The following is a 1,142,814-nucleotide window of genomic DNA, read 5'->3' on the forward strand; positions in this document are numbered from 1 at the left end:
GTTAGTCATGGTGTAGCGTCCTAGAGCCCCAATTCCAGCTCAAGACCAAACGTCCACACTGCATCTGAATGGCTCGGCCAGCCCCACTCAGCCGGCATGGGCCAGCGGCCGGTTTGTAATTGCAGTGTAGACAGACCCACAGACACCAGCCCCCTACCCTGTGACTAAACTGCTGCGGCATGAATCACCTCCGGAACGGCACTGCGAAAAGCAGCCTCACGGCCCACCCTCCCTGCCATGCTGGCAGCTGGGCTGTTAACTCCAGCCCAGATGTTCTTGGAGTCCCAGGAAGCCCACGTAAAAGCCAATGCTCTGGATCTCAGCAGCATGCTGTTCCTGCCCCTGCTGAAACTTTTCGCCTTGACCTTCCTCTCTTTACTGCTTGGAGCGGCATGACTTCAAAACCCGCACGACTCCCCAGGGGTCCGAGCCCTGCAGGTTTGGTGGCCCAGGCTGCACGGCAGATAAACGCAGCACCGGGTGCAAGTTACCAGAGGTCCAGCTGGCCTGCCCATAGTGTAGGCAGTTGCTAAGCTGGTGCATAACCCCCTGCTGCAGATTTCCTACCCGGCGTGAATTTCCCGCTGTGTGATGAGCTCTCCAAAGGGAACTGCAGCCTTGACCGTTCTGCATGGACAATGTAGATCCAGTGGCACTTTCTGTAAGGACGGGAGCGTTAGCCCCAGTGTCCCCTTCGGAGCATGGCTTTGTACAAGCCCTTAGCGCAACAGGGGCCTCCGAGCGCTAGCATCATCTCAATATCAAATAACAATAATTGCACTGGTGCTAGGAAGACAGAGAGCGCTGCAATAAATGAGGTGGGCGCTTAGCACAGGAGTCGACCGTTTGCTGCATTGCAGGGCAGCGGCTGGGGTCTTTTTCTCAATGATGCAAAGATCAATCCCAGGCTTCCAGTCAAAGGGGCAATTTTTCAGAAGTGTGAAAATTTTACCCTGCGTGACTTTGAGCAAGACTTGTAAAGGGAAAAATACTTGGGGCTGGGCCCTCTTTTGACTGTGTGGTGGGTTAGGACCACCAGACTGGCCTGTTTGGGGGTGAATTAAAGGCTGATGGGGGGGGTGGCTTCCGCTCCGCTTGCTTCTTCACATCAGCGATTGAGGCCTCGTCTACCCTGCTTTTCCCAGCCAACTCGCGGGAGGACTGGAGAGCGGCTGAGATAGAGTTTGAGGCCAGAAGAGACTACCCCGTTAGCTAGTCAGACCTCCTGTGTACCATCCCACCCCAAGCCCAACAGCCAGAATTAGACCCAAGTATTACCGCCCCAGGAGGCTGAATTATTGTGTGCCACAGGCAGAGACCATCACAGGCACCCCAGCCAGTGAAACATGGTAACTTGGGTGGGGCGGTGATATTTATTCAGCTGGTTTGTGGGCGTCTTTTTTGTCCCGTTAAGTAAAGATCTGAGCAGCACTTGCTGGCAGAGCTCTCGGTGAAGGCTCCAGCACCGTGCTCACGTCAGCCAAAGCTCGCAATCCGCCTATCTGAGAGCACCATTGAGCCCTCTCCCAAAACCAGGACTGACCAGAACCGAACTTCCCCATCGTCCCAAGGTCACAAAGCACCAACCGCAAAACCAGCCTCTCTGTGCCCACCAGGACAAAGCTAGAGAAGGCCACACCCAGGCCCCTTCTCCCATCCTCTGCCAAGGCGCCCCACTCTGCTCGCTCGCTGCTCCCGCGCTGTGAACCTGGCTGGCCGTAGTTAGCAGCCACAGGCAGGCCACGGCTTGCTGGTAGCAGTAGCTGCCCAGAGACAGGCAAGATCGTTGTTCCAGACAACCTAAGCAGGTGGGGCAGGGATGAATGGAAATTGCCCCCCCCAGACCAGCACGGAGATAGGACTAGAGTCTATAAACTCGAGGGCGCAGCAACCTAGCCCATATCCCTTGCACTGGATCCCAGGGCATACAGCAGAAGGGGCACAGGGGTCAGACGTGATGGTCAGAGACTTCCCGGGCCACCTCCCGGCAGCACACCTGGATGGCTGGACCCTTACTTAAAACTTAATCAGCAGCCGATGAATATTTCACAAAGACAAACAGACCAGGTACATACGGCGAATCTTTTATTTATGGCCATGGGGAGGGAGAGAGACACACACAGAAGGCACTAGAGGAGCACAGGCCCTGCTCCACTGGTCCAAGTGGGCCTCGGCACCAGAGCAGGCAGATCCGAGATACAGGGAGTGATGGGCCCGATTCTCCTCACACTTAGGCTGGTTTCACACAGACTGGCTGGAGTTGTTCCTTATCGACATCAGAGTGAGCGAGCAAAGAATCACCACCTCGGCTCTGCTGTAAGCACCCTCCCACTGGAGCTCACCATTGGCATTGGACACAGAGATCCCGACCCAATGTAATAAACAGCAGGCTCTCTGCCACAATTCTTAGGGAGATCACTGCGGAAATTCCCAGTCCCCGCAGTCCACAGGACATACGTAGGCACACACATAAACAGACACGCGCAGTATTAAGAAGTGAGGTCTGGCTCCTTTAAGAAATCAGGAACTGGACCCAGGAGGAGGGGCCCTAGCGACAGTCAGAAGAACGGCCATACTGGGTCAGATCAATGCTCCATCGAACCCAGGATCCTGTCTTCCCACAGTGGCCGGTGCCAGGTGCTTCAGAGGGAATGAACAGAACAGGGCAGTCACCAAGTGATCCATCCCCTGTCGGCCACTCCCAGCGTCTAGCTGTCAGAGGTTTAGGGACACCCAGAACGTGGGGTTGCATCCCTGATGATCTTAGCTAATAGCCATGGATGGACCTTATCTTCCAGGAACTTCTCTCATGCTTTTTTAGAACCCAGTTATACTTTCACACCATCCCCTGGCAGTGAGTTCCACAGGCTGCCTGCGCCTTGTGTGAAGAAGTACTTCCTGATCTCCGGTTTAAACCTGCTGCTTATTAATTTCATTGGCTGACCCCTGCTTCTTGTGTTATGTGAAAGAGTAAATAACACTTCCTTAGTCGTGTGCTCCATTGCATGCATGATCAGGTTCCAGGAGTCTCCATGCCATCAGTGTGGGAAACTTAACCCATGCCAGATGGGTGTCTCTCTGCCCTGGCCACAGCCTATATGAATGACCCAGGGAAGGAGAAAGATCCCATGCCGGAGGAGATCAACTCGGTGACACGGCACAGGGGGAAGTTTTAAAATCCGTCCCTGCCTTTTAGCAGGTGTGGTGATGCTGCTGTGGGTGGGCGCTGGAGCACACGACTCCCTCACGAACTACACCACATACCGTCAAGATTTCGCCTCGCAGCCAGCGCAACGTGAACATCGCTTTGCTGGGGAGGCTGGATCTTCCCGTGACAGGAGCCTCAGCAGGAGGTGGGAGCGTTCTCATTTTACATGGCCCATTCTGGGGCCAACCCGGAGAGGATCTGTTCCGGGCCCTGAGCTTTGAAATATTAGGTTCACAGAACACAGAAATCCACCTTGCGGGGAATGACCGGAGAGACGTACTGCCCGAGGCCTCCTCTGGACTCAGCTGTTCCCATAGCTAGGAGCCATGTCCAATTATACAATCATTCTGCAGCCGTCCCCGGGCATTCAAGGATGCCGTGGCCACAGAGATTTCTCACTGGCCCATGGAGGACGTAATAGCAGCAACTGATTCCTCGCCGTGGATGTCAAGCCTTGTTCTTGCAACAAAGATAGAAGGGGGGCCTACGCTTATGTGTGGACTTGTGCCAAGTGAACAAGGCAGCCATATCCGACCACTATCCTCTACTGATAGCAGAGGAACTGACAGCACACTGTCTTGGTGCAGTGGTACTCACTAAATTAGATCTACACCAGGGAGATCTCCATTTGCCCCCTTCCTCATGGCTTTTCTCACCCACATGGGCCCTTTCAGTTTAAAAGGCTGCCTTTTAGTTTATCTTCAGCCCCTCACTAGTTCCAAAAAGTCATCACCTCGGTGTTAGCAGGCATTCCTGGGGCGGGCATCTATCCGATGACATCCTGGCTCACGGATCATCTCTTTCTGCCCGTGCTGCTTCCCCCCGTGCAGTACTAACCCGATTTCAGGGCCATCAGCTGGTCTCAGCACGGAGCAGTGTGTTTTTCATCTGGATCAGCTGGATTTTGGTGGGTCATCATCTGCCAGCGAGTGGAATCGCCCCACTGCCGTCCCATGTGGACGCCATCGTTTGACTGCCAGCCCCACCACGGACAAGTCAGCCGTCCCATCCTGTCTTCGGTTAACTCTGACTTTCCTTTTGTGCGAGATGATGCTCAGCTCACTGCATCCTGCCCGGCCCTGCTACGCAGCCATGTGGTCTGGGAACCGGCAGTGGGCCAGCGCAAACCATGTATGACATGAGCTCCCACACTGACACACATTGCCTTCTTTTGTTACATGTCGCGCCTCAGCGGTAACGCTTGGTGCTGGCCTGGGCTTCACCTGACAAATCCACAGAAAGGGGTTTTATGAGCCAGGCATTGGATAATCACGCCTTGACTGATTTCGCTCTTCTCCCGCCCAAAGCACTGTTAGAGGCACTGTCCCGGGAGGCTGTGTTACAAGAAGTTCTCAGATATGTTCACCAGGGCTGGCCAAAAACTGTTCCAGACTATTAGAGGACTTATTGTCATGCGAGACATGACTCATCGAATCATAGGAGATTAGAGTTGGAAGGGAGCTCAGGAGGTATCTAGTCCAACCCCCCTGCTCAAAGCAGGACTAACCTCAGCTAAATCATCCCAGCCAGGGCTTTGTCAAGCTGCAGCTTAAAAACCTCTAAGGATGGAGATTCCACCACCTCCCTAGGTAACCCATTCCAGTGCTTCACCACCCTCCTAGGGACAAAGTTTTTCCTAATATCCAACCTAGACCTCCCCCCCCCCTGCAACTTGAGACCGTTGCTCCTTGTTCTGTCATCTGCCACCACCGAGAACAGCCTAGCTCCATCCTCCCTGGAACCCCCTTTCAGGTAGTTAAAGGCCACAATCAAATCTCCCCTCACTCTTCTCTTCTGCAGACTAAACAAACCCAGTTCCCTCAGCCACTCCTCATAAGTCCTGTGCTCCAGCCCCCTCATCATTTATGTTCCTGCGGGGCCCCCAGTGGCTGAAGGACTCTGTGGTGTAACATCCAAAGGAAGGACTGGGCTTTTGACATTTTCAGTTGTGTAATTTGTTATTGTACAGCTGAAGCAAAATAAAGACTTTGGAGGGGGACTAGTATTTGGGAATAAAGCAGAACCTCAGCATCACGAACACGTCGGGAATGGAGGTTGTTCGGGACTCTGAAACGTTCGTAACACTGAACACAACGTTACGGTTGCTCTTTCAAAAGTTTACAACTGAACATTGACTCAATACAGCTTTGAAACTTTACTGTGCAGAAAAAAAATGCTGCTTCCCCTTTATTTGTTAGTAGTTTACATTTAACACAGTGCTGTATTGTATTTGCTTTTTTAATTTTTGTTTTGGTCTCTTCTGCTGCCTGTTGGCGTACTTCCAGTTCCAGACGAGGTGTGTGGCTGACTGGTCGGTTTGTAACCCTGGTGTTCATCATGCTGGAGTTCTACGGTAGCTGCTTAGGAGGTGTGGCTCCTTTAAGAAACCAAGAAGTGGCTCCAGAAGGAGGAAGATGGGGGGATGCCCCAAAAGGTGTGGGGAGTACCAGTACCAGCTCTGGAATAAAGCTTGTTCTTGTTTGCATTTAAACCTGAGTGGGCTTCAAGTTATTGGGATACCCCAACATGCACACATCGGGAACTTGATTCTAGCCGGGCCTGGAGAAAAACAGGGGAGGGAGATTCTTTACAGGAATACTAAATCCACCTCCGTGAGAGGTGGCGGAAGCTATGCCCTCCTTGTCGACATAGTGCAGCCTACCACCAGGGTTTAGCTCCGTATAACTCAGCGATGTAGTTATCCTGGTGCACGTTTGTAGTGTAGACCTGGCCCCAGTTTCCCATCTGTAAAATGGGGATAATAATCCTCCCTTTGGCCTGTATTGCCAGTTTGGATTGTAAACTCGCCCGAGTACAGACTGCCTCTTAAGTCTGGTCTACGCTACAGACCTATATTGGAATAACTACGTCACACCAGGGTGTGAATAATCCACATCTCTGAGCAACGTCGTTATAGTGCCCGAAACCCCTGTGCAGACAGCACTATGCTACTGGGAGAGTTTCTCCTTCCGACACAGCTAGCGCCTCTCGGGAAGGTGACTTAACAACGCCAGCGGGAGAGCTGTCTCCTGTCGGCATAGAGCGCCTTCATTAAAGGTGCTGCCGTGGCACAGCTGCATCGGTGCAGTGTTTTATGTGCAGGCGTGTCCTTAGTACGGTTAGGTTCAGCACCTACCACAATGGAGTCATGACTGGAGCAGGGCAGCTAGGCGGGTTTTTTTTAAATAAAAAGCATCCAGGGTGTTATTACACCATAGAATCATAGATGAGGGTTGGAAGGGACCTCAGGAGGTATTTAGTCCAACCCCCTGCTCAAAGCAGGACGAACCCCCACTAAATCATCCCAGCCAGGGCTTTGTCTAGCCAGGCCTTACAAATCTCTAAGGATGGAAATTCCACCGCCTCCCTAGGTAACCCATTCCAGCACTTCACCACCCGCCTAGGGAAAAAGTTTTATTTAATTTCCAGCCTAAACCTCCCTCACTTCAATTTAAGACCATTACTCCTTGTCCTGTCATCTGCCACCACTGAGAACAGCCTAGCTCCATCCTCCTTTCAGGTAGTTAAAGGCTGCTATCAAATCCCCCCTCATTCTTCTCTTCTGCAGACTAAACAAGCCCAGTTCCCTCAGCCTCTCCTCATAAGTCTTGTGCTCCAGCCCCCTAATCATTTTTGTTGCCCTCCGCTGGACTCTCTCCAACTTGTCCACATCCTTCCTGTAGTGGGTGGGCCCAAAACTGGACAACAATACTCCAAATGCGGCCTCACCAATGCCGAATAGAGGGAAATAATCACTTCCCTCCATCTGCTGGCAATGCTCCTACTAATGCAGCCCAATATGCCATTAGCCTTCTTGGCAATAAGGGTGCAGTGTTGACTCACTTCCAGCTTCTTGTCCACTGTAACCCCCAGATTATTTTCTGCAGAACTGCTGCCTAGCCCGTCAGTCCCCAGTCTGTAGCTGTGCATGGGATTCTTCCATCCTAACTGCAGGACTTTGCACTTGTCCTTGTTAAACCTCATCAGATTTTTTTTTTTGGCTCAGTCCTCCAATTTGTCTAGGTCAGTCTATATCCTCTACCTGCCCTCCAGCGTATCTACCACTCCACCCAGCTTAGCGTCATCTGCAAACTTGCTGAGGATGGGGCAATCCACCCCACCCTCCAGATCATTATTACACCAAAACCTAAATGGAACATATATAGGCGGCTTATTCACCTGCTGCTGAAAGGCAGCCACCTCTGAGAGGAAACATGGCAGCTGTTTATCCAGGCCTCACTCAGGTAGGATAAGCATGTGACTCTAGTTATCATGTAACAAACACAGAATCCCTTTGTAATACACATGTAATTAAAGCCAGCATGGCCACAAAGACACGGCTGACATGTAACTGGCATCAGGGAAGATGCTAACTAAAAAGACGTTAATTACCCAGCTTATTAGATGTCCGCATTGTTAACATAACCCTGACGTAATTAACTTGATACAAACTATCCCACAAATATTAATTGCCTAAAACTTCCTCGTAACTCGACTGCATTAATAAGACCGTAATTATGTACGGACTGCATAGCTGTGAGTTAATGACATGGCAATTTGATTTGTCTCTCAAAACCACGATAAACCCAAGGAAGTGTTCTCCGAACAATCAATTGATATTTAATTAACGGACAGAACCTGTCGGAGTAAATCTAAATTAAACACCTGCGATGTCTCACTTAAAGTGTTATGACAAAGGCTGCTGAGTGCGCAGCACACAGCGACCAAGCCAGGGTGATGGGAAGCTGCAAAGAGACCGCAGGGGAGGATCCTGGGAGGCAGAACAATTGCTGCTCGGGCTTCGGTGATTACAGGAAAAACCCATTTAGTGACGTGCCAAAAAGATTCCACTTTTACCGGGGGTGAGAGGTAAATGTTAAGGAAACCTAAGAAATCATTTGGACCCATGCAGATACCCAAGATGCAAACTCACCACCTCTTCCACCCCACGTCTTCCCTTAGTCATGTTCATTCATCCCATCACACCTCTAATTTTCAGCTCCGGTCCTTCACTGACAACCAGGTAATTGCAGAGTTTCTGCTTGCCGGAGCGAGCCCTTCGACTGTAGGGGTCTGTCTCAAATGAGCGACAAGTACAGCACCTAGCACCCCCCGAGGCTCTGATCGCAGAGCGGGCTTCAGGCTGCTACAGCAAAACCTACAGTAGTAACACTCTTCCTTCGGGTGTGATGGTCCCGTCCCCGCCCCCATCCCTGTTGCAGTCCTATTAGTACTTGGCAGCCTGGGATCCGGCTCAGCGTTAGGCTGTGCGCCAAGCCTGCTGCAAATCCACTAATACGCTTGCTGGCTGGCAACTCGCTGGGGCTGGTGGGGTGTCTGGGGGGGGAGGGGAGGGCAGCGGAGAGGGGGAGGAGGCCAGGGACAAGCTTCGGAGAGCCCTAGTGAATAAGTCTCCCGCTGCGGCGCCGGGCTCTGCATCCAGTCCAGGACCTGAGGGATGCTACGCCGGCGGCCGGGGGAGATGCAGCACGGCCTCTCTCGGAGGAGCCGGGACTCACTGCGTCCCCTTTGCGAGTTCCCCCAACGTTCAGAGATCTAGCACGAGCCGGAAGGTGCCCCCCTGGCGGCTAAGCAAAGAGCAAGGAAGGGGCTCCCAGGTACAGGAGCTCTGGAGAGACGAGAGGCCAGCAGGAGATGCCTTTCCTCCCTGGCTGCGGCTTGAGACACCAGCCCCTGCCCCTGGGCTCTCCCTGTGTACCTTGTGGTCGCTGTCTGCAGGCAGCTGTTTCGGGGCCTATCTTGCCCTGCCCTCCCCACCCTACCCCTCTCGTCTGGCTCGCACCCCCTTTCCCCTGCTGATGTTTCTAGGCGGTAAATCCCGCCACTCGGTCCTGGCAGCAGGACAGGAAAGGGCCACGAGGCGAGATTGATCCCGGGGTTACAGCTCAGGGCGGGTCGATGCTCCCCAGTACCACGGTCGATTGACAGGCGTGTCTGTGGCTGGCCTGGCCCAGCGACCGGCTGGCTTTCCAGACCGAAGGAGCAGAGGACACAGGCAGATCACTGTAATGGCCCCATCACCAGAGCAGCCAGGCGCCTCCCAAGTCATTAAAACATGAACCAGAGATGACACTTGCCCTCGGTCCTGGCCAAAGAACAGTCTGATTCGTTAGTGGCGTGCATGTCTACAGAGCCAGAGCATGTCTACAGCGAGGCACGCAAGAGGGCTGGCATGTAGCAAGTGTCCACAGGCGGGCGTGCGACGGTTGTGCAGCACGGCTCTGGCTGGTCGTGCAATGGGGGGGGGCGAGCGTACAGTACATGAGGTAGGGATGTGAGCGGGTGAGCCGGTCGCGTGAAGCACTCGCCGGGGGAAGGCTACGTCTCAGTGCTGGGGTTTGCGTTTAGCCCTGAATGTGGTGAGGCCTGTGGGGTCTTGTGGCAAGGAGTTCCACAGGCTAGGTCCAGCCCCTCGGAAAATGCTTTCTCCTGCACTTGGCGGCACAAGTGCCGAGTGCAGGAGAAAGAACTTTTCGAGGAGCTGGACCTAGACCATGGAAAAGGTAGCACTGTCCCAGTGGAGCGTCATGAAGGGGAAGGAGAGCTGACAGGTCGCTAGGACCCGTCCACAGAGGGCTTTGAACAGCAGAACGGAGACCTGGAACTGCTCTCGGTCCAGTGGGGAGCCAGAGGGCAGAGCCCCAGGGGGATGCGTTCATGGTGCCTGGATGGCTGAGCTGACGGGCTGCTGCGTTTTGCACCAGCTGGAGCATCCTCAGGGCACGTGGCTTCATGCCAAGCGCCGATGACGAGCTGCAGCCTGGAAGCCACGGACCCGTGACGCGCTGTGGCCAGCTCTGAGGCTGACAGGACAGAGGCAGTCGTCTCAGCCACTTGCCGAGGGCAGCGGGTGTTTGCGGCGGCCATGGATGCATGGTCACCCATCAGCTTCGGGGAGCCCAAAGGACCCTCTAGGCTGAAGCCCAGCCGAACCCTGGGCGGCAGAGCGCCCAGAGGGGGGGGGGGGGACACAGAGGGAACTGCACTGCAGTACTGGGGGCAAAGGACATTGGGATCTGTGTGGATGAAAAGGGCCATGTAAACTCTCCTTATAGTAACTAGCTATAGTAACCTGCAATAGCCCCCATCACCAGCGCATCCGAGCACCTCTCACCCCTGGACAGCCGGAGCGTAAAGACACGCGGTGATTTACCCCAGGAGGCTTTGATGAAGTGGAGAACTGAATGGAGGTCTCCTAAGTGCTAGGTTAGCAGCCAAACCACTAGGCCGCTCTTCCTTATGAAGCGCTACACGCTGTCCTCTTGCTAGCAGTGGTATTACCCTGCCGTTAAGCCATGTCGCAGAGAGAGCAGCATGTGGTGTTCAGTACCCGCTTGCGGCCAGGCGCTTCCGGTCCTACCGCCAGTGACTGCCTTCTGCAGGAGCTGAGACACACGCCGGTCTTCCTGCTAAATACGCCTCTGCCAATCTCTGGGCCACAGCCTCCCCCAGCTGAACTCTGCCTGCGCCGTGCTCCCGTGCCTCGATTTCTGGTTGGCTTGGCTTTGCGTCAGTGGACGTCCGAGGCTGCTCCTCACACAGACGCTGGAGCACAAGGGAATCTCTCAAAGCCATCGCGGGTCGGCAGGCCAGGTCTGGCTTTGCTGTCTGATGTCATTACTGATGTCTTCGGGGGGGGGGGGGTGGATTGGCCATTTGATGATGTCAAATGCATGGCGGCTGGCTGCATTTTCACGGCTAATTACAGTCTGGGAAGCCCCCCAGTTCAGCTGCCAACCATTCCCTGGATTCAACATCCAGGAATCAAGGGAGGAGAGAATCAAAATACAAATCTACTTCTGCTTTTCCTCCCCAGTTCCTTCTTTCCTACTGACAGCTGATGGAAACTGTTGGTGTGGGGGGGACCCCAACAACATCTCATGTATTTTCCATTACAGGGTTTTTTTGGGGGGGGGGGTTTGTTTGGTTTCTTTTTGCCTCAGTTGGAATCCCTATCAATAAAATGTAATTGTGGCCACAATTAAGTCTATCGATACGGAATAAGCCAAAAAGCTGACGTGCTGCTTCCTGCCTGCCTTCGCTGGGAATACAGACTTTTTTTTGTGTGTTAAGTGAAATGCTAATAAAAGGAGAGATCGGATTCTTTGTCAAAGCTTATTGAGCCTCCAGCACAAACAGAGCCGTGAGACGATAGACGGGCGCCCCAGCCCAGCCAGCTTATCTCAGTCAGTCGTAATGCGCCCAGAGCATCAGCTTGGCAATGGCTTCTGCTGTTGTCCCCTTCCCTGGAGGATCTCAAAGCACTTCACAGTCTCCCAGCCTGACAAGGCAGTGTAGCGGGCTAGGGCTGGGGCACTGGGCTGGCCGTCAGAGCCCCGGGTTCATGGACTCCAAGATTCAAAGGGATCCCTCTGATCAGTTTGTCTGACCTCCGTCATAAACAGGAGCCCCCCGGCGCGGTCCGTTCCTGGCTCTGCCACAGACATGCCGTGTGACCCTGGGCATGCCTCCCGTCACCATGTTGTGTGTCTGTGTCCCCTCTCACCCTGCGCCCACCTGGCCTGTAAACTCACTGGGCGTGGGGGGGGGGCTCTCTCTCCATGTCTGTGCAGCATCCCGCATGATGGGGGCCCAGTCTCAGCAGGGGCATTTCAGTGCTACTGGAACACAAACAAAACAGCAGCAGCATCTCTGGGGGCTCAGTGCTGTTATCCCCATTATACAGAGAGGGAAACTGAGGTACAGGGGGGGTGTTAACCCCCTATTACAGATGAGGACATTGAGAATAAGTGATTCAGCCAAGACCAGACAGCAGACCTGTGGCGGAAACAGGAACTGAGCCCAGCTCTTCTGAGCCCCGAGCCGGTGACCCCAGCCACACAGCCCCCCTTCCTGCCTCCACCCTGGAGAAGCCTCAGGTCTTGTTTACATGGGACAGTTTTACCAGTTAATCAATCTGGCTGTGTCACTTTCAGCCTACCTTACATTCTACCGTTTGCTGAGCAGGTAGGGTGACAATATCAGGGGTGTCCCAATATTAGGAGCTTTGTCTTATATAGGCAACTACACCCCTCCGACCCCCTCAAAAAAAGTGTCCCAATTTTTCACACTGGTCACCCTGCGAGTAGGCAAGGCCTCAGAAGAAGACGTGGTCCCCGTGTATCCCAGGGACCTCTTAGCACCAACTGGCAGAGGGCACAGGCCGTGCACAGGGATTTACAGGAATCCCCTAGGTCGTATTTATGCATCACTGTTCATCCAAGGGTGGCACATGAAGTCTCTACCGCAACTGGTGGTATCGAGCACTGGTCATCATAATCCCTGCCCAATGCACGTGTGCAGATAATATTTAGGGAGTTTTCGGTCTATGCTGAAAATTACCTTCTTAAAGTCTTGGGATTAAAGCATGTCCGCGGGAGGCGCCATACGCTCCCGGCCTGCAGCTCCTATGGTGTGCCTCACACCGCCTGCCTGTTTGCAGGCTGAGTGAGACGCTGATTAAGAGATCGCAAAATCCACAGAAGAGGAAATGGACAGGCAGAAAGCCAGCAGGGCGGGGCCCTGCTATGAATAAAGACAAAGGACTGTTCCGATAGATCTTGGAGCACAAAGTGACGGGCTAGACCCTTCACCTAGGAGGCAAACTGACAGCGTGCGTGTCTCATGGCAGGAGGGTCACAGACAAGCCTGGCTGTAAACCGCTGCAGGGATCTTGGGTGAGCAATGCTTTATTAGACACGAGAGCGTCTTGTGAAGTCAGTCTAGCATCAGGCGTGCAGGTTATGATTTGATTTTATATCTAGCCATTTGTTTCCAACACTTCTGCCGGCTGCTGCTTGGATCTCTTGTGCTCTGTTAAATGAATGCGTGTGTGATTTCACTATTAACACGCCTAAGTGCTGCGGGCGCTGAGCTGGAACTGAGAAGCTGGGTGGTCCTGTTTCTTGGGAAGCAGCAGAGCTGTGAATCCTGTGGGTGCCAAGAGGCTGGATGCTCGGAGGGGGCGAGGGCTGGAGCGTGCTCGTCGCTAACCTGCAGAGTAACAGCCGAGCCTGCTTGCATTGTCCAGGGCTGGAGGAGTTGGCGAGCTGACCCCCCCGACAGGCACAGAAAAGGCTTCCTCACACTGGTGATAGTCAGGTGCCTCCCACGCCAGGGTACCCCCAGGAAGCGTCACAACCTGCCCTCACGAGGCAGACACAGCCCAAGCCCAATGCACTGGGAGACCCAGAGGAAGCCTCTAGCGGAGCCCATCTCCCCACTGGCCTCATTCGCTCTGAGGGTGGGAGTGTTTGCGGGCCGGGCCAGAAGGCAAGTTTGGATCTGAATGAGCAAGAAGATGCCCAGACAACCGGGCTGGGGAGGGAGTGCCAGACGCAGCTGAGCGCCTGGCGTGAACAAAAGCACTGAGATGGGAAGCACAGAAAGGGGAGCATGAGAGAAGCAGTGAGAAATGGGTGCAGCGGGGGAGATGGGAGTGTAGGTTCCTCATAGCTCGAGTCTCGGCTTGGTCTCCTTTGTTTACCAGTGACCACACCTTGGCTGGAGCGCTCTACAGCACACAGAGGCCTCTAGTGGTCAAATAAGATACTACAAATCAACATCCCAGCTACCTTTTGCTCTCCTAATTCTCAACACTTCCCTGTTTCCCACCAGAGAAGAGAGAAGCTGCCCCCTCTGCTCAGAGAGGTGAATGTAAAGAGCTTGGCTCACCTCTCCCTTCTTTCCAGGGGCAAGAGGCGAACATGCTGATGTCCCCGACACCTTGGCCCCCAGGCCTCCTAAATACAGCCGGCTCCAGGCCCAACCTTTGCTCCTATTGATGGCTTCAGGTTGTGAGCCCGGTGGAAACCAGGAGGGAAAGTCATCACAGCCAAGCAGGGCCAGGGGACGTCACAAGCCAGGAACCGTGCTGCAGGCAAGTGACATGCAACCTGGATGACTGGAGAAGGGCAGCCTGTGTGATCTAGTGCCTCCCTCTGGGCCAGCTTGGGCAAAGCTAACAGCCCGGGGAACCTGCTTGTTTAGCGTCTGGTGGCGATTGGCAGCCGGGGTCCCCTACAGAAAATCCCCAGGGACCCTGCCACCACAGGTGAGCTGTGGGGAGGGAACAGAGGAGGCCGGCAGGGGAGAGGATGGGACAGGAGTAGGCGGATCTCAGGCTGTGCTGGTTGGGGCTTAGATCAATGGAGTAGAGCCTGCGGGAGACTCTATGGGATCTAAACCGACCAGCACCCTAATGGCCAAACCGGTTGCTGTGACCTTCTAACCGTGGAGGGGTTTGCTCTGGATGGGGACACCCCCCAGCTGCTGGGGCAGGGAATGGGGCTCCAGCAGAAGCAGCAAACCTGGCCTCTGCCCTCTCCTACATGCCAGAGCTCACGCAGGCCATGCCTGACTTTGCAGGGCGTGGACCCAGCGAGCTAATTCCCTGAGTCTCCAGGGCTGAAATCCTGCTTCGGGTTAACAGTGAAATGAGTTTGCAGGTCTCAGCCTAGTCCCTATGAGGCATTTGTTCCCATCCCAGAAGTCAGCACCCAGCACAACACGCTGAGTTGTCTCCGTTCAGCGCTGGAAGAGCCCGGGGGGGCTATGGGTCAGGGCTGAGGGGGGGGTGAGAAGATGACAGAGGGCCTGCCTTGATGTGTACCTGATGCTAACCGGCCCCAGCCACCCCCTTCCAATCTTTCATGAGCACTCAGCGCTCAGGAGGTACCATTGTCTAGTGGAGAGAGCAGGAGATGTCCATTTTAACCCTGGTTCTAGAAGCGACACCCCTCTGTGCCTCAGTTTCCCCATCTGCAAAAGAGGGAGTGAATGTATCTCCCTACAGCACGGAGCGGCTGCAAGATTAAATTCAGCCCGGGCTGTGAAGTGCTCAGAGCTGGGTATTAACTCCAGGATCTCGCTCAGCAGACGCCACCGGGTTTTGTTACCAGTCTGTTAAACACAGCTCGTGCATTAAACCGCCGCCTTTTAATCCCTCGTGCTCTATTGAGTCTATTGCATGTTCTCTTGGGGCGGGAGCGGGGTAGAAGGGCCACTAGCGTTGGAGGAGAGGGGTGGGCTCAGGGCACAGTTATTTATATTAGATGCCTCTCGAGGGCTGTCAGTCATACTGGGTTGTTGTTTTTTTCTTTTATGTAAATGTAAAATGACAATTAGTTTATTTTGGTGTGTGTAAATTACAACTCGCTCTCCTGGAGACCTGGCATCTGCCAACACTGCACTGAGCTATTGAATACACTCCTGTTAGCTGAATAAATCAGGGGGGAGGGAAAAAGCTACAGACCCCATCTTCCCCCCCTGCAAAACCCCACTAACCCTTGGTGTTCAACCACAGCGGGCATCAGAGATGCTCAGATAGCAGGGTGACGGACAGAACAACAGAACCAAGAGACTCAGAGATGTAAAGGCCAGGAGAGATCGTTCCATCATCTACTCTGACCTCCCAGATAACACGAGCCATTGCATTCCACCCAGCTGCCCCTGAAACGAGGCCAATAGCTTGTGTGCGGCTAAAGCCTCACCTCCGGAGAGGCAGCCCGTCTGGATCCGACACCCTGGGCCTTATTTCTCATTTGAGTTTAGCTCCCAGCCCTTGCTTCTTGTGCTGCCTCTCTCTATGAGATTAAAGAGCGCTTTGGTGCCCAGTATTTTCAGCCCGGGAAGGGATTTATACGCCATAATCATCATGACACCTCTCTGCCCTTTGGAGAAGCTAAATATCTTCACGTTTCTCACTGCCAGGCATTTTCTCCAGCCCTCGAATCATTTTTGCGACTCTTCTCTGCACCCTCTCCAATTGCCTATCATCTGTTTTGAGAGGCAGCCAGGATGACAGCATTAAGAGGAACTAGCCGGGGTGCATCACTGCCCTCTCCTGGATAGAATCAGAACTGCTTCACTGTGTGTCATAGGTCCTATAGTGCTAGTGGCAAATGGAGATGGTTCCTCTAGCTCCAGGAGAATGGATCTTTTAAATCGGGGGGGGGGGGTTGCGTTCTAGCCCTGGCATTGCCTGTTGGGGAATTGGAGGGTTTTAGGTGGCTACAGGCAGACTAGCATAGAAAAGGTACCTAAAAGGTCCAGTTTACGTAAGGGGAACAGGCTAAAAACCTTACCTTTCTAGAGTGTCTTGCATCCAAAAGGATCCCGCCCAGGCTTTGTCATCTATCCACAGACGTCATTGCATCCATCTCTAGGGTGGGATGGGGCAGCTGCTACCCAGCAGTTTAGGACAGGAAGTGAAGGTCAGGTGATCCCACGGAGGATGGAGGGTCACCAGGACACCAGGGTTAACACTTCACTCTTTCCAAAGGCCCATGGGATTCCTGCCACTCTTCACCGGCCTCCCCGCACTCCAGCACCCTTGTGTCCCATGCCAGGGCACTGGCTTCACTCCTGGGCAGGAGAAGAGCAGGGGAATCACCTGGGCAGGCCGGCGACGGCAGCAAGGGTACCCCAGAGCCAGCCCGAGCAGGGAAATGGCCTTGGCTTCCAAACCGACCTCCCCCCAAAAGCCGCCAGGGAGGCACTCAGCACATTTGCCGCTCCCCTAAAAAGACCCCGGTTTCTTCCATTCCCAGAAACGACCAACCGGAGCCGGGGGAGACGAGCAAAGGGAAACATGAGCTGAACGTTGGGGAAAGCTCCCGGCTGTGAAACCTACCGGGCCGCGGGATCACTGCTCCTCAGGGGAGGGATGGGAGCTCCGTCAACGGGGACTTCCACACCTAGGTACCAGGAAAGAAAGGACCAGTCCTGGCCTGGGCCCAGGGAGCCGGGCCGGGCGTTTCAATCGCTGACGTCAGATTCTGCGTGTGTGGAATAAATCTCACCCGCACACCTCTCCCACACTCCCTTCTCCCAGGCACACACATTCCTCCTGCACCGTCCCCTCACACGCTCACCCCGTCCCTTGCACACACACTCAGGACCCCCACGTGGGGGGGGGGAAGGGTACACTTTACCAGGGCCCAGACTGCAACCCCCATTGTGTGCGTGTGGGAGGGGGCCCACGTCACAAGTTTGTCATGGGCCCGAAAAAATTATGCTTGGGCCCTGCCCAGCCTAACAGCTGCCAAGGCAGCACTGTCGTCTGGGGCTATTTGAGCTTTGACAATCCCGCAGGACGGGGAGATGGAAACGCCCCGTTTCTAGCCCAGCCCCCGGGCAGGTGTGCTCCCTGCAGGCTTTTCTCTGCGCGTCTGTCCCCGAGCGACGGGAGAGATGGCTCCCGCACGGCCCCCACCAGGGAGAAGCTGAGGCTCCCAGATTCACACGCGCAGCGAGGTTGTCCCACGACCCAGCCTAAATTCCTCTTCGTTCAGTCTCAGCCCCTTGCTCCAGGTTCTGCCACCTCCCTCCAGACTCCGGCGGGCAGGCCTTCCCCCTCCCCCTGGCTGACGGTTGGCCCCGCCGCCAGGCCTAGCAAGCTCTCACCCTTCCCTAGAGTCCGTCTGGCCCTCCAGACCCCCGCCTGCCCCCCGCTCCCCCTGCACTGGTTTGGATGATCTTCCCCCAGCTCCCACTGGGTCTCTGGCCCCCCGGGCGGGTAGGGGGCAGGTGGCAGTTGCAGGGAGGTGAGATCATGGGTCACCTGTAGCAACAGCAAACCCCCAGAGATTCAGAGGGACCCCCTCCCCATCTCTGCCTTGCCCCTGTCCCACCTGTCTCCAGCACCAGGGCAGTCACTGGCGCTTGGCCAGCAGCCCCTCCTCTGCTCTGAAACGCACCGAAGTCTGCAGGGACCGTGGGGGGGCCTGGCTCAGAGACACGCTCTGCAGTGAGGCGTCCTGGCGGAGTGATCCTTGTGACGCACATGACCTTTGCCAGCCTGGTGTTGGTTTGAAGTTACTTGCGGTGGCCGGGACTCCGTAAGAAGGGGAGCCACCAGCACGGGGCAGTTGAACCCCTGCTGAACAGCGATTCACTGGCATTCAACCCTGCCCCACCGGACCCTCGGTGGAAAGCACAGAAAACAAAGCTGCCCCGCCCCGGGGAATGCTCTGAGACACGTCTGCTGGAAGCAGATCTCCAGCTTTTTTTTTTACTGGCGCACTCGGCCTGGAAGGGATCTGACCTTGCGCAATGACCTGGCGAGAGGCTGGGAGGGGAAAGTCTCCAGGGAGAGAGCCCTGGGGGCAGAGCTCAGCGAAAGCAGGATTCTGCAGGGCCCAGGAGTAGGGTCGAAGAGCAGGGAGGGTCAGCCAGTGAAGGACCGCGCGAGGGACTCCAAGGGAAGCAGCCCAGCAGTCAGTGCTCTGCAAACAGGACTCCACGTTCTCCCAGAAGGGGCTGAGACCTGAGCCAAGAAAGCAGGCTGAAAAGCACACCAGCAGGACGAGAAGAATCATTTGTCTGGATGTTTGTTCAGACTTCCAGCTGGACCTTCGATACCCTGGGAGGGGATCGTCCCTTTTAGCCTGTGTGACTTGGCTGGAGGGCCGAGCCACTGAAGATCCGCCTAGTAAAGTCAACCATTTACCGGGCCGGGGGGGCGGGCCAGGGGCAGGAAAGATTGCAGCACCACACCCAGTCGACAGGAGGCGCTCACGAGAGGTGAGTGTCCCCCATCCCAGGTGGTTTGAATTTTTCCCTCCCCTTGGGCATTACTCCACATTGAATTGCCTTTGCCGGTGTGTTGCCTCTACACCCAGCTTGCCTCGGTCTCTCTGCAGTTCCTCACCGCTCTCTCTGGTCCTGACTAACCTAAATAACTTGGTATCATCTCCTGGTTTTGCTGCCTCACTGCTGAGTCCCCCTTTCCAGATCATTAATAAATCCATTGAACACCACCAGACCCACTCCGGAACCTCGAGGTTGCCGCTGTTCATCTTTTGCCATGATAAAAACTGACCCTTGAACCCTGCTCTTGCTTCTCTCTCTTAGCCAGTTATTCATCCAGGACAACACTTCCCCTCTCACCCCATGAGTGCTTTAGTATCCATCGCAATACTTCTTCAGGAGCCTCTTCTGTGGGACCTTCTCAAAGGCGTTCTGGAGGGTTACATAAATTACATCCTCCAGTTTGCCTTTATCCACCACTTGATTGACACATTCAAGGAATTCTAAGAGATTAGGGGGACATGATTCTCTTCACAGAACCTCTCCTGGTTACAGCCTAGCATTCTGGGATCTTCCAGGTTTTGTGTTATTCTGTATATTACTATGGTTTCAACCAATTTGCCCAATAAAACTGTAAAACGTATTGGTCTGGAATTCCGTGGATTACCCTTAACAGCCTTTCCCCCCCCCCCCCCACCATAAGTACAACACACAGTACTCCCCACGCCACAGGAGCGCTGGCTGTTTTTAATGAGCACGCGCCTATTTTTGTTAGCAACTCAGCTACTTCACAGCGAAGCTCCTTCAAAACTCTGGACCAGACCATGTGGGCCCAGTGACTTACTGGTTTTTATATTATAAATTTGCTCCGGCAAATTCTTCTTCTTCCAATACCCCAGTCTCTGCTCTTGTTTATTATCAGGAAAGAGCCAGTCTGGGGTAGAACTCTTCCCCACATCCTCTGCAGTGAAGCCTGATACAAAGAAATCATTTCATTTCTCAGCTATGTCCTTATCTTTCTTAATCGGTGCCTTTGCCCTCCAGAATCCAACAGCCCCACAAATTCTTTCATAGGCTTCCTGCTTTGGATACGGGTAAAGAATTGTTTGTTTGTTTTTACATCCTTAGCTATTAGCACTTTGAAATCCATTTTTAACCCTTCTAATTTCACTCTTATGCACCGTCTTATTAATTTCAGTAGGGTCACGTGTAGCGGAGCGGTTCTGATTTGGGAAGGTTTTCTTTGTTTTCTAAGGAAAGGCAGAGGCCTTAAAGTTTGCTAGTAAAATGTAATCAGTTTTGTTCCTCCCAGCTCCAAATATACACACACACCCAGCCCTCCTCTTCCAAGTAAGGATTCCAGAAAAATAAGTTATAAAAGGCCATTTCCCGTACTCAGCCGTGTATAATTAATATTACCACTAGAGGGCATTCAAAACGCCATGTGCCTGTGACACATGCTGGATTCACACCGGGCAAATACAAACCCAGGTTCTCCCCGTTAAAAATACCTTTGGAACAGATTCCTTTCCACGAGCTGCAGAGCAAGACCTTACACTGTTTCAAGACAAATCCCTGCCCGCACTGGGACGTTGTAAGAAACGGAAGACAGACTTGCAAACCCTTCGGGGCAGGGAACCTATGTTCATCGTCAGGACCTCGTACGCTTTGCGGGATATATTAATGATAGCGCTGAATGCACGGTTATCAAATGTAGGTGGCTAACGCTAGGCACCTGAATTCATACTTAGGCACGTTATTATTAACGGCTTGTATTGCAGCTGAGTAAGCAACCTCTACCCCACCCACCACTTTCCGCGGTGTGTCGGGTACGTGTAGCTATACACCACAGTGAAAATCCAGCTGTGTCCACACTGTGGCTAATGCCTCAGTGACAGGCTCTGAGTATTCCCCACTGCTGGAGCCTTTTTCTGCAGCAGAGAGGCAGCAGGACACGACCCAGCTAAAAACAGCTGTGTAGACAGAAGACAGGGCTTGGTTGGGTAGGGAGCCCCTAAGCCATGCCTCACCATCCCCAGAGCTCCTTAAACCCATTCTAGGTGGGCTACCCGAGTACATGCTGCCAAAAGAAGTGTGCCGTGTAGACATAACCCAAGAGTCAGTCCTTGCCCTGAACGTGGCTCCAATCTAAACAGAGAAAGGGAGTAATTCCAAGCCCTTACCTTTCAAAGTTTTGGTCTCCACTTTTATCTTCCGTTGTCAGATGTGGACACTTCTTATTTAGAATCGCCCAACTGGACAAGATGCTGAAATATTGTACAATGAGGATGGGTGTGGAATAGATTGGATATATAAATTATTACAGACGAATGTAACAATTACACTGCTGGAAGCCCCTGCTACTGGAGTCATGGGAATATGTGGGCGTTTCAAGGGATTTTTTTTTTAAAGGAAGTTTCTAGCCCTCATGGTGGCAGAGAAAAGCTTGAAAAATGTGACTCAAGTACTTCCTAGAAAGTAAATTAAAATAACTCAAAATGTATTTTGTTTTGTTTTTAAACTTCATGGTTTTTAAGACAATGTTGTCGTTTTGCAGGGCCAGGCTCACGATTGTCTAGCATCTGGGGTTAGAAACACTGCAATTACATGTGCTTACTGTGACTAAAGCAACAACAAAATAAAAGGGGTTTCCAGTACAATTCCCTATTGGTTACTAACCTCAGTTGAGAGTGTTAAAATGGAAAGAATCTTACCAAAAAAGTGAAAAGTCCATTCGATTTGTATTTTGTTTGCCCTTTGTCCTTCACTCAGTATGGACAGAAAAGCTAGCCTGCCCAACATCATCGTCTGTTTCTGCTCACTTCCTGATCCGTACGACATCTAGGTCCAAGGTACGGTCCAGATCTCACGACAGCTAAAGAAGGCTCGAATCTCGCCCCATCTCCAGATAACTTTGCTTACTTTCAAACAACGTTTTTTTAAAAAGTCAAGAGGGTTTTATTCTTTTAAAATGGTTTATATAAAAACTAAAGACTTGACACCTAATCTCCTTGAGAGTTTCCCTTGAAGTCCGATGGAAAAAAAGGACCTTTGGGAACAAACACCTTTTAAACACTTGCATTTCCTTCATAGCCCCTTTTCTCCATAAACATCTTTCCTGAAGGGGTTGCCTGTTTGTGGGTTTATAATGTATTGGGTTATTGCAGCAGAACTGGTCCTAACTGCAATTCTGCTGGATGTCCGCCCCATTGGACACACAGGTGTGTGTGTGTGTGTGTGTGTGTGTGTGTGTACACACATGTGTACACTGATGAAATGAACACTTCTCCAAACCATGATCAATCAAAACCAAATGAACTCTGTTTCTCAACAGGACACAAAGCAACGTGTCTCCCGTGTGTCTGGGAGTTTGTTTTTTAGATACACACAAAGGTGGGGGGGGTGGGAGGCACGTATGCCGTGCGGGGGATGTGTAAAAATAATATTGAAACAAAAACAGAATTGAAAGAACTGGAGAAAATTAACCAAGTGCGTAGGGCAAAATGCGTAATCCAAGCGGCATCTCAGGATTATAGATACACATCCTCTCACACTGGGCCAGCTCCTGATGTCCGTGATGCTGGTTTAAGTCACTGGCGTTACACTCCAGATTTCCAGCAGTATAACTGAGATTGTAAGCCAGCCCATCAACCTTGGTAGTTAAAAAATTTTTTAACTACCAATAAACCTTTGTTCATTTTAATTCAGTCTTCACTAGCCCACAAACCCCATAATTCACACACCCCAAACACCCTCGTCTCCCTGCGTCTCGGCAACAATTTAACAGCCGAGTGCTGTAGCTCAGTCTCATGTTACTAAGACGTCATGACTTCTGCAAACTATACTGCAGCACATTCAGAGGTATAACTAGGGAGAATGCGTATCAATAATTAAACCTGACGCTACATTTGGCAAAGGAATGAGAAAAGTATATTCTGTGGTGCCTCAGCGATTGTTTTCTCTTGGCTGTCCACTTCTTTGCAAAATCTGGTTATCTACAATGATTTTTCTAATCATTAGTTCGAAAATACATGTGTTCTGCACACAGAGCCCAATGTATTTAATGCACACGCACTTTGCACCATCTCAGAGAATCCCAGACATGTGAGATGAGAAAGCTCTGTTCGTCAGATCCGATAGGAAAGGCTGCGTTTGTCTTGTGGTTACAGTGCAGGCCTGCGAGTTAGAAGAGCTGGGTCTAGTCCTTGCGCTGGCATTGGCCTACCTACAGCCTGACCTTGGACAAGTCACTTCCCCTCTCCAAGTCTCAGTTTCCCCACCTGCAAAGACAATTTGCTGTTGTAAAGATAAGTTTGTACTAAAAAAGCTAAGACCAGCCAAAAGGTTTCCACACTTAAAAAGCAGATCTGAAAGAAGTTGTTTTAACACCAATAAACTCACTGCGGTGCTCCCGACCAGAGCGTGAAACTGATCGTAAACCCGCGAGAAACTGAGGTCACAGCTCTCCATTGTCCTACGGCAGAGGGACGGGCAAAGGCCAGCCACAGTGAAAACTAAAACTGAACATTGACCCTCCTTTCCATTCCAGTAATACAAGGTGATGCCCGTTACTCAGGGAAAACTATCCATTTATGCACAGTCTAGGGCAGCAGACCCAGCGGTGACATGAGTTAGCATCACTGGACTGACGTCAGTGGAGCTGGGTCTGTTTACAACAGCTGAGAATCTGGCCTGTGATTCCATGTTGACAGTGGCCCTTTAAAACTGCTCCCTACACCTATGGTGCGGCTTAATGAAAGCTTAGAAAACAATATAAGAGCATCCCACGGAAGAAACCGCAGAGAGCCATGCACAGCATCAGTCCATCCCCAGGAGCTACTGCAGGAGAGTTCCCTACGCTGAAGAGAGCTCCTGCAGGCTGTCAAACTTGGTACTCGTCCACGCCGAATTCAGCGTCTGCCCAGCTCAGGAGGGGTTAATGTCCTAGCCCTGAACCACATGAATCCTCAGCTCAACAGGGGAACGTGGCTGCCAATGGGAATGGCTTATGGGGCTGCCCCCTCGGATTTCTGTCCAGCCCCTAAGAGACACCAGGAAGTTTGGAATAATTCACCATGCCTGGCGCTTTCTGTCCAACAAAGCCCCCAGGGCTGGAGTAGCAGGGGGTGGGCTGGAGACCAGGAGAGAGGGGCACAGGGCAGAGTGGAAGGAAGCCCAGGGCTGGAATAGCAGGAAGTGGGGGCTACAGATAAGGATTTAGGAACATCAGCAGTGCTGGTGGGGGGCCCAGGGCTGGAGCAGCCGGCAGGCTCTCTGTTGGAGCTGAGGTACAGTGGAAAAATTTGCACAGGCTCTGCCGGCGTCTGGCTCTGTAGCTTGCCATTTTAAGGATGCCGTGTAAACAGCACCCATTTCACTATTCAGCTGAGGACAGAGGTGCCTGGCTTCAGGGTGGCTCCCATGTTACCGTCCCAGCCGGGGGGTGCTCTCTTCATGCCCTCCACATTCACAACGAGACCCCATCAGAGAGATGCCCCTAACTCATGGCTCTGCTACACCACTCGCCCCTGGTGCTGAGCAGAAGCACGCAGCAAACTCCGAAGTCCCTTGGGCTCTTCCAAAGAGATGCCCGAGATGAAGGGAAACCAGAGGGGCTGCTGCCTCCGTCGCAGGGCGGCTTCCATCAGGGGAAACCGAGGCCCCCTTTGTCATGGGTGACACTGCAGGCGATGCGTCTGCCCCTGCGCAGGCAGCGATGGCGGAGAGTGATTAGCTAGGGGAGTGGGGAAGGGAGGGGAGGGAAGAGGTCCTGGGGCAGGAGACACTGCCCACAGAGGGGTCAGGGGTTGGACGGCAGGAGGTGCATGATCGAAGGCAATGATGCCGGTCACAGCTCCTCTTAGCCCTGCCAAGGGCATGGAAAGTGCTGGCTAATATCCAGGGAGAGGATTCTCCAGGGAACTGACAACCCAGTAGCAGAGACCCCTTGGGAACGGAGCTCTGAAGAGCTGCTCGCTGCCTCTCGCTCAGATCCATCCCATTGCGGCAGCTGGAGAGAGCGACCCCTGGTAACCTCACACGCCCTCCCGCGCAGGCTCCCACACACATCCCTGGACCCCTCGCTTGCTTGGGATCAACCGTCCCCCATCCCCGCACGAAGCTGATCAAGGGCACGGGAGCGTCCGGCCCACTCGCCTTTCCGCGGGCGCTGGCAGCGCAGGAGTCGAGACGGCCTGTGAATCGCACCCACTTGGACAGCACCTTTCCTCCCAAAGCCACAGCCACCAGGGACCTGGGAAACGCAGCCATCCCGGGGACGTGACGCAGCCAGCCTGCTGAGCAGGAGAGGAAATCTAGGCCAGGACACGGCCCTCTAACGGCCACAAAGAGCGCCGTGGATCTCCAGGACCTTGGCTTTTAAGGTCTCATCTGAGACAAACCCAGAGAGTGGAGCTCCAAGGGTTAAACAGAGTGTTTCCCCCCCCCCCTTCTCATCCCACCCCAACAGGGCCCTGAATCAGCTCCCTGGGTGGGGTGAGGGTGTGGAGAGCACAAGCCCAGCCTCACTTCTCCAGGCCAGAAGAATTCCCCAGCAATTCACAGCTGCCAAAGGCTGTGCGACCTGCCAAAGAAGCAGAAAATGGGGCCGGTGTTATTGCTTGCAAATCTCACCCAGCCTGTGCCCCCAGGAGTGTGTGTGGGGGGAGGGGAAGGGGGGGGGAGACACGCAGACAGCAGAATTCTCTGCAAACCGGAGAGCAGCCTGCCCTGCACTGGGGCTGAGCCAGGCCAGCATGTTGGCCGGCCTCTGTCGACAGCCAGGAGAGCTTAAAATAATATTGTTCCATTCCAAGAGCCGGGCTCAGGGGATGGATTATTAAGGGGGCTATTTTTCAACGGGGAGGCTCGACAAACACCCAGGAGCTGACTCAGGCAGGATTGAGAGGAGGAAGAAGGAAGCAAAGCCACAGTGAGAGCCGAGTGCAAGGCCGGAGAAAAGGAGGGGCCGATAACTAGCTGGAGCCTGATACACTGGACCAAATCAGACTAGATCCAAAACACAATCTATAGGGGAGGATAAATCACACGCCCCACCCGGCAACAAAACCCCAGGCAGCGTGACTCTGTGAAACGGGCGGCTGTTCGTGGATTAAAGCCGGAGGCACACTCAAACCACCCACTCCCTTCTGCACCGTATGGACAGCTGCGTGCGCACTAGATGGACGGATGCCCCAGAGATCGTACGTGGGCGTGTGTGGGGAGGGCAGGGCGCTAAACACAGGCCAACGCATCCAGGCCTAGGGGAGCAAGAATGCACATACGGTTGTTTGCCTGCGCTTGCGTGGAAAAATCACCACAATCGCTCACACACGTGGGTGTTTTCCATGGCAATTTGCACAAGCAGTTTTGTTCATTGGCCAAACGGCCCTTTTTACACACTGAAAACTTGGCAATAGATTGGGGGGGGGGGGGGGGGGAGCAAGCCTAATGGACCCAAAAGACTATTCCCAGCATGTTGTCTGACACACTAGCTAGTCAGTGTGTTGTAGCTAGAGAGAAAATTCTGAAGTGGGATGATCTTACAACCCCAAATATTCAGCTAATATCGGGGGGAGTTCACGGAAACTCAGCAGATTGCAGCAAGGGAAAAGACTGGCCAAATGCCTTGCGATGGGGGAACTGGAAGCCCCAGCATTTTTCTAACCCACAAATGAGGTTTACAGCAACCCTTCCCTGGATGGCACCAGAGAGGCATTCCCAGGGGGGTTGGAACGGCCTAGCTTTTCTTGTGAGAGACACACACACACACACTGTAGCTGTGATTTCACTCTCACGGCCATTTCTGATTGGCTTGACACGGCGCACCGGCCTAGGAAGCTGCTGTCTAAGAAGGAGAGAGCCACCGAAGAGAGGTAGCTGAATCTGCCACCGGTAATACAGGCCAAAAGCAATGTTCGCTGCACTGGTCTGCTGCAGTGGGGGGACGGAAAGCGGCCACGATTCCTTCTACTTGGACACTGGTCAGTGTCGCTCCCTGCACTGGGAGAGTCAAACCCGCTTTGTCCTTAGCCATTGCACATAAAATACATCCACTGCACCGCCTCCGGCCTGCCCCCAACCACCGGCCTGTGGCTGAAGGCAACAAACCTGCCTGGCCCACAGAGAAATCTGAATGCTGGGAGCATCAGATTTCAGCCCCCACCTGGGCGCCCCTCTGTCCCCGGCCATATCTGCTCGGGAACCCTCTCTACTGATCTGGGAAAGTCTCTGGGCCCATCCGCATCCCAAGACTGCTAAGGACACCGGCAACCCCAGAGACTTGCCCGCTTGCCAGGCTGCTGACATTTAAGGGGGGACAAGGGGGGGAGGATTTATTTATCCTGCAGCACCGTCCAGACTAACAACTTCCTGCGGGCACAAGCTTTGCTGGGCTGTGACCCAGGGCCCGGGGCAGCTGAAGCAGGGGGCTGCAGCCCAGGGAGGCTTGTGCCGGCAGGGATTTGTCACAGGCCCTGGCTGGTTTTGCTGTAGACAGACTAACCCGGCCGCCCCTCGGGACCTGTTCTCCTCTGTCGAACTCGGGAGGCGACCCCCCGGCAGGTCCTGGCGGGGATGAAAGGGGCAGCTCTACAGCGGCGGGAGCATGGGCCTGCCGCCCTCCTCGCCCCAGAGCCGGGAGCAGGTTGGAGCAGTGCTGACCCCAGTCGGCTCCGAAGCGCCTCTCGGGGGGGGGCCCGCAGGGTGGTTATTGCTGGGCAAACCGGCCGGGAGAAAACGGAGCTGGCTCCCGCTTGAGCCCCTGGGGAGAAGCCCAAGCTGGAAGGTGGGGCCCAAGCCCTCCCGCTAGGGGAGCGGAGCCGGGGGGGGCCGCAGACTTGCCCCAGCCCCACAGGACAGGCGGTGTAGGGCTGGCCTGAGGAGCCTGCAAGAGGCTGGATCACCAGCGGCGCCTGAGGCCGGGCTCGCCCCGCCTGCCCCTCTTGCTTCCAGGCCGGGGTGGAAGCCACGGGGCGCCCGCCCTGCCTCAGGCGTGGGCGCAAGCTGAGGTTCACAGTCACACCCCGCCCTGCCTGTTTTGGGGTGCAAGTTTCAGGGGCAACGTTGGAAGAAAAGAGCCAGCGCCCGAAAAAGCCCCGCTGCTGCGAAAGGACCCGGCAGCTCCCCCGACACCCCCCGCACCGTGCACCGTGCAGCACCGTGCACCGTGCCTGCTCCTGGAGCCTGGCCCGACCCCATGCGCAGGGGGCCTTGGCTACACGGACACAGACACGTCCCCCGGCCTCTCGCCCGCGGGCCAGAAAAGGCCCGGGGCTTGAAGCGCACCGTAGGGCAGGAGGGTGACTGGGGGTGAAAACCAAGGGCCGTTTCTAGCCGAGAACGTGGCTTCTCTCCATCACTCCGGCCCGGGATACAGGAGGTCGGAGCAGACGGTCCCGTCTGGCCTAGGAAGCCAGGACTCTCTTTTGACAACAATCTTCCTGGGGGGCAACCCCCGGGGAAGGGACGTCCCCCGGCGCCTCTCCCAGCGCTGCCCCAGGAGTTTCACCCCGGAGCAGCCGCAGAACCGGGCACGTCCCGTTTCCCCAGGGAGGCAAGGCGGCTCCGGGGCGAGGCCGGCGGCCTGGGCTTCCATGCCCGAGCCTGCCACCCCCTTGCCGGGTCCCCTCGTCTCCTCTCGCCTCTGCTCCAGCCGCTGCACCCGGCGGCCGCGGCGGGCACCCCCCGGGGAAGTGGTCAGAGATCTCCGGCTGGGAACTGCTACAAAGTTATCAAGACGCATTCGCGCCCCGCAGAACTGCAGGACCCCCCCGGCCCCCCCGGGCTCCTGTGTCCGGTGCTGGTGAATAAACAGGCACCAACAGCGGGGCAGACACATCAGTTCAGCCCTGGCCCCAGCCCGGCCCCTAGATCCTGCGGCAGGGCAGCGCCCGGGCCCCGGGGTCCAAAGCTCCTGCCAGGCAGACGAATAAGGCCCAGGACGGGAACCGTTTCTCCAACAGCTCCGGCTGCCCGTGTCCGGTCGGAGCAGGGGATGCCGCGCGGCTCGCAGCCCCGCTCCCTGCAGACTGGACGGCGACACCCCCCTGCTTACAACGGGCGCGGAATCGGGCCCCTGCCCCGGGGTATTGTTGGTGCGCCGGGAACCCGGCGGGCTGCGGGCCGAGGAGGGCGCTGGGGAGGCAGGAAAAGCCGGTTCCTGAGCTCGGGGCCGGGCGTCGCTGCCCTCGGGAAGGGAGGGCGGCTCGCCTCGCCTTGTCCTCGGGCGCCTGGTTTCGCTCGGTTCCCTGGAGCTTTTACTCCGGTGACTTCTCCCCTGCGGGCTTGGCCGCCGGTGACCCGGGGCCAAACCTAAGTGAGCGCGCAGGGGAACGCCGGGGGAGGGCGGAAAGGTTCAGACAGGGGGAGAGAGGAAAAAATCCCCCCCCCCCACACACACACACACATGCACACGCACGCACACGCACGCACACACACAGACACACACCGCTAAGGCCCGGGGGGGGGGGAAGTCTGCCCCTGGCTAAGACGAAACACGCAGAGCGCACGGATCTACCCCGGGGGTACGGCCCCGCCTCTCTCCTGCGAACCGGGCGGCTCCTGTCTGCCCCGCTCAGCACCACAGACCCGGTGGGACCAGGCAGCGTTTGACCCTGAAAATTAAAGCCGAGGGTTTAAGTCCTCGGCTGGCCGCCCAGCCCGCCCGGAGTGTGTCTGTCAACACAGCGGGCGCATACACACATATACGGCCCAGCCGCGCGGCTCTCGCCTAGACCCGGCGTGCGGAGCAGTGCTGGATTCTCCAAAGCCCTGTCCTCCGAAATCTCCACACGGAGACCACATCGCCTCCCGCGCCGCGTTCACACCAGCGCCTGGCGCTTGACTGCGATCCGTGAACTCCGCGTCTTGCAAGCGCAGCCGGCCGGGCAGCCCGCCCTTGGCTGTGCTCTACCAGCGCCCAGCACGGTCTGAGCTTGCCACAGAAACACCCCCCCTACACACACACACACACACACACACACACACACACACACACACACACACACTACAGTGTCCACCAGATTTGGGGCCCCGCCGAGGGAGCCGTCGCTCTGTAACCCCCCAGGGGCAGCGCAAGTCGAGATCTCCGCACACCGAGACTTAAGGTTTCATGTGAGGATCTTCGGCGCCGGGCTGGGAGCGCGGCCCCGGCTCAGCCCGGAGCCAGACCGAGCCGTGCGGGATCGGGTGTGCTCTGCTGGTGTGTCCCGTGCGCTCTGCAGGGTGCGGGGAGCGGCAGACACGTGCAATTTAGTGTTAGCATTACTGACGGGGGGGAGGGGCAGAGCTGCAGGTAGATTGCAAGCTAAATAAGTGCCCCCCCCCAAAAAAAGCAGCCCCAATATTCCTTCCCAGTGCCTGGGCCCGGCCGCGCACAGGACACTCCCGGTCTAGTCTGAAAACCTGCCAGCGGGAACGCACGGGACGAATCGGGGCCTGGATCCCGTGTGCACACACGCGCCCACGGGGACCCGGCCCTGGGAAGTGACCAGCCCGGAGTGGGGTGAGTGCCAGGGGGCGCGTGTCCACGGCTCGCGCACACACGCGTGCAGACACCACCCGACCAGCGGGTCAGATCCACGCTGGGGCCAGCCGCACGCCCCCGGGCAGAGGATCCAGGCTTGTGACACGGCCCTGCTTCGGGCGGGTGTAAACTGTTTCCAGAGACACGCCACTGAAGTCCCCCGCTCGCTCTGCGGCCAGGCCTGGCGTTCCCAGTCCTGCCGAGCTCTCGCTTTTCATCCGCTGAGTCTAAGTCAATCTGGGGGAGGCCTGCCCCCCCCCCCCCCCGGTAGAGTGAAACCCTTCCCCCGCCCCCACTCCTTCGTCCGCCCTATTCAGTCACAGCCCCCCTGCCCCGGGCTGGGCCTGCTCCTGGGACAGGCAGAGGGGGGGTCTAGGCTGGGAGGGTGCAAGGGACCTGGGAGGGGTCTCGACTGAGGGCCTGGGGCCCAGCCTGCAGGAGGGGAACGTGGGATCTCAGGACCCGCCGCCGCCAGCTCCCCCTGCAACAGGGACATGAAACTAGGACTGGGTAAAGCAGGGTCGGAGGTTGTAGATAAAAAGGGGTCGGAGGTTGTAGATCAGCGAAGGGCCCGAAAGGAGAAGAAGAGGTGGGGGTGGGGGGGAGCAAAGGGCGCAATGTACAAGACCAAGTGAAGGGATAAAAGACGGTGCCGGCCCCTCGCTTGTAAGGCCCGGCCTGAGTTTCCTGCTCCGAAGGCCTCCTCCTGGTTACCCAGTTCACGACTGACCCAAAATAATCCTAGCCACCCCCACCCCCACCCCCTCTGTTTGGGAGAAGCTGCGTGTCTCCGCGGCCCCGGGGGGGGGGGGGCGGGAAAAGGAAAACTGGGGGTTCCGCCCGGCGGGAGAAAAAAACAAACAAACTTCCAGGCGGCCACAAGATGCCAAGCGGACAAACCGACAGAGTTTGTGGGATGGACGGACGGACCCGCTCTCGCCAGCCTGGCCGGAGATCCTGCCCCGCTCAACCCGCGCGGAGAGACTTTCCAGGGGCAACTCTCTGTCTGTTGGGGGCCCAATCCTGCTCCCACCGAAGGCGGCAGAATCAGGATCAGGCCCTCCTCTGTACAGCGCCTGGCGCTCTCTAGAGAGGATCTAACCTCTGGATTTCGAGCTGCCAGGCTAGGCGCTAGCTGACACACGGGCGCACGCACACACACACGCTGTGAGTCCACAAACAGAAAGTCGGCAGTCAGGACTCTCACCCAACTCTCCCCATGACTACCGCGGGCAAAGGAGGGGCCGATCCGGAGGGAAAGGCTGGCCGGTGTTCAGGACGCTGAGAGGGGAGGGGGAAATTAACCAGGGGGGGAGCTCAGGCTGGGAAGCCAGAGAAACTCCCGGCGGCCGATCCATAGTCTCTGGGAGAGTCTCTGGGAGGGGCGCGGCAGACAAAGCCCCAGCGCTTGGGACTCATAAACTGGCCGGGACAAAGCCCCAGGGCACGGAGAGCCCAGAACCGACCGAGCCCGCCCTGGCCCGGAGACAAAGGCGATGCGCTCCTCGGGCTGGGCTAGGAAAGGTCCCGGCTGCCAGCGCAGGCTGGCTACACGAGCAGCATTGCCCTGGTCCTATTCATCCCCCGCCCCAGCGCCGCACTCTCTGCCATCCCCTTCCCCCTACATCAAACCGGGGCAGCGCTGAACCGGATTGACCCAGGCGGCAAGTGTCCATTTCAGCTGCTCCGGAGCAAAAAAACCACACACACCGAAAGCCCTCCTTTCTGGAGGAGCCAGGCCACGCAAGACTCTCCCCGGGGAGCGGCTTCCCGACTCCGCACCCTCAACCGGTCCCAAAGCCTCCAGTCTACAAACAAACCCAGCCAGGGGCATCCGGGAGCCAGGGTCCATCTCCCCTCCGCAAAGGGGAGCAGCGCCAGTCCGAAGCAAGCCCGCACGGCCCAGAGAAACCGGGGGGAAACTCAAAACCAGCTGCTTGAAAAGGAGCAGAGGGTGGGAGGAAAGATTGCGCCACAGCAGAGCCCTGCTGGTTTGTGTTTTAAAATATCTGAAACATTCAGATTCGTCCCCATTCATTTAAGGGGGGGAAAAACCAGTGATTTGTCCCGGGGATTTTAACTGGCACCCAAATGATTCCGCCCAGTGACGGCCATAACCACAGAGATGTTTAACAAACAAACAAACAAATTAAATCCACCCTAGTTCTAGTCCTTTTAAAGTGTTTTAAAGTCATTCACTGCTTGGTCTTCTTTTATTTTTAAACTGCAGTTTAAAATATTCATTTGGGGTTTGGGGAGGATTTTTTTTGTTTTTTTAATTGAAAATTCCTCACAGTATCCAAAAGGGGAAATAAAATCATTTCTTGCCATTTAAAACAAAAGTTAATGGACTGCACTTTTGATCTGGGCATAAGAGAGACAGCATTAAAAGGTTCTTCAGGAGAGCATTCGTTTGGTGTGGAAATAATTCTTTGCTTAAAAAGAAAATGATTACACTGGCAAAGTGTGGGGGAAACGCTCTGACTTCTGATCAAATCCTCTCTCATTCTAAATCTCAGCATTGCAAAAAAAATAAAACGAAGGGTTAAAAATCCACTTAAAATAAAAAATAATCAATGTAATAAGTCCTTTTAAAAAAACAGTTTAAAATACCCAATATATCGATTCAGATATCAGTGTCTCCTTATTTAAAAAACAAAAAGTAAAACCACCACTTAATTCCAAGAACCTTCTCTTTTAAAATGTCAATTTTCAGCTATAGAAACAAACAAACAAACAAACAAACAAAAATCAGGCTAATAAATTGTGAGGCATTTCACGTGATTTCAAACCAAATCTTTGGAAATAGGAAAGGAGCAGAAAGAACTAAAATGTTGTCATAGATTTTTTTCCCCCATAGATGAAAACTTGGGAAGAAAAATGATCTGAGCCTAAATGTACATTTCCCACTATTTAATATCTTGCTCCTCCGACCATCCCAGCTGTATTTTCCAAGTGTGTCCTTTAAAACAGAAAGCCAGGCATAACCCGGGGGGAGAAGAAATAAGCGCCGCTTTAAAAGTGGACAAAACACTGACGCGTTGTTAAACGAATGTCCATTTTTACCACGCTGTCCAGATATGGCCAGTTTTTGGTTCATGTTTTAAAATAAAACGAATTTTTAATCTGGGAGTTTACGGAGTTTCATCCAGAGCCTCCCAAAACGAAGTCAAAGTCATTTCCTAACTAGTCATTCAGTCCGAGGGGTGCAGTTGCATACATGTCCCTTCCTTTGCATTGAAACTCAAACCCACATTTGGATCAGTCCATCCCATTTCATTTTGGGGCAAAGCAAAGAAACCAGTGTGCTTTAATTCCCCCCAGACATCTACTCCAAAAGACAGACAATCACCACTTTCACCAGTGCAAAGATTTCAAATGATTCCCCCTCCCTACAAAAACTAGGAAGGCAAAAAAAGGTGGGTCTGTCTAAAGAGATTTATTTTTCATTTGTCTGTAGCAAATGAAAGCGAAAATGAGTTTTTGCATCGACGCCTGAACACAAAGGAAACACAATTCAAAGAACAAACAAAAAAAGATATCGGTGGTTCTGAGGTTGCACTAGCCCACATGGCTCAGCGGCAGTTTATAGAAAAAGACCTAAGTGAAGCTCTAGCTGAACAGAAGTTTTATCTTGATGCAACAGTGTTAAAACCATCAGAAATCGAAACAGGTCATTGAAAACGCTCTGCACAAGCAGCACCGAAAATGCACCAGCTCCCAAAGCCCCCGAGGTGGGGGTTACTGGTTTTAAGACCTTTACATTTTCCCCAAGATTGCATTTTTAAAATAAGCAACTTGTTAAAAAACCCCAACTGCTTCTGCATATTTTTTTTACTTTCACACAAAGCATAATTGCAAGATTGCTTCTTCTTCTTTTTTTTTTTTTTGCAAGAAATGTTCATTTTCAAATCATCAAGGTTAAAATAATATTGTTTCCCAAGGGTTAATAAATAAATCTGGTGCATAGTGAGATAGCAGCCAACTGATTGCAGTCCATATATTACTATATTGCCTTTCAGGTCATCTTAGAATGTTAACTTTTTTTTTTCCAATATTTTTAACAGCATAGATAATTTTAAATCTCTATAAAACAACAGTATTATTTAATCCAATTGATTCCTGTATATAGTGCATTCGGCTTTTTCAACATAATTAAATTAATTCTTATATTATTTGCATGCTATTACATACAAACTTTTATTAAGACTTGTGATTTTTTTTAAATTTTTTTTTCCTTAAATCACCAAGCAAAATATAGGCTCAGAAAAAAAGGCAAAAAACCCTAACTAAACTCTACATATGTACAAGTGGACACCTTTAAATAAGTTAAGTCTGGCTCAGTTTCCTTTCTTAAAACAAGAAGAATTATTAGTAAGAAAAAGGAAGGAGATAAAAAGCAGGTAAACTCAACCCTTTTTTGGAGTCTGAAGTCCCGAGATACATATTCCAGTCCCTTTTGTGAGTGTTTTGCTGCTCTCTTCCACTGAGAGAGAAAACATCACTTGGCAAACATTTTAAGACTATGTGTTATTTAAGATGCACCCCAAAAAAAGTGCTGGCAAACTAAAAACTGACCGTTGGGGGGTGGGGGTGGGGGGGAATAAAACAAACAAAAACAAAATATTACCAAGAAAAAACTGGATCATGCTTTTTCTTCATCTGTTCTAGTAGAAAAGAACGGAAGATTATTGAAACACCATACATGTCCTGCATGCAGGATTGCTTAAAAAGTCTGCTAAGAACCACGGTTCCGTTGCACAGTTTCTTGGAAGAGTCCCTCGGACGCGGCTGCTAATTCGGGTGATTACTGAAGTGTACACAGGAGGGTTCCCTTATCACGCACTTTTTCTCCCAAAAGGGTTTTGGTTTGTTACCCAGTTTCCAGCAGAGAGGAAAAAAAAGTATCCCCCCTCCCCCCATTGCTCCAAGTCTTTAAAGTTCAGTTCGTCTTTTCCCCCCTCGCAAGCTTCTGTCTGAGTTCGTGTTAAGTTTTCGTATCACAACGCAAGTTAAGACGCAGGAGTGAGCGAGCGAGCGAGCGGGCGGGCGGAGGTGACGCTCACCTGGCTGCTTCTCCTCTCCAAGGCGCAGCTCGGGCTTCCTGGGCTCGGGGCGCCGGACACGCACACATTCGGGGGGCGCCGGGGAGCGTGGGAAAGGGCAGGAGAAGGCCTGGAAGGGGGGGGGGCTCCCTTCTGGAACGGTGCAGTCCAGCGCGGCCGGGTGGGAACCTCGCCCCTGCCTTTGTCCTCGGCGCGCCCGGCTTGTGCGCCCCGCTCCGCCAACACCCAGCACAAAAAGCAAAAGAAAACACAGAACTCTATCTACAGCAGCCCCTCCGGCGACCTGGGTACAGGGCGGCCGCGGAGAGGCCAGGCGGGACGGGAAAGGGGAGCCAAGGACCCCCCCCCCGAGCCCCGGTCCCCGTTCACATGAAGAACTCGGCCGAGCTTTTGGGGGCGGCCGGGGGGCCCGGCTCGCGGGGGAAGCCGCGGCCGGCCAGCTTCTCGTACTTCTCTTTGTACAGATCCCGCTCCTTGGCCAGCCGGGAGACCTCCTGCTTGAGCTGCTCCACCTGGCCCTGCAGCTGGCACTTCTCGCTCTCCAGGATGTGCCGCTGCTGGACCCGCTTGTAGCGGCAGGACTGCGCGTAGCCCCGGTTCTTCAGCGTGCGCCGCTTCTGCTTGAGGCGGATGACCTCCTCCTTGGTGAAGCCCCGCAGCTGGCGGTTCAGCTCCCGCACCGACATGCTGACCAGCTGGTCGTCGGAGAAGCGCTCCTCCAGCCGCAGGTGGGCCGGGTGGTGGTGGTGGTGGTGCGCGTGGTGATGCGCGTGGTGATGCGCGGGGTGCGCGTGGTGATGCGCCGGGTGGTGGTGCCCGGCCGGCGCCGCCGCCGCCGCCGCCGCCTCCTCGCCGGGGAAGGGCGGCTGGCCGCGGAAGGCCTCGTAGGCGTGCAACGGGTGCGGGTTGCCGATCAGCGCCTCCACCGCGTCCTCCGGGGTGAGGTTCAGCGCCTCCGGGTTGAGCGGGTGCGGGTAGCCGGACATCCAGTAGAGATCGTCCAGCGGCGCCTTGCCGCCCGCTGCGCCCGGGTGGGGCGGGCCGGCCCCCGCCTGGCCGCCGGGGCTGGGCGCGCAGAAGCTGGGCGAGGAAGGCACCGAGGAGCAGGGGGTGCTGAGCGGGGTGGAGGAGAGCGAGCCGGCCGGCAGGCGGTGGCAGAAGCGCTCGGCCTCGGGCGGCTCCTTCTTCACCTCGAACTTCATCAGGTCGAAGTCGTTGACGTACTCGATGGCCAGCGGGCTGGTGGGCAGCTCGCCGCTCATGGCCAGCTCCGAGGCCATCTCAGTCCATGCACAGCGCCGAGCACCGGCGCCGCCCCGCCTCCGCGCCCTCCGGAGGGGCCCAGGATCTTCGCCCCGACGGGCTCCCCCCCTTCTCCGGGGCTAGTCGAGCGGCGAGCCTGGGACGTTGGGATTCTCTTGCTTCCCTGCTGGGCTGGTTTGGGGGGGGCTGCCCCGGCCCGGCCCGGAGCCCACGGTGCTAGGGGGCAGGTTGCCCACGGTGCATAGGGGGGAGCCGCAGGAAGAGAGGCACGGAGACGCTGGAGGGGGCTGGGTGGGAAAGTTGCGCTCCCAGAGAAAGTTGCGCTCCCAGGCCCCCCCCTGGAATCCGGATCGGAGGGGGCAAGGCGCGTGGGAACAGCCGCTGCTGCGCCTGGTCCTCCCCACCCCCCCCGCAGGCCCCCAGCACACACGCACGCACACACACACACGCACACGCGGTGGCTTCTTTTCGGCCCCGGCGCTTCGCCGCTCCTGCGTCTCGGTCTCTGCCTCGCTCTCTGGCCGCCTCCTCGGCTGGGCAAAGCGCCTCCGGCACCAGCAGCAGCAGCAACTCTGCGGTGCAACTTGCAGCCGCCCCTCGCTCTCCCCGCAGGCTGGCTGCCGCTCGCTGCAAGGGTGCGGCCCCCCCTAGTTGCAACAGGGGGGCGTCGCTCTCTCTCTCTGCCTGGGGCCCCCTTTCCCTGCTCCCCTCACTCGGCTGCAGCTCCTCCAACTGCCGCTACTACTCCTCCCGCCTCGCCATGGCAAGTTATTTGAAGCCTTGCTGAACTGGGGGGGGAAAACTCTGCCTTTTATAGGGAGCAACGCCTGGCCCCGCCTCCCCGGGCGGAGGCAGCCGCCTCTCCACCTATAACAGCCCGTGCAATTTGCCTATCCCTATAGCAACCCTGGGGCCAGCTGTCAGTCTCCTGCGGGAACAGCTGTAAGGGGCGGGCGGGGTGGGGGGAAGCAGGGAAAAGGTCCCTCCAGTGGCCATGCAGGGAAATCGCATAAACAGAGCAAGGAATCTAGTGTAAGGGGCTGCTGGCTGCTTCCCCACAGCAAATCCAGAGCCCAGGGCTCCTTGCACAAGGAGGTTCTCTGAACAATTAGCTTAGCCTTAAGTGTATGCAAAAAAAAAAAACCAAGAAAGAAAAGCCAGGCGTTGTATAGGTTACTGTGTGCAAAATTCACAGATCTAGTCTAATAATTGTCTCCCTTGGAAATCATCGTCCCAGCGATGAGGGGAAATACGGTGAAGACAGATTTCCTGGCCCTTCATGGCCAGCTCTGCTCCTTGAGCTGGGCAGTAAAACTGGGTTCTCACTTTTTAACCTTACAGTGCACTGGTGGGAAAGGTTAACACCACTCTTCCGTCCGCCCCCAGTCCCGCCCGTCCTCCCTCCAGTCCCCGCAACACAAAACAACACACACAGGCAGGCAGCTGCGCAACAAGCTTGTCCATGCTTGCGATGCTGTTACACATAACTGTAATCCAAACTACACCCGCTCCAGTCCGTCCCACAGTCCCAGCACAGCTATGGAGCTGTAAAAACAACCAGGCAAACCACACAACACAGATGCACACGCCACAACAATGTGTCCACCCCCACTACTCTCTCTGTCTCTCTCTCTCTCTCACAAACACACACAGAGTCCACTGCATTCCTGGAGCTCTGTACAATAAAAACACACAGACACCAGTACACACATTGCACATAACTCCCACTACACCTATGAGCTATCTGCTACACGTAAATCACATATACCTTAATGCACACAAATCGCACATATCCAAGACACATTTCAATACACACTAGCTGCCACATCAATTGACACACCCCCCAACACTGTATTTTTTCCCAGTACCGCAAAGGGCAGCGAGCAGCCCAGGCATACATATGGCCCTGCCTGTGTACGCACACACACGTACACACACGCACATCTCCAGTCTGCCTGCCTCAAACCCTAACATGCACAACCAATACATCCAGGCTGACAAATTGCAGAAACCAAAGGCCCCCCTCCCCAGTGGTATTCAGTTCCCATGTCATACACGTCTGCCAGGGGTTGCGTTCTGGTTGATGTAAGCTGGCTAAAATGCCCAGCCTTTGCTCTCAGCAAATTGTAACTTTCCTACCTGGCTCAGCTGAGCAAAAGGAAAACCCTCCTTCAAAAGAGAAGGGAAAAACCCAGAACGTGGTTTATTGATTCCGAATATCTGCAGTGTCAGATTTTGCATGAATTACAGTCTAACAATCCATCTCGCTGCCGGGCTCATTGTCTCCCCATCAATCCCGGGTCCCTGCGCCAGCACCAAACCTGCTCCCCAGGCGCGGCTGTGCAGGCTGGTCTGCGGATAAGTCACCCTTACAGCTGACCCCCAAATCCTGTGCCAAAAATCCTCTAGTCACTGGCAAAAATCCCACAGCCACAGATTTAGCCAGGGGGGGATAAAAACCACAGCCATGTAGTTCTCATTCACCTCAACCGGGTTGGTCCACAGAGATAACGGCAGGATTTCCAAGTGGGGCACAGACCTATGGAAAGTCACTTCTGTTCCCCACCACTGCCCCGGAGAGGTAGGGATTCAGCTATTTTTGCACACAACACTCAGCTGAGTACTGACCAGGGGCAGAATCCCTTGCCCGAGTGTGAAGGCCCAGAGACTTTGTCCATGCTGCTCCAGGATGAGCGTCAGTTCATTTCATGCATGCACCCACCCTGGTGGCACAAGCAACGGGATGGGGTCCTGGTATCAGAGAGGCCAAACAAGAGCATACATGGACTCTGCTTGGGGAGGGAGCCCTTGGCCTGCTCTGAGTGTCTGGGGATGGAGGTATGTCAATGCGAAGACCATAGAAGATTAGAGTTGGAAGGGACCTCAGGAGGTCACCTAGTCCCACCCCCTGCTCAAAGCAGGACTAACCTCAGCTAAATCATCCCAGCCAGGGCTTTGTCAAGTCACAGCTTAAAAACCTTTAAGGATGGAGATTCCACCCCCCAACCCCAGGTAACCCATTCCAGTGCTTCACCACCCTCCCAGTGAAAAAGTTTTTCCTAATATCCAACCTAGACCTCCCCCACTGCAACTTGAGACCATTGCTCCTTGTTCTGTCATCTGCCACCACTGAGAACAGCCTAGCTCCATCCTCCCTGCAACCCCCTTTCAGGTAGTTAAAGGCTGCTATCAAATCCCCCCTCATTCTTCTCTTCTGCAATCTAAACAAGCCTAGTTCCCTCAACCTCTCCTCATAAGTCTTGTGCTCCAGCCCCCTCATCATTTTTGTTGTCCTCCGCTGGACTCTCTCCAATTTGTCAACATCCTTTCTGTAGTGGGGGGCCCAAAACTGGACACAATACTCCAAACGCAGCCTCACCAGTGCCGAATAGAGGGGAATAATCACTTCCCGTGATCTGCTGGCAATGCTCCTACTAATGCAGCCCAATATGCTATTAGCCTTCTTGGCAATAAGGGCACACTGCTGACTCATATCCAGCTTCTTGTCCACTGTAACCCCCAGGTCCTTTTCTGCAGAACTGCTGCGTAGCCCGTCGGTCCCCAGTCTGTAGCAGTGCATGGGATTCTTCTGTCCTAAGTGCAGGACTCTGCACTTGTCCTTGTTGAACCTCATCAGATTTCTTTTGGCCCAATTCTCCAATTTGCCTACATCACTCTGCATCCTATCCCTGCCACCCAGCGTATCTACCACTCCCCCCAGTTTAGTGTCATCTGCAAACTTGCTGAGGGTGCAATCTACCCCATCCTCCAGATCATTAATGATGTTAAACAAAACTGGCCCCAGCACCGACCCCTGGGGCACTCCGCTTGTTACCAGCTGCCAGCTAGACATAGAGCCATTGATCACTACCCGTTGAGCCAGATGATTTAGCCAGCTTTCCATCCACCTTATAGTCCATTCATCCAACCCATACCTCTTTAGCTTGCTGATAAGAATACTGTGGGAGACCAGAAGCTCCCAGGGTCTGACATTACTTGTAGAGTTTCTCCACAATTTAAGGGGAAGGAACACAGTGTGTCCCAAGCCAGACTATATTGATTGTGTGGCCACAGCAGTATTTCTCCTGGAAGGCGCAGGGTCCAACGGACTGTTTATGTAGCATATGCATCCTCCAGCCATGATCCATGCTGCACATGTGAACCTCAGAGCTCACCATGTTGGCTTGTGAACAAAACATGTTGGAAACCTTAGGGCAGGGGCCTGGGAGGTGGAAGGGGTTGACAAACCCGTGAGGGGCTGTCATTCTTGCAACTCTATCCACACTGTGGAAGAGCTGCAGAGTTTTTGCCCTGCCATATGCTGTGGTGCACTGAGAAGAACCAGGGGGACAGAACGACTAGTGAGGAGAGAAGAGGATAACTGGGAGTCAGTTCTGCTGCCCAATGGCTGCGTGACCCTGTGCACCACTCTGTGCCTCAGTTTCCCCACCTATACAACGGGAATAATGATACGTCCCCAGTTTTATAAAGTGTTTTGAGATCTACAGATGGAAGAACACTAAAGTATTAAAATATTACAGGTATTGAAGATTAAAAGATTGAAAAGATGGGAACAGATTAGTTTAGAGAGGAGACAAATAAGAAGGGCCGAAACAGAGGTATGTACAACAATGAATGAGAGAAAAGTGGTGAATTGGACACTCCTCCTACATAGTCTCTTATATACAAGAGCGAGGGGATGTCCTATGAAACTGAAGGCAGAAAATTTTAAACTGCTAAAAGAAAACACTTTCACTCAATGCATGGTTAGCCAGTGGAACTCACTGCCACATGATATCACCAAGATCAGGCGCTTAGCAGGATTAAAAAAAAAGGACTAGAGAATAGTCAAATCAGGCAAGATGAAAAATAAGGGAACTATCTCTGCAAGCTTTATATTTATATTTAACCAATTTAAATTGGTTTGATGTAAACCAATCACTAACTGATAGGAATTTCCTTCCTAATTCTCTTCTCAGGTTAGAATCACAGGGTTAGAAGGGACTGCAAGGGCCATCTAGTCTAATCCCCGGCCAAGACGCAGGATTTGTTGTGCCTAAACCATCCAAAGCAGATGACTGTCCAGCCTCCTTTTGAAAACCTTCAGTGAAGGAGCTTCCACGACCTTCCTAGGTAGACTGTTCCATTGCCCACAGCTGTCCACTGCGGTGTTTCCAGTACATCCCTCTGATGCATCTAGTGCTGGCCGTGGTCAGAGACAGGATACTGGACTAGATGAACCAGTCTGGGAATTCCCGTGTTCCTAAGGCTTCAGTAGGATATGAAAGCTCTGCAGTCAGTCTAATCTATGCAGAGTCTAATTATGCAGTTAGCCCATTAACCTCGCAAGATCCCAGTCTCAGCGGTATTCCTTTAAAACAATACTCCAGTACCCTACCTTAAGGGCCGCGGGACACCCCGGCAGTAACACTGTTGCCTGCTGTATTTGTTTAGAAGGGGTCCTGAAGAACACTCAAAATGGCTTTTAAAAATAAGATCTCTCTCCAAAATCCCACCCAACAGGCTGGCCTGGATTCAGAGCGAAAGACACGCCCCTGCCCCACGTCGGTCACTCACCCCTTGATACCGAGCGAGATATCTGCAAAGCAAAGGGCCTCCCGCTCAGACAGGCTCCGCACAGATCCTGCTGGCTCAGCAAAGGAGGACGCAGCGCTTGGTTGGCTCCGTTAGCCAGAGCTGCAATCCTGCGAGAAGCTGAACTCCAATCTCAACCGGGGTGAGGCGGAGGAGGAAAAATCTTTGTTCTCGCTTCTCCTTGGATCCCGGGGATTTGTTCCCAAAAAAACCAACTTCTCCTTCCCACTAGCAGCTGCACTGGTGGCTGGGTACGGGGGCTGGCTTTCTTTAATTAATGCCACAAAGCTGCTGTATTCTAATGATGTGTTATTTATTTAACTGCAGCCCCTCAGAGCCCCCGTCATGGACCAGGGCTCTATTCTGCCAGGTGCTGTACAAAACACAGTCCCTGCCTCAAATAGTTTACAATTGAAATACAAGATTTCCCGGCATACGGGGTGTTGCCGAGCCCGGAAAAAGCCTGCCTCTTTCCCTGGAAACCCACTCCCAGTAGCTGCTCTTTCCATGGAGTTCCACCGCACCAGTCACAAACCAGCACAGATCTTAAAAAGCATCAAAAATGGACCGTTCTAAGGTGGCTTGGCACCTAAAGACACAGCCTGGTTTTTCAGAGGCACTGAGCACGCCCAGCTCCCACTGAAGCGTTATTAACTGGAGCTTGGGAACATCAGCCACAATATTTAGGCATGTGAAGAGGTAGCAGGAGAAATCAGAAGCAAGAGCATTGCCTAGGCTCTTAATACATGCCCTAAATGGATTCAAAGCTGGCTAACTGATAGGTCTCAGCATGTCGTTGTAAATGATCATCGGTTCTTGGCCCTCTGGTATTTAACATTTCTGTTCTGACTGAGAAAGTGTGCAAGTGACACGAATTGGGGGAGTGGTAAATACCGGAGAGGACAGCTCCCTGACAAGGAGCAATCTGGATCGCTTGGTAGACTGGGTTAGAGGATGAGGGACTTTATCTTAGGAAGCAGCGACTCTGAAAAAGATTTGGTGGTCGGGGTGGATAATCACCAGTAGGACGCTGTAGCCAAAAGGGTTAATATGATCCTTGGATGCAGAAAATGGGAACTTGAGTCGGAGCAGAGGTTATTTTACCTCTATATCCAGCGCTGATGCAACCGCTGCTGGAATCCTGTGTCCAGTTCTGCTGTCCACAGTTCAAGAAGGATGTTGATAAATTGCAGAGGGTTCAGAGAAGAGCCACAAGAATGATTAAAAAACGTGACCTCGTGATAGACGCAGGGAGCTCAGGCTATTTAGCTTGACAAAGAGAAGGATAAGGGGTGACTTGACCACAGTCTATTAGCATCCATGCGGGGAACAAATCTTTGATAATGGGCTCTACGATCTAGCAGAAAAAGGCAGAACACGATCCAATGGCTGGAAGTTGAAGCTAGACAAATTCAGGCTGGAAATAAGGCGCAGTTTTTTAACGGTGAGGGTAATTAGCCATTGGCACAACTTACCAAGACTCATGGTGCATGGGCAGTGCATGCACTCCCTCTTCTGGGAGGCTAGCCCCGTGCCCCGCCCCTTCTGCCCGAGGCCACGCCCCCACCCCATCCCTTCGGCCCCACCTTCCCCGCTCTCGCCACCAGCGCCCAGAGCAGCCCCGAGCTCCCGGGAGCAAAAGGAGCAATGCGGTGGACGGCGTGGGAATGGGCAGAGCAGGGACGGAAAGAGGCGTGGCCACCAGGGCCCAGGAGTCCGGCAGCTTCGCCACTTATACTCGCCACCCATGTCATGTTGGATTCTCCGTCACTGACAATATTTAAATCAGGAGTGGCTGTTTTTCCAAAAGGAATGATTTGGGGGCAGGTCTCTGGGCTGGGTTAAACAGGAGGTCAGACGAGCTGATCACAATGGAAGCTAGGAATGTGAGATGTCCGGTGTTCAAATACTTCTGAAAATCATTGCACAGAAAGTACTGAACAAGGAACTTCATTAGAGCAGGGGAAACAGTGCTATCCCGTCAGCTACTCTCACTCCACTTCCCTGTAGTGCTTCCGCCCCCCCCCGGGTCTCATCCCACATCCCCGCCTGCCCAGCCCTGCTGTGACAGGTTTAAAGAAACAGCACACACATCCTCGCACCCCTCACCGCACAAGTCGATCGGACGGGCAGTGACATCCATCATCGCTACAGCTGCATCAAAGGCACAAAAATAAATAAATAAATAAATAAAACAAACAGGTGGCAAAAAAGGGAACTGGATTTTTAAAATGCCTTCGGGTCGAAATCAGTGTGAGGCGTAACTCGTCACAGAAAGAAGAGGGGAATTTGTTTTGTTTTGAAGAGTATGGGCTGGATTTTCAAACCCACACACACCGTGACAAATATCCGGCCCCACATTTTTAATCCGATGGTGACCTATGAGAGCACAGTCCATGCAACAAGTAAATCACTTGATAGTGTTTTCAACAGACCTGCACTGCAGAGACAAATGCTCTTACAAGAGAGAAGCTGTGCTGTAAAAACAGCTGTGTGGATAAACTGCATTAACCCTCCCTAAGTGGTTGCAGAGCAGTAGCGGGTGTCCTAGGACTCTGCAACGGCCAGAGAAGCGCCCGCCCCAGAGAATCCCACCTGGCTTTTTCCGAGCCCAGTGCATCCTGGGGCAACTTGGAGAGTTTCAGGAACACTGTGCGAATACCTTCGCACTGCAGAGACAACTGGCAAAGTTCAGTCACGTATCTCACCAGTGGGGCTCAGTCTCTGGGTTTCCGGAGTGGCTGGTAACCTGAGACGTAACAGGGCCTTCCGGAATGAGAGGGTCCATTTTGCTCTGGTCTGCACCATAAATGCGACGACAGTGGAGACGGTGATTTCCACTGGCGTAATCAGAGCAGCGTCCGGTCCCGAGTTCAGAACCACACTTTGCTCCCTCACCTGGCCAGCTGACGCCCCGGCCGCTACGCTGTGCCGCTGGCTTTGGCCGAGCAGATCTGCAGAGGCCTTTCAAAGGAGAGAGCAATGCTTTTAAAGGAGGGAGCCAATCTGGGAGTTGCCTGCAGCAGCCTGTGGCCAAGGGAGAATCAGTTCCCAGCTACGCTGGGAGAAATCTCCCCAAAAACCAATCTCCCCAGTTCAGCAGTTCCACCTGGAAACTGGAGTCTCCTTTATGTGCTGCCTGCTTGGAGATGCAGAGCCCACAACATAATGCGTCCCTGGGCCCCCTCCTCCGCCCAGACGCTGGCTAAAGTCCCTCATTCCCAGCCAAGCCCCGGGCTCTTCAATTTAACCCTTCGCAAACTGCAGTCTGGGAACAAGCGCCCAGCTTCAGAGGGGAGAAGGGAGTAAAAGATTCTGGGAAACGTGCAGGAGAGTCACTGCCCAGTCTTGCAAGCCCTCAACGCCTTCCATGGAAGTCAGCAGGACTGAAGGGCGTTCAGCACCTGGCCGGACGGGCCGTGCAGGTGGCTGGAGCGACCAGAGGCACTGCCATCTTGTGGCTGTTTACAGGCGTACAGCGTTTTGCAAGGACGGAATCTGCTTCGTCTCTGGCCGGCCCAAAACCGCCTGCGATCCAGCCCCTCGTGGATCATCCGTGGCATCAGCGCCGTGGCGCCAGCCTAGCTCCTGGAACAGCAGCTGGTAGCCAGGCCTCTGCCCCAAAGCCCGTGTATTTGCACCGGAACACGGGGCCTTCCCACGCAGAGCCCTCGCGCCCACAAAGACCACAAACAAGGAGGGGGGAATACAGGTGAGTTCCCCGGCGAGCCAGAACACAAGGAAGCTGTCATGAGAAGGGGGTCCTGGCCAGCAGTCGCTCCTGATCTCCACGGGTGTTCGCCTGCACAGAGCAGCGGTTTGTCTACGTGGCTCATGAAGCTTCGAGCGCAAGCCCCTGTTCCGTCCACACACACGTGGGGTCAGCAAACACTCAGGACCCGGCTCCTAGGACCCTTGCAGGGAAAGGGGGGATGCTCAGAGCCCGAGTCCTGCTGTGACTCGTGACTTTGCAGTGTGGATGCAGCTCCAGCCGCAGCCGCGAGTCAGAAGGGCTGCGTGGCGCAGTATGAACACGGCCACGGGACCCAGATCCAGCAACTGTACATCCAGGTTTCCAATGCCGTGTTGCAGACCTGCCTCATGGAGCTCAGCTCACTGTGATCTGCTAAAGGAGCTTTCTATGCCCTGTTTGCACAGCTCCGTCTCCTCGGGATGGAAAGAAAGATTCAGCCAGACAGACTGACCTAAGTGAACATCTCATTTTTGCTTGGTCAGGACTTTGAGGGGAGACCTAGAATCATAGAGTTGGAAGGGACCTCAGGAGGTCATCTAGTCCAACCCCCTGCTCAAAGCAGGATTGACCTGAGTACCACACTGCCCCGTCTCCCCTTATCCAGGATCAGTATGAGTCACTTAGCTCATCGCCTCCCATAGGATCTCTGCCCATATGCACATTTGGTTTTGGTTTTGCATCCCTGCCCATCCTGGCTAATAGCCATTGATGGATCTATCCTCCAGAACTTATCTAGTTCTTTTTTGAAACCCGTTACAGTCTTCGCTTCCTGTGGCAAGGAGTTCCACAGATTGACTGTGTGCTGTGTGAAGAAATACTTCCTGATGTTCGTTTTAAACCTGCTGCCAATTAATATATGTCGTTTTTGAGCTGGGGTGACCAGATCTGCATGCAGTATTCAAGATGTGGGCACACCATGGATTTATAAAGATGGCGATATGATGTTTTCTGTCTTATTATCTATCCCTAATGATCCCCAACATTCTGATAGCTTTTTTGGCTGCTGCTGCACGTCGAGTGGATGTTTTCAGAGAACTCTCCACGATGACTCCAAGATCTCTTTCTTGAGTGGTAACAGCTAATTTAGACCCCATCCTTTTAATGTATAGTTGGAGTTAAGTTTTCCAATGTGCATTACTTTGCACATATTAACATTGAATTTCATCTGCCGTTTTGGTGCCCAGTTTTGTGAGATCCCTTTGTAACTCCTCGCAGTCTGCTTTGGCCCTTGTCTTGAGTAGTTTTGTATCAACATTTAAGGAGCAATCTGTCCATCCAGGGTCTTTTGTGGCCCCCGCACTGCAGCATTCTGAGCATCTCACAAGCATTAATGAATTTATCCTCGCCGGCCCCTGTGAGGGAGGGCAATATCTTACAGTGAGGCCCAGAGAGATGAAGCAACTTGCCAAAGGTCACACAGGACACCAGTGGCAGGGCCAGGAATCAAACCCAGCTCTCTCAAGCCTCAGTCTGATGCCTTAAACATAAGACCAGGCTTGTGTTTCTGAGTAAGTAAAACAACACTAGTCAGGTTCTCTCTCTTTGCCTAAATCCCATTTGCTTTGGGCCCTGGACTCATCCGAAGGATAAATTGGAAGAAGATTTCAGTTACTTCACACCTGGGGCAATTTGTAACAAAATAACCGACATTTCCTGCTCATTTAGAGGAGAAAACAGCCAATTATTGACATGCTCAGTGCTGGTGTATCAGAATTCATAAGGGGTCAGTCCATGCAGGTTTAGAAATTAGCGCCAGTTTATAAAAATCCACTGATCCTCATTAGACCTGCGTGCGATTTTTCTCCTCTATCCTCTCTTCTTATTTTTAGTGCTACAAAACTCTCAGCCGGCTCCCTGCAGCCAGCGTCGCTTCCAGCCACGATGCTGCGGGGAGGACTGTCAATGCAACAGTTTGGTTGAGTGGACTCAGCACAGGATGGGTTAAGCAATGGCTGGGTTCCAATCCCGGCTCTGGCACTGACTACCTACCGTGGCCTTATTCAAGTCACTCAGCCCATGTGCCTCAGTTTGCCCATCTGGAATGTGGGTGATAAAACACTGAGCTATCACGCAGCGGGACTGAGTTCAAGGGAAGGGATACCATGCATCAGAAGGTGCCCCAAACCCTAAGGGCTTAGCATCCCTGAGACCCCAATTAATTTGGCGCAATCCTGCAAAGAGGAGGGGACTGCCCGTCAGGAGTGGGGGCACTGGCAGAGCTGAAGGGAAGATGTGATGCAGAGCTGTGCTGAGAGCCCAGACTGGCAATAGGAGGGGCTGCATCTCAGGACAGAAGTGACTCCCCCCCATGTGCAGGCATGTGTGTGTATTATGCCTCCCGCCAGCACTAACGCCTCCCAGTTTAATAAAACCACGGACCCTCGGTGGAAGGTAAACGCGGCTAACCAGTGCAGCGAAAACCACGGCTCAGTGACTGCCCCCGCAGGCTGGGGTCTGCTGGGGGCTCGTTAACGCAAACGATGAAGCAGAGAATAAAGCTGTCAGGGAAAACATGCCCTCTGGATGACATCCCAGCCGCCCTGCTGAGCACCGGCTCCCCAGAGACTCCTAGCAGGCCGTGGAAAATCTCTCAGTCTCTTGCCGCCTAAGGCTGCGACTTAAAGATGATGCCGGCAGGGAGGAGTGGGCACAGACAGACCCCAAACCTTGCTGCTGTAACGACTGGCATCTGTGAGAGTAATGCCCCGTGCACAGCGCCCCCAATCTGCAGCCACGGGAATAGCATCCCCTTTGCACCAGCGACATGATCCGAAGGGCTCAGATCCCTGGATGCCCCATCACCATCTGTCTCCAGGCTTCTCTGTCCAGCCAACAGTGCAGGTTCCCTCCCCTGGCCCTGGCCAGCAAGAGGCTGATGAGACATAGAAGGCAGCCAGAAGCAGGGAACGTTTATAACGGAGGAGAGGAAAGGGCATGTGAACGACCCTAGCCCTGCACCCACGCGTGAGTACGGCCACACGCCCACGTGCGAACTTCAGCACCTGGCCGCGCCCGTCCACGTGCAAATGAGACAGCTGCCGTCTTGGCCAACACACCGGGGATTGAATCAGGGACTTGTGGAGAGAAAAGCCAGAAGCTCCGGAGGCTGGGCTGCAGCGCCGGGCTCCGTAGCAGAGGTTTTAGCAGACTCCTGTCCTCGATGGATTTGGTGCAGAGGACGACGTACCACACCCTGACCGGCGGCTTACACCACTTCCCTCACGCTTGTACAGACCCCCGTGGGTGCACACACATCCCCCTACGCCCACACGGACACGCCCCTACCTCTGCATGCGTGCACACAATCTGCATGCACCCCTGGGAGCCAGAGACATCCACCCTCCTGCATGCCCCCAACCAGGGGATACACCTCTAGTGCACCCAGCCTGCACCGCTCCCCAGTGCCCAGGACATTGCTCGGCGGATCCTGTGACGCTTCTCAGTAACAGAGTGGGCACCCAGCCCAAGCCACAGGAGCCCTGCTGCCTTCCACTGGAGCTGGGGGGGCCGGTGCCCACTGGAGGGCAAAGCGCCACCACTCAGGCTCTCTCCTTGGAGAGCATTAACCCTCTGCAGCTGGCTTTCGAGGCTGGGCAAGCCCAGCCGCCTCCTCCCTCCCTTTCTCCGGGGAGCGTCTTACCCTCAGTTGACTGCGTCCAGGCTCTGCCAGCTGGTGGAGAGCCCGGCCATTAGAAAGCATAATTACCGTGCTGCCAGCAGAGACCGGGGCCGTCTCTTCGAGCCTGGCACGCCAGGAGCTGCGCTCTTCGTTCAAGGCACCGGCCGGCCCTCCCCTGGGAAGGTCACAGGGGGCCAGCTCGTTCCCTGGCTAGAGGCCTGCAGAGCCAGACCTCGCGGTGGGACACAGATCCCTTTCCCTGGCAGATCGGGACAACAGCAGGAGGGTTTTTCAGAGGTTCCCTCGCACTCAGAGGCAGCTGAATAAAGCAGCCCTGGAGCCCGAGCTGTTTTTGCGAGGTGACTTCTCACCCCTCAGCCCCCCAAAAAATACAAGCGAGGCAAATGTTACAGAAACGAGGCAGCGCCGATTTCTCAGCAACTGCCCCCAAAACTCCCACTCAACAAAAGACCTGACACAGAGGGCCCAAACCTGCTGAGCTCCCAGTGGGAGTTTTGCCCAAGTAAAGACTTTCGAATCAGGGCCACGACCTCTTACAGTCCTTGGTCCTGTCGGAAAAGGCTGGCTTTGGGGTTATTCCAGCCAGGGCTGTGCAGACTTGTCCAGGAGAAGCCAGAAAGGACCGCCGAGGCCAAGAGAACACACCGGGCACGTGAGCAAATTTCCCAATTTGCCCCCATGATTCGCCTTCACTTCGTGTCCCAGCCTGTGGTGTCGCCGTACGCTGTGAGATGGCTCTCACGTTCCCCTCCAGAGGTGGCCGCACTTGGCTGACGGGGAAGGCAGTTACCTTTGTGCATAGAGTGACAAAGCGACGAGGGATTCTTTGGGCTGAAGCAGAGCCGCGTAAATTAAAGTTATTATAGAAATAGAACATTATTATTAGTGCTTATGTGCTCCAGGATAAGTCACGTACAGAGGCCCGGAGCAGGCAGTGGTAACACCTGGATGTTTTGACAGATGGTTACGGAGCAACCAACATTATCCTGCCCCTTTACGATGTCGCACCCGACACTGATGATTCTACCACAGCAGCAGTGGGAAAAGCTGGCAAGTAGAAAACATCAGCCAGGAGTTCCCCAGATACACCACAGCATATGCTCAGGGACTCCCAGCCAATTTGCTGCTCCTCATCCAGTGCACCGCAGTCCTGACCTGCAGCACCCCATGGCATGTGTCTACGGTGAGGAACCACTAAACAGGGAACTTCATTAGGCTAAGAATGACTACTTCTCTGTACTGCTTCTGCCTAGAACTTCCCCAGCCAGCACCTGCCCAGCTTCCTGCTATCGATTTAAAGAAACAGGTCACAGATCCTCAGAGAACCGTAGGGGGGTCATCTAGTCTACCCCTGGCCAAGCTGCAGGATTTGTCGTGGCTAAACCATCCAAGACAGACGACTATCCAGCCTCCTATTGGAAACTTCCACAGTCTCCTTAGGTGCTCTGTTCCACTGTCCAACGCTTCTTGCAGTTAGGACGTTTTTTCCTGAGAGTTCATCTAAATCTGCCGTGCTGTAGTTTGATCCCATTGCCTCCGGTCCTGCCCTCTGCGGCAAAAGGAACAACTTTTCTCCATCTTTTTTAAGAGAGGCTTTCAAGTATTTGGAGACCGCTACGTCCACCTTTGATCTCCTCTCTTCCAAACTAAACATACCCAGTTCCGTCAGCCTTTGCTCAGATGAGTTGCCTTCCCTCCCTTTGACCAGCTTTGTCGCTCGCCTCTGGAGCCTTTCCACTTTCTCTAAATCCTTTCTATGCACTGGTGAGCAAAACTGGACACAGCACTCTGGCTGAGGCCTACCCAGCACCGAATAGAGCGGGCTATCCCCTCCCGTGACTTGCATGCAACGCCTCTGTTAATGCAACCCAAAACTGCATGTGCTTTTGTTTGCAACACATTGCATTGCTGGTTCATGTTGAGGTTGTGAGCCGCCACAACTCCCTGATCCCTCTCGGCAGCGTCGCTGCCAAGCCAGTTTTCCCCTACTCTGTATTTGTGCATTTGGTTCTTCTGCCCTAAATGTAGCACTTTACATTTGTCTTTGTTGAATTTCATTTTGTCGTCTATAGCCCCCTGCTCCAGTTTATCAAGATCCCTTTGAGTTTTAGCTCCATCCTCCAAAGTGTTCGCAAACCCCTCCTCCCCCCAGCTTTGTGCCATCTGCAGATTGGGTCAGTCTGCTCTCTATTCCTATGTCCAGCTCATGGATAAAGGTGTTAAATAACCCCGGACCCAGATCAGCGCCCAGTGGAACCCCACTTGAGACCTCCCTCCAATCTGACATCCTTCCATTCATAGTTATTCTTCCTTTGCAGTTGTTTAACCAATGATGGTCGTTCCGCCAAGCCTGCATTTCTCCCCCTGGCTGTTCCAGTACTCAGCCTCCAAAACCCACCACAAACGTCGCCACCTTTCGTTCCAAGTAGGAGACAGACCTCTTCACCCTGCCTTGCTAACGGCAACACGAAGCCCAGTTTAAAGGTGATTTTTACTATTGAAATCTCATGCAATTTCCCCCAGGGGAAGGAAGGACAAACCACACGTGACAGATGCCGGACACATCCCTTAACGTACTCCTGGAAGGTGCTCAGAGGGTAGGGGGTGAGGGGTGGGATGAGCTACAGCACAAGCTGGGGTTGGATAGTTTTAGGATAAGACGGGGCCGGCCAATCCTGCCACATTGTACAAACGTTTTGTGACGCAGACAAACGGGAACGTGGCAAAGACTCGCCAAACTCATTGCATGATTTGGATCCACATCTGACGTCCGCTCTGAAAAGCGAACAGGTGGGAATCGCCTCCTTCCAGCTCCAGACAGAGGCGTAGCATGGTGTTGCGGGGCGATGGGTGGGAGGGACGAGCCCCTGGTAACCTCGCCTCCCATTTGCCCCATGCCCTCGCACCCAGGACGCTGTGTGCGCACATTTACATGGAGAGAGACAGCACGTGGAAGGAAGAAGAAGCTCCTCCACCAGCCAGGGGCAGGGGGAGCGGAGAGCAGCCGAAATCCCCTGCTGCTTTGGAGCACTTTGTGCCCAGCCCTCGTTCTGGCAGGAGGTTGGGCCAAGCCTCACAAAGCCCCATGTCCAATGCTGACGGGCTAGGTCAGAGTCCCGGCAAGGGGCTGGAGGGATCACGGTGGGAGGTGGCGGCCCTAGGTGGGTGCAGAGTCACCCTCCCCCCACCCAGCAAGAGTTGCCACTTTTCTAATGGCTGATAACCAGACTCCCGAGGCCCCGCCTCCTGCCCCGCCTCTTCCCTCAAGGCCCCGCCCCTTCCCTCAAGGCCCCGCCCCCATCACTCGCTCCTCTCTCCCCAGGGCTCGCTGGATGGTCTCAAAGAACCTGCCCGCGGGTAGGAGGCAGCCCCGGCTGAGCCGGGCTGACACAGGTTCATGACCTCCTCCCGTCCCGCGGTACCCAGCCTTCTGGTTCGGGTGCCATGTCAGGGTTGTCAGGTCCCCAAACACCAGGCATCTGGCAACCCTCTATAGGCACCCGGACACGGAAGCCAAAACCCAGATGGGTGGCCACCCGCCCCCGGCCGGGGGAGCACCGAGCGACTCGGCACAGCTGCCGAAGGCCGCGCCGCTCGAGCAGGGGCGCGCCGAGGGAGGCAGACGGCGTGGCGAGGCGGCGCGGGCCAGGACGAGCCGTGTCACTAATAAACAGGAGTCTGAGGACGCGGGCACATGACGGGCTGCTTTGTCCCTCCGCCCTAAACACGCGGCTTGAAGCCGTCAGGCCTCTGCTCCAGCGTGGTGGCCTAGGGGCCTCTGGGACTTTTTAGCATCCTTTCCCTCCTCCCTCCGCCGTGTCTGACAGCCTCCAACTTAACAAACCGCCCCACACACACCCCCGCCACCATGCACTAGGGACAACAATCACTACTCCGAGTCTTAAACAAATGCTAGATTGTGCGAACGCCCCGACGGTGCGAACTGCCCTTCCCTGGAGACCTTTCGGGGGTCAGAGGAGCTGCTTTCCAGGGTCAGGCCTTCATCCAGGTACAGCAAGAACGACCCAGATCGGGGCCGGGGCAGTGACCTGGGAACAAACCCCTCGGGGGTCCCTTGCGTCAGTCCCGCTGTCCCCGCAGCATCGCCCGCTGTCCCCGCACAGTCACCGCTGAGACTCACCCATCGGAAACGTGGAGCCCTCCAGCGGCTGCGCTCAGAGAGCCGGTCACTCTCCAGGGTGGGACCCAGCAGCTGGTGCACGCTCTGCGGGCAGGGTGTGGGTTCCTTGCAGATCCGAGGGGTAGATCTGATGGCTCCATGGCTCTGGGGCAGGCTGGGAGGATCAGGGACGAGCCTGGAGCCCCCTTCTACCTGCTTGGAGATCCACCCACCCTTGTAACCTGTGCAGGCCCCCAGATTTTGTTCTCCCCTTGAGCCGGGTGCCCCAGTCCCACCCCACTGCAGGCTGGGTGCAAGAGGCAAGGAGAGGCTGCTGGGGGCTCTTGTAGATGGTCCCAAGCTGCCATTCACATGGTCTCATTTTCAGCCGCCCTCCTCCCCTACCCTGGCCCCAAAGGCAGGGTCCCTGCCCCAGGTGATGATGGCGTCCGGGTGCCCCCCCGCTGCTCCCCAAGGCAGCATGCAGTGAGTACTGTGGTCACCCAAGGACCCGTATGTGGCCTGCATAAAGTGCCCCCAGGGCAAAGCGCTCCCACCACGCCCCGTCAAGGTGCACGCTGCATCCAGTGCAGCCCCAAGAGAGAGGGGACCACAGCAAGACCAACAGCCAAAGAGCCCCCCCCCAGGCCAGAGACCCTGCAGCCAGGTTGGCTTCACTGTTACAGCCGCCCATCTCCGACAGCAGGCGGGCAAGCCCCTGGTTTGCATTGCCCGGGCCCTTCACCCGGCAAGCCTCCGCCACTTCCTCTTGCCGAGCGCCCGTTAGAGCAGCGCGCTGGGGAGAGATCCCCTCCAGGCCAGTGACTGTACCGCAAGGGCCCCCGGGCATGATCCCTCAATCCCTGAGCGCTGGCCCAGGGTGAGATGGAGACACCGTCCCCACAGGGAACACAGTCCCTCGCCACTTCCCCTCGGAGCGCCACCCCGCCGGCACCCAGAACACGACGCGGAGTCCCCCAGAGGGGCAACACCTGAAACGGCTGCCCTGAGCTCCCGGCAAGCTGGTCCCTGTCCCCATAGGCGGTTTCCTGCCGGGGTGGGGCTGAAAGCTGCGTCCTGGGCTCGCAAACGTCAAGCAAACGAGTCGCCGTGCAACTCGTGAGCAAGCGCCATTCCTGGCTTTCTCTTTAGTGAGCTGCTGTCGGAAGGAGGGAGGGGGTGAGCGGAGGCAGAGTTTACCGACTGATCCTGCCGAAAGAAACCGGCTCATCATAGAATCAGAGAGTTGGAAGAGAGCTCAGGAGGTATCTAGTCCAACCCTCTGCTCAAAGCAGGACCAACCTCAGCTAAATCATCCCAGCCAGGGCTTTGTCAAGCCGCAGCTTAAAAACCTCTAAGGATGGAGATTCCACCACCTCCCTAGGTAACCCATTCCAGTGCCTCACCACCCTCCTAGTGACAAAGTTTTTCCTAATGTCCAGCCTAGACCTCCCCCACTGCAACTTGAGACCATTGCTCCTTGTTCTGTCATCTGTCACCACTGAGAACAGCCTAGCTCCATCCTCCCTGGAACCCCCTTTCTGGTAGTTAAAGGCTGCTATCAAGTCCCCCCTCATTCTTCTCTTATGCAGACTAAACAAGCCTAGTTCCCTCAGCTTCTCCTCATAAGTCGTGTGCTCCAGCCCCCTCTTGAGAGAGAAGTCAAGAAACGCTTCCCACACTGCAAAAAGAAAGCCACATCCTCTGGCCAATCCCCACATCAGATCTTGCCCAGTCACCGCTTGGATGGGGGATGTCTCGGGAAAGCCCATGCAGTGATGGAGAGGATACCCTTCTCCGAGTCAGTAGCTGGCTAGCGCCCTGGCCTGTGATGAGAAGACATTGTGGTGCTGGCTGAGATTTGAAACCAGGCTGGTCCTTAGAGACCCCGAGATTCACTGACTCCATGGCCGGATTCGCCTACCACAGCCTTCACGGCCAAGAGCGGAGCAAGAAATCAGAGCCTCCTGTTCCCAACACATAGGCCTCTCCCGCTTGAGCGAACGAAGAATCTCATTTCCAGCCATAGCGTTCTGGCCAGTCCCTTGAGGATGACCCAACAATTCCTCGCCCTTCTCCAGTGCTTCCCGGCAAAGGGATCTCAACGGGCTTTGCAAACGACCATGAATTAGCCCTTCCCGACCTCCTTGGAGGTGGATGTGGTTAAGCCGGTTATAAAGAAGGGGAAAACCGAGCCACCGAGCGACTTGTCCACGGTCACGAACTGAGTCAGTGGCACAGCCCGGGCTAGACGCCTGCGTTGTCGAGTGGAGGGAAGCCAAGACACGGCACCTCCAGGCCGCAAACCCACGGTCCAGATGTTGCCCCCCGCCCACCACGACACAGCCACACGAGGCCCAGCAGGTCGGCCATTCTACCCAGCAGAGGGCAGCGCTGCCCCACACACCACACACGCCCCACGTGGCACGGGACATTTCCCAGGATTTGTTCGGGGAGGCCGGTGGGGAGGAAGCGTTAGCTCTGGTGAGTTGGGCAAACGCGGGGGTCTGGTGTTTGCGTCCACACAGCGGTGCCGTGGGGGGATCCAGTGTGTCACCCTTTGCTCTGGGCGTTGTGGGGTCTTTAAGAAGTGCAGGGAGCCGCGGGGCTGAGAGAAAGGAGAGATTTCTAAGCATGCCGGAGCACCCCCGCACTCCTTAGCTAGTGGAGACCGGACTGAGCCCTTCGTTATCTTGGAGCCGCTTGAACCAATGGCAGGTTTTATTAGATCAGTTTCAGGAGGCTTCATTAAGCTACTTCCAGATCATTTTGAAATGGCAAGACAAGACATCGCCTCCCACTCAGGGCCTCCCGCCTCTTGTCATTTGGTAGCTCGTCTCTGAACGCTCTTTACCTCCAGCTTCCCGTACCAAGGAGCCCGGGGTTTCGGCATTCAAGCTGGGCCTGGGAAAGAGCCGCGTCTGTCACGCCCATCGCCACCCTCGCGGAAGCGGCGGGGATCAGATAGAGAGCATCCGCGGCTGAGGTCAAGACCATGTCTTGCTGACTCACAGAAGCGTCCAGGGTGTGGGGGATTGATCTGAAACCAAACCCTTCAGCGACCTGCTAATTTAAATAGAAAAAGCCGCCAAATAACCCAAGGAGGAGAAACCAGAATCTAGGTCGGAAAAGCCCAAGTGTCAGATTCCAGCAACGATTCACCCTGAGGCTTCGTGGGAGGATGGCAGCTCAGAGAAGCACAGGGAGAAGCACCCAGACATTGGTCAGGGCGCCAATGCCAGTCAGAGGAAGAGATCGAAGCGAGGGCCCAAGATAAGTAGCAGGAGGCAGGAGCAGCAGCATGGTGACTGGCCAGCCAGGCAAGATTCCTGACCTGCAAACACAGGGCCTTCACATCCAGACACACATGGGCTTCAGTCTACAGGCGCAGCTCCACGGCGAGAGGGGGCCGACGGACAGGATGGGACCATCCTAAGCTGAGTATGTTGAAACATTTTCGAACAATCAATGGCTTGTCAAAGGAAAAATGAACATTTCCCTGGGGGGGGGGGAAATCAAGATTTTTTTTTTGTGGTTTGGGTTTTTCTCCCCCCAACAGAATGAAATGAAAAACTGAGGGTATTTTGAGAGCCAAAATATTTTCAGTTCTGTTCCCCCCACCCCCCTGTGTGGAAAATGACCCAAAAACCGAAAACCCATTTAACAAAAAAAGTGAAATGAAAACGTCCAGGGATTCTTTGAACGGAAATAAAACGGAACCGCTCTGTCTAGTCTAGCTCTGGGGGCTCAGGCCTCCTTCTTCTGCCTGGGATGGTGCTCAGCTCAGCCCACGAGTGCCAGAAAAACACAGCCACCTCCTGTGCCCTCTCTCCGTCCCGGCCCTGTGCAACGCCTTGCCCGGAGACTCCCTGCCATGCGCTTTATGTGAGGAGTTTGCGGGGAGCCCCTGGCACCGGGCGTCTCCACTGGAGCTGTCTGAAATCACTTCACAGGACATGGCTTCAGTCCACAAGGCCTTTACCATCCGGATTGCAATGAACCGGCCACCCCGAAGCAGAGCTCAGCTGGTAAGTCGCGCCAGGGCAAGGAGCAGGTCTGCAATAGAGATTTGCGGAGAAGGATGCTCCAGTGACGATGGCGCTAGCCTGGTACTTGGGAGCCATGGCTTCCAGCACCGACTCTGCCACAGACTCCCTGCATGACCTTGGGCAAATCATTTAGCCTCCGTTCCCCCTCCTAAAATGCAGCTGATGGAGCGTGGCTACCTTACAAGGGTGTTGTGAGGAGGTTCTCAGACACCGCAGCGGAGGCGACCAGAGAAGTACCTAAGAGAGATCGGTTTGCACCAACAGAACTACACTGACCCAGTTATATCGGCACAAGCTTCCCTGACCTAGGCAAGCCCAAAGCCATCACGTGTCTTCATCCCGGAAACACTGTGGTCTGAATGCTGGACACCGACCTCTCAATGTCCCCCAGCGCATTACTCAGTGACAGCTCCTGAATGTCTCCCAGCTGGGCTAATGCCCCATGCCCCCAGCCGGAACACACCACCCGCAGAACGATGCTGAATCCCGTCTGTGCTGGAAACAGCAACCGGGGGCCATCAGCTCCCACGACACGGGCAACGCTGGTGTCCTCGTGGGGATGAGCTGGAAGACGGCTGATGTCACTGCCCGACCCACGCCTGCAGCCGCCACATTGCAGGCTTGGCCATGCCCAGCGCTTGGCTGGGAGACCTGCTAGGCGCTGCAAGGGGGGGGTAATGGTTTGGCAGTAGCTCTTTTTGGAGCGGTCAGGTGGAAACGGCACCTCTACGCACGTAGCTCTTGGATGAGGCAGCCCCGCAGTCCCGCTACCACCAGAACACCTGAGATGCAAGACCCACGCCCTCTCCTGATGGTTGGCTGTCCGGGACGACTCTCCGGTCCTTACCCCGGGGACGTCCTTCCAGCCAAGCAACACGCCACCCCTCCCAAACTCCCCCTGCCGGTTCAAGCGGCTACAGCTTTTCTCCTTCACATCCCGCCTCAACCCTTCGCGTGCTGCTGTTTGTCGCTGAACAGCTGCCGCGTTCCCCCCCCCCCCAGAGATGGCTGCATTCCAAGAGCGATTGCAAGCCAGCCCCATACAGACTGCGGCTCGTGCGCCAGTTTCAGGGCATACGGCTGTTTGGGAGCCTTTGGCAGGAAAGGCTCTAATGAAAGGTGAGCTGCCAGTGGTAGAATATCGTAGACGGGGGCTGGGGCTGGCTTCGGATTTGCACTTTGCCTTCCCTGTTGTGGCCATGCTCCCCCCCCCCAAGAGAGTTTCCCTCTGGTGACAGAAGATGCCCCCAGGGATGAGTTAATTCTGCTGCCCCGGGACGTGGGGCCGGGGGCTAAGGAAGGACCACGCAGGGATGCCAGAGTAACACCTCCCGCCCCGCCTCTCTGCCGTTCCCAGGATGCTGGGATTCTTCCATGGCCTGGAATCCCCTTCCTTGTGCCACGGTAACACAAGATTAGCAGCTCCTTTCCCTGGGACAGGCACACACGTCAGCACCTTCCCCAGATCTGTGTTAACAGCTGCCTCCCTGGATGGAAATGAGACATTAAAGGATTAGGGGTGGGCCGGGCTCCAAGGACCGCTGTCACTCTAGGCCCAGGGAGGGGGGACTGTATTTATAGCCACTTCGCTGTGGAGCCAGTGGCATCTCCCCTCGTCCCCCGCCAGGACCAGGAGCCAAGCGGTTAGCTAAGCTTGCGCACAGGCAGGAGAGTGACATAACCAGTTGGAGGCCTGGAGATGGCAGAGAGCTTGCATCACCCGCTCGCTTTTAGCAGGGCGAACAAGTGCGCCGATTTAACTCTTGGAGCTGCTCTGCACCGGGGGGGGGGAGGGAGGAGGGACCCACTGCGCCCCAAGATTCCTGGGTTCTTTTGCTGGCTGTGCCACTGACTGACTGTGTCCCCCCCGCCGGGCAAAACGCAGCACCGGTCCATGCCTCAGTTTCCCCATCTGGGACTGTAACATGAGACCTTCACAGCTGCCACTACACCCGCTCAGATCCCCGGCAGCATCAAAGCCAAACCCTTCTGCTTCGAAAGCACCAGCAGGGATCACCCCGGCCTCTGTGTCTGGGGCACACCTGGCACAATGGGGTCCCTAAGCCAACCATGGGTCTACCATCAGATTCAATTAGACTCAAGGAGACTCTCTGCTAGCAGTACGGGGCTTACGACACACAGCGGAGCAGTTCTGAGGCCACGCCCTAGACGGCAGCAACGCTGACGCACGCAAACTCGTGTGGGGTGGTTTTAGCTACCCAGCAGCAAGAGCCTGCTCTGTCCTGTGCGGACGTGAACAGAGAGAGTGCCCCAGCCCCGGAAAGCTGGAGTCCGGCTCAGACACACATGGGCCATCCGACGCAGAGGGGGGCCTTTCTTTTTCCCACCCACCCCTGGAAAATCACAGGCTTCCCAGCCTGGCACGGCAGGGAGCACAGAGCGATCTGCCCATCCTAAACTTTCTGTTGCTCACGCCTCGCTCTTGCTTCACTCGTGCCTCCCCCCGGGGTTTGTCCTGGCTCATTCAGCTCACGAGCATCTCACGACAGGGACGTGTGTCTATCTGGGCGTTGGAATGCTGTTAATAACCACCAGAATTAATGTCAACCAAGCAACTCGGGCTCTGTCCCCCAGACTAAGTGGAAGGAGGGCTGTGCTCCCGGGCCTGGAAACGTCCCTAGCTCCCAGCCCATCCCACCCTTTCCTGCTCCCCCGCCCATCACAAACCCATGTGAACCAGCGCCCCCCAGCCCCGGTTTACAGATGTCTCCCCCCAGGAAATCTGGAGCTGGAGCCAACAGCTGGGGAATTTTTTATTTAATTGTTTCCCCCCCAAATTTCTCTCCAAAGCTCCCCAGGCAACACGGGCAACTCAGCCAAACAATGAGCGCCTTTCAACCTCTGGCCAGCTGCCTTAACATCTGGAACAGGTCACCAGTGACACGAGTTTGGGAGGCTCCGTGTAATCCTCCCCACCCCCAAAGGTATTCTACCCAGCTCACGAACCGGCCACGCAATTTGGCTCGACGGACCATCGCTCCCCAAGAGGGAGGCGAGCAGAATTGGACCCAGCATCTGGTCGGGCCTGGAGGGGTGGGTGTGCGTGTCTGGGAGAGAAAGAACAACAGTGCCTCTGGCTATTCCATGGGCGGAAGGGAATTAATTCGTACGACTCAAATACGGGGATAAAATTCCAGCCTGCAGCTGGATCCTGACTCTGCGGCTGTCCCACGAGTGCCCCTGGCCAGAGCAGCTATCGGCGGGTTAACAGCGGGATAATCATTATCCCTCTACCGGAGCTGGCTCAGTTTGAGTCACACCTGGGATTTCCCCCTGCTTTAGCCCCTTTCGTCCAAGTGCTCTACAGGCCCCAACTAAACCCTCTCAAGAGGTGGGCAAGTGTTACCTTCCTTGTGCAGCTGGGGAAACTGAGGCATGGAGCAGGGATGCGACTTGTCTCACATCCCAAGTGGGACAAGAACCCAGGAGTCCGGTATCCAAGTCACCTACTCTAGCCCCACCCTTTATGGCCCCAGGGCAGGAGGTTTTTTAGCACCAGGCACAGTGAGAGCAGACGGGGAGATGGGAAAATAGGTGACACAGGTATTGAACAGGATTCCTCAGAGCCTTCCATGCCGAGAAATCAAGGCAGCCAAACCGGCAGAAAGGAGGGGGGAAAGGATGGGGTAGCTTCTCATTAACTCCATCTCCAGCGGAGCCAGCTGCGGCACCCCGCTCACCAGGCTACGAGCACCGGGCAGCACCGACAGCTTCTCTGGGGAAACGGGGACGCGCCAGCCATGCCCTGCACAGCTGAGGCCAGGCAGGAGCGGAGTCGAGTCCGGCCCCCTTTGGGCAGCGTTTCCCATCCCAGCTCGCGAGGCTGGGGTCAGTATTTGGATGGGAAACCTCAAAAGCAAAATCCAGTGGGGCTGGAAGGGAGCAGCAATGGGGAAAAAAGCGTCACCTGCTGCATCTCCAAGCGCGTGACTAAGAAACTTCTTCGCCTTCCTATAGCGCCCTCAGCGTGCCTCCCAGGCCCTCATGAACGTAGCCTCAGCACCCTCCCTCAGACAGGCCCTGTTTTCCCAAGGACACAGCTGACGAAACTGACACCCAGGGAGATTCAGAGACCTGAGGTATGGTCTGTGGCAGAGCTGGGACGAGAAGCCAGGAGCCACTCCTGCTGACGCAAACCCGAGATCCTCACCCCCTCAAACGCTGCCCATCTCATGGAGCCTTCGGCAGGAGTGAGACCCCCACTTCCTTGGCTACATCCCACCTACCTACATCTCAGATTTAAGTTCCAGCTGGATGCAGGATTCTCCTGTCCCCAATTCTTGTGCGGAGCTGGTGCGTGCTGGGGATCAGCTGCTGCCTTCCACCCCAGAGGCGGCCGCGTGTTACTCTGAACACTAGAAAAAGCAGAGAAACGGTTTCCATTCTAACGCCCTTTTCCAGGTGCGGAGAACTCCCTCCAAAGCCAATGCCTTCGGCTCTGAAATGCCCACACGTGGCCTCATCCCAAAGGGAAATTGCTCTGGACTCCACCTTATTTCTGTAAATTTCCACCAGCAGCATGGCAAAGGGCAAGGGACATAAAAGGCAGCCGCACCACATCCCTTTTGTCTTCAGCCCTTCAACCTTCACTTACCTCTGGATCAACTCATCCACAACTGAAGCTGTGAAACAAAGGACTGAGACTCATCCAGGTTCTGGATGTACACCAGAGGGACTGTACAAGTCTGCAAACTCTACAGTTCTGCTAGAAACCTGATGTACATGGACTTTCAAATCATTTGTATGTATCTGATTGCTTTAACCCTTTAACATTTCTCTTATGGTTTCTTTCTTTCTTTTTACAATAAACCTTTAGTTCTAGTTACTAAAGGATTGGCTGGCAGCGTGGGATTTTGGGTAAGATCCAAACTTATATTGACCTGGTGCTGTGGCTGACCCTTTGGGGTCAGGAGAACCTTTTGGGTAAAGTGCATAGAGTTTAAATAACGGGTCTCTTTACTGGACCTCGTGGCTGACTGGGAGCCGCAGACTGGAACGCAGTAAAGGGGGCTGTGTGTATCTTTATTTTGGCTCCTTGATAACCAGTGTGGGGAATCAGAAGCACGGTTTGTGGCTGGTTGGGAAGTCTGACTGCAGTGTCACCCACCAGTGCTGGGAGAATCTGCTCTCCTTTTGCAGCCTGCCCTGACCTTGGCGTTTTCAGGTGGCTGCCCTGGGCACGGATGGGTCACATCCCCTACGAGGACTGTTCACTTCTGGGAAAGAGCAGGAGCTGGCAGGTTTCCCCGAATGGCTTCGAGAGCCCCCGACGAAGCCAAGCCTGTTCTTAACGTGAATTCAGGGCTGGATTGTCTGACTGCCTCTGTCTCTCCCATCCCAGCCCGCCCTCATCACCATGGGATCCGAGCACCGTCCAGTAACCGTAGTGACTGGTATCTGTCGCACGTGGTTTGTTCTCTCTCCTTGGGGCACCAGAGGGTAGCCCCGAGTGCGGCATGAGAAGTGCACCTGCCTCAGTTTGCCTCCATCAGGGTCCCCAGTAACTCCACGCAAGCTTTCCTGACTCAGCTAATGCGGCTTATCGCCAAAACGTCCTTGAAATTCTCCATAGCACAAGCCCCAAATAATTCCTCCCACTCCCAAGCCCTCAGACCTCTCTGGCTGCAGCTCTCCAGCGTGGAGGCATCCGATAAACCCTTCTGCTGCTCCTTGGTCTTCAAGCCCGCCGGCCCCGGCTCTCTGGTTTGGGGAGTGTTCGCCCTCCGCCAGCACCAGAATGGAGGAGGCAAAAAAGGGGCCAGTTGGTGAGCTGGTGAGGGGTTTAGGCTGGAGAAGCGACCTCTGATCGGAAGATGGGGCTCAGCTGAGCAGGCGAGGGCTGGGCTGGTCTAAAGCCAGGAAGCCGGCAACAGAAATGGCAGCAGTGAGAGTGTTTGTAGCCACCTTCTGCGCCCTGGAGAGGGAAGGAGGGAACCCAAGGAAAGAGCAGGCCCCTAGGAGCCTGGCCCTGAGGGCAGGGCAGAGTCAGAAGGGCAGAGGGTGGAGAAGGAAGCCTGTGGGAGAAAGCAGCAAGGCTGGGGACTGCACAAAGCTTGGCTGGATGTTGTAGGATCCCTGGAGTCACGGGTGGCCCCAGGTTCCCCCACCAGCAGTGCCTGAACAGCAGGTCCAGTGAGACTCCACGCCCCAGAGGGGGATACCCCCCCCAGGGCAGGTCATTATGGGGTAAGCTCCTGGAGCGAGAGAGGGGCCGCAGAGTGAGAGAAGACGGCATGGGGAGAGTTTGCAAGGGAAGACGTCGGGCTTGGAAGAGAGCTAATCCCCAGCACAGCCAGGCGGAGGTGCCGCCTGCAGCAAGCAGAGCACCCTGCGACCGGGGTCAGCCAGCAAACCCTGCCGCCTTCCCCCGGGAACGCCCTACAGCTCCAGATCTCCGGCAGCTCTCACCTCCTCCTTTCCATGGCCCAGGGAAGCCGCTGAGGAGTCACAGGGGTGCTGGCCTCTTCCTTCTCAACGGCCACTGCCAGCCTGTGATGGGGGAAGAGTGGATGCAGGGGAGGGTTTTCTTTTGGGGATGTTTTTAAATGGCCAGGCTGCCCGGTGGTGAGATGACAGAGCACAGGCCAGAAAAACGCGCCGTGCGCTTGGAGCGGAAGGTGGGGCGCTTTGATGATCCTTGGTTCCCGGGGAAGGTTCGTTCCACGGTCACAGACCAGCTTTACCCGTACGGCAGGAAGTCCCCCTGGGCCTGAGGAGCAGAGCTACCCAGCACAGGAGCTTGAGAGACGCTGGCCCCAGCCCATTGAGGGCTTGGAAGAGAAGGACGGAGACCTTGCACGTGGCTTGCTATTCAATGGGAAGCCAGCGTCGAGAGTGCGGGACAGGTGTGATGTGCTCCCCCGTCGCCTAGGCTGCTGCGGAGACGCTCTGCAGAGTTCTGCACCAGCTGGATCTTCCGAAGAGCTGATGGCCTCATAGTCCAGATGGGACTCTCGGTTCTGCACTGGAGTTCTGCACCAGCTGGATTTTCCGAAGAGCTGATGGCTTCACGGTCCAGCCGGGACACACACAGGCGCATCACTGAGGCCAGGTCTTCGTCCAGCGGGACGGAACAATCACTAATCAAACCACACGTGGTAGGAAGTGTTACTTGCGGCTGCTGTTGCGTGAGTGCGGATAGCCAAGTTGTCAGGATTGGTCCCCCCCCCCCCCTCCCACAATCCTGGGATGGGGGGGGGGGGGGACGTGTTAATGGAGCAAGTCAGCGTCTTGGCAGATCCCTGCTTGCCCAACATCTGATTCGTGGTTTGTGCTGTCAGACGAGAAGCTGCTGTGTGAGCGCGCTCATGGTGGTGACGAATCCGAGTGCTCCTCGACTTCCGCCTGCATCGACCGATTCTGGGTGTGTCCCTTCAACCACAGGTGATGGCAGCACGGCTGCAAACTCCTCCAGGTGCTGTCCTCTGCCCTCCAGCAGCGCCTCTCTCTTGCTCAGGATCTTGCCAGCCGCTCTGCAGCCATGAGCTGATCTCCTCCACGCCCCGGGCCACCTTGCTGGCAGTGGTGTGGCCGTAGGTGCCGAAGGATAGGTGGAGCTTGGTGTCATCTGCATATTGGTGGCACTGGAGTCCCTGTCATCTCCTCAGGTCACCTCGGGGCTGCCTGCAGAGGGTGACTAAGACTGGGGAGGCATTGATCCTGGTGAGATTCCACAGGAGATGGGTCTAGCGGTGTGTTGGTTTCCCATCACTACATCCCTCCAGGAAGGACTCAGACCAATTTAGCGCATTGCCCTGGACCCCAGCCATCTCTCTTAGGCAAGACAGCTGCATCTCATGAAGAGAAGAATCGGGGGGGATTTGATAGCAGCCTTTAACTACCAGAAAGGGGGTTCCAGGGAGGATGGAGCTAGGCTGTTCTCAGTGGTGGCAGATGACAGAACAAGGAGCAATGGTCTCAAGTTGCAGTTGGGGAGGCCTAGGTTGGATATTAGGAAAACCTTTATCACTAGGCGGGTGGTGAAGCACTGGAATGGGTTACCTAGGGAGGTGGTGGAATCTCCATCCTTAGAGGTTTTTAAGGCCTGGCTTGACAAAGAGCCCCTGGCTGGGATGGTTTAGTTGGGGTTGGTCCTGCTTGGAGCAGGGGGTTGGACTAGATACCCCCTGAGGTCCCTTCCAACCCTCATCTGCTATGATTCTATGAACGGCGCTGAATACTGCAGAGAGGCCGAGGAGGATGTGAACAGGCGTCTGCCCTCCATCCGTCAGTAGCAGGAGATCCTGCCTCCGTGCTACTGAAGCTGTTTAGTGTATTAGTCCCTTCCAACTCTATGATTCTATGATTCTATTCCCAGAGGAGAGGTAGCTGCAATGCAAACTTCCCATGCACACCTCCTCCAGCCAAAGGGCTACCTGCCTGCACTCAAGGACCTCCTCCCCTCAACAGCCAGGGGCGTGCAGTGCTCAGGGGCCGTACAGATGTCCCTACAGAGGCAGGATAATGACTCCCCTTATTTTAGCAAAGAGCTGTTCCTTCTGCAGCGAGGTTCTAGGAGTCCCGGCCATGGTCACTAACAAGAAACTTCGATACGGTATTTTCCCATTAACACACACATGCACCCACTAGGTGCACATCCTGCAGACTGGCTTGTGGTTAAGGCCCGGCCCTGGAGCCAGGGGACGTTCCCAGCTCTGCCACAGAACTTCCTGGCCGGCCTTCGACAAGTCACTTATGCTTGAGTTTCATCCATTCATGGTTGTGAAGTGCTTGGATACCATGGCGACGAGCACCACCGAAATGCCTCTATATAAGAGATGGTTGTGCGGGGACTGCTGCTCGGACCTTGTCTTTCCACGTCTCCCCATCTTCTTTGTTTGACGTCGCCTCCGATGGTCACTTTTCAAGACTGTTAGCTTCTTGGGGGAGGGACCTCCTTTTTATTACAGGGATGTGCAGCACCTAGCACCAGGGGGCTCTGATCTCTGATTGAGGCCTCTCGGGGCTACCATAACAACAACAGTGATCTCTATTGCTGCAGATCCCTGAATTAGTTCGGCCTCCTCGTGCCTCTGTTTCCTCATCTTTAAAATGGGGACTGTAATACCTGTCGTGCAAGGGGCTGGGAGGCGTAATGCGTCAAGTGCTTGGGTTCCTCAGAGGCAGGGCGCTGTGGGAACGCTCAGTATTATTGCTAACAAAGGTGCATTCATCCCGGCGATGCCTGTTTCAGCGGCAGTGAGATTTTTCTTTTGGTCCATGCAACCATTTCCAACGTCTCCTGGCTCTGGGGCAGCGTCTCCGTTCCAAAAACCCCGTTTCAGCGGGATGGGACCAACCTGCTGCTTGGCGACACATCACCGCCACCACCCCCGGCACCTCAAACAGCCAGGCCCCGTGGAAACACCAGCACAGGAACCTTCTCCTCAGCAGCTCCTGCCTCATGAACTCCATCCTCTGTTCAAACCTGGATCTCCCTGACTGCTTCGGTTCTGCCTCGGCAATGGGCTTGGTATAACCTGCACAGACGGACACTGAATCGTTAACCTGGTCGCTGTATTTAGCTCCACGAAGGGCTTTGGAGCACAGTTTATAATCCACACGAACTAAAAGCTCATTGCACTGTACGAGGGGTTTAGGCCCCAGAGACATCTCCCCGTGGGGACCCCTGGCAAGCTGGACTCTCTCCACTTGGAACGGGTCAAGGATCTTCCAGGGCAGGTATCCTCCGGGCCCAGCGACGACCTGACGGAGGACTTCACCTCTTCTCCTGCTGTGACATTAATCATCACCAAGCAGCTATTTCATGGCGGCCGGCAATAAATTACAATATTCCTTGGGAAAGGAGTGGAGGCACCAGGGGCAGGAGAACTGCTGCACTAAATGAGTGAGTAATTTCCTAGCTTAATTATTTCAGCATGATTCTCAATCCCCATTACTATGCCCCTTAAGGAGCCTTCACCGCTGCTCCCAGCGGGACCTCCCGCTCCAGCTGCCTCTGATCTGTGTTTATAGATCCAGCCGGGCCAATCCAACCCTTCCAGCTGCACTAACGCAGGCTGACACAAAAGCCAGACTTGGCTCAAAGGCCGCCCATGATACAACAGCACAAAATGGCCGGGGGCCTTACAGACTCGCCCGTATTTCCATCCTGAAAAGCCCAATCCTGGAGGGCGCTGAGCAGGGATTAAACGTCAAAAGGAACTGGAAGGGTTCTCAGCACCCTCCAGGATCCAACCCTAAGCCAGACGAAACAAAGAGATGATGATTTTGCCCTTCGTGTGAATGAGAGGACAGTTGAGTTTAAAAACCTCACAGCTGGCAGTGGCGGTGCTGGGACCTAAGATCAAACGTGGTGGCTGGTGGTGGTTAGCCGCTCTGAGGTTACCCATCACCAGCCAATCTGACCTTTTTTAAACACAGCCCTCGTCCACGAGAAGGGCAAAGAGCGAAGCTGACGGGAGATGGCTCTGACCTGGCAGACAAAGGCATAACAAGGTCCAGTGGCTGAAAGCTGAAGCGAGGCACATGCAGACTAGAAAGGCGGTGCACATTTTTAACAGTGAGGATGATTAGTCAATGGAAGCCCTTATCCAGGAGCGTGGCCGATTCCCCAGCACTTGAAGTGAGCCTGGAGATGTCTTCCTAAAAGGTCTGCTGTGGCAGAAACGACGGGCTTGATGCAGGAGTTACTGGGCAAGAGAGCAGACCAGACGATCGCAATGCTCCCTTCTGGCCCTGAAAGCTGTGAATCCACAAACCTTTGAAAACTGGCTTTTCACACTGTGCTGTTTCCATTAATCTATTTCCCAACCCAGTACTTCTCCCAATACTGACAATGCCTAACTCAGAGTCCAGACTCTCAGTCCCGTGTGGAGACCACTTCACCACGCTGCCGTTTAACAATGCCCCTGCCATCACGCAGGAGACAAAAACTAAAACAGAATCAGTCAGGAAGAGGAGGCAGAGAGGGAGCCAAATGCAATATAAATGCTGGCAATAAATTCAGAACAACAAAGGTTAAAGAGAATTTCTTCTGAGGGTCTGGTAAAGAGAAGGAGAAGGATTTACTTACCACGTGTGACGCGGTGGAGATATTCTTGGGGTTTTCTCGGAGTGCTGTGTGCGTGCCTCAGTTTCCCCATATGTCACATGTTATTTCGGTGATGGGACCCAAGTGTGTGATCACTGCAGAGGCCACTAGAGGGCCGATGGGCCTTCCCCGGCCCCCCCCACAGAGAAGTGAGGAACCCGTGCCCTGGGTCAATCAGCTGCAGCAGGTCGTAACAGGTTGTGGCAGGTGGAGACAAGCAGGGGGTGGGCAGACAGCTTGCCTGGGGAGGGGGCAAGGGGACGGCTCTGGGGGGCGTGGCTGGCTGGAAGGGCCAGACTCCCGTAAGGGGGCTCGGGAGCAGGGCCTGAGAATGGGCTCTGAGGCTCCCTAGTTGGCCGCTGCTGTAACTTGGAATTAATCTGCTAACAGTCTTTCTGCGCTGTGCTCCTGAGAACTAACAAACCCTGCTGACTCCCACGCCGGCTGGGACTCATTTCTGACTGCTAGGCGGGGTGCACGGCCCCTTTGGGGGATGTACGGTTCCCCAGAGTCCAGGGGGACTCACAGGGGGAGCGGGGGAGCTGAACGTCTGAGGTCAGATTCAGGAGGCGGCACACTGGTGTGTGGAGACCCGGGAGGGGGCAGACTCCGAGCGCTAGGGTCCAGACTGGTTCCAGAGCCCAGTTCCTGGGGGACTCCGGCACACCATGTATACATACAGGAAAATGCCTTCCGTGGATAGGGTAATTTCAAGACATTTCTATAATCTTTATATAATACTAGTGGACAGTATGTGTATATTGCTTCTTCTAGACAATGCTATGTACATGTGCAATACAGTCCTCTGGACTCTTTCCTAAACACTCATGGAAATTAGATACTCAGATGCCATTGACAAGAGCCGGGCAAGTGACTGTATTTGATTTTCTGCTAAACATTTACAAACCAGAAATGTTTGTCAAAACGTTGGGATTTTTTTTTTTTTTAAAACCAAAAACACCCCCATAAACAAAACCGGAAAATTTCTGGATACCAGTTGTCAAACGCCAAACTTTTTTTCAGGTTTTTGGTTTGTCAGCAAAAATTTCCAACCAGGCATTGCCTTGCTAAAGCCGGGAATAAGAAGACGACTTTGATCACACACCAGAGAAAGAACAAAGCCACAAAGGAGACATGTGCTGCACTCGCCTTTATTTCAATATTAAAAAGGACCAATTAACAAAAGACATTTAGTATCAACAGTGACCATGGAATTTTTTATTAAAAATACCTTCCTTTAACACCTAGCTAAGAGTTTCACAGCAAACAGACCCTAGCCCGAGCGCAGAGACCGCAAAGCGAAAGGTAGTTTTGGACACTATCTCCTGGCTCTTCCAAGGAATATCACCCTAACGGTGGCGGACAGATTCTCACGCTTCATAGGCCTGTTTATTGCTACCCTAAATCCCACGCTGCCCGAGTCAGTGCTTTGGCTCCTCCCAATTTTGCAAGGGGATAAGATGTCACATATTGACATTGAGGCCTGAGAAGTTTAGCGGTTCAAGCTGCCTGATTCTGAGCGTGCTCCAAGATGCTTTCCACTGACACTGGAATGTGGAACGGAGCCCCGGGAGTTGCCGGCCACCTTCAGAGCTTAGAGCTGAACGTAGCCATTCACCGCAGAGCAACCCTCCCCGCGACCAGACTGTGTGGAAGGGGAAAGTGAGCAGGGCACCCTCAAAGGAAGCTCTGCTGTAATTCAGCATTTTTTAGGTGCCTTTGCACCCCCAAAATCCGCTGGCTCTCCCATTTGCTAAAGATCTCCTGGAACAGCCCTTTCCTCCACCTGGGAGCGCCTTAGTAAACTAGGAAATGGCCAGGGGCTCGCACAGGGTCTGTCTACACATCAAAGAACAACCCGTGGCTGGCCGGGCCAGCTGACTCAGGCTCTGAGGCTGAGGTTGGGGGGCGTTTCATTGCTGAGTAGACTGGACCTTGAGCCCTGGGATCCTCCCACCTTGCAGGGTCCTAGAGCCCCGGCTGCAAACCAGACTTCAACACAGCAGTGAAACAGCCCCACTGCCTGAGCTGGAGCGGGCCAGCCGTGGGTGTCCAGTTGCTGTGCAGACACACCCCACAGAGGAAGGGAAATTTTTTTTTTTTTTAAAACAGGGAAAGTCAAAGTTATTTCCATGTTCCCAGCCTGGGTCAGCAGGAGAGAGTAGCACATAAAGCCAGAGTCATCTCTGGCTTTCATTTCAGCTTCACAGCTTACCCGGGAGAGAGCATGGCCTTCGCTTTGCGGAGCTGGAGCGGCTGTGTTCTCTGTGGGCAACCTTTGGGCATTACCTGCCATGGTGGCTTATAATACCACCTGCACGAGTGGCAGTTGTACAGTCATCACGGGATTTTTGAGACTCCAAATGTTTGAATTCAGCGCTGCTCACCTGTAGATGCCACTGTGCTTCACAAAGAGCATAAACATCACAATGGGGGAAACTGAGGCAGAGAAGGGTCACGTGCCCAAGGCGGACTTGGGAATAGAACTCAGGTCTCCTGACTCCTAATCTCCTGCCCCTCACCACTGGACCATGCTCCCTCCCTGCCTTGAGGGTGCACAGAGCGAGTCCACGAAGATAGCAACGATACGGGCCAGAGCATTGGCGTTTGGACCTTAGTTACACAGCAGTACTTGGTACTTGGTGCCAGTGACTGTACATGACCCAAGAACTGATGTGCTGGGCAGTTGAACGAAACGCTATCTGCCAGTCCCTGCTGGAACAAGTCCTATGGTGTAACGCACACCCTATAAACAACCAGCCTCAGGCCCCTTAAGGAGACGCTTCTGCCTGCAAGTTTCAGAATGGCAGCTGGCACTTTTAAAAGTCAGAAGCTCTCTGGGCTATGACGGTTTTCCAAGCCTTAATTTTCCCCCTCCAGGAATCTCAGTCCTGCACTGGCAGTAAATATAGTGACGCTAACATCAAGCATCAAATCAGATAGATATGGTTACAGGACAGCAACTCCATCCCAAGCCCTGCAGGGGAATGAGCCAGGAGTTTCTGACAGCATCCCCACCGACCCTGAAACCTGAACTGAACTCATCCCCAGAGCATCCAACAGCCCACAATTCCCACTGCTATGGATGAGGGTGGGGAGCTATGCTCACTGACTGCAAGAGCAGAACATAGGCCTGGTACTGGAGGTGTGGAACAGTACCTGTGAAGGGCTGAGTGTCCTCATCACCCGCTGACATCACCAGGAGTCGAGAGGTGCTCAGGACCTTCTAGGATCAAGCCCATTGTCTCTAAAGAGGATCATTAACCTTGCATCATCCTGCTCTGGAGTGGAGTAAATTAAAGGGTGAGATAGCCCAGGGTCCTGGGTGTTAGCTCAGCGTGGATGATGCATCCCTGGGGTGGAACCTTTCTGGACATACGTTTCAGCAACGCTGACTCCCGGGTAACACATCATGGGGCTGTAACACAGGCAGGCATGTCCTGACTGGGGTTATCCATGATCTCTACATGATGAAGTCAAGGAAGGAGAACACTGCGGAGCAGTCTCACACTAAAGAAACACGCACAGTCCAGGCAGGGACCTGTAACACCAGCAGAGCCAAGGAACTCTCTACGGCACAGAACACACAACAGCTTGGCTATAAAATATACATCAAGGCGAGAAACTTCCCCGGATCTAACCTCGACCAGCTACTGACTTACTATGTGACCTGAGTTCCACTCGGCCATCTCTGTCGCCCTGCGAGAAAATGGGGTAAAACGCAGTTGAAAACCTTAGTGGAGGCTGCACAATACAGCTGCCTCTGCTACCACTGCAAACCTGAGGGCATTGCATCTGAAGGCTGAGGATCCCCAAGGGAACACACTGCAGACCCTTCTCCCATCCCTGTCAACCTGAGGATACTGCACCTGACAGCACGACTCCCTCAGGGAAATATGTTGCCAAAAGACCTTGAAAATAAAAAATGCTTCCCTACTGGATTTCAGAGGTCACTCGCGAACTTTGAGTTCTCCCCTTTCGCTGATAAGCACGCTTACAAAACTTTGGGCACACCTCGCAAGCCGGGGCGTCAACGGGGCCATATTGGCAATTCCGAGGCAGCACGGTTTGCTCCCTGTATGTGCGGTAAGTTAAGCAGCACTCAACCAGCCTGTATGTGCATCTGTATTTTATATCAAAACAGCCGTCGGTGTGCTTTTGGCAGGTGCAAGGGTGGGAGATTTTGCTCATCTCCCAGTGTGTGTGTTGACGGAGGCTGCACATCTGAGGAATGAGAACAGAATCTGCTCTGTGATATGAAACCATCAACTCCTGCCCCAGGGTTCCACTTAATGCCTAACTACTAACTATGGCATCCTATTGGAAGAGGGAGGAGCCAGGGCCTGTTGGTGATTTCTTGGGACCTCAGTTCAGGATTTTCCTTTGCTCTCTACCCTCTGTATCTCCCCCACATCAGGAAAGTCTAATGGGGAAACGGAGGTTGGCTCCTGGCCATAAGATGAATTTTTCTTGATAACATTTCTCTCTCCAGATCCAAGTTTGTTCCGGCCTCTATCTTCCTAGCAGAAATGATGGCCAAAGTTTGCCTTCAGATACTCCTATTCAGCTCTCATTGTCTTGCACAGGTGTAAACCAGAGGCAAATCCGGCCCTGAGGTTTAGTATCATTGAATGCTTAGACTATCCTCTGACCTAATTCCAGGAAACCCCACCGAAGGAATGGTCTCACTGCGTGTGAAATCTTACTGGACATCTTCCCGGCTGCCGGAGATGTGACGTGTCCTGTATGGATCTCATTGGCTTCCCTGAAGAGTCTGTTATGTCACTGGGATTCCTTATACGGCTCCTCAGTGCTTTTACAAACTGGATCTGATGGGAATGTCTGGATTTGATAGGAATTTCTGAGTGATCCTTGGAAAACAGGTGAAACCCATTAAAAACCACCTTCATCCCCCAAAGTTTAAAATGATGGAGACAAAAAGAGAAACAGCTGCACCTGAAGTTCTCCACTTGCAGCGCCCTCTGTAAGTTGCACGGCCAGCACTCCTCAGATTCACGGGAACATACACCGACAGGATGCTAAATCACAGAGATAAAGAAATGGAGTGGGGAAAATAAAAACAGCCCAATCAACTGGGTGTTTACTAACGACACCCCAATGCTCTCTCCGTCCCTCGGTGCACCGAGGAGCCGGGGAGGAAATGCCGACCTTGGCAGATTGCAGTTATAGTTACAATCAATCTTTTATTAGCTTGTTGCTCTGTGGTGAAGTGAGGAGATGAGCCAGGCAGATTCACAGAAGGGAGGAAATTTCACCGCTCACCACAAAAATTTTCAATCAAACTCCATGGCAGCCGGCTTGATATGCAAAGTGACCGAGAGATGCTACCGTGGGGAGTAACTAACACCCTCAAGAAGGGTGCTCTGTAGCAGCTTCAGATGATCAGCCGTTGTGAGAGATAAGGGCATCAGCATGGGATAACTGTGCCTTTCCGCAAATGCAGACTGGACTCCCAGCTCCAGGTCATCTCCTAGCGGGGAAGAAGGATGCATGACGTAGGCTGAGAAAATGTGTGTCTTTTGGGGGCAGAGGGTTACCACTAGGTATGGGACTTAAAAACCCAGAAGGGACAACCTCAAGTAATTTAGTATCCACACATTACCCGCATGTTGAAAAGCTGCAAACTGTTTTAGCAAATGTGTCTGGTTTTAACTAGAGAGGGGTGGAGGCTGCTAAGTCTGGATCCTGATTCTGTATGCCCCCAATATCTGGGCTTTGGTTTGGCCTGTTTTAAGAGAGTGAAATGGACCCAGATCAGACTTTGGATTTGGAGTGCACCAAAGTTTGGAGTATTTGGATCCAAGGATCTGGTTTGGGCTAATATCAAAATAGGAGGCATATGTGAAACGCAGAGCTGGTGCAAAGGTGTTTGGTTTGGGCTCAGCTCTAGATTTAATGCTTGTTGTGTTTATCATAGAATCATAGAAGATGAGGGTTGGAAGGGACCTCAGGAGGTACCTAGTTCAACCCCCTGCTCAAAGCAGGACCAACCTCAGCTAAACCATCCCAGCCAGGGCTTTGTCAAGCCACAGCTTAAAAACCTCTAAAGATGGAGATTCCACCACCTCCCTAGGTAACCCATTCCGGTGCTTTACCACCCTCCCAGTGAAAAGCATTTTCCTAATGTCCAACCTAGACCTTCCCCACTGCAACTTGAGACCGTTGCTCCTTGTTCTGTCATCTGCCACCACTGAGAACAGCCTAGCTCCATCCTCCCTGGAACCCCCTTTCAGGTAGTTAAAGGCTGCTATCAAATCCCCCCTCACTCTTCTCTTGTATATCATCTCTCAGCACCGCACTGGGGCACCACTTTACTGGTTACAAATAAAGGAACAAAGGAGCTCTGAATATGACAAACTCCTCTCAGGGATAGAGGTGGATTTATCCAGGTGGGCATTTGGCCTGTACATTTGGGAACTAAGCAGACAGCATCTCTGATGCACTAAACAATCATTATCTGAATCTGTCAGATCGTCAGAGAATGCTGGCTTCTAGACCAAGAAAACACAGGTTATTTCCCCTGGATCTGAGCTGAATGCGCTGGAATTCAGCACAAGTTCAGAGGGGCGACGTTACACATCTACCTGTCTCCTTGCACCCTGCTATCACCACAATGGAGAAGATGAGAACACAGCATTAACAAAAGTCTAATGCAGAGTCCTCGGCTCCTTTCTCTTTCCCCACGAGATACTTTGTCATCCATGTGCTTTTATAAGCCAAGGTTTCCCCTGGAATACTTAACCAGATTGCTTTCCTGGGTCTCTTTGCATGAACCAAATACAGACTGGAAAAGCAGCCGGATCACAAGGCAGCATTCACTGAAAGCAGCAGCATGGAAACCACTGTACTGACTACAGACTTCGCCTTCTGTCCTCAGTCTCAAAGCATCTCCTAGTGGTGTCCTCTCCTGTTAGAGGGGCACAGAGTGGCGGGGAAGATGATTGCCCTGCACACTGCCATCACACACAGCAGGAACACAGGATTTGCTTAGGTCCCTCTTTGTAAGCTGCAAACACATTACTAACAAATAGACTCCTCCGCATTCATTAGATGTTAATAGGGGCCTTACATTTCACTTCAGAAATGCACCCCTCCCCCTGCCCCAAGGTGGCTGCAGAAGTTACTCCTCCAATTCTCCCCCTCCCACAATTTCCTGGTACAAGGGCATAGCTCTTTCTCTGAAACGGCTTTAGAGCTCACCTCATGTAGCTGGTCTGCTGGGGTCACACACACCCTTCAGCACAGGGCTAAAGGAACCAACAGCCCCCTTGCATGAGCCCCACCCACAAAACAAATCCCTGCCATGATGATTGCAAGATGCTCACAGCTTTATTTCTAGGCAATTACTCCACTTCTTGGCTGGCTGACGTTCTCCAGCCTCTCGTCACGCAGTATAATTGCCCACGAACAGACAGCGCCATTGAAATACACCTGTGCTTACAATGGGGCAATGCAGCTTCCTGGCACTAGAGAGAAACAGAGTTACAATTCTCTCATCCCTGTCCCTTCCTCAACTCTCTGTGAGGCGAATTACTGCGACTGCAGAACTCCAAACACAGCATCAAGAACCAGCGTCCAAAGGGCTGCAGGTATGATCAGTGGGTCCAGTTTAGCCTCATCTGACCACAACGGTTTGACGACGGAGCTACCATCTTGCTAACTCAAGAAAGACCGGGGAGGTGCGTGGGACTCTGCAAGCGGAAGTTAAACAGGGGCTTGGGAAGGGGTTTCTTTTAAATAAACCAGATTAAAAGATCATTTATTCCAAAATTAAAATGCTTACAAAGCCGCCTCCCTGAGCGACAGGGCTGTGGGGATCTGGGACATTTAGTGTTACCAGGTTCTGGGTCAAATGAACGCATCGGAATGGAACACAAATCAGAACGAGGCCTCCTTCTGTCTGGCTATCCTGAGGTAGGTGCCAGGACTAGGCTGGCCGCTGCGTTTCCTGAGGCTTTAGGCTGCTGGACTGTTGGATGGACCAGTGCACGAGGGGGGCCGGAGAGACGCTGAATCCAGGATCCTGGCCTCACAGCCTGGGCTTGATCTGCAGTGGTTTTCCTGGAAGGAGGAGAAGAAAGCGGAAGGTGAGTATCGCGGGGAAGGCAGTAGCTGGCGTTTGGGTAATAGAACATATGGCAGAGGGAGCAGTTAGAGGCAAGCCCCAGATGCGTTGTGGGAAGGGCGGAGGTGGCGAGGATAGCTATGCCACATGCTAGACGTACAACTGGGGCTTAGGAGAGGCAAACTCTGCTTCCTTCTCTGTGGCCATGGCGGGACCTGCCTGCACAGGGGAGAGGATTTGGAGAGCACTATCTGGACACCATGCGGAAGCTCCCTCCATGCCACACACAGTAAGGGATCATGCAAGGGGACCAACAGATCATCTTCCAACCACAGCCCCCGGCCGTGATCTCCACCTCACCAACGGAGCTGCTGTAAGAACAGGGCCTTGCCTAGGGCTACAGACAGTGAGATCTTATCGAGTGAGACACGGAGCTCTCGGTGCCTGCTGATCAGCGCTAGGGAAGTGCTACTGCAACTTGGGCTACCTGCAGCTGACCCCAGAGGTGACCAGGAAATTGCGCACAGAGACCTGGCCTAGACCCTACGCAGGGCTGACCAATGCTCTGCCCTGGCTGCCAATCAACGTCCAGGTCCCATCTGAGGTCCCTGTCCTCATCTTCAAATCCTCAGCTGGGCCAGGAAGTAGCTGGCTCAGGGGCCATCTTACCTTCAGAGCACACCGCAATACACACCTGGCAGAACAAGCCGTGCCGTGGTGACACTCGGCCCAGAAGGAAGCAGCCACCAGACCCCCATCACTAGCCAACCCTACTATTAGTTAGAAGCATTGCAATGTGTGTGCCCGGGAACTGAATCACAACTTCCAAAACGGGGTCTCTCGTGTGAGCTTTGAAGAGAGCGTACGGAAGCTCTGGGCACGGCAGAGCATAATGTTAGTAAGTGGGAAGATATACTCTGAGCAAACTGCGTTTATGGGGGCGGGCGTGGGCTGTGCCAACGTAGGATGCAGGTCAGCCAGTCTAGTGGGTAAGATGAGGGGCAGGAGTTCAGGATTCTGTTGTTGGCTTTGCTACAGATTTACCGTATGCGCTTGGGCAAGTCACTTAACATAATACCACTATTTCCTTACAGCCTCAGTTTTCTCATCAGCACACTGGGAATCTATGTCCATCCCTCGCAAGGGGCTGGCAAGGCCTAAATCATTAGTGTTTGCAAAGCGCTTTGGGATCCTTACATGGAAGGTCGCCTAGATGTGCTGTATTACAGCTCTGACTAGGGCTTGTCTGTGTGTTTTACACACACACACACACACACACACACACACACACACACACACACACACACACACACACACACACACACACACACACAGAGAGAGAGAGAGAGAGAGAGAGAGAGCACTAGCCTCTATTTCTTGGCAGCTGTGAACCACTGGAGAATTCCACCCCTTGGGCAGATGCCATCTGGTGACTCCCAAAACAAATCTGTGGCATTTAGGGGGCTCTGGGGCAGCAGCTGCTGCTAAGCCAGTGTGACGAAAGCGCTTTCGCTGAACTGGAGGTGGGGTGGGCGGGGCGTGTTACTGGGGAAGGGGCAAGGAGTGAGAGTTTACAGCAAGTTTCAATATCTCGTCCGAGCCCCGGGGGCTCTGCTCAGCCCCGCCTTGGCCCACAGCTCAGATCTCATCCCTTCGCTTTGCTGCTGATGCCCCTGAGTTTCCTTCTCCTACTCCCGGCCTCATGCCTCCATCCATGAACCACCTCCCAGCCTCTCCTCATGCAAATCCTTCCTGGAGGCTCACTTCTTCCTGAATCCTCTAATGCCGTCCCATGGCAAACCTCTTCCCCACCCAACTTCAAATCAGAGGAGAAAGGAGTGAGACTGGAAACCTGCAATAACGCCAAACTTGGGTCTCCCAGTGCGTCTGGTCTTCCCCGGCAGTGCCTCAAACTGCGAATACCTAGGGGCAGGGATTGGCTTTGCAGTGCCACGCTCATGATCATTAAACGAGATTCTCCATAACTGGGAGCCTCTGATACGGGGCTAGTGAGAGAACAGGCTATGGGCCAGGGGCAACCTAGGACAGAGGGCTGGAAGGAACCTGCTGCATCACTGAATTCTGTCCCCTGCTATTCCAGGCAACCCCGTCATGTAATCCTGGTCATAAATTTGCCAGCCTCCATTTTAAAACCAGTTAGGCTGCTTGCCCTGCATTGCTTTTATTGGGAGGCCGATCCAGAACCTCACTCTGAAGATTAGAAGCATTCTTCTAATTTCCTGCCTACATTTATTGATGCCCAGTTTATCTCCATTTGTTCTTGTGCAGACGTTGTCCTTCAGCTTCCATAGCTCTTCCTCCTCCTCAGTATTTCCCCCAGGTGTTTATAGAGAGGAATCAGAACCCCTCTCAGCCTTTGTTTCGCTAGATTTCAGCCAAGTTCTTGAAGTCTCCTCTCATAAGATATGCTCTCCATTTCCCGGAGCAACCCTCCTCTGCAACTCAACCTGTGGTCTTGGGCTGGCTGCCCAACTTGCAGGGGTGTTACACAAATCTAATAGAAATAGACATTTTTTGGGACGGGGGGAGAGGAATTTTCTAATTTCAGTTTGAAAAAACATTTGATTTCATTGCCTAGAGAACTAGGAAGCTAAACTAACTAGAAACCAAGTTATAAAATTTATTTCTGGGGAGGCAGTGTTGCCCAGTAGATAGAGTACTGGATGGGGACTAAGCAGACCTGGATTCTATTCCTAGCTCTGCCACTGGCCTGCAGAGTGACCTTTGGCAAGTCACTTCCCCCTCTCTCTCTGCCTCAGCTTCCCCTCCCATCTTTTGTTTCTCTTGTCTATTTAGATTGTAAGCAGTCTGGGACAGAGTGTCACTGTCTCTGAATAGCACCAGGCAGAAAGGGGTTCTGATCTCAGTTCAGGCCTTTAAGTACCCCTGGAATATAAATAATAAAGTGAAACTGACCAGTCTAGTTGCACTGTACAACTTTAGTGAAATGCAGAAAGCAATCAGACAGCATCAATGAGGAGAAATAATTCAGATTTGAAAATCTTTCAGCCTCCATTTAAAATAATGTAATCAATACTGACCAACCCTTGCTGCAGGATTTCCCTGCACTGCTAATACCATCTATGAGGGTTTATCATACTGGGGGGCAAGGAAACTGTTAGGAATTATTCAGTTTTTAATGGCAGTTAATCTCTAGGCAATCCCTTTAACCTCAACCCTGTTGTGTCATCACTGACATCAAAAGCAGCCACGTGGTTGTGTCCCCGCATCACTTACTGAAAACACAGCCCCTCCCAAAGTGCCCTGATTTACACACACCTCATGGTAACTTGCAAATTCCTTCACGGGAAGGCTAAGCTGCAGCAAAGAGCATAGCTGAGAAATGCCCATTTCTGGTTCTTTCACTGGAAGATATGTTCTTTTTCTTATGTGGCATCTCCATCTCTGGAGGTTTGCAATCACAGGAGCCCATTCTGTGCCATTCTCTACTGATCTCTGTGGATGAATAGTCCTTTTGATCCACTCATTCATCCAGGATCATCTTTTTCTGTCGGGTATTCTTCTGCCACCAACTTTCCCTTCCAGTGCCCATAAATATGTATTGCCTATGGCACCTCTTAAAACATGCCCTGCAAATCAAATCTTCCTTTACGTAAGATCGCTAACTACTGTTTGCTAGTTCCAGTCATCTCCAGTACTTTCTCACTGGTTACACGGGGTATCCACGATATTCTCAGAATTCTTCTGTAACACCATAATCCGAAGGACCGTATTTTCTTTATCATTGATTGTTTGAATGTCTGCGTTTTGCAGCTGTAATTTAAAACCAGCCAAATGCAAGCTTTTAAGAGTTGGAATTTAGTCTTCAGATTTACGTCCCTTCTCATTAGATGTTCATCCTTCCACAATGTCTCTTTCACTCTTGCTATTCTGCTACTGACTTCAGTATCCAATCTTCCATCTTCTGTAAAATACTGTTACCGTTTCCAAATCCCCCTTTGGCGAGCTCCACGGAGAAGATACAACATTTACAGAAACCAGGCCTGGATGATTCATTTACATTAGAGCGATGACTGCCTCAATTCATGGCCTGCTTACACCAATGAGCCGATCTACGCACACAGGTATCTCTCGATCTATACATACAAGCTCTGTGATGTGTGTCCCTGGAAGACTACGGTAGCCTGTTGGGGTTGACAGAAGTGATTTCCTGATGCAGCAAATGTATCAACTAAGGGCAAAAGCGGCCCACGCCACTGACTCCAAAGGGTTAAAAAAGCTGCAGCTAGTTGCTGGGCCTGCGCTATTCTGAAAGTTTGCAGAATGAAAAGAGCTGCTCCTAGCGCAGAAATGATGAATTGCCTGCAGGAATAGAACAGGTGTCTACAACTGAGGGCTCCCTGCTCCCAGTCACACAGGGACTTCGCCAGGACTTCGATCACCGCTTTATCATCATCAGACATTAAACATCCGGCTAGTAATGAGTGAACTTTATCCAACTGCAAACACCGTCACGGGAGCGGGACGGACAGTGGCTTGCCAGAACACTATGTGCAGCTCTTGTCCCTTCCACCTGAGGATCTCAGAGTGCTTTAGAGACATGCACTAAACAGGACAAGACACGCCATTTCTGAGTGTTCAAAGCCCTTCTCGGACTCAAGGGGAGACAACTCCTCTGCTTTCAAGAGCACATTTCACTGAGATGCCATCATGTGGATACTGATTGTTGCTAGCCCCACTTCTTCCATAGCCCCCTCCCCTTCCATCCCTTCACCGCACAATCATTGCGTAGGGCCAGCGTACCCAGACGTTAACGAACAAGACAATCACCCTCATCTCAGTGCAAATCGTCTGCTGCAACATCGAACAGCTGATGCTCACCTTTGCCAAGGGACAGGCTGCAATGACATGACCAATTATCTATTAACATTTCAATAAGGACATTGTAAGAGTGACTTCATGGCCCTCTCAGTTCGGGTGTAAATCCTCTAGCTTCCAAAAAGCAACTGCTTTCAGGTCTCCGCTGCCAGGGCGTATCACTGCCTGCGGGGCAGTGGGGAAGAAGTGCAGCGGCTGGGGAGGGGGAAGACGGAGCAACCTGAATGCAAAGGACAGCACTTGCTAGCCCCAGGACTAAACCTGCTAGCCCAGGTGAAAGACGTGTCTCCACCTGCGCAGTGAAAGCAGTTGTGTGCTGCTCTGTCTAACTGTGCGTTGCCAATCTGATTTCTTCTGGATTCTCTCCACTTTTTCACTCCTGCATCATTTTCTGCAGTGCTTTGAACATGTGTTCTTCTCTCTTTCCTCATTCCCCCCCCCCCCCCCCGCCTTTTTATGCTCCCCCCCTTCTTTCTGCTCATTTTATACAGGTTAGGTGCAGCTCCTGGATTCGGAGACAGATGCCCTCCCTGAGTACTCCGGCAAGCAAGGAGTTAACATTGTTTTCTTTATTTGCTCTGCTGTCTTTTCTGTCCCTCCTGCTTTCTCCCCAAAGATCCATCTCTCTCTACTGTGAACTACTTTTTAACATATCCCCCCACTCCCAGTCACATACCTATCTGCACCCACACACGTACTGCCCCCACCCCCACATTCACTCACCTACTTACATGTGCTCCCAGCTTTGCCCCCTTCCCCGAGGTGAAGAAGCCAGCTGCTCTGCTCCCTGGCCCTACTCCACATGGCTACTCACTCTGGACAAGAAGGTCAATGGGTTTGTCAAGCCCCGACAAGCAGGACGGCAAAGCAGCACAGGGCAAAAACATTTGCCAATTCCAGCTCCTCCAGGGATCTGTCCCCCGAGAAGTTGCCGTCTGCAGTAGGTCAGGGGCACTCCAAGTCATCAGTCTGGGGAGAAGTGCTCCAAAGAGGAACTAAAGGGGACAGGCAATGAGGGACTAACACTGTCTGAGTGCCTTGAGAACCACATAGTGGCAGGAGTTGGATGCTGCATCTGAGCACCAGCGAGCGAAGAGTTAACTCCATGGTGCTCTGGATGGCGTAACAAACCCAGCGAGGGGCAGGGACAGCGCTGCACCCTCTTGCAATAAAATCACAATACAGGACAGGCAACAGGGCCGAACTGCATTCCAATGAAAGGGACAGAGACCTAGGGAAAACCCTGCTTCTCTGCCCCCAGCCACACATGGTCACAGACAGACAGTGCCCAGGTGAAGGAAGGAAGGCGCCAGTGCAGAACACAGCTCTAGGACATAGCCAAGGAAACGTCCAGCAGAAAGGTGATCTGTTAAACGCACACAACTCCTGTGCAGCAAAGGGGAAAACCGCTCAGCACGGAAGAGCTCGCCTGCCGGAAGAGCTGGGCGGAGGGGGCGCTGCAGGGATTTTTGGGCTGCGGATCAGTTGGATTTTATTGCCCAGCATTGACAACTCGGCGATAAAACTCCAACACCCCCAGAACATCGGGACAGACACTTTGGATGCAATGCAGGGGCTGGGGATTGCGTTTGTGCAAATTAGGTAACACTATAACGTACCTACATTGATTCCTTCAAACTGACCCATCTGAGCCGCCTGTCCTGCTCCACCTAGAAGACGTGAGTCAACCACTGCCCTGGTCTGTGAGAAATGAGTTTGCTCCCGAGGCGTCACAGCTGCTCTTCATCAGCTTTACTGGATAGTCATAGATTTTAAGGCCAGTATGGACCATAAGATCAGCTAATCCGACCTTCTGGATAACGCAGGCCCAGAATTTCACCCCTATACTGAGTCCAATAGCCTGTATAAAGCCTTTCTTCCAGAAAGGCAACCAATCTTGCCTTACAGACATTGGGAGATTATTTATACTGTCATAGCGCCAGGAGCCCTAGGCATGGATCAGGACCTCATTGTGCCAGGCCCTGTACAAACAGAATAAAAAGACAGTCCCTGCCCTGAAGAGCTTGTCATCTAACGAGATAGCAGATGCAGACAGACAGACAGACAGTGCAATGAAACAATGACACAATATTGACCAGCATGACAGACAGTGGCTCAAGATCTCAGCAGCTTAACTGTTGTCGCTTTTTTTGCAGGCATCCCAGCAAAGGAGAGTTTTAAGGAGGGATGTGAACAGTGAAGTAGCTTTGCAGATGTTTAGGAGGCTTTCGTCCCAAGTGTCAGGGACAACATGGGGGAAAGCACTAGGAGCCTTGTTTGAAAACGTAACAATTGGGCAATAGATGCCGGTGGTGACTTTTCACTACTGAACGAGATGTTAGGTAGCGTGGGGACACAGGCCTAGAAGGTCCTTGAAAGTGAAGACAAGCAACTTACATTTGAAGCGGTGGAGAAGGGGGAGTCAACCCGTGGAGGGAGGCAAGGATGGTGAAAGCCACCAGTTAAGAGAATGATCTCTGCAGCATCACTCTCAGTGGACATGAGTGTAGCAAGGTTGTGTTTGTCAAGCCCAGAGAACAGGATGTTGTAGTAACGGAGACGCAAGACGATGAGAGCCTGGACAAGAGTTTCACCTGGGTGGATGGATAGGAAAGGCCAGATCTTGAAGATGTTACACACAAAAAAAGGCTTAGACATAGACTGGATGTTAGGAGCTAGACAGAGGTCTGTGTTGAAGATGACGCCCAAGTTCTGGGCCCGAGTCACAGGCAGGAGGATGCTGTTGAGGCAGTGATCACGAAAGGTGTTAGCAGGCAGAGGGGGGTTTAGGAGCTCTGTCTAGACATCTACAAGATGTCAGGAAGACAGGCTGGGACTGGTATGCACAGAAGGTAGACTGGAGCAGAGAAGTAGATTGGAGTCATCTGCAGAGAGAGGGGAGTTGAATTTGTGTTTGCTGATGAAATTACCGAGAGATAAGATGTAGAGAGAGAAGGGGACCAAGGACAGAGCCCAGAGATAGAAAATCCACCGCTTCCCTTGGTCATTTGTCCCAATGGTTAATCAACATCCCTGGTAAAAATCTGTGCCTTATTTTATCTGTCTGGCTTCAGCTTCCAACCTGCCCCAGAGCTCCATTCTCTGGAAGATTGAAGAGCCCTTTAGAACCTGGTATCCCCTGCAATCAGGTCATCTCTTGCTCTTCTTTTTGATCCACTAAACGGGTCGAGCTCTTTAAGCCTCTCACTGCAAGGCATTTTTTCAGTCCGAGTCACTTTTGCGGCTCTTCTCCGCACCCTTTCCAGGTTTTCACCACCCTTTTTAAAAAGCGCACCCCAGAACTGGACGCAGTATCTGGCATCGGTCTCAATAATGCTGTACCCAGAGTTAAAAATCACCTCCCGGGTCCATACATCCCGGGATGGCATTAGCTCTTCTTGTCACAGCATTGCGTCGGGAGCTCGTGTTCAGTTCTTTGTCCACTGTGACCCCTCAAATGCTCTTCAGAGTCCCTGCTGTCCAGGATACAGGCCTCAACTCGCAGGCCTTTTCGCTGCTCTGCTGGAAGAGGAGGAGAGCGTGGCCTCTTCTTGGGCCGGTGCCAGTGCCCCTTGCGAGTTAGCCAGATGTGAGGCTGCAGCTGTTGAGCTGGAAGAGAAGGAGAGCGCAGGGGCAGGAATGGAGAAAAATATTCTGTGCAGAAGGCTGGGCCAAATTTCCAGCTCCTGGAAGTCAGGAGCCAGGCACAGTCCTCTGAGTTTTGGAAGGAGTCCAACGGTTACCCCGCGTCTGTGCCCTGGGGTAGTTTGGCTCTGTCACGCAACACTTCCTGGACTGCTCGGGAAGTCACGAAAGAGCCAAGAGCCGGGAGTTATTTACCGTCTAAGAGAATCTCGGCCACCCCTTCTGAACACCTGAAATCGCCCCAAGTCCCTCTTGGTCCCCTGCGCTTTCCCACCACAAACAACAGCAACAGGATTGACTTGTGACCCTAGTGTACCGCTCTACATCAGGGAGCTTTCCCACGGGGACGCTGAACGCCTCTCAGCAGCTAGCCCAGGAAATGCTTCCACAGCTCCAGAGTGTAGCAGGCAGGAGTAAGCTTAGAGCTAAAGCAGGAGCTCCCGGAGCAGGGCCTGCAATAGCTAAATGCAGCCTGCAGCTGCCCTCCTCTTTAACACAGCCCCGCCCTCCAAGGAGAAGGATGGCCAATGCCACTGGCGGCTGCTGCTGGAAATTCTCTCTTCACCCTGCCCTGGTTAAGTCAAGGCACCTTGAAAGCAGAAAGATGGGACCATCTTAGAGCAAACCAGGTATCTGCCATCCCCAGAGAGAGGGAGTATTAGATCAAAGCCAACACCCAAGCAAGTGCTGCACCTAATGGAGCAGGTTGCAGCTGTCCTGCCCATCCATACGTGGGCGCAGCTCACAGAAACCACAGCCCTGCTCTGCAACGCTCCATCCCGATCTGAACCCGGTGGCCGCACTGAACTATTAAAGAGAAGGGCAGCTGCCGGCTGCGTTTAGGTCGCAGGAGCCCCTGCTTCACCTCTAAACTTAATCCTACATCTCCGAGCGTGCTGTGGGAGCAGCGTTCCCCTCTGACCTCATTTTACTTGTAACCCTCCTCACGCCTTCCCTGCCCCCAAGAGTTCTGTAGCTGGGACAGGAAGTTTCAGTGCTGCAGCTCTGCCTACACCCGTTCCGGCCTGCGGGCTGGAATTCCTGGGAATCCCGAGGAATGAAACTCCTCTGAAAGGCCTCTCTGCTGGAAGCCAGGAGGATACAGTTACCCTGTTTCCAAGCATGATGGGTGCTGGGCATTCCTGCTGACAGAGTCCGCATATGGCAGGAGGCATGGATGTAGAGGCCACAAGAGAGCTGTTCGGGACGCTGATTAAAAACGCATTACAGCTTGCCCACTGGCCATACGGCGCGGGGGGGAATGAGAGAACTAGAAGGTTTTAAATAAGTAGAAACAAATGCCCCTCCAGCAGGAACACAGTCTGGGACAGACATGGTCCAGGGAGTCTCTGGGACGACCAGGAATTCGCTGTGTTGTCAGACAAACACCCAATTGGAAGGGGATGGCTGGGTTTGTGTGAGCACCGGTCAAGACGCAGGAGGCTGGCCAGCTAAGAATCCCATAGGTGAGGTGGGCTGATGGCTCCAGCTCACCCCTGGGAGGGGTAGCAGTTTTAAATTTCTTGGCGTGCCAATGCTACAGGGCTTCAGGTTTCCTCGCCCCAAGAGCAGAAGGGCAGGAGATCCCGTACCATTTACACACCATTTACCTGGTTGCCATGGCCCCTGGAGGAACATCCATTAAAATGTCACCTTTTGATGCTTCCAGGAAGAACCCAGGTTTAACTTGGCGAGAGGGCCATGCATTCAGGGGACTCCTCCCTCGCACTCTGCTGGGATTTCGTGCGACGAAGGGGGAAGATGATTACGGGTCACTTCAGTTGCTGCAGGTGCCTCAGTCCAGTGGGCCTCCCAGTGATCCACGTGGCAACGGGCGGGGAAGTCTCATTTGTCTTCCCTTTTAAACTTGGCTAGCAAACTTCCGCAGGATGTCAGTGGCATTGATTCATGACTTGTGAGCTAATTTATGTAAAAGAAAGAGGGCTCATTTAGCACCTTTCCACCCTTAATATAAACACCCATACATCAGAGGGATGCACAGTAGTCACTACTGATTCGGGAATTAGTCACCTGTGACTAATACGGCTTTAAAGGCGCAGCAGCAGAGAAACCACCAATCCTACGGGCCTCCCCCCAAAAATGCAGTATCATACACCAGGGCACTTCCATGGGTGGATGGGGGCATTTTTTTCAGTCGACCCATTCTGCAGAAAGGGCTTAAAAGCTCTTGACTAAAATGATAACACTTTGGTGCTGCCATCCAAGGATCTCAGTGTGACTTGCAAACACTGGTTTCTTCTGAGAGAGACACGATTATCCCCGCTTCACAGGTACAGGGAGGCGAAGTGACTTGCCCAAGGTCACAGCTGAGTCATCAGTAGTGCTGGGAATTGAACCCAGGAATCCTGATCCCAGGAGTTTGATTTACCAGCTCAAACTTCTTGCCCACATTTTATTGGGATCGTCACCATCCATTCCTGAGCTATGAACAACTATACCCCAAAGTCTGCTCTCTCCTTGTAGGGAGATAAGCCACCAGAAGCCCCATTGCCAATACTTTAGATAACCCAAATAAGACTGGATTGGAGACAAAAGGACAGTCGGGAAGAGAGGGAGCAAAGAGGAGAATGGCATGTAGGTTGCAAAGTCCGCATTTCCAATGCTTCAGTAAGAAAGAACAATTAACGCAGTGTTGATTGAATGGAAACCCATCTGTGAAACTCACAAGCGCTGCACTTACCGGGGGGAAAGAGAGGTGGAGGCAACATCCGACAACAAAAGCAGAGTCTGCAATAACTCAGCGGATCCGCACCGCTAAGGACTAAAATCAGGAGCCTCCAACTTTCATTGCAGTCAAGCCATCTGACTCAATCCACTTTAGATGGACTAATCAGTGGTGGGCAGGGAGATGGGGGGAGGGAAGAGCAGAGACAACCCCCTACCCCGCCTCCCCATCCCAAGGCCTGACATTAAATAAATAAATAAAAAAGATTTATCACTGCAAAAGGAGCCTGGCAATATTTCTGAACTAGAACACTGGCAGGTTAGTTTATGCCGGAAGATGGTGTAGAATAAAATAAACGGAATGAAGACCACATGATCTGAGAGTGTCAGTCCATGGAGGATACTTGCCTTAAGAGAACGCATTTACCATTCCTGTCAGCGGTGTTTTCTTAGCCATCAGAGGTGGAATATTTAATCATGCTGCACGTTTCCTTCCTCTGTCGAAGGACAGCACCTAGCGTCAGACCCACCGCCATAAATCTGAGGGGTGTGTGTGTGTTATTTATTTATTTTTTATGAGGCGCTATGAAATTCTTACAGGCATGTTGTAAAATTGCCTGTCACTTCCCCCAAGAGGCTCTTATGGGATGTTAATCATTAAAATTCTTATCTACGTGCAGCTTGGTCTTAATTACGAATCTCAAAGAGAGGAGAGAGAATTTAAAACCTACAAAACCAGGGAACACCGTTTTTCATCTTGGGGGTACAAACATTTCTGTAAAATTTTTCCTTATCTGATAGCCTATCTTCCCCCACAAGGCTCTACGTCTTCCCCTTTAAACACACTTTTCAGTCCCTCGGTCTGTCACTGTTTACTTTCGAAAGCACAGCTCGAATGATCCACGAGTTAGGGAAGCTCTGGGACAAACTTTTTTTTTTTTTTTTTTTTTAAACTAAGGAGACAGTTGAGGATGTAAATAGCGGCCACTAGCCCAGCCGAGGCAGGTAGAGGGTGAGCCCAGCGAAGACAGGTGGTTTCCAGCCCTAACACTTCAGATGATTGCTACATCGTGATTACGTTGCTGCAATGATTAGTAGTCAGGACAGAGAAGCTACTGAGATGAGTGAAATTATTTCTGCTTGGTCTCTCCAGGCAGCAGGGAACTGAACAGGCATATGGAGAGAGAAGTGACATTTACCGATACTGAAATTCAAAAAGCGAAAGGGGCAAAAGCATTAGTCCCGTTTCTGTCTCTGCTTTCCCTCCAATCCAGCGTCTTCTCTCTTCCCATTCAGATGAGCGTCACAGAACTCCTCGGCCGTTATAAAGCAGCTGCTCGTCCCGACGGCTCTACTGACTTTGGCGCGTTGGTGACAGCAAAGGTATCAGGCTAGCGGCCCTGGGGAGTGAAGTGGTACAACATGGGCAATGCATGCTCTGCCCAACACTAGCCCACCAAGGAACTTTGATCCACTCTAGGAGGTAGAGGGGGGGATTCAGTCTCCATGACCCCTTCAACCTTTGAACAAAAGGCTAACAAGGTGACTCCAAATGCGCATCGTTTCCATCTCGTGGACGCCTGTCCGCCAGAAACTGCACTCAGTCCTAGTATTCGCTTTTGGTCAGAACTGACCATGGCTAGATTTGAACCTGCAACCTCGAGGTGAAAGGTGAATTACCGATCCCCTGAAGCTAGGTCCGCAGCTCAGACACTGGCACGGGAGCAGTGGCGTCTTTCGCTCACTGTACTTCTGGGCCAGTCATGGCATTTTTTACATAGCGCGCACAAGGCAGGGAGAGTAAATGTTGTTTTTCTGCATGAGCAACCTAGGACCTAAAGGAGGAAGATCTGAGACCAGGGCATCCAGTACTACACATCAGCCCACCAACAGGGCTGGCGAGCCTTCCATGTATCTCCTAATACCTTTTATTTGTCTAACTCACTCACTCTCTTTCTTCTTCTCTCTCCATCCCTTTCCTCACTTCTTTAGGGCTCCTTTCCAAACTTCATTTTCATTTCTTCCTCTGTTATATTTCCTCCACCATCCACTTGAATAGACCATGACTTTAGTATCTTGTGGCAGTGAGTTCCACTAGTTAATTGTGTGCTGTGTATACAAGATTTTCCTTTTAATCAGATTCAAAGGAAAACAGGGATAATATTAAACAGTCCAATTACCTCAGAGCAGGGGTTGTGAGACATTAGCTAATATCAGGATAGTACTTTGAACTTGCAAAGAGATATTTAAATGATAAATATTATGGATGGATTCCAGAGAAGAAGCCGTGTTAGTCTGTTTTCAGCAAAACAACGAGAGTTTCTGCCCACGAAAACTTATGTCCAAATAAATTTGTTTGTCTTTAAGGTGCCACAGAACTCTCGTTACTATGGATGGAGAAATTATATTTTTTTTGAAAACATCTTTAACAAAATTTGTATTGACTATATTCAGCTTTCAGACCTTTATGCAGATTTGTAAATCGTTAGGCTGGGTTTACTGTCGATTCTATATGTTTTAAAGATTCCTTGGCTTTTTAAAAACGTTTTTAAATGAATTTTCTCATTATCTAGTTAACTGAGCACTCACAAGTGCCTTGACTCAGGCTTTAGAAATACACAAAATTCAAAATAAGCGAGAAGCTGGTTTAATATTTAAACCAGTTTCTCAGCTCCAACACTGACTCCAGCTTTCGCCTTGGGAAAAACCCTTAATCTCTCTGCCTCAGTTTTCCTAGCTATGAGAAGGGGGGGAGGGGGAAGGGAATAATATTTGCTTCCCTCAAAGGGCATTTGTGAGGGTTCAATGGTTGTACAGAGCTTTGAAAAAGAAAAGACTCCCACTGACTTTAATGTGAGTTGGACCAGGCACTACAAATGCTGAATGAAGGAAAAGACCTGTAATTTCCAACAAATCCCCATTCGGCTAAACCAGCTGCATCCATCACCTCTATCCTCAGGCAAGTTAGCATCAGAGCTGTCAATCTAGCACTTTTCAAACGCATGGCCAGGCCCTGATTGGCATATTTCTTGACTCACTTCACCACCGCGTCTGAGCACCTCACAGTCATTAATGGATCTGACCCTCACAACACCCCTGTGAGATAAAGCGGGGCTATTATCCCCATTGTACAGATGGGGAATGGAGGCACAGACACATTCCAGGACTTGCCCAAGGTCACAGAGCAAATCTGTGGCAGAGCAGGGAACTGATCCCCAGTCTTCTGAGTCCCCAGCTAGTGCCCTACCCCCTGATCATGCAATCCAATCTACACAGGGTCCTCATAATACCTCTGTGGAGCCCCACTGAAACCCACAGGCAGGTTCACCCACACTGCAGGATCGGGCCCTCAATTGTTTCTCACAGGCGCTCTCTTTACAGCTCCTAGCATATCTGCACCCCTTTGCCTCAGTCATTGCTTAGATCCTTGCATGAATACATTTCAGACCTCCCCAGGACCACATGGGAGGGGGTTTTCTCTTACAAGTACTACCCCCGGCCCCTCCCCTCAAGCCTGAATGTGAATTAGTCTCAGACAGGCTTCAAGTCTAGCAGGAGAGTAAGTTACACAATAATAAACCCTTGCTTTTCTAAGGCGCTTCTCATCAGTCGATCTCAAAGCAATGCATAATCTTTAATGTATTTATCCTCCCCACGCCCCTGGGAGGCAGGGCGGTGCTGTTAGCGCCATTGTACAGATGGGGAACTGAGGCACAGAGGGGCAGCTGATTGGAAGTTCAGAGCCTTTGAGGTTCTGGGCCTGTCTTGCCCGAGCTCACACAGACAGTCTGAGGCAGAGCAGAGATTTGAACCTGGATGTCCGAAGCCCCAGCCCAGAGGCCGAAGCACTGGACTACGCTTCCTCTCCAGGGGACACATGGGCCATTGAAAAAGTTTTGCTTCCACCATGAGAAACCTAAAGTATATTAATTCTCTCCAAAGCAATACAAAGTTTTAAAAAACCCTATCCCATCTAAATGAACAATTGCTTTTAAATACAATGTAATCTAATGCACATGGGGAATTCAGCCAACTATGGGAACAGCCACAGGATGGAAAGCCTGCACTGACTGGAAGAACAGGCTCCATATTCATTCTGATAATAAACAGTTGACAGGGTTGGAATTAATTTCTGTGTGGTCCTCATTGACAACACATTGGTCAAAACTCAACAAAGGGGGCTGAATTTTCCCTCTGTCCTCTCCCTTATCTTGCCCCCTTTGCCCAGAGACAGAGGCCCCCTGACAACGGCAAACAAAAATATATTCTCTTTTTTTTTGTGCATGGTAGATTCTGCAAATTGTGTGATCAATCTTGTGCGCTCCTTCACTCTATACCACCCTCTGTATTTCAGGAGCAATGCAATCTATCTTCCGGGAACCAGGTATATAATTTCTAGTTAGCGAAAGCTAGGATAAGAAGCCCCTTTTTCATTATGATGATTGAACTGCTTCCAAAGAGAAGAGCGTGGCTGGATGGCAAACTCTTTGTGGAAACCCGAGCAGCTTTTGCTGAGCTTGCCAGCAACGCTGGAGAATTAGTACTTCCAACGCTCTTACTTTTGATGAAAATCAACATTTATTTTGCCTAAGCCTAAGCAAGTGTCAGGCAGACAGAGGAACTTGCCACTCTTAAAGGGAAAGATAAAGCAAAAGAAAGAAATCTAATAGAAATATATTATCAAGTCTGAGAAGTGGACCCTGAAGTAAATCACACTTCAGGTGGCACCATTATATTTTTCAATAAAAAAGTACTTTCTTCAGACACATCCTTTAGAAGTGCGCACGGGCTTTTTCATCTGCAGCCAAAGGGAAAGTTAAACAAAATTTGCTTCAAACAGACACTGCTCTGTGTGTGTGTGTGTGTGTGTGTGTGTGGGGGGGGGGGGAAGAGAGGGGGAAGGAAGGGAGGGAGGGATGGGGAGGTGAGACAGATTTAAAGGGACACTGCCGACTTGAAAGCTAGTCATTTACAAATAAAAAGAAACCCAAGCTGGAAGCAGCTTTGCATCTCTCTCCTGCTACGGAAGCTCCTTACCAATGTCTGTAAGCACACTGTCCTGTGTTTCAATGCTATCCTCTCCCCTCCTGCTCTGGGAAAGCCTCAGACTTTAAGGCCAGAAGGGATCATGGTGATCATCTAGTCTGACCTCCTGCACATGGCAGACACAGAACCTCACCCACCCACTCCTGAAGTAGACCCCTAACCTCTGGCTGAGCTGCTGAAGTCCTCAGATTGTGATTTGAAGACCCATGGTTAGCAGGGACACCTGACAGACCAAAGCGCTGCCATAGGCACACAAGAAACTCCAACAGGGAGAAGTGCCAGAGACTCCATGAAGTCCACTAGAGACTTCACTGTTGCTATTTTACGTGGAAGGGGCCCAGATGCTAAAACGATGGGAGGCAGCAAAAAACAGAGTCACTGAATCATAGACTATTAGAGTTGGCAGGGACCTCAGGAGTCATCTAGTTCAACCCCCTGCTCAAAGCAGAACCAACCTCTGAAAAACCACTGAAAAAGAAACTTTCCCTCTAACCTTTCAGTCACAGCAACATTCCAGATAGAAACATGATTTCTCTATCGATGTATCCATCCCTTATGCCTTCCTGGCCAATCTTGAGCCAGACAGAAGATTTTTGCTAACTTCTTAACAACCCCCCCTCCCTGAAGAAGTTGGTTAATGAGATGACTTTAATTAACAGCCAGAGCTCAGAGTAAGCCAAACAATGCTCACATTATTATTATAGTCAGAGCAGCAATGAACTCCAACAGGTAGTATAAGGTGATGGACAAGTTTCCACCTGGATCCTCTTTTTGCAGTCATTCAGCACTTTCTGAAACTATTCAGGATCGGGCTCTGCCTTAAAAGAGGCACTTGATGTGTGTGTGTGTGAAGTTTGAATGAAAATGGTTTAACCATTTTTGAATGTGAGGGAAGTAGGAAACACACACCTTTCCCATTATAGAAACATCTTTTTCAAAGCACCCTGTGGGTTAACTTGCAGGCAGCTACAGGGTGAAATTTGGCAAGGAAATAGCCTTGACTTTCTCCAGGGAAATGCACAGCTAAATCAGCTGATGAAAAGTTTAGATCAGAGAGGACTCGAGGCCCGTTTAAATAAAGAGGAAAAGCAAAGACAGGGATGTGAAAGGAAGCAGGAAGGGATACAACCAAGTTTTCTGCAAAATCTTTTCAATACAAATGTTATGGTTTTTCTTCCTGGTGTTTTCCCACTTCCTCTCCTGTTTATTTCCCCTCCTTCCCCCTCCCATTTTTCCTTTTTACCACTGGAAAAGGAGGTGGGGAAAGAAGAGGAAAACCCCCACACTCATAACCCCAGTGTTGAAAATTAAAGATTTTACATTGAATAATGAGACGCAAGGGCTGCATCAAAGAGCGCTGGAAGGTGTCAGGAGCAATTTGAGGCATGGAGAGGATACACATCATTACACACCAACAGGAACGGTCTAGATACCCCGCACATGGAGATAATAAATACACAGGTGGCAGTCACAGTGTTCAAGGGGAGTGAATGATGTCAGGTGTGATGGGCTGTGATACTCCGGGCTGCTGGGTGTAGAGTGCGGGTGCTGCTGGTGGCCTGTGAGATACAGGAGGTCGGACTGGGCCCTTCTGGCCTTAACCTCCAGAACTCTCTAGACGGAGCATAACATTTTAACACAGGGGAGAAAACGTGGTTCAGGTGCAGGGTTTTTAAAACATAAAACATCCACCACAGATTAAGCTGCAATCCTGAACACGCAGAGCTGCAACCCAAGAAGGGACTGCTCCCCTGGCTCGGGATTCACCGTCATGGGCACAGCTTTGTTCTTGTGGCAGTCACACCGAGCACAGCGAGTCATCCACGGGCAGGAGGATTGAATCCCACCAATATGTCCCGGGTGGGAGGGGGAGGAGAGCACATATCTGCTGCAGAATTGGCTGAATGCTTCAGAGCCTCTCAATTCTACTTGTCAACTCTTTCACAAACACAATGGTTCCGTTTTGCGACTCAGTGACCATAAAACCTGGCAGATGAGCACCTTGTCTTATCTCCCGGTTACTGACAAAAAGCATCCTCGGAGCACACACGCAGGAGCTATCGATTACTCCGGGAGGTAACCTATTTCATTCAGCCTCCTGCGGCATGTGGCGCTGAGACCTGGCGGTCCAGTTCCAGACCTTTTGCCTACTCAGCCCCACCCGCTAAGCTAATTTCTCCAACGCTTTGATTCAGATTTACGAGAGAGGCTTTAATCCAGAACAAATGGGTTTTGAGCCTGCCTACAAACACAGTTTCATGTGTAATGGCAGCACAAAAGTACACCGATCATCCGTCTGTTCAAATCAGATGCCAGAAGCTGCAGTGTCGCATGAGGTTTATCAGTGATGAAATATGAAGTTTACAAGCTACAGGTGAGACTTCCTTGTACCGCATCTAAGAGTGGAGTTACCTTACGTTGCAGTACTGGGGCTATTTTTATGTACTCTTTGGCAGAGTATGCAGCAAGTTACTTTAATTCTTCTTGTCTAAGATCAAGCATAGTATTAATTTAATATCAGACATATCCTCTACCAAGGGGCTATAGTTTATCCTGAAAGGGGAGTGGATTTGATGATCTAAGAGATCCTTTCCATTTCTAATTACTATGATACTAAATAACTCAGGTGGGGAAATTGCAGGGCTGTCAAGCTGTAAGAATCTGAGCGAGAGCAATTTCCAAAGCTCCCAGGTGAGATTTTAAAAGGTCTCATCGCCAGACCCTCCATCACAGGAGGAAGAGGCTTTTAGAAATGTGTGGAAGATTAATCCGGAAGGAGAGAGTCTCAATCCCAGCAAATAAGCAAGACTTGGCAGGTCTGAAACTTGTCTGCAAATCAATAAGGAAAGAGGATTGGAAAACTGCAGACAATTAGATCCCCGCAAAAAAAATAAATCAGCAAGCATATCTGCAAATGTCTTGCTGTTGGATAAGAAATGAAGGCTCTGGTTCAGACCAATATGGACCCTTTGCGTTTAGTTTATTACTAGAAGTTTCATTTAAAGTGATCAACTCAGAAATCAACACTGAACTTTAACAACAAAGTGAAATGTGAGTGCAGTTGTTTGCTTTTGGACTTTCCCAGAACCGCAAAGATGCAGTGAGAGCCAGGGCTTGCCATCCCAGCCCTCAGCACTATATGACAGTAGCCCAATTGGGATCTAGGCCTCTTTTCAGAAACCTGTACAGGGAGACGGACTCCCTTGGCACAGAGAGCTTACAATCTGAACAAACAAGACAATGGCTGGGGAAAAGGAAGCACTGCTCTCCTCACTTCACAGCTGGGGAACTCAGGCACGGAGTGACAAAGTGACTTGGCCAAGGTCACACAAGGAGTCTGTAGCAGAACTGGGAATTGATCCCAGTTCTCCTGAGTCGCAGCCCGGCATGCTAGCCACCAGGCCTTCCTTCCTCTCAAACACAGCTCGCTCCAAACATTACCCAACTCTTTTTACAGAGTAAGCATCCAGAGCAAAAGGAACCAAGAAAATCACTCAGAGCAGCTAAACCCCCTAAAGGTTTGGGGAACACCGGTGGACACCCCAAAAACCACTTCACACACCTGCCGCTGGCAGGAGAGAGGCTGCAGTCGCCTAAACAAACCCAGCATGTTGAACACAACCCAATTAGACTGACATACGCTGCCTGGCCGTAAGAAGGAGCATGTGCACACTACCTGCAACTCGATAGGGTTCGCATTAGAAAAGCAATGATATTAGAGGTTTGTTAATTCAATTATGAAAGGAGTTTTGATGCTTTCCAATTAACTCGTTCTGAATACTTGATGGAACACGCATTTTCCTGGGTCCCCTGGGACGTGCCCTCAGAAGCCAGCTGAGACAGCTGACGGGGGTTCATTCCCTGGAGCACAACTGGGGTAAGTAAAGCTCCTTTCCTTGAGAAGGTAGCAACGGGCAGGAGATCAGCAAGTGGCAATGCTTGGGTTGCTGGTTTAGCGGGTGGGTGCTGGTCAGCTGGGGTTAATCTCTGATCTTCAGGAGGACAGAGTAGATGATCTGACAGTCCCTTAAACTCTGTGACCCCAGTGGAGACTGAAGATGAAGCAGTGATGCTCCCAACTCCCTTTTCTGAAAGGGGGAAAGACCATCCCAGGGCCCCACTGTGGGCCCTAAGATGCTGAAGTGGAGTCACAGAATTGCCCACCACTCCCGATCCCTTTTTCCTCTCCCTTCCCTGCTCCCGCTCCCCCCGAACCAATGCTTGCTTCCCCTCATTTCAGAACAGCTGCACGGCAGACACAGCCTCTGGCTTCTCCACAAAGCGAAGCAACTGCCTGGGTCTGCAGTGCGCACAGCCGCTCTCAGCACTTGGAGCTTCCCTTTGCTGGGGAAGAAACAAACTGGTTCAATTTGCTGCCGCTTTGACCAGCTGTTTTATTCTCTGACTCTGACTTTCTGAACACCAGCAAACCTGGCAAATTGTACTGCACCTCCCCTGAAATTCCCGGTCTGGCAGGCAAACCCGCCACCGTCTGGCCCAGTGACTTGCAATGCTAATGTGGAAACCTTAATTTCTGATGGGTTGGGTACTTATATGGCCACCGTTACCATGGTACCCGAGCGCCTCCCAATCTGAGGCATTTATCCACAGCCTCCTCATTAGATGCAGGCTCTCTGGGGCAGAGACATCTGTGTTCTGGGTTTGTAGAGTGCCTGGCACAATGGGGACCTGGTCCATAACTGAGGGTCCCAGGCTCTATTCAAATAAGAAACATTCACCCCCTTCACGACACCCTGCAGGTGCAGAGCGCATTCTAGTCAAAGACCTCATTGTGCTTTGTAAAAATCCTCACAACAGCCCCACGAGGCAGGGGAAGATTAGCCTAATTTTACAAGTGGGGAAACCGAGGCTGGGAGGGTGAATGACTTATCACAGGTCACACCAGCAAGTCAGTGGCAGAGCTGGGAACAGAACCCAGGTCTGTCCAAAGGGTTAAGGCACTAGACTGTCCATCTTTCCAGCTGGGGGAACGGCTGATGTACTAAGTGCCTGGAAGTGTCACATCTGCTAAAGAGGAGGGTCCGCTGGCTCCAAAGCCGGTCACACCCAAATGCTCTGCACTGGTGGGAAGAGACTGCTACGATAGGGGGGCGGTGGATGTGAGAGTACAGACCATGAGTGGGAATACTCCATGGCTCTGAGACACCATGGGGACAGGGCAGCATCACAAAGCCAGGCCCTTACTGTAGCTTTCCTCCCCCAGTCGTGGCCTTTCCTGCCTCCCAGTAGCAGGGAAGGACCCTGCCCCTCCAGGCACCGGGCTGCAGCAGCAGTTCACAGACTTCGATCAGCCGGTCAGAGCAGAATGGACAGAGCCCTCGGTCCCTGCAGGGGTAGGGGCTGGCAGTGGCACAGAGGCAGCCGGCCCAGGGGCTGGCATCGCACTCACAGCAGCTTGCCCACCTGGTTGGAGGGCAGTGCTGAGTTGCAGAAGGAGCTGCCCCCGAGCTAGTGCTGGTGCGGGGAACCGAGAGGAAGTTCATCATAAACATCTGCTGGTGTGATTGGGGGTTTATGGCAGGGATCACGAATGGACCCGTCATATCTTTTTCCAGCCCTTTCTACTTGGGATCTGACCCTGTTCAATTTCAAGTCAACAGCAAAATTCCCAGAGCCGTCAATGGGAGCAGAACCTGGTTCATAAAGGGTGTTTGATGGCTTTTTTTCCTTTCCCCGTCTCCACTTTATGTCCCTTAGCGGCATCTGCTGCAGCAGATCTCAGTCGGGGGAGCTCAAGGGGTACCAGCTTGCTCCTCTGCCAGCACCTACGCCACTACAGAAGGCAGATGGCACAAGGGATGCAACAGCGTTAGTGTGGTGAACAAACGCAGCACTCTGGCAGCCTGCCCTGCTGCTCCGGCTGCAAGAGACCCCACACTGCCCCTGAACTGGGGACACTCCTGCTAGTGCCTTGATGGCCCCCGGCAAAGTTAGATCCCACCGCAAACTGGGGGGAGAACGGGGGGGGACGGACACACCGAACAAAGGCCGAGTACTCAGAACAAGGGAAGGGAAGTAAGTTTCTGTGCAAAGACGCCAGCTCTGCCAGCGGGCTGATAACCCCAGATGAGGGGGGAAGGCGTGTTTCAAGGACTGCAGCAGCCCCCTGGAAGGAGAGAATATGCCCAAGGCACATGGTCATTGGCAAGCAGCAAATTAGTGCTTACTGGTAGTGCTGTTACCTACCAGAGAGACAGACAGACAACCTGCACCCCTCACACTCTTTATTCCCCAGCACCTCTAGCCAGGGCTCTCTAAACGCTGCACGCATGGAATTAAGCCCTGACACTCTTGGCAGGTAGAGAACTAGAATTCCTTCCGCTTTAGAAAGGAGAAAGACACAGAGCAGCTAGAGTCAATTATGTGGCAAGCCACCTTCCATCTGACTGTTTTACCTGGCGATCGTGACACAGAAGGCCTGAAATGACTGCAGTGACGGAGATTAGGGAAGATCGAGCTCTCTGACTCGTCAGTGGGTTCATTTAGTAAATCTGACTGCACTTTGTGTACAGTCAGCCGGAGTTACTCTTCCCCCTGCATAGTCAGTTCCTCTCACCCCTCCACCCCTCCACCCTGTGCAGGTTTCACACAGCGACGGGCAAAACCTTTTCTTCTTTTAAAAAAAAAAAAAAGCTGCAAAATGCAAAGATTGGCGAAGTGATTTAGGGACAGGGACAGGTGCTCGGACTCCAGTGATAGGCAGCAGAACAAAGCCCCAAGCTAGGACTCCAAACCACTCGGAACTCATTGTTTGAAAACGAATTAGATTTCAAGTCAATGGTATCCCCCGTAAGTGACTTGTCCGAGGTCACAAGGGAAGCTTGTGACAGCATGGACAGAGCTCACATCTGTGGACTCACAGTCACGTGCTTTACATTAGACAATGTTTCCCCTAAGACCTTGCTGCTGACATTAGAAAACTGCGGTTTGGCTACACTGGTTTAGAAACGGATTGTGAGACACTGGGGCCACTCCCTCGTGTGAACACTCTTGGTTTGGTTCTCGAGTGTCGTGTTAATCTAGTTTAAACTTGTTCCTTGCATTATTGTAGCGCCTGGGACCTCCACTCATGGACCAGGCCCCACTGCGCTTAGCGCTGTACTTTAAAGCAAGGTAAGCAAGTTGGGGTAATGCTTTCCTGCCTCAGAGGGCTGTCGGGAGGCTTTGTTAATGGCTGTGAAGTGCTTGGGAGATGAGAAGCATTAAGTGCCATACTCTTGGCAGGCCAAGATATTCAGAAGTGGCCTTAGAGAGTCTCCCAAATGTCATCGCCTATGGTGGCCTGGAAGGGTCATTCGAGCATAACACAGGCGAGATCTTTCCCCAGCGTGAAAACACTGGCACCACACCCTGCCCAGGCTTTGCCTGGGAGGAAGCAGGAGACCCAGGCCTGGCTCTCAGTGCTGATCCTCTGCCATGGTCTCACCCAGCCAGCCCACAAAAGCTCCCCCAGCCTGTGCAGAGCAAACTGCTAGGGCACCAGACAGACAAGGCCACCCGAGAGGAGTCAGTGGGATCCTGCAAGCAGAGGGAATCCTGGTTAGAGGAGCAGAGGGTGCCAGCAGCACACAGACCAGTGGGGAGTTGCTTGCCTAGCGCTGCACGTGCAGCGTGGCCGTGGGTTTGGACGTGTGAAGTCTTTTTAATAATCACATTATTTCTTGCGGAAGACGAGGCAGAAGAGGGAGAGTGAAGGAAGAAGAAAAAATAATCAGTGCACTAAACAGTAGATAGAGGCTTGGAGAGAAAAAGATTTTCGCTCTCTTCAAATTTTACACTCCAACATCATCGTGAGTGAAGGCTCAATGAATGCAGCCAGCCAGGCATCTTCCCCTCCCATACTCAGCTGGATTCAGGGCTATTGATCTCTAGTAGGTCTATAAAGTTTTTGGGGGAGAGGCTGCACTTGCTACAGCCTAGCTGCTCCTGCCCCTGCACCCCATCAGTTACAGCAGCAGGGGAAGAGAACATGTGGCTGGTCCAACGAGAAATGGGAACATTTTAACCCAGGAAGGCAGCACACGTGTGTGTAAGCCGGGGAGCAGGGCGAGCCAGGAAACACGGACTGGCTTTGGAAATCTGAATAGGGCAGGGAGGTGTGCGCGTGGAGGGGATTCGTGTTTTCAAAGTTATTCCTCCAGAAGTGAAAGCTGTAAACAAAAACAGAAGCACTGCACCTCAATGAATTTTCCAAAGCCAAAGTGTTTGAGCGTGCTCAGCGGAGCCATTAAAAAAGACTGTAGCGAGCATCTTCCATTAACGTTACGACCGTGAAATATGACAATAAAATGATAGCCGTATGGTCGCAAATTTGCAGCCCGCCGAGTTGCTAGGGGTTTATCGTCACTCAAACGTGCAGAGAGCTGTAAAATGTTTACAGAAAGGGTCGTTTGCAGCCATAAAATCCTCTTTTCTCTCCTAAACAAGGCTGAGTGGGGCCATTTACAAACCCCTGAATGTTCATCGGGGGAAAGGGGAACATCTGTTCTCTCCAGGAGTTTTCAGTGATCTTCTTGAACAAATTAACTAAAATGGGTGCTTTCTAATTAAATTAGCACTCGATTGGAATGGTTTGCATTGGTGCGCTTGGTTACAATTATCGCAGGGAGGACAGTTAGCTCCGGTGCAGGCTATTTAACTGGAAGGTGAAATATGGAAAAGCACATTACCTGGAAACACTTCCAGGAGGGGAGGGTGGCTAGATTTATCCCCCCTCCGGAAACACATCCAGAAGGGGAGGGTGGGCTAGATTTATCCCCCCCCCCCCCCCAACACCACACAGCTGCTTCCCCAACTTTGTAAGAACAAAACAAGGTGAAGGACACGAATGTTGCAGCTAACCCAAGCCCTGAGCTGCTCTCCCGGTTGCTGGAGAAGGGCTCTCTCCTGGTCCCGTAGACAGGAAGAGAAGGCCGCCCAATCAAAACCAGGGTGATCTTCCGTGACTGACGTCTGTCCCCTTCACACAGCAGCAGGGCTCGGCGTGGGGCAGAGCTATTTACACAACGCCTGTGCTGAGGAAGCGCCGGCCTGGAAATAGCATCCACGCTAATCTGCCGCCACGCCGGCACGGAAGGAGTGCTTTGCCTGTACCTGATGCTACAGGATGCCCCAGAGCTGGGCATAGCTTACAGCCAGCCTCCAGGGTAACAGAGCAGAACAGTCAGAGACCAACCTGTCGGGAAAAGCCCCAGATCACAGTCCTGCAAGGCAGACTGGTCCCGATTCACACCACACCCAGGGGTGCAAGTTCATCCCTAAGCTAAGGTCGCCAGCAGCTGTCTGAGACCACTCGAGCAGAGGCTTTCGGCACGTGTCAGTCCATTTCCTGTGCCAGCCTCACGGCTCAGACAGTCACAGCACTGAGATGCTGCATGGGTGACAGGTTCAACCTGATGCTGACCAAGCCTAGACTAGTGTGAACGGTGTGTCTAGACCCTAGGCCCCCCCCACACCCAGGGTTGACCCCTACCAGATCATGCAAGTCTAATACAACTAGAGTGCTAGAGTGCATTAGCTGACATGTTTTAGAGCACACACCTATCCCCATGTCAGGAGTAGACAGAAGAGAACAATCCTGAATTGACAGGGTTGGGGAGATGGACTAGATATCCCAGAGGTCTGTTCAGTTTCTAATTTCTGAGATGGTATTAACAGGGACAGGTCACCTCCTGCCGAGCCTGTCCTGGGACATGGAGTAAACCAAACCCTGGCCCTGAGTGTGCACAGGACAGGGCATGAGAAGGGATGGGATGGAGTTTTCAAAAGCACCTAAGGGATTTAGGAGCATGAATTCTAGGCACAATTCACTGCGGTGCTTCTGAAAACCCCATCTATGATGCACCCGGCATGGCCACTGGAGCAGCAGATCAATCACAATTCTAAAACCCCAGAGCACTGAGCGTGAGTGGCTGAGCTGCTGGGATATAGTCAGGACTGACACACAAGGGCCAGGAGACTTAGCAGGAGCACGCCAAGCATGAATGTAAAGCTACATCAGTCCGTGACTCAGTCACAGAATCAGAGAACAGGGCTGGATAAGGTCTCTGGAGGTTAGGTCTAGTCCGGGTCCCAGCAGGGAGTCATTGCTGAGAGGGAAGCGACCTTGTGTGACCTTGGTCACATCACTTTACTTCTCTGGGCCTCCGTTTCACAGCTAGCGAGGTGGGGCAGTAATGCTGACCTGCCTCAGGGGAGGGGACCATGGGCACAAATGAGGATTTGTGAAGCACTTCCAAATCCTTGGATGGAGGTCTGCATAGAAGCGCAAACGGTTATCATCAGTCTATTCCACAGTCTGAACTGCAACGGTAGAGCAGAGGAGAAGAAAGCCTGCAATCGGATGGCCCACGGCCCTGCTCTGAAAATAAACGCTACGATATTTTTTCTTACAGTCCAAGTATAATATTGGCCACCCGGCAGCACGCACATTCCCATTAAATTGGTTGGGACTCATGTCATAAACCATACTACTGAAAGCATGTGTGTCTTCAGTCCTCTCTCCCAAAACCTCCAATACACTCACATTACTTTTATCTGGGTGTTCAACAGCTGCTGGGCAAGTCAACTGCATGCTCACAATGGAGTCCACACGGGTTGAACGTGGAGTGGTGATATACTTGTTCCCAACTCCATTCGCTTGTGCAGAGGCACAAATATTTGTATTTTCTCGCAGAGGTTTCGCTCTTTGTATGCTGTGTAGACAGACAGATCTTCCACACACAATGGATGCCTTTAAAAAGCTCTACTAGGTTGAAAGATTCAGCTGGTTTCAGAAATGCTCCCCAAGCAGCTTCAAAATCTTTAAAATGGGGAATTCTGCTACAGTCTTTCCAGCCGGAAGAGTTTAAAAAGAGCATGCACCAAACGATACGTTTTATAGATGCGTGCACACGCACACATATATGTGCACACACATTTAACAGAGTCCATGATTACGTGGTGTGAAAAAACTTATCAGTCTATGTTTGAGACAGTTGCATTACTAATGAGCAGTCATACTGAATTCATACAACAAAGCCTCTGTTTTACTTCACCCCATGTACGCCAGATAGGCCACCTGGTATAAAAAATCCTCTACATTTCAGAGCATCTAAGAATTTTTAAAATAGAGAGAGAGAGAGAGAGAGAGAGAGAGAGACACACACACACGCGCGCGCGCGCGCGCACACACACACACACACACACACACGTTTCTTATATCCCTTCACTGGTAATTCATCAGGAAGACATGAACTAACCAGGCTAACGCTCCTTTAAAAATGGCTTGAAATAATTTTCTATACACAAAAATGTCATGGCTTTATCTCTGGGGACCTTTGAGGGCTACAAGCCAGAGCTGAGTGTCCCACTGGACAGCTGAGGATCTCCACCTGTTCAGCAGTGTGAAGTTACCATGACTGCACCTGCAGGGCTGAGAGACACTGGACTACTGCCATTTCTGCCTCCCAGACCAGTCTAACTTGGGGCTGGGGGGGTCGGATGGCTGCCTGCAGCTCCCCAAGGTAGCAGGATGTTGGAACAAGGCCCAGGGAGATGGATTCGTGAGCAGAGAGAAGGGAAGGTGGCCAAAGTTGCATGACAAATGCAGTTCATCGCTTATCTAATAATCAGACTCACATGACCACCTGTGGAATCGACCACCCTACTGGGCAGCCTCTTATCTTAAGAAACCACTTCAAGTTATCCCCCAAGGGTAGGCAGAGCACAGCCCTGCTCACCCACGACAGGACAACCATCCACCGTTACACATGGGATTGTTTGGTCTCTTGGGCAGTGGCTGAAGACACATCCTCCCTGAACGAACAGAAGCAATGACAAAAGTGCTGCCTCTTCAGTGAGCAAACCTGGTCCATTGTGACCAGCTGATTATCCCTTCTGCGCATAAATCACCTGTGAAAGGCCGTTCTCACTGCAGGATGCTGCTCTGGGAGTGCAGGGATAGGACAGCAAACCTGGAGGGAGTCCCCCGCCCAGGCCCTTGGTGACCACCAAAATCAGAGACAGCCACTTCACCTTCCCCAGTCCACGTGGCAAGCAAGCCCTGTGTGCTTGATGGATCAACGGCACGGCAATCAAGCCGTCTCTGGCAAGAGGACACGCTCCCCCTCATATTGGTTTCTATCCATCTGCAATTCCCTGTTAGCCTCAACTCCCATGCTTTCTCCGAGGATCCTCTAGCTGCCCCACCAGCTTGTCCTCATCACTGCCAGCAAAGGGGACACGGTAAAGTGACTTCTTTCTGAGACTGGCGGGAGGGAGATGGGGGTGTCTGCCTTGGAGGCAAGGGAGAAGGAAAGGAATGCAGATAGCAGGCTACCAGTCTCATCCTACTGCACCTGGATCTCCTACCCTTTTATCCTATCTCCACCAGCTCTGGCAGCTCCCGTGTCTGCTCTCTAATCCAGCCACATCTCAAACCACAGGAGATGCTGATTCCCAGGGGCTCCAGGACAGACTGTGCTACGAAAGCTGTTCCCTCGCCTCCAGAGATGGTAAGCAGGAAACAATGCGTAAAGCACTGTGGGGAGCGTCCCAGCCCATGCTTTCGCCAATGATGGGGGAAGAAGAAGGAGACAGATAACCCATGTCAAGAGCGTGTGTGAGCCTCTTTATTCCACTGGGATAGTGCTTTTGCTAGAGAAGCCAAGGCACGGTACCAGCTACTTTTTCTCCTCTCTCTCTCCTCCTGCGATGACCAAAAATCATCCTCTGTGATCCACAAATCAGAATTGAAAAAAATGCTTCTCTCCTCTCCCAGATGCCTTTTCTGCTAGTGCATCTTTATCCTCCATCTGACACCCGTTCCCTTGACCCATTAGAGACTGAGTTACTCCAGGCTGACAAGTGCAATTCATGGCATTTCAACAGCTTTCCTTCTGTGGATTAATTGCTCCATCTTCACGGCAGAGATAAAAAAACCAGATTAACTCACTGGTTCAAGAGCCTCTTCCCCAGCAGACAGCAGCCGCCCCGCCACTGAGATCAAAAGTAGTTGAAACGGGGCCAAGCGGAGGAAGGAGGGGGAAGAAATCACTGTGATTCAGAAAGGGAAGCCAAGCGCTCTTCTCCTTATTGCGTAGAAAAGCCTTCACAGCAGCAATGATCCTTGCTGGAAGGGCACCGACTGCCCCACGCACCCATTGCTTAGCATTTCAATAGCACATAGCCATCCTTCGAAACACACACGCTCACCTGTGATGTCAGGAGTATGTTGCTAATCCTGGGAATTTCCCCCCTCCCTCCCTAACATCAAGATGTCTTGAAATTTCCCAGCCTTGAAGTGGGTTTTACACTTCACAGCCAGGCTGATCACAGCTCTGACGTTCCATTAAGCAGAAGAGACGTTTCTCTCCAGCCAGGGAGAATAGGAAGGGGGCTCATGTGAGCTTTCAGCTGACCCTTGTTGCAGTCCCTCTCCCCACATAGACCCAGGGTGATCTCACTTTCATTAGACGCTAGATACATAGGGCACTGCAGAAGCATGACATGGAGCAGAGAGGAAGTTAAAGAAATGGATTTGTGCTCCCAGCATGGCGTGGTCCCGTTTCTCTTCGTACAGACCCGACCCTTGGACCATCCAGTCCAGAATCTGCATTTGGGACGATTGGCTCCATAAATCCTTCCTGTTGTGTCTTGTTTTAGATGGGTGTGATTGGGTGACCACCAGAGGGCCAGGCTTTCTGCATCAACAGCCACTGTGTGGCGTTCTCTTCAACATCCTCGCGTCCCCCGTTGGTGTTTCAGTGAACTGGGTGGGTCTGCAGCGGGTAGCTGGGATTTCTCAGGCTGTCCCAGCTCTCGGATCTAACTGGGGCACATGGCCACTTCACTGTAACCTACTGGCCTGATTTTCAAAGTCTTGGAACCCGACTCAACTTGCACCGACTTAACAGGAGGCGGTGGGCCTCAGCCCCTCTGAACATCAGGATATCATTGTACAGGGTCTTAGATACCTAACTTTAAGCACCCACTTTTGAAAACACTGGCTTCATTCCCTAGATCAGATACACAGAAATGGATCCAGGAATGAGAGGCAGAAGTAGCCAACATGGCAAAAGACCATTCACACCCCTGCCTCCTCTTCTATCAAGGGATGTCTGAGTTAGGTATGTTCCACCCATCCAACCAGAGCGCATGCAAAGGGGACCCTCAGCACTCTGACACAGTGGCCAAGTAATTCTAGGCAGGCTACATTACTATTGGTATTGCACAGGTATCCAGAGGCCAGGCTCCCATCGTGCTAGGTGCTGTATAAACACACACAACAAAGAAACAGTTCCTGCCCCAAAGAACTCTCAATAAGTAAGTTAAAGGTGCCTCCTGAGTTTTGTCCTATGCTCCATTCTAGTCCCTCTGTCCTCCTTCCTGCCACCCTACGGTAAAACTTTTCCAGCACTGCTCCCGTCTTGTTATCCCACTCACAACCAGCTTGCACTAGTGACCATCCAGGAGTGCTAGAAAACCGATGGGCCTTCTTGGAGACAGTATCCATAGCCCTGGAATTCGTACAGTGCCATACCTACGGGCTGTGTTTTCAAACCTGGGTGCCTAAAGATAAGTGCCATGGGCCGTTCCCCATTTTAGGTAGAGATGATAAAAAGAATCCAATTTTACCACCACAAAAAGTTTCACTCCATTTTTTCTTGTGGAGATTTTTAAGTTTTTGATGAACATAAGAACGGCCATGCTGAGTCAGACCAATGGTCCATCGAGCCTAGTATCCAGAAGAAAAAATTCAAAACAAATAAACAAAATAATGTGTTTTGGTTCAGTTTTTCATTTTAGTTCCAAATGAAACAAAACATTTTTACTTACATTTTTTCTTGGAAAAAAAAAAAAAATCAAACATTTCACTGAATCAACCTGTTTTCACAAAACATTTTGATTTTGATGAAGCGGCATTTTTCATCAAAAAAAGTTTTCAGCTAAAAAAAGAAAGTTTTGATAAGCTGTAATTTTAGGGTCCTAAAGGGACATTTAAACCTTTGCCCCCTGTGCCCTCCCCAATCACCTCTCTTCTTAGACAGTATTTCACTTTTTGTGACACACCAAAAAGAAACCGAATCAGTTCATCTCTCTAGAGGAGCTGAGTGCTAAGCAGGAGTAAGGATTCACTCCAAATCTCTGATTGGAGACAAAATGAGAATTAAAAAACCATACGTATAAAGGCAAAATCCATTGCCTTGCTTGTGAAGATTTTCCCAGTCACAGGAGAGCTAACTGCTCTGCTGTTTCCAAGACATGCCACCCCAGCCAGGGGGACGGGCTGAATGCGTTCCGAATGGAGTGGTCCCACACAGATGGTTTTCTGTGCCTTTAACAGGGCTCTCCTTCCCCAACCTCAGCCTAGCATTATCACCATCATCTTTCACTCCGAGGAAAGTCTGGTTCTCTTTTGAGTCTCCACCTCCTCTTAACATACCACATACCTGATCACTTAGGACAGCAGACCACGTGCAGCTGGTGTAAACAAAGAACCCTTCATTGAAGAGGTTTGTATTCCCAGAGATGTGTATGTTCCTCCCTTTTCCAGGGAACGGGAGGGGGGCAGGGGAAAATACTTTAACACCACTCAACCTTGAACCTCGATGCCCTGATTGCCAGACTTCTAGCAGCGAAGCAATGGACAGGATTCACCAAGGAGCCGGCCAACACTGCTCCCATATCAGCAGCAGGGTATCCTGAACTCTCACTCCTTCTCGGGGCTTCCCCGTGTTAGTCAGCGAATTGATTTTGGCATTTGGACCAATGGCTGCTGAAAGCCGCACCCCTTTGCATTTTTATTCTCAAGTTTCTTAGTCAATTTCACCCTGCTGAAAGGTGCATGATGAAGGGCCTGGAGGCTTGAGTCTTCTGAAGTCAAGGGACAGCCTGGGGCAGCAGTATAGCACACTGCCCTGTCCTCGCCTCTGAAAGCGCCCCTCAGATCCTCACAGGGGTAGTCCCCGTGACCCAGGCAGGCCTTGACATCTCTGCTGAAACTACCAAGAAGCAGGGACACGGGGGCAACAAGAGGTGGTGATAGTCTTCATGCGACACATTCTGCTTCAAACGGAACTGGACTGAGACCTCGCTCATTTCATACAGGCCCATGAACACACACCAGAAAAGTTTTGATTTGTTCATCTCTTGTTTCATTGCTTGGCTTCACACCAAACAAGTGGCTGTTTCTCTCTAACAAAGCAGGCATTGGCCCCAATGGTAGATGCTGGGAGATTTGAAAAGGACAGCGAAGGACTAGGTAACCTTCTGAACTACCAGATCTCCATCCTAATTCTGGAGAGAATATGCCCTTGTCTCTCGCTCTCACACACACTGGAAACTGAGGAGTTAAAACAGAAGGGTGTCTGATTGACCTCGTTGTTGTGACCACAGAGATGGTACTGCAGTGTGGAGACATCATTCAAGGTAACGTACAGGACTAGCTTTGGAAGGAGAGGACTAGGAAAGAAGTCGTGCTGTGGGTGCAGCTGTAACCCCATTCCACACCGCTCGAGGGAACGTGGTGATGGAATGGGTTACGTGTGCCTTTCATCTCCGGATACCTGGATTCTAACCCCGGCTCAGGCTTCAAATTAAATGTATTTGATGGTCCCTAATGGACTCTTGCTTCCATCAAAACACAAGCACTTTGGGGAGCAATGAATTCGCACAGAAATTAAGACAGTTGGGCTGTCCCTTGGCCTGAAGGGCCTACTATGCCCAGGGCAGGGGCAGCCAGAGAAGTGCGACTAGGACACAGATCTCACTCAGCTTTGGCTGATGAACCACATGGAGCCCCCGAGCTTGAGAGAATCCATCCCAGAGCAACAGCCTTGTACCTGACTCCTCCCCTGTCTTGTCTCTTTCAGCTGTACATGCCACCTCACTCGGCGAGGTAGATGACTGGAGAGAGATGAAAGAGGGGAGCTTCTGAAGTCTGCTGGTTCCTGGGCTGTCTGCGTCACTCCGAAACTTTACCCCCTGCTCTGCGCTGGAGGGTCCAGGAATCTCCCCGTCATCATGGAGGTGGGCTGCATCCTTCCTGAAAAACACCCACATACACAAGTATGAAAATAACTGCAAACCCTGTTTGAATCAGCAAGCAAAGCCAGTGCATAGCATTAAAATAAGTTCTCGCTAGATAAGAATCATACAAGTTAGAGAGGGAAGAGACTCGTCAGCTCATCTAGCTACCAGGCAAGGATTGTTCCCAATGGTCTACGTCCAAAGGCTTTGCCGTGTCCAGTTTTAAATGTCCTGAGTGACGGGGCGCCTGCCCCTTCACCTGGAGGAGGATCCCGCAGCCTGACCCAGCCTGCTGGGAAATTCTTTCCAAAATTCAGTTTGAAGTTTCTCATTGGCTGGCCAGATCCCCTTACGCCCATTTACATCCCAGAAATCCTGCAGGCTCCCCTGCAGGATGTTTCTACCCTTCAGTTACTTGCTACGGAGCCTGTGGCCTGATTCACCTCAGTTCCTTTGGTGAGACCCGAGCCAAAGAGGAAGGGAGAGGGGAGTGGGTTTAAGGCAGCAGGGCTGGAGCATGAGGCTCTCTAAAGTCAGCATGTGGGTGAGCACATGCACCAGCACCGGGTGTGTCTGCGTCGGTGTGTCTGGCTCACTCCTCAGCACACACACAGGGCTAATGGGACGTTTTTGACATCTATGCTGATGGCACTAATAAAGGAAAAAAGCCGGGCCGGTTTAAAGCTTCTCTTCTCTCTCTTGGGCAGAGGCTGCCACCGGCCTTTCCAGGGACGGGGGATGGAAAGAGCCCTGGATAGCTCTCCTGCCCGCTGGCCTGCTCTGGGGCTCGCATTCTCCCCTGGAAGGAGCAAGGAAATATTTGACACCTCACTCAGCCAGGGGCCGTGAGCTGGATGTCACTCCAAGCGTGCTCGGTCACCCTTCAGAGAGCCCCTGTGCTACCATACAAGGAAGGGCTTTGCACTTCTGGGATGTGCCTTGGGGCCGGATACAGAGAGTGCTGCTGCTTCAGCTGTCTGTCTGTCTGTCTGTCTGTCTGTCTGTTTCCAGCCAGGTGACTAGGGTTAACGGGCAGAGTGGGGTGAATGAGCGTGGCCTAAAAACCTGTTTGGAATAGAATAAAGACGGTCAAGGCGCAGCCCTGGATTCCAAGGACCAGCTGGAGTTTTGCTACAAGAGTCACCCCCTGAATCCTGGCTGGCAAGGAACAACGGGGGGGTGGGGTGGGGAGGAGGAGGAGAGTGGAGCCCACACAACCAAATGCGTCGAGTCCATTCTCCAGGACTCAGTGCAGGACTGGGCCAGGTGGGGCACTTCCGACTGGTTTCCCTATCTAGCGCTAGTGCCTCTAAGCAGCGAGCTGCCATCCTTGCCAGGGCAGACTATTCAGCGACCACGGCCAGGAACCACTACAGAGGAGGCTGTATTGCCTAGGCCCAGGCTCCTGATATGGAGATAAAAATAAAGTATACAAATACTATAAAGTAGGGGATAAAATGAGGCCCTTCCACCCACACATACTGTGCAGGGGAATGGCTGCTGGAGGGATGCAGGGTTCCCAGCCCAGACTCTGAGTGCTGGGCCGATCCCCATTTGTCCGCCCTCCCTCGGGCGGTTTGTGCATCTGAAGATTCTCCCCCCCACTGAGCACACCTCCCGCCTGGGCTCCGCGTGGAGTTTCTGCTCCGCCGGCTCGCAGGTGTCGTTAACAAAACATTCCAGAGGAGTGATGCAAACGGCGACAGAAAAATCCGAAGTGAGACGGAGCCAGGAAGTGCTCGGTGCCACGGCACTGATGGACCAAGACGACAGGCTGCTGACAGTGATGGAGAAAGCCAGTCCTGCCAAGAGGGTTACAGCTGGAATTCGTGCCGGACCACCCCGCCCCCTTCTGTTCTAGTCAGGTCTCTTAGCTCCGCCTTTAAAATGACTATTTATGCAGGGCTAGAAAGCCCTGGGGTAAAGTCCTTTATCTCTATGCCCCCAGTGCAATTGCCAGGCTCTTCAGCGGCCTGCGGAAACAGATATTGCTAACAAAAGGCACCATTCAGGTTGTTATTGACGGGTACCAGTGTGGGCAGCACCAGCAGAGAGGCTAAGAGATGAATGAATCAGAGCACTGCCCTGCTCCGTCTAGAAGACGGACTCTCCAGGCAGCTCTACGGGGAAGCCAGCACTGCTCCTAGCCCTTCCATTCGGCAGGGTCAGCATCCTGAGCTGGCATCTTCATCAGAGCTACCTTAATTGATACAACGCAGCAGCAAACGGCTGTTTCTGGAATCACTCTTCAGCTTCCTCGCTCCCTACAGTTCAGAGCAAACACGACAGGCAAAAATAACCCTCCCTGATCACCTGCCCGGCACAACGCTTGGGTCGGCACCTTCTCGGACCAGAAATGCAAGGAGAATGAGCAAGGCCCACCCACGGCCGAGACGATGACAGGGGGGAGGCCAAAAGCATAACTGGGTTCACAAAAGAGCTAGGTACGTTCCTGGAGATTAGATTCATCAGTGGCTATTAGCCAAGATGGACAGGGATGCAACCCCATGCTCCGGGTGTCCCTAAACCCTTGACTGCCAGAAGCTGGGGGTGGATGACAGGGGATGATCACTCGATGATTGCCCTGTTCTGTTCATTCCCTCTGAAGCACCTGGCACCAGCCACTGTCAGAAGACAGGACACTGGGCTAGGTAGACCAGTGGTCTGCCCCAGAATGGCCGTTCTTTTGTGAGCCAGACACACCTCTGTCCGCATGCAGGAATGATGAACAGCCTGACTGAACCAGCCTTCCCTTCACCCCTCACGGGGCAGCTGCAGCTCGGCAGCTGTAACACATTGTGTAGATACTGTGGTACATAAACACCTTCAGCAACTGAACGACTGAACTCAGTTTGCCCTAAATAGCATAATTCTTGTAGCCTGCTCGTCCCTGCATGATTTGTTTCTTGTGTTTGCTTCTTGCCCTCCCCTCTTCATTTCTGCCCCGGGTCCCTAAATGAAGGTCAGTCCTAGCTGTGAAGAACTGCTGGGAGCTCCGGCTTGGACCGTGGATAGTTGAGAAGGAACCGAGGGGCCCGGGTTGCACGTGCTGAAAAGGGCGCCAACGGCGCCACGAGACAGGGACGGTGCATGTGCGACCCGGACAGGCACTGCTGGCGAAATCTCCAATTGAGGACGCGTGGACACGCCAGCCCCTGGAGTGGAGCACCCACAGGGACACTGCTTGACGAAGATGCCATTGCTTTGGGAAGAGAGGCAGCTTATCTCGAATCTTTTCCCCTGCAAGGAAAGGCAAGTGCTTTAGCCACTAGACCTGCCTACCAGGCAGCCAGCCAACCCCCGGCATCTGAGGAATTCAAAAGACAAGGCCAGCTTCTTGGCTGTGGTTGATTCTGGAGTCCTGCACTGGGGTGGAGGCGTTCAGTGTTGTACCAATTGCCCAGTCCCTGGCTGACAAAGTGTTAACAGTTCTCCTCCCTATTACAATTCAGGGAGTTAACAACACAGGAGAAACCTCTGTGTGCAAGATTTGGTGGATTGCCCAGTTAGGTAGCTAGCAGCCGCACAGCATTACTAAAACTGAATAATCAACAGACCCCCAAGGGCACATGGGACAATGACCTCTACAAGAATCAGATTGTCATTTTATGCTGATAGTTGCTGATGTGATTAACAAAGTACCCAGCACAACATCAAAGACATTCTGCACACCTATTATATTTCCACGTCCTTCTCCACGTCTGCCTCCCTTAATGGCTGGCTCTGCATGGATAGGAGGGTGGCAGCCAGCAGCCCCAGATCTCCGATACCTTTTCCTTGCCACATCTTCAAAGATGGAGTGATCAGGACCTAGCAATCATGTTCTGTACTGGCATGCAGGACAGCCGGGTTTGAATCCCAGTCCTGCCTCTTCCCAAGCAGGCAGGAGCACCAAACAAGTCTCGGAGAGGAAGGAGGATCTTGTAGTTTTGAGAGTTGGGAATTAGCTGTTACCACTCCAGAAAGTGTCTTGGGGTCACTGTGGATAGTTCTCTCTGAAAACATCCACTCAATGTGCAGCGGCAGTCCAAAAAGCGAACAGGATGGTGGGAATCATTAGGAAAGGGATAGATAATAAGAGAGTAAGTATCGTATTGCCTCTTTATAAATCCACGGTACACCCACATCGTGAATACTGCGTGCAGATCTGGTCACCCCCATCTCAAAAGAATGAAAAAAAATTGGAATTGGAAAAGATACAGAAAAATGCAACAAAAATGCTGAGGGATACGGAACAGCTTCCCTATGAGGCGAGATGAATAAGACTGGGCTTTTTCACCTTGGAAAAGAGACGACTAAGTGGGGATATGACAGAGGTCTATAAAACCATGACTGTGTGGAGAAAGTAAATAAGGAAGTGTTCTTTACTCCTTCTGATAACACAGGAACTAGGGGGTCACCAAATGTAATTAATAGGCAGCAGGTTTAAAATGAACAAAAGGAAGTAAGTATTTCTTCACACAACACAGTCACCCTGTGGGACTCTTTGCCAGAGGATGTTGTGAAGGCCAAGGCGATAGCAGGGTTCTAAAAAGAACTAGGTAAGTTCTGGAGGATAGGTCCATCAATGGCTATTAGCCAGGATGGGCATGGAGACAAACCAAAACCATACAGCCCCGCCACTGCATTTCAGCCCTGACCGACAATAACCTGCCATTCCAGTCCTGCTGGAATGCTCAGGAGTGACGCCTGCCAACGTTGCAAACTTGGACAACTCTGCGATGGGACCAGTGTGTGCGAGGCACTGGGAACAGGCGACAGAGCTCATTTTCATTTGTCTCGAAAAGTAAAGGCGCCAGGTATGACAGTGTGAGATTCACCACAGGGAGAGAAGACGTCAGCAGCCTAGACACTGTCCAAACACTGGTGCAAATGCGGGTACAGCTGTCCTGCTGCCCCAGAGACAGGTGTACTTGCCTGACAGTGGGGAGATGCTGTCAGCACCGAGTTGGTGTTTGACACCCTTGTGCATCAGACCCACTAGTGACAAGAGGAAAGTGAAGCTGAACTGGCATCAGATTCAGGGTGAACTGGTCAGTCTGCCCTCCAGGGAGAAATGGGCTGCAACGAATGTGTGTTAAAAGGGGGGGGGGGCAGGGTTGGTGCACTGGGTTAACACACAGGCCTTTCATCTCAGCAGAACTCTGTGCAAACTTGCCGCAGGTCCTAAATGAGAGAGAGTTTTGAACTTCAGGAGCCCAGAGACACTGATGCACATGGAGAGGATAATGGACAGTTTGGCAAGACCCGACATCTCTGCTCAGGGCCAGAACATCCCGATAGCGCCTTCCAGCCAGAGATGCCAACGTGTCCAAATAGCAGAGTATAAACTACACATACACGCAGGGAGTGCTTCACCCATCGATGAAACAAAGTCCCTCTACTGGGAGGAAGTCGGTAACAGCTCATGGGGATGATACAGACGGAGGACTGGAAAGCAAAGAATACAGCTTTCCTCTGGAACTACAAGAGTACAAGTGGACAGAAAATAATTAGCCAGGACATCAGAGCTAATACTCCTAAATCCTTGTCAAAAATGCCACCATGTTTAATGGTGACAAGTGGTTGGAGCCAGTTTTACATCTCTCCTGAAGAATAACAACTCCAGCAACACAATCCTATTAGGGTCAGTACTAACTTGGAGGGAAGAGACACTCCTCCTAATCAGTAGCTGTTTCCTGCCCAGCTTTCTTGGAGCTGCACTGACTGGAGCAGCAGCTCCTATGTGTTACACATCTTATATAAAGAATTTTCAGCATGCATTTAGTCCACTATTAGACGTACAATTAATAGGCCAGCACCGCAAACAAAGCTGTTTGCTATCAACCCTGCGGCACTGAAGTGCAAGTTGTCGTCTCTGAAGCCTTGTGGTACCTTTGACAAAACAGAGAGGGATGTCCTGACGTTGGAATCTGTGATGGTTGGAACTCAGAAGGCACAGCTTGAATTTCAGGTACCGGAGCAAATCTGAATTGACGACATTCAGAAAATTGGTTTAGCCAAAAAACCCCAAAGAAAGAGGCTGTAGCCAGATTCCTGTAACTCAAGGGAAATGCATCATCTTGCACAGAAGAAGAGCCCAGATTATATTGTTCCTCTCCAAACCACAGATGAAAGAGATTTACACAAAAGAAAGAAGATTGTTTCCGGTGTTTTAACTCCCCTTACCTCACTGCTTCCTCTCCGAGCCGCCTCCACTTTGGTGATGACCTGCCCTGGTCAGAATCACCAATGGCATTGGGCTGTCTCATGTGATGCTTTCTCTGGGGATGCTGGAGTTTGCACTGGGCGCCCTTCAGACAGATGCCGTTCTTGGAAAAGTCTGGGCACACCAGCGTGTGTTTCTTCTTGCACTGAAAAGAAAATTACACAAAGCTGTGAAAAACCAACTGGCACTGCAGCTACATACAGAGATGTGAACAAACATAAAGCAACTACTCGCTTTCCAAAATATCTGCAAAGGATGTTCATTAATAGAGGCTGTTTCCTTCAGGTGGCACTAAAAGCTCACTGAAGAGAATGGAAAATGAGTTACCTGATGATTTCCTTTCTTTAGGCCAAGATATAGGGCTGCCCCTCTTTCCCTGCAAACTTGGCAGGCAGGTCAGACTTGTCCATTTGGGTTCCAAATTCTTAGTAATTGAAATCCTTAACTTTATTCATAGCTAATTGTAAACTCTCGGTCATAAGGCTTTCCCCAGGAAGAAGCCATTTTATAGGGACCCAAGGAAATTAACCTGGGCAGGATGAGCTGCTGAGGAAGTCAGTCCCGGAAATTAGGAAACAAATTTTCCATTCGGGGAACATGGTCTCTCCTCTCAGTCAGACACATCTGGGACTCAGTGAGCAGTAAGGAAAAGTTACCACTAGGGACTGATCAGCAGGAAAGAATAAGGGTCCCCACCTCCTTAAAACTCACCTAGTTTGGGACTGCTATCTGGAGCGCTTTCCTGCAGAAGAAAGCTACTGTTAAGGTTCTGATCTGTTATGGGCAGGTCCTCACGGTGGGGTGTATCAAAACTGCCTTGCCTTTCCTACACTGCTAAATAGGAGGGGAATCCAGGCTAGACGGAAAGTAGGTCTCCGGGGCAACCCATGGGCAGGGGGGATTCATGATGTGGAAAAGAGTCCCAGAAGAGCAATGGTTGAGAACCATTGTGTAATGAAACTAGTCTGTCTGTAGCTACAGATGCTTTTAGAGATGCAGCACTTGATCCTTCTATTGATGTTTCAGGTGCTTTCACGCCCAGGCATTTGGGGTGAAGGGAAACAAATAAAGATGATGATTTACTGGACAGTTCTACTAGGGTGAATCTTAACAGTTCTTCTCACATCTAGCACATACAACCCCTTGTCATTCGGGAGTTGAAGCTCTGGGGGCAATGAGGGCAGAGTGATTTTCTGCGAGGAATGAGGGATTACTTGGGCGTCTGCATCTTCTAAGAGCAAAGATTTCAGAGACTCTTCTGGCCAAGGTGACTGCGGCCCGGAAGCATGTTTTTCTGGGGAGGAGAATACAGGGAATGGCTCAACTGGAGGGGCAGTGAGAGTGTGGAGCAATCAGGAATACAGACATAAATGATGGCCTGGATAGACATGCTGCTGTAGGGACACGTGACCTAGGAAGAACTTGAGTGAAGCTGGGTTCGTGACATCCTTTAGCGAGGAGATGCTAGAAGCAATGGTGGGAAGTCTCAGGCTGTCCAGAAGGCAAGCAAAGCGTGAACGTCTCCCTGAGCCATCCACGCCTTGCTCATGTCCACTGTGTGGAAATCCTGACTGTAGACGGGCACTTCCACCCATTTAACGTCACAGTCTGCCTTTGGGTTCCAAACATGCCTAAACATCTTCTCTTCTGCTGTCATTTAGAGCAGCCAGGTGCACTCAGGAGTCTCTCTCACACTCACACTCACTCACTCGAACAACAATGCGCACTAGCAACCTGAGCTAGGTAATACTCAACACGGCAGCATTTCAAATATCTTTACAAGCCTCTTCTCTCAGAGAAGTCCTATATATCTTTTTATACAGCAGACGTTCCCCTTGCTCCCCCAGAACACCTTCTGTCCACACCACGGTTGACAACACATTAGCAACACCAGGAAAATATGATCTCACCTCTCGTGCGGGCAGATCCATAGAGTAGCAAAAAGCTTCCCCACAGCATTGCAATCAATGGACTCTCCTTAGGCCCTTTTACCTTCTCCGTGAATGAAGCCGCACTCGAGTTCTCTCTAAGAAAGTCCCTCCATGTTAGCATGAGAACACGCCCCTCCGGAGTAATCTTAGCTTGTGGGATATAACAAAGCTTCTGACCTTTTGCTCCAACGAGACTTCAGGGCTTTAGGCTAATCCTCAGTGCTGCCCTGTGGGATTACTCAGTGGCCCATTTGACAGGGTCAAGCAGCGACAGATCGAGCGTGTCTCGCCTTGAAAGGGAAGAGGGACTTCGTGTCTCTACAACCCAGCGGCGATTGCTACAATCGACAAGCAACCAAAGAAGCCATCAAGCAGAGGCAGAGGATATTGTTAAACAGCAGGAGAGTCGGGGATCTGGGATGAAACAGGCATTGGCTATAGGGGAGAGATGGTCGGAAATTAAAAACATGGAAACCCGGGGGAATGCTCTGCAGGAGCAACGTAAGGCAGAGCAGCAGCAGAACCGCTTTACCAGCCCAGATGCTGTAAAATCCACAGAAACGGCTCCAGCATTTTTTCACTCTACCTCGGAGTGATCCTCCGACAAAGGAAACGATCACCCTGATGGGGAATTTCAAGTGCAGCAGGATATCTGCAAAATGGAGTGCAGAGAACACAGATTACACTGGTTCAAGATCCAGGACCTGCTGTGCTCAAGGACTGGAGCTGTGTAGTAACAGTATCACTAGAGCAGTGATACTCAGACCTCAGAGGTTCAACATTACCCAAAAGGGCCACAGCAGTGAGAGTTCATTGTTTCATTTACTAGAGTTCTGTATGGTCACATTTAAACAGTGTGACGGGAAAGACTGAGTTTTTCTACATATATATATATGTAGCACAGCAAAATGACTGACCAAGTATTTCTTTTATCATCTACAACTGGTTAATAACATAGGAACATCCTGATCGATGCATAACTTTGACTGTTCGATAATTAAATCACACAGGGTTTTAATATCATGTGTGGCAAAGAGCTGCAGGAGACACATTAAAGAGCCACCTGCAGCTCGCGTGTCTCAGTCTGAGCATCACTGCAAGGAGAGACCAACGCTGGACCGGCAGAGCAGTAAGATCCTCAGTGTAGCCAGGGCTAGACACAAAGCCTTCTACCACCTGAACGCTGACGACACTAGTCATGGTATGATACAGGATGCTGGGCGTGTAAACTCCGCACCCTCGTTTGGAATACTGTGCCAGAGGGCTGGGCAGCAACCCCTCAGCCAGCCCCAATGGAGCGAGGTAAACTGGAGCTGGCTGGGGACATCTGCATCGGATTGGGGAAGGGGAAACAGCTGTCCGCCTAATTAGCCCAGGGCTATATCCAGGCCCAGGTGAAGGAAGTAGAGGGAAAGAGACGCAGGGGAATGGAAGGGGAGCAGAGGCTCTGCCTGCCTGTGGAAGAAGCTCCTGAGGCAGCTAGCCACGCTGCATGTTGTAAGAAGGTGGAGGGACTGCTCACTGGAAATGAACTACACTGGACTGCTAAAGCAGAGGGTCTTGGAGTCATTTGTGACCAAGAGGGTGGCTGAAGTGGCGGGGCAGAGGACCCATACAAATACATATAAGGAACATCACTCGAAGGGGACCCTCCCATTTGGGTTATAAAACTTGCTTCTTCAATTCCAACATGTTAGCAGCCGCTACCTCAAGAACCACGGGAGCTAGAAATCAAAGGTTTAAAAGCAGCTCAGAGATGGAAGGCCAGCTTTCGAACGACCTGGGGCACTGCTTTCTAACTCCTGCTGTTCCTGAGACTTTGCTGGAATTTGATGGAAAAGGTGAATAACACAGGTGCTGGGAAGGCTGGGACACAAGAGCTTGCAGGGCGAATCTTGGATCAGGGAAAAGGAAAGTCAATCCTCGTAACTGTGCTAAAATAGAGCGAAGCAACGAACCCGCCCAGTGTGCAGCCCACGAGAAATCTCAGAGATCAGTAAAGTGAAGCAAAGGGGTTATTTACCAGCCAGGGGTCAGGAATGAAAAAATACAGAAGTATTTACTTAGAAGACTAACCAAGAGGCTCCCATGCCTTTGCTTTGGTCTGTGTCTTGCTGAAAGTGGACTGTCTGTATGAATGGGATATTAGACACGATTATGGGCTCCTTGGGTCCTGAAATCCACTATCCATTCCCACCCCTGTTACGCTCAGTTCATCATCAGTCTGTAACTTAGCTGTCTAGTCTCCTTGCAGTTCCATAAAGCTCAGTGCAAAGCTCTGTTTAGTCTCTCTCCCTTCACAGATTTTTATCCACTCAGTCTGGAAGCACTTGCTTTTGCTTGATAGATCACAGTGAAAGACGCTGCACAGCCACAAATTATAGGGTTCTAATGCTCTAGTGGATATAACGGGTCTGAAAACCAGGAACTCAATAATTCTAATCCCAGCTCTGCCACAGACTCCCCATGTGGCCATAGGCAAGTCCCCTAGTCTCTCTGTGCCCCAGGTTCCCTGTCTTTAAGATGGGGGATAAAACCCGCTGCCTACTCTGAGGTATTGTGAGGATCCAATAGCTCATTTTCATGCAGCATCCTGAAGTGCCAGATCATTTGGGGCTGCCTGGGGATTTTGCTCTATTGCATTGGAATCTAAAGTTTCGTTTAAAAGTCTCTCCCCCCCTTTGGTTTGCAAAAAGCCTCAGTGACATCACTGACACCCTGTGAAAATGCTGAGCCTGCAGCCAAAGCGATTGAAACAGCAGCACTGAGAGGGCATGAACTTCACACAGATTAGAACTTGAAAAAACCCTTTAGGCCTTAGCTCATCTAGTCCGTAGCCAGGGAGCCGGTGCAAGATTGCTCCCTGCAGTGCATCCTCCAGGCTTGTACCTGCTGGGGCTTCCTTTACTCCTGCTGGAAGACTTTCCCACAGCTGAATCCCTCCCACACCCCAGTCAGCTCGTTAGGGTGTTCATCTGAAAACCACTGAAGCCCCACTTCTTGACCATATGAGTACCAGAAGTACCCAGGCATTATGCTTATCCAGCAGAGCTGGATAGTTCAGCCCCACCCTGACATCCCAGCCACTGGAAAGGGTGTCCCTAGGAATAAAGCTACAAATTATATCAATGACCACGGAGCTGGAAAATCAAGGTGAGCAGGGCTGGGTGCCTGAAGCAACAAATCATCCTTTGTAGCAACTGACACTGCCCTCTAGCCAGTGCTAGAGAAGATCACAATACATTCCTTTCCTCTGCAGCCACCTTTCAATGCACATCTACACTGCAGGCTTCTTTTGGGGGCATGCGGAGTACATACGCACATAGCCCCTAGCACAGATATAAATAGCAACGTAGCCAGCGAGACCCAGCTTAGGCAAGTAAAGACACACCTGAAGGATGTGGGTATGTACATGAGCACGTGTCCTACGTGGCTCTCTGCTCACCCTAACCATGTCTCCCTGTCTACACTGCTCTGTAGCCTTTCCTTGCTGCAGGAAAAGACTCCAACAGCGGGGAAAGGCTGAGCTCTTCCCAGCTGCCTTCCCCCTGGCAGAGCATTTCCTCCCTGTGGTGAAAGGCTCTGGCAACAGGGAACTCCTGAAGCTTTCCCCCAGCTCCGCCAGAGCCTCTCAATGACACACGTAACTCTACACCGAGTGTGGACACAGCTTACTTTTCATTGAGGCGTGTTGCCAGTGTTATATAGTGTAGACATAGCCTCAGAAGACGATTTCAAAGAGCTTTACAAACTAACATTCGACCTCATAACATTACTATGAGGTAGGTAAAATAAATGTTCTAACACGTCATTTGGCCCACCAGTGAAATGCAACCAGCTCTTGGGAGGAACACAGCCGCTGCTTAAAACATCCACATACCAGACTATGACAGGAAGTGAAGTATATTGTATCAAAAAGAAACTGCAGTGGCAATGGAAATAGAACGAATGAGTTTACTGGAGTTGGCATTAGGCCCAGGCTCCAGGACTAACATTCCTACTCCTACACAAAACACTGTAGGAGCTTCAACAGCAGCAAAAGTTCAGGACTTGGGTTTTATGTCTCAACTAAAAGAGAGAGAAAGGGAACTCTCAGGACATATCAGAACTGGGGCTAAGGAATGAACACTTTTGATTCCGATGATAATGGGAAATTATTTTCTTTAATTTAATTCACATGTGGCATAGCATTTCCTAGCTGTTTGGCACTCTTTCTTACATGAGGGAATGCGCCAAAGTTTACCCGTTGGTTAATTCAGGTCTACAATACACTCCCACTAGCAGAGAGCCCTCGCTCTCCATATGTTTTGGGGATGATGACGCTGTGAAAGCCAGCCCAGTTTGTCCAGGCTTTGCTTTTAAGCCAGTGTGTTGCTTGTCATTGACTGCTATCACCTCTTTGTTCTGGGAGATCCACATCCCACCAACACACAGACCTGGGACTGAAATAGCAATTTCCACCCTGACCACAGGGCATGAGAAAACAAGACATCTCCTCCCCACCTTACCACTGTAAAGGATACAGTGTGTTTTCCTAGTAGTACATGTGGAGATTTAGCTAGGAGATTCCTTTGGCTAAATTCCCATGTAGTGCTTGATACATACAAAGTGCTGTGTTCTCACTTGCGCACTCACTCACTCTCTCTAGGATCACCACAGGGATTTTCACCCACAAAAGCCAGGTTATGCCATTACCAGGAATAACGGTCTTTCAGCTCTTCTGCAGAAGACTAAAATCGCTACGTAAGGCTGCGTTGAGATGCACGCACTCTCTCTTACATTTCATCCCATCGGCTCCCACACTGCTTTATAACAGACAGAGCAGAACCCTTCACTTCTGTCATCACTACCTCTCATTGAACATTACGTCTTCCATTTATTCATTCAATTTTATATATTGTTCAAATCAGTCAGTGTTTCCCCCACTTACAAATACATTAAGAAGTTATTAGTAATAATCATTTGCGTTACATTAGCACCTAGATGCCACCACTGAGACTGAGGTCCTAGTGCTGTCTCTACCCCAAAGAGTTTATAGTCAAAATAGAGAATGCAGCCAGAGGCTGGGAGGGGAAATAGAAGCACAGGCAAACAACATGACTTACTTAAGGTCACACAGCAAATCAGCGGCAGGGCTCGGAGCAGATTCCATGCCTCCAGTCCAGTCTCCTATCCACTGGACCCCAAGTCAAAGTAGTAATCTGATGAACTTCATTAATTTTTTCAAATTCAATCTTGCTGCACCACCTCATCATTTGCCCGTCTCTACCCATTACTGAGGGGCAGCCACCTCTGATGGGGACGTGGTGGCAAGTGTAGCAGCACCGAACACCATATAACAGTTTGGGATGGAATGTGAAAAACTACAGGACCCCGTCGAAATGGCAGTGCCAGTGACCCATGCTGGAATTTTCACATGATATCAGGGTTCAAACCAGGAGTACTTGTGAAAAATGCCACGGGATCCTTAAGGATGGCAAGTGGTTGGAACCACGTTCTATATCTGGCCAGTGCCGTGCCCCCTAGTGCTATGCCAGGCCACTTGTGCAATGGTGACAGAGGGAACACGAGAATGGCCATACTTGTGTCAGACCAATGGTCCATCTAGCCCAGTCGCCCATCTTCCGACAGTGGCCAATGCCAGGTGCTTCAGAGGGAATGAACAGAACAGGTGATCATCAAGTGATCCATCCCGCCACCCATTCCCAGCTTCTGGCAAAAAGCAATCCCTGCCCCTCAGGCTAATAGCCACTGATGGACCTATCCTCCAGGAACTTAGCTAGTTCTCTGTTGAACCCCATTATAGTCTTGGCCTTCACAACATACCGGCCACCACCTCCTGGATTTCTTCCTGCCACACCTGGGTTTTCCTTGGCGGTCTCTCAGCCAAGTATTGACCAGGCCCAGCTTTTTGGAGGCGGCGCAGGCTGCCAAGCTCACAGCCCCTGGTGGCACATCCAGATCTGCATTAGTGTGTAGGTCACTTTAGCACACGGCTCACTGGCTTGGACCGTGCTGTTTGCTGGGAATACCGAGCAATGAGATATTCTTAGAAAACGCCTGTCGACGTGGACATTCCTTCCCAGCATGCCAGCGCACAGTTAAAAATACCTCCAGGGGCCAGCACTGTGCCCTGGCATATTCGCAAGGCTCTCACCCCTTCTCTTCCGCTTCCCGTCTGCCAGTGACACCTCTTGCTTTTGTCACCTACTGGGGTAACCCCAAGGGAAGGTGGCTTCTGTGGCCAAGGACCTCCCTCTGCTTATCGTAGCAAGTTAAAGAGCCCCTTACCTCCCCAGTAACAAATCTCTAAGCTAATAATTGTACTACGCATGCTAATTGACATCTTCTCCAGGATACACGTTAGAAAGAAAACAAACCGCATGTAACTAATTGCGAGGCTGGGTCCCAGGCTCAGGTTTCTAATGACTTTTCCAAGCCATTCTTAGCTTGGCTGGGATAGGCGATGACAACATGCTTGGTCACCTCTGTATAACACTGCAGCCCTGCTCTGGCCCTCTGGCCCCACACCTTGTCAATCAGCTTAGCCTGGGACCACAGGGCAGGGAGAAAACCGGGGGAAAGAGGGAGGGCTGTGGGCACTCTGATCTGCAGAGCAAAGCCCTGATTGCTTTCCAGCTGAGGAGCTAAGAGGGGGGTGGGGGTGTACGGAGAAGCCCTTTCAGGAGGAGAAGAGCAACGTGACACATTCTGCTCTTACCTGGGGTATTAAAGCCAGATCAAACATAAGACTTGGTTACTGTAAACCTGCCTGTTGCCCCGCACATGTCAGTTAAGGTGAAGAGGAGTGATAAGCTTCGGGTGGTGAGGGAGCGACCTCATTCCCTGGGTCATTCGATCTCTTCCACCTGTCAGTGAAGCTAATTATACCCACCGCGGGATCCCAGCCAGCTAGCAGGTTGTACCATAAAAAGAGAAGACGAACTGGGCATTCTCAGAAGAGTTACGTGGAGACGCCAAAAAAACAGAGACCTCCCCAAAAAGTCCCTGGGAAGTAAAGAGATCGCCAGGGGTTGCATGCGGAGATACGACCTGAACCAAAACCTCTCCTCTGAAGACTTGCGCAGTGTGGGAAGTCAGCTCAGACCCCGCTCGAGTTGCAGGTTAGTTTGTTCCCTACTGTGTTGCACTGCGATCCCCCTTCTCTACACTCCTCCATAGAAAGGATCTCGTGACGCAGTCACTGAGGCTCACTAAAAGCGGATCCCGGCAGAGCTGGCTGGGAAGGTCCCTGGTCAGCCACATGGTGCTCCCTTCTCCCTTAGAGAGAGCACCTCCTGCCTCTGCTGCATTCCCAGCCTGGGCCCACAATGCACCACAGCTAGGACTCCGACTCTGCACTGGATGTCAGTGAGCTCTGGGTGAAATACAAGGTCCTGCTAACTATGCACAAAGCCTTAAAAGGTCTAGGGCGCAGCTGCCCCAGAGACCGTCTGCCTCTTCCTCTGCCCTGTGCTGGAACATTTAAGCGAACTATCCCAAGGAAGAAATGGGAGAGGGCCTGGTGCTCTTGATGGCCAGCTCTTATTTATCATAGCAGATGAGGGTTGGGAGGGACCTCAGGAGGTCATCCAGTCCAATCCCCTGCTCAGAGCAGGACCAACCTCAGCTAAACCGTCCCATTCAGGGATTTGTCAAGTTGCACTTTAAAAACCTCTAAGGATGGAGATTCCACCACCTCCCTAGGTAACCCATTCCAGTGCTTCACCACCCGCTTAGTGACAAACTTTTTCCTAATATCCAACCTAGACCTTCCCCACTGCAACTTGAGACCGTTGCTCCTTCTTCCGTCATCTGCCACCACTGAGAACAGCCTAGCTTCAGCCTCCCTGGAACCCCCTTCAGGTAGTTGAAGGCTGCTATCAAATCCCCCCTCATTCTTCTCTTCTGCAGGCTAAACAAGCTTAGTTCCTTCAGCCTCTCCTCATAAGTCTTATGCTCCAGGCCCCTAATCATTTTTGCTGCCCTCCTCTGGATTTTCTCAAATTTGTCCACATTCTTTCTGGAGTGGGGGACCCAAAACTGGACACAATACTCCAAATGAGGCCTCAAGTGCCAAATAGAGGGGAATAATCACTTCCCTCAATCTGCTGGCAATGCTCCTACTAATGTAGCCCCAGGTGCCATTAACTTTCTTGGCAATAAGGGCACACTGTTGTCTCATATCTAGCTTCTTGTCCACAGTAAACCAAGGTCCTTCTCTGCCAAACTGTTGCCTAGCCCGTCAGTCCCCGGTCCAGGGGATTCTTCCATCCTAAGTGCAGGACTTTGCATTTGTCCTTGGTGAACCTCATCAGATTTCTTTTGGCTCAATCCTCCAATTTGTCTAGGTCACTCTGTATCCTATCTCTACCTTCCAGGATATCTACCACTCCTCCCACCTTAGTGTCATCTGCAAACTTGCTGAGGGTGCAATCTACCCCATCCTCCAGATTATTAATGAAGATGTTGAACAAAATCGGCGTCAGGACTGACCCTTGGGGCACTCTGCCTGTTACCGGCTGACACTGAGCTGTTGAGCCGGATGATCTAGCCAGCTCTCTATCCACCTTATAGTCCATTCATCCAACCCATACTTCTGTAACTTGCTGATAAGAATACTGTGGGAGACTGTATCAAAAGCTTTGCTAATGTCAAGGTATATCAAGTCCACTGCTTTCCCGACATCCACAGAGCCAGTCATCTCATCATAGAAGGTGATCAGGTTGGTCAGGCATGATTTGCCCTGGGTGAATCCATGTTGACTGTTCCTGATCACCTTCCTCTCTTCCAAGTGCCTCAGAATGGATTCCTTGAGGACCTGCTCCATGATTTTTCCGGGGACTGAGGTGAGGCTGACCGGTCTGTAATTCACCAGTTCCTCCTCCTTCCCTTTTTTGAAGAAGGGCTCTGTGTATTTACCTGTTTCCAATCGTCCAAGACTTCCCCCGATCACCACGAGTTTTCAAAGATAATAGCCAATGGCTCTGCAATCACATCAGCCAACTCCCTCAGCACCTTGGATGCATTGCATCCGGCCCCGTGGTCTTATGTGTGTCCAGCCTTTCTAAATAGTCCTGAACCTGCTCTTTCGCCACTGAGGGCTGCTCACCGCCTCCCTGTACTGTGCTGCTCAGTGCAAATAGAACAACCTTCCACCTGGAATTTATGTAAGTTCAAAACCTCCAGGCCAAATCCTCACATAGCCATTGGCTTAGCTTCCCTCATCACCTCTAACTGCATCCTTCCTGATTTGTCTATTTTCGATTCCTTGTGCCGGTTGGGGGGGGGTTTGAGGGGTTTACAGATAATTAGCTCCCTATGTATGGCAATGACTGACGTCTTAATGCAACCCATGTTCAATGTGCCCAGAGGCAGTGGTGATGGCCGCCATAAAAATGGCTGAAACAAATGAATACAATACAACACTGACACCATCGCTGGCCTGGCTATGCACATTGTGCTTTGGCGCTGGTAGTGGGTGCAGAGCACCGCTACTGCCCAGCGTAAGAGTGTGCGGAGGTGGTGGAGAGAGAACGGCAGCGCGGCAGCCTAGGTTTGTAATAGGTTTGGTTATTCTCCCTTCTAATTACCAAAACTGATCTGGCTGAAATACAGTCCCTGAAGGTTCATGTGGTACCAGCTGGTCTGCCTCCCATACTGAGATGTATCAGTCACACTGATTGGGTGTATCCTGTGCTAAGCCTTGGGTTTCACGATGCATATGCCCCAAAAGGGGCCACAACAGAAGCAGGTGTTTCCTGCGTGCCCTGGCCAGTGGTCCTGCCCTTTAACAGAAGGGGGAGTGTGTGGGAAGCGGAGCAAGGTATGTTGGATGTCAGTGACAGTTTACGCCTCACTTTGGTTTAAGCAGGGAATTTGGGGCCTCCCATTTCCCCAGGACCTACCTGCTCCCCAGACCCTCTCAGAACAGTGATTCCACCAGCAGAAGATGGGAGGAGCCTTCCCAGCTGCCTGACACCATGATTCCCTCACCTCTGAAACGTGGACTCTAAATTTTCTTTCCTTGTTTGCTGTGGTATCACCAGCTTCTACCGGCCTGTCTCCTACTTCCTCTACAGCCCCTTCAGCTGCCCAACCTCCCCTACCTCCTCCTCCCCCTATTTCCCTCTTCGTCGCCATCCAACTCAGTGTCTGTTCCCTTCTCTTCCCCCCCCACAATCCATACGAAGACGTATAGGGTAAATGTGTATAAAGGGCGTGTGTTACACAAAACATGGAGTACCAAGCCCTGATTAATAACGGCCGTGTGCCCCGAGCACTCCGCCCTCATTTTATATCCCGTTCCCCCATCCTGTGTCTGTCTTGATGCTCTTTGGGGGAGGGATCATATCTTCCTGTATGTTTGTACACCATGCCTGGCACAATGGGACCCCAATCCTGAGTGGAGACACTGAGTGCTACCAAATGAAAGGCCCTTGTGTGGGGTTAATGTACTTTAAACTGAAAACTGGGTGCCTGAAGTGCTTTTAAAAGCCACACCAAACACCCCTGAAGCTTTTCTGAGCTGTTACAGGTAGAACCATCTCCAAATTACAGGATTAACAGGCTGGATTGATGTCAGGCTGTTTTAATGTACCTCTTACCCACAACTTCCTAGCGCTAAGTGACTGTGGGGACGCTATCATTGGAGGTGGAGGAGCTGCTTTCTGAAGTCGTTCTGAATTGACAGCTAGTAAATAGCTTTTTTGATGGCTTTTTTATAATTGGGTGCAGATGGAAGCAACCTTAAAAATCCCAGCTCCCTGTCGTTAAAAGCTGGAAGACAATACATCTGAACATCCTACAGTCTGTGGAATAATAATAGAGAAATGTATCCAACACATGGAGCATTGTTTGTGCCTTTTTATCTTCAGCTGCAACCAGCAAAAACCTCGTTTTTCGACACTCTTTTATATATATATACCTTCCTGACACAGAGCTGAAAACCCAACCCCTGGGAGATGGTAAAGGCTCCCTGTTAGAGCACCCAGATAGCTCTCTCCTGGGTGCCCAGCTACAACAGACTGCGTTAATTACCTTCGTTATTTATAACCACGCCTCTTTACAGCACTCCGGGTGCTCAGCGCCCAAGGATGCAGGAGTAATAAGGTGTGATGCACACTTTAATATTTCCATTTTACGGTGCAACCCTCATTTGCCTCTTTTTGAAAGCAACTCATTAATTACCCCCTGGGATCCAGGCAATCCCCTAATACAAGGCAGTGGCGTTGGATTTGGGCAGGGAAAAGTAACAAGAAGGTTAGGTCCACTTAAACCAGTACACAGCCAGCGACTCACCCCACCGGGCCAAGACGGTGTTAAGAGGATCAGAGGCCACTGCAAACTCAGAGAGCTTTACAAGACTAGCGCACAACTGATGACATTTCAGCGTGAACACGACTCTTGAGCTTTGTTGAAATTTAACCCTTACAAAAAGGGTGAGTTTGTGGCTTCTTTGTCTTTTTTAAGTCAGTACAAAAACAAGGAATCAAAGAAATGTGAAATCCAAGCAGATCTTGTGTGTGTGTGTGTGTGTGCGTGTGCGCACGTGCGCGCGCATGCATGCATGGGTGGGTGTGTGCACAGCTCCTCGCACAACAGGGTCCTGATCCCTGCTTGGGGCCTTTCGGGGCCACGTTAAACACAAATAAATAATAGGAAAACTGTTCATCTCTCTCTCCACATGCCTGTGCCTCAACCAGTGACAGAAATCCAGCTCCGGGGCCCTGTACTAGGTGACTGCAAGGATCCCGCTGGTAGCCAAATAGTTACTTTCAAACAACAACAGGCCTGAGTTTCCAGAGGTGTTGCACTCCCACTGGAGTTAATGGCAGCTGCGTTACAATCAGGCCAGGTCTCAACATCACGACCTACCAAGTGCAGCCAATATTTTAAATGAACTCTTTTCTAATTACTTGTCCCCAAAACAAAGCAAGAGCGATGAGTTACAGTGTGATCCACAGCTACTCACTAATTCGGAAGTGTGCCAAGAAGAGATCACAGGTCCCACCGTGCAATACTCACTTGGTCAGAGCAGCCAAGTCACAATGCATGCCAGAAGTGTGGGGAGCCGAGATCTCCACACACCGGCTGAGAGCAGATGAACCCTGCTTTGCTTTTTGTGAAAGGAGTACAACTGCTGACTGCCCTGTTAAGTCCCAGTCATGATGCCCACAAGAAAGCAGCCAGCGCTTAGGGATTACAGGTGGGGAAGCGGTTAGAGAAGTCAGCATTTGTCTAATTACAAAAAAAGAAAGAAATGTGTTATATATAAAACAACCATTTCGATTATTTCTCCTTCAATCTTCAACCATTGCTGGTGTTCTTAGCTCTTTGGGACAGACTGTCTGCAGAGCACCTAGCACAACAGGCTCCCGCCCTGACCTGCACCGCTGACTGCTACCGTAAAAATAGACATTTAATAGGTTATTGTAATTATCAACGGCCCTTAAGTTGGGCATTTGGACACCTCTGTCCTGCAAGCTGGGCTGGCAGTGACCCGTTAACTATTGTTGTCACGTGACTGTCTGCGTGCTTAAGATCCTCTTTTGCTAGTTGGATTAAATGGTTCCCTTGATGCTGTACACCTCAAACGTACATTGGCGAAGCACTAAGGGTCCTGAGTTAAACTGACAAACACAAATACACTCCAGTCAAGCTGCCGCTCACCCTTCAGCTGCCCTGGGCATCTTCAGGTGATAAAACAGCATATGATATTAAAGACCTTCTGAGCTGCAATAAGCCCAGGGAAGTTGACTCATCTTCACTGTTAGTCCAAAATCCAATCTTTGGCATTGTTTTAAAAATCCCGATGAGCAACAGAAGTTGGAGGTGAAGACACCTAGGAGGCTTTTCCTGGGGAACGGGGCAGGACTTCTCCTCACAGTATGTTCTCCAGGGCTTTGTCCACTCTAGATGGAGGTGACCGAAGCAGTTTTCATCTGCTTTGCTAATCTAGTGTCGCCCTGGTAATATATCTTTCCTGATGTTCAGTCTAAACTTTTGGCAATTTCCTCCCATTGCCCCTAGTATTGTTCTGCCTCTACCTTGCTCCGGCCTCTTTAGGATCTGTGTTTTGCTGACTCTCACATACGATATTTGTGCTAATAGAGCATCTACAGGGCACAGTGTCCTAGCTCAGTCTCACTACTGAAGAACATACTGTACAGCTTGGTGCGCGGGCATCAGATTGCGGCTATTGATCTAGGATGGCTTTTTCTATTGTATTGTTTTTCATCTCCATGGCTTGCCTGCAAGGAAGCCTTTCCAGAAAACGATTCCTACTACCAATCAGATCTCTCAGCCTGACAAGGTCCAAAAGTGAGACGCAGTGAGTGACAGAGACTCAAAATGAGGGGGACACAAATAGTGATTTACCCAGGAAGCAAAGTGCCGTGGAATTCCTTTCCTCTAGTGTCAACGACTCTTTCTATAACATCAGCTTCATGATTCTAAATAAGGATCAACAGGAAGTGTGGAGATATCAAATCTGTGTGGTACGCTGATGACTTTGAGGCTGAACTGTGTGATGTCTCTTGAAATCAGGGACACTTGACATTCATGCTGTCCGTTCCCAAGCAAATATGTATCTTCGGAAGTGGGGAGGAAAAAACTGATTTCACCAAGATCTTGGAAGCAAACTATTCAGTGACATGGAAGTTCAATACAACTCACAGGGAGGAGGGGAGTGAGAACAGCCACTGATGAATTGCCCAACTATTTCAGCCTGGAGCAGCAGATTTTATATTATGTCTCTTAACAAATTCCTAACTGGAATGTTCCATACAACGAAACCGTGTCAAAGATGATTATTCATTTAACCTCCTCCGCGTATGTACATGACACATACAGGATCCGTTAAGAAAAAGAGGCAAAATATCGTCATATAGGGCTTACATCAGACCTTATTGGCTGGGACTATTTTCCAGGCTGGTTCTGCTGCTCCCACCCAATCCCCAGCAGGTTTCAACTGCTTTGTTTTTCATGTGCAATGGTCACAACCCGGCTCTTTCTTTGCTTGGTTTTGGTCAGATGTAATATTTCCACCTCAGCCTAGATGGCTGGCTAGAGACCCCCCTCAAGGATCCCCTTTTACTTTAAACAGCACATCCACACACAAAAAAGAACCCCAAAAGGACAGAGGCACACCAATGACCAAAGATGATCCTCTCCTAATTCTAAAGCACTACCATGCTTTGGGTACCATACAACAAACGCTAAGGATGTCAGGCGGAGAGGAGAAACCAACCAGAGCGAACCCCTCTCTCTGGTGGGATGTGAGCAGTGCCATAGAGTCAGAAAACTGGGGCAGGAATGATTGCATGAACTGGTTTGCCACCTCACTTTATTCGGCACACATCTCTTCAGCAACACTCGCTCAGCCAGAGCAATTTGGGTACATTCGCCCAACATGCCTTACGACGGGAACTCTGGGACTCCTGAAGTAATGGCTGGCACTCAGGTTGGAAGCATCGACTCATTTCCAAGCGTGTGGCACTAAATCATGGGATGGAGTCGAGAGGAGCAGCTGAACAGCTGCAACTACATTACCTATGTCTTCCGCCGCATGATGGGAAGAAACCATCACAGACTGCACTGGATCAGCCAGGCCTGAGCCAATACCTTACCCCACCTGGTACAGGGAACTGGTCAACCAATGCTTGTGAAACAGCTGGGATGGTGGTTGTGTGTGGATGTAAAGAATCATGAATGTGAAGCCCTCTTTTCTGCAATGTCTTTTTGTCTTGTATAGACACGATTCATGGGACACAAGAGATGATGAATGGGAAGGAGTCTGAACTTCGTGATAACGACCTCCTTCGCAAAGCATTCTGAAATCTAGGGACACAAAGTGCTATATAAGTATTATAATTAACTTCAGACTAAATACATGGGTCAACCATCTTTGTGTCTGTCTCTCCACAGGTACTAAGAAGTTAAGGTAAAGATCAAGACTCTTGTCACACTAGTACATGCCCAGTTACTAAGCAACCCTTACTCTGAAAAATATTTTTAGACCATCAGAATTTCTACATTTTAGTATTTTTATCAGTGTGTGTGGAGCACCATCTCCTAGAGGGATACTAGAACGCTGGAGGAGAAGAAAATCACAAATTGCTGTCAAAATGTTTTTATCAAACTAGCCCAAGCTATTAAGTGGTTCAAGTTTGCCCTGATAAGCGACATCTTTAACGTAAGCAGCTGAATGTTGTAGAAGATACTACAGTTAAATTAAAGTAGCAATAGGAACACTCATTATACCATTACAACAGATGGAAAATAAGATGCAACTGAAACCCACAAAGATTTCTGCAGAGATACAAAGATAGGATTGGATGTACAAGAAATCTGATTAGTCTTTAAAACTCTCATATAGTTTGCTAAGCATTTTAAATTAAAGCTTTCATTGCCAATACTGGGGTTTATCTGGTACTATCGGTAATACAATTTTTGTTGTTGTTTTAATTTTGTCTAGCTGAGAATCAATCTGGTGCTCAAAAGGGGTGAGTGGCACAGTTTACAAGAGCTAGCTATGAATCGTGCAAGCAGGGCTTGTGTAAGCCCTTCCACACCATTCTATCAGCATCGCACAATCCTGCCCCACGGCAACCTCCGCTATTCCAGCCCTGTGACAGCTCTCCAAACACACCTCTGGTCTGTGGAGCAACACTTTCAGTCACTCCTGAGCAAAGACGGCCACTCAGCCTAAATCATGCCAAACACTGCAGCCATAAGGCTAAGAGATGGACAAAATCCCATAGGATGAAACCCCAAGCTCCTTCTGTGTATTGTGACCTTAACCAGGATTTTAGCGCACCCAGCAGTGACAGTCTGTGCATTTACCTCTTACGTTCCCAGGACAACACAGAATAATTCACTCTCTGTAGCAAGCCAATGGGTGCACAAGTCAAACCTAGCAATAACAACATTCTTGATCTTGAGAGTTGACATTTGTGAGCAGTACGAAGCCTACTCTTTAAAAAAAAAATAGGATTTACTTACTAATCAGTTCGTTGACTGAAGATATCAGCTACACATTATAGGAAAAACAAATTAAGCTGGCTACTATAGTACCCGGAAAACATCTGTTAACCAAAGCCAAAATTAAAGATAAACAAAATTAAGTTGCCTTTGCAGTTGATTTTCATACAGCTGCACTGGACTATAAAAGAGCTATCAAAAGCAGCGCTATCCATCAGTTACTTCTGAACGACTCGCGAATGCAGGGCCCAAACCTCCAATGGTATCCCTAGGAAAGTGCTGTTAATCTTCATAAATTATCGGTGAGAGCTGCACACCTTGTCATCAGCCCAACTCCTCTACTCACTGTAACTTTAAGGGGAAGTGCTCCTCACCCAAGATCAACAGGAAATGAATTAAAAGCCCATCTGCATGGGGAACTTTTACAATATTTCTAATGATTGGATGGCCCAGAGGAGTAATAATAATAGGGGTCAGAGCCTCTTGGATCATGGCCACTGGCTAGAATCAAACCCAGGCCCCTAAGAACCAAAAGTCATTATTCCCACTGACAACTGCTTGGTGGCATATGAGTTAGTGGGACTTAAACTGGTTACTAGTGGACAGGTGTCTGGGTGCCAGCACGCAGCAGAAATGGGCGCTAATTTGTCCCTTTGTCGGCAGTCTCAGAAAAAAGGCCAAGGACTTGACAGCTGCTCGTATGCTGATGGATTGACGGGTAGGACAGAGAGACACAAGGATATGGCTTACAAGTGCACCTGGGGAATCACAGGAAACATACAGGAAATGGGAACACGCTACAGAGACAGTACAGTCTCCATGATGGACATGAAGAGAAAAGCACATAGTAGGAAAGGGAGTGGCCAGGAAGGGTTACAGAGATGCACTTCCTTAGCCGTTCACTACGGTATGCATGTTTTAGTGGTTTAATTTTTTCTCTCTCTTTCTCTTTTTTTTAAAGTGATCACTATAGGTGATGCTGCAGATACGAGTCTTTACGTGTGGTATGAATGAGGTGAGGGAGGAAGGGTGGCCATACATAAGAGTCTTCAGCATGGAATCGAATGGACTGAGTAAGCAATGGAGACTGAATTCTCCTCTACCCCATCACGGTGGACCCTTGAAGTCAGGGTGTGGTTCCGTGGTGGGGTATTGTTTGCACTGCTTTTGTCTGGGGGTGAACCTGTTCTGTGGATAACTGAAGGATATCAGGACCCATGGCTGCCAATCTGGCAGCTTTCACTGTACTGGTTTTAAAAATAAAATAGTTTAGGCTTAATGAAGAATAGGCAAAGTGATTTGGCACAACTCTGTCTCAATCAATTAACTCTTCTCCCCCACGCCAGGCATCGGTACCAAGCTTCTGGGCAGTCAAACTGGCTGTATCACAAACTAGTGTCCAGCCTTCCAAAATGTGGAACAAAGCACTAAAAAAAACAACAAGGGGAAGAAAATGATGTCGAGAGTTTACAATGATGAGCGATTTGTGTGCGTGTGTCAGTAACATCTCTGTATCCATGTTCAACTCTTCCTCCACTTGAGACATCACCACCAGGTGATTGGGGGGAAAAGATCATTTTGAATCACTTGATTATTTTGAATCTTACATGGATCTTCACCCCTGGCCTGGGGACCAGTCATCCTAGCCACTTTGGGTATGTCTACATTGCAATAAAAGGCACCTGGCACAGCTGAGCCTGAATGTCTACCCAGCTAGTTTTAGCCCCGCAGCCTGGGCTGAATGACCTGGGCTCTGACATCTACTTTAAGGCTATTGTTCTAATCACTCTGTCTCCTTGTGGACGTGTATCAAAGACATCAACACACCCAAAGAAGAGGAAGCTCGCAGAGGTATAGATCCCAGAACGCCTAGCTGCCCGGGTTCAAAAGAGGCAGACAGTTCAACTCTTTTCTTTTTAATTCTTATAGGATCATAGTGAATTTTAGCCCAATTTCAGGATCCATTTGGGAATGGCCCGTATTAGAGCATTAGAGTTGTGCGAGCCCTTCGCAATCCTGATTATCTTTAAAAATTTCGCCAAGAAAGGAGTGAGAAGGAATGAGTATCTGACCAGTGGAATAAGTAATGCAAGACCTCCTCCTCACCCCCAGGCCAGGTCACCCACTAAACTGATTTATATCATTAATGAACATCATTCCAAGTTACCTTGCTTTCAGACTGCTGTAAGGGCAAAAGGTCTGTGGATTGTATAAAAGTTCAGACGCACACCCTGTAAGAGAAATGCCTCTGTGACCCTCCTTTGCAATACACATTCCCAGACTTCCCAGACTTCCCAAACACTAACTTCTAGAAGAGAACAGTTCTTACCTATCCTGCAGTGACTTTTTCTGCTTCAAAGGAGAGCAGAGGAAGTCACTATGATGGGTGTCATGAAAAAAATTACTTGGAAATGGAAATGGTAAAAACGAAAACAAAATTCAGGTGAAGCTCCATACTTAATCCCCTTTGTGTACACACTTTGCTAAGAATTGTTGCATTAACAACAATTATAGCACTTCAGATATCTCCTGTAGCACACAAGCACTGAGAGACTTATTTTCAATCAAATTTGACATAATTCAGCATCCCAGCTTTAGTAGCTCTGAAATATCTGCTAGCAAGAACGTCAACCCAGGGAGTCTTCTACAGCCTTGAGAGTTCACAGGTCTCTTGGTGTCAGTGACCACAAGATCCTACAGGAAAACTATTCTCCTCCCTGATCCCCAGGTGCACGTTGATCCACAGCTGTGGTAGGCCCACAACTATCTCCTGATAGTTAATGATTGGGGTCTTATCAAGTATCCAAAGTGCCACAGTGAAAGGAACATGACTGCCCCCCACACCAGCATGAAGTCAAGAAGGCCCACATATACAGTACAAAATCTTCCCTAAGGGAAGCACATCTCCAGGTATGTTAATGTTCTTTCCAATGCTAGTGCTGTCCTCTAACCTGGAGCAAGAAACCAGATGATGGTGTTAATTCTTCTCTTGCTCCAAAGTCAGGTGATTTTTTTCATCCGAATTTACAAACACCTCCAAACCCAGGAGCCTCAGTCAGAGCCCTCTGAAATAACTGCAACATCCCAGAAAACAAACAGTTCCTGGAAAGAGCTATGGCTTCTGCTGCTTTGTACTGTACGCTCCCACTACTAAAATGGCAGTGGGTGGAAGGAGGTGGAATGGCTGAAGCTTTCCCATTAAGCAAAGGACAGAGACAGAGATCTTTGGGATGGCACAGCCTTTCAGGGGTGTGGTGGTGATCATGAATGGTGCACATCCCCCCAAGTGTAATCAAAGTTATCGGTAAAGAAAACAGCAAGAAACAGCAGCAGCAAATGATTTAAAATGGATTTCTAATTAGCAGCTTAATAATTAATAGTAGTCCGTTGTTATTCATTCTACCTGTGGCGTTTCTATCATCCAAGCATCTCAAAGTGCTTTACCAACAATAATTAGACAGATCTCCCAATGCTCTTGGAATAGACAAGGATGACTTCACCCATCTCCACGATGGAACATGACAGATGTTTAACAGAGCCCAACAATAACAGGACTTTAGGACAGGAAGTGAAGAATAATGTATCCAAATGAAACTGCAGGAGGAAATTAGGGAGGGAGAATGTAATTACAGAGCTGGAATCTAGCCACGAACTCCTCTGTTCTTGCAAAAAGTACCATGGGATCTTAAGTGAGCACACATGCTCAGGGCCTTGGCTTTATATCTCAAGCAAAAGATGTCTCTGCCAGCAGCAGAGTGCATGTTAGTGGCAGGCTGAGCAGTTAACTCAGGACCGATGCAGAGGGAAGAGAGCCACCTACTGAAAAATGAACACAACTACCTGCAGAACTTTGGTGTTCCTTGAGGATTTCCCATCGAAGATGGTGAAAAAGCACAGCGTTGCTTAGCTGGTGGGCTCTCAACAAATTATAGTACAGAGTGGAATAGCTGCAAGCCACAGAAATAGTGAGTGACTACAAAGGAAATCTGTACTGACTGAGCACTGGCCAACAGTGTCGTTGGCAGATAGTTCTAATACAATGACTGAAGAGACACCATGTTTCTAGTTAGCGGACAGCAGAGGACATCAAAATGGGGCCCAGAAAGTACACCCCACAGCCGTCTTCATCTTGCCGCCCACAGAGACTGGAGTTTCCAACAAGCAGTGCTCCATCTTGATCCAAACAGTGGCTATTTGTTTAAAAATTCACTGTTAAGGCAGATTATTGGTAGTTGCCGCTAAGTAAGTTGGGGCTGCTGTTCCTGGAAGGTGGAGCAATTTTCAAGTTAGTGTGTTAGATGCATCTGATAAGAAATGTTATTAAGAATCTGTGAAATTTCCAATAAAAAAGGAAAACTGGGCTAAGACTTAATGGAACTAAATGAATACAAAAGAAAATGAGGTTTGAGCCATAAAGAAAGTCACCTACTGAAATTGTTTGCAGAGAATTAAGCAGTTGACTGCTGCTAAAGCATAAAACATTGTGTCTGGGAAGGGAAACGGTTTTCTTTAAAAGTGGCAGTTCCTTCCACAGACTAATTCGGAAGCTCTGTTAACAAAACGTTCTTGGCTAATGTGTGATTTGCTCTAGCTTTATGTAACTGAAATATTGTGCTGGAATTTGAGACGTCACTTGGGTGCCTCCTTCCCAGAAATCCAACATTTCTAAATTTAACCGCAAAAATCTAGAACTGGCCTCTGATTATCAACTCAAACTAGACCTGTTTTAAAAGGTGATCATGGACTTTTCTGGCCAGGAATTTACTGGAAATCAGGGCAACAGTTTCCTCTGGGAACAAGACCTAAAATTACCTGGCACCTGAATGGGTAAAAAGCTTTAAAGAGCTGCATTTGTATATCAAGCTACTCCACCTCAATCCAGACCTGCAAAACGAAGGCTATTTTTGTCCTGGACTCTCCACACAGCTTTGCCAATGCATTTCCAGACCAACTTACACTAGCTTTGCTATTCCACTACCCCTGTTGCTATCACAGGGTCTCCCCACTACACTTCCAGTCTCTGCAGGTCACAGTGGGAATCAAACCTGAGTTTAGTGTGACAGCGTAGAGCTACCAGACAGGCCAGGTACAAGAGAGAATGAGCTTGGGGATTTTCATTGAATTTCAGCACCGTTTGCCAGTTAGCATTTTCTACCACAGCAGACTTTGTAGGCAGACCGCAGGGTCAGGCATTGTCAATAGTATCTCTGATCAGCTGTGGCAATCTGTTTTAAATAGTGTTATTGTTCTGGAAGGGAATGGTAGCTGGCAGACAACAAAGCACCCAGATCTCCACTTCACCATCATTTATTCCAGTGCACTTCCCCGTCCGGGTATTTTCACAGTAGCCTCGTCGTTTAATCTCACCATGTCGTAGTGTTTAACCGTTCCCCAGGGGGAACAATGTACCCACAGGCTTCAAAGCAGCTGATGGAAACAATATGAAGATAGGCATTTAATGCACCACACGTGCTAACATACACCACAGGGAAAACTTACTTAATAAAAACCACTTTACAAATGCAGCAGTTTAGGGAGACAAAACTTAAACTACTTTTCTTTGCTCCGATGTGCTGTGGGGCGTGGGGTGACTGACCACAGGAAAGCACACCAACAACCCATGGTCAAAACTCCCAGCCCTGCAGATTTTCTCCCGATCCACGGGCGTCTCGGATGTGGTGTGTGCAAACAAGACTATTTTTCTGGGCCCATTTCTCATGACAATGGACAGGGTTGCTGGTTTTCATCAGATATTGACATTATTAGGTTGCCAGGTCATTAGAGCTAGCCACAAATGGCACATTCAAATCCCTTCTTTAAGCACAGAACCACAAAACTGTAAGTTCTTTGGGGCAGTGACTGTGTGTGTGTGTCTGGTGCATGGCCGGCAGGTAAATCATAAAATCCTCCCCCCTGCACACTTCCCTCCTCCCCCCTTTGTCACCCCACTTTTCACCTGCTCTCACTTTGACGCTCTCTTTACTCAGTGCTTTGTTAGATTGTACGCTCCTCTGAGCCAGAAACTGGCTCTTATTTCAGGGGTCCCCAGATATGTTCATAGTGTAGACAGCAACTAAATATAGAGGTTGTCTCACAGGTCCCTCCCCTCCCTTCACCCCCACACCAGCCCATTCATGAGTACATATTATCTCCTTTGCCATTCCAGCCCCCGGGCATGTATTTAATGCATGTTAGCCAACTTTTAATGATGTAACTTGGTGCTGACTCTCCTCCTTGTGTCCCCCCATCTGCCTAGCCAGCTCCCTGGACTACCGGCCAGTCATCCTCAGCCAGTTCTCAGTTTGAGAACTGCTGCCTTATTTTATTCCTGCTAGAAGCCATGTGCCCAGCTATGGCACAGCTGTATTTAAACAATATTCATTTAAAGACACACATTTATATAAATATCACTGAAGATTAGTCATCCAGGGCCAAATCCTCAGTGGATCTAAGTAAGTATAATTCCTTCCATGCTGATTTACACCAGCTAAGAATATGTTTCTCAGTATATGTGGCATACAAACAAGCATCTAACGACTAGAGTGACTGGCATGCTAAACACCTAAGACAGACAGATCTGTTGGAGCGGTGTTGTCTGGTTGTAATTTAGACTGCACGTTCCTCTGGTCAAGGTGGAGTCTCCCTCTCTGGCTGCACAGTGCCAAGATGTAGTTGGCAGAGCAGTACTGGACTATAATAACAACGGTGCCGGCTGGGGTGGCAGCAGTAGATGCTGATGTCCTGACAAGCTGCCATAACCTGACACGTACGACTCGAGCCGGAGGCCAGGAAGAAGTGTCTGTTCTTTCTACTGCAGAGCGGGTCAAATGGATTAAATTGCAGCAGTCTGCCCACGCGCAGTGTGGGCAGTTCCCTCTCTCGCAAATGAAGCGTGCTCCTCTGTCAACAAGGGGGGGGGGGGGGACACTCAGGTCAAGGGCTCAGATAATGGGACAGCGCCTCCGTGGAACAGTTCCACTCACACTTCTGCCAGAACAGCGGCCGAGGGAAGGCTTCAGGCACTCTCGATGGACAGGTTCACTGAGAGATTAGGTGATGCAGAGAGGGGATGGGAGAGAATGGGGCCTTTCACACACATTCACCGCTGGCTAATATTCTGCAAAGAGAGAAGCCTTCTCGTGGCAACCTGCCCTCCCTAGCCCTAAGCCTGTGTGCAGGCCACGAGAGAGCTTGGGCGAGAGGTAATGAAGGGACGCGTTAAGCAGTGACAATTCTGGCTCTGTAGTTATGCCTCTCGTCTTACTTATCTTTACCGGCACATGAGCTGCTTATTCCCCCGGGTCCGTTTATTAGAACCGAATCATCCCTGGCTGTCTGCAGCCCCCCTGCTCTCAGCTCTCCAGGTCACTGAGCTGTTCCCCATGTGTGTTTCCTGCCTCCTCCCATCTGGGTCTCACCTCAGTGCCCAGTTTGAATTGACACCCAACAAGCCAGAACACCATGCAGGGAAGGCCTTTCAGCTTCCCTTGTTAAAACAGTCTGAAAACGCTAGAGAGAGCCCAGGACCAGGCTGTAACTAGCAGAAAGCATCTCTGCAGAGCCTGCAGCGCAATGGACTCTTCCCACTGAGACAGAAGCAGTCACACAGTGACGTACAGACTGCAGGACATATGGACTGTAGCTTGAAAAATCTCTACGGAATGACATGCAATGGATTGGACATGCCCTGCGAGGTCTTTTCCAGCCCTAAGTCTCTAAAGGGGTCTTGGAACAATTGCTTCCTGCTCCCCTGTCGTTTTTCTCCGAATCCCTGGGTAGAAGCAACTGTCAGAGAGACACTATATGACTGGATGGATCAGCTCAGATGTGATGTAGCAATTCCTATGTCCCTGAGAGCCAATGAAAGCCAGCACATTCCTGATGATGGGAGAGAATGTGAACCATGGCAGAGAGTTTACCATGGAATGTTAACACATCATAAAAAGTTCCAGTCCAGATGTGGTGCTAATTGCCAGGAGCAGCTCACTGGAAATCTGCAAATCCTGGAGTAAGAGAGTTGGTGAGTGTTACATTCTTTTTCTCGTAGGCAGACTTCAGGGCTCGATGTCCAGGTTCCATAACTAGAGGATAGCCCCTGTATCAAGGGTGGCTAGGCGTTGTAATCGCTCTACAGATGTCGAGTTGGGCACTCTTCCATCATGTAAGCCTCTATCTGCAATGCTGCACCATAGTCACAGTGCAGAGAGGAAACTGTGTCAGTCCGGTGCATAGTTGTGGCAACTCCGGATGAGGCAGAGCCTGTTGAGTCTGGTCCAGGATCTACAATCAAATGGACAAGGAGGCAGGTGCAACAATGGACTCCTGAATTTCCTTAATGAGGTAGACTCTTTCCCATCGATGCTTCCACTCTGTAAGAGGGCTGTTTTCAGCTCCTTCCAGGAGTTCATGAGCTGCTGTAACAAAGCGGTGTCGAAAGCTCAGCCGTGGTGTCGCACCCCTTTCTGCAGGAGTGGGATTCCTCCCTTGTATATGAATCATAGAATCACAGAATCATAGAATATTAGAGTTGGAAGGGACCTCAGGAGGTATCTAGTCCAATCCCCTGCTCAAAGCAGGACTAACCTCAGCTATATCATCCCAACCAGGGCTTTGTCAAGCCTCAGCTTAAAAACCTCTAAGGATGGAGATTCCACCACCTCCATAGGTAACCCAATCCAGTGCTTCACCACCCTCCTAGTGACAAACTTTTTCCTAATATCCAACCTAGACCTCCCGCCCTGCAACTTGAGACCGTTGCTCCTTATTCTGTCATCTGCCACCACCGAGAACAGCCTAGCCCCATCCTCCCTGGAACCCCCTTCAAAGCCGCTATCAAATCCCGCCTCATTCTTCTCTTCTGCAGACTAAACAAGCCCAGTTCCCTCAGTCTCTCCTCATAAGTCCTGTGCTCCAGCCCCCTCATCATTTTTGTTGCCCTCCGCTGCACTCTCTCCAACTTGTCCACATCCTTTTTGTAGTGGGGGGCCCAAAACTGGACACAATATTCTAAATGCGGCCTCACCAGTGCTGAATAGAGGGGAATAATCACTTCCTGTGACCTGCTGGCAATGCCCTCCTAATGCAGCCCAATATGCTATTAGCCTTCTTGACAACCAGGGCACACTGCTGACTCATATCCAGCTTTTCATCCACTGTTACCCCCAGGTCCTTTTCTGCAGAGCTGCTGCCCAGTTCGTCGGTCCCCAGTCTATAGCTGTGCATGGGATTCTTCCTTCCTAAGTGGAGGACTCTGCACTTTTCTTTGTTGAACCTCATCAGATTTCTTTTGGCCCAATCCTTCAGTTTGTTTAGGTCACTCTGTATCCTATCCCTACCTTGCAGGGTATCTACCACTCCCCCCAGCTTAGTGTCGTCCGCAAACTTGCTGAGGGTGCAGTCTACCCCATCCTCCAGATCATTAATAAAGATGTTGAACAAAACCGGCCCCAGGACCGACCCCTGGGGAACTCCGCTTGTGACCGGTTGTCAGCTAGACATGGAGCCATTGATCACTACTCGTTGAGCCCTATGCTCTAGCCAGTTCTCTATCCATTTTATAGTCCATATGAGCAGACCTTCGAGCTGGCACTGCATGTTGTTTCCTGTCCAAGAATCTGGCATTGGTCAACAGGAAATGTGGTAGGTTGGTTTCATCTGTCACAGTTCTGCAGGCAGCTTTAACAGCAATGGCATCTCAGCAGAGGTCTGGTGGAGCTATGTGAACTAGCACATACAACCTGGAGAATTCAAGCAGCCACCAATAACACAGGTAGCCAAATTCAGCGGTGGCAACTAGCTAAGTGTGGCAACTGTGCAGCTGGAGCAAACACCAGGGCCGATACAGATGTAGGAAAGACCAAAGCATCTTCTGGCCGGAGATTCAGGATAGTTTTCCTGTCAAGGCGGTACGGAAAGAGATCTTCATTTTCCAGTATTCTAGGTGAGGCTGATATGTCAGGCTACGGTTGAGTTTTACTCCCAAGTAGATGTCAACTGGTTGGAATGGTGGTAATTGCCCTTGTACACATATCAAGAGTGTTACATGAGGACTGGAGTCATGCAATCATGAATGGGCTGGGAGATGTGTGTATGTATTTTGCACAGCGGCGACTGGTGGGGAGGAGATCTGCAGAGTTGAGTGGGCAAGAAGGATCCACAAGCCAATCGCTCCACTGAGCTGTTGTGCAGACTATGAAGTTTTTGCACTTTATCAGCAAACACTCAGGACAGATGAGAGGCAGAGATGGAAGGGGAGGCCGCACAATATAAGCCTTGTCCTTCATTGATTTTTCACATGTGGTGGGGGTAGCAAAAGGAAGGAATTTAAAGTGGGATTGCAGAAAACTACTAGAGATCCACTGGAAATGCTAAAAGACCCCTAGCAGACGTCTGAACGTAGGAACCATCAAGCTGCATGCTCTTGTCCACATCCATAGTTTACCCAGACAGCAACCTTGCTTTTTACGGGAATTTGGGGGGGAAATGGAGTCAAACTGTGAGAAAGAGTGCTCAATTCTTCTATCCCCGTAGTACAGACTTATTCTGGCATGTGTGGAAATGGAGAAGGGAAGAAGGCCTGTTTTGGAATACCGTGTCCAATTTTGGGCCCCCCACTACAGGAAGGATGTGGACAAATTGCAGAGAGTCCAGCGGAGGGCAACAAAAATGATGAGGGGGCTGGAGCACAGGACTTATGAGGAGAAGCTGAGGGAACTAGGTTTGTTTAGTCTGCAAAAGAGAAGAATGAGGGGGCATTTGATAGCAGCCTTTAAATATCTAAAGGGGGGTTCCAGGGAGAATGGAGCTAGGCTGTTCTCAATGGTGGCAGATGACAGAACAAGGAGCAACGGTCTCAAGTTGCAGTTGGGGGTGGGTCTAGGTTGGGTATTAGGAAAAAGTTTGTCACTAGGAGGGTGGTGAAGCACTGGAATGGGTTACCTAGGGAGGTGGTGGAATCTCCATCCTTAGAGGTTTTTAAGGTGTGGCTTGACAAAGCCCTGGCTGGGCTTATTTAGTCGGGGTTGGTCCTGCTTTGAGCAGGGGATCGGACTAGATACCTCCTGAGGTCCCTTCCAACCCTAGTCTTCTATGAGTCTATGATTCAAAGAACCTGTGTTTCCATCATCTAGCCACACAACTGTGTTTAGCACCAACCTTGCTAGCAGACATGGCGACACTTCAGAAAGGACGCATACAGAGTGAATGAACATGCATCTGAAGAGATGGAAGCAATCAGAAGCCATATCGCCAACCTCAACCATTCAAAAATCGTAAATCAGACCCACAAAATCATGAGATTGAACTGAGATTGAAAAAGAATCATCTGGGTTCTTTGTATTTGCCTTTTAGTTTTCGAGCCTGTAGGGTGCATGTTTTCAAACTTTTCTGTACAATTACGAAGGCTAGAAACTTATCTTTAAAAGAAAAAAAAAAGGAACCTGAGATTCTCACATATTCACAGGAATCCAGGAGCTGGGGTTTTAAGTAAAACACAACATATTGCAAGATTTGCAATAAAATCATGAGTGCTGGCAACGCTGTATGTTTTACAAATTAATTTCTGCTTATGAAGCCAACATGCTCATCAGTATTCACACACAGAACCGTGTACTTAGGTACTTACCCATGTCAGGGACACAGATCAGTTTTAGCTATAAGACGTGCCCACATCTACCAGAATGAGGTTGTTTTTTTTTTTATATTATATGGACCTGTGCTCATGTGCCAGCGTTTCTAAGATTAGAAAAAGTGGTTTACAAAACTTTATGTGACTAGACACTTTTTTCATGACTTCAAAAATGCAGTTCAAATTATTTGTATTTTTAAATTTCAACATTCCCTAGCTGTGTGGCAAATCTATACCGAGGCCTCAGGCTAGTATACAGGACCCAGGAAATAAGATGGACTACAAACAGGAGATGAAAGTTATCAATCTAGCTTCATTCCCCAAGCTTAGTGAAGGGTAAGAAAAGCGAACAGGAGCGTGTGGTATTTAATGATTAGAGCAGAGCGCTTGGCATTATGGCTCTTGAGTTCTAGTCCCAGCCCTGACAGACTCACCATTAGCGCAAAGATTATACGAGCTAATAAGGAGTCCCCTTCAGGCTGACCTACGGGGAGCCCTGTTGAGTCCGTTGTTCCCAGAAGTTGCTCTTTGTATATGTTACAATGTCTAGCCTTTTCTATTCGTTCCTGCAACCGCACACAATTCAGAAGTGACCTCGGAAGCTTCCATGTTGTTTTATTAACATCATGACCCCCTGCAATCTGATCTGTGCAGGTGAACCTTTACGCCCACTGAAGTCAATTGGGCTTAGCCTGGGTGTCAGAGGCTGTCTCTGAAGATTTGATTTAAGACCTCAAACCTGCATGTGCAGTATTTTTTTTTCCATTCCCCACACCCTTTCCCCAGAGTTCAATCTACACAATGCAATACACTGACAGACTTGTATTCCACTTTGAGTGGCACTTCACTCGATCAGGACTTAGTAGAACTTCACTGTTCTCCATTATTTTCAGACACCCATGTGCTCTGGCATCTGGCTTCCTGCTTTTGTTTTTAATTTAACTGTTCACAATAGAGAGAAATAGCAATTCACCTCCAACCACCTGCTCCACAACAACTTGTCATGGGAAAACCCTCCTTCAGCTATGAGCCATAATCAAACAAGCAGTTGACCAAAGAGACATGACTTTTGCCATGCTGGGAAGGCTGGTAAATACAGTTTGTGGCCTCCAGTCCTCAAGAGTACACCTCTAAGAATCCCTCAGTGGATGCTAGCCATCATGATAGTGCATGGAGAGAGAGGAGATCTAGTTTCTAAAGTAGTACAGTGCATAATACGGAGTGTCTCAATAACCTCACAAAGTGTATAGTTAAGATACATACAACTGTGTGTTTACAGCTGATTGTACTATCAGAGAGAAGAGCTCCTATCACATGAAATCAGAAGAGAAAAGCATGGAGAATTATACTTCTACTGGCTGCTCAGCCACCATGATGTTAGTTTCTGTGCTCCCCTTTAGTAAGTTACATGTACACCCTAGCATGGGTTTTTCCACCACCCTCATTTAGCACCTCTGCTTTTTTTAGCTCAAGACAGAACAATTGGGTAAGACACCGGAGAGCTAGGTTCTAGACTCACTACTAATTCTGTCCTGTAAATTATTAATGGTGTGTATAATGCTGCCTTATTAAGGACTTATGTGTATACTTGTAAAAGAATTGTTCCATCTTTAACAGATCAGATGACTTCTAATCTCTACAATTTACTACTACAACGGGGAAAACATGTTGGTAATTTGGGAAAGAAAGATTAAAGCTCCCTCAATCACATCTCATTTATTAGCAGTTACTGTTTCAGTCAGAGTGCACTGAAACTGTAAAAAAACTGGCATAATTTTCATTAAAAGCTCCTATAACGTGTATGCATAGTATGCAGTCCAAAGCTGTAATCCGGGAGATGAGCAAAGGTTGATTTGATCATCCTGAGTGTCCTAGAAGAAATTCTAAAAAGTACTTAAGATGAGACACTGGAAGCAGCATGCAATAAATTATAAATAATAATGGATATTTTTTATGGGCGTCTAATAAAAATCAGAAAGGGGACTTCTTCAGTGAAATATAATGAGGTACATAGGACTGCAGGGAAGGGCAGGAGAAGTAGTGGGAGAGGCAGATTAGAACCTCAGGGCCCACACAGCTAATTTTCTAATCATTGAGCATCCTTTTTTGAAGTTTCTTTTTAAATTATGTAACATCAACACAAGCCCACTTCCTCTCCTCATCCTTTCACAAGTAAAATTGCAGATGGTACGGCTCTGCTGCATCTCGGACACAGAAACACAGAACAAGAAGCGATTTACTCCCGTCCTAAATTATTCAAAAGAAAAGGGACTGCGCATCTTTAACAAGCCATCATTTTATGAAGCAAGGTTAACATTTTTACTTGATTCAGTAGAATATTATAAACTCTCTCGGGTCCATTTGAGGACTTTCTTCTTTGAGCAAAAGAAACAGACTCAGCACTTTTTATATTATTTAGAGAATAAAATTAACCCTCAATGTCCCAAGCTGGTATTTCTCCTCCCCAGTTAAATATGGCATGCTCAGCAATTTCCCCCCATATATAATTACAGGCTGCTATCCATCATCTGTTGGAGAATGCTTTTCTGACACTCCAAAAGTGACGCAGTAAGCACTTCTGCTAATAGAATAAATATTCTAAATATCTCTTTTATATTTTCATTTAAATTGGAATATTTTAAAATAATTGTACACACAGTGCCTAGATAGCTAGTCCTGCGTTTGGAGTCAGACAGATGGCCAGATTACTTTATTTCGCCAAGGAGGGAATGTTTACTCTGCACCCAGTCCCCTCCCCCCCTGCCACCAAATGTAATTAGATGAAGATTAATTGATTAGCATTTTTCTCCTGTGCTGCTGATATTCCGCTCACCTTATAGCGCTTCCTTTTTTGCTTTCGTCCTCCCTTTTGATGGTTCTGCTTTGCAGTTGTCTGTCCTATGGAATCTGTATATTTTATACTGCTTTAGCAAGTCCATCAGGTATAATCCTATGTTACATGGTCTGAGACAATGCATGGGCCTGTTCCATTAATGGTGAAACAGAAGGCCAGACAGGTATTTAAAAGACTTCCTCCTGACACCACAGTATCTGAGGACCTGTTGCTTCAACTTTGCCTCTCTACTCCCCATGTCCCCACATGTATGTCAGTCCAGCCTCAGGGAAAAGCCCACGGCCACAGTGATGGGGTTATGCACTGTGGGTAAAACTACTGGAGCGTCTGTGGACTCCATTTCTACAGAAACAACAGATTCAGAGCTGAGCAGCAAGTTTCTGGATTGTAGCCTCATGAGCAAGAGTTGTAACCTTGACCAAAGGGTAGGAAAAATGAAACAAGCCTCCTCAGGCTCCATTCCAGAGCAGCACATCCTCAGGCGTACGGTAGGTAAGTTCCTAATGGACAGTAGCCTACAATGTTAAGGGGAAAACCTTTAAGACCAAGAAGTATGCAAACCTGTGTTTAGGCAGACACTTATTCACATGGAACTATTAAATGCAATAAAATAATATCATCCTATTGGGATGGTGTCCTGAGATTTGGCAAACTTGATATCAACGAACTATTACTTCATTAGTCGTTTGTTTTTCAACTGAAGAGTCACTGTTCACAAAGTTCCTGTCAGGTTTAAATATGGTGCCCAGGCATTCCAACTAAGAGAGGTGGCTTTTTCCTGAAGTCCATACCTCGCAGCATATACACCTCCTGTTTCATGACTGAAAGCAGCTGTGAGAGAAAAAAACCCATTTTGGAGGCACTTATCTGACATCTTTTCTCTACCAAAGGCTCACAAAACATGTCCTAATTATTATGGGTACATTTCATGGACCGGAATAGATGACTTCTCTTAGAAGCACAGACAAACAGAAGTTAACTGAATAAGCGTAAGATTCTGAAGGACAGTATGACATAATGTAGACAGTGGTGAAATGGACTGTCAGAAAACCCACTGCAATAGCTGATGCTACAATGGAACAGGCAAAAATCTCAGATTTATAGCGAAAGGGCATAGCGCAAGGGCTGGGTGTCTTTCAGAATCTTTGCCATTTCCAGCCAAGGACATTGTTTATTCTGTTTTCAAATTAATTGCCCAACTCTTTATGAACTCTGACTCCCTGCTTTCAAAGAAGGAAGGGCTCTGACATGACAATATCCTTGGAAAGCATGGCCTGCCTAAATGGGTCTGAGATGGGAACTGGAGGACCAGAACCAATGTCAGTTCATATCCTTGCTCACCACAACTGTAAGAGATGGGAGATGAAAGGGTAACTGCTATAGTAAAAGGTAAAGCAAAGCCCACAGAATTAATGTGAGTAGATAGGGGGAATCTTAAACAGAGGAAGGAGAGAAAGCACGAGCAGGTACCCAAAGTGTAGCTCTCAGAGTCAGAAAGCCATAAGGGGTTAATTTAGAACTGCAGGAGGCATTCTAGAAGGCTGGAGCGTGTGAAAAGTTCTCCAGTCCCACAAAGCGGGTGCTTGAGAAGCAAGATAACTAAGTTTATGGGAAAGGAATTGAGACACCTTACAACCTTACAATTGAGACACTTTTCCAGCCAACACATCTACAACAGCTACAGGGAACATGTTAAATGAGAGGTCTCTCTCTGAAAGACACATCAGGTTTCTGTCTAATGAAGGTTGAACCTCGAATAGTTCAGAAGTTCAAGTTTCCACAAACTAGGGCAAATCTATGGTCTAGAAATGCAGCTAGAAACTTCATACGCTCAGGCTCCCACCAGAATTCCTAGGATAGAAATATTACAGAAACTACCTCTTCGCTTGGCATGTCAGTATTTCTACCTCATGCCCTAGCAGAAGCTAGGAAGTGCAGACACAAGCTTACCAAATGCTGAACAAAAGAAGTTCCCTGAATAATTTTGAACTTCAAAAATAGTTTGGGGTTTGCTTCAAGTTCTGGGCAAATGATCAGATCTGGTCTTATTTGAGTCAATGTGTCCATCTTTGTTAGTATCTGCCCTCCAGGCCACAGTGCTAGAATACCCCAACGGGAAACCGGTGAGCCATGTTAAAAGAGAAATTGGAAAACAGGAATCTCTTGGTCACACAAATACGATGTTGCCTTAGTGTGGCATCAGTTTGAAGTCTATAACCTTTTAACCAATTATATCTTATAGTTACAGGACGTGTGTGTATGAGAGAGAGAATGTTGGTCTTTTCCAGTACTTCCGAACCTGTGCTCCATGGATCGCCACCGATTCAGGTGGTCACGTGGTACTGGCTCCCCTTATTTTCATCTGCTATATCACTTCAAGAGCAGCTAAATATATATCCAATACTTTCCTGATACGAATTTTCCGCAGTTGCTGAAGCTGCCCCAGGGGTGTTTGGGATCAGCGGGGAGGCAGTCTCCTACAAATGATGGGATGATGACTGGAAATGGCATTGGCCTGTGTGTCTTGGATGGGAGGAGCAAGAGTCCATGAGAGATGCTCTCTATTACACTGTAGGTTAGACTACAGAAAAGCTTGGGATCCCCTAGACTATAAAAGCCATTATCTGGCAGGAGACTTCAGGCTACTAGAGGATTGAGAACTGAGCTCATTAGTTTTATCATGGCTTATTCAGAAAGCTTTGATCACCCTGTTTTAAATTCATACATTAAATTCTGTCCCTTCTATCATAACCATTTTATTTTCTACAGCTTCCTCTTATTGATTTTTAATTTCTATTTCCATTAATCAAAATGTATCAAAGTTCAGACCATTCAGACCTTTAGGTAAGACTGAAGATTACATGTATTTGTGAATGATCTTATAATTATTACTTTGTTGACAATAGTTAGTTAGTTTTACACCGTCACTTTCATACTAGAGATCCGACTTAAATTTCTTTTTGTTTTTGCATCTGTAAATAGCTGCTGGTACAATTTTGCAGGTGCAAATTCATCTGCAAATAACGTACGTTAAAAGTATTCGTGTCCCCATCTGGGCCTGCAATAAACACAATAAACACAGTGTCGTCAATGGCACTTCACCTGCGAAATTGGACTCGGTTATTTGCTAGCACAAAGTGAAGGCCAAGGTAAGATGTCTTTTAAAAAGTTACCTGTGTAACTGAGCCATGGAATTGCAAAGACCCCATTGAAAATCATTGCAGCTTTTATCCAAAGCAGCAGTAGAATGAATAGAACTATGGTACAAAAAAGAGTGGTATGTAAAGCCATGTGTCTTGGAACAGTGGGGAAAAGGGAAATATTGATTACCCTTCTCACTTAGTTCAACCAAGCCACATAACTAAGCTGGGGGGAGTGGTAGATACCCTGCAAGGTAGGGATAGGATACAGAGTGACCTAAACAAACTGGAGGATTGAGCCAAAAGAAATCTAATGAGGTTCAACAAAGAAAAGTGCAGAGTCCTCCACTTAGGAAGAAAGAATCCCATGCACAGCTATAGACTGGGGACCGACGAGCTAGGCAGCAGCTCTGCAGAAAAGGACCTGGGGGTAACAGTGGATAAAAAGCTGGATATGAGTCAGCAGTGTGCCCTGGTTGGCAAGAAGGCCAATGGCATATTGGGCTGCATTAGGAGGGGCATTGCTAGCAGGTCACGGGAAGTGATTATTCCCCTCTATTCGGCATTGGTGAGGCCGCATTTAGAATATTGTGTCCAGTTTTGGGCCCCCCAATACAAAAAGGATGTGGACAAGTTGGAGAGAGTCCAGCGGAGGGCAACAAAAATGATTAGGGGGCTGGAGCACAGGACTTATGAGGAGAGGCTGAGGGAACTGGGCTTGTTTAGTCTGCAAAAGAGAAGAGTGAGGGGGGATTTGATAGCGGCCTTTAACTACCTGAAAGGGGGTTCTAGGGAGGATGGGGCTAGGCTGTTCTCAGTGGTGGCAGATGATAGAACAAGGAGCAACGGTCTCAAGTTGCAGGGAGGGAGGTCTAGGTTGGACATTAGGAAAAAGTTTTTTACTAGGAGGGTGGTGAAGCACTGGAATGGGTTACCTAGGGAGGTGGTGGAATCTCCATCCTTAGAGGTTTTTAAGCTGCGGCTTGACAAAGCCCTGGTTGGGATGATATAGCAGAGGTTAGTCCTGCTTTGAGCAGGGGGTTGGACTAGATGAGGTCCCTTCCAACCTGAGGTCCCTGAGGTCCCTTCCAACTCTAATATTCTATGATTCTATGATTCTATGATAACGTCCACAGAGAAAAGAAAGCTCTACAAAGCCGTGAAGCAGCCAAAGTTCCTAGTCCCAGACGGGTCTGGCTCACTATTCTGGCCAACAGCACAACTGGAGTGAAGAACCGTTATTCAGGCCCAGGATCCGAAGAACAGAGCTCATGTGCATTGCCTGTCAGCACAGGTTTCCCTGAAGACCAGACGGGGCATCTCACTGACGCGCACCACCTCCAGTCCAGCCCTTTGAACATGTTTCGGGAGATGGAGGGGCTCACCTACCATCCCCAAAGCCAGACATTTCTGTGAAGCTCTGACTTTGCCAAGTGACTCGTCACAGCCTTGCCTAGGACAGCAGGAAGGGAACAGGTCCCCTGCAGGCTATATGTAACTGAGAAACTAAGCAGACTTTGGACCTCTGGGTAGCATACTCTTTAAGCAGCCTAGGGAGACAGTGAAAGGTCTCAGAGTGGAAAGATGTCAGACCAAGCTCAGCTGTTATTTCTAGTGCGTGAAGTCCAGATCACTCCTATTTAAATGGACGTTTCCGAGACTTCTCCATGTCTCTCTCTAGGATAGCCATGTTCCTTCACCCTGCTACTCTTGCTATGCATAGTGGCATTGGCTAAAGTGTGAGGAACTCAGGGACAGCTTTGCACAGCCACTCTAGGTCCCACTAGGGACCTCCCTGCGTCAATCTGATTAACACGGGAGGCATCCGGATATGACGGTGATGGCCACCAGGACAAAACTCTCAGACAGACAGCAAGAGACAGACAGACAGACAGACAGACAGACAGACAGCAAGAGATGCCCTGAGTTCTAGGATGTTTCGCAACACTGAGACAGACAGGCAGGCAGGCAGGCAGACAGAGACAGAGATGCCCTGAGTTCTAGGATGTTTCGCAACACTGAGTTTTAAATGAGAAAGGGTTGCCTCAAAAGAGACCTGCCTTCAGTTCTCACCTCTGCCATGGACCTCCTGTATGTGACCTTGGGAAAGTCACTTAATGCCTCTGTGCCTATGTTCCCTGTCTGTAACAGGGAAGGAATAATCCTCTCTTTCGCCCACCTCTTGCCTGTTTTATCTTTATACTGTCAGCTCTTCAGGGCAGGAACTGTGTCTCACAACACATCCAGCACCTCACACTGTGCGACACCGATCTCAGCTGGGACTTTAGGTGCAACTGTAATCCTGTACAACCAACAACACTAAGCGATGGACGTTTTGCAGAAACTCAAAGATCCCTGAAAACCCTTAAGAATTCCACCCAGGCGGATCTGATAGGATAGTAAGCTGATGGCACCAGGCTGCAGCATCTTTGCTTCTTTTTTCTGGGTGTAAGGAAACAAAGCCATTTTGCCCATAAACCTTTTGAAATGCACAGGATTGCTGTTTATCATGTCCAGGTGTTCAACAGCTTTCGGCTCTACTACTCCCCTCGGTGCCATAACCAGTATGAAAAACAGCTTGTGGGTTACCAACACACCTAAGAAGTGGTGCAATTCACTCCTGCAGACGCGCGGCAGCAGCATATCAATCACAGCAGTCAGTGGAAACAGAGAAAGACGCACTGAGAGCTAGTCACCTATTTACCTTTTCTCCCAGAGGGCAGTAGCCTTTGAGGAAATCCTGGCACACTTCAGCTTTCCTGGACACGTAGACATGGCTGTAGGGGCAGTCGCTGTTGTTGCAGATCCCTTTCAGGAAGTATGAGCACACTGGCATCTGCAAGGGTAGAATGATAAAACTGTTCACCCCCCTGCGTAGATTAGGAGCTGTTCCAACACCCAGAACTGAAATAAAACCATGACACACATAAAATAAATATATGCCTTTTGCCAGCCACTGATCCTGGGGGTATTTTTAGATCTTCTATCGGTCTCTTGCAGCATGTTCTCTGACATTACATGGTCCCAGTGTATATATGCAGGGGGCAAACACACGGTTTTAGCATCTTTCAGGATAGTGCAGAATGGAGTGGAATTAATGAAATTGCTATCATGCTGGAAAGTGCCACTTTACAATACGATGAAGTGATGGGGGAATCACTAATAAACTCATATATGTCACTGGTGGGGCCTGACTGGCATGGGCTGAGTCAGACTGAGCTTCCTTTGCCACCATAAAGCTGCCAAAGCTCCTGACTAACCTTGAATTGGAGAGAAGCAGGCTGCTGCTCTCCAGATTCTTTCACTTGAAACCCTTGTAAGCAAAAGTCTCACTGGCAGAGGCTTAAATATAGTTTTTAGGGAGCCCTGAGTCTGGCATTCCCTGGAGATGGAACTTCAGCATTGGGAGCAGAACGTCAGCGCTCAAAGAGCTTGGTCTGATACAGAGGTTCTCAACCCAGGAGTCAAGACCCCCAGAGGGTCCAAACAGGGGCCAAAGGTGTCTCACCTTGATCTTCCCCTGTTGCTAATCAGGAATGAGGGGCTTGGCTAGATGGGAAAGGGTTCCATCAAGAGGTCCCGCCATGGAGAAGATTGAGAATCAATCTTTTAACATATTTTAATGCTTCCTTCACCAGCAACTGTCTCGCTTTAAACCCAGATTTCAGAACTGTTTTCCCTAGGGTGTGTGACCTGGGGCGACCTAGACCGCTGGAAGTCTCTGTCTTGGCTAGAAAAGAAAGAGGACACACCACTGCAGTGTATGTTTCGTCACTTTAAAAGGTGACCAAGTAGCAGAACGCCCTGGGCGAGAGTGAAGGGAAAAGGACTGATTCTTTCTCTCGTTCTGCAATGAGATACAAGTGCATCAGACAACCGGCTGGACCTCAGATCTTCAGGCAGCTCTCGACAGAATGCATATTCCAGGAGTCATTATTTACAGCCGTTTTGTGATACTACAAGCGAAGTGAAACGGTGAGAGATCAAGGATCCTTATGGTCATGCCTCAAACCACAAACTTTACCTTCAGCCAGCTGTTATCATTAAACACAAATTACCAGCCTGCTGTGATATTTCAGATTTTTCACTCACCGGCTGCTGCATGCAACTTCCCAAACTCACTAGCCAGTTACAAATTTGTGCTTTTGCCCGTAAGAGAACTTAACTCTCCTTAGCCCTGTGGATCTGTGCCAACCCCCTGCTCGCAGATGGCAATGTGCAGTTTCCAAAGCTGCTGTTACGGTCCATTCGTCCTCCCCTCCCTGTGCTTTGCTCTTCATTCCTGATACCCCCGCTGCTCACCTAAATGCAAAATGTACTTACTGTACAGCAAAATATCAATCTCTCAGTTCACTGGTATCATCCTAGTCCTGCAGGTTCAAGTATCCCCAAACCAATATTTACAATTCTGCAATAACTGCAGCGGATGTTCTATGGAAAAGTTCCTTTCCCTGAAGGGCAGATTAGGGTTTTCACTAAATTGGCTCACTTGAGTGAGACAGACAGAGGGGGGCAGGGGTAGGAGTAATATAAAGGAAAGAAAACAAAGAAGAAGAGTTTATTTGTAATCGTCTTTTAACTGCAGACATTACCAGAAAGGACAGGGCTGCAGGGCTATCCTTTTTGTTGGTGGTGGTGTGACCGTAAACGATTCCTTTAATGTAGTTTTTGATACAGAACCCAAATTAGCTCTAATAAAAAGGGATAATAAAGCCGGCTCTTATACAAAACTAAACTCCTCCTAGCTGTCAAGCCTGAACCATTATCAAGAGGAAGCCACATTCTCATTTCAATTAACCTTGTTTGCACCCCACTACGTCCACGCAAATAACAATAACATTAATTCAAGGCACTGGTGCGGGGCGTCCACATTAGACAGCTTTGAATATGTACACGCTCTGGAGCTGGCAGCTAATGAACCTGAAACGCAATGTGAATTTCCAAATTGCTCACAACAGAGTTTTGAAGCTCTATTAGGGAGAAAAATGCTGATTCTTTTCAAGTTCCTCAAGGAGAAAAGCTGTTGTAACAGCAGCATGCCTCTGCCCAAGTCCTAGCCTCTTGCTAACCTTCATTCGCAAACCCATTCATTCACATTTACCGTTCTCCCTAAATCATCAGGAAGAGGCAGGCCTGCTTCCCTGCGCAGCCCCACAACGCGACAGCAATTTCAGATCCACTCTTGACCAAGCTGGCTTTGTTCTGGATGCCTGCTTCCAAAAGGGACTGTGGGCTGAACCTTCATCCCACACCTTTACCTGCTCTCCAGTCAATACCTCCCTTGCTTGCTCTGCCACTGATACTGTAAAGGCTGCTTTGCTTTCCAGACTGCACGCAGGGAACCAGTGGCAAATGAAACTGATCTCCCTCTAGGTATACATAATCCTGTGTCAATGCTGGGGATGGAGTAGGTGCCTCAATGCAGGGGATGGACCTCTTGAGGTCCCTTCCAGCCTCACTTTTCTGTGATTCTCCCCTAACAAGGACAGCAAATTACCAAAATCATCCTAATCTCTGCTTGGGACAGCCCAACGCGGTGCCTGCTATGTGATTAAGGCTACAGGGAGTATGGCTTTTTACCAGGGAGAAGAATCTGTTCCCACTGCTGTGACCCAGAGACCACTTGGTGCCAACTGGCAGAGGACACAGGAGGTGCAAAGAGCTTTACAGGGATGCCCAGGGTCGGATATAGACATAATAGTTCACCAGAAGGTGACACGTGAGTCTCTACTGAAAGCCAGTAGCCCATTACACTCACTGCAAAATGCATGTACGGATACTATTTAAGAAGTTATGTATCTATCATGAAAATTATGCTCTTAAGATCATGGAGTCAAGGCCAGTCAGCAGGAGGTGACACACCTTAGAATCATAGAATATTAGAGTTGGAAGGGATGTCAGGAGGTATTTAGTCCAACCCCCTGCTCAAAGCAGGACCAACCCCGACTAAATCATCCCAGCCACGGGCTTTCTCAAGCCGCAGCTTAAAAACCTCCAAAGATGGAGATTCCACCACCTCCCTAGGTAACCCATTCCAGTGCTTCACCACCCTCCTAGTGAAAAACTTTTTCCTAATATCCAACCTAGACCTCTCCCACTGCAATTTGAGACCGTTGTTCCTTGTTCTGTCATCTGCCACCACTGAGAACAGCCTAGCTCCAGCCTCCCTGGAACCCCCTTTCAGGTAGTTAAAGGCTGCTATCAAATCCCCCCTCATTCTTCTCTTTTGCAGACTAAACAAGCCTAGTTCCTTCAGCCTCTCCTCATAAGTCATGTGCCCCAGCCCCCTCATCATTTTTGTTGCCCTCCACTGGACTCTCTCCAACTTGTCCACTTCTTTTTTGGAGTGGGGGACCCAAAACTGGACACAATACTCCAAATGAGGCCTCACCAGTGCCAAATAGAGGGGAATAATCACTTCCCTCGATCTGCTGGCAATGTTCCTACTAATGCAGCCCAATATGCCGTTAGCCTTCTTGGCAACCAGGGCACACTGCTGACTCATATCCAGCTTCTTGTCCACTGTAACCCCCAGATCCTTTTCTGCAGAACTGCTGCCTAGACCGTCGGTCCCCAGTCTGTAGCTGTGCATGGGATTCTTCCGTCTTAAGTGCAGGGCTCTGCACTTGTTCTTGCTGAACCTCATCAGACTTCTTTGGTCCAATCCTCCAATTTGTCTAGGTCTCTCTGTATCCTACCCCTGCCCTCCAGCGTATCTACCACTCCCCCAGCTTAGTGTCATCTGCAAACTTGCTGAGGGTGCATGGTGGACAGGTTCCTTTCAGGCAGGAGATGTCAGACTCTGATCTCCCTGTCCGGTCATATTTGTATTATCTGCCACCCAGTGGAGGTCTATTTGCATACTGAGCCAGGTGCCAGTCAAAAGTTGTGAAATCTAGAAGAGAGAAAATCCACACGAAGAAAAAAAGCAGTGGGGGGTGGTGTGTGCGCGCGCGTGGGCATGCGCCCTGTTTATGAATGAAGACAAAGGGTGAGATTTGTATATCTTGGGAGGCAAAGGAACACACTAGGTCCTTCACCTAGGAGTAGACTGTCTGCTTGTCTGCCTCATGAAAGAAGGCTCAGTGCCAAGCATGCCTGTAAAAGACTGCCAGGACTTTGGGTGAGCATTACTCTACAAGACATGAGAGTATCTCGTTAACTAAGTCTAGGCTGCAGAATGTGAGTTATGATTTTACAGCAGAACCTCAAAGATACGAACACCAGAGTTACGAATTGACCGGTCAACTGAACACCCCGTGAAACCGGAAGTAAGTAATCAGGCAGCAGTGGAGGGGGAGGGAGGGAGCAAATACCTGTACTCTATTGTGCCTGCATTGCATCTTAAAGGGCAGCATGCAGAACAGAAACAGTCTGGGGTCTGTGGTGTCTCCTGTAAGCCAAGGGCGCTGTTTTACCCCCCCACCATCCTACCTCAGTGGGAGGGGGAAGCTGTTTTCACCACCAACCTGTCAGGAGTATCAGTCTGGAGACCAAGAAAGAAGCTGCCAGCGGGAGCTATTGATCTGCTGCTGCTGCTGCAGCCAAATCCTGGCCTGGAGCTGGAGTGGGAGTCAGCTGCGCTCTGGAGGTGTTTTAAAGGGCCATAGCCTGTGCACCGATGTGGCCCAAGTTTTGCCCATGGCTGCACTCCTGGATCCTGCCAGCACCTCTGGGGGTGCAAGGGGCAGGGGAGGGAGGGGCGCTGGCAGCAACCCTCTGCCACATGCTGCCTCTGGAGCGTGGCAAGCAGTGCACTGAGCAGGGCGAGCCCTGGAGAGAGGCGGCTGAGGGCTGGGGCTTGTAGTGCCAAGGGTGCGGGGCAGGCCCCCCCAGTTCAGCCCAAAGGCAAGAAACAGGAAAAGGGCAGGGAGCTGCTCGCAAACCAGGCAGTGCTGCCAGGTGCCGCCTTTGCAGAGATCTCTGCCAGCCTCAGCTGGAAGAGACTGAGTGCAGGGTGCTGTACATAACGTTTTGTTCAGAGTTACGAACACTTCAGAGTTACGAACAACCTCCATTCCCGAGGTGCTTGTATCTTTGAGGTTCTACGGTATTTTATATGGAACCATTTGTTTCCAATACGTCTACTTGGTATCACTTGGATCTCTGTGCTTTGCTAAATGAATCTCTACCTGTTTGCACTATAAATACACAGAAGGGCTGTGCGTTAAGCGGAGCAGTGACCTGAGGTGGAACTAGTAAGCTGGGGTGCACTGTTTCTTTTGAAGCAGCGAATCTGAACACTGTGAGCATCCAGCGGAGCAGGGGCTGGGCGCTCCAGGAAGATGCTCAGAGGACTCAGGGGTTGAAGTGTGCCTATCGCTAACCAGCAGAGAGAGAGCAGGGCTGGTGAGGCCTAAAGAGGACAAGTGCTGTCTGCAACTGGTGGAGCTGGGGAGCTGACCTCCGGCAGGCACAGACAAGGTTTCCACATGCTAAGAGCAGCTGGTAGCGAGGTGCATCCCAGCCCTCGGTACCCCTGGGAAGTGTCACACCTGCCCACCAATAGGCACGAAGGGCTGGACAAATTTTGAGCAGAAGATTAATAAAAATGGGCCCGGTTATTTGTTCTGTAGACAGGCCTGTCACTGTGCACTATACAATATGCCAGAAGAGAGGGTCTAATTAACTACCTAGCTACGTCTATGGCTGTATTATCGGAGCATCTCACGACCATTAATGGATCAGCATTTGCTACACCCCGGTGTGGTTCCCCCTTTTACAGATGGGGACCAGAGGCACAGAGCAGATTAAGTGATTTGCCCCAGGTCACACAGGAAGTCCATGACTGAGCCAGAAACTGAACCCAGATATCCTGAATCCCACTAGACCATTCTTCCACCGCTGGGTAAAGCCCCCAAGGAGATTTCAAGTTACCTCCGACCAATACGGGACAATGGCTCACGTGTGAAAACGAGCCTCTCTGGGGGGGCCTGGAGCGTCTTGCTCCCACTCAGAAAAACAGAAGGTCAATCAGCGTAAAATAAAGGGATCATCTGCACCACCCACAGCCATCAGACTGCTTGTTATCTGTTCAGCAACCAACAATGCAAGCAGGTGCCTTCACCAGAACAGCTCCTTCCCCGGGAAGGACACGCACAAAGCAACCGCTCCATTATCCTGAGAGCATCGTGCCCACGTTCACGTTCCACGAAGGGTGCCACAATTGCAGAAACAGCAGGACTTGCCCACTAACTAGCCTGTCAGCCACAGCAAAGAAACAACGGGCCCTTCCCCACAACACCACAGCACCCCCTGAATGTGCTGACTTAGAGCTGCCACTGGAGACGTCAGCAGGCGAAGGAACGTTCTGCTCATCTTGCCAAAGAGATGGGTTTTCAGGGGCCGAAGCAGGCTGGGTTTGTGCGCCTACTTCCCTGCAAAGCTCCATGGCTATCTGAGCGTTACGCACTTAGAGCCGTAACGAGGTATCAAATCTGTGCACTCAAATACCACAGTGCTGGGCTTGTTAGAAATACCTGCTGTACACAGATAACACCTGCACATCTTCCCTCCGTATACACACACTTCTGTGTGTTAGCAAATATTAATCACAGAGATTAATTCATTATATTGTATTAATAAATATTAATTACAGAGATTTTGGAACACTGACAAGCCTGAGTTACAGTAAACTACATTAACCACCCTCATCTTTGTGCTCTTACGCTCAGGTGAGGGGAAGCATCACAGGATTCCTGGAGACACACTACTCCTGCATGAGCTGCTGGGAAAGGTGCATTTGGGAACTTCAGTGGCTGGGAGGGTGGTTCCGTGATTTTTGGATAATAGTAACGAATGCCTACTTCTAACAGCCACAAACTACACGGCACAATGTGGAGGAGGTGAGGTTTTAAGACATGAATGTGCAAGACGGATGCAGTAGCACCACAAACAGATGATTTAAGCGGCACGATCTAAAATGGGTATATGCCAGACTGTCTGAGGCGCTGTACATTTCTGCAAAGGATGGAGGACCCCCATCCCTGCAGGAGAGGGCAAGATAGACAGCTATAAAAGTGCGGGCTAAAGCAGGATATGACCATGAAGAAACTTACCACGCAATCCTGCTTCAGAGGGTACCCGCAAGTGCTGTCTATGTTCAAAGCACAGATATTTAGGGGTGGACTGGCTGGGGTCGGGGGGGAGGGGGGCGGAAGAGACCCTTCAGGATGATTTACACTGATTTCCTGCCAATTTACTCTGCAAGAATCTGCACAGTAATCAAACCCTGATCTGATGTGGACAGAGACTGGTACCTCTGCACCCACACCCTGACTGGAAGTTAAGAACGCCAAAAGAAAAGTCACATTACCAAAAAAAATAAAACAACAATCCTCAGCTCGAACAGTTAAAACAATAAATAACCACCAAATATTGCTCATTTGAAGAGCAAGAAGAATTTGCCCTGCCTGGTTATAGCAAAGCCTCCGAGCTGTAGAAAACCACTTTCCTTCCTTTGCTGAATGAATTCACCTGTCTCTCTCTTTGGGTTTGTACTTTGATAAATGAGGCTAACATCACCTTTGCTAGTAATCACACAGGTTAACAGGAAGTTACAGAAGTGAATGCCAGAGTCGCCTCTTGCTTTGGGTAGTCTGTTCCCCGCAGCGATAAATCACAGTGAATAGGCTCTGAACTCAGCAGAGAAGACTGTTTCTCTTCCAGCCCACGCTGACTACAAGATGGCAACCAGGGACCTTTGAACTGTTTAAGGGAGACTAATGCTGGGGAAATTCACTTCCCCCCTTTTGTGGCACAAAGGACATTTCTGGAAACGCACTTACAATGTTTGTCTGTCAGATGTACAAGAAACCCTGCATGCCGGATGCGCTACTATATAGAAGGCTCATTAATATGACAGTTATGGCATCTGGGTTTAGAGAAGACTTTGCTAACACAGGTGGAGAAGCTACCCTGGTAAAGGAAACCTACTGGTGGACAGCGTTTGACAGAAGCCTATAACCAGGGCACTATTTTGTGAACATGATCCTGCCACCTTTCCTCACACAAACTCCCCTCGAAGTCAGTCTGCTCTCAAACACCTGAATACGATTTATTTCTAAGTCAAAAGATGCCAGCTGCCCAGCACTCAGGAATGGGGAGGTTTGGGGGAAATCCCAAATGTCTATAATAAAACCAGCTTGTGACACCCTGCACGAAGACAGACAGGGACAGGACTTTGGACAGGGCGTATTAAGGCCCTGAATCAGGAAAGCATCCGTATTCAGAACAGCATGTGCGTAACTATAAGCATCATTATACTTTAGATTCTGGTGGCCCCCGAAAGCCCCACTCAGGATTAGGGCCCTGTTGTGCTGGGAGCTGTACAAACACAAAGACATAATCCCTTCCCTGGAGTCAGTGAGAATAAGCCTGTGCTTTAGTGCTGTCTGGAACAGGGATGGCTTAGGCAGAACTATACAGGAAGCAGAGGGATGCTGACAGAGAGGCGTGGAGCAGGGAAGGACAAGGAAGCGGTTGCCTACCCAGTCCCAGGGTCCGGACGCCAGGAGGAAGAGAGCCTGGCTAAGTTAAAGACAGTGGACTTCCCCAGCTGACACATGCTTAAGCTTTCTATTCCTCTCTGGGGGAGGGGAGGCTGGACCAGGTGGAAGACAGCCCAGGTTCTGACACACCTGCACAGGACTGTGTAGATTTAAGGTGCCCATGCAGTAAGGTGACACGTAGCCTGTGCAGAATCGCCCAGAGATATTTTCACATCTACAGCCGGGAAGTTGTAATCATTGTAAGCTGTGCTTTGATATACAATCGGACTTGCTCCTGACTCAAGGCATGGATTGATGGTAAGTGGGCAGGAGAGACGGGAGGGGCAGGAATCTTAAGGGTGGGGGGGACGGGGACGGTGAAGTGGGCAGCGGCCTGAGAGGTCCAGAGAGCGGAGGTGAGGGACTGCCTGACATGGAGGTGTGCTACCTGCTCTGGGAATGGGAGACTCTCACCTTTGCCCTTTAACATGTGAAAACAGGCACCAAAAGGTCAAGCTGTTATTTTAGGGGCACAGTTAAGACTGGGTGGGGGGTGTACATCAGGTGCTGAAGGATGGCGGGGGCAGGGGGGAACTGGCTGATCATTTCCAGCCATTTTACTGCATGGGGTTTCTCTGTGGGTGTCGCTGTTCAGTAATGCTGCCCTGCGGTGTTCGCTGGATTCCACTGAAACACTCGCAACCGTCGCTTTTAAAACACAACAACAGCAAGGCTGCTTGTTCTAACCCTCCGTCACAGCGTTCCTGAGAGCGCTCAGTCAGAGCGGGCATGGGGCAGGGGCGTGCTAAGCAAACATTACAGCGGCAGGTTTACAGGGGGCTGTAGCAGAGGTTTGAGCTGTGATGAGGTATGAGAAATGCACTGTGGGATATGCACTTACACAAGCATGGCCACAGATCGGGATAGTTCTACTCAATGCACTCAGCACTAGGCACACAGGCACGGCCAGGCTGGATCAGACCATAGATCCCGCTCTACTCCATTGTCTGGTCTCTGATCGTGATCAGCACCAGATACTTCCAAGGAAGTTCTAAGACCCCCACAATAGCAAATGTGGGATAATCTGCCCCCACATTTGGTCTCCTCTTGATCTCTGAGAGTTGGAGATTGGGTCAGGCTCTGAAGTGTCCCTTCCAAAATGTTTGCTAGCATTAAATGTAATAATGGATGTTATGGATCTCCAGATAAGCATCCAATCCCTTTTGACTCTTGCTAAGTCCTTGGCCCCAGCGATGAGTTCCACACTTTTGGTTACACATTGTATAAAAAAAATTCCTTTTTTAAATCAATTCTGAATTCTCCACCTTATGAATTCCTCAAATCTCTCCTTGTTCTTGTGCTCTGAAATGGGGAGGAGAGAAGTTCCCGGTCTACATTCTCTAGACTGTACACTGTTTTACATGCTGATGATTAAATGACTGCTCTACAAGTGCTGTAGGCACAAAAAACCCACATGCCACTTCGGCGAATAGTTCAGAATGAGATTCAGATGACCTTCAGTATAACTTACGAGTTACCCATCAACAACAGCCAGAGAGAAAGAGAAACAAGTAAACTGTGTCCAAAGGTGAGAGCCGTTGAAAATGGTCCTATGTCAAACACTGGTCAGACATGTGGGGCTTGTGGTTAAACCCTTTGCAGATATCACTGGATTAGTTAATGCTTTATGTAATATATTTTGATTACATAATTGGCACAGAGGACTATGAATGGAACAGAGAGACAGTTAACCAACAGGGAATGGAGAAAGGAGAGTGTGGAAGCAGAATGATTTATGGCGGTATTTTTGGATGATCTATGGCACAAGCAACAAAAGCAATGCTTGCTGATCCGACAGCTCTCCGATACTTTGATTCCTGTAGTGCCTCGGGTTCACAGCAGTTCAAGTTGCACCAAAGCAGCTGTAGGTAAACTACACGCCAGGATTATACACAATAGGGCTGGAACAATGATTGAGTGACATGATGGAGGGGTGAGCCATAGTGTTTATGGACTTTTTTGGGAAGGACTTTTTCCCTTTCACACCCAAACCTCTTGTACCACCACCACCGAACATGAAGACTGAACTGCTTCTGATACAGTGATACCTGTTGCTGTGGGACCACGGGCTTCTAGGGGAATAAAACCCTCTGGCTAAAACATTGGCCCCTCTAGTTTTTGTCTCTGACTCACCATCTAGGGCTTGAGAACTCCTAATTCATACGGGCCCTGATTCAGCAAAGCACTTAAATATGTGCCTAACATGTGCAAAGTCCGTCCCTCCTCATTAAAGAACTCAAGCATGCAATTTAAACATTTCTTAAATCCCAGGGGTTTCATTTAGGCACGTGCTTACGTGCTTTGCTGGATTGGGACCTCAGCAGTTACTTCCAATTTGAAGTCCTAGCCAGAGAATGAAGATTAACCTGCTAACTTATCAGCCAATAATCGCTAAAAGAAAATCTCATTATCTCTCAACCTTAGTCTGTGTAATAAAACGAAAGAGCTCCAAACACTTCCAGAGTGGAAATGATGATGAAATTAAAAATCATTCTGCCAGACAGTTTCATTGTCTAGCTTTTTTTTTTTTTTAAAAGAAAGTTAATTTATGTCTAATAACTACTGTACGTTCCAACAGCCTCTTGATCTGAGCCCAGCTGTAGAGTGATTTAGAGCGAGGCACAATCTTAAAGAGATTGCTTGGGTTCAGAGATGGTAAACACCATGACTCTGCGTGCTTGTGTTCTGATCTCAAGAACTTAAATACCCCTTAACCAGACACAGGTTATCAATACTGCAAACAGCCCCAGGTGCTCCAGTCTCAAATCCATTGTCTAATGCGCTAATCTACTGAGTCACCAGGCTGGTTTAAGAGGCGCACGCTTCTCTCATTATAAGCTGTGACCCTGTAATGGGCCTGAACACCTTGGCAAGCAAACTGCAAATGAACTCAATTTGAAACCCTCTAGAAGAGACTTCCCCACAACTGGCAGCAGTGTTGTTTCCCTAGGTCAACTCTCTAATAAAGCTGCAATGTACTCATTAGAAAACCATACAGACCTTATCTTTGGAAACTTTGTGTGAAAATGAACATGTCCCATCAGTCTTCTTGCATGTGCCACGGAGGAATCTGCCAAAGAACCGGAAGGGGGTTTAGAGCCAGATAAGGAGTATTACAAACAACTCACAGAACACGCTGTTTTAAACACCAAGAATGCCCCCTGACAAACCATTTCCTACTTGCATTAGCCTGACGCACAGTTCAAGTGAACATTACACAACTGCTCCATACATTTTCTTTTAAAGCTCATTTCACATACCCAACTGCTACTTATCTTTTCCTCGAAAAGAGCAACTGATGCCTCATGAAAGGACTTCTAGACAAGTAGGTTATTTACCAGAGAGGGACCTGAGCTACAAAATACAGATGTAGCATTTGAAATTCTGAGGTTATCAGGAGGATTATTTATACGATGGTAGTGCCCAAAGGATCCAGTCAGACTGGGGCTTCCCTGTGCCAGGTGCTGAATGGAAACAAAGAAAGGCCTGCTCCCCATTCAGAGTGTTTAAGGTCTGGGTTTAAAAGACAGAAGGAGATCAGTTATGAACTCTGGATGAAGATTGGAGCTCAAGATTCTGAAAACAACCCCCTGAAACATGTGTAGGCAACTCCAGCCAGGGTCTTCAGATTAATCAGTACTTAGATACTACAGTGACAGTGGATTTTTAAGTTCAGATAGACACGTTCAGACCCAACTCTGTCAGTTACAGGAATCCTCCAAATATATATAACCTCCAGATGCGATGCACCTTCTTGGAGTTACACAGCGCTGCATGTGATGCTGCAATTTAAACTACATTTTTTGCAGTATGGAACGTACCTTAATCTCTGTTTGTAGAGCATGGTGTAAGTCTATGGACGCTATCCAAATAATTTCTAGCAGCAGGGGTGGGGATCTGAAGAGGCATTTTCTTAAAGGAGAAATTATTTAAGACTTTTTAAAAGAATAATATCATAACATTACCAGTTGGGCAAGAAATGATGCTATCAAAACTGTTCATTTTTTCAAATTTTGTACAGCAATACAGACAAGTAGTATGAACTGGGAACATTCTTCAGTGCTTCTCTGTAATACTTCTCTGTAATAGTGCTTCCCGGCTACACAGCATCTCATCCTGAAGTGTCCCACAGCGCCTTCCAGAAGGCAACCGACACACACAATTCAGTTCAGTTCAATGAGGCCTTATTGGCGCGACAAGCTTCACACGTGTTGACAAAGAGAATGACTCCTCCAGGTCAATGGTAAGAAAGATCCACACAAGCACAGTTTGGGGTTGAACCCCTTGCATCCATTGGCGAGTACTGTCCACCCTTAGCATGTTGCTACAAAAGGATTTATAAGGAGACAGCAAGCTGAGCTGAGCAGGGGGTTGTACAAGATGACCTCCTGAGGTCCTTTCCAACCCTCATCTTCTATGATTCTATGAACTTCTGGAGCAGAACATCACAGTGTGCGGCAACATTACACAGTTTAGGACGGAAATGTGCTGCCACACCCCACTGAACTATAGCAGGTGTTTTTAGGAAAAAATGATGGATTTATTGGAGGTTTTATATGAAGCCAGACTAATCCCTGTAGAAGATACTCCCCAGCCCATGGCTTATATTTTTAACAGGCACAGTACTCACACAGGTTGGGTGTGGTGTATCAGGTAAGTGCACCACAGACCTCAGGTGTATAATACGTTTCATCTCTTCATTTCAGACGTGCTAGAATCGTAGGGCCAATCCTGCAAGCTGCTGCGTGCCTTCCGAATGTCACAGGATTGGGCCCCAGGAGGCGGCGTGAGGAATGACGGTCTGCAGAACGCTACGGGTCTAACTCAGTAATTTGTAAAACAGGTTTATTTTTCTGTGGAGCATGTAGGACAGCGAGCAAAGCTGGAGTCGGCCCAACCGCTGCGTGACAGAAAGCACAGCATTAACGCCAAAACTGAACAGCAGCAATCTAGATCAGCTCTAGAGGTGTGGGCCCACTGCTGCGGCAAGGTCTGTGGGTACTATGTGACGGGCAGATGAGGTCGGAGTTGGAAGCAGAAGTGAGGTCTGTGTGTGGGTCACTGACAGAGATGTCCAGGAGGCATGGAACGTTGGAAACTTTCCCCTTAGCTTGGCATTTTCTTCTTCTGAAAGGACCAGGCAGGTGGGGTGCATCTTGAAGCTTGTCTTAACTGCTTGTTAACTGGGATTAGTTATAAAGAAGTGTCTGATTGTAGCACAGGCTCTTTCCCATCTCAGAGGCGTTTTCTAAACATCCCACCTCAAGATTCAGACTCGAGGAGTTGTTTGTTCAGAAGGCCTAGTCCATAGTCAGGAGTGCTAGGAAATGGGTTTGCGTGCGCAACATCTTAGTTCCAGGAAAAATGGACTGGGCTGAAAGTGGGCATGTGCAGACGAAGCCTGCTGGAGAGCAGAGTGGTTGCAACAGAGCCCAGGTGTTTTATTTCTTCACACACTCCACTAAGGGGAAAACCTAACCTGAGAGGCAGGGAAGCTCATGCCTGCTACAATTCAAACCAGAAGCCCTTGCTCCTTTACTAAATGCTAGACACACTCCCAAGGAGAGGGTTTTATAATCGATATGCTAAACTGGATCATAATCTGATTAAAAATACGAGCACAGAATAAACATGGGAAAGGAGGAGGATAGACTTTGTAGCAGTGCTTGAGGTTTAAAGTGCAGGCTAAAACCCCATGCTTCTCTGATATCCATGTCACCTGCCCAGTTTGCCTGGTGGCAGCATGTATATAGAATCATAGAAGATCAGGGTTAGAAGAGACCTCAGGAGGTCATCTAGTCCAACCCACTGCTCAAAGCAGGACCAACTCCAATTAAATCAACCCAGCCAGGGCTTTGTCAAGCCAGGCCTTAAAAGACCTCTAAAGATGGAGTGGTGTTGAATAGTATGGGCAAAAGAAATCAACCTTGTTCTTTGGCCTTGGGTAAATCGGTTACTCTCTGCCTCAATTTTCCCATCCAACAGAGATAATACTTGGCCGTACAAAGATGAGAAGGATCAGTGTTTGATAAGTTCTAAGCTTTACTATTAAATTTAAGGGATGTGGAACTTCACGCTACCTAGTGTTAATGTTGATTTAGTATTAATGCTGATTCTTAAACAGGCTACACAAGTTACTACTTCGATCTTTTGCTGCAGTAAAACAACTTAATTATTAGGGACGTGGTCAGATGAAATTACAATAAGGTGGGCGCACAACTGGTTGAAAGAGTGTACTCAAAGATTAGTTATCAATGGTTCACTGTCAAACTGCGGGAGGGGGAGGGAAGGAAGGGAGAAGTCTCTCCTGAGTGGGGTCCTGCAGAAGTGGGGGTCCTGTAGAAGTCTCTCCTGAGTCCGGTACCATCCAATATTTTCAATAATGACCTGGATAATGGAGTGGATAGTACACTTATACTATGTGCGGATGACATCAGGCTGGGAGGGCTTGCAAGCACTTTGGAAGATAGGAATAGAATTCAAAACAACCCAGACAAATTATAAAACTTGTTTTAAATCAGCCGGATGAACTACGATAAAAGACAAGTGCAAAGCACTTTGCACTTAGGAAGGAAAAATCAAATGTACAAATACACAATGGGAAATAACTGGCTAGGTGGTGGTACCATTGAAAAGGATCTGGGGTTATAGTGGATCACCAAATTGAATATAAGCCAGCAATGTGATGCAGTTGTGAAAAAGGCTAATACCATTCTGGGGTGTTGTGACCCTAAGTGCCCCTGTATTCACACCTTACATACTATGGTAATAATCTTTGATCACAATACGTCTTGTGAGGTATCTTTTGAAAACTAACAAGTCACTGATCATTAATATTCTTGCATGATGTACATGTGGTGTGCACTAAGAGTTATGGATGTATGCTGGAATTATTACTAACGTGTGCTTAAACCAGGCTTGTCAGAGCGGGTGGTATTTGTCCTGCTTTCTTGGCACTGGAGAGACTTCAGTTGGAGTCCTGTGTCCAGTTCTGGACACCGCACTTCAAGAAAGATGTGCACAAATCAGAGAGAGTCCAGAGCAGAGCAATAAAAACGAGAAAAGGTTTAGAAAAACCTGACCTCTGAGGAAAGGTTAAAAACCGGGCCATGTTTCATCTTCAGAAAAGATGACTGAGGGGGGTCCTGATAACAATGTAAAGGGCTGTTCTAAAGAGGACGGTGATCAGTGGTTCTCCATGTTCACCGAAGGTAGGACACGAAGTAACAAGCTTAATCTGCAGCAAGGGAGACTTAGGTTAGATATTAGGAAAAAACTTTCTAACTCTAAGGATAATTAAGCTCTAGACCAGGCTTCCAAGGGAGGTTGTGGAATCCCCGTCATTGGAGGTTTTTAAGAACAGGTCAGACAAACACCTGTCAGGGATGGTTTAGGTTTACTTGGTCCTGGCTCAGAGCAGGGGGCTGGACTCGATGACCTCTTGAGGTCCCTGCCAGCCCGACATTTCTATGACTCTATAAGAAATGTGTATGTGTTTGTGATTCCTGAATGCTCTGGCATCCTTTGGGATGAAAGATGATCTCCAGATTTAAGACCATCATTACTTTAATAAAGCAAATATATTTCTCTCTCACACACCCCCGCCGGTTCAAATAATGTTTTGCTGCCATGACACACACTTTGGAACTGAAAATGCAATGTAAATTCAAACTGTTGTTACTGTTTGGCCCTGTTTTGCTAAGATGTGTGACAGGGGCGAGCACTGACTGCAGGTGAGGTGTGTGTCCCCTCATAGTGAAAGGAAGCACAAGTGTATGCTTGCAACAAGAAAAGTTACGTGTTCATGTGCCCACCTGGTGCAAACAGCTACTTTTTCCGGATCATGGATGTAGGGACAGCTCTCCCCTCGGTTACATTTGCCAAAGCGGTTGTAGTACATGCAGTACTCCTTCTTCTTCTCTTTCTTCTGCTTGGCCTGACGAATGATGGCCAAACTCCGTTGAACAGCTCGGCTATATGGAAGGAGACAGGAATATTTAGATCATGTTCCTAACTTCAAGGCAACACCTTAAAAACATACTGGGAAGTCTTCCTTCCATCAAACACAAGAGTCGAGGGTAAATGTTTCAAAAGCACCTAAGTGACTCAGAAGTCAAATCCAACTTTCAAAAGTGATTTAGACATGTAGGAGCCTCAATCTCCTTGAAATTCAATGGGATTCAGCCTCCTAAGGCATTTAGGCGCTTTTGAAAGTTTTACCCAGAGTGTCTAAAAATCTGCACTACGAAGCTCACCTTGCAGGATGCACCTGGGATAGGGTCAGAGTCGACAGCAGTTCTGAAGAACTGAAGCATATTTTTACAAACACTCCATAGCACAGATCGCCTCTAGTCATGATCGGTGCTTGGACAACACACACAGCATGTAAACAATTATGAAGGTCCCGATTGAGAGGGTATTTCAGTACATGCCTCACTTTAAGCAGGAGAGTTGTTCCACCGAGCTCTCATGTGATTAAAATGAGGCAGGTATTTAAGGACTTCAATGACTCGGGCCCTACGTGTTCCTTGTAGGAGCATATAGTAACAGCAAATATCACTGATTGCAGATACTAGAGGAAGCCACCAAGTATTTCAAAGATTTCTTAGCACACGTTTTGTGACTGTTGGATCCCAGGATAAATTTCCAACTGAGGAGACAGAAATATTCAGGTAATTACCCTGTGACTATAGAGTTCCCATGGTCCAGGAGATCGGTAAGCAGAGGGGATGCATTGAGACCTGTGTCTGGTACAACAAAGTGAGAGGGCTGATTTTTGAATTATATGGAAGAAAAGATCTGAACGAAGCTTTCAGAGGGCACAATACTTCTGAGGGGTGCACACAAAACTAGACTCCACCAATTCTCTTCCCGTTTTGCAAGTGTTCCTTCTTCGGAGACCAGGGATAACTATATCCATCCACAGTTTTGACTTCCCAGTCCCACAGAGTGCTGGAGTATGTACTAGGCTGATAACACTAATATCTTCCAGGATCAGCACTGACATAAGGAGTCTATCTGGGGCAAATACATTTTGAGTCAATATTTACTGGCTGTCTAGTGTTCTCTGAAGTCTTATAAGATAAAGCCAACTTTAGGCAGCCATAAAACACTGACTATAAAAAGACCTCCTTTGACACCTCCCTAAACTGGCTCCATGATCACAGAATCATACAGTTGGAAGTCCATCTTCCAATCATCTAGTCCAACCCCCTGCTCAAAGCAGGACTAACCTCAGCTAAATCATCCCAGCCAGGGCTTTGTCAAGCCGCAGCTTAAAAACCTCCAAAGATGGAGATTCCACCACCTCCCTAGGTAACCCATTCCAGTGCTTCACCACCCTCTTAGTGAAAAACTTTTTCCTAATGTCCAACCTAGACCTTCCCCACTGTAACTTGAGACCATTGCTCCTTGTTCTGTCATCTACCACCACTGAGAACAGCCTAGCCCCATCCTCCCTGAAACCCCCTTTCAGGTAGTTAAAGGCTGCTATCAAATCCCCCCTCACTCTTCTGTTCTGCAAACTAAACAAGCCTAGTTTCCTCAGCCTCTCCTCATAAGTCTTGTGCTCCAGCCCCCTCATCATTTTTGTTGCCCTCCGCTGTACTCTCTCCAATTTGCCCACATCCTTTTTGTAGTGGGGGGCCCAAAACTGGACACAATACTCCAAATGAGGCCTCACCAGTGCCGAATAGAGGGGAATGATCACTTCCCGCGATCTGCTGGCAATGCTCCTATTAATGCAGCCCAATATGCCATTAGACTAATTGGCAACCAGGGCACACTGCTGACTCACATCCAGCTTCTTATCCACTGTTACTCCCAGGTCCTTTTCTGCAGAACTGCTGCTTAGCTCATCGGTACCCAGTCTGTAACTGTGCATGGGATTCTTCCATCCTAAGTGGAGGACTCTGCACTTGTCCTTGTTGAATCTCATCAGATTTCTTTTGGCCCAATCCTCCAGTTTGTTTAGGTCCTTCTGTATCCTATCCCTGCCCTCCAGGGTATCTACCAGTCCCCCCAGTTTAGTGTCATCTGCAAACTTGCTGAGGGTGCAATCTACCCCATCCTCCAGATCATTAATGAAGATGTTGAACAAAATCGGCCCCAGGACCAACCCCTGGGGCACTCCGCTTGTGACCGGCTGCCAGCTAGACATAGAGTCATTGATCACTACTCGTTGAGCCCTATGCTCTAGCCAGTTCTCTATCCATTTTATAGTCCATTCATCCAACCCATACTTCTTTAACTTGCTGATAGGAATACTGTGAGAGACCGTATCAAAAGCTTTGCTAAAGTCAAGGTATATCACGTCCACCGCTTTCACCACATCCACAAAGCCAGTCACTTCTTCATAGAAAACAATCAGATTGGTCAGGCATGACTTTCCCTTGGTGAATCCGTGTTGACTGTTCCTGATCACCTTCCTCTCGTCTAAGTGCCTTAAGATGAATTCCTTGAGGACCTGCTCCATGATTTTTTCTAATGCAGCAGCAGAGGGTGTGGCCAACTTTTCAACTGCAAATGGCTGTCCTCAGAACACGTCTCAGAAAACGTGCGCCAATGCAGACTAGTAAGGCTACAAGGCAAGTCACTGTTTGGCATTAGGAGCCTCCAAAAAGAGAAAATACTTTAATGAGATTATGGTCAGACAGTGACTATTTAAAAAGAGCTTCTTCTTACTCAACAGTTCTGCTTTATGTATATCTAGACAGAGCTGTGGAATTTACTGACCTAAATAAGTGACTGCTTCATTTTATTCCTGTTAGACCTGCAAGTCACAGCACAGCTGGTGAGCTGGATTCTATTGTTAACTAAATTCTGATAGCAGATTTTTTTATTAGTAGTGATGCACAACCAAGAAAAGAACCCAGTTTGACACTCTGATCCCAGGGGAAGCTTTTTAGGCAGACTAAAAAGCCACGCTTTAATTTCCACACCGAGGAAATTAATTCTGGAGTCACCAAGACACAAGTAAGGAACCCCACGATGACTTTTTCCAGTGTAATTTTTCAGAGGATAATCTCTATTATCTAGCATACATCTAACGGTTGGGCACCTGATGGACTATACAAAAGAGTTCTGAAAACTACTGGAGCATTACAAGCATTACTTCAAGAAAGGTCACAACAAGATGTAGCCAGAATACCAGGAATTATACACCCATGGAAGCAATGCAAGTCTGGAGCAATTTTAATCTATTATAAGCCAAGGGATCTTGCCTGCACTTAGAGATTCTTAGCTATTCTGTGAAAGGCTTCATGTCTGTTGCACAAAGGAAAGGACAGGCACAACCAAGGTCATGCGGGTATAAGTGGCTGGAATAGGCAATGTCATTCACTCCACACTTCGCTTTCCCATTGCCATGGCTGATGATCGGCAGTTTACTGGTAGGCAAACAGCACATGTATTGGGACCCTGATCAACAGCTTCTACCCACACACGTGACATGGCTTGGAAAAACCAGGCAAAGAGAGAGTTCTCCAAGTCCTTCATTAGGGAGCTGATGGGGAAGGAGGAGCATAGACATCTACAATGCTGAAGCAAACTGTGCTGCATTGGAGACAAAGGACAACATGATGACTATTGAAACATTCAAGACGGAAATACAGCTGTCCCAGGAGAACATCCAACACGGACCGAGAGGAAAGTCATTGTGAAATGGCTTATTCAGGGGATGGATCTGTAATTCTGCATTCTCTGCTCAGGGACAGGAGTTGGGTCTCAGCACAGGACATCGCCACTGGAACACACACAAGCTTCCAAAATAGAAACCTTGTCATTTTGTCTCATTTATTGCAACCTTATAGCAGACAGCAGGAGAAAACCAGCAGCTTAGCAATCAGAAGCCACATCGGCTAAATGGCCAGTTAAACAGCTGGTTATCCGGCTTCTTGCACCATCATGTGCATACATCATTGGCACCATGCGAAAGGGGATCTTGCCATTCTTTCTTGGGAATACAGACCTTGCGATGTATCGGCTTGTAGCTGATCTGTTCAGACAGCTGGGAGGAGAATAGCCGGGACTGCTGGGCGTACAATCCAACCTTGCTGTTCAAAGAGAGAAAGAAACAGAGACACACTCATTACAATTCATTCAGAGCCAAGAATTTAGCTGGAATTCACGAGACACTCAATATCTTATTGATTAACATGCAGGAGGTGGCATGTAAAGTTCACACAGGGGTGAATACGCTCTTTGTGGGCCTGGGCACTGCTGGTGTCTCAGGAGATTCTACAGCAAGAGACAAGGAAATAAGCAGTTTGGGAGAGGGCTGGGTGTGTGGTTTGCCATTGGAAAAAAACTGCTCTGTATCTTTAGCTTGGTGTGAAAGAGCATCCCAAAAACTTCCTCTGAGGACCAGGGTTGGGTGTCAAATTGACTAATAAAGCACACACCCACCCTGATCCAGCACGCGCTCCATGCCTGCGTAAGACTGTGTAAGGGGCACAAGTGCCTGAGGCCCCTTCCATGGCAGCTGAATGATTCAGTGAGATGTACCCAGGTAATCCCGGCAAGTGACATGCACCCCACACTGCAGAGGAAAGCAAAACCCCCTCGAGGTCCCTGCCAATCTGACCTGGGGCAAAATTCCTTCCCAGTCCCAGATATGGCCATCAGTTGGACTCTGAGCATGTGAGCGAGACCCACCTGGCTAAATACATGAGAGAAGGAATGCCTGGGGCCTCTTCAGGGCCCTCCAAAGCCCTGCTGTAGCAGCCGTGGGGATGCCCCATGCTCCGTCATGTTCAGACTGACGGACTCGTGGACATGCACACACACAATTAAATTGTCCTTGACTGGCACATGAAAGAGGGAATTAAAACAAAATTAAAAAAACTCCTGTATCTTGGAGTTCCAGGTGGTAAGAGTGCAGCTCAGTCACTCACCTGCCAGCCCGAGTGTGTTACCAAGTGAGTGAGTGGAATTTGATAGCGTGTCACTGAGCTCTCCCTTCACTCGAGCTGTCACTCGGCCCACCGGTGACGGCACAGCCCCATCTGTTCCATGTGCAAATAAAATGCTGGCGCAGTCGCAATCCAGGAGTGGGTGTCACATGCCTGTCTATCAGAGGCATCAAACATCCCAGCCACGGGGCGAAAACGAAAGCAGTCAGTCACTGCAAACATCTGGACAGCGAACAGATTAATACAATTGGCCAACAACTGGATTTGGTTTTGCCGCAATTTAACAGAATATTAACCGGACGCTGAAGTTGCGGCTGCATTTATTTCGCATCTTTTCTTTTTTAACTTTGCTTTCTGCTCGTTTCCCCCTTCCCCCTTCTGCAGAGCCTGTCTCACTGTGGGAGTTTTGACAAGAACAGCCAGGCACCTTTTCAGATAGTTTTCAGTGTTAAAAAATGCACATAAACTAGCTTGCTTGAAAAGAGGTACTAAAACCAAAACATGTCGGAGTGGAAAGGTGCTAAAAAGTTCAAGCAAATCTGTACTGAACCTAAAGAGCAGAAGGTGTTTAGCATTTTGCAGAACTTTCACTTCTTGGGGAATTAAAAAAAAGAAATCCATCTTTAACTAAACGAATAAATAAATGAAACGCCTGCCTGAACGTTTCTAGTCTAATAGGGATCCCTGCGCTAGGCTCTTGAATGCCTGTGCATGGCACAAACACCAGCATGAAGCTGAACCTACATAATGAACTGAACTTTATTCCCAGCAATGCAGTCCCCAGAGAAGGGACGCTTATAGCAGAATAAATACAGCTCACATACTGCTTGTGCGGTTACTTGTACATTTCAGTGAGAGAAGCATTTGGAATCCGCCATACGTCTGTCTACACTGCAATTAAAAACCCACCCTCGGCCTGCGCAGCTGACTCAGGGTCGGGCTCAGGGGTGTTTAATTGTGATAGATGTTCAGGCAAGCTCTGGGACTCTGCCACCTTGCTAGTCCTAGAAGCCGGGCTCCAGCCCGAGCCCAATGTCTACATGGCAATTAAACAGCCCCTTAGCCCAAGCCATGTGAGCCTGAGTCATCTGGCCCAGGACAGCCACGGGTGCCTAACTGCGGCAGAGACTAAGCTTAAGGCCATGAATTCAGCCAGGCACTTAAACAACTGCCTACTCTTACACCAATGCTTTGCTGAATAAGGATGGATTTCAGAATGTGCTTGAGTGCTTTGCTGAAGTGGGGGCGAAAGCTTGTACTGTATCTCAGGGTACGCCTATGCTGCAGTGGAGCATGTATCAGCAGTGAGTGTACGCTGCCCTACCCGTGCTAGATTTAATCTAGCGAGTGTGGGTAACAAAAGCAGTGAAATATGGTGGCATGGACCCCAGCGAGGGCTAGCTGCCCACCTATGTATCCAGGTTCCCTGGCAGGCTAGTCCATGATGTAGCCGGCACTACCGCGTACTCAGCGCAGTGGTTACCTCCGCCAGCTAGATTAAAGCTATACTTTAAAACCTATACAATTCATCTTAAATTGCAGTGTAGGCCCCACCCCTTTCCAAATGCACTATGGGTGTAACAAGGAGAAAGCACATTTTGTAGAGGAACAACCTCTTGATTTCATGAGCCCTGTTTGCAGAAGTGACCTTTAACGATGACTATGTTTTTGGCGATAGTTTCATAGAACTGCAAAAGTCAGAGGTGGAAAAAGACAAGCCAATGCATCTGTCTGATCAGACAGCAGATGTCAGTGCAGACGATTCCCTACAATATGCTCCAGTGTTTTGTATTATGGTTCCTTGTCTCTCCTCTCCAAGAGAGGCCAGGAGCCCACTTACAGCTTCCATTTTTCTTTCCCTTTTCCTCACATGAATAAACGACCTTCTAATACAGTATTATTGCTCTGCACTTCTATAGCACCTGTAATCCAGACACTGCAAGCCGGTTTACAGACACCACGTAAGCCTCATACTAGGAAGCATTTTATCCCTATTTTACACAAGGGGGAAACTGAGGTACAACCAGGTAGTTAAATATCTCGCTCTAAGGTTACACAGCAAGTCAACGGGAGAGCTGGGAATAAAACTCAGGAGCCTTGGCTCCCGGTCTCCGACTCTAACCACCACAGGCAGCTCTGTCCAGTTGGTCTGAATCAACGATGGCCTCATTCCGAGCACCAGCCCCAGGTTGGGAAAGGCAGACCATCTGCAGCCAGCAAACATCTCATGCGGCTTCCAGCCGCCAGGGTAAGCATTTGACTCTATAAACCTGATGCCGGGGGAAAGACAGTAGCCAGCTTTGAAGGGCTACCGTCCAGTGCAGGCATGCAGCAGCTGCGGGTGCAAGCGTCTCGTAGCAGGGAGACAGTTTACACTGCAAGAACAGGCTTTAAGGAGACCAATGGGGTTGAACCAGACAAAGCACTGGGCCTGGTGGCGCAAGGCCGTATACTGAGCTGTTAAGTGACAAACCTGGGATGTGGAACAAACTTGTGCCCTGGGCCACAGAGTGATACAGGAAGGGGCATTCACGCAGCCAGGCTCTATCACCTGCTGTCAGCCAATGGAACTGCCACTCTCCTCTTTATCCTTCCCAAGAACACCCCCCCGCCCTCCGCCCCTCCCCACACCTCTGCTGGGCTCAACTTAATACGGTGCAAAGGGGACTTCTGGGGTCAGGGAAGGAGGTAATTGCACACAATCAGCTAGAAACCTTCAGCTATTCAGAGACAAAACAGATCTCAGTTCAGACACGGGGCTCTCGAGTGAAATCGGGCTTATCAAACAGGAGTTAAAACCAACTCAGGCTGAGCTCCGACAGCCAGGCTCAAGGAATTGGGCAGTTCTATTATTTGGTGCATGAAAGGCCCATTTGGGGCATGAATACTACTAAATTTGAGCACTTCTCTTTGCACACACAGCCTGCCGGTAGCTTGCACACATCAAACAGCCACTTGAACGTTCCTCGCCAATAATAAAGAAGAATACAGGGCACTTACAGAACGTCTTTCATCCAAGAATCTCAACACACTCTCAGGGTGGGTATTGATTTGTGATCTCGTTTTACAGATGGGGATACCGAGGTAAACGGAGATGAAGTGACTGGCCTTAGGGACACTACAAATAAGTGGCTCATATGGGATTAGAACCGAAATTTCCTGATCTAAACATTCGAGTCATACATTTTAAAGCCAGAAGAGACCATCATGACCATCTAGTTTGACCTCCTGCACAGCACAGGCCAGAGAACCTCACCCAGTGATTCCTGCATCCAGCCGAATACGTTATGGTTGAGCAGGAGCAGATATTTCCAAAAGACCCTAAGTGATGGACAATCGATCACATTCTTCGGAAGGCGGCACCACGGGTTCATTATCTTGACTGTTCTATTACTTCCAGTTTAAATTTGCCTTAGTTCAACTTCCAGCTAGTGGCTCTCACAATGTCTTTGTCTGGTAGACATCAGATCCCTCCTCCCTGTGTAGGTACTTACAGCCTATATTACAGTGCTTAATTTGAAAAGAAAGGGGTGCTGGGGCTCAAGCAATTTTTTTACTTTGATAACTGACACAGCAAAGCCCAGAGGTGCCGGGGCTATAAACTGCTAAGTGTAGAGGTGCCGGGGCTCAGACCTGGCGCAAATTAAGCACCAGATCAAGTCACCTACTAACATTTGTTCAACATCTTCATCAATGATCTGGAGGACGGGGTGGATTGCACCCTCAGCAAGTTTGCAGATGACACTAAGCTGGGGGGAGTGGTAGATACCCTGGAAGGTAGGGATAGGATACAGAGTGACCTAGACAAATTGGAGGATTGAGCCAAAAGAAATCTGATGAGGTTCAACAAGGACAAGTGCAGAGTCTTGCACTTAGGACGGAAGAATCCCATGCACTGATACGGACTGGGGACCGATAGGCTAGCTACACAGCAGTTCTGCAGAAAAGGACCTGGTGGTGGACAAGATATGGATATGAGTCAGCAGTGTGCCCTTGTTGCCAAGAAGGCTAACGGCATATTGGGCTGCATTAGTAGGAGCATTGCCAGTAGATCGAAGGAAGTGATTATTTCCCTCTATTCAGCACTGGTGAGGCCACATTTGGAGTATTGTGTCCAGTTTTGGGCCCCTACTACAGGAAAGATGTGGACAAACTGGAGAAAGTCTAGTGGGGGGCAATGAAAATTATTAGGGGGGCTGGGGTACATGACTTAGGAAGAGAGGCTGAGGGAACTGGACTTGTTTAGTCTGCAGAAGAGAAGACTGAGGGGGGATTTGATCTTCAACTATCTGAAGGGGGGTTCCAGGGAGGATGGAGCTAGGCTGTTCTCAGTGGTGGCAGACGACAGAACAAGGAGCAACGGTCTCAAGTTGCAGTGGGGGAGGTTGGACATTAGGAAAAAGTTTGTCCCTAGGAGGGTGGTGAAGCACTGGAATGGGTTACCTAGGGAGGTGGTGGAATCTCCATCTTTAGAGGTTTTTAAGCTAAGGCTTGACAAAGCCCTGGCTGGGATGATATAGCTGAGGTTAGTCCTGCTTTGAGCAGGGGGTTGGACTAGATACCTCCTGAGGTCCCTTCCAACTCTATGATTCTATGGGCGGCACATGACTCCTGCCTTTGCGGAGGCTGGGGGGGGAAGGGAAGCACCAGCGCTTAGACCATGGCACCACCCCATTCCGCCCAGTTCCACCCCTGCTTGGCCCCCTTTCCCAAGGCCCCCTCACCCGCCACTCACAGCTCTCAGTGGAGAGGGTGAAGAGGCGTGAGTGGCAGACAGGGAGAAGGGAGCGAAAAGTGAGGGGGCCGAGCAAGAGCAGGGCCTGGGCGGGAGAGGTGGCGCTGGAGCTACCGGCAGCAGCTGTTTAGGGAGGCTTAGCCTTCCCAAGCCTCTTATATCCACCGCCATGGCTACTAACCTTCTCTTGGATCAACTCAGCAGACTGGGCACTGAAGTCTCTCATTGTAAGGCAGCTTTTCAAACCTTGAATCTTTTCTGTAGCTCTTCCCAGAGCCCTCCGCAATTATTCGACAGCCTTTTTAAAGTGTGGACCCCAGAATTGGACACGGTATTCTAGCAGTGGTCTCACCAATGCTGCGTAAAATGCCTCTCCCTATTTGATTCCCATGTGTAATTGCATGCGCATGTGGACTCGCAGTTGCATTTCTGGGCTTGCGAGCCAGGTTGCTGTCTGAAATAATTTGACCCACCAAGTCTTAGCCAGGAGTCATTACGGAAAGATAGATCTAACCATTTCTGTGTAGCTGATTTGAAATGTATACATGTAAAACACAAACCCATGGACTAATGCTTTTTATACAACTTCTGTACTCTTTTAACTTGCCGTCTGGCAAGGAGCCGCACCATTATATGGACATTTAAAACTGTCAAGAGATTAAGGATTAAAAATGTGCTATGATGCATGAACAATGCATACGTTCCCCTAAGGAATTTTACCACAAATAACTAACATCCTAAACACAGAGTTATAACAACCCAGAGTCATTCTTGTCTATTGCAGAAGTTAGAAAAATGTGTGGCTGGAATTTTTAACTGACAGAACAAAAACCAATAGACTGATGGCTGGAACAGAAAAATCGCTTCATAGAGCTGCTTTCATTTTAGAAAACTCCCTAATTATTTACCCAAACTGGACATGCTCCGAAACCTATTTAAAAGCTGCCTAAATATTTACACAGATGGAAATGGTCCATTAGTTATGTAATGCTCTTGGTTAAAAAAAACTGCATAGTTATGTATTAGCCTTTTAACATTTAACAGTTTGGAAGCGGGTTTAATACACTGGGCTTTTTTACCCAGTACACACGGTTTCAGTCTCAATTTTTAAAAAAATGTTTCCCTGGTGCAAAAAGAATTTTAAACACATGTAACATATTTTGCAAATCTTGAAAATAAATAAATAAAAGAGATGTCACGGATACAATCTATGGCCACAGTCCTGCAAGTGGGTTCATCTAGACAACAGTGCTGACCCAGACTCTAATTTGATTACTGACTTTAGAGCCCAGTTTACCCCAGAATCACTAATTGTCAAGCTGGAAGGGACCTCAGGAGGGCCATCTAGTCCACCCCCATGTGCTGAAGCAGGAATAAATAAGTATACCTAAGTCACTCCTGGCAGGTTTGTCTTTGCAACTGTAAAGGGGTCTGACAAATGCTGAGCACCTGCCCTTGGAAATCAAGCTCTTTAAAGGAGTCTCAAGTTGGTCGACCAAAATGTGAGACAGTCAACAAAAAAATCACTGAAAGTTTGGGCTGCTAGTATTTAGATCGATTCTGCCCATTGTGCAGATGGGGAAACTGATGGAGAAACGTTAAGTGCCTGGTATAAGGCCACGGGGGAGTCAGCACAAGAGCAAGTATTAGAACTCAGCAGTTCCTGGCGCTTTCAACGCTCTGTTCAGGAAGGGTGCCTCCGGTAAGCCATAACCACTGAGATTGTTGGAGAGTATACACAGAACAAGCCCATCCGCTGCACCGCACGTTCCATCCGCTACAGTGACATTAACACAGCAGATGCAGGGAGCAGGGGCCGGGTTAAATTAGTAAACAGTGGTAATGACTCAAGTCGTTACTTTCTTGATTCTTCTCACTACTCTTGCTAAAAGAACCTGCTAATGCTGGTGATCATGGTGTAAACTCTTACACCGAGCTCGCCCTCACCTACTCAGATGTCTCTGAAAGGCTCCGAAGTCATAAACCCTCCTCACTGGAGGGGGGGGTGGTGGTGGTGAAGAAACCTAAAGGCGGCTTAGTGCTGATAGCTAGAGCATGCAGAAACTGGGTGGAGACTGGACTAGATCTGACAAGCCTCCTTCCCCTCCAAAGCATTGTGTGTTTGATGGAATCAGAGCTGACTTTGCAAAATTTCTGCATCTTGAGCTGTATTAGAACCAGAAATGGGAAACAGGTTCCTTCAAGCTTCAGGAACACAAAGCTGTAGTGATGGGTTTGGACCCAGGGAAAGTACTGGGCACCCAGGTGTACAATAATACAAATAATTAATGAAATCAGATTCTAATTCGGGCCTCTCTCTAAATGACACGTGCCTCTCAGCAAGTCAGGAGCCAGCAGCCAATTCAAAAATGGGTCTACAAATCCAGGAATAAATACTGCTCTTGGATCTGCCTGGCAAGTCATGCATCCCAGATTCCACTTTCCTCCATCACCTGGAACTCTCCAGATGCACCCATGTAAATAGATGCATATAAAGCACCCTTCCCATGTGAACACTCAGAAGGCAGCAGAGAGAGCGCGCGCACACACACACACACACACACACACAAAAGGCTACTGCAGATAGCATTAAGGAACTGCACATTAAGGAGTTTTTAACTGATTACACACAGCACAGCTGCAGTGGGCTTGATATTTTATATCTTGCATTATGGGCCCCCGTTTATCTTTTTTTTTAAATTAATGATTTTGTCCATCTGAGGCACATCATCTGTAAGAAAATACACAGCCCATGGAAAGGGGTTGTTTCTCTTACTGCATCATCTGTCTCCGACACTGCCTGCTCTGGCAGATCTGTGCGTTATCAAGCAAGTGCGCTGAGAAGTGATTGTTGTACCTAGCCCAGCTGTGAGACTCCACGCGCCTCTCCGGAGGGAACAGGAGCTGTCATGTTCATTAAATGCATGATTACAGCTATGATTAATAGTGGGGTCGAGAGCCCAACTACTTTTCTTTCAATCCTTTGAATGAATCATCAACCAAACTGCACGACAGCCTTGTCCTATCAATCCATCTACTCAAGGGTTTTCTACAGGGTCCATCACAAAGCATCTTCCTCTGAACTTTCTGGTTGTTTTTTAACAGGACAAAAAGAGGCCTGGATTAGCCCTGCTTAAGCTGTTCTGCAACCACAAAAATGTATTTACAATGAGTGGGCTCCAAGGCCGCGTTTCTCCTCCATCAACACATTAATTCCGACCTTTGCCCTCAAGGTCATCACAGTGACTGTGACACAAATAAAGCTGATCAATGATCAAGAGATCCTTCATCTATTATTTTCATCCCAAATCCTCTGGGTAAGGGCCACTGGATAATTTCATGGATAGCCACGCGTTCTGTTTGGGAGCAAATGTTCCGTGTCTTACAAAATGCGTTGGACTGAGAGCTGTATGCAGAATCTTCTCAGGGGGCTGGTCTGAGACTGTGGAACCAACTCCCCCAGGAACTAAGAGATCATCACAAGCCTTATCACCTTCCACACCAAAGCTCAAAACAAGACACTCCACTGCACAAGCTTCTTCTCCTGCGGCAAGCATGAGAGAACAAAAAACCCATGGCAGACACATAGTCACATTGCTTAACACACGACTGGAAGGCATTCAGATACTACTGCAATGAGAGCAGAATAGGAGCCGATATCGACTAGACTGGAATAGACGGAAGGTCAATGAACACGTCAATTCAGGAGTCCACGGCAATCAATAGATTAAAAATGGGGGAGGTAGTTAAATGTCAGTTAAATGTTTTTAGGATTCATATATAACCTTTGTAAGTGATTCATATGTTATATATACATAAACGGGATGCAAATTGAATATTTTCCGTTGCACCAATATCAGCTGTAATTATTGTGCTATCTTGGTTAATCATTAGTCCAATTATTTAGTAAGGAGAGAACGCCAGCAATCAAAGATGTGACGTACGCTTTGTACACGCTACTGCTTTATGTATAGGGAAGTCAATTCTTTCATAGAGAAAGCTTGAAAGAGAGGAGCAGATGGAGGATTTACTGATGCCCATCTCTGTAGGACAGTACCATGAAAAGTTAACATCCCCATTTACCAAGTAAGATTGGGAGAGCTCCTGGTTTGTAGAAGCATTTTAAGAAAGCACAGCTGGCCACCACATATAGTTGCAGCAGAGAGATCAAGGACTGAATGGGCCATAGACTGAACCCAGCCCTCTCCTCTAGAGGCAGACTGCTCCAGGTCAGAGAGGAGGCAGGGTGGCCATGCCTGTTCTGTGGATAGAGAACTTTGGGGTCCAGGGCTGTCGCTTTCTCCTACACATTTCACCAGCACAAAATCCACTGTATTCGCTTAAATCCCCACAAAGAAAGTGAAATTAACATAACAGGAGTGATTAGCACTCCGCACAGGTGATCACAGCTGATGGATGCTCCCTCTGATGCATGTTGGATGCTGCCCTGATGGGCTTCTCCCTGGATTACCTTAATGGGTTTTTCCAAGGGTTCCATTATTTTGCCTACTTCTAAAGGGAAAGAGCTTTTGATGCAGCTCCCACCAAACAGCAGCGTTTTCATCCCTGCCCCGTACGGTACTTCTGCACCATTAAACATAATTTGTTCTGCTAAACCTGTTTAATGCATGACCTTGGCACCCAGGAAGAGTATTCTTTTAATCACAATGATTCCTTTAATAGGTCACATTATCATTGTACTTTTCCCTTCTGCTGCACAGGCAGCCTTACTTCTCAGGCAGCCAGCTATTCCTTGCAGAGGGCACAGGCTTTATTGCTGAACAAAAAGTTTTTAGGTTGGTGCCGAGGAAATTTATTTCTTTAATTATTATTCATTTAAGTGGGTTCCACTGTTTCAGACGATCAGCAGTAGTGGCTGCTGGGGCTAATTTATTTTACTCACCGGGCAGCGAGAGGCCTCACTCCCTACAAGGTAATGACTAAACAAGGTAGAAGCTACCATTATAGCCAAGCAACCACTTCTTTGCCTCCTCCTTGCCTTCTTCTTGACCTAACTGAGCCTCAGTGAGTTGTAAGAGGAGTATGAACGTCCTTGATACAAACTACGTTCCGGACCATTTTGTTACGATGGAAACACACCTGAGGTTAATAGAAAACCCTTATTTGTTTCAAGGCTGTTAACATTACGGCTCTGGAAACCCCCAAGCCCCCAAAAACGCTCAGGATTTCAGGGCAAACTCTAAATCAGGCCATATCCAGCCGTGAGATTATTATTTATGATGCGCTACAGAATTGCATGCGCTTTATAGACCATTAAGCTGACAAAGTCGCTGCCCGCAAGAGCTTGCAATCTAGGGGACTGTTTCTAGTACAACATCCCATCGGATTGGAATAAGATTGTGAGAAATCAGCTTGGCTGGCAGGATGCTGAGCACAATTTAGCACTCAGCATTGACTGGGTAAGTCGGGTGCAGCCCTCTGTCAGCAGACCCTGATTAAACCCTTCTGAGACCCTGTCTACACTTACCCCCAAAATTCGGCGGCAGTCGACGGGAGTTACGCAAGCTATGCAAAAAACTTGCGCAACTCCCGTCGACTTCTCTGCTTCTGTTCTGCGCGCCATCTTCACTGCACCGCGCCGACGGGAACCACGTTCCTGTCAACGCAGCGCTACGCCACCTGTGAAGGTGGTCTTAGTACGTCGATTTCTGGATCGACTGAGTGGGTCTGCACTGACTGCTCAGTCGATCCAGAGAAATCAATCTGACGGCGGCGACTTTGCCGCTGTCAGTGTAGCCGTAGTCTGGGATCAATACAAAGCAGAACTGCAGGCTTGGGAGGCAAGACTGATCCCAGCAGAAGTGGCACCAAAGCATGTTTGCATGAGGCTCTGCAAAGCAAAATCGCTGAGGGTCGTACAGTTGTCGCTACTTTCAGCTCTTCCTAGTGTATCTAGGAGCTTCTAAAAAGCCTCTTTCCTCACTCCAACACCAGCACAATTCATCAGACTTCTGTCCCAAGACTGAAATGTGTAAGAATTTGAAGGGTTTTCTTTCCACATCTGGCTGCCGGATTGTCTGCCCAGTACCCAGCCTCCTGCAGGTGTGAAAGACAGTGGCTAGGAAGAGATGCAGTACAGACAGTGGCAGTGGTTGGGAAGAGATGTGGACCCGTTTATATTACTAACGCAAGCCAAGAGCTGGAAAGCTCATGCCCAGAGCTCCCATTGACTTCACCTGGAGTTCTGCTAGCGGAGAGCGTGTAGTGCTGCGCTCTTACATGTTAAGCATTTCCTGCACCCATGTGCATGGCTGGACACCTCGCTGGTGGTACTAGAGACAGATGAGCAGTGAAAGGCAAATCAGACTGGACTACAGCGTTTTGCAAGATGGCTCAGAGTTAATAACAAAAACACTTCACCTTTACACAGCACTCTGCTTCTTCAAAGGGCTTTGCATCCATTTAGCCACCTCAGAATACCCCCCAGGAGGCATTACACCCATTTTACAGAAAGGGAAGCAGAGGGGTTAATGAACTGCCCCAAATCAGAGGCAGCCAGCATCTGAGATGGGATTAGAACAAAGCGCCGTGAGCTCACTGATAGACCGTGCTGTCTCCATGACTGAGGGGCTGGCACAGTGCCCCTGTGCTCACAAAATCAGTCAGAGCAAAAATTCAGGTATTGCACTAACAGGCACAACTGGGGAGAGGGCAATCTTTAATAGGAGCAGACACAGAGCCTGCAATTCATTTGCAGAAAGTGTCTCTGCATGTCAGAGCAGCAACTAATAGACCTTAATAAGAAGACAGAACAGGGGGCTTGTTGTGGTGAAAGTACTTCAGCTTTTTAAACCTTTTTCTGTTTCTTTTTTTAAACAAAAACTCCAAGTGCTGGCCTAAATCCAAGGAGCTAAATAGAGAATGGATTGTTCACACAAGCCCTCGGTGACATCATCAGCTTGGTTGTGGTGCTGAGCACTTTATCATCTGTGCAAATGTGGAAACTGCATTTCTGTGGCACTCAGCACTTCTAAAATGAGATGGTAAACAACCAGCAGATAGTGCACTTTCTTCAAATGCATTCTTCCCTGCTACGGAAGCTGACAGCTTGGCTCAGAATTTTTTTTCTTCCCCTTCCTTTCACCCGAGCATGGAGTTCCCCTGGCTGGGTCTGGAATCATGTTTATTATTGTTATTAGTCATCCTCCTCGGGCACCAACTAGCTGAGGATCTCAAAGTGCTCTGCAAACGGTAATGAGTCTTGACTACTTAATATCACTGTAGGGGAGGGAAGTAGCCTCCTCCTTTTCTGTATGGGGAAACTGAGGCCCACAGAGAGGAAGTGGCAGGCCCAATGTGATACAGTTAACCAGTGGAAGGGCTGGGAATCTATATAGGTATTTATCCGGCACCTATCAGTGTAATACTGGAACACATCCAGGTATTTAGAAATAACACATTTTTCCTCTCTCCTCCAGAGTGTGGGAAAAAATCGCAGGGTTGCCAAATTATCGTGATTTTATTTCTGAGTCTCCTGATATTTCCTGTTTTCCATAAAACTGCAGCTCTTGGAATCTTCTGATGGTCAATCTCAGCCTTCATTAAAATTAAAAAGAGAACTTTCTAGTCTTCGTGGTTACAGAGAAAAGCTTGCAATTCAAAAGGCAAATAAAAAGAACAAATTAAAAACATGACTCATGATTTTCCTAGTCCCAGTTCATGATTTTGGACTGTTTAGGGTGGACAGTACTGAAATAACTGCTTCATTCATAGTTGTTTCCATGTGTGGGAAGATGTTGAAGGACTAGAAACCATCTCTTCTGACACCCAGGTGTGGGAGCCTATGCCAAATGTTAACCTTTAGAAAATTCTGCGAGGTCTCGACAGAGGCGTTAACTAAGGATTTAAAAGCTCGCACGGTTGGCCAAGAGGAGGTTCTGGCATGGCCAAGAGGCTAAATCCAGCCAACTGACTTCCGTGTCTTTAATACACAGGTCAGGCCCATGACTAAAGATCCCAGCCTGCAAATCTGCATCCTGATGGGAGCAAAATGGAGCACTGCATGCTGGGACTGCAATCTCCATCCTCTGCCCTTCTGTTTTATAGATGAAAGGGGCTGCAATCTGTTCCAATTGAGGTAAATTAGGTGCAGCCCTCAAGCTGCGATATCCAATATGCGCTCCACTGGGTAAGTCTGAGTGCTCCAAAAGTATCACAGATCTGCCATCTTGTTTTGCTCTGACTCCTTCTTTCCGCTATGCTCCCTCTAGTGTTCTCAAGTATGTACTGCATATACTCACTCCTGCTCTAGTCAGCTAGCATTAGATACAACAAAAGGGGGCATTTCTCATGAATCACGTTCTGGCCATTGCTTCAGTCTGCCTCCTGCAGGGAAGGGTGGGGGCTCACTCAATAGTATCTAACAAAGGGCAGCAAGTGGGTAAATATGGACAGGGGACTTTATGGGGATGAAGCCCAGAAAGGAATGCAGCTAAACACCACATGGAGAGAGCCTGAAATCAGCTTGCCTGCTACAGATGCCTCTGTGCACCTTCAATTCCATCATATTACCAATAGGTTTAACTGTAACCAGCAGCAGTTCTTTAATAGATTGGGGTCAGGGCTGCTTTCCGGACAAAGTCAAACCTTAATTTTGTTTCTGCTGCTTTCAATCTTGTGCCGCGGTTGCTCTTTTCTCCTTTAGAATTTTTTTTTTTTTAAATAGTACTTTTCCAGGACCTCTTGCCCATTTCCACAATGGGACATGGAAATTCCCCAAGTGCCTCAATTTTGTTGCGTTAGATGTGGAAAAGAGCAGAGGCAAGGTTCTTTGCGAGCAAATAAAACTTAATCAGCTTGTCCAATTAGACACACATCTAAAGCTGCAACATATATGGGTGCAGATTGTTTTAACCTGCTGCCCAATTCACACTCATTTGTCTGAGGCAGTGTTGAAATCATCTCTGCACACCCCCTCTTCTAGGTGGCTACTAACGAAATGAAATTTAATCGTCAAGAAGACCCCAAGGTTCCAGGTTCTTTTGTTTCTGACTGGCATGTTTCCAACACGCACTGGGTGACACCAAGTTGCAGGGTGACTCTGTTTACCAGCTCAGCATTTTTATGTGCATGTTTTTCCCCATGAACCTTTTACAAACAAAAGAGAAAGCACGCGCACACGCACGCACAGAGTGTGCTCATTGAATCTGCACCCTTTATAGTCATATCCTGTTTTAGTTCAAATGAAAATCACATTTATTGAGAAAACATCAAAATGTCACGACAGTCAGATGAGGGTTTATATAAAAATGGCACTTTCGATACAGCCTAGAGGTCAGATCTGATGACTTTCCTGCCCACATATGCTTTTTTACTATCTTTTACTCCAACTAGGCCCGAAGATCCAACACATTAAGGGAGGGAGCAACAGTCTATTCTGGCTTGTCTATCAGCCAACAGAAATTGTTACGTATGTTCCAATCACAAATATTTTTACTAACAGCAATAATGCATGAGCCAGCAAGAACCCAGCTTGGCTTTCAGATTCCAGGCTGAATTTGCAGAGCTGGCACTAGGAAGGAGCATCTTTTTATTTCTAAACTGAGCAAATCTGATCTGGAGTCAAGACACAAAGATGGAAGCCCAAAAGGCCACTTTCACAGTCACTGTGAGAGCACAATTGCTCTTTAAGAACCTATCAGAATACCACAAATTCAGCAGGTGTGAAAAACCTTTTCAGCTAGCATGTGTGGACTGGACATAACTTTAGAAAACATCTTAACCACTTCAGACTAGTCACTGTGTTGTTAAAATGCTGAAAGAACAGCTTGAGATGTAGTTATGCTTTGCACACAGAGCAGCATTACGCTATAGCTGAAAACAGTTTTTTTAGATGCCAAATCAGCTGTGTAGATGGGGCCTACTACAAATAGTTTACTTGGTCACTAACTTGCATCTTCCCTTCTATTTCTGAACAATTGCGTACTTAAAGAGCTCAACCCAGTTTCTTCTGCTCTTTAATCCTGCAGTGACACAGCCCTGGATTTGGAATGGGGACATCACAGCATATGAAATCAGTGTCTTTCCCAACAGGAACAGATGTAGAAGGATGTGCCCCATACAGAATTAGGATGCACTGTAAGAGGGGAAAGCTTTAGAGAAGGCACATATCAGAGAATTGGAAAGTAGGGCCAATATTTTGATGCACGATTTCCAGGGACTTCAGGTTTTGGCAATTGGCAATGGAGCCAACGGTGCATTAAAGTTTATCGTGATTCTGTTCATAATAGTTCCAAAATGCTTCCTAAAACGCTGAACTCTTCCATTGATCCCAGGATGGGAAAACTGGAATAAATTTGTCTACCAAACCAGATAATGGAAAGAAAGCTTTGAAGATACATACACAACTACAGACTAGGCTATATTAAGATTTCATGGTAAAATGTAAGTCTCAGGACATACGCAAAGATAACTATACTATCTTCATAAAGTATTTCTGTGACTATCAGAACCACAGTACTGTATTTGAGCGTTATCGCTACTTTGCATGGTCTGAACTCTGCCGTATGTGTATTTTGAGTGTGACATTCTGAAAGGTGAATGGACAGTTAGAAGGGTGGAAAATAATGGTCTGATGGATCAGATACAAGACTGGCTCTGCCACCCGCTTCCTCCATGACCTTAGACACATTTTGGCCAAAATTTTCAAATTTGGGCACTTAATGTGAGGCTTCCAAATCCATATATACATCAGCACCTACATCAAAGGCCTGATTTTCAAAGGTGCTAGGCACTTGTCTGCATGGAAGGCGGGCATGGAGAAGGGTAGTTAATTAGTGTCTGTAAAGCACACTGAGGACTTTGGGTGAAAGGTGCTATGTAAATGCAAAGGTTTGTTATTATTGGGTTACATGTAAAAATTAAACAATTATTTCTCCATTAGCAAACGAATGTTTGAGGTGTTTTGATGAAAAGCACAATGCAAGTGTGACATTCCTGTCCTTCAATGGAAGGAGGAGTGGATTCCCCTACCCAGGTCCTCAGTATTATTGCAAGGAATAACAGAACAGTAAAGGAGGGCTTTACCTGGACAGGAATGATCAATCTTAGTATTAACGTCTTCCTCAGTGAGGCAATAAAAAAACGACTGAGATCATAGAATCATAGAATATTAGAGTTGGAAGGGACCTCAGGAGGTATCTAGTCCAACACCCTGCTCAAAGCAGGACTAACCTCAGCTATATCATCCCAACCAGGGCTTTGTCAAGCCGCAGCTTAAAAACCTCTAAAGATGGAGATTCCACCACCTCCCTAGGTAACCCATTCCAGTGCTTCACCACCCGCCTAGTGACAAACTTTTTCCTAATGTCCAACCTAGACCTCCCCCACTGCAACTTGAGACCGTTGCTCCTTGTTCTGTCATCTGCCACCACTGAGAGCAACCTAGCTCCATCCTCCCTGGAACCCCCTTTCAGGTAGTTGAAGGCCGCTATCAAATCCCCCCTCATTCTTCTCTTTTGCAGAATAAACAAGCCCAGTTCCCTCAGCCTCTCCTCATAACTCATGTTCTCCAGCCCCCTCATCATTTTTGTTGCCCTCCGCTGCACTCTCTCCAACTTGTCCACATCCTTTTTGTAGTGGGGGGCCCAAAACTGGACACAATACTCTAAATGCGGCCTCACCAATGCCAAATAGAGGGGAATAATCACTTCCTGTGACCTGCTGGCAATGCCCCTCCTAATGCAGCCCAATATGCCATTAGCCCTCTTGACAACCAGAGCACACTGCTGACTCATATCCAGCTTCTTGTCCACTGTTACCCCCAGGTCCTTTTCTGCAGAGCTGCTGCCCAGCTCGTCGGTCCCCAGTCTATAGCTGTGCATGGGATTCTTCCTTCCTAAGTGGAAGACTCTGCACTTTTCTTTGTTGAACCTCATTAGATTTCTTTTGGCCCAATCCTCCAGTTTGTTTAGGTTCTTCTGTATCCTATCCCTACCTTCCAGGAGCTTTCATGTCGCTTAACAGTCCCCCTGTAACTAGGCTTGGGAGGGAGCTCGGCATGTTTACTGCAGTGGTTTGAGCTAGTCAGGTCCTCCTGATGTTCGTTCTGTTTGCCACTTTCTTCAATAAACAATCTGTACTGAGTTACTAGGGGCTTCTCGCCTCTAATATTGCAGGGCACTCCATAGGGAAGGAAACCAAATTCTCTGAGCTCAGAGGAGGCCTCTTACACTTACAGTCAGGTCTTTGATGTAGGGACTCTCCGAGATCTGTGTTTGTACAGAACCTAGCACAATAGGGCCCTGATCCATGACTGGGCCTCCTAAATGTTACTGTAATACAAATAAACAACAACCAAGGGAGGCTAAGCCAGAAGCAAGAAGGGAACATATAAACACATGATTAAACGGTGAATACAGCCTTGACAGATGCCACATCTATACAAGGGAATTTCAGAATTAACTTCCTTCTGGGTTCACACCAGTTGAGCTGCACTGGCAAGAGCTTTCTCACAGACAAGGCTCCAGCGGTTTCTGGTGTTTTAGCTGCTGTATCAATTACGAAGCACTGTTCCAGGACAAAGGAGGAGAGGTCTTTCTCTCACACTCCCCAGCGGATCTCCTTACCAGCCTCAACACTCCCGTTTGAAAAAAACTGCAAGGGATTCCTGAAATTTGATAAAAGTTTAATGCTCCTTTGTGAGACGGATGAAAGGGGAAAAGGTGGATGAAATGCAGTGTAGTGCAGACATGATGGCTGCCATCATCCCTTCACAAATAGGGAATCCAGAACGAGGGACAGGTGAGCAGCCTCAGCGTTATGGCAGCAGGTAACTGGAATGGACCAGACTCTGCTTTCGGTTCCATTTGTGCAACCACCACTGAGGTCAGCAGGGCTATACGGATGTAGGAGCAAAATCTGGCCCTGGTACAGCAGTCTCTTTCCTAAGGCAACACAGGGATCTCTAGAAGGTTGCGATATAATGGCCATTTTTAGCTGGGCAGACCAGTCCTTTTCTTGCCTGTGTGCTCAACTGAGGTTTCAGCATAAAGAAACCCGCATACCTACCCCTCCTCTGCTTGCCCGTACAAAAAGTGCCTGGCACAAAGTTTACCACTCTCCGTCTCCCTGGTAATGAGGTGGATTGCAGACATGCAGCAGGAAAGCTACTGGTTTCCCTTTCACTTAGGGAGACAGATGACTTGCTTTATCACTTCTGGCAGCCTTGTGATTGGCCACTGAGACTGTATAGGGCTGGAGTAGATATAGCCCCAAGACCAAATTCTAACCTGCTACAGTGTTTAAAAGGAGCTGTTTGGCCTGGATGGCAAAAGTGAATTGGAATGGTCCAGCTGCCTGAGGGGAAAGGCTGGTGGAGCACATAAAGAGTCAGACAGTGAATAATGCAGACTAAATAATACTCAGTAACTTGTCCATTGCTGCATACAGTGGTGGTAGATGATATGATGGAATGAAAGGATCACAGTGTGGCAAGAGGGCTAAAAAGGGAGGGATTCCTGGATAAAGCAGTAGCCTGCCTGGTTTGTTTAGCATTAACTAGCTCCTGAAATTCAGTATTTGGCTTCTTGTCTGAGGCAAACGTTGACAAACCACTGCCTTGAACGTGAGACCTGTGGCACCAGCTCCCAGTGCGTATTGCATGAAGTGATTCCTTTTCCCTTCTGCTCTTTAGATTTCAGGGTCTGCTCGCTTAAAGCTTTACCGATTAGCTAATCCAGTGCACAGCACAAGATCAGTGGCCCATCTGATTTGCAGGTAGGAGCACGTCAGAATTTTATCATAACTCTAATTGTAGCCAGGACTGGAGGAGGCAAAATACTGACCCAATCAAATTCAGACAAAGAGCAGAATCGTAAGGCAAAATTATAACCCACTTTAAGTAAATTCCAAGTTATTAAACTGCCAAGAATGTTTCCCATCTCTTTGATAGCCCAAAATATAGAGTGTTTTCCACAGAAGGGGAACTGAAAAGCTCTCAAATAAACTTTTAAAAGTTATGCCTGGGCAAAAAAATGGCAGATTAAATTCAGTGTTGATAAATGCAAAGTAATGCACACTGGAAAACATAATCCCAACTATACATATAAAATGATGGGGTCTAAATTAGCTGTTACCATTCAAGATAGAGATCTTGGACTCATTGTGTTGGAGTTCTCTGAAAACATCCACTCAATGTGCAGCGGCAGTCCAAAAAGCGAACAGGATGTTGGGAATCATTAGGAAATAATAAGGCAGAAAATATTGTATTGCCTTTTTATAAATCCATGGTACACCCACATCTTGAATCCTGCATGCAGATCTGGTCACCCCACCTCAAAAAAGATATATCGGAATTGGAAAAGGTACAGAAAAGGGCAACTAAAATGATGAGGGGTATGGAAAAGCTTCCATCTGAGGAGAGATTAATAAGACTGGGACTTTACAGGTTGGAAAAGAGATGACTAAGGGGGGTATGATAGAGGTTTATAAAATCATGACTGGTGTGGAGAAAGTAAATGAGGAAGTGTTATTTACTCCTTCTCATAACACAAGAACTAGGGGTCACCAAATGAAATGAATAGGCAGCAGGTTTAAAATGAACAAAAGGAAGTATTTCTTCACACAACACACAGTCAGCTTGTGGAACTCCTTGCCAGAGGATGTTGTGAAGGCCAAGACTATAACAGGGTTCAAAAAAGAGCTAGATAAGTTCCTGGAGGAGTGGCTATTAGTCATATGGACAGGGATTGCTGTTTGCCAGAAGATGGATCACTGGATGATTGCCTGTTCTATTCATTCCCTCTGAAGCATCTGGCATTGGCCACTGTTGGAAGACAGGATACTGGGCTAGATGGACCATTGCTCTGACCTACTATGGCCATTCTTATGTTCTTATCCAGATGTTTCAGCAAATGTGTGGAGTCTTATACATGACAAATAAATATAATTTTGCAGCTTGACAACCCCACCTGTCCTGAAGGAAGGAATTTGATATTCAATGGAATTCACCCTTTCTGAGTAGGAGCAAGTATGGCTGCATTCCAAAGGAGAGTTGAAGAGATAGAGATACAGGGTTATAAACTGAATAGCTCAAATGGCAGGAGGAAGAGAGCCCTTCAGAACAGCTGGGACAAAACTAAGGGACCTTTATTTTGTTGTGTTTCCCCAAACCAGAGATCACCCACTCCCCCTACCATTCACTGTACTGGCTGACAACGCAAGTCCTGGGGTAGCTGTCGAAACACACACCAAGCCCATGGCAGAGTCCATCAATTCCCTTTTTACTATCTAGTAAGAAAAGAGAGGGTCACTCACCTTGTTCAGTAACTGAGGCTCTTTGAGATGCGTGTCAACCCTTCCCAGCAAACCTAGCTCATGCTGCGGTTTGGCTGAAGTTTCCTCTGCCCCTCTGCTTCCCCCTTCACTAAGTTCCCCCATCCCTTTTCCCCCACACAGAAGCAAAATGATGGGTCAACAGCTTACAGGTTGGATCAAGTGCTTTTAAAACAAATAAGAACCAGCGTGTGTGAGTGCAGAGACAGCAGCAGGGAAGACACTGTACAGTAACTGCCTGTGTAGCCAGCCACGGGGTATCTGTTCTGAACAGGACTAAGTTGTGAAAATGCCAGCTAAAGCTTCCTTCCCAAAGTGCTGGCCAGACTTCTTTAATGCTCTCAGAAGGCAGATTACCTGGAAACGATGCTTCATCAACTTTCCGCCCCTCTGACCTCCTCAACATCATCATCTCTGGCATTATCTGCACACTTCTTCATTTCCCATCGGCAGGCCCTGGGAAGCTAATCCTTGGTTTAAGCTAAATCTCCGCCCTTTTCACCTACGGAGATGATGTGCCGTAAGCATTTATCATCACCACTGTTACTTCTCCAGCCTACCCCTAATTTCCCACTCTCAATTTTCTCTCTCACACCATTTACTGTCTGCATGTGAGCTTCGGGAGGTGGGGGGAGGGTGTTTACTCTTTGTTGAGATATTGCCATTTGCTCTTAATTTCGGCACCTTTTTAAAACTTTTCGAGGCTGCTCAGTTCTTCTGCTGACAGGATTTTTGTGCCTATTCAAGGCTCTCTCGCTCGCTAATCCTCTTCTTTATGGGTTTGTTTAACTGCACTGACTGCCAGCATGCCTTTTAAATATTTCATTATCCTTGGGCTTTTGCTCTCTTTTGGGTTGTTTTCAAGGGGGGGGGAGGGGAGGGAAGAGAAATTAGATGTAGATTGATTTTTTCCAGAGTTAATTCGGACAATAATCGATTCCAAAGATTTTCCTTCACCTCATCTTGCACTTCTGTGAAGTCCGGGGTTTTGGGCGTGCTGCCGAAATGCCACTTTCAGACACAGTGAGAGAAGCATTTCAGTTCTGTTTACACTGTAATCAGCAGGCCCCAACTGCTCACCAAATTCTCTCTTGTTTATCATACCCGGGCTGTTTCCTTTGACCAAGTGGGGAGAGGGAAAAACCCTCCTAAAATTATGGGTTGCTTCCCCAACCATGCAAGGCAACAAAGCCATAAGCCATATTCCGGGAATGCCTCCCTTCAACTGATTCCACTCTGGTCAGTGTCTGGACAGTTGAGCTACCCTCACCTTCAGCCGTTTAGCCTTTCAAGTAACCCTCCTGTACCTAATTTCACATGACCTAAGCTCTCTTTTTAACCACAGGTTTCTCAGTGTTTAAATAATATTTAAAATTAAGCCCTCGCCTTTTATCAAATCAGACCCAAGTATAGTAACATTAATGTATATATCCACCCTCCAACACTCATGGCTCTCCATCAATCTGTCTCTCCAGAACTCAACCTTATCCCACCAAAAATGCTATATACTAACCACTTGACTTAGCTAAGCTTTATTAGATAATGGCATAGAGAGTGCACTTCTAAAATGTGTGGACAATACCAAGCTGGGAGGGTTGCAAGCACTTTGGAGGATAGGATTAAAATTCAAAATGATCTGGGCAAACTGGAGAAATGGTCTGAGGTAAATAGGATGAAATTCAATAAGGACAAATGGAAAGTGCTCCACTTAGGAAGGAACAATCAGTCGCACACATACAAAATGGGAAATGACGGTCTCGGAAGGAGTCCTGCGGAAGGGATCTGGGGGTCTTAGTGGATCACAAACTAAATATGAGTCACCAGTGTCACACTGCTGCAAAAAAAGCAAACATCAGTCTGGGATGTGTTAGCAGGAGTGTTGTAAGCAAGACACGAGACGTAATTCTTCCGCTCTACTCTGCACCGATCAGGCCTCACTGGAGTACTGTGTCCAGTTCTAGGTGCCACATTTCAGGAAAGATGTGGACAAAGTGGAGAAAGTCCAGAGAAAAGCAATAAAAAAGGTCTAGAAAACATGACCTGTGAGGGAAGATTGAAAACACTGGGTTTGGTGAGTTTGGAGAAGAGGAGACAGAGGGGACATGAGAACAGTTTTCAAGTACATAAAAGATTGTTACAAGAAGGAGGGAGAAAAAATTTCTCCTTAACCTCTGAAGACAGGACAAGAAGCAACGGACTTAATTGCAACAAGACTGTTTGGGCTGGACATTAGGAAACACTTCCTAGCTGTCTGGGTAGTTCAGCACTGGACTAAATTGCCTAGGGAGGCTGTGGAATCTCCATCACTGGAGATTTTTAAAAGCAGGTTAGACAAACACCTGTCAGGGATGGTCTAGATAATACTTAGTCCTGCCCTAAGTGCCCAGTGTGACCTTGGGCCAGTCACCTAGTCTCTCTGGGCCTCAGTTCCCCACCTGTACAATGAGAACAGCGCTTCACAACACCTCTGTGAGATTGCAAAGATAAACACATTACAGATTGGGAGGGGCTCGGCTCTTACAATGATGGGGCCACATAAGTACTAAAATAGACAGCCAGATTATCCCTGTTGCTCCTTACTACAGAACAAACGTGCTGAGCACAGGTAGAAATGGAGGAAATGGCACAACAGGCCCTCAGTCCATGGACTGCTTTGGAGCAGTATATTAGACTAGCTGTCAAACAACTGGGCTAGGAACTCAGGCCATTCTAGACTAGGATACGGGTCAATCTAGGTTTGTCATTTGACTTCCAACAGTAGCCAGCAGCTGATACTGCCATAACAAAAGTGGTGAAGATGTGAAACCGAGAATGTTATTGGGACAAATGTATCTAGAAGCAGTTAACAGCCACGCTGATATACTTACATCAGTATTAAGTTTAATTTGGTGAACTCAGCAGATGCCTTTGAACTGGATGACCCATTTGCCACTAGTAATATCTTCGGTAGCTATAGGGTGCCCATCACTGTAGTATCTCAGGCACCTCTGGGAGCCATTGTGTTTATGAAAATGGGATGGTATCACCTGAGTTCAGGCAGTCTTCCATGTGTCTGGTAAAGCAGTCAATGGCTGTAGAACAAGCTATGGGAGGGTGGCAACCAAAGGATTGTTCAGACACATGCTCCTACCGGATTTTGATGGGTTTGGGAAGAATTAAAACAGTCACACAGAATAGCAGAAACACTGTCTGGGGAGAAGAAGCAGTCTCAGGAACGCTGCTGAGCTGGTGACCTTTAATACAAAGTTGTGCTTCTTCTCTATAAGCTGCACTTCGCTTTTACCATCTCACATCCTCGTTCAGGAGCATACATATTTCTCATTCAATCAGACTAAAGGACACAGTATCCTTGGCCTGCATCTGCTCGTGTTTCTCCCAGTGAGGAGATAACCCCGTCTGATTTCTGGTGTTTACTGGCCACTTGATAGCGGGGACCCTTCACGAGCAAGCAGGGAACAAAAGCGCAGCCACGATGGAGTTGGAGAGATGTGAATGCTGACACATCTTGCACAGTTTGTCTCACCTGGAATTCACACACACAGGTGCAAACTCTCAGCAGAGAACACAGAGGCATTATCACCTACCTGCTCGACTGGGGCTCTTGTTACTCAGCTCGCCGCCCCGGACTGGGGGGCTGGATGTTTTGGAGAGTTTATTGGCCGACACCCTGTACATCACGCCTCCTATACAGCGAAATCCTTTGTTCTTCCATCTCGGCTGCAGCTGCTGGGATTTGCCGCCTGGGGGTGACTGGCGCATTTGGTGTAATACCAGAGATCTGCAATTGCCACAAATGGGAGAGGAGATGAGCTTTGCATCCACGTGAAGCTTCACTTTGCTTCAGATTTCATGGACAAACCTACAGCTGCAGGGAGTCTCCTGGTGATAGGATCCAGCCCTACCTAGTGCTAGTGGGATCCTTCCCGCTCATGCTCCATGCTACCATAACTATGGAGAGCTCTAAATAACTAGAGGAATCGGGGGCTCTCCTCTCCTGCTCTTTCACAGCCCGGGCTGGAGGAAAATCACAGGTTCCCCACTCCTCTTGTTTGACATCTATTGACTACTTCCTTTCAGGCCCTTCCACGCCTCAGCTCAGGATACAGTACATATTCATTGCCTCTTCCATACAGGACTGAACAACTCCGTCCTCCCCCAGTTGGAATAGGAGTTTGGGGGAAGTACTGCTGGGAAGAGAACTCTGGGGCATAAAGCTGGCTGAGACGTGCTAGTGGACATCAAATGGCTTCCCAGCCCTGTTCATTGGCCCTAAATATTGCTGCCTGTTACTTAGACAGCCAATGCTGAACCCAGAGTACAGCTGAAAGTGCCTAACAGCATATGGCACGACAAGGTTTCTGTGTGCCTTCTAAAGACAGAGCCGACTTTATGGCTACCAAAATGCATACATGTGGATACAGCCATCCAGTGAAACTGGGCACTGGAGTACTCAGCTGCCCAGTGGTTTGGAACAAGGAAGATCCATGGCTGCCAAGGGCAGGAAAATCAAGCCCAGTGGTTCATTTAAAGCCAGATGTCGTCTCTCTCTGAGGAGCCCATTTTCCTGGATTGTCCCTGCTTTGCGTCAGTGCTGGAGAAGAACCCCCCAAGAGAGGATGGTAAGCATGTTGCTCCTGGCTAGACAGAAGTGTTGGAGCAGCCCGGCCAGAGCTAGCAGCCCAAGACCCATCTGCAATCATAAGTAATTGGCAGCAGATGCAGTCCTGGAATTCCAGACAGATGGGAGACACAGCGGCTCGACTGCACCTGAATAGGGTCTAACTAAGCTCGCTGGAGCCCTAAAGCCGTAGGAAAGCGATCCAGTACCTCTGCAGGGTATTACATTACATGTGGTACTTCCAGGGCTGGCCCATCTAATCATGCTCTGCTTGCTCTGTGTCACGTCAGGAACAGACACTGACCTGCCTGGGGCCTACAAAGCAGAGAGCGCAGAGACTGGGAACCAAAAGACATGGTAGCGCAGACAGCGGCTTGGACTGACTTCCCAGCCCACGCCCCCGCGGCTGTAAGAGCAGATCCTGCAGCCAGCGAGAGGGATGAGAAGGGAGAGACCCGCCTTACTTCCCAGCAGCCAGAGGGAGAAAGGTGTAGCCCAATCACATGGCCCTGGTGCTTTTAGGACACTGAGACACAATTAATCTAGGGCCCTTCTACAGCTCCATCAGACAAACAGCAGCTGTTAAAGGTTGTAAATTAACACCTTTGGACCACCTCTACCCACCATGCGCTCCTTCACTGCAGGAAACCCTTCCAACTGGCAGACTGACTGTTCCTATGTAAAGCCAGTTTGCATTCAGTCTGGATAAAGCTGTGCGCCTCATTTTCGTACATATGCTGTTATGCAAACAGAACTGCTGCAGCCAAATCTAAATCCACTCAAATATCAGTCCTCTTAACCATTTACCCCTAATCCAAAGAGTAATTTGTTTATGCAAATTACAGCTCTAATTTTGTATTAGTACAGATTATGCTCATAATGCTATTAACAGAACGTATATAAACCATGCATTACTGAAGAATATCTGTAAATTAAGACCTGGCACCCTATCAGCAGAATGCAAACCCTGGGAGCATTACCTTTAAATGAAGATGTGCTGCAAAGAAAGGGGGAATTGTAAAATGTAATAGTTACATTTATTAGTGCTTAGTTTGACAGTCTAGTCATTTAATATGGTTGTTGCCATTGGCTACCAACCTTATACATCTGCTTGCAAATTTCCACAGAAGCAGGGCGGGAGAAACCTTAAAATGAACTGATATGCTGCAGCATTCTGCAATAGGATTCTTTGGCAAGTCCTTCAGTGTGTCTTTGGGACATTCTAGACGTATTAAAGCTCTACAAATCTGTGCTTACAGCAAAGTGCTCACATGAAATGGAGAAAGCAGCTTCCCTGTCATTCTTGTAAAGTGAAGTTAGCATTTCTAATGGACTACAAGGAGCGCAGTAAGCCCAACCCTGGGATCTCTGGGAACAGACAGTTGTGTGTGAATCGTATCATAATGCAGAAGGGAAGAGAGTTGTACCTGATTTCCTCCTGGATTCTCAACACCGACCCTCACCTCTATTGTCCTAATGAGCAAATCTGTGATATAGTGAGAAGGATGGTCCAGTGGTTACAGTTTTAGAGCAGTAGCCTGGGAATTGGAAAAGCTGGGTTCAAGTCCCTGCCCTACCACAGACTTGCTGTGTGACCTTGGACAAGTCACAGTCATTCTTTGCCTCAGTTCCCTATGTGCAAAACGGGGATAAATGGGCTTCCCCACCCCACAGCGATGTTGCGAAGATAAATGCATTAAGATTATCAGGCACTCCATTACTATGGTGAAGGGGGCTATTTAAGTACCCCCGATAGTAAGCCTGACTGTGCTAGTTCATAGCCTAGAGATCAGCCTGCAGATGGGAAACAACGCCTATCATTTGCACTTCAAACAGATGCTTGTCAACTCAGTTCCAATCTGTTTTCTCAGCTTGTCCATTCCAAAAAAACCAACGTGAAAGTAATTTTCTCTCTAGAGAGATCTAGTTCCACTGGTCAACAGGGAGCAGGATGATGACAGACGGAGGGTGCTTGATTTGCACAATGTTTGCTTCTTATGAAATCTCTCAGTGCAGAGCCTGAAATTCCCAAGACCTCTCAGGAGGAAACCTCATCTCATCACCTCCAAGCTACACTACACTCAACGTGCACTGTGTGGCACTGCCCTTGTGGGCCACTTGGAAGTTTCAGCAAGTGCAGAAAGCACCTGCCCTCCTTTTAGGCAGGGGAGATAGGACATAGCATGTTAATCCCATGTTAATCCCATGTTAATCCCATGCTCTTCCAATGCGGTTCAAGACCTTGATCATCCTCCAAAAGTGCCTAGTTGTCTCAGGAACCATCTCTCCTCCCTCTACATCCCATCATGGCAGGGGTAAATAGCCACGGCTTTGCTTGCTGGTTCTCAGAACGGAATTACAAGGACCTCTCAGTGGTTGATCTTCAGTTGTGGAATTCACTCACACCACAGGCCTAACGGAGGCAGAGACCTACCATTTTCAAGGCACATTTATTTGGGCAGGCCCTTGCAAAAGTATGATTCGCTCCTCAGTCTGGTCTTTCTAAGGGAACTGAACTAGATATTGTGAGAGGATGCACAGAGTTTAGTGTATATAGATTACAAATGGATCCTGATACTTGAGTGATGGACACCTTATGTTAACACATAATAAAGTTTTCAGAATAATAAAGCAATACCACATTCCCTGGGCAAGAAAGACCACCTGAACTGCACACCTCCACTGTCCCTCACTCAAACAGCTCCAGAGGGAATATTTTAAGATGGAGAGTCACATTGTCAAGAGAACCTACATGCTAGTCATTCTTATGTTCCCATTTTGCCTTAGTCTTGAACTGTGGACCATAGTCCCTGACAGGTTTGTATTCATTTGCAGACTGAAGGGGTTCAGAATAAAAAAAAACAACACACACTGAGTCGTGGTGCCTACATTACGTCTCCATTTATGCTGCCTACTTGCCATAGCTAGGAAATAGTAAAGATTATCGTCTTCCACCACAGGAAGTAAGTGTAGAACTAGATGTTATTTACATGGCATTTGTTGTTAATAGACTAACTTCCTCACCACAAAACCACAGGTTCTTTGAAGTCACTCGCCTTCTGCATGAGGCACTAGAAACTCAAAGCTCAAGTGAAGTTTTGAATGTAGAGGGGAAGGGTGGTTTGAGGGGGCTAAAGGCTTGAAAAGGGTTTCTGGGGTCTGTTCCCATTCCTGCCCCATATTATGTGACTGACACACATCGTCTAAACGCCGTGCCTCAGTTTCCCTCACCTGTAACATGAAGAGGGTTGAGTGGCTTAAATTTGGTAATGCTTGAAAAGCGTTTTGAGATCCTCATCTGAAAAGCACTGCTGGTGCTCAAAGCATCTCTCTCAGCTACCTATAAAACACACACCTCCAAAGAGCACAAGCCTCCTTCACAGCTACACAATGGGTTGCATAGACAGGACTGTACTTATGGTGTCAGTTAGTTTGTTGTGCTTTGAGTGCTCTTTGCTTCTATTTGCATTAGATTGCAGGGTTTTATTAGCAAGATCCTTAATACAGACACCTGCACTCAGTATTGTTCTAAATACAGAGACTCAGTAAAACCTTCTCAGGGAAACGCACATGAAAAAGGCCTCGTTAAAGCTATCCACCCTAAGGTGGTTGGTGCAGTTACTTTCCTTTACTTAAGTATGCTAAAAGATAAGTGTTGCATGATTTCATTGACTGTGATGCTCCATCTGCTATAGTTGTAATACACAACAGCTATGTTTAAAACAATCCATTACAGACAAACAGCTTTTTAACAGAACGTGGAATTACTTCCACCTGAGCTAAAAATCAAACCCCAGTGTAAAATCTAATCACATATAGGAACCTTCAAGTTAGCAAAGATTGCTTGAAAGTATTTAACCTGCTTTACCACAACTTAAATTAGAAGTCACGTACAACAGCAAAGATCCTTATAAGGAAATTCCACCCAAAGTTCTGCCCACAAGAAACTAAGACCTACACACACTTGACACTATACAAGGAATTCCATGACTGCAGATGCTGTTATTTTGTATGTTGTTCCCTGATACGGCTAGAAATAGACTGTTTCTCTTGCTTGCTCAGAGAAATAGGGCTGTATCCATAATCCCTATATACATGAAGCACAGTGGGAATGGTTAGTGACATGGGATTTATTTACTTTGATTTCAACATATAAAACATAAAAGAATGCCTATAAAACATCACTGATCGAGACACAAGGCCCGGCTATTACAACATTACTCTGATACAGGAACATTCAATATTTTCTTTTCATCTCTGGTAGGAGAAAAAACCCCACATTCTCATTTAAATTTCCATCTCTGGCTTGCCAGCAGAGATGCACGGAATTCAGTGAAGCTGATGCAGTGTTCAGGGCATACAGACGCTGCTGTGTTAATATCTTACATCTATCATGTTGCAAAGCACACTAAGGGCAGCTTACTGCAAGTTACGCTTATTTTTCTCCCCCTGTGTTAGCAGCAAATTGTGTGTATGCAAACTGCTGAAGTGAAAGCTGTCCCTGTCAAGACACTAGGTGATTCTCACTGAAAAACATTTTATAGAAGCCACTTCTTGTGAGTTGGAACTGAATGCTGAAAGCACATTAATCTCAGTGGAATCACTCGTGGCCCCTGGCTTTGCTATTTTGAAAAGTAAGTTAGTTAATTTAGCAGATCAACGATCACTGAACTGTGTTGTACACTGCTTGGTGTCTGAAAAAACTAACACCCACTTATTGACAGTACAACCTGGGTGGGTGGATGAGAGTGGGCTGGAGGGAAACAAAGACCTGGCTACACTGTTAGTAAAATCCTTTTACCCCAAAACACTTGTTCGGGTCAGGAAAAAGTGTTTATACCTCCTCTGTATTTGGAAGATAAACGTCCCACAAACAAAGCCAAGAGCTCTAGAACTTGCATCCGCATGGTTATGTGGACGCAGCGATCTGTTAGTCTTTAAAGCACTTTTAGCCCATCAGTTCAATTCTCTAGACTAAATGCAGCCTCAGGGACAGGAGCATGATTTCTGTCCCCTGCCTGGCCCTATTCACACAGGCTGGCTCAGCGATCTTTAGGCGGTGCTCATTTAAAACTGGGTTAAGTGACAGTTTCAGGGCCTGTGCAGACAAAACCTAGGGGCTTGCACTCAGTGCCGTTCAAAAACCGCCACCAGTCTAAGCCCAGTTGTTGCTCCCACAGTTCCAACAGTTTCCCTGACTATTTTGGACCATTATTTTCTCTCTTTGTCAGAGAGTGACAAGCTATTAAGTGTTTGCAAATGACAGCAGTCCCTGTTCAAAAGATGCCATTTGCCCTATAGTTACCACCCCACAAAACACACCCCTTCTTTCTGAGCAGAGAATAACTGTACAGTGCCTGCTGGCAAATACTAACTCTTTAATAGCAACCACTGCAATTTATAAATATTTAATTCTTTATAAAGAGAAAGAAGTCAGTGCCCAGAACATTCAAGAGAACCAGGCTAGCCCGTTGGGAGCAACAACCCTACTAAATGCTATGGATAGTGTCTTAGCTGAGCGAGCTCAGTGTGGTTTGCATTTCTTAACTAGCAGGCAGAGGTTGGAACGTAAGTTTCAGAAACACTGACAGGCCACCTAAGGGGTCTTCTTCCAGTTGGAGGTGTCCCACCACAGCGATAATGAAAGGGCTTCTGGAGAGGCCACCAGGCTAAAGACAATCATACATCACGTAAGAGATCCCAGAACAGGACAACAGCACCGCTCCTCATTCAGCTAGGAACCACTAGCTAGACAGCTGGAATCATAGGAAACAATTAAACCGTCTTAAAAGGCTGAAGGCTGGAAACATTGCCATAGAACTGCACAAGCAGAGCACGCACCTGCATTGTTCTCCTTGTGGGACTGCAGCGACAGCACGACTTTCCCATTCAAATGCAGCTACGGGGAATCTTGGCATGAGAGATCCTGGGATTGACTAAACTTGATAGCCAATGGGCCAAATAATATTTCGAAATGCTACGGGAATCTTTATCTTTCTTCTGGACTAGAGATTCAGAGCTGCACTTACAGCAGGGTGGGAGTGGCATAGTAACAGATAGGCCAGACCGCAGATAGGCCTTTATACTGTACTCTTGGCTTCTCCATTTGGGAATGAAACATGGTCATCCTGGTCCCTAACAATAAAATCTCAGCTGCACTCCTAACACACGCACACACGTGCTAGCATATGTGCTGTGTTTACATACACACACCTTGTGCTACTAATGCTTGGGTGACACACCTCTGAAGACACTGTGGGGGCAAGATATATAAGGTGAAAATCCAAGCTGAGGGCATGACCATGTTGTCGGCCCAGGGAAGTTTTGTGCTGGTGGCCACAGGAATCTTCTCTGATTTTGTTCCCATTCTCTCTCTGACAGGAAAAATCTGAATGGTGACCTCTCTCAACACTGCCTCCACCCTGTCCCCTATGCCCAGAACCCCAGGAAGATCGGTCACCTATCAGCTAGGGCTTATGACCTGAAAAATGTTTATTTCTAGAAAAGTCAAAGTTAATGGGGGGGAAAACTCCCAAATGGAGTTGTAATCCGCTCCAATAACCTTTAGAGCTGTTTCCCCCGCTGGAGACAGAAAGACTGAGGGAAAGGCGCCAGGAAGTTACATTACTGCTTCAGCAGTTTTATGATCTGTCTTCACCCTGCTTGCAAAAGATACAGTCCAGACCAGTGCAGGGAATGCTACAGATACCTCCTGTACCTGGGCATGGAGGTGGGAGAGCAGAAGGCTGAATACAGTCTTTGCCTGAATTCACCTTGCTGTCTGTGGAGTACAAGGCACGGGAACCCTGATAACCTACGGTTACCTGAAACACGTCGGCTGTTATTTTTCATTTCTGCAGTTCACACTGCACAGGGAGGTTAATTCTTTTCATCCTCAAGAATCCTAAGTTTCCATTTGGCATGGGCTACCATTTAAATGAGTCCAGAGGATTCAATCTGGTCTCTAGTGGATACGTGTCTGCAACAGAATTTTATACAATCAAGTCTTTTCTTAAGCAGAGGGCTGTCCAAGATCACAAGTGTGTATGCAATCAGGCCTGAATCTCAATGCCAGAGCTTGGGAGGGGAAGCTCAGATGCTGCCTACCTCTGCTCTGCCCAGCTCTGGCCCCAGCTGTCTTTTTTTCAGGTGGCATAAGAGATCCAAAAATTGACTGGAAAAGATCCATTATGCGCCATGCACCAGAGGGGAAGAGAGAATAATTCTGTGAATTGCTGAGCATATATAAGCCGTTGCCATACAGAAGGGAGAGGGTATCGCCCAGAACTTAATTGTCCAAATCATACTTTATAAAAGCCTCATTCCCTTCCTAAAGCCGGCTCTACTGATTTAAGCCGGATTCATTGGCCTTCTAAATTGTTATCTAGCTCTGGCAGTAACATTCTGCTGGTCTCTCCTACACCTGCTTAAAGTGACTGCCTCACTGGCTAAAAGGCAGAGATGGGGCAACATGGTGTGAGAGGGGGTGTGAAGGAAGAGGACACATCCAAAGAAGGGCAGGGTGCCTCTCAAAACAGCATGTCGCTTTTCATTCACAGCGGTGTCACAGCACTCCACTCAATTGTTACCCTAATGGAAAGGATGGCCTTTGGAAACGAACTGTATTGAGAAGAGGAGGATAAAATTAATGAGATAATAGCTGGGCCAAGGACCTGAAGAATACGCCGGCACTCAACACGAGGGGCTTGTAATTCCTTTTCTACAACACAAGCCCTCAGATCTAAAGACTTTTCCCATCCGTCCAGCAGGCCTGCTCCAGCAGGAAATTTCATTAACACTGGAAAATAGGAGAGGTATTAAGCGTGGATAATGAAGGCCAGAGAGTGAACAGTGCCTTAAGATAGTCTTCTTTCTAGCCTTTGTAATGGGAGGCATGAACTTTCCCTTCAAATCCATTTCTAATCCATTTGAAATACTACAGCAAATTATCTTCCCTTCAGCCCGAAAGCGGCCAGCCAATTTACTCCGAATAGAAGTGACAATGCAACAGAATTTATCGCCATAACCTTGACTACACAAGGTTGAGGGTTGTCTTTCTCCCATCCCCTGCATGGGGGTGGGGGAATAAAATTTTAAATGAAAAAAGGGGTTAGAGAGACACTATAAAAATGTATGTTTAAAAACAGCGTAGCAGCTGTCAAAGATCAGCTGCCAATAGCAGTGAGAGGTTCAAAAGCAGAATCCAATGGTTTGTTAACAATGCACAGAGCCCAAGTTTTGCTCTAGGAAAATATGTGATACCTTGAAAGTTAGGTGATGATCATGTCTGGGCTTTCCCCATTAAATCCACTGACTACTGAACAGTAATAACTTCACTAGTGACCTGAGATTTTTAGTCTGTCCCATCATAATCACACATTTGGCCAAATTTAATTTTCTTCCTTCCATTTTCTCTGCTTAAAACACTTAACAGTCTGTGTTTTTTCTCACTTGTTTTCTGTAAAATTGAATACTTGGAAATATACTTCCTCTTCCAACAGGCCAGAAGGATTCAGGTGTCAGTCCAGGCTAGCAGGAAAGCAAAGGACTCAGGAAGACAAGATAGCATTAAGTAGCAATAAAGGCTGGTCAGCTAATCAGACTGCTTGGCTCAATGAATCTTCCGAACTATTTACTCGCAAACGAAACAAACCTGGTTGAAAAGGGCCAAGATTGAACCCAAAAACAATGTTAAACTTTCTTTACAAAATTCTTCTTAAAAATACATTTCCAAATATCCAATCAGACGTGGGATCCAGCCTTTTCCTCCACTGCCATATTTCACTGCCCATTATTAACACTTTTTTAAAAACAGGTTTTGGTTTGGGAAATTACTAGGTTTTTGAATGAGCACCATCAATTAAATCCAATTAAATTAGGTTAGTGTTTAAGTTGCACGGGAAAGGAATCCTGCTCCAGTAGACCTTACGAGGTCCATTCAAAGCAGGGCTCCCTTCCCCTCCCATCTATGCTCTATATAGATACAATCCCACAACTGAGGAAATGAACAAAATGACTTTGATTAGAGAGGCAGTGAAGGCAGCTATAAAAAAATTAATAAATAAAAATAACAAATGGAAGAAAGGGGAAGTTGATATATCAGAGTACAAATAAGAAGCTAAGAATTGTAGAAAATTGATAAGGGAAGCCAAGGAACACAAGGAGAAATCTATGGCCAACAGAGTTAAGAACAAGGAGGAGTTTTTAAAAATGTATTAAGAACAAAAAAAATCCTGATAATGGTACTGGGTCCATTACTAGATGGAAATGGTAGAATTATCAATAATAATTGCAGAAAAGGCAGAAATGTTCAAGAAATATGTTTGTTCTGTATTTGGGGAAAAACAGATGATATTGTTTCATCACATGGTGAGGATAACACTCTTTCTATTCCAATAGTATCTCAGGAGGATGTTAAACAGAAGCTACTAAAGTCACAAATTTTTAAATCAGCAAGTCCAGATAACTTGCATCCAAGAGTTTTAAAAGAGCTGGCGGAGGATCTTGCTGGACCATTAATTTGATTTTCAATAAGTCTTGGAGCACTTGGTGGCAGCCCTAGAAGACTGGAAGAAAGCTAATGTTGTGTCAATTTTTAAAAAGGATTAATTAATGCAAATCTATATAGATTTATGGAAAACAGATCCTGCCAAACTAACTTGGTATCTTTTTTGATGAAATTACAAGTTTGCTGGTAAAGATAATAGTGTTGATGTAATTTTCTGTAAGGTATTTGACTTGGTAACACATGACATTTTGATTAAAAAACTGGAATGACATAAATAACATGCACACATTAAATGGATTAAAAACTGGCTAACTTATAGGTCTCAAATGTAATTGTAAAGGGAGAATCATCATCAAGCAGGTGTGTTTTCACTGCAATCCCACAAGGATTGGTTTTTGGCCCCATGATATTTAACATTTTAATGAATGCCAGGAAGAAAACCATAACATCATCACTGATAAGGTTTTCAGATGACACAAAAATTGGGGAAGCGATAAACAAGGAAGAGGGCAGATCACCCATACACAGAGATCTGGATCGCTTGGTAAACTGGATACAAGCAAAGAGTATGTATTTTAATGCAGCTAAATGTAAATATATACGAGCTAGGCAGCAGTACTGCAGAAAAGGACCTGGGGGTAACAGTGGATAAGAAGCTGGATATGAGTCAGCAGTGTGCCCTGGTTGCCAAGAAGGCTAATAGCATATTGGGCTGCATTAGTAGGAGCATTGCCAGCAGATGGAGGGAAGTGATCATTCCCCTCTATTCGGCATTGGTGAGGCCGCATTTGGAGTATTGTGTCCAGTTTTGAGCCCCCCACTACAACAAGGATGTGGAGAAGTTAGAGAGAGTCCAGTGGAGGGCAACAAAAATGATGAGGGGGCTGGAGCACAAGACTTATCAGGAGAGGCTGAAGGAACTAGGCTTGTTCAGTCTACAGAAGAGAAGAATGAGGGCGGATTTGATAGCAGCTTTTAACTACCTGAAAGGGGGGTCCAGGGAGGATGGAGCTAGGCTGTTCTCAGGGGTGGCAGATGACAGAACAAGGAGCAACTGTCTCAAGTTGCAGTGGAGGAGGTCTAGGTTGGACATTAGGAAAAAGTTTGTCACTAGGAGGGTGGTGAAGCACTGGAATGGGTTACCTAGGGAGGTGGTGGAATCTCCATCTTTAGAGGTTTTTAAGCTGCAGCTTGACAAAACCCTCGCTGGGATTATTTAGCTGAGGTTAGTCCTGCTCTGAGCAGGGGGTTGGACTAGATACCTCCTGAGGTCCCTTCCAACTCTATGATTCTATGATCTAGGGGCAAAGAACGTCGGCCGTACTTACAGGATGGGGCACTCTATCCTGGGAAGCAGGGACTCAAACAGATTTGGAGGTCACGATGGATAATCAGCTGAACATGAGCTCCCAGTGTGACGCTGTAGCCAAGAGAGCTAAGTCAATCCTGGGATGCATAAACAAGGGAATTTCAAGTAAGAATAGGGAGGTTATTTCACTTCTGAATTTGGCACTGGTGTGACCACTGCTGGAACACTGTGTCCAGTTCTGGTGTCCACAATTCAAGAAGGATGTTGATAAATTGGGTGGTTTCAGAGAAGAGGCATGAGAATGATTAAAGGGTTAGGAAACCTGCCTTACAGTGATAAGCAAACTAGATTGAGCTTCTTGAGTCTAACAAAGAGACAGTTCAGAGGTGAGTCGATTACAGTCTGTTAATATCTATATGGGGAACAAATATTTAATAATGGGCGCTTCAATCTAGCAGAGAAGGGTCTAACATGATCCAATGGCTGGCAGTTGAAGCGAGACAAATTCAGATGGGAAATAAGGTGAACATTTTTGACAGTCCAAGTAATTAATCAATGAAACAATTTACCAAGAGTTGTGGTAGATTATCCGTGACTGGCAATTTTTAAACCCAGATGGGATGTTTTCTGAAAGATGTGCTCTAGAGAGTACTGGGGGCAGTTCTACGGATTGTGTTACCCAGGAGAAGGGACGAGGTGATCATAGTGGTCTCTTCCCGCTTTAGAATCCATGCATTTCCTTCCCAACCAAACAAAACCGAGTTCAGCTCTTCCTCTAGCCCTTCTACTGCTTCAGGCTGCATGTATGCAGAGGTCTCATGACAGAGCCAGAAGCTGACATTAGGTCTCTGTGTGACTCTTATGGTCCCTCCTGGGGTACTGAGGAGAATAAGCATGAGCAAGAAGACGGATTATTTAGGAGTGGCCATTCGAGTAGAACGAGGAGTCATAGCATTAAATTAAGACAGGGGAAAATTAGAACAAATAAGAGGAAAAACTTCCTCAGAGCGAGAGTGCCCAGACTATGCAATAGTTTCCCAAGGGAAGAGTTGGAAGCTGAAATGCACGAAGCACCCAAACTAGAGTGGAAAATGCATCTAGAGATGTCCAATACAGAGCAAACTTACAGCAGCCCCTGGCAGATAGGCTAGATGTCACCTAGCTAGTTTTCTTCCCCCTCTCACATCTATGAGCATGGGACGGTGACAGACGTGAAGCAGTAGAGGTTTCCCAGACAGGGCGTGGGCTCCAGGAAGGACCTTGCAGAGAGAATGCTGCAAATCTGCAATGCCAAGTTTCTTCTGCAGGGAGGAGAGGAAAGTTTGACAGCAGGAGAGGAGGAGCTTTTAGTGTCTGGGACGCTCAGAAGAGGGATGGAGAGATGAGGCCATGGGGAAGAAGAGTGCCTCTGGGCTCTGAGAACAAGAGATTTTTTGGGGGGGACACTATGACATTTTGGTGGGAACCCCTGACTCGAGCAGCCCTCAGTGTCCTCAGGGATCTAGGCTTTAATTTTGTCGTAATACACCCCTGAACTCAGCAGGCACCCTTGCTGGCAGCATCAGTATGGAGACCAAGGTCTGAATGGACCTTGCTTCCCGAACTCCCTCCTCACCCTTACAGTTAGTTCCCCAACAGAGGCTCATTGATGAAGCAGTACGTGGGAAGCTGCTGCCCGGGCTGATTCCATGCTGCAGGCGTTAGCCTTCATGACTGTCAATCTGGCACCTTTTGCTGGCGCACAATTCACTTTGGAAAAGAAAAGAGCAGAGCGGCTAGGGAGGGTGGTCTCTAAAAGCCTCCCATTGCAGCGCCCGCAGCTCTCTTGTTAACCACACGGCACCTCACAGGGATTTGAAAGGGAGCTCTTTTGAGAGAGGAAACCGCGCAGAAGGCTCACAACACCTCCCCAAATCCCCTTGGCTGCTGCTTAACAGGATAAGTCTAGTCAGCAGTTGTCTGTGGAGCAAACCAGCATTTCAGCAGAAAGTTTTCCCTTGGTGGCCATTCGACTAACGATTGGTTTTTTCCAGAAGACTTTGCAACAGACGCTTTGCTCTCCTGCGTTACCAAAGCAGGTCTGTACCCTTTTCTGTAAGGCCCTCAGCTGCAAGCCTCATTCTGGCCAAGACCAGTAAAAAGGGCCCCCCATTTCAATGGCATCCATTCCAAGCACCCCACTTTAAGACATGTACAACCCCCAGGTGCCAGCAGTAGAGGGGTTTTAACACTAACAGGGACTCCAGCTGCAAGAGCAAATCCACTGGGATCAATTGTAAATAATACAAATCGCCTTTGAAGCATCTAATATTTTCTTCATATTTTTAAAACCTTTCATAGATTTCCTGTGTTTTCCTTGCCAATACCTATTATTGAAGCTATCTAAAGAGTTTTCTTCGCAGCTCAACCTATTACTTAATCTTGCAATCAAACCTACTGCAGTCATTTTTATGGCTGACTGTTATATAACAAACACTTGATTATACCTGCAATGCAGGGTTTTTTGGGGGGAGGTGGTGTTTGGGATGGCGGGATGGTGGTTGCACATCATCCACATGAAACAAATATGACATCTTCTCCTCTGCATACATGCTGCAGAAGTTCTCTTCTCAAACAAGTACAACTGGAAACAGCCAGGTAATAAAACAACAATGCTGCACTTTGCACTATTGTTACAGGTGCCTTCCATCTGAGGATCTCAGAATAATTCAGTCACACCACCACTGCAAGGTAGGCTGATGTCATCAGACCTATTTTACAGACCGCCCCGGGGAGGTTACGTAAGTTGCACTAGGTCTCACTCAATTGCATAGATGGATTTAGAGTACAGGAATCCTGACCCCCAGCTCTCCTTCTCAAGGGGCCACCAGACCCCACTTCATCCCAGTTAGAAATTAGGCCAATAAATCCATTCACACACAGGCATTTACACAGAGTATCCCTACATGGATTGAGCAACCCAGCTCCCAGTAGAAGGAACACGTCCACTAGGTTGGACCTGGAACATCTGCTGACATTCACTAAAAACAGATATTTGATACATTATGCTGAGTTAGAGACTCCGAAGTCAAATTAAAATTACTGTTAAGTTTTATGTTAAACTGATTGGGAAGATTTGTTCTTTAAAAGAGTTGACTTAAAAATCTCTTAATCTTTCCAAGTATTTTTTAGTTTAAAAGTTGGTGGCACGTACACAAAACTGTTATCCCAAACAGCTTCCGGCTTTCTTACTTATTCACCCAAAATGAAGTTGCAGACTCCCCAGGAGGGGCATCAATATTCACTGCAAACGAAAGGACTGTGATCCCAAACTGAGGATTCTGATGTCTTTCTCTGAGCGTCCAACCGGTGAGGGGGGAAAGGAGTCATGTTTACATCAAAATATTTCAATAATTAAGTTTCGAGAAGAAAGCCAGGAAAATATCGAAAGTCATATGGAGGTGGTTGCTGGCTGGGATTTTCTTAAAAAGTATTTACGCTGTTAAAGCTCTTTATGCAATGGGGGTTTATCTCCTGACAGGTTCAATGAAGTTGTGAAGGGCACAACACCGTGCCCGGCCTAATTCACCAACCCACACTCTGCCAGCGTGCTGTTTGAAGGTCCATTGGCCCACCATTACCTAGGTGATGGTAATAACTGAATCCAATGCCCTCGGTCTAAAAAAGAAATAAAAACAACAGCAGAGCTATGGGCTATGACGACAAAATGTGACTCTCAACCCAGTGGCCTCCTGTATGGACAGCAGTGCTCTGGGGGGCGGGAGGGGTGTGGAAGCAGGGACATCACATTCAGCTCCATCCCACACTAAAGCTCTTCCTTTCCCACTGGGTTGCTGACCGTGAGCTATAATCCAGCTGCTTTGTTCCCACCGGATTTAGTTCAAGTTCTCTCTTGAATGCGTTTCAGCTCCACAGCCGTGTTTCCCTTTAATTTCTCTACTGCACCTAAGAAAAAAAAATCACAATGCAGAGTTTAAACTGTAGCTGGCAGCATCGCTGTGTGCTGAGACCTCAAAAGCACAGCCTGGCCTGAGAGCGTGCCAGTCGCCTCTACCATCTTGTGGCGGAGATTCGACATGCCGGAGCACTTCCATAGCGCTTAAAGCACACTAAGCACTTTAGAAAACGAGATAAGACAGGGCCCTTTCCCCAAAGAGCTCACTATATACCTATGGACACACAACCACCACAAACCACTCCTGGTCTCTAGGCCCTGGGGTCAATTCCCTTTGTTTGCTTGCGGTTCCACTGATCATGAGGAATACAGCTGCCTTCTTATACAAAACTGCACAGAGCCTGGCTGCAAAACCAGCCTTGTGTGCAGAGTGCTGCGCAGGGAAGCCAGGTGAAATGGTTTTCAATTATGTCCCACTGCACCTGAGACCTTGCACCGTCATCGGGAGGGGGAAAGGGACTGAATGTGCCTCTGACGAGCAGCTAGTCACATTTCAATAGCATTTGAAAGTACTAGGGTTGGATTGTTAAGAGGCTGGTAGAGTTCCTGAAGTCTCTATCTGAGTGGGCCAGGGAGGGTTAGTACAGCAAGGTGGGTTTACACGGTCTAGACCACGTAAGGGAGAATTAACTAAGTACCAACAGTAACTAACCCCACCCAGTGATTTGCTGACTTTTAAGCTACCCTAGATATTCATGACATGAATCTTATTCATATCACTCTGTTCCATCTCCTCCCAACCCCACCCCCACCCCATTAGCAGTGATATCTCTTGGTGCTGAGTCCATCATGCCTGGAGAAGCACTAGATTCCCCAAAGCCAGGCTCATCCAATCATCCTCCACAAGCGGGATTGGGGGATGCCACATCAGCTGTAGGTGCAAGGGTGCGGCCAGAGTTCCAAAAAGAGCTGTGAGGATCCACAGACAGGAACTTGGTGCTTTTTAAGCCCCTCTAAAACCAAACCCAGAAAGGCCCTGTAATAAAGACAAAGTATGGGACTAAGAAGTGGCTTCAGGCAAGCTCAGTACGGATAAGCACTGTGCAAATCCCACACAATTCCCCACACAGCTATAACCAATGGATCTAAAATGCATAATCAAGCCTAGGCTGATTTGAAAGAAAGTTGGCAATTGCACAGAATTGCATGAGTCTGTGCAAGGATTATGAGAGGTGAGCATACAGAGTCTACAATGAGACCAAATTCACTCTGGCTTGTGCTTCCAGCCAGGACTTCACTCGTCTGCCGAGGTCCAGACACCGCAGGGGAACCAGATAGCAAGTGTTAAAAATCAGGACGGGGGGGAGGAATAGGCACCTATATAAGACAAAGCCCCAAATATCAGGACTGTCGACCCTAGGACAGCAGGACCCTTTTAAACTCTCACAAAACAGAAGTGCCAAGAACCTTTGGCAGGTGATTAGGCAACAGACTCTTTAGAGTACAACACGTCAAACAATGTGAACAACTGCAGTCCTATTATAAACAAGGCACTCAGGGCTTGTCCACACACAAGCCTGCACCACTGTTAATTAAACCTCGTTAGCTTGCCTATATTATTTTTACAGCTACCTCCATGTAAGTCAAGTTTAATCTGATTTAATAGTGTCCCGACACAAAGCTGCACCCATCTAACTAAATCAGTTTTTAAAAAAATCACATCTTCAGGTAAACCTGTGCAGTTGTGTGTGTAGCCCAGGCCTGAGGTTACTAATTTAACATGGTGAACAATATTTTACCACATGCAAGATTTGTCATTCTATGTTACATTCCCTTTTCCTTCTCCACTGTCGGAAAAGAATGAGCAGACATGCTCCGGACAGATTTTAACCTGAGGCTGCGTGTCTGTTCACATATCACTTATTGGTCGATAATAGCCAACGAGTATAAGGGAGCTTAATGGGTTGAGCAGCAAAATAAATGGAAAGGTGCAGATAACCTTCAATGTCCCGTGACATGTTCAACCTCCGCACTACCATGTTTCTTTTCTATCCCCTTTTTTCAGCTGTTATGCAAGACAGCTAAGTGTCAACAGGCCTTGCAATCCTCCTGTTATTAATGGCCCCCGCTGCATCCCCTGCAGACTGAACTGTACGTTTGGGGAATTTACAGTAATACCCCAAATCGCCTTCAAGAACAAAGGCCTCTCTGATTTACAGATGTATTAAATCTGTTGGAAGATGAGTTCTAAAAAAAACTCTACGTCTCGTGGATAGTATTCTGCACTGGGAGTCGGGATGCTTAAGTTCTTTTCTCAGCTCTGCCATTCCCTTTGTGACCTTGGGCAAGTCACTTCACTCCCTCTGTGCCTCAGTCTCCCCATGTGTAAAGTGGGGGTATAATGCTCACCCAAATGCAACAGGGTGTTGGATCTATTGCTGTCAATGGTCCTTACACAGCCCCATTGCCACAGTATCTGAATACTTCAGTCTTTAATATATTTATCTTCAATGTGAAAGATGGTCCCTGCCCCAAAGAGCTTACAATCTAAGTATAAGACAAGAGACAACAGGTGGATACAGACAGACAGGGGAGAACAAGGAAACAATGAGACAGTACTGGCCAGCATGACAGACTGTGGTCTCAGAACACCAGCTACCTAACCATTGCTAATGACTGGGAGAGCAGAGACTAAGGCAAAGTGGGTAATGGAAGAGTTCACCTTAGAGATGCTTAGGGAGGGATTGCTGCCTACCTAATTAAACCTGAGAAGGCAGGTGAGAGGCAGCGGTTCAGATGACAGGCCAGCGAACGCTACAGAGGGCTGGACAATTCTGGTTGTGAATTCTGTGTACTTAACACTAATCTCAGACATCACCTGCCAGCTGACCCAGAAATGCCATTTCTGAACTCCTACATCAGGAAGGACTTTGCAAATCAAAATAACAAACCTGTATGTTAGCAGTGCTACTCCATCCTGAGATGACCTTAAATCCCAGCCTTTCCAAAAGGCTGCCGGAAAGGGAAGTGAAAGAACCAAGTATCAGAGTTAATACTTCTGGGATGGAACACTGCTCCACAGTAAGTTTTCAGGCAAACCGAAACCACTGTTAAAGTCAGAGCAAAGTATTTTAGAAGGATAATGACTCAGGGGCTTAATAAAAAGGGAGCTTTCCCTCTTAATTTGAAAGCATTGTTAATAATGGTTGTTTAATTGCAATCACCTTGTCTAATACAATCTCAGTTGGGTAACCAAACTCCAGTGATGGGCACAATTTACAGATCACCGGTTGTTAAAGTCATGGAGCTAATTTAAGATCCTACTTTTCACCAAATGTAACAAGGCCTATGCAGCTCTCTAAGCCCTTCAAATAAGGGCTAAGTGGGATTTCATTGATGCTCAGGGCTTGGGCTGGCAAATTTCATCCCAAGCAAGTAGCTTTCAACATCTCAGAGATACGATCATTTTCCCTCAACATGTGCTGCAGCATTAGCAGATTTACCTGTGCTGAGGCTCCCCTCTGAGCTAGGACAAGGAAAAACGAGAGAAAATGTTCTACAAAGCCTAATGAATTTCTCTGAGGATTTCTTGGCTCTCTCTCCCCCAGCCGGATTGATGGGCACCCTGGTGAAAGCATAGTCCCAAAGCTTCCCCAGTCGTCCTTGTTCCTCAGCTCTCTTATCTTAGTGGTAGTACCCCTTTAATAGTTTGAGCGCTCTCTAGCAGCTCTTGTCTTCTTCTGTGTTTAAGAGGCCACCAGCAGAACCCTGCCAGGAATCACCCTCCCCCGGTCACGGCTGTGAGATTCCTTCAAATTATGTATGCGGGGGTCCTCCACCTACGGCCCACCAGAGCATATCATAAGGCCCATAGCCTGCTTCAACACAATATACTAATGGTCAATTCATTAGCATTTTGTCGCCGTGCATCATTATAGTTTACACAAATGTGTAAATAGACAATACCGTACAGAGAAGCAACATACAAAACAAACTGAACTTAAAATATAAATCAATGCAGATGACTAAATCTTATTAAAATATGAAGAATCTGTTTGGCACACACAAGGTTGTGCTGACGTTTATGTGGCCTCGGGTGTAATACAGTTGGGCACTACTGACGTATGCTGTGTAAAGACAAAAAGACAACTGATGTTCTCTCTTTCCAGACTGCACAGCTCTTTCACTTCTTCAGTTGCCCTTTCTAGATATGAATGGCAAGGCCTCAGTCTATTTGTCTCTCAGTATTTTCTACAGCATAGTTTCTCAACCTGTGGTACGCATACCCCTGGGGGTACGCGAGACACAGGCAAGGGGTACCCGGGGAAAAATAGAGTAAAGGGGAGGCAGGCGGCAGCTGCTGACTTCTGGGGAAGCCAGGTGGCAGCAGTCCGCTTCCCACCCGGTCCCAGCTCCTAGCTGAGAGGTGTGTGGCAGCCCCCGGCTTCTGGGGAAAGCGGGCACTTCCCATCCAGTTACAGCTCCAAGCTGGGAGACGGGTGACAGCCCCCAGCTTCTGGGGAAGGTGGGCAGCAGCCCCCTGCTTCCCACTCAGTCACAGCATCCAGATGGGAGCCTGGTGGCAGCCTCCTGCATCTCGCGAGCTGGGCTCGCAGCTGGGAGGCAGTCACCCACGGCCCAGTTCCGAGCCGAGGGACAGTCTCCAGCGCCCCAGCTTGAAGACAGGCAGCAGCCGCCTGCCCACATCCCTGGGTCCCAGCCGGCGCGGAAGTCTCCTCCGCCCCAGCTCGGATTGGGTGGCAGTCGCCCACCTCCCGGGCTGGCAGCCAGGCGGCAGCTGACGGCAACTTGCCCAGGTGGCAGCCTCCCTCCCTGGGTCAAAGCCCAGTGTCCAGAGAACTTGTCAATTTCACTGCTCTAGCAGTGAAATTGACAACTGTGACAGCCCCAGATTTCACCAGTTACCCTCTTTTCCTGTCTCTGTCTCACCCCTTCCTCCTCTCAAATCTATGGCAAAAGATTTGGCGTGGCGCTTTATATTCCCCAGCATTGGCATGCCGCTCAAAGCCTCCTAGCTTTGGCCAACATCACCTCTAGCCCAGGTACACACTTGAGCTGTGCACCCCTGGTGTAAAGGTGATAATCCTACCCGAGATCTGACATCTGTCATATCACGGCCTTATATACTCAGCCCTTCTTCCAACATATAGCTCACAGTAGTCTGTAAATATAAAATCCCATGGAAAATTGAGTGTTGGGTACTTATTAAACTTTTCAGAAGTTAGGGGGTACTTGCTACTTAAAAGGTTGAGAAACACTGTCCTACAGTACCCATCACCACAGTATCACAGTGTTTCTTCTAGTCCCTCTGACATCAATGAACTAAAACAAAAGAGGAGTCCTTCCTCTTCCCCTCCCCTGGAATGTGAGGGGGCCTGCAATACCTTACCAAATGTATCTTTGCAGAGCTGCTGGTAGAACATCATTGGTCTCTGCAGGATGCCACTGCTACCTGTAATTAATATTTCAGCACTGTTCTTGAAAGCACACAGCTGCTGTGATCTCAATCACATCTTCTTGTGGCTCTTGTTTTCCTCAGGTGTAACAGGGATCATGCCAACCTTCTTATTCTCTGTTTTCCTCTGTGATCTTGCACAACTTAGTTTATTCAACCACCCTGTGACCAAAGTGTCTCAGCCACAAGGTGCTTTGTGTTCATACTTTACTGGCCTTCTTCACACACAGCTTGCTTGCTGCAATTTAGCTTCACAAGCATCCCTTCATAGAGCCCCTCGCCAAGAGCTTAGTCCCATGTCCCTCTCCCCCCAAGTTTGGGAGCTATTGTTTGTCTAGAGACTAAACCGTGGCTTCCTTTCACGGAGATTTAGTATTACAGCAGCTATTTTCTCCTGCTTAATCTCATCTCCCATGTCTGCAAATCTGCCTCCTCACCATTTCTGCAGCGCCGGCTGGATATGCCGTGGCCTTAACTCTACTTTTGATTAAATCCTCTATGGCTTCATCTCCTCCTGCTTTGACTATAGAAATTCCCTTCTCTGGAACTTACCAACGTCCCATGTGCAGAACCCAGCCGCTCCATCGTCTCACCTGTACAAAAACATATGATCACATCATCCCATCCTCAAACCATTGTGTTAGCTCCCCATTCATTTCAGAATCCAATTCAAAACTGTCTTTCTCGTCTTTAAAATATCCTTAGATCCACGCTGTCCATAAACTCTCTGACTCCTACAGTTTGGACTCAGGGAAATGGTTTTTAAAAATGGTTCATAATTTACTCAAGTCTTTCAATAAATTGTAAGTTTTAACACTTTAAAACGCTTCTCTACCATTGCAATACTCCTTGAAAGAAAAAGATGGAAAGACTCCAGCAGGTATGATTGTCTAGATTAAACCATTTTCAAGGTAGGTCAACTTTTAAAAACCCATGACCATGTCCCATTAAACTGCTTACGCCAAGATTTAGAACCGAAATGCTGACAAGCCCTGATATGGAGCTTTGCAAAGGCAAAGTTCTAATGCTCCAGCAGATCAGGAATTATGCTGGGAAGGCCAGGGGAGTACCATCCTCATTAATTAGCTTTCTTTCACCCTGTTCGCTCAGCTCAGAAGTTGATTATGGGTTTATTTCAGATTACATGCACTGGATCTTTTCCAACACATCCCGCAGTCAGTGCTATTGGCTTCTGAGCATTTCTGAACTACGCTCTACTACATGTGGGTGTCTGCTCTTAGAACCACAATAAACTGCTTCTTTGGGTCTATCTGCTACTTGGAGTAGGAGTTTGTTCATTTTTAAGTAGCATGTTAACTCACTCAGGTGAGTAATATAGAGTCTACTAAAACCAGAAGAAAAATGAGAGCAGAGAAATGTCTACATTCTTCTATAATGAGACATAAATGACACTTATCCACCAACTAATGCCAGAGGCGAGTAAACTATATTTCAATCCTCTGGATGTGTTCCAAGTGGGGTGGCTCATGAAACAGAATTTGTGTTTTGCTGCTTCCCTTCTAATCTACTGATATGTAAAATGAGCCTGGGATTTTGACAGGTGTAAGTCTCCTTTTGTAAAGTGCTATGTCAGTGCTAAGTATTATTACCACCTTGATGGAGTATGCATCCAAACCAGCTCAACAATACATGCTGGTAAAGCAGATGCTCATGTGATTTTGCAACAATGAATATTTTTATGATCAAACAACACTCACCGTTTTGCAAAGCCTAATTGAAAACTACCTTTTAAAATCCTAAAGAGCAAGATAAATCCTATAAACTATATTGCTACGACAGGAACCTATTTTGACACTGGATCCATGGCAGTTGAATAATTTTGGAAATGATTAAAGGTATCAGTTAAAAGGTCTGAAGTGTAGCCTGATCTATAGATTATATTGATTACTTAAGACTCCCCAGTTATCACTTTGAGAGTTGACAGGTTCTTGTCCCAAGATCAGGCCCAGTGTTATTCAAATTATAATATAGTTGGGAACCCCAATGTGCACAGTTACAGCGCTCACACTATAGGAACTCTTCTATAACTACAAGTAGTTTATTAATACATTTAGCACAGTCACAAACACCCCAACTCAGTAAGGTAGACAGAGATGTTATAGAATGTATATCTGCACAGCCGTATGCTCACATCATCCCTTGTAGAACAACCTGAAATGTTAGCCAGAATCTTCCTCATCACCATCACCTTCCCCTTCATCACCAGTGGCCATCATTCTAGCATCTCCCAAGGACAACATCTCTTTCTCCTACAGACCCAAGGCTGGGATGTAACTTTCATAATATGATACGCTGACACCACTATGTTTGATGCATATTCAGTAGGGGATTTTCCCCTGTTCCTTATGTGTATTTTCTCATCATACTAATTTTGGAGTGTTCTTCTCATATAGGTTAGTATATCAGTGATCTCAACTTATTATCATACATGTCAATTATTACCCTGGTCCACTAGTGGTTGGATCATGTACCTGTGGTTAGAAATTCTTCTTAAACACTTTATGTTCAGCTCCCCAGTACTTGGGGTTTTCTTTGAGCCATTTACCTGTTCAAAGTCCACAGGCCTCAAGCCTTATGCTAACTTGCTGAAGTTCATGTTTTACAGTATACAGGCCCGTAAGTTCCTCGCATTACTGCTGAATATAATGGAAAGCAGCAAAAATAATAAATGCAAGCTAGCCCTATGGGCTACAGAAGTAACCAATCCAAATATCTTGCATGTAACCCCATGTCTGAGAAACAACTACAAATGTTCTCCGAAATAATCAACCGAAGACAAAATGATCCCTGATCAATGTTTTCCCCTCTTCTCCAGTTTCCTAAAATGACCCAGCATGTTTATTTTTTCCATAAGTGAATTCTTTCTGAATGCCATTCTCCCCCACAAGCTAAAAATATGTTTTAATTAACAGAAATAAATAATATTTTAAACAGGCCAGCAATTTCACCTGAAACCCACACCCTCGTAGTAGGTGTTGATCCTGCTAAGAAAGGGTTAAGAGTACTCTGCTGGCTCACGTAAAAAGGGACTCATTACCACCCGCAGATACAAGGTAGCTGAGAGTACTGTCTTGTGAAAGAGGATTCAGGGTGCGGGCTGAGCAGTGCTTAGGGATGAACCTAGGAGTCACCAAGCAGGGGAAGAAGGTTTGAGACTGAACTTTAATAGGAAGGAAATTAACAACACAGTCAAATTCTGGTAAGGAGTAAATTTTTAACTCTACACAGTGTGAGGACTTTGCTTTAAAGGTGGCTGCTCACAAACATTTTGCTCTCCTATAGCACTTTCATCTAAGGATGGCAAAGTGATTTGTAAAACTTTAAACCTCATCCCCTCTGTGAGGCAAGGTAAATACTCTCCCTAGTCTATAGATGAGAAACACACACAAAGGCTAAGGTCAACCTCTCCAAGTTGACAATTAAATATGGGTGCCCAAATTTCGACCCTTAGATTCCTCATTTTCAGAAATGCTTAACACCTGCAGCTCCCTCTGACTTCATTTGGAGTTTGGGGGGCTCAGTACCTCTTACAGTAAGACCCAATGTGTTTCAAGATGAGCACCCAAAAACTGAGGCATTCGAAATATGTGCCCAAGGTCACATAAGGCAAACCCAGAAACAAAATCCATGTCTCTTGACTCCTAGTCCTGTGCTTTTACCACTTAGACATACACTTTGGTTAGAGAAAAATGGATCCTGCCTCTCTTGTAGCTGATCTTTTTACCTCTTGCGACCTTCAGTTATACTTTTACTGTCTCAAATGTCAGAAAATTTTAACTCTCTCTACTTTTATCAGCCTGGCTCTCCTAGGTCTTCACATAAACTTCGCTTTGCTCTGTAAATCCCATCAGTTCTGGTGTTGACATCAGGTAGCAATGTAAAATTTTTATTTAGTTTGTTGACTACTTTGGAAATGCAAAGTGCTGTATAAACACGAATATGATTTTCCAAGAAAGCTGGGACAGTTGCTTTTTCTGCATCTTAACGAACGCCCAGGAATCTTACACTTCTGCCCAGATTCAGTTCTCCGGATTCACCAGTAATCAGTCCTTATATCATACCCATCACTGCAGTATCTGAGCATCTAGTACAAGGAAGCTTAAAGCTGAAACTGTCTCAACAGAGCTGGGTTGGGAAAGTTGCACAATACTGTCCTGCACTTTTCTGGCTCTGTACCTTGTACTGTTGCCTTTACGCTAACCATTTCACCCAAGAGCTAAATAAATAAATAAATAGAGAGTTTAGGCTCCACTTCAGAGTGAAAGAAAGAGTGAAAGATATAGTATCCTCAAAAGAGAATCACACGCTTCTGAAGGCTTCATTACTCGTTGGCTAGATACTTAAAGCAAGTTAGTCTGCTTGGTCTCTGTATACACTGTAATGTATAAAAATGATTCAAAGGCACCCATCAAGGGTAGTGTATTGGTTGGCAATACTAATTGCACTGCCTACATTACAAATGATATTGCTCCATTATTAAAGGGTAGGGACGATTTTATGTGCTCGCATCTATTCAATTGGTATTTCGATCAATGGATGCATTACAAGATTTCCCTTTAAGAGCCTAATAAACAACAAGATGGAAAGTAAAATTCTCCATAAAATGACACTTTTAAAAATCCATTTCAGCTGGAGCTATTGGTACTTTGTAACGTAGGCTGCAAACAAACAAAAAACAGAGAGATAGGGATTGCTCTTAAAGTTAAAGAGTTCAGAATGTAAGTCTGCACAGCTGCTTCCAAAGGTTACGCTGGAGAGTCCCCTAGGAAGGGAACAAACTCAACTAGCAGCACACAGAAATGAGAGAAGTGTTTGCCACCCCATATAAAATGAAGTGAAGATTCTCACTGACTTCAGCAGAAAGAGGAATGGAGTCTCTAGCCAAATATCTATTATTTGTGTTATGGGTGTACCTAGGGGCCCAGTCATGGACCAGGCCCCATTGTGTACAGACATGGAACAAGACAGTCCCTGCCCCAAAGAGCTCACAATCTAAGACAGCGCCTTAATTTGAAGGAGCAGACAAAGAGCATGTAGTTAACACACAGATCACTCCATAACATTGGCTGGCACAATTACTACAGAACACATCAAAAATCCAACTAGGGCGCTGGAGTTAATGCAGGAATCAGTGCCAAGGCTATGTGCCACGGGGCAGAGGTATTTCCTGGAATGCACTCGTCTTGGCATTGCTTGGCTCACGCTGTTTCTTTTCTACTCCAGGGAGCGGGGCTCGTATTTTTACAGAATTGTTTTTTTAAAAGTCTGAACTTAATTAAGCAACACAATATATTATCTGCGATAACAACTGTCTAATGAAGTTTGTTTATGCACACACAATCCATTTCAGTGGGGTCAGGAGAATAGTTCAGCTGATCCCAACCAGCATGAAAATAGCAGACTTGGATTTTCAGATCAAGACTCAAAAAAAAAAAAAAGCATGACTGCATCAACCCAAGCAAACCAACAGTTAGTCTTTACGGGACTGTTTCTAATTCCCCAGTGTTTCTACCACCTCCAAGCACCATTAAAAAAATTAGAGCACTCACAAAAGCAAGAGCCTGCAGAGAAGAAGTGGCCAATAGGCATGCTGCAGCTGAATCAGTCATTTACTGGCCGTATTGGGAACCTTTCTGCATAATTTCTGCCAGTGGGGTTGCTCTTTAAGGGAACACTTCACGGGTGCCTGCAATTTCTACATCAACCGGCAGGATGTTTCCTTGTACCTCTCTCTACTGGAGCTCTAAGCTCTGAGGCCTGCTTATCAGGTACATGGAAAAGCACATGCTGCCCTGTACAAGCCGTTTGGAATAGGCTTTTGATACATTTCCAAGCTCTTCAGATGACTCTTTGTTAAGGCACCACTCACACATGACTACTATATAAAGCCTCGGTTGAGAAACAAAGAGAAGCAACTCCACCCTTCTGAATGATTTAGGGATGTATTTTATCAGGGGCTTTCGGGTGACAACAGAAACTACAGGAGGAAAGTGCTGCAGCAACTATGACGTTCCCTGTGAAACACAAGTCTGTAAAAGCCTGTAGTGTTAGGGCTATATCAGGTCCTCATGCAATATAAGGAAATAGTTCAAATGAAGCTACCTGATCATACAAGCATTCTGCTTAGCACTCCAAAAATGAAAACCTCCCTCTGCCCCACTTTCAGCAGTTCATTGCGGCTAAGCTGTGTGTGTTTTAATACACATCCTAAACAGACCTGAAATTCACAGGCGTTCTGTGATTAAAACTAAATGAATGCTTCAGCCGTCCCTGAGTATGACTTATATAAAGCTGTCTCCCCCTGCTGGGAGAGAATGAGAGGAACTCGCTTGATTAAAAAACAAAGCACAGAGCAAAGCTTTACAAACTAAAGGCATTCATGATTGTAGCGTCCAGCCCAGTGTGCTGACATGATGGATGGTGGAAAGATGATGTCTTGTTAAAGTAGGCTTTAATTTACAGTTACAGCCACATCTACAGCGTAATTAAACCACATCTTAGGTTATAAAATTCCACATAATGGCAGATATGCGAGGAAGAAAGTGCTAAGTATTTTAGCTAAAGAGGATCCAGAAGCCAAACTCCAGATCCCAACACCCCTGATATCGGGGAAAGCATAGATCCAAACCTACACTTTGCTTCTTAAATCAATCCTAAAATGTTGACTTTTCTCTCACTGACCTTGACAGCTTCATCAAACAAACAAAAACCACTTCATATAGCCCTGCCCATCTGCCTGTAGTGACTGATCAATCATCAAACATTTACTGCTAAAAAGGACTTTGATACTACATTGAAAACCTTAAGATAGACAGAAAAAAACCAAGCAACTCTTCATACAGGGAGCTGCAACCAAAACAAAAGTGTGTTGATTTCTTACCTCGCCTCCTTGTATGTTTAAACTTTGTTATGCATGTCAGAGGGGGCTGGACATGGTGCAATTGTTTTCAGCAGGTCTCTGAGGAATTTGAATTAGCAGCACCATCAAATCTGCCAGAAGCCAACATTCAGTGCCACATCTGAGAGATCATTAGTCATTCAGCTGGCAATCAGCGGTGCATGGGGCATTGAAATTGGGGCAGCACAGGGGAATGAAGAAAAACAAACCCACATGGACAAGACTGGAGCATGAGCAATTGACTCACAGCTGCCTCCAGAGAGAAATCCCTCCGGGAGAGTTAACAATCACCGCATCATTTGTGGTCATGTTTAATAGATGGCAGGGCTGTGTCACACCACACACTACACTGAATCTGATTAACATGAGGTCTTCTCCAGAAGGCCCCTCATGTTTGCTTTTCCTTAGTCTGTAGTGGAAAGGAAGGACAGTATTTAACGCTTGCCTAACAAAACAGGTGCAACACTTCAATCCAGCTCCACGGGAAGAGAAACAGCTGTCACCTGGCAAGAGTTCCTTGTGAGCACCAGGGTGACACGGGAGCACGCAGTCACACCGACAGGAAATTCACATGGGCACCACTGCCTTCTGTGTGACGATCCCAAGGAGAAAGGACGTGCTTGTCAGGAATAAAGATTCCAGGTGAGCTGAGCCTGCTGCAAGAATCACTTCACTTAGAAGAACTCCAGATTCCAGGCTGAGAGCATTTAGAAGCCTTTTGTACCCATCTGTGAGTTTTAAAAGGCTATGGGTGTTACCATCAACGGGTCTCAAACCTGGGTCTGCAGGAGCAGCCAGGCTGAGACGTGCTTACCTGGGACCCATGGAGCCCATCGCCAGTTTGAGGCTCCAACCCTGCAATCCTACTGGCGGAGTCTCAGAGCATCCGACTGGCCTGCTGACCATACTTAAGCCTGCGGCAGGGATAGGAAGCTATCCAAACATGTAGGCTCCACCCTGTGCTGTGCACCTGGTGCTTGCTGCGCCCTTTCTGCTGGCTTGATTTCCTGGCACCCTCACCGATCCGCAGTTCTGACTTCCAGTTTGTTGCCTGCTTTGACCTCCTGGTATCCTGACCCAGCTGACTTGTGGCCGCAAACTCTGGCTCTGACTACTAGGTCCGGCTGTCCTGGACCCAGTCATGACAACAATCTCCACAGGGAACAGCACAAAAACAAGGAGTCTGAAAGGGTGTTTGCACATGGCTGAGGAATCCCCTTATGGGCTGTGATTGATGTGCAGAGCTCACACTACCTGTGTCCTTCACTAGGATTCCTCTTTCAGGTGGGGTCCGGACTACCAGCGGTCATGACAAACCCTGCGACACATTTCCCAAGAGTAGGGGTGTTAAACCAGGTGGTCCCAGTCCAGTTGCTAAAATAACATTTGGTGCTTTTCTAGCTTTCTATATTTTCACAGCACTGTGGAAACATTAATCCTCAGAAAAGCCCTTGGGGTACTATCCTTTATTTTACAGACAGGAAACTGAAGCATGAAGGTTAAAAAGGTTCCATCTTTTTTCAAACCTCATCAGATTAAATAACTTTTTCTTCCTTGCCTAGACCTCTTGATTTCTCCCTCCCGCTGCTCTTTTTATTTTTGTGTATGTTTTCTTAGGGCATTTTTTAACGTGGTGTATTGGCACGTCAAACACCAATGAATTTTATTCTCATAACACCACTGTGAGCTAAGGGAGTGTTATACCCATTTGACAGGATCGCAAGGTTAGATGTAGAGAGATTAAATGACTTGCCCAGGGTCACATAAGGCAGTTGGTAGCAGAGCTGGGACTTGAGTCGCTGTCACCAAGGTCCCAGTCCTTTGCCTCTACCACCAGACCATGGCACTGTTCCTTTCAATGCTATCAGCACTATCGGATGCAGTTTGCATGCAAGCCGCTGTATAAAGAAAGCTGTACAGCACTGTAAATACATAGGCCAAGACTGCATCTAAGGAAACACACATTCCTTTTACATTACAACCCAGCTTATCTGGCCTCAACTCAGAGTGCCCCCAAAAAAGAGGGTTATGAAGCAATTGCAAGACACAAATTAATTTAGCTCCATCAAGGAGCAACCCAATTAGTTTCTTTTAACTTCCTAGACTCAGGCATCTATCTTAATTTAGTCCATCAAGCAAAACTAAATCACTTCTCATTGGAGGAATAAAAACTACGTTTCAACACATGTGGCCAGCTGCATGCATGCAAGCCACGGTTCCAGTGAAGATTTCCCTTTGAGCCACTTAGAAAGCATCTTGCAAACACCAGTGCACTTCTCCCCTCTCTTCCATCCCTCCACCTCCAAAACAATCATGTTAAAAATGTATGCGATCAGAGAGCCATAAAAGAGCAAAGCCTTGGCCGGGCCAGGGAGGGAAAAAATGAAATGCATTATTGCAACAGCACAGCAATTACCTTCCTTTCTGTAGCCTTTTGAAATCAATATTTAGCCACTAAAACTGATTAGGCCAAGTCTGGTGGTGCCCTAGAACAGATGACACAAATTGGTAAAGGTGCAGTTCAGAAGATCATTCCTTTCTATGCAGATCAGCCTGGTCCTTCATCATAAAACAGGGCTGATCCAGGCACAACCCCATGTAAATGGGTGAGCTGGGGTGCAGGAGGGGCTGAAGGAGGAGGGAGAGTGGAAACTGAGGAGACAGTGAGATGGCTATAATTTATCCTCTCCTGCCTATACTTTATGGCTTTCTTAATTCGGCTCCTGCTACTATTAATGTAGTTAATGTTGAGATTATATCTATTTTCTAGCGTCAGGTGGTGATTTATTCAAGCCATTTTTCCGGTGCTGGCTCCCACGCTGTTAAATCAAGCGACTTGCCAATTAAGTGCTGACTGGGGGAAGTGGATGCAATCTTAACAGATATCTAACCACAAATTAAACTGGGGGTTTCTTACACTTTGTGGTGTGCAGGGCCAGACTACTGAACCCTGCTGACTTGGGAGAAAAAAAATAAAACAAAGCAAAGAACTGACTTTAAAAAAAGAAAAGAAAAGTCTGCTACCCCTAAAGGCCCATCATTAGAGCATCCTACCTCAAAACCAACCCAGATGGGCTTCCCCCACTCAGATAGAGGAGATTGCCACAGACCCAGCTGCATATTGATGGTCATTAAAGATTCCTTGCAGCCTGGCTGGTAAAGCCTCCCAGCTAGGCTGAGCAGTGATTGTCCCCTCATTGTCACGCAACATGTGGCATTCCTCAGGACGCAGCTTGGGCCTCTTCCAGGCTCCTGTCAGCAAATCACTTGAACTCATCTCCTCAGCAGCAGGTGATGGTTGCTCTGAAAATGTTAGTCATACAAGTCTCGACTGCCCGGTGCCTTTCGGTGAGCCCACTGCTGGCAACTGACAGATTAAAAAGAGCCAACGCCCAGCAACACAAGAGCAGGGAAGAAATTTGTATTTTTTTTTTTAAAGACTATTTTTGACGGGCCCCCTTTCAAGCACTGTACTGATCCCTGATGAGCAGAGATGTCCTCGGTGCTCTCACGTCAGCACAAAACTTCCAGATCTCTCTCAGCCGACGTGTTCTACGCGTTCACAGATGAGAAAAACCATTACGGGGTTTTGAACGAGCGCTGACGAAGCTGGACTGCCTGCCCAGGGATTTATTTTTACAACAAAATTTAAAATATCCCTCAAATGTCCTGATGTCCTAAACGATTATATGAAATAAGGGATGAGCAGGATGTCCACAGATGTAATAGACAGGTCAACATATTACATGAGGATCTGGGCTCCTAGTGAGCGCTGACGATACGACAGTGGAACTGCAGGGGGTGCCATACTGTTACAGAACTCATCCCCACTTGGAAATTTACCAGAATAGCTATTCTGGAATAGTTATACCGGTATAAACCTGTGTGGGGCTTATTCTGGAATAGCTATCCTGGTAAATTTCTAAGGGCAGATGAGCCCTGAGATACCACCCTTACAAGATGTTTTGAAATGGAAGATGGAGATCCAAGGGCACTTTTCAAAAGAGTAAGGGATATCCCCTGGATCCAACGTGGCCTAGACATTAACGATGTTGTGTAATGTGCTTTGAGACCCATGGATGAACATTACAAAGGACGAGGCATTATTATCAATATTATTATTATTACTAATAATAATTCAGAATGGTGGATTGGGATAGAAGGAATTCAGGATATAATTGGTAAATGTTTTCATGTTCTTGCAGCCCTGAGCGGGGCGTGGTTTTTAAAAAAATCAAAGAAACAAAGTCAGAAGAAAAAGCCATGTCATACAGGTCACCTATAGAAAACTCTCAGAACCACCCATCGTGATAGTATCGACCCCAAAGGGCTTAATCCAAGGGCAAGAACAAGCAGGTGAGAGAGACGACATGCCCTGAAAGGAGGAAAAGGTCCAGGAGGAGGAGTGGAGCAAATCTTGCCAAGTAATGTAATCCAACCAAAGAGAATCCAGTGTAATCCAATCCAGAGCTCCCATCATAAATACTCAATCAACAAGGACAAATGACTCCTTAAGCATCCATGGCAATAAAAGGAGTGTGTTCCTGGGTGGACAAATTAGCCTGACCGGTCACCTTGCAATATTACAGGAGGCTCTCTAAATTACTACCCCACTTTGGGAAGTATGAATCAGTTTGTTAGTATTTTGGATGAGCTACACGAGTAGTATCCAAACTAATTCTGTTTATTTAGCATTCCTACAGCATGCCAGAGCTGAGAGTGATATTTCACACAGCAATTAAAGGACATGGATTTTGCAGTCTGCACCAGGGGTTTTCTAGAGGATCTAAAGACGTTAGGTGCCCAAATCCCACTGATTTCCTATGGCCCCTTTGAAAAACCCAGCCCATGCTGGTATGAAGAAGAAAGGATGGTGATGGGGAATAGCACATCTAGGATGCAGGGGGTGCACTAAAGTAAGTTTGTGAGTTAACTGAGGAGGCACCAGTGCTTGTGCGTTGTATGTGCCATATGTCAAGATCTGTACAATTTCATCCGCATTGCATACAGAGCTTGAACATGACTCAGCTGAGTACCTGTGCTGTCCTGCCCCCAGAAGCCATGTCTATTTCACTTACATTGCCACCTCTTCACACCCGCACCACTTAATCCATTCTGGATCTCCCCCCTCCATCCTGTCCCTGAATAAATCGATCAGCTGGGGGGTCCTCACCACCACATTTAGAGAGTCTGGCCCCCTGCCTCATTGCAACTGCTGCTGACCCCACTGCTGTTCTCCTGGGCAGACAAGAGGCCCTTGGTCCTCCAGCCGCTCTCTCCTCCCACCTTAATCTCTTGTCATTTTAAAGGAGAAGCAGGATCCGAGTCACTTTGTTCCCATCTCCTGCTCCTCCCCTGCCCTTCCTGCAAAAAACCTAACTCTCCAGCCACTCTGTGCCCTTCCTAAGCCCTCCCACATTGGCCTTGTATGCTCCCTGCCTCCCCCCCCCTCCCTCATGGAAGTAGGCAGTAAGCTCTCTGACCTCACTCTGGTCCTCACCTGGCCAAAATTCTTACCTGCCCTGAGCAAACAGGGGAGCGGATTCTCAAGCCTTGAGAATGTGGATCCTGGGATGGTCTGCAAGAGATCCCAGGCGTTGGGATCCTCGCCCTTTATGTGGCAATATCTGAGTAGAGAACCCAGAGTCGCATCCAACACATGAGCAGACGTGTTGAGGCGGGACAGGATCAGAGCGGTGACAAGTCACAGAGCCTTTCACTTCTAGATCACCGGTTCTGATCCAAGCCAAAAGGAGAACCCACCTACTGGCTGTCCGTTGGCCCCTGGCACACGAGCTGGTGATTTCAACGCACTCCCTCATCGGCCGCACCCAATCAACACACACCACCAGACAATCAGAAGCCTTCCCAGCAGTGGTTGCAGGGGCTGAAACACCTTGATGTGGGGAGCATGAAGCAAGCTTACCTTATCATTGGCGCTGGCTATGGGAATGATCTATTAAGTTGTCTTGCTCATATTCCACTGCCTGTGACATGTCTGTTCTGTGGGTCAATGAGGGGTCCTCAATACAGCCCCTTGCACCAGAACCACCCCACCCCCTCTTTCTCCTCCTGATCTGCTCCCCAAACAGAACCACAAATTCCTCAATATTTGGAGCTAATCTTTTACCGGGAACTCCCAGTTATACAAATTCCAATCATCCAAAAATCCTATTTAACCGAATCCACAGTACGTCCCCCCTCCCGCCCCCCAAACACAATTTACAGAGTGTCTAATTTATGCTACACTAGTGCAACGTACCCACTCCCAGTGTGGCGTTCCGTGGCTTCAGCACTGTGTCCAGGTAAGTCGCTGTATCCACAGCTGCACCTCTTAATCAGCTCTCCTCCCCCAACAAGGAGCCCAGCTCAAAACAACGCTTCCATTTACACAAACGCCTGTCCTTGAAACGTTTCGGTTGTCTCCCACGCCATTCAGATAAACAGAAATGGACTGTATTTAAGAGGAACTTCATAAAAAGGCTTTTAAAATTGACCTTCAAATAATTTTCAGAAAGATTCACTCAACTTTAGCAATATGCATCAAGCAGCCTGCTGTGAGGCAGGGGGACAGTCAGCAAAGTCTTAGATACAAATTAAGAAGTGAAAATTAACAGCTCGGAATTCACCCCACCTATCCCCTACTGCTAACACCGAAGTAATTTGGGGAAAGTGACTTGTATGTCACTTTTAATGCAATGGTCTCAACTGCTTTGCAATGAATTGATAAGCTGGGCCATGAAAAGTGAATCGTACTTTGGTCAAGATTAGGTCAGCAAGCTTGAAATATGCAAGTAGTCTAACGTTCTATTGATTCCCTTAAACATAGTTTACTACTATCCTTAAAACTTGAGTAAAATGGTATTTAAAACAGTGTTTAATTATGTAAGCTGGCTAGATAGCAGTGTGTATAACAAGTGTCTGCTTTAACTTTTTGCAGGGTTTGTTTGTTTTTTTGGTAAAGTCTCTTCTGGGTTATTTTCAGCTATTTCATTACTTATTTTTGGTTAAATGCCCACAGCGTGATCAGTGCTGTGAAAAACACAAAGTGAAGAAAGTCCTTGCCTCAAAGAATCTGAAACATAATAATTCATGTGTCACTCTGGACTCTTAGCCAAACCCTCTATTTCAATTGACAACATATTTTAAATCACATATTAATATTGATTCAATTAATGCAGCCCTAACTAAATCCAATTGAGCAGCCTTCTGGTCATCAAATATTCCTGGCTGCGTGTAAAAGAAGCAGGAAATGAACACCAATTTTAATCATCCCCCCACCCACCAAATATTCGTCAAAATATTTTGCACCAGACAAATGGCTTCTTCCTCAATTAACGCTTTCCGTGTTCACTATAGAACTGATTAGACCAAAAGTCTGACAAATCTTGACTGCTATATTATGGGGATGATTATCCAGCAATGCATAGTTTTCCATCTCCTTACAATCCATCAGCGTCACCAAGAAATTTAAACGGTTTTTAAAATGCAGATCTGCTCCTCCTGAAATCCTTTAAAAAAACCAAGCATGAATTAAGGGGGACAAAGTATAACCAAGATGATCTAACAGCCACTAGAAACCATTTGTATCCCAAATAGCATCTAATGTTACCCATACTGCACCAATGGCATTTAAAATGTAATGCAAGGACATCAAGGGAGTGACACAATGGAAAATAGAGAAGGGAGCTTAAAATAATACAGAATTAATTCCTTTGACATGTATAAAGTTTTCAAGAACCCTCCATTCCATGATTCAGCACTTCTGATTGATAATTCACAATAATGAACAGTGAGCACACCAGGTCTGTGCAGGAGAAAGGAAAATCTGGATCTCAAATGAGCAACATACTGGCACTTCATAATCAAGCACAGTGGAAATACAAAAACCCCAACCTGAAGCCTTTGAAACGGTGATCAAGAATTCCATAGGCACCAATTTACAAGGGGTGCTCTCCCTAGATTTTCACATTTATAACATACAAGACTTTATACACAGTATTATATGTAAATACCTGACAAGGAAATTAAAAATATGACTTTAATTAGCAGGTCAGTGGAAAAAAGTAACGAGGGACACATACACACACATTACCTGTATCTAAAATCTAGGGTGACCAGATAGTAAGTGTGAAAAATCGAGATGGGGGGTAATAGGTGCCTATATAAGACAAAGCACCAAATATCGGGACTGTCGCTATAAAATCGGGACATCTGGTCACCCTACTAAAATCCTAATTCTGGATCCACATTGGCCATGGGCTCAGTTTTGCCATATCCCAGGTGGCTCAATTGTCACTCAAAGTATTGACATCTCTCCACCAAATGTAGAGATGACCACAGAGGAAAGAAATGAAGTACTATAAACTCAAAGAGCAGGCCACTTTTCCCATTGCTGAACTCCACAGGAACCCCAGTGCTTGCGGGCACTGCTAGGAAGAAAGTCCCTCCCATTCAGCTTCCCCATGGCAAGAAAAATATTCAGGAAGCTTTATGTCATGCCTTAGCCCTAACTTTAAACACCCACGTTAGGAAGTGTTGGCCTACGTCTCCTCACCACGGATCTAAAGACTGGTCAGAGAACAAGCCGTGAATCTTGATCACCTCTATGGCGTCACACAGCCCAGCACAGTCGGAAGGCTCAGAAAGTCTTTAAAAGGAACCAAGTGCTTTGGACAACATTGCATTAAAAAGGGAAAATGTCTCTACCTGAAGGAAATTATCAGACAGCTGGAATGAACAGAGTCAGCTTTCTGCAATGCTCTGCAGAGGACTGGGGCTCAATTTTTTGAGAACTAGCTCACCAGGTCGACTAGGTACAGGAGCAGCATGCACCGATCTTTGAGACCAGACTGTGTGAACGCAAGGGCCTCATGTGGTTCAACAACCATTGGACTGACAGTTGAGTGATACTGAGAGGCACTGAAGAGCATTATGCAGTGACTCCTCTTCCAGGAAGGTGCAACAGGATACCCTGAGGATGGAAGGGGTGTAAAATAGATGGAAATGTCAGGTTCCATCGGACTCCAAGGAGCCCCTCCACACAGGAAATGCCACTCTCACGCTATTTCACAACACACCAGCCCCTGGTATCATCTGAGAAATATTCTGAATGCTTATTTAACTCCATTTCCCATCTAGATACACTTCTACAGCCTCAGCACTATGTCGAAGCAGCACTTCAGGAGTTGATTGAACTGGTTTCACGTAGCGATTTGTCATGAAAATTTTGATTGCCCGTATGTGGCCTGCAGCAAACAGTAACTCCACTGCTAAAGATGCCGTTATACAATTTCTAATTATGCCGGACAGATTTCTCTCTCCCGCTCTCTCTTTTTGAGCCTCCTCTCTTGTTCCTCTTGACACCTGTAAACAGGACCCTTCAGTTCATGCAATATCCTGGGATTCGACGGAGGGAGAAGCTTAGGTTATTCTCACTTTTAACTGTGCAATGGCAAGCCAGCTCTATTTATCCTGACTGTCATTCACATGCTCCACCGCAGCTGAAGAATCGAAGGAGGAGACCTACATGTCTCAAACTAAAAAATAAAAAACCCTTTGAAAGCGGTTCCAAATGAAGAGCTGCAGCCAGGCTGTCAAGCCCCTGCTAGCTGCGTCTACAGCACCTTCCGTGCAAAACTGTAGCTCAGCCCATTTATTAGAATGATGAAAGCAAAGGGATCTAAAAATTGCACTCCTTCCTTAATGAGCAGCCAAAGAGATCGGTAAGCATAATTTCAGAGGCTAGTCATATTTTATATAATCGCCGAGTGGTTTAAATTGAAAACCCCCAACTGAATCAATATTTACTGCATTGAAACGAAATGAATAGTAATAAGTCACTAAGCTCCCTGTCCTGTTTCATAAAATAAAAAATTATAAAAATGAGCACAGGCGCAGAGAGACTATCACATTAACTTTTACAGCACTTGGGGAGTCGTAACCGACTATTCTCATCAAATAAAATTTTAAAAAACCTGCCGGGGGAAGCCTTGCTTCAGCATTACCAACAGAAAAGCAAAGTAGGAGCCAAGAATTTAAAAATAAAGGCAGAGATTTCTCCCACCAGCCCACGCTCCACTTCTCAGCATGGTTACCTCTTCCCCTCGCTGTTCAGCGCAAACCCCTCATCCAGGAAAGGGCGCAGCTACACAGGCTGCCACCAGACAGGATTATTGCCCACCCCTCGACTCCTCTGGCTCCCCTCTCCACAGACACTTTGCGCTTGTCTACATGGGAAATGCAACAGCGGCGCCACTGAAGCGCTTCAGTGTGGACCTTACCTACACTGAGGGGAGGGCTTCTCCCATTGGTACAGATAAAATCACCTCCCAGAGAGGCAGTAGCAAGATCAATGAACACATTCTTCTGTTGACCTAGTGCTGTTTACACTGGAGGTTAGGTTGGCTTCACTATGCCACTCAGTTAAGCACAATTAAGCCAACTTAATTTTCTAGTGCAGACCAGGCCAGACACATTCTAGGTTTCGTGCGTTCTCTGCTGTTTCGCAGGTTTTAGTTCAACACAGTACAGGCTCTCTATTACTTTCATGGCGTGACTTTTGTATTTCCAGTGTCCAATTGGGGTGCATAGATTCCTATCTCGTTGCACACAGATACGAGAATTCTGCAGATGGAGACACTAGTTACTCAAATCATTTCTTTCAGATCCCAACTTCTGGAATAGTCTAGGCATTACTATACCTGCAGTCTCTACTATAATTAAGAAAGGCCCAGCTCCTGCTTCCATTTGCAGAAAAAACTTTCCAGAAAGGGAAAGATACCCTCATTGGGCTGAAGTTTCTCAATCCAGACTCACTTTTTTTTTAGCCCATTCAAGCCTTTTAGTTACCCCAGGATGGTGATTTTTCCACAGTGTGAAAAAAAATTATTCATAAGCTTGTCCTAATACTCCAATAATTCAAATGTGTAAGATGCAGCTTTCCACACAATTTTTCATGTGCAATGATATGGAATATAGCCTGAGCATGTCCGGCGTGCTGCACACTGAAATGAATACTTAGACTGTGAGATCTTAGGGTCAGGGATAATAGCTTCAGATGTGTATGGGCACCAACTAGTATATGCAGGGGCTACCAGAATACAAAAACAATAATAAAGCTGTGCTTATGTTCAGTGACTGCATGGTTCACACACACACACACACACACACACACACACACACACACACACACACACACACACACACACACACACACACACACACACACACACACACCATTTAGTTGGCTCTAATCACATTTCCCAAGGTGTGACCTTTTTTTTTTTTTCAGTTCAGATCCTTTATTTTGAACACTCTGGAAATTAAATGCAGTGCAATGGCCAAGGTTATTATAGAACACATTTCTACAGCACACCTTTGATTCATGAAACTCAAAGCAATTTACAAACACCTCCATGGAGGAGGAAAATGTTCACCCCACTTTACAGGCACAAAGAAGTTAAGTGAGTTGCTGAAGGACACCCAGGTTAGTGGCTGGGCACAGATGGTAATAAAATCCAGGAGGCCAGGCTCCAAGTCCCCTGATTACATTTCCCCTTTTTAAATGCACAAACCCCCTAAGAAATTCAGTTATGGATCCCACAGCTACTCTGAGTCTCTTTGCACAAAGACGACAACATATGCAGTTCTACAAAATGCTCCCTCTCTCTCCAGAAGAGTCTGAGGTATTAATGTTCTAAGAGAGATTTGTGTGCACTAAAAAATCGCCATGTTGTACTTTGATTTTTTCCAGAATGTCTTGTTTCTTCTGGTTGTTTGCTCTCCTTGCCTCAAAACTCCTTTGCCTCCTTTCCAGACTTCTCATTCTTTTTGTTCATGTTTGAGGCTAAGCTTCAAGCTCATCCAATCTCATGAACAACAATGGAAGGGACTTTTTAAAAAACATGTTACTCATTCCACAGATGCTGCTGTTTGCCCTGTGGGCAGTTCCGATTGGATGGAAACAAACCCCCGTAGTCTTCAGTGGGGAAAGCAGATGACTTTGAATGCTGTGCTTGGGCAATTCGCTCTGTACATCAGCTGTGTTTGTGGGTAAGAGTAGTTCTGTTTGAAATGTACTTGGTTGGCTGGTTGATGGGCAGAAGGGGTCTGGAGTTTCTCAAGTGGTTTCCTCGTGAAAATCAATAGGAAAGTGGTGCTCCTGTCTGTGACCCTAAGAGCCCCTCAACGCTAACTGGCAGAGAGCCCATGCTCTTCTGTAACTCCTATCAGGCCTGACATACTCACTACACCTAAGGCATTACTGTCATAGTATTTAGCTGTAAAGTGCCGTGTGAAGTATCAAATGAAAGCTGGTGACACTAGTCATTAATATCACTGTGTGATGTATATACAGATGATGTGTCAAGAGTCACCTATGAGTGCTGAAAATAGGTTCTTAAAATATGTTTTGGGGACAGAGTTGATAAACATGTTTTTCCTAGCGAGACAAGGTAAAATATTTTATTGCATCAACTTCTGTTGGTTAAAGAGAGATGCTTTCATGCTTATAGAAAGCTCTTCTTCAGGTCTGCAAAAGGTGCTCAGCATGTCTCAGCTAAATACAAGGTGGAAAAGATAAGGAGTTAACACATGTCACAAGAGACCCAGTCAAGGTGAAATGGGCAGTAGCCACCACTACAGTCGTCAGGCAAAGGAGAATTAGTGGTTTACAGATGAGCCATAAATCCAGTATCTTTATTAAGTCCATGATGGCTGGTGTCCGGAAGACTTACAAATTCAAGTTCACAGGCTCGTCTTTTGAAGATGTTGTGTAAGTTTCCTTTGAGAGGTCAGATATGGAGTGATTGTTTTGTGAAAAATGTTCACGCACAGATGATATGCTGTTTTGTCTTTTGTTCCGTCTGAGTTCATTCGAGAGCATAGTGACCGTCTCGTTTCTCCCTCATCGTTGTTTTTGGAGCATCTGGTGCACTGGAGGAGATATGCCATATTTTGAGACAGGCACGTGTAGGACCCGTGATCTTGAAAGGTGTGTTGTGGGGGGTACTGATCATCGTTGTAATGGAGATATGCCTGTAGGTTTTGCATCTGTTGTTGTGGCAAAGGCTAGTGCCTCTGAGTTCGTGGGTCCTGGTCTGTGGGGAGCTTGCTTATGATGATGAGCTTAGCGAGGTTGGGGGGTTGTTAGAAGGCCAGAAAAGGGGGTTCAGGAAAGATTTCTTTCAGGATAGGGTCCCCATCGAGTATGGGTTGTAATTATTTAATACCATATACAGGTTCCAGTGTGAGGTGGCAGGTGATAACTAGGGGTGTGCTGTTGTAGGGTTTTTTCCCCCTTGTAGTGAAGAAGGTTCTCTCGGGGTATTTGGGTGACCCGATCCATGCTGCTATCTACTTCTCTGGGGGAGTGTCCTTGTTTGGGGAAGGCAATTTTACCTGTGTATCCCGGAATTTCTCCTCAGAGCATATTCTGTGGTATCCGAGTGTTTAGCTGTAGATAACAGATTTCTTGTTGTGTTTGGGGTGGTTAGTGGTCTGTGAAGGTAAGTTTGGTGATCTACGGGTTTCTCATATATAGATGTCTGTATGGTTCCATTGTTGGAGCTGATCATGGCATCCAGGAAGTTGATGCTGCTATGGGAGTGCTCTAGAGAGAGTTTGATGGATGAGTGGTGATTGTTGAAGTTGTGATGGAAATCTATGAGGGAGTTTAGGTCATCTGCTCAGAGGATGAAAATATTGATCAATGTATCTCAGGTATTTTATTAGTTTCATGGTGCATTTGTCCAGAAATTCTTCCTTGTGGTGGGCCACGAAGAGGATGGCATACTGACGAGCCATCCTAGTTTCAATGGCTGTTCCCATGGTTAGACACAATGTTTGTTATTGAATATAAAATTGTTATGGGCGAGGATGAAATGGATAAGTTTGGCGACTTGTCTCCTGCAAAATGCATTAATTCCATATCTGTTCCACCTGGTATGCAGGGGTGATAATATCTTTCCCAGACCTGAAGAAAAACTCCGAGTAAGCTCAAAAGCGTGTGTTCATCAACAGAAGGTGGTTCAGTAAAAGATATTACCTCACCCACCTTGTCTCGCTAATATCTGGGGACCCACAGGCTACAACACTGAAAACAGGTCTGTCCTAGACAAAGGAACATAGATTTGCCTGTGTCTCAAATGTAAACTGAGAAGATTAGGGTTGGAAGGGACCTCAGGAGGTATCTAGTCCAACCCCTTGCTCAAAGCAGGACCAACCCCAACTAAATCATCCCAGCCAGGGCTTTGAAAACCTCCAAGGATGGAGAGTCTATCACCACCCTAAGTAACCCATTCCAGTGCTTCACCACCCTCCTACTGAAAAAGGTTTTTCTAATGTCCAACCTAGACCTCCCACACTGCAACTTGAGACCAATGCTCCTTGTTCTGTCATCTGTCACCACTGAGAACAGCCTAGCCCCATCCTCCCTGGAACCCCCTTTCAGGTAGTTGAAGGTTGCTATCAAATCCCCCCTCACTCTTCTCTTCTGCAGACTAAACAAGCCCAGTTCCCTCAGCCTCTCCTCATAAGTCATGTGCTCCAGCCCCCTCATCATTCTTGCTGTACTCCGCTAGACTTGCTCCAATTTGTCCACATCCTTTCTGTAGTGGGGGGCCCAAAACTGGAAACAATACCCCAAATGTGGCCTCACCAGTGCCGAATAGAGGGGAATAATCACTTCCCTCGAACTGCTGACAATGCTCCTAACTAATGCAGCCCAATATGCTGTTAGTCATCTTGGCAACAAGGACACACTGCTGATTCACATCCAGCTTCTTGTCCACTGTAACCCCCAGGTCCTTTTCTGCAGAACTGCTGCCTAGCCTAAATGCAGGACTCCGCACTTGTTGTTGATGAACCTCATCAGATTTCTTTTGGTCCAATCTTCCAATTTGCCTAGGTCACTCTATATCCTATCCCTGTCCTCCAGCATATCTACCACTCCTCCCAGCTTTGTGTCATTTGCAAACTTGCTGAGGGTGCAATCCACCCCAGCCTTCAGATAATTAATGAAGATGCTGAACAAAACCGGCTCCAGCACTGACCCCTGGGGCACTCCGCTTGCTACCAGATGCTAACTAGACATTGAGCCATTGATCACTACCCATTGAGCCCGATGATCTAACCAGCTCTCTATCCATCTTATAGTCCATTCATCCAACCCAAACTTCTTTAACTTGCTGGCACGAATACTGTGGGAGACTGTATCAAAAGTTTGCTAAAAAGTCAAGTTCTATCACTACCACTGCTTTCCCCACATCCAGAGAGCTAGTCATCTCACCATAGAGGGCAATCTTGCTATCATTCATTGAGGGATGAAAGAAGTTAGTGCTCTTTACACCTATGAACGATGGATCCCCAGCCATGTGGGTTGGTGATGCTGAGAGGAAGCTGTAGGTAAGAAAACTGCTTTAGACAAAGCTTGGAGCTACAGTTATATGCAGCCTCTTAGAAGCATGTTATACTTTTGTTTTATTTGTAACCATTTTATGTTTCTATTATCTCTGCTTGGTATCACTCTAATCTCTGTTCGTTATTAATAGACTTATTCTTGTTTGCAGTGCTGTGATAGTAAAGTGTGGTGGGCATCCTCAGCTGAGCCAACCAGCTTGTGGGTAACTCTGTCTCTCTGGAGACAACAGACTTGGTATTTCTGTGGGCATCAGTGACAGGGGCTGGATGCTGCAGAAAGATGTTGCTGGAGAGTTTGGGAATTGAAGTTCGCCCAGGGTTACACTGGCAGAGTCCTAAGGAGTTTGTTTGGCTGGGTAACAGACGAGGGTGGCGGGGAGTTGCCCCACAGTGTAGCACCAACAAATCCCTCTTTTGCTAAGGCAGAAGGATAACAGGGTGGTTTACAGGTCTGCACACCCCAAGAAAATGTCACATTGTCCATCTCAGTGAAGAATGCAGCTTCCACGAAGCAAGCAACAAGACATCCAAAGCCATAGTCATGCTGGCATTTCCACATTTCCTCCTCAAATTTATACTGTATATTTTTTCAAAAATAGGTTTAAAGGAATCTTTAAGATCTCTTTAGATTAGAAGAGAATTTAAAATTTCAAGCAGGGACAATCGTCTTTTATGTCCTGTACAGCCCTGAGCACACTATCCTTGCTCAACAGATAATAATAAAATATTTATCCATACAAATTTTGATGAAAAATATTGGAATTTCCTTTAGGAGCCCCCTGCCCCCCTTAAAGACCCACTCCACTCTCTGTTTCCATTCTAGAGGATGGGATGAGAGCTTCTTTCAGTTCCTTATATTTGAATTCATTCGATTTTAATTTGATAAATGACTATGAAATTCAAGTGTTGTTCCATAGCAAGTGAAATTATTTGTTCTGAAGCTTGGAAACTGTCAACGCTTTTGGACAAGCAGATACTGCACTTGTGCCAAGTTCAACCCTTGTGACCTTTTTCACTTTCCCAGATGTAACAGCTGTGACCTTTAACACCTTCCGACGTCCATCTGTAAATTCCTTCTTCAGATAAGCCTGGTGGACAGTGCAAGACACAGATGCTGCAGTGGTCAGCTAGCACCCCAGGGCCCACAGTCAGATACCAGGAGCACAAAGGGAGCAGAGAAGATGCCAGCCACAGATGTTCTTCCAATGCATTGCAGTCCCTCAGTAACATACTTCACAGAGGCCTCCCACCAGTTCACTGAAGTTCGGCTATTAGCCAAATGAAAATGGAAACAGCATGCCAGGTTTAGCCTGGATTCTATCAATCTTGTGCAAATCAACCTAACAGTATTCAGGAATCACTGATTAGCAACAAACCACCACCCCATCTGTGACATCCAACTCAGCACATTTCATGGCCATGCTGGGGATCCTGCCTGAAGGCGAGGCAAGGGAATGCCATTTACCAAGCCAACGGAGACCATGGAATCGGTGTGGGTGAAAACAGTTCTGGCCTCCTCTCCTGTGTGAGCAACACATGCTAGCTGGTCGAAGGAGAGATTTTGATGTTAGTCTATGGCAAGTCCCATTGTTAACATGGGTAATCAGGGTGGGGGCAGAAGACCATCTATATGTATACATAGGTAAATCAATTGCCTCCCCACAAGTTTGTTTGATAAGTGACTAAGAAAAAGGCTATTCCTTATGTGAGACAATTGTTTTCAGTTTAGAGGTTAGCGCTAACTGAGGTTAGTGACAGACCCTTAAATGTGTTGTACAAGTTTCTGCATTGGCTCTCTCTAATGTGAGGCAATCAAACATAAAAACCAGAGAAATTTCCTCTAGTGGGAAAGGAGACCTGGAAGTCATACCACAAATTGCAAAGCTTCACCACACTGCTCTAGAGGGTAAGAACTTCTAGTGTCAGACAGAGAATTAGAATCTAAAAAACCCCAGAACACTCTGTTACGGCAAGGATTAAAAACCACAGATGAGTGCAGCCATAAGGAGTGGATACAGACACCTCCTGAAATGAGTGAGCCAGCCATCTTTATGATACCTCAAGGTGGTACTTATTCAATACTAAACAAGTTAATTCCAATCATCTCGAAAGCAGCTGAAGTAAATAAATTCACAGTGATTGAGAAAGCCGATTACATTGCTCCTCAAAAAAAACAATAGGAGGGGGGGAAAAAGGCAAGCCAGAGGCTTCGTGTTCTATAAAGAACTACTCAGTGTGCACAAGATTACAGCTAGGCTATGGAAGCACAGGGTATTGAGCGATATGAGCGTCCTTTTGATTATTGGGACTCTGGTTTTAAACGGATATTGAGAGGCAAATACATCCTACCATAAACCAAAAAGTCTATTTTTTTCCCCCAGCTGGCTCACCTAACTGCCAATCCTTCTCAGTTTCATAATAAGGAAATGCATGAATAGTTCCTTGGGAAAAAGTATTCCATGCTGAAAAGCCCATCATTTGTTTAAATCTGCCGTAAAGTGTGTGTTCCTCGCGACAAAAGGCATAAACTTTCTGTCCTGAAACACAGGATCAAACACTAAATCCTGATCCTCTGCCCCGAGGCCACTGTGCCTGATGCAAAGAACCTGTTATTATTTAGTTACAGTGACATTCACTATGTTACAGACCTTTCTAAACACTGAAGAAAGCAAAATTTTAACCCTCCTTTTTTTGGTCCAAGCACAGGTACCATAATACAGAGGAAAAGATTTCCCGATGCATATACTAACAAATATTTCGGTCTGAACAGAAGAGTGATCAGCAATAAAACAAGTGTCTTTCTTACCATCACACATGCCTATGAAGAAGCAATGACATCGCCCTTCTCTTGTCAAGAAGAATTTATACTAGGAATAACGTTGACATTAGCTAACTCCATTTGGAACAGGTATGAGATCTTATTTAGAGAGCGGTAAGTCGTGCTGCCGGAGGACACTGGCAGCTGCGGAGCTCCTTCACCCATGAATTGTACCTGCCTTCCTCCAAGCCATGATGGTGCACAGATTTCAACCCTTAATGCATTCATGCCAAAGTCAAAGATGAATGTATGCCTACTGTCGTCAGCTGTTGGCTGCATGTGTGTGTTTTCAGTGTGTTCGCTGTTCCAGCTCTGCACAGATAACTGAGACACCAAACCACGATCAGACTATCCAATAAGACCAGAGATCTGTTTCAATCACAAAGACACCAGGCACAAGTACACTTAATACATGTATGCCCCTGACAACGGTACTGCCTTAGCAAACAGCGGGACTTTCCGTTCCTCACCCAGCCAGACAAAGACATGACTTTGAGGCCCTCCTTTATACACTGATACAAACAAGTTGCGTATTGCCCCTCAAATGTGTGTAGTTGCCACCCTCAGATGTGATGAGATACCACCTTTTACCTTGAACCAGATGGTTCAATCAAAACATCTCTATCCATCATATTGTCATTCTGAGGGGTCAGGCAGCCCTCGTTGTTTTTGGGATATTCTGGTACCTTTCTGAAATGTGCTTGCGTAAGTGCTCTGTATCTAGTGCCTCTTTAGGAATGTGTGTGTTTGCCAGTTTCTGTGAACTTACAGGCAGGCTCACAGCCTAAACTCCTGCTAACTTTGCTTTCTAATGGCAGGGCTTGACTGCTACTTTAGCGTAGGCCTCAAACCTGGCCTGTTATACTAGGCCTTATGTCTCAGGAAGTCACTTCCCCTCCCCACCCATTTGCCCAATTTGTCTACTTAGACCGTAAGCTCTTTGGGGAAGGATCTGTCTCCTACAGCATGTTTGTACAGAGCCCAGTGAAAGGGGATCCTGATCTCAGTTGTATTACTGTAATACAAATAACAATGCTGGAGTAACCTACCCGGGCTTTAAACAGCACCAAAAGTTACTGTAGACACACACGTGATTTCAGTCTTCTTCAGAGTAGAAATCTAGCAGGAACTTGGAGAATGCTACTCCCTCACCACTCACTGATACAGATCCCTTAAGCTGTCTGTGATTACACCATTCATGGGGAAATTGACTAGAATAAATGTTAACTATACATTACAGAATTTTATATGGCTCGTGTCATATAAAGAAAAAGAAAACTGAGCTCTGTACAGGGTGACACCACCCCAGACAAAACAAGTAACAGGCCAAAGCATGGTCAGGAAGGCCAGCACCACAGCTGGGAAGCCTTGGAGAAGAGGGGAGGCTTATTGGGGATATAAGCAGCAAATCAGAATTGGACAGCAGTAACTGATAGCCTGCTGACATCCACAGCCCTAGTATTATCATGAGTTAATCTGGCACCAGACTATCCCAGGGAAGACCACTTCTTTTAGGTAGAATGCATGGTATGAGAATAAGCCAGACATAATGAAATCTGAAATGCGTACTAGGACTGAGACAGGTAAGGCCAGGGGAGAACAGAGGCCACGAAGGATGGGTCTCTGACAACTGCGCTGCAGAAAGGGTCAGAAGGGGGCGGGGAGGGAATCTCCACAAATTCAAGGTATTTTTCATTCGCTTTAGCTAACCCTAAACTAGGCCTAATAAAAAGAACTTTTGCAGATTGTTCCATCAGACGTTACACAAACAACTTTGTTTTAGCCTGATCTTCTCTCTCTAGTTTTAATTAATTTCATTTTGAACTATGCCACTTAGGTCTTAGCTCATTTGGGAATTTCACACTCACTCGGCTTCTCAGTCAAAAAGACATGAACTAGAGTCCTCAATTATAAGGTGTGTTGCTATCAGGTCCAATGGGTGTGCAGGAAACACCAGATAATCATGAACAAGAACCAGGTAAGGGGAGGGCACAACCCCAAAAGTTTGGGGACCACTGTTTTAAAGCAGCTGGGATGTTGGTGGGGGGCCAAGTGCTATTGGGGTGTAGCCAGTGCCACCGACTCAGTGAGTTTGCTCAAGGAAGAACCAATTGTTTGTCCTTCTTCCCAGAACTACCTCTCCATCTCTCAAAGCATCAGTCACGTGGTTTTTCCCACTAAAAAGGTTTTTAATCCAGAATCTTATCTTCCTTAACAGCCTCTGAAATAACTCTGCTTTCATTTGACTCCTGATTAATCAAACTGGGAAGAAATACTCAATCAGCCTTCATCTTCTACATTCAATCTGTTTTCAATGCAATTTATAAGCCTTTGGTTTGCACCGACCCAAACTACCAGTCAGAAGAAGCACAACGCTTCTATGACAAGAGACATTTTTTTTTTCATGGCCTAGGCCATTTCCAAATCGCTCTTTTACACCCACAAATCCAGGAGTATTTCCAGGGGTTTGATAACATTTTTCTCACGCCAGGAAGAAACAGATGGATCCATCTTTCAGCCTGAAAGAGAACTAAATGTTTATCTAGCCTGGAAAGAATTAATCAGTTGAAAATTAAACCCAAGTTCTTGCCAAGTGGTCCGACCTTACTGCCCCCAGAAACTGGTTAGCTCTTTTTCGAGGCCTGAGACTTTCCCTGTCACTCATCTGTAACATGTTGGCAATGAAGTGAGGTACAGCCCAGATGCTAGCAACAGTTGGATGTGGCTCAGTGCAACAGACCGTGGTGAGGGTTAGAGGAAGGTATCACTACTTAGCTGCATTTGGTAGCTAATAAGATCTGATTAGGGTCATTGCTGGAGGGCACACTGATCTGCCATTCAGCTGGGTTAGTTCTTCTGCAGCATTTTAGGACTTTTTACCAACTTCTGCGCCAGCAATTGGTGCAAAACTTCTGGAACTGATCGACTGAAAGCCAGAAAAGTTACTGCTGTTGTAACAAAAACCACTCAAAGAAAACTTGCCATTGTTAATTTCCCAGTCGGGGTAGAAATTAAATACATCATCCATTCAGCTGTCACTGTTAGGTTAAAAATCAGATTTAAAATAAAATTTCCCTTAACTGTATAAATATCCAGGATTGAAACAAAATATTCTTACATTTCTTACGCTGTTAGGCAGGATTATAATATTTATACAACTGCTTCCAGAGATTTAAAAACTCCTTTTAAAAAGTGTTTAAAATACATAAAGTACATGTGCAATTTTGCAATCTATATTCCCATTTAGGTCACATCGTCTTAAAATGCTCAGTTGCACTAGAAGTCTGGGTTTCAAAGGGTGGATGCTCTGATCATATTAGAAGAATATTTTCAAAGGCACAGATGGCACCTGGGTGCCTGGGAGCACGGAGGGGACAGAACCATCAGACGATGCCTCTGCCTTGACAAAGTTCATTTAACCTGTGATTTCTCATACAAGGAAAAATAGGGCACCCTACGCACTGGATTAGAACTCGGGAGCCCTGGGTGCAATTCCTGGCTCAGCCAGACCCTTGGCAAGCCACTTGAACTTTCTGTGCCACAGTTCCCCATCTGTAAAATGGGAATAATAATATTTCCTTTCTCCTGCACTTTGTCAGACTTGCCTACTTCGAGTGTGAACTCTCCAGGGTAGAACCTATTGCTTTGTGTGTGTTTGTATAGTGTCTAGAGCAATGGGGCTCCTTTCTCAGGTGAGATCTCTAGGCAACACTGCAACACAAATACACATTTGTCACAGATACAGGTGGCTACAGAAAATTGCAAGTGTGATGGAGAACTCAGAACAAGGGCAGACGGTGGCCGAATGACCTGGGAAGCAGAGTTGTGGAATCTATTTTATAAAGGGAAGAAATTAAGACCAAGAATCCTAGCCTAAGTTTACCGGCAATTGCCATTATCAGTGAGGGAGGGAAGGAACATTTATTCAAATTAAAAAAAGAAAATCTACAAGGGGGAACAGAGATGGAACCTGAGTCAACATCCTGGCAGCTTGGTAAAAATGAGAAATCACCATATGAATGGACATGACAGGCTGCAGCTATTGTAACTGACTGGGGAGCTTAAAATAAAGAAACAATCTTTTCAGTTGCCTTATTTTTCTATCCGTGGATGGTAACAGCTAACTGACAAACTAATGAGAAGATGCAGAAGTATAGACTGTTACAGGTATATAATGTCCCATCATGAAATCTGAGTGTGCAGGAAAAATGTCTTCTGTATGGCAGTATGGCCTCCCAGAAAACACTCCGGTTTGGGGGAAGTGGTGAGGCCTCCAACGTTTCCCAGGGAGCCTCCTCTGGAAATCTACAAATCTCACCTTCCTGTTACTGGAGACAGGAATTTAATTATTTAAGTTAGCCAGCTTTAATTGTTCTCTAGCCTTTGCACAGGGTTTGAGTATTCCCACATGACTAATGAATCAGGGCAAAGGCCAAGTCACCACCCACTGCACAGATCAAGTCAGTAAGGGTACTTCAGGGCAGGTCTACACTTCAAACGCTGCGGCAATGCAGCTTTAGTAAAGACACTACCTATTCCAAAGGGAAGGCTTCTCCCATCAGCGTAGATAATCCTCCCCGAGAAGCCACATTAACAGGAGAATTCTTCTGTCGACTCAGCGCTGTCTACACCAGAGCTTAGGTCGGGATAACTAAGTAACTCAAGAGCGTGGATTTTTCACTCTCCTGAGTGATGTTCCTATACCGACCTAATTTCCTAGTGTAGACCCGGCCTCAGACCTATTCCAAAGGGCACAAGCAGCCACTTCAACGGCTAAAAACCAGGCCCTAACTTTTCAAAACTCCCTCAATAATTGTGAGTGCCTCCATTTTTGGGTGCCCAACAGGCCTGATTTTCAGAGGTGCAGTTAGTTAGTCCTCCATATCGCCTCCAGCATTTAGGGAGCGCCAAAGCTCTCCACTCCTGTCTGTTTCTGGCAAGTCTTTCAACGGTTCCCCAGATTTGCCCCAGTTTTTTCACCTCAGCTTCCACAGCTCTTCACCATGTTGTTTTTGCACAGCTGAGCATTCAGCCTTCGTGCCAGCGGCTTCCTTTCAGCTTACACCACTGGCAGTCATACGGGTCATTGTCTCCTGAAGGCCGTCACACACAGTAATGGTTGATTTCTTTGCTGCTGTTTCTGTAACACATTTTGGTTTTTTACAAATCAGGGTTGTCAGCTCTGTGCCTAACTCCCAATCTGGAGGACCAGGGTGTCTGTTTTTGACCTGCCCCTTCCCCACAGACCAATCCAGCATGGTTGAACCTACCAGGAGCAAAAAAGCCCCCGCCAACACAGACTCTGAAGATCATTAGGGCACATGACATGGTACGGACACCCACGGACAGTCAGCGGTGCAAAGTACCCCTTTACTCCTGTTTAAGACAATGGGAGCTGCAGAAGCTCAGCACCTCTGAGAACAGAAACCTTGGAACGTAAAGTTGGTCACCCAAAAACAGAGGCCAATTTCGAAAGTTCAGGCCAGGATGACCAGTACATTTTGCTAAGGGAGCTCACGCATGCAGGTTGCCTAGCCAGGAATTTGGAGAGGCAGGTGCTCACCTCGGCAAAAGCCATTTTAAAATCATACACAAGACTCCTTGTTTAAGAATAATCCGTGGGTTGCCTTCTCTTTTTGATGGTTATTTTCCTGAAATCTGCCTGCTAGTTGTCTTGTTCAACATATTCTATGTAGGTATTTCTGATGCCTCAATGCAGATCTTCAGCATAGAATCACATCTTCCTATAAAACTAAAAAGCTTCTTCTAGGGGGTAATTTCACCAAGACCTTCTGTAATAAAGACACAGCTGTCATGTCCTGCACCTGAGAGAAAGAAGAGACACAGCAGAGATGGCACTGTGCTTCTTAGCAACTGACCACTGGTTCAGGAATGGACAATTATGATAAATGGAGGATACAAAGGATAAAACCCCACCACCACCCCAACAGAAACCTGCCGAGTCTGGCTTTTTCTTACTCTTTGGTAACACTTGTATAGCTTGCCACACCAATAAAGTCTTACTGAACTGAACTGCATTGCACTGAAAGAGATTGGCCTCTCTCTCTCTCTCTTTTTTTTTTTTAAACTTTCTAGTAATTGTTTTTCTTTGTTCCTTTTCTCTGTTAGTCTGGTTGGTCAAGTGGCCCATATACTAACATGCAAAATCCAGTGCCACCAAGAATTAAACATACAAGCGTCACCTGTATGTGCAGAAGAACTCCACAACACTCCATTGATAAGTCTGCTCAACTACATAATTATTAGCAGTTTGGTGAAATGTTTTCACCAGAAGTCATTGGATAGATGAATCATCAACGGGCCATTGGTTACCTTCTCTTCTCCACTTTACCATTTACTACACTGCTGTATACTCCAGTTTACTGATTCACTGCATCTGAGCGGAGTGGAGGTGTATTAGATATGAGTAGTTTTTTTCTTCCACCACAAAAGAAAGATGGTCAATCAGAAAGTCTAACAACTGGTACGCCTCTGATCTTTGAGTAGTACTGATTTATTCGGTCCAGTGTGAGAGTTATATGCATGCATAATTCCTTGCAAAATATGTACCATGTGATTACTGGGTACTTAATATACTTTACGTCCTCACCTCATTAGATGGGTCATATAAAATCTAATACAAATATTTAAACAGAAATGAATATTTTAGACAAGCAATAAACCTTTGTTTGAAAAAAAGAAATACAGAAGAAAAGGTTTAACCCAATAATTTACATCCCTTGTTGTTGGACCAAAACCTTGGTTCTGCTTATGCTGTCAGCCGCTGAGATGCTGACCATGCTGGTGAGTTCAGTTTAAAACTCCAGATGAACAGATGAGAGAGTAAAGAGGGCAACAGTCACGCCTACAGGCCCCACCTGCAACCTGGAGCCGATGTGCTAGATGCTGTATATAGAATCATAGAATATTAGAGTTGGAAGAGACCTCAGGAGGTCATCTAGTCCAACCCCCTGCTCAAAGCAGGACTAACCTCAGCTAACTCATCCCAGCCAGGGCTTTGTCAAGTCACAGCTTAAAAACCTCTAAAGATGGAGATTCCACCACCTCCCTAGGTAACCCATTCCAGTGCTTCACCACCCTCCGAGTGAAAAAGATTTTCCTAATATCCAACCTAGACCTTCCCCACTGCAACTTGAGACCATTGCTCCTTGTTCTTGTTCATCTTGTTCATCTACCACCACTGAGAACAGCCTAGCTCCATCCCCCTTGGAACCCCCTTTCAGGTAGTTAAAGGCTGCTATCAAATCCCCCCTCATTATTCTCTTCTGCAGACTAAACAAGCCTACTTCCCTCAGCCTCTCCTCATAAGTCTTGTGCTCCAGCCCCCTCATCATTTTGTTGCCCTCCTCTGGACTCTCTCCAATTTGTCCACGTCCTTTTTGTAGTGAGGGGCCCAAAACTGGACACAATACTCCAAATGAGGCCTCACCAATGCCGAATAGAGGGGAATAATCACTTCCCTCCATCTGCTGGCAATGTCCTACTAATGCAGCCCAATATGCTATTAGCCTTCTTGGCAACCAGGGCACACTGCTGACTCATATCCAGCTTCTTATCCACTGTAACCCCCAGGTCCTTTTCTGCAGAACTGCTGCCTAGCCCATCGGTCCCCAGTCTATAGCAGTGCATGGGATTCTTCTGTCCTAAGTGCAGGACTCTGCACTTCTTGTTGAACCTCATCAGATTTCTTTTGGCCAATTTGTCTCGGTCACTCTGTATCCTATTCCTATCCTCCAGGGCAACTACCACTCCCACCTAGCTTAGTGTCATCTGCAAACTTGCTGAGGGTGCAATCTACCCCATCCTCCAGATCATCAATGAAGATGTTGAACAAAATACACACAATAAAAGACAGTCTGTGCCTACAATCTAAACAGACAACGCAGATATAAGGAGGGAGGGGAAACTGAGGCAGAGTGCACAAACGTGAGATGCCCAACATCACTCAGCAGGTCAGTGGCAGAGTTAGGACTAGAATTCAGGTCTCCTGTCTCCACATCAGGTGCTCTATCTTCTGGGTCACACCGCCCACCAAGGGCTGCTTCCTCGGCCATCCTTGCACCTTCAGAACATTCCCCCCCACAAACACACACATGTTCGTAGTGAATTTTTTCAGTAACAAACATTCAGACAAGAAACTGGAACAACAGACAGAGCAGCGGGTTCTGCATTAACCAGCTTACAGACTGGTTGGTTCTCACCATTCATTTCCAGCCACACTAGGACCCTGCTGCCTAGAGAGTGAAGTTAGATCACTCTCGCAGGAGAAGAAAGGCAGCGCCAGACTGGGATTTTGAATGGAGGGATGGTCTCAATGGAAGCTCAGCCAGGTGGGGAAGAGCGTTGTGATAGAAACTGCCTCTTATGCATCGTTAATTTAGGAGACATCTGTATTTTGCTGGGGTTTCAGTGTCACAGTTTAAAACTACGCCTGGATCAGTACCAAACAAAAAGGCACTATTTTGATTTCAAAGGTTTGAGGAGCTATGCTCTCTATTTATATCATCATGTAATTCTGCCTCAGCCAAAAGACAGCCTTCAATGCTGCTGTGGGGTATTAAGTTTTGTCTAGCTCTCTACAAACAGACCAAAACATTTTCAGATCTGGGTGTCCCATGTTAGGAACCTGAATCCACGTTTAAGCAGCTCAATAAGCCTGATTTTCAGAGAGGCTGAGAACCTGCAGTTTCTATCGGCTATCATGAAAAAGGTCAAGTGACTTATTTAGGCACATCCTTTTCAACAGCCACATTTGAAAATCAGGCCCAGACAAATATATTACATAGGAGGCAGTGGGATATTAGTTTTTTCCTCATTAATTTAAGAGAAAACTGTGACGCGTCCCTGTGCTGAGGCCAGGGCAGTTCAACCAGTCCCTGTTTTTCCTCACCAACAGAAACATACTGACATATACCAGGTATGTGATGCACACACAAGGTCTCCAAGAAAGAATTTGTTCCAGGTTTAAGAAAATGGAGACTTTACAAACCAGGACATAGTCCTTTAGCACCTCCACCAACCACATTCCCCTGCATATAACACGCTCTAGAAAAAGAAGGATGTACATGGAAGGAATAATCCAAGATTAACACAATACCTTGTCAACTAAATAACCCATAATTGCTTCCCCAGGTTTGAAACTGACAGTTTTATTTTTAATAGAATCAATTCAAAAATCTACTACTCCATTAACCAAAATTAAAAAAAGAAAATCCCATTATTCTTGAGCATTTTCATATGCATTTAAAGCTGGTAGTTAACCTCTGAATCCCATTTTTATTTTGTTTTCATTAGTTCCTCCAAAGTAAAGCTCAATTACTTTGGCTGTCTTTTAAAGCAGGAGGAAATCAGAGGGGGAGGTGGGGAAGGCGGGTTTCCCTCTCTCCCTAAGCAGACTAGAATTAGTGTGAACTAGCAGCCTGGACGCCATGGACAAAGCATCATCACAAACTAGTGTTAAAGAGAGAGCAAGGAGGAGTTTTATGCAAGGCCTGGGGGTATATCTGCAGAGCCGGGCCTGGGAAATTAGGATTGCAATCAGCACTTGTAACAATGTTCCCCCTTGCTTCTTAGAAACAATCCAAAATATGAACATGAAGAGCAAAGATACATATCCCTTTCTTCTCTGGGTCCCTCCTATTTGTTCTGTGCAATGGTGGGTAATGCTCACAGCTGATTGTTTCAGGGGCTGAGTGCAGGAGTGGGTCAAAGGAAACTTCACCGGAGAGAAGAACTCTTGGATATTAGTGGCATGAAAGATCCCATGCTAAGACTTCAACATCCCACATCTGAAAGTAAATGTGCAGGAGTCCAAAACTTGGCAGCAGGCTGGGGAAAGTCAAGACAAGCACCCAGGTACCAGCTCCATTTGAGGGGTGGGGGTAGTAAAGAGATGGAGCATTATAAAGTGTGTCTCATTGTAGAGCAGGGAAAGCATTGAGCATATGAAAGATTAATGCACAGCTTTGCCAAAGAGAGGATACATTGTTTTTTAAAGCCTCTAACTAGTAGCTAACAGAAAATGGATTATGTTAGGCCAGATGTCAGGACTTCTCAGAAACAATAAGGGGTTGTGTATCTCATACCATCCTCATTAAAAAGATTAAAAAGTCCTTCTTATAGAAAAAAATCATATTTTTAAACTGGAGCCATAGTTTCCTCCTGCCTGTAATGTCTCCAATCTCAGCAGATGAATTTCACTGTAATGAGATGTCATTTTTGAGAATGGTTTAACATCCCTTCAAAAAAATCTTATCCCTAAACCTCATAAAACCATGTAGAGATTATTAAAAGAAAATTTACCACACAGACAAAAAAAATAAAACAAAATAGAACCCGCCAATTCGCAGAATCCATGACATGGCCATTTTTAAATGTGATGGAAAAGGCTTTCCAAGTTATCTGCTTAAACACAGGGTTTCTGTTTACTTCTCACTTTCATGTCAAATGAATTTGGGAAGAAAAAAATTGACAGGAACTTTAAGGACATTAGTCACATTTCAACTTCCTTTCAGATTAATGCACTAAAAGCTTTTGGGGCGGCGGAGAAAGAGGAGGGGATAAGAACTGGGGTAATAACTACATATCTTGATAAAATAAAATTAACTTCTAATCCTCCAACTTTTGATTGCACAGTTCTCAGTCCATAATGCAGACCGAAGTCAGGAGGGGAGTCACAATAAAACAACAGGTAAAGGCCAACACAAGCATCAGAAAGGAGGGAATCCTACGCAAACACTCTCTCAATTGATAAGCGCACAAAAATAACCAAATTCACACTACTTCTTCCAAGTCAAATGCTTAGTAGATGACTGATCATCATAAAATGCAAGTGCTGCTGCTGCTTTCTCTAGAGGACCCCAGGAATTCAGATATGTGGTTGGCTTTGACCCACTGAAATTATATGGGACTCTCAGGTCAGCCAGTGCTAGGTTGCGTTTCATGGCTGGCAAGGATTTAACAAAGTACAACAAAAATAATATTTCAAGTGATCCACCAATCTTGATAACTATACTGAAAATAGTTTTTGATCATTCAGACAGGCTATAAAAACGTACATGAAAGATATAATCTTGTTTAAAACTGACAAAACCCAGGAGAATTCAGAGAAAATAATCTTCAATTTACTCATCTCGTTGTCCCTGAGTAAACACTACACATACACACTTTAACAAAATGCAGCATGCTAGGCACAGGGCCGGGCTGGTTAGCACAGTGGACTGACACATAGGAGTCCAGTGACAGATATGCTGGTCCGGGCACTCACTGGCCGCATAAGCAAAGGTGCACACACTGCAGAGAGCTGTCGAGGGCGGAGGGAGAAACTGTCCTCTATCGAGAACACACACTCACACACAAGTCACCTCACAATATATGTAACTTCAGCTGAAGCATCCTCCCCATCAGCACACACAGTGATTATCAATGGAAGCAGCCTTACACTTTGCCACACTTTCTCTGCAACTGTGGAGATGGCACGTTTGACTCTGCTGCTCCAAAGAAATATAGATCCCATCTATCCACCATGATCCAGAAACACACTCTCAGCAGTTGCAATCCAGGATCCCAAGAATCGACCTCCAGACCCATACATTCAGCGTGATTTAATGGGGTCTGCCCCTTATCAAAGGGTGCCACTGCGTCAGGATTAAAGCTCCTCTCTAAAGCGACAAAGTGGCAGTAATACAGAACGCTGTTCTACACTTTCCTCCGAGAATCCAGGAGGAAAAATGTTCTCAACCTTCCCTCCTCTATTCTTGCCATGCAGTGTCAAACATGTCTCTTTGAGCAGCTGAGATGGTGTGGACAAGAGAAGATGTTCACATGCAGCAGAGAACATCAGTTTAAACAAACAGCAAGTTTTAAAAACTGAGAAGGATCTCTTTTCCACGCTGTGCTCTGCGCAGCTCACAGAAACGTTTGCTGACGCTTCTCCAGGAGGTACATTTGAGTAAAGCACAAGAGCAGTGGCTAGATAGCAAAAGAAAGAAATAATTACTTGTAATTTATCTGCCTCTAGCTGATTCTTCTTGATATGTCTCAAGCTATTCTGGCTGGAAATGGAGAGAAAATGATATTGCAGCTGAAGCACACCCGACACATAATTGTCAGGAAGTATCGCTCTCACTGATCCGAATCAGAAGGCCCTGCACACGAGCTGAAACTCCCCATCATGCCACTTCCAACTCATTACACAAAAAGGTACATTTTACCCAGATTAATTAACTTGGAAACATGCTTCCGCCTAATTCCATTGCCTTTGCTAAGCTTATCACAAATAGGAATTCTCAGCCTGGGCTATCCAGTCAGTACAAGCCACCCCAGCAGGGTAACAACGTATATGAAGGATGGGGATTCAGCCATGGCGGAGAAGAAGAGGATTAAACCACAATCTCAGGAAGCAAACATCCCCTAAGGCAGTCACTTGGAAATATGGTTTTTGAGCAAGCCAGTTCAGCACAGAGAAGTTACCTATGGAGATGCCCTATGTCTCAGCCAACATAGCATGCTCACCTAGACAGCCTCTCTGTTGCTATTCTCTTAAAACATGTCTCACCCCTTCCCTGAGGCAGATTATTCCCCATTCTACCAATCTCATTCTTAAATAATTCTTAAATTTCATCTCATTGCTCTTGTTAAACCTATGGTACCCTACCCACCAGACACCCATCCCAATTCACTACTTTGTACTTTATCACCCTTTGCTTATGATCCTTCTGCCAGTTTTCAATTCAAGTGATAGCAGAGATAGCTAAACCAATTTTAATTAATACAGAGAATATTATTTTCTGAGTCTCAGTAACAAAGGTTTTACCAAAATCCAAAGATATTACAACGCACTGCTTTCCCTTCCTATATTAAGTTTTGTAATTCTACCCAAAAGAGCAACCAAGTTCACCTATAAGGATCTATTCTTTATAAACTAATGCTGCTTATTTGTCCCAATTCCATTATCTTCTAAACTCTTAATGGTTCTCGCACTCCATAGTCATATAATTATTTTAGGAACACAGGAATTTCCAGACTGAATCAAACCAACAGTCAATAGACTATTGTTGTCTATTACAACAGACAGTACCAGATGCTGCTGAGGAAGGGGGCAAGAATCCCTATAATGGACAATTCCAGAATAACCTGCCTGTGGGGGAGGTTTCTTTTTAATCCCATCACTTTAGTGCTTACTTATGCTCTGAAGCAGGAACATATATATTTCTCAAATATATATTTAATACAACGGTGGATGGTCTCAAACCCATATGTCTAATCCTCTTTCAAATCCTGTAAAATCTTAAACTCAATATATTGTGTCAGTGAGTTCCACAGGTTAAGTATGTATTGTGTTAGAAAGCATTACCTTTCATGGGTTTTAAATGTACAGCCCTTCATTTCACTGGATGTCCCAATTTTACTACAGACAAAAATTAGATTTATGTGACACTGGCTGACAGGATTACTTTACTTTTCAGTTTTGAAAAGTCAGCCCCAAATTTGCTTTTCTTCTGCTATCTCTGCAGTTTTGCCTGAGTTCTCAAAACTAATGTGTGGTAAATTTATATTGTAATTGCCATAGTACCCTAGAATTCTTAACAGATTTGTGTTTAAATTGTGTGTTCCTTCAGCACAATGGTGTGCAAGCTTTTCCAGTCGTGCCCCCACTTACCACTAATGAAATCTGTTCATGCATTCCCTCCATTACCGCACAGCCAAGGTGTCCTGAGCTTGGGCTGAAGGTGGGTCTGGGAGTGGATCTGGGGCTAGAGGCAGAGCTGGTCTAGGGGCAGAGAGGGGCTGGAAGCGTGGCACTCCCTCCCTGCCCCCATGGGGCTGGCCCAGGCCTGGAGGCAGGACAGGACTGGGGGCTGAACAGGGCTTGGGGTGGAACTGGTCTGGGTGCGGAGTGAGGCTGGAAGCATGGCACTCACTCCCCACCCCCACGGGGGCTGACCCAGGCCCAACAATACGCCCCCCGTATGTTCCTCCCTGGGGGGGGTGGCACGCCCCACAATTTGGGGACCACTGCTTTAGCAGTTTTTTATCTATACCTATTTTCTAAGGTTTTCCTCACTTCCTAGCAGCCCCAACAACTTTTCATTATTTTTCTTGCAGAAGACACATTTTTAAAAGTACATTATCTCAGCCATTCGTGTCTCCATAAAGAGTTCATTATATTTCATCCCACATATCAGTGATCTCCTAAGAGTGCCGGAACTAACTCACCAGTAACTCCATGCTGCACTGGGGATCAGAGCGTAACCCAATATTGGCAAGGCAAATCCAGGAAAAAACTCTCTCTTTGGCATTAAAGGTAAGACAGAACCGAAAGTGCATCCCGTGTGGTACCACAGAGCTACCCTTTCTCTGTAACTGTAAGGTTAGGCAAAACTAATCAACCGTAGGTTTTTATGGCAAATTAACTCAGCCAACAAGCAGTTAGAAATCTAGAATGGTCTTACTTGTTTTGAGCCTTTTGCCCAAGTGACTTAGGTGCTTAGGTATCATTGACTTAATTTTTTAAACTCCTAAGTCACTTAGGTGCTTTTGAAAATTGTACCTCTTGTGGCTAAATCACATGATTGGTAATTGGGAAAGCTGAGCTCTTTTCCCAACACTGTCACAGATGCATGGTGTGATCTTGGGCAACTCACTTAACCCCTCTGTCCCTCAGTTTCCTCATCAACAAAATCCGACTAATCTTGACCTCTCCTACAGAAAGGTTAGAAGGGCAAATTCATTAAAGTTTGCAATGCAAAGCAACATCCTCAGAGAGAAAGCTCTATGTTAGACACAGCATATTATCTATCAAGGAAGACAAGTAAAAGCACATAACCAGGATGTGAGGATTGAGCTTTAGGTTCTAAAATGTTCATAAATTAACATGCAATTTAGATATGGCCTTTGGTTTCAAGGCAAAACACCACCATCACCATGCTCTGACCTAGCACATTTCATCAGAAGACCTCAAAGCACTTTAAAAGGAAGTCACTGTTGTTATCCACATTCTACAGATGGGGAAACTGAGGCAGAGAGGGGAAGTGACATGCTCAAGGTCATCCAGCAGGTCAGGAATAGAATCCAGGTCTCCTGAGAGCTAGACCAATGATCTATTCACTAGGCAACACAGCCCCTTATGGTCCTCCATTCTGCAAAAATTAGAAAGAGCTATCAGCATGGGAAAACATTGTAGGCATGTACAACAGCAGAATGTATGAGTAGTCTCGGTGTCTTGAAACACCAGAATTCAATTCACTTGAGTCTCAGTTGCCTGAGGGTTGAGCTAGTAACTAATATGCCAACAGTTAACATGCACGTCCCAGCTGACAGAAGGAAAAAAAATATAGCTCGCACAATGAAACAACAACTTTGCTACTGTTTAATCTCCAGTGTCTTGAAGTTCCGCTCACCACTCTACGCAAGTGTGAAATAGCCATTTACCTCCATTACAGCAAAGAATAAACTAACCTTTCAAATAGGGCGGTAACAAACATCTCAAGAAAGCAAACCATTTCACTCCTCTGAAGAAGCTCGTGACGGGACTGGAGAAATGTCAGCAAAAAGTAGATCATCAAGTGGTGAGGAAAGTCTCAAAGGAAAACACCACTCTGCCAAGATCCAAATGAGCACAAGGGGAATGCTGGAAAAATGTCAGCCTTTCAGACTGCTACCCTGGGGGGGGATTGCAAGAAATTAGCTGGAGTTAGGATCACCACCTTTTTCTAGCAAAGCATAGCAGTGGTATCACTGGGAAGCAGCACAGCCACAGAACTGCCCTGCCCCATAACCACCAGGTGGCCTACATTATTGTTATTTTGCATTACAGAGGCAGTGTTTCCCAGTGGGCAGGGCACAGGACTGGGACTCAGGAGACATGGATTTGATTCTCAGCTCTGCCACTTACTTACTATGTTACCTTGGGCAAGTTGCTTCACACACAAGAGACAGACTCCCATCAGACGACCCTCAAATCTAAATAATGGACTTGACAGACAAGAGAGGATACAGCATACGCCAGAAGGGGAGGCCATAGATTATAAAGATGGCATGGTTACTCAATTTAAGACAAGACAGGACTGGGTGGAAACATGCATTTTTGGTAGACAAAGCTGCACATGCAGGATCTGAACAAAGAGGAAGGCAGCTGGCTGACAGGGAAATAAAAAGGTCACAGTGACACTTGACAGGAAGAGCCAAACAAGACAGGGAGGAGGACGGTATCACTGGCAGATCTAAAGTTAAGGCACCAGCCCCTGGGATTGCAAGGGTTACACGTGCCAGAGAGGCAGCGCCTTCTCTCTCAAGCATGTCTCTGACTTCATTAGTCACAGTCACAACGAATTATGATGTCACAAACCTTGGCTAAATCAGTAGGAGAAGGCAGCTGGGTACTAGGAGAAATCCATTTACCAACAAATATACTGACAAGCAGCAATGAAACAATAATGACACCGGACAGTCAGAGCACTTTACACTCGTGAACCACTGTAAAAAAACCACCACCACCTATCAACAATCCTCAACGGTCTGTAAGGTAGCTCAGTATCCATCACCATCCCCATTTTATCAACGGGTAAACTGAGGCACAGAGGTGAAGTGGCTTGTCCTAGGCTAGAGGGAGATCTTTAAGACCGTCCTCCAAGGTGAACTTCAAAGCTTGCCAAAGTGAACTGCTTAACTGCCCTAATAAGTGACAGGGTGTATACTGAGACAGGTTACACACGTAGAACGAAACGAACTGCAAAGCAGTTACCCCTTCCCTTACTTGCCTTGTCTTGAGCTCAAAGCCCTGCCTGACCTATAAGGTAGCACCGGCTGACAACGGCTAGGCAGGAGACAAGCCAGGACTAATGCTCACTGTGCTAAGATATGCTTGCTTTACAACTACCTCATTTCTCCATCTCCCTAATTTGCTTGTTTCACCCACCTGATGTGTTCCTTTGTAACTGAGTCTGTAAGCTCTTAGGAACCGGGTCTATTTTTTTTGTACAAGTGTGTGGACAGCACATAGCAATAACAGTTTAGAAACATGTAGAGCTGGAAGGGAGCTCGAGAGGTCACCAAGTCCATCTCGCCGCACTGAGGCAGGACCATGTAAACCTAGACCACCCCTGACAGGTGTTTCTCTAACCTGTTCTTAAAACCCTCCATGACAGGAACCGGACATAGTTCTATAGAATCACAACTGTATTATATTATAAGACAGTTTTTAGGAGTCCTTAAAACTTTCCTTTGACATGATGCTCACAAAGATGCCTTGGCAACAGTTGGGCAGCTGGTGTGCTGTGACCACTGCCTGTCAGGCTGACCAATAGTGTGTGTCTGTTTTCTTGTACTCCCCGGTCTGTACCTGTCGTCTCATCTGATAAGTTACAGCGTGAGCACTTTGGGCCAGGAATTGTCTTTTTGTTCAGTGTCTGCACAGAGCATGGAAACCCTGCTCCACGGCTGGCTCCTAGGCACGGCTGCAATATAAATTAATGTCAGCAGCATCACAGAGCACTCCACTAAGAATTATAATTACGGCTCCACCTTTCAGCAGTTACTGTGCCTAGCACAAGCAGCCACTACAGCCCAGGTATGCAGAAAAATGTTTTGCACGTGGGTTAGGGTTCAGGCTATAGATTCATAGCTCCTAAGGCAGAAGGAACCATTGTGATTAGCAAGTCTGACCTCCCATATGACACAGGCCATAGAACACCTCCAAAATAATTCCTGTTTAAACCAGAGCAGATCTTCCAAAAAAAAAAAAAATTTAAAATTTAAGAAGAAATCCACTCTAGATTTAAAAACTGCCAGAGAGAGAGACTCCAGCATACCATTGGTAAATTGTTCCAAGGGTTAGTTACCCTCCTTGTTCAAAATTGATGCCTTATTTCCAGTCTCGTTTTGTCTAATTTCAACTTCCAGCCATTGATTGTGTTACACCTCGGCTAGACGGAAGAGTCCATTATCGAAGTTAAAAAGCTTTGTCTAACATCTAACCTAAATCCCCCTTGCTGCAGATTAACAGTCCTTAACATATCTGAAGACTGTTATCAGATCCCCCCCCCTCAGTCTTTTCTCCAGACATGCACAGAAGATTCTTATTTCAGGGAAGGAGGGGGACAGGCAAGGGAAAAAGGTCCTATCTTTAATCACAGGCGGCATTTCCCCATTGTTATCTCTACCCACCAGCCTCAAACAAGGCGCACTCCAGCCTGACACTCCACTGGCCCCATCTCCAGCAAAGGAATCTGATTCCTCTCTAGTAGGTTCCACAATACCAATGCATCCTCAAATGAGGAAGAAAGGCTCCCTCCTTCTCTGAACAACGTGTGGGAAAGCTGAAAAGTCTTCTACTATTCTCAGGGCTGAATCAGAGACACCTCTGGCAAGTCACCTAGCGTTAATCAGGCTAGGAACCAGCGTGAAAGCAGGACCTCACTGAAAGCGGCTGCAGCAGAGCAGCTGACAAACAAATTACCCCCAAAGAACTAGCTACTTCAAGGATCTGCTAATTAGGGTTTATGAGTGTAGAGTGTCACTGACATCACCACCAGCTCTTCATGCCATTTATCAAGACCATCTATGGCCAGAGAGGATCTGGACAGAGTTAAGATGTCCCTGCATGATTTACACAATGACCGAATGTGACACTGACGGGGAAAAATGAAATTTAAGAGAGAAACTACAGCCTTTCCAAAACTCACCCTTGCAAAATGGAAAGCGATTAGGGGGAGGAGTGAAAAGGAGAATCAATAAATCTTAATCTCATTCACAATGATCTGGAGCTCTTATTAAGTAAATTAATTTAAGTTAATTTAACTCGATCATGACTCCTGATCACAGTGATTTAGTGAGGGGGAAATTGCATTAGGAAAGGCCATGCTCACTAGATAGAAGAACGGAAGAAAATTAGATCCACTTAGCAATGTGAATTAATATGGAAATAGCAGGTGTAAATTTAACCTTATCAAGAGAGTGAAAATTATCTTCATAAATTGGTAGAAATGGCCCCCAAGTTGCTTATAAATCTATTTAAAACAAAAATATTACAAAAAATGCAGTAAAATTAATTTAAAATATACTCCCATCTATCGCCTCCAGAAAAGTCAGCGGCAGGGCAAAGTTTAATGCAATCTAGCAATAGGCGGAGAAAGCAACCAATCACCGAGGAATTAGCACTGGGTGCCCGTGGACCCCGTGGACGAGTAGCAGCAGCAGCACCCTCCTCCCCGCTCACAATCTCACGAGACACATTTGTCTTCTGGCTCCGGCCAACTGCTTTATGGGGTTTGCCTGCAATGGAGCGAACGCCACAGACCCCACCCCATGCTGCAAACGGCAGGGTGGTTTCCCCTGCAGAGGCACAGCGTCTTTGCAGAGTCAAGCTTTACAGAGTGCTAGGTGGGTCAGAGATGTGGCCCCACCTGAAGTCCATTAAACCCTCGTATAAATCAAAGGGATTACGGCAGAACTGAAGGGCCTTTCCCCGTCCCAGGCGGGCCCTGAATGAGCTGGATTTTGACAGCTGGAACTTCCCCATCCCGACGTGCTACAAGTGCAGCAGCTGCGTACGCCCAGTGCGGCATTTAAGACTTGACTTTACAGCACTGCGGCTCAATGCCAAGCGGACGTAAAGAAACGTTTACAGTTCTCTGCAACATGTCAAGAGGTAAAACGAAAAGGTTAATAAATCACTGCTGCTTAGCCACTTGACAAACAAGCTGCAAATTCATCTGAAGGACTGCACTGCGTGCATGTGCTAAATCTAACCACTGTCACCAACACAAAAAGCTGGCCAGAGACCCCATTGCCTCAAGCTGTGTTTAAATGTTATTTAATATGGTACAGTAGCATCTAATGCTCCAACGGGAGCAATTGACCTAAGAGCCATACAAACACATGGTCCCTGCCTCAAAGAGCTTACAATCTACTAAACCAGATAACACCCAATGAGTGGGGCAGCAAGAGTACATTGCACGCAGAGATCATCATCAGTCATCATCACATGCAACATCACCAGCAAACAAGGCAGCAACTGGCAGATTTTTCAGTGGTTCCAAACTAGACCTCCAAAATGAGCCATTTTCTAAAAGTGGGGCCAGATTATATCTGACTGAAAAGCTGTCATAGGACCATCGAAACTAGAAATGGACAAGATCCACCTATCTAATCCGTTTCCCAATCTTCCTCCAAACAGTGCAGGATGGCTCCCTGCTAGAGAGGTTTCCAGTGCTTCATCCACCACAGTTTTTAACTACCCGAACAGTGGGGCTTCCCCTCTCCTTCTCCCGAGAGAATAGCTCACAGTCCAGTAGATCACTTTTTGTTACACATCCAGAAGAACGTTATGAACAATGGAGTGTACGACAAATGTCAAACTACAGAAAAAGCGTTTGCCACATCTTTTCACCAGACGGTCCGTATGATTGATCACATGCAACGAAGGTATTAGCAAGAGATTTATCACTTTTTTAAAAAGAATTGTTTTAATTTGCTGATGGCATTTTATCGAGATCTGTAAGAAACAACCGTAAGATCTAAACCACACAATTTAATGAAATCAAAGGTTAATAAGTATAAGATGATTGTACAAGTAAAATCTCTCACCCAGTCAAAACAGCATGATCAGATTACTTCTCTATAAAATGACTGCACTCTTGAGGGAGACTGATGGTGTGACTCTGTGATCTCTGGTCTTAACCACTGCCTCTAGCCCTTTTTCTCCCCCATTTTAAACCACAAGTCCCCCCTCTCAGTCAATTAATTAGATGTTCAAACTGCATAGTAATGAGGAGAGTAAGAACCTGAAGAGAATCAAATTGTGGAGGGACTTGTTTCTCAACCGTCAGGACTGAAGCTAGCTTCCCATTCTAAGCCACATTTTGCCCCACCTCAATAACGTCATTGGTATTAAACTTACCCATTTCAAATTTTACAGGGCTCATCTTACCAAAGAGCAGAAGCTTTTAATTTTTTGAATCCCCTGCAAAGATTGGTACAAATACAAGTAACCTTCCTCTTTCTTTAGGGTTGCCTCTCCTAATCCCAAATTGGTCTCAGGAGTCAGATTCACACAGCAATCTTTTTGTGCAATGCCATGTCATGATGACACAACATGACGATGCTCAATACAACCGTGCTGGACCTCCACAAAACATCATCATATTCCACTGGCTCTGAAAGTGATTTCGGAACCTTGATCAGCCAACAAATAGCGCTGATAGGTTGCAAATCCCCCATCGATAAAATTGGGACAATTATGGAATCTAATGGGTACAACCCTATTTCCTTTGCTCAGTCTCTCTTTCCAGGCCCAGTTACAGAAACATTAAATACAGAGACACTGAAGCTGCAGTTTTGTCCAGACCCTTCACAGAACATTTATGGTCACAAAAAGTAGAAACAAAAATCAATCTTCACTCTGGCTTTCAGATAACTGGCAGTATTTGTAGTGAATGCAGTAACAGGGAGAATAGTCATTTTAACAAGACTGTCTGTATCACATAAAGAAAGAAGCAACTGTATCAACCAAGATAGGTTCCCCTTAATAGATTTAAACAAAAGAGCAAGATTCGATCAATACTGCTGGTTCAGGACGAAAAGAGACACTCTCCAGAAATGCCTACCTTGAGATAGGAGTGGGGTAACTGCCAGGCTGATGGGGATGTAATTGAATCGGTTGGGGGTAACTTTCCTGGCTTATCACCATTCACTCTAGGGTCATGTGGTCATTGCAAACAGAATCCCTGCAGATGCACAAAATGACCTGACAAGCTGCAATGTGAATAGCAGCGTTATAGTGGACAACCCAGTTAAGAAGTCCTTGCTAGTGGCGACAGCTGCAAAGAGTAGTTATCAGTTTAATCCCACAACAATGAAGCACCTGGACTTAATTTAGGCCTTGTCTACACTTGCACTTATGCCGACAAACCTTTTGTCACTCAGGGGTATGGAAAAAACCACACACCCCTGAGCGACATAAGTTTTATTGGCATAAGTGCTTGTGTGGACGAGGCCTGGGGCACGTCTACACTAAAAACTTAAGTCAACCTATGTTAAGTCGACTCTCAGCCAGCACAGTAATTACTGCAGCAGTTCACGTCCACACTGCCCTTCTTCTGTCAGTGGTGCACATCCTCACCAGAAGCACGTCCACCAACATAAGAGGGGCAGTGTGGGGGGAGCAGGGAGGAGTGAGCCAAGACCACGGAGGGCAGCCATGCTCCCAGCGAGGAGTGGGAAGCCAGGAGCCTCAGGGCTGATTTGACTGTGTGACTTACTACTGTGGAATGGCAGTCATGTGTATTTGTGGATGCTACGTGGAGGATAAAATGTGAACATATGATGATATCTTGATGGAAAAGGAACCCAAGAGGCAGGAAGAACCAGTATTTGGTCTGTTTCTGAAAGGTTAAAAACAAAGAGTTGGTACATCTGGCTCACAAAAGGAAAGCGAATTGGAGAAGGGTTCCTGGCTTAGTAGATCGCTCCTATGAAGTGTAACAGTGATTTCTAGACTAGTACATAGAATAGGGCATGTTCCCTGTGGGAGGGTGTGACCCAAGGACCTCTTGATGCCAACTGGCAGAGGACACTGGGGTACATGGGGTACAGGGATCTCATGGGGTCATCAAAAGGGGTCATTGTGAAGATCTCTATTGAAAACCTGTGTCACACTGGTTACCATAATCACTGAGAGATGTATGTACAGAGAATGTGTGAGGAGTTGTGTATAGATGCTGAAAATTATGTTTTCTAGGCCTTGTAGTTAAAGGCAGGTCACTCAAAGGTAGCGTGTGATGAGACGAACTTCTCCAGACAAGAGGTGGGAGACTCTTATCTCCCTAGTGAACCACCTTGGGTTGTTCATCTCACAACAGAAGTCTAATAGCATCCTAAACCAAATGCTAAAGAGGAGCTTGGGGAGACTTCAGAAGGAAATTAACAGGAAGAGTTGAACAGCGGGGGGATGGTCCCTATTTTCAAGTGAAGATCAAAGGTCTGGTCTTGTATATCTGGGGCGCAGAGAGATGTTCTGGCATCCTTCATTCTGTGAGGACGAGCTGCCAGCGGGCTTGATCTTATGAATGGGGGATCTCAGCTATCCTGGCTAAAAACATGGGGAAAGGACTTGGGAAAAGTTATCCTGCAGGGGACAGGAGAAGGTCTTGTGAGTTAAGATCAAACTCTAGAAAGTGTACTATGATTTTGTTTTATATGTGACCATTTGTCTCCAATATTCTTATTTTCTATCATTTGAATCTCTGTCCTTTGATAATAAATGTATTCTCGTTTTCACGGTGAATATATCTAAGCGCCGTGTGTTAATCTCAAGTGGTGATCTCAAGTTAAAACTAGCACTCTGGGTTGCACTGCTCTTTCAGGAGTAGCGAATCTGAGAGCTCCAGGCTCAGTGGAACAAGGGCTGAGCACTGCAGAGGCGCGCTTGGAGAACTCAGGGATTGGTGTGTGCCTCTCACTAACCTCTTCAGAGGGAGCGAGGCTTGCGGGGGCCAGGCAGGCAGTGCTTGTGTTGCCAGAGGCTGGCGGAGCCAGGGAGCTGATCCACAGCAGGTACAGACCAAATTCCCTCACACTAAGGGCAGACAGTAGCCATGTGCCTCACAACCCTGCTTACCTTTCGGAAGCATCACAAAGGGGAAGGTGCACATGGAGACCAGACACACAAAGGTATGGTATGTGGCTGCACAGATATAAAAAGCATTGGGTGTTCAGAGCAGGGGAAGTGGACAGAGTTAAGGCTCATTGTTGAACCGTAGCTCCGAAGGCTTACTTTGTACGTGCACTATCAGTGGAGGAGCGTTTGTCATCTGTCTGAGTACACATATGATTAGATGGTGGAGGGGATATCAAGCAATATATGCTGAGCTGTCTCAGATACAGGACTGGGGATGGTCTCCAGTCCCAGCCTACAGACTTCTTAAACTCCACACAACAGAATATCAGGATTTACAAACCCTTTGGCGTGTGAAAATTTGGATACAAACTGATCACAACTCCAGAATGAACCCACCACATATTCCATAAGTCAGTAGCACCAGGACACCAAGGACAACAGGGATAAAACAAACCGGGAGGTTCTAGGCTAAGCTGTTTTCGAGGTATTAGCTGGGCCCAAAAGAAAAAAGGTTTCAGAAACCTTTGAAAAAGTGCTCAGTTATTTCTAAACCTCCCTACTTCCCCATGCCTTGTCTGATTAAGCCCAAACTTTCCAAAAGCAATCCTCCATGCACAGAATGGCGTGCATGAAACTTCAGGCCAGCTAATTTAGTTTTAATGACATTAGAGGAGGGTCAAATTATGCTTTAAATGAAAACCTAGTCACAATCTTTGTCACTCTGTGATAACCAGCACACGCAACAGAGCACTGACAGTTCAGTAAACTGTCCAGAGAAAGCAGGTACATAAACCTTGGAATTATCAGCCTTGCACCTGCTCTTAACATCTATTACTCTAAATGCTCCTTTAGGTGAGAAGGTTGGAGGGGGAAAAGGCCTTCAGAATCCTGCAGTGATGTTCCTTGTATCTTCTTCAGTGGAAAAACAGGAAGGTACAGACAGGAACAGACCCAAGATGTATTCAGTCCAGTCACCTGTTTCGGACAGTGGCCAGCACCAGAGGCTTCAGAGCAAGGTGTGGAACACCCCTTGATAATCAACTATGGTGAAATTCAATCCCCTTATTAGGCAACACTCTGGTCTCTAACAGAGTTTAGTTTAAGCCCTGAAACAGGAGGTTTAATATCCCATTCACAATATTTTTAATCATTAATTAAGATAACTTTGGATATTCTTGATAGCCATATAAACGTCCAATCCTCTTCTGAATCTTATGAAATTCTTGACCTCAAAGATTTCCTGTGGCGATGGGTTCCACGGATCAATTACACATTGTGGAACAGGGGACAGCCCCGGTTCGGACTGCTCTCTTTCAAATGATCTAGAGGAGTCTGGCTTAAGTGTTTCCAGACACAATGCTGTTACTGTTCAAAGCGCACAGATTCAGTGTTTGCAGCAAGGGGAGGAAAGAGAAGAGTTATTTTCATTTTTTAAATCAATACACTGACTGTAACAATGGGTCTGCAGGCTTTGAGAACTGATGGTTCAGGGCACTCTCCAGTGTTACCTTCAAGAGATCCTCCACAGACCTAGAAGATGCAGACTTTATTCACTCAGTTTTACAGAAAACCACCACATGTGTTTCTCCGGCTCCCTTATAGGCTATTTAACTGCTACAATTGTGAAAACAATTGTTCAAGAAGGGAATAAATATGAAGCAGCTCACACAACTGTGGAAAGCTGTCACCAGTCTGAGGACAACATGATTACCATTAAGATTTTACACTTAAGTCAATATACTAAGCATAGAAGCTGCTACACAAACAATAACAACTTAAGTTATACCTGTGAATAACATGTAACAGTAATATAATAAACTAGTATAGTTAAGCAAGCCATATGGCTGTTCCTAGACTTCTTAAAGAAGATTTATCTGCCACAGCCATTCAAAGAGCATAGCCAGAAATGTTACCTGGATGTCACAAGTCTCCTTGTCTTCCAGCTGGGAACAGGAATGCTGAAGAATGACGAAGAACCTGAAGGCAAAACCACGTTTTTCTTCACTATCCTATAGCGAGTCTGTACCACTTTATTAGCCGCGGGGCTCCTTACAAGATGCAAGCTGGACCCTGGAAGAAAATAAGCAGAAGAACCACCTGAAAATCACATGCATCCTAAAGATGAGAACTTGAGAGCCACTTACATAAGAAGTGCATACTATGTACAGGAGAGTGACTTCTAGCTAAGCCTAAGAAGAGCTTATTAGCACTGGAATGGGTTACCTAAGTGGAGAGCCTTTGTCAAGCCACACCTTAAAAAACCTCTAAAGGATGAAGATTCCACCACCTCCTTAGGTAACCCATTCCAGTGCTTCACCACCCTCCTAGGGACAAAGGTTTTCCTAATATCCAACCTAGACCTTCCCCACTGCAACTTGAGACCATTGCTCCTTGTTCTTGTTCATCTGCCACCACTGGGAACCGCTTAGCTCCATCCTCCCTGGAACCCCCTTTTCAGGTCGTTAAAGGCTGCCATCAAATCCCCCCTCATTCTTCTCTTCTGCAGACTAAATAAGCCCAGTTCCCTCAGCCTCTCCTCATAAGTCTTGTGCTCCAGCCCCCTCATCATTGTTGTTGCCCTTTCCTGGACTCTCTCCAATTTGTCCACATCCTTCCTGTAGTGGGCCGCCCAGAACTGGACACAGTACTCCAAATGTGGCCTCACCAGTGCCGAATAGAGGGGAATAATCACTTCCCTCCATCTGCTGGCAATGCTCCTACTAATGCAGCCCAATATGCCATCAGCCTTCTTGGCAACAAGGGCACACTGCTGACTCATATCCAGCTTCTTATCCACTGTCAGCCCAAGGTCCTTTTACGCAAAACTGCTGCTTAGTCAGTCGGTCCCCAGCCTTTAGCTGTCTATGAGATTTTTCCGTCCTAACTGCAGGACTCTGTACCTGTCCTGTTTGACAGGAGAAGACATTTTCATCCTTGGTTATATCATTGCCCACTCCTGACTGAAGCAGGCAATTTCCCCACTGCATCGTAAGGAGCAGAAATACTCCAGCTTTCCTACTGTACAATAGTCCTTTGAGACACTTCCAACACATTTAGAAAAAACACCTTTATCCCTGACATCTACATTCTGAACAGATTTATGTATTTAATCATTTCCATTTTCATAATATTTTGCAAGATGATCTACAGGCCAGTTTTTTCTGCTGAATGCTTCATGCAATTAACAGTTATATGTTTGACTCTGTTTTTCCTCTCCTTGATAGCTAGCAATTTTTTTCACAGCTTTAAGGAATGCATCTAATTGCCTGACTTTTATAACATACAGCTATAACTGCCCAGATAATTAAAGCTGACACTACATGCTGAGACTAAGTCTTCTGGTTTTATAACTGATTTAAAGGGCTGGCTGGTTTTCTTGGAGATCTTCTAATTAAAATTATTGCAAGATGGAGAGGGGAGAATCAGACCCAGTTTTTTGTGTTTGCCCAATCTCTCACTCCTTGGGAGAGGTGGGATTAGTGCTGCCTACTAGCTAACTTTAGTGTGTGGTAGTAACAAGGGTGCTAGAAGCACAGAACTACCACTGCAAGTGCATCTAGACTAGAAAAATACACAGCTGTATTCCAGCAGAGGCACCTGTACTGAGTACCAGCACAGGCAGAGCAGGTTTTCAGAATGTGATGATGGTAATAGCTGCCATGCCCTCTTGCACCAGGGCTAGAACACAAGCACTCCTTTTTCTTGTTTATTTGGCAGCTTGGTCCTAGAGTTAATTCAAGTGCAGCAACTCAAAACCTCCGTTAGGCCCTGGAGGGCACAATAGGGTCTCCGCAATATGAATCTCCCATCCCAAATTCAGTCAGAGGTAAAAAAATCTTTGACACCTGGGGAAGGCAAGAGAAGGCTCGATGTTAAGATTTCCAGTGACATTTTGCACTAAGAAAAATGAAGATAGCAACTTGCCCCATAAATTATAAAGGAAAAAAGATGATCATTGACTGAAGAGAGCAATATTTAGGGACATCAAGATCTTGAACTTTGCCTGTTAAGCACTGTGCACACTCGTGGTGCTATACAAACAACATGATCATTCTCTACAGTTGTGACAGTCTGAAAAGGGCTCAGTATAAATAAATCGAGCCATACTGGTGTTTACACAATTATGACAAGAATTTTAATCTACCATTTTCCCTTCCAATACCTGCAGCTTTTATAGTTATCTTGTAGCTTTTACATTAAAAATATTCAAATGGTTAAATCAGACCAAACAAAACTTTTTAAATACTGCAAATGCAAGTAGGAAGTCCTTTGAGAAGACGGCATGGTTCAGCTTCTGATGCAAAGCAGCTCATTTTGGCACGGAGACTGGATTTTGGGTCCAAAGACTACGTTTTTTGGTATATGTTTATACAGTGCTGAGCACAAAGAGGCCTTGATTCCTTAAGGGGGCCTGACTTGCTATGACAATGTAAATAATTAATAATAAATGCACTGAAATAATTTTATGCACCGTTATGTTAATAAATAGGTTCAGCACAAGACACATTATAATGCCTTACAGGGTGGCAAGATTCTGCTGTAGGGAGACCTACAGAAATAATGCTGTCTGCAATTATCAGCAAGCATTAATAAAAGCAGCAGTGCCATACAGTACATTAAACGACAAAAAAGGTACATTAAGTTAATGTTAAGTATCTAATACCCACAAAAACCAGGACATTAAAGCCAGCAGCTTAAAGAGTTGCTGGTGCCTTTAGTTTAAAAAAAAAAAAAAAAGCTTTAAAAAATAACAAAAAAAGCAGTTCTACAAATCAAACCAAATATTCCCAATACTTCTCCTTCCTTCTCTCTTAATTAACAATTACTCACATAAAATGTTCTTTGTTTCCGAGATATTACAGCCCTTTATTCCCCAAATAGAAGTCTATGGTTTTGACAAACATTTCCAAATCAACCAGTTAAAAAACGATGACCAGTATGGAACAGGAAGTAACAGGCTGCAGGCAGTGGGAAATCTAAGGCCCTGTCTACACTAGGGACATTTTGTAAACATTTCCCATGGTTGCAGACCCCATTGTTAGCTATCTTGGAAGCCCTAGCATAGACAGGTACTATTGGTGTTTTCAGCACTCTCCCATCTCACCTTGATCACAGTGGGGCTAACTGACATGCTGTAGTTGAATCAGTGTCAGCAAAGTCCCGCGGTTACAAAATTTCCCTTGCGTACACAAGGCCTATGAAAAAAAGACCCTGTTGTGTTGCAAACATCCCTAGCACTAAAGACTGAGAAAGGGCAGTAAACGTAGAACAGAAGCAGAACAGTTTCTCATCTAAACAGAATGTTTACCCAAGTTTCCCCACACTGGACTTTTTAGAAACTGTAAGCTCCTCAGGGCAGTGACTGCATCATCTCGTGTGTCTGTACAGCACTTAGCACATTGTAACATAATTTATAATATCACTGTGCCATGTCTTCTTTCAGCAATGTTTGAAAGAGCAGGTTCAGGACTATTTAGAGAGGCTGGACATACACAAGTCCATGGGGCCAGATGCAATGCATCCGAGGGTGCTGAGGGAGTTGGCTGATGTGATTGTAGAGCCATTGGCCATTATCTTGGAAAACTCGTGGGGATTGCGGGAGGTCCTGGATGACTGGAAAAAGGCAAATATAGTGCCCAACTTCAAAAAAGGGAAGGAGGAGGATCCGGGGAACTACAGACCGGTGAGTCTCACTCTTCAATCCCCAGAAAAATCATGGATCAGATTGTTTTGTTCACGGAACATCCATTTAATTTCTTTCTTTTGATTTAAATAAGTAAGAAAGAAAGAAATGCCTACCCAAGACTCTGTATGCTCTAATGTACCATATACAAGGTAACATCTCAGCAACATTAACATGGTTCATTCAACAGGCGCTCAGCCAGCCAGCCACCACTCCTTTCCACCCCTTCATTATCTAAGAAGCATACCCTCAATATTCTCCAAAACCCTAGCTAGCAGATCTCTGTTGCAGCACACCCAATTTGCCCCCAGATCCGGACTATTTCAGACCAAGTGGGGGAGCAAACTCCAGAGTCTTCACAGAGAGCACTAGTGGTACCAAGCCTTTGCATGTTTTGCCATCCTCTAGAAGAAAGTCCAGAAGTGGAACTAAAAATAAATGACTCCACCTCTCCAAATGGCCTCAAACATCATTCACAATTCATATGACGACATGATTCTGGCAAAGCGGCTATAAAATTGCACAGGTTCACCCTGGAAAGCAGTGCTGCCTCTCCTCCAAAGGTCCTCTCTCCCTTTAGGAAGGGAATGTGACAGTTGTGTTGACCCACCCTCCACAGTTCATATCCCTAGATATAATAAGAATACATTTCAAATTTCAGTAAAGTCTTTTACGGATCTTAAAGGGCTTTACAAACGTGTAGGTATTTTATACAACAGTCATGCAGAAAAGCAGTGGCAGAGATGTGACAAAAGCCCAGGAGTCCTGGCTCCGTTTCCCCTTGCCAACCATTATACTACATCCCATTTCTAAATTTTCACACGTTTCCTCACATGTGCGGACCCCCAAAGGAATTTACCTTCGCATGCTATTCTCATACTGAATAATAGCTAAATATTAGTTGACTCTTTACCTCCTATTCTGACCTTATAACATTAGTTACGTTAGGAATTTGTCAAATACATTATTGAACTTTTTTTTTCTTTTTGCACCTTTACAAGCTCTGGGGGCTGCTAATTAATCAGACATCCAATCAAACTCCTGCCCGACATCCCTCACTGCCTTGCACTTACAAGTCATGTAAGAAACAGAGGTCCCAAATTGTGGCTTTCAGTTCCCCCTCCCCACCGTTCCCAAAACACAGACAGACTGGCGCCTGGTAAACTCTATTCCCCAGCAGTAATTGGATGCTGCATTCATACAGGAGCTGCTCTTCTGATACTGTCTGTGCGCGAGTCTCTGGCATTAACCATGTTCTGAAAGAGACTCTCCGAAGCAGCTCAGTTTTCTATTATTACTTGCTAGCTGAGGGGTTTTGTGTAGATAATCATGTTATTTAGATAGGATGTTGGTTTAATTCCCTTCATTACAGGCTCCCAGGGTTGTAATTTTTTTTCTCCGCATGATGTATTCCCTGTGGCACATTTCACTCAAATCAAACACTTTACGCTTTTATTACAAACAATACCCCAGCGTCTCCCGTTATCAGCCTAGCGCACACATGCCCACTCCTTGCAGAGATCCAGAGGTCAGTTCTAATGACTAATCGATCTCATTAGCTTTCCTAATTAAAAACTTTACTACCGCAATGGAAGACAAACTACAAAAAAAACTGCTTGCATCATATTTGAATGGGATATGAGCACCATTTATCAGCCAGGACTCACAGCTCATGCACACCAGAGTGCTCTGCGCATTGCTGAGATAGTGGTTTTACTCAGAGTCATGCCTCCCCCGTGAACAATTCACACCAGCCACACCCAAGGAGAAGAGGAAAGGGGGAAGGAAAAAACCTGGTGTGGAAACTTAGACACCTTATGGCTGACCGTCCCAATGGCACCTTATTGCCATAAAAGTCTTAAAGTGATACTTATGCATGCATCCTTCCCGAGGTTCCTCACGAGGCAATGGGGTCAAAGAAGCAAAGTGTGCTGCTCTTTCTACTCAGAATTTTAGGCAGATGTTTGAATGCTGTAACATCAAGGTGGCAAACCTCCACGGTTAAACTTGACAAGACTGTATTTTGCACTTACATAGCATATTCTAAGAATCTGTGCATTCATTCAGATGCACAACACTCAGGAGAGCTAGGGAAGAATGATCCCCAATTTATAGATGGGAAATCTGAGGGGGAGAGAGAATAAAAAAGCCACCTGGCCTGAAGTCACATAGGAAGTCTGGGGTAAAGCCAGGAACAGAAGAGAACTCAGATCTTTGTCTTAACCGTGAGATCATCTTCAAGGCCAGGGTTTATCCAACTTCCATAGTCTTCAATCATCATTTGTTTTCATTTGTTTGTTTGTTTTTATACATCGAAGTGACAAAATAGGAATATTTCCATAAAACCAGCATTTCTTAGAATGGATTTGTATGTCCACACACAGACGTACATGTGTTCATCTTGAGAGACTTACATCCCCTCCAAATCAGGTGAAAATGGAAAAAGAATGTGCGCCTCTTATTTATATAGCACCTTTTATCTCAAAGGCTCCAATCACTTAAATTTTACTTCTCCCCAGCTACCATAGAAATCAGAAGTGGGAAAGACATTAGCCAATCTAGTCTGTCTCCCAGCCAAAGCAGGATTCTTTTCTACATTTTTCAGCAATTTCTCCACCACAGTTTACAGTGCACCAAAAAAGGCGGCTTCCATGTCTTCCATTGGGAGAATATTCCATTGTCTGCTAGATCTCACTGTTAGGCTGAGGAGCCAGAAAAACTTCCTAAATTCTCTTCTGCATAATTTCTTATGCCTGCAATCACACCGGAGCGGTACTGACAGAAAGACAGCAGGTATGACTGGATGACATCTCACCACCCTTTGCTGTTTATTTCTGCAGGCCTTTGTTCAGTTTACTATGTTATTTCTCTAGAGATAGAATATCATTAGCACGTGCCCAGAGTAGCAATAACAAGCCTGGTACGTAAAGAAAGACAGTAAACTAGCAGCCACTCTTGGGATAGATTAGCTAATTATCTAAACTGGTAGGGTAAATCCTATGTTCCTAAAAGTGAGAGGGATAAAGTCTAGGAGCTGGGATTCCCAGAGATAACAGATTGCGATTCCTTTGAAAAGGAAGAATGCAAGGACCAAGAAGTGGTCAGTAGGGCTCCGTGAGGAAATGCTCCAACATCTGAGGGTTAAAGTGGATCTGTAGTGGAAGCAGAAAGGGTCTGTGGACCCCTTGTGGGGTCTGCACAGCCCATTAAGGCTTGCAGGGAGAAAGCTGCAGAAGCTGCCACCCAAGGTAGTCAGAAAGGGTAGTCAGCAGACTGAACTCAAAAGGGAGAGGAAAACAGGCAAAAACAGAAGTGAAAGTGTTTATTTTCCATTACTTGGACCGGCGTTGAGGGCAGGGGAACCCGCGAGGGCAATGAACGCCAGGGCTAGAAAATGAACTGCCAAGGTGGTATGGCTATAGCCGTCCAGGGCTTTAGGGGAATCGCTGAAAGAAAGATGAGTTAGCATTAGCTTAACAAGCTTCTACAAATCTATCAGGGCAGACATGCTCGAGAAATAGCAGGAGACAGATGAAACCAACAATAATTCTAATGTGGCTGAGCCACGGAGCTGCCTTTTTCAAAGGTAGCCTGTTAACAAGAAAAATAAAGGGGGGAGGGCAAGTATAAAATACCATAGATACTGATCCTGGCTCTGATCCTGCTTCCACTGAATTCCTTCGTGCAGGATCAGGGCCATAAAGCAAATAGGGTGTCGTAACAGGTTAAAATCATTGTATTGTGTGCCCTGAGTCCATGTTGAGAAAGAGACAAGTAATTGATTTATAGGCGAAGAAGTATCTGTTACACTTGTTTTGTAATGGAAAATTTTGTTATGTGATGAATAGAAAGATCCATTGAGGATTGTTAATTGTGCTTCAAGTTGTTTTGTAGCCATTTGTCCTTATAATTGTTCCTAGTTATTTTTGTAATAGATAAGGGGAAGTTGTTAATCTTGTGTAATAGACAAGGAGATAGAAGTTGTAAGCCACCTGGGGAGAGAAACTCAGGGGCAGCAAAAAACCCTGACCAAAAAGTGACCAGTTGAACTTGGAATAAGGGGAACTTGCGAGCACAGCAGTTCCTGGCCCAAATTTGGAAGTTTGCAGTCACTGCAACTTTTATTTGGCAAGTTACACCGGTCAAGGACAACCTTCTGGCCTGGGGACTCCCAAAGAAGGGACCGACAAAGTGACGTAAAAAATGTCCATAATTGGCTTGGCGGACGTATCAGCCGGAGTAGAGATAAAAGGGATTGTCAGGCAAGCCCAAATCGGAGAGCCACATATCAAGAAAGGGGTGCACCAGAATCGCACTGCGTAGAGGGTTTGATCAACCGTCACGCCTTTCTCCGGCCCGTCACCTCGACATTGCATTAGAATAGTCAGGTAACTGGGCTGATAACCCGTTGGGACTTGTCCCGCAGATGATAACCTGGGTGTGAATAAATAAGAGGTTCCACCTGGATGAAAATCAGCACTAAATAAGAAAGACCAGGTCATGAAACATTTGTTATCTTTGCTGCTACTGAGTTCATCTCTACGTGTGGTGAGTAGTGAATGTAAATGTAAAACTAGTAATAATTCTACTTGTATTCCAGGAGTGATTGTGGCTATAACTGTTGGAATAACTGCTTTTTGCACTTGCTTTGTAATTATTAGTTGTTTCTTAAGTATCATTTGTGTGTTAAATTGTCTTCTCTAATTCGTTTACAAATTCTTGTGGTGACATCTAGCAGGCACCCTTCGAGTCTTAAGACTCGCCACGAAGGCTAAAACCTTCGAAAGACTCAGGTGTTAGTCTCAATTGCGGGCACCCTTCGTTTTGTCCCAAAAGGGCAAATTGCCGCGGGAGTCCTTGTAACTCTCGAAAGACTTGAGTGTAAGTTTTGTGCCTGAAACTGCAATCATTGTAATTAATTGTTATTGTCTGTAATTATATAAAAGTGAATCAGTAAAGGAAACGTTTAATTCAAATAGCTGTAGTTGATAAATAAAAACTACTAAATGGTTAAGAATCTAAATAGTTTGCCAAGTTTTTCTAAGTAGTTTGCCAAGTTTTTTCAGTTACCGTTTCCAAGCCTCACACTCTGTCTGAAAAGGGATATATACGAACCGCCTTCGTGTCTTGGGGCGCCCTTCAAACCGCCCCTGTAATTTTGGAGGCCGTTTGCCCCTGGCGACCTTGTTGTCTCCAGAAAGACTTGGGTGAGTTCAAAACACGGCACTTAGGCACGTCATAGGGGAATAACTGACAATTTTTACGGAATGAATATGAAGAATGTATATTGTAGAGGTCACCTGGGGGGTAACCAGGATAATTAAGGTCCATTATATCTCCAGCACTATATGCTATAAGTCTCAAAATCTCTCCTTTTGGGTTAGAATATGGGATAAACTTCACTTGGAAGAGACCACCCTTTTGAAAGATTCCAGACGAAAGGGTGACAAAGACTGGAACTGTAGGGATATACAGGAACATCTGTTGATATGATACAATGCGAATGCTCCAGATGAGATGCAAAAATTCATGTTTGAATAAGGGCTGTATCTGCCCACGTTATGCCCATGGCTGGATTATTTGAGTGCGTCACTCAGCATGGTCCCCTGCCTGGGGCTAGCATGGATCTCTGTGCTTAGGCACTGAGCCCCTCCCATGCCCCCTGCAGTGAGCAGCATTGCAGTTTCTAGGGGGCTGGACACTGGCCCCTTTCCGCACACACTCAGACTCTCCCTTCAGCATTTGGGAACCTTTTAAACTCGGTTTAAAAATAGACATACATTTATGACGAAAGCAAACATTTTCTTAAGTGAGTTTCAATCCCATAATGCCCAGGGCCATAGGGTTTGCTGGAAGTCCTACCCTCGCTCTCCCACCCCCAAGAGATCTTACACAGAAGGCAGGAAAAGATTGGCACAGATGGGGACACGTGGAGGGCAGCCGGGCACCACCACTCTCCCAGCTGTGTCTCCTTATCCAGGTGCAGAGATTCCTGTTAGCATCAGACAAGGCAATTAGCATGGAACTGCCTGCAGACAGCAACCTCCACACGGCATTCCTGGGAAATGTAGGCAACTGCACAGGAAAAAGAAAAATTGCCCAAAACTATTCCATGTCATTTTGGGGTTGTTTGTTTTTTAATTGGGGAGAAACCATGGATCTAAGGTTTAAAAGAATTAAATTAGCACTGTCGAATGGGACAGGCGGGGTCATCTCTAAAAGAATTAAATTAGCTCTGTCAAATGGGACAGGTGGGGTCACCTCTGAAAGGACCTCAAGCTGGAATTCGCATCCACTTCCATGAAACACTACCGTGATATACCGATGTTGCATCATCCTAATGAAATCACAAACCCGTCAGGGTAAGGAGATGGAGTCAATTAAGACACCCAATAGTGGAGGCCTGACAGAAAACTGAAGTTTCTCTTTCAGATTCTCCCAGGTTATTAGCTCTGAATTTGGCACTCGTCCGACCAGTGCTGGAATACTGTGTCCAGTTCTTGGAGCCATGAGTCAAGAAAGATGTTACCATATAGCAGAAGGTTCAGAGAAGAGCCAGGAAAATGACTGAAGACTGGAAAACATGGCTTACGGTGGTAGGCTCAAAGAGCTCAGTCTGTTTAGGTTACCGAAGAGAAGGTTAAGGAATGACTTGACCACAATCTATTTATACCTATGAGGGAAGCAGGAATGTGATCATAGATGGCTCTTCAATGTAGCAGAGGAAGGTCTAATAAGATCCAATTGCATAAGAAGCTGTACAAATTCAGACGAGAAATAAGGGGCAACTTTCTAACAGTGACAGGAATTAACCGGTGGAACAATTTACCAAAGGGTTGTGGTGAACTCTCCCTCACTGGCAGTTTTTAAAGCAAGATTTGATGTTGGTTTTTTTGTTTTGTTTTTTAAAAAAAGATCTGCTTTAATTCAGCCACAGCTGTTGGACTTGATGTACCAGTTAATCCAGGGAAGTTCATGGCCTCACAAAGGTCCCTCCCGGCCTTAGAATTTATGAAAAAGCACAAACTCTCATACTCTATGGCCAGATCTACACACACAGCTGCACTGGTTTGACTAAGATCTTGTCTACACCAGACAAGTTTTGCTGGCATAGCTATACTGGTACAAGGAATATGGTAGCAAATCCCCCTTGCATAGATGCAGCTAATACCAGCATAAAAGTGCTTCTGCCAGCAGAGTTTACATCAACTCCCCAAGGGACAAATTATACCAGCACAAGCACTTTTATGCCTATATAATCTGCATCTACATTAGGGTTTATACCAGCATAGTAAAAAGGCAACGAACAAAAAAATCACAGCCATAACCAACATCGGTATGCTTGTATAAGTTTTAAGTGTGGAGCAAGTCTCAATGAGGGATATAGACCAATTGAATTAATTAGTGCAGCTTTGTGTGGGAATGTTCTTGGGAGGGCTTTGCTGGGGGATGCAATAATATCAGTATACAAGTGCTTACACAAATATAGCTTATGCCTTCCCCCAACACGCATAAGCACAGTCATACCAGTATAAATGCCTCCACACTAGGGCTTTTTCCAGCATAGCCACATTGGTAAAAATCGCCCCCTTCACCAACACAGCTGCGCAAGCCAGGCTTTGAACCAATTTCAGAATACCCACACTAGGAAGTTTCACGGGTTTAGTTAATTTAGTGCACAAGTTGTGTGTGGACAAGTCCTTGGTTTATTTCTTTAGCTGTAGGGACAAACTGTGCCCCACCTTCATTTCAATGAGCTATCCACTTCAAAATCCTAATCAGGGCTGCTGAAATGTTAACACTCTTATGCCCAGGTCCAAAATGAAACACTCAGGCTTGTCTATCTGGTGGGAGAAAGAGGTCTCTGGCGTGTGATTTCTACAACATGCTCATGTGTTGCGCAGAATGGGTCCATGCAGACCCTGCTGGTGCACTTCAGTGTAGTCTTGTTCCAAACAGCACTATGTTAAAGCACACTAGGGAACCTTTAGCAAGCACAGCAGGGTCTGCACAGACCAATTAAGACACTACACATTAGTGCGTTTTAGAAACCAAACCCCCATAGAATGCATTACCCCGCCATACAGACAAGCCCTCAAATCCATTGTCTTTGTACCCCAATGCTATTCCCAGGCCGAGTTCTCTGTTCACCTGGTACCCGAAATAGACCTTTCCTATCACGTTCCACCTAGTGAAGGCAATTGGGGTTTCTTTCCATGCTGGACATTTTTCCTCGTTATATGGTTATTTAAGATTTACATTATGGTAGCACTGAAAAGACTCATTGTGCTAGCCACTGTACAAATATATTTAAAGATACCATCTCTGTCCCAACAGCCCACAACATAAGACAATAAGTGATGAATAAAAAGGGGGGAGAGGAATACAATCAGATACAATTTTATTATATATATATTTCAAGTCCTTGCCCCCTCTGCCACCAATAATAATAAAGCACCAACTATTCCCAACTGCCCCTAAAGCAGTCAGCGGCTGGCTGATTTCTTAAGTGGCAGAGGTGGGACTTGGGCACACATTTCCCAGGCTACCCTGCCTTACGGCAATCACAAAGGTGGTGTTTAAGGTGGAGCTCAAAGTGGGCGCACATAGCTCCTTACTTTAGCTGCTGTAACATATCTCGTGTGGGATGGGGGAGAGGGGAAGAAGAGCTTTGGCAAGACTGAGTTTACCCCTAGGTATCAGCTGCGTCTCCCTTTCAAGGATGGGGAGTGGGCACCCATGTCCAGATTTTACCTAGGAACTGCCACTTGACTGTCTGATGTTCATAATCATCTAAGTAGAACCTGCTTGCCTTGCATTACGCATGGACCCATAGATCATATATATTCTCATTTGCAAGCACACCTGCAAAACAGGTCAAGAAGCTGTCCCCACACTGTACAGCTGGTAAATGCCATGTTAATGATCTGCAGAACTCTGCATTATCGAGGCAGAGGACTCAGCAGGATTTTCCACAATTTGGCAGCAAAAGGAGCTAATGAAAGTTCAGGCTGCATGCAAAAAGGCATCAAGCCACAGAACAAACCGATAACCCCTTTTTATAAGGTCCCAGTGAGGCTGTGGCTAGAATCCTACATTCGACTCTGAGCAATTCGATACCAGGAAGATAGACATAAACGGAAAGGAATTCAGAGAACAGCAACAAAAATAGAATATAAAGGGACAGAAAGTTTGCTATAAGAGAGGAAAGCAAATGAATAACCAGTAGGTACCGCTTGGCTAAGCAAGGATTAAAAGGAGATAAGGAAAATGTCTAACCACCACAAGGAGAGGAATTATTTATGGTGGCGCAAGGGGTTATAACTAGGAGTAATGGGATGAAACTGAGCAAAGGAAACTTTACAGCTGAATGTAAGGAGACAATTTATTAGCTGAGGAATAGTCTCATGGGGAAGTAATGGAAGCCTCATCACTTGGGGTCACAAGAGATTAGAAAGGACAAAGCAGCAGAGACCATACCATCGGGAACAATCCTGGGCTGGTCAGAGGAGTGTGAACTTAAGATATGTCTACACTGCAAGAAAAAACAACAACAAAACACACACACACACACACACACACACACACCCACACACACACACACACACACACACACAGCCTACGGCAGCAAGTCTCAGGGTCTGGGTTCTAAGGACTTGGCTCCCAGGGTTCACACTACAACACCATAATGCAAGCCCAAGTCTGTAGACCTGGGCTCAGACTCGCTGCCCCAGCGTTTATTTCTTGCAGTGTAGACGTATTCGTATTGACTCTACAGTCTTTGTCTCTTGCCTCTATACCTGAAATTACCTGAAGAATTCTATTGGCTCTGCAACCAGATGGCCTTGAAAGAAAACTATACACACAGGCAAGTACACTGAACATTGTTCAGTATGTGAGGTACAAAACACAGAATAGGGAAGGATCTTTCACAATTTTAACCAGTTTTCCTCCTTTCTGTTATCCAGCACCCATGGACATATGCATTAGGGGAAGCAATGAACTGTCCAACATGAGCATTACAGGGCAGAGAGAAATTCACTTATCATAGCTGCAAACTGGAGACTTGCTAAATATTGAAGAGCCTGTTACCAATCCAAAGACTACAAAGGACTCTCCCTCTGCATCTTTGAAACAGGCACTTAGCTCTGCGGGCTTAGACGCCTCCAGAATTTGCTTTCTAATCAAGAATTGCCTCAGATGGGTTCTCAAACAATTTCCCCAGATAGGCCGCAAATTGAATAAGAGACTGTTCTGCACAGTGAATAATACGATGGAAAATTGTTATTGATACTGATTTTTGCGTAATAGATGAGGGACTATGCAAAGAGGCACAAGTGTGATACTGATCCTTTGGATTGCATAATGTAAGATGATGTCAGATGGCTGATCTTTAAATGATCTGCAATTGCTGAGTTGTACGCCTGGAAAAATGGTGACAAAATATTTCACTAGGAGGTACAGCTTGCTTTATGAGAAGGTTGGAAATGCAGACCGAGATAGCTAATAGAGTAGAAGCTCCGAGTTATGAACTGACCAGTCAACCACACACCTCTTTTGGAACCAGAAGTACACAATCAGACAGCAGCAGAGACCCAGACGGGGGAGAGGGGAAGCAAATACAGTACAGTACAGTGTTTCATTTAAATTAAGATGGTTAAAAATGGCATTTTTCTTCTGCATAGTAAAGTTTCAAAGCTGTATTGAGTCAATGTTCAGTTGTAAACTTTTGAAACAGCCATAACGTTTTGTTCAGAGTTACGAACAACCTCCATTCCCGAGTGTTAGTAACTCTGAGGTTCTATGTATTCTGGCACTTTAAAAGCCAGAACTCTTATAGACAGTCGTTCAACTTTTTATTAGACTTCCAGACGTTAGAAATATTTGTTCCAGATGAAAATCTGCCTGATGAAAGCCTCAGGCCAGGAAGCACCTTTACTACCAGTTCTCTAAAAACTCTGAAGTACCAGCCACAACTTTTCCATTGCCAAACGAGTTTTTTGCTCATCTCACATCTGCATGGGCATGGATCAACAACTGCCAAGAGCTTCCCTTCAGAGGCTACCTTCAGCCTGGGGAAGTCTGGCATCTCACCAGCTACAGCTGAGACTGGTATCATCAGATGCCTGAGGGGATGATCCAGTGGTAAGGGTGCTAGGCTGGGACTCAAGAGAGCCAGATTCAGTTCCCAGCTCAAGCACAGACTTCTTGTCAACCTTAAGCAAGTCATTTAGTCTCTCTGTGCCTCAGTTCCCCCTGTAAATTAGGGGGACAATGGGACTTTCCTACCTCAAAGGAGTTATTAAGAGCAAGAGTGACAGCTGAGCTCTCGTGCTGTTCCCCATGCGGAAGAAGTAGTATGGGTTGGATGAATGGACTATAAAATGGATAGAGAACTGGCTAGAGCATAGGGCTCAACGTGTAGTGATCAGTGGCTCCATGTCTAGCTGGCAACCGGTCACAAGCGGAGTTCCCCAGGGGTCGGGCCTGGGGCCGGTTTTGTTCAACATCTTTATTAATGATCTGGAGGATGGGGTAGATTGTACCCTCAGCAAGTTTGCGGACGACACTAAGCTGGGAGGAGTGGTAGATACCCTGGAGGGTAGGGATAGGATACAGAGTGACCTAAACAAACTGGAGGATTGGGCCAAAAGAAATCTAATGAGGTTCAACAAGGACAAGTGCACAGTCCTCCACTTAGGAAGGAAGAATCCCATGCACAGCTATAGACTGGGGACCGACGAGCTGGGCAGCAGCTCTGCAGAAAAGGACCTGGGGGTAACAGTGGATAAAAAGCTGGATATGAGTCAGCAGTGTGCCCTGGTTGTCAAGAAGGCTAATAGCATATTGGGCTGCATTAGGAGGGGCATTGCCAGCAGGTCACGGGAAGTGATTATTCCCCTCTATTCGGCATTGGTGAGGCCGCATTTAGAATATTGTGTCCAGTTTTGGGCCCCCCACTACAAAAAGGATGTGGACAAGTTGGAGAGAGTGCAGCGGAGGGCAACCAAAATGATTAGGGGGCTGGAGCACAGGACTTATGAGGAGAGGCTGAGGGAACTGGGCTTGTTTAGTCTGCAAAAGAGAAGAGTGAGGGGGGATTTGATAGCGGCCTTTAACTACCTGAAAGGGGGTTCCAGGGAGGATGGGGCTAGGCTGTTCTCGCTGGTGGCAGATGACAGAACAAGGAGCAACGGTCTCAAGTTGCAGGGCGGGAGGTCTAGGTTGGACATTAGGAAAAAGTTTTTTACTAGGAGGGTGGTGAAGCACTGGAATGGGTTACCTAGGGAGGTGGTGGAATCTCCATCCTTAGAGGTTTTTAAGCTGAGGCTTGACAAAGCCCTGGTTGGAATGATATAGCCGAGGTTAGTCCTGCTTTGAGCAGGGGGTTGGACTAGATGACCTCCTGAGGTCCCTTCCAACTCTAATATTCTATGATTCTAAGGCAGAGCATAACAGGGAAAGGTCATAAGGCGTTTTAGAACAACTTGCGCTGCTGCTCTAAATGTCCGTCCTTCCCTTCCATCAGTGGCTTGTGCTGATCAAGCACAGCGTAACTGAAAACCCACACCAGGTAGAGACAGACAGCGCATACTCGGAGAAAAGATAATGATCTTCTGCAGCACAATGGAGTATTTACCAGTGATACTATGGGGTTACTGGCTTAACGAGATCTGGCTCACTCTATTAAAAATAACTTCCTCCTGAACCAACTGGTACTCGGTTCCCCAAAGATCTAAACTACTGACCTGTGCTGGCAACAACATGGCAAATTGCAGAAGTCAGGCTAAAATCCCCACTAGGTGAGGGATACAACCCAGCCACAGTCTATGATGTTAACCTGCATACCGTCTGCTGCAGGAGCATTGAGTTGCATGATCCAGCAGAACCTCACTCCAGAAGAACTCGCTTTTTATACAATTACTTTATTTTAAAACGTTAAAACTATTTCGAGAAATTGAGAGTCTAATCGAGTGGTTCCCAACCCAGGGCCCATGGGGTCATTCAAAGTGGCCTGCTGCTCCCCTCCCACTGGCTGCAGAAGGGAGTCATTGCCGAAGGACCCAGGCAGAGCATGTTGCCACAGAGCTGCAAAACCAGTGCAGGTTCTTTGCTGTAGCCAAGGGGACAGGAGATCAGCGCTTCCCTCCCCCCGGCTGTAGCAGGGTGCACGGCAAAGCGCTCCGCCTGGGTCCCTAGGCACTGGGGCCCCTGCTGGAGTCAGAGGGAGAGGAGCAATGATCTCCTATCCCCCTGGCTGCAGAAGAGAGCCACTGTCTAGGGACCCAGGTGGAGCGCAAGGGGCTACAGGACGCGTGCGGTTTCCCTGCTGCAGCCAGGGGGACAGGAGATGAGTGAGGAGGCAGTCTCCTCGCTGAACTCTATCCATCTGGCTGCAGTGCGGAGGTGGGGGCTGCTGGCGGAGGCTGGTGGCCTTTCAGGAATATAAAAATGATATCTGCGGCCCTCGAGCCAAAAAGGTTGGGAACCACTGGTCCAAGGACGTCTTTAAAAAAACAGCGTTTCTCTATTTTCTCATTTAGAACTCTCTTTCTGAAGCGTAAGCACTGTAGACTTTAGGACCTGCTGGTTAACAGGAGTACATGAAAAACATCATTCTGCTCTCAGCTAACAGCTACAACTGAAATTGATGAGAGCAGGTTACAACAATGCTCCTGGCTGTTAGCTGTTCCTTGCTCCTCTTTTCGCGACAATGGGCACTCCCATCATCAGCCATCTGTGACACTGGGGTAGTTCTGTTTTTAAGCCAGGGTTTGGGAACAATTTTGGCTCTCGCTGAAATTGGAGCTAAGAGATGAAAAGGGCCCTTTACAAACAGCACCTGGGGACTGCTGAGTAACTCACACAACCAGAGCATGGTCAGGCATGGGTATAAACTATTCAGGAAGGACAGGCAGGGGAGAAAAGGTGGAGGAGTTGCACTTACATAAAAGAGCAACATGATTGCTCAGAGCTCCAGTATTAAACTGGAGAAAAGCCTGTTCAGAGTCTCTGAGTTAAGTTTAGAGGCGAGAGCAACCAGGGGGATGTCATGCTGGGCATCTGTTACAGACCACCAGAGCAGGAGGACGAGGTACATGAGGCTTTCTTCAGACAACTAGTGAAAGATTCCAGATCACAGGACCTGGTTCTCATGGGGGACTTCAATCACCCTGACATCTGCTGGGAGAGCAGATACAGCAGAGCACAAACAATCCAGGAAGTTTTTGGAGACTGTTACGGACAACTCCTTGGTGAAAGTACTGGAGGAACTTACGAGGGGCTGTGCTCCTCTTGACTTGCTGATCACAAACCGGGAAGAACTGGTAGGGGAAGTAGAAGTGGGTGTAACCTAGGCAGCAGTGACCATGAGATGGTCGAGTTCAGGATCCTGACAAAAGGAAGAAAGGAGAACAGCAGGATACGGACCCTGGAGTTCAGAAAAGCAGACTTTGACTCCCTCAGGGAGCTGATGGGCAGGATCCCCTGGGAGGCTAATGTGAGGGGGAAAGGAGTCCAAGAGAGCTGGCTGTATTTTAAAGCAACCTTATTGAGAATGCAGAAACAAACCATCCCAATGTGCAGAAAGAACAGCAAATATTGCAGGCGACCATTTTGGCTTAACAAAAGTCTTTGGTGAGCTTAAACACAAAAAGAAAGCTTACAAGAAGTGGAAGCTTGGACAGATGACTAGGGAGGAGTATAAAAATACTGCTTGAACATGCAGGAAAAAAATCAGGAAGGCCAAAGCGCAATTGGAGTTGCAGCTAGCAAGGGACGTGAAGGGGAACAAGAAGAGTTTCTACAGGTATGTGAGCAACAAGAAAGTCAGGGAAAGTGTGGACCCCTTACAGAATGGGGAAGGCAACCTAGTGATAGATGATGTGGAAAAAGCTTTTTTTCCCCCTCTATCTTCACAGACAAGGTGAGCTCCCAGACTACAGCACTGGGCAGCACAAAACGGGGAGGAGGTGAGCAGCCCTCAGTGCTGGAAGAGCAGGTTCAGGACTATTTAGAAAGGCTGAACATGCACAAGTCCATGGGGCCGGATGCAATGCATCCGAGGGTGCTGAGGGAGTTGGCTGATGTGATTACAGAGCCATTGGCCATTATTTTTGAAAACTCGTGGGGATTGCGGGAGGTCCCAGATGATTGGAAAAAGGCAAATATAGTGCCCATCTTCAAAAAAGGGAAGAAGGAGAAACCGGGGAACTACAGACCGGTCAGCTTCACTTCAGTCCCTGGAAAAATCATGGAGCAGGTCTTCAACGAATCCATTTTAAGGCACTTGGAAGAGAGGAAGGTGATTAGAACAATCAGCATGGATTCACCAAGGACAAATCATGCCTGACCAACCTGATTGCCTTCTATGATGAGATGACTGGTTCTGTGGACGTGAGGAAAGCGGTGGATGTGATATACCTTGACTTTAGGAAAGTTTTTGATACGGTCTCTCACAGTATTCTTATCAGCAAGTTACAGAAGTATGGGTTGGATGAATGGACTATAAGATGGATAGAAAGCTGGCTAGCTCTTCGGGCTCAATGGAGAGTGATCAACGGCTCAATGTCTAGTTGGCAGCCGGTAACAAACGGAGTGCTGCAAGGTCAGTGCTGGGGCTGTTTTGCTCAATATCTTCATCAATGATCTGGAGGATGGGGTAGATTGCACCCTCAGGAAGTTTGCAGATGACACTAACCTGGGGGGAGTGGTAGATACCCTGGAAGACAGGGATAGGATACAGAAGGACCTAAACAAATTGGAGGATTGGGCCAAAAAAAATCAGATGAGATTCAACAAGGACAAGTGCAGAGTTCTGCTCTTAGGACGGAAGAATCCCATGCACAGCTACAGACTGGGGACTGATGGGCTAGGCAGCAGTTCTGCAGAAAAGGACCTGGGGCTTACAGTGGACAAGAAGCTGGAGGTGAGTGAACAGTGTGCCCTTGTTGCCAAGAAGACTAATGGCATATTGGGCTGCATTAATAGGAGCATTGCCAGCAGATCGAGGAAAGTGATTATTCCCATCTATTCAGCACTGGTGAGCCACATCGGGAGTATTGTATCCAGTTCTGGGCCCCCCACTAAAGGAAGGATGTGGATAAATTGGAGAGAGTCCAGGAAAGGGCAACAAAAATGGTTAGGGGGCTGGAGCACAAGACTTATGAGGAGAGGCTGAGGGAACTAGGCTTGTTTAGTCTGCAGAAGAGAAGAGTGAGAGGGGATTTGATAGCAGCCTTTAACTATCTGAAGGGGGTTCCAGGGAGGATGGAGCTGGGCTGTTCTCAGTGGTGGCAGATGATAGAACAAGGAGCAATGGTCTCAAGTTGCAGTGGGGGAGGTCTAGGTTGGATATTAGGTAAAACTTTTTCAGTTGGAGGGTGGTGAAGCACTGGAATGGGTTACCTAGGAAGGTGGTGGAATCTCCATCCTTAGAAGTTTTTAAGGCCTGTCTCGACAAAGCTTCGCTGGGATGATTTAGTTGGGGTTGGTCCTGCTTTGAGCAGGGGGTTGGATTAGATAACCTCCTGAGGTCCCTTGCAACCCTAATCTTCTATGATTCTATGATTTTTGTATGTGCCACCATCCTCCCCAGATAGGCGGATGTACCACAGCAGTATTTTGTGTGTATGATCTGCAAGCGCCCTTACAAAGCTCATCATCTATTATTTTTTGAGCACCCAAGTATCTGCTGGGGCCTCACACTAAATAATCTGATCCGGTTTTTTTGTGCAGTAAAATGGGATTGTGTATTTTGGCTAGGAAAGTTATAGGTGGTTGGAACTAAAGGAGCACATTGTCTCCTTGTACAGAAGTGCCATGCCTCTGGCTGTGAACAGGCACAGACAGCAGCCACCAGCAAAAATTTCTCATCTCTGTTCCCACAGTGATTGACACAGCTCCAAGACCACATGTAACCTCACATCACAAAGTCACCATAGCAAATTCCATGCCCAGGAACAGTGGCCTTCTGGGGTGTTAAGTAACCAGGGTGGATAAAAATCAACTATTTAAAAAAAACCCAAAAAAACAATTTTTAAATCAAATTTTTTTTATTTAAATCATCAATAAAACACTAAATTTCTCTCTCATTTTAAAAATACCAGTTACAATTAAATCTCATCACAAACATGCCAAACCTACACTTACAGTCTCATAAAAATGAATTAATGGCTCTAGTCTGTCCAGCCTAACTACCCGCTCTTGTTTCTTAAAAGTTCTGGGCTTTCAATTTCTGTTTCAGTTTCTGTTTCTCAGCAGACTACAGTCACATGTGCAAAGATTGTTGTTGTTCTGTGGTTATGTGGTGGTGGAGCTGGGCCAAGCAAGGCAGAGGAGTTAGTTAAGACACTGTCTTAAGGACAGAGAGACGGAGGCAGAGTAGAAAGGAACAGTGGAGTGGAGTGGAAAGAAAAAGGGAAGACATTATTGAGTACTCACACAGCTTCCTATATTTCCCCACACTTTTGCCTCAGGAAAACAGTCATGGGTTCTGAGCATAAGAGACCTATCTGGGAATATTTTAAAAAATTCCTTCCCTGGACCAGCAAATACCAACAAATATCAATAAGACACCACAGATTAAAAGATTACTCGGTTCATTTATGCTAAAAATTCTCCTTTTCACAACATTAACAATAAACACTTCATTGACCTGGTCGAGTCCTTATGACCAGGCTACAGTCCACCTGGTAGAGCAGACATTGGTGGAAGGTTGCTAGACATAGTGTATGAGAAGGAACTTGAACAGTGTGCAAGAAATACTGAGGGGAAATTTGCTGGTTTAAGCCTTGATGGGTGGAGCAATGTACACAATGATCCAGTAATATGTGCCTGTGTGACATCAGAAGATGGAGTTGCATATCTTTCAGAAACAATAGATACTTCTGGAAATGCCCACACAACAGAATATTTAAAAGAAGTGGCAGTGAACGCTGTAATACATTGTGACCAAAAATTCAACTGTCACGTGCGCAGTTTTGGTCACAGACAATGCTGCGAACGTGGCAAAGATGAGAAGATACTTAGAAGAAGAAACAGAAGGATGCTCCTTAACTACATATGGCTGCAGTGCCCATTTAATGCATCTTTTAGCCAAAGACTTAAGTACGTCTTCTCCAGGAATAAAAGAAAATGTTGTTGAAGTTGCAAAATACTTCCGTAACAACCATTTTGCTTCAGCTTCACTGAAGAGAGCAGGAGGATCCAAACTAATTCTCCCTCAAGATGGTCGATGGAATTCTGTGGTTGATTGTTTTGAACAATTGATTAAGAACTGGCCTATTCTCATAAAACTTTGTGAAGAAAACCGTGATAAAATAGATGGAAGTATCTCATCCAAAGTATCTAACATTGGATTAAAGAGGAATGTAGAGGATATGCTCAGTATACTGAAGCCTATATCCATAGCCTTAAACCAACTTCAGAGAAATTATTGCTGCATTGCTGATGCTGTCGAAATTTGGAAGGCACTTCAAGAGACATTGAAGAAAGAAATACCTCACCAGAAAGTTAAACTGCAGGCAATAAAGAAGCGAATGGATCAAGCACTAAAACTCCATCTCATTTTCTTGCAAACGTTCTCGACCCCAGATATAAAGGTAGATGCCTAACTTCTGAAGAAGATGAAGCTGCTATGGCATGGGCATCTCAAAAATCACTCCTCAGTTATGCCAGTCATAATAAATTTCAGGGCTGGAGCGGAACCATTTAAACAGCACATGTTTACGGATGATGTTTTCAACAAAGTCACTCCCCTGAATTGGTGGAAATCATTAGCCAGGCACCTTGAAACAGAGTTCCTTCAGTTGGTAAGCCAACTTTTCACAGCAGTAGCTTCCTCTGCAGGCACAGAGAGAATATTTTCATCGTTCAGTACTATTCACTCGGTTCTAAGAAATAGACTGGGAGTTGAAAAAAGCAGGAAAACTCGTATTTCTGTTTCAGTCTATGAATAAAAATGACAGTGGGGGGTGGGGAAGCTGAGAGCTAGTTGTAGAAGTTTTAAGGACAGCGTACGTTTAGTGTTGTGATGGCTTGTCTCTTAGAGTTAATAAAATTTGAAAATTTAAGAAAAAAAGAGTTTAAGGCAGGGGTGTCGAACTCATTTGCTACGGTGGGCCAGATTTGAATGAAATGTACTTCAAGTGGGCCATACATACCGTAAATCGAAATACTAGGCACTTCTGGAGCGCTGTGTCTCATGGTGTCGTACTCTCTGGCGGCAGCGCGCAACACCGCAAGATCTCACAGCAGCACGCGCTGCTGCCAAAGAGTACGACGCCGCGAGATCTCGGGGCTGGACCAAAAAGGTCAGTGGGCCGGATGTTTTACACCCCTGGTTTAAGGACAGCCGTCAGCCGGCAACTCAGGAGACTGCTGCAATTGCAAATGTGAAATATTTAAGATTTAGTTTAATAAAATATAAGTGCTATTGTGTGTGTGTGTGTGATTTAGTTCTTACCATTCCTAATGTACTGCTGCTGCATCTGCAGCTTGACACAGGTAATAAGTATTATGCACTATTTCCTAAATTAATAAAAATCAAGTTATCTAAAAAAGTACACAAAGTATACCCTCCTCGATGTTGTAAAATGCTGTACTGAGCTGTAAATTAACACGTTTTAGTGATCAGTTTTGCACCATTGTTCAAGAAATATGTGAAGAAGTATCAGTGGGAAACTTGATTTAAATCAATGATTTTCTCTTGGTGATTTAAATCAATGATTTAAAATTGCCTTGATTTAAATCAATCCATCCTGGAAGTAACAGGACAGGGAAGCAAGAGGGGAGTAAAGAATTAGAAGAACAATACAAAAATGAGAGAAAAAAGACAAAACGAGAGAGCAACAACAGCACCTGGGAGCTCAGAGAGAAGAGAGGTATATGTGAAGCCCATCCTCAAATCCATTGCAAAGGGGGAGATGGCAGTTACAAAGCCAAGAATCACCAGTATACACAATAATGGGACTGCATCTTATGGCATTAAAGAGTCTCCTTGCATTTCCAGACATGGTGTCAGAACCACAAAATTCCTCCTTGGACCATTCAAGGATTGTTGATCATATTATAACACGTAACCTGACAACAGAGACTGACCTATACATTAGCTTGATTCAAGGTTATCAGGGCACCTACCCAAACCAACTCCAAATTCTCTCCAGGCTTCACTTTACACCAAAAACACCTGCAAAACTTCAGCGCTGGGCTGCAGAGTTCCAGTGTCTTTTGTTCTGGTTACCAAGTTGGCCAAGTCCCTCGAGCTGACAAAAGGACTGGGGATTACTGTAATACTGTTACGAATTCAGTGTGAAAGCAGACACCAGTGTTATGGGATGATTATCACAGAGGATGTTCAATATGTTCACACAGAATGGCACAGCGAGAGGTTAATTATATTGCTACTGGAATCTGCTTCTAAAAGGACCATCCTTAGGTTTAAGAGGGGAATTTAATTTTCACACTCATTCAGTTCTGAGCTCTTTCAAGAGAGACTGCTACTTATGCCAGAGTGTAATCAATGGTTTATGATCACAAACTGCGGTTTAATAGGAAATAAATCCAAATGATTAAAGAGACTTTACCTGTGACTCCCAAGCAGGATTGCTGTTCAGACTCGATATCCACAGAGGACAATAGTAACATTGGCTTTGCAACTCAAACATCTTACTGGGCTTCATATACCCTCCAACGTTTGCCTAGCAAGGCAATCAGTTTCAGAGGGAGACATTTGGGGAATTAGTACCAAATCTGCTTCACTAATTCCTTACGTTGAATGGACCTCAAGTCATGCTAGCTTCATCTGCCTATCAGGCATGACAATGCAGTGGCAAGACGGCACTGCTGGCTAGCAAGCTCCAGGAGAAATACCCATTTTCGTAGCAAAGGTATTAAATCCACGTAAACTGTTAACATGAAGTGCATCTAGCTGGTAAGTAGCAAATATCATTGAAGTTTTGCAAATGGATTTCCTGATCCTCTAAAGAAAAGAAACAGGATTTCTGTTTCCAGGCACCTTGTGCCGGGGGGACCTTTCCCCACCTTCAGGGGCAAACCAAGAGATCAACAGCTCACCATGCAGTAATTCACTAGGTGCTGAGAATGCTGCAGCTACCAGCACCTTCTAACTCACAGGAAAACTACAGTACTGGAAATGTTAGGAGTTGAACACAGTGGAGAACCATGACACTCTCTTGGCCAACAGTAGCAATTGTGAATTGGCTCTTTGGAAAACCACGTACAAGGAGCCGGGCTGAGAACAGCGAACTCAACACTCATATTCCATCAAAGCAAAACAAAACTATACTGATCACTACCAACTCTGGCTGGATAGGAACCAGTGAACAAGAGGCGAAAAACCTGGGGACGGATGCTAATCAATTCAGCCAAGGCAGTGGAGAGAAGGGCACATTTTATTCTTTCAGAAGCTTTTTTTAAATACGGATCAGTTGCAAGGTAATTAAAGCAAAGTCCTGGCCCCAAACAAGGATGTACAAACCCTGTCCTATAACTTGTGTTACCATCACACACACAAGACTATGGTCTCTCACCTTGCAGGGCCCATCTTCACTTGCTTTCGAGACAGCAGAGAAAAATTAACTTTCAGGATTTGCTGAGCTGTTTAAGAAAAGTCTATTATCTTAAAATTAAGACTCTGCAAGTCTAATTTTTTTTTTTTAACTCACAAGATTGCTTGCCTTTTCCTCCCCAAGTTCAAATCCTGCTGTTAATGATGTCCATCTTCCTGAAATAAGTGCAACATGCTTAAAAGTATTTATTGCTAAGTTTAAACAAACTGGAGAACAAATAATCACATTTTCCTAGCTGCAGGGCACAGACTAAATAATAACACTTCTCAAAAACAGCTTCAATTAGGGGTTTTTCATTTAGATGTTTTTGGCAACAAATTGTTTGGAAGCATGGAATTAAAACAGGACAGTGGTGATGGAGTAAAATCCCAATATAAAAGGGAATCAGAATGAAATTTCATTATAAATCTTACCAGATAACCATGAGGATTTTAATCTTTCCAGATGACATCACTCACTTCCACGGACTCCCTGCTCATTTCGGGATCCAGTTGAAAACTGGTCTTATTTTAAAAAAACCTCTTTAGCTTTCTTAGTTTGCCACTTCGCTCTTCTCCTCTCTTGACTACATACCTAACTCTGGCCTCCTGTTTCTCCAGACTCTCTCTGCTCACTGTTGGTGCAAGAACCCTCCAGCCACCTTACTGTATCCATTTCATCATGCCTCCACCTCATTTCAATTCCCAGCTGAAAAAGAAAATCTCCTCTTCTTGTCTCTTCATTTTTCTCTATTATTTCTCTTTCACTAGCATCAACTTGGGGGGGGGTAGGGGAACCACATTTCTGTCTGAAACTATTACACCCACTATAGATACTAGTAACACCTGAGTTCATTAGAAATGAAAGTCGTTAGTAAAAATATTCTCAATTTGTTCAGTGTTCTCTTTGTGCATTTGACAGCTGTGTGTGTGTACAGTCAGTTTCACTCTTCTGTATGGCCAGTTAGTCAGTTACTCGCTTGTTTAAAAAAATCCTTAATCAGCACTGAAGCAAGATTTTTCTTATTATTTGTATTACTGTAGTGCACAGGAGGGGAAGGGGGGGGGACGGACACGGAGGGGGAAGGAAAAGGGGGGGGTCTCAGTCAAGACCAGGACCCTACTTCGCTAGCTACTGTATAAACACAGAACCAAAAGCCCAACTAGCTTACAAACTAAATAGAAGACAAGAGACAAGACAGGGATACAGACAGATAAGGGAGTACAAATAAACAACGAGACAATATCCCTCAGCATGACAGCAGTGATTTTAGCGCACCAGCAGCCAAATCACTGTCAACTTTTCTGTAGGCCTTTAATTATATTAAAGAGTTTTTGTTTTGTTTTTTAAAGTCAGAGTAACTAGACAGTTCTGTAAAGTGAAAGGGACACAAGCAAGAATGACATCACCCCAAGCTTTATCAGAAGGTAGAATTTTTCTTAAAATTGCTTAAACTCATAAAATTGAGTTGAAAATGTCCCTTGAACTCTGAAAAATTTTAGGAGACAGCTTGCATGGAGGAGACTATACATAAAAAGCAGTGCTACATAAATAGTGCTGCTTTGGAGTTTATCCTCCTCACAAGGGCTAAAAACTCTTCACATCTACTGGACTTTAAATATTCACTGCCAAATGCAGCCATATCTGAAACATCTCTAGCCATCAACACAAGGAATTGCAGTGCTAATCCAGGACAAGAACGATGCCCGGGAGCAGAATAAAAAGACTTATTACAGAGCCTGCATTTGGACTATTAAAAACCAAGACAGCGCGTTAGACAGTGACAAAGCTCTGAATCCAGTGTAAAAGAAGCAATTGAATAGCCTCTCTCTCCTTCCTGCTATTCAAATTCCAAAGCAAAGGCTTGGTCTCCGCAGCCTCACAAAATACCGAAGACACACATTGGAACCAGGCAGTTCCGTGACGATTGGGAATGGACAAATGGCTGCCTGGAGGGGATCCAGAGAAGCGGAGTGACAGCACGTTGAGGAAAAGTTGACAGGAAGCAGCGCAAAGTGGGAAAAAGGAAAGGGAACGAGCTTCGAATGAGGGAAATAATCGATGTCAGTGGAACCAGAACAGTAAGAAACTTACTTGAAAGAATAATGCAGCAAGTGCAACCTGTAAGCAGGCAGGGGTCTCTAGCGAGTGTCTGAATGGCAATGCTGGCAGGTCTGGCATTAGATAAGCATAAACCCACGAACTATTTCCCCCTTCAGTCCATTGTTGTCTCTGCGGGCTAACAGGCTCAGGAGAAGGAGATACTAAGGCATCTATGCATCATGGTGCAGGGCTGCTAATACCGTAACCAAAGACTATGGATAGTCCGCCTCTTGATAAAAGGAGCAGGACTGTATGTTCCCTTTGTATAAAATTCAGGAGGGACAAACCGCCAACCATCTCCCACGGTCTGGTTCCCTCCTCCTGCACCATAAAATTCCTTGAAAGAGACAGGATAGTCCTTTCAACACGTCTCCCATTTATTCTGTGGGGAGAAGGAGTTTGTCTGACTTTTTAATGTGCTTGTCCACTCTCTAATTGGAATATTGCAACACCATTCAGCACAGCAAATGTGTACAGCAACACAATGTCTGTTCAGACTTATTCCTACCTTGCACACAGCACTAGGGATGGCAGACTCAAGTAGGAGCTCAACAAACTAGTGTTCAGAATGTGCAACTTAAGTAGATGAGGGCAAAACAAGATCAGGCTTACCCAGAAAAAACCAGTCCTGCACAGATCTGCTCTGCTTGCTAGATCAGCATACTACATTGTTTTAACCTAGCTACTCAACTGCATTCTTCTGTGAGCTACAGACCATCGCCGTGAAAAAGCCTGTATGTACATTCTCTCCATGAGGAAGTTAGTAAAAGAGATTTAATTCGTCTGTCTTTCAGATCTACCTGTCTGTCTTTCTGATCAATCCACCTATCTGTTTAGTCTACCCAGCCTCCTCTGCAATCAGCTTTCCCCATCTGTCTGTGTCCTGTCTACATGTATAGTACAGTATAGGCATCTGTCAATGTAACCTGTCATTTCAAATTTGTCTGCCACTCGAGATCTAACTTAAAGACAGTTCTGATATTTCACCAAACTCATTATGTGGAATAGTCATGTGTTCCTATGGACATGGTATCCCATTACAAAGAAGAAAGCTGGAACCTATTAAGAAAGTTTCTAACACACTGAGAATAGCACCCATTTATATTAGCTCACAGTGCATGTTTACTTCCTCTCCTACTTGAAAACCTGTAGCTCCACCCTGAATGTAGAACTTGCCTTCGTGAAGGCATATCACAGTCTCAGATATTGGAGAGGAAAGAGACCCATTGGGTCATTTTGTTCATCCCCGTCTGCCCATGCAGGACTCAATGTGTTCAGGATTGCTGTGAGCTTTTAGTACAGGTGTTTGTCACCGCTGGTGCGAAGGCAAGAAAAGCACGGTCCCTGCAGGGACCTTCCCACAGAATCTCAAAGGGATCCTTAGACAAATCAGCTCACACTCAGGGCTTTAGCCCATAGCCCACTGAGACCTCCCTGGTGGTCAGCAAAATGAAACATTCCGAGAACCAGGCAATGGAGAGATGAGACTCTCTCAATGTCACAGGTTTGCAGCCATCAGAGGGGTGAGACTCCGGGACAGCCTCCCAATAGAATCATAGAATCATAGAGTTGGAAGGGACTTCAAGAGGTCATCCAGTCCAACCCCTGCTCAGAGCAGGACTAACCTCAGCTAAATAATCCCAGCGAGGGTTTTGTCAAACCGCAGCTTAAAAACCTCTAAAGATGGAGATTCCACCACCTCCCTAGGTAACCCATTCCAGTGCTTCACCACCCTCCTAGTGAAAAACTTTTTCCTAATATCCAACCTAGACCTCCCAGCCTGCAACTTGAGATCGTTGCTCCTTGTTCTGTCATCTGCCACCACTGAGAACAGCCTAGCTCCAGCCTCCCTGGAACCCCCTTTCAGGTAGTTAAAGGCCGCTATCGAATCCGCCCTCATTCTTCTCTTCTGTAGACTGAACAAGCCCAGTTCCTTCAGCCTCTCCTCATAAGTCTTGTGCTCCAGCCCCCTCATCATTTTTGTTGCCCTCCGCTGGACTTTCTCTAACTTCTCCACATCCTTGTTGTAGTGGGGAGCCCAAAACTGGACACAATACTCCAAATGCAGCCTCACCAATGCCGAATAAAGGGGAATGATCACTTCCCGTGATCTGCTGGCAATGCTCCTCCTAATGCAGCCCAATATGCTATTAGCCTTCTTGGCAACCAGGGCACACTGTTGACTCATATCCAGTTTCTTATCCACTGTTACCCCCAGGTCCTTTTCTGCAGAACTGCTGCCTAGCTCGTCCGTAACTGTGCATGGGATTCTTCCGTCCTAAGTGGAGGACTCTGCACTTGTCCTTGTTGAACCTCATCAGATTTCTTTTGGCCCAATCCTCCAATTTGTTTAGGTCCTTCTGTATCCTATCCCTACCTTCCAGGGTATCTACCATTCCCCCCAGCTTAGTGTCATCTGCAAACTTGCTGAGGGTGCAATCTACCCCATCCTCCAGATCATTAATGAAGATGTTGAACAAAACCGGCCCCAGGACCGACCCCTGGGGCACTCCGCTTGTGACCGGCTGCCAGCTAGACATGGAGCCGTTGATCACTACTCGTTGAGCCTTATCCTCTAGCCAGTTCTCGATCCATTTTATAGTCCCATTCATCCAACCCATACTTCCTTAAGTTGCTGATAAGAATACTGTGAGAGACCGTATCAAAAGCTTTGCTAACGTCAAGGTATATCACGTCCACCGCTTTCCCCACATCCACAGAGCCAGTCACCTCTTCATAGAAAGCAATCAGGTTGGTCAGGCATGACTTTCCCTTGGTGAATCCGTGTTGACTGTTCCTGATCACCTTCCTCTCTTCCAAGTGCCTTAAAATGGATTCCTTGAGGACCTGCTCCATGATTTTTCCAGGGATTGAGGTGAGGCTGACCGGTCTGTAGTTCCCGGGATCCTCTTTCCTCCCTTTCTTGAAGATGGGCACTATATTTGCTTTTTTCCAGTCATCAGGGACCACCCACAATCGCCATGAGCTTTCAAAGGTAATAGCCAATGGCTCTGAAATCACAATAGCAGTGTTGGGGGCAAACAACTTAGTTATAACTGAGAGCTGGACAAACGTACGAGTGCAATTGTATGACGGGGCTGCTTGTGATGGTCGAGGGCAGGGCTCGGCAGCACTGGGGCTCACTTCCTGTTTATGTCTTACATTCCCAAAAGCTCATGCTTCAAGATTTCAGCTGGCCAACTACAGGGGTCAGGAAAGGATTCCCTCAACTCCATGTATTCAGTTTTGGTTTTCATCCCCATCCTCTGAAGCATCAGGGATGGCCACGGCTGGAGATGGGACATTGAGCAGGGTTGGCCAGTGCCTCTGAGGTGGCACTGGACATTTAATCTCTCAGATGCTTGGCTCGCTGGTTCTTCCTCACACACGCAGGGTCTACTCTAATATATCGCCACATGTAGGGTCAAGAAAGAATTTTTCCCCCAGGAGACTGGCAGGGAGCTTTGGGGGTTTTCAGCTTCCTCTGCAGCCTGAAGGTGCTTGTCACTTGCCAGGATTACCTGAGTATAGCTCAGTTAATCATTGCCCTATCACCGCAGGGGCCTGGGCACTGGTGCACCTCAGCCCTTCCTATTCTCTGCCTGTGGCACAGGACAGGCTAGTCTCCTGAGAGCTGTAATATTTTGGTCCAATTCTGGCTGTTAGGTTTAGTGTGCAGCTGCTGTGCTGGGTGGTGCTGGTGGCTTGTGATACACAGGAGACCAGACCAGATGATCTGGTGGTCCCTTCTGGCTTAAACTCTATGACTCGCAGTGCCAAATCCTTAGCTGGTGTAAGTCAGTGTAGTTCCACCGATTTACACCATACACCAACCAAGGATCTGGCCCACAAAGCAGTTTGCAGAATGAAAAAGCTGGAGACCTGCTGCTGTAGCATAATAATGAATATTCCTCTAGTCATCTGAGCACCGTGTCACTGGAGTGCACCGTTGGGGAATTTTTTCATCATACTGAATTAGGCATGTAAATCTTGCACATACTTCTGAAGATGCGTGATGTATATCCTTTGGCTCTCAAAGGGCTAACACTGATTTAAAACACACAGATCTTTACTGATGATCAGTGGTCCATTACACACTCATCGTCAGCACATTATACATCATCCACTGTACTCTTTAAGCCTCCATCCTCTGTGCCTGTGTCTTTGTTTCCAGTTTCACATCCCTTCTGTTCATCCATTCCCACTGCTCTTCTGGTTCATGCTGTCTAGATGAGTGACTTTCTCTGGTCCCAGTGGCAGTTACTCTTGAAATATTCCTGTCACTCACCTACAGATCCACTCAAATATTGCAGCAGCAGTAAGGCAAGCTATCCTCAGAAAGGCCCCGTTAACAGTACACTGTTACCAGGGATGAGCTGTTAAGTTCAGTGCAGAAGGAACCCACAGTGCTTTAAAACTGATTTACAAACAAATAAAGCCACTTGAATGCAGAAGCACACAACAGCACTACACAGCAGTTTAGGTCAAGTAGTGAAGACTTTTATCCAATTATACTACAGGGGATAGAATGTGATTGCCTGAAAACCAACTACAGCACGGCTCCTACTCTTCCCAAAAGTGCCATGGAATCTTTAATGACTGCAAGTCATCAGGAACTTGGATTTCTCTTCTCATTTAAAAAAAAAAAGCATTTCCACCAGCAGAACATCCTCAAGCACCTGATCAAAGAGCACTCCAAGGAAGGAATCCCACCTTCTGAATCACCTATGCTATTTGCTGCCATACCTAGTTTTTCTTGGGAAAACTCCCATGTAGGCACTAACAAAGAACCACTCTGCTTAGTCTATGAGATCCAACTAGATCAGCTCCTGAGTAAGTCTGTTTCACTCTCTCTAGCCGTGATTCAGTTCAATACTAGCAGTACACATTAGTACATTAATACCAACAATTTCAGCAAGGAGGTCAGGGAAGTCAGGTGAACAACTCATGCACAAATGTAATCAACCACTTTGTGGGGTAAAACTTCACCATTGATACCTAAAATGCAGCAGAATCAAAAATGCAACAGAAACAAAGGGTGTGTATTCCCTGCAAAGCACTCAGGTAGCATATCTACACTAGCTTTAATCTAGCTAGCATGAGTAACAATGGTAATGAAGATGTACCTACAAGAAACCCTGGTGCAGACTCTGGTTCCTAGCTCATGCTGAAGCCCACACACACTGCCACATCTTCGCCATTATTGTTCCCCGTGCTAGCTAGAGTAAAGCTAATACCGGTAAGCTACCTTCAGCTGCAGTGAAGAGGTACCTAACAGACAAAACTGCCCTTTCAAGCATCAAATAGATCATTGCTGATGCACAGATTCCAAGGCCAGAAGGAACCATTGTGATCATCTGGTCTGACTCCTGTTCAGCACAGGCCAGAGAACTGCCCCCCAGTAATTCCCACAGCAGATCTGTTAGGAAAAAACCTCCAATCTGGATTTTAAAATTGCCAATGACGGAGAATCCACCACGACGCTTGGTAAATTGTTCCAATGGTTAATTATCTTCACTGTTAAAAATACATACGCCTTGCTTCCCATCTGAATTGGTCTAGCTTCACCTTCCAGCCATTGGATCGTGTTAGACCTTTCTCCGCTAGAATGAAGAGCCCATTATCAAATATTTGTGATGTACACAGGTACCTATAGACTGATCTAGTCACCCCTTGACCTTCTCTTTGTTAAGCTATATAGATTGTGCTCCTTGACTCTATTGCTACAAAGCATGTTTTCTAATCATTTATTCATTCTTGTGGCTCTTCTCTGAACCCCTTCCAATATATCACCGACCTCCTTCAGCTGTGGGCACCAGACCTGGACACAGCATTCCAGCAATGGTCACATCAGTGCCAAATACAGAGGTAAAATAATCTCTACTCCTACTTAAGATTTCACTCTTTATGCATCCAAGGATCACATTAGCCCTTTTGGACACATCAGCACACTGGGAACTCATGTTCAGCTGATTATCCACCATCACCCCCAAATCTTTATTCAGAGACACTACTTCCCAGGATAGAACCTTCCATCCTTAAGTACGGCCTATGTTCTTTGCTCCTTGATATATATATGTTTTCATTTTAATATGCATTTATTTTGCTTGCACCCAGCTTGAGATTCCCTCACTGCCTCCCTGCAAACAAGGGAGAAGACCACACGTATTTCCATGCTAGGGAAAAATTTAGAGCCCATAATCCCAACTCCACTGGTTGCAGCTGTAGCATGACAGGATGCAGCCATTTTTACTACGGGTTTAGATGACATGGCGTGGCACAAGACAAGACAGTGATTAAAATGGCTGAATACTGCCTACACTGCAACTTCCACTGCTGCTACTGCCAGTGGAGAAGTACAGGTCCCAAGTCTCCTGGATACGCTGGGCCAATGCAACAGGAAGGATCAGATAAACTGGTGTCTCATGGATGGATAAGGAGAGATTGTGTGTTTTCCACTCCTCTGCTGCAATTACTAAGAGGTGGTCACGGTTAATACACGGAACACACATTTCTCTAATAAAGCCCCCATTAAAGAGAGTGAATGGGTCTCTGGAGCATCGGGCCTTGTTCAAACACAACCCTTATTATTATAACAAGTGTGGGGGGTTTCCCTTCCTTCAATGAATGATTATTAATGTGTTTCCAGGAGCTCAGTCCACTTCTCTAAATGAGAACTGCGATGGCAGCCGAGGCAGAATGAAGCTTGATAAATGCCCCCCTTCCCCCACTCACTCGGCAGGAGCTGCCAGGGTTCTCGTTCTAACAAGCGTCAGATATAAGATGACTGGAATAACAAAGTATGAATTTTTATGAGTCTAATAAATCACTCCACTTTTCCTGCTCTTGATCGTTTTCACCAATTCAAACACTAGAAAAACCTTGGCTATAATCAAATGGGTTCATGGATCTTGCATTAGAGACTGGCCGTAGGCAGGGATATGGGGGAGGTCTCTCTCCCCCATTTCCACCTTTGGAAACAAATGAAAACACATATCAGAGGCAAAATTAATTTGCATTTTACTTTAGGGTTTTTTTTTCATTTTTTATTTAATGATCAGAAATTTGAATCCGTTAGGGATTCCTCACCCCCCAAAACTGCATATCAAATTGAGGCCAGACTATTTTTTCCCCAGCCTTTAACTTTCCTAGCTATCCGTTTTAAAAGATCTTGCACAGTCTCCTGCATCAGCAGAAAAACTTGTATAAACGCCTATGAATGGACGAAAACTTTGCAGTGACTGTTCAAGCCATATCACAAGAGGGCAGGTTTGCAAAGTTTTTTTCATTCTTCCCCCCCGTCCCCAAATTTCTGAATAAAAACAGCAAAAACAACGAGAGTTCTGTGGCACTTTAAAGACTAACAAATTTAATATTTGCAGACATAAGCTTTCGAGAGACTTCAGCTCTCTTCTTCAGATGCAGTAACACAGAAAATAGGTAATACATAGGCACCTTATAGATATCCAGGTGCATCAAGAACAATGGGGGAGGTGGAGTCCGGTACTTAAGACCTAATGACGACCATTGAGTAGGAGGTGAGAATGGGTGAGCAAAGTAATTTACCTTCGGTAGTGAGACAGCCACTCCAAGTCTCTGTTTAAACCCAGTTTGAATGCATCAAGTTTGCGGATCATTTCTAACTCAGCAGTTTCTCTCTGAAGTCTGTTTTTGGAGTTTTTTTGGAGAAGTACAGCAACTTTCAGGTCAGAGACAGAATGCCCTGGGGAATTAAAGTGTTCTCCCACTGGTTTATGGATGTTGTTATTTTTTATGTCTGATTTGTGTCCATTTATCCTTGTGCGTAGTGATAGTCCAGTTTGGCCAATGTACATGGCAGAGGGGCATTGTTGGCACATGATGGCATATATAACATTAGTGGATATGCAGGTGAATGAGCCCCTTATGGTGTGATTGATGTGGTTAGGACCAGTGATGATGTAATTAGAGACGATGTGTGGGCAGAGGTGACAATGGGGTTTGTTGGAGGGATAGGTTACTGGGTAGGATTTTTTGTAGGGTGTATGGTTGCTGGTGATATTTGCTTCAGGTTGGGGGGCTGTCTGTATTACTGCATCTGAAGAAGAGAGCTGAAGTCTCTTGAAAGCTTATGTCTGCAAATATTAAATTTGTTAGTCTTTAAAGTGCCACGTTACTCTCGTTGTTTTTGCTGTATACAGACTAACACGGCTACCCCCCTGGAACTGAATAAAAACAATGAGACTATGGACTATCTACGACAGCATCTAGGGAGAGTAACAAAAAGGGGTCTAACTTTGCCCCAAATTTGATGGCAGTGTACACAAGCAAACACACCTGGCAGAGAAAAATACCTGAAAGGAACACAGATTCCAAACCTGGACTAGTACAGTGCGAACTGAGACACATCAGCACTCTGCTCCTGGCCAAGGAATTGTTAAAATATCCACTACATACACTGGGATGGCACCAAAATAAAAGGACCACACTAATGCATCCATCTAGCTGTCAAGTGGCCTCTGGTACCTTGAGATCAAATATAGGTTAGAATCATAACATGAAACTCTAGGGAGCTTTGAAGCAAATCAAAAAGCATCCTGTGAACAGGTACAATTTGCCCAACATACCAGAGATCATGTTGATTTGCAAGACCTTATATCTGTGGAGTATGGCCCAATCCCATTGTCAACAGGCAGAAGAAGTAGTCCTGCAGTCTGGTAGCTTTATGACCCAAAGAAAATTGGTCAAGTTGGCTGGGAAACCTGTTCTTTGTCGTCATCATCTGCCTGCACCTGAATCTAAACAATCTGTTTTCCTGCACACAGCTTTTCATTTGCTTTTCCAGCATAGCACTGAATCAGGTAGGGAATTCATCTTTGACAAACATTTACCGATTATCAAATCACAACTGCAGCCACAGACAGGGGCAATAAGTCACTTTAAGCAGCCGTCCGTATTGCAGTCTGAAGAGTTTGGGCAGCTCCGTGATGACAAATAACTCCTGTCAAAACCACATGTTCCATTGCGCTCAGAATCTTTGTTCTCTGTTGTTCCACACTACCTGGTGTTTAATGACAACACTGTCAGACTAAGACGAAGCCTCTGCACTGCGGACTGTCAAAGCCCTATTAGAGGAAAGATTGAGACCCTACTCTTCTTAAACTCACTCAAGCAACACAACCCACTAGTTTTTATAATTATTGTACGAGAGCCATCGATCGCGGGCTGACACCTAACCTAGCTGTATGAAATGGGAGTAGTTTGCTGGGTGACAGTTGCTATAGATTATTGTGGTTGGTTTTTTGTGGTTTTTTCTTCCCCACTTTTATCCATTGCTCTACAAAGCGTAAAATGGATAGGAAGGAAGACGAAGAAGTGCACAGCTTCCCCCACAGACACTTTTCCATCCCAGCCCTCTGTGCTCAAGTTGCTTTCAAAGACTTTCGAAGTTGGGAATCCTAAAGACAAACTAAGCGGGAACTGAGTTCTGCCTCCCAATCAATTAACCCAAGGCATCAAGGCAAGAGTGGGATCTCCATAACAAGTGTTTAAGTGCATATTGAGCTCCCTAGATAGATACATGTGGATACATGATGGAATTCTGAATTTGCAGGCAACATGGAGCTAACCCATAGAGTCACCACGAAGTGCCAGCCCTCTGGGTAAATTTCAGCATGAAGTATTCTTGGCCTGCAGAAAAAGGGACAAAGTGTATTTGCAGGGTTCTATATTGCATAGAAGATGCTGGCTCAGGGAACTTTTATCAGCTAATGTGCTCCTTCTACTTTCCCAAGTGGCCACTGGAATGGATGCTCCACTGAGTGAAGTTCCTGAACGTTAAGCCAAACGCTGTCATCAAGGAGGAGGAGGAGGAGGAACTGAATGTCCTCAGCTGCTCCACTGTGAAGGACGAAGAAATTAAACACCTGTCCAATCTATGCTATAAAGCTAGGAACAGAGTGCGCTGCTATCAAACATACACAGCGCACAGAGAAAGAGGAAAAACTCGCTTGGGAAAGATCCAGTGTGGAAAGCCTGAAAAGTATCACTCCAGAAACAGTAAAGCTCCAGAAACAAAAAGGTGGAAGGAGGAGGGTGGGCTGGTAGCGAGGGGGATAAAGGAATCGAACCCTCATTGTGCAGCTGCTTAGCCTCAGAACAAGTCCTGAGTTACTTTCAACTAGTTTAAACCCTGCCTTACATGGTATATAGCAAAAAATAAAGAGACTGCCACAGGCCAATGTGAACATAACATAAGAACAGCCAGATTGGGTCAGACCAACGGTGTATCTAGCCCAGTATCCTGTCTTCTGACAGTGGCTGGTGCCAGATGCTTCAAAGAGAATGAACAGAACAGGGCAGAATTAGGTGTGAGTAAAGGAGACCTGAGAAGCTTTAACTTTAAACTCAAACCTTTAGACTTTCAACCCAACATCCATCGACCTAGTCGAGTTCAGCACCATTCAGATACAAAGGCTCCCCCCAACTGATTTGAACAATGAGAACTGACTGAGCCAAAAAAGCATGGCTAGAGAGGACACTGACAAAGCTCTACCCAATCTGTGCCACACTTGTAAGACTGGGTGCACTCTGCCATTCCATCGAAAAATACAGGGCAATGTCTAGGATCCAGATACTCTCAAGAGCTGGGAGGTTTACATTTAATTTTAAATGCTTGTTAACCTTGTCTGCTTCCGTTGAACATGGGCTCTACAGTGATTCGTACAAAGTCATTCTGTTTTACTTGCAGAGAACTAAATTTTGGTTTGGCAGAGCACAGAAACAAACAATTCCGCCAGAACGAAAATGTCTAGCCCGATATGAACTCTCCACTTCAGTTTCTGCGGAGGATACACGGAATTCTGAGGAAATCTGAGCCATGTTGGCAGGCAGGCGGGCAGGGGGCGGACGTCTCTGAAAAAATGAAAATAGAGATAAGGAGGGGAAATTCAATACAGAAAGCTCCATGTTTTCGAGCATGAAGCAGACTGTTTAATTAGCTTGGCAGCTAATATCCTCTCCCCCCCAGTAAAAACACAGCTCAGGATGGAACATTTGCCAAAATAACTGTGCTCTCCTATAGCAACATGTAAGGTGCCAGGCTCCAGCCAATTCACGAGCCAGGAACTGGTCTGGTGACTCTCAGCAAAGGTACATAAGCTTCACAGGAGGAAGAGCAGCTCAGTCTGCTCAGCGTCACTCGGGAGCTTGGAACTCGCTCCTGCCTGCCCGTGGTAACAGATTCCCCAAGCCGTGCGCTGCTCCTAGTCTTGTTCCAGCCTTGCTCTCACTCCAGCCTCACCCCAACCCCGCACTGGACTCCTGATTTTGGTTCTGACCCCCTGGCTCCAACCACTAGACCCAACCATCCCAGTCACAGTTCCTGACACAATGGGAGCAGGGACTTAGTCTTCTCTGGAGCTTAACAGCCCACTGCATATAACTCCCAATAAAGCATCCTGGGGGTTGTGTGACAGGACAAGCTATCACTTGGGGACAAGGAAAAGACGTCGGGAGAAAGCCAGCCAATGATTTGTTAATCAACTTGTCTGATTTTCCCAGTGTGCATTGTGACACTCCCTGAGAGTAGTGTCCTGGGAGAAGGATGGATCGAAGCTCTCCTCCATCGCAGCATGAGGAGGACGGAAAGTTCCCTGTTTCGAGGGAGTTGACCAGAGAACTGGCCCCAATGTAAGTGTAACTTTTGCCTGAAAATGAGAGGTTTGAGCTTGTGGGACTCAGCGAGCTGGCTCTGCAAGACTGAGCGGAGGAGTAAGCTACTTAGGGCTCCTCTGAACTACTCTGGTGGGGGAGAGGAAAGAGCTGGCTGCGTCTCACCTTACAAACTCCTGAACATGCTGGGAAAAAGAAACCAAATCTGGGGCACTTAAATACCATTCACTTGATTCTAGGTGCAGAAAAGAACACCGCTGAGTAGGCGCTGGCTTACAGGAAAGTCAAAGGGAGAGCAGGCAGAGACCCTGAAGAGTTTGTTCCCCCCGGTAACCGCTTTGAGACTCCAACACAGCCTCTGTATGGGGAGCAAAGGGAGAAACCCCCCTGTGTTGTGTGTCTGTCTTTGGGGTACATCGTCCAGAGGCTGCACTTCACTTTTGGGATTGCTAGTATGTACTGATGGTTGTTGTTTCCTGTTACATTTTAAATATACATCTTGGTTTTCAAAAAATCCTCCCATCTCTTGGCTTTTCTATATTCCACCCCTGCATTGGTAGGCAGAGTGATCCTGGCACTTTTCTTCAGCAGGGTTATACCTTGAGCACCCATGCAAAGACAGATCCCAAAGCTGCAACTAAAAAGGGATGGATTGAAAAACGAACCTTTTAACCCATCCAGAGAAAAACGATTGACGCGGAGCCCAGCAGGCACTCTGCTCTCTCAAGGAGGTCTCAGGTCAGAAGAGAGCCCAGGACCAATAAAGAACAAAACCTAGATTTTAATGTAGTAGGTCACCCCCTTGGTGCTCCGTACAGCTTGCATGTGCCATGGCCAGGCCTCAGTTCATCGGCCTCAGATTTCTGCATCTCTCTCCCCCAGTCGTATGCAGTGTGACTGTAGCCATGTTGGTCCCAGGATATTAGAGACACGGCGCGTAAGGTAATATCTTTCACTGGACCAACTTCTGTTGGGGAGACAGGTGAGTTTACATGGAGCTGAAGAGGAGCTCTGTAAATTCTAAAGCGCGTCTCTCTCACCAACAGAAGTTAGTCCAATAAAAGTTATTACCTCACCCACCTTGTCTTTATTTTGTCTTCATCTCCCATAGCTAGTTAATTTTACTTGACAATTTTTCCTCCTACTCACACTGGAGATGTTCCCAGATTGATTAAACTGGATTAAATCCAGGTTTGGAGGGCTCTGGTCACACCAGCGCTCCGTGTACCTGCACACTGCAATGTTGGGTGTTTCACAGGAACTGCACACTCTGGTTGTATTTCTCCAGCTCCATAAAGTCATGGACATCAGCAGCTTAAACTTATTTTTAAAATAAATTTCCTTACTTACTCTACCAAATACCGACTACTTCAGGTTACTGAAAGTGGATCAGTGCCTGAGTATTGCTAGTATTTAGTATTTCTCTGTTTGAACAGTAGAGCAGACTAGTCGGTTTCAGGCCTAGCGCCTCACACAGGACGGCCTTCTCTACACTAAGAAAATAAGAACCCACAATTCCACAAGCATGGCAATTCCAAGGGCACCATACAGACTAGAGGACACAGAGGCAGGAACACCTGAGTCCTGCCCATGCTACCAGCTCCATTAGAATCATAGAATCATAGAATATTAGAGTTGGACCTCAGGAGGTATCTAGTCCAACCCCCTGCTCAAAGCAGGACTAACCTCAATATCATCCCAGCCAGGGCTTTGTCAAGCCTCAGCTTAAAAACCTCTAAAGAAGGAGATTCCACCACCTCTCTAGGTAACCCATTCCAGTGCTTCACCACCCTCCTAGTAAAACTTTTTCCTAATGTCCAACCTAGACCTCCCGCCCTGCAACTTGAGACCATTGCTCCTTGTTCTGTCATCTGCCACCAGCGAGAACAGCCTAGCCCCATCCTCCCTGGAACCCCCTTTCAGGTAGTTAAAGGCCGCTATCAAATCCCCCCTCACTCTCTCTTTTGCAGACTAAACAAGCCCAGTTCCCTCAGTCTCTCCTCATAAGTCCTGTGTTCCAGCCCCCTAATCATTTTTGTTGCCCTCCGCTGCACTCTCTCCAACTTGTCCACATCCTTTTTGTAGTGGGGGGCCCAAAACTGGACACAATATTCTAAATGCGGCCTCACCAATGCCGAATAGAGGGGTATAATCACTTCCCGTGACCTGCTGGCAATGCCCCTCCTAATGCAGCCCAATATGCCATTAGCCTTCTTGACAACCAGGGCACACTGCTGACTCATATCCAGCTTCTTATCCACTGTTACCCCCAGGTCCCTTTCTGCAGAGCTGCTGCCCAGTTCGTCGGTCCCCAAGTCCTACAAGTCCTAAACATGCCAGCGTAGACCAAGCCCGGCCCAATGCTATGGCGCTGAGGGGGAAACACTGCAGGGTGAAGTTTGTATGCAAATAAACGGCTCTCTTTGGAAAACACTTAACGCATGAGAACACTGCTATTGAGCCTCGGTGTTGTAAGTTTTGCAAATACAGAATTTGACAATACCGTAAGGCCTATCATATAATTCTGCTATGTTGAAAACGCAACCAGAGGACTGCAGCTGTAGAAGAAGGCCATCTTCGTTAACTAGCAACACTGCTCAACTGAGCTGTCCCTTACTAAAAAAACCTAAATACGCACCATGCAACTAGTATACAAGACTCCTTATTTACTTAACTTTGACCCTAACCTCTTCAAGCTCCAGCATAACGCTACAAAATGGACAGCATCTGGTCAAACTACCTACTTGGTGGTTTCACTGGCTTCTAACTATGGCAGCCAACGGTAAGTTAGAGATGCAGCAAGAAGGAAAAATCAAACCAAAAAGTGTGCTGGTAACCGGTGGTGGATTAACGCACGGGCCCGTAGGGCACAGGCCCTGACACCCTGGAAAGAGAACCCGTACCTCAGTAGAAAGTGAGAGGGCCATGAGGCCCTGCCCCTCTCCTTAGCCCCACCCCCTGCTCCTCCTCTTCCTCCTGAGGCCCCACCCCCTGGCCTGACCAGAAGAGCTGGTAAGAGCTGCCCAGGGAGCCCAGGCCACAGTGGGGAGCCCCTGGGTGTGCCTGAGAGCAGTCCCCAGCCTGTGTCCCCACTTCCCCAGGGCACCGCCACCCAGGACAGGTGGAGGGTCCAGGACTCCCCACAGCAACCCGGGCTCCCTGGCTGGTTCTTACCCTGGCCCAGCTATGGCTTCTGGCCTGGCTAGGGGATGGGATGTCAGCAGGAGAGGAGGAGCAGGGGTGGGGCCACCGAGAGGAACCCACTCAGCCCCTGCACCGGGAAGAGGCTGGCACAGCCAGCAGGGGCTGCGCTTCACGGTGGAGGAATTGATCACCTTCTTAGCTCCCCTGATGCGAGGCGCAGCCCCTGCCCGTGCTGCTCTGCGCCTGCCCAAGGCTTGTAGTTTGGGAGGGCAACACGGCCCCCTGCCCGCCCAACTACACCCATCTTAAAAAGAGGGTGGGTATGGATTTTATAGGGTGTGGGGGGCAATAAATCTTAATCCGCCTCTGCCGGTAACCAATTAGCATCCCTGTCCCAGCCTGCCTGAGTCTGATAACACAGGGAAGCGCGAGCTGGCAGAACGCAGGGAAAAGTTTGCATTTCCAACTGACTGTGAACGTTATTCTATCCGAGGAATCCATAATCCTATCTTCACACTACAACTGAGAGCACTTTGTGTTGAGGTTTAAGTCCACACAGTCCAATCCAGTCGCTCTTTTCCATCCTTCCTGACAGCACGCTCTGAAGGGAGCGGCTCTTGTTCTACAACTGAAACACTAGGCTGGTTCTGCCTCCAATAAACACCTCATTTTCTAAACCATGAGTGACAGGAGAGCAGAACGCGCCGCTTGTACCTTTCTCTGGATTACCAAATGAAGTCAGTGTGGGGAAGGAGGAGAAGAGCGAGAAATCTCACTTATCCTGCCTCTGAGTTTGACAAGCAATTCTAGACAGTGGTGGTAATATTTGATACATTCTCATTTTCCCTTCTAGGCTGTCAGGTAATCTTTTTATTGACAGCGCTACAGGAGTTTTTCTGTAGTCTCAGGGAAAAGACTCACACTCCTGCTTGTTATTAAATCAAATACACATTTCTAATGGAGAAACAACCACTATCCACCCACCTAGAAAATATGTGGATATCAGTTTCCTGCGGATTATTACAATTACACACACTGCACAAGCCTCAGGTAGAGAGCACATAGTAGAGTGGGGATTGGGGCCCAGTCCACGATTGGGACCCTAGGTGCTCCCACAATACAAATAAATCATGGGAACGGACTGTTCCTTATTCTCAGTCTGCTTTTCTATTACCTAAGCAATGGGGGACTCCAGGGGGTGCTGTGCAGCCCGGGGGAGCAGATCCCTTGAGCTCCAGAGCCATCTACTAATGTCCAGGGCCCCCGATCAACCGTCCCCAACAGAGGTACAGTTATCCCCAAATCTCTGGAATATCAGCAGGCAACGATTTGTCTAATGAGAGCTCTACAAGCAGCCAAAAAACAAGGCAAATGCTCCCCCCCCCCCTCCACTTGCACAAGATGGCTGCTGCTGAGGACACTGTGTCTGTACTGGCCCAGCTGGAGAAACTTGCTTTGATATCTACTGTGTCTGCGGCCACAGTTTAACTGACTGTTACGTTGATTAACTTCACTCAGGTGCAAAGAAGCCTCACAAGACTTATCTTCTCTTAAATCTGAAGTGGTGGACATCAAGGGAAGGTCTTGCCACAATAATCTGAGAATTATAGGAGTACCTGAAGGAGTAGAGAAAGGCAACCCCCTAGAATTTGTTCCCCAGCTCCTTTTAGGAGTGCTCAGTCTACCAGATGATTTTAAACCTTGAGTTTGAGAGAACACATAGATCCCGGGCTCCTAAGCCAGCCTCAAATGCCAAACCTTGTGCCCTGCTTGTCAAGTTTCTCGGATTTACTGTAAAAGAAAATATAATGAAGCAAACTCGTGAAAAAAAAGAACTGTTTTGGAGAATGCCACAAAAAAAGTTAATGGTTTTTCAAAATTTTACAAAAAATCAGCCTTTAGAAGAGCAAGGGAACTTGCCAAGCAGCAAGGGCTCAAATGTTTTATAAAGTTTCCAGCTCAGTTTCACATCAGTGTGGATGAGGAACTGTATCTGTTCCAAAAACCACAACAAGCAGAACTTTTTTTTTTTTTTTTTTAAATAGCCTGCAGTGAACTGCGTACCTGTTCTGTTTTATACCAAGTAAACTTCCCACTTGCTCTGACTGCCTTATGAGCACTTATGAACTTATCCAGTTACGTGACTTGTTTGGGTTCTCCTGCTCCAAGCTGACACTTGATTAACTTTTGGGACATGTATATCAGTTCTCATCAAATGGCTGAATGTGAAGCACCGCAGCAGAGTTGTTAAGGGAACACCTCATCCCAAACCGATCTCATGGGACAGAACTGACTGTGGAAAGCATTCATTTAAATTGGGTATTAGCAATATTAAGTGCCTTTGCTCCTATTTGTGTTGGGGAATTAATGAAACATTTGACAACATCCCTAACTGGACAGGTCAACAGGAACCATTTGTTTGTGATTGTACAAAGCCTGTGTGTTACACTAAAGAGACCACCTGGAGGAGGTGCTGCTCCCTGTTTCTCTGTAGAAATTTGAGGGTTCTAATATCACTTTATAAAAAGGTCTCCGACTGGCACCCATGACTGTGTCACCACATCTAACTGCTGTACATCCTGAAAGCCAACCAGCCTGACATCCCATGTGCTGGAAGTGCGAGAGGCGGCTCTCTTCCCTGCAAGATGTCATGGATAGCTGCACAGGAGCTGAGCAATGTAATTGTATCCCCTATGGATCAACAGAGCAGAGAAGATTGGCTAATGCATGTTGCTGAATTACATGGACAGTGATTTCTGCCCTCCCCATCACTTCCTACTGCCTCCCTCTGACCCTGTCCCTGCTTGTCCCTTTCTCATATCCCTGGCCTTCCTCTCCCCCTATGCCTACCCTCCACTCTACTTCTACAATCTCTTTCCCCTGGCTACCTTATCCCCTTTTGCCCTGAATTCCTTCTCAACTTTTTCAGCCCCCTTCCTTCACCCTAACACTTGCTATAAGCTCAAGCACCAAGTACATGAACATAAAGTATGACAGTTCGATTCCTCCTGTTAGCTATATGTTTTGTTAATAGGAGGAAGGGAAAAGGAACGTTTGGTTACAAACTGGAAGGGGGCATGTGGCCCTCGGAAAATAAACCCCACAACTTCCAATGTCTCACTCATGGCGCCAAGCTGTATTACAAATACTCTGGCATCTGGTTCAGCAAACTGAAAAGATTACAAATTAGGGGATAATACACAGGCCTAACCTTGACATACTAGGTTAAAAAATATTACGTTGGTGAGTGTGTGCTCCCTTTCTCCTTACAATGCAGTTACTACTCTGTGGTATGGGAAAAATAGGGTGTCTGTTAAAAATAATAATTGGATGTTGGCAGAGCTCCCAGCCTGCACGGGGTCTCTCCCCAGCACACCCCCTCTGGAACTTACAATTGGTTTTGTTTTATCTGTGGAGTTAAGAATTTGATAATTGTTGCCTTTTCATTGTTACCTGCTATGCTTGGTGATAACATACATATGAGAACGTAACGTATGTATTTTTATGTTGTGCTTTAACTAGTCTTTTTGTGCTCTTCCCTCTCTGGGACCCTCTCTTCCCTATTCCCTGGAAGTCTGGCAAGCGGCAAGCATCTGGCAAGGTAATAAAAACATCTCTGGAATATGTCTCTCCCCTACCGTAGGTTTCTGTGTGGAGAACAGGATGGGATGTACTCGGACAAACGACAAACATTCCATCACCTTCGTTTGTAAGACTACATATACAAATATAATTCTGAACATATCCAAAGGGCCCTGAATCTTAATTTTATCTCCTGGAATGTAAAGGGTCTCAACACTCCAATTAAAAGGAAAAGAAGGGTCTCATTATTAAAGAAAGCAAAGGCAGACGTAGTGCTTTTGCAGGAGACATACTTGAGGCTGCTAAATTAGAACATGACAGGGTAGGAAAAGAAGAGTCTTGCTTGTCCTTACCCAAATCCAGAGGGGTAGCCGTCCTCTTCCATAAAACATTGACATAGTAACAGCCTCTGAGTCCATTTCAGGTGATCAGGGCAGATTTTTAATCCTTAAAGTCATCATAAATGGATTTGAACGAATGACTGCTCATATGTATGGGCCCAAACTTGATGGTCCTGAACCTTTCATAGCTTTTTTACTAAATTAAATGATGAACCCCATACCCCTACTGTAATTGCTGGGGATTTTAATGAGATGCTTTATCCTTTAGTGGACATATCTCAGCCTCAGGGCCATAAATCAATCAAAACTAGAATGGTTCTGAAGTTGCACATTAGAGATCTGGGATTACATGCTACCTGGTGGTATATCCAAAGGATAAGGATTATCCGTACTTTTGCCTGGCACATGAATCCTATTCCTGTACTGACTTCTTTTTGGTCTCTTGGGACTTGCTTAATTCTGTAATTGACCCCTCCATTAATACCACTGCCGTCTCTGATCATGTCCTTAAAACTCTTCACATAGCAACAAACCCAGGTGAGAAACGGGCATGCAGATGGAGATTTAACTCTTCACTTTTATTAGATCCCCATTTCAAAATTTTTATTGAAAAAGAAATTGGCCTGTTCCTGGAGATAAACAAACCCTTACTAGATGCCAAAAAAGCCACAATTGTACAGTTGAGGAAGAAAGCTGTGCTAGTTTATTTAAAAAAAAAAATAAAAAAAAACAAAAAACGGGCTGGGTTTGGAAGGAAAGTGAAGGCAGCTGTAAAAAAATAATACACACACACACACCAAATGGAAGAAAGGGAAAGTTGATAGTAATGAATATTAATAAGACATTGAGACCTGCAGGAAGCCAAGGGATACAGGGAGGAAATCTATGGCCAGAAGAGTTAAGGACAATAAGGAGGTTTTTTAAATATATTAGGAACAAGAAGAATCCTGACAATGATGCTGGTCCACTACTAGATGGAAACTGTAGAATTATCAAGAATAATGCAGAAAAGGCAGAAGTGGTTCAATAAATATTTCTGTTTTATATTTGGCCGGGGGGGGGAGGGGGGGGGAGAGGGAACAGATGGTGACAGTCTCATCATGTGCTGATAACTCTTTCCATTCCACTATTATCTCTGGAAGAGGTTAAACAGACGCTACTCAAGTTAGAAATGTTAAAGTCAGCAGGTCCAGAGAACTTGAATCCGATAGTTTTAAAAGAACTGGCTAAGGACCTCGCTGGACTGTTAATGTTGCTTTTCAATAGGTCTTGGAGCAGTGGGGACCGCAAGAAAGCTAACGTAATACCAATTTTTAAAAACAGGAAATGGTATGACCCAGGTAATGACAGGCCTGGCAGCCTGATATCTGCAATAACTGTGACTGTGACGATAATTAAGCATTGGAACAGTTTATCAAGGCTTGTGCTGGATTCTCCATCACTGGAGATTTTTAAATCAAGACTGGCTGTGTTTCTAAAAGATCTGCTCTAGGAAGTACTTTGGGTAAGCTGTATGGCCTGTGTTGTACAGCAGGTCAGATGACTTGCTAACGGGGCTGGGGAGGGGAGGAATTATAATTTGGAAGAACTGGCTGAGCAAGGGCATCAAAAGGATTTGCCAGGTAGTCAGGGAATGAGGGCTGTGTCTCATTTCTAACATGAAGCAATTACATGACCTGACAGCATCAGTGTAGTGGCAGTACTTACAATTAAAACACTTGCTAACGTATCAGTTTGGAACGTATGCCTTAGGACCAGCAGGGTCCCCAGAGCTCCTGGGAACCTTAGAAATACTTTATAAACTCCCCAGGCCCATGTCCACTATGTATCCTTTACTAAGGAAGAGGAACTCCATTGGTCTGGAATTCTTTGTGGGAATGTGGGAACTGGAGTTATCACAGCCCTTAAAATGACCCCAATGACACAGCATATTACAGAATGTTACAAATGCCTCCGTGGAGCTCAGTCTACGCCTGATACAGCAAAAGATTCTATTCAAAATGTACTAGATGCCACAGAGGTTATGCAAAAAGCGGAGCCTTGTCCTCAGATGTTTGCTGGCCCTGTAATAAAGAAAAAGGAACCCTGATGCATATGCTGTCCAACACTCAGGCAGCTATGGTAAAAGGTGGACACAAGAGTGAAAACAGCACTTGGCTATCAGCAACAAAACCTAGGATGTAATTTTCATCTGAGGTTATGTTCCTATTATGCCGGGTTTAACTCCACCACAAAGACTTTGGTTCTTGAAGGCTCCAATGATTACCAAGAACTTTTTTTTTTTTAAATGGAGGAGCAGTCTTATGCCCAGAACAGAGCAATCGTATTCAGATCTGTCTGAGTCAACAGTGAAAGAAAGAATAGCTCATTGACATAGACAGCAATGGCACGAATTTGAAGAAATTTGGACCCCATTTCTTGATTCATTTGGATAAAGAATGCTGAGTCAGCTCAAATAATGCCAGACTTCCATGTCTGTGAAATCTTGCCTGACTATGTATTGTCGGGTCTTGTAGCTTTGACAACTGCCTCGTCTGATTGGATATCCTCTGAAATGTGCAGTGTTTGGCAATATATACAAGCTGTATCTTTTTGTATTTTATTGTTTCTTTATTAAAATTAATTTAAAAAAATACTCTATACCCACTTGAGCCACCCTAAAGAATTCCTCTATCCCTTGGTAATTATACCCTTCAAACATTACAGCCCTTCTCCACCACAATCTCCCTTCACACAAATGATAAATATTTAGTTCATGTAATCATTTCTTAGACCTCCAGCCTTGTAACAGAGAGTGCTGGACTGGATGAGGTAGACCAGACTTTAATCACAACTCTACCACTGCCCTGCTGAGTGATCTTGGGAAGTCACTTCCCCACCATGTGCTTCAGTTTCCCCATCTGAAAATGGGAGTACACGGATACTTACCACCTTTGAAAAGCATTTTGAGATCTACGGATGAAAAACGCTATACAAGAGCTAGGGTTTATTATTTTAATCATTTCTGTTGGTTCCTACTATTTTGACATCTTTTTGGTACTGAGATGCAGAGAACTGGACATAATATTCTAGATATGGCCACACAGAGACTACTGATGTGATACCACTATATAAGGGAGGGGGAAATTACCCAAGGTTTCACATTTTAAACTCACTCCAAACCTCTCCCCTCATTATTATTTCCCTTGCCTGTTTCTTTGCCTTCCACTGAATGCTGATGTTTCCACTTTCTCATTCCAGGTGAAACATCTTGGCTTTTTTCAGGCTGAGTCGTTTTTATTTTTTAACAATCAGAGGGACAGGTTCTGGAACAGCCTTCTAATAGGAGTTGTGGGGGCAAACACCTTAATTAGTTTTGAGAGAGAGCTGGACGTATTTATGAGTGCAATTGTATGACAGGGCTCTTATGATGGTGGGGCAGAGCTGACCAGCCCTGGGTTCCTTTCCAGTTTATATCTTATGTTCCTAAAGCTCATGCTTCAGGGTTTCAGCCAGCCTCTGGTAGGGTCAAGAAGGGATCCCCCCCAATATATTCTGGGAGGTTTTTCAATCTCCTTCCTCTGAAGCATCAGGGATGGCCACAGCTAGAGATGGGATGCTGGGCAGAGGATGGGCCAGGGCTCTGAGGTGGCACCAACCATCTTCTCTCTTATGTGCTTGGCTGGCTGGCTCTGGCTCACATGGCTCAGGGTCCAACTGATCACCTGTGTGGGATGGGTCAGGAAGGAATGTTTAACCCAGGTCAAACTGGCAGCAGTTTTAGGGGTTTTCACTTTCCTCTGCAGGGTGTGGGTGCGAGTCACTTGCCAGGATTATCTGGGTTATCTCACTGAATCATTGACTTGCTATTGGGGGGGGGGGGGGCCCTCAAGCACGGGTGCATCTCGGTCCTCCCTGTTCTCTACCTGTGGCGCACAGTTGTCTAGTCTCCAATGGCTCTCATTTACTTTGGTCCCCTTTCCATTCTGGGGTTTGGTGTGTGGGTAATGGGTGCTGTTGGTGGCCTGTGATCTACAGCCGGTCAGACTAGCTAGCTATTTCCTTATTTCACTCTACCTGCCTAATACACTCTTGTATTTATGGGGGAGACACGGGAGAAAAATATGAAATGAGAAGTAAATTCTCAGGGACACAGCATTCAAACCACCTAATAGGCAGAGGTTAATGGCACTGCCTCTTGATATATTTAGATACAAGTACCAACGGCCACCAATACTGCATTTTTCATTATCTCACCAGCTTGCCCAAAGGAAGCTCTTGTGATTGAGGGAAGGGATGCCTGGAATGATGAGTGGCCTACCACCTCTGTCTGGTGTGCTATGAGATTAGAATCATAGCAGATGAGGGTTGGAAGGGACCGCAGGAGTCATCTAGTCCAAGCCCCTGCTCAAAGCAGGACCAACCCCAGCTAAACCATCCCAGCCAGGGCTATGTCAAGCCGCGCCTTAAAAACCTCTAAATATAGAGATTCCACCACCTCTCTAGGTAACCCTTTCCAGTGCTTCACCACCCTCCTAGTGAAAATGTTTTTCCTAATATCCAACCTAGACCTCCCCCACTGTAACTTGAGACCGTTGCTCCTAGTTCTGTCATCTGCCACCACTGAGAACAGCCTAGCTCCATCCTCCCTGGAAGCCCCCTTCAGGTAGTTAAAGGCTGCTATTAAATTCTCCCTCATTCTTCTCTTCTACAAACTAAACAAGCCTCAGCCTCTCCTCATATGTTACGTGCTCCAGCCTCCTAATCATTTTTGTTGCCCTCCATTGGACTCTCTCCAATTTGTCCACATTCTTTCTGTAGTGGCGCGCCCAAAACTGGACACAATACTCCAAATGTGGCCTCACCAGTGCTGAATAGAGGGGAATAATCACTTAGAGGAAGAGTTCCTGATAGAGCCAGGGGCCATAGCCCTTCCTGGATGGTATTCTGGACTCTGCAGGGAACCAGACGGAGCAGTGAGAAGGAGATGAAGGCAATTCATAAAAAAGGAGGACTGAATAAATGTAAATACATAAATTGTGGTCAAATTTTAAGGAACAACTGTCACTTCTCATACGGATGCTTACGTGGCTGCTTCCTAGGCCAACTCAAAGGCTTGCAGTGCCACACAAGACACAGAATAAGATTCCGTAAATGGATTCCTTGGTCCCTGCACCAGAAATGATTACAACAACTCCAGGGACAGGATGTTTAGACGCAGGAGTCTCAGTTTAGTCCCATCTAGTCTTTTTAAGCCTTAGCACAGCACAGATATCGGGCTTCATCCAAAGCTCACAGTAGTCAACAGGAGTCTTTGCACTGACTTTAGCAGGATTTGGATCAGACCCACTGATGTCTCAATCCTTCAAGGTATGTGGTGCTCTCTGGTGCATCCAGAGAAGTACTTAAATAAGCATGTACTTGAAGCAGTCACGTGAGTAACCTGTTGAAGTCAGTAAGACTAAAGCGCCTCACTGGATCAGGCCAGAGTGTTCAGCACCTTGTAGAATCAATCCCTGAAAGAGGGAGAGAAAAGAATGGGAAAGGGAAGTAGGGTCTCAGAACAGGTGTCTTTTCCCGACCACTGCACCCCCTAATCCCAGCTACCCCTACATAGGGGCAAACTGGGAATAGAAATATTAAACAATTTCATGCTGCCAGGGAAAACTCTCACTCGGAGTGCCTTTTTAAAACTAAAGATACTTTAAGTCAGAATAGTCTTCCCTTAAGGCCATCTTTCTTCGTTATTTCATTACAGCGCTTAGTGAAAAGGTTTTCATTCACAGTCAGAGATTTCAATGCTAAAAGGGGCCCTTGTGATCAGCTAGTCTGACCTCCTGTAAAACACGAACAGAGGAACTCCCCAAAATAGTTCCAAGAGCAGATCTTTTAGAAAAGCAGCCAATCTGTATCTGAAAATTGACAGTGATAAAGAATCCACCATAGCCATGGGTAAATTGTCCCAATGGTTAATTATCTTCACTGTTAAAAACGTGCACCTTATTTCCAGTCTGAATTTGTCTAGCTTCAACTTACAGCCATTGGACCGTGTCACAGAGAAGCACAAGGTATCAACTTTTCAGTGTGATGAACACTCAACCCAGAGAAAGAAATTAAAGTGCAATCAGAAATACCACCAAGAAAAAGCCAGCAACAAGAAAAAGCAGCCTGGATTTTACATAAAACTCCTCGACTCTACTTCATACTCACATGAGGTTTTCAAGTCTCTTGTCCTTGAGAATCTATTTAACACAGAGGGGTTCAGCACCAAGGTGTGGCTGGCTATTTTTTGGCTGGCAGCTCTAATTTTTGCAACTCTAAACTCCAATATAAAAGAAAAAAGGATTCAGGCTGGGATTTTCTAAAGCGTTTAAGGGAATTAGGTGCCTAAGTCCCACTGAAAAGTGCTCTGAGGCACTTTTGAAAATCCCACCCTTAGACTTTAAGTTCATTTGAAAAGCTAGAAGAGAAACTTGGCTGCAGATACAGATTCCAACAAACAACATGTTGCCACCGTGGGTGAGCAGAACTCCACAGCAGCTCCAAGAGTGACATTTTACACACTGTCAAACCAACCTGCTACTATTCCCAATCTTCTTCTCCTGCAAAAATAACTTTCCCAGTACACAGCAGTTTATTTTAGGTGAATATGGCCATTGTGCCTTCAGACCCTCTTGCAAAAATCTGCTCCTTTCTCCTCTCTATGCCTGCATGGTGGTGGGATTGTCAACCTTATCCTCCTGCCCCTCTTGTTGTTTGTTACGCTCTCTCCCTGCATCTCATCTCAGCTCTTCAGGGCAGGGACCGTATCTACTGACCAATTTATACAGGACCTCGTGCAATGGGTCCTCAAATCTTTACTGGAGCCTTTGGGCACTACTATAAAATAACTAATAAATCCAGCCCTGATAATCCCACTGCGGAGCCTTGAGAGAGCAGGTTCACATGTGAGATTTGCAAAAACTCTGCTAAAACCTCAGTCACAATCTGAAGACTTCCGCTCCCAGACAGGGAATGTAATGGAAAACCCCATATAGAAAGACCATGCAAGTCTCCTGCAACAGACTTTCCTTAGAACATCTACTTATCTTCCATCTTTTTCATCCCACTCCCCACAAATCTGACTACCTTCCACATCAAGCTGCTATCCTTCAAAGGATGTAGAACACCACCATTACAACCAGCCTGCCATTTTAGATAATATCCACATCACTCCCTGGTGGTTCTATCAAATGGTATCGCTCACCCCCGGGTTAGTCCTAGGTTTTATGGTCATATTGGAAAAAATGTTAAAGCCATAACACTAATCACCACCTTCAAGTCAGAATTCTGTTATAAATAACGTCCTTCTACTACCAAAGGACAAATTCTCTAGGTTCCCATTTCCTCCCTCCAGGTGATATAGCCTCATGGTTCTCAACAGAGCCCCCTTCTTTATTTTCGCTTCCTCCATCTCCTCTTAGGGCTCATCAGTTCACCTGGCCTTAATTATCCCTAAATGGACAACATTCAGATCCACACCCTATTTTCCACCTTCTCCAATGAGGTCAAGTTTTTGGTGCTTGGCTGAAGCCTTGTATTGATGAAAACCGATATGACAGAGATTTAAGATGGCTGGCTTGACCTGTCAACTCTCCTCCCCAAAAGGGTATCAAGTTATTAAAGCAAGTTTGTCTCATCTGCATCCAGTTCTGGTTTCGATGCATTTGATTAAAGCTCTGTAATTTTGTTTTCTAATCATAGGGGGATGTCGGTGAAATCTTGCTCCAAACAATTTATATAAAATTCATAAATATTTGGCTGCAGCAGCCAAGTCTCTGGTTAAAGCTATAGTCCTCTCCCAATAGGTTCATTGTAACAGTTTTTCAGCTGGCCTGTTCTGCTCATCCACAGTCTCTCTAGCATCTACCCAAAATACAACTGCACATTTCAGATTTTCCCTGCATCATCTAATTCTTATTCTCGCCCTCTATTCAGGCAGTTACGCCAGTTAGCAAGGCACCTAAGGAGGATACCTTCTGCAGCACGTTTCATTGGACTTGGCACAGGATCCCCAAACTCTAATCTTATCTCTGACGCTGACTCAGGGTGCAGCTTTGGGCAAATCAGTTTGGTGTTAATTCAGCAAGGTGCTAAAGCACATGCCTAACTTTAAGCATGTGATCACAGTCTGACCGAATTCAATGGGACACTCTCATGTGTTAAATCAGGCACGAAAACTTAAGTACCTTGCTGAATCAGGGCCTTAACTTCTTGTGTCTGTTTTCTCACCTGTAAAAATGAATTACTACTGCTCATCCTTCTCACAGGTGTTGGCCAGACTTATTAACACTTGTACAGCCTTTTGAAGATAATTAGCGTTGAGTATTATTAGTTTACAAAATATTCCATTGCTTCAGTTCTCTTTTTTGTATAGTCTACCCCGCGATTATTTTCCACCTCGTACTCTTTCACCTATTTTGGATTAATTGCCAGTTTTTCCATTAGCAGAGTAGCCAAATACACAGTCCCGGAGTACTTAGCACATAGCTGGCAAAGCTTTCTTCTGTACAATATTCATACTTTTTTTAAAGTTAGTCTGAAAGAGTGTCCCGTTGCAAGCCACTGATAGAACAATTTGCTGCAGGTTTTGTATTTCAGCACCTCTTCAAACAGATTACCAGGATACCAGGGAAATGTACTTTGCAAATTACTTTATAATACACGCCTCAACATAGCACCAAATACTGCTATAAGGTTACCTAATTGATCAATGTTCCAAAACAGGAAATAGGCTGGAAATTAACAGAAAACAACAGGTTGGACAATGCATAAAGTGAAGGGATGTGGGACACTTTCTTGTTTCCTCTGATCCATGATTCAGTGGTCTCTTGTTGAAAGGTTTAAAAACAAAAAACAACCCTCTCAGGAAAACCCTGAGAAGAGTAGCTATAAAAAGAACTAGATGTTTACAGCCAACTCCATGCACATGCCATAAAACTAATCCTCAATGCTAGAAAAATTCTATACATGACACCAGTGAAAGAGTGGGAATAGCTGCACTCTGTGCCTGCCTCTCTGAATGTGATTAATTTTGGTATAAATGTAATGTTAATTATCATAAGAATTATCCACTGGTTACTGCTAGAGTAGGATGCCAGATGGGTCTATGGTCTGATCTGGTGTGGCAAATTCTGTGCTCCTTTGTGGAAGTTCAAGAGTAGGAAGACACATTCCAGATGAAGCTCAAGGAGCATCGGTCAAATGTTGCAAGAAAGCTTATGGAGCAGTACTGCTATTGCTATTACAATACCACAACAGGGCCCCACTCCGCTGAGAACTAGGTGCAGTACTGCAACGTTCCCTATTCTGAAAAGCTGACAATCTAATCTGTGTCAAGATGCAGTCAGGGGATGAAATGAACAAACTCAAGGAGTGGGGGAGGGAAGACAAGGTTAACAATGATGGGAAACATGTCATAGTTATAGGATCCATACTTAACCTTTTCCTCTGTCGGATTCAGACTTGCTTCTGGGGTGGGGTGTTCACAGCAAGCCCCACCAGACAGCTATCCTCATTCCTCTCTCGTCATGTCACATCTAAAATTTAGACTGTAAGCTCCTGGGAGGAGAGACTACCTTTTTTTTAGGTCTTCTATGAAGCACCTATCAAAATTTCAGGCACTATAAAATAATAGTAGATGACTGCATTAATGGATATCATAACTGGGGTCTCACCAAGGACTCCAATCAAGGCTGTATTATCTGTCGTCAACTGAGAACACCGTGAACAGCAATGGAACCAAGCCTGTTCACAAATATGGCATTATAGGAAGGAAGGAAGGCACTATGATCTTGGAAGACTGAGCAGTTGAGCATTCTACTCAGTCATTCTCAAAATAAACCATTACATTTCAAGGAAATGGTGCGGGTTGGGCTAGATGAGCAGAAATCTTTCTAGGTCAAACTGCACATACGCAAACAAGAACAGGTCTGAAAATCCAATGCAGATGAAATGATTTCACTGACTTACCCTTTTCCTTTTCCCTGTATGTTGACTAATGTTATTTAAGAGTTATATCTGTGGACAGCCAGAGAGAAAGGAACAGGGAGAAGCTGTGTTATGGAAAGCTGTGGATTGAGATCCCTTCCAGCCCTACATTTCTATGATTCCATGGGCATGTCTACTCAGCAGTTTGGAGTGAGTCTCCCAGCCTAGGGCTCACGCTAGCGTTCTAAAAACAACTATCAACAGCGCTTTGAAATGGCAGCTCGGGCTCTGAAGCCCACCCTCCTCCCTATGTTTCAGAGCCGCAACTTCAGTGCAGTCTACTCAGCTATTTTTAGAGCACTAGTGCGAGCCCTGCTGCCCACATCTGTCAACCCAAGCTGGGAGGCGTGCTCCAAAAACCGCATAGACTACTTACTCTAAGATTCTATAGCAACACTGTGTAGAAGAAGTATTATTAAGAGAGATCCCACATGCAAACACACTAAGAATTCTGAAGTAGAAAGAACAACAGAGACTAAGTTAGACAGCTTCAATGCATGCCCCAGTGGCATATGCAAGGCACATATATGACTTTAGCTTTAAAATAAAGTGACTGAAATTAGAAACTACTCTGTTTATCGAAGCAGCTCTAGAACTCCACACACTTCTTGCAACTCATCTCTAAATCTTATCAATGTTTTCCACCACTACTATATATGAAAGGAAATCAAGTATTTATACAGCACTCTTCATTCAAGAATCTCAACGTTCTTTACATAGATTTAGCCTCAACACCCCTGTAGACCCAATGTACAGATGGGGAAGCAGATACTGTGATTTGACCAAAGTCATCGAGGAATTCAATGGCAGAGCCAGCCACAGAACCCAAGAGTCTTAACTCTCTGGGAAGCACAAAACAAGATCTAGAACTGCAGAGGTGACGCTACAACTGGTAAATTCCTCTTCAGGGGTGCTCTACAGAGAGGCTGACGGTGGCAGTTGCCGGCAACGACGTGGAGGGAGAGCATGTTATCTTACCAACAGAGAAAGGACCGTGTTTCTGGCGTAAAGGCACTTCAGATATATTTGTTTTACCTTCTTTAAAAAGATGGATTCTGGAGATGACCAAATCCCATGTGAAACGTTTCTCCAGACAGCAGAACAACATGACAAAATAAAGCAATGTTCTGTCCTGAGGCAGGATCCCCTTGCTGGGCACTTGGCCGGCATCCATGTTTACTCTACTGGGCAAATGAAACAGGCAACCTCTTCTGTTTTTCTTTGCTATTCGTTACACTCGCTTAATGGTCTATTAATATCAAAAGCCAGGAGCAGCCATGCTGTCACCTTCCGTGTCTTATTGTGGGCACAGCAGTGGCGGTTTCAAAGCAAATGGCGCACAAAAGCGTCGTCCCTCTCCATCTCCCTCCCATATGCCAGTGCCAGCCCCACTCGTAGCAGCTCTTTGGGGCATAGCGGCTGCACACGAGACAGCATGGAACAGATTTTGCAGTGTTTCACACTCTCGGAGCTTCTTCAGCATGTGCTCACTATGTAATCCCCACAAACTGCTTCCAAAAACAGCTGCAGCTCTCTTTAATTAGTCTCTGCAGGCAACGGGCATTAATGATTTCAGCCTGATGCCTAACTATTTTGGTTTAGGCTCCCCACCCCCAAACGGCTACACACACACTTAACAACAGCCTGCTTGGGTAACATAACCCTTCGTCAACGTCACTGCTTGAAAAGTTAAATTAAAAAGCAGTTAACCAACTGCACCCGTCAGCCATGGTAGCTACTTGTAGATGTTAGCTCAGGGTGTATGGCAACGAAAAGCCCTGAGCCCAGCAGAGAGAGGCGTGGAAACTGTAGTTACTTGCAGGTCTTGGCTGAGCTTGTTAAATTAATCCAGAGATGTGATTCCTAGGGTCCCATCTCTACCTCTGAGAGAAAAGGTGTTAATAAAAAGAACGAGGGTCCTGTAGCACTTTAAAGACTAACAAATTTCTGCAGGCATAAGCTTTCGTGGGCTGCAACCCACTTTGTCAGATGCATGAAATGGAAATCACAGATAGGGGGTATCTAAATACATCCAAGGGTAAGAAACAACAATGGGGAGGGTAGGTGTAAAAAAAAGTCCATTCAGTTGGAGTAGATGGCACTGGTGTTAATAAAAGTTATCACAGCACTGGAAATTGACATATGCTTTCCAAGGTAAGCCCTGTTCCCTGCTTGTAAAATGGTTTCCATTTGAGTCAAACACACACACACACACACACACACACACACACGTGCACATGCCACAGCACAAAAAACTCAGAAGGGCAGCAGTACCAGGCTGTTTGACAGATTTTAAAATGGCAACAGGCCAAAGCCATGGTGGGTCTAGATTAGACTGAGCCTCAGAACAACCCTGTTTTCAAAGACGACTTTAGCGTAGTGTGGCTTGGGGAGCAGATAGGTATTTTAGCCTGAAGCAGTTCAAGCAGCGTTAAAACTGCCCCAGAGACATGAAACACCCTCCATCTCCTCCAGCAAGGGCCCTCTGTCTTTGCCTGAAGGCTCCTTTAAATTACATTCCTTTCCAAGAATCACAGCTCCTTCCCCCGTGTGAATGGGGCTCAAGGGTCTGAACAGAAGGTAATGGAGGAGATGTTAGCCCATCAAACCATTATCTTGACTCAGCAGTTTGAGGGAAGCTTTCAGCAAGAACAGTTTCCCAAGGAATAGCGGAGTGTATATTAAAAAACAGAGCAGCATCCCCATCCTAGTAAATTCCCAGTTCTCCATACCAGGAGCCGGCTTTTGACACAAAGTAACCAATCATAACAAATCTACCAAGTCAGCACAGAGCCTTGGGGAAAAAAATAGCTTGGAACAACTGCTCTGCCACTAGGAAAAGTAGCACTGGGTCTGTGCAGCAGTTGCAATAACTGTAGCAGGCGACAGGAAACAGCAGCAATACAGGGTAAAATCCAGCTTCTCTACACAGCCCGAAAACAGACAAACTAGTGCTAGTTTTAAGTGTGTCACCAGCATTACTTCATTCCAGACAGAAGGCAACAAACACCACGTGAAAACACTTGCCTGGCAAGTGAAGACCCTACACCAGTGATGCTCAGACAGAGGCTGGCAAGCCGCAAGTGGCTCTTTAATATATGTCTCTTGCGGCTCTCTGCAGCACATATGAAAACACTCTGTGATTTGATTATTAACCAATCTGAGTTATTAACCAATCAGGATGCTTTTACTATGTTCTTAACCAAATTGTAGTTGATAAAATAATAATACTTGGCCAGTCATTTTGCGAGAATAATTTTACACACACACACACACACACACACACACACACACTCTCTCTCTCTCTCTCTAAATATTTCTCCTGCCATACTGTTTATATATGAATATATAGTACTGCAGTAAATAAAACAATGAATTCACACAACTGTGGCCCTTTTGGGTAATGTTGATCGCTAATTTGGCTCCTGAACCCCTGAGGTCTGAGTATCACGGCCCCACACTAATGCCAGATTGCAAATTGCCATGGGAGCCACACTGATCTTTGTCTGAGTTATCAGAATCCATGTGTGTAGGTTCTCTCCACTACTGCCTTATTGTAGAGAAGCAGCCTGCAGCCATACGACTCTGACTTTTGATCTAATCAGAGTTTGTAAGATAAGCCATGTCAAGCCTGACCAGTATTTCAATAGGAGACCTAAGCGGAATTCCGGGGTTCTGCAGGAAGTGGAATTGTTACATTAGGTGGTGCGTGTCTGAGGCTGTACTAAAGCAGTGCCATGGAGTGGTACTGGAAGTGTAGTGTTTCTGGAGGTGTCACGTTTTGGAGGTGTAAAACCTGGAGGTCCTGACCACTTGTGGACATTCAGGATCCAACAAAACTTTTTGCCAAAGTTAGCAGTGTTAGCCCTAGCATCTGTTCGCCTTCCAATTCAGGCAGCTAGTTGGCCACAAACTCCCCTGAAGATACTATACGCCTGTAAGAATACTGGAGAAACTAGAATCACATTGCTTTTTTCTTACAAAGTCAGCAAAAACCTTTCAGAAATTCTTCCAGGGGTCCCTCCTTTTGATGTATGTGCACAACTCCCAGAAGCACCTGTGAGCATTCCCTAGATATCTACAACCCCTTGCGGGAGGAGATGGTATTGTTGCTCCTGAGAATTGACAGAAGTGGTGTCACTTCTTGATATGACGGCTGGAGGGGGATAACTGATCATGAGACAAATTCCACTTCTAACCCTCGCTATCCCCCATTCTTTCCATTTCTACAAGCAGGCAGACGCCACAAAGGAGGACTGCACCCACACATTCTCACCTGCTCTTCCAGCAACAGTAGCAGGTAGGATCACGTTGCTGTAAGGCACACTAGACAGCGGGGAGGAGAAAGAGAGGAGCAGGTGGGGGAGGGCTGCCCGACTCCAGATAGAGCACTGCACCATGGGACCCATCATCTCCAGTGGCTGCAACAGCATATAAAAGACAAGGGCCAACGCATGATCTGTTATGCATAGCCCTCAGGCTCCTGACAGTTGTCAAAGCAGTCCTCAGGTCAGCAAAACGTGGGTGCCCTTGTTCTGGCTAGATTACTTCTTACTCAATTTGCAACAGTGCTTTCTGACACAACTCCGAGTCCCTCTCAGCTCCCATCACCTATCTCAAGAGTACTACACTAGCTTGCCTTCCTTAAAGTGTGTTAATGACATGCACTAAAAGCTGGCGGCTGACAATTGAATATAGCTCAGCCCTTCCCCATTGATTAATGCAGCTGATTTTGGACGTACAACAATACAAGTGAACTGGGGGCTATTTAAAATAATACACCATCTTTGATTTTTCATATTCATAAAAGGTGGGAAAATATGGCAGTCTAGAAGAATGCATATCAATAAAGCTGAAGCAGATTATCAATATTTAGCTACATGGAAATTTATAACAACCTAGGAAGCAATTTCTAATGCAACGTTGGGTAATTTGCACCACATATGATATTAAACAATAGAAATATTTACCACTGACAAAAGCTTTATCTCCTCTCCAGTGTGTTTCTCTCTATAAAAAGGCATTAAGAGTACAAACCAACGCAAAGCAGGTAGCAACAATATCCAGAAAGTTCAGCCCCAACTGAAACATTCTGTACATGTTAATATTTTATATTGCAAATATTAAAAGTATATTCTTTTAAGAAGTACCCTATGGAAGAGTCTTCATCTAGCAGCATTTTTAAAGCATTTATTACTGTTGAATGTAAATGCTATGCACTGCAGATACACGCTGAACTAATCTTCCTTTGGTTGGAAGGAACTCCTTTTGAGGTTATCGATGCTGCGAAGAGCCACTGTGATCTAGTTGTCTAAACACAGCCTCAGGAATTAGGGACTCATGTTCCCATTCCAGCTCTAACAGCAACTCCCGCTGTGACCTAGGTGAGCCACAACCTCTCCCCTATCTGTAAAATTGGGGAAATATTTCCCTCCCTGTGGGATTACTTAGTTGGCACAAGACTTTGAAGAGAACTAGCAGGACATAAGTGCCAAGTGTGTTATTATGGTCAAGGCAGCTGAAACAGCTTGCATCAAGAACCCTGCTGTGCTCAGCATTTGCGAGACTGTGTCCTACTTGAATTCACACCACTAATTTCTGCATTCCATTGTCCTTTGAAAGGGTATTTTTCCATTATTGCGGGTTTCATTGATCACTTACAGTTGTGAACATTGGACAACCACACAGCCACAGAGCCCTTAAAAGCCAAGCTGTAATACAGCCAATTAAAAACCTCCCAAGGCGTCTCAATAAAAGGATGCTCTCAGAGCCTTCCCACCTTGATTTTCTGATGGCCTGCATAGAGAGGTCTCCAAAACTGTTTGGTGCACAGGGAGGGTGGATGTGGAGACGGTATATTTGGACAACTCCTACTGTAGGCAAATAACCTTGTATCCATAAATCTGTGTCCATGAGTTCCTTCTCATGAACGGCAATTACCATAGAGGCGGGATGAGTACTCCCAGATAGACAGAATGACCATGCAATCGTACATTCACTTCAGTATCTCCTAGAAAAGCCCCAGCTGAGATGAGGGCTCCATTGTGCGAGACGCTGTACAAAACACAGAGTTTATGATCTGTGCAGGCAAGATAAACAAAGGCAGAAAGGGAAGCTGAGCCACAGAGAGATGAAGTGACTTCACAGTGCTACGAAGACAAAGGCAAGAACTGCCATCCAAGTAGTTGTACTACAGCAATTGGCAATGAGGACCAGGAAAAACATGCTGTGGAAAGTGACATGATGTGGTGGAAAGAGCGCTTCGGCAATCTGTGATCCCTGAGATGCTGCTCAGAGGCGACTCTCCAGCATGGACCTCTTCTCCAACACTCCGAACCAAGGATCTCTGCAGGATGACTAGGGTTCCTCAGAGAAAACTGAGCATTCTTCCAATCTGCCCAGGCTACACATTGTACAAAAGAAGGAAATTAAAAAAAGGGAGGACCAGAAATAAAGGCCTGAAGTTCCTCACCCATCTGGCGGAGGTAAGCCACCACGGGGCCGCACTGAGACAGTTACTTAAGGATCTGAAGCTTCAAAGGGAGGAAACTTCAGATTCAAAGGGCAGGCCAAGGCAATGAAAACGGAGGGCGTTCGAATGACACCGGAGCCCCCTGCTGGCTGCTAGAGAGGACTCGCGCCCTAAGTACCATACGGCTTTCCAGCACTCCAGGCCCGCACGGCCCAATGCATGACGAACTGCAGGGATTTGGGGAGACATTTCTGAAGGAAGGAGTCCATTCTTTGATATGACGCAATATTTTCTCCAATAGCTGAATTCAACACATTCGATCATCTGCCTTATTCTAGTGTCCATTTATTTTCCCTATTGTGTAAAGCTGTAAACAAAGGCAGAGGGATGGTAGAACAATGTAGATGAAGGATCTGTGGCTTTAACTCTGCGGGGTGGCTCCTGGCTCTAGAAACAGCCATGTATTTTGTAGCTTACAGTACCTCGGAAATCATTCTTTCCATCTGCAGGGCAACATATGTGAAAGTAGCTGGCATTAGATTTCAGTACAGCCATGTAAGTTCACAAACTGTATGGCTATTAATACTCCAACGCATCCTCTCCTGCTGGGAGGGGTCAAACACTAGAACATTAACATGTCATGCCACTTGTGCTTCCAGAGTTGTAGCAACTGTGTGCAAGAAGCCTGTACTGATACAGTGTCCTTTATTAATGGCGGACATTGGCCACCTCTCTGTTCCCCTGCTCTTTTTCTGCCAGCCGCTAACTAGGTACTGTCCTGCCCTCAGTAACTTTGAGTGTGCCTTTCAATCCAAAACTCCCCGCTGATAGCTGGGTGAGGGAAAGACATCTCTGCAGCATACAGTATCCATTAATGGGGAACATAAGCATTAAAATTTAATAAAACCTGGCCCTGAGAGCCTGTGTATGCTTGATTAGTACCTGTTATAGATTGTCCAAATGTGACATTTATTTTGTGGCCAATTTTTAACATTTCCTGCTTTTGAAATCTTTATCACTAGGTTCAAATGCATTTAAGCACACAGGAACACGCACACACCCCTCACCACTTGTCTCAAGTAACTTAACATTATACGAGCTCTCCCAACCATTTGCAAATATGCACTTACCCAAGAAAGCAAAAGACATTAGCCATCTGGAGAAAGCCAAGTCAATCTGATTGCTCTCCTTTCTAAGCTTGGACTTTTCTCTCCTCATATAGCTCTCAGGGAAGAGAGGCCTGGTCATCACTTAAAAGTTAGATCAATACAGCTACGGCACTCAAGGATGTGAAAAATTCACACCCCCGAGCACCATAGCTATGGCTACCGAACCCCCAGCATAGATGCAGCTGGTTCAACAGAAGAATGTTTCCGTCAACCTAGCTACTGCTGCTCTGGAAAGCAGAGTTCCTACAGCAATGGAAAAAACCCTTCCATTGCTGCAGGAAGCGTCTACACTATGATGTAATACTTTGCCCTTCCATAATGCTCTTCACGCGAGTATCTCAAAGTAATTTCTACACATTATTTCCAGACACCCTGTTTTAGAGATGGGAGAACTGAGGCAGCATAAGATGAATAGATTTGCCCAAGATCATACAGGGAGTCAATGGCAAAGCAGGAATAAGACCTAGGAATCCTGGCACTACTTAACTACCCTTCTTCTGTAGACTACTTCAGACCTTTCTTCTAACGTCCAACATGGAGGACTGAGGACTGGCTGTTTTAAAAGATTGTCTGTAGGGACCCACCAGCACAGTGGTTTAATGCACTGCCTCTCCATCTATGTTGACCTGGTTTCATAACCCAAATTCAGTCACCAGTAAAAAGGGGCAGGGAGGAGAGTGAAGAGAGTTGGTTTTGAGTTGTTTTGGTTTCGTTCGGTTTTGGTGGGGCCTCATCTCAATCTCTTCCACAGCATAAAACCATTAAACTGCTTGGCAACCACAAGTCAAGAGTAACAGTCAATACTCAAAAGGTTCATGACTAATATACCAGAGTGGACTCCCTCTCAGGGGTGTGGTGCATGGGCAAAGCTGCAAGACGGCAGCTGAAACAATAGGGCTGTAGGTCAAGGCTGAGATGCGTTGGCAGAGCTGCAGAGAAACGCCTACCCACTACACACACAGCAGTGTGGTTGATCCTTCCCGATCGTGAGCATTAAACCACTTTCTGCAGATTAAATACATGTTTTTCAATCAACAACTGCACTAGCTCCCTGCGCAGAACCAAGGCTGCGGCAAACACATGGTGTAATGTGGATCACAAGTCATGCACGCTGCCTCCATATATTTGAGTAGAGAGATTACAAGGTGCACATCATTGTGCTAAAGATGGAGAGGGTGAATCAGGAGTAAGAATGATATTAGGCCTACAGACACAGTGACAGTGACAAACAGGCCAGTAAATAGTCTGGGAGAACACATCTCCTTATCCATCCCACTGAATGGCTGCACTTGTGGAAAAAGGTCAGTAATAAAAACCAGCATTTTACCCGTATGAACTCCAATTCAGCAAAGCACTTAAGCACATTCTAAAATCCTGCTGAAGACAGCATGTGCTTTGCTGAACAGGAATGAAAATAAGCACATGCTCTGGTGCTTTCCTGAATCAGAGCCTCAAAACAAAAAGTGTGATGATGAAACCACTGGCACAGTGTTTCCCGTATAGAATCTTGCCATCCCAGAGTAGAACTAGGAAAGAATGTTCTAACATTTTCAAACACCAACTCTTACTCAGCTTAGGGTGGCCAGATGTCCCAATTTTACAGGGACAGTCAGGATACTCAGGGCTTTTTTTTATATGGGCGCCTATTACCCCCCACTCCCTGTCCTAATGTTTCACAGTTGCTATCTCTGGTCACCCTGACTCAGCTGTGTAAGCCAGGAGGAAGCGGGAGGGAATTGGAGGAGAAAAAAACCACCATGCAAAGCCCTTCTCAAACCACCCCAACAATTTCCCGGCTCTGGTGAGACTCCCGCCACCTATTAGGGAGTGTGAGAGGATGACAGATTACTGAATCTTTAGATTAATTGCTCTGCAAAGTGAGATGGTCGTGTTTGGTGCCCGACGTCAGCACATCCCATCAATCTCGGCAGCAGAGTGCTACTGTCGGGAGGTTAATCCCCTCCCCTCGCTCTTCTCCAAGCAGGGAGTTCATTTCCACTTCATTACTTCACAATGTAGTGAACAGACGAGTGTCTTACTTACCAGCTATGCTACACAGACGCACTGCATTATTTACTACACAGACAGCAGTACTACAGACAGGCACGGTGTTCTCACGGGGCGCCCATGCTTCGCTTAACCGAGGGCTGAGCCGGCAGTCTGACGGGGTTCAAAGGCTGCACATAACCTGCATAGAGCACAGCAAATTGTGCCCACCCTTTTCTCTTTAATGCAGAGATGGGTCCGGAAGGGAGGAGAGGCCCCACCTAACCACGCAATGCCCCATCTCGTTCCTATCTACCCATATTTAAAACGTGCCTGAATAAAAGCATATGGGGAACATACTGAACAGTCCCGTGCTGGCAAGTGCACCAGGTGACACAAAGAGGTCTCCTCCATCTCTCCCTTCTTCAAAAGCCAAGTTCTGAACTCCTTCATTCTCCTTTACCAAGGGATGTTCTAGATTCTCTGTTATCCACTAAAGTAAAGCACCACTGATTACAGAAACACTGATTTAATTAGTGTTGTAGAATACATTTTAGTGTCATCAGTTTTGATTATGACATTCCCCTGTGAACTTTTTATACCAACCACTGTTACCAGTGACCCATCAAATCTTTTTCCCGGTTTGTTTGCTCTGTGCCTTTGACAGGACTTTGCCTATAATCAATTTCATTGCTTTGTTGAACCAGGGGAATTGCTGTGTGGTACACTAGCTTGAGAGAGATTGCTCTCAGGATATGGAGCTGTTGCTAGTAAGAGCAGCAGCAAAGCTGAAACTGACAAGGCAGCAAACAGGCATGTACACACAGAAGGCTGGACCAGGGGGAAAGAGCTGGAACCAGCCACGTCTAGGGTGGTGTTCTCAAGCCTGCCCATTCTTTTCTGTAGGAAAGATCCTTATAAATATATGAGCAGAAGAGAAAAATCATAAACATGTTTTAGAATCATAGAAATGTCAGGCTGGAAGGGACCTCGAGAGGTCATCAAGTCCAACCCCCTGCACTGAGGCAGGACCATGGGATAGGTATCCATCCCTGACATGTGTTTGTCTGACCTGTTCTTAAAACCCTCCAATGACAGGAATGGTACTTAATTACATAGAATCACAATTGAAGTGATTTTTAAAAATTGAGGGCATTTAATTCTATCAGCAGAATTTAATCTCGTGCTTTTAAAATCACAATATCCCCCAGAGAACGCTTTACCCCCAGCTGTGTCCTTGAGGGAGATGGGACTGTGCATGCCCATATCATGTTGTTCTTTCCTTACATTTCATCAGTGCTCTGCACCCTTCAGCACAAGGTGTAGAAGGATAACAAAGAACAGGATTGTTTCCAGCAGCTTCATTACTGCTGTGTAATTACAGAAAACGAAAGCAAGATGCCTGTGCATTCAGGTTTATCTACACCATCCTTGTATGCCATTGATTTGATTATGGGAATTGCCGTGTCAAACTGCACTTGTTTGGCTAAGAGAGGGACAAATTTAGATAGAAGCATGAACAATGCCAGGCCTTCACTTGCCAGTTAACTTGGTAAAAGTCACTAAATATCCTGGCATACAGATAGCAGCTGCTATCTAAATTCAAAGCTTTGCTGCTCTACGGAGAAATGGCAATGAAGTACCTGACTGACAAGCATGTGTACAGTTAAACAGTAGAACCTTTTCCTCTGAGTTTGTTCTTCAACCACTAAAGATACCTATTTCAGATTTTGCCAGGGGCATCCTGGCTCCTCCTCTGCCTGATCTAGTGATCAAACCAGGAACACCTAAACTCTGAGACAACAGAAAGAAAGGGGTGAAAAATTTAAACATTACCTTTTGGATTGTGGTGATTCAGAAGGTTGGGTTTGGTTTACTTCAAGAAAATAACAAAACAAGAATTACCAGGGACCCCTATGGGAGTATCAGGAATGAGTTCAGCAGAATTCAGTGCAGTGTGCAATATGTAACAAACAGTTAAATAAACCGTTTAATTCTAACACAAAGATCAGATATACAGGGCAGGAGTGAGTTAGGAGAGAGCCGCAAAGCAGGGTTTACTCAGAAGGGTTTTCAATACATCTGCAGCAGCTTTACAGGCATGTTGCTCACACGACCACTACCATGCACAGCAGCTTTATGCAACAAGCAGCATTCACTGTAAAAGCAATAAAACTGTACATTTAAAATAAAACACCACTCCCCCACACATCCCAAATTTGTCAGGGTGACATTACAGCTACTTGAACACCAACAAAGGGTCAGCCAGACACTGGCCAACCCAGCACCATGTTCTCAGCTTGCCAGAAGCAGAGCTTTGCACCTGATTTGCATTGAAAGGAAGACAGACTAGGAGTGCCAGCATGCCATATACACTTTGATATCAGTGGACACTGCTCAGATCAAGATGGAATGTTACTTGGTGGGACCCTTATGTTAAAGATGAAGGTGGTCACAGACATTTCTAAGTCATGAGTTCAAGCAGCATACACAATGTTGTTTATTATTGCAGCTGTTAAACCCCCGACACACAGGTTCAAAAAGCTTTGGGATTGTTGCATCCATTATTTTTTGTCTATGTACATAAATCTAAGTTTTAAAATGTTTGGCTCCCCCCCCCAAAAAATGCCCCATTTAAACAATTGTAATAGTTCCAGAAAATAAGCTTTGGGAGGTTTTTTTGGAGGGGGTGGAGGGCATAACTTACAGCACTGCTTAAATACTGATTTAATTGTTGCTTTCACTCTCAGTTTCCTCATGAGCCCCAGATCTTAAATCACAAGTAAAATTAATGCCGGTTAGTAAATCTCAGTAGAAAAAGTGCAAACTGTTAGTCGCAGTGTCACAGAACATACTACCGATTGGCACAAGGCTAGGCCAATATTCCTTGCTTAAGCATGTTTATAGTTTGCTGTTTCTTTTAGTCCTTGTTTAAATTACGTACAGCCGCTTTCTGGGGAACCCCCTCTCTGTGGCTGCAAACATCCAAACATCTTTTACAAGGCATACACCAGGCCTTAGCAAAAAGACAGGCATGTTATGCCCCCTAGAGGGCATTTCAGAAGATTGAGGGAAGCTGCGGTTACAAACTCATCAGGGAACGGAATCTACCGGAGAGGAAGGCACAACGCAGCTACAAGGCCAGACGCAGAACTCCAAGCTTGAACTCCAGTATTTCCTCATTGCACTGCTAGAATGGAGAGGGCAAGACGGGAGAAATGTGCCAGGTGCCATTCACTGCCAGAGACTCCTCCCCACCCTCTGGAATACATTTAAAAGGTAAAAAAGAAATAGGGGATTTGGAAACAGAAAAAAAGACTATTCAGCTTAATGAAGAATCACGTTTCCTGCCTGGAACAGACTGTTTGAACATATCAGGCAGGTTGGTAGATAGATTTCTACAGGTTAGCTATGCTTCCAGTCAGGAGACATATTTAGTAAAACTACTAGGGCCTGATATAGAGCCAGCTGAAACCACTGGAAGAACTGCCATTGATTTCAAGGGGCTTGAGAAGTGACAGGGGGGTTTCTTGTGATCGGTTCAGATACCAGCACACTGTGTTTGTACCAATCCAACCCTAAAATGCTTTGATTTCAATAATGAAGCGACAGGTAAAAGAAAACACTGATGAGAATGGAAAGAGAAATTAAGAGCCAAAGGAGAAGAGATGCTTTTAGCTGAAATCTGAAAACAAATGGAAAGTCAATGAGGCAGAGAAATGAATAAATACACGGAGGCTGCTCCTGACTGAAGGAGCTGCCGAGGTGAAGGCTCTCGCCCCAACAGCGGGACGGAACAGAGCACCTGTTCATGCTAAACGAGCGAGAGAGAAGGGGTGCGATACAGACTAGAGAAGATCCACGGAGGGCAATGAAAAACAAGGATGGTAAACTGGGGCCCTGCAATGAACAGGAGCCAGCGAAGGTGCTGGGGGACTGGGGTGACCTGGGGGCTTCTCTTTGGGCATATCAGCTGGTAAGGAGCAGCATTCTTCACAGACGCCATCTGAAGAGACGAAGAGGAAGTTGCAATAGGAACCCGTCTCAAACCCGCTGTTACAATGGCACTTTGGGCAGGTTAGGAACACTCAGCTCCCCAAATGACTGGATGGCTTCTTGGTGCATTTAGTGCACGGGGTCCTACTCACAAAGCCTAACGTGGGAAGAGGTCATGTGTCCTTTGCGCTTAGCTCGGGGAGGCTAGGATGAGGAAAACACAGCTCTGATTGGCTTTAGTTAATCACACACATACTAGAATATTGGTTTCTTAACCAAGTGTGGCTAATCAGACACCTGGATTTTTGCAGCCTCTTTGCACTCCCTGGAGTAGAAAGAAAAACATTTGTTTGCCTCCCCACAAGCTGCAGCCTGTCACAAGCGGCCATGCTCAGCAGCGAGATCACTTACAGATGGACTGTCACGCTAGCTGAGCGCCCACCTCAATCCCGAATCGTACAGAAAATTTCCTTGAGCCACAGGCTGGGAAAGAGCAGCAAAAGGGACACAAAGAGCGATTGAATGTTTGAAATCTCCATTGCTTTGCTAAAAACAAGGTAATCCAGTGTTGTCAATTTATGACAAGAAGAACTGTGGGAGGGATATTAAACTTCCTGCTTCAGAGCCTAAACATCTCTCTAACTATTGAAGACCAGGAAGAGACCTAACGTGGGGGGAGCAGATTACCCCACCTCTGCCTAGTATGGAATTTCTTACACCTTCCTCTCAAGAACTGCCAGAGACAGGATTCTAGAGTAGATGAAACAGGGGTCTGATCTAGTCTGGCAGTTCCTATGTTCTACAGATGAAGGCTCAAAAGGAAACAGAGCTATAGACCAGGCCAGCAGGCTAGGGGCACCTATGGATAGAATCTGAATTCTGGTCCCAAGCTCTCCAGGCAGAAAGTGTTAGAAAGACAGAGCATGTTTAAGCCAAGCAGATGCTCCTGTTCACCAGGATTGCTGTGACTCCCCTCCGCTCCAGTTAGGTAACTATGCCATCCAAGTCCTTATGTCTCCCCCCCACCACCTCATTGCCTCAATGTGCTCAGTCCCATGGAGCCTCGCTACATATACTCCACCCAAGCAGAGAGAATCCGACGTTTTGGAGGAAAGAAACTTCCAACCCCCAAATGCAGAAGGAAATCACAACAGCCTTTAACACATCAGAATCAGCTCCGCCTGTATCAGTCATGATGGTACTGCTTTTCCTCAATATGGCCCCTTCCAGGCCAGGAAACCAGACACCACTGCAGCCAGAGGGCCTGAGTCAACATCCACTGAAGTCAATGGAAGGCCCCTCATTAATTGCAAAGGGCTTGGGATCAGGCCCAAGGAGAAGTTGATACTTACAGGTATTAGTGGTATTTGGATATCTGCCTTTTACACAGAGCCGATAAATATACATTCAGGAAACATCTACCCCACCCACACTGCGAAGACAGTGGCTTTCAGCAGATGTTTTGTAAATCAGAACTGGATGTGCAGTGGCAGACAAACCCTTGCAGAGAGTTGTCAAATAGGCCCTTGCATTAGGTGTGTAGAAGGAAAAGGCACCCACCTGAATCATCTCTTCCAGCCCTAAGGGTAAGTGACTGATTTAAAAGTGGGGTTGAGGCAAACCTGAGGGGGAGTGAATCTAGTGGTTAGAGTCAGAGACTGGAGAACAAGATGCCTGGGTTCTAGTCCCAGTTCTGTCACCAGCTATTGATTTACAAGTTTATATTGCGTTCACCATCTTCCTGCCTGAGTGCCCTGCAAATTATAACTCACTTGGTGACGAAAGGCAAGTCACTTCATTTTTCTGTGTGGTGTCTACAGGTATACAGTGGAGGAAGTGCTTGCCTGACTCAAAGGGAAGAGACAGAACACAGGTCTCTAGGAATTACATGTCAGCCACAAGGCGATGGCTGCACAAGAAGTGAGCAGGGACCCTTGACTTGCTCTCTCAAATGAATCCACACCACAGAGAAAGGCTGCTCTAACAATCGGTGGAGGCTAGCTCCCCCAAAGCAGACAGACATTCAGCTACCTGTTTATTAGAATGAACTCATACAGAAAAAGGATAAAAGGCAAAAAACACTGTAATACTCATGGGCAAACACCTTTCGCAAACCAATCACATGCTGTATCTGACCTCTCAGTGCTCATCCTCAAAGACACCTGCACCACACCTTCAGAAGACAAGCCTGGGAACAGAAATTCATGATTCTACTAAACACCAAAAATCATGGATTTAGTAAAGACACACGCATCTGACGAAGTGGGTCGCAGCCCAGGAAAGCTTATGCCCGCAGGAATTTGTTAGTCTTTAAGGTGCTACGGGACTCTCGTTATTTTTACTGGATTTATGACTCATTATAACAATCTGTAACCCACTAACCCTCTTTTGCCCTATGATCACAGAGGTGTTAACTGCCCACTTCACCTTGAATGGTCTCCTGCAACACATGTTAATTCCTTATCTGTTCCACCTTGTATTTAAGCTATGACTCCCTGAGGGCTTGTCTACACTTAAAATGTTGCAGCTGTGCCGCTCTGGCACTTCAGGGAAGACACTACCCATGCCCATGGGAGGGCTTCTCCTATCACCACAGGTACTCCACTTTCCTAAGAGGCAGTAGCTACGCTGATGGGAGAATTCTTGACCTAGCACTGATCTAAACTGGGGAGTAGGTTGGTATAGCTGCATCTCTTGGGGGTGTGGATTTTTCACACCCCTGAACGACGTACCTATACCAAAAGTAAATTCCTAATGTACATCTGGCCTGAGTACCTTTCCCAGAGCTGAAGAGCTCTGTGTATGCCCAAAAGCTTCTCCCTTTCACCAACAAAAATTGGTCCAATAAAAGATGTTCCTCATCCACCTTGTCTCTCTATTAGAGCAGGTACTTTTAAAACTTCAAAGGACAGAAATCAACACATGTACAGCCTGACCCTCGGGCAAAGCTCTGCCGCCTCTGATGTCTATGAATCCATGAAGAAAAGTGAGCTGCAGTGCAAGCCCAGCCTGAAGCACGATTTTACCCATCCATGTTTCATGGAGGCTACAGGGAAAGGCATTACAGAACGTTGTCATATCTCAGACAACACAGTCACACAGTTGTGTGACTCCTATGGCTAACTGTCCTTCAAACCACATCCAGGATTGATACACAGGCCAGGTCAGGACACAGACAGAGGTATGCACAGAGTGGCAAATCAATAATAAGGTGGACATGCGGCTATTAAAACAAAACAAATTACCAAATGAAGCTGGAAGATGCTAAACTCATTTTTAATGCAACATGATTCTTTCCTGGTCTCAAGAGCCCCAAACCCGAAGACACAAAAACAGCAACCCCCTATGCGATTGGGTGCTTTCTAATTCATGGTAATTGCATCCGAGGAGAGATTTCATTTGCAAATTCCATCAATTCTCTGCACTCAAACCAAATCTTAAAATTGGAAAGGCACCTGTGTACAGAGCGAGAATCTCCCTGAGGCTGCGGCAAGGAGGCCAAGCCAGGGCCGGCATGCCTGTCATGAATTGAATGCCAAGCTGGATGCTTCTGTAGAGGCTTTAAAATTGTAAGTGCTCTCTTGAGCCAAAAGGGGTAAAGATAGCTCTTGCACACCAGAATAAACCTGCAGCGAAGGTTTCTCTTTCAGCGGTTCTTTCTCCCCTCTCTCCTCTCCAAATAAACCCACCTTGGTTTTTTGGCTCGTTACACAGAAATGGAAAGTTTGAAAGGCAAACTGCAAAGGGGATAGGGTTACTCAGAGTTTGGGGAGGGAGCAATGGCCTGCTCACAGCTGGCATTCTCTAGCTTTCTCACAGGCAGTTAATTGGTAATTTTCATCACTCTTGCTGTAAACATTTGCTGTTTTATATGGACACAGGAGATGGAAAAAGGAAGAGACAGAAAAGCAGACAGCCTGAGCAGATGCTTTTACATAAGGTTTTAGCTCAGATGTTTTTAAGATTCAAAGAAGTTACCTTCCCACAAGTAAAATCTATTAGCCCATCATCATTCAAAACACCTCCCTAAGAACCAGGAGTTATGGACATTCCTCATTTATTTTCCACGGACCGATTCAACAAACGAGTTGGCTGATCCCAGCTAAGCAGGCTTGAGGAGCTCCCAACAAACTGGATCAGGTGTTTGGTACACACCTGACCAGCTACGTGCTTGCAGTTATCACACTGACTACATACATCAAGTGGGTCAAACCGCAATATTTGGACTTTGCTTCACTTTCCAGAGGCAAAGCAAAGAAACTGTCAGTGATCTCGCTGACTAGTGTGAATGAATGGCAGAGTAAGAGCCCAGCTTAGCAGCAGTCAGAGCGAATGGTCCTTTCAAAGGACACTGAAGTTACTGAGGGCCAAAGTAATACTGGATTTGGTCCTGAATTTCTTGTGAACCCAGAACTCCCAATGAAATCAACAGCCACATCAGCTGTACAGGTCAGCGGGAAACGGACTCTTTACTCCACTACGGAGAGTGTTTTTTGTTTGTCTGGATGGTCAGTTTTCTATAGACAGTTTTTCTACTACTTAACAAAACTGACAGAGAGTCCACACTATCATCTGTAGGAATTACCCAAGTCCTGCAATTACACAACCCACAAGTACAGACAGCACGTCAATACACACAGGTCTGTGTTCGTTGTCTACGCTGCTGCAAATTTTTTTAGTCTGAGCATTTATGAAACGAATCTCACCCTAAACAAAAGGTGAAATTAAAGCCAGAGCGAGCAGAGTTTTTAAAGCCCAGGATTGCGAGCCAGGAATTCACATTCTAATTCTAGCTCTACTCTGACTCCAGAAGTTGACCGCAAGTAACCTCTCTGACTTGGTTCCCCCCCCTGTAAAACAAGGATGAAAACACTCAAGTGTTTGGTAAAACATACCTGTTGATTAAAGCAGCAGCGTCTTAACTGATAAATGTAGATTAAAAACTGGGTATTAAGCTTATCTATTGGATTGTATCCCTCACCTCTTACCCTTCGTATCACATTTGCCTTGTTAGATTGCAAACTCTTCAGGGCAAGGACTGTATATGACTTTGTGTTCGTACAACACCTAGCACAATGGGGGTCCAACTGCAGTCTCTGGGCACCATCACAATATACAAATATGAAATGCTCATAGGTGTTTAATGTTAAGCTCCTAAAAATCCATAAGGAGGCACCTAAATAAGGGGTCTGATTTTCTGAAGTGCCCAGAAGTTTGCATGGAAGTCAGTCAATGTAGATTTTACCAAAACCCCAATAAAAGTGTCATCTGTTATTTCTATCTGCACTTTATAATCTTTGCTGAATAAAATGACGGTTGTGTGCAAACGGATTCAGTCTTCTTCACACCCATCCAGCTACTGCTGTTTGGTTCATTCAGAGATTTCAAGATCGAGCCTGTGACTCATTACAATTCATCCCCCATGGAAGAGGTCGCAAGTGAGAAGACGTTTATAGTAGTGACCAGAGACCCCTATCAGAACTGGACTAAACCCCTACCAGAACATCGGACTAAACATGGAACCCGTAGTAAGAGACACTCCCTGTTCTAGGACCTAGGGTGGGAGAAAGGGATCAGAGTTCCTAGCAAAGTGACAGTATGCAAAATGTTATTTTAGCACTATCATTTTTCCCCCCATTTATTCTAATTTTGGGGTGAGTTTTTGTTGTTGTTTGTATTATACATATGCGCTTGTGTGAGTTACAGGGCAGGGGTGGAATGTAAAGGACCATGGTCTCATTGGGTACGTCTTCACTGCAGCAGGGAGTGAGTGGGTAAAGAGATCGCACTATCAGGGCTTGAACTAGCATGCTTAAAACAACAGTGTGGATGCTGCTGCTCAGACTGCATTCAGGCTCTCAACCCACCTGACACCTTAAACATGAGAATTCAAGTCCGGGCTAGCTGAGAATAGGGAAAACTTTCATTTACACGGAGGCACCAGCAAGGGTGCAGAAAATGCACATGACAGTGGAAGCTCCCCCAGTATCACAGGTGTAGAGGATATTTGGAGAGGTTCAATGTGGAAGTGCCTTTTATCCCAAAGAATCCCTAAATGCTTTGTTAACTACTGAGGGTGAAAAGCAGCAGCAATTCAACAGCACCACAAACATGGGACAACAGTTGTTATGGAGGTTTGTTCTGAGGCGGCACTGTGATTTTGCTACGTATTTTTAGTAGCAACTAGCCAAATGCCGTAAGTTCACCTGGAACGCTTCCCAGACAAGTTAGCTGAGGGTTGCCATCTCCAAGACCCAGAAAACCTGGTCATTGGTTGCCTCTACCACCCCAAAAAAACAGCCACTGGCCACCTTCTGTACAACAAAAAGAGTTCTAGTGCCAACTCTAATTAATTGCTACAATATTTTAGAGAACCACTTTACACCCAAAAAATAGCACAACGTGTGTTATTTTTATCATTTTTCTTACCTTACCTGGACTACAGAGGTGTGAATTATGGCGCATTCTAATGTGTCCCGCGTGGAAACAAAAAAACCGCAAAAAAAAAAAAAATCAAACAGCACATTTTCACCAGCAAGGCAATACAAAAACCAGTCAGGCCTGTTAAAAACCAGCCAGTCAGCATCCCTATGGTGAGGAAAGCTTCTATCTACAGAACTTGTATGGCCCTCATTACAGTTGTACCTGAGCACCTCATAATTAATGTATTTATCCTCCCTCCACTGCTATGGGCTCTGCAAGAGCTATTATCAGCACGTTAGAGATGGAGAACTGAGGCCCACAGACACCAAAGGATTGATTTGTAAAGATATTTAGGTGCCTAAAGCTGCAGATAGGTGCCTAGTAGGATTTGTGAAAGTACCTAGGTGCCTAACTCCCACTGAGTTCCACCTTTAAAAATCTGGCCCCACGGGACTTGCCCGTAGTCACACAGGACGGCTGTGGCTAACCAGGGAATTCAATCTGGGTCTCCCAAAACCCAGACTCGCATCCTTACCACTGGACCATCCATCCTTTCCCTGCTGCGGCTGCCTGTCTTCCACCTGTTCTGTGGATAAGATGACCACTTTAATTTCCGGCACTGTTACCCCACCACTTTTGGGCAGCACTAAATTCGTTTGGTCTAATTAATAAGTAAATAACAATAACAACTTGGACGCAATTTTTCATCCATAGATCTCAGAGTGTAACGAAGGCAGTTGCTTATTATCTCCATATTTAGACGGAGTTCTTCTGGGCAGGAACCATGTCTGAACGTGGTTTTGTGATGCGCCTAGCAGAGTTCAAGCAATACTGCCTATATTATTTTACAGATGGGATAACTGAGGCTCCAAGGGGTGCTGTGATGCACAAAGTTACACAGAGAGCGATTGGCAGAACCAGAACAACCACCCACTTCTCCTGAATGCTGGTCCTGTGTTCAGTGCTCTAGGCTACAGAGCACTAGAAATGCAAAGCAATCAGTGACATTAATATTGCTTCTGGCAGGGTCCACAATGAGGCACCACACAAATGTAGAAGTAGTCACAGGCTCTGACCCAAGAAGTGTTAATTCTACAGTGCCAGGAGTTACATGTTACTAACTCACAGCTCCTTACATTTTTGTCTAGAAGAGAAGATGCTTTTTCCACTCTGCAGTACTTGTAGGACCTCGTCCATGTAAATGTCATTTGAAGTCAAGACAGAAATATGACCCTTGAAAGTTACATTTATCATTTCCTGTTTTAGGCACAAAATACTGACAGTTTTACAAGACTGTGGCTGTTTTACAGATACCTCTAACAACTATGGAATAACAGGCAGTTTCATGTGTTTCCCTGGAGGGCCTGAAAGGGGGAGAGAAGGGTAAATAAGGGCAAAAAGCATCACAGAACAAATAAAGGTATCAAGCTCCATTAAAGAGGAGTAAACACTCCTGACAGGACACTTTGTCCCATGATGCTGCTGAGCAGCAAATCCCACAAGCAGAACTTGGGGAAAAGCAGAAGGACCTAATCTATATGCAGCTGAGAGAAGGAAAGGTGTTATAGAAACACAATTCTATGTTCATTAAACTTTCAACGCCACATATTTAAGCATCCTGTATTAAAAGGAGCTAGGACCCCAAACTGCTTGGCTACTCAGTGGGACAGAACCAGGGGAAAGCCAAGTGTGAACTGCTGACATTCGAGAAGTAGAGCTCAAGTATTGTAATCAGAGTTAGGACTGAACCAAAATCCCGACTCTAAACACCCTCCAACTCTGAAGAAGATTGAAAAGATCTGGGTCCAAACTTCGCAGGGTGGAAACAACGCTCACGCCTTGAACGGGTGAGGGAGGTAAGAAGAATGGGAAGTGGCGGTCTTCTTTGTGGACACACACATCTCCCCATATTTACATGCTGGAGCGGGAATCTCCTTCCTGCATAAACTAAACATTATCACAATCTAAATCTGAACAAAAAGATTCTGGATCTCTAAGTGAACGAAACCCCATGGCTTAAATGCAGTGCCAAAGCCCAACGACTGCAATCTCATATCGGTTCTATGTCCTCGCTCTAGATGAGTGCTGAGGTTTCTAGAGCTGTTTTATAACGGAAGAACTTGAATGGAGAACTTACTGGGAAAAAGTGCCTTGCTCCTCGGAAGAAGTAGCTCTTCAGAAACCTCAGCTGTCTTCGTTCATTTGTTACACTTTGCATTTTGTTCTTTAGAAATAGTATGTATTATTTGTATTACTGTAGCAGCTGGGTCCGGAGCCTCGGTCACAGACCAGGATCTGATTGTGCTAGGCACTGTCCATAGAACAAAGACGGTAACTAGGTAATTTCCCTCATCTCCTTAATAATGCAACAACCCCAAGGATAATGGGCTAGTTAATTCACAGTTGTGTCTAGATCAGTGCTGTGGGGCCTTACCTGCCCAAACATTATTCTTCAAGTCTGCCACTCCACCATTATGTCACCACTGATGCAACTCCACCAATGACAGTAAAGGGCAGAAGCGCTAGTGTGGAGACGCTGCTTGTGTTTTAAACATTGTGTCGTCCAGACCCGTTCCAAGCAGTGTTCAGCAACATGGGCTAAAAGGCCCGTGGGTAGCTGCACACTAGCGCTGCAGCTGTTGCAAACAGTAGCGCACAGATTTTAAGGAAAATGTTTGTGCAGATCTGGGAGAAGAAGGTGAGAGCGAAGCTCTCTGACATAACTACAAAGCCTTTGCCACTGAACTCATCTACCTTCCCAGGTGGCCACTGTTGTAAAGCCAGCATAATGCCTGGAGGTTTACTGATAAACCTCACAAGAGCCATTTCAACCCTGCTCCTTCCTCTTCTCTGTTCCTGTATAAGAGGAAACTCTGGGAGCAGGGAATAAACACATGAAGTTCCTGGTGGATGACATGTATATTTTACCCCACAGCAGAAGTGCTGCCATTAACAGGATGGGAATCTTTAAAGAGCAGAACTCCACTTCAGTGGAGAGGCATCCCATCCCTGGAAGGAGAACCATCAACAGCAGGGATGCCTGGAAGAGGAGACATTTTTAACTACCAAACAACTCTGAGTCCACCAGGGCTGGAGTACTGCTTCCCACTTGCAAATTAAGGAACTAAAAAGCTAGGTCTGCTTTCTGATGCCTCCTCATGCTAATCATTCTTTGCCCTTCTGTATCATCTCTCATGGGAGGATCCCAAAGCACTTACACATTCACTACTTAAACTCACACCAACCATCAGGTAATTAGCCCCATTTTCAGAGGAATGAACTGAGAGACAAAAACGTAACTTACCCTACGTGACAGAGAGAAGAGGGGAATGGAGCCGCGGAGTCTCAGCCTCTATTCCCCTCTTACTACCAGACCACTCCCGCTGACTAGAGAACCTGGTCCACTTTTGGAACACAGTGGCTCGGACTTTGGGGTCCAACCTAACCATAGCTCATTTCCATAAACTAGTCTCTGCCAACTTTCCCAGAGTCTACGATAAATAGCTCTTGCATGTCCACATCCAAATACATTTGTAAATCACCCAATAACCTAAAGTAATTCCAGTCGGGGCATTTGGGGTTCACTTCTATTTGTTCAGCTTTTTCATGGGATGATCAAACCAGAGGTGGTGGTAACCTGAACACAGTTCAGCTGCCCCCTTCAGTGTGCAAGGTTCAGCTCTCAGGGCTGGTCTCGTATAAAGAATATATTCATAATTATGGAGGTAAGCTTGATAGCTCAGATACACATGGGAAGCCATTGTGAGGTGCTGAATGATTTAAAACATAATTCACCCCCACCCATTCCCCTTGGTGAAGGATGCCACCTGTTAGTGTTTAGAGCATGAGAAAATACCAAGGAATGAGCAGAATCCAAAGACGTGCAGCTCCACTCCACCAACTGCAGTAAGAAAGAACCTGCTAATGACTCCTCACTTGCTACAGGGATTATGTCATAGCTCAAATTGTATTCTCAAGGAATGGAGTTACCACATTCCCACATTCCTGAGAAATGTGCTTGGTTCAGAGGGAGCTTCCCAGCAAGGAAGACAGCTCAACAACCAAGGCCATCACAACAGCACTGGGCCACATGGCACACACAACCACCGCATACGAGGTTTGCAATAAAATGGTGATCACGTGGCATCAATGGCGGCGGACAGCATTAAGGAGCCGATGGTCTTTCCTCTGCTTTCAACACCCCTTCGATAAGGTGTATTTGATACACACAGGGAGGATGGTGCCAGACCCGGAATATCAATGCAATCTGAACTGTGCTCATCAACTGCGTCAGCTGGGTGCCTAGGCCTGTGACATAGCTTTCCCCCACCCTTGGCACAGCATCCCATTATGTCAGCTGTCTCGTTTAGCTTCCAATACCACTGACCTCAGGGGGCACTGCAGGTGCTCGACAGCTATGAAAAGCAGCTCCTCAGAACAGGGACCGTTACCTAAGGCTACAAAGCAAAAAGCTCAAACTTTAAACAACAACAACAATAGTTTCCAATCAGGAAACAAGGTGCACATTTTTGACAGTGAGGGCAGTTAGCCACTGGCACAATTTACCAAGGGTTGTGGTGGATTCGCTATCACTGACATTTTTAAATGAAGAGTGGATGTTCTTCTAAAGGACCTGCTCTAGGAATTATTTAGTGGGAGTTCTGTGTCCTCCTTTTTACAGGAGGTCAGACTAGATGATCACAAGTTTCCCTTCTGGCCTTGGAATCTACGAATAATTAACATGAGGCAGAGACCAAGCAGGAATCATTACAGTTATCCGCAGAAGGGGTTGTAACGGAAAGTATAAGCCAGCCTCAATATAACTATTGCGACTTCTCCACCTATAATTATGGGAACTTAGCAATTTTCTTCATAGCAATAACACCCTAATAGACAGTCAACCACAATGAAATAGCACGGCTATTCAATTCTTTTATCACGTTCTTTAAATGGCTCCAATTTCTAGGGAGAAGGGCTGTGCATTAATTCCTATTAAGCAAGTGTGGACAACACTCAGCCATGGCAAGGGTTCACCACTTTGGGAATTTAACAGCCGCCCCTCCGTTCGTCTTCGCTGTTTGAAAGTGTTGGCATATAGCTATGCATCAAGTGCGTGCTCTTCCGTAGAAATGCTTGCAATGCATTGCCCTCTTGTATTTGGGTATAGGTTGGAAATAATCCCTTATTATGATTATACTTAACTGATTCTAAATAATACTGCCCTGGGTAACAGGGGGCTCGCCACTTACAGTCTGGAGGGCCTGGGGCTACCTAACCCCAATTACTAAAGAGACACACCTGTGTTGGATTAGGCGATTCCTCTATAGGAACAGCAGGGAGCTGCAACCCTGCAATGGAGGGGGGCTGTGGGCACGCGCTGCTGAGACTGTCAGGGAGAGGAAACCTGGCAGCAAGTTTTAGAAAAGATTCCCAGAGGGCACGGCTTACGGCGCAGCTGGGTAATGGCGATGGTGTTGTTTTCAGTTTCTGGTTTGCTTCTCGGGAAAAAAAAGAATTAAATAAAAAGCTGGACAGAAGGGCCTGTGAGCCTGTTTTGGCGCAAATGTCATTGAAAAGTCCTGTGGAAGGAGGGGCTTGTTAGCAGGACATCTCCAAGGGGTCCTGAAGAGGGGAAACAGAGGCAGGGTGCTGCAAAACCACCTCTGGCCACAAGGGGGCACTTGGAAAGCAGTGGGCTCTGTTACACCATACCGTATGGGGGTACGCATAGTACCATTTGTGATGCCCATAGACACTAGGATGCTGAAAGTCGCAGAAAACTCCATAAACAAACAACAAACCTTTGCAGTGTTACCAGCTAGGATAGGTCTTAGAGTTTATTCTGAGGAGGCGGGTTGTTTCCCTTTTCTTTTTCTACAAGGGAATGGGACCTACCAATTTCCTTGAATCAGTCGACATTACGATTAGGGAGCAAATTGAGAGGAGAGTTTTGATGGGTTTTATTTATATCCAATTTACTTTGCATTATATGGTAAATAAACTATTCGAATGAAAAAAACGTACAAAAACTGGAAAAAATGTGTACCATCCAAGTGAAATAGTTCTACAAAGTTCGCAACAAAATAAGACAGGAAAACATTCTTTAGGCTTTTCTTTAAAACGTAGTACTTCTAAAATAGATCCATGGTTGCACTGCCAGGACTCTTAGCCACTCAAGAACGTCACCTGTCAATGCCTGCACCCCAGACATGCGTATAGGGTGAAATGATCATCCCAGAGAAACACAAATATGCTCTCAATCAGTAAATATTTCAAGCCATAGGCAATTAACACTGAGTTGAGTTAGAACTGCTCCAGTATGCCAGGTAAGCAATTTTTGCCAAATTCAGAGGAAGGACAAAGAAAAGAAAGCAGTGAGATTTTAAAGGATAACTAAGAAAGCCACTTCAAAATCATCCAGCCTAGAGCAAAACTCAAGGGCTTCACTGACCTGGGAAAGAACCAAAGCAGAGGCACAGGAAAATATCTGGTAGGGCCCAAGGACTTCCGGGGCTCCTCACAGTTCCTGCTGCTTATTCTGAAATCTAAATCACACCCTATTACCAATTTTAAGCCATGTTGAGGAATCAAGCAGTACAGGTTGCTTCCACGTGGCAATTTTGAAGACATGCTGCATCTATGTTCGGCTGGTAGCCTCAGACATGGCTCTGATTTAACAGCTCACCACATTGGATGAACAGTTCCCAGAGAGACGGCATGGATGTACTATAGTGCTAAAAAAAACATGCTTCCTTATTCAGGGGCCTAGACAGGATTTGAAGATGAACTGGACAGTGTTCTTCCAAATAATCCCAAAAACGTTTGTAGAATTCTCCAAGTATGCAGTCATTGGGAAATAATTTCAGGAGGGAGCGTTTAAACATTTTAGAAAATTATCCTCAGAGAAAGCAGATTTCCTGGGTATAGCAAATTGCTTATATATGCAGAGGTAAGCAGTCAAACACTGGGAGAAAAGGGCAAAAGGACACTGGTAACAGAGCTGAAGATTGCTCTAGGGAAAACATTTTGGGGTTGAATGGTGGAGGGCAGATGGGGAGACCAATTTTAGTTCCTTTTTTACAAAATGTGTAACCTAGATAACATCTCCCAATCACCTTGATCACTCAGCTTGTCTGTTGTATCCCTTTCCCTTTACAGTCCAACTGTAACCATTTACCTACCAGCACAGAGAACCATATCAACTGCTGGGTACCAGACCAGAAAAACCCAATCCAAGCATTTTTCCCGCATAGTAGTCACACGCCAACATCCCATGTATTTGAAGTATAAGACTGCAAAAGCTCTAAATGTGCAAATAGCTGTATATGCAACAATTCTTTCCTTTACTCAGATAACCTAATGTTTAAGTAAAGTAATAGGTCTCAGTTAACTCTAACAGTCTTTCACATAAGCTTTTGACATTGCTTTTTCATCCACAGATCTTAGAGAACCTTTCTTTATTCTTCCCCTTTTACAGATGGGGAAACTGAGGCACAGGTTGATAAAGCGACTTGCCCCAAGATCTCACACTGCATCAATTGCAGAATTGGGAATATTAATAACCAGATCTGCTGACTCCCAGCCCACTGCTCCATGGCGGCTCCATACACAAGTGTTTTTTCTATTATTCGAGTAACTAAAATGTTTGCTACCATCCTTGAAAACTAGGTTGGAGGAAGTTTAAAATTAATTGTAACCGCATCGGTCAGAATGTGCTCTACTCCTCTTATGTGATTCACAGGACTTTTGTAAAACCTGGTCCAGCAGGAGTTACGGCTGTTTGGTTTTAATCAACTAGAGACACATTTGAATGACAATCCTTTTGCTTTATAGGGATATTGGGTATTAAAATTGAAGAGTACTGCCAAGTGCAACAGGGGACCTCTCCAACCCATCAGAAATCCCAGAGTTAGGAGGGCGGGGGTAAAAATGTAATGCTCAATGTCTCTATTGTCCCTGAGCGTGACTCATCCAAGGGCTTGTATGAATCCCCACTTGACCCTGTTCTATTTTACTAGAAAAGTTTTTAAAAACTTCCTGCATCTGAGTGCACTGAAAATAAAAATTGCATCCAGCATTTTTCACTCAGCCGCCACGTCAAATTATGCTCTCCAGGCCATGTGTCAGGTGCTATCTCCTACATCTACTGGCTATTTTAATAGCAGGAGAGTCTGATTTCCAACCCCCATCCCGGATTGCCAGTGACCTGAATGCAAGGGAGCAGATTATTTGGCAACACTAAGAAATAAATGTTCTCTTAAACATTGTCACATTCCTTATTCTTCATTAATACACTGCAATTCTATAGCACCTAGCAGCTGAGATTTCAAAGCAATTTGCAAAGGTCAAATAAAGATCAAGACACGCCCTCTTCAAGAGCAAGGCGCTGAGTACCCTTAATTCCCACTGTCTTCAGCAGAAGGCAAGGGCAGCAAGCACCTCGTAGGAGGGCTCAGCACATGCAGGACGGAATCTAAAGCGAAGCAGAGGATGGATATTTGTACTCCGGTAGTGCCCACGCAAAGATCCAAGCCCCATTGTGCTAGGCACTGTACAGACAAACAATAAAGAGACAACCTCTCAACACTGAGCTGTCCTCAACACCTGGATGGATGGATGGAAGCATGGATACTCTCAAAAAATAAAGTAGATAAATGATTTTTCTCCAGGAATTTCCTATACAAGATATAATAGCATAGAGCCCATTCATCTTATCTACCGAGGGGTAGTTTAGATCACGTCTACACCGCACAGAGATCCAGAATACAAATTTATTCTTTTTTCCTTTCTCCTCCTCTAAGACACTCTCTCTTTCTTCTTATTACTCTTATTTAAGTTTCAGGTACACACTTAAGTAATTCACCAAAAAGCACTAAGGAACGCATAAGGTCAGCAGTATTGTGTATAATCCTCTTGGCTATGGTGTAAATGTCAGTTATTTTTCACTTATGAAGAGCATTCTTTATGCTACCAGTGTGATATGAGCACATTTCTGTTCGCAGCTGATGCTTGTTATGGCACATGGATTCATTTTAATTTCTTAATGTTTAAAAAGGGGGAAAATAAGTCAATATTACAGACCACTGACTGTGTAAATGGAAAGTTTTATACAAGCTATTGACAAGTCCACTTGTGCTTTGGACTCAGAAGATCATACTGCTTCATTAAGTCACCCAGCCACTCTGCTCGCATGAATATTTAAAACAACAGAAAAGCACAGCATTAGGCACCCAAGCAGGCCAGGATGCACACTAAGCTCTTCAAGAAGAAGGTAGGACGGTATGCCGAAAATATCAGCACACTGCTCCAGCCTTCTAGGAGATAAGACCACAACAGGCGTAGCCTTCTCCTTTGCCATCTCATTTTAGCATGGAATGAAGGAGCAGTCTCACTGAGCAGACTGTTCAATGCATGCAACTACTGATGTGCAATGGAAGGCAACAGCCGTATTGAATCACACTTAAGGGAGACATAATTGTCGAGTATTTGAGGAGCATAAACACAAAAGAGAAAGAAGGAGACATGCAGGCATGTAAGACTAGGAATAATGGGAGTAAACATTTCCCCACTGGTGAGGTCGATTACGCCACAGAAAAATCTCCAAGGGAAATGTGGAAAGTCAAATCTCTCCAGGCATCTAATTATTAGATTGGACAAAGCACTGGAGTAAAATCTTTGCACTGACAGAAGAAAGAACTGGATGACCTAATAGGCCCTTCCCATTCCTAGGTGGGAGAAATGTGGTCCAGAGTATTTAGAAGACCAACTTCCCTCATTCATTCATAAATACATACAGATTTAAGCTTTAGTTTAGGTCAGAAAAGAAACTGTATAAAAACAACCCCTTCTTCCTTTACAAGTCTGTCCCATGAGTACCAGAGTAACAACTTCAGTGACTGAAATCTTCTTTATAAACCTCATTTTACTCTGGTTTGGCTCAGCAGAAACCCCACAGCTACAGTAGAGTGAGATGGAGTTTATTCTGGTTCACATATCAAAAGAAATGTTAGCTAAGTTCTAAGCGCAAGTCCATATTTTCCCTTGGTTACATTTGTGCAACCCACTTGAAGGCAAACAGGTTTGTACAGTCAAACAAGCACAGAATTTGATCTGTAGGCTCTCTGGCTAAGATTTTTTTAAATGGACACTTAAAGTTAGACTCCTAAAGAAGCAGTCTGCTTTTCAGAAGAGCTGCACTCACAGCAACTCCCATTGATTTCATTGGGAGCTGCTGGATTCTCAGCACGTTTGAAAAATCAGGTTACTAAGAACCTGATCCAAAGCCCACTAATGTCTACAGAAAGACTCTCATTTTCTTCAATGGGCTTTGGATCGGGCCCACATCTATGTAGGTGTTTAAATATGGCCTTCACAGCCTACATTTTGGTATCCATTTTTGAAAATCTTGGCCTTTATTACTAGTGATTCATGAGCTAGAACGAACCCAGCTTGACTTTCCGATTCCAGGAAGAGTTTGCAAAGCTTGTAGCTAAAGAAAGAGGAAAACAGTTTTACTTGTAAACTGAGAAAAAGTTACCTGGCGTCCTCAAGATGCAATAAATATATATATATATTTTATAAACCCTTTAAGACCAGCTTCCCCAGCAAACACTACCACAATGCCTGAAAAATATGTGGTCACATACACACATAACCACAGCAGTGCACTGCTACACATTCCTACTACAATGTTGTGTGCTCCACGTTCCTGATCACAGCCTGTTGTTCCTCACCATATTGCTGAGTGAGACTCTAAGTTCAAATGCAGTAACACAGGCTGACTGTGCCTTGCACAGGCCATACTGTTACCTGTAAGCAGCCAGACAAAAGTCTTAGAAGTTTTTTAATATATGTGTCTCTGTCTTCAAGAGACAGATATTACTGAATTCAGGGATCGACATCTGCAGCTGCCTATCCTGGACAGGGATGGGCGTCTTTTCCAAGTATCTCTGTGAATGTGAAATCTGCACAGCTGAGGACAGGGGAGGCAAGAAATCACCACTGAAGTTGTAGGGTACAATTTTAAAAAGCATCTAAGTCCTGCTGAAACTCAATGAGGTTTAGGGTTCCTGCACCACTTAGGCACACTGGAAAACATTAAAGGTAACTTTTCTCTGGCAGGATACCAACGGTCTCCTGAGCAGCTGCGGGTTGGCCCACAATGCTCGCTGTTCTGAAAAGAAAACATTGCAGCTTTCTCGTATTTAACGGCAAGAAAGGGCACATGCTTCACACCCTCAGCACAGAAGTCTTCAAGATAAAAAGCGGGTGCCTAGAAGTAGCAGTTGTGAAAGCCAGAAGTACCTATAACTGCGAACAACTGGAGTCATAAGGAGACACACTGTGCTAAAACAGAAACTGACCCTTTCACCTACCCTAGTACTGAGATAACCACCTTCTATAACAGCCTATGAGAGGAGATGACATAAAACAAGCTGCCTGCCTTACTATATATTAAAAAAAGGAATGCACTAGGCTGCAGATTTACTACCTGTCACTAGTGGGAGTTTAACATCTTGATTTCATATTGATATCTTTCATTATATTTTATTGCCGGGGTTTGCATGTTTATGTTGCCACTGCAAGGTTCAGGAGGGGATTAGAGGGTTTCATTCAAAAATGTCTTGAAGTACAGACATTAAACTGGGCACTGCCAAGTCTGATGACTGTTAACACTAGCAGCAATTAAAGCACCAAGCCAAGGGAGTTAGCCACCGAATTTCTGGACCGAACCAAGGCAAGAAAACACCACAGTCTGCTTACTGGAAAGGCAAAGCAAGATCCCAGCAAGATTGTGGAGATGGGAAACAGTATCATCCCTCTCAGGCCTGTGATTTCAATTAACTCCTATCTTGTTCCTTCACTTTAGGTACCACGTGGTTCTTTATATAGCCTGGTTTCCATCTCAAGTTCTCCTCCAAAGGGCATTTTACAAATTAAGCACAATGATAAAGGCCTTGTCTACACTAGAAAGTTTTGTTGACGCAAGTTACAGCCATGATCAAAAAGCACTGTAATTACAAACGCTTGTACCTGTCCACACAGCACTCATTGTGTCGCTGAAGTGCGTCCACAGTTAGTGCTCTAGCATCGACATTGAGAACAGTGCACTTTGGGCAGCTATCCTACTGTGCAACTTGCCGCCTTGTGCCACTAGGAGTTGTGGGGAGGCGGAGAGGATTGCAGGGCATCATGGGTGCAGGCTCAACATCCCATGATGCAGTGATTTCCGTCCCACCATTCCATGGATTTCCGACTGCATTTCGTGGCATTTTTCAACAGCTCCAGTTTCCTGAGCACCCCACATCTTCATGTGAAAAGACAGATCCTGCACTTCTCTCCACCATTGTATTGTGGGTGTTCTGAACACATCGCGGCTGGTCATGCAGTATATCATGAGCTCCCAATCAGAACAGGAATCCAAGGCGCCTGACCTGCTGTGTGCCGTGCAAACATACCACGCCAGATTACTGTTTGCATTCACACAGCATCTGCACATGGTGCACGGCCACTTTTGGGCGCATGAAACAAGCACTGAGTGGTGGGATGGCATTGTTATGCAGGTCTGGGATGACAAGCAGTGTCTGCAGAATTTTCAAATGTGCAAAGCCATCTTGATGGAACTCTATGCAGAGCTCGCCCCTGCCCTCCAGCCCAAAGACACCAGAATGAGAGCTGCCTCTCGGAGGAGCAGCACGTGGCAATTGCCATGTGGAAGCTGGCAACTCTGGACAGCTACCGGTCGGTCGCTGATCAGTCTGGAGTTGGGAAGTCCACTGTTGATGCTGTGTTATTGCAAGTGTGCAGGGCCATTAATCGCATTCGGCCATGAAGGACTAAGAGTCTTGGAAATGTGCATGAAATAGTGGATGGCTCCGCCACGACAGGATTCCCTAACTGTGGCAGGGCAATAGATGGCACACATTTTCCAATTGTTGCCCCTGACCATCTTCCGACATAGTACATCAATAGGAAGGGGTACTTCTCTATGGTACTGCAGGCGCTTGTGGATCACCATGGGTGTTTCACTGACATCACTGTGGGTTGGTCAGGGAAGGTGCATGACACACGCATCTTCAGGAACCTGGCCTGTACAGAAAGCTGCAAGAAGGGATTTTCTTTCCAGATCAAAAGATTCCAATGGGGGATGTTGAAATGTCCATAGTGATCCTGGGAAACCCAGCCTACCCCTTACCGCCATGGTTCATGAAGCCTTGTATGGGAAACCTGGATAGCAGCAAGGAGCACTTCAATAACAGGTTAAGCAGGTGCCAAATGTCCGCTGAATGTGCGTTTGGCAGATTAAAAGCTAACTGGCGAGGCCTTTATGGCAGGTTAGACCTAAATAAGGAAAATATTCCCATGGTTATAGCTGCCTGCTGTGTGCTCCATAATATACATGAAGCTCTGGGTGAAAGTTCCCCCTGGGTGCAGCTGAATATGAACATCCAGATGTCAGGGCTATTAGAGGGACACAATGGGGGGCTATTTGAATCAGGGATGCATTGAGCAGCAGTTTTGACAATGAGAACCAATAAAGAGTCTTTATAAACAGCACAGTGCCATGCTATGACTGCTATCCAGCTTGCACTGTGTATCAATGTGAGGTGCAATTACCGTGTGCAAGAGACAAAGAATGTTTATTGTTCACAGAAATTGTCTTTATTAAATAACAATTATTCACAACACACAAGAAAAGCTGGGCTGGAGGAGAGAAAGCAGTGAGGTGCAGTGGGAGCTGTGACAGCTGGGTGTAAATCCAGTCATCATTCTGGTAGCTGTCTGAAAGGGTGGAGTGAACAAGGTTCCGAGATGGGACGGGATTTTAGAAGGAATGGATGGGTAGAGTTTGAGGAGGGCATGGAAAGCAGCTCTGCATCGGCTGCAAGGGGCGGGATGAGCATACATGAATTCAGTCTGCAGCGCTGAGTGACTTTAGCAGCTCCATGTGCTCCTCCTTGGCTTTTATCATGTGCTTGTGACCTGCTATCACTCAGTCCTGGACTTCCCTCCTCTCCTATCAATTTTTTGATTTTCAGTCTCAGTGTGTCTCCATACTCTTTCTTCTTTTTTGTCCCGCCTTAGAGGACTGGAAGAGTTCTCGGAACATCTCCTCTTTGCTTCTCCATGGTCGTTTTCTTATCAGCCGCAGGCACTCGGCAGGTGTGGGTGAGTTTCCCCTCAAGGGCACAAATGTAGAAGCACAATAAACTATGAACAGAAGCAGGACTGTGAGTGTAATAGCAGTACTGATGCATTATTGTATAAAATACACCTCTTTCTCACTGTCCCCTGGCAAACACACTGCTCAACGATCAACCAGGGCATGGTGAGTTGTGCCCAGGGAATGGGTGGACTCAAGCTGGGAAAAAGGTTCTGGGTGGTTGTTTGGGGGTATTGATGCAGGTAGATAGGGACAAAATTTCAAACTGTGCCAACATCTTCCACAGGCAGGAGCCACAGAAACCAATATCTCACTCCTCAGAGTAAGCAGGGATGCTAGGGTGCATCTCCTCCATGCGAGCAGCTTCAAACCAGGTCCCTATGCTGCTCGCCCGTTGCTTTGGTCCCTGCACAAGTGATTGCCGATTGGCATGGGAAAGATTCCTACAACGGGAAAGAAACAAAGAAGCTCTGCCGAGGAATTTCCAGCAGAGGACTGGCGACTACCTCAAGGAAAGTTTCCTAGAGATCTCTCTGGAGGATTCATAGACTCATAGACTCTAAGGTCAGAAGGGACCATTATGATCATCTAGTCTGACCTCCTGCACATTGCAGGCCACAGAAACTCACCCACGCACTTCTGTCCTGACCTATGACTGAGTTATTGAAGTCCTCAAGTCCCATGACATTTTGGTGTGCGTTAACACACTTTTCTGCCACACTAGCTGAATGGGAATGTGAAGCACATGCAAACACAGCTACTCTTGTGCATTTCTATCCCTTCAACCAGCTGTATAATGCAACAAAGCAAAGGAGAGCTGCATCTCATATAACCAAGCAGCATCAGCTCAAAAAAATCACTTACCAGAGCTCCCCTCTCCTGCATCCTGCACGCCAGAGCTGTAGGGCTGGGACTGGCTCAAATCCTCCAGGGTCAAGAAGAGATCCTGGCTCCCCACGTCAGCAAACGACAAGGTCCTCCACATCATCCTCCAACTCGACTTCCTTGTCCACAACTTCTTCGTTGGGGTTGAATCTAGTGTTCACGACCCCTCAGGCACACGGAAGTATCCACAGAGCTCTTGGCGGTGGAGGTGGGATCACAGCTAAGGATGGTTTCCAGCTCCTTATAGAAGCAGCAGGTCTTTGGTTCTGCACCAGAGCAACCGTTTGACTCCCTAACCTTTTGGTACCCCTGCCGCAGCTCCTTGATTTTTGCACGGCACTGCAGCATGTCCCATTCATTGCCCTTCTCCTCCATTAAACAAGACATTTGACCATAGGTATCATAGCTCCTTTGGCTGAAGCAGAGCTGGGACTGTACAGCCTCTTCTCCTCAAATGCCAATCAGACCCAGGTGCTCCGGTGTGCTCCAAGTGGGAGACTGTTTGGTGCGTAGAGCCACCATGGTCAGCTGGGAAGAAGAAATATGAGCTCTCCACACCAACCAAGCAGGAAGTGGAATTTCAAAACTTCTCGGGACTTTAAAGGGGGAGGGGCAGATAGCTGCGGGGCAGCAGAGTTCAAACTGATGGCCAGAGCGGTCAGGATGGGCATTGTGGGACACTTCCTGGAGGCCATTTACCACGAGATAACCAAGCACAGTGTCTACACCAACACTTTGTCGCTAAAGATTTGGCGCAAAAAGCTCTACGCCTCTTGTCGAGGTGGTTTTATTTTGTCACAAAATCAGGGGAGTTGGGTCGGGGGGAACCGGAAGAGAATTGCAGTGTGTACACCACCACTGTTTTGGCACAAATAGCTGACTTTGGTCGGCAAAAGTCAGTAGTGTAGAGCAGATCTTAGTCTAAGGGCTTGTCTACATGAACAATTAAACTGTGGCAAAGTGAAGTGTGAATCTACCCCACACTAGCCTGCCACAGATTAACTGTCCATGTGCACCGTGCTGACACACATTACCAGTTCATTAGAGTGCTTTGAGTTAGTCCTGTATCAAAAAGGACTAGATCAGAGCACCCTAAGGAACTATTAATGTACATCAGCAGGGTGCACATGGACAGGTAGAGGTCGGCAGACTAGTGTGGGGTGGATTCACACCCCAAGCTGCCATGGTCTAATTGCTCCTATAGACAAGTTCCAAGTCACTTCTTTGTTCTTGGAATGTTTGCCTAGGATATTTAGCAGCTCAAATAATCATAACTCAGCCAGATCAAACAGCTAAAAATCTTAAGAATTGCTGAGATTAAGAGGCTGAGATTTGCATTAGAGTTGCATGTTGTTAGAGGCAAAGTACTCGAGTTGCAGAAACCAGCAGAGCTAAAGACTCCCTAAAATCAACAGCACCTGTCTAGGGCCCTAGCTATTGCAGAGGCTAAGAGAACGGAAGATGAGCGAGTGTAGCACACAGGGTTTTGGCTCAGGAGAAGGGGTGGTTCCTACACACCAGAATAATCTTTGCTTTTTTAAGGCAATGGAATAGTCAGGAATGCTGTTTGACATATATCTGGCGGCCTGTGTGTGAAATAATCTCCAGCATCCAAACCACAAGAGATGCAAACGCAGATAGCACAATTTTGACAAATTAAGCACACAGACAACCAAGGCCTGAATGAGCTAGGAGGACTGAATTCCGCTGACCACTAGAAATGGCCCCTCTAGCACAGCATTGAGACATATTAGCAGAGGGTAGTCCTCATGGTCCCTGTCTATGTTGTACCCCTTGTGTCTCTGGGGCTGTCAGTCAAGCATCATTCAGGAGCACTAAAGACATGGAGAACAGGAAAGTTAGCTTCCAGCCATATGTACGAGATCTCTGTAGCCAAGATGAGATTTTATCCCATTAGAAAACTACCAGAGACTGACGCACTGGCTCCCCTAGTGGGGACAGGCCTGACAACCTGTGGCTCATCTGCAAGCTTAAGTGCTACATGAAATTCTTCCATTGTTCACCTTGCCACAATAAACAACAACGAAGGCAAACACAAACTTTCAAGCCTTTACTTTCCCCTTTACTTGTCTGTTCCTGACTAACTCCATATCATAGAATCCTAGAAGATTAGAGTTGGAAGGGACCTCAGGAGGTCATCTAATCTAACCCCCTGCTCAAACCAGGACTAACCCCAACTAAATCACCCCAGCAAGGGCTTTGTCAAGCCGCACCTTAAAAACCTCTAAGGATGGAGATTCCACCACCTCCCTAGGTAACCCATTCCAGTGCTTCACCACCCTCCTAGTGACAAAGCTTCTCTTAATATCCAACCTAGACCTTCCCCACTGCAACTTGAAACCATTGCTCCTTGTTCTGTCATCTTCCACGCCTGAGAATAAGATTCCAGAATAAGAGTGTCCACACATGGAGTTAATCAGGAATAGCTCCATGTGTAGACAAGCGTTTCTCTCCATGTTATCTATGCAGAAAAGGACTGCTGGGAACAGTATACAGTGACACCTGTTTGTCTAGGACAGACAAGCAGAGGTTGTAAAGTGATAAACAAGGATATCGGGTTTAAGCCACTTTTCAACAAAGCTTCTTCACCAGTGTGATGCACAAGTGATGGCATGTCACACACGCCCTCCCCTGTCCTGAAATGAAAGTGGTGACAGTGGGCATAGTCAGTGGGCCTCCTCCCCCCACAAAATCTGGAGACAGAGAGGAGGAGGAATTACTCAAACTCAGATCACTTTACTAATGTTGTATGTGTTGACTGCAACTACTCCCTGTCCCTCCATATCTCAGCCAAATGTTACTGCAGGGCAACTGCTTCACTGTACATCTATTCCTGCCTCCTCTCTGTTCAAATCTCACTCTTAGCTGTCTCTTTCCAGCACTCCCCTTCCTGAGCCATGCAGTTCACTTGTGAGGAGTTGAGTTTTCTAAACAGTGAAGTTAAATCCATAGTGCCAGTGCGTCCTGAGATCTGGGCCAGCAAGTTGGAGCCAAGCTACCCTCCAGGCTAGTGAAATTTTGTAGGTGGATTTGCATCCACTGTGGCTACTGTAGACCTGGCCAAAGAGCAGGAATATTGGTGAGGGGTGGGATATTTTTGTAGCATTCTTCTATATCAGCAAAAGCCCTAGTGTAGATGCAGTTATGGCAGAATGAAATTGGTTTGGCCATCACAGCTTATTTTTATTTTCAGAACGGGTATAAACTATATTGGCAAAAGCACTCTTGTAAATATCAACTGCAGCTACAATAGGAGGGCTTGCTAGTAAAGCCAGACCATTATAGCTATAGTGATAAACATTTTCTAGTGTAGACGAGGCCTTAGACCAGTGGTTCCCAACCTGTAGCCTGGGGGCTTTCAAAGTGGCCCACGGCTCCCCTCCCGCTGGCTGCAGAAGGGAGTTGCTGCCTAAGGACCCAGGCAGAGTGCGTTTCCGCGGGGCTAAAAGACTGGTGCAGGGTCTTTGCTGCAGCCAAGGGGACGGGGAATCAGCGCTCCCCTCCCCCAGCTGTAGCAGGGAGCATGGCAAAGTGCTCTGCCTGGGTCCCTAGGTGCTGCGGTCCCTGCTGGAGCCAGAGGGAGGGGAGCACTGATCTTCCATCTTCCTGGCTGGAAGCCACTGACTAGGGACTAGGGTATTATTGTAGAGGGCTCCTTATAGGGATACTCTTGAAGGCCACACAAACTACAGCAGTGCAAGATGTAACTGCATGCTTATAAACTGTGCATCATTTAAGGCGCACATTACACCTGTGCTTCACAGATTGTATTGGCTTCCAATTTGTATTGATTTCCCCAGGATTCCGTGTCAACATTCTGCGTGTTTTGTGAACTAGACTCCTCTGTGATTTATGGACTTGATGGTCAAGTCTCCCTTAGTTACGACTGAAGAGTTAACAAGTTTATAGCATAGTCAGTTCCCTGGGTTAGTAGGAGACAGTTTTGGGGAGCTCAAATGTTTGATAAAAAGAGAAAATTCTTTACAGATCTCAGTGCAAAACTGATTGCAACCTTCCCCATTTGGAATATTCTACCAGACTGAGCCACAAGCTCCTTGCATTGGGGTGCACCAAGTTATTCACTCCTTTTCACACACCTCTCTGAAGAGAAGATCTTGACTCAACCACTACTAGTTAAGCTTTAGCCATTTTTATATAGCACCATGTGTGTACATGACACTTGACACCTAACAACCTGATCAATCTCGCTACCATTTTTGTTTCTCCACTCTATCCCTGAATTGCCTCATATGCTTGTCCTTCTCAGCAAGGATGACTTGACGAGACGAGACAAGACAGCGTTCTGAATCAATCAACAGCACTCTTTAATGACCTGGAGTGGTCACTGTGGAACAACAAAGCATTCCATCCCAAAACACCAAATTCCTATTTAAGCACACTAAAAATACAAACCTATGCTGGCAGACATCTCTTCTGTCTTGTGATTGTCTATTTATTATTTACAATGTGGGATGTTAATAAAAACCATCTATGACTGTCTAGAAGTTATTTACATACCAATAAATCCTTCTGTCCCATTTTATAGAGATTTATATTCCAATTTTCCAAGAGTGTAATATGTCCTTTGTGCTTCTTTCTTTACTGAAGATGAGAGTTTGTTTGACAAATTTTCCACATTAACAGCAATGACAGAATACAAAAGGGTGCTCTGCAAGCTGCCTCCTGCACAGCTTTTCCAGGACACCTCAGTCTGACCTGCTAAAAACCTCTGGTTACTCCAATCCTGAGCTTTTCTTCTGACATGAGTGCCAGACCAGGGAGTGGGTATTGAAACAATAATGAATATCCTCTGAGACTCGGGGTGAAATTCCAGCCCCACTGAAGTCAATGATAAGACCCATATTGATTTCAATTGGGCCAGAATTTCGCCCTCTATTTTTAAAATACCACATTTTTTTTAAATTTTTAACGCAGGTCAGATTTGAACCAAGGTCTTTGGAAAGCATAGAAATGAGTGTGATGGAAAGAAAATCTATTAAAGTGACATTTTAGACTAAGTTTCCCTAGTCAATGCAGAATTATTCCCCACAGTACCTACTCCAGAGGTTTGCCCCCATCTAACTGAGATACCCCAACTGGATGGGACTGCTATCATTCCCTTTGGAAGATGATTCTCAGATCTCATGGTCATTCCAGATATTTTTCCTGATAATTTTACCCCATTACTCATATCCTATTGCAACACTCTAAATAATTCCCCTCCAGCCTTGGAATTTTCCATCCTTCAAACATGTGTGGTCGAGAACAACAAAACACCTCTGAACTTCAGGAAAGTTTACCTCCAGACCAAACACAGTGTCTCAGGCCCATCTCGAATTTGTGATCTACTACGTCCCCTTTCGGTTATCACATTGGCTAGACGTATTTAGAAAAGCTAATGCATCAATCCCATAATTACGTAGGATAAAAAAAAAAACTGCTGCCATTTTGGAAACAAATAGTATACACCATTCATACAAAAGAGAACCAACCTCATTTTTTCCCATTGAACGTTCTGGAATAATTAATTAGGACAGCTATAACAATACATATAATCGCTAGCTTCTCTTTTCATAATTTATGCAAGATTAAAGTATCGCTGTGGTTGCCTTTTCCATTGCCTAATTCAGCATTTTCTTTTTTCCTTATGAAAGCAGGACTCTAGCTTTAACTGCTTTAATGCCTTTTACAGTGTTTGGTGTAGTAAAATGTAGCAGCCACTACAGCATAGCAGCAAAGAAATGATGGATCGCAGAAGCCTAAACGAGGGGGCATGGTAAAATGCCCCAGTTAATGTTCAGATGGTGGCGTAAATCCCATTTCACCTATTTCACACACCGCGATATTCCTGATGGAACTATCTCCGCCATGTCAAATACCCGTTTGATTTTTCTCACCGATAACACAGATGCTGTTACACAAAGCACAATTCTTTTCTAATAACTTAGCAAACAGCTGCACTGCAATGGAACCATTTCAAATTCATCATCACTAGATTAAGCTCACCAGTGAATGGGGAGACCCAGCCAAGAGAAACATCATTTGGGGAAAGGTTGGCTTTTGGAGTTGCTCAGTTCTTGGGGGAGGAGGAGAGGGAGATAACTCAAAATTATCCTGTAGAATATTTGAGCACTTTGATCTGAGGGCCTCGCTTTCAGCCCCACAACCAAACTGGAAAACTCAGAGGTGACGATGGCAAGCAACTGTCTGATGCATTTTGCAATGAGCTAAGCTGCATATTCTATTCCGAAAACCCAGGAGAGAGAGCCATCAGCAAATAGCAGTCCAGCTGCGGAAAGGGCTATTTTCACAGTTTTTGTTGACTATTCGTTACATGTTCTTGACCTGGTTCCTAATTCAGATGCTTCCCTGCACCTCCACAAAATATTCTCCTACAAACAGCAGCAACTTTTGAATCCAAGGACGGTGTATGTTGGTAGCCCTTCTGAATCTTTAAATAACTATCTTTACATTTTTTGTCTTTTGAACAGGTTTCCATAAATATTAAATATTGGTACAGGATAGCTTGAGATATCTGTTCACTGAGGTAGCTTCACCAGACATCATCATTTTCAGGAGAAGACAAAGATCATACAGTCTTACAGCAGCATACTTCAACATTATTTAAAACTATATCATGCAGGACAAACTGACACAGATGCAAACTTTAGGGTTTGTTTGTACTAACTGGCACAAGAGAAAATAAAAAGCTCTTTAAAACCAGCCTTTTCACAGGTAGCAACAGCATTCCTAGAGAAATAAGTGTACTTCATTTGTCTTTATCACCTTAAATAAAACAGAGCCTTGAAATAACAAAATAGGTGGGATAACATGGTGTGAGAGGGTGCATACAATTACTGTATCTAGGAAGCACATACTCAGTGCATTTGTGCATCTGTTAGATATTTAGGAAATTTTACTACTTATTTATATAGCGCTATAGATTCTACTCAGCCCTGGAATAAAAAATGAAGGGCGGTTTCTTCCCTGAAGAGCTGATTATCTAACTCAATTACAATGCACTGGTCCAATGATTCATATGCAAGAAGCCCAAGAGAGCTCAGGACACTGAGGAAATCAACACAGGAGGGAGGTTTGCAAAAGAAACAGATTTGAAGAAAGGTTTTGGAAAACAATAGGAAGCAGGAGGGCACACAGTGGAAGGAAGCAGCACACAGTGACTGACTGCCCCCATGGAAAATTTTCCAGGTTTTACAAGCCCATTGTCCGTTGGGATGGGACTTGTTTTACAAGAGCTGTGAAGGATAGCCATGCAGTACACACACTACCAATAAAGTGCAGTCATGAACCTCATTACTTCAGCTTCCAGCAGCAACATCACTGCTTACCTTGCCTGTTATACTAACAGACATATTGGCTTTCAATCTATAGGAAACAGGAAGATGAAGTGAAAAGGAGAGGGGAAAGAAAATAGGAAAGGAAATTCAAGAAGAGAGAGAGTGGTGCAGTTTTTCTTGATTTTTTTTAAAAAAACATACCCAGCTATAAAACTATTTAAAAAGCAACTGTACAAGTGTTCTTTTAAAAACAAACGCACAAACTGAAGAGACTACATAAGGGGTCTAATAAGCAGTGAGACTCAGAAACTCTGCACAATTTAGAGTGGCAAGCAGAGCTGGATGGACTAATCAGCATGAACAATTCAGCCACTGTTCATGTTTGTGAACAGTTCCTGATTTCTGCAAATGTATTTGTTAAACGTAATTAATGTACTGAATTGTGTGGATGAGCAAATTTCACCCTCCAGGGTGTTTGTAAAAGTTATTAAAACAACAGCTATAATGCAGATTGATTTTATTAGTACTTTGACCTTTAGAATTACATCTGCCAAACTTCTTTTTTAAAACAGAACCGCTAAACACCCTGTATTTGTCTGGCTACCACTGATGACCAGAATTACACTGTGCAATTCCAACATGTAGATATGCTATGCAGAGTTACAAGTTACAAGCTAAGAAGTTAGTTACAGGCTAAGCAATGGTGCGATGCAAGCCCCAGCAGAAGAAATGAGCAGTACCTATTGGTGTGATAAGGGCTTGAGCTCTTCTTTCACTTTTTTTTTTTTTTGGGGTGGAGGGAGGAGGATATGTGGGGGAGGGTTTCTATTTTGGTTCTGCACTGGGCAGTGCCTGCAAGGATCAAAATCTTAGCAAAGCCCCCTGCAGGGGCTTCAAAATATCAAAGGTCACAGCCAACGCAAGGATGTCATACGTCTCCAAAGCCAAATATTTTCCCTATTAACTTATAAAATGCATATTTCCCAAAGACCTGCTTGCTACTAACAGAATATTAACACATTCCAATGGTACAGTTCTGTGGCAAAGGATGCAGGAGGTTCTTTGACACCATGGAAAGTAGCAGTCCTGCATACAGAAACATTTTAAATAATGGTGCAAGAAAGCAGTCCAGTTAGAAAGCAAAGAGGAAGGAAAATATTCATGGGGACTAAGGATAAACTAGAGTAACCCCACATAAAGGGTAAATTACCTTTTTACACTTCCTCCTCCTCTGTCCCCCACTCACAGGAAGTTGTTCACCCCAACCTCATGTGACTTTTTTGTTCCAAAGACTTAGGCTGGGATTTTCTAGGGAACTCAAGGGAATTAGGTACCTAAATCCCATTAAAATGCAGTGGGACTTGGGCACCTACCTCCCTGAAATTAACAAAACACTGATGAAAATGCAGTTGACAGTGAAATTCACCCAGTAGGAACACAGGCCCCCCCAGTAATAGAAAACCAAAAGCCTGTTATTTAAGAGTTATTAGAAAACAGCATCTCTGCTGCTGGCTGCTTGTAGTTTAGGAAGAGTCACCTGTAAATGCCAGGGAAACCCGAAACCCCGTGAAGTAACTGGTGCCTGGGATACAGCCAAGTATGTGAACTTTAACCAATTACTGCAAGGGACAAACATTTAGCTAGCTCCTGTGCCAGATTCTCCCCCCTTGCCAGGTCTCGGAGCCCAGGCTCCAGCCCGAGCTAGAACATCTACACGGCTATTTTTAGCCCCATAGCATTAGCCCTACCAGTCAACCTACGTCAGCTGACCCAGGTTCTGAGACTCGCTGACATTGCAGGGGGAGGGGCTGAAGTGTAGACAAACCCAAGGGCAAGCCAGTGAAAGTCAGAGGAGAGATCTGAGAACATAATGATTTATGAGTAAGGTCAATCTACATAGTATTGACAGCATGGCTGGTAATGACATTAACCCTGCTGGCTTCAAGCAGCAAACCTGTGAACTCTTCAGAGCAGCCCCAGGAAGCATCGAGTTAGACAGACAAGACGACACCAAATAAAGACATCAGGAACTCACAGGGGTCCTAGCCAGTTTTGTTGCCAGGGTCTTGTTTGAGGGCAAAGATCATAACCTTGGGTTTAATTTAATAACCCTTTTACTGAGACATCACACCAGCAAGGTTCATTAGTAACTCTGGGATGTCACCTCACAAGAAAAATAAATCTGTGCAATAGACTGCTAGGGAGAAAAATTAGAGCAAGAGGGAAAAAAGTGAAATATAAAGCTTAGAAGACACAGAAGTGAAAACTCCTCTGTTAGAGCTACTTCCGATGCTAATTCCACCTCCATTATTAAAGTGAGAGGATTTTATAAACCTAGGCTGAGGTTTTTGAAGCTGCCAAAGAGAAATGTATGCCCAATTCCCAATATAATTAATGGCTATTGAGTACATGGGCAAATCCCACCCTTAGCTGACCTGTCACCATTCAGACCAGAATAACTTTTTGCACTTCACTGTGCTTGGATAATGAATGTGTCAGTTTCACTTTTGTCCGTAGTCAATTTCTAGCAGTCCAACTCCTTGTTCTAAACACTAGCTTAGTGCTAGACAGTGAGTTGCTAAACAGTGCAGAAGAATTTGTTTTCTTAACACATTTAAGAAAACCACCACTCCCATTAAAATTAAACAGATGTGGAGAACCATTCTTATGGATATCAGATCAAAACAAAACAAATTTTTTACAAAACTTGGCAACATCCCTTCAAAATCCAAATGTGTTTTCTTTTGGTTAATGGCTCTTAGAGAGCTGAGTTTTAATTTTCGTAATAGCTGACTGAGCACTGACAGCAAGCTGGCAAGAGGAATGGTGTGGTTCACAAAGACAGCCCATCTAGTTCTGTAGTTTGTGAAGCTGAGAGAGCAGGAAGCGGAGCATTTGGAGGCCAGGTCTACACTACCACTTAGGTCGGCAAAACTTGTGTCACTCAGGAGCGTGGGAAAAAACACACACCCCCCTGAGCGACATAAGTGGTAGTGTGGACCATGCTATGGCACGGCAGGAGACCTTCTCCTGCCAACATAGCTACTGCCGCTAGTTGAGGTGGTTTTATTATGCTGACGAGAGAGCTCTCTCCTGGCATGCAGCGGCTACACAAGCGCTCTTACAGCAGCGCGGCTGCATTGGTGCTGCTGTAAGCCCACTAGCACACACATGGCCTTAGAATGGGAGAGGCTTGAAATCCTGTGATTTTGGCAGTGCAATGAAGCAGCACGGCTAGTGGACTGAGCATAGGAGAGTCCCAAATTCTAATCCCAGGTTTGCCATTGGCTTCTGTGCCTTGGGCAAATCGCTGCTTCAGTTCCCTATCTATCTTAAGTATCTTTAAGGCTCCCATTATCATGGCATTTGCAAAACAGGAATGGTAATACTTCCCCCTACTGCACCCATCTCACAGGAATCTTGTAAGGATTCGTCAGTGAATATCTGTTAAGTGCTTTGAAGGAGCAAAGTGCTGAGTAACAGTATTATTCATACACCAGTACAATTCCACTCTGCTCTCCAAATTAAAGGAGCACAGTGAAGTAAAAGATGATTCTCCTAGACACAGCTAAAGAGACACCCTTCACAGTACAGAATTTAGTGGGGTAATCACACGGACGTGCAATCTTGCTGGAGAAAACCCATTAACAACCTTTTTTTTTTTTTTTTTTAAAGAAAAAAAAATCTCCCCTTCACCCATATGTGTCACACCCAAGCAGCTAAATGAAAAGTAGTTCAATACGTAGACTGGATTGTCATTCACTGTGGGCAGATTAGGTCACTACCAAAATGAGCGTGACTATCTCAGCCTCGTCCCTTTGAGGATATTTCTCTCCATTTGCAAATCACTGCATGCTTTGCCATAACTGATCATCTCTACTCAGAGGCCAGGACTAGAAGAGCAGGAGAGGCTGCAGGTCAGCACCTCGCAGCACTTGTGGAGCTGGGTGGGGAGAACCAGTCCAGGGGAAAGTTAATTGGTCCTACTCTTGAGTAATAGACTTAACTCAGAATTCACAGAACAAACCCACCACCCCACACCACTGCCTGTAAAGATTCAAATTCTGTAGTGCTCCTGCTAACTGCAGGAGGTAAAACTATGCAATAAAGTCACCAGTGTAAAATAAAATATATAAATCAATCAGATGCTTCTTTTCTAGGGCATAAATATTGCCTTAACCAGTGCTGATTTGGAATCATAACCCTTTGGTGCCCAGGGAAGGTAAGAGATGAACCATTATGAAGCAAAGTGCATATTCTGGCTGTAAAGTGAGAAAGGTGCAAGCCACACACACACTCCACCTACGCAGACAGCAAATACAGTGCGATCTGTACAAGCAACATTCATACAACCAACTCAGTTTAGCCCGTTGATTCTTGACACACAACCAGCTAAGAGAATAGGTGTACATGGTGGTGAAGTGATGGGCTACTCATATTTTATATGCTGAGTTGGCATGAAGTTATCAATCATGGCAAAAGACAGATACATTATTATTTAAAAACTCACGCACAATGCTACCTAAGCAGCAATCCCAAGGGGAATTTTTCTCACAGCTTTTAAACATTACATCTCCAATGGCTGTGGCCATGTGTGAAGGAACCCAGGCATGTAACTGAGGAGTCCTGCCTAGGAGGGGACATTACAAAGGGGGGAAAAAAAGACAGAGAAGAGCCTCTCCGTGGAATCTTTGTAATATTCTGTAATCCCCACAGGCAAGAGAGGCAGCCTGCACTGCTGCTGAACAATGCAGTTTTGAATTCAATTAAAGTGATTATCTGTTGTGCCAAATAAATTGTGTACAGCATATATCCTGCAGCATTTTACACCTTCAGGCTCATTATTTTCTAACTGTTTCCTCCTGTTTATGCACTTTCAAATTAAATTGCTGATAATATGCGCCAAAATAAAAAATGAGCGCACCTTGTCCGAAGAAAATGGATTCTCCTTTTTCCTGAACCGGGCGATTGCCAGGTTTTATATACTCTGTTCCTGGCGATCATTAGTAATTCAATTTTCTTTTTATTAGCCCCCTTATCTGCTGAGCAATATAGTGGCAGAGCTGACCTCTTTCACACGGGTAAATGTTTAAAATCTTTTCCCTGATTAATTTTGCCAGTTAAGGAAAAGAGGAGAAATGGCCCGGCTCTTAGCCATCACAATGAATAAAGCTTAATGTTGATTGTGATGGAATTTCTAATGCCAAGGAAATTGATTGAACGCAGCAATTATGCTGCAATAGTAACTCAAGGGAAATGGGATAGTTTTCTCCTCGCCATAGCCTTTTGGTTATTTAAAACAATCCAATTTGCAAGGATAATTATATATTAGTGTTTTATCTGCCACTTGAAATGAACATGGGAGTTTTGATACTGGCCCAGCATTAGCAGGTTATTGCTGCAAATTACTTGATATCTGCTTTCTTTCACATAAAGAGGAAATTAGGCAATCAATTACCAGAAAAAGGTGGACTAGGGAAAATACAAGGGGCAAGACTGCCCTCTGCAGGTCAGAGGGGGGAGACATCACGTGAGCCTTTGCCAAAAGGAGAGGTAGAGTTGTCTTGCTTTCTAGCGAGTTCTGTAATTTATAATCCTGTTTTGATGTGTGTGTGTGGTGTACACACACACACACACACACACACACACACACACACACACACTATATGTGGGTCTGTCAAAAAGTGTTGAGAGTGGTGACTGATATATATGGGAGCTCCCTTTGACATTTACATGACTGCCACTTCTCCAGCAGAAAAGAAACGTTAATTTGACAAGATTAATTCTATTTATTAATAGAGAATAAACCACAGAAACAAGATGACTGCGCAATTGCACTGCATGCTTGAGCAGATCTGAATGCCACTGGGAAAGGAGTATTACACAAAAGCATCAGAGCTGGAACGACCAACGAAAGCAGCAGCATTGATTTTACAGGGGTGAGAAAAGGTTCACGATATGAACTACTTGACTGTTTTTACCTTCCTTTCATCAAAGGACAGCGCTCACAACAGACCCAATCCTGAGATGTGCTGACACCCTCAACTGCCACTGATAACAACCAGAGTTGAGGTTGCTCAGCACCTGGCAGGATTGGGCTCGTTAATTAAGACTACTTGGTAGTCCTGCGTTAGCTTCCCCCAATACTCCTTCTGGGTGTCTGAACACTTCTGGAATTGCATTGTATAGCTCACAACCCTCTGTACTGTAGTAGCAGGAACATATTACGCATATCTGTCCGTCAGAATTTACCAGAAAGTTTTGTTTAAAAAAAAAAACCCCGAAGACTGCGTGAAAACAGCACATTCATAAAATTACAATCCGCACCATCTTGTGCCCTTCTAACAAACAGGTTTCCAGTTTTCTGAAGAGTAAACAAGAAGCCAGTCAGAATAGAGCCTGTCAACAGCACTCCAAGGAGCTGCAGTTATCAGACTGCACCAACATACAGTTTACTACTTTATTATTTTAACTGTTTGTTGTAAAAAGCCACTGCAATGGAACCTTGATGCAGGATAAACCTGTGCAATTGAGACAGTAATAGCTACAAAGTGTCCTAAGTGGCAGGAAATTTACTCTTAAAAGACACTGTGGGAGTCCCCTGCACATCATGCTGACCGGTATTGCCCCTTTGTTTCCTTGCACTCGTCTATCTTTATCCATCTGTTGTCACAGGCTGAGATTGTAAACTCTTTGGAGACGGGACAGTCATTTTGTTCTACATTTGTGTACAGATTTGTCGCATCAAGCACAAATTTCTAGTCCATGACCAGCGCTCCTAGGCAATACAAAGCATTATTATGATTTTCTCTCTGTGGTATCCACATGCAAGTTTTCTCAGATGCCAAAAGATGCTTTTTTCAAATTATGACTGGTGGAAACTCCACCCAAGATCCAAAAGTCAAGCTGGGCTTCTTCTGCTTTGTACATCAAAGATTCTGCAACTGAAACAAATCTGAGAGTTTGCGTAGTGATTCACATGCCAGACTAGAATCCAGATCGCTCTCACATAGTCATTCACACACAAATAACGTTGGGAATTTATAATTCAGATTAAAAGTGCATTTCCAATCAAGACAAACTAACACACATCATTTAAAAACGTGTATTAAAAGCTACACACGTGACGGTTACAACAAGATTTTTGCACTTAGACAGACCTTTCCAACTGTTGAAAACCGCTGTAGAGTTAAACAGATGCACTGCCAGTCAAGGCTTGACACAAGACCCAATGAACTCAGTAGGAGTCTTTCCTGTAACTTCATCAGGCTCAAAGCAAGCATTTACAAGCCCCACAAAAGCTTGTAATCAGGGCATGCCAATATCTACAAATTCTTTTTCACCCTCATCCTTATTAAAAAAAAAAAAAAAAAAACCCTAGGAAATTAAATGCAAAACACGCCCTAACATTAATGGAACATTCAGACTGCAAGACTAAGCACTGACAGGTCAAGAAAAATCCAGAAAATTAAGGCTGCTCTAGCAACATTCATTCTGCCACACTTCATAAATGGAATAGTCTTTCTTCCTCTTTCCATTGGTAGGTATGTTTTTACCATTTGTTATGAACATGATCCAATGGCTGGAAATTGAAACTAGACAAATTTAGACTGGAAATAAGGCAAAAAATATTAACAATGAGAGTAATTAAACACTGGAACAATTTACCAAGGGTCGTGGAGAATTCTCCATCACTGAACTTTTTTAAATCAAGATTGGATGTTTTTCTAAAAGAGCTGATCTAGGAATTATTTTGGGAAAGTTTGATGACCTGTGTTATACAGGAGGTCAGGCTAGATGATCACAATGGTCCCTTCAGAATCTATGAATACACACCACCACAGCGATGAGTTTGGTATTATAAAAACCTGAATAAACAGACCATAAACTATGCCAGAGAGGCAACATGGTCCTGCTAACTTTGGCAGAGCAACTTTAATTTTGGGAATGTTCTTAATTACTGAGCACTTGTTAAATGGTACATTCAGACTAATATGTTACAGTTAACTTATAAACAGATGCAGAATTTATGCTAAGGACTATTTTGATAATCTAAGGGCCAGACATCATCATTCTGCAACAATGTTCCATTTTCTCTCTTGCATCATCATTAGCTCAAACTGAAAATGCTGGATGCAAGGCAATTACTGCATCGTCCTATAGAAATGTCATTATTTATCATGTGTGTTACCATAGAGCCTACAAGCCCTAGTCATGGAGCAAGCACTGTACAAACATCCAACTGAGTCAGTGCTGAGAGGAAACACCAATCTGGGACCACATTTTAACCTCTGCTTGCCACAGTCCAGCTCCAGAGGATAGTGATACACAACCTCTCAAATGAGATTTCTGCACAAACGAAATCTTTGTGTAAGAATCTATTGTGCCCAGGTGTCCAATTGTACTACATTATTACAGACCCCTGCTTGCAACACATGAGGCTGGGAGTTAATATATGCCCAGTATAGTCTTGCTGTTAGGGACCAGATCCACTTCCCAGTAAACAGAACAGGAAGACCACTGATTCATTCAGTGAGGGCTAGATCATGCCCTAGACATGACATTGATATAAATATTAACGCAAAGTGGCATTTATACTTCAATTTTGGAATCCTACAATTTTATCAGCTGCTGAAGGCATCGTGTATTACCAGGGCTCCATTGTGGACTCTCCAGATACTATCAAATGGGCTGACTTTCCTCTCTAACATGCGTGTCCCTGCTCACCCAGACTCACTACCTGCTCTTAGTGGCAGGGGGCTGGGCAGGAATTAGTTCCCCCATACCTAGACCTGTGCATGACAGAAATGTTCTGGTTGAGTTTGGGTCCCATTGGATGGTATCAGTAATGGTCCCATTTGGGGCTGGTAAATGGATGAGGGAGAATTGGGGGATTAAATGGGGATAACAGCTGCATAACTTGTTTGGGAAAGGAGTGAGCTGAGAGGTTTCACTTAGGAACTTGCATTTGGGAGTGGCAAGAGGATAATGATTGCTTTTTGACCGAGCCACAGGATCTACTGGTCAAAGCTCAAGAGAAAGCACCCTGCTCTCCTTGTGTAACAGAGCCAGTAGAAGAATTCCATGGACCTATTTCTGATGCAGCTCTGTACACCAGGGAAAGCTCTGTGAATCTGGGAAAAGAAAAGAGGGGGTCTGGCCATGCTTTCTGCATCTGAACCCAACTGCATGTACCCCCCCACCTGAAAGACAAAATTCAACTGAGTTTGTGCCCCTATGGGAATTTAGAAATCCTGGTGGTATATGGACAACACCATTCCCTCCAGAATTCCTGACTAAGCAGAGAATTGTCAGACCCGGCACAAGACATATTCCACAAAATTTCAACATCCTTGCAGTCCACGTCTCCTGTGTTTGACTCGTGATCTCATGGCTTCCAGGTAAGTGTCCTGGGAAGTTTCTAGCCCAACTCACAGATGTGCACACTTTGGAGCTGAATTTCAATGTGAAACCAACTACAGAAGTACAACAATGCCAGCATGTCCTAGTCAGATCAGCAACGACACACGATGTAAGTCAGGGTCCAAACAATTTCTCTGACTGTCCTTCAATCAGGGTCTGAGACTGCAGCTCAGGGGCTGTGTAGTCAGCCTCCCAAGAAAGGCAGGAGGAGGAAACAAATTGCCTAACATCACTACACAGCAATCGTACCTGGCTAGTCCAGGATTATCACTGACAGCTCCAGAGAAAACCAAGTCTGGCCCTCCCTGACCAAAAGAAGATTCATCAACACCCAGTAGCCTGAAAGTATTGGGCTAAAAGCGGAATGATACTTTACACTTGTCAAAACCTCTCACAGAACCACATAAAACTTTGTATGTCAAGCATTATCCCTATGATGCTAAGACACAGAAAGGTGAAATAACTTGCCCAAAGTCTATGGCACAGTCAGGTATAGAACCCAGGAATCCTCACTCCCAGTACCCAGTTACGTAACCATTAGACCACAGAAAAACTAGAAGATACCCTCAATTATACATTTAATTTTTAATATATATTCTGGCAGGTGCAGAATCTGAGCAACAGTTGAGCCTGACCAGCTCTGAGTCAAGTCTGGATTGCTTTGATAGTATTTTCTTTACTCTCATTTCAGGATGTGGGATTGTCAGACACCACACAGCTTTTATAGCTGGAACAGCACAGCATCCGCTGTCCCATTTGGGAAACACTAATAGCGCTATCTGCATTAGATGTCCACAATAGTGCATGTTCATCTAAAGCTAATTACCAGCATTAGAAACCAAAGAGCTTGTCTAGCACCTGCAGTCACAGCACCTCAGTCTGTGCTCTCACAAACTAATCAGTCAGACTTGGTACTTGATGGGAGATCCTCCTGCTCCAGCCCAATAAAGAACAGCCATATTGGGTTAGACCAATGGTCCATCTAGCCCTGTAGCCTGTCTTCCGACAGTGGCCAGTGCCAGATGCTTCAGAGCGAGTGAACAGAACAGGGCAATTTCGAGCAATCCATTCCCTGTCATCCTGTCCCAGCTCCTAGTTATTGAAGGTTTACTTTAGAGACATCTGGAGCAAGGGATTGTGTCCCTGCCCATCTTGGCTAACAGCCATTGATGGACCTATCCTCCGTGAACTTATCTAATTCTTTTTTGAACTCAGTTATACTTAAAGGAAATTCTGTAGCGCTGAAGGAAGTGGTGGTGCAGATTCATTTTTTATTATTCATTTTTGATTGATTCTTTTTAATAAAAAAGTACAAAAAGGTGCGTGACTTACAGTTTGTGTATGTTTTGAATACTGCACACTTCACAGGATCTCCAATAGAATTAGGCAATTATGCAGTTCCACTACTCATCAGAGGTTCTAGACTAGACAATACAAAACCAGACAATACTACAAGGAGGGACCTGATAATAGTCTTCAAATATATTAAGGGCTGTTGACAAGAAGACTGGGATCAATTGTTCTCCATGTCCACTGAAAGTCTGCAGCAAAGAAGATTTAGGTTAGATATTAGAAAAAAATTTTGTAACTACAAAGGTAGTTAAACTCTGGAATACGCTACGAAGGGAGGCTGTAGAATCGCCATCACTGTCCAACTTGTTTTTAAAACACTTGTCAGGGATGGTATCAGTTCATTTGGTCCTGACACAGTGCTATGGGCCAGACTTGATCACTTCTCAAGATCCCTTCCAGCCCTACATTTCTAAGATACATAGACATAACATGTTAAATTCATTTCCAAGATATCCCAGCAGAGGTCTAGGGGGCAGTCTGTCACTGAAGACATCAACTTTCACATGAGACATGAAAGCAGAGACCTAACTGCTTGTGGACATTGAAGACCTAATCTCACTTTTAGTAATAAGAAGGGTGTTAAGAAGCAGAGTCCTGCACTTAGGACGGAAGAATCCCATGCACAGCTACAGACTGGGGACAGACGAGCTAGGCTGCAGTTCTGCAGAAAAGGACCTGGGGGTAACAGTGGATAAGAAGCTGGATGAGAGTCAACAGTGTGCCCTGGTTGCCAAGAAGGCTAATAGCATATTGGGCTGCATTAGTAGGAGCATTGCCAGCAGATCACGGGAAGTGATCATTCCCCTCTATTCGGCATTGGTGAGGCTGCATTTGGAGTATTGTGTCCAGTTTTGGGACCCCCACTACAACAAGGATGTGGACAAGTTAGAGAGAGTCCAGCAGAGGGCAACATAAATGATTAGGGGGCTGGAGCACATGACTTATTAGGAGAGGCTGAAGGAACTAGGCTTGTTCAGTCTACAGAAGAGACAAATGAGGGGGGATTTGATAGCAGCCTTTAACTACCTGAAAGGGGGTTCCAGGGAGGATGGAGCTAGGCTGTTCTCAGAGGTGGCAGATGACAGAACTAGGAGCAATGGTTTCAAATTGCAGTTGGGGAGGTCTAGGTTGGACATTAGGAAAAAGTTTTTCACCAGGAGGGTGGTGAAGCACTGGAATGGGTTACCTAGGGAGGCGGTGGAATCTCCATCTTTAGAGGTTTTTAAGCTGCAGCTTGACAAAACCCTTGTTGGGATGATTTAGCTGAGGTTGGTCCTGCTCTGAGCAGGGGGTTGGACTAAATGACCTCCTGAGGTCCCTTCCAACTCTATCATTCTATGATTCTATTCCTAGAGTGCTAGCCAAATTCCAACTCAAGTGACTACATTCTACCAACATTTAACTTGAAATTTCACTTGGATACAGGATTCTTCCTCGCTTCCTGTACTAAACGGTTAGGTCAAGGTACTGCATATTGCTCAGCAGCTGCTGCATTCCACTTCAGCAATGGCTGTTGTGGTTAGAGAGACTAGAAAGTGATTGGAGATCCTTCAAGATGAAAGGTACCACAAAAATGAAAAGCTGATATCATCTCTGGTGGCACTTCCCAGGTATGTTTCCCACTGATATGCTGCTAATATCTTATGCTGGAAACTTTAGTAGGGAAAGTTGGCCTGTAGATGTGAGGGAGAAGAGATCAGAAGGGTCCTTCTACAGAATATATTGCTGTGCTGGTGGCTTGGAGAATATTCCCAGGGAGGAAGATACACAGTCAAGTTCTCTTAGAACTATCCTTTTTGGTAAAAGATGCTACAAAAAAGAAATACAGGTCTGCAATGAGCAAGATCTTCCTAATGAGAAGATCTATTAAACTGTGAAAATGCCTCCCAAGGAAAGTGGTGGAAGTTATATCATAGATTCCAAGGCCAGAAGGGACCATTGTGATCATCTAGTCAGACCACCTGTCATTTGGGACATTTAAATCAAGACTGGACCAAGCATTAGATAACATATTTGCAGGAGCAACCCTGCACTGTCCCCATGGTAACACGACCCAATGAGTCTTTTCCATCTCTAAAGTGAATGAATTCTAATATCTCTTAGCCACCCTGTTGCAAGGATAGATGATTGATGTTTTACTGGATTGTAATTCTTCCCTGGTGAAGAAGGCAGGAAGAAAATTAGGAAGCAGTTTCATGAGCTAGGCGGGGAACTGTCTCTCCTTCATCCTGTAAAGCATCAGGTGTAGTAGAATAGCCAAGAGGTAGTCTCAGTTTCACAGAATGGATCCAATCCAGGGAGTTGTCTGAATAGCTACAATGTGGAAAGCTCAAGCCGCACAAGACCCTTGTAGGTTAATTTTCTGAATAACACCCATATTTTTCCTCCTTCTAGATGGATCAGAGCCATCACCACCAAATGTGCCTTCACCATGCACACATACACAAGTCTGCATAGTCTAGGATGAAGAATCGTTTCCTGATGGCAATGTTCAGGACCCTGGGATTTTAGTAGGTATGTTTTTCCAAAATATATGGGTCTTTGGTGGTTGCTGTTCATGTTCCCAGGAAACATTAGGGCACTGGGAGGGTTTAATCCATTTGGTCTTTAGAGTCTGAACTTACAGAGTTTCATTTCCAACAGTCAAATCCTTACACTTGCTTTGACTGCCAGCTTTTGAAATAAACTGTGGTACATTGTATGGATATAATTTATGCTAAACAGCCTATCACGAGTGTCTACTTAAAGGGAAGTTCTGCTCTGAAAAGTGACTCGAACAAGGGAGATATGTTACAAAGAAAGGCTCCATAGCCACCGTCCATAGCTAGCAGATCTGAGCAAAATTGACATACACCAAGAGCCCCAGTCTGCCATGCTAATGAGAAGATAATGCCACAGCACTGATCTATCCGAAGGGGAAATGTTACATGCATGGACAACCCCTGGGGGAAGTTGGGAGAAAGAGAGGTAGAAATGACAGGGCCAACATGAAAGATATGACAAACCACGGCATGCAAGGTTTACATAGTCGACAGAGGGGGATCAACACCACCAGCCAGAACCAGGTGCCCTCTTTGTAGGTGATGTGCAAACTTTGAGAGTGGAGTCATAGACCTCTCCAAAGCAGAACATGTCAATACTGACACCTCACATGGTACTTCTGCAACAGGGACAAGTATTTACTTTCCAGAGATGCAGAGCTAAATAAAACTTCACATTTGGCAGTGAGAACAAAAGAACGAGGAGTCAGAACAGCGAGGTTCTAGTCCCAATTCTGCCACTGACTCAGCTCGATTAAGTCATTTCCCTTCTCTGTGGCTCAGTTTTCTCATATACCCACTTCCTGAGTGCTTTGAGATCCATAGATAAAGAGCACTTAAAATGCAAAGTATTGGCTTCTGCAACAAAACAACTTGTTCCAGAACCTTAGTAAATGCATCAGAATGTTCTTTTTAAAAGAGATTAATTGTAAAGAATTTTTTAATTTGTGAGACCAAAAATGTCATGCTGGTGAAAGGTGCCCGAACAATTCGGGAGACTTAAATATATATATCCCTAGAGCAAGTACAGCAGAAGCAAGCTGCCTCCCTGCTGCCTGAGGCTTCCATGCAGACTCCGCTACCTGAACAAAGTAGCTGTCATTACATTGCCCTAGCCGGCTACCAGCTTTAGTGTTAACATTTTCCTAGATCCTTGCTGCTTTGCATTCGCAATAACTTTAGTCTCCCCTTATCCTTCACCAAATACTTGTGCCCTCAATGAAACACACTCATAGACATGCAGAAAAGCCATGGGCACTCTCTCCATCTCTCTTCCCTTCTCCCTCGGGAGATCATCTCTGAAGAGGCCTCATGGCAGAACCGTCTTTGTTAAGCTGATTTCCTAGGTGCAATGAGAGTTGAGAGAGCCCCTGGGTTGCATTTATAGTTTCCGTGTATCATGATCATCTTTTCCACCCAAGCCTTTCACGTAGGGCCTTTGAGTGGTGCACTGCCTCTGGCAACGTAAAAGCCTCTCCAGGTGCAACAGAATTTGACGACACCCGGAGAGAAATTGAGCATCAACGCCACTGCACGGTAATGAATTTGGCTTCCAGGGGTCCGACAAATGCTTAGAGGGTCAGCACATGCAATGGTACTCCTAAATGTACATCTCATCTCTCTTCACCTTCCTCTCCCACACACAGTTTTGTGCCTTTTACCATGCCGTCTCACTTGCTGTGGAATCTCTCCCCGCTATGCCTGGCACACTCTTCCTGACCACAGCTGCAAAGCAACCTCTCCCCATGTCTCCAAACCCCTCTATTAAAAAACAAAAACAAAACACCCACTTTCAGCAGGAAATCACTCTTCCTTTCTCCTCACCAACAACCCCCTAATGCTCTCTCTCGCCTGAATGCCCTGCTTACTGGCTTTTGTTTGTCTAAAAACAGCAGCATTTGTGCACACAAATGACGAGTTAGATATGCAGCTGCTCTTTTGCACGTGCAGTGACTGCAATTGTGCATATAAACCCGGTAATTTCACATGCAAATTAGGCAACTGCACATGCATTTTCCAGAAAATTCAGGCCTAAGCCACTCAGACTGATTCCTGTACCCAGCCCATAGAACAGTCCCTTCCAACTCAAATAAGCAATGGCATCAGTACAGTATAGCTGATATACCTCAGCTGGCTAAGCCCACACACTTCCCACTACACCATCTTCTCCACCCACACTGAAACCAACATGAAGCACTGCATGCTGAAAGCAAGAGTCTTCAAGGGTTGCCCCCCTATAGCAGTTTCCATGTGAGGATCTCAAAGTGCTCACACCCTCACCCACCCCATCCCTGTGGTGGACATTAAATCTATTTTACAGAGGAGAAAATTGAGTTAGCAAAATGCCAAGCGACTTGCCCAAGGTCACGCAGCAAGTCAGTAGCAGAACTAGGCCTCCCAACTCCCATTACTGTACTGGAACCACTAGATCTCATCTGTGTATACAAACTAAGTGCAGCCCTCAGCCTCCTGGCACATTACCAATGTCACAATGGGCTGGGTCATTTAAAAGCTCCTGCTCTGCAAGAAGGGTCATGGAGGCAGCTTCCTGTCAAACCAAACCACACAAGAGAACCACATATATAATATAATATATAATACCATACATATAATACAAGTTAATGGGCCAAAAATGACACAGGCAGCCTGCCCAGCTAACTGCCAAAACTCCCCATACACAGCAGGTGATCAAACCAGAGAAACACCAATTTGCAAACCAGGGGTATGTGCACAATAATGCGCCTGAGCATGAGGTCAAATATGCTAGATCTAGCTGCTAGGAGATGAGACGCTTTACCGCTAAATACTGCTCCATCTATGGGGCAGTGCTCCATTCTACAAATATTTTCTTTCTTAAACCTCAACTCCATTAATAACCCTATCAGAATACTTAAATTATCCTATTAATTTCAACCAACTCGTAAATACGTGTTTCACCCCTGCAGAGATGCAGCTGTTATGCTCACAGTTACTAACCATGATGCAGTTATAGGGTAGATTTTTACTTGCTGAGATGAGCATCTCCCAAGACACACACTATGTTTTCCCTAGAGGAAAGAAAGCAATTATCCAATCTTATACGTGTATCATAGAAACAACGCTTCTGCCCCCTTCTCCTTTGAGTCTTTCCTCAAACACACACACTCTCCGTGAAGCCTATAAACTCTAGCCCACTCAACGTGATTGTTTTAATCTTTAAACCATCTTTACACTGACCAATGATACTCGCACTCCTCTGACCATTCAGCAAGTTCTCTGTGTTGTGTTTGTCTGTTTAGACTGCAAGATCTTTCAAGGAACAGTCCTTGCCCTTTCCTGATCTAGAGAGTGACAAGCTGATGGTGGTGAAGGAGAAAGAAGGACACAATCAAAATCATCAGACATTGACCAATCACCTTTCAGGTTCTTTCCACATCAGTAAGGCTTCTTAAGTATGGGGAATGTGGGCGCATCAATAGTTTATACATTCAGAGACAGGGAATTGAGCCTACGCAGCAGAAGATGACTCAGCGCTGCACACAGATCTACACACAGTGAAAGTTATTTTACGCCACCACCCACAGGACTATTGAAAACAAGCATTTGCCCAGTAAAACATGGTCTTTAACTGAAGGTCCAGCAAAACCACCCTAGAAGCAAGGGGAAGCTTTAGAGTGGTTGTCAATTAGAGGTGGCCCTGAGTGGAGATGTCACAGTACATGTGGGACAAGGTGGGGGGAATGCAAGGCTCTAGAGAAGTGGGACCTGGTAAGAAAGCCCTGATATAGGATGAAGCCCTCATCCCTTGCTGTCTTTTCTTCTCAACACTGACCCTAGAGCAGTGATCAGCAGGTTTACTTCACGGAGGAATGAGCAGCTCACTTCCTGCTTCCAAAAGCCGACTCCTAAAACTGCTTCCCCCACATGCAATACAGCTCTACTGTCACAACATCAAAGCCAGGAATATCAGGGCTGCTCTTACCGTCCTTGGCTGGGATGTGCATTTTAGAGACTGGCAGCCGGCATAGCCTGTGCTTGGTGATCTGCACCAGCTCCTTGGGCAGGGTTCTCTTCAACGGTGTCGAAGGTTTCCCCCGCAGGGAGTTTCTTTTCCTGAGAGAATAGTGGCTTTTCAGGGGCACGGTGGGGAAGGAGTTGCTCTTCTTATCTGTTGGGGAACTGCAAGAGCACAATATAGGGAGTTTAGAAAGGGGTCACAAAGGTGTAAGAGAAACTTCCCCCTCAGGTATCTGGGCTCTCCTTTCTCCACTAACATAGCAAGTTAGTAGCAGAGCTAGGAATAGAACCCAAGTCTCCTGATTCCCCAGCTGAAGCCTTATCCACTGAGCCATGCTGCTTCTCTACATAAGAGCAATGCAAACATCCTGACGAAAAACACAAATTTGATCCATTTCTGACAAAACACAAAGAAAGGAGCTATTTGACATCTCAGCTCACATCTAGATATTCCCCATCTCTCTACTACAGCTGCTGGCGGAGGATGTGCTTAAGAGGATCAGGCCAAGCCAAACAAAAAAGCAAGCAAGCAGACCCAAACCTCTCCTCACCCAATGGACCCCATCTTCTCAGCGCCATGTGGAGAGAGGCATCCCCACCTCTCTCTAGGAGATAATGCCATGGCATGGTGAGGAATATTAGTAGCAGAGAACTGAAAAGATCAGCTTGGACATAGGAGTAGGAGCCAGATGCCCCTAAATTCTAATCCAAGCTCTGTCATTGGCTCATTGCGTGGCCTTGGACAAATTACTTAAGCCAAAATTTTCAGCTTGATTCTGGGCATCTCTAGTCAGTTGATGCTGTTCCTGCTAGATAGCATCACAAAGCACACCCTTCCCACCAGAGGCACAATGCGACAAAGCCTCCACAGTGCTTTCATAGCTCACTAGCTTTAAGAAGCAAGAGACAGCTTGGTCCTGATCTCAGATCTGTTGCCACTAAGTCCACCAATCCAACCTATGCCCATTTCCTGTATGTGTGACTTAGTCCACGTGCCTTTTCCGTTCCCTTCTGTTTATTTCCACTCTTATCTTTCCCACTGTACATTACACTTATCAGATGTGGCCCACAGCAGAGGTTTAATTGCATCTGAATTGTGCAGAGCATTTCTGCTGCTTCTGCACACAGTGCTCTCCTAGTAGCATCCACCAAAACTGCATGACCACTAACAAGGATCCCTGTCAATTTCACTCTAGCGGGAATCATAAAAGCACCTGCCAAAATTCTGCAGATGTGATTTAAATACTGGGATTAAATTGGTGTACAGTGAGAGACCTTAAAAAGAGAGACAAGACCTGCCCAGGCCCAGGGGATGGTATCATGCGAGACATGCCATGGGATTGCTAATAATAATACTTTCTGTACATATAGACTTTTGCGCTGGGATCTCTTCTCCCCACTGTAGTATAGTGTGTTGTTCACAGATCAGCTGCTGCCTACTTCTCCAGAAGCATCTATGAATAAAGCTTGTGAAAAAGCACTTTGGGATAAGAGGCATGATAAGATGATAATTAATTTAAATAATTCCTCCTCCCCTCCCCATCTAACCAAGTCATAGCCTGAATCTGAAACCTGTTTCCTGATTGGACTTCTTTTCCCCTATTGAATACATACACATGAGGGGATACAGCTGGGGCAAAAGGAAATAGCAGTTGTTTGTGAGAAATAAAACAGAGTTGAAGTTTAAGGACATCCATCCCTCAAAAGCTACATATTTAATGCTGATCAGAAAGTCCCATGTTTGGAAAGGAAACCAGCAAGTATTTATTTGAACTGTCATAACACCTAGCAACACCAGTCATGGACCAGGTTCCCACTGGGCGATGCACTGTACAAACACGGAACAGAAAGATGATCCCTGCCCCAAAGAGCTTACACTGTAAATAATTGAGTCCTTGCTACCATTGAAGCCAATAGCAATTCTCCTACCGACTTCAATGGAAGTAGGGGTGGGCCCTAGGAGAAGTGCACAGAAGGTTAGGACGAGCTACAAAACTTACTCCAGACACAACTAGTAACTTACCAGGAACTCCCCCTCCTCCTGACGATTTTGGTCCAGCTCTTCACTTTATAAGTGGAAAGTGCAGCATCGTTGAAAGGTGACTTCAATCCACCATGACCAGTGGATGCATTGCTTAGGGTCTGAAGGCCCAGGTTGGCTCTGGAAACCTGGGAGACTGCAGCCTCCTTTTGTCCCTCAGACGGCCATCTGAATACTGACTTGGAAGTGGAAGAAGGCAGCTGTAGGTTGGATGCTTTCCATTTGTACTTACTAGGAGAGGCATCCAGTTTCGAATGCACTCCCGATTTCTTCTGTTTTGCTCCTAAGTCCCCCTTCAGCAGTGGCTTAGCAGTTCTCTCTGTTCCCACTGAAAGCTTCCTAGTGCTTTCAGAATTTCTGGGGCTGGTCCATTTCTTTACAGCACCAGAGCATTTACCAGGATTTGCTACCCACGTATAGTTGGTTTTCCTGAACTTAGAAGCTTTGCTGGAAATTGGCGTTGAGGCAGCTCTTTGGAGACTGGGTAGCTTGTGTTGTATTGCAAACGGGTTCTTAGCTGGGTTTATACCAGCCTTTAAAGTCGCAGCCTGAGCTGAGCTTGTGTGCGCCTCAGATTTTCCAAGGATCTTCGGCTCCTTCAAAGTATCTCTTCCTGCCCTGACTTGCTCTGAACTACAGTGAGCTGGAACCAGTGGTACCGGCTTCTTCCAGGCTGACAGCCAGCCTGATTCTCGATCAGGCAGAGCTGACGGCTGCTGAGGCCTGGATTTTAACGCTATGGCACTTTCACTGATAACTTGACGTGACTCAGGGGCACTTTTAATTATGTTATTAGCCAGTCTCTCAGTCCCAGGTTCACTTGTATCATCTCTGCCTCCAGCAACAGCAAGCTGGAGCAATGAACTCTGGGAGACAGAGACAGATGTTTCTTTGTCCTCTTTTTGAGCAACCCTTTGAAAGCTAGAACTTTCATGAACCCTTTCAGCTCCTTTTGGAGCAGCTATGGCTACTTTCACCCCAGAAGAACCCTGCTGGCATCCCGACTCACTAATGTTTCTATTGTCCAAAGCTGAGCTAGTCCTCTGTGGTAGTTTGAGTCCCATGACTATATTACCACCTGTTGTTAAGCCCACTTGCCTTTCCGAGCCCACTTCCTGTGGCCCAGGAGCCTGGCTACTCCTTTGGCTCACAAAAGTCTGAGGCGCAGAAGCAGTGCTTCCAGGATGATGTATTGGTGCAGGTGGTCTGTTTACAAGGGAGTACTTTTTCCTCCAGGAGTTACCTTGATGTGGTTGGAAATCCCTTGGCGCTTGCTGAGAATATCTTGCAGAGAATGCTCCCCGACTGGGGAAGGCAGTCTGCCTGGGATTTCTCCACCTTGGAGTTGTGGAAGGCGGGGGCACTGGTGCATTTCCATGAATGTTTTTATGGTCATTTATGAGATCTGAAGAAAGCAAAACAGCCTCTGTTAATTGCATCTTCCACAACAGTCTTGTAATAACAAGTTCTGCACGTTCCTTGTTTTCACATTGCACTGAAAACACCTGTTCTACATAAGCTCTCACACTCAGTAGGTTTCAAACATCATCAGTAATGCTAGAAGAAAAGTTGAGCTATGTCATGATTACAGATTTCTTATTATGAATCTTTATAGAGCACTCGAATACTACATCATCCCACCGTCTGGCCATGTTTAATTCCTTTTATATGCACCAGTCTTGAATCCACCATTCTGATCATTGTTCCTATAGGTCATTGGTGATGAGGACTACGGCAGGAGGGGGGACAGACAAGAAGGGGAGAAAACTTACTGCTTATTTTGTTTATAGCTATCTTTTTGGTTCTCATCACTGCATCTCTGAGCCCCTTTATAGTGGAGATTGCCTGGCAGCCCTAATCTGATTCTGCTCATATACAGCATAATACAGTCGCCTACAGAGGTGATTATTATTTGGTCTAGGAAAGGAAGAGTAGTCTCTTGCTTTAATAATAAGTCTAAGAGTCAGGGGGCTTGAGATCTAATCCCAGCTCTGCCGATGACTAACAACGTGAGTTAGTCACTTGGACAAATCACTTCATGTATCTGTGCCTCAGTGTCCCTATCAACAGTAATACGGATGAATATACTTACTAGGGGATGGGGATTGTGAGGCTTGTTAAATATCAATTTTATGAAGCACTTTAGGATCTTCGGATGAAAGGGGTTAACAAAGGACTATATCTGAGCCCTGCATTTTTTCCAGCCATCTCTGGGTGCTTTAACAAAGAAAAGCAGTTTTTTCTACTGCCAAAGACTAGACCATATATAACTGCAAAAGGACATGAGAGGACCTGCCAGCTAAACTCCCTACCCACAAACTGCTCCGCTGAGGTTGAAATGTATTTCAAAATGTACCATAATTCACTGAAAGATGTTTAAATGTATTTGAAAACCCAGCAGTAACGAGACACCCATCAAAACACACATAAAATCTCATGACTTTTTCTGCAGCTCTTCATTCCGCCCCCACAATCACTTCGTCTGCATTAATTCTAATGAAATTATGAGTTCCTCAGAGCAGGGACTGATTCATTTTACTTGTGTGTTCAGCCCTATGCACGCCTGTGGTGGTGCTGAATTAGCCATATGAGATCAGGTCTATCTGGTTCTGGCTGAGTTGGACAATACTGGTATGCCTATACTGTAAAGAAAAATGTGTGGTGCAGCATCTCAAGGCCTGGGTCAACTGACTCGGGCTTGGGCTGCAAGAATAAAAACAACAGTGTAGACATTTGAGTTCAGGCTTGAGCCCAGGCCCTGAGACCCACTCTCCTCCCTGGGTTTCAGAGCCCAAGCGGGAAGGTTGACACTGCTATTTTTAGCCCCACGGCATGATCCTGAGTCAGCTGACTCTGGGTTTTTGGGGTTTTTTTTGCCATATGGATGTAGCCTCAGTCAAACACATAAGCCCCGACAGAGGGGAGAGCACAAGTGTATTTGCAGGACCCAGGGTGGAGTTTCTAGCACCGCAAACTAGAAAAATCACCTTGCAACCCCACAAAGCAAGGTATGGCTGAGCCCAGGCAGGGGGCTTTCACCAGGAACCAGACACGGTCACACAAACAGGTCCCAGCCTCTCTGTGAAGGACCTGGGAGACCGGGCGGGGTAGGGGGGAGCCTTTTAGGGGTCCCAGGGCAGGGAAGATGCCCAGTCTTTACCCCCACAACTCAGACTGAGCATGGCCCAAACCCAGCGCCGGGGACAAGGAGCACCAGAGGAACGAGTGTCCCAGCAGCCTCCCCTCGCACCGCAGCTGAGTGACGGGACAACGGGCCCGGAGGGCGGCAAGGCGGGGGGAGGGGAAGGAACCGGACAAGGGGGGGGGACATTGTTTGGGGGGGTGAGTAAGGAGACCAGCGCAGCGACGGACCGGGAGGGGAGGGTAACGGTCCCTGGGGGCCGCCGCGGGGCAGGTCGGGAGGCGGCTGGGGGGTAACGGTCCCGGGGGGGCGGGGCGGAACGGCGGCAGAGTGGGGGGGGGGACGGGATAACGGTCCGGGGGGGAGGCAAGGGGCCGCCGTGCGGCCCAGCCCAGGGACGGAGGCTGCCCGTGGAAGCCCCGGGGCAGGGCGAAGCACGGGCAGATTGAGACCCGCGGCCGAGCGCCCCTCACCCTGCAACAGGCGGATCTGACGCCGCAGCTGCTCCTTCTCCTCCATCCCCGCCGCTGCGGCTGGCGGCGGCGGCGCCCGTCCTACGTCATCACCCCGCGCCCCCGGAAAAGCCTCCCTTCGTGGGGGACGTTTGCCGCTGGGCCGCGACGCCGATGGGCCGGTCACGTGACGCGGAGGCAGCGTCGCCTTGGCAACTGGCGTCGGGCGCCCCGCTCCCGTCCAGGCCGTCCGGAAGCGGGGACCTCCCGCTGCCTCCTCCCCGCTCCTGAGGGAAGGCGAAACCGGCCACGGCCCCCACTCCCCCCCCTCGGCTGCCTCCACCCCCAGCGGCCTGACCCCCAGACATGACCCTCCTCCTCCTCCTCCTCCCCCCCACCAGCCAGACCCGCTCCTGCCCCAGCCGGGCATCGCCCCACCGCCCTGACCCTCCCCCACCACCACTGGCCTGACCCCCCCACACTCTGCCTCTTAGGCGCCCCCACCAGCCTGAGCCTGCTTTGCCCCTGCCCCCCTTCCGTTCCCTTCCCTTCCCACCCAGGTGTCCTCCCACTGCCCTGACCCTTCCCCTCCACCCCTGCTAGTCTGATCCCCTCTTGCCCCTCCCAGACATCCACCCTGTGTGTCCCCCACCCACCACCACTAGCCTGTCCCACCTCTATCTCTCCCAGGCATCCCCCCCACTACCACCCTGATCCTCCTTTCCTTCACAGGCACCCCACCACCACTGGCCTGACCCTCCTTTTCCCCTCCCAAGCACCCACCACCACTAGCCTGACCCCTGCTCCACCCCTCCCAGGCATCCCCACCACCCACTTGACTTACCAGGCATCCCTCGACTTCCCTTCTCAAGCACCCGCACCCACCACCACCATTTGCGGTGGCAAAGCAGGGCTCCCAGCCATCTGACCCGCACCTGCTCATGGTAGGTAGAAGACTGGCACACTTAAAGTGAAAACAAAAACCCAGCCGGCCCGTGGCAGTAGAAATGCTAAGGCAGTAGAAAAACTGGCCAAGTGGCAACACTGTATAAGGCAACTACAGCAATTGCTAACCTGGAAAAGTAATATTAGGATAGTATTTAATGTGTTTGTAGCTGTCTTTTAATGCAATTTAGCAACTAGATATAAGGAGGCTCTGGCACCATATGAACATACAACTTGCCACAGACCAACACCATGTGCTCTATAGACCACAGTTTGGGAGCCTCAGCAGTAGAAGCCTGATTGAGGTCAGTAGAAAGAGTCTCATTAATTTCAGTGGGCTGTGGGTCAGATCCTAAATGATGAATTAGATAAGTATCATTTTTGCAGTCAAATTTCCTGACTACAATCATACTTCAAAGCAGCTCTTACCAGAGGTTAGGTTGAACAATCGCTATATAGAATTCAATTCCAGATCTTTTTGGGTGGCCCAACCAATCATTTTCTGTTGCGTTAAAACTTTAATTTCAAAACAAATGTCTAGCCCTTACCTTGTGAAGAAAACCTTCTGCAGGCAACACAGGGTCAGATGTTTTGACAATCTGCATACATGCAAAACTAGAAGCCCTAAGAGACCTGCATTCATAGTACTGTCAACCTCAGGCATTCAGAACCTTGAGTCAGGTCCTCCCAAACCATTAGATTGACTTAAGTATCATAAGATTTTAAAAATAATAAATGCTGGTTTCTTTTCATATGCCTTCTGGTGTTTTGAGCCAGTAGAATTCACATTTTCAAACTTTCCTTCATAACCAAGAGGGTTAGAAACTTTTTTTTTTTTTTTTTTTTTGGTAATGACCTGACCCCAGGAGCTGGGGCTTTAAGAAAAACACCATGTATGGACAGATTGGTGATGTAACCCCAAATCTGGTAACAATGTGACTCAATCAGATGTTAACTCAGAAACCTAAGGATGATAATTTAAGTGGCAACGTTATTAACTCTTTCACTGCTGGTTCTTTTAATAGAAAGATCCTGCTGGTCTGAAAGTATGGATGGATCTTGGGTTAGTGGACAGATCTTGCAAGGAGTATGGATGAACATACACTGTGAAGAAAGGATTATTCCATGGTTAGTGTGCTAGCATGGGACGTAAAAGAGCCAAGTTAAGTTCCCTATTCCTTCTGAACAAGTCACTGAGTCTCTGTGTGCCTCAGTGCCTGTATGCTATCTGTAAAATGGGGTAATAGCCTTACACTACCTCACCCAGATGTTATGAACACAAACATGGGTGGTGTGTGAGTCTTTCCTTTGGGGAGGCTACATAGCGCTGGAAGCTCCCAAAACGTAGGGGGCCACCAGCACCCAGACCGTAGCCTTGCCCCTGTGAGGCCTCTTCCCCTGGGGCTCTGCCCCAACTCCACGTCTTCCCCTCAAGGCCTTGCCCTTCCTCTGCTGCCCAGCCCCAGACTTTACACTCTGCCGTGGGGCTCCTCACTGTCCCGCCGGCTCCTTACTGCCCCCCCCACCCCCATGGGCTCCTTACTGCCCCCAGTCCTCCTTCCCAGGCTTCTCACTGCCCTCCCAGGGCTCAGTCCTGTCCTTTCCCCAGCTCACACCCTGTGAGGCCGTGGGAGGGGAAAGGGAGAGGCCCCTGCTGCAGCTGGGAGAGGCAGGGCAGCTCAGCATGTAGCAGCCTGGGGTACTCTGGTTAAGCCAGAGCTGGCCCTTGGGAGGCAGGAGCTCCACGCCTGCAGCCACTTCCCCTTGCATCTCAGAGTGCAGCGTGGCTTGTTCAGTTCCCACTGCCAAGAGGTGCTGGGCTCCAACCGGGTCAACGCTGAGGGGAGCTGGGTATGGGCCCCTGTGCTGTGCCAGCAGCAACACTGACATTGCCCCGCCAGCGTCTTGCCCCGGGTTCCCCGCCTGGCACAGTGCCGCAGACAGCTTGGAGACACACCTGCAGGAAGGCAGAGCCAGAGTGCCATGCCAGGGACAGGCCGGGAGGAAGAGGTGGAGTGAGGGTGGGGCCACAGTCTGAGTGCCGGTAGCCTCCCCAAGCCTTTATTTTCCAATTTGACTATTGGTTCTTATAAAATAATCCTGTATTAATATTTGTATTACCATAGTACCCAGGAGCCCTAGTCATGGACCAAAACCCCATTGTGCTAGGTGCTGTACAAAGATGATTCCTGCCCCAAAGAGCTTACAATCTCACTATAAACAATAGATCAATGGTCCACAAACTGTGGGATAGAATCATAGAAGATTAGAGTTGGAAGGGACCTCAGAAGGTCATCTAGTCCAACCCCCTGCTCAAAGCAGGACTAACCTCAGCTAAATCATCCCAGCCAGGGCTTTGTCAAGCCGCATCTTAAAAACCTCTAAAGATGTAGATTCCACCACCTCCCTAAGTGCACCCTTCCCAGGGGGTGGAGTGGAGGAACATTTGGGGGGGCATGTGGCAGGCCCATGCACCACTCAGCTCTGTTCTGTCCCCAGTCCAGCTCTGCCCTCATTCCCTCTGTCCTCAGGCCATCTCTAGCCCCAGCTCCATCCCCCATCCCTAGTTCCACCTTCAACCCAAGTTCAGCTGCTGAACTAACTGTGCAGTAATGGAAGGGAGGGCATGGACAGATTCCATTACTGGTAAGGGGTGCGGGCGACAAGAAAAATGTGGGCATCATGGCAATAGATGAGAGACAGACAAATGGGGAGTTCAAGGAAACAATGTGGCAGTATTGGTCAACTTGATAGGCTGAGCGGTCTCTGCAGTCCAGCTGTCAAGTTTTTTGCAGGCAGCACAAGAAAGGAGAGTCTTAAGGAGGGTTTTGAAGGTGGATAAGGAGGTAGCTTTGTGGATATTTGTGAGGAGCTCCTCTCAAGTATGAGAGGCAGCACAGGTGAAAGCATGAAGGGGATTGTTTGAAAATTTAACAAGTGGGGATGGAGGCTGGCATCATGGGCTGATCAAAGGCAGGAATCAAGCTTTAGATACTGACTGAGAAATGAAGTTGTAGATAGACCATGAAGGGCCTTGAAAGTAAAGATCAGTAGCTTCTGTTTGATATAATAGAGATAGGGGAGCTATTGGAAGGATGTACAGAAAGTAGAGTGACGGGTTAGGAAAAATATCATTGCAGCTACGTCCTGAATGGCTCTGAGTGAGGCAAGATTGCATTTGTCAAGGCCAAAAGGAAGGATGAATGGGACTGCGCAGAGATGAGTTCTAGAGGGAGCAGAGAGAGAGACCAAGGAGAGAGCCCCTCCCCTGCAGAAAGTTGGAGGGGCTCATATGGTGCTAAGCCCTCCGTCATTTTTTCCATGCAGGTATTTCACACTTGTGACTGTTCCTTTTAATTTCTGTTTAAGTAGCCTCCTCGTTTTTGTGTAATTCCCCTTTTTGAAGGTGAAAGGGACAACTGGAACCCCAGAAGGGATGGGATGAGGTGACTAAAAACAGTGACTCAGCCAGTGGGCCGAATTAGGAGGCGAAGAAATTGCCACAGTGCCAGAGGCATTAGCCCGGCAAGACAGCTGTGATGCCACATCTAGCCCTGAGGGGGTGCTTAATAGTGAGTGAACTCTATTACAGGACTATGTAAGTATCTAAGATCGATAACATATTACCTTACAGATTTCTCCTATTGTCGGGGGATAATACAGACCCTTTGAATTCATCGTTAGTAAATGCCAAGCATTCAGCAGTCTTGCTAGATGTATGTTAAAAACAACATGTTTGAAAACCAGCAAGTATTCCTGATGCTTGGTCTTTGATAATTATACTGCAGTTGCATGACACTTGTTTGTGAGTCCAATTTAATTAAAGAAACAGTAAAAAGCAAGTACAGGCTTTTGACGCTGGGTTGGCAGGGAGTCTGTATGTGAGAACATGCCCCAGAGAGGATGGCACGCTTAAGAGAAATTAAATTGTCTTGTTCAGCCTAGAATAAACCTTGTGCTAATCTCTCTAATGGGTTTAAACGTCACCAGAACTGTGTATCTTGTGACGAGCATGCACTAGGACCCAATTAAGTTACTCACACATTTGAAATCATAGCCTTTATCAGCTTTGGTTTAGTCAGGAGTCTCGCGGTGGTTTACTAGAAACTTGCTGAGAAGAGCTAAAATGCTAAACTTAGTTAGCGCTGAACCAGCAGATTGCAGAGAACTGATGCTAGTGTGGATAGGAGTAGCTAGTATTTCCTGCTGGCTGCTCACAGAATTTGGCTTCCGAACGAGAATGCACAGGGATCTTCTAGGAACCTTTTACCCTTCAATATTACCTATAACAAGCATCAGCCTCATAGGGGTTTTTCACCAACCTAGAGCCCTGCTATTAATAGCAATAAAAGAGCATAATCAGTTCACTGCATAGCAAATGCCAATTAATGAACAGATCTATCTAGATATTTATACCATCCTCATCACTATAGAGTCTGAGCATCATATATATATTTGCAAAATCTAGCAGGTGTCTAAGTCTTTAATTCTTGCACTTCTTTTTGCAGTCAGTAGGATAGGTTTGGTTTGGTTTGGTTTTCTTTGTATCATGGAAAAGACTTGCTTAAGAGAAGTGTCATGCATTGGGATTAAAGGGAATAGTAGAATCTGTGGTCATTCTAATTTCCTGTAGAAGGGAGATCTGTGGCCACTAAGAAGGCTCTGCCTCCCACTCTGACCAGTCTCAATTGTCATTCATAGATCTGCAGTCTGTGAAGAACTCAGCTATGGTGGAAGGTCCCGGTCATGGAGAGAAAGGCAGTTCCCTGCAATATGTAGGCCCAATCTAATGAGGGTTTTGATTATTAAAACCATCACCTTGAATTTGATCTGAAGTCCAGTGGGGGCCAGGGTAGCTACTAGAGCAATGGGAGGCTAGTGGAGCTCATATCGACCCTGTGTCAATTAGGAAATGAACTTCTGCATGCTGAACCAGACAAAGGTTTTTCAAGGCCTGTGTTTTCATTCCCAGGTACAGTGTTGTAGTAATCAAGCCTGGAAGTTATGAATACATGAGTCAGTGGAGCGAACCCTGCCCTTATCAGGATGGGATAGAGTCTCCTGGCCAGATAGAGATGGAAGAAGGTATTTATAATAGCTGTTGCTAGAAGGGTATATTTTACCCTTACATATTTTATACGTATTTTAAACACTCAGACTGCTCAGAACTACAATGGCTGGTTCAATGTAAAACACCAGTAAGATAAAGGAGGTGGTGAAGATGGATTTGAAGGCGGAAAGTGAGACTGCCTGGTACATGGGACCAGGAAGGAGATTCCAAGGAAAGGGACCCATGTCAATGTTGGCAGAGAGCTAGCTGTCTGGCAGAGGAAACGAAGGGAGAGCCAGAGCACAGCATATTGGCAGAACATTGAGTGCAATATGAGAGTGGTACTGTAAGAGATGAGACTAGATGTAGGCTGAGGTGGGGTGGAGCAGTGCAAGACCATGAAAGTGAGGCTGAGGTGTCTGAATATGATACAGAAGGAGACAGAAGCCAATCCAAAGCTCCAGAAGGAGGTGAGCCAAGGGCCAAGCAACAGGAAAGAAGGATAGCAGCATGCTGGGTAGGTTCAAGAGCTTTGATGTGAGAACTGGGGAGAGCATAGAAAAGGAGGAGGTTGAACTAGTCAAGGCAAGAAGTGGTCAGGTATGAACAGAGACATGCAGGCAAAGTGACTTGCCCGTGGTCATGCAGCAAGTCATTGGTAGATCCAGGAATAGAGCCCAGCTCTCATGACTTCTAGTGCTGGATCTTAACCATCTTTCCTCCCTGTAGGAGCAAATTAATGCTAGTTAGAGGCGTCTAGCCCCATTGCTATCAGGCTGTTCAGCAAGCTGTTGGGAAGCAGCAAGTTCCAGTGGATAAGGCACTAGAGTGGGGATCAGGAAACTAGGGTTCTGGTTCCAATTCTACCACTAACTTGCTTTGTGTCATTAGGCAAGTCACTTCATGTTTCAGTTCTCATCTTCTCCCTTTGTCTCTGTCTGTACACTGGCACTGTCTTTGCACTGCACCACAGGAGGACCCTGATCTCAGCTGGGGACTCTCCTGTTATCGTTATTTATTAGCATTGCAATGCGTCAATGAGATGCTTGGTCCCCAGACACAGAAAGGAGCCCTGAAGAGCCTGACACTTATTTACTACTTTTAAAAAGTTGCATCTGTTCTGAAAACTTGCTATTCTTACTTTTAAAAAAACGTCTCCCAAGGGCAAATGAACTTTAGAATTGTATTTTTTGCTGATAACAGCAAGACTCAGGAGTACATGCCTGAGGGAGGGAGATGTCTCTTGGGTTATATAGAAAATGGAGAGAAAAACGTCAGTTACAGGAAAAGAAGCTACAGCTTAATCCTAAAGGAAAAGTCACTTCCATTTATCAAACAAATGTTACTTTTCTACTACAATTCCTGCATCTTGGCTCCATTCTTGCCTGACTTTAGTGCCATCACTCTGCTGGCACCTGCATTGCACACAGACTGATGCAAATGAGTTTGGGGGAAAACACTAGGAGGAAATGGGAGACCAAGTTTAAAGTCATTTTAGTGACTTTCGTGTAATTCAAAGTGACAGTGATTATTTGTAGAAGTTCTTAAAGGAGAAAGTGATCTAAAAGCCAAAGTCTATGTGATCTCTTAGCTCTCATCAGCTAAGCGAGGTAGGTCTAAGTCAGTACCGAGATGGCAGGTATCCAAAGAGGGACTTCAGGAACTAATGAGAACATAAAGTCATAACTCTGCTGGACAACAAAAACCATGGACTTAACAGGGACACTGATTTTATGACTCATTGCAACAATTTGTAATGCACCACACTGCCTGCTGCCCTTAAGTGCCCCCTGTAAACCTTTTATGCATAACACTCTAATCCCCAATGGGCCATTTCATTTCAGGTGACCACCTCCAACATGCAACCCCTTCTGCTTAACAATCTGTCCCAACCTGTATTTAGCTCTTTCGCTCAGACACTCATAGAATCATAGAATATTAGAGTTGGAAGGGACCTCAGAGGTCATCTAGTCCAACCCCCTGCTCAAAGCAGGACTAACCTCAGCTATATCATCCCAGCCAGGGCTTTGTCAAGCCTCAGCTTAAAACCTCTAAAGATGGAGATTCCACCACCTCCCTAGGTAACCCATTCCAGTGCTTCACCACCCTCCTAGTAAAAAACTTTTTCCTTATGTCCAACCTAGACCTCCCCAACTGCAACTTGAAACCGTTGCTCCTTGTTCTGTCATCTGCCACCACCGAGAACAGCCTAGCTCCATCCTCCCTAGAACCCCCTTTCAGGTAGTTAAAGGCTGCTATCAAATCCCCCCTCATTCTTCTCTTTTGCAGACTAAACAAGCCCAGTTTCCTTAGCCTCCACTCATAACTCCTGTGCTCCAGCCCCCTAATCATTTTTGTTGCCCTCCGCTGTACTCTCTCCAACTTGTCCACATCCTTTTTGTAGTGGGGGGCCCAAAACTGGACACAATACTCTAAATGTGGCCTTACCAATGCCAAATAGAGGGGAATAATCACTTCCCGCGACCTGCTGGCAATGCTCCTCCTAATGCAGCCCAATATGCTATTAGCCTTCTTGACAACCAGGGCACACTGCTGGCTCATATACAGCATTTTATCCACTGTTACCCCCAGGTCCTTTTCTGCAGAACTGCTGCCTAGCTCATCGGTCCCCAGTCTATAGCTGTGCATGGGATTCTTCATTCCTAAGTGGAGGACTCTGCACTTTTCTTTGTTGAACCTCATTAGATTTCTTTTGGCCCAATCCTCCAGTTTGTTTAGGTCACTCTGTATCCTATCCCTACCTTCCAGGGTATCTCCCACTCCCCCCAGCTTAGTGTCATCCGCAAACTTGCTGAGGGTGCAATCTACCCCATCCTCCAGATCATTAATGAAGATGTTGAACAAAACCGGCCCCAGGACTGACCCTTGGGGCACTCCGCTTGTGACCAGTTGCCAGCTAGACATGGAGCCATTGATCACTACTCACTCGACTTCCTTCCCCAGATAGGCAGAAGAGCTCTGTGTAGCTTGAAAGCTTGAGCCTTCCACCTTATGTCTGTCATAGTAACTCATTGACATAAGAGCTAATGAACGCAAGAGGAACTAAGGCATTAGCCTATGAAAAATATGACACCCTGAAATTAGTGGGGTGTGGAAGTACAGATAAGGAAAAGGGGCTGAAACCATTACACATAAGCATAAAGCATAGGGGATGGCACCATAACACACTATAAAAGTTGAGTCCTGGCCTGTGTGTCTTGTGGAAAGGAGATGCCAGGGTGACAACCACTGGTGGTGGTGGTGATGACAACAACAATGATTGGGTCCATACCAGGAAGTGTATGTGATGCTAGTATTAGGACTAGACATGCTGTTACCCCTTTCTTTCCTGTTGTGTTGTTGTATTTTGATACTGTGTATCTGTTTAGTAAAATTCTTAATAAAAGCACAGTTGAGAACTTGTAAGTACATCAGTTGTGGCTATGGTCCCTCATGTATTTCTGGCATCTCTGAAGCTGATTCTCATGCGTATAATCCTGCTGCTGTAGTGGTGTGATGTCTTGGGTCTGGAACCTGAGTCTGGGAGTGCCTAGACAGCTGCTGCATCCTGGGCTCAACCCAAGATCAACTGAAACCTGCTGGGCTGGGAAGTACGAGACGATAGCCCCAGCCAAGGCACCACCACCACAGGAGCTCTGACTGGAGGATCTCCCAGCTCCACTGATTGGTCCAGCTATGCTATTTAAACCAAAAGGAGTAACAGGGAGTTAGTCTGAGCAACAAGGTGGTTTTCTGTTGTGGCTGTATTGCACTCTGCTTGTGCCTGCCTTCTGCACCCAGCCCTGTTCATGATTCCTTCTTGCCTCCTACCTCACCCCCGCCTTCACTCCTGTTCCCACCATGCTCCTGCTTTATGCTTCATCCTCGCCTCTCCTCCTGCCCTTACGCCTCATCTCCAATCCTCAATGACCAGTACTGGCTCCAACCCCAGCCTCCAACTTCTGACTCTGGCTTGACCCCTGGCTCTGGTAATTGGCAGTTGGCTCTAGCATTGACCCTCGGCTTCATTCCACAACTGGGATGCCTGCTCCACCCACTAGACATGACTACTGCTCTGACTAGTAGGCCAAACTGTCTACATCCTGGTCCATAACAAGTTGTTTAGGAAGCTGAACTTTTAACCCAGCTGACTGTGATCTAATATAAAATCAATCTATCAATAATCAATGTATTAATCCAGAAATTAATAGACTGCAGTGGTCTGCTAAGGGGAAAAAGCCTCTGGAGAATCCTTCTTTAAAGAGTATGCCTGCATGTGGAAATGCTTATGGAAATGCCTCGCTAGCCAAAACCTGTCTCCTTGAGCTTGAGAAGCAACCAGGACCCAAGCAGCCCAGAGCTGGACTAAGCCTTTCTATTAGTCCAGGCCCAACAAGATCCCTTTTAAAACTGAACCATAATACTCCCTTTTTTATGCTGTCTGATAGGTAGTTACACTGCCTCACTCCATTTCACAGTGCTCTTTTAAACAAAGATGATGCCAAACTGAGCAAAACTAAGAGCTTTTATAAGCAGTGACATCCAAACTCCAGCCAAAACACATCCTGGGTGAAGAGCGTATTGGCTCAGACTCCCTTCCCGCGCCCCCTCAGCCCCCAAAGTATTTCTCACTGACCTACAGGGGCAGGGAATTCCACAGGTTAATGACACACTGCATCAAAATTTATTTTCCTTTATTGAGGAAGCTACAAGTTCAGTTTTTAGCCTGGAAGTCAGATCTGTGTTCACCTCTCAGGAACTCTGCCAGTTTTTTCTAATGCTCAGATGCTGGAGGAGCAAGATCCCACACACTCTGTGTGCAGGAGATTTTTCTCCTCTTTGTGTGCTTTCCAGTGCAGGGCCAGGGGCATGGAAGCCTCCAGGAGGGACTCTTTTGCTTTATTCTTACTCCTCTTGAATGAATTCTCACACAATCATTGAATCTTGGCGTTCCAGCCATCTCGTTCTTTTAAAGGAGCTGTCCTCATACAGAGGTTTCTCTCTCTTCTGGCTAGTCATGCAGCAGAAAAGTCTCCTCAGTGAGAACAGGACACTTGTCCCAGCCACATTCTCAGAGACTTGCTTCACATGCTGGATAGAGACCGAAGCAACACTGCAGACTGAGGGCTCAGGGTCAAGCAGCAAATCACTGAGAGCTGAAAGAAGGAGCAGGTCAGGCCCTGACCTGTGATCACCCACAGAGATATGCAAATACACAGCCAGTGACCATGCACTTAGATACACAAACAAGCTACCCATGTGATCAGAAACAGCTGGGCCCAAAGGAATATCCCATAAACGTGCAAATTTGTTACCCAAACATCCAGAAACTGACAGGCACACAGCCTTGTTATACACACACCCTGATACAGTCGTGTACAGACACATGACCAGTTACATGTGTGCACCCAGATATATTAATTTGCCTAGTTCAAAGACTGGGATCCTCACTTACCACTGAGCAATGAGGACATATCTCTTTGACTCATGCGGCTGGCATCCATGTGATGGACAATGAACCCTAGAGATACGATTAAAATAATTAGCCTCCCACTTCTCCCAACCTCTAGTGGGAGCTTCTATCATTTAGGCCCATCACCAAGTTGAGGACCTTTCACAACATCCATCAGAGCATCAGACAAGTTCACAAGCTCCTAAGAAGCCAAAATCGAGCATGAATGAAGGGCTGATTTGCAAAGAAGGGAATAGCTACTAGAGGTAGGCCAATTACTAGGCAGCAGGTTTAAAATGAACAAAAGGAAGTATTTCTTCACACAATGCACAGTCAACCTGTGGAACTCCTTGGGGATGTTGTGAAGGCCAAGACTATAACTGGATTTTAAAAAGAACTAGATAAGTTTATGGAGGATAGATCCATCAATGGCTATTAGCCAGGATGGGCAGGGATGCAAAATCATGCTCTGAAGTGTCCCTCGCCTCTGGTTGCCAGAAGCTGGGAATGGGCGGCGGGATGGATCACTTGATGATCACCTGTTCTGTTCATTCCCTCTGACGCACCTGGCATTGGCCGCTGTTGGAAGACAGGATACTGGACTAGCTGAACCATTGGTCTGACCCAGCATGGCCATGCTTATGTCCTTAAATGGGGACACCCCAGCAAATATTTGGTCAAATGCAAAAATGAATTTTCCTTCAGTTGCATTGGTGAACATCAGAGGATGTCATTCTGTGATCACTTGAGCATTGGTAGGGCAAATGCTAGCAGAAAGCAAATTTTAGCTCAAATAATGGCCACAGATTAATTTCCATTTATGTGTTTGATTGTAACTTAATCTTAAATTCTTCCATTGACCTAACTACCACCTCCCTGGCAGGTGGATAGTGTACACCAATGGGAGATCCCTCCTCTCACCGTAGGCGGCGTCTACACTGAAGCCCTACAGTGGCGCATCTGCCACCCCTGTTGCATTTTGCGTGTAGACAAGCCCAAAGTTACAGTTACATTAGTTAGGTAAGTTCCAGAGTAGTTAGGTAAATTACAGCGTGAATTGTATATATTCAATTGCAACACTTGCAGTTTGCACAATCAGCAGCCCAAAAATTAGTTGTTAAAGCTACTTACAACTTCTTTTGAATTATAAATACACTGGAGAATTTCACAATGTGGTCAAAGATCAAAAAAGCAAAATGTGCCTAATAAATAATTAGCTGTGAATTATTAACTCAGGTCTAGTATTTGCACTGTTCTATAGCAATTATTATAGCAATAGCCTAATGTGGAGGTTAGAGGGATTCTGATGAAAGCATGTGGGGGTTCAAGTGCTATAACTTGCTTCCTATATTTCTGTATAAACCCACTGAGAGGAAGTGACGTTCCAAAAAAGGCATTGATAAAATTTGGTTACAAAGTTCAAGTGTGTGGCTTGGTTTTGTTACCTGTGAACATACTGGCTGCCCTCCGCACAGGAGCCTGGTTGCTCTTCAGATAGTGCTGGCTCTGGGACAGGAAGTCACGGACTCTCCCCGAGTATCGCTGAACCTAGGGAGGAATAATTACCGAGAGCTTGGGGGGCGAGTAGAAGAAAGGGAAATACTGTATCTAGGTCAACAAGGGGAGGAGGGTATAAGAAGAGACATAGTCAAGATCGCAGTGGGCTAACAGACTGATCAGACTTTAGTGCTAGCAGCTCCTTTCCCCTTCTGAGCAAGCTCCTCTCAGGCCTGGTCTATGCTAAAAAGCTAGCTCAATCCAGGCACGTCACTCAGGAGTGTGAAAAAGCCACACCCCTGAGCAGCGCAGGTAAAACAATCCAATCCCCAGTGTAGACAGCGCTAGGTTGATGGAAGAATTCTTCCACCTAGCTACTGCCTCTTGGGGAGGTGGACTACCTATTCTGACAGGAGAAACTCTCCCGTCGGTGTAGGTAGTGTCTACACTAAAATGCTGCAGCAGTGCAGCTGTGGCACTGTAGTGTTTCAAGTGTAGACGAGCCCTTGGAATGTTTCTGGAGTCACCAGAGAACAGCATTATGGGGAGGGAAAACAGGTCCTATGGGACCTCAGTGAAGATGGGAGCCAGCTGGTAGTAGATGACTCTCCCAAAGGAAAACCCATCACCTGAAATATTTAAAACTAGACTGGGTGGAGCATGGACCTTCCTCCATTGTCAGAAGGAAGGGCTGGATCACCTAGTGCCTCCATTCAGTTTCTAGTGTCTGTGATTCTGCTGCAGACTGTTCTTGACAGGGAGCTTTGGAAAGGGAAAAGTCATCACTACCATCCTCTGAAAGGCCCAAGTGCTCCATGACCTTGCGGTACTGATGCTATCTGTCTATTCCCACTGCATTGTCCCCAAGTGCCTTTCCCTCTGCCTGTGCCTATGCATATTGCTCATGGTATCTTTTCTAGACAAGCATCAAGGATTATACAAGAGTTCCAGAGGGGTAGCCGTGTTAGTCTGTATACAGCAAAAACAACGAGAGTTCTGTGGCACTTTAAAGACTAACACATTTAATTTCAGCAGGCATAAGCTTTCGTGGGCTTCAACTCACTTCCTCAGATGCAGTAGGTAGAAATGATACAGCAAATAGGTAACATATAGGAGGCATCATATACATATACAAGCGCATAGAGAACAATGGGGTAGGTGGATAAAAGCCGGGTACTTTTATCGGATTATACAGCTTCCAAGGGCTGTTCACCAAGGTGATCTGAGATGGCAGCAGCAGGGTGTGGGCAGGAGGGTCACTAAGCCTGCAAAGTGAGACCTCGGTGGGGATGCAAGTCATTTTAAATAGGGTGCCATTGATTAGATAACGCTCGTCCCCCGCCACCAAATCATCCCATTCTAAAGAAAAGCCCACTGTTCACTTACCAGGTGCTTGCAGATATTGCACAAGGCCTGCTGATTGTCATAATGGGCCATAGTGAATATCTCCTCCAGCAGTTTCCATCCCATGAAGTCATTACATCGGGCTAAAGTCCACTCGCAGCTCTGCATGGCAAAGGGGAGAGAGGGATGTCAGAAGGACAGACGCTGTTGATACTGTCCAATAGCCATGGAAAACCAAAAAAGAAAACTTATCCTAAGCAGGAGAGGGAAGGCAAGAGCTAATGGCCCCCTCCTTGGCCCTTGTAGTCTCTCTGTTCTTATCCCACAGAGAGAGCCTGGGCCCTGGGGCCCTACAGTCTCCTCTCACATTTTTGGTGGTCAGCTGTTTGCATATGCATCCATGCAAATGAGGTGCTTAGGCCTGCAATTACCTGATTAATAGAGTTTTGCACTTGCAGACAGATTCACATGCAAGTTTTGCAAGGTGCATCTGTAGTTGCCACCTGGAAATGTGGCCTTAATGTCCCTGCTTTCCTATTAATGGCATCTTGAGTTGATTCTTCTCATTGGCTAAAAGGATACAGAAAGTGTCTACGAGGAGCAACATTTCTACCTTTGGGTCCATCCGTGTAGGAAACTCGTCACAGTAAAAGCAGAAAAGATTGTGCATTGGGAAGTGGATCTAGAGAAGAATCTGGCAGAAGAGCCTGACAATTGTCATTCCTTAGAGCTAGAGACATGACACTGTCTTACCTCAACCACCTCCTGCTCCCGGTCCTGCAGATGGAGGAGCAATGGCACCAAGCTGCTGAGCACTTGCTCCTGCATGATGGATTTAGACTTCAGGTTCAAACCACTTAGGAGGTTCCCAAATAGGCCAATGGTAGAAGATCGCACCTTGTCTCTGTCCTGTCAATAATACATAAAGAGGGAGATCTCACTAAAAGCTGTTTCAGCACAGATCAGTCTCTGTGTAATGGAAATTGCAGACTCAGACTGAGGCTTTACAATTGCGCATAGCCTGCCTATGGACAAAGAATGGCTCTTTGTAAAGATGGTTTGGATTTAGGAAATGGTGGTGCCTTCCCAATTACAGTTTCATATGTAGGTGTTGAAGGTTCTCTGCTCTAAAGTCTCCGGCATCTCTATACAAGAGGTGCACACCCTGCTAGCACTGTCATTGTAACACAATGGCAGAGTCTGTGCCATGACCTTCTCTAGTGACTGATCCATTAGAAGACAATAACCCACTACTGCTACCAGCTAATTAAATTACTCCATTAGCTCAAGTGGTAGCAACTTGTGCTGTTGTACAAGGGATCAAACTTGGTTGACAATCTGTTGTGGGGAAGATGTTGTTAAATCAACAGCACACCCTGCTGCATAACACAATAGAACACCATGACCCTGCAACTTCCAGTTGATTAATTCTTCCATGTTCTACAGCATACTTGAGGATCAGATAAGATATGAACTTCCATAAAGTGTTGCCATATTCTTTCTGGTCTCTGGATCCATTTTTCACTCTTCACCAAAGATTGCTGGGGGAAAATCATGCTGCCCTCTTAGTTCAAAATCAGTAGAGATATTCATTCACAGTCACCCAGTCAACTATCGACGGAAGTCCCCATTGTCATGGGAGACCCTGTATGTGCCTAATGGAGAATGCAATCCCAGATCTACAGACTGGTGAGTTTCAAATGTCAGGGATTGCTGTATCCTGAGCATTCATTTCCTGCTGTAATGAGGGAGGCCTGCTCTACTCCGAGAAAAGGATGAAATTGAGTAGCAACGTCGATTCTGTAAGACTGTGAGCTGCAGATCATGCCTGTAGCAGAGAGTATACCTCTGACTAATAGAAGACATCTGCCCTACTGACCACTAATTAACGGGCTTTTCTATAATGGTCATCATGAGTTTCTGAGCACCTGACAAGCAATAATGAATGTGACCTCTCAGTACCCTGGGAGATAAGGAAATAGCAGTAACCCCATTTTACAGCTGGGTAACAGACCAGCCATTATCCTGTTGAGCTTGACTATGACAGGACATGCACTTTACCTCCGATAGAGCATCCCAAAGCTGACCCTAACAAGCCTGGCTAGAAGTGGATGTATACTGCTGCTTAATAAAAGCACCGCGGGATCCACTGAATGAAAACTCAGCTCGGGATAGGGGAAACCAGGAAGAACCAAGAATGGAAGGGATTAAAAAAGGAGGTTCTATCCCCACCACAGGTTCTCCTTTGCCCCAGGAGCAGTAACCAGCCCCTCCTCCAAACACTTAGGAACCTCCCTCTTCCTGTTGCCTTACATCATCCAGGAAGAGTCGAAGCGTCTTGGCAATCCGAACACAGATGGAGCCGATGTTCACCCTGTCCCTCTGGTGTCTGAGCATGCTTCCCAGAGCGGTGATGGCCTCCCCAACCAGCCTCTCGTGTCTCTCGTTCAAACCCACTAGGATGGCGGGAAGGAGAGCCTGGAGCTGTGTCAACTGCAGAAAAGAAGCAGCTCAATGAAATACTGACCCCAACTCTCCAATCACAGCATGATGTAACAAGTAGACTGAAGAGAGAGGGAGGTCAGAGCATGGTCCCTCCCAGGTTTCAGAGACCCGCTTCCTTTTAGCTGGATGCAAGGTATTGACAGTTCTTTGTCACCTTCCTGGAACATTGTTGACCCCTGGTGGAGCACTCTCAGATGTTATTCACTCAGTTCTGAACCATCCAGTGGTTCTGATGCTACTTCAGCAGACCTAGGATTCCGTTTAGTGGCATCAGCACCAGCTACGCAGTTCTGGTGTGTTCCCTACAGGCTTGTCATGGTATTGCCGGAGTTGGTTTTATAACTGAAAATAATGATAATTCACCATTCAGACAGTTGTCACTGCACTACCTAAGGCAACCTGGTCTAGAGAATGGGACTGGAAGTCAGGACTCCTGGGTTCTAGTTCAGGCTGCACAACTTACGTGCCTGGGCAAGTCATTTACACCCATGCTTTCCAAAGTAGCCCCTAATTTGGGGGGGGGCCAATTGCAGACACACGGGGCCTGGTATTCAGAGGTGCTGAGTATCTGCAGGTCCTGCTGAAGTCACTATTATTACCATTACCTTCTGCCGGTGAAGTGCCATGTTTCCAAGCCCATGAAGACTTAGCCAGCGGACAGTGGGTCTCGGATCTATCCGCCACTCTTCCAGCTTGCCCAGAATATTGCATTTTGGCAGTAGCTTGGTCACAGATTTGCTACGGAGAAGCTAAATTCAAAACAATGAGTCCATTAGAAGCTGAAAACTGAGAATTCTCTCTCAGGGTGTGTTCTTTGGATGGATGTCAGAGGCAAAACTCCCTACATTCTGCTATAAAATCTCCTAGCATCATAAGGTAGGTCTACACTACAGCTTATGTCAGCATAATTTATGTCCCTCAGGGGTGTGATCAAATCACTCCCAGAGAGACATAAGCACAAGTATGGACAGCGCTATGTCAGCGGAAGAGCTTCTCTTGCCAAGATAGCTACCACCACTCGTGGAGGTGGTTTATTATACTGGTGGGAAAGCTCTCTCCCGTTGGCATAGAGCGTCTTCACCAGACGCACTGCATCGGTGCAGCTGTGTCACTGTACATATAGACAAGCCCATAGAGTTTAAGGTCAGAAGGATCACCAGGTCACCTAATTTGACCTCCGGTATATCACAAGCCACCAGCACCCACACACTAAGGCCTTGTCTACACTAGCCCTTGTGCTTGCAACACTTTTGTCACTCAGGAGTTTGAAAAAACATACCCCTGAGCAATATAAATTTTGCCAGCATAAGCCCTTGTGTGTACAGCACTAAGTCAGTGGGGGAGTGTCACCCACCGACATAGCTACCACCGTTTGTTTAGATGGCTTTCTCGTGTTGGCAGGAGAGCTCTCTCCCGTCGACATAACACGGCTACACAAGCACTTTTGTAGAGGCGCACTTGTATCTGTACTGTAAAACTGTAAGTTTTAAGTATAGACTAGCCCTAAAACCCAACAACCAACATTAGACCAAAGTATTACAGCTCACAGCCCACTCATGTGTGAAGGCAGTTCACTCCTCACCAAAATTTCATGAGGTGTGAATAGGCTTTTCTCAGAGCTGTGCCCGGGCAAGGGACTCAGAAGTGGGCTTGATCTGCCAGTTAAAAAAAAAATCCAGCAAAGTGAGAATCTCTAGAGCTCCTGGGTTTAGATGATGGATCATTCTGTGCAGACAGCCCCAAAGAACTGGGGACAGAGAAGCTATCTAATCAGTGAGGAAACCTGGAAAGAAATATCATTGGTGATCTCATTCTTTCCCTATAGCCCCTTCTTCCAGGGAAGGAAACACCTGAAGGTTTAGCCCATCCAAAACTAATGCTTCTGTAACCAGAGACAGGATCTTTCATCATGCCTCACATCAGAGACCAAGAACAGACCAGAGGATGGCCACGTTGCCAATGCAAATTCCCCATTCAACATGGAGCTACTGAAGTCCAGAGCTAAACTGCTCCCTAGAAGCCTAGCCACACATGACAGCTAACACCTCTTACCCCAACGAAGAAGGCCATGGCTGTCAGACTTTCCTCTTCATCCTCAGTCCGGAGATTTGGGATGGTATTGGCAAGAAACCCAGAGAGATGGTGGCTTGCATGTGCGACTACGGCTCTGTGATATAAAACATACGTTCATAATTACTGGAGGAATATACAGTAACGAAGGAGATTGCAACAGATGGCAGACTAAGCATGAATCAGCACTGCCCAAGGTGGCCAGAGGACTTGAAGCTTTCCTTGCTTACCTAGCCAGCAGAAGGACCCCTTCCAAGTAGCCCTCAGCACTTGAGAGAAGGACCCAGCCTCCCACTTTCTCCATCCATGGTAACACGATTTCTTTTCTATCTCGGATCAGCAGGGCCTTCAGCGCTTCCACTGCACAGCTACATTCAAAACGAAACCAGGATTACGGAGTTAAAACAACACCTTTCAGTTCCTGTATGTGAGCACCAAGATACATAGGGCCAAATTCTATAAAATTAACCAGAGATTAATTTGAAGGGTGGCATGAGAATGCAGGACAAAAGAAAGGAAGGAAGGGAGGGAGGGATATTACAGCACTCAGGGAACAAATACTGTAGACAGAAAGTTGTTTGTCCTGAATGGGGCCCAGTGGCCTCTTTCCATCTAGCTACAATGTGTAGATGTTAGAGTATTTAGGAGGTTTGGTGAGGACAGGAAATGGTAAAGAAACTGATAACTGATCTAAGTTATCGACATTCCCTTTGGCTAGCAGCTGGGTAACAGCCAGCCAATTCTGCTATACCTTTATTGGGTGTGGTTTCCAAGGGTCCTGAGAGAGTTGGATCCTTTTCAGTGACTTGGGCACCACAGACTGGAAGGGACCGTGATAGGTCATCTTGTCCAGTCCTCTGTACTGAGGCAGGACTAAGTATTATCTAGATCACTCCTGGCAGGTGTTTGTCTAACCTGTTCTTAAAAACCTCCCATGACAATGTGACACCCTGTGTCTGAAAACAACACCCCAAAAACCATCTTCAACAGAGTCATATCATTATACGTTCTGTACAAAGTATGCCTGGGTTGGTATTGTTTTAAAAGTCTTGATCTGCTAAACATTAATATCCTGTTGGCTTGTATGTGCTACCATAATATGTGAGGTTATAAAAAATTGTTGGAAATGCTACTAGAACATGTTGTGTGGTGGGAAACGCCTAAACCAACTAGTCAGATGCAACAATAAAGTAGCCAGGCATACTAACGGCCCGTCAAGGAGGATTCGCTCTCTTAATTCCCACCCCTCAAGATTTCACCAAGAAAGCACGTACATAGTGGGATACTGATTGAGCAATGGGGAACAGCCCCCACGTCACATGCAAGGACTGTTCTAGCAAACTGAAATGGACTATAAAAGAAGGGGAGTGACATCAAATTAACTGGACTCCACTCCCATTCAACTGAACACCTAAAGGGTTGCCTGGAAGACAAAAGGACTTTGAAAGGGTGGGAGAGTCCCAGGCAGGGAAGGTTGCCCACCTTGCATTTAAGAAACTGCTTGTACCAGCTAACAAGAGTGAGACATTGCTAATTCAAGAGCTTATTTGTGTGTAGAACTTAGACTGTGATCTTGTTTATTTAATTTAGTTACTTCTTTTAATCTCTTTACACTTGCCATTTATAATCACTTAAAATCTATTTGTCTATAGTTAACAAACTTGTTTAATGTTTTATCTTAACCAGTGTATCTTTGAATGAAGTGTTTAAACACACTACTCAGTAACAAAAGCTGGTGCACATTCCTTCCACTTTGAGGGAAGGGCGGATTGGATAATAATCTCCACTGGTCAAGCTTTTTGACCAGGGTAGACGGTGTGGTCCTGAGGTCTTGGGCTGAGGAGCCAGCTGGAGTTTCTCTGTTTTTGGTTCGTGAGTGGCTGGAAATCATTCATTGAAATAAGATGGGTATGGTTCCTGCCTGTGGAGGGCTGTGTAAAAGCAAAACCTGCCAGGAGTTTGTGTCTTTTCACAGCATCACAGTGTGAGAGGGAGCCCAAGCTGATCAGACAGTGGTATCCCAGCTACTAGCTGGTACTAGCAGGTACTAGCTGGGTTCTACATACCATCACAGATGGAGATTCCACAACCTCCCAAGGTAATTTGTTCTAGTGCTTAACCATCCTTACAGTTAGGAAGTTTTTCCTAATGTCTAACCTACATTTCCCTTGCTGCAATTTAAGACCATTACTTCTTTTCCTGTTCTCTGTGGGTAAGGAAAACAATTTATTACTCTCCTCTCTATAATAACTTTTACATAATTGAAGACTGTTATCATATCTCCCCTCAATCTTTTATTTTCCAGACTAAACAAACCCAGTTTTTTCAATCTTTCCTCATAGGTCATGTTTTCTAGACTTTTAATCATTTTTGTTGCTCTTCTCTGGACTTTGTCCAAATTGTTCACATCTTTCCTAGATTGTGGTGGCCAGAACTGGACCACCATACTCCAGCTGAGGCCTTATCGGTGCTGAGTAGAGTGGAATAATGACTTCTCATGTCTTGCTTCCAACACTCGTGCTAATACATCCCAGAATAATGTTTGCTTTTTTTGCAAGAATATTACATTGTTGAGTCGTATTTAGTTTGTGATCCATTAAAACCCCCAGATCGTTTTCTGCAGTATTCCTCCTTAGGCAGTCATTTCCCATTTTGCATTTGTGCAATTGAATATTTTTTCCTAACCAGAGTACTTTGCATTCGTCCTTATTGAATTTCATTCTATTTATTTCAGACTATTTTTCCAGTTTGTCAAAATCATTTTGAATTCTAATCCTGTCCTCCAAATTGCTTGCAACCCTTCCCGGCTTGTTATTGTCCACAAACTTTAAAGTGTACTCTCTGCCATTATCCACATCATTTATGAAGATATTGAATTTATGAAGATATTGAATATTGTCCTGAACCCAGGACAAATTCCTGTGGGACCTCACTCAATATTCCCTTCCAGCTTGACTGTGAACCATTGATAACTACTCTCTGAGTCAACCAGTTGTGCACCCACCTTATAGTAAGTTTGTCTTGTATTTCCCTAGTTTGCTTATAGAGGGTCATGTGAGATAAGTTTGTCATCAAAGCAGGACTAACCTCTGCTATATCATCCCAACCAGGGCTTTGTCAAGCCGCAGCTTAAAAACCTCTAAGGATGGAGATTCCACCACCTCCCTAGGTAACCCATTCCAGTGCTTCACCACCCTCCTAGTATAAAACTTTTTCCTAATGTCCAACCTAGACCTCCTCCCTGCAACTTGAGACCGTTGCTCCTTGTTCTGTCATCTGCCACCACCGAGAACAGCCTAGCCCCATCCTCCCTAGAACCCCCTTTCAGGTAGTTAAAGGCCGCTATCAAATCCCCCCTCACTCTTCTCTTTTGCAGACTAAACAAGCCCAGTTCCCTCAGCCTCTCCTCATAAGTCCTGTGCTCCAGCCCCCTAATCATTTTTGTTGCCCTTGGACTCTCTCCAACTTGTCCACAGATGCCGAATATAATCACTTCCCGTGACCTGCTAGCAAGCCCCTCCTAATTTGCCATTGGCCTTCTTGAGACTGCTGACTCATATCCAGCTTTTTATCCACTGTTACCCCCAGGTCCTTTTCTGCAGAGCTGCTGCATGTGAGATCATATCAAAAGCCTTACTAAAGTCAAGATATGTCACATCTACTGCTTCCCTTTTATCCTATCAAAGAAGAATATTAGGTTGGTTTGACATGATTGTTCTTGACAAATCCATGTTGACTATTACTTATCACCTTATTATCTTCTAGGTGCTTACAAATTGATGGCTTGATTATTTGCTCCATTATCTTTCTGAATACCAAAGTTAAATTGATTGGTCTATAATTCCAAGGGTTGTCCTTTTTTCCCTTTTTATAGAGAAGTACTATATTTGCCCGTTTTCCAGTCCTCTGAGATCTCTCCCATTCTCCACAATTTCTCAAAGATAATTGCTAATGGCTCAGAGATCTCTTCAGCCAGTTCCTTAAGTATTCTAGGATGTATTTCATCAGGCCCTGCCAACTTGAAGACACCTAATTTTTCTAAGTAATTCTTAACTTGTTCTTTCCCTATTTCAGCTTCAGATTCTACCCCATTTACTCTGATGTTCACTATATTAGTCATCCAGTCACTGTTAACCTTTTCAGTGAAAACTGAAGCAAAAGAGGCATATAATACTTTGGCCATTGCTGCATTTTCTGTAATTGTCTTTCCCTTCTTGTTGAGTAATGGGCCTATCCTGTCCTTGGTCTTCCTCTTGCTTCCAATGTATTTGTAAAATGTTTTCTTGTTATCCGTATCTGCCTAGCTACTTTAATCTCATTTTGTGCCTTGGCTTTTCTGATTTTGTCCCTACATGCTTGTATTGGTTTTTTATATTCATCATTCATAATTTGACCTAGTTTCCACTTTTTGTATGACTTGTTTTGAGTTTCAGGTCACCGAAGATGTCCTGGTTAAACCAGTGTGATTTCTTACCATACTTCCTATTTTTTCTATACATTGGGATAGTTTTTTCTTGTGCCCTTGATAATGTCTCCTTAAAAAACTGCCAACTCTCCTGAACTCTTTTTTCCCTTACACTTCCTTCCCACGGGATCTTACTTGCCAATTCTCTGAGTTTGCTAAAGTCTGCCTTCTTTAAGTCTATTGTCTTTATTTCTGTTGTTTTCCCTCCTATCATTCCTTAGAATCATGACCTCTTTATCATGATCACCTTCACCTAAGCTGCCTTCCATCTTCAAATTTTGAAGCTGGTGCTCCCTGTCTGTCAGAATCAAATCTAGAACAGCCTCTCCCCTAGTTGCTTTCTCCACCTTCTATACAAAAAAGTTGTCTCCAATGCATTCCAAGAACTCATTGGATAATCCGTGCCCTGCTGTATTATTTTCCCAAAAGATGTCTGGGTAGTTGAAGTCCCCCATCACCACCAAGTCCTGTGCTTTGGATGATTTTGTTATTGTTTAAAAAAAAACCTCATCCATCTCTTCTTCCTGGTTAAATGGCCTATAGTAGTATGTTGATACGTAGATCCCCTACTATGACATTACCCTTGTTTTTACCGCTTTTATCCTTTCCCAGAGACTTTCAACAGGTTTGCCTCCCACTTCTATGTTGTCCTCAGCGCAAGGGTATACGTCTTTGATCTACAAGGCAACACTGCCTCCTTATTTTCCTATAGTGTTGTCCATGCATTTTTATGAGGTGAGAAACACCCCCAATCTATTCATAACGGGCCAGCTTGGTTGGTGGAGAGGGACAATGTACAACGATATAACCCCTATGCAGGAATGACAGGATGTCAGAAACTGAGATCTGGATGATCAGGCCTAGTGGTTGGAGAAGTGGCAGTCAGGTTTATTGGTCAATACAGTGGCAGTTGGGCCAGGAGCTGGAGCCAGAGGTCAGAGCTGAAATCAGGAGTCAAGAGTGAGGTCGGAATAAGGCAGGCATAGGGCTGGGAGGTAGGCCAGAGCAGACTAAGGCCTGTGGAGTCCATCACCACTATCAGGCAGGGCAGAGTTCCAAGCCATGAAGTGACATGGAGCAGACTAAGCAGCCGTGCCTTGTGTGTGGCTTATATACCTGCCCCGAGAACCAGCAGACCAGCTCCTGTGGATTGGATGAGTCTAGCCACATGTGGCTTAATTAGAGTCTGGTTCAAGGGGGACTCATCACCGCACGTCAGGCTTACAGGTCTATTGGTGCCACTTTGAAGGGGATCCAAAAGCTCTGCTCTAGCCATCCTAGTGGTGTCCATCAGAGAAGGCCTGGCTGAGCCAGAGCAGGACATGGTGTTTGGGGGGTTAGTCCCAGCCAGGGTTCAAAGAGGCAGCTCAGGGAGGCCCTACAAGCTGGGCATCATTCAGATGCAGCTGCGGCTGTTTAGGCCCATCACCAGTTATAAAGGAGTCGTTGTTGATCAGAAACCAGGAAAGGAGGCTAGGAGGAAACATAGGAGCTACCCTGCATGGTTTGTTAAATTCTGGAGCTTACTGCTTGTAAGGCCACAAGGAAGGGATGCAGCTAGAGACTGTTACTAGATTTGTGTCCATCTGAGCTAAGCCAGAGCCACTTCAACAGGCCCCTTCCTTGAGAGGGTGATTTGTTTGCATATTTGAGCCTTCAGTTCTTCCTAAGCCCTGCCTGATGAGCCACCCATCTGGTTACTTGCCTGAGAAGCGTCTGCTCTTTTCCATAATTACCTCACATGGCTGGCTGTTGTGAGCCTGTTCTGCTGGCTGGACTCCCTTCTGGTGATCTCAGTGTAGCCTGGCAGGCTCACCAGGTAGTGAACCTGAGTCAGCAGGGCTAGGAATAGCTGGGGGTAGAAGCCCCGCATCGCCCCAATGCACACAAAGATAGTAAGCATCTCACACAGGGCTCTGGTTGCCTGAGGAAGGTAAAAGAGACAAATCTAACTCTAAAATCCTCCCCAATCATAGATGGGCCAAGCTGGAAGGCAGCTGGAGAGATCATCAAGCCCAGCCCCCTGTGCTGTGGCAGGACCATGTATACCTAGACCATGCTCTTAAAAACCTCCAGTAATGGGGATTCCGCAACCTCCCTGGGAAGCCTTTTCCAGAGATTAACTACCCTTAGCGTTAGAAAGGTTTTCCTAATAGCTCACCCCTGCTACAGATCAAGCCCATTACTTCCAGTCCTACCTCCAGTGGACATGGAGAACAATTGATCCCCATCCTCTTTATAACAGCCCTTAACATGTTTGAAAATTATTATCAGGTCCCCCCTCAGTCTTCTTTTGACAAGACTGAACATGCCCAGTTTTTTTAATTTTTTAATCTTTTCTAAACCTTTTCTCATTCTTGTTGCTCTCCTCTGGCCTCTCTCCAGTTTCTCCACATCTTTCCTAAAGTGTGGAGCCCAGTACGCCAGCTGAAGCCACACTACTGCAGAGTAGAGTGGGCTTACCTCCCGTGTCTTACATGGGACACTCCTGTTAATACACCTGTGATGCAGTCCAGATCAGGTCGGGGTTGTGTTACCAATAGCCCTGAAACCCTGCATGCCACACAATGCTTTGCTGCTGGAATGCTTGCAACTGGCCTACAAGCATGCTTATTACATCACACCCTTAGTGTCTGTGTGCTAGTCAGCCCTGGTTCAGCAGCTCTGATCCCAGCAGCCTGTCTGCAGCTCCACAATCCCATTCTTGGTTACTACTTGTAGGGTGACCCCAACACACACCCAGTCCTGAATTTTCCTAGAACCATGTGCTCTGTAATGTCCGGCCCGCTCCTGGACACTTCAGAGATGTGAAAGGGTTCATTTGTTCCTCTAAAGACACAAAAGCACGTCACATCTTATTAACTTAACGGGGGGTAAATACACTCTTCCATTTCAAACAGCACTGAGTTGGTTTATAGTAAAAATAAAAGAAATGTAGAACAAGAGGAGAGAGGTTAAGTGATGCCAGGTAAAAAGAATAAACTTAGAAAGGATTACAAGCAAATAAAAGTAAAATATGCATCAAAAAGTCTAAAACTTAATCTAGCAAGTGCAAGCTTTGTTCTAGATGATTTCTCACCTATATTCAGTTTCCAGAGATTTCAACCCCCCTAGGCTAAAGGACCCATCTTTCTCAGCTCTGCTCCCTTGTGTCTGTCTAGTGACGGATGCCAAAGATGGCTTCTGTCTTTGCTTATATCGTCCAAAATTCAATGACTTTGTTTCCAGAGGCAGGATGCCCTCATGCTGTTTTCCCCTTCCTGTGGGCTTCCCATCCCCCTGGATGTAAATGGGGCTTCCACTGTTTCGATTCCACCATGCTTAATTTATGTAGATAGCTGCCTTCTCTCCTTTCTGGGCAGGAACCTGTTTCTCCATTTTGGCCAGAGACTTTAAAGCATAATATCATGAAGTATCCATATTTCCTCAGATGCAGTAATACAGATATTTCACAATGATACTAATCACCCATATGCCATTAACTTTCAGAAAAGACTTCGCTCTATACACTTTTATAATACAGTAATATTGTAGGACATCAGTTAATTCAATTGCTTATCATCATTTTAGGGTCAGCCCCCACTCCTGTCTTTATAGACCAGTAAACCTTCGCAATGTATTCTTTGAAAAGGAAAACCCAGACCAAGCTTCTCTCTCCAGCTGAATGTAGACATCATGCTGGCTCCTCCCACTTCTTTGCTTAATAGCTTTGTTTACCTGGTATGTAAAAGAGCTTCATTGTCTCGGTCAGATGAATGGGCTTTGTCTAGGACAGACCTGTTTACCAACTTCCCCTGACATGCATGGTTTAAACACACATTAGTAATAATTCCAGATTACATCTATAATTTTTAATACATACAATGTGCATACATCACGCAAGAATATTAATGAAACCTCACAAGGCGTATTTTGTGCAAAGATTATTACCATAATGTGTAGGGTGTGAATACAGGGGTGCTTAGAGTCACAACAGCCCCGAATGGTATTAGCCTTTTTCATAACTGCATCACATTGTTGACTCATATTCAATTTGTGATCCATTATAACCCCCACATTCTTTTCATCATATTACCACCTAACCAGTTATTCCCCATTTTGTAGTTGTGCATTTGATTTTTCTCTTCTTAAGTGTAGTACTTTGCTTTTTTTCCTTTATTGAATTTCATCTTGTTGATTTCAGACCAATTCTCCAATTTATCAAAGTCATTTTGAATTTTAATCCTGTCCTCCAACATGCTTGCAATCCCTCCCTTCTTGGTATCATCTGCAAATTTTATAAGCATCCTCTCTGCTCCGTTATCCAAGTCATTAATGAAAATATTGACTAGTACCGGACCAAAGACTGACCCCTGTGAACCCCACTAGATACATCCTCCCAGGTTGATAACTACTTTTTAAGTATGGTCTTTTAACCAGTTGTGCACCCTAGCAGTTTCATTTAGACCACATTTCCCAAGTTACTATATGTTACTTCATGATCTCAGCAAGGAAAAAGCTTTGTTACCTGACTTACAGTTACAATAAACTGGTTGGTTAAACTGTGTCTACTCATTGCAAAGGCAAAATGGAATCACTGCAGCAGGGCTCAGTCAGTAAGAAGGTTTACCCTTAAACCCGCCTAGACATGTGTTCAACCAGGAAATTTAGCCTACTAGAGAAGTGGCTGCAGAGGCAGAATGCTGCATCCTGGGAAACAGACGATGCCGCATGTTGCTGTGCCATTGACCCCTCTGGTAGGTTAAGAACTTGCTTGTCCTCCAGATGAGTCTCCTCCAGTTCTCTGTCAGAAGGGGTGGTCATGGTAAAAAGTCATGGTGTAAGGTAAAAGACAGGGAGACGCTCAGAGCGTCATCGGGCAGGTGTGGGACCCATACCCACTATTCCCCCCAAATGTGTCACCAACGTCATCCCTCGGGACTCCGCCATGCTGTTCCAGCATTAAGGAGGACACAGAGCTGCTCTCTTTCTCTGGAATGGGAAGTCCTGTTGGTTTGATTACTCACAGCCAGAGGAGTGAGGGAGGCTCCGTCACCAGAGCTGCTGCTGCTCTCCTGGAGTCGGGGTCTGTGTTTCAGCTCTCTGAGCAGCTGCCACATCACCTTGGCGTTGATTTTGAGGTTTCTGCATAAGCCCTTCCACAACTCAGCAGCATTGCTGGAAATTCAGAAATGTAGGATCACTGATCAGACCTTCCTCTCCCTCCTCTATTGAAGTACTTATAGACCCCCCTCCATCACCGTAGTATCTGTGCTCCACTGTGTTTATTAATCACCCTCTGCATGGAGAAGTTTCTCCTGGACTCTCTTAGTGCTCTGGAATATCTTTCCAGGGTCTGACTGCCCTAGTGAGGCCTAACATGGAGCCAGGCCCCTAAGCACGGTCCCAGAAGAGGCCCACAGCACAGAGGGAAACTTCCCAGAGCATATCTGATCAGGAAATGGGAAGAAATGCAGGATGACTGGAGATGGGACAAAAACAGAGCCATCATTCCACATTGGGAGCGATGGGACCTGGATCTAAACTACTGTGTGTTTGGTTCTGTAAAATCAAAACCCACTGGAGGTTTTGCACCTTCAAACTGAGACAGAGCTCTGATCAGACCTACCAAGTTCATGAGAGCCATGTGTACAGCCCCAAAGATCCACATGTGCCCCTAGAGCCCCGGTTTGTGGCTTGTTGACCAAGGGTTCAACTATGAAATGAAAGGAGCTTCTTTCCTTCTTCTTCTGGCACCAGCACAAACAAGCACTCATCATCCATCCAGCCTGGGAATGAGAGTCAGGAGTCCTAGGTCCTATTCCCAGTGCATGACCATGGGCAAGTCACTTCACCTCTCTTCAGTTTCCCAGTCTGTGAAATGAGGATAATACTGACCTACCTCACAGAGGGCTTGTGAGGCTTAAGTCAACAGAATGTGTAGCGTGCTTTGAGATCCTCATGTGAAAGGTGCTAGAAAAGGGCTATGTGTTAACGCAATTACCTGTCACATGGGAGTGAGTGTTTCAGAAGGCTTGAGACCACTTCCTCTGGGTACTCCTCAGCCAATGAACAAACCACCCTGAGTGCTGCCCGCCTGGCACTGCCCTCTGGAATGTTGTTTATCTGGAGATAGATGCCATCTACGACATCTGACACCTGGAGCAAAAGACGAGACACTCAAGGATTCACTTCTTCTTGGTGGTGGGAATTGAATTCTTATTAATCGTACCCTTCATTATTTATAGGGCACGTGTACTTGGGGCTTTCCAAAATACCTAGAGAGGCATGGTCCCTGCTTGTGGAGCTTATATTGTATCTCAGACAAAGGTGATGCACAGGGCAAAAAGGTACAGAGACCATAGTAACAAATTTGACAGCAGTAGAACCCAAGGACTGAGAAGAGTAAGACGCACAAGATGGGTACGAAGGAGCCCTGGATTGGGAAGAACTGTGACAGAGGACATCTTTCCTGAAGAAGACTTGATTCACAAGTTCATACTGGAAGCAGAGCCCCCTGTTGCAGTGAAGACACAGATCATTAGTTTAATGATTAGTAGAGGGATACTGCAATAATACAGACGTGGATATGATGAAGAACATGAGCAGTTTTGTTACCCCTGTTACATCATGGCAAAGACAATATACAAACTCATACAGAAGGCCCATTCACTGCCCGCAGCATAGAGAGCTCTAGTTTCCACCTCCCACAGCACCTGCCCTTTTACCTTCTCCTTCATCTCCGCCTTGTGGTCCTGCACAATTGTAGCCAGTGTTGCTATGGCTGCTTCACTGGTGTTGTCAGCATCCTTCAGACTGGCTACAGTCTTCAGCACCAGGTCGGTAAGTGAGACCAGACTAATATGTTCTTCACAGCTCTGCAATAAACAGAAGAAAGCCTTTCATAGATGGCACAGTTCTAGATGCCACGCACACTGGGGAAACTGAAAGCAAGAGGAATCTGGCCACAGCTCAGTCCCTCACTAAGGCTACCTAGGAGTCAAGTCACTTGAATCTCCCAGCAGATGTCAAGGTTTCCTCAGGAAAAATTTTCAAATGTGGGTTCCTTAGATGGTATGCTCTCTGAGGGAGGGGCTGTATTTATTTTGTGTTTATACAGAGCCTAGCACAATGGGGTCCTGGTCCATGACTAGGGCTTCTAGGTGCTACAATAATACAAATACTAGTAATAATAAAATTAGGCACCTACGCTTATATTTAGATGCCTACTTGGTTTGTTCTTCAGAGATACACAGAACTCAGCGTCTATTGACTTCAGTGGTAATTGTTGGGTTCTCAGCATGTTTGAGATTATGGCTTTTTAAGTAGGTGTCTATATGTGGATTTACGGGACTAATTTTAGGCACCAATATTTGAAAGGGTTGGCCCAAGCCTTTGCTACCTTGTTTCATACAGTGGCATAGGTCAAGTGGGCTAAGTCTGCAGAAAAGCCCGATCTGGGGGGCATGATGGTTCAGAGAAGCCTAGATCAGGTAGAAAAAATATGTGGAGAGTCAGACTGTGTAGCGGATATATAATTGGTTAAACAACTGCAAAGAAAGAATAACTATGAATGGAATGATGTCAAATTGGAGGGAGATCTCATGTGGGATTGCACAGGGATCTGTGGGTCCGCTGTTGTTTAATGTCTTTATTAATGACCTGGATGTAGGAATAGGGAGCATACTGATCAGATTTGCAGATGACACAAAGCTTGAGGGGGTTGCCAACATTTTGGAGGATGGAGCTAAAATTCAGAGGGATCTTGATAAATTGGAGCACGGGACTATAGATGACAAAATGAAATTCAACAAAGACATATGTAAGGTGCTACACTTAGGGAAGAAAAACCAAATGGGGGATAACTGGCTTGGCAGCAGCACAGCTGAGAAGGATCAGGGAGCTATGGTGGATCATAACCTCAACATGAACCAACAATGCGATGTGTTGCAAAAAAAGCACATGCAATTTTGGGTTGCATTAATAGAGGCGTTGCATGCAAGTCCCGGGAGGTGATAGCACCGCTCTACTCAGAGCTGGTTAGGCCTCAGCTGGAGTGCTGTGTCCAGTTTTGGTCACCAATGTATAGAAAGGATGTAGAGAAACAGGAAAGGATCCAGAGGTGAGCAACAAAGCTAATCAAAGGGATGGAAGGCAACTCATCTGAGCAAAGGCTGAAGGAACTGGGTATGTTTAGTCTGGAAAAGAGGAGATTAAAGGGGGACATAATAGTAGTTTTCTAATACTTGAAAGGCTTCCATAAAAAAGATGGAGAAAAGTTGTTCTCTCTTGCCACAGAGGGCAGGATAAGAGGCAATGGGTTCAAACTACAGCACAGCAGATTTAGATTAAATCTCAGGAAAAGCTTCCTAATTGTGAAAACAGTAGAACAATGGAACAAACTGCCTTGGGAGGTCACAGAAGCTCCTTCACTAGAGGTTTTCAAAAAGAGGCTGGATAACTGTCTGTCTTGGATGGTTTAGGCACAACAAATAGACTCATAGACTCTAAGGTCAGAAGGGACAAATATGATCATCTAGTCTGACCTCCTGCACAATGCAAATCCTGCATCTTGGCAGAGGATTAGACTAGATGACCCTTGTGGTCCCTTCTAATCCTATGATTTTATGTCCGATAAGTGTACAAAGAAGCCCAGATTCTGTAGGTTAAATATGTAGAGACCTGGATTGGGCAACATAAATAGGCAGAGAGGCCTGGGTTGCTTGGATTAGCTTGTGGAGTGGCCCAGATGGTGTGAGTGGGAAGGAAACCATGGTAAATGGAGAACGTTCATACCTGACCATGGCCTTCCTCCTGTGGTAATGGGGAGGAGTCCTGTTGAGTTTGTAAGCTTGTCCAGTCTCCTGTTATGAGAGACCCAGCTGTTTCAGGTTTCCTCTTCCCTTGCTGAAGAGTGAGGTCCCATTGATTCTGGGCACTGTGTTGCTCCACCACTTCTCCTGTAGCGCCGGATTCATGCACTACAGACCTCTGCTGCCCCTGCTGTAGGTTGAGGTCCTGTTTATCTGCAAGGCAGAGCTGTGTCTCCATATCTGGAGAGATGGCATCCAGTTTAGTGACTTGAATCTTTACGTGGTCTCCAACTTGATTAATTCCCGATTCATATTTCTCCACCAGCGTGCTAATCTGTGAGATTTCACTGTGTACTTTGCAGAGCTTGGTTTTAATTTCCATTGATGAGTCTGAAAGTGCCTGCAATATACCTTTGATAGCCTGGATTTCTTCAAGCACAGCTGAGAGGGTTAGCTCTCTCACTGAGGGAGGGGCAGTGGTTATTTCAGGGGAAAAGGGAGAGGATTTTAGCCTTTTCACAGCCTGAAACTTCTCCTGCACCCACCAGGAGTTTAATTCTCGCCTCAGATTAGGCTGTGTTTCCTTCCTGGCAGCAACAGACTGGATTGTTGGAGATTTCTCTTGCTGCACAGTGAGGTTCTTCTCAACCTTTGGAGAGGATCTTATGACCTCACCAGCAATAACTGTCTCTGAGATACTGCCAGACTTTTGTTTGCTCTTCTTTTGGGGGTCTTGCCAAATAACTGAAGTCATACTGTAATTAAGTCAGGAAGAGCTGTTAATTATTTTCCAGGCATGCCTAGGAACTGCAGAACAAATGGCAGAAACCCATACATCTCCACTCGCCACATCTGAATTGTGAGATACAGGCCAGGTCTACGCGAGCGAGCATACAACGACACAGCTGTACCAATGCAGCTGCACTGCTGTAAGATCGCTCGCGTAGCCGTTCTATGCCAACAGGAGAGAGCTTTCCCACTGACATAACGCTGTGTACGCTACCACTTATGAGGAAAAAACCAGGACAGGATCATATCATCTCCAGAAATACCACTTTCTCTTTGGGTTTCATAGCAGAATCCCCATGAACAATTATAATTTCTATCGCTGAACCATCCAAAATAAATAAATACTGTTATTGTTTGTATTATCATAGCATCTAGAGGCTCCAAACAAGACCCAGGTCTCCTGAGTGCCAGCCGAGTGCTAGATCAATCGGACCACAATTCCACTAAAATAAATAGAAAGTTCCCCACCCAATAAATAACCCCCTGGAGGAGAGAGTGGCAGACTTTATGTTTTTTCTGCCAGCTGGCCCTTAAATGGGCTCTTAAGCTCTCTGTTTAAATTTGTAGTGGTGAGTCTCTTTAATTTTGGGTTTGTACAGCACCTGTCACGATGGGCCCCTGATCCTGATTGAAGCCTATAAACACTACTGCATTACAGATAATAAATAATGATGATGCCCTACAGTGCTGCAGGTCCCCATCTGTCTAACTAAACTTTTTCTTTTTTTAGTTCTTTGGGGCAGGAACTGTCTTTCTAGATCTTTGGGAAGAACCCAGTCCATTTAAATATAATAATAATAATTAATAATAAATAACTTTCCTTCTCTCTCCAGACTACCTAAGAAGTAGCCCTGATGTCCACCAAAATGATCTGACAGCCACCCACCACACCCAGACAAACACTCCTCTGCTCTGCGTGGGGATGGCTGGCTGCGGCTAGCCAATGGGTCCATCGGACAGAATATCCTGTAACAACATGGCACCCTAGGACGTCCTGGCTGCCACTCTGTTGCATCCATTCACAGCTTCTCTGCAACAGCAGTGCTACAGTTCACATTCCCCTGCTCCAAGGGCACAGTGCCACTGGAGCTAAAGGAGAACCCCCATTAGCAGTTAGCAGAATAAGGCCTATGACACACATGTGATAGTATAGCTCCATCCAGGTGACAGCAGGGGTCTCTCGCTCTCTTTCTCACACTCAGAGCCAGCTAATGTCTTAATTCTACCTCCCACCTGCCCACTAGGCCCAATTAGTCTGTCAGTTCTAATATTTTACCTTATTTCCCTTACCATCCACGCACACAGACAGCTCCTTAGATGGCTATAAGCCAGTAGGCTGCTGGGTCCAATAGCAACACAAGCATCTTTCACTACGAGTTTTATTCACCAGGCTTTTTCCTCAGGTACAAGGGCGCCCAGGTTAAAACCAAACTGATCATTGGAAAGGACACAGGCCAAGCTGAGGAAACAGCCCAGCCCTTCAGCCAGTGGCTGGAGAACTCAGCCTCCTCCTTCTCTCCCTCCCGAATACCAGGGAACTGTCCTTCCCACATTCTCTGACTTTCCTCTGAGTCCCTGATTGCAACCCCACCCCTTCTTGTTATCCCACTACTTACACCTCTGAGAAAGCACGGGGAGCAAGGAGATGAGCGCATGTAGGATCTCTGCTCCCCGTACCAATAACATCTAAATCAGAGACGGAAATGGCTTACTGGATCTCACTGATCCCACCCTTAAGGGGCCAGGCCAGGTAGCTCTCTATTCTAGCCATTCTAGTGCATTGTCCTGTCTGGTGTTCACTGGTCCGAGCGGGGGAGATGATAGAATCATAGAAGATGAGAGTTGGAAGGGACTTCAGGAGGTCACCTAGTCCAACCCCTGCTCAAAGCAGGACCAGCCCCTGACTAAGGATGGAGAGAAGGAGATGGACGGAGGGAGCTGAGATGTACTTTATTATCTGGATTTCTGCCCTTTTTTTCCCCCAGTGCCACCATTTTGGAGTTTTTAAAATACAATTATTTCCCTCAGTTCCTTGGTAAAGTGTATGGGGGTGAGTTCTAAGCCATGTTCCCAAAGTTAACTGCTCCTGGGCCAGGACTCTGGGCTCTCACCCAAAGTTATTCATGAGAATATTCCTCCCTAACCCCATCAGGATGTTCTCCAGTGAGGGAGATCATATCCCTAAGACCAACCCTGGCTACTCTGGGGGATCCCGTGGCTCGGAAGAGACTCATTGCCATTAAAAATGAAATGACGAACCTTGTCTAGCTGTGGAAGCAGATGATCAAAGAGGAGCATCCTATGCTAAGCAGGTGTTGGCTCGCCCTCTGAAACATGAATCCCACCAGCCCATTGGCCCCTTGGCAGTAAAGCAGCTGCAGGAATGATGGAGCCTTGCTAGGGTTCCAGAGGCAGGACCAGGTCACAATGGTTCAGGGTTGCCATGACACCGCCCAGAGGCATGTTCCCAAGGGGCCCCTGATCCTCTGAAGGTCACACCGTCATCACAGGTTTCTTTGTTAATGACAGTAAGGGGAGGCCTAGAGCCCCAGTCTTCAAAAGCGGTCACTGATTTGGGGTGTCTCGGTTCTGGGATGAGCAACTTGAGGCATCTGGAGCCTGATTCGCAAAGAGGCTGAACACCCACAGCTCCCACCAACTTCATGCAGAGCTACGGGTGCTCAATACTTCTCACAAGGAGGCGCAAGGTGTCTCAAACTGGACTTCCCAAACCTGAGGTACTCCAAACCAGAGGAGGAGGAAAGACACAGGGGAATGTCTGTCCCAGGCTGATGGGGGTGGGAGGTTGGAGCCTCCTTGGAAGACAGGACCCCAAAGGAGGTAAAGCAGAGGGGAGGAATTCAAACCCACACACATTCATACCTCTGCTAGGTGCCTCAGTGAAGAGAGGCTTATTTGTTGCAAGGGACAGCATACAGAGAAGATTTGGGGGGCTGTGGTGTAGGTTTCTGTATCTCGGAATCAGGACAGAAAGCCTGCACTAGTGCCTATTGAAGTCTCCCTTCTCTCTCTACTACCCGTGAGAAAACTCTTCTGGTAACAGAGAATTTCAGACTCCAGGGCTCCCAGTCTAGTACCTTTCACTGTCAGAAAAGTCAATTGAAAACCAATGGCACTGATTTTTGTATCAATTTACGAATTCACTGTTTTGGAAGCATCAGGTCGTGCAGTAACCAACGGCACGGGCTTATTCTTCCCCGGCCCTGTTCCTCCTCCCCCCTTCCCTCCTCTTGGCTTGTCATGCTCACTTGTGTCTCATTTCAAATTAGATTTTAAATTATTTGAGGAAGGGGCTATTTCCTCTTTGCCATTTGAACCACACCCCTAGCACGTGGGAGGCCTGGTTCCTGGTCCGGGCCTTTGGGCACTATTGCCACATGAAGTATAATACTAAAACTTGGGATAAATTAGGGATGTAAAAATTCGTTTAATAAAGAATCTCTTTAAACATTCTAAAAATAGAACATTTAAATGGTTAAATATGGGGGAGGGGGGGAGCCGTGCTGGGCTTGGCTCCTCACTGCCAAGCAAGAGCTGCCTAGCTGCGGCACCCCCTCCTCTTCCCCCATGCTGGGCTCTGCGCCTCCCTGTTAGCAAGAGCTGCCCAGCTGCTTTCATGGGGAACCAAGCCCAGCTGCGGCTCCCCCTCCCCAGTTTAAACAGCTAATCAGCTGTTTAAAATGTTTAAACAGCTGATTACCATTTAAACATTTCGGTGCTTACATCCCTAGTATAAATAAGGGCTAAAGAATGCAAGCAAGGTGTGTCCTGATCTCCTGTTCATTCCTAAACCAGATTGTCAAAAGTATTCAAGCTCCTAACATCTAGTGACTTTGAGGATCTGGGCCTAAATGTCTATAAACTCAGAGCCATGGCAGTCAGATTTCATATACACAATGTTTTGCTCCTTTAAATAAAAATTAGAGTTCTCAAAGATTCTCCCCAATTTTTGACTGTACTTGCTCACAATTAGGCAAGACATTCCCCCTTCTTCCTCCCCCCCCAAACCTAGCTTGCCAATGGATTATTGTTATATAGCGGATACACCCCATCAGGCAGGAGGAAGTGTGTGGGGCTGACAATCACCAAGGGAAAGTCATGCCTGACCAACCTGATTGCTTTCTATGATGAGGTGACTGGCTCTGTGGATGTAGGGAAGGCGGTGGATATGATATACCTTGACTTTAGCAAAGCTTTTGATATGGTCTCTCACAGTATTCTTATCAGCAAGTTAAAGAAGTATGGGTTGGATGAATGGACTATAAAATGGATAGAGAACTGGCTAGAGCATAGGGCTCAACAAGTAGTGATCAATGGCTCCATGTCTAGCTGGCAGCCGGTCACAAGCGGAGTGCCCCAAGGGTCGGTCCTGGAGCTGGTTTTGTTCAACATCTTCATCAGTGATCTGGAGGATGGGGTAGATTGCACCCTCAGCAAGTTTGCGGATGACACTAACCTGAGGGGAGTGTTAGATACCCTGGAAGGTAGGGATAGGATACAGAGTGACCTAAACAAACTGGAGGATTGAGCCAAAAGAAATCTAATGAGGTTCAACAAAGAAAAGTGCAGAGTCCTCCACTTAGGAAGGAAGAATCCCATGTACTGCTACAGACTGGGGACCGACGAGCTAGGCAGCAGCTCTGCAGAAAAGGACCTGGGGGTAACAGTGGATAAAAAGCTGGATATGAGTCAGCAGTGTGCCCTGGTTGTCAAGAAGGCTAATAGCATATTGGGCTGCATTAGGAGGGGCATTGCCAGCAGGTCATGGGAAGTGATTATTCCCCTCTATTCGGCATTGGTGAGGCTGCATTTAGAATATTGTGTCCAGTTTTGGGCCCCCCACTACAAAAAGGATGTGGACAAGTTGGAGAGAGTACAGCGGAGGGCAACAAAAATGATTAGGGGGCTGGAGCACAGGAGTTATGAGTGGAGGCTAAGGAAACTGGGCTTGTTTAGTCTGCAAAAGAGAAGAATGAGGGGGATTTGATAGCAGCCTTTAACTACCTGAAAGGGGGTTCTAGGGAGGATGGAGCTAGGCTGTTCTCGGTGGTGGCAGATGACAGAACAAGGAGCAATGATCTCAAGTTGCAGTTGGGGAGGTCTAGGTTGGACATAAGGAAAAAGTTTTTCACTAGGAGGGTGGTGAAGCACTGGAATGGGTTACCTAGGGAGGTGGTAGAATCTCCATCCTTAGAGGTTGATAAGGTGCGGCTTGACAAAGCCCTGGCTGGGATGATATAGCTGAGGTTAGTCCTACTCTGAGCAGGGGGTTGGACTAGATGACCTCTGAGGTCCCTTCCAACTCTAATCTTCTATGATTCTATGAGTGTCTGAGCTAAAGAGCTAAATACAGGTTGGGACAGATTGTTAAGCAGAAGGGGTTGCATGTTGGAGGTGGTCACCTGAAATGAAATGGCCCATTGGGATTAGAGTGTTATGCATAAAGGGTTTACAGGGGGCACTTAAGGGCAGCAGGCAGTGTGGTGCATTACAAATTGTTGCAATGAGTCATAAAATCAGTGTCCCTGTTAAGTCCATGGTTTTTGTTGTCCAGCAGAGTTATGACTTTATGTTCTCATTAGTTCCTGAAGTCCCTCTTTGGATACCTGCCATCTCGGTACTGACTTAGACCTACCTCGCTTAGCTGATGAGAGCTAAGAGATCACATAGACTTTGGCTTTTAGATCACTTTCTCCTTTAAGAACTTCTACAAATAATCACTGGCTTGACAAAGCCCTGGCTGGGATGATATAGCTGAGGTTAGTCCTGCTTTGAGCAGGGGGTTGGACTAGATACCTCCTGAGCTCCCTTCCAACTCTATGATTCTATGACAATCTCACTAGGTGCACGAGCTGTTAGCCATTGTGAAGAGCACTCTGTGCTATTGTTTAGCTAGTTAAGGTACTGAGGCTGAGTATGTTACTTACACCTAGTTCATGCTACTAATTTCAGTGGGAGCTGAGGGTGCTCAGAACCTTTCAGGAGTGTGCAGAGCACCTGGCATGATCAAGTCTTTATTCTGTCCTTATAAATCAGTCTCCCCAGACCTCTGATCAATTTTGTTGTTTTCCTCCATATTTGCTGCATTTTGTCAAGAGCTTTCTGGCAATGAGGTACCCAGAAACAAAAGCTATAGTCCAGTTGTGGTCTCAGCTGTGCTGTTTAAAGAACTACTGTATTGTCTTGCTGCTCCATTACATGATGGATGGTATCCTGTCATACTGAAGATACCTCTCGGGGGGGAAGGGACCCCTGTTATTAGGAAGAGACAAGTAATAGTAATGAGGGATTTGATTATTAGAAATACAGGTATTTGGGTTTGTGATGACCAGGAGAAATGTGCAGTGAATTGCCTATCAGGTGCAAAGGTTGCAGATCTCTTGATTCATTTAGGCAGACTGGGGAAGAGCCAGTGGTCATGGAACATGCAGGTACCAATGACATAAGGCAGGATAGGAGAGGTCCTGGAGGCCAGATTTGGGTTGCTAAGTAAGAGATTGAAGTCCAGGACCTCCATGGTAGCATTCTCTGAAATGCTACCAGTTCCATGCGTAGGGCCAGTTTCACAGCCAGAACAGGAGGGTCTCAATGAGTGGATGAGATGATGGTGTTCAGAGGAGGGATTTAGGATTATTAGGAACTGGGGAACCTTTTGAGAAAGGAGGAATCTAGACAGGAAAGATGGGTTCCACCTAAACCAAAACGGAACCAGACTGCCAGCATGTAAAACTAAAAGATTGTAGAGGAGATTTTAAACTAAAGGCTGGGGGAAAGCTGACAGATGCAGAGGAGTACACAATTCAGACAGATACAAACCTTAGGCAAGGATTTATTAACGGGTATACTATCCTACTAAAGAGGAGAGGCTAATCGTTGATAAAGTCCGGGTAAGAACTGAAGAGGAACAGTCAAATGAAAGGGAGTCCCATTCAGTTACATCACATGAAGACAGACAACTGAATATAGACAAATTTTACAAGTGCTTATATACAAATGCAAGAAGTCTAAATACTAAGATGGGTGAACTTGAGTGCCTTGTATTAAATGAGGATATTGATATAGTAGGCATCACAGAAACTTGGTGGAATGATGGTAATCTACAGGACATGGTAATGCCAGGATACAAAATATATAGGAATGACAGAGCAGGTTGTGCTTGTGTGGGAGCGGCACTGCATGTGAAAGAAAGCATAGAGTCAAATATAGGAAAAATCTTAAATGAATCAAACAGTACCATAGAATCTCTATGGATAGAAGTTTCATGCTTGAATAATAAGATTAAAGCAATAAGAATATACTACCCACCACCTGACCAGGATAATGACCGTGATTGTGAAATACTTGGGCAGATAAGAGAGGCTACAAAAACAAAAAACTCAATAACAATGGGAGATTTCAACTCTCCCCATATTGACTGGGAACTTGTCACCACAGGATGGCATGCAGAAATACAATGTCTAGACACCATGAATGACTGCTTCTTCAAGCAGTTAGTCCTGGAACCCACAAAGGGGGAGGCAATTAATGAGTTAGGCCATATCTACACTACAGAGTTAAGTTGACTTAAATTATGTCGACAATCGTAAGTCACATTAATAACATCGGTTGAGCATGTCCATACACCGCTTCTTTTGTCAACTGAGCGCGTCCATAATCATTGCTCTTGCATTGACAGAGAGAGCACTGCACTGTCGGTAGCTATCCTAGTGTGCAACTCGCCACCCTCTGTCATCCTCTGCCACTGGGAGCTCTGGGAATGGATTGCAGTGAATCACAGGGATGTGCTTTCCATCCCATCATTCCATGGGCTTCCAACTTCGTTTCGCACCGTTTTTCAACAGCCCCTGTAAACTGTTCGTCCGCCATCTCTGCCTGCCAGCATGGCTCCAGAACTGCTCACCGTTGTGGTGATGAGTGTTATGAACGCAATGCAGCTGGTCCTGTAGTATTTCAGGAGCTGTGAGACAGAGAGTGAATTGGTGATGCCTCCCCTGCTATCTGCCATGGAGACAAATAATTCAAGATTGCTCCTGGCATTCACACAACAGCTTGCCATGGTGCCCATGAGTGCTGGGCTTGGGAAACAAGCACCGAGTGGTGAGATCACATCGTGATGCACGTACGGGATGATGAGCAGTGGCTGCAGAACTTTCGGATGCGCAAATCCACCTTCCTGGAATTATGTACGGAACTCAAGGACACCAGAATGAGAGTTGTCCTCACTGTGACAAAGCGAGTGGCGATCGCTGTGTGTTAGCTGGCAACTCCAGACTGCTACCGGTCAGTCACGAATCAGTTTAGTGTTGGAAAGTCATAGTATCATAGAATCATAGAGTTGGAAGGGACCTCAGGAGGTCATCTAGTCCAACCCCCTGCTCAGAGCAGGACTAACCTCAGCTAAATAATCCCAGCGAGCATTTTGTCATGCCGCAGCTTAAAAACCTCTAAAGATGGAGATTCCACCACCTCCCTAGGTAACCCATTCCAGTGCTTCGCCACCCTCCTAGTGAAAAACTTTTTCCTAATGTCCAACCTAATGACCTTCCCCCCTGCAACTTGAGACCGTTGCTCCTTGTTCTATCATCTGCCACCACTGAGAACAGCCTAGCTCCATCCTGGGTTGCGGTGATGCAAGTGTGCAGGTCCATAAATTGATTCCAACTAGAAAGGACTGTGATTCTCTGTAATGTGCAGGAAATAATTGATGGCTTTGAGGCAATGGGATTCCTTAACTGCAGTGGGGTGATATATGGAACGCATATCCCAATATTGCCCGCAGACCATCATGCGATGGACTACATCAACTGAAAGGGCTACTACTCCATGGTCTTGCAGGCTCTGGTGGATCACTGGGGCCATTTCACTGACATCAATGTGGGGTGGTCAGGGAAGGTGCGTCTTTTGGAACACTTGGACTATATAGAAAGCTGCACACTGGGACTTTCTTTCCAGTCCAGAAGATTCCAATAGGGGAATGTAGAAATACCCATAGTGATCCTTGGAGACCCCGCCCACCCCTTGCTCCACTTCCTCATCCACCACTTTGTCCTCAGGGTCGAGTCTGCTGGCCGCTGCCTCCAGTGAAATAATAATAAAAAAGATACTTCTACAAGAGACCTATTCACCTTGGCCAATCTTACATCCAGCAGCATTGCCTGTTCTCCATGGTGTATTTTCCAAATGTTACTGCAATTCATTGTCTCTTTGTAGTTAAAGTCCATTGGGTTCCCCCTATGGTGTCCCATATACTTCATACTCCATCCCTTCCAGATGTAAGAACTCTGTGGAGAGCAGCATGGCATCTGCTGCTTCCCAGCCTATTCCTCCCGCAGAGGAAAGCAGGTGCTTTCTTCCTCTAGATGTCACTCTCCACCATCTTTTCCTTCTCTCCTATTTTTCTTTCTCCAAGATCCTGCAATTTTTTTTTTTTTTTAAATTCCTTTCTGATCTCTTTCCGGCCATGTGTGATTGCAGTTTCCTCTGGGCGTCCATTTCACCAGCCTGAAATTAATCAGCAGGGAGAGGGAGAGAGAAAAGGGGGGAGACACCCCCCTTGTCATCTTGATCCCCAAGCAGAAGCAGGAGCAGCAGCCCCCAGGAATTCACACCAATACTCCCTTGCCAGGATCTGCAGGAGAAGAGGAGAACTGCAACCCCCAGCTCCCTGACTGTGAGCTGCTGGAGCCCAGGGAATCCCACATCCTCCTGAATCTGCCAGGAATTTGCTGGACCAACCCCCCTTCATTCCTCCCCAGGATCCGCAGGAGAAGGCAACAGGAGATCGCCTGTCCCTCCTTCACTCTAGCCCTCCCCACCTCCAGTTTGGAGGAGGCTGCTCTTGACTGGCTGAGGGGGAATTCTCTGGATCTAGCTGAACAGCTTTTTTACTTTGTGCTATCTGGGCTTCTTTCCTCCATCTCTTCCACAGCTGACAGCAAAACCATCTGGCAGAGTTCTGCAACAGGCTTTTCCTCCATGCCACCCTCCAGCATCAACAGCTCCAGCTCACATGCATGGATTGTATGGATTTTTTTGTATGTAAAGGTGCTGCTGTAATTTCAGCCTCCTGGACCTGCCCAGGTTGGATTATATTTTTATAGCTCTGATCTGAAAAGCAGCCGCCAAACCTTCCTGCCTGCCTGATCTTTCACTGCTGCAGCTACAGCTGCAGCTGTATTATAGCAGTGAAGCCTCATTGTGGTGGATATTACCCTCTTCCTGGGTTGTACAGAGAGAAGGTTGCAGAATCGTTCAATCCCACCCCTTTCCTCTTTCCCCAGCTCCGAGGAGAGTCCTGGCTCTTTGCAGCATATGTGGTGAATCAGAGTGGAAGCCAGCACCAGTCGCCACTGCAGCAAAGGAAGCACTTGTCTTACGGGAAAGGAATAGAAAATAACAGGGTAGATTTTTTTTCCAAGGTCCTGGCTTCGTTTCCCAAAGGCATTTCCTTTCATGCATGACACGGATCCCACTCTGTGATTCCTTCAGGCGATGGCCATGCAGTAAAGATGTCAGGGTCCAGGCTGAACAGTGTCAATGGGTTTGTGGAGGACTCCAGGATGGAGGTTGGGGACATGGGCAGGATCCTCAGGAATTTGGAAATTGGGACCGTACTGACCTTGTTCTACCAAAAAAAGTCCCAGAGGCCAGAGAGGAGGACGTTTCAGGCGAAGCTGGAGACCAGGCAAATCATTTGGAGCCGGACGCCTGAGAAAGTGGAGGGAGACAGTGAGTATATTCTGCATCGTGTGAACCAAGAAAATGTCTGTCTCAAAAGCAGTGTCCTCACTAGGGGAGCTGGGCTTGGGGCCGCTCACTCCAAGATTCCAGGAAAATCCAAGTTAAATGCACTGGATTGGAAATCTTTGGAAGGAGGCACATTGGCCTAGTGGATTGAGATTCCAGGAACTCCCCTATTCCAATCCTGGCTTGGCTCTGCCAGCGACTTGCTGCATGGCCGTGGGCAAGTGCCTAGACCTTAGTCTGTAAAACGGGGATGATAATACCCCCTTCACAGGGCTGTTGTGAGGGTTCCCTCGCTAATATTAGTGAAGCTCTTCAGAAAGTGCCAGTGAAGTGTTATATTTGATTCCTCGCTATAATGATGATGGCAGCTGAAAGATAATGATCTGTTATAGCCCCTTTGCTCTAAAGAGTGTTACAAACTTCACTGAAGGTACCAACAGTGTGCACAGGCATCGTTTCGCTAGCCAGTGAGAAGCAATAACCTCTGAAGCGGAACGTGGCATCTGTTTAGTAGCTCGCTGCAACCATCAGCGAAGAAGAATGCAGCATTTAACTGCAGGGGGATTTAGGTCAGTAACATGTAGTTACTTGAGTTGGGATGTGGCCAGGACACCAGGGTTAACACTCCCGCCCTGACAGAAGATCTTTAATAATCACAAATGGTCGTGACCTTTGTTTTACTTAGCATCCTAAAGAGGCCCCACCTCCTGCAGCATTGCATCCCCTAGCACCACACAGAGGCATTAGTTCTGTGCTGGGGAAGAGCACCACCTACTTAAGCAGCAAGACACCACTTCCTGCAGTGGTCTGAGTTTTTTTCTCCTTGGAGGTTTTCCACTCAAGCAGTGAGCTAGCCCAGCCCTGTTTAGCACATGTGGTCTGAGCAGATGAGATGACAGTGTGAAGGGTATGGGCTCCTCTTTTAAGGTGACAGGATAGCAAGTGTGAAAAATCAGAACGGGGTGGGGGGCAATATGCACCCATGTAAGAAAAAGCCCCGAATATCGGGACTGTCCCTATAAAATCGGGACATCTGGTCACCCTATCCTCTTTTCACCTTCCTACCTTTTATTTTCAATACATTTCCAGCAATTGTCATGCTGCTGTCTCTCTCTTTCCACTCAACCACCACAATCCCCATCCTTTCCCTTGGCAGCTCCATACTCTGACAGCCACCCTAGCACATACATCCACTCTCTGTTATCTCTTCCTTTCTGATTGCCCTTGGCGTCATCGCTGAATTCCTGCTGTAATTCTGCTGAAGAGAATAGAGGTGACGGGTGAATTTGGGGTGTTCTTCTGCCCTTTCCTGGGCTTTAACCCACCCTTCTTCTTTCTAGCCCTTTCCACTTTCCTTGCCCTTTCATCTTTTGGGGGTTCACTCTCAGTTCTGCATGGAAGGATTCATTCTCATAGCGCATGTTATTACTAAAGGGCATCATGTGGCTAAAACCTCGTGCAGAGTTCAGAAGATAATACTTGTCCGTCTGTCTCCTGTATGTTGGTTACTCAGGATCTAATTCATCAAAGGCAGAAGAGGCAGATATTTCCCCTTTGTCATGCTTTAAATGGCCAATCTCATCCCTTCTTTTTGAGAAGTGGTTGTAGTCGTGATTTTACACAGGAAACCAACACACACTGTGTGGATATAACACTAACTCTGCTTCTGGACACTGAGTCCCCTTAAAGAGTGGTTATCCTCTGAAAAGTGGCTGTGTAAGAAAGATCCCTTTTTACTCAGCAGATCTCCTCCCCCTGGGTATATCAAAGTCAGAGCCACTCGTTTTAGTGACAAAAATAAGTGTTGACTACTTTTACTCCTGTCACTCCTTTAAGCCCAAAACAGCTTTGAGAGAGAGAGCTAGAGTCAGGATTATTTAAATTCCATTTGCAGGGTCACCTGTCCATCCCCGTTGCTTTCATGTCCTGCCCTTGGTTATACCTGTACAACCCCATTGCCCTTGAGGGGGTTGCATAGGTATAACTGAAGGCATCATTTGAAAACACTGAAGGCAGGTCTACATTAGAAGTGCTACATTGACACAGCTGCATTGGACCATCTGCGCCACTGTAGCATGTTTGGTGAAGATGCTGTATGCTCATGGGAGCGTGCTCTCCTGTCGGCATAATTACTTCACCTTCATGAGAGGTGGAAGCTATGTTGGTGGGAGAGCATCTCCCGCTGACATAGTGCCGGTATGGGCAGCGCTTAGGTTGCTGTAACTTGCGTTGCTCGGGGGGGCGTCTTTTTCACATCCCTGAGTGACATAAGTTTGATCGACTTAAGAAGTAGTGTAGACCTGCCCTGAAATTGCGCAGGTGTGAGGACAAAATTTAGCATGAAGAGTCATTATCACTGCTGATGATGTCTGAAGCAAAAAGAACCCAGCTTGACTCTCAGATCCCAGGGCCAGTAGATAGAAAAACATCTTTTTACTTGGAAATGGACAGAATTTGTTCTGGACTCGTTGAGAAATGATAAATATGGATACCTTCTTATGGTGATTTTTCAGAGCAGAGATGTGCTTTAATGGTCGACTGGATATTTGCAAAACGATGCAACATTTAACAAACCTATCGTACTTTTCATTTTCAAAGTGCTGTGCAAACACGAATTCCTCCATCCATAAATCAGCCATGGGAGGTATGTCAGTAATAATAACCCAAGTTTGTCAAAGGCAAAACAGAGCTATGGAAAAGACTTAGGCCTAAACTTTCCAAAATGTCGAGTAATTTTGGAGGCCCAGCTTGAGATGTGTAGGGTGAAATCCTGGCCCCTGGGAGCTTTGCTCTTGACATCAATGGAGCCAGGATTTCACCTCTAGAGCCTCACTTTCAAAAGTGCTGAAAGCCGACAATCACAAATAACGTCAGTGGGAACTGCAGGTGCTCTACTCCTCTGTAAAACAGGCCTAAGGGGTCTCGAGTTGGGCACGCAAAATTAGAGGCTAAACTTGAAAATATGAGCCTGTGACGTGCTCATGGTCACCCAGGAAGCCTGTAACAGAGCTGGGAATAAAACTCAGAAGCTCCTGGAAAACAGAGCTTTGTTCAGACCATTAGGCCATTCAGCCTTTCTAGAAATCTTGGCAGTTGCTAATTATTACCATAAGGTTGCACTGAATTTTGAATGTTGATAAGAAACAGGTGGGAACGTCGGTAGTTCATAAATGCTTGGAATATGAACATTTCCTGCTTGTTACACATTTGAGTTCAGCCCACCATTTTTTTTCCGTTAGGGACCTCTGTGTGTTCCAGTTTGCCTCTCCTAAAGATCTTGTATCCAGTGTGTCTATATAGCTCTCTTTTATGGAATAGTCTGAGTAATGGTGTTATCGTCATTATAATTTTAGTAGTGCCCAGAGGGCCTCAAGATGAAGAGACCGTCTCTTCCAGAATTTATTTCACTAACATTAATCTTGGTGGATTACTCTGATGTCACACCCCAATGTGCTGGCCAGATTGCTCTGGTTTCAATAGGATGGTGTTCTTCGCTTCTGGGCCCAAACTGTTGAGGCCGGGCTGTATGGTGTTAAACAGCTGCCATGTTACATCCCAGAGATGGCTTGCTTTCTTTGTGGGAGGGAGGAGGGTGAACTAAAATTCCAAGATGTAAAGCTTCTAAAGCACATTGGGATCCTTCTGAATAGAGGGTGGTGTACATAAGATTAGTAGTATTCGTGCAGCTACAATAGGATCTGCGCTTGTCAGTACCTGTAGAATTTATAAAGGAAACTCGTCAGAGTTTATGGGAAAACAGATTCTCTGATGTGTTTCTATAGAAGCTCCACTTTAGTTCAGTGTTCATTAGCTTGCTTGTTATTTTAGCATCACCTAATTTTCTAACTCTACTGTAGACCATCCTTTGGGCACGGGAGAAATGTCTACATAGGACATGTGTGGTTCTATGGGTGTGTGCCTGTGTACAGCCTGGATGTTTGAGTGTGCGTCTGGGTGTGACTGCATTTGGTTATATATAGTCTGACAGTGTATTTTCGTTGTAGGTGTAAATTGATATTTGTGTGACTTAAATGAATGACTGTGGTTATATCTGGGATGAGAGTGTAGTGAGGTAAGTGTGTGCTGTCGTGTAGCCTGCTCTCCTGATTTTATCACAAGTATCATGGTATTTGATATTTTTCTTACAGCTCCAGCTAATGCAGTCATGTGGTTACATGAGAATCTCAGCTCCCATTTGTTTTAAAAGGTACATTTCTCTGGGTGCAGAGAAAAGCTTGAACATGTGACTCCGGAATCCAGAAGGCAAATAAAAAGAACCCAACATATATTTTTAAAATCTCATGATTTTAAGGGCCTAACCCATGATTTCTAAACTTGAGGTTGGTAATACTGTGAATGTGTGAATATGTTTGAATATATGATATAGATAGGCTGACCAGATAGCAAATGTGAAAAATCAGGACAGAGAGTAATAGGCACCTATAGAAGAAACAGCCCCGAATAGCAGGACTGTCCCTATAAAATCGGGACATCTGGTCACCCTAGATATAGATGTGTGATTTATATGTATATGGGCATGTGTGTGATATACAGGAGGTCAGGCTAGATGATTTAATGGTCCCTTCTGGCCTTAAACTCTATGAATCTCTGTTTCCAGGTGAGCGCGAGTGAATGAATGGTTGCATGTTTGTTACATAAGGTCTCTAACATTAACAGAGCTTAGCACTTCTATGGCATTTTATATCTTCAGAGCATTTACAAATATTAAGGCATGATCCTGGGGAGAGACTGTGCTGGCACCTCCTCAGCCTTCAGATTCTCCCAGCACTTTGGATTTACTCTAAAACCCAAGCTCACTTTTTGAATCTGCCCTGTTCTGTTTCCAGTCAGTCTGAGACCCCCTCTTTGTCCAGGAGCTTTATCCCATAGAATGACGCTCTCGGTGCCTGATATAAATTGATGCCCCTCCCCCTCCCACCTCCAGCTATGAGGTGTAGAAGGACTACACTAAAAACTAAAACCAATGAATCCCTAGCTTTTGAAGTGGGGAGCAAGAGGGTGAGTTGGGGACTTCCACGGCCACGAACGAACCACAGCCAGCTCCATTTGATTTTCTGGAATAACAAATCTTTGCCTATCATTAAGGCCTGGTCTACTCTTGCAGCGGTGTGCAGGGTATGCTGGAGCCTCTCCCCATTCTTCCACTGCCAGAGCCTCTCATTGCGGCGGGGAAAGGCTCCAGAAGTAGGGAGGCAGTGGGACGCTAGACTGCTAAAAACAGCAGCGTAGACAATGGTTTGGGCACATAGAGATCTGTGTAGGGTATATACCCTAAGGTTCTGGCATGTCTTTACTCACCTAAGCAGTGCCTTGCTGTCTACACTGTTATTGATTCTTGTGGTCGGGGGGCGTGCATGCTGCATGCTGCCATAAGTGTACACATAGCCTAGGAGTGTCTTCCATTTGAGGGCCTCAAAGCACTTTGCAAGTGATCCTTATGGCCCTCCTGGGAGGTGAGTCAGTATCGTTAGCCCCACTACACATAAGGCATAAGAGACTTAGCCAAGGTCACACAGCGAGTCAGTGGCAGAGACAAGAATAGACACCCCGCCCCCGTTCCCCCAGAATCCCAGCCCTCTGTGCTAGTCACTTGATCACTCAGTCTGCATGTCAGGCTTCCAAACAACCTTTTCTCAATTGTCATATAGGTGAGAGGTCAGGAAAGAGGCACCAAAGAAAGACCCTGGCATTTGCTTGGCCAGATGTTGGTAGCATGACTATGTTCTAGAACTAAAGTGGTGATTTATAGCATGGGTGGTTCTAGATTGCTCTAGACCCCCAGTTTTTGGCAATTGAAGCAATAGCATCAGTGTCTTAAAAGACCCATTGCTGGTCTGACAAAGATTTGGAAAGGCCCTTCATAGCACAGGTTTCACCCAGGTGGAACTGATTAACCACAAACTTCCAATATCCCATGGCTGTTACCTGAACCACATGCAATCATTAGACCTCTGCAACTTTACTTAGAAAACGCGGGTGAAAATTAAATCTCCGGTTACCCCATCCATATTGGAGGCTGGTAACTTCCTCTGTCACCTATTCAAACAAACATATGCATTCCCTTACCACACAGAGAATGCGATTACAGTAAAGATGTTTTCCGGTTTGCTTGCTTGAATGTGGACAGTGTTGTTTAGTCGTTAGAGGAAAGGACAGCGTCAGGCTTCCCAGGTTCAATTCCCAGTATCGCCAGTGACTCACATGTGACCAATGGACAAATCACTTATCATTTCTGTGCCTCGATTTCCCCATCTATACAAGGGTGGCAGTAAAACCCACCTCACAGAGACAACTGGCGTCTTTAGAAGGTTGATCTCATTGGAACAAGTTGCTCTTAGATGATGACGTGTCATGGGCCCCTAAAGTGATGTTGAGACATGTGAACTTCTCCCAGGAGAAAAGGGAAGATCTCATCACTCTTTAGAGAGATGGCAAGCCCAGGGCAGCTGTTCAGCTTAATTAATGTTTGCAGAGCACTTGATCTTGAGATGAAAGCAACTGAGTGTTATTACCTACATACGTAACAGGTAACTGCCTTGTGGGCAGTGGAGCTTCTACTGATTTTGTGTAGGGCTAAGGTCCTACTTTACAGGAGCTACTGGCATCGGTGTACTTATTGTGGAAACTGGGGGGATGGCAGGCCTAAACCCCCCTATAGCTAAAAGCCCTCCGCCTTAGCCAGGCTACAAGTAATGGTAGAGGACAACAGATGAAAAAACAGGGGCAGGAGTGGGTTCAGAGGTAATAATGAGGATCCAGAGGGGGCGCCGAGCAGAGACCCCCCGACAGCACCCACTGTTCTTCAAAGGCATCTAGGGAGTCAGTGGACACTGCCCAGAGGAACTCTGCTGAAATGAGTGACTGCAGAAGGGACCGGAAATAGGCCCCACAGTCACAGAGCACTCCCCCATCCTCTCCCGTCCAGCTTTCTTCTCCTGGTATGATGGATGGCTGACGAGGAGGTCTCGCGGCTCTGTGGGGCCACAGATGGTGTAGAGAGGCAATGCCTTTCCTGATTTGGGACCATTTTTTAAGACCCTAATGTGCTTTCATCACTATAAACAGTGGGAAAATAGTCCTGTCCTGCTGTTTGAGTGACATAGGGAGTGTCTGCTGTGAAGAGCATTGTGCTAAGGAAGTTACAGCATCCAGTTCTGGCAGAGGAGCTCAGGAAACCAACACGATTTATCTATCTAAGCACACACCTCGTCAGGCCACTGATCCATGTGCCTCAGTCTCCCATTCCAAAGCAGGTGAAACAGTCGTCAATCTTCAGCCAAGTGAATCTGTATAATCCAGATCATTTTTAGTATATAAAAAGGGAATTTGGAACAAATGGGTAGAGGCCCTGCTGGCTCCCCTTTTGCATTCAGCCCCAGCTCCCTGCCTTACAGCCAAGCATGTAATTGAAAATAATACAGGGTTGTCCTCAGCACACCGCTACAGAGAAAGGGATTAGGGCTCAAGATCCCCCCATCATGCTCATTTCACTACGGTTACCCTGGCTCGCTGCTGGGTGCAGATTACATTTAATTGCTGGAAAGTTCAATTCACTAGTTGTCAAGATGGTTTCCTGCTTGCATAGCTGGGCTATTTCAGTGCCGTTTTCTTTCTTATGGATCTGGTTCCCAAGATCTGGTTCCCTCCCTTTTCAGACCCATCCCGGCCCTCGTAGATCTACCATCAGTAAGGTGATCGACTGGAAAAGGAATTAATGAGGCATCTTGTAGGCCACCTGATGCATTTATTAACTGGATAAGCAGACAAAGCAGTGCTGTGTATGGAAATAAAGGCATGCTTTAAAAGAGAAGACCCTTTGCTATTGGAGACTAATTACATGGTCTATTAACCAAGACAGAACTCATGCTGTTCCTTATAATATAAATATGTCCATGCTTCCACATGTATGGGGCTTCAAGTCTCAGCTGTGCCTAAATTGTCCCGAAGCAGTCATCCATCAGCCATGAGGAAACTTGGAGAAGCAGCCGCTCAGAGAGAGTAGTGGAACCACTGCCAGGTCCTGTGGTACCCCGCTTTCTCAAACTAAGGTAGACTAGGTGTGGTGGGCATGCTGGATGAGCGACTTCAATAAATCCAGGGTACAGCATAAAGTTGTGTTGGTAACTCTAGTGTTGATTCGGCAAAGCATTTAAGCAGGGTACAATCCTAATGAGTAAAGCTAAGGAGTAGCTGTGTCACCCCTGCCCTGTAACCTGGGGTGCCCTTTACAATGCCCTGCTTCTGTAGCCTCCAACCTGGACTGCTCACGAACAAGCTGCAGCATGTAAGTCTCTCCCAGCTATGTCTATGTGTGTGCTGCAGCCAGCCAGCCGCACTTTGGCTCGTGCCAGCCTTGGTTATGCTGTAGTGTGACTCCAACACCTTCCCCCCCCAGATCCAGATCTTCCCCCGGAAATGTCTGTCCTGTCCTGCCCAGCCCTCTCCTGGACAGCACAGATACAAGGAGAAAATCCCTCAGTGTTCTCTATCTTTACCTTGAAAGGAGGCTCTGTCCACATTTTTTTTTGTTAGCCCATTTTAAAATACAAGAGCTTCATGTTGAAGATGTCCTTTTAAACAGAGAAGACACAACAAATGGCAAGAAGACACCATAAAAAACACTCACCTGGACAGCAGCTGTCAATGGTGGCAAGCTAAACCTACAAGGAAATTAACTGTACCTCAGAAATTAACCTCTTGCTGTTGGCTTGGAAGATTTCCCAGCAGGACTTCTGCTGCACACAAGAGAGCGCCCCTCTACCACCGCCAGGAACCAGGGGGTTAAACTATCGAATAGCAAAGTACTGGCTTTTTCATACAAACAATGAGTCTCTAGTGTACAGAGGTATGGGCCAGATTCTTAGTCACTGAACCGATCCCACCAGGGATAGAGATTGCCGATCCGCTCAGTTGGCCTATTCCCCTGTCCTGTTTGGGTTCAGTGTTCCTTTCAGCATCCTTTCAGGATACTCGGCCTCCTTCTCCACTTAGTTACTAGGTTTTATGCCCATCACCTCCTAGTGACCCTGGAGGGGAGCCTGGTCCCATCCTCTGCCCGGAGTCTCATACAGAGGGGCAGCCATCTATTCTGGCCCTAAACCCACTCCTTTCTCCAGCCCAGGACTACTTCCTACCCAGCTAGTTGGGTTCATAGGCTCCTTCCCCATTCCTGATGCTGGTTAGTTCTCCACAAGCACAACACAGTCCACAACTCCCAGCTTCTATCTAGCAAGGTGTCCCACTGGGCTTGCTCCACCAAGCCCTTCTAGGACTCTTCATTTGCACAGTGAAATTGCCCAATTTCATTTGCACAGTGAGCTTTATTAGTCTCTTTCCAGCCACTCTTCCCCAGGCAGCTGTCCTTCTATGCCTCTCTATGGAGAATTAGGTCCCCGGCTAAGTGAGAGGGTCAGAGGGATGGGGAAAGAGCCCCTTTTATAGCAGAGGCGACTTCCAGCATGCAGTCATATGACCCTTAATCTCCTGACCCAAGAGCAGGTCAGAGCTGGTGCTTGCCCACCCTGGCATTTGAAAAAGATTTGGAGGAACTTTCCTGAGGGTTGGGAAGTGGCAAAAACAATTCCCCCTATTAAAGAAAGAATGGGACAAGCCAAGGAGCTATAGATCCCTGAGTTAACATCAGCTAGGCGTAGTTACCAAGCCAGGAAGGCTCTGAACAGAGACATATGGAGCGGGGCACAGGGAAGCAGAAATATGTTGGAGCAAGAGGATTTTCATGTTTCTTTTTTTGGTGAGGTAGAATGGGGGAAGGGGAGGCGAGTAAAACCCTGGCTAAAAATAGGGCAGGTTAGAATCTCTGCTTGAAAACAATCTTGCAGGATGTGGTGGGAGAATGTCTCAAAAATGCTGATTTGGTTAACAGGACCCTGGAAAGATTAAAATCATGTATTTAAAGTAATTCTTCCCTCCTCCCCCTGCAGCTAACAACATTTTAGAGCAGTTGTTCTCAAACTGTGGTCTGTGGAGTCCATCCCAGCAGTCAGGGCTGTAACCAGTGCATGGCGAGCGGGGCAGCCGCCTAGGACGCAAAGCCGTGGGGGGTGGAAAAATGGGGCCAGAGGCAACATGTGGGGTGGGCATGCAGGGTCATGTGCTCCCCGCACCATTTTTTGGTTATGCCCCCCCAACGCAGACAGGCCGGGTGGCCCGCTGAGGTGAGTCGGGGGCAGAGGTGGGGCTCCCTCTTGATCCCTGCTGTGCAAGACTGACTCAGGGGGCTGGCTCGACAGAGGCTGGTGTCACCAGTTGCAGCCCCCGCCCCAAATGTTCCTCTGCACCCCCATAAAGAGGCAGGCCCCACAGTTTGAAAACCTCTGTGGGGTGGTCACGTGCCCCCCCCCCAGAACCTTTAAATTGTGCCCCCCATTATCAACAGGTATGTGTCGCCTCTGAATGGGGTGGGAAAATGCCGAAAAAACCCAGTACAGGGCACAAATATGCTTGCTCTCTCTGGCCACTAAAATGTCTAGTTACGGTTCTGCCAGTGGTTTACAGGGTGAAGCGTGTTGAGAAGCAAGCAGTGGAGCACTGGGTTCTTGGGGAGGAAGCTGACTCTGCAAGAGATTCTCTCATTACAGGATCAGCTTGTCTTACACAACAGCCCACGCAACGAAAAAGCTGGAGAACCAGCGGGTTCGATGGTTAAAGCAGGAAGAGTTTTTCAAATCTAGTTTACTTTTTCCCCATTGCTGCTGTTTGTTCGCTTCAGTCAGTTGGGACACTGAAACTTGACTAAGCCATTTCACTTTTGTTTCTAGGCAGTTTCACTTCCCGGTTCTCCAGCACTAGCCCAGGGCTGTTGTATTTTGGATTTCTTGTGCAATGCTTAAATCCTAAAAAAAAACAAAAACCAAAAACCTGTCTTTCAATTAATTCTTTTAATGCACAATAACACTCCTAGTCAAATGGTTTTGTAGCCACTTTTTTTACACGGACCCAGAATGCTGGGCCTACACCAGCTGACAGTCTCTTTAAGAGCAGCCAGCATCAGTTCAGGCACAGAAGGTCACGTGTAACAGGCCTCCTGGGGTTTGCTGAGGCTGTTACCAGCTAGGATAGAAAAGGGAAAGTCAGCGGATTTCGTGGGCTTAAATTTTCAGAAAGCATTTAATAATTATTATTCGTGTTAGCAATTAGGATTGGATTGCTAATTATTACTAGCACTTACATGCCCGCTAACTTTTGACATCTATAAATAGGGACGTCTGAGGAGGAAAAAATAGAGAGATGTTTTTTTACTTCACTGGACCAGGAGGAAATGTTAAATTTTTTTTCAGTAAGGACCCCCTGATGCATGGAAAGGACCCTCAGCGTATGGATAACATCCCTCCTGTGAAGAAGGGAATTGCAGCTGGCCCCGCAGCAACATCCCTATTTTCATCTCAATTCAGGGGAGGAGGGGGTGTCATGCAGTAACAGCAAGGTTTTTCATATCATCCGCAGAGGCCTGCGGCTGTGCCCAGGGAGTAGAGGGTTCCGGTCAGAGCAATTACTCCTGACTGCTTTGCATTGATGTTTTCTCCTAATGGATAAAGGAAGCTCTCTGGTTGTTTTAGTGTTGATAAAAGCAGCAGGTCAGGCTTTTGCAATGACTAGTCCAGCATTACACCCATATGTAAGCCATGTTGTGGGTATATTTAAAGCAGTCTTTGTAATGCACTGGATCCCATTAGATGAGAAAGGGATGTTTACAGCTGGAATTGGATTCCTGGATGTTTTAATAGCTGGGACCCTGGAGACAATGTAGGGGGGAGTTGGAGACATATTTCTGACATGGTCGCTGAAAATCCAAGGCAGATGTTGGTTTCCAGGAAATTGAGAATGGCATCGTACTGTGTGGAGATGCAGCTTTGGGTACAGAAAAAGAAATGCATCTATCTCTCTTTATTTGCCCCTGGCTTGTCTCATTATTTATTATTATAATTATTATTTTTATTACAATAGCATCTGAAGGCCCCATGTGAGATTGGAGCGTGATTGTGCGGTGAGACATCACATCCATCACATCCACAGGGTTTCCAGCACTTCCTTTCCCAAACTTTCCTCCTCCCACCACCTCGAAGGGGCAGAGCTAAGGTTCCAGTTTGTGGTCTGTAGTGTGTGATGGTTATGCTTTTTGTGAAGTTGGTGTCTTTGTGTGGATGAGAAGAGGATATGTGGTGGTTTTGTGATAGGTATATTGTGTGCAGATCAGCCTTAAACTGATCCAGGCAGTAGTGGTTTGTTTATGAGTTAGTTGCTAGTTCATCCTCCTTACACTTAACAGGACCATTCTCTACAATCTGATCTCCAGGATTTTGTCCAGTTTTAAAGGACACAGGAGCTGGGGCTGGAGAGAGTGTTCCATAGCCAAATGTGTCCCTGTGAGGAGGTTTAATCTGATATTGGGGAGTTTTCCTAAAACTAGGGCACAAACACAGGACTGTCAACCCCAAGCTGAGTTCAAAATGTATGAGTCAGGCTCCAAAAAAATCAAGACATTGGCTTAAAAATCATGACAATAAAAAAAACACTATTCTTCTTATTTGGTCTCTGGGTTTTGAACCTTCAGGGGGGACTTGGGTCACAGTTTCAAGCTTTTCATCACACCCAAGAGGGCTAGAAACTTGCTTCTTTAAAAAAATATTCACATCATCACACACCTCTAGGAACCGGAGCTTTAAGAAAGCCACCGAATATTGTGAGATTTGTGAGAACATCATGAGAGTTGGCAATAGTGCAAACAGTACATTCCAGGCGAACTAAATTTCCCTTTCTAGATTCCATCCTTTTAACTATGCCAAATATTTTCTGTCCTTAGTGTTTACACCCCTCATATGTTTCTGGACTGTTGTTATCTCCCCTTCAGTGATGTTGTTTCTCATACTCTTTCTTCATAAGCTAACACCTCACTCCCTGATCATTTTCATGAGACATTGTACTAGACATCATCTGCTGGAGGCTCTCCCCATGAGTGAGGATGGTCCAGTGATTAAAGAGTTAGCCTGGGACGTTTGAGGTCTGGATTGGAGTCTCTGCTTCACCACAGACTTCCTGTGTGACCATGAACAAATCACTTAGGTCCGGTGCCTCACAGGTCTCTGAGCACCCGACTCCCATTGATTTCAATTGGTTTTAAGCCCTGACGTATCTTTGAGCATCTGGGTCTTCGTCCCTCTGGGGATAATAATACTTTCCCACCTTACAGGGGTGTGTGAGGATAAATACATTAAAGATTGTATTTTCCAAAGATGGGGCTCAGATAAGTACCTAAAACAGATGGGGAAGTGATAGATTTTTAGTGTTTCAGTTAATTCCGTGGGATCCTAATATCACCTTAGATAATTAAATCCAATAGTGTAAAAACAAAACCAGTCGACTTTTCATCATTCTTGATGTTTGTAGATTTCGCCTCCCACCCCCATCATTCAGCTTAGAAAGCAATGCTGATCTGCTTCCCTTTTAGGCCCCTATCCTGCAATCAGATCTATGTGAGCACTGGGGTTCTCCCACACAAACTTGATGGTACCCTCAGTTCCTGGTTATCACGCACTAGTATAACAACCGCCATTGTAATCATCACCAGGAACTGAATCTGGAGCCTGCAGACCAAAAGCACAAGCCTCTGCAGCCTGAGCTACCAAGCTAAATCCCCTAGGTAGGAATAGTAGCAGAAACATAACCTCTGTGGCTCAGACACTCAGGGTGATGTACAACACACAATGGACAATGACACTAGCACCAGGCTGGTGGATTTTGGGTTCCCAACAACAAATGTTCAAGATAAAAAAATTCGTTGAGTTTTTAAAAAATGAATGAAATAATAATTTGATTCATGCTAACGCCATTTTTATGTATCACGTCAAGTAAAGTGTGATTGTGCAAATACTGCACAAAATCAGCAGTGTCCTTTGGAGAGTCTCTTGCAGGAAAAATAATCTTGTCACTCTCCAGATTTCCCTGAATGTAACTCGCAGCCACAGAGCTGATGTGGGGCATTCATTAGGCCGTCTCTCTCTCGGCCACACACCACCTATTGATAGCTCATCCGATCCAAACGGCAAACAAGCCATCATTTTATATCCTCCCCATTCTCCCTGGTGCATTGGCTCAACAGCACGGAGACTTGGTGACTCCGTGTGAGCAGCACAAACGTCTTCAGAGGGGCCAAATAAATAAACGGCTGGCTCTCAGCAATGGCGTGTTGTGCACTTAGATGGCTCATGAGACTGGGCTGTTCAGTTACTAGCTCTGTGTTTTGAACTACGTCTTAGATCAGCTTGCAATAGCAAGGGTGCTGCAAGTCAGGAGAGAGGAGCATCGGCAGAGCTGTGGGAGGGGAGGGCCTGGGATGAAATAGCAGGGGAGGCTGTGGATCAGCTGTCAGGAGCTTGGGCACTAAAACAACACATTCTAAAGGAAAAATCTTAGACTGAGTCATAAAATCACAGATGGTAGAGCCTGAAGAAGCTTCTCGGTGGGCTCAATCCTACACTCATTGACATCAACAGCAAAGCTCCCATTGACTTTCATGGTGCAGAATTGGGGCCCGCCTCCCCTTTTATTATTTACTGGTCCTCACTGGTGTGTATGATTCCTTCCACTTTGATAGTGCCAGTGAATGTCCCTGATCCAACATGCTATTTTCCCACCTCTTCGAGATCATCTTTGTAACAATGCCACCTAAAGGGCTCTACCTTTCTAAGTCTTTCTGTCCTATAAATTTGACAGCCTCTGTGCTGTTGAAGACAATGAAAGTCTCAGGAAAAGAAAACATCAAACTGGAGCGGAGGGAAACGGTCCCGTCATGGGGACCCTCCTTTTAGATGATGTCATGGTATCCTCTACCACTGAGGATACCTCTCCGGGGGAGGGAACTCCATTATTAGGAAAAGACAGGAAATAGTAATGGGGACTTGATCATTAGAAACATAGATAGCTGGTTTTACGATGACCGGGAGAACCTCATCGTGACTTCCCTGCTGGGTGTGAAAGTTGCGCTTCTCTCGAGACATCTAGACAGACTAGGTGTAGTGCTGGGGACGAGCTGGTGCTTGTGGTACTTGTAGGTACCAGTGACATAGGGAAGGATAGGTGAGGTCCTGGAGGCCAAATTTAGGCTGCTAGGTAAAAGATTGAAGTCCAGGACCTCCATGGTAGCTTTCTCTCAAAGGCTTCCAGTTCCACACGCAGGGCCAGTTACACAGACAGAACTGAAGGGTCTCACTGCATGGATGAGGTGATGGTGCAGGGAAGAGGGGTTTAGATTTATTAGGAACTGAGGAACCTTTTAGGAAAGGGCCTAGACAGGAAGGATGGGCTCCACCTAAACCAAAATGGAACTGGATTGCTGGCCCATAAAATTAAAAAAGGTCGTAGAGCAGTTTTTAACCTAAGGGCTCGGGGAAAGCCAACAGGTGCAGAGGAGCAGGTGGTTCGGACAGAGATATCCCTTAGGGGAGGATCTATGAATGGAGATTCTCTATATCCTAGTGAGAAGGAGAGGATGGAAGAGGATAAAATATGGGTAGGATGGGATGAGAAAGAGCCAAATGAAAAAGTGTCCCATTCCATTACATCACGTAATGGTAGACAGCTAAAAAGTGATACTTTTTAAGTACTTACAAACAAAGGCTAGAAATCAAAATATTGAGATGGATGACATTGAATGCCTCATATTAAATGACGATATTGATATAATAGACATCACAGAAACTTGGTGGAGTGAGGATGATCAATGGGACACAGTAATACCAGGGTATAAAATATATCAGAAGGCCAGAATAGGTTATATTCGTGGGGGAGTGGCGCTATATGTGAAAGAAAACAGTCAAATGAAATAAAAATCTTAAATGAACCAAACTGTGCCATAGAATCTCTATGGATAGTAATTCCATGCTTGAATAATAAGAATATAACAGTAGGGATATACTACCAACCACCTGACCAGGATGGTAATAGTGACTGTGAAATGCTCAGGGAGATTAGAGAGGCTATAAAAATAAAAAATAATGGGGGTTCTTAACTATCCTCATATTGACTGGGTACATGTCACCTTAGGCTGGGATGCAGAGATAAAGTTTCTTGACACCTTAAATGATTGCTTCTTGGAGCAGCTAATCCTGGAACCCACAAGAGGAGAGGCAATTCTTGATTTAGTCCTGAGTGCAGAACAGGATCTGGTCCAAGACATGAATATAGCTAAGCTGCTTGGTAATAGTGACCATAACATAATAAAATTTAACATCCCTGGCGGGACACCAGCACAACCCACACCAATAGCATTTAATTTCCAAAAGGGGAACTACACAAAACTGAGGAAGTTAGTTAACAGAAATTAAAAAGTACAGTGCCAAAAGTGAAATCCCTGCAAGCTGCATGGAAACTTTCTAAAGACACCATAATAGAGGCTCAATTTAAATGTATACCCCAAATTAAAAAACATTGTAAGAGGACCAAAAAAGTGCCACTGTGGCTAAATAACAAAGGAAAAGGAGGAGTTAGAGGCAAAAAGGCGTCCTTTAAAAAGTGGACGTTAAATCCTATTGAGGAAAATAGAAAGGAGCATAAACTCTGGCAAGTGAAGTGTAAAAATATAATTAGGAAGCCCAAAAAAGAATTTGAAAAACAGCTAGCCAAAGACTCAAAAAGTAACAGCAAAAAAGTTTGTTTAAGTACATCAGAAGCAGGAAGCCTGCTAAACCACCAGTGGGGCCACCTGACGAGCTAGATGCTAAAGGAGCACTCGAGGAAGATAAGGCTACTTTAGATAAACTAAATTAATTCTTTGCATCAGTCTTCATGGCTGAGGATTTGAGGGGGATTCCCAAACCTGAGCCATTCTTTTTAGGTGACAAATCTGAGGAACTGTCCCAGATTGCGGTGTCATTAGAGGAGGTTTTGGAACAAATTGATAAATAAACAGTAATAAGTCACCAGGATCAGATGGTATCCATCCAAGAGTTATGAAGGAACTCAAATGTGAAATTGCAGAACTGCTCATGGTAGTATGTAATCCATCATTTAAATCAGCTTCTATACCAGATGACTGGAGGACAGCTAACGTGACGCTAAGATTTTTAAACATCGCCAAAGGTGATCCAGACAATAAAGGCCGGTAAGCCTAACTTCAGTACCAGGCAAGTTGGTTAAAATTTTAGTAAAGAACAGAATTATCAGACACCTAGATGAATACAATTTGTTGGGGAAGCATCAACATGGTTTTTGTAAAGAGAAATCATGCCTCACCAATCTACTAGAATTCTTTGGTCAACAAGCACATGGACAGGGATGATAGGGACAAAGGACAAAAGATATAGTGTACTTAGATTTTCAGAAAGCCTTTGACAAGGTCCCTCACCAAAGACTGTTAAGCAAAGTAAGTGGTCATTGGATAAGAGGGAAGCTCCTCTTATGGATCAGTCACTGGTTAAAAGATAGGAAGCAAAGGGTAGGAATAAACCGTCAGTTTTCAGAATGGAGAGAGGTAAATAGTGGTGTCCCTCATGGGTCTGTAGTGGGACCAGTACTGTTCAACATATTCATAAATGATCTATGAAAAGGGTAAACAAAGATCTCACAAAACTGGGTGATGGCAACAAAATGGCAGATAAAATTCAATGTTGATAAATGCAAAGTAATGTATATCGGAAAACAATCCCAACTTGACATATAAAATGATGGGGTCTAAATTAGCTGTTACCACTCAAGAAAGATCTTGGAGTCATTGTGGAGAGTTCTCTGAGAACATCCCTTCAATGTGCAGCAGCAGTCAAAAAAGCTAACTGGATGTTGGGACTCATAAGGAAAGGGATAGATAATAAGACAGAAAATATTGCCTCTTTATAAATCCATGGTACACTAATATCTTGAATCCTGCATGCAGATCTGGTTGCCTCATCTCAAAAAAGATATATTGGAATTGGAAAAGGTACAGAAAAGGGCAACTGAAATGATTAGGGGTATGGAAAACCTTCCATATGAGGAGAGATTAGTAAAACGGACTTTTCAGCTTGGAAAAGACATGACTAAGGGGAGATGTGATAGAGGTCTATAAAATCATCACTGGTGTGGAGAAAGTAAAGAAAGAAGTGTTATTTACTCCTTCTCATAACAGAAGAACTAGGGGTCACCAAATTAAATGAATAGGCAGCAGGTTTAAAACGAACAAAAGTAAAAATACTTCTTCACACAATGCACAGTCAACCTGGGGAACTCTGCCAGCGGATGTTGTGAAGGCCAAGACTATAACAGCGTTCAAAAAAGAACTAGATAAATTCATGGATAAGCAGGGATTGCTGTTTGCCAGGGGTTGGGAATGGCCATTGGGATGGTTCACTTGATGGTTACCTGTTCTATTCATTCCCTTTGAAGCACCTAGCATTGTCTGTTGTCTGAAGACAGGATACTGGGCTAGATGGACCATTGGTCTGACCCAGTATGGCCGTTCTTATGTTCACTAATGACACTCTTTCCAACTTTTCTGGGATTTAAAAATAAAAATCAGGATTTTGACATTACAAATAATAGCATCGGTGTTTTATCTAGGGAATAGACAACCCATTGATGCAGATGCAATAGCAAACCAGAAAGTGCACTGCGCAGAGCTTAGAATGAGCAGGACTAGTAGTAGAAAATTGGAATGCCTGATTATAGCTAAACTAGAATACTAAACCTCAGCATTAGCCGCACGTTGTCACTTCCAGCGTGTGTGTGGGGTGGAATAGAAGTTTGATCTGCCATATGCTCAAACAGTGCCCTCTTATGGAGTACAGTCAGGCAGCTAACACAACACACACACACACACACACACTCCCAACCTTCCTCACAAAACCTGAACTGAAACATTTTAGAGATGTGTGGTGTACCTCCCTACCTGTCTCTCCCAGTCTGATTGTTTTCCATTCACTATTAACCATGTTTATTGCCACAGTGCCTACGGGCCAACCAAGAATGGGGCCTGTAAATGTTCCCCAGCATGGCCCTCCCTCACCATCAATCTCCAAGGGAGGCCACACCTCCCAGCCGCTATGTCCTGTGGGGAGGCTTAAGCAGTTCATGGCCTCTTCAGCTTAGCTGGGCAATCCCACAGTCCTGGGCGCCGACCCTCAGGTGGGGCGATCACGTAGTCCGTGGCCCGGACCCTCAGTCAGGGCCGGCCAGACAGGCAGATAGTTTGTAGCCCTCTGCAGGGCGAGCAACCAGTTCAAAGCCCAGGCCCTTAGGCAGGGTGGGGCCTCTAAGGCAAATAGTCTCTGGCACTATGGGGGGCGATCACCCCCAGGTCAGGGTAGGAAGTGGGGAGCAGGACACAGGCCCACCCGACTCCACTGCGTCCCAGCCCAGGGCCCTGGCAGCGACGCGGTGTCCCACAACCCTTCTGCCTCATCCATCGGTGGCAGGGCCGGCAACTCCTCGGTGGCAGCTCCTGCAGGTCACCAGGGCCGGGTATCTCCAGTGCGCAGGGGTCCTGGGTGTCTGGCAGCTCCTCCAGGTCACGGGGCCCACGTACTTCATCGGGTACACTGGGCTGAGGTGGCTCCAGCAGAGCCTCAGGCTCCCAGCTGGTGGGCAACTCAGGCTCCTTCTCTCTGGTCCCAGCACCCAGGGGGAGATGTCCTTCTCCCTCCACCGCTCTCTCCCAACTGAACTGGAAGGCCCACCCTTTATACTTCCCCTTCCCATCCCATCCTTCTGCTTCCGGCCAGGTCGGGGTGGACTTCTGGGTTCCGCCCTGCCTCGTCGTCAATCTCCGAGGGAGGCCACGGCTCCCAGCCGCTACAGGGCCCTATTGTGCTAGGCAAACACAGAGCAGGAGACAGTCGTGCCCCAAAGAACTTACACTCTAAATAGACAAGACAGACACAGGGTGGGGGAAGAGGTAGAACACGTGTTCTTATGACTCTCTGATCTTCTGGGTTCTGGACAGGATAAAAAGCAAAAATGCCACGCCCTACCTTGCTAAAAAGAGCATACGATCTAAATTCACTGTAATAGCTACAATCCCCAGTTCTTTCAATCTGTCCCCACTCATCCAGCCTGAAGCCTTCGAATCTTGGTTTGCTTTCTCAGCTCTGTTTGATCTGGCGATCCCTGCTGGAGAATATGGGACCCAGCCGATGCTGTTTTGCAGTCACTTTTCTTACCAGGACTCTCCTGGAATCATGATGAAATTAATAACAATGAAGGGTGATTTGGGATTGGCCTGATGGCTTTGTGGGGGAAGGCGTGTCCGTGAGCTGTCTGTGTGGGAGGCACGTTGATGATGTGGGCACAGTATGAGGACATAGGCAAATACATTACAACCCTTACTGAGAGGTGCTGTGAATGGGATGGACACTTATAACCTTTCTGCGGGGCTTTGGGATCCTCCTGATGAGTGTAACAGAAAACACTGCTCCTTCTGTCATAGGATGGCTCCAAAAATCTACCGAAAGATGAGAATTGTCTGTTCTGCTGCATTTTAGAGTAATGTCAATGGAAATCCAGTTACATTTCTTTAGAACCCTATTGGTTCCGTGCCTATTAAATCCCATAGGATTTTTCCATGGGGAAAATGGGGTTTGGTTTAAACTGCTAAAACGGCACCGTCTCTTTCCCTTCCCTAGTTCACTCACTATCTCGCCTACCTCCACCTGTCCTTTCCCCTCTAAAGCAGGGAACTTGTCTTCTGACCAGCCACAAGACCATGCATGGGTGATGAGCTTGGTGCTCTCAGATCTCTGGTAACCCCACCCTATGCAGAGACCTCTTCAGCCTTTACCCTGCTGTCTCCTGAAATGACCCCCCACCCAGAGCTGCCACACATTTCTGTCTCAGATTTTCACTGCATGGTGCCAAAAGGGAATGTGGGAAGCCGCTGTCCTGTGTCGGAAACTGGCCCTGCATGGCCTTTGTGTGGGAGGATTTCCACTTCCCAGGAGGTCTCTGCTGTGGGGAGGTAAGGTAACCCAAAAGAGATGCACACTGGATTTGCAGCCGTGCAGAATAGGATCACAAGAGAGGAACCTGCAGCATGAATGGTCCCATTGTCTGCGGAGGGCGGGGAGGGGCGTCAAGTTTCAGATGTCCCAGGCAGCATGTCTTGTTTTGCAGCCAGTCTCAGTCAAGTACAAACGGCTGTGTTTAGTGTCAGGGATTTTGCTGCTTGCTCTGGGCGTGAGCAACGGCCCTGCTGGAACCTTGCTCCGCAGTGCCCTGACATTCAGTGCTGTGCGCTTGTACGGGGCCTGGGAGTGAACAAAAGGTGCTTTGAAATAGCTCGCGTGTGGCTTTCATTCTGGAGGAGCTCTGCGTCGGTGGATGGAGGGCTGTGAGCAGCAGAGCCAGGGTTAGGTCCCAGAATGGGGCTTGTACTTTGTAGCCCTCTTCCTTTCACTCTTTTACTCTTGCGGTCCCTAACTCTTCTCTCGCTCTCCATTCCCCCTCTCACTGTCTCACTTTCTGAGTCTCTCCCTCCTTTGAGTATCCACCGTCCATTAATAATGTAACTGAGAAGCTCTTTCTCCTCCTTTTGCAGAGGTTGTCTTGTATCTGCTGCTTTCCAGTCATGCATTAAGCTGCATGACTAACATCTGCGACGCGTCATTCCCAGATCCTCTCCACACCAGGCCAGCCACATGATGACTAACCTGCTAGATGGACTCTTACTACTTGGGCCACTGTCTTCTCTCCCTTAGAGGAGGTTCCAATTCCCCCGCCCACCACTTGTTTATTTGTGCTGGTCTCCAGATGTTGGAAGAACAAGCTTAAGAAGTTGTCCTGTTTCCCAGTGACCAATTCCCTTGTAGAACAGAAGAGCTGGGACTGCCCAAAATGATCCAGTGTGACTATCTAGGGCAAGGACTCTGAACTGCTTAGCTGAAGGGGCTGTAGTGGCGACTTGCGGGAAGCCTGCAGGCTCGCTACATCCGCTCTCACATAGAGGAGCTGCCCATGGGCACGACAGGGCTCAGGATTTTCTCTCCTCCCTCCAGACATGTGCAAACAAACCCACAGATGCCCGCAGGCACACTCCCAGTTAGAGAGGTGCATGCACAAAGGCTCGGACACGTCACACCTGCACACAAACACCCCCGGAGGGACGCAAAGACACTCCCACGTGATGCTAGGAAGCTGTGGGTCTGGATGGTGGTTCTAACACAGTGGCACGTAGAGAAGCCCTTTCCTAATCCCTCCCACACCCGGCCCCCTTCCCACTGCAGCTGCCCTAGACCTACCACTGTGTTACCAACCCAGCTGGAGCATTGCTGGAAATTCCCCGGGAAATGACCCATTTCCTGCTTGCTCCAGTATCACAATAACCCTGCGCTGGCTGTCTCTTTTCACGTAGCGCTGATTGTTTCTCGTTAATGGCAGGCTTTGCCGGACAAAGGGGGCCCCAAGTTGTTTTCCTTCTGCAGCAATCGCACATCCTGAGGGCTCTTCGGAGGTTCGTCACCGCAGGTCTTCTGAGTGTCCAGGAGAGGGAGCTTTCTTCCTCTGGGGTTTCTTGTCCTCCCTTGTCCTAGCCTCACGCACAGCTTCTGACCTCTCTTCCTGTGACCCCGGGGCTGCAGCTGCCTCCCCTGTTAGAAGGCAAGGCTGTGAGCCGGGAGGCGGGAGAACTGGGAGGAGAGACTGGAAGTCACAAGAAGATTTTGCCATTCAGGGCAGCAGCCCTGAGCCAGACTGGCCCCTAACCCTAAGATTCAGGTTCCTCTATGCCAGCAACAGGCCCAGAATCATAGAAGTGAGAAAGAAAACAGGACCCATTTGGTCACGTAGGCTGCCTGTCTTCAGTGCCTCAAACAGCAGGACTTTTGCCCCTTCCTCGGCAGCCTCTTCTGCTGTCTAACACAGGGGTCCGCAAACATTTTCACCATGCAGGATACCTCTTCATAGCGGGATTCCCTTGTAGACAGCCCCCCTTCCACTGGCAATGAAGGACACTTCACTTCCACCTCTCCTCCTGCTCTCAATTGCCTTGCATCCCTGTGGCAGCCCGAGCAAATGTTGATGGGAAAGTAACACGTTTAGCTTTCTGGAATATGATGTAGCTGGAGGAGCCAGCACCATGTGACCAGCCAGCAAATGCTCTGCGGACCACAGTTTGGGACCCCAATAGAAAACATTAATGGAAAACATTCCCTGTTACCCAGGTGAAATTTTGCCATGGTTAATTCGATTCTCACACTCTTGGACCACCCTGAACAGCTCTTGCTTCATGTCGATGACCTTGTTCTCCTAGATAGTTAGCACCCCCCCCCCCCCCTTGTTAGCATTTGGCCAAGCCAAAATCATTTAATTCTTCAGTCTTCCCTTGTAAATACCCTGCCTAGTGGCCAAACCCACATGCATCACACTGCTGGGCCAACACTGCTTCACTCTCTGTGGGATGTCAGAAGGGGAACTGAAGCACAGAAAGATTAAGTGACATGCTCACAATCACCCAGTGAATGTGTGGCAGGGCAGGAAACTGAACCTCGGTCTCCAGAGTTCCAGCGCCTGAAGCCCACCCTTCTTCTTTGTCATCACTCACATAGCCACCCACCGGGATGGACAGTGCTTTACAAACTCATCGTTAGACGTGGCCTCTGCCACAAAGAGCTGCTGATCGCCTTTCGATGGGAGAAACGTGATTTAGAGCAGGTGGAGCTGTCGCTGGTTTCCAAAAAAGCGGGTTGGCCTTGAGGAGTGGGTTTCCAAGAAATCACTATCGTAGTCAGGCCCGTAAGGTCAATGAAAGCAATGGTGTCTGTAATGCTGGCAGTCGCCTGGGGACAGTGCTGAGATCTGACCCCATCCCTGCCATTCCTGCTCAATTTAGGACATAGCCTGTGTCAAATAGAACGAAACGTATAATCACGAAAGACCAATCTTTCGTAACCACCGGCACCAGACATAAACAAAGGGTAAAACCGTGTATCTTACAGGGCTGTACTTCAGGCACACGGGGGTCCCTAGAGTGCAGGATTTCCAACACGGGCTTTTGTGCAACCATTATGGCACTGATCAACGCCCCTAATGGGTTGCATCCACCCTGGGCTGGCCCAGCAGAGAGAGCCCATGGAACCAGTTCTTCAAAGTTTAGCAGCTGGAAATGCTGTCTCTGAAACTCTGCAATAGATTCCAACACGGAAACCCCACCCTACTGACCCGCTGGCTGTGTCTTTATATAGAGAGGATAATAAGAGTGCACTGAGAGAATCCAGCCGAGGAAAGAAACGCCCTGTGATTAGGGCTCAGAGGGTTTTAAATTGCCACCTTTGGGCAGATGTCTTTAATTAAAAGATGAGCTTAGATTGCCCCAGAGAAGCATTTAGGAAGCAGAGAGGGAAAGCAAGTAAGCCGAGCTATGAGATCTGTTGTTATGATAGCGCACAGTGCAGGAAAAGCCTGTTGGAGGCCTCTATTTACCCCATCCTGCCATACAAAAACAAGGGGCCACTCGGCAACAAGGGTGAAAGGAGGTACTTTCTGAGTGCACTGTGGAACTCCCTGCCTCATTGTGTTGTGGAAGCATGTCACTCTGCAAGATCCAGAGAAGAATCAGACAGCCCCATGAATAAGGCATGAGGAGAGGCTGAGGGAACTGGGCTTGTTTAGTCTGCAGAAGAGAAGAATGAGGGGGGATTTGATAGCAGCCTTTAACTACCTGAAAGGGGGTTCCAGGAAGGATGGGGCTAGGCTGTTCTCAGTGGTGGCAGATGACAGAACAAGGAGCAACGGTCTCAAGTTGCAGGGCAGGAGGTCTAGGTTGGACATTAGGAAAAAGTTTTTCACTAGGAGGGTGGTGAAGCACTGGAATGGGTTATCTAGGGAGGTGGTGGAATCTCCGTCCTTAGAGGTTTTTAAGCTGAGGCTTGACAAAGCCCTGGCTGGGATGATATAGCTGAGGTTAGTCCTGCTTTGAGCAGGGGGTTGGACTAGATGACCTCCTGAGGTCCCTTCCAACTCTAATATTCTATGATTCTATGATTCTAAGGCACAATTACAGCACTGAGGACCGGTTTGGGGACCGGCCTGGGGCCGTAAAGAGTATAGAGTGGACAAGTACAAAATCCTTCTTTGAGTGTGCTGAGGGTGAGCGAGGTGATTTAAAGAGCCACCGACCCACTACAGATGAACTTTAGACCATGTTCTAGTTAGCTTGGATCATTCCTAACATACTGTAGATTTTCTGTATTTTCTTTGTTGCTCTTTCTGGTCCAGGGTCATTTGAGGTTGGGGGGAGGGCATTTCTTTCCTGTTACATGCATCCGGAAGAGCACTGAAGGATCTTTCCCCCTTGGCATCGAAGGCCTTCCTTTCTCCCAGTCTTCAATCAATCCTATTCTCTTCTGTTCAGGTTCTTACATTATATCGCCTCTGAGGGCCTTCCAGAAGTGCACTGCACAACATGACTAAGTCCCCTGGGGTTCTTTTGTCTCTCTTCCCTTCTCCCGGGAGAAATCACATGGGGGGGGTAGATTTCAGTGTTTTTAATAACTGACCGTATTCCATGTGCACTGCGCTGTGTGTTTCTACGCCCTCCGTATGCCAAGCCTGTCCTTTCCCCTAAGCCTGGCTCTTTGTTTGTGTTCGGTTGTTTCCTGAACTGTCCCAGAATAGAGTCCGGGAAACGGGCTGTCTGGGTGTCTCCGCAGAGAGGAAAAGCACCGAGCGAGGGCAGCAAGCTGGAGAATTCATTTCTCACCGTGCTGTCAGCTCCTGCTTCACAGGAGAGGGGGACCGAGGGTTTCAGAGGACGGGAGCTGCCTTGCATTCCTGCGCATGAGCTTGTTATCCCACCAGCCAGGAACTCTGCCTTTCTGATCCCAGCTCTGTCACTAACTCCCTGCATAGCTCCGTGCAAGTGACGGGGCCTGGAATGGCATGGGATATGTTTCCATTGAAGCTGGAGGTGGCGTTTTGAGCTCAGACAGAAGCGCCCATGCTAGTGTTGCTAAAAAATACCAAGCTCACTGTGACTACATGGGTGGCAGGATGGAGTAACCACCGCAAGTAGAAGCCCTCCATAGGTACTCACAGCAGCTGGCCTGACCCACTGCCCAGGCAGCTATTTTTAGTGTCTACCCAAGTGTCTATTTTTGTGTCTAGCCACCCTGGAAATTACAGCTCCGCTGTTGACACACCGACCACGTAGTAATACCGAGGGAAAGGATGTGGCCTATCGGGGTACCGGTCCCAATCTGGGCATCTCAGAAAGATGTTGGCTCCTCTGGCTAATTAAGAAGCAGCTTTGATGAGCTACATAGGAAGTCTGCCTGCTCCTCCGGAGCTGGAAAGGGCAGTCGTGTGAGGAGGATACTGGGCTGGGCTCCCTGGGCAGGTGGAGGATAGATCTGAAAACAAAACAGAGGAAGCTATGGTGGATCTGGGTGTCCCAGGGGACTGTAAAAAGGTGGGGCCTTTTACCTCTAGGCCACCAATTCGGATTCAACCCACTTTGGCGGTGACTGAAAGCTGTCACCATCGGTGTTGGCTGTTTCTTGGCCTGTAGGAAATGAGTTTGGCTGGTCTCAGTCCGTTTTTAGCGCCTACACTGCAAAACCCACTGGCACTCATTAGCCCCTTTTTTAGCCACCTCATCCACAGGCCAAGACTTGAACGGAGCATGGAGACTGAACTTCGCCCTCGGCCTTTGAGTTGGTCCATCGAGGCAGGGCGTGGACACATCAGCAGAGCAGTGGGAGTGGGGTCATGCCCCAAGCGTGTGAATGCAGCACTTTTCCCCTGCCCTGGATAGACCCGGACAAACGACCGAGAGAAAGCTCCAGGAGAAATAAGCAAAGAGAGAATGGCAAAGAGAGAGGAAAGGAGTGAGAGCAAGGGTGCAGGGAAAGAGCGAGAGGCTGGATAAGGCAGAGAAGAGGAAACAGATGGGGGGAAATCAGAGATATCGAGATGAACATCACATGCCAATGGGGAAGTTGGGTGAGTGCTTGAGAATCCCTGCCAGTACCACCACGTGGCAGGGCATGTCAGGGACAGATTAGGCAGGGCTATCTGCTCCCACAGGTTTCTGCTTATCTCATCTGTTGTCTTCCTAAGTGAAACTGATTAGGGAGAGAGAGAGACTTCCCTGTTCAAAGGTGACCTGGGTAGAGATAAGGGGGCGGATGGAGGCTGCAGAGGGAAGGGAAGGGAAGGCTGCACCCTGTGAAATTCCTGTGTGTGCAGGAAATGGTGTTGGTGACTCAGTAAACTGTGAAGATAGCATGATGCACTGCAGGAAGGGGGGACGGTGATTCATTAGGGGGCTCTCTCCCGCCTCAGTCAGTACCCAGCTCAGTACTAGGGGCGTTGTGCTGCAGGGATCAGGGTGGGTGACTCAGTAGAAGGCGCTCTGCTCTAGGAGGCAGTGATGATCCAGGTCCCCGGTGTGAGGAGATGTGGCCATTAAAGATCCCATAGCGCTTTCTGCAAGGGGTGGGAGGTGCGTCATGGGCACAATCCAACTCAGGTCATAACATTCCCCCAACTTCAGTGCAGTTTCTATTGCATATGGGATTCTCCTTCCCTTCATGCCCTAAACCGGGTAGTGTTCCTGTGCATTGCGAAGTAGTTGCTGGGCTCCACTCCAGAGCTGGCTGCATTTCAGCAGTGGGTGAAGCGAGCCCTGTGTACTGTGGCACAGCAACAGTCACTCCATAATTAAGGCTGCAGCTGCGTTTCCTTTATATAAATCCAGTTCTGTCTTCCCACTTCTAAAATCTATGAGAAAGATCTGTTGGCCTCAAGCCTGACAGGTGAGATCTGGGATCATGGTAGAACTGTTGTGCACAAATTGAATCTGAAACCGGGGCTTCCTGAATTAGATTCTCTAAACACAGAAGCATTAACCACAATTCCCAAATTCTCCACAATTCCTTGGCCAGCGTCATTGACTTCAATGGATCTATATTATTTGGGCCAGCTAAGGAGCTGCACCCCCTCCCCCCCCGACTCAGGGACTCGGGTGCATTGTCAGTGGAAAACAGATTTTCTATTCGAAGCCTCGCAAGGGGGCTCTCTGCTCTCACGGATGGCAGACTGCCCAAGGGAAGCGGGGTACCCCATGATATCCTATCCCTCCCAGCACCCAGTCCTCACCTCCCTCAGGAGTCTTCCAAGGGCTGTAGAAAGGGGGCCCCGTTCCCACAGCCATCTGGAGATCTAGGAGTGGAGGCTGCAGAGGGCAGGCGGTTGGGTGGAGATCAGGGGGGCATATCCCCCTTTCCTGTGGAGTTCTGATATCTGTGGGAGTGGAAAACCCGCAACAAGCCATAGGATGCCATGACTGTCGTTGGAGCACAGAGTTCGGCCAGTGTCCTCTCTCTGTCTCCCCTGCACACACACACAGACTGCACCCCCTTACCCCACTGCCTGAGCCTCACGATTCCTGCACTCCCCACTTGGACACCCAGCCAGTCCTTGTGGGACACCCAGCTAACACGAGTGGGACATAGGAGCACGCTCGCACTGCCCGGAGCACAGGAAAGCAGCGTGGGGCCGTCTGCCGAAGGCGTTATTTTGTGGGCGGTTGGCAGAAGGGATCAAAGACTCGATCTGTGGAGAGGGAAGTGGATTTAGTCGCAGGGAAGGTGATGTTGGAACTGCTTCTGCATCTCACCCCAGCCCTGTAACCCTGGGTAGGCTCTGGAATGCCTCCAGGAAAGCTAAGCAGGGTTCTAGCCCCGGCTCTGTGGGCACGTTACCCAGAAAGGACCTAGCCCCTTGCACTCTGCACAGGGAGCCCTTCTCTGCCTCCCCACGGGGGGCAGGAGTGAGTGCCCTAGAGGGCTGCTCTGAGACCCCTGGGCCCCAGTTCTGTGCAGCCCCCTCCAGGCCCGACGGGAGATTTCCTCGCCTCGGCTTTGCTGCCAGCATCAGACTTGGCAGCCGACACGGGTGGGTGACGTTGTCAGTTTCCTGACAGCATTTGGTGTTACCAGGGTAACCTGACTGCTAGCAAAGGAAGCCTGACCTCTGGGAGCTGTTTACCAGCCAGAGAGAGAGAGACACCGATGCCAATAGAGCTGCCGGGAGCTGCTCCCGCTCTGGGGCTGGCATCATCCTTCCTGGCCCCTGGAGCGGCGGTTCCCAGTGCCCATAGCCCCTATCCGCCTCCTTTGTCCCATCTCCCTGGCCCAGGGTTCCCATGTCAGCCTCACAGGCACTTTCAGTGGTGGTTCTTTTGTCAGGGATTAGAGTAACAGAAATATGATCAGATCTGTCCAAGGCCCCAGGACCTGATTCCCTGCACTGGGCCTCAGTCCCCTCTGCCCCGCACTCTGTGTCTCATTCGCACAGGGCAGAGCAAGAAGCAGTCAGAATGGTAGCGTTTGATACCCACTCGACCCCAGGTGCAGGGCAGGAGGGGTTCAGCTCTCGGTGACTTCTGACCCGGTTCTCTGTGTGACCCCACCATGGCCCAATCCCCTGGGCAGTGTCTCACCCATTCTCGCCCCATTTCCTCGTGTCTCTCTGACCCTACGTCCCACTCACTCCTGCACCTCTCCCGGTGTCTCTCACCCACTCGCCGGCTGTTTTGCATGGCAGGGGGGCGGGGGAGCAGGTGAATGTGCATATGATGCAGACTGGCAGAGGCATCTTGGGTTTCCTTAACCCCTGCCTGGCGCTCATCCCAGCCGATCACAGCCCTTCTCCAAGGTATGGCCAAGAGGGTTGTGGCTTGTGTGAAAGCCATGGCAGAAAGGCCCTCTGTACCCCCGTGGAGCCCAGGATTAACTTCTGACTTCCCGGTTGGATGCACCCGGCCCTGGAACAGGTGCTGGACTCCATTTCCCAGCCCCTGCTCTTAGCCCTGCCTTCTTGTGTCTTCCATCAGGCCAGGCGTTCTCCAGTCTTTGCAGATGGTTTCTCCCTGACTCCCTCCCTTTTGATCAGTTCAGAAGGCACTCTGCAGCCCAGCTCAGCATCTGTAGGGCTCTGAGTGGCATGGAGACGTTTCCTTGTGGTGGGGCCCCAGGGTGGATGGTGGAAGGAGGTACCTTCCAGCCTCATCTTCTGTGATAAATGCTCCAGGCTGCACCTGATCCAGATTGCAAACCCAGAGCTAGGCTGGGTTGGTGGATGTCGATTATTCTCAGTGTTGACAGAGTCAGCTCTGAGACTCATCTCACCTTTAGTGGCATGTTTTACCTCCAACAGTTTTGGAGCATAGAGTCATAGACTAATAGAAGAGGAGGGTTGGAAAGGACCTCAGGAGGTCACCTAGTCCAACCCCCTGCTCAAAGCAGGACCAACCCCAACTAACCATCCCAGCCAGGGCTTTGTCAAGCTGGGCCTTAAAAACCTCTAAGGATGGAGATTCCACCACCTCCCTAGGTAACCCATTCCAGTGCTTCACCACCCTCCTAGTGAAAAACTTTTTCCTAATGTCCAACCTAGACCTCGCCCACTGCAACTTGAGACCATTGCTCCTTGTTCTGTCATCTGTCACCACTGAGAACAGCCTAGCTCCATCCTCCCTGGAACCCCCTTTCAGGTAGTTAAAGGCTGCTATCAAATCCCCCCTCACTCTTCTCTTCTGCAGACTAAACAAGCCCAGTTCCCTCAACCTCTCCTCATAAGTCAAATAATAATAAGTCAAATAAATGTAATACTTCATGTGTTACATACGTAACTGTAACGTTGTTTCCTACAAACACCCCACAATAGCCATGATAAGCAGCTAGTGCTTAGCTTTGGCAAAGCCTCCGTTGGACTCCCTTGAGTGAAATATCGAGAAGGCGGTCAAACACAGATATAATATACCTGTCTGTGTCAAACACCTGTGGGATCTCTCCATGCTGACTCCATGGCTGAGACAAGTCTGATGCCCAGCTCCACCAGCAATAATGCTGGCTGATTTGCAATCTCTATTCTTGTGGCTTCCGCTGTTCAAGAATCGCACCAAGCAAGGGGAGCCTGATGATACACAGTTGCTTAGCTCTTATGAATATTCATTGGAGGACACTGACATGCTTCTCACAGAATGAAATCCAGCTCTGTGCAGAAGAGGCTGAATTCCTTCTCCAGCTCTAATAGAGTATGGACTTAAGCAAACTTAACTAGCCTTTGTGCTGGGGTGAATTTCCCCCTCAGTCTTTACTCAGGCAAAACGCCCATTGCCCTCTGGGAGAGCTTTGTCTAAATAAAATCACCAGGCCTTGGCCCCGTACTCTTTAAAATAACTTCCTAGTCTTTGAATTAGAGCCCCTTTGCAAACATGAAACCATTTTCCTCCTGGTTTGTTACTGTAGGGTTGTTTCTGAGCACGGGCTATGCACTCTGCTGTCTTGTTTGTATACATACATATTTACGATACATAGGCTTGGCAGAAGTCAATTTTTTAATATATAGTTTCAATGGATAATATTTATTTTGGAGCAGTTTAAAAAATGTTTATCGATTTAAATTTTCACAGTAGCAGAAAATTATGGGTTTTAGGCATTGTTTTAGTTTTATCAATCTACGTTTTCACAGTGGGGAAATTATAGGGATGGGCCAGACAATAGGGGAGGTCAGATAATAATTATTTTATGGCAGTAGATGTTGAGATTCAAAAAATTAAAGTTTTATAATTGTTCACACGCAAACTGTCTACATCACAGGTCAAAACATGCAAATCAAATAGCCTTAAATCAAACTGTAGTAAGCAAGGCCCCCACATGGGGGGGGAAGGGTACACTTTACCGGGGCCCAGGGGCCCTGGGGGACCCGGCCCAGGCTGCAACCCCCATGGGTATGTGTGTGGGAGGGGGTCCGTGTTACAAGTTTGTACTGGGCCTGAAAAAATTATGCTTGGGCCCTGGTAGTTAGGTCTCAAGCCGCACTTTTCTTACTTTGCCTATCTGTCCATTTCAATTGTTATCGCTGGAAAGATTTTTCCTTGGTTTGTGTGTGTGTGTGCAGTGAAATACAAATGTACTAATAAAACTTGAATCCTTCCAAAGCTCACAATACATAAGCAATGCTGCAGAGTTGCTCCACAAGGAAAACCTGTGTGTTGCTGAAAGAGGTCATGCTACAATAGGGGGTGCCCTTCTCTGGGATGACACAGACCCCAAGCCCCCAATGATGCGCTAAAGGGCGTTGTGCCACTGTGCGCCTGTCGGATAAGCTTGAGGTCCTGGCTGCTTGGTGTTATGACAGGACACATGACACTTTTCACAAGAGTAAAAATGGTATCCTGACTTGGCCTGCCCAAATTCCTCCTGGGCGTTTGGTTGGAAAGGTAATTCTGCCTCACTTCCTGCCTGAAGCTGCTGCATGCAGTTAGGCAGTTGATGTGTTCCACCACAGAGATGGCTGCCTTTCAGTGCGGATCGAAGTTCTTTTCATGCATACAATCCAGCTAACAGGTGCTGCAGGAATAGGTCTTTATTAATCACTACACTGCAAGACAGCAGCCCCGGCTGTGGGCACGAAAGAGTTAAAAGGAGGACGGACTTCTGGGAAAGGGTCACCTGTCCTTCTCTTTCTTCTCCAGTTGACATTCGAGAGATAAAAGAGATCCGCCCAGGGAAGAACTCCCGAGATTTTGAACGCTATCCGGAAGATGCTCGGAAACTAGACTCCACCATGTGTTTCATCATCCTGTATGGCTCGGATTTCAGGCTACGGACACTCAGCGTTGCTGGTGGGTGATGGAGGGTGACCATGGACAGGGAGGGTCCAATCTTGAGTCTTTCCCTCCCCCATTTCTTCCTAGGGGTGTTGGGGTTTCAGGCATGAGGCAACCTCACCAGCTTTCCCGCCTACCCTAGCTATGTCCTGGCCTAAGGAAGAGAGTGGGAATCGGCTGTGGTGGAAAATAGGACGTGGACACAGCAACATCTTAGCAGGGAGGAGACAGGTCAGGTTGTCACCATGACCCCCCAGCAGTCCCAAGCCAGTCCCTTCTCCCAGCATCCTTTGAGTGTCCCTCCTCCCTGATGCAGCCCTCCCAGACACAACTGCCAGTGAGGGCCATCCCAGACGGAATGCCACCTTCCGGGTGAATTTGGCCCAGTGGGGTTAGCCAGTTGGCGAAGGGTGAAGCCAGTTGGATGGAAATTGTGCTGTTGTCTGTATGAAGAAGGGCATCATCTAAACTCCTCTATGCCCATCATCTAAGGTCAACTAGGGATGAGGAGCAGCCAGATCCCTCAATCGCAGTACCCCTGAGCTTTGGGGACAGCTCAGCCCTGGTGCAGCTCATTGCGGGGCTTGGGCCCATCTCTGTTGTAAGTGAGGCGAGGGAATTTCCCTTAGCTCCTCTCTGTCCACTGCTAGACTCTGCTCTCCTCCCTCTTCAGCCTTCTGTGAGGAAGATGTCAACCTGTGGATGACAGGCCTGAACTGGCTGGTGACTGACACTCAGAAATCCCAGACGCCGCTGCAGATTGAAAGGTATGGGGAGAGAGCCGGACAAGCTGGGGGCTGGGCATCCATCTGACCTGGGTTTCTCGCTTCCCCGTCCCTCCAGAGCGGGACTGGGTGGACTGCAAAATCCAGGCCTCCCAGGAGCACTGCAGAGTGAGCTGGGACCTGGAGAAGTGAAGGGCAGGCAGGGTCCTTAGTTTGGTTTTCATTCGTCCCAACTATGGGGTGCCCAGTAATCCTAGAGTACTGATCGTCCAGGGGCCCCAGAAATGGTGGAGGTGCTGATGAGGGGATGAAATGCCTTCCTGAGGTGTAATCCCCTACGGAAGAGGCCTGACCCAATCACGTGTGTCAACTGCACTCTGCTTCCAGCCGGGGCGCTGCTGTGGCTTCAGGCTGATCCACTTCTTTTTCAATCCTTTTTCAGGTGGCTGCGGAAACAGTTTGACTTGATGGACAGGACGAGAGAAGGCAGGTGAGTGAGACGGGCAGATCCCTGGTCTTCCTTTCACCGGGGCAGGAGGATTGATGACCCTCGGTGTTTTTATTCTAGCAGGTGTCACTGCAGAGACTGTCTGCCTCTTGCTTGGATCTTCCACTCTTGCTGTGACGGCCACAGTGTGGAGAGGTGGGGGGGACTGTCTGGGCATATGGCCCCGCACACGAGCAGCTCCCAGTGCCTATGACCTCACTGGACGATCAATAGGAGCTGCGTCTGGTAAACCCTCTCTAGGAGCTGAGAAATGCTTGTGCAGTTCAGAGGAGAGGAGACGGCCATGGTGACCAGGAAAATGAGGGCTTGCCCAGCCTTCCAGTTCTCAGCCCCTCCCTGCCCACCACACCAGCCTGCCGCTTCTGCTCCTTCCCCATCACCCAGTCCCCAGATAAAGCCTCTGGAGTCCTGGTCTTCGTTGCAATGAACTGGCCTCCCAATCGGCAGTGGCAGTCCTGATCCTGCAGCCCTTGTGCACTCAGAACTCGCGCTGGCTTCCCGGGAGCTTTGAGCATGTTCAGGGCCACGGGATGAGGCCTGGTTGTTGGACAGGCTCAGGTTCTAAGGCCTCGTTGTTTTAAGGAGCGGGAAAGTTTGAGCCCATTGTGAGAGCTACTGCGAGTGCCAGGATCCCACTGGGACACTCGCATCCTGGAACAGGCTCACAAGGAATCTGGAGCCAAACAGAACTGAACAAAGAAGTTGGAAATGAGACGGTGTCTCTTTAAAAGCCGTGGGGAAGCGGAGGTGGAGCAGGGGCAAGGAGGAGGAAAGAAAAGGGGTCTGAAATGTTTTGTTTAATCAGCATTTTGGTCCCTTTCTGTCCAGCTAGCTAATGTGGCGCAGCTGCTGGCGATGGTCCCAACAGCCACCAGGGATGACCTCTTGGCCCTGCTATGTGCCATCTGTGTGTAAACAGCCCATCGGACAGGAAGTGAGGGGTTCCATCCCAGAAGAGGAGCAGGCCTAGGCAGGAAATGATGGGAGATGAGACAGGAAGTGGGGCCAGTGTGGAAAGTCAGCTAGCTGTTCAAAAACAGGAATGTGTCCCCTGGGGGCTTGAGCACTACGTTTGAGTCTGAAACAGAAACACAGCGAGGGAGAAAGGCCTTCTGGACTATCCCCAAGGGAAGGACCTGTGGGAGTCTCCAGGGACGCCTACCTGCACCAGGCACTTGCCATAATCCCACTGAGACTATTTAATTAGGCATGTTTTGTAATCCCCCTGGCACTCTGATACTCTAGCGATGGTGTTGCACAACAACCCAGCTGGATGGGATGGAATTTGTACAGGATTTGGACTTGCACGGCATAGTCAAAGTGCTGGATGATAGCAGTATTAATAACACGATAGGAATCCTGGGAGGCCTGCAGGGATGCTATGCGGCTGAGTCTTGGAGATGCAGCAGGAGTCCCCCTGCATTGCCCCACCCCCACTCAGCTCTGCGTTGCTTTCCCAAGCCCACCGCTCTGGCGCCGCTGCAGAGCCTGGCCATAGGGCTGAAGGCTGCTGAAGTTGATCATGTTAAATTCAGAGAGGTCAGCTGAAGCAAAGCAAAGCAATGCACAGGGTCTGAACCTGAGAGGTGAACTCTCAAAGCACCCACACCTCCTAGCGGAGTCCCTGCGTGAGGAAGGCACTCAGCACTTCTCAGTACCAGGACCAAATCTTTGCAACTTGGCTGAGCTTCTCCTGCCTGCCGTCCATTCGCTCATGTCATGTGTCAGTCCCCGGCCCTTCCAGGGGCAGCTTCGAGTAGCAACACTGCAGCTTGTGGCCCGTCCAGCATGGAATAAAGTGACGAGGTTCTGGGCATCTCAGGCCTGGTCTACTCTGAAAAGTTTTGCTGGCCTAGCTCTGGTGGTGAGAAGTGTGAATAACACCACTCCCCTGACTGACATAGCTGGACCAGCAGAAGTCCCCGTGTAGACGCAGTTATGCCCACAAAACGAGAGTTCTTTTGCCGGTCTGGGTTACTTTGTTCAGGGAACTGGGCTCATCTATACTGGGAGAAGAACTCTTATGCCGGTATAAACCCTGTCTCCACTAGGAGGTTTGCCAGCATCGCTATACCAGCAAACCTTTCCTAGTGTAGATAAGAGCTCATGCTACTAAACTGCACCCAGGGCTTTCCCTCAAGTCCAGAAAACACTCTCAGCAACTGTAGACTGGGTTAGCAAGTGTAGAAGGGGCCGGGGGTAGGGAGAGGCAGGACTGGGGAGTGATGGGGGGGGGAACAGGGGAGGAATATAATGTGCTGCCACCTGCTGTCTGAACTGGGTAACTGCGTGAGTTGTGTGAGTGTCGATGATGATTTGTAGTGAGTTTAATGCCCGAGGAGCCATTTACTGGCCAGATTAACCCAGGACCTGGTCTGCTCACTGTATTTCCAATGTTCAGGGATGGAAATAGGACATCAGCTCTTACAGTCTTTCAACCCAGAACTGGCCCCCTGAGGCATTTACAGGGTGCCACTGAAAACCGAACATAATAACATGCTATATTTTGCACACATCCCCTTCCAAACCAAATCCCCAGCAAGGTCTGGGATTGGAAGGACTGGGCCCCTTTCTCCTTCTTGTCAGGCACACGAATACACACCTGCATGCATAACCGTGAGTGGTGGTTCCCTGTATGAAGTCACTGGAGGGACCCTGATATACACCTGCCGCACCATCTCTCAAGGTTTGCTGAGTGGGATTCTTTTGCTGACGTGATACACGTTAGTCTTTAGGAGAAAAGCCATCTCATGGCAATGGCAGGTATGCAGCGAGGACCCTCTGGCTGTGGGTATTTTTAAGAGGACTATACAAAATAACTGGGAGGCCCAAAATCAGACAGAGGGATCGAATATCTTCCCAACTGGTCTGGCCACCGACCTGCTTTCCAGGTATCCGTCTTAGTTCTCAAGTTTCTGAACTGCCCTCCTTTCTGTCCCCAGCAGATGGCATCATTCTAATACCAATACCTCTTTGTCCCTCGTTAGTAGGAGGAGGTTAAGTAACTCAAATTTTAAAATTAACTACGCAAGATCCCTAGGTTTGCTCAGACCATTCTGTCTGATCTGGGTGTTTCCCATGCCTGGAACTTCACCTCTTACGTTGGTTCACCTTTATTTATTTGGAACGGGTGCATGTTCCTGAAAGAAACGTCTGTGCTGCATGAATTCAGCTTGCTCAGTAACAAACCCTCCTAAACCAAACCCTGTTCAGTATCAGCCAGGCTGAGAGACTTTGATTACAGCCACGCAAACCACTTCAGCCTGTCCACACTCGGGAGTTTCACAGATGGAAGTGATTCGATTTAGCAACCGCCTGAGCGTGATCTCAGTCTGTAGGGCAGCACTGTGTCTAGCTGCTCGGTGAACTGAGCGTTCAGTTCCCTGGTGGAGACGCAGTTTGAGAGAACCACACATGGAGCTCCAGAAAGCGCCTGGGAGCTCTGGAGCCATCGAGGCAGGAGTACCTGCAGCTCTTGGTCCCTGTCCTTTCTTATGGGAACAGGCCCTTGTTTTCCTGAAGATTCATTTGTGAGAAGGGTGAGAGTGAAACTACTCAAGGCCATGACTCAGGAGGTCTGCTTGAGGCCCGGAGCCTACCTGTGACGCTGACTCCTGCTTTGTGTGTCTTGCAGTATCACGGTGAAGGATCTGAAGGCCATGCTGCCCCAGGTGAACTACCGGGTGCCCAACATGAGGTTCCTGCGGGACAAGCTTGTGGTAATAACCCTCCCTTGGTCTTTTCCTCTCTCCCTTCATCCCTCCTTTTCTGCCCCTTCCTTTACAGACCAGGCCTGTAGAATGAATGGGGTGAAGACAGGAGAGATTTGTAGAAACAACCAGGTTCTACAGAAACAACTCAAAAGTCCTGTAGAATCAACCCTTCCTGTTGGGTGTTGAACTGGCCTGTGGAATTGATCAGGGACTTCCCCCGGCTATAGAGTCCTATAGGATAGATCAGCAAAGCCAGCAGAAAGGGTCTCCTGCTCCATTCAGCCCTATTGGCTTTTCCTGGAAGGGGTATCTCCCGCCCTCTGCCCCCTTTCCCTGCCCACTCCCCTTGCTGTGTGTTTGAGATGTGTCTGCAATCAATGAATGTTAAAGAGCAGCTGATGCCTCCTGGGCAAGTTTCTCAGTTTCTCTCTGAAAGCCCCGGTGCTCAGGACCTGTACTGGTTTTTCTGTGCCTCCCTCCTGCGCTCCCTGTTACCAAGGGACATTTACAGGCAAATAGGATCTTAGTCCATTCTTAGAGTGTCCAATTGCATTGGCTGTGCTTTCCCCATCCAAAGCCCTGGTATGTCTCTCTCTGACACTCTCAGTGATTAGGGGTAAGGAGAGATGAACCCAAAACACAAATTCTGCATCCAGAGTCCAACTTCCCCTCCAAATATCTCATCTCTAGACGTGAAAGAGGACGATGACATTGACTCAGAATGTGGCACTGCATGCTGGGACCTGTAATCCCCATGGACTGTCCAAAGGTGGCTGCAGGCCACATTGTAGATCTCCGTGGGCCTACGTGTCCTGTGGGCTTGACTCAAGACACTCCCACGCTAGAGCAGTACAGCCTGGGAATCCCATTGGGCTGATGCTTTCAGGGACCATTTTTTCTCTATCTTCTGCATGAGCTGCTGGACGTCTCCCTAGATCCTTCGGCCCTGGGAGTTTCTGCTCCCTCCAGTCCCGTTGTCACAAGAGTCTCTCTCTCTCCTTCCTCCCGACAGGAAGTGGAAGCCAGGAGCGACATGGCCTTCACCCACTTCACGCACTTCTACAAAAACCTGATGTTTGATGCTCAGAAATCGGTAAGAGGTCATGCCTTGGGTGTTCTTGGGTGACCCTGCAGCAGGACCCAGACCAGAGGACGGCTTAAGGAAGGCAGGCGGGGATCACAGCGCTGCTCACCACCATTAATGGACATGTCTACAGCACCCTAAAGGGACATGGCCTGCAGGAGGAGATAGGCCCAGAGAACTGGCTGAGTGGGGGGCTTTGCTATAGGGCCAGGAGATGGGGATGACCATCTAGGGTGAGTCAGTGAGGGAAGCCACCAGGGGCAGTGCAGACACCTGGCACAGGCCCTGAGATGCCTTTTGCCTGTTGCTTTCCCAAACTCTAGACAAAGTCCGCATCCTCCTCCAATCCCTTCCAGCCTGCACGCGGCACCTTCTCCGCTGGCTAAACTGTCCCTGTTCCCCCTTTGCATTCCAGATCATCGAGCAGCTGGAACTCTCTTTCCCCTTGCGGTGAGTACGAAGGATTCTGGCTGCCTCCCTCCTGGACCTCCCTGGGGTCATCAGATCCCTCCCCAGTCCCTGGCCCGCCAGCCAGACCGTCTCCCTGTGTGTGTGTGAGAGCAAGGCTCAGTGCGGCAGGTCAGAGCCCAGAGCATCTCTGGGGAACAGCAGAGATCTCTTTACAAGTCCAGCCCCGTCTGCTCCCACAGCAGCACAGATGGGACCCCTGGGCAGCCCCACTTTGTTCACATAGATGTTGGCAGTGAAGTCAGGCCTGGGAGTGGAGCCCATGTCAGGGACACAGTGGTCTGGTACATTCCCGCCTCTCCCCCCCGACACACTTACTCTGACCCTATTGGATCCCCAGAGAATGGGCAGGATTCTCCTCTGAGACACTAATGTAAACCCAGAATAACTCCATGGCAATGACCCCGGTGCTCGCGTTAACCACGTCGCTGACAGCAGAGTCTGGCAGGGATCGCATGGGGAGGGCACTGTAGGTCAGGACTCAGACACATCACCACCCCAGGGCGGGGACACTCCAGACTGGAATGGTGGAACAGCAGGTAGGATTGCCGACTGGAACTGAAGTGCATTGGCAGAGCTGTGGGGCGGGGAGGGCGTAACCCGAGGCTGAGATAGCAGACGGGGCCGCAGGTTAGAATGGCGGGGCATCGGCAGATCCAGGGGGGAGATCCTCGGGCTGGAGTAAAGGGGTGGGTGCAGGTCAGGTTCACCAAAGAAGCTGTGAGGATGGGGGGGGGGCAGAGTTGGAATAGTGGGGGGACAAAGGGGAAGAGGGAGCTGGCTGGGGGAGACACAGCCAGTGCCTGACTCAAACTCCTGTTTGGTGGGAAGAGGTTGGCATGCCCAGCTTGCGCACACGCCCGTTGACCAACTCCCTACCCCTTCCCAGGAACGTCGATCGGCCGGAGCTTTGCCAGATTATGCTGTATGACTTCCAGAAGTTCCTGCTGCATGACCAGAAGGTATACGCTCAGATTCGCCTCCATCACCCTATCGTACCTGCGAACCCTGCTTCCATGCCACCTCTTGGAACGCAGTGGGCTTAACAGAAATTTTCACGGCTGCAGCCAATCGTAACTCAGAGAGCGTCTGGCTACCTCAGAGCCAGCCCCGGCCACTAGTTGCCTAAAGTCTTGATCATCCAATGGCCGTCCGGTCCCACGGGAGAAATGAGATTGGTGGATCTCCCTCCTCTTCCTGGTAGACCATGAGACCCACCCCGGCCACCACACAAGCTGACATCCTCAGTTGGCAATCTCAGCAGAGAGGCCATGGGAGGAAGGGGCCCTGGTGCAGAGTGTGCAGGAAGCTTGCTCTGCCGCTGCCTGTGCTCCAGCTGTGGAACAAATAAAAAGCTACCATGGGTGAGAGAAGCTGAAGCTAGACAAGACTAGAAAGAAGATGTGGGTGATTAACCATCAGAACAAGTCTCCCTGGGCTGTCATGGATTCTCCATCACAGATCGGGTCAGACTGGCTGATCAGGTAGTCCCCTCTGCCCTTCCATTCTGTGACACTGTGACTTGGAGTCTTTTTAACTCCAGACTGCAGGTTGTTCTAGATGTTCTGCTCCAGTCCAGCCAGAAGTTAGGGGCTTGAGGCATGCCTGGAGGAGATTCTGTGACCGGTAATACAGGGAAGGTTAAGCCAAATGATCACTGTGGTCCCTTCTGGCCTGAGAATCTGTGAATCGCCAACAGAAAATTCAAAAGAAAACATTTTAAGAAAAAGGAGCAAATCACTACTAAAGTTTGCCTGTATCTTAAATGTACTGAAGAGACTAACTACAACCAGGCAGGAGTCGCCATCTCAAAGGACCTGCTGGCCATTGAGACTGGACTTCTCTTTAGTCCCAACAGATCAGGGTGAAGGCACAGTGGTGAGAGGGGAGGGGAGGGGAGGGGGGAGCATGTGATACTCCTGCCCTGTGGATAGAGAGACGTCATGAGTCTCCAAGGCCCTGAGTCCAGTCACATTCCACCTGTGGGACGGCTCTTGATCTTGCAGATCTGAGCCTGGAGAGTTTTGATTCCCATCGTGGTTTCACATCAAAACTTGTGGTGCAGTTCTTCCCCTAATGCTGCCCTCTGGTTCTCTGTCTTAGGAGCCCTGGGCCAGTGACATCAGCAAGGTGCGGGAGTACATGTGTGGCTACCTCAGGGACCCCTTCAGTGACATGGCAGAACCCTTCTTCCAGCTGGATGAGGTAGGGGAATCTGTATCCTCGCCACATGATCCCAGCCCATCCGCCTTCATCAGCCATCCCTTTAGACAGCGGAGCTCAGACTCCCACCTGGGGCAGATGAAGTCTCTGGATTAGTTACAGGGTTTGTGAAACGTGCTGCACATGGATGTAGATATATTTATAACAGACAATGTATACTTCAGACTTTTCAGGATGCACCATGCCAGATCAGACCAAGATGGCTTATAGACTTCTATCCCAGCCTCCATCATTGACCAGCCCCTGGTGCTTCCAAGGAAGCGATAACCCACCCATCTGGCTAGTGTGCAGTGGTGCACACTGTGGGATTGCTATTCCTTCCTGACCCTTGTTGGTAATCTTGTGCCCTGAAGCATGACATTTTGATTAACCTTGTCTAAGGGGCATAGCTACAGATTTATTATTGGCCCTAAAATCCACCTCCAGCATGTGACTGTGCGCAGCTGTAACAATGAGTTCCATAGGTGATTGCACTACATGTATTTAGACAGGCCAGTTTTAATAACATATGGGCCTGAACGAACCCCTCCTCTCCCCCTCCCCCCCATATTTTGGGGAAGTTCACATTCCAAGCTCTTCGTCTCGAGCTCGTCTCTAGCTGTGGTCACTGGACCTTGTTCCCCAGCTCATCCTCTGCTGCCGGTAGCTCTCCCCCACCAACTTCTCTCCCTTTCCCCATTTCTATTAGTACTTTGGCCCTGCGCCCATCTCTCCCCTTTGCCTGGGCCGACTCAGGGCATCTCAGAGCCTGACCCTCTCTGTGTTGCTCTAACCAGCTTTCCTTCTGTCCTCAGTTTTTGACGTACCTGTTCTCCAGGGAAAACATGGTCATGGACTCCAAGTACGAGCGGGTGGTCCCAGAGGAGATGAACTACCCGCTATCCCAGTACTGGATCTCCTCCTCCCACAACACGTAAGAGCTTGGCATCAGCCCACAGACCCCCAGCGCAGTGGGGCGCAGAGAAAGCAGCAGGACCCCGAGCTGCAAGGGTGCCTCCCCCACTACAACCAAAGCCCCAGGCACCATTCTGCGGACGCTGGGGAGCCGTTAGTCTAGTCTTGGAGTTCCAGAAAGGCTCAGGCCTGCAATGTAATAGGGAATGTTCTGGGGGCGTGATTTCTCTTTAGTCTCCCCTGGAAGTTCTGGAACTTCTCTGTCCCTGGGATTTCCAGACATTTCCTTTTCAGCCAGCCTTGTGAAACGTAGGCCAGATTCTCAGCTGATACAAATCAGCATAACTCCATTGCCTTCAAGGGAGCTCTGCTGATTTACACCAACTGGGGATCTGCACCACTGACTTCAACGGCGCTACACCTGTTTACACCATTGGTGGCCCTGGCCCTGGGACTTTAGACCTCTGGTGGGTCTTCCGAGCTCTAGCAGCCGGCACTAGCGGACGCAGGGGTTCCTCCGGACGGAAGACATTCAAATCCGAGGGGACCCAGGCGCTTGGTAAAGAGCAACGTGCCCTGAAACAGCAAAGATCTTTTCAGGCCCTGCCTGCGCGCGACTCAAAAGCATGGCACAGAGCCCGTGCCCAGAGCACTTTGAGCCGCTCAGCTCAGTCCACTCCACTCAGCTCAGGCGTTTTGAAACCCCCGTTGCTGGCATGAAATCCGTGGCTGAGTTCTGCCTGGCCAGTAGTTGTTCACTGAGATGGATTGGGAGCCGCATGATCTGCAGCTGCACTTCTTCATCCCCACCTCCCATCCCACCCCCAGGCCCTGCGGTCTGGACCCCTCCAGGCTCTGCTGGTCTATTCAGAGGCCCTCTTCTTCTCTTTGCAGGTATCTGACTGGGGACCAGTTCTCCAGCGAGTCCTCGCTGGAAGCCTATGCTCGCTGCCTCCGGATGGGCTGCCGCTGCATAGAGCGTGAGTGAGCTGGCCCTGGCTGGGCTGGGCTGGGCTGATATCGGCCAGTGTGTGCTAATCAGACTGCATGAGCTAAGCTGCGCAGGTCCTGCTCAGTGGTTGGGTGGGGGACTGCCAAGGGGCATCAGGAAGAGGGTGCTTCCCCTCCTCCCCGCGTCATCATTGGAGGGTATCTAAAACCAAGTTCCTGACCGCTCTCCAGCAACACAACTGCCCCGGCACTTTGTGCGAGCGTCGGGGTGCGCCTGGGCCATTCCTCTAAATTGTCTCACTCTCTGGCATGGCGCTGCGGTGAGGGGTCAGCCAGCTGCCCGGCCGCACCCCGAAGGTGGCTGCACCAGTTCTGAGTTTGTAAATCATACTGGGATCCTTCAGGTGCCCCGGAAAGATGAGAGGTTACGATTGGATCGTTGTCCTCTGGGGCAACCTGGGGAGAAGTTTAAAATCGGCCAGATGCAGGAGTCACTGGCTGAGGTTCTCTGGCTGGTGCTGTGCAGGGGTCGGACTAGAGTCCACGGTCACAATGGTCCCTTCTGGCCTTGAAATCTACGACTCAGTGGCAGCCCCCACCAAGGATCATTCAATTCACCCCGTGAACTGGTGGGATCTTGCCCTCCCTTCATATCAGTAGCAGGCACATGGGTGACTCTCCGAGCATCACACCCAAAACCTCTTTCACCAGCTCACTCCCACTTGACCAGGGTCGGCCTTAGGGGTGGGCCAACCGCCCAGGGCGCCATGGTCAGGGGGCGCCGTGCGGCAGCCCAGACGTGCGCTGCAAACTCGCAGAGGCGACGCGCAGAGGTGGTCGGGCCCAGATTTCTCCCTGCTTCCTCCCAGGGGAGGAACATGGAGGGGAGAGACAAGCGGTTACGCACAGATACTGCTTGCCCCCCACAACATTCCTCCGCACCCCCTAGGGGGCTGTGGTGGGAGAAGAGAGCATCAAGAGCTGCTACTCTCTGCCCTCCCCTTATGCAGCCCAGGAGGGGAAAGTGACCTGGATGCAGGGAGCCCTGATGTTGCTCCTTGCTCTCTCCCCGCCCCCAGCCCCTCAGGGGTGCGTGGAGGAGAGTGTTTAAGGGGGAGTGAGCTGCAATGCCAGCTGCTCCATGCATGCAGGTCGAGTTCCCTAGGTGGGCGCGGGGGTGGAGCGTGCAGGGGATACAGGCACAGGGTGGAGTGCAGGGGACGGGGTGAAGGAGAGTGCAGGGGTTAGGAGCACAGGGGGAGTGCAGGGGTTAGGAGCACAGGGGGAGTGCAGGGGATAGGGGCACAGTGGGCACAATGCAGGGGTTGGTGTGAAGGGGGTGCAGGAGTTAGGCGTGCAGGAGGGGAGTGGGGCACAGGGCGGAGAGCAGGGGTTGGGGTGAAGGAGGGTTCAGGGGTTGGGTGCACAGGAGGGGGTGCAGGGGCTAGGGAAGGGGGATGCAAGTGTACAGCATCTCTGTCAATACAAATTAAGCACTTGGGGGAGCCTGTGGGGGCCAGGATGATGGGCAGTGGGGAGCCCATGGGGATCAGAGGTAATGCGGGGTGGGGAGTTGTGGGGCCAAGGGCAATGAGGGGATGCCACACCCACAGGGGCAGGGGTGCCAAAATACAAGTTGGCCCAGGGCTCCATTTTCCCTGCGACTGACCCTGCACCTGATCCTGCCACCTGAGATAACAGCATGTGCTGGTGTCTAGGAGGTAAACACCGGCGTGGGGGCTGTGCAGGCGTTTTATAGCCCTCTGACCGCCCCTGTACCGGCCCGAGGGCGCAGTGCGCACAGCTGCACAGCGATGCATGTACCCAGTGCCTGTGCCGGGTCCGTGGGCTCTAGAGGCCATTCCACTCTGCGTAGCAAAGGACGGTAGCTAGACCACGTGCCATGTGTGGGGCAGGGCGATACATGATCACGCGTGTGGCGGGGAGCGGTAATAACCATTCAACCATCTCTACCCTCAGTGGACTGCTGGGATGGTCCAGACGACCTGCCGATCATCTACCACGGACACACACTCACCTCCAAAATCAAATTCCTGGATGTCCTGCACACCATCAAGGAGCACGCCTTCGTGACCTCTGAGTAAGGGCCGCCCCACTGCATGCCTTGGGCTCTGCTGCAGAGGGGGTGTTGAAAGGCATGGAGCATGTCACAACCTATAATGAGACTGTGGAACTCATGACCACTGGAAGCCATTAGGCCAAGAACTTAGCAGGATTCAAAAAGGGGTTGGACAGCAAGAATGTCCAGCTCACTGAGACTCTCACAAGAATATCCAGTTATCATAATTAAGGGTAACCATGATTGTGGAAGCCTCCTGCTTAAAGGGCTAAGCCAAGCTCTAACTGTGAGAGACCAGGATGAAACCTGTTTAAGCAGGAGTGGCAGCCAGATATTCCCTGTCACCCCTGGGCAGCACTCATTGATGGTGTGTTTATTGAGAGAACCTTAATCTGGGCATGTTCCATGAAGCGTTTCCATTCCAAGACATTTGTACATTCCCTGCAGAGCACTCCCAGGTTTAGTGGGTCACGCCCTGGTTTAATGAGAGCATTCCCCAGCGCCAAGTGTTCTGCCCCTAAATCCAGCTTTCCCTACACCAGGGCTCCACCCGATGGCCCGTGGGTCTCTGAATTCCTGTTAGCAACTTTGGGTCCCTGCCCTCATTCAAGTCAATGGGAGTTTTGCCCCTGGCTACAGATGTGTGATGTGGAGACTTTTCTCGGTTGCTCTTCTGAATCATCTGGTCTTCCTTCCCCCTCACCCCCCACCCCACTTCTCCAGGTTCCCCATTATCCTCTCCATCGAGGACCACTGCAGCATCGTCCAGCAAAGGAACATGGCCTCCCACTTCAAGAAGGTCTTTGGGGACATGCTGCTCACCAAGCCCGTGGACATCAATGCCGATGAGCTGCCTTCACCCACCCAGCTCAAGAAGAAAATCCTCATCAAGGTGCAGCACTTTAGGGCCTGTCTTCTTTCCTTTCCCTCAGCCCTCCTCGGATACTGTCCGGAGGGAAGCAGGAGGTCAGGAGGTACAAGAACTGCAGGCAGCAGCCGGGCACTGGGAGAGGCAGTGGTAGCCAGGAAAGTGGGAGAGCCCTAAAGTTTGGGATTACAGGAACACCCTGGGGTGAACTTTCTCTGCTGCCAGCACTAAAGTACAAAGACGCATGGGAATCTCTCTGCCAGATGGAACCTAACCACCGGTTCTGGCCACTCACAGTTTTTAATGACCCCGGGGATTTTTTTGCTCCCAAATGGGACTCGTTTGCCCCCGGTTCTGTGAACCCAAACAGCAGCCGTATTGGGCCAGGCGAACCAGGAAGTGAAACTGACCCATCATTTCACTGCCCCAGCTGAGTGATGTTAAACAGCCACAGTGGCAGACAGGGCAGGGTCTCAGGAGCTGGGAGCACAGGTAAAGAGTCAGTCTCACTGTGTGAGCTCACCTCTGTCTGGTTTGCTCTTCCGCTCCCTAGCACAAGAAGCTGGTTGAAGGGAATCTTTACGAAGAAGTCTCCACGGCCAGTTACTCAGAGAATGACATCAGCAACTCCATCAAGAACGGCATCCTTTACCTCGAGGACCCCATTGACCATGTAAGAGGCATGCCCCATATGCGGGCTCTCTTTCCAGAGCTAACAGTCACAGCGTGTGGGAGAGGGAAGGGGCTACAGATCACACATGAAGCCAGGAACAAGGCCTCAGGGTGCAGGCTGGAATAACAATGCTTGAATTCCAGCTGTGGGGAAGGAGGTGTCACAATCCCCCCCGTGGGTCATCAGAAAGGCTTGAACCCTGGACCTTCATCACAGACCTCCACCATGTAAGCTAACGGAGCGACTCCATTGTCCACTCACAGTAACAGGCTGGAGTGGGAACACAGCGCACGTTCTGCCAGTGTCTTACGGGGCCAGCAGCCAGCAGCAGCATGGGGCAGACTCACACGCCTGCTGCCATGCAAGCAACTGTGATCAGTGGCAGGTGCTGACATCGTTGGCCAGCCCCCTGCCCTGTACCCACTCCCTAGCTTCCTCCCTGCCTGGCTCTGACGCTTCTTTCTCCTTGGCAGACCTGGAGCCCACATTACTTTGTTCTGACAAGCAACAAGATCTATTACTCTGAGGAGACATCCCGCTACCAGTCCAACGAGGATGAGGAAGAGGCGGACCAAAAAGAGGTGTGTTTGTGGGGAGGAAAGGTGGGGAGTGAGGGGAAGACAGCTCTTTGGGGACCTTCAGGGTTCACCATCAGAGCCACCTAAGTCCCTGCAGCTGCATGTACCTCTTTGGGTTGTGCTTATCCCCAAGGTCCCCAGCTAAGGTTAGACTAGGTCAGTACTGGGAGGGGCGCTGGCCAAGAAAAGCCCCGGTGCTGATATTAGTTACTCGCTGATAGTGCTAATCCAACGGTGTTAGGGGCGCAGATCTGTATTTTTGTGAGAGATGCAAAACCAGGTCCCGGCCATTAAATATCCCATGGCACTTCTCACAAGGCAGGGTCTGACCCACCGTATCCTACTCAGATTCCGGTTGGGGCTAGTAACTCTCACTGACTAGATTCCCCAGCAATTTCAGTGGGATGTGAGAATCTTCACTGTGTGGGATGTGTCCCTCCCTATGTGAGATGTGCACTAAACTGTTGGGCAGCATTGTTCTGTGCTTTTATGCTGCTGTGCTCTGCCCCAGAGGTGGCCGAAGTGGTTATGGACATGACACTAAACCCACTGTCTCTCTCTTTCCTTCCGTCTCGCTCCCCTGGATTTCTCTCCCATCACCTCCCAACCGCCCTTCCCCTCTCATCCTCGGGTTCTGCGGGTCTCCAGGAGTTCAACAACAACGAGCTGCACTTCAGCGAAAAGTGGTTTCATGGGAAGCTGGGGGGCGGGCGCGACGGGCGCCAGATCGCTGAGAAGCTGCTGCACGAGTACTGCACTGAGACGGGCGGGAAAGACGGCACCTTCCTGGTGCGGGAGAGTGAGACCTTTGTGGGAGACTACACCCTCTCCTTCTGGTAGGAGCCTCCTGCAGGGACCGCCGCGCTGGGGCAGGGGAGGAGGGCAGGATCCCATTTCCCTACCTCCAGTGAGCCCCTTGCATCGGGGACTCTGTTTCTCTCCTCGGTCAGCAGCTCCAATCTGAGGTGGTAGCGGTGGGAAGCTGCTACCATCTGATGACAGCCGCGGTCTCTGTGAAACAAGCTGGGGGAGCTCAGTCTGGTTCCTGCTGGATTCGTCTCAGGAGCCACCAGAAGGGGCACTGATCCTCTCCCTTGCTGACAGCCTCAGCAGAGAAGCCGAGAACTGAATAGACCCTGGAGACCGGGCACGCCGGAGGCAGCCTGTCAGGGCTGGTGTCGGGGAGGGGAGAGGAGTCTTGCCCTGCTGCTATCCCTGTTATGTGGCTCTACCGAGGGCGGCAGACGCCAGGCCTGTCTGCAACATCATTCACCAGCGCCGCGATGGCTAACGACCGGTGCTCTTTGGGCCTCGTCAATGGCGTCGCTGTGCGGCTCAGGATCACAGGGCCAAATCCTGATGCTCTTTCCACTCCCATTGACTTCAGGGAGGCTTTTGCCTGCGTTAGGACTAGGGGATCTGTTTGGCCTTTATAGATCAGAGGCGGGAAAGCCCCAGTTAGGGAGGGTTGGGCCTGACCCAAAGCCCTGAGCTAATGTGAAGATCCCCAGCCCTATACCTGCAGCTCCCACATTCATAGCCAAACCAAACTGATTTAGTGGGGGCTGGTCCTGCTTTGAGCAGGGGGTGGGAATAGGTGACCGCCTGAGGTTCCTTCCAACCCTCCTCTGCTATGAGTCTATGATTCACATGCCTCTACCACTTTATCTGATTAAAAATAGCACCGTGAGCTGGGATAGTTGCTGACACCAGCCACTTCAGGGCAACGTGGTCACACTGTCTAAGAAGCTGACGTATTGCTCCGACACACCGGTACGGAGCGCAACAAACGCTCCCAGTCTGTTGTCTCTAGACTGGGCCGAACCAAAGCCCAGATCCAACCTCCTGAACTTTAGGAGTCTCAATCCAACCCCTGTGCCTCGAGATGTCTCTGCTGTCCAGCCCTCTTCTGCCCCGCCTGCCCGTCACCCCCTAGGACTGGTGCAGAGGGTTGACCTTCCCCCTAGCCCTGACGCACCCGGTCTGGGCAGCACTCGGGAGATATGGTTTGCTCTTGACCCGTGGCAATCCCTTCTTGTCCCCGCTGCAGGCGGTCCAGCCGAGTCCAGCACTGTCGCATCCACTCCCGGCAGGAGGCTGGCACCACCAAGTTCTACCTGACAGACAACCTGGTGTTTGACAGCCTGTACGGCCTGATCTGCCACTACCGCGAGGTGCCGCTGCGGTGCAACGAGTTTGAGATGAGGCTCACCGACCCCGTGCCGCAGCCCAACGCTCACGAGAGCAAAGAGTGAGGACGCCGCCTCTCTTCCCTTTTCCCTCACCCCTCTCTGCCCCCGATGCCTCTCCCCGTCCCCGTTCCAGCCCTCAACTTATCCATGCAGCGCCTCCCTCCACTTTCTTTGTCTCGCTTCTCTCCCCGCCATCCTGCCCCGCTGACGAGCTAGGACCCGCTGCCGAACCATCTGGTCTAGAATCAGCGCCCCCCACAGGGGATGGGGTGTCATTGCGGCCAGGCTCAGGGCTGTACTTCCTCTTTCAGTCACCGGAGGCGCTGTTGCCAGTGGAGCTGTTCTGTTCTGGGGAGTCAGCCAGGCGCCTCGTCCATCTCCGGGGCAGGAGCCTGGAGGGGGGAGCTTCTGGGCAATAGCCCCAGCAATGGACATTTTTTGTAGCGGAAGCGACCCCGGCAGGCCCTGGGGAACCAGGCATTCCCTCAGCTGGCTCATTCTCTGGGGATCCCAAAGGGAGCAGAGGTTTTGTGTGTAAATAATTTCAGGACACATCTAGCCCAAGAGTGTGATCACCAGCAGGAGAGCACGTGGGGCGGCGGCCGCTCCGGCCGGCGGGGGATTGCCAGCTGCTGTGAGAACAGTGCTTTCACCCGCTTTCCTGATTGGTGGCCACTACAAGGCAGCGCAATCCCAAAGTAGCCACTCACGTCTGATTCTCTCCTGGGGCTGTGCCACACCCCTGGACTTCCATACACACATCTGAGCAGGCCTGATTCCCTCAAATAGGGCCAGTGCAATAGATACACACATGTGAGTGGGTCTCACACAGAGACATTCAAACAGTACCTTAATACGGCACTGGTGAGGCTACATCTGGAGTATTGTGTCCAGTTTTGGGCCCCCACTACACGAAGGATGTGGACAAGTTGGAAAGAGTCCAGCGGAGGGCAACAAAATTGATGAGGGGGCTGGAGCACAAGACTGCTGAGGAGACGCTGAGGGAACTGGGCTTGTTTAGTCTGCAGAAGAGAAGAGTGAAGGGGGATTTGATAGCAGCCTTTAACTACCTGAAGGGGGGTTTCAGGGAGGATGGAGCTAGGCTGTTCTCAGTGGTGGCAGATGGCAGAACAAGGAGCAATGGTCTCAAGTTGCAGTGGGGGAGGTCTAGGTTGGATATGAGGAGAACCTTTTTCACTAGGAGGATGGTGAAGCACTGGAATGGGTTACCTAGGAAGGTAGTGGAATCTCCATCCTTAGAGGTTTTTAAGGCCTGGCTTGACAAAGAGCCCCTGGCTGGGATGGTTTAGTTGGGGTTAGTCCTGCTTGGAGCAGGGGGTGGGACTAGGTGACCTCCTGAGGTCCCTTCCAACCCTCATCTTCTATGAGACTATGATTCTACAGGTAAAAGAAAGAACATGTCCCTGGGGCCCCTGGAAGGTGTTGAACCAGAACTGGATTCCCATGCTCACTGGACATGGACTCATTTTCTAGGAGATTGAAAGGAGTCGGCCCCTCACTCATTTGCAGAGTCAATACAGCGGTGCAGGGTGAACAGACGATGCATTGATCCTGCTGTGTGTTCTTTCCTGGCCCAGGTGGTACCATGCCAACTTGACCCGCCTGCAGGCTGAGCATATGCTGATGCGGGTGCCTCGGGACGGAGCGTTCCTGGTGCGCAAACGCAGCGAGCCCAACTCCTATGCTATCTCCTTCAGGTGAGTGTGAGCTGCCCCAGAGTCTAGCGGGGCAGTCAGCCAAACCCATCACTAGGGCCTGAGCTGAGAAGAAGCAAGTTTGTTTCCCTTGCGACCTCAAACCCAGGCTGCTGGAGTCAAAGGCTACAGCATTCAGCCAGTGCCATCCTCCACCCAGCCCCGTGTGGGGCCCTGTGCTTGCACAGGATTTTCTCCAGTCTCATAAACTGAACACAGATGGGATCTGGGAAGGGGCCCTTTGAGGAAAGCTGCTGGTGCAGGAAGTTGCATTGGTGAGCCACTAGGGGGTGCTTTTTTCCTCCCTCCACATCGGCTGAATGTCTCAGGATCTGTCTACACTTCAGTTAGACACCCGCCACTGGCCCAGGTCCGCAGACTGGGGCTTGCAGGACCCAGGCTAAAGGGCTGTTTAACTGCAGTGTAGACATTCCGGCCCGGGGTGCAGCCCAAGTTCTGGGACCCTCCCACCTTGCAAGGTCCTAGAGCCCAGACGCCAACCAGAGCCCGAACATCTCCACGCCAGCCCGAATCAGCTGGCCTGGACCAACCGTGGGTGTCTAACTGCAGTGTAGACAGGCTCGGTGTGCTGTGGGTAACTCAGCGTGGTGCTGGAGCTGCTGCTCACTCATTCGGTACTGACCAGGCGCTAGGAGGATACTGCTGTCTTGCAGACCGAATGTAAAAGTGAGCTCTTGCTCTGGTCGTTAGATACCCCCAGGGAACTTGCTGTCCTGGCTGCATTCCCACTGGGGTGAGTCCATCCTCCAGCTTCCCATAATAAGCAAGGCTGGACATGGGGATCTTCTTTATTCCTTTCCTGAATGGCTGTGCAAAGTTGCTGTGGGTGGTTCCTCAGCTGCTGCTGTCCGCCCCAGAGATGGCTGCATTTCAGGGTGAAGTGATTCCCATCTCCAGTTTGTAAAAACACAAGGCATGTCCCACTTCCTTCCCTTCCTCCCACCCATCCCCTCCTCACGTGCCCTTTGGGGTGTGTTGGTAACAGAGCGGAGGGGAAGATCAAGCACTGCCGCATCCAGCAGGAGGGCCGGCTCTTCATGCTGGGCAGTTCCGCCGAGTTCGAGAGCCTGGTGGATCTGGTGAGCTACTACGAGAAGCACCCGGTGTATCGCAAGATGAAACTCCGCTACCCCATCAACGAGGAGACGCTGGAGAAGATGGGCACTGCCGTGAGTCCTGGGGGGGCAGGGGAGCCCCACGGTGGGATGCAAGGAGCATAGCGATGAGAGTGGCAGGGCATAGGGGAAGAGGAGCACTGCAGTTGGGCACTGTGGTGAATACGGGGTGGGGGGCTCAGTGGCACCCCATAGAATCTTGGAAAAGCCGAACATGGCTGCATCCTGGGTGCCCTAAACTTTGCTTGGGGGTGCATCGGCAAGTTGCTGGACATCCCGGGCACCAGCAAATCAGACTGCGGGTGCTCTCATCTTTATGTGGAGGTGCGGCAAGTGCAGACCGCATGTCCCAGCATGCAGAGCACTGGCATAATCCTAGTGGCCATGGTGCCCTTGAGAGACCGTAATCGAGGTGTGACACACAGGAGAGCGAGGAAGGGACAGATCTTTCTGCATTGACCCCAGTCACCTGACATAGGGCAGGGTTACAAAAGTTAGACCCCCTATCACATGACAGGCCTGCCGTCTAGCTCCATTATGGAACGCTCTATTCAAATCTCCTCTTTCCTAGTGAGGATGCACGCAGTCCCTTCCCCTGTCCCCACAAGCTGCCCCTCAGGATAGGGGGAAGGTGGAAGCTCTGCGCTTGGCTCCCATGTTAATGTTGCTGCCTGTCCTTTGCAGGAGCTGGATTATGGAGCCCTGTATGAAGTGCGGACTCCTCACTTCTACGTGGAGGCCAACAAGATGCCGATGGCCAGGGTAAGAGAGCATGGGCCAGAGACTCCCACCTGGTCCTCGTGATCCCATCAGACTGGGACAGGGAGAGGGGGAGGAGGAGGAGGGTGATTTATGTGCTGGTTCGGAGTTGGGTGATACTTTGTTCTGACTTGCTGCCAGTTCAAGAAGTTTCTGGGACTCCCAGCAGTCACCCAGTGATCCTGGGAATTGCAGCCAGGACCTTGCGTATCCCATCGTTCTGTGCCTGGGGAATCCACCCCTTGCTGTAGAACTGGGCGTCAGCCTCTCAGCTTTCAATGTAAACAGTTACATTGGGTCCTTTACTGTCGGTGAGCCCTGCAGAGCCAGCACAACTGTGAGCACGAGATAGGGTGACCAGATGTCACGATTTTATAGGGACAGTCCAGATATTTGGGGCTTTCTCTTATATAGGCAGCTATTAACACCCACCCCCATCCCGATTTTTCACACTTGCTGTCTGGTGACCCTAGTGCGAGAGCAGGACTCCTGGTCTAATGCACATATTCTGATTAATTGCTATTTTCCGCCGCCATCTACAGTTGCAGGAAAGTCAGATTTCCTTTTTAAGCTTGGCAAACGGTCTGACCAGTAAGTTTATCACCCGATTTGCCCCCTCCCTCAGCATGGAGGAGACATAAACCAACTTTTGTTAACCAAGCTGGAATTTTTCCAAACACTTCACAGCAACACACTGGTTTAGTTGCAAATATAAAATAGGTGTATTAACTACAGAAAGGTGGACTTTACGGGAGTAGAAGTGGTAGGCATAACAAATCAGAGATAGGTGCCAAAGAAAATAAAGATAAACACACAATCTAAATCTTAAACCTTAAAAACTAGGCAGTATCTAGATTAAGCAGTTTTCTCACTCCACCCCCCGCCTTGGCTGTTCCAGTTCTCAGTACACAGGCTATCTCCTATAGCCCAGGACCAGTCTCGAGCTGAAGTCTTTGCCTTCCAGCATTCTTGCTTCCAGCATGGGGAGGAGAGAGGGAAGAAAGGCCAAGGCATGCAGCCTCTCTTCCTTCTTTTATATCTTTTCACCATGTAGCCAGTAGACCAGGCATGTCCAGGTGGGCTCTGCTGAGTCACCAGGTCACTCAGTCCCTCCCATGCACATGAATCATAGAGTTGAGCAATCTCTGTTGTATAGCCTTGTGCAATGGTCACTGTGTTGTAAATCCTTTGTTTATAACTCCTTTTCTGATTGATGGCTGCTGAGTCCCTCTGGGCAAAGGTGCCTCCTCTGCTCTTACTAGCAAGCTTATAACATATTGTAATAACAGCAAAATCTTATAACTTGATACATACTAGCGATATGCATATTTTGACAACACAGTGGGTTTTAGCAGATTATAACCTTTCATTAGATATTTTACGTGGCACGCTTAATATGAATTATTACAACTGTTCCGAAATGATGAATATGGGGTTTACAGTATGCTGCTTTGGGTACAGTGTGTCACAATGATTATTCCAACAAGAACCACAGTCTGCTGACCTGTATCACGACAGTCATATCATCAGAGCAGCAGGCAGAGATGCACGGAGCTCGAGCAACAGGCATCCACTCTCCCCACCTTCTCTTCCCCCAAATCCAAAAAAGGTCTGGAGAGATGGTAGAAAAGCCTTTAATGTGCCCCCGAAAGAGCTGTGGAAATCTGCTATTCTCTGTCTCTGCCAGTAGCTCTGATTCTTCTGTCTGGACGCAGGGCACTTGGTTGACAATATGGCTGCTTCCAGCTGCATTACTGCCCATCTAAATTGTTTATCAGCGCTCATGATTTATATAGAGTCAGGCCTTGGTTACCTGAGATCAAGGATTGGACAGCTGCTTTATATTCCTTTGCAGTTTTTCTTCTCCAGCATTGCCTGCCCAGGAATGCTGGACTAGCAGCTGCTAAATCTAGCGTGTCTCTGGTCTGCTCCCCAGTGTACAGTGAAGGCCCTCTATGACTACAAAGCCCAGCGGGAAGATGAGCTCTCGTTCTGCAAACAGGCCATCATCCACAACGTGGACAAGCAGGATGGAGGCTGGTGAGTTCTCCCTCCCGGTCGCCGCTTTCAAAATGTCCACTCGGGGGGTCCGTTTCTCTCCTGACACTGCCTGGCTGTTCTGGAGGGGTGGGGTCCCCTGGCTAGGAAGGGCATTCTTATCAGATCACGGTGGGGCAAAGGCATTGCACTCCAGGGGGATTGCGAAGTCAAGAAGAAAAGCCATGGATCAGAAGAATATGATATTGCTTTGTCTGATTGCTCTGGGGAGCAGCTCCTCTCACAAGGATCCTCCATGACTCATGAGCAGCTGGGTGTGTCTCCTTGCTGAGTCAGTCCTGGGCTGGCTCACCACCCAAATTACTTACCCTGAGGGCCTCTGCAGTGCTTGAAAAATCCCCCCTTTTTCTCATGGGGGCCATCTGTATCCCTGGCCCGAGGGCCTGGGGCCCAAGGAGAGGTTCTCTCACCAGAGTTGAAGGGACACCAGTCGTACATCCCCGCACGCCCAAAGCAGCCCCAAATGCTCTCTACCAGCAAGATGGAGTCCTCCTTCCTCACTTACCATCCAGACGTCTGACGGGACGCTGACCCCAGACTTGCCCGAGGTTCCAGCCAGCAAGGGACAGGGATGTGTGCACCGTCTGCCTGCTGCGACCCTCCTGTGGTGGAACCAGGCTGCTATCGCCGGCAGACTCACTGGGAACAAACTCATCTGGGCTTCAGACGACAGAACTGAGGCACAGTCAGGGGAAGTCCTGCATCTTGGCAGGGGGTTAGACTAGATGACCCTTGTGGTCCCTTCTAACCCTGTGGGTCTATGGTTCTGTGATTCTAAGTGACTTGTGGGGCCACACCGTGCATTGGCACCAGAACCAGGAATGGAATGCAGGAATCCTGCCTCCCACTTCCTTGTTCGAAGCATGGGACAACTCTAGGTGCTGGCCAGTTACAGGGAATCAAATCCCTGAGGGGTTCTCTGTGCCCTCATCTATGCCCCAGGCGTCCTGTTGAGCAGGAGTCAGCAGATATAACCCCGGCTTCAGCTGCTGCTCCTGTTACAGGAATTGCATGCCCTGTGCGTGTTGCTGAGATGTGTTTTAATGGCTCCTTTTCTGTTTCCCTGCTCCAACTGTTCCCCTGACATTGCGTGCAGTGTTCACATCCCTAGCACCCCTGAGTCAGTCTGCTTGCCTTGTTCCTGTTACCCCTTCTAGGTGGCGGGGAGACTATGGGGGCAAGAAGCAGCTGTGGTTCCCAGCCAACTATGTGGAAGAGATCATGAACACGCTGGTGCAGGAGCAGGACGAGGCTGTGAGTTTAAAGCCCCCCACGCTGGCTCCATTCTCCACCTTCTTCCACCATCTGGAGAGACCCACTCAGCTGTCCTGAACACCAAGGGGTTAATTTTGTGGGTGGTGAGCAAGAGCAGCTAACAGGCAGACCCTGTTGCTAATAAGCCATGGGCACTCAAACCTGGCCTGGTTGCCAACTTCCCCGGAGCCCAAGTGGTGCTGAGAATTCTAACCACCCTGTCGAGTAGGGGCCCACGGAAACTACAGCTCCCAGCATGCAGTGCTGCATCCAGGCACAAGCAGCCTTCTTCCCTTCTGTTCTGAAGTTCATTTCTATACTCCAAGCTGCAACCTCCCACCTGATTGCTCTCCCGCCTTGGTGTCTCCACCCTTCCGATGTAGCTCTGTGTAAGACCATCTTCCCACCTTTGCTTTGCTCAAAAACAGCTGCAATGATTTTGCTCAGACTTTGCAGAAACGCCCACCTTAGGCAGGGATCCCTCCTGGAAAACTTCAGTCCGAAAGCTGACGGTTTGGAGCAAGTCAGACAAGAGGGTTAGACCGGAAACTCTCCTGCCTCCCTGACTCTAGTGACTTTCCATCCCCTCTGCTCCTAGTGTAAATACAGCAGGAGAAAGGATGAGACTTTGGCCTGAAGGCAGACAGCAGTGGTCTGTCTGTCTCTTGGTAAATGTCCTTTCTCTGCCCCTATCCCTTCCTCTCTTCCAGTCGGCAGAAAACAGCCCTCTGGGGAATTTCCTGAAAGGATTCATTGACGTACCATCCTGCCATGTAGGTGAGTGTCTGTAACTGTTGCCCGCGGAGTGAGAAGTTCTGAAATGTATCCTCGTGGGGGGGAGAGATTTAACCATGAGACACTGCTGGAGACAGAAGCCTCTTCTAAGAGGGTCTGTACGGAGTAGAGTGTGAAGGCTGCATGGGGTCTATTCCTGCCTGGATGGGTGATTCCTGAGGCTGCCTATCTGGAGGCAGTGTGGTCTAGTGGATAGAGCACCAGCCTGGGACTCTGGTGAACTGTGTTCTATTCCGAGCTCTGCAACTGGCCTGGGCAAGTCAATTCACTTGCTCTGTGCCTCCGTTTCCCTATCTGTAAAATGGGGGTAGTGATACTGACCTCCTTTGTAAAGCGCATGGAGGTCTACGGGTGATGTTCTATAGGAGCTAAGTATTATCATCACTATTAAATGAGATCTGGTGGGTCTAAACTAGATTCCTACCTTGGATCCCTCTGTGTAGTGAGTTCTGGTGCGTTTCCTGTGCATGGGATTGCAGAGTGTTGTATAAAGTGGTCCAAAGGGATGTAGGCAATGCTTTGACTGCTCTTCCAGGGGCGGGCTCTGGGAGCATCCCTGTCTATCCAGAGCTTTGTAGCAGGCATCTCGGCGAAGACCATCTTCTTCAGAACTGCTGGGGAAGAGCCTCAGTGTGACGGGCTGAGGCTCTTCTGGCTCATTGCATTGGGCCCACTCAGCTGGGGGACCTGCCAAAGGCCTGCAAGTAGGGTGACCAGATGTCCTGATTTTATAGGGACAGTCCTGATATTTGGGGCTTTGTCTTATATAGGCGCCTGTTACCCCAACCCCCTCTTGATTTTCCACACTTGTTATCGGAGCCGCTATCTCATGGCCCCCCTGTTTGCCCTAGGAATCTCAGGGTGTCCCTATATAAAGGGACTTAGAAGGAAGGGGACTCACTCGTAGAGGTGAAGCCAACAGTCAGTGCTAAGCACCCCCAGGTCCTAGGGGAAGTTGAATCCACTCCAGATTCAGATTTTCTGAATGGCCTGAGCGCCCCCCTGGCAGCCCGGAGACTCCAGCTCCCTGCATCACTGCCTCCCTTTCCTAGGTGGTAGATACCAGCAAGTTGCCTCTGAGCTGTGGCCCTCCAAGGAGAACTGTTAGAGCCTTAGGGCCCAGTTCTGGGGGTGCTGAGCACCCTCAGCCCCACAGAAGTCACAGGGCATTCAGGGAAGTCAGGCCCCCCGGAGATGGGGCTTTAAGGATGCAGAGCCTCCTGTGTCCCTCTTGGCTTGATGTGAATAAAAGGGAGGCCAGGCTTAGAGTCTTTAGCCCACTTTCCTTCCCCAGTTTCCCATGGGGTGAGTGGCTTCCCTAGGAGGTGAGTCAGGAATCAAACCCACGCTCCAAACAGCTGGCTTAAGTGCCCCGGGTAGCTAATGGTCCAATCCCTGCCCTCATCCATCCTCCAGCCCCAGAAATCCGCAGGGCTGCACAGAGGACCGAGTTTCACGCTAGGTTCTGACACTTTGCCGGAGATGAGGATGCATCAGAGGAAGGAGCCAATACCCACCTTACCCCTGTGCCCAGCAGGTTGGAGAGCAGGACCCTTGGGGTGTCCTTCACTCCACAGAGCTGTCCATTGGGAATCTCTCCAAGTAAAGCCCCCTCTGATGTCCTTATAGTTATCTCCAAAGACGGGAGGAGCTCCAAACCATTTGTCTTCACCATCCATTCCCAGCAGATGTCCCACCCATCCCAGTCGCTGGACGTGGCTGCAGACACACAGGAGGAACTCAACGACTGGGTGGCCAAGATCCGGGAGGCCACACAGAACGCAGATGCCAGGGTGAGTGGAAGGAGCCCTGTGCTCTCTGTGACATTCACTGTCACCCTTAGAGTGACCCTGACGAACATCCGGGCCAGGACCAGTGTGCCCCCGCAAGTTGGGGGGTGCTCACTTTGGGGGTGCCGTGGTGCCAAGGAAGGCAGAGTGTTACCCACTTCCGCCTGCCTTAACGCAAGGGTCTGAGATACAGTGAGCACTAAAGCTATGGGGTAACGCCCAGGCTGTGCCCGTCCAGGGATCCACCAGCAACTGAAAGGATCCATTAAATGAAGCAGGTTGTCGCCACCATCATCCCGACTTTGGAGGTGCAGCCCATGAAAACTACAGTTCCCAGCATGCATCCCTCCAGAGCAATCTGGGTAGGAGGCCGCATGATTCAGTATAGAGCACAGAATGCTGGGGCCTGTAGTTTCCAGCGTGCGCACCTTTGTCTGGAAGAGGCGTGTGAGCCTGGGCTGCATTGCAGGACCCGGTGGTTCCCCGGAGAGGTCCCTGCCGCGGCGAGGGCGTGGTGCCCAGGCCTCAGAGGCAGGCTCTGCCATTCCATTTGTGCTGGGAGTATCGGTGGCTCATGTTTTCATGGCCTCTCTGCGTTCTGGGCGGTGACCTGAGGCCTGCCTTTCCTTGTGCAGATGCAAGAGGGAAAGATCATGGAGCGGAGGAAGAAGATTGCCCTGGAGCTCTCCGAGCTGGTTGTTTACTGCCGCCCGGTGCCATTTGATGAAGAGAGTAAGGCCCCAGCTCCTGCGGCGTCACTGACCGAGCCCTCTGCGGGGTTTGGTCAGTGTGGATGGGAACAAAACAGACCTTGCGGAGATCCTTCCGGCCAGTCCAAATAGCTGCCCCACCCAGGCCCTGCCTGAGCCCCCTGCCATGCCAGCCAGCTCTGGTCCCCAGCAGAACTGCCCAGCCCCAGCCCTTCCAGCCAGCCACCCCCTCTGCTCCAGGGTTCAGAGCACGAGAGCTCCCTGACAAGGGCAGTGGTCAGTGGGCAGCGTCAGTACGGAGGCTAAGCCCTGAGTCCAGGCAGAGGAAGTTCACGGTGGGGACTGCCAGCCTGGGGAGCAGCCGTCTTCAGGCATGTTCTGATGGCTGGGCATCACTGACACGCCGGGCTGCAGGGCACCCCGAGGCCTTCCTAGCGAGGGCCTCCGGCGGCCACCTGCCGACCCTGCCTGTTGTCCTTGCAGAGATCGGCACAGACAAGGCTTGCTACCGGGACATGTCCTCCTTCCCCGAGACCAAGGCCGAGAAGTACGCCAACCGCAGCAAGGGCAAGAAGTTCCTGCAGTACAACCGGCGCCAGCTCAGCCGCATCTACCCCAAGGGCCAGCGCCTGGACTCCTCCAACTACGACCCACTGCCCATGTGGATCTGCGGCAGCCAGCTGGTAGCCCTCAACTTCCAGACCCCCGGTAAGCTTCCAACCCTATGGGCACGGGGCAGTTCAGATGCAGGCCCACTTCCATTCACATCACACGAGGTGCTTTGCCCAACCTAGCTGTGAACATCCTGAGCGATGGGGCTCCCATCCCATCCCTGGGGAGACAATCCCACAGCTCACTGGCTTCCCTCGGGAAGACCCTGCAGTTGTGTGACCAAGAGCCAGCTGACGCAAGTGCCGGCAACCTCGGGTGGCTCCGTCCCCCATACGGGCTGCTTCCACCCAGGGCACAGCACGCTCTGCAAGGCGCCGTTCGTGGAGATCCCGGCACAGCCTCCCGTCGGGGCGCGAGGAAGGGGTTTGCCTCTCTGTGGCAGAAGTGTGGGGGGTCAGCTCCCCCAACCAACAGTAGTGCAGTGGGCAAGGCTTTCTGCACAATGCCCACGGGCCTCCACATAGTTTGGAGATCTCCTGCCCCCACGCTGCCTCTGGCCCGGTGCAGGCCCTTTCACGTGCTCATTGCCGCTTGGATTATTCCTCTGCCCCTTTCTCCACGTGCTGGTTGGTTTTTGCCCCCCTTTGAATGTTCTTTGTGTCTCTCTCCGCTTGCCCTGGGGCTTCTTCCAGATAAACCAATGCAGTTGAACCAGGCCCTGTTCATGCTGGGAGGCCGCAGCGGCTACATCCTGCAGCCGGACATCATGAGGGACGACTTGTTTGACCCCTTCGACAAGAGCAGCCTGAAGATCGTGGAACCCATCATTGTGCAGATCCAGGCAAGTGAAGAACCAGCCTAGGACTTGGGGGAGGGACCCAGAGAACCAAGCCCTGGCTGCCTCAGCCCCATCAATCACTTAAAGTCTGTCTCTTTCATATACTAATACAATGGTCAAATCCTTGTCTCAATCACACCCATATAACCCCACTGCAGCCAGGGACTGCCCTGGGGTAACGGAGGGCAGAGTCGACACATGGGATAATGACAGAGATGCATATTTCACTGTGCAGAGACCTCTCACGACTTCACAGGCAGGGAGCTTGGAGCCTGCTCCAGAAGCAGAGGAGACCCCTAGTGCTTGAGTTCCAGGAGAATCTCTATTGGGTTGTAGCAGTATACAGCCTATGACACACAGATGAGCAGTTCCGATTCCATTGTTCAGAGGGCAATGTTTCCCCATGTGTATATATATATAGACTCTGCTTGGCTTCTTGTGTGAGCCATTTTCTAGGATGAGCCAGTAAAAGACGCTGAACGCAGGATGCTAGTGAGCAGGGTGAGCAGGTGTTGTACTCAGTGTGTGTTGGTCACCGGTGTTTATCAGTGTAGGCTGTGTGCGTGTGTCCCTGTGTAGATGCTGTCCCAGCTCTGATCAGGAAACTGAGACGGCTCTCACGATCGAATGAGTCGACATGACCACAGATTAGCTGAGCAACGAAGGCACCAGGCCAGGTTTATTGCGTGGGCACAATGAAAAATGACTTCCAGAGTATTTCTGAGTCAGTTTCGCATAGGCGGTGTTACAATGATTTTGGCCCAACGACAGGACTTTCCATTATCCCCTAGGCCGGACGCCGGTATTTTTTTTTAACACCCTTCTTTATACACTGTTACATACACTTTTGTTTTGCCCCCTTTGACGTAGGTAGTTGCCACCCTCCTGACATAGTTTAATACCACCTTTTTCCGTTGATTGGCTGATTTGGGCACCGCCACTCCATGTATCATTTCTACCCATAAAAGTGTTATTTTAAAAAGTTAGTATTTTGGTACCTTTTATACCTACTACATATTTTAGTAATATTTTGGCAGTTTTACAATTTTGCAGCATTAGCACTTTCCTGTACCAGTTTCAGTTAACTTAAGTAACCCCTTATACTTCTGTTCACTCGTCTTTTTCCATTTAGGCCTTAGCCTGTTTTACAGGCCTTAAGCTCTCACTTCTTACTACAGCAGGGTCTGTGACCAGGCTGGGAATCTTGGCTCCATGTCTGAGTGTTTCTGCTGCCAAGAATCCCACTCCGGGATAAGCAGCCAGGCCTGGGCCAGGGGTGCGACAGATGGGTAGAGACAGATGCGTAGTCATGAGGCCATAGTGGAGGTTCGCTCAGAAACCACCGTGATGATCACGGTATAAAAGCCGATCTAGAATAGAATAGATGAGGGATGCACCTCAGTTCTGAGTGGGTGATGCTGGGACACAGACGAAGCCCATTCTCTAGGGTTTCCAGATGCTTGACCCTCAGCCCTATGCCTGAGGCCAGAGGGAGCGTTCTGCTCCGGTCCCCCGGGAGAACGCTGCCTGCCCCCGGCTGGTGCATTATGATTTCGGATAGAATCATAGAATCATAGAATATTAGAGTTGGAAGGGACCTCAGGAGGTCATCTAGTCCAACCCCCTGCTCAAAGCAGGACTAACCTCAGCTATATCATCCCAACCAGGGCTTTGTCAAGCCTCAGCTTAAAAACCTCTAAGGATGGAGATTCCACCACCTCCCTAGGTAACCCATTCCAGTGCTTCACCACCCTCCTAGTAAAAAACTTTTTCCTAATGTCCAACCTAGACCTCCCGCCCTGCAACTTGAGACCATTGCTCCTTGTTCTGTCATCTGCCACCACCGAGAACAGCCTAGCCCCATCCTCCCTGGAACCCCCTTTCAGGTAGTTAAAGGCTGCTATCAAATCCCCCCTCACTCTTCTCTTTTGCAGACTAAACAAGCCCAGTTCCCTCAGCCTCTCCTCATAAGTCCTGTGCTCCAGCCCCCTCATCATTTTTGTTGCCCTCCGCTGCACTCTCTCCAACTTGTCCACATCCTTTTTGTAGTGGGGGGCCCAAAACTGGACACAATACTCTAAATGCGGCCTCACCAATGCACAAAGTCACAGCTACACTGCCCCTGAGGACAGAATGGGGGATCCCTAGGGAGGAGGATCAGACTCTGGACACTATGGAAACCCAGCACAGAGACTGGGTCAGAAACGAGGCGCCTAGGAGCAAGGACTCTGCCAGGGGGAGGAGCCCTGGCCTGCCGCCGTTCTAACACTGCAGTCTGCTTGTCTCTTCCCGGCATCTCCACCTCCTCCCCCAGATCCTAGGCGCTCGGCATCTCCCCAAGAACGGCAGGAGCATCGTGTGCCCCTTCGTGGAGGCGGAGGTCTGCGGCTCGGAGTTTGACAACAGCAAGAACAAGACGGACGTCGTAGGTGAGGAGCTGGAGAGGCTGGGGAGGGTAACGGCTTGATCTGCTGCGGGGGGGACTGGCATTGCAGAAAACAGAAATGGGTTCCCTCCCCCCACCCAGCAGAGCAGAATGCTCCTAACTGGTTCATCTCCCAATTAGCCCCAGCAGAAATCCCCTGCAGGCGGGTGCTGTTTGGTAATTGCAGCGTGAGTAGGAGAGGCCTGGCCAGACAGTCACACTCGACACTGCTGCCCCCGGGCTTTGCTCTGCCTCGGAACGGGCCGAACCACCCGCGTGCTGTACGCAGACCCCCGCTTTTCAGCCTCCGCACGGGAGGCAGCAGAACCAGAACTCACAGCCTGCTGCTCCCGGGGTATTCGAAGCCTGTGCGTCAGGAACACGAGGGGCAGCTCGCCCAGGTGCAGACCCCAGAAGTGTGACAAAGCCCTCAGAGGGGGCTGAGAACCCTCGGGGCTGGAGAGTGCGTCTGTAAAAGGAGCCATGTCAGCCCGTGCTCCCCTTTGTCCCGGGGCGTAAGGCGTTCGGAGGCTAGCATTTCTTGCGCGCTGACTCCTCCGCTTCTCCCCCTGCTCTGCCAGCGGACAACGGCCTGAACCCCGTCTGGCTTTTCAAGCAGTTCGTCTTCGACATCAACAACCCGGAGTTCGCTTTCCTGCGCTTCGTGGTGTATGAGGAGGACATGTTCAGCGACCCCAACTTCCTGGCACAGGCCACCTTCCCCGTCAAGGGCCTCAAGACAGGTAAAGGCAGCCTGCCCCTCTGCGCTCCCTCCCCGAGGTAGGCCTGGAAACCAGCCTACTGGGGGAGCCATCGGGATCACCTCGCACACAGACCCTGCAGGCATCTCCCCGTTCAGCTGGAAATACCCGCCCCTCCCAGCTCTGTCCTCATCCCCCTCACCCAGTGCCCCAAACCCACCAGCTACCACTGTTCCCGACCGAATGAGCAGCTGTGAGACTGCAAGCGGGACAGCCTCTGCGCGCCTGCAAGGGGTGGCAGGGAAGTGTGCAAGAACAGCTGCACACACATGGGAGCGTGTGTATGAGCGTGAGGCCGCTCCAGGCTGCTTGCGTCTGCGTGCTCGGGCATGCCAGGAGGGCAGCGGGGGAGAGTGGGATGGAGCCATGCTGAACGGGCTGTTATCACCCAGCTGTTGTCTGCAGGCTACAGGTCAGTGCCTCTGAAGAACAGCTACACCGAGGACCAAGAGCTCTCCTCCCTGCTCATCCACATCGAGATCGTCAATGCCAAGGTGAGCGACCTGGAACACCCCCCACCCCACGGGGAACTGGCTTCCCCCAGTCCCTCGCCTCCTTTGGTCTTTAGGCCTTGGGAGCTCACGGCACCACTGGGGCATCTGAGCCGCTCACACAGCAGCTGACTGAAGGGGAAGCTCAGACAGCCAGGGCAGGGACAGCCCATAGCATTCGGCAGGGAGCCCTCACCTTTCCTACAGGGGTGTGGCCTGGGGAGACCACAAGTCCCAGTGCACCGCGCAGCCTCCAGCTCAGACCCGTTGCATGCTGGGATCTGTAGTCTTCTCTGAGGCTGCTCCGCGGTCGCGGTGTGAGAGCGCCCGCGCTCTCGTGTGTTGGGTGCCAACTGCACGTGGTTGCCCAGGCTGCTGGTGAGGTGCCCACGTGGCCTGTAGCTGGCCAGGGGAGGGGTGCCCCGGTCAAGGGCTTAGGTGCTAAGGAGCATCCACCCTGCACTATGATAATACCCCTTTGTGGCTTGAGACTGCTCACTAACCAGCTGTAGGGGGCACTGCTGAGCAGTGAGAGGCATTTTCACTTCCTGCCCTGGAGCGGAGCAGTGTGCATTCCTCCGTGCTGAGAGCCAGTCAGCCTCAGCTGTCCTGGGTAGCTGGAAAACCCTCCGGAGGGAGTGTCACATAGTGTTTAGAGGAGCTGGGTTCCTCTTGTTGCTTTGCCACTCGTTCACTGTGTGGCCTTGGACAAGGCCCTTCCCCCCTCTGCCTCAGTTCACCCATCTGTGAAATGGAGAGAACGGTTCAACTGCTGTCCTGGCTCACAGGGTGGGCTGTGAGGGTTAATTAAAGCCTTGGGTTAATTGACTGGGAAGGGGCCCGCATGTCACTAAATGATGGGGCTGGTTGGGACATGGATCCCTATTAGAAACTATGCTGAAACTGGCAAATTCATGCCACTGGCGATCTGAAGTGGTTCTGAAGCCAGCTGTCTAGTGCAGGAAGGTCAGTGGACTCCTGGCTGCTGGGCTACTCTGAGGCACAGCCTCTTTTTGCCTCACTAGAGTCTGTTTCCCACGGTGGGGCAGGGAGGGCAGGCCGGTCACTCAGTTCCTGATGTGTCCCTCTCCGTGTGTCTCCTTGTTGCAGGAGGAAGACGACGAGAACCTGTACTCCTCCATCCAGCAGCTGCGGGACCGAGCCAGCGAGCTCTCCAACCAGGTGTCGAGCTTCGAGCACAGCAACAACAGTGACTTGCGCTACCAGCAGCGGCTGGATGAGCTGCGGGCGGCCCAGGAGCGGCTGATGGAGCTGACCGAAGTGCGCAACAGGAAGTGAGTCCCGACCCCCACAGTGCTGTAGATAACACCCCCTATCTTCCGGGGAGCTGGGATAAAACCCAGCTACTTCAGCATAAAAACACAGGCTGCTGCCCCTTCACCTAAAGGAGCTCTCCCGTAGCTATAGTAATAGTAGGTCCTTTATCCACTCTGTAGACCAGCCACTGGAGGGCAACGTGATCACACATGTGCTCCCTCCCTCTGCTAAGACAAGCATAACTGTCCTCTATGCAGTGACAAATCCCAGTCCATTGGACAGCAGCTGCCGTCTGCTCCCATGGGTGTTGGCTAGCTCTGGAGTCTCCTTTGCTTGTGGCGGTCCAAAGCCACGTTCCACATTCTTCCCCCCTCCAGGCTGATGGAGAAAAAGAAAAGAGATCGACAGATGGCCAACAAGCGCAACTGAGCCAGCCCTGGGGCTCTCCCAGCCAGGGCCCTCAGCTGGGAAGCCTGGAGAGTCTTGCCCGCAGATCTGGCCTTTGATACCAGCCATCCCCCGACAGTCCACCTTTCCATCCGACTCGCTGCCTATCACCCTGCATCAGTCAGCTGCCCTGGGGGGAAGAGACACTGGCTGCTAGAACTGCAGCACTTGCAGGAGCTGGAGAGAGCTGGATGGTTCAGATGCTGGGAGCTCAGAGAGGCATGAGCACCTTTTCTGTTGTAATAACCAAGCTTTTCAATTCTATGGGAAAGGGGTCACGTGCAAGGACGTGCAGAGCCTCTCAAGAGGACAGGAGCAGCCACCCAGGGCAGGGGTTCCCATCAGCCACCGTGTCTCCATTCAGTCTGATCTGCTTCAACACCTGTTTTAAAAAACTTCCACCACCACCAGACCTCCAGGAGGGGAGGGGGAGAGGGACATCTCAGCAGCTGTCGGCTCAAAGCCTGGTAGCTCACCAGTCTAACTGTGCTGGGGGGTGCCTGTAGTCAGGGTCCATAGGTGCCACTGCCCTGCATTACAAAGCCACTACACGCTCAGGTGATGTGCGACAGCCCAGGAGAGTTCCAGAGAGTTAAAACAGCAGGAGGGACTGCAGGGCAGGATTAAGGGGCTGTGCGTGACCCCAGAGCTGGAATAGCAGGGGGCTGCAGGCTATAACTGAGGGGTGGAGACCCTAGGGCTGCATAGCAGTAGGGTGGGTGCTCTGCCGGGAGGTAGCACCTCACAGAAGTTAGAGGAAACCCTGCCCCCTATTTATTTATTTATTGGGTGGCTGGTGCTTGATCTCTTGCTCTGCGGCCCTTGGCTGTTAGTGTTGGCGCGATGCTTGGCTGGTGCGTTGCAGCTCTCCCCTGACCCTGCAAGCCAGTGTGGGGGCTGCTGGGTCCCCTGGGCTCCTGCTCTGCAGAGAGAAACAGCTCTGAATTTCCCTGCAGACATTCCCAAGGAGCAGCCAAAGGCTAGTAACAGTAAAACGGACGTGCTTGTGGGGCAGAGGCCCCAGTGCATCGCCGGGAGCCTCCAGCTGAATGACTGACAGCCAGAGCCACACCCCTGGAGGGGCTTCCAAGCCCTACAGCAGTAAGATAGGCACCTTCCCCCTTGCTGGGATTAATAGTGTTTAGAGGGAACCATTCCCTCCTCCTGGAGCAAGTGCTAATGCAGATCAGACCCTGGGGAGCTGGCTGGCCTCTCGCTGGTGAGGGGAGCTCATGGCACCGCCTTTCCTTGTGCGCGCCTGTGTGGGATGCACCGTCCATCACCTCGTTAGCCCGTCGATCGGAACGAGGCAGGAAAGGGGGATGAGGAATCAGTGCGCTGAGAACCAGCCATGCTGCACGTGGCTTTCCATTCTCCCGGTGCCAGGCAGCTCCCCGGCACGCAGCAGAGAGGCAAGTCAGTATCGCACAAGGGCTAGGATTAAGCACCACAGACAGGAGCCCGGCTCACTCACACCCTTTCCTGAGCCCCTGCCCAGGGCAGGAACACAGGCTGCCCTGCCCTTTGGTGTCTCCAGATGGGATCTCCAGTGGGTGCCAGCATGGATGAGACACTCGCTGAGCCAGTGCAGAGGTTTTCAGGGCATCCAGCTGCACTGGGAAGATTTAGACCCAGGAATTGTGCTGGGATTTTGAGAAATTTCTGCATTTTCTTTTTCCAATGTGGAGATAAACCACATGGAGGGTCTGTTACCAGCCTCCGCATCAGGGCGTGCGGAAGTGACGCACTGTCCCCTGAGAGACCTGCTGAGCCCCACAGAGAGAAAGATGGGGTCTTTTGGAGGAGATATAAAACCAAGGTCCTGACCGCACGCAGTCACTCAGTGCCTTGGGCATGTGCCTTTGTTGCTGTTATTATGAATCACAGATGGAGTGCCGGACACAGAGAGCGGAAGAGGAGGACTGCCCCAACACCAGCTTCCTGCCTCGCAGGGCTGACAGTCCAAAGTCAGGGGACAGACTATAAACAGGACCCAGCCATACAGAGTGGGTTACAGCCACTGGAGCTTGCATGCCACGTTTGGGGAAAGTGGAGGCAAAGGGAGCTCGGCCTATGATCATGGGGAGATTGTTCCAAGCACGTGGCAGGGGATGGAAGAAAGTAGGCGACGGGGGTGGGCAAGGACAGGAGGCACAAAATTCTAGCTCAGGTAACTACATTCTGCCAATCTAGCATTACCAGTGCAGTTACAATCAGAGAGCTTATCCTTGCTCGCCCTTCTTTAAACACTGTTGTGTGGTGTTGCTGTGTGCTGTTAAACAGCTGCCACATCCCACCCCAGAGCTGGCTGCATTTCAGGGATGTGTTTATAGAGCACTTTGGGATCCTTCAGGATGAAATGTGCTATATTATTATTATTATTGTTATTTTATTTGTATGCCAATAGCTGATATCAGGGTTGCATTGTGCTAGGTGCCGTACAAACACATAGTAACGGACAGTCCCTAGGAACTTATACTGGCTAAAGAGTGGGAGGGGAAACTGAGGCACCAAGGGGTGGCGTGACTTGCCCAAGATCACCCAGCAGGTCAGTGATGGAGCTGAGAATAGATGCCAATCTCCTGCGTCTCTCCCACTGGCAGTGCAATGCCAGACTGGTACAGAAGGCGACGTTATTAGATGTCCCCTTTCCACCAGAAGGGAGCTGGGAAGAAACCAAACTCCCAGCTGAGATTCCCCTGCCCTCCCACCCGCTACAGATCCCTGCCATTTCACCCTGCATCGATCCATTCTTTTTAAAAAGTGTACATCTGGTGTGAGATCAGTGATGGGGCAAGTGAAAACCCCTCCGAGGAATCCCAGCCAGAACTTCCCAGCCCGTCAGAGCCCCAATAGGATAAATCAAAGAAGAGAGCAGGAAACCATCTTGGGCATGCCTGTGGTGTGCGGGGTTATCCAGCCTCTCAGCTCCAAGAGTCAGCATCTTGGGGGTCAGTAATTTACTGGACTAACGAATGAAGTAAAAGTAGGGCCCCATGGGATGCAGGGAGAAACCTGTGTCCAACCTGAGCGTTCTACCTGCCAATGGCAGACACTCTCACGAGGGAAATTCTGACTATGCCCGAAGGGGTCCAGGAAGAAGGATCCCGTGTCCACCCAGCTCTGGGATTGTTGTGAATGCAACAACAATAATGGATGGGGGGGGGGGAGGGGGGATGCCAGGAAAATGTGTGAGATGCAAATACAGCCCTGGTGTAAGCACTGCAGACAATGGAGTTGTGCCTTCTTACACCAGGGCTGAATCTGCCTCCATGTTTGTTTTGGCCCACCTGGTTGAGAAGGGACTAAGCTGGAAGCTGAGGCAGCCACACTGGGCCAGAGGACTGGTTCCCCTCCCCTTTTGTATAGGAGGTCCCCAATTGTGTATCAGCCCATGGAAAGTGGCAGGAGACGCTGGCACCAGGGGAGGGGCTGATGTTTCCAAAAGCGATGAATAAAAGAAGCACAAGGGAGCCAGCAGCCGGAAGACTGATGCTTGCAGCAGCTTCAGGCAGGTATCACCGCAGGATGCTATTGTAGGTCTCATGCAGGGGGGCAGGGTGTCTCTACAGGGGATAGGCAGCCTGCTGGCGTCATTGCAGGGAGATCCGTGAATTCTTTGTATGAAAATAAATCTATTTAGCCAATATTTATACACACAGGTGTCGGTCTGGTTTTCTGTCGGCGCATTGCGCCACTCACCCCAGAGACCTCTAACGTCTCTGTCCGCTAGCTCCCAGTTCTGGATTCAAAGCAGGACATGGGCCAAATGCAGCCCAGGATTTCCCTCATCTGGAATGAAAAGGGGCAGCTCCCAGAGACAACAAATTCCAATGCTCCCGGTGGAGCCCAGCAGCCAGGTTGCTCAGACGGAGAGAAAGGTGCCCTGGCTCTGTTCCTGGCCCCTCTGTGATTTGATTAACATGCTGCTTACTCTCCTCTTCCACGTTATTAATTAAACTGCACCAGTCCCACAAGACACAACCACCAGCCCTGAAAAGAATTGGAACAGAGGAGAGAAATAGAGGCTAGAGAAAAGGACTGCGGTGAAGACAGACACTGAGCAAGACTCACCCCTCAGAGCCCATCCTACCCTCTCGCCACTGGGAACTTGGCACAGTTGTCCATGGGTAGCCCATGCTCTCCCCACTTCTCTAAAAACCCTGGGGAAACATTGCCGTGAAAGTCAGCTCTTCATCCAGCCCCTGGCTGCCTGGCCGGGGTCTGAGTCCTACCCGCAGGGTTCCCCAGACCCTTGTGGTGCCTCACTACCAGGGGAGGGCCAGAGTGTGCACAGCCCCCAGGCTGTATGGCCCTGAAACAAGGGGGCAGCAGTGGAGTGGTGCTCCCCCCCCCCAGGAAGGCTGGTGGGGACTCCCCCTCAGGGGGCAGCAGTGCAGAGGCTATGACACACCGCAGGTCCCCCAGCAGAGGGCAGGCTCAGCCAGCTCCGGCCCATCTCCTCCCTCCCGCCTCTGATAGGACAGCCGCGTTCTCAACCTCCCGCCCCCTCCACCCGATTGGCCCTTTGGTGCGGCCCGGCGGTCGCTGTTGCGCCCGGCCCGGCCCGACAGGGGGCGCTGTACGGTGGCGCGCGGGGAAGGAGCGGCCGCCGCTCTGTCCCGCCCCTTGCCCGGACTCTATGGTGTTCGGCCGTTGCCCCCGGCCCGGCCCGGCCTGACACGGACGGAAGCGCCGCGAGAGGCACCGGCGCCCGGGCGGGGCGGGTGAGAGGCGCCGGGCGGGCTCCAGGGTCCCCGCCTCGGGCGAAAGGTACCCCTCCCCCCGGCCGGGACACCCCCTCCCCCCGGTCACCCCTCCCCCCATGGCACCCCCAGCTGGGACACCCCCCCGGGGGGGGGGACTTCTTCCCACACCCCCCTCAGGGACACCCTCACCTGAGAGAGCCCCTCCCGTCGGGAACGTTGCCCCCCCCCCCCCCGCCAACAGAGACAGCCCTGGCCTGTGGCGCACCCCTCCCCCCGCTGGGGACCCCCCCGAGTGACCCCCCCAAGTGACCCCCTAGCCCCCCCCAAGTGACCCCCCCACTGCCGCTGGGCCCCGCCCCTGGCAGGCTAGGGACACCTCCTGTGCTCCTGACCCTGCCGCGCCCGGTGCCCCCCAGGACGAGGTGGACTAGTAGCCCGATCCCGTGTTCGGTGGCCCCCTGTTTCTGTCGGACGTGGCACACTCGGGGTCCCTCAGGGCAGGTGTCCTGCGGGGTGCAGCAGTCAGACCGCTGCTGGCGTGTGGCACCTTGCCCTGCTTTACCGGGCCCAGACCCCAGGCTGCCGTGCGGGCACTTGGCGCGGCGGTGGTGGCCTGTTCTGCGGCAGCGTTTGGCGTTGGACTCCCCAGCACGTCCTCCCGTGTCCCTTGTGGCACGGGGGATTTTCAGCCAGGACGTTGATGTCTAGATTTGCCACATATCTGGTCACCCTCCAGGTTCTGCCTAGCTCTGCCACTTCCTATTGATGACCTTTGCATAGCTCCCCCCTCCCCCTCCTGACTCCGCCCATATTTTCACTCCAGTCTGTCTATCTGTCAGTCTCTCCGACTACCACCTTCATCCTTCTTCCACAAAGCCCCCTGAGCGAGTTTCTGCTTCCCTGAACTCACCTGCAGCACACCTACCCTCTTCACTTCCAAGCCTTTCAAAACCCACTCTGCCAGGCTGCCTGCATGAATCTCGCTGTATAGAAAATCCAGGTAGTTCTTCCGCTTTCTTGATGCCTGTCTCTCCTCAGTCTGTGATCTCCTCAAAGCAGGCCTGGTCTGTTCTTGTGTGTTTGAAAAGTATCTAGCACATATGGGTGCTAGCACATAATGAATAATAATCACCTGCCGTGTGCTGTCCTGATGTAATTCCCTAACTTCTCAGGGCGGAGTGGAAGCTAAGATGACTACAGCAGTTGTACCAAGCAGTCCTCTGCCTTCGCAAGGGGATGGAAACATCTATTACATCCTGACAGATGATTTTCGGTATGGCAGCAAGCTCTTTCAAGCCGGGAGCATGTGCTTCCTCAGGGAGCAGACTTATCTGAACAGTATTGTCAGCAGCAGGACTTCGTCTTGGTACCTGAGGGTCACCATGCTGGATGGCGATTCCATAGTCACGATCAATGCAGAAATTCTTCAGCCTGTGAGTGAGGACAAAGCTGTTTTCCTCCTGGCCATCAACAGCCTCACCGAGCGCTTGAACTGTTTCCTGGAGAGGCATAGCCTGGAAGCGGCGGTGAAGGCTACAGTGGGCCAGCCGGTGGTGGTGGATCTCAACCGGCAACTGTTCACCGGCACCATCCGCTATGTTGGGAATATCAGCAAGAGCGCTTTGTCCTCCACACTCTGTCCATCCTACTTTGGGGTGGAGTTACAGGTAAGGTGACTCAGGGAGGGAGGCTCTTTCTTCCCCCTCAATTAATTGTATGTAGGCCCAGCATCTCAGCCCAATGGAAGGGGTCTGGCCGAGGGAAGTGCAGTTGCATTGCCTCCCTGCACACATCTTATAATCAAACCTCTTGTTCAGGAAATCAGAGTTCATCCTGGGAGTGCTAGTTCTAATCATACTGCACTGAACGTTTAGCCTCTTAATCCTAATAGCAAGGCACTGTTCTCCACTGGTAACAGCAGTGTAATTGCAATCAAAACTCCTGGGTTCTGTTCCTGACTCTGTTCCAGAGTCCCAGTGTGATTTGTTCCTCTTCCTCTTTCTCTGACTCAGTTTCCTCATTGTAAAATGGGGATGGATCTACAATTCTGATCCAGTATAACAGCCCTGTTGCTCTTATTTGGTTTGGTGGGTACCTCATTTCTGAAATAAGGTCATGTCACTGTGCCAAGGGTTGGGTGGCTTCTCTCTGACTTGTCCCTGCCCAGAATGTAATGTTCTTTTCTGCTGGTTCTTCAGGGTGATGGTGAAGGCAGAGGCCACAGCGATGGCACCTATAACGGCTCTGAGTATTTCAAGTGTAAGCAGAACCATGGGCTCTTTCTGCCTCTTAACAAAATCAAGTTTATCCCGGCGCCGGGCAGCGACCCAGTGAAAGAGGAGCCAAACCTGGATGTGGATGAGGTTGTCCCTGTGAAAGTGGGGGATACAATTGGCTTCTACCTGGACGATGTCTTCAGACGAGGAATAGCTATGGCCGTGTACAAGGAGGGAACCCAGTGGTTTGTTAAAGTTTGCCCAGTAAGAGGAGCTTGCCTTCTTTTCTTGTTGTTATCCTTGCAGCCTGCTTTTTGGTAGGAACCTTATATATGTGCAAAATCAGTTCCCACACACGTGGTGCTGTTGTAAGATTGTGTGGAGGGAAGTCTTTGTCTAGGGCAGACAAAACCATTGTTTCCTGTGGGAGACTTTCCTCATCGCACCCCACCACTTACAGATCATTGAGTTGGCGTTAACCCTCTATTGCACTGTCACTTATAGGAAGAAGAAGGAACAACAGATGTTTTCAGAGACATCCCTATGGACTCTGTTGTGAAGGAAGGGCTGCTCTCTCCAGGTAAAACAGCACACAAATACAGCCCTCCTATACACGCAGAACCCAGTGGATCTGGATTTGCTGCTGTTTTTCTTTTCTTTCACCTTGTTTTCTGTAGTGTGGCTGACAAGCCTAAAACACAGCAGAAGAGTTTGCTACATTTTTAAAAGGATGTTGAAAAATTGGAAAAAACACAAATGCGATTTGTGGGCTGGAGAAAATGTCCTACAACGAGAGCCTTAAAGAGCTTAGTATATTTACCTTATTGAAAAGAAGACTCAGGTGACCTGATTACAGCGTATAAATACCTTCCTGGGGAGAAAATACAGGGTACTACCGTGCTCTTTGTCGATCAGCGAAAGGCAGATCAAGAACCAATGTCTGGAAGTTAAAGGCAGACAAATTCAAATTAGAAATAAAACCCGGATTATTAACAGTGAGGGGAATTAACCATTAGAACAAACTACCAACAAGAAGTAGTGAATTCTCCAGAGCAGCATAAAAGAGCCTTAGCTTGACTGAGAATCAGTCCCCAAGTTTCCTGACACTCATAAGAACGGCCATACTGAGTCAGACCAATGGTCCATCTAGCTCAGTGCCCTGTCTCAAATTTTAAGTGAGAGTTTAGAGAACAGGGCAATTTTGGAGAGATCTACCCCCGTCATCCCCTCCTAGCTTCTGGCAGTCAGAGGTTTAGTGTAGCCCCAAATATAGCTAAGATGGTCAGGGACGCAACTCCAACAGCCATTGATGCACCTATCCTCCATGAACTTATCTAGTTCTTTTTTTAACCCAGTTTTACTTTTGATCATCACAGCATCCCATGGCAATGAGTACACTGGTTAATTGTGTATCGTGTGAAAAAGTACTTCCTCTTGTTTGTATTAAACCTGCTTCCTATTAATTTAATCAGGTGACCCCTGGTTTTTGTTTTGTGGGAAAGGGTAAATAACACTTCTCTGTTCACTTTTCCACAGCATTCATGATTTTATAGATCTCTATCATCTCCCCCCTTTAGACATCTCTTTTCTAAGCTGACACACCCTAATCTTTTTATGATGAAAAGTTCCAGAAGGGTAGCTGTGTTAGTCTGTATACAGCCAAAACAACGAGAGTTCTGTAGCACTTTAAAGACTAACAAATGTAATTTCTGCAGGCATAAGCTTTCGTGGGCTGTAACCCACTTCGTCAGATGTAAGGAATAGAAATCAGATTGGGGGTGTGTATATATATATATATACACATCTAAGGTTAAGGAACAACAATGGGGAAGTTAGGTATTAGCAAAGTCCATTCAGTTAGAGCACTTGAGGCCTATTCACGACCATTGATTAGGAGGTGAGAATGTGTGAACAGTGGCAATTACTTCTTGTAATGAGAGAACCATTCCAAGTCCCTATTGAGACCCAGTCTGATTGTGTCAAGTTTGCAGATGAGTTCCAATTCTGCAGTTTCTCTTTGAAGTCTGTTTTTGAAGTTTGTTTGTCTTTAAAATGCTACAGAACTCTCTTGGTTTTTGCTAATCTTTTTAGTCTTTCCTCATGTGGAAGCCGTTCCATACCTTTGATCATCTTTATTGCCCTTCTGTGAACCTCTTCCAGTTCTGCTATATCCTTCTCAGCCTCAGACTCTTTCCATTAGCCTAGATCCACTTCTGAGAAGTACAGAAATACTAGGTTGTATTGTTATTAGGAAAACAATTTGCAAAATATTTGGCAACCACTTATTCTAATGAACAAAGATTGACTTTCCACCCCAGCTCTTGCCCATGCTCTGTTATGTGTTGTATGAATTTTCAGTATGTGAGCCGAACATGGTCCTGGAATCTCAGAGACTAATGGAGCGAGAGAGAAGCGAGAGTGGAGAGGAACTGGAAAGTAGAAAACGATCCCTGGATGTGAACTCCATGGTACAAATCACCTTAGACAAGGGGAATCCAGTCTCTGGAATCATTCGCTGGTTGGGGTACCTGCCCAACATTACACACAAAATGGCAGGAGTTGAATTAGTAAGTAGCAAAATAATAGTTCTGTTCCCTTAGGGCACTAAGGTCAGACTGCCGTGTCTTTTGAAGTCCCTTGATTTTGGACCTCGCGTCTCTCAGCATGTCCTAGATTGGGACGCTAACACTTCATACTGCTTAATTAAAGCTGACAGCTGGCCTCTTGCTGGGCTCATGGATGGGATAATAGAGGTGCTGGTACACAGGCTTTCCTTAGTGGAGGGAGCGTGGTCTGTTGGTTAGAGCATGCAACAGGGAGCCAGGACTTCTGACTTCTATTCCTAGCTCTGCCATTGACTCACTGAATGATCTTGGTCAAGTTTCCTCTCTATCTTTTTCCCCACCTGTAAAATGGGATAATTCTCACCTGCCTGTAGAGGTGTTGTGAGGCCTCATTAGTTGTTTGCAAAGTGCTTGAGATCCTTGGACAACAGCTGCTGCTGCTGTTGAGATTTGGATTCATGAAATGCATTCTGTGCTGCCAAAAGAGATTCACGGGTCTAAAATGTAACCAAACTAAATGACAAAATGGGTCAAAATAAGTAAGTAGTTGCAAAAATAGTATGCAGTTGTCAGGTCATGAAATCCTTTCCTAACATCAGCCCTGGTGCAACCATCAGATATGTGCAGTTCTGACTGTATGATTTGTTTAATAGCGTGTTTGATCACATTGCTGTTACCCTTTTTCTGCACTGTGCTTTTAAGTGCTGCTTAGCTGACTTATTCCTAGAAAGCCCTGCTGGAACTGCTCGTGGATGGATTTCTGCCCTTTTCACAGGATGAAGAGAAGGGGGTCACAGATGGCGAATGGCAAGGCATGCGCTATTTCCGCTGCCTCCCAAAGCGGGGCCTCTTTGTGAAGCTACAGTCATGCCAGCCCGACATGCGCTTCCAGTGTGTGAGTGGCACCTCCCTGGACCCTAGCGCTTTCAGTAAGTTCCCTTAGAAGCTGATGACTCAGACTGGGACAGGAAGGTGGCTGGTGTTTGCTAGTCTGTTTCTTGAGGACCAGCATTTTGTGTAAAATTATAATTCTGAGTCCAAGGTGCACCCCCCATTCCCAAAGAATAGCCCCGATATCTATCCTGCCACCACTAAATCTACTGCACTTTATATTCCACAATCCGTCCCCGTTAGAACTGACTCTAGGACTAATTTTGTTCTCTCCCTCTTCCTTTCACTTCCATTTTCTCATTTTCAAGCTATTAGTGTTCAAGCCAGGGGACTGGGAGGTGGGGATCCTGGGTGCTATTCTGACATTTGCCTCTGACTTGCTGTGACCTTGGGCAAGTCACTTAAATTCTGTTACCTAACTTTTCCTTTCTGTAAAATGGGAGTGATTCTTACCAACTACACAGGGATGTTGTCAGACTAAAGCATTAGAGATCCTCTGACTGTCACAGCCCTGTTGCTTTAATAGCCCCTTGCCTCTTGCATTGCATGCTGGGTCTGCTCTTCCGGAGGTTACTTATGCTGTAGTGGAATAGTTGTGGACTAGCTGGAATGGTAGGAGACCCTACTGGGCTGGAATGAAGGGTGTAGATCTTCAGGACAGAGCAGTAAACTCCTCAGAATAAGCGCCCCGAGCCTTCTGCAGCTCTCTTGAACTCATGGAGGCACAGCAGACTTACAGGGCAGGGAAGAGCAGATCACACTACATCTGCATTTTTCTGCTTTCCTGAGCTAGGGCAGTGCTCCTTCCTTCCTCCGGTATGGTTAGACCAACTAATCCTGTACCAAAGTCAAGCAGGCAGAAATGTGGTGAATGTGCATTAACTTACCAACTTCTGCTTCCAGCACCGGTCCGGAGAATCCCTGTAGCTGGTTATTGAACACTTCAATGCAGAAGCATTTTCTAGGAATACTTTACAGAGAGATCCCATTATCTCAAGCTTCCATTCAACACAGGGTCAGGAAACTAGCTCTCTCCACTGTGGGCACTTTCTGCAACAGATGCTTGCTGACAGGAGGATGAGGATAATAGTGGCGGTGTAGATGATGGGAATGTGCAGTGGCTGAAAAGTCTAGTGGCCGAACAAGTGATCAGCAGATTGCCCAGAGGTTCCCTCTAATGCTGGGGTTATGGTTCTGTGCTCTTGGAGTAGATTATATTGGGTAAGTGTGCCAAAAATCAAGTCCCCATCCCAAAGAGGTGGCTGTCTATAGGCACGGGAGGGTACAGTACAGAACAAACAATGGGTTGTGACCTTTATGGGTGGCCGAGGCCTACAGGAAAGGAACAGGAGGGCAAAGCTGCCCCGTGTATAAGGGAATGCTAAAAGAAGCAGCTTCTGTTATTTCTGTTGCAGGAGAGATGGATAGTCCGCAGGTTCTGGCCAATTCTCCTCCCCCCAGAAATAGCACAGCTGTTCGTGTTTTACAAGGGCGGATGAGAGGGATTCAAGGCCACTGCAATTCCTGCTACATGGATGCTGCTCTTTTCAGGTAGGAGGCACAACTCTTCTTTAACCTTATGCAGAATGGCCTCTCTTGACCACCTCCTTCTGTGAAGTGATGACCGTAATCCAGGAGTGATGGTCCTCACTGAGGGTCAAACCGGGCAGCTCACCAAGAGACTGGGGGTTACACATAAGTGGCATAAAGTAGCATAGAATGCAGTTGCTCTTTAATATAGAGCTGCACCATACAGATGGCAGGTCCCGATCTCCTGCCTAATCTAAAGGAGGAAGTTCTTAGAAGCTAAGCGCATACCATTTGTGTGTAATGAAAAATCCTAGATTGCCCCACTAGATCATATTGCTAGTCTCTCAAGTCTGGTATGTCATCTCAGGTAATGGCCAGAGACTGATACTTCAGAGAAACCTCCAGTAATGCATCTCGCTGATGGTATAGTGCTGTATGTGGGGGGGAAAGGTTCCTTGGTGACCCCCAAAAGCAGTCAGTTTTATCCCTGAAGATTTGAATATTTTATCCTGCCTAGCTGCAAATGTTGTTCATAAATTAGTCAAGCCACAGGATTTCACTCCTTCACAATACATGGAAGAACTTTCTCATTTCACACTGCCCAATCTCACACCTTCTATCTCTCCATCCTTACATCTAAAAATTAATGGTAGCTTAGATACAGGTGATCACGACTGGATTACATTTATAATGTCCATGTGGGATAATGTTCAGACCAGTAATATAAATACTTGGTGCTTTAAAGGGGCAAATTTCACAAAGCTGAAAATAGTTATGAGCCACATCAGCCAGGAAGAAGAATTTGATCAGAAAAATGGGAATAATTGGGAATTGTTTAAGAACATTTTACTAGATGCCAAAAAAGCCACAATTGAGGAAAAAGGCAGCAATTTAGTTAATTAATTGTATAACAAATGGAAGACAGAGAAGTCAATAGTAATAATATAAAACAGGCTATGAATTATGGAAACCTGATAGGAGAAGCAAAGGAACACAAGTAGAAATCTATGGTCCAGCGGTGTTAAGGATTTTTTTAAATATGTTAGGAACAAAAAGAATCCTAACAAAGATATTGGTCTATTAGTAGATGGAGATGGTAGAATTATCAGTACTAATGCAAAAAGGCAGAAGTGTTCAGTAAATATTGTTGCTTTGTATTGGGGAAAAACAGAGGATGTCATATCATTTTGATGATGATGACATTTTTTCCATTCCACTGGTATCCCAGGAGGATGTTAAACAGCAGCTACTAAAGTCAGACATTTTAAATCAGCAGGTCCAGATAACTTGCATCCAAGAGTTTTAAAAGAGCTGACTGAGGAGCTTGCTGAACTGTTAATGTTGATTTTCAATAAGTGTTGGAGCACTGGGGAAGTTTCAGAAGACTAGAAGAAAGCTAATGTGCCAGTATTTTAAAAGGGTAAAGGGATGACCCAGGTAATTACAGGCCTCTCAATCTGAGATCGATCCCGGGCAAAATAATGGAGCTGCTAATACAGGACTTAATAAGAATTAAAGGAGGGTAACATAATTAATGTCCATCAACGTGGGTTTATAGAAAATAGATGCTGTCAAACTAAATTGGTATCTTTTTTTAATGGGATTGCACGTTTGGTTGATAAAGGTAATAGTGTTGATGTAACAGACTTCTTTAAGTATTTGAATTGGTATTACAAGGCATTTTGATTAAAAAAATTGAACGATATAAAATTAACATGGCACACATTAAATGGATTAAAATCCAACTAACTGGTAGGTCTCAAAATGTATTTTTAAATGGGGAATCATCATTGTGTGGGTGTGTTTCTAGTGGGCTCCCACAGGGATCGGTTCTTGACTCTGAAAAAGATTTGGGAGTCATGGTGAATAATCAGCTGAACATGAGCTCCCAGTGCAACACGGTGGTCAAACAGGTTAATGTGATTCTTGGCTGCATAAACAGGGAAATCTCAAGTAGGAGTAGAGAGGTTATTTTACTTCTGAATTTGGCACTGGCATGACCACTGCTGAAATACTGTGTCCAGTTCTGGTATCCACCATTCAAGAAGGATGTTGATAAACTGGAGATTGTTTAGAGAGAAGAGCCATGATAATGATTAAAGGGTTAGAAAATATGTCTTATAGTGATAGATTGATGGAGCTTAGTCTATTTAATTTAACAAAGAGAATGGTTGGGGGTGATAATATTACAGTCTAGAAGTACCTATATGAGGAGCAAACACTTGGTAATGGGATCTTCAGTCCAGCTGAGAAAAGTATAACATGAAACCAATGGCTGGAAGTTGAAACTAGACAAATCAGAGGTGTGAATTTTTAACAGTGAGGGTAATTAACTTCTATATTGGAACACTATTCCAATGGTCATGGTAAATTCCCCATCACTGGCAATTTTTAAATCAAGATTGGATGTTTTTTAAGAGAGATGCTGTAAGAATTATTTTGGGGAAATTCTATGACCTGTGTTATAGATAGGCTTGGAAGGAGTAGATATTTGTCAGTTAATGTCGGTAAATATCTATTTCACCTCACACACACACACACCCAATAAAAAAATATTTCCAGATGGAGATGGTAGAATTATCAATACTAATGCAAAAAAGGCAGAAGTGTTCAATAAATATTATTGCTCAGTTTGATTTAAGGATACTAGCTGTGTATATTTTGACATATGATGTTGATAATTTGTGTTTTAATTGTTATAACTTTAACTTTAGTTTTAACTTCTAGAATCTCAACATCTACTGTTACTAAAGAATTGTCTGACCCATCACCAAAGAATTGTCTGACTCCCCACCCCCCATTATTTCCTGCAACTGTGAAAATTCAAGTTGATAAAAATCTAAATATCCGTGTTAATTTTGACAGATAATAAAAATGAGAAAAAAGAAAAGAAAATAAAACCCAAACTCTGCCAAGCTCAATTAAAGAGGAGGTCAGACTAGATGATCTCAGTGGTCCCTTCTGGCCTTGGAATCTGTGACTCTGTAAATCTCTCGCTCTCTATGCTCTGTATAGAATACCTGTGTTATTCCCTCATTCCACTGGCTGCTGTTAGTTGTTGCTGCAAATCCAGCAATGTTACCAACCACTCTTTCCTCACAGCCTCTTCTCCTGCACCTCTGTACTGGACTCCATGCTCTTCAAGCCCTCCCTCCCTCCCGACGGACATGTCCAGAAGATCCTCCGGGATGAGATTGTGAATCCCCTCCGACGGTGAGTCCTGTACGTAGGCCCCCTGGAAGCAGGAAGTCTCTCTTCTGTAATCTCCATGCTGCTATCACCTCCTTCCTGCGGTACTGGGTCTGTCTGATTCAGATGCTACTGAGATAAAGAATATCCTAGAGCAGCGGTACTCAACCATTTTTTCCCAAGTACCACTCGGGAAAAAAACAGGGGGGACTTCCGGTGGCGGCGGGCTTTCGCGGTGGGCTCCATGGCGGGAACAATGCCCTCCGCCGAAACCCTTCCGCCGTTTCCCCTTTTCGGCAGCAGACTTTCGCGAGGGTGGGTGGGCCCTTCCGGTGGCGGCAGATTCGGCGGCGCGGCACGACTCACATACCACCTAGCCTTCTTCGGTGTACCGGTTGAGAACCGCTGTCCTAGAGATTCACATCTCTTGGCCAACTCTAAAGTTCTTCCTATTCTTCCTTCCCATTCGTATTAACCCACTGACAGCTGAGAGTGTGGGTTTCCTTTGCTGAACGTCGGTATGTTGTGCACTGGGGCATCGTGAAGGGTTAGGGTTAAAGAAGGGAGTCAGCAGCAGAGATGGTGATGTTACATTTCAGAGGAATGGCTGAACGGGCCATTACAATTGGTTCTTTAGCCTGCTGCTCTCGTGGCCTCCATGAGTCCATCTAAAGTCTCCCACTAGAATTCAGTCCTGGAATGGTGTAGGGGCAGTACGCTCAGTATGCTCAGCCCCTGGCAGAAGGCCACCTGCGGTTCTCTGTTGACCCCTCCAGAGGACTTGGGAGTGGTGCTGACAAACCACATCCTACTCTCCCTGGCCAGAAGGAAGGCTGTCATGACTCACGGTTGAAGGTGAGAGCACGAAGGAAGGCATCCCTGGCGTTCAGAGGTCTCGGTTGAGAAGTTGTGGGAGAGGGGAAGACGTTTTTAATTAAAGGCTGTGCCCGGGCCCTGTCACATGAAGGACTCTGATTTAATCTGTGGCCCTGATTTCTTGCTCCCAGGGCTGGGAGTGATGCTGATACGGGAGCAAAGTCTCCAGGGAGCAAGTAATCCACCTTGCTTAACAGCTGGCTCATAAGAAATACTGAAGACTTCAGAGGGCCACCCATGCACTGCCAGACTGTAAGGCTGGTGGCTGAGGCAGGGCCTTGTGGTGGGCAGTGAGTATCCTTTGGCCTTCATCAAGGATATGTGGCACGCTCCTTCCCTCCCCAGTGGTTATCGGAGAGGAGTGGTGTTGGTGTCGGCGCCGAGCGGCTTGTGGTTGGGCCTCTGGCCCTAACTTCTCCTGGCCTTTTGGGAGTGTGCGTCTTGACTTGGATGTTGGAATGTGGGCAACACCCTTCACCTGCAGTGTTTTCTGCCACTGAGATGTAAGTTTGCCGATGCACAGAGAGATCATTCCCAGCTTCCTCTCATTCCCAGGAATGGCTTTGTTGCCGCTAGTAGCGTGATGCACCTGAGGGAGCAGCTGACTGAGAAGGGCCAGTGTTCCAGCTTTGCCACGTCTGAGAAAGGTAATGTGCAGACGTCTGACATCGGGGTGGTCTGCTTCTCCCTCAGGGGGCCCACAAGCTAGTTTCCTGTTTGCCCCCAGAACACTTCTTTGAAATATATGTCTGCTATATGGAGAATTCCTCAGACCCTTCAGCTGAGGTTTGGCCTTGCAGGAGGGTCCCCCAGTGTGATGGAAAGATTGGAATCATGAGGTCCCTTGCAGCTGGCCTGTGGCTCAGAAGAAACCACCACCCAGGCAGCATTTGCCCCAGAGCAGTTTCTACCTGACCCACTGGATTGTATTCGCAGTCTGGAGTTCAACTCTGCTAGTCTGAATAGGGGTGTTAACCACATTGTCTTGGCCAGGTTCCACATCACATCATTACATTTTGCTCACCTAAATTCCTCCCCAGATTCAGTTGGACATTAGATTCTTCTTCCTTCGTTCTTCTTAATTGTTGTGCGTGTCTGAACAATTACCCCGTTCCCATCCACGGGTAGCTGAAGTAATACCATATGTCTCTGACTTGCTCAGACATAAGACTTGTAAAGTGCTTTCAGATATGCAGATGAAAGGGGCTGCAGAATGCCAAACTGTTATTGAAATACCCAATGCTCCCATGATGGTGGTATAAATATGAAAAAGTAGAAATGAGATTAAATCTTCTGGTCTCATGTCCTGTCATTTACTGAACAGTATTTTTGTTTCATCTGTTTGCTATGTTCTTGTAGCTTGACTAGAGACTGCCCAGACTTTTGCTCTTTGTTCCTTCAGTTTCCAGCATTGTCCCTGGTTTCAGTGTCAGTTAATGCATTTAGTGCTGGAAGTAAACATCTATCAAGATCTTTCTCACCAGGCTGTTTGAGCGCAAATGAATGGAATGAATGCATCTGTGATGCATGAATGTGATTTACCCTCAATATAGCTAAGAAATCACTCAGCACTGGAGGGGTTAAGAGAAATGTGTCCTTTTACCAGGCTGCTGTCCTTCTCCTCTCTCTCTCTCTGTGGAAGGTTGTTTCAGTTTTTATGCTGACCATAGAACTTTTGAACTATGAAACTAACCAAGTGTTTTCAGCTCCTAATCAGACCAGCGCCATACCTGGAGTGAAAGAGGAGAAGCTCTGTGTGTAAAACACCAGCCCATATTTAACAGTGCTTTTCCCCTTCTACATGAGGTGGGTCAGGGAAATGTGTTGGGTTTGGCTTGGCCTGATCTGATCTGTGATTTCCATGAACTTTCAGACCCTGAGGAGTTTCTCAATCTCATCATGCATCACATTTTAGGAATAGAGCCACTACTGAAACTGCAGTAAGTTGCCTTCTGTGATCTGACTCATGCAGTGACTTTGCTGCCCACATTTCAGACTGGGGAGGGAAGGAGGTGACTTGGTTCATTAGATAATGCCTGAGTGGAGAGGATCAGTGAATTTCCCACGTGCATGAAGGAGATAGAGAAATGTGTCACTACCTTGTGCTTGACTATCCTTCACTCTGCCACTGAATCCCTGCCTACCCACCACTCTAAGGTCACATTCCAGGGACTGTACTTGGAGGTGATAGTTATACATTATTCCCAGGTGTGTCACCTTCAGGGAGTGATGATATGTGTAGTGTCATCCCTGGGCAGGGCCAGTGGTGGCACGAGAAACACAGGGCTCGTGTTCCCAATCGTCAGTAGGTTGGCTGTGGAGCTGTATCACAGATACCTCTGAAGAGTCTGGTGTCTCTAGACTGCCACACTGGCTGAGATCCCAAACAGAGAATCCACAGAGCTTAGTCCCAGAAGCCCTGTTTCGTGGGGACTCCTACAAAGAGGAGAGTTGCTTCGGCTGGGGACTCTGAAGAAGATCAAAACCAGCCGCACTGTTCAGGTGCATAGCCTGGGGTTGTTGGCTTTCTGGGTTCCCTTGTGGAGGTATCATGCAGCTACTCAGAAAAGCAGTGGATACAAAGAAGCCTGTCTCACTTCACTCCAACCCTCCTGCTAGGGGTCGCTTAATAGGAATCCTTTCTATGCTGTCCCAGCATTGCTGCTTCAGGGGGACAGAATGATCCTGGAAGAGCTTTTCCGTATAAGTTGCCTTGTGAATGCAGCAAGTTTTGCTTTGCAGTTTTCCAGGCTGCTGGATCACAAACCAGGCACCTTATAACTCAGATATAGGAATCTCCTGGTCACACTATAAAGCGACTGACATTAAAGAAAATCAGTGTCTCTTCATTTTTAAATTGAAGTGGGGGGAGTGTGTTTGGCCCATCCATCTTAAAGGAACAGAATGCAACTGAGGATGATACTTAATTGGTATCCATCACCATGGCATTCGTTGGGTATTTCTGGATGAAAAATGCTTAGTTTATTGAAAGATAGAGCTGGGAGCCCTTGGTGCCAGGGTTGGAGGCTGTGCTAAAACCCAAATGCTGCTGTGAGAGCTCCGCCGTCCGTGGCACCAAGGGCTACGAAGATCGTGCAGAGAGGCGACCCCGGTGCCCTGACTCTTCAACATTGCTTCCAGGTCTGGAGGCCAGAAGGAGCAGGAGTGTTACTATTACCAGATATTCATAGACCAGCAAGAGGATCTGGTCGTGCCCAATGTGCAGCAGTTAGTGGAACATTCCTTCCTGTCTTCCAATCTCAAGCTAGTAGAGGTGAGTGCAGCTCCCCTTCTTCTCCTCTCTCTTTCATGTCTGCTTTCATTTCCTGCCCCATGCGCCTGACTGGTGGTTAGAGCCTTTTACTCCCCATCTCCACAGTAAGGTGCTTAGTAGATTTATACCTAAGATCACAATGCAGCAAGCCTCCAGCACCCCACCGGGACTTGAGGGATGCAGTAGAGGATATGAGAAGGGATATGCATGGGTAATGGGGTGTGCTGCTCCAATTGGCACCAAGTGGAGAACCTGAGTGGAGAACGTGTCATCTAGCTGCCGGGTTGGAGAAGGTCCCAGAGGGGATTGCATGGGCAGGGCAAGGAGTTCTCTCTCCTTGTTTGGTGACTTGCTCTTCTTCTCCCAGATCCCCTCCTGTTTCATTATCCAAATGCCACGTTTCGGGAAGGAATATAAAATGTTCAGCAAAATCATTCCCTCCCTGGAGCTGGACATCACCGACCTGCTGCTTGACAGTAAGTTTCTGGGTACTGGTGATTCTGGGGCTGTCCTGCATGTGAGAGCTAACACAGGCTCATTTGGATCCACATGGCAAGGCTTGCCTAGTTAGATTGTCAGCTGAACAGTAGGGGCAGGACTGTGCTGTGATTCCTCCTCACTGAGCGGGGCTTGCATGGCAGGCACGGCAGGGGCCAGAGCATACAGGCTCCCTGTAACAAAACCTCTTCTGACATTTGTGTTCCCACCTCAGGTCCCCGGGAGTGCTTTGTGTGTGGGGAGGTAGCCACCCAGGAGTGTTCCGCGTGCTTCAAAGACAAGAGGTTTGCAGCCACGGGGATGAAGCAATACTGCAACTACTGCTGCACACAGGTATCCAGTCTTCCCCTCCATGTGTTCACTGATCCCCCCAGCCCGGCCCCCTTCCGGGTGGCAGATCACAGATGGAAACCTCTGAGCTTCTGTTGCTTTCCCTGCACCATTCAGGTGGGAGGCTCCTTCCTGAGCAGACCAGCGCTGCTGACTGGATTGGCCACTCAGGGTAGTTGCCCCATGATCATAGACTCATAGAAGATGAGGGTTGGAAGGGACCTCAGCAGGCCATCTAGTCCAAACCGTTGCTCAAAGCAGGACCAACCCCGACTAAATCATCCCAGCCAGGGCTTTGTCAAGCTGGGCCTTAAAAACCTCTAAAGATGGAGATTCCACCACCTCCCTAGGTAACCCATTCCAGTGCTTCACCACCCTCCTAGTGACAAATTTTTTCCTAATATCCAACCTAGACCTCCCCCACTGCAACTTGAGACCATTGCTCCTTGTTCTGTCATCTGCCACCACTGAGAACAGCCTAGCTCCATCCTCCCTGGAACCCCCTTTCAGGTAGTTAAAGGCTGCTATCAAATCCCCCCTCACTCTTCTCTTCTGCAGACTAAACAAGCCTAGTTCCCTTAGCCTCTCCTCATAAGTCTTGTGCTCCAGCCCCCTAATCACTTTTGTTGCCCTCCGCTGGACTCTCTCCAACTTGTCCACATCCTTTTTGTAATGGGGGGGCCCAAAACTGGACACAGTACTCCAGATGTGGCCTCTCCATTGTCGAATAGAGGGGAATAATCATTTCCCTCAACCTGCTGGCAATGTTCCTACGAATGCAGCCCAATGTGCCACTAGCCTTCTTGGCAATAAGGGCAGACTGTTAACTCATATCCAGCTCCAGTACTGCTGCCTAGCCCATCAGTCCCCAGTCTGTAGCAGTGCCTGGGATTCTTAGCATATTGGGCTGCATTAGGAGCATTGCCAGCAGGTCGCGGGAAGTGATTATTCCCCTCTATTCGGCATTGGTAAGGCTGCATTTAGAGTATTGTGTCCAGTTTCGGTCCTCCCACTACAAAAAGGATGTAGACAAGTTGGAGAGAGTACAGCGGAGGGCAACAAAAATGATTAGGGGCTGGAGCACAGGACTTATGAGGAGAGGATGAGGGAACTAGGCTTGTTTAGTCTGCAGAAGAGAAGAATGAGGGGGGATTTGATAGCAGCCTTCAACTACCTGAAAGGGGGCTCCAGGGAGGATGGAGCTAGGCTGTTCAGTGGTGGCAGATGACAGAACAAGGAGCAATGGTCTCAAGTTGCAGTTGGGGAGGTCTAGGTTGGACATTAGGAAAAGGTTTTTCACTAGGAGGGTGGTGAAGCACTGGAATGGGTTATCTAGGGAGGTGGTAGAATCTCCATCTTTAGATGAGGCTTGACAAAGCCCTGACTGGGATGATATAGCTGAGGTTAGTCCTGCTTTGAGCAGGGGGTTGGACTAGATGACCTCCTGAGGTCCCTTCCAACTCTAATATTCTATGATTCTATGATAAGTACAGGACTCTGCACTTGTCCTTGTTGAATCTCATCAGATTCATCTTCCAATTTGTCTTGGTCACTCTGTATCCTATCCCTGCCCTCCAGCGTATCTACCACTCCTTGATGAACTTGCACATACATCACCCCTCATCCATATGGACCCCATGTGCTTTACCAGGCTGGGGCACTGATTCTGGACAGATCTGAGGGAAAAGCCATTCCACTTCCTGCAGCACCCTCGCTTCTCCTGAGAGGTCCCCAACCAACTGCTGCCCAGGCTTAACAGCTGGCAGGCCTCTCAGTATGTGCTCACAGATGGAGAATGCTGTGTGTGGATGTGGGTGTGGCCGAAGAATGGAAAGAATCGAGACTATGGCGAGGACCATGCTGCAATCTTCTGGCACGTGGGAAAGACCCAGCTGAGGAGTTGAGTGGAAAGCAAGTGACCTCAGAATGAATTGGTGACTGACTGACAGCCCATCCGCGGACACAGCCCCTTTCCCTTCCGCTTAGGTGTATATAAAGTTGTGGTAGCCCTACTGACCTGCTGGCGCCCCCTGTTGTCTGCCCCCAGGCTCATTCTCACTACCTGCGCAAAGCGCACAGGCCGGCAAAACTGCATGTCCCTGAGGAGTTTCAGGGCAGAAGCCACGTGGGCAGCCCACGAATCCCGCGGGAGAAGATGGAGCTTTTCGCAGTGCTCTGCATAGAGACAAGTCACTACGTCTCCTTTGTGAAGTATGGACCAGAGAAAGAGAACTGGATGTTCTTCGACAGCATGGCTGACAGGCACGGTGAGGAGAGCTCTGCTCGGAGGGGAGGCCAGCCGGCCAGCCCTTTGCGCCTTCATGACCCCATTCAGGAATTGCAATCCCAGCTCAGAACAGACCTAAGTAACGTCTCCCCAGATCTGTCATGTAAATCAGAAGGCCTGTCTGTCCAAACTCCACTGGGTCAGTCTTCTGGGAAGCGTGGAAATGGTTCACTTCAGTAACCTGTAGAACTACTTCCCACGCAGCACTGAAAACCAACGTATCGTTTTACAGTGAGTTTAGTGCTGGTGAATGGTGCTGGCTTGACAGCTCTGGGGACGGGCAGCCTCTGTGCAACCACAGAACAGGTAGTAGCCAGGTAGGTTCTCCCTATCGCTGCCCCTCAGGTGCTTCAGACCTCAACTAGAGGGACTTCGAGGGGTGCAAAGACAGCTCCTTCATGCCCCCGTTAGTCCTTGGCCCCTCTGCTGAAACTGCCGACCAGGGGCCCAGTTAATGCCACCTGCTGTAGTGTTCTTTTGTGCGGTAGACAGCCATCCCCTGGGAACTGAGATTTGGGCTCAAACCTCTCTCTCTGTGTCTGTGTTTTGTTCAGGTGATGAGAATGGCTTCAACATTCCCATCGTAACGCTGTGCCCTGAAGTTGCCAAATACCTGCAGTTGCCAATGGCAGCGTTGGCCATGGAGCAGCCCCGGGACATGGAAGGAGTGGCCAAACGCCTCTTCTGTGATGCCTACATTTACATGTACCAGAGCGAGAAGATGGCACTTTACAAATGACACCAGCCTGGGCTGGGAGAGACGCTGCTGCACACGGGCAGAGCAGTGAGGTGCTGGAAATGTGGGCTTGGCTCACACCAGACAGTATCTGCCTGCAGCTGCTAATCGAAAAAACCCAGCCAGAGTCTGGGTCAGCTGACCGTTCAGCTTTGCCTCTGCTAATCTCTTCCAAAGTCTAGCGTCAGGTTATTGATCAGAGCAGCATTCAGTGGTGAAAAACCTGAGACTGGACCTACTGCAAATCCAGACTCTGAACCGCGGTTTACAGCTTTACCTATCCTGAGTGAGAGAACTTCAGTTTCATTCCATTCCCCTCCCTGCACCCCAGGTATTCATTGTCCTTCCTTCTCTGACCCTCTCTGCTGCAGTGGGCCCACCAGAACCCCCCTCCAGCCTTCCCCTCTCCCAGTTAACTCTTCCTTCTAGAGCTCAGGAATCAAGAAGCCCAAGTCAAGGCAAGGGCTGTGACACTCAGGTTTTCAACAGGACACAAGAGAACTGCACAAGCCCTCTGTGTGACATTTCATTTCATGGGCTTCCTGAATGTAAATGCAAATGTGTGTCAGCACCTCCTAGATGGTTAGGAGTCAGCTATCTCAGGAAGGGAATTTTTCTTAGAACTGCAATAAGTTCTGGGATATGTGACTGATCCTGAGGTCCCAGTAACTGGGGCCATTCACAACACCCCTATTCCCTGGATGCAGATCTGCACCAGCGTATTTATAACTCACTTGTGCTCCTTTACTCTCTCGGTTCAGCACTGATCTCTCTGACGCTTCTGCTTAACATCACTAGCGCTTTTTATTGGAAGTCTGTTTTTAGACATGAAATTTGGCTTGAGACTTGAAGCTTTGTGTCGCTGTTTCAAGCTGCACTTTGACCAAAAATATAATTTTAAGAACAAAACTGGGGCACCTTGAGTCAAAAAGAAGCGTAGGCACATCCTCCCCAAAGGCTGCGCAATTGCTCAGAGCGTTTGGCTTTCTAGCTGTACCTCGTCATTTTAAAGCTCATTCTGATTTCCTGCAGGGCATGTGGACAAGCAATAACCAAACAAAACCAGGAAAAAATGCTTTTTTGAAAATGAACATGTTCAGGTTTTCTGCCCGTAACAGGACTAAGGGTCAGGGTCTGTCGGGGGGAAGTTACTGGGTTACAACAATTTTAAAGCAGTGAAGTTACTAACATTTGCAAATTTGGGGCTGAGCCTGCAGTGAAGTTTCTGTTCTCTTAACACCGAGAGGACGCCCATAAGAGAGTCTGTGCTATGGCTCAGGGTGCCCAAACATTACCCAACCAAAGCTCATGCTGACAACTTGTCAAGAAGCTGAGGGGCACCGCGAATGGGCATAGAACAGGTAGCTGATTGCAGCTGCTCTCTTCTATACATGGGGTGCGGCCGCTGCAACTCACAGCACGTAACACTGTCTTGATCTGAGTAACTTATCTGTTTGGGTCAAGCTGGAGCATTGCAGTCTGTGGGCTGCCCCTTTCCAGTACAGATGAGGGAAGTCATGGTTCTTAGCAGAATGGGTTGCATTCGCCCTGTGCTTCGGCCACTCTGCATTTAACCAGTGCAGCACTAAGCGTGAGTTTTCGCTGTTGAGTTAATATGCCGGTATTGAAATGCATCATTCTGTTTCCTGACAGACTTGTGGAGGGGCCTTTTCAGCTGTTGAGAAAATTATCCACATAATGAACTTGGGTTTGCCCAACGGCCTTGAGAACTAGAGCAAATGCTGTTATCTGAATTGGCTTTCAAAACACGTGCCCAGCTACCAAAGAGTTACGGTTGCGATGGCGACTGACGCAAGCCAGGAAATTCAGAGTAAGGCTGATGCCCCTTCTTGACTCAAAAACGTCATCCTTGATTTTGACGTTTTCATCCTTTGGGGTTGATCCTGACAGGTACTGAGCACCTGTAATTCCCATTGCCTTGGAGCTGGTGGCTGGTCTGCCCCAATTAGCATCACCCGCTGTTTAAATACATGTTAGCTCCTGTGTTTGCACCATTCCTAGGAGCGAAGCTTTTGGGGTGTCTAAGGTAACAGGGTAATAGTGTTTAGTGTTGTATGGAATGTGGGCTCCAGGAGTTACAGGAGGTTTGAAAGCCTCCAGCAGATCCCAGCCCAAAATATCTTCTCCCATATTGCTGGCTTCTGTTAACATATACCGGGTTCATGTTCTCCAGGTGCCCAGTACTTCTGTTGCCTGTCAGCTGGTCTTGTCTGAACTCAAGTTCCTTCACTCACTCGCAGCTTCACCACAACTAATTCAGTGCTTCTGTCTGAGGAAGTCAGGAGAACTTTGGGGCAAACAGATTCCTTTAGCCAAACCACCTCCTTGGGTTTTTTTTCCATGTTGCTCACTTCAGTTACATCTCCGACAGGAAAATCAAGCTTCCTTGAAGTGTTGGTTGCTGGGTTCTCCTGCTCTCTAATGTAAACTGACCTACTGATCTTGCCCTGGCTAATGCCCTGTTATCTATAGAGCAACAAAAACCTCCTTCTCCGCTCTCTTTCAAAGCCATAATGAGCTGTCCGGGCTGGTCAGGCCCAAGTTGTTTGTCTCCATAGAACATCTCTACAGCTCTGGCCTCTTTTCTCAGGTATATCATGGGCCAGCGTTCTGTGTCTCAGAGCCATCCTGTGGTTTCTTAGGGTGCAAGTTAGCTCTTTTGAGATTTTACACTGTAAATGTTGAATATCAGATTATTTTTACTTTGGATATTTACGTGATTCGTTTCTCTTTATAGTGCTAAGCATGCCAGGCACTTCTGGCAAAAATGTTTTTAAAAAGGTGCCTTTCTCTTGACATGACGTGGCTCCTGCACGGTGACAAAGCAAGCCTTGCTTTCTAATCTGATCTGATTTTAAAAGAGCTGAGCCGGGGGCACGTCCTTAAGATCTGTAGAGTTTCTACTGGATTTTCCTCCTATGCACATTGCAAAAATACCAAAGCAGTTTCAGCACTTTCAAAATGAATTTATCTGATCAGAACAATAGTGGGGTGCACAAATCCAGTCGGATTTCCCTGAATTCATCTTGCGTTAGGATCATCCATCAGTACGTCTGTGCAGTGTCCTAAAAACGGATGGTGGAAAGCTTTTAATGCCAGAACAAGTACAGGCCATTCACTTTCGCCTGTGGGTGCTGCTGAATTTGTGACAGTGTGTCACAAGTCTGTAGCGCTGGGAGAATCCTGACACCTGATTGACCTCACTTGGAATAACCCAGTGTACCTGTACCTGTACCTCAGACAGGAATTCTGTTCATTAGCCACCCGCAGTGCTCCCTGTGCAGTGTGTTGCTCACTTGGTGTTTTCTGTACTGTGTGAACCTCTGCATATTTTACAGGTTTGTTTCTGTTGTGCTGAGGATTGATGCTTTAGTCTCTTTTATTAGCGGTTTCTGTAACTTTGCCTTAAACTGATTTGGGGAGGAGAATTCTTGGTCTCATTTTTCAGGCAATGCGATTAGTTAATTTATACCAGTTCAATTTCAATATGTCTTCAAATAGAGCCATTGGCCTGAGTGCTGCTGTGTTTGTTTGTTTTTCAATGAGAGATTTTCCCCAGGCGGGGCTAAGAGGGAAATAGTCTCCCCTGTCGGTGAGAGCACAGTGGGAGTCAGAGCAGGAGCGCTCTGCCTGTGTGAATCTGAAAGTGCAGAGATGACAGCTAGGAACCATTTGTGTGTCAGATTCCCCAGACTAATAGCCACCCTGGTCTGCGTGACTAACCCTGAGCAAGCTGGCTGCGTCTAAGGGTTCAGAGGGGTCAGGGAGCACGAGGAGACTGACGGGGGGCAAGGAATTGGGGTGCCAAAGGAGGTCTGTGAGGGAGTAGGAGACTGAGGAAAAGGGAGGGAAAATACAGGACTGGTGAGGGGACAGGAGGCTGGAGGAGAATGTGAACAAGGGAGGAGACGGAGGGGGGCAGGGTGCAGGGACCTGATCAGGAAAGGTTGACGCTCCCCGTCACCTGGTGAACTGACACACACTGCTCACGTGCCTGGTGCTTAGAAAAACCAGGAGAGCGCTCTCCGGGGAATCCGAGACCAGTTCTCCAACTGGTAGGAAGAATCCGGCTGGGCTCCCTCCCCTTCCTGTTCTGGTGCCTGTTCTCCAGAGGGGGGGATGGCTTCGTGTCTCAGATCCTTCACTCCGTCCGCCTCTGCAGGGTTGATCCCAGCCAGCTGGGCTCCAGGACTGGGTCAGTGCTAGGCCTCTTCTTGGATTCATTGCTGCGTATACTTGAGCTTTCTCTCATGCATTGCAGCCTGAGCCTGGACCCCATATTACTGCTGCTTCGGCCCACTCCTCTTTCCCTCCGTCCTCCCCGCAATCTCAGTATTACCCCCCCTGGAGCCCGTTTCTTTCCTCCTACTTTCCCCCCCCCCGGCTCTCCCGCTGGGGGGTCTTCAGCCCTGCTGGAGAGCAGCGCGCGTCGCTGTGGGCTCTGCGGCTCATGCCCTGCAGGGATCTCCTATTAGGGCCGCATGGCTCTTGACCCCACGCTAGCCTGACTCCTCTTTGGAGTCCCTGTCCTGGGTCGGTCTGTGAGCCTTCCTCCGCCCCCTTTCCTGACACAGCGAGGCAGTAGGGGCTGGTGTTGGCCTCCTTGAGGGGCTCTTCTAAAACTTCCAGCCGTGGGGCAGGGAGGGGGCTCGTTTTACAAACAGGAGGGAGAGGGTGCATAAAGGGAAGCAGGTCCGCTAGCCAAAGGGATGAAGAGAGCAGGAGCTGGGTTCGTTCTGCAGCTGGGCTGGTCCACGGTCATGTCTTGCAGCAGGAGAGTGTCTCTGCGCATCTCTCTGTATTCCTGGGAGCAGATGCCATCCTCCAACTCCAGATCCCCACAGCCTGTTTGATCAGCGGGGGGGGACAAGTATTATAGGCCCATTTGTAACAACCGTGCCTAGGTCTGGGCTGAAAATCGTAGTGGGTGTAGGGCCAGCGAGGGGTAGGCATTGCATCGCTGAGCAGAGCAACGCCCAGGGACCGTGAAGGATCTGAGCCAGGACTAGTGTTATGGAACCTCTCCTGAAACGTGTCTGCTTCACCCAGGTCCCTAGGGAGCCAAAGGAAAGAATAGTGCAGTGAGTGAAATATAAGAGACGCCTCCTCAAAACGTATCACGCAGGGCAGTCAATGGGGCACTAAAAAGGAGGCAGTGGGCTGGGGAGAGAGATAAGACATGCTTGTCCAGGAGTGCTTTGGATCAGTTGTAACAGCAGGTTGAGTTGTTAGTTAATGGAATAGGAGGCAGGACTCCTGGGTGGCAGACGTGGCTCTGCCCCGACCCTCCATTTAGTCCTCGCAAACACCATCGGCTCCTTGTACCTCTGAATCCTGGTCTGTAAAATGGGTGCAATAAACCTTCCTCCCCCGCCCCAGGAGAGGTGGGAGGATCTGAATCAGTGTACAGTGCTGGGATGCTCAGCTCAAAGGCCCCACAGCAGGAGATGGTTTATCAGCAGGAGCATTAATAATTCCACTTTTAGGATGGGAGGGGCCTTTCCTCAGCCTTTAATGTCCCTTTCCACCCCTCCCTCCACCCAGGATCTGAATTACAGCCGCCTTCTTCCTCCTGCTGAGAACTCCCTGCAGCTCCCCCCAGAGCCCGGTTCTGTCACCCGGCAGGCTCAGCACAGGGCGGCAGAAGGAGCTTTCCTAGCACACGCAGCATTTGCCGCCACAACCTGCTAGTGAATCCCTGAGTGCCTGGGACGACAGGAGCAAGCTGGGATTCCCGATGGAGCCATGAGCCGTGCGGCTGGCCCCTCCTCCCAGAGGAGAGAAAACACCATGTTTGGCCCCCACTTGACGGGCCTGTGCACGTAGCTTTGCCGAGGTTGCTTCTGTATTTTACTCCCATCACAATTATTCTCTGCGCTGGCCAGGCCCTGCCCCTGGGGGTGCCCCTGGTATGGTGCAGGGTGGGGCTCTGAAAACAGAGCGCTGCTCTTCGGTGCCTGGGCCCCTCCCTAGCCAAGTGCCCCCCCGCATCCCCCGCCTTGACACGCTGGGAACAGGGACCTGACTTTGGTGGCGAGTTTTCCATTCTCTCAGACTGGGCTGGTGTTTGGTCCCTGTCCCCTCCCCACCCATGACTTCCCCCACTCGCTGACACCCCCTTCAGAGCAGAGACTGGCCTTTCAGCACAGCTGTGCTTCTCCTGCCTCAGACTGGACCCTGCCATCAGCAGCGCTGAGCCCTCAGCGGGGTCCTGTTCCGCCCACTCCGATGGCAGCGATCCCTGTAAATGGGGCTGGGACCAGCCCTGGCAGAAACGGGGGTTATTTCTACAGGTGAAACCTCAAACACAAACGCAAAGGACTGGATCTCATCAGCCGACACCAGGCTGTACGTAAAATACAAATCTTTAATTTCTAACTCAAGAGAGGTGTAAAAATTGTACAAAACCCCCCCAGATGCTGGAACAAAAAGGAGCAGAGTCACAGAGCATCCCACAGTCATTTCTGCTGCAGACAGAGCTTGGAGCCGAGAACAGCTCGGGAGAGCCCAGGAACGGGCTCACGAACATCCACACGGAGATCAATGGCTGCTCCAGCTGGGCTGAGGGCAATCAATGGAGCCGAGTCCCAGGGTTACTGGAGTCGGTGGCTGCTTTCAGGAGTCTCTGGGGCTGCTCCCCTCTCTCTCTCCTCCTGTCCCCATCTCGCTGCTCCCCGGCTCCTTTCCCTGCATCTCCAGGTTTCCTTCCCCTGCGTTCACCCCCTGGCACACGCTGATGGGGATGGCTCTCTCTTCTGCAGCTGGCAGGGCCAGATGTGGCGCCTCGATGCACAGCTGCCCGTCCTGGGACAGGGAGCAGAGCAGGGCCTGGACGTCCACGTCTGGCGGCAGGAGAGTTTCTCTGCGCATCTCTCTGTATTCTTGGGAGCAGACGCCATCCCCCGACTCCGCTTTCTTCTCCTGCTTCCCCGTCACCGTCAGTTTCCTCCCGTCCATTTTCACCATCAGCTCGTCTGGGGAGAAGCCGCTCACGTCCATGGAGAGCTGGAACTTCTCCTTCGCCTGCTCCTGGGACCCCGGCTCCTTCCCAGCCCCCTTAGCCAGGGACATGCTGCTCTGCCTCGGCTCCCTCCTCCCCTGGCCCTGCCCGGCTAGCAGGGGATAAGCCAGCAGGAGGGAGCATCTCATTCGCTCCATCTCCTCCAGGTGTGTCTGCACGTCCCCCAGCAGCTGGTCGAACAGGCTGTGGGGACCCGGCCCCAGCAGGCTGGATGCTGGGTCGCTGCGGCAGAGCCACATGGGGCCACAGGTGCGCGTCGACCACACTCTGACCGGGAGCATCCTCACGGGAGCCTGGAGTAGCTGGTCCCAGCTCAGCTGCCCAGACGCTGCTGCTGCTGCTGCCTCTGCCTGGCTCCTCCCTGGCCGCTGACTGGCTACGGCAGCCCCAGCGCTGCCTTTTATGTGCTGAGCAGGGCCTGCCAGGCGCTTCCTGAACCTTCCTGCTCCGCCCGTGGGCAGCTGCTGGGCGGGGCCTGGCTCTGCTCAGGGGTGACGGGGCCGGAGCCGGGCCAGCAGCTTCTAGCAGCCGCTGGCAGGGGAGCTCCCGGGCCAGGGCTGGCTGGGCGGGTCTGGGCTGGGCTTTGCCTGAAGTTTCCGGATTCTTTGTGTTTGCAGGAAGGGACCCGTCTCAGCGCCGGCAGGGCCCCACATGGGGGGAGGAGGGTACACTTTACCGGGGGCCGGGGGCCCTGGCCAGGCTGCAACCCCCATTACCATGAGGAAAAAACTGAGGCTAAATTGTAGATCATCCTGAGGATATTTATAGACACGTATTTCCCTGTGTCCATGTATCTATTGTCCAGTCTTGTGAGATTTGCTGGAGCCAGTCAGAAGCCCAGCCCAGGCCCGTCTCTGGCCCGCAGAGTGTGTGCTTGTGCAGGTGGACTAGGCCTTGTCGTGTCACATTTGTTTGCCATCCCGTTCAGTCCTCAGACGTGTGACACTAGAGCCTGGGGAACTGGAAGAAGCTTGTAAATGTCCACATCACACGTGTCCTGCAGATCGTCCTGAGCGTTGTCCTCGTGACATGTTGCAGCTGAAAAAACCATCGTCCACTTTTGGAAAAGAATATCAACTGCCCCCACTGAGCTTATGAAATGAGATTTACACAAAACAACTGCAGCTAGTTTTCGGTGACGTGTGCAGAGCCTACGGATTTTTTGCACACTGCCAGTGACCGTGGCAGAAGCTGAAAGAAGTTTCGGCAAGCAGCACTCATCGAAAACTGCAGGCGTTCTACAACGGGGCAAGAACGGTTAAACCACCTCGTTCTCTTGTCTGTTGAGTGAGACGCTGCACGAGAAATTGACTTTGGGGGGCTATTCATGATTGTGCAATGAAAAAGGCCAGAAAAATAAAGCTGTAAAGTTAATTGGCCTAATTATAAAATGTTTGCAGTCACATTGGTCCATTCGAATCAATAAATCAAGACACGACAGGCTATAAAACCGTTCTAATGACCAAAAAGTTACAAAATGCTCAGCAAATGTGTAGGACTCTCAGGCTGGGTGTAATGTTAAACAGAAATAGCAAAGGGGGCGGAGAGGGGGGCATTTTCCAGTAATGTAGTCTATGTAACAATGATTTCAGAATTCCGACTTTTTCCCTTGCTCATGAGATTGTCTGTATGTGCTGAGGGTCTGTGGTGTGTGGAGGGGGGGGAGGAGGGGGCCATGTTACAAGTGTCTATTGGGCCTAAAAAAATATGCTTGGGCCCTGACGCCGGGTCACAGGCTGGGGTCTTGCTCTGCGGGGGGTTATTTTTAGGGGAGCTGCATTGCTTCTCACAGCTCTGCTCACAGGGACGTTAGCTACAGACATTCCCGGGTGGCTCTAGGCACGTGTGGTCTGCCGTTGTCACTGGATTCCTTGCCGGTCGCGCGTCTCCCCGTGTGACACAGCTCAGGGGACAGCGGTGGTGACTCCTCTAGGTCACGTGTCCCCACACGTCCCATCAGACTGCGCTGTGGCCAGGTGCATGTAGCGTTGCCGCACTTTAACCCTATGGGCTGATCGTTTCCATGCCCTGTGTCTGCCCCAGGCAAGGAGGCTTGGACAGTTTATTTGGCCCGTGGACACGCGGTACATTGGCAAACACACCCAGATCACACGTGTATAAACAAGAACAAAGAGTTGTCTCCTTTCCTGTTCCAGTCCCAAAGCCAGGCCTGCTCTGTGCAGGGGGTGTCAGGCCCCGCAGCTGTCTGTGCCCCCATGTTCTCAGCGACGGCCCGTGCTGTCGGGCCGAGGGTGGCGCTGGGAGGGGCTGGGTGAGCTCCTGGGAGAACACCCTGTCCTCACGCTTCCTTCCCGCCCCCAGCTCCATTCACACACAACCGGCCGGAACTCCAGGGCAGCCCGAGAAACGCAGCGTGCGTCTCGGGGAGCTGGGACTTGGCAACGCCACGAACTGGGGACCCCGTTCACTGCCGGGGCCAGCAGGTGGAGGAAAGACGCAGTGAGGGGGACCTGATTTTGTAACACGGCCCGTCCCACACACAGACGTGTCTAGAAATATCCTCAGGCTGATCTACAATAGAGCCTCAGTTTTTTCCTCATGGTAATGGGGGTTGCAGCTTGGCCAGGGCCCCCGGTAAAGTGTACCCTCCCCCCCATGTGGGGGCCCTGCCGGCGCTGAGACTGGCCCCTCCCTGCAAACACAAAGAATCCGGAACCTTCAGGCAAAGCCCAGCCCAGACCCGCCCAGCCAGCCCTGGCCCGGGAGCTCCCCTGCCAGCGGCTGCTAGAAGCTGCTGGCCCGGCTCCGGCCCCGTCACCCCTGAGCAGAGCCAGGCCCCGCCCAGCAGCCGCCCACGGGCGGAGCAGGAAGGTTCAGGAAGCGCCTGGCAGGCCCTGCTCAGCACATAAAAGGCAGCGCTGGGGCTGCCGCAGCCAGTCAGCAGCCAGGGAGGAGCCAGGCAGAGGCAGCAGCAGCAGCAGCAGCGTCTGGGCAGCTGAGCTGGGACCAGCTACTCCAGGCTCCCGTGAGGATGCTCCCGCTCAGAGTGTGGTCGACGCGCACCTGTGGCCCCATGTGGCTCTGCCGCAGCGACCCAGCGTCCAGCCTGCTGGGGCCGGGTCCCCACAGCCTGTTCGACCAGCTGCTGGGGGATGTGCAGACACACCTGGAGGAGATGGAGCAAATGAGACGCTCCCTCCTGCTGGCTTATCCCCTGCTAGCCGGGCAGGGCCAGGGGAGGAGGGAGCCGAGGCAGAGCAGCACGTCCCTGGCTAAGGGGGCTGGGAAGGAGCCGGGGTCCCAGGAGCAGACGAAGGAGAAGTTCCAGCTCTCCATGGACGTGAGCGGCTTCTCCCCAGACGAGCTGATGGTGAAAATGGACGGGAGGAAACTGACGGTGACGGGGAAGCAGGAGAAGAAAGCGGAGTCGGAGGATGGCGTCTGCTGCCAGGAATACAGAGAGATGCGCAGAGAAACTCTCCTGCCGCCAGACGTGGACGTCCAGGCCCTGCTCTGCTCCCTGTCCCAGGACGGGCAGCTGTGCATCGAGGCGCCACATCTGGCCCTGCCAGCTGCAGAAGAGAGAGCCATCCCCATCAGCGTGTGCCAGGGGGTGAACGCAGGGGAAGGAAACCTGGAGATGCAGGGAAAGGAGCCGGGGAGCAGCGAGATGGGGACAGGAGGAGAGAGAGAGGGGAGCAGCCCCAGAGACTCCTGAAAGCAGCCACCGACTGCAGGAACCCTGGGACTCGGCTCCATTGATTGCCCACAGACGAGCGAGCGCAGCCATTGATCTATTTGTAAATTGTCCTGGCCATATTCCCAGCTTTCGGGACCTAGCCTGTGCTTCGAGTGTCTCTGTCAGAGAAGTGACTGTGGGATGCTATTTGGCTCTGTGCTTGTTTGATTTTGATTTATTTTTATACCTGTCTTCAATCTGCAAATTAAATATAAACCTTTCTAATAAACCCACTCTGTGCTGTGTGGTGAGATCTGTCTGCTCGTCTCAGTGTTTTATAGTTAACATCCAGACATAAACCTGCCGTTCTCCCAGGTCAGTTCTCATCTCTCCTACAGAGACCTCTTTCCATCGGCACGTGCGGGAACACGATGCTTTGGAGGGTTCAGGGTTGTAGATGGTGTTGGAGGCCCAGTGCAAGTTGAGTTGCTGGAAAATTGGCTCAAAGGCCTAACATAGCTGAAGTTGCCTAACATAGCTTTGGCAGCGACAAAGAGGACAGATAGTGACCTGCAGGTGTCTGCGTTTCAGCAAAGCACAGCACAGAATAGGACGAAATGCAGAACACGTGTGCTCGCAGCTGCACGCAGCTAACGCTGTGGGAAATAAGCAGCTACCCTTGACCGTCTGGGGATACACTGTGCCACGGCCGAGGGACATATTTTCTCACCGCCCTGTTACGGGGGGAACTAGGGACTCTACCATGACGACCGGACCTCTCACCGGGGAGGGACTATAAGAATCACGCCGCTGGTGTTCCAAAACAATGAGAATTTATTGTGTGACAACGTAGCAAAACCACTGCTAGCAAGACTCAAGAAAAGGGGGTAACCCCAGGGCCCACGACCAACAAAACAAACCCTGGTCCCCACAAGTCACTGTAGCCTCACAATTGTTCTTCACTCTGCCCACAGAGCGCTGGTCACGCTCTGGCCTAGCGTCTGCTTCAGTCCCAGGGCCGGCGCCGTCTGCGTCTCGTCCTCGGTGCAGGCTGGTCTCAGTCATCAGGCGCACCCGCCCCACACTGCACTCAGATGGGCCGCCCCCTCTCGGGTGCTGGGTCTCCTTATATGCTTTTTGGTTCCTTAGGTTTCAGCCAATCACACGCTGGGACTCTTCCCGCCTTTGCATTGTGCACACGGCACTAAGCTCTGCACACCGCCCGCTGGTCAGTGCACACGACCCTCTGATTTCGTGCACACGGTACTAAACCCACTAGGTTTCCCACCTTTTTCTCCATCACCGGGCAGACTTGCCCTTGGTGGCATTCTGCCAAGCATTTTTGCCTGCACGTCTCACTGCCCGACTCCATCTTGAATAAAATGGAGTCTGGCCTGGTCAGGCCTAGGAGGGACGTATTTAACTATCTACAATGAATATTCTCCCAACAGCCCCTCCTATCCTTAAACATTGTTAATCTGCTAATCGGGTGCACCGTGTCTCCCCGGTATCCACACTGATCACTGAGTGTCCAGTACCAACCCAGCGTAGGGTGCGGGGCGGAGAGAAGAACAGCTGGGCCAAACGCCCGGTGCCTGTTCTGGTGGCGGGTGTCAGTGTGCGGTTGAAGGCCAGATTTTGGGGTGGGGAGAGCAGGAACCAGAGACCAGGGCAGAACCGTAACAGTCCCTAGGCCTCTGTCTGCCTCTCTAGGCACCGAAAGGCACCACATTCACGCCACTGACACTGTCACAGCTGTGCTCTGGTGACAGGTGACCCCCACAGGCGGCTGTGACAGACACGGCAACTGTAGACCATGAAATTTCAGCTAGGCTGGGTCCACTTGTAAACTTAAGCTACCAACTATTAATGAGATGCGTATTGCAGAGACTGTGAAATGGTGGCTGGAGTTGCTGTTGAAAAGGGGTGCAACACACACACACACACACACACAAACACACACACACACACACACACACACACACACACACACACACAGAGAGAGGTGTTCCAAGGCATGTCTGGTATTTCACCTAGGATTAATCGCTCCTCGTGTCTAGACCAGCTTCCCTCATGAACTTATCCTGGGTGTGTAACTCATCTGTGTGTAAACAGAAATGTGTTACATGCAGGGCGCGCTACACCTCTGTGGGTCCAGCCCTCTCAAAATACTTTATGATCAAAGCCCCTGACTGGATGCCACCCCAGGTATTGCTCAGTTTCATCACAGCAACCCCGATGCCCCTTTGTGTGAAGGGTGAAACACTGTAACAAACAAGTGCTGGATTGTCGACTAAACAACAAATCTAGGTGGCGAGCGCCTTTTAACTAAGTACAACACATGGGTCTCTCTCTTTTGTATTGTTTTCTGGAATTCCTTTGTTTATTCATGTAAATTACCGAAATGCCCTGAAAAACATTGACCTGAAGGATACAAAAAGCAAAGCAATACAGGGGGGTGCAGGCTTCAAGAGTGAGGCATCACGCCCCACAAGAAACTGACAAGAACTGTCATCTCACCCAGCTTTCTTCTGAGCCCACGGATCCAGACTCCGAGGGAAGCTGTTAAAAACCATCCCCGCCTCTTGCCTGCATTGGTGAGGAAAATTACTTTTGCAGCTAATCTGTACTGGACTTTTGGGTTGGGGGCTCATTGTAACCGTTTATAAGTACAGCAATTAAAGCCTTTCTGTCATAATGGAACGAGCGGGGTCTCCATTCCTGAGCACACTAATAGCAGATCCCGCTTAGTTAGTAACAGCGATGCTCTGCCAGGGCCTGGAGAGCTCCCAGCCTGTGATGTTTATGTGTGAGCCATCCCCAGGAGCCGTGCAAACCAATCAGCTGTAGCCTCCTTGTGTTGTTGTGTAAGTGAGTTAGCGGTAGAGAGAGAGTTTTCCTCAACTGTTATGATGATGGCACAGGGCTGTTTAGTGGGGCATAATGGACTCCATCTAGTTAGTTTTGTGAAGTGAGCTCTTTCCTGAAACTCCTTCTATTGAACTGAAAAATAGCTGGATGAATCCTCCCTGTGTGTGTGTGAGGAATGTGTGTGCAGGGCATAAAAAGACACCAACCTAAACTGCTCTGACAACAGAAAGGGGAGTAAAGACACTGGCTGCCATCTTAACCGTGAAGGCTGAAGAATTCCTATCGAGGACCCTAAAGTGCAAAGAAAGGACCATAAAGGACAAAAGCTCCACCTTGGGAACAAACAAAGCACAGAAAGCAGAGAACAGTCCTGCTTGCAATTAGCTGGGCATTAACAACCACACTGAACCGGGCGGCAGCATGACTCAGCAAGGCCCATAGACTTACAGGAGAGCCAGCGAGTGTGAAAGATGGGGTGAGACCCTGGAGACTTTGGGGACTCGTTCTGCAATTGTCACTGGAGCATCGGATTTGCGGCCGACAGAGGCCCGGCTCCCTCCTCGTGCCCAGTCTAGTTGGCCACTGGGCTGGGCGAGCACCGCATAAAAGGACTGGTAATTACATCACACCAGCTTGCAGAACTGCTTGGCTATGAATGTGTGTGCGAATGTGACTGCTTTGTAATCTCCCTACATTTACAATAAACCTGGTGTATTGCCTTCTCCCCCTGAATGAGATCCTGCCAGTCTTTCCTTTTACAAGTATAACGTAATTATCACTGTGGGCCAAGGACTGCTGAAAGTCCGGAGGTGGTGGGTGACCACAGCCCTCCAGCGGCTAAGATCAGTGGGGTGACTGGGCAGATTGAGTCAGGCTGTAACACACCCAGAGAGGTGCCACCACCTGGAGAGCTCACGTAAACTGGCTCCAACCGGGGTCTCCAGAGACCAAGAGAGACACAAAGTCCTGTTGGATAAATAGCCTGAGCATAAACTGATGCCGGCCCTTCTTTGTGACCCAGTGGACAGCCATGCCTTCCGTCCAAGGGGCCCCAATCCTTAGGGAGGGGCTGGCAGGCCTGACCCCGGGCAGAGCCCACGGCTGGAGCTGGGGTGACCTCGAGCTGTGCAGGTGTGGTGGTTCTGTTCTTGTGTGTAACATGTTTCCTCTGTGATGCTTTGCCCATCGCAATCAAGGTGTCTGCCCAGAACGAGCTGGCTGGTGACTAATAACCACTGGCCTGTGCGTTCTTCAGAGCCTGTGTCGTGTAAGCAAAGCGCAGACCAGGCCTGTTCGGTCAGTCTGGCTCGCTGGGGATATTGCAGGGGGGGCAGGGAAAACTGTGCAGCCCAGGAAATCCCTGCTCAGGAGGGAGAGAGACGTGGGTGTCCACCAAGGAGAGGTGAGGGTGGGGAGCTGGCAGCCCAAAGTGGGTGCCCTTGCTGGGTAATGCAAGGGGAATACAGGTGCAGTTGTCCTGCTGTGCAATGGTGACAGACAATAGAAATGTCGCCCCTTTTGGAGAGCACAAGAAGAGGCAAGTTTTATAGACCCGGTTGTAACAACCGTGCCTAGGTCTGGGCTGAAAATTGCAGTGGGTGTAGGGCCAGCGAGGGGTAGGCATTGCATCGCTGAGCAGAGCAACGCCCAGGGACCGTGAAGGATCTGAGCCAGGACTAGTGCTATGGAGCCTCTCCTGAAACGTGTCTGCTTCACCCAGGTCCCTAGGGAGCCAAACGAAAGAATAGTGCAGTGAGTGAAATATAAGAGACACCTCCTCAAAGCGTATCACGCAGGGCAGTCAATGGGGCACTAAAAAGGAGGCAGTGGGCTGGGGAGAGAGATAAGACATGCTTGTCCAGGAGTGCTTTGGATCAGTGGTAACAGCAGGTTGAGTTGTTAGTTAATGGAATAGGAGGCAGGACTCCTGGGTGGCAGACATGGCTCTGCCCCGACCCTCCATTTAGTCCTCGCAAACACCATCGGCTCCTTGTACCTCTGAATCCTGGTCTGTAAAATGGGTGCAATAAACCTTCCTCCCCCGCCCCAGGAGAGGTGGGAGGATCTGAATCAGTGTACAGTGCTGGGATGCTCAGCTCAAAGGCCCCACAGCAGGAGATGGTTTATCAGCAGGAGCATTAATAATTCCATTTTTAGGATGGGAGGGGCCTTTCCTCAGCCTTTAATGTCCCTTTCCACCCCTCCCTCCACCCAGGATCTGAATTACAGCCGCCTTCTTCCTGCTGCTGAGAACTCCCTGCAGCTCCCTGGAGAGCCCGGCTCTGTCACCCGGCAGGCTCAGCACAGGGCGGCAGAAGGAGCTTTCCTAGCACACGCAGCATTTGCCAGCCACAACCTGCTAGTGAATCCCTGAGTGCCTGGGACGACAGGAGCAAGCTGGGATTCCCGATGGAGCCATGAGCCGTGCGGCTGGCCCCTCCTCCCAGAGGAGAGAAAAACGCCATGTTTTGCCCCCCCTTGACAGGCCTGTGTACGTAGCTTTGCCGAGGTTGCTTCTGTATTTTACTCCCATCACAATTATTCTCTCCGCTGGCCAGGCCCTGCCCCCGGGGGTGTCCCTGGCATGGTGCAGGGTGGGGCTCTGAAAACAGAGCGCTGCTCTTCGGTGCCTGGGCCCCTCCCTAGCCAAGTGCCCCCCCCCGCATCCCCCGCCTGACACGCTGGGAACAGGGACCTGACTTTGGTGGCGAGTTTTCCATTCTCTCAGACTGGGCTGGTGTTTGGTCCCTGTCCCCTCCCCACCCATGGCTTCCCCCCACTCGCTGACACCCCCCTTCAGAGCAGAGACTGGCCTTTCAGCACAGCTGTGCTTCTCCTCCTCAGACTGGACCCTGCCATCAGCAGCGCTGAGCCCTCAGCGGGGTCCTCTTCCGCCCACTCCGATGGCAGCGATCCCTGTGAACGGGGCTGGGACCAGCCCTGGCAGAAACGGGGGGTTATTTCTACAGGTGAAACCTCAAACACAAACGCAAAGGACTGGATCTCATCAGCTGACACCAGGCTGTACGTAAAATACAAATCTTTAATTTCTAACTCACGAGAGGTGTAAAAATTGTACAAAACCCCCCAGATGCTGGAACAAAAAGGAGCAGAGTCACAGAGCATCCCACAGTCATTTCTGCTGCAGACAGAGCTTGGAGCCGAGAACAGCTCGGGAGAGCCCAGGAACGGGCTCACGAACATCCACACCGAGATCAATGGCTGCTCCAGCTGGGCTGAGGGCAATCAATGGAGCCGAGGCCCAGGGTTCCTGCAGTCGGTGGCTGCTTTCAGGAGTCTCTGGGGCTGCTCCCCTCTCTCTCTCCTCCTGTCCCCATCTCGCTGCTCCCCGGCTCCTTTCCCTGCACCTCCAGGTTTCCTTCCCCTGCGTTCACCCCCTGGCACACGCTGATGGGGATGGCTCTCTCTTCTGCAGCTGGCAGGGCCAGATGTGGCGCCTCGATGCACAGCTGCCCGTCCTGGGACAGGGAGCAGAGCAGGGCCTGGACGTCCACGTCTGGCGGCAGGAGAGTTTCTCTGCGCATCTCTCTGTATTCCTGGCAGCAGACGCCATCCTCCGACTCCGCTTTCTTCTCCTGCTTCCCCGTCACCGTCAGTTTCCTCCCGTCCATTTTCACCATCAGCTCGTCTGGGGAGAAGCCGCTCACGTCCATGGAGAGCTGGAACTTCTCCTTCGCCTGCTCCTGGGACCCCGGCTCCTTCCCAGCCCCCTTAGCCAGGGACGTGCTGCTCTGCCTCGGCTCCCTCCTCCCCTGGCCCTGCCCGGCTAGCAGGGGATAAGCCAGCAGGAGGGAGCGTCTCATTCGCTCCATCTCCTCCAGGTGTGTCTGCACGTCCCCCAGCAGCTGGTCGAACAGGCTGTGGGGACCCGGCCCCAGCAGGCTGGACGCTGGGTCGCTGCGGCAGAGCCACATGGGGCCACAGATGCGCGAGGGCCACACTCTGACCGGGAGCATCCTCACGGGAGCCTGGAGTAGCTGGTCCCAGCTCAGCTGCCCAGACGCTGCTGCTGCTGCTGCCTCTGCCTGGCTCCTCCCTGGCCGCTGACTGGCTGCGGCAGCCCCAGCGCCGCCTTTTATGTGCTGAGCAGGGCCTGCCAGGCGCTTCCTGAACCTTCCTGCTCCGCCCGTGGGCGGCTGCTGGGCGGGGCCTGGCTCTGCTCAGGGGTGACGTGCCGGGAGCCGGGCCAGCAGCTTCTAGCAGCCGCTGGCAGGGGAGCTCCAGGACTGGGGCTGGCTGGGCGGGTCTGGGCTGGGCTTTGCCTGAAGTTTCCGGATTCTTTGTGTTTGCAGGGAGGGGCCAGTCTCAGCGCCGGCAGGGCCCCCACATGGGGGGGAGGGTACACTTTACCGGGGGCCCTGGCCAAGCTGCAACCCCCATTACCATGAGGAAAAAACTGAGGCTCTATTGTAGATCAGCCTGAGGATATTTATAGACACGTCTGTGTGTGGGACGGGCCGTGTTACAAAATCAGGTCCCCCTGACTGCGTCTTTCCTCCACCTGCTGGTCCCGGCAGTGAACGGGATCCCCAGTTCGTGGTGTTGCCAAGTCCCAGCTCCCCGAGACGCACGCTGCGTTTCTCGGGCTGCCCTGGAGTTCCGGCCGGTTGTGTGTGTATGGAGCTGGGGGTGGGAAGGAAGCGTGAGGACAGGGTGTTCTCCTGGGAGCTCACCCAGCCCCTCCCAGCGCCGCCCTCGGCCCGACAGCACGGGCCGTCGCTGAGAACATGGGGGCACAGACAGCTGCGGGGCCTGACACCCCCTGCACAGAGCAGGCCTGGCTTTGGGACTGGAACAGGAAAGGAGACAACTCTTTGTTCTTGTTTATACACGTGTGATCTGGGTGTGTTTGCCAATGTACCGCGTGTCCACGGGCCACATAAACTGTCCAAGCTCTCTTGCCAACCAGGGCACACTGCTGACTCCAGCTTTTTATCCACCGTTACCCCCAGGTCCTTTTCTGCAGAGCTGCTAGCTCGTCGGTCCCCAGTCTATAGCTGTGCATGGGATTCCTTCCTAAGTGCAGGACTCTGCCTTTTCTTTGTTGAACCCTCATTAGATTTCTTTTGGCCCAATCCTCCAGTTTGTTTAGGTCACTCTGTATCCTATCAGTCTACCACTCCCCCCAGCTTAGTGTCGTCCGCAAACTTGCTGAGGGTGCAATCTACCCCATCCTCCAGATCATTAATAAAGATGTTGAACAAAACATCTTGTTTATACACGTGTGATCTGGGTGTGTTTGCCAATGTACCGCGTGTCCACGGGCCACATAAACTGTCCAAGCCCCTAGCCTGGGGCAGACACCTGGCATGGAAACGATCAGCCCGAAGGGTTAAAGTGCGGCAACGCTACATGCACCTGGCCACAGCGCAGTCTGATGGGACGTGTGGGGACACGTGACCTAGAGGAGTCACCACCGCTGTCCCCTGAGCTGTGTCACACGGGGAGACGCGCGACCGGCAAGGAATCCAGTGACAACAGCAGACCACACGTGCCTAGAGCCACCCGGGAATGTCTGTAGCTAACGTCGCTGTGAGCAGAGCTGTGAGAAGCAATGCAGCTCCCCTAAAAATAACCCCCCGCAGAGCAGGACCCCAGCCTGTGACCCGGCGTCAGGGCCCAAGCAAATTTTTTCAGGCCCAATAGACACTTGTAACATGGTCCCCTCCCCCCCCACACACACACACACACACACACAGACCCTCAGCACATACAGACAATCTCATGAGCAAGGGAAAAAGTCGGAATTCTGAAATCATTGTTACATGACTACATTACTGGAAAATGCCCCCCTCTCCGCCTCCTTTGCTATTTCTGTTTAACATTACACCCAGCCTGAGAGTCCTACACATTTGCTGAGCATTTTGTAACTTTTTGGTCATTAGAACGGTTTTATAGCCTGTCGTGTCTTGATTTATTGATTCGAATGGACCAATGTGACTGCAAACATTTTATAATTAGGCCAATTAACTTTACAGCTTTATTTTTCTGGCCTTTTTCATTGCACAATCATGAATAGCCCCCCAAAGTCAATTTCTCGTGCAGCGTCTCACTCAACAGACAAGAGAACGAGGTGGTTTAACCGTTCTTGCCCCGTTGTAGAACGCCTGCAGTTTTCGATGAGTGCTGCTTGCCGAAACTTCTTTCAGCTTCTGCCACGGTCACTGGCAGTGTGCAAAAAATCCGTAGGCTCTGCACACGTCACCGAAAACTAGCTGCAGTTGTTTTGTGTAAAGCTCATTTCATAAGCTCAGTGGGGGCAGTTGATATTCTTTTCCAAAAGTGGACAATGATTTTTTTTCAGGTGCAACATGTCACAAGGACAACGCTCAGGACGATCTGCAGGACACGTGTGACGTGGACATTTACAAGCTTCTTCCAGTTCCCCAGGCTCTAGTGTCACACGTCTGAGGACTGAACGGGATGGCAAACAAATGTCACACGACCAGTCCTAGTTCACCTGCACAAGCACACACTCTGCGGGCCAGAGACGGGCCTGGGCTGGGCTTCTGACTGGCTCCAGCAAATCTCACAAGACTGGACAATAGATACATGGACACAGGGAAATAAGTGTCTATAAATATCCTCAGGCTGATCTACAATTTAGTTTTTTCCTCATGGTAATGGGGGTTGCAGTCTGGCCAGGGTCCCCGGTAAAGTGTACCCTCCCCCCCCATGTGGGGCCCTGCCGGCGCTGAGACGGGTCCCTTCCTGCAAACACAAAGAATCCAGAAACTTCAGGCAAAGCCCAGCCTTGTCCCACCCAGCCAGCCCCGGCCCGGGAGCTCCCCTGCCAGCGGCTGCTAGAAGCTGCTGGCCCGGCTCCGGCCCCGTCACCCCTGAGCAGAGCCAGGCCCCGCCCAGCAGCCGCCCACGGGCGGAGCAGGAAGGTTCAGGAAGCGCCTGGCAGGCCCTGCTCAGCACATAAAAGGCGGCGCTGGGGCTGCCGCAGCCAGTCAGCAGCCAGGGAGGAGCCAGGCAGAGGCAGCAGCAGCAGCAGCGTCTGGGCAGCTGAGCTGGGACCAGCTACTCCAGGCTCCCGTGAGGATGCTCCCGGTCAGAGTGTGGTCGACGCGCACCTGTGGCCCCATGTGGCTCTGCCGCAGCGACCCAGCGTCCAGCCTGCTGGGGCCGGGTCCCCACAGCCTGTTCGACCAGCTGCTGGGGGACGTGCAGACACACCTGGAGGAGATGGAGCGAATGAGACGCTCCCTCCTGCTGGCTTATCCCCTGCTAGCCGGGCAGGGCCAGGGGAGCAGGGAGCCGAGGCAGAGCAGCACGTCCCTGGCTAAGGGGGCTGGGAAGGAGCCGGGGTCCCAGGAGCAGGCGAAGGAGAAGTTCCAGCTCTCCATGGACGTGAGCGGCTTCTCCCCAGACGAGCTGATGGTGAAAATGGACGGGAGGAAACTGACGGTGACGGGGAAGCAGGAGAAGAAAGCGGAGTCGGAGGATGGCGTCTGCTGCCAGGAATACAGAGAGATGCGCAGAGAAACTCTCCTGCCGCCAGACGTGGACGTCCAGGCCCTGCTCTGCTCCCTGTCCCAGGACGGGCAGCTGTGCATCGAGGCGCCACATCTGGCCCTGCCAGCTGCAGAAGAGAGAGCCATCCCCATCAGCGTGTGCCAGGGGGTGACCGCAGGGGAAGGAAACCTGGAGGTGCAGGGAACGGAGCCGGGGAGCAGCGAGATGGGGACAGGAGGAGAGAGAGAGGGGAGCAGCCCCAGAGACTCCTGAAAGCAATGACAAAGTCTAATAACTCTGGGACTTCTCTGTATTGCTTCCACTCCGCACAGCGTGTGAGGCAGTTGATATTGATGGAAATGCTCCTGTGTCCATTCCTGGCCTTTCAGCCTTTACTCCCTGCTCTCTGTCACCCTGGAAGAAGTGACTCTGACAGTCTCCCTGCCTCTCTCTGTTTGATTGTTGTTGGTTTCTGATTTACAAATGTTGCCTGCCATTACTGTGAAAAATATTTGTTTAAAAACTGTAAATAGCACCTGGGGCGCTGGGCGCTGCGTGTCTCTGAGTTTGTGTAAGTGTTGAAAATAAACACCCATCTTCATCCTATTGTCCAGCCTCCAAACTGAGCAGAGTGGCTTTGTGGGGGTTCATGGGGGAGCAGTACCTGGTGCGAGGCTGCAAACTTGCTGACAGCTCCATCCCAGCAGAGGGTGTCACTTAGCAAATCAGTTGTTTAGGGAGGGTTTGGGAGAGAGAAGAGTTATCGAATCCCTCTCCAGCTGCTCACTCCACCAAAGGACTCAGCGCCCCGGAGAGTAAAAGGAAATAACCATGCAGGACTGAAACTGGAGACCTACCATTAGGCGCTTAAGAAATAGGCTCAGTGAAGGAGGGTGAGAAAGGAGGTAGAGCCGGGAGGCTGGTTTTAAATGTGGGGCTTCCTCACTCTTGCCCCAGTGTATCCCACCGACCGCATCCTGGTGCTCTTAGACCAGGTGCAGCAAGAGGGCAGGATGAGGGCAAAAAGGGGTAGAGTTTTTCCAGCGGTTCCAGTATAAGCCCAGCTGGCAGGGGCTGGAGAAGGACAGTCACTTACTCTACAGTAACTGGCTCAGCAAGATCTTGCAAATCTCACTGTAGGGGGCACACGAGCCTGCACACATCAGACAGGAGTTTTTCTGAACAGCCCTTGTGCCGACCTGGGAAAGGTCTGGATCATGTCGATGAAAGACTAGGGGTGACAGTGTCCCCTGTCCCCGTGTGTTGTTACCCGCTGAGTATGAAAGGGTTAACTCCTTTCTTGAAACGAGACAAGCAATGCAGTGACTGGGGGGGGGGGACGGGGGCGGCAGAAGAAATGACTGAGTGTGAATGCATCATCAAGCGCACTAACAAGTACTTACTGCAGAACGCTAGATGGCGGCCGAAGTGCCAGCCCCTGGGGAATTGTACCTGCTGGTTTTGACTGGGGTCAGGAGGCCCGGCAGATAAAGTCCTGAGAACTGTATAAAGTGGGCAGCCTGCTACAGAGGGGCTGGGGGCCATGCTCACTCGGTTCAAGCGCTGACATGAGACTACCCAAGAGGGCAGACGCCTGCTGGAAGGTTGCAGGACAGGCCCCTGCCAGGGGCTCCCAGGGGAAGACGGGTGACACCTGGTAAGACAGGCAGGCGTAGACGCTGTTTATTGTTTTCTCTGCGTGCTTTTGTTCTGCCTTGGCTCTTGATTTTGAACGGCAGGGGAGGGAAGGCAAACAGAAGCCTCCCTGACCACGAAAGTAGGAAGGCGTCTGACAGGGCTCCCTCGTCGAGCCCGCGAATGGAACAAAACTGACGGCACTGCTTGTTGAACAGATCCACTTGGGGAAACCCCCACCTCCGGACAATCCTATTAGCTACTGACGGGTGGAGAGCCCACGCGTGGCAAGGTAAGGATGTCCTGCTGAGACAGTCCGCTCTGGCGTTCCTGATAGCAGGGAGGTGTGAAGCCACCTGGTGAATATCATGTCCTATCAGCAGGTGCCACCGACTCACGGCCTCCTGCCACAGGTCCAGGGAGCGGGACCCGCCCTGCCTGTTGATATAATACATGGCGGTGGTGGTGTCTGTCAGAACCTGGACTGCCTTGCCTCTCAGGAAGGAGAGGAACACTCGGCCCGCCAAGCGGATCGCCCTGAGCTCCCTGATATTTATGTGCAGTCCCTGGTCTTCCTCGACCAAGTCCTGAGTGCTGGGGCCCAAGCTGATGTGCTCCTCCCACCCCAAGTCTGACGCATCCGAAACCAGGGTTACCGAGGGGGCTAGATCTGCAAAGGGGATCCCTTCCATCACCGACCAGGGGTCTATCCACCAACCAAGGGAGGCTAGGACTTGTGCAGTCACCGTGACCACTCTGTCTAAGGAGGACTGAGGGCTCTAGGCGGCGAGCTCTGCTCCTGTGGAGTCTGCTCGGCCTGATGGTGTGAAGACGCTGCGCTCGACCCCGCTTCCTTCATCTTCTTAGGCATGGGGGAGTGACCCACTGTTTCTTCTGCTTCCTCTTTGACGGCGAAGCAGAAGATCGGTGCCGTGGAGGTTCTGGTGCTGGAGGGGCGCTCTGCATCGACGCAGTGCTTGGCACCAAGAGGGAGTGGGACGGCTCTGAGGCTGGTCTTAAGGCAGCCTCCATCAGTAGAGCCTTCGGACGAATTTCCCCCTCCTTCTGCATCCTTGGCCTGAACACCTGGCAGATCCGGCACTTGTCCTTCCTGTGTGATACCCCCAGGCACGTCAGACAACCATCGAGGCGGTCGCTAAGGGGGAAGGGCTTGCCGCAAGACCTATAGGGCTTGAAGCCTGGATATCGGGGCAGGCAGAGCTCCCTAAAGGGACTAAACCTTAACTACTAAACTATTTACAACTACATATCTACAATACGCTAACTACTTCTACGTAGCAACTACTTAAGAACACTTAAAACTAAAGGCTAAGAGGCACTTGCAGATTGAACAAGCAACGAATGCAGTTCCAGTAACCATCGGTGGCAGAAAGAAGGAACCGAGGGGGGGTGCAGAGGTGGCATGTGCATGGGGCTCCACAGGTCACCGAAGCCGGCCCTACGGGTACTGCTAAGGGGAATGAAATCCCGGTGACCGTGCATGGGGGTGTGCACGCACCTCCAATGGATCAACATTCCCGCAAGCACTCAAAGAAGAGCAGAGTTACCGAAAGGGGAGTAGCAGGACTGGACTGCTTTTTAGATAAGACAAACAAATACATTTATTGATTACAGTAAGATTTTAAGTGAATCTAAGTCAGGTTATTAATAAACCAAGGCATTAATCACAATTAACTACAGGATAACTCGCATCTTAACCTAAGATTAATATGTCCGTCTGTATTCAGCTTACCACACAGGCTGGCTGCGATGCCTCTTGCAACCCAGGCCCCCCCTGCTGTGGGTAGATTCTGTCTTTGTTGTTGCTTAGAAGATGGATTCCAGGGGAGAGCCAAGAATGCTTCAGCTTTTATCAAGTTTCCCCAACACCGCTGGGGTCAGGTGATCGGCCCTGTCCGGCAACGGGCATGATTTCTTCCCCTTGAGCCAAAGTGCTCACAGATGCTTAGCCCAGTCCCTTGTTGCTGTATGTGTGCCTCTGCTGGGCGTGGAAACGTGGCTTTGTGTTCTTATTCAAGCCATGTGAGAGACACATTTGGGGCTATGACCCAGCAGAGTCTCTTATCTGTAGATACGTTTGACACTGCAGGAAACATGCTACCACACCAATCATGTTCCATATGCCACGCGCATTCCCAAAACACCTGACGCGGCCCACTTTGCATCAGACAATACCCAGATACACTGTGAGGGTGAACATGAATGATACACGGCTCACCACACAAGGGTGCACATGGGGTACAGCGTGTCACAGTTTGTAACCCGACCTGTCTCTCTCTCATTCCCTATCACTTCACTCTATGCTCTTTATTAATAACCTTATTCTTAGGGTTACCATAGCTCCGTGCTGTGTATTAAGGGAAAGAGCGTGTTCTCAGTGAGCCAACAGGCTAGTGTGCACCTGCCCTGTCCCTTTGGAGAGCGCGGGAGGGACTGGACCCTGCGGAGAGACATCTCTGGGGAACTCGGGTTCACGGAAGGTTACCTGCCAGGCGAGGTTTAGACTGGCAGGGAGCGTGCTGGCGAGGTGGAGAGATTGATGCGGCAGGGGGTTGTCGCAAGGAGTTAAGCTCCAACAAAGCTTTCTCTTGCCGAGGCAGAGGGGTAACACAGTGGCTTATGGCCCTTCGGCTCCCTGAGGAGTGTCAGAGCACCATTACACCACACAGCAGGGGCCGCGTGATTCCTAGGTTCTTTACCGAGACCTTACGGCCACCCCTACGCCACAGAGAACAGACACGGCCAACTGGCTGACCCCCTCCTCCAGCCAACCTCGCCCAACCACCTATTGCTCCTTCTGCTGCACACATCGCTCTTTAGTAGACTGAACATGGGGTGGGGGGAATCTACAAACAGCAGGTTCCGACTTCTCCCCAGTGGATGACGGGAGGGTACCAGCCTCCATTCAGCTGTGGGAGTGGGGAGATCTTTTACTTTTAACATTTATTCAGTTTAAGGCAAGTGGCGTTTTTAAAGAGGAAACTCTTCATCTAGAAGGTGTGTCGTAATGTTCTAGGGAAGCGAGGAAGAGGCTGAGTCTGGTCTCTGCGTTTGAACAGAACTGTCCCAGAAAGCTGTGAGTAAGTTTTCCATAAGAAACAGCGAGAGTCACGAAAACTTATGCCCAAATAAATGTGTTAGTCTTTAAGGTGGCACAGGACTCTGGCTGTTTCGCTAAAAACAGACTAACACGGCTGCCCCTCTGGAACTTTTCCATACAAGAGTCCGGTTAAATGCACCATTCGGAAAACAAACCAACCTGTGAGCTACTAAAAGACCCAAGAGGATTAACATTTTTACAAAGGTTCGGATTCACAGATTTTTAAGGCCAGAAGGGGCTATTATGATGATCTAGGCTGACCTCTTGCATAGCACAGGCCACAGAATCTCACCCAGGGATTCCTGCATGCAGCCCAGAGCTGTTGGTTGAGACAGTTCTTCTAGAAAGACATTAAGCCTCGATTTAAAGGCTCCAAGTACCGGAGAATTCACATCAGCCCTAGAGAAATCATTCCAATGGTCAATTATCCTCACTATTAAAAATTCTTTTCAGCCTTTACCTTTTTGTATTTCTCCCAGCTTGGACAGTGAAAAGCTACCAACATGGCTACCCCTCTGTAACCAGCTCATATTTCTCTCTTTCCGGTTTCACACTCTAGTTTTCATGCACTAACGCCATGCTTTGGATAAGTTCTTCAGAGCCGGGGCTACATCAATCCTGGTTTTGTGCAACACCGAGCAAACATCTGGTTCTTTGCAATCCATACATGTAATTGTTTTTCAGTCGCTGCAGGGGGAGGTTTAAGTCCAAACCATCAGTTTTCATCACACGTTTATAGAGAGATTTCATGAAAACTTTTGCTGCATTTCATGACAATTCCACAAAGCAGACTGTGGGGCTCAAGTCCCTCGCCTCTATGACACTTACGCTGTATTTGTGTTTCTGAGAGACCTCCACTGGGACCTGTAGGCAAAGTGCGATTATGAGAAATGAGGGGTTTAGGGCCATAGTTGAGGATCTATCTTTAAGAGGTTGGTTTGTATTCTTAAACTTGCAACTGAAGTTAAGATTAAACTAAAAAAAATAAAATAAACCAAGAGTTCTGTAGCACTTTAAAGACTAACAAATTTAATGTCTGCAGGCATAAGCTTTCGTGGGCTGTAACCCACTTTGTCAGATGTAAGGAATAGAAATCAGATAGGAGATGTATATATACATCCAAGGGTAAGGAATCACAATGGGGAAGGTGGGTATAAGGTAGGTAGGTATAAGATTAAACTGCAGCTCTTGCAAAAAGCCCTGCGCAGAACCCTGGGCCAGAGCTCACTGCAGGATTAGGATGTAAGTTTCTCCAGTTTAGATGCAGCTCACGGTACCTTCCTTTGAAGAATCTGGTACTGGCCACCATTAAGACAGGATATAGGAGTCCTGGTCCTGGTCCGATGCAATTACTGTGACCCTACAAATTAGCTATAAGCTAAAGATAATTAACAGTCCTAGACTCTAAACAGAGCATTTCATAATCGAGGTGTCTGTGATGAGAGCTGCATGCTGCTTAGGACGAATCTGCTGTTTCTTAAACGACTCCGTTCGTGATGCGTGAGCCCAGAACAGAATCCAGCTCATTTTCCCATAGCTGCAATGGCTCTGCAGTTCAAACAGGAGTTAAAGAGTACCACCACCTTATTTCAGGCATCAAAGGCAATAGGTTTGACCCTAAACACAGAGCAATCAGACCTACTGAGGAAGAAGGGGCTGTTTTCACAGGAAAACCGGAGAGGATCACGCCATAAGGATACAACTTCCCAAAATACACTGTAGAGCCAGCGGAAGAATAGCACAAGAGGGCAGCAGCAGATCTCAACACTTACTCTGCTAACAGTGTCCTTTAAAACTAGGTACTGCCTTGCTGGACCCTCTGCGTCAATCAATGCCTCCCCTCACATTTCAAATCGGAGCAGAAAATTCTCCTTCCTGTATGTTCAGGCCCAGTTTGGGGTTAAAGGTGGCCACGCCTGGTGGAGCTGGACTGTCCGGCATCTAGGACCTGCATTGCACAGCAAAGCCATCATAAAAAAGTATTAGACAAATCGTGTCGTTTTAAAAAACAAATAAAAGCGCCATGGCCCCAAGAGAGGCCAGGTCTTTGTGCAGGTTAATTCGGGTTTGCAGCACCGGGCTCCTGTGCTTTGCACAGATGCAGTTTGTTCCTGGATGGGAGAGCGCAGGGCAACTCACCGGCTGGATTGTCGCAGGCCATTGAGGAGAAAATGCAGTTTCTCCGTCACAGCAACCTGGGAACAGAGGAAGAGGAGACGGGAAGAAACCAGTCAGTTTGATGTAAGATGCTGCCCTTGTTCTCTTATTGTCCCCTCATAGTGAGTGACAACAGAGCCTTGTGTGATTGGGATGCTGAGCCCCTTACTTGCCAGAGACCCCAAGTACCAGGCGAAGAACAGGAACAGAATGGAAAAGTCAGCTATATGATCAGAACGTGCGTATCTCTGGCGGCTCCCATCACAAAGCACTTTACACGTTCTATTCAGGAAATACTTCATCCCCCAGCAAAATACAGCCACCTCTGCGGTGGGACGGGAAAGCCGTTTAACAGCCCACGGCAGCGCTCTGCAGCATTTAAGCGCAGAAGAAATCTTGCACCCAGCTGAAACTGCAAAGGGCATTTAGAGAGAGAGAGAACGGAAAGTGCGGAGAAATTAATTCTTGCAAAAAGTGCCGGGGGATCTTTAATGATCACAGGTTGTCAGGACCTCGGTTTTACATCCCCTCTGAAACACGCCGTCCCCAGAGGCACAACGCCCCCCCAGTGCTGCACTGGGGCTTTACGGTGAGCACTGACAGAGGGGAGAACCCCCTCAGTCGCCTCCCTCCCCGCCGAGCATTGCACAGACATCAGGGCCAGAAGGACGAGCATCACCTGCTAGATGACCACCTGCAGCACCTGGAGTGTGCCTTGGAATTCTCCCATCCAAGTACTGATCAGACCTGCCCATGCACGGCGCGATCCCAGCTCGAGGTGGAAGAGCTCGGACCGAGAAGCCCTTGGCACTGGAGACAGCCCAGGCCCAGCAAGTTGGCTCACGTACCTGGTAAGGCTCTGGGTCCTGGAATCTCGTGTGCGCAGGGCTGAGCATGCTCAACGAGGCTTGCGCGTGGCTCTTGATCTCCAGCAGGCTGGGAAGAGCCTGGCAAACCTGCTTGGGCGGGGGGAGGAGGGCAGAAGGACAAAGGTTTGCGTGAACAGCAAGAGCTGGGCCTGAGCAGAACAGGGGTCTGGAGCCTAGAAGACGCTGGGCTGGGCGGAGTTCAGAGCCGGGGTTTTGCTTCCCCCGCACACCCACGGTTTAATTTGACGACGCTGCGATTGCAGGGTAAAAGGCGCCAAGCGCCTCATGCACATTCATCCTCAAAGCCCTCACGCCCCAAGAAGGCATTAGCCCCACTGGGGGGGAGGAAGGACCACGGCATAGAGAAGGGAAGTGACTTGCCCAAGGTCACCCAGCAAGCCAGAGACAGAGCAGAAGGGAGAACCCAGGAGTCCGGACTCCCAGTCCTCTGATCTAGCCACTCAACAGCACTCCTTACCACAGGGGCTTCCTTAAAGCTTCTCCTTCACAGCCCCCGTCTGTCCCCGCCCAGTCACGGCACAAAACCTACGACCCCACGGACGCTGTTGAAAGTGAGTGTGAACCAACCCTCGTAGCTGGGCTGCTAAAGAGAAGGTCCTTCTGGGGCAGCCCACTGAGCCACTGCCACCTGGCTGCTGTCCTCCTGCGAAGGGGAGACGGCCTCCTTCCTTCCCCCAAACACGTGCTGCCTTCCAAACCAGGGCAGGGGATCTACTGGGAAGAATCTCCCCCCCACCCCAGTTCCAGGAGGGGCCGTTCAGCTCAGTTTGCCCGCACGGCTCTCTACAGCCAGGAGCACAGAAAACTAAGAGGCACGTGGTACAGGCAAATTTGCAGTTTCCCTCCCAGCTCCCGATTCTTTATCAGCGAAACCACTTCCCAGTGGAACAGCCTGGGTGCTACCAGAGACGCAGCTCGAGAGCCAGGAGGAAAGTGGACTGAGCTGCTGACTTTCTTGCACTATCCTTTTCCTCCCCATGGCTCCCAAAGACCGATTTGGATGTTTACTCTCCGTAGGAACTCCACAGACCGCTGCCTGGCCAAAAGCAGCCACTTCTGGGGTGCAACGTGGCAGCTGTCTGACAGCGCAAAGCAACACTATCCAACAGCGTAGGAGAGGAGGCGATGATTACACTCGGTTGAAATCGGAGAGGTGAGGGGAATGTGAACATCCATGCTGGAGGCTCAGTTTAACCTCTAGACCCCTGCAATTTATGCCAACAGGACAGGAGCTTGGTTTTCTGCCTCACATGAAAGACAACAGAGCAGCCCCTGGTACCTTGCTGGGGCAGGACCCATTTGACGGGAACAGAGCTGACCCACCACTCAAAGACTTCCCTAGAGGTTTCTCATTCAAGCCCTGGCCCAAGTGACAGTCTGCTCAGCCCCAGAGAGTCAGAGGTCACAGCTTGAGGAGTCCCGGCCGCAGGGGAGCCAAGAAATCAGCTAGGCCTAGAGAAAAGCCGGCAAAAGGGTCAAAGCCGCAGCAGCACAGTGGTTTGCAAGGAGAGAGGGGGAGGAAGCCTCTTCTGACCTGTCCATCTTGAAAGTAAGTGCGGTGCAGGATCTCCACTGCCGCGGGAGTCACCCTCCTGGCCTCTTCACGCCGCCCCAGCAGATGGACAGCCACCTCCTGCCCTGCCCCGGGCGGGCACTCCTCCTCCAATGCCAGGAGATCCATAAAGGCGAGACCTGCCGGGAGGCGGAGGCAGATGTTAGCTGCACAGGTTGGACACGGGCGCAGACGCCGGGGTTCGGAGCACCGCTCCGCCACGTCAGGAAGCGGTGCCGAGTTTCGATCCAGATGAAGACCTGGGCTTCGTCAGCCGGTGCCCACTGCCTGCCACGCGTTCAGGCTAGCTGCCTGGCGGGTGAGAGGGTGCAGGGCTGAGCTGTGCGGGAGACAGGCCATAAGCACGGCAGGTCGTGGGATCTCCTCCTTCAGGCAGGGAGGGCAGGAGTCTGCAGTGCTCACACAGGTCAATGGCCCCAGCACGGGGAGGCAGAACTCAAGCTGGGAACAGCTTTTCTGGAGAAGCCAAGCTGCCCCCAGCCCCAGGCTCCGGGAACAGGGTGCTTTTACGAACAGAGCAACCAGCAAGGGCAGGGAGCGGATTCTCACGCCAGGGGGCAGGGAAAGGCTGCACTGGCCTGGGCTAAATAGCCAGAGCCTGGCCAGCAGAGGTTGGGCCTTCCTAGCGCTGGGAGAAAGCCCAGCTCAGCTGAATTCCCCCCGAGAGCAGGAGCCCCAGAGACAAGGCCAGAGGGAAATGTGCAGGCGTTTAGGGTAGATGTGGGCTGCGACAGGGAAACGCTAGGGCTTGGGGCCGTTCCACTCTGGTTGCCCTCCCCGGAGGCTGATGTTCTTAGTCCGTAGTTCACAGAGCAGGTGCCGCAGGGGTAGTGATGCAGGCATCCCTGCAGCACTGTACTCTCAGCCCTGAGCAGGAAGGACCTCACCTCCAGGGCAAAGGTTCAACCTCCGCGGTCCAGTCGATCCCGGGCTTTCTGCCGGGGCCACTAGCAAGGGGCTAGTAAAGTCGCTGGGGAGTTTTATATTTTCCCATTCATTCGTCGTCAGTTCGGTCCCACATGGGAAACGGCACGTGGTAACGGCCTCACCCTGACCTGGGCCAGACTCAAACCAGGGACCCCACAGCGATGGCCACCTGTCCCATCTCTAATCCCACCCCCGCTAAATTCTGAGCCAAGACTCGGCAGGGCAAGCTGTGTGTGTTTAAGACACAGCGTGTCTCAGGTCTCCGTCCTGCTCTCTGGGGGACCAGTCTGTATTCCCAGGAGGTGGCTCTCTTTTTGCGGGGCAAGCGCTGGGTCGGTGTCTCACCAGCAGCATCCCAAAGCCTGTACACCACCTTGCTCCCCGGGATGGTCATCTTCTCTTCGTCTTCAGTCAGCTTCAGCTTGGGGCAGCCATTCACCATCACCAGCTACAGGAGAAAGGAGTGAAGATGAAAGGCTCCTCAGTGCCTACCGCGAAGGAGATCTCACTTTTACAGCAAGCAGCAGCTCAAAGCAATGTCTAGGGATTGGCCTGAGACTCCGGACTAAGCAGCAGCACCACCACCAGTGGCTAGAATCCCTGCCCCCTCTGGGATCAGAACTCCATTTTAGCCAAAGGTTTGTGTCGTGAGTTCTGTCCGGCCTCAGCCCAAGGCAGCAAACCTACTCTCTCTTAAGGAATCTGCTCCCCCTTTTAGTCTCTGGGAGGTGGTTTACGTAAACATACAGATGTATCAGACACAGGGTCCAAGCCCAAAAACTGCAATTTTACAAAAATCTACTAATACAAAGGTTCTCGTGAAATGATTGTTTTAAAATTGAAAGAGTTTTGCTTGGACTGAAGCCTTCCTCAGCAGCAGCAGCTGCCACAGGATGCTGCAGCCTTCAGGGCTTGTGCCGGACGCCCCAACAGTGAAACTGACTAATCCGGTTTCATTGCCCAAGTCCAGTGGAATAAAGAATCAAACAGGATAAGAGGCAAAATGTAAATGAGAAGTTTAAAATGGCTTCAGCTTTAATAATGAAAGGCGTTAATAACAGAAGAGATTTCTGTGTGTGTGTGTGTGTGAGACAGAATAGGGATGTGTGTATACATCTGATTCTTTTCTCAATTTACCCTAGAATAACTCCATTGACTTTGGTATAAACTGGCTATGAATAAATTGAGGCTGGAAATTAAAAGAAAGTTTCTAATCTTCAGAGGACTGAGGTTTTGGGACAGCCCCCCAGTAGTAGTACCCGGGGAAAAACCTAACCATTTTTAAGATGGAGACTGATAACAGGATTATCTGGCGGAGTTGTCTGTGATAGCAGGGAGCCGCACTCAGTGATCAGGAAGGCCCTTTCAGTACTATCTACATAAGAACTAGAGGTCACCAAATGAAAAAAATAGGCAGCAGGTTTAAAACGAGCAAATGGAAGTATTTCTTCACACAACAGACAGTCAACCTGTGGAACTCCTTGCCAGAGGATGTTCTGAAGGCCAAAAGTGTAGTAAAGTTCAAAAAAGAACTAGATAGGTTCAGGGAAGATAGATCCATCAATGGCTATTAGGCAGGACAGGCAGGGATGCAAAACCATGCTCTGAAGTGTCCCTAGCCTGTGTTTGCCAGAAGCTGGGAATGGGTGACAGGGATGGATCAGTCAATGATTGCCTGTTCTGTTCCTTCCCTCTGAAGCACCTGGCATTGGCCACTGTGGGCAGACAGGATACTGGAGTAGATGGACCGTTGGTCAGACCCAGTCTGGCCATTCTTATGTATGTTACGTTATGTGCTATGGTCCTTACTCCAGATTCATACCCATATAAATGAGAGCAGAATCAGGCCCAGGGTTTTTAACCTGGCAGTGTCTCTTTAGTCATGAGCTCTGTGAGAACCAGAACATTTCAGCACCCCCTAAATCACACAATAAACCCAAAACAGGCCCTGCAGCCTTAAAGGCGAATGTATAATTGTTCCCCGTTTCATCAGAAAGCTGCAGGTCGGGGGCATGGCTGCTGGGCTGTCCTCCCTTGGTTATTCTATGTGGCACTGAACTAGGGTGGGGGGAAACGGAACAGCCGCTGCTGAGCTCTGGTGTGAGGCGGTTACCTTGTAAACACAGCCCAGCGAGGGCTGCAGTGGGCAGGTCACCAGATTGGTCCCAATTCCAATCATGTTAATCTCATTCCCCTAGAAGAGAAGACCAATGACAAGGAGCTGGCACGAGCCTGATTACTTGTTGCCTGCATCGCGGCGGCGTCTGGCAGCATCAATGCCACTGCGCTAGGTGCTGTACAAACAGATGGCCCTTGCCCTGAAGAGAACTCAACCACTGCCCCTTGCTAGCCCCTTCTAGCCGAGGCTCTCGAGTCCTTTACGGCCGTTAGCCAAGCCCCACAGCACCCCCCTGGGAGGGGGAGCTCAGTGTTGCTATCCTCCTTTTCCAGATAGGGGAACTGAGGCAGGGAGGTGCTGAAGGCCACACAGAGAGTCAGTGGCTGAGCCAGGAGTCAAACGTGGGAATCCCAGATCCCCATGGCCTGCTCCAGTCATTGGACAATTCTTTCTCCCTTGTGCTAGATGAAGAGTCTCCCTCCACTGGCTGGCATGCAGCTGGGACACGGCTCACAACGGAAGCACCCAATGGCGAGACGCTCCCCACTGAGGAAAGCCTCTGGGATGAGGGGAACAGGACCCTCCACCCTCTGGGCCAGCCACCTCTGCCCTCCCTTCTGTAATCACAGGGTCTCTGACTGTTCCCCATCTCCAGGAACGTGGTCACTGAATAGGAATATGGGGTTTCTGGCCCCGGAAGGCTCCGCGTTGGGTTCCCAGAAGGGCACAGGCAGGAACAGCGTTTCCCATGCAGGAGCAGAGCCTTCAGCCACTAGCCTGGCAGCCTGCCCTGGACAGCGGCAAAGCCTAAAGCTCCAGAGGAATCATAGAGTTGGAAGGGACCTCAGGAGGTGTCTAGTCCAACCCCCTGCTCAAAGCAGGACTAACCTCAGCTAAATCATCCCAGTCAGGGCTTTGTCAAGCCGCAGCTTAAAAACCTCTAAGGATGGAGATTCCACCACCTCCCTAGGTAACCCATTCCACCACCCTCCTAGTGACAAAGTTTTTCCTAATATCCAACCTAGGCCTCCCCCACTGCAACTTGAGACCATTGCTCCTTGTTCTGTCATCTGCCACCACCGAGAACAGCCTAACTCCATCCTCCCTGGAACCCCCTTTCAGGTAGTTAAAGGCTGCTATCAAATCCCCCCTCACTCTTCTCTTCTGCAGACTGAACAAGCTCAGTTCCCTCAGCCTCTCCTCATAAGTCACGTGCTCCGGCCCCCTGATCATTTTTGTTGTCCTCCGCTGGACTCTCTCCAATTTGTCCACATCCTTTCTATAGTGGGGAGCCCAAAACTGGACACAGTACTCCAAATGTGGCCTTACCAATGCCGAATAGAGGGGAATAATCACTTCCCACGATCTGCTGGCAAATAGAGGGGAATAATCACTGGCAGACTCCCACCCCAAAGCCGCTGCTGGCCAATGGGGAACGTCCTGCAATTTGCCGATGCCCTGAACCACGAGGCCTGATTCGCTCTCTTGCCTGGCATAGCTACAAGTTCTTCCTGGCTAGTGGGGCAGGCCAAGGCTCTTCACATCCAGAGAGCAGCACGTGCCCCCCCCGGATAGCTGAAGGGAGCACGCAGGTTAAAGGCTAGTCTGCCTGGAGGTTACCGAGCGCCCGGGCGTTCACCCATCTGCCCTGCTAGGAATCCCCCCGTTTCCCCAGGTCTGAAGGCAGCAGATACATTCTCTTCGCCCCTCGGGCTTGTCGACACACAGAGTTATGCCAGAATAGCTAATCTTGATTAACTCCATGTGTGGATGCTTCTGTTCCCAGTGCCTTACTCCAAATTAATTTAATCCATTTTTGAAGTGGGTTCAGCTAATTCAGAAGAAGAGCAACCACGCAAGGAGTTAATCAGGAATGGTTAATCCACTTCATATTCACACCCTATTTTATTCCAGATTAATTTTCATGTGTAGACAAGCCCTGAGGGAGTTTCACAAACATTCTGTAGCTCTAACCACCCCCCCCAAGAGGCAGGTTAGTACTAGGGCTGGTTCTCAAGTGGGGAAACTGAGGAGCAACAAGGTTAAAGGGCATGACCAGGGTAGCGTAGCACATCAGTAGCTGCAAATTCATTCCACCCATGACAGCCGGTTCAGAACCCAGGAATCCCTGGGGGAGCTGTGAACTGTGCCCCCCAGTCAGACGCCCCTCCTGGCCCAGCTGAATCCATCTCACCTCCTGCATTAACGCCTCCAGGCTCCTTTCACTGACATCACCGCTCACAGCGATGGGGATGGTCGCAAACCAGGGAATCTGGAACCTGGACAGAAACACAAGGCGCAGGCACAGCGAGCTGAGAAGGGAGTGACGCCTGCCTGCGGCTGCAGAAATCTGACAAGGGACAGGCGTCCCAGCGGGGGCTGAGCCTGCAGCATGGGCTAGTTGAAGCTTTGCTCAGTCTGAATCCTGAAGGGCAGGTGACACTGCGTGGGTTCCCCTCGCTGCTCTCAGCACAGCCAGCCGTGCGGACATGGCCCCCTCCTGGAGGATCTCTACCCCTTGTTTGTTCCGCTTATAAAAACGCCCCCACCGGGGCACCCTGGAAACTGCCCCGGGGATCTGAGAGTCAAGCTGGGCTTTTTCTGGTTCGTGCAGCATCACCGATGGCAAAGGATCCGCAGGCCCAATTTTGCTTTCGGTGGCACCTGCGCGACCCCCTTCTTTCATGCGGTTCCACTGACGGCACAGGACATGGCTCTGCGACCAGGGACTCAGTCAATCTCCCGATTGCTGCCCTGACTCTGACACACAGTGAATAAAGAGGGGCTTGTCCGGTGTTGCTCACTGCCCCCCACACAGGAGGCCCCCAGGCAGAGCCTACATTAAGGGGTCATACAGCACGCGGCACTCACTCGGCACTGCAGGTCCGGAGCACCTGGCGAATCTCCCTCGCCTGCTCGCCGAGATCCCCGCTGTCCACGCGGATCCCCAGCGCGCGGTACCCCAGCTGGTTCAACGCCAGCGCCACGGCGCAGAAGTTTGGGATGCCACTTCTGCCAACAGCAAGGAGGAGGATGGATCCGGCTGCCAAGAACACCTGGGATCCCCAACCTCTGCAACACGTACCGAGAGAGACGCGCCAAGCAGAGTGCGTGCGGGGTGGGGCAGGAGGCGAATCAAGCTTCCACGCCCAGATCAAAGCCAGGACGAAGAAGAGAACAGGAGCGAGGGACTCCTCAGCACAGTCAGAGCTGTGCTAACCCCAGCGTGTGGGGATGGATGAGGCGTGCACACGCAGGACAGCCAGAACACGTGGGCTGGGTCCTAGCGGGGGGGGCACCCATGTGCTCCAAGACATGCTCTCAGAGAGCCTGGCATTTAACCAGATGCCCCGGCATCGCTTCCCCTGTCGGATTCTGACCCACGCATACACTTGATACCTAAACCCACAGCTGGTTTGCACCCGAGCTGATCCCGTTGGCCGTCTCTGCTCCCTCGCTCGACGGGCCGTCGCTGGCACCCGTCACCGTGGAATCTGGGTGCCATGCAACGATCGTGACGCATTGAGCGCGCTCAGAAAAGGCCGCGACCGCCACCCCTCAGCTCCTCACCCCATGACACAGTAAGTGTCCACCAGCCCCTGGAAGTCGTGGGGGAAGGCGATGGCATAGGACACGAAGGCAGCCAGCTCCCCGCGGTGCGCCTTGTCCGGGGGGACCCGGAGCAACTGGCATACCTGCCCCAGCCACGACTCAGCCAGGGGCAGGAAATCCACCGGCTCATCTCCGTCCAGGGGTTTCAGGCTCTGCATGGGGGACGGCACCTCCATGGCATCAAACACATCAACTGCAACGACCGCTCCTCGCCCCACCCTTTTGGTAGGGCCTAGAAAAAACACATCTCCAGATCCCGCAGCCCCTGCTGGCTCTGAAGCAGCAGCTCAGCGGAGACAAACCCTAGATGCAGGCACAGACAAAGGCTGTTTAGATACATCGAGGTGAGGGGCCTGGTGGGCGCCCGCCAGCAGCCCACGGGCTTCTCCTGATCTGCGTGACGCGAGGAAGTCTGTGAGCACCATCATTTTTTAATCCACAGGTGGGGTCCCGGGGGGGAGGAGGGGATACCAATCCCAGCATGCACTGCTCCAAGGAGGCAGCTGGACGGTTCACAATGCTCGAGCCGGTCACGAGCATCGACCGCCGTGCATTTTCATGGCGTGCGTGCGCGCAGCTCCTAGGCACTGGGTGACGACGTGGGCTAGCCAGACAGCTGCGGGGAGCGGGCTGGAGCCACAAGGGTGGGGCGAGCTGAATCTGAATAGACTCCTAAGGGCAGAGGCAAGAGCCCCGTGACGCCGCACAGGGGGGTCCCTACCACAGGGATCAGCTCAGCCTCAGGCCTCTGCCCCCTCTCATGGCTGTGCGAGGCGATTAAACAAATCTGCCCTTCCCCTGGCCGGGCCACTCACCCGGGGCTGCACCTGCTCCAGCGACGTGAAGGACATGATGTAGGAATGGGCCACGGTTCCCCCCACTGGAATCCCAAACAGCTTCCCTGCCAGGATGTTGCTGGTGCAATCGAAGCCTGGAACGGAGAGATCGGGGGGAAGGGGGGAGGAGGGATGATACATGGGCGAGGGGAACACAGACCGAATGGGTGCAAAGGGAACAGGGAATGCCCTGCTGCGAAGAGCTGGCCCGCCGGCATGGCTCCCGGGCTAAACTCACCCCCTATGTACGAGTACTTGGATGCGGAGAGCCCCCCGTCCGGGCCCTGGGCGCGTCGCAGCCCCAGCTCTATCAACTTCTTGTCCGGACCAGCTAGCATCCGGAACCGAGCGGCGTTAGTGGCCACAAGGCTGGAAAAGGAAACACCCAAATATTCCCTGAGCGCCGACCCCGGCTGGGCGCCCAGCAAGGCCCAGGTCCCATGGCCCGTGAGCTCCCTGCCCACAGGGGCAGACGACACAGCTCCGACGTGTCAGGGGCTGGTTTGGTTCAATCCAGACCGGACCATGGAGGCGCTAGGGGGCCCTGACCGGCCGCGCGCCAGGTTAAGGCTGCGGATCTGAGTTACAGAAGAAGTAGCACGGAGCTGTATGGGCTCAGAGCACGAGAACGAGGAGGGTGATGTGGGGCAGAGACGCGGCTCCAGCTGTAACGGAAGGGGAGACCCGAGGGGGCAGGTGGGAGACTTTAAAGCACCACCGCCAACGGGAGAGGGGAGAGCAGACGCAGCCAGGGATCAGCGAAGGGACACACGTGCTGCCCTCGCAGGGGCCAGGAAATGCTCCCGAGTGGCTGGAGCCCTCTACGCAGTGTCCCCGTCCCCCTAGGCTTCCTGAACCACATGCACCAGCTGTAGTGTGCAAGACAAACCAGCACACTACAGCCACCACCCCCCGCGCGTGCCGCCCCAGGGCACCCTACGGCCCCCACTCCACACCTGCCGCAGGAGACCCTACAACAACAAGCCAGCACGTGCTGCCGTGGGGATGCTGCAACTCCAGAGCAGTGCTCCCCCGGAGACCGCACGCTGGCCATTTCCTCTCACCTGGCGTAGTTGACCAGACACAGCAGCGTGGTTTCCAGGAGCTGCACCACCAGCAGCGGCCCCTTCACTTGCAACAGTGGAACCTGCAGGGGGAAAAACGGGGGGAAGGGTTTGCACCAGCTCATCTCCCTTCCTCGCCCCGTCCCAAACCCGGCAGCGTCACCGGCAAACCACATCCGGCCCCCACGTCTGGCCGATGCTCTCGCGTGGGACTCGTGGCCACACCTGCAAAGCCGCCGGAGCAAAGCCCGGCTGCAGCCTGTCAATGGGTTCCAAGCAACGGGCCCCATCGAGGGCGAGGATCGACGTGGCTTCCTCCACGCTCGTTTCACGCAAGGGGGCTCTGGGGCTGCCCATCAAGCCCTCCCCCGTCCCTAGCACAACCGACTCCACCCCCATCCTCGCTGTCACCCTGGCGCAGAACCTGCCTATCCCTCTTCCTCCCGCACGTCTCCAGGATCCTGCCTTTCCGCTGCTCTCCCACCTGCATCGCCGCGGCTTTCCTGACGCCCACCCCGCCCCTGCGGGTCCATACAAGCCCTGCTGCTATGATCACCTTGGAATTACTCTAGCCTCTCTCCTGCAGGGGCTTCCAGCTCCCAGCCTGTGTGCTGTGCTCTACAAAGGATCCTTAGCTGGACGTGGACAACACGCAGCCCTATCTGTGTGTCGATCTGAAAGAGCTTTACAGAGGAGGTCAGTGAATTCTTAGAGGTTACCCCAGCGGGGCTTTGAATACTCAACGAGCGTGGAGTGACAGTCTCTGTCGGCTGGAATGGGGGGTCAGTCCCAATACGAGCATCTGGCAGGAGACAAAGGAAGGGGCCCTCCACTTATTAAGTCTGGCTTTACTCAGTTCCCCCTAGAACTGATCTCCGGTATTCGGTGCGCACGCTTCCGCCCCCAGGATTCGTTCCTGGGTGCTCCAGGAACTGGTGGACATCCTCAGATGGCCTAAATAATCCTCTGCAAGTCCAGAGATGCCTTTCTGCGGCCTGGGATAATTCTGCCTCTCACTAACGTTCTGAGCTGTCAGTCCTCAGCTCCTGCTGGAGACCTTTAACTACCAGGCTCAGCTCCCCCACTGAATATTCCCGTGTAGCTATATAGGGGCTGGTCCACCAATCATTCTATACTTCCCTTCCCCTTCTCGGGATCTTTTCAGAAGACATATGCCTCCGTCCTTTCCAAACTAGCTCCTTCCTTTCCCACAAAACATGACATTATTCAGAGAGGATAAGCGTCTTAATAAAAGACTCTGGTATTTTGAGGGCCGTGTCCCGGCTTTATTTATCTAAGAACACTCCCCTCAGTTCACTCCTTAGCTTGCAGGACAAGTTCATCCTTCTTGTCTTGAAGGAACCAGTCTAAACAAAACCCAAAGACAAGCTCGTTTCAGCTAACAGAGCCAGAACCTGCTCGAACCCTCATCACACCAGCTTTCGCTCTTTTCCATCGGCACGATGCACGCGTGCCTGCACGACTGACACATTCAGACAGAAGCTGCATCCACGCCTCATCCACTGCAGAGGAAATGGCCACAAAGGGCTTGTCTTGTAGCAGAACCACGAGATTTGGAGTCAGGACTCCTGGGTTTTGTTTTCAGCTGTGAGGCCTGGGGTGAACAATCAGCCATACAGGTGAAAGATGGAGCGGGGCAGAGGAGGCAGGTGAAATGCACTGGTTGAGCCCCTCACGCTATGTATTGCCACCAGCTATTATGTAGCACCTCTTATCAGTAGATCTCATAGTGCTTTACAATGGAGGTCAGTATCACTGTCCCCCTTTGCACGGATGGGGAAACTGAGGCACGGGGGGGGTGGGGGGGGGTCATGTGGTTTGCCCTAGCAGGAATAGAATCCAGATCAATTCCGTTTTAGTCCAGGGATCTATCCACTAGGCCACCCTGACTCAAGAAGCATTCTCTCCAGGCCTAGCTGCAGAGATCGCCTGAGGTTTCTCTGACCACGACCGGGCCCCTGCTTTACGATTCCCGCGGCTGACGTGCCCAAATGCCCACCCTGGCGAAGACGACAGAGCCCTCCAGCACAGAGGAGACGGTGACTTCCGAGGCGTCCACGGTGCGCAGGTAATCAAAGAAAGCCTCCTCCGTGGTGCTGGGCAGGACCGTCCGCAGGTACTCGATGTCTGGAAAGCAGCCAGAGATTGGCATTCAGCCAGCGCACGGGTGAGGGAGGAGTGACCGCCCTGCCGCGGGAGAGCTGTCCCGGCTGCAGGAGGGGGCTGTGGGGTGGGAGGATGTCATTAGCAGGGTCTCCCTGAAGAGGGCTCGCAGGGAATTTTTTCCTAACCCTCCCCATGCCCATCACTAGCCCTCTGTGGGCCCATCTACTCTGCCAGAGCCACCCCACTGCAGAGACTCCAGCACCCAGGCAGGACTGCACAGAGGATCTCCGCTGGGCTCTTGCCCGCGGGGACTGTGGTCCTGAGCCCTCCTGCAACCCCGTCACGCCGGGCTGACCAGAGAAGAGCGTTCACACTGCCCGGTGCCAGCTACACAGACCGAGCACCACTCGGGTCCCTCGGCACCGTAGGCAGACGACGGGACCGAGAGCAGGGGACTACACACGCTTGTCGGAGGCGCTGCCGTGGTACCCTGGCTGGCAGAAACTGTGCAATTCTGATCCCCACGCAATGCCTCAGCGGGAAAGCCACAGGAGGGATGATGAACATAAAGCCCAGGGATGGCCCAGGCACAGCAGAGCCAGGCTCCAGCTAACTTGTCTCCGACAGCAGCCAACACCAGCTGCTTCAGTGGAAAGTATAACCCCCCCCAGTCGCTGCGTCTGACCCGCAATGACCCTTCCAGCCAACATGGATCATCTTTAGACTCATCAGCACCCCGCACGGGAGACACATGGGTTGAACTGGGATCAGCTTTATCTACCAGCTGGCCGCGTGCGGGAGACATGCAGCTTTTTATGCAGGAGAATAAACACTTGGCATTTCTGTGGCCGCTTACATCACAGGGTCTCTCACTGCTCTACACCCACAGTAGATTTAAGTCAAGCAACCACCCTGGGAGGAAGGGGATAATCCTGGGGAAACTGAGGCACAGAGCAGGGACGTGACGTAACCCAATAACTCAGGGGAATCAGCAGCAGAACTGGGAGTAGAACCCAGATCTCTCGACCCCCAGTCCTGCGCCCTCACCACTAAGCAACCCTCCCCTTGAACCAAAGACCTCACGGTGCTAGCTGGCAGAGGGCATGGGGGAGCATAAGGGTTACAGAGATCCCGAGTCTGGGATTTACATGTTAGTCCTCCAAAGGGCATCATGTAAGGTCTCTACTGAAAGCCTGCATCACACTGCATAACAATCCCTGCCCGCTGCGTGTGTGGACAGGATGCAAGGAGGTAGGTACAGATACTAGAAATCATCTTCTTAGAGCCTGGTAGTGGACAGGCAGGTTACCCAGAGATACAGGTTCCAGCAGACTGGAGGTGGGAGACATCGCCCTGGCTGACCCTTGTGTATTAGGGGTCTTACAAGGGAAATCTATGTGCACAGTCAAACGCTAATGAGAAACAGAGGGGGTTTCAGGAGAGGAAATTCACAGGAAGAGCTGAACAATGGGGGTGGGTGGGTGCGAAGGACTCTGTTTGCAGGTGAAGAACAAAGGACTGGTCTAGTAGGTGTAGGGCTGCAGAGGGATGCTCCAGCATCTGGGGAGACAGGCTGCCGGCACGCTTGGTCGTATGAAGGGAGGGTCTCAGCCATGCCACTTGGAAAACGCTGGGAGAAGGCCTTTGGGGACGCAGGATCTTATGAGACAAGCGGGCAGCTTGCAAGGCTCTAGAGTGAGTGTTAGGATTGACACGTGACCCTTCGTTTCCAACATTTCTGCTTGGGAATCTCTGTTCTTTATTAGATCAACTTTGACTTGCTTTCTCTATCAGCAAACTGAAGTGCCAGGTGTGAAGCAGGGCGGTGTCCCACGGTGTCACGGGGAAGCTGCTGTGTCCAGCTCCGGGAACTCTGTGTGTGTCCAATGGATGAGGGCCCAGCACGCTCAGGGGTTGCAGTGGGCTGGTTGCTTACCAGCAGAGCCTGTGTGGGCTGAGCGGAGGGCTTGTGACGCCGAAGACCAGTGGATTCAGCAAGCGGACCCCCAACAGACAAGATGTACTCAGGCCAAGGGCAGGTGGTAGCGAGGTGCCTCCCAGCCCTGGGTACCCCCAGAAAGCGTCACTTCCTCCCATTCTGTTTTCATTTACAGTGTCAGAAAGAGCTGGGAGCCAAACCTGGGGAAAGCCTCTTGGTGCGTGGGGGATAAACCAGTCTTTGGACGATGACATGCCTGTCAGATCCCTGTCCAGGAAGCAGCATGGCTGGAGGCTGCACCTAAGACTCAGGACTCCTCGGTTCTATCCCCAGCTCTGCCAACGAGACGCCCCGGGAACGATACTTAGGATGAAATTAAAAAAAAAAAAATGCCTCCAGTTCCAGGTACCCAACTTGAGACATCTGGAGCCTGATTTTAGCTCCCATGAACTTCAGTAGGGGCTGGGAGCTCTGAAAATAGCTGGTCCAGGTTTTCCCTGCCTCCTCCCACGTGTACACTGGCCCCTAATCCGTAGCAAAAGATGGTCTCTGCCCCAAAGAGATTACAGTCTAAACACACACAGGGTGGAAGAAAGGAAGCAGCAGGCGGGGAACAGACAGATTACGTGACGTGCCCCAGGCCACCCAGACAAGCTGTTGAGAAGCCAGGGGTCGAACCCAGAATTCCTGAGTAGCACTGGCCGGAAACCGGGATTCCTGTGCCGCAGGAAATTCCAAAATGAGCTGAGCAGTTCAGGGAGCCAGGCCTGCCAAGGAGTCGGGAAACTCGGCCCCGGGACAGTCTGCCTGGCGGATTCCACAAGGACATCCTTTCTATGCGTCGAAAGCCGGGCTCCTCCCAGCTGAACCACCGTCTCTGCGAGGCCACTTCTGAAAACGTGGGCCTTTGCCGTCGCTGCTACTTGGCCCCCGGCCGTAAAAGTCACATCATCATTTCGGATCTAAACTGGCCTGCTGTTTCATTCAGAGCAACCTTGTTCCCACGAGCAGCCAGGGTGGGGAAAGAACCCCATTGCCAGCGTTCACCAGGCCCTTCCCACGCTTGGACACAGCGCCCTCTCCCATGACAAAGCCTGGCATGGCTGGTGAGCGGTGCCAGCCCTGGAATCTAAAGTCCTTTGTGTCCCTTGCAACATGACCCTGGCAGCACAGGCTTCTCCCTAGCATGTTGATCTCCTCCCTCACCCCACAGGCCTCAGGGTGACATAACCTTTGATCTCCAAGGCCCGTGCAGTCCCGAGAAAGTCACTGCCTGCCATTACCAGTCCTGCCTGCCCTCTCCAACTCCTCTTCCCAGGCTACACCAGCCAAATCTCCTGGCATATAAATCCTGCCCAGAACAATACTCGTCTCCAGGGCTTTTCTCGGGTGCCTCCCAGCCGTCCAGCTAGCGAGGTGTCCAAAAAAATGCAAGAACTGCTGCCTCTCCTGATGGAGTGAGTGAGGCCTTAACAAATCTGTGGCCAAGTGGGGATTCACAGCTGTCCTCTGCTGTAGCCATGGCTACTTGGATCTTCATGGTAACAGCAGAGAGAGGAGACAGGTTCTTCTGCTCCAACAGGACAGGCCCCTCTCAACTACAGGAGAATCTCCATTTGCTGTTAGCAATATAGGCCCCGTGACATGCACTTGGGGGCAATGCAGATTGTAACTGCTAGCTAGTTCATAGCCCGTATCTTCCAAGCACAGGATAAACATGAACTAATCCTAACATCCCCACATCTGTAGTGCAGGAGTCAGATGGGGCATGGGAGAAGAGGAAAGTTGTAGTCTCTATCCAGACTCCACCCATAATCCCCGAGTAGCCGGATGTTCCAAATAAAACAACCAGCAGTGCACTGATTAGCTAGGCTGACATGGAAATCGGTATCGTTGTTCTTCAGAGTTAACACCACATCGCTCTGAACGGGGCCGGTCACACCTTTCAGCGCTATCATTTCAGTCTCTCTCGCTCTACACGCTACAGCATATTCTGGAGGTTTTCTTCTCCAGCCGCACAGCTAGAAATGGAATGATTAGCCTTATTTTAAACAATTACAGCTTAAATTCTGCAGACACTGATGGAGCCATTAGAGTGGTGCTCGTATGTGGTATCAGCCACTGTCAGAACAGTCTCAATCCAACCCCTGCTGGGAGGCAAAGATATCCTGGGAGGTGAAGAAGGGGAAACCGAGGCACGGAAATGTTAAGTGACTAGCCCCAAGGTCACTGAATGAGTCAGTGGCAGAGCAGGTGTTAGGTTCTGATATACCACAACACTAGACCAGAGGAACTCGCAGCGGCTGGTTCCCAGACCTAAGCTCTATCCCTACCATTCTGACCACTACTCTTGCAGAAATCACAGACTCATAGCAGATGAGGGTTGGACGGGACCTCAGGAGGTCAAGCCCCTACTCAGAGCAGGATCAATCCGAATTAAATCATCCCAGCCAGGGCTTTGTCAAGCCGGGCCTTAAAAACCTCTAAAGATGGAGATTCCACCACCTCCCTAGGTAATCCATTCCAGGACTTCACCACCCGCCTAGGGAAAAACTTTTTCCTAATATCCAACCTAGACCTCCCCCACTGCAACCTAAGACCATTGCTCCTTGTTCTGTCACCTGCCACCACTGAGAACAGCCTAGCTCCATCCTCCCTGGAACCCCCTTTCAGGTAGTTAAAGGCTGCTATCAAATCCCCCCTCACTCTTCTCTTCTGCAGACTAAACAAGCCTAGTTTCCTCAGCCTCTCCTCATAAGTCATGTACTCCAGCCCCCTGATCATTTTTGTTGCCCTCCGCTGGACTCTCTCCAATTTGTCCACATCCTTCCTGTAGTGGGAGGCCCAAAACTGGACACAATACTCCAAATGTAGCCTCACCAATGCCGAATAGAGGGGAATGATCACTTCCCCCCATCTGCTGGCAATGCTCCTACTAACGCAGCCCAATGTGTCGTTAGCCTAATGGTTCTCCTGAAGGGAGAAATGGTGCTCCCGTCACACCAATCTGGGTACAGAAATTGCTTTGTCTGCCAAACACATTTACTTCATAATCCTAAAAGATTCCTGCATTACCGCATCTACAATGCCCTACGAGCTTGTGAAGACTTTCCATCTCTACAGGAAACAAGCAACATTTCTTCCAATCACAGCAGATCGAGGGCTTAGGTTGGAACCAGGGGATGACGTAACAATCAACAGGATGAATTCCCAGCAGAACAGAGAGGCCACTGGGACGGAGATCTCACACTACAGCAGCTGCCATATCACAGCTGCACAGCAACTGCAAACCACAGAAACGAGCTCTGACAGTGGCTTCCTCCGGCATGAATTTAAACTGGAAAGAAACAAGAGTGTGATGAACTTGCAACTTCTCAAAGACAGAAACAGGCCCAAAACCGACAGGGCATAAAACAGAAGTGGCTTGAAATGACCCCAGGTGACATTTTGTTTTCGTTCCTAGGTAGTGTTTTTATAATTCACCCTTTCGTAATTCTGCAACGCGGAGCATGTGGTGACTGGGAATGGAGAGCAGGCAGGAGAGATGAATTAGGAGAAGGTTTGGGTAAACATTTCGCAAGTGTGAAAAGGAGATAAATCAGCTATCTATTTGTGACATCCCAAGATTTGAGGCAGCAGATGAGGGAGACAAAGCCACATAGGACGGCCAAAGCTGTGCGCTGGGATAATATTTAACAAGTAATAACCCAAGCCCCAGAAAGGGAGAGTTGCGAATACTGTTACTGACTGACTACTGAGCAAACACCCTGGAGGAAAGCCTAGCCCCACTGAAGCTGATGGGAGATTTGCTATTGGCTTTAATGATTTAGCCAGGATTTCATCCCCTCTCCTCCTCATCTGCCTGCCTGTGTCATCCCGTGTTATACCCTGTTGTACAGAATGTAAGCTCTTTAGGGCAGGGACTGCCACTTGCTACGTGTTGATCAAGTGCTCTTTGCAATAAGGTCCTGAGCAGGCACTTCTGTGATAAATACGGATAGAGGAAGCAGGCAAAGAAAGAAATCTGGGCTGTGAGAAGTGAGGGATTTAGTGAACAGTGAGGTCTGATCTGTACAGGGAGGGAAAAATCCAGGCCCCTGAGCAATGGAGCTTTGTTGCTTGGGTAGCCCTGACTTCCTTCACCCAGGGAGATGCTGTTCTCACACTGACGGGAAAACCCCTTCTGCTGCTGTAGTCTGCGTCTGCACTGTGGGATTATATCAGCCTCGCTACCCGCCGTAGCTCTGCCACATAGTCCCCACAGCGCAGACCTGGCCTCAGAGGCAGTTTACAGGATGCACGGTGCAGGCGGGAGGCCCTGACACACGACAGTGAGAAGATGCCGTACGATGATGTAGAAACCTAGACCGATGGCCCCATGGCCTCCTGTCCACACTTGGAGACGTGGCACAGTGTCTCTAGGAACTCCCTCTCCCCAGTAGGGTTCCTGTTTAGGGCAGGGGAGGGGAACAAATGGGCTGCGACCCCGGCTTACTCCACACAGGTGGAAGCCCAGGGGGTTTTGTAGTACCCTCTCCCCCCGCCCCCCCCCAAAGTAAAACCTGTCCTGGCCATTTCCAGTAGCACCAATCCCCCGGTGCTGACGTCCAGTTCCTAACACTTCCACACGCGACCCAGCCCCCACCCGCTCCAATGCTTCCCCGGGCCTCCTACCCACTACCCGCCCCCAACACTCTCCTGCACCCCCTGCCCTCCCTGCACCACCTCCCCTGCCTGCCACAATGCCCCCTATCCCTATCCCTCCTTATTGCCACGCAGGCTAATGGCATATTGGGCTGCATTAGTAGGAGCATTGCCCGCAGATGGAGGGCAGTGATTATTCCCCTCTATTCGGCACTGGTGAGGCCATATCTGGAGTACTGGGTCCAGTTTTGGGCCCCCCACTACAGGAAGGATGTGGACAAATTGGAGGGCAACAAAATTGGAGGGCAACAAAAATGATGAGGGGGCTGGAGCACAGGACTTATGAGGAGAGGCTGAGGGAACTGGGCTTGTTTAGTCTGCAGAAGAGAAGAATGAGGGGGGATTTGATAGCAGCCTTTAACTACCTGAAAGGGGGTTCCAGGGAGGATGGAGCTGGGCTGTTCTCAGTGGTGGCAGATGACAGAACAAGGAGCAGCGGTCTCAAGTTGCAGGGGGGGAGGTCTAGGTTGGACACTGTCCCTAGGCGGGTGGTGAAGCACTGGAATGGGTTACCTAGGGAGGTGGTGCAATCTCCATCCTTAGAGGTTTGTAAGGCCCGACTTGACAAAGCCCTGGCTGGGATGGTTTAGTTGGGGTTGGTCCTGCTGTGAGCAGGGGGTTGGACTAGATACCTGCTGAGCTCCCTTCCAGCCCTCATCTGCTGTGGTTCTATCCCTACCATGCCCAGACACGGCTGTCCAGACCCTAACCCTCCCCTGCACTATCCTCACCCCACCTCCGCCTGCCCCTACTCAGAGCAGTGCTAGCCCACTGCCCCCCCCCCCACAACACAGAGAACAAAACCCAGTGGGGGGGGGGCCCTGAGCAGCTCGGGGCCCGAAGTAAGGACTTAGTGGCCTGATGCCTAGTGCCAGCTCTGCCCCTACTGCTCCGGGGCCCTACCCCCGCCCCCACAGCTCTCCGGCCCCGCCCCACAGCTCCCTAGCCCCGCCCCACAGCTCTCCGGCCCCGCCCCCATTTGACCCCACAGCTCCCCGGCCCCGGCCCCGCCCTACCTGGCCCGCGCAGGCGGAAGGCCCGCAGGAAGGCCAGGCACTCGCCCAGCCCGGCGCTCAGGGCGAAGCCCCCCTGGAAGGGGCAGCGGCGGAAGAAGAGCTCGAAGGCGGCCGGCTCCCGCTGCCGCCCGGCCCGCCAGTAGCCGTAGGCCATGGTGAGCTGGTAGAGGTCGGTGAGCAGCGCCAGCGAGTCCCGCCGCCCCGGCTCCATCCCGCGCCCGGCCCCTGAGTCCGCTCCCTCCGGGCCCGCAGCGCGCCTGGCTGCACGTGGGCGGGGCGGGCGCACCAGCTGGATCGTCACGTGGGGCCGTCGGCAGCCAATGGGGAGCCCCCGCCGCGCGCCAGGGCGCCTGGGAATTGTAGTCCGCGCAGAGCCCCTGGGGGCAAGGCAGGGTAGGGCAGGGGCAGCCCATCACCCACCCCCTAGGTATCCCCTGTGCCAGGGGAGCGGGGGCTGGACTCTGCCACTGCCTAACCCGTCCCAGCTAGACTTGTCCCATGATCACCAGCCCAGGGCCGCCCGCCTTGCAGGGGAGTTTTTACTGGCACCCAGCGCTGGAGTGGGGTTTTTTGGTACTGACACGACATGTTTTACTAATGTCTCTCAGCAGCCCATGAAGAACACACTAGTGTCACACCCGCCCGGACACGCGCGCTCGCCCGAGTCTGCACCCAGCCCTGCGGAACGAACGAGGCCATGGCTGTAGCCGCACTTAGTTGATGGCTCACGTGAGTTCTTCGGGCCTGGGCAGGAACAGAACACAGGAGCTGGATAAAGTCATAGTCCATATAGTTTTCGGACACAGGCAGTGATTGTGGACGCCGCCACTCCCTGTCACAATACAATATGTTTTATTTCTACCCAATTTCACAGACACTTTCATTTGTTTACAGTGTGTTAAACTTGTACATTTTTACTGACTAAGTTTACAGACGGTTGGCAACCCTGCGGCCGCAGGCTGGCTGTAGGACAGGGTATCTGGTCCCCACCTTTTATGGCCGGGGGAGGGGCTCAAACTTCCCCAGAGTATTTGGGCTCCAAACTTCAACTGAAAGGGGTGGAGCTGAAATACCCTTAGGGATCTGGGCCCAGGGGCTTTCCTCCCTTAAGGCTGAAACAGCAGCTTGCCAGGCACAGCACATGCTTATGCTTCCCTTACACATTCTTACCCCACTAGGGTGACCAGATAGCAAGTGTGAAAAATCAGGCTGGGGGGGTGGGTAAATCAGGCACCTATATAAGACAAAGCCCTAAATATCAGGACAGTCTCTATAAAATCAGGACATTTGGTCACCCTATACACCACATTCCTCACCGTAGCATCCGGGGCACCTTCCACCTGATCATTACGCAACATGACTAACTGCTGCCACCTGTATTTTGTGCCTGAGCTCTGAAACCCAAGACCCCTGTGCCCCACAGCCAGGGTAATTATCTGCACTGTACAGCTGAGGAAACAAGTGAACTGCCCAGTGCAATACACAGAGGATGGGTGACATGAGACTGAATTCACTGCTACATAACCATTGAAGTTAACAGATTGGCACCTGCATATGACAGCTGAGAGCTACTGCTCACCTTTGTACAGGTATAGAATTCTTCCGAGGACCTAGCAAGAGCGAAGGGCAAAACTAGCCCCCGTTCTACAAAATAACAGCACAAGAAATCACTGCCTTCTTTGTTCCCTAAGCGCATGTAGATTTTCAGATGTATGTTTATTCAGAACAGACCAAGTTTCTAATTTTATTTCACTCGTAGCTGCAGGTCGTTAAAACTGCTGCTTTTGAAGTTTCAGCCAACGAAGATTCCCTTTGTAGAAATTCCCAGCCAGAGTGCAAAACCAGCTTTACAGGATCACACCGCTCCAAAAGCAATCCTGTGTTAGGTGTATGCGCTGCACTGCTCACCTTCCTCCGTAAGGCTAGAAGAGACCATTGAACAGACCAATGGTGCATCTAGCCCAGATTCCTGTCTTCTGACAGTGGCTGGGGCCAGTTGCTTCAGAGGGAACGAACAGAACAGGGCACTCATCGAGTGATCCATCCCTGTCATCCAGTCGCAGCTTCTGCCAGTTGGAGGTTTAAGGACACCTAGAGCAATGTTTCGCAAATGCAGATACCAGGGGCTTTTCATGCAGTCACAGCCTCCCAGGCAGTGATTGGGGGGTGAACCAATGCCCCTCTCCCACTCTGCTAGCTGGGGTTGGGCCCTGCCCGGCTCTGGAGCCACAAACACTGGAGGAGCAGGCAGCCAGTGAGAGTTCCCCCCACCTTTCCTGGGGTGGCGAGCTCAGGCTTCTGCCCTTGGGTGGGGAGCCAGCAGGCTCCATCCCCAAGATTAATTATCCGCACCAATTAAACATTTACACCTCCTTTCCAGTCTGAGTTTGTCAAGCGTCAGCTTCATAGAAGTTTAGAAGGGATGCTGAGAAGTCATCAAGTCCAGCCCCCACTGCTGAGGCAGGACCAACTAAACCTAGACCAATCCTGGCAGGTGTTTGTCCAACCAGTTCTTAAAAACCTCCAATGACAGGGATTCCCCGTCCTCCCTTGGAGCTTAATTACCCTCATTGTTAGAAAGTTTTTTTTAACATCTAACCTAAACCTTCCTTGCTGCGGATTAAGCCCATTACTTCTGGGCCTACCTTCAGTGGACATGGAGAACATATTGATCCTCATCCTCTGGATAGCAGCCCTGCACATATTTGAAGAATTATCGGGTGCGGCCCCCCCACCCATCACTCTTTTCTCCCAACTAAACATTCTGTACGCACACACCCCTTTTAAAAAAAAACCCCACCCTTTCCTCAGAGTTCAGGTTTTCTAAACTTTTTATCATTTTTGTTACTCTTCTCTGGACTCTCTCCAATCTTTCGTAAAGTGTGGCACTCAGAATTAGATAGTACTCGAGCTGAGGTCTCATCAGGACTATTACCTCCTGTGTCTTGCATACAACACTCCTGTTAATTTGCCTCAAGGTACTAGCTTTTTTTGCAACTGTATCATGTTGACATATTCAGTTTGTGATCCACTGCAACCCCCAGCTCCTTTGTATTACTGCCTAGCCAGTTCTTCCCCCGTTGGTAGTCGCACATTTGACTTTCCTTCATAAGTGAAGTACTTTGCTCTCATCTTTATTGAATGTCTGATTGATCTGAGATCAATTGTCCCATCTGTCAAGGTCATTTTGAGTTCTAATCTTGTCCTCCTAAGGACTTGCAACCTCCCCCAGCTTGGTGCCATCTGCAAATTTAACAAACACACACTGCCTTGTTTCAGGAGATGGAGTATTTGTCTTTACCTTTGACAAGTATCACTTTGATATAAAAGCATCAAAGGAGTCGCTGCAGGGAGCATTTACAGCCACCATGAGTCCCTGCAGGAACTGTGACCCTCAGACTGAAATGAGTACTTGTGTCTGATCTTCACTGCATTCTGACCCCATCCTATATATTGTGGGTGCGGGGACAAAGGATGTCAGCGCTGGGCCACATTCCTGGGGGGCTGGGAATTGGGCCCAGGCTTTGGACATGAATTGTCCTCCATGGGACCCCTGGCTTGGGCTAAAAGGACCATGTACTACACAAGCAATAATTATGCGCTGATCACACAGCAACTTACTAGTTTTGGAGTTGGAGGAGGAGGGGAGCAAACCTGAAGCAGGGCAAAATGACCTGACCAATAGGTTCCATGGTAACAGTTATAATACAGGCAGGCCATGTCCCCACTTCTATTCCTCCCCTCACCATCTGGACAAGAAGTGCTTTCTCAGACAGCATGCCTGTTAAAGAAAGCTCGGGAGATCTTCCCCCTTGTTCTTCCCTTGCAGTTGGTTTGTTAAGGAGATTTTATAACCATTTATATCACCAAATAGGGATTTTATGGGGCGGATTAGAAGCTGTAACCGAATAAATGCTCCTTATCACTCCACCCAGCTCACTCTTTCCTCAGTCGACCCTGCAACATATATTAGCTCCCCTCTGCTCCTTCTCAGAGTTCTCCCTGCACTTAGACCCCTTTTCTGAGCATTCTCTCCAACTCACAGACCAGAGCTCAATAACAGTGTTTAGTACTGCTAGGAATAAGTCACTTGTTCAGTGGATCATGAGGATACTCACTGAGTAACACAAATGTATTAATCATTGATCAGATAGGGATGCATTAGCAGGAATGTTATAAGCAAGACATGAGAAGTAACTCTTCCTTTCTACTCAGCACTGATAAAGTCTCATCTTGAGTATTGTGCAGTGTTCTGGGTGCACCACATTTTGAGAAAGATGTGTGGACAAATGGCGAAAGTCCAGTGGAAAGCAAAAAAAATATTAAAGATCTAGAAAACAGGACCTATGAGGAAAGACTGAAAATATTGAGTTTGTTTAGTCTGGAGAAGAGAAAACTGTCCATTGTCCCATCTGCAGCTGTGTCCATCCCTGATGCTTTAGAGAAAGGAGATAAAAAGGTGGCAGGCACATTCAAAGGACAGTCTCATGTAAAGATGATTTGATCTTTTTAAAAACATGAATAAAGCAGCTAATGTGAATACACGCAGCTACTTTTAAAAGTTACCTAACAAGCCAGCAATGCTTCTGAACTTAGAGATGTTTTTAGCAGCTCTAAATAAATGAAACCATAAAAACCCTTCACTATTTCATGGCCAATGCTCAGCAAAATGAAATTTAAGAGTTATAAATCTAGATTCTTCAGGAAGATATAAATTGTGAGCCTTGCATTGTAACCTAATATTTGTATATTGGATTTAAGAGTAAGGAAGACAATGGGATCCTAACCCCTGCTTGAGTGAAGTGGAAGCATGAAAGACAGCCAAGTATATAAACATCAGCTCTTGTATATTTCTGTTCACTGTGGGCTATTTTATAGGACCCTTGTGATACCAGGATGTCAATGACATTGGGGATGATAGTTACCACCTTCTGATCCCCTGTGCAACCAGGGCACACTGCAAGGAAAGACACCCCACGCCGTCTGCACTCAGAAACCTTGACCTTTTATTAGTTACAGTTCCAGAAAGGATAAACGTTTGCTCTTAGATCTTGTTGAAAGCAGCTATGTCGACACTCTGCACCTGAAATAGAACAAGAAATGCTGCTAAACATCAGAAAACCCGTTCCAGACATTTAGGACGTATAGAAAGCACACTTACTGGGATGGTCTCTTGACAGAAGAGGTTTGCCCTAACCACTCCCAAACTTATCAAGTACAATTCTTTATTAAAAAACATTTCTATAAGTCAATTAGTCAGTCCCATACATGATCATATTTTAAGACTGCCATTATTTAATATTTATATAAGCCCCCAATCAGGATTAGAACCCCATTGTGGGTAAGAAAAGGCCCCAGTACAAAGAGCTTACAAATTAAACTGGTTTCAAACTCACCCTATAGAAAGGTGATAAATTCCATTTTTAATTACAGGCCAGGCCAGGATATAGTTTTAGGACTACATGCTTCCCTGAATCCACAGCAGACTTTCCCATTGATGTCAAAGGAGCGTTTGCATAGATCAAAAGGTAAGAGAGGGCCTTTATGTAGTAAATTAACTATGTTCTCATTTGTCAGTGCGCCTTATTGTAACCTTCAGCACCACTCCGTGGGAAAAACTCAGCCTTCAGGATTGCCACTATTTCTGCTCTCTTTTTCTCTCCCTGTTCCCCATCCATGTGGGTTCTCCTCTCTTCCCCACACAACCACACGCCAATTCCACCTCTGCTATAGACTTCACTTGAACCCATATCCTCATCCCATCGGCTCAAATGATCCGCAACTAATAGTGAATTCCTACCCCTGAAATGTCAACACACTAAGCATCAGAGACCAGCACCCCAACGAGAATGAGGGCACAGGAAGTTCACACCTCCCAGAGCCATAGCTTCAGGCTGTCTGTAAGCTCTGCATCCTTATTCTCTTCGTGTTTTCAAGGTTATCTTCGCAAACATGGGGAGTAAGAACTCAGTTCTTCCTCCCTCTCCCCTCCAATGAAAGTTTAGAGGATGCAAAATCCGAATATAAGGTGGGCCACAAACACATGAAGTGGGTCAAAATCTCTTGAAGGGGCCAAGTGTTTGAAAGCACTACAAGGCACAAGGGGAGGACTTACATAGTCTTCAAACTTGGTGATCTCCTCTTCCAGTATGTCTGTTCCGACCTTGTCATCCTCCACGATGCACTGGATCTGGAGCTTCTTAATGCCATAGCCCACTGGAACCAGCTTGGAGGCTCCCCAAACCAGGCCATCCATCTGTATAGATCGGACACACTCCTCCATCTTTGCCATGTCAGTTTCATCATCCCACTAACAAAGCATAAAAAGGGAACTCAGAAGGTTTATCTACATTAGCGTTAGAGGCTGCAGGACTGTCCATCAGGACTGAAGACTGCAAAATCCTCAACAGGGCAAGCTGAACTGGATCTACATGGCATGCATTCTGAGTCCATACGTAAGTCAGCAACAAAGGGTTTAACACACTATTGCATAAGGCTGCAATCAGGAAAGCAGCGAGGAGATGAGATGGAACTCTTCAGTGCCCAACACAGAACAAGACTGAAAATCATTCATTCTACTTGTACCATGCTAGTTTGCTGAGCAGTGCTCTAGTCAGTGATGCTCCAGTATTCAGACCTTTCCACCCCATGTTTTCCCATCAGTCTCTGTCAAGGAGTCCCATCTTTGATCAAAGGAGCCTTCCCCAGAGGAATCCTCTCTCCAGTGTGACTCAGCATGAAGCGAGACCAAGTTACTGAAAATGATATGGATTCAGCGTACCTAGGGTGAAGTGTTCTTGGAGTGACACGTCACTTCTTCCATCTCAGGGTCTCAGCTTCAAGAACTAATTCTGAGCCCTGGACAGTTGGTAAAAATACTCAGCACTTATCTCATTAGCCCGAAGTGTTATGTAATCCTAGACACTTTTGTTCAATTGTGATTTTATGAGAGAGTTTTGTGCTTTATTGATCTGGGCTTGTATTTCAGGCTTTTATTCCCTATATTTATGATCAGGTGCAAGTTCTTTTTTCAAGGGGTTGTCCATGTGTGGCAAGCCAGTGTGTAAATGTTCAAATATTCTAGCCTGCCACACACTAAATTTGAAACAGGAATATGTCCAAGTGCACTATGGAACTTTTAGTGCATGGTAACATCATCTACCTGCCCAGATAGTAAACAGCAGGCTAGAGAGCTTTAGATTTACACCCCAGGTTCCCACACATTAACTGACCATGTAAACAAGCCCCAAGAGAAGAAAGTTATTCCAAACCAGGGGTGGTACACTGCAGCCCATAGAACATCTGCAACTGCCATCTTTATTATGGAGCAGAACAGCTCACAGATCTCATCATGCAATGCTCCACGCTGATCCAAACAACTGCATGCTGATAGGTTCTGTAATTTGTGGGCCAAATCATCTACAATGGGCAGCTGCAGTCTGCAAGTTAGCTGTAACCCACACACTCTTGTACTGTTACAATCTCAGTACAGGCACCCCACTTTAGAGCCAAAACATCAGTTGTGTAAGAAATTGCTGAAGTTGCTTACAGGCTTGACATCCAGAAGGATGGAAGACTTGGCAATGAGGCCAGGTTTTTTAGATTTCTTCTCTGCATACTGGCGTAATCGCTCTTCCCGAACTTTGGCAGCCTCCTGGTCTTCCTCTTCATTGTCACTGCCAAATAGATCAATGTCATCATCCTCATCCTCATCAGCCTCAGACGGTCCTCCTTTCATTGCTGGTGAAGCAGAAGGGAGTTCCACTTTCTTTGGGGGAGTAACGCGTGATTCCACCTTCATTGGGATGACATGCTTTATGGAAACAATGGGCCAAAAAAGGAGAAAATAAATGCAAGTGTAAAACAAAGCAGCAAACTCCCCCCTCTGACTTGCCAAAACAAGACTATGCCACCATCCAAAGGCAAGAGCTGAAAGTCATAGAATCGTATCATAGAATATTAGAGTTGGAAGGGACCTCAGGAGGTATCTAGTCCAACCCCCTGCTCAAAGCAGGACCAACCTCAGCTATATCATCCCAGCCAGGGCTTTGTCAAGCCTCAGCTTAAAAACCTCTAAAGATGGAGATTCCACCACCTCCCTAGGTAACCCATTCCAGTGCTTCACCACCCTCCTAGGGAAAATGTTTTTCCTAATGTCCAACCTAGACCTCCCCCACTGCAACTTGAGATCATTGCTCCTTGTTCTGTCATCTGCCACCACAGAGAACAGCCTAGCCCCATCCTCCCTGGAACCCCCTTTCAGGTAGTTGAAGGCTGCTGTCAAATCCCCCCTCATTCTTCTCTTCTGCAGACTAAACAAGCCCAGTTCCCTCAGCCTCTCCTCATAAGTCTTGTGCTCCAGCCCCCTAATCATTTTGGTTGCCCTCCGCTGCACTCTCTCCAACTTCTCCACATCCTTTTTGTAGTGGGGGCCCCAAAACTGGACACAATACTCTAAATGCGGCCTTACCAATGCCGAATAGAGGGGAATAATCACTTCCCGCAACCTGCTGGCAATGCCCCTCCTAATTCAGCCTAATATGCTATTAGCCTTCTTGACAACCAGGGCACACTGCTGACTCATATCCAGCTTTTTATCCACTGTTACCCCTAGGTCCTTCTCTGCAGAGCTGCTGCCCAGCTCGTCGGTCCCCAGTCTATAGTCGATCCCCAGTCTATAGTCATGCAGCCAGAGCTTGGTCCTTATCTTCAAGGCACTCAATGGCCTGGGTCCAGCATATCTAAAAGAGCTTAAGTGCCAGGCACACTTCTGCAAGTTGCCTGGTCTAAACAGCACAGCAGCAAGTGCACTTAAAAATAACCCCCAAAACAAATCACTCCAGTGCACAAACAATTCCTTCTGTGGGGAAGGGAGGGAGAGAGAATGAACCACGTTACGTATGTTAATCTCACTGCTCAATGCCCTACTGGAAGACAGTTAGGGTTTGTCTACACAGCCAAGAAAAACCATGGTTGACTTGTGCCAGCCAACACAGGCTCATGGGGCTTGGGCTCCCACCCCACAGGGTCCAAGAGCCCAACTCCAGCCCGAACCTGGAAGTCTACACAGCAACGAAAAAGCCCTGAAAGCCAGAATTGGCCAGCACAGGCCAGCCATAGGCTTCGCAGCTGTGTAGACCTACCCTGAGATATTGATGAAGGCACTATAAAAAGAGTCTTTATAGAATATAATACAAAAGGGCAAACGTTAGTTTCATTAAAGGTCTCCAACGCATCCTCCAAGCTGGTGCAAGATGCAATGGGTGCAGGTTATTCAGGTCCCAGAGATATTATTTTTTCCTCTCCTACCTGAGGTAAAGATTCTCCAGGGGGGAAGGCTTGTGAGAACCAAAGAGATCCCCAAGTATGTCCATCTGTATAGGTGTCTACTTGCTATATATCTAATATGTGCCAAGAAGCTTCGTTTTCTTGGTGTGCTCCCATTTACACACAATGGGGTTAACCTCCAGCAAGTCTAAACTGCTGGCTTAGCATCACTACCGCCTTTGGCAGAACTCTGCAAATTTAGCCCATCTGAGGATCTGGCCCATCACCTCTCCTCTTCACTGGGCCTAAAGCAGAATACCTGCTCTGCATCCACACTTGGGCTGGGATGAGGGAGAAAGAGCAGCTCTAGAAGGCTCTGCTGGGGAGGCCTTAGTGATCTCTCCACACGTTGGCCCCCTCCTTAGCAGGCGGCAGGAAGTATTCAAATTGACCTGGTGCCTTGAGGAGTCAATTACCTGGGTCGGTGGTGTTGGTGAGGGATGGTGAGAGGTGGAGGATTTTTCTAGTACATTCAGGCGAGTTTCCAGCTTGGAGATGGCCAGCTGAAGATCTGCAACAACTAGAAAACGGAGAAAGAACCAGCTCATCTTACTGGGTCAGCAAATAGCAAAAGGCGCAGCAATAATTCTCTGGTCAGGTCGGGATTAGTTTATTTTCACTCTAGGCAGGCTACTAAGCAAACTGCACCTGTCCCAACTAGAGAGAAATCCTCACTTCAATGTTAATAAAACCACCAACAAAATATACATATTCACAAAGCTTCACCAACTTACACTGAGCAGTCAGCAAGGTGTGCCTGCCTCTAGTTACCCAAGTCCAACTTGTTTTCTTGCCACAGACATCTCACTTACCACTGCGGAGATTTTGGTTCTCCACCTCCAGGTTAGCAATTCTGGTGACAAGCTCATTTTGGTCACCACCAGGCCCAGGAGAAGAGGTCGTGCTTGCACTCTGCAACAAGGGAAATCAAGATGAAAAACCAGCCTGTTCATTCAGTTCTCAGACTAAGACAGACAGGCTGACTCTTTAAAGAAGGAAAAGCAGAATCACAACATTGGGAAAAAGAAGAGATTTTATAGGCTAGTGAGGAAAGACCAATTTTTATCTCAAGCCTCTAAAACCAAATATTAAACACACAAGTTAGAATGCAAGTCCTGTGCCACTGAATTTCTGGTGGAGACGGCTGACTCAGAACACCACATTTCTGTAGTCCCAAACTGGGCTATCTTAATATCTGCATCTCTAGCACCTTTTAGAGCTTCACTCATGCACCTCAAAACATTTACAAACATTAGTTGCTATAACACCCCTGACGGGGGAGGGGGCAGGGGGGGAGAGCTTCAAGTTACAGATAAGGAAGCTGAGGTACAGAGAGCTGAAGTGACTTAGCTAAGGTCATACAGTAAATCAGTGGCAAAGGTAGAAATAGAATATACGAATATAAAATTAGCAAAAGACTCAAAAACTTGTTTGCTGTTAGGTTTTTAAGTACATCAGAAGCAGGAAGCCTGCCAAACAATCAGAGGGGTCCACTAGACCAGTGTTTCTCAACCTGGGGGTTTAGAGGGGTCGCAAGTGCAGAGCTGGTATTGGGGGTGGCAAGAAAGGCAATTGCCTGGAGCCACAGGGGCGCCATGAAACTAAGTTACATGCCTCAGCCCCATGGGGGTGGGACTCAGGCTTCAGGGGTACAGTAGTTTGGAAAGGTTAAGAACCACTGCACTAGACGATCAAGGTGCTCAAGGAGCACTCAAGGAAAACAAGGCCATTGTGGAGAAGTTAAATTAATTCTTTGCATCATCATCTTAAATGCAGAGGATGTGAGGGAGATTCCCACACCTGAGTCATTCTTTTTAGGTGACAAATCTAAAAACTTTCCTAGACTGAGGTGTCAATGGGAAGAGGTTTTGGAACAAACTGATTAAACAAACAGTGATTGGGTCACCAAGACTAAATGGGATTCACCCAAGAGTTCTGAAGGAACTCAAATATGAAACTGCAGAACTATTAACTATGACACTTAACTTATCATTTAAATCTGCTTCTGTACCAGATGACTAGAGGATAGCTAATGTGACACTGATTTTTTTTTAAAAAGCTCCAGATGTAATCCTGGCAATTGCAGGCCAGTAAGCCTAACTTCAGTACTAGGCAAACTGGTTGAAATTATAGTAAAGAACAAAATTATCAGACACACAGATGAACACGATTTGTTGGGAAAGAGTCAACATTGCTTTTGTAAAGGGAAATCATGCCTCACCAATCTATTCGAATTCTTTGAGGGAGTCAACAAACATGTGGACAAAGATGATCCAATGGATGCAATGTGCTTAGACTTTCACAAAGCCTTTGACAAGGTTCCCCACCAAAGGCTCCTAAGCAAACTAGGCAGTCATAGGATAAAGAGGGACAATCCTTTCATGGATCACTAACCAGTTAAAATATAGGAAACAGAGGGTAGGAATAAATGGTCAATTTTCAGAATGGGGAGAGGTAAATAGTGGTGACCCCCATGGATCTGTACTGAGACCAGTGCTGGTCGACATTCATAATGATCTGGAAAAAGAGGTAAACCATGAGGTGGCAAAGTTTGCGGACACTACAAAATAACTCAAGATAGTTAAGCCAAAGCAGACTGCAAAGAGTTACAAAGGGATCTCACAAAACTGGGGTAGACTGGGCAATAGAATAGTAGATGAAATTCACTGTTGATAAATGCAAAGTAATGCACATTGGCAAACATAATCCCAACTATGTATACAAAATTATGGGGTCTAAATTAGCTGTTACCACACAAGAAAGATCTTGGAGTCATTGTGGGTAGTTCTCTGAAAACATCTGCTCAATGTGCAGCAGCAGCCAAAAGAGCTAACAGAATGTTAGGTGCCATTAGGAGAGAGATCAATAAGAAAACGGTGAAGACAAAGCCACTATATAAAATCATGGTACGCTCACATTTTGAATACTGTGTGCAGTTCTGGATGCCCCATCTCAAAAAAGACATATTAGAAACAGAAAAGGTATGGAGAAGGCAACAAAAGTAATTAAGGGCATGGAACAGCTTATGACTGGGACTGCAGTAGCCCCCACATGGTCTTGTGTCCTGGACACCAGGGATACTCCGGCAGTTTTGGTTTTTTAAAGCCCCAAACTAGTCTTTTTGTGGCTGCACCGCTATAGCTTGGCTCTGAAGCATGATCCCAAGCTTGGTGGGGGTCAGCAAAGGCTGGGACTGCTGTGGAAGCAGCAGGAATAAGAGGAGCATTTTCTATCTTTCTAACAACCTCCTCCAACTATAAGAGGCGCACACAGGAACACACTTTGAAGAACGCCAGATTCAGCCCTCAGCTAAAGATTACTGTTCTGATACAAGGCTTTGGATTAGTGGGCAGATCTTAGAAGAAACTTCCTGCTCCTGGACCCTGAGAGTGTGGCTTCCAGGTGGCACTGAAGATACCAAAATCATTCTCATCCAAAGAGGAAACCATTCATGATAGGCCCAGGCCTGAAAACAGGTGCAGACCTGGAATCTGGGTCTTTAGCTTGGAGGGCTAACCTATTGAGTCCTTAAGACCTATCTACTTTAACTGTAAGCTCTGACAGTCTGCCTAGGGACAGTCTACATGAAAGAAAGCTCCTGAGTGTACAGCGCAGCACTGGGTGGCAAATACATTGCAAGAATTCATCAGATCACCGGGGCCTATACACTGTAGCATGCAGTTTGTGTCCAAATAGGGGCTGCTTCTTCCTCCAGTTTATTCTCAAATGACAGACAACCGGTGCGTTAGTTGTCCCCATCTCCAAAAGGACTTACAGTCAAGTGGCCTGACTTTCTCTTGGGTTGGGCAGGTGGGACTTCTTGGGGGCTATTCGAAACGGTCTTGCGCTGGAAAGGGTGAAAGGTTTGGGAGTTTTAAAGATAAACAACATGAAAAGGGATGAAAGCACTTCACTCATGCTAGGGTGGGGCATTCAAATGCAGGTGTCACAACTGCATGCAGGAAAACCATTCAGATTCATCCTGGCAGGGAGCCATATCTCCACAGCATCCATGTTCAAAAACACTGCTGTGCTAAACAAAGATCCAAGTGGACAGGGTGGAAAACAGCATTATATTAAAGCTTCCTTGTCAGCTTTGGCTTGAACCTGCTGGGATAAAATGCAGTATATATGCTAAGTGTTAACACTGCCAGCTTATAGTTACACATCCTAGTACTTCCCAGCAGGTACAGTCAGATGGTGACAGGACTAAGAATCAAGAGGTCTGGATTCTATTACCAGCCCTGACGTTGACTTGCAGTACAACCTTGGGCCAATTTCCCTATCAGCAGAATAACATAAGAAAGTGCCCTATACACATGCTAAGTATCATTGTATTATGTAGCATTTTTTATTTTCAAAGCACTGTAAAAAAAAATCAACTAATTAACCCTTAGCACTCTGGTACGACAGGTAAGTATCCCCATTTTACAGAGGGGAAACCAATGCACAGAGGGTATCTCTGGCACAGCAATCTGGAGGCATGACTGAGGCACATGCAGGTGGACACAAGCTAGCTCTGATCAAGCTCATTCACCAGGAACAGTGGTGAAGTCACGGCAGCATGGTCCAGCCGCCTGAGTTTGTACCCAGGGTCCCAGGTGGGACTGTACTCTGTCAGCTAGCCTGTGCCCCTGCAGCTTCACTGCCATTTTCAGCAAGCTACCTTGACCAAAGCTAGCTCAGATATGCGCATATGTACTGCAATCACACCTCCTGAATGCCATGTAGACATATCCAGATAAGTTAATTGACTTCCTTAAGGTCAGACTGAATCAACAGCACTGAGGATTAACTGAGGCGTTCCTAGCTCCTAGCCAGAAGCAAAATCCAGTAGACCACACTCACTCTTCTCCTACAGGCAAAGACAAACTAAACAAACAGCTCACATGACAAAAATTGTCAGCAACAGCTTCCCCCACCTTCCCAAATTGGTGTTGAAAACAATTTAACTGCTGGCAAACATAGGACAACCAGAGTGATCACCAGTCATTTCCTAGTAGAGACTCACCTTACAATCCCCACTCAGTAAGCCAGAAGATTTGCAAGGCTAAAATTCATTGACACTCAGCAATTTGTACTCTTTCAGCTCTATTTACAACATCCAGTCCAACAACAAAATACAGCTAGTTTAATGAAATGAGTGAATAAGGACAATAGTCTCTTCCATATATTATTTAAACCCATTTCCTTCCCCTCCATCCATGTCACAGGCACAAGAAAACAAAGATTAGGCAAGGATGATGATTCAACAGACAAAGTATCTTAGCTGTAGAAAAACGATACAACCGTACAGTAAGATCTTAAAGAATAAACCTGGCTGGTTCTGCTAAGGAGGGCACAATATTTTTGTTAAGAACATGGAAGACAGTTCACAATTTGAAAAAAGTTAAAAATTCCAAAGCCCAGTGTCCGAAACGTTTCAAAATGCACCAAATTCATTTTGCTGAATTTGAGTAACATACCTCCGCTTCACATACCATAAAAGTTTAACCCCTTTTCTCTTTTTTTGGAAGCTGTTACACAGTATTTGTGGCATCCAAAACTATACCCTTGCAAAACAGCTTTCATAGAACCATAGCCCTACATAATTTGGTGACTGTGGAATTTATTGTAAAAGTCACATCTGGCTCCAGACATGTGTCCCAGCATTTAAAGTTCTGTTTTAAATAAATAAATTATATTTATTTCTGTCCTTTATGGTTGTGAAGTGAACCTTAAAGACAGGACTGGAATAAACAACACTATATTGGTTTCTAAGTACGCATACAAACTGAAACAATAGTTGAGAAGTGTGAATTGCCCCATTTGGATCAAGGAGTTAAAATCTGAAGCCTCAAGATGACAGTTTAAATATCAGCATTGCTAACTATTTCACTACTGGTAGCTGGACATTTCTGCTAAAATTATTATGTTCATCTCAATCCCAAGACAGCACTCTTATTTTTGGGGGGAAAGGCGTTTAGTTGTATGTGGTTTGAGGAAAAGGAGTACTCACCTATTTCATGTTTCACATGCTTGTACTAATCAATAAACAGACTTCAAACTTTACAGAGCCCTCACTGAGAAACAGTCAGACTTTGGAAAATATACTAAGATTATGAAGTGATTACGATAAATTTTGTGATTGCAGTTAAGGAATTATTTAAGCAGCATAAAAGCCAGTTGCAAATGTTTTGTATTATGCTGCATCACAGATTGTGTTCTCTCTATTTATAGCATGGCTACATTTAACTTATGGAACCCTGTAGCTCAACTGAGCTGGAGTAAATTTGCTCCAACAGCCTTTTTTCCTCTCAAACAAGGAAATTAAAACCTGCCCTGAGGCAACATTAACATTTCAAATTTAAGCCACAAAAAGAGTTTTGGGTTAACAAAAGCTATACCTGCAACCTGAATATTTAGAAAGGCAGTTAAACAGAGCTGTGCAATTGAACAAGTTAACATTCACGTCCAGTTTCACATTAGCAAAGTTATTGTATTAACAGTTTTGTATTTAATATTAAACGGATATATTTTAAAAATGGGAACTGTGCCCACATAATGTGTCTGGCAAAATGGGCAATGGAGTGCAGCAGGTCGGTGTGGAAAAGCCCCTCTGCTGGCTCATGTTAGGTGGTCATTTTGCAGGGTTACAGAGATTAGGAAGAGAAAGACTGACAGACAGGCCCTGGAAACAGGGACATTCCAGGTTTTCAGGGATTCACGGCTAAATACATTTATTCCTATGTGCAATCAAGTGTTTTTCCTTCTTACTTTTGATTAAAAGATGCCAAAAGGAAATATAGTGCAAAAAACAAACATAAGGATGAGAATTCAAATGCAAAAAAAGTTGGACATTCAAAGATTAAGGTACCCACAGCATCACTGACTTGGTCACATTGAGCATGTTATCTGTAATATTTACAAGTTCAGATATCTTGTGTGTGGGAACTTTAGTTTTCAGTTCCTGATTTCAGTGGAATTAGATGCTTAGCTTTTAGTGCACTGAATTAAAAGTGCATAGAGCTGCACAGCAGTCTGCCAAGGAAAACACTACAAGGCAGAAATCTCAGTCTGCCTGGATAAGCCCCAAGTATTGCATAGGTGCAGGCAAGTAAAAAAATCCATGGAAGTTTTGCCTAGTTATGTAGTGAGGAATGTAGATCTAGCCCTGTAGCTTTCCCATAGGCCCCAGTCATCTGACCCTTTCCAGTTTACGGTTGACACTTGTACTAGAATATACTTTTGTAATTAAGAGTTTAAAATGGTAAACCTAGCAGCAAGCTGAATAAGACGCTGCTCCATTACAAAATGCAATTACAGTGCAGCACTTCCTTTCTAGTCTCAAGCAGCTGCAGAATTGAAATGCAAGGGAAAAAGAATGCAAATGCATACATACAAAATACACAGAAAATTAGATCTTCCTCTGATCTCAGAACAAATGACCACTCAGTTTTACTTTGAGAAGTACACACGTAATACAGGAGTCTACCCTGCCTGTCTTCAATGTAATACAGAACTGCCCACTTACAAATAGTTATAAGTGCACTAACCTGGGTAAAGTAAGAGTGAAAGGTTGTGATAAAAGGGAATGAGATGGGGAAAGCCTAAACAGCAGTTACATTATATGCATTCTGATCCAGATATTATTCTGAGATGCATGGAAGTACTATGATCCATTTATGGATGTCACATTATTACCCTAATAATTCATTAAACATTGAGGATAGGGGAATGATTTATGGGAAAGGCTTGGAAGGTATCTAAAATTCTGTCTCTGTAAACATACTTTAAACCAGATAAAAGAGCATCAACTAGTGGAGAAGAAAGGAAATTTGGGATAGTTTAAAATTCAGAATTGTTAATGCATTTTATATGAGCCCAGCCCAACCCAGGTGGGATCAAACTTTCTTCACCTAGTACATGGAGCTGGCCCAACGCACACAGCTGTAAACTGAGTATCTCCAGATTTATTTATTTTTTGGTGGGGGTGGAGGAAGGGCATCCAATTCTCCAATGGCTCACCATTTAATTAATCAAGAGCATGTTTGGTCTTAAGTATGCGCTACAGATGTCATTGAACTCAATGTGCAAGCTTTTTCCTACAGTCTTCCAAGAAGGCAAACCCAACTCAAGTTCGAGGTGTAGTACAAAGAGAGCCTGAGAAATGAGGCCTGGTATAAGGGACCTAATGTAAGGCCTAAGGCCCAAACACGGTCAAGCCTTGCTAATATAAAGAAGTTAGCAAGAGTCAGGTCAAGTCAGGCCCTGCCCTGTTACAAAGTAGATGCCTGCTTGCAGGTTCACTATCTGATACATGAACTTGGCAAGAATAGGGCTGGCATTGCAAATACGCAAGCTCTCCTAGGCACTAACTATTCACATAAACATATTCCAGAAGGGTGGTATCAGAACACCAAAGTTATGATGTAAACACACTCCTCAAAGATGGTACAGGGACACACGAACCTCTCCTAAAGATAAGGTCAGGATGACAGGATGATGGAGAGAGAGGTTTAGAGCAAACCAACATGTGCTAGGTAAAAGGTGGTAATGGACCATGTCAGAAGGGCAATATGTAATTTGTTTGTATCAGTGTATAAAACGGGCTCTCAGAGGGAGTTCTTTGTCCGAGCCTGGGCGGAACAGAAAGTCCCACCATTCACTGAGCCGTGTCCATTGTTACAGGTATACATGTCTTAGTATTCCCAGTCTACCAGGTGCTATTACCGTGCTTCGTCAGCAAAAAACCTAGCGGGGTGCCTTCGCTTCTGAATCCAGGTCTGTGGATTTAGTGAGGCATTGGATCGGAATCTCCTGTACTGGCTACCTCATCAAAGTCAGTGCAGCACACAGAGAGAACACACACACACACAGCCAACACCTGACAACAAGGGGTAAAACCTCATGCACATCAGCACCCAGAAGCTCTTCCTAATTTACTACTATGTCAGAGTAGATGCTGGTGACCTGGCTCTGGAAACAAGCTGGAAGGTTTGATCATGCTTAAATATAAAGTTTTTCCCACACTGCACTTCCTACAAGAATAGGGCCAGGTTTTCATCCACATTGAGAGCAGCCTATTCCAAATGTAAAGGGTTGCTTACAACACTTAACACTATGACCTGGATACCTCAAACATTTCACTGAATGCTTCCTCATCCCACCTCAAAGGGTGTTAAGTAACCCCATTTTACAGATGGGGAATGCATGTACAGAGAGGTTAAGTGACTTGCCTAAGTCTGTGGGAGAGCAGGGAATAGAACTGAGAACTTCTAAGTCCCAGTCCAGTGCCTTAAACACAAACAATAATTCTGTGGTTACAGCACTGCACAGAAACTGGGTTCAATTCCCAGCTGTGTCAGGCTTTCTGTGTCCCCTCAGGCAAGTTGCTTCATCTCTGTGTCTCAGTTCCCCATCTATAAAACTGAGAAAACACCACCGCCTTTGTCTTGTCTATGTAGACAAAGTCTTTCAAAACTGGGATTGCATTATACTGTATGTCTGTACAATGGGGTCCTCTTATCTCATTCAGGACTCTAAACACCACTGCAATACAAATAATAAAAGCCCCTTCCATTGTCTTTTTGGGAAACAGGGTTTGCAAAAGAGTAGACTATATTTGAAGACATTCGCTATCTCTAGTCCCCATGGCATGTGTGAACACTGGGAAAAAATGTATACAATCTCCCACATTTGCAAGGCGAGTGCACCTGGACTTCCAATTTACTGTACAATCACATCACAAAATAAATCAGAAGTTCTTTGCTTTCACATACAGTACTGATGATTCAATGCATTCCAGCTGTAACGCTGTTCTGTGTGTACACATTAAAGGTACAGAATAGGAAAATGTTAATATCAAACAGGTGAGCTAAAATGAGTGATTATAAAAGCAAAGGTGTCCATGCAAAGCAGAATGAAAGGTATGTGCAAATAAATGTTTCTGGCATCATTTTTTTTAAATCTTTTGGGGAGATGCAAACCACTACCTCAGATTCCTTCCACCACACCGTATTTACACATCTGTAGATATGACTGTCAAACTGCAGTATTACTATTTGCAACAGATCCATGAAATGCAACCAGGAAAAATGAAGTTCTTCCATCTTCCTAACTCTACCCAGAGACAGAGAACAATTAGCTCTATTTTCAGGTTATCAAGCTGATGTCCCCATACTTGGGCTCTCCTTCCCACCATCAAAATCCTGGATACTAAGCATAAAAACCAACAGGCCTCCGATGTCATTCTGCAAATGTAGTATCAAACAGTTTGTTCTGTGAGCTATGAGAATAAAATTCAAGTATCTTGTCTCATCAGGCTATAAAGCAATGTGACACATATATGCTATTCTGTACAGCTGCTTTTGGCGCTTGTATTGTGACAGTCCATAATTTATAATGATCCTTTAGAAACTTAGAAACTGAAAGCTAGGGAATTTAACATTTCAGATCTGTCTTTCTTCACACGTCTAAGAGCAGAAGCCAACAGCTCATACTGCATAGCTGTGCACCAACACAGAGGATGGTAGCAGTTATTCAGTATGTTGCACTACAGATGCACATGGTGCTTTACAAGAAAAATTAAGATGCAGTGTCTGCCCCAATGCCAAGATAAGGCAAGATCAACAAGAGATAATAAACAAGAAAGGAGAGTGGGACAGGTCATTAAAACCATGCATGTGCTTGGTGAGCACTGCAGGTATCTTGAGGGTTACACAGTGGTTGTAGGTTTGCTGTGTTCTTATGGAGCCACTTGAACATAAGACTCAGGTCTTCCAAGGAGTGGCTGCAGAAGGGAGCCGCTGCCTAAGTACCCGGGTGCACTGCCCCCGTCTCCAGGGCTGTAGCAGGGAGCATAGCTCCTGTAGCAGGGAGCATGGCAAAGCGCTGCACATGGGTCCCTAAGCGCTGGGGTCTCTGCTGGAGCCAGAGGGAGGGGAGAACTGGAGGGGGGAGAACTGGAGATCTTCCTCGCTGAACTCCTTCCCTCTAACTGAAGTGGGGGGAAGCAGGCTGCTGGTGGAGACTGGTGGCCCTTCAGGGTTGTAAATATTATTTTATTTTACAATATTTATTCAAATTACATTTGTGGCCCTCAAGCCAAAAAGGTTGGGAACCACTGCTTTAGAGTCTCCACCGCACAATTCTCATATTTGCCACTTTAAGAGATTTGTGGTGCCAGTCTTAAATCGGCAACATCTTCCCCTCCAGAACCCTGCTGCCAAAAAGGGAAAGTCGTCGTCCTTTTTTTGGCGGTGGGTATCCCTCCTTGAAACCTCTTAAAGTGGCAATGTTAGTGGACCCCACAGCGAAACGGTAGTGCCGAAAACTGCTGATGCTGTGCCGCCGAAAATGGGCAGAGTGCCTGAAATATTCGGCGGAGAGCACTGCATGGCCCCTTCAAAGTACAGGTTTTGTGATTTCGGCCTGTCACCTTGAGCGAGTTTGACACCCCTGCCCTAGGTCTTATTACCAGTGGGGGGCCTGGAGAGGAAAGAGAGAAGAAAAAAACTTATAATTAATGTTGCCTGAGAAGTTGAGCTTGATCTCCATTAAGAAGAAGTTTCAAAGCCCATTCCACTTTCTATTCCTATCTGAAAGGCTTTGAAATCTGTCTTTGATTGTTGGCTGAATTCTACATACTCCAGAATGTTTAGACCCTATTCGAGTCTTCCATCTTAGATTTAAAGATTTATACTGAAAACCCAAGCAGATTATGGAAGATTAGAAGTTTACTGGTTATTTCAATGCAGATTGACCAGCTTGCTGAGGTCGTTAGCGATTGCAGTGTCACCAGAAAAGCAGTCAGCACGTCAATCAATGGTAAAACGATTTACTCCCAAGCACTACCTTCCTGAGTAGATATTTTAAACATCACTTGTTTCCCCTCTTTCACTTCCAAAACATATAAACTGTTTTCAGGACCAATTTCAAAAGCAAATCTAACCCTTTTCTCTTGTTTTTTCCCCTTCTGCCTGCTGTCTTTGCATCAAATTCCAAGTCACCAATTTTGTGCTGAGCAGCTTTACTCCTGTGAATGATCTCAGTTATTCCAGCACAGAAGAATATACCTGAACTTGACACTACAAAAATAGCAAGCCCGATGAGAGGACCAGGGAAAAGCAGTTCCCTTCATTCCTGTTTGTCTACCCAAGATATCTGGGTCACAACTAATCTTGTAACAGGCATATTTTGCATTCGAAGTAAATAGCCAGGAAGTACTGGTCTATCAGTACATAGGCCCAGACACCAGATAGTTCTATTTTTGCACTTGTTTAGCATCTTCCATCTGAGGATCTCAATATTTTACAAATATTCTTTTGCCTCAAAACCTTGCTGTGAAGTAGCTGACTATTTTCTCCATTTTACAGATGAGAAAACTGGTGGATTAGAACCTGGTTGCTATCCTTTCTCCCCCAATAAGTCAGCACAACACTTCTTAATACATGATCTAAATTCCATTCTGAACGATCACCATGATTAAAAGAGCCAGCTTTGTGACACAAAGACTATGTATCAGCAGCAAAAAAAATTGGTCCAGCAACTTGATATTACCAAGCTATTATAATAGTGTTCAGAGTTAAAACTAGTAGCCAAGCTTGGTTCCCTGGAAACGGTAGATGGAAGATGCCATTTCTTTGCACATACCCTAACTGAAAGCAAAGAGGAAAGAGAAGGTGGTAGTTCAGTGTACCCCAGTATACCAACATGTCCCTGCTGACAGACAAGTGCTGTTCCTCTGCTGCTCAGCAGGGCTATTTTAACTATGGTTTGGTTACATGTTAGTTAAGGCTTATGGGAACAAACAAACATTCCACTAGGAGAAAAGTAAGAAATGCACAGCCCTTGAAGACACCAATGAATTTTAGCCCCAATACAATTAGCCTTTAATTTTAAAGCCATTGTACTATGTATGGTAAGCAGTGACACAGCATGCATTTCTGCTAATATAGGATGTTCTTGATAAAAGGAGCTAGTCTGGTGGTACACAGCACTGCACACCTTGTCCATCTCCTCTAGCTTACAACAAGAAGCCACACAATCTATGGAATTAATCATAGTGGAGGAGATCTGTGAGATGCGTCATAGCTAAAAATGATTGCAGGTAGCCAGCTGGTGAGAGAGCTCGGGTACTCACTCCGGCCAGCGATTTCTGGATATTCTCCCTGGCTCTGGCAATGTCGCGTAGGATCGTGCTGGCTCCGTTCTCCTGCAAACAGCGCAGAAAGAACCAAGATATTTTTAAAAATAAGACATGAGAAATTGCTGTGGGCAGTTAAGAGGGGAAGATTGGATTTTTCTGCAACGATTAACTGCGTATTGAAAAAGCTGCCTCCAAGCAGCAGCAGCTGGGAACAAAGAAGTATGGAGCGCAACGACTGCATCTTAGCATTGGTCACATCAGGCTGTGCCTCCGGAACAGCGTTCAGTTGCAGAGTTTTGTGACATCAACGTTTTGCTGCTCCCCACTTTTATTACTCTGACAGTCTGGCACAGCCATCACTCAGGCAGGTTGTCAAGATTACATTAGTGCATCCCTGGAGCTCTAGTTAGGCAGCTAATTTCCTTAAAAGATTAGGTGTGAACTTTATGCTGGTGAGAAGGGTCAGAGTCCTGCTGATGGAAATCTTCTATTCCAAAAGTAGGTGTGGTCCAAGCGGTGGCTGTGCTAGCTTTCCCAGCTTTATGTGCCAAGTCCCTGCGCTGGGACAAGAGTTCAGCTTCCAGGGTCCAGCTACTCCTTGGCTCTCTGAGACTACCAACAAGAGTACCAATTATAGCAGTGGTTTCTGTGATATGAACTCCTGCCCTTTGGAAACTGGACTGGGCACCCACACTCATTTCACCTGGGACACCCATCAACCACAAATAATTCCAAACTAGCACAGCACTTCCAAATTTGATGACTTTTTTTAAATTTTAAGGAGGACTCCTAAACCTTACTAGGAAGGGATTGTTGTAATAAACAGCTTTAAGAGCTTCGGTCAGTTGGGTTTCAGGCCATTTCTGGCAAGTTAAATTTCTTCTTCGCTGAATGTTCCTCATACTACACAAAGCAGATTCTGAAGCACAACTCTGCTCTAATGTTTTACCTATAACCTCCAATTTTTTAACACAATGTAGGAACATCTGTCCTTCAAAGGAACGTTGTGCTACTGCTGTGGTAGCATAGCCAGCAGAAATTAGGCAGAACATGCCTCGAAGCTACTAAAGCATTGACCTTTGTTTAAAAGCCCAGCCCTGCTACTCGCAAAACAGCCATTACAAGGTTTCAAGCAGCTTTCAATGGAATTAAATGCATATATGCAATTAACAGTCCTTTACATTTTAAGAAAGGGTTATAGCATCACTGCTCCCTACATCAATCTAGTTGTAGAGGTGCAGACACCTCAGGAATGTAAATGAGCCACGCTGCCTACTTCATGCTGGGACTGGAGTTTGCTTCCTCTGCTCTTCTCCTGCTTCTATCATCACTGCTCTGCTACAGACAGATCATATGTACAGCTTCACCGCTTCGGCCTACTGTTAACACAGCAGGGGAAGCCAGAAAGAGAATGTGGGTCACAGTCTCTCTGGTGCTCTCTTTAGCACCATTATACTACCGTCATGCACCCAATCTCCAGGACATGATGGGCAAAAAAGCAGCTTGGAAACTCCAGAACCCTGGCTCCCTGGAACAACAAGAAACTGCTAGATATCGTAACAGTTGCTTACATATGTCACTCCCTAGCACACCTTTCCATCCTCCCATATTACCTCAGCATTTGTTCTCAGATCTTGTGAATGGGATTATAAATTGCTTGCTGATAGGTCATAGATCCTATTTGTGCCCCTGCCACAAGTAGGCCCACAAGTAACCTGAAGAATTAGGAAAAGACCAATTGTTGTGAACAATAACCCAGTTTCCCCTCCACACGTCTGTTTCACCCCATTCACATAGTTGAATCTTGTCTTATACATAGGCAAATTGGCTTCATATCTACCACTATATTTTGAACATTAGTTTTCAAACTGTAGCCTGTGGAACACTCGAGGGGTTCTTTGTGGTCCACAGAACAAAACATTTTGAAAACCAAATAGCAGGGAATTTGGCGACAAGACTGGAGAAGCCAAGAGAGGATCTCTTATAAATTGGTCTCCAGAATAGGAGAATTACTACTGGACCTTAACAAACACGTACAGATGGGAAGGATCATTCTTTTACCTGCCATCTGTACAGAGAGCTCCTTAGACTCTAGCACACTGCAAAGCCTACTTCCTCACTGCTTGAGGATTTGCATTACCTGTTTGCATGAAGGACTGGCAACTGGCCCATTCATCTGTTCATAGTACCTCCTCTCAGCGTCGTCATACTTGAATTTATCAAACCAGATCTTCTCATGCATAAGGAAGTTAGTTGCCATTTTTCTGCAAATAGGAAGAAACAATATGAGCAGTGAGAATATTTAAGGTTAGTTGCTTGTATCGGGTTCATCAACAACAGCACTTATTTCCTCCACCACAGGACTGTGCATTATAGCTTTCTGCTCTGTAGCGTCCTTCCCTTCTGGTGAAAAGCTTTAAGTAAATGGGATCCTATTAAGAAAGCAGGGCATTCTAATCACCCACCCACCTGTCTGCCTGATCTGACCTGCATTTAGCAACACAGCATGAAGTGGGAGCTGTACACATTGGACAGTCTCCACCTTTCCCCTATGAAAATGCCAGGTCCACCACGATATATAGATCAAAACGTTAGACACCTAAAAATCCACACAAGTCAATTAATACAATGGTTTTTAAAAATGGACAGACAAGTACCGCTCTTTCTGCCTCATGCTGAGAGACTTTTTTTTTTTAAATATGCCTAGCCAGCCTTAATAACTAACAGTACTAAGTTCCTTAACATAGCTTGTAACAACATACAGAGTGGATATGGTGTTTAAGCCACATTATAACTATGTTAGGAGTGCTGAAACCATGATGGGGAAGGAGTCAAGCACACAGGTCTATTGCACACTATCTTAAACACCGTTCAGCCCTGCCCACATTTGCATGAGAACTGTGCTAGCTCCACTGCTCTGACTATCTTACATGGTTAATGCTAGTGCAGTTTGGACCCTCTATATGGACAATGCTTCTCTGACTGCGCTGCAGAACTAGGTTACCCAGTCCTCCTAGATAATCCCATAATAGTACACAGCACGACAAACAAAAGAGGTACTGGACAAGCATCTCCCTCCAAGTCACAAACATTTTAACATTTTTAGAAGATAGCACTTGGAGTGGAAGACGGAACTGCAGGAGTATATTTTCAGAAGACCCTATAGTCATTTAGAAATTAAACTGTTACACTGTTGGGGAGAGATCCTTCCCATTGTGCAACATTAGTCAGAAATCATGAGATTTCCCCCAGAGTGTGTGTGTGTGTGCGCGCATGTGTGTGGTGGTGGGGGGGGGGGGGGTTATGATGTTCTAAAAAGCAAAGAGATTCAAAAATGGCTGTGAAAGCATGTTAATCAATTACTCTCTATGTGGTAACAATGCATTCAGGGGCAAAGGGGTTAACTTAACATGGGCATGCCGTTAAACAGCTTCCAAAAGCTATTCAACTTCATGATGTACGGCGGGATGAGGCTGTTAAAAACCTAACATGGAAGACATCTAGTTATTTCTAAACAAAGGCACAATACAGGAGCGTAGGACAAAAGGTCAGTTTGAGGAGGTAAAGAGAGACAAGAAAGAAGCATCTCAATGAAGCCAAGGCCCTGTTGTGCCAAGTGTAAGCAGGAAAATAGCAACCAAGGCAACATCCGCTAATGTAAAGGGCATTTAAAGATCTTTTAGGAAAAGTTTACGCCACTCAAAATGCCCTAAGGTAGGGACCATAACTTCATCAGTCAGCCTAGACCTTTGCGAGCCCTACTAATCCTCCAAGAAAACATCTCCAGATCTCAGAATTGGGTGACTAAGTAATGCTTTGTATTGGACAGTTGTAAAAACATCTCAGTACCAACATCAAAAAGCTTTAAAAAAGCTGAAAAGTGTCAAGAGAGACTCCTACACTGTACCATCTCCAAATTCTGAAACCCCTTCCCCATGTTCACATCATTCCTGCAAGAGACTGCTAGAAATACCATCCATATACACAAGGCTCCATGCAGACAGTTTACCACACACAATCCTAGTAATGCACGAGCCATATCAATCACACACTGTACATTCTGTACTGACACCATCTTCATTTCATGGGGAGAGGTGTGTGGTAGATTCTCCTCACTCTATCTGGCTACAGAGAATGCTATTCAGATTCAAGTGATCAGAAGTGTCACCTCAAAGGGAGGAGAAAGGAAAATCTATTATCTGCTAAATCTAACTCCCACAGTGGGCTACAAAGCAATGCTTAAATACTGGCCTTTGGACAAGCCCACTGAAGAGCTACAGCTCAGAAGGTAATGTGGCCTCTGAAGGGTAGAAAAGTTTTGGGTTCAGCAAGTAGAATGCAATTATGTAAAATCAAAGTATAAGCTACACAGTCTCATGTATAATGGAAAAAATGCTGCTCTGTACTCACCTGAGACAGGCAGCTTTCAAATATTTCCAGACTTTATAAAAATTAAACTGTTCTAATTAGACTAATCACAGGGCCAATAACTATCAAAATTTTCTGCATTTTAAAAATGCATCTCCCCCTTCCCAGATCCAATATTTGCTCATTGCATTTGTTATAATCTAGTTTACCCTCCTTACATGCCCAGATAAAACACCCACTTTCAGACAAAATGGTTTATCAGATCAGTAAAACTAGCTTCCCTCAATGGTGCAGAGGAAACACCTGCCATCTCTAGACTGAAACTTTGGGTCTATTTTACAGTCTAATAGCACCTTTCATCTTGAAGGATCCCAAAGCTCCTCTATAAACTGAATATACACAGTGCCACAAAAAAGCATCCATTTCTCAAGTGGAGGCCAGCAGAAAACCTACACACAGCAAGATCTGGGGAAATTTTGGTCAAGCGCAGTGAAGCAAATTCCTTCTCTTGTGAAGAGTGTGATGGGACCTTTAATACTTATGCACAGCAAACACTGTCTCCATGCTAAAGGTCTAATCCAAAAAAAGACTACTGCTAAACCTGTCTACAACTCAGTTTATGAACCTCAGAATGACGAAAGGCTGAATCACCTGTGCCACCCCCAGAGCTATGCTTAGACAATATGGTCACCTCCCCACCTTTCCACCAGCAAAGCACTTTGGGATTAAAGACTCTGTGCAAGAAAGGTGTGGCCTGAGCACAGGATTGGGAATCAAAACTCTTAAATCAAGAATTCTAACTCCTCTTTTGACTTCAATTCTTTGTGATCTTGAGCAAATTATTTAACTTCTCTGGCTCCATCTATAAAATGACAATAACTTAGCTACTGACCACACAGGGGTGTTTGAGGATTAATAACAACTCATCAGGAGGGTGAGCTACCTTAACAAGGAGTTCACTCTTCAATAATCCTACTGGTAAAGTGAAGCCTGATTAGGTTAAACAAGACCTTTGGTTCAATGACTGGAGGTTATTTCTATAGCTCCATGCTAGTGTTTGGCACTACAGACCCAGTGGGCAACTGCCTTCTACATATGCAAATTCATTCAGCTCAATCCTGAACCATCAATTTTCCAACTTTGAGTGTTACCCCAGAATAAGCTTTTCCTACTTAGTTTCTGATGCTGGCACACTTGCGACACGAGAAGCAAGTCGAGTTGGTTTTGCTAGCTTGAATTCTGGAATCTTTGCATTATCTTGTTTGCTTAACATTTTCAGGGCCTCAGATGCATAGTATCGTGATTCAGCGCTGTCGTATGTGGGCTTACTAAGCCACAAAGGTTCACTGTCCTTGTGCAGAAAATACCAGGTAGGCGGAGGGTGCTCGACATCTTTAGGAAGGGGAGGGTTGGTGGTGAACTCTACATGTCGGGCATTCATTCGTTTCCCAGGACTGTGGCCTTTCTTGTCCTTTCGGCTGTTCTTCGAGGCTTCTGACCGGCTGCGCTCTTGTGGCCTCACCTTCCCTGGAGGATGCCCATCAGTCATGTTCTCGTAAAAGCATTTCTCAGCATCATCATAAATAGGTTTCTCTAACCACACCTCCGAGATCATTGTCTGCAAACTCAGTATCTGAGGCTTGCCATTTACCGTCTGGTGTGCAGGACTGGGCAAACTAGTAACAAAAGGGGCACCAGAATGAACCACATCTGTTGACAGGCGGGGAGTAGCAGGGGTTGCAGGAGTAGATAGTGCTGTTATATAGCCTTCATCTGGAGTTTTTTGACCAACATCACCATAGTCACTGTTCCATTGTACAGACGGGAGGTCTAGGAAGTGTGGAGAAACAAAAGATTGAGACCTTTCAACAAACACCTTCTCTGCATCATCAAAGTTGAACTTGTTGACCCAGACATCCTGGATGATATGGTGACAAGCAATCAGACTGCCATGGGTGCAGTGCAAATCTGCTAGGTTCTTCCTTGGCTTATGAACACCTGGGACCGCTTCTTCTGACCGGAACACTAACTCTGACTGCGTAGTCTCAGGGGACATCTGGGTCAGGTCATCTGCAAGTTTCTTTCTGTACATGTTTTCCGCGTGATCGAAGAAAGGTTTGTCAAACCACACACGATCAGCTAATAAGCCAGTCAGGATGAAATCTACCTTGGAGACCAAATTCTTGGTTTTTGGAGAGCGCTTTCTTTTCTTTTGCTTCTTCCCATTTCTCACTCTTTTCATGTCTTTCAATTCACCCTCGACAGGATCATCATGACAAACACTGTTCACTGCCTCCACCTCTGGGTGCTTTTCAGTGGCTGAGGCTGCCAGTGTGGCTTCTCTTTCATAGTGGAGCCGCTCTGCTTCGTCATACTTGTGCTTGTCCAACCAGACCTTTTCTAATGGGATTGGGAGCTTTCTTGTCCTCATCTTCCAGAGTGGCAGCATTAAAAGATAAGCATAATAATGTAGTTGCAACATAACTAAACAAGCCAATGGCACACATTAGATTTTAAGCCATTTCTTAAGCACTGCAACGATTATATAAAAACCCACCACTCATTCATGATTAACATATTAAGAAATGGTGCGTTGGGCATTTAATTTCCATTTCATTGTTTACACATATCAGTGAGAAGGAATTAAGTTGCCTCGAGTTTAATCCAAGCTCAAAATTCACTTATTTCTCTGTAAAGCACCTTTTTAAATAAGTTATCTGCTTCCACCTTTATATTTAGTCTGGTCATAACTGTATTAAGTCCTTAAAAACTAAAGCCATAGGCTCTACATGTAATCCACATTTTACAGTATAAGGCACTGTAAAGGCACAATTATTGTCAGTAGCGTAGGCCAAACTTTCATTCTTTTCACTTTTCCAAATCATCATCTGTTAAGCACCAACAATGTGCTAACTAGATGCTCTGAAACTGGTACTTTGGGAAACTTACTGTTTCAAAAAAGATTCCCTACTCATGAAGATTTTTGAGTAGCCACTGCTAATATAGGACATGCTATATTGTGCTTGGCTGCTACAAACCCTGCAGAGGGAGCAAAGGAAACTACTCCCAGAGCTGCACAAAGGTAGCTGAGATTGGGGATGCTTATGTACCTTTTTCATAAAAAATGCTCTTGAAAATGAACTTGGCTTCCTTTAACTGAAGGAGATTTTCCTTCATAGGATGTGCGCTCATTATTAGGTTGGAGTAAGGTTATATGTTAGTAATGGTCTCCTGGTTTTCTTGGAAACCATGAGTATCTTAAATATATTTTGAACCAACAAACTTTGACACTTATTGGATTTCAGTTAAAAACCCAATTATTGCTAAATGAAAAGAACAAGCATGTAAGAGGGTATCTCAGGGTTCATATACATTAACCTCCATTATATATGACAAGCTTGTTTTAAACAAAGCAATTTTAGAAAGATCTGCCTACAACTTTATGCTAGACTTTGTTAAATGCTGTTTCACATTTAAATCAACCGAAGTATCCTGCACAAAAGAAGTGGAATAAATGTTGCATTTGTTTGGTGTGGGGGGTCTTTTGCTTTATATAATGTTTATAATTCACTATGAAGAAGTCAAATTTAGCTTCCAGGATATCAAAATTATCCAACATGATACTGAAAAGATTTTCCTAATTGTAGGATTTACAGCAATGCTCAGAAATCCACTTAGTGGTTAGCTATCAAGTAAATGTGTTGAATTAAGCACAAATCCAATTTAAAATTAAGTAGCTGAAAAGTCAGTTCCCTCTTTACTTACTTGCCAGTCTCAGTTTCAAGATTCTATTTCACTCTGCAATATGTGAGCAAATCAGAAACAGCTAATGCTGAACATTGTCCAACATTCCATTAAGTGCACAGATGGTGACACTAACCGTTGGAAAAACATCAGAATTCTACCTCAGGACTTGGCAGTCAAGTAAAGGAGGTAAGTATTTTCAAATATAAGTGCCTTTGCCATTTTAAACTTGCACTTAGGTTACTTATTCTGGGAATTTTTACATTTTAAGATATTAAAAAACATCTATAGCCTAAACACAGTATTAAAAGCATAATTTCTAAGGGGAAACTCTTTATTTTGCTTAAAAAAGTACCAATTGATACTCTTCATTAGCTGTAAGACATTCAACAACTTTTGTCCATTTGAAACAATCTAAAAAAATATTCCTCTTGATTAAAATATCAAAACTGGAAACCCTGTAAGTCAGAAAGTTTTTTAAAAAATTAGTTTAACTGGATGCTTTACCATATGCACATTAAACAAACACTTCTTACTACAGACAACTGAAAGTGTGCCACTGGTTTCAAAAATAGAGAGAATTAATCCTACTTATTACTTTCAAAATCAAAGCGCTCCATTAAGTGGGTGGCAATGTGGCAATAAAGCAGCAACTCTATGGTCTGGCCATGAGGATAAGCCATGCTGTCACAGCTTCCTTGGCATTGTGACCAAGCAGGCAATGATGACATCACATTATAGGTCATAAAGTCAGAACACATACAAGTTGCATACAAATTATTAAAATGCTAATCAGGTGCACAACGTACTTTACATTCTGTCTAGAGACGACCACATGGCATGCTTTCATTGTAAAAGCAGGGTAGCCCCACACTTATACAGTAGAACCTTAGAGTTACAAACACCAGAGTTACGAACTGACCAGTCAGCCACACACCTCATTTGAAATCAGAAGTACACAATCTGGCAGCAGCGGACAAAAAATAAAAAAGCAAATATAGTACAGTACTGTGTTAAACAAACTACTAAAAATACAGGGAAAGCAGCATTTTTCTTCTGCATAGTAATGCTTTAAAGCTGTATTAAGCCAATGTAAACTTTTGAAAGCGCAAACATAACGTTTTGTTCAGAGTTACAAACATTTCAGAGTTACGTACAACCTCCATTCCCAAGGTGTTCGTACCGCTGAGGTTCTACTGTACTCACATGTTAACCTTTGTGCTCAAAGAACAAAAGAAGCAGTCTCTACCCCACAAGAAAAATGTTGAATAGCAGAACCTACAACCAGAAAATTTTTAAAGGGAATGGGATGTTTGAACATTTTCATTTAAGGAACGTTTTTTGCTCTGGAGCTTTCTTCCAATGTATCCACAGAAAAGAAGCAGCATCCACCACAGAGGAAGAAATAACCTAAATTTTGATTATTGAGCAGTAGGTGGAGAAGGGCAGGGAATGATACTGAAAGATTAGGAATGACAAAGGAATAGGATTAGAAGGAGTTTTCACAGCCAGTGATTACTTAGAACAAGTGTTATTCAAAAATTAAACTACAATCTTACAAGAGCTGTATAATTTTATTATACTGTTCATCTAGTTCTTTGACCATCTTAATGTACAAAATGCAGAAGTGCAGGGAAAAGTGCACGCTTAGATCAGCATGTGACTAAGATGGATAGGACAGTTATGGCTATAAATCTGAACTTTTAACGTATTTACTGCAATAACTCAATAAGGACAGTGAACTGGGGGCTTTAGGTATTGTGACTGCTTTAGGTGTTCTAGATTAACAGGTGTGGGTAGCTCATTGGATTTGAGTTCTCTTAAATCATATCAAGAACAAAATAGAGGCTGGAAGTGAACAGATAAAACCTTCCAGTTAAAAAGTCACATATGACTCTACCAGATGAATCTGTGGCAGGTAAGTGCTTTGTTCTGCATCTAAAGGTCACCTTCTGGTTACAATTCTAAGATGCTTCAGAGAAGAGGGGAGAAGGTGCATTTCCTTTGAAGAAATAAGGAATCTAGTCTTGGCTCTTAATATTCTGCATATTATACATTTAACATTTAGTCTGCATTACTATAATTGAAATCTGACATAAGAAGGCAACAACTGCATAGCAGACAAACTGGATTAAATAGTCTCCCATTTTAACATAATTGGTGAGTTTCTTGCAACTCCTCAAATAGCCTTTGTTTAACCAATGAAGTAGTAGTCATTGTGATCTGCATATATGGTGGTCCGTGTACATTATGTATTAAGATTGTGTTCTCATGTAAAACCAGATAAGAGACCTTCCTCTCCAAAGAGCTGAAACCAAAATTAATTGTTGTATTGGGAAATGGTAAACTCCTACAAGCACAGTCATTTTTAACAAAAAAGACAGAAAACAAACGGGTCACTGCCAGTTAAAAGTGAGGTGAACAAAACCCTAGCACCAATGTATGCAATCCAGTGATTTTCTTGAAAAAAGAAAGCAGCAGTGACAAAACATTGACTAGTAAGTACTTACTTTTTTAGTTCCTATGACAGCATTAAGAAATAAAGTTAAGAAAAGTGAGAAAGTTTTATATCTATAGATGCAGAGCCAGTCAGAGCACAGTTAAACAAATAGTATAGCAGGTAGGACATTGCCTGTATAAAATGTTAACTTTTTCAAAATAAATTAGTAATTTGGTTTACTGAGAATCTGTAGCTGCTTAATACTAGTGAGTCTAAAACTAACTAAATGGAACTATGTACATATACTAAAGACCTATCTAAAATCCAATCATATTTGTTTTAAACTAGTCAGCACTAAAAACAGATTATGTATACACTGGAGTTATTTCCTCAGTGTACTTGACAGGGATCAGCTTTGGGAAAACTACAATAGTTTGTGGAGTATCCAGAATAGCTATGTTAACGGGCTTGAGTTAACTAACTGGCACTTAATTCAAGGTTAAAAAAAAAAAAAAAAAAAACCAGACAAGCCTGTAGCAGAAGCTTGTTGAAAGATTATACAAAAACAATTTGTGGAAGAAGTCTAGTCCCCTTAAGAATTTAACTCTTTTTAGGAAAGAGTGGTTTTGAGACAGAAAAGATATATATTTCGATGTCAGTTACACATGATGTTTAGGCCTCAACTGGAGTACTGTGTCCAGTTCTGGGCGCCACATTTCAGGAAAGATGAGGACAAACTGGAGAAAGCCCAGACAAGAGCAACAAAAATTATTAAAGGTACAGAAAACATGACCTATGAGGGAAGACTGAAAAAATTGGGTATGTTTAGTCTGGAGAAGAGGAGACTGAAAGAGGACATGATAACAGCTTTCAATTACATAAAAGATTATTACAAAGAAGAGGGAGAAAAATTGTTCTCTCTAACCTCTGAGGATAGGACAATAAGCAACAAGCTTAAATTGCAGCCAGGGCAGCATAGTTAAGCACTGGAAAAAATTGCCCAGGGAGATTGTGGAATCTCCATCACTGGAGATTTTTAAGAGCAGGTAAGACAAATACTTGTAAGGGATGGTCTAGATCAGCGGTTCTCAACCGGTGGTACGCGTACCACCGGTGGTATGCCGAAGAAGGCTGGGTGGTACGCGAGCGGTACCACACCGCAGCCGGAAGGGCCCTCCCACCCACCCTCGTGAAACTCTGCCGCCGAAAAGGGGAAACGGTGGAAGGGTTTCGGCAGAGGGCATTGTTCCCGCCATGGAGCCCGCTGCAAAACTCCACCGCTGCCGAAAGTCCCGGCCCCCCTTTTTTTCCCCCGAGTGGTACTCAGGGAAAAAAGGTTGAGAACCGCTGGTCTAGATAACACTTAGTCCTGCCATAAATGCAGGGGACTGGACTAGATGACCTCTTGAGGGCCTTTCCAGTCCTACAATTCTATGAAAAGTTAATTCCGTCAAACAGCTAGCCTGTGGGCCATAAGCAGCCCGCTTAAGATATTTATCAGCCCCTTAGGACATGATTGATTTAGCAGAAATCAAGCTTTTTTTAAAAAAAAATATTTTTAAATGCTACTGCAAAGTAAAATCTTTCAAATGGGAACACAGTGCAGCCAATTAAAAGTCTACAAAAATCCTGAAACAGCTCTGAAACATGGTCAGCCCCCATTTATCTCAATGGAGTGTGAATTCTTAAACCCAATTATGGTAATTTAAAAGTTAGATTTTCAAATAATTTAAGTGTAAAATTGCTAATGTAAATTACACAATTATGCACATAAATCAGGTAATTGCATATGAAACTGTCCTACCAAAAATACCATGTCTACATTAGGGAAGGTGTATTTTACCAAGTTAAAATCCTAGTGTAGACAAAACCATTATTGCCCTAATGTGTGTTAGCTGGTGGAGGTAACCTTGAGTAGTCAATGCAACTGGGTGCTTTATAACAATTCTGCCCAGAGATATTCATTTCATTTTCCTGAGCACAAAGCTTCACCACTAAAAAAGAATGTACTACGGTTTATGAATAATCTCTGGAAATAGAAAAAAAAACAAATAAAAACTGAGTATATGTCAACAGTAGAAATCAGAGAAGTGAAGAACACTACCTATACTTAACTGCAAAGTGCAATCACCTTATAAGCCTTCACCATGCTCCCTCAATTGAATATGGTTATTTGTTTCTTATGCATTTCATTCATCATAACTATTCTAGGAATCACTAGTATTATGTACAAAATGTTTCTGATAAGGTGTGCAGACTAGACAAGAAAAGTGCAATAATGTGTGCTCTTGCTGCACACGTTGGATACTTGCCTTTGTATTATCCATGCCACTAAAACATAATAAGCAGCAACTTAGATGTTGGCACAAAGCATACCAGCTATTTTGTAAGGCTTAATACATCAAAAAGGCAATGGCACTATTTGTGTTGATCAATACATAGTTAACCTCTCTCATACAATGTAAAGTTACACAGGACAATGTAGTGAAAACTTTCCATAACCAACATACAAGAAACACTAACAACCATCTAAACATACTTTAAGTTCAACAGTTTCTAGTTGAAAATGTATAGTTTGGTCAGCTTCATTTTCAATTTCTGCTTATCATCACTTCTTGGATATCACGAACTAAAATAAGGCTGTCATGATGGATTTCCAATGCTGCAGGGGAATGCACAGTTAAAAATATGAGATGAAATCATCTATATCAATGTTTCATAAAACCCAAAATAAATTATGGGCTTAAGCTTTTTAGCTGTATTATCCCTTTAAGTTTGTATATTTTTTATGAAGAGAACACATTTTCCACAGCAGCTATGGTTTCTGAAGGGAAATGTCAGCTGCTTTTCGAAGTCCACAGCCTTAAACAGTGCAAGATTACCAACGAATTCACTGTAACTCCCTACAGTACAGCTCATCGATAATGAAATAGAAGGCAAATCCCAAATAGTTTCATTGCAGTATAATATGAAAACTGTCATTCCGATTCTATCGAAAATGCAACTTTATGATGAGGTGGTTCCCGTTGCATGTGTTCTGTAATACTTTTTTGCAACTATCTACATCTACATGTCATCATTTTGGATTTGGATTGGCTATCTCATTAGGAAGTGAGAATTACTTCTTGTAATCAATGGTTGTGAATAGGCCTCAACTACTTCCCCATTGTTGTTCCTTAAACTTGGATGTATATATATACACCTGCCACTTGATTTCTATTTCTTGCATCTGATGAAGTGGGTTGCAGCCCACAAAAGCTTATGCCTACAAAAATTAAATTTGTTAGTCTTTAAAGTGCTACAGGACTCTTGTTTTTGCTGTATACTGACTAACATGGCCACCCCTCTGGAACTTTTCATCATTTTGGATGTAGATCCGTTTATACAGCTTGGTGTCACTGATCTAGACAAAGCCAGCAGGGATTATATATAGCGTACTCATGTCACATCTCACGTGTCACATCCACCCTCCAACAGAATCTACTGAAAGCTAATCCCAGCAACAGCCAGGAAAATAAGTGTCAAGTGAAAGCCCAGAGTGGAAAGAGAAGATGGGGTCCACTAATGCTGGCCTGCTCTCCTCCATGTCTGACCTTTTCTCTCCCCACAACACTGGGATATGCCAGCCTTGTTTTAATGGACAACCCCAATGCACCTGAGAAGGAACCACAATTAGTGTTCCAGTCCCTCCACTCCCAGCCCCAAATTTGGTAATTAGTTCAGTTATGTGCACATAAGCAACAACGGCTTTAGCTAAGCATTTGATTCCACTGATGAAATGCCAGTCCAGGTACCTGCAGTACTTTTTTCAGGGAGATTGTAGAGGGGGAGGAAATTCTACTCTTTCTGCTGTTTCAGGACATAACTGAGCAAAAGGATTGCTAATCAGCCCACAAAATGACAGTTGGGGCCTCCCAACTATGACCTCTTGAAACCTTGACATCTGGCTCCAGGTGATATAGAAACCAATAAGCAGCACCTAAAGGTACTCAGCCAGAAGGTGCAGAAAAGCGAGTATGGAAATACCTGTCACAGGGAAAGAAAGGCTCCATTTGCTCCTCCAGACAAGTGTGTAGTGCTGCAGAAAATCAGAGTTGGGAAAAACAACGAGACTAACACGGCTACCCCTCTGGAACTTTTCACCAGAGTTGGGAAAGGATAAGAAATAAGTTAATAAGAAAAAGATATCAACCAGTACCTGAGAATGAACAGAATAGCAAGTGGAGGAAAGGAGGAAAGTATACCTATAAGGGAAAGGAGGCAAGCCAGGCAGAGGAAAAGAATACGTACCTGAAAAGGAAAAGACAAGTAAGCAAGGAGGCATAGGGTGCATAACCAAAGAAGGCAATAAGGAATATCTGGCCAAGACAAGCAAGGCCTTATGCTCAACTCTATGATATTTCTCAGCCGGCTTGTAACAGGATAAACTTTGGAATGTTGCATCAGGTAAATTCCAGGTAACGTTCTAGGCATCAATTGATTTTGGTGAAAATCAGAAAGCCAGAAGGAGGTAGAGAGAACATACAAAGCTCCCTGCATTTAGTTTGCAGAACCTGCAGCTTAACCACATCTGTAATTGTCTACAGATCAACAAACCAGTTGATGGCAGTCATTATGCGGGGTACGCATGGAATCCATGAAAGAGGGGGACTGGAGGGAGAAACACAAGGAGTTTATGGAAGGAATGGAGAATGTGTTTGCAATGTGCTCACACTACAGAAGCATCGAAGCACGCAACTCTCTAAGTACTAACTGTGATTATGAACAGAAAAAAAATCAGAGATTTTACAGAGTCAGATTGCTACACAGCAACAGAAATTGCAAGAAGGGCAGCATAATTCTGTGAGGTTCAGGAGCTGTTCCTGAGCTAAGAGGAAGTTGGAGGTGATCAGCACCTTCCTGCATTAGGCTCTTACTTAGGGAGTGCTCAAGGATGCTGCATGACAGATGAGCCTATCAAGAGGGAGCTAAAATATATAGATAAGGGGACACATCTGATTTTTTTCTGCCTTTAGCTTTTCAGGGAGAGCTCCGTGCAGAAAGCCTCAAGTGCCAGCAGAAGTCACCAGAGTGAGAACTGCTGGAAAAGTGAGTCGGCACAAAAGTCCACACGCCACTTATCTCAAGTCAGGCAGCGATTTCCTGCTGCGGACACCCGTGACGGTGCTGCCCGGCTGCCAGGGCAGCATCCTGCAAAGAGGGCTCTGCTCAGAGTGGGGGGTGCAGGGGAAGGAGCGGATTCTTTGGCGGGCCCAGCTATAATCCTTCCTGGGCCCACCTGCATCCACCACCGAACCTCCGGGCTGTGAGGAGAGCACCAGCTCCTCGTGGTAGGGAGGATAACACAGGAGAGGCCCCGCACCCCCAAGACCGTGCTCACAACATAGGCGGGGAAGAAAAGGATTCTTCGGAGGGGGGACCCTGCCACCCCCAGCCCCTGGGGTCACCTGCACCCACGGCAGGGCTCGCTGGCTCCAAGGGGAGCCCGGGAGGGTGGACAAGGCCGGGAGACGGTTCTAGGGGAGGGAGGCAGAGACACAGGCTCCCCGCCCCACCCCCACGGCTCCCTGCCTGTGAGAGGAGCGGGGGAGGGGGTCTGCTTACACCCCCGGAGACGGTCCCTGTCCCCTCCCCCATCTATCTATTCCCCCCCGCGGGCCGCCGGCGGAGCTCCCCACCCATGACAAGCACACGGGACTGCTCACGGTGGGGGAGGGGGGCAATGCCGGGGAACCCGCCACGAGCCCACCGCCCCTCCCCCCAAGTCGCGCTGAGGGGGGGGGGGACATTCACCTCCTCCCGCGTCCCCCCGCCCTCAGCTCCCTGCTGCCCACGTGACCAGCCCCGGGCAGGCTAGTCCCGGCCTCAGTCTCTGCCCGGCGCCCGCCCCGCCCCCTCGCGGGGGGCCCGGTGACTACTCACGCCACAGGTCGCGCGCGCTCCGCGTTCGGTCTCAGCCCGCGGAAAGGAAGCCGCGCTGGCCCGCGCGGGGGTTTCTGGGTGGAGGCTCCAACCAACTGTGACGGAGGGAGCGGGGGGGAGCCGGCGGCGCTGTGAGCGACCCACACAGAGCGGCGTGGAACAGTCCGGGTGGAGGACGGGCTCTTTCCTCCGGGGAAGTGTACAGCCCCGGCTGCGGGGGAATGGAATAAGCCGAGGGAGGGAAACGTACGAGGATTGGACGCCCCCCCCCACTTGCGACAATGGAACATTCCGGCGAGGGAGGGGAGGGCGGCGGTTAGAGAAATGACATCCCAGCCCTCACAGGCGGAAGAGGCCAACGGGAAGGGGGGGGGAATGGAACGTTCCACCTGGCGGGGGGGGGAAAGCGAGCGGCCGGCGCTGACACATGCGCCGTGGCTGCCGCCCCGCCCCTATGGGCTCTTCGGGGCCGGAGAGGAGACAAAAGACGTTGGCTCCCCGCCCCCACCCCCGGTTATAACGCGCCCCCCGGAGCCGGGGCCAGCGCCGGGCCTGGGCCTCGCCTCCTCTCCCCTCCCCGGGACGGCGCGGGGCCGGGCGGGTGTATGGCTCCCAGCGGCCCCGGCGCCGGGCCCCGCCATGGATCCCGCCGCGCCTCGGCCGGGGCAGCGCGGCGCTGCTGCTGCTGCTGCTGAGCGGCCGCGGGAGGCAGCCCCCCGCATGGCCTGCCGGCGGGAGGCGCGGCTGCCTCCGGCCCCCGGGGAGCCGCCGGCGGCGAGGAGCCGCTGCCCGGACGGGCCGGGTTCCAGGCGCCCCCGGGGCCGCGGCAGGCAACCGGGGCTGGACGATCCGAGCGGCCGGCCGCCGCCGGTGGAGCTGGAGGAGCCGGGCAGCAGGGAGCCGTCCCCGCCGTGCCTGGAGCTGGGCCAGCCCCGGGCGGCGGCGGCGGCGCGCTGCTCCCGGCGGGGCGGGGGGTCGCCCGGGCGGGGCTCGGGGCTGTCGGTGAAGATGGCTTTCCGCCGCGCCTACTCCATCAAGGACAAGCTGCAGGCCATCGAGCGGGTGAAGAAAGGCGAGCGGCAGGCCTCGGTCTGCCGGGACTTCGGGGTGCCGGGCGGCACGCTGCGGGGCTGGCTGAAGGACGAGCACAAGCTGCGCTGGTTCCTGGACCAGCTGGGGGGCGAGGTGGGCACCCAACGCAAGAAGATGCGCCTGGCCAACGAAGAGGAGATCGACCGGGCCGTCTACACCTGGTTCCTCACCCTCCGGCAGCACGGCGTGCCCCTCTCCGGGCCCATCATCCAGGCCCAGGCCGAGGCCTTCGCCCGCCAGATCTACGGGCCTGAGTGCACCTTCAAGGCCAGCCACGGCTGGTTCTGGCGCTGGCAGAAACGGCACGGCATCTCCAGCCAGCGCATCTACGGCGAAGGAGGCGGAGGGGTGGACCCCGCCGCTCCGGGGACCCCGCCGCTTAAGGCTGAGCTGGAACTCCGGGCCCCCTCGTCTGCCTTCCCGGACCCCTCGCTGCTCCTGCCGCCGCCTCCTCCTCCTCCTCCGGCCGCCATGGCTCCTGCGGACGGGGGAGGCTATGGGGACGAGCAAATCTACAACGCCAACGTCACCGGACTCTATTGGAAGCTGCTGCCGGGCCAGGCTGGGGAGCTGCGGGCCCGTTCCCCCCGCCTGCCGGCTCCCCCTCGACGCAGGCTGGCGGTGAAGGAGCGGGTCACCGTGCTGCTGGCCGCCAACCTGACCGGCTCACACAAGCTGAAACCTCTGGTAGTCGGGGGGCTCCCAGACCCACCCAGTCTCCGGCACCACAATCAGGACAAGTTCCCGGCCTGCTATCGCTACAGCCCCGAGGCCCGGCTTGGACCTGCCCTCCTCCGGGCCTGGTTCTTTGAGGACTTCGTGCCGGGAGTCAAGCGTTACCTGCGCCGCAGCTGCCTCCAGCAGAAGGCCGTGCTGCTGCTCAGTAGCCAGCCGCCACCCTCCGGAGCCGGCCCTGAGGAGCCCCCCCAGCTGCAGACCCCGGATGGCTCCATCCGAGCCCTCTTCCTCTCCAAGGCCGCGGCAGGGGGCGGCTTGGCTGGAGGGGGAGGCCGGATCCCAGCCCCGCTGGAGCAAGGCGTGGTGTCCGCCTTCAAGCAGCTCTACAAGCGGGAACTGCTGCGCTTGGCCGTGGCCAGTGGGGGAGGCGGCCCGGCTGGGGGGCCTGGCCCGGCTGGGGGCGGGAGTGGTCCCCTGGACTTTGTGCGCTCCTTCCTGCTCAAGGACATGCTCTACCTGGCCGGCCTCTCCTGGGATCTCATCCCTGCTGGCTCCATCGAGAAGTGCTGGCTGCTGGGGCTGCGGGCTGCCTTCGAGCCCCAGCCTGGGGAGGAGGAGCAGGGGGAACCCCTGGGCAGGGATGGGGGTGGCGGGGACAGCAAGGTCTTCAGCGACCTCACCCACCTGGCCGCCCTGGCCTACAAGCGCCTGGCACCTGAGGAGGTGGCTGACTGGCTGCACCTGGATGATGCGGCGCCAGGCACAGAGGGGGAGGATGGGGAAGAGGACGGGGAGGGTGGAGATGAGGGACCGGGAGGCTGCATGGGGGGGGAGGAGGAGGAGGAGGCAGTAGGGGTGGGTGGGGGAGGCGGTGGAGTGGAGGAGGGAGGGGATCCCCCGCTGCCTACGGCCCGGGAAGCCATCAGGGGCTTGGAGACGGCTCTGCGCTGGCTAGAGAGCCAGGACCCCCGGCAGGTGGGGCCACTCAAGCTGGTGCAGCTCCGCTCCCTGATCAGCATGGCCCAGCGGCTGCACCGAGGGGGTAGCTCAGACTCATAGGGGGAGCAAGGGGACTGGAGGTAATTAGCCACCCACTGCTGCACCTTTGGGGGGGTGTAACCCCCCAACTCCCCTGGGACCGAGGGGGACTAACCCCACTCTGCACGGGGACTGACACTGGGAGCCACCCTCCTGACCCACCATCGCTAGGGAATGGGGTCTAATACCCCATGGGGCTGCCCCCTTCCCCCCAGTAACATCACTGAGGGATAACCATACCTCCTGGGGCTAATAAGGGGGACTAACACCCCCACACACAATGCCATCACTAGGGGGCTATGCCTCACTTTAAACATCATCGGTAGGTGCTATTCCCTACTCCATGGAACCGAGAGAGAGAATCCCATCAGTATTACTGGAGGGCTAATCCTTACCCCCCACATCAGCAGATCCCCCAATCCATGGGGTGGAGGCGGGGGGACCGATTCCTTTATCCAATGTCGCCGTGAGGAGTGGGGCATGGAAGGGCTTACCCCATCCTCCTGGGATTGAAGGGAAACTAACCAACATCCCCGAGAAGGGCTGAGGCGGGGAACTGGACTTCCGTGGGACAGAGAAGGCACACCGCCCACTAGCTTGACTGAGCGGGACTAGCGAAGATGGCGGAGCTGTGGCCGATCTGAGATGGCCGGCAGTAAGAATCGTGCTGTGAGGGGAAGGGGACCGTGCATTGTTACGCACCACCAAGAGAGACTCTTCCTGCTCAAGTTGTAAAGAGGAAAACCAAGTGCTGGGCAAGGAACGAAGCTAACCGGATCATTTGGCTGCAGTCTCACGCGCAAAGCTATATGGAGGTGAATCAGGGTCGCAGCAGCAGCTTGTCTGGACCTGAGTCATGTGCGCAATGTTACTGCTGCCAGGATGTAAACTCTGGCAGCCCCATGTTTGCAGATCTTTTCATAAGAACGAACTTCACACTCTGGAGGGGGCTGGTCATTCATACCCTTCCCGTTTGCTAACTGGTTTCTTGTTCAACGAGGGTGGGTTTAAAACTGGATGGGTTTTACATGCACTGGATTGGAACTGGTATGCTCTGGGCTGGGGTACTCTTAATAAGCTACAGGCCACCCCAAGAGTCGGTGGGCTAATGTAGCTTTCATGGCTACTTTCTGTGCCCGAGGGCTACAGTTGCTCTTAAACCATGGATACTTAAGACTTTTTAAAAATTAAATTACTTTTTTTTTTTTCCCCCCAGTCTTCTTAAACAAACCAGTTAAACCGGGTGGCTAGGAAGAGAATTAAATGCCCCTTGGCAGTGGGACATTCTGGAGGATAATTCTAAATGGTTGGTTTTGCCTCTGTAGAGGCTATTAGTGAGGTAGCTTGTAATATGTCCTGCAGCGTGAGTGAGCCAAGAATTGGAGGGGCCCACAACATTTATATTAAAAAATAGAGGTGTGAGATTTTGATTGGAATCTGTTTTTGGCCTGATTCTTTTAAAATTACTTTTAGTCTGGCTATTTAGCAAAAATAAAAAGTAGTGTTGAACAGTCCTGCATTGTGGCAGGTGGGATGGATACTTAGACATCTTTTCCATCTCATAATTTCACAGTCTGTGACGATCTAATACATTTCTATTCCACTTTTGGGGTTTTTTGGTAAATCCTCCCCTTAGCAGGATGTGTAGTGAAGCAAAACAGATTTTAATGTGACTTGTCTTCTCCAAATGATGTTGCAATTAAGCTTTTGATTTAATCCTTGAAATTGCATTAACTGTTCAACTGTACACGATTCTCCTAAATTTGTTTAAGTAGGCAAAGTCAGCCAGTGGCCTGTAAAAACACTGGCTGCTCTGAAAAAGAATCTCTTGAATTGTGGTTCAACTCTTGCTTCTGAGCCCATGAATTAATACTGAGACTTGTTTACAAAATAAAATCTCATAGCTCCAGACCAAGAAGAAGAGTGAATAAATTGATACAGTTGCCTTATAAACTTGGTTTTCTCCTCCATTTGGATAATCCGCTCCAAACAGCATCCTTTCAAACTGGTATTCCAACTGCTGCTTTGGAGTAGCTTTATTAGGGGCAGGTGAAGACATCCTGCGGGCAAATAAAAGGCCCTTAATTTAGAAACCATAGACAAAAAACTAGCACGAAACTGCCAGCAGGGTTCTGGTTGCAAGGAAACAGTCTTTTAAAAAATATAAAGGTAAATTCCACTACAGTAACATTAAACACTTGAAATTACTGGAGCTGTAAACATTTAAAAATATATTTATATTTTTGCTGTTCAATTTGCACTGTCTTCAGAGCTGGCATATGGAAATGGTCTAATCGGTTTCACTTTCCTTTCTAATCAATTTCAGTTTTCTCACTGTCACCTGCAGCACTAGCATATGGCAGTGTTTGGGTTGTGTACACTAGGGAAAAGTTTTAATTCACATCATTTCCACTGATTTACTTACTTTGATTATTTAAAAATAATTCCTGTTAGGTTTGTAATTTTTTTTATACAATCTTAAATTTTAGCCCTGACCATCACTTGAAAATAGGTCAGCAATTTCTATATAGCTGAAAGATATCTGTTAGTCAAACACAAGTAATTTGGCTCAATACAGGAGTAATGTGGTGAAATTATATGGCCTCTCTTATACTGGACGTCAGATTAGGCGATCTAATGGTCCCTTTTAGCCTTAAATGTCTGTGAATCTATATGAAGATTTAAAATGTCACTCTTTGAAGGAGAGTTGGAATTCTGTGACACAATGATTTGTCTAAGCCTAAAAATTGCTCTAAAAATTATGAACCCCCTACATCGTCCCTTCAGCTGAAGGACTGAGCTGCCGGGGAGATGGAAGTCGGTGAAGGAACTGAGTCAAGCTCTTGAGCCGGTGGTAGGCTGGTTAAACGTCGCAGTTACTAATTTCCTTTATTTTTTAAATTAGTGTGGCTGGTATGTGAAAAATGACAACAGAAATGATCTTGGTTGGATCCTTATTTGTCTTTCATTGACTCCAGATAAAATGTACCCAATTGTCAAGTAAAAAGCTGGATTTTATAAGTACTAATGCCACAGACTCCCTCAGGATCTGAAAGTCAAGCTGGGTTCTTTCTTTGCATCATCTCAAGTAATAAAGATTGCAGAACAGGAATTTATTTGGGAATTCTGTTGTTGATGCATGTGCCAGAGTAGACTCCAACTCCCATGAGCGGTGTTTCTTGTATATGGCCAAGAGGTGTGAAATGTTTATCAGAAAAGTGATCTGCTAAAGCATGAGCCATTAACTACAAAACTCAGAAGTAAACATGGCAAAACTGAAAGTAGTATCTGGTCCAAAAAATAATTTAACTGGAGCAGATTTCCTTAAATCAGGAAGGATTTAACTTCAGTTTTTAATCAACATTTTGCTAAAAGCTAGTTTTAAAAGTACTCTGCCTCAGTCTCATCAGTGTCATTAAGTGAGCGAGGAAAAGATTATTAGGAAAATACAATCAACGCTTGGGACTCAGATGGAACGTTTCAAGGAAAGGAACTAATTTTCTTTGTTTCCACAACTAGTGGAAAGGCCGCAGCCTAAAATTTTTACTGGGGTGGGCAAAGTGTAGCTCACAGCTTGGCACGGTGGAACACTGGATGCTGGGACGTGTAGTCTCAGGGTTGAACCTCTAAAAATGACGGGGGCTGCAAAATGCTTCTTTTATGCAACTGGGGCTCATCCCTCAACTTTCCAGCAAGCTGCCATTGTTGTAGCAAGTTGGGCAAAGTTTGGATAGCCATGGTTTAAACTTGGGATGTATCTGTGTGGAAACTAGGGGTCACGAAAGCAGCAATCAAAGGTGAGAACCATGAGAGGAGCAGCGAAAACCGTGGGAGGAGAGGATTTAAGAAATCGGGAGTAATCAACAATCTCAAGGCTCTGAGAGGCTGAGGATGGAGTAAAGGTGTTTGGAAGAGAGCTCGGTCTCCCTGGAGCATAGAGGGGGAAGCCAGTTGGAGAGTGATGGCAGATTTTTTTTTTAAAGAAATCTGAACGATCCTATGGGAGGGGCAGGAGGGAGTCCAAAGTGGCAAAATGAATGGGGGCTCCAGGTGTGAGGGTGGGGAAATGAAAAAGCTGGCAGGATGAAAGGAAGAGAGTGACTTTGTAGTGGAGGAAATCAGCATGGTCCTGTGACTGGCTACAGGAACAAGAGTGGAGAAAATGGGCAGGTGGTTTTTTTAGCTACCAGCTGGCTCAGAGGAGACCAGTCTCAATATTAGCTGTGATGTGACTGAAGATGACAAATAGAGCTGATGAAGGGAGGAGGTACAAGCTATACCATCACACTGATCAGCCATTTTTGTATGTTCACAATCAGGAAGTATAAGAAAAATTATTTGGAGCTCATTTTAGATGTTGGTGAAGTCATGTCATTTCTAGACAGGAAACAGTCTGGAAACATTCTGCCCTGTTTTAAGAAACATGAAGAAATGCTGGTGAAGTTCAGGCCTTGTACGTTTCATCTGGGAACCTTGTTTTGAAATCCTTGATATGAGGATTCTCTTTGAGTGGCCGGCTAGGCTTTGCAGTACTAGCCGCTGTCAGAGACCCCCGGCCCCATTCCCACCCCCAAAAAAACACCCAGTAGGGCTGACTGTAGCATTCTTGTTCTGATATGTATCTGTCCTGCCAGTCCCAACAGAGTCTAGGAGTTACTGCTTCCAATCCTAGTCTTTGGGAATTAATAAAGCCATAAGCAAAGCGAAAGATATTTTTTTTTAAATCTTTTATGCTGAGGGAGAACTTGAGACTTGCACAGAAACAATACTTCACAAATCCACAATGACCTCCTTGTCCTCTCCCTCAAGAGTCACACACCCGCATATCCTGTCATATTTCAATGTATCAGCTGTCAGGAGCTAATGCGTGAGTTGCTTCAGTGTCTGCTCTTCCATGTTAACGCTTCAGACTTCTCAAGGAGCTGCTGCCTCTGCTCTAGGGGTCGGGTCTGTATCTCCCAGGCACCCTTTTGTCTCCCTGCATGGAAAAAAACCTCTTGTATTGTGCATGGGGGCTGAGGCTAGAGGGAAAAGTGATGGTATTCTCCCTGCGTTCCTTCCACAGTCCCAGAGTGCTTAAGTGTTTCTGTTAGGATGATCAGCAGCAAAATAATTAATTACACAGATTCAGTCACTGGAGGAGATGAGTGAAATGGTCACACCTGGTTTTTTAGCTATCCTGTTGATGTGCTGCATAATCTTTCAGCTTCACTCATCGATTTTTTTTTTTAATTTACTTGTGCTTCCTCTACACTCGTTTTAAATGTGGCTGCCATCTTGACACGGGCAGAACAATGATCCATAGATTCCAAGGCCAGAAGGGACCGTTGTGATCCTCTCGTCTGACCTCCTGTGTAACACAGGCCACAAAATCCCCCCGCTACAATTGCTAGAGCAGCTCTTTTAGAAATACGTCCCTGAGCTGCATGGCCACGATCTCCGAGCTACTTTTTCTGGCTGTTGGTATTGCAGACTTGGTGCAACAATGCTGGGTTGGGTCCCAGGCAAAGTTATTGTTGCAGTAATAAGGGCTGTTGTGTAACGCTGATATCTCAGAATTTGCCAACTGCTCTGGATATGGGTAGTCTTTGGAGGAATAACGTAGTGGCAAACAGCTTTAGTTCTAATATGTTGGTTACCCACTGGCTGGCTCATCCAGTGACTCGGGGTTGCTGCCTCAACCAGCTACAGGTTGGATGGGACAGAATGATTATCAGAGGCTGAAATGTAAGGGAGGTTTGTTGCAATTCCAGTCCTGAGAGTCTTGGAGTGCTTGGTTTGGGTTTATCACGAAGGGCTCTTGAAATAGTTTAATTCCATCCCGAGAATAACCTCCCCCTTCCCCAGCATGTAATGGGAGGGCCTCTCACTTCTCTTCTGTATTTCACCATGTGAAGCACCACTGCTCGGAATGACATAGCTAGGACTGACCTGTCTAGGGAGAGACTGGATGGTCAGAATCCAAAGTGAGTGAAGTGGTGTAACGGGGGGAGGCTGGAACTGTGGGTCAGGACATGTGGGTTCTGTTCCTAGTGCTGGAGCAGGGGTGGGGGGAGAAAATGTAATAGAACTAGGTGGTGGGGACGCTGGACACCTGGGTTCTGCATCAAACTCTGGTCCGGAGTGCGGGGGAAGGGGCCGAACGCCTGCATTCAGGGCTTTAAGGAGGCAGTGTTGTCCAGTCTAATGATTTGAGCACGGGAATGGGAATTAGTTACGTCTCCCTGCTTCCTATTAGGCAAACGTCCTGTGTTGCTTGCTGGGGTGACCCCAGCAGGTACACCTCATTTTCAGGAAAGTCTTGGGGGCAGAGCAGCCCTGTCATCTCATATCTGTGCGTTCCAATGTCACCCGAACAATGCCAGGAGCTTGCTTTGAAACAGACACTGAACTGTTATCAGATCTGGTTTACACACAGACAATGGCTTCAGATAAGAGACCAAAGCTTGAGGACAAGTAGATGCTATTGGGTATAATACCCTGTGATGTCCCCCTCCCCCCGGCAATCTGGACTGGTGTGTAGCTGTCACCCCAATTATTCACTCCTGGGCCCTGGCTCACTCTGCTTTGCTGTGTGGACTACCCACTCCTGGGTCAGCCCATGTCCAGCCTCCTGTGAGTAATCAGTCCCTGAGCCAGTGAAGGAGCGCTTCTGGCCAGCGGCTCATGAGACAAACCCCCACCAAACACCCCCAGTCCCAGATGCAACCCCTGGAGCTGCCGTCTTACAGGGTTCAGTGCTGCACCCTGCAAGCTCATTTACATTTGTCCATCAATTTATCAAAGAAATTGTTCTGCACCAGCTCCGTCACTAAGTGAAGTCTCTACACACACTCAGTCCACATGCCCTGTTTTAGATAAATAAGTTTGACTACAGCAAGATTTTAAGTGATTAGAAGTCAGATGAACATTAACCAAGAGATTTGACCACCATTAACTCAAGTAATAAATCACATGCTAAACGAGACTTACTATTTCAGTAGCTTCTGTGGTGTCCACTTATGCACAGCTGGCTGCGATGCAGCCAGGTCCCCCGGGGATAGATGCCAGTCTTTAAGGTTGTTTAGAAGATGGATTCCAAGGGAGAGCCCCGAGACAACGATGTCTCTTTTAACAAGTTTCCTCGACAGGAATGATACACAAACCACCCCCTAAGGGTGTACATGGGGTACAGCGTGTCACATACCCGTGTGTTATACCAATATTATTTAGCATGCGCAAAGAGCTTTTCATGACTGTCTTACAAACTTTAACTAATTTAATCAGTGCAGCTCTCAGAGAGGGAATGGAGCCTAATTAAGGTTGGCAAAATGCTCAGAGCTTCGATGAATGGGGCTGGAGCAGTTTAAAATGGATTCTCCCCTGGATGTGTGTGCACAGCTCCCCCAGAGCAGAAGATGCATGGAGCCAGTTGTCCAGCAAGGACTCTGCTCCAAGCCTCTTGCAATGGAAGGAGGCCGGCTTCAGTGCCTGTGCTTTGGATTAGGCCGGCAGCAATGGGCAGGGACACTGATGACGTGCAGGGGCAGGTGTTCCCCTGGAGTCTGGAGCCATCTAGGGTTCTTGGCCCTGGTGGGAGAAGAACAGCTGTGTTGGGGATAAATAAAGCACACCGGTTGTGCTGCTGAGAATCACACTCTGCTCAGCTGAGTCTGGTGCAGAACAAGGGAGAGCCTTAAAGCATCTGTGACCTCCCTGTGGGTCTTCCATGTTATTCCTCCCCGTGCCGTCAAGGATCTCTAGGGCAACGCGATTAGAAAGGAATTCATTCCTCCTCTGACCCAGCTGAGTTTGGCCTGCAAGCTGCTCGCCAGTAGAATCTACGGTTACCATTTACTGCTGTTCCCACCCCCCCCCGCTTTCATCTCAGCACTTTGCAACCAGAGACATCACTTCCTCCTTCCTTCGGAAGCCCTCTCCTTGTTGTTATTTGCAGAGCCAAAAGTCCCAGCTGAGATCAGGGCCCCACCCTGCTCGGAGCAGAGCGAGGCAGGAGTTTCGTTGGAAAATGCCAATTTATGAAACCCCAAATGTTTTGCAGCGATGTAGCGGCTCTGACGCACTTCCAGGGAACCAGCAGGCAGGGAGCTGGCAGACAGCTGCCTGGTCTTCTGCCTGTGTGCCTGGCAGGTAGCTGAGAACTGCAGGGCATCCAGGGTCCCTTCCACCGAGCAGGAAAAGAGCCACCTCTGGGAGCCCCAGCTGGCACCTGCCCTCTCAGGGTTTTAGGCTACCCATTCTGCGGTGAAGGACTCCCTGACTTGACCTCTGGAGTCGGGATCGGCTGGCTGCCCCAGTTCATTTGGAAAGATACTGAACCAAAGCCGTTTGATTTTTGCCACAAAATAAAAAACTCAGAATGTCCTTTTCCAGGGGAAGTTTTACATTTTCGAGTGTCTGTTCCAATTAGGAACAAAAACTTGTTCAAATGGTCCGAATTTCAGAACAGAAATTCTGTGTGTCGACCCCAGTCAGGAGCGGCACAGACAAGCCAGATGAAGGATGGGGGAAAACGAGGAGTGTTCTCCCCCTTTGACAGATGGGGACCAGAGCAGAGGATTTGCCGAAGGTTATACTAGGAGGCTGTGGCGGAGTCAACTATTGAACCCAGATGTCCCAACTCCCAGCCCAGCCCTCTTGCCCCAGCCCACCTTCCCCCTTTCCTCAAATGGTCAGTGTATGTTTTTAATTTGGGGGGCGAGGGGAGGCTTTTGACTTTTTTCTTTTTAAAGACAAAAAATTGAGACCTTTCCCCACGGCTCAGAGAAATAAAGGCTGGAGCCTCCTGATCAAGTGCCTTACAACTCAGCTTGGCCAAATTCAATCTTTTCTTTTTTGTCAGTTTCAATAGACACCACCCCTCCCCCCTCCGCAATGTTTTTTTTTAAGTATTCTTCTTCTATTGATACGATTTAAATGTTCACATTTGTGGGAAATCAGTGCAGGGGGTCAGACAATAATTACTGCATGATGAGAGCTGCTGAGCTTCCAAAAGTTAGATCTGCATCACTTAAAACCCAAACCGTCAATATCACATTTCAAAACAAAGTAAATATCCTTAATTCAAAGGCTAAGAAGTTCTCAGGCAGCCTATTTCTTCTCTTGCCTGTCTGTAAATTTTGATAATCAGCAGAAACATCGGTTTGTGTGTTTGGTGAAATCGATGATTCACAACATTTGCCTGTAAAAATCTAACTTTTCCAAACCTACTTATGAATACCAGGATGCAGGCCCCTATCAAATGCTGCCATGCGCACTTCCCGCTGGGCGACAAGCCTTCAGCCCATTCGCTGCTCGCCCTCTCTTCTAAAATGCAGCCAGCCAGCGCTGGGCAACAATTTTCATTCAAAGGGCTGGGCGGTTTGCGTACACAGAAAATGACGTTTTCATCAAATACATTTCAGCAGGAAATGTCGGGGGGGTGGGGGGAGGGTTAAAAAAATCAGACAATATCCCCACAGAATCCTGTTTTTCAGTGAAAACCTGAAAGTATTCGTAGAAAAAAATGTAAACAAAGATTTTAAAAATTTCACTTCCTGACCAGCTCCAGGGGCAACCTCATGCAGGGGGTGACGGAGGGAGAGGGATATATCGTCCTCCTGCCCCCCAGTGTTCGCACTCTGGAGGTATCACTCCTCCCCACCCCAAAAAATCAAGGTCCCTCTCAGTGACCCTGATCTACAACTCACTAACCTGACTTCAGTAGGGGTTGGATCATGCCCCATACAGATTCCCCTCTCCCTTCCTGAGCCAGTCCCCCCAGCCCCACAAGCACCCACGCTGCTCTTCTCTGCATCCTACCCCCTTTATTCCTCTCCCTCACTCGGCCCATCACTTCAAGGAGAAGCCGAGTCCGCTGAGCAGACAGGGGCTGCACATGGAGGCAGAGCAGAGAGGGCTGCATGGCTGCATAGCTGAGAATGAGGCGGCAGACTGGCAGGTGGCACACGAGATGGGAAGGGGCCTTGAAAGGACACGATTGTTCAGGCCCCAAAACGGAGGCCGGTCCGTGTCTGTGTCGTCCTCCAAAGCCAGACGAATAGCGCACAACGCCACCTGCCACAGGACCTGCCTGCCCAGGTGCGGTATGTAGGTGGCGTGCGAGGCCCCTGGAGCTTGGCGGACAGACCCAGCGGGGAGCAGGGGAGGGAAGCCGGGCAGGCAGCACACTTCAGAGCCATTTGGCTAAGGGGCGCGCACAGCACGTCCTCAACCACTGGGCCACGTGTCACGCTGGCGGAGGGGAGCCAGCTCAGGCTCCGAGGGGCTCCCCGAGCAGCCAGGCCGAGTGCTGAGGGTAAAGGGATTGCTGAAAGTAAATGGTTTTGGTTGGCCTGTTCGCCCCTCAGCTTAGCCGAAGCATCACCTGCAGGCCCAGCCAGAGCAAACGGGGCCGCAGTTCTGGAAGGGCCGTGGCTGCCCTGCTGTGAGCTCACCTGCATTAATGCCAGAGGGTCCTCCTAGCTCCCACCTGGGCCCAGCTCAGCGGGCAGGCTGAAGAGCCTCAGGCTGTCAGATGAGGCAGAGTGTCTGAGCTCCCAGGAGTTCAAGTCCTGCCCTGGCTTATGTCACTTCCCCTTCCCGCGCCTCAGTTTCCCCAGCTGCAGCATAGGGACAATCCTGCCACCCCGCCTTCGAGAGCCAGGGAGGGAAAAGCACTCCGGGCATTAGCTTGTGACAGCCACAGCGCGCAGGGTGTGTTCTCCTCCCAGGGAGCACGGAGGCCATCGTTAGCCCCAGAGCCCAGCCCCGCCGGTAACTCTGCGAGGTCACCGTTAACTCTTTCACTGCTGAACATTTTATCACACGCATCGAGCCCCAGGGCGGCGGGATGGAGCGGCTCACAGTAGGGCAGTGGGACTGTTGGTCCCGGCTTGCTGGGGTGGGGAGATAAATGCCCCACCCTAGAGTCACTGCTGCCCAAAAGAGGAAGGCGACCAATTCCCTCTCCCTCTTCTAGCTGCCAAAAGACCCAGCTTGCCCCCCTGCCTCCCCGCGTCTAGACGGTTCTGTCAATACCAAGCTCCACAGAGCATTTGGAGAGGCTGGGGGGACTCCCTGAATGACACCTGACAGCAAGCCAGGGATAGCGTAGAGATGGATTTGGCCCTGGGTCAGAGTGGAGGAGCTCAGAGGAATGGAGGGTCTGTGCTATCCCCCCCTTGTTGCAAATGCTCCAGCAGGAGAAGGTTTAACACAGCCAATGGCCAGGGAATAGCTTCTTAGGGAGCCGAGCTGCTCCTCTTCAATGCACACTGTCTAACTCGTGGTTCCTGGACTTTGCCCCCCCTCCCCTCAGGCCAAGGGCTTGCAGGGGCGAGAGCTGCGCTGGCTTCGCCGTTACGCCTTCGTTAGTAGCAGAGCAGAGATGTCCCCCAGGGCCCAGTGCAGCTCTACTTCACCGCCCACGGCTGGCACACATGGCTTCCTACGCCGCATGCCGGCCGGCGGGGCTCTCCTGCCACTGGCCGTGCAGTCACTCCCAGGCAGCTGGAGTTTATGGTCTCACCAGGCCTGGCTCTGCTCCCAGGCCCCTCCTGCCACCTATTTGCTACCCCTCCACCACTGAAAACAGAGCCAGGGAGCCACCGCCGGAGGATCCAGGGCCAGGAACACAGGGAATGCACAGAGGGAGCAGGGGCTGCGGGGACCCAGGGGCTGCACCTCCCTATTAAAGGGGGAGGGAAGCTGCAAGCTGCATTTCGCTCTGAGCCACTGTGACCCATAGCAGGTGCTGGAGGAAATGCCAGCTGTGAGCCGCACCCCAGAGAGAGAAGTATCTACAGCCGTTCTTCCCCAGACCTTCCCCCCCAGAACACAGACCGCATCCTGAGCCGCGGCGCGCAGCAGATCGTCACATGGGCTCCAGGGGACAGACGGGAAGGCTGCACTTTACCGCTCAGGCCCGTTTCCCCGACAGCAGTGTGATCGCAGCGTGCAGACAGCAGGTCTGTCGCCCAGGCTGCCTTCGCAGGACAGGCGCAGTCTCCCACCAGAGGGGGGAGCAGAGGAAGCCAGGACTCTGGGGCAGCAGTTCCCAACTCCTACTGTTGATGTTATTTATTAGCATCCACCATCCCGAGAGAGCAGCCGACGCGCATGGAATGGATGCGAGCGCGCGGTCCCCAAGGCTGGGGCAGGGCAGTCCCCCAGTGCCAGTCCCCCTGTGTAACACAAGGGGACCCTGCCCCACATGGGAGGGAGGACCGGGGCTCGAAGGGCATCCCAGGTGACCTGGAGCAGGGAAGGGCGGGACCTACATTCCACTGGACAACCTGGGACACTTCCTTCCATCACGGGACGGAGATTCCCGCGTCCCACGTGGGCGGCTCTTCCACAGCTCAGACAGGCCCGGCGCCCCGGAACACCCCGCCCAGCTGGGCCCCTATTTCTTGCCCAGCTCGCGAGCCCGGGTGGTCGCGGCCTCCACGGCGTTCATGACAGTGGCCCGCAGCGCCCCCTTCTCCAGCTCGTGCAGGGCGTGGATGGTGGTGCCGGCGGGCGTGCAGACGTCGCCGCGCAGCTTGGCCGGGTGCTCCCCCGTCTCCAGGATCATCTTGGCAGCTCCCTGCAAGAGGCGGCGGGATCAGAGGAGAGCGGGGGACTGTGCCTTAGAGCACTGTATGTCTCTGCCCTCCGAGGAGGGGAGCTGGGGGAGGGAGACCGGCTGCATCCAAACTGCTCCCTTCCCAGGAAGAGAGGCCACTGCACCCCCATCCAACGCTCAACAAGTAGACTGCGCTCGCTAGGAAGCAGCCCTCCCGGGGCTTCTCTGCCCGAGTACAATGCTTTGCCTTCCACAGCCCCTGCCAGCCAAGGACCTCCCGGCATTGTACACACCGGGAATTTACCCCCAGGGGTAGGTCACTATCATCCTCCCCGGGAAACTGAGGCAAGCGACTTCCCTACTCTCCCACCAACTCCCTCGGTGGTCTTTGGGAGCAGAACCCAGGTCTCCCGAACCCCCACCCGGCTGCCTTGCGCAGCTGGCTAGACACAGTGCGGCCTCCTGCTGTTACGCAGTCCGTGCATGGCACTGCTCCTGTGCTGTATCCTCCTTCCCCTCCGTTCACACCGGTCTGACTGGAAAGACTTTGGGGGCAGTCACTGACTCCTCCTAGACTTGTCCAGTGGAGCTGCTGCCACCTCTGCCCTCTCGTGGCTGTGCGAAGTCAGCCAAAGAGGCTTTGCTTCTTTCCAGCTCAGCCCCATCAGGTCCTGGACGCGTCCCCAGGAACCTTTTGCACCGACTGCGGCTGGGGGAGCTCAGGACTCTCAAGCAGCGAGTCCCAGAGGAACCCTAACACACTTGGCAGATCCCAGCTCAGCTCAAATGGCAGAGCCCTTCAGAGCCGCTAAGGGGTGGGAACCAAGGTGAGGCGAGGCAGCGACAGCTAAGGAATTACTGGGAAGGCAGGCGGAGCCACAAGGCACAGGTGAGAGGCAGGGAAGTGATACCGGAGTTTTCCTGAGGACTGAGGACTTTTCCGGCTGTCTGGGTAGGAGCAGAGGGTGCTGGGGCCGGAGCTGAGCTGCACTGGGGAACCCAGGACTGGGATGGCAGGGGGAACTGCAGGTCAGGAGCACGGTGCGTCGAGGCTGGGGGACGGAGCAGGTCTGGAACAGCGGGGAGCTGTGGGACAGGACTGGGTCGAGTGGGGGAATCTAAAGATTGAGAGCAAAGTCCAAACTTACCAGCAGCGTCTGGGCTGCAATTTTATTGGCCAAGGGGCTGGGCATGCCCATCTTCACAGCCCCTTCGGCCAGGGCTTCAGCAAACAAGTAAACCTGGAGCACGGAAAGGCAGATGTTCAGGGAACGGCTAGATCTTATCGCTCTTGCTTCTGGAGGACGGGACGTGGAGGCACCCCAATACGGCCGCCAGTCCGGCAAGGCTGAGCCAGCAGCACCTTCCACAAGCTGCTTGCCACCACCCTCATGCTGGCAGAAATCAGACGCCCGGGAAGCCAGGGGCAGGGGCCGAGGTCGGGGTGACGACACAGGAGGCGGTCTTGCCGGAGCAGTCATCAGCATCCCTGCACTCAGATCAGGGTCTGAGCAAGTTACAGGCAAGGCAACGTGGTCTCCACCCGGACTCCATTAGACCGCTGATTCCCACGCCTCTACGGGCAACTGCACCAGTCACTGGACTAGGAGCTCAGTGGTAGCAGCCCCGGAGCCCCATCTAACCCCCCGGGGGGCCCAGGCTGCCCCACTCTAAGATCACCTGGGTCAGAGGCAACCAAGGGTCTATCGTGGGCGACGGCGCACCCAGCTCAGCGGGTGGTGGGCAGCAGCAAAGCAACCCGGGCTCGAGGTTCCGGGAGCGAGGGGCACCCATCAGAGAAGCCTCAAGTGCCAGGACTGAGAACCCCGAGCAACGCCTGGGGGTCGCTGTGCTCAGCTGCAGAAAGGCCGGGGCCGAGGACATTTGAAGCAGGGCGTAGGGATCTATCCTGCCCTGGCAGATGATCAGCAGGGAAACAGCTGGGGCCGGAGGGCAGCATAAAGAGACGCCGGCCCCAGCGCAAGGGCACTCACGTAGGCGACCCCGCTGCCGCTCAGGCCCGTGTGGATGTCGATGTAGGACTCGGGCGTTTCTTCACACAGCCCGCAGGCGGACAGCAGACCCTTCAGCAGGGCGGCTTCCTGCTCCCCAGCGCAGCTCCCCCGGGCAAACACCACTGCTCCCTCCTGCACCACGCAGGGCAGGTTGGGCATGATCCGCAGCACCTTGGTCCCAGCGGGGAGAAGCTGCGGGAAGAGACAGACGTGATGCTGCACCAGGAGAACACTGCGGCTGGGAGACAGCCCAGCGGGCGCAACGCAGGGCTCAGGACGTGCCTTAGGTCACAGATGACGTGAGCCCGGCAGGCTTCACCCAACCCTTGCAGGGCGTCCACACAGCAAGCCCACCAGGCAGCTCAGCATGATTGCCAGGGGAAGCCAGTTCTGGGACAGCAGGGGGGCTGCAGGTCAGGATAGAGGGGCACAGGGGATAATAGTCAGCTGGTGGCAATCATTTTAGGCAGGAGCAGAGGTGGGTGGGGAAAAACCATTGGCAGTAATTTAGGAAGGAAGGTTTGCCCAGCCTAGCTGGGGGCGGAGGGGTAGGGAGCGGGGGATTGTGTCTATGCATCAGCATCCCCTGTTAGATTAAGGCACATTACCTGCGCACAACAGCTACAGGGATGTCTGCCTGAGTCTGCAGAGAGCCTGGGATGATAGCTCTGAGAGGGGCGAACTGCCCCCTACCTCTCAATGGAGCGGTAACTACACCTGGAAGTAGTAACCACCATCCTTCCCAGAACAATACTCCATGGATGGCAGGAGGGGAAGAGAACAGCGGGTCTGGCCGTCCACCCCAGCAGGCCGGGTGCCAGGACTGGGACTCCCCTGGCTGGCCCCTCCCTCGTTGGGATTGAGGGATGGATGCCCCCTGTGACTCCCTCTCCTGCCCCCAGACCAACTCGTTAGGAAGCACAGCTATGGCACGTGGGGGGACGTGTTGTGGTCTACCGAAAACCATGGTTTGCCTGGTCTGGCCCTGGCTATATACACACCAGACTTACTGGAGAGCCGTGCGGATCTGGAGCCCTCTTTAGCTAGAGCCCTTCTTCCTCTTATCCCGGCCATTGTATAAAAGCAAATGTAAACCCTTCACCCGTGTAAGTGCATGCCCCGGACTCTCACCCAGCCAGCTGCCCCGCAGTTTAGTGGGGGAGGGGGACACAAGAGGGAGCAGCAGACACTCACTCACCTGTTGCAAGGTCTGCAGATTGACTCCAGCAGCCACCGATACAATAACGTGACCCTGGGTGACGGCAGCAGAAACCTCCTGCAGGACTCCAGGGAGCAGGTGGGGCTTGGTGGCTAGGAAGACCAGGGTACAGCGCTGCAGCACCTCGCTGTTGCAATGCGTCGTCCCGCAGCCCAAATCCTGCCGCCCAAGGAGACGGGAGAGCGTTACAAGCTTGGCGGGGCCAGGCCAGCAGAGCAGGACAGTCTGCAATTCACTGGTACAGCAGCAGCACGCAGTGCCCACCTGCAGCGCGGCTCTCACCACGCTGTCTGAGGGTCGTTTCATCTGCTACTGGCACGCGCTTTAAACGGCCAGGCTGGGGTCCTGGGCGGAGTACTGACTCAGAGGGAAGAGCCACCCCCCCATTTCCCAGAGCAGCCGGGCACTGCTGAGAGATCTCTCACCCACACCCTGACCCGGCCCGATCCTGCACAGCTTGCCGGATCAGGCGGGATCACCACCAAGCGCCGCTACCGCATTTGCCTCCCGGTCACCAGGACGTTATTGGCTCTCTCAGTCCGAAGGAAGGGAGACGCTGCCTGCCACGCAGCCTGCCACGCTCACCTGGAAGGCACCCAAGTTCCTGTTGGACGGCGCGCTGGCCAAGACGTTAGCAGCTTGGACTTTCCCTTAAGACAGAGACCAAAGAGGGCGTCAGCTGCATTCAGAGGCACTGAGAGAATCCCGGGTTGCCTCCAACACACTCCGACAAGAGACCAAGATACACCCAGCTGAACCTTGGAAGCGTCACCCAGATCCAGCCCACGGGTGGGGTGTCCACGTTCATCTCTGGACAGACACGTTGCATTTAGCCTGGCTGACTCCCCTGGGACGCAGAGGCAGCACCACTCCTGCTCCTAGCAACAGGGGACTGTACCTCCCACTTCAGGTCCAAGCCTGTTCACGGTGCCCAGCGTAGCTGTTCACCAGCCCATCTCAGACTCCCAGCAGATGTGAACCAGCCGATAGGCAGGAGGTGAGGCTAATGCTGCTGGAGGAGCTTGTCAGGCTTGTGCAAACAGGGGCCGTGTGCAGGACTGGCAGCATTGCCAGGTGATTGCAAGGAACTGACTTTTATCACACACAGGCCATCGTGTCAGCAGACCCGGCAGGGCCTTGGTGCAACTGACACACCTGGGCTGCAAAAGCATCATGGGAACAACCAGGCAGCTCCATGTGGCCTGCAGCCGCCTCTGAGGTGGGGCACGGGGGGGGAGGGGTGATGCACGGACCCACTGCCCAGGGCTGAGATGCAGCCGCCTCTGGGGTGGGACACGGGGGGAGGGGTGATGCACGGACCCACTGCCCAGGGCTGAGATGCAGCCACCTCTGGGGTGGGGCGCGGGGGGGCGGTGATGCACGGACCCCTCACGTTGCGGGGGGTCCCGCTGCAGTGGGGGGGGCAGGGGCTGTCACACCCCCCCGCCGGGGCCGCCCCGCGCGCCCTACCTGCCCGCACCATCCCCTGCGCCAGCCCGCGGGCCATGCGCCCGGCGCCCACGAACCCGACCCGCAGCTCCCCGCGCGCCTCCATCCGCCGCCTCCTCCTCCTCCGCGCTCCCACGTGGCGCCGCCCCCAGGCCGAGTGACGAGCCCGGCGGGCGGCGCTCGGCCTGACCCCGCCTCCGCCTCCGGATTGGCTGCGCCGGCTGTGATGTCATCGGGCGGAAAGTTTAAAAAAAAAAAGAAAAAAATTTCTTCCAGCGTGGGTGACGTCAGGTGAGTGGCTGTCCCACGTGGGGTCCTGAGTGTGTGTGTGTGTGTGTGTGTGTGTGTGTGTGTGTGTGTGTGTGTGTGTGTGTGTGTGTGTGTGTGAGAGAGAGAGAGAGAGAGGTGTGTCCCCCACTTCTCCTACCCTCACCTGCTGCACCCCTTCTTGGCAGGGCTTGGGGAGGGGTGCAGGGTGCATGTCCCCGGGGGGGACCCTGGCCCTAGAGCTCCCAGCCCAGCCCTTCTTGGCTGGGCTCTGCTGACCCACGCCCCGGTGCCGGGGGGCTGCGGGGGCCGGGGCAGAGGTTTCCTGGCACGAGGACCCGGCTTTACCGCAGCAGGGCTCGGCGGCACTAGCTCCACCGTCAGACGTGGGCTGGTGCTGCCGGAGCGCCTGCGTGCCTGGGATGCTGGGCCCGGTCGGATGGGAACAGGCCCGTCTGGCCTTCAGCGTCTAACCCCCGCCTGTCGTGGGGTGTCTGACATGCCCAGAGCCCTGCTCCAGCCCCCCGGCCCTGCTGGCACCTGCTGAGAACTGGCTGGCTCAGGCCAGGAATCGGGATGAGCAAATGTCCCGGTTTGATAGGGCCAGTCCCAATATTCGGGGTTTTCCTTATAGAGGTGCTTATTACTCCCCACCCCACCCCTGATCTTTCACACTTGCTCTCTGCTCAGCAGACAGCTGTCTCTACCCTGAATAGACAGCCCCGGCTCTGGCCTGTGTCCCTCACTGTTTGTGAATCAAAATATCAGTGTGGTTCCACTACCAGTTTTCTGAAAAGTGCTGTCACCTTGCTGTGGAAAGGCCTTGCAGATCCCACATCTAATGGCTGCAGCTGGGGACCGGGAGTCTTGGCTCCTGGGTTCTGTTCGAAGGCCTGTCACTCAGCCTGACTGGCCTCTGTTTCCCTTTCAGGGAAATGGGGGTGTACTTCTCTCAGCTTAGGTGGATTGTGAGGACAAATCCACTGACTTTGGAGGTGCTTTGAGATCCTCAGCCAGACGGTCCCATTGAGCCACAATTTACAACACACTAAAATGTCAGGTTCTGACATGACCGGATGTGAAACCAATAACGCTTGGGGTTAGAAAAGAGTTAGCTACTCCAACGGGCATGTTGAATTTAATCGGGTTTAACCTGCCTATGGATGCGTCTGACCCTTTCCTAGCATGCCTTTCTGTGCATGTCACAACTTGACACCACAGGCTTTGTTTCCTACTCAAAGGGCTGGGGGAGTCTCCCTGATAAGATTGCCTTGTCTGGCTTCATTGTGGCTGAAGTCTCCTACTGTACCAGAGCAACATTTAAATGCATGGAGCCGCCTCCAGAGATGTGCTGCCCTTGGATAAAAAGAATCTGAAGGATCAGCATTAAGGAAATTGAGGCACAGAGTTTACCCAGAGCTAGAAGTTTTCTCATTAAAAGTATATTTCGTCTAGGGCAGAGCGTCCAGCCTGGGAACCAAATTCAATCTCAGCTGCATCTGGGTGTGGCTTTAGCATCTTTAAATGTCCAGGCAGTTGTGTGGCTTCTGGAAACTGTAGATCCCAGCATGCATCAAAGTGGGACTTGTGCAGGCTGGGGCTGTGAGTTTCCCTCTGTGTTAGTTCTTGCTATCTGACGATTCACCTTCCTCTCACAGGTGCCCCCTTCTACGACCCATGCAGGGGGAATCAGGGAGGAACCCTAAGCCCTTAAGCACCACTCAACTCGGTGCCACAAACATCCTGGTTATTGTTTATTGGTATTGTAGCACCGGGTGTGGTATTGTGCGCGGTGCTATACAAACACATCCTTCCTGCCCCATCTGAGCATGGGATGAGATCACAGACAGGTGCGCAAGGCGACAACAAGACAATACGGTTGACATAGCAGGCCGGGGTCTTGGCGTGCCGGCGGCGTAGCTGTTCTCCACGAAACATCACACGCGTGCTGTTCGCTCCCCTCTTCCAGAATGCATGGAAGGCGTTAGGGCCGATCCCAAGCCTGCTCCTGGATGGCCCCCTTTCTGCAGCTCAATACGGTGCCGTTTGCCATTGTCCTGGGTGGGTCCTTCCATGTAGCAGCCTCTAAACCGAGCCAGACTGAGCTGTCTGAGATCAGGGAGTGGTGTGGGTTACAGGGGGCTCCCCTCAGTTCAGACTCTCCTTTCTCTCCCTGCAGGATCCCTCTCTGCACCCCAAGATGCTGCCCCTGGACCACTGGGCTCTCTTCCTTCCTGTCCTCCTCTCCCTGCTCCTCACTCCCTCCTCTGGATTTTTTGGCTGGCTGACGTACGGAGCAGCTCCAGAAAGGAGCCCCGTCCCCCCGACGCCGACTCCAGATCCAAGGAGCGTCCCCAACGCTCCCTTTGAGATGACTACGGGGGATGAGCGATTCCTGGCTGAGGCCAGGCACCTGGATCTGTCTCCTCTGGATTCATGTCACCATAAGGTGTCGTCATATCTCTTTGTCGCAGGAGGGCCGGAAATGTGCGGGGGCTGTACGGACACGGAGGAGGGAGTGGTCCGTGCCGCAGAGCGCTCGCCGTACGTGCTTATCTGTGCACAGGGAGCTGTGCCACTGCATTCCATGGGATGGCTCCCCATGCACAGATGTTTGCAGGATCCGGTCCTGAGCAGAGCAGCTGTGCAAGGGAGAGGGAAAAGGGGGCCAGCAACCAAGCCGTGTGATCAGGATGACGACTGGCTGCACGCCCTGGTGGTTCCATGTCACCATGAATTGCGTTGGTGTTCGTGTGAGCGCTCTGCAGCCACACACACACACACACACACACACACACACACACACACACACACACACACACACACACACACACACACACACACACACACACACACACACACACCCCCCCCCCATCGTTAGCTGGCTCATTTCCTGTGAAGAGGGTCCTGGTGGGGGGGCGTGAAGATGAAGAGGTTCACCCCGTGTCTGCTTTTCCAGCTGTTCTTCCAGGCCGCCCCCTGCCCCTGGAACGCCCCCCACAAGGTCCCACTGCTCTGCATGGTCACCTCCCTCCCCCCTGTCAGGCGGCCTGTGCGAAATGAGTTGCATTTATTTTTAAAGTATATGAAGAGGATGCCTTCTCTCCCCCTCCCCCCGTGCTGTGCAGCTGGTCCCAGGCACAGCCCTTGTCCATGGCCTGCAGTGTGGGCTCTGGGCTGGACACGGTGCTGGCTCCTTCCTCAGTCTGCTTCTGAACTTAAGGCTTCTGGGCTCTTCCTTGTTTGCAGAGCAGCTGGAAATGGGGAGGGGGCAGCTGGCCTGGCTGTTAAAACAACAGCTGCTCAGAGACCTGGCAAGGAGCCTCTCACTGGGGAGGTGAAGGAAGGAGCAGGGAAGAGGTGTGGGGGTGGCAGAGGTAGAAGGGCGCCAGCTCGCTTGGCTCTGCTTTCACAGGGAGGGGCCGTGTGAGGAGGGGCTGGGGGAGGGGGGGTTGGGGCACGGAGGAAAGCAGGAGGAGGGGGGAGGGTGAACCCCACTTGCATGCAGCCCCAGGCAATGAGCTGTGCATGCTCCTATCATGTGGGAGGGTGAGGATTTACAATGCAAGTCCAGCTGCAGATGATGAGTTACCTTCTCTTGCACGTGGGAGGCACCAGCTTGCTGAAACCAGGCACCTAACGCTCTCCTTGCTGCTGGCAGGTTATTGCCCAGATCCACTCCTCCTGCACCGACCTGACTGAAGAGGAACTGGCCAAACTGGGGGTGTCCCTGTTTAACTGCCAAGCGAGCGTGGAGGGGCGCCGGACCTACACCTGTGCTGCTGACATGGTAAGGCAGTGAGGCGCGGCTGTGAATTCATGCCCACTGGGGACAGGGCTCCCGCCGGTGTGGCCAGACTGTGATTGTTGGCCTGTGGGGCCTGGGCAGTAAAGGAGCCCGTGGAGTGGGGACTCCTGGGCAAGGCAACCCTCCCCTGGGCACCAGTGTCCCACCGGATTTGCCTGTCACGCGGGGTACGCTCATTTATTAGGGTTACTTTCCTGGGGGGCGGGGAGGGCTGTAATTCTATCCATGTGCTGCTTGTGTCACTTGTTTTCATATGGAGCTTTACTTCTCCCTTCTGCAAGTCCCCTCCCAATGGAGCTACTCTGCAGGACCTAAGTTTCCCAGGGCTGGGTTCCTCCAGCCCCCGACTCAAATAAACACCCAGATATGTGCACACACACTCACGGATTAACAGAGCGTGGCCGAGCGGGCCAGGTCTATCAGCACTCTCAGGCTGACCCCTTATATGCCCCTGGACTCCACAGGCCGAGCAGAGCAGCACTTTCAAGCTGCCACCTTTATATGCCATAGGTTCAGCACGTCGCTATCCCCACTCTCACTCTACAATTATTCTCGTAGTGCCCCCTGTCATGAGCAAACCCCACAGGATTTTTGGGCGTTACAGGGATCTTTGGCTTAGGTACAAGAAGCGCTGCTGCAGAGCAAGGTAGGGAAGCTGAGAACACAAAGGAGTAAATGAAGTTTGGAGAGTCTGGCAACCAGCGTGATTATAAAAGTTATTGTATTGCCAGGTCTATAGAGTAATAGCCATACAAGGAGAGACCAATAAACGAAACAGTGACAATATGACACGGTTTCAATTGGGGTATCGAGGAAATCTAGACCAAGTTTGATTACAAGTCAGGTTTAGAAAGTTATACCTGGAGTGAGAAAGAGAGAGATCAAATTAAGTGGGCTTACGGGGTGGGGGGAAGAGAGAGAGAGAGAGTTGGGGTTTCATCACGCAGCGCAGCTTGAACCGGTCCGAGGTTCCCGGGAGACAGGCTGTTCAGCTTCGGGTCCGGAGCGCTTGTGACAGGCAGAGCCCCCAACACGCTCAGTCAGGAAAAGGTGAGGTACCAGTGGAGCTGATGCAGCTTTTGGATCCAGGCATGAGAACAGAGGTTTGAACTTGGGTAGGGGTTTTTGTAGGGAAGAAACAATGGTGCAAGAGAGAACACTAGGTTTGTTTATGAGTAAATGATGATTCAAGGGCGTATACCAGAGTGGTTTTGTTTAGGCTGGACAAGAGGAGCTGATCATTGCTGGCTCTGGGCAGTGTTCCTTCCAGGGAGCTCACAGTGCAATCAGGCAGACTCAGTGTTTTGGAGATCAATAACTGGAATGGTCTGATAACTGTGGAGCTGGGTGTGTGCAGGCGTGGGTTCACTAACATCTGGAGCAGAGATCCCCCATCATGCCGTGCTTCCCTGCTTTGCCAATCCCAGAGTTCAGTGTGGTCCATGCCATGGAATCTCTGTTCTTCATTCTGTGTGCTAATGGAGATGTCTCCTTGTCGCATCTTCGATGCAAATGAGGCTAGGGGAGTTGTCCAGAGGGGTTCAGGAGTGTCTCCCGCTGCCTTTTCATTGCTTTGTGTAAGTCTTTCTTCTGATCAGTGCTGGTTCAAGCAGAGGTTGGGGGAGGGAGGGTCCTTCGTGAGTCAGACAGGCTGGGTACGGTGCCCTGGTTCCCCAAGAACACAGAGCTGACAGGTAACACACCGGGAATGGGAGCTCCGTCACCTAGGCCTGCAAACAGTCTTCATGTGGGAACGACCTTCAGCCACCACTGACCTTAGCCAAGTTTCCATGCGAATGAAAGGAGAAGCCTCTGGATCCATTGCTGATCTCCCCTCCTGTGCCCCCAGCCATCTTTGCCCCTCCTCACAGACAGAGCTGTGTTTGCAATAAGCTATTGAAACGCTGCGTTAGGTGGCTGGTTCATATTCCTGACTGGCTCATTGTGTGTAACAGGGATACTGGGACAGCAAGGCTGAGAGAACTTTGCGTTGCTTCAATAATAGAACCTCTTGCGTGTTTGAGGTGGAGATCCGTTAGACCAGTGGCTTTCAACCTGTGGTCCGTGGACCCCTGGGGTTCCGCAGCCTACGCTGAAGATTTCCAAAGGGGTCCGCACCTCCAGTCATAATTTTTTAGGGGTCTGCAAATGAAAGAAGGTTGAAAAGCCCTGCATTAGGATGTTTGGTCCATCTTCCACCCAGTGCAGGACTGGTTCCTGTGACGGATCTTGGAGTGCTTTATGCAGTCTGTCTGTTCAACGTCCCAAAATGGGTCTCCTGCCGCTCGCCTTGTTCCACAGCCCCTGGGAGCTCATTACGAAGTATCACCCTGCATGTTCCCCTTACTGTCCCATCCCTTTGCGCCTTGTCTCACACACTGATATTGCTCTGTGTAATTCCTCTCCCTCTGTGGTGCTCCCCTTTCAAATGTGAAGTGGATAGTCTCCCTAGCTCGCTATCCGTCAGCCACGTGGCTCTGCATGCTTTTTGCTTCCAGCCTTTCCCTCCAGCCCTTGCTCCCTTCTGTTGCTTTTTACCCCTGACTCACTCCAGTTTCAGAATATCTTTCAGTCCCCTGGGTGTGCAGGACCGAGCACAATATCCCAGGTGCACCCATGCAGGGACTGGGTCAATCCATGTGTGATGAGCAGTTCCTGCGTCGCGCTCTTCATCTGCTAAGCATTCCGCAAAGGTGGGTCAGTGCAACCCCCTCTGTTTTAAAGAGGGGAAACTGAGGCACACCAGGACCTGACTTGCCGAAGGTCACATGGTGAGTCAGCGGGAAAGCCAAGAATAGCCCTTGGATCCCTGATTCCCAGTCCAATGCTTTGTGTGGCGGGCCGTGCTGCCTAGAGTCTGGAACCTATCTGCCCTTGAGAAATGACCATGTTGGGGTACTTGGGTCTAATACAGTCGTGCTTCAGCTGTGTGAGAACCGGTCTGTCTTGCTTGTGAGGATAATTCACCCAGCTTGGTCCTAAACAGTCCTAAACAGTCCGTAGCTGTAGAAACTATTCCCTTGCGGGGATCCAGGACTGCTTCCAATCAGGTTGGCTGGATCACGAACTGCTTCCCCTCACTTCCTGGGCTAAGGCCAAAAGGGACCGTTTGATCACCCAGCCTGAGCGCCTGTATATTGCAGCGCACGGAACTTCACCCGCTCACCGCTGCACTGAGGCCAGTCACTCGTGTGTGGCTGAAGCGTCTCTTCCACAAGGGCAGCCCATCTGAATCTGAAGACACCAAGAGCTGGAGAATCCTCCACGTCACTTGGTAGTTTGTTCTGGTGGTTAATCACGCTGACCATTGTGCGTCTTCTTTCTAACTGGAATTCATCCAGCCCTCAGTTCTTGTTCTGCTTTTCCCTGCTGGATTAAAGAAACGTCCGGGCCCGGTATTTTTTTCTCCCTGTGAAGTTACTGATGCGCCTCTTGCTTTCTCTGGAGTGCTGCTCTGCAGTTCTTGTGTTCGGAGGGATGAGGGCCACGGGGAGGGGCCTTATTGAACCTAATCCTGCTTGTCTGACTTTCTAACCAGGCCCTCGCAGAATGCACGGCCGACATGGACCCCGACACCTGGAACGCCTACCACATCGTCAGCAACCGGGCCCGCGCGGTCTGCTACTCCACCCGCCAGATGCAGTTCAAGCGCCAGACGGAGCACACGGTCAACACCCTGGTCTCCACCGCCGTGAGTCAGCTGGAGGCCATGAGGCTTCTGAAGGTGAGTAGTGGCGAGCGGGTCGCTCCAAAGAGGCCTGAACCCTGAGCAAAGGGCGGACTCAACGTAGGGCGCAGCCAGCATGGTTTTCAGTGCAGAGGGGGAGGTTACAGACCGCAACGTGCAGTGCTCCACCATTGCAGCACAGCATGCTGGGATCTGTAGTCTCCCTCTGCCCTCTCTGCACCACTTCTGTGACGTTCCCTTCTGCAATCTGGACTGGTGTATTGCTGGCTCACCCCAATCCCTCACTCTTGGAGCCTGTCTTACTCTGCCTGGCTGTGTGAACCCCCACTCCTGGGTCAGCTCATGCACAACCTACAGCAGGCAAGCTGCTCCCAACTAAGTGAGTGAGTGCTTCTGGTCAACCACTCTTGGGATTATGCACTGGTAGGACCCCAGACAACACCCCCAGATGCAACCCTAGCTGCTGCTGTCTTTCAATGTTCAGTGCTACCCATGGCAAGCTCATTGGTTCATCAATTTATCAAAGAAATTGATATGCACCAGCCTTGTCACTTCAAATGGAGTCCCTAATTCACCTTACACCAGATGCACTGCTTTAGATAAAACAAACACGTTTATTAAGTACAGAAAGATTTTACATGATAAGTCAGAGGAAAATAAGTCAAATTTGATCAAGATGAAACAAAAAGTAAATCACGTACTAAGATAAGTTTAACACTTTCAGCAAGCTTACAGTCTTAGATGATTCTCACCACAGGCTGGCTGGATTCCTTCCCAGACAGGCTCTCCCTTGGGTCAGCATTTCAGGTGCTTGGTGGTGGTTGTAGATGGAGGTGGAAGGGGGAGAGAGATTTAAAAAGAAGACATTTTGCACATGTTCCTTTACGCCCCCCCTTTCAGGGTCAGGTGACAAACAATGTCCTTGTACGGCTTCCTCCATACCTGAGTCAGTGAATATCCCCCTTATCGATGCTTAGGCTAGTCCGTTGTTCCTGGAAGAGCTGGTTTGTGTTTTTGCATGCCTTAGTGGGGTGCAAACTGCCCCTCTGCTCTTGGAGGGTTTTGCCTGAATTTGCTTCAAGCTATGAAACACACGTTTGGGAACATTCTATAGCGAAGCCTCATAACCATATGTGTGATACTGCAACAAACATACCACTGTAACAATAACGTTCAGTATGCCATGAGCATTCCGACAACACCTTACATGACACGCTTTGCATTAAACAATACACAATTGCACCATAAGGGTGTATATGGGGACGCAGTGTGTCACAACTTCCCTCCGCGCATCATTCCTGGCGTCTCGCTGATCAAGTCCGTGTCTCGCTAACAGGACGGCCAGGAGGAACTGAAAGAGCTGACCGCGGAGTCCCTCCACCAGGTGGTGAGCAGTCAGCATGAGTTGCTGCTCCAGCAGGAGAAGATGCAGGACAGCCAGGAGCAGATGGAGTCCTCCATCCACAGCAACCTGGAGCAGCTGACTCAGGAGAAGGCGCTGATCGCCAGTGGGCAGCAGCAGGTGGCTCAGCTCATTGAGGGCATCACCAAGAGAATGGGTGAGAACAGGGAGGCAATGCCTTCCAAGGGCCTGGAGCGTCCCGTGGCGCCCTAGAGCAGGGGTTCTCTGCAGGTTGCAAACAGCTGTCGGGGGTGGTGTGACTTCCCAGATGGGAGGGGTGATCCTGGTGGGGAGGGGTGATCCTGGTGGGGAGGGGTGCCATGAGATTGGGAAAAGGGGATCAAGAGACCATGGTTCTGGGGGAAAGGGCACATGAGAGAGATGGAGGGTCCGTCAAGGGGGATCCTGGTATGGGAGGGGGTCACAAGAGGGTGATTCTAGGGTCCTGGGATAGAAAAAGGGAGTCACAAGAGGATGGTTGTGGGAGGGTATGAGGGGTGGGGAAGGGGGATCTTGAGACGGACAAATTCAAGAGCCGTTGACCTAGGGTGTCTAAAGCTGCAGCGGCGATGCTGTGGTCCATTAGTTTCAAGGACCCAGGCCTGGCCCCAGAGAGCCGGCTGTAGCTAAACCTACCTTGTGAGCCCGGCAAGGAAGGAATTACCACACTTGTTCCCAGCTGAGGTGATTTTTTTTCCCCGCTCCCCTCCCCCCGTCTTTAATCCTCCTGCTTCCCCTTCCCTGCGCTAGCCAGGAAGCTACAGCAAAGGGTCGTGAGCCAGGAATAGACCCAACGTCTCACCCCACCGGGGCCAGGCACCTCTGGGCAAGCCCTAGTGATGGCTTGGTCAACCTGGTTGTAAAATGGGGGATGAGCAAAAACCTCCACAAGTCCTGCCTGCTGCCACTCAGCCCAGCTCCCGGGCGGGGCTGTCTGGCCATCTCACCCTCCAGCTGCCTCCGTGTAGCTCCTGCCTTTCCCTGCTGCCTATTTGGTTTGACCAAAAGAGCGAGACACTGCGTGACTGTCTCTGCAGAATCTTCGCTCGTCTGGGCTAAGAGGCTTTCACCATTGGTGAGTGAACAGGTCACAGGCGTGCAAGACACTTCGCATGGGGAAGGGCTTCATAGGCAGCTTCTGCCAGGGCCTGAACTCTGCCCCTATCTCCCCCCAGAGAACATGAGCAGCCACCTAAATGACCAGGACTCTGATCTGCAGCAAGGACACAGAGCCATCCTCACCGACCTCACCCAGATGCAAAGGCGAGCCCAGGAGGTCTACTCCAAAATAGGTACCGGGACTGCTGCGGGCGGGGCAGGCTGCCCCCAGCTGGCCAGCGTGGGTGGGGCTGTAGTAGTAATTGAGCTGGGATGTATGGGGCCGAGGATCAAAAGTGTTAACGTGACCCAGTGTTAAACAAGATTCAGGATTCAGTACAGAGACCTCGGCCAGTTTGGCCCCATGGGAAATACGCCCGTAACATCCTTTTAACCAAGATACAAAGAAGAAGGGAAAACAGTAAAAGCATTAAACATTTGAAATGTCATTTACTAAGTCAAGCTTTCGTTTTGACAATCCTCGCTCCCTTTCCCTTTATCTGGAGAGAGTTTTTAGAAGGGAAAACCCCCTTGTTTGACAGTCTTAGAGAACTGTCCTTTGTGGGGGGGGGAAAGAGCAGGAGTGAGCTGAGCTGAGCTGGAGGGGGTGTTCTTGCTGCTGTTATAAAGTCCAATCCTGTTTCCTAAAAGCCAAAACACGCACAAGGGTGAGAGAAAAGAACAGGGAAGGGTAGACAATGCAGCTTCTGTCTCTGGTATTAACTCTCGCTTGCCATCTCACTGCTGGAGAAACGCAGGCCCGGATCAGCCACTCAAAGGCCTGGTAAACTCGTGTCCGAGTTGGGCTTTTCTGGGCGTTTGCTTTTAGCTGCCTTCTTCCGGTCACAGACTTGGAGCACAATAGACAGTCTTGTCCGTTTGAGCCAGACTCTTATTAGACAGAAGGCGGAAGGAGAAGAAATAGGGCAGGGACTCAGAAGGACACACGGGGGAGGTGGTGGTGAGATCTCTGGTGGTGGTCAGGATTCAGCTGGAGCCGGTAGGGGTGGTGATGCCATTTGGGTCCCCCTCTCTGGCCCAGTCTGATCAGGGCGTCTCAGGATCAGGATGATGAAGACCTGGGATCCGAGGAGATGGTGGGGGTGGCAGCCGTGATGGTGAATCTCGCATGTCTTCCCGTTCTTTCAGTCAGCCAGCATTGCCAGCAGCCTCTGTCCGTTTGTCCGTGTTCGTCCCCAAAAGGTGTGATGGGGGAATAGCCCATCTTGTTCCCCAGTTAGGCCTGACTTCCAAGATGCCGGTTTTGATCCAGTCTCGCGCTTCTCTTGTTCACCGTGACACAGCCCTGGAGTTAGAGCAGTTTGGTTTGGACAGCTCTCTCCGTCTCTCTCTTGCCCCTTTCCCCCGGAACGCGTGGTCTTCTAGGCGACTGCGACGTTCCATGAACCTTCACGCTCAGCTGAGCTCACAAGGAGGGAGAATCTGTCGGCCCCCTTAGCGCAGGCTGAGGGTTGGAGAGGGCCCGGCAGCTCGCTGGGGCGGTGGGATTCCCACGCCTCCGGAGGGATCTGTCTCCAGATCTTCAAGTAAAAAACCACAAGTACTTCCAGTCCATTAACCCTTCCCCAGATTCCTCACTGTGCTATATTACACACCATCGTTCTACACTGTCCCTGTACCACACTCATTGCCGTAACGTCGGAGCATCACCCGCTGTGCACTAAGCAATGTGACTGACAGCTGTGCTAATCCCTGCAAAATCACCCTGACCCACCTGGAGGTCAGCACCTCCACAGCTGAGAACAGCTGGCCTAGCTATTCAGGAGGAGACTGGGACCACTGATAAATTGTGTCCCCCTTTTATGTCTCCAGAGCCCTGCCTGTATTCTCAGTTCTACGCTCCCAGTTTCCTGGAAGCGCTGGCAGATCCTGCAAGAACCTCTCACAATGTGGGATCTAGCCCTGTAATTTCAACGACCCAGGCCTCAGCTAGGCTGGGCCTGCTGTGGGGAGAGGCAGAGGCAAACCATATAGTGGAGATCATTTTAAACTTGATCAAGGGGAAAAAACCAGACATTTGGCAGGATGAAGAATAGACGAGAAACAATAGAATGTGAAGTAACCTCAAATGCTCGCGCGGGAAGATAATAAACTGGAAATTACGATCACGCTACGTGCCATGCTGTGTCGCGCTTGGAGGGAATCCAAGTCCAGCTTCACCCCAGCCGGCCCACCTTGGCCTCTCTCTGGCTTGCAATGCCCCTTCATCACGATGACTGCACCTCTTCCCAGCAGGTTGACCTGCGAACGACCGCTCCTCCCCCCAAAGGGCCGCGCCTATTCCCAGGCGCCCCAGCTGTATCCCTCTGTCAGCGTCCCAACGGTCTGTCCATCTGTGCCCCTCGTGCGCTCCTTGCACGCGGCTCTCCATGGTCCAGCTCCCTCTCACACAGCTGCCTCAGCAAATCCTCTTTCCAGCCCAGTCCGGCCTCTTCTCGCCACCTCTTCCTTCTCTACCCGCTTTCCCGCTGCCCCCTTCGGGCGGGTTCTGAGCCCCTCCCAGGACAGCTTCCTAGGCTGCTGCATCCCATTTCCAGCATGTGTTGGTGCCGGGGCCCTGGTTACTCCCCTAGCTCTGAATCCTCTCTGCCCCTCTCTGTGCAGAGACCAACCTGGCGCTGTTCCTGGCCTATCAGAACCAGACAACCCTGTACTACGACCAGCTGATGGGGAAGCTGCACAGGATGAACCAGAGCCTGGGGCTGGTGCTCTACGCCGTGGATCGCATGCAGAGCAGCGTGGAGGGCCGGCTTCTGCACATCCAACGATTCATTGGCTGGGCAGGTGACGTGCAGGGGAGGCAGCGTGCGCCTCGGGGCGGCAGGGAGCTGACAGCCTCATCGCGCCCGTGGGGCCAAGTGCTGCTCAGTGGCTGGGGGCAGTGACTTGCAGGCAGCAGAGCCAAGGGCTTGGTGGTCTGCTTGCAGCATCGCCGGGGTTGGGCTCCACATCCCAGCTTCCAGCTCAGCTGGATGGATGTGGGGCCTTTCTCCTCCAAGCGCCATGTGGCTCCGAGACCTGGCTTGTAACCCTGGCCTTGGTCTCCTGCTCTCATCCCCAGTTGGAGCGCCGCAAAAGGCAGCAGAGACAGAGCTTCCAGGCCTTTGTCTGCTGACAGTCTGCTGTACTGAGAGCCTCGGGCGAGGGAGATGAAATGGTGTCGTGGGGAAGGCTGGGAGAGGCATTTGCAAAGGGGCAGATCACCTCTGTCTGATTGCAGGGCCTGTGTGGCTTGCCCCCTGGCGTGAGAGGGTCCCAGCCTGGAAAGGGTCAGATGGGAGTGGGTGTGAGAGGCTGGCGGGAGTAGCAACAAAAGGAGCCGGCTGTTGCGTGGGCAGGTCCTGCAGCAGAGATGCCGCCTACCCCTTGTTAATTACCTTAGTGGTGACACCCCTGCCCTCCAACCCCTGGGCAAAGCTGGGGAGGGGGAGCACTGAGAGGAGGAGACTTCTCTCCCCCTGGCCATTCCGCTGGCAGGAACCAGCTGGGAGATGGCGCTGGTCACTTTCCAGTTTGCAGGAGCCTGGAGCAAGGATCTCCCACACGTGCCTGCTCACCCATCCTGCCCTCTGTCTCGCAGGAGTCAGTCTGGGCGCTACCTACACCTGCGTCCTGCATGCCGCCTACTTCCTGCTCTCGGCTCTGCTCATGACCTTCCTGCAGACCCCGGGCTTCCCCCGCGCCGTGCTCCTGGTCTTGGTCATCGCCAACGCGCTTTCCGAGCTCAACCACTCTGTCTCCCTGGGCTTCCAGTCGCTCACCGTTTTCCTGACCCTCGTCGTGGCCGGTGAGCATGGCCCGGCTCCCTCTCTTCCCCCCCTGCACTGCATCGCTGACTCTGCTACCTGACCTGGCCTGGCTGCCCCCACCCCCTGGGCAGCCCAGCAGAGAGGCCTGGGGCTGAATGGGCCGTGGAGACAGAACCGCCCCACCCCGGCACGGGCTCGCTGGGCGGGGACACGCTGGCGCGGCGTGTAGCGGGAGATTGCCCTGCCGTTGCCCAGGCTTGGCTAAATAGCCCTGCGCCACCAGGCCGTTCCTGAGCTAGGCCGTCTGAAGCTGTGGCTGCTGACGTCCGTCAGTGTCAACCACCCACTGGACTCGAAAGCTCCTATAGTCCAGTCGGTGGAGGGGGGGCAAAGCCACCCTGTTGGCTTGGGTTACGCTTGCCATCTAACCCCCTCCTCCGCGGGCTTCCCCAGCCTGTGCTACATCCCACAGCCCCTTGCAGGGCAGAACCCTCTCCGTTCCGGAGGCGCAGAGCCGCAGGGGGTCAGCGGCAGAGCCGGAATTGGCCTGCTCTAAGCCTCCCTCCCACGAAATGCTGGATCCGTAGGTCCATCCGTCCGCGCCGCGCTAGCTGGGCGCTGCTCTGAACTGGCCCCCAGCTCCAGCTCTGCTCGCGTTTGCAGGTAACTGGCTGCTGGCCAGCGTGTGCCGCTGCGCCCGGCGCGCGACGGGCCGGACGCCGCCTCTGGCACTCTCGCCGCCTCCCCGGAAGGCACCGGGGGCCAGCAGCCACGAAGCAGAGATCAAGGACGACCCCCGCGGTCGTATCACCTCCACCCCGGACAGGTAGGAGTGTGGGAGGGGCGGGCGGGGTTAAGGAAGGGAGGGGATGATACAGAGGACGACGGGTTCGTGTCCAGATGTGCCCGTGTAACAGCCTTCCCGCCTCGGGTCTCTGGTAGGGTCACGTCAAACGCCCTCCGATCACACACTGGTGGAGAGTCTGGACTAGCATTTCCAGTCGAGTTAGTTAACCTGAGTCAACAGACAATCCCTGGATCTCACATGAAAGCAGGGTCACAAATCCTTCCTGGCACCCGACGCCAGCCTTAAAACACAGCAGGCTTTCCACAGCAGATGGCTGCAGGTGGCGGAGGGGGGCAGCTAAGAGGCTGGTAGTGAGAACGCCTGGCGTTTATCTAGTGTCTCTCCCTGCCCACCACAGGAGTCTGTGTGCAGTGGGGATGTCGGTGTGTTCTCTGTCTGGATGGAGCCCACGTCCTCTGGCTGTTCAGATGGAGAAACTGAGGCACAGGGAGGGAGGTGACCCAGGCAGAGCCGGGATTGGAGTTCCCTGCAGCAGGAACCCCCAGGCCCGTACAGGGCAGAACATGGCGCAGCATCACTGGGGCCGCTGTTCGCATGGGTCCTTCTGTGTCAGACTGGGAGACGGCCGGCAGCGCCCCCGCGTCACTAGCCCCGCTGGCTAACGTAGTGCGCAGAGGCTGCCTGCAGGCACGCTTGTTCGCTTGCCGTCAGGCTGCTGCCTAGCCTCTGGGGAGAGGAGCGCGTGGGTGCTCCCACAGCAGCCAGCAGTACGACGCCCAGCCCCAGGCCAGGACCTGGCAGCCGTGCACCCCGCGAGCAGGAAGGCGTGAGACCTGTCACGGTGGTGGCTGCAGACGCGGCGCACTGGTGCCAAATAGCCGCTTGGTGGCAGCAGGGATCTCGCCCTGCAATAGTCCTTCTGCAAGGGGCTTCCCCGTTGCGTCCTCCGGCCACCCCAGGTTAGGCCCACGGTCTAGCAGGATCAGTCTGCCACGTAGGTGTGAGACCCACCTCTGCTCTTCCAGCTGTGGCCCGGAGGAGGCCAGGATAGGGCCCGAGTCTGGGGTAAGGCCACCCTTCGTTGCTCTTGCTCCATGTGCTGTCGCCTACGGCACCCGCGCCCAGGGACAGCGGAGGGGGGGACGCCTCTTGTGAAACTCACCACTTCATGCATGTAGCGGAAGATGAGGCGGGCAAGAGGGAGACGCTCCGTGCAGAGAGGGCCCAGGCCTGGCTGGCGTGTACAGGGCACGTACCCCCCCACCAGGACCCCCTGCTGCTTCACGCGCTGATGGGTGGGAACGGGGCAGGCGCCTGGGGTGACACTCGGGCTGCGGTGGACTCATGTGACCTGGCTTCCTTCCCCTGGCAGCGGGTGTGCGATCGGCTTCTTGCGGGAGGAGCTGAACAAGCTGGAGGAGATGAGCTCCCTGCAGGGTAAGTACGAGGAGTATTCAGCACCGAGGCTGCCTGGGGAGCCTGGCACCAGCAGAACACATGGCTGCCTGCCAGAGCGCGGTAGCAAACCTGGGCCCCGCTCCTCCTGGGGGGCGCAATGGGATGCTGCGTCTCTTGCTGTCTGGGAGCTGTGGGCAATGCTGCAGGGAACAAGCAGCGTGCCCGGAGCACTAGGATCCACCCACCCTGTCTGTGCAAGACCTGATCCCTCTGGGAGAATCACCCCGCAGCGCTTGGACGCCCAGGACTGCCCTCAGTTTCCTTGGAGAGAAGCCGTAACACCTTTAAGAATAATAACAGTAAATGCCCGTTTTTTATCTAGAGCATTTCCTCCATCGATCTCAAAGCGCTTTCTGCACTTTCAATGCATTTATCCTCCCGCCTGTGAGGCAGGGAAGCATTGTCATCCCCACTGTACCGGTGGGGAAACTGAGGCACAGAAGAGGCTGAGTGGCTTGCTGAAGGAAGCCCACGGCGGCGCTGGGAACTGAACGCCGGTCTCCCATGTCCTAAGCCAGTGCCCCATAACCACTGAACCATCCTTCCCCCTCCTTGGCTCAAGCCGCACAGCTGTGTAAAGCTCCCGCAATCAGATTTCTCCTCTCTGCTGCTCATCAAACCGTTTAGGCTCTGCAGCATCGGGAAGCCAGCGGCATCTCCAGCTGAGCCCAGGCAGGGTGTGGTGGGAACCGCTCCAGAGCCATGCGGATGTGAGGGGGGGGCAGAGCTTCTAGGACTGGGGATGGCGTCAGGGTGCCTGCCAGGCCCGTGGTGGCTGGCGAGCTGTAGGCAGAGGCTGGGCTGTAGTGGGTGGGCCTGGGATAGGGAGGCTTATGACCATAGACGTGCTCCTGCGGCTCTGGCGTTGAATGGCCCAGGAGCCTGGTACTGGAGGGAACAGTGGTGCCAGGCATTAATGTATTGCAGATGACTCCTGCCTGGGCAGGGAGTCCCCGCTGATGGGAGACCCCTTTCGGGAGGGCGACGTGCCACTGCCCTCCGCCGGCTGGAAGGCACAGCAGAGGGCCGCTGCTCCGCCGGGTCCTTCCATCCCCATCAGGAACTTGCGCCGCATCAGTCTGAGCCGCACCACCAGGCATGAGGTGTTGGAGAGGCAGGTGGGTGTGTGGGGCTGGCGCTGCCCGCCGTGGGGTATGGGGAGAGGTGGATGGGAGAAAGGGGGGCTTCTCCCCTCCCCCAGTGCAAAGAGAAGATCTGCTGCCCCACACCCTGGCCCCTATGAAAGTGACCAACCTGGGAAATCCCACAGGGGCAGGTCAGGATGTGTGCATGGAGACTCGCGGACCGAGCTGTGCCTGGAAACCCTTCCAGCCTCTCCTTCCCGGGCGAGGCGGCCAACGCAACTCGCTTCCGTGCGCGGCTGGCTCCCAGCTGGCAGGAGGGTGGGAGCAGGGCGGGAGGTGTCCGGGGCTTGCACTGTTCACGCTGGGCTGGCTTGTTCTGACTGCAGGGTCCGAGGCAGGGACGCTCGTGGCATGTGCCGCCTGCCGTCCTTGCTGCGTTCCTAGCCGCTCGCGTGATGGGGTGGGGGGGAGGGAATGCCGGAGGTGTCTGGGCAGCCGATCAAAGCGCAGGCAGCCAGGGACTGGCGCTTCGAGTCCTGCCTCTGCTGGGGTTGTCGAAGGGGAGGCTCCAGGGAGGGCCCGGCTGACCCCAGCCATGCCCCAGCCATCAGGGCGCGAGGCCTGTGATGGATCAGACCTCCAGCGACGCACAGAGGGCCATCCAATCCACTCGGTATGGGGTCGCAGCCTCCCACAGGGCCCTTAGTTCTCAGCTGCAGCTCCTGGGAGGAGTGCTTTCCCTGAGGGCACTCGCTGCTCTAGAGGAAGAGCCTGGCCTGTGGTTTAGATCCCGGGTAGACCCGTGGCGTGGGGCCTGCAGCAGATCGTGGTTCTCTTGCTGCTGGGGGAGCTCGTCTTCCTCCTCGCCAATGTCCTGCCTAACTCTCTCTTTCCCGAACAGGCCACGCTGGAGAGGCGCCACCTGGGCCCTGTGTTTGATCCCTTTTCTGACGTCAGGCCCTATAGCCCGAACCAGTCCATGGCGAGCGCCCTGTGAGTACAGAGCATGGCTCCCTTCTCTGAACGGGCCGTGCAGGATTCCTTCTGTGCAATGGCTTCTCTCTCACTCACACACCACCACCCCCCCAATCCTCACCAGGCTCCTTGCTCAGTGCTTCTGGGCTGGGTTGTTCCCGCTAGTTACTGGCCCTGGCTTTAAGACCACTGGCAGCGGTGGTCTGACGTGATGGGACGGCAGGCAGTGCAGTGCTACAGACGCACACTGGGCCACACCTGCCCCGTGGCTGCTGGTTTGTTTTCCAAGTGGCACCAGCTGGGCCACTCCCTCTAGAGACTAAACGCGCCGTTAGCTCTCCTAATCTCGAGGCCATTGGCTCCTGGGGCGCTGGCTTTGCTAAGTGGTCCCTGGCGTCAGTGGATAGAGACAGACCCATTGCAGAGTACGGGGACGCAATGGGACTGCGTCGGTCGGCAGTGCTGAGCCGTGGTCTCTCCACACCAGCTGCCTGGTTGTTGTCCAGTTCTTTGGCAAGGAGAGTTTTGAAGGAAGAGGGCGAGGTGGCTTTTGCGGACGTTTGTAGAAGCTCCTCCCAAGCACGAGGGGCAGCCTGGGGAGAAAGCACCAAGTCGTTGGTTTGAAAATCGAACAAGAGGGTGCTGGAGGCTGACGTCGAGCTTCTGATACCGAATGCGCTGATCGGTAGGGCGGGGGGTCAGCTGGGAAGGGCCTTGCAGGTCAAGCAGCTCATGTTTGATACCATGGAGAAGAGGGAGCCGGTGGAGGGATCCAAAGAGACGGGTGGCGCGGTCAAAGTGGCAGGCTAAGAGAATGATCTCCCCTGCAGCCTGCTGCGTGGGTGTGAGCAGGGCCAGGCTGCGTTGGTCAGGGCCGGAGAGAAGGACGCTGCCGTAATCGAGACGTGAGACGATGGCTGCTTTAGCTGTGTGGCTGGAGAGTAAAGGGCGTGTCTTAGAGATGTCATCCAGAAAGAACGGACAAGGTTTAGACATAGCCTGGAAGATGCCGCCCAGATTACGGGCGTGAGTGACCGGCAGGATGGTGGTGTTGTCCACAGTGATCGGGGAGGGCTTGGGATGGGGGGAGAAGAGCCCTGTTTTAGCAACATTGAACTTGAGTTGATCGCTCGATGTTCATCTGATTAGATACTAGCGAAAACTTTCTACCTGTAAGGGTAGTTAAGCTCTGGGACAGGCTTCCCAGGGAGGTTGTGGAATCCCGATCACTGGAGGTTTTTAAGAACAGGCTGGGCAAACCCCTGTCAGGGTCGGTCTAGGTTTACTTGGTCCTGCCTCCCGCTGGAGGCTGGACTTGATGACCTCTTGCAGCCCACCATTTCTATGATTTCATCCATGAGGCGATAGCAGAGACAGCTGGAGACTGTAGTTTGGACAGAAGTGGATGGGGCTGGAGTAGTGGAAGATCTGAGAGTCGCTAGCCTGGGAATGGTGGTTGCATTTGTCTTTGCAGAGGAGATTACCCAGAGATGAAGTGTAGAGGGAGAAGAGAAGGGGACCAAGGACAGAGCCCCGTGGAATCCCACATAGAGAAGGGATGAGCAGGTTCTTCTGAAAGACACCCTAGAGGAGAGAGGTTGGAAGTCCCAGGAGGATGAGATTTCACCAAGAAGATCATGGTTAATGGTGGTGAAGGGGCTGATGGGTCACGGAGGATGCAGATGGAGTGCTGGTTCTAAGTTCTGGCTAGGAAGTTCTGGCTAGGAGAGATTCTGGTGAGAGCAGTTTCAGTGGAGTGTAAGGGGCAGAAGCCTGATGGGACGGGGGCTCTAGGGTGGAATTGGAAGCGAGGAATCCCCGACAGCGTGAAACGAAAGGGAGATGGGGCAGTGGCTGGAGAGGCAAATGGGGATTTTTTTTAAATGGGAGAAACTAGAGCACCTTGTATTGAGAGGAAAGAGCCAGCGGAGACAGAGGTTAAGGAGAAGAGTACAGGAGGGGGGTGGGTACCAGGGAGATCAGGAGTGGGAGGGAGAAGGTCACGTCTGTTGGTCAGTTTTCTCTTGGAAGCAGACGACGAGATCCTGTGCCAGAGGAGGAAAGTGGAAGCGGGTGGGGAGATGCAGCTGGGATTGTGGGCGTGGGATTCAGTGTAGTCAGAGACATGGAGGAGTTCACCTAGCTAGCCGGCAGCACTGCAGGGGAGAACGAATCTGTAGTGGAGGGAGTCGGCCCGCGGGTGGGATTTCCACCAGAGACGCACTGCAGCATGAGAGCAGGAGCGGAGGAAGGGGGGCGCTGGGGCGAGCTGGCCTGAGGGTTGGCAGAGCAGACCTCACGATAGGTGAGAGGGGGCGGAGGAGAGTGAAGGCGGGGACAGAATCAGCTACTGCGCGAATGGAAGAGAGGGCTGAGGGCAGATGAGACGTCACCAACGCCGAGGAGCTGGAAGGCACGGAAAGGCCACGTGGCCAGGCATGAGGGAGGGGGCTGATGGGGGAAACTCAGCAACAGAGAGCTCTGAAAGCGCGAGGCTTGGTGAGAGGGAGATTAGAAAGACTAGGACTTTTCAGCTTGGAAAAGGCCGACTGAAGGGGGATATGACAGAGGTCTACAAAGCCACGACTGAGGTGAAGGAAGTGAACAGGGCAGCGTTATTTACCCCTTCCCACAACACAAGAACCAGGGGTCACCCCCTGAAATGACTGGGCAGCAGGTTTAAAACAAACCTGGCCCCGGTCGGAAGACAGGCCCCTGGGCTGGGTGGACCGCTGGTCTGACCCAGTATGGCCGTTCTCATGTTCTTAAGTGAACGGCTCTTGGCCAAAGGGGAGGGTTGACCCAGGGCTGCGGGTCGAATGAAAAGAGGAGGGCGAGGAAATGCGTGGGAAGGGGGGGTGTCGTCCGCGCGGGAGCTGACGTCCCTGGGATGGGTGTGGGAGACGGAGGAGAGGAGAAAAGAGGGAGCCAGGAGTTGAAATCGGAGAGCGAGGCTGATGGGCGGGAGCTGGGCAGATGGCAAATGGCCCCAGCATGGAGTGGGAGAGGAAGAATCCGGTGCGGGAGGGAGGGAGGGCAGGGCCGGGGGGGAGCACTGATGTCAGAGGAGCTGGCTTGGCTTTCCCTGGGAGCTGCCAACGACCCCTGCCTGCTGTGCAGAGACTCCCCTTGGCTCGGTGCTACCCCCACTGCTGCTGGGGAGAGCTGACGGCTGCCTGACCTGACCCCGTCCTGTCGACAGAGCTGTGTACCCGCCGGTGTAATCCGACTGTCACCTCCCTTTCAGGTCCACCTCTTCGATGTCTCCACGCCTCCTGTGCCAGGGCGTCACCAAGGCCGGGCATCAGTGCAGGAAGAAGGCCGTGCCCGGCCAGGAGTTCTGCCACGTCCATGCGTTCGGACAAGTATCCTACATCAGCTGATCCTCGGGCCTCTCCTAGCCTGTGCAGCCCCTGGCGTCGTCTGGACCTTTGGGTGGCTGGCGGGCGAGTGACCCGTAAACTCCTGGAGGGCAGAGGGGACGAGGGCTGGGGCGTCACCCCCACTCTGAGCACCAGCCCCGCTGGGGCGTTATTTTAAACACGGCCTTTGATTTTAATGTTTGAATGGAGGGACTCAGGCTGCCGAGAGCCAGCAGCTTTTCCAGGGTCCCACCGGGCTTCTTTGAGGAAAGCCCCATTTTAAATATTCAGCCTGTGCCCTGTGAATATTCCAGCTGGTCTCAAACGCTTCCGAGCCTGGATGAAGCCGGGGAGCCCATGAGAACTGCAGGAGATGAGGAGCTTCCGTGTTTGTACTGACTCAAGAGCCGAGGGACTCTGTTTACAAGCAAAGCTGGCTTTTCTAGTGGCCGCAGCTGGGTTCTTCTGGCCTCTCTCACCTGGGCCAGTGGTTGGGACACTCACCAGGGCTTAGCTGTGGGCAGAACCTGCTGTCAGTGCCAACCAGGCATCCCTCTTTTCAGTGAAGGGGCTTCCATGTTGGTAGCCAGCCCCTGCAGTTTTACATGGAAATCTGCTGTTTGCACATTTGGTTTAATAAACAATGTTGATCTACCACGGGGATTTCCAGGTCTGTCTCCAAAGAAACCCCAGAGCGCCAACCTCTGGCTGAAGCAGGGTGGGGCTGTGTTTAATTTAGATGGAATAAATGGACCCAAAGGGTCGACTTGACCCCGACTGTCCAACATAAAAGTGTCAAACAAGGTGAGGGGCTTGGTACACAGAGACCTCAGCCAGCTTAGTCCTATGGCAAAGCCACCCGTAAGCATCCTTCTAACTTTGCATTAAAGATACAGAAGGAAAAGCATTTGAAATGTAAAACATTAAGTCAGGCTTTCATGTTTCCACCATCCGTTGTTCCCTTTCCCTGTTGCTGGAGAGAGTTTTTAGAAGGAACCACACTGCCTCCCTCCCTGCGACAGCCTGGTAGATGGTATTTAAAGCTGGTAATAACCATCCTGTGGGGGCAAAAGAGAAGTTAGTGTGGCTGCAGCTCTTGTTATTGTGGCTGCTGTTAAAGTCCAATCTCACTTCCTAGAAGCCAGAACCAGACAACTCCGCAGGGGGGGGGAGGAAAGAGCTGCAAAGACAGAAAATGCAGCTTCTGTCTCTGGTGCTGACTTCTATTTGCAACCTTCCTGGTGGGAAAAACACAGGCACTGCAGATGGCTTTATTAGCCACGCTGAGACCTTGCAAACTTGTGCCGCTCTCAGGCTGCTTAGGGCATTGCTTTTAATGGCCGCCTCCTGGTTTACAGCAGCGTTGTAAAAGATCGGCTTAGCCAGCCAAGGCTGACTCTTACTAGACAGAAGGCAAAAGGAGAGGGATGGGGCAGAAAAAGACCATGGGAGAGGAGGGGGGGTGGCAGAGTCTCACATCTCGGGTGGTGGACAGGAGTTGGCCAAAGCGGGTGGCACTGGTGATGTGGTCTGGGCCCCTTTCTCTGGTCTTGTCTGGTCAGGACATAGCTTGAGATTAGGACGACAAAGGCCTACGTGTCATGGTGGGTCCTAGGAGCCGGTGGGGGTGGCAGCCGTGACAGATCATGCCTTTTTTTTTTGGTCTTTCAGTCAGCGGTGGTTGTCACCTTCCTCCTGGCTGGTTTTCCCCCACAGAAGTCTTTTCTTTTAAAGACCCCCAAAAGGACTGAGGGTTGGAATAGCCCCTCCTTGCGTTATGTTGTTTGCCCATCACGCCTAGTTTCTGACCCACACATTTTGGTCCATTGATTTCCGGTCCCTGGGTCTTGTCTATCTGGCATCATCTTAACACAGTCTGAGAGTCCTGGCGGTAGAATCTACCAGCTGAAATTCATCGTCTGGCGCCTTACATTTTTTTCTTCAACAATTTTACGACGGGTCCCTAGGACAGTCCATGAACCTTGACCCCCTGGTCTGGCTCTCAATGAAAGTAGGCCAGGCTAGACCTCATGTACTAGAGCAGAGGGGTCATAGCAAACCTGACCTGGGGGAGAGGGAGAATGAGGCTTGCTGCCATTTCCCATCCCACCTTCCTCCCGCCCTTTCCCCAGGCGCTGTGCCCCATTCCGGCGTGCCAGCACTCGGGCCAGTCGAAAGTAGCGTGATGCAGACCAGTGGGTGGTGGCAGAGGACTACAGAACTCTGCACCTCTCCAGCCAAAGAGCTGTGAAGTGGGGGGCAGGGGAAGAGGCTTGCTAGTGGGAGAACGGGGAGGGTCAGCGCTGGTAAAGCTGGTCTGTGCAACCGCTTGTTCCCTCAACAGGCAGCTGTTCAAACCCTATAGCCTGGGTCAGGCTTTAGCTGTCACGGGGCAGCTCGCTGGTTCACCGCTGCCTGGCTGACTCGAGTTCGAGGCCATGTAACTGCAGTTCTCCTGTGATCACTCGCCTTTATTTTCCATCAGACCCTTCCAGCATGGCCATAATGTGAGTGACCGACTCTTGGCTGAACCCGCTTGGTAAAGCATGGTCGATCTCCCGGGGGACCCTGCTGGCTGCTTTCCGAGCCCTTCCCCCGCTGGCTGCCGTGCTGCACGTGCGCTGCCACCCCGTGGGATTCATTGCTAATGTGCAATGAAAACCAGCCTCTGCTGGGGATGCAAAGGCAACAATTAAGGGCCAAACACTGCAGCTTCGCACCAGGGTCGCTCCAGGGAGGGCAGAGGGCTCCCGCCATAGTCCTACCGGCCCAGGAATTCCTGTGTGCCCGGCCCTGGAGCACCGCCGCGCTTCAGCTGCAGGGAGGCACTGGGCGTCCTGCTCACCCCTAGGTGCAGGCTGGGTTTGCACACGTTCTGTACCGCTTAGAAGCCGTCGGTTGGGCCACCAGGGTGGTTGCTAAATGCACTTAGAAACCACTGCTGGAAGCCCCTTCCCCCGCCCCAGCGATGGCGCCGATTCCAGAACTCCTGCCAGAGCTGGAGACAGATCTTTACCTACCGTCTGGCTGCTCTTCTTCCCTCGCTGCCAGAGCCAGCACATCAGGTATGCCCTAGCCTCTCTCTGCCAGCCTGGAGCTGCCACCGCCCATCCGCCCATAGCTGTGGTCCAGGCAACCGGAGGCAGGGCTTCCAGAGGGGACAAGGAAAGGTCTGCAGCCGGGCAGCCACAGAACTGACCCGCCCTGACTTCCTGGAAGAGGCTGGACTAAAAGTGGGGGCTGGGAAGCAGTGCCTGCTTCCACTGTGTGCTGTTGGCACCCGGGAAGGGTGAAGTGCAAACCACCAGCAGCTGCTGGTCATTGCACAGGGGAGGGTGGCCAGCCCCAGCCGCTGAGCCTGCCCCTTGGCACATCCTGTGCTGAGGGAGGTGTTGCTGAGCCGAGAGGCGGCTCAAAGCCCCAATGGCTCTGTGTGTTTCTAAGGCTAAACGTAACGGGGCCTTGTTTTATTGCCTGCCTGCCCCCAAGGCAACACTTACTGTCCTCAGAGCTGCATAGGCTCAACTCCCCCCCCGCCCCAAACCCGGCCTGTGACTAGATCTTGGAACACAGGCCACGAATCACGGTGTAGACAGAACACGGGCTAGAGAGTGAAGGCTTCACAGTCTGAGCTAAACACCTGCGTCTGTTCCTTTCCTGAAACAGGCCAGGGGGAAATACAGGCTTGGAGACTGAAGAGGAAATGCTTCCTCGAAAACCAGTGGGCAGAGGAGAGTGGAACAGGGGTGCAACATAAGCCAGGACTTAGAATCCTAGAAGATCAGAGCTGGAAGGGACCTCAGGAGGTATCTAGTCCAACCCCCTGCTCAAAGCAGGACTAACCTCAGCTATATCATCCCAACCAGGGCTTTGTCAAGCCGCAGGTTAAAAATCTCTAAGGGTGGAGATTCCACCACCTCCCTAGGTAACCTATTCCAGTGCTTCACCACCCTCCTAGGGACAAACTTTTTCCTAATATCTAGACCCCCCCGCAACTTGAGACCGTTGCGCCTTGTTCTGTCATCTGCCACCACTGAGAACAGCCTAGCTCCATCCTCCCTGGAACCCCCTTTCAGGTAGTTAAAGGCTGCTATCAAATCCCCCCTCATTCTTCTCTTTTGCAGGCTAAACAAGCCTAGTTCCCTCAGCCTCTCCTCCTACGTCTTGTGCTCCAGCCCCAGCACTTGCTCTGGTACAAATGTGCAGGTTGAGTGTGGTGGCATCTCCGAGGAAAGCACCCTGCTGCCGTCTCCTGGGCTGCACGTTGTCTCAGCTGCTAGGTGGGGGGGCGCACCTTCCCAGAAGATATTTAGCAATAAGACTAAATAAAGCAGCAGCAGCACCAGATCTTTCCCTCATTCCTCTGCTGAAGAGTAGTGGAAGCTTCAGCACCTGATTTAAAATAAGACAAAGCACCACAAGCTCCACGCTGGGGAGGGGAAAGCCTGCAGCCCCTTGCCATCTGACTTCTCCCAAACAGCTGTGCTGACAGGGGTTAGAAGGGCATGCATGAGCAGCTGCTGTGGCTAGCAAAAATTCTCTCCCCAAAACTGAACACTGCAGGAGCTTTCTGGGGCAAGACTCTTCTACCCACCATGTATTTTATTCAGTGCTGGTCCCAGGAAAGGCGGAGCGGCTCCAGCCCCGCTCTGATTCTAACCCCAAGAAGAGCAGACAAGCTTTCTGATGTTGGCTAACAGCCAACCCCTCTAAACAGCGTTAGCTGCTGGCAGTAGGAGAGGGAGGGCCCAGGGAATGGGACATAGAGCTGGGCTGCCACGGTGCTGGTTCAAGATTAATGCTCTGCACCTTGTTTTTAGGAGAGCAGAAGAAAAAAAAATCAGCTTTGATTTATTCTGAACCTGATTACAGACGGATTTACACTTGGCCAGTTACAGTTTAACATGAGGTGACATCTGCAGGGTACAAGGCTCCAGGGAGGAGCGTGATGAGCTTTGATGGAGGTGGAGCGCTGTCAATATTCAGTAGACGAGGCGGAGGCAATGTGGAGCTGCCCGGTCCCTCCATCTGCAGGTACAATCCTCCGCCCTCTCCCAGGACAGCCCCTTGGGGGGAAACCAAACGGGTCCTAACTAGGTAACTCGCTACACGGGCAAGACTTCCCTTGCTACACTGCTTTTGACCTAAGCTAGATCTGGCCCTAAGGCGCTGTAGTTCCTGGGACAGTTAGAACGGCAGGCGGGAAGGCTGGAAGCACCAGGGGAAGTGCTACTCTCCTGGCAGGCTGAGGTGACTAGTAGCGTGAATCCTGTGTCAACTGGACACATGCTCCACTTCCCCTGAGAAAGACTGTGCACCTCCACCCCTCACGCAGGGGTGCTACACAGTTCTCACGCACGTTGGCTGAGCTTAGCTGTGATTTGGCTGGATCTCTCCCTGGTCCCACACCCCCCGTTCCATTCCCCCACCCCACTGTCAAACTCTACTTTGGAAAAGCTGTATCTGTCTCCACCCCCATTTCACAGACCCAAACGCCCTCACTCATCCCCCTTCTCTGCTCCAGCAAAGGAAAACCCTGAGTCTAAGAGAAACGGCCTGGGCCGCGCTGGCCGCCATTCGCAATGGCTTTGGTGCGCCGGTCACTTCCTGGCCACGTCGTAGTTCGCGTTGAACCAGTCGCAAGTTTCCTTCACAGCTGGAGGGGAGTGAGAAAGGCAGTTAGATCCCCACAGAGCCTGGAGCACCGCAACCAGAGGAGGCTCATACCTCCAGTTAGGCTGGGTCACTGGTGCTATGAAGAGGAGAAGAATCATTATCCCCATGCTAGAGGAGGAGGAAATGGATGCAGGGAGATGAAGGGACCCAGCTGAAGTCTCACACTGTCACAGAGCTGGGAACAGAACCCACAAATCCTAGTCCCCAGCCCCATGCTTCAGCCACTGCTCTGTCCTGTCCCGGCTACCCGATCTGCTGCCTCAGCTCACATGGGTTCCCCACAGAGTCTCTTTGGAATCATAGAAGAGGAGGGTTAGAAGGGAGCTCAGGAGGTATCTAGTCCAACCCCCTGCTCAGAGCAGGACCAACCTCAGCTAAACCATCCCAGCCAGGGCTTTGTCAAGACGCAGCTTAAAAACCTCTAAGGATGGAGATTCCACCACCTCCCTAGGTAACCCATTCCAGTGCTTCACCACCCTCCTAGGGACAAAGGTTTTCCTAATATCCAACCAGACCTTCCCCACTGCAACTTGAGACCATTGCTCCTTGTTCTGTCATCTGCCACCACTGAGAACAGCCTAGCCCCATCCTCCCTGGAACCCCCTTTCAGGTAGTTGAAGGCTGCTATCAAATCCCCCCTCATTCTTCTCTTCTGCAGACTAAACAAGCCCAGTTCCCTCAGCCTCTCCTCATAAGTCTTGTGATCCAGCCCCATAATCATTTTTGTTGCCCTCCGCTGGACTCTCTCCAACTTGTCCACATCCTTCCTGTAGTAGGGGCCCAAAACTGGACACAATACTCTAAATGTGGCCTCACCAATGCCGAATAGAGGGGAATAATCACTTCCCGCAATCTGCTGGCAATGCTCCTACTAATGCAGCCCAATATGCTGTTAGCCTTCTTGGCAACCAGGGCACACTGCTGACTCATATCCAGCGTCTTGTCCACTGTAACCTCTAGGTCCTTTTCTGCAGAACTGCTGCCTAGCCCATCGGTCCCCAGTCTGTAGCAGTGCATGGGATTCTTTTGTCCTAAATGCAGAACTCTGCACACGTCCTTGTTAAACCTCATCAGATTTCTTTTGGTCGAATCCTCCAATTTGTTCAGGTCACCCTGTATCCTACCCCTGCCCTCCAGTGTATCTACCACTCCCCCTAGCTTAGTGTCATCTGCAAACTTGCTGACACATCAGACGCTTGCTACATTAGATTTCTCAGTGCATGCACCCAGACAATGCCTGAGGCTCTGGGACTGAGTTCCCAGCACCCGCTGGAGGGGGAAAGCCTTCCCAATGAATCAGAGCCAACTCCTTGGGCAGGCAGCTGTGAGATCAGACACACACAGCCAATGCAGGCCCCGGGCAATGCCATGGATGAATCCACCGAGGGGCAGGAGAACTAAAATACCTCCTGAGCAGCGAGACCTTTGAGTCTCACCTTGTTTGAACGGCGTGAACTTGAAATCCGGCAGGTACCGCTTCAGCTTGCTGTTGCTGGCTGTTTTCTTGAACTGCCCGTCGGATTTCGTTGTGTCGAACTGGACAGCGCGGGGGTTAAGGGAAAACAAACGGGAATTCTGCTGAGTTCGAACCTAACCTGGAGCCGGGGCAACCCGTACTGGCAGCAGCCAGACAGGGGATGAGAGCTGGGACCTTGGTAGCAAAGGTCTGCTTTACGGGTCCCTTTCTATAAGGTTTGCAGCTGTCTTGGGCCCGCCAGCAGACCCTCGGCCTTAGCCAGAAGGTCTTGCTGTTGGTTAGTTCTGTGCCACCAGCTGCAGGGGTGAGCGGCGAATGATCCCACAGGAGGGAGATCCCTCGCTCCTGTTGTGTGCAGGGAAGAGGCTAACAAGAAATGGGGTCACAGCACCACCTGGAATGCCCAGTGCGTGCAGCAGCAGCGCTCACCATCTCAGCCGCAGCGTGAATGGAAGATGCTGTCTCCGAGGAGACCCCAGATGGCAGAACCCTCAATCTCCCAAGCATGGACCTAACATCTATGAAACGAGCTCGCCAGTCAGGGAACGACCTACAGGCTGCAGCGGGAGCCCGCTGTTTGAGCCTAGACCAGACCAAGCACTGGAGAACGTGTGATAGGGAATCGTCTTGCACTGGGACCTGATCCCTCGATGTTTGGATGCCACGGTTCTCCCCCTCCCCAGGGGCATGCAAATGTTGGGAGTGGGTGCCAGGCACGGGCCCCGGGCATCAGGCACAGCTCAGCGAGTCAGGGCGTGGGAGCCGCCCTTTGGAATCGGCTGTGTAAAAAGATACGACGAGGTCTCCCTTGAAGTCCATGGCTCCCACGACGCTCTCCGCAGCTTCCCTTATAGAGACCTCGTCCTCTTCTCCAACTAAACAGAGAGCACGGGTGAGACCAGGCCCCTGGCGCCAGCCACAGCGCTCAGGAAAGCACCCTCACTGCCCGCCCCACCCTCCCCGTCACTTGCAGTGAGGGTGGGGGATCAGAGCCCGCAGCCGCCACTCACGCCACCCTGGCGGATTCTAGATCCGCCTGTGGGGGACGCAGAGGGGGGGGCGCATCCCGCGCTGGCCCTGCTACAGAAGCCGATGGCAGCGAGGAGGTGGGAAGGAACGGGTGGCCACGGCGAGTGGGGAGACGGGACTTTCCCTCCCAGGACTGTAATAAGAGCTGAGGGCATCTGCCAAAAGCAGCAGAGCAGTGACACCGTCAGAGGCAGAGATGGGCTGGGTGTGGCGTGAGGGGGAAGGTGGGGACACCTTACCGGAGAGGATGATGGGTTCCACCTCGTCGTACTCCCTTAGGACCCAGAGGAAGAGCCGCGCCAGGTCCTGTGGGCACAAGGAACAGATCCCAGTCGCCCGGCCTCATCCCTTTCCTCCTCCAGCCCAGCTCGGGGCACACACACAACATCCTCTGAGTTGAAGGCTGGGGATGTTGTCCGTGGGCTGCCGGCTACAGCTGGGCTGCTGCCTCCACCGCCTCCAATTCAGTGCGAGCAGGACCAGCCAGCTATTGCTGATCAGCTCTCCCTGCGGGCCTGGCTGCAAACGGCTTTTAAAGAGAGCCGCCCTCCCCGCCCCGGCTCGGTGGGAAGAACAGCCGTCTGTCCCACGGGCGTGAGAGGCCAGGGCAGCTCTCGAAGGACAGCCTCCTTCCAGGCCCGGCTCTGGGGAGGAGACTCCCACACGCTGCCGATCGCAGCCCCTCTCCTCAGCTAGTGCCGAGGGCTGGACCTGGAATCTGGGACCTCGCACTCGTGACTTGTCAGAGGCCCTCGTGCTGCGCTCGTCTTAGCCGCTGGACACGCCGTCCGTGGCTTATATAAAGGTAACAGGCTGCCCCCAGTGCCGGAGGCTAACAACCTGCCCAGCCCAGGGGTCTCTAGGGAGAGCCTAGTCACAGGCCAGCATGTGGCTGCAAAAGGCTGCCTGCCTTCAGTGACAAACACCCCGTCCCCGCCCCGCCAGCAACGCCCCCATCAGAACACACCTACATCCTCCCACGGGGCTGCTCCCTTTCCCACAGGTGGAACTGAGCGACCCAGCCCTGCAGAGGCCAGCGCGCTCATTGCCACGCCTGCTCATCGGTGCCAGCCCCCCAGGGACAAGCCGCCCGCTCTCCCACCCATGGGGTCAGGATGTCTGAAATCTGCTCTGGGCCTCAGGGAACCCAGGGCCAGGTGCGAGCGCGCCGGGCTCCGGAAAGGCCGTGCCTACCAGAGAGTAGATGAACTGTCTCCTGGGCTTTCCCGTCCCCCAGACAGTGAGAGCCGTGCCGTTTTCTGGGGGACAATCACGAGAATGATCATTAGTGGATGTTCCACCCGCGACATCGATCCCTGATGTACCGCAGGTCCCCGATGCATCCCTCTATCCCACATCCAAACACCCTCATGCAACAGAGCAAGAACCAGCCCGGGGTAGCTTTAAACCACAGCCTTCCTCTCTACGGCCGAGGTGCAGCTCCCAGGGACAACAAGGCCTAGCAGGCCATGCTCCAGCGTGACGCAAGGGGCCGTGAAGCTGGAATGGCCCGTCTCTATTTCCTCACTGGCTGAGATTTGAGCGTGGCCCCTTTCCCCACCTCTGCACAGAAATCACTTGCTAGTTTCACTCCTGCCGGGAGGAGCAGTGCCCAGCCTAGAGCCAAGGGAGAAATCCAGCCAGCACGGCTCTCGAGAACCTCCCATCCAACAACGACAGCAGAAAACTCTGTTAGCAGCCCTGCAGCTAGGCCTCCCGTAGCCAGCCATGGCTTGTTACAGGCAGGGAGGTTTAGTTGTACAGTGGAAAAACCCACAGGGTCCCAGTGGACTCTACAGACAGGGCAGCCTGGACGCAGACCATTCTGGATGCCCAAGGGTTAAAACCCCATTTCCTCCTCCTGACCCAAGCCCATCCTATACCTGAGGATCAGTTCCATGCAGTTCGCTCTCTCGTGTGTGTGTGTTTTAGACATGACCTGAGCTCCTCTCTGTGTGTGTCTAAACCGTGCCACAATAAGGGAGGGATCTACCCTAGCGTCCTAGCTAAAACTCCCCTCCATCTCCCATGTGCAGTTGTGTGGTGCTGTTCTCCAGCTGGCTGCTGTCCTCCACCGCAGAGGTGCCTGCATTTCAGCAGTGATATGTGTGGGTTTGTGGAGCTCCGTAGAAAGGTCCCAGCGTCCCCAGGTATAATTGCAGCCAAGGGCAACGTATGCTTATTAAATGCCTGATGCTTTCATTAGCACTTGTGACATCACAATCAGCTCCGTGCTCCATCTAGCCCTGACCGTCTCACGGGGCAATCTCTTCCTAAATGAGTGCCAGAGACTCCCTGGGTATTACTGCTTTGCACACGTAAATTCAGTAGTAAATGCATTTGGTGTAGGTCAAACAAGGGCCCCACGACAATCCTGTACGTTGAGAGATGTAAAAACGTTCTGGATGAACCAAACTCCGACCATCCTCTGATCCCAGCACTGAATGGTACCTAATCAACGTATCTGCAGATGTGAAACACCAGCACTTCAGCAACCCCAATGGCACACCAGGCGAAGATCAGAAAGAGGAAAGGATTGTGCAAACCAAATAATTTACAGTAGCCCCTTTCAGCTATGCATCTTAAAGCATGTCGCTAACATTCATTAGCCAGTTAACCCACGTTTGAGGAAGGTAAGGGAGATGTGAGCATCAATTCACCCATGGCAGAAATGCAGCAAGCTCTGGGGTGGAACATGGCACTTGAGTAACAGCACACAGCAACACTTTCAGATCAGGGATGGGACGTGAAGAACGTCCCAGTTTCATTGGGAGCAAAGAAGTCACACGACTTCCTCCCCGCAATAGGAAGAGTCTTTGCTGCTCAGACTGTCCTAGCAACGAAACCTCTGTTGGGTGGACTATCCAGCCAAGACATGAGTGAAGGCTCCCCACTTACGCTTTGCCAGGTACACCTTGTGGATCAGTCCTGGAAGGACATGCCCGTCCTCGATGTTGTAGTTATCGTAAGGTCCGAAGACATTGGTGGGGATCACAGCGGTGAATCGGCAGCCGTGCTGCTCAAAATACCCCCTGGGAGAAGGCGGAGAGAGCGCCGGGGTAGGTGAGTCACTCGCCCTGTGGGATGTTCCGTGCAGCTGAGGGCTGCAGCACGAGTCACTGCCCCCCTGCCGTGTACCAGGATCTAGCCCTGTTCCTCCAGCAGGGCTTAGTGCAATGTCCCACAGGGGGACCTGGCAGTTCCATCCACCCCCAGCCTCCCGCTCCTTGCGCCAGCGGAGATCAGCGCACACAGGAGGAAGGAATGATCCAACAGTGCCCCTTGGGTGGTCAACGAACAGTGGCCAACTCAGGAGTGACAGGGATAATACTGAACATTTACACAGTCCTTCCTGCGGGGATCACAAGGTCTTTAGAGAGATGTGCGGACCAGGTAGGTTCCTCCCCAGAGCCAGACAGCTTGGGGCCAGGGAGGAGATGGACCCTACCTGTTCTGAACATCGATCATTCTCTTGGCGTACGAGTACCCGAAGTTGGAGCTGTGCGGGGGCCCGTTGTGAATCTGGGGAAACACGGTAGACGGCACGGTTGGAAAAGTAACTTCAGCCTGATGGAAACGGGGTTTCAACCTGGGCTGCCTGGCCCCAAGGGGAAGGAGGTGTAGGGAGAATAAACTGAAGCTATGTCTACACTGCACAGTTAAACTGGGTGATCGACACCCAGATTAGCCTAGCCTGAGTGTGTGTCCCAGGGCAGAGCTCTGCCTGCGTCACCCTGTGCTGACTGTCTCTGCACTCACCTGTGTGTGTCTCCCATGGTTCTTTGTGCCGAGACGCTGTAGGATTCTCTCCCCATCAACCAGGTCATTGCAAGAAAACGTGTCTGTCCTTCGGGAAGGGATTGTGGGAAGGCATTGGAGGACTATCGGCACCCAAGGGATACAGCCTGCATCCTTGCTGCAGTGCAGGTGGGTTCCAGTCCAAGTTAAAGCAGATCCTGGGCTCTAACCGATACTCTACCCCCAGCTGGGTCAGCTAGCCCAGGCTTAAAGCACCCCCAAACCGAGGTTCGAGGCTTGTGTTTGTGGACAGTGGAGAGGAGGGGGCTGGTTTTAAGGCTAGACCCCAGGTAAGTGCCCAGACTAGCCGTGCAGTGTAGACATGCCCCGAGGTTGGCGGGGGAGAGCAGCTCCTCGATCTGCTGAAGGAAGAGCTGTCACCACCTGCCAGCCCCGGGCTCAGCTCACATCACAGGCAAGCCATGGGCAGGCAGACATGGGAGGATTCCTCTATGTCCCCTGCAGGTCCCCTGATTCCTCACCCAGCGGTGCAGAGAACTACGACACAGCTACTGGACCATCCTGACTGGTTACCGCACGGCCTGTATCAGAGAGCTGCTGGCATCCTAGCCGCAGAGACGTTGGCTTTGCTCTCGCCATCACCCACCCACCCGCCGAGTTAGCAAAGCAGGAGGGGGAAAAAGAGCCAGGCAAAGGTGATCAGCAAAACTGGGATCACTTGCTACACCGAGGAAGCCCCCAATGATTTCCCCTCCCCCCGCAAGGCGCACGGTAGCTTAACCAAGGTTCCTGTGCTGAGAACACAGCTCTGGGCAGAGCAAAGGGGAAGCCAAGTGAGCGACGGGGGTTGTAAGGCAGGGTGCCGTGTTCCCAGCCCGAAGGCCATCCCTTACCATGGTCTCGTCGATGGGATAGGTGGTCTTGTCTGGGAAGATGCAGGTGGAAAGGCAGGAGACAACTTTCTGCACGCCGAATTCGTACGCGGAGTGGAGGACGTTGTCGTTGATGTGCACGTTTCTTCTCTGGGAAAAAGATGTCCACAGGGGAGTTAGCAGTCACGTGATATTCGGATCAGTTACCGCACGACCCGCCTGGAGCTTCCAGCACGTCGAGAACCTGCCCTGATTCTGATCACTGCAGGTGCAGGACGGGGGACAGGTAGCCACGGGGCTCTCAGGCTGCTGGTACCAGCGTTGAACGGCTGAGGACCGAAGTCCTGGGGGGAGACCACAAGCTTGTCTACGGAGTCAGAGGTGAGCTCAGCTCTGACGCTCCGCTCTGGACTTTACCGTGCACGCTCACGGCAGCGTCCAACCAGCAGAGGTAGTTCTGGACACGGACCTCACAGCGAGGGCCCCGCTCTCCGATCCACAGCTCCTGCCGGAGGGCTGTCACCGCCTCCACTCAGGGAGTTCACACGCTCGTGTGGGTGCTATGGGGCTTTCAGACCCCCTTCTCCATTGAGACTTGCACAGCCCTTTAATACAGTTGGGGCTGAGTCCAGCCACCCGCCTCTTTAATACGATTCAGCCTGTGAAGACTACATGTCCCAGAATGCAACGTTCCACCTGGAACCAAGCGACTGCTCCGCTCAAGGAGGAGCATTGCATGCTGGGACTTGTAGTCACCATGGCCTGCCCTTCTGTATTACGGGTAAGGCCACTGAACCACATGGGCTGGCCCCAAGAACTGTGGCCAAGCGTGTGCAATTCAGAGAGGAGTGGCAGGGGATCTGATGCCAGTCGCTCATAAGCTGCACCCCTTCACATCTGAGTGTCACCAGAGCCTGGGGAGAGGAGAATCCCAGACAAGGCCCTGGGGCCAATCTCGTGATGCAGGGCCGTGCTGGGGACAGCTCATTAGCCCCACAAAGTGGCTCCCAATACAGCAGCATTCACCTGTGCTCACGTTGTGCCTACACCCCTTAGTAAGCCAACAAGCAGAGTTGCACCTGCAGTGCCAGCAGGCACAGCACCCAAAGGGTTAATGGCTTTATCCACCCATTTAAAAAACTTGAGTGGCCTGGGCTCTATCCCTGGCCCTGCCACACACGCCACAGGTGACCCAGGGAAGGTATTTCCTGGGGCCTCGGTTTCCCTACAATTACAATGGAGCTAACGCTAATTTACATCCTGGAGGAAGGGAGGTGACGAAGGTTAATTCATGAGTGTCTGCAAAGCACTTCCAAGCCCTCGGAGGAAGGGCAGAGGGGACCACACAGCACGGGGCGGTGAGAGGGACGGCTCACGGGACCAACCTTACACATTTGCAATCGCTACCCGTGCCCCTTACCCAGAAATCCAGGTTGTATTTGATGTTTTTGAAGAGACCTCCCACCAAGGCTGCCAAGTGGATCACGTGGGTGGGTTTGTGTCTCTCATACAGCGCTCTGGTCTCTTCAGCGTTCCTACAGGGGAGAGGAAACAACAAACAGCCTTCAGGGACACACTCGAGGTACCTATCTGGCCCCTGTTATCACAGTGTCTGAGCACCTCACAGGCCTTGACGTGTTAATCCTCACAACCCCTGAGGCTGGGAGGCTATTATCCCCATATTGCAGATGGGAAACTGAGGCAGAGTGACTTCCCCAAGGTCACTCAGGGAGTCCAATTCCATGCTCTGCCACAAACCCAGATCTCTCGAGTCCCAGATGAGCATCGTCACCACTGGGCCGTCCACATGCCGGTCGGACTCCATCCTGAGGGCTGGCTGCGAGGAAATGGGAGCAGAATTTCACATCTATGGTGGGGGGAAGAGACACTGAAGGGAGCCTGGTGCCAGGCCCTTGATCCAGCAATTAACTAACTGACTGACTGTACAGCAGGGGTAAGAGCACCCTGGGGAATGAAGCTGAGGGCAATAGCTGGCCCGTGTCCCCTTTAATTCCCAGTCAGGTAACACTCAAGGAATAACGCTGGTAGTAACAGGGCCCCGACACATTCCTTAGTGTTAGTCTGCTGACAGGCTGCAACGCGGTGGGTATATTTGCTCCCACGACTGGGGAAAGCCTGGAAGTTGTTTGTCAGAACGAACAGTAATAAATGTAAAAATATCTGGGAGGTGGAAACACAGAGGAGGGAGGGGAATTATTTAGGAGAGCCCAAAAGAAGAGAACTAGGAGTAACCAGACGGCAGGGAAAGGTTAGGGACAGACATCAGGAAACGCTTCCTGAAAAGGAGTCGACCGCGGAAGAGTCTCCCAACGGGAGGAGGTAAAGAAGAAGGCAAGAAAACATGCTGGAGGGAACAATCCTGCATCGACTGCTGGGGGCTGCATGAACATCACAAAGAGACTCTCCCTGGCCCAAAGGGGACACAGACGAAAGGTGGATACGATCGACGGCACCTTGCAGTGTCCCCTCTGTTGAGCCAGTTCTGAACAACGGGGTAAGCAGGAGACGCAGCACAGCAGCTGCCAAGACGCTGTCGAGTGTTTTGTACCTATCACGGCAGAGGTGAGCTTTGATCTCGCCACGTCTATAGCTAACACTATCGCGTGTCAGTTATACGGCACGTTGTATCCCCAAAGCGATTTACACAGGTCACTAACGGCCCCCCACAGCACCCCTAAGCAGTCAGAGAAACCAAGGCTCAGAAAGGGGATGGTGGCTTGTCCAAGGCCAAAGATGGAGTCAGTGTCAGAGCTGCTTAGAACTGGAGAGTTCCTGGCTCCCGGTCTTGTTCTCAGGAAGCAGTAACTGATCTTGCTGCTGATTAAATGCCACTCCTGTTAGAGAAGAGGTGGAGAGCCATCCAGACCGCACCCAGCACAAGGACAATGAGTTGGACAGTTGTGTGCTGCCATCACTAAAACTAGCCTGGACAAAAGCCCTGGAGAACCCATCGCAGGGAACAATCCTGCCTGTGGGATGGACTGGATGGGACCTTTCCAATGGCTGGGACTGTCTGAGGCTCACCTGGAAAGGGGGCGGGGCTCAGGTGAGCTGCACGCGTGGGGGAATGTGATTGGGCACAGTGACAAGAAGGACTGAATTGCGAAAGAGGACAGGGCTGAACTTTCCTTGGCTGGGATTGGCCAGGCTCCTTAGCTGGAGACATAACAGGCTGCACCGGGGACCTGGTGGCAGAGGCAGGAATTAAACAGCATGTGGAAAGGAAGCCAGCAGACGGAGGATTCAACAGCAGAGATCTCACGGATATACCCAAAGGACTGGTCTCCTGAGGGAGCACCCTCGCTGGCCCTACAGCACCCCAGCATGGCCCTACAGAGCCCCCACTCGCTCAGTTTGGGGCCACCATTTCCTTTTTTAAAGGCACCATACCCTTGACCTCAATCTATGTGAGGATCAACATTGCCCAGGCACCGAGTGCACTCGGGGTCTCCAGCACACTGCATTTCCACGACACCGGGAGCCCATGAAACAAGCTCTCATTCCCCGCCCTCTGCCTGTCTTCTTTTGGAACTCAGCCGCTTGCAGATCAGCCCACCGCCCCAGCCGCCGGCCGCTCCTCTGAGCCACACGCTGTGCCCGGCCTGCCACCTCCACTTAACCTGACGTCGGACATTTCAATAGGCATCCCCTTTGCTTTCATCTCACGACGCCGCAGCCGGGAGGGGAGTCGGCGTCCCGGAGCAAAGCTGGCGCTAACACAAGCACGGCCGCTGTGACGGGCTCATTCTGCAACTGCATCAACTACCCCAGGAACCGGCTCAAAGTGGAAGTGGACAGGATTTTCCTACCCTCCACATTTAGGGCATGTCCCTACAGCAGAAGCTGCCCATAGGCCAGCTGGAATCCCTCTAGAGTGGGTACCCACAGCAGTGAAGACTGCACAGCGTGCATAGTGTAAACCCAGCATCGACCCTCGGTACATACTCAGCTTGCTAGTGGGGGTAGGCTGGCCCGTGGCTGGCTTTTGCTGGGCAGACGCACCTTTAGAGGGAAGTAAGTAAGGGGCTAACAGCATCAGCTTAAATCAGGATCTGGCCATGCCGTTCTGCCAGCACCCCTCCACCCGAATGTGCAGCTATTTCAAGGCTACAGCTTCCCACACAGCTCTGCCAATGCGCCTCACTCCAAACCAGCTAACTCATCCTGGGGTCTCTGGAGAAGAGCTCGCCTGTCATGCCAGAACCGCAGGGGAGTTTGATAGCAGGGGCGGGGATGAGACACAGCCCTCTGCTCCACACGCACTACTTTCACTTGTGTGCCAAGGATTTGAACTCCTCTCTCTGGAGGTTAGGGTGAGAGCGCTCTCCCAGTGTGCGCCCCCCCCAAAATGCATCAGACCATTTCACACAACAGCAAGCAAGCAGAGCAGAGTCCAGGGCGGCAGGGACTCACGTTAAGTCAGCATCCTTGGAGCACACGAAGATCCAGTCCTCATCTGGCCTGCGCTCTCCTTCAGCAACCACTTTCTCGATGGCTCTCCCCACCAATCCTGTGCCACCGGTCACCAGGATGCGCTTTGGCTTCCTTCCTACCGGCTCCGTCATGGCTACAAAATCTGCAGGGCGGGAGAGAAGGTGATTAATCCCAAATCATCTCAGAAGCATCGCGCCAGATCGGTGCTAACATTCGTGCCGCCAACTTGCCTGGCCAGGTGCAACTGCAGAAGCACGGGACACGGGTGAGCTGAACAGGCAGAGATCCTGGCAGGATTAACAAACCTGGCTTCCCACTTCCTTCATCACGCCCCTGGGTTTGGTGGGCAAACTAGGGTCCTGAACAGGTGGGTCAAGAGTGCAGTGGGAAATACAGCTAGTCGGGAAGAGAGCTGGATAACGTGTGCCCTCTCCGCCACTCCACTGCCATCCAGTGGCTGCTCGGTGGAAGAGCTGTTGAGTCTCCGGTTATTACCAGACTCGCCACACAACTGAAACAAGCAACCTATTTGATTCAGAGATGCCGAGGACCAAATAAGGAACTCCCACCTCCCCTCGCACGCGCTACGTCCCAGCCAAAGGGCACATGCAGGAGGAATTTTCCCTATTCTGAAGCAAAGGTTTTAATCATTTTTCAAGGCCCCTTTAATAAAAGCGTTTGTCTCGGCTATAGTTCTATAGGAATTCAAGGGACATCATCCACTCAGAAGCCATAGCCTGAAAACATCTACCTACTATGGTGGTAAGTCACCCCTAGGATCACTCGCACTTAAAGCAACTGGAAACTTTTTTCCAGTTTGTTTCCTTTGTGCATTGAGCAGCTGTTGCAAGAGGCTGTTTACCTTACCTGCAGCAGCAGGAAAGCTGAACTGTAAGAGACAGCAAGCCAGTGTGTGCAGGGGACAAAAGGCTAAGCATATCTGATGGCGTTGATCCCAGACCCTTCCAAAAGACCCTTAGGAATATTACCAGGGAAGCAGAGAAATCCTTGTCATTTATTTAAGCAACTAAAAAATATTTTGTACAGGCTAGTTCAAGGGTGTTTTATAACAGCACTGATTTTAAAAAAGTAGTTAAAAAAAATCAGGTGATCGGTGTTCCTTAAATTAATTATTTTTTTAAAATACCAACCACTCGTCAAGCTGAGGGCATCCCTGAAAGTTCTTGCCAGTGTGTCGCTAGGGCCTCACATTTAGGTTGTGTTTGGGCAGAGTACCGTCAAAGCCCAGTATGAAAAGAAATGTTTAAAGAGATTCTCAAAAAAGTTTACAGCAGAAGGATTTCTTGGATTTATATCTGCCCCTGCAGTATCCCGAACAGGAAATGCTGTACCATGGTTAGCTTCGTGAGGGTGTCTCAATTTGGGAGAGCTATTGCAAACAGCAAGAGAGTTTACTCTCTGCCTTAATCTATCAGAGTCCTTTCTCAGGGCAGAGTAGCTTCGTGGGAACAGGGCACTGGTGTCTGGGCTGAGATTTCTGATTGACTGTGTGCCGTTGTGCCCACCTCTGTTTCAGGACTGGTGCACAGAATGTAAACAAACACGTTACACTAGACATGTACTGAGGCAGGTCTACACTACAAACTTACATCAGCAAAACAACATCGCTTAGGGGCATGGATTTTTTTCACTGAGACACCCTGAGGGCAGCTCCCGTTCATGAAGCTACTGCCTCTCGTGGGGGTGGATTAACTACGCCGACAGGAGAAGCCTCCCAGTCGGCGTAGTCGTGTCTTCACTGAAGTGCTACAATGATGCAGTGTTTTCAGTGTAGACCTGCCCTCAGACTCCGTGTCCGATTTCTCCTCCACTGGAAGCTGGCTAGGAAGGTCCCGCATCTGCTACCTCTCAGCAGACAGGTGACAGTACTAGGATCCCTGTTTTGCAGATGGGTCAATGGCAGGATTGATAACAGGCCTCTCCGTAACTCCCTGGCTCCCAGGCCATGACCCGGATCCTACTGACGCTGAAATCCACCCCCAAACCCCCATCCTCCCGGGCCAGCAGGATCAGGCCCCGTGTCCTCATTACATGCTGGTGCCTTTCTGGGATCAATAGCGGCCGGGACGTAGCTCCCTCTGCACGCGGGTAGGGCGATGCTCCCCCCGGCAGAGCGCCAGCAGCCACAGGGAGCGGCCCCGCAGATGCCCTGGGGTCCCCTGGCTGCTTCACAGCCCACACCTGGCCCCCGAGGGCAGAGTGACCTCCCCACCTTCTGCAGAGACGGCATCGCCCCCGGCCCCCCACACCAGGCCGAGTCACCAGCACCGGGCGGGGGCGGGTGGGGACCGGGATCCCGGCAACCCCGGCTCCCACATGGCAGTCCCCCCCCCCCACAGCCACCGCCCTCAAGGGCCCCCAACTCCTCCTTCCCCGCCACCCCCCACACCAGGCCCCCCCTCTATTCTCCTCCTCCCCCCCATCCCCCTACACCAGGACCCCCAACTCCTCCTTCCCCCCACACCAGGGCCCCTCCTCCTTCTCCTCTTCCCCCCCCCCCCGATTCCCCCCCGGCCCCCCAACTCCTCCTTCCCCCTGAACCCCCCCACACCAGGGCCCCCCGATCCCCCCACAGCAGGCCCCCCTCTTCTTCCTCCTCCCCCCCGGCCCCAGGGCCGCTCCGGCTCCCACCTGTGCGCAGCCCGGCCGCTCGCTCCCTCCCGGACCCGGACCCGGACCCGCACCCGCCCCCGGACAGGAGCCCGGCCCGGCCCGGCCCCGCTTCCGCCTGCCGGCAAGTCGCAGCCCGCTGGGCTCGCTGGGAAATGGAGTCCGGGCCCCGCCCGTCGGGCAGACAGACAGACAGACAGACAGCCGGGGGGGCGGGGGGGAGAGAGAGAGAGAGAGGGAGGGACAGAGCGGGGACGGACAGACAGACAGCTGGAGGAAGAGGTGTCAGGGACAGGGACAGGGCGGGGAGGGACCGACAGACAGGACAGACACACAGCTGGAGGGACAGAGGAGAGACAGTCAGACAGGGGGATGCAGACGGACTCAGGGACGCTGACAGCGGCGGGGGGGACACACACGCCCGTCGTGAGGAATAACGGATCGTGTTTCGCTGCCGCGCCGCCCTTGTCGCCCCAGCGCCCGACAGGATGGACACACGGACGCCTACGGTCGGCACGGACTGGCGTCCCCGTCCCGACGGCGTTTTGCACTGGCCAGGCTTATCTTTTGGGAGCCACCCTCTTCCCCCTGACCCGACCCCGCCCCGGCCCGCTCCTGCCCCCGGGGGAAAGTTCTGACCCGGCTCCAAACCTCCCGGCTCTCCTGGTCCCGACCCTGAGGCCGGATCTGAAGACACGGCCCGGGCTTGGGGAAGGGTCTGGTCTGGGTCGCAAGGCAGTGGCCCTGGCCCATCTCGGTGACAGGTCCCCATGGGACGCCAGGCGTGGAAATCCCTTAAACTCAGCCTGGGGGTTGCTTTAGGAATGATGAATCCGCACCGATTCGGCCTCCGCTGGACTCTTGTGTCCAGTGCTGGGCGCCGTGTTTCAGGAAAGATGTGGGCAAGTTGGAGAACGTCCAAAGGAGAGCAACAAAACTGATGGCAGGTCTAGAAAACATGACCTCTGAGGGAAGATTGAAAACATGGGGTTTGTTCAGTCTGGAGAAGAGAAAGAAGACGGAGAGGGGACATGATAACCGCTGAGGACAGGACAAGAAGCAATGGGCTTACATCACAACAAGGGCGGTTTTGGTTGGACATTAGGAAAAGCTTCCTCACTGTCCGGGTAGCTAAGCACTGGAATAAATTGCCTAGGGTGATTGTGGAATCTCCGTCACCGGAGATTTTCAAGAGCAGCTTAGACCAACACCTGTCAGGGAGGTCTAGATAATACTTAGCCCTGCCATAAGTGCAGGGGCCTGGACTGGATGACTTCGCGAGGTCCCTTCCAATCCTACGATTCTCTGCTTTCCTGGATCCACCTAGGCCTGTGAGCCTGCAAGCCGGCGTGCCCAAGCTGAGCAAACCTGCTTGCAGAATTGGTGCCCTAGCCTGAGGCCTTTTCAGGGTATGTCTGCACTACAGAGACTGTCCCCGCATAGCTACGTCGGCATCACCCCACCGTGTAGATGCAGCCTACGCCAACAGAAGGGTTTTTTCTCTTGGTGCAGACACATCGCCACCCTGACCGACGTTAGCTGCATGGATGGGGGTGTTTTTTCCATTGACATAGCTGTGTCTACACTAGTTAGTTGCTCAGAGGTGTGTCCCATAGCTATGCCCTGAGCAATAAACCTATGCCAATGTAACCTGCAAGTGCAGCTCATGCCTCGGTAAATGGTAGTAACTTTTGTGGGAAGGGCTTTGCAGATTCATCCCTTTTCCTTGAGGAACTCAATGCACATATACACGCATATCACAGGCAAAACAGTGTAAGGACGGAGGCCTTAGAAATCTGTATTATAATATACAGACTGACGACATCTGCAGATCAGCACAAGGATGTGCTCATTGCTACAGTCTGTTAGCAGCATTTCTGAAATCTCATCACCTTGGTATCTAGGCACTGACGATAATCTTTTTCAGCTGCGTAATTCTTTCCATCCAGTGATCACAAAGCACCCCTGCAGTCTGATCCATGCAGCTGGACTCTGAGGCAGCTGAGCACCTCTGAAGTCTTTTGCGCAGGAACAGCACCATTAGAAGCCTGACTGCCCCTCTAAGAGGCAGGGGAGTTTCATTAACCCCAGTTAATAGCTGGGGAAACTGAGGCACAAAGTGGCTTAATGTCTGTTCCATGGTCACACACTGATTCAGAATCAGAAGTTGAACCCAGAACTGCTGATATCCAGTCCTATGTTTGAACCCCATGACCATCCTTCCTCTCTTCTTATGCAGACCCTGTTATCGCCTTTTCTGACACTTTCATTTTTTATAACATAAAGGCTCCAGTTTTCTCTTCTCACCACACAGGCTGTTCAGTGTTTCAGGTCCGCCACAAACTATGGAATTTGTTTAGGACTAATTATTGCCTCGCCGTCCAGCCCTGGTCACAGCCGAGAACTGCTTTCTTTTCTGTTTTCTTTGGAGCATTCTGCCTGGCAAAATTAGGAGCTAAAAAGCCAGTGTACAGTGGGGAGGGAACCAGTTGTTTATATTCTAATTGCTACTGAGGAAAAGAGCATCTGAAACAGCAATTCAACCAATGAAGCAAATTAGCTCCAGCCAAGAGCCTAGAGGCTTTCCTGGGCAATGTTGCTCACCACAGCAGATGTGAATGCAGCGTGCTGGACTAGTTGGCTACGGTAATCCAACTGCATTCATTTCACTGCGCTCTTGCATGCCATGGCCAGTCACACTGGGGCCTGCAGAGTATCAGTTGGTTGTACAAAATGAAATGTGAACTGAAAAAGAACAAGAAGTGGGGTACAGGCTAAGAGAGATTTCGTGTCCTGGTCTCTACTCTCTAGCACAGAGGGCACAGAACTCCTCCTGCAATCAATGATCCAGATTCTGCTCAGAGTTATATCCATGTAAATCTCAAGGAGCTGTCCGATTAATTTCAGTGGGTTTATCTGAGATTTACCCCTGTCTAACTGAGATCAGCAGCTGTCTGCACAGGTACATTACGAAATACGTATGTGAAACATTGCCCCTTGCAGAACGGAATAGGTTGTACCACGTGTGTGTGTGTGTGCGTGTGTGAAACACTGCCCCACAGCCCCCTATGTTGAACCTCAGATGCGTGTGCCCGTGCGCAGGAAGAGGTGCTGCTCTCCTTCCCTGAATGGCATCAGACGTGTTCATTAATGCTGTGTGCTGGATGAGCTGTCAAACCAGTTGTTTCTTTAGAGGGCCATTGTCGACTTGAAATCTAGGGAATTTTTAAAAAAGAATTTACAGTCATTTCAGGTCCTGCATCTTCCCCTGAGCCCCTCTACCAACTTTTTTAGTTTTATAACTGCCAGAATAGGGATAAAAATGTTGACTTCCTTTGTAAAGCATTTTGCTATCTACCAATGAAAAGTGCTACAGCAGATCTAGGCATTATTATTATTATATATTTTTTTTAATTTTCCTGTGGCTAATTTCTCCCCCTTTTGCGTTGGAGAGACACATTATAGCAAGGCGCTGTGGCCTTCCTCCCAGCCTGGGCCAGAGGAAAGGCCGTGACGCCCCAGTTGGACCGATTCAGGAACTGCTGGGTTCAGACCCCGGAAGCAGAAGGGCGGAGCCAAGATGGGGAGTGGAAGTATAAAAGGCCGGCCTAGCAGCTGCTACTGAAGAAGAACCTGCCTTCCCTGGGGCTGTGACCTGAGCACGACCCAGACCCCGCTGCAGGGCAGTGCGAGCCCTCCACTGGCTGGAGTACCAAGGTCCTGCCAGGGCTACTGGGCCCTAGCAACTGGGAAGGGCTACCAGAGACTGGTGACTGGGAGGGACCCCCCTGAGGCCAGCCATGACCCAGAGGAACTACCCATCGCCTGGCACCCCCCGGAGCTGCCTGAGCCCAGGGTGCTGGAGGACCCACTGGGGCCCTGTGACCTGGAGGGGCTGCCATCTGCTGACGGCCCCTAGGAGTTCCTGGACCTACTGGCGGCTGATGGTGAGGGACTGGTGGGACTCCCGCTAGTCACCTATCCTGGGGAAGCTGAGGATGATCCCTGGTTCCCGGGTTCAGGGTGGGAGGAAGTAGCCCAGGGGCGGCTGACTTGGGTCTGGCTGAGCGTGCTCTCGAACCAGTGTCAGCGCGTTGCGGCTGGAGACCCGCTGACCCCATGGCAGAGCCCTTTCCCACGGGTAGGGCCCTGGGCTGGGACATAGTGGAGTCAGGTGGGCCTGCGACCCCTTCCCTAGCCACCCCGGAGCTGCAGAGGAAACCAAGTGTTGGTGCGTACAGACTCCTTGCCAGCCCGCTAACTTTCCCGCTGTAGCAAGGTGCTGTGGCCTTCCTCAGAGCCTGGGCCTGAGGAAGGGCCGTGACGCCCCAGCTGGACGGAACCGCCAGCTTACACACACAAACCGCAGAGGAAAAGTGACTGTCAGTGTCTCCTGGGGAATCAGTGACACTGGCTCTGCACGAAGGGCTGCCGATACGCGGTCATCCACCCAAAACCGCAGAGAGAAATCTCGTTTTCTCTTTAGCCTCTTTCAGTCTTAGGGGAGGTGCTTGGAACTATAGCAGGTAAATGATTTTTAAACCAAAGGGTGGTTTTTTTGTTTTTTTTTAAGTTGACGCTGTCTCTCTATCTCCTAGAGCGGGGACCTGTGTTACTGAAAGCAAACAGGTCCTGACTTGTATATTCTGATTAGCGGGCAAAGCCAGCTTTGTCCAGAGGCACCCTGGTGCCGTTATCCCAGGAAGGCCTTTTTGCTCATCCTCTAACATCGCCCCCCCCCACCCGGGAAACAAGCTGTAGTGGCTGTATTCAAGGAACAAGCCTGATCTCTCATGCGTGCAGCACCTTGCGCGGGACAAGAGATGTCAGCAGAGAGGCAGACTACAGCCTGAGCCTGCTGCTCTTTGGCTGAAGGTTCTGGAATTTCTCTAGGCGCTGTTTCAGGTAGTGTTACACCAGCTGAGCATCTTTGGACACACACACACAACACAAACACACACACACACACATTCCGGATGGGCGAAGCTGCTGCTTGCACAAAGAGGCCAGAGCCATAACAGACAAATCTGAAACAACCTCCTTAACGTTGTCCCCGGGCAGGGGGTGGAGAGTTGTGGCATCTGGGCTGACGGGTGGCTTAGGGGGCACTTCTCGCGAGGAGGCGTGGGGAAGTCTGAGGTCAGATCAGGTGCATTTGTCACTCGGGGACTCCAGGATGGCTTGCAAGACACACCTGGCTCACATGCTGCGGGTGACTGGTGAAGCTCGGGCACTTGTCGCTGGGTGGCAGGAAGGATTGTTCGATGGGAAGGATCAGGTGAGATGGGTGTGTGGGTGGTTGCGCCGGATCAGAGTGGGGAGATCCCTGAGGGGTTGCTTTTCACGAGGTCGCCTCTTGTCTCAGCAGAAAGGCCAGGAACTGAAGGGATCATGGAGACCAAAACTCCTCCCCAGCTGGGGCTGAGGCATCTTGTCAGGACCCTCCCAACCCCCACTCTTCCCCCAAAGAGATGCCAGGAGGAACTGGGCACGTCTCCGCGCCTTCCCCGTCCTGAACAAAACCGGCCATTTTCTCTGTGCTCCCTCTGCATGCAGCAGCCGGACCCTCGCTGGGCTCTGAGCAGCCCCGTTCATCGGCGAGTACGTGCTGCCGGTTGGGTCATGCTGGATGAGCAGGCTGAGGGAAGGGTGCGGTGCAGGGATGCAGGCGGGACACCTCCTCGCAGGGGCCAGCGGGGCAGAGTGACGGCTGGGTGGTGAGGGGAATGTCTCCTGGCTTCTGCATTCCCAGCTTCTCCGCTGTTTATGGTTTGTCTCTTAGTGGGAGGCCAGCCTTCTTGTAAGGAGACGTGCAGGGCCTTCACCCCGCCTTTCCTGGGCTTGCGAGGTTTGAGTTCAGGGCGTTCAACTCTCCCATTCTGGACTGCAGGAGATGCTGCTGTGGGTTTTGCCAGGGAATCAGATAAACAGCTCTCAGCGGAGCAGGGCTTAGCGGTGGAAAGAGCTGGAAGCATCGTCCCTGGATACATGGTATTCGGGGGGCGAAGGGGACTGTTCTCGGTGTTGGGGGCACCGGGCTTGGGAGAGGGAGAACATCCCGCCTTGGTTGGGAATTTCTCTAGGGCAGCCTTGCCAAATGCGACTTGCCTAGGGTAAGTCTATTTCTTTTGGGGGCAGGCCCGTAGGAGATGGTTAGTCATTTCCATCTCCTGGCAAAGGGTAGGCACGTGGATTTTTGGGCCGGGGTGGGAAATGCTCATGACCGTCCTGAAAGGCTGCTCTAGTGATTGTAAAACAAACCGCTGGAAGAGTCAACTCCCGGGTGAGCCCCGGGTGCTAGACGCTGGGTCACCCTTGTGCTTTCCCAGGTGAGGCAAACCCCATCCTACGTGTCCCCCGCAGACGCTTCCCTGCCTGGGCAATTAGAATGGCTCTAGACACACATCCCAGCTGCCAGGAAAATGGTCCCCACCATACACTATGGCCTTTCCGTATCCAGCACTGTGTTGCTGGGGTGATTTCTCTGGGAGGAGCGTGGCAGCTGGGCCTGACTGTGGGTTGTCCTGCAATATGGCCAGCCCATGAGACTGGGGATGGATCAGGTGCATACCCAGATCAGACTTGCAAACTGCCGTTGGTCACAGGATTTCCAGCCCCAGCCTGCTGGGCAGCGTGTGAAAGGTCTCAAGGGGCATCAGCCCTTGTATTCACTAGGAAAAAAGGTTTCTTTTCTTACCAGGTGGTGCTGAGCCGTGGTCACTAGCGTGGTCACATTCTAGTCGGGGTGTAGTTTTAGTGGTCGAGATCTGTCCCCACTCACCTGCACAAACGCTGCAAACTCCCGTGAGCCCCCTGTGCCTTTACCACGTTAATCACCAGGTAGCAGCGACTTTGTGACCCAGGGGGTCACCCCATGAGAGCAGTGGTGTGCTGAATGGCTGGGGCTAGGCTGCAGAGTCTAGGCTACTGGTTCAAATCCTGCCCAAGTTAATAACAGCTAGAAGAATGATCCCTGTTCTCAGGTGGGCATCATAATCCACGCTGTGGCCTCCCAAGCGTGCAGTTAGTGTCCTCCCCTCCCCCCCATCGTTAATGTGTGGAAAGTGCTTTGAGAGGTTTTGGCTAAAAGGTGCTGGAGAAGGGCAGGGTGGGGCAGTTTCCTCCGCAGGGATCCTTCTTGCTGTGGCAGTGAAACAGCGACTCTGCTAAGCCTGCAGCTGGGAGCAGCCCTGGAGTGGGGATGAAGGTGAGTTTATTGAACAGTGAGTGGGGCAGGTCCCAGAGAGGCGGGCAGGAAGAGCTGTGGTAGCTGCATTATTGGAAAGCCAGGTTCCCGTGACCCTGAATTTGATTTTGCACAAGCAAAACTCACCCTGACTGCACCGGCTGGGCGTGGGGTTGAGTGGGAACGTGGGCAGCTCTGGAAGTGGAAACAGAGAGAGCCCGCGTGCCTGGGGGCCAGCGTTATCAGCCGTTTGTCCAGGCTGCGGACTCAGCACATTGTCATGTCAGCGCGCGTCGCTCCTCGACTTCTCACCCCACACGTCAGCCCCCAACAGACTCTGCGGTACTGTTAATGGCAGTGACAAGGCTGCTAAATTAGGTGAAACTGTTCCAGGGCTGATGGGGAAACTCGAATTGTCCTGACAGCGGAGGGTAGGGGTGGGGACTCGGCTCTGAGCCGTGGCTGAGTGTTCAGCTCTGAGTGCAGCGTCCTGCCCTGCTCTGCAGTGGCTTTCACAGAGGTAAAAGACAACACGGCCGCTTTGGCTGGGGGCACCTCCTCTCCTGGGGTGTGTGTGGGGGGTCTGATGTCCACTTAGAGCCGGGCATTTCTAGTGATGGCTGGGCTCATGCCCCCTCACCTCCAAAACACGCGGGGCTTGTCTCCACTGCAAAGCTTGGATATTCCCATTGACTCACCCCCCGTCCACACACACAACCCTCTCCTCGAGCTCCCGGGGCTGGCACAACCCGTGGTCGGGCAACTCAGGTGAGCCCGACTCATCAGCAGCTAACCCGCGTGCTCTGTAGCGGGGACACAAGCCGGTGCAATGCGAGTGCCGCTGACCCTCCAGTGCCTTCCCACGGCTCCTGGAGGCTGTATTTTCTTGCCATCTACTCATTCCCTGCTTGCAGACGGGGCATCAGTTACCAGTTCGTGTATGTCGATTCAGTTTTGGAAAGCCACGTTTACATACAGCTTCCAGAACCAGCAACTGCGCTCATCCCGCTCCAGGACGGACCAGCAGGCCTTCGTCTCAGGGTGTGGCTAGCTGGCCAGAGGTTGACACCACGGTTCTGGCGGCTCTCAGCGGGAGATTGTCAGGGGCCATTATTTCTGGTCCAAGGCCCCCATTCACAAGCGCTATAAGAGCCGCGCCAGAAAGCTAGCAAAGCAGAGGGTCCCCCGCACAGGACCTCAAGTCCGTTAAACTCCTATACTGGAAGGACAATTCAAAACTCCTAGTCCAGCAGCTCCCCGAGACTGCGCCTGTGCTGTGCTGGATCAACCCAGTTATTAGCAGCACCCCATGCATTGAGCCCAGTATCACAGTGGATGGTGTAAGGGCTCCAAGACAGGTTGTTGCAACACCAAAATGCCCTCTGTCCCAGGAGACCCAGCCCCCCTGGACTGGGCAGATTCTCCCATTTAGCCAGGTGAGAGGGCAGGGCAGCACCTGGGGCCTATAAAGGCTCAGGGGGCGACCTGGTGAGAGGGAGTCAAAGCCGAGGGGCTCAGTGGGGTAGGGCAGGCGAGAGCTACTGGGGGATTGTGGAAGGAAGAAGGTGTTTTCCGGTGGAAGGCTGAAGTCAAGGAGAGCAAGCGGGGTTTGCTGGCTGACTTCCTCAAGCCAGAGCCAAGGGCTGGGGAGGCAGGAGAACAGCAGAGGGGCTTATCTGCAGACATCCCCGGGGCCAGAGAGCTGGTGTCAGAGGAAGCTGTTGGGGGAGTGAGGGATGGACACTTCCAGCAGAGAGGCCGTGGGAGGCGCCCGCGAGGAAGAGCGAGATTGCCCTCTAGTTGGAAGGGCTGGGGTGGCTGTCCTGGGTCAAGGACAGGAGAGGCTGTGCCAGACAGCCGCAGGGCTGGCATTGACGAGGGGCGCCACGGCTGCACTGGAGAGCTGGGGCATGGCGAGGGACGCCAGGGCTGGATGGTGCCGGGGGAATTCAGGGTTGGGTTGTTGGGAGATGTTACGTGCATGGGGCTTTATCTGGTAATAAATTAACCCCACAAGGGCTGTTTGCACACAGAAAGACTCTTTGGGCCGTGTCTGCGGGACTCGGAAAGAGGGAAACTGAGGCAGGCATGCCTGTCGTGCCGTGGCCTGCCAAAGAGAGGGCCGCCCTGTCATGCCCTCCGTCACCGCTCGTGCCCTCCGTCAGCTTCCTCTTGCCGAAATGAGAATGGCCCGGCTTGCATCAATGCCCCCAGGTGGCCCCGTTCTCCTAGGGCAATGAGCGCAGTCCTGGACAGCCCCTGGCGCAGAGTCACGGCAGCTCCCTCCCGTTCGCTGCCTTGGCTCTGGTTGCGCAGATCTGCCCAGGCATTCTGGCAGCTTTCCCAGGGCTCAGGCAGACTGACTGGCTGCCCCGTGGGCTGCTGGCTGGCCCAGGAAGGAGAGGCAGGGAGAGGGGAGAAGCGGGTGTGGCACATGAATAACAAAGGGGATGAACCCAGCCAGGCCCTCCACCTCAGAGCCGCCCCTGTCGCAGGCAGCCAGGGCATACTCCCGGCCCCTCCGCCCCTGCGCTGGGTGCCAGGAGGGAGCCACGGGGACCAGAGCCTGTCACGTCCCCCCGCCCCCGCCACTGGGCAGCCCCTGCCACCCCCACAGCAGGGGAGAGCGGGAAACAGGCCTGCAGACCCCCCCAGGGAGCGCTGCCGATGCACAGTGGGGGACAGCAGGACAAGGACCTCCACAGACACCCTCCCCCCACGGGACACTGCCATCGACAGGGGTGGGGAGCCAAGGTAAGTGTGGCCCCCGGGCGCCGGAGACCCACGGTGCCCCACTGAGCCCGGCGAGGGCGGATTTGTCTGTGTAGCCTCACACACTGGCCAGATGCGCTGGGTCCCTCTCCAATGGCTGCTCCACAGAGAGGATAAACGCCTGCCTCTGTTACTAGCTCATGGCGTCACTGCTTTCGACCAGCTGGTAGGCGGGGCGCCCATGCTTTCAGTGCCAAGGTCTCCGGTTCACGCCCGCCTGGCATCCCATGTGGGGGTGGTTTACATGTAGGTGGACACGAGCCTTTTCTCCCCGATACGTCAGCCCTGCTCCCGGCTGCCGGACTCGCTGGCTCAGGAGCGGTTGCAGCCCAGGGAGGAAGCAAGTTCACAAGCTGCCCAGCGCCAGATGTTAGCTCATCCGAGAAGGGCCCGTGCTTTTCCCGCAGGAGGCTCCGCGTGCCATTCCCGCTGCCACCATGAGTCCCACCCGGCCACGGTGTGTGATGCAGCCAGGGTGGGCGGCCGTGGCTCGTGGGATGTGGCACCCAGCCCTGGAGTCATTACAGCCTGGCCAAAGCCCTGCAGACCTCGGCTGCCTTTGCTCAGCCAGTTGCAGATCCAAAATAAGATCTCCTGGGAACTGAACTGCCCAGCTGCTGCCTGCCTCGGCTGTCCCGATATTGGTTCCCTCCACCCCAGGGAGGTGTGATGGGGGACAGGGAGAGGACGCAGAGCTGGCTTCGCTCAGCAAAGCTGGCGTGCCAACAGAGCCTGAGTGTCTGCCAGCTGGGGGAATCCCCCGAGCCCCGTGATAACTACAGCTTCAGCAGCAGCAGTTGCTCTGACATCTGTCCGCACCGTGAGCTCTGCCAGGGATTCCTGCTGCCGCGGAAGCTTGCGATGAGCTTCTTATCTTAACCGAGAGCGAAAGAGACAACCGGCTAAGACGGGGTGGCGAGGAACTCAGATACTCGGGGGGTGAGTGCATAGAAATGGGAAGGAAAGAAAGACAGAGCTGGCTGTTTTTTATGAGTTCCCTGATCCCACAGGGAACCTGCCTGATTCCAGAGTAAAGAACGGTTCGTCCTTTTATTGCAGGGCCCCTGGGAGGGTTATTAACAATGGGGATTGAACCCAGGACCTTTGGATATAAAAGCATGAGGCTTTCCGGCCTGAGCTAAAAGACTGTTCTCAGTTAAGCAGTGTGATAGCAAGCTCATCAACTTCTACATGCCCCACTGCTAGGCAGCACCAGACAGCTGCACTGGGTGGGTGCTGGTTTCATGGGCTTCCCACATGGTGCCAGGCTGGCTGTTGGTCTCTGGCACCCAGAGGGTCCTGGCGGGTATGCCAGGAAGGTGATGGACAAACATGGCTCATGCAGCCAGGCCACGCCGCAGGAGGGTGGAGCTGACAGCACTTATAGAGCCCCACACGCAGGGCTAGGGGCTGGATCAGTGCTGTGCATGGAGCTGCGGCTGGGAGCTGCTTCTCGGGGCAGGGTGGAAGGGGCTCTCTTGGGGTTTCTGGAGAAGGGGGATGCCTGCCATTTCTGTTCCTGCTGCTGCTCAGGGAAAGGGGTCCTTGGGTACCTTTGTGAGTAAACAGATCGCACCTTGGAAACACTCTGGTCTGGTATCTAAGTGGTCACAATGAAAGCCCATGAATTTCAGCTGTCGCTCAGCCAGCAGGGCAATTCATGCAACCTCAGCGGGGGCCCCGCATGCTTGGGACAGGGTTTGCAACCAGTGAGTTGCTGGATGCAAAGCCTGCTGAGGCTGTAACTGAGTCTGAAAATGGTTTCAAGCATGGTCACCCACTGTGTGGACGAGGACAGAGGCAGTGGGACTGGGGACTCCTTCAATTGCACAAGAGAGCGAAGACCCAGAAATGGCAGAGAGCACTGCGCAATCCATGGCAGCTCTGCTCTGCTGCTGCCTTTTCCTTTTGCCATGGTGGTAGTCATTGATTTGCTCTTAAAGGTCCCCATCCAGCTCCCGCTGGATTGATGGGAATCTGTCCATCATTGTCTGTAATGGGAGTTGGATCGGATCCGAATGGTGAAATTTACTTCTGTGCAGCGGGCCAGCAAAAGGCCTGTGTCCCAGGACCACTTGGGACATAAGTAGTAGCTAGATATTGTGCTAGGGCTCTGCGGGGGGCAGAATTTCACCCAGAGGGGATTCAGGGGACTGTATAAAGCCTGTACAGCGTAGCCAGAAATGGGGGAGGCCTCTGAAAAGACAGAGCTCAGTACTCAGTTGCTACAAGGCTGGGGTGCAACCTAAGCTGGGGTTCATCCTGTCATTAGCCTGGTTTGGTAAAAGCCTTTTGGTCTTTTGTCTCTTGTTGTAAGCAGTGTGCTGTGCAAACCTCAGCTATACCAATTTCCAGTGGCATTCACTGTGTTTGTTTCAGAAGCAGCAGGGTATATATGTAGATACCCTTGTAAACATGGGTATTTGGATCTCACTGGGCCTGTATGGATCCTGCGTGTTATGTTTATTGTGTAAAGGACAAAAGACACAATGAATGTGCACCGGCAGTCAAAGAAGCTAACAGTGTTGGGAACCATTAGGGAAGGGGTAGCTAATAAGACAGAAAATATCACAATGCCACTGTATAAATCCATGGTACGCCCACATTTTGAACACTGCGTGCAGATCTGGTCATTCCATCTCCAACAAATAATATTAGAACTGGAAAAGGTACAGAGAAGGGCAACAAAAATGATTTGTGGTATAGAGCAGCTTCCATATGAGGAGAGATTTAAAATGACTGGGACTGTTTATCTTAGAAAAGAGACGACTAAGAGGTGGATAGGATAGAGGTCTATAAAATCATGGGGTGGAGATATATATCAATAAGCAAATGTCATTTCCCTGGGTGATCACATAACACAGGAACCAGAAGTCAGACAATGAAATTAATAGGCAGCAGGTTTAAAATAAAGATAAGGAAGTACTTTGTCATACAATGCAGTCAACCTGTGGAACTCCTTGCCAGGGGATGTTGCGAAGGCCAAAGTACAACTGGGTTAAAAAATTAGATAAATTCATGGAGGATGGGTCCATCAATGGCTATTAGCCAAGATGGTCAGGGATGCAAAACCATGCTCTGGGTGTCTCTAAGCTTCTGACTGCCAGAATCAGGGACTGGACAACAGGGAATGGATCACTCAATAATTGCCTTGTTCTGTTCATTCCCCCTGAAGCATCTGACATTGGCTACTGTGGGCAGACAGGATTCTGGGCTAGATGGACCCTTGGTCTGACCCAGTCCGGCCATTCTGATGGTTTTTATGTAAATGGCACTGTGCGTGCATGTCTTCCTATCCCACTGCAGCATGTTAGCTTACCAGGCTGGGGTTCAAGAGATGTGGAGCTGAGCCCAGTGATGTTCCAGTGGGCTGGCTGCATGGCTCAGGAGAAGCCAGTGCTTTTAATTTCAACAGGCCTTCTCCACCTTAATCCTTTTAACAAGTCACTGCTGTGGGGGGAGGGATGGATGGGAAAAGAAGACAAAATCTGGACCCCCTTCTCTTCCCACTTATTCCCCTCATCACATAACACTAGGGCTCATCTGAGCTCCTTAACAACGGATTCCATTGAGACAAGATTTCATCATCTTTAATACACTTAATCTGAGATTAAAAATGAGGGGGGTTTCCACTGGGAAGGCTTCGGAAAGTCTCAGGCTGATTTTTTTCCCCACTGAGATTTCTGCTAAGCAAAGCTGGCTCCTATGTTCCTCCAAATTCAAATGTACCAGCACAAGCTGAAAGGGAGATCAGGATCTGAAATTCCCCATCTCTCCCCTTCCCCCCAAAGAGAGAGGGCCCGCCCGTTGTAGTCAGTGGCAATAGGATCTGTGGCTTCTCATCCTTTCTTGCCCCTGCCCCCTTCTCCTGGGTGAGATCTGAAGAGAAAGTTGAACATTTCATTTGGGGAGGGGATTAGAGAAGCAATTTCATTCCCAACCTCCCTCGGCCTCTCACTTCAAACAGCAGCAAGTGTGGGAATGCCGTGGAAACCCGCCCAGCCAGCGCACACCTCTGCCTGCAAGGCCAATGTGCTGGGCCGGATTCTCCTTTCACATGCAACTGAGGTAAATCAGGAGTAGCTCCACAGAGGTCAGGGGAGTGACACCAGCATAAGTGAGGTCAGAATCAGGCCCGTCATCCTTGGAGCATCTCTCCCCTTTCACTGGAGCAGCTCGCTTCTCTGCGGCATTGTGCCGAGTTCTGAGTAATTGGCATTCTCTGCAGCAGAATCAGGGAGGATGCAAGCTGCAGAAGGGGTGAAGAGCTAGGCCCTGTGTTCTTAATAGTGGTTGACTCACAAGAGAGTTGGTAGCAGCGAGAGAAGGGCAGGCCTGGGGCGAGTGGCATCCACCACAAAACTTCACAAAAGTTGGTGCCGGGTTATTTTCCCTTTTGGGGATGTCAGGTGATCAAGGCAGAGAAGAGGGATTCGGGGGATCTGGATGCAAATCCCTGCTTTGCCACACACTCCCCGTGTGACCTTGGGCAAATTGATCTCCCAGTGCTTCACCTGCAAAATCAGGATAATAATACTGGCCAGTCTGCGTGTGAGAGTTAATTCATTACTGTTCAGTGACTTCAGTGGAGTTACTCTGGAGTCACGCCAGCTGTGACGGGGATCCTGACCTGGCCCCAGCTCTAGAGTCATGCCAGGTATAACTGGGATCATAGAATCATAGAAGATTAGAATTGGAAGGAGGACCTCAGGAGGTACCTAGTTCAACCCCCTGCTCAAAGCAGGGCCAACCCCAACTAAATCATCCCAGCCAGGGCTTTGTCAAGCTGAGCCTTAAAAACCTCTAAGGATGGAGATTCCACCACCTCCCTAGGTAACCCATTCCAGTGCTTCACCACCCTCCTAGGGACAAAGGTTTCCCCAATATCCAACCTAGACCTCCCCCACTGCAACTTGAGGCCATTGCTCCTAGTTCTGTCATCTGCCACCACTGAGAACAGCCTAGCCCCATCCTCCCTGGAACCCCCTTTCAGGTAGTTAAAGGCTGCTATCAAATCCCCCCTCACTCTTCTCTTCTGCAGACTAAACAGTACTCCAGATATGGCCTCACAAGTGCTGAATAGAGGGGAATAATCGCTTCCCTCGATCAGCTGGCAATGTTCTGACTAATGCAGTCCAATATGCCATTAGCCTTCTTGGCAACCAGGGCACACTGCTGACTCATCCAGCTTCTTGTCCACTGTAACCCCCAGCTCCTTTTATGCAAAACTGCTGCCTAGCTCATCAGTCCCCAGCCTGTAGCAGCACATGGGATTCTTCTGTCCTAAGTGGAGGACTTTGCACTTGTCCTTGTTGAATCTCATCAGATTTTTTTTGGCCCAATCCTCCAATTTGTCTAGGTCACTCTGTATCCTATCCCTGCTCTCCAGCATATCTACCACTCCTCCCAGCTTAGTGTCATCTGCAAACTTGCTGAGGATGCAATCCACCCCATCCTCCAGATCATTGATGAAGATGTTGAACAAAACTGATGCCAGCACCGACCCCTGGGGCACTCCGCTTGTTACCGGCTGCCAACTAGACATTGAGCCAGAGCCGTCCCTAGGGTACAGCAAATAGGGGCGACTGTCCCGTGCTTTGGGCAGCCCTGCGACCTGGCCCGGCCTGTTCCCCCCTCCCCGCCCCAGGGTGCTGCCACCACTGACCGGGGGAGGGGGGGAAATGGGGGAGAGTGGGCAGGGCCCACAGACACACAGCCTCCCTGCGGGGTGCTGCCGCTGATGGGGGAAGAGTTGGGGAGAGCGGGAAGGGCTCACACAGTGTGTTAAGGGGGGCCCACACAGTGTCATTTGCTTCATTCCCCACACCCACCTAGGGACGGCCCTGCATCGAGCCGTTGCTCACTACCTGTTGAGCCCGATGATCTAGCCAGTTCTGTATCCATCTTAGAGTCCATTCACCCAACCCAGACTTCTGTAACTTGCTGATAAGAATACTGTGGGAGACCGTATCAAAGGCTTTGCTAAAGTCAAGGTATATCACATCCACCGCTTTCCCCACATCCCCAGAGCCAGTCACCTCTTTATAGTAACTGAGTAGAGGGTCAGACTTGATCTGTCTCTCTCAGCATATAATAATGATCCTGAGGCATTCTCCATTAATTCTTCACCAGATAGCAGATGAAACAACAGTCACCCGTTTTACAACATCAATAAATTAGAGGGGCTTGGGGGAAAAAATAGTCAGTGTATAGCAGCGTTTCCAGCAAGGAGGAGGCATAGCCTCCCTTACAGATGGGATCATTAAAGTAAGAATCTGCTCTGTGCTCAGCGAGTCTGTAAGCAATTTCTAGGCTTCATCTTCATGACATTTCTACAACTCCAGTCGGTGAGTGGGTCAATAAAAATGGAAAGTAACCTTTTTTTACGTAGCTTTTAGCCCTGTAGCTTAATTACTTTATTTGATTGTTAGGATTTCATACTATTCCCCTTTTATTGCGTTTTATACAACACTCTGATATTCAATTATGGAAACGGCTTCATTAGGGGAAATGATCATATTGTGCTACAGCGACGGTTCAGATTAATAGGAAGAATATGTTAGTATTAGGGCTTAAACACCCCAGTCGATATAATTACTGCCACACTTCGCATGTGTTGTGCTTCCTGGAGTGATGGCAGGATTTTCATTTTCTTTCTTTCTGGTCACTAGTCCAAAACCAGAGCTTGGGAAAAGCTTACTGGTCCTGAAAATGTGTGTACTGGTCCCATCAAAGAGTTCCTAGCCTGAGCATGTCACGAGCTATCAGATCTCAAGAATCATGTCATTTTGAGACCTGTCTTGTTTTCCACCACCACTTTAATTGCAACTTTATTTTAGCAGCTGATTAGTCATGTACTGTTAGGATGAAATTCTGGTCCTTTGAAATCCATGGGAGTTTTGCCATTGATTTCACTGGGGCCGAGATTTCACCGTTAGGGTTAGAGATTAATGCTAGATACAATCCAAAAGGTGAGATCCCAAGGGGTGGCATGAAGCCTCTCTCTCTCTCTCTCTCTCTCTCTTTTTTTTTTTTTAAAGAAAGTTAATTTGTGAGTGTTGTCAACACCACAGCTAGTGAAATCAGTTTGGAAGCAGAAAAGAAAAAAAGATGCTGCTAATCCAAATGGCATGACTTCAAGGCCTGATATGTCAGGCTGTGTCAGTGTCTCTGACAGGCTTATCCCTGGAAAGCTGAGATTCCCGTTCAGATGGTTTAAAGGGTGTGCGTCCAGCACCGGTGGTTTGCAGGATACGGGATGATGAAACAGCCACCGAATCCTCCGTCTTGTCTGTATCCTTCAGGACTCCTCCAGGGTTGAATATAGTAAATCCCAGACCTTGCCCTGTGCAAATCTCAGTCTCCAGTTAATGACGTTCTTCATGGAAGAGAGAGAAAAAAATCAGATCTCCTCCCCAGCAACGAACGCCAAGAGACACAGCATGGGCCTTCTGTTAATTCTGCTTCCTTTGCCCTTGGAGATATGGGCAGAACCCGCAGGGAGCAGGTGCTGCAGGAGCCAAACCCATCCTCGTTCCCAGAGCGAGCTCATCCCTTGCATTGAAAAGAGGATGCCATTGTTCAGCTAAGAAATGAAGGCAAAGAATGAACGAGATGACTCAGGCCAGAGAATGGAGAAGGGACGAGGTAAGGAGAAGCTGATGTGCGGGCCGTGAGATCACAGAACCTCAAGATGGAAAAGGCCTGTTAGTGCCCCCCAGGGGCACGGGCAGTGTTGTTCCTCACAGGACACTCCCTAGTCGCTTGTCCTGGCTAACGAATCGAGAGTAACTGCACTCAAGTCAATGAGTTCCAGATTGACACCTGTGTAACTGAGAACAGGATTCAGCCTGAGCAGAGACTGACTGACCTTTACTAGGGGATTCTTCTCCTGTATATGGCTGGGAGGGGAACAAAGGGTAGGAAAGATGGGCCTGGTGGTTAAAGCACGGGACTGGGAATCCTGGGTTAAATTATTTGCTCTGCCACGGACTCCCTGTGTGACCTTGGTCAAGTCACTTAATCGGTATGTGCTTCAGCTCCCCCTCTGTAAAATGGGAGTGATGATACTTCCTTTGTCCAGTTTGTCTATTGAAACTGTTCACTCTTCGGAGCAGGAACGTCTCTCGCTGTGCGCATACAGCACCGTGGGCCCCCAATCTCGGAGCATCTAGGCGCTGTCGAAATACAAACAATAGAAGAGTCCCGACCCTGTGACATGCTGCTCTCACCTTGTGCTGACAGAAGCGTAGCTAACGATTTAAGGGCCTGATTCTGCGAGATGCTGGAACTGAGAGTGCTGTGTACCTTTCAGGATCAGACCAGGATTCATTAGCAGCAATCCCGCCTGCCCATTCAGAGTCACAATGGCCTGACGCCCCCACCCCTCTCTATCATCTCAGCTGCCCTTTGTTTCCCCTTATTTTTCATTCTCCAACACAACCGTGCGAGTATTTCCTGCGAGGCTCAATTTGCATGGGGACCGCAGCCCATTATATGTGGTGGAACGATAGCAAATTGTATTGACAGCTCCTCATTGACCATAATTACTCGGTGGGAAAGCACACTGAATCCAATAATCACACGGCATCTCGGCTTGCACTGGGCAGGCGTCCCAGACTCCGGAAGGTCACCAGCACCATTCCCGCCTCTGCCAGCACACATATGCTGTGACCCGCAGCTATCAGAACAATTTTAGTCTGATTGAATAACTCGCTCCCCATAGCACACCCCAAATCAAACCTCTTTGAATGGCAAAGGGGCAACAAAACTCGCTAATCTGGCAACGTTTGCAGCAGGGCTGGTCCAAACTGGGAATTTCTGTTCTGCAGGAAATTCTGACACTTCAAAGCTGCCCTTTGTCCCAAATCAGAACGAAAAGTTGAAATTTTGAAATGTACCAAAAAAAAAAAAGAAATTTCCAGAAAAAAAAATGTGTGTAGGAGATATCGAAACAACTTTATCAAAATGTTTCGTTTCAATAAGGTCAAAGCACTTTATTCTGACTTTGAATATACTGTGATTCGATAATTTTTCATTGAAATTTTGACAAACTCAATATAAGTTCCCACGAAAGGGTTCGATTTAGGTGAATCCGCATTAAGGGCTGGCACTGGAGTGAATGTCACTGTTACAGAATGCTGGTGCTTTGCCTGTCCGCCACACCTTCCATCTGCGTGTCTCAAGTCTCAATTGTTTTAGACTCACAACCCTTTCATGGGACTGGTATCGTTATTTTACAGATGGGGAAACTGAGGCAGAGAGCGATTAAGTGACTTGCCCAAGGTCATAGAGAAATCCCATTCCTGCCCCCTTCACCACCAGACTTCCCTTTCAATGGATTTTTGGGTGGGGGCAAGAAAGCAACTGAAGCTTGCCCAGAGCTCAGAGGTGGTGAGGGAAAACTGCCTCCTAACGACATATCCCACCTGTGTGTGAGGACAGAGCTAAAGAGCTTGGCTTTCTAGCCCAGGGACCGTAACGGACTCACATCCCATGCAGATCGGCACAGAAGGGTGACCTGTGATGCACACCCAGCGGCAGGATCCCGGCGTGTGCGATGTTCTCAGCGCTCAGGAGGTCATGAAGGAGCTGTGTTCGAGGGAGCCAATAAACAGGGAGCCAGCACACCAGCTGTCTTCAGCCTGGAGAAGGAGCCCTGGGGGCTTCCATAGTCTGTCCAGCGGGGTGAGGGCTGCTTGCGGGGAAGCCAGGAAGGCCCCGTCCATTTGTGTCTCTATTGTTTGAGGTGTCTCCACAGGGACTTTCCGCTCAGGATTGTAACACAGCCCCAGGGGCTGGGAGGTATCCACCCCGAGGCAGGGGATACTCCAAGGTGGGAAATTCTTTCTTGCCTTTGAACAAATATCTCCCTGACTGTCTGGGCTCTGGGGCAGGAAGGTTTGAGTCCCAGGGCCTGATAATCCCATTGCATCTCCCTCTGTTTCTCCTCTGGGAGAAAACCTGGGTCCCTGCAGGACTGAAGCATCATTATAGTCTCCTGGAACCTCAAGTCCAGCCCCAAGGATAAATCTTAGCACCTGATAGACACAGGGCAAAATCTGGTCCATGAGGATTTGCAGCCATGTTTCCTGCATGATAAGAGCCCGGCTGTGGGTAAGTAATCCTGGCCTGAGGCTGAGTTCCAAACTGAATAAGGCCTTTTCCACACCCCTCTCTGTCCAATCCCCATTCAGTTTAATCCATTCACAACTTCAAAGCAGAGTCTGTAGGAAGGCTTAATTCCAGGGAGGCTGTTTTTGTGCCAGGGGGGTGACGCCTCACTGCAGCCAGACTCTGGAGAACAGTAGGCAAGCCAGGGACATGCAGGAAGTGGAAGATGTCTTTCAAGTGTTTATTTAAATCCCCCTCCGGCTCAGGAAGGATAAAGCATCTTGTATCTTGTGAGTCCTAGGTACCAATCATTGATAAACCCAGTATTTAGCCACGTGACTCCCAGTAAAGAGAACGGGGATACTAAGTTCATCGACTCTTCCACTGTGATTTACAGGATAACATCACGTGGGGACGCTGACAGACTTCCGTGTAGCACTTTCATCCCAGCAGCTCCAAACGCTTTCCCAACGCTAACTAATGAAACCGCACAACAGGCCGAGGCAGGTAAGAAATGTGTTGGCTATTTAGTATGAATGCCACTGCCCTCCAACTGGATGGAATTAGAAGTTCACAGTTTTGTGCCATATGCCCTATACTGCTAATGGAGATTCTCCTTTAGCCCAGGTGGGGGCGGGGCTGTACTTCTGGAGCAGGAGGAACTGAATTCTATTCTTCTTGTGGATTTCTGGGCAGAAGTGGTTGCAGCAAAGTGATGACTGTGACAGTAGGTGGCTGCCGATTTATTTTATTATCGCTTCTCAGGTGGGGAAGTGGAGGCACAGAGTGGGTAAGTGACCTACCTAAGGGCACAGAGCGAATCAGTGGCAGAGAAGATCTCCAGAGTCCCTGCCCTATCCATTAATTACTAGCCCAATGCTGCTGCTCCCCATGCTGCACCTCACTTGTGGAGCTTCACTGTTGAGCTGGTCCTTCTCATCGGTGCTAAACCCACTTAATTTGTTTTACCAGAGCAAAGCGGGGTGTGACCCCACAATAACTGCTGGGGGCACAGCTCACTGAGGGGGTGCACAGAGCACGGCCTCCTCTCCAGCAGGCAGCCTGCTGCAGGAGCGTTTAACCTTTGCTACGCAGCAGAGAGGATGGTGCAGGGAGAAGGTTGCTGGGATGGGAAGGGGCAGGCCCCTGCCCGGCGCGGGCTGATCAGCGAGAAATGCATCTTATTAGCGCGGCACAATGGAGCCGAGAAAGCAGCCGCCCGCCCGTCAAAGGAGCCATTCTTGTTTGCACAAAGGCCACTGGTGTGTGCGGGGGGGTTAGGGGGAAGGAGGCTGATCATCTAGCCCCCTCTCCTGCCTGGCTCCCACGCATGTCTTCACATCTCTGTCACTGACTGCCCTTGACAACGGGCCTGGAGGCAGGGAGCGGCTTGGCCCAGGCTGGACAGCCAGCCGGAGAATTCCTCTAGTCCGGGGATGGAGGACGAGGACGACGAGATGAATAAATGCCCTCGGCCTGGACCCAGCCCCGCAGCGTTTCTGAGCACATGGCGCTTGCCAGCCAGACTCAGCAGTGGTGGATTTCTGTGGGGACTGCGCCTAGCAGGGACTTCAGGCTACACGTGAACTAGGTCTTGGGACCCGCCCGCTCACGTTGCCGAGTTAATGGGCCAAACCCCGCTCTTAGATTGGTGTAAATGTCAGTGGAGTTACTCTGGATTTAAACTGGTGTAACAAGCTGGATGGGAAGGAGAACATTGTCTCCAGCTGAAACTGAAGGCAGAATGGAGGGGAACAGAAAGGAAATACTCTGTCCAGACACCCTATTCTTGCAAAATAATTCCATGGGATCTTGAAGGACCATAAGTGGCTAAAGGCTGATTTTTGCATCCCATCAGAAAAACAGATCGCTACAGCCATGCTAATGATACGACCGCTGTTGGAATATGAACTATAAACAGAAGACAATTCAAATGGAAAATGTCCAGCCTTACACGATAGCAAGTAAATGTGTAAGAGGCATTCTCTCAGAGCGCTCCCAGCGCACATCTGTCAGGCTCCACCCTCATCTTTGATGGTGTCAAGAACAGCCCGGGGGGTAAAACAACACTCTTGCAATCATAATGCTTTGCACATGCATCTGAGGAGCCTACGGCCCTTAACAAAGGGGTGTGAGCTCCATAGCCTATCAGTAACTGCCTAGGACTGTTAAAGTTGTCACCTTGATGTGCAGACGCAGCTCTCAGCTCTGCACAGCAACACGTGTTGCCCAAATCTTCCTACTACAAATGCACCGGAACTTTGCCTCTTTAGCCAAAGGAGAATCTCTGTTAGGTGGTAGCATTATAGGCCTCTGACATATAGTGGAGGCGCTCTGATTTGATCCAGCAGATGGCAGCATTGTGCTTTCTCTCACACACACATGCATACACTACTTCATTACAATATTATCTCAATTTTACAGATGGGGAAACTGAGGCACAAAAAGCTCAATATTTAGAAGCCATAGTAATAAAATCCTAGACTAGATACTCATGTGACTTCCCCAAGGTCACCCAGTGAATCATGGACACTTGGCAAAGTGGGGGAATAGACGTCTCCTGATTGCCAGCTCTCCTTGACTGCCCGGTGGAGTTCAGAAGGCTGAAAAAGCACGTGTGTGACTGGTGTCCAGAACACACAAGCACAGGAGACTGGCTGGCTTATGCAATGGAGCCCGGGTGGCAGAGCCTTTTCCTTGCAAGTCAAGCATTCAATTCCAGCCCACATTAGTTGCAACCAGAACTCACCACCCGCTGGCTGCGTAGTGGCTTGGGTGAAATGACGTGATGGGTCTCGATCAAAAGACAGGCAAACCACCATCACCACTGGCTGGCAATTGCAGAAGGGCAAGGACAGATTAAATGGGCCATGGGATTAAACTCCCCTCCTTCCCTGATCTGAGATCCCCACAAAATTGTCTATAGTAAACTCTGCTCTTTCTTTCAATTCCTTGTCTTGCAGGGAAGCGTCTACAAAACGGGTGAGCTCTGCGGCTAAACAGAGGAGTTTGGTCTTCAGGATTTTCAGCTGCACTGAAATATTCATTGAAAGGAAAATGCCAGAATGCCTCTTGCCCAGCTGGAGTTCAAATTCCTGAGGCCTGGTTTACACTGCCGGCAAAATTTGGCGGCAGTCGATGGGAGTTATGCAAGCTTCTCTGCATAGCTTGCATAACTCCTGTCGACTTCGTAACTTCTGTTTAGCGCGCCATCCCCACTGTGCTGCGCCGACGGGAAATGCGTACCCGTCGACGCAGCGCTACACTTTTGGGGGAGGTGGTTTTATTAAATCGACTTCCGGATCGATTGAGCGGGTCTTCATTGCTGCTCAATCAAACCGGAAAAATCGATCTGATGGCAGCGAATTTGCCACTGTCAATGCAGACATAGCCTGAGCGTGTCTGTGCACAGCTGGTGCCACATAAGTTTTAGAGGATAAAGCCATTGCCTAGTAATAACGTCCTTCCCTAAAAACAAAACCAAACACCCTCCCCTTGGAAACACATGGAGGTGGAGAGTGGGGAACATGTTTGAGACTCTCTTTCAGTTAACCGTATCCATTGATTTAGCTAAATCAGGACTAACCTAATGTGTAGACACACTTATTTTGGTTTCAGAGTGGCTTAATTTGGTTTAGCTTAAACCAGTTGTAATTAGCTGAAGCGAAACTGAACTCAGCCTGGTTTAAACTGAAGTAACATCACCCTTGTAGTGAGACCAGTGCAAATGTCTCATGTTTCAAGGCCTTGGAAATACCAGACCCAGATTAATTCCTGGGCCAAACCACACACTGCCTATCCCAGCGTTCAGCCCAGAGTTTACGCTGAGCCCAGCGCATGCTGGGATAGGACTATGGGAATTCAGCAGGTGCTGTGTTGGTTGATACTCACGCGACACACATGTGATCACATAAGGATAATATCCCCTATCCTGGCCTCTCTGTACACACCTTCCATGTGCATGCAGATTTCTCTGGGGTCCATGTGCAGCTGCTCAGAATCAGAACAAGGGCCCAATCCTGCAAGATGCAGCCTCCCAGCATGGGTCCTCCAGAACTCCCCTTAAGAGGGTATGTGAAAGAGTGAGCGACCTGGGTTCCCCGGAGCTCACATTAAGGGCGTGTGGATGTGACGCTTGGGTAGTAGCACAGGGGTCCCTTGAGTCTGTTGCACAGTTTGTTTGAGAAAATTAAGGTTGCCAACTTCGCAATATTTTAAAAAACAGACACTCCAGCAGGGGTGCAGGGATGTCCCTAGCCCCGCCTCTTCCCTCTTGAGGTCCCGCCCTACTTCTTCCCTTCTTCCAATGCCCCGCCTCTTCCCCCAAGGCTCCATACCCTGTTTGCTTCTCTTCCCCTCCTCCCCCTCCCCCACCCTGTCCAGGTCAGGAGGGACTTGCCTGTGGAGCCGGGGCTGGGAGCTGCAGCCGCTGGATTCAGGTAGAAGGCGACCCCAGCTGAGTAGGGGCTGGTGCAGGTGATGACCCTGCGCCTCCCCCGCTTGCAGACTTTGGATGTCCAGTCAGTAGATCCGACAGGACACGGTCAGGTCCCCTTTTCGACCAGACTTTCCGGCTGAAATCTGGGCACCTGGCCGCCCTATTTGAGATCCTTCAGGCTGAACCCTGCCATATAAATGTAAAATCACCCTAGTTATTATTACTATCCTGAATGGCTCCATTGGGAGCAGCCCAGCTCTGTTAGCTCTGAAGCACTCATGAGTTTCCCATAAGTCCAGGAAATGGATAAGAATCTCCCAAACCATTAGTTACCGTCTGGAGGTGCCATACAATTGCTTAGGATGCAGGAACATTTGAAATGCACAGATTAGCTCCCCTCCCTGGCTGTCTCCCTCTGGTCTCTTCACACCCACCTGCACAGAGCACCAGGGTCTGGCCCTGTCAATCACAGTCTGCAGCTGAGCGAGGCCAGGATGCAGAATGGGTTTGCCGTGAATTTCTTGCATTTCTGCTCCCAGCCTGCAGCTATCCGCTTTGTTCCCTAACGCGAATGCAACAAGGAAATCCCTGGTACCTTTGGCTGTGGAGGGGGAAATGTTCTGGGCCTGTGAACTCTACAGATCAGGAGGAAAGGGGCTTTCAGAAATCAATTAGCAAAGCCAGCACACAGCTTCAACCACCTGCCTTCCAGAGGCGGGATCCCTGGGAATGCTTCGGAAGGGGGTGGGGCTGGAGGCTCTGAGCTCTTTGCAGGCAGTAGTGGCGGGATACAACAACTGGGGGTTGGAGATGGAATTGATAAGGGGTTGTGGGGAGGAGTCCACACATCTGGGACAAGGGTTGGCTGAGGTGAGAGGAAGGTTTGAGAGCTGGGATGGGGGTTGGGGTCGAGGCACATGTGGGCAGGGGAGGGTTTTCGAGCTGGGATGGGGGATTTGGTGAGAAGTCTGGCTGGGAGAGGTCAGGAGAGGTGCTAGTTTAAGAGGCCAATTGACAAGGGGCTGCGGCACACTCGTCCATGGCATTGCAAGGGTTAAGAGCCTGGACTCCTGCACTCATCCTGAAACGGCAGCTTACAACACTGTTATGCTTATATTATGTTACAGTCGGACTGAGAGGCCCCACTCAGGATCAGGGCCCCATATGCTCGGTGCTGTATGGTTATTATTCATATTTATTCTCTGGATTACCACCCCTGGCTCTAAGAGCTCTGGCCTGAGAAGCTGCTATGTGAGAGGGCAGACTGCACGCCGGGCATTTGGATGGTTTCCTCACACTCAGGCAGCTAAGAATCTACTTTCCTGAAAGGAAATCCAGTACTGCACCCAGGACGGGATTATTGTGATCTCCCTCATGTGGGAGTCTGAAGATAGATGGGTTGCCCTTTACGTAGAGTGCTAAGTATAATCTGCTGATATAGGCGCCGGGGAGTTTCCTGATTGACTGCTTGGGTTTCACTGGGCTGTTATTCATTTGTTTCTATTATGTAAAGCGAAAAAGCACGTAAGAAGGAACCATCAAAAAGAATCAGCTCATTGGCCTTGGTGCCCGCTCCTTCTCTCAGCATCTGCTCCTTCTTCCAGGGCGGGGAATTTGTTTAGTGGTGGCTACGGGGCAAAAGTTTTTCGCTAGGGAATCCACCTGCCTTACCCAGTTTCAGCTGACTACACTGTGCGTTTGTGATTCATAGATTCCAAGGCCAGAAGGGAGAATTGTGACCATCTAGTCTGATCTCCTCTATAACAGAGGACGGAGACCTGCCCCCAGTAATTCCTAGAGCAGATCTTTTAGAAAAACAGCCAGTCTGGATTTTAAAATTAGCAGTGATGGAGAATCCACCACGACCCTTGGTAAATTGTTCTGATGGTTAATTACCCTCGCTGTCCAAAATTTACGCCTTATTTCCAGGCTGAATTTGTCTAGTTTCAACTTCTAGCCATTGGATGGTGTTAGACCTTCCTCTGCTAGCCTGCAGAACTCATTCTCAAATATTTGTTCCCCCTGTAGCTACGTATAGACTGGAATCAAATCACCCCTTTCCTATATATACGTGTGCATGAAAGTGCAAAATGGGGGGAGGGTTCAGTGAATAGCTTGGTGCCTCTAGACAAGTTCTCAGCCCATTGGGAAGTGATTCATCCCCATTACACACGCGGATCTTTGGCATGAACCTAGTGCAGTTTCATTCACTAAAACATGCCATGCTTTTCATCCCCAGGAAGTCAAAAAATCAGATTTGCCCATCCCGTCATGCTGTGAAATTACTGTGCAGCATTGCTTTTGGAAGAAGAAAGGTTTGGTGGCAAAGGCACAGGGCTGGATCACTCACATGCTGTGGTGATTAGGGCCATAAAACTATCTAGACTGACAGTAGCAGACCCGATTCTAGTCCCTGTTCTGCCACAGATTCCGTGTGACGTTGGGCAAGTCATTTAGGACAGATTTTTAAAATAATTTAGGCTCCTAAAACTGCAGGTGAGAGCCCAGCATGAATTCCACACGTGCTGAGGTGCCTGACTCCCACTGATGTCAAGGATATTTAGGCACCGATCTGCATCGTTAGGCACATAAAAACCTTTAAAATCCTAGCTCTGAGTCGCTCTGTGCCCCTGTCTCCCCAGCTGTGAAATAGGCACAATACCACCAGCTTCCCGGCGGTATTGGAAGGATTAATTCCATAGTGTCTGTGAAGATGCCAGAGGAGAGCAAAGGATGTTATTAAATGAAGCAGCATGGCTTATTTGGAAGACAGCATGGCCTAGTGGATAGAGCAATGGATTGGGACCCAGGAGAGCTGCACTCTATTTCTAACTCTGCCACTGACTTGCTCTGTGACCACTTCCCCTCTCTGGGCCTCAGTTTCCCTGCCACCCTTTGTCAGTTTATGCTTTAAGCTCTTTGTACATGCAACGTGCCTGTACAGCACCAAGTGCGACAGGGCCCTGATCTCAGATGGTCCCTCCAGTTGGTACCATAATACCAACAATAACCAGAGTGCCCAGGTCTGCAGCAGGGAAGAGAGGATGGGACCTCCCCACCAGCTGCAGGCTGGCAAAAAAAAATCACTTCTGCTCACCACCTGTCTGGCCAGTCATCCTTGTGCACGTGTAACAACCCCTACATGCACACACGCGGTACAGCCTGTTCAGACTCCTGGCTGTGGATCCCCAGCCCAGTCACGCATGCGCATGCACGGTGCCACCTGCTCACCCTGGTGCGCGTGGTCTCGCTCGCCTGTGTGACGGTGTGTGCGGTTTCGCATCTTTTCCCAGCTGCGTTTCACCTCCGTTTGGCCTTGAAGCGAACAAGCCTGGGAAAGCTTTTGTGCAGCAGGAAGCGATAAAAGCCTTTAGAATAAAAACAGAAGCCAGGTCCATGGAGAGAGAGACATGAACTGACTCCTTAATTTGCAGATTTGCTCTGTGCCGGGCTGGCTAAACCAGTTCTCGCTAATCCTTCCCAGGCAGTGGGGAGATCAGAGCCCTTTTCCTGCTCCTCTCCTGCTCCAAGCCCTTGGGGCTCTGCTCAGGGTCACGAGAACACCAAGGAGAAAGGCCTGGCCCTCCATGCCAGCAGCCAGCTCCAGTCCTCCAAGGTCCTTCCCGGTCTGATCTTGAGGAGCTGCTGACGGAATGAGCCCAGGAGCTCTCCTCACCCAGAACTTGGCATTTCCGTCAGGCCAGGCAGCAAAGAAAGACGAGCGATTTTTAAACTTGGTGGGTTTTTTGGTTTTGGTGCCGCGGGAACATTTGCAAACACACCTCCATGGCAGGGGTGAGGAAAGTCCTGATCTCTTGGCTGGGAGAATCAAAACCGGTGTTTAAGCCTTTATGCAGTGATGATAATTAAAAAGCCCCCTCCCACCTTTGGCGCCTGTTTCCATGACAACAGAGACACCTTCTCTCTATGGACAGTAGGCTCTGGCATCACGCATTAGTCACAGGTTTGAAGACAGTGTGATTCATGTCAGAGTTCCCAGAGGGCATCGCTCCGAGACGTGGCTGCAAATCAGAGTCCCCGTCTCCAGCCTGCAAGCCTCAGGAAGGGGGAGATGTTCCTGATTTAAGGACTCCAGGCTCTGAGACACGATAGTGAGCTACGTGGCTCATGGAGATTGTACTGTCGCTTGGCTGCTCAGAGCCTGTTTTGGGATCCAACGGCCTTTCCTCCTGGTGGGGAAGCTGTGTTGTCTAGTAGTCTGAGCATGAGCCAGGGAGTCAGGAGCTGCTGGGTCTAGTCCAGGAACTACCATAGATATCCCGAGAGATCTTGGACTGGCTTCATCCCACCCATGCCTCTCCTTCCCCATCTGTAAAATGGGGATAATCCTAACCTACCACCTTGGAAGGGAGGATATACAGCGTATTAAACTCACCTCTAAGCTGGCTGTCCGGGAACATCCCCGACATTCAAAAGAGAGAACATCCTAGAAGTGAATGATTTTCTCTGGGAAGAAAGCAACAACCCCTCCCAGCAAGAGAGGTGCCAGGCTGTGGAGGGACCAGTCCCAGCCCTGATTTACACCTGGCTGGGATGGAAATCACTGGAGATCAGCAATGTCTCACCCTCTTCCATGCATTTCTTTCCCAGTTTTGGAAGTCTGAAATAAATACCAGCTCTTTCCTGAACAACACTGGGAGTGGGACAGTTGACTGGGCACAATAACATCACGGGCGAGGGGGAAGGATGGAAGAAAGAGAGAAAGGGGGAAAGTCTGATAACACCCTCACCCATGCTCTAACCACTAGACTACATTCCTTCCTCTCTCTATAAAGCAGAGTGACTCTTTGTGCACCCGCCAAAAGCTTGTCACGACCCTGTTCTAACTCGGGTCCTTCCCAATTAAATAGGCAAGACCAAATTTGCCAAAGAATTCAGCACCCAGCGTGTTAATCCGGCTACTTATTCTAATGCTGAAACTAAACCACTTTGAACATTCTGGCCTTGATCCCTGCACCTGGGTAGGGGTTGAGTGCCCAACTCCCTTGGGCTGGGATTGTCAAAGGAAACAACGTTAATTATTCTTCATTAAGGGCTTGGCTTTAAGATCCCGCCCCCCTGCTGTGAAAGTGTCTAAGCGAAGGCCAGTGCATTATGATCTGTGGCGCATACCATTCCATCCTTCACAAAGCCAGGCTGCTTCTGGGTGATTTATAAGGGCAAGTCAGGGCTGGGAGCATCCTTGTGAGTTATCTTTACATTGAAAAACATGAGCTCCGAAGTTTGATTGTCAAAGGGCTGAAAACTGCAAGAGGGCTTCAAGGCACTGTGACGAGCCCTTTTTTCATGGGAAACCTGTGTCCTCATCACAGGAGGGGAAGCAGCCTGGAACGACGTGGCCCGGGAATAAAAAGAACTGACCCTGTCCCTCTCGCAAAGGGACAGCTGGTCATTCTGATTCATTGCAGGACCCGTCCCAAGGCATGCTGCTAGTGGCGCGTCTCATTTCGGGCAAGCCAGGTGTAGATAGTGCAGCTCTGGGCAAAGCAGTCTCCCAGAACCTTTACCTGAACTCCAACTGAGACCTTCCTGGTGTCTGGAAAAGGCTCATGAAATCCCCAGCCAGGCCCGACGAAACAGTCACTCATGGGGATTTCTCTACCCAGTGGCAGACCGTGGGTCTCCTGTGCTTACATTTGTCCCCCCACCGCTCCCGTCGGCAGCAGCGGTGACAGCGCCCTGTGAGGGGGGGTCTGTGGGCTTCTTTCCTGCTCTCCCCCACTCTTGTCCCCCGCTGTGGCGGTGGTGGGTGCAGCGGGGAACAGGAGTGACAGGGGCAGATGCCCCCGGGCTGCCTGGCGGCGGGTGAGAGGGGGCGTGACAGGCTCTGTCCCGGAGCCCCGCCTTTGGCTGCCTGGCCTCTGCGCGGCTGGGGTCCCCACGGCTCCCTCCTTGTGCCCAGTGCGGGGGCGGAGGGGCTGGGAGGCCGCTTGCTCCCCCAGCAGCAGCAGGCTGAGGTCGGCAAGGCTGCCAGTAAAGCCCAGCAGCCCCTGGCCACCTGCGACAGCTGGGGTGGCTCCTCTGAGGGCCCAGCTGGCGCCCCTGCCCCGACCAGGGCCCAAGGGCATGGTCCCCCCACGCCACTGTCTCCACCCCTAGTAAATTCAGAGCCACACTCCTAGTACATACATTGGTGCCACAGACTGGCTAGTTCTCTAGCATGAAGAACTTTATCGCATCCCCTTTATAGCCAGACCCCTAGCCTCCCTTAGGTAAAGATGGAGCTGTGAAAATCCCTTAGCCCTGGGTATAATATCAGGGGATCTACAGTTACTCCCACACATCAGCAGCAGTGTGGGGTTTAAAACCCCTACCACTAATAAGCCCTCATATAATGCCTTTTTATTCCTAGATCTCGAAGCACTGAACAATGGGGGTTAAGCACAATTATATACAGGAGGTCAGACTAGATGGTCCCAATGCTGGTCCTTGGAATCTATTTCTGTTGTCAGGGAAACTGAGGTACAGAGAAGCGATGAGACTAGCCCAAGGTCACATGGGAAGCCAAGGTAAGGGGCAGATCTGGACTGTGGATAAGAAGCTGGATATGAGTCAGCAGTGTGCCCTGGTTGCCAAGAAGGCTAATAGCATATTGGGCTGCATTAGTAGGAGCATTGCCAGCAGATGGAGGGAAGTGATTATTCCTCTCTATTCCGCACTGGTGAGGCCACATTTGGAGTATTGTGTCCAGTTTTGGGCCCCCCCATTACAAAAAGGATGTGGACAAGTTGGAGAGAGTCCAACGGAGGGCAACAAAAGTGATGAGGGGGCTGGAGCACAAGACTTCTGAGGAGAGGCTGAGGGAACTAGGCTTGTTCAGTCTACAGAAGAGAAGAATGAGGGGGGATTTGATAGCAGCCTTTAACTACCTGAAAGGGGGTTCCAGGGAGGATGGAGCTAGGCTGTTCTCAGTGGTAGTCAATGACAGAACAAGGAGCAATGGTCTCAAGTTGCAGTGGGGGAGGTCTAGGTTGGATATTAGGAAAAAGTTTGTCACTAGGAGGGTGGTGAAGCACTGGAATGGGTTACCTAGGGAGGTGGTGGAATCTCCATCCTTAGAGGTTTTTAAGCTGCGGCTTGACAAAGCCCTGGCTGGGATGATTTAGCTGAGGTTAGTCCTGCTTTGAGCTGGGGGTTGGACTAGATACCTCCTGAGGTCCCTTCCAACTCTAATATTTTATGATTCTATGTTGAGTCGGGTTGCAGGCTACATTCTTTCCTCCTTTCCCATTTCTCCATTTCCTGTTGTCTCCATTGGATTTCAAAATACTGGGATTCTTGCCACAAGATCGTTTTCCATTTTGGTCAGTCGAGGGCTTGGGTTTCCCATGAGTTTATGTCAATATTGCACTTCTTCATGTTGGCTTTAAGGGCGTTTTTTAAGTGCTTTTTTTGCCTGTCACTCATCCGTTGGCCATGGCTCAGTTGTGGGAACATGACCTGCTTCTAGAGTTGCTTTTCTGGCATTGGAAGAACATGACCAGCCCAACGGAGTTGGTGGTGGATGATCATAGCTTCAATGCTGGAGGTTTTGGCTTGGGACAGAACACTGATGTTGGTGCATTATCATCTCACTTGATTTGGAAGATCATGCAGAGGCATCATTGATGCTATTCTTCAAGAACCTTGAGGTGACTACTGTACGTGACCCAGGTTTCAGCACTTTACAAGAGAGCAGGGAGAACAATGGCCTGGTACATGAGAAGCTTGGTTTGATTCTGGATGTCACAATCTTTGAAGACACGTTTTCTCAAGGGTCTGAAAGCTGCATTGTCTCATTGAAGGCGGTGTTGAATTTCCTCATCAGTATCAGCTTTCTGCGAACAGATAGCTGCCGAGGTAAAGGAAATGCTCAGCGTTCTCCAGTGTCTCTTTATTGATCTGAATTACGGGAGCAGGATCCTGGTGATTTGGAGCCTGTTGGCAGAGTATTTTAATTTTCTTGGTGTTGAGCGTGAGATGAAGTTGGTGGCAGGCCTCAGAGAAAGTGTCAACTATTTTTTGAAGATCTTCTTCCGAGCTGGCACATATTGGATTTCAGTGAACTGTTTAGTGATAGTGTCTTTGTCTTCGATGTAAAGCAAAAGAGGTTGAAGAGATTGCTGTCCATTTCGTATTGGATGTCAAGTCTGGAGGCAAGCTTAGCGACAATGAGAAGGAGGATGACAGTGTAGGCAGGGTCTGAATGAGCTCTCCCCTGACAGCTAGTGATGGGCTGGGGAGGAGGACTTCAGGAGCTGACCTTGTTTGCATGGACACGCCCACCCTGCCTCGGTGCTCAGCATCATGGGGCTGCTTTCCCCAAATGATCACCTGTGACTGGTGTTGGATCCCAAGTCGCTTTGTTGCTGGGAGCAGAGGTACTGAAGGGTTGTTATCCTTGTTGTGTGAACCAAGGGTAACAGAACTGTCCGTGGTATACCCTGATTGAGGGACTCACCCTCAACTATACTGCACTCGCTAGGCAGGGGACATGGGTGCCAGAGCCCAATGGGGTGGAGGAAGGGTGAGAGACAGGGACTTCTTGTACTGGGGAGGTCAGCAGCCCTGGTGGAAACGTGGTATACAGCCAGGGGAGACAGATGCACAGACAGAGCCATCGGCAAGTCGCTTTGTTCCATCTACAGCTGGCAAGGAGGGAGGAATTGTGACGTGCAGCTTGCTACCTTGTCTCCTCGACCTTTGAGTGCCGCCATATGCTCTCCAGGGGGCTGCTGACCGAGACCATTCAGAAACTGCAGTGAGTGCAAAATGCAGTTGCGCACTTACTCAGCAGCATGCCAAGCCAAGACCACCGCACGACTGACCCCGGGCTCTGGGATCTGCACTGGCTACCTGGATGCTGCCAGCGGGATTTAAAGGTGTTGCTTTTGACCTGTTGGGCCCTAAAGCAGTGGTGCACAAACATTTCCAGTCACACCCCCCTTATCAAAAACAGAGTCTGCCCATGCACCCCCCGCCCATTACTGCACAGCCAAGGCTTCTGAAAGCTGCAGAGAACTGGGGATAGGGAAGGAGGTGGGCTGGGAGCAGAGAAGGAAGGAGAGTGGAGGTGGCTGGGGCAGAGCAACGGGCGGATCTGGGCCTGGGGGCTGAAAAGGGTTGGGGGTGCAGCTGGTCTGGGGTTGGAGCGAGGCTGGAAGCATGAGGCTCCTTCCCCGCCCCCTTTGGAGGCTGGCCCAGGCCTGGAGGTAGAGCAGGACTGGAGGACTGGGGCTGAATGGGGTGAGGGGAGGAATGAAACTAGTGGTGGAGCTTGTCTGGGGGCGGAGCAGGGCTGGAAGCGTGGCGCTCCCTCTCTGCCCCCCATGGGGGCTGGCCTGGGCCTCACTGCACGCCCACCAAATATTCCTCTGCACCCCTCTAGAGGGACACGCCGCACAGTTTGGGGACCACTGCCCAGGTTCCTTGAGATGCTTCTCTCCCGCGTGATCCTGGTTCAGAGGTGCTCAGCAAGGGCATTTGATATGGAGCTCTCTGTATTTAAGAGGGTGGGGGGGGGGGCTGCTGGGAGCACATCGTCCATAAAGGGCCTTTGACTTCTGAACTTGCTTCCCTGCGCTCCCCTCCTGCTCCGTGGGCTGCCAGAGCCTGGATTTGTCACGCTGCAAAGCCCATCCCTTTTCCTGGGGACGGGGTGGCTACAGAATCAGGGTTTGGGGCAGGTAGTTACTGGACAGAGGACAGCCACTGCACTGATAAACCTGCACGTTGACATTGTGAAAACATTGGGGACATGGGATGGGTGCTCATCGCCGCTGCAATCCCAGACCAGTCACAGCAGGTTTGTGGGGGTCTGGGGCAAAGGAAGTTTGGGCGTCAGATGAAGGATACCCCTCTTAACAAGAGTCAGCTCATCTCAGGCTGTGGTCTTCTGACCTGTGGGCTGCCCTCCGCTGCCGCACATCCCTGGAGGGGCACAGGACCAGCAAAAGGAGATGGGGAGGAGGGGAGAGAGTCTCTGTGCGCTAGACAGGCTGAGAGGATGGGGAGGTAGAGCGGCGGCTGCAAGCTGCAGAATAAGCTCTGCAGACAATTGGGCAGGGCTCCCCTCTCCCGCCCTGCGAAGCAGCAGCCACTGCTTGACTCTCAACAGCCGAGAAATATCATTTTCAGGGACTCTGAAAACCTGACTTTGGAGGGGCCTCAGCTTGCAGCCGAGCGGCCTTGCCAAGACATGCTTCAGAAACAAGGATGCGCAGCCGTCCCTGGACGACACAGAGCCAGAAGCTTTAGGGTTTGCTCCATCGTTGGCTTGGAGACTTCGGAGGGAACAAAGCTGTTTAGATTCCCCGTTTCAACTGATCCCCTTCCCACTCCAAAGCCAGGGCTGAGGTTCACCGGGAACTGACTGACGAACCATCTCCTGATGTGAGTTTCCTGGGCAAAATGTCTTGCATTTCTATACCTGCGTGCCAAGAAGTGACAGCTCTCCAGCATCAGCCTCTCTGCCGTTAGCAAAGCCCCTCCAGGAGGACTTGCCTCTGTGACTGGCCCTTTCCCATCATAAATCCAAACACGGAGAAACTGGCACCTGCAATCTGTAATGCACGTGGCCACCGCAATGGCAGAGGCTGATGTAAAGAGCTGGTTTTGGAGAAAAGCCGGGCCAGGTCCCCACTAACACGTCTCACTCTGCAGCCCTCAAAGCAGTTTTCAAGAAAAATCCCAGGTGGAGTTAGAGTAAATGACATGCAAATTAGGTGTGACCCTCAGGCTCCCAGAAGGTTTCGTGCTGCAGAGGTCAGGCACTACTGACCTAAATCTGCTTTGCTTCGGGGACTTTCTTGAAGGTCAGATGTGGTTTAACACCTGCATTTTGGAGCCACGTTTCTTTCCATCTGATTGTCTGATGCAGAGAGGACAGTTTCTGACGCAGAGGAGTTTAGCACAGTTCCTTCCCGCACTGGCCCTGGGGAAGTGCCCTTTGGGCTCAGCCAGGTATTTATCCTACAGATTATTACTGGGTTTCCGACGAGAGGATAACACTGGCCTGTTTGGCCACTGAAGGTCATGTTTTTGTAGCAGAGAAGGACCCGGGGCCGGATTCTCCATTGCCCTGTGCCTTGTGTCATCATTTACACGTGTGCCAAGTGCCACGGAGACAGGGCACGGTCCCAGAGGACATTACGTCACGGCCTGGCACTGCAGTCACCCCCCCTACCTCTTCTCCTCTTGGTTCTCCAATCCACTCACATGCCCCCAGGAGTTTTGAGTCCTCACCAAACAAACTCACAGTTCTTCTGGCACGTCCAGACTCAAACCCTTCTTTCCTCAGTCCCTGGCTTTCTCTTGGTTCCCTTGCTACCTTCTGAGCAGGGGAGCTCTGCTAGTTCTACCCAGATCCAGGGCATCTCTAAGAAGACCTCCCTCCAGGTCTTTTCATAGCCCCAGCCCCTGGGCTCAGATTCTTTCCCTCGTGGCAGGGTCTCCATAACCAGAGCCCTGCAAATCTGCGGATATCCGCTTTCTATCTGCAGATGCGGCTATCCGCTGACCATTTTTCGTGGCTCGTGGATCAGATGCGGATCTCAAAGGTGGGGAAGCAGCTGTCTATAGCTCAGAGCCTTTGTGACTGCTTCCTCGTCGTCCAGATCCGGGGATGGGGGCCAGCCGCCGGTCAGCTGTTTGGCAGGGGCCCAGCCATTCGCCGGGGGCTTTCCTGGACCGAACAGCTGGTCAGCGAGGGTGAGGCGGGGGGCCTGCAAGTGCGGTGCCGATGCAGATTGTGGGTCGATAGAAGTTGATTCTCGCAGATGCGGATCGGGTACGGATCCACATTTCTGTATCTGTGCAGGGCTCTATCCATAACCCATCTTGAAGCCATGCTGGAATCCTGGCAGGCTTCCCCAGGCTATTGTCATGGGTCTACTTACAGCCTTCCAGCAGGTCTCTTTGGGTTCCCCCTGCCTGAGCCAAGAGCTCTGTTTTATAATCCCCAGTAGTCACATGACTCATGCACTGCCCCCCCCCCCCCCATCCCCTCTTTCCATTCCCAGCTTGGTCCCAGTCATGCCTTGTTACGGGGTTGCCTAGCTCCAGGTCCCCCTCTCCTTAAAGGGGACAGAGCACTCTGGTTACAGCTACCAAAAGAGAAGGGTGGACCTGCAGCACCCACTTTGCACTGGCGTAAATGAGGGTGCCACATGCTGGCCACAGCGAACTGGAGCAGTTGTCACCTACCATGCTGGCCATTGCCCTCTGCTCTCTGTCCTGCACAGCCTGCGTGGCCCCGCAGGGACCTTTGTTCGTTCTGATCCTGGCCGCCGGGTGGCAGCGGCTGTGGTTGGGTTTGCTTTGTTGCTCATATTGGCGCTAGTGATCTGTTTTGCACAACGTTTCGCCCTGGCAGCTAAAGGGTGAATTAGCTGCCAGACACCTGAGCAAGGACTAAGATGGAGTCCTGGGGTCTGTCCTGCTCCCGATCCGCTCGCAGGGCCTGAGAGCAATGAGAGGTGAACCTTCTACTGTGTCATCTCCACACCCTTCTCTCCCTCCTCAATGCAGACACCTTGGTCCCTGCCCTGCTCCCCTCTGGTGTAAATGTTGGCAATCTCCTTCCCCCAGATGAGATGGACAGGGACTGCTGTCTGCCAGAAGCTGGGAATTGGCAGTGGGATGGATCACTTGATGATGACCTGTTCTGTTTATTCCCTCTAAAGCACCTGGCATTGGCCACGGTTGGAAGACAGGATACTGGGCTAGATAGACCATTGGTCTGATCCAGTATGGCTGTTCTTATGTTCTTACATTCTCCCTGACTCTCCCACTGTTCCCATCATGTTCAACCGAGGTGCAGCTGCTGAAACCATCTCCTCCCCCTAGCCCCTCTTCCTTCAGTGCCTGCACTAGCTTCCTGTCTCCCTGCCCAGCTCATTTGGTGTGTCCTCACCTCCACTATGTCCCATCTAGTGTCCTGTGCGCCGCTCTGCCAGTGCAACACACCGCATTGTTCCTCTGGTCTCCATCTCCCAAGGATGACTGCAACTTTTCTCCTGCCACCTGCAACGTCCCTTCCCACCGTGCAGCAGGCAGCATCGCTTTCCTCCTCAAACCCCTCCTAAAACTTCACCTCTTTCTGCTAGCACCTGCCGTCACCGGACCCTGTGAAGCTAAGTGTCAGGCTACCAGTAGGGAAGTGACTTTAGGCCTAGTCCAAAGCCTATTGCTGTCAACAGAAAGACGCCCACTGACTTCAGCTGGGTTTGGATCCGGGTCTGTGCTGATGCTGTACAAAGCTGCCCAGCATGAACCAGTTGTTTCCAGAAGACTGAGCAGGCTCAGACTGAGAGGGATGCTTGTGCAATTAATACAAGTGCTGGACTTTCTCTGCACCCTGTGTTTTTCTAGACATCCCAGGTCAGGGCCGGCCCTAGACCAAATGGTGCCCCAGGCAAGCAGCCTCTTCAGTGCCCCCTCCCCCCCACGTTAAACTTTTGAATACCTTATTTTTCATTGCATTTGTAGCCCATTTCATGACTTTGATGCATGATTTATCTCTGTGACATAAGTTGATAAATCTGCATGCTAGGGTCTGTAAATCTGTATTTATTCATGCCAGGTATAAGCAAGTAAAAGAAATGGGTTTCTTCTAAGCTCATAGAAACTTTTTAATTTTAAGACTAACTGAAATGTACTAACGTCAAGAAACTGAACCGTGCCCAACATTGGGAGGACCAGTATTAAATAGTGTGACAGGAGGTGACCGCCTCAATGTTAACCCTAGTCCTTTAGTTCAGAAGGTCACTTTTCTTGCCTTTGACCTTCCAAATTGAAGCACAGCGTCTGAGAGATCCAAAGACCGGCCAATGGCATTTGCAAGCAATAAAATAGCAAGTGACGTCAGTCTCTCATCAGCCACCATCGAGCAAAGAGGTCTTCATGAGCCTGAGCTGTGAAATGCTGCGCTCACCACTCACGACTGTGACCGGCCGCGTGAGCAGAATCCTCAAAGCCATCCACACGTTAGGAAAAGTGCCCTTCAGCTCTGTGTCGTGAATGAACTGGAGAACTTGGAGTGGAGAGTGCTTCCCGTCTGGCAAAATGTGAGGGGTGCGTCCAGTTCGACATAGAGGTCTTTATCATTGACGTCTGAACATTCCCCATGTGTCGGTGTCCAGAAAACGTAGTTCTCAGAAAGTCTGGAAGGTTCCACGAGATTCTACAAAAGTCCAGAACATTCCAGGAGGATAGTGAAAAATGAATCCACATACAGAATACCTTCAACATTTAACTTCAATCATTCTATTTTCCCTTTTGTTGCTAACAACAAAAACAGCACCCCAAGCCCAGTTCCCTCAAGTCCAGCACCCCAGGCAGTCACCTGGGTCACCTGCCCCTAAATCCGGCCCTGCCCCAGGTGGCCCCTGGTTTCAAACTATAACTGTTATTATGTTTTCCATACACAAAGACAACAACTCAATATACTTTTGGTCTGAATATTATTTCATTTATGTTAAGGGGAAAGGAGCACTATAGGACAGAACAGAAGTGAAGTTTCTGGGGGCGGGGGAGCACAGTGTGTGTGTCTCCTTTGTAACAAGCTACATCAGGTTTGCCTCACAAAATGGCAGCTGCCACTGCAGTCAGGCTCCTTAATACAGTCCTGACAGTGAAGTAGCTACATACACAACACTCCTCCCCTTTAATTATTAAGCGGAGTCCTAGGAGAGCCCTGTGTTTAGTTAGTGGCTGACAGTGCCTGTCAGGAGGGGCAATGGCTCATCCTCTAGCTCCTCATTTGCATTTAGAGATTCGCTTTCTACAGTAGCACGTTCACTTACATCATCTTCAGGCTAATAAAGCGCATGAATGTTTTCCTTCCCCGTAATTATATTGTCACCTGATTTGGTTTTAGTGCCTTTCCCTTTCCGACCCTGTGTCCTGGAACAGCTGGTTAACAGGGCTTTTACCTCTGCTGTCCTGCTGGTCCCGATCTCTCCCTGAGAACATTTCCCCCTGCTTCTATCCCCTTGGAAATTTCATTCCCAAACTTTCTGCTCTGGGCTTATAGCCCCAGCAGACATATGTTATAGGTTCTTTCCTTAGGCCCTGATCCAGAAAAGTATCACAATTCAGGAGCTCACATAAGCATTGGCTTCGATGGGAATTTAAGCACATGCTCAAAGTTAAGCATATGTTTAGGTGCTTTCCTGAATATGGATGGATCTAAGCACACGCTCAAGAGCTTTGCTGAATTGGGGTCTCTGTGCTGTTTTTAATCTGGTTCTTTTGCTAAATCTGTTCAGTCATTGGTCTGAAAGGCATGTAGACTGAAACACATTGGTTACTGTAATACAGTAATGACCTCCACGAGGCGTTGTATCTTTTCCTCTGCAGTTTTGCAGGTGGAATTTCTGCTCTTGCCTTAAGAACAAAGATAGATTCACTTACAGAGAAAAACAAATGTTTTTATCCTCTTCTCTGTTAACTAACAAACCATCTTTCTAATAATAATGGGCCTGATTCTCATTTATGCCAAGGCCCTTTACACCAATCTGGCAGGGTAAGTGAAATTCACACACACACACACTGAGCAGTGTAAAGGGGCTTTAGATCTCGTCTACATGTAAAAGTTAGGGGGTATAGCTACATGGCTCAGGGGTGTGAAAAATCCATACCCCTGAGTATGTAGCTATGCCGACTTAACCCCAGTCTAGATGCAGCTAGGGTTGCTTGTGGAGATGGTGCTCTCACATCAATGGAAAACCCCTTCCGTAGTTGTAGGTTACGTCTACGTCTACACTGTGGAGTTACGCCAGCCTGGCTATGATGCCGTAGTTAGGTTGGTATCATCCCTGTACTGTAAACATTGCCCTGGTGTAAATAAGAATTGGACTAAATGTTTTGGATTACATCCAGGGTGCCTAGCGGGGATGGGTAAGTTCTCTTTTTGGGCTGCATAAGACTGAATAAATAAATAAAATAAAAACACGAATAACAAAAAGCAAAAAAATGAACTAAACTACTGTAAAATAAAAAAACCCAGCGCCAAACCCATCAAGTTGCAGGTGTAATTTTGTAAGCAGCCACGTTATCTTACTATTGTAACCTTTTCCCCCTTTCTGTCTTTTGTATCCACTTGTGGTCTCACATGCCTATCTGAGGCCCCAATCCTGCAATAAGCTCTGTGTAGGAGGACCCTTGTGTCCACCCAAAATACCACTGGGGCTCTGTGTTGGGTTCAGAGGGTCATCTCCATGGAAGTGCCCACCTATTCAAGCCTGGGACATTAGTGACTACTTCTGTTCTTGGGTGGAAAAAGTCATGGCTGCCTGGCTTGAGATGCCAAGATAGGCCAAGACCACAGTGATGTTGGAAGACCTGGTGGAACAGTGTCTAAATCTCTCCAAAGCGGCTAAAACCCATCTCAGACTCAGCACAGGGGTTTGCACAGCTGCACCCTTCCCCCCGTCCCCCCAAGGAAATGACCTCTTCATCCGCATCTTCTAGATCAGTGGCTCGCAACCTTTCCAGACTACTGTACCCCTTTCAGGAGACTGGTTTGTCTTGCGTACCCCCAAGATTCACCTCACTTAAAAACAACTTGCTTACAAAATCAGACATAACAATACAAAAGTGTCACAGCACACTATTACTGGAAAATGGCTTGCTTTCTCACTTCTACCAATAAATTATAAAATGTATCAATTGGAATGTAAATATTGTACTTACATTTCAGTGCATAGTACATAGAACAGATAAACAAGTCATCGTCTGTATGAAATTTTAGTTTGTACTGACTTGGTTAGTGCTTTTTATGTAACCTGCTGTAAACTAGGCAAATATCTAGATGAGTTGATGTCCCCCCTGGGAGACCTCTGCGTACCCCCACGGGTATACGTACCCCTGGTTGAGAACCACTGTTCTGCGGGGTTTCCTTGAGCTCTGAATATTCCCCAGGAAGTTTAAAGGAAATGATTATGGCTTTAGGGAGAGACGGTCCCATTCGTCCCCATCTGCAAGTGGATGTTTGAATGTAAGGACGGGCATACTGCGTCAGACCAATGGTCCATCGAGCCCAGTCTCCTGTCTTCTGACAGTGGCCGATGCCAGGTGCTTCTGAGGGAATCAGTCAGTCATTCCATCAAGCCCCTGGTTTTAGTCCTAATGAGTTTTGTGCTGGTGAAAGTTGTCGCTCTGAGGGCCCCGGAGTCCTGTGTTTACCCATAAAACTGGTACAGCTCAGTGAGTGGCTCTATAGGCCACCCCTGCACCCTCCAGCTGGTGCTAACATGTCCCAACCTGGCCTTGGAGACACCACTCCAGGGAGCTGGGTCTCTAAGGCACATTCTGACCGTGGCCTTCCGTTGGAAGCTGCCAACAAGAAGGCTGGTTGGGACTGTGGGTTTGTTATGGGGCCACCATTCCTCTAGGCCCTGGACTGAGTTCCACAGCTCATTTTCCACAGGCCACCAACCAAGCCTCAGCTGGTAACAGCCCGTCAGTCACTGGGCTGGACGGGAACTGGTGACTTAGAGGTGAAAGGCGCTACTACTCCCCAGAGCCCTGCAGGCCCCGCCAGTGCAGTGTCTGAGGCAGCTCTCCATCAGCTTGTTTTCTCTACCGAGGAAAGCTTGAGCCGGACGCGGCGTTTGCTAGCCTAAAAAACAGGGCAGCATCCAGCAGACACACCTCACTGCAGCCTCCCCACGCTGAGTCACACGAGAGAAAGTGGATTTAGAAAGTCCCAGAAAGAAGCAAGTCAGAGACGTAAGACGAGTCTTTCCTCTGAGCTGTTGTCGCCAGAGGGACCAGAGAGCGGGCTCTCTGAAGACGCGGCAATGAGTCATAGGGCAGCCTGCTTTCCAAGCAGAAATTCAGCACAATGGCAGTGTCACAGGCAGGAAAGAGGCAAAGAAATCTCCTTGGAAAGTATTATCCTCTACAGTTTAAAAGAGAAGAGCCTGGCTGCTTCTCGCATGGTCTTCCTGGAAGACGCGAAGTCCGTGCCAGAGCGCCTCCCCACAAAGCAGACAGATAAATAAGCCATGGCGCTCCGAAGAGAGATGTATAGGATTCCAGTCCCCACAGTCAGCTGCAGCAGCAAGTGCTTTATCTAAAGACACACCTATTCCCATGGAAGGATTCCCACTGATTAGGATGCAAATCTGGGACTTGGGTGACCCAGGTTTCATTCCCTGCTCTGCCACTGATTTACTTGTGTGACCTTGGGGAAACCCCTTAATCTGCTCATGCCTCAGTTTCCCATCCGATCAATGGGGATAACAGCACGGCCCTGCCTCACAGAGGCGTTGTGAGGGTAAATACGTTAAAGATTGTTATGTGCTCAGGTATTTTGGTAATGAGGACCATATAAGTACCTTAAATAGATAAACTCTCCTCCTTACCCCTAAGAAGATAGAGATCAAGAAAGAAGTAGCTTTGAGGAGAAACCATGGATCCTTGTGAAAGGTGACCCTCGTGGGTAGTGTTGTCTAGTGGTCAGGTAGGGGTGAGGCAGGTGGTCTCCTCCCTGATGTCTCCCCTTTCTTCTACAGCTCTCTTGTGGGTCCCTTCCTTTGCAGCTCAGCGCTCTGGCCAGGTCCCAGGTTCCAGTCCACTCCTTTCAGGGTACACAAAAAGAAAAGTCCAGTAACAGAGAAATCTTTTGATGCCCACCAGGGCTTCCGGGCATTCTTCTTAGCTGTGGGACTTAGGGTCTAAATCCTTGTGCATTCAGGGCCTTCCCAGCTGGATTCCCCTCCAAGGGATAGACTATTATTGTTGTGCCATCTTTAGGGGGTTGGTAGGGGAACCCAGGCCCCCCCTCTCCACCGGACCCGGTAGGGCGCCATGGTGGACAGCTATGTCCTGCACTTTGGGGTACTAAATAGCTGCCTCCCTGGATCACTTCCTGCAGGTGTTCCCCTTTTGCCCCACATGGTAAATTAAAGAGCTGAATCAAAAATAAAGTTTCTGACCTTCCCAAACAGCCACCATCCCTCCTTTGCGGGCAAGGTCAAGTCTCAGGCAACAGTTGCTTACCCAGAGCAAAGGGCTACCCCCCTCTTCTGAACTCCCCCACTTCCCCTTTTAAGCTCTGCCTCCGCTTGTGCCGGCTTTGCAGGTGTGTCTGGGCTGGTCCAGCTGTGCTCGGAGCTGCCCCTTAACCCCTGTTCTCCAGTGTGTGTGGGGGGTTTGTACACCCCCATCACAATCCCCAGTGGAATCTGTGCAAATGCTTTCCTCAGCCGCACCCATCTTAACGCAAGTCCGGTGAGCAGAAGGCAGTGACACCGGGCAGAAACAGACCTCCTAGGTCCCCACTAAATGAAACAGTTCACTGATGCTTGTGGTGTTTTCAGTCCCTCTGTGGCAGGACTGAACTTTCCAGCCAGACATCCGATATCCTCAGAGTTACCCTTAAATGACTTAAAAAGCAAGGGAGTGAAGGGAACCTGGGACAGCGAGTGGTATTCAGGCCACCGTATGTTCCATTGGCTTCCTGGAGGAACTAAGAGGCGCAGTCCAGTTTGGCTTGCAGACTTGAGCAGTACCCACCACCAACTCCCTGGCTCATCATCTCTGGCCCTGCATGGGAACCAGGCTATTGCAGGCAGCACACTTCTTCAGCCAGGCAAACAAGGGCCCCAGTCTGCAGCCTAGGTGTGTCTACTGGGAGCATAACTCCTGCCTGGCCTGGCCACCATCTCATCCAATGGTGTCTCAAAGGCTCCTGGATCCCAAGCACTCATAAGCCTGTAGAAGAGGAAAACCATGGAATGATTAACCATCTGGCAGCTGCAGTCATCCACCCCTTGGCCCTATAATGCCTCTTCCCAAATAGCCGCCCCACAGATCCCCACAGTTCACAGGGGAGAGACATCTGACGAAGCGCCAAGGGGGGAAGCCGGTTCACATGTTGCCCTGAAGCCATTCAGCACCTGTGCCATGGCTCAGTCTTGACAAGAATATGCCGCTGCTATGAAGGAAGCAAAAGCTACGGGAGGGAGACAGATTGACTGTCTCCATGGCATTGACTCCCAGCCAATCAGCAAGGATGAGGAGAGGCACATTACAGATGGATTTTCACACTGGAGGAAGGTTAAAAGAAGAGGAGATGTTAAAAGCCCAAGGCTCGATTCTCCCCCAGTTCCAGGCTCTGCTTGGCAAGAGAAGAAGGGATCCGACAGCAGCCCAGCCCTAACGTGCATGAGTTAGAAGAGCGAAAGGAGCTGCTTTAACAGACGCTACCGGCATGAGGGTCCTAAGGAATCTTGTGCCAATGGATGATCCGCATAGCCGAGCTCGGCCTTACCCCGGCCCCTCTCCTGGGATGTCCCTCATCACATCAGAGGTGGGGGTGGGGCAGCTGACGCAGGTGCCAGATTTATGCAAGTGGAGCGTTCCCCTCCAGTAAGGTATTAATTATTGTTGTTATTATTTATATGTAGCACCTAGGAACCCAAGTCATGGACCAGAACTCCATCGGGCTAGGCAGTGTACAAACACAGAACAAAAGGACAGTCCCTGCCCCAGGGAGTTTACAATCTAAGTATAAGACAAGAGAATGTGATGGCGTTTCTGCCCTTTGCTGTATCCGTCTTGTGTTCTATATCCCCTTGCCATGACTGTTTCTCCAGGCTTGTCTACACTTGAAATGCTGCAGCAAGTAGCAGTCCAGTAAAGACGATACCTATGCCACCGGGAGCGGTTCTTCCATCGGCGTAGGTAATCCACCTCCCAAAGAGGCGTTGAACGAGTGCCATCTACGCTGGGGGTTAGATCAGTTTACCTGTGCTACTCAGGACTGCAGATTTTTCACAACGCTATGCAGTGTAGTTATACCCGACTAATTTCCTCGTGTAGACCAGGCCTCAGATATTTTGCTTGGATAAGAGCTTCCCTCTATCCCAGCCGTTGTCTTCTGCTCAATATCCTAATCAAATCATAACCTTGCATGTCAGTCCTTTACCATGGGAATGAGCAGGATGTCTCATAGAATCATAGAATCATAGAATATTAGAGTTGGAAGGGACCTCAGGAGGTCATCTAGTCCAACCCCCTGCTCAAAGCAGGACTAACCTCAGCTATATCATCCCAACCAGGGCTTTGTCAAGCCTCAGCTTAAAAACCTGTAAGGATGGAGATTCCACCACCTCCCTAGGTAACCCATTCCAATGCTTCACCACCCTCCTAGTAAAAAACTTTTTCCTAATGTCCAACCTAGACCTCCCCCCCTGCAACTTGAGACCGTTGTTCCTTGTTCTGTCAACTTCAGCCGTATGACTTCACTTCAGCTATAGGAGGACGGGGACTGGGAGTCGAGTGAGCTTTTGTCTAAACACAGACTATCTTCAGACTATCTTCAGACTATCTTCAGACTAAACACAGACTATCTTCTGTCAACTTCAGCCGTATGACTTCACTTCAGCTATAGGAGGACGGGGACTGGGAGTCGAGTGAGCTTTTGTCTAAACACAGACTATCTTCAGTGGTTAGCAAATATGCCTGAAAACTGAGGTTAAGGCACTTTATGCTTTAAGTCTAGATCCTTCAGAAGTTTGCCCTGGCGTGAAAGTAACAGAATCACAGACATTAGAAATGAAAAAGCCCTATTTGGTGTACTAGTCTGTCTCTCTAGCCAATACAAGACTGTTTCCAAGAGTCTATTCTTCATGACTTTTTCCAGTCTAGTTTTAAATATCTCAGGCTACATCACTTCCCCCACTGGGCAGTCTCGCCATCTTTCATATCTCACCATCAGGAAATGTATTTATCTTAAATTTTCCTGTGCTTAATCTCATCCTATTATTCTTAATTACACCCCCTTGGAACACATTAACCAGTTCTTCTCTCCCCATTGAAACCAGTGGGATTTTATCCTGCAAAAGAAGTGCACTCTCAGGCCTAATTAAAAGACAGGACATCTTGGCATAAGCCCACCCAGAAGCAACTAATGATCTTTTATATGACTGTGACCTTGAATAGATGCCTTCAGCAGCATTAGAGCAGACATCGTATTTCAAAGGCCTGGTGTCAATGCTTTCCTTTTCCTTTCCTTTTATCAGGGAAAGAACATGAATTCAACAGGATCACATCTAAATTGTCCCTTGTTTCTGGGCTGGAATAGTAACGCCTATTGTGATTCGCTGTTGCTAACTGACACAGAAGATCTAGTTAGATCAGAGCGTTTCCAACTCTCTTACTTTCTCAGAGTCTCTTAATCCTGACAACTTCATCTTCTCCCCTTCCAGTAAGGAATTTCTTCTCTACTGATCTGCAGACATACCTGCCAATCCTAATGTTAGGTGTAACGTTTCTATGGCCCCTATGACACCACAATAAAATACCTTCAAGGCCATCCTTTGGTCAGAATGCTCCCAGATTTCCTCTGGAAGATCATCTCCTACTACTGAAGGTAGACAGATTCCATCAGGCGCACAGCCGTGCTATTAGAACAGGAGCTTCCTTCCCTGGGATCTGTGTGTCTGATCTCAATGGGCATTAATAATAGGGAGGAAGGATGGTCTTGTGGTTAATGCACCACACTGGGACTGAGGTGCTCTGGGATGTACTCTTGGTTTTGCTCTCTGTGCCACAGTTTATCCATCTGTAAACCAGGGCTAATTATCCTGACCTGCCAATGAGAAGCTGAACTCACTAATGTTTGAACAGGGCTTTGAGATCATCCAATGGAAGGTAACTGTGAGTATGTGTAGAAATCCTGTCATTCTCAAATTAGTACACAGATGACACCTTGTATTTGTTTCAGGTCTCGTGCAAAGATGTGCCTACAGGCGGAGAGAGGTGGCCTGATGGAGAGAGCAGAGGCCAAGCTTTGTATATTCTTGAGACGAGTCACTTTGGGCTGCATGTTTCCTCTGTAGGCTACTCCAAGGCCAAGCTCTTCTTCACCCCATGGCCAGTTTGGACTCAGCTTTACCTCCATCCTAGAAACACATTTTATTTGGTGTTCACTTTGCTTTTGAAGAAACTGCCACCACCTCTAACTGGACTCAGGAGAAGGCCAGCAGCTTCCCAGAGCTTTTAAACCTATTGGTTCTTTGACGGTAACAAGAGGCCCCTAGTTTAGAGCATCAAAGATCCCAGAACCTTTTATGTAAAAGCAGCATGTTTGTCTCAGTTCTTTGGCCAAAATTTCTCTTCTCTGGATGCGGTGGCATGTTGTGTTGTGCTAGTACCCAAAGGCCCTGAAGGAAGCTGGGACACAGTTGTACTAGGTGGTTTGCAAATATAGTCCCTGATCCTGCGAACATTTAGGCATGTGCATGTCTTTACTCATGTGAGTAGCCACGTTGACTTCAGTGGGGCTACTCGCTTAAGTTATCTTATTCATATTCTTAAGTGCTTGCAGGATAGGGGCAGGGGCTCCAATTCTGCAAATAGTTACAATCAGGGAGTAACTTTAATCATGCTCACGAAAGCTTATATCCAAATAAATTTGTTAGTCTTTAAGGTGCCACAGGATTCTCATTGTTTTGCTAAAAACAGACTACCCCTCTGGAATTTAATCATACAAATATTCCCAGAGTATTCAGTGGGACTAATCATATGCATAAAGATAGTGAGGGTTATATGTATCTGCAGAAGGGCCATAGAAGAAGATTGGTTTCTGCCCCAAGGTGATTGTAGTTTAATATTAATAGTAAACATACTAATTTGGCACTCATTGTGTGGTAAGTGCTGTGTCAGTTGGCTGCTGCCTTTTGCGCAGAGATGGCTGCGTTTTAGTAGTTCTGCATATGTGTAATTTGTGATGTGTTTTTGGACCTTTTGGGATGAATGCACTCAGAGTGTAAAATATCATGATCAATAGTAATAATACAAACAGTCATTCTCAATAATAAAAACAATAAATAAGAAATAGACTAGATAATATACTAGACTGGAGATAGTAGATAAAAGGTATACTGGATTGGACAAAAATAGACTGGTTAAATATTCTAGGTGAAACTGATTAGATAAATAGCTATATTTTAGATAATAACTAGACCTCATTAGATAAGAAATTTAATAGATTATAGGGTGATCTAGCAGCTAACATGTTATACTGGGTGTGAGGAGACATAGGTTCTGTTGATGGCTCTGCTACTGTGATTTTGGGCAAGTACTTTGTGTCTTTATACCACCTGTTATCTGTCTTTTCTAGATTGTAGAATCACCAGATCAGAGACTGTTTTTTATACAGTGCCTAGCACAATGGGGCCCTGATCTCAAGTGAAGTCTCTAAATGCTACTGTAATTCAAATAATATTTGTATAGATAAAATAAGAATAATGGGTTGCATTATAGAAATCCTAAAACCTCAACTCTATACACACTATATAGTCGTGGCATAATTTTAAAATACACCTCAAGTGCCGCATCACAAAATAAAAATAATCCACCAGCAGCGAGTATGAAGGGTGCAAAATGTTGCTAAAAATAGGTATATTATAAACAGCTAGTTTGTCAAAAGTAAAATGAAATGGAGGTGATTACAGATCAGAGTGATTTGGACTGTGAGCGCCCCAATGCAAGAACTGTCTTTTTGTTTATAGAGTCAGAGAGTTTAACACCAGGAGGGACCAAGACATCATTTGGTCTGGCTTCCAATATACCGCAGACCCTTAAATGTCACCCAGTTTGTTTGTACAGCACCTAGGGTGACCAGTTAGCAAGCGTGAAAAGTCGGGACGGGGGGCGTGGGGTGATAGGCAGCTGTATAAGACAAAGCCTCGAATACCAGGACTGTGCCTAGAAAAGCGGGACATCGGGTTACCCTAACATCACCTAGCGCAACAGGACCCGCGTCCTGACAGTGGGGGCGGGGATGCAACGGGAGCCGGGGAGGCTGGCGGAGGGCAGAACCTGGCGGCGTCTAGGGCAGACGCAGCGTGAAACAGGCAGGCTCCAGCCCGCCAGTGGTGGAGATGGCGGCGTCAGGGGAGAAGCAGGCGGGTGCTATGGACTGGGCCCAGTTACTGCCCGCGGGCGGCCTGCAGCTTCTGCAGCCCCCGGGCAACCCTGGGCGGGAACTACACTTCCCATGAGCACCCGAGCGGGGGGGAGAGGGCGGGGCGCGGCTCTCGGGCCCCGCCCCCGGCGGCGCCTGGTTGGCTGCCGGCCGGTGAGGTCAGGTTGTCGATGGTGACGGGAGGACGCGGCGGGGCTGCAGCCGCAGCCGGAGCCTCAGTCGGTGTCGGGAGCCGGAGCCGCCGGGGCCATGGGCTGGCGGGCGGGGGCCGCTGCCGCTCTGCGCACCCAGCCTGCCGCGCGCTAGCCGGCCGCCGGGGAAGATGGCGGAGAGGTGGGTGCGGGGGGGGCTCCCCCGCCAACGGCGCCAACGGCACCCCGCCAACGGCACCTGTTCCCCCCGCGCGCCCTCCCCTCCCTCCCTCCCTCCCCTCGGCCAGTGCCTCCCCCTGCTGAGTCCCCCCCGCCTCAGCCCCCCCCCCGCGTCACCCTCCTCCCTGCTGGGGGGGGGGTCTGGGTCCCCCCCCCTTCTCAGCCCTCCCGCGTCCCCTCCCCGCTGCTGGGGTGGGGTCTGGGTCCCCCCGCGTCCTCCTCCCTCCTGCTGAGGGGGGGGTTTTGTGTCCCCCCTTCACATCCTCCCTTGTCCCCCTCCCCCCTGCTGGGGGAGGGTCTGGGCCCCCCTCCCTTCACTGCCCCAGCGTGTCCCACTCCCCTCTGCTGAGGGAGGAAGCTGTCTCCCATTCCCCTCCCCCCTGCTGTGTTGGGGTGCTTGGGGGGGGGGATCTGGTGCTTGCGGTGTTGGGTCTCAGTGCCCCCCCACCTCTGTGGGGTGTGGGAGTCTGACATGCTGGGGGGTGTTGGCCCGTGGCGGGGTGGGGGTATCTGAGCGAGGGGTGTGTGAGGATGGGAGGTGTGTGGGATATGGGGGCTGGGGTGAAGGGGTGGGTTGGGGGTGTGTGTGTGTGTGGGGCAGGGGAGGGGGTGACGGTTGGGTGTTGGCAGGATGCACATTGGCAGGGATGCATTTGGGTGTGTGCAGGGGATAGAGCGAATAAGCTAAGATGGAGGGTAGGGATGTCTGAGAGGGGCTGATTAGTGCAGGGTGGTGAGATGGGGGGGTGTGGGTATAGGGAAAAGGGGGAGTGTACGGTTCAGAGTCTCCATTTGGGAGGGTCTGTCCAGCTGGACTGTGATGAAGGGTGTGTGGGTTATAGGGCTGTAGTAGGGGTGGGCACTGGTATGGGGTAGGGCAGAGGCATAACGGGGATGAGTTGTGTTTGTGCTGGAATGGGTTTTATTTATTTTTTTTGCATGTGCGGTACTTGCAGTCCTCTGGCTGTCTGTCACCGTACTGTATGCTGCTCAGCTGCTGTGTTGCTACTCCTGCGGCTTTCCCAGCCCTGCATTCTTGAGCTGCAAAAACTGCAGAATGGGATTTTTTTTTTTTTTGCTGTGCGATACCAGTTTAATCAACCCTCAGGTGACCTCTGCAGAAAACCCCACAGCTGTTATGCTCCTACACCTCACATGGCAAACAGAGCTTGGGTGGCTTTTAAAAAAGCCATTAAAGGGACTTTGTTATATAAGGTCCTAGGTGCATGAAAGCAGCAGGTGGCTTGAATGAGGCCGTGCCTACCACTATGTTTACATCTGGCCCGGTAGTAAACAAGGTGTGGTACTGTGATTCAGTGCATTAGTGCCATCAGCCCACCAGGTGTGGTGCTGTCTCTGCAGATTTTTGTGCCCCATTGACTGTGCCTTCCCATGGTAGCATGTGCCCAGATAGTAGTTGCACTGATCACTAATATAACTGCACACTCATTAAAAACAGTGTGATTGCACTTCACTGAAAATCTGCTGCCTTCATTTGCACTGCTGCTGTGAGTGCTTATTTCTTTGATGTGAGGGGGGAATCAGCACCCTTACATTTGAATAATTTGGCTTAATTTTAGAAATGTCCAGTTGCTTTTTTCTATGGAGAGAGACTGAAACAGTGTCTTGCATTCATGGGTGTGACCTGCTATCTGTAAGATGCAGGCTGTGGCTGGACTGTGCTGGCAGGCTAAGCTAGATCTGTTCTTATGTTGGATGCCTTTTTGTAGTACTGTTATTGGAATGTTAGGGTTTTGTTACATCATTGATTTTAATAGATGAAATTGCTTATTTTTTCTGCACTATTAACTATGCTCTAAGTGATCCATAAAGAATGGATGCCGGAGTTAGGGATAAAGGTCCCCAAGGTTGATTACCCTCTTTCAATCACAGTGAAGTGATTGTATGGGATATGGCCATGGGTACCTAATAGATTCTCACTCAGACTGTGCCCTGGATGAATGGGGCTCCTCCCTGCAGGTCTCAGCTAATACATGCTGGGAGGGAAATTCCTTCACAGCCCCGAATTTACTCTTGGATTAGTTTAAACCCAGTGCCAGTGAACATCAATCCCTCCGAAAGTGCGCCTAATCCCATTTATATGGTGGGATGGAATTTTGATTTTTTTTTTTTTTTTTTTAATTTTTTCTTCCCTAGAACCCACTGAAGTAGATTCTGCCAGCACCTCCTGGGGCAGAAAATCCTAAATATTTCTCATTTGGGAGAGGGGAGATGGCAGAGGAAGGCCCTTTGATCTCTAACTTTGTTTCAGTGTCCAGGGGGCTATGGGAAGCATTTTCTATTGAAAGCCCTTGGCTATGGAATTTGTTGCCACTGGAGATCAGATGAGCATAGAGCTAGCCTCCCTGCCAGCCTTATTTCTTCACACAGGTCTTTCACTAATGAGTAGGGAGCAGCCTGAAGAGCAGAAGGCCACTAGTGAGGTTGATCCAATTTGGGGGAGTGTCTTAAAGAGAGAGGAGAGCGGAGCAGAGGTGTGGTCCTTTTGATCGAACTGATGTTGCTTTTGTAGAGGTGCAGGAGATATGCTTTTGGCTGTATTCGCATCATTTACTATTACTGGTATTTATAGGGTGCCTGTGGGCTCTGGGTGTACTCTGTGGCTTAAATATGATCATAAACAATTCTAAATAAAAGAAGCACAAATGCAACAGTCTCCTGTAACCTGCAGCTTTGAAGGAGGAGATGAGGCCAGTTGGCTAAGAGCCCAGGATTTCAAAGCTCACAAGCATCTATAATTCGGATAAAGAGATGCAGCAGGATATGGTTAAACATGTTTCTATTGGGTGCAAGTGCTTTATTGAGAACACCCTATATCTGGCTACCATCAACTCTACTACTGGAATGATGAGTCTGAGTGATCTGTAAAGGGTTGGGTCAAAGATGGAGAGGCTGGTCTTAAAAGTTAGTGTGGCCCTAAGTCATTAAGGGGTTTGTGAATAATGACCAATGTCTTGATTTTCCCCTGTCAGCCAGTGAAGGTTGCCAGGCATGGATGTGGTGTGTTCTTGTCTTGTCCCATTCAGGAGGACAGCTGCCCTTTGTGGTTGCGCTAACCTCCAAGCGGCTTTCCTGGTTAGTCCCAGATTGAGCCTATTACAGTGGTTAAATCTAGAGATAAAGGATGCAAAGGAGTGTAATCTTGGAAGCCTTTGGGGGATTCATGGGTGTGGATGAGGTATGTCTGTCTGTCTGTCTGACGAAATTGGCAATATAGAAGCAGTGAGGCATCTAAGACCCCAACATTATGGGCCATGTTGATAATGATGAGACTGATTACCTCATTTTATTGGGCAGTTATAGACTTAATTATGCCTTCCCTTGCCACTCAACTTCAACAAGCTTGCTTTCATTGAAGTCTGAGCTCCCCCAGACACCAAGAGGTTGGTGAAGGATATCTGGGTCAGGTGAGAAGATTTAGAGCTGAGTGTCAACATACTGTGGAGTGTAGCTATAGACACATTATATCACTCATGTCCTTTTGCATCTTAGCTTGAATAGAACCTTCCCTAGGTTGGTGAACTCCCATCATTAGGATCTTGCAGAGTCTTTCACCCAACTATTCAACCCTAAGATGTTCGGTGTATCGTTAGAGCCAAGGATCTTCCCTAGCTTTTATAATAACTCTTCCCTGTGCTCTCTCCAGGGCAAGGTAAGATGATCAGACCTGGATGAGAACTTTAGATTGGCCCCCAGTGGTATTGTGCAACTTTCCTCTTTTAGAGCCTCTCTGATGTAGGGTTTGCCTGCTGACTCTGAGTTCCAAAATGGATTCTAGCAGGAGCAAATATGCATGGATACATCAGCCAGTTCATAGGTTGTCACGTCCATTCCCTTGGTGTTTTGGGGATATATAACTAAGCGTAATAAGAAAAGGGAAAGCTAGGCTACCTGTCAGGAAAAACAGAACAATGAAAACTCTTCGGCTTGAAATTGTCCCCCTAGAGAAGTGGTGGAAGTCACACCTATTGGAACATTCACATTAGACTGGACAGAGCCCTAGAAAATGTACAATATTGAACAATCCTGACCTTCCTTGGTAGGGAGATGGACTCTGTGTCCATGGCCTAGTACTGGTGTTCTCCATCTCTACCCTGTATGGTTCTGATGTGCTTAAATCTTTCTGAAGGTATCAGTGTTGTTTCCAGCTTTCTGTCTATCGACAAATTTGGCAGCAGTTCTACCAGGACTGGGATTTGGGATTCCTCAGTTTTGTCCTTTTATCACTGACATCCCTGACCTAGGAGAATCATTTAAAATCTCTGTTCTACCAGTTGCTCCCTCTAAAATGAGCATTACCACCTTACTGGGATGCTGGGGATTAAATAAATATTTGACTCTTTGAAATCCTTGGTGCTAAATAGTGCAAAGAATTAGAAAGTACCCATTTCACAGGCACACTCCTCCTTTAGAGTTGACCAAATGAAGAGCCACATCCTCAACCCAGGCCCAGAGGTATCCCACTGGTGAATTCTCTCCATTCCAAGCTGTTAAATATTTACAGTGAGCTGTGCTTATGTTAATCTATCTCATTTGCTGTCCAATTTGTATATCTGGGTTTTGCTGGCCAACCTAAAATCCACATCAGAAATTTCCAAACAAGCATGCCTAAGGTGAGATGTGTCAATCTTGATTGGGTGCTTTACTTTTGGCATCCTTGTTCAGAAGTTTTGGTCTCTCTGTAGGGATTTTGTCACCAGTTTAAATGATAGTGCAGGTGGAGTACATGTGATGTCTTCATCAGTAAGTAGCTTGGTTTGGGGTGACCCTCAGCAAGTTTGCAGATGACACTAAGCTAGGGGGAGTGGTAGATACCCTGGAAGGCAGGGATAGGATACAGAGTGACCTAGACAAATTGGAGGATTGAGCCAAAAGAAATCTGATGAGGTTCAACAAGGACAAGTGCAGAGTCTCGCACTTAGGACGAAAGAATCCCATGCGCTGCTACAGTCTGGGGACTGATTGGCTAGCTAGACAGCAGTTTTGCAGAAAAGGACCTGGTGGTGGACAAGATATGGATATGAGTCAGTGTGCTCTTGTTGCCAAGACGGCTGTTGGCATATTGGGCTGCATTAGTAGGAGCATTGCCAGTAGATCAAAGGAAGTGATTATTCCCCTCTATTCGGCACCGGTGAGGCCACATTTGAAGTATTGTGTCCAGTTTTGGGCCCCTACTACAGGAATGATGTGGACAAATTGGAGAGAGTCTACTGGGGGGCAATGAAAATTATTTGGGGGGCTGGGGCACATGACTTAGGAAGAGAGGCCGAGGGGAACTGGGCTTGTTTAGGCTGCAGAAGAGAAGACTGAGGGGGGATTTGATAGTGACCTTCAACTACCTGAAAGGGGGTTCCAGGGAGGATGGAGCTAGGCTGTTCTCAGTGGTGGCAGATGACAGAACTAGGAACAATGATCTCAAGTTGCAGTGGGGGAGGTCTGGATATTAGGAAAACCTTTTTCACTAGGAGGGCAGTGAAGCACTGAAGTGGGTTACCTAGGGAGGTGGTGGAATGTCCGTCCTCTAGATGTTTTTTAAGGCCCGGCTTGGCAAAGCCCTAGCTGGGATGATTTAATTGGGGTTGGTCCTGCTTTAAGCAGGGGGTTGGACTAGCTGACCTCCTGAGGTCCCTCCCAACCCTAATATTCTATGATTCATTTTATCTATTATCATACAGGTTCTGGTAACCCATTCTGTCAATGTGTTTATGATAGTCTCCATCATTTTACCTACAGTAAGACCACACTTGTTGGGTTGCACCCACTCCTTTTCTGCAAGCAGGAGGTACCCCTCAAATTCTGAGGTGATTACATAACATGGTCGTGTGTGGTATTTTAAAAACAACAAAACTAATAGAACATAAAATTCTCAAGTGTCCAGCTGATCCCAGGTATAAAACAAATATATATGTTAGTGGGGTTGTCAGTTCACATGCAGCTCTATTGATATTCTGGGCACTGGTTATGAATCATTGGGGTGTAAGATTTTAGGCTTACAGTGCTGTACTGTGATAGTGGCTATATCATTCATCCCATGCATTCTTATGACATATTTGTTTGGACATGTTCATGGCCCACAAAGGTGTATACTATGGAAAACTTCATTCTTGCCATCTCATCCACATCTCTTGCTGAAGTTTCCTCATCTTAGGTTCTTTAATGATCCTATAGTAACCTTTTCCCTTTAGTATGTTTAAAAAATAATGTATTTGTTCCTCTTTTCAGCAACCATGTTCTCTCCCTCTTGCATGTTTGCTTCAGTGATTATTCCCTTACATGCTCTAGATAACTCATTGAACTTAGACTTCTCCTTTTTCCTCTTCCATCTCTTCTCAAAACATTTCTGATGTAATACTCTTTTTATTTTGTTTCTAATCCAGAATGGCTATTTTTTAATCCCCTACTTGCTTTCTTGGCAATTGGGATAAGTCTACTGTAGGTGCTAAGTGAACCACCTTGAGTATTTTCCAGGCAGTGTATACATCCTGCCCTTTAAATTAGTTGTTCCTTTTTGAGTGCACTTGTAGCAACTTCTAACAATTGCTTTCTCAAAGTTCTAGCTTTTTTCCTCTGGGCTGCTTCAGTCTAGCAATGAAAGAGCTGCAGCACTGTACTGCAGCTATTGCTATCATATGTTTCTCAAACCCTGGAGTTAATAATTGCTGTGTCTGTTAGCACTTCCCCCTTACTGGCACCCTGGCTGCCCCTTCAGAGAATGCTCTTGCCTAATAAATTCAACGCTGCACCTGCTTATAGAGATATTAGCTTTTCCCTGCTGGATGTGGATTTTCCAAAGAAAAGTTAGTCTCAGGACAGTCCCCTTCCCTTGTTGGCTAACTCCTAGGCCACCTATCACTGTGGAGCTGTGGCACATTTGCAGACACTTGACCCAGCCACCTGAATCCGACTCCCTTTCCTAACCTCACTATGTTGTAAATGATGCGTGTATTCTGTCTATGCAAGGCTACATGCCCTTTGTATTCTTCTAGTGATGTAGCCCAGTTGGAGACTGTGATCTTGGATGTTAGCTGGTAGCTGGCCTAGTGGATAGTAAGCTCCCCCCACAGATATCTAACTTGTTGGCCCTTGGTCTCATATACTTAAACTTCTCCCTAGTCCTTCCAGAGAACATCCTCCTGAGTAAGAGAGGCTATCCTGAACAGGCAGGCTTTGTATAGTCCCAATAGGTGCTCCAGTTCCTTCAGCAGGAGGAATTCAGGTCCTTCACAGTACACTCTCAGCCACGCAGCAGGGCACTGGATCTCTTGTCTCTATATAGATCTGGATCTCCTGTCTCTCCTATATAACATTTTTTGAAGGTTTTAAAATATCTAGCCTTTAAAAAAATCAGTAGAGGCAAATGAGAAATAACCAGTCAAAAATAGCACAACATCTCATAAAACTTGTAGCAAATGAAGCCTGAAATAGACTGTCAGAATGAGAAGCCTTTGCTTATTGTATTTACTATGTATTTTACTTGTATTGTGTGATCCAGGAAGTTTTGTTCTTGAATTGAACACTGATTGGTAGTTATTGGCAGAGCTGTTTCTTGAATTCTGAAACATTGACTTTTTCATCATTGCAGATTTCCAAATACAGTTTATCTGGAAAGGCAGAGAGAGTGAGCATTTATTGAGGACATGGGGGTTAAGTGAAACAACAGCAAAATGATATCTGAAAAATCTGATATTTTAATGGTCTACAGAGGGAAGAGTAGCTGTCCCATCCCTCCCCCTCAGATTAATGGTTATTGTGTATAGTTCAGTCTGAACTGGTTGGTACAAGGGTGGCTAACTTGCTGCTCACAGAACTGGACAGTGCTTACAAGTTGTCCTCCTCTTTCTTGTGAGGGCACAACACATGAAATGCCCCTTGTATCCAGAGGAGAAAAAGGAATATATTTCAGAAAAATCTCTATCCCAGAGTAAATTCTTATAACTATTAATGCTTTGTGCTTCTCTGGCACATTCTATCTGAGGCTCTCAATGCATTCTACAAATATTTATTAAGGCTCACAACACTATTACTCCCATTTTCCACATGGGGAAAGAGACACAGTGAGGATGACCTGTCCACAGTCGGACAAAAATTATGTGGCAGGCCCAAAAATAGAAAAACCCAAGTCTTCATACGCTCCTGGTCCTTGACCATGAGATTATTTTCTCACCTGTACTGTTAAGTGTCACGGGGAATCTTTTGAATTTAAGTTAAAGTGAAACATTGCAATTTGGCATTTATAGAAAATAAACTTGAGTTTGTATCCATTTCTGCTGTTGTCAGATGCACAAGGTCTCTGTTCTGCCTCTTTTGAGGTATTTTTCTGTTTGCCTCACTGCATTTTTATCGATCTATTTGCTCTGTGCTCTGCTTTAATGTAAATGACTTCCACAGGCAACGTGTTTGGAAATCCAACCTCTTTACCATCCAGAAATGTTACTAATCCTGTGAGTTGAAGGTACATTATTTTATTGATTTCTTATAGTACCTCTTGCAAGCTCGAAAGCACTTCACGTGCTACCTGCCGACAGCATATGAAGTGCTTTATCTAGTAAAATGCAGCCATCTCCAGGGTGAAATATGGTAGCCATTACTCCAGACCAGAGTTTAGGATGGGAAATCAAAAATACCATATTAATGTTAAATGGGGGAATTCAGGTTGCCAGACTGTATTTACCCATCTCTAAAATTTTCTAGAACACTTGCTGCTCTTAGGGGGGAAAAAATCTTTAATGACAAATGACTGCAACTGGTTTTGTCTCTGAAAAATAGCAGCACAGTGCCCACACAGAGGGGTGTGAGTTACAAGCAGACTCAGAAGGAAGCGTGCTATCAGTTAAATTGCTGGTCTCATTTCTTGTTGCATCTTAGGTTTTGTTAGCCTTCCATCTAAATCCTGACCTGGTCCAACCCACCTAAATGACTAAACTCATACTCGAGGTTATCTAGCAGAGTATATGGCATACATACCAGGTTTAATGTCACTAAAGTTTCACAACCTCTTCTTTAGTAACTAGTCTGTCCACTTAATACCTCCCTCTTGCTGGTCGCTGTTATATAACTTTCCTATATGCTATAAGTCTCTGCTTCATGAGCCTCATCACTTATATTGGTATAAACTATGCCACGTGTGTTAATTTCCTTTTAGGCCCATCTTTCGGGGCACATGTGCCACAGAGCTTTCATCAAATGCCCCATTACAAGGCCACTGCTGTAGGTAAAGACTATTGATACATTAATATGTTTGATTACTCTGGTAATATTTAATGTGGCTGGAAATGTTTAGAAAGGTTTCAAAGCAGGAAAAACATCAGGCAGAAAATCAGCGTTTGATAGATGCAGAGTGGTTGAGGGATTTGTAAAATTATCTGTCAGGCCAATGGCCTTGAGGATCACGTGGCTTGTTTAGTCTTAGTAGAGAAAAGATGTGGCAATGAATAGGACTGAGGCTGCTGACAGACAGATCCTATGGCTCTCTAACCACCTGACAAAACACATCCTATGCTATTTAGTTGTCACATAAGATCTTAAGAGTCCTGGTCAGAACTAAGAGTCATGGAAAGCAGTGCCTGGAAGCTGCAAGAGGAGGACCACTGACTTTTATTATCTGTTGGACTGACCTATCTATATTCCTGATGATCGGTTCCAACAAAACCCATGTTATTGGCAGCCACTCTTTCAAAGGGTTCAGGCACTTCCACATTGCAATTGGTTCATAGTTCGAATGGGAAGGCGACTTGGATCTCAGGGCTACGTAGTGGAGTGTTTCCTTGGTACACAGGAATCCATCCCTCTTGTGAAATTCCCAGTTGTGTTTCTTGTTCCTGTCTTTTATCGCCGTCAATCGTGATATCCATGCTGAAAGGCAGCACTGGGGGGGAGAAATGGACACTGTTTTCTCATCTCAAGCTTCTAGAAATCCTTTCCTTTATCCTGCCTTGTGATCAACTAAAATCCACCTGTGGGTGCCTTTGAGGTAAGTGCCCACACTTCCCCCATTCTACATGACAAATGAAATAAATACCTATACTAATAGGTCTGGTATATGGAAGCCTAGCTAGATTTCTGTGCCTGGATCTGTTGAAGAGAATTCCTTATGCTCTCAGCTGTAGTAGGGTCCCTCCTACTCCTTTCTAAAAGTCATGTGCCATCTGCCTTTAGTGGTGTATCCTATCCAATCCACCTCTCCAGGGGTGTATCAGAACTGGTCAGGAGAAGGGAGGCTGAAATGAGGATGGAATAACTAACTTCATGACAAATAGCTGTGTTAATTGAGTGTGATTGTTATAAAATAACAGGATAGGATGGGGGGAGAGTCTCCATGAGGTTTTTCCCTTCAGATAGAACTTTAGTTTTTCTTTTAGGACTGCAGGGAGCTTTTACATCTATTTCTCCCCCTTCCCCCTTTCCCCTCCACCCTTTGAATGATGCTGTTGAATCTGTCATAGCTCCCAATAGTCTCACTTTCAAGGCTGTAAGGAAAAATTGTAAATGAATATGTCAAGGTTGCATTAATTTAAAAGCCTTTTTAGTTTTGCATATCTAACGTCTCCTTAATGTCACCTTGAGTAATCTGTATCATAGTGCAGATGCTCGTGCAAGAGCAAGGTTTGTCAACCTCTTCATTCAAATCTGTTTGAGAGTAGGGTGGGGCCTATAAATTAATTCTAAAAAAATTGCTCCTGGGACCAGCTTGGCATATGTTCTGATTTAATAAAATTTCCAATTAAAACTCTAAATATCAAGGCTTATTTACTGTGACTCGAAGGAAAAAAAGTGTGGCTGTGACACTAAGCTTTGACAAGTGATCACTGCATGCAGTAATGCCTGGAGCAAGTTTTTTTCCCCCCAAGAAAATTTTATTTAGATAACCAACTGATGTACTTTCCCCTTCTCTGCTGAAAGGTATTCAACGTGTGGTCTCTACATGATCACAGTGAAATAATGGCTGGAGTAGAGAGACACTCTAAGGAGACAGGATGTCAGATTTGCTCTTGACCTATCAAATGGAGATTTTAAAGCAAGTAGACTATAGTCTGAGATATAGCACTTTCGTGCAATATACTTGAAAGGCTTTATTGTATTAAGTTAATGTATTATGGTGGGCTGGGATTGTATGTGACCTCTCAGGGTGGGAGGAGGGGAGGGGAAGATGTGACAAATATTGCAACCCCATGCAGTATAATTGGGTCCATTGGAACTAAAAACAGTGAGTGGCAATTCAGACAAATCGGCCAGGGTGTAACTCCTGCCAGAGAGGTACCACCTTTTGGGGAGGCTTGCATATACTAGTTCAAACTACAATTATCAGAGACCAACAGACAGGAAAGGACTTTTGGGATAAATAGCTTGAGTTTAAACTGACTTGGGGCTTTCTTTCTGATCCAGCAAATGGACATGACCTTCTGTCTAAAGGAGATCCAGTCCTTGCAGAAGGGTTGGAAGGTCTTGCCCTACTAGGGCCCTATCAGATTGATGGGTGACCTCTGATAAGTTTGGCACATAGAAGGAGAACACAGGTGCAGTTACCCTGAAACTGTGATGGTCTGCCTGGATTTACCTAAGCCCACCATTACTGTGATAGTTTAAGAACCTCCAGGTCACCATGGTTTTCCAGAATGATCAGTAACTTTACAAATAGCTCTGCAGCATGGAGTTTAGTTGTAAGTCCACATGGACTTCAGGATCCATGGTGCTGACGTTTAGAGTTGAATTATATTTGCCTCAATGTTCCTACCTGCTGTTGCGAGGTTCCAAACTGAGGGGGAAATCTTGCGTGGATGTGAAGTTTTGGGATCTGGTATAGAGCCAGACCTGGGAGCAGAGGTCTGACTGTCTCCATTTAATAACAAACATAGTTGAATATATAGGAGGGAAGGGAGGTCCTGCATGGAGTAAACAGCAAGCTCAAGAGGAAGTGGTGGTGGTGTGGGGGGAAGCAGAGAGTTGTTTGTAGGTACAGTTCTGCCTCTGGGCTCTACTACTTACATCAGTAAAAACAATAACGTTCAATACCTTTTTAAAATAAATGAAAACTCTTAGAAGGTGCTGAGTTTGAGCAGTAACCTTGTGCCTGCTTTATGAAGACGAGCGTAGGCAGCCTAGCTGATTAGTATGAGATGCTGTGTCCCCCTCTCCCCTCCATTTATCCAGATCTTTAGCCTGCGTGAAGAATCTGAGTCATGTCTGTAGTGGGACGTGGAGATCCTAGCTCTTGGTGCCATGTTTTATGCAGCTGATTCTGACAAATCAAGGGGTTTTCTGTTCTTAAAGTTGTGAAAGTGGAGGAGTTTTCTTATTTTGTGGGTCAGGTCACTCAAGTTTGCATTTCTTTGAATGAATCAAAATGGCTCAGGGGGGAGGCTCTCAAAATGTAAAGGAAGGGGTGGATTGGAGCAGCAGGTTGCTGTCACTGATTGGCCAGTTGGGGCACTGTGCACTGGTAAACTCAAATTCTGTTGATCTTAGGTGATCAACATGTACATTAGCAAGAACTAAGGGATGAGCTGCCTTTCATATTGTTCGTACAGCACTGAGTGTATGGCTGGTACTCAGTAACATAACTCCTGCTCACTAAACTTAATATTAAGTATAAGAACCTAATCGACAGCCCTCTGAAATAAATTAAAAGATTTTTGGATTTCCATGACCACTGGGTCAAACCCTAAGTGCTCATAACCCACAATAATGGGTGAAGTATAAGAATCTAGATAAAGATCTGGAAGATATACTTGGACTGTCTCTTTATCTGTAGTAGGAATAGAGCAGTGATAGAGCTAAAGATACTCACAGATGGTGCTACATAGATTTGTCCCTATAAGCTATGAATATAGTTTTTTATCTAGATATTTTAATAAAAAGAATAACATTTTAAGAAGTGAGATTACACAGAAATACCTACAGTTCTCTGGTGGCTTAAAATAATTGGATTTTAAGCCTTGAACCTCATATGGTATAACTGCATGTCTGCTTGCTTTGTCATCAGTTATTACCTATTAGTGTTTTTATAATGAGGGAAATCTACAGCAGAATGTCAGAATGAAAGCATGCCTATTTTGTATTAGTGCAGTACATTGCAAACACATGCAGAGCTGCCTCTAGAACCAAAAGCTTGAACATAAATCTTTCATTTTGGTACCCTGGGGAAGATGCTACAAGTTAGTTTATTTTAAGCCAGTACTATTTATCTTTTAAAATTCCCTCTCTTCCAGATCCCACTGTTAGGATTCTAGTTTGTTAAATGATCATGGTTGTCAAATTAAAAGTGTGAATCCTCTAGATGAGGAAAAGCATCTGAGAAGAGAGCCTTAGTGAATAGGAAGAACTAAGATGAAATATATGCGCTGTTTACAGTACATTGGTACCTGGAGGCCACAGTTAGGATCAGAGAGCCCTGTTGTGCTTGGAACTGTACAAAGACACATAAAGACATAGTGTCTGCCTAAAAGAGCTTGCAAAGTACGACAAGTGGCATACGTAGGGTATGGAGAGAGGGCTGCAAAAAATAGGCAAATCTGATCTAGAAGAGTAATTAAAAATTTAATGATCAGTTATCCCCATCTGTCCCAGATAAGTAGGCTTGGCAGAATTTGATTCTTAGTTTTTTATAATTTTGATGGATAATATCAATATTTACTTTTTAAGCATTTTTATTGATTTTTAAATTTTCAGTTGTGGGAAATTATGGGGATCAGGCAATAGGGGGAGGTCAGACAATTTAATGACAATAGTTGTTGAGATTAAAAAAATTAAAGCTTTATAACCATTAAAACTCAAATTGCCAACATCACATTTCAAAATATTAAAAGTAAATATCCTTAAATCAAACTAAGTTCTCAATCAGTATTTTTTTTACACTGCCTATCTGTAAATTTTGATTATCAATGGAAATATTTTGTTGACAGTTTGTACGTGTATGGTTAAAATCAATGTTCATCGACATTTAGCAAGAAAAATCTAATCTTTCTAAGCCTTCACATAAGTGTCACTAATGCATATTTCCCCATTTCAGTATCTCCTCATGCATTTCTGAGCCTTTGATTTTGTTTGGTAGGAGCTGTTTAAACCTCAGATTGTTCAGATCTCATCCCTGGGTGGACAGTTAGTGGTAGCATATGTTGCAGTGAGCCAGCTGTTATACTTACCTACTTTAATTATGTCTACATTCAGCTACAGTAGTCCTGGATGGTTACTTGGATTTGCACATGTACTGAAGAGTCAAGGAACTCAAAATCCCAACTAAGAATCCTAATGCCAGTCCTGAATAAATGTGCAGAGTTCCCAGTGAATTAATTGGGCGAGCCCCTGTGCATACATCCCACTGAAGAATTTGGCCCTAAATTTATTAATCTCAGGGACATATTTTTGCTAAATTTGACTGTGTGAAGGCATAACTAGGTCAGCATATAAGAAAGATGGGGAAACGAGTTACTTTGTCTGTCTTGATTTAGGCACAGGTGTGCAAAAAAAAATCAAATAGGTTAAATGTTGGAAACTTGGTAAATGAAATGACCAAAGAAGCAATATCAATAGCAAGTTAAATTATCTGAATTAGAAAGTCTTGTCTATACTAGAGATTTATCCACACTAATGCAGCTGTCCCAGTATTCATGTAGTGCATTGGTGTAAACTGCAGATTGCACCTAGGGTGGCTTGTTGTGGTTTACACCAGTGCAGAATATCTACACTGGGGCAGCTGTGCTGTTTGGCTAAGACCCTAAATGTAGACAAGTTCTTAAAATCTCACGGTTACTTTCTTAAGATACTGTTAAGTGCCTTAGAGGCTGACTATGTGCAGAGAGGAGGGAGCACATACCTTGGCCATGGGAAGGCAGGAGTTGGCTCCTAATTAACTCCAACTCCCCTGCTTTCTCAGTTGCAGATTCTTGACTCCTTCCTCAGAATGGGAAGCATAGGGAGGGGCAGGATGCATCAGGTAGTCGAGTGGGGGCAGCTGTCTGAAAGCTCAGGAGCAGTTCTTGTTTCAGCTCCCTGTACAGAGCTGAGAAGACAGACTGGCCTCATGATGGCAGGGACCTGTTCAGCAAGAGGTAAGTCTGCTGCTGCTTGTGGGGAGAGCTAAGGAGGATGAGGAGCTTGCTAGGGAAGGGGGGAGGGAGGGGGGGAAGAGAGAGAGAGTGGGAGGTGAGTCTGGAGTCTGGAGTCTTCAGGAGGGAAAGAAAAGAACCGAAAAACCCTCCCCTTCAGTCTATTGGTTCTGGCCCCTTGGCTTGTATGGTGTCTTTTGTACCTGAAATCCTTTGAGGAAGACTCCAGAAGCTTGATAACAGTAAAGGTAAAGTGCATTCCCCTCACTCTTTCACAGAGCTCACATTTTTCCTTTCTTCTCTTTTCTATTTCTCCTCCTCCCCCCACAGTACATCCTGGGAATTATAGTTCCTGGACTCAAAGTTACAGCAACCACCTAAAAACAAACATAAACTTGGGGAAGCTGTCTGCACCTAGCTAGATACAACACACCCTCCCCCTTTAGAGTCACCATTGTAAAACTTAAACAGTGACTTCCAAACTGTCACTTGAGTCTGGTAACAGTTTTCCAGTCTTTGCAGTCTCCTTTGTCTCACACTTCTTCTAATACCTGGAGAGGCAGGAATGAAAGTAGGCAGTGGAGCAGTTCCTAAATGCTAAAGACTGTTCATTGCTATCGAAGTCATTGATGCTCTTTGGTCTAAGGTGGAAATCGTCAATCTCTTCTTCAGCTGCTAGTTGATAAGATGCAGACAATCTTGAATGTTCCATTTCCTTCCATCTATGAATACAGCGGTGTCTCCATGGATTTCTGTTATCTGCAAAGGATATGAATATCTTGAATGTCCTTTTTTGGCTCTGTATGGCAGCTTCACGTGAACCAGATCTGTAATTTGAAATGTGTGAGACTTCATCCTTACAATCTACATACTGTCTATTTCTCCTGTTTGTTAACATGTTCACAAATAGTTTCACTGTTAGATTTGGGGGGGGGGGGAAAGGAGAATGTGTAAGCTGTGGACAGGTAGTAAATCATATATTGGCCTTGCATCCTCTTAGGAGTATCACCCTTTGAACTGTTGTTGAGTGTGGAGTGGTTCTATAAACAAACATTGTTTCATGTAAAGTTTCTTTCCATGGTCTCACTTGCAAATTGGTAAGTTGCAAACTTTCTTTCACTACTCTGTTCATTCTCTTGACTAGACTATTAGTTCTTGGCTTGTATAAAGAAACTGTTCTGTGCTTGATACCATTGCTACTGAGGTAGTATTGCATTTCAGCAAAGGTCAGTTGCCTTCCATTCTCTGTTACAAATTCCTTGGAAGATCCTTGTCAGGTAAAGACAGATGACATCAACTTAATCACTGTTTCAGTGGTACCCTTTCCAGTGAGTGTAACTTCAGGTCACTTTGAATGATAATCTACCATTACTATGGCAAACTTTTGAATAAAAGGCTGATCTTCAAATGGTTTCATTATGGCTCTTGACATAATTGGACCATTATCAGTTGACCATCCCAACTTCAATGACGGGAATGCTGAAGGTTTTCTGTAATTTATCATTTCTAGTACAAGGCATGCAATTCTTGATTGTTTCCTCAACATGCTTGTTCATCCATGGCCACCAGAAGCCTTGTCACAGTTGTCTTTTGGCTAGACTCATCCCAGATGTCCTTCGTGTGCCAAGTGAATCAATCATTCTCTCAGAAGTGTAGGCACAACAAGGCGGTCACTTCTCAAAATCCATTCATTTACAAGTGACAGCTCATGTGAGACATGTCTATGTAGTTGCAAGTGTTCTTACGTCATCGTCTTGTAAGGTCATCCATAGACTATGTAAGTCTTTAGGTTCTGAAGTATCTTGTCATGTCTCATGGCTATTGCCCATTCTGGTACTATGATTGCTCCTTGAGTTGTAGCAGAGATTTGTGCAATGACACTCTTCATGATCTTTCCTTATTACACCTTTATGATAAGGTATGGGCTGGTGAGAAGACAATCCATAGTGGTGTTCTTGGCTCCTAGAAGTTACACTGGCTGGAAATCAGAGTCCATTAGTTTGGTGGCCCATTTGGTAATTCTTGATGTTGCTTGTCCAGAACCTTGCATGGTGAATAAAGCTGAAAGAGATTTGTGATCAGATCTTAAAATAAATCTCCTAATCTACAGGTAGGTTCTCAAATGTCTTACTGCTCAGAAACATGCCAGAGCTTCTTTCTCAGTGACAGAATAGGATTCTTCTGGATCAGTCAAGGTGCTGGAGGCAAATACAATAGTGATTCCTTGTCCCTTTTTTAGCTGAGTCAAGCCAACAACAGGAATGTATGCACAAGCATCTGTTGTGACAATGGTTTGCTTCTCAGAATCAAAAGGGCTAAGAGCTGGGTTGGTGGAATTTGCATGTTTTATATCATTAATGATTTAGGGGGCTGGTGCACATGATTTATGAGGAGAGGCTGAGGGAACTGGGTTTGTTTAGTCTTTTTAGAAGAAAAAAATGAGGAGGGATTTGATAGCGGCCTTCAGCTATTTGAATGGGGGGTCCAGGGAGGATGGAATGAGGCTGTTCTCAGTGGTGGTAGATGACAGAAAAAGAAGCAATGGGCTCAAGTTTCAGTGGGGGAAGTCTAGGTTGGATATTAGGAAAACCTTTTTTTTACTTGGAGGGTAGTGAAGCACTGGAATGGCTACCTAGGGAAGTGGTGGAATATCCATCCTTAGGGGTTTTTAAGGCTCGGCTTGATAAAGCCCTGGCTGGGATGAGTTAATTGGGGTTGGTCCTGCTTTTTGCAAGGAGTTGGACTAGAAGACCCCCTGAGGTCCCTTCCAATCCTAATAGTCTATGATTAAAGCTGTTTCTGCATGCTTCATCCCATTCAAATCTCATATCCTTTTTAGGAGCTGACATGAAGGAACTACATTTATAACAAATTGCTGCACAGACTTTGAATAGTATTCACACAATCCAAGAAGAATCTAAATTTGTCCTTGTTAGGCTCTGGTGCACCACAAATGGCTTTCAATAGGTCTGGCTTTGGTTGTATCCTGTTCTAAGAGATCGTATATGCTAGATATGTCACTGAGTTGGTACAGAATCTTCTTGTTAAGTCCATGTTGTTTGAAGTTTTTATAGAACCTTTTTTAGGATAACATCAGGTCCAGATTCATATTTGCCATGCACTGGAATGACATCTTGAAAGTAACAAACAAACACCCTTTGTCTCTCTAGAGCAGTGTTTTTCAATTGGGGTTCCGCAGGAACACTGTTGGGGTTCCGTGGGCAGCTGGCCGCTGCCGCCGAGAGCAGCTGGCCGCCGCCACAAAAGTGAAGATGTCCCGGATTTGTCAGCGGAGGGTATCTAGTGCAAGTGTAATTTAAGTGAAATTTAATTGAGAAATGCTGACATTTGGTGTTAAGAGTTTGGGGGGGGGGGTTTCCGCGATTATTTATGAAGTTCAAAAGGATTCAGTGGCCAAATTTAATTGAGAAACACTGCTCTAGAGGTTGCATCTTTCTCTGGAATACAGACACTGCAGAGGCTAACCCAAATGGCATCCTTTTGAATTGTAAAAAATTTTTCTGGAGTGATGAAAGCTGTGTACTTGTGGGATTCTTCCATTAAGGGGATCTGGTGGTAAGCAGAGGATAAATCAAGGATCATAATGACTCTTGCCTCCTTTGAGGTGATCAGCATTTTATTGATGTTAGGTAGAGGATTACAATTCACAACAATGTTGGAGTTTAGATTTCAAGTCCACATGCATGTGGATAGCACCATTATTCTTCCTGGGGAGAATGAAAGAAGAAACCCCTTCTGATGAATCATCCAGTTCAATGATATCTGCGTTGCATAATTTCAGAATCTCCTCTTTGCACAGTTGTCTCAGTGCAATTGTTTTGGTTAGCACTTTGTTGTACAGTCACTGCATTGGTTTTAGGCTGGATCTTGGATTTGGACTTTTTTGCAATCTCTATGATATTGGTGAAAACTTCTGAAAGGTCAGATGATTCCTGGTTGAAACCTATCCTTAGTTTGCAAGACAGGTTCTGTGCTTTTTGGATCAAATATCATATGAAAATCCCTATGATTCCATCCTAAAATAGAAACTCCCTTTGGGGTACATAGATTTCCCTTTTCCCCCCTCTTTGGGCCATACAGCTTTTGTACTCAAGGGTAGCTATAAAATAGCCATTGATGGGGATGGGGGATCCACCATACTGTCTAGGTATATGTTTGAAGGATGCAACTCAGTTGGAAGCTGGCAAATAGCACAGCATAGAGTTGGTTGGGAATTATAGTGTAAGGTGAACCAGAATTCTCTTAACATCCTCATCTCATGGCCGTAGACTTGCACTTGTCAGTGTGGAGTGGTGTGGTGATATCCTGTCACATTCAAAAGACCATAGGGATTCAGTTCACCATTGTCATCTGTGAGAACTCCAGATACAGCATTGATGGCAGACTTCAGCAAAATGTACTTTTTTGCTCTTCCTTTGTGAAATTGGCAAACTCACTGGTTGCACTCAACTCACCTAATGCAGCATTGTTGTGGTCAGTGGGCTCGTGGGTCATCTGTACATGGGAACAGAACTTGAAGCATTCGGCAACAACATTTAGTAGAGGATTAAAATGATCATTCAGGGCTCAGAGTAGCATCATATGGAGTCACATCTTGTGTTAAGTCGGTAAGAGGAGGATGATGCTTGAAGATTTCTTGCCCTTTAGGACCAAGACAATGAAGCAGTAAGGTTTTCCTTCCACTTTCCTGGAGTGTAAGGAGAAGTTTCTATAGTAAGCATATAGTTGCAGAAGTAAGACTTACATTGTTCCCATGGGAGCAAAGGATCTCCTAGGGTAGGCATGAAGAGCGGTGGTGGTGGAAGGTGTGTCATGGTAATAAATATGAAAGCAAGCTGCAGAGGAACATACTGGCTGAGGGAAAAAAGAGCACTATGGAAAAAAAATTGGCACTGGCCCTTTACATTTTCTTTCTCAGAAAACTGCAGTCACTGGTGGTAGCAGACTTGAGGCCTGTGGATTTTCCCTAGGAGCAGCAGCAGATTTTCAGCAGTAGGAATCATGTGGCACTTGGATAAGAAATTTCTGTTTCTCTGTCGTTCTTTTATACTTATCACTGGTTTGATTTTGTACCTGAATCCCTTTGAGGAAGACTCAGGAAGCTTGATAACAGCAAAAGTCAGGTTTATTCCCCTCACTCTTTCACAGAGCTCACATCCTTCCTTTCTTTCTCCTCCTTCTGCCGGTGCATCCTGGGAATTATAGTATCTGGACTCAAAGCTACACAAACCACCCAAGACCAAATTTACAAACACAAACTGCGGTAACTATCTGCACCTGAGTAGATACAACAGCATCCTTAGGATTTTGACTGCTTTCCACTATTCTAATCTCACAACATCAACTTCACTGGCGGCTTGCAGGCAGAGCTGTTGAAGGTTCTGCAGGGAGTGCAGAGAAAGCTAGTGTTCCTAGCTTCAGTATGAGAGCACTAGTATTACTACTGAGATTGAGGGACTAGCACGTGCCTAGGCTGGACTGGAGCACTTCAGCCTGACAGAGATCCTAGTGGCTTTAAAATGAAGTTAATATCTTACTTCATGGTTTAAGTATCTGTCTATTAAAGTAATGGTTGCTGTGTAGACTTTGTTTATTTCCTCTCCTCCACCCTAAGGTAAACCAAGAGTCAAACTCTTTCCAAGGAGACCTTAAATCTGCAACTTGGTTATTGGGCATCATTGCTCAAGCTTTTATGTGTGGATACAGCTCCTGACAGCAGACCTCTGTCCTAGGGGAATGGTCGATCCCACTATCCAAGGTTGCTTTTGGGGGAAGGCATTTCTCCAGTTCACACTGGGAGTGAAAGGTTCATCTTTTTTGGCATAGGTGAGAGGGTAAAACTGGCGGGTGCTGTGGGATGGCTTGCCATACAATCTTGTCATGCAAACCAGGGTGGGCATAGAGTTGGATTGCATCTCTTGGTTGAGATTCTCAACTAATTCAATCCTGGGATTTTGATCCTGGGATTTTTAGGTGGAGAGAGGATTGCCTGGCTCATTGTTTTAAGGGCTGAATAATTAAGGATAGAAGATCCAATTATCTAAACACAGGCTGCAAAACTTGACTCTGGTAGGCAAACAGGGTAAGTGTGTCTCATTCACGGGAATCAAGCTAAGCACATGAACTTAAGTTTTATTATTTCTGTATTTAGAATTTCTTTGTCCTGGTAATTCCCTGGAAAGCCTAACTTGTGCGTACTCTAGTACTTTTACCATATAGCTCAAGATTTTATCTATAGACAACACCATTTCCTACCAAGTGATGGTGATTTGTCTTCCAAAGCAAATTGGGAAAGGAGGGAAATTACTTCCTCTGAAAGATGCAACAACATCCCCAGGAGAGAGCCCTTGGCCCTTAGTCTGTTATGCATGAGAAGTAAATTACTTTGGTGGCAAAACTTCCAAACTGTATGAAACATTAAAGAAAAACCTCCAAATTCTCTTGTTGCAGTTGGCTCTTTTAAACTTATAGCTTAAGGTGCAGTGGGCCATAACCACTGCATGGAGGCCATTGAGAATAGTTAATTTAAAATCGTATGCTCTTTGGATTACTAAGTTTTAAAGAAATTGATGCAAATGGTGCCTTTTACAAGGCAGATCATTGAAATTTGATCCCATATTGTGCTGTTAATCTTACTAAAGATCGACAATATATCCCTGGGATAGTGTTTTATTTGTTCAATAAATGACATACCCTCTTAGGAGGACCAATAAATCTCCAAGGTGCATATATACAAATGATAGAAATATGGGAAATAGGAAGAGCTGGTGATGAGATGGCACTACAGGAAAAAAGTGACTTAGCGGATAATATGGAAGCATGGTGGGATAAATAGCATGATTGGTATGTTAATACTGCTAGATACAAATTTCCTAGAGGAAAAAAGGACACAGGAGGGAAAGAGGAGTTGCACTAGACTATACATCAAAAATACTTAAACATGCAGTGAAACAGATAATGAAGGCTATTTTCATAGTGATTTATTGTGGGTTAGAAGATGAGATAAGCAACCAAGTAGAATGCACAACAGGAATCCTTTACAGCCCTGGATCATTGTGAAGAAGCTGAAGAATGCCTTCTTAAATGGATGTCAAAGATGACAGTTGCAGGATCTAGCTACTGTAGGATCCTGTAATTCCCAGATTATTATTGGGAGACTATACAAGTTCTTGGTTTTTTGTTTTTTTTTGTTTTTTTTTAATTTAATAGAGCTAATAGAATTCTGGAGGAAGCATTTTTGGATTTGGTAATAGCTACCAGGCAGAAAATAATTGAATGTGGCAGTAGAGCGGTATGTGGAAGCAACAGTTGATTATGAATTAGCTGAATGCTCTGTTCTGCTGAAAGGGATAATAGGGAGCTCTACCAAGATATTTGATTTAGCACTGCTAGTTTCCCAGAATGTGATTCTTCCCCCCCTCCCCTCCCCCAATCCCCCAAAGGATTCTATAATTTTAGTATCCCTGATTGAAAAGTATTTGCAAAATGGTATGAGAAGGATGTGTGATCCGAAGAGCTGCTATCTCGTGGATGTGGAGGACAGACTGAACTACACAGGAGAATATTTTGTTGGCAACAGCTCTCCTTTGACCCTTTGGGGTAACCTGTTAGGTGACCTAATAGATAAAGGCAGATACTTGACTTCTGGCTAAAATGCACAATGGAAAGTGAGTTGTCCTCATTTGTAGGTGAATTAAGGCCCAAGTGATACAGGGAGAGTTACTGAGAGCTGAAAGGTAAACAATGTGGACATCAATATAAATGTCGGTGAAATCAGAAGGGCAAATGTGAGTTGAGTCAAAGAGCGTACGTGGTCCTTGTTGGATATTAGTTGAAGCTAACCACTGCTTCCTCATACCAAGATAGGCAAGCATTTGAGAAGTGGAGTAATTGTTCTGGATTAAAGTCACTTTTATTCCAGAGTAGTGTCCATGTTATAGTGGGGGAGTTATAGTGTAATAGTTATTCAGCTATAGCTATGGTGATCAATTTCCCCATGTGGACAAGCACTGAATAACATCTTGTGGTAATTCTAGATTAAAATGTTCATTAGGAAGTTCCTGCCATAACATCGGACACCCAAGGATCAGTAGTGTAGTTAAAACAACCTATTAGATCTACTGAGCAGAATGAAAAACTGGACACGTCACAGCCTGAGAGATACCATACTATTACATAAACCCTCTGTGCATTATGTCAATAGTTTTGCTTATATGCAAGTTCTGGGAACCTTTTAATATTTAACCGGATAGTTCTTGTCTTTCTCAGTCTGCTCACTTAGGAGGCAATTTGAGGAGCAGCAGGGAGCATAGGTTAATAGAGATTACAGCACAGCTGATGGCTTTCTTTGACAGTTACAAGCTAGATACGAGGGAATACAATGGACAGAACCAGTTCTACTGACTCTTCTGTGAAATGTCTGGGGGTGTCATGTATCACACTCGAGCCATGTGCTGCCTCTGTCCACACACACACACACACACACCCCACCCCTTGTCACTCAGCTGGAATGTATCCCGTATTTACGGGCACTGGCACTTTTTACTCCCCTGCCTTTTGGTGCTGGCACTTGTTTGCTCAGTCACCATTAATGTATTGAGGAGCTTGTGCAGTTCTCATTCTGCTGCGTGGCCGGTACCCTATGAACTGTGATTGTAAAAGGTAAAATGTCAGTCTGGGGAGAGGTATCAAGTAAATTCTAGAGATATCCCTGGTGGTTACTATCTTCATAAACAGTTCAGAGAGAGAGAAGTAAATGGTACACTAAATGTGCAAATGAGGAGGCATTGCTATGTGTATTAGAGAGAGTAACTATAGGAGGTATAGAAGCAGTAGTCCAAAGGGGCAGTTATCAGTATTATCCTTTCATTCATCTATAGTTCAAGTTTATTTGTATTTATCTAAGGTAAATGCTTGGATAGTACCAGGCAGACTTTAAGGAGAGATGCTTGTTTACAGAGCAGTAAAGCAGAGGAAGACCTGGTTGTGATAGTGGGCAATAGATTAGACATCAGCTTGAGCTATGGTTCTATTCCCGAAAAGTGAATACCATACAGCACATGTGATGCATACATGGGTTAATGTGTAGTACCAAGGAATTAGTAATACTTTCTTCCAGCCTGGATTAAAGAACTGGAGGGCATGACCAATGAGAAGGAAGATACTAAGAGGACTAATGTATCTTAAAGCAGACATGACATATTTTGGATTGAATATTTTCATTGCTTTAACAAAGCGATGAGACTAAATCTACATTGTTTGCATCAATGTGGAAACAAAATGAATAAGAATCTAAAAAGTACAACTTAAGTAAAAATTTGCACTTGCTTCTTTCTGAACTTTGAGTAAGATGTTAGGTTGCACAATATGAGGAATTTAGAGGTGATATTTTGGTGGTCTCCCTTTATTTTTATTGGTTTAAAAAAGTTGTCATTCCCAATAAAGATATTAAGTTCAAACAAGCTGAATTGTCTTGTCTGTATGAAGACTTACTCTATGCACAATCATCCTTTCATGAAAATTAGACTTGATGTTTTCTTTCACAAAATGGAACAGTCAGATACTTTAAATACAGATTAATTTTGGTTAGTAAAGATAATTAAGTGTTAAGAAATGTAGCAAACTATTGGATATGCGGAGTTCAAAAGATATGAAGGATTTAAATTAAAACCCTACTGCAGGAGAATTGGAACTCTCTGAAATAACCTATTGAATGAAGCATCTCCCTTCTCTCAAGTTTTTGGTTATCAGCCATATGAATTTGAAGTGATGTTTTCCTCCAAATGATTCTACTAGTGCAGGAGCACTGTGGCTAGAGTGATGATTTAACCCAGGATGGAATTATTTTAAATCATGATTTAAACCAAGAGAAAATCATTGATTTAATCAAGTTTCCCACTGATACTTCTTCACATATTTCTTAAACAATGATGCAAATCTGATCACTAAAACATGTTAATTTACAACTCATTACAGCATTTTACAACATCGAGGAGGGTATATTGTGTGTATTTTTTGTAGATAACTTGATTTTTATTAATTTAGGAAATAGTGCATAATACTCCTCTACCTTTATATCTGGGGTCGAGAATGTTCGCAAGAAAATGAGGTGGAGTTTTAGTGCTTTATTTATTTGCTGTTTTATTGCCTGCAGTTTAACTTTCTGGTGAGGTATTTCTTTCTTCAATGTCTCTTGAAGTGCCTTCCAAATTTCAACAGCATCAGCAATGCAGGAACAATTTCTCTGAAGTTTGTTTAAGGCTATGGATATAGGCTTCAGTATACTGAGCATATCCTCTACATTCCTCTTTAATCCAGTGTTAGATACTTTGGATGAGATACTTCCATCGGTTTTATCATGGTTTTTCTTCACAAAATTTTATGAGAATGGGCCAGTTCTTAATAAATTGTTCAAAACAATCAACCACAGAATTCCATCGAACAGCTTGTGAGAGAATTAGTTTGGATCCTCCTGCTCTCTTCAGTGAAGCTGAAGCAAAATGGTTGTTACGGAAGTATTTTGTGACTTCAACATTTTCTTTTATTCCTGGAGAAGACGTACTTAAGTCTTTGGCTAAAAGATGCATTAAATGGGCACTGCAGCCATATGTAGTTAAGGAGCATCCTTCCGTTTCTTTTTCTAAGTATCTTCTCATCTTTGCCACGTTTGCAGCATTGTCTGCAACAAAACTGCGCACGTGACAGTTGAATTTTTGGTCACAGTTTATTACAGCTTTCACTGCCACTTCTTTTAAATATTCTGTTGTGTGGGCATTTCCAGATGTATCTATTGTTTCTGAAAGATATGCAACCCCATCTTCTGTTGTCACACAGGCACATATTACTGGATCATTGTGTACATTGCTCCACCCATCAAGGCTTAAACTGGCAAATTTCCTCTCAGTATTTCTTGCACACTGTTCAAGTTCCTTCTCATACCCTGTATCTAGCAACCTTCCACCAATGTCTGCTCTACCAGGTGGAGTGTAGCCTGGTCATAAGGACTCAACCATGTCAATGAAGTGTTTATTGTTAATGTTGTGAAAAGGAGAATTTGTGGCATAAATGAACCGAGCAATCTTTTCACCTGTCGTGTCTTGTTGGTATTTGCTGGTCCTTATTACAAACCCATCCATGGTGGTGGTTTTACTGGATGATTGAAATCTTTTGCTTGCTACTGATACTTTATTGTCTGAAATACGTTTAGTTGCAGCACTGCTGCTAAAAGTACCAATGGATGACTCTGAAGTTGTTGCAGATAGACAGTCACAGTCGGTCTCTTATGCTTAAATGGAAACCTGAAACAAAATTAAAAAATGATTTTGAATAGTCATTCTTCTCAGTTCTTCTTACTCTATTATTCAGTTTGCATTTTTTTCAGCAAGGATGCAGATCCGATTCCAAATTACCAAAAAAGCTAAGACTGACTGCATTTAGTGTGCACTTAATTTTGACGTAAGCCCCATAGAACTCACTGGCACTTCTGTTTTTTGAGAAAACAAGTATAGGATGGGGTTCCCTTGGGAAAGCTGAGTTATGCTGAAGTAAAATAGGAAATAGATTTATGGCATCACCATTATGGTCTGTGGCCATGATCCAAAATAAGGGGCGTGTATTCTGCAATATAAAATAAGAAAATGACACCCAGTGGCAACTGGCAACTCTCTAGATTTCTCTTACTGCAGCTTTTCTGTACCGTATACTTGGGTGATAGATTATAAACCTAGTTAACTAAATAAACATTAACTAAATAAACAAGCCATGAGGATTAGCTAAGCTAAACTTTTTTTTCTAGCAGCATCCAACATAGCAAACAGCTTGGGAATTTACTTGTTAAATAATAAAAGGCATAGAGAGAGTCTTGAAGAATGATGCATTGCAAAGTGAATTATGTAAGTTACTAACCAGTTGATCCACATTGTTCTTCAGGCATATGCACATCTTCATCCACATCATTTTCTCTCAATAAGCAGTTTTCATTATAATGTTTTATTCTTGCAACTAGACCCTGCATCTCCTTCTTGCACTTGACATGTTTTCCTTTTTTACCCAGGGAAGGAATTTCTTCAAAATATTCCCAGATAGGGTGTCTCATGCCCAGAAGCCATGACAGTTTTTCTGTGGCAAAAGTGTGGGGGAATATAGGAAGTTGTGTGTGTACTGAATGTCTTCCCTTTTTCTTTCCAGTCCACACCACTGTTCCTTTCTATTCTGCCTCCGTCCTTTGTGTCTCTGTCATTAAGACACTGTCTTAACTAACTCCTCTGCCTTGCTTGGTCCAGCTCCACCACCACATAAGCACAGAATAACAAGAATCCTATCCAGCCTGTGTCTTTCTTTGCACATGTGACTTTAGTCTGCTGAGAAACAGTAACAGAAAGCCCAGAACTTTCAAGGAGCAAGAGCTGGTAGTTGGGCTGGACAGACTAGAGCCATTAATTCATTTTTGAGACTGTAAGTGTAGGTTTAGCATGTTTGCGATGAGACTTAATTGTAACTGTTTTTTAAACGAGAGAGAAATTTAGTATTTGATTAAAAAAAAATTTAAATAAACTGATTTTTTTCTTTTAAAAAAAGAAATCACTGATTTTTATCCACCCTGATTTAACCCTGAAGCCCAAGGCCTTAAAAGAGAGAGTAATTGAGAAGGTTTGGGAAGACCTCATCAAAAACAATTTTTTGTGTCACGCTGCTCTCAATTCTCTTCTCCTGCTGTTCAGAGACATCTACTTGCTTCTTCTCCAGAAACCTAATCATCTGCAAGAAAAAAGACAAGTGTGTCGGGTCATCACAGCTCAGCCTTCAGCATGGCGGGATATAGCAGCGTTCAGTCTCCAGTCCTGCATCTTTCTTTCTTCAGTTGCTTGGATTATTTTCTGATGCTGAAGCTTGAATTGTATCCAGAGGCTGGCTAATGCCTTTAGAGACCTTAGGAAGCTAACCTACTGAGAGCAGTCAGATATGCTAAGTCCTCTCATCAGTTTCTTCGTACTGTGTGTGGGGAGATCGAAACATCAGATCATTAGCTGGAGCAAATCTAGTTTGGTTGTACTGTTGTTACTGATCATTGGAGAAGTACCAAAATACAATGGAGTACCTTTTTTACCCCACACTCAGAGAGAACTGAATAGAGATATTTGTTAAACACAACCTAAGTTGACTCAGCATTAAGCCATCACTTACTGCTTCGATGATAAAAAACACATTGAGTTTTGTATTGTTTGCAGATAGTTTGTTCTACAGATACAAGCACTATCTCCCCTGCAGTTGACCTCTAAGGTGAAAATGTTACTGGGCATACCAAGCTATTACAGAGCCTGTCTAAGTTTTACTTTACTGTTCCTGAACTTCCAGCCTGCAAAAAAGCCACAGGTAAAGTAATTGAAAACATTCAATATTTCATGAGCAATAGTTTAAGAAATCTATAGTATAACTTTTTGATTGTATTTGAGTGAGATGGGAGAACCAGGCTTTATAATGGAAATTCAATGCTAACCTTCACTATGGAGGACTACAACTACAGAATAATATGTACTATTTCTCCCTAGAACTTGCTAAAAATGCTTTATCCATCTAGCTGATCTGTCACGGGCACCTGAGATCATTCTCATTTGTGCTAAGGTACTTTTTCATCTAAGAACCTAACATTATATTCTGATACTGGATTGAACTTGGTATTTGCTGGCCCATTTTAATTTTCTGCTCTAATGAGCCATGCAGTGGCCTAGCTAAAATCTATTTTGAGCACTAAAGAGATGAAACTCTATTTATATTTAAATACACCTTGCATGCAAAACGGAGTCGCTGATTTGACTGGTGCTGCAGGTATTTCAATGACTAACCAGCTATAAAGCAAGGCTGGACATCACACATGATTGTGCTTTGTACTCTAGCTTCATGTCCACTGCAAACCCGGAACTGTTGGAGTTTTTCCCACCTGCAAATCATTGTATTTTCATGCCAACCCCTCCCTTGTTCCTAAGCACCTAGTGACTTTTGGTTGGCTTTTTAACCCTAATCTCCATTCTGGTGCTCTCTTCCTATAATCTTCTTGCTACTCTAAATACACGCATTAGACTGTCAACTGTCCTTTCTGGTCCTTTTCTCTTACCCATTCCTGTCTCATGCTGGTTTTGTCTACATTTGTATTAATCATGTTTTAACATGTTACACTGAATTTTTCCACATGGTAAACAAGGATCTGCCTTAGAGTTAACTGCAATCAACTTAAAATCAGTGTCCTTCTCTGTATGCTTGTCTTTATTAGGGGAAAAAGTATGTGTCTAACATTTTAGCTCTCACATGTTAAAATCCTAGTGCAGACACAAGACAGTTAGTGTAAAATTATCCATTTGCTGGTCGAGATAAACCCTAGGCTTCCTTAAGGCTTCACTTGACTGACAAACATGTTAAATTTGCAGACTGCTTTGTCTATGCTAGGATTGTTGAGAAGTTAGTTACTATATTAGTTAATACATCAGGATGGAATTTATTTAAATCTAAGTGGTTTAGCTCACCAATTTTAATCATGATGTGAATCTGCAAGGCAGAAACCTTGATTTAAACCTTCAATTTTAATCGTGTTTTGCATTTGTACTTTCTAGTTACTTCCTAAACAGGTTAATTCTCATTGGTTAGTAACCATTAAAACAATAGATTGGCACACGATTTGATGCTGCTTCTTGCTAACCAGGAGGATGCAAATAACATACATGTTTAAGCAATAATGTAGCTCATCTTTTTATTAGATAAATTTTTGACTTGTGACTTGTCATACTGTATTTAGATGAAAGTTCAAATTCAGTTATAATGCACAAAACCAATTTTAACAAAACAGTTAAATGCTATCTTAAATGTTCTTTTATACCCAGAACACTTATCGAAACGTGTTTTGTACTTTAAACTATTTTATTAAACAAAGGCAATATAGTAGTTAGTGAATTGAATTGATTTGTTTCTGTTCACCGCAAGTCTTTGGAGCTAGTAGATCTCATTCTCACACATAATTTTTATTCAGATTGGAAGAGGAATACAATCTTTCCTGCTTTTTCAACTCCCAATTGATTTCTTACTGTTGAATGAATTAATCGTTGAACTGAGAAACTAGTTAAGAAGCCGAAATGAAGAAAATATTCTCTCTGCACCTGCAGAAGGGACTAGTACTGTCAAAAGTTGGTTTAGCCCTTCAGCAGATTCTGGTTCAAGGTGCTTAGCCAGTGATGACTTCTAGTTCAGTGGTTTGACTTTGAAACTTGGTAGTAAACACACTGATTCATATTTTTCTATTTAATTTTAATAGATTAGAAAACTTTAGGTCCTAACATGTCGTCAATTTCAAATTTAATTTTAGATTTTTTTTAAATACAAATATTTATTTAACTTAAATAATTTTATTTAAAGCATTTTAGTTAAAAAATGAATTTGTCTCCACCCTATAACATGTTAATGTACCTTTTTTCCTCATGTAGACATGGCTTATACTATAGCTTTTAATCATGCTAGTGAACAAGTTAAAACATGACTGTTAGTTTAAGTGTACACAAGCCCTTACGGACGTTAGCTCTTCAGGGCAGCTAATGCCATCTTTACCCATATTATAAACCACCAAGCAGATTTCTGGCATTCTAAGTAATAAAGAAAGGTAATGCCTATGATCACTTTAAACAATTGTCCTTCAAGCACAGATTTCCCTTCTAATTACTCCTCCCTTCCTGCCCTCTTCCCTGCCTGCCATGGTCTGTTCTGTAACTCCTTTAGAGCCTTGGGCCAGGGGTCTTATCCCCTTGCATGACAATAATGCCCCTGGTGTGCCTGGAACTCCTCCTTTGTCACGTCTAGCTCATCTACAGGGCCTTCCTCCCAGCCCAAGAGAAATGTAGGTATCCCACGAGTCGATGGCTATTTCTCATTCGAGCAGTAAGTATTCTAAATACTACCAGTGACAATGAAACTTAACTATTTATTGTTGCTGGAATTCCTCAGCCTAAATGGCTTGCTTTGCCCCTTTTGTGTCCCTCTTCCTTGGTGTCTGCTTTTATTATGCTTTTGATTACTCTTCTCCCAGCCTTATCCCCAACCCTGTTTAAAAATGGCTGACTAAATTTTTCTTCCCTTCCTCTGATGCCTCTTGCATAGGCTGTTACCAGAGGCAGAGGTTTGTGCTATGTGGCTCCATTTCTGGTTTGCGTTCTTTTTTAGATTGATTTAATGGACCTAAAAGATTGGTGATAAGAACCATTGATCTAACCTTCTTACTGGAGCCCTTCTTGGCGTGGATTGCTCCATGGTGCCCTCCCATGTAGAGTGCCTTCAGACCATGCCATGTCACAGCAACAGATATCAATATCTTTGGGACATCTTACTGTATTAAGTTTATGTATCACTGTTGTTCAGGGACTGTGTGTAATTCCTTACGGGGGGCTGGGTTTGACCAGAGCCCTCCAGGAACTAATAGTGGGGGTGATTGGGCAAATTTACTCAGGTAGTAACACCTCTGGAGAGGCACCACCTCCTGGAGATGCTCATGTATACTGCTTCAAACTGGATTCTCCAGAGACCAACAGTCAAAGAAAGGACTTTGGATAAATAGCCTGAGTTTAAATTGACGTGGGGCCTTCTTTGTGATAGGCCGTTCTCTTCAGGAGCAGCCCCAATCTTTAGAGAAGAGTTGTAGGGACTGACACCTGTCAGAGCCGAAGGTTGGAGTTGGGTTCATCTCTGGTAAGCTGTTTAGCATGTGGAGGTTTTTATTATTTTTAATGTTTTCTTCAGTAATGCTTTCACCTTAAGAATAAATGTGCTTGCTTAGAAAAGTCTGTGTAGTAATTTATAACTAGGGGCAATTATGCTGTTTATAGCCTATGAGGAGAAAGCAAAGCAGACTTGCTTAACTGGTCTGACTTTCTGGGGAATTCAGTGTGGGCAGGGAACTGTGCAGGCTGGAAAAACCCTAGGCAGGAGGGAGTGTGATTCGGGTCTCCCACCTGAGACAGGTGACAGTAGAGGAGCTGGGAGCCTAGAGTGGGTGCACTTGCTAGACCACAAGGGGAAATACAGGTGCTGAGAACTGTGCCATATCTTTCCTTTTTATTTTTATCTGTTTTCTTTTGTCTCTTCCCTTTTCTGTCTGTTTTGTTTCCCACACCTTTTGTTTTATCAGCACCTCCCCACCCCGTCACAAGCATACCTGTTACTTTGAGGGGGGAGGGTGCATTAATTTTTGCTGCACCAGTCTAAGCTGAGTGCTCTAGAAGCAACCCATCGGAGTGCTGGAGAAGCAAAGAAAAAATGGTTGGGAGGCAACTGCTTCCTGCCCACAACAATATAAAGAAGGAGATGTCTGCTCCACTTAGCTTGCTCTGTTGGAGCCCTTGCACCAAGACGGTAGAGAAAAGCAGGTGTTAAGCAGCAGGTGGCTGCTGGCTAACCTACAACTGCAGAAGCAGAGTGAGCTAGGGACAGACAGCTTTTCCCAGCCCTCACAGTTCCTCTTCTTACCCAGGTCCCTCAAGATAAGACCACAGAATTGGGGTCCTCCATTCTGTTTGTCTTGGAACACAGTTATGGCTTTGTTTGTTTCCTGACATGTTGGTGACTTCTGCTTAATCTCTGCTTTGTTTTTGCATCTCATTTTCTAGGTGCTTGAAGGCTATTTCTGCCCCACTTGACTCTCTCTCTCTCTCTCTCTCTCTCTCTCTCTCTCTCTCTCTCTCTCTGAGTCTTTCCCTACCCCCGGGTTACTGTTTCTGTCATTCTGTTGGTTTGCATGCTTTCCTTTTTTTTTTTTTAACACATTCAGAGAATCTGCTCCTTTTACAATCTCACTTTTGTCTTTTCTCTGTGATTTGGTTTTGCTGCTCTTGTTTGTTCTGTCTGCTTAGTGAAAGGATGTTTTCACATTTTAGAATCTGCCTCAGTCTTTGATGCTGGGCATGTGCTAACGTACTTGCATCTTTGTCTTGCTAATATATTTATCATTGCAACTTGCATATAGTATTTTGTAGGTATAGCCTTGCTGTATCTAGATAGGGACTAACCACCTGGCTGAGGATATGTCTCTGTTGCAGAGTGAAGTCCATTTACTTTAAATCAACTTTCACCTGCCAAACTTTAGAAGTTGCAGAAGCGTGATCACACCACGCTCCTTGCGCTGGGCTCATATGTCCTCACTCGCCACGGTTGGGTCAACATTCAAAGCAGTGCACTATGGGTAGCTATCCCACAGTGCAGCTAGTGCCGGAGGCTGTTGGGAAGATTCTTGTCGTCCCTTGATGCAACGCTCCTTCCCCCTCCCTTCCTGCCCCAGACAAACAGGAAACGGGTTTTTGCACCATTTGTGTATGTGGTGTATTGCTGCAGAGACATAGTGCAGAGCTGAGCAGGCTCCATCATTGTGAGCATCACAAATACATCACGGCTTATCCTGGAGTATTTTCAAAGGCGAGAGAGGAGCCAAAGCACAGAAAACAGCAATGTCACTGAGGCTGCCCAGCTACAAGCCATAGAGTGGAACAATTCCCGATTGCTGCAGGCTGTCACGCATCATCTGCAGTTGGTGGAGCGCCAGTTCTGGTCCTGGGAAACAAGCACAGACTGGTGGAATTGAATTGTTATGAAGCTGTAGGGTGATGACCAGTGGCTGCAGAACTTTTGTATGCGAAAAGCCACTTTCTTTGAGCTTTGCTTGGAGCTGTCCCCAGCCCTGAAGTGTGTGAATACTTGCTTGAGACCGGCTCTGATGGTGGAGAAGCGAGATGTGTCGCTCTGTGGAAGCTGGCAATCTCCGACTGCTACCGGTCAGTTAGGAATCAATTCGGAGTCGGTAAATCTACAGTGGGAGCTTCTGTGATGCAATGTGCAGGGCCATCAATAGGCTTCTGCTACGAAGGGTAGTGACTTTGGGAAACATTCAGGACATACTGGATGGGTTTGCTGCGATGGGGTTCCCAAACTGGGAGGGGGGCGGCTATTGATGGCACGCATATCCCAATCTTAGCGCCTGACCACCTTGCAACAGAGTACATAAACCACAAGGGATGCTTTTTCCATGGTGTTACAGGCCCTTGTGGATCATAGTGGTCATTTCACCAACATCAATGTGGGAAGGTCTGGAAAAGTGCATGATGCGTGCATATTTAGGAACATGGGTCTGTTCAAGATGATGCAGGTGGGCACTTTCTTCCTAGACCAAAAAATAAACATTGGGGATGTGGAAATGCCAATAGTCATCCTGGGGGATCCTGCCTACCTCTTGCTGTCTTGGCTAATGAAGCCCTACATCGGGTACCTCGACAGTGAGAAGGGGCGTTTTAATAACAGGCTCAGCACTTGCAGAATGGTGGTGGAATGTGCATTTGGCCATTTAAAGGCCAGATGGAGGTGTCTCCTCACTAGGCTAGACATCAGTGAAAAGAACATCCCATCAGTTATATCTGCGTGCTGCATTCTTCATAATGTATGTGAAGCGAAGGGGGAGAAGTTCCCCCTGGTTTGGGCTGTGGAGGCTGAAAGGCTGGCTGCAAATTTTGAGCAGCTGGATGCCAGCGGTACGCTTAGAGCCAACCATGGAGCGCTTCGCCTTTGGGAAGCATTGAAAAACTGGTTCTGCAATGACCTGCAGTAATGTCTGTATGTTTTGTGCCTTTCTTTCCCATCCCACCTACCATCAATATCAGTATAAAGTCATTGTCTGTGAAATTTTTAGTTTGTACTGACTTCGCTAGTGCTTTTCATGTAACTTGTTGTAAAACTTGGCAAATATCTAGATGAGTTGATGTACCCCCCCCCGGAAGACCTCTGAGAACCACTGATCTATATAGTGTAATGAGCACTACCAAAAGCAGATCTATTACATGGATAATGAAGGGCAAATGAACATAGACAAGAGGGGGAGATGTACTCTGATCAGCCATGGAAGATGTTAGTGGTGGCACTTTGGATGGACTTGGTCTGAAGAGAGAGAGGAGCATTCATGTAATCCCAGCGAGTCACAAGTGAATCATGGGGGGTATGAGGGAAGGGGCATTGGTCCCATACATGCAGCAAGTATTTTCCAATAGGCCCTGACATATTTTAAACACAGTTGGTGAAGTAATAGCCTTTATTGGACCAACTTCTGTTTGTGAGAGAGAGAGAGAGAGAGAGAGAAGCTTTTGAGTTTATACAGAGTACATATCCCAGACCTGAAGAAGTACTCTGTGTAAAGTCGAAAGAAGTTGGTCCAGTAAAGGATATTACCTCATCCACCTGGTCTGTCGAATCCTGGGACCAACTTGGCTACAACAACACTGCTTACTTTAAACATATTAGTTCTGAGGTGAATTATTGATGACCCTCCAGCATATAGCCTAAAATCCTGCTGTAACTGTCTGAAGTTCCCTCCCATGATTGTGACAAAATATGGTCTATGACCTTGCTCCACAGGCTCTGAGATGGAACTAATAGATGTTGAGGCGTTTTGTCCTGGCCATTGACCATTACACATTGTGCTAATGATGATGAAATTCCTCATTATTTTCATAGTGATTGCAGCGGGACCCTTTTGATTCAGTCCTTCAATCTGCAGCCATTTTATGAGCTTTCTTCAAATATAGTTATGCTAATTTTTTTTACTGCCGCATTTCTAAAGCTGAGACAGATTAGACAGATAAAGCCAGCAATCTATCTGATTGGGTGCTGTGGCTGTATTGTTGCATCTAATTTGATTCTATTCTTTACAGGTTTTATTTTAATACAAGCAGTGTGTATGTGTGAGTGTGAGTGAGAGACTATTGGCATCGCCCAGAAAGGCATCTGGTTCCCAGAGAAATTGGCATTTGGTTCCCGGAGCCGTACCTTCTAATCAAACATAAGGGAGGGGGAATCTGAAAGGTGAGAGGTCTGAAGGTGATCTGCAAATAAAAAATGGTGACCGTCTTATACTATGTAAAGGTCTGATTTAAAACAAAACATGCTTGTACTTTACATTAAAAATTCCAGTCTCTTATCTATGACTTTTTACTGAAAATTCAGGTTTAAATTACCCCAGCATCACATCCCTCTGGAATTACTATGGGGCAGAATCTCCTCCAACTATGCTTTGGCCCCAGCACACCTCATAGTGGCCCATTTCTCCCATCTGGGAGAACAGCATTCTCCTGCTGCTAGCTAATGTAGTTAATCCTGTAGCTCAGGTGACCGTGTTGAAGGCTCAATTTTCAGTCCCTGCTGATGCATGATTGAGATGAGGGAGGGGTTGTTAGTGGTGTATAATAGAACTTGTTTGCTACTTTCCAATGAGAGAGAGAGACAGACAACAAACACAGCCTAGGAAAGACTAAGTTAAAAAACCCTCCTACATTAAAAGATTGTTTATTAGGTTGCAAAGTTTAGCCCTTGAAATTTAGGATAATAGATTTACAATCACCAGTGCAACTTTAATTGTGCTCTTGTGTCTGTATGCATTAAGTATTTGAACAGGTGATTTAATACTATTTTTTTATCACCAGATCCCAGCCTCATTCATTATGCAGGTTGGATGCATAAGGAGGCCAAATTACAAGCAGCTGTAAATTGAGCAATTCCTAACTTTTGAGTGTCTGATTTTACAACCTAAATAACCTTTTAGTGTAGCTAGTCTTTGTGTATATGAATCCATTTTTTCCTTTTGCAAACGAACTTTAAAGAATGGAGAAGATAGGGAAAGACATTGTCTAAAAAGGCTTACATTGGGACTTCTATTTGTACAGCCCTTTTCATCCATGTACATCTCAAACTGGTTTGCCAGCTTCAATAACGTAGTACAAAATGAGTTGGTATTTAATTGCATATTAGTTTGAATATGTGTTTATGCAGCATCTTATGTGCTAAATCTCACCTTCCCACTACTGAATAGGAGACTCCTCTAGGGTGGAGCACAGCAACTGTTTGAAAGTGAACAGGAACAATACATGAGTTAAGGACAGGAAACATAAGAACAATATGAACAGTTAATAGATTTTATTGATAGTATCTTCAATAGATCCCATCAGAGCTCCTCAAACACTGTTGACTATATCTTCATAATACCTCTGGTAGGTAGGGAAATAACATTATCCACATTTTAGGGATGGAGAAATGAGGCATGGAGAGAGGAAGCTTGTGTGTAAAGTCATAAAGGTAGCCTGGGATAGAAACCTTATCTCGGGGGGGCTAATCTAGGGCGTTAGCTTTAAGATTTTCTTTCCCCTCTAAAGAGCTGGATAGCTGCCCCTCTAGCATTGCTAGAGGTAGGATTTGGCCAGGACACCAGGGACATCCTGACTCCTGTAAAACTAACATGGGATTCAATCCTGGGTGGTCGGGACCTTGGTTTTGTCTCATCTGAAAGACTTACAAGGAACAGTGCTGATGAATACTTGCCTCTTGCTACAGCATTTAGGTTTCCCTTTGGGGTCTCATTCAAATACTTAACAGGCCCAGCTCTGCTGCGGCTTTGAATTAGTCAGCTACTTAATTGTTGTTGGGCTGCTTTTAAACTTCCAAGTCCATTCTTGACTGAACTCAGTCCCAAGAGGAAGAGCTATTTTGTAATTGCTTATAATTTAGTGTCTTCATTACCCCTGTTTAGTCTAAATAGTTACTCTCTTGCTGAATTCCTGCATTCAGCTCATATGATAGGCGAAGAGTATAAAAAGTGCAGCATTGCTGCTGATCAATACAGACCAGTGCTTTTGGGGATCAGTGAAGACTTCATGAGGTCTGAGGTACCTTCATGCTGATAGGTATCTGCAGTTTGAAAGTAGAGTACCATTCTCGTATCCTGCTTTGAACATAGAAATTACGGTGCAGGCAGCAAAGGTGGTAACTCTCTGCATTTACTGCATTCTGAATGCAGAAAATTAAATGAACAAGCATTTAAATATCAATTGTAAGTCAAGACCGTTTAGTTGGCCGTCATTTGCTTACGGCTAGATTCCATTTCATAGCTGCCTTGGCAACCATAAAGCTTGAGCACACTTTAGACCTGGTATTTGGTGTGGTTAGGTGAATTTCTCACGGACACAGACACACGGACACGGAGAGACCATTGTCGTGTTAGTTGTGATGCTAGGGTCCAGCTTGATGGGGTGAGAAGTGTCTTGATGGAATGGTTTGATTTGAGCCAATGAGGTCCAGACAGCCTTAAGAGGGGAACATTTCCCTGGTAGGTAGGATGGGAAGAATGTGTCCCAGCACATCTTTATGCTTCCTACCAGCTATTTTAAGAATTTCTGAGGCTTACAATTAACTATTACAGTAATTCAGAAACGCTCACAAAAGTCTCATCATCACTGTATACACCCTGAAAGATTCATTCTCCCAGGAATGACTGTACAGCAAATACCTGGCTTCTTTCTGCTGGTAATGCTTGTTTATATGTCTTTATGGCACTTAGGATACCTTTTTCTGAAGTACTCCTTTGTTTCATCCCTGCTGCCAAGAATTTATTCTTACAAACCCCTCTCTCCCACAGAATGGCAACGTAAAGGGTCATTTCTGAGTGTGTCGGCATCCTGTATTTGCACATAACTTAATAAAGGGAAACACTCTTTGAGCTTTCTCATCTGTTAGAGAATCCTGCTGCATGCTTAGTGTGACCATCTGTAGGTAAAGCAAAATGCATCTCTATTAAATTAGCTATTCTAGGAGAAGAGGGGTAATTTAATTCTCTCAAATCTGGGAAGTGGGCAATAAATTTTAAAATGCTGCATGAGAAGATACCCGTGTGTCACAGATTGAACCAAACTAGAATTGTGCAGCTAATGAAATGTCAACTTTGGCATTTTCACTCTTGCTGTGACTCCCCCCACAAGTGGGTTTGTCACCCCGATCAGCGGGTTGAGGCAAGAATATTTTCCCACCAGACTGACTTCATTCTTTCTGTAATTCATGACCATAATGTACTGGTGCAGCCGTTTAAATTCTGCGGGATAGTAAGCGAATGTGCCTTAATGCATGAAATGTGGAACAAGTTTAGATGTTTCATGCACAGGCTTTCTGTCCTAACCATGCTTCAGCACCAGTTATCCTGTGCCGAGTCTTCTATTTTTAGGTCCTATTGACTGTTAGCCAATGACTAGCAATCAATATTTTTGCCATCTAAAGCTATTGCGTTGAGGTAAACTGTCCGATTACATGGCTCCCCCGTACCATGACTGTTTTAGTCACACAGTGGCATAGGTGTGCATGGAGTTTTACAGACGGATCCCTGTGCTGAGGATCCTCGTAGCGTAAGACCAGATGTAATAGTGGACAGTGCAAACTCGGGGAGGACGAGGCTTGCAACTAATGAGCTTTAAAGAAGGAAATGGGAAATTGTGGAAGACTGAAAAAAAAACAAATGGCCATGGACATATGATGGGAGGTCATTGCTACATTGAGAAGACAAGCATGATTCCCTTGGGTCTCTTCCCCTTTAGTAATGTAGACATCGCAGATTTATAGCCGTAATGCTTACACAACCCATGCACACTATGCTGCATGTATGTGCTGTATACACATACAGTGCTGCTTAGCTATGTTCTCAGCTGGTGGATTAAAGCAAAATATTTTGAGGTCCATGTGCTTTCTCTAAAAAATATCTGACCCCAGCTCTTGCTTATGTATAGTATTAACATAGTCCAGCTCCTGTCACCTGCATCAGTACATATTAAGTAACTAAATGGGCTCAGTTGAAGGAACATGCGTTATCTGCAAACTTGTTCATATCTATTTTCTGTTACAGCGCCCCGGAGTTGCTACTGCATGATACTCACATATACAGTGCCTTATGGGTGTGACAGGTTACAGTAAAACCATTTTCTGTCCTGAAGAATTTACATTCTAAATAAGGCTGTAAGTGCTTTAGCTAGGAACTATCTTTGTTGTAACAGTGCCTAGTACAATATAAAATATAACCCAGTGAGGTAAGAGCAACCAGACAATATAGGGGAAGATGAGGGTTACACCATATCTAGATCATGGATTCACTTGTAATGCTGCATGTTTGTCTCATTCCCTAGTCTTACAAACTGTTTACTTCTAGAATTACAAAAGAGACACTAAGGTAGCTGCCAAAGGTATAATGCTATTCCCGGTGGGATGCTGTTGACAATCCAATAAAAGAAAAGCCCTAGCCCTGTAATGATAGAGATGAATAGCATCTAAGTGTCCCGTCCTTTGCAGTCAAATTGTACTGTTTGAAGATGAATTTTCTGAATGAGGAGGTTTTGAATGGCTATCTGTTCTACAACAGAAAACATAAACATCCACCTTTTGCCCTTAAATATATTGAGGAAGTGACTGCCTGGGCGGAATTTAGATATCAACGGTTGTTTCTGCAGTTATTAAATTCCATCTTCTCTAAAGATAAGTGATGCTTCATCTCCGTTGTCCAGTGGCTGTAAACACTTTACAAATCACTTTTGAAAGCCTTATGATAGAATTTTGAGCACAAGTCCAGATTCTGCTAGCCTTACTTGTACAGAATAATACTTTAATCTGCACAGAGCCCCACTGAAATCAGTGGAATATTTGTGCAATAAGGTACTACTGATAGTAAGGGTGCAGAATCTGTCCTGTAAATCTTATACCACATGTTCCACTTCAGTTCTTTGCGAACATGATCTGCTGGAAAGAACCCAGGTGCTTAGTCAGTAACCTGCTGAAATGATCTAGTGGTGTGGCTCAGATGATATTAAAGTGTAATAGAGAGCAGGAGTTAAGCTGAGAAGAGAGAAAATCAGCTTGTTCACGGAACATTGGTTTTTGAAAGGTGACTAGCACTCAAGAACCTCTGCTCTATAAGGGCCTGATTATGCCAGTGGTGACGACTTCTAGCATTGAAATGGATGGAAAGGAAGACTTCAAAAGTATCTTGTTGGCTGAGGTATGAAACTTGGAATCTAGTTTTACTATCTGGTGTTAGCCTTTCTCAGCAGTGTTTAAATGCTGATGAGTGTATGTAAAAGTTAATAGTACAGTAGTGCCCCAAATGAGTGGAATAGGTTTCCTAATTTACTGAAACACTTGTGTATTTGGCTGGGGGTTTTAGCTGTTGTGTAGCAATAGGAGCAGCCAAGTGGTGTATTCCCTGCTGTTGTGCTGTACACTAGCCTTATCTATGGGCTCTGTTCTCTACCTAAGCTGGCAAGGGCTCTGTGTGCTACAGAAACAGCATTCTCACGTGTGTGGTGTGTGCAGAACGTCTTGTTGAACAGCAACCATCTCTCCTGTTTGGCTAATGAATGGTATTGACTGGCTCCATGTAGTTCTAGCCAGTTGTCTTCATCCATAGGAGCATGGATTTGCAGTGGAAAGGGAGAGACCTTCGATAAGCCAGTAAGAGAGCAAAAAGTACAAAGTATTAACATGGTGCAGAAAGGACTGTTTTAATCACAAAACTCCTGCCTTGGAGTCAGGAGAACTGGGTTCCATTCCTAGCTGTGCACCATATTTCCTGTGTGACCATAGAGCAAGTCATTTAATGTCTGCATACCCTTCTGTAAAATGGGAGTGATAGCATTTGTGTCTCTTGGTTTGGGGACCCTTCTGTATTTTCACTCAAGATCCTTGGACTGAAGGTGCCATAGACAGCAAAAAGCCATGGCTGGGTGGAAGGGTTTGGAAAGAAGGTTGTTAACAGTAGCCATGTTCAGTCACTGTCAACACTAGTGGATGTTCCATAAAATGGGAGAGCAGTGTGCAACTTTAATTTAATTCAGACCTTTGTTTAATCAAGTATGTTTGTACAGAGGAATTAATTTTTCTCAAAATAGAGTTGGTGCCAAGCAACAACCGTGTAATTCTAGCCCAGTCTACGTGAGGTATAATTCCAAATGAGCTAACTTTTTTATATAACTGGCATTTCCTACCTGGCAAATTGACAAGCTCATTATGTCTTTTTAAACATTTACCTGAATTACAATGATTAATAATAATGATGAATGGTGGGAGAAAATAGGAGATATTTCCTGAATATTAGACTCCTTTTTCTCTAAACAGTTCACAGTTTTTGTAGCCAAAAGGTTAAGTAGAGATAAAATGCAATTGGAAACTTAAAATAAGGCCTCTACGATACTTGAGTGCCTTTTCAAGCACTTTGGGTAGTATTACAAAAAGGTTAAAATTTGCAGCTCAAATGTTAGATGTGAGTTTGGCTGCGTGACTCAAAATATTCCTAGAATATTAGTTCACAAAATGAAACCTTAGGGGTATTGCAAATCAGAGGGAAGAAAGCAACAGAGCTAAAGGACATAGGAGCAGAGACCTCTGAACCCCAAGATGTTGCATCACTGGATCGGAATTATTTGTAATCCAGCCTTCCTAGACTTTAAAAAAACCATGTAGTGGATAACAAGAAGATCATTGAGTGTATGTGTGCTGGGCCAGATATTTTTCAGCATCTTGCAAATTAAAAGGGCTATTGTAAATGTGCAAGATCTTATCAGTGTCCAGTGCAACTGTTGGAAACTAGAAAAATATGTTGGGAATGATCTGGTGACAGTTCCAGTTGCAGTGTTTTGCACTAAGCCACAGAGTTCTGTCAAAAGGTCCCTGGAACATAAGAAACAAGTTAAATCTGGTGGTTTTGAGGGATGTGATTGATCACTGCAGAGCCAGACTAGGAGGGAGAAAGATGGGGACAGGAATAGTTGTGGGGAGAATTACTATGTTGCAGTTTGGGGGGCAAATGTGGGAGAATAGAAAGCTAGTAAAAAGAGTGAAATTTCACGACTGTGGGGAAGTGAGGAACCTTGAAGTTTTTGTCTTGTCTCAAGCAAAGGCCAGTTCAGATGACTTTGTGAATGTTTCTAAGATGAGCAGGTTGCCACCATTTCATGTTCCCACTGGTATTGCTAGTTTCTCCCAGATCTCTTGGCTGGCACCTCATAGTTTATGGCTATCCATCTTCCCATAAACCCAAATAATGCACCAGTTTTGTGACTTGGTTTAACTTCCTTAGGTAGGAAACAAGAATGCTGTTCATCCAGGATTTCTTGTGGCATGGTGCTTGTTGCTGGAGCAGGAGCCGGTTTGCATGCCTTAACAAAAAGAAACTAATGAAACACTTTAAATTACTCAGCCTGTTTGAGGACACCTGTACTCAGAACTGAATTCTGAACCTCTTTAATCCCAAATAATAGCATAAATTACTTCATTGCACATGGAAAAACAAGACATATTCAGCATTTCATCTTGTCAAAAGACCCTCTGCACAATCTCTGGATTCAGTGATTGACACTAAAAATGGCTAGTGTGTGTCAAACTCAGCTCTGAGCGAATCAGCTCCTTAACCTGAACCCCTATGGTCAGAAACTTTCCCTTCCTGAATTCTGAAAGAAGAACCTGCTTCAGAATTTTTTTGCTGAAAAGGAAAAAGCAGGTCAAAACCAAAACTACTTTGAGTGAAACTGGGACCTATTAGTGTGATAAACACTTTAATAAACAACTTTATCTCCATATCCATAGAGAAAAAGTTGTTCATTAATCAGATGTTTATGAAATCACAAGACCCTTGGGTATTGTCAGACATCTATCATTAAATTTAATCAGCTACTCAACTTCCTTTTCATTCAGTTCTTAAAATTTATTCCTTGCTTCAAGATGTGCCTGGAGTATACCTGGCCTGGGGCATTCACCTAACATCTCTCCCAGAGACCCTGCAAATACTGAGGTTCAGCTCTTCTAAAATAGATCGTGTGGGAACTATGGCTCTTCCATTTGGATCCCTGGGAGTCAGAGAGGTATCTGAGGCTCCTGATTCAAAAATAGAAGGCTTGCTGCATGGTGGGATATTGGCATGTAGAAAAGGTAAATTAGAGTCCCCCAACATGCCCATGTGGGCAATTCCATAGGTAAACTATCCCCTGATTAGCTAGAACAACTGACCTTAGGCTATTTAAATAAATGACTTTCTCCTCTCCCTTTTCTTCCCCCTTACCCTCTGTAAGATAACAGGGTGACCATTTTATATATATCTGTGCCCTTGATCCTAAAGGCAAGGTGAATGGATTGGACTGGAGTATACGTTTTTTATATATTTTCTTGCAGTCTGTTTCTTGTTTTCTTTCTGTTTCCATTAGCATCAGATTGATCTGTCTTTTATGTGATTCCCATAATGTTAAGTGGTCATATATTAACAAGTATACCATGTGCACACATGTCCTATATGTTCTGTGTAGTATTTAATTCTCTGACTAAGCATCCTTTTCAATTAAAAACAGGGATAGTGTATTCCTTTACTCAGATAATATGACAGCAGAATGCTCTACTGTGCATCTATGTTCACCAATCTTTACCTTGCATAGTGCAAGTGAAATTATGGTTGTAAATCTAAATAATCATTTTATCATAGGCTAGTTGTCTGGAATTCTGCAAAAATTCCTTTTGGTTAAATAATTGTGGAAGATGATTTAGTCTACAATTCTCAACAGCTAAAAACAAGATTAAATGGAAAGCTGTCAGGTTAAAATTAATATATGTAATGTTCCACTAAAGGATCTACATAATAAACAGAGTGACAAATTTTTAATAGCAAGACTGCATTGTACAATATTGGAAAAATATGACTTCTCTTATGGAATTATGGTATAGTAAAATATGGACTGTCCTTGTAATGGAAAAGCTTTCACACCAAGTACATACACCAGAGAAGTGCTAAAAAGAGCATAGGTATTTAGAAACTCACTCTTTTTAGCATACTCAGAGAAAGCGGGCTTCCAAACCAGCAAGACAGAATCTTTTGCCAGATTTTTTTATATTAACCAGATCCTTAATAATGTACAGTGTATTATGATTTGCCTTAATAAAGTTTTTAAATTAATATAGTTTTTTGGGGAAAAAACCTTCCTCGAAAGTCAAATAATTCTAAAAACTTAAAATGCAACGCAAATAGCAATAGCAAAAAATTATCTTAGATTAGGAGAATAGGCTAATTGGATTCATTAATATTCCTAGACACTTTAACTTGCTGCAATTTTTGGTTGCAAACACTGCAGGCCAATAGTTTTCATTAGAAATATTCCAATGAGATTTAAAAAAAAAATCACCATAGAAACATATCTCTAATGGGTTTATGGCTTGTAAAAGCTTGTTTAGGAAAGCTAAGTTGTGGGCCACATGTGACCTGACGGTCACTTTCATTGAATTTCTTCCCTTGGTTCAGGAGAGTGCCCAGAATGACAGATAAATGTGTGTATTAAGAGATTTAAGATCCTAGTCTAATCCCAGACATGTGGGTAACTGATTTTTACAAAAGATGCAACAGCAAGCACCTGTGTATCTTAAATTAGAAACAGCCATTAATGTACTTTATGAAACTGTAGTGTGGTAGAGTGAATGCTTGTTCGATGAAAAGATAAATATACATGACAGGAATGAAAACATCCAAGTAATTTACCATTGCTGAAGACTGGTTTGGGTCATCTCTAATGTGCATACCAACATTTCTGATCAAATTATAGCTGATTGTGTGTGTGCGCGCTACAATAAAACGCTGTAAATTCCACTGAGTTTTTTGCCTTGCATACCCTCTGGGTGGAGTAGAAGGAGACTGCTGTTTCCATGCTAAGAAAAAGGTTTAATTCATAAACTGAAGCTTACTATACTGCAGTGCTTCAATCCAGTTTCACAAAGGAGAATTATTAATATGGTGTACAGTGTGTGCAGAGGGATCAGAGGAATCTCGAAACAGAATATTGATTTATTGAGTCACGGTAGTGCTTCTATAATACAGCTTGACTTGGATCCAGGGCACTATGCATTTTGAATTCTGGATTCCATGTGTTGCTTGGAATGAGACCAGCATATTGAGTGGCTTGTGTTCATAAACCTTGGAATACCAAATAGATAAGGTTAGCCTAAAGTGGTAGAGATGCTGAAAGAACTTAGGGGTTTGGAGAAGGGTGTGAGTGGTGTATGGAGTACTAGTGCAGTGAATAAACCAGCACATACAAACCTGATTTAAGCACCAGCTGATATCTCAAAAGATTCTTCAAAAAATAAAACTGCAGAGAGAGAACTCTTGGAATAATTTTTAAAGTTGTCTAGCTTTAAAAAATAAATAAAATACAAAATGTGCTGAGCTCTCAAAGGCTGGGATTTTAGAGTTCTTGATAATCCTTGACCAGGACATCACCTGCTATTTGCTTGCAGAATTTCTGCTTCTGCTGTGAATAGCAGGTAAAATAAGTCACTGGCCAGGATTTCATCACTTTGGTAAGGGAGCATATATTGGCTAGAAAGACCTGTACTGAAGATGCAGAGGGCTGTCTGGCTTCAGTGTTCCTGTGACTTCTAGTTCTTGTTGGCCTCTGCTTGGGCTACTGGATTCTGGATTCTTCCTTATATGTGTTTTGGGAAGCTAGGTTTTATGGGAGAAGAAATGGTTTCAGTGAGAGGGGATTAGTAGAAATTCATGGTAGTGCTTGGAGTAGTCAGACTCCCCTGATCTGTAAGAGGTAATAATGCAAGATTGGACTGGCATGGCTTGGCATGGCAATCCTGCCTTTGCTGTGGACCGACATACCTCTGACAGCTTGCTATCAGGTAGATCAGGTGCATCGTTTAGCAGATGGACTATTCTACCATGGGGTGGGCTTTCATCCCAAACTAGTCAAAGCCCTAGAATTCAAGTGGGGGTCTACCATTTCTGGATCATTTTTGAATTATTGACTAATATGAAGCTTGCTTGTAGACTTAACTCCCTATGGTTTGAGGGCTTGTTAACACTTGCCCTCGATTGCCTTGATTCCCAATGTGAGAGAGAGAGAACAAAGGGCACTGCAGAACCATGGACATAGAATCGTAGGACTGGAAGGGACCTCACAAGGTTTACTTATGGCAGGACCAAGCATTATCTAGACCATCCCTGACAGATGTTTGTCTAACCTGCTCCTAAAAATCTCCGATGATGGAGATTCCACAACCTCCCTAGGCAATTTAGTCCAGTGCTTAACTACCTTGACAGTTAAGAAGATTTTCCTAATGTCCAATCTAAACTGCCCTTGCTGCCGTTTAAGCCCAATTGCTTCTTGTCCTGTCCTCAGAGGTTAAGGAGAACAATTTTTCTCCCTCCTCCTTGTAACAACCTTTATGCACTAGAAAACTGATATGTCTCACCTCGGTCTTCTCCTCTCCAAACTAAACACACCCAATTTTTTCAATTTTCCATCATAGGTAATATTTTCTAGATCTTCAATCATTTTTGTTGCTCTTTTCTGGACTTTCTCCAATTTGTGCACATCTTTCCTGAAATCTGGTGCCTAGAATTGGATACAATACTCCAGTTGAGGACTGAGCAGAGCAGAATTATTATTTTTCGTGTCTTGCTTACAACAAACCTGTTACAAACCAGAATGTTTTGCTGGTTTTTTTTTTTTTTTTTTTTTTTTTTTTGTAACTGTGTTACATTAGTGACTCATATTTAGCTTGTGATCCACTGACCCTGCCCTCCCTCCCCCCCCATCCTTTTCTGCAGTACTCTTTCCTAGGGAGTCATTTCCTATTTTGTATGTGTGCAACTGATTGTTCCTAAGTGGAATACTTTCCATTTGTCCTTTATTGAATTTTATCCTATTTACTTCAGACCATTTCTCCAGTTTGTCCAGATCATTTTGATTTTTAATCCAGTCCTCCAAAGTGCTTACAACCCCTCCCAACTTAGTATTGTCCACAAACTTTATAAGTATACTCTCTCTGCCATTATTTAAATCATTATTGAATATATTGAATAGAACCGGACCCAGAACTGATCCCTGCTGGACCCCACTCAATATGCCCTTATAATTTGACTGTGGAAAACCATTTCCAGAGAGCAATCAGTGATTCAGTCAGTTATGCACCCAGCTTATAATAGCTCCATCTAGGCTGTATTTACCTTGTTTGTTCATGAGAAGGTCATGCAAGACAGTATCAAAAGCATTACTAAAGTCAAAATATACCACATCTACTGCTTTCCCCCACCCACAAGTCTTATTACCTTGTCAAAGAAAGCTATCAGGTTGGTTTGACATGATTTGTTCTTGACAAATACATGCTGATCGGTACGTATCACCTTATTATCTTCTAGGTGTTTGCAAATTGATTGCTTAATTATTTGCTTTGTTATTTTTCCGAGTACTGAAGTTAAGCTGGTCTATAAGTCCCTAGGTTGTCCTTATTCTCCTTTTTATAGATTGCCACTATATTTGCCCTTTTCCAGTCCTCTGGACTCTCTCCCATGACTTTTCAAAGATAATTGCTAATGACTCAGATATTTCTTTAGTCAGCTCCTTGAGTCTTCTAGGATGTATTTCATCAGGCCCTGGTGACTTGGACATCTAACTTATCTAAGTAATTTTTTACTTGTTCTTTCCCTATTTTAGCCTCATATCCTACCTCATTTTCATTTGCATTCACTGTTAGATGCCCAATTGCTACTAGCCTTTTAGGTAAAAACTGAGTCATTTTGCACTTTTGCAATTTCCACGTTTTCTGTTATTGTTCTCCTCCTCCTCCTCCCCCCATTGAGTAATGGACCTGCCCTGTCCTTGGTCTTCCTCTTGTTTCCAGTATATTTGTAGAATGTTTTCTTGTTACCCTTTGTCTCTAGCTAACTTAATCTCGTTTTGTGCCTTGGCTTTTCTAATTTTGTCCGATCCCTATGTGTAGTGTTTGTTTATATTCATTCTTTGTAATTTGACCTAGTTTCCACTTTTTGTAGGGACTCTCTTGAGTTTCAGATCATTGAAGATCTCCTGGTTAAGCCAGGATGGTCTCTTGCCATACTTCCTATCTTTCCTATGCAGTGGGATAGTTTACTCTTATGCCTTTAATAATTTTTCTTTGAAAAACTGCCAGCTCTCTTGAACTGTTTTTCTCATTAGACTTGCTTTCCATGGGATCTTACCTACCAACTCCCTGAGTTTGCTAAAGTATGCCTTCTTGAAATCCATTCTCTTTATTGTGCTGTTTTCCCTTTTACCATTCCTTAGAATCATGAATTCTACCATTTTATGATCACTTTCACCCAAGCTGCCTTCTACTTTCACATTCTCAACCAGTTCCTCCCTATTTGTCAAAATCAAAGCGAGACCAGCCTCTACCCTAGTAGCTTTGTCTTCTTTCTGAAATAAAAAACTGTCTCCAATGTTGAATGTGGGTTTCCCAACATGCAGTGTTTTTCTTCCCCAATGTAGTCCCGCTCCTCCAAGGACCTGACCTCTGTGGAATCTGATGACACTAATAGGCTTGTTGTGAAAGCCCTACCCTCCAATATCTGGAGTGTCTGGACAAGGCTGAGAGTGCTGAAGTGCAGCTAACTTCAGTGTATGTGGCAGAATCTGGGCCACTATCTTCCTCCTTGTCTGCTAAATGGAGGGCAGTGCTGAGTGTTCGTTTACCAAACGGGGGTTGTTTTACCGTATGCCCTAGCCCAGTGGTCCCCAAACTATAGGGTGTGTTCCTTTTGGGGTGCACAGAGGAATGTTCAGGGGGCATGGTGTGGCCTGGGCCAGGGAGGGGCACAGCCCAAAAAAGTTTGGGTACCACTGTCCTAGCCACATCCCTCTCCCCAGCCTCCATCATCTGCCTAGGTGATGCTGCCCTCTACAGACTTCCCAGCGGTGGGCACTCTGTGGCTGCGTTCTGCTGCAGCCTTCCTCCCAGTGGGCTTTGTGCTGGTCACTAGGGACTTGTGTTCCGGTCTTGGCAGTATAAAGCCAGAATATATCAGGGTGGATTCAAGCCAACTTCTACTCCAGCCTTCTGATACCATCAGCAATGAAAACTGAAGGTGGGTGTTGAATTGTAGGTATCCCAAGGACAGGGCTATACATGGTCACTTCTCAAATTCTCTGAACACTTAGTTCCTAGAGCGGTGGCCCTTAAACTATGGGGTGTGCCCCCATAAGAAGTGTGGAGGAATGTCTGGGGGGCATGGCCAGCCCCCGTGTGGGGGTGGGGAGGGAGTACCCCTAGCTCCATCCTGGCCCCTGTTCTTGGCTGCTGGTCCCTGTTCTTGGCTCTGCTCCTGGCTATGCGTGGGGGCACAGGCACATTCTGTTACTGGGGGGGGGGGAGTGAGAGAGAGGAAAAGTTTGGGGACCACTGTCTTAGAGGCATTAGTCTAAGTCCAAAATCTAGTTTTCATGTCATCTTTAAAAACAAATATAACCAACTTTTCAAATCTAATCACTTTCATGATCTTAAATGTTCACTGAAAAATTTCAGCTTTCCTTTGAAGTGCCTGCAACCCAAACATGGTGATGTTTTTTGCTGACACAGTAGAAGGCAAAACTGACTAGTCTACATATTCTGTAACCAAGGTGAATGAAGTGCAAAAAAGGCATCAATGGGGAAAAGTAAATTTTAAATAACTTCAGTTTGATAATCTAAAGCAATGTTTCTCAACCTTTTAAGTAGCAAGTACTCCCTAACTTCTGAAAATTTTAATAAGTACCCCAACACTCAATTTTCCATTCTGAGAAATACAATCTTTTCCCCTTTTACCGCTGGACGACTGTATTTCTTGTAAAGCAGGAGAATTCTGAGTTGTGCAGTGCTGTGCAGCTGTGGCAGATCATAAAACCCCCTGCTGTTTCTCCCCACCTTCCTCCTCCTCCTCCTCCTCCTCTACATAGGAGCGAAGGTCAACACCAGCCAATCACTATGGCCCAATGTCAGGGGTCACACGGTGTTCTCCTCACACAGGCAGGAACTTGAGGTATGAGCAGGCACTAGTGGCCCCCCAGAGTGGATAGCAGCGCTCCCCATGGCCGTCCCTAGTGGGGTGCGGGCTTGGAGCAAATCACACTGTGTGGGCCCCTCTTATCATTTTTATACTGGTAAAATCTGGGGTTGTCATAGTTGTCGATTTCAGGGCACAGCTACAGCAGTGAAATTGACAAGTGAGCCTGTGGGTAGAGCCCGGCTCCAGGACTGGGCAAGCTGGTGGGCTCTCCGCCTGGCTTTCTGGGCACTGGGCTTTGAGCCGGGGAGGGGAGCTGCTGCCTGGCTGCCAGCCTGGGAGGTGGATGACTGCCACCTGCTCCGAGCTGGGGTGGAGGAGGATTCTGCGCAGGCTGGAACCCAGGGATGTGGGCAGGCAGCTACTGCCCATCTTCAAGCCAGGGTGCAGGAGGCTGTCTCTCAGCTCAGAGCTGGGGCACAGGTGGCACCTGGGAGCTGGGACTGGGCAGGACATGGGTGGCTGCCTCCTGGCTTCCCCAGAAGTCGGTGGCTGCTGCCCACCTCCCTTCACTGGGTTTTTCACCACGTACCCCCTGCCTGTGTCTTGCGTACCCCCAGGGGTACGTGTACCACAGTTTGGGAACCTATGGTCTAAAGTGTTGGTAACACCAATAATGGAAACTTGGTTTTTAAAATTATTTTAAATTAGTGTCTGTAAAAAGCAAAAAGGTTGTTCAGAGTCGTTTTTATAGTGTGCAAGGCATGTTATCTGAAGTGAACATAGTCCTTGCCACAAACTAGATGTGATGCCAACAATAGAGTGGGGTTGAGAGTGGGGGGAGGAAGACAAGAGTTGTACATATAACCTTAAATAGGCTAATTTTATATCTTGATTGTTCCTCTAAATGTCCGTGTATACATAATAGAAAAATATGCATGTTAATATTCTGCAATTTTAAATTGTGTAGAATCCTAGTTTTGAATGATCATGTGGCCTTGGCAATTTTGTGTGTAAAGTAACAATGCATTTCATCTTGGTACAAGGCAATGCTATTCACCAGAAGAGCAGAACTCTTGCTCTGAAACTAATCTTACTGCAAATTATCTTTGACGTGATCCTGCCCTCCAACTCGAGAGTGCACCATTCAAGCAGGCTTACCAAAAAAGGCCTATAGAGCCAGCAAGACGTGGTGAGAATGAAATGAATGCAAGGATTACTGTCTCTGGTCATATTCTTCTGTAGTATTTGGTCCATAGGACTTCTGTTGCTGACCTTCTCACCTGAGTCCATACAGATCTCTAGTCAGGATAAAATAGTGGCAAATGTGTCTATTTTAACTATTCATAAGGCACCTATCATCTAAGTGTTGACATCTAATAGTTTAAACTACTAATAAAGTAAGTTGTGGTGCTACAAGTGCAGCAGGTGTAGCTGGAATTGTAATGTCCACTCTGGAAGTGGTCCTGACTCTAATTACTCAGCAGCTGTTTCAAAGGGTTGCAAAGTGCTGTGGTACCTATCTCGCAACTGCTACTTCTTAATACTCTGCCCTTTTCTATCCCCTTCATTTGAAAGTACACATGAGGCACACACTTTAGTGAGGTGGGTTGGTATCTCTGTTTTACAGATGTGAAAACTGAAGCACAGGGAGGTTGACTGGCTGAAGGGTCATATGCAGAAGGCCCATGGCATAACATTGAATAGAACTCAGATCTTTTAGGCCTATACTTAACCACGAAGCTATCCTTCCTCTATCCCTAATGATTGTAATTGTTTTTAATGAGCAGCACACACTTTTTGTTGAACATCTTAATCTAATAGCATTGAAAGCCACAGTTCAGCATCAGAAATGTGATACGCAAGATTAGTGATGTTTGTGGAAAATGGAGAGTGGCTTATAACACCTCTATATTTGGCCATCCTGCTGTGAGCTTTCTAGTGAAAACCTAGATGCTGTTTTTGTGTGTACGTTATTTAAAAATCACTCCTATGCATTCTTCTGTGGAACTTTTTGCATGGACATCTCATGCAAATAGGCTTTTGACTAGTTGTTGCTAGAGCTTCCGGTTTCCATACTGATTCTTATCAAAATAGATTAGTTCCAGCCAGAGGTTTTTTTCTTCAGGGGACTTACCACATCAAAACAAGTCTGAAGCTTAGTGCAGTGCTAAAAGTGACACATTTATGTACTCTGATTTGCTGATGGTCTCTTCTGCAATCACCTTTAGCAGTGGCCTCCAAACTGTTGGGCATACCCTCCCAGGGGGACACAGAGGAACGTTTGGGGTGTATGCAGTGGGGTCAGCCCCAATGGGGGCTAGGGAGTGTAGCTTAATCTATAGATTATATATTGATTACTTAAGAATTCCCAGTTACTACTTAGAGTGTTGACAGGTTCTTGTTCCAAGATCAGAACCAGTATTATTCGAATTATTAAATGCGCACAGTTGCAACATTCACACTAGAGGAACTCTTCTCTGTTTACAAATAGTTTATTAATACATTAAGCACAGCTGCAAACACTCCAGTTCAGTAAGGTCGGTAGTTATATTATAGACTGTACATCTGAACATCCATATATTTACACCATCCCTTGCAGAACAACCTGAAAGGTTAGCCATTGTCTTCATCACCTTCCTCCTCCTCACCAGTGGCCATCATTCTGGCACCTCCCAAAGAGTACATCTTTCTTTCTTACTGCCCACGCTGGGATGACACTTCTGTAATATGTTTCACTACAATATAATATGCTGCCATGTCTAATGCATATTCGGTAGGAGTTTCTCCCCTCTTTCTTATTTGTATTTCCTTCTGTACGTTAGTATATTAATGATCTCAACTTATCATGTAAGTCAATTTGTTGCCATGGCACTCTTGTGGTTTGGATGTTCTTTTGAAAACTTTCCAAAAGCTGGTATTAACTCATGTTTCTGTGGTTGGCTGATGTCATTATGGACAAAATTCCCACACTCCATTTCCGGTTCCCCAAAACTTAGGGGTTACTGTTGGGCCGTTTTATCTGTGCTTGCTGATCTTGCTGGTGTTGGACTGATTCCCATGGCTATTAAATCTAACGTATTCAATGTAAATTCTGTTGTAGGAAAAGGACCAAATGCCACCCCATTCCAGTGCTTAGCTAAGGATTCCTTTCACTCCCTTGTTTCCTCTTCTCTCCATGCCAACCAGTGGAAGCTAGGGTTCTCCCTACATAGGGCTGTGATCCAGTAGCGATGAGATCCCTCTCTTCTTCCCTGCAAGCAGTGCATTCCCCTACAGCATTGTGTTGCCATGGCCATGTGCCACCAGCAGAGCTTGATAGTGTTCAGAATTAATCCCCATGCAGCCTCTTCATTGCCCGCCCTATCCTGACACTGGAAGCCTGGTGGTTCTGTTGCATGTTACCATGCCATGCACACATCTTAATGGTTGCTGAGAGTTTAATGTTAAAGTCTCTTCTAGTGATATGGCAGAAAGGTGACACTTATGTGTAGAAAGGCTCTCTGGGCAGATCTGTGTCTGGGTTTTAACATGTACCAGTTTAGGGAGTGCTTATTGAAAATCTCTTGTTGCTGAGTTGGAACTAAAATAATTATAATAAGAATAAAAAGGAATTGGTGAATTTGGCAAGAGGCAGCTCAGCCCATGTGGTAGAAAATGGGAATGTGTTGCTGTTCTGCATAATAGTTTGAAAGGTACATTGACTTCATTAAAAATGTTAATAGAAGGGTTTTTTTTTCCCACTGAAGAGGGGTTACACTGTTCTGTTCTATGAGTACATTTCATTAAGAAGTTTTTTGCAGAGAACAAGGATACACAGTATCCTCTCCTGCAGAGTCAGAATAAAACCCTTCTCTTGTCAGCTGGCTCCAGAATTACATGTGGATGAAAAGTCAGGAGTGTTTAGATGCTTACATCTTGTATGTGGGGGGAGAGGAAGCCATTAGAAATTGCTCCTACCAAGAATATTCTGGATTCAAGCCACGTTAGTTTCCTTGTGTGGAAGGTTAAACGTAGAATTCTGTAAAATAATTTGAGTCACTTTTTGATATAGGCAAATCAAAGGCACTGACTCACATTCATGGATTTTGCTCCAAGGCTCTCAGAAAAGCCTGATGTGCACGAGACGTATTGGCGCTCGTCTAACAGTGGGAATCTATTTAATTTATCAGGATCTCATCCGTGTGTGAATGAGGTTTTGAAAATAGTTTTTGTCCCTCATGTGATCTTGTAGAGCTGAAGCACAGAGAATGCAGTTGACAGCAATGAAGTTAAATCATGTGAACAATTGGTGCTGCTGGTGGGTTTAATCTCTGATTCTTCATATTGTTTAGCAAATGGAGAGAAATCCTGTATGTGTCTGTTTTATACCTAATGCCTGACTTGTAAATGAAGCCTGTTGTTTTCTCTCTCTCCCTCTCTCTGACCCCCGCCCTTTGTCGGTATAATTGTTTTTGTACCAGACAAAATGTTTGTCAGTTAAGCTCTGCTTAGATAGGCTTTGGCAGCTTTTGTGATTGCATAGCATTTAGTCAAGCAAGTCTGGTGTACTCCTGTAGTGGTCAATATTTAGTGAATCAAAGGGAGGTGAAAAATACTATAATGCACCTAGTCAGTTGGAGTAAAAGTGATTTTAACACACACCCCCCCCCCCGCCCCAATACATTTTGACTTCTAAACAATGAATCATGCAGTGGCTCAGATCAGTTTCCATAGAACTCAAACACCAAAGACCTAAAACAATCCAAATGGAGTAGATGGATGGAAACATTCATGGGCAGCCCGTGAAAATTCCACGCACATTCTTTGCCATGCTTAGAATATTTCAGCCCACAGTTGAATGGATTTGCATTGCAAACATCAAACTTAATGTTCTGCAGTGTTTAAGTGTTGATAGGAATGAAGTGCAGCATGAAGATTTATTGCTGCTTGGCCTGATGTTTAATATTATCCATATCAAATACATCAGGATTTCTGATGTTTGACTCTGCCATGATATTCATATGCTATAATTCTACCTAATGATATTGCTACCACTAATTTTAACTTGGCCTTTTTCATGTTGTGTTGATGTGACTGCTTTACAGCAATAACAATTCGGGTTAGAGCAAATGTAGTTGTATCTTCTAGCTGCCATCTTTTCTTGCATCAGCACTTCAGTCACTGAAGGTAAAATTCTTCTCTCCAGTTCATGCAGTGAATTTCATGCCATACCCTACTGCATGCCATCTAGTCATTTCATGGACAGACCAACAAAGCCTGAGGGCCAGATGGTATACCTGCAGAGGTCCACCATGCTAGTGGCTTCCAGCTCATGTTAAGATTTCATCATCTAGCTCATCCTCTGCCTCTGGGAAGAAGAGGACATTCCTGGTGATCTTAAGAACATGCCAATCGTGACCATCTACAAGAAGGGGGACAAATCTGACTGTGGGAACTACAGGGAGATTTCCCTCCTGTCCATCACAGATAAGATCCTAGCCCACATCCTCCTGAACCACCTTCGTCCCCTTGCTGAGGAAATCCTTCCAGGAAACCTAGTGTGGCTTCCGACCATTGCGGGGTACTACGGACATGGTCTTCGTTGCCAGGCAGATTCAAAAAATAATATTGGGAGCAAAATTAAGAACTGTTCCTCACCTTCATTGACCTGACAGGCGTTCGATTCCTTAAATCGTGAAGCTCTGTGGATCATCCTCCAACGCTTTGGTTGCCTGCTGAAGTTTGTCACTATACTGAGACTCCTGGACAATGATATGACTGCCACTGTCCTAAGTGGAAGATCTGAAACTAACGCCTTTCGCATCCGGACTGGGGTCAAACAAGGTTGCGTGATTGCCCCCACCTTGTTCACCATCTACTTGACCATCATCATTCACCTCATCCAAGATGATCTACCGCCCGGCGTCGTTATCTAGTATCGACTGGACGGGAAGCTCTTCAATCTTGGTCGCTTCTGGGCAAAACCAAAACTCACCACCAAGGACATCCATGACCTTCAGTTTGTGGACGACTGCTGTGTAGTGGCTCATTCTGCAAAGGATATGCAAGCGATGCTAGATCTCTTAACTCTTCGTATAACAGACTTGACCTGTCCATGAATGTTACCAAGATGAAGGTCCTCCACCAATCTCCCCCAGGCCAGCTGAACATCCCTTGCTCCATCCACATAGACAGGGAGGCTCTGGAGTATGTGGAGCATTTCTCGTATCTCGGTAGTCACCTCTCCCAATGGGCTAACATCGATAAAGTCCAGCACTGGGTCAACTGCGCCAGTGCCGCCTTCGGAAGTCGACGGAGGTCCTGATTTATAAGGCTGTCGTTCTGACTACCCTTCTCTACTGCAGCGAAACTTAGACTGTCTACTGACACCACATTAAGACCCTTGAGAGCTTCCATCTGTGGTGCTTGTATCGAATCCTGGGGATCAAATGGGAGGACTGCTCCATAAAGTTGTGCCCACCAGCATCGAAGCCTTGCTCTCGAGCAGTTAACTTGATGGATGGACCACTGCGTCCAGATGCCCAAGAACCGCCTCCCTTGCCAGGTTCTCATCTCCCAGCTCTCCGTTGGCCAATGCTTAAAGGACGGACAAAGGAGATGGTACAAAGACACGCTCAAGGTCGCCCTCAAGCATGGAGATATCGACATCAATGACTGGGAGAAGCAAGCTGCTGACCACTCGGTGTGGCGCCACCTTGTTCATCAAGGTGTGTGCGGCGGAGGAAGGAGAAGGAGACCAACCCGGGGCTGCGAATCCCACTCCCCCACGCAACAACACGCCTCCACTGCCACAGAACGTGTGCATCCAGAACTGGGCTCCTCAGTCATCTGAAGACTCACCAAGTCTGACGTTTCCGAGGGACTGCAGACGACAATGACCATGCACAGAACTCCTGGTGTAATTGAGTGCCATGCCTAGATCAAGGATAGATTGTGTTCTAGTGGCTAGTGCCAGGAGACTTGGGAGTAGGAGTCCTTGATTTCGGGGTACCTCTGCCACTGACTTGCTGTGTAACCTTGGCAGATGAGTTAGGATCATTGATGACTATGCAAAACCAGAAATATAGCCCAAGTGATGTATTTTTGGGTGGGGGCATGACCAGTGGGTCTGTAAACTGTATAGCTCCACCAGCCAAAATTAGTTCAGAGGGTGTAGCTGCTCTTGTAGCCCATGGACTGTAAAGTGAAAGAGACTGTGCAGGTGTTCCAGGCTGTGAGGCAGGATTCTGACTTCAGTTTCCATCTGGTTCCTTGATTGAGGAGGTTTATCCAAATGCTGAGTGCGGGTGACAGTATTTGTCCTTTAGTGGGGCTGTACCTCTGACCCTGACCTGCAGAATGAATCTAATACTTACCTGCCTTGCTGGGGAGCTGTGAGGCTTAATTCATTGAAATTCTCTGATGGCAGGTTGCTCTAGAAATGCAGGGTATTGTAGAATAGGCAATACACCCCTGAAAGTGTGGATAGGAGACATCCTAGTGCAAATCAGAGGGGAAAATGTCCTTTTTATTAAAAACCTTTTGTCTGAACGGTGAACAGTATAGTTTGCTTTATTTTAAACCACCAATAAAACAGATGGGAAATAGCTTGCAATATCTTACGTAGAGTTTCTGTGCTTCCAATGTTGCAGATGTGGCCACTTAGCAAGATAACTTCTCTCAGCCTTCTGCTGGTGGCAGTCATCAGATCTTTTATTTTCAAACCTGTTGGAGTGTCCTTATCCTTGGGATGACAAATGTTTCTTTCCTTTTGTATGCAGTGTTGTAGCCTGTGGGTCCCAGGAAATTAGAGAGTCAAGGTGGGTAAAGTGGTGTCTTTTATTGGACTCACCTATCTTGTCTCTTACCCTTTGTGCTTCCAGGTTGCAGGGCTGAACAAAACTACTGCAGTTTGTTTGTAAACAAACCACAGCAGGAGGCATATCTCTATCTGTCTATTGCATTGCTGTGTGGTGGCATGAAGTATGAGACCAAAGGCCTAAAACTTCATCAACCCAGAAGTGTGAGAATTCCATGGAAATGTACAGCTTGTCATGTATCCGTTTTGTAACTATAATAAAATAGGTTTACTCTTGATTGTGCTTATTATGACCACTAGACCCAATGCATTGAGTGTGTGGCGTTGGCAGCAGAGTAGAAAAGCTTAATTTATGTTTGGCATTCTAAAACCATGTCTCAATCCCATGCATTTTTGTCATAAACTGACAGTACAAGGCTAGATCCTGATGTTGCATGAATGCTTCTTGGAAAACTGGTGACTGCAAACAGAGAGTGATATATTCCCAATTAAATTTATTCTTGAATGACAAGATTAGATATTTTAAGGGACAGGGAGGAGGAGTGAAATGAAGAATAGCTGTATAAACTTCCTGCACACAGATACAGCATGTAATAAATGTACGTCCAAGCGTCTTTTAAAACCAGGATCTCTACTAAGCTTCACCTGTCTATTCCATCAACTTTGTAGGTGATGTAGGTAAGTGAGTTTAGAGTGTGGCATATGGCTATTCTTAGTAAGGAGGACCTATAAATGGCATCCATTGATACCAGACTGTTCACTTGGCTGAGTGTTTACATGTTACATTTATGCTGATGATACACAGTGGAAGGTGGGGGGATAGAGGATGAAACAGGATACAGAGCTGCCATGAATGTCTAAAATTGGACAAGGGGTCACCTTGTTGGTGCAGCCTTCTGGGAAGCTGTACACTATAGAGTTCAGTATCAGATGGAATGTGGTTCTGGCCTCCTGTTGGGTTCATGAGTTGTACTTAGAATGATCAGACTCTCTGGGTAAGAATTTTGCTCTTACTAAATAGGTTTCCTTGTCAATGGAGCTAGCCTATCAGTTGCTGAAATGGTTGGTAGCTTTCTTCCCCCGCCCCACAGGAGAAGTCCTCTGTAGATTCGCATGTTCATTGCTTTAAGAGCAGATAAGGGGAGTGAATGTTACATTGGGCAGCAAATTGAGGAAGTTTGCTAGAGATAAGTGTTCTCAATATAACTGGAAGTGACTTTATGGGCATTGACAGACCTTATGAGTACAACCAGGTGTACCTTCGGGGACAGGTGGCTGTAGTGTGGCCTGTGAGCCTGGTGTGGCCTATGGTGTTGTGCAGGGTGGACCTTGGGTGTGTAACCTATGACAAGTCCCAGCATTCCATACTCAGTGTTGATGTAAGCAACCTTTCACTAGAATCTGAGGCTCACATGGCTTGCACTGGTGCCTCAAAGTGACAATCAGCTGCAGTCTGCTTAATTTTATGACAGTTAGGTGTGGCCTTTGTTTTCCTGACAAGGTGACAGTGTGACACTCACATGGGAAGTTTGGGTGACCCTGTTCTATGGATTTTTAACTGTAGAAGTGAATGAAGGCTTCTTACTAATGGTGGAAAACTCATGCTGAGATACAGCCTTGGCATTCATCTCAGCCATATAAATGATTCAGTGAAAATGGAAAGGCATAAAGCATAAGGGATTACAAAGCATTGGTGGTTTTGTGAATGAGGATGTACAGTGTTTGGGACAAACAAGTGCGTAAGCAGCAGTCTCCAGTACTCCCTTGACTTATCCCAGCATGTGCCAATCAAACGCTACATGGCAACCAGAAAAATAATTATGCAATACAAGATTATAGTCCTTGGCATGGAAATTCCAAAAAGTTAGGAAAAACCTACCTTCAATTTTACTGTCCATCGATGGCATTCATTCTGGACAGCTAAAATAAAATCATTAAATTACAAAGTGCAAAAATTATTTTTGGTGCCTGGATTTTTTGGCCTGGATTTTAGGGATAAAGACACTGTTTCAAAATGAACACAAATGATGCATAATGTGCACTGCAGTTCAGAGTAAGCATAGCACTCCTTGTCAAAATGTATGTCAGCTGTCTCTAGTTAATTAGAGATTTCTGTAAGTTTGGAATTTGTCAGCTGAATTTAAGGCTGCAGAATCTCTTGAAAATATATTGATGATAAAATCACTTAAGGAGCATCTTATTTGTTGGGGTTTTTGGGGGGTGGAGGTGGGAGGGGGACTTCTCATGCCATGAGCACAAGGAGAAAAGGAAGCATTAAAATAAGGCTGCTGTGTTCCAGGGGCTAGAACATAGGGCTGGGAGTTAAATGGACTGGCTTGTGTTTCTGGCTCTGCCTGACTTGCTGTATGGTTTAGGGCAAGTTGCTTGACTTGCTGTCCTATCTGTGAAAAAGAGACTGTTGCAAAGCTGAGAACAGAGTCCAGATCTTTTGATTTTTTGGGGTCGTTCGTCAAAAGGCTTATGCTGATGGGTGGAATTTAGATACTCACTCTCCTTTTTATATTATGATAGTGTCTTGGGACCAATAGAAAAAGGCACCCCATTAATGCTAGGTGGTGTACAAACCTAGAATAATACAGTCGCTGCCCCCAAAGAGCTTAGTTCTGAAGAGGGAGATTTTCATAGGTACAAAGTAGACGTCCAACTCCAATGGAAAGACAATGGGAGCTGGGTGCCTTGTGTTCCCCCTAAATACACGTCTACATCAGCTGGCCTCTGAGAGTAGCTGCAACTTTACTCTAAACAAGGGAAAATACATTTTCTGCAGTTGTTTGGAACAAGGTCTCTTTTTATGTACTTATGTGGGCACTGGTGACTAGTGCTGGATCCTAGATCCTCCCCCGGCCTTTTTTTGTTTTTTGCCCAGACTCATCTGAGAAGAGGCCCAATGTTGGAGCTGGAACATAGCTGCGTGCGGGAACAAACAGTTCTCCTTTCACAGAACAAGAGGGCCTTTTCAAATGGTGAAGTGTGCATGGGGAGCTTCGGCATTCAGTGTATGGGTTAAGGGGGAGAGGCAACAAAAATGACCAAAGCTGAAAGCTTGCTAATGTATGCAGTGAGTAAATGAGATGGAGGGGAAAGCTGATTGCCCAGTAAACAGCAGGCTGTTTTCCTTATGCAAACTGCATTGTACTTATGCCATCAAACCACATTCCTAATCATGGCTGCCACATGCTTCTGTTCTCCCTCTGGGTAGTCTCTCTGATAGATGCTTTGGTTAGTTTGTGGCTTTCCTCTTTTATGATGGTGGCAGCCTGGCCTCTCTTCTCCCCCATTTATGGTTTGCAGTGGCCCAGGGTGTGTAGCTAGGAAGTCTGCCTTTCTTCACACCCCTGGGCAGCCTCCATTATTTCAGCACTGGGGGGGGTGCTAAATAGGTGCAAAGTCTGTACATTTAACTTGCTCTGCTTACAGCTACCCTTGAAGACTCTCTCCTGGAAGCTTCAGCTAGCGCAGGATGAGAGTTATGAGCCCATAACATTAATGCTTGGTTCTGTGGACTGGCCACCCAGTGCAATTAAACCTGGAGTGCTCTGGGAACTAGTTGCCGAAGAAGTGACCATCATATCCCCTCAGAGAGCCATGCCTTCTGTTGTCAGTTGTTAGGAGCAATCTGCACAGGACAAGTGACAGGGCATTTGAGAAGAAAGCCCTTGCTTAGGAAACAATCTCCCTTTAACAGTCTCAGGGCCTGGTGATTGTCAAGGCATGTGGAAAAGTACATGAATTTGATTAGGCTTTTGGATACCTACTGGGGCCTGTTAGGTTAGAGACAGCACAGGTGATAACTGGTTTTAGGCTGCTCTGTTTTTGGTATCTTTCTTAATGTTTGTGAAATATTCTGCTTTTCTAGTGCTTTCCAGGAGATTATAAAGTACTTTAAACCTAACCCTAATGAATCCAGGTTCTCACCACCCTTGCCAAGTAGGTCTGTATTTTCTCGATTTTACAGATGGGGAAACTGGGGCATTAAGTGAAGTGATTATCCCCAAGGTGGGTTGGTGAGTTGGTGGCAGAACCAGGACTAGAATGGCTCTCAGTCCTGAAATTTAACCACAAGACCAACCAGACCCACTTAATGAAACTTGCAGGTTAAGCCGATAGCAACTTTAAAAATCTTTAAACAATTGCAGGAGGAGTGGAAAATGGGAGGAGAATAGGCACATTAATGAAATGTGTAGATCAGGAGGAATTGTGAACTTGGAGAAGTGAGACAAAATGATTTAGAGGGGTTATAAATACAGGCAGAAGATGACAAAATGAGATTCAGTTTAGAAAAACACATGGGGCTGAATGTATTGAAAAATGCTATCTGAAAGATTAAATGGGAAGAAAAAAGCAGAAAACCGCAGTAATGGCCAACGCACCTCTGGGGTAGGCGATAAACAGTAGATGCAGGTTTGCAGTGTGATAAGGCAACCAATGGGAGCTATACAAAGTTGAGTTTTGTATTTGGAGGCAGCAGATCAGAACAAGGATAGAATAGTCCCTTCTTTACCACTGGGATGTTGCACTGAGTTCAGGGGACTTCAGTGCCAAAAGAAATTAACTTTTGGAATGGAGCTCAGAGAAGAGCAAGGAAAATGTTTAGGAAATGGGTTGGTTTTTAAGGAAAGCTTATGTGAACTTAGTCTTGGTCAGCCAAGTAAATTCTAAAGGGCAGGAAAATTGTCCAAGTATTTGAAAGGGACGTGTATTGGTCTCTCGCCCTCAAATGGGGAGGGAGGCCACTTTGTTGCTGTGTCAGGCAATAAATAGGCAATTAACAGTAGAGCTCCAGCCCTCTGGGCAGGGCTGGGCAGGGAACAGGCTTTCGCCTAAGTCTCCTGGCTAGGCAGCCTGTAGACAAGCAGTCTGGGGCTCTGACCTTGTAGCAGGGCAGAGCTCTAAAGCAGGCCTCCTGGCCCAGTGTGAGGTAGCTGCCACCCCAGCCGTGAGTTAGGCAGCAGGGAGAGGGCAGGGGGCCCCGGCCTCATTCTATTCCACTGGGTCCCATCCCAAGCCCCATCAGTGGTGGAGGGTCCCGGCACTGGGTCAGCGGAATCCCAGCTGAAACACGTTGACACGTGTTCCAACAACCAAACTGGATTAAAGTCTGGCTTCCCCCTCCCAGGAGCACCTGGACCTTGGGGTCATTGTCAGTATCCCCAGGTTAGGTAGCTAGCGGCAGCTCCAGCAGTTCCTTGGCATCCCAGGTAGGGCTCGAGCACTGGTGGTGAGGAGGGGGAGATGTCCTTCTGCTCTGGAGGCTCCAGGCCAAGTGAGCTGGAGGGCCCACCTTTTGTACTTCTACCCTTCTGCTTCTGGTGGGGCAGATGCAGGTGTACTGGCTCTGCTCGCCAGGTGGAGTGGAGTGGTCCTTCACTCGCAACTGGTTAGGGAGGCCACTCCACCTCACTACACTCCCCCTCCTGCCCCCCCACGCCCATTTCCCAATCAAGAGAAGAAATGGCATTGGTGTGCTCCTCACCAGCCTGATGGCGCACTGTAAAAGCATAGGCTGCAGGGTGAGGTACTACCGCATCAGTCAGGGATTTGTTTCCTTTAGCGTATTCAGCCACTTCTTCAGGGGAGCGTGGTCAGCAACAAACACGAAAGGGTTTCCCAGGAGGTAGTACCTCAAGGCCTTGACAGCCCATTTGACTGCTAAGGCTTCTTTCTTAATAATGACAACGAGAGTTCTGTGGCACTTTAAAGACTAACAAATTTAATATTTGGAGATATAAGCTTTCGAGAGACTTAGCTCTCTTCTTCAGATGCAGTAATACAGAAAATAGGTAACACAGAGGTATCATATAGGAATCCAGGTGCATTGAGAACAATGCGGGAGGTGGAGTCCTGTACTTAACACCTAATGCCGACCATTGAGTAGGAGTTGAGACTAGGTGGGCAAAGTAATTTACCTTCGGTAGTGAGACAGCCATTCCAAGTCTCTGTTTAAACCCAGTTTGAATGTGTCAAGTTTGCAGATCATTTCTAATTCAGCAGTTTCTCTTTGAAGTCTGTTTTTGGAGTTTTTTTGAAGTACAGCAATAATTAATTAATTAATAATGGAGGAGTTCTTTTCCCGGGGGAACAACTTACAGCTGATGTACAATATGGGGTGCTCTTTCTCTTCAGCCTCCTGGGAGAGAGTGCCTCTCAGCCCCACCTCTGAGGTATTGGCTTATGACAGAAACTCCTGTTTGAAGTCAGGGCTGAACAGCACCAGCTCTTGACACGTGGCCCTTGAGGGTTTGGAAGACCTGTCCGCACTAGTCTGCCCAATGCATGCCTAAAGGGCTTTTTCAGGAGCTCTGTTAGTGGCGCTGCAAGCGAGGCAAAATTGGGGACAAAGCAGTGGTAATATCCCATTAGCCCCAGGAATTGTCATACCTGTCTCTTTGTAGTGGGGTCCAAGAAGGCCTTCAGAGCCTGGACCTTCCCCACCAGGGACCCTACTTGGGTGTGTCCAGCGTGTGTCCCAGATAGATGGTCTCCTCCCACCAGATTTTACACTCCTAGGTTTTGGCAGTCAGCCCAAAAGCACGAAGGCCCTGAGGACAGTGGCGACCTGGTTGAGGTGGTCCTCCCAGCGGCTGCTGTAAATCATGACATCATCAAGATATGCAGTGGTGTAGGAACCATGGGGTGGTAGGATGCTGTCCATCAGCTGCTGGAATGTGGTCGGGCGCCATGGAGGCTGAAGGGCATCTGGGTGAATTCATACAGCCCGGACAGGATTGCAAAAGCAGTCTTTTCCCAGGAGCTCAAATCCAGGGGGTTTGCCAATACCCCTTGGTGAGGTCCAGGGTGCTGATGTAGCAGGCTTTGCTGAGATGGTCAAGCAGCTCATCAATCCATGGCATCAGTTAGGGATTGAATTTAGAGATGGCGTTGATTTTCTAAGGGTCCCATCAGGCTTTGGGACCAGAACAGCGGGGCTGTGCCACTCACTTTGGAACCTCTCAATCACACCTAGTTCCATCATGACCTGGACCTCCTTTTCGATTACCTCGGGGTAATCGAACCCCTTTGCTAGGCTGCTCCTGTGCTTTCTGAGCATTGTGGAGGTTCTCCCTTGCCAGATCCCCTGCCTTGGCCAAATGCCCCTGAAGCTGCAGGTCATACCGGAGGAGGCCCTATGATGGGGACAGTGTTTGTTCCCAGTTCTCCTGCCTAAGATCTAGCAGCCCCCTCGGCTTTTGGCCATATAACAACTCAAAGAGGGATAACTTTGTTGACAACTGGGGGATCTCTCGAATGGCCAGCAACAGGGGTTGGATCGGTCGGTCCTAGTGGCGGAGTTCTTCTGGAGGAAACTTCCCCAGCATTTCCTTAAGGGTCCAATTAAAATGTTCCACGAGGCTGTCTGTCTGTGGATGATATATGGATGTCTGTAACTTCTTTATCCCCAGCAGGTCACAGACCTGACACAGGAGCTTTGATGTAAAATTCCTACCCTGATCGGTCAGGACTTCCTGGGGGAGGCCTGCCCGTGTATGTTTAGAACTGTTGGGGGTGGGGATAGAGGGTGAATGGAGATTTTAAAGACTAGCACCCGGCCCATGGCATCAGAACCCAGGTTGGTGATAACTACTTGCCTTTATTGTATGTGTCTTCGTTTTAAAGGGTGAAAATATAATAAACCAGTAAAAATAAATGGTTATTTTGGCAATCTTAAAGCAACCAAAGCCAAGTCATTCATATGTGTAATGGATGTTGCTAGCAGAGGAGAATCGACAAACTCCAAAATTCTTCCCCATTGTAATTTTTCTTTAATGCTGCTGTTCAAGATAAATTGTTTCGTTGGGAGGGTAGGGGATTGGAGAAAGCAGCAGATGGTGACTTCTGTAGAGAAGTGTATGGAACATTAAAAATGCATTATATAGTGTCATTCCTTGAGTGCTTGCGTGGGATGTTTACTATACATGATTTAAATTTCAGACCCTGTGCTTATTCCAGTATGGCTCTGAAATTGTGTCGGCATTCTCTGAATCCAGCAGCACTCATACAGAAATGGGTTTCTCTTTCCCTTGTCCAAAGTTGTGACCTGTGCATGGCAGCAAGCGTATTCCTTTTGTTACAGTTCTCTTCTCTTCCTCTTGGGTCTCATGCAAGTCCTCTGCTACAGATCAGAGTTCAAACCTAAAACATATAGTAGGGGTCAAACTTCTTGTGTACGGGTAGACAAGACAAATCTGGGAAAAGTTATATTAGCACTGAAAGCTTCATGTTCCTAAGATTACACAAACACATGGGAAAGGACAACTTAGTGGCCACATGGGGATCTTCCTTTCTGTAACTATTCTGTTCTGTTTCTTGTACCAGGCCCAATGTATAAAACTAATCAAGTGCTCTTTGTTCAAGCCACCTTGGAGACCAGACCAAAACATTTCGTCCCTCTGTGATGCTTGTAAGGACTCTTTTTCTTAGCTTTGTAGCACACCTGTAAAATGCCCCAAACTCAGTAAGCCCCTGAAGTGGATAGTGTCCAAGTCTGAGGGAAGTTATCCTCTAAGGGTATGTCTTCAGTGATGGTGGTAAATTCTGCTGTCAGATCAATTTATCCAGATTGATTGAGCGGAAGTGAATACCCACTCAATCGATCTGGAAGCTGATTTAGTAAAACCACCTCCCCAAAAAGTGTAGCGCTGCGTCGATAGGTACGCATTTCCCATCGGCACAGCGTAGTGGAGATGGCGCACAAAGAGGATTTAGGAAGTCGACGTAAGTTACGCAAGTTATTCTATGTAGCTTGCATAACTCCCGTTGACTGCCGCCGGACTTCCCCGTAAGTATAGACCAGGTCTTAGAGAGTGGTTCCCAATCTTTTTGGCTCAAGGGCCACAGATATAATTTTTACAACCCTGAAGGGCCACCAGTCTCCACCAGCCGAACCCCCGCTCCCACTGCAGCCAGATGGAAGGAGTTCAACGAGGAGGCTGCCTCCCTCCTTGCTGATCTCCTGTCCCGCTGGCTGCTGTGGGGAAACTGCAGGGAAACCGCATGTGTCCTGTAGCCTCATACGCTCCACCTCGGTCCCTAGGCAGTGGCTCCCTTCTGCAGCTAGGGGGATGGGGGATTAGTGCCTAGGACCCAGGCAGAGCACTTTGCCATGGTCCCTCCTACAGCCAGGGGAGGGGAGTGCTGATCTCCCATACCTTTGGCTGCAGTAAAGAGCCTGCACCGGTCTTGTAGCCCTGAAGCAACGCGCTCTGCCTGGGTCCTTAGGCAGCAGCTCCTTATGCAGCCAGCGGGAGGGGAGTGGTGGGCCACTTTGAAAGCCCCAGGTCACGTGTTGGGGACCACTGCTCTAAGACCTGCTTCTGGAATTATACACTCCGGGACAGGCCATAAAGCAGAAGAGGCTTTATGTAATGCTAGAACTGGTGACACCAGGAGTTTCAGTGGAAAGAGTGAGGGCAATGTACTTTATAATCTGAGAGTGTCTCCTGGGCTGAGTAACCATCACTGTAATGGCTAGTTCCTTAGCTAACGTTTTGTAGCACTTTTTCAGACTAGACTGGATGCCCAGTGGACGGAGAGCTTTCACATCCAGAAACCAAGGTTCTCTGCTGACAAATACTGCCTCCTCTTTCCCTCTTTCTGCTTCAGGGCCATAAGATCTGTCTGGGGTGACTGCCACTACTTCCTTCTTAACCTAGAGGAGCAGAGCTAGAGATCCCACCCCTGTTTTGTCTGAGCCTGTCAGCAACTGAGCCAGTAAAGCCATCAGTGCAGGAGTCCATGTGGGGAATGGAGGAGAGGAACAGAGGATTCTTTTCTGGGCAGATGGAAATCTGTCAGCAGTTTTGACAACATAAATTGATGGGCATCTGGAATGAGCTAACTGTCTTGCTTTTACAACCCTTAGAGAAAAAAATTTGCCTGCTGCTGTTGCTGCTTTTCCTTGTTTCTCTGGGCTGCTTCATTATTTTGATTAGTTTCACAGTTTGGTGGTGGTTCTTAAACTGAAGGAGCAGAATCTCAAATACTTCATACTCCGAGGTTTCTATTAAATGTTTGTTCATATGACAAACTTTATCAACAGTAGCTACAGTCTATTCAGACTAACTGTAAAAAGCATTTATAAACACAATTGAGAGCAAACCTTCAATGGCTGGGAAGTGAGCTTATTTTTAATTGATCTCTTCCATCTGATTCCTGTGATGGCATCTAAATGTTAAGGCAATATTATTTCTTAAATTGCTTTGCTGCTGCTTTCCCATTGCAGGCATTGCATGGAAAGTGGTAAAAGAATGTTCCTGGCATACTGACATGCTGGCAAGTCACTAGTGGTGTCTGAGGTACATGGGCCAGTCCTGAAGATGTATTTTGTCCCATATTCCTGGTATGTTGCAGTGAAGTGGGTTAATTGATATGACCAACTATTGTAGCTTGTAACACTGGAACTTTCTCTCTTCCAGTTACCTGGGCAACTAAAATTTCCTTTTTTACTAAACTTAGAATCATTCTTTTGCTGGTTTTTTTTTTTTTTTAAACAAGCATTCTCTTCTGATGGAGCTGACATTATCAGGAGCTCGGATACCACAGAGATGAGGTTGATTATCAATGCCTAGTGAGAATATGGCGGCTTTTGTTTCTGATGGCAGCAGAGTGCTGAGAAGTGTTCTCATAGCTAACTCCTACTGCAGAGTCAAGAGGGGGAGCTTGGATTTTTTGTTTCCTACATAAATTTGGAGTGAATGTCTTTTTAGCTTTTTTGGGGGGAGTTTTGGTGCCCTAACTAAAAATCTGAAGAATTTTAATGGCCGTTCCGTACTTTGTGTTCATGCAAGTAAAATTTGAGACCTCACGATACTTGATTGTTCCTTCAAAGGTGTACTTTGAAGTTTCCCTTGTGTTAGAGGTGTTGTGCGATGGGTTAAACTTTGTTATGGGTTGAGTTGGAACCTTGTTGAAACTGATGTGTGACCATGTCCTTGATTTAAGATTGCTGTAAAGGACAGGTAGGGTATGTCTGCACTGCAAAGAACCAAAACGCTCCCACAGAACCCATGGCAGTGAGTCTCAGAACCTGGGTCAACTGGGTCAGGCTCACAAAGCTCATGCTATGGGATTGAAAATAGCAGTGTAGACATTTCCATTTGGGCTGGCACCACCCCCCTCACTGGGTCTCAGGGTTCAAGCTTCAGCCTGAGCTGGATATCTACATTACTGTTTTTAGCCAATTAGCGCTAGCGTGAGTCAGTTGACCTGGGCTCTGAGACTTGCTGCCATCTGTTTGTTTTTTGCAGTGTAGACCCATCCTTAAGGGGCTACACCTAAAATAAGGCATAATGGAGCTTGTCCAGTCACAGGCACCATATGGGCAGATGGTTCCACTGGGTATTCTGATCAGGTGTGTGGGGGTGGAAGAAGTGGAGCTGTGAAGTCAGGCAAACTGTCAGAAATTCAGACGTGGCAAGAAAGTCCAGCAGTGGACTGTAAGCAGGGTGTGCTCCTGAAGAAGCATAGAGGAAGGTTCTGGATCAGGGGTTAGCTATAGAAAGCTTGGGTGAAGAAAGCCTCTGGTTTTGGTCCTTCTTGTGTTCAGAGAAGCAGGACTTAAGAATATTCTTTGTAAATAAACAAGATTGCATCAAAGAAAATACCAGATTCCATTAACAATTTCTACTCCCAGAACCCCACATTTTGACTAGCTACTCAGGTCCAAAAATGGGGTAACCATTTGTAATTACCACTAAAATAATTAACAATCTGCAATGGGAAAACTAGCATGGTGTATAATAAGGAATACTTGTGGTTAATTACTTGTATGCTGATTGTGATTGTGATTTGAAGCAGATAAAGCACAAAATGGGGTACTAGTTGGTGTCTGCCGTAGATCATCAAATCCAGACTAAGGAACAGGATGATCAGCTCCGGCTTCTTACACACTTATCTAAAACTTGTAGTGGAAAAAACCCTGCATTACCATGGAGGACTTCAATCTGAGTGAGGTATGCTAGAGATCTCATGCTTCTAATACTTAAATATCCTTGGATTTCTAAAAATTATAGATGACAACTTCCTAACTCAAAAAGCATTGCACCAAGCCTAGTGGAATTCTGAGACCTCATCTTGGCAGATAAAGGAATTGATCTAAATTGAACTAAAATCTTGTGATTGTTTAGTACAAGTGATCATGACTTAAGTACATTTGTTATTTGTAAACAGAATGAAGTCCCCGTCAGCATATGTTTTTAAAAGATTGAGTTTCTCAAAGATGAAAACAGTTATGAGCCAAATCAGCTGGGAGAAAAAACTTAAACAGAATAGTGACTGATTAGGAACTGTTTAAGAACATTTTGCTAGATGCCCGTAAGTCACAATTGACAGAGAAGTCTGTGTAAAAACAAAAACCCCTGCCTGTTTTAAAAAGTAGTAAAAAGCAGAAATAAAAGATGTATAGTATATTGGGGGAAAAAAAGAAATTAATGGCAACAAATATAAATTAAGTCAAGTTGTAGGAAAATTGATAAGGCAAGGAAAAGGACACAAGGAGAAATCTGTGGACACAGAAACTAAGGACAACAAGGAGCTTATTAGGAACAAAAGGAAACCTAACAATGGTATTGGTCCATTACTAGATGGAAGTGGTAGAATTCTCAATCATAAAGAAAAGGCAGAAGTATTCAATAAATATTGCTGTTCTGTATTTGGGGGAAAAAGTCAGATGTAGTCATGTCATATATAATGAGATACTTTCCATTCCAACAGTGACTGAAGGTGTTAAACAGTAGGTTCTCTCATTGGAGTCTGTGTTCCTTAATTACTGTTCTAAGTCTCCCAGGCAATCAAATCAAGGTCTCCTACATGACAGATCCTTTATCACGAGGCTGCCAGGTGTTCCTGGTAAATCATGCTCTATCTCCCCTATGTCTGTTTGAGGGAGAAGAGGCAAGTCTCTTGATTAGTTCTTGTGATTGGGTGGGATGTGGATTCTCTTTCCAGCTTTTCTGTAAGTCTCCATGTGTCTCCTTAGATCAGTCATTCAACTTCTCTGAATAAAGCTACCAAGTGAGCTCCACTGAGTGAAGAGGAAGATTTTGGGGACAAGTGTAGGTAAAGCTTAAGTACCAACTGTTGGATGGAGAGAGAGGATCTGGGAATGCATCCAAGTGGAGCTTTTCTGTGAGGTAGCAGGCTAATTTCCAAGCTATGTGCTTTAGGAATCTCCGCTGGTTAATGGAAATACCAATCTACTTCAGAATTGCATTTTCCAGACTGATCTGTTCCTGCCAGAAACCAGCTTCAGACATTCCCATCTGTTACCATGGACTGGCCAGAATGTGCTATATATGCAAATACAAAAACTGTTGTATTGATCACTGTGCTTCACATCATCTTTGACTATTTCACTCCTGCATACAGTAAATACAATTTTGCATTTAGAATAGGAAATGGGAAAAGTGACTGAAAAATAGCCCCTGTTGTGATGACTGGAGAATGTTTGTTTATTTGGGGCTTTGTTTTCAGGAGATTCTTTTTTCTGGAGGTGATATAGATACTTGCAGATCTTCTGTCATGTTAGATAGAGTAAATTTTCCTCTGCTGAATTCCTAGTGTAAACAGTTGGTTATACTTCCTATTCAGATGAATATATAGCTACAGTAAAATAGGTTAGATAGCATGAATGAGTGTAATTCAGCACAAATAATATCAGAACTATTAATCTAGCTAATTTTAGTAAAATGTGTTAAAATGGATTAAAGTAATTAAACATCAATAGCTTAAACAGTAACATACCTGCCACAGGGCCTTCCTTATCTGACTTCACTGTAACAAATCCATGCCTACCTAAGATGTTATGGTTGTCTGGTCTTCATATGTGGCTACCTAGATTTCAGTGCAGCAGCTGGGGCAGAATCTAGAGCCTTCAGCTCAGGATGGAGAATCTTTAGGGCTTTTTGCATCATAGAGCAAATGATGCACACTTGAGCAGTTTTGGTTTCATCCAGGATAGGGCAGTGTTGCAAATCGACACCAGCCAGCTCCTAAGATCTAGAAAGAGAACCAAGAACAGCTCGGCTCCTACCAGAGCTGTCCCAAGCGGTATTGCACTTCCTTCATCTCATTGTGCTGAGGAAAGGGGTACACTGCCGCTTGCACTAGTGTCCAACTTTCTAATGTTCCAGCACCACAGTGCTGGCTCCCAGCTAGGCAACACTGTGAAGGGCGTCAGCTTTTAATAACTGCAAAGTATAATGAAAGAGCTGTGAGGTTTGAGGCTTTTACCTTTGTTTTTAGCACCAGGTTAGCAAATGGAGGTTTGAAGGGCCTTTGGTTTTTGTGTGTCGCTCCAGCTCTTACAGCACTGGTTTTCCAAATTCTAAATGATTTTGAAAACAACTTGTAGCTGTTGACAAGTGTGCATCTAGTTACTGTAATTACCTTCAAATGTAAGAGAACTGGGTTTAATTGTAGACTTTTGCATTTTCTGTGATTTAGAAAAACTGCACTGAGCTTTCAAATAAACACTGCTTGTTCTAGCTTTCAGACTTGTCAGAATGCTCCGTGTTTTCCGTGCCCTCTCAGTCCAAGCGACTCCTGCTTTAAAATATGGCCAACAGCAAAGAACGAAAACAAAACCTCCAGAAGGTGGTCTGCCTTAAATCGAACCCCCGGCTCTGCTCTCCCTGGCAAGCACAGCACTCTGATTTCAAGATGCTCTTCCATAAAAACACTCCTGGCTACATACACCACAGCAAGCCACAGGAACTTTCTCACTTTTGTGTTTGAATGTATTGACGTGAGGATTAAGGTGACTAAACTATAAATGTTTGGCTCTGTTATGGGGGCTTTTCCTTCATCAGTCCCAAAACACCTCGTAAAGGGGGAAAGTTTCATTATCCCCACTACAGATGAGAGGGAAGACTGGGGACTGGCCCTTTAACAAAGGAGCTGGTTCTTGGGACTCTCTTTCTCCTTTGGAGGAGCCCCTGCCAGTAGGAAGAGAAATATATACCAGGAGAGCGGTCCTTTTGCCTGCTGTCAAAACAGCTGTGATGGGAGAGGAGGGGGGAGACAGATTGAGTTCCTTCCACTCTAAATCCATTCCCCGGAGATGGCTCCAGTGGCTCAGCTTCCCGCACCTTCTTTGGGAAGCCACATTGCAGAGCCACCCTCAATGCCATCTTGGGGTGGAAGGAGGATCCAGACACACATTCAGCTGCCACCAGAGCCGGGTTGGATGGGTGGGTGAATCCCAAAGCTCTGATGGTGGAATTGCCTCCCTAGATGTCAGCAGATCCCTTCCAGTTTCTTATAGGGAATAGTGCTATTTCTGTGTCATGAGTCGGGGTATGGAGGGCACTCTGAGCCAGCATTGGCAGTACATGTTGGCTGAGGCACCTGACTGTGGGGGGATGGAGGAGGCTGGGGAATAAATGCAATAAGCTTTTGTACTGTTCATCTGTTTACACGTTCTACTACTTGAGTATAATAGGAGGAATCTGTAGAAGGAGTATGACTGTAAGCCCTTCAGGGAAGGGCAGGGACTCACTTTCTCCCTGTGTGTATTTCCTTTGCCTAGCCCTGATCCCATAATATACTATCAAATATTAATAATAACCAGGAACAAAGTCTTGTCTCTTCTTCCTTCTCTCTCTCTTGACCTGGGTGGACAGTGGAACTGGATAGCCCTCATGTAAGGGAGCCAGATTAGCCCATGTCAGCTATGATTTGCTAGCTGGGTAATGGCTAATGCAGAGAACCTGAGAAACCTGGCACTGGGCCTCTGGTGCATGAGTGACTCTCCTGAAGCCTGGCTAATGGTCTCATACTTGCCAAATCTACTCTTTGCTGGCTAATTAGACAGACGTATTTGCCCTTTCTACAAGGAAATCTACTGTTTTGATACTTGGTTTGGTGCAAGAGCATTTCACATGTAATCAGTGTGATTTGTATTAATAGCTCTGATCCTAGAATGTGCTAGTCATATTCTGTTTCCCAGACTCCTCTTGCAAATTAATAGAGTCAAGTCAGATTCTCCAGGCTTGCATGCATGCATTCAGAATTTTCTCTTCAGCATTTGAAATGTTCTAAGAACTTTTAGGCTGCCTTGTTGTTGTTGATCTTGTCCTTAGGATTAAAGAGCAGACACTTATTGCAGGAAATATGGTAATACGGTTTTTTTGGATCAGTGACTTTGTGTAAATTTAAGTTGAATTTGCCAGCTTTTATAAGAGCATCACTAGAAAGTTATTGGAAATGGTTTATCTTTCTGCATTTCCTTATGACACATTTTAGAGTGCAGCTTAATCACAAAAGTATTAAACATAAAATAAATTCAGTATAGTCTGGTTTACGACCATGAAAAATAGATTAGGAATAATACTAGAAATATGTCTTGAAAGGTTACCCTGTGGCATGTTGTATTGTGTGTGTGTGTGTGTGTGTGTGTGTGTGTGTGTGTGTGTGTGTGTGTGTGTGTGTGTGTGTAAATTGTAGGTATTATGGAACTTTTAAAGCATTTTAATTATCTTCTTACACTGGTGTTTTGTTACAACATAACATGGAAAACAGAAAGGTGCATCTGTTCAAAATCTGTGATCTTGTGACAAATGTGTGTTTATCCCAGCTCAGACTGGGGCTATTGATAGCTATTTAATTCATTTTCTTTATAGTTTACATTTTTTAACTATCTAAATGCCCACAGGAACACATGGCTACACTGATTATCATTGTTACCCTTGTCCTCCTTCCCTGGTCTCTCCAACTGTTTTATTACACCCACTTGTTGCATCTTGTTCTTAGGCTGTGAGCTCTTCAAATCAGGGACCATCTGTGTTTGAACAGCCCGTATCACAATGGAGGAAAAATGGTGTTGTCTAAGGTACTTGAGTTGGAACTCTGGGGACTTTGGTTCAGTTTCTGGCTATGCCAAGAGCCTTAATGTGTGACCTCAGGCAAGTCACTTAATCTCTTTTCCCCAATTGTAAAATGAAGATATTTCCCTATCTCCTAGCAACTGCTGAGGATAAAACCCAAGTGCTCACATAATATGGTGCTAGTGTCTGCATAAGTACCTAGAGCCTGATTTGGGTTCTCTGGCACTACCACGCTCCTGATTCTTACTGTATTGTTGATTTATGGAAGAGGAAAAGTGAGCCAATTTGATGATTTGTCCAAGTTCCTGTAGAAAGTGTGTAAAGCACAGGAGACTCTTACTGTATTTAGAACTTGTGCAGCACTGTAATGTGCTGCCATATTCAGTGTGTGTGTTTTGGTCTCGGGGAGTGGGGCACTGCTGAGAGCTAAAAGTGCGCAATAATGATTTGATGATCAAGGCTCTGACAAAAGCATGTAAGCCCTCCTTCCCTTAGAGGAAAAATGAACTACAATGATGTGTGATTCTTATTAAACTGACATTAAATGACAGATTTCTCTCCAACTGTGCTGAGCTATTGGGTTCTGTGCCTGCGAAACAGGTGTGCTGTAGAAGTGATTTATAATAATAACAGCATATGGACAGGTTTGATTGTGGAGAGCAGGTACTTCGCATCAGTTCATTTCTGGTTTTGCATACACTTGTTTGAGGAGTGAGTCACTTTTCTCATATCCTGCCACCTGTTCTGGCAGCAAAATGGCTGGGGAGGGGACAGGGATCCTCCAACCTCCCAGTACCTATGACTTGTTTTGCACAGAGATCCAGACTGCAGTTATAAATATGCCTTTATAATGCTGAGAAAAGTGGAAGTGCTCTGCTTTCTGCCAAACTGCACCTTTCTTTCTGTTCCCCTTATGAGCTTATTGTGTTTGGATGGTGTCATTTTCTAGGTTTATCTTTTTGCTTCCTCAATGAGCTCTCATCAGTTGATTTTTTAAAGTAAGTAGGACATTAATGCCACTAGCAAGGGTAATGCTTTGTAACATGAGGTTGTCAAGTGGGAGGCTAAGGGTGTTTATTTTTAATCTCTACCTAGGGTCAGGTGGATGGGGATCCTGCCTAGTCCACCAGCATGGACATGAAAACTCTAAATGCGTGAAAACTGTTTGTCTACACAACTTTGTTAAATTTTTTTAGCCTGAAACTTATTTGTGATGAATTGCTTAGTTAATATCCCACCAGCTGATGGAGACAAATTGCACTGGCTTTATCTTCAGCCTTCTACCATACACTCCTCCCTCTTAGCATGCACCAGCATTGCTGCAGACTGTTTTCCTATATCACAGGCACTTTATGAGGAAGTAAAGTTCCCACCCATTATTCTAAGTGCAGCAGTGATGATAAATCAAGTGATGTCAGGAAGCTAACAGGTGGCAAATTCTTCTTGGTTCAAAAGGCAGTGGGAATCCATCTGTTTTGGGCAGCTGGGATTTTCAGCCCTGGTTCCTCTTGAACTGCACAGGAGCTGCTATGAGTAGGAGAATTTGCATGTAATATGAAAATGGTGGCCTCTTTGTGCCCACGCAAAGTTCAATCTGTGGTCACACTGTGTGATCACACAGGCAGATGCTTAATGTTGGTAACAAAGAACTATTGAATCATGGCTATGATTGGCTCATGCTTACTTCTATGCTAGTATGTCCAGAGTAAGGGTGTGCATTTGTCTCCATACCCCAGCTGATATCTGTTCCCTGTTACATACTGTTCCTCTCCCCCCCCCCCCCCCCCAAGTCTCTTGATCGTTCTATAGCCTAATGTATATTTTTCAGATCACTTGCCACTCCTTGTGCACTGACTTTATTGCCCGTATTCAAGGAAGCTTCACCAGATGGACTGCCTCCCTTTTCTTGCGCAGTCATTGTCATTAGTAAATCAGTAAATATTTTCACAGTTTGCTCCTTCTTGGTTTCCACTGCTTTCCAAAGATTTCCCTTTCTCAACTGAAAGCTGTTAATCACAGGCATTTTATGAAAGAGCAAGCAGTCATCTAAGCCGTGGTACACACAGTAAATATGGTACATCATGGAAATTTAAGGGTGCAACTTTAATAATTTTTTCAGTGGCTTGCACTACTTTCCTTCACTTGGAAGAGTCTATAAAAATCTGTAGAATGGTAATGGCATTTCACAAAGCTGTCTGGATTGTTTGTTCTCAAATATCAACTTGAGTTGACAAATCACCGAAAAATAAAGTTGAGCCATCATTTCACATATGTTATGGAGGCTTAGGTTTGTTATCATGTTGGTGGAATCTGTCCTCTTCTACTACTGCTCCAAGTGCCATATATATCTCAAAACTTAAATATTAAGCTCTTTGTGGCAGGAGCCATGTCGTCTTGTGACTGTAAATCGGCGGGCATGCTTTAGAGCTGTATAAATAACATATAGTGAAAGCGGATAACTGCCCCTTTACTTTTGTGGTCAGGTGACTATGCCACTATATGGAACATTGTCCACCTTCTGTGGTATCTCTACGGTTAGGAATCACAGCCTTTCCCACTCCACCTTTTATGACCGTTAATTAATTACCAGTCAACCGTGCCCCTCCCCCTTACCTATGTTCTCTTTCATGAAAGATTTTGCCTTTCTCCCTTCCTGGGTCAGTCAGCCTATTCTCCTCTTCAGTACTAGATTGTATCCCAGTTAGTTGCATTTAAACAAGATGTTCGTTATTGGAGAGAGACCAGGACAAGGAAGAAAAGAGTTTTCTTGATTTCATTCAGGCAGAGGCTGCACAGAGCCTTGAAAGAGCAGACTAGATGACTTCATTACAAGGGTCAAAAGTTGGCAGCTGTGACCTTGCATGTCAGAATCCAGGCCTGCTCCTTTTGCTTTCTTCCTTTCTCTCTCCCCCACTACATGGCCAGCTGCCAAGCAGCGAGCTGGTCTGTCTGTCCTCAGTAGTTCAGTTCTCCTCCTGGAAGTGGCTGGCTCCTTTTAGTGAGGCCAGTTTACTCTGTCTGAAGGCTCCCCTCACTTTTTGGTGTTGAGGGATATTACTCTCCCAATACACATGGGTCCAGTGGCTCTTGGAGCTTGTCTTATCACTCCACGGGAATTTTCCTGTACAGTATAACTTACAATTCCTTCCTAAATTGTCAATATAGCAACTCTCACAAGGATAAGAATACACAGGAAAGGATCATTTATATGTCTGGTCATAGCCGAGTGTCACAAACAGTAAAGGTTATGACAGCTAACGATCTTTCTAAATAAATGGTTTGCTAGAGAAGCTTAAACTTCTCCATGTGCATACAGAACAGGGATGAATGGTGCAGGAAGCCAGTTCCTGAGCTGATGTATGTCGGTGTAGCTCCATTGAATTTAGTGGAGCTCTACCAGTTTACATCAGTTGAGGATTTGGCTCCACATTTCTAAAACTAGAAGACTTCTCTTTCACAGCTAGTATTGGCTTCTGTGGAATTCCAGGGCATGCAAAAGCCAGTGTTTCATCAAATGCTGGCCCATCATATGGGAGTTTGCATGTTCAATGTATTTTGGTATATGACTCAGACTTCAGATAGTTCCACCCAAGTGCTTTGCATTCCCAATAATTGGTAATGTGCTGCTATTAATAGTAGGACACTAATTGACCCTTCTCAGAAAAAAAGCAAAATAACATTAGATTTTTTTTTTTAAATGTAGTTTTGGCAAGTCATTGATCATTTAAAAATTAAACTGCATCGATGTGAGTTTTTAAAATGATTTTAAAATACGTGGAATGCACAAAAAGCTCTCATGTTACTACTATATAACATTTAGATAGTGTTAATTGGAGCTGATTCCAGTTGGGCTCTAGGGGGACAGCAGGTAGCATTGTGCTAGGTGCTGCACGAACACAGATGAAGACACCATCTCTGCCCCAAAGAGTTTACAGCTGAAGTCATGTCATTCCGATGCATATATTGGGTCAAACCTTGCAGCATCTCTCAAAGGTCTGCTGACAGGTTTCCTGTATGTTAAGGTGGAGAATCATAACTCACTCTATTCTGAGATTATGAATAAGCCTACACAGTATGGTTTATTTGACAATCTATTCATTGAACAATTGTGAAAATTCAGTGTACCAAGATTGTATAGCTAATTACTAAAGGATCTAGTTTGGCTGGAAATGTGGTTGGTCTTAAAATGCGTGTTCAGATGCTTCATGGAGATGTCCTTTTACCCTCAATTGATATCTCACTCTTTAAGTTTTCATAGGAGCTTTATGATGAACAAAACTACATAAAATTGTTCTTATGAAAGGAAGTTTTATAAGACACGTATAGATACCATTTATAGAGGCTTCAGGAAATGGGCGTTGCTACATCTGGAGAATAATAGTTGGATTTTGGGTTTGTTCTAAGCCATTCTGTATCCTTGATGTGTTGCATTGAAAAAATACTGTGAGCCATTTTGGGAAGCCTGGGGTTAGCCCTGCAAATCGTTGCTTTCATGCAGACATTTGATTTGTCTTCGCCTGTTTGTTATCTACTTTCTGGCAGCTTTTTAGACTTTCGGAGTTTAAAGGAGATAATGCTGGAGCTAACGTCAGTCTGTGAAGTTTGGATTGGGAGCATCAGGATTTGCCAAAAGGCAGCTGAAACTTGGGGAGACTGATAAGAGGAGAGGAAATTGGATACAGTCTATCCTCTTTACAAAACTGTCTTTTGAAGCTGGTTTTTGTGTATGCCTATTTATCTCTGTGTGTCCTCTGAGCTAGAAGCAATGTAAAGATTACAAAGTCATCAGTGTAAGGCAGGGGATAGAATGTGGAGGGCCTTGCTGTTGCTACAACTCTGGCTTCCTCAACAGTTGCAATTGGTAAGGTAACAGTAAAGATTTTTCAAACAGAGAAGCATGATGGCTGCTTCTTCCCTATCTACTGGCACCTCCGTACCCCAACTCATTTTAGGAGAAGCAAGTATGTGGGGATGCAGAGAGATATGCTGTCAGGCAATGAAAGATGCTTGAAAGAAACTGGAGTGTAATTTTAAAAAGCTACTTAAAATATATATTAGAAACATAAAGGACAAGTAGAAGAAATATTTTGGCTTGGGATCTTCGTTTGTTAGAACAAAACAAAGAATGGCTGTTAGATCTGGGCTTTGTGTGGTACAGAGTAATTCTTCCTCGAAGCTTGTATTTTAATTTTGCTGACTCCATGTAGATTTGGTTCAGTGGTTCTGCAAGAAAACAAATAAGTTAGAACTGAAAACATCTAGTCCAGTCTCTGTGGTAATGCAGTTTTGTTCTCTACAGGATGTTTTGTGTGCTTGGTTATATAGCTAAATGCCTATTGAGAGAGAGAGAGATGAGGATCTTAAGGAGAAGCTCAGGAGGTTACTTGTTTCACCTGGAAATGTATGTGCTCCAAAGTTGGAGAAAAGTAGACATTTGAATAGTGTACACTTACTTTGTTACCTCTGCAGTAAAAAATTGAGGTGGATTTTAGGGGAGTTCACAAACGTAGAAATAAAAGTACCGTGGCAGCATCACCTCTTACGGGTAATGAAGATGTTAGAATTACAATAAGGGAACATAGGGAGGCCCGAGCATAATTTTTTCGAGCCCAATACAAACTTGTAACACGGGCTCCCTCCCACACACACACCCATGGGGGTTGCAGCGTACCTTTTTCCCCCCATGTGGGGGCCCTAAACATAGGTTGCTACTGGACCCAGATTTTCATGTCTCTAGCCCTCAGAGGTACCAGCGATGTCCTAGTAGCAGGCTCTTGTTTTCTGTTGTGCTTGTCATAAGATAAGGTGACTGGCTGCATATATTTCCTGGAGCTGAAGGAAGGGACACACTGCATACTGGTAGTTTCAGAAGTATCTCACAATGCTCAGTATGAAATTATGCCTTTTGGCTAGCCACAGTGTGTGTGGTTAAAGCAGGAGACCTTTGTTCCCTTACCTTGATGATGTCCTTGCTAGACAACATGGTACATGAGTCAGATGCAAGGCAGTGGCAATAAATCTTGCTCCAGTGGTAAAACCTACATAAATAGTATTTCTTAAGTTAAATTTCATGAGTTTCCTAGAAGTTTTTTTCTTCAGAATTAGCCCATGGCTGGTGAGGATTTTCAGGTTTCTTGCACAGGTCTTCAGTTCTTCAATCAGACTTAGAGATGCTTTTGTCCTCTCCAACGTGGTCTTTCCCAGTGGCTGATGCGAGGTCTTTCCAGTTGGGGCAATGTTAGGAAACCCTATCATTCAGGCCTTTGCTGCCTCGGTTGCAGTATAAATACCTACACTGAAACTGTACATCAGCATTTGGGGAAATAAGCCATTTTTGAGTTTATTCTGTTTTCTGAAGGTCTGAAAAATTGGCAGCATTGCCAAATCTTACCTTATTCCCTGATGTCAAAGGGGCAAAAGATAAGAACTGAAATGCTTATAACCCTCTGAAGAAATATACTATTGGCAGTTACAGGGCTTGGCTTTTAGACATGTTGAACAATAGATTGGCTAACTAAGTAAGATACGTGGTGTGGGTGTGAAAACTTCAAGTGAACTATCTGGGGCACTTACGTAAGTGTGTAACCCACCCTGTCTGACATGGATTAAGTATAAATGCATCAGTCAAGAATCAAATATAGTGAGCCATTTGGGTTAAAAACAAAATTCTCTGGATTGCAAATCTTTCCATGTTTACATTGGTAGAAAACAAAAAATGCAGCAACCATTTGACATAGCAGTGTATCCATCTGAACAATGAGATTGCTAGGGTTCAAATAGTGTACAATGCCTTTAGGATTTGACAGTGTATGTTCCTACCTGTGCATAACTTTCCCAAAGTCATGGTGCAGCAGGTGTGATGTATAAAGCAGCATTTGTCAAACGCTTGTCCATGGAATGCGTGCTGGTAATTTGCAGAGCTAGCCAATCCACATGGTGCTGCCCTTCTTGCTTCTTGTCAGCTGTCAAATTCCACTAAGAGAACTAAAAATACATTGGGAAAGTAATGTTCATTTTCCATGTAACCAATTGTTGTAGTTGCCACCGGGATGTTATGTGACTGAGCAGGAGGGGAGGAGGTCTGTGTGATTGCAAACTTCAGGGGAGCTGCCCATGACAGTCTCTAGGGTGCGTGCATACTTTTAAAAAGTAACGCCTGGTCTGAAGGTAAATGCAAAAGTCCTGTAGTGCTTGGGTACAGTAAAGCATTGAGTCAAGGGGCGAAGACCCTATTGATTAAATACTCGAGCATTTGGCTCCGTCTCTGTCATTCATCATGGTGAGCATACTCAGCATAGCCCATTCACTCCCACAGTTACAGAACATCCTCATCTGCATAGTTTGGTCTATCGGTTTGGAACAGACTCTTGGTATAGTAGGTCCCAACTTTGATGGCAGCACAGTTCAAAACTCATGAATGCTACTGCACTGAAGTCTCTCCTCCTCTGGATAAATCTGCATAGTCCCAGCTCAGAGTTCCTCATGTCCATTTACCACGCTCTACAAACTAGTTGTCCTAGTAGTAGCTTCTTCTTTTGAAAGACAGGAGCTGTAGGTGGCACCTGTTTGCTCCCTTTAACGTACTGCTTAAAGTTGAGGTTATTTCCTTGCCAGGGAAGTTAGATGATGGAATCTGCTTGTATCTCTGTTTTCTGCTCTTAAATTCCATGCTAGTTGGTGGGGATTGAACCAACTTTGCCAAATAGAGGGAGTGAAAGATTTTGTTTAACTTCTGAAGAGAGTAGGTTGTGGTATGACTTTCCGAGAAGTGTAGATGGCTTTGTACAGTGTCCGTCTCTTACTGAATGTGCTCTCCTCCTTGTTCTCCTGCATGCTTGTGGGCGAGGAAGTGTGGATTACATTTGTTCTTGGAAACATTTCTTCTATTGTCATTTCTTAATGGAAACTAAACCACCAGGACAAGGTTTGGCTTGCAAAGCAAGCTTATAGGCAAACCTTTCATTTGATCTTTCAAGTATTTCTAAGGAGTCCATCGTTTTGAATTTTAGGGTCCTGAAGGACAAAAAATCCTCTGGGACCTGCATGGCAGAGCTCTGCTGTGGTGTTTTATTTCTTTGAGTGAGTGACTCCCAAACTTCTGTGCATAGATAGCAGAATAGAGGTTAGATCTGCTGTACAAATGAGCTGTGTGTGTGACTAATTTACCAGTGGGGAAACTTAGATGCTCTTGACAGACTACAAAAGCCTTAGTGGGGTAAATCATAGAATCAGAGTTGGAAGGGACCTCAGGAGGTCGTCTAGTCCAACCCCCTGCTCTGAGCAGGACTAATCTCCACTAAATTGAAGAGATGGGCCTAAGCTGCACAATTCAGATGAGGTGCTGAGCAAAGTTCAGGGCAGTTCAGACATGGGGTTTCAATTCAAGGCCACCCAGGAGAGGCTAAATATTTTCAAGTGGAGAGCATCATGTCCTTGAATCTGAAAACATTTCTATTTCTTTTGCCAATGAATCTCATGAATTCCATGTGTAACCATAGTGATATCAGGAAGGTACAGAGCATGGAGGGCGAGCTTTTCCCCAAACTTGCCAGAAGGCTTAATTTTCATATCATTGCTGAATTATATAGTGCCCTTGAGGACTGTAACAAGGTGGTCTGTCACTTTAAAGGCCAGGGGGCTTTTGAGCCAGCCAGCCCTGTTCTGAGGCAGAGCTGTTTACAGACATGTGGGCCTAGTAGAGGGGATTATCGGCCCCAGATAGGAAGGGATTGGGTGATTGTCTGGTGAGCACCTGAATCCTATAAAGGCTGAAAGAGCTCAGTTAAGGTGGAGAGCTACTGGAAGCAGGTTTATTCCTATAGCAAGGGGCTTTCAGGTAGATGGCTGGAGAAGATCCACCAAGACTCTGGAATGAACTTGCTCAGGAGCAAAGGACCACCACAAACTTCATCTCCTGCTCCAAATGCCAGGCACATTTCTTTGACGTGGTCGTCTCTAACAAACGCATAGCAACATGTTTTGGTAGGGTTTGCTTTTTTAATACAAGGCACTCCACTGCCTGTACTACTTCCCCAGGGAGAGAGGATGAGGGAACAAAAACATGAGATGTGTATCATAGAATCATAGAATATTAGAGTTGGAAGGGACCTCAGCAGGTATCTAGTCCAACCCCCTGCTCAAAGCAGGACTAACCTCAGCTATATCATCCCAACCAGGGCTTTGTCAAGCCTCAGCTTAAAAACCTCTAAGGATGGAGACACATTGTGTAATGCAATGGCTCTCAGATGATTGTACCCCCTTCAAGAGACTGATTTGTCATGAGTACCCCAAGTTTCACCTTACTTAAAAACAACTTGCTTACAAAATCAGACATAAAAATACAAGTGTCACAGCACCCTGTTACTGAAAAATTGCTTGCTTTCTTTTTTACCATATAATTATGAAATAAATAAATTGGAATATAAATATTGTACTTGCATTTCAGTGTATAGTACATAAAGCAATATAATCAAGTAATTGTATGAAATTTTAATTTGTACTCACTCTGTTAGTGCTTTTTATGTTGCCTGTTGTAAAACTAGGCAAATATCTAGATGAGATGATGTACCTCCTGGAATACCTCTGAGTATCCTCAGCGGTACATGTAGTCTTTGTTGAGAACCACTGGTTTAATACACTACTGGCAGGTGCTCAGATACTACAGTGATGAATATGGTATAAGAACCTGTATAGAATATAATAGGAGTAGGGGGCTCTGGCAAAGAAGCCCCTGGGCCAAGGAAAGTTAACAGTTGGATTTATTGAACAGTTTTGTTTTGGAGTTTCTTGAAAATTGTTGGCGCAACCAATAAATGGTCTTATAAAGAAAGGGCCTGACCAGACTCTCGGTGTAGTGTTTAATGCTTCCTGGACTGGGGGGGACAGGCCAGCTGCATATGGACCAGAAATCTTTACGAGGGAAATACAGAACAATAAACTACACTGCCCAAACTAGTGGGCTTTGCATGTGCATAAAATACATCTCAAATCCAACTTGAAAAGCACGTCTCTGTTCACCTGGGGGCTGTATGAACATGTCTAGAAGATCTTAAGGCATCAGGTGACAGATGAAGGGTGGGGAAGGATATGATCAAACCATGCACATGAATTTTTATATACATCAATCGTTTTTGATTATAAAGTGCCAGCTGCCCCTCAAACCATCACTGAGATGGTTTAAACTCCATTGACTTCACTGACAATGCTGATTTATAGCAGGGTGAGATCAGAAATAAGTGAATCACTGCACTTGAGACAGGCTGGTATCTGTTACATAGGAGCTAAATGGGCAAATTACTTTTTTTTTGGGCAGTAGCATTAAGCCAAAAGGGGATTTTCATGTCTAGATCATAATTCCTGTGTGGGAATATATAGACTCAATCAGAGAAGTATAAAGAAGTTGTGGCGTAAACTTCTCTACATAAAAACCTGATAGTTTTAGGAGTAGCTAATTGGTAGCACAACTCAGTGAATGACTATGGAAAAATCACAATACAAGGAGTGGAGAAGGTTAAACATGCTGCTGTTTTTTTAAACCGATTGCAATTAAGTTATGAAAAGGGGCAGGAATGAACTAAAATAATATTGCAGAGCAAAATAAAATACTCAGCAGCAGTTGTGGTGTTATACTGGGAGAGTGCAAGGGAAATAGCTTCAGTGCAAGTCTAGGGAGATAGCCAATAGTCGTGCCAATCTGTGTAATGCAAAAGGATTTTAATGGAAATGTGCAGGGATGCTCCTATGATGGAGACAGTCACGGCAGTACAATCTCAGTGCTGGATCATTACTACAGTGATTCAATTAGAATGGGATATTACATATGGATACTTCTTGGAAGCTGCTGAAGACTCCATAATTAGAGTACTGACCATTTTTGTGGATGCGGAAATAAATTTTGTCTCCATGCAGGGGTCTAAATGTAGACTCTCAAAGGCGGAGAAGCAGCTATCTGCAGTTCCTAGCCTATTAGGTTGCTTCCCCATCTTCAAGATCCTATCTTCCCTCTCTCCTTGAGCCCCCCCCCCCCACCTCCATACAGAGAAAGAGGAGGTGATAGATCAAGACAGTCAGCAAAATCCCCGATAAGCAGCCAAGCAATTTAGAAAACCTCTCCCAGCGTATCAGGTCAGTTGGAGAGGGAGGCTGCTGCTTCTGCAAAGTAAGTCAGGAAGCCATACTTCAGTTGTCACTGCTGCACACTGATCACTTCTAACTTTATAGCAGCAGTGGGGTTAGAACTCAAATCCTCCGTCTTCAAAGGTACAGGTCCCTATCCCTTGAGCGAAAGAGGAATCTGTATTAACATATGGCATATGACGCAAGCTGATCAGTTCTGTCTAGAAGCAGTGGCATGTGCACCCTAGTTGATTTGCAGTATGTTACAGCTTGGGTTTCCTAACAGATTGCATAATGGGGCTAACTATGTAACTTCTATACTTAAGGGAGAGGGAAGTAAACCTTTGCGTCTGTGCTGGCAAACAGACTGAAAATATTAAGTTTCAGTCTGTGCTTTGACAGTTGTGACAGTAACTGCTGAAAATGGAGGTCTTAGAGGTGGAGGGGGGCTCCAACCCAAACCTCAGATCTCCCCTCAAATAGGAAGATGTTAGAGGTGGATGCAAACTCTGTGGCTCAAGCTCTTTTAGTTTTAATATAAAAGCTGAGGATCCTCATTACTTAGCACCCATATACATGCATTATCTACCTTTGATCTGATCAGAGCAGATACTGACATTCTTTTGACATTGCTGGTATCTGCAGTAATTTCAGCAAGGGAAAGGCTTCAGTGAAAGTGCTGACAAAGCAAGAGAGAGACTTTCTTTAAACCCATCATGGGAAACAAACTTGCGTATTAAAGTGAATCTCAGTTGTGGACTAGTCTGAGTTTGTGCTTATCCCTCTCAAATTAAAAGCAACGAGCAGAAGGTTGCTATTGTGGATGGCTCTTGCCTGCTCTCTGTATTAATGCCCTTCCCCTTTGAAGAGAAGGGGATTTGAGTTTCTCTTTACAATGTCAAGGAGAAGGCTAGGGGGCTTATACTGTTCTGGGAAGATTAGGCATTATGTAATGACCCCACTATGAATCAAAGGGATTTGTGAGATCACATGAAGAGTATTACAAAACTGTCAGTAGGAGTTAATAGACATTTGTTTTGCTTGGTAGCGGGTGGTCTGTTTATACTGCACAGTCAATAGTAATGAAATGGACATTGTGTTCCAATAGGAAGTAGCTTCTTAAATGTCATTATAAAACAGAGGAGCAAAACTTTTCTATGTTGAGTGAATAAGTTGGCAGGCAGATGCCTCAGATGTTAGCTGTGTGATTCCTGCTGGCTTGTGTTTTTATAGCTCTCGGGTTTGATAGAACTTAGTTCAATTTTATTAGCATGAAAACACAACAAAACTCCAAAACACTGAGAGATTCTATAGAAAGGTTGAGATCAGTTGGTGCTGCCATTCCAAAATCCCTTCCTGGCTACTCTTCAAGACCATTGCTGATACAAATGGCCTATTTATGACTAGACTGTACTCCCAAAGCAAGTCATGCAGCAGCACTGCTAACATATCTACTCTGTTTAGGTCAAATACTTTCAAACATAGAAAGGTGAAGCACTCTTACTAGGTTAAAGAGTTCACATTTTCCTTGAGTAACCCAATGTTGCACAAAGTTGATTCTTAAAAGAAGAGACCAACATTAAAAGAGGCAGCCTCAGAAAATGGTTAGCATCCGTTAGATGCATGTTGAAAGAGTGAATGCCTGGATGTTACAGTGAAAGAGACTGAAAGTGTATATACTGCAACACAAGTTAGGAAGTCCCTGTCCAAGGCCAAATTTCACTGAAATTCTGATATCACATGCAAAAAATACAACCCTTCATAGTTTACTGTTAGCTCACAAAATAAACTACGTTCAGCTGCATATAGATAAGGCTACAGTCCACTCTTTTCTGCATGCAGATGGATGTTCATTTGTCATGAAGGCATGGACCTTCCATGCCATTGTTCATTTTGAAGTCTGTACTTTGATGGTTCTATGGTGATTTCAAAGTTCCCCCAGCTAAATAGCTCATTGGATTGATGTGGTTAAAGCACGTCAGTTTCACAGCCAATGATACACAAGGGAATGATGTGGCCAATATCATTGCTGCCCATCCCCAGTTATCCCTTTTGCAGCTGAGCGAATGAGAAGTGACCTTTCAATGGGATTGAATGAGACTCGAACCAACAACCTTCAGGAGTGTAGTCAAATGCCTTAATCTCTCAGACACTGTACTATAGTGATTTGCATGCTGGCTAATCCAGTCTGAGTCTAAGGAGTCGTTGGTCATTAAAGATAATCCTGAGGAGGATTCGAATTTTCTTCGAGTAGGGGGTGATAGTCAGGGTTTTGTTTTGTAAACCCCTTTCTAGTCCTTAGTTTAAAGTGGGATCCTTTTAGTGAGTGTTAGCCAGTGCAACCATCTCTTTAATCCCAGGTGTCAGCGCAGAGCATTTCTCTTCAGCACATGAGCAGTTGGAGTAGCTGACACTGAAGTGACGCACTGAGTTGCCCTTAACCCAGCCAGTCACTAACTGCTGGGAAATGGCTTTTCTGTTGTGTTAAGCATCCAAAGTGTTTTCTGTGCAAGACTGGGCTATGCATATGTGCTCATGGTCCAGAGGAGCTTCGCCTTTCAATGGGCCATCCACATCGGTGGGCCCCAGTGCACTGAGAGCTGCAGAAGGTGGCTCTACCTGGATTGCTCTTGTGACCCTGGTTGGCTGAGCTGCTCCTAGTGATGGATAAAGATCAGGTGTCCATGCTGATATTTGAGCTATCGGCTGCCTTCTGTACTGTGCATGCCTGCAGAAGTGGATGAGTCAGCCTCTCTATAAGAGATCCCAGAGTGTGCAGGGTTGGATAATTGCTCTCCAATCCCAAGGACTCTCACGTGGGATACATTGGGGTTCTCTCTTGTCACCCCTCCTGTTCAGTATTAGTGAAGAGATGGGTGGAAGTGCTTTCTGGATGCTGCTGATGCTCACTTCTAAATCTCTTCTTATCCAGCATGGAGAATACAGTTGAATGTCATTGAATGCTTAAAACTGGGGGATGGATGCAAACAAGCTGACAGAGAATCAGTCTGAGACCGAGAAGGTTGTGGTAGGGCAGTGTCTAGAAACTGGAATATTTGGCTGAGTGATGAACCTCTGAGCATGTTCATCTGCTCTTTGTTACCAGTGTTCACAACTTGGGAGCCTGATTATATCAGAGAAGATGGGGATCTAATCAGATATTGGAGATCTGGTCAGTTTTCTCCCATCTGCTTCCTCCTTGGAGATCACAAACTCTTCAAACACGTGGAGCTTGCTGCTGTGATTCATGCTTCTGCTACCTCTGTTTTGGTCTGCTGCCGTTTGAGTAGCAACCTAAGGAGGGGAGCACAGGTTGCAGGAGAGATGAATTGGGAGAAGCCATGAGGAAGTTAGTCTGTAGGCCTGTGACTTCAATACTAACTGCAGTTGCAGTACCTCTGTAAATAGTTCTGATCAAGAACCAGTTTAGTTTTACAGGCGTGAAGTTCTCTCATGCTGTTACCCACCATGCAGTATGTGAAAGCATGCTCTATGCAGGGCTATATCTTAAATCCATTCAGAAGATGACGCTCATGCAGAATGTTTGTAACCCATTTATCAAGCTATACCTCTGGGCAGGAAGGGAGTGGGCATTAATAAGTGAGCAGACACACCGGCAGGATGGAGTTGTGCAGAGCCTGTTAAACAATGTAAAATCAGAGAGGGGCTTCTTAGCTCATGTGTTTGAAGAATTAAACTAGAGTTATGCCTTACCATGAATACAGCAATAGTCTCTTTTGGGCGCTTAGTAACCAATTATTTTATAACACTGGTTATAATTGGGTTAGGTGCTTAACAGAAGGTATAGAAAGATCATGGCCCCTTCCAGAAAGATTAGTTCTAAATTAACACTGTGACACGAGTGAGCCTGTTGCACCAATACTGCATGTGCTGCACTGGCTGTCTGTTGCAGGGGTGGGCAAACTTTTTGGCCTGAGGGCCATATCTGCATATAGAAATTGTATGGCAAGCCATACAGAGGGGTGGGGTTGTGGAGGGGGAGCGGCCGTCGCACAGCGCTGCTTGGGGCCGGGAGCGGCTCCGGTCAGGGCGCCGCTGGGTCCACGTGGTGGGAGAAGGGCAGGGGTGGAAAGGCGTGAGGCTGGGAGGGGGGAGTGGCCATCGTGCTCTGGCCAGGGCACCACTGGGCCCACCTGGTGGGACAGGGGCAGGGTTGGGAGGGGGAGTGGCCGCCACTGTGCCGTGACCACCGGTTGAGCTGGAGGGCCTGATTAAAAGCTCAGATGGGCCGTATGTAGCCCGAGGGCTGTAGTTCGCCCACCCCTGGTCTATTGGCTCCTGGGTGGAGATTAGTTTTGGGAGGGGAAGGAGAAGGGGTAATGGGAGGCCAAGAATTAGAGCTGTAGGATGATATGTTTATTCTCACTGTAGGTAGCTTGGTGGTTTCATGTGCGGCTTTTTTTAGTACAGTGAGCAGGTGAGAAACAGGACTTCATTCCTATTTCCTATAGGCTTTTAAAATCTACTGCATGCACGCTCTTCACATGATGCCTCTGCTTCTTTTAATAATAAGCCGTTTACTTTCTATACAAGTATGTTGATGCTCATCTTAGAATTAAAACGGTAACTTCTACTGGCACTGAAGACTAGAATTTTTTTTGGTAACTCCCATCACAGCTTTTGGTTTTCTTGTTTCTTTCTGCTCTGGCTACCCTAGCTCCTGTACCCTCTTGCTGACGTTTTGTATAGTTTAATGAAATTGTTTGTGTAAAGGTGCTTGCAGCCCCTGAAATTATTACTGGAGAAGCAGGGCTAGGTCACTAAACAGATTTTTTTGCCATCATCTTGGGAGTTCTTTGATATTATTATTCTGGAAGCTGTTCATGGTGGGTAGAGGATACTGTTTTACTGCTGGTGTTCAGCAATTCTGTGTCGATTCTGCTCATGTATTCATCAGCTTGAGCTTTCTAGGGTCTGACGTGCCTAGGAACTACAATTTGTCTTGTAGCTAAAACAAATGTTTTATTTAAAACATTGCAGTAGAATAACATGTGCCCTCTGAAATGTGTATAATAAACCAAATTGTCCTGCATGGAGCCTGAATGTTTAACAAAGAATCAGATCACCACAGATCTTTAAATTCTGAAAGAAATGAAAATATAGTTGGAAAAAATCTTGCTTGGCAATATTGTAAAATGATGGTAGATCTTATTATCTTCAGACCTCTTTAGCATGTTAATTTCCTAGATCAAAGTATGGCTTGCCAGCTACCTTTTAATATGAAACCATGGCCCATGCTGACCATTGGTCCCAGCATGCAGTGCTCCATGGCTGGAAGACAGATTGATTGGCTGAAGGGGAAGTATTTAGTGATGGCACCTGTAATTTCCAGATGTGGGGCAGAAAAGAGTGTAGAGAGCCAAGTAATTTTATCCCAAAAATTACTTTAAAAACATTTAGAGAAACAAAAACTGGGTCAAATCTTAATTCTCTTTTAATGCAAATTCAAGCACATTGTTTCAGTTGGATGGGTTTCTTGCCATATCTTAGAGGACTCCACAATTACAACAAGCAAAATTATGACCAATTAAAGAAAGGAAAAGAGAAAAATAAACGAAATGGAACACAAGCAGTAAACAGTGTTTATTTACTCTTTGGAGAGCTTTCAACAGAGATGACACCTTTGGCTGTGGATCTGCCTCAGTGTGGAATACTTCTCTAGACCACTTCTAAGACCAAAGTATGTTATTCCCCAAATCCAGTAAAGTCATTTTTTAATATATCATAGATGTGCAAAGGAATCTTGTTTAAGGATTGAATTGTTTAGTTTATCATGGATAATTTACCACTGCCAATTTATAAACTGTTTAGGTTATTTTAAGGCCTATGAAGCCAAAGAAGTATTTTATCACAGACACGTTTAAAAAAAAAAAAAAAAAAGGCTATTCAAGGCATGGTCTTGAGACAGGCAAATTAATTAACATTAAGAAAGTTAAATACAAATTAAATCCCACTATTTTTCTGTTCACTTAGGTTAGCTGATGTCTGCTCTCCAGGAATGTGTTTTAACAATCTGCCGTTTAACAGGACAGGCTAGTACCTTAGATTACAATAACACTTTCAATGTTCCGTTTAAATTATTACAAAAAAAGTTGTCTAATCCTTGGCAGTGCTTCTTGCAAACTTTGTCTCACCAATGATGCTGAAGTCCTTGGTGATGTCATCAAGCCGCAGAAGCTGTTCTGCAGTGGCACTCATTTAGATATTTCTTGGGGGAGGGATGGAGACCAAATTCCAGTCACAGCCCTCCCAGCAGGTACCCCCTTCGGGTCCCTGCTGATCCCCCACTCTTGCTGCAGGGACTGTGGTCTCCCCTGTTTGGGGGAGTGTCCACACTGTTACCCGCACAGCGTGTGAGCTGGTGCTGCCGGGAGTCAAGTCGTTGTCCGACTGCTCTGCGCTTTGCCATACGGGAAGAGATTCCCTGTGTGCCAGATCGCAACACCATTTGATACTGCTACTCCTGCCCTGTCTATACAGAGGGGGTGGCCAGGGGGAATTTCAGTGGCATTGTGACCATGCCTTCAGGGTGATCTCTGGCAGCACCGTACGGATTTAGTATGGGACCACTGCTTAAAATAGTTGGGCCATGATCCCCCTGGCTCCGCAGCCTATGGAACTTTGAGCAAGTGCAAAAAGCTTGTGGGGGGGGGGGGAAGGGTTGCTTTTGCCTGCAGCTCCCCCGCATCTCAGTTAGTCTCTCTCTGCTTCGGTTTCCCATCTGTAAAATGGAGATAAAAGTACTTCTGTATGTCACAGGGGTGTTGGGAGGATAAATGCATTGAAGATACTGCAGTGATGAGAGCCATACAAATACTTAGGACAAGGTTATAATAATTCTTTGTTACATTGCTTGTCTCTCTGGCAGGAAACGCAAAACATCTTTAAAGTTAGAATTTTGACATTGGTGCCTGTCACTGATTGACAGGAAGCAGCGATTTCCTAATAGTAACCAAAAATGTAAGCATGTGAGTTATCATATTCTGCAACTGCATCTACATGAAAATCATAGAACCACAGGGTTGGAAGGGAGCGCCAGGGTCCTCTAATCTAACCCGCTGCCAAAATGTAGGATTTGTTGTCTTACTCTGAACCATCCAAGGCAGGTGGCTATCCAGCCTCCTTTTGAAAGCCTCCAGTGAAGGAGCTTCCACAAGCTTCTTAGGCTGTTTGTTCCATTGTCCTACCGTTCTTACAGTTAGGAAGTTTTCCCTGAGATTTAATCTGCTCTGCTGTAGTTTGAACCCGTTGTCTCTTGTCCTGCCCTCTGTGGCAAGAAAGAACAACTTTTCGCCAACTTTTTTATGGCAGCCGTTCAAGTATTTGGAGACATCATATCCCTCCTTAATCTCCTCTTTTTCCAAACTAAATATACATAGTTCCTTCAGCCTTTGCTCAGATGGCTTGCCTTCCCTCCCTTTGATCGTGTTTGTCGCTCCCCTTGGGATCCTTTCCAGTTTCTATACATCCTTTCTATATGTTGGTGATCAAAATTGGACACTATTCCAGCTGAGGCTTAACCGATGCCGAGTAGAGCGGTGCTATCAGATCCCATGATATGTCTTTGTTAATGCAACCTTAAATTGCATTTGCTTTTTTTGCAAATAATTATCTCCTAAAATACAGTAAATGCAAAATCAAGATTAATTTTCATAACCATTTTTCATCTATATTGAAGCTCTCCGATAATTGAACTGTAAGCATCTACTTCATTTTGTACAAACGAGGTGCACTCCTGTGAGTTGCTCATGCAGGCTTGAGCTAGGATAAGTTTGAGTGCCCCTGTTGTCTTGCAATGAAAATGATTTCTTCCTTAGTAGCACAGCACAATAGAGCACTCAGGAGCAGCTCTCAATTTCCTTGGTTAAATTTTTTTCTAGTGAAACAGCAATATAGAAAGTCTCCAAAGCCAGCCAGAGCAGCAGTCATTGGAATTACTTTTGTTGTTGTTTATCTTAAAACCTAAGAGATGCTTAGTGAAGGTAAAATTGCTTTATCCTTTCAAGCCCCTACGTGTTCCCTCTTTAGAAGGATATTAACTTGTGATGAGTGAACTGTTTTGTATGCAGGCTAAAATGTGTGATCTGTAGTATGCCACATGGCGCAATCTGCTCTGGGACCAAGAGGAAAATTACACTTGTAAGCAGACCACATTAAACGAACTCCATCTTCTGTGCACTTGCGCTGCATATGTTACAGGCCTCTACTGTGAAACATTTCATTCTAATCTAAACAGAACCATGAGTCAATGACAACTTCTGACCCTGTTATGCTTTTGATAAAGAAATATGCTTATCTCACTATTTTCCCCTCTAACCTGGTTTGCCAATGAACCACTTAGCTATAAAATAACACTAAAGTGATTGAAATTAGCATTTTTCATAATTACCGCAGTGTCACTAGGGTACTTAAAGTTCCCCAAACTTTAACTCTTGGGTGCTGTGAAAGAACACCGCTGTTACAGGTGTCTATGGGTGGTAAAATTGTCTGTCAACATAACTTTTCCAGACAACTACTACTATTACTGAAGTTGTTAGAGGCTGTTTAGCAGAAGATTTGTAAAGTTTGAATTATTGCTAGCCATCTGACTAGATGAGCTGGCCGCTGTAGCAGCAGTGTAGCAATGCTGACTGGCTAGGTCTCCTTCATGGAGTTGTTCTGGAGGCAATTGCAGATGAGCAGGAAAGCAGAGTTTGAGACTTACATTGGGCACAGAAACTAAAAGCTCAGAGATACCTCCTCCTCTCTCTGAAAGGGGTAGTGATAGTTTTTCTTAGACAGTTAATATTAATTTGTCAGTTACCTGGATTTCCCTAGAAATCTCAAACTCTCACCTAATCTGTCATTATATTTTAACAAACCTGTACAGGCTCTCACACAATTTCACAGTTGTCACTATGATACATGCCATAGCTACTTGGAACATCACAATAGCACTGGAGACAAAACTGCTGCTCTGAAAGTGCTGGCCCCTGCCACAGGAGCTGAAAAATAGCAGTACAGGGCCTATGAAACATAGAATCATAGAAGATTAGGATTGGAAGGGACCTCAGGAGGTATCTAGTCCAACCCCAACTAAATCATCCCAGCAATGGCTTTGTCAAGCCAGGCCTTAAAAACCCTTAAGGATGGAGATTCCACCACCTCCCTAGGTAATGCATTCCAGTGCTTCACCACCCTCCTAGTGAAAAAGCTTTTCCTAATATCCAACTTAGACCTCCCCCACTGCAACTTGAGACCATTGCTCCTTGTTCTGTCCTCTGCCACCACTGAGAACAGTCTAGCCCCATCCTCCCTGGAACCCTCCCCCCCCTCAGGTAGTTAAAGGCTGCTGTCAAATCATCCCTCACTCTTCTCTTCTGCAAACTAAACAAGCCTAGCTCCCTCAGCCTCTGCTCATAAGTCTTGTGCTCCAGCCCCCTAATCATTTTTGTTGCCCTCTGCTGGACTCTCTCCAATTTGTCCACATCCTTCCTGTAGTGGGGGGTCCAAAGCTGGACACAGTACTCCAAATGAGGCCCTGCCAATGCCAAATAGAAGGGAATAATCATCTTCCTTGATCTGCTGGCAATGCTCCTACTAATAAGGGCATACTGTTGAGTCATATCCAGCTTCTTGTCCACTGTAACCCCACAGGTCCTTTTCTGCAGAGCGGCTGCCTAGCCAGTCGGTCCCCAGTCTGTAGCTGTGCATGGGATTCTTCTGTCCTAAGTGCAGGACTCTGCACTTGTCCTTGTTTAACCCCCTCAGATTTCTTTTGGCCCAATTCTTGGTCACTCTATATCCTATTCCTTCCCTCCAGCAAATCTACCACTTCCCCCAGCTTAGTGTCGTCTGCAAATTTGCTGAGGGTGCAATCCACCCCAGCCTCCAGATCATTAATCAAGATGTTGAACAAAACCAGCCCCAAGTCTGACCCCTGGGGCACTCTGCTTTTTACCGGCTGCCAACTAGATATCGAGTCATTGATCACTACCCATTGAGCCCAATCGAGCCAGCTCTCTATCCACTTTATAGTCCATTCATCCAACCCATACTTTTGTAACTTGCTGGCACGAATCATGTGGGAGACCGTATCAAAAGCTTTGCAAAGTCAAAATGTATCCCGTCCATCACTTTCCCCACATCCACAGAGCCAGTCATCTCATTTTTTTAGCATGAGAAGACTACAAACGTTATTCAAATATTTTAAAAAGCTGATAGACAGTTATTCCAATTTCTTACAGTGATTGCGAAGACACCCCTTCCCCGTAGCCTTTCCCTACCTTTTCCCCCCCTCCATATACAAAGTTTAATGTTCTCCAGTAAGTAGCCTGTTTCACTGAACGAAGCCATCTGGCTCTAGCACTTGTGTTCTGGATCAAACATCCTGTTCGGAGTTCATGGTTACAACTGCACATGTTGCTAGGCACCGAGTTTCATGATTAAAGCTTCATATAGCTCTGGTAAGGGAGAGGTTAGTACCGAGAATATTTTTCAAGAAAGGATTCTGCAACATGACAACCGTTGTTACAAGCTTATTGCAGTGAGTAACTGGTTGAGCTGCTTAGCTTGTTCCTTGTTCTAACCTGACTGGATGCAGGGAGAAGCTTTCCGTTTCCCAGACACTTATTTCTCTTTCACCTCTACCTACCATCATCTCATCGTAGAAGGCGATCAGGTTGGTCAGGCATGGCTTGCCCATGGTGAATCCATGCTGACTGTTCCTGATCACCTTCCTCTCCTCTAAGTGCTTCAAAATGGATTTCTTGCCAATCTGCTCCATGATTTTTCCAGAGACTGAGGTGAGGCTGATTGGTCTGTCATAGCTGTGCAGTTCTGATTCCATCCACTATAGAGCAGTGATGTTCTCATGTATTTACAATAATGAATCTTTTATAGTTTTATGCAATCCTCATCACATGCCCAAGTGTCAGGGCCTAATTACTGTGTGTAGAATGAGGCTCCCTTTATTGCCGTAGATGACCATGGGTGGTGGTGTTTCCTGACTTTCTGTTATGGGTGTGTAACAAAACCATTTGTTTCCAGGGAGACATGTCATTGCATCTGCACTGAATACACAGTAATCAGTGCCAGGACAATTAAAACTGGCAGGATATTTGTTTCAAATAACTTGAAAGGTGGAGCTAAGGGCCTGAAAGGCAGGCTGCCCTCACAGATCTCTGAAGTACGCCCACTGCAGGGTTTCTACAGCAACGGGACATGGCGGGCATTAGCATTCTTCCAGCCTCTTGTATTTTTAATCCTGTATTCTTCTTGGAGGGAAGTGAGGGAGGGTGTGCGCATTTCACATGCCATTTGACTGAAGCTTGTTCCTTTGTCTATCTTTTTACTTGGATACAATGGTTTTGAAGAAAATATTAAATCCATTAAGTCTCTAAATTGAGTCTCTGAATGGAGCTGGTTCCAGTGCGTTTTCACCAAGCATTAGGATTAGTGTAAATAAAGCATAGTTTTTAAGAATGAGAGTAATTAACCAGAGGAACAATTTACCCAGGGTCTTAGTTGATTCTCAGTCACTGACCATTTTTAAATGCAAGATTGGATATTTCTATCTTGCTGTCTGGTGAGGGGAGAGATCAAAGATCTTGCCAGAGGACAGGTGGAACTGGACATAGCTCTGCTGGCTTTTTAATTAGCTTGCTGAGAAGCATGAGGGGCGTAGAGTGGATTGGACACTAGGCAATTGCTAACATCAAGACATGGTTTAGCATTGGCCGGACTGTATTAGGCATGTGTTAGGGTGGATGTTGGCTTTCACCCTGGAAAGGAGAAGTTGACTCCTGGTGGAATTTGCAGATGCTCTCGACTTTCACTAGTTGTGAGGAGCCTGATCAAAGGCCCAGGTGATGGCTTAAGCCTTAGATGTCTTGTAAGATCTTCCAAATCTTTGGCCTGGCAGGGCCACATTTCTGGAGGGAGCATGAGATGAATGGAATATGCAAATCCCAGCTCTCAACTACACGTGATTCCCACCTGCTCCCAGGTACAGTGTAAAGATGTTGGCACTGATGCATGAGGCCCTATATATACTTGGGCGCTCAACTCAATGAAAGAGCAGCTTTTCCAAGGTGATGAGTGCCAAGACAGCTCCACCAGTGAAAGGATGGTGTGTGGCTAAAGCATAGGACCGGGAGGTAGGGGCTTCTGGGATCAAATCCCAGATCTGTCACTGACTTGGTGTGACCATGGGCTGTCTGGGCCTCAGTTCCCCTTCTGAAATGCGTATACTGTGCTACTGATATACTGGTACTGCCTAGGCTGAACTGGTTAATAGCTGTCAGCCCCTTTCAGGTGGCACTGTAGGAATGTTGGGTATTACAACTGAGACCAAAGTGACTCCAGAAGAGGCTGGCTCTCTTCTCTCTCTCCACTTGTGGTTACAGTGGCTCTTTATTTCTGCATAATAGGTTCTAAACTCAGCATGCTGCTGTTAGCAAAAGACAAATGAGAAAATGTGATGGTGAAACGTTTTTCCCCCTTCCTAGTTGCTCTCAACGATTCAGAGATTCAAAACGCAAAGCAGCACATGCTTTGTAGAAGGCTGAGATCACTAGTGTGAAGAGGGATGGGCTCTGGGCAGCCCTGCAGGACCCATGGCCTCCCTGATTCATTTGATTCTAGGCCTGGTGGACACAATTGTGGAATGCTGGCTGTTCCCAGATCTTTGTTATTTGGATGGATTGTTTTCCCCTTCGCCTCCCACTTATGGTCAATTGTATTAAAGTGAGTGGCTGAGGTGAATGTACCTTGGCCATTGATCCGTTGTTTCAGGGAGGGGTAATATATTGAGCTGTGCAAGTTGAGTAATAGACCTGATAAATTAAAAGGCTGGGGGGAAAGCAGGAGAGCCATAAAGTCTCCAAAAGCAGGGGAAATAATGATGTAGAGAAGGGGAAAACTCCTAGTGGAACAAAGATGTTTCCCAGCATTATTAGCCTGCTGATCCTCAGAGAATGCCATGAGGAAGAGTGAGGGCAGCCGGCTTCACAGTGTTACGGAGCATGCTCAGTATAAGCCAAGCAGCACATGTGAGCTGCCATGCATCTCCTATTTGTGGCTCCTGGAAATATTGCTGACTGGGCTGGGGAGGAGTGAGCCTCTATCCATGGGTATTATTTTAAATCTCCCTTTCCCCTGCATGAGCAAGGAACCTGCTTTAGTGAGCAGGGTGAAACTGTTTTCTTGTTTGGTAGCTCAGTGGGCTACGAAAAATAGTAGCTCACCTGGACGCTTGGGTGTCCAAATCTTGGGGGGAGATGAGCCATTGTCTGCTCAACCTTTTTCTTTTCTGCTGTGTTTTGGTCTGGCTCTGCACAGCCAGGAGTAGTACTTAACATACGGTGGGTATGTCTGCACTGCAGCTGGAGTGGCTTGAGCCAGCAGCAGCATCCACACTGCTATGTTTAGTGTGCCAGCTTGAGCCCTGCTAGCAGGAGTCTGTCTGTCTGTCTGGGCCAGGAGGCTTGATCCGTGGTGCAGTGTCGACATACTCTAAAGGGCTACAGCAGAGGGAAGCATTCTAATCCCTTCCGTGTGTACACAATTCCCCTGCTCGGGTTTGTTGGTTCCTTTTTCTGCATGGAGTTCTTGAGACCTGGAGTCTGCTGCAGGAGGACCCACAGTAGGATTTGTGCAATGGTAGTCAGTTTCCTTTTGCAGCTGGGTCTGTTTGTCAGTGCTTCTGAGCTGGAGAGCAGTTGTAGCTGCTGCTAGCCAATAGACCTCCAAGAAGGCGGGTCCAGGAGAGTGGTGAATTAGGAAACATGGCAGGTGGCCAACAGCATGTGCTGGAATCACATTAATATGTTAGAGGGTGTGAAGTGAGAGAACTCATGCAGGTTTGTGCTCCAGAGACTCAGAACTGGCATAGCAGTGGGTGCTGGAAGTCGAGATTAAGGCATGTATGCCGGCAGAGCTTTGTTGGGGTCCCAGGAATGAAATAGCAGGGTGTGCTCTAGGTGGGGAGCAAGGGCAGCAGCTGACTTCTTGGGGGGGTTAGTAATAGAGAGGTAAAAGGTGCTGAAGGTGGGGCTCGAGGTTCATTGGCATAGTTGTACGGCACGAGAAGCTTGCTACAGCTCTTAGCAGCATCGTAACAGCCTCTGTGCAGGATTTAGCTCCTCGTTTTCATAGTACTAAATTTATGCTCACGAAACCCAGTGATGCTCAGAAGTGTTGTCTGAAAGTCTGCTGCACTCCTGCCAAAAAAGAGGGCTTCTATGATTCCCTTGGAAATAGCTAAAAAGGAGCCAGATCTGGTGCTCTGGACTGCAGTCACTAGTTGCCGTGGTTCTGTTTATAGAAAGTGAGTCCATTTCCATATTATTGGTGGTGGTTGCTGGATTTTGTTGCACTCTCTTAACATCACCTTTTTATTCCTCTGTATTTCTTTATTATTTGTGAGTACCAACAGCATAAGCATTTCTCAGGCCAGTCTGTGTCCTGAGAAATTTAGAATCAGAATAGACAATGTGCTAATGAGGGTAGTGGTATGGTTCAGGAAGCGAGAGGAAAAGGGTGTGAGTGCTAAAAATGTAGCAGGTCTGGTTAGTGCTTTGATTTAAAAAAAAAAAAAAAAAAAAAAGCATGTCTAGTTTTTTAGATGGTCATCAGATTAGCTCCTTCCCCTCTGTGCTGTGGGCTGGGGAAGGGGCAGAGAGGCCTTTCAGAAGGGATGCATTTTAAGGGAGATGCTCTGGAGTCCATAGCCTTGTATACGGACAGTGTGAGTCAGGGTTGGGGGAAACTTGACTCTCATGCCTTCCAAGCAGCCTTTGCTCTCCACCCTGCCTTCCTAGCTGGTTCTGGTCAATTGCTACAGCTTTTTAAGTGTCCCTCTTCATTTGTTCTCCTCCCTCAGGCTGGAATGGGTGGAAATCATAGAGCCTCGAACGCGGGAGCGCATGTACGCCAACCTCATCACAGGGGAGTGTGTGTGGGATCCGCCCTGTGGGGTCCGCATAAAGCGCACCAACGAGAACCAGTGGTGGGAACTCTTTGACCCGAACACTTCACGGTTCTACTACTACAATGCCACCACCCAGCGGACTGTGTGGCACCGGCCACAGAACTGTGACATTATCCCTTTGGCCAAGCTCCAGACCCTGAAGCAGAACACAGAATCACCGAGGGCCTCCACAGAAAACAGCCCTGGGCGCAGCAGCAATGTCAGCCGGGAGGGCAGCACCAGCTCCTCCCTGGAGCAAGAGCTGGAGAGCAGCGAGAAGGTGCAGGACCAGACAAGGTCAAACCGTCAGTCAGCCCAGTTTGCTGCAGTGAAAGAAGAAACAGAGAGGTAAAGCAGAGCTGTCTACGCAGCATGTGGTATAGACTGATGGGTAGCAAAGTACCCTCAGCAAAGGGAAAGCTGTAATGAATTTGTTCTGCAAAGAACAGATGCTGTGTAACACAACTACCCACCCGCCCCATCCCTGATGAACTGGGACTGGCGTCCCGGTCCTGCAGCTCGACCTAGAGGATAGCTTCTCTAGCTAAATTATTAAAGGGCTGGGTACAAGAGGGCAATGCCATTCATTCAGAAAGCAATTACGTATTGGAGGGAGGGGTGTCACTGCCTCTGACTGCAGGGAAACCGCTGTGCCGACCCCAGGAGGTAATTTAGTGCTGTCTACTAACAAAACACTTAGGAGAAGCAATTTTCTAACCTCAGAAATGTTCCATATTTCACAAAATGGAACATCTTAAATTATCACCCCAGGTCAGGTTCCCCGCCGGACCCCTTTACCAGGCAAAAGGGGCTTTTATCCCTTTTCTGTAGCTCATTGGGCACACGTTGCCCTGCTGAGCGGTTTGTGCGGACTTGGGCATTTTCTCTTTTACAAAGAAGATTTTTCAAATTGAATAAAAATACAAAGCCAAGTTTCTGGGTATGTGACCACAAATGGCGAACTGTGCTCTCAGGTCTGGCAGCTGCATTGCACCTTCCTCTTTGCACCCATGGTTAGGGCTGTTGCTTGCTTGCAGTTTAGATGCCTACTTACATTTTAAAGAGGGAAAACTCCCCAGCCACGTCTGCCTGCTTGTTACCAGGGTTTTACTTTCTCCCAGTCTACATAACGTGGCATGGCCTAGTTCTGTGGTTCTCAACCTGCCGTCCAGTCAGCACGCACCTGTGGCCTGTGTGACAGCTGCAGGACCATACAGGTAGTATTGCATGCAGCCAACAATGGTAAATAGGTTGAGAATCACTGGCCTAGTGGTTAGACCCAGGTCTGGGGGTCAGACTTTCCTGGCTCTGCCACTGGCGTGGTGTGGGACCTTGGGCAAATCCTTTACCCTGTCTGTTTCTCCATTTGTAGAATGGAGAGAGAACGGAGCTTTGTAAAACTCTTGGCAACCCTCTGGCAGAATGCACTATAGAAGTGTTGAGTCTAGTAGTGCTGGGCTACCTGCCCAGTGTGCTGCATAAGTCCTCTTAGAGCGCACCACCCTTTCTTGGGAATTTGAGCAGCGTTCATGTCATGCTGCCATCTTGTGGATGCAGCCTGCAGGCTAGATATAAACCCTATTATCATTATTTTTTTATTTTATTTTATTTATTACTAGAGAGTCTATAAATGGTAGTTTATTTTACTCCTAAAAATGATCCCATTGTCAAACCTCTAGATGTAATATTCATTCAGAACTTCCGTAGTAGCATCTACTCATTTCCCGCCCTCCGCTGTTCCGGCAGTTACTACTGATAGTAAATATCTATAGTCTGGTAGTGCAAAGGCCTTCGTTGGGATTTCTACCCCATTTGCTGAGTCTTGCGCAAGCACAATGGCCTAGGAGAGCTTCTCTTCTAAAGATGCAATTGCCCTTTCTCCTGCTATGTCTACACTTGGGGCTGGTGGGGGGGGAGAGGGGGTGAGTCCTAGCTCTGGTAAACATACTCATGCTAGCTCTCTCTGAGTGAGTGCACTAAAGATGATCGTGTAGTCATGATAGCCTGGGCAGCAGTGAGTGATGGCATGGGCTAGCCAGCCAAGCACAAACCTGCCTAGATCCCATGGGTACATAATTTGGGGAAGCTACTCCATGCCACTGCTTGCTGCTGCCCATGCTACTGCGGTTACACTACTGTTCTTACTGCACAAGCTCCATAAGAGTGTCTACTCGAGCTGGGAATCACACCCCTAGCTCCAGGTGTAGACGTAGCTTCATGTAAACTCCCATCTAGGCTGTCACTGTTTCCTAGGTTGATTTATTGCACCTTCCCCCACCCTCCGGCCTCCCTGCTTGTGTTGGCCCTCTACAGTCTATTCAAAATACAGCAGCCGACTTCATATTCCTTATCCATCATTAGAGTGTCTTACCTCCTCTGTGAATCCCTCTACTGATTTCCGTTCTCTGCCCTGTCACATTGTAATTTCTTGTCCTCTGTCAAGGCTCCTGGCAACTCTGACCCTTTCTTCTTTGCTCCCCCCCCATCCCTCTGCTATGTCAATGATGCCAAATGGGTCTTCCTGCATATCCACATCATGCTTCCCCCTAGGCATGGAATGCCTTCCCTGAACAGATTCAAAAGGCCACTGCCTTCACGTCCTTCCAGTTCATTCTCAAGATACACTTCTGTGATGCCTACATGCAACTGGCCAGCTAACGCTGGACGGGTGGAGGGGCAGTTGGTATAGTTATTGGGTGTTTCATTTTAAAATGTATATAAAAATCAGACATGTTTTTGATTGCATTCCTCTCCTCCAGCCTTCGTGTGTCACGTATCATCTTAGATAGTCCCTGTCCTAGCTATGTGGGCAGCACCCAGCATACGGAGAGTGCTACCAGAATAAATAACTGCATCATGCGCTGAAGGTCACTCACTACAATTAGCCTCTCTCAGGCTAGTGTAGGGGAAGTGAATTCCAGAGGTGAGTGCTCTGCCTCCAGATCCCCAGTGTCTGAATACATGTATGCTTAGTGCAAACACCCCACTGGGAGCAGGGAATGGCAGTACTAAGCTAGCTAAAATCCAAACAGGGAAGGCTTTGTAGACCAACCTTAAACTGTAACCAATACTGTGGTAAGTCTGAATACTTCATGTCCGTGCTGGCAAGGGATAACTCTTCTGTAGCACCAAACAGACCTTCAGCATTCCAGCAGGGTTGTCAGACCTTAAGAAAGATAAATTGATCCCTTAGGCACTTATCTGGCCCTTATTAACAAAATATCCAAGCACCCCCCAATCTTTTAATGACACTCTTGTGTCATAACATAACACCCTTGTGATGCAGGGCAGTTCTGTTATCCACCGAGAACAGGACAAGAAGGAATGAGATTAAACTGCAGCAAGGAAGATTTAGGTTACATATTAGGAAAAACTTCCTGACTGTCAGGGTAGTTAAGCACTGGAACAAATGACCTAGAGAGGTTATGGAATCTCCATCAGTGGAGACTTTTGAGAACAGGTTAGACAAACATCTGTCAGGATAGTCTAGATAATACAAAGTCCTGCCTCAGAGCTAGGGACTGGCCTAGATGACCTATTGAGGTCCCTTCAGTCCTACATTTCTATGATCCCGTCCTCATTGTACAGATGGGGAACTGAGGCACAGAGGCAAAGTGATTTGCCCAAGATCACACAAGAAGTCTGTGGCAGAGCAGGGACTTGAACTCATGTCTTTCAAGTCCTAGGCTATCTTAACCAGTGAAACATCCTTTCTCTTTAATGAACCAATCTACTAAAGTTTCCCATGGCTCTCTTCCAGATTTTTCTTGGGTTTCACAGTAGATTCAATTTGACCTCTCATTTTAATACTTACGTCCCTTTGTAAAGCTCTTTGAGGTTTACTTATGCAAAGTGCTATATAAGAGCTAGGTGGTTGTGGTGGTGGTATTAGTAATTTATTATTACACTAAGAAAATTGCAGCAGCCCTAAGCGCTAATGTGGAGGTGCGGCTGCCAGAGACTAGCTCCCAGCATGCACTAATGCAATTTGATCTATGCAGTTGCCTCTCTGCTCAAAATGGAAACTTTGCCTGCTGGAAGCTTACTTCTGTGGGGTGCCCCTGTATATTCAACTGTGGCTTGTTCCTTTTCATGCCAGTTAGTACAGCTGCTGCTTCAGCAAACTGAAGTTTGAGCCTTTGTCCCTGCAGAAGTGTGAAATGTTAACTAGAACTGGAATGGGACGTTTTAATTTTCCGTACAGATGGTGCTGTGTTTTTCTGCAGGCTGCAGCAGCGTATGCATGCTCAGCAGCTTCCTGAAAGAGAAGAGAAGATCCATTTTCCTTTTGACTGTAATACCAATTCTTGTTTAGTGCCCGTCTTTACTGGTGTTTCATTCTGCAGACACTGCAGGCCATTAAAAGCCCCCACTGCTTCAAGTACCAGGTTGCTATGCTGCAGGATGCAAAGGCTCAAGAGAGTGAAGTGAATGAAACTGGGTCTGGAGCTGAAAGGGCCTTACCCTGTAATCCTGGAAAGTGGGTGGACAGTAAGAGAGAACAATAAAACCTAGGGTGGTTGCAATTTTCTTCTGAAGCTGCAGAGCCAGAGCCAATAGGTCTGAGAGGGGGAAATTCCCCGTGCATCTGAGAGCTGGGAGCTGGCTCTAGAGGTGGGCAATATTTACATAGGGATTTAAACCCCAGGCCTTCCTAGTGCCCTAACCACCAGGCGATAGGTTATTCTTGGATTACGAACGTCTCAGTCTCTCCTGGTGAAGCTGTTCTATTTCGTATACATCCTTGACTAGTCATTGGCCCTGAGAGAGAGCACGGCTGGTCAGGGCACTTTTCAGGGAGTTGAACCTGGGTCTCCCACATCCCAGGTGAGTACTCTAACCACTGGGCTGAAAGGTAAGCCCTCACCACCTCCTCTGGCCTGAAGCTTTTTTCCCCACTCAAATATGCCCGACAAATCCATGTTAAATTCGCAAATAGCTTTGGGTCGACTGAAACTGCTTTTTATATCAAATAAACTACTTGTCTGAAAAACTTCACCCAGCACTAGTTAACACCTAGACCGGCTGCTTTGTGGAAACTGGGGGCCTTTCCACCCCAACAAGAGGCTCTGAGCAGTAGGATGGTGTAGTGGGTGCAGCTTTCTCACCCAAGCTGATGCATCCTGACTCTTGGGGTAAGTACAGTGCCATTGCTGCTCCTGAGGGCGATAATAGGGCCCCCACTGCTGCTCCAGTCTTTCTGGGTGGGGAGCTCCCTACCCTACCCGATTGGGGGGGGGGGGGGGGCAGGGACATTGTGTGCCTACGGCCTTGGATTGCCATAATCTGCTCTCTGCACAGCCTCCAACCCCAAGGAAAACAAGAGGCAATGCAGGGAGCAAAAAGGCCTGCTCAGCGGAAAATTCTCAGCTGGCTTCCTAAAAGGCAGCAAGTATGAAACAATCATGCTCTTTTAGCTCGCTGGAATCCACGTCCGCCAACTTTAGCTAAAATGTATTTAATGCTGCTGATCTCAAGTGCCTTCTGGCTTCAATGGAAACACATCCTCTTTATTCACCACCCCCATGTATGAAATTATACCTGGCTGAAGCAGTATGGACTGAAAATTAACAATAGATAAATAAAATCCTGAAACCCCACAGGAGAGAGGTGCTTTCCCGTTTGCCCACAAAAGATGCTCTGCACTCTATTGCTAATGAAACTCAAGTGCACAGCGCAGCTCATTTTGCTGCCATTTGTACCTTATGAAACTAGGATTGAGTCAGTTACTTGTACCGAGGGGCTAGTGGGGCCTGCTGTTAAAGCTTCAGGGGACAGATCTACTTCCAGTCAAGAGCTACCCCTCTGGAAAGTCCTAGAGCATTGATGTGCCGTCAGGGAAGCTAGCTTTTACTGCTGCACGTTTTTCATCAGCATCCCCACATCAGGGCAGTCTCTGGCTGGCATGTGCCCCTTATTGACATTGTAACTTGAATGTGAATGGCTTTGCTGCTGCCCAGGGCACCAGGCCCCTCAGAAGAATGCTGCTGACTGTACCAGATCTGTCGCTATATCTGAGAGGGATTTGAATGGAACGTCCGGCTAGATAAACGCTGCTGTAGTGCACGCATTCTGAAGTGGGAAAGCAGCAGTGAGACAGTTAATATATTTGGCATCGCTTCAGTGGCTGTGAAAACCATCAAAAGAGAGTCAGCCCATGCTCATGCTGTAGTGCATGGTGTATGGCTGAATACAGGTGTTGGATATGCTATCGGTATGCTGTATTTACCAGTAGCCAGATGCTGTCTGCTTGGAATAGTGGCCCCTGCAGGTTGGCGTACGGGAGGGGGCAGGGGAGAGTGGTGTCCTTTGCTTTGGAAAGCTAGCTATTCCTGGCAAATGAATTCTGGGAACCAGCAGGGGACCATGGCAGTGTAGTTTGTAGCACAGTGTTGCCATCGTGTCTGAAGCAGAGGCAAGTTGTTGTTTTGAAAAGAATGAAACTATTCAAAAGGGGCAAGATGTAGGAAATAGCCTGCAGGGACCAATCCTATGCTGGCTTCAAGGTAGGCTGGATGACCTAATAGATCTTTTCCAGCTCTGATTTGTATGATTCTGTAGTGAAGCACAAACGAGGAAGGAGGGGTTTCTGCGGTCAAGGCTCTTCCATGGGAATGCCTACAGTAGGAGAGCTCTCACCTCTTAAGTGTCCAATGCTCTGGGTCCAACAGAAGATAAGCTAAAGAACAAGAGAGCTGTGCAAATTAAAAATTGATTTTTTTTTTTGATTGCAGTGATAGCGGCTGAGAAGGGCACAGCCAGTCCAGGCGTCTGCTGCTGAGCTTCTGTAGCTGCTCCGAGCTCAGTGTGTTTCTGCCTTTTATTGTGGTTTCAGAACATTAGCAACTTGATGGGCCTTAGTTTTCCACCTTGTGCCCATTAAATTATAACCATATCTTTACTAGTGTCTTTTAGCTGCTGTCTGAATGGACCTTAAACCTTAACAAACATACTTCATACATAGAGCAATGCTGAACGCTCGCGTAGCGCTGTCTATGCTCAGAAAAATGTACAGACATTACAAGTCCTCAGAGGGAGGGAGCGAAGTATTAGAACTATTTCAGCTGAGACACAGAGGTGAAATAACTCATCCCAGGTATTGTAGAGTCAGTTTTAGAGCTAGGACTAAACTGGGCAATTCCCTGCTCTTCGTGTGGTCTAATGACCTGAGCTGTCTCCACATAGAACAACAACAGTTTAAAACCAACCCCCATTATCTGGAAGATGTCCCTGAGTACGATAAAGTCCAGAAGTCTGCTTTATAACAAGCAAGCCGAAATGTAGACTTGAACTGAAGGAATCAGTTTTTAGAGGCTCGTGATAGATTGTCTTACTATGTGGCTGTCTGGTCTGAAATCTAGATCTAAATATTCTTTTTACAGGCAGTAAATGTACATTAACATTCACAAGACCATTTCTAGCCAAAAAATATGTAGTACCATAGACGGGCACCTGGCCCTGTAAGGCAGGGAGCTAAATTCCCTACAGGTGTAAGCTGGTGCAATGCCACTGACTCCATTGTAGCTATCTGCTCACAAGTGGTGAATTTGGCCTGAGGAGGGGCTTATGTTAGATTTAAGGCTACCGAATTGTGAACAAGTGTGGGGGAAGACAATTAGCTTCTCTTCACCTTTTTACCCTGGTCTATACTTTCTTACCAACCCCTGTTGATTGCTTTTCCTGTAGCCCCATTGTTGTGTAAACGACACCAATGGAATTAGTGTCTTGCTTAGGCTAATTTACCCTGAACTTCAGCTTGTTAGTCTTAAAAGGATACCATGTTGTCTCTCTAAAAGGATGGATTACAGAATCTGTCAGAGCTAATGCTTCAACACTTGCATTGAATATTTCGCTTCATTCTTTTTCTTTTTTTTAAATTTGGAGAAGGCTCTGTGCTGATTACTGGCCTGTACGGAGTCTTTCTGATGTGTCTGAGCCCCTCTCCCTTGTCAGATAGCCCTAAATCCTTGGAGAAGGCTTTCATGTGGGGCAGAGATGATGTGATGTCTGTTTTGGGGCATCATGTGGCTGCCACAGATCATAGAATCATAGCAGATTAGAAGGGACCTCAGGAGGTCACCTAGTCCAACCCACTGCTCAAAGCAGGACCAACCCCAACTAAACCATCCCAGCCAGGGCTTTGTCAATCATAGAATCATAGAATCATAGAATCATAGAATATTAGAGTTGGAAGGGACCTCAGGAGGTCATCTAGTCCAACCCCCTGCTCAAAGCAGGACTAACCTCAGCTATATCATCCCAACCAGGGCTTTGTCAAGCCTCAGCTTAAAAACCTGTAAGGATGGAGATTCCACCACCTCCCTAGGTAACCCATTCCAATGCTTCACCACCCTCCTAGTAAAAAACTTTTTCCTAATGTCCAACCTAGACCTTCCCCCCTGCAACTTGAGACCGTTGCTCCTTGTTCTGTCATCTGCCACCACCGAGAACAGCCTAGCCCCATCCTCCCTAGAACCCCCTTTCAGGTAGTTAAAAGCCGCTATCAAATCCCCCCTCACTCTTCTCTTTTGCAGACTAAACAAGCCCAGTTCCCTCAGCCTCTCCTCATAAGTCCTGTGCTCCAGCCCCCTAATCATTTTGGTTGCCCTCCGCTGCACTCTCTCCAAATTGTCCACATCTTTTTTGTAGTGGGGGGCCCAAAACTGGACACAGTATTCTAAATGCGGCCTCACCAATGCCGAATAGAGGGGAATAATCACTTCCCGTGACCTGCTGGCAATGCCCCTCCTAATGCAGCCCAATATTCCATTAGCCTTCTTGACAACCAGGGCACACTGCTGACTCATATCCAGCTTTATTCTATCCTCTTCTTCTATCCTCTGGGTATTTTGTACAAATCTGTCACAGAACAGAATTCTGGACAGATCCTCAGATCTCAATCTGCACTAGGGATGTAAATAACACATTTATATTTGAAATGAAAGGCAGACCTATCTGTATATGACCGTCCCCACCCCTCAGGAGAGCTGTACTCAAGCAGGTAATATGGCAATTGAATGATCTTGAACAGGGCATTCTTGACCTGAGGACCATTCACTGTGGAATTGCATCCCAGAAGATATCCATATCTAACCATCTTTCCCATAAATCTTCCCCAAATAGCAAAGGCTGGCTTGGCGGCAGAGAAGGAATAAATGTGTTTAAATAACCCAACTGAATAACAGTGGCTGAACTGGAGTAGGCAAGGGAAGGGTCCTTTAATAGATCAGTTGTTATGAACCTCTCAGTTCCAGGAGCTGTGGTGATGGGTACTGTAGGGTGCCCAGCTCTGTGGTATGCATTCCTGTGAATAACGTATTGTTACCATTGGGTATAGAGCTTGTCTATTACAGCTTATCTTTTACTTTTTTAGAGAGGAGCTCTTGCCCCGATGCAGATAGAGCCATTTTATTGCTGCAAAATGCAGATATAGGGAAGGCACTGTGTGCGTTTGTGTAGATTTAATTTTGTTCTGGTTTTGTTTGACGTAAAATAAGGTGTGTTAAGACTGGAAAACGCATGTTTTGCTTTTATGTGGGGAGCCATTTCTCTACCTGTGCATGCCCCAAATGACCAGAGGATGCACTGAATTTAATCAGTTTAATGTTTGTCTTTTGGTGAGCTTTGTCTACCGATTTTATACTTAGTATAGGAACATGATACAGGACTTGCCATGCTAGGTCAGAGCACTGGCTCGTCAGTAATACAGCTGCCTTTCTCGAGCGCCTGCCATGCAAGAATCTCACTGCGCTTAGAGATTCTCAGCCTCTCTGAGAGGAGGAAAAGTATAATTATCCCCACTTCCCAGGTGAGGAAGTGGAAGCGCAGAACGGAAACTCACTTCACAAAATCACACAGCAAGTCTGTAGCAGAGGAGGATGCAGATCTGCAGACACAGATCTCGTACCATTGACCCGAAGACCATCCTTCTGATTTGAGCCCAGTATCCTATTTCCAACAGCAGTTAATGCAGAACACTTCAGAGGAAGGCCAGCTCTCACTTCAGCACTTGGCCAAATGGGTGAGGGCATGCTAAGGAGGCAGAGTTCCTTGGCGGAGATCAGCTGAGTGACTCTGATCATGTATTATTTTAAGTGCTATTCCAAAGATTATCCTGACATGAAAATAACTTACATCCATTGTACTTATAACAATTAACCATAAGTCAGGAATGACTCCTCAATACCATTGTTGCTACATGAGGCTTTGAGTTGTTGAGCTGGACTAGTCCCCATGCTACATTTGATGGTGGTTCTATTTGTGACAAGGATGCAGGAGGCACATGCTGTGTGGGGCCTGCTCTTTGTCCTCTAGGCTTCAGTGCTGTGAATTCAAGGATGTTCTGTAGTTGCTTTATCTGCAGAAAAGTCATGGATCTAGGGAGCAGAAGCACATTTGGTTTAATGAGAAGAAGAAAGCAACCTGGGTGCCGTTTCCCATTAACACAGAGGGTGCAGCTCTGCCTCTCCCTGTGAACTCCATCTGTAATTGAGGCAGTCAGATGGCCAGCTTATTACGCCCAATGGGGCTTCATGCAGGCCTGTGCTTAATAAGGTTGATGTGGTGGATGCAGGACTGGGTCCTGCACATAGGCTACCTTATCCCATCAGCGTTGTGTATACTTTTTGTATTTTACCCGCACTGTCTCCTTAAGAACAAACCTCACCAAACCTCTTGGTTGATTTCAGGATGTTGAGGCAACTTAGATACGTTTGCACAGATTGTAGTTCAGGCTCCAGCATATAAAGGGCAGGGCATTAGTATCACTGCTAAGCAATGTCGTCATTACCACGTGATTCATTGCATTGCATGAAATAGGCTGGGGATGGGCATGCACTGCAGCTGCTCTTCTGCAGATCAGGCAGCTTACATGTTTGTCAGCTTGGAGGGGGGAACGCAAGCATGCTATAGCCTTCACGCTTATCAACCTCTTGGTGCAGGAGGTTGAATCCTGGAAGCATCCATGCATAACTCTATACTAGCACTATAAATACTGCCTAAGTATTCCTGAAAGTGAAGTAGCCTCATGGCAGAAAAGGAATAGGGCCTGATCACCGCAGCCCTGCTGCAAGACTAGTGGTATCAATGCTCCTGATAACTCCAGTGGTGTTGAATGTTACTGTTCCCTTTGTTTCTTCTCTTGTGTTTTTATGCTTCTTCCAGGCCTGGAACTCTCTCCGTGCAAATACACAGGTGGCCTTCCTTTAATTCAGAGCCCTCCATAAAGCTCACAGATTCCTCAAGGTTCACCAAAGAAGAGAAAAATGTTACTTTCCTATCCTAAAATAAAATAAAATGTTCTCTATATCATCAGGGCTTTTTGCATCTAGATTGGTTGCTCGGTTTAGATCGTAAGCACCATGGGGCATAGACAGCGTCTTCCTCTTGGGACAAGCCCATTCAACAAGTTAAACAAATCTCTCTCCTTTCACTTTATAGAAGGTCAGTCTCTTTAGCTTACCAAGAGAAGATTGAAGTGACTTGATTGTGGTCTAGAAGTATTTACAGAGGAAAAGATTTCTGATAGTACAAGGCTCTCTAACCCTAGCAAAGGCATAACAAGATCCAATGGCTGGTAATAGAAGCTAGATTAATAAATAATTAATCATTGGAACAACTTACCGAGAGAGAGAGTGTATTCCCCATCCTTGAAGTCTTTAGAAAAAAACCAATCTTGATTTAAACAGTGTGCCCCTAGCCCAGTGGTCCCTGAACTGTGGGGAGGCATGAAAGAACGTTCGGAGGCGGGGGGGCACAGGAGGGTCTGGGCCAGTCCCCACGTGGGGTGGGGGGAGCACCATCCAGCCCCACTCTCCCCCCTAGCTCGGCCTGGCCTTGGCCCCGGCCCCCAGCTCCTGGCCCCTGGGGGGGGTGCAGACTGGGTAATGCGGAGGTGCAGACCAAAAAAGTTTGAGGTCCACTGTCCTAACCCAATCACAAGATACAGGCTTGATGCAGAAATCAATAGGGGAAATTCTATGTGGTCCCTTCTGGCATTAAAGTCTATGAAGTCACAGATTTCAGGTAAGCTCTTCAAAGTTGCCTTTTTAACTTGTTTGTTTTTTTTGTTTTTTTTTAAACATTTAAACTCCCTGCTTAGGGGACATGATCAACTTAGACGGGTGGTCTTTTTTGACATTGTACCTGCTACAGGTGTCACTGAGACACACGAGAGAGAGAGAGAACTATTTCTCTTGTTCACTCTGTGCATCTGACAGCACTTAGTGTCCGATCCCTTTTACTCTCTTCCCTGCATCTTCAGTTCCCTAATTTCTCTGGGTCTCCTATAAAGCAAGGGAGAGAATCACTGTGGAAAAATAAAATGCAGTTGTAAAGCCACCAAAGCTGGTGGGCGACTCAGGCATGAAACTGAGTCCATTTCACTTAATAAATTTAATCTCAAATTGACCCTTTAACACACTGGTCTGTGACTGTAGCATTGATATGATAGATGAGTTGAGTGCATTGGTCCAGGTACCTTCCGTAATCTGAACCATGTTCTAATAGGCCAGTCTTGAGTGTTTTTAAATACGGATTTTTTTAAATGATTAAAATAACTTATTTGTAGCCCTTTATGCAACTTCTAGCATGGACAAAACTTCATACGGGGAGAAAAATGACGTGAGCTTGGAGACTACAGTGTTCCATGCCAAAGATAGAAGTGTGGAAGGGAAGGTTACTGTAACTCTTCTGGTCTAATGTGGAATATATTACTGATGTGCTTTGGCCTCCCTTTCTTTTCTTTAGTCTCCTGAGTGTTAGTGTTTCTGGTTTTTTAAAGGCAATATGGCCTAGTGGCCTGACGATAGGACTGGGATTCAGAAACTTGAGTTCTGTTCCTAGCTATGCCACTGACTTATGTGAGCCTGGCCAAGTCATTGACATTCTTCAGGGCTTGTGCTGTTGAAGTGGGGATGATGCCTGCCTCCCAGGGTTGTTGCTGGGTTAACATTTGCCCCTTGTTTGAAGATGTAAAATGCTATCTGCGTCTCTGTTCCCGACTCCTCTCCTACTTCCCATCTCCCGCTTTGGTGGTTGCCTTTTCAGCAGTGCTTTGTGACCTGCTGGGTTCTTTTTATCTCATGCAGTACAAGTGAAATGTAAAGGGAGAGATGAAAGTGTCCAGCGGGTCACAGTGTGCTCCAGAAATGACAGTCAGATGGATACAAAGGCAATTTAAAACTCCCTTCAGCTCTTCTGTTCCACTCCTTCCTCAGAGCAAGTCAGGCAGTTTTCAAATGACCCTTCTTCAAATAGCTGAATCAGTCAGAGCTGAATATCTTCTTTTAAATTGCATCAAATCATTGACACAAGCCCCCAGCTCCATCTTGTAGCAGTTTCATGAGACCATAGCCACAGCTTCTGAATGCACTGTGAAGTGACTCAAACCCTCTTTGACCCTGAGAGCACCTCAATTCCAGAGGGCAGGGGGCTCCTTGGTATGCAGCAGCTCAGTGTACCCCAACTCACTGTTATCATAATCTGTATCTAAAAGGGGTCATGTAAATTATATGTGAACTGGCAACACGCTGGCAACTTTAATCGTATTGTGTGGTGGATGCTTAGGTGATACATGAAAAATTAGAAATGTGTGCTGGAAATAAATTCTTAAATGGTGTCTGGCAGGCAGGGCTTACGTCACCCCGTCCTAGACAAAGGAATGTGGTTCCACCTGCTTGGAATGAGTCTCCTTTGTAAATTGATCAAGGAGAGGCAATGAAATTGCTTACATTGAAGGTAGACAAAACCATCGGCAAACCAGTGTGGAGGATGGCCACTTACCAGTCTTGGCAGGGATGGAAGCTGTGGGTCCAGGAAACCTTCCTGCCTCCCGAAGCAAGCTCATTGAACTTTGGAAGATATAAATGAGGACAGAGCCATTCTGGTATCCACCACTGGGCAGAAAGAAGAGTCCAGAGCTCTTGTACATCTGAGAAAAGTGGAACCTTTCAAACATGGGGGTTGAAAGTCTCTCGAAACAGAATAGAGATGAGAGCAAAGCTATGTCTACACTACAGGTTATGCTGGCATAATTTGTCGCTCAGGGGTGTGACTAATCCCTCCCCCTCCCCCCCCGCAACATAAATTACTCCAGCATAAGCACACGTGTGTGAGAAGCTCTCCTGCTGACACAGCTTCATTCAAACTGAAAGGGAAAGCCTTCAGCCCAGTTCAGAGGCTGGTGCTGTGCATTGTTGTTAAAGGAGCAGCACATTTGATGAGGTTTGTGAGTGCTACAGCAAGAGAGGCTGAGCACTGCAGAGGAGACCGTTTTGGGGAGACACGAGGCTGGAGGGGCTGTTGATGTCAACCTGCAAGTGGTATCCTGGCTGGTGGAAGCCAGGGTGAGGTCACTGTGTTGTAAGCCGGAGGCTGGTTTCAGGGCTCTGAGCAGAAGCAGCATAGCACAGGCGAACCCGGGGTTAAAGGGCAGGCAGTGATGGGCTGGTTTGGGTGAACCCTCATCAAACCAGAGTCTCTCAGAGACACTAACTGGAACCACCCAGTGGTCCCTCATGCTGAAGCAGTGCTAGCTGACTGAATCTGGGAGCATCTGAGGCAGGATGGCTGCTGTTTTTCTAATGTGTAATTAAAGCAGAGCTCCCTGAGTACAATAATTTTTCAGGTCCTGGTTTTTTTCCCCTTGACTCTCTTCCAGGGGAGAAAGCAGACTGTCTGCTACAAGGAGTTCACAGGTGGAGCTGAGTTATTGTCTGATGGAGCTGTCTCTCCTACAAACCTGGTTCTGTCTCATGAGCAAGCTCCCAAATAAATCTCTATCTTCTGGTATGAAGCACATTATTGGCTGAAGTATGGACAGGGGGCTTTCTATAATAGTGGTCATAATGCCCTTTGGAACTGGGGATTTTTGTGGCTGGGTGCATGCTGCTCCTGTCTCACTGGAAGCTTGTTAACGTCACTCTGTCCACACCTGGTTTAGATGCTCAGCACCGGGGGGTGGGTGGGTGGGTGCGTGTGTGTGAGAGATGAACTGCTGTGCATGGGGCCATCACAAGGGCTATGCATCACTTGAGCCCTAAGTGGGACTTGAGTTGTGCATAGTTCTCACGCTAGTCTTCTGCACAGGGCTGACTTTTACCCTAACGCATGCAGATAGTCAAAGGAAGCTAGAGGGCCGGCTCCTTTACCGAGAGGTACTTGCTGCCTCTTCAGGAACCTTCTAGTTGCTGCACGTCTCCTTGTTTTCAGAAATGAGTATCCATTCTCATGGCTCTGAGCAGTGGGGTGCCTTCCACCATTATGAACAATCCCCTTAAAGCAGTAGCCCTCACAGTGCGCTCTGGTCAGCGCCTTCCATTCAACAGACCGTCTCCAGGAGAGATGATAGTTCAAGCTCCTCGCATACTGCCTTGTCTGTCTAAAGCATTTATATCCCCACAGAGCCTTACGCCGATAATCCAGTGTGCTGGATACAATCTCTCTTGTGGTCCCTCTTGCAGCCCAGGGGCTTTTAGCTGCCAGTGCCAGTTGTGATGCTAGCGTTGGTTCTGTAGACTCCTGTCCGCTGGGAACTGAACCATGGCAACAATGAAATCACTTTGTTCCTGAGCATAGCATAGAGCATAGCACAGCAAGGCATGCAAGCCTTACGGGTTTCGTCAACGTCTGGCTGTAGCTCACTGGGAAGCCTATACCTAGTCCAGGGGACGGGTAACTGCATCTGACCAGAGGCCACTTGCTCTATCTGGAGAGGTTGTAGCCCTTCACTGTCCTCTGACCTGTCCACAGAATGAGCAGTAGATCAAGCTGTCAGCTGTTCTGCGGACCTCAAGATGATTCTTAAGGTTCCTCACTTGTCTTTCCTCTGTCACAGACGACTGTGCCCTAGGGTCAGGACCTTGTTCATGTTGTGTCACTGCTCATTTGGTATGGCTCAGGCTGCACTAGTCCAGGCTTCGAGCCCCACTAGAGATAAAGGGGTGTTCCCCACCCTTACTCAGTCCTTGGCTTTTCTAGTGAGATACTTGCTGCAGTGTAGAGACTCTTTTTGAAGGTGGGTTTTGTCACCTTACAGCTGGGAACTGGAGTGACATTTAATGAATCCATATGTCAGATACTGCAGTTGGATAACCTTCTGGCCAATGCTCCCAGCTGTGTCCTGAGAAAGGGATGATGGAATTGCAGGGTGCTGCAGTGGCCAGGAAGGAATCTCAGTCCCCATATATAGCATTGAACAGCTGGTCTTCAGTATTCTTTCTGAATATCCTTGGAAGCCTCCGCCATTGAATCCTGCTATAAATAAGCTCCTGGATTGACCATTGCTCTGAACTGGCATGGCAAATCCTGGAATCAGCACTGGATCAGAACGTTAGAGCTGGGTACAGAAGGGTTGCTTTGTTTGTTCCAGACGGAGCACTGTGCAGGTCAGAAGATGGAGAATAACCACATCGTTCCTTTCATTCCCTTTGAGCAGGTAGCTGATCTCTGTTCGCTATGTTCCTGCCCAGTAATCTGCTTTTTTGATTTGCAATGATTTCCAAATCTTATCAGAAAGGTGCCTTGCTTTAAACATACCCCAAGGTAGTAAAGGGGAACTCCAGTAGGCTAGAAATTTCAGCATGCATTACAGTTGTGTTGTATTTTACCTTTTTATTGGCTTTTTAAAAAACACACCTCTTCCATGGAACTTGCCATTTCCTGGGGAGAGACGAGAGGAGGTTCTGCTCTATCTGAACTTCCCAGATACTGCTTAGCAGTGGAATAAATGCCAGTTACTGGAAGCTGAAAGAAAATGACATTTGCCTGATGATTCCTCAGTGTCTCATCTGATTCAAAACAACTTTTTCTCTTTACTCCCCCCTTTTTTTAATTTTCTGCTAACACTTCTTGGGATTTTCTGTCTCCAAACCCTTAGAAACAAGAAAAAAAAAAAAACTCCCTGGAGAGTTGTGACCCTGAAAAGGAAGAAGCCCCCGAGACTCTAATGAAGTCCAGTAGGGACTTCATCATTGCTATTGATTTTTACATGGAAGGTGCTCAGTACTGCAGAGATCGAAAAGGGTGTAAAGGTATGTCTGCACTACAGACGCTACGGCAGGCGGCACAGCTGCAGTGCTGCACTATGCTGCTGTAGTGTAGACACTTACTGCAGCGATGGAAGGAGGAATTCTGTCAACCTTAGCAGTGTCTGCCCTAGGGCTTAGGGCTGCTTAGCTACTTCTGTCAGGGATATGAATTTTTCACCTGCCTGAGTGGCGTAGCTAGGTTGACCTACATTTTAGGTGTAGACTGGGCCTAAAATCTTTGGAAAGATGGATCTATTTCTTTTTCTGTCCTTGTTCTCTGTGATCTTCCATTTCAGTGTTCTTCTGGCTTCAGTAGTCTTCCTTTTAAAAAAAACCAACCAGACAAAAAGCCATCCAAAATCACCATTCTTGTTGCTCTGGATAAACAAAGGTTGGTGTGTATGGGGGGGGACGACGACATACTTAACAGATCCTTTTGGGTTATTGGGGAACAGCTAGATGTGAATTAGAGATCTAATGAGTGGAGCTATTTGATAAGGTTGTTCTACTCCCCACCTGTCGGGGGAATAAAATCCAGTAACTGTAATCCTTTCATTGTGAATATATAAACAAAAACCCAGTTGATTGTGAGCGCATGTTGTTGGAATCTGGCATGGATGCTGTATTTTTTGTGTGTGTTTAAACAAATGCCAATGAGAAGATTAATACAACTGAAATTGGTTCAGCAGGGAGCAGTGGAAGGTGAGACCTCTACTTTTTAGAGGGAGAGAATGCAGAGTTCCTTATGTCACCCTGGTAAGTGAATAATAGAGGGCTCTCTAAAATCTTGGTGATGGCTGTCCTAAGGGAAGATGGTGTTGATCTAAGGTTAAGCTTAAGAGGTTCATCAGAACAAACTGAGGAATATGTGTCCATTTCTGTTGCGTTGCTGTAAATGTTGGGCTTTAAGGAGGTTTTATTGACACCCCAGGTTATTAGCTGCTTCTAGTCAGTTGCCACTGTAACTGGTCAAGTTATCTGCCTTTCTATTGATACCTAATTGAGCGAAATAATGAGCTCACAAGTGCCTCTACTAACCCTTAATATAAACTGGGGTAAAGCAATTCAGTACAGGATTTTATATTCACTCTTCTAGGCTGATGCATGTAGAATCAGTTTCACTGCTGGACCAGGGCAGGGATTGGGCTTCCAATAAAGCACATCAGTGAGGATAAAGAAAATGGTGTATGCAAGCACTGAGTTAGTCTTGGGAGAGTACGGTGTCAGCATGAGGTCCTGATGTTGTACCTCAGCCAAGGCACAAAGCTACGTAAGGACCTAAAGATGAGATTTCAATCTGGAGAGAATGTCTAAGCACTTTGAAATACTGCCTGAACCAAGAGCACTGAGGCACTGAAAGAGTTGCCAGCGAGCAACCATAGTCCTTGAGAAGTTTAGCTGTTGCTGCTGTCCCATGTTGCTTTCCTTGTGCAGGGTGGGCTATCGCTCACTCATGTAATATCCATTTCAGTCCGACAGCAGCTGTAGAAGCTTGACTAAAAGCTCTATCCATGCTCTATCTTGACTAAAAGGCTCTGTCCATCACTGAAATAAAACTTTCCATCACAGCTATGGAAAGGGTGGCAAAAGCCTTGCCGGCGATGTCCTTCAACTCCCGTCCTGATTGAGCAAAGTGGGTCCCTAGTTGCTGGCCCCTGATATCTTAGCACACCATTTGTCACCCATTAGTGAAATAGGACTGTATTTTATTCCTTCTGCAGGTGCTGAGGAATACTGTGCTTGCATTCCCAGCACGTCCCCCAAGCTAATTGCTTCATTGTGTCTCACAAAAGACCCATTTTGCAATTCTTTGACATAATGCAGATACTTGACTTCAGAGCATTTACCTTCTTGGAAGACTTGAACTGATTTGTGTGTGTGTGTGTGTGTGTGTGTGTGTGTGTGTGTGTGTGTTTTCCTCCCTCTTCTTGTGATTGCCCCAGGCATTTTAACGTCAGGTGTGCTTTTCCTTTCCACTGTGTGCGCTGTGCAGGAAGAATATTTTTAAATGATATCTTAAACCATTTTTCTAGTCTGGGTTGAGGTAATAGATTTTTTTCGTTCATTTCCATTCTCTTGCTGCCTTCCAGTCCTACCCCTTGTGTACTGGAGTCAAGCTGTGTCAGGAGGAGCAGCACTGTGAGTGATTAACTGTTTGAAAATTCCATACAGCTCTCTGAGGGGTTTACAGGGGGAAAGAGATTTTTCCATATGAAATTAATAAAAAGTCAATTTTAAAAAAAAAAAAAAAAAAAAAGCCCTTTACATGCTCAAGGAAATATCAGTTTGTATTATTTTTTAGGTCAAAATAAAGTTTGATTTATTTACTTACACTCAGCCTTAGAATAGAAAACCATCTGTCAACTTTTTTTAGGGGCAGTGGGAGGCAGTGCTGTCCAGTGGCTAGAGCAGGGGGCTAGGCATTGGGACTACTGGTTCTATTTCTGGCTCTGCCCCGACTTGCTGCGTGACTTTTGAGCAAGTCATTTCCCTTCTGTGTTCTAGTTCCCATCCCAGCTCCGTTCTTTAAAATAAGTGAATAGGCTAGGGCCACATAAAAAAGTTAGGTCGACCCAGCTATGTTAACGATCTAATACCCTTCCCCCGCCGCCTCCCCCCCCTTGTAGACAGCACTAGGTTGATGCCTTTCAGAGAGGTGAACCCCTCCCATCGCTGTACTGAAGTTCTATGGCGATCACTGGAACTTAAGCCTTGTCTAAACTAGGAAAGTTGCACTGGTTTAAATAAATTGAACTTTGCACTGATTTAGATAAAATTGATTTATCTCCCAATGTAAATGTGCTAAGTACAAGACACTTGCATAAATTGGTTTAGTTTAATTCAATTTAATCTAGTAAATTGTGGATGCATGCCAAACTGATTTATGCAAGAGTTAAACCAGTTGTGTGTCTACATTGGGAGTTTACATTGGTTTAACTAGATCAATTTTAAGTTTAGTTAAATCAATGCAACTTCTCTAGTATAGTCTAAAGGCCTAGCTAACATTTGCGAAGCATGTAGAAAACCTCTGATGAAAGGAAGTAAAAAATAATTCTGGGCTTCCTGCTGGTCAGTAAGTGTATTGCTGGAAAGAGACCTCATTTGCTACATTAACAGTGCAGGAGTTTGTCAAGCAGGTGGGATCCCTACATCAATTTCTCTCAAGCACTTTCACTGTCTTAGTAGAACAGTTCTCCTGTATGTGATGGAACAGTTAGGTGGTATATAAGACATCCATGTTCTCCCTAATTACCAACACCAGGTGGATGCCCAGACACACCCTAATGCAGGGATATCATAGATACCTTTTTGTATCCCTGCCGCGAAGTTTTTATGTTGCCTGCGGCGCCATCTTGTTCTGTTTAATGCTGCCGCCAAAAGTGTGGAGGACGCGTGGTTTTTCGGTGGACGGAGCTGCGTGATCTTACGGCTGATGGGAAGACACCACAATCTGCCACTGAAATACCCTGTCTTGCATCATTTCAAGGTGGAGACGACTACGTTGCGAGAATTCCACCATTGGGTAATTCAAATGTTGCCCGCCGGCGGAGTTGAGTTTGACACCCGATTACCTAATGAAATGTGCTGCGCACGCCTATGGTCTTGGACTGTCATGCTTCCCAGTTAAATAAATCATGGCCATTTCAGAATTACAGTTGGCATTTGCCCCTCTGGCATGGTGGGAAGCACTGTGACCATGTGATTTCTCAAAAGACCATAGCTCCCCATAAAGTCTTCTGTTCACTTTTCACGCCATCTTGCCTTTCCTGCCCAGCTCGATCTAAAATGCAGCCATTTAAATCCACTTCCCTCTCCCGTTGCTCCAACCATACTCCCTGATGTCAAGCTGCTACTCCTTCTGCTTCCAATGCTCGTCCAGTCCTTGCAGTGTACTGTTCCTGTTTTCTGGTGCCAGTGTTGCGCTTGCAATGGCAGGTGCTGTATGCATGGTAAGATATAAACAATCCAATCTCACACTTGCAGAGCTGAGAGGCAAATGTTGGGTTTGTAATGGCATCTGCTGTAATACCGAAACGTTGTAAAACTCAGCCTGGGTATTTAGCTCAATGATCACCGTAAAAATACACTTGGAAACTGGTTTTTGAACCTGGGCTCCCGGTGCAAGACTAGTCATTGGGGGGTCCTGTAGTCCATTAGTTACTTGGAGAGAGGGTTAGTATGAATTCTCGGCAGATAAATGTAAGCAGCGAGTTGCCCTTGGGGCAGGCAGTGCATGTTATGGATAGTGGTGTGAAGTATGAACCTAGAAGCCGTAAGGGCCCATTCTCCCTTTGAGGCACATCCATGGCTTGTTAACAATACAAGTATTGATTTCACTTGCACAGCCTCGTGCGTAGAATGTTTAGCTAAGGTGGTGAGTGCTATTTTTGGAGGCACTTGGCTTTTTTCTTGCTGTGCTTTTAGTAACTCACTTTGGGAGGAAGTTTAGGTTTTGAATTTGTAATTATCAAGCTGATGCATGCCCTAACGTACTTTACGTAGATGATATTGCAGGCTTCCTTGGTGATCAGGCAACCAAGTTCCTAACTACATAGACCTGCCTGATGCCTGCATGGTCCAGAATTCAATATGAAACAAGTCAATTAAACCATTGCACATAGGCTTCATTACAAATAAGGTGAGATTTTTTTGCATGGGAAATTTTTGTGTGGGAAGTTTGCATGGGAAAGCTAACCCTGCATTTGCCAGAGCCGTCATTCATATGTGCTTTAATACTAACTGCTTATCTACATGGGGATGCTCAGGAAAGTTATGATGAATTAACTAAAGATGTGAAGTTAAAGCGCATTAAACCCTACATAGACTTATGCTAAACCATAAGTCTGCTTTAAACCAGAATAAGAGCATCCACACAGACTTTTGCACTGATTTAACTACATCAATTTGAAATCACATCTGAAGTTAAACTAGTGCAACTCATCATGTAGACAAGGCCTCCAACAGTATCAGTATAAAGGCACATGAGCTTCTGAGCTATTCTTTCCATATGGATGGAAGTGGAGGCATGAAGCCCTGGGAAGGGGAGGAAATGCTTTTTTATAAAGTAAAAATATTCAGCTCCTGCAATATTGCTGATTGTAGCTAAAATCTTACCCCTTTTAAACCACAGTCTCTGAAATGGCCCAGACATCTGGATCCAGAATCATAGAAATGTAGGACTGGAAGGGATTTCAGAGGTCATCTAGTTCAGCCTCCTAGGTGTACCTGATCCTGCCTCAGCACAGATCATCCTGCACAGGTTTGTCCACCCTAGGTGTAAAAACCTCCAAAGATGGGGATCCCACAACCTTCCTTGGAAGCCCAGTCCAATGCTTAACTATCCTGACAGTCAGAATGTTTTTTTCCTAATATCTAACCTGGATCTCCATTGCTGAAGATTAAACCAATTACTTCTCATCCTACCTTCAGTGGTATGGAGAAAAATTGATCATCAGCCTATTTATAACAGCTCTTAACACATTTGAAGACCGTTATATCCCTGCCTAGTCTTTGTTTCTCAAGACTAAACATACCCGGTTTTTTAATCTTTCCTCATAGGCCAGATTTTTCTAAACCTTTTATCATTTTTGTTGCTCTCCTCAGGACTCTCCAATTTATCCACATCTTTCCTGAAGCATGGCACCCAAAACTGGACAAAGTAGTCCGGCTGAGTTCACACCAATGCCCAGTAGAAGGGCACAATTACCTCCTGTGTTTTACATGTGACACTACTGTTAATACACCCCAGACTGTTATTAACCTTTTTTGCAACTGCATCACATTGTGGGTTCATGCTGAATTTGTGATCCACTGTAATCCCAGATCCTTTTCTGCAGTACTATCACCTAGCCAGTTATTCTGCATTTTGTACTTGTGCATTTGATTTTTCCTTCCTAAGTGCAGTACCTTGCACTTTATCGAATCTCATCTTGTTGATTTCAGACCAATTCTCCAATTTAAGGTCATTTTGAGTTCTAATCCTGTCTTCCAAAGTACTTGCAACTCCTCCCAGCTTTGGTGTCATCTCCAAATTTTATAAACATAACCTCCACTCTGTTATCCAAGTCGTTAATGAAAATATTAATAGTACCGCACTCAGGACTGACCCCTGTAGGATCCCACTAGATATGCCCCCCTTCAGTTTGACAGTGAGCCATTGATAACTACTCTGAGAATTTGTCTTTCTACTGATCATGCACTGTTTAAGTAATTTCATCTAGACCACAATTTCCTAGTTTGCCTGTGAGAATGTCATGTAAGACTATGTGAAAAGCCTTACTGAAATCAAAATATATCTACAGCTTCTCCTCATCTACTCAGCCAGTAATCCAGTAAAACAAGGAAATAGATTGGTTTGGCATGAGTTGTTCTTGACAAATCCATGTTGGCCATTATTTATCACCCTATTATCCTCTTAGTGCTTACACATTGATTGTTTAATAATTTCTTCCAATATCTTTCCAGGTATCAAAGCTACGCTGACTGGTTTATAATTCCCTGAATCCTCTTTGTTCCCCTTTTTAAAGATAGATACTGATTGCCCGTCTCTAGTCATTTGGGACTTTACCCATCCTGCATGTGTTCTTGAAGAAATGGTTTTCAGATTACTTGAGAAACTAGCTGAAGCATCCTAGGGTACATTTCATCAGGCCCTGCAGACTTAGACGTATTCACTTATCTAAATATTCTTTAACATGTTTTTTCCCTAGTTTGGTTTGCCTGACTCATCCAAGGTCACATCCCTTTTCTGCTTCAGTTTTCCTGTCTAGAAGGGGATGATCATACCTGCCTATCTACTCCTCCAGGAAGGTTGAGGGTTAGCGTGGAAGGTGCTGTGTTCATGCAACGTACTACATTTGTGTTTATTTTGATATAACCTCTCTCTTACATAAGGCACCAGAACTCCCTTACAAAGCCTTCAGGATGTGTACACTCCTTAACTGAGTAGTTCAGCAATCGTATTACTTGCCATATTTGCTCTATTCTTATTTCTATTATCGTAGCACCCAAGAACCCTAGTCGTGGACCAGGCCCCATGTGCTAGGCATTGTATAAATGCAGAACAAAAAGATAGTCCTTACCTCAAAGATTTTAAAATGAGAAGAGAAGAAAGAGACAACAGATGGATACAGACAGATGGGGGGAGTGCAAGTAAACAATCAGACAGTATTGGTGAGCAGATTCCACAATCCCGATCCTAAAACCAGTTGGAGCTAAAGTATCTAAATATCCTTTAGAACAGTTGTGACTATTTCTACTGTATGTCACACTTGTAATACATTGTAGAGGTCAGTCAAACAGCAGTCTGTCGTTACACACATCTTACGCTGTACTGTTGTGTGAGTTTGCCTGGGTAAGCTGATGCTCTGGGTTCAGAAAATTTGGAAAACATTTTTGCTGCTCTGCAAAACACATTCAAGGGGAATACATAATTTTAGACTGAGAACTTTCTGTTACAAGCATCTGTATCAAGAATGCAGGTTGCTAATTAGGCTCAGGCATCTCACTGGTAGCTTTAACATTTCACAGGCACAAATATTCCTGAGACAGACAAACCACTCTATAGTTGAGGTAAGATTCCACAGCATGCCATCTCCTGGTTTGCTGAACTGTGATTATTTTATGCTCTCTTGCTTGCATCTCGTCCTTTCTACACTAGATGTGTTTTTTCCATTCTTGTTTTCACTGTTGCAAGCAATGGAAGTAACACTAGTGTAAGTGGGCTCTCTGGTCCACACCACTCTGTACTGAAGACCAGCTCTGAGAAGGATAAAAATTCCCACAGCTGGTCTCTAGGGGAGTTTTTCTTCATTGCTCTAGCACTAGCGAGAGAGAGAGTCCCAATATAGACATGGCCAAAGAGCTGTTTTGGGGGAATATCCCCAAACAGCAGGGAGAAGCTACTGTTTATTCTATTGAAATGTTCATGCACAATTTTAAGAAGCTCTGAATCACCTACCATAAGATTGAAAAAAACGAGAGTCCTTTAGCACCTTAAAGACTAACAAATTTCTGTGGGCATAAGCTTTCATGGGCTGCAACCCACTTTGTCAGATGCATGAAGATAACCATATGATGGTTATAGATGTGAAAATAACCAATATTTTGACAAGCAATGCAGTATTAATAAAGTTTAGCTAGGCACTATGACAATGCAAAGCTAATCCTCACGTTACCCATGTGAGGAGGTGGCTATGATGCCAGTTTTACAGAGTAGGAGGTGCATGGGTGGAGCTGCCTCCCACAATCACAGAACCAGTTAGTGGTAGACCGGGACTAGTTTCGGAGTCTGGCTCCCAGTTTCTTTCTTGTTTCTCAGACCGTTGCTTCCCTCTAGATTGTTAGCCATTTTAGACCGTGCTGCAGCTAAGCAAGTGTTGCATCAATTTTATACTGGACAAGTAGGTAGCTGTGGGCAAGTAGCTGGATCTTTGGTCTAGAAGTCAGGAGAGCTGGGGGTCTGTTCCCAACTCTGCCACTGGCTTACTGTATGACTTTCTTTTTCTGGGCAAGAAAAGCTGTTTAGGCCTAAATTTCAAAAGCAACCATTAACTTTGGGTGCCCAGCTTGATATATGCAGGGCCAGGCTTTCACAGTTGCTCAGCACCCACAACTCTCATGGAAGCCAATAAGAGCTGCAGATGCTCAACACCTCAGAAATTCAGATCCTAGGTGGGAAGGTGGGCATGCAAAAAATGAGGAGTCTGAAATCTGTGCGCATGTTTGAAAATGTAGGCCTTAGCCTCTCTGCCTGACACACCCTCTGTTAAAGGAGGGATAATACTGCTCACTCCACTCTCTGCGAAGCACTTTGAGAACAGCTGTGCACATGGTTTGTGGGGACACTTTGCTCTGACCTGTCACTGCTTAAGCCTTTCTAGTTAGAGAGGTATTTCTGTCTTCAACAATATTCCTGTGACATAGTTTGCACCTCCTGGGATGGGGGTGCTGGAGTCAGATTGCATGACTGCTTCCACTCTGGGAACCTCATGAAAATCAGCTGTGTATCTCACAAGGCCTTCATCTTATCAGGAAATTACAGTGCGGTGAACAATGTTATAAATGACACTGAACAATCTGAGTCTCTGTCCAGTGCCATCCTACAGTAGCTTATTCCGCCAGAAGACAAGGCTGTGGGCTTAGAGAATGTAACTGTTCTCTTCCCTAACTCCAAGGCCAAGGCTTATCTATTGTACAAGCTGAAATAGTCCTGGGGGACCGAGATGAAAAGCTACAAACTCCAGTCTCATGAATTCACTTATGATTTTGTTGGATGGCCTGCGGATTAACCCAGAACTGTCCAAATCAAGTGGGCATTTGCAGAGGCCTCTTCCAGCAAGGTAATTAAGCATTGCCATTAAAATAGACTGCAGTGGATGCACTAGTTCTGTGCTTTGCCTTCAATCAGCCTGCAGATGGCTTAAAAATGGGTGAGTTCAATTGCTTTCCCCCACCCTCTTTCTACAGCAGTATATGAGTAAAGCCACCAGCCATATGTTCCCAATTGCAGACATTAAAGGGATATTTAACCTTTGTAAACACATCACTCACAGAATAATAATACACAAGAGGGTGTGAAAAAACCTGTTTGCATCCTGTGACGGGCTGATGTGATTTTTTTCTTCCTTTTGAGGATCACAGGGTTGCCCAAGGCAAATCTATACTTGTCCGTGTACCACGGTGTGAGCACCAAATCCTCTTACTGTAGTGTAAGGGAGGGTGAATGTAACGTTTACTAATAGGATCATTTGCTTATCTGTAAAGGTCTCCTCCACACAAACAGGCTCTAGGAATTCAAATTATTCTCCCTTGCCTAACCAGCCCTCTAAACAAATAGCAGAAGATCATTTTGTTTGCGAAATGAAATCAAAGGAAAGTGTTTCAAGGCCAGGGGTCTGATTCTCTTGTCGCACCAGTATAAATTGGGACAACGCCATTGAAGTCAGTGGATTATGCTGCTGTCAAACCAGAATGAGAGGAGAACGGGACCCCATGCTTTCCCTGGAGATGTCCTTAATGCACTGTGATGCTGAAAGCTGCCTTCTCAGACTTTTGTTTTAGTCTTTTTATCTGATACGGGAGCCTGAGATGCGAAGAGGATACTTGTCTGGGTTTGCTCTCACTTTGACAGTTTTGGGGAGGAAATTCGGAAAATTCCCCTGCATAATTCAATTTTTCTCCTCTGTATCCAAAGTGTCCTTGCACTTCGTGAGGACCATTCGCATACTGATATTTGCTCAGTGACTTCCTGAAATCAAGTGGTAATAATCTCTTTGAAATAGAGATGCTCAGAATAATTAGCTCAGCAATAGCTAGAGATATTTGTAGCTGCGTTCAGGAAGGAAGTGGAAGACCTAGCGTTATATCTACCATCTTTCACTCAGTAATGGTGTGAACACATGTGAGGCCTGGGCACCCACTTGTTTAGTTAAAGTTACTCGTATGAGGTCCGTGTATATTTTCATACATAAGCAAATCTGATTGCATTAGTAGATTTGCAAGCACTTAATTTAAGCATGCAAAAAACTGTGTGCAAAGTGGAGATTTGCATAGGCATGTGGCCAGGTAGGTGTTAGGTGATCATGTGTGCTCATAAATACCTGACCTGCATGTGTTCACTGGGCATTTATGTGGCCTATGAAACCTGTGCATTTGGTTATGCCTGTCTCATTGAAAATGTGGGCCTAAATCTCTCTTGGAAATGCACAGTTTCCATAAAAATGTACTTGGTCTCTTTAGGCCTGTGCTGGCAGGCAGCCCATTAAAATGTAGCCAGTGATTCAGCCATCTAGGCTTCATGTAACATATTCCTCACGGGGTGGATGGTGGTGTTCTCAGCACGCAGAGATAAGAGCTTGAGTTGGTGAGTGTGTGATGTGGTACTGTGTATAATGGGTTTCCTGAAGGCTGCTCTTCTATACACTGGTTTGTGTGGAATTGCTCTTGACTTTGATATTTTTTGTTGAGAATTAAAGAACATTGTAACACTGTGGGGTACCCCCATCTACCCCAGGCCCACAATGGGCTTTCCTTGACAGGTATTTTGATGCTATTTGTCACCCTGATATCTGTGTATCTGTAAGGGATATAAGAAAGATGGTCAGATATTGGGGACTTTAACCTTCACGTTTCCCCTTTTAAAGAAGCTTGGTGTGAAAGCTGCATTGCTATACATGCAAACAAAGGAGTGAAATGGTGTTACACCATTCCTTATCTCCTAGGACTATTTATTTTGATGTCACTCTTCTTACAGAGCTGCTTTTCCATCAGCTAAGCAATGTTAGTTTTAGTTACTGAGCATAAGGCTGTCAAATGGCTTCCATCAATCTCATTCATGGCAGGGAGAGGTAATGTTTTGTGATAAGAGAGGATTCAGTAGGCTTGAGGCATCAGCATGGATGTGCACTTGAGAATAGGGACTCCATAAAAACTCTGATTATAAGGAATGTCATTGCTGAGGAGTGTAAGGGGTGTCTGTCAAACACTTCTGAAGGGGTGGGATTGCGTGAGCCCAAATCTTCATCTCCCACAATGCTCTACAGTGACAATTTTATCCTGGTGCAAAATGTGTGTCGCCTTTCCTCTGCTGCCACCCCCAGATGACCGATCAGTCCGGATGAAGAGCAACAGTAGCTAAAACTGCCAGGTTATGAGGCTGCTCCATGTAACTGTTACATCCATCTTAGCTTCTCTTTTGGCTTGCTTCTGGTACCCTGGGTTGTGAGACCCAGGTGCCCTCTTCGAAATGTTGCCTGTGCTCTGTTTTGATTTTTTTCGGCAGTCTCTAAAGGAAAGTACTTTTGACCGTACAAAGTGCCTGTGGCACACTGAAGGCTAAGAAGCAGAGGGACTTTAGTCCCACAGTCTGCTTTGACTCAAGCAATTTTGTGTCAAAAGAAGAAAACTCAGCAAGGTTTGCAACCATAGCTGATTGTGCTGTTACTACAGAGATACTGTCAAGGCAGCTCCAATCAGCTCGTAAAACCCGTTTCACATTGAGCTCCACTCAGAGCCCTGGGTATCTGTAAAACAAAAAATAGGTGTCAGCCTTGACAATAAAGAAACCTCTGTCTGAAGCATTCATTTCTGCTGGGAGAGGGTATTTACAAAAGAAGGGGTTTTGTTGCCCAAGATCTCTTGCTAAGGAAGTGTATTTTGTGTTACGTGTTGAAATGTTTGCAGTGTTGTAGCTTCCAGGATGTGAGACAAGGTGGGTGACACTTTTTTTTTTTATTGGATCAACTTCTTCAGGTGAAAGGGACAACCTGTGAGCTCTACAGGAGCTTCATGTAGCTTGGAGGCTTCACTTTCACCAACAGATTTTGGTCCAATAAAAGATATTACTTCCCCCGCACCTTGTTGGACCATGGCATTTGCACTGTTTGTCAGGTCTCCTCTTGCAGCTGGCATTCTGGGTAGGTGAGAACAGCATATTGAAGTCCAGATACATATTGCAGATCTGAGAGGTTGCCCGGAAATGCACATGTGGTGTTGGAGCCTAAAATGGCAACATGTTGATTCTGTTGTACTGTTTGTTGTTTAGGATGGAATTCCTATCCTACCTCTACACAGCAGATCTGTGTCCTGAGATGGGGCCTGCAGCCTTGCCATGCTGTGCTGTGATCTTGTCTCATCTCTTAAACCTCAAACCATTTGGCCTAGTCTGTTGCCATATTTTACTGTACTTGAACATTGCTGTGAGTATTGGTCAGATGACTTGCTAAATGCAGGTAAGCTGGTAGTGCAGACCAGGCCAAATCACATTCTGGACTGTCATCTAACTCAGTTGTCATCCATATTCAAACATGGGAGCATTTTGTATTGTAGACAAGGTCATGGATGGGAGATGGCCATTTAATACTACAGTGCTGGAAGGAGTGCTAGTGGTTCATTTTTGACTCATTGTTAACACAAGAACAGCCATACTGGATCAGACCAATGGTCCATCTAGCCCAGAATCCTTTCCTCCGACAGTGGCTGATGCTAAGTATTTTAGAGGGAATAAACAGAACAGGAAATCATCCATCCTGTTGGCCATTCCCAGCCTCTGGCAGACAGCAATTCCTGCCTATCCTGTCCACCACTGTTTACTTCTCCCCATTCTGAAAACTGACCATTTATTTCTACCCTTTATTTCCTATCTTTTAACCAGTGACTGATCCAGAGAGGACCTTCCCACTTGTCCCATGTCCGTTTACTTTGCTTAAGAGCCTTTGGTGAGGGATCTTGTCAAAGGCTTTCTGAAAATCTAAGTACGCTATATCCACTGTATCGTCCTTGTCCACATGCTTGTTGACTCCCTCAAAGAATTCAAGTAGATTGCTGAGGCACGATCTCCCTTTACAAAAACCATGTTGATTCTTTCCCAATAAATCGTATTCATCTATGTGTTTGAAATTATAGTAAAGAATGGAATTATCAATCAGTTTGCCTGGTAGTGAAGTTAGGGTTACCAGCCTGTAATTGCCATGATTGCCTCTAGAGCCTTTAAGAATTGGTGTCACATTAGCAATCCTCCAGTCATCTGGTACAGAAGCTGATTTAAATGATAGGTTACATGCCACACTTAGTAGTTCTGCAATTTCACATTTGAGTTCCTTTAGAACTCTTGGGTGGATACCAATTACTCCTGGTGATTTATTACTGTTTAATGTATCAGTTTGTTCCATAATCTCCTCTAAATGACACCTCAATCTTGAACAGTTCCTCAGATTTGTCACCTAAAAAGAATGGCTCAGATTTGGGAATCTCCCTCACATCCTCAGCCATGAAGATCGATGTAAAAATTTAATTTAGTTTCTCCGCAATAGCCTTATCTTCCTTGAGTGTTCCTTTAGCATCTCAATCGTCCAGTGGCTCACTCATAGTTTAGCAGGCTTCCTGCTTCTGATGTACTTAAAAAAAAATTTTTTTTTTTTGCTGTTATTTTTTTGTCTTAGACTCTAAGGTCAGAAGGGACCAATATGATCAGCTAGTCTGACCTTCTGCACAACGCAGGCCACAGAACCTCACCCAACCACTCCTGTAACAGACCACTGGCCTATGACTAAGTTAATAAAGTCCTCAGATCATGGTTTAAAGACATTAAGGTACAGAGAATCCACCGGCAAGTGACCCGTGCCCCATGCTACAGAGGAAGGCAAAAAACCCACAGAGCCTTTGCCAATCTGCCCTGGGGGGAAATTCCTTCCTGACCCCAAATATGGCGATCAGTTAAACCCTGAGCATGTGGGCAAGACTCACCGGCCAGACACACAAGAAAGAATTCTCTGTAATAACTCAGAGCCCACCCTATCTAACATCCCGTCACAGGCCATTGGCATATCTACCACTAGTAGTCAAAGATCAGTCAATTGCAAAATTAGGCTGTCCCATCCGCCCATCCCCTCCATAAATTTATCAAGCTTAGTTTTGAAGCCAGCTAGGTTTTTTTGCCCCCACTGCTCCCTTTGGAAGGTTATTCCAGAACTTCAGTCCTCTAATGGTTACAAACCTGCGTCTAATTTCAAATCTAAACTTCCTGATGGCCAGTTTATATCCATTAGGTCTTTGGCTAGCTGTTCTTCAAATTCTTTTTTGGCCTTTTTAATTATATTTTTACACTTCACTTGCCAGAGTTTATGCTCCCTTCTCTTTTCCTCAATAGGATTTAACTTCCACTTTTTGAAGGATGCCTTTTTGCCTCTAACTCCTCCTTTTCCTTTATTTAGCCACAGTGGCACTTTTTTGGTCCTCTTACTATGTTTTTTAATTTGGGGTATACATTTACATTGAGCCTCTATTATGGTGTCTTTATAACATTTCCATACAGCTTGCAGGGATTTCACTTTTGGCGCTGTACTTTTTAATTTCTGTTAACTAACTTCCTCAGTTTTATGTAGTTCTCTTTTCTGAAATGAAATACTACCGTGATGGGCTGCTCTGGTGTCCCTCCCGCAAGGATGCCAAATTTTATTATGTTATGGTCACTATTATGGAGCAGTTCAGCTATTTTCACCTCTTGGACCAGATCCTGTGCTCTACTCAGGACTAAATCAAGAATTGCCACTCTTCTTGTGGGTTCCAGGACTAGCTGTTCCAAGAAGCAATCATTTAAGGTGTCAAGAAACTTTATCTCTGTATCCCATCATGAGGTGACATGTCAACTATCCCCATATTGACTGGGTACATCTCCCACTATTATTTTTAGTTTTATAGCCTCTCTAATCTCCCTGAGCATTTCAGTCACTGTCACCATCCTGGTCAGGTGTCGGTAGTATATTCCTACTGCTATATTCTTATTATTCAAGAATGGGATTACTATCCATAGAGATTCTATGGCACAGTTTGGTTCATTTAAGATTTTTATTTCGTTTGACTCTATGCTTTTTCACGTATAGTGCCACTCCCCCAGCAGTATGACCTATTCTGTCCTTCCGATATATTTTATACCCTGGTATTACTGTGTTCCACTGATTATCCTCATTCCCCCAAGTTTCCTGTGATGCCTATTATATCAATATCCTCATTTAATGCGAGGGAGCCACTCAAGTCCACCCATCTGAGTATTAGACTTCTAGCATTTGTATATAAGCACTTAAAAAAATTGTCACTTTTTAGCTGTCTGCTACTGTGTGATGTAATTGAATAAAACTCTTTCATTTGACTGTTTCTTATGAGATCCTACTCATGTTTTCTCCTCTTCTATCCTCTCCTCATTACTAGGATATAGAGAATCTTCATTCATAGATCCTTCCATAAGGGATGTTTCTGTCCGAGCCCACTTCCTCCCTGTACTGCTGATGCTACATCTCTGCTGAAAGATGGTAAAACTGACCATCACGACCGGGAGATTGGCAGTCTGACTTAGTGGTGGGAGCAGGAGTTGGGAGTCAGACTGGGTCAGATACCATGAGGTCAGAGCCTGAGACAGGCCAGAGGGCAAATCAAAAGTCAAGCGTCAGGAGGCAGGCAGGGTCAGGTTACCAGGAGATCAGAAGCCAGGGGACAAACTTGAGAGCAGAACCACAGATTTGTAACCAGAGTCTGACCAGGTCAGGATACCAGGAAGTCAAGCCAAGGGAGCAGGAGAAGGAAGCACAGGGTGCAGACCAGAGCAAGGTGGATCCCAGTTGCATGGACAACTTCCTGTTCCTGTCCTGGGTTTATATAGAAACTATGAACCTATCAGGAACCCCAGCTTTCGGCCAGTCAGATTCCTGAACTGGAGTCCTCTCTCAGGGTTTCGCTTCTGTCTTAGCAACTGCCAGCTGCTTACTGAGTGGCTGGTTGGAAACTACTAGTTCTTAAGGGCCCTGTGGGCCAGAGTTCAAGATCTGTGGCCCTGACACTGAGCTGATTACAGAACTAATGGCACTTCTCACAAGAGTTAAAAATGTTTAACCCCAGTGATGTTTCCAGATTCCAACTGTGCTAGTTCTATTCTGCCTTCCCCCATTCCCTTTCCTGGTGAGCTAGAGTACTTCATTTGTCAGATTTTATCCTACAGTGCTGCGTGATCCCCAGTGGTGGCTGAGTTCCAGGGTGGGTGAAGTGATTCCTGGTAGTTTGATACACTTTAATTTCATAAATCATTTTGGTACAGAAGGCACTCACTCATTGTAAGCAGACATTACAATACTGTTACTCACTCTGTGTCTACACTAGTGCAGCACTTCTGTCGGTATAATTTATGTTGCTCAGAGATGTGAAAAAAACACAACCTTCCCTGAGCGACATAAGTTACACTGACAGCGCTGTCCACACTGCCGCTTATATGTTGGCGGGAGAGCATCTCCCACTGACATAGCTTCTGCTGCTCATTAATGATGTTGACAGGAGACCTCTCTCCCGTCAGCCTAGAGCAGCTAAATGAGTGATCTTACAACTTATGCTGTCAGTTTCCACACAGCTCTTTATAAGCACGTACATTTATTCTTAAGGTGAAAGTATTTTGGAGAAGATCTATTAAAAGCAGTAAAACATCCATGTTAAAAAGCTTACTGCAGCTTAGGGGTATGGAAAAGCTTCCAGAGGTCACCCCAACTCCATCCTTGGGCTCTAGTAGCTGTCATTGCTTCAAAATCCACAACTAGGTTTTCCCCATGTTTACAAGTTCATAACTGTCTCAGGCCTGTTCTACACTACAAAGCAGAGTCAATGGAAGCTGCCTTGCTTCAACCTAATTGTGTATGCATTTACACTTAAATTTGTCTCCCACCGATGTAAGTTCTCCATTATGCAGACATGACATAACATCATCTCCCCAAGTGGTGTTGAGCCATGGTCAATGTATTGAGGTTGACTCAGTGCAAAGGTAAATGCTGTGTTACTTACGTTGACCTTAACAGTCCTCCAGGTATTCTACAGTGCCAGACATTGACTACTCTGACCTCCGCTGCCCAGGAGTCATGGAGAGCAGAAGGCCCTCTTCAAAGCCCTGTGAATTTTTGAAATGCCTATTCCTGATCGCCCAGTTTGGTGAGCCCACCTAACAGCTCTCCATTGTTGTGCGCAATTACCCAGCTGACCATTCCGGGTAAATATGCAAATTTATTTCCCATCAGTGATGAATCCCCAACTTAGCAGGACACAGCTATCAACTTGTCATCAATTTATTCTTATGAGACAAGGTGGTGGTACAACAAAGAGAGGTTGGGTTATTTGCTTTTCATTCCCCTGTAGTTAAGTGAGAGGGACCATGCAGAGCACTTCGGTTATATACACCAGGATGTCCCATGAATTCTCCTGAGAGATCTCAATGAAACTTCTATGGAGGTACTCTCCCGTAGATTTCTAGGGATGGCAGCCTTATTTCTTCCTCCGCGGTAGAACGTTTTCCCATGCCAGTCACCAATAACTTCAGCAGGCACCATTGCAGTAAACAGGCTACCTGCAGACGGGTCTGGGCAGCTTTGGGATGCCAGCAACAGCTGATTCTCTCTCTCTTTTGTTACCCTCAGCAGTGAGATATTAGCTACAGTCATCACTGCCTGTGGAAAATAATGCAAGCATTCAGTGCCATTGCCTTATTCTCTTAGTTTCATGCAACTGAGCAAGTCCCTCCTCATTTTTCTCACTCCTGGTGGGCCACACTCACCATGGCTGGAGCTGGGAGTTGTACCATGCACAAGCACTCTGAAGCAGAAGTGTCAATCAGCATGCCTTGTTTAAAACTTATGGCAAGCCAGGGAAGAGAATTCTGAATCTTAACTTTTGCTTTCCTTTGTGACTATGCTGGCAACTGTACCTCTGTGTGTTTTACCATTGCGGCCTTGAGGAGTTCCTCCTCCAGTGCCACAGAACACATGAGTCAGATGAGGAGAAGAAAAAGAGAGGACTCAGGATGACATGTTCAGTGAGATCCTGAAAGCCAATGCTGCATCAAACCCTGAACAGAGGGGCTGGAGGATGAATATTGCAGACTGCATGGAGAAAGGCCTAGGAGCTGGAGAGGGAGATGCACCAGGATGTAATGGGCCTTCTCGGGCAGCAAACAGATGCTGTGGACGATTTTGGACCTAGAGGTTGTTATCCCAGGCTTGCTTCCCTTTGCAGTCCATGGAGAACTCCAGTAGGGCACTTCCCTACATTCTCCCTCCACATTCCACATGGCATCGGGGCCACATTCCTACCCCTGCTTCTCCACACCAGGGACATTATGGACAACCACAGCTTCAACTGTGAGATCCACGATTGATGGATGTGTGGCTAAAATGGACATGAATGTTCCTTCCCTTTCTTTTAAGCTCTGTTTCATAATTAAGGTCTTAATATGTTTGCTTTTAACTTGCACAGAATTTTTAAAAAATTGTTTGTCACTCAGTAAAACTCTCTTGCTTGGGAAATAATTCATCTTTATTAGTTCATAATATATGCTGTGGAATGGCTGGCAGTATTGAAAGCATCCACTTGTTGTTGTACACAATTCATAGGGTCAGTGACACACAGGGTAATAATCATAAATGTACAGCAGGCGCCAGAGAATTAATGGATGCAATTGCCAGTGTTCTACAAATAGATGTGGGCCAAGCACCACACAGTTCCTAACCAGTCCCCAAACAGCGGGGCCAGGTAGAGCACAATACACCAACACGTTACTATGGCTTGCTGTTAGAGTTGCCCTTTCAAAGACTCCCTGAGCAGTATAGTTCTGCATTGTGCTCTTCTGATAGCCCTTGTGTCGGCTGTTCAAATGCAGCAGACAGCCGCTACACCTCCGCCCTCTGTTCTGGATCTTTTCCTCCTTGCTTCACAGATATTATGCATGACACAGCAGGTAGCTACAACCATTGGGATATTTTTCTCAGTGAGATCCAATCTTCTGAGTCAATGCTGGTGCGCCCCTTCAATCTACCAAAAGTACTTCAGCTGTCATTCTGTACTTGCTGTGCTGGTAGTTGTATCCTTCCTTGATGCTGTGTAGGTGGTGGGTGTACATTTTCATGAACGAGGGGGAGTAAGTTATATGCTGGGTCCCCCAGGATCACCACTGGCATTTCAACATGGCTAATGGTAGTCTGCAGGTCGGGAAGGAAAGTCCTTGCTTGTAGCTTTCTGAACAGTCCTGTGTTCTTAAAGTTGCAAGCATCATGCACCTTCCCTGACCAGCCCACATTGATGTCAGTGAAGCATCCGCAGTGAGCCACCAGCACTTGCATAACCATAGGAAAATGACCCTTTCTGTTGATTTACTCTGTGGCAAGGTGGTCTGGTGCCAAAATAGGGATATGTGTGCTGTCTATTGCTCTACCGCAGTTTGGGGACCCTTCTGCAGTAAATTCATGCATTATCTCCTGCATGTTGCTTAAAGACACAGTCCTGCATAGCAATCAACGATTAACGGTCCTGCACACTTGCATGACAGCCTCCACAGTGGATTTTCCACTGACTGGTAGCAATCTGTCATTGCAAGTTTCCACAGTGCAATTGCCACTCAATTCTCCACTATCAATGCACTCTGCCTGGTGTCCCTGGGGTGAGCTCTGCACACAAATTCAGGAATGTTACCATGCGCATCCGAAAGTTCTGCAACAACTGCGTGTCATCCCAGGCCTGCATTATGGTGCCATCCCACCACTCAGTGCTCGTTTCTCGGGCCCAGAAGTGGCACTTCACCTTTTTCAGCTGCTCCAGGAAGACCACTAACAATCTTGAATTGGTTCTTGCTGTGTCCAACAGCAAACTGACCTCCAGGACATCGTTACCTTCTCTTGCAGCTCTGCAAATACTGGAGGATTCTGCATTCCGTGCTTCTAAAGCGCCTGACAATAATGTGGAGCTGTGCAGGCTCAATGCTTCTGACAGCGATGGCAGATAGTGACAAATCCTGCATGTGGGATTTTCCTGTATGTGGGATTAGTGGGATTTTCAAAATAGGCATGAAAATGATGAGAGATGGCATTATGGGACAGAGAAAGTTGCATGATGGGAACGTCACTCCGCTGTCCCAGTCCCCCCTGCGCAACTTGCTTCTGTTCCCCCATGCATTGCCAAAACTTCCCAAAAGACAATGCCTTGGATAGTGGCAAGTTGCACGCTGGAATACCTACTCATGGTGCACTATACTGTTCATTGAAACAAGCACTCGTGAGCACGCACAGCACCGACACGAGGAGCCAAATGTGCATGCATGGAAGAGATGTACTAATTGCGATGGCTTCATGTCAATATAACTGGCATTGGCAAAAGTTTGTAATGTAGACATGCCCTCAGATTCAGAACCAGATAATTCAATCTTTCCTTTATACATGTTGGGCTCATGCAACGGGCGATCAGCAGACAATGGCCCACTCTTCAGGGGATAGCTTCAAAAGGCCTGGTTTCTGCATAAACTGGAGGTGGGGAATTTGTATTCACCTCCCCCTAAATATTAACACATTTTGTTCCGAAATTCCATCCTTGTCTGGCACATTGTTCAATATAGTCCTTTGAACCCTCAGGCCTTGCATCAGTCACTTCTCTTCCCTCAAGCAGTTACATACAATCCCACCCCACAGTAATACATAAATCATGCATTTAATACAATGGACCGCAAAGAGACTTAAACTTAATTCAGTGAGTTCTGTCAAGGTTATGGCAAGAAATTGCCCATCCGTCACAAAAACTTACGAGCCCTTACACTGTGCCCTTATTGCCAAGAAGGCTAATGGCATATTGGGCTGCTTTAGTAGGAGCTTTGCCAGCAAATCAGGGGAAGTGATTATTCCCCTCCATCTGGTGAGCCCACATTTGGAGGATTGTGTCCAGTTTTGGGCCCCCCACTACTGGAAGGATGTGGACAAATTAGAGAGAATGCAGTGGAGGGCAACAAAAATGATTAGGGAGCTGGCGTACATGACTTATGAGGAGAGGCTGAGGGAACTGGGCTTGTTTAGTCTGAAGAAGAGAAGAATGAGGGGGGATTTGATAGCAGCCTTTAACTATCTGAAGGGGGAGTTCCAGGGAGGATGGAGCTAGGCTGGTCTCAGTGATGGTAGATGACAGAACAAGGAGCAATGGTCTCAAGTTGTAGTGGGTTAAGTCTCGGTTGGACATTAGGACAAACTTTTCCCCTAAGAGGGTGGTGAAGCACTGGAATGGGTTACCTAAGGAGGTGGTGGAATCTCCATCCTTTGGGGTTTTTAAGGCCTGGCTTGACAGAGCTCTGGCTGGGATGTTTTAGTTGGGGTTGGACTAGATGATCTCCTGAGGTCCCTTTCAACCCTGATCTTCTATGATTCTATGATAGCCCAAGCACAGATGTCTTCCTCATGTGCCCTGATAAGACATTGTACATGACTCTCAAAGATAGATAAACGTGTCATAAGCAAGTAGAATTTTGCATGATTGTCTTAGAAATGTTGGATTTAGAATAAATCAATATGTAGGCATGTTACAGATTGCTCATCTCCACGGGGGGCTGGAAACCATCTTTGCTGCTTACAAGGCTTTTATATATGGTACAAAGACAACTGCATTGTCCTGCACTGCCACTTAACTGCCCAGAGAAAATGCTGCAGGGGAAGCCTTTTTCCTGAACCTATTCCCAACTTTCAGTACTTGTGTAATCTTCTCAGTAGATTTTATACTAATTCTTGAACAAGCTGGCCTCCACGGATCACAGTGGACCAAAGGCAAATCAACTAACCCGAGAATATTGGGTGATGACAGCATTCCATATTGCCCGTCTCAGGCTCATGTCTTTGGGCCCAGAAGCCTGCATGCATATTAAGTAAATGGAACCAGTGGAGCCAAATTCACGTGCACTCCTTTTCTTCCCAAGCATCAGGTGCAGTGCCAGGTAGAAGGAATCAGGTAAAAGCCTTTGCTGAAGGGATGTCACAGACTGATGCTGGTTACAGGGGAGATCTACATTTTGAACAACTGCGTATGATGCTAAAGAGTCACTAAGGCAGGAACACTTTTTTTTTTTAGGTTTGGTTTTGCCAAATTTTCAGACAGTGACCATATGGCCTCTGCAAAAAGGCAAAAAGGTGACAATTCTCTTCCCCCTTGGGCGTTCATGCTGGGGTGTTTCCTGGCCCCCTGGGGCTGCACGGTGTTTTGACAGTTGGAAACTGGAGTTTTTAAGTCAGTCTGGTGCATTTAAGACTCTACAGCATGCTGTGAAGAATGCTGGCTGGGAATTGGGTCCTGAGTAAATTGTTCTAAGCATCGGATATAAAGGGACATCAGCTGGTGAAGCATTCCTGGAGTCTGTCAATCAGAGCTGAAGCAATGCATCTGAAGGGAATCAGGCCAGCAGCAGGCTGCTCTGAATTTGATGATCCCCAACTTAAAATATTTAGAAATCTAGATTAAAAAGGATTTGGCTATTTACTGTGGGGGGGAGAAGTTGAAGATGTAGGTTTTCCCCAAGACATTTGCTTTGCCCTTTCTGCTAAGAATTGTGGTGAGCCCTTGGTTAGAACATAAGCCAGGGTGTTTAATGGGAGACCCTGTCTACTCTGGTGCCTCCTTGTCTTCCTTTCCTTGCTGGTCTCATGTCCTTGACCTCAAGGATGCATCTTCCAGAAAATGAAACTCTCAACCTGAAATCTCAGGGCTGGATAATGAATATCCACATTACTAATCTTGTGTCAAAGAAACAGGGGTCTAATATTGTAGTGGAGGTTGCAAATTCCATGTGTGTATCCTGACGTGAAGTGGACAGGATAGGATGGCCATATCCACCCTCTAACACTTAACTATAAAAGCCTTGGATTAGCTTATCTTTTTATCTCCTAGTCAACTAAACAGCCCTTGCGTGTTTCAGAAGTAGCAAGCCTGGGAAAGAAGCCATCCACACATAAATAGTAGCTATTTAGTTAAAATCCTTTTATGTTGGCATTAATTTTTGCTCCTTCCTTTAGTGGATTCCTTTTATTACACTTCTTAGATCATTCATCCTCCTTTAAATCTTCCTCTTCTACCAGACCTGTGATCACTTATGTCCACCTGCAAGTCCATTGACTTGTCAATTGTTTATGCCTCTAGACTGAGCACTTCGGGGCCATTTGTTGTATTTCAACTATTGCAAAGTACCTATGGTGCCATGCAAGTAATAGAAACTTTGGGTCCCAGTCAGGATCTGGCCTTTCCTCTGTGCAACAGTAGGGCAGCACTGTCCCTCACAGATCCCTTTTCAGGTGGGGGAGGCAGGTGACATGCTTTCTTCCATGGCACTCTGCTCTTTGCTCAGTAGTCCATGCAATGCCTTTTGTGCATTGGGCAGAGCAGAGATCATATCTTCTTTCAGCTGCTTAGACACCATGGGGACAGTTGTGGCACGAGAACTTGCACACAAGAGTCACAGTTTAGATATTGCTGCCTTAATCTGCTGCTTCAAGTCTTCGCTCTCCCATGGTAAAAGGCAGAATAGCTGCTTTTTGAAACCATGAATTTCTTTGCTTTTGTAAGTTTAAATCAGATTCTTAACATCAATGAGGCATGTTTTCTGCTTTGATGCACGTGTATTTGTGTATAGAAATGTATGTACTAGAAGTGTGTTTGAGTTGTTGAGCAGTCTATTTGCACGGGATAGTTTTATACCTGAGTCTTCACTCGGGCTTCACGATTTGATCCAAAGACACTTCTCCTCAACACTTCGTTATCTGTTCTTATTTACAGCATCCCTTGATTTGCATAGTGTGCTAACAGAAATTGATGCCTTTTCTTTTCTGCCTACAGCACTTTCACATTTCTGAGCATGCTCTCTGAAACTGTACCATCTTCATCCGCCCCTTTGTTCTTCAAGCTCATTATGGACTGTAGGAGGGACAGGCACACGCCATGCTCCCTCATGGAGACTAACTCGGGCCACGGAACCTAACCCATTAATTCCTGCATCAGACCCATAACTTTTTGATTTGAACAAAAGCAGATCTTTTAGAAAGACATCCAGTCTTGATTTAAAAACTCCCAAGAGTTAGAGAATCTACCATATTCCTAGGCAATCTGCTGAAGTGGTTAATTACCCTGGCTGTTAAAAATGTGCATATTTTCAGTTTGGACTTCAACTTCTAGCCTTTGCATCTTGTTATGCCTTTGTCTGCTAGATTAAGGAGTTATCTAGTATCAGATCTTCTCCCTTTCTTGATTTATAATAAGAAAAGCACAACAGTTTGTAGGTGATCTGACCCATGTAGATCTATCAAAAAGGGACAAAGCTAGTGTCTTTTGAAAGTTTGCTAATCACTTCCTGCTGATGCTATAAAAAGATCTTTTAACTTGAGCAAAGGCTTTTTTTCTACACTCCTGTCAGTTATGGTGGCTTTCTTCCCTTCCTCAGTCTAGCCAATTTACACGATATTCTGCCCTATCTAGGGATTTTGTTTTTCCGAGTCAGAACCTTCATAAATCAACCTAAAGATAATGAGTACAATAGTAATGGAGTGGTGAATTTTCATCTGCTATAAAATAAGCAGTTGATATGGAATGTCTGTCATAAATGACATGTTACCATATTTCTCATGACCTTGAAACTTGTAACTTGCAAGTGAGGGACGAGATAGTTGCCATCAATCACATTTCCAATTGGGTGCTTCTGTAGGAGGAGCTGATTATCATGCTAATGAATCCAACTGTGGTTCACCAGCACCTGAATGAAGAGCGATACCATCCATTGTGTGCCCAGAAACAGGGAGTCAGGACCAAGGAATAAAATCTCCTTATTTCTCCGGACATGTAGTCTCATCCAGAATCTTCTTGCAATACTTAGGTGGGGAATAGGGATTGTTAGCTACTCCAGAGCTTGTCTCTTGGCATGTGATCTTATGACCATGCAGCAGCACATATGGTGTATGGCGTCGGGTCATTGAGCTCACTCATATACAAGCCTGATGTTTGAATCATTCTATCCTAATTGCTCTTGGGCTGACATCTCCTGCCACTTTCTCTGAAGCTCTGCAAGGCACTAACATCTGCCAAGTGAACATGAGCATGTTTTAGGGCAGAACATACTAAACTCTGCTTCATCTGAGCAGCCTTATGTGCACTTTCAAGCTTTCCACTGAACTTAAAAATCAGAACTTTCGACAGTAATCCCAGCATCACTTGCATTGCTCAGGTACTTCCTTATCTCGCAGGCATCCAAAGGACAAGGGGCACATCTAACAGTCTCGGTGAAGGAGATGTCTTAGGTGTCAGTTCTTCAAATGTATAATGCCTTCCAGGTCTTAATTTCTCATAGATTGTTTCCCGGGCTCTGGGCTTCAGCTGCTGGGTTGGAGGATGGGGAGCTCGGCGCTTATGCCCTGCGGTGGACAGAGGGATGCTGTGGTACGGGGCTTCAGTCCTTTGTGGGAGGGTGCTGGAGCTTTCTGTGGGTTTGAAAATATTTACTGGCGCTCTGCTCTGAACAGCTCCAGCCCAGTTTAAACTCAGATGCCTTCATAGAGCCATGGAAATATCTAAACATGGAGAGGGTGTGTAATGGTTCCTTCCTGTCCGCCTCAGAGGGAGGCCACTCTGCCTTGCTACGCCTAATGGCTGGTAGCCAACTGACGGGATTAGCATGGTAAATGTCAGCAAAGAGTCTTGGCCCCTGACCCCTTGGGTCCGGGCAGGGCAATTGGCAGTCTTTAGCCCTGCTCTCTGGCTGGAGCAGACAGGCTGTCCAACCTAAGGCCAAGGGATGGAGTTGGCAGCAGGGGGTAGGGGGACCTGGGCCCATCCAGTGGAGTAAGGGCCCTGAGCTGGGACCCACCAGTAGTGAGTGGTCCTGCCGCTTGGTCAGTGGGGATCCTCCCAAAACACGCTGCCGCTAATTTCGACAACACAACCAGACTAATGTCTGGTTTCCCTAGGCTTACTTCCTACCCCTACCTGTTCATAGGGCTCTGTCTGTGAGTCCTCAATCTCATTGGGGTACTTAATAGCTGGCAGTCCTAGCAGCTCCTCGGGGTATTCGATAACCTCAGCTGTTGTTTGCCCTCAGGGTCCTCTTCCAGGAACAGGGGTTGGCACAGCTCGGTTCCTGGTCCAGCACCAAGGCAGACACATTGGACTCCTTCCCAGCCTCTGGCCCAGCTGAGCTGGAAGCCCCGCCTCTTACACTTCCTCTTCCACCCCTCTGCTTCTGGTGCTGGGAGAAAGCCCAGTCTGGCTCTCCCACCAGGGGGTGGGGAGTGGTTCCTGCCTGTCCGTCTCAGAGGGACGCTGCTCGGCCTTGCTACAGGATGATATGAAATAGAAGAAATAAAATATAGCTGCAGTCACTGCTGACTTTCACCATCTGAGCCTCACAGACTTCACATCGGGATCACTTGTTCATTTTCTGGATCCAAATGTGAATAAATAAATACAAGCTTAATTCACTAAGTCTTGTAGACTCAGCTGGGGGAAAAAAAGTCTTACAAGCAACATTACTGAACTGGAGCCTCTGTCTGGGGCATCTGGAAGAACCTTCCCACATGCTTATTTCAAACAACCGCCCAGACTCCCCAGAAGTTCTGTGGGATAGTTAGACAGAAGGGAGACCAGGGGTTACTGTGGCCAACTCCTTGCTGGGTAATTCACTGAAGAAAGGCATGCCATGGCAATGTCTGTTCCACTAGCCCCTGTGATTCAGATGGGGAAGAACAAGGTGGGACTTGAGGTAGGCATAGTCCCCAGTGGGATTTTTTCCAAATTCCCTTTGTCTCAGGCAGTTTGTTCTGGGAGGCAGAGAGGTGCTGAGTGCCCTTAGTTACAGATGTTTGCTGTGATGGAGGAACTTCATCCCTGTCTACTTTCAGGCTGAGGCATCTAGTCCATGATTTTAAAACTTGCCTGAAGACCTTCCTCAGTTAGAGCCTATTCCAGTGGCCACTGAAGCCAATAGAAAACCTTTGATTGACTTCAGTAGACTCTGGATAGAGCCCACAGCTGGACCATTTTCTAAATTACATCCCAGCCTTCTGAAGTTGCCTGAGCCAAGCCTCAGTAGATCATGTGAAAGGAGATCGCAGCTCATCGTGAAGGAGTTACCATAGTCTTTGGATTTGGATTCAGAACTGAACGTGATAACAGATGTCTGCAAGGATTTCGGAATAGGCTGGGTACCAAGAGAGTGTGAGGCAGGGAGAACATGTGCATGTGCTACAGAGAGAGAGACGAGGGATTAAGTGACTCAACACAGTGCTTCTGCAAGTCATCATTTTAAGGCTCAGAAGCCTCATTAAAATTAGCTTTGACAGAAGCTTAATTTTATTGCCACTTCCCTGAATAACATTTTTTACTTCTATTAGGAAGGTGGCTTTTTCTTCTTTCTGAAACCAGCATCTAATCTGAACTCTGTGTTTTTTACACCATATCTTTTAGAGAACTGATCAGAAACAAGTAGTTTTTCTAGCTTCATGCTTTATTGTATAAAGATCTAACAAAATAAAGGTCCCACCTTTTGTTCAGTGTGTATGGATTGCCACATGTTCTATAAATAAACCAATGATTTACACAGCCCTTTACAGAGGATTATTAAGGGGATGAGAGTCCCCTTACATCTCATGCCATTAAAGAGACCTGTTAAGCAAAATTGGAGGTGTAGCTCTTTCACGCTGAGTCATATATGCATATAAAAATGTGAATGCCGCCTTTAGACAAAGAATGCTAGGATAAACTCAATCTAGTGCCTAAATGAAGTAAGGTGCAAAGTGACACTGCATATTTGCTTTGTGATCAGTAGGAGGAACATGAAGTGGGAGTATCAAAAATGGCATTATGAGGCTCTGGGCTGGTCCTGTCAACGACTTCAGATCAGATCTACTCAGTGTAGACCGTTGGTGTTTTCTAACTGCCAGGCCTGTAAACTCCCTTCAGAATCTGAGAATTAAGCTGGGTTCTTTCCTTCCCACGTATGATTGCGGGCAATGAAGGTTCTACAGGCCACATCAGGCCGCCAGAGACTCCCTCGGTGGTTTTGCGCAGGTGATTGGAACTTGGTAAACGATTCTGTTGCTTATTGCACAGGAAGTATACTTTTCAGCTACCTCCTAGCTGCCTTGGCTCTGCAGGACTAAAGGAAGTAAAAAAAGCAGTAACATCGACAGACCTGAATCAGGTCCAGATGGGGGTGGAGGACGCAGTTTACGAGTAGCAAGGGGCCATTTCTACACACGCAGTTTTTCAAAGGAGAATTAACAAATAACAAAACATTGAGAAGGCTCTCCATAGGTGTGCAGATGAATTGACAACAAAACAAAAAGCTCTAGCCCTGCAGAACTTACAATAAGTTGCAAGGTATTTTATCTATTAAAGTGCCGACAGCACGATAAAAGTTGTACAGTCTTGCCCTGAACATCTATGGAGTACCATGCTAATGTAGAATGGCTTTCAAATAAATGGATATGGGTTGATCAGCCCTGGGAAAGGGGGTGGTTTGAGAGGGAAGAAGGTTGTGGGAAGTGGTTTTGTTATGGGCACGCCTTGTTGGTTGCCTTCTTAATATAGAAAAACAGCAAGAGTCCTGTGGCACCTTAGAGACTAACAAATGTATTTGGGCATAAGCTTTTGTGGGCAGAAACCCACTTCGTTGGATGCAATTGCAAGTGGGTTTCTGCCCATGAAAGCTTATACCCAAATACACGTGTTAGTCTTTAAGGTGGCACAGGACTCTGGCTGTTTTGCTAAAAACAGACTAACACGGCTACTCGTCTGGAACGTCTTAATATATAGTTAGTGTTTAGGGGAAAATATGGTATGTTTGGGGTTTTGAGAAAAGTCAGTTGAGAGCAGTCACGGGAGTGGAAATCTACTGAACAGTTGATGGATGGCTCAATGGTGGTAACTGAGTCTTCTGCCACCCAAGAGGTAAAAATTCTGAGTGTGGTCCCCAGGTTGAAGGTTGGAGGCCAGCAGCTGTGAATGCGGGTGAAGGTACATCCCTGTCACTTGCAAACTACAAAAATAGATGTGAATTGCTGTCCTCCTTGGTAACGTCCTTGTTCACCATTCCTGTATTGCAGTTCTTCACCTCCCGGAGTGTTTGAGAAAGAATATGAAATATATCGGGATTACAATGCAGAGGGTCAACTTCTCCACTACAGGTAGTTGAAATTTATCTACAGTAACAGAGCTTTGTCTTCTGAGAATGACTGACTGAAATGTTAACTCAGCCATATTGTGTGTGGGATTGGGAACACTGTGAGTGTGTCTGTGTGGGGAAAGCAAACTCACATAGCAGGAGCTATTGAATGCCTTATCTTTTTATTCCTTTTGATCTTCCTTTGTAAACTTTGGCTCCCTCATGTAAAGATGATGATGATGTTATCCCCTGCTTATTTAGACCGTAAGCTCTTTGGGAAAGGAACTGTTTACTACTGTGTTTGTATGATACCTTCTACAGTGTGGACTCCATCTGTGTTGGACCCTCTGCACTAGCACAATAAACATGGTAACAATGGTGTTAGAGCAGGACATTTAGAGCCCGGGGCTGGAGGCAGTTTGGTGACAGGGTTGGGAATAGAATACAGCAGTTTCCGTGTTTTCAGACCGTTAGCCCCTACTGCCTCTCTAGTGTGTTTGACTATTCAGATATCTCTTCTGCTGAGTATGGGCTGGATAAGACTGGAGCAAATATTCATTTATGGGAGTGATTATTCTGGGTGCATTTCAGAGGTTATAAAAATTGCATTTCAGACAGAAGGCTGCCGGTCTGTTAAAATTTCTTCTGTGCTGTAATCTTGTCTTTTGAAATATGCTCAGCTGCTTACATTAGGATTTTGTATAACAAAGGATCAATATTTGGTTTGATTTCTCATTAATGGTAAAACAAGATATTAAAAAAACCGGAGGAGGGGGGGAGAAATTAACATCCATATTCTCTGCTTGCTGCTCACAAAGCCCAGTAAAGCTATTGAGACCCATTTCACGAATCATGCAGGCTCCAGCAGCCTGTAGCGCTGTCTGTCACTGCTGCATGCACCACTGCCTTCTCAGTGAACCTGCAGTTTGCCAATATCTGGTAAAAACAGCGTTGGCAGCATTTGTCCATGTTGGGGCCAGTTTTTGTTGGCTTTTTGAGATTTGTCATTATTAAGAATGTTTTGTTTGGGGCTGTAGATTTTTATTTATTTGGGTGGTTTGTCTCATCAGGAAGTTCATTTGGTTTCAGGCATAAATCTTCTGCCACCAGGCTTCCTCGTTCTCTGTAGGCAGAGGAGCTGGAGGCTTCACCAGGGGAAGGGAATATAACAATGCATAACCTCAGTCATATCTCCAAGTAGAGGCAACCCATGGTAAGAGTGACTAGCACTTCTGCACACAGTGCACCTTAGAACTATGGTTGAACCAATGCATTTTTTGTCTTCCAAACATAATGCACTGTATTAGGAGATGGAGTGAGGAGGTCTGGCTAAACTGTTATAGCTGTAGCATTGATGTTTCCTGGTTGCTCTACGACAGTGGTTCTTAACCAGGGGTACGCAGAGGTCTTCCAGGGGATACAACAAATCATCTAGATATTTACAGTAGAACCTCAAAGATAGGAACACCAGAGTTATGAACTGACCTGTCAGCCGAACACCCCGTGAAACCGGAAGTAAGCAATCAGGCAGCAGCGGAGGGGAAGGGGGGGGGGAAGAAAGCAAGTAAATATTGTCCCTGCATTGCATGGTTGTATCTGCTCTGTATGCCAATCTGGGGTCTGCGCTGTTCCTGTAAGCCAACAGCACTGTTTCACCCCCTCCTACCCCACCCCATTGAGAGAGGGAAGCTGTTTTCATCACCCCTCCCCACCCACCCCCACTCCAGAGCCCTGGAAAGAAAGCTTCCTGCTTATGCTGCTACTGCAAGAAACTGAAGGTTGCAGCCAAAGCCTGGCCTGGAGCTGGAGTGCTCTGGAGGAGCTTTAAAGGGCCACAGCCTATGCATGGATGCAGCCCAAGCTTTGCCCGTGGCTGCACTCCTGGATGCTGTCAGCACCTCTGGGAGTGCAAGGGGCAGGGGAGGGAGGCGTGCTGACAGCTGGCTGGCACCAACCTGTGCTGCCTCTGGAGTGTGGCAAGCAGTGCACTGAGCAGGGCGAGCCCTGGGGAGAGGCAGCTGAGGGCTGGGGCTTGTAGTGTCAAGGGTGTGGGGCAGGCCCCCCTCCAGTCCAGCCCTCCAGAATAGGGCAGGGAGCTGCTTGCAAACCAGGCAGTGCTGCCAGGTGCCACCTTTTCAGAGTTCTCTGCCAGCCTCAGCTGGAAGACACTGAGTGCAGGGTGCTGTACATAACGTTTTGTTCAGAGTTACGAACACTTCAGAGTTACGAACAACCTCCATTCCCGAGGTCCTCGTATCTTTGAGGTTCTGCTGTGTCTTGTTTTACAACAGGCTACGTACAAAGCACCAAAGAAGTCAGTATGAGCTAAAATGTCAGAGACAATGACTTGTTTATACTGCTCTATATTCTATACACTGAAATGCAAGTACAATATTTTTATTCCAATTGATTTGTTTTATAATTATATGGTAAAAATAAGAAAGTCAGCACCTTTTCAGTAATAGCATGCTGTGACACTTTGGTATTTTTGCATCTGATTTTTGTAAGCAAGTAGTCTTTAAGTGAGGCAAACCTTGGGGTACGCAAGACAGTGAGACTCCTGGAAGGGTTGCAATAGTCTGGAAAGGTTGAGAACCACTGCTCTGGGAAGAAATTGTTGAAGACTGCATGGTTTCAGCTAAGCCACTGCCTTCCATTACAAAATGACTGTGAAATGTTCTGCGTGGCTGTTGCATGTGGATGGAAGGTGTTTGTACAGACAGTGAGAGTTCAAAGTGTTCTAAGCAATGGCTTACTGCAGCACTTCTTTCTTAGTGTAGACAAGGCCAGAGAGGTCTGTCTAAGTTGGGGATGGTAAGTTTTTCTCTTACTTGCGGCTGGCAGAGTCCAAAGTAATCCAGAAGGTACTACTTGGACATTAGTCTTCTCTAATAGTCTTTCTCTAATACCAAACCTGAGGCCTCTCTCACAGGGACTCGCTGGCCAGATGGCACAAGCTGCATGCCTGATTTCAGTCACAACACTGCAGTGCACAGGAAGGTGCATTCAAGCACTGATGTGCTGTCTGATGGTCAGTGAAGCCGTTTTCCAGAGCATCATGCTTACATTAATGCATCTCTTAAGGACAATTGTTCTGTTGGTTAGTGGGTTTCAGATTTCTGTCTCGGGTATGAGCTTCAAGGATTGTTCTGTTCAGTGTTGCTCTGAGCCTTGATTAACATTCACAGAACGTGAGCTCCTAATGGGGGACAGACTCAGAATCGTAGGTTTGGAAGGGACCTCGCAAGGTCGCACTTATGGCAGGACCAAGCATTATCTCTAGACCATTTCCAACAAATGTTTGTCTAACCTGCTCTTAAAAATCTCCAATGATGGCGATTCCACAATCTCCCTTGGCAATTTATTCCAGTGCTTAACTACCCGGACAATTAGGAAATTTTCCTAATGTCCAACCGAAACCGCCCTTGCTGCAATTTAAGCCCATTGCTTCTTGTCCTATCCTCGGAGGTTAAGGAGAACAATTTTTCTCCCTCCTCCTTGTAACAACTTTTTATGTACTTGAAAACTGTTATCCTGTCCCCCCCTCAGTCTTCTCTTCTCCAGACTAAACAAACCCAGTGTTTTCAATCTTCCCTCATAGCTCATGTTTTCTAGACCTTTAATCATTTTTGTTGCTGTCCTCTAGACTTTCTCCAGTTTGGCCACATCTTTCCTGAAATGTGGTGGCCAGAACTGGACACGACTCCAGTGAGGCCTGATCAGTGCAGAGTAGAGCGCAAGAATTTCTTCTTGTGTCTTGCTTACAACACTCCTGCTAATACATCCCAGACAGATGTTTTGCTTGTGATCCGCTATGACCCCAGATCCCTTTCTGCAGTACTCTTTCCTAGGCATTTATTTCCCATTTTGTATGTGTGCAGTTGATTGTTCCTTCCTCAGTGGAGTACTTTGCATTTGTCTTTATTGAATTTCATCCTATTTACTTCAGACCAATTCTCCAATTTGTCCAGATCATATGCGGCCTCACCAATGCCGAATGGAGTATTGTGTCCAGTTTTGGGCCCCCCACTACAAAAAGGATGTGGAGAAGTTGGAGAGAGTCCAGCAGAGGGCAACAAAAATTATTAGGGGGCTGGAGCACAGGACTTATGAGGAGAGGCTAAGGAAACTGGGTTTGTTTAGTCTGCAAAAGAGAAGAATGAGGGGGGATTTGTTAGCAACCTTTAACTACCTGAAAAGGGGTTCCAGGGAGGATGGAGCTAGGCTGTTCTCGGTGGTGGCAGATGACAGAACAAGGAGCAACAGTCTCAAGTTGCAGTGGGGGAGGTCTAGGTTGGACATTAGGAAAAAGTTTTTCCCTAGGAGGGTAGTGAAGCACTGGAATGGGTTACCTAGGGAGGTGGTGGAATCTCCATCTTTAGAGGATTTTAAGCTGCGGCTTGACAAATCCCTGGCTGGGATGATTTAGCTGAGGTTAGTCCTGCTTTGAGCAGGGGGTTGGACTAGATACCTCCTGAGGTCCCTTCCAACTCTAAGGATTAAAAATCAAAATCAATCCTCCAAAACACTTGCAATCCCTCCTAGGTTGGTATCGTCCACAAACTTTATAAGTGTACTCTCTCTATGCCATTACCTAAATTATGGATGAAGATATTGAACAGAACCGGACACAGAACTGATCCCTGCGGGACCCCCACTTGATATTCCTTTCCAACTTAATTGTGAACCACTAATTACTCTCTGAGAATGGTTTTCCATCCAGGTAAGTACCTGCCTTATAGTAGCTCCATCTAGGTTGTGTTCCCCTAGTTTGTTTATGGAAAGGTCATGCGAGACAGTATCAAAAGCCTTATAAATTTAAGATATGCCACATCTACCGTTTCCCCTCTATCCACAAGGCTTTATTACCCTGCCAAAGAAAGCTATCAGGTTGTTCTTGACATGATCTGTTTTTGATAAATCCATGCTGACTGTTTCTTATCACTTTATTATCTTCTAGGTTTTACAAATTGATTGCTTAATTATTTGCTCCATTATCTTTCTGGGTACTGAAGTTAAGCTGACTGGTCTGTAATTCCCTGGGTTGTCCTAGAGGGCATTCATTTCCTGCCACATATTTGGCATTTTGAGTCTCCAGGACTATGTGGAAGGATTGTCTGTGATTCTTCAGCGACATTTGTTCTGTACCATGTATACAAGTAGAGTTCATATTCTCTCCACTGTTCACCCACTTTGGACAGCTTAAGATTTCAACTAAGGCCAGGGCTCAGCACAGCAGTGCCTTATCTTTATAGGTCCATCTGGCCTTTGGTAAAAGCATGGATTATTACTATGTGTTCTTATTTATGATTTGCATTGTGGTAACACCTGGGAGCCCCAGTCATCAACCAGGACCCTATTGTCCTAGTCACTGTACAAACACAGAACAGACAGACAGTGCCTGCCCAAATACCCCACAGTGTAAGTAAGACAAGGTGGGGGAGGTAATCTATTTGATTGGGCCAACTTCTGTTGGTGAAAGAGACCCTCTTTCACGCTCACACACAGCTGTTGTTCAGGTCTGGAAAAGGTCTGAAGAAGAACTCTGTGTGAGCTTGAAAGTGTGTCTCTTTCACCAACAGAAATAGGTGCAATGAAAGATATTAGCTCACCCCCCTTGTCTCTCTAATATCTGGGACTGGGACACGGCTATAACCCTACAAACAGCGATCGAAGTATCAGACCAGAGGCAGCAGGAGAAGCACAAGGAAACAAAGGGACAGGACCGGTCACTATGAGAGGCAGCCTCAGGTGCTCTGCTGTAATTTGGCCTCAGTTTAAGATGAGTTGCAGCTCTCTGCATGAAGCTGCCCTAAGACCAGCATGGTGATGCCTGGTTAGCAACTCATCCATTCTGACAGGATTGAATCAGAATCTTCCAGTTGAAGAGGTCCTTGCTTGTGTGAGTTGATAGTGGTTGGCAGGGCTGGTTGCTGTGCTGGGAGCTGGGGCAGAAGTCTGCAGAGGCAGAGTTTGTACCTCTCAGCCTGCATGGCCAGTTATAAATATCGCCTTCCAAATGTCTGTTCTGCTAGTTCTGTAACTTGATTCATCTGCACTGACCTCACAAGAAGAATTCATTTATACTGACTCTCTGGCCTGTCAAAATTAATCTCCATTTGGACCGTGGGATGAAAAACAAACTTCCTAAAAGTAAGAGATCAGACTTCCCAATACAAATGGCAATGACTTTTTTACTGTAACACTGAACCATGGAATGACCTTAACTTTCCTGTTTAGCCTGGTAGAGCTTCCTGTGTGTCAATGGCACTGGGCAGTTGTATGCACCTGCAGAGTTCTGTATGTGAAGTCAGTGACTGGGCTTGGCCAGCCGAACCACCACTATTCCTCATAGCTTCCCCTGTGAGCTGAGTAGGTTTCATGCCCATTTTACAGATGAGGAAGCTAATAGGGGAAGTGATTTGCCCAAATTCTAAACCATTGTTGCAGTTGGTATTGAACTCAGGGGTGCTTGGCCCATTAGACCACATGGTCACTCCTTTGGTTTGCAGGTAGCTGTGGAATACTCAGTCAGTATGCAGCCAGGTGAGTGACTGAGCAAAGCCAAACAAGGCTGGAGAGGTAGCTGAGACTCAGTGGCTTGCTTTGTGAGCAGCTTTCTGTAAACGGGACAGAGCAAAGCAGGACAGGGATTTGATGCTGATCAATTCGGACCCTCTGTCAGCTCAATTATCACACTGGATACAAGCTGAAATAAGATAGGAGAGAAAATGTAGGTTCTCTCAGTGACAACAACTCCATCTGCAAGTGGGCGAATGCCCCCCGCCCACCAATCAGGAGGTGTGTGTAGCTGTTACTGTTCGAGCATAGGGTGCCTTGTCTACCTTACGCTCGGCAGCAGCACCCTTTGCAACAGCTGCCTGTTTCTTCCTTCCTTTCATGTGGGGTCTTTTCCAGCAACCAAGCAATTAAAAGATGAAATTTCACATGGGCTGTTTGCGTTAGCACAAGCTTTGCTGGAGAGAGAGACTTCCATTTCTTTCCCCTCTCAGCTGTATTGGCTGTAAAGCAGATTACCCCTACCTCGCACATATCTGAGCCAGAGGGAAGCTAATTAGCAGCTTCGAGCACCCTGTCTGTTTAATTAGCGAAGAGAGGATTCTTTTCTGGAGGACCCAGCCAGAGGTGTCCTTTCTGTGCGCTGCTGTGTGCAGTCAGGAGGGAAGCGTTGTAGTAACAGAAGTGGGGGCTTCTTTTGCCGGTATAGCTAACCCCCCCATTAAAGTGTAGCTGCATGGGCTTTGGCTTCTGTGCAAACTGTTCTCTTGCCATGTACGGTGAAAGTTAGGGCCAAGACTTCCAGCAGGACCTCATGATTTTTGGGTGGCCACGCTGACACTATTAAAAGGGCCTGATTTTCAGGGGCAGGTGCTTGGTGCTTTTAGAAAATCACCTACTCTCCCCCAGATTTAAGGTGTCTCAGCTTGGGCTCCCCAAAAACTGAGGCAAGCCAGCTCAGAAGTCACCTCCTTGGGCTGGGTCAGGAGGCAGTGAGGTGAGTCCCTGGTGAGGAGAGCGTGCTGCATGTCACATTCACATAAACCCATCTGACCAATCATCAGAGATGTTTGGATGGGGGTCCATGTTCAGTCGTCGGTTGGCCAGAAAAAGGGGTTTTGAGTGGTTGGGGGAATCAGGATCTCCCTGATCTTCCCCCTGCCCTTCCAGCATGCTCATACAGACACTGAGGTGGTGACTGAAATGGACCAAAGCAGGGATAGTTAAAGGTTTAAAGGCTAAATCCTGCACCAGCTTGGGGTGCACATATCATTGCCTGGTTTGCAGAATTCCCTTTTGCACTGCAGATTAGCTCTCCACCATGCAGGATCACCAGGCATTTGCTGCCTGCTCTTTCATCAAAGCTGCCCCCGCAATCATCCAGCCTCAAAGAATCCACCTGATTATAGTCAGCAGCTTGCCAATCCCAGGCAACATCCATTTATAAAATGTGCCTGAACAGTTACTGTAGGGCAGGGATTTAACATCTGAACAGAGCTGAAGCAGAGCATACCTGTGGAGCAGGAGTAGTGCTGGGAGGGGGGCAGAATGAGGCAAATCCTCCTCCCAAATCCTGCATTAGAACCATAAATGTTCTTGGCGCTGCATAGATACATAAGACCAGGTTCTTGCCCTGAGGAGTTGCAAAGTAAATGAAGAAGTAAGATGTCTGTGGACAGACTTCAGGCTTGGTAAGTGGGACAGAGGGGCATGTTCTGTCGGCGAGGCTGTGCTCTTGCTGCAGTGGCTGATGCATCTTGGAGGTCAGCTTGATACTTTTGTTCACTCTCCTTCCTCCTCTCTCATTTCCTCCCCCTTTGTGTGCACACGCCAATGCATGTGCTTTCATTCACGTGCCCCACTGTGGAGAAGGGAAGAATAGGCGTTGCAGGTCTTGGGGAAGGAAGGTGTTTGAAGAGACCCTGGTGGTGGGCTCTAGGACTGGTGAGAGGGAGGATGCATGAAGTGTGCCGGCTTTGTGGCTTGGGTAGAATTAAGAGATGAGGGAAGCTAGTGAAGGGGTTTGAGGTGGGACAGGACGAGAATGTACATAGTGGAGGCTGGTTGGCTTTCCCCTGGGTCTGCCGGTGCCTTGCTCTTCTGAATGGCGCTGCTGCAGTATTTTGGGAAGAGGATGCATGGTGGAAGGCAGAGGGCTGTGTTGCCAATTTGAAAGTGCCACTCTCCATCTGCCATTCTGCAGGGTGTGCAGTTAAATGCCTCCAGTGCACCCCCATTCCGCACCATGCACCCTGCTCTCCTACTATAGTCCTGCGCTTCAGGCTAGTGTGTGTGGACGAGTCTGAGGCTCAGGAGCTCTCTGCTCTGAGAAACATGTGCTGTACTGCCAGAGCCAACTCTGGGCCTGCTGACAACCCAGCAAATCACTGCTCCCTTCTTCCACCCAGCTCAACAACCCACCTGGTGTTCCCTTCCTGAGACCCCTTCCTATAAACGGTGTCCTTCATCTGCTGGGGGCACACCATTCCCAGAATCCTTTGCAGCTGTGCTCCAAAGGAGGGTGCTGGGACAGTGTGCACCAAGGATTCTAGGGCACATTCAAGATCAAAGACTACCAGTCACTTGATGGGATAGACACCAGAACCCCCAGGGATTGTCCGAGCATAAACGCCACGGTCTAAGACCAGGGGAGTGACAGTGGCAGCCGCTGTACAGTCTCAGCAACTTCCCTGCCACTGTCCAGCTTCCCAATCTCAGCCCAAGGCTACCCCAGGCTCTGCAGCAGGATCGGTGGAAGGGATGGGAAGGGAGCTGGCTGGAATTCTCTGTCCTCGTGGTGGAACGGGATCAGCGCAGCCCTCTGACAGTTTGCCTGTGGGGAGGTTTTTCTAATATGGTAAATGATGATTAGTGGGTGTCATTAAGGGGCTGAAGTCTCATTCTGTCTAGATGGCACTTGTAGGAAAGCCCTTGCATCTTAATGCTTGTCAAGATGGCTGCAATAATCAGCCGTGTATTTAACTCTTTTTATGCTTACTGGGCTGAACATAAAGCAGCTTGCTGTGGCCTCTCGAGCCCAGATTCTTAGATGATCGCAGGGGCTAGGAAAGCATTTCTTGTCTTCCTGGCCGTGTAACAATCCAAAGGGATGAATTCCTTGTACATCTGTGGCAGATCTGTCAAGGAAGGGCCAGTCAGTTCTGAGAAGCTGCTTACCCCCATACATTAAGCTGATATATGGTCTGATGTAATGCTTCCGTTGATTGACTGGTTGGGAGTGGAGTCTTTTTAAAACATGCTAGGACTAATCTCTTTAGGTCAGAACGCTCCAGCTCACCTGCTCATGTAGTTGAATTCATCCTCTGTCTTAATAAGCAGCTGCCGTCTTCCAGTGTCATCTTGGCAGTGATTCAGCACTGCACAGGGTGTGCTAAATCTCCCTTCTTTATATGCGCAGGCAGTCCAGGCTTTGTCTGTGGCTGTAAGGAAGATGTTAAATCTCCATGGCTGAGCTCTGCAGTTACAACCCAGAATCCTGCAATCCAGAGGACGCACTGTGCATTGTAGTCAGCAGATATGGATGCAGTGTATGTCATCGTGTAATAGTAAGATACAAATGCATCCTCCAGCGCATCCTGGGAAACTGGGATATAACTCTCCTGGGGATTTCCCAGGGACAAAAGAACTTTACCTTAAAACAAAACCCTCATTCCATTATGCAGGCAGTTCTGTTCTGGGAGTAATCGAGGTGTCTGCTTACTTAAGTGTAGGCAGGATAATTTTAAATAGACTCAAGGGGACTAGAGTCTGGATTGGGTGCTCTTCAATACTGTTGTATAACTCAGGGTAAATAAACCCTTGGTACTTGGCTTCCATCTTAGGTACTTGATAGAATCAAGATAAAAGGCCAATCAGACCCGCTAGCTCTTTCAGCCCATCCTTCAGGGAATCATTGCAGGATGGTTCCTTGTTGAGTGTTCTGCCCAAACTAGCTTGCAGATGTGCCAAGAGATGGGGCTGCAGCTGTTCTTTTTCAAGGTCCGGTACATCTCCTGGTGAAGGAGGTTTCCTTGCAGAAATGTTCCCTTTTAAATTTCATTCGATTCTAGTTAGTTTTGTGATATCACTTACTGGGCGCTGGTTAGAATGGAGAAGAGTGACCGTGTGGGCGGTGAGTTGGGGATAGGTGTGAGGAGTTCTGACACTATTCCCTACTCTGCCCCCAAACAACACGGTCTCTGTGGACTCCAGCCACACAGCTGCTTAGGAAGCTAAGCATGCACCTTTCTACTAGCTCAGGAGAGTGGAGCTGGGAGAATATTTAATTGTGGATGAAGTGTACCAGGTCCTTGCAGAACTCCCGCTCAGTTTGCTGTGGTGCCATCTGTGTCCTCAGGACATCACTAGGTTGCCAAGTCCCTTGCCATCAGGGAGTGTTACTGCCGCCTATAGGGAACATGTGCCAGCTGACCTCCCTGCTGTTAGCACAGGGCTCTGGACATGCTCAGTGCCTGGCCTGTGGGAGTAACACTGCTGCTGATCTTGTGCTGCCAACCCCTTCTTATACCTTGCCGCGGACTGAGGTGCTTCCGTGTGGCTGTGGGTTCAGTTCCCATTGGAGCCAGGCTGGAAGGGGTGGTGGGTGGGGGTAGTGGAAGCCAGTTCAGGGGGTTGTCCCTATGCAGGGAGCAAATGAGAAATGGGCTCATGGTTCCATCCCATAGCTGCCACAGCCCCTTGGAGAGAGGTGTAGTGAGCTTTCCTGGTACAGACCAACACACTGTCTGCCAGCTGGTCTTCCACTCAGTACAGTGATAACACACTGCCAAAATATCATGGAATGGAGGGCAGGGGCTTGGCAAACCATGTGGTGCTGTCTCTCTGATCGTCTCTCCACGCATACGGAAGCTTGTGCAGCGGTGTATGGTCCTCACCGCCGTCCAAATGTCCGAAAGTCTGAGCAGCATTGGCTGCACGTGTGCATTCCTTCAGTGCTGAGCATGCTTTGCCTACCCAGCCTGATCCCTTCTTGAGCCCGAGAGCGGCTGCAATCTTTGGCTGAAAGCTCCTGGGAGCTGCAGTTCACAGCAGGCATTGTTTTAAGGGGTAAATGGTCTGCCACCTCCAATATTAAACTATGCCAAAGACGCACACATCCCAAGCATTTGTTTAGCTCTGACGACTGCTGCTGGTGCACCTGCCCACGAGAACATCTCATTGACAACTCCAGTTGTCCTGCATGTGGCAGAGTCCAGAATCACTTGACACTGTGCCCACCAGCTGTTTGGTTCATCCAGCTACTTACTACACTGACTTCGCAATTTATGACTGTAAATTAGACTGGCTCTCAAGATCTTCTCATAATAAGTGTTTTTTCATTCCTGATGCTTAAAAAATTAAGGGCAAATCTGTTGCTTGGTTTCTTCAGAAATAATGAACAGGCTTGTTTTTAATACAAATTGAGTCCTGAGAGGCAAGATTACAGAAGGATTAAAAACTCGTGTGTGTGACTGAGAAACTGAAAAGAAGTGTTGACAGGTTTGTTGTTGTTCTCAGCCTATAACCTCCCGCGGGAGAGAAGCTTTGTTGTTTGGGACCTTTATATCTGGAATTGGAAAACGTATCGTTTGGCGCGAACTACTTAATAGACCATTTCCATCTCCAGTTTGAGATTCAGTGATTTTAATCTTACTGTATAGCGAAAAGGCTGCAGAGAAAAAATTCTGATCTTTTGTCTATGGGCAGTTCAGACTTCAAATTGGATTATCTGACAGGAACATGTGGCTGTTTCAACTTCGGGGCAATGGTTTCATTCTTATGTCAATGAAAATGAAATGCTGTTTGTGTAAGGAGAATTCTCTGCATTCAGGTGGTTTGGGTCTACACTGTTGTGCTAGTTTTATTAATCTCTTAATGTGTCTGACTCACTTGGCTTTGTGTTCAGTTGCATCCTTGTTTTAATAAAAATTAAAAGGCGACTCTCATCCCCAGTTTGAGACTAATTAATTTCAAATTCAGGCAAAATTCCTAATACCTAAATGACATGATGTATAATATCTTGCTTCTATGAAATTTAGATCTGAGTTTATGGAATAACAGAATAACTTGATGTTTTGCTAATAATCCCTTTAGCACAAATAGACAAGTGTTGACATCTAGGATCTGATCTTGAGCAAGATGTGCAAATGGCCAGTGGGATGCACAGTTGGCTGTTTGCACACAAATCAGGATACCTGTAATTACACACCTTTTATCTTTTGAAGCTCAAGCCCTTAATAGGTTGTTAGACTTTAGTATCAACATAGCATTGTGTGAACCAAGCAGATCACAACTCTGAGCTATTGAATTAGCCTGTCTGCAAATTACGGAGTGGTCAAATTACTTTCTCAAATTCATCCAACTGTCTGGTTTAGAATCCAGGACCCTGTGATTTAAATGGCCTGGGGGTGGGAGGGTAATTTAGCCTTTTATCTCTGAACTCCAGGGTCCTAGCTCACAAGAGGAATTGAGTTTGGTGAGCTCATCCTAGTTGGGTATTTATCCATAACTAAAAACCATCATAGAGCCTGGTCTATGAATAACGATGATGGACTTCAGAAAAACAGACTTGAATAAACTCCGAGAGCTAGAAGGTAAAGGTGCATGTGAAGTAAATCGAAGGGAGTAACTGGTCAGGAGTATAAATTAGAAGACAGGAATTGTAGAAAATGAATAAGGGAAGCAAAGGGACACAAGAAGAAAGATATGGCCTGCAGAGTTAGGGGATAGTAAGGAGGTTTTTTTAAAGTATATTTGTAACAAAAAGAATCCTAATAATGGTATTCATCCACTACCAGATGGCAGTGGTAAACATGTCAATAATAATGCAGAAAAGGCAGAAGTGTTTAATAAATATTTCTATCCTGTATTTGGGGAAAAACACATGTATTCATGAGATAATGATAGTACTCTTTCCATTTCATTAATGTTTTAGGAAAATGGTAAGCAGCAGCTTATTAAAGTTAGAAATTTTTAGATCAGGCAGTCCAGATAACTTTTAGCCAAGAGTTTTAAAAGAGCTGGCTTAGGAGTTTGCTGCACAGTTAATGGTAATTTTCAATAAGTCTTGGAATGCTGGGGATTACAGGCTGGTAGGCCTAACTTCAGTATCAGGCAAATTGGTTGAAATTATAGTAAGGAACAGAATTATCAGACACATAGACAAACACGATTTGTTGGGAAAGAGTCAACATGGTTTTTGTAAAGGGAAATCATGCCTCAGCAATCTACTCAAATTCTTTGAGGGAGTCAACAAGCATGTTGGCAAGGGTGATACAGTGGATATAATGTACTTAGATTTTCAGAAAGCCTTTGACAAGGTTCTTCACCAATGGCTCTTAAGCAAAGTAAGATGTCATGGGATAAGAGAGAAAGTCTTCTTATGGATCAGTATCTGGTTAAAATATACGAAATAAAGGGTATGAATAAATGGTCAGTTTCCAGAATGGAGAGAAGTAAACAGTGGTGCCTTCCGGGGGATGTAGTGGGACCAGTACTGTTCAACATATTCATAAATGATCTGGAAACAGGGGTAAACAGTGAAGTGGCAAAATTTGCAGATGATACAAAATTACTCAAGATAGTTAAGTCCAAAGCAGACTGCGAAGAGTTACAAAGGGATCACACAAAACTGGGTGACTAGGCAACAAAATGGCAGATGAAAGTCAATGTTGATAAATGCAAAGTAATGCACATTGGAAAACATAATCCACCTATACTTATAAAACAGTGGGGACTAAACTAGCCGTTACCACTCAAGAAAGTTTCTTGGAGTCATTGTGGATAGATCTCTGACAACATCTGCTCAATGTGCAGCAGCAGTCAAAGAAGCTAACAGGATGCTGGGAATCATTAGGAAAGGGATAGATAATAAGGCAGAAAATATCATATTGCCGCTTTATAAATCTATGGTACGCCCACATCTTGAACACTGCATGCAGATCTGTTTGCCTCGTCTCAAAAAGGATATATTGGAATTGGAAAAGATACAGAAAATGGCAGCTAAAATGATTATGGTTATGGAACAGCTTCCATATGAGGAGAGATTAATAAGACTGGGACTTTTCAGCTTGGAAAAGAGACGACTAAGGGGAGACATGACATTCTCATCAGCAAATCAGGGAAACATGGTCTAGATGAAATTACTGTAAAGTGGATGCCCAACTGTTTGTAAAACCATACTCAGCAGTTATCAAATGCTTGCTCTAAAACTGGGAGGCCATATCTAGTGATGTCCTGCAGGAGTCTGTCCTGGGTCTGGTACTAGTCAATATTTTCATTTATGACTTGGATAATGGACTGGAGTTTATTTTTTAAAATTTGCAAATGACACCAAGCTGGGAGGGGTTTCAAGCACTTTGGATGACAGGCTTAGAATTCAGAAACACCTTGATAAATTGGACAGTTGATCTGAAATCAACAAGGTGAAATTCAATAAAGACAAATGCAAAGTACTTCACTTAGGAAGGAAAAATCAAATGTACAAATACAAAATTGGGGATAACTGGCTAGATCGTGGTACTCTGGAGTTATAATGGATCACAAATTGAATGAGTCAACAGTGTAATAATACCCTTGTGAAAAAGGCTAATATTATTCTGGAGTGTATTAACAGGAGTATCATGTCTAAGATACGGGAGGTAATTGTCCCACTCTCCTCGGCACTGCTGAGGACTTAGCTGGAGTACTACATCCAGTTTTGTGCACCACACTTTAAGGAGGTGGACAAGTTTTGAAAGAGGCTATAGGAGAGCAAAAAAACAAGATAAGATTTATGAAACCTGACCTCTGAGGAAAGGTAACACAAAACAAAAACCCCACCCTGGTCATGTTAAGTCTTTAGAAAAGAAGCTTGTGGGGGAACCTGCTAAGTCTTCAATTACGTTAAAGAATGTTATAAAGAGAATGAGGATAAATTATTCTCCATGTCCTCTGGAGGTAGGACAAGAAGTAATTGGCTTAATCTGCAGCAAGGGAGATTTAAATTAGATATTGGGAAAAACGCTCTCAGGGTAGTTAAGCACACTGGAATAGGTTTCCAAGGGTGGTTGTGAAATTCTCTTCATTGGAGGTTGTGGGTGTTCTGGACTGGAACTGCCATGGGAAGTGTGGGTAGGTCAGGACTGAGGGGTATCAGCAGAGCTGTTGGGTTGGGACCAGGGGCAGGCTAGAATATCATCAGCGAAGGGGCTGCCGGTTTGTGTTTAGATGCATTGGCGGAGCTGTGCATGCTACACTCTAGGAAGGGTGGGACTTGCCTTGCCTATTTGTCCCAGGTCTTGTCAGGTCTCAGTCTCTCACAGGCAGATTGCTGTATGCCAGAAACTGAGCACGGGCGACGATGATCTTTTTCACTTCGCCAGCTGAAGCATTTCCCACTTATGGAGTTGATGGAAGTTTCACTTGAGGGTGATGAGGGAGACAGTTGGGGAGAGGGGTTGCTACAGGGGCCCAGAGACCTGTGATGTATTCCTGATTTTGTCAATGATCTGATACTATGGATACATCTACCCTTCAATATCAGATCATTGGCATCATTGATATTTAAGGGCACGAGGAATACATCTATAGGATGAGGGGCTTGGCTATACAGGAAAGCTTTGGAGTAGAGCTGCTACTCCTCTGGCTCAAGAGGAGCCAGCTGAGGTTATTTGGGTGCTTGATAAGGATGCCCCCTTGTAGGCTGCCTTTTGGAACTATATTGGGCACATCCCACTGGGAGGAGGCCCCGAGGCCGACCCAGGAGAGCACTAGAGGGATTATGTCTCTCCCAGCCGGCCTGAGAATCCCCCAGTAGGCGCTTGAACCTGTTGCGGAAGAAAGGGAGGTTTGGTCCTTCCTACTCTCCATGTTGTCGCTGGAACCCTCACCAGGAGAAGCGGCATAAAAGGAAAGAAGAAGATTAATACATCTACGCTGGGGGAAAATAACCAAAAAAAGCCTTTGGCGGTGTGTATCAGAGCCAAGGTCAACTGACTCAGGTTTATGGGGCTTGTGCTAAGGGGCTAAAAATAGCAGTGTAGACGTTCCTACTTGGACTGTGAAGATCGATCCCTCTCACCCAATTTTAGAGCCCGAGCTCCAGTCTGAGCTATTTTTGCTCCGTAGCATGAGCCCAAGACTCACTGCCACGTGGTGTGTCCTTGCTCTGCAGACATTCCCATGTCTCTGGTCTCCCCCATCTTGAAGCTAACTCCACTTTGTAATAGAGCAGCGATACTCAGACTGAGGCTCACGAGCTGCAAATGGCTCTTTAACATGTCTCCTGCAGCTCTATGCAGCACAGGATATTAAAACGCTGTGTGAATTACCCAATATAAGTTAATTATTATTTATTAACCAATCAGGATGCTTTTACTATGTTGTTAGCCATTTGCAGTTGATATAATAGTTGGTGAGTCATTTTGCTGTGACAGTAACATACAAATACTAAATATTTCCCCTGCTATACTGTTTAAATATGAATATATAGTATAGTGAATGAAACAATGAATTCACACTACTGTGGCTCTTTTGGGTAATATTGATTGCTAATTTGGCTCCTGAACCACTGAGGTCTTAGTATCACTGTAATAGACTCTTCTCTTTTTCTTACCTTCTGGTAAAAATGTTGAAGTGTGGCTGCTGTAAAATACCATCTTGTGGTTTTCTCCCATTCAGTCAGCTGCAGAGAGTATCCTATTCCCCATTGTGTGGTCCTTCGTGTATTCACAGAGATACTTTGCACTTTTGTAGCTCCTTCTACCCAGGGCACTTAGAACACCCTATGAAGGTGTCTGTTATTCTGGTGTTACAGTCAGGGAAATGGAGGCACTGAGAAGTTAAGTGATTTGCCCAAGGCCCTAGAGGGAGTCAGTGGCAGAGCCAGGAATTAGACCTCCTGAGACAGTTCCCTGCTCGTTTCACTAAATTGTGTTGCCTTTAGACTTAGATTGTAAACTCTTTGGAGTAGGACTTGTGACTTCATGTACATTTGTACAGCAACTAGCACAGTGGGAGCCTGATGGGTGCCTGTGAGTGCTACTGTAATATACATAACCAGAATAAATGCAGTCCTGACACAATATATTAATGACACAGCTCTGTAGATCTGTGTGAGCAGAGTATGAATTCTCATGCTTCCAAGAACCATGATCTAAAAGGATGATATCCTTCCACAGCCCCAAACAAGGTTAGGCCTCATCAAATTACCTTTCAATAAAGATTAATTGAGCTGGTACAGAGATAAATTGGGCACCATCTTCAGTCCTCCAATCAGCGTAGCCTCTCTGAGCTCTCATCTCTCTGCTATCTGCAGGTATCCCATAGAAAGATATTGTTCTGCGTCCTGCTGGAAGGCTTCTTCAAAGAACTTCTGACTCTCCTTTAGCTTCATCTGCTGGCTATGCTCCATATCCAAAACTTTCTGGGCATGCTCAGCATCTAGCTCAGCTCTGAAGGTTTCGAGTTCTTTCCGTTTTGTCCTCTTCTAGTTTTCCAGCTGTAGTGCCTGCATATGTTTATACTTTTCCAATTCACACTGTCCACATAGGTGTTCAGGGTGCAACAGATGGTTCTCCATTTCCTTAAAGTTCACCTTTAGCTGGGCCAGATTTGCTGTCATGGACTCCAGATCTGCTAAAAACCTTGGAACTTGCTGGAGCTGTTCCTGCAGCTCTGTTAGACTACTCCTCTTCTCCCAGTGTGCAGTAAGCATCACAACTTCGCTATCCATGCTTTGGTTTTTTTTTTTTTTTTTTTTTTTGGAATTAGATTTTTTCCAGAGTGGACTCTTTATTTAAAAATTACCATTTGTAAAATGAAGAGGAGAAGGTCTCTATGTTCCTCCTCCGTGGCTGGGCCACACTCAGATTTAGGTAAATGTCCTTGCTTATGTCATGAGAGAGTTTGGGTGGGACGTGCGTGGGCTAGAGGCTGGGCTCAGGGAAGTGAACAACAAACAAAACAAAGAAAATCCCTCTCCCCAAACACAGACCGTAACCTGCCTGCCTCATTCACTGACCTCACTTCAGTTTAGATTCAGCCAATTCAGGACTGGGAGAATCCTGGTTATGGAATAGCACTATGTTTTGCTCAGGCAAAGGGTCCTGCCCCATGGATGTCTGTGTCTTTCCAGAGAGCCAAGAGATTTTTTTTTATTAATTGTAAATGAGATTTATACAATATCAAATTTTTGCACATTTTCTGTAAGCTTGTGTCTTAAAAGCCCCTTGCACAATTCCAATAACTCAATCACAATTTTTTGAACAAAAAACATCTCACACCCTGTTTAAGATAGTTTTTGTAGAAGTGCAAAGGGAAGACCAAACTGTAAACAGTTTAGGCCAGCTGCTGGGAACTGAACAGCAGATACAGCCCTTGAAAGCTGATTCAATCAGCTATGTATAGCAGGCAATAGGATCAAAGCCAACAAAGGCACATGTTGGGGAAATGCTGACACTGGATTAGACTGAGGCTAGAGGTGTAGTGGCTAGAAAAGCTCTAGCAGAGAGTCTTTGCAATTGCAGAAGTAAGTGGAGTTAAGGTTGTGTAATGAACAAAAATGAGGTTCATGGGGGGAGTGGCTAGAGCCGAGACTGAGTCAGGGCTCCTAAATTCTGTTCCTGGCTCTGCCACTGGATCTCTGTCTCCTTGGGCAGTTATCTTTGTGTGCCTCAATTTCCCATGAAAGAAGGGAGACCATCCCTGACCCGCCTCCCAGGAGCATGTTATACCAAGTATTTTTAGCGCACACTGAGATCCTCCAGATAAGCAATGCATTTTTATTTATTAGCAGTAAGAATGGCAAGCTGTTACTCATCCACTAGCACAGCAGATCCTAACACCTGACTGGGTGTACTCAGTCCCCAGTGCTATTACTGCATACAGTGCCTGGATCTCATTGCACACCTCCATTCCAAGAGTTAGTTTGAGGCTTGCCAGGATTATGATGAGAGTCACCAGTTATATGAGCTGTAGGATGTATATGGCAAGTAACCCAAGTTAACACTGATCTTTGTGACATTGTGTCCTTCAGCAGCTTCTCCGCTTAAAGGCAATTAGCTGGAAACCTGCCATTCTTCAGCATCAGCCATCCGTGGTCTTTCATTCCAGCGTTCATTTATTGTAACCATTTCAAGATAATCCTGCACCCCCAAGTTCTATTGTGTTTCTCTTAGTATCCTAGGCGGGATGGGATCAACTGTGCGTCCCTGCCCAGTTAAACTTATGCTACTGATCAAGAGATTTAAGGGTACATCTACACTGCAAAACCCCAAACCAGACCCATAGCAGCGAGTCTCAGAGTGCAGGCTCACCCCACAGGGTTAAAAATAGCAATGTAGATGTTTCCACTTGTGCTGTGCAGCCCAAGCAGAACCTCTACAGTTACCTCTTCGTGTGAACCCTGCGAGCCGGAGTCTGTAGACCTGGGCTCTGAGACTTGCTGCCGTGGGTTGGTTGTTCTGGGGTGGGTTTTTTGCACTGTGTGTACCCATAGTGTTCGGAAACAGTCATTGTGCCTCTGAGAAGTGGACTTCCATCATCGCAGCAGTGAATCTGGAGTTCATGGTGCTCTTCGCTCCATTGCCCGGTGCCTGCGCGGACTGTCACTAGAGCTGGTTGGAAATTTAATGATCAAATTGCAAACTGCGGGGAAGAAAATTTTGAACAGACTTCAGTCATTTTTCCTTTTTTCGCTATCAGCTCTATTTGTCACTGACGGAAAATAATGCGGAGGCGGCTTCCTTTTGAGTTACTGGAAGTAGCAGTGTAAGGGCTAGGAACACGTGAAACACTCTACAGAATGTTCATAGACCTGAAAGCTAGAAGGGACCAATCTGATGATCTAGTTTGACACTTGCATTACACAGGCCAGAGAATTTCAATTTGACAACCTCAGAATTTGAGGCTTTTATGTTTCATGAATATAGTGCCGCTCGTTACATGTTGGAGAGGGGTGTCACTTAAATATTGCCCACTTTTCACTCTGAAATTGTGTGTTCTGTGATTTTGACACTGTAATGCTTTTTCTTGACGGCACCAGTATAATGTGTAGGCAGCAGCTCTGCACTAAGCAGTTATTTTAGTTAGAGAAATGAAATTCACCACGTGCCAAGAAGCCATCTAAGGCAGGGGTGTCAAACATGCGGGCCGCATCTGGCCCGCGAACCTTTTTGATCCGTCCCGTGTTTGGTCAGTTTAACTAAGTAGTGCTACTGGCGAAAGTTTATCTGCATTGCCACTTTAAGAGATTTCTGGGTTGAGAGTATTGCCGCCCTAAGAGAGTTTTAAAGGGGCAATAGCTTCCTCCTCAGAACCCCGCTGCCAAAAAGTGGTAGACGCCCTTCCTTTTTCGGCGGCGGGCATTGCTCCTAAAAATCCCTTAAAGCGGCAATGCAGTCATCCCGGCAGTGGGACCCACTGCATGGCCCCTTTGAAATACAGGTTCTGTGAATTTGGCCCGTCACCATCAGCGAGTTTGACACCCCTGACCTAAGGCCTAGGCATGACCTTAAATTCTGTTCTGAGAGCTCAAGTTGTTCCTAAGGTTTGTTCTGGCTCTCTGCACATCAGTGAATTTCACTTAGTCAAAGTTAAGTAGAAAATCAATTTTACTGATGTAAGTTCAGATTCCAAACCCCCTCTATCCTCCGCCCCGTGCATAACCAGCAAAAATATCTCCAAGATCTAATTGCCTATAGATTCTGTTTAGCTGAATGTATCAGGCTATTTGTTGCCACACCATCTGGTGACTCCCAGCAATGTTACACCTTCTGGGCAAATACGTTGTTTTTAGAAAACTTGCTTGGACAAAGATAGATTTTGGAAGAAGATGTGAGTGATCTATGTTCTGATGCAAAAATCCCAGTTCGCAGCATTTTACAAAAAGTCAAAACTTTGCAGGCTCAGAATAGTTGGACATCTTTATGAAAACTTTTCCTCCACTTTACAAGCCTCATTGGGAATCACTGCAGTGTTCAGGCTGGTTGGAGTCTGCGCTCACTCCTTGTATGCTGTGAAATCAGTGTGTCTTCAACAGATAAATGGACCAGTAAATACGTGGAGTGTAGGCGCAATAATTTCTGGGGTACCAAATGATGGTCTGATTTCCAAATGGGGCAGGCTGCTCCTTCAAATCCACTTATTTCCATGGTGCATTGATACTGAATGGCTTTGCAGAAAGGCAAGTGTCTTACCATCCCGGATGGATGTGAAAATAGAGGAGGGAATTCAAAGAAACAGGGGAGGGGGAATGAGAGAGTTAGCATGTGAGGATTCAAGAGGCTTTTAGGAACATGGTCTGTGCTGAGCATAGGCAGGAGGATGGGAGTGTGAGAGCTCAGATACAGGTAGGAGCAGAGCTGGGCAGGGCCCTGGAGGTGTTCATGGGGAGTGTGAACTTAATGCTGAAAGTGCAGGGAAGGCAGCAGAGGGATTAGTAGAGGTGAGACATGGGGTGGCAGCAGCATTATTTGTATGGATTACAGGTAGTTAGGTCAGAGGAGCTGCTGAGGCAGGAGATGACCCAGGTCCTGGACAGAATTTTAGTGGAGGGGGTGGAGAGAGAGGCATTTTGAGATGTTGCAAAGAAAAGGATGGCCGGTAATGTTTTGTGTTGACAAATATTTCTGCTGCTGTTTGCCAATAAGCAGTGGTCGTGTTCCAGATCATAAACTTCATTGCTTTTGCCTATCATTAAATATTGAGATTAAGAATGTAACGTGTGACAAAAACCTTGCTACCCCTCAATATTGTATATATTTTAGAGGTAGATATTTTTTGATCAGTGATTGCTTAAAGGGCTTTGAGAAATTCAGGGATAGTTCTCTATTTTTACATAATTTGAATGACAAAAAAATCTTGTTTCATATCAATGTCACCGACTATTCCTTACTTGAAAATAGCCTTGTTTTGTTATAAATCAGTCACATAATATAGGTAGTTTTGTGGGTTTTAACCATTTAACCAACAATGTCAATGGCTATTAAATGCAACTACCAATTCTGTGTTAAAAGGCACTGTTGTGGAAGCTATAAACAACACAACATAATTTTTTTGGTTTTGTAACTAGGTCAGAGTGCCTAGAACTATAAAATCACAGACATGTAGGACTGGACTAGACCTCAAGAAATCCTCTAGTCCAACCTGTGTCATGCCCCCCTGCGACGTACCATGAATAACATGGACAGAGAGGGAGAGATCATTTGGGGCATCTGCCTTTCCTTCTTCCAGAAGCATCTCCAGCTGAGGTGCAAGAGACAAAAGGTCTGTGTTGACAGGACCCCTGCTGATTCTTGGCTAAAATGTAGAGTTTTCACCCAACCCCTCTTTCTTGCCAAAGATGGGCCGTTTAACAGGTGATGGCCCATTTGACTTTGGTTACACCTGACTGGTGAAGCCACTCCCCAGACTTGGAACATGCCTATTAACATCATATAGTGGAATCTTATAACTTTACATCCAATGTTGCCCCACGTATTTTACCAGGACAATAATGATCAGCAAATCATGAGTTTTCAAATGATACCTCACAAGGCATACTTTGGACAAAGATCCTTACAGCAGTATGCAAGGGGTGAATACAGGAGTACAGACTGTCTCAACCCACACACACCACCCACACACACACACACACAAGCAAGATTAAGTATACCCAGCCTAGACCATCCTTAGCAGGTATTTGTCCAGCTATTCTCAGCCTCCAATGATAGGGATTCCTCAGCCTCCTTTAGCAATCCAGTCTAGTATTTAACTATCCTTATCATTGGAAAGCTTTCCTCTAATATATAATCTAAAGCTCCCTAGTTGCAGATTAAGCAGATTACTTCTTGTCCTACCCTGGCTGGACATGGTGAATGATTGATCCATTGTCCTCATTATAACCTTTTACATATTTGAAGACTGTTGTTTCCCACCAGCCTTCTTTTCTGTGGATTAAACGTTTATGCCTAGTTCTTTCAACCTTTCCTCATACATCTTGTTTTCTAATCCTCGTATTTTTGTGTTCTCCTTTGGACTCTCTCCAGTTTGTTCACATCTTTCTTAAAGTGTGGTGTCCAAAACTGGGCACAGTTCTCCAGGTGAGGCTTCACTAGTGCCAAATAGAGAGGAACATTTACAATACAACACTCCTCTTAATACAGCCCAGAATGACATGTGCCTTTTTTACAACAGTGAGAAGTGCTTCTGTTTATTACTGCAGAAATCAAAATAAATATATTGAAATGCCTGACCAATTTATACACCTCAACTTTCTGCAATGGGGATACAATCCATAATGACTCTTATTCAATTTTTTTGTTAGTGAAGATAATTAACAGACATCTTCCCACAAAGAACAATTTCTTCTGTCTGTGAAATTTGGAGTTTTCTGTAACTTGATGTGCTGAGAAAACGTGGACCTGAACTTCACGTTATGGGGTATTTTCAAAACAATTGACTTTTTTGATTACTTAGCACATAAGTTTCTAACCTTTAACTTTCCAAAGTCTTTAAAAAGATACTGATCGGATTTTGAAAAACGTCAGCGACTTAGCACCTGGCTGCTTTTGAAATAAACGGAACTTTTTAGTCCATTTAAATTATGTACAAATGTACAAGCAAATTGATTTCTTCAATCAAAAGTTAGAGGCAGTTTGAAAACAGGGTTTATAGTGGAAACCTCGAGGCAGCCTGCCCTATGGAGTCAGTGGCGTACCGTGGGTCTCCGGCATTCGGGGGCCAATGCTTGCATTTGTGCCCGTCCCTGCCCTTGCTGGGGGGGTGGGAGCCTATGGTGCTGTGGGGAAAGTTGCAGCCCACACTGCTGGGTGGAGAAGACACACGGTTAGGGAAGAGCATATTGCTGGTGTGTGTGGGGGGAGGAGACACAGCTGGGAGGGCGATATGGCTGGGGAGGCAGGCTGCTTGACGGCATGGACGGGGGGGTCCCGCACTGCTTGAGGGAAGGCATACATGACTAGTAGGGGTACAGTACTGGGGGAGACAGACAGCCGAGGGAGGTGCTGCTGGGGGGAAACTGATGGCTGGGGGGGCACGCTGCTGGGGGGGGAGATATACATGGCTGTGGAGATTGCTTCTTGTGGGGGCTTGATTGAGGAGCAGACAGTGAGGGTGTGATGCTGCCAGGGGCTGGGGACTAACCTGGCCTTGTCTTTCCGGCCCGGCCCGTTGGCCTGAGCTCAGACTCAGACCTGACACCGGCAGGCCAGGCCCCCGTGGGTCTGGCTCATGGTCACTGGCCCCAAGCAGCACAGCAGCTGCCCCTCCCCTCACGCGATAGAACTCTGAAGGGCCAGGCTGGCCCCCCGCCCCCCAAAACCAAAGCCCGGGGACCACTGCCTCCCCCACCCTCCTGTCGATCCGCCACTGTGTGGAGTCATGACTGATGCCCCCAAAATTAAGAGAAATGATAGATTTCTTGAGAAGTCTGGTGTAACAGTAATAGTCTGGTGGAGGTGTACTGTCCCCACGTTAGAATGAGACATGGAGGTGCCTCAAGGCTGCGACGTTTCCGAGGTCACCGAGCATGTCAGTTGCAGAGGGAATACCATGTAGGGATCCTGACTTCCAGGCCCGTTCTTATGCATCAGACCAACTAATGAGAGCCTTGGTAGCAACATGAGATTACAACGGTGTGAGAAGGGTGTGTGTGAAGGGTGTGATTTCTCTTTCAAGTTACAGCAGTTTTCCTAATGTCTCTGCAAGTGGGAACACAGTGCTGCACCGTTTGAAATCGGTTGTGAAGCTTCCTTTTTGTTGGGGAGTATCGTTGGGGCATCTAAAGCACTGTCATTAATCTGACTAGCTGTGGCCTAAGGAGCTAATTAATTAACTCGTTTGTGTGTCTCAACGCTACCCGGGATAGGGCAAAATCAGTACTGCTCAATTGTTATAAATCTATACCACAAATGGCTAGCGGAGGTCACGTGGGCAGGACCTATACTTCTGGAACTGGAGGCTCAGGGTGCTATCCCAAAAGGTTATTCTTGCTCTGAGGCCAGGCTGTGCAGCGTGCTGACAATGGTGAAGTTTTAAGGTTGCCACATGTTCATTACCACGCTTAGCATTACACAGCAGTTTTCATGGTAAGTGCTTTACAGACTCTAATTAAATAAGAGCAACGGGGGATTTTCCCCTCAACTGTTTGCTCCATTACAGCCAAATTGTGCTCCTGTTCAGCTGAATGGCAACACTCCGACTTCAGTGGGACAAGGATTGGCTCTTAGTGGATAACAGGCTTAGTCTTCTGCGTAGCAGAATCATTTTTTGTTTGTTAAAGTAACTGGCCTGCCCTTGAGAATGGTGGCTGCCATGAATTAGTCACAAAAAGGCCTTTCATAGTATTGCTTTTATGGGTAGAAAATTACATTTAGTCTGCAGCAATACATTCTAGCGCTTAGCAATGATCAGGGACAGTATGATGGAGCTTTCAGGTTTATTAGTTGTTGTTTAATATTCTGATTTAAAGCTCTACCGTTGCCAGCTCATTTGCTGTGCAGGTTGGCAGTCTAGTTCACAGGGATTTTTTTTCATACTACAGCATTGCCAGATGTATGCTGCTGTATGAAATATTAATACAGGCCACAGATCCAGGAATTAAAGATGCTTTCACCTGGCTTCATTTAAAATGCCCGGTTCCTGTCTGGGACCGGTGCAGTCTGCATTACCTGGCACCCATATGGAGGCAGTGGAAGATTTAATGTGGTCCCATGTGCAGGAGCCATTTAGCAGCCATCTGAGCAGCATTATGCATGGCCTGGAAAATGAGTGAGAAAAATTGCTGGCTGCCCTCCGTTCCTGTGTGCGTGCATGTGGCTCTCTGCTCCAGTGGTTCTCCACAAAGCAGTGCTTTTTGGGGGCTGGAAGGTGACAGGTGAAGGTTGTGTGCTGTATACTATGTGGTAATCTAGTTGTGAAAAGAGAAAGTAGGAGCTGACACAGTGAAGGGCTTTTTCTTCCTGTCTGAGACCTGAAGAGCTGGTGTTGAAGAATCCGTGTGCAAGGAAATATCTTGCTACGCTGCTTTTCCCAAACACTCGTAGGATACAGGCCAGGAGGGAGAGGCTTAATTCTTTTGTTTCTAATAGAAAGAGATGATTCAGGATGCGAGTATTTATATGAATATAACTTTTCGTAGCATGAGATCACCTGCAGAGGTGCCCCACCTGTCACTTCCAGTAATGGCCTGGCTGCTTGGGCCGCGACGGAGTACTGCATGACCTTCATTGGCTGCCTGTTGGCATTGGGGCCGAATTGAAGTCGTTGGTGTTGTCCAATAAAGCCATAAATGGTAGGGAATTGACTAAGAAATTCCTCTGCCTGGGCACACAGCTACACTGTGATCAGTGGGGCGTTTTTCAGCTGGAGCCCTTTTGCGATAAAGCCAATAGTGCAAACCAACCCACAGGTGGTTTTGTGTAATTAGGGGTTGGGTATTGTAGATACTATACACTGGTGCTCTGTCTTGATTAGTGGGAAGAGAGGACTTAGATACTGTTGTCTTTGCAAGAACATAGACCATAAACTGTATGATTTCATATCATCATTGGGGCCACTCAACTTGCATCAGCTGGCTTTGATCCCCAAGGAGCATTATACCAGGTAGGGCTAGCTGGTGTGCAGTGTGTTCCAGCCACTCTTCCGAACCATGTCCCTGCACCCCCGTGCACTCCTGCACCATAACCAGGGAACTGATGGGCAGGATCCCCTGGGAGGCTTATATGAGGGGGAAAGGAATCCAGGAGAGCTGGCTATGTTTTAAACAAACCTTATTGAGGGCGCAGGAACAAACCATCCTGATGAGCAGAAAGAATAGCGAATACAGCAGGCGACCAGCTTGGCTTAAGAGAGAAATCTTTGGTGAGTTTAAACATAAAAAGAAAGCTTACAAGAAATGGAAGCTTGGACAGATGACTAGGGAGGAGTATAAAAATATTGCTCGAGCATGCAGGGGTGAAATTAGGAAGGCCAAAGCACAATTGGAGTTGCACCTAGCAAGAGACGTAAGGGGAACAAGAAGGGTTTCTACAGGTATGTTAGCAACAAGAAGGAGGTCAGGGAAAGTGCGGTCCCCTTACAGAATGGGGGAGGCAACCTAGTGACAGATGATGTGGAAAAAGCTAAAGTACTCAATGCCTTTTTTGCCTCTGTCTTCACATACAAGGTCAATGCCCAGACTACTGCACTGGGCAGCACAGAACGGGGAGGAGGTGAGCAGCCCTAAGTGGTGAAAGAACAGGTGCAGGACTATTTAGAAAGGCTGGACATGCACAAGTCCATGGGGCCGGATGCAATGCATCCGAGGGTGCTGAGGGAGTTGGCTGATGTGATTGCAGAGCCATTGGCCATTATCTTTGAAAACTTGTGGCAGTTGGGGAAGGTCCCAGATGATTGGAAAAAAGCAAATCTAGTGCCCATCTTTTTTAAAAAAAGGAAAGGAGGAGGAAGGTCTGGGGAACCACAGAGCAGTCAGCCTCACCTCAGTCCCTGGAAAAATCATGGAACAGGTCCTCAAGGAATCCATTTTGAAGCACTTGGAGGAGAGAGAGGAGATCAGGAACAGTCAGCAAAGACAAGTCATGTCTGACCAACCTGATTACTTTCTATGATGAGATGACTAGCTCTGTGGATGTGGGGAAAGCGGTAGACGTGATATACTTTGACTTTAGCAGAGCTTTTGATAGTCTTTCACAGTATTCTTGCCAGCAAGTTAAAGAAGTATGGGTTGGATGAATGGACTCTAAGGTGGATAGAAAACTGGCTAGATCATCGGACTCAACAGGTAGTGATCAACGGCTTGATGTCTGCTTGGCAGCTGGTATCAAGTGGAGTGCCCCCGGGGGTCGGTCCTGGGGCCAGTTTTGTTCAACATCTTCACTAATGATCTGGAGGATGGGGTAGATTGCACCCTCAGCAAGTTTGTGGATGACACGAAGCAGGAGGGGAGTGGTAGATACGCTGATGGGTAGGAATAGGCAAATTGGAGGATTGGGCCAAAAGAAAACTGATCACGTTCAACAAGGACAAGTACAGAGTCCTGTTCTTAGGATGGAAGAATCCCATGCACTGCTACAGACTGGGGACCGATGGGCTAGGCAGTAAATCTGCAGAAAAGGGCTTGGGGATTACAGTGGACAAGAAGCTGGATGTGAGTCAGCAGTGTGCCCTTATTGCCAAGAAAGCTAATGGCATATTGGACTGCATTAATAAGAACATTGCCAGCCGATCAAGTGAAGTGATTATACCCCTCTATTGTGCACTAACGAAGCCACATCTGGAGTATTGTGTCCAGTTTTGGGCCCTCCACCTCAGAAAGGATGTAAACAAATTGGAGAGTCCAGCGGAGAGAAACAAAAATGATGAGGGGGCTGGAGCACATGACTTATGAGGAGAGACTGAGGGAACCGGGCTTATTTAGTCTGCAGAAAAGAAGAGTGATGGGGATTTGATAGCAACCTTTAACTATCTGAAGGAGGGTTCCAGGGAAGATGGAGCTAGGCTGTTCTCAATGGTGGCAGATGACAGAATAAGGAACAATGGTCTCAAGTTGCACTGGGAGAAGGTTTAGGTTGGATATTAGGAAAAACTTTGTCACTAGGACGGTGGTGAAGCACTGGAATGGGTTACCTAGAGAGGTGATGGAGTCTCCATCCTTAGAGGTTTTTAAGGCCCAGCTTGATGAAGCCCTGACTGGGATGATCTGGTTGGGGTTGGCCCTGCTTTGAGCTGGGGGTTGGACTAGATGACCTCCTGAGGTCCCTTCCAATCCTATTATTCTATGAACCATCAGGGAGGAAGGCCTAGGAGTCCACTGGGGATTTACAGATGGCCTGAGTGGTGCAGAGAGAACCAACTGGGTTAAGTACTACAGCTATCATCCTCCATTTTTCCTCTCACTCAAATTCCAAAGTAACTTCAATGGCTATTATCTCAGACAATCATTTGAAAAAGTCAGTGCTCAGTCCCGTGCAGTAACCTGGAATTCTAACTTTTCTGGACACTTTTCTGCCTAGTTAAGTAAGTTCTATATTCAAAAAAAGACAAATTCTACCCCAGAAAAGAGCTGTAAATGTCTGCTTCTGCACTCTGTGTCTATGCCTGCTGCTCAGCTTTCCCTGTCTTGGTGCATGTCAGCAAGCTGCAAGCATAGCTGTTTCTTGCTTTATTATTTTAGATGGAAATTTTTATATGCATAATGGGATCTCTTAAAGAAATAATTAGCAGTGCTGTAGTCAAGTTCTTGTAGCATCAAGCAATTGGAAACTGTTTTCTGTTCCATTGACATTTCCCGTTAATGGTACCATAGGACACATTTTGAGTCTGAGACTTGTCAACGTTTCTTTAATGGAGAGTTGCTGTTATCAATGGGCAAGATCAGTGTAAAATTATATAATCTATATACAACCGAATAAGTCAGCTTCTTTCCTGTGAATGGTACAGTGCCCTTCCCGTCTAATGCAAGTTGGTCAGGGAATTGCATTGCTGATTACAAATCTCATGGGCTGGCATTGATCAAAATTATTTACTGCCAAGATTACTTCAATCAAAAGATTTGTGATCCAGATACACTAAGACAATTTGGAGTGGGGAGACTAAATAGAGAGAGAAAAAAGAAAACAAGGGACCTAGAGTCTCAGGTAATCTTTGCCCAAAGTAAACATGAATGTCAGTCTTTGGTCTGAATTATTCAGTCAATCCTTCACTGAAATGTTAGGAAAACCCCCAACAAGGAGCACTCTGTGGTCTCCAGATGCATGATCCTTATTTCATGTCCTGCAAATCAATAGCAAATGGGTTTTTTCTGTTGTCGTTTCACAGAGTATTTGTTTACTTATGGAAATCTAATTCTAAACGAGGGGAAAAAAGAGGTAGTAATATGCTTGAATTTCTGAAAATATGTCAGGCTCTTGCAACCTGTACACCCACCAAATTGCTTATCCTCCCTCAGAGAAGGCAGCCTGCAGAGACTACAGCTCCCAGCATGCCGTGCTCCTTCTGGACGCAGATGGAACATTGCTTGCCTTCTCTTCTCCCTGTTTACATGTCTTGCTATACTGAATGTGACTAGAAGATCTAAATATCTACTGAATGGGTTCATGAGGCTTTTGACTGTAGAATGAAGATTGTTGTGTTATGTGCACCAAGCTGTAGGTACATAGACTATAGGATGGTCCCTACCCCAAAGAGTACAGTCTAATTCAGGTACTGATTACACGTTTAAACCTCACTTGATACTAGTGTAAAGTCAAACCAGTGGGATGTCTAGGAGAGTGTTACTGTTACTACCTATTCATATGCCTTATAGGATATTCTCATTGCTTTCACTGCAGCATGTTTGTATGCACAGTGCATTGTAAATTCAGTCTGTGTGCTGGCAGTGATGTCGATTGGAGTCTGTGTTTCTGGCAGTTCGTAACTGACTGAAGGAGAGTCCAGCCAGCCGTGAACTGCCAGGGAATGTCCAATCCAGAGAGGTCACAATTGCTGGCACAAGCTGTCAGGCACCCATGAAGACAGCTGTTAAACCTGGTAGAATCTGGAGACTCAGAACGGCTTGCTGTTGGATGGGAGACAGGTTGTCTGGGTTCTCTCACCCACTGTCACTGTCTCAGTGTGACCTTGGTGCCCGTTTTTCAGAGGTGCCTAGCAGTGTAGTTACCACTGACTCGTCACTTTCCTTTCATCATCTGTGAAAAGGGCAAGTGATGCTGATCCTCTGCTGTAAAGTTCTTTATAAATGCAAAATGTTGGTTACCAATCATATCTGGACAGTAGGGAGTGCAGTAAATAAGGAAGCACTAGGGATACGTGAGACTGGCAGATTTAGGATGGGGACGTTGGGGGTTCAGATTCCATTTTCTATTTTTAGTTGCTGGCGAAGTGTTTGGTGCTGTACATGACACGTGGTTGTGGCCCTTGCCTGAGGGGTTTAGAAGCTAAATAGGCAGCACCAGACACGGTAAGCCTGAGAGAGGTTCTATTTTGGAGTGTTTTGGGAGGTGGGGTGGGAAAGACCTGGGTAATGTGTGTATCCATTCAGGATATGGCATCAGTAACCTAAACATGTGTCATAAACTCTTATACTACTCACAGCTGATGGAGAGTCTCCTTTTGTTCAAGTGCTAGCTAGAGCTGAGCTTTATCTCTGCTCTTTTCCGTGAGTTTTGAATGACCGTGTTACGCAGCACAGTGACAGTCAAAGTCCTGGGTGGCCATGGATGTGTTGCAAATAATAGGCAGGTAACAGCACGTTTATAGATAATCTGGATTCTGCTGTAATGACCTTTGGGGCGTTGGACAGTTAAATGGAATTACACCTTGTCATGGATACAACATGCTGGTCCCAGTGTGGCCTTCTGTGGGACTGGCACAGTCATTCCTAGGAAATCAGGATGCCTTTCTTAACTTGGTTATGTTTATAATGTGTCATGATCACACACTACCTTCCAAAACATTTTGGTCAGGAAGAGGAAGGAAGGTCCAGTGCTTAGGGCACTGTCTTAGAATTTGAGACCCAAGTTGGCAGTTTTGCCCCAGACTCCCTGTGTGATGTTGGCAAGTCACTTCGTCTCTCTCTGTGCCATAGTTTCTGCCCCATTGTACAGATGGGGATAACAGTATTGCCCTGTCTCCAAGGGGCATGGGGAGGAGATTCTGGGATGCTCAGATGCTACAGTAATGGGGCTGTGTAAGCACCTAAGATAGACATTCCCAGTAGGAGAGCAATTGGCGCTCTCAGAACTCATTGTTCTGCTTTGTGTTCGTTCCCCAGTAAGGTGTGGATGGAAGAAGGGCCCCATATGGAATTGTCTACTGCCTCCTCAACAGCCTGTATCTCGGAGTCTGAGCAGGACCGCTGCAACTGGTACAGGTCCCCTCCCCGCCTCCATTTGTTCTGCCTGGCGTAACTCCTCTTAGCTTCCTAGGCTGAGCTTGCCTGCGGCTGTTGATTTTTTGTTATAATTGTGGAGATGACAGAGCGAGCCACTGCCTACTGGGTGACATTTAATTCTGCAAAGATTAGTTTAAATAGATGTTCCAACCCCAGCTCAGCTCTGTAGCTTGATGCATTTTAAACTGCTGAAAATAATTTGCAAGCGTTGTTGAAATGCAGGTGATCCTGTGACCTCAGTTGAGAACAGCCATCCTGGGTCAGACCAATGGTCCATCTAGCCCAGTATCCAGTCCTCTGACAGAGGCTCATGCCAGGTGTTTCAGAGGGAATGAACAGAACAGGTCATCATCAAGTGATCCATGCCATTGGCCGTTCCCAGCTTCTTGCAAACAGCAAGCCTGCCTATCCTGGCTAATAGCCATTGATGGACCTATCCTCCATGACCGTATCTAGTTCTCTTTTGAACCCTAGTTATAGTCTTGGCCTTCGCAACCTCCTCTGTGCATTGTGTGAAGAAATACTTCCTTTTGTTCATTTTAAACCTGCTGCCTATTCATTTCATTTGGTGACCCCTAGTTTTATGTTATGGGAAGGAGTAAATAACATTTCCTTATTCACTTTCTCCGCACCAGTCATGATTTTATAGACCCTAAGTTGGAAGGTGCTGCCCGCACCGTCCCTGTACCGGGTGCAGAGGGGGAAAGGAGGACTTTGTCAAATCAATCAGCTCTCACTACTCCTATTCGGTTTTTCCCCACTACCCCCAACACTGTGACTTCTTCTCTTGCCCTGCAGTTATTGCTGTATCAGGGCCCCCCCCTCCCCCCGCATGATTATTCCCCCACCCCAATTTAGTGCAGCCCTGATGCACCTGTCTTCTAGTTGAATTGTTGCCTCCCTTTGCGACTTTTTCACCCTCTCTCCTTCTTCCATGCCCCACCCCATTATAGCAGCCTGCGTGCCCTCAACACTCGTGACCTCAGCTGAGTGGTAAATGAGTCACTAATGGTGACAGCCTCTGCATGAAGACGGTCAGAAGTCATAGCAGTGCTCCCTCGAGGTGCTGTCCCTCCTTTCCAGCTGCTCGTGCAGGCCTCCGGCATTCTCTTTGCAATGAAAAGCATTGGCACCTGTTGAAGTGAGTGCTCTGCTGCCCAGCAGCTTGGGAACCCCTTCTGTAGCAATTAAAATAGAGGCCTCGGCATCAGGACCCCGACCTCTCTGTCCTTCAGATTTACCCTCTGTACATTAGGGAAAACTGCCACCCCCCCCCTCTTCCCCCCCGCTTGTGGCATCATTGCAAGGCTCAGTGTTGTGAAGTGCTTTGTGATGCTCGAGAGGTGCCAAGTGTTGGAATGCCAGGTTGTGTGGGTTTAAGGAATTGTTCTCCTGCACCTAAATAGTGAGCAACTGAAGACTAAGAAATGAGTTCAGACAAGCAACATTGCTAGTCCCCCACAGGATTTCAGCCCCTAATCATTTCATTGTCCAAACCGCCCTCGGATCCTAGTTACACAACTGCTTAAGAAGCAGGTTTTTCTGCTTTGAGTTGCATCTGTAATGAAGGCTTCAGCTTCCGTTTGAAACACACGCGCAAGGACCACAGTTCGATATTGGTGGCAGTGCTCCGTTTCTGTTACATTAGCAGCAGTGATTGTTGTAGCTCTATTAAGTGCTGTGTTACAGGAGAGTTTTCATTAATTATAAGAAGGTTTTATCAAGGACACCCTGATTATGAATTACTGTGCTTGTTGATTTATGTTTCTGGATGTGAAATACAGCTTGTTTTCCCCAGTGTACAGCTGCCTGCAGACACTGATAAGCAATTTTATGAATCACCTTTTAATCCTTTGTCTTGTAATTAGATCCTTAGGAAGAAGGCAATATCCTCCCTATACATTAGTGTTGTAATGAGGCCACGTGGTGGAATCGGTGCACTCAATCTTGGCCTGCAACGCCCTTATTTCTCCTGCCTTGGCTTCTTCCTGAGCTGCTCAGTTTTGTCAAGCTGTCTGACAGTTTGTGGTCTGGACAAGCATCCATCTACCAGGGGGTAGACTGAGACCCTTGCACACAGCTCAGGCATGGTCTTGTTAACTCTGTGTACTGCCTGATCTCTGATGAATGGAATTCCGTGTGAGAGGCTGTTCCAGTTCAGTGAGCAGTGAGTCTGGTTTGAAGGCCAGTGTGTCAAAACACACCAAGGGAGCTTTGATCTGGCAAAGGCAGAGTACAGGACAGAGATGAGATGCGTACAGGCAGGTCTTAAGTCTTCCTCTGAAACAAGGAGCATCCCTATAAGCACCCATACGTGTCTGCACTTTCTTGAAAAGCTGACCCGAAGTCCACTCAATGAACTCTTCAGCTAAACCTGAACCAACTGTGTCTGCTTTGCTGTGGCCCAGCTTGTGTGTCCTGCATTCTGCTCAGCCAACGCTCCCTGGGCTTGTTGGTGCTGAGACATTAAGGACCCATGAGTTGCACTTGTAAATTATCCACATGCCCATGTTTGCACATGGACAATGTGTAACTGAGCCCACAAACGGGTGCTTACTATGACAGGCATGGTCTGAGCATCGGGCTGGGAAGCAGCCACTACGGAGTTCCAATCCTGACTCTCCCTAATTCTGTCTGGCCTTGTGCCCAAGTCATTTAACCCTTCTGTCTCCATTGCCCATCTTCCCCACTTGGCAATGTGTCCCTTCACCTTGCCAATGCCAGGCTGCTGAGAGGATTCATTAGATAATGTGTGAGGCACTATACACCAGTATGTGTTAAGTACTGCAGGTGTAGTGTGTTCACATGCAGTAGTTCCATGTGTTTTGCAGGTGCACCTTGGGCTTCCATGCTTGAAAATCAGGCCTAGTGTGTGTGGTTACTAATTTGCTGGTTGAATTAGGACAGTATCCATACAGGTGGCCTGGAGCCAGCAGCTTTGCTGAAGAACATTAAGTGCAGTCCAGCTCCCCCAGCAGGTAATTATTTCCGTTCGTAACCATGGTGAAAATAAATGAGTGTTCTCTGCAGTAGGGTAATTGATTAAGTAATAGGAGGGCACGGTTAGTGCCCCTGCTGCAGGAGAAGAGGTCATTCATCAGCCAGCATTATCAGGACAGCAGGCGAAGAGAGAGAAAAGGAGTGAGAGGCCGGGCCAGGCTGGTGTGTTGAGTGCATACTTGGCTGCATCTTAAAATCTGGGGAGATGGTTCACTTGTAACCTGAGGGGTAAAGCCTATGGGAGTCCCAGGCAGGACTCTGCATAGTCTCTTTACTCGAGGAAGCCTTCACTTCTCAATGGGTGTTTAGATGAGTCCTTTATAATCCAGTGTGGATGTGTTCCTGTGGCAGAATAGGGAGGCAGAGTGGGCTAGTAGTTAGAGTGCAGGGCTGGGAGTCCAGAGTTGGATTCTACTCTCGACTCAATCTGTGACTTGAAGCGAGTGACTAATGGGCTGATTTTTGGAGGAAGGGAGCACCCACATGGACTTCAGTGGGAACTGTGGTTGCTCAGTACCTCTGAAGATTAGGCTATTAGCCATAAAGTTTCTCATCTTTTTCTCCCTTTCAAAATAGGGATAATGTGGCTTGCCCACCTTTGAGGTGATTTTAGATCCTTAGATGAGATTCTAAGTGTAAGAGTGTGAAGGTATTAGTAACTACGGTAAATGGGATTGCAGCAAACAGCAGCTTCACTAAGAAACACCTGGATTTCTTGGCCAGCATCTTCTCACTGTTAGCTGGGTAAGTTTCCATTGGTGGAGTCTCAGGGTTTCCAATGGCAGGTGGTGAAGTCCCTGCATGGATGTTGAGAATGACTGTACAGTGGCACAGGGGCTTCCAGTCCAAAGGATTCCAAAACCCGAGTTATCCCATGAATAGGGATCGCCCCCAGCAGTGGAGTTACAGGTGGGTAATCTGCGTTCTCATTGACTAGTTTAAATGGCTAAACAATGTAAAGTGTTCAGGAGAGAGGGAATGACAGGGACCTTAGCAGATGGAAATGGGAGGACCTTAGATCTCATACAGTTCAGCTTTGTCAGGCAATAATCCAGGGTTGGTGAAATCCCTCCTCCCATGCTCTCAATACTCATGGGATGCCTTCTGTGAATGTACCATCACCTCCTTTGAAGTCTGACTCCTCTTGGTCATGTGTGTATGTTTTTGTTTTGTTTGTATTGTATTCCCTGGATGCCCTGGCTAAGTTCAGGGCCCCATTGTGCTGGGTGCTGCACAAACACACAATAAGACACAGTCCCCATCCCTTAACCTTGTGGGAGACAATGGCCACGAAGAGTGAATTCTCCCTTTGCCTCAAGGTCCCTCCAGAGCAGATCTGATCACATTGACAGAAGCAGTGATGTTGGGAGAAGCCTGAGAACTTACATGAGCAGAGTTCACAATTACAAATGAGTCCTGGGCTGCAATGCTTGGATGTCAGGTTCAATCTTCCTGCCCCCAGTGTTTTAACTTGTTACCTTTTGTGGGGTACAGCTGTGAAATTTAGATTCAGGTTTGGCAGGAGTATGGGGTTGTTTGGATCCGAGTTTCAGAATGCACAGGTGGTGATATTTCAGTACCTGAATCCCCCTCAAAACTCGCCACTTACTGTTTGTTCAGTACATGGTGGAATCTCATTAGTGAGCTGTGAAAATGTTATTCATATACAAGTGGGAACCTGATCTCTCTTTGTATGTAGAATTCCAGTGTGTGGTGTGTATTATGCTTCTGCATAACATAGAAAATTTGGAGCCTTCCTCTTCCCCCAAAGCCACCTCCATTCCTACTGAGAGAACTCTGGCAGCCAACATCTTATTACTTACGTTAAAAATGACTGCGTAAAGTGGTAACGTGGGTGCTTTGCACACATCCAATTGTGCTGTTATTTCTGCCTCTTTAGATGTTGCGGATGAGGCATTGCTAGCAGAATCAGACCAGATTTGCAAATAAGGGCTCCCTACCTGTAGCAATTCTTTGTAAGTCATGAAGCAAAGCACAATTCTCAATATGTACAATAACCAGCAGTGTGCATGAGAGAAGTGCATATGGGGAGATATTTGTGTCTTTGTCTTTCTTTATGGGCATTTTTCTGCAAAATCCATAATTGAACACATTCCATAGATTTTTCTGAAGGGCAAAAAGGACAAGTGCTGTGAACAGGTAACGGAGAAATGGAAAGAGAAATTAACTAGGAAATCAGTATGTGTTCTCCCGAATGTACTTTCAGCTTATATCTCCAGTAGCTTCTATGCCAACATTGGGACTAAGTGAAGAATTAATAACTTGATGCATGTCTCTAGCACTTCCCACTTGAGGATCTCAAGGCCCATTACAGACCTTAATGAATTCAGCCTCAGATCTTTCCAGTGAGGCAGGTAATTGTTGTTGCGCTTCTTTTAAAAATTACGCAAGCTCCTCATCCTGTTTGCCCCCAGTGTCAGTTTTAATGTGTGGCGCTGAGTGAAGGGCAGATGGATTGAAGAACCCTCCCAACCATTGGACTTTTCAGATATGCAGATCTATCTAATGGAAAATAATCCTCCTACCTCAGAGCTAACCCAGGTGATCTGTGTGGTGCGCTCGTATGCCTGTTTGTGGCAAAGGTGTACCTATTTAAACAGTGTTAGATTGGAGCCGATGTGGCTGTAAGTCACCAAAATGATTTTCACAGCTCCCAGGTTGATAGTCTTTTACCAGGTAAGCCCCACCAATGTGCTGTGAATGCCCTGGAATTCTGCAGTGCTCATGCCAGTAATGGAATCGTTTCGGAGAACCATGTGTTTCATCATAAACTCATGGAATGGGTCTGCAATGAGTCTTCTCAGTTGGTGAGAGGTCTCCCTGGAAACTTTTAGAGTGAAGTGGGACAGCAAATGGGAAAATGAAGCAATGGTTTTAGGTAACCAGAAAACAAACCCCAGTCAGGGCTATGACCCAACCCCGTAACAGTTGGGTGGAGAACTCTGAGGCTCTTCTCTCCTATCTTACCACCAGACAGGTGGTATGGATATGTCATCTGTCCTGGATAGTTTAGAAACAACAAATCCTGCATCTTGGCAGGGGTTAGACTAGATGACTCTTGCTGTCCCTTCTAACCCTATGGGTCTGTGTCACAGCAGTTAAAATCCTGCAGCTGGCCCATGCCAGCTGTCTCGGGCTAAGGGGTGTTTAATTGCTGTGTTGATGTTTAGAGGCATTGCTTTGCATGGGTAGAGACTGTAAATGTGACATTTCACATTAAATCTGTAGTTGAGTGCATCTGGAGCTCGCTTGGATTTTCCAGCTTAACCCTTGGTAGCCACACTTTGGAATTAGTGGAGCCACTGTGGCTTCCAGAAGCTATGGAGACAGCCACATGCTGCTTAGAGAAGGAACTGGGGAGTCCTTGACCAGGAGGAACTGATGTTGGCCATGAGGAACTCAAGTGTCTGATTGGCAGCCGGTAACAAGCGCAGAGCCCAGGGGTCGGTCATGGGGCCAGTTTTGTTCAACATCATTAAATCTGGAGGATGGAATGGATTGCACGCTCAGCAGGTTTGCAGATGACACTAAGCTTGGGGGAGTGGTAGATACCGTGAAGGGCAGGGATAGGATACAGAGTGACCTAGACAAATTGGAGGATTGGGCCAAAAGAAATCTGATGAGGTTCAACAAGGAGAAGTGCAGAGTCCTGCACTTAGGACAGAAGAATCCCAATGCACAGCTACAGACTGGGGACTGACTGGCTAGGCAGCAGTTCTGCAGAGAAGGACCTGGGGGTTACAGTGGACAAGAAGCTGGATATGAATCAAGAGTGTGCCCTTATTGTCAAGAAGGCTAATAGCATATTGGGTTGCATTAGATGGAGCATTGCCAGCAGATTGAGGGGAAGTGATTATTCCCCTCTATTCAGCATTGGTGAGGCCACATTTGGAATACTATGTCCAGTTTTGGGCCCCCCACTACAGAAAGCATGTGGACAAATTGGAGAGAGTCCAGTGGAGGGCAACAAAAATGATTAGGTGGCTGGAGCACAAGACTTATGAGGAGAGGCTGAGGGAACTAGGTGTGACCCATCCGTGCCTAGGGCAGCCACCTGAAAATGCCAAGGTCAGGGCAGGCTGTAAAACAAGAGCAGATTCTCCCAGCACTGGTGGGTGACACTGAAGTCAGACTTCCAAACCAGCCACAAAACAGTGCTTCTGATTCTCCACACTGGTTATCAAGAAGCCAAAATAAAAATACACACAGCCCCCTTTACTGCATTTCAGTCTCTGGCTCCCAATCAGCCACTAGGTCCAGTCAAGAGACCCATTATTTAAACTATGCTCTTTACCAAAAAGGTTTCTCCTGACCCCAAAGGGTCAGCCACAGTACCAGATCAATATAAGTTTAGATCTTACCCAAGATACCACGCTGCCAGCCAATCCTTTAGTAACTAAAACTAAAGGTATATTATAAAAAGAAAGAAACAAACTATAAGAGAAATATTAAAGGCTTAAAGCAATCAGATACATACAAATGATTTGAAAGTCTATATATATCAGGTTTCTAGTAGGATTGTGGAGTTTGCAGGCTTGTGTAGTCCCTCTGGTGTACATCCAGAACCTGGATGGGTCTCAGTCCTTTGTTTCACGGCTTAAGTTCAGCTCAGCTGTAGAGAAGTTGATCCAGAGGTAGGTGAAGACTTGAAGACAAAGACAGACTAAAGACAAAATGGATGTTGTGCAGCTGCCTTTTATGTCCTTTGGCCCTTGCCATGCTGCTTATGGAATTTTACAGGAATAAGATGGAGTCCAGAGTCACATGAGTAAGTCCTGGTGACTCATCAGGTATATCCCTGGCTTCTCCCCCTGGGCCCCTTGTACCTGTGAATTTCTTAATGGGCCATTAAACAGGCTATTGCTGTAGCCATCCTGTCTGGGGTGTCGCCCAGACACAGCACAATTTGAAATACAGATATATCAAACATATCCATAACTTCCATTACACACATAACACATGAACATAAACATCATCATCTTAGCACATTATAGCCTTTCTAACAGTATCTGACATGGCATATCTCACAGGAATTATTATGATTCTGACGTATTGATGTTAAATAACATAATAAATCCCCCTCTCCCCCCAATCTAGCCAGCGTGACACTAGGCTTGTTTAGGCTGCAGAAGAGAAGAATGAGGGGGGATTTGATAGCAGCCTTTAATTATCTGAAAGGGGGTTCCAGGAAGGATGGAGCTAGGCTGTTCTCAGTGGTGGCAGATGACAGAACAAGGAGCAATGGTCTCAAGTTGCAGTGGGGGAGGTCTAGGTTGGACGTTAGGAAAACCTTCATCACTAGGAGGGTGGTGAAGCACTGGAATGGGTTACCTTGGGAGGTGGGGGAATCTCCATCCTTAGAGATTTTCAAGTTGTGGCTTGACAAAACCCTGGCTGGGATGATTTATTTGGGCTTTGAGCAGGGGATTGGACTAGATGACCTCCTGAGGCCCCTTCGAACCCTCCTCTTCTATGATCTGAGCAGTAGTGGCTTAGTGCTGGAGAGTGTTCGTGTCATGGGGACGCAACTGATGGTCAGTGTTTGAATGGCAGGTGACTGGCACTGGAGAAGTGTAATGTAAGTCAGTAGCACCCATACGTCCGTTACAGTCTGATGGTTCTCTGTTGATTTATGTGCAGTGAGTTATACTGGTTCTCAGATGAGTTCCTGGTGGCACAGGTGCACTGCAACTGGTGCTTAAACTCTACTTGTTTTTCTTTAAAAAAGCCAGGGGACAAATGGGTCATAGATACTCCACTCTCTTCTTAACCCTACAAGTAGGCCTCAGCACTGCCACCCTATGTGTGGGGCAGCATGGGGAAAGCGCTGCTTGATTTATGTCTGTGCTGTGGATAGAGGATGTCTGTCTCCAGCACTTTCTATTAGGCATGTTTTAATGAAAGAATCTCTTTAAAAGAGAAAAGGAGAGCTGGGCTTAGGGACAGAAAAATAAAGGTTGAAGGGGTTTGTTCTTTTCTAAAGTAACCATTAAGTGTAGATGGGGACTGATACAGTGACTCTGGTCCAGTGTGTAAAATACTGGATTGGGAGCCAGGGGATCTGGGTTCTGTTTCCGGTTCTGCTACTTCCCGTTTGACTTTGGGTGAGTCAGTTCGCCCTTCCACCCTTTGTCTGTCCTGTCTGTTTAGATTGTGAGCTCTTTCAAGCCAGCACTGTCTTTCGCTTTGTGTTTGTACAGCACCTAGCACACTGTGGCAATCTTGGTTGGAACGTCCAGGCGGTACAGGGATACAAACAATGACATCCTGACACAAATTGGAGGGAGATGAGGAGTTGAGACATTGTTTCATCAGGCTTTTTTGGTTAACAAGCCCTAGTTAGTCGCTGAGAAAAGATACAATGGTTTAAATCTGGCACAGTTTGATAGCAACCAAAAAGCCTCTGAGCCTGTTGAAGTCAGCAGGAGCTGCAGGTACTCAGCGCTTCTGCAAACCGGACCCTGCATCATCTGACTGCGGTTTGGAGAAGGATGGGGACAGATTTTGATTTGTCCTGTTCTTAACAGTCAGATATCCACATGGAACAACCTACTGTCTCCTGCTGTTGAAAGATTCTTGTGCTCCAAGAGGACGCTTCTTGGCTCTCGTCCACGTCAAAATAGATTGTATTCTAACAGATTTTATTGTTTTTTAAATTCTATTATTTTGACCGTGTTGCTGATAATCATGCTGTAGGGCATGGTCAGACAGGTGGTCATGTCACTTTATAGAGGAAACTAGGCAGAGTCAAAGCTGCTGAGCTCCCTGGAATTATTTATATAGTCTTATCTGTTGCTGAAGCCAGAGAGCGCAGTTCTGGGATTTTGTTCCCCACCAGGTGCGTCCACCACTGTGAAATAGGTTCTCTCTCTCTTTTGTGATAAGGGGGTGGTTATTTGATGGGATCTCTGCTGTAAGCTCTTAGCATTACCCAACTTGGAGCAGCAGAACGGGGATCCAGGCCCTGTGGGGATCATCCATGTTGCTGATGGATTGGGATCTGGAACTGTCATCCTGCCACCAGCGGCGATGGAAACTCCTGCCTTGTTTGTGTATTTGAGTGTCATTTTTTTTCTCCATTTGGTTTCCCTTTCCTGTTGCTCCATGAGCACCTAGCAGTGAAGAGGTGAAGGCCTGAGGGCTTGAGCAGGTCAAGAGAGGTCATGTGGATGTACCTGGTTTTCTGCGACTCCCTGTAGCACAGTCCTAAAGAGTTAATATTGCAGATCTGAGGTTATAATTATTTCTGGCCATGAATTATTAATAGAAGAAAAAACTGTGTTCATTTCACTGCAAATTCCAATTAGAGTTGAAATGTATAACTTGAGGACATGCCACTAGAATGTAAATTACGGGAGTTCCAGCTGCAAGTTGGAAATGCCTTTTGCTGGATTCTTTATTATTCTGGGAAAACATTACTGACAGTGAACTTAAAATGCATTACCGGGGAAGCTGAAGGCAGGTCTGGTTTAATGAAGGTCAAACCTCCTTTCTTGGTGCGATTGCCGGGGCTAGATCTCTTTCCAGCCCAAATCTTATCCAGCATCACTTTGACTTCATCCCAGTGGTGGGAGTTCATGCCGCTGGGGACTTGGAATTTGGGTTTCAGCAGCGAGAGGATGGAGCTTTATATTGTGTCTTCACAAACCTCCCCCTTCTTTCTTGTCATCCTTCCCTGGCCTGACTTGCATTCCTAAAATGGCCTTGTAGTCCCTTCAGTCACAAGCACAGGAGTGAGCTCCCACTAAAGCATTATGCTTTCTTTCTCCATCAGGAAAAGTAACTACCAGGATGGTCACAGCTGTTTCCTGGCCTGGAGAGCAAGGAATTGAGTACGAGATGCCAACCCTTTTCAGCATGGCACAAAACACTGCAGCTGGCCCAAGGCTAACTATTGAGTGCTGGAAAAAGAGAGTTTCTTGGCCTTATGCTCCAATAAATGCAGCAATTCCCAGTGGTACCTACTCAGGACAAGGCTGTACAAGTGCCCTTCCACAGTCTACCTCCCAAATGCCTAATCCGTCAGGTTCTCTTCTTTCTTTTGGTTCCTTTCCCAGATCTGAAGAAGAGCTCTGTGTAGCTCGAAAGCGTGCTCTCTCACCAACCGAAGTTGGTCCAATAAAAGATATTACCTCACCTGCCTTGTGTCTCTACTATCCTGGGACCAACACAGCTACTACTACTCTGCATACAGGTTCTCTTCTGGAAACTGAAGTCGATAAGAGGCGCTCCCTCCTCCTCATTTTACCAAGACTCACCCACTGAAATAGAAGGGCTTTTATTGGCAAAATGTGTGGTCTCCTGCTGAGATGATCTGATGTCCATGGAGCTATTCATGTTCCATTGGAGCAGGTTACCCATGTTTACCTGCATTGTTGGTAAAATCACTGCATCAAATGATATGAGAGCATTAAGTTAATTATTTTTCTTAAGTATGAGATGTAAACAAATGAGCAAATAAAATAGGTAGCCAAAGTTGTTACTCACCATTTATTCTACACTTGTCATCTTTTAAAAAATTGACTCAAAACCATCTAGCAGGTCCACCTAATCATATTTCTGTAACTGTTACCCTTGACCTTTGTCCATCCTCTGCCCTTTCCTTCCTGTTGTGTTACACAGAAAACCCGAGAGTTTTGGAAGAGATACAAACAGGGCAAATCTAATCTCCACCTGTCAGGGCTAAGAAGAAACTTCCACCACAGGCAGGGTGAGAGGAAGGATGGGCCAGTGCTTAGCTTGCTGGCCGGGACTTGAGAACTAGGTTGAATTCTTTGCTCTGTCAGAATTCTGGTGTGACCTTGCTCAGGTCACTAAGGGCCCAATGGGATTTTCAAAAGCAGTAAATACCATAAAAACCCTGCCCCTTAGTCTCTCTCTGTGCCTCAGTTCCCTGTCTGTGCAATGGGAACAGGACATGCCTACCACACGGGGTGTTGAGGATAAGTGCATTAATTATTGTGAGGTGCTCGCATACTAGGGTAATGGGGCTATATAAGTACCATAGACAGACTGCAACCAGGCGGTATGAAATAACCTTTCTTGCCATTTCCTCTGAAGGACTGGCTGCCATTGGAGACAGCACACTGGTCTAGCTAGACCCCTCTGGTCTGATTCTGTGTATCAGTTCCATGTTCCTCTCCTCTTGCTGCATCAATTAGACTGCAGTCTCTGCCCCAGAGGGGAGCGGATCGTACTGTAAACTGGCACAGTACCAAGCATAGGGGAACTTCGTGGGGCCACAGTAGCACAAATTATCGGTGTATTCTCTTTATAAAAAAAAAAAAAAACCAACGAGAGTTCTGTAGCACTTTAAAGACTAACAAATTTAATTTCAGCAGGCATAAGCTTTCGTGGGCTTCAGCCCACTTCCTCAGATGCAGATGGTAGAAATAATACAGCAAATATTGGCAACATATATAGGAGGCAACATCTACATATCCAAGGTGTATTCTCTGGTGCTACCAGATGTCTGAACTCACCAAAAATGTAATCATGTTTTTTGAGTGTTGCAAACCTGCTGAACCTATTTAACTGCTTCACTGCCATCTAACCTAGGGCAGTGCTCCAAGAGAAGGCTGCCTGGCAATGAGACAGCAGGCTGAAGGCAGCATCTGATTGACATATAAGGAAACTAGTTGTTTATGACAGAGATACAGCCCAGGGAAACTACAGATCCCAGCATACCATGGGTCTCTGAGGCTCAGATCTAGATAGTGCATGGCATGCTGGGACCAATGTGCAGAAAGAATAGCAAACATAGTAGGTGCCCAGCTTGGCTTAACAAAGAAGTCTTTGGTGAGCTTAAACACAAAAAAGAAGCTTACAAGAAGTGGAAGCTTGGTCAGATGACTAGGGAGGAGTATAAAAACACTGCTCGAACATGCAGGAGTGAAATCAGGAAGGCCAAAGCACAGTTGGAGTTGCAGCTAGCAAGGGACGTGAAGCGTACAAGAAGGGTTTCTACAGGTATGTTCCCATCAAGAGGAAGATTAGGGAAAGTGTGGGCCCCTTACAGAATGGGGGAGGCAACGTGATGACAGAGGATGTGGAGAAAGCTTGAGGTACTCAATGCCTTTTTTTGCCTCTGTCTTCACAGACAGGGTCAGCTCCCAGACTACTGCACTGGGGGCACAGAATGGGGAGGAGGTGAACATCCCTCCGTGCTGAAAGAACAGGTTCAGGACTATTTAGAAAGATTGGACATACACAAGTCCATGGGGCCAGATGCAATTCACCTGTGAGGGAGCTGGCTGATGTGATTTCAGAGCCGTTAGCTATTATCTTTGAAAGCTCGTGGCAATTGGGGGAGGTCCCTGATGATTGGAAAAAGGCAAATATAGTGCCCATCTTCAAGAATGGGAAGAAAGAGGATCCGGGGAACTACAGACCGGTCAGCCTCACCTCAATCCCTGGAAAAATCATGGAGCAGGTCCTCAAGGAATCCATTTTAAGGCAATTAGAAGAGAGGAACATGATCAGGAACAGTCAACATGGATTCACCAAGGTGAAAGACATGCCTGACCAACCTGATTTTTGTCTTCTCTGAAGAGATGACTGGCTCTGTGGATGTGGGGAAGGCGGTGGACGTAATATACCTTGACTTTAGCAAAGCTTTTGATAGTCTTCCACAGTATTCTTATCAGCAAGTTAAAGTAGTATAGGTTGGATGAATGGACTATAAAATGGATAGAGAGCTGGCTAGATCATCGGGCTCAATGGGGAGTGATCAATGGCTCCATGTCTAGCTGGCAGCCGGTCACAAGCGGAGTGCCCCACTGGTCAGTCCTGGAGCTGGTTTTGTTCAACATCTTCATTAATGATCTGGAGGATGGGGTAGATTGAACCCACAGCAAGTTTGCGGACGACACTAAGCTGGGGGGAGTGGTAGATACCCTGGAAGGCAGGGATAGGATACAGAGTGACCTAGACAAATTGGAGGATTGGGCCAAAAGAAATCTGATGAGGTTCAAGAAGTACAAGTGCAGAGTCCTCCACTTAGGAAGGAAGAATCCCATGCACAGCTACAGACTGGGGACCGATGGGCTAGGAAGCAGTTCTGCAGAAAAGGACCTGGGGTTACAGTGGATGAGAAGCTGGATATGAGTCAGCAGTGTGCCCTGGTTGCCAAGAAGGCTACTAGCATATTGGGCTGCATTAGTAGGAGCATTGCCAGCAAATGGAGGGATGTGATTATTCTCCTATATTTGGCATTGGTGAGGCCGCATTTGGAGTATTGTGTCCATTTTTGGGCCCCCCGTTAAAGGAAGGATGTGGAGAAGTTAGAGAGAGTCCAGCGGAGGGCAACAAAAATGATTAGGTGGCTGGAGCACAAGACTTATGAGGAGAGGCTGAGGGAACTGGGCTTGTTTAGTCTGCAGAAGAGAAGAATGAGGGGGGATTTGATAGCAGCCTTTAACTACCTGAAAGGGGGTTCCAGGGAGGATGGAGCTAGGCTGTTCTCAGTGGTGGCAGATGACAGAACAAGGAGCAATGGTTTCAAGTTGCAGTGGGGGAGGTCTAGGTTGTATGTTAGGAAAAAGTTTTTCCCTTGGAGGGTGGTGAAGCACTGGAATGGGTTACCTAGGGAGGTGGTGGAATCTCCATCTTTAGAGGTTTTTAAGCTGCAGCTTGACAAAGGCCTGGCTGGGATGATATAGCTGAGGTTAGTCCTGTTTTGAGCAGGGGGTTGGACTAGATACCTCCTGAGGTCCCTTCCAACTCTAATCATAGAATCATAGAATATTCTGTGACCTATATCTCTGGGGTAGTCACTGGCTGCATGATACGTATAACTCCTCATGCTGTGTTTGGCCCACACACCATGCTTTGGCCATCCTCAGTACAGACTATAGAACAAAACTCCCTCTGTACCTTCCACAATGCCAACACTCCATCACAATTCCAATAGAACCTCAGTCCTTGGAAGGGAAATTTCCTTCGATGGGAACTGGCAACTAACAGGTTAAAACTGTTTTTGTATTTAAAAAGAAGGAAAAAAATTGCATCCCTGCCGGCCACAGTCCAGTCGTTTGACTCTACACTTCCACCCCATTCAGCTCTGGATCTCACAGGTTTAGAATAGCAACAGCAACAAAGCTGATCAGCACCAACCCAGCGCAACTCTGTAATTAACGTGTGCACAACCAGTCTCATGTTAAAGGGGAAATGCAAGAGGGCGATTATTTATCGCAAATATGCCTTTGAGCCATGCCCACTGAACATCAGCAAGGTGCTTTTATTCTTTTATTCCCTTGTTAATGTTCCCCTTCTAAAGCTGCCCTGTTTGCATTCGCCTCCGCAGGGGTGTCAGATTGACTTAGCTGCAGCCATAGGCAGATTTGCGTGTGCAGGACCGTCACATTTCTCTCTCCTGCTTGCTTCTGATTTGAATTTGTGTGTATTAACGTGGTGGTTGTTGATGTTAACCTGGTGCAGTGTCTTGATGTGTCTGAAGTCTGGTTTGTAGTTTAGTCAACAGCGATGCTATTCCTTTGTGTTGGAGAGGGTATTAGAAAATAATATAGTACTGGTTGAGAGCGATATGTTGTGTTTTCGTTCAAGTGCAATGCACACTGTGCCATAAGTTAGATCCCTTCGTTGAAATAAAGCGTTACATGAGCTGTTGGAAAACTTCCATAAAGAGTTGTAAACTGAGTACTCTGTAGGTGAGACGGAGTAGTAGACAAAATTACCTTTATCAGCAGAACTAAATAATAAATATCTTACAATCTGTGCCTATGGAGCCCGATTCTGATCTCATTCACCCCTATGTAAATCTGGAATAAATCCACTGACTTCAGTGGAGTTTGAGTTCAAAAGCTGTCCCCTGCTGCATGTGTACAGTGGGCAGCATTTCTTTTAAATGAAGGAAAAAAAACTAAAAAACTAACCACAGCCCCAGAAATGGCCCCACCTGGTGAAGACGAAAGTGCTGCACTTGTATTCCCTCTTTTGTTCTGCATTGTGTTTGGGGACTGTGCTGTTCTATACCTTCTGTTTGCTAGTCTGTCAGCTGACTTCTCTGTCTGGCTCACTTGCTCACTGGTTTGTGGTGAAGATTTTATTCCTTTGGTCCCGGTTCTTTGCTGCATGCTGTGTTACTTACATAACTGGCTGCTCCGTTCATTGTCCAGAGTTGTGCTGCAGTACCAAGTCTGGGAAACAATGCTACAAGAATGAAACTGCATTGTTTTTCTGTGGAATTGATCTCTGATAGTCTGGTTAGACTCTCCATTTTCAGTTGTTTCCTTTTGTTAAATGTTTTATTTCAAACCAGTAAAAATTAGCTTTGACCTCCTGTGACACCAGAATTTACCCTAGCGTTGGGCATCTCCCATTCTAAGTATATGAGATACAAGTGCCATGATAATGCTAGATGCCCTGGCATGGCAGATCTATTGGTTTTTATTGATATGCACTCTTGTGAAGGTGTAACTCAGCGAAGAGGAACAGCTGGCTGTGATGGGAAGGAAGCTATAATCTCTCTGACTCCTGCTGTCTTGCTCCCTTGCAACCAAATGGGGGAGAGTGGCTGGAACAGCAGTGCTGGTGACCCCATGCAGTGACCAATATGAGAGGCCATATTTCTCCATGGGACAGTGTTGTGTAGTGAATGAGAGGCTCTGATCTGTGTTTTCCTCAGCTGGAGCACTTTGCTGGGTAGTGCCAATAGAAATGTCTCCACTGAATGAAAGTGAAACCTCGAGTACAGGTAACTCTCAGTGATGGTGGTGGTAGGCAGTCCTACCAATAACTATTAAGTTTGCCCAACTCATCCCTTTGAGACCTTATTTTCAGTTGCTTATAAATTTGCCATTCTTGAACTGTTTGGGCTGAAATTTTCCATGCTGTGTGTCTGCCTCTGGTTGAATTTTTGGCAAATTTCAGCCAAAACACTTCAGCTGTGTCCGAGAACAAAGCTAAGGAGAAAATATATTTTGCAACGTTTAAAAAAAAAATTCTGGTGACCTTTTCTTTGAGAAGCTCTAGTTCCTCCCTGCTTTGGAGCAGGGACTTGAAATTTGGCCAGGGTAAAGTATTGCCGCTGTGTCAGGGAGGTACATTTGGCGGTTCCTGTGAAAATCCACCCAAATTTGGCCAAGTTATGAGCCTTTGAGAGAATTCGGTCTCTGCGTGCTCAGTAGAGACTTCTTTGAATTTAGTAGGTAACGTTTCTGAAGAGTCCATGTTGGGTGAGCAAACTCCATCCCTTCACAGCTCCTAGTGCTGGCCAGAATGCATGTGCACCATCCCCACAGAGCATGCTCCAGCCCCGGGCTGTGGGGGCTAAGAAGGACTGTTCTGGGCCAGGGTGGGGCCAAGCACTGGCAGTGGGAGCTGGGAATCGCTCTCTCTTGTACTCTCAATGCTGGCACACAGGCAGTACGGAGGAGGAAGTCCCCTGACTGGAATGCACAAGGGACAAGAATTGGATGGAGGTGGGGTAGCGGAGAGAGAGGGGTAGGTTTGGAGAAGGAGTCTGAGAGTGGGGTGGGGAAGAGGAATGAAAATGTGGCTGGGAGTTGGGGCGGGCTGGCACTGGGATTGGCTGGGCGAGGGGCTGGGATGGACAGCTGTGGGGGATGGGAGTTGGGACTGGGAGACGGTGAGGGAAATCGTGGGGAAAGGAGGGAGGAGGACTGGGAGCCAGTTGGCTGGGGCTGTGGGGAGATCTGAGGAGGAGCTGGGGTGTAGAGGAAGAACAGGGACAAAAGTGAGGGAGGGATTTAGGGGTGTGTCTGAGCCTGGATGAGGAGTGTGGGGATTGGGGACGGGGGAGAGACTGCAGGCTGTGGAGTTGGTGGGTGTGGGGGAGAAAGGTGGGATGAGAACCTGGAGGACTGGAGAATGGGACTGGGTAGGCCAAGAGAAGGCTGGGATGAGGAGCCAGTGCTGGGCAGGAGACAGGGCTGAAGCAGGAGGGTCAAGCATGGGGGAACAAAGACAAGGGTCAATGACAACTGGAGCCCACACCCCTTCAGAGTCTGGGGTGGGATCCAAGGCTCCTGATCTCTCCAGTCCTCTGCTGCCAGCAAAGAAAAGTCTGTGTTTTATTCTCCCTAGTGCTGGTACACAAAGGATGGCAACCTACTACTGCTGTCTGTTATTCTGGCAGCTCAAGTGACAGCTCTGAGCAGTGCCCAAAGGTGCCAGCTCTGCTGATAACCAGAGGGGTGTCAATATGAATAAAAGGGCTGCGAGTCTCTAAGGCAGAAGGAACGAGGTACAGAGACACAGGAGCTCCTGCAGGGAAAAACTAGGAACAGCTTAGAAAGCTTGGGCTGAGGTTTATGTTTGGAAGGAACGAAATCTGGATGTTATCTAGTGTGTGTGTCTGTGTCGGGAGCAGGGCGAGGTTGCCACCTGCTTATAATAACGAATGCGCCCCTGGGCGGTGGAAGTGAGTATCTTGAAAACCCACCACACAGTATAAAAATTCTCAGGCAAATGCTCTTTATTCTTTGCATGAAAACGCCCACTCCCCCGTCCCTCCCATTCTGACCATGGCTTTGTGTGTTCTCTGCCTCGCACAGGACATCGTCCCTGCGATGGAACACCGGCACCAAGGAGCGCATGCTGATCAAGGTGACGGACCGTGAGCCGAGTTTTCTCATGCACCAGGGCAATGGCTACACCCCCGACAACCAGCAGGGGACCCGCTCGCGAAGGCCCTCGGGGGGGCAGCAGTCCCCCAACCTGCAGACGTTTGCCCCGGACACTGACAACTCCGTCTTCTTCCCTGAGAGGAAGCAGTCTCCCTTCCTGAAAAGGGCTGACCACGTGGGCAGCTGCTCCCCTCTGCTGGGCCGGGGGGATTCGTTCTGCTCGCCGCTCCAGTCCCAGCACCGGAAGCACTCAAGTGAGTCCCAGCCATCTTCTCCTCGCTATGCCTATGAGCCCCCCTTGTACGAGGAGCCCCCCATGGAGTATCAGGCCCCCATCTATGACGAGCCCCCTGTGGACATGCAGTATGAAGCCAGTGGGAACTACAAGGCGGGCTCCCCGCAGAAATCGCCCATCCGGAAACCCCACCCGTTCTTGCAGTCACCCAAGCAGGGCCCCAACTCCCCCTACCAGCAGCTGGTGCTGACGAAACAAAAATGCCCCGAGAGGTTCATGAGCCTGGAGTACAGCCCTGCAGGCAAGGAGTACGTAAGACAGTTGGTTTACGTGGAGCAGTCTGGTTCCAGCCCCAAGCTGAAAACGGGCCTGCGACACAGATACTCCCCCAACCCCATCGGCGGCTCATACTCGCTGCAGCACAGCCCCTGCCTGCTGAGGGACCAGCGCCTGGAGATCAAATCTGGGGACTACAGCAGCATGGAAGGGGCTGACTTCCAACACAGCCAGTCCATGAGCCAAGCCTCCCAGGAGGAAGACTCCATGTCATGGTCCAGCCATCAGGACACCATGTCTTCTACAGGGTACTCACCCAGCACCAGGAAAAGGAAAAGCAGGAAGCCCTCCCTGTCCCATGACCCCAACACCTCCTCAACAGATGGCTCAGGGGATCGGGAGGCACTCAGCGAGCAGCTGATGGCAGAGGAGAGGCCCAGCACTAACAGGCCCCAGATGAACCGCACAAAGAGCAAATCCATCGAGGCCGAGGCAGTGCGGGGCTTCCCAGAGCCCTTCCTGGCCCAGGCCCGGCTGGCATGGGAGGCCCAGCAGGCTCACTACCACATGAAGCAGCGGAGCAGCTGGGATTCCCAGAAGGACGGCTCAGGCTATGAAAGCGATGGCGCCCTGCCTTTGCCCATGCCCGGCCCTGTGGTGCGGGCCTTCAGCGAGGATGAGGCCCTGGCACAGCAGGAGAGCAAGCACTGGAAGAGGAATACCTTCGAGAAGCTGGGGTTCCCTCAGATCCTGCTGGAGAAGAGCGTGTCTGTGCAGACCAACCTGGCTTCTCCAGAGCCCTACCTGCATCCATCTCAGGTAACGCACACAGCAGTGCAGGGTTTGGCTGTTGGATCTAAGGTGCCCATTACCGCAGTGTAAGGGCATCACACTGCTTCCTGACCTACCACACGTTCTGTAGGGTGTAAGCGTTACCCCACGTTGATTTGCTCACTGTGCAGCACTTCCCATGATGTCAAAGCCCCGTGGTATCCATCAGGGTTCCCACCTGATTCAGATCTAACACAGCCTTTGCTCAGCCTGTCAGTGCACGCGGGCAGTGGCAGAGTACAGTGCTGCAAGGATCGATACCTTGTGACAGGCACATGACTCTGGCGAAAGTCAGCCCAGAGAGGTTTCATCATGACCTGGTGTCAGGCCTAGTGGATCCCTAGGAGCCAATGCTGGGATGTTCCTGAGTGTCTCCTTTCCTGGGGTTGATCACAGTTCATGTGACAGCCATAGCCCCCTCGAGACTCCAGCAGGGCATCCCCAAATGATCACATGCAAAAATAGCTGCTGCTGTGGCCTAGGCATTCAGGGGCTCTGCAAGGTGGGTTTGCTCAGCTCTGCTTGTACTGCTCATAAAGGTCTCTGGTTTTATTAGCCATGTCTTCTTCCCTGTAAAATACTCAGCCCTGCTGTCACTCTGCAACAGGATTAACTGAAGGGAGTGAGCGGTTGTAAGGCTCCAGCTGCTCTGCTCTGCTCACAGTGACTTTCTCTCTTAAGTATAGCCCTGTGCCTGAGCTTTATCATAAAATCATAGAATATTAGAGTTGGAAGGGGCCTCAGGCAGTTATCTAGTCCAACCCCCTGCTCAAAGCATGCCCTGGTGCTCCTGTCATGCAGGGGGCCTGTGTGCCAATAAAAAGGGCCCTGTGAACGTTGCAGTCATTGATTCTCCCCACCTGTGTCCTGTATGATGATGGTGATTGTCGTATTGAGTGCAAAGGGAAGCCACTCCAAAGCCAGCAGCACAATTTGCTGTCAGATTGTGGCAAGGAAGGCAGGACTGGGGAGTGCACTTGGCTCTAAGCTGCATGCATAGAGAAAGTGGTTTAAGTGGGAGCAAAAAGTGCTGGCTGCCTCTTAGCAGTTGCTAGCAGGGAGGCTGTGGCAGTGACCGTAACAACTTCTTGGAATTGCCAAGGACTCCTCCCTCCTGTTCTCTGCACAGAGTGGCTTCTCTCCACACTTGGAGATCTCCATCACCAGGAAGGCAAAGCCTACGGCTCTTTACCTGACCAAGGGGCTGATTCTGCTCCCACGGAAACCAGTGGGAAAGTTGCCATTGACTTCACTGGGTGCAGAATCTAGCTGAGTAGTTCCCAGCTTGTGGCCCAGGAGCCAGAAGTGGCCCACGGGGTCTTTCAAAGTGGCCCGCTGCTTCCCTCATGCTGGCTGCAGAAGGGAACTGCCGCCTAAAAATGCAGGTGGGGCGTGTTGCCATGGGGCTACAAGACCGATGCAGGCTTCTTAATACAGCCAAGGGGATGGGAGATCAGCGCTCCCTTCCCCCTGGCTGTGGCAGGGAGCATGGCAAAGTGCTCCTCCTGGATCTGTAGGCGCTGGGGTCCCTGCTGGAGCCAGAGGGAGGGCAGCACTGGTCTCTCATCCCCCTGGCTGCAGAAGGGATCCACTGCCTAGGGACCCAGGTGGAGTGCACAGGGCTACAGGACTCGTGCAGTTTCCCTGCTGCAACCAGGGGGACAGGAGGATGCAGCCTCCTCACTGAACTCCCTCTGTCTGGCCGCAGTTGGGGGTGGGGGAGCTGTTGGTGGAGCAGCCAGGACCTACCATGTTTGAGGAAGGGCAGGAGTCTAAAACTCAGTGCCTTATGGGTTTGGTCTGCACTTAGCAGGCCACCCACCATGATTTAGCTGCCAGGCCATGTGCTTCAGTGTGTAGTGGCAGTCACTCATCTACACTAGTGCTCTGTCGGTGAGTGTGTGACACACTGTGAGTCATTTGTAGGTGTAAAATAGTGAATGTAAAAATGAGCAAAGACGCATCAAACTGTTCACTTGAAATATGTGGTGATTTGCAGTCCTTAATGGTGTGTGCGTCAATACATTTTTTATGAGTTGATAGACTGGTGGCCCTTCAGGGTTGTAAAAATGACATTTGTGGCTCTCGAGCCAAAAAGGTGGGGAACCAGGGCCCTAGCACTAAAAAACAATTCCTGAGAGACTCTGGGTCGCAGTAGGAGTGTGCCTACCCTATGTCACTGCACTGTTGAGCCAGACACCGGATCCTCATGTCAGGGTTTCTATCAGGAATAAAGGGAAGCCATAAAGCATTTAGGAAAGGAAATCCTGATTCTTAGCCACAGTTCTAACAGTCAGTGTGTGTGTTACACATATATGGAACCCCAATCTTCATGGTCCAGAAAGAACAAACTCCTTAAAAACTGTGAGGGATGGAAAGGAGCCCAGCAAAGAAATCTCCAAACCATTCCTGAGCTGGCTGGGGAGATATGTCAGCAACTTGCACTTTTCCTGCATGCAAGACATCTTGGGAACCCTCTAAAACCTGGTTAGAGGCCAGCTGTACTTCAGAACATTTCTGTAAGGCATGAGAGGGTTTGTCGGGTTAGGGTCGTTCATGCTACTTTATAAAACAAAGTAAGCAGCAGCATAGCCTAGTGGCTAGAGTAGAGACAAGAGATGGAGGCTTTATTTCCACCTCTGCCACTAGCTCACTAACTTGGGCAAGTCGCTTTGTTCTCTCTGTGCCTGAAGAAGAGGGGATCAGAACATAGAATCATAGAAGATGAGGGCTGGAAGGGACCCCAGGAGGTATCTAGTCCGACCCCCTGCTCAAAGCAGGACCAACCCCAATTAAATCATCCCAGCCAGGCCTTTGTCAAGCCAGGCCTTAAAAACCTCTAAGGATGGAGATTCCACCACTTCCCTAGGTAACCCATTCCAGTGCTTCACCACCCTCCTAGTGACAAACTTTTTCCTAATGTCCAACCTAGACCTCCCCCACTGCAACTTGAGACCGTTGCTCCTTGTTCTGTCATCTGCCACCACTGAGAACAACCTAGCTCCACCCTCCCTGGAACCCCCTTTCAGGTAGTTGAAGGCCGCTATCAAATCCCCCCTCATTCTTCTCTTCTGCAGACTAAACAAGCCCAGTTCCCTCAGCCTCTCCTCGTAAGAACATGTTCAGCATTGTTCTCTGTAACACATTGAGAACCTGGCATGAGAGGTGCTAAGGAAGTGCCAAGCAGGATTAGCCCTTAGCAATAGAGGAGATCTGTATCCGCCCCCTCCCCCGACCGGGTGCACCCACCATCTGTTACTCTGAGGGCTGGTTATGGTCCTTGGCTGCCCCTGAATGCTCAGGAGCTGCTGTGGTCAGAGCGCTATTTCCAGCTGCACGGGATAAGAAGGTTGCCCCTGTCCTTTCCCATGCATCACCTGGCTCCAGTGATCCGTGCCATTGGCACCTCCAGATTAAAGTCTTGCCATGACCTCAGCAGCATTTGCATCTGCAGACCTTTTGGAAACTTAACTTATTAAGTGGAGCTTCATATTGACAGCACATCCCACTGGGGCTTACTGGTCTGTGCTGGCCAGTGGGTATTGGTGTCTAGGGGGAATCAAAGGGATTGGCCTTTGACATCCTGTACACAGTTCTGAACAGACTGGGACCAGAGACCCAGCAAGTATTGGGCAGCTTTGACCTTTGGGGGTGCTAATACCCCCTAGTTTGAAAAGGGAGGGTGGCAGGGCACATTCCTCAACCCACTCTCCTGCCTGGTCCAACAGAGTCCTTGTAGGATTTGCCAGACTTGATCAGACCTGAGGTCCATGTAGTCCAATGTCCTGTCTCTGACAGTGGTCAGTACTAGATGCTTCAGAGGATGGTACAAGAAACCCTGAAGTAGGTAGGTGTGGGGTGACCTGCCCTCCCACGTTAGGTCTTCCTTTTAATCCCTAATAGTCAGAGATTGGCTTAAATTCCAAAGCAGGAGACTCATAGACTTTAAGGTCAGAAGGGATCATTATGATCATTTAGTCTGACTGCCTGCACAACGCAGGCTACAGAACCTCACCCACCCACTCCTAAAATAGCCCCCTAACCTATGACTGAGTTATTGAAGTTCTCAAATCATGGTTTAAAGACTTCAAGGTACAGAGAATCCACCAGAGAATCCCCAGCAAGTGACCCGTGCTGCAGAGGAAGGCAAAAAACCCAAAATGTCCCTTCCAAAACTTGTATCGGCTTTAGCTATAACTCTGGATAATCTAGCTATGCATATAAATATCCAGTCCCTCTATGAATCTCGCAGTTTTTGACCACACTGATACTGTGTGGCATTGAGTTTCACAGTCTACTTCTGCATGTGGAAAAATATTTCTTTTTGGTTGGTTTTGAATGTCACCTTAATTCCATTGAATGTCCCCTTGTTGTTGTGTTATGAAACATGGAGATGTGGCGGGAAGGGGAAGGAGCAGGTCTTCGGAGGACTACAGTGTTCATGTGTTCTCCCAGGCGTGTTGGTGAGGGAGTGGAGTGGAGCCTTGGCCTTCAGTTCCCATCTGTAAGACTGACCCAGGACCTCCCACTCTGCTACGTAAGCTGCAAGCTCTGTGGGGCAAAGACATTTTCTCACTGTGTGTCTGTACAGTGCTCAGCCCACCGGTGGCCCGGACGTAGGCGTGTCTCTGGATACAAATACTCATGGCAATCTAAGGGGGATGCATTTAAAAGAATCCCTCCAGAATTAGCTGGTCCTTGGGGAACATCTAAAACAACCCATTTTCGAACTGTAATGACAGATTTCTGCCGGAGTATTTCCCAGAGTTCTGAAAACCCTTTCTTTTGCTCATCATTGTTGACACTGATCTTTAGAGCTGGAAGCAGGACTGCTGTGTTCGCCTTTGTGCCTACACACTATTGCTGAGCTGTTGCCATTGATTTTGTCTGTAAAGAAAGGAGAGCATTAAAGCCTTTTCTTCGGAGAGAAGAAAAACTCTGTATGAATAAATGCATGGGGCTTGCAAAGAGACTGAAGAGAAATAATGAGTCATGTCTTTGAGCCCCCACCACCTTTGACAGCATTCTGTTGCAGGGCAGTTTTAAGAGGAAGAATAATTGTGGTTGTTTGCTTTTTTTTTTTTTTTTTTTTTTTTGCTTGATCCATAATGAAGGGCCTGAAAGGTGTTTTCAAGAGCTTCTATTTTCTGCTGGTTTGTTTAGGCTAGAAATGGGACGCCAGCTTCCTAACAGTGCTTAGTGGGTGCCATGTAGGACCCTACATACTGTAGGTGGCTGTTTTCAACAGAGCACAGCACTCATTTAGATCCTTAAATGAAGTGGGCAGGTTTTCAGCCAGCTTCCAGTGTTCTCAAAGGGAGAAGGTTGTTGCTGAGCACTTCTGAAAATCTGGTCCTTGAAGTCTTCTCTACCTTGTCTTTCCTGGACGATTCCATGGATGACTAGAGAACCAGTAGGATTATTTCAATGCCACCAGAGTGAATTAAGAGCTGAAAAAGCTCCCACTCTAGCTCTCGAGTCCTCCAAGGAGAACTAGTAAAACCAGAAGGATTAGATTTAATATTCCTGACATGTATATTAGTAAAAACACTACCCAGAAGGGACCTCGTTTTGTTTTTCCAAACGCTCTTCCGGTCCTCCTTTTAAGCATCATGAAGATGCAGGAAAGGGCACAAACCTCTGTCTGCCTTTGTAGGCCACCTCCCAGCCCAGGGACCTACTGGTGTCCATGTAGGGCTAGTGTCCAAGGTGAAGCCACGGCTAGCCAAAGAGGAAAAATAGTCCTGACTACTGTAGAGTTCCAGTTGTCAGCATAAGGATATCTTCAGATAATTGTTCCAAGAAGTTGCAATATAGTATTTCCATGGAGGATACAGAGAAGAGATTAAATGTTTTTCTGATGGCATGTCCAACACCAACGCACAGGAAATTGTACAAGTCCTGCTAGTAGCTAATACTGGTCATCTCAATGTTTCTAACCCTTCCAAGGTGTGAGATAAAGGACTTGAAAGGAGAATTAGCGCTGTGATTCCCATCTTGCTCTGTTTTCCAAAGGGATTATCCATCAGAAACCTGGGATTATGTCTCCCAGGGTGTGAAGTACTTGTTTGTGCTCTAATGGTTTAAGATATTGGACCTTTAAAAACTGTCACTGGTTCTTTGGTTTGGCAGTTGTCAGATGCTTTCACGGGGACTGATAGTGCTGCTGGTCCAGGACTGAAGAATAAGACCAGGACCAATATAACTTTCATTCCCTGGAGCTATTCTGTTTCCTCAGTAAAACTAGATAATCCTCTGATCTATTGATCCAAGTGCCTCCACTTCCAGCCGGCTGAACCAATAATAAATACCGAGCAACAGAAGGGAATCTCTGCTCCGAGCTGTGTGAGAAACATGCAGCCATGTTTTCGGAGGTGACTCTCAAAGCCTCACTTCCAGACTGCTTGCTCATCCGTGCTGTGTGCCAGCCCAGTGTCACAGCCACAGATAACACCTTGGCCGGTGCAGCCTTGTGCACACACCTGTTAATGTGCTAAAGGCAAGCATCAGCCTTGGAAGGTGGAAGAAGAAAGTGCATGCTGGCTGGTTTTGGTCATTTAAATGGGACCTCTTAAGTGCCTGGATTTTACAGCAGTACTCAGATTTCTGTTAGCTCAGAGACATTTAGATCAGAGCATGTCTTCATCCACAGTTAACCTGCATGTCTGCCATTCAAATCATCTGGATCGCCCAGGTGATCGCACAGATTTCCAGGCCCATGAAGACTCTGTGGTCACATGGAGTGAGTGCCTTGGGAGGGGCCATCACCAATGAGAAAAGGGCGGGTTCATATTGTGTGCGTGGAAGGTGATGGATGGTCTCATCTGCCTTCTGATGTGCTGAATCTGCTTTTCAGGTGCTGTTGGTGTTTAGCACCACGGAACCATGATTAACTGGACATTATCCTTGCGCCATCCATGTGACTCTTTCACTTCAGACAGTGTGAGCTCTGTTACTAATTCAGCAAATCCCTTGCTGTCTTGCAAAGGCAGAAGACAAGATGATAGGTAGCTATTCCCTAAGATGCAGTTCTCCAGCGGGAACCCGACGTGCTAGGAAATGGGGGACCAAGGAACTAGCTGAGATGAATATTCTAGGTCAGTACTGTTACAGTTACAGGGCTAGATGCACCCCTGTCCACTCGCTCTGAGCCCCTTTGGGTGTCATGCCTTTACTTCTCCTGGGATGCAATTCTCCCATTAGTAGACCAGGTGCGTGGCTACAGTACCATTGATCATGCTCAGCCAGCATGTCCCACTGGGTGTGGGACCTACAGTTCTTCCCTTCAGATGTTTGTGACCAGTGCTGAATATAGTGACCATTCAACCTCCTAGCACCAAAGAATTGGTTAATCTTAACAGTGGGGATGCAGCATTTAGGAAAAAAGAATTTGAAAAGAACAATCTCTACACGTCTCTTACCTCTTAATGTCCCACCTTCCTGCCTGAACAGCTCCTCAACAACAACCTCCTCGGGGAGGGATTAGTTATTTTTTTTATCCAGCTAGGCCTTTTATGTGTTCCAGGGCTTTTCACCTTACTTGTCCAAACAAAAAAACCCCAAACACTCCAGTTCTGTAACTTGGCAGTATAATAGCTTCAGCATTGTCTCTTACCAACCTTTGAGTGTCTACTGTGAAGGGTGACTTATTTTGAGGCATTCCTCCTGCTTGTTTTCCTTACAGCTTGCTATTAAACTAAACCCACCACATTCATACGGTAAACATCCCCGTGACCAGGTCACCTACGGCATTCATAAATTCTTAGAGTCGCACTGTGCAAGTACAGTGTACCTGAAAGAGCTGGATTGCCGCTGTCAGTGAGTCTATTCACAGAGCCACAGAAACCATGGCCCTGACACTGCTATGCTTGCGCCCTGATATTGTGACAACACAGTTCATGGTCATCACATACTGCTGTTGCAGTGTGGTGATGAAAACATTGCAACCGCTGGATGTGGTCTGTGGTTATTTTGTGGCTCATGGTGTTGCATGGAGTTATAGAATGTTCTTCTCCCTTTCCCTCCCATCTCAATCCCTGATTGGCTGCTAGGAGGGATGGGGGCGGGGCCTGGTGGCTCAGGACCATTTTTCTGTGTGCTCGTGCTGTGTTGCCTGTGCCTGGAAGCACCCCTGGGGCAGCACTCTGCTCATTGTACTTGGGGCCAGGCAGAAGAAGAAGAATACTGATCAGACTTGTGGACTTCCTTAGGCCCTTATGGGATTCTTTGAGCTCCATTGCCAAGACACTAAATGAAAAACGCAAGCAGCCCCAGCCCTATTCTGTTGGCTGAGCTGGAAAGAGGTCTCCAGTCCGGAAGAGTTCATGCTTGCATTATTTTCAGAACTGCTGTACCTGGAACTTTCTATGCTTTACAGGCTAGGCACCCTCAACCCTTGTTTGCTATAAGCGCTACAGTGTGGATAAAGCTAACCTAGAACGCAGGGGCCCACGAAATGACACATTTTCCATGCTTGTGACGAGATGAAAGTTGCTGAGTGATAAGGATATAGGTGGTGTATTGAGTAACTCATTGCCCACTTGATTTAAGTAAGCAATAAGGATAAACTCCCTGCTTGTTTAAAAACCCATTCTTTTGTACAATATATTGGAGGACAAAAATATCAATACATACAAGGAGATTGATTAGTCCTGAGTCCCAGTGGGGGAATTGAGCTTGCTGATGTGGAGCCTATGTAATTATATCTTCATCATCACATTCAGAAACTCATGCATAGATGGGGGGAGGATGCATGTTGGTCCCCAGCAGGCATGGAGTTTTGGAGTTACCAAAACTGCCTCAAAATCTTCCTACACCAATAGCTCTGACAACCTGTCCCTCAGCTCCATATGGAGCCTTTGCCAATGTGATAATTAGATTGCACTGTGCCCTTGTTATTTAGCGCATAAATAGCTGCCTCCTTACAGTGCTTAGCATCCCCTTGACAATACTACTGTAGCTGGGCATCTGGTGTGCGATAGCTGGTGAAACGTCAGAAAATGTTTCTTTGTGGGCTTAACAGCGCAGGTCTATTATAAGTCTGTAATAATCTAACTGTAGCTCTGATTCTCCCACCCCAGGCTCCAGTGCCCTCAGCCCCCACGTGGTTTTATTTTATGAAGCTGGAATTGCCAAGGATCCTCCAACAGTCTCGAATGGGGGAGTAACCTAGAGGCAGCCAATGGGATGCAGGTCACTGAGCTACAGGGAATGTTAGGAGTCGGGCTTCAGTCATGAATTAGCCTTGGCAGGTTTTCGAGGAGCCAGTTCTTCTGACACGAATATATATATATGCACATAAAAGTGATGCATTGATAGCAGATCTGTGCTTATGAATACTGAAAGATTATGTGGCCTGAAAACTGTGCAATGGTAAATTTAGTAGGGGATAGACAGTAACCCTCTGGGGAGACTTCCACCATCATCGCTCAGATCTAAAAGCCTAAATTCTCTCCTCAGCCAAAGCCAAAGTTAGCCAGGTTTGGGCTGTGTGTGTGAGAGAAGGAATAGTGGATAAAGGAGAACCGGTTGACAGAGTTTGAGAGAGACAAGGTGGGTGAGAGAATCTTTTATTGGACCAACTTCTGTTGGTGAAAGAGACAAGCTTACACAGAGCTCTTCTTCAGGTCGGTCACAGCTAAACACAAGATGGAACAGAGTATTTAGCATAAGTAGTTAATATATATTTCAAGGAACCATTCAAGATGAAGTGGCCTGTTAACACCCCTCAGTCATAAGGGAAAAGGAAGAAAACAAAAGCTGGGGGCAGGGTTGTTAGTGGGTTAGAGGGTGTTGTAATAAGCTATAAATCCAGTGTCACTGTTCAGTCTGTGATTTTTAGTATCTAGCAAAGTTATGAATTTAAACTTGCAGGCTTGTCTGTTGAAGGTGTTGTGCAGCTTTCCAGTGAGAATGAGGACTTGAGAGGTCAGAAATAAAGTAATCACTCTATATCGGATCTCTTAGACCTCATCCTTGAAGGCCACCTGCACAAAACCTTCAAAAGACCAGTATGAGACTTACGACAGTTGATGCTAACAGATTTTTGGAAGGGACATCAAACCCCTGGTTTAAAATCTGAAGCATCTCTCTAACTGTTAAGGCCTAAAATGAGATCTTCATACAGGGCAGAGTATCCCACAGTGGTCTACTCTAGGAGTCTTCCACCATCCTCCGAAGAATCTGGTGCTGACCACTGTCAGAGACTGGATACTGGGCTAGACATGCCATGGGTCTGATCCGGTTATGTGAATCCTCTCCACATCACTAAGGCAGCTATGTCAGGTGGCAGCTGGCCACTTTACAGCAGCTACTGCAGCCTGAGTGTCCCTCTTCCCTGTAGGCTTGCATAGCAATGTTCTCCCTTGCTCCATCCTTTAAACCCTGCCATTCAGCACACCTAGAAGCCCAGGCAGATGGGGTTCTGTGGCCTGATGAAGTGGAGTAGGCAGGCACGGACCCCTGGCCCATGCTCCTCAAATCCTGGTCATTCTCCCTGTGCACATTTGAGACCGTTGGATACAAGATACTATAGAACTGCCTGGTAGACACCATGCACCCTATTCTGGAAAGGGTGAGTGCTAGAAAGGGGTTCTATCCACACTGGAATGAGAATATCCTGCCGAGACTGAAGCTCACATTGCTGCTGTAGGCCATCCTCTGTTTATACTGCAGTAGCCCCTGGAGGTCAGCGCCCCATTATGCCAGGCATGATGCAAAATACGGCCCCTGCCCCAAAGAGCTTGCAATCAAAGCATAAGACTATAGACGACGGGTGGATAAATCAAAGAGGGAGGAGACACAAGGAAACATGAGATGATACTGGTGTGCCGGAGTCCCCCAGGAACAGTGCTCTGGAACCACTCGGCACGTAGCTAGTCAGAACTCTAGTGCTTCGGAGTCTGCCCCCTCCGCTCTCCACATACCAGTGTGCTGCCTCTTGACTGTGGCCTCAGCGGGTTCAGCTCCCCTGCTCTGTCTGAACTCCCCCTGTGGGTCCCCGTGGATGGGACACTGGAGAGCTCTTCCATGTCCCCGAAAGGGACAGGCACCCCGCCTTGCTGTCCGAAGCGATTCACAGCCAGCGTGGGCGTCAGCAGGGTTTGTTAGTTCTCAGGATCACCGCATAGAAAGACTTTGCAGCTTAATGAGAAGTTACAGCAGCCACCAGCTGGAGAGCCCATAGTCTTGGCCCCGACACCTCCTGGCCCCCCATGGGGTACTGGACCCGCCAGCCACCCCCCCCCCCCCCCCCCAGACCCATCCCCCTGCCCCTCTCCAGTCCTTTCTCCTTCCTGGGCAAGGTGGCCACTCCTCCTGGTCTCCACCTGCCACAACCTGTTGCAGCTGGTTGGGCCAGGGCAGGGGGTCCTGACCAGGTCTGCCTGGGTGTCTGGGGAAGGCCCATCCGCCCTCTAGTGGCCTCTGCAATGATCACACACCCGGGTCCCATCCCTGAAATACATGAGTAACATATGGGGGAAACTGAGGCACACCCACAGCACTGAGAGAAAACCCCAAGAATATCTCCACTGCATCACAACTGGTCATCATAAAAACCAGTGATCACAAGAAATCATGGAGGCTGTGTTCTGCAGGATCAGCCCATCTACAGCTCCAGTGCTTTTCTGATGATATCCTTCATTGCCCTATAATCTTTGGCTTTGTGCTTGCGTTTTCCAAACACAGCATTCACATGCATGGTCGTTTTACAACTTGGGGATCCTCCTGATGTACTGGAGCATGTATTTATAGCATATGTAGCTGGTTATAAACTCCTCCAGTATCTGTATACTCCTCTATCCGGAACGGAAGTCTGATGTACAGCTGTAAGCTACAAGGGTGTTTGTTAGCCTCCAGGGGTTTATCCGTGTTTGGAAATGATTTAGTTTCATGATTATTGTTCATGGCTGCTTGTAATTTCTTTCAGGAGATCTTAATTTTTTTCTCTCTTGATCAGCTATGGGACTGGAGGAAGCTTAAATATTGGTTAAAAGTGTAAACAGTTTGGAAGGGAATAAAAACCTCAAACCAATATTAAATGTGTATTTGTACTGAGAAGAAAACATGGTTATCATTCTGCCTGTTATAAGACAAAGTAGCTACATAAGAAGTCTGGCGCAAAGCAATGAAAAGGAATACACATCAGGAATTTAGGATGATATATATTGGAAAGAGGAGATCTACAAATATAGTGCAGTATATGAAATATGTGGTAGACTCCATTAGGTGCTCTTTGTTCTCTCCCTCCCATTCCAGAAGGAAACAGAGGCACTCTAAAAGGCAGACAATTTAAAAATAGAAAATAAAGTACTTTTTATATACCTCATGTAGTTAACTGTGGGACTCACTGCTGCAGGATAATATTGAGGCAAACCAATGAGTGAGTTTCCCAGTTTTTCTTTGAATGTTCTTTGCATATTCCCACTGATGGGTTACTCCAGCTGGTTCAGCCTGAACAGGTAGAAGTCTAGCTAGCAGTAGTCATAGTGTTCACATACCTCCCTCATCTTTCTCTTTGAACGTTGAATGTTCCAGGGCAAGGTTATAAAAGGGAGGGGGCGCTCCAGCCCTCTTTCTTCCAACTGCAACCAGCTGAATAGATAAGGAACTGCTCTGTGATGCTCCCAGCTCTGTAGCTTATTAGCTGATAAATAATTTTATAGTTAGATTTAGTTCATTGGTTAGACAGTTAGTGGTTTAGTGTTAGGTTAAGTTAGCAATAAGTCATTGGTTCAGAGATGGTGGAATTGAAGAATGGAAAAGCCCAGTTTTAAAAGATGCGTGTCATGTCTGGTAGTGTTTCCAGCGTCCAGCGCACCTACCACAAGTTCTATGGCCTGTGTGATACTGCAGGTCAGACAAGATGATCACAATGGCCCCCACTGCCCTTGGAAACTCTGAATTTGCTAAACGGGGGGGGGGGCTCAGTCTCCATAATTGCGCATAGCAGCGAAGCATCTTTTGGATTGGTGTGCAGAACAGGGTAGTCACCCAGTCGCAGCTCATGTGTCGAGGCAACAAAACACACTTGCAGCTCACCTGAGCAAGTTAACCTCTCAGATGCACAAATGGTCTTTTGAAAGACCAAGTAGTAACGCACCTCTTCAGCTTGTGGGGGAATCCTGTCATAGTTTTGCATCCAGTAGGAGCAGGAAGTGCCAGAAACTTTGCTCGAGAGCGGGAAAAGACAGAGGCTCAATATCAGATGTTTCTGATAAACTGGGGTCAAGGCCTACTGTGTTGCATTTCCCCCATTTCCCCTCATTCACATAGTGATCAAATAAGACAAGGCCAGTGTCATTTTAATGGCACCAGCATGGGCGAAACAACAATGGTACCTAGACTTACTTCACCCGTCTAGAGCGTTAATCAAATCTCTACGTTAGTACTCGACTTGTTGATGCAACAAGAAGGGATGGTCTGTCACTTGGATCTTCAGTCTCTCCGTTTAAGAGCCTGAGGAATAAGACTTTAGGATTGTTAGAAAAGTCTTGTGCATTAAAGGTACAAAGTGTATTGATAAATTCAAGGAAGGCGTCCACTTGAAAATGTTATAGTCATAAATGGAAAAAAATATTTGGTGGGTTACCAGGATATTGATCCATATAGAGCACCCATTAATAAATACAATTAAATAGAAGAATAGCTTCAGAGAGCAGGTCTTTCACTATCTTCTGTGAAGGTTCACCTCTCAGCCGTATCAGAAGGCCATGTACCTGTGGATAGTAAATCAGTTTCTACTCATGATGAGGTTAAAAGGTTCTTAAAAGGCCTTAATAATTTATAGCCTCCAATCAGACATCCTGTACCATCTTGGGATTTGAACATAGTGCTTTTACAATTGATGAAACCTCTTTTTGAACCGTTGGGAAACTGTATATTTTTCCATTGGTCTATTAAGACCATGTTTTTGATAGCTATCTCTTCAGCAAGGTGTAGAAGTGAGTTACATGCATTAATGGCTGATCTGCCATTTATTGTTTTTCAAGGAGTCCACGTGGACGCTGAACATGCCCAAGGTTTTTACCAAAGGTGATTTCAGTTTTGCATATAAACTAGTCTATAATTTTGCCAGTGTTCCTTCCCAAGCCTCATACTCAAGATGGAGCAGCTAAATTATATACACTGGATGTTAGAAGGGTGTTAGCCTTTTATTTTAGACAGGCCTAAACTATTTAGATAGTCTCTAAAACTTTTATTGCACATGAAAAGAGGAATAAGGGTAAAGCTGTTTCTGTGCAAATGCTGTCAAAATGGGTTACATTGTGTTAATGAATCCTATACAATGATGAGCTAGTCCTTTCCCTGGGGAATTAAAACACATTCTGCTAGATCGAAGGCAGCCTCTATGGCTTTTTCTAGACACGTTATTTGTAATCTAGATCTGAGGCAAAGCAATTCAGCTGCAGTCCTTATCACCCTGCATGAGAGTACTGCTTGTTAATCTATCCCATGAGTGGGAATGGGCAGAGGTCACTTGAAGGAGAAATGAAGATCACTTCCCTGTAGTGGGAGTTCTTCGAGATGGACTCTCCATAATCCCACTCTCCACCCGCCTTTTCCTTCTGCTTCGGAGTGCTACTGACCAAAGGGCTTGGGGTTGCAGAGGGAGGAACCGAGGCAGCTGCAGTGCCAGACCCGTTTTATACCCTTGCCGTGGACTGTTTGACATTCACTGAGGGAAAGGGTGAGGGAGGCGCGTGTGTTCCAGCAACCGGTGCTAGCTAGGGGTCTGCCATTCAGGCTGCACCTGTGTGAGCATTCCATGAGTGTGAATGTGCAGAATCCATCTCAACAAACCTTGGTTACAGGTAAGTAACCTTCACTGGTATGAGTTGAGAAAGGGGGCTGTAATGGTAGGAACTCCATCATCGTCATGTGTCTGGGAATATGCCGGGATCATCATCCGGAGGAGTTCCCTTCCCCCAGCATTTGGTACAGTATTGTACAATATGGGGACTATGAGTGGGGGAGTGGGCCGTTTACACTTTCCTTTGTAGGATTCAGCATTGGCCTGTCAGGCAACGTATCCGACTAGATAGACCGTTGCCCTGCTCCAGGGCCAATTCTTATGCTCTTGCTGATGGCATCTGAGTCTGTGCCCACCTTTGTCTCATGGTGACAGTCCCCTTTTAGTAACTTAGATTATGCAGTCATTTTCTCCCTTGTGCAGTTGTAGAATATAATTCAGGTCAGGAGCTGGCTTCCAATGAGCCAATGGCACCATGCTGCTGTTCTTTCCAGCAGCAGCAGCAGCATCTGTTATCCATCATGCTTTGTGCACCAGTTGTGGAATACGTCAATATTTTTTGATAACGCTACCAGAGACAGTGAGCAAAGAGCACCATGGTACTAGATCCCGCACCTGAACTCCGGGCTCTGAGGCACAAAGTTGAAGGCCAGCAGCCTTCCTGCACGCAAGAAACAAAGCCAGGTAGTATGAAGAGTGGCTGCTTACCTTACAGTAACCAGGGCTGTTTGAGTGTTTGTCTATAGGGATCCTGTTTCTGGCGCACATGCATGCAGTCCACCCACGTGGAGCACACGCACACCAGCGCAGGGATTCACATGGACAAATACTTGAAGAGGACCCGTGCCCATACTTTCTGTTCTCTGTGTGAAGCAGTGGCTCTCACCCTTTCCAGACTACTGTACCCCTTTCAGGAGTCTGATTTGTCTTGCGTACCCCAACTTTCACTTCACTTAAAAACTACTTGCTTACAAAATCAGACATAACAATACAAAAGTGGCACGGCACACTATTACTGAGAAATAGCTGACTTTCTCTTTTTTACCATATCATTATCAAATACATCAATAGGAATATAAATATTGTACTTACATTGCAGGGTATAGTATACAGAGCAGTATAAACAAGTCAGCGTCTGTATGAAAGTTTAGTTTGTACTGACTTCGCTAGTGCTTTTTATGTAGCCTGTTGTAAAACTAGGCAAATCTAGATGAAGTGATATACCCCCTCTGGTAAACCCCTGGAAGACCTTTGCATGCCCCAAGGGCTGTGTGTACCCCTGGTTGAGAACCACTGGTGTGTACAGGTGCTTGGAATACGTTGGCTGAGAGAATGTTTTAAAGTGAACCATCATCTGTCCAGAAAACACACCCTTTCCCTCTGGGGCAGTGGTGGCACCATGTTAATTCTCGAACTGCGATAAAACAGGTTCTATCATATCTTAACATGAGGGACCATGTCTAGTGTCATTGCAAACCCCTTGCCGAGAGGCTCCTATTTCAGAATATCCTAGGGCGTGGGTCTGTGGAACACTCATCAGCCCCTGCTCTGAGAACTGAGGCGTTCACTGGTGTAGCTAGAGGCAGAAGCCTGGGCTGCTTTGGCGGGCTGGCTGCCCTCCATCCTTCCTTTTTCCTTCTCACCCCTCATGGTTCCTTCCTTTTCACTCCAAAACCCGGATAAAGTGGGGGGACAGCTTAGGGAGCTTCTGGACTTACGTGCAGGGTTTTCAGGGGAAATGTCCAGCTTGTGCAATAGGCCAAGTACTATCTCCCCTTTCCCCCCTGCCCTCCTTAGATGAAGAAGACCCTTAATGCAGCTGAATTGCTGTGGTTCCCCTGTGCTAGTGCCAGGCCAGTTGATGGGATTCATACCTTCCTGCATACAGAGCTCAGCTCCTTGGCATCTCTGTGCAGCATGGTGGAAGGGACTTTTAAGACATGGTGGGGGCAGGCTGGAAAAGCAATCATGGGCTCAGCCACTGCATGGATTCCCTGGACCATATCCTTGTGAAGAGGACAAACAGGGGGCTCCAGCTGCTGCTATAGCCTATACCCCATGGGCTGAGAAGAGGCCGCTCAGCTGCCCTACACCAACTTCCAGGTTGGCAGGGAATTGTCCTTCCCCACACCTCCTTCAATCCCCTGTACAAAGCCTGCATGCTTGGGCTTTCTGGGAGGGTTGCAGAAATTGTCCATAGCAAAGGGACAGCCAGACAGACGGCATCTGATGGGGGACCCATCTGTTCGTCAGGTGCAAGTGGGGCCAGTACAGCACCAGGATCAAATGTGATCCATGGAGTTCTACAGTGAATCAGCTTGGCTTCCTCCTTCATCTGAAATGCAGAGGTGCAGACTCGGGGACTGCGGATTCCAGCATGCAGTGCAGCCTCTTGCTCAGAGTGAGCTTCTGTTCTGATGAAGAGGCTGCGTTGCATGCTGGGACAGAAGGCCTCCGCGGGCGACACTTCAGTCTGGTTGGTTGTCTGCAAACTCAGGCTGCTGGGTCTAGTTGCTGGGTATCGTTGCTCTTGGTTGGGTGAACCAGGCTCAGTGGCATGATTGTGACCTGGCATTTTTATATCATATGCATGAGACTTAGCAGGTGAAATTTCAGCTCAGACAATTTTTGAAGAGTTATGAGCAACTGACCAGTCGTGTGGAGAATGGGAAGTGCCTTCACAACCCTGACTGGTGCTGCTTGTTGCTAGAGAAAGGCATGATACAGGAGTATCACCCATAGCAGAAATGCAGCCTTGGCTGCAGATGGGTATCCCTGAGTCTGTTGGTAATTGTCATGGTGTTGGCCCCAGTCCTCACACCATATTACATAAATACCTTGGGACAGCAAATGATCATGGGATGAAATTAAAAAGATGGAAAACTTAGTACTAATGCTCTGCCCATCTGCAGTGCCGCTCATCTGGGGATCTCCGAGCACTTTAGAGGCCTCCCCTAGTTGAGTAGTATGTCCAGCTTTGGGCACGATGCCGAGAGTCCAGAGGAGAGCAACAAACCTGATAAAAGGTTTAGCAAACCTGACTTACGAGGAAAGGTTGGAAGAATTGGGTATGTTGAGTCGAGAGAAGAGAATAAGGAGGGATAGACCTGATAAGTCTTCGTATGTGCAAATGGCTGTTCCAAAGGGGCCAGTGATCGATTTTCTTCATGTTCACGGAGGACAGGACAAAAGGGAATCAGATGGATTTGGAGCGAGGGAGATTTGGATTAGAAATTAGGAAAATCTTTCCAATTCTAGTTATCGTTAAGCACTGGAACAGTTAGCTTGGGAAGTTCTGAACTTCCCATCACTGGAGGTTTTTAAGAACATCTGTTAGCAGGTGTCTAGGTGGACTTGGCCCTACCTCAGCATGACTAGATAGCCTCTTGAGTTCCCTTCCAGCCTTACATTTCTATGATGAAGTCTTGCAACAGCCAGAGCAGCAGGGGAGTGTTCTCCCTGTTAAACAGATGGGGAGACAGAAGCCCAGAAGCGAAGTGACTCTCCAAAAGTTGAAGGAGGGGCCTGTGTCAGAGCGTGCAAGAGAATCACTGATCTCTTAGTGCCTTAACCCCATGCCTTACGCACGGACTATCTTCCTGCCCTGAGAGTGAGTACTAAGTATTTCCTGCTGATGGAAATGCATGGATACCATCTCCCAAGGAAAGTGGGAGAAACCTTGTCACATGGGTCATTTGAATCTTGCGTGGACACACCACTAGTAATGAGCAGTCAGGGGCAATCTTGCACAGGCAGGGAGATGGGGCCCAGTATGTCTTTTCACTCTCTAAAATCTTTGGTTCATATTATCCATGTTCTGTAGAAAAGGACCTGGGTGTTACAGTGGACAAGAAGCTGGCTATGATTCAGCAGTGTGCCCTGGTTGCCAAGGAGATTAACGGCATATTGGGCTGCATTAGTAGGAGTATTGCTGGCAAATGGAGGGAAGTGATTATTCCCCTCTATTCAGCACTGGTGAGACCACATTTAGAGGATTGTGTCCAGTTTTGGGGCCCACACTACAGGAAGGATGTGGACAAATTGCAGAGAGTCCAGCGGAGGGCAACAAAAATGATTATGGGGCTGGATCACATGACTGCTGAGGCGAAGCTGAAGGAACTGGACTTATTTAGTCTGCAGAAAAGAAGCGTGAGGGGGGATTTGATAGCAGCCTTTAATTACCTGAAGGGGGTTCCAGGGAGGATGGAGCTAGGCTGTTCTCAGTGGTGGCAGATGACAGAACAAGGAGCAATGGTCTCAAGTTGCAGGGCGGGAGGTCGAGGTTGGATATTAGGAAAAAGTTTTTCCCTAGGAGGGTGGTGAAGCACTGGAATGGGTTACCTAGGGAGGTCCCTTCCAACCCTAATCTATGATTCTATGATCCTTGGACCTGTTGACCATTCCCTACACCTAACAGTTGTTTTAGGGATAATTCGCTGCAAGGGGTAAAAGAAATGTCATTTTCTTGGAACAAACACCAGATCAGGCAGCAATTCAAACCCTCCATACGTACTCGAGGCAGGAACACTTTACTGTAGCTTTCTGGGTGGTTTTCTGATGCCTTCCCTTCCCCACACCTGCTGTCAGTTTCTTCCTGCTGCTGTTGGTTCCCCTTTGCCGCTGCCCCTTTCCATCTCACTTTTGCTTCTCTCTGCCCCGTTCTCCTCATGCAGAGCACAGAAGAGTTAGGCCGCGACAGCAATGAGATATTGCGCTGTGTGGTGGCTCACAGCTCACAACTCCAACCCCAGGAATGGCAAAGCAATATCGCCGTTCTTGATTTCACACCTGAGTGGGCCCCAATGGAAAACACGTCTGTGAAGTGACAAGGAAGGACATTGGATTCTTCCAAATCAGAAGCAAAAAATAGTCCTATGCCTCTGTATCAATTACAGGGCACGTTTCCCAACAGGCAAAAATTCTGATTAAAAGAAACAAGCTTCACTGCACAGCGATGGCTCCTTAAAGCCTCTCAGTGTTTGCAAAGTTCATGTTCTTAAAGGTCATTCAGCTGGGAATCAGGCTTTGGAACTATAGGGCCAGTTTCATCCCTGGGGTAACTCTGGGTTATGGGGGGAGGGGAATCAACAGTTACTGTTTGTAACTGTTAGAACTCCCCTCTCGGCTCCAGGAGAAAAGGGTCTTTCATGGATACTCTTTGTGCAGCTTTGCAGAAGTCCATCCGAGGCTTTGAGTCTATTCATGGGGTTTTCAGTCACTCAAGGCTTGTAAGTTGTGGCCCACCTTAGCAGCAGTAAAACCACGCTGGAGGTTGTGCAGAGGTCCTGTAGAAGCGTGTTGGAGTTTCCTGTCTTGTTCGGAGACCTTGCATCTATCCTCCATGAGTTTAAGCCACTTTCCTGTGGGGCAAGGAGCACAGCAAGTAAATGTCACCACACCTGATTTGCAGGGGTCGGGACTGGGAGACGGGTAGTTAATAACCGAATTACCATTTAATATGTGTATTACCGTGTCGCCTCGAGGCCCCAGTCAGGAGAGCAGAGCCTTGTGCTAGGCCCTGTACAAACCACTGCTTGATTGGATGTTAAATAACACACTGGGGCTTGTGAATTTTCTAAGTAATGCCCCAAGTGCTGCCACAACCAAGACCTTCTCCCAGCAGAGGACGGGGGAAAAACTCCCATTGACTTCAGAGATGCAGGACTGGGCCCCTGGGGACCAAGATTTTTCTTCTCTAATCAGCACAAGGCGGAAGAAGGCTCTGCTGTATCCCTGACTCCCAGAGCTGGCGAGAGACCCTAAATCTCCCCATTCCCTGGGGCGTGCCTGGGCTCCTGCAGTAATTAATTTACCTTGCCCTAAAATAAGGTGCTATGGGATGTGCTGCTTTGAAGTAGTTTCCCTCTTCAGCTGCTTGTTGGTGATGGCAGCATCCTTCCTTTCACCTGCCCCCCGGCCCATTCTCCCATCTTCTAGTGTGAGCCAAAACTACCCCAAAGGTTCAACGAGGTGTAGAACCAAATCCTTCGGGAAGTCCCTCCTGATTTACCTCTCCCTGAAGAGACCCCTTTATATCCACATGGGACGCACACCCCTGCATTTCTCACTCCCCTCTCTGGCATAGCTGTGACTGCAGGGCCGTTTAGTCACACCAGCTCCATCTCGTAGACCTGCAAAGACAATCCGTGGCTTTCGTGAGCTTCTCTGGAGGACTGGGCCTAGGGTGTGGTAATCTGCAAGTGGCAGCCCAGCTGCAGGTCTGGGGGTTAAAGAGCTGCAGTGGAATTCAGTGGATAGAATCATGGAAGGTTAGGGTTGGAAGGGACCTCAGGAGGTATCTAATCCTACCCCCGACTCAAAGCAGGACCAACCCCAACTAAATCACCCTGGGCGATTGCCTGAGACTTAAGCCCTGGATTAAATTCCCAGCTCAACTACAGACTTCCTGTGTGACCTTGGGCAAGTCACTTAGCCTCTTTGTGCCTCCGTTCCCATCTGTAATACTTAGAGATCCATGAAGATAATACTTCTCTACCTCCCAAGAATGCTGCGAGGATAAAATCTGTGAACAGCTGAGGTGCTCAGATACTACAGTGACATGGGCCATAGAAATAGATGGAAACTCGACACTCTCCTCTCTTCCCATTGTTTCATGGGTTGGGTGTCTAAGGTGCTGCCGTGGCCATCCCCACGGTATCTGGTCACTAATAGTAGTAATGGCATTTATAGGGAGCTTTTACATGAAATGCACTTTACAGACATTAAAAATAAATCCCCCAACAGCTCTGTGAAGCAAGTAAGAAACTCACTTTATTTAGCAGTAAATGTTCTCTCTGCTCCTATATGTGGAACACCTTCCCTAGGCTGCTCTGAAAGGCCACTATGCACTCCTCCTGATCCCTTCTCAGCCCCACTCCTTGAGCATTGCCACAGGCAATCAGCCAGGCTCCGAGGCGCTGCTGCGTGGAGGAGAGAGGGGATTGTACCTATGAATGGACATAACTGCACTTACTTTCGTTTATTGTTTTGTATCCCTGCGTATTAAAAATGTATATATGGGATCATCTCCCTCCCTAGCCGTCGTAATCGGTTTGTCTTGGATTGTACACTGGTTGAAGCAAAGTCCACCAGGGCCCTGGTCGAGGCTACTCTCATATCAATAAGAATACACTTCGCAGCTGAGGAAACTGAGGCAGGGGAAGTGACTTGTGCAAGGGAATTGGTTTGGGAGCTGGAATTAGAACTCAGGATTTCTTCATTTCCAGTTCAGGGCTTAAGCCACTAGACCTCATCTCACTCTGCCCTCTGTGCCAGCTGTTATTTTTAGGGATAGTTACATTTCCTGGCTTTATGCAAAAATCCCATCATAAATGCTATAATCTCTCTCAGTTTTTGGTTTAAATATGTTAATCTTTACATCTGGTTTATATTTCCTGGACACAGCTAATTTTAAAGGTACATTGACAAAGCCTCACGTTTCAAATTAGTATAAATCCCTAGTGCTTTACAAACATGAATTAACTTCCCCTTACTACATCCACCCTGTGACAGGGAGTAAGGGCATTATTTGGTCCCCGTGGAATAGGTTCCTGGTCCATGACTGGGGCTCCTATGAGCTACAGTCGTACAAATTATTGAGGGGTTAACGTTCTCTGGTTGTTGGTGATGCAGAAGGGGCTGTAGCATTTGGAGTGAAATCTATCCTTTCTGCTTCGGGTCATTCACACTTCCCATTCTAGTCCCTGATTTGGGACAACACAATCAATGCATTTTAAGCACATGCTTATGTGCTGTCCTGAATAATGCTGCTTTACTTACTCAGAACCCCACACACTCATTTGTGGGAAAGACCTTGCTGAATGTGAGGTTTTCCCACCTCTGCCTAGTCATTCTACGAGTTCACAGCTCTTTGAAGTAGGTAAATATTATCAGTTCCTTTTACCAATGGGAAAACTGAGTCATGGACTGATTTGACTATAGTCGCTGGAAATCTGTGGCAACGGTGGAAATAGAATACGAGTCTCTTGACTCCTAAGGCTTGTGCCTCAACCACAAGACTTTCCTCCTTTCTGCACTGTCTTAGTAAATGACTGCTGGTTACCCACGTGCTTGGTTTTAAACATGAATCCCTCCAGCTCTGCGGAACCAGCATTTAAAACACTGTGCCTCTGACCGTAGGTCCTACACCTAAACACATCTCTGCATATGATTGCACATCTGCAGGACACTTTTCATGGGAGATACTCAGTGAGAGCAGAGCTGGGTTTGTGATCCCTTCCTGTGAAGTTGGTTTCTCTGTCACTATGGAAAGATGAAGTTTACTGGGAAAGTTCTCTGACCAGTGGCCTTCTCCATGAGTGCACGTTCACATTCCCACCTCCTCTGGATATCTGACTTTTGCCAGAACACATGTATTTTGAGCTGTTGGGAGCCAGTGAGCATTCTCACACAGCTGAAGAATGTTTTTCAGATGAGATGTAAAAGGCAAGGTCCTGTTCACTTGTGGTTATTAAAGCTCTGACAGCCATTTTCACAAGAGTGGGGCTGTCAGCCCCAGCTTCTTGGCCAACTAGGAGTATTGCATTCTGTCCACCTTCTGTTTCTAGTGGATAGAGGATTCTTTTCTTCACTTCCTGGTCTAACCTCTGGTGTGGCATTGCTGTGCTTAGTTAAATAGCAGTTATTTCACCCCAAAGATGGCTTCTTTTTATTGCTGAGTGAAGCGTCACACACAAAAAAATAGTAAAGCCCTTTGCAGTGAGAAGTCACTGTGTAAACACAAGATGGGATTGTTAGCTGCAGGTATGAAGATAACTGAACTGAGACTGATGTTCACAGCTGCCTTAATGCTTTTGTTCCAATGCTCTTCTTGAGTACTGGGCTAAACTCTGTACAACTTGATATCCTGTGCGACCCAGGGCCTGAGCAGTCTTCGTGACTTGTGTTTTTCAGTCTCTCTGTTCTCTCCGCTCTCACCCCAAGTCACCTTCTGTAGGCTCAGACACCTTTATGTCAATGCAGAGAGTGCCCATGCACTTGAAGTACCAAGAGCTCGTGTACACAGGAAAGCTATCCTGGTATAAGGCAAGGTGTGAATTTAAACCATACAGTTACACCGGGGTAACCACCTGTGTAGAAAATCGTATTTGAATATAAAAGTGCCTTTTTTCAGTTTGGCTTGTGCTGCGTGAGCAGGAGTTTAGGCTAAACTAAAAAAAAGCCACTGTCATAGCAGAATAGGAGTGTCTACACTGAGGGCTGTACTGGTAACCAGGCCATGCAGAGACGGACTAAGGCAGTGATTTCCAAGGCTGTGTTGGGCACTGCTGTGTTGCAAACAGTGTGTAGAGTATGTGTTTGGGGGGGAAAGGATGATCTTGTAGTTAAGGAACAAGTCCGGGTTTTGCCACATGATGGTGGGCAAATCACTTCCCTGCTCCTGCCTCAGTTTCTCCATCTGTAAAATGGGAATGGCAGTTCCCTTCAGGGGTGTTGCAAGGTTTAATTCATTAATGTTTGTAAAGCGCTTTGCGATCCTGAGATGGAAGGTGCAAAGGTGTAGTGCAAAGCAATGTTGATTGTTTCTAGGGTGTGCCCGCAGGGCAGCTGTTGTATTTGGGGGAATTCTGTGACATCAGCTCTTTATAAAAGGTCCCTAGAGTTTCATATGCAGCTTCCCCTTCCCAGCATGATCCCTTCCTGGGACCCAGCTCTGGGCAGAACCATTTTTGTGCCCTGAAACCTAACTGGGTCTGGAAGCCCTTCCAAAATCCTGGACTCCCCAGGGGCCTACTGGGACCTTGCTTGTGCTACTCTCCTTTCCCAGGAGCTGTCTGCTGTTGTATTGCTGTGGGTGGCACCCCAGTTTCTAGTGCCTTCCTCATACTCCAAGTCACATGCCTAAGAGTGGAGAACCCCACTTCATCCCACCAGGCCCAAACCCCTTGGCTCCCTTCCACAGCCTCTGGGGAGGCAGGCATTCACCCCACAAATACATGGATATAAACCAGTGACTTTATCTGGGCAGGGGCAATATTGTGATGAGTGCAAGGGGCTGTTCGGCAGCTCCTCCCTGGAGTCCCACACACCCTCTCCCCTGGCAATAGCACAACAGACTGAGGCCCCAGGGCCTAAACGCAGAGTACTGCTGTCGAACCTGGGTAACAATCCAGACGGCCCCAGCTCCAGTGTTAGGGTAGGGCTCCTCTGCCCTGCAGGGATCGCTGGTGCTTGGGAACCATGCCCCCGAGTCGCGAGTCCTGCTCTCCGCGGCATTGCCTGGTGTCTTTTGCCATGGTTGCTACAATGGTCAGGTCTCCTCAGCTGCGTCTGAGCCACATCTTTTATCTGGCTCTGGCGATGTCCTGGCCTGTGCCAGGTGCCAGTCCCCTGCCCCCAGATCCGGGCTGTGTCTGGGCCTGCTCCCTCCAGTGGCCGTAGCAGCGCTGTGCTCACTGCCCAACTTAAGCCCCTGGTGCTCTTCCCACCACCACGCTGTGTCAGCGATGGGCTCAGAGTCCACCAAGTGATCTGCAGCCAATCCCCTGTCCCCACCTGGGCTGCTGGCTGAGCTCCTGCAGTCACAATGAGAGGTAGCACTCGGGGGGTTTCCTCCCAGCCCTTTACCTGACTGACCAGGGCTCTGGGCACAGGGGCCAGCTTCCCTCTCTGCCTGCCCACCATCCATGAAGTCTCACGGAGGGCGGGATGTGGGGCTGGTCCTTGCACTTCTGCCCTGTGCAGAGAGTGAGGGGCTCCACAGCACAATCCAAAGAAAAGCCCCAACCCGATTTCCATGACACTTGCATTATCAGTACTATAGTGAGCCCGTAGTAGGGCAGGACCGGGGACAAAATCCTATGCAGAGTAAGGTCCAAAGCTTTTCTGTCTGCTTGGCGGTTTTAAACAAACTAAATCTTCCTAGGCCGCAGTCTGGCGGGTGAATAACTGCTTGCTTGCCCAACGTGTTCCTCTTCAGTGTGGCTATATTTCTGCGTAGCACAGAGCCAGCCCAGTATCCACTTCTGAACTTCCAGAAGGACAAATCTCATTCTCACGCCTATTTGTATTCAATTGTGAATACAAAGCGCAGCCCCAGTGTACACTCCAACGGCCCCTCCCCTTGCAGGCACATGGAGATTTGAAGACTCGTGACCCTAAGTGTGTGGCTTGATGGAGAATATTCTATTCAGCAGACTCTGGTTCCAGGTGAGTGTCTTCCCTTTCCAGCTGGACACTGGCGTGGATAAACAAGTGGTTTGAGACGATGGCTTGTCTGTATCCCAGTTACAGGGCAATGCAGTCTGCCATTCCAGCCTGCTTTCCACACGCTGGGAAGCTGGAAGTTCTCCGTGGTGTTACAGCCTGTACTATCCCACTGGCTTCCATTGGCCATGGTTATAAGTAGGTGTGAACACAACTGGCCATAGTGAGCAGGAGGGGAGGCTGAATGGAGCCCTGTGACGGTGTACTGACATCAGCTGACCAGTGGCTTTGTTCACCTGCTCCAATAGTCTCTCCCAATGGTAACTGATCAGATTGGCTGGTGAAATGTGACGGATGACGGACGTTTTACTTATTAGCCATGATTCTGTCTGTCAGCTTTACATCCGTGTAGGGTTTCGGAGCCCCTCTCCTAGGAGTGTCCACATCTGGGGGGGGGATGCCCTGTGCTGATTGATTTGCTGTTCAGTGTATGTGACGGATCTAACGGGGTTGATGCAGGTAATAACAATGACTTGTCTGGCTATTGTTTCTCAGTCGGAGGATCTTGGTGCCTGTGCCCAGTTTGAGAGCAGCAGACAGAACAGAAACATGATGCCTAGTGCCAGCTGTGTCTTCCCTACCTTCACCCTGCGGAAGCCCTCCTCGGAGACGGACATTGAGAACTGGGCCTCCAAGCACTTCAACAAGCACACCCAGGGGCTCTTCCGAAGGAAGGTCTCCATCGCCAACATGCTGGCCTGGAGCAGCGAGTCCATCAAGAAGCCCATGATCATGACCAGCGACCGCAACGTCAAGAAGGAAGCGTGTGAGATATTTAAACTGATTCAGATGTACATGGGGGACCGGCGGGCCAGGGCGGATCAACTCAACGTGGCTTTGGAGATCGCCACCAAAGGCTGGAGCATGCAGGGCCTGCGGGACGAGCTGTACATCCAGCTGTGCCGGCAGACCACTGAGAACTTCCGTTATGAGAGTCTGGCCCGGGGCTGGGAGCTAATGGCTATTTGCCTGGCCTTCTTCCCTCCCACTCCCAAATTCCATTCCTACCTAGAAGGATATATTTACAGGCACATGGATCCGGTGAATGACACCAAAGGTAAGAGAGAGACCACTGTTGGTTGGTGTTGTCCCGAAAGAACTTGCAACCCTTTTTCCTTTTGTACTGTGCATTATGTCCTCACTGCGAGACAAGGGCAGCACTTGTAAATAACCTGACAGCCAGAGAGGCTTAGCGAAAACATCCTTAAGCGTTAGCACTGGCCTTTCATCCCTGGGACACTGTGAAATCCAGCATGAAATCCAGCATGAAATGAGCTCAATGGCTTCACGGTAGGCCCAAATGACAACTAATGTTTTCACCATGCACCAGCTGGGCTCATTCACACACGCGCACACATGTAACATACAGATGTTTGGGTCTCTGTTCGTCTCTGCTCAGGGCCCACACAGTCCTGTGCTGTTCTTTAGCGTGTTTTTGTTCTAAAGAGAAATGTAAGCAGCAGACCTGCAATTTGCTTATCTCTAGTGATGAAAATGTAGTGCCGTGTGATTTGAACAGGGTGTGTCTCCTGTAGGTTTGCTAATAAGTGGCAGGCCCTCAGTCAGTGTGGAGTAGCCAGGGTATCTGGGTGACCCACTCCAAGTGCTTTTCTCTCATTGGAGTGCACACCCACGCTCCCTGGCTCTGCAGAGCAGCCAGCCACAAAAGGAAACCTCTGCAGGAGTGCTCGGCTCTTGTTGCTGGGTGACTGTCACAAACTGGTGCCTCTACAAATTCATGTCTTGTGTTTGTCCTTGGACATCTCAGAAGGCATTGATTAAACCATGAGCTGAGGAAGAGAGGGGGTGTGTTAGGAAAGGAAATGGTAAAACTTAAGTGACTGGACACGAATCGAGTGTCATTTCTCTTTGCTAAGCTGGTCACTGCATGTGATTCTTTTGGTAAGAATTGTGTAAACGGCTAACACGCTCCAGGTTCTGTGGATTCCTTGGTTTGCTACAGGTAGCGGTGCGACAGGAGACCATAACGAAGGCTCAAATTCTGCTCTCCAGCATGTCAATGTCAATTCAGAGGAGCCCTATTGACGTCAATGGGATTTCCTCTGATTAACATTCATGCAACCAAGAGCAGAACCAGGGTCATGGTCACCAAGTAGTACCTACCCCAGTATGTCAAATATCACTGTGTTAATACACAGCGGGGCTGGATTCAGAGGCAAGTCTAAAGTGGTGAGACTTCCTCTTTCTGGCACCTCAGTTACACTGTCTTAACCTCCCTTCAAGTCAGCTACATTTAACTTACTTCTCTCCCTGTACAGACCTTCTGAGCTTGGCCCATGAGCCTGTCAGCATGAAGGAGCCTCAGCTGAATCATAGAATCATAGAATATTAGAGTTGGAAGGGACCTCAGGAGGTCATCTAGTCCAACCCCCTGCTCAAAGCAGGACTAACCTCAGCTATATCATCCCAACCAGGGCTTTGTCAAGCCTCAGCTTAAAAACCTCTAAGGATGGAGATTCCACCACCTCCCTAGGTAACCCATTCCAGTGCTTCACCATCCTCCTAGGGAAAAACTTTTTCCTAATGTCCAACCTAGACCTCCCGCCCTGCAACTTGAGACCGTTGCTCCTTGTTCTGTCATCTGCCACCACCGAGAACAGCCTAGCCCCATCCTCCCTGGAGCCCCCTTTCAGGTAGTTAAAGGCCGCTATCAAATCCCCCCTCACTCTTCTCTTTTGCAGACTAAACAAGCCCAGTTCCCTCAGCCTCTCCTCATAAGTCCTGTGCTCCCGCCCCTTAATCATTTTTGTTGTCCTCCGCTGCACTCTCTCCAACTTCTCCACATCCTTTTTGTAGTGGGGGGCCCAAAACTGGACACAATATTCTAAGTGCGGCCTCACCAATGCCGAATAGAGGGGAATAATCACTTCCCGTGACCTGCTGGCAATGCCCCTCCTGCTGCAGCCCAATATGCTATTAGCCTTCTTGGCAACCAGGGCACACTGCTGACTCATATCCAGCTTTTTATCCACTGTTACCCCCAGGTCCTTTTCTGCAGAGCTGCTGCCCAGCTTATCGGTCCCCAGTCTATAGCTGTGCATGGGATTCTTCCTTCCTAAGTGGAGGACTCTGCACTTTTCTTTGTTGAACCTCATTAGATTTCTTTTGGCCCAATCCTCCAGTTTGTTTAGGTCACTCTGTATCCTATCCCTACCCTCCAGGGTATCTACCACTCCCCTCAGCTTAGTGTCGTCCGCAAACTTGCTGAGGGTACAATCTACCCCATCCTCCAGATCATTAATAAAGATGTTGAACAAAACCGGCCCCAGGACCGACCCCTGGGGAACTCCGCTTGTGACTGGTTGCCAGCTAGACATGGAGCCATTGATCACTACACGTTGAACCCTATGCTCTAGCCAGTTCTCTATCCATTTTATAGTCCATTCATCCAACCCATACTTCTTTAACTTGCTGATAAGAATACTGTGTGAGACAGTATCAAAAGCTTTGCTAAAGTCAAGGTATATCACGTCTACCGCCTTCCCTACATCCACAAAGCCAGTCACCTCATCATAGAAAGCAATCAGGTTGGTCAGGCATGACTTTTCCTTGGTGAATCCGTGTTGACTGTTCCTGATCACCTTCCTCTCCTCCAAGTGCCTTAAAATGGATTTGAATGCATGCGAAGAGGCCAGAAGAGAGCAGTATAGTGAGAAGCAGCGGGCAGGTGGGGTGGAAGGTAAAGTAGCCCAGAGCTGACTTTACCTTGCACATTCTTCTGGGGTTCTGGCATGCAAGTTACACTAACTGAGCTTCCCTTGTGCTTCAGTGATTGGCCTGGAGGAGTCTGAGCCAAAGGAAGATGGTCAGTGTAAAGTAATCTGACTTTCATCAGCCCCGAATCAGGCCCTACTCTAAGTAACTTCTGTTCTAGGTGAAACAAAGCCTAGCAAATCAGTGTGCTGCTTCGGGAAGGTGTTCGTTCTAAACAGTCCAACTCTGCCTGGTACAGCAGGCCTAACGCTGTTGAAGCAGTAGAGCTGTGTCCGTTTACGCCAGCATTGAACTTGGCCCTTGCTTTCCTGCAGCCCAGAGATCTCTAAGAGGCAAGCAATCTTAAAAATGAGTGTTCAGCTGTTGTACTTCCCACCCTGTGTTTCCCTTTCTTCTCCTACACGTTTACAGCCAGTGCTCTAGCTCAGTGTTTGTCAACCTTCTAAGTAGCAAGCACTCCCTAACTTCTGAAAATTGTAATAAGTACCCAACACTCAGTTTTCCACGCGGAGAAATACAATCTTCTTCCCTTTTATCGCTGGACAACTGTGTTTCTCGTAAAGCAGGAGAGTTCTGAGTTGTGCAGTGCTGTGGGGCTGTGGCAGATCACAAAACCCCTGCTGTTTCTCCCCACCTTCCTCCTCCCCTTCCTTCGTATAGGAGCAAAGGTCAACACCAGCCAATCACTATGGCCTGAGGGCAGGATCACAGGGTGTTCTCCTCACACAGGCGGGAACCTGCGAGGTATGAGCAGGCAGTAGTGTCCCACCAGAGTGGATAGCAGCGCTCCCCATGGCCATCCCTGGGGGTGTGTGGGCCTGGGGTAAATCACACTGTGTGGGCCCCTCTTATCATTTTTATACTGGTAAAATCTGGAGCTGTCATAGTTGTCAATTTCACTGCTCAGCTGGAGCTGTGAAATTAACAAGTGAGCCTGTGGGTAGAGCCCGGCTCCAGGACTGGGCAAGCCGCTGGGCTCTCCGCCTGGCTTTCTGGGCACTGGGCTTTGAGCCGGGGAGGGGAGCTGCCACCTGGGCAAGTTGCAGGTGGCTGAAGCCTCACTGCCAGTCCGGGAGGTGGGCGACAGGCTCCCATGCAGGCTGGGACCCAGGGATGTGGGCAGGCGGCAGGCAGCTGCTGCCCATCTTCAAGCCAGGGCACGGGAGGCTGTCTCTCGGCTCAGAGCTGGGGCACGGGTGGCAGCCACCCAGCTGCGACCCCAGCTCGCAGGGCACAGGAGGCTGCCGCTGGGCTGCCACCTGGGAGCTGGAACCGGGCCGGACGTGGGCAGCTGCTGCCTGGCTTCCCAAAAAGCTGGCAGCTGCCGCCCAGCTTCCCAGGACTGGGGCGGCTGCCGTCTACCTCGCAGCTAGGAGGTGGGATCAGGCGGGAAGCCGGTGGCTGCTGCCTGCCTCCCAGCTGGGAGCTGGGACTGGGCAGGAAGTGGGCGACTGCCACCCGGCTCCCCCAGAAGTCGGCGGCTGCCGCCTGCCTCCCTTCACTGGGTTTTTCGCTGCGTACCCCCTGCCTGTGTCTCACGTACCCCCAGGGGTATGCGTACCACAGGTTGAGAAACGTTGTTCTAGCTCTCCTTCTGTGAGACGCTGCACAACCCGAGTCCTCTGCGGGTCCTGAATTCTGTGAGTTTCTCAATCTTGCTCCAGGCAAGTTTTAAAAAAATGAACATCCTTGGTTGAGTAACGGGTCCTATCATCCGAGGTGATCGTGGAATCTCCTAGTCCCTCAAGAGCACAGATCTCTCACAATCACTGCTTTCAGAGACCCGGGATTGCAGGGCGCACTCTTTCCTCTGGAGCAGGTTTTCTTAAAGTGTGAGTATGGCAAGACAAATGCCTGTGTGAAAAAAGGCTTTTCTGCACATTCAGAATCAGATCTGCTGATGTTAGTAACACAAGTCGTGTTTTACTCCTATTAGCCCTGCAGAGACACAACCCAGCTGTGGGAAAGGGAGCTGGATTCTCTCCTGGCTTCTGTATCATCAGCAGAATTATTAACTCAGTTCCAATAGCAGAATCTTCTTATCCGTGATGATACTGGAACTAGAGAACACCCAGCTTGACTCTCAGACCCGAGGTGCAGTTCGTGGAGCTGGCAGTTGGAAAAACCAGTTTCTCATGAATTTAGAACCTTTAATCTGGAGTCAGTGAAAGCTCTCCCAAGGCCGTTTTAAGGGTCTCTTTTCAGAGCTGAACTGCACTTCAAAAGTGACAGCTTCCTCTACTTCCCCGCTGTTGAGCAAGTTGCTATCTAGAAACGCATGCTCCACAGTGCCAAACTCTCTGTGCTAGCACAGCATTAAATCTGAATCTACACGCCTCTTCAGCATTTTGCACAGGTTTGAAACCATCAAAGCTACCAGGGCCTGCTCCTGTTCCCACTGACTTCGCTGGGAGCAGGAGTCAGGTCCTAAATGAGAATGGTGCAGTGGGATTGGGAGAATTTTATTCTGGTAGCCCCAGGGGTGTGCACAAGGGTGTAGTCTGAGCCCGATATTTCATGTGAACAAATCCTTGCGGTGCTCTCAGACTGACGCAGTTTGCAGGGACGGGACGGTGTAAAGCAGCGGTTCCCAACCTTTTTGGCTCCATGGCCACAAATACAATTTTTACAACCTTGAAGGGCCACCAGTCTCCGCCAGCAGCCCCTCTCCCCAAGTGCAGCCAGAGGGAAGGAGTTCAGCGAGGGGGATCTACAGTCGCCCTGACTGCAGCAGAGATACCATGCGCTCCACCTGGGTCCCTAGGCAGCGCCTCCCTTCTGCAGCTAGGGGGACGGGTGATCAGTGCACCCCTCCCTCTGGCTCCAGCGGGGACCCCAGCGCCTACGGACCCAGACAGAGTGCTTTGCCATGCTCCCTGCCACAGCCAAGGGAGGGGAGCGCTGATTCCTCATCCCCTTGGCTGCAGCCAGGAGCCTGCACTGGCACCGCGCTCCGCCTGGGTACTTAGGCAGCGGCTCCCTTCTGCAGCCAGCGGGAGGGGCACTGCGGGCTACTCTGAAAGACCCCGCGGGCCATGGTGTAAAGACTTCAGTGTGCTCTTCACAGGAGCCAGCGAATAGTTTGCACCCCCCAATTTCCCTTTGTGCAGTGTCTGTCATTCCAGCTGTCTCCCAAAGTGCAGGGAAATACACGAAGCCAGCTCCTCCTTGCTTTGCACTGCCTCGCTAGTGTGATATTGCTGTAAATCTGCTGTAGGAGTCTGGGGAGGGTCAGCCAGCTGCAGGGGTCCCAGCTGCGTCCAGCCTCGCAGGGAGAGGGGCATGAGTGGAGAAAAGAGGGCATGGTTGGGGCACACCCATTTCACACTGCTTTTCAGCCCCCTGTGGCTGAACCCAGTGTAAAGCAGCAGCCGGGATGTTGTTCTGTAACGCAGTGAACGGGGTGCACAGCAATGCACAAAGCAGTGCCGGGATTAGGGGAGTGCCAGATGCAGGAGGCAGCAGAGATGGTTGCAGATGAGGGCTGAACATGGATGAGATACAGGAGAAGGCTCGCAGACCTGTGCTAACCAGGGCACGCGTAGAAATAAGAGAATGTTGCCACTAGATGAGCTAAGGGGAGGCTGACACTCAGGGAAGGGGTGCAAATGTCCCTAGATTGGCAGAGGGTATTTTGGACTGGATCTGGAAGTGAGTGGGGAGCAGGTGGAGCTGGCTGCAGAAGGGAGATACAGATGGGCTTCTCTTGTCTACACAGCAACATCCACAGCCAACCCGTGCCAGCTTCCTTGGGCTCGCGGGGCTTGAGCTTTGGGGAATTTTCACTGCTGTGTAGATGTCTGGGCTCGGACTGGAGCCCGGGCTCTAGGACCCTGTGAGGTGGGAGGGTCTGAGCTCCGGCACCAGCCCACACCCAAATGTCTACAGAGCAATGAAACAGCCCAGCCGCCCCAGGCAGTTGGCCCAGCCATGGGTTTTCTTTTCTGTGTAGACAGATCCTCCATGCTTGTGCAAAGTCTGTGAGCTGCACTCTGCACGTGCTGGCATTCAGGCCATGAAGAGGGCGAGGAGGAAGTTAGATTTTAGCACATCTTTCTCTCCAGGCTCTGCTGGTGAGTTAGAAAGAGGAGCAGCTGCAGCTTTAAAAGCCGCCCCTCTGCAAGTTCTGTTTCAGCTCTGACCCATTAAATGTCATTTCCCTATAAATGTCATCTGCAATATGGCAATCCCTGAATCATCTGTTCCCCCTCCGTGCTGTCCGGCTCTGCAGTTAACGCTGGTAATTGGTTATTCTAGACACTATGAATGTACAGTTTTTAGTTTCAGTCATGAACCAGTAAACCATATATTAACTGCTGACCGGGCCAATCCCCAGCTAATGCTCTCTACCTGACGCCCATTCAGGAGAAAATTATTCTTTTAACGAGGTGTGAAAATGCATTACATTGTTTCCTTTTCCTCTTCCTTATAATAACTCACCATAAATCCCTGAGATGGCAGTGCTACAAAATCACAGCAAGAACAAGGGTGCTGACACCTTTCCTGGCAGGCTGGAGCTACAGACAGTCATTCAAATTAGCCACACAGTTGGCTGTGAAGTTTCCTTTATTTCTTGACCCTACTTTCCCGTGCTGTATAGTCAGCAGCTTCTTAAGCACCATCCCAGCCTCAGGAGCGAAGGACTCGCTCTGTTTCTCCAGCTCCCAAGCTGCTGCAGGGGACAGACATTGCTCAGCTTGTTTGCTCTGGACTCCTGAACAAATGCCTTCGGTCGAGTTTCCAGTCAGCAGCATAGTGTGCAGTTTAATTCATTCTCTTCGTTACAGCTCTGCCCTGGAACTCAAGGAGCCTTGGGCCTGCTGTAACCCCTGGTGGTAATCCAAACAAAGGCTGGGGACCAACACTCTTTTCCCTGCACACTAGGGGTTAGGCTCATCTTGACAGCAGCTGCGTAAGAGTTTAGCCTTCCAGAAACACAGTTATCAATGCCTGTGTATACAAGTCTGTTAATGATACACTGCATGGTTCCTCCTCCTCCACGGCCTTCCCAGGTCACAGCTGGCCAGGCTCCTCATTCCTCTCCTGATCTGGTGCAGAATTCCTCCCCTGGCTTTTCTTAAAAGGCTTTGACTTGATCCAAGCAACGTTACCATCTTGGTGTGTCTTTTCCTTCTAAATTCCTCTCTGTCCGTGCTCACAGTCTAGCCACCTATTGCGCAAGAGCTTTCTCTTGTGCAGCTCCTGCTGCCTGGAACAGCCTTTCTGTATCTCCATCTATTTCATACCACAGCTGAAAACCTCTTTCGTCCTTGTCTTTCCCTCTTAGCTTCTCTGTCCCTTAATTATGTACCGCAAGACCCCTTAAATCAAATTGGAGCATCGCAGCCTGGGTCCTATGTTCTCCACAGGCTGCACATGTACATTAAAGATCTATCAAATCTGCTGGCTTGTCTGGTCCCCAGCACCATCAGCAATATCTGATCATCGCCCCCACATATTTAAAAATACATTCAGCAATAACAATTTCTCCCTTCTCAGCCTGTGGGAGAACTAGCTGGATTAATAGTTTAGTGTTTGTAGATGTGTGTGTGTTGTGTATGCAAAGAACTTACTAAGGGAAGGTGAAATCCAAGAGATGAAGGTTTTTTAGATTTAGTTCTAAGTATGATGAGGCCTGTCATCTCGTCTCTTGTGGCATTGAGTTCCACAGCCTAGATCTCTCTCCTGGAAAAGTTTGGTCTCTTGCAATCACACTCTATACATGTCTTCACGAGGAAAAGATTTCTGGTAGTAGATGGCTCCTTAATCTTCACAAAGGCACAGCAAGATCCAGTGGCTGGAAGCCGAAACTTGACAAATTCAGGCTGGAAATAAGGCACCCATTTTTAAAAGACAGTAACTGATGGAACTATTGAAACAACTTCCCGAGGGATGTGATAGTCTCCATCACTTGGAGTATTTAAATCAGGATTGGCTTTCTATCTAAAAAATATGCTTTAGTTCAATCACAAAATATGGGCTTGATGCAGAGGTTCTGTGGCTAGCACTATGCAGGAGATCAGACTAGATACATCTGTGTATCTCTGGGCCTCCCCCCTCGGCTGACTGTTTTCACGGTTCCAGTGGAACATAGTTATGGCTGAGGAGGGGGGGAAATCCCTCAAGTAGCTAAGGTCATTCCCGTGGAGAATTTTGAATACAGGGATCCTGTATTGGGCTGTATTCAGAAGAGCCAGTGCACTGAGCAGAGGTCCAAGGGGCTGCGTCCATGGCTCCCAACGCTCCTAACAGATAGTCTGATGTGTTTTGCACTCCATGGAGCTTTTCCAGGGCACGTGCTTTCAGTCCTAGATCTGGGTCACAGTAATCGAGCCTGGCATCCATGAATGCATAGATCAGCCAGGCCAGCTCTGAGTAGGATACAAAGGGACGTAGCCCTCTGGCAAGTTGCAGATAGAAACTGGGAGTGTTTTGCTGCCACGGCTGTTTGGCACTCAGTAAAGATACCCAAAGACCAAAACCCCCAGGCTAAGATTGATTTAATCTGCAGGAAGCGGCCTTGGATAGCGGCGAGGTTACAGACAAGGCAAGTTCTTGAAAGTGCTTCCCTCTTCCTACCAGTATTGCCTTGGTCTTGGCTGGATCTGAGTGCTCTGTCCCCCTGGTGATGCTCTCACCTGGACACACAGAGCTGGGAGAAGGGTGCTGGCTACATTTGATGCAGTGACCGAAGAGCTGGGTGCTGTCTGTGTCCGACTTGCCCTTCAGCCCGTGTCAGCTCCCTATAGATGCTGAATAACATGGGGGTTACTGGGGTTTGGAGGTGCAGGAGCAGTTCTCCATTTGGTTGGCGAGGAGGGGCCTGAGCCATTTTGGCGTATTTCTGGTCACCCCTGCAGCCCCTTGAGGGCCGGCCAGGAGTGTCTGGTGATCGGTGGTATTAGAGGCAGCAGAAGGGTCCAGCAGGAAGAGTGTGGATGGACTTGGCCTGTCTATGGGCAGGAGGAGACCATCCTCTAGAGCCACAGGTGCTGTCCGTCCCTGCTGGAAGTGATCCAGGTGCCTTTGGAGACTGTTGTTTTGAAGGGAAGCTAGATACCGGGTAGTGGTTTGCAAGATCTTGAAGACAAGGGTAGCTGCCACCTGCTCCAGTTCTATACAAGCTCCAGGCAAATGGCCAGGATAGCCCTCTCTTGGGCAAGGCTTGGGCCCCCTCTCTGTGTTCCCTGTATCTTGTGGTTTCTGTAGTGGGCGGTGGATTGCGTCCCAGCTCCTGGCGTGCATGCAAGCAGCTGATACTTTATCCTTGGCTTCAGGATCAATTCTGAAGCAGCACAGCTCAGTGCAGATGCCTGTTCTTGGCGATGCACAGTACCGTCCAACCAACCAGCTAGGTACCCATGCAGAGTGCTAGCTCCGGGCCATCATTAACGCTCAAATGGGCTTTCAAGTGGCAGCAGAGCTAACCTGGCTGCCTTCTGCCATCTCCCACCCTTCCTTCGCCTGTGAACTACCTGCCTGCGAAGTGATGTGATATGACAAAAAAGGCCTATGTGATTTTTCAGCTGTATATGCAAAGGCCTCAGGTCCTGGAGCAGGGAGGGGCTCACCCCACTGTCCCTGGCTGGGAGAGCCTGAACTGGGAATGCTAGGTTTCATTCTGGGCATCGCATGGTTGGAAAGCTATCGGCAAAGTGGAGGGCGTTCAGAGAAGAGCAAAGCGATGCTGACCGTGTAGAAGGAACTGGATGTAAAGAGCTAAGCACATGGAGCTCAGCTGAGTGATGCTAAGGGAGGATACCAGAATCATGTCCACATACTAGTAAGGCATAAGCACCGGGGAGGTGCTTGTATGTGGAGGTCAGGGACATGGGGAGTAATGAGAGACGATAGGATGAGGGTTAGAAGGGGAAACTGGAGGGGAATGTTTTGGGAAAACTTCCTGACAATGAAACTCACCGGTTCTAGGATCATTGCCTCAATGGAAGAGTGGTGGAAGCCCCATCTGTCACCTGACCCAGAGGGAAACTATCGTCCCAAAGCCTTAGAAAGAACCATCCTACCCTGCTTCCCAGGATTGGACCAGGTGGCACCTACAAGCAGGTGTCCTCCCTCTGTGTCTTTGGGGTCATGAGTCGGGTAGGGGCAGAGAGAGGAGGTGCTCAGAAGCTGCGGTGATGACGGCAGGATAGGAACCTGATCAGAAAAGAGAGATCCTTGCGGAATGCCGTGCAATGGGGTGTCCTGGTAGAACATGTGTCCAGAGCCCTGGGCACCTAGTGACATAGCAGCTAGCGTAACTCGGGGGGAGGCGAGCACTAGTGATCGTGGGCTGAGTGAAAACAGCAGCACTAGCGCTGCTCACACAGTCTTCTGGAGCCAGCTGCCAAACAGCCGGAGCGCGGAGCATCCGAGGACAGAGCAGCTTGCCGTGGGCAGAGACCATCACTGCGGCATTGTTCCTGTAGAGTTCCAGCCTCTCTTTCTGCAGAGACAAACCCCTTCCCTTGTCTGCCGCCTGCACTGCTGCCTGTTCTCCTGGAGTTCACATGTAGGTGGCAGGCAATGAAGAGCTGGGCTTGACACAGAGGGCTTCTTGTTCTCCTCGGATTCAATTCCTTGCCCAGATGAGCCCCGTGGCGGGTAGGATGAGATCATGTTCTTTGGCCTTGTGGCTGCTGCTTGTTGTGGTGGCACTTGTATGGCCTGGGTGCTCTTGTGCCACTTTGCCCTGGGCGCAGACAGGATTAATAGAGGCCACTGTGCGAACTCCAGAATGAGAGAGCAGCCCCTCCTCTGAGAGCAGCGGTGACGCCAACTGTTTGGGAAGGTGCAGATTTGTTAACGTCCCTCTCTGATCAACATTGTGCCCATTAAATCGTCCTTCCAGCAACCTGCCGGCTTCCACTCGCTGAGCCATGCAGAGCAGCGTGTGCGCATGTGAGCGTGCGTGTTGTCTGATATCCTCAGCCCTCCCAAGCTTTGTCCCAGCGAGAGCCACGTGGGCAAATTGCCATGGGCCCAATGGCTGCACCAGGGCACATCACAGCCGCCCTTTTCTTTCATGCAGAGTTGTGGCTTGTGAATACTACAGGACCCAAATCTAATGCCATTTTGATCCAAGATGGAGCAGTACATGCTGGGACCAGCGATCCCTGGGGGCGGTTTCAGGCTGAACTGTAGATGTGACACATGGGACCATGCTCTTGTCTCTTAGTGCCTCTGACTCTCCTTGTTGTGTTAAATCCCGTTTCAAATTCTCACCTGCTCTCTCGCCTTAACGCTGCTGCTGCTGCTTTGATGTCTCTCTCTTCCTTTTCCTATGGCTCACTCTGCAGTTCTGGGTCAGGGAGCCCCAATTTGTGGTTGTGTTGATTTTTATTGCTCTGCCCTTTTGCCCCCGGACTCCAGTGCTTCATATCAAAAGCACCAGATAAACTGTGGTGTCATGCTGGAGCCCAACTGTCCTGCTGCTGATGTGACATTGCAGGCTCCTATCAGTGTGACTGAAGGGAAGACAAGCTGATAAACAATGACTTGTTTACTATACTGGCACCCTGTGAGCCGGTTTCTCTTCCCCCCCTCTATCTTTAGACTTCTGCAAGGCGTTTGGCTTGATACCGTACAACGTTTTGATTTAAAAATCTAGAATGATATAAAATTAGCATGGTGCACATTCAATGGATTATAAGATGGCTAAGTGTTAGGTCTCAAAATGAAATTGTAAATGAGAAATCATCATCGTGCAGCGGTGTTTCTAGTGGAGTCCTGCAGGGATTGCTTCTTGGCCCTACACTGTTCACAGTTTTTATCAATGACCTGAAAGAAAACAGAATCACCACTGATAAAGTTTGCATATGACACAAAAATTGGGGAAATGGTGAATAACGAAGAGGACAGGTCACTGTATCAGTGATCTGGATTGCTTGCTAAGTGTTTTAATATAGCTAACTGTAAACGTACGCATCTGGGAGCAAAGAACAGAGGCCATACTTACAGCATGGGGACTCTGTTCTGGGAAGTAGCGACTCTGAAAACGATTTTGGGGGTGACAGTGGATAATCAGCGGAACATGAGCTCCCAGTTCAACGCTACAGCCAAAAGGGCTAATGGGATCTTTGGGCGTATACGCAGGGAATCTCGAGTAGGAGTAGAGAAGTCATTTTACTTTTGAATTTGGCACTGGCGTAACTGCTGCTGGAATACCGTGCCCACAATTCAAGGAGGATGTGGGAAAAATTGGAGAGGCTTCAAGAGAAGAGCCATGAGAATGATTAAAGAGTTGGTAAACACGCCTTATGGTGATAGACTCAAGGAGCTCAATCTATTAGTTTAACAAAGAGAAGGTGAAGCGGTGATTTGATTACAGGCAATAAGTACCTATATGGGGAACAGATCCTTTATAATGGACTCTTCCATCTAGCAGAGAATGGTCTAACGTTATCCAGCGCGTGGAAGTTGAAGCCAGACAAATTCAGACTAGAAATAAGTCATACACTTTTAACAGTGAGGGTAATTGACCATGGGAACAATTTACCAAGGGTCGTGGCAGATTCTCCATCACTGACTATTTTTAAATCCAGATGAGCTTTTCTTCTAACAGCTCTGCTCTAGGAATGGTTTGGGGGCAGGTCTCTGGCCTGTGTTCAACCGGAGGTCAGACGAGATGATCACAATGGTCCCTTCTGGCCTTAGAATCTATAAATCTCCCTAAAGGACTATTCAGGCTATGGTGGCCCTTTCAGAGCCCAGTCTCCTGGTCAGCTGGAATCCGTGCATTGTAATTTTCCCAAGGGCCTGATAACCTGCCCCTTGGAAAGTCCTGTCCTCTCAGCTGTTTCCCAAGTATCTCACCCCACTCCCTGAGCAGTTTCAGCTCCTTCCCAACTTCTCTCACAGCTGCCCCCTTCTGCGTGAGCTGCAGCCTTTTCTCCCCTCTGTTGCTAGTCAAATAATTAGTCTCTGGTGGGGGAAGTTGTTCTGTCCATGAACTCCTTTGTGGCTGTTGGTGTATAGGGTTTCTATATCCCATCACCATGCCCCAATCCTGCAAGCCTTCCAGCTGCAGAGCTCCCACTGACCAGAGCTCTCCAGGACCTTTCCCCTGGGCTGTAAAGAGACGAACATGAAGATAGTTGATAGGCATCTCATCTCCCTGTCTCCCTTAGCCACCGTATAGCCAAGCTCCCTGTACATAGGGAGTGATCAGAACCTGGCATTAGGAGTCAAGAGACCCATATTCTATTCCTGGCTTTGCTGCAAGCTTCCTCTTTAGCCTTTGGTGAGTTACGTCTCCCCTTTGCACCTAACTTAATGTGCAAACACACTGTAGTCCTGCCCAGTAATATATGGAACAGGTGCTTGAAAGGGCTAGTTTCTCAAAGCTAAAAACAATCATGAGCAAAACTGAATGGGAGGATAAATGTAACCATAAAAATCTGAAGCACAGTGGGGAGCTGTTTAAGAACGCTTTATTAAGTGCTGCAAAACCACAATTCTGCAATCATTTAAGAAGACCTTTGGTTAAAAAAGTCCCCAAACATCCTGGTTAAAGGGAGTGGGGGAATGAAAGTAGCAATTACATTTTTTTTTAAATGGAAAAAGGGGGAAGTTGCTTGCAATGAAAACAAATTAGCAGTTAAGAAGTGCAGACAATTGATAAGACAAGCGAAATGTATGAATGAACAATCTCTGGCTAACGAGGTTAGGGACGGTAAGTGGGAATTCTTTAAATATATCAGGAACAAACAAATACCTAACATTAAGCACAGCTCCATAACGGGATAAGGATAGTAAAATTATCCATCAAGATGCTGAAAAGGCAGAAAAATAGTCAATACGTGTTTCTGTATCTGGAAAGAAGCAGGCTGATGTACTCACATCTTAAACTGATAAGGAAGTACTTTCTATTCTTTAAGTAACTGGGAAGAATGTTAAACAGCAGCTATTAAACAGTTTTAAATCAGCAGGACCAAATAACTTGCGCCCAAGATTATTAAAGAATTAGCTGAGAAGCTCTCTGAATCACTGATGCTGATTTTTAACCAATCTTGGAACACTGGAAAGGTTCCCGAGGACCGGAAAAGCTCATATTGATCCCTGGCAAAATCTTGGAACGGCTGCTATGGGACGCAGTCAGCAAGGAATAAGGGATGGTAGCATAATTCATGACAACCAATATGGTTTTACAGAAAATAGATCTTCTCAAACAAACTTGACACTTTTGATGTGAGTACCAGTTTGGCTGATAAAGGTAACTGTGCTGATGTTAAACCGAATTCCTTTCAGAAGACTATCCCCACCTGACATTCTGATTTTATAAAAAGTAGCATTATATGAAATAGGCTGGGAACTGGCTAACAGAGATCTCTCAACAAGTAATTGTAAATGAGAAATCATCGTCCCATGAGGGTGTTTCTAGTGGGGTCCCTCCCAGTTCTGTTCTTGGTCCACTGCCATGCAATATCTTCATCAATGATCTGAAAGAGAATATAAAATCATTACTGGTAAAGCTTGCAGGTGGCACACAAATTTGTGAAGTGGAAAATAATGATGTGGACAGGTTAGTTATACAGAGTGAGCGGGATCATTTGGTAAGGTGAGCTCATTTGAACAACAGGCGTTTTAACACAATCAAATGCAAAGTCATATGTATAGGAACAAAAAGGGTAGGTCACACTTATAATGGGTTGTGCAGAATTTGGTTTGTTTTTGTTTATAATTTCAGTGGAATAATATTGCTGTTTATTTTTAAGCTTTTCCCCCCATTTTTATCTATTTAAATGTTCACAGTTGTGGGAAATTATGGGGGAGGTTGGACAATAATTATTTAATGACTGTAGATATTGAGATTCAAAAAGTTAAACTTGGTAACCTTTAAAACACTAATTGTCAACATCACATGTCAAAATATACAAAGTACATATAATTAAATCAAACTCAAGTTCTTAAGCAGTATTTTTCTCATGTTATTATCGATTGAAATACGTTTTTCGTGTGTGTATGGTGAAATTGATATTTACTGAAATTTACCTATGAAAATCTAACCCTTCCAAGGTTACTTACAGGAAGGTAGAGAGTATCCTGCAGTGATGTGACACTGACAAGGATTTAGGAGAAAAGGTAGATAACTAATTGAACATGAGCGCAAGAGAGTGAATGTAATCTGTACAGTCAGAAGCAGGGGCAGATTGAATAGGAGTAGGGAGGTGCTATTAACTCTGCATGGCATTAGTGAGACCAATACTGGAAAAAGTGTTCTGTTGTGGAGTCCACACTACAAGAATCATTTGAGGTCTGGAAAACCTGCTGTATGGTGAGACTAAAGAAGCTTACTCTAGTTTTTCGACGAGAGAAGGGTAAGAGGGGACTTGATCATGGTCTAAAAGTACCTACATGGAGAAGAGATTTCTGAAAGTAGATGGCTCTTAAATCTAGCGAGAAAAGCTTAATGAGATCCAGTGGCTGGACGCTGAATTTAGTACTAATTTTTCACAGTGACAGTAATTAACCATTGGAACAACTTACTTAGGGATGTGGTGGCTTCTCCATCACTTGAAGTCTTTAAATCAAGACCAGATGTCTCAAAAAGTTGAGCTGTTGCGCTAAGTTACGGGCTTGATGCAGAAATTACTGGGTGAGGTTCTCTGCCTGTGTTATACAGGAGGTCACACTAGATGATCATAATACGCCCTCTTCTGGCCTTCAAATCTTTCTGTTTCCTCATCAGTAAAATGGGGGTAATGATATGGACTTAGGTCACAGGGGAGCCAAGGGATTAAGTGTTTGCAGAACGTTTTGAGATCCTTTCTGGATGGTGCTATAGACACACCAAGTACTATGAATAATGCATTCTCATAAAGCAGTCCCGTTAGCCTGTTATTCATTCTAGTTTCTCTTCCCTAACCCTCCAATTTACAGGCACCTCTTTGGCACTGAGTTGCTATTCTGGTGCTAAACATAAGATTCTTCTTTGAGTGATGGTCCCTATGTGGATTCCATCGTGGGTACACATGCACGCCATGTGCCAGAACTGGAACTATTGAAAGCAGTGTCCATCGACCTGCGTGTACACCTCACGTTGCCCACGTGGTGCGTCCGAGGTCTTGTATGTCTGTGCAGGTTGACAACCCCTCAGTTTCCTCTTACCATCGCATGGCTAGAGTCAGAACATCATCTCCTCTTCAGACCTGAATAACAAGTAAACTTTTTCGTTGTTAGCAGTTAGAATAGTTGGTAGATAGTTAGCAGATCATTAGTAAGTCATTAATACAAAAAAAGAAAAAAGAGAGCGAATTAGATAGATATCCAACCCTGCTTTGTGTGGGGGAGTATGCCAAAACAGGTGGGCTTTAAGAGCTGCGCCTTGTGCATCGGCCCACAGTCGTCCGTCCGTCCCCCGTCCTTCTCAGTAAGTGACAAACATTCACACTGCTTATATTGCTTGGGGGAATCTCACATTGTTTTGCGGTGCTCCATCTGTCGCTCCTTCCTGCTGAGAACACAAGAAGTGAGACAATTCAGACTTAGAAAGTTCCTTATGGAGGAAGCTATGCGTCCACGTGCGCACCTAGAGGTGGTACCAATGGACCCGCCAGAGCGCCCATCCGCACCAGTTATACCAGTGTCACCAGCAGCCGCATCGGTACTGGTGAAGCTGTCGACACTGACAAAGTCACATAAGAAGAAACATAGTCATGGGCACAAGAGTGGATCCCTGAGAGGGACCACCTCTAAATGCCATGTTCCCTCCTTGAGCCATGATCAGCTGGGTGAGAAGTCGCATGCGGATTTCGAGGCACCGGCACCTAAAAAAGCTAAAGGTAACGAGAAAATGAAGCATGTTGTCAGCCCATCCACTTCTGAAGCCCCTATGGACTATGGACCATCCATGAGTCCACCCGGCTCTGGGATGGCTATCCCTGCTGACCCCCACAGCAGAACTCTTGAGACCTGTGGAAGGCGCTGCTCACAAAGAACCTCAAGATAACATACAGCCACCGTCTCCAGCCGATGAACCGCTGTTGTTGTTCTACCGTTCCGGTGCGAACAGATCATGCAGTTCCGCTGGTACCGCTGAGCCCACAACCACATTCAGTCTCACAGCCTCAGCTGACAACACAGCCAGTACAAGCTCCGCAACCTCCACCAGTTCGGCATGTACCATCAGCATCACCACTACCGGAGCTGTCGGAATCTGACTGGTCCTCTGAACCAGAGCACCATTTCTCCCCACAACGTAGCCCAAGATGGCGCTATGCATCACTACAAATGCCGCCACAACAGTGGTTTAGATATCCTCAGGACCTTTCTGCAAGCTCGGATACACTCCCTTGGCAGGAGTGGGACCCTATTATGACTGGGCAACAACCTCTCATCCCCCATCAGTATACACCACACCATCGGTATCTGGGGTATACACAGGAGCCACGGTACCTCCAGTACCACTTGATCTGTCGGGACTGATGGATCCACCACCCCTACGGGAGCCTAGTTGTCACTGGACGATGCCATCATTCTGCCATCTGCATCCCCTCCGGATGATCAGGCCCAGTACCAAAAGCTTCTATGACGCATGGCGGCAACCCTAAAACTTACAGTGGAAGATGTCACAGAATCACAGGATGAATTCTTAAACATCCTTCAACCGTTGGGCCCAGCTAGGATAGCACTACCGATCCACAAAGCTATCTTACAGCCAGCTCAAGTGATCTGGCACACCCCAGCCTCCTGTTCGCCATCATCTAAACGGGCTGAACATAGATACTTGGTACCAGCCAAGAATGCAGGCTTCCTTTTTATGCACCCGCCACCTAACTCACTGGTGGTTCAAGCCGCAGTACAGCGGGTCAGGCAGCAACACCCTTGGGCCCCCCCTCCAAACCAGGCCGCAAAAAAACTAGATCTTGTTGGCCTCAAGGTGTATTCTTTGGCGGGCCTTCAATTTTGCATAGCCAGCTACCAAACCATACTGGCGAAATATGACTTCCAGTCTTACTCTAGACTAGCAGAGTTCCAGGCCTCACTGCCAGAGGACAAATGTGTAGAATGTAAGGCCTTAATAGAGGAACCAAGCTGGTCTCCAAAGTTGCCCTCCAGGCAGCAGTAAACGCAGTAGACACAGCGGCATGGTCCCTTGCATCAGGACTTATTCTGCAACATGACTCTTGGCTACAGGCCTCGGGCTTTCCAAAAGAGGTCCAAACGACACTGGAATATTTACCATTTGACAATCCGAAATTATTCAGTGACAAGACTGATGAAAGTCTCCATTCCCTGAAGGACTCCAGGGCCACTTTCTGATCTCTTAGCCTTTACACCCCTGGTCCTGCCAGATTCAAATATCAACAAGCTTATTGGTCTCTCTACCAACCAAGACCCAATTATCAAACATACCAACCCTACCCTCAATGACCGCAGGAGCAATAACGCCGCCAGCAAAGATAGCAACGCCCTCGCCACTCCTCAGCTACCAGGCCCACATCCTCTACCCCACATCAACGCCCGAGACAACACTTTTGACTCTCAACAAGAGAACCGCGAACCCACCTTTGAACCAAGCTCGGCCCCACCCGTTCAATTTAGAGGCCATCTTGCTCACTTTTACAATGAATGGAGCAAGATTATCACCGACCAATGGATGCTGGATATCGTACAACAGGGCTACTCCATAGAGTTCCACACATTACCACTCCACCACGAGCAACCAAGGCAGATGCAAAGCAAATCTACCTCCTATCCTACTCTAACACTACTCAAAAAGGGAGCAATAGAACGAGATCCCTCCCACTACAGGAACCGTGGGTTCTACTTTCCCTACTTCCTCATTCCAAAGAAAGGGGGAGATCTCAGACCCATTCTGGACTTAGACGCTCAACAAATTCATCCGCAAATTCCGTTTTTGGTTGGTAATGATACCACAAATCACCCTCCCCCTCAATCAAGGGGCCTGGTTCGATATGAAAGACGCATATTTTCACATAGACATCCACCCAGCCCACCGCAAATCTCTCTGCTTTCAAGTCAGGCTGTCTCACTATCAGTTCCGCATTCTCCCTTTCGGGATAGCTATGGTGCCTCAGGTGTTCACAAAAGTGTTTGCCGTTGTGGTAGCTTACATGCAATGATGAGGCCATTCTGTTTCCTTACCTGGATGAATGGTTACTGGTGGCATCATTGTGCGAACGCCTGCTAGGATCTGTTCGCCTCTGCATGTGTATCAACAAGGACAAATACACACTTATTCCTACCAGGAACCTCACATTTATTGGAGCCACTCTGGATTCTCGAGTAGTGCGGGTGTTCCTTCCCAAAGACCGCTGTGCTGCACTGCCCTCTCGAACATTACTGCACGATTGCGACACCATCAATGCACACGTGCTCGACTGTGTGTCTCCCTTCTGGGACACATGGCAGTATCTACATTGGTCACACTGTATGCCCGACTCCACATGCACTGCCTACAACATTGGTTACAGTCGGTTTATGACCCGAACAAGGACCACCTGGACAAATGGGTCTCCCTCCCACCAAGAGTGCTAGCCTCCCTGACATGGTGGCAGGATCCCTCCAAGGTTTTGGTGGACATACCCTTTCACCAACCCAAAACAGACATGATCCTCATGATGGATGCGTCTCTCATGGGTTGGGGAGCCCACATACAGGGTCACACAGCTCAGGGGCTGTGGTTGCCCAGTGAGGTGAGGATGCATATCAACATCCTAGAAATGAGTGGTTCAATGTGCATGCAACACCCTCCTTCCCCTATTCGAGGGCAAACACATCCAACTCTTGACGGACAACATGTCAATGGTATTCTACATAAACAAACAAGGAGGGGACAGATCCCTATCCCTATCCCTATGCTAGGAAGTGATCCGCGCATGGAACTGTGCCTGCGGCGCAATATAAGATGACAAGCGGCGCACTTACCTGGACCAGACAACATCCTTGCAGACAAGCTCAGCCACTCCTTCCATTGTTCCCACAAATGGGAACTCCACGACCCCACTCCGGGACATTTTCTGAGAGTGGGGAACCCCCACATGGGACCACTTTGCCTTGGCAACAAACAGCAAACTTCCCCTCTTCTGCTCCAGGGGCTCCTTGGGATAGGGGTCACAGGGGGACACCTTCCCTATTCCATGGACACCAGGCTTCCGGTACACCTTTCCTCCCCTTCCACTCATTCCTCGAGTTCTCAGCAAACTGAAACAAGACCGTGCACAGATCATACTCATAGCCCTGTGCTGGCCCAGGCAGCATTGGTGCTCGGACCTACTGCACCTGCTGATGCACCTCTCCCACTCATACTGAACCTACTTACCCAACAGCGTGGGTGCATCCAGCACCCCAACCCAGCACCACTCCCCCTCACAGCTTAGTGTTTGAATGGGTCTCGCAAGTAGACAACGCCTGTTCCTCCCCAGTGCAATGGGTGTTCACTCACAGCCGCCGTCCCACGACCAGGGCCTGTTATCAGGCCAAATGGCGACGGTTTACTCAACAGGCTTCAGGCAATCACCACTCCTCAACCATGAGTATTCCAATCGTCCTGGACTACCTCCTCTCCCTACGACAACTCGGGCTTGAGCATTCCTCTGTAAAAGTTCACCTGGCGGCCATAAGTGCCTTCCTCCCACCTGTGGATGGGTCCTCTATATTCAGTCACCAAACCGTCGCTAGGTTTATGAAAGACCCACTTAACTTGTTCCCAACCGTCAGGGACCCCACTCCAGCCTGGGACCTCAACCTAGTCCTATCCACGCTTACAAAGCCCCCTTGGAATCCCTGTCCTACCTATCTATGAAAACAATCTTTCTTGTGGCTATTACCTCAGCTCGACAAGTTAGTGAACTAGCGGCAGTGATGGCAGACCCTCCTTTTACCATCTTTCACAGGGACAACGTCTCCCTGAGGTTTCAGCCCAAGTTTCTTCCTAAAGTAGCTTCCCAGTTTCATCTCAACCAAGTTATTCACCTCCCTGTTTTTTACCCTAAGCTACGCTCCTCCACCGGGGAAAGGACCCTACACTCCCTTGATGTCAGGCAGGCGCTTGCCTTCTACCTACAACGCACTCACCTTTTCAGAACCTCGCCAAAACTCTTTGTGGCAATAGCAGATCGCTGCAAGGGGCGTGCGCGTTCTTCCCAACATATTGCTCACTGGATTGTTCGCTGCAGCAAAGAATGCTGCTCCCTCTGTCAAGTTCAACTTCCACCTCGTGTCAGAGCACACTCCACAAGGGCACAAGCAACCACGACGGCCTTCCTCGCTGGCGTCCCATGGCAGGATATTTGCAAAGCAGCAACCTGGACTTCCATACACACGTTCACAGCTCACTACGCTTTGACTAACGCCGCATCTACTGACGCACCAGTGGGTTCCGCAGTCCTACAAACTCTGACATCTACGGAGCCCTAGGCCCACCCGCATACTGGTTACTACTCGCTATACTCCCATGATGGAATCCACATAGGGACCATCACTCGAAGAAGGGGAGGTTACTTACTGTAACCGATGCTTCTTTGAGATGTGTGGTCCCTATCTGGATTCCAATCTCGCCCCCCGTCCCCTCTGCTTAGGGCTTGATGCCAGGGTATAAGAGGAAACTGAGGGGGGCGCTGACCCGCGCAGACATACGTGACCTTGGATGCACCATGTGGGCAATGTGAGACGTGCACATGGGTTGATGGACACTGCTTTCAACAGTTCCGGCTCCAGCGCATGGTCTGCGTGCGTACCCATGATGGAATCCAGATAGGGACCGCACATCTCAAAGAACCATCAGTTAAAGTAAGTAAGCTCCCCTTCTGGGTGCAGAATCACCAGTGCCATCCGATAAGGACTATCCTGTCCCTTGCTTCCTGTCCTGACTCGTCTGCGTAATACAAGAGAGCCTGGCTTGGAACAGAAGGGTTATTCTGGCAATATGTGCTGTCTGTAACTATCCCCAAATTATTGCTTCTAAACCTAAGCAGCATTTAATTGCTCTTTCCCTAGAAATGTTCCTTGCCATGGTGGTTGCAGACATTAATTAAACCAGAATGTTCCTGGAGTTAGAAAGCAGTAAATCGCTTCTGAAATGGATGAAACACTACACACAGCTGATAATTGGAGAGACCTGGCGTGGGAGCATCCTCCAACTCCCGGTGATTGTTACTGTGACATGGAATTTGAGCAAAGAGGCCTTGGCAGTTTTAACTTCACCACTGCCTCATTAAGCCATTCATTCTAGTGTCATAGACAGATATCCATCGGGGCTAGGAGATGATCAGAAGGGGGAAAATGGAGTGATCCTCATGGCGCCCATGGAGCAAAGTGAGGGTAGTTCTGCGCTTCATAATGCACGGATCTGCATTTCATCCTACCTCGAGGGAAGAGGATTCAGAGGCCATTCAGTGATTTGTAAAGTGCAGTTATTGCAACTTGAGGTGGGTGCATATGGTGTCAAAACACTGCATTGGGACTGAGGCAGAGGCAAAAGAGGAGCAGGAAAGGTTCATGCACACACACACCCTTTGTCAGGTTGGGTAAATCCATCCTAGGCAGCTGTCTTGTCTGCGGCAGTGAGCCGTACTCAGATCTGTACGTTTGGGGGTGGTGAGGATCCTCATCCTTTGAGCGTGGGATTTCATTACCATTATCTTAAATCCATAGCTACACTTATATTTCTAAGGCATCCATAACCATGCTATCTGAGTACAGTTTGCAACATTTCACTAAGAGAAAACGCCTCCCAAGCTGGGCCCAGGCTTTGTTGGAGGAGACTGTATGAGAGCGAGAGGTTATTTTATAGTGTACATGTACACAGCAGCTGGAACGCTGCCATTCCCAGCGCGGGGAGACTTCCCGCATGCTAGTCCTGCTCGGGCTAGCACACTAAATACAGCAGTGTGCTGTGGCTGCCCAGGCAGTGACTCGGACTGACCACCCGACTACATACCTTGGATCTCGGATGGCTCGGTGCTTGTGTGGCTAGACCAAGCCACTGTGGCCACGATGGTATTTTTAGCACACTAGGTTGAGCAGTGCTAGTGTGTGTATGTCTACCCAAACTGAGAATTCCACCTCCCAGCTGCAGTACAGACGTCGCCTTAGAGGGCTCTGTATTCATAAGAACAGCAGCTGCAGTGATACATGTGACAATAAAATATCACAAGTTCCATCAAATCTCATGGCTTCGAGGCACAAGCTAAAGTCAGCTGGGGTCAGGAAGAAATACCTCTGCCGGGGGACAGTGGTGTATAGCTGGCCATGTGCATTATGGGGGATGGAGGAGGAAACACATCCTGTTTTGAAGAATTTGGTGTAAGCCGTTGCTCTGAAGGCAGCATACCATACCTAGATGGATTGATCCAATCCACCTGCTCCTGATTAACAATGTGACTGACATTAGTAGGAGACACATGACTAACGCTGCAGGGTGCTCCCCGGAAACTGGCTACCCCACAGTTAAAACCTGCTCCTGATGGGATGCATTTCAGAACGTAGCAACTGCCAGGGAATGTAACAGTCAGTGTTCAGGTTGTTTGAACAGTCGGGTTTGCTTAAATAGGAGAAATCTAAACTTAATGGCAGAGTCTGTGTTGGCCTGTTAGCCAGGAGCCCAGGGACCACACCTATGTCGGGATAGTCAATCGGTGGACTGTGGGCCAAGGCCAGACTGCTTTTGAATGGACCCCGAGATCTTTTTATTTACTTATTATCATTATTGGTTTTTATTATTATTTTCTCTGGAGTCTGGACTTTGACTAGACGGTGGACCTTGGCAAAAAACAAATGACTCCCCCCGACCTACGTGAGTGCCGTCACACGGTTCTGTGACACAGAGCTGGGTCCTGTGGAGACGGCAGCCCTGGGCTGCAGACGTAATATACGGCTAGTTCCGTGCACGTGAGCCTGTCTCCCTCTAGTGGCTGGCTCCAGAGTCGCTAATAGCTGGCTACTAGCGGCCCGCCAGGAGGAGTTGCTCCTTCAGCGGACGTGGGTAGGATGTTGTGCATGGTGTTGAAAGTTCTAGGTTCCGTCTCCACTGAGGTTCATGTTGTCCGCTGGTCTGAGGCCTCGGTTTGATGCCCAAGTAACGTGCCAAGTAACGTCACACCGCCTGGATCATGAGGGAGCATTGTGTGGAGTCGATGCAGGCTGCAGTCCATCATTCATGATGGCATGGCCAGGGGCTGCATTGTGACACTCAGGGCTGCATTCGACCTATACGTGCACTGCTTGCTGGCCTCCCTGACTGAAATTGCAACACGTGGCCGGTTCTTCCGCAGTGTTCCCGGCATTGTGGGCCCCGGCCCTCTGCTGCAGAGGTGTGCTGAGCAAAGAGGAGCTGCCCTTGAAGCAGCCACTAGCTTATGCTCTCAGTCGACAGGCTCCAGCATGCACCTTCGTATGCCCGCATAGTGACGTGTCTGAGTGCATGGGCCCACGCTGCCCTCGCATGGGGCCTGTGAGGCAAGGAGAGCGTCATGCCTCTGTCATGTCAGACTCTGCGGACAGGGCAGCTGAGGCAAAGAAGCAAAGTCAGTTGCCTGAGCCATGCAGTGAGTTAGAGGCAGAATGAGGCCTGATCTCAGGAGTTGCCAGGTCCCAGTCCCGTACAGAGACCATTAGACCTGGCTGCCTCTCTCAAACTCTCTCCTGCCCACACATTTGGGCCCTGCTTCAGCAGCAGTCCACAGACTGCTGTGCCGATGTCATGCCATCGCTCCCCAAGCCTGGTTTCCAGCCCAGGCGTTGCCATCAGACAGGTCACTGGGCTAGACCATGTGTCAGTATCATTACGGTATCAGATGTTTGGTTTTAGCTGACAAACACCAATAAAATAAAACACCCCAATACAAAAAAAGGGTGTGTGTAAATGGGTGTTTATCCAATGAACACTGGAAAAGCACCGGACATGGTTATTTGTATCTATGGGTTTGTCTATACGGAGCAGTGAGACTCCGGTGGGGGAGTGATTTCTAAAGTGTATTAATATGTTGCCCATTAGTTGGTTCCTGTAGAGCTCCTGGTACACACTAAAGGTTCCCCAGTGCACTTTAGACATAGTGGGCAGGGTGTTTAAAGGTCTCATGGCACACCCAGGAGTAGCTGTCTCCTGGTGACTCTCCATGTTGTTAAGCGGCCATACGTAGTGCTAACAGTATGTATTGGGGGGTGCAGAGAATCACAGGAGTCAGTTGGCCACAGGACTTTCATGTGTGGGTCTCTGATGCTGTTCTCCACTTTAAATGTGTATCTTTTATATACATTACAATACACACGCATGCACACACTCACTGTTCCTAGACTGACCTATAGCAGGCAAATGAAGCTCATTTCATTTAAGTTGTCTTGGTCAATGCTGGATTCTGGTGCTGCCTGTCCCACCTACGAAAGCCAGTGTCTAACATCAACCCTTGTTTTCCTTCCGACCGTAGGAGGAAAAGGCTGGCCGCATGCCTGACATCTTCTTATTGTTTTATTATGGTTCCTTTATTTTTTCCATGTCATTTTATGTTGGCAGGAGCTATGTTTTCAAATCCGCCGGCCTTAGATCTTTCCAATGCGGTGTTAAACCAAGGTCCTGTCCCTTTCTCGTCACTGAAGATCCCATGGAACTTTTCTGCAAGGGCGCAGGTCTCAGCCTTGGCGTCCTGACCAAATCCCAGATTGGGTAGTTGCATTCTTCCACCTTCAGTTCCCCTGCAGTTTCCATATGAGGAGTAAACCTTTTCTTAAACTTTTGAAAACCTATTGTGTGATAGTGTTAGTGAAGAATGGCTGCAGCGGGGACGCCCCCAGAGAGAGCTACCGATCAGCGGTGATCCCTTCATTGTCAGAAGGACCCTGAGAGACTTGGTACCAAGCTCTCCATAAACGTAAGATTGTCAGAAGCAGCATTTGAGTGCAGGAACAGGTTAGGATTTCAATTGCAGATGGTATCAGAGAGGTGAAGGGACTCGCCCAAGTCACACTGGGGGTTAGTGTCAGGGCTGGGAATAGGTCCCAGGGCTCCTGGGTGCCAGCTCTGTGCCTGGACCAAACGCAGCAGCTGTTTAACCATACACACAACAAACCCAGCATGACAATTTGAGGCAGGGCGTGAGACTGCAGGGGGATCCGAGTCCAGCAGAACATAACGACCCGAGCAAGACAGACAGCCTGACATTTTCAAACTCGGAGCCTTCAGTTGGGCACTGCACAGAAGTGATTATACATTAGGTGAGGCTGGTTTTCAAAGACGCTGAACACCCACAATCACCACCACAGTGAAGAGGAGCTGCTGATGCTCAGCACCTTTGAAAATCAGCCCGTTTATACTGACTTCAGACACTCAAGTTAGAAAATGTTGGTCCTAGGCCCAGATTCTACTCACAGCTGTGCCCACACCGCCTGGTGCAATGGAGAGCAGAACCTGGCCGACGCGGTTTATTGCGGCTCTGCTGGACGTCACCAAAAACTGACAAGACAATTCGCTGAGGTGTCTGTCTGCCTTCCCCATTCCAAAGCGACCCAAACAAAGGCCAGTCTCCTCTGAGAATGCCTCCCTCTGCTGCCGGCTTTGAAAACAGGGCTCTCTGCACGTTAAGCCATTTTCTCTTTTGTGTTCCATTCTGTTGTCCTCATCGTTTTGTTTGTTTCTCAGTGACTCAGCACATTAAAGAGCTCCTGGAAAGGAACAATAAGAAGAAATCCAAATTGAGAAAGAAACCCAAGCCCTATATCGAAGAGCATGATGGTAGGGTCCATGTCACTGTTCGTTTAGCGCCTTCCTGTCTTAGACGTAGTAGCAAACCTGCTTTTCTTCAGCCTCTTACCCCTCTCCTCCACCTCCACTGTGACTCTGTTCATCTCCTTAACCGTTCGTTCGGGCTGTGCCTGCGCTAGGGATGAGACGTGTTTGTGATGCCCTCTGGCGCCTTCTGCTACCATGGCTTGGACACTGGTGTGAATGGGAGCCAAATGAGAGCGAGACTGGCCGTGGGGCTGCTCTCTGCCTTGGGTATCTAGCCCACTTCGGCCCTGCTATGGAGAGTCCTGTCTGAGATCCAGCATCAATCCCTGTCCATCCCTAGTGTAGACAGGGCCTGTGCTTTGCTCAGTAGCATTTACAGCCTTTGGGTGGGGTTGGCCGTGGTGGGAAATGCCATGGTAGCCAGAGGTGCCTGCAGAAGCACTGGTGGCTGCGACGGAGGCAGTGAATGGGACAGGGATGAATCACTCTGAACTGGCAGCAGCATTAATGAATTCCCATTAACGTGGGCTCATTAACGTGGGCTCGGCCACCTTTTCATCATCTGCCGTGGAGCTGAGTCACCAAACAGGCTGTTCGGTGGTAAATTGCCGGCAGATTTCTACAGTTCTGGTATTTTTATCTGGCACCTGTTTGAATAAGGTTAATTTATTTCTTGTAATGTACCGATTAGTAGAGGGGGCGGAAGTGTAATTAACCAGAGCCCGTTAAAGAAAGGGCTTAGATTTCCATGTTGTTTGCATAGAGATGAACCTGATCTAGGTTGGTTGGCTTTTATACTGCGAAGGTGCATGGAGAAAGGGGGAAGGGGGCATGAGGAAGATGTGGAAAGTGCTGCTTTTTCTTTGTGGCCTGACAAGACATGTAGAGTTTTTCTTAAAAGGGGGAACTTGCCTGTTGTGTTAATGCTGAGAAATGGGTGTTAAAAAGGTAAGTGTTTGGGACAGAGAAATGGTCCTGGTCAAATCTCCTATGAGCCAACGTGTGCAGATGATTAAGCAGTAAAGGTGGGGTGGGAGTGTGCGTGTGTGTGTGAGGGAGAGAGCGAGCTAGCTATTTAATTACAACGTTTTACTCCAGTGCAGTCTAAAGACACTGTCTGTAACAGCCGAACGTACCTCTTGCTTTAATGACAAGAGCAGTGTTACAACGCTAAGTCAGGGTGGGTGCAGCACTCCTTTCCAGCCCAGAAAACCTGCCACCTTGAGTTCTGATCCTCCCTTTCCGTGATAGCTCCCACACCCCCTCCCATCTCTCCAGCAGGCCAACTTACAAGGTGACCGGCAGTAATGCTCGAGACTGTAAGTGCCTGGGAAACACCAGTACCTGCACCAACGCGACATCCTGCATCTTGCTACAGATGTTCTAGACAGGGCAACCTTCCCAGTGGGGGGCTGGGATCATTCAGTGATGGTTCACCTCATTGGCCCCTTAGCCTTTCCCAGGACGGCACGCTTTTAGCCTTCGACAAAGTGCTGCCACAACTGGACCCATCAGCTGGGATGCCTCAATCAGTTGTGAGCAAACTGCAACTCCCTTGGGCAGCTGCAGCAGGAGGATCTGTTCTTAACTATCCTGCACATGTATGGAGCGATTCAAAGCCAATGGGGGGCCTGTAGTGCTAAGAAAACGCTCTGTTGTGTAGAATTCCAGCTCGTAGACATTTGCTGAAGGTAACCGGTCAGACTGAGTGCAGCAAACGCCTGGCCTCTTAGCTCAGCGTTAAACCAGCTCAGTGCGTGTAAGGCGCTGGCAATCACTGGGGGCTGGAAACCAAAGGCTAGTTTACATTTAATCACCACTTCTCAGCTCCATCTTGAAAAGGGATCAAGCGAGTGCATTGAGCAGTGAGACTGATATGCCACAAGCACATTTAATGCACATAGCTATAATACCCTGGCCCAGATCATTCGAGGGGGCAGGAAGTCCTTGACTGTGTGTGACACGCAATGCTAAAGAGCTGCATTCTAAAAGACATCCCTTCACACGCAGTGCTACCGTTCTGATTGTTTCATATTTATATTATGGTGGCACCCAGAGGTCTCACTCCGGATTGGGTCCCTTGTCTGTGGACATCCCCTCACATTCCTGATAGGGACCTTGGAACAGCCATAGTAGTGGCTGTGTCCAGGCCACACTTTAGGATGGGCCCAGGGAGTGCTGGTATAGGCGTCGAGTGGGTGCTGCGTGGATCCCCAGGCAATGCAGACACGGTCAGCTCAAACTGAGAATCATGTCTTCGCTATGGGGGCTCTGCGCTTTGATCTGAGAAGCTCCCAGTTTGACCAAGGATGTGACCTGAGCCGGTATACGTATCACACATTTTGCAGCATCTGGTACTGGGATATTGGACTTAGCTGGACCACTGATCTGATCTGATCTGATCCGGTGTGGCAGCTCCTGTGTTACCGACACACACGCAGAGTGCAACACACACCATATGTTTGGTAGGAACAGCTGTCTGCGGTTGTTTGTTGGGTTTCTTTTGCCATCCCCTCCCCCCCCAGTCTATCTCTGTAACAAGGGGGGAGACAAGACAGACAATCACTCCGGGCTGTTCCGGGCTGTCCTGCTGTGGTATCGGGTGCTCTCCTGCTGTCATGAACTCCTTCCCCTGGAGACAGAGTACAGGAAGAGGATTTTTTAAATACATTCTCAACCTCCGCACTTTTAACACGTCTCCCTTCTCTAGCATCTTTCCGGGGATCTTGGAGCACTTCCCCAACATGCACTTCCCCTCCCAGTAACCACGTGAGATGGCAAAGCTCCATTGTACAGAAGGGGAAACTGAGGCACAGAGAGGCACGCGATGATGGCACGCCAGGCAGAGCTGAGCTTTTCGCGCTGGCACATGCTGATCCCCTTAAGAGGCTGCAGGGGAATGAGTTATTGTGTAATAAGTCATGCAATAGTGGAGCTCAGCTCTGGGCCTGGCACGTCACCTTCAGGTCACGTGAATTAGTGCACAGTGACTTTTGTGCTGTCCTTGGCTCAAATAACTTAGCTGGAACTGACAGCGGAGACATTTAAAAATGGGACATAGCTCCCCAAATGGGATGGGCCTTTCTTCTGCAGGAGACACTTGTGTTTGGGAGATGCAGCCTCCTGTTACCAGCATGCAAAGTGAAATTCAGTCTGGTAAGGTGCACCAGCTCAAGAACCTAGATACCTCTAGTCCCACTTCAGCCATGACTTAAGCTGTACCTACTGTTTGGATAGACTCATAGACTTTAAGGTCAGAAGGGACTAATATGATCATCTAGTCTGACCTCCTGCACAACGCAGGCCACAGAACCTCACCCCCCACTCCTGTAATAGACCCTGACCTATGGCTGAGTTAGTGAAGTCCTCAGATCATGATTTAAAGTCTTCAAGATACAGAGAATTCACCAGCAAGTGACCCATGCCCCATGCTGCAGAGGAAGGCAAAAAATCCCCAGTGCCACTGCCAATCTGCCCTGGGGGAAAATTCATTCCCGGCCCCAAATATGATGATCAGCTAAACCCTGAGTATGTGAGCAAGACTCACCAGGCAGACACCCAGAAAGAATTCTCTGTAGTTACTCAGAACCCCCCATCTAACATCCCTTCACAGGCCATTGGACATATTTACTACTAGTAGTCAAATTAGGCTGTCCCCCATACCATTCCCTCCATAAATGCATCAAGCTCAGTTTTGAAGCCAGCTCGGTTTTTTGTCTGCACTGCTCCCCTTGCAAGGTTGTTCACTCTCTGATGGTTAGAAACCTGCGTCTAATTTTAAACTTCCTAATGGCCAGTTTTTATCCATTAGTTCTTGTGTCCACACTGGCACTGAACTTAAATAATTCCTCTCCCTCCCTGGGATTTATCCCTCTGATGTATTTATAGAGGGCAATCGTATCTCCCCTCAGCCTTTGTTTGGTTAGGCTAAACAAGCCAAGCTCTTTGAGTCTGCTCTCATAAGACAGGAGGAGCATTGCATGCTGGGATCTGTAGTTTCCACCAGTCACATTTAGAACATAAGAACGGCCATATTGGGTCAGAGCAATGGTCCATCTAGCCCTGTATCCTGTCTTCTGACAGTAGCCAATGACAGTTGCTTTAGAGGGAATAAATAGAACAGGTAATCATCAAGTGATCCATCATGTCAGCCATTCCCAGCCTCTGGCAAACAGCAATCCCTGCCTAGCCTGGCTAAGATCCATTGATGGACCTATTCTCCATGAACTTATCTAGTTCTTTTTTGAACCTTAGTTATAGTCTTGGCCTTCCCAACATCCTCTGGCAAGGAGTTCCACAGGGTGACTGTGCATTGTGTGAAGAAATACTTCCTTTTGTTCGTTTCAAATCCGCTGCCTATTCATTTCATTTGGTGACCCCTAGTTCTTGTGTTATGAAAAGGAGTAAATAACACTTCCTTATTTTCTTTCTCCACACAGTCATGATTTTATAGACCTCCACTGAGGACAGTCTCAAGCTGCGCTGTCGAACGCCATGTACTTTGGCTGCCCTCATACCTCACCTGTCCACTTTAACGTTTGTCTTGCCTTCTGATTGACACGTCCATAGCACTCATCACATCTCGCACACATTAATAAATTAATCTTGTGATCCGCCCCCCTGCAGCCTTCATGAGGTAGGAAAATGTCAGCATCCCCAGTTTACAGATGAGTAAACTGAGGCACAGAGGGAGGAAATAGGATTAGTATGAATTAGTGCATTAGTAAGAGCATTGCCAGCAGACCAAGGGAAGTGATTATTCCTCTCTATTCGGCACTGGTGAGGCTGCATTTCGAGTATTGTTGTCCAGTTTTGGGCCCCCCCACTACAAAAAGGATGTGGACAAGTTGGAGAGAGTCCGGTGGAGGGCAACAAAAATGATGAGGGGGCTGGAGCACAAGACTTATGAGGAGAGGCTGAGGGAACTGGGCTTGTTTAGTCTGCAGAAGAGAAGAATGAGGGGGGATTTGATAGCGGCCTTTAACTACCTGAAAGGGGGTTCCAGGGAGGATGGAGCTAGGCTGTTCTCAGTGGTGGCAGATGACAGAGCTAGGAGCAATGGCCTCAAGTTGCAGTGGGGGAGGTCTAGGTTGGATATTAGGAAAACGTTTTTCCCTAGGAGGGTGGTGAAGCACTGGAATGGGTTACCTAGGGAGGTGGTGGAATCTCCATCTTTAGAGGTTTTTAAGCTGCAGCTTGACAAAGCCCTGGCTGGGATGATTTAGTTGGGGTTGGCCCTGCTTTGAGCAGGGGGTTGGACTAGATGCCTCCCGAGGTCCCTTGCAATCCTATTAGTCTATGATTCTGTGAAGTGACTTGTCCAAAATCACACAGTGAATCAGTGGCAGAGGAGGGAATAGAACCCTGTTCACCTGACTTCTAGCTCCTTCCTGTAAGCTTTGGTTCAGTAGAGCACTTCAACATGTGCTCAAAGTTAAGCATGTGCTTAAGTGCTTTGCTGAGTCAGGGCATTTTTAACCACAAGGGAGCATCAAGAAGAGAGTATCTGTATCTTACTCAGGTCCAACATTCTCTTGTTCATAGAATAAGGAACCTTAAACCTGGTCTGTTCTTGGAAGACTAGGCCACGTAAGCTGCACCACGGACTTCAACAGAGCTGCTCGTGGGAGTAAAGTTATGTACCCAAGTGTTAGCAGGATCAGTGTGCTCCTGGGACCTTCTACTGGGACAGTCTCCATTTTTCTTCTGATGTCCTAGGACAGCTGAAATGTTCTGATTTTTCATTTGAGCAATCAAAATGTTTGAGGTTCTATGTAACTACAAAATGTGTATTCCAGCCGTGGTGCTGAACCAGGCACAATCTGCTCTGTTCACTAGGATCAAATTGTCCCGTGGAACGAGTGAGCGTTCAGTGTGATACATGGTGTTTGGAGTGAAGGGAAAAGTCAAATGAGCATAGATGCTCTGTCCAACAGCTGTTTTGCTCAAGGTGAATGTTAAGGACACCTGTTCAGTGTGTCACCGTGTAAGCTAATTCAGACATGAAGTTATTGAAAAACCGTGTAGTCAGAGAAATAGACCTGTGTTGCTGTAGAGTGAGAAGCTGGGTGTAGTGACAGAAGTGCACTATTGTCTTTTGTACAATATTTCACAAGCTTTAAAAAAATGTAAAGACTGGGCCCCTATTTGATTTTGGACCGAATACTACTGCCAAAAAATAGGCTACATACGTTACTTTTCTGTTCCTCGTATTTGATGTTTCTGGGCTAAAATTCTGTTTTGGACTTTCCTAAGAGCGATTCTGCATTCCGCACCTTTCCCCTCCACAGTGTTGTAATGGGAAGCACACGTCTAACCTGTTCTTCGGGGCTATTTTTAGCTCTCATCTGGAATAGAGTTTGGCAAAAGGGCTGATCACATTTCCCATGTGCCAGAAGCTTTGATTACAGTCGAACTGGTTAAACTGACAGACCCTTGCAGAGCATTCGGGTTTTTATCTGAGCAGTTTGGGCCCTAGATAGAATCAAATCCTCTTTGTTCTGTTTGCACTTGTAACAGTACAGCTGCTTACACGAATGTAGCCCCTTAGCGCATCAGAGCTCTTCACGGACAAATACTGGGCAGAAAGGCCTCTGGGGAAAAGCCCTGGAAGGCAGCGCTCGGCCAAAGGAGCAAAGAGCCTGGGGGCAAAGAGCAGGGAACTTCAGCGTAGCCCAAGGGGCTGGAAGAATAATTTGTTCAGAGGCTTATTTGGGTTTTCAGTTGGATTTTTGTGACCCTGGAAGGGGGCTGAACTGAAACGGTGACCTGGCCAGAGGACTGGGCTTTGGAAGAAGTACAGTGGCCGGCATAGGGCCAAAGAAATGGTCAGCAGGTGGTGTGGGAACAACAACCCCTGCAACACCAGGCTGTGACACGGGGGTGTTATGGTGTTGAGAGGAGCTGTTTACAAGGTGTCTTTGGAGGACTGACGAGGGTAGGTGTTTTTTTCTCCTCTTAGTTGTTCAGGAGGAATGGCAGCAAACCCCCTGACTTGGTTTAAGATGGCTCTTACTCAGTTTATGAATGGGCTTGTCTGATGGGCTTGCCTGCAATAGCCGGGGACTGGACTCAATGACCAGGGATCTCTTCCTGTCCTCTGTCGTCTGTGACACGCTTTGCTCCTTTAAGGCGCTCTCTTTGTGAAGTAGAACCGGCATCTTTGCACTCAGAAGACACGGCTGAGTCCCCGCCAGTATGGGGCTCTGTTGGTTGAACTCTGATCTCATGCATGGGAAGTTCAGCTGTTCAAGCCACTCCCACACCCTAAGGCCCCTTGCATAACCCCAGCCTCAGTAACTACCTTGACAACCTCCTTGGTGCTGGCACCCAGACCTTTCTCCTGACTAGCAGACGCCAGTGTCTCCTCAGCTGGGTCACTCCGCTGCCGAAGAGGAGACGAGAGAGAGGGAGGCAGGCGGTAAGATGCAGTATTGCCCCCAGTCCGCGGCTGTTCTTCCCTGAAAAGGGTTGCCCATAGCAGCTTTTGACCGGTCTGCAAAACATTTTCCCACCATCCTTTCCCCCTCCATCCAACTTATTCGAGCCCTGTCCTGGAATGGCAGGGAGCTGCAGATCGGGATTGAGGAACACCAGCAGAGCTGTGCTTGGAGGCCAGGACTAGAATAACAAGGGGCAGTCGGCCAGGAGCGAGGGGGGTGATGTGGCTGGCACAATAGGAAAGAGAGAGAATTGTATCAGTAGACAAAGAAACGTAGGAGTCGTGGAGAGGATAACGCTTTGGCCGATGGGACAAAGGCAGATGATGTTTGAGGCATGGACCAAGTTTGTAGCAGTCAGGATGGAGAAAAAAGGACATACCTTGGAGATGAAATAGAGGAGGAAGAAACAGGACGTACTGAGGAACAGAGCGTGGGGGCAGACAAGAGATGGGAAAAGGAACCCAAAGTTGCCATCCTGGTTGTCTGGAGAGGAAGTTGATGTACTCAGCAGGGATGTAGAGATGTTGAGAGAAGATTTGGTGGGAAGATCAGCTCAGTTTTAAACACATTGAACTTTAGGTGGCTGCAAGACACCCAGGAGGGTGTATCTGAGAGTAAGTGCGGAAATGTCAGGGCTGGAGAATCACCAGCATAGAGGGAATAGCTGGGCTCCTGGGACTGAATTGGACCCTACCACAAGGGTGTTAGATGGTAAGAGCAGGGGACCATGGATGGAGGCCTGTGGGACGGTGATGACACATGGAATGGAGGAGAGAAAGGGAGATGATGCAGAAGGTTACTGGAGAATATGCTCCTGTGAGAGCTTTTAGGGAAGAGCTGAAGAGTGGGGAGGATTGAATCATGAATCATGGTGGGCCGGGTCAGGGTGGGAATTCCGAGTCCGAGGGAACAATGTGACCAGAGGGGGACCGCAAACAAGAAGTGGCTGTGAGCCATGGGCAGGATGAAGAGGGAATGCCAGGGAAAGAACACAGGGCAGAGACACGGGCAAGAGCTGGCTTTGGTGGGGCCGTGAAGGCATGGACCGGTCCAGGTGTGTAGCTGAGACCAATCCAGCTTGCTCCGTGATTTGTCCCCCTCTAGGCTGTTGTAATGACACCATGCTTTGCATTACTGCTGTGTAGTGGGTGGGACCCAGCGTAATCCCCTTTCTGTGGGAGACATTAAACTCCTCGTTTGGAATTCGTTTCCCTGTGCTTAAAGCACAAGCTGGACGTAGCGTTTCAACGAGTCTCATTGTTCCGCCCTTGCTGTATCACAGAGGCAGCCTCTGACTCTAAGAATGCTTTACATCCCCAGCACATGCTGCTTTTAGACTTGACATTCCAGGTGCAGGGCTGCGTGGGAGTCCTGGCTTTATGTAGATCTTGGTGGGTGGGGAGGAAGTTGTACAGTTTATGTAACACGAGGGCTTTGACTTTGTATTCATGCAAGGATCACAGTACATGCTGGAGAGCAGGGGGCTGGGAGTCAGCCCTCCTGGCTTCCATTCATAGTTCTGCCCCAGCTTTGTGGTGTGACTTTGGGTGAGTTGCTTTCCTTCCCTGTGCCTCGGTTTCCCCATCTGTAACATGGAGATGATGATCCCGACCCATCTCCCAGAGGATCGTGCAGCTGAATTGTTAGGGTTTGTAAAGCGTTTTGAAATCCACAGGTGGAAGACGCAGGAGAACCAGACAGTATCTGTGTTATTGCCTTCGCTGGTTAAGTTTCGTACATTCCCATGTTGTGATGGGTCGTGTGCCGATCCCACACTGGTGGTGTGCAGAATAATGCAGTGGGACACTGGGGATATGGGAGGGGCATTGGCTTCTTAAATGAGATCATGGTGGCGCAGGGGCTGGGCATGGGCAAGGGACTGAACCGGGGCTTTCCTGGGTGCTCTTACCATGGAGTCTCCAACAAATGTAGCCAGTCTGGACGGCACAGCAAGTGCAGCAGCAACCCGTGTCGTGGTATCTGTGCTGTCTCCCCTACCGAGCGCAGGAGATGCCTGTGGTCTCTTTAATGGTGTGTCTGGCCCTGCGCATACGATCTGTGATGTGACCCAAACACCGGCCCAAGTGGTGGGGGAGGTGACTAACTCTGTAACGAAAGGTAGGACTGGTCAGCAAGCGGCCTGCTGCAAGTCCAGAGCCCCGGGCCCTGCGGCAGAATTGAACGACTCTTTTTGGAAAGGCAATCGCAAGTGTGCACATTGTTGCTTTGGCAATTGTTCGGTTTCCATGGCTACATGCCTCGTTGGTACAGTAACGTGCTTTACAGAACCAGATCGTGCAGCATTCACTGCAAATCCACCAGCGAGTTCTGGCTGCAGGACTGAGTGCTGTTTGTGGCTGTTAGTCCTAGACATTGCGGAGGGGGAGCTGTGGAATTGTATTAATATCCAAGCAGGTCTCGGCGAGGCTATCAGGGAGCACAGCAGACTTCCCACTTGCACCCCAAACAAGGAGCGCTGTTTGCCATACCCAGTGTGTGACGGACCTTGGGCAGTGCTTGGACGGGAGATCGATAGAAAACCCTTGCCGAGGTGGTACTGTCTCCGCTCCGAGTTAAACCACTGCCCCAGCCTGGTGTTAAGGGCTCAGGCACTGCTGAGGAGATGGAAGCAGCGGTTAGCAGAGATCATGTAGCACCCATCAGAAGGGTTAGTGTTCGTGTCCTGGCCACACTTCAACTCTAGTTACAAACTGCTTAGCTAAGATTTCCCCTGGGCTTTCCATCAGGCTCGGTCTTGTTCACTTCCTCTCCGGCACTGCTGCAGAACGGCACTGCTCACTATTAAACACTGCTGCCATCCACCCCAGAGGCGGCTGCACTTTAGTGGAGGGTGAAGCAACCCGTGTAGAGTTTGCGTGTCAGCGTGCAGAGCTCTCTCTCCGGAGCCAGGCAGTTGTTATCGTTAGGCCACAATGGGCTTCTTTCATAAACTGGGCTCTCCCCTTCACCCAGCACCTGCCAATGGCCACAGTCTGACTCCGCATCCCTCTGTCCACGAAGGCATCTTGCATGTGCTTAGTGTGGCTCATTTTCCTGGCGAGAGCGCTGGGTTGCTCTGCACCACGGCACACGTGTTGCTTCCCAGCCGAGTGCGCTGAGAATTGCTCTCATGTTCCCCTGAGCTCTGTTAAAGTTCACCACGCTTGCCGTACTCACTGCGCGTCAGGGGCTTGCATTGCAGCTCTGGGCTGGGCTGGGGGCAAGAATGAAGGTCTCTGAAAGCTTCCAGGGGTCTTAATGCTCAGCTAGCAGAAACTCTGCACCCCCACTGGACATGCTGTGAGCTAACGTGACCCACTGGTCTGTGCTCTGTGAAGTGCCTCCCCCCTGTGTCTGGTCCACTGCAAGTGCAGGTCTGTTACAGCCCTCAGCTGTCTACCTCAGGCTGTAGAGACGCCTGCCTAGAACTCGGGACGACTCAGCCATCCTACTGGCACATTAAACCCCTGTTTGGTCAGGGTAACTTCACCCAAAGGAGCCGGCAATAATAGCAAGTTATAAATGAATAACAGCAGTAAGCATTTCTATAGCTCGTTTATCTACAAAGCAGACCTTAGCCAGCCTTGTGAGATAGGAGGTTAGCCCTGTTTTACAGGGGTGGGGGAACTGGGGCACCGAGCAGGGAAGGGGCCCTCAAAGCTGCAGCTGATTGGTGTCAAGTGGGAGAAACTAGAGGTCCCCTTACGTTTGATATGGAGGGAGCAGGCAACAGAGATGGTGGCTTCCCAGCATGCAAACCCTTCCCCACAGCTCCACGGGTGCACCGCATGCTAGGACTTGAAGTGTCTGCAGGCTGCATCTTCATAGTGAGGAATCCCCCAGGCTTGCACTTTGGTCCTCTCTGCTCTAGATGCAGAGGGCTGCCTGGTGACCTGTGGGTAGTCGGGCAAGGCCAGCTCCTCTCCTCATCCTCCTTCTGGAGCATCTTTCCTCAGAGGTTTCTAATCTTTTAATCAGTCTCGTGGCTCTTCTCTGAACCCTCCCCGATTTATCAACGTGCTTCTTGAATTGAGGACACCAGACTTGGACACAGGATTCCAGTAGTACCAGTGCCAGATTGATGAGGTAAAATAACCTCTCCGCTCTTACTCGAGGTTCCCCTTTTTGTGCATCCAAGGATCACATTAGCCCTTTTGACCATAGCATTGCACTGAAAACTCAAGTTCAGCTGGTTATTCACCATGACTGCCGTATTTTTTTCAGAGTCACTGCTTCCTAGGCTAGAGTCCCTGTCCTGTAAATATGGCCTATGGCCTTTGTTCCTAGATGTATTTGTTTACATTTAGCCATATTCAAATATAGGTTGTTTGCTTGCACCCAGCTTACCAAGAGATCCAGATTGCTTGCTATCAGTGACCCGTCCTCATCATCATTTACCACTCCCCCAAGTTCTATGTCGTCAAGGGCGATTTTATGTTTTCTTCTGGGTCATTGATAAAAATGTTAAACAAGAAACGATCCCTACAGGGCCCCACTAGACACATACCCATTTGATGACGATTCCCCATTTACAATTACATTTTGAGACCTGTCAGTTGATCAGTTTTTAATCCATTCAGCATGTGCCATGTTAATTTTATATTGTTATAGTTTTTAATCAGATTGTCTTCCGGTACCTAGACAAATGCCTAATAGAGGTCTATGTATGTTACATCAACTCTATTACTTTTGTCATCCAAACTTGTAATCTCATTAGAAAAAGATATCAAGTTAGTTTGACAGGATCTCTTTTCCCTAAACCCATGTTGATTGGCATTAATTATATTACCCTCCTTACATTCTTTATTAATTGAATCCCATATCAGCTTATCTTGCCCAGGATGGATGTCAGCCCGGTCATCTCGTTTACCATTTTTAAATATTGGCACCAACATTATCTTTCTTCCAGTCTTCTGAAACTTCCCCTATGTTTGAAAACTTATTCAAAATCAACATTAATGATGCATCTGGATCCTCAGCCAGCTCTTTTAAAACTCTTGGATGCAAGTTATCTGGGCCTGCTGATTTAAAAAGATCTAATTTTAGTAGTTGCTGTTTAATATCGTCCCAGAATAGAAAGAGTGTCATCATTTTTTGCTGAGACTAACATCTGTTTTTCCTCAAATACAGAACAGGAGTATTTATTGAACACTCTGCATGCCTGTTCTGCATTATTATTAATAATTCTACTATTTGCATCTAGTTGGCCGCTCTCTTCTCTCCATTTGTAGCTAGCAGGAGCCTCTCTGGCTGCCCTGGATCCTGAGAGCCCTGTGTGTGTTGCTGACAGGCTCTGGATTCCATCACGCAGAGCCCCTTGTGCGACATCTGCATCAAACATCCAAGTGCAGGAAGCAGGAGACAGGCAGAACGTGAAGGCCCATGGGCCTCTTCAAGGCAGCCAGCTTAGAGGAAACTCACCTGCCAGTCCCTCTTACTGTGAAATCTCTGCATGACAACCCAGAGTGCGCTCAACCCTGGCAGTGCACCATCTCTGCAGAGCCGCTGGCTTGGGCCAGCTCTGCCTGCTGGGGAAAAGTTCCTGAGATCCACCGCTCTGACACAGCTTCAGACACACGCAAAGTCCCTGGCTGGGGAAGGGGCATTGAGTGAACACTGCTCACTGCGCTCAGGCTTTGCCTGGGACCCACACACACAAACAAACAGGGGCTGGTCCAAAGGCTCTGATGCTTTGAAGCTTCATCTCACTGCTTGCAACTAGTCAGAACTTGCCCCTGTGTGCTGCAGATGCTGCAGTGGGACCTCTTTCCCTGGCTCCCTCCCTGGGTCGCAGCATGAAAGTTAGGCCAGGAAAAGCCATGCGTCTCTCCCTTGTGGTGTTTCCCTCCTCTTGCAGTGCTTCGTTCCCCTTCCTCCCGGCCTTTCATTCTTCCCCTTCCAGCTAGTCTTTACCCAGGCATCCTCTCCTTCCACAGACTGATCGAGCTTAGTGGTGGGAAAGCCCTGTTGGATCCAAGCCAGTCCCTCCCCCACACATCTCCGGATCAGGGTAGGATCCTTCAAGTTCCAAACTCAGATAATGCAGCTTCCATCATTTCCCTGAGACACCCCTGCCCCCACCTTGCCTTCCTCCCTGTGTTCTTCTCTCTTCTCCTCCCACCTACACATCCTCCTCTGCTCCTTGTAACTCCGTCTCTTCTCCTCCCATCCCTTTTCCTATAGCTCCATCTCTCCGGCATCCTCTCCTGGCCCTCTGCCTTCCTACACCCCCTCTATGACCTGTCCTGCCCTCTCTAGCTATTCCGCTTTGTGTGCGCCTGCAGCAGCATAGTGAGACTGGCACAGGCCTGGGTCTGTGAAGTGTCAGTAGAATCGCTGGGAGCCAGGGCAGGTTGGTACAGCACAGCCAGGCTGCCTGCATGTGCTGGCAGATGGTGGGGCCCGGGTGGCCGGGAGTCTTAAACCTGATTTGAATAAAGGAGCAGTAAAGCATGAATCATACTCTGGGCAAACAAGCTCCTGGATCGTGCCATGTTGTGGACTCTGTGACTGTTGGTTTTGCTCATCAAGTGTCTCCAACACGGGCATTCTGAACTTTCTCCTTAGGTCTCTGATCAGAGACAAATCATCCTTCGGCTTTTCATAGAGCTGGAACCGTTCCTCTTCATTCTGAATCTGCCAGCGGAGCTGCGCAGACCAGCAAGTGAGTCTTCTTGCTTGCAGAGCAGGATCTGGAGAATTTTTGGCCCCTCACCCCCCAGATGTGAGGCAGAAACCCCGTGGGGCTCCACCTCTCAAAGCATGGCCCTTTTACACAAAGGCCACATCTATGCTGGGTCTGTAATGAACGTAAGAACAGTCATCCTGGGACAGACCAATGGTCCACCTAGCCCAGTATCTGTCTCTGACAGTTGCCGGTGCCAAGTGCTTCAGAGGGATGAACAGAACAGGGCATTTTAACTCAATTATACTTTTGGCGTTCACAGCATCCCCTGGCAGTGAGTTCCACAGGTTGACTGTGCATTGTGTGAAGTAGTACTTCCTTCTGTTTGTTTTTAACCTGCTGAAACGGAGAGAAGAGACTGTACTTACTGGGTTCTAGCACTGTTTGCCTGGCCATTGTGCACAGAGCCAAGTCATGTTAGACCCATGGATTTTTTGGTCTGTTTTGTCCCCTGGCAGGGTTTGCTGTACCCAGGTTACACAGACAGTCCGTCTAAACACTAGTCATTTAAAAACAACGTTGTAGGTTTCGCTCTTACAGCGGCCTGCAAATCCTCTGCCAGATTTTGTGATTTTACAGCCAAACTCTCCTAGTTCTGTACATGTTTTTCCTCTCCCCTTCTGCTGTGTGAGACCCACACGCGGAACAGAGGGAAGTGGTGCACTGTGCAGGGGAAATGGGCTATACGCAATCTTCTTGTCGGATTTCAAGGCCCCCATTACAGAGTGCCTCCCAGCCTTCAGGGTGTGCTGAGGCTCAGAGAGACTGAATGACTCGCTGAAGGTCACACAGAGTCCGTGGGAGAGCAGGGACTTGAACCCAGGTCTCTCAAGTCCTAGGTCCAGTGCTTCAGGCACTAGCCATCATTCCTCTCCAAACAGCCTGCCTGGGTTGTCTAAAACTAGCTTGAGCAAAGAACCAGGAGACAGGCTGGCCCTGAGGGAGATGGACTGCATTAGCTCAAAGCTCTTTCCTCTCTCTGGTTTCTCTAGATCACTATGTTCCTATGCTGAGCAGTGTGTTCTTGCACCAACCCACAGTCCTGGATGTAACAAGGGAGTGGGATTTGCATTAAAACCACCCCATTGTAGGATGATGATAACAAGAAACGGAAGAATTTGCGGGAATGCCAGCAGAGCCAGGAAACCTAGCTGGTATAAGCCGTGCAGGCGGACTGGCATGGACCCAAGCGCTGATAGCATGTCCCTTTGCAATGAGGAAGTCCCGACTGCCAGTAGATTGCTTGATCAAAACTCAGAGCGCCGCAGAGGGTTTGTGTGAGACGTGATTGCTGTCGATCCGTCGAGGTGGGCTCCTTGTCAAGCAGTGCAGCGCGCTACAGAACGTGCAAACGAAACTCCATCCATGCAGTGCCTGTTCCCGCAAATCAGCCCCAGGCTGCCCCAGGCGCTCAGAATCCGTTCTGCCAGCAGATGAGATGCCAGCCTGGAAGAACAGGGGTCGAGCAGGCTCTTGGCCTGCAGATTGAGCCGGGACCGAATTCTCACATTGATTGGATCACTGGGGGTCCAGTTCTGCTCTGTGACTCCTTCCTGGCTGGGTAGCAGGGTGAAAGCTGTTGAGCTTGTGAACACCTGGGCAGAGGATGGGAGGGGTCAGGGGATGTAAATAAGATGCAGAGGATCGTGGCTATGGGGTGCAGTGTGAGGACAGAGGTGTTTTCATTTGTCGTGAGTGAAGGGGCGGGACACAGACTGCAGTGGAGAAAGCCAATGAGATCATGGGACATCTCCTGGGGTGTTGAGAAGCAGAGGGCAGCAGGTAGCAGGGCTGAGAGTTTGGATGGACTCTAGGCTGGGAGAGGATAAACACGTTCGAGGTTGTGAGGTGCTCAGTAATGGGGGCCAGATAGAGAGGGAGTGAGAACGGCTGAATCCTTTGACCTTCTGCACTGCTCCGTCCCTGGCTGGTTGCTCTGCCATCTAGCTGGAGCTGCACTAGGAGGATGCTTGGAAGGCCAGGTTGATCCGGCAGCATGCCATGTGCGCCATGCATCCCTGCTCTGCAGGGTATAAGCCAATCATTGCTGCTACCGTTAGGATGCATTCTGTGTTGCTGTCTAATTGCCCTTCACCCCAAAACCCACTCTGGCATGAAAAGCAGCTGCAGCCTTCTTCTGAAGAGGGGAGCCTAGTGAATTGGGGCCTCAACCAAACGTTTGCCCATTTGAAACTGTGTCGTTGTGTGCTGTCAAAATACCCCCAGAGCCCAAAGAAAACGGGAGCCCCGGAGCCAGGCCCACAGCACTCGCTGTAGTTGTGTCCCTGGTCAGAAGTGCGGTGGCCGGCGGCTGGCTCGCAGCATGCTGGCAGTTCTCCTTTGCCTGTTTGTGGTAGGTGGATGTGGGAGGAAAGGCCCAGGCTGGGGAGGGCTGGCTCTGCTGTGCGGCACAGGACACCCGCGTTAGCTGATTTACTCCAGCTGTGTGTTAGCCTGGCTCGTTGCGGTGTCAGGAGGGCAGGGTGGGATGGGGCAGCACATTCATGGTGGCAGTAATGGGAGGGAGGCATTAGTACAGCACCTTAGAGATGCTTGACAAGAGGGGGAGGTTCTCTGGAAGCAGGCTGGGTTTTTCCATTTGCCCCCAGTGCTGAGATGATGAGGCTGCACTGAACATAAGCATGGCCATGCTGGGTCGGACCAGTGGTCCATCTACCCCAGTATCCTGCATCCGACCATGGCCAATGCCAGGTGCTTCAGAGGGAGTGAACAGAACAGGCAATCATCGAGTGACCCATCCTGTCACTCATTCCCAGCTTCTGGCAGTCAGAGGCTAGGGACACCCAGAGCGTGGGGTAGCATCCCTGACCATCTTGGCTAATAGCCATTGATGGACCCATCCTCTATGAACTTACTAATTCTTTTTTGATTTCCCTTAAAGTTTTGGCCTTCACAACATCCCCAGGCAGTGAGTTCCACAGTTTGATTGTGCATTGTGTGTGGAAGTGATGTTATGTTAATTTTAAACCTGCCGCCTATTCATTTCATTGGGTGATTCCTGGTTCTTATGTTATGGAAAGGAGTAAATAACACTTCCTTATTCACTTTCTCCACACCATTAGTGATTTTATAAACCTCTCTCATATCCTCCATTAGTTGTCTCTTTTCTGAGCTGAATCATAGAGTTGGAAGGGACCTCAGAGGTCATCTAGTCCAACCCCCTGCTCAAAGCAGGACTAACCTCAGCTAAATAATCCCAGCAAGGGTTTTGTCAAGCCGCAGCTTAAAAACCTCTAAAGATGGAGATTCCACCACCTCTCTAGGTAACCCAGGGTCCCAGTCTTTTTAATCTCTCAGATGGAAGCTGTTCTGTATCCTTAATCATTTATGTTGCCATTTTCTGTACCTTTTCCAGTTCTAATATATCGTTTTTGAGATGGGGTGACCAGCACTGCATGCAGCATTCAAGATGTGGGCGTACCAAGAATTTATATAGTGGCATTAAGACATTTTCTGTTTTATTATCTGTCCCTTTGCTAATGGTTCCTGACATCCTGTTCGCTTTTTTGACTGCCGCTGCACATTGAGTGGATGTTTTCAGAGAACTACCCACGACGACTCCAACATCTCTTTCTTGAGTGGTAACAGCTAATTTAGACCCCAACATTTTGTATGTGTAGTTGGGATTATGGTCTCCAATGTGCATTACTTTGCATCGATCAACATTGAATTTCATCTGCCATTTTGGTGCCCAGTCACCTCGTTTCATGAGATCGCTTTGGATTTAACTACCTTGAGTAATTTTGAATCATCTGCAAATTTTGCCACCTCACTGTTTACCCCTTTTTCCAGCTCATTTCTGAGTATGTTGAACAGGTCTGGTCCTGTACAGACCCCTGGGGGACACCATTATTTATCACTCTCCATTGTGAAAACTGACTCTTTGTTCCTAGCCTTTGTTTCCTGTCTTTTAACCAGTTACTGATCCAGGAGAGGACCTTCCCTCATATCCCATGACATGCGCTGGCCCAAGGCTGTTTCATGAGGAACCCAGCAGTTGGGAGTTACCTGAGGAAAACCAGCAGCCAAAGCCCCTGGGGTGATTCCCATTCAGTACAGGAGATTTGCCAGCAATTGTCCACCCTGCCATGGAGCATCCAGCCCCAGTTGTTGGGGTGAGGGAGCATACCTGCTAGTTTGCCCGGTGGCTATGTAAACTCAGTTCAACTCTGGAATGGGCAGAGTGAAGCATTTGGGGGTGAAATGGGGTTCCCCGGAACTGTGCAGAGACTGTCTCCAAACAAACGTGCATCCCTTGGTGGCTCAGTGCTGGGTCCCAGCAGTGCTGGATCTGGTCTCATGAAGGAATGAACCAGTAGGAGGTACCCAGGCCTTACTCTAGCTCTCCTTCGACTCCCGGGCAGAGCGGAGTAGTTGTTAGCAGTCCTGGCACCTGCCAGCCAGCCAAGCTCACACCCTGGCCGGTTATTACTGCAGAGCTCTTCACTCTTGGTCCCACTGCCAGTTACGGTACAGCGACGTGCCTAGGACCGGCTAGCGTTTCCTCTCTCAGCTGCTGACCCGACTAACTATTGCCAGTGTCTGCTGGCTCTGCTCTTTCAGCTTCTGGCTCAGTGGCTCCAGATCAGCAGCATTTGGTATAGACGAAAAAGGCCAGATTCTGTTCTCCTTTGGACCATTGCTGCTCTTAGGAGAGGCTGTTCCATAGCCTGAAGCATCTCGCTGTCAAGACGATGTCTCTGACATTCATCCTGCAGTCCTCCTAGTTCTTCCCCTAGCGCCGTGCTTTCACTGCCTGGCCTTTGCACCTTTCACATACGTGCAGCCTGCTCATGTGTCCCTTGGCCAACGCTCAGACTCAGCTCTCTCAACTCTCCTCCCGAGTCCATCCCTCCAACCTCTGATCGCTCTGGTGTTGTTCTCTGGATTCCTTCCAGTTTGCCAGTATCTTTCTGCTGATGAGGTTTCCATGGTTCCCTGAACACAGTGTCCTAGGCACAGGTACACTAGAGCCTGACCGAGAGAGCCTATCCCATTGCTGGCGCCAGGATGTGAGGGGTCTGTGTGTGCAGCCCCCAGCCCCCTGGCCTGGATATTGCCATGTCTCACTGCAGACTACTGTTGAAGATGCAGCCCACTGTCACCCCTAGCATGTACACTCACTCGCTCTCCATTCCTCATCCCTTAGTTTCTTCCTCCTGTTGGGCATACGCACAAGGGATTATTTTTCCCTGGGTGGATGAACCACATTTTGCATTTCCTGGCGGTGTCATTGGGATCCGGAGCTGATGGCTGCAGTGGCTGGGGACGTGCAGCATAGAGAGGCGTAGCAGATTGGTAGGTGAATCGCAGGGGACTCTTGTCCCACACTGCCCACTGTAGCCTGACAACCAGCAGTGACCTCCGTCGGCAGCGCAGGGGCAGTTGTAGCTAGCGCCTCTGCCACAGGAGGGGCTGCATCTGAGTTTTACTTCACTCCTGCTAGCGGCAGAGTTCTCCACATGGAGCTATCAGCACACAGGACCCCTTGCTTGGTTCTTCTCCAGCCAAGCCTCAGTCATTCCCAGCCCCTCCTGCGCCCTACAGGAGACAGCTGGCTGTCGCCTGGATAATGAGGTTACAGTTCAGCTGCAGAGACACCTGTTGTTAACCCGTCTGCTTCTCCAACAGCGGCTCTGATGCAGTCCAAGGGGGCAGCAGCGGGGTCACAGAGACTTCCTGGAAGCCAGTGGCATTGGCTGAAAGGAAGTGATAGAGCGTTTGGAAACTAGAGGGTACGTCTGCATTGCAACAGAGCACCTGCAGCTGGCCCACGTCAGCTGAGTCCAGCTCTGGGGCTCGGGCTGGATCTTTGTGGGGTCCCAGAACCCAGGTTCTAGCCCCAGCTGAACCATCTACACTTCAGTTTTATAGTCCTGCAGCCTGAGCCCACTGACACGGGCCAGTCGCGGATGTTTCACTGCAGTGTAAACGCACCTCGAGAGAGCAGGTCCGGGAGCGAATGGCCCTGGGTAACTCCTGAGTTCAGTGTATGGCAAGGGCACAGCAAGTCCTGGAAGGATGCAACGCGGGGCGCTTGAGGGGGATAGCAAATGCGGTGCTGCGTCTGGGCAGGGCTTGCTTAACATTCAGTGAACTCCTAAAACATCCAGGATGGGAGATGTCCCTGGTACATTCCCGGCCTAGTGGTGAAGTGGTCCCCGCTCCTCCCTGCGCTCCCCAGCAGGCTTGGCGTTCAGTGCTGGACTCCGGGCATTGGGGGCTCTGCACTCTCAGGGAAATCACACCCATCAACCACATGCTCTTTGGTTAAACATGGGGCTTAGTGCCCAGCTCTGCAAGGGTTCACGGGGGGACCCAGGAACCGATTCACTCAGCCCCTGGGTCACAGAGCTGCCCTCTGGCAAGAGGTTGCAGAGCTTTGTCCAAAGTAGAGAACATCTACACGCTGTCCTCTCGGCATGCCTCCCGCCTCTTGCTGCGCTTGCCTGCCTGCAGCTCTACCTGCCCTCCAACCTGCCGTGACCCCTCCTTGGCTCCTTATGGGGCCTGACCCCTGTAGCCCCACTAGCAGTGACAGAAGCAGGCCACAGCAGGGAAAGCCAGAGGAAGGCAGGCAGTCCCGAGGACAGAAAGCTTTGTGTGCCCTGGACAAGTGGGCTGCTCCTGCTGTAACTGACTGTGGTCGCACGCGTACGGGCAGGCCCACAAAGTGTCACGTGGCTCACAGACCAGCTGCGGTATCCTTTGTTTGCCTGGGCTGCCAGATGGCCTACAGTTTCTGCCTGTGGCCACCAAAGATCATTGTGGGGCCTGCTCTTCCACTGGCCAGCCGCGGAAGGAGCGGACGATGGGTGATACCTGCCAAGAAGAGGTGACTGGCCTGGCACTAATGCCAGCCTCTCCAACCTGCTAAGAAAGCAGCCCCCAGTCCCAGACCCTAACCCCAGACCTTCCACTCAGCTCTCCCAGGCACAGCCGCCAGGGTTTGTGCAGCTCCATGCGCTGCTTGGGGCAGGGTGTGTTGACTGTTAGCTGAAATTTATGGGCATAGGCAAAATATTTGGAAATATGCAAACTGGCTTATATACTTTGTGTTAAATGGAGCTTAACCACGCATGGCAGCTACCTACAGTCATCATTGGGGGAGCGCCCGGGGGGGTGAATATAAAACATGGCTCATTAGCACCAAAAATGCAGACCTCCCTTCAGGACGCTTGGGTGTGGGCTCGGTATTGATGGAGCGGGATGAGGGCTCTAGTGACTCGCCAGTATTCGTGGAACGGTTCCAGCTCTGCCCCTCGACAAATCTGCATTTGTAAGCGTGACTCAGTGCGGCTCTGTGTCTGAAGGTAAATGATCATTTCCAGACACGCCAGGCTGCCTGGGACAGCAGCCGCCCGGTCGTTACGGGGTTAACGTTCATATGTCAAGATGAGTGCGGTGCGCTCACCGAAACGTCTGATTGCTGGCTAGCCCCTCCTGCTTTGAATGAATGGTTGCCGCTCCTAGAGTACTATGCTTTCAAAGCAGGCAAAATATAGGTCAGAGGGAAGAAAAGACGGTCACGTGATTAAGTGTGACCAATAAACAATGTTTAAACCCCGCTCTTCTGTGTATTTGTTTTTCTCATGATGGAGAACGAGCACTAAGAAGGCAGCGGGTGTTTTTGAAGGTCTTTTTCCCCCTGCTGTGTGTTTCCTTCAGAATATGTGGAGCACCAAATCTGGCTCTGGTCAAGGAGATGTTAGGGGTCTCGTGTGTTGGATGCGCTCCCCGCTCTTCGTTGAAGGGTTAGGCTGTTAAAATTTAGCCCCACATCTTTTCTCCCACATGTTTATTAGGTGTTGGAGTTAAATGGGTGTAAGCAAAAAAGGGTTTGAAACAATCCGACTAAAATTCTCTTTCCTTTCTCAGTTGTTGCAGCTTTCACTCTCCAGCCTCTTATGATGACAGAGTTTTGGTCATGATTAGTTTTTAAAGGTTTATACGTGACTAGTGGCTGGTTTAATAAATGGCTTATCAAATGTTACAGATTACTGTAGAGTCCAACAGGTCAGCAAATTGCTGCATATCCCCCTGTATTATAACCATCTATAGCACATACCTCCACTCAAGTCTATAACGTGCTTATAAGAGCTGGTTGTCACTTATTACCCTTTATAAACCGGTGACAAAGTGTGAGTGTAATTGCACAAGTTCTCGAGTCACCACAAAGTTTTCCAGGGCTGCCAATGCCTGAATTTCTAGTGCAAAAAATCCAAGACAGTTCAGTTGTGTGAAGTCTCCTGCACGTCCTGTGCCATCTTTTCCAATCTGCACTTGTCATGTGGTTTACCTGAAGTACTTAATTGGTATTTAGCACAGCCTTACATAACAGTGGCATGTGTCCATCATGGGCATGAGTGGGGAGAGCTCCCCTAGCATAAAGCCGCTGGCCGCAAGGACAACTCGGCTGGTTCAGTGGGAGTGAGACAAGCAGGGATTTACGTGTAGAGTGAAATCAGACAGTCTCACAATGTGGTCAGCAAGACCTCTGCGATTCTCAGTTCAACAGCCCTGCAAAGGGAGCAGCGCTAATCGACACCCAGAGAATCAGCCCGGTGCCGTCCCAGGGCCTTGTTTTCTGACCAGAATTGCTTCTTTGGTTTTGATCCTGCCCTTAGAGACCAGGGCAACGCTTAGCTGCTGTTATAAGGAAGCTGCCTTCTGAAAGGGAAATCCTTTAGGTAGGTGTTATGTTAACTTGGGGTCATTGGGTTCCATCCTAGCTTTAAAAAAAGCCATCTGTTCCCAGCAGGGCCTCTGAATGCCAGGAATCCTACCTGTAAATCAGATTAAATGTCTAATTACGGGCTGCCAGGGCATTTTACACAAGCGCTGTGCTTCGTGGTTGGGGGGGAGGAGGAATTCTTGGTTTCCTTTTATAAGGCACATTGAAAAATGATTGGGCTGCCATGTGTGTTGCTGCCTTTCAGGAGAGAGAGATCTCCTTCTAAAATCAGCAAGGACGCCTCCTGGCACGCTGTTCTTAGTGACACGTCCTTCTCCTCCCTGCCACGTGCTTGTTGAGACGCCTGTCAGAGCGGAGGGTGTTAACTGCAGCATCTTCGTGAAACTGTAGCTTGGGAAACATACTTACTTCCCCCTCACCTCCCCAGATTCCACTGGCCTTCTCGTGGGGAATTGTTGCTGGGTTGTTGAGTGCTGGTAAACCATTGCCCTTCTCACTGGTAAGGTGAACGTTTTGTAGCCATGGTAGGAACATTGATGGCTTAATCAGTGGGGCAAGCCGATGGGAACTGAGAATGCTCAGCACCGTGCAGGTCAGCCCTTGGGTCTGTGTACCACTTTGAGAGCCGCAGATTAATGACGCTTGAGCTAAATACGTCCTTGTTAGCCATGCCTAAGGTCCATACCTAGGGTGCCCAGACTGTGCCTGGGCATGGGCTGTACTGGCAGTTTGCCAACTGCCTGTGGGCTGCACCTGCTTTGCGTAAAATAGACTGAGGCCTCCTTTACCTTTAATAGGGGAGCACAGCTGGTGGAGACTACAGATTGCAGCATGCAGTGCTCCAGCAGGGACCTGCAGTCTCGGCCAGCTACGTCTTTCTGTCAAAGGGACGGGGAGAGCCGGGAGTTCCACTGCACCATTCTGAGCTGCTGGCTGCCCTCCTCTCCCCCGTCTAGCCTGTGGGATCCAGAGAAGAACAGCTATCCTCACTCTGATGTAGAGGAGGCAGCGTGTCCAGGGGCTGGGGCACAGGACTGGCAGCCAGGGGGACCTAGGTTCTATTTCCAGCTCTGCCACAGACTCCCCTGTGTGACTTCAGTCAAGTCACTTCATCTGTCTGTGCTTTGGCTCCCATTAGTGAAATGGGATTCAAATAGTGACTCTCCCATGGCAAGATGCTTGGGTGAAAAGGGCAGTGCTATTACATGTGGCGATGCCCTTTATGTTAATTATATCCAATCTGCCATTAAAAACTAACCAGCCCCTAGGCAGAGCATGGACTAATTCCAGAAAAGCTGCTTTGGGCAGCAGCTGGAGATGTCTTCAAAGACCTTGCATTGTATTAGCTATAATTATGGCCTTTCTCCTCCCACTTCCTCGCAGTCCGGGCATCACCCGGGCTCTGGAGCAGTTGGGAAGTGCGGCATTCCCTGCACTCCTGTGCCCCGCACAGCATGTGCTGTAGAAGATACACATCTGCAAACAGGACCGTCCGGCAGCAAATGTAATTGAATTACTAGATCCAGTGCAACAGTAAAGCTGGGCTATTAATAGACTATGTAGCTGCCTCCCTGTTAAACAATCAGAGCTTTAAACTCATGCTTTCAATTCTCGAGGACATCTTGAAAGCTCAGTGAATGGAATTTGCCCCCCTTCCGAACCCTTTCCTTATATGGATTAAATAGAAAGCTCTCCCTGGTCCTTTCATCTGCTGTATGCAGAGTAGGAGTCTTCAATGAAAGCAGAAGGGCTGCCCCTGCTAAATCAGAAACACTGCTAAATGCTTCCCAAATGTTGTGATTTTAAAAGGCATCCCAGAAGTGCTCGGGTGGAATAAATGCACTCAGGCAAAGAAATGAGGGCACATCACAAAAGAGAATACTTCTGTTCACATTGCATAAATACCCTCTGGAACTCACTGCCACTAGGTATCATGGAGGTTAGGATTCAACAAAGTATTAGACATTTATATGGATAATGGGAACTTCCGTATTTAGATTGGAGAGGGCAAAATAAAGCTGTGTGTCAGGGACATAAACCCTGTGCTTCAGGTCTGAGCCAGCCACTGAGTGCATGGGAGTAAGAGGAAGCTTTGCTACAGGTGAGTTATTAGAAAATTGTCCAGCAGGTGGTTTCTTGCACCTTCCTCTGAAGCAGCTGGTGTTGGCGGCTGTCTGACAGGATCCTGAGTGAGAGGGACCCTGGTCCCATCTAGTTTGGCAGCTCCTATGGCTTTGTTTGGTGGGCTGTGCTGAGAATTTGGACCTGAGGATTTGGTCATATTACACAATCCACAGGAACCCTGGAAATGAATCATGGAAAAGATCCATGAGGCCATATCTCATCCGTCCCCAGCCAGGCCCAAATTGTTCCCCACTATTGTTTTTAGGGCTTTAGTCCACTCCAGGGTTAAATGACCCAAGCATCAGGGTTTCCACCACTTCCTTGGCAGTATTGGTCCCCAGCCTGCCAGATCTCACTGATGGGGAAATTTCCCTCGTGCTGAGTCTAAATTTGCCTTTTCTTTGTGTTACAATCTAGAGGCCCCAGCTGAGCTCAGGGACCTTTTGTGTCAGGCACAGCACATACATATAGTGAGACACACTCTCTGCCCCCGAGAGCTCACAATCTATACAGCACAGACAGCCATGACGTGTTAGCCCAGAGGGGTTACCTGTCTTGCTCAACAACACCCAGGGAAACTGAAGCAGGAACCAAACCTAGCCCCATGAGTTCCAGCCCCAGGTGATAATCACAAGACCATCCTTCTTCTCAGCTTTAACCTAACATTCCTGCTTCTAACCCTCTGCACCATCCTACACAATTCCCTCCCACCCCCTTAGGAGTTACAAGCTCCCTATCACTCCTCACCTTCCCCGGGGGTGAGCTGAGCTCTGCACTACAGACCCCATATTTGGATCCCAAGTGTGGAGCCAGATCTAGATCTTGAACATGCCAGAGTCCAAGGTGTTCAGACTCAGGCCTTTGATTTAGCTCACTATGGAGGTAATGGGCCAACCACGCAGGGCTGTAATACTGAGACCAGTTCTAAGGTCCACATTTTAAAAAGGATGTTGAAAAACTGGAGAAGGTCAGAGAAAAGCCACAAAGATGAGTCGAGGGCTGGAGAAAATGCCTGACAGTGAGAGATTTAATGAGCCCACTCTGTTCACGTTATCAAAAAAGGAGATTGAGGGGTGACTTGATCGGTGTGTGAAGTACCTTCCTGGGCAGAGTCAGCCAGCAGTAATGGGCTCTTCAGTCCAGCTGAGAAAGGCAGAACACGTAATCGTGGCTGGAAGCTGAAGCCAGACCAAATTCAAATTAGGCCTTGTCTACGCTTGAAAAAGAAGTCGACCTAACATAGTGACAGCGGTGGCTGATGTCCACTCTGCCCTCCGTGGGTTGGTGGAGTGTGTCCTCATCAGGAGCATTTCCATTGACTTAAGAGGGGCGATGTGCTCCGGGCTCCCCCCCAGGCTCCCGCGTGCCCTGCGCGCTGACCTCCCACTTTCCCCCCACTTCCCAACGGGAGCTGGGGGAAGCTGCCTCGGGATTCTCTCCTCCCCATTCCCTGCTCTCTGCCAGACTGGGCATCCTTGTCAATTTCACGGCTCAGCACAAGGTGGCCACGGCTCCCTGGTGGAGAAACACCTGGGCTTCTTGCCTGGCTAGCAGCCAAGAGCGGGAACCAGCCCCGCAGGCTTCCAGCAACCCAGGCTTCTCACCCTGTTCCCGGCCCGGAGACGGGGCCCTGCTGCTCAGCTCTCGGGGGACTTTGCTGTCAATTTTGAAATTAACAAGAACGACAGCCCCACAGCCGATGTAAGGGGATGCAGTGTCTACATTGACACTGTATCGCCCTAACTAAGCCGCCATAAGCCCTACACACCTTGTCAGGTGGTTTTGTTTTGTCAGAAAAACAGGGCAGTAGCATCAGCGGGGGTTGGTTGCAGTGTGTACACAGCCTCCGTTTCATTGACCAAAGCTGACTTTGGTTGACAGAGCTGCCTAGTGTAGACCAGGCCTTAGAAGTAAGGCACACGTTTTTTCACAGTAGGAGTGATTAACTGTTGGAACAAACTACCTGCTGAAATGGGGGATTTTCCATCTTTTGATGTCCTGAAATCCAGCCGGGCTGCCTTTCTGGAGGAGATGCTTTGGCCACACACAACTGATAGGTCTCAATACCTGGATCACTGGTGAGATACTCCAGCTAGCCTGTGTTCGGAGTTCAGACTACATGATCTAATGGCCCCTTCTGGCCTTAAACTCTATGAGAAGTCCAGGTCAGCGTCTGGGTGTGGATTCGGATGACCCCAAAGATTGCACCTGTGCAGATCTGTGATTTTGGTCTTAGCCTGTAGTATCCCCCGTGGCAGTGAAGAGTCAGAACTCTGTGTGATGAATACAAAGGGGACTAGCTAGTGAGACTGCTGGAGACACAGACCCTGCTGTTTTTTTCTCTAACTCTCAGGCTAATATTCTCCCTCTGCTGCCCACCAAGGCCAGTCAGAACTTCACAGCGATAGCAGGAAGGAGCTGAGAGTCCTGCTCCAAAAGCACAGAACTCTGCTACACGAGCAGAAGAGAATTTCTGTTACCTCTCCAGGGCCTATGACACACAGCTGAGCAGTTCTGAATCTTTCCAGCAGAGAGCAGTGTTGACACATACTAACCCCAGCTAGCCCGTTCGCTATGCTACTATTACTATTCTACACAAAGAAAATGTTGTACAGTAAACCCCTTCAAAGACAGGAGATTCCAAAATTAAGGCTGCCCACCTAACCTTAATTCTGCCCCCTTGTTGGTAAATACTCCAAAACTTCCTTTAATCACATGATCACATACCATCTGAAACACAGTCACAGGAAGATCTTTCTGCAAAGTGTGCAGCTGCCTTTCCTAATCTGCACAGAGTGAGTCAAGTGTTCACCAGGAGACTATTTCTGTGTCAAATTTCAGCTTTTAGCTTTTAAAAGGATCACAAAACTTTTGTTAAAATAGGTAAAGGGTCATTTCCTCTCCCCCCCCCAACACACACACACACACATTCTCTCTCTCTCTCTCCCTCTCTCTCCTTTTATTCAGAAACAGCCACACTGTTTTCTCTCAAACTTTCCAGAAAAAAAATCACCTTTGAGCAGAGACCAAGTGTGGAAAATTTCAGGTCAAAAGGTGAAAATCTCAGCAAATTTTGAGCGAATTAAAATAGGATAGGGCTGGGGGCAGGACTTGGAATAAGTCATGAGTGACTGAAAGGGACAGACTAGAATGATGACTGTATTTTCAAAATCAGAAAGTGGGACACTCTTCCAGCAATGCTTTCTAGGCTTGTGAAATACTTTACAAAGGACAGTGGTGAACTGGCATCCTATTGCCAGCCTCTGATTTAGCAGTGGCATTGCCAGCCCCAGCTCTGCCAGAATCAGGTGTTAGGCCCTGAAAATCATGAGATTGGCTTAAAACAAGAGATTAAACCTCCCCCTAACATTCTGGAGTCTGTTTATTTGCTGGCTGGTGTTTGAGCCAGTAAGGTTTGTGCTTTCAAGCTTATCTCCTCAGCCATGAGGGCTAAAATCTTTCATTTAAAAAAAAAAGCCACAAGATTCTCACTTAATCACTTGAATGAGAAGCTGGGGCTTTCAGAAAAACACCGAACACAAGTCTCGTGATAAAATTGTGAGACTTAGCAACACAGGACCAGTGTCATAGGCCTATTTCTCCAAGTGGAGGGTTTGTCCAGTGACTTAGTGTCTGAATGCGATTAGCATGAAATGCTGAGCAAGTGTCTTTATAACGTTCACTTTGAGCAAAAGAATTGGTTGGAGACTGTGGATGCTCCTTGAACTTTGCCCGTCACTCCAAACACTGTCTGTCACATTGAACGCTCATTGCTGGACTCTGTTCCTGGTAAACATACAACAACTGCTGCTCAGCACAGCTCTCAATCAGAAACATTTTGTGTACAAAATAAATAAAATAAATGTAACTGATAGAAACAATCTCACCCCCTTCTCACCAGCCCTGTTTCTCTCAACCCTCTCCCTTTCCCTTTAACTCATCCCCTTCTACCTAGCCCCTTCTTCTCCTCCCTCCCCCAACCCCACCTCCCCCTCCCAAATTGTGGAATGCAGGTGGTGTTTGCTGCCATCACACTGGTCATTCTGCTTGTGTGTTACATCCCTTCTCTTCCCATCTCCCCCGGTTCTGTGCCTGTTTTGTCTCTTTGGATTGTAAAATCCTCAGGATAGGATTATTGGCTCTGCATCTGTGTGGTGTGTAGCACAAAGGGGCATCAGTTTTTTGCTGGTCCCTAGGCACGGCCATAATAAACATAGGTAATAATAATAACAAAAATCCCAGGATCTTTCAAGTGTTTTTAAAGAAACTCTTAGGATGCTGGGACTGTCCCAGCCTCACTTAGCTGAATGGAAACTCTTAGAGAGACTGAAAACAGAGGGGGCCAGAATGGAAACAGTTAGGCATCCTTAACCATAACTGTCACTGCTCTGGGCTGTAGCCATAGCCGCTGCTGCTCTGTATTGCAATGCAGGGACGGTCTGTTACTTGGGTCAACTTTGACTCTTGGCTCCAGCTGAAGGTTTCCCATGTTTGTGGGTGATTGTGTTTGCAAGGACACAGAGCAGCAATCAGGATTTATTGCCTTCTGTTACTATATGTCATCCACGCAGACATGACCTAATGAATCGGGACCTGTTGCCTACTATGGAGTGATAAATTGGCTCTGGGATCTGTTATTTATTTGTTTTTAAAACCCTCCTGCGCTTATAGGTGCAAGGAATGAGTGAGGACAGATCAGAAACAAGCAGGAAGTAAATTTGAAATTACTCCCTTTTTTGTGCAGTGAAGTGAATCAAATCTTCTCTCTCTATCCTGGTATTATGTTTTCCCCTCTGGCGATTGTTCGAGAAGTTCACCTCCCAGATGGGACACATTAAAGACCACTTCTCACTGTCACAGACCGGAGTGCGGGCGGTGAGGCCTAGTGGTCAAAGCCATGATAGTCAGGCCTAGTGATCAGAACCAGAGTCAGAAACCAGGAGACAGAGCCAGAAGTCAGAGCAGGAGTCAGGAACCAAGCAGAGAAGCAGGACTGGCGCAGCCTGGAGCAAGGAAAGCAAAGCAAAGTAAGCAGTCATGGGATGAGAGGGAAGGACCGCTCATGGATCAGTAACTGATTAAAGACAGGAAACAAAGGCTAGGAATAAATGGTCAGTTTTCACAGTCCCGCCAGGATCTGTACTGGGACATAAATGTCCATAAACGATCTGGAAAAGGGGGTGAACAGTGAGGTGACAAAATTTGCAGATGGTACAAAATTATTCAGGGTACTTAAGTCCAAAGCAGACTGTGATGAGTTACAAAGGGATCTCACAAAACTGGGTGACTGGGCACCAAAATGGCAGATGAAATTCAATATTGATAAATGCAAAGTGATGCACACTGGAAAACATCATCCCAACTGCACATACAAAATGACGAGGTCTATGTTAGCTGTTCCCACTCAAGAAAGAGATCTTGGCAGCAACGTGGCTAATTCTCTGAAAACAGCTGCTCATTGTGCAGCGGCCGTCAAACAAGCCAACAGAATGTTAGGAGCCATTAGGAAAGGGACAGATAAGATAGAAAATATCAAAATGCCGCTCTATAAATCCATGATACGCCCACTGGAACACTGTGTGCAGATCTGATCACCACATCTCCAAACAAGGTATATTAGAATTGGGAAAAGTACAGGGGGGCAACAAAAGTGATGAGGGGTATGGACCCGCTTTCGTGGGGGAGAGTTTAAAAAGACTGGGACTATTCATCTTTGACTAAGGGGGGATATGACAGAAGTATATAAAATCATGACTGGTGTGGAGGTGAATAGGGAAGTGTTGTTTACCTCTGCTCATAACACAGGAACCCTATGGAATTAATAGGCAGCAGGTTTAAAACAAACAAGGAAGTCCTTCTTCACACAACACACAATCAATCTGTGGAACTCACTGCCAGGGGATGTTGTGAAGGCCAAAAGTGTAACTGGGTTCTAAAAAGAATTAGATAAGTTCATGGCGGATCGATCCATCAATAGCTATTAGCCAGGATGGTCAGGGATGCAACCCCATGCTCTGGGGGTCCCTAAACCTCTGACTGCCGGGAGCTGGGACTGGACAACAGGGGATGGATCACTCGAAATTACCCAGTTCTATTCATTCCCTCTGAAGCATCTGACACTGGCCACTGTTGGAATACAGGATACTGGACTAGGTGGACCATTGGTCTGCCCCACTATGGTTGTTATGTTCTTGAGGTGGGAACAAGGCAGACACCGGTGCGATTGCAGCTTCAGTCAAGTGCACTGCGCAGCCGGAGATCAGTTGTTGCTGTTGGGCGTCAGAGCAGGCTTGCTGATTTCCTCGCCAGTCAAGCAGAGCGGTCAGTCGGGTGGCCCAGCTGTGCTCATAGGCTGCCCGGACACTGGGCAGGCGCAGCTGCAAGTCCTTATTCCTGGCACTTACGTGGGATGAGCATTGTGAACTCCCAGTTGTGGGTTTGTTGTTAAGGTTACATCTCTCCTGGGGTGAAATGCAGCCTGATGCAGAGGGCCAGCAGGGGCTGAAGCAGGGCGTGTGTGGTAGCTCGGCTTGTGCTGGCCATCAACCCCATGGTCAACTCGGCGTCTAGCGCTGAACCGGCAATGGTTAATGCAGCTCCGTAAGGAGCGGGTCTCTGGTGACTTGTCCTTCCCCATTACTCTCCACATCAGAGCTTCCTATACCATGCCTTGTAATCTGTCTTCTTCCAGGACAATTAATCGAGTTCCCAACAGAGCCCTGGAGAACATTTCCCCCTCCCTTAATTATCTCGGCATCACCAACTTCAAGCATTTAAAAATTGTGAGTGAGGCCCCCACCCCCCAAATTCATTAGATTGGCTTAAAAAAAAATGAGCTATTTTTAAAAATAATAATCTGGGGATCCTTTTTGCTGCCCTTATAGGTTTTGAGCCGGTAGTGAGTCATGTTTTCAGTCTTTTCTATGCAATCAGGAGGATTAGAAATTTACTTTTTTCTTTTAATGAAAGCTGGGAGTCTTGCTTAATAACCTGACTCCAGGTGCTTGGGCTTTAAGAACACCACGAAGTATCGTAAGACTTCCAATAAAATCCTGAGAGTTGGTACTATCCAATTTCAGGGCAAGTTTCCACTCTCAAATCTCCCCTCTGATTTTCTGCCATCCTTGGAGACCATGGTGTTGGGCGTGGTGTAAGAACCTAAATAAATCCAGATTGGATGTTTTTCTAAATGATCTCCTCTAAGAATTGTTTTGGGGCAGCTCTCTGGTGTGTGTTAAACAGGAGGTCAGACTAGGGCCTTGTCTTCACTTACCTCGGAGATTCAGCAGCAGTCGACCGGAGTTATGCAAGCTACGCAAAAAACTTCGTAACTCCCATCGACTTCTCTGCTTCTGTTCTGCACGCCGTCTTCAGTGCACTGCGCCAACGGGAACCGCGTTTCTGTCGACACAGTGCTATTCCACTCGAGAAGGTGGTCTTAATACGTCGATTTCTGGATTGACTGAGCGGGTCTTCACTGACCACTCAGTCGATCCAGAGAAGTCGATATTCGCCACCATCAGTGTAGACATAGCCTAGATGATCTCTATGGTCCCTTCTGGCCTTGGAATCTATGAAAAATAGATCCACGTGATTCTGCCACTGTCTGGGAGAGATGCCATGTGGCCCAGGATGGAACGAATAGCATGAGGCTGCCGGAGAGTGTTCTTACACAATCTAGCAGCCATCAAATCCGTTGGCTCTTCTATTAAATCTTTCTCTGCTGGGCTAGATGAGATTTAGCTGCATCTGAGTCTTTTGGGAACTAAATTGCTGACGCTGACGTTGCTTGCATTCATTATCACACTTTCTTCTCCCTCAGTTACATGTCATCAGTCGCAACTCCAGCCTTGCTGCCGTTCTGTCCCATTGTGATTTTACTTCTGTTTTCTTTACTGCTTACATGGAAGGTGTACTGTACTGTAGAGCCATTTGTCGCCTGGGCAAGTCACAGATGGACCCACGCTGTGTCCTGTCAGCTCCACGAGGCTGTGGTTGTTACAGTGGCAGTGCTGTTTGTCTGCTTTCGTCACTGTTTTGAGGTGAATGCTCAGGAAAATGGTGCATTGGCGTTAAAACTTTGCTTTTAAGGAAACTTAGGGCTTATCTGAAGCCCATTGTCTTCAGCGCGCATTGGGTCCAGCCCTCACTGAGCTGGTTTGCATGTGGGGGGGCTACTTCTGGTGTTTCCCGATTGGCGCTGCCTGCGGTGAGTGGAGAGAGAGTGAAAAGTGACCCTATAAAACCAGCCCCCTGGGGGGTCATCATCAGTAGGCGACTCCGGATCGTCCTTGCTCAGGCTCTAATACAAAGTTAAGGAGCCCGAATTGCTGCTTGCTCTGGACTGGCTGCGCTCAGTTGGCAGTTTCCCCAGGGCGTCACAGCAGAAGTGGGCCCCGAGGAGGGATTGAAAGCACAGGGGATCGTCCTGCAGCTGGGTTCCAGGAGCGAGTTCCCACGTACAAGGGGCGGTGTGGAAGCAACTGTGCCTGTGCCGGTGGGAGAAGCGGCTGAGTGAGCGATGGAGCAGAGGGCATGGGGGTGACACAATGAGACACGAGAGTGGGTAGGCAGGAGAGACAGAGCACAAAGGGCCTTGGAGTGGGGCACTGGAAGCTTGTGCTGCATGTGGTGGGGGAGCCAGTGGAAGACGTGGAGGGGGACGTGAGGGGTGACAAGGTCAGAGGAACGAGCCAGGAAGATGATCTCATTGTGAATGGGCCCGAGCGGGGGTTGAGGTGGGAGTCGTGGAGGCCGGAGTGGGAGGTGGCAGCACTCGAGGCAGGAGATGCTGAGAGATGGGAGATGTAACCATGCGGTGGGAGAGGAAAGGGCAGATCCTGGCACTGTTCTGCAGGGAGAACCGGCAAGACTTGGGCCTGGCCTGGCCGTGTGGGGCTGAGCACCTCACGGGCCTGAGTGACAGGGAGGATGGGGGGGCTGCTAGTGGTGACAGAGCAAGGAGAGAGATGCGAAGGAATTCCGTTTGGGGATCGGAGACTCAAGCTGGGCTCCTGGCTCCTGCATCGTCCCCACTACTGAAGACTGCGCGGGCCAAGTGCTGCCCTCGGTGCTAGCTCTGCATTGTTCTCCGCAGGATTGTGGGCCGGTGAATGAGATCTGGCCCTGCAGCCGAGCGTGGTTAACGGTTGTTTGGTGAGCCAGAATAGAGTCCAGCCCTCCTGTGTTGGCTTTGCAGGGCTAACGGCAGTGAGGTGCATTAATAACTTACTTTTGCTTCTTGCATAAACAGCACTGAGTGGATCCATCGGGGGCAGGTCTGTAGCTGCAGGGGCGTCTTTGCGTAGTCGCCCGGCTGAGGCTAACTGCACTCTAAGAGCAAAGTAGCACAGACACCCAGTTATCTCACTGCCATGCGCACTGACCACGCTCTTCTGTCGATTCGTGCCGAAACGGCCATCACGTGAGAACCAAAGAGAACTTGAAACTAGCCTGTACAATCAGGAAGAGTCGTGTTAAAAACATCAATCCCTCAAGCAGGAGCTGGGAGTCCAAGGGTGGGTTACTGAACGTGCTCAAAAACACCGAGCTTCCAGAAGCAAAGATGGCCACCACGTGCGCCCTGTCCCTGGGTTTGTAGTTCTGTGTTACATAATGGACAATATTATTAAAACAGTGCACGCCTGTCTCTTCCCTTCCGAACGAATGATATTCTCAGCACTGTCTAAGGGATTTAGAGACACAGTCCTCATTAAAATCAGTGGGAATTGGGCCTCTGAACCCTGGGGCAACTTTGAAAATATCACCCTAAATCTTCCCTCCAGTGGGGAAATCTGGCCCCAAGCCCTTGGCCTTATGTTGCTGGTGACGTTTCCATCCTCCCTCGTGATCAAACAGCTCTTGCCTTCCGAATGAAATATGTAGCTTGCCCCGCCACTACGCCTCTTGGAACCAAATGCTTTCCCTTCCCTGGGACTGTCCCGCTGCGGGGGTTAACTTCACAATTGGAGGTAAGCAGCTTGTAGGGTCTGTTCTCCAAAGCCAGGCATGCACTGGTCCAGCACTAGGTGCCTAACAGTGCAGGTGCTACTAATACCAGTTGTGTGCAATTTTGGATGAAACCCCTCCCTGTGCAGAAGGATCAGCAGAAGGCCCAGGCATCAGTGAGGTCCCATATCCGCCCTGAATGCCACCTGAGAGGTGCTAAGCACTCAGAGCTGACACGGGACCTCAGCGACGCTGAAGCCTCGTGCACTCCCTTCTGAACCCCATCCCTGAGCTTTCCCAAGTGCCTCTGCAATGGATCACAGGGCTCCTGCTTTTCCTCTTTCCTGGAACGTCTGGCTTGACTCTCTGCTCTCTGTTTTCTCTTGTAGGGGTGGCAATAAGCACTTACGCCAAGTACTGTTACAACAAGCTCCAGAAAGCAGCCTTGACAGGAGCAAAGAAGGTACCGTCTGGCCCCTTTTTGCCTTGTTTCTTTCACGTTGGCTTCCGAGCCGGCTGGTATGTGCAAATGCCTGACTGTAACTGAAGCATGCCCAGGAGGGTGGGGGTGTGATAGAACCAGGTGGGGTGGATGGAGTGTGTCTTATCTCACCAATCCAGGCTGTTTCCTCCAGTGTTCTCTATCTTTCAACCTGCTGAGTCTGTTCAAAGTCGATAGAGTCCTGAGCGTCCTGGAGATCCACTTGGGTAGAATGATCAGATCATTGAGGCGCAAAGTTTGTGTTACCGTGAAGGGAGAGATTGTGCTTTTGCAGGGGAACTGGCATAGATGGGCCTGAATGGAATAATCTGGAGCCAGATCTGGGTCTGGAATGAGTGACTCTTTGGCTTGGCGCATGATAAAAGACTGGGGCCGTTTGCAGTATTCCAAACTAGCTTTCCAACCAGTCTCTTTGTTCTGCGTTTGTACAGCGCCTAGCACAGAGGGGCCCAGGTCTGCGATGGGGCTCATCGGTGCTGCTATAATACAAATAACTTAGGGTGGTGCATCAAGGATCCCACCAAGCTCAGGGCCCCGTTGTGCTAGGTGCATGGTAAGAGCCAGTCCCTGCCCCCAAAGAGCTCAGACGCTAAACAGAAAAGAGCAACAGTAGGAGGGAGGTGAGATGACTTGCCCAAGGGCACCCAGGCGAGCAGTGTCATAGATGGGAATAGAACCTAGGTCTGGGGATGTTGGCTCTGGAGGCTTGATTCAGGCTCAGTCCTGTAGCCCTGGGTCCCACCTGCATTTCCAGTTTAATTTAGGCCTGTGGAAACTGGATAGCTGGAACTGCTTTTATCTGCACAACTGGAGTTGCACACGTTACACTGGAATTCAGGGTCCCCCAGGCCTTTGTGTCCAGAAGACAGCAACTGTACTGGATACAGAGCACCTGCCGCTCCTCTTGCTCACCAGCAAGTCGCTCTAGTTCTAGCTGCGTGCGGAAGCAGAGAATTGGGCCCCTCGAGCCCATCCTGTGGGGACCTGATCCTGGACTCCATTGGCCCTTTGCGTAGCCAGTCTTCCCAACCAGCCGGCCTCTGCTTTCCCTGCAGCTCTCCGATCTGGCCCCTTGCCCACCACCTTTCGACTGCAAAGGCTGCTTTGCTGTCTGGCTGGGAACACAATCCTGACTTTATTGCTCCCCCTGTTAGTTTATAGCCCCCTGTTTGCATGAGAACCAAAAAGGGCAGAGCTGAGCAGTGGAGTGAAATCTACAGCCGGCTGTAATAGCTGTTCGGGGAGGCGGTGTTCCACCGCTGCTACAACCCGGTCAGTGCAGCCTTCCCTGCATACTGCTTAGTGCAGAGAGCTGAGTAAGAGTGTAGTCCAGTCCTCTGAGCCCTGACTAAACCTCTGCAGACTCCACTGGCTAGCGACAAATCCTGCCGGTTCCCACAGTGCGCGGCGCCAAAAGGCAGGAGATCATTACTGGGTCCCTGCTGAGAGAGGGGGTCGCTATCCCTATGGACGTATGTTCATGTGTCAGCTGGTGGTTCCAGAGGTGACAGCTCAGGCTGCGGCCTCGGGAAGGAGAGCAGGAGTGTTGAGTGCCTGGGAGGGATGGGCATTTTGGAGAAGCCCGTCCCATGGCTGAGCAGACCCAGTCCCTCAGTGGAGATTTTTAGGACGAGTCTGTTTGTCGGCAGAGCACTAACAAGCTCATTTGTTCCTTGCTCTCTGCCATGGGGCCCTCGTCACAGCGGAGACCGGAAAGCCAGCCTGGCGGGGCAGGCGCAGGAGCAGCATGTGATTTCCCACAATCTCTTGGACAGGCCCAAAGTAACTGAGCGTCGTTTCCCGGGTAGGGAAGGACCTGCCATGTGGGAGTTCTCAGGAGCAGCCGGGGGCTCCCTGCTTGCACACTGGCTTCACGCAAGCCACACAGAATGAAATGAGTTTGCTGGGTCTTGGCCCAGATTCTGGGCATGGGTGCCCGTGAGCAGAATAACCAGCCCACTTGGCACGAACTGGCCTGCGAGGAGTCTGTGGGCTGAAAGGACTGAATTCCGCCCTCGCTCCTAGTGGGGGGTCTCTCCAGGGCAGGGGAGACAGTGCCAGGGTTCACATCCCAGGGCAGGGGCTGCGGTGGGAGTCCTGGAGGAGCTAGATCCTCCCGGAGGTCAGTGCAGGGCACTGGAGCTGGGGTTTGTGGCATGGGAGCCCGGAGGGCAGATGTATCTAGATGCTGGAGGTGCTGCTGGAGCAGGGGGGTGTGATGTGGGAGCCCAGGAGGTATCTATCGGTAGGAGACCACATAGGGTGGGTGACACTGGAGGGCAGAGCCAACGGGGTAACTATCTGCAGGAAGCTGTGCTTGGTGGGGCTATCTGCTTGGTGGGGTGGGGCAAACAGACACGGGAGCCCCGGGGGTATTGGATGTAGGAAGCCGTGAGGACTGGAGAGTGCTGGAGGCCGCGCTGGGGTTTTTCTCTCTCCCTAGCAAAGTTTTCCAAGGCAGGTGTCACTGCCTAGCATGCCGCTTGGTGGTTTTCTGTCTTGCAGTACAACCCCCAGCGCAGCCTGACTGATACCGTAGGACACAATGCTGTGTTCAGCTGAATGGCGCACACAGCCCATCAGCCAGAACCCGGACCTGTCTCACCCAGTCCACCTACTGGGATGAGAACAGAGGCAGTCCCATGGAGGAGTTCCTATGTAAGGGACTGTGGTGGAGACCATCTCCCTAAGCCACGGCCCCAGCGGTCAGAGCGCTAGCTAGCCATACCACCTGGGGCTGGCGGTAGCACCTCGTGGTTCACGTCCAGGGTTGGCAAAAGGGGAACTTGGGCCCTCCCGCTCCTCTGGGTGCCAACCCAGGGCCCTGGCGCAGGCAGTTCAGGTGTGGGACTGTGGCCACCAGCCTACTCCCAGGGCCACTTCCTCCCTGGCACTGACCGCCCTGACTGAGCTCTGCTGCCCTTTAAAACTCCCCCTCCACGAGCGCGTGGCCAGCAGGCACGGCTGGGTGAAGCCTGCTGTGCCCAGAGCTGCTCCTTACCGCCCGGTCCCCAGCCCATCGCAGGGGTGTAATACTGATAACACGTGGTCCTTCCCTAGCACCGTGCGATGAGCTCAGAGCGCCACACGCAATTACGAGCTCAGCCTCACAAACCTCGATGAAGGGGAAACTGAGGCACAGAGCGGGGCAGAGACTTGAGCACAGTCCCGCAGCGAGTCAGGCAGAGCGGGGAATCGAACCTGATCGCCAGTCCTGTACCCCCACCCCGGCTCTCCCCCGGAGTTCCCTGCACCCTGGGCTCCCGTTCCGCATCAGGAACCTGAATGCGTATGGGGCAGGGGTCCGTCCGGTCCTGTCAGACCCAGCTCTTTTTGTGAGCTTAGTGCTGGTGAACGGTGCCAGATTGACAGCCCTGGTGACCTAGGAGTGAAAGGCTCAGTGTCCCACTGCCTGTCCCCTCCAATGCAGCGGCTGAGCAGTTGTCCAAGAGGCTGTTTTATCTACTGAGGAAGAGGGCTGAACTCGATGTTCAGGGCCCAGGAGACACAGATCTCACTGCAGCCTCCCTGAGCCCAGTCACACGAGACAGACTGGACTGGGAAAGTCCCAGAAGCAAGTCAGAGACGTAAGATGAGTGTTTCCTCTGAGCTGTCATCCACAGAGGGACCAGAGTGTGAGTGATCTGCAGATACAGCAATGAGTCGTAGGGCAGACTCGTTCCCAAAGGAGAATTTCAGCACCATGGCAGCATCTCAGGCAGGCGGATGGAGCAGGAGAGGGAAAGAAATCTCCTGGAAAACACTCTCCTTTTCGATTTAAAGGAGAAGAGCCTGGCTGCTTCTCGTACAGTCTCCCTAGAAGATGCGATGTCAGAGGCAGAGTGCCTGTCCACAAAGCGGACAGATAAATGATAAACCCTGCAGGTCCCAAAGGACAGATGTACAGGAATCCAGGTGCCAAAGGCAGCCGCAGCAGTAAAAGCTTTATCTCGAAGGACACTCATGTTCTCATGGAAGGTGAGAGGCAGCACTGAGCAGAAACCATGGATCCACAGATTCACAGATGTAAGACCAGAAAGGACCCCTGTGATCATCTAGTCTGACCTCCTGCATAACACAGGCCATGGGATTTCCCTCAATTAATTCCTGTTTGAACTGGAGCAGATCTTTGAGAGAAACATCCAGTCTTGATTTCCAGCCATGGAACCCTTGATAGTTTGTTCCAGTGATGAATTACTCTCACTTTTAAAAGTGCACCTTATTTCTAAATTTGTCGAGCTTCAACTTCCCACCATTGGTTCTTGTTAGACCTTTGTCCGCTACACTGAAGAGCCCTCTAGCATCACACTTCTGTTCCCTATATATCTACTTATAGATTGTGATGAAGTCACCGAGACCTTCTCTCTGTTAAGCTAACTAGATGGAGCTCCTTGGGTCTATCACGATAAGGCAGGTTTTCCAATCGTTTAATCATTCTTGTGGCTTTTCTCTGAACCCTCCCCAATGTATCCAAATCCTTCTTGAGTTGTGGACACCAGAACTGGACACAGGATTCCAGTAGTGGTCGCACCAGTGCCAGATACAGAAGTAAAATAACCTCTCTGCTCCTCCTCAAGATTCCCCTGTTTATGCATCCAAAGATTGTGTTAGCCATTTTGCTGACAGCATCACCTGGGGAGCTCATGTTCTGCTGGTTATCCACCAGGACCTCAAGTCCTTTACAGAGTCGCTGCTTCCCAGGAGACAGTCCACACCCTCCTGTAAGCATGGCCTCCAATCTTTGTTCCTAGATGTGTGGATTTACATGTGGCTGTATCGAAACACAGATTATTTGCTTGTGCCCCGCTTACCAGGTGATGCCGATTGCTCTGTGTTGGTGACCAGTCTCACTGTCAGAGAATCAGCAGAAAAGGAGACGCTTCCCCTTGTCACTGTGTGAAAATGGCTCCCAGGGAGACCAACCTTTGAGCAGGGACTGAGGGTTCCCTTGGTCCCTCCTGAAGCTTCTCCAAGGAGCATGCTTCGGAGCGCAGAGAGGGATGTGGACAGATGCTCCTTTGGGCTCCACCAACAAATTCTGCTGTCTGTTACAGCTGTGCAAATTCAAAGCGCTATGTGCAATCGACAGGGGTTTAGAGCTGTGGCACTGAGAGCAGAATCTGGCCCACTATGACTTAGCCCTGACCAACAAGGGAGTGTTTCTGCCACGTCCCAGAGGGGTTTGTGAATGACAGCAATTATACACGAAGGCTGTGCCGAGAGAACTGCTAGAGAATGCGAGTTACGGATGTCTCCAGCTGTCATCAGTCCAGTCCTGGGAGAAATGAACAGCCAGGCAGTCACTAACAAGGAGTAATGTGGGGAATTAAAGAAAGGACAGAAGATCAAGAAAACATCCCGATGGCTGAGATCTGTTAGGCTGGGGCGTCATCTCACCGCGGGATGTGGTACAAACCTTGTCAATGGGGATGTTTACAGCTCGGAGCGGCATAGCCCTTGTGAGACAGCAAGGCCAGACAGCACCAGCAGGGTCGCCCTGTTTGTATTCTGGGAAGAAGCCGGAGCAGAGGCTGCAGCCTGGCGCACTCCAGGTAAACGTGTGCCAAGGTCTCCCTCACACCACAAAAGGGGCAGGTGTCGGAGCGAGGGGTGAACCGTGCCAAGTACGCGCCCATGTTCACAGCTTTGTGAAGGAGCCGCCAACTGATGTCCCCGGCGGGCCGCGGGGTCAGGGTGGAGTAGAGGCTGGCCCACCGGGGGTCCTCGCCCTCCACAGGTGGTCTCAGGTCCCGCCATTTGGTGTCTGGGTGGGACACGAGGGCGAGGAAATGGAGGGTGAGGAGCACGAGCGTGCACAGATGGTCCCTCGGCGTGGTTCGGAAATGGACCGGCTGCAAATCTAGCAGCTGGCTCGGTGTGTGGGGAGAGGGTGGCTGGGGGGCCTCATGGGGCTGGAGCCCGATGAAAAGCTCCAGAGGGCTAGGACTGAGGGGGGACGGGGATTGCCCTCTCGCAGGACCCGCTCAAGGTAAACCCGAGCAGCGGGGAGCAAGGCTGCCCCAGAAGGGAGGTATATAAGCCCCAGAATGATTACAGCCTTGTTCCCTGTAGACTGAGCAGGGTTTTGAAGGGTTAATTAGGAGCACCTGAGGCCAGTTAAGGCCCAGCTAGAGTCCTGCTAAAACCCCTGCTCCAGCCAGCCAGAGCGGGAGGAGAGCTGGCAGTACAGTGGGAGGAGTGTCGCTGTTGAGCAGAGGAACCAGCGAAGAGACAAGAGATCAGAGGGGGAAATAGCCCAGGGGAAAGAAGTGCAGCTGCAAGCATTGTCAGTAGCGCATAGCTGCTGTGCGTAGAGCCCCTGGGCTGGGACCCGGAGTAGAGGGTGGGCCTGGATCCCTTCCGCCTCACTGGGCACTACGAAGGGGCTGATGCCCAGAGTCAGGACAACAGGTGGTGCCCTGACCCACCACCTGGGAGAAAAGCACGGGACCCATCACAGTGGAGCCGGCAGTTTTGCCACGACCTAGACACCACACTGTAGGATACAGTCCTGCATTGGACTGGCTGATGTTCTAGTCCTCGTCCATCTCTTAACTTCCCGTCTATCATTCTGTGCTAGTGATTTCCTGGCTCCAGCCCGGGGCGATGGAGCGCTCGTCAGGGACTGTCTCTAACCTCTACTCCTCCTTTCTAATGGCTGTTTCAGTGTCCATCCAGAAGCACCTATACAGCCTCCCAAGGAGGCAGGCTTGAGCAGAGAGACTCTCTCATTGACCGACCCTCCAGTTTGCCCTCCTGATACAAGCGTGTCCTCTCGCTCCAGCCGCACTTTGATGACAGTATCGACAGCTTTTCTAAATTAGCGAGTGCCTAGCCGTGTCAGCCCAGCATATTAAACTGTCGCTGCGCATTTGCATTCTCCAAAGAAGGCCATGGAGAAGGAAGGGGAACACTTCCTCTCTTGTCCCCAGGGTGATCACAGCCCGGCGCGAGGGAGGGACGGCGGCACTGAATTCTCCTCTGGCTCTCTGGGGGATGGAGAACCTCACACTTCTTGAGCTGCTCTTTTGCAGCTGCCTTGCTGGTTGAGGTCTCAGACGTTGGAACGGGCAGGTCCCCTGCCTATGCTGGCCCTCTTCTCCGTAGTTCACGCACAGTAGCACAGGCTATTTCTTGTCGCGTGATGGGATTTTTCCACACTCACGAATCGGCAGATAATGACTAGCGGGTTTGTGTTTCAGCAACAGTGAGGAAGCCTCAGGTGGGAATAGCAGAATTGCCAGCCCTTCGTGTTCAAAACTCAGGAGTCAGGCCTAGAGAATAACAAGACTCACTTAAAAAGCAGGAGGTATTAAAAAAAAATGGGGTCCTTTTAGCTGCCTGCGGGTTTCTGAGCCCTTACGGGTCTCATTTACAATCATCTCTGCAACCACAAGGGCTACCAAACCTGAAAACCCAGTAATGATGGGGGATTTCAATTATCCCCCTATTGACTGGGAACATGTCACCTCAGGATGGGATGTGATGATAAAATTTCTAGACACCATCAATGACGCTTCTTGGAGCAGCTAGTCCTGGAGCCCACAAGGAGAGAGGCAATTCTTGATTTAGTTCTCACAGGATCTGCTCCAACAGGTGACTCTAGCTGAATCTCACAGTAACAGTGACCATAATATAAATACATTTAACGTCTTGGGGGGGAGGATAACCAAGACACCCAGCACTAGCATTTAACATCAAAAAGAGGAACTACACAAACATGAGGGAGGCTAGGTTAGTTTAAACAGAAAGGAAAAGGAACAGTCACAAGAGTGAAATGCCTGCGAGCTGCATGGAAACATTTTAAAAACACCATGCTAGAGGCTCAAACTGTATGGATACCCCAAATAAAAAATAACAAGAGGAACCCAAACCCCCCCCCCCCCCCCCCAAAAAAAAAAAAGCAAGCACCAATCTGGCTAAACAACAGAGTAAAAGAGGCAGCTAGAAACCAAATGACCTCTTCTAAAACTCATCCTTCAAATCCTGCTGAGGAAAATCAGAAGATGCATAAACTCTGGCAAGTCAAGTGTAAAAGTATAATGAGGCAGGCCAAAAAAGAATTTGAAGAGCAACACGCAAAAGACACAAAAGGTAACAGCAAATATTTTGAAGTACATCAGAAGCAGAAAGCCTGCCAGACTGGGTGATCGAGGTGGTAAAGGAGCACTCAAGGAGTACAGGGCTGTTGGGGAGAAGTTAAACAAATTCTTTGCATCAGTCTTCACGGCAGAGGAGGTGAGGAAGATTCCCACACCTGAGCCATTCTTTTCAGGTGACAAATGTGAGGAACTGTCCCAGGTTGAGGTGTCAGTAGAGGAGTTTTAGAAATATATTGATAAATGAAACAGTAATAAGTCACCAGGACCAGATGGTCCCACCCAGGAGTTCTGAAAGAACTCAAATATGAAATTGCGGTACTAACTGTGGGCGGTAACCATCTCTTAAATCAGCCTCTCTGCCAGATGGCTGGAGGACAGCTAATGTAATGCCGATTTTTTTTAAAATGAGCCAGAGGCAATCCCAGCAATTCCAGGCCGGTAAACGTAACTTCAGTACCAGGCAAACTGGTTGAATCTATAGTAATGAATAAAATTATCTGACACAGAGATGAACACAATATGCTGGGGAAGAATCAATACGGCATTTGTAAAGGGAAATCATCTGTCAGCAATTGTGACATTACTCAGGGTACACTCTGGGCTGACGAACAGCTGTGTCCCCTCCGTTCTCCAACTGGGGATGTCTTTTGCACTGCTTTGCTGTGAGAACGACCACTCCTGGTCTGCTCTCACACAGCCTCCAACGTGTAAGTTACTCCCAGTTACACTGTGCCAGTGCTGCAGGCAGCCACTCTTGAATTACACCGCAGAGCAGTCCCAGCCTTTCCCCAGAAATGTCCGGCTGGTACTGCCCAGCACCGTCCTGGGCAATACAAGCTCATATAAAGGCCATCATTTTATTAATACAAAATGATATGCACAAATCCTGTTATCCCAAATGGAGTTTCCCAAACAGTTCAGTCCAAACATACTGGTTTAGATAAATCAGTAAAAGAAGTGTATTAGATTTTAAGGGACAAGTAATGAGGTGTAAAAATCAGAATTGGTTACAAAAAAATAAAAGTAAAACGCAACTAATGCCTAACTTAAGGAGCTAAGTGAATTCAAAGCTAAGATCTCTCTTACCATATGTTTCAGCAGTCTTACTGGCTGAATTTCTTTGTCCCCCAGTCAGTGCGGCTACCTTTGTTCTTCAGGTGTTGTCAAGGCCGTGGGTAGAGAGAAAGGGAGAGAGAATTTGGAGCATCTGCTTTCCCTTCTTATAGTTCTTTCTCCTCTTTGGGAATCATCTCCAGCTGAGGTTCAGGAGACAGAACGTCTGTGTGAACTGGAAACCCCCACCCCGCACCCGCTGTTTCTTTGTCAAGATGTAGATTTTTGCCCACATCTTCTTTCCTGCCAAAGAATGGCCACGTAACCACGTGCTGGTCCATTTGATTTTGTTGACACCTTGCTGAAGTGTGGGCTAGCCTTTTGTCTCTGGGGAACTGGTTTGTGACTGCTCTCCTGACTTGGAACATGTCGTAGTCATATCATATAGTAGAATCTTTTAACTTTACACACAATGTTGCCACACATATTTTACCAGGCCAATAATGATCAGCAAATGATGAGTTTTCAAGTGACACCACGAGGCATACTTTGTGTCCAGGTGATAGAGTAGACTTGGATTTTCAGAAAGCCTTTGGCATGGTCCCTCAACACGGCTCTTAAGCAGAGTAAACAGTCATGGGATAAGAGGGAAGGTCCTCTCCTGGACAGTAAATGGTGAAAAGATAGGCATCAAAGGGTAGGAATAAATGGTCAGTTTTTACAGAGGTAAATAAGAGGGTCCCTCAAGGATCTGTACTAGGACCTGTGCTGGTAGTGATCAGCATCGTGCTATGCGATCTGGAAAAAGCGGTAACCAGTGAAGTGGCAAAGTTTGCAGATGATAGTAAATTACTCAAGATAGTTAAGGCCAAAGCTGACTATGCAGAGTTACAAGGGATCTTATTAAAATGGGTGACGTAGGCAGCAAATGGCAGCTGAAACCTAATGTTGAGAAATGCAAAGTAACACATGGGAAAACATAATCCTAACTATAAATACACAATGATGGGGTCTAAATTAGCTGTTATAACTCAAGAAAGATCTTGGAGTCATTGTGGATCGTTCTCTGAAATAATTGTGCAGCGGCAGTCAGAATAGCAAACAGAATGTTAGGAACCATTAAGAAAGGGATGGATAATAAGACAGAAAATATCACAATGCCACTGTATAAATCCATCATATTCCCACACCCTCAATGCTGCATATGGTTCTGGTCATCCTGTCTCAAAAAGCTATATTAGAATTGGAAAAAGGGCGGAGAAGGGCAACAAAAATGATTGGGGGTATGGAACTGCTTCCATATGAGAAGAGATTAAAAAGACTGGGACTGTTCATCTTAGAAAAGAGATGATCAAGGAGTGATGTGACAGAAGTCTTTAAAATCATGATTGGTGAGAAGAAAGTGAATAAGCAAGTGTTATTTACCCCATCACATAACGCAAGAACCAGGGGTCATCCAATGAAATTAATAGGCAGCAGGTTTAAAACAAACAAAATAAGCTACTATTTCACACAACACACAGTCAACCTGAGGAACTTGTTGCCAGGGGATGTTGTGAAGGCCAAAAGTATGACTTGGTACAAAAATAATTAGAGAAGTTCATGGAGGATTGGTCCATCAATGGCTATTAGCCATGATGGTCAAGGATGCAACCCCATGTGCTGGGGATCCCTGTTTGTTGACTGTCAGAAGCTGGGACTGGATGACGGGATGGATCACTCAATAAATTGCCCAGTTCTGTTCATTCCCTCTGAAGCATCTGGCACCTGCCACTGTGGGAAGACAGGATGCTAGGCTAGATGGACCATTGGTCTGACCCACTATCGCCATCCTTATGAAATGCGCTAGAGGGTATTCCAGGAACATCAGGACTTCAGAAGCTGTGGAAGGGATGGCCTGGAGAGAAAGCAGAGAAGATCCTGCAGAAAGAGCAGTGTGACTGGATTGGAAATAAACGATAAATATGAAAGTGCCTTTCATGCTATTAGGCAAAGTATGGGAAGCAGGTGCTCTGCTCTGGCTTGCCATGACTGGTTTTTCACTTCTTGACTATAGATTTCAATGAATACATCTAAATTTCATGACTTAAGCACAGGGCTAGAGTTATAATTGCTTTTTGAGAGCATCACAGGCTGTGTGGTTCCTCAGACAATGGGTGGCTGTAACCCTTCATGGGCAGGAGTTTTGTCTCCCTGGCAGTGAAATTGACCCCAGCGGGTGGGGACCAGACACAAGATCCAGGCACCACATACGTCCTGCTTCAGTCTGCTAAGACGGGACCTGTAGGATGCCTGGATCTTGTGTCTGCTCCCTTGTTCCCTCCTGCATGGCGGTCATTTTCACCCTCGAATCAAACAAGCACAGCTGCACCTGCTTTGCAAACAAACCCAATTAGATTTTTCTTTGCAGTTCGGATTTCAGTTCAAGTAAACCCCATCGCAGTGCTAAATTGCCGGGCACTGAAATAAAACTTTCCACCGTTAAGCATTACAAGGTGCTCATCCGTTTTCTCTTTACTCACTCATTAGGAAAGTTACTTTCCCCCATCTGGTGTGCTTAGGCTACTTACAGCTTCCAAAGGCTCGACTCTTTCTCACCCATTAGGGTAGCACTTCTTTTCAAGGATGGGAAAGTATGGTAGCTACGCGGTACAGACTGCTTAGCTGCCTGCGGTAGGAGAGGAAATAACCCTGCATCGTGATTACGTGTACTGCGGTAGTAGCTAAAGGCTCAACTCTGTGCAAACAGAGTAAAATACAATCCCCGCTGCAAAGAGCTCACAGTCTGCATAGACCAGGCAGAGACAGGGTGGGAGGCAGTGAGTATTCTTGTCCCTGTCTTACAGATGGACAGCTGAGTTGCCCACAGATCAACGTGACTTTCCCACAGGCACCCAGAGAGCTGGGAACAGTCCCAGTCCTGCATCTTTACAAGCTTGTCCTTCCTCGATGTCTGTCATTAGAGCACAAAGTGTTCCACAGAGAGTGGAGCTTCCCTGGCCACTTGGCAGGAGTCTGCGCTTCTGTCTGAGCCTGTGGGGTACCTTAATTTGCTCCCAGCTGCTCTGGGCTGTTCTGGCAATCAGGAAGGTCCAGGGTGTAGGGCTCCCCCTGCTATGCCCCTGTGGCACAGCCCTGAGGACGCGGGTTCTGCAGGGAGCTATGTAGAGCAAGCTGTACCAACTGCACCTGCCAAAGGGGTGCTGTGCAGTGAGCTTCATGGCTCCTTCGTGCTGCCAGAGTCAGCACAAAGGAGCTGAGGGGCACTGCCGAATCAGGCCCCTCTTTCACCCTTCACTGCCAGCAGGGCAGGGCCACCCGTGAGGCAGGCAGTCCGTCCCAGCAGACAGGGCTCCTGTCTGGCCACTTCACTCGAGCTGGGCTGTTAACCCTGGGACCTGTGTTCATGGTGAAGGGCCCGTGTGTGTGGCACCTCAGCCATCCCAGGTTTCCCGTGTCCCTCAGTAGGGTGTGTCTCCATCCACTGCTGGAAGGAAGGAAGGCTAATACGAACGGCATTCGATGGGCCTGAGTCTCCCCTCAGGGAGATCTTGGCCTATGATTTATTTCCTCTCCATCAGTTGGACAAGCTGTCTTGAAACCACTGCACTCCCTGTGTCATCTCTCCTTTGCTAGTGCCTGTTCCCCAAAGACAAACCCGCCGTGTTGGGGAATTCAGGGCTAGCTATGTAAATGCGGCTCAGCCCTGAGGAATGCATTGAGCTCCGGATGCAGCGATGCCAACCAGACTTCATTGCTGCCTCTCCTCCCTGATTTCCTGCAGTGCCACACGTGCGGCCCTTAGTTATTTCACACTTGCTGCCTTTCCAGCTGCAGAGACAGACGAGAAATGGCAGCAAGCAGCTGCCGCCACTAGCATAATCCTGACCTGCATTTTGTCCTCCAGACAGATTCAGTCCTGTCTCCCTCAACCCTTGTTCAGCAACTGCCTTAATTAAATTGAAACGGATCAGATACCCTCCAGACAAGACTTTCCCAAATGGGAGGCAGAAAACAAATGAAACAGGATTTGGCAAGAGCCCCTAGCCCTGTGCTGGCTTTGGGGCTGTTGATAACTTTTTATTTAATAAAATGCCCTGGATACAAATTCATTTTCTTTGCTTGATATTTATCATGCTCTGAGAGGGGAGCATCAGCAACTTGGATCAGTGGATTGAGAGGCTGCATAGCTGCTGCGAGGGCTACCGTGTGCTCTGCTGAAATGCAGTTTAGTGACTTCCTTAGTGTGTATCCCATGGAGTAGGAGGTATCCCATGGAGTAGGAGGGAGCATAGCAACTGAGGGAGCTGCCAAGGAGAGAGAGTCTGGCTGCCGGAGGAAGAGGCCAAGGGATTTAACAGTTACAAAGGCACCAAGTCCCCCAGAATAAAGAAAATCCAGTGCGCTTAACAAACATACCGTTAACCAAGGCTCCATCAAAAAGCTCCAAGAATAAAAATGCCGGCAGAAGACCAACAGCAGGGTGATGGCTATGCAGTTCATTGCATTGACTTCTGATCACCTGCCTCCTGGGCAGGTGGTGTATGTGTGCATTCCACGCAAGCAAGTCACGGCCCGCAGAGACAGAGTACAGGCACTGGAGGCCAGAGGGGCCGAACTGGAGGAGCAAGCGGGGACAGAGATACATAGAGGAGACTTTCAAGGACAGGGTAGATCTCTCACCTCCTGACCAGCAGCCCGTGTGCTATTGAGGAGGACAAAAGTCTCAGGACAGAAGAGCATCAAGTTGGAGAGGGAAACAATTCGATAGTTGGGACCCATCTTCCAGATGTCATGAAATCCTCTTGCCCTGAGGATATCCCTCCGGGGCTGAGACAGGCAATAGTAGTCGTGGGGTTAGAACTATAGATAGCTGGGTTTCTGATGACCAGGAGAGCTGCATGGTAAATTGCCTGCTGGGTGCGAAGGTTGTGGATCGCATGAGACATCTGGACAGACTTATGTGCAGTTCTGGGAAGGAGTCTGTGGTCATGGTACGCATCGGTACCAGTGATGTATGGACAGGTCAGAGGGAAGTCCTGAAGGCCAAATTTAGGCTGCTAGGTAAGAGATTAAAGTCCAGGACTCCATAGTAGCATTCTCTGAAATGCTTCTAGTTCCAAATGCAGGACCGGTGAGACTGGCAGAACTGCAGGGTCTAAATCTGTGGATGAGACCCTGTAGGGAGGAGGTATTTAGGTTCATTAGGAAGTGGAAATCTTTGGGGAAGGAGTGGCTTGTACAGGATGGATGACTCCGCCTAAACCAAAGCAGAATCAGCTTTCTGAGAAATAAAATGTAAAAGTCGTAAAGGGTTTTTAAAACTAAAGCCTAGGGGAAAGCTGACAGGTACAGAGGCCCACACCCCTTAGGGATGAATTTATTAAAGAAGGAGCTCTGTATCCTAGTAAATAGGATAGCAAAGAAGATGGTAAAGTACAGGTTGGAGCTAGTGCGTTTACATTTAAAAATAATTCATGTATGCAAGGAACTGAATATTGACCAAATGAATAGGTGCATGTAGAGAAATGCTAGCATTCTACATGCTAAGAGAGTGAACTAGAATGCCTGGCACTAAATGAGGATATTGATATAATAGGCATCTCAGAAACTTGGTGGAATGAGGATAATCAGTGGGCTATGGTAATACCAGGGTACAAAATATATTGGAGTGACAGAGTAGTTTGCGCTGGTGGGGGACTGGCACTACATGTTAAAGAAAGCACAAGTGAAATAAGGTAAAAATCTTAAATGAAAAACTGTACCATAGAATCTCTGTGGATAGAAATTCCCTGCTTTTGAATAGCAGGAGGTAGATCGACTTGCAGATTTTAAAATCAGACGGGATCATCATGATCATCTAGTCTGACCGCATGCACATTGCAGACCACAGGACCTCACTCCTGAAATAGACCCCTAACCTCTGGCTGAGTTACTGAAGCCCTCAAATCATAATGTAAAGACTTCAAGTTACAGAGAATCCACCATTTACACTGGTTTAAACCTGCAAGTGACCCGTGCTCTGCCAATCTGACCCAGGGGAAAATTCCTGCCCGATCCCAAATATGGCGATCAGGTAGACCCTGAGCCCGTGGGCAAGACCCACCAGCCAGACACCTGGGACAGAATTCTCTGTAGTAACTCAGAGCCCGCCCCATCTAGTGTCCCATCACCAGCCATTGGAGATATTTACTGCTAGCAGTCCCAGACTGGCCACATGCCATTGTAGGCAGTCTCATCATACCATCCCCTGCATAAACTTATCAAGCTCAGTCTTGAAGCCAGTTACATTTTTTGCCCCCCCTGCTCCCCTGGGAAGGCTACTGACCACCTGACCTGAATGGTGACCGTGATTGTGAAATGCTAAGGAAGGCTAGAGAGGCTACAAAAGCAGAAAGCTCAGTAATAATGGGTGATTTCAGCTCTCCCCATATTGACGTGGTACGTATCATCTCAGTACGTGATGCAGCGATAAAACTTCTAGGTATCATAAATGACTGCTTCTTGGAGCAGCCTGTTGTGGAAGCCACCATGGGAGAGGCAATTCTTGAGTTAGTTTTAAGGGGACCACAGGATCTTGGCCAAGAGGTAGCTATAGCTGAACCACTCAGTAATAGTGACCATAATGTAATTAAATTTAACATCCTTGTAGGGGGGATAATACCAAAACTCCTCCCTACAATAACATTTCACTTTAAAAGGGGAACGACACAAAAATGAGAAAGCTCATTTTAAGTTCTGTCCAACAAGCTATCACCATGGTTAAATGCCTGCAGGCAGCATGGGGACCATTTAAAAACACCATAATGGAGGCCCAGATGAAACGTGTCCCAGATCAGAAAAGACAATAAGAGGTCCAAAAGAATGCCACCATGGCTAAACAGCAGAATAACTGAGGCTGTTAGAGGCAAAAAGGCATCCTGTAAAATTTGGAAGTTGGAGCTTAGTGAGGATAATAAAAAGGAGCTCAAACTCGGGCAGGTCAAGTGTAAAAGTACAATAAGGCAGGCTGAGAGAATTTGAGAAGCAACTTGCTAAAGACACAAAAACGAACAGAATTTTTTTAAGTACATAAGAAGCAAGAAGCCTGCCACACGGCAATCGAGTCACGGGACGATTGAGATGCTAAAGGAGCACTCAAGGAAAACAGGGCTGTTGCAGAGAAGCTAAATTAATTCTTTGCATCAGTCTTCACCGCAGAGGATGTGGGAGAGATCCCCACATCAGAGCTATTCTTTTGGGGCGACAGATCTGAAGTGCTCTTTCAAATTGATCTGTCAGTAAAAGAGGTTTTAGAACAAATTAATAAATTGAATAGCAATAAGTCACCAGAACCAGAGGGGATTCACCCAAGAGTTCTGAAGGAACTCAAATGTGAAATCGCAGAACTACTAACTGTGATATGTAAGCTATTGCTGAAACAAGCCTCTGTACCAGAATACTGGAAAGTAGCTAATGTGATGACGATTTTTTTAAAGGGCTTCAGAGGCGATCCTGGAAATTACAGGCTGGTAAGTCTAATTTCAGTAAAGAACAGAATTATCAGGCACATAGATGAACACATTTTGTTGAGGAAGCGTGAACATGGCTTTTGTAAAGGAAAGTCATGCCTCACCAATCTATTAGAACTCTGTGAGGGTATCAATAAACCTGTGGACAAGGGTGATCCAGTTGATATAGTAGACTTGGATTTTCAGAAAGCCTTTGACAAGGTCCCTCACCAACGACTCCTAAGGAAGCTAAGTGGTCATGGGATAAGAGGGAAGAACATCTCCTGGATCAGTAACTGGTTAAAAGATGAGAAACAAAGGGTAGGAATAAATTGTCAGTTTTCACAATGGAGAGAGGTAAACAGTGGGGTGCCCCAAAGATCTATTCTGGGATCAGTGCTGTTCAGCATACTTATAAAGAAACTACACATATATAATGAAGGCTCTAAATTAGCTGTTACTGAAGAGTCATCATGGATAGTTCTCTGAAAACTCAATGCACCGCAGCAGTCAAAACGGCTAACAGAATTTTGGGAACTATTGAGAAAAGGAAAGATAAGACAGAAAATATCATAAAGCCACTATATAAATCCCTGGTGCACCCACACCTTGAATACTGTATCCAGTTCTGGTCGTCCCATCTCAAAACGGACAGAGTGGAACTGGAAAAGGTTCAGAGAAGGGCAATAAAGATGATCAAGAGTATGGAACAGCTTCCATACAAGGAGAGACTAAAAAAATGTAGGGCTGCTCATCTTAGAAAAAAGACAATTAAGAGTGAATATGTTAGAGAGCTTTAAAATCATGAATGGTGTAGAAAAGTGAATAGAGAAGTATTATTTATTCTTTCCCACAATACAAAAACCAGGGGTCACCCATGAAATACAGCTTAATATAAACAAAAGGAAGTATTTTTTCACACAATGCACAATTAACCTGTGGAACTCATTGTCATGGGATGTTGTGAAGGCCAAAAGTGTAACTGGCTTCAAAAAAAGAACTAGATAAAGAACTAGAAAGAGGATAGGTCCATCAATGACTATTAGCCAAGATGGGCAGGGATTTAACCCCATGCTTGGGGCGACCCTAAACCTCTGACTGCCAGAAGCCAGGAGGGGGAGACAAGTGGGTCTCTCCAAAACTGCCCTGTTCTGTACACTCCCCTGAAGGTCTGGTATTCGCCAATGTCAGAGATTGGATACTAGGCTCAGTGGACCATTGCTCTGACCCAGTATGGCCATTTTTATGCCCCAGTATATACATATATGGACTACTTTTCCTCTTTCTCACCCCCACCCCCAAGAGCTAAGTCATGGTGCTTTATGTCAGGATACCAATGGGTCCTGTACTCAAAGTACAGCAGGGACGAGAGGAAAGGCTTATATTCTTTTGTCCCTACAGAGGCCTCCTAATCACTTAGGGTAAGTGTGAATGCTGTGGCATGTACAGTAATCTGCAGCCCAGTGTACGCCCTGCTGAGGGAACGTGCCCAGTGCCGGCAGTCACAGCCTCCTCTGTACTGCAGAACAATGGGTGATCCTTCTAATGAATGGTCATCAACTTGTGAGGAGAGGTGGGAAACCGAGCAAGGGAGCGCTCGTGTCAAAGCACGGCACTGAGTGTGAGCGTTGGAGCCCAGTTGTGCAAGCTTTACAGCGATTGGCCATGGAAGCCTGGGCCAGAGGAAAGATAGTCTTGTGGGTGCAGGAGACATGGCTTCAGTTCTCAGCCCTCTGCCTTTCTGTGTGCCCTTGGGTGTGTCACTTAATCTGTGCCTCCAGCCCCTGTCTGCAAAATGGGGACAGCGATGCTCCCAGGGATGTTCCGAGGCCAAGGTCATTAATATGGTGAGGCCCCCAGGCCATCCACTGCGGAGGCCAGGAGAAGATCGAGACAGAGCCACCTGGAGCGTTCTCAGAGGAGATCTGTGGGGACGTGCTCCCAGAATGCCTTGCTCAACGTGTTTTTCCTTATTCTTAATATCAGTTCCCAGCCAGAGGCACAGCAAGGACTCTGCAGGCATCGCATTTTAGGGCAATTACACTTCCCGCTTCCCACTTGGCTTTTGGCTTCTTCACCTCACTCAACTACCACCTGCATCTGAGGAAGTGGGGTGCAGCCCACGAAAGCTTATGCCTGCTGAAATTAAATGTGCTCGTCTTTAAAGTGCTGCAGAACTCTCGTTGTTTTTGCTGTGTACAGACTAACACGGCTGCCCCTCGGGAACTCACTCGAGGAGCGTTACAAACAGCTGACCAATCTCACGCACAGCCGTCCTGCTTCAACTAGAAGATGTCATCGTAGTGCGATGCAGCCACCTGTCCAACGGCAGATTCAGAACAAGCAGGGACTTGGAGAGTGCAAATCAGGGCTGCATATTGCTCTGCACAGGCAAGATAGAGCTTTCCGAGAGCTGGGAAAATGCTCTCCTGCCAGCCCACAGACAGCAGCCACGTTCTGGGGCATTAATAACAAACCTGGTTGCCCATAAGACATAAAAACCTGACGTGACATTTAAAACGTCAGTGAATTTACCTGTCACAGCACAAACGTACTGAGCAGAAACATGTAGACGGATTACCAGCTCCGCCCCTGAAATGCAGCCGGCTCTGGCAAGGAACAAAGCAGCTGCTTGACATTGCACAGCAGATGCTATGCAGCATCTTGAGACAAGGCTAACATAGCCATTTCAAAGCGCAGGGGAATCTAGGTGAGCAGAGTACCCCAGCTGAAACTTTACAGCAGAGTTCCCATTCCAGTCCTTGCGAGAGGTGCCATTGGATTGGAAATAACCACAAGTGGTCAGGGCTTCGCTTCTAAAGCTCATCAGAAGAGGTTCCCTCTAGCCACATAGCTCCTCATCTCACTCTGCTGGGGTATTGGTTCAGTGCTCGGCCGGGGAAGGGAGCCAGCTGCTGGTTACTGAGTTTCATGCAGCCCGGCCTCGCTTTGCACCATATAGAGATGCTTAGAGAGAAGAGCGCAGGCTATTAAAACACCAATAGTGCTTCTGTAGCAGCCTGTGTGGTGGTGGTCTCCACCCTGCTCCACACCTGTGCCATCTGACTGGATTATGGCACGTAGGGATAGAGCTGCACGGTCTTCAGACATGCACAAATGGAAGCCAAGGGAGCGTGCAGCTCTGCTCCAACTGTACCTCTGACATATGGGCAGCGTCCTTTAGTGCCACATCATCCTCCCTGCCTTGTAACACCTTCCCCCCATGCAGCAAGCAATGACCTTCCTGTACATGGAGCTGCTGGGAACAGGCTTGTCACAGAGAGTGCTTCTACTCTGATGTCCATCGAGTGTATTAATGCCCTGTTTTCCATGGCTGGGCCTGTAGATTGCCTTACCCAAGTGCCGAATGGAGACTGGGGTGCCGAGCAGATCAGGGCTGGGCTGATACTCCAGTGATTATTACTGGTCGGGCAGCCACTGGATGGAACGGCAGAGATAGGAGCCACACCCAAGCATAGCTTTCGTTTGTTCATAAAGATCCCCGCTTGGGCATGTTATGAACGGCTTGCAGGATGCCCACGAATTGCCCTTGATTTTCATGCTGAGCAGTTGTTATTGGCAGGACTCCTTGTTTCAGATAACCCTTTGCCACAGATCTCAACGTGCTTTTCAGATATCCCTGCTCAATGGCCAGGGCCACCTAGGCACAGAGAGGGGAAATGATTTGTCCAAGCTCACACAGCAGATCACTGCCAGTGTTAGGAACAGGATCTAGTGCCTTATCCTCTTATCTACACCTGTGTGCACTTAGCAAGGTGGTTGGGTCCTTTTCTCTCAAATGGGGGATCCTTGCCTTAGCTCTCTGTGCCTTTGTCCCTTTGAGGTCAGGCTACTGGAATGGGATCCACATGGGGTCGCACTTCCCAACGATCTGGAAGTCACAGCATATGACATCTGAGCTCTGGGATCTGCACTGGCTACCAGCTGATACGTGGGGGAGGTCAAGGGGTTCCAGGTGAACTAGCAGCCCCTGAATGGTTTGGCTCCTACCTACCTGAGAAAGTGATGTTCACCTTGATTCACTAGATACAGTGGCCTTCAGAACAGGCTGGAGGATTCTCGTTTGCCCAGGCATATCCTGGGAAACTGAGGGGCTGACTCAAAGGGAGAGGTTCTGGTGGAGGCCAGGCCAATGGTGAGGAACGCTGTCCAGGACTTGGAGACCTGTGCTTGAGATCTAGTTTAGTATCTTGGTAAAGCGTGTGTGTGTTTAATGCATGGAACATGCTGAGGCTGGGATGCAGGCGCCAATGGGAAAATCCAAATAAATAAATCAAATGAAATAATGGAAAGTCTGTCCTTGCCAATTCTCGCTGCTTCCTCCAATTTGCCAGGACGTGAAAAAACAAGATTAGGGTCTATCCAACCTGAACTTTCCCTTGGCAATTTCAAGCCTTGATAAGAGGCGCATCTGAGGCAGGAAATTGTGCTCCCTGAAAATCCTGCAGTGTCAATGATGAGCGCTGGGCCACCTGGGCACAGCACGTAGCGTGGCCCCTGCACGTCAGCTCAATTTTGATTCAATTTATTCTGTGCCCTTCTGAATTACCCCACGTACAAACTGCAGCCATGAAAATAAACCCAGGCAGGAACACAGAGTGGATCTGCAAGCTATTAGCAAACCAGCTCTTAGAATGCGCTGGAGAATGATTGTGCTCATAAAAATGACTAACGTGGCTGTGTCATGGGCATGTAGCGCAAAGCATTTCTTCTCCAGCTAGTGGGTTCAAATCCCATCCAGGTGAGAGTGACCAGAAGCTGCCATCTGACAGCTGTTAGGTGAAATGAGTTTGGTGGGGCTCGTCCAGTTCCCCAATAGGCAGGAGTCCACGTCACAGAAGCCGCCGTCACTGTTAGCACCATTAGTTCCCTTGTGGGCAGCGTCAAAGGAAAGGCCAGCGAATGGGCCACAGAGACTGAGCTTTCCTTCCGTCCTTTGTGCTGGTCCCTCCGGTGCATGGGTAAAGCATATTGGTGTGGTATGTGGATTGAAAGTCTGTCTGGACTCAGCCCGTGCTCTCCCTGCTCCGTCCCCAGACCTACTAACCTGGCATCTCTCCCCAGTCCTTTAAATCCCCCTGCAAACATTTATGTGATTGTCAGCGTTTGTAGCATTCATTTTCCAGGCCCAGGACAAGCTTCATCGCCACGTGTTCTCAGACACGTGTGGAGCATGAGGATGTTAGCACACAAAGTGCAGACGGGTTTGTGAGCCAGCTGCTAATGTGTGACTAACCTGTCTGCTGCGTGAGCTCCCCAGGGGCTGCATTACAATAATCCAATCCCCGTGTGACAAATGCCTCGCTGCTGTGTGATAGATCAGCTGGTGGGAGACGGGTATCACCTGGCTATGTGTCCCAGAAGGTAGGGTCTTCTCCTTGCCACAGCTGACATCTGAACTCCAGTGGGTGAGAAGGACCCTGAAATAGCCCAAGAGCAAGGAGAAGCCTAAAAAACAAAGGAGGTGACACTTAATCTAAAATAAGTGACATGAGGGTTGTTGGCACAAATGCATAGTGTTGAGGAAAAAAAGTGTAATTATAAGTATAAGTATAATTGTAACTTTGTCAAATAGAATGAATGTGGCTGCATTTAGTTTTAACAAAAACAGTGTATCAAATGGTCCTATAGAAAGTATAGTAACCAAAATGTTCTTAAATGAGAGCCATTTACACCTCTCTCTCCAAAAAACTTAAAGAGCCTTTTTAAAAGATCCTTATCTATTCTGAATAATGTTATGTTTTGGGGAAAAGTGGAAAAGAAAAGAGCTGGTTCCAAGAGGACTGAAGCAGAAGTCTTCTGGGAAAAAAAGGGGAGAAACAGAAGGAAAACAGAATGTAAGTGTGAGGTTAAGATTAACAGATTTTAAATCCAGCAACTGGACTATCCAGTATGTATTTACAAAGAATATTCAGGGAGAAAGCCAGGATGGAAGTTAAAAGGTCTTCAGGACAAAGCCCTGGCTGGGATGATTTAGTGGGGGTTGGTCCTGCTTTGAGCAGAGGGTTGGACTAGATACCTCCTGAGGTTCCTTCCAACCTTATTCTTCTATGACAGCTGGCCAGTGTGCATAGCTAGGTCATTGCCAGCGTTACAATGGCTGGCTCAGCATGCTGGCCAGGCCTGCAACTCAGCTGGCATTTATTAAAGGAATCAAATGATAATGTGCCCAAGTAATTGCACCATCTCCAGACTGTACCTAGAATGGATGGTTTGAGGCCAGCTTCAGGACATTCGGATACAAACCATTTTGGTGGCAGAAGCATCCCCAGAGCTATTTGCAGGTGCTAATGGACACGCTAACCTTCCTCGAGAGGCCCCTTCCTTTCCATGAACCCCAGCACCATCCATGGCTCCCCAGCTGTGAACAGTCATGTGGGCCACTGGGCCAAGCTGCCTCTGGTGAGATGCAGAGCAGGCATTGCTGCAAGGGAGGACGGTTTTGTGGTTAGACGCAGGATCGGGCAGTCTTGAACATCACTCTCAGCTGTTGCGGTAATGCGACGGGAACGCAGACTCCTCGTGACACTGCCCTGCCTCCCAGAAGTCTTGTGAAGATAAATTCAGTCATGTTGCAAAGGCCTGCAATGGGACGTGCTATGGAAAAGCAAAGCACTGCATGCAGCTCAGGCGGCGTGAGAGCTCACTGCACGGAGAGCCGCCCTGACATCTTCGAGTGACGTCCTGTCCTTTTCCGTTGTTTTCTTTCTCCCGGGAGAAGTGAACCCATGGTTCACACTCAGATGGTGTGACGCCTTCATTCCTCCATCAAAGCTGGTCCAGGCGTGGAAGCATGTCCATCCCCAGAGCAGGCAGACTCCAGGAGCAAATGACCTGGGGAGGGATAAGGCTTTGCTGAGGTCAGTCCCTGGTCAGGCGGGTAGTGTGCTCCGGTGTCAGTATCTCTTTGTAGCCCTGGTAACTAAGTGGATTGGTCCCACAGTCTGCAGCATGAGCAATCCCGTAGCACCGATGCTGCGCAGCAGTTCCCATGCTGCCCAGGCCCCGTTGAAATCAGTGTCAACCCAGCTCACTCAGGAGTAATCAAGACTTCGAGGAGTTAACACATGGGGAATTGGCTGCCTTGCTTCCGTCTCCCCCCCCCAGCCCCGCGAGCATCGGATGATATCTGGGTAACAGGTGCTGTGACTAGAATGACTGTGGCCACTGGCACATGAAGGGAACTGAATACAGCGTGGGAGTCATGTGCCAGGCTGTGCCTCCGGGACAGCGTGTAGTACTTCAGAAAAGAACGGCATTGTGGCTGGCAAACTGAGCCGTGGTTGTTGGAGAGCCGTAGAGGGCGGAAATCTAAGCCCCTTGTTTCTGAGGCTCTCTGAGGGACTCCTTGTCGACAGAGGGACACTCCGGTTTTCATCCAGCCAGCTTCGCTGCACACAAGGCCCTTGCAATTAGAGTGAAATTTGTCATGATTCAGGCCATCAAGGGCTTATTTCTGTTAAATATCCTGTTGACCTTTTCAGTCAAACACAGAACTGATTCAAGGAACAAACCGCCCTGGCTGGAAACAAAGCGAAACAGCTGGAAACAAAACGGGTGGCTTTGACCTCAGAATAAATGGTCTGCCAGAGCTTGTCCTTTTGTCTTCAGTTCTGTAGAACATCCCAGGCGCCAGCATTTCCCAGCTGAGTAAGGAGTCCTGCCCGCACAATGACGTGCTCAGGAAAGCACCCTAAAGCTTACAGAAATTCGACTCTCTGCTTTGATCACCAGACTAGTGTCCACCACCACCACTCCCTTCTCCCCCCCCCCCAAAAAAAAATAGCCATTGTGCTGAGCAAAGTGTTCACAGGTTTTCTTTTCACACTGTACAAGCAAACTTGTGCTCTCTGCTGCTGGCCTTTTCCCCAGGAAGCCTTTCAGGGCATTGCTTTGTAGGCGGGATTCCTGGGACATCAGCGGTGCTGGAGTAGCACTGGCTGTGCGATTCTGAGTGTGTCTCTAATGATTTTGCCCTGCAGCCAGTTGGACGACGGCTCGCTGAATTTCAGTGTGTTTCCTTTTCCTTCAGGGCAGCAGCATGGCTAAGGTCTCTCATCTCTTCCTGCTTCTCCCAGCCACTCATGTCTTCTTGATGATTACTGGGGCTTTGGAGCTTCCTGCCAATGTTAGAGTGGTCTCTCGTCTGCTTTCTGAACCGGGTGCTAGACCTTACAAAGAGAGCTTCTGAATCCCCCACAGCAAGAAGCTGGTGGGTTTCCTCTCCCCCGCAGGGGAATGGGATTGTGGAGCTCACACAGTGTGCAAATACCAGTTATGTTAAGCCAAACACCCGGTTATCTGAGGCCCTCAGGTCTGACCTCTGGGCAGGAAGCCATTGTAGGGCCAGTCCTGCAAGCTGCTGCATCCACTGCTACCAGCAGGACTTGGGACATGCAGGGGGATCAGGCCCAGTCCATCTGGCGCCCATCACCAGAACATCTGAGCACCTCCTGATCTGTAATGTGTTCATCCTCACAGCCCCCCATGAGGTAGGGAAGTGCTGTCACCCCCACTGTACACGTGGGGAGCTGAGGCCCATTGACATCAACAGGGTGACTCCTAGAGTAAGTTACTGCTCACCAGGAGAGAGGCCATAGTCACACGACAGCCACTCCCATCCGAGCCCGTCAGTGCCAGAGGGGACGGGGCCTGAGTGTGCTGCCTCTTCCCACTCCCGGACCATTTCCACCTCAGAGCGAGAGGTGAGTGGCGATTCAGACCGGGCTCTTGCATGGCCCTGCCCCAGCCTGGGCAGCTTTTTGTCATCCTGTTTTGGTCCAGTGCGTTAAAGCGTCTATGCAGTGTGCAATACACCCCTGGTTATCCAGAGCTGCGCGGATTGACGCCAGTGCAGCCTGGCTCGATAAACCTGGAGTCTGGAGGCTCTGGATCTTTGACTCCCAGTTTGCCTTCAGCTCCTCGGCTCCCCAGGACTGGACCAGATCTCTGCTGCTCTGCAGCTAACACGCTGGGACTGAAGCTTGCAGACTGGCGGTGACACACTGGTGATTGCTAGGAGGATGGGATAATAGTCATGTCCATCGGGTGTCCCCTGCTCTTTGCGAGGCGCTAAGCACCGGCCTGGCATTGCACTGCACGGCCTGTTCCCGACGCCCGAGCGAGCTGTCACACTGCCGTGCACAGGGCCACGGGCTCTCTCACTGTGTTACCGGCCACAGGCAGCGCTGGGGCTTTTCTCATGGCAGATGTTTAAGCAAAGTCACAGGACGGTTGCAGTCAAAGGGCGCAGGCCATGGGAACAGCCGGATTGAATAAACCCCCCCAGGCTAGGCTGCGTGCTGCACCCACAATAACCTCTCGGTTTCCAGTTGGAGTGTAAGTCACAGGGACCGGAAGTAGAGTTTCCAGCATGAACCTCTGTAAACCACGACCCACCTCTTTAAATACAGCTCGGCCCAGACCAAGCCCCCACATCCAGACGCCCCTGCACTCTGGGAACAGCTGAATCTGGAGCTGAACTTCCGCAGCTTGGAACCACCTGTTAGAATTTAACCCAGGCGGGGAGGAGGAATTCTGTACCCCCCTGAGGCAGTGAGCCTTGCCCGGAAAATCCAGGGTCTGTGCTCCATCCTTACCACAGCGTGTCACTGTGCTCCAGCTCTCGGGTGTTACCCGTGCACCGTCGATGGTGCGCTGGACACTCTGCTCACCTCGTGTACGCCTGGGCAGCTGCCATCACAAGCACCCACCCCATTCGCTCACTCACGTGTCCCTCGTCCTCCAGCGCTCGCCGCTTTGTTATCGTAGGGGTGCTTGTAGGAGATTGGCTGTGTGCGCTGCTTTGTTATCTGAGGGCTGGGCAGCTGGCCTGGCTTGTGGTGAAGCATTGATTTTGGAGAGAGAAACAAAGTGTGGCCTGACAAGGTGGATGACCAGATCAGGCTGCAGGAGTGAGGGAGGCTGCTGGGAAGTTATTAGCAAGTCAGCAGTCAGGCCATGCGCTACCATGGAGCTCTCACGCTGTGACAAGCCTGCCAGGGATGGTAAAAGCTGAGACACGATGCTCTGAGGGAGAAAGTGGGGAGCTTTTGCTGGTGTTAACCAGCATTGCTGGAACCCCCTGGGCGGAGGTTTGCTGTGCTGTGCTTGGGGTGATAGTGCAGTGTGTATGTGAACAAGAAGGCGCCTAGATGCTGTGGGGATGGGCCCAATAAAATGCCAGAGTGCTGGGTGCCTCTGTCAGTGCATAGATACCAGTGATTGGTACCCTCGAAATACCCCGGGTGGCTGTACGGACGGATGGACTGTAGAACCAGACTTCTGTGGAAAGGACAGATGAGGGGGGAGCTGAGATGTCCAGCTGAGATGCAGAGGGAGAGGCTGTCACCCAAAGGAAGCTGCTGAGGGTGCTGGCCAGGGAATCATCATTCTCTTGGGAGGAGAGGTCAGGAAGGTCTCCCAGGCTAAGCAGTAACTGCAGGTGGGAGCGCCCAGCCAGCCCGTATCCCTGGGAGGAGTCCTGCCTACAGCACTGGGGAGGGCGGCCTCTCCAGGCTCTTCTGGCAGCCGGGAAGCAGGGAACCGCACCTCCTGCCGCCTCCTCTCCAGTCGCGATCCTGAGGCACAGACGTTATAGTTTCATAGGGAGCTGGGGGGACCCTGACGCCCCGTCTGCTCAGGCCCCTAGGCCACACTACCTCCCACAGGGGGTGGGAAGGAGAAACCCCACCCACATTGTTATAGATGGCCCAGCGGCCTGCTGGGACCCTTCCCCCCGTCCAGGTGGCTCCCAGGGATTAAACCAGCCTTGGAGCTGTGCAGACTGGTCTGCGTGGCCCCTCGAGCCTTTAGAGATCCTGCAGGTGGGAGCGTCCCCCCTCCTGAACTCCTCTGCTGCGTCCGTAGCCTCCTGGGCCCAGGGGGCACCTGCACAGCAAGCAGCAGCTGGACGACAGGGGCTTGCGCTCTGGCCCTAAAATATCTGTGCAGACGGTTAGGCTCAGGCTGGAGCCTGGGCCCTAAAGCTTAGGGAGGGGGGTGGGCGTCAGAGTCATGCTCCGGCCAGAGCCCAAACACCTGTGCCCTATTAGCGCCGCAGCGCAAGTCCAGCCTGGTCTGGGAAGCCGGGCGCTGCGACTCGCTGCCGCTCACGGTTAGGGACACTCCGCCTGGCTGCACGTGTTCTGCCGGGTCAGGCCCTCGGTGAGGATGATTCGGTGTCTGCAGGGGAATGACGGGGCCGTGTGGCCGCGCAGCAGGGATGGTCGGAGCGACAGGAGAGGGCAGGGCAAGGCAAGCAGGCAACTTCTGTGTGTAGCTGGAGACCTCCAGGGGAGCGGAAAGAGGGGGCCTGTTCCAAGGCCCTGATGGGGTCAATGAGTCTGTAACGGGAGCTGGGCACGAACTGGAGCTAAGGCTGGCTGCCTAGCAGCTGTCCCAGCCCCCTGAGCAGTTGCCTGGGCAGAAGCTAATCCTGCAGCGTGATCAGCGCACCTGGGATCTAGCGCTGGTAGCAGTGTTGGATCCTGGCATCCCCCGGGGGATCGGTACCAGAAGAGATGATGCAAACGTTTTGACTTGAACGAAGTGAACTGCAGAGGCACGTGAAGTGCACTTTCCTTCCAGGGATGGCCATGCTGCTACACAGGCAGAGAAACTCCAGCTGGATCTCACGGCGTGGCTGCTCCTAATGGGTACTGGGCCCACAGAGGTCACCATGTGAAACAGGGAGGCAAAGGGAACTATGAGAAGAAGAAGCAGGTCCCCAAACCAAACCTTCGCCCAGGGAGTCTTGGCAGGGAGGATGGGCCCATGGCTAAAACATGCGCCTGGGAATCTGGAGAGCTGGGCTGTATTCCTTACTGTGCCGCTGCCCCTGGGCATGTCACTCCCCAGCTCTGTGGCAGGGGCTCCATCTGTGATGTGGGGATCATAGAAGCTCTCATTCAAACTTTGTGTGAGGCTTCATTGTTTAATGTTGGTGAAGCACTCAGAGATCCTCCATGCCAAAGGTCATACAGAAGCAGTCATTGCCAGGGCCAGGAACAGACCCCTGATTCCCAATCCTGTGCTCTAGCCACTAGACCACACCACCAAAAGCACATAAACGTTGTCTAGGGCAGTTCCCCGTCTAACATCACTAACTAAGGTACAGAGACACTATGGCCAGGACTGTCAAATTCCTGATTTTCTGGGTGCCAGACGAGAAGGTACCCAGCACCTTGGACAGTCAGACCCAAGGTGTTTCATGCTGGGCAGCTGAAAACTGGTGCACCTAACAGAATGGCCATTGCTCAGAATGTGGGTTGGTGTGAGGGGGCAAGGGATCTCCCTGGATGGAGAAACGCTGATGGAACAGAGAAATGAGAGCATCTCTAGTTGCTGGCAGGGATCTGCAGAGACACATCTGAGACAGTTCATTGTAATCTACATATTTTATCATCTACCTGCCCCCTAACGATAGGAAGTTGTTGGATGGACACAGGACGTCTTGGTAACTATCAGATATGACGGCCCTGCCTTCCAGAGCTGCAGGCTTAGTGCCCAAGAGGTTAAGACCTGTCTTTGGAAATGCCAGCAGTCTTGTGTTCAGCAGTAAATGATAGGAGAGGGTGACATTTTAACTCGGGCTGTGTGGCGGTGTGCGTTTGAGGGGAGCTCTGAGAACTTGCCTTGCGAACTGTCTTTCACTGACCGCCTGTCTTTGCAACATGCAATGCAGCACACGCTGGGTTAGTTCTGCCACACACAGATCAATCAACCTCTGCTTAGCATCCAGCGAGCAGGAGTGACAGCCTAGTGCCTAGTTCTGACGGAACTTAATGAGATGGAGGGAGACGGTGGCGCTTTCCGTTGGCAGTGGGCCGAGGCATTCCCACTCTTCTGGCACTGCGTTTAGGTCACAGGTGCTGGCCCAACGTCCCTTCAGTGTCTGCTCCCGCCCTCTGGGCCTGGGCCTGGTTCTGACGAGGTGAAGAGACACATCTTGTTTGCAGATGTCGCCCTGAGCTGTGCACAGTAATAGCCCGCTCCTTTTCTTGAGTGGCATTGGTTCATTTATAGTCTAGGGAGAGTAGGATTGATTTAGATTATTCCTCCTCGTGGGCACAGTTGCGTTACATCTTCCATCGTGTGGTCCGTCATAGAATCATAGAGATGCAGGCTGGAAGGGACCTTGAGAGGTCATTTAGTCCAGCCCCCCGTGCTGAGGCAGGACCAAATCAACCTAGACCATCCCTGCCAGGTGTTTGTCCAGCCTGTTCTTAAACACCACTGTCACAGGGCGCTCCACTCACTGCTTCAGGCACCTCCTTCCGGTCGCGCTCGGGATTAGCTTTGTCAGGCGACGCCTTCCTCTGCGGTTCACACACTGTGGCTCCAGCTTCCTGTCCGGCCTGCAGCCCCACTGACAGCCTCGGGAACTTCAGTGTCCTCTTTGCGGCTTGGCCCTCCAGCCAGGTCACTATCCGTATTCGGGGGAAGTTTAGCCCTTCAATAGTCCTAGGCAGTCCTCCCATTCACTGCCGTGGCCCACTCGCCCAGTGGCTGGTAGGGGAACCCAGGCCCACCCTCTTCTCCGGGTTCCAGCCCAGGGCCCCTCAGCTCAGCAGTCTGGGCCCTCTCTCTGGCCACACCACTCTGTCCCTGGGCTGCTTCCTACCACTGGTTCCCCTTTTCTTTCTGGGCCTACAAGTTCCCAACGCCTCCTCCCTCTTCCCAGGGAGCACCTGCAGCTTCTACTTACTCCCTTTTCCCTGGGAGTGTCTGCCTTTTCCCAGCAGCCTCTTCTCCTTTCAGTTCCTGGGCTTTATAGGCCCCACCTATTCCTGCACAGCTGATCCTCCTTAATTAGCTGCCTAGTGGTTAATCGGCCCATCTGGCCTGCATCCCAGCTCGGTGTCATCTGCAGATGTTATGAGCACTGTCTCCACTCCATTAGGCAAGACGAAGTCATTAATGAAAATATTGAATACCAGACCCAGGACTGACTGCTGCAGGACTCCGCTAGTTACATCCCCCCAGTCTGTCAGCAAACCACTGATAACTACTGTCTGAGTACAGACTGTCAACCAGTTGTGCATTCACCTTATAGTGATTTCATCTAGACCACATTTCTCTGGTTTGCTTATGAGAGTGTCATGTGGAACTGTGTCAAAGCCTAATTAAAATCAAGATATATCACATCCACAGCTTGCCCCTTATCCACTGACCAGTACCCACGTCAAAGAAGGAAATTAGGATGGGTTGACATGATTTGTTCTTGACCAATCCATGTTGGTTATTACTTATCGCCTACAATGTGATTGTTCAATCATTTGTTCCAGTGTCTCTCCAGGTATCGAAGTTAGGCTGACTGGTCTATAATTCCCCAGGTCCTCTTTATTCTCCTTTTTAAAGACAGGTATTATGTTTGCCTATCCACCTGCCCCGGGCATGTCCCTCAGAACTTCCTTACAGTCTTCTCTCGTCTTGACTAACTTAAATAATTGTATCATCTACCAATGTTGGCAGCACCCCATTCATCCCCACGTTAATAATTAAACCACGCCAGCCCCAGGACAGAACCTTGAGACCACACCTCTGCTGGCCTGGTGCCATGATGAAAATGGACCATCCATTCCTGTTCTTTGTGTTCTCTCTCTGACCCAGTTTCTGAGCTCTGCTCTACTTCTTCCTCTGCAATGACTTAGTTTCCTTAATAGCCTCTCATGAAGGACATTGTCAAAGGCTTTTTAGAAAGTCCAAATAAATTAAGTAATCCCGTGCTGTTTTATCCACTATTTTGCTGGCACGCTCAGAAGAGTCTAATAGATTAGAGAGGGCTGATTTTCCTTCCTAAGCTGAGTTGGTTTGTCCCTGTCATGTAATAATTATCTAGACATTGTATAACTCCCTCCTACGTTATTGTTTCAACCGGCGTAGCTGACAGTTAAATGAGGCTCCCTGTTGTGTAATTCCCAGGATCTCCCCTAGGATTTGAATGTAGGGGATCTCAGCTCTCGTATCTGAGGCCAGATGCAAACACTACAGAAGCTGCCCCTCCTGATTTGCCAGTCCTTTGAGCAGCCTGCTGGTGTGCTGGTGAGTAGAGTCATCTAGCCAGAATTTGGAGCATCACAGGAGGATGGGTATCTTCTCTGAGGTCAGGTCCTAGCCAATGCAGGTTTTATACATGACAGAGTTTGCATTCTTCAGTCCAGCTGTTTGTTTGGTGTCTTAGATACTGCCCTGAGGTGCCTTAGAAATAAAGCAGATCAGAGAGGATGTTTTAATCCTCTTAGAGATCTTCCCATCTGCTCACCCACCCAAGGCCTTCTAACCAGGGGCTTTTTGTCAGTGAGTGTATCCCCTGCCCAGATATGCCAGGGTGTGAGCAGGAAAGAAGAGGCCCATCTAGCTGCCCTGAGCTTTCAGAGTTTCGGACAACTGTGGAAAAGTCCAGCTTCCTTCAGTCTCCATAAACCCAAAGCATGTGCAGCTCTTCATTGACGCTTCTGCACAGACCACCGGAGCGGGAAGAGCTCACATGATAATTCCCTCCCTCCAGAAACACCGTCACCTCTCACACACAGCATCCACCTACACACAAGGAGTCGCAGGTCCTCTTGCCAGGCATTTCTTGAGTGGATCAGCTGCATTTCAAAGGGGGCACCTTGGACCTGGCGAGGGCTTGTCTTTTACGGCCCTGTTTGCGTTGGCTGGCCTCTCCAGAGTTGCCCTCCATTGACATCTGCTTAACAAAAATAATCTCTCTCCTGTGCTCCTTGGGTGTGATCAGGTGGCCGCAGGTAACTGTTGGAAATGAGGGCAAATCCTGCCGGCCTTATAGGCACATGGTTCCCACTGCATTGGTGGGCATTGGTTCTGGGCAGGGGCAGACCCTGGCAGTATGTTACTGGCCACGTGTGAGTGCAAGGCTGGCATCTGAACTTGTCCACGTTGGTTTGGAACATTGCAGCCCTGTGGCCAACCAAGCGGTTTTGTAACAAGAAGCTTGTCTCAAAGCCTCTAGTGCAATGGTGCGCAAACTGGGGCAGGGGGGCACGGAGGAACGTTTTGGAGGGGGGTGGGAGGGCGAGGGGCAAACCTCCTCTGCCGGAAGCCCTCCTGAATCTAAGCTGATTTACTACACTGCGTTCCCCTGTTGGTTCCACCCATCACAAAGCCATGCGCCAGCGGGGGGTGGACACGGGAGCTTCTGATGCCAACCTGGACTCAGCTGCCCTTCCATCGATGAGCTTCAGACTGCGAGAACAAAAGGAGAATTGCTCGGCAGTGAGAGGGCAGAGGATGAACTCCGCGTGAGTGCTCCCACTCAGACTCTCCTGGAGGCGTGCCCATCAACGCAGAAAGCCGAGGCAATCCCACCGACCTTTGGAAAGCTCCAGTTGGTGGAGAACACAAAGGCTCCTAGACCACTTCCCCCCCAGTCTGGCTGGACAGCCTGCTCTGGCTTCTCAAGATCCAGGCTCCCTAGTCCTCCTTGGTAGAGCCACCCCTGGGACTGGCCCCAGTTCCCATGGAGACCCCTTCTTTCCTTGCATGGCTGTGCCCCCAACACAGCGCCTTCCCCTGGGACAGTGGATCAGTCAGGATCAGGAGTGGGACTTGTATGTGCAGGAGATGGAGCTTCCTCGGCCGCCGGTCCCGAGTGAGTGCCAGCCACAGCCCCCATGCAATGACTGCCAACCCCACTGCTTCCCAGCAGGGCCTCGGGAACCCACCCAAACCTCTCGCCACGTACGCGCCCTCCCCGCGGAGCAGCAGGAGGTGGGGAGGGGAAGCTGCTCGTGTCCGTGCTGAGCTGTGGGGCAGGAACGGATCGATAGATCCAGCAGGCCCAGTTAATTTGTGCGGGAGCTGAGCTGGGCTCAGGGCTGACGGGGAAGAGGAAAGGTGACTTCGTGCCACCTTTGTGCCTCCTCTGTCCAAAGCCAGTGCAGGTGAGAGCAGCCTCAGGAGCTGCCTTATGCAGTGCCTGGCTGACTATCACCACGGCCCTGTTGCAGCTGCCAGGAATAGCTCGAGCATACCAGCCACAACCCGTTCTCCTGGAGATGCCCCAACACACCCCTAGGCCAAGGGCTCTGTGGGGAGTGGCATGGGGCTATGGTGCCAGCTGAGGAAGCCCCCTTTGCCCACTGACACTTGCCTGTGAAGTCCTCCACTTCTATAGCAGTTCTCTGGCCAGTAGAGCTGGCATAAAGGCTCAGGTGGCTCCGTGCCCACACCAACCTGGAGTCAGTGACTCGTGTGGGCTGCGTGTGCCCAGTCGATGGCGTGCTGGATGCCAATTCATACCAACTAATCCGATCAGTGGGCTCTGGGCACTGGCAGGTGAGTTTATCTGGTTCAAGACCATGAGGAAAATTGGTTCCGTAGGCCAGGGGCCAGTCTACACACAGCCATTGGGGCCGTGCCCGAGTAATAAAACAATGCCCCCTCTGCCATCCCCTCCCCATGTCCAGGCCAATTAGCCAGCCCTCTTCTCCTTCGATTTGTTTTCTGTAAAACCGAAGTGGAAGGCAACGAACGGAACAAGTGGACCCTGAATTGGAGTGTGGGGAAGGCTGGGCCGCAGACAATAGCCGGGACTTTCTGCACGTTTCACAGGGTCCTTAGCGAATCCTCCTGACCTCTCGAACCCCTTAATATAAATAATCCTGGCAGCGCCGCGAGAGTGTGTGTGACTCGGTGCAGGAGAAACAGCCAGCCCTAATGCTGTGTGTGCAGACAGCACCGGGCACGCAGCCGACTGGACACAGATAATCATAGAATCAGAGAGTTGGAAGGGACCTCAGGAGGTATCTAGTCCAATCCCCTGCTCAGAGCAGGACTAACCTCAGCTAAATAATCCCAGCCAGGGCTTTGTCAAGCCACAGCTTAAAAACCTCTAAAGATGGAGGTTCCACCGCCTCCCTAGGTAACCCTTTCCAGTGCTTCACAACTGTAAGCTGACTTTTAGTTGCTTGACCACAGTTACTCCATTTTAGCTAGCCCCTTTGTTTTTAGAGACAGGCTAGGCCGTTCCACTCTGTGCAAGGATCATGGAAAGTTTGCTGGGATGCAGAAGGAGAGGAATGCAGAAGGAGATAAGCCTTGGCCGGATTAAGCAAGCTATGTAGCCTTGATAGATAAGATGTAGCTAACTGTAAAGCATCAGCAAAAACACCTTATGAATAATGTATACCTTTGTAAGTAGAAACAGAGATAATATAGGCCAATAGTGAATGAGGGAATAGGTTTAGGCCCTTGTAAGGGGGATATGTATGGTCTTGTCATGAATGTTTAAGTAGCAATAAGGTATAAAACTGTCTGTAATTCTTTGTTCGGGGTCTTTTTCCACTGTCCACTTGTGGGCTTGGGAATTGACCTTCTGCAGAATAAACACTGTTGGAGACTGTCCTGACTGAAATCCTGTGTGGGTCTCTTAGCGGTGCAGGTAACCATCCTCACTTGGAATCTTTTTCCAGCACCACCCTCCTAGTGAAAAACTTTTTCCTAATGTCCAACCTAGACCTCCCCCCCTGCAACTTGAGACCATTGCTCCTTGTTCTGTCATCTGCCACCACAGAGAACAGCCTAGCCCCATCCTCCCTGGAACCCCCTTTCAGGTAGTTAAAGGCTGCTATCAAATCCCCCCTCACTCTTCTCTTCTGCAGACTAGAAACTCTAGTTCCCTCAGCCTTTCCTCATAAGTCTTGTGCTCCAGTCCCCTCATCATTTTTGTTGCCCTCCACTGGACTCTCTCCAACTTGTCCACATCCTTTTTATAGTGGGGGGGCCCAAAACTGGACACAAAACTCCAAATGCAGCCTCACCAATGCCGAATAGAGGGGAAAAATCACTTCCCTCCATCTGCTGGCAATGCTCCTCCTAATGCAGCCCAATATGCCATTAGCCTTCTTGACAACCAGGGCACACTGCTGACTCACTCCAGCTTCTTGTCCACTGTAACCCCCAGGTCCTTTTCTGCAGAACTGCTGCCTAGCCCGTCGATCCCCAGTCTGTAGCTGTGCATGGGATTCTTCCATCAGAAGTGGAGGACTCTGCACTTGTCCTTGTTGAACCTCATCAGATTTCTTTTGGCCCAATCCTCCAGTTTGTTTAGGTCCTTCTGTATCCTATCCCTATCTTCCAGGGTATCTGCCACTCCCCCCAGCTTAGTGTCATCCGCAAATTTGCTAAGGGTGCAATCTACCCCATCCTCCAGATCATTAATGAAGATGTTGAACAAAACCAGCCCCAGGACCGACCCCTGGGGCACTCCGCTTGTGACCAGCTGCCAGCTAGACATGGAGCCATTGATCACTTCTCGTTGAGCCCAATGATCTAGCCAGTTCTCGATCCATTTTATAGTCCATTCATCCAACCCATACTTCTTTAACTTGCTGATAAGAATACTGTGAGAGACCGTATCAAAAGCTTTGCTGAAGTCAAGGTATATCATGTCCACGCTTTCCCCACATCCACAGAGCCAGTCACCTCTTCATAGAAAGCAATCAGGTTGGTCAGGCATGACTTTCCCTTGGTGAATCCGTGCTGACTGTTCCTGATGCTTTGCTCTTCTCTGGCGACTCTCAGCCAGCAATCTCCAAGCACTGTAACAGTGTTAACCAGTAACACCTCCCAGCCCTCAGGGTGGGAAAGTTCAGTGTTATTGTCCACGTTTGACAGCTGGCATGGAGACGCGATGTAGCTTGCCCAAGGTCCGATATAGAGAGACAGCAGCAAAACTGGGAAGAGAACCCAGATGTCCTGATTCCCGTCCCAGCCCCCTTGCTCTAATCACTAGACCCCGCTTATCTCCAGGACCTGGGAGCAGACCCCAAGAGTCCTGATTTGATCCCCAGACCCCTGCTCTAACCATAGTCCTGGAATTAGAAAAGTGTCTTTAGTTCTGCTGGCGTGTGAGTGGTTTCTGTCGGATGATAGAAATGCTGCTGTCACCTAGCAGAAAACCCTCTGGATCATTTCCTCCTAGGTAATAGAAGGGAAACAGATGGCATTTCCTCCATGATTCATTGATTTATACAGAAGTAGATAATGGAATAAAAACTAAGAGGGAAACTCCTAAACCCAGAGCAGGGAGGAGGTTGGGGAGTTGATGATTCCATAAATCTCTGGGTCGGCTCAGTGTTTATAGGCCACAGTGATCAGACTTGGGTGATTAAAGTGAGGCCCTTCAGTCTGTGCTTAGGTAGTGACTAAAAGCGGCTTAGCATTCAGAGGTGTTCACTGCATTTCAGTTGGAGTTCTGGGCACTCAAACATTTAAAAATTAGGCACTGTGTGTCTAAAGTCAGGCACCCAAAATTGGAGTCCAGGTCTGAATGTGTGGGCCTTAACTGCTCTGTGCCTCAACTTCCCCCGCTCTGGGATTAATGATCCGTGCCCACCTCTGTAAAGCGCTCTGGGAAGTGGGGGTGAGAATGCTTACACCAGCACCAAAGATTTGTATTGCTGCTGTTGCTGTATTTGTTTTTATTATGACACAGAGCCACATCTCTAGTTCCCGTGGCAGAAGCACTTCCGTTCCCAGCAGTCATGTTCAACTGTTTGAAGTCTTCCCTGTCTGACCAGAACAGGAGGGATTTTTATTTGGTAACATTTGAGCCAAAATGGTTCTGCCATTTTCAAGACTAAGGAGGGTGGGGAAAATATCCTTGTTCTGAAGATGTGAGGGGTTTTTTGAATGCATGGGAAATGGCAGGACCCTGGAATTTGGCAGCTCTTTGGTCCCTAGGGCCACGCCTTTTCGGACACAGTGTAAATTGGTTGTGACTTGCTAAAATTCTCACCTTTGAATAACATTCTGGGTGGCTGAACGCTGGGTTTTATAATGTGATCTCTTAGCAGTAGATGAAGGGTCTGTGCGGGTGAGCCAGGCTGTGTTCCTTTGTGCTGGCGAATGTGCAGAGCGAAGAAGACAGATGGTCGTTAACTGTCAACAGTGACCTGTTGATGCTTATTGTCTGAGGTGAGTCCTGTATGAATAACCATTGTGCACGTATCTCTGGGCCTTCACGTTTGTCTTGGTTCCATCTCTTGCAGGGCCTGAAGAAGCCGAATATTGAGGAGATCCGGCATGCAAAGAACGCAGTGTTCAGCCCCTCCATGTTTGGGAGCTCCCTGCAGGAGATCATGAACATGCAGAAAGAGAGGTACCCGGATCGGCAGTTACCCTGGGTACAAACCAGACTGTCTGAGGAAGTGCTGGCACTGAACGGAGACCAGACCGAGGGCATCTTCAGGTAAAGCCGCCTTGTGACTCTGACCCTTCCTGCGCACGTCAGCTCTCAGGGGAATTGCCCAGGCATTCACTTCCAATGGAGAAGATGCAGCTGGCTGGTCTTTACTAGGGCAGGGTGGTCCATGAGGGCCCAGCAGTGGTCTTACAAAGGCGTGTTTTATATAGCAGCTATCCCCTTGGTACCTAACCAGGAGCAATGGATGGACTTAAGAAATGAGCCAAAGGTTTTCACAGCCTGGATTGAGTCTGCACAATTAATTCAGGGTACTTGCTCTCTCTCCATTGTTTCCTTTTTTTATATTGCCCATCACCACAGTATCTAGGCTCCAATTCTCCTGTCCAGGAAATCTGTTGTTCACCTGTTGCCATTGTTTTGGACAAGATTTAGCCGTGATAGTTGTAACACATCTCGTGTGCAAGGGCATTGTTACAGCACACAGCTCCTCTCCCCACGGTCTGCCTGGGGTTAGGCCCTACGAGGGGGGCTCTGTCTTGTCAATGACAAAGTGTGATGGACGGCATATTTCCATAGGCCTCTCCCGTGAGACCAAGCAGTGGAGAGAGCACCGGGGCAGAGGAGGCAAAGATTTCACAGGCCTCTCCTAGCCCGTCCCCTCTGTGGGGGTCCTGCAGTGTGGGGGTGCTGCTGAGAGGAGAACTGGGGGTTCTCCCAGGTGTCTGGGCTAGCTGTAAGCCACAGTGTATCCCTGCGGACAGAGGGGCCTGGACTGGAGCCCCCCCAAAGCGTGGTAAATGGTCGGCGTCCCCTTTTGCTGCAGCGGACTGAACCAAATTTCCAGATGCTGAATTCTGGGGAAGGTCACAACTAGACCTGAGTCTGCGGCCGGCCTCTTCCCCGAGTGGGCCAACCCGACCCCTGTGCCCTCTGGATCTGGATCCCAGCTCAGTGCCTCTAGCCCGTCTCTCAGGACAGCCATGTACTGAGTGAAGTGCAGCCTATATGCCTGCTGCCTAGCAGAGGGGATTTCTCCTTGCTCCTCTCGGGTTCACAGGAGGAGCTTGGCCTATTCCCACGTATCGTGTTTGTCCCCCCAACTCCACTGTCGAGCAAGGTCTCAGCTGGTTACTCTGTCCCTCCAAAAGCTTCCATGCGGACAGAGGGCTTTTACCCCTCCTTCTCTGCAGGATTGGTGCTGCCACACCGGCGCTCAGAGAGAGGAGTCAAACTGCACAGGAGGTACACAGCAGTGAGTGACTCTGCTCAAGCTCCTCCCACAATCCCAAACCCCACCCACATGCCCAAGACCCACCTATCACCCCCAAAGAGCTGCAGGGCTGTGCTCCAGTGAGCAGCAGTGAAATAGTTAATGCTGCCAGTCAGTGGCTCTGTTCCCAAGATGGAGGAGCAGGAGGGCCTCCAGGGCAGGGGCTCTCGAACTTTTTTTGCTGAAACCCCCTTTGAAAACATTTCAGGTTGTGATGACCCCCCCACAAAAGTGATTACCCCCCATCCCATGCCATCCTTACTGGCAGCTCACGACCCCCCCATATTAACTTCGCAACCCCTGGAAGGGTCACAATCCCCAGTTTGAGACCCCCTGCTTTAGGGCAAATCTGTGCAGACAGTCGTGCTATCACAGCTCCTGCAACCATAATATTCAAGCACAACCGCACATGCAGATACCTAGTGAGGCAGCTAAATAGCCATGTGTGTGCAATCACACAATTTATATGCACAGGCACCATAGTAATGCCCTTTAGATGCTTGCCTTTGTGCACACGTTTCCACGTGGACAGCCTCTGATCTCTGTGTTTGAAAAGTGAACTGCTGTCATCACTAGGTTTCAGAGTTAACATCCCATTAATCAGAACGAAGGTAGTACGTTTGCCCCTCTCTGAGCTATTGTTTCAATCTCCCTGCAGACTCAGGCAAGGAGTGCTGCATCAAGTATGTTTAAAGTGCTCACCACTGAAGTACCTAAGTGTTTCTGCAGACTCAGCCTATAACGGAGACATGGCCTCAGCCAAAGTAACTGAGTAAATGGCCTTTTAACCCCCGGGGGACCGAGTCTTAAATCTGTGGGGCTTTCTATTTCTTTTCTGCGCAGAGTGCCCGGAGATATCGACGAGGTCAACGCCCTCAAGCTGCAGGTCGATCAGTGGAAAATCCCCACCGGCTTGGAAGACCCTCATGTTCCTGGTAAGGGCTTCTGACCCCTGCTCCCTCCACGTGGGGGGGGGAGGGAGGGATGAAGCTGAATCCCAGTGCAGGGGGAGTGCGAAGTGAGCCCTGCCTCTGAGCTTTGTGGGGGTGAAGGCAGCCAAGCCTGGGCAAGGCAGAGTAGAGTCCTAGAGCAGGCCTTGGCAATGCGGGGGTGGGAGCCCACTTCAGGCACTGGGCAAAGGCGGGGGGGGGAGGGCAGGAGAGTGCTAAGGAAGGGCAGGGCTAGGGCCTGCCAGGAGGCAGGGTTTGAGGCTGACGAGACGGAGAGCGACATGGTCTGAGCAGAGGGGAAGAGCTGAGCGTGCAGGAAACCTGCTGGGGGAGCCCTGCACATGTGGCCCAGCCAGGCGAGCGCCCCAGGACACAGGAGAGGAGAGCCCGCCCCAACAGTGAGATCTTCCTGGCTGTGAGAAGCGATGGGAGACCCGTTGGCTAGGACTGGAGCTGGGCCACGGAGGCTCTGCTGCAGAGACGGTCCTGGCCTGGCCTCGGGTAGGGGTGCACCACTGAATAGGGCACGTCCGTCTCTCCCCTCTTGGAGTCTGTGCTCTGCTGCCCCCGCAGACGCCAGGGGAAGGGGCTTCATGCGCCAGCCCTTTCGTGGCAGGATTAACGCTGTAGAACAAGTGTCCATGCTGCCGTGAGACGGACGCCTGGCCGAGGTCAGGCTCACCGACAGCTGCTGGGCCTGTTAATCACAGCTGAAGAACGGCCGAGTGTGTCAGTATTTAAAGCCTTCCCATTGATTCCTGCTGCATAATCCGCCAGCCCGGTCTGCTGAGCTTCGGCTGTCTGCCTAATCCCTCTCCAGGACACAGAACAGTGGCAGAGAGCTCACTGTGGGAGCGTCTGCCAGAGGCAACCAGTAGCGTGGGATCACTCCTGACCTCTGATATGGCAGGCAGGGGGCCAGCGGAGCCAGTGAGAACTGGCTGGGCCCTGGCCCAGCCTGTGCAGGAGAAGAGTACATTTCCCTCGTACCCAGTACGTAGTAGAGCATTGCTGGTGCCTTGTGCATCTCAGGGAAGGAGTCTGATCAGTGCTCATTGACATAAGGCCAAGAAGCGGTTCAGTTGCAATAGGATGAGAACAATAAAGAAGCATAACAATGGCCATTCTCTAACCCTGTGGTAACAGCCTCATCATCCCATCTCCAGCAGGACACAGCAAAGAGCCAGGCAAGGGCGGCTGGCAATGGGAGTGGGGGTTCCATGGGGGGGTCTCATTTAAACTCAGTGACGTTTTGCAGCACAGATGAGATCGGGGGCACGTTAGTTTGGAAAGGGGGGAAGAGGGCTATGAAATAACAGAGCACATGGAATCTCCTACCTACCCCAGCTGGTGACACAAGCGAGGGAGCGCTCAGTGAGACGGCTGCATGTTTAGAATGGATAAAGGGAGCAGGTAGACAGCCTGTGGAACTCTCCGCTGCAGGATATGAAGACAAATAGCTTAGGGACAGATTCTGCGTCGCTGACTCACAACAAGTGCTATCGCAGAGGGCTACTCGTGGAACAAAGTGCTACTCAGAATGAATAAGGGTGGCAGAATCCGACCCTCAGTGCTTCGAAGAGCCAGACGTTTGTCTGACCGAGAGCAGCAGCGTCCGTTCCCACTAATGAGGCTGGCCAAGATAAGTGTAGGAAGCGAGTTCCCCCACTGTGGAAATGTTGCATAACGAGGACTGGTAAGGGAAAGCCAGCTGGCCCTGTGCATACAGCCAAGGGCATAGCAATCAGCGGAACTGGCTTCAAGTCCTGGTGTAGCCACGTGTGTATGTTGTGAGCGAGGGGAAGCTGCTTTATCTCTCTGGCTCAGATCCTTGCCCTGGAACCTCCCAGTGAGGAGTAAGTCACCAGTGTCCGCACACGGCGAGCACTTTTCCAGAGAACTGGCAGGAGCCCTCTCACGTGAGACGCTTAACAGCAGACCAGGCCAAGACTTGTAGGGAACGTCCCACACTCATCCCTGCAGGGATGGACTAGATCGGCCCATACATCATAGGCAGGACTTTGATTTCTGTGGTGCTCTTAGTGACACATAAGCCAGACCAAATCTCTCCCGTTAACTCACCCGGGGTCGTCAGCAGAGAGCCCAGTATAAACCTGTGTCCTCTGCTAGCCAGGATCTCTAACCTCTACAACCTCTAGCATGCTTGGCTCCAGCGAGGCGGTGCTTACGTTCAGCAGGCGGTAGGAGCGCTGATCTCTGCTCCGTTACCTATGGTGATCTCCTGCCATAACAGAGAGCAGCCAGCGGTAGCTTTGCTGTTTCTCTGGCCTGCAGGGCCTCTGTCCGTCCATGGAAGAGCGTGTTGGCCTGTGTGTTGTGGCCTGGTTCGGTACAGATTGCACGAGTCCTCAGGAGCCCGTGAGCTCACTGGAGATGGTGCTTTGGTTGTAGCCCTGGGCAGGGAATCCAGCCATGGCAAGACCTGGAAAACATTTCCCAGCCTAGAGGCAGCATGCAGGGCAAAGGTAGCCAGTGCTCCTGAGAGAGGCGGGACGGGGAGGGAGAACATGCAGCGGAGGGAAGAGGGGGGCAGGGACCAGCAGTGGGATCTGCCTTTGATCCTGCAAAGGTTAGATTGCCAGTGTCAGTTGCATGTAACAAACACAAGGTGCTGTTGGGATATAATTAGGGATGAGCTGCCTCGCTCATGGGGCCTGCCGCGCTCCAGACAACTCACTGCGCTGTCATGGATACTTCCCCTCCCCCTGGCATCACAGCATCCCCTCAGGCAGGCCGGCTCCCAGGGCCCCAGAAATCCCACCCCGATAAAAAGCGTTAACCTCACCCCCCTGTGTGAACAGAAGGGGAGGAATTTCCACCCCTCTGGTGAATTTCAGCCTCTCTCTGGATGCAGCTGAACCCTCCATCCCTGGAAGGGCTCAGAGATGTCTAGTGAGCAAAGATTTTGCCTTTGAGATGTGCCAGCTTGCAGAAATGGCAGGCACCGTTCCCGGGGAGAATCCCCCCGTTCCACCCTCTGCTGCGAAAGTTACACTCTTTCACAGAACCCCCCACCCCCTCCAGTCACTCAGCGCCAGAGCTGAGCCGCAGTGACAGCCACATTTACTCTGCATCAGCAATAAGGCCGAGATGATCCCTCTCCTCTAGAGAGGTTCAGCTGAATTGGCAAAGGAGAAAGCCAGCCAAGGAGAGAAGCAGGGAGACCTTGTCCGCTTACTGCCGGTGAAGTAGGGGTGGGCTGGTCCCCTTATCTGGTGGGGTTAGCCAGGAACCAGGCAGCAGAAGCGTGGTGACTTTTGTCTGTGGTAGGCCTAGAGAGCAGCAGGTCAGGAGAATGGCCAGGCAGCCGGAGGGCACTGCGTGGTGTCTCCTTGCAGAATGAAAAGTTGCTGGGAGATCCACGCGCCCGGTCAGGTGGGCACACACCCGTCAGAGCTGCCAGACACTTCCCTTCCACCTAACCTTGGGGCTGCCCGGTGTTCTGCTTAATGGGGCGAGAGGCTCGGAGGCCATGTTAACAGGGATCCTGGCAGAGTCTGCCGGGGCCCAGGGAAGCTAATGCTGCTGTAGATGCTACAGACCACCCCGCCCGCAGGTCAGCATGGGGGAAATGGCCCTGTCATTACCTTGACAGAACGGTCCATGATTGCGAATGCTCATTACAGGACTCGTCCGAGTGGCTCCGTGACATAGCTCTGGATACCACAGTGGTGAGCACAGGATAGACAGACAGCTCTGGGCTGGAAGGGACCGTTAGATCATCTAGTCTGACCTGTATAAAAGAGGCCAGAGAATTTCAGCCAGTCGCCCCTGCATTGAGCCCAGTAAGTTGTGTACGGAAGCACGGCTGCAGAGATACTGTAGCTGGCGGGATGGATAACTCTTCAGAAGGAGAGGCCCCCGGAACGCACCCTCCCTCACTTGTTCCCTGCGGTGTCTGTCTCTTTAGGACAGGTCCTCTTTGGTCAGGTTATTCCCCCCCCACCTTCATCCATTCGCATGCACTGCCACGCACAACGTGTCAGTGCAAGAAGCAGCTACAGCCTGCTACCGCTGAGCAGTTTCCTGGGCAACTAGCAATCCTGCAGGCAGTCGGGGCGGCTGTTCTTCCCATTGTAGAGCCGTTTGCAGGGAGCCCGGCTCCTGCGGCAGGATCCTCGGTCAAACTCCCCAGGACCTCACTGGAGAGAGCCCCTTACCAAGGCTGGTTCCCTTGCAGGGCAGGGAGGGGAGGACGGTCTTTATACAACGCCCCTCCCCTGTCACTCAGTCATCGGCTGGTGCGGGTCGGTTGTGCCCATCTCCCATCCCTAGAACACGCAGCTCCGCCCGGGCAGGGTCATTGCACCAGGGCAGCATGTCCACACCCCCCACAGGGATGCCTGGGGGATCCCATGGAGTAAAGCAGCCAGGCACTGGTGCGAAGAAGGGGACGTATGGCAATGGCTGAGCCGCAGGCAGGGCACGGGGGACGTCAGACAAAGCAGCTGGTGGGTCGAGGGAGCAGCATTGCGAAGGGCCGTGATGGCGCAGTCCGGAAGCCTGTACTTGGTGCCTGGCGGGGGGGAAGTGGCGGCATCAGAGCAGCAGGGCAGGAAGATGATCACAGCAACATGGGCCCGAGTGGGGGTGGGTGTCGGGGCCAGAGAGGAGAGGTGGCAGCAATCGAGGTGAGAGACATGAGGGGCCCGAATGGCAGGTTGAGCTGCGTTGACACTGGGAAGTCCAGATGCTGGAGGGAGATCTGAACGTGATTTGGGCGGGCAGGACCAGAGACGGCAGGGCCAAGATGGCACCCAAGGTCCCGATTTGAGTGACGGGGGGAGAAGGCTGCTGCCAGCAGTGATAGAGGAAGGGGAGGTGTCAGTTCTGAATCGACGATCAGATGAACAGTTAGCCCCATCTCGGTCGAGTAGCTCAGGCCAGAATGGGGCCAGCCCTGTCTTATCTGCCCGACATGTTTCATTGAAGCAGTAAGTGAAGTTACAAGTACCCAGGCATACAGAAACCCCCTGCCATACGTGTAACTGTAGTCATATTCACATCCTCAGCGATATCCTAGGGTCTGACCGAGCTCTCCCCAGTTGACCAGCAGCAGAGGGAAAGTTCCTGCTGGGGTTGTCCCCTGGGAATTCCCACTTTCACCCAACAGGGAACTCTTTATATATTGGAATTCTAACTACGCCTGACACCGCAGGACGACGTCAGCCATCTTTCCCTTCTCTGTACTTCCATTCCCCATGAATATTGGGGTGCCCCGTTGTTCACAGATTCTTTGTAGCTCCTCTTATTCTCAGTAGCATCTGTGCATGACATGCCCTGCAGTCAAGACAAACATTCAAAGATGTTACAATCAGGTGTCCCGTGGGCTCGGACAGTAGTGACTTCCTGAGCTCCCTTCCAACCTGAATCTTCCATGAGTCTGTCATTCTAATCCAGTGTGGTTTGTTGCAGTGATCTATTGGCCCATCTTTACAGTAACCTTGTGACCTTTGGGGCATAGGATCATGCCTCGGTCACCCACTCGTGTCAAGCATTCTTAAGCCTATGGCCTAGTACGACTACGCTGAAATCTTAGCGGTCTCAGCCTGTCAGCCTTGCGTTTCAGCCGTGCTTTACGTAGATACCTCATATACATGCATGACTCCTAAATACTTACCAGTCCGAAACTTTGTCATCCTACAGCTTAAACCTATTGCGCATACATGGATTAGCTATGGCATAGCATGTGAGTCCATCATAACATCACAGAGTTCATCTTACCATCCATTTAGCATTGTGCTGATTGGCCACCGTGGGTCCGGGTGATGGGGTCAGATGCACAGGGGGTCGGGGTAGTGGGATCAGTCCATCCCCGTGTGGCGAGGTCGGGGGCACAGTGGGTCAGTGTGGTGCAGTGCTCCTGGGACCCCCTCCACCATCACGCCCCACAGGCTGAGAGCAGCCGGTACCGTGTGCTTGGACTTGCCATGCCCTCCGGGTGACTCCCTGCTGCATGTTAGCGGGGTTACAGCTGGGATTCGAGAGGGGAGGATGTCGTGCCCTTGATGGCATCACATCTAGACACACCTCACACCCAAGCATTGGCTTCCTTGGGGGTTTGTCTGTCTGTTTACAATGGTTTTCTCTCCCAAGCAGCCTTCACCTGCCCCAGAGGGGGCTGCATGTCAGTGCTGGGTGTGGTGACCTATGCAGCGCCCCGGGTCTGTGGGATAGAAGGGGAATGGGGGGGTCCACGGAGTCACTTGGAGACAACTGTGCACTTTAGGACAGGGCAGCTGCACCTTTGATGCTGCACAGGGGATGTGCAGGGCCCTTGTACAGTGGGGCAGTCAGGTGAGTGGGCAGCAGTGGGGTTAACAGAGGACTGGAGGGTTCTTTAGCATTTCCCAGGTAGGTAGCCTAAATGGCTTCCACCAATCAGCAGCCAGGGCTCCCACCCCCTGATCCGTCAAGCACAGTCCTATCAGACATGGCGGCATTATCCACTAGAGGATCCAATTCAAGCATTGATCCAGCCTGACCCTAGGTAGCTTACCAGAGCCTACAGCTCACAACACAACACAACACGAGCTGGCCTGACGACAGGCCAGCCATTAACAAGCAGCCTTTCCTGAGCGCTCAGAGGGCTGAGAGAGAGGGGAGAGGCCTCTCCGGTTCCAGCTTGCAAATGCTCGCTGGCCGCAGCGAAGTTCTCCGGGTGTGCAGGCACAGCCAGCCCTGGCGCTCACGCCACTATTCAGAGCGACGTTGGGCTGCTGGCTAAGCCTCTTGCTCCATCCCTGGACTCCTGCAGCCCTTGCTGTAACTGCAGTGACTGCTGCTCGTTCCCCTTATCATCGTATCCCCAGCCTGATTTCGCTCCCAGCATTTCCTGGCAGTTCCACTATCAATCGGGCAGCAGCCAGGAATTGTCCACCAGGCTCCAAACCGCAGCCCAATCGCACCCCACATCCTGGCTGCGTGGGACGCCCGGACCTCTCCTGCATACTGATAACCTGCCCACACTGTGTTGCTGTGGCCCTGAGCTCTGAGGCGATGGAAAATCACTGTCCCCAGAGGCACGCTTTCATCTCCAGATGGCTCCTAATAACATGGGGGGGGGGTTGTATCGTAGCCATGTGACATCTCTGTTAGCATTTTATTGCTTCCTGAATTCTTTGTGAAGCTGTGGTAGGGTGAGGGGAATGGACATTGTTGAGGTCTCTCCACATGCCCAAGCTGAAGAATGAGTCAGGCAGGTTATTGATTAATTCCTGTAGAATCTTCCACCTCTGGATTTCAAAGCACTTCGTCTAATTCTGCCTCACATCCCTCTTGGTGGGTATAATACCCGTCGTGTGGCAATCATTTCACACAGCACTGGAATGCAGCCACCTCTGGGGTGGAGCATAGCAGCTGATTAACAGCTCACAGCAAGGCTTCATAACACTTCAGGATAGGAAGTGACGAACAGTGTGTCTAAGTGAAAATGCAAAGGGTGATCTGGAGAGGCACGTTAAAATCACCCAGACTGGAATTTGTTCAAGACACCAGCTCATGCCTTAAGCTGTAAATAGTGCTACCAGATCTGTAACCACCACAAGACATCAGGATTGTCGTTTCGGATCCTGTCAGAAAGAGGCGCCTCCAGTGGCGCCTCCATGCCGATCTGTGGGGCCTGGGTTAGACCCAGACCGTATCAATTTTCATTACAGTCGGGCCTGCAGTGGGCATGGGGCTGCCCACGCCCAGTGGAAGAGACAGTCCCTGGAAACAGAATTTCTGTCAGATAGGTGCAAGAGGTGCCTCGGCTTTGAGCCCGTCATCTGCCCAGAGATACGCCTCACCCTGGGGGAACAGAGCAACTGTCGGGGGAGCTCCTGCCCCCCTGCAGGGCTGTCCTGAAGACAGAACCTCAACGGGCAGCCAGCGCACCTCTGCAGAGGACTGGGGCGTGTCCCAGACTCACAATTCTCCTGCTCAGAGGCAGGCAGCTACATGATGTTCTACCCTCCTCAGCACTGACTGACCGCAAAACACCGGGCAGTCAGTCACTTCAGTAGGACAGACGCAGCATGTGCCGGGTCCACATGGATTCACCTCTCCCTGCCTGCAGTGACTCTATGTTTACGGCTCATTCCCCCGCCACTGAAATGCAGCCACCTCTGGGCTGAACGTGGCAGCACATTCTCTACCACCAAATGCCCCGTGCGATGTGTAGGAGGGGAAGTGAAGAACCCTGGGTCCAGCTGAAACTGCCGGCAGGGTAGAACGGTCTCACAATAGAATTTTCTCACAAAGCGGGGCGAATCCCCCCTCACTCTAGTGAACAGTGCCCTAGGTGCCAAATCAGCAGGAGTGGGCGGGACCCGGGGTTTAGGCCTTATCTGAAAAATGACACCCCCTGCAGCACAGCACCCCCTCGTGCCACACGGAGGGATCAGTTCAGTACCGACTCGGAGAAGAGCGCCCCGTACTGAATCACCCACCCCACGCCTTTTGTACAGTGCCTAGCACGCTGTTAGGGTCAGCACTGACTCCAAGGGAAGAGCACCCTGTACTAAATCACCCGCACCTCTGCACCACAGCACCCCTAGTGTTGTGCTGGGGCATGGGGGCCTGTATTGACCAAGAGTGGTCCTTACTGGGTCATAAATATAACTTGCTGCCACACCTGGACTTTCCTTGGGCGGGGTAGGGGGAATCGTCCGGGAATCTTGTTTCCTTGGTTTTTATTTCAGTCCCTTGGGCAACCTTCCCACATTGCTTGGGGCGGCTTCTCTTGGTTCCCAGCTGCATGGATGGCCCTGGAGAAAGTAGTTCCACGTATTTGTCCCTTCAGCACAGAAGAAGTTGTCACGCGGGCTCACCATGTTACAGTTACAAAAGACCTCTCTAGACAGCTCCAAATAGATGTTCCCATTTGATGGTTAAAAGGCTCTGTGTCTATTGAAGAGCAAATGGTGTTGCTGCCTTCGTTGGTTTGTGACAGTAACTGTTGCGTTTCTGTGCTCACTGAGGAGGGCCATTTTCACACGGGCTGGAATGTGAATCCTGCCATCCTGGCCAAATTCCAGATCATCTCAATCCATTCTGCTTCCTGCATCCTCCCTGCCATTTGGGAACAGGATTCTCTTTCACTTCGTGCCCTGAAATGCTTTATGGCATTAAGGCATGTTCTTAAACAGCTGCCACGAACCACCCCAGAGCAGGCTGCATTTTACTGGTGGGTGAAGTGCATTGAGAGTCCCTCTCGGGTGCAGGACTCCCTGCCATGGTCCTTGCCTTTGTTCCTTTGAGAATAGGCTTGCAGTGCATTGTGCATGGGGCTGTGCCTTAGAACAGCTTGAGCACTGCAGCAGCTTGTGTGCGAAGTAACGCATTTTGCAGTGAGCATGTGACACGCTGCTCCGGGAGCTGCTGATTTGGAGCACTAAAGCCCTCGCTGGCTGGGGAGCTGCGTCCCTGAGAGACCAGACCCACTGTCCTCAATGCCACACAAACAGTCACATCAGTAAATGGGCTCCGGTGTTTATTTCGATGACGCCAATCGCTGGTGACTGACGGCTGCTCATTTAATGGCGTAGCACAGCCAGCAGGAAGGCTGCCTTCATCCTGACGGCAGCTCTCCTGTTGCTTAATAGGAGCGCCTTCCTGGTCCCCTGGAAGAAATGGCTCCCAGGCAGATCAAGACAGGAACATCTCTGCTTGCATGTCAGTGAGCTGTGTGCTGCTGCTGCAGATAATGAGCCGCTCGTGTATCCCGTCGCTGCCCCGTCATGCCCAGGCTGGGCACAGACTCTGACAAATCATTTCAGCCAATACCTAGGGATCATCTGCAGCAGGCAGAGCCGAGAGGGAGCAGCACATCTGCATCAGCAGGCTGCTTCGCCCTCCCGGGCGGCCCATCCATGCACACAGAACAAATGCTTCGGCGCTGTGTGTCCATTAAGGCAAGGGCAGATGGGGACTGAGGGGAGAATTCATCATGGGAGGTAGCGAGTGACGGACGAGCTGTAGTGATTCCAGGGATCGGGGGGTCTGGGGCTGCTGGCTTTCTGATGCCAGGAGTGTGACTGCAAAGAAATACCCCAGCCTGGGGCCAGGGGAACCTGGATGCAATGCTGAGGGGCACAGTTCAATTGGCATAGGTAGGGGGTATGGCCCTGACGTTCCCAGGGCAGCCCTCACTTGGCGAAGTTCGCCCATGGCTGCTGTTCTGTGTAACCCCCGTCATGTCAGACACTGGCTGTGGCACCAGTACCAGCATCCCAGAGCACCAGGCAGCATGTAGGGGGTCAGAAGCTGCGGCTGAATCTGTAGGTTCTTGGGTATCAGTGTAAAGACCAAAGGAAGAATGACACCGAACAACTTCTCCTCTCTTGCCGTGCAGGGTCCTGTGGTGAGCTCACCCATGGGCAGACTGGTCTCATGCTCCTTGCCCAGCATTTTCATTAACACGTTGCACCTTCCTGCCCAGGACGTCAGCCAGTAATAAACCCCCTGCCAGCAGCTGGGTCAGTAACATTTGATGGATGGGGAAACTGAGGCAGCGACCAGCCAGGACCAAAGCCTGCAGGCTCTTTACAAGGGGAGTTCTTCTTCTCTCCAGTGGGAGTTCAGCCCACGGAGAAGGCATGATTGGGCTCTAAGTAATCTGGGGAGGCTGTGGCAGATCCTGGACCAGAACTCAGGTCTCCTGGCTCCCGGCTGTGCCGTAAGCACAAATTCATTCTTCCTCCCTTAGTTCTTTGGAGCCTGACTCCTGGCTTTAGTGGATCCATCTGGCTGGACTCCCAGCAAACAATGGCCCCTCTAGTGCCAGGTTCGTGGTGTACCCACTTACCCTACCAGTGCCCTTTGGAGCAGCCAGTCAGGGAGGAGAGTGTAGGTTGGGGGCAGACAGCAGGAGGCTTCTGTGACATTGTTTTTCCGACCAGCCTTCTCCCCCAGTCAGGTTAGCCAGTAAATCTTAAATCTGTTTGCAGGAACTGTGTCTGCCTGTGTCCATAAAAACCCACAGCTCGTCTCTCCTGTGGGGAAAGAGCAGCTTAGAAAGAAGAACATTGTTACTGATCAGCTCCTCTTCCCATGGCAGGAGAATGGCACGTTACAGACCTTGCTTGATCACCTGTCTCATTGGCCAAAAGGTTGTTCTGCCAAATGCTGCATCCGGATGCACTTCCTTGGCAGTATCCCATGCCAGCACCGACCCGGCCCGGCGGTGAGCTGAGCTGGGCAAAAGCAGAAATTATTCAGAGCCCTTTAAGCGAAATAGAAACTGGATTTCCATTCGCCATCTTTTCTCATTTGTTTTTTGTGCGAGTGGATTTTTGCTTCCCCTGGATTCGGAGCCCCTGGCTGATCCTTGTTCTGGGATGAACTAGCAGCTCCCTCCCAGCACAGCAGCCCCTCGCAGTGGTGCTCGTGTATGAGGATGAATCTGGGCTGCTGGTGCCCCGGTTAGGGCTGGCCCCTGGCATCTGTCTTGGTTTTTTTGCACTGCTACCTCTTTTGTTCACTGTCTGAGCTCATGACCCGTCCAGAGCCCTGACACAGAGGCTCTACCAGTCTCCTTCCCCTGCGTCTCTCAGAGGCTGGAAACTTCTTATTCCTTTGGGTGTCATTCAGTTCCTCTTGGCCCAAGGCTATGCAGTATCAGTGACCCGGTTCCAGGGCATTGTGCTTCAATACGCACCACCTGCCCAGTTGTGCCAGTGCCCGGTCTGTGGATCTGCTTTGCTGCTCCCTCTGATGCCCAGGGTGATGATCTCTTGCAGCTGCAGCGATTCCGCAGGAAACCTGCCTGGGCTGTAATTGCCGCATTCAGAGTAGATGAAGCTGCTCTGCAATGCGCTTGTTGCAGGAAATTGATCAGCAAGTGCGCTGGGCAATATCAGTGGGAATTGAGTTGTGAATTTAAACCTCTCGCCTATAGTGCTGGGAAACACAAATACCATCAACCCATTGGGTTTGTATGTCTTGTGTCCTCTCCGCTATTGATTTCTCTATAGAAATGGATAATAGCCTACTACTGCTACCTGTTAATAGGATGCTCCTTTAGCTCAAGTGGCAGATGCTCATGCAGTTATAGCTGAAAGTCTTGGGAGCCATCGCACAAACTGAACAGCCTTGAATGAATGGATGAGAAGCAGAAGCCTAGCTCCTCAGCCGGTGTCAGTCAGGGGAGGTTCACTGGCTCCTGCTGGTTCCAGCAGAGCATCTGGCCGCCAAAGGAAGGTGACCAGCCTAGTTTTAAAGCGGAGTGAAATGCAGCCATGTACACAGCCAGCACCGGGGCAAGTGGCAGGTCACTTTCCTGAAACAGGTGTTTGCTGTGATCCCGGCAGTGGCTCTCCCCCTGGAACCTTTCTGGCTGCTGCTACGTGCTCCTCTCACATCCTCTGAGCAGCGATGCTTCCTGCCAGTTGGTGCCCAGTGCAGGGCTCTAAACCAGACCAGAACTGCCCCGGGGGAAGCAGGTTCCCTTCCGCCTCCTGCCGGTCGCTTCATGCCTTGCAATTGCATTTATGCCAGCAAAGAGTAGCGGCCCGCCTGCCCTCTGCCCACCGGCCGGGGCGAGGTGGCTGTGAGCACTGGCGCTCGCTCACTGGCTGCCACATTCTTGGCTGAAATCCATTGGCCAGAGCCCGTGCCCTCAGATGGTTGTAACTCCTCAGTAACCTCTGTGTCTTGAGACGCTGCCGACCTCCTGGTGAGCTGATGGAAACACCACAACCTATAACCAGGGGCCCATAGAAATGCCATATCTCCTCCCCCTACCTCCCCCTGCAATCAGGGGCCCATAGAAACACCACAACCCCTCCCCTGCCTCAGCCCATAACCAGGGGCCCATAGAAACGCCACATTCCCTCCCTCCACCACGCCCTGCAATCAGGGGCCCGTAAGGAACAAATGTGTCAGATTTCAAAGCTCTGTCTAGGAAGTTGAACAGCTGAACTCCTGTGAGGCAGGTTGGTGACCTGTGGTGGGAAGGGCGGTCGGAGTCAGACTGACTTGGGAGTGCCTGCCTCCTGTACAGATCCTGGCTGCATGGGGACAGGCCTCCCTGGGATCAGAAGCAGCGGGTGAAACTGACTAGGCTGCTGTCATTTCCAGGGAGAGAGAGACGCAGAGGCGGCTTGCAGTGCCTGGCGCTCTCCCCCACCTACTCTGCCCCACTCCACCCCCACGTCCCCCCCGCACCTTGTCCCATCCCCACAGCTCTGCATCTCTCTCTCTGACCCTAACGCGAGCGCTGCTCCTTGTCTCCTCTCCGCAGCGTCGTTGTTGAAGCTGTGGTACCGGGAGCTGGAGGAACCGCTGATTCCCCACGAGTTCTACGAACAGTGCATCACCCACTACGAGAACCCAGAGGCGGCCATCGCAGTCATCCACTCCCTGCCCAGGATCAACAAAATGGTGCTCTGCTACCTCATCCGCTTCCTACAGGTAGGGCAGGGGGGTGGGCTCCAGCCTGGGGTCACCCGTGGGTGTGCTGCTGCAGTCCACTGCCGCAACGACCAAGTGCTTTGTCACCCAGCTCCCCGCCAGCTCCGCTGCATTTATAGACCGCAGCAAACCAGACCAGCTAAACAGGCCCCAGCCTGCGCAGTGCTTTCTTTCCCAAGGCTGTGAGCGATGTATTGCCTGCAGTGAGAAGGCATTGCCCGCAGTTGAGTTATCCCACAGCTCCTTGTAAGCAAGCACCTTTATTCCTACGGTAAAAGCATTGCAGAGAAAACATGTTAAAACGATAAAAGAGCCCACACGCCTGCTAAAAAACATCCCAGAGATCACCATCAGTCTTAGGGGGCCCTGTGTGGAGCATAACTAAGTGGGGTCTTTGCCTGGCCTTACAGCCGTCACAGGCCCTAGTCTGGCAAGGACACGGCACCCCTTGGACAGAAGGTCCTGCCCGCTCGCTGGAGCAGAAAGCAGGCCCGACTCAGTTGAAACTCATGCGATTTATCCAAAAGGCCTTTCTTTGTCTGTTGGTGACCGGAGAGCCGAGTTTGAGCCAGTCTCTGTGAGCCTGTCCCGGGGGCTGGGGGGACCTCAGGGCGGTTACAACCCGGCTGATTTGCTGTAATCACCCCCCGCTGGTTTTAGTTCCTGGAGGAGCTGTGCTGCCCCTCCCCCACGGAGTAGGACACAGTCGTCCACAAACCATTCGTTCGAAACAACGGACCCCCAAGATACTGCCGGAAGTCGCCCTACCTGTCACAGTCACAGTTACTGTCTCGCTCTCATACCGTGCCAGCGATCCCATTGCTGCACTTTGTGGGTGTGCGCAGCAGGGGCTCCAGCCTCAGTTCTGGGCTGCTCCAGCAGACTGGGGCCCTGATCTCAAGCAGGGTCCGTGCAGCACCCGGCGCAGTCACAGTGGGGGGGCAGCAGACCGAGCTCAGGGCCGTGATGCCAGCAGACGCCTGGGGAGTGCTAATAGCACACAGGGTCATTTTGAGATGTCCGAGGAGCCGGTGGCGATGCGGGTGGAGGGGGAGGCGTTTCCCTGCGCGCTGTAACCTCTCCCCCTTCCCCAGGTATTTGTGCAGCCGGCTAACGTGGCAGTCACCAAGATGGACGTCAATAACCTGGCCATGGTGATGGCCCCCAACTGCCTGCGCTGCCAGTCCGATGACCCGCGGATCATCTTCGAGAACACCAGGAAGGAAATGTCCTTCATCCGGGTGCTGATCCAACACCTGGACACCAGCTTCATGGAGGGGGTCCTATAGCGGCAAGCAGGGGGAGGAGCCAAAACCAAATCTGACAACGACCACAACCAACCCCACCCCCCCTTAGACCCTACGTCAATCAGCCGATGCGCACGAGCCAGACACCACAAAGGGAAGGTGACTAAAGGGAAGGCACTGGGCCGCCATGTCCTCGGTGCCATTACGACCTGCCCTAGTCTCGTCTGTCTCGCCCTAGCATCTCTCGTCATCCTTCGCCCTCTAGTGTCACACAGGGAACGGCGGGGGGACCCCCGCAGCGGTTTTGGCCCAGTGACAGCCGCCCTCTTCGAACCAGACCTCTGGAGATGTCGCTGCCCATCTCCCCTCGCCAAACCGCCGTCTTCGTGAACCAGCTACCGGCCTCTGGAGAGTCCTGCCCGGCGTCCTGGGCCTGCAGCCACGACGGGATGTGGGATGCTGGGCCCTGCCACTCCTGGGAGTGCTGCATCTCGCCAATGGCCTTCCAGGAGAGCCATTCCCAACGGGCTGCAGCTGCCACGGGCTCCCTGAGGGAGGGGCCCAGCTGTAGGAAGGGGGTAGTTAAAGAGGGCAGGGGGGATTGGAATAAGCCAGTGAGCATCATCGCCATGGCCTCCCGACGCGCCTGCCCTAGGCCCAGCACTGGTTGTGATGGCGGGTGGGACGGTCTCAAGGCAGGGACTGCGGGGAGTGTATCTGCAACAGTCCTGCCCAGCCCTGGGGCTGGGGGATGCCTGTGGGAACATTTGTGTGGAATAGGGCATGGAGCCGTCTGCTAGGATAAAGCCCCTCAGTAGGAAGGGGTCTGAGCCCCACACAGGTCCCATCAGCCCAGACCCCTGCTGAGAAGAGGGACCCCTTTATGGAGGGAGGAGGGGCCCAAAACCAACGCCAGAATGACAGCTCTCAGGTTAGACGTCTCCGTGAGCCAGAGCCACCTGCAGCTGGTGGCGTCACTTCCCTGTCCTCTGCTCCAGCTGCTTTGAATGCTGCGCCGGTGTCGAGAGGGGCTGGGCGGGCGGGCTGTCGACTGAGCCGTGGGAATAAGTGTGATTGATGCTCAACGCCCGAGACCTACCAGGCCTCTCTGACCAGGAGCTCTGCGGCTGTGCGGGGCCTGCGATGTACAGCTGGCAAAACGGTCTCGGCCTGGAGGTCTCTTCATGCTCCCTGCGTGCCTGGGCTCCCGTTCCGGAGCAGGAGGCGCTGGGCTTCGTTTGCGCGGCTGGCGCGGGGTTTGGCTACGTCTCAGCAGGCCGACAACCCAAGTGGGTTCTGTGCGATCTCTCGAAGGGGATTGTCCCCGGCCTATCCTGACTGTCCGGGGCAATGAGCCACCTTCGCCTGCCCTGTCGAGGGTGACGGGGCTTACCCCCAGCAGGCAGCGGATGCGTCTCCCAGATCCACCTGCATATGTTGGATTTAACATTCGACCGGGGTGAGAAGAATGAGCAGTGAAAGTGGCACCTAGGTTCCACCTTCCCCCTCCTGTGCATGGCTAGGGCTGGTTAGCCTCTGGCTGTTTTGCCCACACGGCCCGTGCAGACCTAGGGCCCCGTATCAGCAATTAGCACCCTCTGTTGCTGATTTCCAAGACAACGTCTGCTTGGTTTATCAACCCATCCTGACCGTCGATGGGCGGCGCTGCCTGCGGCAGGTCAGAACCCGGCTCGCTGGGCCCAGCTCCGTCGGCTCAGCCTGCGGAGCAGAGCTGTTTTGGGCAGGACACAAGGAAAGAGAGACGCTTTCAGGAGTGGGTGAGCAGAGCACCCAGGAGCCGGTGCCACAGGAGCGCCCGGCATGCCAGACCCTTCCACTCTCGTGAGATCCCGGCGCTGCCCTGTCGGGGTTTCTTTCTGTCATGCCTGGATTCTGCAGCATCAGCCAGGGCAAGTATCCGGCTGCCACGCAGAACCACGGTGCTGAGCAAGGCTTTTAAAGCATTTGGGGCTAGTGTGGGACATGCTCCTGGCCAGATGTGATCATCAGCCCGTGGGCGGCAGCCTCCTGGGCGGCGCTGCTGGCTCCTGAAGGCAGAGAGAGCCCCAGGATTTCTCTCCAGCTGTCAGAGACTGGAAGTTTGGGCCAGGCTCGTGCAAATCCCACCTGGCAACACACATCTGGAGGGCCCTGGGCATCAGCCCCAGCTAGGCCTCTGGGACTTCTGGATCCCTGTGCTACGGCTCAGAGGGATCAGGGCTGTGCGGTGGAGCTGAAACCATCAGTCGTGCCGTGGCTTCACTTGTCCTTCCCCTCCAGAGGGTCTCGAAGGTTGATGGCTCCATTTCTCTGTGGGCGCTGGGAGGCTGATGGGAAGTGGTTACAATCCAGCCACTTCCCTCCTCTCCAGGGTCTCCCCTTGGAACATCCAAGAACCACGCAGGCTGGACTCAGGTCTCTGAACGTAACCCTGGCGTCTCCACCACCACACCCGACGGGCAAAATCCCTTCCCGTAGAGCAGCCTGGCTGGCCCAAAATGCCCACGCGAGCCTGGCGCTGGGCACCAGCCTCTCCAAACTCCGGTGTCTTCTGCAGTTGGCCCCTGGCCCAGCTGCCACCCCAGCGCCCATCCAACCCCATCGCCGGTCCCTGAGGCCGGTTCCCTCCTAAGGCTTTGGTGGGCTGTAGGGTTGGCTGGCCCGTATTAATCGGGAGTCCAGCTCAGGATACAAATGAAACCAGCGCCGGGGGTGCTTTGCTGTGCCTCGTCTTTGGCTCTGCAGTTCACGGCCCGTGTCCCTGTTTTTATAGAGCTCCCCGGTTTAACCCCAAGCTCCCGGCTCGCGTCCCCCCCCTCCCTGCAGGAGAGTTAACCTCTTGGCTGCTGGTGCTCAGGCAGGGACTCTGAGCCCTACCACGTAGGTTTACATTTTTCCACGTTAACTCTCTTCTCCCCAGCCTCCCTCCCTGCTCTGCTTTTCAAGGTGCAGCCCTGCTTCCTGGCGATCTCTGCGGAGGATTTTCTGCCTGACCTGCATTTATCTGGTGATTCCCAGTTAACGCTGGGGTGCAGACTCTTGGTAGCAGCAGATGCTGGCTGCGTGCATGTGTGCAGGGCCGACCGCAAACCTTCCGGCAGCTGCGAGGATTTTACTTCACTGCGCTAAGGGATTGCTCACTCCTTGGAGAATCCATCCAGTGACAGGTCAGAGACCCCGGCGCTGGATCCCTCTGTCTCCTGCCTAGCTCAGTTCAGCATTCAGCTGTGCTGGTTCCCCCTCGCGCAGGGAGAACATCTCACCCCGGACAGCCTGGGCCCGGACAGCCCAAGCCTACGCGCACAGGGGAACCTGAGCCCAGAGACCCTTCCTACCCAGCTCACACTGCCATTGGTCTCTGGCAAGCAGCCGGGTCTCCTGTGCTGCTCGGCACGTGGCAGCCTGCAGTGGTTGGGGACCCCAGCAGCAGGCGCTGTAGAGAGCCGGGCGTTCACAGACGTGCCAGCGGTGCAGTGTCCTCAGACACTCCAGGAGAGAAAACAGCAAAGGGTCCTGGCAGAGCCCATCCACTCGCCTGGGGTGTCTCTGAAGAGCCCATCCCCACAGAGTCTGGCTGAGCGTCTAATGCCTTGGATGCCAGGCGGCTGACAAAGCGCTGGAGGAGAGCGCGGTGCACATCCGCTGGGGAGCGTCGGGGGGCCTCTGGCCTGCCTTCTGTGGCTGCCATCCCCGCAGCCGTGACGTGCTGCTCTCTGGGACCAAAACTTGTGTGGAGACAGCGCACAGCACTGGTGGGAACAGTCACACACAGCCGGGCAGGAGAGTCTGGCTGGGATTGTCCATCCCTCCCTGCCCTGGTGGAAACATCCCCTTCTCCAGTACATTTGCCATCCTACTAACTGGGAAAGCGCAACCCCTGCTGTTAGAGACAGGCTGGGCTTGAACAGGGTCGAACCACTGAAGCAAGAAGTCAGATCTAGTGGTCTGTCCTCTTCGGTATTTCTCATGTGCCCGTCATTGCATGACTAAGTGCCAAGAACACACAATAGGGTAGCGCTAAAATTGCCCACAGGGTCCTCACTCTTCATCCTCCGGGAGTCATTCACTGTTACAATATTTCCTCTTTCTTTTCCTTCTCTCTCCTCCTCCTCATCACCTGGCCACGAAGAAGGATGCATCTCATCACCAGGGAAGGCTTCCCGCGGAGTGCCAAAGACACTCAGGTTCTCCTGTGGCAAGGAGTTCCACAGCTGGCCAAGGACGATGTGCCCCAAAGGCCAGGAGGCGCCGCTCCCTGGCTGGCAGCTGTGAGTGTCCGGTTAGTTGCTACCCTACAACCCCCTGGGGGAAGAGAGTCCCTGGGAACTCTCCATCAGCCGGCCCTACGGTGTTAACCCCCTGGTGTTTTCACAGCTTCCCACCTGCTCCCCTCCAGCCTTTCTGGAGGAACAAGAGCCAAACCTTGCCAGCAAGCCTGTCCCTCAGAGAGGGGTGGGGATGGGGTTAAACCCATGCAGAGTCCTGGACAATGGCAGTGACAGGCGTGCCGGGTTGGAGCCGAGACACGATTCCCTCCATAAAGCGCAAGTGCCTTCAGCTCCCTGGGAGAAACAGCTACAGCCAGCACAGAGCCAGCCCCAGCAGCAAACGTCCTCCCTGCCCGCGCCCCTGCCGGGACATGAGCAAGACGCACAGGTGCTGTGAGGAGCCCGGGAAGCTCAGCGGTGACCCTGGCAACCTCTGGGCCTACAGGGGCTGGTGCTTTTGTCCTCGGTCTCTCTGGAGGTCCCATAGCCTCCTGGAGAGCAGTTAGTCTGTTCTGCCTCTGGACTCTGGGTATCAGATGCTGCATGGGACGGACGGATTAATCTCGCTTGTGTCTCCATCCTCCCTTGGTTCCTCGCAGTTCCGACCGGCTGCACTCGGCTCCCCAGATCTCAGCTGGGATCTCTTAGGCCTGGACTTCAATTCTCCAGTCCGACAGTGAGATTTCATCCCTTCCTGCCTGAGCGGTTCCCCTCGTCACCCACGTGTGGCATCCGTGTTGCTGGCGGGTGTGCTCCAGCCATTCTCCTGAGCCCACATGGTGCTGCCCCCGCCGGAGTAGAAAGGAGCTGGAAGCTGCCTGCCCCAGCCAGAGGAAACCCCGAGATGCTGTGCCCAGCTCAAGAAGAGCTTTCAGGTGCATTCCTGCAAGCCCTCGCTGAGTCGTTTCATGGACGCCAGTGGGATATTCGGGAGAGAGGGGTTTAGGGTCCAGCTCATCATCAGCCCAGGGGGTAGCGCCCTGCGCACGGGCTCCCAGGATGCTGCTGGCTATGGTGACTTGCCAGTCCCTACTTTGGGCTGGGTCAGCGCTGGCAGCACTTTCAGTTTCTGCTCATCCATTTCCGCCCCCCACCACTTGGGACGGGAAGTGGCTGGGCCTGGACAAACCTGGCCAGATGCGTGACCTGTCCCTGTCTTGGGAGGCATCTTATCAGTGACCCCCTGGCCTGCCGTGCCTGACCTGTTTCCGCATGTTGGCTCGGCACTTAAAAACTCTCGGGTCCCAGAGCCCAGGCTCCTGCCCAAGCCAGGACATCTACACCACAGTTAAACAGTCCCTTAGCCCGACCCACAGGCTGGATCAGCAGTTGCGCACTGCAGTATAGACAAACCCTCCGTGGCGAGGCATGGTCAACACCTCTAAGGGCTGTCACCAGGTAACCATTCAGATAAGCTGCAGATGCTGCCACAGATCAAAGGTGAGGGGATGTGGAGGGTCCTGCCCACTTTCCTGTTAACAAGTCATCTGATGGCTTCAGCTCCCCTCCCAGAGTCCTGATTCTCCCCACAGAGGCCCTGACCCTTCTGAATTGGCCTCATGTAACTCTCCTGTCCACAATGGCATGAAACCCACTGCCCAGGGCCGTACGTGAGAGCAGCGTCAGTGCATTCATTTGACCCGTGACAGTGGCTGTTTCCCCATCCCTCAGTGTATCCCCAAAGATGACCCAGGATGCAGCAGACGGCAGGATTCTTGCTGCAAGAGAGGGAGGTGTCAGCAGGGGGCACAACGCCGGCACCGGGGAGGACACGTGTCAGGGTTTCTACCGGTTGCAGCGGCCGGGTCTTAGAGCCGCTGTCTGAGCAATTAATCAAGGCCTCCACTTTTGCCCTTCCCAAAGCAAAAGGCGATCTTGCTCACAGCAGGCTCCAGAGGAAGGGCACCAGGAGAGCTGCTTCCTCTCACCTGAGGCTGGGGGAGGACACTCATTTGGCTGGTGCTCATTTGTTCTGCCCTCTGTTAGTGGCCCGGTGACGCAGGCAACACCCACAGGCTGCAATGTGAGTTATGCTTCGTCAGTGCCTGTACTGGATCCAAAAAGAAAAGTGATGGAGGCCCCAGACCAGGCCCCCGTTTGGCTGGGCAAGTCTCCTTTCAGAACCCAGCAGCTCTGCTGTTTATGGGCCTGACCCTGTGAGACGTTGAGGGCCCTCAGCTCCCAGGAAGTCAGTAGGAGATTAGGACCCTGGGCCGTTCTCAGGATTGGACCCTCAATCAGCAGAAACCCACCTCTTGCATGGCCTCACCTAGAGATGCCTGCTTGGCCCTGGCGATCGCGGTCTGCATGTACAATGCTGGGGAGAGGAGGCTGGGCGAAGTCAGCCCGACACTCCCGCTGGGGTTTCTGGGTGTCCGTGGTGCCTGGGCCTGCTGCCATCGGCTCTTTGCACAGGGTGAATTTCACCAGTAGGACTTAGAAATGGAAGAGGCCTCCCAGCCCATCTAATCCATCCCCTCGGGAGGACAAGATTCTAGAAGCAAGGTCTAGAGTAGCGCCAGCAGGAGGAGAGAGAGTGATATAGGGAGAGATTATTTGTATTCAGCGCATTCCTGCCAAGTTGGAATGTTACGGCGCATCCCAGGCCTGCCAGATTATATAGAGAGATATAAAGAGAGATATACAGAGTAAAAATCACTAATGACATAGTTTTAAATCCAGATGCTATTTATCTTTAGAGCCATCGTCTGTCGTCCTTTCATTGCACAAGAAATCATTTTCATCCCAGTTTGTTTGGGGGGAGGGGTTTTCCATTGCAGGGTTTCTTCACGGCTTTTGACCAAAAAATAATACTCTTCTTCCCCCTGCATCTTGTAGAGAAAGCACCTTCGGCAGCTCCCTTAGGGAGACAGAGCTGACTCCGCTTGGTCGAGTGCAGGGTCTGCCTAGTTGTTCCCAGGATAGTTGCTGTGGGATCAGTCAAGAAGGCAAAACCGGAATGTCAGAGTCCCCCAGCGGTGAGATGCGGGAAATTCGTTCTTGGGCACTGAGGGTCAGGCCCTATGGGCAGCCCTGGTCTCAGGCAAACCCCGTGCACTTCCCACCCTTCAGGCTGTAGTTAAAGATCCAGCTCTACTAAGCAGCTGATTGATTCTCTGCTGCTTGCCCAGGCGGCCACATAAGACAGGTTTAACTGTCAAGACGTGGTGAATTCTCCCCTCTGGTTCTTGGAGGTAAGAAAGTGCACGGGGCTTGCACAAGTTCCACGCCTCACCACACCCTGCCCCTGGATACCTGAGCGCAGTTCCCTGGCTCTTCCTGACAGAGCAGCTGGGAGGCACCTCGCTTTCCCAGAAGCAGCTGAGGAGGCATTGTTGGCTGGATGCTCCTGGAGCCAGTGCCTGCGTCTCTGTTCTTGAAGCCAATGGGAAATGCATGAGTGTAGCCAAGAGCATCACTGGGCCCGGGCAGGGTCCTGGGGCTGGAGTCTGATCTTGGCGAATCCAGAGAACTCCACTACCGCAGAGATCAGGAGCTGGCCCTGGAGCCTCCAGGCAGGTTGGGAGTGCCAGAATCCCTTCTCCCCCATTGGTGCACCTTCCCTCGGGCACAAAGGCCTGGGGGAACGTGGCTCTTTCAAGGGACGTTGTCCGGGAGTTTGGGCCCAAAATGTAGGTTGTGTTTATTACAGGAACGTCTGACCACGCAGGCAGCCGTGGGGAAGGGTTTCGTGAGCTTGGGTTTCTCAGCCGTCAGACGGGGATTGACCTTTGCCCTCCAGACTTTGCACCCCAGTGAGCCCTGGGCTAGTGCCTGAGAGCCAGGAAGTGAAACTGACCTGTCTAGCTGCACCACCTGACCTGAAGAACTAAGCTTTGGCGCTATTAGCAAGCCAGGGAGGGGAATTTAACCTGACAGCGTCTCTTTACATAGGGGAAGGGACAAACTCAACCCTGAGGTGAATCCCTTGAAATCAGGGCTGAGTCTGGCCCCGGGTGTGGCAGGGGAGCGATGCATTGCTGGGGCCACCACGGAATAAAACGCAGACGAGTGTTGAATCCTAATCTGTCTCTAGAACTCCGTCTGTCCATGGGCCCCAGGACCAACGGGAGCGACTGGTGCCTAGCTGCGTGGTGCGGAGCACTCCGACCATCTCCTTGCTGGCCCCCCTGCGCCACGTATGGGGAGTCCCGGTTGTGTGGCGAGCCCCGGCTGGGTGCTTGCTGCCTGCTGGTCTCTGCAGTAACTCAGTTGATTCGCTTTGGCGTTATCAATTTTCACGTGCATAGGAGGAACCCATCAGGCCTTTCCCAGCCATAGCTGTAGGTTTTCCCGAGGGAGGGACTGGAATTGCAGTCTTAATGGGCTTGTCCTGTTGAACCAGATTCCGGTTTTGGTCTCATTTACCCCAGTGCAAGTCCATCAGCATCACTTGTTTTTACTCTAGATTTACACCGGCATGAGATGAGGAGGCCAGATCCTGACCCCACTGACGCCATGGGAGTTTTACCCTTGACGTCGGTAGGACTAAGGCTGGCCCGTAACACTGGAAGTACTGGCCTGAATCCCCGTGCCTGGAGAATGGGGATCTGATGCTGATTCTCTTTGTATCAGCTCCAGCCTTCCTCGGTTAAAAACAGAAGTTGTATAGAGATTTTTAACTGTCCAGAAGCTCTTTTGATCTCATAAGAAGCACTGGAGCCAAATCGCCCCCTGTTCTTTGTGTTAATGGAACTGGGCTTTCTCCAGCTTTGTACGTTTTGGATGTTCTGTTTTTGTTCTTGTCGTCATAAACTCGATTCCCCTCCCCCCCAGTTTTATATATCGGGTTTTTTTAGAGTTGAGTTTTTATTTATTATTAAAAAGACAAAAAAAGACCAAACCAAACCACTAATCACGCAGCAAGGAAGGAGCCAGACATGCTGGGAGTCGTGCACTCTCCAGCGAGGGGCGGCAAAGCCTCCCACCCCCACCCTCACTGGGTCAGTTCCAAGTGAAGAAACCCCCTACAGTGACACTTGCTTTTTAACCACGTGGTGACTACCCAGTGATGTGCCCCCAGCACTGACCGCGTGAGTGGGTTGGGCCAAGCGACCCTGGCTCCCTGCTGCCCCGTCCCAGGGGGTTTTCTCTGGGCGGGGAGGCTGGGGCTTGTGGGCAGTGTGAAGCCTGCCTGTGCCCGTTCTGCTGTCCAGGGCCTTCAGTCTGGCACCTCTCACCAGCACAGGCAAAGCAGAACCCAGACAGTCCAGGAACTGGGCCCGCTTCTCCACTCGCCACCATCCGCACAGCTCTGCTGACGCCCTAGAGTCCCCCCCCGCCCCCAGTTTACACCTGTGTGAGCTCACCCTCAGGCCCATGCAACAGCCAGAACAAACCAGGCCATCCCTCATGGGCCAGCCCCTAGCGCATTGTGTCGATTTACAGCCAAAGGGCCGGACTCGGGGTGAACACAGGCGTCAATCTGGGGCGAGGCCACAGAACTCGATGGGCTCAATCCTGCACCGACACCCAGTCAAGATCAGCTCCGTGCTGGTGAGCAGAGGGGCAGGGAGAGCAGAACCAGCGTGACTGAGATCAACTCCTGGCCTCATTTCTCAGCTGGTGATGTTAGTATTTGGCCTGGCGGTGGCACAGTGCAGATGGTCTCACCGTTACCCCATGGGGGATTCACTGGCCTGGAATTGTGCTGTCCTGGGGTCGCTGCTGGGTGCTGGGTTTCTGTCCTGTTTTCTTTCCTTCCTTTCGTGTGTCAAGGTGAATCTGAAAGTCCGATTCCTCCCCCCCCTCCCCCCGTCCCTCCCACTCCCCGATGTTTTCCTTGGACAATCATCTCAGGCACTGGGCAGGCGGCAAGCAACGCACCCGAAGGGAAACAGACGAGACCTAGGCTCGCTCTGTCATCCGCATTCACGGTGGAGCTGGACGTTTATGAGACATGCTGAGTAACCTTTGACCTTTAATGCCACGGGCCTTGAAGGCGATTAGGGGGGCAACCTACTGTGTAACGTTGTCTGACTAACTAATGATGAAGCATGGACATGTAGAGGCGACTCCATGTTGTGTGAATAAAGCTACATATGGACATTCCCCTGGGCTGCGTGCCTCCTTTGTCTTGGTAGCTGCTTCTGCTGCCTGCATCTCTAAAGGGCCCCTTCTGCCCCAGACACGCACACAGCTGTCATTAGCAGGGGGGAACAGCACAACCCCCCCGCACGGCTCGTGGGCAGGGTGTGAACACGGGACTTTAAGAACAAAGGACCCTGCCATTCAAACTAAAGCGGACACTCCATTCGCTGGTAGAAGTAATAGGCTGTTATCCTCTCTGGTGAAAAGTTCCAGAGGGGACTGTATACAGTCCTGCTACAGGACTCTCCTTCTTTTTACTGCTAGCCTCTAGTTGACCAGCTGCCAGAGGTGACACACACACTGCTGGTGGGTTCCAGCAACCTCCAAAGTCTGCAATTCGCTACGTTTCCTGCAGGAGCCCAAAGCAAACGGAGCCCGAGTCTCTGTCCTTAGTACCAAGGTCTCTCCATCAACTTCAGGGGAGCCGCTCCTGATTCATACCACTGTGAGATGAGCATCACACCCTGTTTATACAGGGAGCCTTTCACCCACCACTGAAATGCAGCCACCTCTGGGGTAGACAGCAGCAGCTGTTTAGCATCTCACAATGACACTACACCACAGGGCCAAGAGAAAACTAGGGTGCTGGAATGGGATGAGCTGAGTTGGGATCCAGCCATGGACCTGGGGACCTCAGGTACCCTGACTCCTGGGGATCTTCACTGAGCCCAAGTGCTTGGGGTCTCGGTTTTACCTCTGCTTTGGAGGATGGCACCTCTCCCACTGGAGTTCTGGGGGAGATGGGGAGAGTGGCAAAGCACTGAGCTGGCATCAAGGGCAAAGCCAGGAGCCTTTACACTCCTGGGCCGGGCGGGGGGGAGGAGGGGACACTAACCAGCCCTGGTGGCAGCAGGCACATGTGCCCGAGACATCACTGGGAGTTTCTCTGCCCCAGGTTTGGGGGGATGGGCTTGGGGTGACATTTCCGTTCACTCATATCCCCTTGATACTCCTCTCTCCATTGGCCACCACGGGGCCACCCCGAATCACACCAGGAGAGCAGAATCCGGCCTGATCTGAGCTCCGGATGCCCCAGGCTTAGCACAGAGCAAAGGTGCCAGCCAGGGCGTGGTGGTGACACGTCACCCAGGTTCCTGTCAGAGCGCTGCCAGCCGGGTGAGGGCTGGAGGACCTGGGCATGGTCACAGCCTCCGAACTAATCACCGGGGCCCTGGCCTGGTATCCATCGGAGCAGCCGCTGCCGTGGAATGATGGCATCATCCAGCCAGGCTGAGCGGAGGCTCCCGCCTGAAGGCCATGACTCCAGACAGCTAGGGGCAGGGACTGCGTCATCCGCTTTGTCTCTGATGTGCCCGCAACAGGAGCCAGAGCACAGGTTCTGCTCCCAGCTTGCCTCTGGGGAGCTCCCAGCGGGCAGCCCAGTCTTAGGCGCTCAGTGCTTCTTATTAGCGCTCAGTTAAACAATTGATGGCTCACCAAATACCCCAGGTGTGAACTCCCCGCCAGCTGGTCTGCCAGCCTCTCCTCCCCAGGTACGGTGCTCCCCTTCCCACCCCCAACAGGTTGGCTAAATAACCCTGGACCAAGCATCCCCAGGCTGGGTTTGATTTCAACCCTTCCCAAGCCCCAGGGATTGTAGCATGAGTCTCATGATATTTGGTGTTTCACTTAAAGCCCCAGCTCCTGGAGTCCTGGGATCAGGTGGGACGCTCAGCTTTGGTGCGTGGTGTGGAAGGCTGTTCCAACTTCCAGGGGGCAGGGGGAGTCAGTTTCTAGCCCTCGTGGTTGCCGAGAAGACCTTGAAAACACGCCCTCTAAAAACTCCAACATCAGGAGGGGAAACAAAGGCCCCGGCTGGCTGATTTTTAAACCACTCGCAATATTGCGGAATGGGGGAGAAGGGGCTGACCTGTGGGGCTGGGAGCTGGTGACAGTAGCTTAGCGACAGCCCCAGTCGGCTAATTCTGGGGGAATCCCAGCTTGGATTTGTTAAACTAAGGCTGGCGTCACAGGGCGTGAGTGAAAATAACCAGGAGCGGGTCAGGTGTCCGCACGGTCAATGCGCCGCCCAGCCAGCCGGGGACCTAGGGCTGATGTTGCTCCCATAACACGCTGCCGTCATCACCCGAGCAGACGGAGTTTGGCTGGTCCAGCCTGAAGCACCTGGGAGCTCGGCACCCGGAAGGGCTGGCTTCACGGGGATCCCCCAGGGCCAAAGTTGCTCTGAAAGCAGTAACGTACAAGCTGCCTGGGAGCACACGGGCACCGTGGGTCAGCGGAGGGGCACGGCCTTCTGTCGGTGCAACCAGGGACCCGCTCCCCCATGGATCAGCAGTGGCAGAACTTCGCCAAAGCTGCAAGCTGGACAAGGCCTGTCGGGCTCTACCTCTGGTCCAGTGCCTGGCGATCAGGGCAGGACTGGGCCCCAAAGGGGGACTGGCCAAGGATGAACCATCCACTGCTCCCCTCGGGAGGCGTCCGACACATCTCCCGCCTGGGAAAGGTTTCTTGCCTTTCCCAATTCCAGGCCAGCACAGCTCGGCCTCCAGCACAGCACACGCAGGGCTCAGCCGGCCGGGCCTGGCTCCGAGCGGTGCTGAGCGACTGCAAAAGCACCTGGGGACGAACTCAGAATATCCGGCCACAGCTGCCTGTGACTGGCCACCCGCCGCCAGAGGCCCCCAGAACGAGGGGAGCCCTTTGGAAACTGAACAGAGAGCAGCACGTATGGCCACGGCAAAGCCACGCAGCGGGACTCTGCCCTCGCTGCGCAGAGCCGGGCGACCTCTGCCCGCGTCACCTCCTCACACAGGCCTGCCGTGTTCCCTGCCCCTCCACCTCTCACCCATTCCTCCCCCTGGCTCCCACCCGCCAGTCAGGAGCAGAGTGTCAGGGGCTTTTCCCACCCCCATGGGATGGGCTTGAAGGTGCCTGGGCTGGTTTCTATTTCTGGTGCTCCTCCAGGGGAAATGTCTCTGCATGGCAGGTGCAGGAAAACCCCACCCAAGGCAGTCGTCCCCTGCTGCTCGCAGCTGGGGCGATCAGTCCGTCAAAGCCGGGGGACAGGCTGAGTCTTCGAAAGGCTGAGGAAGCTGCAGGGACGCAGCGTGAGCTACCAGCCTGTTTACAGACCCAGCACGTGGGAAATGACAGCCCTGCTGGGCTTATTTCAGCTCTCCGGCATCTCCAGCCCGAGGGATGTTTCAGTCAGTCAGTAGCTTCGTGTGAAGGGTCCGGCCAACACCAGCTAATCTAGGGCAGGTCCGGACTGTCCCCTGGAGCTGGGGTGGGTGCCAGCCCCTTCCAGGCCTGCTGGGCCTGGGGGCACGCGAAGGCCCTGCCATCTCCCTCGGGCACTCGGGGTTATCTCTGCTCTGGATGTGCCTGAGGATCCGTGGCACTGGAGAGCCACCTAGTGACCAGGAGACTGGCAAAGAGACTCAGCCACTCACGCAGACGTTTCAGAGCAAGGGAGCAGCCTGTCTGCCCGGGAGGAAGGGCGGCCTAGTGGTTAAGGTGCTGGCCTGCCACTCAGGAGAGCCAGGGTCAGCCCCTCATTCTGCTGTAGGCTTCGGGTGTGACCACGTTTCCAGAGAGCCGCGCGGCGACGCGCTCCGCCACTCCAGGTGCAATGGTCTGGTGTAACCAGCTGAATGTAACATTCTAGTTGGTGATTTACGTGCGAAGAAGAAAGAAGAGAGCCCTGCACGTTGGGTGCTGAGTGCTTTGGAAAATCCAGCCCTTCTTTAGGTTCCCTAAATGGGACCCAGCACATCTGCAAATTTGCCCCAAGTTGCGGGTGCTGAGCATTGGGCGATCTGGGCCCCCATCTGTCCAGTGGACGGCAGCTCCCCCTTCCTGTCGGCCACCTTTTCCCTGTCTTGCCTAGTTCGCTTGAAAACTCTTCGGGGCAGGGGCTGTCTGCGTGTCCGTGCAGCGCCTGGCGCAATCGGGCTGCAGTCCCAGATACAACTTGCTAAGGACTCCTGCTTTAGCGTGTCTTAGCTCCTGCACCGCCACCCCACCCCACCCCACCGCCTTCCTCAGCACCGCTCTGCAAGGGCAAGACCTGTCCCTGGCTCACATGGGGCCAGCTGGACTTGGTGCAGGGAGTGACACTGGTCAGAGTGTGGAGGACAGATGGAGGGGAAACGGGTGGGGGGCAGGCTGGGTACAGGAGGGCCAGGCAAGTGGGGGTGTGTGTGGGGCAGGACACAGAGGTGGCTGGGTGGGATGAAGTGGGGGTGCGTATGGGGCAGTACACGGGGGCCGGGCGGGATGAAGTGGGGTATGTGTGGGGCAGGACACGGGGGCCGGGCAGGACGTAGTGGGGGTATGTATGGGGCAGAACACAGGGGCTGGGTGGGACATAATGGGAGTGTGTATGGGGGGCAGGATGAAGTGGGGGTGTGTATGGGGCAGGACATAGTGGGGGTGTGTGGGAGGGGGGGCAGGACAGAGGGGGCCGGGCAGGACGAAGTGGGGGTGTGTGTGGGGCAGTACACGGGGGTGTGTGGCGGGGCGAGCTGGGGCAGAAGTACACGGGGGCCGGGCAGGACCCGGCCCGGGGGCGGCCCGGCCCGGGGGCGGCGGTGGAGGCGGCCCGCACTGCCCCGCCCCGGAACGCGAGCGCGGGGCCCGGGGAGCGGCGGGAGGCGCTGCCGAGCGGACCAGACCGGACCGGCCCGGCCCGGCCCTGGTAACCGGCCCGGGCCCGCCGCCAGCGGGGGGCGGGATGAGGCTGCTCCGCGGCGGGCTGCGCTTCCTGCGCCGGCCCGGCGGCTGCCCCGGACCCACGGGCCCCGCCGGCTACAGGCAGGGCCAGAGCCCCGCGCCGCGCACCCGGGAGTACTTCTACTACGTCGACCACCAGGGCCAGGTGGGCCGCCGGGCCGGTTCGGTTCGGTTCGGTTCGGGGCGGGGGGCGCTGGGTCGGGGTTGCCCGGGGCAGGTCCGAGGGCACCGACCAGGCCGCGTTGGGGGGGGGGCACGGGGAGAAAACTGCCCCCCCCCCGCGGGCCAAGAGCGGAGAGTGGGGCAAATGAACGTGGGCGGCTTGTGCCGGCCGCTGGCAGCCCCCGGTTACCATGGCGCCAGCCCCCCGTCTTCAGACTCCAGGAGCCGGGCTCCCCGGGACGTCTGGCTTTGAAAGCAGGAAGGTCTGGGCCGGTGCCAGACGTGGGCACGCTGCTTCCTCCTTGCCTTGTGCTCCGGGAGCCTGTGGGTGCCCTGGGGTGTGTGGGTGTGTGTCACGGTGTGTGTGGGTGTGTCACGGTGTGTGTCACGGTGTGAAGCTTTCTCCACAGCCACGAGGGCGAGAAACTTCCTTTTCTGTCAGAAGGAAGGCTGAAATCATCACATCACCACCTGACTCCGGGAGCTGGGGCTTTGAGAAAAACCCTAGTTCTCAAGTTCCAGAGGAGGAGCCGTGTCAGTCTGTTTTTAGCCAAACAGCCAGAGTCCTGTCGCACCTTGAAGACTAACCCATTTATTGGGGCTAAGCTTTCGTGGGCATTGTGGATGCATCCCACAAAGTGGGTTTCTGCCCCGAAAGTCAAGCCCAAATAAATGTGTTAGTCTTTAAGGTGCGACAGGACTCTCAGAGTTATCCAGAGACTCACGAGCAAATCGTGAGAGTTGGCCCCAGCTGGTTAATTTCGGCTCTCTCCCAGAGCAGTGACAGCAGGGTGACTGGCTGTCTTGGGAGGGTTAGATTTCTATCAGTAAATGTCCATCAGGGACCCCCAGGATATTTCCATCTGTGGTAACCCCAATTTACAGATAGGCAAAGCCAGAGAAATCCTTCTCAACAGCTCACCAGGGTTTGAGTTAAGGCTAGTGACTTTGTATGTTTTGACATGGGATGTGGACAATTGGTGTTTTAAGCATCGCAAAGATTTAACTGTTTGCATCTCAACGTGTGTTGTCGTTAAGTCACTATTGTCTGACACACACACACACACACACACACACATGTGAACTTTACACTGATACAAATCGAAAAGCTACTTAAACCCCAGACCTGGGCACAACTGTGAACATTTAAATGGATAAAAATAGTAAAAGTTTAAAAATGAACGTGGATATTACCAATCAAAACCCAATTCTGCACAGCCTCATTATATGGGACGAGGGGCCCGGAATGAGCTTTGCCCGTCGCAGTAAAGTGAGCTCAGCTACGTAGTGCCCAGCCTGCGGACAGGGAGAGCCATTCACCCGCGCTCCAGCTCTGCCTCTACACAGCAATTAAATAGGCCCATAAGCGGAGCCCCCAGAGCCCCAGTCAGCCATGGGTTTTTAATTGCAGTGTAGACATTCCCAGAGCGTCACAGCTGGACCAGGGTGTTTTGCATCCGTAGTTAATGCACATTCTGACACCTCGTCAGTCACAGGACAGAGAAGGGGGGTTAGTGGTTATAGGCTGCTGTAAGAAGCCATAAATCCAGTGTCTTTATCCACACTCTGATTTTCAGTGTCTAGCATAGTTCTGAATTGAAGCTCCCAGGGTTGTCTTTTGAAGGTGTTGTGCAGGTTTCCTTGGAGGATGGGGTCAGAGAGGTCAGCTCTGGAGTGATCGCTATGAAGCTTTCATCTTTTATCATTTTCCTGTGTGAGTTCATCTGCGAGCGCAGTGATTGTCTGGTTTCACCCTCACAGTTGTTATGGGGGCATTGGGTGCACTGGAGGTACACCACGTGTGGTGACAGGCCGGTGTAGGACTCACGGATCTTGAAAAGTGCGTTGTAGCCGTGGAGGTATGTCATTGTTTGTTGCTCTGTCAGGGTCTGGTGCTGCTTTGACATGATGGGCCCTGCTCTCTGGGGAACTTGCTTCTGATAAGAGCTTGGGGGTTGTTAGAAGGCCAGAAGAGGAGGTTTGGGAAAGATTTCTTTCAGGGTGGGGTCCCCATGAAGTATGCATCGTAACTGTTTAATGATAGCCCGTCTGGGTTCCAGTGTGGGGTGGCAGGTGACAGCTAGAGGTGGGAAGTCGGAGAGTTGGTTTTTTTCCCTGTATTGAAGCTGGTTCTTTCAAGGCATTTGGATAGCCCATTCCATGACGTGATCTGCTTCTCTGGTGGAGTGTCCTTCTTTAGTGAAGGTAGTTTTAAGTGTGTGAAGGTGTGTATCCTGGACTTTCTCCTCAGAGCATATTCTGTGGTGGCTGAGCGCCTGGCTGTAGATAACAGATTTCTTGAGGTGTTTGGGGCGGTTACAGGCTGTGTGAAGGTTGTTGTGGTGATCCGTGAGTGTTTTGTATATAGTTGTCTGTAGGGTTCCATTGCTGAAGCTGATCGTGGTGTCCAGGAAGTGGATGCCGGTGCAGGAATGTTCTAGAGAGAGTTTAATGGATGGGTGGTGGCTGCTGAAGTTGTGGTGGAAATCTACGAGGGAGCTTAGTCCAGAGGATGAAAATATCATCACTATATCTCTGGTGTATCATTGGTTTCATGGTGCATTTGTCCAGAAATTCATCCTCCAGGTGCCCATGAAGACGGTGGCATATTGGGAAGCCATCCTAGGACCCAGGGCTGTTCCCGTGGTCTGGACAAAGTGTTCGTTGAGTGGGTGAGGATGAAATAGATGAGTTTGGTGATGTGTTTGGGGCAGATATCTGAGGGTTGTCCATTGTCTTGTAGATATTTGAGGAAGACAGCTGTGCCGTCCTGGTGAGGGAGGTTGGTATCCAGAAAGGTGACACCCATGCTGGCAAGGATGGTGTTCTGAGGGAGGCTGTTCATGTTGCAGAGTTTCTGGAGGAAGTCAGTTTTGTTCCCTTGTTTGTGTATCTTGGGATGCATGTAAAAGGTCCCTGGGGTGGACTCATGGGGGATGAGGTTGTAGAGTTTCTCTTGGAGTTGTTTGGGGAAGGATTTGATGACATCCTTTAAAATCCTGGATAAATTGTGGTGTGGGGTCGACTTTGAGTTCTTTAGAGTAGGTGCTGTTGGAGAGTTGTTGGCCTCATTGACGTAATCCACGTGATTGAGAACTGCGGTGACACCACCTTTGTCTGCTGGTTTGATCACTCTCTGGTGGCTGGATTTCAGGGACTGTATAGCTGTCCTCTTGGCTGTAGAGAGATTGTGGTGGATATGATGTTTGTTAAGGATTTCACAGTCCATTTTTTTCCTGAAGCAATCAATGTCATGATCGAGTGTGTGGCTTTGTCCATTGTGGAGCGTCCCGACAGACGATGCTTTTTTCTTATGATTATCATTGGGATCATGGCAGTTGTGGATGGCGTCGTCATTGTTGTGAAAGAATTCCTGGAGGCGGTGACAGATTTCTTCTACCTCTCCACCTGTTAATATGGGATCCGGTTCTGCGGTGGGGAAGAAGTTCAGTCCCTTGGAGGGTACAGATAATTCAACTCCCGTTCAGGGTAGTCCTGATAAACTGATGATTGGAGTGTTGTGGAGGGGTCTCGGTGTCGTGGCGTCTCCCGAAGAGGTGTTCTGTGGGTTGTGAAGTTGTCCTAGTTGTTGTGTGGGAGGGCTGTCCGGTCAGGTGGTTTGTCTGGCTTGTGCAATCGGTTTAAAGGGACAATACCCCGCTCATGCCACCAGATGGTGGTAAAAAGTTAAAAATGCACATTACGGCGCCAGAGTCTTCAAACATGGTGACAGTGAGGGCAGCCTGGGCCCTGCCGTGACCCAAGAAAGGGGGTTGGCATAGCCCCGAGAGCGAGGCCTTTGTGTCCATTCTCGCCTGAAAGATGGGGGGCAATGTCCCTCAGTAGCGTGTGGGGCAGTAGCTTTGCTCAGCAGTGCGACCCCAGGGAGGCAGGTGGTGGTTACACAGGGTGAGGCTGGTGGGGAGATGTACTTGGTGAGAGGCTCTTGTAACTTGTGTGGGGTCTGGGACCCCGTCTCCCTCGAGCAGCTGGCTCCAGTGACTATATCTGCCTGGTTCTGACTCCCCGATAATGGAGTTACTCTCCTAGCCCGGGTGGGGCAGCCTGTGATCTGGCAGGACATCTGTCAGGTCTGGGATAGTTCTGCTGGGCATGAACTACGGATGATCCCTCTCATCTGGGGACAGAACTCCCTCCAACGGGAGGCAGATGAAATCTATGCCTTGGTTCTTTTGTGGGGATTCCTGGCTCCTTGGAGCCAGCAGCAGCTCCCCTCTCCCCCACCTTTCCTCCTGCTCTGCTCTGATTCATGCCAGTGGCTGCGGCATGGAGGCAGTGCCTTTCAGAGTCCATTAATGCCACCCCATGAGCAGCCAGGCAGAGTGTCCTAGAGCAAACTGCAGCCCCTCCCCTTGCTTGCCAGGGGGTCCATGCAGCGCCATTGCCGGGAGCAAAGGGGATGGCGGCTGGGTTCCCAGGAGCAGTAGCAGCGTGCTAGCTGGCAGGTCCGCAGGCTGTCCTGCTTTCAAAGCCAAACGTTATTAGTAAGCTCCACGTGAGATCTAAAGCCTGGGTATCGTCGGCTCCATGAAACGGTCTGTGTCTGGCTTGAGAAATGCGCTCTGGCCCTCTTCCAACCCTCCGGGCCGCTTGTGCCTCTCTAATCTGGTAGCATCAATTGTTCCTTTCTTCCCCCATTGAATTGAGCACGTATTGAATTGCTGGTGAATTAGTCATAGCAGGAGAGACGAAGGGTTGTAATTAGTGCTAAAGAAGTGTCTGCGGTGCCTCGACGTGTCAGCCTGATCTGTACATGAACCGTCCCAGCAAATTCAGCCTTTGGGACTGTTCGTGGCTGCTGAAGAATTGCCTCCTTCTGCTGTGGGGAGCAGGGACGACCGGCCTCATTTTCAAAGATGCCGACTGCCCAGAGAACCTGCTGATTTAAGTGGGAGCTGCGGGTGCTCAGCACATCTGGAAATCAGGCGCTTTTAGTTCCTGCTGCCAGGAAGAAGACACATGGGTGGGGACGGCTGCACGGCCTGAACATCAGGGGCCCAGTTCCCTCCCCACCCCAGAGGATACTGGAAACTCCTCCTGACACCAGGGAGTTGCTTGTTCCCTGCAGCTGGGGCGGGGGCGCCTGGCGGGGAGCGTGTTTCAGCAGGGCTGCGTTCAGACGTGAGCTGGCATGTCTGCATAGCACCTCGCTGCCCTCGATCAGCTGCGGCGACAGCGTGGAGCCAGTGCTCCAAAGCCGAGCAATGCCCAGTCCAGGCGTGTGTTGGGAGAATGGCGAGGACCAGTGGGTCACACCGAATTTGCATCCTGTGGAGCCGAGGTCTGGCTCTGTTCTTCATCGTGACCAAAGGGGCCCCACAGAGATCCACCGGCCATGCTTTGCCCCTGCCGTAGCCCACACCAGTTGGGCTGTGAACTCCTTGTGCTCTGAAATGGCTCCTGAGGGCTCCCCTGGCCTGTGGGGCACGGTCCTCTGGGGAGCCCTCCGTGCGCTCGGCAGATTGATCCTCACCGCCCGCCTCTCTCGCCTTGTTTTGCAGCTTTTCCTGGACGATGCCAAAGTGAAGAACTTCATCACCTGTTTTAAAGGTAACGGCCTCCTCCCTTTCCAGCACGCTGGGCCCCTGCCCCGCACGACCCGATTCTGCACTGCGCCGGTGAGGAGATGGTTTCTCTCCCGCCCCCCCCTGCCACCGTCCCGCCTTGGGCTGTGAGCTTGGCCACTCATGAGCTAAGCAGGGTTGGGTCGGGAGACATCTGAGGAAATCTCCTGGGTCGCAGGAAGCAGAGCTGGTGAATCAGCAGGTGAATCCTCTCCTCGGAGTCGCCACTGATCCCATGGGACCCTGCCACTCGGAGAGGCTCTCTCCCCTCTGGGGCGGTGCAGACCCCAGTGCAGCACTCAGGGGCGCTGTGCTGTAGGGAGCAGGATGGGGGGGCTCTCCTCTCTGAGCAGTGGCGTTCCAAGGGAGGACAAGGGGACCTTGGAGGAGCCGCCCCCTGTCACAGGCAGCCAGGGCGTCCTCCCGGCTCCTCCACCCCTGCGCTGGGTGCAAGGGGGGAGCCGTGGGGACCAGAGCCCATCACGCCCCCTTTCCCCCCCACACTGCTGGGCAGCCCCCGTTGCCCCCACAGCGCCGCCAACGGGGAGGGAGAGTGGGGGAGAGTGGGACATAGGCCCACAGGCGGTTCCCCCCGTGGGGCGCTGCTGCTGATGGGTGGGGAGTGAAGGGCGCTGAACCGAGGCGTGTTGTCTGGCTCAGCTCCTCCCTCTGGCCGCCTCTTTGGAGTCTCAGGTGTGGTTTAGTGGCTGGGATGATACCAGGCAGGTGCTTGGCATTGCCCAGTCAGGGCCGGCGAGCGCTTTGCAAGGGGAGAGGCCGGGCATCTAGTCTCTGTGACTGTTGTGCTCCCCCTGGCTCTGGCCACCGCTGCCCGCTGCAGTCGGGGTCAGACCTGTTTGTTGTGCGATCTTGTTGCCTTCTAGTGGCTGTAGCCCTCTGGGACGATAAGCCTACTACTGCTATGCAGTTGTGACTGTGTCCCAGGCTATCACTGTTAACTATCTATTCTGCTGCGCTTCCTAGGCGTGGAGCCAGCCTGGTTCTGCTTGTGCAGCAGGCGTCGTGGGCTGTGGTGTGAGGGATATAACTGAGCTCAGTCCTCCAGCCCCGCTAATCACACATGCGGAAACACAGTCCTCCTTGCTGCTTGTAGGAGGGGTTTATTCTGGGATCTGCCTTCAGGACGGCTGCACTGACTTCCGCAGCACTTGCTGCTGCCATCTGAGCTGTGTGATCCATGAGCACACCCCGTTGCAGGGACAGATGGGGAGCGGGACCCTTGGAAGGGCCAGGCTGGGATTGTGTAAGTGAAAGTTCAGGGCAGGCTTTGCTAAGGCCGGAGATGATTCCTAAAATCCCCTCACTTAGCTCCTCTGCAGGATTTGTATCTCCCTCTGGCGCTGCACTCATCCCCTTTTCATGTGCTGCTTTTTAAGAGCTGCTTGTGTGAGTGTAATCCGTAATCAGGCCGGCTGACCACCGGAGACAGCTGCACCCATGTGTCATTAAAGCAACTCATCTGCAGGCAAATCTGCGCTCCCCTGTACCAGCAGCCTGCTGCGCCCGGGGCAGTGGGTGAGGAGAAAACCCGCTTGTGATTGAAACGTGTTTGGTGGGGGGTTACCCTGAGATCAGTTCTCCCCCTTCGTGGCTTGGATGAGCGCAGAGGGGTTCACCACGCCACCGTGTAGCAGGTCACTGTTCGTTTGCCACCCCTACAATAAGCGTTCTCCGGCATCAGCGGCTGTGACAAATGGCTGGGTAAATGCAAATGGGGCTTTAAGATCCACTGATATTTTCACATGAGCTGAAAACTGGGATTTAGATTCTAAGTCCCCTGAGCCGCTCCTGGCCGGTGGCCCTGCTTGGCCTGCCAGTGCCACCACTTGGCATGTTGGTAGCCTGGCGTGGTCGGGGCCTGGCCCTCTTCCGGACGGGTCACCTGTCAGCAACCCCTCCCCCTGCTTGCTGGCCATCAGTCAACTCTCCACTTCGGACCAACCAGGGCTTGGGAGGTGGAGGAGGTAGCATAGTCACACAAACCTTGCCCCACAGAATAGAGCAAAATGCAGCCCCACCCCCCCCATTTAAATGTGGCTCTGCAGCCACAGAGACTACAGGTCCCAGCATGCAATGCTCAGCCTTCATTTGGACCACAGGCTCAGCTCAAGATGAAGCATTGCATGCTGGGACCTGTAGTCTTTTAGCGAGTTGTGATTGGTACATGGCTGTGACATCACCTGCATGGATATCAGCTGGCCAATCAGGACATGCCTCTGGACAATCAAATAGACATGGACAACCATCAGTAGACTTGTTTGCTACGTTCCAGGCAGGTGCCCCCATGCATGCTCTCAGGTGGCCGGAGGGTTACACAGGTGTTGTTCCAGGCCAGATCTACCTTCCAACTTTTTTTTTACTGATGATAGTGTGTGACCCAGATAAAACCCAGCTTGACTCTCAGATCCTGGGTGAATTTGGTGCCGAACATTAGGAAAATCCTCTTGTGAACTGAGCATGTCCGATCAGATAATCAGGCACCCCAACATCTTTGGGGGTTGCTTTCCAGAGAACAGCGCTGTAAACTGCCTCCCTAAAATCTGCTTGTCCTCACTTCCAGAAGGCTCCTCCCACCCCAGCTGGCCTTGGGGGTTATGTTTCTTCTACTCGTGGGAGGAGTGACTCCTCTAGCAAAGTTTACACCCCGCCATGCGTTTAAAGGTGCTGGAGTAATTCCATTGATTCACGCAGGGGACAAATTTGGACCCTTATTTTCAAGTGACTGAAAACGTGGGTGGGAAGTAAATTGTGACGTTCACTCAGGTTCCAACAGCTGCTGTCAGTTACGAAGGGCAGGACACGGGGATGGTTTCCTCAACGCTGGGATGTGAACCTCAGGCCTCGAAGCTACAAATTAACTCTCCCCTGAGTCTCCCTACAGCAGAGGCACATGGTTTGCATGAGATCACAGTTGTCTGTGCCTGGGTGAGGGAGGTGCAGCCTGCTGAGATTACAGATCCCAACATGCGACAGTCCCGCCTGATCCGAACGCCCTGGGCGTGCCAGAACTCGCAGTCTGTGTGGATCCAGCGTTGGTAGCGGTGAAGACAACACTGCAGCGCTCTGTGTGCCGGGTCTGTCTGCGTCTCTCCCTGCCCACCCCGCCAGGATAAAATAAACCAGGGAAACCCCTGTTCTGGCTCCAGGGCCGGCTTGCTCTCCACTCTGTGTGCTGGGATGGAGGGGAAGTGACTTGCCCAAGGTCACCCGGCAGCTCAGTGGCAGAGCCAGGAATAGAGCCCAGGTCTCCTGAGTCCCCTCCGGTGTTCTGTCCAGATGGTATGATCCCACCGTCATGGCACGCAGGCTTCCCCAGGCATCTGCACGCCTCCGCTCTTGCTCTGTAGCAAGGTCAGAGCAGCCTGTTCTTGGCCGTTCGCCCCGAGCCCTTTCACTTGGCAGGCTGCTTCCCAGTGGGCCCGGGTCAAAGCCAGGACTCCTGGTTCAGTTCTCAGCTCTGACACTGACACGCTGCAACGCCCGGGGTGAGTGGCTTTCCCGGGGCGGCTGTAGGGCATCACGCGCTGTCTGTAGGTCTCGAGGGTCTCCGATAAAAAGGACTAAATTATTGCTGCTTCCCATGTACCAATGTCTGTTGTGCCTTTCAGCCTGGATCTCAGGGCGCTGCCCCACCAGGAAGGTGTAGCGACCCCCGTGAGGGCAGGTGAAGGATATATAGGCATTGCTTCACCCACTGGTAGAATGCAGCAGCTGTTAACAGGGCAGGGTAGTGGGCTCGACCGACGGGGGAGGACTCCGTATTGAGCTGCCCATGCTGCTCCCTGCAGCACAGCACCCCTAGCACTGCGACAGCCTGGCACGGCAGAGTGTTCCCTGGAAGTCTCCCATCCCAGTGTTTGGCCTGACCAAGCCCTGCTCAGTGCAAGATCCGACTCAGAGAAGTTGGGGATCGGAGGAGCGAATAGGTCTGTCCTGCTGCTAACATGGACCAAAGTCCAGGATCTCCTGGCAGCAGATACAGCTGGCCCCTGACTAGCCGGCATCTGGGACTCCCCCTAGCCCTGGCACCATCTTTCTTCGAGCGCACGTGTGTGTGGGATATGCTGCTCCTTTCACTCCGTTTTGGTCCATCCTAGTCTGCGTCCCTTTAAAAACTGTTGGCAGGTCAGTGTTTCTCCAGCAGCGGATTCTCTAGCAAAGACACCACAGTGCCTTTTGCATATTCATTTCCTTTGCCCAATTACAGTTTCAGCTCTTGCTATTAATAAATTCTGTTGACTTCTCCCCTGCCTGTTAAAACCCCTAAGCCTTCCACCTTTTTAACTCTATTTCCCTGATTGAAAGAGGCAATAGAGGGTGAGTGGCTGCTGTTTGCCTCCCCTCGCTGTATTTTAAGTGAGCAATCAGCCACAGTCTAGCCACCCTCTTCCTGGCGCTGCTCCAGAAGAAAGCTGTTAAATTGCTTGATGAAGGAGGCAAGGAGAAACTGAGCGATAAAATACACCATTAGCTAACAAAAAGGGGTCCAGCCAGCAGGGTATAAACTAATAGATACAGGGAAGTCATTTGCTTTTGCCAAATGACTTCTTCCTGAGCTTCAGCTTTTCCATGAGCTCCCAGCAGCTCTCGCTGGCAGGGTAGGTGCAGAGGCAACACTGCAGCTGTATAGTGTTTTTAAAGGTGATTTGTGATGACCTGATTGCTGTAGGAGACAATTCACTTGGCTAACAGGAAGCTGTGACTTTTATTGCTTCATTATCTTTATTACATAAAAATAACTGGAAAAGGCGTCAGCCGTGCCTCTGTGCCCTTGAAAGATCAGCGAGCTGCAGAGCTGGCCAGCGTTGGCACGGGGCTCTGCCACCGGAGCCGCCCGGCAGCAGCAAGGGGTGTGTAATGGGCAAACGATCCCCAGCCAAAATCAGCTGCTTCACCGTGAGAAGCCAGAGTCCTCCGCCAAAGGAGAGTCCCCCCGACTTGCCTGCCAGCGTGACTTGCTGTCTCCCCCTTCTTTGTGCACACGCTCCCCGGAGCTGCGTTCTGAGCTCAGTTGTGCTGGTGTAGATGTCTGGAGTGACTCTGTTGAAGGCCATGGAGTTACTTTGGATTTCTTTGGGGGAAACTGATCGGGATCTGGCCAGAGTTCTGGGGAAGCGGGTAGGCAGCAGGTAGGTTTCAGCAAGCTAGCTAATGTACCTCCGGAAAACAGGGTGACTGGCATCTCATCGCAGGATTGTGAGGTCCTGCAAGGTTTCCTTTAGTCCATTCCCCAGGGACCAGTCCATGAGCAGTCCTTGGTGATTCACCAGCGCTCTGGCCAGCTCTAAACGACCCAAACTCCTTCCTTCGGGCAACTTTTCCACTGTCCAACAGACCTCGCTGTGAGGAAGCCCTTCCCTCTGTTCGGTACATCCCGAAGGATGGTCTTGTGGGTAAGGCATTGGGCCGAGTCGAATTCCCAGCTCTGTCGCTCACTCACTGTGTCACCTGGCAAGTCCCTTTGTCTCTGTGCTTCAGTCCCCCACTTGTAAAAGGGGGTAACTGCGCTTTCCTACCTGACAGGGCCAGGAGGAGCGGGTAAACGAATGGCTGTTTGTAAGGCACTTGTATGACTGGCCTTCGTCCCAGTAGTAAAGTACCTAGACAGATCAGTTTCAGCCCCTTACTTCTGGTTGTAATTCTCTGCATTTCACTGCCCCATTCCAGCCAAAGCCCACTGTGTACACACCCTACTGAAGTCCCGTGAGGTGGATCCGTTTCCTTGCCCCTGTTTCACAGAGGGTGGTTAACTGAGACGGAGAGCTATTAAGAGACTTTCCCAAGGTCACACAGCTTCTCGGTGGCAGAGCTGGGCATAGACCGCTAGACTCCCCTCCCTTCCCCCTCTGTGCATCACTTGCCTGTTTAGATGGTAAATTCCTTGAGGAAGCGACTGTCTTCGTGTATCGTAGGTACAGCCCCAAACACAACCGGAGTCCGGTCCAGGCCTCTGCCTGCCCTTGTAATACATAGGCTCTAGTTATTATTTAGTGTATCTCTTCTCTTCTCCCCCTTGGCACACCGACAGAGCTCTGCTCTCTCATTAGGCGTGACCCCCTGTGGGGAATATTTCCAATCCCAGATGCACTGACCCGTTTTTCAACAATCATCTGTGTCGGTTTTCAGGAATATGTGAGATCTTGGCAATAGATTTCAAATCAAATGCGACACCGACTCTGACAAATGGAGCGGGGGCTCTGTCACGAGGGCTGCGCTGGCGCCTTCTCCTCTGTTAATTAATGCCTGGCTCGTTTTCGGTAGTGCTCACCATGTGCGAGGCCCTTTCTAAAGACAAAAGGGCCCCGTCCCAAAGAACTTCCATCGGAGAAGATTCGGGCTAAGGGGCACAACGGGCGAGGGATGTGGTCAAGGTGGCCTTGGTCACTCAGCTTGCAGTAACACCGTTGATTTTTTTTCAGGAGCTGGCTAGGTTCTAACCCGGGGGCCCCAGCCGCCCGATAAGCAGCCAGCTCGTTTCTTGTAGGCCTCCCGGAGAAGCAGGACTTCCCCAAAGGGCTGCATGCAGAGAGGACATGGCCCCGCAGGGCAGCTTGGGAAGGATGTTCCAGGCGTAGGGAGCGGAAGGAGGATGGAAGGAATGGCTGAACGGCCTTGAGACTTGGAGGAGAAAGAGAGAGATGCAGAAAGAGAGGAGGGGGGGTGAGGAGGAGACAGTCCTGCAGGGCGCTGAAAGCAGAGCCAAGGAGTTTGCATCTGATGTGGTGAAGGAGGAGCCAGTGGAGGGATGAAATGATGAGAGAGAGGAGGGAAGAAGGTGCTGGCCTGTCCCTTTCTCTTTCCTGCTCCTGGCCATAGAGCAAAGCCATGAAACTGACCAGATCTTGTATGTTTCACTTTCCTGCTTTGCTCAGGTATAGGGGACAGTGGGAGTCTGGCAACAGACAGGTGCTCCGTGGCAGGCTGGGTTCTGCACTGCTGCAGTGCGACTCTGGAGCGTCCCCACGAGGTTCAAGCTGTGTCAGGCATCAGCCACCGGGGAGAGAGGTCTGATGCCCCCTGGTTCTAAAGATAGTGCTGACAGCGAAGATGTAGAAGCAGTGTCCAGGGAGCTGTCGATGGCTGTTATCAGCAAGGGCTGATTCGTTAGCCCCATAAAGCCCCCAGCAGCCTTTAGAAGTCAGCTGGAGATGCGCTGCGCACAGTCAGCCGAGAGAGGAACGAGAGGCCTTTTACAGATGGGAATTAATCAGGAGTGACGTTTCCAGGAATTGCTGTGGGGCTGCCTCCTGATTAGCCTGCCGGAGTGCTGGGATGGAAGCAGCCAGGTGCAGGTTTGCTAATCTCCAAGAGAGACGTTGCTTAAAGGCTGTAACTGCATTTAAATAAAAGGCCGTGGGGAGCAGGATGGTACCTGACTCTGAACAGCCCATCTCCAGCCAGGAGCAGATCAGTCGTCAGGCCCATGCAAGGCCAGGGAGTCGCCATTGCTTGGACTCCTCCCTCCTCAGCATGCATTTTGGGCTGGGTTTAAAGTGAATTAGAGCCAGGAGTGAGCCCCATGCTCCGAGGTTCCCGAGGGTGCAGCAGAGCCCCTCAGGGAACGTGGCTTTTGGGTGCCTGACATCTGGGGTTGCTACTAAACCCGCTCGCTGAGTGGGGACGGCGTGCGTGTCAGGTAAAAGAGGCTCCAGCATTGTAGTGCGCACAGATCTACTTCCCGGGCCACACAGGCCCCTTCGCCCTGGGATCCAGAGCTCCCAGCCCCGCTAGAACTCTCCTGCGGTGCCCTTGGCTGCCTGGCGAGGGAGGCACTCAGCGGTGGGTTGAGTTGCCCAGGGTCACACAGTTCGTGGCAGAACTGGGAATGGAACCCAGGAGTCCTCCCTTCCAGCGCCTTGATCTAACCACTAGGCATCCCTCCCACGTGCTTTGCATCTGGCTTCAATATCGCCCCTCAGGCAAGGGGAGATCACGGGAGGAACGACTCCAGTGCCAGACTGGCGTTCCCTGCAGCAGTCGCAGGCCAGTCCCCGGGGCGCTGGGACTGCTGGCCAGGATGCGGCGTTCGCTCTGCCACCAGGAAGATCAGTGCAAAGCGGGGGAAGGAGAGTTCAGATCCAGGGGTAAAGAGGGAGCTTTGCACTGACGTGGGACAGACTGTCTGCGCTCTGAGAGCAGGAATCTCGCTTGGTGTCCCAGGAGCGGCCGGTGCGGGGAAAGCCTGGGGGTGCACAGAGGGACTAGGCCTGGCCCAGCTGACACAGCGTCCTCCAGGCGCCTCCGTCCAGGACCAGGCAGCAGCTCTGTTAGTAATGCTGAATGGCAGGGAACAGCCCTGGAACAAGGAAGGCACTGGCTGACTGTCAGGCAGAGCGCTGGTCCCTCCTTACCGGTGGGGAAACCTGAACTCCGGGCCTGGCCTGATGCCGGGGTCTTCAGGAATCCAGTAAGAGCGCCGGGGTCGGCCTCAGGCCAGCAGGCACCGTGGGGAGGGAGGCGAAGGAGGATCTGGGTGCAGGAAGCTCAGGAGCTTGCAGATGAGACGTGGGAATTCGTCCGTAGGTGACATCAACACACCCTGCTCAGCAGGTCCCAGCCAACCCTCATTGCCACCTGGCAGCTCTTCAGTGCCCCTGAGTGCGGGGGGGGGCTCACAAAATCCTCCCCCCAGGTGACAGCCTGAGCAGAGAGGCCAAGGGCTGCGTGGGCCATGGAGAAAACTCCCCTCCCTGCAGAGCAGGGCTAGGCCAGCTGGCAGGGCCGTGTGGGGGAGAGCCGGCTCAGCTCTGCCCTGCCCTGCCCTGCCCTGGGGATCCATCTTCCTAGGCCGTCATCCTGGCTCTGAACCTCCTGTGGTTTCTCTCTGATTCCCAGACAGGCAGTTCCTCGTCTTCTTCTTCAAACAGCTGCAGCTGAACCGGAGCGGGCGCTACCAGGACGCCTTCCCCTACCTCTCCCCCTGCGGCCGCGAGCACAACTTTATACGCTGCGATGACCGCCCCATCGTCTTCACCCACCTGCTGCGGGACCCGGCGGGCGAGGAGCGGCTCTCCTACTGTGGCGGCGGGGACGGGCTGGTGGTCAGCTTCCAGCCAGAGAAGCTGGTGATGTTCCCCGAGAACGGGCGCGTCTACCACCCGGCCCCGCAGAAAGCCGGCAGCGTGGGGCTGGTGAAATCGGCGCTGGCCTTCGAGCTGAGCCCCTGCTTTGAGTACAGCCAGGGCACCGGCGGGCCCCCCACCCACTTCCGCTGGCAGGGCGAGCGCTACACCCTCACCAACGAGCTGGTGCAGCTGATCCGCTCCGGCAGCAACGCCTGAGCTGGGGCGTCACCCAGTGAGGCCAGCTGGCCCTGAGGACAGAGCAAGGGCCGGCCCAGAGACTGGCCAGCCGCAGTCGTGTCGGCTGCTTTGCGACGGCCTCGGCACAGCACCTCCGCGGCACTCACTGGGGCAGATCGCACCCAGCCCCCATGCTGCACAGCACCCCTTGGCTGCCATCCCCACGGGCCCCACCTCCCACAGGGGCCTGGGCGCTCTCTGCTGTGGTCTGGGCAGCCATGAGCTCCAGCAGCCGCCGCCTCCTGGGAGCAGAAGGGAAGCCGGGAAAGCAGCAGCTCTTGTCCCCTCTGGCCCAAGCAGACGGCCAAGCGAGAGATGAACGGAGCCCCAGTTTTGCCACTGCAGGGGGAGCTGGGCTGGAATCCTGTCCCTGGGGAGCAGAGCGGGGTGGGGCAGACCCCGTTTCTGCTGATCTCTGGCCCTGCGTGTTTCCGCTTTGGGGGCTGGGGAGCCCAGCCCGCTGCCCTCGTGCTGCTCACAGCACAGATCTAGGTTCCCTTGAGAGTGTGATCAACATCAGCAGGGCTAAGCCTCATGCCAGCCTGTCCCGGGGGGGTTGAATCCAGCCTCTGCCTCTCAACCGACCCCAGCACAGAGCACCGCCGGGTTCCCTGCCAAAACCAATCGATGCGCGAGGTCTCTGAGCCGCGCAGACCTCGTCTTAAAAGGCTTTTTTGCCAGGGATTTAATGGTCCTTGACAGCTTTCGAGCGGGACCCTAACCTTAGCCAGGCTGCGCTGCCCCTGGCATCTATTAGCAGCAGCCGGCACAGAAAGTGTCTCTGACGATCCTCAGATCCTATTTTTAGACAGCCCAAAGTGTGCTGGGTTCTCTCACTGCTCGGCGGCAGCGAGGGGCGTTGTGGGGAGTGGGGTGGGAGGGATGGAGCCCAGGCTGGGATCCGTGACCACAAGAGATGGGTGCTCCTGTCCTGGGGATTCGCAAATCTCATTAACCCCTTGGCTGCTGTGCTCCGTGCCCTGGCTCGATGGGCTGGGCTGGGGGAGTTGAGCTGCCGGGTTCCCTGCTGCGTAAATTTCACACGTTGCCTCACCTGGAATTTTCCAGCAGCCGCTGATTGTAGGCGCTGCCAGTTTTGGTATCCGGGCTGAGACCCCTCCAGCCTGACATTTTAGAGGGGGCTGAGCACCCACAGCTCAGGTGGTATTGTGGGGGTTCAGCACCTTCCAAAATGCCTCCAGTTGGGTACCCAGAATCAGAAGGCACTTCTGAAGGTGTGGCTGCTCAATTGTGAAACTGGCCAATAGACCTTGGTGAGATGCCCTGAGATCTTTCTGTGCAAAGCAGCATGTAGCGTTACTGTGCTGCACTGCTTGTGCCATGCCGTTAGTTCAGTGGAAGGCTGTCCGGGGGGGGACAAGGCCCTAGGTACCAGGACGGCAGCAGTCAAGTGGTAAATGAGTCGCATACGTTCCCCTCTGGAACAGGCCCTTCCTCCGAATGGTTTGATGCTGCCTCAGCCTCGGGCAAAAGCCTGTCCCTTGATTTTGATTCCTCAGACTGGAAATGCCCAAATGAAGGGAGGAGGAGGGGGGGAGAAGACGCCCAGCAGTGTGCATGTGGCTAAGCCGACGAGGCTGCATGGGTGGGAGATCTGTATGTGACGTGCAAGTCGGTCCCATGTCCCCTTCCCAGAGGGGCCGGATAAACTGATGTACTGGAATTGATTGCGGTGCGCCAGCTGTGCTGCAAACAGCTGCTCCACTTGGCTGCCACCTCCTTTTACACACGCGCGTGCACATGCACACGCACTCTCTCTCGCTCTGTACATGGCTGGAGTCTCTTTGGGTGGAACGGTTTGGTGTTTTATCTGCGAGAACCACTTAATAAATTGATTGGCAGTGGCCTGGCCTGATTTCTGTTATGGGATCACTGGGTTGTGGGGTCCAACCTTCCCACAGGTTCAGGGATCCAAGCTTGCTTTCCAGCTAGCAGGCCCTTCTCTGTCAGTCACCTGTGTGGACAGTCGTCCCGTCTCCCCCACCCCAACTGCCAGAGGAGCTGGGTTCATGGCTACAGAGGAGGAGGTTGAACTGTGAGTGCTGCCTCCTTCATGCTTTCCTGAGTAGCAGGAAGGCCCCACTCCTCTGGACTCTCCATACCTGCCCGGCGGCCAGTGCTCTCTTGCTGATGTTACCTCCAGCCGCTGTTTCTAAACTCTCTGCTCCTGCTGCCTGCACAGCGGGAAGTAGCATTGCTGGGGTTGTTAGAGCTGCGGGTGCTAAGGTCGGAGAGTACAGAGAGCTGTGTTGGAAAGGAGCATCTGCACTGCAGATCCCAAAGGGGTGCACTGCCAGGCTGTGCTGGGGCAGGGACACACCCACAGCCCGCATGTGTGTACTCAGCACGTGGTTATCGTGTGGTTCCTAGCAATGGGAGTGCTAGTGTGCTATGAAGGGCTCTTTAAGCTAGGGAAGTGAGACAGGGCAAGCACCGAACGCTGGAAGTTAAAACACGACACGTTCCAATTAGATGCATTTTTCGGTTGGGGTGAGTCACCGCTGGACCCAGCTACCAAGCAAAGTGGTGGATTCTCCATCTCTCGATGGCGTCAGAGCCAGGCTGGCTGCCTTCTCGATGAGCTGCTTCAGCCAAACAAGTGACGGCGCTGAATGGAGAGGTGCCTGGGAGGAGGTCAGACTGGGTGATCCAAGGGCCCCTTCTGGCCTGAACTCTGAGATGAGCACACAAGGTGCAGGAGAACCATGGGCCGGGCCCTGGGAGAGAAGCACCTCGGAGCAGCCGCAGCTCGCCTGTTGGTCAGCCCGTTGGTACAAGGGGAGGCAGTTTGCTGTGATGGGTGTTTTCCCTAGTGTCCCCTTTGCAGAGCACTGTGAATTGAGGCCCCGGGGGAGTTTAGTTTGTCCTCTTTTCAAAGAGCAGCGGGACCAAAGGGTGCGTTTACGCTAGGCCCTGTGTGTAAACAGCTAAATCCATGTGGTGCGCGCGCAGACGCCAGTGTCTGAAAGCTGCTAACACGGATCGCCACCTAGGATCGCCACGTGTCTTCGAATTACTGCTCAGTTCGATGCTCGCTCCCGGTCATTGGGGCTGTCACAGGAGAAGCGAGAGTCCTGCTGAAGCACAGATAAATGAGACGTGTCAGACTGTGGAATGGCTTCTTTGGGACCCCTGTTGCTCAAGACCCTTGAAATAGTTTGAACAAAGCCCTGATTAGTGCCTGGGGGCCGGGAATGCCCTGATTCTGGCTGGGCGATGGATTGGCTGAGCCCACAAGTGATTCGTTGCCTCGCCCTCCACCCATCTTGGGTCCGTGGTGGCTAAGCTACTCACCCAGCCATCCCGTACCTATAGCTCCACGCTACAGCCTTATGCCGAAATGCCCCCTGGGGAGCGGGGCGAGGCCTGCCTGGATCTCACCCTGCCCTCCACCCCGGGGGAATTTCAGCCAGGGCTTGTGTCATGCACTGCACAAGCCCAGTCTGTCCTGTCCAAGGCACATGGCCTGAGCAGATCCCCGCCCTCCAAGGCGCTTGTCCTGCATGAGGGCTAGTTTCTGCCAGATTTCCTCTTTCTCCCTTAAGCCATATTGGCTTTAGAGCTGTTCACAACGAAGTGACACTTGCCCTAGGAAAAGGCTATTTGGGGATGGATGAAAACCGAGCCCCACCCAATAGTTCTACAGGAACTAGACACGACTGAAGAGCAAAGAGAGTATGCAAGGTACAGCAACGTGAGCCGACCCCTGGCCTCAGCCAGTAAGAAGGAAGCAGAGGTGGGATGGGGCGGCTCCACCCTTGCTGCTTGTGGCTGAGAACACGAGCCATGCCAGGGTGCAGGGCTGGCTGCCCCCGCGCTACCGCCTGCGAAAACTTGCTGGCACCGTTGCATGGGACGCATGCACACCACTGTGGAATGGACAAAGAACCGGAGTTCCAGGAACCGGTTCACTCACACACTCCCTTCCTCCCCAAGACTGGGAATGGCTGAACTGTTTTTCTCTCCCTCAAACTGACGTTCCCCTTCAGGGCAGGCTGGCCAGTGCTGTGGTAAAAGCAATGTGTGGCTGAAAACGAGGGGGTTTCCTATGGAACCCGAGCTGCCGGCTTAAAGGCAGCCCTGGGATCTCTGCCAAGCCTCCCTGGAAGACGTGTCAAAACATTTGTTTGTGTTATCCTAGCGCCGAGGGGTCCATGGAGCCGGCCTGCATTGTGCTAGGTGCTGTACAAACACTGACCAAAAGACCAGCCCCACCCCAAAGAGCTGACAATGGAAGTAGACGATGAGGCGACGCTGCCTGGGATGATAGGCAATGGTCACAATGTGTTGTCTCCCCACAGCAGGGTCTAGCTGAGAGGCAAGATAGCCTGGTGGTTAAGGCACTGGACTGGAGGCAGGCCTGGAGGGCTGCTTGGGCTGAGTATGGAGGCCTGAACCGGACCTAAACCCACCCAACCCGCGTGCCAGGCTCTGGTTCCAGGCAGTCAGGCCTGGGTGGTTGGAGCGTTGGTCGAAGCCAGACGTGGGGTCGGGACCAGGCTGAGAGCAGTGCTGAAAGCCGGGGCCGGGTTGTGGGTCAGACCCAGGTCAGACTCTGAGGACTGGCCACGTCAGGATCGTGGTCGGAGCGTCGATGCAGACCCAGGGTCGAAGCCGGGTTGGGGTCGGTCCGAGGGGCTGGGGGGCGGGGTGGGTGCAAGGCTGGAGCGGGGCGGGGGCAGGGGAGGGCACAGACCAGGCTGAAGGGCGCTGGAACGAGCCTGGGGCATGAGCAAGAAGCTAATCCAGGGCAGGCTGGAAGCCGGGGGAGCCCGGAGCCTCACGAGGCAGCACGTGGGGCTCCTGGCCGAGGGCTGCTGTTGCACAGACTCGCTCGCAGCCCTGGCGGGGTCAGTGAATCCCTGTGCCTAGAGTCAGCCGCCCCGGGCCCTGCCCACGGCTAGTTGCTGCCCCGGGCTGGAGGGCTGGGTGGCTGCAGGCTCTGCTGGAGGGGTGAGGCGTGGAGCGGGGTGAGCAGCCCTGGGCCGGCTGCGGGTTTGCCGCCCGCTGCGCTGGAGAGCGCTGCGTTGTTTTCCAGCCCTGTCCCTTTTCCCCTGAGCCTGCATCAGCTCTGCCGCCTCGGGCTGGCACGCCGGGGGCTGCCTGCCTCGCTCCGGCCACCCGCTGCCCCTTGCTGGGTGGTGTGGGCATGCGGCCAGTGGTACGCTGATCCCACGGGCAGCAGGAGAGCTGGCCTGACCCCCCCAGCACGAGAGGGGCCCATTGTTTTCCCAGCTGAGCTGCCCCAGACCCGACGCTGGCAGTCGGGTCCTGGTCACGTAGGCGGGAGACATAAGAACCCAGGATGGATCGGCCCCTCTGGGTCACCACGTCTGGTCCCAGCAATCGCAGGTGGCCCCATCAGACAATCCCGGTCAGCCATGCATCAAGCTAACATTACTTAGGGTCCTCGCCCGCACGCCTGCGATGGGAGACCCGGGTTCAATTCCCAGCCAACCTGGGTGACCCTGGACACAATCACTCCACCAGCCTGTGCGCTGGTTCCCCATTTGTGGAACTCCTCGCCAGAGGATGTTGTGAAGGCCAAGACTGCGACAGGGCTCAGAAAAGGGAAGCTCATGGAGGACGGGTCCGTCAGTGGCTCCTAGCCAGGCGAGGCAGCATTGCTGTTTGCCAGCGGCTGGGAATGGGCGGCGGGACGGATCACGTGATGGTCACCTGGTCTGTTCATGCCCTCGGAAGCACCTGGCGTTAGCCACTGTTGGAAATTGTCTGGTGCTTGGCCAGGCTCATGAAATGAGATTTGTTCCCCGTTTCAAAGGAGTCATTTCCCACCCATCTGCCCCCTGGGGTCCCGCTCTGAGCCGGTGCCGGGCGCATTTTCTCTGTGCATTGCGATGCAATAGCTCGGGTTCAATGCAGGCTAGTGAGTGCGCCCAGGATGGTGTTATTGCAGGAGAAGAGGTTGCCCGGGGGCTAGGCCGATGGATGGAGAACCGGTTGCAGTTCCTAGCTCTGTTACTGGCTCTGCGTGTGACCTTGGCCCCAGCTCCTCGAAGGTATGTAGGTGTCTAACTCCCATCGACAGCAATCGGCTGGAGTGCGGGGAATGGCAGCCAGGGCGTGCGCTGTCCCGCAGTGCAGGGGTGACTTTCACCCAGGAGCGAGGACAGCCTGGATCTGGGCTCCCAGCTCCGTACTGAGCCAGCACCGCTTCGGGGCCAGTCCAGATTCCGACCTGCCCTCTGAGTCGCCACCTCTGGAACCGGGTCCCGCTGCGCGTGGGGACACAGCCCGCGGACACGCCAGGGCCCAACAAGCTCAGCCCCCTGGGGTCCGTGTCAGCCCCGCGCTGTGAATGCAGCAGGATGCACTGCAGCCCTTCGTTCGCTGCGCGGGGGACGCCCCCAGTGGAAACTCCAAGCCCTCCAGCCCGCAGCAGCCTTCAGGTGGGCCCAGCCTGCTCTCCGGGGGTGTGAGAGGAGCTGCTGAGACTCAGTTTCAGGCCGGGAAGGAGGGTCCTGGGGGTTCCTATCCACTCCCAAACCCATTCCAGACCCTCTGGGTCCCGCTCCTTTGCCCAATCCTGGGCCCTGCGGCACCCACGCCATCGCCTCTGCGGCCCATTCTCACGCCCTCCCCCAACATACCTGAGTTCACACGTGGGCAAAGACCACACAAATATTGCATGGCAGGGGCACTCGCCCCCCTCCCCGCTGCTTCCGCCACCCCCGTGCTCTCCTGCTCACAACACACACGCTTGGTTCCGGCGGCTCGAAACGCCCCTACTTCCCAGTGCCTTTAATGGGCGCCGGAGACAGCCCAGCAGCTCAAATGCCACCAACTGCTCGAGCAGCCGGAGCACAGGACGAGGAGCCGGGGTCACTGCTGCCTTTGGGTTGCCGCTAAGGAAATGTCCTGCTCTCGGGGGTTTTCTCATGGGGCTGGAGCAGAGCCCAGGGCCACTCCGCTCAGTCTCCTCTCGCTGCCAGTGGCAGCACCAGATGCCGGAGAGGCAGTGGAAGAACCCTGCAGTAGCAGATGGGGGATAATCTACCCCCACATGAGGTTTCAGCCTAATCTCTACCAGAGATTGATGTAAGCCCTGAAGCCGGCGGTTTAATATCCCTGCCAACGTTTGTTATAATCAATTATAACTACGGATATTCCTGTTCGCCTTATGAATGCCCAGTCCCCCTCTGAATCTTGCTGAGTCCTTGGCCTCAATAACATCCTGTGGCAAGGAGTTCCACAGGCTCATTATGTACCTGAGTGGTGGATTCTCCATGTCCCAGGGTGGCTGGCCCCTTTAAGAGGGTGCAGGGGCCAGAACACCTGGACTGATTACCTGCTGCTCAGCTGGGGTTTAAAGGGAGGCCCCTGGGCCTGGCACAAGAGGGAATCAGGCAGAGGCTGCCGAGGCAGAGGACGGCTCCTGCAGGCTGTAGCGTGCTGTTACCTGCTGCTCTTGCTGGAGCAGTGGGAGAAGTGACTGGATGAGCTGCTGTGCGCAGGGCTGCACGACCCTCGACCGGGGGCGGGCCTGGTCGCTGGAAGTGACGAAGGCTGAGGACCAGGGAGAACAGACTCCGTGTGCGTAGAGGGGACTCCAGCCAGGAAGGGCCGAGAGGGGCCCACCCAGGCACAGAAGAGCTGCAGAGATCAGAGCTGGGGGCAGACGAGACGCCCTAGGCCTGCACACCGTCCTCCAGTCTTATGTCAGTAACGGAGCCGCCGGCAGAAGGGCAAAGCTAGCACCTGCGCGCGGTTTAGATGAGGCGCCCCAGTGAGGGGGAAACCGAGGCAGGGCCGCTGTGGAGCCACCTGGGGCTGCAGGGCCGGTTCCCTCGTCTAGCCCAGACCGGCTGCCTTGGGAAGGGCTTCGGCCAAGCCTGAGTGAATGGGCGCAGCAGAGGGGCTGAAATCGCCCGGCCTGCCCGCCCACCTCTGGTGGGGAGCACAGGGGGTGCTGATTAGCAGCAGAGGTCGGGGGCTGTGGGTCCGGCGTGTCCTCTCAGAGCCGAGGGGGCTGCTCTGTTGGGGGGCTGCCCCGGGGCAGGGAGGGGCAGAGAAGGCCCCAGCGTGGCCTGCGGAGAGGGGAGGGGGGGGCTATGGGTCACTGCTGGCCCTTGGGAGGAGGGGGCAAAGGCCTTCGCTGGAGGCTATCTGCATGTGGGTCCAGGCCCCCGTGGGGGGGGGAAGGTGCAGAGGGGCTAATGGAGAGGGGGTAGCCCCCATGGGGGAGGAAGGAGTGGGGTCTTCATTCCCCTCCCCCCAAACAGCAGGGCCGTGCTCCCATGCCCCCCACACCTTGTACCCCCCCCTCCCCCCCAGCAATGGGGCAGGGCTGGTGTGGGCGGAGGAACTGGCTGGCTGTGCCCCCCAACAACGCCCCTGGTGGTGACAGGGTGAACAGCCAGCGCTGGGCTGTGGCCTGGCCCAGCTGGCCGCTGGCTTTCCGTGGCTGGCTGGGCCTGGCACCCCTCGGGGCTCGGCGTGCTCCTGTGGCCGGGTACCAGCCGGCGGAGTCGGTGGCTGGCCCCCCGGCGGTGGGCAGGGGAGGGGCAGTGGCACGGGGTGGTTGGCCCCTTGTAAGGCGAGTCAGGGCCCAGCCCCCCCGTGACAAACACCTGCAAAGGGAACCCGCCCGTGGAGGCGTCTGAGTGACTAAGGAGCCCGTAGGCCGGCTTGTGGACTTGGTAGAGCCCACGCGGGGGGGGCTGGGGGGGAGGCAGAGGAAGGAGTCCGTTCTTGCCTGCTTTTGGAGACTGTGGAGTTTTTGAGGGGCCCTGCAGGAAGGGAAACTGAGGCAGGGTGCCTGCAGAACTATGCTGTGCCACAAGAAGGCGGGTGTGAAGGCTGTAGGAGACGTGAGATCATGAGGCCGGAGACCTAGCATAACAGGCCACGGCATAAGGCTTATGCTAAAAGAACGGCCAAGTCTGTTATAAAACCAAGTTGGCAGGCGTCCGGCTGGGAACTTACAGCCTCACAGAAAGTGGCACGAAGAAAGCTGAGCCTGCAAACACAGATATTCCCGCAACGTTACTAAAAATACATCGCCGAGGCCGAAGGCAGCAGGACGTCCCAACAGCACCGAGATCACAGGGGCCACCTGACCCCGGGAAATGACACTTCACTGGGTAGAAATGTCTGGTCATCTGACTGTAATAGAGATGTTTTGCAAGGTAAGGGGTGGGGTCAGACGACGTCAAGCGGGCGGCAACTACCTGCGTCAAAGGGGCAAAACTAACCTGCTCTGTAACAGTGTATAAAAGAGGGTGTCCGTGAGACCGGCGTTGTCCGGCCGAGGGGATGACGGAGGGTCCCGCCGTTAATTGTGCGGGTCCACGGCAGTGGAGCGCTCGTGTGTGAAGTGCACGTGTGAGCGCTGCAGCCGGCAGAGTGGGTTTCTGCCCACGAAAGCTTATGTCCAAGTAAATGTGTTAGTCTGTAAGGTGCCCCAGGTCTCGCGCTGTTTTGCTAAAACCAGACTGACCCGGCTGCCCCGCTGGAACCTGTCAGCCATAGGGCGCGGCTCATGGTGCTTCAGCTGCAATAAACCCGGCCGGGTGCCTTCACTGCTCAGCGGGTCCGTGGTCATGTCGATTGATTTGAGGGCGGGCGCCGTCTCAGTTACGTGCGCGGAGCTGGGACAGCACCGACACCGGGAGGGGCCATGCACGCAGCCAACGCTGACAACAAAGGCGATGCCCTTCAACGAGCAGGCGCCGCTAAGCGCGCAGGGCAGGGCCGGGTGCCCCCAGCCCCGGCGCTCATCCAAAGGGGAGAGAGGGGAGTTCAGCGGCTGCAGCCCCCTCAGTCCCTGGCCGGACACCGAGAGCCAGGACTCATTTCACTAGCCAGTTGGCTGCATGCGGCTTCCTCCCCCTGGAAGGCTCCCCCCAGGGCAGGACCAGCTGGTGCTGCCCATAGGATACCCAGAGCGCGTCTGTCTGGCATGAAGCTGCTGCTTAGCATGGGGCAAAGAGGCAGAGCCGGGGGCGAAGGGGCCCGGCGTGGGGACGGGACATGAGACTTCGTGAGTGAATATTTTCGAGAGTGGGTGAAAGGCCTGGAGGCTGCACATGGCGTGACGCAGGGTAACCATTTTTCTGATCCAGGTTAACACAAGAAACAGCCCCAGACTGAGCCCTTTCTCCAACAGCCCATAGCCGGTGGAGCCGTGGGCCAGACCCAGCGGGAGGGGTAGCTCCGGGACGCGGTGGGCTGGGGTGGGTGCAGCTCTAGGGGATGCAGCCATCCTAGTGATGGGGCTGGAGAAGCGCAGAGGCCAGGCCCTGATCTGGCCGGCTTCCCCCGGGCGACTGGGATTGTTGGTGTGACACCTGAGAGCGTGAGGACGTCAATGGCGCAAGGTGGCTCCCTTGGGCCCTGCCCCCCCCCACCTGAATACAACACCCTGCCCCACACACCCTGGCCGACTCAGCCACACACCCCCCTAACTTCATCTGCAGCCTCCCCCCGCTGCCTCCCAGCTGACCCAGCCCCTGCGCTCACAGGCAAGGGCTGCCCTGCTCTTTGCTACTGAGCTGCAAAAGCGCCTCAGGCGGTGGGGAGGGAGGGGTCGGGGCCCCGTTGGAGTGGCCAGGCAGTGGCGTGGCCGTGTGGGAAGGAGCCGTGGGGCCGGCTGGCTGCAGCACAGCTTTTCCCTTTGCACTGTCTACGCGGCAGCTGGGCTCTGGCGGTTCCACCCACAGCGTGACCGTGGCAGCCTAGCTGGGCGCTACGGGGGTGGAGCGCCTGGGCCGGTTCCCAGGGCGCAGCATCGGGCCCCATGGCACTCTGTGGCCAGCCGAGTAAGGGTGACACAGTCTGCCAGGCCCTGCCTTGGCGGCAGGACGGTGCCGGATCGACGGGGAGTCCACTGCACCCTGCGGGATGGTGGCGGGGTCCTGCTCCAGGGCTGACTAAGCGCCAGGTCCCCTTGCTGGTCTCTGCTCCAGACCGCATCTCGGGACCGCACAGACGCGGTTTGTGGCTAACGAACGCCTGCTGCTGGTGCCGGTATTTGCTGGCCAAGTGTCTGGTCTGGCGTGGTTTGTGTGTGCCAAGCTCTCGCTAACCCTCAACAGCCAAGAGCTCCACCACAGGGTGGACATCATCTGGGGTTAGCACCGTGCCCTTCAGCGCCACAGCCGGGGTTCCTAGTGCTAAAGGAGGAACTTGACTGGCTGGTAGCAGTAGTAGGCTGTTATCCTTTATGGGGCCACTACAGGGGGACATCAAACACATTGCGCGAGTTGATGGCCCCAGGAATATAGATCAAGACTGACACCAGCTTGCACCAATCACTCCGCGTGTGCCCCGAGACCATTGGTAGCTGCAGTCTGGGCTTTTAGCTGGTTTCGGAGCGGCCTGTTCCTCACAGCTGGGCTATTCCCAGCCTGCACTGCTGGCGTGGCTGTGGCAGAACAGCGCTGTGCTCACGGGCTGTTCTCCGTGCCCGGGGTAATGTGCCTGGTTGGAAGAGGACTCAGCAGAGAGGCTGGGAGGACAGCGAAGGTCGGATCGGTGGGCGCCGGCTAATCTCCACGTCTCCCTCTGTTTGGAAAGCAAAGGGGCGAAGCTGCCATTGTTAGTTACTGGCCGGGGCTGGAAAGGATGCTCAGAGGCAGTGAGCACTTGCTCGTGCGGACTGTGCGGTCCAGCTTTGGCTGCCCCATTGCAACAAGAAATGAATTTGCACGGCTGGATGCAACGTGCCTGCGGGCGGTCGCAGGGGTGTGTCTCCATCCTGCTTTGCTTCGCTAGCCCGCGGAGCCCAGGCCCTGCTGAGGGGCCTCTCTCGGCTCTGCCGGGAGAGTCGCCGCCCCAGCCTGCCTGTGCTTCGGGTGGGTGGGACCATCGGCAAGACAGAGAACAGCAAATCAACCTCCAGCCAGGGGCTTTCCCGCAGTGCACAGGCCAGGAATAGCCAGGGTGCGGGCGTGCAGCCGGCTGCCAGCTGCAGCTGCTCCCTGAGGGGCAGAGCCGGGCAGCTCTGCTCCGTCTTTAGCCAGGCGAAGCAGTGGTGCCAGCTCTGGCCTGGCCCCCGTGTTGAGTGGGGGTCCCCTGCCGTCCCGTGCAGTGCACAGGGGCTCAGACCCGCTGACAGTCAACAGCCAGCAGCGAGCCGGGCCCGTCAGCACCACCCGTCCTGCCGGCTGAGTGAAAACCAGCTCTCCAGCCGCTCTGAGCAGCGGGTGCCAGGCAGCTCCTGGGGGAGACACGCTCACACGCACTGAGCCGTTGCCAGGCGCTTGCCCTCGCGGGCCGTGGCGCCCTGGCTCAGGGGAGATCTGAAAAGGGCACCGGGGGGCTGGCTGGGCAGGTGACCCCATGTGGCGTTAGGCGGCGCGTTGGGGAACAGCTGCCCTGGGCTGTGTCAGAGAGGGCCTGGACCGGGACCGCCGGGGGGCTGGTGCCAAGTGATGAGATACCTCTAGGCCTCCCCCTAAGCCTTGCAGAGATGCCCTGCCCCCCCCCCGCTCCCCTTCCCAAGCTGCTGGGGGTGGGGGAGCGCATGTGCAATGACCCACCAGGCCACACGCCACCTCAAAGGCTTCGCTTGCCTCGGCAGCGGCTGGGCGCTGTCCATGGTACTCGACAGCACCCAGCCGCCCCGCCCCCACAGGGGAGCAGGCCCCGGCTGCAGTCAGCTGCACTGTGGGGACAGGAGACATGGGGCTAGCATGTGACCGGGGGGCCTTGTGTGTGTGGGGCGGGGAGTGAAGGGGAACGGCCCCACGGGCTCTGGAAACGATCAGCCAGAAAGAAATGGGAGAGTCAAGCCTGCCAAAAAGCTGAATAGCCGAGTGCTTCCTGTTGGCCCCTGTCTGTCCGTCTATCCCCGTAAGCAAGCCCTCTGTCCATCCCCATGGACAGCCCACTGCCTGTCTGTCCATCCATCCATCCCCACACGCAGCTCTCTGCCCAGCCAGCCCTTTACACTGTCTGTCTGTCCATTCAGCCCCATACACAGCCCTCTGGCCATCTATCACTGTTCACAGCCCTTCGTCCATCTGTCTGTCCATTCATCCCCAGCCCTCTGTCCAGCCAGCCCTGCACACAGCCCTCTGTCTGTCCATCCATCCCCATACTCAGTCCTGCATTCATCCATGCCCATACACAGGCCTCTGGCCATCTGTTGCTGTACATAGTCCGCTGTCTGTCCGTCCATCCATCCATCACTCCATCCATGGCCCTCTGTCTAGTATCAGTGTCTGTCTGTCTGTCTGTCTGTAGTACCCAAGCACCTGCAGACTCTGGCAGTGACCTTGCTAAGGAGATCGATGACGTCAGCTCACCGGAGCCTGGTCTCATTTACAGTGGGGTGAATCTGGAGTGACTCGGCTGCACTCCCTGGATTTACACTGTTGGCACTGACCGCGGAAGTGGGCGGGGTAACCCAGGGAGGAGCAGAAGTGCAGAATCAGGCCGGCGTTTGTAGTAGGATGTGGTTTGGGGCTGCAGAGCCAGAGGCCGCCTGTCCTGGATGGGGAGGGGGCTCCGGCTTCAAGGATCCCCCACCTGCCGCACACGCAGCCTGGTTCTGGGCCCTGTGGTATTGGCCAGACGCTGGTTACGGGCCGGGCGTTCAGAGGAGAGCAGCGTGCTGGGCCCACGCCTGCAAACACACGTGTGGGTGAAGTGACTCCAGAGCAGACGCAGTTTTTCTGGCTCACGGTAAAGCCAGTCAGGGCAACTCTGCGCCTGGAACTAGCCGGTGCAGGCGGCCTGTGGGGCTGTAGGGCAGGGCGCGTGCCCTCCGGGGTCTGTATGATGTGGCTACGTGATGGCTAGCAGGGGGCATGGTAACGGTTTAGGAGCATGTGCATAAAGACAGCGTCACAAGGATCCCGGGACGCACCCAACCCGCTAACCTGGCTCCCAGCTCCACCCTGGGGCAGGCCAGTACCGGGTCCTTGCAAGTCTCAGAGATGCTCAGCAACCCAGCCAGCCCTGGGGAATCCGCCCCCGTCTGTTCTCCAGGGCTTACCCCAGGCGTGAACGCCCCAAACCATGGGCTGGGCGGGGGGGTCACTGAACCCCTCCTGCCGGTATCTGGACATGGCCATGCCCATGTCGCCGTAAACATCCCAGTGAACAGGGCGCCTGGCAGGACATGGCACAACACACCCCTCACGGTCACAACCGCCAGGGGTCAGCCCGAAACCTGACCTCAGGGGCGCGCTTGCCGGGTCAGGGAAGAGAAAAAAATGGCGCGTGACCCGCGTGTCCAACCGAAACGGCTCGACCTCAGCCTGCGCGCGGACCAGGCACGATTCAGCCAAATGGTGACTCCACTGGAGAACGTGGGACGCGTTATGGGCGAGGGTGGGCAGAGAGGGGTGAAAGGTGAGGGACAAATGAGTGGCCGGGGGTTCTCCGCCCACCCCTGGGGGGCTGCTCTGCTGCCTGATGGGTCATGGTCAACCTAAATCTCGCTCAGTCCATGCTCAGCTCTCCACCCACCCATCCCCATCTGTATTCCCACAGGTACATCTCTAGCTGGGTATCCTGCTACACACCCATCTGTCTGTTCATCCAGCCCCAGTGCTTAGGGGGCAGTGGGGCCGGGAGTCTCTGCTGGGGCTGTCCTCTGCTCCCAGCCCTGGGCTCCCGCACACCACAGAGGACAGATGTGTGTGTGTGTGTGATCTCAGTGTTGGTTTGTGTGTAGGGTCTCTGAGTGTTCTGTGATCTCTCTCTCTCTGTGAGATTTATGTGTGTGTGTGGCTGTGTGTGTGTGCACGCACGCGTGAGCCCAGTGTGTGTCTGTAATCTGTGTGTGTGTGTGTCATCTCTGTGTGTATCTCTGTGACCCATGTGTGTCTCTGTGGGTCTCTGTGTGTGTGTCTCTGTCTGTGTGTCTCTGTGTGTGTGTGTCTCTGTGGCTGTGTGTGTCTCCGAGTCTCTGTGGCTGTTTGTCTCTGTGTCTGTGTGTCGCTGTGGCTGTGTGTGTGTTTGTCTCCCTGTCTCTGTGTGTGTGTGTCTCCGTGTCTGTGTGTGTGTGTCCGAGTCTCTGTGGCTGTGTGTCTCTGTGTGTGTGTGTATCTGTCTCTGTGTCTGTGTGTCGCTGTGGCTGTGTGTGTCTCCAAGTCTCTGTGGCTGTTTGTGTGTGTGTGTGTCCGTGTCTGTGTCTGTGTGTGTGTGTGTGTGTGTCTGTGTGTGTCTCTCCGTGGCTGTGTGTGTGTGTAGGACCGCTGGCGGGCTCCGGAGCGTGACATCACATCGCAGGCCCGCGGTTGGCCGAGCCCGGGCTGATGTCAGCCGGTGCCGCCAATCGGGTCCGAAGGCAGCGGGCCGGGGCTGCGGGCCGGCTTCGCTTCGCTTCGGTTCGGAGCCGCGGGGAGCCAGAGGCGCAGAGGGGCCGCCCAGAGCCCGCCCCGCCCGCCCGCGGTCCCGGGACGCCGCCCCCTGCAGCCGGGCCCGGCGCGCTGGGCACTGGGGGCCCGCGGGCGCCGGGCGGATGCCATGGACCGGGAGCGCTGGCCGCACAGCCCGGCCGCCCAGGTGAGCCCGCCGGGGGAGGGGCTGGCTGCGCCCCAGGTGCTGAGTGGGGGTGGGGCCGGTTGGGGGGGCAGCAGACCCCCCCCCCCGGCTGAGGTCACTTGCTGGGCGAGCGGCGAGGGGGTGGGAGGAGGAGCCCCCCCCCCCCCGAGCCCGGACTCCTGGGTTCTCTCCCCGGCTCTGGCCCGGGGGGCAAATCCCGCCTGTAAGGGGGGGCGGATGGGGCCGTGCTCCCCCCACGGCACGCCCTGGCCTCGGGGCCCCCGGGGGGGGGTCGGTCCCCGAGCGCGGCTGTCCCCGGGCACCGGCTGGGCCCCCGCGTCTTGCCCCAGCGCCCGCTGCCCGCGGGGAGCCCGGCTCCGGCCGCCCCTGCGCTGCGCTCGGCCCCCGGGCATGGCTCGGCTCGGCCCGGCTTCAGGCGGCTCGGGGAGCCCCAGGCGGGCTGCGATCTGCCCCCCAGGCAGCCCCACTGAGCCCAGGGGTCGCCGCGGGGCTGTGCTGGTGCCGGGGATCGGGGGTGCTTGATGGGGGGGGAGTCCGGCTCCTGGGATGGTCCAGGGGCTGGGTGGGGGCACAGGGAGAATAAAGTGTGTGTGGGGGGTGGGGGGGTAGGACTGGGACTGGAGGTCGGTGGGCACAGAGGTTCAGGGAGGATGGGAAAAGCCAAAAGGGAGGAGACAGGGTCCCTGAAAGGGGTGGGCTGGGATCCCCCCCCCTCAGCTTTGCCACCCTTTTTTGTGGCATCAGCCCTGAGCCAGGGGCGGTGGGCTCCTGGCACTGAGCTGGCCGTAGGCCCGGAATCAGTGGCTCACCCACGCTTCCCTGCAAGGGGGTAGGAGAAACACAAGCCCGCTGGCGACATCCTCTCCCAGCCGTGCAGGCCTGCATTGGCTCCCTGCTTGGGGTGTGCACCCAGTCATCAGGGCTGACCCGGGTACAGGGCCCTAGGGAATTCTGGGCATGGGGGATGGCTGGTGCTGATCTCTCCCTCCATACCACACCACACCCCTCCCTCCCGGCCTGCATCCCCCTAGTCCATCTCCGCTGGCGGGGGCACAGGCAGCTGACACCCTACACTCTGGGATGTGAGTGTGTGGGTCCAGAGTGCGGAGACGAGCTCTCTGTCCTGGGTGGCGTGTCACGGCATGTGGGTGCATGAACACACCACTGATCTCAGGGGTGGGGCGGGAGGGGATGGACTCAGATCTGCCCAGCTGTGTCACAAGCCCCGTACTGCTAACGGCTGAGGAGAGTCTCCTTGCCGAAAAGGCAGGGTCTGTGCGTGTGGGGCGTGAAGACCCTTCGTTGCTTTAACCACACGGTGCTGGTTGTAGACGGTTACAGGGTGCAGATGCGTTGGCTGATGGCAGTTTGCCGGCCGGCTGGCCTGCCTGGCGAGGAAGGTGTTATGTGGATTTATTGCCGGTGAAAGGGGCCGCGTTGGTGGCCGTCCTCCGATCCCCAGGGCAGACGCAGCCCAGGCAGTAGTAGTGCAAGGCCTGGCCCTGGCAGCACCCCATCCTCATGGCTCATCCAGGCTGCCGGCTGCAGGGCCACGTTGTGATGAGGTTGTGATCACAGGCTGTGATGAGGACGCCCCTCAGGACATGGGCGGAGGCCCACGCAGGGCCGCAGGGGGGACTGGCCATCAGCTCTCTGATGGCAACAACCGTTGGGGCTGGATTGTCGGGGGGCTATGGCGGCGGGAGCTGAGGCCTTGACAGTCTGGGACAGTCTCGCTCTGCCTTGCCCGCCGGCTCAGCTGGCGACGGACCTGGGGTCACGCCCGCCCCTGGTGGTCTGATTCCCTGCGCGCCAGGGAGTCCGTCGGTAAGTCACTGGCCTGCAGCTGGACTATGATGATAATAACGATACTACTGTAAGAGATTGGCCTGGGTACATGTGATCGCCACTGCCCTCTAGTGCATTGAGTCAGAGCTGTTCAGCTGTGTGTCATAGACTCTGTACTGTCAACAGCAAATGGAGATTCTCCTTCAGCGCATGCAGGTCTGGTTCTAGCCTCGCTGTCACTCTGTAATTCCATGTAGATTTGTTACGTTCCCTGGTGGCAGGAGGCTTTGTATTGGTCTTGCACCGGTTACGTCAACCGTACCGCCACATCTCACCGGTAGGTAGCCCAAGCCCTTGTTGCACAGGGCGGCTCCAGCCACATCGGAGCCACCTCGGAGCAAGTGGATCAGGAGTTTGTTCCGAGCACAGGCTGGGAGAAGCCCTGCAAGAGGGACAGGAAGCAGCCTCGAGAGTGTAGCAGTGAGATCGGAGACGGTATTGTTAGCCATTTTCACAGAGGGGGACACTGAGGCACAGAGCAGGCACAGGACCTGCCCAGCCCAGGGTCACAGAGTGCGTTGGTGTCAGTGCTGGTAAGAGAACTCAGCTGTTCCTGTCTCTGGCCCTTGCGCTGGCCCACGCCCTGTTAGCTGCAGACAATGGGGCGTTAGTGTCCCAGCCAGACTGGTAGCTCAATCACTCCCCACCCTGCCCCCACCATTTCCCCTGCAGTTGCAATTGGCTGTGGGCTTTCTCCTCACTTCCAGTCCGAAACTGCTGTGTAGTATTGCACCATTACATGGCTGAGATGTTCTACCCCAGAGGTGGCTGCATTGCAGTGGTGGGTGGATGACGGGCTATAGCCCGTGTCTAGTATTGTGGGAGCCTTTCATGGGAAAGTTGTGTCTCCTTAGTCAGATCCTGTGTGTGTTGTGATGTGATCTGCCAGTGCCTGTAGGACCGTGAAGGTGCCCCAGGCACTCTCTGGGCACAAGCTCTGATCTTTCCTTTGTTTTGAACCCTGGACGGTGTGTTTAAATCCCAGGGCGGGTGGTTGTGAGTATCAGTGTAGGGCTTGAGATTGGAGCCCCACACTGTGCTAGGTGCTGTACAAGAGACAGGCCCTGCCCCACGCAGCTGGTGCTCTGTCTGCCTTGGCAGAGGAGAAATAGAGGCCCAAAGATGATTTTCCCAGGTCAGTGGCGGCGCTGGGAATAGACGAATTCCCAGCCTAGTACCAATGACCGGAGCCTCTCCTGGGTCCAGTGTCAGCCTCCGCCTCCTGAAGAGGCTGTGTGGTTTCTCCTCGGCTCAGCGGAGCCGCCCGGGTGGATCAGAAGCAAAGCTCTGGGTCGGAGGGAACGCTCAGTTCTGTGCCAGTGGCCGATCCAGACAGAGCCAGAGCCGTCTGACGAGGAGCCGCCCCCAGGGCCGATGTTCTCGTCCAGCGCTGGTGGAATCGGCTAGCTGCCCCGTACGGACAAGTCTTGGTTATCTGATGGGGCGGGGGGTGCTCAGTGGGCCAACCTCTGCACGAGCCCCTTGGTGCGCAAGGTGTGAACCCAGCTGGGACGGTTTGTGGACGCCACCGAACTTGCTTTGTTTGCGAGCGCGACCGGCTGTGAGAGAGCTGTGAGTTCACACGTCCGGGTGTGCAAAGCTCGCGTGCCGCACAAGGCAGGTCAGGCAGAGAAGCTGATGGGAAACTCCTGGGAGCTCCCCCCCACCCGGCTGCTCCACTTCGCCGAGCTACCTGCCTGCTTCTTGTCGGAGCTACTCCGGCGTTCTGGAGCCGCGCCCGCAGGCGGCAGGCTCCCAGCAGCACCCTTCCGTCGAAAGCAGGCGCGTGCCTTTGCTCCGACATGAGGGACGCGGGGGGCCCGACATGAGGGACGCGGGCCCCCTGCCCTTGGGAGCGTGCACACAATGCTCGTGCATGCACCCACACTCACGCTCCAGCACACACGCAAACACACCCACGCTCAAGCGCACGCAGCCCCATCGGCACGTGTGCCAGCCCACACCAAAGACACAGCGCCGTGCTGAAACTCCCCTTCGTGCTCCAACGTACGCCCACGTCTCAAAGAACACCCGCTGCTCCGATGCACCCGCCAGCACCCCTGTCCCAACGCAGGCACAACGGGACGCGGCAGTGCGCGCCAAAACAGTCACACGCCACCGCACTCCCTTCTGTGCGCCAGTGCGCACTCCCCGGTGTGCACCAGCGCCATTCCCCGTGGGCGGACGGACGGACACGCGCGCTCTCTCTACAGCTCTCGTGATTTTAATTGCAACTTGTTTTTTTCCTCAAGTCCCGCTTCGCTGCACTCAGGTGCCTAGGGGAGACTTTGCTTTAATTAATAAAACAAAACAAAACCCCTCCTGGCCCTGGTGAAAAACCCAAAGTGTCGTGTCACTCACTCACTCACACACGCACGCACGCACGCAGCCCCAACAGCTCAAACCTGCAGGTGAATGACAAGGCCCCGCATTTTATCATTTTAAAAAGTCTCCTGGCTTCTGAGCCGGTCTCGTGATCTCCTGGGGCCGACTGGTGGCTTTGGAGCACGTGGCGCTGGTGATGCTGTCCCTGTGGTATCCGGAGTCAAGGTGGCAGCCGCATGCGGTGCCAACCTGGCGTTGGTTCTCCCTCCCACGGGGTGGGCAGCTTGTGGGTGGGCTGGGAGAAATGGCCCGTCTCTCTCTGTGCTGGCCCCTGAAGGTGTCCGGACGAGGGAGGCAGTCTGATTCAGTGGTTAGAGCAGGGGGGAGCTGGGAGCCAGGACACCGGGGGGCTCTGCCCCTGACTCTGTGTGGCAGATCCTGCAGCAGCACCTTGCTGTTAGGATGGCCCTGAACTGGACCAAAGGGTTGCAGGGCCTGGCTCAAGGACGCCCTCACTGCACTGGGCCTTTGCCACGCTGGAGATCACCACGTCTCTGGGTGAGCAACGCCCAGTGGGGGGCCGGCCGGCTCTGGGGGGCTTCCAGCCTGGCACCCATCCTCCTCTCTGCCTTGCACCCAAGGTTGCGGGTGCTGCCTGCCTTGGTTTGCCTCTGGAGGTGGGTGGGCTCTTTCCCTGCCATGCCTCCCCCTCTCCTGCAGGCTGCAGGGCAGCCGGGTGTCTGGGGCCGGGTGCTGGTGGTGGTGTGAGGGATGCACTGACCTTTTCTTCGCTGGCCCCTCCCTGCTCCCCGCCCACCTGCAGTCCAGGCTCCTGGCAGCTGAGCAGTGTTCGCTGAAAGGACCCCCCTGCCTTTCCGCTCCCCCTGCAGAGAGCTAGCGTTCCCCTTTGCCCCCCCCCCCCCCTTCTGACTCCTGGGTTCTATTCCTGGTTCTGCCACAAACGTTCCGTGCGCCTCTGGGCACGTCCCCTCCCTTTGCCTCCGGTCCCTCCTTCCCGGGGGATCAATAGCCCTGATGCGCACAGTCATTCCACACAGCCCCCTTCCCTGCACCCCACTGCCCCAGGCCATGCACAGACCCAGCTCCCCACAGGGATAAGCCCTGCCGGCCTCCAGGTGCTTGCGGGCCCCGCTCCCGCTGCCAGTGGCTAATCCCCCGCCCGGTAAGCAGCTTTGGAATTATTTGGCGCTCTTTAAATACGCCATGAAACCCGCTGTAAAGAGGCCAAAGCTGCTAGTAACCCCCTGTGATTCCCCTGCCGTGGGGCTGCCTGCGGGGGGTCATGCCGTCAAACCCCCCCCTCCCCCCCGCCTCAAGTGTCACGCCGTCACCGGCTCACAACGCCCCTGCTGGCACCCGTCACCCAGCTGTCACACCCCGACAACCCCATCCCAGCCGCCCCGGTGTCCTGCCCTCGGTGCCCCCTACCCCCCTGCCTGGGCGTCACCTTATCAACTCCCACTGCCCCCGTCATGCCTTTAACCGCCCCCCCCCCAGCTGTCGCGTCCACAGTCACCCCCAATCAAAGTCTCTGCGTCGGGTGGAGGGTCCCTTTGGCTGGTGGCGACTCAGCTGCTCCGTGGGGCAGAGGCTGAGGCTGCCTTTACCCGCTGGGATAGCAGCCCAGAAACCCGGCCCAGCCCCGCTGGTGGCCTCTGGCCGGAGGCCGGGATGCCCAGAGCCGGGCACCGTCTCTCCTCCCCGCTTCTCTGAGGGGCGTTGTTTCTGACGCCTGTTCCCGCCGGGGGAATCTCTCCCTTGGGTGCTGGAGCAGATGGCGTCCGTGTCTCCGTCTCTCCTGTGCCCAGCTGCCGGCGCGGACGCTCCTCTCTGGGCTGCCCCTGGGCACTGAGTCCTGCCACGGCTTTGGTGGCTGTGAGGGGGGGGCAGCTGCCAGCCTGTCCCTTCCGTGCAGGGAGCTGCAGTGTCCAACTTCTTGTCTTAGCGTCACTGTTCCCGGGGACTCGCCTCTGGCTCTCTTAGCAGCTGCTCTGGCCCCCTGAGTGTTTGGGGCCTGAGCGGGGTTGTGGGGCGCTGCAGCTTGGGGGGCTTGGAGCTGAGGGGTCCGGAGAGGGATCCGTGGTCGCTTGTGGCTGTGTTGTCTGATCCCTGTCGGTTTCTGTTTTAGGGTTTTTTTCCCCTTCAACGACTGTGATTTTTTACCCTTCCCAGAGGGCTGTAGGGGCAGGCGTCCTGCCCTGTGTTTCTGACGGGGGCTGGCTCCCCCCGGCGGCGGGAGATGGGGCAGAAAGCTCTCAGCTGGTCTCTTGTTTGTTTGGTTTGCGTTGGACGGGTGCAGTGGTGCTCCATGGTGCTCAGCAGCACACAGTGAGACGATCCCTGCCCTGAAGAGCTCCCGGACTAATGGCCGGGTTCTCTTCCCCCATTTGTACAGAGGGGAACTGAGGCACAGAGAGCGTAAGTGATGGGCCCAAGGTCACGAAGGAAGTCGGTGGCAGAGGCAGCAATCGAATCCCAGCTCAGTGCTGTGGAAAAGCCATTTTGGGCCCCGAGCCTGGTCTGCTCCCTGGGAGTCAGTGCAGAAGCGTCCCCTGCAACCTGCCCAGTCTGGCTGTGAGTCACCCGAGCAAGGGGTGCCCAGTGGGAGGGGGCTGCACAGCCCAAGACGTCTCCGGGTCACCTAGTTGCCGCGGTTATTCAGCCTCCCCTTTCCCTTTGCTCCACTGTGTTCCTGTCCCCCGCTTAGCCCCCCCTTGTCGCCTCCTGCGTGATTCTCCTCCCTCCTGGAGTGGGACCTAGAGGGTGAGCGTGGGTAATGCTAGGCACTCACGGGGGCCAGTGCACCCTGCACGGCTGAGCCCCGGCCTGTCAGAGCCGGCCTCTGGGCATTGGGTGGGGCCATCAAAGGAGTCTGAGGATCAAATGGTGCAAGGGGTGTTCTCCTCCGTCCTCCTGCTGAAGGAAAAGGCCCAGGAGGGAAAAGGGAGGGACCATCGGATTGCGGAGGTAAATACATGGCTAGGCAGGTGCTGTCGGAGAGAGGGCTTTGGATTCTTCCACCAGGCGATGTTGTTCCAAGAACATCTGCTACAGGCTGGGGATCGATGGGCTAGGCAGCAGTTCTGCAGAAAAGGACCTGGGGGTTACAGTGGATAAGAAGCTGGATATGAGTCAGCAGTGTGCCCTGGTTGCCAAGAAGGCTAATAGCATATTGGGCTGCATTAGTAGCAGCATTGCCAGCAGATGGAGGGCAGTGATTATTCCCCTCTATTCGGCACTGGTGAGGCCACATTTGGAGTCTTGTGTCCAGTTTTGGGCCCCCCACTACAGAAAGGATGTGGACAAGTTGGAGAGAGTCCAGCGGAGGGCAAAAAAATGATTAGGGGGCTGGAGCACAAGACTTATGAGGAGAGGCTGAGGAAACTGGGCTTGTTTAGTCTGCAGAAGAGAAGAGTGAGGGGGATTTGATAGCAGCCTTCAACTACCTGAAAGGGGGTTCCAGGGAGGATGGGGCTAGGCTGTTCTCGGTGGTGGCAGATGACAGAACAAGGAGCAATGGTCTCAAGTTGCAGTTGGGGAGGCCTAGGTTGGATATTAGGAAAACCTTTGTCACTAGGCGGGTGGTGAAGCACTGGAATGGGTTACCTAGGGAGGTGCTGGAATCTCCATCTTTAGAGGTTTTTAAGGCCCGGTTTGACAAAGCCCTGGCTGGGATGGTTTAGTTGGGGTTGGTCCTGCTGTGAGCAGGGGTTGGGCTAGATCAGTGTTTCTCAACCTTTTGGATACCAGGGACCAGCTTGCTGCCTTCCTAAACTGTGTCAGGGCGATCTCAGGGACAGGTGCTGGTCCATGGACGGGTGGTTGAGACACACTGCACTAGATGACCCCTAGGTCCCTTCCAACCCTCGTCTTCCATGATTCCCTGGTCGCTCACGCAGGATGCAGCCCAGCTGTGTGACGATGCAGCGCTGCCGCCCCCAGGAACAAAAAGGGCTTGGCTGGTGCTGTGCCCGCCTGGCACCTGGGGGGAGCGAAGGGGTGGGACCCCAAAGGTCTCTGCCAGCAGAGCACAAAGCAGCAAGCGAAGGCACCTCCTCCCAGCAGGGTTGTGCAGTGGGATCCTGGCCTGCTCCTGGTGAAAGCGTGCCGAGGGGTGGCCTCGGGCTAGAGACAGGAGCTGAGCTGCAGAGAAACTGGGGCCGTCTCAGCGCTGGGGTCTCTGCCCTACTGTTTTTTAGGACTGTCTGCCTTGGCGTTGCTCCCGGGGAGAGTAATGGGGGGAGCGCGTGTGCCGATGGGGGGCCGGGGCTCCTGGTGCTGTACTCTGCTCTCAGCAGGGCTGGATGGCAGGGTGGCGGGGGTGGATTAATGCCCCCAAACTCCACCCCCCGCCCACGCTGAGCTGGGTGGCGCCAGACCCCGGCCGGAGCCTGCATGCATCCCCCCACGGCAGCAGCGTGTCTGCATGGGTCACTTCCGCAGCTTCCCACCCTGCACAGGGAACCGGGCCCCCCTGCCCAACCTCTCTGGCTTGTTCTGATGCCCCCCACGTGCCAGTGGGATCGTCCCTAGTCGGGCACTGCAGGCGGTGACCCGGGCCTGCGCTGGTGAAAGCCGCACGAAACCAGCGAGGTTCCTGCCTCTCTGCTTCAGCAGCTGGGGCGCAGATGGAGGGCGCCTGCCACGGGCTTGGGCTGAAATTTTAATCACGCCGAGCCTGCTTGTTGTTCGTTAAGCCTTAAAGGGACTGGGAGGCAATTCAGGAAGCGCTGGAGCGCGCGCATGTGCTGGATCAGGGCACCCGGGTGCCAGGCAGACGGGGACCCCCGCCTGGGCCCAAATGATGCCTGCATTTTTAATGGCATCGAACAGAGCCTGGCCTTTAATACGGGGGGTGCAGCCTGCTGGGGCGACAGGGGCTAGCTGCAGTGCATGCTGGGAACTGTAGTCTCAGCCGGCCTCCCGCTGCGCTCTGGAGATTGCACTGATTCGTTTTAGATCCGTGCCAGCCTGCCCCGGGCACTGGCAGCTCCGGCAGCCGTACAGTCGGTCCTTCTGGGACGGCTCCAGAGCAGAGGGAGGGAGGGAGCTGCACAGCTCCGAGCTGTGCGTTGTGGGGCGCTGGCGGGGAAGGGGGCACGGGGTCAGCTTGCAAATCAAATTGGGTCCTCAGCGCAGTTGTACGCAGAGCCTGGGGCCTGCAGGGTGTGGGCGGCGTTTGGACGGGGCTCCCCAGCAGGCTGGATTCGCTGCCCTGCTCTCACCCGACTGTGCCAGACGCTTGCCCTGAGACTGGCTGAAGGAGCAGAGCCGAGCGGCTGGGCAGAGACCTGCCTGGGGGCCGGGGGGCGCCGGCACCAGCCCATCACATTGGAACGTGCCAGCTGCCCTTCGAATGGCTGCGCCTGTGCCGAAAGCCCCTGCGCTCGGCTGGCCGAGGGAAGCCCGGCTCTGGCTCCTGTATGCAGAGACTGCTGGGGCCCTGGGGTGCCTGCAGGAGCTGGGGCTGGGCTGAAATGGGGATCAAAGGGGCTCTCTGCTGGGACTGCTGGGCGCACAGCGACCCAGGGGTTCCCTCCAGCTCTGCGGCCCAGCCTGTACTGCCCGTTGGCACCATTAAAGGTCTCCCAAGTCTGTTGAACAAACCGTGGCAAACGTGGATTCATCCTCCCGGGGAGGTGAGGGTGGTTCCCTTCCTTTCCCACTGCTGCAGAGTAAGTGACTCTCCCAGGGTCACACGGGGAGTCAGTGGCAGAGGCAGGAATTGAACCCGGCTCCCCGGAGCCCTCCCGGTGCTGGGACCCCAGGGTTGTGCATCAGGGAAGACGGGTAGCCTGGCATGGGGGTGAGTGCTGGCGCTTGGGGCCTGGGGAGTCTTCGCCATCTGAAGGATGCTCAGTGAGCTGACGTCTGTCTGGATACGCGGCCTGCACCATAATGGGGGAATCTCAGCAGATGGGACGGGCCAGGGAGACCCCTTCTGCCCCGTGGGCAGCAGCTGGCATGACGCCCCTTGCCCCCGATGCCGCGCCTGCTGTGAAGTTCTTTGGTGTCTAGGGCCGCCCCGGCACCTGTCAGCCGTGAGCAGTCGCCTCTCCTCCCCTGGGCTGGGCCGGTGGCTGCTGGGGGGCTAGGGAGGAGGCAGGACTCTGCTGGGGGGGCCGCTGACGTTCGCGGGCTTTGCTTGATTGCTTGAGATGGGAGCCAAAGCCTCTAATGGGTTTAGGAGGCGCTGAGCTGCCTCTGCTGGCTCGGGGGCAGGGACGGTGGCACCAGGCGCCTGGCGGAGGGGACGCGCCGCAGCCGGAAAGACCTCGCTGCCGGGGAGCGTCTCCTGCGGCCCTGTCTCCGTGAGGTCCGGCACCGCGTGACCACGGCTCCCCCGGTCTCCAGCAGCTGGTATCCAGCCCGGGGGCCCCGCCGAGCTGCGTCCCCTGAAGACGGGCCCCACAGGTGGGAAAAGGAGAGCGCAGCATGGCTCCGCGGGGCCCCCGGGGCATGGGCCTAGCTCAGAGGATGCCCCCGGGGCAGGTTTGAAGGGGGCTCGCTGCAGTCTCTGCCGGGAGGCTGTGGACAGACTGGGTCCTGCGGCTGAGCCCCTTCGCTCTGCCTCTTGTGGGGCGCCCCGGGGCCGGCGGGCTCAGGGCTGTCAGCCCGGCCTCGCGTTGGCGCCAAGCAAAGGGCCCGATCCTGCTGCAGGGCTGAGCCCAGGAACTGTCTGTTGAAATGGCTGCAGAGCAGGGAAGGGGGGGGAGAGGAGCTGGGATGAGGTCCTGGGGTGTGGGGCTGCAGAGGGCAGGCTGGGGGGGGGAGCGGTGCTCAGGGCTGGGGGTCGGGGAGGGCAGGCTGGGGGGATGATGCTCGGCTGGGTGAAGGAGCTGGGCTGGGTCAGACGGGGTTTCCAGCGCAATGCGCCCAATGGACGAGCGATCGGGTCCTGGCCAGGCTTGGGGGCCGGGCTCTGTCCTGCTGTCTCGGCTCCAGCCTCCGGCCCACCCAGCTGGAAACATCTTCCAGCCTGTCCCTTGGGAGCCGGCTCCCCCGTTTGCCCGGCCGCTCGGACTCCGTGTTTCCCGCGCCGTTGCCTGCGCCCCTACCTGCTCCCTCCCCGGGGGAGCTGCTCTGGGCCGCTCACCAGCCTGTAGACCTCCGCTCTGGACCGTCTCACCGGGGTAGGGTCCCTGGGTTGGGGGTGGATGGGTCAGACTCGCAAGTGAGCATCACCCTCTCGTGGTTAGCTCAGCGCCCAGGAACGGGGCCCGACGGCTGGGCTGGGCTGGGCTGGGCTGGGCTGGGGAGGCGCTCCCCTGGCTCAGTGGGTGAGCGTGCTGGGCTTGGAGCTGGGGCTCCTGGTTCTAGTCCCAGCTCGGTGGGGTGCGTGGTGGGGGATCTGTTGTGGAGCGGTGATGTTCAGCCCCTGCTTTCTGTCCCTTTGGCAGCTGGTCTAACATGGCCCTGCTCGTCCTCCTGCTGGGCCTGCTGGCACTCAGGACCAACGGCTGCCCCGCCACCTGCCGATGCTACAGCATGACCGTGGAGTGCGGCTCCCTCGGCCTCCAGGAAATCCCAGCCAGCATCCACCCCTCCACCCAGGTACAGTCGGGCCCACCCAGCCAATCTCCCTTGGGAGAGGGGAAAGGGTCCATTATCCCCTTCTATGTAGGGGGAAACTGAGGCATAGAGGGGGGGAGGGACCAGCCCAAGGTCAGGGATACAAGCCAGGTGTCCTTTTGTATTATGGTGGTGCCCAGGAGTTTGAGTCATGGCCCGGGCCAGCACTGCGTTAGGTGCTTTACAGACAGACTAAAAAGCCGGTCCCTGCCCCAGAGAGCTTACAGACGAAGTGTAGGGCAAGCCGCGACAGCTGGATACAGACGGGGGGATACAAGGATACAATACTGGCCCGTGGCAGGCCGTTGGCTCAATGCACCCGGGCCGAGCTGCTGTCCAAGTGAAGACGAGCGGCTCACGTTTGATGCGCTAGGGAGGGGGGAGCCAGGGCAGGGATCCAAAGAGGGGCTGCCGTGGGCAAAGCGACCAGCTAGGAGAACGGTCTTTGCTGCCGCGTGGAGGTGAGTGGGAGAAGACTGCACGTGTCACGGTCAGGGAGGATGCTGCCGTAATCGAGGTGGGGGCGAGTTTTAGCTGTGTGGCTGCAGAGGAGAGGCCGGATCGGAGAGACGTTGTGCTGGAGAGTCTGCGTTGCCAGGACTGGTCTACACGTAAACGTTAGACTGACCTGGCTGCATCGCTGCGGACTGGGGAGCATGCCGTGCCCTGAACACCTCAGCCCAGCGCAGGCTCCGCTGGGACGACAGAGGAATTCTGGCGCGCTAGCTACTGCCGTGCGGAGAGATGGATTGACTCCATCGATGGGAAACCCCTTCCGTCGGTCGCAGGAAGCGTCTACGCTGGGGCGCTGCGGCTGTAGGGTCGTAGCTGTGCCCCTGGCCGTGTAGACGCGCCTTGCCCGCAGCCTGCGAATGAGGCAAATATTGGTATCGGGAACCGGGGGCTGGCTGAAAAGGGGCCAGCGGCAGAATCACCGCATCCGCTGAGTGACCTGGGCAGCAGCCCCATCGCAAAGCACACTCCAGAGCACCCCAGCCCCTGGGGCTCAAGGCATAACTCGCTTAAGGCACCCCCACCCTTTCCCGGTCCGTAGGGCTCCGGGGGAAAGGCACCTACCCTTACCCAATTCACGCTCTAGGGCGCAGGGTCACCCAGTCCCAATTCGGAGGGCTCCGGCTGTGCGTCTCTGCGGGTTTGCAGGATCTTTGAGCCGGGAAGGAGCTTTACACAGCCAATCCTCGTCCTCGATTTATTCACAGTCACCCAAACCGAATCCGTGGTTTAAGCAGACAGTGCTCAGCACCCCACTAAGGCAGTCAGGATCAGATCAGCGGGGGGACTCCAGCTTCGGCAGGATAGAGTTGGCTGGCTGTTGAGATCCGGCAGCTCTGATCTGAGCTGTGTCCTGGAGTTAGGTTCCAAAGAACGTCCTCCTCCGTTTATAGCGTTAACTTGGGTCCTGCTTAGCTGTACCTTAACCAGTCATTTGAAACTAAAGCACTACCAGACAGCAATCCTAGCCCCTTCCGAAACAGTCCTTAAACCCGTCCCAGCCCACCAGCGTAGCTGATTTCAATAGTGCACACTTCCTTATGCAACGGACAGAAACAATCAAAGACCCGGCCAGAAATCATTCAGCCAAACAACAGAGAAGTGGGGACCGTAAAGACCAAACAAGAAAGCTGCATAGCATTTACAGTCACAGCGGTGGGTGAGCGGTTCCTTGCCAGACGGAGGGAACGCTCTCAGACAGAGGTTTCTTTAACCAGCTGAAGATCTGTTTCTTTCTCTGGTGGGGGTACGTGCTGCTGAGGACAGAAACGCCTCCTTAACTCCCCGATAGGACGTTGTTTGATGTAACGTAGCTGGAATGTGACCGCCTGCTTCTTAGCGTATGGCTGCTGTTCTGCTTAGCCAAAGAAGGCGGCCTCAGACCTTACATTCTGGGTAAACCCGGCTCGAATGCCCCCATGCGCACTGGGTGCCCTGCACCTGGGCAGATGCCCTAGTGCCAGAGTTACCACATTACTGGGGCTGGTATGGGAGAGCCCTTGGCCAAGGCCTGGCACGCGGGGCGATTTTGTCTGGGCTGGGTTACTGAAGGGGCCTTGAGTCTGTTTCTCACCCTGGGGCCGGGACGTTCCTGTAATTGCAGGAAGGTTGTGGGGGTCTGGGGAGGGCAGTGCCAGGGCGTTGCTCTCACCCCGTGTCCCGCCTGCAGACCGTCTTCCTGCAGGATAACGGCATCACGCAGATCCACCAGCAGGACCTGGCGGCGCTGCGGGGCCTGCGGTACCTCTACATGCAGAACAACACCATCTCGGCGCTGGAGCCGGGCGCCTTCCGCAGCCAGCAGCACCTGCGGGAGCTGGCCCTCAACGGCAACCGCGTGCACCTCCTCAACAGCAGCGTCTTCAAGGGGCTGGAGCACCTGCGCGTGCTCTACCTGGCCGGCAACCAGATCACCAAGCTGCTGGATTTCACCTTCTGCGACCTACCGGTGAGAGGGGCTGCCCTGGCAGATGAGGCAAGGGGGAAGGAGCCCCGGGCACCTGCCGGGCAGCCGGGAGCGGCGCTGACAGGACTGCCCCGGGGGTTCCGTGCTGTGCCCCGTGACCGGATGTCCCGATTGTATAGGGAAGGTCCCGATATTCGGGGGGTTTTCTTATACAGGCGCCTCTTCCCCCCCGCCCCAGCCTGATTTTTCACACTTGCTGTCTGGTCACCCCAGGGTGGTACCAAGGCCCACTCCGGCCAAGGGGGGGCTGGCTCGAGAGCCATGTGGGTGCGTGGATGGAGGGGATATTACCTTTTTTTAGGGTGGGGGGGTCCCCTGGGTTCCCTACTGCCAGCCCAGGCCCACACGCCGTGAACCTGCTCGTGTCTAGGTGATTGCACTGGGGTTTGTGGAAGCTGCTTCCGGTCCCACGCCGGGACCCGTTGCCGTGACTCACACTGCACCTGGCAGCAGCTCCTGCGGCTGGCGTGCCGGTTCAGCTGCTGACCACAACAGACGGAGGAGGCTGGAACGGCCTGAGAAACGGCCGGGAGCCCGGACGCCCCCACCCTGTACCATGGGGATAATGCTCACCCGTTTCCCAGCCGGGGGGGAGGCTCGATTCGTTCGTGGGTGGGCGTGCGGCTCTGTGGGTGTGAGACGAGCTGATTCTGTGTTTGCTGAATGCTCCGGGGTCCCTGGCGCCTCTGGGGTGGGGAGGGTCTCTTGAGACTTGCAGCGTGAAGGGAAGTGGCTCGCAGCGTTCTGGATGTGTGGGGTGGGGGCATGTGCGTGTCATTTGGGGGGTGCGGGCGCCCACATTGCTGTGTGACGGGCGTGCATGTGTTGGTGTGCATTGTGGGTGTGCATGTTGCGGGGGGGGGGGGAGGCGGCGTATCGGAGCATGGATGTGTGGGCCACATGCTTGTGCCTGCGCGTGTTTGCACATGTTTGCACGTGCGCGTCAGGCCGTGTCTGCTGGCGGGTGTCAGCCCCACTGGCCTGGCCCGGCTCTCCCCGCCGGCCATCGCAGGTGACCCTTCCTCCCTCCCCCTGCCCTGTCTCAGAGGCTGCAGGAGCTGCACCTGCAGGAGAACAGCATCGAGACGCTGGAGGAGCAGGCGCTGGCCGGGCTCTCCTCCCTCGCCCTGCTCGACCTCAGCAAGAACAACCTGCACACCATCAGCCGCGCCGCCCTGCGCCCCCTCATCAGCCTGCAGGTGCTGAGGCTGACAGGTAACCATCGCCCCCCTGCAGGCCGGGGCAGGGTGGGGGGATCTGCTGGTCTGGACCGAGGGCTTCCTCTGGAAAGTCCAATAATGATCTGTGAGCAGGCCCCAGACCCCCGCTGGACCCCCCCACCAGTGCTCAGGGTGCTGGGGGCCTGGGCAGCCGTCTGGCCTGGTGCCACCAAGCAGGGCAGGGAGCTGGCAGAGACAGGCCCCTGCTGCAGCCCAGCCTCTCCCCCCTGCCCTGGGATCCGCTGGGGGGATCAGACAGGGCCCTGGCTTGGGCAGCGAGTCCTGGGGAATTGGCTGGCAGGGGGCTGCCCAGGGGGATAGAGTGTGCTGACTGGCAGGGGTGCTTGGGGGCTGTCCCCCCCAGGATAGTCCTCCAGCGACGGCGGCGTTGTTCCAGGACATCTCTCCAGCTGACAGGCCTCGCTGAGGGGCAGCATATCGAGTGGTAGAGCCCAGGGCAGGGAGGCTGAGATGCTAAAGCTCTCTGAGATGTGCTGGAGAGGGGCGAGGCAAAACCCGTCTGCCCCCAGGGGCGACCCGTTGTCCCTCAGCACCCCTCATCTGTGCTCAGCCCGTGAGCCCCTCTCCAGTACTGCCCCGCGGCTCTCGCTTGGAGAGAAATTCCCCCAGCTTCATCCAGACTTTCCCTGAAATTTCCAGCCCGTTTCCCCCCCCCGATTACCTCCCCCGCCCCGGCAGTCAGCCCTATGGACGTTCCTCTTCATCAGCCAGCCCCTAGCTCTGTGGTGGGCCCGGTGACTGACGCTGACCCGGCTTCCCTTGGCAGAGAACCCCTGGCGATGCGACTGTGCGCTGCACTGGCTCCGCGCCTGGATGAAGGAGGAAGGGCGGCGTCTCCTCGGCTCGCTGGACAAGAAGATCGTGTGCTCGGAGCCCCCGCGCTTGGCCTACCAGAGCCTGGTGGACATCTCTGGGAACAGCCTGATCTGCATCCCGCCCGTGGTGCAGGTCGAGCCGCTGGAGGTGACGGCCCGGCTCGGGGACGACCTGCGGGTCTCCTGCCAGGCCTCCGGCTACCCGCAGCCGCTGGTGACCTGGTGGAAGGTGGCCCCCGGGCGGGCGGGCCCCGCCATGGCCAGCGCCAAGTCGCCGGGCGGGACGGCGGAGCTGAGCGAGCCCCGTGGCGGTGAGCGCTTCGACTCGGACACGGGCAGCGGGATGCTCTTCCTCAACAACGTCACGGTGGCTCACGCCGGCCGGTACGAGTGCGAGGCTGCCAACCCGGGCGGCACGGCCCGCGTGCTCTTCCAGCTCTCCGTCAACCTCTCCCAGCAGCAGCAGCCACCGGCGCGGCCCCCGCACGCCTACCCGGCCTCCGTGGACATCAGCCAGGAGCCCCTCTATGACATGGAGAGCATGGACTTCAACGCCCTGAGCATGGCCACGCAGACGGCCATCGCCGTGGGCATCTCGCTGCTGGCCCTCGTGGCCCTGCTGCTCGCCGTCATGATCTGCCGGAAGCACCGCAAGCGGAAACAGGCCAAGAAGGAGGAGAACATCCTCTACGTCAACGACTACTCGGACGGGCCCACCACCTTCGCCCAGCTGGAGGAGTACCGCGACGAGCGGGGCCACGAGATGTTCGTCATCGACCGCAACAAGCCGCTCTTTGCCACCTACAAGGACCCCGAGGGGCTGGCCGGGCCCTTCCTGGGACTTCAGGAGCAGCTGCAGGACCAGGCCACCCAGACCCTGGAGGGGGAGGGCGAGCGGGAGGCCAACGAACCATTCATCAACCAGGGACTCCCGTTCCAGCCGCAGATCGCCTACGAGATCCACTGCTGAGGGGCCGCGGGGAGATGGGGGGCGTTAGGGCTGGGCAGTGGGGCGGACGCCCCCCCACTCTGGTGCGGCTGTGACCCCGGCCCTGTCGAGGCAACAGCGCTGCTGCCCCTCTGTGACGTGGGGTAAGTTGGGAGGGAGCCGAGTCTTGTCTGCCCTGGCAGGGGCTGAGGCATGCCAGGGCATCACCAGCACCGGGCATGGTTGGTTCCCAGGGGCAGGCATTAGACAGGCCATCTGCCCAGCCCGCTGGCTGCACTGCAGGGAAACCCCTGTTTGCTCCCGGCCACCCCTGCCTGACTAGAGACACTGTGAAGCTACCCAGGGCCCCCGGGGCGTTGTCCGCCTGGCCGAGGGAAGGAAACGTCTCCTGGAGCCGGAAGAATATCCGGGGGGGCCTTTTTAAACAAAAGAAATAAAATTGCGTCGCTGTCACGGGAAATGGAAAAGCCCCGGATTTGCAGGACCCTCCAAGCCCGGCCTGGCTCCACCCGCGCGCACGCCTGCACCATCAGCCAGGCAGTTTTCACAGGGGCGTGATGGCGAGAGCCGGGGGCTGTGGCGCCCTGGCCTCGCCCTTTCTGCCTCCCTCGGTACGGAGGGGACCCCGTCGCTTCCCAGCCACCGGGGCTGGGCAAAGCCTCATGGCTGTTTCTAGCTCTGGGACTCTGGGACATCCTCGTCGGCTTAGATCCCAGAACCTACCCAGGGCGCCCGGGGTGTTGCCCAGAACCTCAACCTTGGTGTCTGAGCCCTGTCCCAAGCCTCAATCGCCCACACGTGCCCCCAGCGATCTTAGCTTCCTCCTTCGGGCCCCACGGCCAGGCCCGCGGGCTTAGCCCAGGAGATTCTGAGCCACCGTGACCGTCCGCTGGGACTAACAGATCTGTGGAAACCCAAGTCCCGAGCGGCCGGCCCCGCACGCCCAGCCCCTCTGCTGAATCTGTTCATCAGCCTCTCGGGCTGGGTCGAGCCCCTGCCCCCGTCTGGCTCTTGGGACCCCTTCTCACGTGGGGCGACGGCTGCTGCCCCATGCTCGCCCTGAGATGCTCCTGATCCCCCGCCGGCCCAGCCAGCCACGGGGACTGGGGGGTCTCGGGGAGAGCAGGGGGCGCACAGCATGGCCCAGGCAGATGCTGAGAGCAGCTCCCACACGCAGATGAGTGCAAAATGAAAAGGGAGCCAGTGAAGTAGCTGAGGGCGGTGTCTGGCGGTGCCGGTATCGGGCTGATCTGCTCAGTGGGTCCCCCAGTGCTCATGCTGTGGGTGGGGGTGCCCAGAGGGGGAAGATCAGACCTGGGATCCCCCACATGGGGGCACTATCCAGCCATCGATGGCCTTGGAGGGTGCGTGGCCTCTTGCAGGATCAGGCCCGGTGCTTGTCTCTGAGCGGGGAGAAGCAATGGGGCCTTTGATCCGCTCCTGTGGGGGCTGCACTCCTTTCCAAAGGCAGCGGCCAAGCCCAGCCGGGCTGGCCATGAGGGAACCCCCTGGGACATGAACTTGCAGTGGTCTCCCCTCCCCCACTGCTCCCAACCCTTTGGTCCAGGGTTTGGCTTGGTGGGGAGCAGGCGCAGAGGAAGTGAGGCCCCGCTAGTCTCCACGCCGCCCAGCTGGGCCCCTGCATCCTCCCACCACCTGCCGTTAACCTGTGCGACTCCCTGCTGCAGGGTGCTGGTGAGGCCGATGGCTCGGTGGGACCACACCGTGATGCAGCTGTTTGTATATGTACAAAACCTTCTCCAGGGGCCCCCTCTCCTTCCTCCCCCGCCCTGAGCTGGGAAGTATCTGATCCATACTCTGGGCCAGCCAGGCTCAGGGCATCTTCCTGCCCCCACCCCCAGGTAGATCACAGCATAGTAACGTGCATGGGGGGAGGAGTTACACTGGTGCCCACTGGGAGGTGATGGGGGTTCGGGGGGGATGCTGCTGTCTCCCAGCTGGCAGCTCAGCCGAGGCCCCGGGCAGGGAGGGGTCACTGATTGGATTCCCATGGGGTCACCGCCCCCCTGCTTTGGCCGGCACCCTGGGAAGGCCCCTCTCTCAGCCCCATGGAGCTCTGCCCTACTTCAGCCAGGAGCTCTGGACCGGACTGAGCCTGGCCCCATCTGGCGTGGAAAGCCGGGCACAGGCTGGATGCGAACAGCTTCCATCAGCTGGAAGCCCAGCCCCTGGCTGTTGCTGCCCACCCAGCGTAGCATCCTCCTCCCCCGGGACTCAAGGGGTGCCCGGGGCGGGGGGGAGGGATAGCCCGGCCCCAGCCCCGCTCATGCGAGCCCTGCCCGTGTCTACGCTGCAATTAAACACCGGGGGGGGGCAGGACTGGGCGTCCGGACACTTGCGTCCTACTCCCGGGCATGGGAGGGGAGTGTGGCCTAGTGGGTGGGGTGCGGGGTGGAGGGGAATCTGGAGTCCTAGACTGTGCTGCCCCTGACTGCCTGGCGCCAGGCGGGGAGGTGATGCCGGGTTTGTCTCCGAAGCGGGTCCAGTAACAGTGATTACCTCCCCCACCTCGTCCGGCTGCGCTCCTGGGCCCTACACGGCGACGCCACCTGCCTACAACTGATCTCCTGGGTGAGATGCTGCCTCCGCTCTGGGCCTCAGTTTCCCTGGGGGGGGGGGGGCAGGGAATTGTGCCTGTGGGCTGGTAGCAAGCGTCCGCTCCCTGACTGGGGTGAGTGCCTGGCAGAGGGAAGAGCTGCACTTGCTGTAGCTTTATTGGGAACGGGAGAGTAAAAAAAAAACCCAGGCCCGCCCCACAAGGGGCCCTGTGGCCTATGGGTATCTTCCCGGCTGGCAACTCCACACGCCGTCCTCCTCCTCCTCTGTCTCGCCCCCGCTCAGGACGCCCGCCGCGGTGAGGTCGGCCCTGGTCCGGTAGCCCCGGAACGCCGACTGGATCTTGACTGCTGCCTCCCGCTGCTCGCGCAGCGCCCGGCGCGCCTGGCAGCCCCGCCAGAAGGCCTGGATGCGGGTGGCCGCCCGGGCCAGCTCCCAGTACCGCTTCCTGGTCTTGAAGACCCTCCTCTCGCTTGCGGGCTCGCTGGGCCAGAAGTTGCCGGCCAGCCAGGCCCCGTCCGTGCCCCCTGCGTCCCGCTGGAACTTGGCCGGTGGGAGGCGGCTGGCAGAGGCGTGGCGTGGTGCGGCATGCCACTCAGCCGGGTGGCCCCGGCCCAGCGCCCGACCCCGGGCTGCCGTCTGGGCCACCCAGGGGGGCCCCCTCTGCCCGGGCTCCCTCTCCTGATGCCACACGTTGGGGGCAGCCCCCCTCTTGCGTGCGAGGGGGGAGCCGACCGGGCGGCGGGGCCCTGTGTGAGCCGCTCTCTGTGCGCGGTACAGCCCGTGGGGCACGGCCCGCCGGACCGGAGCGCGGCCGTGCCCAGCTCTGTAGGGCGCTTGCTCGGCAGCCACGCTGAAGCCAGTGCCTTCCCTCCAGGCGCTGGGGTGGCCGGGGGCCGTCTCCGCGCTGGCGGCCTGCTGGTAGGCCGTGCCCTGCCCCACGCCCACCAGGACCCGGACCGTCGGGCTCTGCCCGCACTGCGGGCATCTCTTGCTGGCGGGCGGCTGCCCGCCCCCTCGCTGTGGCAGGCCTGGCGGCTTTGTCAGCTTCTCCCCCCCGGCCCCGCGCACCCCTGGCTGGCGAGCCGGGAAGCGGCCCGGGCCCTGGTCCCCCGCAAGGGCGTGTCTCCTGGACGCCAGGCTGCGGGGGGCCGGGGCCTCCTGCGACCCCATCACGTAGTCAATGAGCCCTCGGCACCGCTTGCTGAAGAAATCCTTCAGGCTGTCCGTGGGGTGGGGCGCGGCCTGGGCGAGGGCTAGCTCCTGCCGGGTGCGGTAGCCCCGCCAGCGGGCTTGGATGGCGGTGGCGGCTCGGTGGTTCCCCGCCAACGCCTGGCGCGTCCGGTACCCCCTGTAGTGGGCCTGGATGGTGGCCGCTGCCAGGTGCTCGGCGTAAATCTCACACCGCACCCGGTAGCCCCGGTAGTGGGCCTGGATCACCACGGCGGCCTGCTCCGCCTCGCGCTCCGCCCCACGCCAGGGGGTCTCCCGCAGGGCCCCATAGCCCTGCCAGGTGGCCGGCTCCGCCTCGTGCTCCGCCCCATGCCAGGGGGTCTCCCTCAGGGCCCCGTAGCCCTGCCAGGCGGCCGGCTCTGCCTTGTGCTCCGCCCCACGCCTGGGGGTCTCCCTCGGGGCCCCGTAGCCCTCCCAGGTGGCTGGCTCCACCTCGCGCTCTGCCCCACGCCAGGGGCTCTCTCTCATGGCCCCGTAGCCCTGCCAGGCGGCCAGCTCTGCCTTGCGCTCTGCCCCACGGCAGGGGTTCTCCCTCGGGGCCCGGTAGCTCTGCCAGGCAGTGGGCTCCGCTTGCTGACTGGCCAGCCGCTCCCTGGCCAGGAATCCCCTCCAGGTGGCCTGGATGGCGACGGCCGCGTGGTACTGGGCGCACAGCCGCTGCCTGGCCTGGTGCCCTCGCCAGGCGGCCTGGATGACGGTGGCCGCCGTGTCCAGGAGCATGTCGAACTCGTCCACCAGGACGTCGTCGAAGGAGCTGGCCCGGTGCTTGCTCCGGCGCCGGCTGGGGCTGACCCGGCTTCTGGGCCGCTGCGGGCTCTGGCTACCCGACGGGTGCAGCTCCTCCACGCTCAGATGGATGTGGCCACGCCAAGGGCGTAGGGTAGAGGGGTAAGCCTCATTGGCCGCCATCCTGGGGGGGGGCAGAGCCACCTGTCAGGGGGCGCAGGGAAGCCCTGATCCTGCCACTCCCCCAGGACAGATTCCCCATTGCCATGGGGCCCAGCTGCCCCTTCGCTCTCTGCCTCTGAGGGCAGCGAGGCAGGCAGCTGGCGGGGCTCATGGACCAGGCTGGCCTGCCTGCCTCCTCCTCTCCCCCCAGCCCGGTTTGTCGTTTCCAACCCCCTGCTCAGCCCAGCCCCAGAGCAGGAGCCCTGCCGGGTTTGCCCAGCGCCACGGGGCCCTGATCCCTGAGTGGGGCCCGGGGCTGCTACTGCAGGAGAAAGAAATGAACATGAAGAGCAGGTGTGAGAGGCACGAGTCAGACCCGCGCCCGCTGCCGTACGCAGGCTGCTGCCCAGGGTCGGGGCGTGCCAGGTGCTCCATGCCGGGCCGGGGACCCCTCCCTGTGGCCTCGCCTTTGTGCTGCGCAAAGGAGGTGGGGAGCTGGCTGAAAGGGAGCGTGGGTTGTTAACCTGCAGAACTCGCCACTGCAGGATATTAGCATGGAAATGCCTGGGAAGCTTTTGTGAAAGGCTTAGCCAAAGTGACCTAGACGTGGGGACATGAGTGTCACGTTCACTAGCCAGGACAGACAGACAGTGCGATTCCTTGCTCCCAAACAGACGCACACTGGTGCCCCTCTGCCCTCTGCCCCTCCTCCAGAGATTAGGGCAAAACTCAGGCCATCAAGTTTTTGGTTCTGTGACAGGGCCCAGGTGAGCCTCGGACAGGCCGGGACTAGGGTGCCCGGCTTATTGGGCTGCTGGGCTTGGTCCGGGTCGCTCTCCCCTGGGGCTGAGGTCATTCCTTGCCCCGGTTCTGCTCTTGGGCTAAGGGGCTCCTTTCCCCAGCGCGCTGAGCAGGGCACGTCCTACCTGTCCCCAGCCAAGCATCCCAGCTCCGCCGCGCTCAGGCCTCTGTGACGCTACGGGCGGGGAGAGCCAAGCCTGGCCACAGGGCATCACCTGCAACGAAGGCGACGTCTCTGCTAGGGGTCGGCTTGAGCATCAGAGAACAAATGGGGGGGGGGGCGGTCCAGGGAGCCCAGCTGCTCCTCAGGGCAGGCCGGGCTCGCAGGCACATGCCACAGGGCCTGGCTCCGTCCAGCCCAGGGGCAGAGCATTGAGGGAACCCGGGCACTTGTAAGGCAGGAGCCCAGCCGGGCGCTGGGTGGAGGCGGGAGTGGCCCAGGGTGTCAGGTTCGCAGGGATGTGCTGCCCACCCCAGTCCCAGGGGGAGCCACCGACCTGAATCCTGGATGCACCTGCACTGCGCTGGGAAGCCTGGCCCAGCTGAGGGGATGGCCCAGCTCCTCCAGCGCCAGCCGTCGCACGCCCAGGGAAGGAGGCTGGCGCACGGCGTGATGTCACAGTGACGCTGTTGCCATGGCCTGTGAGCCACCATTCCAGCTGGGGTGGGGGCAGGCATGCCCTGGCCCGGCCGTGGCCAGCCAGCAGTGCCAGCGGTGTGGGGGGGTGGCACGTCTGGCCCAGCCCCACCCCGTTCCAGGGGCTGGCACAGCCCGAGGCCCTGCCATAGCCGCACTTAGCAGGAGGCGGGGGGGGGTATGGCTCGCACGGCTGGGGGGGGGCAATGTTTCCCAGCCGGTTTGCCTGCATTGGCCCGTGTGAGGTCACAGCGTGACGCTGTGCCCGCGCTGCTGTCATGGCATAGGGCCAGCAGTGCCTGGTTTGGGGCGGGGCGGGAGGGTGCAATCCAGCCCTGGCTGCCCTGAGCTGTTTCACAAGGGTCGCTGACACGCCCCGGCTGCGGGAGGCGCTGTCTGCCGTGGGCGGCAGGTGAGCTGAACGCCAAGCCCGGGGAAGCAGGCAGCTAGAAAGGGGCTGGGCTGGGCTTCGCCCTCCAGGCCGGGAGTAAAGCGCCAGCCCCCAGGCTGCCCCCGCGCCCGGCAGCGTTAACGTGGCAGCGAAGGCGGCCTGTGCCCGCGAGCCTCGCCTGTTTTCGGCCCCTGCTGGCTGACCAATGGCTTGTCACCAAACCCTCAGACACCCCCAGCCCTGGCCACGCGAGCCGGGGCGCCGTGGGAAGTGATGCGAGCGCCGGCCCATTGGGGGCCTGACGCAGGAATATTTTGGGCCCAGCACACACTGATGCTGCTGAGGGGACCCCTGCTCAGGGGCAAAGCAATGGCTCAGGCGGCTGCTCCCAGCGCCGGCTCTGGCGGGAAGGCGCTGGGTGCAGATGCCCCGTGGTGGTGGCCCGTGGCCCGCGTCCGAGCCAGGGTGGCAGCGAGATGAGTGGTTAGGCATCACTCTGACCGCAGAGGTGACTCGACCAATCGTGACCAGACCCCTGCATGCTGCAGTCCCATTGGTGGAACTGTCCAGGTGGCGTGAGGGTGGGGCGTCAGGAGGTCTCATTGGCAGCTCATTGGGGACCCCCCCATGATCCCCCCAGCCAGCTCCTGTCTCCCTGGGGGCCCCCTCAGTGGCAGCAGAAAGCACCGGGTGCCCTGCCTGCAGACAGCTCTCAGAGCAGCATGGCACAGATGGCGGCCCCGGATCGGGACAGATGTCCTGCTGGTCTCCAAACTCCCAGCCCGAGGAATCTGCTGAGCCCACCCAGCTTGTTGAGCGGTTGAGGGGGGATCTGAGCGCCGTCTGCCAGTCCCTGAAGGGTGGCAACCCCAAAGAAGGCTTCTCCAGCTCAGGGTGAAGGTGCGCTGGCAGGGGGCTCTGTGTGTGTGTGTGTGTGGGTGTGTGTGGGTGTGGGTGTGGGTGGAGGGGAGGGGAGCTACACCTGCCCTGAGATACACCCTGGACCTCGGTGGCCAGGGCTGCTCTGACGTGAGCAGGCGGCCAAATGGGAGGAATGAGCGAGCGAGAGCCCTGGGACGCAGTCTCGGCGTGGGAGCTGTCAGCCAGGCGAGTTAACGGCAGGAACCAGGCGATGAGTGTTTGCGCCTGTCGTAAATCTCCCTGACAGCAAGAACATGGCTTTACCATCTCCCTGGGGAGCAGGGCATGAAAAGGACGAAGTGCAAAGGGCTGCGGAGCGGCTCTTCATCTCACCGCCCGGCTTGTCACCCTCCTCGTTCCAGCTCACAGCCTTCCTGGTGAGGCTTTCTGCTACAGCGGCCGCACCACGGCTCTCAGTGACTCACTCCCAGCCTGCAAGGGGGTCTCAGCATGGCCCAGCGGACCCAAAGATGCCGGCCCTGAGATCAGGGCTCCTAGGTTCTATCACCAGGTGTGAGAGGGGACTGGGACTCAGGATTTTGACGCTGGCAGACCAGGTGCCCTCACATGCCAAGGTTCCCCAAGCCTCAGCTGAACACTGACACGTCCATGGTTGGAACCAGTCTGGGTCATCTGCGTGTGGGTAATATTAAACTGAGGATTAGCCTCGTAAAATGGGGTGTGGTGTTTAGACTGTACGGGATGCTTGTGAGTTGCTGCCGGCATTAAATCTCACTTATAACATCTGTATCCCCTATTGTAAGGGAATATTTGAATGGTTGTATTGTGAGCTGCAGGGACTGTAAATCACCAGGCAGGAGAGAGCCCTTAACTAGTGTGACATGCAGCTGGCCTATTGTGGGATGATAAAGAGGACAAAAGACTGTGTTGTTCTGCTCTCCCTCCCCATGAAGAAGAATCCTGCAAGGGGACTCCTCCCATCAGCTGAGTTTGCAGCTCAGAGCACATGGCAGGAGGGGGATACACCTCCCAAACAAAAGGAACTATGTATTTGAATATTGCTTGTGTTCGGGGGAAGGAGGGGTGTGCGTGCAAGAGCTTTCTAAGCATAAACAAGAGATCCCCAGCTGCTTAGCCTGGGTTAGGCCTAAAGGACATATACCGCTTGTTGCTTATAGAAGCCTCTGTTAACTTTTGAAATGCCAGTTTCATGTTTACCTGCTTTAACCGTGTAAATAATGCGCTGATTTCCTTTTCTTATTTAATAAAGATATAGTTTATTAGAGGATTGGTTACCAGCCTTGTCCTTGGTGTGAGATCTAGGGTGTAACTGACTCGGGATAAGCACCTGGTCCTTTGGGACTGGGCGTAACCTGAATATTGCTGTGATCCTTGGTGTAAGAGACCAGCTGTGACACAGGCAGGCTCATCGGGGTGGTGCGATAGAGCAGCGTACCCAGCGGGACTGTCTGTGACGCCAGGGTTAGGCTGTTATAGTTCCTGAGGAGTTCACACTTGGTGACGGGTTGGTGAGATCTAAGTATCGAGCTCACGCTCGAGTCACTGCAGGCAGCATTACAAGGACGCTTGGATTCCACCCGTTTCTCGACCTCGAGGTGGTCTAGTGTTT

At 49.1% G+C, this 1,142,814-nt stretch overlaps 19 protein-coding genes across 38 annotated transcripts; 9 read left to right on the forward strand and 10 right to left on the reverse strand.

The window, feature by feature from the left end:
* Positions 1-33,704: 33,704 nt before the first annotated feature.
* Positions 33,705-37,352, reverse strand: MAFA (MAF bZIP transcription factor A). The gene has a single exon (XM_067560070.1). It carries the CDS (start codon positions 36,628-36,630, stop codon positions 35,716-35,718), a length of 915 nt encoding a protein of 304 aa, XP_067416171.1. The 5' UTR covers positions 36,631-37,352; the 3' UTR covers positions 33,705-35,715.
* A 37,923-nt stretch (positions 37,353-75,275) lies between these two features.
* ZC3H3 (zinc finger CCCH-type containing 3) lies at positions 75,276-393,582 on the reverse strand. Of its 2 annotated transcripts, XM_067560071.1 has the most exons (12): positions 393,496-393,582; positions 389,863-391,285; positions 387,805-388,001; positions 271,945-272,101; positions 200,015-200,208; positions 175,459-175,543; positions 171,305-171,463; positions 166,491-166,560; positions 154,646-154,777; positions 116,367-116,551; positions 110,012-110,214; positions 75,276-76,927 (listed from the first exon to the last, which is right to left on the reverse strand). In XM_067560071.1, exons 1-12 carry the CDS (start codon positions 393,539-393,541, stop codon positions 76,896-76,898), a joined length of 2,883 nt encoding a protein of 960 aa, XP_067416172.1. In that variant the 5' UTR covers positions 393,542-393,582; the 3' UTR covers positions 75,276-76,895. The 2 variants fall into 2 exon arrangements, with proteins under 2 accessions (XP_067416172.1, XP_067416173.1); XM_067560072.1 differs by lacking the exons at positions 75,276-76,927; positions 110,012-110,214; positions 116,367-116,551 and adding an exon at positions 139,613-139,748.
* Positions 393,583-404,097: 10,515 nt separating this feature from the next.
* On the reverse strand, positions 404,098-425,976 carry MROH6 (maestro heat like repeat family member 6). The gene is made up of 13 exons (XM_067560047.1): positions 425,578-425,976; positions 423,510-423,659; positions 422,786-422,940; positions 421,809-421,959; positions 418,539-418,726; positions 412,568-412,705; positions 412,320-412,434; positions 410,873-411,016; positions 410,076-410,255; positions 408,516-408,671; positions 407,805-407,924; positions 406,367-406,469; positions 404,098-404,105 (listed from the first exon to the last, which is right to left on the reverse strand). The coding sequence occupies exons 1-13, from the start codon at positions 425,974-425,976 to the stop codon at positions 404,098-404,100; spliced, it is 2,007 nt and encodes a 668-aa protein (XP_067416148.1).
* Positions 425,977-436,523: 10,547 nt separating this feature from the next.
* On the forward strand, positions 436,524-506,225 carry LOC137161061 (1-phosphatidylinositol 4,5-bisphosphate phosphodiesterase gamma-1-like). The gene is made up of 32 exons (XM_067560073.1): positions 436,524-437,132; positions 469,630-469,779; positions 470,438-470,531; positions 470,932-470,979; positions 474,632-474,716; positions 475,723-475,803; positions 476,210-476,244; positions 477,152-477,224; positions 478,366-478,467; positions 479,280-479,398; positions 480,274-480,359; positions 482,311-482,431; positions 483,134-483,302; positions 483,832-483,951; positions 484,425-484,532; positions 485,178-485,365; positions 486,580-486,780; positions 488,320-488,439; positions 489,443-489,626; positions 490,257-490,334; positions 492,268-492,371; positions 493,547-493,643; positions 494,354-494,420; positions 496,068-496,231; positions 496,864-496,960; positions 497,422-497,646; positions 498,243-498,391; positions 500,703-500,817; positions 501,395-501,556; positions 501,980-502,068; positions 503,176-503,360; positions 503,721-506,225. Exons 1-32 carry the CDS (start codon positions 436,913-436,915, stop codon positions 503,770-503,772), a joined length of 3,888 nt encoding a protein of 1,295 aa, XP_067416174.1. The 5' UTR covers positions 436,524-436,912; the 3' UTR covers positions 503,773-506,225.
* Positions 506,226-508,387: 2,162 nt separating this feature from the next.
* On the forward strand, positions 508,388-528,237 carry LOC137161062 (ubiquitin carboxyl-terminal hydrolase CYLD-like). Of its 3 annotated transcripts, none has more exons than XM_067560074.1 (15): positions 508,394-508,563; positions 509,672-510,166; positions 510,698-510,979; positions 511,220-511,295; positions 513,074-513,282; positions 514,055-514,208; positions 515,565-515,721; positions 518,803-518,913; positions 520,321-520,412; positions 521,639-521,705; positions 522,907-523,039; positions 523,407-523,515; positions 523,752-523,870; positions 525,915-526,134; positions 526,709-528,237. In XM_067560074.1, exons 2-15 carry the CDS (start codon positions 509,690-509,692, stop codon positions 526,891-526,893), a joined length of 2,391 nt encoding a protein of 796 aa, XP_067416175.1. In that variant the 5' UTR covers positions 508,394-508,563; positions 509,672-509,689; the 3' UTR covers positions 526,894-528,237. The 3 variants fall into 3 exon arrangements, with proteins under 3 accessions (XP_067416177.1, XP_067416175.1, XP_067416176.1); XM_067560075.1 differs by having other exon boundaries at positions 508,395-508,563; positions 515,586-515,721; XM_067560076.1 differs by lacking the exon at positions 525,915-526,134 and having other exon boundaries at positions 508,388-508,563; positions 526,709-526,876.
* A 4,991-nt stretch (positions 528,238-533,228) lies between these two features.
* Positions 533,229-534,292, reverse strand: LOC137161037 (heat shock protein 30C-like). Its single transcript, XM_067560038.1, has one exon. It carries the CDS (start codon positions 534,211-534,213, stop codon positions 533,527-533,529), a length of 687 nt encoding a protein of 228 aa, XP_067416139.1. The 5' UTR covers positions 534,214-534,292; the 3' UTR covers positions 533,229-533,526.
* Positions 534,293-536,919: 2,627 nt separating this feature from the next.
* Positions 536,920-537,883, forward strand: LOC137161038 (heat shock protein 30C-like). Its single transcript, XM_067560040.1, has one exon. The coding sequence runs from the start codon at positions 536,925-536,927 to the stop codon at positions 537,609-537,611; it is 687 nt and encodes a 228-aa protein (XP_067416141.1). The 5' UTR covers positions 536,920-536,924; the 3' UTR covers positions 537,612-537,883.
* A 5,614-nt stretch (positions 537,884-543,497) lies between these two features.
* Positions 543,498-544,510, reverse strand: LOC137161064 (heat shock protein 30C-like). The gene has a single exon (XM_067560077.1). It carries the CDS (start codon positions 544,418-544,420, stop codon positions 543,734-543,736), a length of 687 nt encoding a protein of 228 aa, XP_067416178.1. The 5' UTR covers positions 544,421-544,510; the 3' UTR covers positions 543,498-543,733.
* Positions 544,511-547,434: 2,924 nt separating this feature from the next.
* Positions 547,435-548,531, forward strand: LOC137161039 (heat shock protein 30C-like). Its single transcript, XM_067560041.1, has one exon. The coding sequence runs from the start codon at positions 547,512-547,514 to the stop codon at positions 548,196-548,198; it is 687 nt and encodes a 228-aa protein (XP_067416142.1). The 5' UTR covers positions 547,435-547,511; the 3' UTR covers positions 548,199-548,531.
* A 5,159-nt stretch (positions 548,532-553,690) lies between these two features.
* NAPRT (nicotinate phosphoribosyltransferase) lies at positions 553,691-575,954 on the reverse strand. Of its 5 annotated transcripts, XR_010922033.1 has the most exons (15): positions 575,646-575,954; positions 567,880-568,007; positions 565,860-565,942; positions 565,034-565,164; positions 564,775-564,890; positions 563,918-564,111; positions 563,219-563,359; positions 562,542-562,626; positions 560,342-560,422; positions 558,574-558,676; positions 557,263-557,420; positions 555,687-555,797; positions 554,821-554,876; positions 554,454-554,629; positions 553,691-554,229 (listed from the first exon to the last, which is right to left on the reverse strand). XR_010922033.1 is itself a non-coding variant. In XM_067560079.1 (14 exons), the coding sequence occupies exons 1-14, from the start codon at positions 575,854-575,856 to the stop codon at positions 554,623-554,625; spliced, it is 1,602 nt and encodes a 533-aa protein (XP_067416180.1). In that variant the 5' UTR covers positions 575,857-575,954; the 3' UTR covers positions 553,691-554,622. The 5 variants fall into 5 exon arrangements, 2 of the variants coding, with proteins under 2 accessions (XP_067416180.1, XP_067416179.1); XM_067560079.1 differs by having other exon boundaries at positions 553,691-554,629; positions 555,687-555,794; XM_067560078.1 differs by having other exon boundaries at positions 553,691-554,629.
* A 4,675-nt stretch (positions 575,955-580,629) lies between these two features.
* On the reverse strand, positions 580,630-614,707 carry EEF1D (eukaryotic translation elongation factor 1 delta). Of its 5 annotated transcripts, none has more exons than XM_067560083.1 (9): positions 614,576-614,707; positions 600,242-600,365; positions 598,096-598,167; positions 588,748-588,819; positions 585,785-585,884; positions 585,389-585,492; positions 583,195-583,458; positions 581,761-581,955; positions 580,630-580,728 (listed from the first exon to the last, which is right to left on the reverse strand). In XM_067560083.1, the coding sequence occupies exons 2-9, from the start codon at positions 600,359-600,361 to the stop codon at positions 580,690-580,692; spliced, it is 966 nt and encodes a 321-aa protein (XP_067416184.1). In that variant the 5' UTR covers positions 600,362-600,365; positions 614,576-614,707; the 3' UTR covers positions 580,630-580,689. The 5 variants fall into 5 exon arrangements, with proteins under 5 accessions (XP_067416184.1, XP_067416185.1, XP_067416187.1 ...); XM_067560084.1 differs by lacking the exon at positions 614,576-614,707 and adding an exon at positions 611,193-611,211; XM_067560086.1 differs by lacking the exons at positions 588,748-588,819; positions 598,096-598,167.
* Positions 614,708-615,464: 757 nt separating this feature from the next.
* TIGD5 (tigger transposable element derived 5) lies at positions 615,465-618,075 on the forward strand. Its single transcript, XM_067560087.1, has one exon. It carries the CDS (start codon positions 615,584-615,586, stop codon positions 617,402-617,404), a length of 1,821 nt encoding a protein of 606 aa, XP_067416188.1. The 5' UTR covers positions 615,465-615,583; the 3' UTR covers positions 617,405-618,075.
* Positions 618,076-628,544: 10,469 nt separating this feature from the next.
* Positions 628,545-634,753, reverse strand: PYCR3 (pyrroline-5-carboxylate reductase 3). The gene is made up of 6 exons (XM_067560093.1): positions 634,635-634,753; positions 633,750-633,814; positions 633,144-633,323; positions 631,925-632,137; positions 631,079-631,171; positions 628,545-629,951 (listed from the first exon to the last, which is right to left on the reverse strand). The coding sequence occupies exons 1-6, from the start codon at positions 634,717-634,719 to the stop codon at positions 629,769-629,771; spliced, it is 819 nt and encodes a 272-aa protein (XP_067416194.1). The 5' UTR covers positions 634,720-634,753; the 3' UTR covers positions 628,545-629,768.
* Positions 634,754-634,841: 88 nt separating this feature from the next.
* On the forward strand, positions 634,842-658,009 carry LOC137161068 (protein brambleberry-like). Of its 4 annotated transcripts, none has more exons than XM_067560092.1 (13): positions 634,842-634,904; positions 637,060-637,329; positions 638,542-638,670; positions 642,227-642,412; positions 643,713-643,935; positions 644,954-645,070; positions 647,502-647,681; positions 648,478-648,684; positions 649,310-649,472; positions 650,827-650,891; positions 651,840-652,030; positions 652,899-652,990; positions 654,447-654,681. In XM_067560092.1, exons 2-13 carry the CDS (start codon positions 637,081-637,083, stop codon positions 654,532-654,534), a joined length of 1,890 nt encoding a protein of 629 aa, XP_067416193.1. In that variant the 5' UTR covers positions 634,842-634,904; positions 637,060-637,080; the 3' UTR covers positions 654,535-654,681. The 4 variants fall into 4 exon arrangements, with proteins under 4 accessions (XP_067416193.1, XP_067416189.1, XP_067416192.1 ...); XM_067560088.1 differs by lacking the exon at positions 654,447-654,681 and adding an exon at positions 656,220-658,009 and having other exon boundaries at positions 634,843-634,904; XM_067560091.1 differs by lacking the exon at positions 654,447-654,681 and adding an exon at positions 656,220-658,009 and having other exon boundaries at positions 634,843-634,904; positions 651,840-652,015.
* A 2,947-nt stretch (positions 658,010-660,956) lies between these two features.
* Positions 660,957-676,343, reverse strand: GFUS (GDP-L-fucose synthase). Its single transcript, XM_067560094.1, has 11 exons — positions 676,255-676,343; positions 673,582-673,744; positions 670,568-670,682; positions 669,169-669,297; positions 667,965-668,038; positions 667,415-667,548; positions 665,711-665,775; positions 664,756-664,822; positions 664,283-664,362; positions 663,447-663,546; positions 660,957-661,990 (listed from the first exon to the last, which is right to left on the reverse strand). Exons 2-11 carry the CDS (start codon positions 673,731-673,733, stop codon positions 661,935-661,937), a joined length of 972 nt encoding a protein of 323 aa, XP_067416195.1. The 5' UTR covers positions 673,734-673,744; positions 676,255-676,343; the 3' UTR covers positions 660,957-661,934.
* A 49,569-nt stretch (positions 676,344-725,912) lies between these two features.
* Positions 725,913-1,071,849, forward strand: ARHGAP39 (Rho GTPase activating protein 39). 6 transcript variants are annotated; one of them, XM_067560096.1, is made up of 12 exons: positions 725,913-726,018; positions 827,425-827,859; positions 873,941-874,021; positions 924,949-926,350; positions 952,836-953,397; positions 980,674-980,766; positions 1,016,068-1,016,141; positions 1,053,864-1,054,063; positions 1,056,132-1,056,223; positions 1,069,485-1,069,654; positions 1,070,749-1,071,250; positions 1,071,315-1,071,849. In XM_067560096.1, the coding sequence occupies exons 1-11, from the start codon at positions 726,008-726,010 to the stop codon at positions 1,070,941-1,070,943; spliced, it is 3,315 nt and encodes a 1,104-aa protein (XP_067416197.1). In that variant the 5' UTR covers positions 725,913-726,007; the 3' UTR covers positions 1,070,944-1,071,250; positions 1,071,315-1,071,849. The 6 variants fall into 6 exon arrangements, with proteins under 6 accessions (XP_067416197.1, XP_067416196.1, XP_067416199.1 ...); XM_067560095.1 differs by lacking the exon at positions 725,913-726,018 and adding an exon at positions 766,896-767,003; XM_067560098.1 differs by lacking the exons at positions 725,913-726,018; positions 980,674-980,766 and adding an exon at positions 766,896-767,003.
* Positions 1,071,850-1,085,911: 14,062 nt separating this feature from the next.
* On the forward strand, positions 1,085,912-1,102,889 carry CUNH8orf82 (chromosome unknown C8orf82 homolog). The gene is made up of 3 exons (XM_067560101.1): positions 1,085,912-1,086,099; positions 1,091,639-1,091,687; positions 1,100,558-1,102,889. Exons 1-3 carry the CDS (start codon positions 1,085,956-1,085,958, stop codon positions 1,101,001-1,101,003), a joined length of 639 nt encoding a protein of 212 aa, XP_067416202.1. The 5' UTR covers positions 1,085,912-1,085,955; the 3' UTR covers positions 1,101,004-1,102,889.
* A 13,329-nt stretch (positions 1,102,890-1,116,218) lies between these two features.
* Positions 1,116,219-1,135,483, forward strand: LRRC24 (leucine rich repeat containing 24). Its single transcript, XM_067560102.1, has 5 exons — positions 1,116,219-1,116,525; positions 1,128,120-1,128,273; positions 1,130,474-1,130,752; positions 1,131,817-1,131,985; positions 1,132,778-1,135,483. The coding sequence occupies exons 1-5, from the start codon at positions 1,116,482-1,116,484 to the stop codon at positions 1,133,794-1,133,796; spliced, it is 1,665 nt and encodes a 554-aa protein (XP_067416203.1). The 5' UTR covers positions 1,116,219-1,116,481; the 3' UTR covers positions 1,133,797-1,135,483.
* A 1,085-nt stretch (positions 1,135,484-1,136,568) lies between these two features.
* IQCN (IQ motif containing N) lies at positions 1,136,569-1,138,674 on the reverse strand. Its single transcript, XM_067560048.1, has one exon. The coding sequence runs from the start codon at positions 1,138,492-1,138,494 to the stop codon at positions 1,136,569-1,136,571; it is 1,926 nt and encodes a 641-aa protein (XP_067416149.1). The 5' UTR covers positions 1,138,495-1,138,674.
* Between the last annotated feature and the right edge of the window lie 4,140 nt (positions 1,138,675-1,142,814).

Source organism: Emydura macquarii, unplaced genomic scaffold (genome assembly GCF_026122565.2).
Source record: "Emydura macquarii macquarii isolate MOO-44397 ecotype Brisbane River unplaced genomic scaffold, CSIRO-AGI_Emac_v2 contig_2246, whole genome shotgun sequence".
Lineage (NCBI taxonomy): Eukaryota > Metazoa > Chordata > Testudines > Chelidae > Emydura > Emydura macquarii.

Excerpts from the sequence above, each read along its gene's own strand:
- MAFA (XM_067560070.1), bottom strand. The coding sequence starts at position 36,630 with ATGGCCTCGGAGCTGGCCATGAGCGGCGAGCTGCCCACCAGCCCGCTG.
- ZC3H3 (XM_067560071.1), bottom strand. The coding sequence starts at position 393,541 with ATGGAGGAGAAGGAGCAGCTGCGGCGTCAGATCCGCCTGTTGCAGG. Across the intron at positions 166,561-171,304 it reads AAAGTAGCTGTTTGCACCAG|ATTCCTCCGTGGCACATGCA; the intron begins GTGGGCACATGA and ends GTTCTTTGGCAG. Across the intron at positions 116,552-154,645 it reads ACTGCCCTCTGGGAGAAAAG|TGCAAGAAGAAACACACGCT; the intron begins GTAAATAGGTGA and ends TTTTCTTTTCAG.
- MROH6 (XM_067560047.1), bottom strand. The coding sequence starts at position 425,976 with ATGGAAATTAAAACCAAGCTCTGCAAAGTACACAGTGAAATCTCACAG. Across the intron at positions 412,706-418,538 it reads ACAACAGCCAGCCATGTGAG|CTGTGCAGTGGAAGCGCTGA; the intron begins GTAATTATGGAA and ends TTTTGAATGTAG. Across the intron at positions 406,470-407,804 it reads GCAATATCTGCAAGCACCTG|GTTCAGCGATACTCGGGGAG; the intron begins GTAAGTGAACAG and ends ATTCCTCCCTAG.
- LOC137161061 (XM_067560073.1), top strand. The coding sequence starts at position 436,913 with ATGTCAGGGTCCAGGCTGAACAGTGTCAATGGGTTTGTGGAGGACTCC. Across the intron at positions 490,335-492,267 it reads ACAAGATGCCGATGGCCAGG|TGTACAGTGAAGGCCCTCTA; the intron begins GTAAGAGAGCAT and ends TCTGCTCCCCAG. Across the intron at positions 500,818-501,394 it reads GAACAAGACGGACGTCGTAG|CGGACAACGGCCTGAACCCC; the intron begins GTGAGGAGCTGG and ends CTGCTCTGCCAG.
- LOC137161062 (XM_067560074.1), top strand. The coding sequence starts at position 509,690 with ATGACTACAGCAGTTGTACCAAGCAGTCCTCTGCCTTCGCAAGGGGAT. Across the intron at positions 510,167-510,697 it reads ACTTTGGGGTGGAGTTACAG|GGTGATGGTGAAGGCAGAGG; the intron begins GTAAGGTGACTC and ends CTGGTTCTTCAG. Across the intron at positions 521,706-522,906 it reads GAGCCACTACTGAAACTGCA|GTCTGGAGGCCAGAAGGAGC; the intron begins GTAAGTTGCCTT and ends CATTGCTTCCAG.
- LOC137161037 (XM_067560038.1), bottom strand. The coding sequence starts at position 534,213 with ATGCTCCCGGTCAGAGTGTGGTCGACGCGCACCTGTGGCCCCATGTGG.
- LOC137161038 (XM_067560040.1), top strand. The coding sequence starts at position 536,925 with ATGCTCCCGCTCAGAGTGTGGTCGACGCGCACCTGTGGCCCCATGTGG.
- LOC137161064 (XM_067560077.1), bottom strand. The coding sequence starts at position 544,420 with ATGCTCCCGGTCAGAGTGTGGCCCTCGCGCATCTGTGGCCCCATGTGG.
- LOC137161039 (XM_067560041.1), top strand. The coding sequence starts at position 547,512 with ATGCTCCCGGTCAGAGTGTGGTCGACGCGCACCTGTGGCCCCATGTGG.
- NAPRT (XM_067560078.1), bottom strand. The coding sequence starts at position 575,856 with ATGGAGCCGGGGCGGCGGGACTCGCTGGCGCTGCTCACCGACCTCTAC. Across the intron at positions 565,943-567,879 it reads GCTCTGTCGTCTTCGCCAGG|GTTCCACTGTTGCAAGTGAA; the intron begins GTGGGCATTTGG and ends TTCCCCCTGCAG. Across the intron at positions 563,360-563,917 it reads GACACTTACTGTGTCATGGG|AAGTGGCATCCCAAACTTCT; the intron begins GTGAGGAGCTGA and ends TGCTGTTGGCAG.
- EEF1D (XM_067560083.1), bottom strand. The coding sequence starts at position 600,361 with ATGGCAACTAACTTCCTTATGCATGAGAAGATCTGGTTTGATAAATTC. Across the intron at positions 598,168-600,241 it reads CCAGTCCTTCATGCAAACAG|GAGAACGGAGCCAGCACGAT; the intron begins GTAATGCAAATC and ends CGCTGTTTGCAG. Across the intron at positions 585,493-585,784 it reads GAACCAAAATCTCCGCAGTG|TTGTTGCAGATCTTCAGCTG; the intron begins GTAAGTGAGATG and ends TCCGTTTTCTAG.
- TIGD5 (XM_067560087.1), top strand. The coding sequence starts at position 615,584 with ATGGCTTTCCGCCGCGCCTACTCCATCAAGGACAAGCTGCAGGCCATC.
- PYCR3 (XM_067560093.1), bottom strand. The coding sequence starts at position 634,719 with ATGGAGGCGCGCGGGGAGCTGCGGGTCGGGTTCGTGGGCGCCGGGCGC. Across the intron at positions 631,172-631,924 it reads GCGGCAGCGGGGTCGCCTAC|GTTTACTTGTTTGCTGAAGC; the intron begins GTGAGTGCCCTT and ends TCCGTGCTCCAG. Across the intron at positions 629,952-631,078 it reads TTGCAGCCCAGACGCTGCTG|GGAGCTGCCAAGATGATCCT; the intron begins GTAAGTTTGGAC and ends CGCCTCTTGCAG.
- LOC137161068 (XM_067560088.1), top strand. The coding sequence starts at position 637,081 with ATGCTGCCCCTGGACCACTGGGCTCTCTTCCTTCCTGTCCTCCTCTCC. Across the intron at positions 637,330-638,541 it reads TGGATTCATGTCACCATAAG|GTTATTGCCCAGATCCACTC; the intron begins GTGTCGTCATAT and ends TGCTGCTGGCAG. Across the intron at positions 649,473-650,826 it reads ATCACCTCCACCCCGGACAG|CGGGTGTGCGATCGGCTTCT; the intron begins GTAGGAGTGTGG and ends TTCCCCTGGCAG.
- GFUS (XM_067560094.1), bottom strand. The coding sequence starts at position 673,733 with ATGACGGAGCCGGTAGGAAGGAAGCCAAAGCGCATCCTGGTGACCGGT. Across the intron at positions 669,298-670,567 it reads AATACAACCTGGATTTCTGG|AGAAGAAACGTGCACATCAA; the intron begins GTAAGGGGCACG and ends TCTTTTTCCCAG. Across the intron at positions 665,776-667,414 it reads CAAGGTGTACCTGGCAAAGC|AAAACGGCACGGCTCTCACT; the intron begins GTAAGTGGGGAG and ends ATTGTCCCCCAG.
- ARHGAP39 (XM_067560095.1), top strand. The coding sequence starts at position 766,966 with ATGGAAAGGAAGACTTCAAAAGTATCTTGTTGGCTGAG. Across the intron at positions 980,767-1,016,067 it reads CTATATCGAAGAGCATGATG|GGGTGGCAATAAGCACTTAC; the intron begins GTAGGGTCCATG and ends TTTCTCTTGTAG. Across the intron at positions 1,054,064-1,056,131 it reads CAGACCGAGGGCATCTTCAG|AGTGCCCGGAGATATCGACG; the intron begins GTAAAGCCGCCT and ends TTTTCTGCGCAG.
- CUNH8orf82 (XM_067560101.1), top strand. The coding sequence starts at position 1,085,956 with ATGAGGCTGCTCCGCGGCGGGCTGCGCTTCCTGCGCCGGCCCGGCGGC. Across the intron at positions 1,086,100-1,091,638 it reads ACGTCGACCACCAGGGCCAG|CTTTTCCTGGACGATGCCAA; the intron begins GTGGGCCGCCGG and ends CTTGTTTTGCAG. Across the intron at positions 1,091,688-1,100,557 it reads CTTCATCACCTGTTTTAAAG|ACAGGCAGTTCCTCGTCTTC; the intron begins GTAACGGCCTCC and ends TCTGATTCCCAG.
- LRRC24 (XM_067560102.1), top strand. The coding sequence starts at position 1,116,482 with ATGCCATGGACCGGGAGCGCTGGCCGCACAGCCCGGCCGCCCAG. Across the intron at positions 1,116,526-1,128,119 it reads CGCACAGCCCGGCCGCCCAG|CTGGTCTAACATGGCCCTGC; the intron begins GTGAGCCCGCCG and ends TCCCTTTGGCAG. Across the intron at positions 1,131,986-1,132,777 it reads GCAGGTGCTGAGGCTGACAG|AGAACCCCTGGCGATGCGAC; the intron begins GTAACCATCGCC and ends TTCCCTTGGCAG.
- IQCN (XM_067560048.1), bottom strand. The coding sequence starts at position 1,138,494 with ATGGCGGCCAATGAGGCTTACCCCTCTACCCTACGCCCTTGGCGTGGC.